General features: G+C 39.1%; 21 protein-coding genes and 6 long non-coding RNA genes across 71 annotated transcripts; 14 read left to right on the top strand and 13 right to left on the bottom strand.

Moving 5' to 3' along the window:
- Window positions 1–26,552: 26,552 nt before the first annotated feature.
- LOC137242069 (transmembrane protein 53) lies at window positions 26,553–51,328 on the bottom strand. 9 transcript variants are annotated; one of them, XM_067769442.1, is made up of 6 exons: window positions 51,203–51,298; window positions 44,568–45,093; window positions 39,205–39,568; window positions 34,915–35,055; window positions 32,613–32,825; window positions 26,553–27,589 (listed from the first exon to the last, which is right to left on the bottom strand). In XM_067769442.1, the coding sequence occupies exons 2-6, from the start codon at window positions 45,062–45,064 to the stop codon at window positions 27,581–27,583; spliced, it is 1,224 nt and encodes a 407-aa protein (XP_067625543.1). In that variant the 5' UTR covers window positions 45,065–45,093; window positions 51,203–51,298; the 3' UTR covers window positions 26,553–27,580. The 9 variants fall into 9 exon arrangements, with proteins under 9 accessions (XP_067625543.1, XP_067625539.1, XP_067625535.1 ...); XM_067769438.1 differs by having other exon boundaries at window positions 27,580–27,637; window positions 44,568–45,066; window positions 51,203–51,328; XM_067769434.1 differs by having other exon boundaries at window positions 27,580–27,637.
- An 18,943-nt stretch (window positions 51,329–70,271) lies between these two features.
- LOC137239583 (probable cytosolic Fe-S cluster assembly factor GI11683) lies at window positions 70,272–72,946 on the bottom strand. The gene is made up of 6 exons (XM_067765037.1): window positions 72,720–72,946; window positions 72,534–72,626; window positions 71,780–72,467; window positions 70,880–71,099; window positions 70,659–70,816; window positions 70,272–70,577 (listed from the first exon to the last, which is right to left on the bottom strand). The coding sequence occupies exons 1-6, from the start codon at window positions 72,780–72,782 to the stop codon at window positions 70,339–70,341; spliced, it is 1,461 nt and encodes a 486-aa protein (XP_067621138.1). The 5' UTR covers window positions 72,783–72,946; the 3' UTR covers window positions 70,272–70,338.
- A 2,475-nt stretch (window positions 72,947–75,421) lies between these two features.
- Window positions 75,422–77,879, top strand: LOC137242068 (2-oxoglutarate and iron-dependent oxygenase domain-containing protein 3-like). Of its 2 annotated transcripts, none has more exons than XM_067769433.1 (5): window positions 75,422–75,598; window positions 75,675–76,134; window positions 76,751–76,903; window positions 76,960–77,165; window positions 77,253–77,879. In XM_067769433.1, exons 2-5 carry the CDS (start codon window positions 75,760–75,762, stop codon window positions 77,323–77,325), a joined length of 807 nt encoding a protein of 268 aa, XP_067625534.1. In that variant the 5' UTR covers window positions 75,422–75,598; window positions 75,675–75,759; the 3' UTR covers window positions 77,326–77,879. The 2 variants fall into 2 exon arrangements, with proteins under 2 accessions (XP_067625534.1, XP_067625533.1); XM_067769432.1 differs by having other exon boundaries at window positions 75,422–75,605; window positions 77,253–77,876.
- Window positions 77,330–79,044, bottom strand: Spf45 (splicing factor 45). The gene is made up of 4 exons (XM_067769431.1): window positions 78,791–79,044; window positions 77,890–78,732; window positions 77,642–77,816; window positions 77,330–77,573 (listed from the first exon to the last, which is right to left on the bottom strand). Exons 1-4 carry the CDS (start codon window positions 78,923–78,925, stop codon window positions 77,479–77,481), a joined length of 1,248 nt encoding a protein of 415 aa, XP_067625532.1. The 5' UTR covers window positions 78,926–79,044; the 3' UTR covers window positions 77,330–77,478.
- Window positions 79,045–85,746: 6,702 nt separating this feature from the next.
- Window positions 85,747–88,510, top strand: LOC137239584 (uncharacterized). 2 transcript variants are annotated; one of them, XR_010949426.1, is made up of 4 exons: window positions 85,747–85,794; window positions 85,861–85,998; window positions 86,059–86,215; window positions 86,275–88,510. It is a non-coding gene; the product is annotated as an uncharacterized lncRNA (long non-coding RNA). The 2 variants fall into 2 exon arrangements; XR_010949425.1 differs by having other exon boundaries at window positions 85,775–85,998.
- A 253-nt stretch (window positions 88,511–88,763) lies between these two features.
- On the bottom strand, window positions 88,764–91,845 carry LOC137242066 (uncharacterized). 3 transcript variants are annotated; one of them, XR_010950071.1, is made up of 4 exons: window positions 91,787–91,845; window positions 91,651–91,699; window positions 89,750–91,591; window positions 88,764–89,685 (listed from the first exon to the last, which is right to left on the bottom strand). It is a non-coding gene; the product is annotated as an uncharacterized lncRNA (long non-coding RNA). The 3 variants fall into 3 exon arrangements; XR_010950070.1 differs by having other exon boundaries at window positions 89,750–90,690; window positions 91,418–91,591; window positions 91,651–91,830; XR_010950069.1 differs by having other exon boundaries at window positions 91,651–91,830.
- Window positions 91,846–92,857: 1,012 nt separating this feature from the next.
- Not3 (CCR4-associated factor Not3) lies at window positions 92,858–200,369 on the top strand. 5 transcript variants are annotated; one of them, XM_067765034.1, is made up of 13 exons: window positions 92,858–93,167; window positions 93,295–93,947; window positions 128,857–128,954; window positions 129,950–130,084; window positions 138,517–138,852; window positions 141,530–141,653; window positions 149,927–150,288; window positions 150,374–150,449; window positions 178,873–179,277; window positions 187,881–188,030; window positions 191,367–192,259; window positions 192,360–192,569; window positions 199,750–200,369. In XM_067765034.1, exons 2-13 carry the CDS (start codon window positions 93,923–93,925, stop codon window positions 199,846–199,848), a joined length of 2,913 nt encoding a protein of 970 aa, XP_067621135.1. In that variant the 5' UTR covers window positions 92,858–93,167; window positions 93,295–93,922; the 3' UTR covers window positions 199,849–200,369. The 5 variants fall into 5 exon arrangements, with proteins under 5 accessions (XP_067621135.1, XP_067621134.1, XP_067621133.1 ...); XM_067765033.1 differs by having other exon boundaries at window positions 92,858–93,465; window positions 93,661–93,947; XM_067765032.1 differs by having other exon boundaries at window positions 92,858–93,465; window positions 93,657–93,947.
- A 32,200-nt stretch (window positions 200,370–232,569) lies between these two features.
- On the top strand, window positions 232,570–235,729 carry Phf5a (PHD finger protein 5a). Its single transcript, XM_067765031.1, has 4 exons — window positions 232,570–232,723; window positions 232,785–232,975; window positions 235,440–235,525; window positions 235,593–235,729. The coding sequence occupies exons 1-4, from the start codon at window positions 232,672–232,674 to the stop codon at window positions 235,597–235,599; spliced, it is 336 nt and encodes a 111-aa protein (XP_067621132.1). The 5' UTR covers window positions 232,570–232,671; the 3' UTR covers window positions 235,600–235,729.
- Window positions 235,699–236,925, bottom strand: epsilonCOP (coatomer subunit epsilon). The gene has a single exon (XM_067765030.1). It carries the CDS (start codon window positions 236,721–236,723, stop codon window positions 235,803–235,805), a length of 921 nt encoding a protein of 306 aa, XP_067621131.1. The 5' UTR covers window positions 236,724–236,925; the 3' UTR covers window positions 235,699–235,802.
- A 2,299-nt stretch (window positions 236,926–239,224) lies between these two features.
- Window positions 239,225–241,678, bottom strand: LOC137239579 (uncharacterized). Its single transcript, XR_010949424.1, has 4 exons — window positions 241,595–241,678; window positions 240,691–241,069; window positions 240,373–240,623; window positions 239,225–240,278 (listed from the first exon to the last, which is right to left on the bottom strand). It is a non-coding gene; the product is annotated as an uncharacterized lncRNA (long non-coding RNA).
- A 738-nt stretch (window positions 241,679–242,416) lies between these two features.
- Window positions 242,417–256,079, top strand: LOC137239577 (protein-associating with the carboxyl-terminal domain of ezrin). The gene is made up of 4 exons (XM_067765028.1): window positions 242,417–242,843; window positions 242,918–243,103; window positions 249,834–251,363; window positions 252,890–256,079. Exons 1-4 carry the CDS (start codon window positions 242,640–242,642, stop codon window positions 253,208–253,210), a joined length of 2,241 nt encoding a protein of 746 aa, XP_067621129.1. The 5' UTR covers window positions 242,417–242,639; the 3' UTR covers window positions 253,211–256,079.
- Window positions 256,080–263,704: 7,625 nt separating this feature from the next.
- On the bottom strand, window positions 263,705–288,556 carry Daxx (Daxx-like protein). 2 transcript variants are annotated; one of them, XR_010949423.1, is made up of 6 exons: window positions 288,048–288,556; window positions 277,451–279,970; window positions 275,038–275,266; window positions 273,589–273,769; window positions 270,659–271,855; window positions 263,705–269,596 (listed from the first exon to the last, which is right to left on the bottom strand). XR_010949423.1 is itself a non-coding variant. In XM_067765029.1 (5 exons), the coding sequence occupies exons 1-5, from the start codon at window positions 288,087–288,089 to the stop codon at window positions 270,847–270,849; spliced, it is 3,981 nt and encodes a 1,326-aa protein (XP_067621130.1). In that variant the 5' UTR covers window positions 288,090–288,556; the 3' UTR covers window positions 263,705–270,846. The 2 variants fall into 2 exon arrangements, 1 of the variants encoding a protein (XP_067621130.1); XM_067765029.1 differs by having other exon boundaries at window positions 263,705–271,855.
- Window positions 288,557–296,574: 8,018 nt separating this feature from the next.
- On the top strand, window positions 296,575–524,261 carry LOC137239573 (carbohydrate sulfotransferase 5). Its single transcript, XM_067765027.1, has 4 exons — window positions 296,575–298,010; window positions 520,766–520,945; window positions 521,121–521,322; window positions 523,699–524,261. Exons 1-4 carry the CDS (start codon window positions 297,145–297,147, stop codon window positions 523,822–523,824), a joined length of 1,374 nt encoding a protein of 457 aa, XP_067621128.1. The 5' UTR covers window positions 296,575–297,144; the 3' UTR covers window positions 523,825–524,261.
- Window positions 494,468–633,517, bottom strand: LOC137239570 (zinc finger protein 135-like). 13 transcript variants are annotated; one of them, XM_067765010.1, is made up of 9 exons: window positions 633,477–633,517; window positions 630,993–633,416; window positions 630,803–630,941; window positions 623,621–623,818; window positions 554,481–555,954; window positions 551,359–551,820; window positions 546,212–546,382; window positions 545,461–545,613; window positions 494,468–494,980 (listed from the first exon to the last, which is right to left on the bottom strand). In XM_067765010.1, exons 5-7 carry the CDS (start codon window positions 555,681–555,683, stop codon window positions 546,257–546,259), a joined length of 1,791 nt encoding a protein of 596 aa, XP_067621111.1. In that variant the 5' UTR covers window positions 555,684–555,954; window positions 623,621–623,818; window positions 630,803–630,941; window positions 630,993–633,416; window positions 633,477–633,517; the 3' UTR covers window positions 494,468–494,980; window positions 545,461–545,613; window positions 546,212–546,256. The 13 variants fall into 13 exon arrangements, with proteins under 13 accessions (XP_067621111.1, XP_067621110.1, XP_067621112.1 ...); XM_067765009.1 differs by having other exon boundaries at window positions 630,803–630,932; XM_067765011.1 differs by having other exon boundaries at window positions 630,803–630,886.
- Window positions 509,440–512,762, top strand: LOC137239565 (probable pre-mRNA-splicing factor ATP-dependent RNA helicase mog-4). 4 transcript variants are annotated; one of them, XM_067764998.1, is made up of 8 exons: window positions 509,440–509,723; window positions 509,784–509,974; window positions 510,037–510,184; window positions 510,324–510,499; window positions 510,761–511,048; window positions 511,104–511,250; window positions 511,311–511,460; window positions 511,554–512,762. In XM_067764998.1, exons 1-4 carry the CDS (start codon window positions 509,702–509,704, stop codon window positions 510,371–510,373), a joined length of 411 nt encoding a protein of 136 aa, XP_067621099.1. In that variant the 5' UTR covers window positions 509,440–509,701; the 3' UTR covers window positions 510,374–510,499; window positions 510,761–511,048; window positions 511,104–511,250; window positions 511,311–511,460; window positions 511,554–512,762. The 4 variants fall into 4 exon arrangements, with proteins under 4 accessions (XP_067621099.1, XP_067621098.1, XP_067621097.1 ...); XM_067764997.1 differs by having other exon boundaries at window positions 510,324–510,427; window positions 511,311–512,762; XM_067764996.1 differs by having other exon boundaries at window positions 510,761–511,002; window positions 511,311–512,762.
- On the top strand, window positions 597,973–605,476 carry LOC137239574 (uncharacterized). The gene is made up of 5 exons (XR_010949420.1): window positions 597,973–597,987; window positions 598,060–598,290; window positions 603,679–603,859; window positions 603,930–604,253; window positions 604,324–605,476. It is a non-coding gene; the product is annotated as an uncharacterized lncRNA (long non-coding RNA).
- On the bottom strand, window positions 611,228–614,930 carry LOC137242065 (uncharacterized). Its single transcript, XM_067769430.1, has 2 exons — window positions 612,592–614,930; window positions 611,228–612,534 (listed from the first exon to the last, which is right to left on the bottom strand). The coding sequence occupies exons 1-2, from the start codon at window positions 612,604–612,606 to the stop codon at window positions 611,764–611,766; spliced, it is 786 nt and encodes a 261-aa protein (XP_067625531.1). The 5' UTR covers window positions 612,607–614,930; the 3' UTR covers window positions 611,228–611,763.
- A 3,974-nt stretch (window positions 633,518–637,491) lies between the features above and the next one.
- On the bottom strand, window positions 637,492–638,254 carry LOC137239575 (uncharacterized). The gene is made up of 2 exons (XR_010949421.1): window positions 638,206–638,254; window positions 637,492–638,145 (listed from the first exon to the last, which is right to left on the bottom strand). It is a non-coding gene; the product is annotated as an uncharacterized lncRNA (long non-coding RNA).
- An 11,125-nt stretch (window positions 638,255–649,379) lies between these two features.
- Window positions 649,380–834,632, bottom strand: LOC137239567 (zinc finger protein weckle-like). Of its 4 annotated transcripts, none has more exons than XM_067765000.1 (5): window positions 698,380–698,714; window positions 671,019–672,953; window positions 653,147–653,623; window positions 649,792–649,940; window positions 649,380–649,683 (listed from the first exon to the last, which is right to left on the bottom strand). In XM_067765000.1, exons 2-4 carry the CDS (start codon window positions 672,840–672,842, stop codon window positions 649,815–649,817), a joined length of 2,427 nt encoding a protein of 808 aa, XP_067621101.1. In that variant the 5' UTR covers window positions 672,843–672,953; window positions 698,380–698,714; the 3' UTR covers window positions 649,380–649,683; window positions 649,792–649,814. The 4 variants fall into 4 exon arrangements, with proteins under 4 accessions (XP_067621101.1, XP_067621100.1, XP_067621103.1 ...); XM_067764999.1 differs by having other exon boundaries at window positions 698,384–698,714; XM_067765002.1 differs by lacking the exons at window positions 649,380–649,683; window positions 649,792–649,940; window positions 653,147–653,623; window positions 698,380–698,714 and adding exons at window positions 784,274–784,411; window positions 822,549–822,898; window positions 827,194–828,273; window positions 834,185–834,632 and having other exon boundaries at window positions 672,606–672,953.
- On the top strand, window positions 714,941–899,069 carry LOC137241492 (zinc finger protein 208-like). Its single transcript, XM_067769097.1, has 14 exons — window positions 714,941–715,245; window positions 722,852–723,883; window positions 760,817–761,169; window positions 763,879–764,051; window positions 768,628–769,201; window positions 790,145–790,222; window positions 791,295–791,422; window positions 791,471–791,537; window positions 792,952–793,296; window positions 860,798–861,239; window positions 870,757–871,005; window positions 871,070–872,059; window positions 885,059–885,408; window positions 898,836–899,069. The coding sequence occupies exons 1-14, from the start codon at window positions 714,988–714,990 to the stop codon at window positions 898,966–898,968; spliced, it is 5,172 nt and encodes a 1,723-aa protein (XP_067625198.1). The 5' UTR covers window positions 714,941–714,987; the 3' UTR covers window positions 898,969–899,069.
- On the bottom strand, window positions 847,574–851,118 carry LOC137239568 (zinc finger protein weckle-like). 4 transcript variants are annotated; one of them, XM_067765004.1, is made up of 5 exons: window positions 850,703–851,118; window positions 849,000–850,118; window positions 848,590–848,942; window positions 847,837–848,234; window positions 847,574–847,783 (listed from the first exon to the last, which is right to left on the bottom strand). In XM_067765004.1, exons 1-5 carry the CDS (start codon window positions 850,916–850,918, stop codon window positions 847,722–847,724), a joined length of 2,148 nt encoding a protein of 715 aa, XP_067621105.1. In that variant the 5' UTR covers window positions 850,919–851,118; the 3' UTR covers window positions 847,574–847,721. The 4 variants fall into 4 exon arrangements, with proteins under 4 accessions (XP_067621105.1, XP_067621106.1, XP_067621104.1 ...); XM_067765005.1 differs by having other exon boundaries at window positions 847,574–847,765; XM_067765003.1 differs by having other exon boundaries at window positions 847,574–848,234.
- Window positions 899,070–917,534: 18,465 nt separating the features above from the next.
- On the top strand, window positions 917,535–927,025 carry LOC137239576 (uncharacterized). Its single transcript, XR_010949422.1, has 4 exons — window positions 917,535–917,626; window positions 917,695–917,896; window positions 917,969–918,199; window positions 926,651–927,025. It is a non-coding gene; the product is annotated as an uncharacterized lncRNA (long non-coding RNA).
- Window positions 927,026–935,156: 8,131 nt separating this feature from the next.
- Window positions 935,157–936,150, top strand: LOC137241491 (uncharacterized). Its single transcript, XM_067769096.1, has 2 exons — window positions 935,157–935,643; window positions 935,705–936,150. Exons 1-2 carry the CDS (start codon window positions 935,157–935,159, stop codon window positions 936,148–936,150), a joined length of 933 nt encoding a protein of 310 aa, XP_067625197.1.
- A 4,346-nt stretch (window positions 936,151–940,496) lies between these two features.
- Window positions 940,497–942,966, top strand: LOC137242063 (zinc finger protein weckle-like). Its single transcript, XM_067769429.1, has 4 exons — window positions 940,497–940,773; window positions 940,834–941,874; window positions 941,948–942,297; window positions 942,786–942,966. Exons 1-4 carry the CDS (start codon window positions 940,579–940,581, stop codon window positions 942,880–942,882), a joined length of 1,683 nt encoding a protein of 560 aa, XP_067625530.1. The 5' UTR covers window positions 940,497–940,578; the 3' UTR covers window positions 942,883–942,966.
- An 11,924-nt stretch (window positions 942,967–954,890) lies between these two features.
- On the top strand, window positions 954,891–957,345 carry LOC137242062 (zinc finger protein weckle-like). The gene is made up of 4 exons (XM_067769428.1): window positions 954,891–955,176; window positions 955,236–956,213; window positions 956,703–957,052; window positions 957,126–957,345. The coding sequence occupies exons 1-4, from the start codon at window positions 955,000–955,002 to the stop codon at window positions 957,196–957,198; spliced, it is 1,578 nt and encodes a 525-aa protein (XP_067625529.1). The 5' UTR covers window positions 954,891–954,999; the 3' UTR covers window positions 957,199–957,345.
- Window positions 957,346–962,530: 5,185 nt separating this feature from the next.
- LOC137242061 (zinc finger protein weckle-like) lies at window positions 962,531–964,831 on the top strand. The gene is made up of 4 exons (XM_067769427.1): window positions 962,531–963,111; window positions 963,181–964,152; window positions 964,217–964,566; window positions 964,642–964,831. Exons 1-4 carry the CDS (start codon window positions 962,914–962,916, stop codon window positions 964,706–964,708), a joined length of 1,587 nt encoding a protein of 528 aa, XP_067625528.1. The 5' UTR covers window positions 962,531–962,913; the 3' UTR covers window positions 964,709–964,831.
- Window positions 964,832–1,009,068: 44,237 nt separating this feature from the next.
- LOC137239571 (zinc finger protein weckle-like) lies at window positions 1,009,069–1,092,962 on the bottom strand. 7 transcript variants are annotated; one of them, XM_067765022.1, is made up of 5 exons: window positions 1,092,867–1,092,923; window positions 1,092,685–1,092,773; window positions 1,091,641–1,092,621; window positions 1,089,885–1,090,234; window positions 1,077,620–1,080,254 (listed from the first exon to the last, which is right to left on the bottom strand). In XM_067765022.1, exons 1-5 carry the CDS (start codon window positions 1,092,880–1,092,882, stop codon window positions 1,080,188–1,080,190), a joined length of 1,503 nt encoding a protein of 500 aa, XP_067621123.1. In that variant the 5' UTR covers window positions 1,092,883–1,092,923; the 3' UTR covers window positions 1,077,620–1,080,187. The 7 variants fall into 7 exon arrangements, with proteins under 7 accessions (XP_067621125.1, XP_067621123.1, XP_067621121.1 ...); XM_067765020.1 differs by having other exon boundaries at window positions 1,092,685–1,092,962; XM_067765021.1 differs by lacking the exon at window positions 1,077,620–1,080,254 and adding an exon at window positions 1,087,280–1,088,282 and having other exon boundaries at window positions 1,092,685–1,092,962.
- Window positions 1,092,963–1,106,426: the final 13,464 nt, after the last annotated feature.

Here is a 1,106,426-nt window from a genome sequence, read left to right as displayed (position 1 = left end):
TAAAGTTTTATAAAAATTGTGTGCAGTTCGTTGTATTTTTTGATTAAAAAGCAATGTACCGTTCTTAACTAAATACTTGTTCACTTGTTAAGCCTTAATCAAATCTAATTGCATTTTCTTTTAGGACAGGTAAATGTACTTTTAATTCATATGTTAGATTTTTTATACCGTATGTTTTAACTGAGTTATTCTCCTTGTAATACTACTACTTTTCAATATAAAATTTTTTAAAAACCTTCAAAACAAATGATATATCTTTTTTTCATGGTATATCATGTCAACTTGTATTTGTTTCAAAGTTTAATAACAAAAACGGCTGCGCATACCCGCGATTTTTTGAGTAGTGAGAAAGTTTGTAAGAGACTGATACCCTTATTGGCGAAAGGTGGCAACCTTGTGAAAATAGCCTCTGTGGCACCACCTAGGTGAAAAGTCTTAAAATGTAATACTATGTCAATGTACCAAATTTGATTCAAATCGGTTAAGCCGTTTCCGAGATGGTAGTGGATATATATATAACTAGCCTTTACCCGCGGCCCCGTCCGCAAGGAGAAATTTAAATATATGGGCTATTCGCGTTAGCCTGCTTATCAAGTTATCTGTTTAAAATTTTGTTTTCTGTCTAATGCATTTTATTTTTGTAATTGAGTAAGAAAAAGGACTAAATGAGCTGATAACCTGATAGAATCCCAAATGATCCCGAAATTATCCAGAAAAAGCTACGAAATGACCCCCACGCTATCGCGGACGGATCCCGAAAACCATCCAGAAATGCCCCGAAAGGGTCTCCAAAAGTTCCCGGAATAGTCCCAAAAAAACCCGAAATGACAACGACATGATTCTAGACGTATCCAGAGAACCACACAGAAATTATCCCTGAAGGTGTTCCAAAATGATCCCGAAAAGGTTATGAAATGAACCTGACAGGCTCCCGTGCGGATCTCAAAAACCATCCAGAAAATATCCAGGAAGGGTCCCTAAATTATCCCGACATACTCCAGAAAATGTTCCGAAATGGCTCCGAGGGGATCCACGACGGATCGCGAAAACCATACAGAAATGATTCCGGAAGGGTCCCAAAATGATCCCGAAATAGTCCGGAAATGACCCAGATGGGATCCCGCACAGATCCAGAAATGATCCCGGAAATGTCCAAAAACTATCCCGGAAAAGTAACAAAAAATCCCGAAATTGCTCCTACGGCATCCCGGACGGATCCAGAAATGATCTCGGAAGGGTCCCCAAATGATCCCAAAATGGTCCCAAAATTACCCTGATGGATCCGGCAAACGATCAAGAAATTATGCCGGAAGGGTCCCCAAATGATCCCGAAATAAAACACAAAAAGTCACGAAACGACCCATAGAGGATCGACAAATGATCTCGTATTAGCCCCGAAAAGGTCCCGAAATAACCCCGACGGGATCCCGGACAAATCCCGAAAACCATCCATAAATGATGCCGGAAGGGATCCCAAATGATTTCGAAAAAGTTCCGCAATGATTCCGACGGGATCCCGAACGGATACCGAAAATCATCCAGAAGTGGTGCCGGAAAGGTCCTCAAATGATCACCTAATAGTACCGAAATGACCCTTAAGGGATCCTGGACGGATCCCGTAAACCATCCAGAAATGTTCCCGATATAGTCCCGATGAAGTCCCGAAATGACCCTGACGGGATCTCGAACTCATCCCCAAATGACCCTGACGGGATCCCTGACAGATCCCGAAATCCATCCAGAAATGATCTTGGGAGGGACCCCAAATTATCCCGAAAAAGTCCCGCAATGATTCCGACGGGATCCTGAACGGATACCGAAAACCATCCAGAAGTGATGCGGGAAAGGTCTTCAAATTAATACCTAATAGTCCCAAAATGACCCTGCCGGCATCCCGGACTGATCCCGAAATCCATCCAGAAATGATCTTGGGAAGGTCCCAAAATGATCCCGAAATAGTCTCGGAAAAATCCAGAAATTACCCTGACGGTTTCCCGGACGAATCCTGAAAACCATCCTTAAATGATCCCGAAATTCCCGAAATGACCCTGACGGGACCCCGAAAGGATACCGAAAACTATCCAGAAATGATGTCGGAAAGCTCCTCAAATGATCTCCTAATAGTTCCGAAAAGACCCTGACGGGATCCCCAACGGATCCTAACAACTATCTAGAAATGATGCCGAAAGGGCCCGCAAATGATCCCGTATTAGTCGAGAAAAAGTCCCGAAATGACTCCAGATACCAGACGAATCCCAAAAACCATCCAGAAATGATGCCGGAAGGGACCCCAAATGATCCGAAAAAGTCCCGCAATTATTCCGACGCGATCCTGAACGGATACCGAAAACCATGCAGAAGTGATGCCGGAAAGGTCCTCAAATGATCACCTAATAGTCCCAAAATGACCCTGACGGCATCCCGGACAGATCCCGAAATCCATCCAAAAATGATGTTGGGAGGGTCCCAAAATGATCCCGAAATAGTCTCGGAAAAGTCCAGAAATTACCCTGACGGGATCCCGGACGAATCCTGAAGACAAATCTTAAATGTTGCCGAAAAAGTCCCGAAACGACCCTGATGGGACCCCGAAAGGATCCCGAAAACTATCCAGAAATGATGCCGGAAAGGTCCTCAAATGATCACCTAATAGTCCCAAAATGACCCTGACGGCATCCCGGACAGATCCCGAAATCCATCCCGAAATGATTTCGGGAAGGTCGCAAAATGATCCCGAAATAGTCTCGGAAAAGTTCAGAAATTACCCTGACGGGTTCCCGGACGAATCCTGAAAGCCATCCTTAAATGATCCCGAAAAAGTCCCGAAATGACCCGGACGGGATCCAGAAAGGATTCCGAAAACTATCCAGAAATGATGCCGGAAAGGTCCTCAAATGATCCTCTAATAGTCACGAAATGACTATCCAGAAATGATGCCGAAAGAGTCCGCACATGATCCCGTATTAGTCAAGAAAAAGTCCCGAAATGACCTCGACGGGATCCCGGATGAATCCCAAAAACCATCTAGAAATGATGCCGGTAGATATCCCAAATGATCCCGAAATAGTACCGATCCCGAAAACCATCCAGAAATGATGCCGAAAGGGTTCCCAAATGATCCCGTGTTAGTCGCGAAAAAGTTCCGAAATGACCCCGATGGGATCCCGGACGGATCCCGAAAACCATCCAGAAATGATGCCGGAAGAGCCCCCAAATGATCCCGAAAAAGTCCCCAAATGACCCGGACGAGATCCCGGACGGATCCCGAAAACATCCATAAATGATGCCGGAAGAGCCCCCAAATTATCCCGAAAAAGTCCCCAAATGACCTCGACGAGATCCGGGACGGATCCCGAAAACCATCCAGAAATGACGGCGAAAGGGTTCCCAAATTATCCCGTATTAGTCGCGAAAAAGTCCCGAAATGACCCCGACGGGATCCCGGACAGACCCCGAAAACCATCCAGAAATGATGCCGGAAGAGCCCCCAAATAATCCCGAAAAATTCCCCAAATTACCCCGACGAGATCCCGGACGGATCCCGAAAACCATCCAGAAATGATGCTGAAAGGGTTCCCAAATGATCCCGTATTAGTCGCGAAAAAGTCCCGAAATGACCCCGACGGGATCCCGAAAACCATCCAGAAATGATGCCGAAAGGGTTCCCAAATGATCCCGTATTAGTCTCTAAAAAGTCCCGAAATGACCCCGATGGGATCCCGGACGGATCCCGAAAACCATCCAGAAATGATGCCGGAAGAGCCCCCAAATTATCCCGAAAAAGTCCCCAAATGACCTCGACGAGATCCGGGACGAATCCCGAAAACCATCCAGAAATGATGCCGAAAGGGTTCCCAAATGATCCCGTATTAGCCGCAAAAAAGTCCCGAAATGACCCCGATGGGATCCCGAAAACCATCCAGAAATGATGCCGAAAGAGCCCTCAAATGATCCCGAAAAAGTCCCCAAATGACCCCGACGAGATCCCGGACGGATCCCGAAAACCATCCAGAAATGATGCCGGAAAAGCCCCCAAATTATCCCGAAAGTCTCCAAATGACCTCGACGAGATCCGGGACGGATCCCGAAAACCATCCAGAAATGATGCCGAAAGGGTTCCCAAATGATCCCGTATTAGTCGCGAAGAAGTCCTGAAATGACCTCGACGGGATCCCGGACGGATCCCGAAAACCATCCAGAAATGATACCGGAAGAGCCCCCAAATGATCCCGAAAAAGTCCCTAAATGACCCCGACGAGATCCCGGACGGATCCCGAAAACCATCCAGAAATGATGCCGGAAGAGCCCCAAATGATCCCGAAAAAGTCCCCAAATGACCCCGACGAGATCCAGGACGGATCCCGAAAACCATCCAGAAATGATGCCGAAAGGGTTCCCAAATGATCCCGTATTAGTCGCGAAAAAGTCCCGAAATGACCCCGACGGGATCCCGGACGGATCCCGAAAACCATCCAGAAATGATGCCGGAAGAGCCCCCAAATGATCCCGAAAAAGTCCCCAAATGACCCCGACGAGATCCCGTACGGATCCCGAAAACCATCCAGAAATGATGCCGGAAGAGCCCCCAAATGATCCCGAAAAAGTCCCCAAATTACCCCGACGAGATCCCGGACGGATCCCAAAACCATCCAGAAATGATGCCGAAAGGGTCCCCAAATGATCCCGTATTAGTCGCGAAAAAATCCCGAAATGACCCCGACGGGATGCCGGCCGAATCCCGAAGACCATCCAGAAATGATGCCTAAAGGGACCCAAATTACCCCGAAAAAGTCCCGTAATGATCCCGGCAACCATCAAGAATTTATATCTCGAAGGTACGCAAATGACCCCAAAAGTACCCCGACGGGATCCCGGACGGATCCCGAAAACCATCCAGAAATGATGCCGGAAGGGTCCCCAAATGATCGCAAAATAATCCCGAAATGCTTCCGGAATAGTCCGGAAAATGTCCCAAAATAAACCCCGACGGGATCCCGGACGGATCCCGAAAACTATACAGAAATGATCCCGGAAGGGTCCCAAAATGATCCCGAAAAAGTCCCGAAAAAGTCCCGAAATTACCCCGGCGGGATCCCGGACCGGGTCTCCATATGACCCCTACGGGATTACAAATAAGGTGAAGCTAATTATAAAACCATGTTAATAAGGCAGCAGGCGCATTGGAGCGAATGAAAAGTTACATAGAAACATACAGGTAAAGCTAATAAAAGCGTGCTAATAAAAACAATTGAAGGAGGGCGGATGGCGGGAGGAGAAGGAGAGGACCACTGATCGTTTTTCCAAAATTGTTTAGATCTCGATCTGTATGTACCAGATACCAAAAACTATTGATTTAGGAGAAAATGTATATTGAGTTATAACAATTTATAGATTTTACATCAGAGGAGGAGAGAAGGGGGAGAGGGGGCGGAGGGTGTCACTGTTCATTTTGTAAGCCCTCGATTTATTTGACCCATTGAGTCTGTAATATTGGTAAAAAGTAATTGTTCGAAGGTGTCGTGGGAACCCCACCCCCCTTATGGACCACGCCCCTTTTCAAAAATATATAGCTAGTAGATCCTTCTAGACTATTGGCTATATGTGTGCAAAATTTCATCCAAATCGGTCCAGCCGTTCTTGCGTGATTGAGTCACAAAGGCAAACGTCTGGACAAACATCCAAACATCCAAACATCTAAACATCCAAACATCCAAACTTTCCCATTTATAATATAAATATTAGATTATAAAAAAGAAGGTGAGGTGGCAATCCTAAGTGGTAACCCTTCTAAAACCGGGCGCCCGATCCATAGTAATTCTGTGCGGAACACCGCGAATTTACTGTCAAATATTTCCTTTCATAACAATGAAGTGGGACATTCACTTTTTGAACAGAAATAACTGCTGTTTTAATTTTGGCCAGCTAGATTGATCAAATACCCCACAGTGCAGCGTTAGTTTAATCAAGTTTCGATTCACAGCGTATTTTGAGGCAGGCTTGCTAAGCAAACAATTGGTCTAAAAAAGTGGTCATGAACTAGTGAAATAATTACTCACGCTCACTAATATTATTATTCTTTTATTAAGTAGTCGCTGAACATCGGAGGAGGCTATTGTTTATTTTCGCATTTCTAAAAAGATATTTTTCAAACAAACGCAGACTGGCGGCCGTAGTGGTGTGGTAGTAGAAGATCTTGTGTAGAAGTTTCGGGCAAAACAACATCGAAACGCTTTTCGAAGCATGGTCATTTCTGGCCGTAGGTTGGCAAACACTTCAAGTATGTTTCTGCCATGAAAAGCTTCTCAGTGAAAAATTTTTATAAAAAAAAATAAAAAAGCGTACGACGGAAATTGGAAGAGAAGTTCTGCTCGGAGATCTCGCCAGGTATTCATTTTTTTTTTACGGAAGTATACAAGGAGACATGGCATTATGAAACAATGGCTTTTGATTTACGGCTTGAAAAATTGTAAATATTATTTCTCTAGATGTGCCACGACCATTTTCCAAAATTTTACCAAGTTTCTATTTTTCGCAATAACTGCAACCCACATATCAAGTTTCATCAATTTATCTGTCTTTGGGAAATAATTATAGAATTTTTCGTTTTTCGATAGAATTTTTTTTTAGTTGGGCGTGGTCCATAACCGATTCCGCTCATTTCCACAAAGCATATGTAAGTACATTAATAGTAAGCATAACTTTTTTTGCCAAATTTTACCATTATATCTTAAATGGCTTTTAATATAAAATGTTCGTCTTATAAACGTAGGCGGTGACACACCTATTTTCCGAAATTTTTCTAAATTTCTATTTTTCGGCATAAAGTCAACCAACGTAACAAGTTTTGTCACTTTATCGGTCTTTGGTAATAAATTATCGCATTATCCCATTTTTCAAAATTTCGGTATGCATTTTTCTAAAAGTGGGCGTGGTCGCAAGCCGATTTTGTAATTAGTTTTCATACGGTGAATGCATAATGGTAAGTACAGCCTTCCTGATATCTTCAACGGCTTAAGATTTATTGCTTAGAAGACTTTAAAACTTTCTTCTTCTAAATGTAGGCGGTGACACGCCTATTTTCCAAAATTTGTCTATATTTCTATTTCTAGCATAAAGTCAACCCAGATATCAAGTTTCATCTGTTTACCGGTCTTTAGTATTGAATTATCACATTTTTTCCATTTTTCAAAATTTTCGATATCGAAATAGCGGGCGTGGTTATCGTGCAATTTCGCCCATTTAAGCCCATACAGCTCTATTCTACGCCAGATAAGTCAGTGTTCCAAGTTCTGTAAAGATATCTAAATTTTTATTCAAGTTATCGTGTTAATGGACGGACGGACATGGCTAAATACATTTTTTCGATGCTAATAACTTTGATGTCTATAACTATCTTGACTTTATGCATTACGTTCTACCGTTATACAATCAAAGTTATAGACCGAAAAAGACTTTAGGCCGAACTCCATTTCCTCCATAGATGGGTCTCGGGTCAGCTCAACAAACGTTGGGCGGACACCACGTCTTGCAGGGTAGCAAGATCTTTCTGGCCGAAAGTGGATGGCAGGTCTGCCGAAATAATTGGGTTCACTAAGGCTCACCTATCAATGGTGAATGACAGGGGTATCCATGCGGTACGTCTCAATATACTGGAAACTCCATCCTGCTGCAGTTGTATGGAGGATGATAAGGTGGAATAATGAAAACACTTTATGGTTGATTGCCCAGCTTTTACCAGAACTAGGCGAACGTACTTCGGTCGCGACTCACTTGGATCTCCCGAGGATTTATCCAAGGTTGAGATCGGTATCATTCGGAACTTTCTCGTTGCTACCCAACGATTCTCTAATTAGCTATATCTACGTCACCGTTATTTTAGTGCATGTTGTATCACAACGGGCCTTCATGTTGTCCTAGTGAGCTTCCCTTATCAGGTCAGCTACCACATAACCTAACCGAATTAACCATTTCAAATTTGCCTCGTGCTACTTTAATTTTTCCTACAAGTCGGTAGGACGGGATCTAAATGTTTTACGCCGACTCCTAATGGCATCTACAGGCAGATGAGTTTTCACTGAGAAGCTTTTCATTGCAGAAATACGCTGGGAGTGTTTGCCAACCCCGCTTGCAAGTACTTTTTTCTAATTGAAAAAACGTGTTTCTAAATTGTTTTGATGTTGTTTTTCCCGGGAATTGAATCCAGGATCATCGGTGTGGTAGGCGGAGCACGCTACAACCACACCACGGGGCCACTGTATTAAAAGAAAATTAAATTAAATTATTCTAATTGTATAATTGTTTTCTTTTCAAGCTAGTAAAACAAGTTTTATATGGGACCAAAGGGGAAATCATTGAAAAAAATAAATGCGATAAATAACAGAGCTACACAAAAAAAATTTTCCGGGTCTGGTAATCACAATTTGCCTTACTAGTCGTAGTTCGGCCCTAACCTCAAAAAAACGGGACACATTTAAATCTTTCTTCCTGTCTCTCCACCCCCCTCTGAGTTCGTACAATTTTCCGAATTACTTACCTAATTGTCGCTGAACCGTTTAAACGGTTGTGGCCATCCAACAAGGCGCGCCAGTCGCTTCTTAGCTATGCTAGCTGACGCCAATTGCTCACATCAAGGGAGTTGAAATCGTTTTCCACCTGTTCCTTCCAGCGGAGTGGTGGCCGCCCTCTGCCTATGCTTCCATAGGCGGGTTCCGATAAAAAATAATTTGTTAGCTGGAGCGTCATGCTTCATTCGCATAACAACGCCTAGCCAGCGTAGCCGCTGCGTTTTAATTCGCTGGGCTATGTTGATGTGTGCGCAAAGCTCATTTAGCTCATCATTAAATATTCCTCGGTACTCGCCAACGCGTGCAGGTCCGTAAATCTTTCGAAAAACACTCCCAAAACCGCTTCATCTGATGTTGTCATGGTTCATGCTTCTGCACCATAGCGCAGGACGGCTCCTATAAGTGACTTGTAGAGCATGATTTTCATTTACCGAGATAGGACTTTCAGGAGGAAATTGATTAAAAAAGCGAGCTTTCGCAAGATCAAGTTATTAACCACCTAGTTGGCTATTTTCTGTGCAGCCCGGCCAGCGCCACCGGGCCAAGTAGCTCTCTAGGCGCCATTTGGATGCACTTTCTCCTGGAACTAATTAGTACTCATGTATGTATATAAATCTATTATACAGTGAGCTTATCTTAGCTCGAACCATTTTGTTAGTTCAATAACCTAGAGTTCGGTTCCTGATATTACACAGGGGTGGACACTCGCAAAGTACATTGATGACAGTTTCCTTACAACCTTTATGGCTGCTCCTCCTGCACAATTCGTTGAAGGTTATTCCCACGCTTCCCAAGGCAGTCGGTTCTATGTACCGGAGCGACTCGGGATTTTTCCCGACCAAGGACTGTCATTACAGTGTGACCCCATCTAATTTGTTTCGTCCCTTCCACAAATTGTCATCCTCCCAGCAGCTCCTTGCAGCAGGACTGCTCCATATTCTCTTACTCCGGGAAGGCATCGAATCCAATCCGGGTCCGTCTCCTGACCCCGGCCCTGAGAAATGGTTTTGTTGCATCTGCCGGAAAAGAATCTTTTTAGGACGGTCATACTCTGTTCAGTGTGTCTCGTGCAAGGGATGGTTGCATCGGACAGGTTGTTCTGGGCTTGATCCCAAAACCCGACGTCCACGTAACTTTTATAAATCTTTTGTGGCTCCTTGCTGTTCACGCCCAAGGGCGTCCCGTAGTCTACGTCTAAGCGCCCCCCACTGCCTTCCAGCAGCCCCGCTGCTCAGCAAGCCACAACAAGTACCCGCTGCTGCTCGCGCCCCACGGCGCCAACAACTCAAACAGCTGCTACCACTCATAACTACAATCTTCGTTGTAGAGTCGGAAGCAATGCTGAGAAACAGCCCCTGCCCCCGTCTTCTCCCCCCCTCTTTTCCGGCAGCAATCGTGTAGGTCAGGGAAACAGACTCTTAGTCCCTACCTCCGTTTGCACCGTTTGCCAGCACAGAATATATATGTTTGCGACATCCGCCCAATGCAGCTCCTGCCTTGGGTGGTGCCACTTACCTAGATGTTCTGGTCTCCGCGGCGGCAACCCCCCGACGGGTTTCATCGCGCCATGTTGCCAGGTCGCAAACCCAAATCATCCGGGTACCCCAATGCTTGCCCAAGGATGCCCAGTCCTAGGGCCACAACAGCAATTGCGTCCTGGCCTTCCCCAACCCAGGCGTAGTCACCCGTCACTTACCTCCAGAGTGGCGACGTCTCCCCTTATGCACTTCAGAATTCTGCAGTTAAACTGTAATGGACTAACTGGGAATATTACGGAGATAGTCGATTTCATGAAGCGGCACAACATCCGCATTGCTGCGATTCAAGAGACTAAACTCACAGCAAGATCTGCATTGCAGACCTGCTCTGGGTATAACGTCCACAGGAAAGACCGCGAGAGCGGAAATGGAGGCGGTCTCGCGTTTATCATACACCACTCTGTAAAATATTGTATATTTGATCCTGGTATCGACCGCAGGGACAATGTCTTAGAACGTCAAGGCCTATCTGTCCGGTCAGGCGATGTAAACCTAGAAATCATCAACATCTACATCCCTCCTGCCACCTGTTGTCCCAGTGGATACCGCCCTAATATCAGGGCCTTACTCACTGGCAACAATCGCATTATCTTAGGCGATTTCAATGCCCATCATGATCTATGGCATTCAAACTTGCGGGCGGACAGTAGGGGTGAGATGTTGGCGGATCAAATAGAAGAAACGACGTTCTGCACAATAAACGGAGACGCCCCCACACGTATGGTAGGAAGCTGTCACAGCTCGCCAGATATCTCAATCGTGAGCGCAGAACTCGTAAACTGCGTCAACTGGCAGCCCATGGTAACATTGGCATCCGACCACCTGCCCATACTTATTTCGCTTGAGCGTAACGCCGACTTCATCGTCACTGAAAAACGCACTTTCATAAAATTCAAAAAAGGAAAGTGGGAAGAATATAAATCCTTTACAGACAGCCGCCTAGCTGCCCTCCCTATCCCGACTGATGCCCACCAAGGGGAGCGTGCCTTCCGTAAGGTCATTAAATCCGCCTCGGCACGTTTCATTCCCGCCGGGAGAATTCCCGAAATCCGGCACCACTTCCCGGCGGAGGCCGCAAACTTATCGAGAGAACGTGACCTTATAAGACAGCTTGACCCAGGCGACCCCCAAATAAGGGATATAAACCAACGCATCAGATTGCTTGTAAATGAACACAAGCGGGCGAAATGGGAGGAGCACCTAAGAGGTTGTAACCTCTCTACCGGTGTGGGTAAACTTTGGTCCACCGTAAAGTCCCTATCGAATCCGACAAAGCACAAAGACAAAGTTTCCATCGCCTTTGGCGACAAAGTGCTGTCGGACGCGAAAAAATGCGCGAGCGCTTTCTGCCGACAATATATAATGCATCCTACGGTCGACAAAGATAGACGGAGAGCCAATAGACGCGCACATAAACACAAATTCAGCGCGTCACCAATCACCATCACCGCTAAAGAGGTTGAGGACGCCATTGGTCGTGCTAAACCATCCAAACCAGTGGGCCCAGACGGCATAGCCATGCCGATGCTTAAAAACCTAGGGAAAGAGGGGTTCAAATATTTAGCGCATGTATTCAATCTGTCTCTTTCCACCTTTGTCATACCTGAGAAATGGAAAATGGCCAAGTTGGTCCCGCTACTAAAGCCTGGGAAACCAGCTAACATAGGTGAGTCGTATCGTCCGATATCTCTCCTATCGCCAGTGGCAAAGACGCTTGAAGCCATTTTGCTCCCTTATTTCCAAGAAAATTTGCAGCTAGCCCCTCATCAGCATGGCTTCTGAAAACTGCATAGCACTACCACCGCGCTGAATGCCATTAGCACCCAGATAAATTGCGGTTTAAATCAATACCCCCACCATAGAACAGTACTCGTAGCGCTAGACCTATCAAAAGCTTTTGATACGGTCAACCATGGCTCGTTACTGCAGGACCTGGAAGGGTATACCCTTCCCCCATGTCTTAAAAGGTGGACCGCAAATTATCTGGGTGGTCGGCAGGAATCGGTGCAATTTAGAAACGAAACATCAAAACCAAGGAGAATTAAACAGGGGGTGCCACAGGGTGGTGTCCTATCCCCACTTTTGTTTAATTTCTACATATCTAAGCTATTCACCACCGGAAGGAGTCACAATCGTTTCCTACGCCGATGACTGCACAATAATGGCCACAGGCCCAGGCCCAAAGATCGATGCGCTATGCAATAAAATAAACGGCTACCTCCCTGATCTCTGCAGTTTTTTCGCCTCGCGAAACCTGGCATTATCACCGACTAAATCTTCCGCGACCTTATTTACAACATGGACGCCCCAAATATCGACCATTTTGAACATCCACGTCGATGGCACTACGCTACCGGCTGTCCGACACCCCAAAATCTTGGGTGTGACGTTTGATCAGGATCTACATTTTGGTGAGCACGCAGCCGCAATTGTTCCGAGAATTCAGAGCCGTAACAAAATCCTTAAATCCCTCGCTGGCAGTACTTGGGGAAAAGATAAAGAAACGCTCATGACTACATACAAAGCAATTAGCCAGCCGATTACGTGCTACGCGTCACCCATATGGTCGCCAAGCCTAAAAATCACCCACTGGAAGAAACTACAGGCCTGCCAAAATACTGCTCTCAGAATCGCCACGGGCTGTCTTCTTATGTCCCCAGAACACCATCTGCATAATGAGGCGAGAATACTCCCCATCAGGGAGAGAAATGAGATGCTGACCAAACAGTTCCTGTTGAATACCCAGAAACCTGGGCATCTCAACAGACATCTGATTGATGAACCAGCACCGCCTAGGGGCTTAAGGAGTCATCTCCGTAAGCATTTTGAGGAAATACGGCACCTGAGAACCCAGCCGTACGAAGTGAAAAAACACAAGCAGGTCCTTGGTGAACTCCATAAACAGGCGTCGGACCCTTATGCCGGGAATTGCCCGGTGAATCCAGTGCTTCACGAAAATTATCCAAAACTTGCGGAAGAGGAACGCATACTCACTAGGGAAACGCGTGTATCAACCCCGGCATACAAAATGTATGCCCCGCTTGCAATGTGTCCCCACATGACACCAACCATCTCTTCAATTGTAATGTGGAACCAACGCCTCTAACACCCCTTTCCTTATGGTCCACCCCTGTTGAAACGGCAAGTTTCCTTGGACTCCCGTTAGAGGATATTGATGACAATTTGTGATCGGTCGCGGCTATTAGGTGGGGCGAGCATTGCTACAACAACAACAACAACAACAAGGTTATTCCCATTCTTTCTGCATGTGGGTCAAACGGCCAGTGTGCTGTTATTGTTGCTGTCATCCTGAATATATCTTTCCTATACAATTTTAGTAAATTCTCAGTTTTTTAATGGTTGTAGTCCGGCCAAATTCTTTTAGTGATCCTACGTGAGTCCGTCGATTACCAATTTTGAATAGCGGTCTTCCTGAAGTGGGTAAGAATGTCACTTTTTTGTGGATGTAAGCGGTTGATTACTGCGACTGCAGCAGTTATGTCTAACGAAGCACCAGCCTTTGCCAGTTCACCCGATTTTTCGTTGCCTCCTATATTGCTATGACCCGGTACCAATGTGAGAGTAATGGTCGCTGAGTTTGCTACATGCGCAGCGCCTTCTTACAGTTACCGACGGCCTTAGAGGACGTAAGTGGTTAGTTCATCACCATGAGCGCTACTTGGCTGTCTGAGAATATGCATACCACTCCACCGTTTACTGGGTTATCCAACAAGAAGCAACAGGCCTTGTATATTCCTTAATAACTCTTATTGAAGGATACCAGCTGAGTTTGGGAAACGGATTGACAGTGCGACTTCAAGGTGTTCGGAGAGTACCCCGGCAACAACACCACACTCCATTTCGATCCGTCAGTGTATAGTGAGGTGACACCCGCCGCACATACCATGTCGGATGACCAATCTGTTCTCGAGGGTTTCCTCGACTTAATGCCCTTGTCAAAGTTCTATGTAGGCGAAAGATAATCTGCTGCCGAATCTACATCGGGTAGCTTTCTTAGGATACTGATGTGGCCATACTGCTTTTCGCTCCAGCATCCAGTCTGATGACAGAGGTAGTAGTAAACTACTTACTTACATATCACATTTCAGGCAATTAGTTTCGAAGTCCATTCCGCATAATAAAGTGAAGTATAGATGACTATAAATAAATTTTATAAATTTTTTTTCAAAGAATCGACATTTATTTATTTAAATTCATTTACTATTTAAAGTCATATACATATGAATAAATTGCATACGAATGCATGTAAGTATAGAAAAATATGTGTGTATATATGTTTTTCATTATTTTACATTTTTAATTTCTAGATTCTAGAGCAGGGTTTAAAAAAGCTTAACTTTTTTCAGTCCTGAAAATTGGTTGAATTCTAATTTGAAAAATAAGTCGGCAATAGAAAATAAGCAAAAAATAAAATGTGTTTTATTTAATTCAGGGCCGATATCATGAGTCCAAGGCGAATTCAGTACTAGGTGTTGTTATCCCAACAGATGATTGCTTCTTCTTGATAACTTTCCATACAACGCCTTTTACTACAACATGTCAGTTAATCGAAATCAATGAAAAGCATTGTAAACTTCACCAAGTAGCGCAACTAACAGCTGATCGCTCAAAATTTGCACACACACACAAACATCACTAATGGCCATATTACGGAAATCTTAGGGAAATTGAAGTTAAATTTTTAAACAGACATAAAATGTTATAATTTTGGAATATATAGCAGCTAGGACACCTTAATTGCAGTAATTGAAAGAAAATGTTTGCTTATACTCAAGTATTTAATTATTTTTTCTAAATTTATCTTTAATATTGATGCAATGATTGATCCAATGCAACTCTGGTCTTCCTACTGTTCTTCATTCCACTCCATTCGAGTGCCTATTTTCACGGCCTGCGAGTGCCTTCCACTCTATTCGCAACATAACCTCGAATTAAGCTGCCAAACTATATAGTAAACAATGATGAAAAGTTTCTTTTGACTTGACATTCTTCGGTGCGGCGAATTGGTTGAATTCGCTTTGCCACCACCTGGTATGGATTCGCCTTGATGTGTTCATTTTAATTCAGAAGTCTCGTTATTTGGTGTCGTGTTATATGTCAACGTATAGGTCATGGCGGAACTATGCAAGGTGGCAGATGATTTGTACTTTTTTAATATGATTTGATACATCAACGTCCGGCGCAGTACGATGTTGACATTAGCTTTGGAACTTTTATTTATGTTTGTAGCTATGTCACCGTGCTGCCACCTTGTATAGTTCCGCCACGCGAGCAAGGCGAATTCAATACCAGGTGTTGTTATCCCAACAGATGATTGCTTCTTCTTGATAATTTTCCATACAACGCCTTGTACTACAACATGTCAGTTAATCGAAATCAATTAAAATTTTCTTTTGACTTGACATTCTTCTGCACGAAGAATTGGTTTAATTCGCTTTGCCACCAACTGGTATGGATTCGCCTTGGCTGCCATGATGAAATTAATATTCTGGTGTTCTCATCCCGTTGACGTTTTCCCTTATTCTGACAAGTTCAGCATGCATATTTTAGAAAGTTGTCTATCATACAGAACTGCCTTTGAGTTCTACTACGATCGGAATAGATTTTACTATACGTTTAGAAATATTATAACCAGGGTTGGGATTTAAAGGCAACACAAATTTGCAAGTAGGCAAAATGGGTTTTCAAAAAAGACAAAAAAAAGGCATTTAAAGGAGAAATTCGGTATAAATCTGTGTTCTAAAATCCAACTTTTAAGTAATTTAAAATCGTCCTGAAATAAAAATGTGTTCTGCACTTGAAAATATTGAAATTAAAACGATTTTATATAAATAGTCCGTGAGAAAATGCATGGTAAATATAAAAAGGCAAGAAAACGGCAAAATAAAAATTTATAATTTTAATAAAAAAGATGTCAAACGCGTAATTCTTGATTTCATTGGACCAAGCAGACAAAATGGGCAAATGCCTTAAAATCCTAACCCTGATTATAACTATAAAAGCCGCTACTAGAATTGTTTAGGCAAAAAAAGAATATAGGAAAAAATAGCAGAAAACATATTTGTTGGGGAATTTTGTACGAAAAATGAAGCAATCAAAAATTAATACTTTTTTAATACAAGTAAGTACTGGCGGCCACCGTGGTGTGATGGTAGCGTGCTCCGCCTATCACACCGTACGCCCTGTGTTCAACTCCCGGGCAAGGCAACATCAAAATTTTAGAAATAAGGTTTTTCAATTAGAAGAAATTTTTTCTAAGCGGGGTCGCCCCTCGGCAGTGACTGGCAAGCGCTCCGAGTGTATTTCTGCCATGAGAAGCTCTCAGTGAAAACTCATCTGCCTTGCAGATGCCGTTCGGAGTCGGCATAAAACATGTAGGTCCCGTCCGGCCAATTTGTATGGAAAATCAAGAGGAGCACGACGCAAATTGGAAGAGAAGCTCGGCCTTAGATCTCTTCGGAGGTTATAGCGCCTTACATTTATTTATTTATTTTTAAGTACTGGAAAATAGGGTTACCGAAAAGGTGAGGTTATGTTGTTGACGTCACCTTTATTATTACCTCATCATGGTAAGCTGTAATAATTTTCAAGCCGACAAAAAACTAAATGCTGCTAAGGACGCCACAATTTTAAAATTTTACTATTTTTCAGTGAACAATTTAAACCCAGGTCCATAATCATTTTTCTTTAAAGCCCGGTTTTCTAGAGCGAGTTTAAGTTAGCTAGAGTTTAACCCTGCCATTTTCGTCGCCCAGAAAAACTAGGCTTACATATTACCATTTCTAAATATTGTTTAGCTCCCGCTGACGCTATCACATTCTAAACGCATTTACGTTGAATTAAAAAAAATAATCAAATTTAATTTAATTTTTACTAAAATATACATATTCGTAGCGTAAAATAATAATAAAAGTTTATATCAAAATTGATATTGTGCACTTACAATGTTTAATTATTGCAAAAGTTGTAAACGGCTAATCACTATTTTAATTAAATGCTAAAATTTGAACAACAAACCATTCCCCTTCTCATCATTCCACGCAAAGTATGAAAATAACAAAACCACATCTCATGTCAACATGCAATTTATCAACACATCTTATCCCAAAATAATGCCAAAAGGGCCTAGCGCCGACATAATCTCAAATTGATTCAAAAATTATTTGAATAAACTACATTCATAGCTTAAAAATTACACTGGATCACAAATTCAAAATTTTTTTCTGCACCAGAGACGCCATTATGAAATTTCTATGTAAAACCACCCCCTGATTCCGAAAATCAAGGTTATTTTTGATTCTATGGTAACGTTTTTGAGATATTTACGAATTACCGTTTTTCAAAAAAAAAAAAAAAAAAAAAAATTGGGTCCACTTAATCAAACATATCTCAAGAATGAATTGAGCTATTTCAAAACAGTTTGAAGCCTTTGAAAGGTAATAAAATTTGCTATAAACTATAAATCCAACACTTTTTGCTAGACCCTGCGGATTCAAAGATAACGAACAATGATTACGGAATTTTTCAATTTTTTTGTAAAAATATAAAAAAAATTGTATTTTGCGAGGAAGTATCTCGAAAACTTTTTATTATTTTGCAGATTCTTTTTTCTCTCTCTAAACTCTGTTTTATTAAAAAAAATATAAGCTTTCATTTAACAAAATCGATTAACTAATACAGAAGTTATAAGCATTCAAGTAAATATATCCATTTAATACTTAAGTACCCTACTGGCGGCCACCGTGGTGTGATGGTAGCGTGCTCCGCCTATCACGCCGTATGCCCTGGGTTCAACTCCCGGGCAAAGCAACATCAAAATTTTAGAAATAAGATTTTTCAATTAGAAGAAAATTTTTCTAAGCGGGGTCGCCCCTCGGCAGTGTCTGGCAAGCGCTCCGATTGTATTTCTGCCATGAAAAGCTCTCAGTGAAAACTCATCTGCCTTGCAGATGCCGTTCGGAGTCGGCATAAAACATGTAGGTCCCGTCCGGCCAATTTGTAGGGAAAAATCAAGAGGAGCACGACGCAAATTGGAAGAGAAGCTCGGCCTTAGATCTCTTCGGAGGTTATCGCGCCTTACATTTATTTATTTTTTATTTAACCTACTGGTACATATGTGTTAGTATTCGCTAACTAACTGATATACGAATACTAACACATATGTACCAGTAGGGTACTTAAGTATTAAATGGATATATTTACTTGAATGCTTATAACTTTTGTATTAGTCCATCGATTTTGTTGAATGAAAGCTTTTTTTTTGTAATAAAACAGAGCTTAGAGAGCAAAAAAATGTGCAAAAACTTTCATACAAGTTGCGTAAACCTCACGCGGTGGTTACTACATAGGTTTGGTTGCGATCGACGTACAGGGTTTCGAGATATAGGCCGAAATGTGGACCCGAGTACCCCTAGAATGTGTTTATAGAATATGAATAACAAATGAAAGCTGTTGACGAGTGCTTTAGTAGAGGGTAATTTTCATACCTCTGGGTGACTAGGGTCTCGAGATATAGGCCAAAACGTGGGCCAGTGAATGCCTAGACAGTGTTTATACAATATGGATATAAAATAAAAGCTGTTGATGAGTGCTTTAGTACAGAGCAATATATTATCAAGAGACGGACTGGGACTGGGATTAGGACTAGGACTGGGACTGAGACTCGGAGTGGGACTGGGACTGGGACTGGAATAAAATACATACCACCCTCTGGGACAGGCAAAAAGGGATGCAGAAGAATGAGAAGAAATTGAGAGAAGAGAAAAGATAGAAGGAGATTGAGAAAGAGATAGAATGAGACGAAGATCGAGATAGATGAAGCGAAAACACGGAGGGAGGAGTGAACGAAAGGATTAGGAAAAAGTGAAGAAGGGGAGGACAGAGTCAGGAGGAAAAAGCTTATTAAAATGTATGCAGATAGGTCAAATTTAGGGCAGGACAACGTCTGCCGGGTCTTCTAGTAAATAATATATAAGATAGTTGCAAAAACAGGCGCCCACCATGGTGTGATGGTAGCGTGCTCCGCCTACCACACCTTATGCCCTGGGTTCACACCCCGGGCAAATCAACATCAAAATTTTAGAAATAAGGTTTTTCAATTAGAAGAAAATTTTTCTAAGCGGCGTCGTCCCTCGGCAGTGTTTGGCAAGCGCTCGAGGTGTATTTCTGCCATGAAAAGCTCTCAGTGAAAATTCATCTGCCTTGCAGATGCCGTTCTGAGTCGGCATAAAGCATGTAGGTCCCGTCCGGCTAATTTGTAGGGAAAATCAAGAGGAGGGCCACCCAAATTGGAAGAGAAGCTCGGCCTTAGATCTCTTCGGAGGTTATCGTGCCTTACATTTATTTATTTTATTAGTTGCAAAAAAAGCTTCGAAACTATGACGAAGTTCTTTATATAAAACAGAGAACCTATACTGTAATAATTCCTTAATTATCAGAAAACTAATCTAGAAATGATTAATTTTTGAGTTATTCTTCTAATCTTTAAAATAAAACTATTCTTGGATTGATACCTAAAGCATGCTGAAAGTACACAAATTATTTCGAAATAACACCAAACTCATTACAAAAAAACCATTGGGGATATGATCTCTCGCTGCGTACGGTCGTGTTTTTATTCGCTCTCATATTTTCACGTATTCTTATATTTTCCTTTACTTTAAATTGCCAAAATGGATGAATTTTGTGGAAAGTGTAATAAACAATTTTCTAGAACTGGTGACAATAGTCTAGTGCCGTGTAATGGGTTCTGCAAGAGGATTTTCCACAGAGCCTGTAGTGAGGGTATATCGGACTATGAAGTAAAGCTAATCAAGGCTAACCCTCATTTGCTTTACTTGTGTGAAAAGTGTGTGAACATGCCGGACAAGCTATCTAATATTTTGAACGCTATTCTTGTGGCTCAAAAACAAGGTTTCGATATAATTTCTAATGCTGTGTCTAAAAAATTCGATGATTTAAAAAATCATATAATGGACTCTTTGAAGTCATCCAACAACAATTTAAATGTTGCTGAGTCATATGGTTGTCCGAATGTCAGAAATAGTGCGCTATTTATTTCTGCTCTCCCCATGGCATCCAATAACAACAACTTAATACAAAGCAATCTAATGGATTTTCCCGCTACCCCGCTTGGCACGGAGTTCTCTAATTCCCCTATCGATAATCTGAGAGCTAATGCTTCATCACCTGCACCTACTACTACTCTTACATCTATACCTGCTGCTATTATTACTCAGCCGCAAACATCGAATATTCTCTCTACTAGTGCTACTACAAAGACAACTTCTACTTCGCCTGCATCTACATCTACAACTACATCTAAAAACGCCTCATCTTCTAAAGTCTCTATTTCGTCTAAAACTACATCTACATCTGGAAATACATCAACATCAATTAGTTCCAATTCTACATCTAAAAATAAATCTACTGCATCCACATCTAAATCAACTAAAGCTAACAATCATAAAAATAATTCAAATGTGCCTTCTGATAATTCCAATAAGTCTGATGCTCAAATGGTTGTCAACAATGTGACAAATACTAGTGCAGTGTCGCGCTCTGCTGACACTGTATCGTATGCAGATGCTGCAGCTAGCGCAGTTAATGCAAATGTGCCATCTGTTGATGTTTCTGACAGACAACGAAAGAGTGCATCAAAAGAAATTACGCAAAAATCGCGTGTTGTTAGTGGTAGCAATGACAATGCTGAGTTGGATGTATTTGTGCGGTATAAATGGATTCATTTGTCCTCATTTAAGCCATCGGTCACTGAGGAGAGTATTGCTAAATACATCTCTGATCACTTTGGCATTGCTGCTTCTAATGTCGCTTGTTTTAAGTTAGTAAAGAGAGATGTCGACATTAACACTTTAGTGAGAGTCGCTTTTAAAGTTCGAGTGATTGAAAGTGAATATAGCAAACTTTTCAATGCTTCTCTTTGGCCCAGTAATGTTTACATTAAGCCCTTCCGTTTTTTTCGAAAAGATGTAGAAATTCCCGCGGAGTCATAGATTTGTCTGACACCTTTCATAATGGCCTCAACGTCTATTATCAGAATGTTAGGGGTCTAAATACTAAACTAGTTGATCTTTTTCTCCGTAGTCATGAACTCTGTTATGACGTTTTGGTTTTTACTGAGACATGGTTGAAACCAACTGTGTTTAACTCTGAGATATTAGCTGATTCTTATGAGATCTTTAGGAATGACCGACGAAACAGAGTTGGTGGAGGCGTGTTAATCGCCGTACACACCAGGTTCTCTGCCGAGGAAGTGTACTTCGATGATTCTTCTGATGTTGAAATCCTCTGCGTGCGAGTTAAACTTTTATCTACTTATAAATATTTTGTTGCGTCTTATATTCCGCCCCAGTCAGATATTTCTATATACTTAAAACATTCTTCCCTATTGAAATTTTTATTTGCTATGTCAAGGTCTGTTGATTCTTTCTTAGTGGCTGGCGACTTTAATCTGCCCTTTGTGTCTTGGAATTTTATTGACGGAATGCTAGTTCCCACTGCTTGTAATGTTGTATTCTACGAGTTTCTAAATGACCTTGCAGACATTGGTCTTTATCAACTTAACAGAATTCATAATAAATTTGGCAAATATCTTGATTTGATTTTTTCAGACGACACATCGAATTGTTCTGTTACTAGATGTGATCCAGTGGTATTGCCTGAGGATGTTTACCATCCAGCACTTTTAATTTACCTGGATTGTCTTAGCTTACCCGTGCGGTATACTACCGATCCGAATGCTTCTTCCCGCCGGTTTCTGTTTAGAAAGGCCAATTGGTCTTTACTAATCGACGAAGTCTCTAAAATAAAGTGGCCTGAGTACGACGGAGATATTGAAGCGAGCTCCGTCCATTTCACCAACGTTTTACATGCGATATTCCTCAAATGTGTGCCTTTTTCCAAAACCTCCTCAGCATCTCCAGCTACTGCTTGGAGCTCTAGAGAACTTAGCGTTTGACAAAGTTTCCCATTCCTTACTCCTACTAAAACTCGATCGATTGGGTTTTCCATCACGGCTTCTCTCTTGGGTCTCTTCGTACTTGGTAGGTAGAAAGCAAACCGTTGTTTAACAATTGTTTGTCTGAATTCATCAATGTATCTTCTGGAGTTCCACAGGGCAGTCACCTTGGTCCAGTGTTGTTTCTGCTCTTCATTAATGACCTCCCAAATGTTTTGAAGCGCTGCATACCGCTGATGTACGCTGACGACGTCAAACTGGTTATGCCCATTCGCTCACCTGAAGATAGGGCACTTCTTCAATTGGATCTGAATAATCTGGTTGAGTGGTGTGACGTGAACGTCATGTCACTAAATTTACCGAAGTGCAAGTTTATGTGTTTTACGAGGAAATCTTTTAAAACCTATCAGTACATGATAGGCGATTATATCATTAAGCAAGTCACAAACTTTACTGATCTTGGCGTTATAATGGACCCTAAACTGGACTTCAAATTACATATCGAATCGTGTGTGAATAGGGCTAGAGGCACTTTGGCTTTCGTAAAAAGGTGGTCAAAGGAATTCAATGACCCCTATGTCACTAAAACTCTTTTTTTTATCGTTAGTAAGACCTATATTGGAATATGCTTCCATTATCTGGAACCCGCGTTATCAGGTTCATAGCGACAAATTGGAATCGGTCCAGAAGCAGTTTTTGCTCTTTGCTTTAAATCATTTGCCCTGGGATCCATCAAGGAACATACCGCCCTATTGCAGCCGGTTAAAACTTTTACAGCTGCCTTCACTACAGAGCCGTAGGGAGATGCTTGGCGTTTTATTTATGGTAAAACTATTAAGGGGGATGATAAACAGTCCATTTCTGCTTGGCGAGGTGATGTTTAATGTCCCTTTTAGGCCCTCTCGGTATTTCCAACCGCTATATTTAAATACATGTAGATCGAATTTTCAAATGCATGAACCTCTTCGTTGTCTGTGTCAAGATTTCAATAATCACTGCAATAGTATTGATACTTGCGACACACTTTACAGTATAAAAAAATATATACTCACTGCCTTGAACTCATAACTGTTTCAAAATCACATGTTAAACTAAATCGGTTACCTGCTCCAGTTACTTTGGGCGGGTGGCTTGGAATCACGTCCTTTCCAACTTCCCACACATCGCAGCCCTACTCATTGTGTGTTAAATATACATCAGCTGCTCGAAATCACGTCCATTCCGACAGCACTAATAATCAATAGTTACTTTGGGCGGGTGGCTTGGAATCACGTCCTTTCCAACCTCCCATACATCACTGCCCTACTCATTGTGTGTTAATATACATCAGCTGCTGGAAATCACGTCCATTCCGACCGCACTAATAATCAATAGTTACTTTGGGCGGGTGGCTTGGAATCACGTCCTTTCCAACCTCCCACACATCGCAGCCCTTCTATTGTGTGTTAAACATACATCAGCTGCTCGAAATCACGTCCATTCCGACAGCACTGATAATCAATTCCGTTGCTCGGCATCACAGTCCATCCCGACAACTGATTCAATAATATATGTATATACATATTTTATAATATGATTTTGCTCACTATGTATACTTGTTAATTTTACACTGTAATCCGCATTTATGTTCATTCATTAATTCATATTGTAACGAATTTTTATTTGCAAATCCTCTTATTTACCCTTTTGCTAGGATCGTATCGCTAAACTGTTGAATAAATAACTCCAATATTGAATAACGGAAAAATGGCCTTTATTAAAATACTTCACAATAACACTCAAACTGTGCAACGAATAGCTTAATAACCAAACTCATATCTTAAACTGACTTTCAAAATAATAGTGCTATTGCTCGCTAGATCTCGTCTTACTCGTAACTGCTTGACAATTCAAATCAAACTGAATTACTTCTTACTCGCCTGCACCGCTTTTATAGTTTACGCTGCATACTTCTAGGCTCTTCGATTTCCAGAAGTTACTAGTTGTTTCGGCTACAAAATCGCCAGCCACAACTACGTGCACAAATTATTGCCCTCTCTTGTGACCACTCAGATAAGATATATGCATGTGTTTGTAGTTTACAGTCTCCCGCACACACATAAGCGTATAAGTAAATTCATCGGTGTGTGACATCTCATCTCTCGCTACCTTGTATGTAAATGTTGCTTGTCGGAATGTGTACATATGTGTAGACGCAATTATTGATTCGTTTATGTAGATCATAATGATTGAATTATTGATGTGAATTGACGTCACTGCTTAGCATCGGCCTGGAGATGGCAGCACTCCTCAGTTTTGCTAATATTCGTAACACTGCCCTCCACCTAAGTCTGATCGTCCCGATCAGACAAATCTCCCAATCTAAACGCCGCTAGCATCTCCAAATGTACCACTCTTCTAATCCGTGGTTTCCCAGTGGTTTGTATGCGGTAGATGGTATCACTGATTTTCTTCACAACTTTGTACGGGCCTTCCCAACTGCACCGAAATTTGGCTGGAACACCTTTCCGCCGGTGAGGGTTGTTTAACAGTACCAAATCTCCCGCCAAGAAACCTTCCGAATTAGAGTTCTTGTCATGCCAGTGTTTCATCTTACTACTCATTACCCTGGGCCGTTCCTTCACACTCTGTTGTTTGGTCAATGAACCACTTCGTAGAGCTTGCGCTGGACGGATTTGCTTTGCATAATCGGTATCGTTCCCACATTTCACAAGAGTAGTGCGCTCCGGCTTGAAACTACCCTCGCATTCTTTCTCGGAAATTCGTTGCTTCGTTTTCCTGCGTCTTTTAGGTTTTGTCAATGCCAGTGTTTCTCTCGCAGGTACTTTTGATTTTGATTTATTTGGCCCATTCGATCTATCAACCTTTGCCTTTGACTTTCGTGGTCTTTGTCGAGTCTTTTCCACCAGTACCCGATTACTGCTGAACCCTTTTCCCAAACTAAAGTTAAGTGGTATGTCCTGGTTCTTATAGCGCATAATTTTCCTCCGCATATCGATCCTGACGTCATGGTCAACCAAGAAGTCCACTGCCAATATGACTTCATCAACGATCTCCGCCACAACGAATTTGTGTAGAACCATGACTTTTCCAATTAATACCTCACATACCACGTCGCCTTGGACTTGATTATATTCGCCTGTTACCGTACGCAACCTTGCTCCAGGTAATGACTTTACTCTCCTGTAGACCAAATCAGATCGAATCAAGGAATGAGATGCCCCCGTATCTACAGTCAGTACACGCTCTTTACCATTCACATTCCCTCTGACGGTAAGACTGCTTGATTTCCTTCCGATTTGCGACACAGATATCACAGGACATTCAACAGCTGGATCTAGCTCTCTACCTCTTACTCGCTCTTCCTCATCTCCTCCAGCTTTGCGTTTATGGCCACCCACATTGTTGGAACTATTAGGACCAAGATCGCAATGACGTGCAATGTGACCTGGGTTGCCGCACTTGAAACATTTAATAACTCCGGCATTCTTCTGTTGAGATCCCTTCAGTGCTTCCAAAATTGTTTCTACCCACTCTGGCCTTTCTACTTCCACACGGCGTGCTTTGAAAACTGGCTTACACAGAAGCGACGCTGTTTCCTGTATCAGAGCATGCGATACCGTTTCAGCAAATGTTAGTTTGGGATTCGCATATGTAGCCCGCTTCGTTTCCACATCTCGTATGCCATTTATAAAACTCTGGATTTTTACCCTCTCGGTGTATTCCACGGGTGCGTCCGCATTTGCGAGATGAGCCAACCTTTCAACATCTGAAGCAAACTCCTGCAATGTCTCATTTGCTTTTTGGTAGCGGTTTTGCAACTCAATTTGGAATATCTGTTTTCTATGCTCGCTTCCATAACGTCGTTCTACAGCAGCCATCAATGCTTCATAATTGTTCCGCTCTCCATCGGGAATCGTCTGTAGAATTTCCGCTGCTGGCCCCTTCAATGCCACGAATAGTGCAGCAACTTTATCTTCCGCATTCCAGTTGTTCACTGCTGCGGTCTTCTCAAACTGTAGCTTAAAGACCTGGAAAGGAACAGAACCGTCAAAGGATGGTGTTTTTACCTTTGTATTGCTTGCTGAAACAGCTGGGCGGTTTAATTGCAACTCTTGTATACGACCTCTCAAAGCATCCACCTCGGCTTCGATTTTTTCCTCAAACTGCGTTATTTTCTCGTCCATACGTGCTTCGAGTTTTGATGATATACGCGCCTCTTGTGCTTCGAGTTGTACTGTTATGCGTGCCTCTTGTGCTTTCAGTTGTGTCTCCATTTTTGATGTAATCTGTGTCGACATTTCTGCCATACGCGTTTCTTGTGCTTCAATCTTCGATGTAATCTGTGTCGACATTTCTGACATACGCGTTTCTTGTGCTTCAATCTTGGATGTTATGCGTGTCTCCTGCGATTCTAGCTGTGATGCCATATATGTCTTCTGTTCTTCCATCTTGGATGTTATACGGTTCTCCTGCGATTCCATATATGTCTGCTGTTCTGCCAGTTGAGATGACACTGTCGATGTTTGAGCAGATATTGCAGCTAAAATCATGTTCAAGTCTGTACTGGTAACCGTCTGCGATGTTTCGTTCTTCTCTTCAATTTTTGTTGTCTCCTCGCCATCAAGATGAAAGACATGCTCTTCCACATCAATTCCTTCTGCTTCCATTGCTTCTCGTAGCCGTGCCTGAAGTTCGAGTTTAACGCCGCTTGTATTCAATCCACGGCTCTCCAACTCCTTCTTCAGTTGCGGGATCTTCAATTCACTTAACTTTGCCATGTCCTTGTTGTCCTCTAGAATTTATTCAACAATTCCTCTTCTGACACCAATTGTTACGAATTTTTATTTGCAAATCCTCTTATTTGCCCTTTTGCTAGGATCGTATCGCTAAACTGTTGAATAAATAACTCCAATATTGAATAACGGAAAAATGGCCTTTATTAAAATACTTCACAATAACACTCAAACTGTGCAACGAATAGCTTAATAACCAAACTCATATCTTAAAGGAAACTGACTTTCAAAATAATAGTGCTATTGCTCGCTAGATCTCGTCTTACTCGTAACTGCTTGACAATTCAAATCAAACTGAATTACTTCTTACTCGCCTGCACCGCTTTTATAGTTTACGCTGCATACTTCTAGGCTCTTCGATTTCCAGAAGTTACTAGTTGTTTCGGCTACAAAATCGCCAGCCACAACTACGTGCACAAATTATTGCCCTCTCTTGTGACCACTCAGATAAGATATATGCATGTGTTTGTAGTTTACAGTCTCCCGCACACACATAAGCGTATAAGTAAATTCATCGGTGTGTGACATCTCATCTCTCGCTACCTTGTATGTAAATGTTGCTTGTCGGAATGTGTACATATGTGTAGACGCAATTATTGATTCGTTTATGTAGATCATAATGATTGAATTATTGATGTGAATTGACGTCACTGCTTAGCATCGGCCTGGAGATGGCAGCACTCCTCAGTTTTGCTAATATTCGTAACAATATTTAGTCTGATTGATTGTAAAATTTGTAGACTAACAAATAAATAAATAAATAAATATGGAGTATGGTTGCGATGTTCCCTTTTTGTGTAAAACGGCTCAATAGAAATAAAAGACCCTGCTTTATGTCAACAACAAATTGTATATCTCTTAAGGCCGTTTTCTCGACTGCCTGTTCCTGTGGAGATTACGCAACTGGCAAATAAATACGTCGACATGATAGGTTAGGTTGAACTGGCCGGTCAATAAGACCTCACATTGACTACATGTGTCAATAGTGTTACCAGAATTTGTTTGACGACCAAACCTAACAACCCTAATCACGTGCCAGCATATATGCTATATAATAACTCCGTCATATTGTCAAATACTAGCAGTTTTCTAGGACCTAGCTTAATTGCTACTTCAAGACCTGTCAACGCTGCCGCCCCTAATAGCTGAAGCTTTGACCTGGCGAGTGCAGGACACGAACACAGAGCGTCCTCAACCGTTTCTTCCTGCAGCGCACTCTTTCTACTTCTGCTTTTGCTGACGAGGTCTTACTTATAAGCATGTGGTTTTGTTAGTTCTCATACTCTGATTTCACAAAAACACTACCGACGGCTGAATGAGAGATGAAATGATTTCGACTGTCGGTTCTATAACGACCAACCTGAACATAAGAGACATTTGTTTGAAGAAATCTTTTTTTTTCGAAACCTGTTTCGAAAAGGCACTATATGGGAAATTCATTGATAAACGCCACATAACTAAAGCGGCAAACACACCTAAGAAAACGCTTTAGAAAAATTTCGTATATATTTCTTGTGTTAAAAATAGTGGCAGCCAAGCAATTTTGGCATTCCCTTTATATCTGTGTTCTCTACGAAGCGGCGTCACTTCCGTGCCAGAAAGCACAGAATTCTGGTATTAAAAAAAAACTATAAGAGATTTCATAAAAAAAAATTGTATTTAACCAACAGCCGAGATAGCGGGTTTTCACCCAGCCTAGGATGCATACGTCCTCGGAAAAATGTAAACAGTTTTTTTAAGGTAGTTTCGAAAAAAACTACAAATTTTGCCATCATCATGATGCAATAAAATCAGACAGGTGAAGTGAATGTTACAAAATGAAGTCGCATTTGACAATACTCGCAATCATAACTTAAAGTGTTGCTTCTTAATTTTATCTGCTGCATTGATTTATTCAGTATCATAAAAAATACTACATTCTTCAGAATGGCACGAATATGAAATAGCGCATAGGAAAATAACGCCTGCGGTCTGTATTTCCCTTTGTGGGAGCGGTCGCCGTGGTGTGGTGGTAGCATGCTCCGCCTACCATACCGAAGGTTCTGGGTTCAAGACCTGGACAAAGCAGCAACCAAAAACTAGAGTTAAAGCGGGGTCGCTCTCGGCAGTGATTTGCAAGCACTCTGAGTGTATTTCTTCCAGGAAAAGCTTCTCATGTGCCTTGCAAAGGCCGTTCGGACTCGGCGTAAAAACATGGACCTACGTCCCACCAATTTGAAATAAAAATTCAAAGGAGCATGACGCAAATTGGAATAGAAGCTCTGCCTAAATTTTCTTTAGAGCTATATCGCATATAAAGCTCGCTGGCTTAACTTCCATGTTTAAGGCTTTAATTCCGCGAACATTATTTACTTGCACCAAAATTACGGAAAAGAAATATAAAAGTTTGAGTCGCCTCGCTCAATTTCCCTATCTGTTTTATTCTTTCGTAATTTTCCACCTTTTCCTCTTACTCCTCTTGCTCTTGCTCTTATCTAAATCTAACCCTCATTATTAATCTCAATATGTATGATGAATTTCATATCAAAACCTATAAAAAAAACACATTTTGAACCCGACCCCTCAGATTTTGATGAAATTTTGCATAGAGGTACACTTTAACTATACAAACACCACCCCGTTTTTAGAAATTGCATTTTTGAAAAGTTGTGGGTGTGGCAAGGTGTCAAAATTGTGAAAGATGCGTGAAAAATTACGGTAATAGGTACATTTGAGCTGTAATAACTACGGAATGGCTCAACCGATCAATGATCTTGGCACCATTGGAAAGGTACTCAGATCGGCTTTCGAAAACATACACTGTAAAAAAATTTTAATACACTGAAAAATTATAATTTATTAAATTTTGATGAGCTCAAGGCAGTTTTACCGTAAAACATATTCAATTGTTTCCAGAAGATGATTTCAGAATGAGATCGAAATATCGACCAAATAAAATTAGAAACACAAACATTTAAACTGTGTTTCAATTTTTTAAACTGCCTTGAGCTCATCAAAATTTAATAAATTATAATATTTGAAGGCAAATAAAAGTATTTTTAAAAAACACTGAAACATTTTTTCTTTCTAAATTAAAATTTTAAACTTTAAAAAATATTCAAAGGCCAAGCGTTTTAAAATAAAATAAATTTTTTTAGAAAGGTCTATTTAATATATATAACATCCAAACGCTAAAATGGCGTATTTTTTCTTTTTTTTTAAATTTTAAGTAAATGCATCTCTTTATTTTTGATATTATGGTACATTTGAGCTGTGATAACTACGGAATGGCTCAACCGATTTCAAAGATCTTGGTACCATTAGAAAGGTATTCGATCGGCTTTCAAAAGCGTATACTGTAAAAAAGTTGTATTACACTGAAACATTTTTTGTTTCAAAAATAAAATTTTTTAATAAAATACATTTTTTTTAGAAAGGTGTATTTAACATATATAACATATCGGCTATCGAAATCGTACACTGAGAAAATTTTTATTACACTCAAAAGCATTTTTTTTTGTTTTTAAATGCTTGATCTTTGTAATTTTTTCAAAGTTTAGTTTTTAAAAAATTAAAAAAAAATGGGTTTTCAGCGAAATAAATAATATCAAAAATAAAGAGATGCATTTACTTAAAATTAAAAAAAAAAAAAGAAACACCCCATTTTACTTTTTGGATATGTTATATAGATTAAATGGACCTTTCTAATAAAAAATATATGTTATTTTAAAACACTTGGCCTTTGAAGTTTTTTTCAAGTTCAAAATTTTTTTTACAGTGTATGTTTTCTAAATCCGATCTGAATACCTTTCCAATGGTACCAAGATCTAGGAAATCGGTTGAGCCATTCCGTAGTTATCACAGCTCAAAAGTACCTATTACCGTAATTTTTCACAATTTTGACACCTTGCTACGCCCACAATTTTTCACAAATGCAATTTCTAAGAGCGAGGTGGTGTTTGTATAGGTAAAGTGTACCTCTATGCAAAATTTCATCAAAATCTGAAGGAGTCGAGTTCAATGCATATCGGGTTTGATAACCTGACGTGCTGGAATAAATCGGAGGACGTATTCGGACTCAGCACGCAGAAATACGTCAGAAATGACTTCCCGATCCGAAACAAAAAAAAACCTTGCAGGCCTGTGTTATTCTTACTCTTCCTGTAAACCTATTTTTCCTACTTTTTATCAAACTATTGACCTTATTCTTACTTTTACTTTCACTCTCCCTCTTTCTCTTGTTCCCTTAACATCTCGGACTTCCCTCCTACTATCTCTACTTCCCATTCACCATTTCCCCTTTTTTCTATTCTCTTTCGATTTGCCCTTCGTCTGTGTGGAGATTTATGAGGTTTGGCTTTTTTCGTGCATTGCATTACTAAATTCGTAAAAAAGTAGCAAAATAGTACCAAACATTTTCCCTCCATACACATTAAAATTCGTGACCGAATCAGGAGCGCCTTTAATTTTTTTGTTCTTGTACTACAAACTTCACCTGTCTGTTTTTATTGCATCATGGTCACCATACCCTTTTACATTTTCCGTCATAACTTTCGCGCTTGTAGTCTGATCTTAAGTATGATAATTTCAGATACCGACATCTTGTTTAGTGGACAATTTTTTTTTTTTTGAAAGATGAATGCACTTATGACAATGTAATGAACAATGTAAAAGGGCGTTAAAAAGAAATATAAAATAACACTATGCGAAAAATCAACACTTTTTCTGGGTGTTGGACGAAACCCACTTTTTTGTAGAGATTGAGGCTTAAGTAGACAAAGTACTATCTCCGTTTTTCGAAGTTAGCCTCAAAAAAATAGATATCGACTTTCGAATTTCGAAATTCTAAATTTCGAAATTTTATTTTTTTGTTAACGCGTTCAGCAAATTAAAAAAGTAAAAATGTGGTCGTGGTCCGCTCTTTTCCCTTATTTGAAGGGCTGAATTCTTTTTTTTTTGAGAAATTTAGTATAAGCTGTTATACGAGGTGAAAAGTCACATAGTCCAATGATAGTGGCTATTACTTTCATGTCTGCACATACTCTCCACTGGAATTGCTCGTACTGTAATTTTTCAAAAAAAGAATTCAGCCCTTCAAATAAGGGAAAAGAGCGGACCACGACCACATTTTTACTTTTTTAATTTGCTGAACGCGTTAACAAAAAAAAATAAAATTTCGAAATTTAGAATTTCGAACTTCGAAAGCCGATATCTATTTTTTGAAGGCTAACTTCGAAAAACGGAGGTAGTACTTTGTCCACTTAAGCCTCAATCTCTACAAAAAAAGTGGGTTTGGTCCAATACCCAGCCGGCTGTTTCACAGTGTAATTGATACGATCTAGTATGTACGCACATATGTACATTTAATATGTCGACTGCTGAATGGATTATCACCCGAACACGACTGCCGTTTGGAAACGCCCTATCTCAGAAAACGTTTCAAAAACGCCCTATTTCAGAATTATATTCATAAATACTCCAGCTAATGTCAAAATGTATTGAATTTGAACTCCGATAGGGCGTTTTTGAAGCAAAATCTGAGATATAGCGTTCTTCAACCGATTTCTGAAATAGGGCGTTGTTCATATGTTTTCTGTGATGGGAGTTTTCGAAAGGGTAGCCAAGATAGGGATATATTCCACTCAGCAGACGATGTGTGCTAATTAAAAGCCATTCAATTTATGTAACAATAACTTTAATCATATTTAGATGAATTAGCACCCAATATCGAACGTACCGAATTAGTGGGTGAACCGCTGTTAGTTACCGTATCCAAACCACTACACGGTTTGTAAGGTCGCGATAAACAATTATTTATAAATGAGCAAACGCAACGAATATATTGTGACGGATATTTTGTATAGATTTTAACATGTTCGGCATCTTCGAAGCAGGCAGCTGAAACATCTACGCCACGTTCTTGACGTATTTTTATAAATTTTTCAATGTCCTGCAGAATTGAGAAAAAAGGTTAATTAATGCTTTGTAATAATTTCAAATATTTTTTTTTAAAAACTGATGAGGTATGTTACTGTAGTCACCCGTAGCCACCCTAGGTCACCGAAAACAGCAGCTGCTGCGTTCTTCTGAACACACCCAAAAATAACTTTTTTTCCTGGACGTCAGTACAGCGCACTGCTTTCAAGTGGCCCAATCAAACCAAGCTAACCCGGTTTATGTGTCCACACTCCATAGTAACGCCGTTAGGCATAACGTCACAGGGTGGAAAGACGATTTAATCACCACTGCTTCGCATGCACACTTTTCTGCGCTCCCTTTCAGCGTACATCAGTTGCGTCATAACAAGAAAGACCATTTTGCTCACTACTGCAGTCCAATAATCTATATGTATGCACGTTGGGGAGCAAAATTTCGATTCGATGTCATACAGATCGGTAATTTTGCTTGATAGCAGATCAAAAAGGATTTTCCGAGATAAAACAAGGTCGGGCACCGTCTGATAGGCACTTACTTCTTCGTATAGCTGTAATTCGATAAACTGCTAGTATATCTCTTTGGTGGGTCATTTTAGATGCATGCCACACTGGTGCTGCGTATAATATTATCGAGCTAGGCTTACGTTGCACAATAGCTGATGGGTAGCTTCGGCTGGGCCGCCGATATATGGGTTTGCTCTCATTAGGGTTACAATAACTTGAGAAACTTTCACTCCCACCACCCTGAAGTGCACCTTAAGAGTTCGTTTTGAGTCAAGGTTTACCCTAAATATTTCAAGTAAGGCCTTGAATTTATTTCATGGTCTCCTTTGGTTAGAAATAGCTCATACACAGTACATTTTCAGTTATACAACAACAACAATTCACTAAAACCACTTCATGTCTTATTGCTAGCCCCCTTAAGCCCCATATTAGCTAGTACACAATGCTTGGAGTAGATCCAGTTTCTTGGTCACTGCTACGACGATATCATCTGCGTAGCCGATAATTTGCATGCCTTCGGGGAGGTCGATTTGTAGTACACCGTCATACATCACATTCCATTGCGATGGCTCTGGAACAGATGAGGAACGCTGCCGAAGTCGTTGTGCTTTCCTGGTCCCTCATTCGTATCAAAGAGAAGTACTCTGTCGTCAAAATAGCTACACTCTACCGGGGCCTGGGGGCTTATTATTGGCAACTCTATGTGTTGCATCAAGTACCTCCTGCTCTGTTATTCGTGGGATTTCTACACCTTTAGGATCCTCGCTTTGATAGATTCAGTAATCTTGGAGTTTTGACAATTCTCATTCGTATCGGGCTAATTTCTGCCCCTTAAATTTAGCCATCACCGTTCTGTAAGCCAATCCCCAAGGATCCACATCGACCCTATTACATTATTTCGTTTCGTCTTGCTCTTTTTTCGCTTAGTATTTTTAAGCACTGCTCTTTGTGCTAAGTAGGTACTGTGTAGCTCATCATATGTAACGAATTTTGGAAAATTCCTGATAATTATCCATCTTCTGCTAACGTTCGAATCGCTGAACTGTCGAATAAATAAGTCCAATATTCTGTATTGCAAAATGGTCTTTATTTAGACTAATTTGGGAGTATTACTTCACAATCACACTTATTCTTGACTAATAGCGTGTTTAAATCAAACTGATTTGTTATTCCTCAGCTTGCGCTGCTTTTATACTCTCTGTTACCTCGTTCGCACATTTCTCCTTAGGTCTAGACGTTTCACGCACATGCCTTATAGAACAGTTGTATCTCATGATTGGTTATTTAGCTATATACATGTATAGCTGTAGTTTACGCTTTTATTCTAGCCATATGCATGTGTATGTGTGAGTAACAACTTCTGCTCTTAGCTGCCGGCTACATGATCTCTTTGCTTCAAGCTGCTGGTTATGGGTATGGAATATTCTTCGTTGCCTTGTACATAAGCTTTTCTTGTTGTGATTATTTAATAACAGCATAGTGATGCTAGTATTCGCCACAATACAATAACTCCATAACTCAATCTGCAAAACCTCGGGTGACTTCGGGCGCCCAAAAGAATTGTATATATATTAGTTTCGTAAAAAAAATAATACACACCTGATAGGGAATAACTACGTCGCCCTTCGAATACACGAACAGTTGAGGAAATTGTGACACTTCATTTTTCAAATCATTAAAAGGATTCGTTTGTACCGGGTTGGCTTTGAAAAATAGGTTTTTAAAAGCGCCAAAAGTTTCCTGTGTAAAATAAATTTAAATTTTTATTGGATTCGAATATAATTTCGACAAGGCAACAAGCACCTATTAGTATGGTCATACGTTTTGCCATTCCAAGAATAAATTATATTGTATAAACAAATGGCACTACTACGTTCATGGATATGCGCTATTTTTATACTCAGCTGGCAGAGCTCACAGAGTATATTAACTTTGTTCGCATAACGGTACCCCGTAACGGCATAAACTAATCGAGATAGATATAGATAGACTTTTATATATCAAAATGATCTGGGCGAAAAAAGAAATACATTTAGCCATTTCCGTCCGTTCGTCCGTTCGTAAACACGATAACTTGAGTAAATTTTGAGGTATCTTAATGAAATTTGGTATGTAGGTTCCAGGGTACTCATCTCAGATCGCTATTGAAAATGAACGAAATCGGACTACATATAACCATGCCCACTTTCTCGATATCGAAAATTTCGAAAAACCGAGAAAGATAATTCATTACCAAAGATGGATAAAGCGATGGGTTGACCCTATGACGCAGAATAGAAAGTTAGTAAAATTTTGCACAGTGGGCGTGGCACCGCCTTCTATTACTATATGTGTGCTAAATAAAAATTTGCCAAATCGGATGACGAACACGCACACTTTTAAAAAAAATTTTTAAAGGTCAAATTTTAACAAAAAATTTAATATCTTTACAGTATATAAGTAAATTATGTCAACATTCATCTCTAGTAATGATATGGTGCAACAAAATACAAAAATAAAAGAAAATTTCAAAATGGGCGTGGCTCCGCCCTTTTCGTTAGTTTGTCTAGAATACTTTTAATGCCATAAGTCGAACAAAAATCTACCCATCCTTGTGAAATTTGGTAAGGACATAGCTTCCATGACGATACCTGTTTTCTGTGAAAATGGGCCAAATCGGTTGAAGCCGCGCCCAGCTTTTATACACAGTGGACCGTCTGTCCTTCCGCTCGGCCGTTAATACGATAACTGGAGCAAAAATTGATATATCTTTACTAAACTTAGTTCACGTACTTATCTGAACTCACTTTATCTTGGTAATAAGAATGGGCGAAATCCGACTATGACCACGCCCACTTTTTCGATATCGAAAATTTCGAAAAATGAAACAAATGCCATAATTCTATTCCAAATACGAACAAGTAAGGAAGGTTAAGTTCGGGTGTAACCGAACATTACATACTCAGTTGAGAGCTATGGTGACAACACAAGGGAAAATAACCATGTAGGAAAATGAACCGAGGGAAACCCTGGAATGTGTATCAAATGAAAGGCATTAAAGAGTATTTTATGAGGGAGTGGGCCATAGTTCTATAGGTGGACGCCATTTAGCGATATAGCCATAAATGTGGATCAGGGTTGACTCTAGAATGCGTTTGTACGATATGGGTATCAAATGAAAGGTGTTAATGAGTATTTTAAAAGGGAGTAATCGTTAGTTCCATAGGTGGACGCCGTTTCGAGATATCGCCTTAAAGGTGGACCAGGGGTGACCCTAGAATTTGTTTGTACAATATGGGTATCAAAAGAAAGGTGTTAATGAGTATTTTAAAAGGGAGAAATCCTTAGTTCCATAGGTAGACGCCGTTTCGAGATATCACCATAAAGGTGGACCAGGGGTGACCCTAGAATTTGTTTGTACAATATGGGCATCAAACGAAAGGTGTTAATGAGTATTTTAAAAGGGAGTGGGCCTTAGTTCTATAGGTGGACGGCGTTTCGAAATATCGCCATAAAGGTTGACCAGGGGTGACTCTAGAACGCGTTTGTACGATATGAGTATCAAATGAAAGGTGTTAATGAGTATTTTAAAAGGGAGTAATCCTTAGTTCCATAGGTGGACGCCGTTTCGAGATATCGCCATAAAGGTGGACCAGGGGTGACCCTAGAATTTGTTTGTACAATATGGGTATCAAATGAAAGGTGTTAATGAGTATTTTAAAAGGGAGTAATCCTTAGTTCCATAGGTGGACGCCTTTTCGAGATATCGTCATAAAGGTGGACCAGGGGTGACCCTAGAATTTGTTTTTACAATATGGGTATCAAAAGAAAGATGTTAATGAGTATTTTAAAAGGGAGTAATCCTTAGTTCCATTGGTGGACGCATTTTCGAGATATCGCCATAAAGGTGGACCAGGGGTGACCCTAGAATTTGTTTGTACAATATGGGTATCAAAAGAAAGGTGTTAATGAGTATTTTAAAAGGGAGTAATCCTTAGTTCCATAGGTGGACGCCGTTTCGAGATATCGCCATAAAGGTGGACCAGGGGTGACCCTAGAATTTGTTTGTACAATATGGGTATCAAAAGAAAGATGTTAATGAGTATTTTAAAAGGGAGTAATCCTTAGTTCCATAGGTGGACGCATTTTCGAGATATCGCCATAAAGGTGGACCAGGGGTGACCCTAGAATTTGTTTGTACAATACGGGTATCAAAAGAAAGGTGTTAATGAGTATTTTAAAAGGGAGTAAACCTTAGTTCCATAGGTGGACGCCGTTTCGAGATATCGCCATAAAGGTGGGCCAGGTGTGACTCTAGAATTCGTTTGTGCAATATGGGTATCAAAAGAAAGGAGTTAATGAGTATTTTAAAAGGGAGTGGGCCTTAGTTCTATAGGTGGACGCCTTTTCGAGGTATCGCAATAAAGGTGGACCAGGGGTGACTCTAGACTTTGTTTGTACGATATGGGTATCAAAAGAAAGGAGTTAATGAGTATTTTAAAAGGGCGTGGGGCTTAGTTCTAAAGGTGGACGCCTTTTCGAGATATCGCCATAAAGGTGGACCAGGGGTGACTCTAGAATGAGTTTGTACGATATGGGTATCAAATTAAAAGTATTAATGGGAGTTTTAAAAGGGAGTGGTGTGAAGGCGTTTTCCAGATATCGACCAAAATGTGGACCAGTGTGACCCAGAACATCATCTGTTGGATACCGCTAATTTATTTATATATGTAATACCTGCCAAGATTTTAAGGGTTTTTTATTTCGCCCTGCAGAACTTTTTCATTTTCTTCTACTTAATATGGTAGGTGTCACAACCATTTTATAAAGTTTTTTCTAAAGTTATATTTCGCGTCAATAAAACAATCCAATTACCTTACCATGTTTCATCCCTTTTTTCGTATTTGTTATATAATTATGGCATTTTTTCATTTTTCGTAATTTTCGATATCGAAAAAGTGGGCGTGGTCATAGTCGGATTTCGTTCATTTTTCATACCAAGATAAAGTGAGTTCAAGTAAGCACGTGAACTAAGTTCATTAAAGATATGTCGATTTTTGCTCAAGTTATCGTGTTAACGGCCATGCGGAAGGACAGACGGACGACTGTGTATAAAAACTGGGCGTGGCATTAACCGATTTCGCCCATTTTCACAGAAAACAGTTATCGTCATAAAATCTATGCCCCTACCAAATTTCAAAAGGATTGGTTAATTTTTGTTCGACTTATGGCGTTAAAAGTATCCTAGACAAATTAAATGAAAAAGGGCGGAGCCATCAAAATACCTCAAAATTTACTCAAGTTATCGTGTTAACGGACGGACGGACGGACGGACGGACATGGCTCAATCAAATTTTTTTTCGATCCTGATTATTTTGATATATGGAAGTCTATATCTATCTCGATTCCTTTATATATGTACAACCAACCGTTATCCAATCAAACTTAATATACTCTGTGAGCTCTGCTCAACTGAGTATAAAAAAGGGATGAAAAAAATGGGTGTGAACCTACCATATTAAGTAGAAGAAAATTAAAAAGTTTTGCATGGAGAAATCAAAAGCCCTTGGAATCATGGCAGGGATACTGTTCGTGGTATTACATATATAAATAAATTAGCGGTACCCGACAGATGATGTTCTGGGTCACCCTGGTCCACATTTTGGTCGATATATCGAAAACGCCTTCACATATACAACTTAGGGCTACTCCCTTTTAAAACCCTCATTAATACCTTCCATTTGATACCCATGTCAAACAAACACATTCCAGGGTTACCCTAGGTTCATTTTCCTACATGGTTATTTTCCCTTATTTTGTCCCCAAAGCTCTCAGCTGAGTATGTAATGTTCGGTTACACCCGAACTTAGCCTTCCTTACTTGTTTATAGATTCTTTCAAATTCACTCACCTCAACAAACCACATAATACTCAAAGTTAAAGTTATAATCAGAGCTGTAATGCTGTGACATGGCTTTCTATCCTTGCCATAAATTGCTCCAACGGCACGATATAAACCTAAAATACGCCGTTCGCCTGGTGCCGAATCAAAGATCATGCCACGTATTTGTATGGGAGTCCTATGCTTGCGCATGGCCAGCGATATGTGTTGATACAGGTATGCACCGCCATTCGAAAATATATGTACAATCACCGGATGTGTATCGAAATTCATGTCGTACATAAGTTTTAGTATTTTTTCACCAATTGGCACCATTGCAGTACGATTCCAAAAGAGAGTATCGACGGGGGCTGTATAGCGTACGGTTATTAAACTGAAAAATTTTAAAATTATGAGTGTTCAAAAAATGTGGTTAGGTAAAACATAAGATTTGTGGTGAAATGAGGCGGCAGCACGGCTTCAAGTGCCTTGGCTACTCGCGATAGGAGAGAGATATTGGACGATATGAATGGAATGGCTGTGGCGACCCTGCCAGGATAATAAATACAAAGGACAGAATAGAGTAAAAAATATTGATAAAAACAACAATTTCACATTAATGCCGAATAGAATAGGAGATAGCAGTATAACAAGTAAAGACAAGGAAATAATAGTCCATAAAAATAGGCTTAAACCAATATAAAATATCTGGTAGTAATTAAAATAATTTAACAAAAAAATAACAGTCTCAGCATAAGCATTCCACTTTACTCGTCAAGCACAAAAAAAAAATTAAATACCAACACATTATATTTAAATTAAAAAAAAGAGACAAGAATCAGCATAACATGTTCAAATATCAAAAATGAAAAAAAACAAGGTCAACATAATATGTACACGTGACAAAATAAACAATAAGAACACATGTAAAACAAATGTAAACAAATAAATACAAAAAACTACATAAACATACAAATTCATTTAGGCATCAAGTTACTATTACTTCATAAATTATGACCACACAATGATTGAATGTTAAAGAATAATTTGTAAACACAAGCGGATTTTAAGTGGCTCGACACACTTGAAAGTCGATTGTGTCAAACAAATTTTAGATGGGTCACAAATGTAAAATGATGCAAACATATCCCAAATTTGAGGATACAATTTGAATAGCCACCCACAATTAGCACAACCACATTGGGTGTGGCCATTCTTCAAAAGCCGGTGGTGTAGCGTTACTTGGAAATGCCCTCATTCACACGCTCTTATAGACCACACAAATAGCTAAATGCACCGACCCAAATATGTATGCATTCTCAACGGGAGTTCACCAATGGGTTATTAATTCTTGCACATGCATATTTGTCTACATTTGTCATTTCGTCACATTGACTAACATACATATCGATCAGTCACGCTGACCGACATAATTGTCTATCAGTCATATTGACATCGAACCATTTACATACATATTAAATAACGTACCTAAATACGTCGTTCCAATATGCTGACATCGCATACCAGAAATATTGTAAACTTACTTAGTTTGTAAATATTAGTATTTGTAGAATAAGAATATTTCGTATAAAAGGGAAAGTAATTTCCAAATAAAGAAGACTTATGAACGTACATTCAACAACTCAGTTTAAATTTATTACAATAGGTTAAGACGAGCGCCAGGTATTGAAATTCCTCATAGCTACGGTTCCTAAGCATAGGCACGGCAATCCCGTCCTGCTTTAGACCGTTTAGCAAGTTAAGGGCTTATTTAACCTCTGGAGCGCACTGTGCCTATGTTTATGTGCGCGTCTGTTGGGCTGCGGTCAACAGAGGGATGCATTACATATTTCCGGTAGAAAGCGCTCGTCCATTCCTTCGCATCCGATGGCACATTATCGGAATTATGCATGTTAGTCCACTGAAGTTTAGTAAAAAGTTAAATTAAGTTAATCTGTAAGACCTCCGGGAAAGCAAGGACAAAGTAAAAGGACGTAGCACGTTCCATAAAAATGAGATTTTGCATACTGCATATATGTATCTCTGGAAGTATTGATTTAAGATGCTTGAAAGTTAGTACGAATACGAAGGCTGGCAACTCGCGACATGTCTGCAAGAACGTTTGAACGTCACCATTAAGTACACGTATAATAACGATGGTAAAAACCGCTTTTTAAAGAAGGAAGAAGCTGCTCCGATCGCCGGTTTTAAAGGCCTCTGCCAACGCGGCTGCGCAGGTAGCAGCAAGACAAGGTGGTGGGTCACCAATGGCCACCGACACTCCCGCGAGAGGGCTTGGGCGGAAACTAAGTGCAAATAAGGAGAAAGTAGGTGTCACCCCATCCATACTAGGACATAAAGGTGATGGCAACGACGGGCGAAACCTCCGTGAGGTGCAATACTGGATAGGAAAGGTCAACAGAGGAGCAAAGCCCAGAGTACATCGAAACGAAAGCGACTTGGGGGAATGAGAGAGCAAGCACGAACTCTGCCTTTCAATCAGAAACCTTCGGAGGCCGAGAAAGTGCGATGAGGGTTTTACGAAGACACCCACAGGCGACCCGTGGACCAATGTTTAGAGCCGGAAGACCGCCTCGTCCGTAAAATGAAATCGGGGAGTAAATTTATTAAAACGGCACGCTGAGGCGATAAATCGGTTCTCATTGAAGCAATTGGCAGCGCTGTTTGCGAATCGGGCGAAACCCAGCAGCTTTAACGACGAATACGGATAAAGGTACTGGGCATGACCGTCGAAGAACTTGCGGAAAACTGCCGGGTCTGGAGCATTCAGCACCTTCAGCGATGCATTTGCAGCCGCAAAGAGCAAATAGGCGTGTAAATGACCAGCTTCATTCAAGGCAACCTGAACCAATGTAGGTTAGCTGAAAGTCTGTTGGACCAATTTGTTCTCGATAACAGAGCCAGTTATGCGATCATTAGCCTATAAAGTGCCTGACTCGCACATAAACGTAACAGGTGCTGCTGCGGTCAAGAGCGTGGACGTTGACACCCACGTAAGAACCCGTGTTGCTGGAAACAGCTACGTAAGAGTAACTGTTGTGCACACCACACTAGTGATTTCCTACCTCTCCCTGAATGATCAGACTCAAGGGTTTAAGATAAGCTAAGTTTAGTTGAAGACGATCTGCGTGATCAAACTGGTAATATGGTCGTCGCTGGAGGTTTTAATGTGACAGCTGTCGAATGGGGAATGCCCTAGACAAACTCCAAAGATAAGTTAGTGCTAGAAATGGCTGCACGGCTTGGATTGTTCATTTTGAATACCGGAACGATCCCGACATATCGCCAACCAGGCTTTTCATACTCGATTCCTGATACCACGCTTGTATCGGCAATTCAGGGGCCTTATTCTGTAACTTCATTCGAAAGGAAATGCACATACATTTTTTTCAACTTAAATTAAGACCCCTGCTCTCGAACGCGGCTGCATAACCTCCACAGACAATCTTAGGGATAGTGACCGTACATACATCACCTTCAAACTTAACAAATCAAGGCAAATTCAGGCATGGAGAGCGACCCACATGAAAACAAGATGGAATGCCTGCTACAAAGTGTACAAGCGGGCGCGAAACAGATAGACGGTAGTGCCGAAGTGGCGAACGCCTGCAACACCTTTATGCCACGAAAAGGAACTTGGAGAGGTGACAAACAATTGTACTGGTGGAGTAATGCAATTTCTGAGCTACATAGGGTATGCCTCAGAATGCGAGCGCTGGCAACCCGCGCACGCAGCAACTCCCAGGCTCTACACCTTTTCCAGTTTAAGTTCAGAAAATTACAATTCTAGTTCAGAATATTACAATTCAAGTTCAGAATTTGCAATTTAAATTCAGAAATTTACAATTCAAGTTCAGAAATTTACAATTCAAGTTCAGAATTTTCAATTCAAGTTCAGAAAATTACAATTCAAGTTCAGAAAATTCAATTTAAATTCAGAAATTTCCAATTCAAGTTCAGAAATTTCCAATTCAAGTTCAGAAAATTACAATTCAAGTTCAGAATTTTCAATTCAAGTTCAGAAAATTTGTCGTGTATTTGTTTTTCATCCAATGGAAATAAATGTATGTAAGATAGTATCTATGTGTTAAGGAAGCAATGGACATCTTAAATCGTTTAAATCAATTTTGCGAGATAGCGAAGAAAAAAACTCTGGCTCATAAGAAGCAATTGCAATGCCATCCAGCTATATTTTAGCGTCACAACCATTAATCTGCACTGAGTATGACAGCAGCGATGACGAATATATGACCACTTAAACAGTCAACTGAGCGTCCACACTCCCGGAAGTAACGTATAGGTACTGTCTGCATAGATCTTGGCGCCATATGTCAAAATATCTCAACTTATCCGCCATCATCATCATTCATCATGAATTGGCACTATTTTGGCAGTTTCGTAACAAATCATGCCTGCTTTCCCTGTTTTGCGGTAACTGACGGCGATTGGGAGCACCATTAGAGGTCAAGTCTTCCTCCACCTTCGCAACTCTGTGGAGGTCTCTCCCTTCCACTGCTTCCAAACTGCTGTTTCGACTGAAGTACTTTCTTGGCCGTAGCGTCATCATACACTTGTTGGAAAGAATTATCCTCCATTTGATTTCAAGGTTCGGGATATACACACCTTGAAGAAAACTTGGGGTACACTATACCCAAGCCATCATTTTGGCAACATGGTTAACGAAGCATCAACACTTCCGCAAGTAACATATAAGTATAAAATTAATTAGTTAAAATAACTTTTGAAAATTAACACCCTACTTATAAATTTCTGAATTCGAACTGTAATTTTCTGAACTTGAATTGAAATTTTCTGAACTTCAATTGTAATTTTCTGAACTTGAAATGAAAATTCTGAACTTGAATTGTAATTTTCTGAACTTGAATTGTAGTTTTCTGAATTTAAGTTGGAATTTCTGAACTTGAATTGTAGTTTTCTGAACTTAAATTGGAAAATCTGAACTTGAATTGTAAATTTCTGAAATTGAATTGTAAATTTCTGAATTTAAATTGGAAATTCTGAACTTGAATTGTAATTTTCTGAACTTGAATTGTAAATTTCTGAACTTAAACTGGAAAAGGTGTAGAGCACGCGCAGGCGTATAAAAGCAAAGCAAGCTTAATTGCTCTGAAAACATTTGCAAAGAAGTGGATCGTCATCCTTGGAGACAATGGTAAAAAATAATAACAAAAAAAGTTGGTTTCTGGTCAAAAACTGGTGCACATCCCTGGTTAAAATTAATTTAGGGAATATCACAATCGTTACCGCAAGCGAAAATCTTCAGTTATAATCTCTAATTATCGCTTCTTTTAAAGTTAGTGAACTCCACAACAGTTTAGCTAAACTTATCTGAAGCTCATTTATTCACTTACCCGCGATCTTCATAGATTTTAGAATACTTCATTAGATATCGATCCTGACAACCAGCCCAGCCGAGTAACATAACAATAGGAACATTTGAATCATTGTAGACAAATACAAAATCTGAATCGCCCGTATCCATTGCATCGTTGCGATAGTTCTGTGTTGGGAATTTAATAAAATACTCCAAATTATCGTCGCTCTGTAATGAGTCTTTATATTGTTCCTGTTGTTGTAGTGATTGCCTTTGAGTCACTTGCATTTGATGCTTTGGTGAATCACTCTTGTAACATTGTCCTTGTAGTTGATTTTGGTTATTTAATTGGCTTACAGCCGTCATATTTCGTTTATTGGGCGCAGCCGAATCCAGACGACGCATTTGTGATGAAGCGCCGCTACCTCTTTGATTGGCACCTTCAGCGGGTGGTATAGTTTTGGACGCTGATGAGGACGCTGTGTCAGCAGCGGGAACACCGTATGAATGATTGAAGGAATTCGTTGCAGACATTACTGAATTCGCAAATATTTAATGAAATTCTTTACAAAATTAATAATTCTGTTAGTATTTTTATTTGATAATTGAAAATTCGTTTGACGTACTTTGCTGTAAAATGTAATTAAAAGAGAAACTTAACGAAGAATTAGCTGCAAAGGGTTGCTTACAAAATCTTACAAAAAAGTATTCCCCACATCACTAAAAAATGTCTTCAAATCATACTAAACTTTCCCCCAACAGACAGGTTCAGTGTCGTCCAATCTCAAAAAAAAAGCTTATTATCAATCACAAGACGAACAGACTACCTGATTCCCTAGCTTCGATGGCGACCTTAAGTCCACAATAGAGATGGACGGTTGGCGCAAGGGTGCTCAAATGGCGGACGAGGCGATACATGTGTACACAGATGGTTCCAAAGTAGTGGAAGGAGTAGGGTCTGCGGTATACTGTGCTGATCCGGAAATAAACAGATCCTACAGGCTGCCGGATTACTGTAGCGTTTTCCAAACGGAAATAGTAGCCCTAACCAAAGCAGTAGAAACCCTGGAAGAGAATAGCCTAAGCTGCAATCGTCTTAACTTTTATATTGACAGTCAAGCAGCAATTAAGGCAATAATCTCGCATAGCACAGCATCTAAATGCGTGTTAGAGTGTAAGCAGTTCCTGGAGAGAATCGGGACAGGGAGAAGCATACATCTATATTGAGTCCCAGGGCATATGGGAATAGATGGGAATGAAAAAGCGGATGAACTAGCTAAAAAGGGCGCATCCCTTGAAACTTGCTCCGTAGACGACCCAATTAGACTGGGCGAGATTAAGCGAAAGCGAGAGGTGCACATAATCGACCAAGCAGGAAAGGCGTGAGTTCCAGCGCGGGGCTGTAAAGTGTCGAAGATTATATGTAGGTCTTACAACCTTAGACTAACAAAGTTGCTTCTATCATTAAAAAGAGAGGACTGCAGACTCATGACGAGTATTCTGACTGGACACTGCCTTCTGGCGACACATGCCTTTAAATTAGGATTGGTCATCATTAAAAAGAGAGGACTGCAGACTCATGACGAGTATTCTGACTGGACACTGCCTTCTGGCGTCACATGCCTTTAAATTAGGATTGGTCAGTGATAGCAGATGTAGGAAGTGCGGACTGGAGGAGGAACCGATCGAGCATGTTCTGTGCTCGTGCCCTGCGCTTGCCAGGCTAAGACTCCATCTATTAGGAGTGATACAGCTGTCCGATCTAGAAGCAGCAAGTGGCTTAAGTCCTAGGAAGCTACTAGTATTCGCCAAGAGGATGGAGTTATTTTATAACATAGGTCCTGGTTTTTGATAAGGTTTTTCAGTTTGGTCGTTAAAACAAACACTACGGACTTATTCAGTCTATGTGACGTCCTCATGGACCGGCCAGTTCAACCTAACCTAACCTATCTGGTTGAAGCTTGGTTAGGTTAAGTGGTTGCTGCCCTGGTAGGGCTAACATACAATCCTCCGGAGATCCAAGTGAGTTGAGACCGAAATACTTTCGCCTAGTTCTGGCGAAAGCTGAGAAGTTAAGCATAAAGTGACTCGATGATTTCACCTCATCGTCATCCACACAGCTGCGGCAGGACTAGGTTTCAAATATATTGAAACGTACTGCATGGATTCCAATCGGCAAGTGTTCTGTCAAAACCGCAATGATCATTGATAGATGAGCCTAAGCCATTTCGGCAAACCTCCTGCCATCCTCTTATGGCCAGATGGATGTTGCTTCCCTGCAAGAGGTGGTGTCTACCCAACGCTTGCTGAGCAGAATCGAGGCCCATCTATGCAGGAGCAGACCGCAAGTGGCCAGCGGAATCCCGAATTTCATACAGCCATCTTTATCTGGTTCATTAGCACCGATGCTGGCTAAAACATCCGGTTGAGAGTTGCCCTGCATATCACTGTAACTTATCTTCTTAATCATCAAATAGTTCGATGCAATCGCAAGTTTGGTTAGGCACTCCCAGACTACCCTCGATTGCACTATAGTTGAACTCAAAGCTGCTTGGCTATCTGAGTAGATGTTAAATTCCATAGCCGTAGCAGCACTGGATAGCATTTTATCCATCGCATCCTTATTCGCGGCAACTTCCGCTTGGAAGACGCTGTAGATAAGCCAACTTAAACTTGCGGCATACGTTTAACTCTTGACAAAAGACACCCGTATATTCCGTTTTGAGTAATTGAGATATCGGGTTTTCTTCTTCTTCAATATCTCTGTACATCGGTCACGATATAGCCATTACCATCCCCGCGGAAATTTTCCTATTGCTTAAAACCTTTTAGCCAAGTATGCCGGTTGCAGCGGTACGCAATAAGCCCTAGAGGCAACGTCCTTTTTTCTCGATCTTGAAATGTAGTTTAAAAGTTAGAGTTATCTAAATCGAAATCGTCTTTGGTAGGGTACTTGTATCAATGTTCAAAGTACTGACTCCTTGCTTTAATATTTTAAGGTAGAGCTATATTGGAAAATAGTTTCAGGTCGATTCTTTACAGAGATCGCAAGTAAATTTTCTCGAAACCGATATTTTCAATTTATAAATAAGGCGTGATAACCTCCGAAGGGATTTGAGGCCGAGCTTCTCTTCCAATTTGCATCGTGCTCCAATGAATTTTTTTCTACAAATTGGCTTGACGGGAGCTACATGTTTTATACAGACTCCGAACGGCATCTGCAAGGTGTGATTAACCTCCACGGAGATTTAGGACGGGCTTCCCTTCCAATTTGCATCTTGCTCCCTTTTCTCATCCTTTTCTAACAAATTGTTTTATGTCGACTCCGAATGACAGCTGCTAGCAGATAAATTTTTACTGCAGAAATACATCGTTTCCCAAACCACTGCCGAGGGGCGACCCCGCTTAGCAAAACCTTTTCCTATTTGAAAAAAAAAAACATTGAAGGCCGTTAAAAAAACAATCATATTTGAAAAAAAAATAATATTGTTTTATCCGGGACTTGAACCCAGAACCTTCGATGTGGTAGGCGAAGCGCGCTACCACCAAAATCGGCGACCACTCTTAAAATAGCTGTTAAATAGTGGTACTGCTAGTCTCGATGTCTCACAGAGAACGACCGTTTTGCAAGAAAACTAAGCGGAACGAGCAGTGAACGAGATAACCGATTACTAAAAAAATATAAACCACGATAACTTTTTGATAGGTTAGGTTAGGTTGAACAAGCCGGTCAATGAAGGACCTTACATAGACTGAATGTATCCATAGCTTTACCAGAATTTGTTCGACGCGCAAACGATAAAACCCCAATAAGGTACGAGGACTTATGTTATGGAATGGCTCCGTCCCCTTAGCAAATACTAGAAATTTCCTAGGAGCTAGCTTAATTGCTGCCTCGAAGTGCATCGACTAGTTTGTATTGGCATAACGGGTGCACTAAGTGCGTTTTTCGGAATACCTCCCTAACCTATTATTATAAAGAAAGTGGCACTCGCTGCACTGAGACTTCAAAATAGCTCTGAGCTAAATAGCAGAAACATGACAGGGCATATTAAGTTATAAGAAAATGCATAGGAAATCCCATACGGCGGCTACGTGATGCCAAGGCCCCTACGCTCAGATTTCCTCGGACTTTTTGAGGTGTTTATTGTGAACGGAATTTGTTTGGGAAACATGAAATTCATATACTGACCCTGACTCAGAGGTTTGGTTTATGGATGGATCAAAATTTGATGACGGAAAAGGAGTTCTAGTATTTCTGGGCCGAATTTTAAGAAATCGATACCAATGGTATGCTAACCCATTATTTCTCAACAAAAAATCCATAAAATAGAAGTTTACAGTAGAGAATGTTTACGAAAAGCCTTATCCTCGAGGAGTATCCCCATTATGTCAGACATCCAGGCAGCCTTTCGTGCCTTGCAGTCTTATACAAATACGTCTAAGCTAGTGGTTGAATACATTGGAGTCCACACAAACAAGTTTTGTTACGATGGTTTGCCAGGCATCAGGGACAAGCAGGGTGCTTTAGCAGCATTCTATAGCCCAGAGCCCTTCTATGGACTCAAAAAAGTACACACTAAGGAAACATTAAGTTACTAGGAAAAAAAGTAGTGCAGACAACAATGGATTGAATGCCCAGGATAAAGGCAGGCCAAATTGTATAAACACCCAGCAACAAGTTTATCAGTTAAACTCAGCAGAGAGGTCCTACAAACTCTCGATGGGTACTATGCGACACACTGATATCGTAGATATCACATAAATAAGTTAAATCTATCCGATTCACAAATCTGTCACTTTTGTAAGCTGCAGGATGAAACGCCGGTTCACATTATTTGCGAATGCTTCGCTCTGGCAAGGCAGAGACTCTCCGTGATATGGAGTACAGAGCCTGAAGAGCTACTTAAATACATTAAAAGCCCCCACATACACTAATAGGCTCAAAAGTGCAGGCACAACAGATCTAAGTAAAGGTCAAAGTGCATCGAGGCCTAATAATAATAACATCTCACTGAGAATGCTCATTTTTATTGTATAGTGGAACCTTTTTCCGTCATTCCTTATCAAATTAGGTTTGGAGACAAACCGGTTTCGGCGTTGTGCTATCTTTAGTATTACTTTTCATTCTTGAGAACGAAGATGGCACAACGCCGAAATCGGTTTGATCTCAAACCAAAATTGACAAGGGATCACGGAAAATCGTTTCAATATATGTACATTAGGGTGGGTCCATTTGTATGGACGAAAGTTAACTGATATCGCGCCATCGATTTTTCGATAGGATTTGGGCTCAGGAAAAAAGTTCCACTACGCATACCCAAACAAGTTATTTTCGAGCCTGCGGACTGTTATCGCCAACGTTTTAGCGGACATTTTTGGGTCGGACAGGGTATACATGAAAATTTTACAATCAAATGAAAATTTTTTTAGTAGATCATGAAAGCTTGCTTAAAAATGTCATGAAAAAAAACCTTAAAAATCAAGGTCGAAAAAAAGTAAAAAAAAAATTACTTTTATTCTATTTCGGCCTTTATTTTGTAAATTTTTATAAAAAATTGTTCCGAGCTCTAGGCCATGTATATGTAAATTGAAACACCAAAAATGCTTATTTTACATATAAATTTTATATTTGTCAAATTTATTTTTATCGATATTTCGATTTCAAACTGAAATCATCTTCAGGACTGAAAGGAATATAAAAACAAAAACATATTAACACATAAAACTTAACAACATTCCATAATTTTGAACTTACACTCTTGAGTGCACCTGATCGACTAATTTAACAAAAAATAATAAAAAAAATTAAATTTCGCAGGCTCGTAAATTATTATTTTTTTTTTTTGGGTATGCGTAGTGGAACTTTTTTTCCTGAGCCCAAATCCTATCGAAAAATCGATGGCGCGATATCGGTTAACTTTCGACCATACAAATCGACCCACCCTAATGTACATACATCAATCATGCATCCTGTTGTTTTTGGATATCGGTTGGCATCCGTCATAAACCGAATTGCTTTTTCTGGTTAACTGTTAAATGCAATATCTGATTCTTTTCATTCGATATTTTTTTCGCAGTCTTCGTGTAAACGTACTTGGATCTAAGAATTATCACCAAAGCGAAATTATGTAAACTCTTCAGAAAATTCTTTTAAATCACTCCAAAAAGGTATTCAATCAGTTCTAACAGATTTTTACAGTTTTTTTTATATGCCTTACTGAGCCTGTTTGAAAAAAAAATTATACATTTTTCTTTTTGTCAGTCTAATGTACACATATACATACTACTAAAGTATCAAAAATGCAAACAAAAATTGATTTAACCATTTAAGGTTAGAAAACTTAATCATACAATTTGTTCAACACATAATTGCGCTATAATTACACTTTCAACAATTATTTTGGTACATATATCAATTTTAACAAAGTTTCCAAACAAAAATGTAATTAGTCAATCGATAATTTTATTTGCATATGCGTTTTCGATTTTCCAATACGTTTAAGTGCAATATTTTCACGCAGCCTACTTTTAGGCGAGAAACACAGGGAATTTTATAACTTGCTTTCCGTTTGCATTCAATTTGATATTTTCTTAAAAACTCAATACGTTAAGCTTATAGGTTAAATAACTTTAACTTTATAAATTCTATAATAAGTTATATAATTTTACTTGTTTCGTTGCAAATTCACCATAAACTGCTGCAGCTATACAAACTCTGACGTCGTCCTGAAAGTGTATGTGAAAATTCTTGACCTTACATTTAGTTTTGCTTATCTCTTTTGCATTCACTATTCGTATTGAATGCCGACATTTCATATTGTTTCATTTCCAATGTGCGCGCTTTTCCATTAATGTCCTTTTTCGCTCACATGTTGTTTTTTATACTCAGCGTGCTTTGCACACAGAGTATATTAACTTTGATTGGATAACGGTTGGTTGTACAGGTATAAAGGAATCGAGATAGATATAGACATCCATATATCAAAAAAATTACCAGCTTGGAAAAAAAAGTTGATTGAGCCATGTCCGTCCGTCCGTCCGTTAACACGATAACTTGAGTAAATATTGAGATATCTTCACCAAATACACGAGCTTATCTAGACCCAGAATAGATTGGTATTGAAAATGAGCGAAATCGGATGATAACCACGCCCACTTTTTTATATATATAAAATTTTGGAAAACACAAAAAACCTGATTACTTAGTAAATAATACACCTAGAATGTTGAAATTTTACACGTCGGCTGATATTGAGACTCTTGATAAAAATTTGAAAAAAAAAATTTTAAACAGGCGTGGCACCGCTCACTTGTGATAAAATGTGATAAAATGTGATTCTTTGGATTCTTCTAGTGGCAATCATTTGTTTAGTTTGATAAATAATTCATATTTTTTAGTAATAAATAATGGCGATTATACTTATCAAAAAGATATGAGGGTGGATCAAGGTACAGTTCTTGATTTAGCTTTATCCAATAGTAGTTTAACTATTCATTGGGAAATAGATAAAACTAGAATTGGTGGGAGTCATCATTTCCCGATAAAAATTAATGCCAGCACTAGTCTTAAAGTACCTACTTCCTTTCTTGCTAAAAATAAATTGTTTTATGCTTCAATTTCTCTTGAATGTGATCCTGATTTATCTGGTTTTGAAAGTAAAATTCAAGATGAAATTAAAAATGCTACTTATAAAGTGACTAATGACAGAAAACCAAAAGGTTGGTGGAATTCTGAAGATGATAAAAAATATCGTTTTTTGGCCATTGCGTTTAAGAAATGTAGATATTTTCCTAGTCCAGAAAATGTGGAAAATTTAATCCAAGAGAAAAGAATGGAAAAAGTTTATTAATCATAAATCGAAAATCGTTAAACCTATCGTAACAAAATTCGACAGAGAGGTTGCCTTTGCTTTAAGGAATGCTTTGAAGAAACATTAACGAAATCGGTTAAGAGCCACGCCCACTTTTATATAAAAGATTTTTAAAAGGGCCGTGGACGAATAAAATAAGCCATATCTTTGCAAAAAAGGGCTTTATATCAATGGATTTATAACAATAAATAGGAAAACCTTCAAATTTTCCAAAGTGGGCGTGACACCGCCCCTTTTATGATCAAGCAATTGTCTATGTTTCTGGAGCCATAACTCGAAGAAAAATTAACGGATCGTAATGAAATTGTGTACACATATTTTCCTTATAGCAGAAAATATTTCTAGTAAAAATGGACGGGATCGGTTAAAGACCACGCCACTTTTATATAAAACAAGTTTAAAAGGGTCGTAGACTAGAATAATAAGCTATAACTTAGCATTTTTTTTTTAAACGGGCGGTGCCACGTGTTATGTAGAAAAGTAATTTATCTGAAATGAAATGTACAATTAAAGTTCACGCTGAATATATAAAGTTCGGTTACACCCGACTTAGCCTTCCTTACTTGTTTTTATTACGTTTTGCTTTGCATGTATTTGTAGCGCTCGTTTGAAAAAAAACCATAATAACACGAAGCACCACAAATAAGCCGGTGTAAACGCTAGACTTGGCTAACCACATTAATTTGTCAATTATTTACTTGCATGGTACTACATACATATGCATATAAACACGTGTACATTAACTAATATATAAACATACATATGTATGCATGCGCATGTTCTTATCAACTTATATTCAAATCAGTGGAAGATATATAAATATGATTCGACTACTCTAAAATATAATTTAATGCGGGTACACCTCTGCGTATGAATAATCAGCTGAGCCTTTTCACACACGGTTGCCACTTTGGTCTATTGCACCGAAAATGGTCCCTTAGTTCGCTGGTGCCTTTTGTTCAAATTTGGTCCTTTTTAGGCAGTAGCCACGGTTTTGGTACTTTTCTTTCTTTTTCACTGAGGTTAAAACTCTCTCACTTTAATTAACCCACATATAATTTTCAATTTACTTCCATGGTATTCTTACCATAAAAATTGCTCAGCCAATAAAATGTAACAGAATCTAGGAGATATTTTGGGAGAGGCATTTATAAGAAAAGTGATGGATTTAAAGGGCCAAATAATGGTGACTTATCCAGAACCAGATAAAACAGCTGATCGAACCTACCTTATGGAAATCAATGTAATCGATTAATGGTGCCATACCATAACGCTAACGCCATAACCATACCATAGCCAACCAATTGGTTTCTGGTTTCTCGCCATATCCATAACCTAAAAATATTTGAGTTGGCGAATTTAATAACTTGTAGATTTTATTCATTGTTTTGGATACGTTATGACTAAGAGACTTATTTTTTGTGGAATATGTTTGTAATTTTTTGCGTTTTCTTCATTTTTATGAAAATGTATGCTGTTTAAGGTTATGGCACCATTAATCGATCACAATGGAGATGTTTATGGATATGGGTATGGTTACGACTATGGCGTTAGGGTTAAGGCAGTTTAATTGGCCCTTAAGAGCAAACACATTACACGGATTTATGAAAAAAATCTTGTTTTAGTATCCAGATATTTCGTTGGTTATCAAATACTTTTCGTAATTTTTTTATAAACATGGAGCTGCATTGCTGAAGCAGCAACATCAATTTTGTTAAATGTTCGTGTTATACATTTTCGTTTTAATGTAGTAAAATGTGTTTTGTTTAAAAAAAAACAAACGTGCAGTGTGAAACTTAGAAATTATGGTTATCGAATTAAATACATAAACTTTCGTTTATAAAAATATAAATTTTAATAATGTGCAATATTAAAATTTTAATTTACCGAAAATCTATTATCATAGTCGTATGATATAACGGAGTTACAAAACGGTACAATGAAAATTACTGTGGGACTTTTTACGTAAAATGTTCAGTCATGTATATTCAATTTAAACATAAATGAACCAATTCAATAATAAAAATGAAATAAATAAAGTACTAATGATACAATTAAACAAAATGCGCCGATATTAATAATATTGTGAAATAAATTTAATATAAATACATATAAAAATTAATTTGCATGACATAACGGAGTTAAGAAACTGTAAAAATTCACCTAATACATATTTAAATATTGGAATAGACAAACACATGTAAAAATATTAAATGGGAAAACAAGACACCACATGGCAATATCGGGAGGACTTCAAGGCTTCAGTTATTAAAAATCTACATAAATAAATATGTTACCACAAATTGCACTAGCTGGATGATTTAGCACAACAATTTGTCATATTAATATTTCTATAACAGTTGGAGGATGTCTACTGCTAATGGCTTGGGCATGTTGGGGGTACCACTTGGCATGTTTGTTATTGTAGGAAATGAACATTAGAAATTTACATAAATAAAACAAATCATCAAATTTGGAATTAATTGGATTAATTAACACATATGATGGAATGACATAACGGAGCTACAACACTTGACTAAAATTAAATCTATTTCAACATAATTTTTGTATATATGAGTACATGTGTAACCACAGAAATCATGGAGACATACACATGGATTATTCACATGGTGAAATCATAAGTGACGTTAATCTTTGTAATACATGGTTTACAATCTATACATATAATAAAAGAATCACTACATATTGCAATAGCTGGATGGGAGAGAAAATAGTAAGCTGTAACTTAAAGCTACTATATAAATGTACTAGCCTTTACCCGCGGCCCCGTCCGCAAGGAGAAAATGAAATATGTGGGCTATTCACGTTAGCCTGCTTATAAAGTTATCTGTTTAAAATTTTTTTTCTGTCTAATGCATTTTATTTTTGTAATTGAGTAAAAAAAAGAACTTTATGAGCTGATAACCTGATAGGATCCCAAAATGATAACGAAATTATCCAGAAAAAGCCACGAAATGACCCCGACGCTATCGCGGACGGATCCCGAAAACCATCCAGAAACGCCCGGAAGTGTTTCCAAAAGTTCCCGAAGTAGTCCCAAAAAAACCCGAAATGACAACGACACGATTCTAGACTTATCCAGATAACCACACAGAAATGATGCCTGAAGGGTACCAAATTGATCCCGAAATAGTCCCGAAAAAGTTCCGAAATTACCCTGACGGGCTCCCGGACGGATCTCAGAAACCATCCAGAAAATATCCAGGAAGGGTCCCTAAATTATCCCGACTAACTCCAGAAAAAGTTCCGAAATGGCTCCGAGGGGATCCACGATGGATCGCGAAAACCATACAGAAATGATTCCGGAAGGATTCCAAAATGATCCCGAAATAGTCCGGAATTGACCCAGATGGGATCCCGCACAGATCCAGAAATGATCCCGGAAGGGTGCAAAAACTATCCCGGAAAAGTAACAAAAAATCCCGAAATGGCTCCTACGGCATCCCAGACGGATCCAGAAATGATCTCGGAAGGGTCCCCAAATGATCCCAAAATGGTCCCGAAATGACCCTGATGGATCCGGCAAACCATCAAGAAATTATGCCGAAAGGGTCCCAAAATGATCCCGAAATAATACAGAAAAAGTCACGAAACGACCCCTAGAGGATCCCCAAATGATCCCGTATTAGCCCCGAAAAGGTCCCGAAATAACCCCGACGGGATCCCGGACAAATCCCGAAAGCCATCCAGAAATGATGCCGGAAGGAATCCCAAATGATTCCGTAAAAGTCCCGCATTGATTCCGACGGGATCCCGAACGGATACCGAAAATCATCCAGAAGTGACGCCGGAAAGGTCCTCAAATGATCACCTAATAGTCCCGAAATGACCCTTTAGGGGTCATGGACGGATCCCATAAACCATCCAGAAATGATCCCGATATATTCCCGAAGAAGTCCCGAAATGTCCCTGACGGGATCTCGAACGCACCCCTAAATGACCCTGACGGGATCCCGGACAGATCCCGAAATCCATCCAGAAATGATTTTGGGAGGGACCCCAAATGATCCCGAAAAAGTCCCGCAATGATTCCGAGGGGATCCTGATCGGATACCGATAACCATCCAGAAGTGATGCCGGAAAGGTCCTCAAATGATCACCTAATACCAAAATGACCCTGACGGCATCCCAGACTGATCCCAAAATCCATCCAGAAATGATCTTGGGAAGGTCCCAAAATTATCCCGAAATAGTCTCGGAAAAGTTCAGAAATTACCCTGACGGGTTCCCGGACGAATCCTGAAAGCCATCTCTAAATGATCCCGAAAAAGTCCCGAAATGACCCTGACTGGACCCCGAAAGGATCCCGAAAACTATCCAGAAATGATGCCGGAAATGTCCTCAAATGATCACCTAATAGTTCCGAAAAGACCCTGACGGGATCCCGAACGGATCCCGACAACTATCTAGAAATGATGCCGAAAGGGCCCGCAAATGATCCCGTATTAGTCGAGAAAAAGTCCCGAAATGAACCCGACGGGATGCCGGACGAATCCCAAAAACCAGCCAGAAATGATGCCGGAAGGGACACCAAATGATCCCGAAAAAGTCCCGCAATGATTCCGAGGGGATCCTGATCGGATACCGATAACCATCCAGAAGTGATGCCGGAAAGGTCCTCAAATGATCACCTAATACCAAAATGACCCTGACGGCATCCCAGACTGATCCCAAAATCCATCCAGAAATGATCTTGGGAAGGTCCCAAAATTATCCCGAAATAGTCTAGGAAGAGTTCAGAAATGACCCTGACTGGACCCCGAAAGGATCCCGAAGACTATCCAGAAATGATGCCGGAAATGTCCTCAAATGATCACCTCATAGTTCCGAAAAGACCCTGACGGGATCCCGAACGGATCCCGACAACTATCTAGAAATGATGCCGAAAGGGCCCGCAAATGATCCCGTATTAGTCGAGAAAAAGTCCCGAAATGAACCCGACGGGATGCCGGACGAATCCCGAAAACCAGCCAGAAATGATGCCGGAAGGGACACCAAATGATCCCGAAAAAGTCCCGCAATAATTCCGACGGGATCCTGAGCGGATACCGAAAACCATCCAGAAGTGATGCCGAAAAGGTCCTCAAATGATCACCTAATAGTCCCAAAATGACCCTGACGGCATCCCGGAGAGATCCCGAAATCCATCCAGAAATGATCTTGGGAGGGTCCCAAAATTATCCCGAAATAGTCTGGGAAAAGTCCAGAAATTACCCTGACGGATACCGGACGAATCCTGAAAACCAATCTTAAATGATGCCGAAAAAGTCCCGAAATGACCCTGATGGGACCCGGAAAGGATCCCGAAAACTAACCTGAAATGATGCCGGAAAGGTCCTCAAATGATCTCCCAATAGTTCCGAAAAGACCCTGACAACTATCCAGAAATGATACCGAAAGGGCCCGAAAACGATCCCGTATTATTCGAGAAAAAGTCCCGAAATGACCCCGACGGGATGCCGGACGAATCCCAAAAACCATCCAGAAATGATTTTGGAAGGGACCCCAATGATCCCGAAAAAGTCCCGCAATTATTCCGACGGGAATCTGAACGGATATCGAAAACCATCCAGAAGAGATGCCGGAACGGTCCTCAAATGCTCACCTAATAGTCCCAAAATGACCCTGAGGGCATCCCGGACAAATCCCGAAATCCATCCAGAAATGATCTTGGGAAGGTCCCAAAATGATCCCGGTATAGTCTCGGAAAAGTCCAGAAATTACCCTGACGGGTTCCCGGACGAATCCTGAAAGCCATCCTTAAATGATCCCGAAAAAGCCCCGAAATGACCCTGACGGGATCCCGAAAGGATTCCAAAAACTATCCAGAAATGATGCCGGAAAGGTGCTCAAATGATCCCCTAATAGTTCCGAAATGACCGTGACGGGATCCCGAACGTATCCCGACAACTATCCAGAAATTATGCCGAAAGGGTCCGCAAATGATCCCGTATTAGTCGAGAAAAAGTCCCGAAATGACCCCGACATACTCCAGAAAAGGTTCCGAAATGGCTCCGAGGGAATCAACGACGGATCGCGAAAACCATACAGAAATGATTCCGGAAGGATCCCAAAATGATCCCGAAATAGTCCGGAAATGACCCAGATGGGATCCCGCACAGATCCAGAAATGATCCCGGAAGGGTCCAAAAACTATCCCGGAAAAGTAACAAAAAATCCCGAAATGGCTCCTACGGTATCCCGGACGGATCCAGAAATGATCTCGGAAGGGTCCCCAAATGATCCCAAAATGGTCCCGAAATGACCCTGATGGATCCGGCAAACCATCAAGAAATTATGCCGAAAGGGTCCCAAAATGATCCCGAAATAATACAGAAAAAGTCACGAAACGACCCCTAGAGGATCCCCAAATGATCCCGTATTAGCCCCGAAAAGGTCCCGAAATAACCCCGACGGGATCCCGGACAAATCCCGAAAACCATCCAGAAATGATGCCGGAAGGAATCCCAAATGATTCCGTAAAAGTCCCGCATTGATTCCGACGGGATCCCGAACGGATACCGAAAATCATCCAGAAGTGATGCCGGAAAGGTCCTCAAATGATCACATAATAGTCCCGAAATGACCCTTAAGGGGTCATGGACGGATCCCATAAACCATCCAGAAATGATCCCGATATATTCCCGAAGAAGTCACGAAATGACCCTGACGGGATCTCGAACACACCCCTAAATGACCCTGACGGGATCCCGGACAGATCCCGAAATCCATCCAGAAATGATCTTGGGAGGGACCCCAAATGATCCCGAAAAAGTCCCGCAATGATTCCGAGGGGATCCTGATCGGATACCGATAACCATCCAGAAGTGATGCCGGAAAGGTCCTCAAATGATCACCTAATACCAAAATGACCCTGACGGCATCCCGGACTGATCCCAAAATCCATCCAGAAATGATCTTGGGAAGGTCCCAAAATTATCCCGAAATAGTCTAGGAAGAGTTCAGAAATGACCCTGACTGGACCCCAAAAGGATCCCGAAGACTATCCAGAAATGATGCCGGAAATGTCCTCAAATGATCACCTCATAGTTCCGAAAAGACCCTGACGGGATCCCGAACGGATCCCGACAACTATCTAGAAATGATGCCGAAAGGGCCCGCAAATGATCCCGTATTAGTCGAGAAAAAGTCCCGAAATGAACCCGACGGGATGCCGGACGAATCCCGAAAACCAGCCAGAAATGATGCCGGAAGGGACACCAAATGATCCCGAAAAAGTCCCGCAATAATTCCGACGGGATCCTGAGCGGATACCGAAAACCATCCAGAAGTGATGCCGAAAAGGTCCTCAAATGATCACCTAATAGTCCCAAAATGACCCTGACGGCATCCCGGAGAGATCCCGAAATCCATCCAGAAATGATCTTGGGAGGGTCCCAAAATTATCCCGAAATAGTCTGGGAAAAGTCCAGAAATTACCCTGACGGATACCGGACGAATCCTGAAAACCAATCTTAAATGATGCCGAAAAAGTCCCGAAATGACCCTGATGGGACCCGGAAAGGATCCCGAAAACTAACCTGAAATGATGCCGGAAAGGTCCTCAAATGATCTCCCAATAGTTCCGAAAAGACCCTGACAACTATCCAGAAATGATACCGAAAGGGCCCGAAAACGATCCCGTATTATTCGAGAAAAAGTCCCGAAATGACCCCGACGGGATGCCGGACGAATCCCAAAAACCATCCAGAAATGATTTTGGAAGGGACCCAAATGATCCCGAAAAAGTCCCGCAATTATTCCGACGGGAATCTGAACGGATATCGAAAACCATCCAGAAGAGATGCCGGAACGGTCCTCAAATGCTCACCTAATAGTCCCAAAATGACCCTGAGGGCATCCCGGACAAATCCCGAAATCCATCCAGAAATGATCTTGGGAAGGTCCCAAAATGATCCCGGTATAGTCTCGGAAAAGTCCAGAAATTACCCTGACGGGTTCCCGGACGAATCCTGAAAGCCATCCTTAAATGATCCCGAAAAAGCCCCGAAATGACCCTGACGGGATCCCGAAAGGATTCCAAAAACTATCCAGAAATGATGCCGGAAAGGTGCTCAAATGATCCCCTAATAGTTCCGAAATGACCGTGACGGGATCCCGAACGTATCCCGACAACTATCCAGAAATTATGCCGAAAGGGTCCGCAAATGATCCCGTATTAGTCGAGAAAAAGTCCCGAAATGACCCCGACGGGATCCCGGACGAATCCCAAAAACCATCCAGAAATGATGCCGGTAGGTATCCCAAATGATCCCGAAATAATCCCGAAATGAAATTATCCAGAAATGATGCCGGTCCACAAATGATCCCCTAATAGTCCCGAAATTACCCTGATGGGATCCCGGACGGATCCCGAAAACCATCCAGAAATGATGCCGGAAGAGCCCCCAAATGATCCCGAAAAAGTCCCCAAATGACCCCGACGATATCCCGGACGGATCCCGAAAACCATCCAGAAATGATGCCGGAAGAGCCCCCAAATGATCCCGAAAAAGTCCCCAAATGACCCCGACAAGATCCCGCACGGATCCCGAAAACCATCCAGAAATGATGCCGGAAGAGCCCCAAATGATCCCGAAAAAGTCCCAAATGACCCCGACATACTCCAGAAAAGGTTCCGAAATGGCTCCGAGGGAATCAACGACGGATCGCGAAAACCATACAGAAATGATTCCGGAAGGATCCCAAAATAATCCCGAAATAGTCCGGAAATGACCCAGATGGGATCCCGCACAGATCCAGAAATGATCCCGGAAGGGTCCAAAAACTATCCCGGAAAAGTAACAAAAAATCCCGAAATGGCTCCTACGGTATCCCGGACGGATCCAGAAATGATCTCGGAAGGGTCCCCAAATGATCCCAAAATGGTCCCGAAATGACCCTGATGGATCCGGCAAACCATCAAGAAATTATGCCGGAAGGGTCCCCAAATGATCCCGAAATAAAACAGAAAAAGTCACGAAACGACCCATAGAGGATCCCCAAATGATCCCGTATTAGCCCCAAAAAAAGTCCCAAAATGACCCTGACGGGATCCCGAAAGGATTCCGAAAACAATAGAGAAATGATGCCGGAAAAGTCCTCAAATGATCCCCTAATAGTCCCGAAATGACCGTGACGGGATCCCGACAACTATCCAGAAATGATGCCGAAAGGGTCCGCAAATGATCTCGTATTAGTCGAAAAAAAGTCCCGAAAGGACCACGACGGGATCCCGGACGAATCCCAAAAACCATCCAGAAATGATGCCGGATGAGCCCCAAAATGATCCCGAAAAAGTCCCCAAATGACCCCGACGAGATCCCGGACGGATCCCGAAAACCTTCCAGAAATGATGCCGGAAGAGCCCCCAAATGATCCCGAAAAAGTACCCAAATGACCCCGACGATATCCCGGACGGATCCCGAAAACCATCCAGAAATGATGCCGGGTGAGCCCTCAAATGATCCCGAAAAAGTCCCCATATGACCCCGACGAGATCCCGCACGGATCCCGAAAACCATCCAGAAATGATGCCGGAAGGGTCCCCAAATGATCGCGAAATAGTCCCGAAATTATTCCGGAATAGTCCCGAAAATGTTCCAAAATAACCCCGACGGGATCCCAGACGGATCCCGTAAACTATACAGAAATGCTCCCGGAAGGGTCCCAAAATGATCCCGAAATAGTCCCGAAAAAGTCCCGAAATTACCCCGGCGTAATCCCGGACCGATCCCGAAAACCATCCAGAAATGATCCCGGAAGGGTCTCGGTATGACCCTTACGGGATTACAAATAAGGTGAAGCTAATTATAAAACCATGTTAATAAGGCAGCAGGCGCATTGGAGCGAATAAAAAGTTAGATAGAAACATACAGGTAAAGCTAATAAAAGCGTGCTAATAAAAACAATTGATGGAGGGCGGATGGCGGGAGTAGAGGAGAGGACAACTGATCGTTCCTCCAAAATTGTCTAGATCTCGTTCTGTATGTACCAGATACCAAAAACTATTGATTTAGGAGAAAATTTAAATTGAGTTATAACAATTTATGGATTTTACACCAGAGGGGGAGATAAAGGGGGGCGGGCGGAGGGTGTCACTGCTTACTTTGTAAGCCCTCGACTTATTTGACCCCTTGAGTCTGTGATATTGGTGAAGGCCAGTATACGTAAAGTTATAATGTGTAAAAATTATGAAAAATAATTTCTCGAAGGGTCGTGGGACCCCCACCCCTCTTTCCATGTTCGAAAAAAATTTCGCTAGTAGACTACTGTCTGTGTCCCAAATTTCATCAAAATCCGTGTAGCCATTCTGGCGTGATTCAGTCGCAAAGACGAAAAAATATAATAATTAAATTATAACTGTTCCTAGGGGGCGGGGACCACGCCCCCTTTGAAAAATATATAGCTAGTAGATCCTTCTAGACTATTGGCTATATGTGTGCAAAATTTCATCCAAATCGGTCCAGCCGTTCTTGCGTTATTGAGTCACAAAGACAAACGTCTGGACAAACATCCAAACATCCAAACATCCAAACATCCAAACATCTAAACATCCAAACATCCAAACATCTTAACATCCAAACTTTCCCATTTATAATATATATTAGATTAGATATTAGATTAGATATAAAAATTCATGAACAGAGCAGGCACAGTAATACTGACACAAAAATATAATTAACGAGGAATTACAAATCTTGAAAAAGCACATGGCAACAAGCCATATATTAAATCTTAACATTTTTACTTTGTGACATGTGTTAGTTGTTTAGGCACGTCTAAATGTTGCAAGTATATTACCCTTATACGTTTAACCTGGCGATTTAAGAGGCATATTAAGGTTCCTCTTGCCATCTTTTGGAATTGAAAGATTCAATTCCTAAAACCAAAAAAAACAAAAATACTTTTCGTGATAGATTTTTTTCACTAGTTGAGCTAAGGAAATTTCTTTCAAATGCACTTGTGCCTCTAAGAAATTTGGCAGGGCTCGCCACTGATGGAGCCATTACGATGGCCGTCGAGTTAAAATTTGAATTGAAAACTAAGTAAAATAATTAAACTAATTGGTTTTATGTTTGGTTTACTTGCCACTAACTTAATTTACATATGTTCAAGCGAACCGAGATATTGAGATTTCGTGAAGGAATATATCAACGTGTGAAACAAAAAGTAACACTTTAAAAACTTTTTACAAAGATATCCTATGTAAAAATTGCACGTCGATATTTAAAACTCTCACACAGTTCAAAGTATGAGTTCCAGAGGAGTATTGTGGTGTTAAGGCACGCAGAATACATAAACAAATCAGCCAATATCCCGCATTCCGGAATTGTTGTATTTGTAATCGAATTTGAAAAAAAAGTTTGATGACGTAGCGCTTTTGAAGTTTTTCGATTTATTACATTTCTCTCATATTTCGCTACCAGTGTTCGGAGTATTTAAAACTGTTACCTGAGTAAACGACTACGGCGGAGTAAAAATAAAATTTTCGGAGTATATTTTTTTTTTCCTTTTTGAAAGCGGGCGAACACCTAACATCAAATTGATTTGGTGGCTTGCCAATCCCTTCGATTGTGTTTTCGTCATGAACATTTTCTCAGCAAAAAAGTTATCTGCGTTATCAGATGCACATGGATTCGGCCTAAAACGTGTAGGATTGCCAAATAATGCTCCAATTAGCACACAGCATTCTGGAAGAAAAGTGGGCTCTATCTCCCCGGATATTTATGGCGCAAAATATTACTATTATTTTCGGTTTATTATACATTTTTCATACTCTTTTAATGACAGAAGGTTTCAAGACCGGGGCAGACTTCTGTAGGAATGACAATGGCGACCTGGTAACTGACGTACAGAGTGTGGGGGAAGACGAATCCGATACCCCGATTGCCGATGATGAAAAACACGCTCCGGCATCCAACTTTTGCGTAGTGAGAATGGCAATATTACGGCTAAAAAATCTCAACGTGCCAAGTAATGACGGGATACCCGCCGGGCTGTTCAAACATGGGGCGAAGAGTTGGTAGAAGATAAAGAAGCAAAAAATTGGGTCTTGCAGTAAATGTGGACAAGACGAAGTACTTGATGTCATCGTGGCTTTTGTAGCCACGTCACTGTTGACGAACATAAATTGGAGACTGTAAAGGATTTCGTCTATTTGGGAAGCAGCATTAAAAGCAAAAACAATGTCGGCCTAGAAATCAAACGGAGAATAACTCTTGCCAACAAGTGCTTCTTTAAGCAATTGAAAAGCAAAGTCCTGTCTCGGCGAACAAATTCTCACTCTACAAGTCGCTCATCATAACTGTCCTAATGTATGGCTCGGAATCATGGAAGGTGTCGAAAGAAATGAGATGGCAGCGAATAAAAACAGAAAGCTTCGCTAGCTAGGTCATGTTATGCGGATGAACGGATACGCTCCAACAGTTTGTAAACAGGAAGACCTTCACTGAGTTTGGAGAGACAGTTGGAGGAAGCTTTGACCTCGCTTGGTGCTCGCAATTGGCGACTGTTACCGCAAAACAGGGTTAGCTGACCCACTGACTCAACGTACTTCAAGAAGAGCAGTATGTTGAATTTAGGCAGGATTCAAGGATCGCATCCGGACACATTTTTTGCTTGCATTTTACTCCTTCTATTCTGATTCCATACGAAAAATGTGAACAAACAAGTCTTAAGACACGAACAATCATTCCGTCCAATCGTCACTTGTAAGCAATCAGCTTTTCGTACGTACATATGCATTGAAAACTTCAACCAAAAGATATTAGGTAGTAATACTATTTAGTATTCAACTCGACCTAAATAAACCTTTAGATAAAACATGTAGTAGGAGGTAAGAGCGGAGCATAATACTTCGATTGGAATAAAGTCTGAACACTGCGTCAGCAATAAAAAATGTTGTCAAAGGCGTGACGTCACTCCGAGAAATTTATTTTCCAGCCAACTATGATTTTTTGCTCTCTCATTTTCTAATGCGAGATCTGTTTATTGGTTCATGCGCAGAATACTTGAAAACTAAGTTGCTTGGCATAAGAAATATTTTAACTGTACTACATAATGATCTTATTTCATCAGGGGAAGAAAGCATGCGAAAGTGAGCTATTCGAACCACAGCTAACTCGCAAACAAACTTGACCGATATACACCTGCGACTATAACATCCAACAACAGCATTATCGTCTGCATCTTAAAATACGGATACGATACGGGATGATGAAGCCGTATCCAGGTATGTCAAGATAGTTTCACTTACCTGGGGTTCAAATAGCTCACAACCTATGTATTGTCCAATGATTATCTATTTTCTGGGAAGCTGCAGGGGAGAAATTGTTGGGGAAATCTTCGTTCACGAGCAGCATTACATTATTTTTGTCTTGAAGAATATATTTTGCATAAATAATACAATTTTATATAATATTATATTATATTATTTTTTCTTAGCTTCATGGTTGAAAAAATATGTGTATGTGAAAAGTAAAATTTCAACAAGTATAAAATTTAATATTCAGTCAACAAATATATTCATAAAAGATTCAGAAAGCTGAATGAAAAATGATTATAAATTTTTGATCACCTAAGGTAAACACATTTGATTCAAATATGATTCAAATGTGATTGAAAATCTTTATTCAGTTTTTGATCATCAATATGCTTACCTATTTGATTATTCTTTTTGTTGGTTTTTATGAAATATTAAAATTTAATCATCAAATGACTTCAAAAGTGATTCCAAAAAGTGATCGAAAAATGCTTTGCATATTTGATTATTTCTTTTGTTCAATTGTATGATAACTCATTATTTACTTACTTACTTAATTGGCGCTTAACTGTCTAAACGGTTATGGCCGTCCAACCAGGCGCGCCAGTCGCTCCTTCGCTCCGCCAACCGGCGCCAATTGGTCGCACCAAGGGAGTTTAAATCGTTTTCCTCCTGGTCCTTCCAACGGAGTGGGGCCGCCCTCTACCTCTGCTTCCATAGGCGGGTTCCGATAGAAACACTTTCTTGGCCGGAGCATCATCTTTCATTCGCATACTGTGATTAAAGCTTTTCGACGTCTAGCTTTCCTTGTGTTTTTTGTTCCTTGGTTTTAGCCGCGCTGAGGCGGGTGCGTATTTTGGCTGCAATGAGATAATGGTCCGAGTTGATGTTAGGTCCTCGGATCGTGCGCACATCTAATACACTATAGGCATGCCGTCCGTCTATCACAACGTGATCGATCTGATTGCGAGTATTTCGATCAGGAGACAGCCATGTAGCTTGATGTATCTTTTTCTGCATGAACCTCGTGCTGAATATGACCATGTTTCGAGCACCGGCAAAGTCAATCAGGCTCAGTCCGTTAGGAGAAGTTTCATTGTGTAGGCTGAGCTTTCCGACTGTAGGGCCAAAAACACCTTATTTGCCCACCCTGGCGTTAAAGTCACCAAGCACGACTTTTATATCATGACGGGGGCAGCGCTCGTATATGCGTTCTAATTGTTCATAAAAAGTGTCTTTCACCTCATCGTCTTTCTCCTCTGTCGGCGCATGGGCGCAGATGAATGACTTTTTTAAAAAAATTTGCTTTTATTCGGATAGCGGCCAGACGTTCGTCCACAGGTGTGAACGCCAGAACTTGGCGACAAAGTCTCTCTCCCACCACGAATCCGACGCCGAAACTGCGCTTTTTCGTATGGCCACTCCAATAGGTGTCACAATTTTTGATCTTCTTTCTTCCTTGCTTCGTCCAACGCATTTCTTGGATGGCGGTGATGTCAGATTTTGCTTTGACGAGGACATCAACCAGCCGGGCATCTGCACCAATCCCATTCAGGGAGCGGACGTTCCAGGTACATGCCCTCAATTCATTGTCCTTCAAACGTTTGCCATGGTCGTCATCAATAGAGAGTGTATTTATCCGAGGCTTGTTGTTATATTTCATTGGAGTATGGTTTTACGTGGCGGGTACCAAGCCCAGCGCACAACCCGCTCAGCGGGGGTGAAAATATTACTTGTACGTTTATATAGCGAGCCGCTTGCTTCAAGACAGACGCCCGCTTGCAGCCGCACCTAGAGGTGTACAGACGCTGCCGATGAGATCTCCCCCCGGCTAGCCCTGATACGATTATGTCAGAGTGGCCGCCTTCTCACATTAGCTCACCGCTAAACGGATGCCCAGGCTACCCAGAGGATACTTGGCCACAAGCGACCGGCAGTAGTGAGCTGCTTGAACCGCATACAAAAGAATCGCTCTGGCCATTCCCAGGTGAATGGCGGTCAGAAGCTTTCCCCACTTTCATGGACTTCTACACACGGCTCCACCCTCCAATTCATTATTTAGTCAGAAAAATTAATCAAATTGTATTTATATATAGGGGAATTCAAAATTTAATCATCTAAATGCTAAGTGGGATGATGTACATAAATCTTTCGAAGAAATTTTCTCTCGAACACTGCCAAGTACGCCTCATCTGATGTTGGCATGGTCCATAATTCTGCACAATACGGCTACAATCCAAGGAAACTTGCTGTTTCAACAGGGGTGGACCATAATGTGAGGGGTGTTAGAGGCGTTGGTTCCACATTACTATTAAAGAGATGGCTGCTGTCATGTGGGACACATTGCAAGCGGGGCATACATTTTTTATGTCGGTGGTGATTCTGGATAGGTATGAGTTTAACCTGTTACAGTATCCAGATCGAAGTTGAGCCAGAGTGACTCGCGTTTCCCTGAGGAGTATGCTTTCCTCTTCCGCAAGTTTTGGGTACTGTTCTTTGAGTACTGGATTCGCCGGGCAATTCCTGGCATAAAGGTCCGACGCCTGTTTGTGGAGTTCACTGAGGACTTGCTTGTGTTTTTTTGCTTCACACGGCTGAGTTCTCAGGTGCCGTATTTCCTCATAATGCTTACGGAGATGACTCCTTAAGCCCCTGGGCGGTGTTGGCTCATCAATCAGATGTATGTTGGGATGCCCAGGTTTCTGGGTATTCAACAGGAACTGTTTGGTTAGCATCTCATTTCTCTCCCTGATGAGGAGTATTCTCGCCTCATTATGTAGATGGTGTTCTGGGGACATAAGAAGACAGCCCGTGGCGGTTCTGAGAACAGTGTCTTGGCAGGCCTGTAGCTTTTTCCAGTGAGTAGTTTTTAGGCTTGGCGACCATATAGGGGACGCGTAGCATGCAATGGGCTGGCCAATTGCTTTGTAAGTGGTAATAACCGTTTCTTTGTCTTTTCCCCAAGTACTGCCAGCAAGTGATCTGAGGATTTTATTACGGCTCTGGATTTTCGGTACAATTGCGGCTGCATGCTCACCAAAGTGTAGATCCTGATCAAACGTCACACCCAAGATTTTGGGGTGTAGGACAGTCTGTAGCGTAATGCCATCGACGTGGATGTTCAAAATGGTCGACATTTGGGACTTCCATGTTGTAAATAAGGTCGCGGAGGATAATGCCAGGTTTCGCGAGGCGAAAAAACTGGATAGATCAGGGAGGTAGCCGTTTATTCTGTTGCAAAGCTCATCGATCTGTGAGCCTGGGCCAGTGGCCATTATTGTGCAGTCATCGGCGTAGGAAACGATTGTAACTCCTTCTGGTGGCGAAGGTAGCTTTGATATGTAGAAGTTAAACAAAAGTGCGGATAGGACACCACCCTGTGGCACCCCTTGTTTAATTCTTCTTGGTTTTGATGTTTCGTTTCTAAATTGCACCGATGCCTGCCGACCACCCAGATAATTTGCGGTCCACCTTTTAAGACATGGGGGAAGGGTAGACCCTTCCAGGTCTTGCAGTAACGTGCCATGGTTGACCATATCAAAAGCTTTTGATAGGTCTAGCGCAACGAGTACTGTTTTGGGGCCTCATTCTCTATTACGAAACGGACGTTCGTTTCGCCTCCGAGACGAATCCCTGGTGTATTTGCACTATGTTAAACGATGGTTGGCGGCCACCGTGGTGTGATGGTAGCGTGCTCCGCCTACCACACCGTGTGCCCTGGGTTCGCACCGCGAGCAAAGCAACATCAAAATTTTAGAAATAAGGTTTTTAAATTAGAATAAAATTTTTCTAAGCGGGGTCGCCCCTCGGCAGTGTTTGGCAAGCGCTCCGGGTCTATTTCTGCCATGAAAAGCTCTCAGTGAAAACTCATCTGCCTTGCAGATGCCGTTCGGAGTCGGCATAAAACATGTAGGTCCCGCCCGGCCAATTTGTAGGGAAAATGAAGAGGAGCACGACGCAAATTGGAAGAGAAGCTCGGCCTTAGATCTCTTCGGAGGTTATCGCGCTTACAGTTTTTTTTTTTTAAACGATGGTAACATATCATTTGACAAATGCTTTCGTCTTCCTGTTTGACATAAAGTAAGAAACATAAATACCCAACGAAACAAATAAAGATTACCATTGCTTGACGAAATCGTTAGAAGACGAATCGTTCGTTTGAGCTATCATTCGCAATACAGTAGAAGCCCCTAATTAATAAATAAATAGTGAAAATTTTTTTTAGTTTTCTGTTTTCATTAACTCAAGCGCTATTGCATTGCTGCAAAGTATCATTCAGTTTGATTATGTTGTTGACATCAAATTTTGAAAGGCTTCCAAGGATCGGATATGAAATGATAAAGTTGCTACAGCTCATTTTTAAATCTAAGATATTTTTCATTTAAGTATGTGACTAGGAATTTTCTCCAATCACATATCACACTTTTGCGCAGCATATCACATCACACCTAGTTAATGTCACCTCACGACAAATCCCACTATATCAGCATTCAAAATACGTGATGTAATTGTCAATAAATAAAATAAATTATATAAAAGCTATAAACTAAAATAATAAACCCAAATTATATCGCAAGAAGAATTTAAGCGTTTGTTTTGCATTTCCTTTATTATTAATTTTACATTACATTACATACTCCATATTACATTTACCACTTAATATTAAGCGCAGTATTCATTTTCTCCACTGCATGATAATTGGTATGTAGTAGCATTTTTGCTTTGTCCGTATGTTCACCATCGAAAAATTGTGCATAAATTGCTTTTGTTTCTTCATTTTCGGGGAACGATTTCGGTAATTGCTTATAAAGTTCTTCTAATTGTTGATTCATTTCAAATACGGCTACACCTGTGGGTGGTCGCACTTGAGCGCCGCCATTAATGCAACCTAAAATGGTCAATTATAATAAAATCGAAAAAGTGGTTTTAAAATCATTATTAGTTTATAAAATTTAAGCAGCAGCCATACCAGATGGGCATGCCATCACTTCAACAAAATGATATGGAGTTTTACCGCGTTTTAACTTTTGTACCAAATTTTGTATGTTACGAAATCCATTGGCAATAGCAAATTTAAGTACACTTTGGCCATTACGTTCTAAGGAAATTTCACGAAAATCCGGATTTCTAGATCAATTTCAAAGATACGTTATAATAATCATATACACAGTGTTTTATACAATTATGAACCTTAAACTTTTATAATTCAATTCTCCAACATCTTCACCAAACAGTTCTTTAGCAGCATATTTAAATAAGTGATCTGCATAACCGCCTGATGTTGAAAATTCATGTGCCCACACAGACGCTTCAGGGGGGCCGCTGCGTATGCTCCATGGCCAGTCGATATCGCATGGTGTAAATGAATGTAATGTCTTATCATCAATTGTTAGCATTTGTTCTATTTCGACTTTTTATGTTAAAATGGATATACAATTATTTATGTATGTGCGTATTTTTATTTATAGATTTCGTTAAAATTGTATCACAATCATTTTTCTAACCCTAGCTACAGCTTAGAGTATCAAGAAGCTCTCTTTTAGTTAGCTCTGATTTTGAATATTTCAATCGAATTTTTCCAATTTTTTCAGTAAATTGTTAAAAGACCACAAATTTCATTCAACCGTATATCATTATTTTTCAAATCAATATTTTTCCCCTAGAATATATGTATTATCCTTACAGAGCATAAGTCAAAGCTTAAAAAACGTCAAAAAAGTGGCAATAAATGATATATAACTACTTTAAAAGCCAAAATTACATATTATATAAAATCACCTTCTATAAAGGTATTTAATATATCTTTACATTGTATGATGACATCATATAACATGGTGACATCACATCACTTCTAATAAAAGTCACCTCAAAAAAATCACATCACATTAAATCATGTCATATAGAAGTAAAATAAGTGAAAAGCTGTTTTAAGAGAAAAACCTGTACTATAAATATAATAAGTTTCAAAGCTATAGTTAATGTTAAAAAGTAACACCCTATCAAACCTCTGCCCAAAAAAGATTAGTAGATCAAAGGAAACTTTTTCTGACGCCAGAGTTGTTCTGCCAACCAGAATTATTATGCACTTACTTGCCGTTATCACGCAATCTACATCACGTGAATTATTTGCCTCATTATAAAAATCTTCACGTGACGCCTCCAACTTTTTATCATAACATGGCATAATCGTTACATGATATATACGCTCTGATGGTATGCATAATTTGTGTGCCAACCCTTGTTTTACAAGTACACCCATTATTTGTTGTGGTGAACGTGTTGTCGCAATGTAAGGTAAAATAAAATTTCCATGTGTCTTCTCTGCATAGCAAACCCAACCGGGACATGATGAAGATAGCATAGGTAAAGGTTGAGATGTTTGTGCATCCGCATTCGTTGTAATTTCACGAAATCGTTCAACAAACTCATTGCGACTCTCAAGTAATGCTAAATCATCTGCTATTTTCGTATTTAACACATAATCAGCACCAAGTGATCTAAAATAACCGCTTATATGTTTTGCAGTCTGCTCTGGCGTTAAGTTGTAGCGTTGTGCTAAACTTATTACAGGTTGTGGTGATATTGTTACAACAATTGTTCGTATATCCTGAGAAGAATTTGATTGATTTTTCAGTTTAACATTTTCGCTAAGTATTTTTAAAAGTTCTTCTTGACTTTGTTGTGTAATAAGTACTCCTTCTGCTGACGTGATACAGCCTGAACAGGCAAGGCAATCTTGTAGCGTAATTTCAACTTTTTGCAGCTTTTGTTTGCCAGCCTAATTTATGTACAAGGTAAAATAAGAAAAAATATGAGCATATTAACATATATTATCAGTTTTTACAGCAGTTTCCTCATAATATCCGTCATCTTGTATAGTAATCTTAGCACCAGTTTTTGACTTGGTTTTCTCTATAGCAACAGGCTTGATACACTCCTAGCAACATAAGCAAATTTAATTAATTATTCAGTGTTTTTAACTTTAAAATGTAGATAAAAGTCATGATGATGTGCGGTTTGAAGTACCTACCTGTGACGGAGTTATGAAATCATCGAGATCCGTTAATTGTAGGGCTCCACTGAATCTCGACATTTTTGGTATGTTGCGGGCACTTTTGATTTACAAGTGATATTAAATAAATAATAAACAACTATTATTCACATTCCTTTAAGAAAATGAAATTTTACGATAAACCTACACCGACTACATCAAATAGCTCTGATGCGTCTTATCAACACCAACAGCTGTTTTCCGTTTTAACACAGGGCGGCCGTAAAATTATTTTGAATTAAGGACTGTGCCAAACGATAGAACAGTACTAACACAAATCACACATAGAAGATTGCGCATTCACCGGCTCAAAATTGGTTCGTTCTGCGCACCAACGTAACACTTGACTGCTTGAGCGAATGAAAGAAAGAGAAAAAACAAGAGCTAAAGGAAAATTACGTAAAAACTGCCCATAAAAAACAGCTGATCTTTTGTTTACATGCGCAATTCGCAATCTTGTGTGTGATTTGGCAGTACCAAGGCCCAATTTCCGTAAACGTTTGGTTACATTCCTCATGTTCCAATGAAGCTTGAACCAGATACGGATATATAGATAGATGAAACGATCGAGATCAACTTAATGAGAGCTGTAGTGGAATTCACTAAGTTATAACGATGCGATTTGCCGAGATTTTAATTAACGATTTTGTCGCTCGCCTTATCGTTGTATTATTCACTAACTTCGATTTAACGACTCGAAATTGTTGACATTTAAATTTCGTTTTAATAGTAGAATGGTGGCAGCACAGCTTAACGAAACCAAAAAAAATGCGAGAAGCATGCCAAAAATAAATACATTCCGTGAACTAATTGCTATTAAAAGTCGTTATTGTGCAAGTTCTTACATATTTTAACAAAAGGTAAGTAAATGCGGTATTAATTTCTTTTTTTCTCTGTTGATAACGCAGTTATTCTTGTACCCCTTAATTGACCATCAAGTTGAGAAATAATATGATGAGCCAAGTCTGGGGTTAGTCGGTACAGCTTTCGAAACTCCATTGCATTCAAGTGGAATGGATTATCTATTTCTCTAAGAAGATGTATGTCCACTGGCGATGGACTTAGTAATTCTTCATCTTGTGATAAAGAGTACGCCAAGTACTCAAATGCCATTTGATTTATAACTAAAGCAGCTTTTCGTCTTTGAAAGTACTTAATTAAAGTTCCGATTTTCTTTTTCAACTAAAATTGCCAGAAATATTAATTTCGTGATTTTTATCGCAGCCAATTTACTTTCCGTTTATTTAACTACACAGCTGATCGTCGATAAACGAATATCGATACAAAATAGTTACTGAATAACGAAATCGGTATAGTTATCGATTCGCAAATAAAGCGATGGCAAATGCCGTTAAAAAAGTTAGTGAATTTCACTAGTGGTAGCACTAATATAAAACATCTGTTTTGTTGAAAATAAGAAGGAACGTACACAAAAATTGAAGATACTGATAGAATTATTGACATTTAAATAGTTTCGCACGTAAACAAACTATTTATTTTCCTTACATTTTCTTCAAGTTGTTTACTCTTTCCGCGTTTTTGCTTTTAAATATGGCGAAATCTTTTATGAATACACATATGTGCACATCTTTATTTCAGTGCACCATGGCTCAACTGCAGTCAACTGCAGCATCGGGCGCTGACATATGAGTTTACTGCATGTGTTTGTATGGGGATCGTCAAATAGGTTAAGCTAAGGCCACGCGGAGCTGCACTACACTGCGCTGCAAAATATTCCTTGCATGTATTCTTATGCCACCGTGGTGTGATGGTAGCGTGTTCCGCCTATCACACCGTATGCTCCGGGTTCAACTCCCGGGCAAAGCAACATCAAAATTTTAGAAATAAGATTTTTCAATTAGAAGAAAATTTTTCTAAGCGGGGTCGCCCCTCGGCAGTGTTTGGCAAGCACTCCGGTGTATTTCTGCCATGAAAAGCTCTCAGTGAAAACTCATCTGCTTTGCAGATGCCGTTCGGAGTCGGCATAAAACATGTAGGTCCCGTCCGGCCAATTTGTAGGGAAAATCAAGAGGAGCACGACGCAAATTGGAAGAGAAGCTCGGCCTTAGATCTCTTCGGAGGTTATCGCGCCTTACATTTTTTTTTTTTTTGTATTCTTATGAAGCAATTCATAGCTAGCGGCAGCAGCACTGCGCAGTGCGGCCATGTCAGTGCGGCAAAAAAGTCAAGGGCAGTGTAGTGCAGCTCAGAGTGGCCTTAAGGGCCAATTAAACATCCGTAACGCCAAAGTCGTAACCATACCCATATCGATTACCATCTCCAATGTGATCGATTAATGGTGCCTTAACCTAAAAATCGTGAAAATTTCATAAAAATTAAGAAACCGCAAGAAATTACAAACATATTTCACAAAAAATAAGTCTCTTAGTCATAACGTATCCAAAACAATGAATAAAATCTACAAAAAGCTACTAAATTCACCAATTCAAATGTTTTTAGGTTATGGATATGGCGAGAAACCAAAAACCAATTGGTTGGCTATGGTATGGTTATGCCGTTAGCGTTATGGTATGGTACCATTAATCGATTACATTGATTTCCATAAGGTAGGTTCGATCAGCTGTTTTATCTGGTAATGGTTATAAGACACCATTAATTGGCCCTTTAGCTTTATTTTATATGTTCGGGCCTTAATACACAACAACATAGCTCTCAAACTGTTTCATAGTTGTAAAAGCACTGAACAAGTTTCGCTAGCAACACGTCATTTTCTTATCACTAAATAACTGTGCAATAAATTATGATAACCATGGCGTCCAAATCCTTGAGACATAGAAGCAACGAGACTAAAGAAAAAGATACTCAAAATACTTCCAATGCGAAGCCACAGTCAAGAAGTAAAATGTAAATTTAATTAAAGTTTTCTTAAGAGCAGCTAATTGATTTTTTCACTTTGCAATCTAAATATGGTAGAGCGAGCATTACTACAGAATTGGAGAAAGCAACGGGCGCTACGACACATCGTTTATGGACGCGTGCTGTAATTGCTACTTCTGTAATGATAGTTGTTTATTTTTATTCACAACAACATAAAATTAAGGAAACGAAATTTGCTGCAGCTAATGAAAAATTGCCATTAAGGTTACAAAAATTTGAATGTTCAGAAAGCTATAAAACAGAGATACGCCGCTATCCCAATTGTGTACCACAGAAGTGTGGACGTTTTGTAAGCGATCATCTGGTAGAAGAAAATGAAGTGAATGTCCTTTTGAGTTTAGTTCGCACTATTTTTGCAATCACTTCTTCGTCTGGTGGGGCAACTATATTGAATTTAAACACAGGAGCTCTGTCATATAAAGAACAATTTGTAAATGCCTATCGCGTACCAAGAGTTGCGGCAGAAATTCGTGAACATCATTTAGCTGTATACAATGTAAGTACTCACATGCAAGCATTTGTAAAGTTAGTGCCTAGATATCTGGAGTGTTGTAGCGCAATTGTATCAACAATTACACTAGCGCGAGAAAACGTAATTCTGGTTCTTACATACTTTTCGCGCACGACTTTCAACGTGAGTACGCCATATACGAGAAGCGATAGCCAATACGTGTGCAGCTTGGTCCGATCCGACCTGTTGTTGTTGTCATATCAATAGACACTCACCGAAGAGTTTAGGGAGTGACATCGATGTTGATGGTCCTTTGTCGGATATAGGTCCCGTACGTTCCAGTAACAAGCACCATAAACCATACCTCACCTGCTAAATATGTGTATGATAAATTCATATTTATAAAACGGGACTCCCCTCGCGTAAGTGAAATTGACAATTGCGTTGCGAAAGCTCTGAAGCTATAAAGATTTATATTGCGCTTATCAACCCCTTGAATTCCACCGATTCGACCAATTTGGTTAAAGGGTCTACCAATGCATGGTTTCAGTCACACAGCCCTGGTTGGGAGATTGTTCAGTTTACGGAAGCCCACTCTACTAAATAAAAAAGGTGTATTTGGAAACATATTTAAACCGCATTACTTTCATTGTTTTCGTAGACTATCAAAAACAAAATAAAACACGCTATAGCTGAACAATTTGGCATCTCAAAAGAGAGTCTCTATCTAACAGATCCCACATTTTTCTCACTACTAACTAACCTTACTGCTAAAACTATAAACGATGAATACTGGCATACACATGTGGACAAGGTAATTGTTTGTATAAGTTTCAAATGCTTATAGTCTAAAAATATGCCATTTTTTAGGAAACATATGAATCATTTCATTACACTTCATTACTTTATTTAAACACATACCAGCGTGACTATAAAGGTGGGCGATTTATTTTCATTAATGATACGGATGCGAGTACACCAAATACAATCGTAGAACCAAAAAAAGGGCGAGTTAGCGCATTTACATCAGGTGCTGAAAATCCGCATTATGTTGAACAAGTAACGGATGGGGAAAGGTATCAATCAATGAAGTCGTACTAACTATATTGTTAAAGTTTTAGCAACTACATACAACATAAATATATATTTGATTCAACTTTCAGATATGCCATTACTATATCTTTCACTTGTGACAGTGAACGGGCGATAGAGGATCTGATTATAAAAAAAAACTAATTAATAACGCTGCTTAATAAGATTATATATTAGAACCCCAGTATTAAAGTAGATAATTTAATGTGTATGTGGTGCTTATTTCATTCAAGGCAAAAAATATTTACCAGTTGCATTTTACAAATAAATGTTTAAACAAATAAAATAGTACTGAGTTTAATGCAGTTGAAAGCTTTTAAATTTATCGAAGTTATAAAAACCAGCACGCACTTGACGTCCACCAAAGAAACGACCATTCAAGTCAACAACAGCTGCAATTTGATTTGTAATAAATAAATTTTTTAAAGGTTGATATTTCAAATCAATATATATAGTTTACCTTTTATAGCGCTTTCGATGCGTTTGAATTCCACAAAAATTTTAACAGCTTCTTCAGGCGTTGTACCAAATGCTTCATGTATTAAAACATTTGCTACATCGCCATACTTTGTATTACATTCATCTTTAACCTCGGGCTCTAAGTCTGCATCTACATCACCCGGACCGACCATGTTCTAAGCAATTAATTGAAATCAAATTAACTTCTACATATATATTTTAAAACAGCTATTTGTGTATTAAAATTACCCTTAATAAAACCACTTTACTGGGTGTTTTCATGATTTCTGTAATGCTTGGCTCAGCCGGTGGTAATTCAGTAATTGCTTGTGCTAATGTGAGTCCTGGAGTATTTGGTGTTGGTGTTGGTGCTGCTGGTGGTGCCATAGTTGGCGGTGGACTGTTAGCTGTTGGTGGTGGTGGCAGAAATACATCTTTTTCGTGTATTATACGACCACCACGCTTAGAAGTCTTTTCCACCTGCAATGCTATAGACATACCCTGCTCTTGTTTGCCCAAACCCTGACCGTCTCTAAAACCATATTTTGCCATAATTTTTGCTGCAACCGAGCTTGCCGAATAGGGTATGGTTACATTCGATGAGCCATCTCCATTTTCATTATTTATAGATATCTCTTGAAGTGATGGTGGCGGAGCTATCGCTGCGCCGCCTTTACTCGATACAGAACCTTGTTGTGGTGGGCTATAGTTCTCTTCCTCAGCTTGACGTTGTGCAAAACCAGAAAACTTTACCGGTGGCGATGTATCGCGCGACTCGCGTATCTCTCGTGCATTATTTCGTCCACGTCCACGCTTTCTTTCCCTGCCTCCACCACCACCTTTGTGCTCCTTTTCTTTATTGCTTTGATTCTTTTCTTTTAATTTTTCATACTCATTCGGCCACTTTGGATCGTATTCGTCAGCAAAATCCCAACAATCGTCAGATTTAGCATTTTCTATTACTGGTTCTAATGGTTTGGCCGTAATGACTGTCTTTAGAATATCTTTCGATTGGGAGTTATTTACATTGCTGCTAGCTTCCGCTTCTGCCGCAGCTTTTTTTGCTCGTAAACTCACAATTGGTGTCATTAGCTGGGTAGAATAAGATTAGTTATTAGCTCATGTAGTCTTATTTAGGTACACTCCTTACCGGTTTCTTGGGCACATCCTTTGGTCGTTGTGCGTTCTTAATCGCCAACTGGGTTTGAAGCATTTTTATGCCTGATGACCAACCATCGATTTGACCAGCTCGTGGTTTTGTATCAATATCGTCGTATAAATCCATCGCGCCAAAGAATTTCTAGTCTTCGACAAAAATTAATTAATCAATACCAGACAAATAATTCACTTCTTTTCATTATAATTTGACATTTATGTTTATAGAGTAAATCATAGTGTACCTATACAAGTGTGTTCACTAAGCGATAAACGTCAAAACTACAAACAGCCTCGCTCACCTGATGGAAATCTCAGGTCTAGAGTCGCATTTTTGGTCTCAACGACAACATTTTTGACTACCAATCGTATCGAATTTTTCAATTTTTCAATCATTCGTCGCATTCGGTAATGGTATCCATTTTGAATTCGCTGTCATTCCGAATCCAGCGAGTGCCTGTCAGAATGCTTGACAGATAAGTCAACACACTTGTACTTGTACACTATGGAGTAAATAGGCATATAAGGCAAATGAAAACCATTGTGAATGATAACTAAGTGTGATATCTTAGCTGTCAAATGTCTGACAGAATGTTCAATATGGCTACTTTTTAGCGTTTTGACAGGGTGTTCAATATGGCGGCGATTATCTTCAGCGGGTGAAAGAAAGAGATACAGAATGAAACAGCGATAGTCAAATACAAATCAGGTGATCCAATCACTTTGGAATTTTAACGTCTAGAGTATTTTAAAGTCTATACACACGCAGCGCTGCGCTTTGACATATGAGTTTTTTGTTTAAGGGCGAATTAATGGTGACTTATAACCATAAAGCCATAACCTGATGAAACAGCTGATCACACCTACCTTATGGAAATCAATGTAATCGAGTTAGCGTTCTAGTATGGCACCATTAATCGATTACACTGATTTCCATAAGGTAGGTTCGTTCAGCTGTTTTATCTGGTTATGTTTTTATGGTTATAAGTCACCATTAATTCGGCCTTTACATTGATGCTTTTATCGAACACCGCTGCTGATTTTTCGTTGGGATCATGGTTCAATTATGTACGGGTTGGCTCATCTCATCAGCTGATTTTATTTATGTCATTGCATAGTGGAAGGGATTGTCAAAAGGTGATGGCAAACTCAAAATGAAACCAACACATTGGCAAGATTTTACTTGCACATACCATAGTGTACCTATACAAGTGTGTTCACTAAGCGATAAACGTCAAAACTACAAACAGCATCGCTTACCTGATGGAAATCTCAGGTCTAGAGTCGCATTTTTGGTCTCAACGACAACATTTTTGACTACCAATCGTCTCGACTTTTTCAATTTTTCAATCATTCGGCGCATTCGGTAATGGTATACATTTTGAATTCGCTGTCATTCCGAATCCAGCGAGTGCCTGTCAGAATGCTTGACAGATAAGTCAACACACTTGTACTTGTACACTATGGCACATACAAAAAATGATAAGTTTTATGTTTCCATTCCATACCATTCGCACCAACACCAATACACAGATTTTGACAATTTGAACAGACATATTTTGTTGCTTTACAGATGAGCCAACCTGTATATAGTTGAACCATGGTTGGGATATAACTTTCTGATTGCACCGTTGAGTATATTAGATCCACTCATCTATTGGATTTTACGTCAAATTACTAAGCAAACATTTTTTCAGAAACATTCACTCAATGTGTTTAAGGTTCATGCACATTATACGACGCAACATGTACCGGCACGACACGTTCCGACAAAATTTGTCACTGCACACTAAGCGACAGTGACGCGACACGTTTCGACAAAAATAATTTTTTCTTAGTGTAAACACGCGTTTCACTAAAGCAAGGTGCACACGAGACTACGCGTCATAGACGCTGCAGGTGAAATTTGTACGCTTTGATGCCGAACACATGTATTTGAATGGAGAGCTGCATACGAGGCGTCAGCTGCATGAAAGCGACAAAGCATGAAATTTTCGTGCTGCTAAGCGTACAGCAATGTTGGTCGCTGAGCGTACGTACGCTTGAGAAAAGGGAAGAACAAGATGTTTGTTTACATTTTTTTGTATGCAAATTTGTGTAATTAGTTAAAAAATGTTACTTTAGTTAATAAAAGTGCGTGAAAGGTATATTACCAAAGCGAAAAAGTGTATTAAACACCACAACAGCTTGGTTAGACATTGTTGAAGCGTTTAAAAAGCTAAAAAGTGTTGGAAACTAGAAATCACCCTTTTCTCTAGTCCGCGGTGGTTTAAAATTGTGTTTCATAATTTACAAAGGCACGGGGATGCAAACAACGTTTAATAACTATTTTCCTTTGGTTTCGGGGACGGATATAGCTGAAGAAAAATAATTTTTTATTTTTTTCAATAATTGGTTGCTTTTTGTAGCGACGCTCGAAAGTAGCTTCGTGTGTAGATCTAGAGGCGTAGAGAAATTGTAGCTATATGAAATATCTTGTACGCGTCTATGACGTGTAGCCTCGTGTGCACCTTGCCTAAATTTGTAAAATGACATTTTAATTAAATAATAAGGTATTTTATACCATTTCATAAGTCCAGGGGCCCTATGTTGGCCATCAGCGACATGTTTGTAAATAAATATCTGAAAATGTTTTGACATGTCGTAGAAGTGCCGCGAGGTAATGCACACCTAGCGACAGTGGAACGACACGACACGACGCGGCATTTTTGCCTAGTTGGTCAACTTGATCGTGTCTTGTCGTAGGACTGTCGCTAGATGTGCATGGTTTCATAAGAATATATGCAAAGAATAATTTGTCGGAACGTGTTGCTACATGTCGCGTCGTATAATGGGCATGAACCTTAAATTTCAATACGCATTATACTCAGATGCAACTGGAATATGTGTCTATGTTTCACCTCTACACTAATCGTGTTTTTTACACGGGTATACGTTTATGTTTCCGCGTAAAAAGAAACGCTTATCTTCACTTAGATAATGCTTAGGAGACCCATCTAGCGGCAGCTAGCTACAGAACATGTTGTAGCGAAAAGCGCAGACAAACCTCTCGTGGGCATAGTGTATAACATATAGCTGAATCGGTTGCGATGAATAGTGGACACGCATAGAATACATAGAATTAGTGCAGAGGTGAAACATAGACACATATTTCAGCTGCATCTGAGTATAATGCGTATTGAAATTTAGAAGTACTAATTTTATATGCAGCAATTTCAGAAGAGTAGATAAAGTTCAACGCTTAGCAAACCATATAAAGTTTAAGCGTAAACGTACATAGATGTAAAAAAAACACAGCTACTAATTCTAGGGCCGTTCTATTGGTTTATCGAGCTCTGGCTCTGGCTCAAATCTCATTGGAACGATCTGGATCAACTTTATGAGAACTAGCAGCACTAATATAAAAGATCTGTTTTGTTGAAAATAAGAAGAAACGTACACAAAATTTTAAGATACTGATAGAATTATTAACATTTAAATAGTTTCGCACGTAAGCAAACTATTTATTTTCCTTACATCATCTTCAAGTTGTGTACTCTTTCAGTGTTTTGGCTTTTAAATATGGCGAATTCTTTTATGTATACACAAATGTACACATATTTAGTCCAGTGCTACAATGGCTCAACTATATGGTTGATTAATCTCACCAGCTGATTTTATTTTTTTCATTTCACTGTAGTAGGGATTGTCAGAAGGAGATGGCAAACTTAAAATTAAACCAACGAATTTACAACATTTTCTTACTACATACAAATGCTGCTAAGTTATATGTTTTCATTCCATTCCATTCGTCTAACAGCAACACTCTGATTTTGGCAATGTGAACAAATGTATGTTGTTGCTGTAGAGATGAACCAACCATATAGTTGAGCCATGAGTGCTACCAACTCAAAAGTGGTTAGCTGTCAAAAAATCTACTACAGAAAACGAAACGAACAGAACTGCTATACGGATCAGAAATTGAACCAGATAAATATCAGGATCACAACGTTGTTGTTGCATTTGCATGTTAAATTTCTATCCGTATCTCGCTCAAGTCTCAATGGAACGTAACTTCTATGTATCATCTCTACACATGGCGTGTGTCCACTATTCATCGCAACCGATCAGCTATATGATATACACTATGGCCAAAGAGGATAAATAAATAAGAGCCACCAGTCTGCTACGAGTAGCAAGTAACTCGCTGGCAATCAAAAAAATGTATGTCTAATGTTTTCTGTGAGGGTCATTATACTCAGTTGAGCAGAGCTCACAGAGTATATTAACTTTGATTGGATAACGGTTGGTTGTACAGGTATAAAGGAATCGAGATAGATATAGACTTCCATATATCAAAATCATCAGTATCGAAAAAAAATTCGATTGAGCCATGTCCGACCGTCCGTCCGTCTGTCCGTTAACACGATAACTTGAGTAAATTTTGAGGTATCTTGATGAAATTCGGTAGGTAGGTTCCTGGGCACTCATCTCAGATCGCTATTTAAAATGAACGAAATCGGATAATAACCACGCCCACTTTTTCGATATCGAAAATTTCGAAAAATCGAAAAAGTGCGATAATTCATTACCAAATACGGATTAAGCGATGAAACTTGGTAGGTGAGTTGAACTTATGACGCAGAACTGAAAACTAAGAAAATTTTGGACAACGGGCGTGGCACCGCCCACTTTTGAAAGAATGTAATTTTGAAGTTTTGCAAGCTGTAATTTGGCAGTCGTTGAAGATATCATTATGAAATTCGGCAGGAACGTTACTTGTATTACTATACGTCTGCTTAATAAAAATTAGCAAAATCGGAGAACGACCACGCCCACTTTTGAAAAAAAAAGTTTTTTAAATTCAAATTTTAAAATAAAAGTGAATATCTTTACAGTATATAAGTAAATTATGCCAACATTCAACTCCAGTTATGTTATGGTGCAACAAAATACAAAAATAAAAGAAATTTTCAAAATGGGCGTGGCTCCGCCCTTTTTCATTTAATTTGTCTAGGATACTTTTAATGCCATAAGTCGAACAAAAATTTACCAATCCTTGTGAAATTTGGTTAGAGCATAGCTTCTATGGCGGTAACTCTTTTCTGCGAAAATGGGCGAAATCGGCTGAAGCCACGCCCAGTTTTTATACACAGTCGACCGTCTGTCCTCCCGCTCGGCCGTTAACACGATAACTTGAGCAAAAATCGATATATCTTTACTAAACTCAGTTCACGTACTTATCTGAACTCACTTTGTATTGGTGTAAAAAATGGCCGGAATCCGACTAAGACCACGCCCACTTTTTCAATATCGAAAATTACGATAAATGAAAAAAATTCCATAATTATATACCAAATACGAAAAAAAGGATGAAACATGGTAATTGTATTGGTCTATTGACGCAAATATAACTTTAGAAAAAAGCTTGGTAAAATGGGTGTGACACCTACCATATTAAGTAGAAGAAAATGAAAAAGTTTTGCAGGGCGAAATCAAAAGCCCTTGGAATCTTGGAAGGAATACTGTTCGTGGTATTACATATATAAATAAATTAGCGGTACCCGACAGATGATGTTCTGGATCACCCTGGTCCCCATTTTGTTCGATATCTCGAAAACGCCTTCACATATACAACTATGGGCCACTCCCTTTTAAAACCCTCATTAGTGCCTTTAGTTTGATACCCATATCGTACAAACACATTCTAGTGTCACCCCTGGTCCACGTTTATGGCAATATCTCGAAAAGGCGTACACATATAGAACTAAGGCCCACTCCCTTTTAAAATACTCATTAACACCTTTCATTTGATACCCATATCGTACAAACAAATTCTAGAGTAACCCCTGGTCCACCTTTATGGCGATATCTCGAAAAGGCGTCCACCTATAGAACTAAGGCCCACGCCCTTTTAAAATACTCATTAACACCTTTCATTTGATACCCATATCGTACAAACAAATTCTAGAGTCAGGCCTGGTCCACCTTTATGGCGATATCCCTAAATGGCGTCCATCTATAGAACTATGGCCCACTTCCTCTTAAAATACTCTTTAATACCTTCCATTTAATACACATGTCATACAAACACATTCCAGGGTTACCCTAGGTTCTTTTTACAATATGGTGATTTTCCCTTACTTTGTCTCCACAGCTCTCAACTGAGTATGTAATGTTCGGTTACACCCGAACTTAGCCTTCCTTACTTTTTTTTAATTGTCTCGCATTTATCCATGCCGTGTAGGCAACTTATGCTAATGTGATTTTTGGAAACGGAATTAATTAATTAATTAAATACAGTCGGAAAAATTAACACAAATACCCCACGAAAATGTATAGAAGACATTTATGCACATCTCGCCAAAAAACCAAACGAGGACCATAACGAAAACATTACGCAAAGTAACGAGTGACGTCTCTTATTATATTTATCCTCTTTGCTATGGCCACCAGAAGTTTGTGTCTGCGCTTTTCGGTACAACATCTCTGCAAAAACGCTCGCCTTAATCCACGTCATTTGACTAGTCATTTTACAGTCATAGGTTATATTCATAGTCACATTTGCATGGGCGTTGGTAAGTTTTGTGACCAAATTTTTTGTAGGGATGTTATGTAGCTAGTTGGTGCTAGATGGGTCTCCTAAGCATTATCTAAATAAGGATAAGCGTTTTTTTTACGCAGAAACGTAAACGTATATAAAGCGGAGTCATTGGTGCCGTTTGTCGTATCGCTGTAGTCGTATCCCTAACGTAACCCTGTACGATTCATTGTGATCGATTAATGGTGCCTTAACTTAAAGGCCCGATTAATGGTGACTTATAACCATAAAACCATAACCAGATAAAACAGCTGATCGGACCTACCTTATGGAAATCAATGTATTCGATTAATGGTGCCATACCATAACGATAACGCCATAATACCATAGCCAACCAATTGAATTTTGGTTTTCTGCCATATCTACAAACAGCTGATTGTTCATTCGCCTATTTTTTTGTTTGCCGATTTTTTGTTTGTGTAATTAAAAATTCTATTGTTTCGTTTATTTGAAAGACAAATTAATTTCGTTTATTGTTTATGCAGATTATAATGGATGACTGCAAATTAATTGAATTTGTACGCGATTTCCCATGCCTTTATGACAAGGCAAACCGGGATTTTAAGGACGCAAATAAAAAAGTGCCGCTTGGAAGGATATAGCAGAGAATTTAGGTGTGGATTGTAAGTAAAAATGAATAATCTTATAATATGTGCGTACATAGGTATGATTATTCCCAATAGTGGCAGTAGCAGTAAGGCGATGGGGAAATTTACGAGAGCGTTTTAGTAAAGAGATCAGGAGCAGTAAAAACACTTCAGGAAGTGGCGCGTCTGATGGAAGGCAGTGGGTTTTCTTAGAGAGTCTTCAGTTCTTAAGAGCCCACATTATACCCCGACCGTAAGTATAATGGAATTACTTAACATGTTTGATTATGAAAAAATTTTCTATTACAACAGAATGCGGCATAGCTCTCAAAATATAACCAGAAGTGTTGAAGGTGGCAAAAATACACCCACTTTTAGGGATGAATGTGCGTGTAGAGCTCGCCGCGAGAATTACAGTGCCGATATAAGTCCGTCATATCAAGTTTGAAGAAGAAAAATCAGGCGGCGGTGACAACGGTGCACTGAGATAGTCATGCAAGCTCAGATTGAGGAGAACAACGAAGCAGATATTGTGGAATACTTGTATGACAACCAGTAGGGTGATTTTGTAATTTTAAAACTAAAAGGCTGGCACTACAAATGGGTAATTGTTTACTTTAGCTCACAATCACTAAAACACGTCCAAAATGTCGGGAGGGATGTCAAAAGGCGGGCCTTGACCGCGGGATCAATACGAAGGCGAAAAAAACATTTTGCTTCTATCAAAAGGTGTTCAGAAACAAACAAACAACCCCCCGGTTGAGCCAAAATCGAGAGCCTGATCCAACGCCGGGTAAGCGATCTAAATTATTTCTGCGTAATTGTGGTCTACAACAAAATCATCAAAAATACAACCACATGAAAATTTGAAACCAGTTTTTGAAAATATCTATTGCCTGAAATAAACTTTTTAATTTTCGCCTTGGATTATTTATACCGAGGTCAAAACCCGTCACCCGACACCTCTGCCAACATTTCTGGATGTGTTTTATCAGTTTGGAGCTAAAGTAAACAATTACCAAAAAAAGCAGGCATACAAATATATGTAAGTAAGAAGTTTTTGTGTATCCACTTTTTATACATATTTGTATGTCTGCCTCTTTACGCTTTTTAACGCCAGCCTTTCAATAGTAAAACCTGTCTTCTTAGTTTATAAAGAAATTGACTGATTTTTCTATTTAATTTCCTTTTAAATTGTAATGAAATCTGAATACATCCCGTGATATATTTAATATGTCAATATGAATGCGACTGCAAATATGCCACGGGATGTTTAGTTGAGATTCCTAATGAAAGTACAAACTGTATGTATAAATGGATGTACAGTTTTGTTCAAAAAAGCAGTAGTAAAAATGATTGCAACATTTTATTGGTTATTTGTTTCTATAATTTAATTTTATTAATTTTAGAAAAAACTTGAATGTATTGTATAACGAAAACTAGATAAACCATTTTCAAAGACGTTTTCAAACAAATTAGAAAATTCCAGAAGTTTTTGTAAATCTTCATAAAAATTTCAAACTTTTTACTTAGATATTTTAGAACATTTTTTAGTATGGAGTTTTGTAGGTTGATGAATTTTAGTCTAACAAAGTGCAATTTTGAAGTCTGCCAAAATTCCCATTGACTTTTGACACACTTCAAAATTGCACTTTGTTGGACTAAAATTTATTAACCTACTAAACTCCATACTCAAAATTTTTTTTAAATTCCAAGTAAAAATTTTTAATTTTTTATGAAGATTTTCAAAAACTTATTGAATTTTCTAATTTGTTTGAAAACTTTTTTGAAATTGGTTTACATAGTTTTCGTTATACAATACATTCAAATTTTTTCTAAAATTAATAAAATTAAATAAAAGAAACAAACAACTGATAAAATGTTGCAATAATTTTTGTATGTAGATATATTTGAAATTCCTAAGAAAGTACAAAATGTAGATTGAAAATCGAATTGTGATACATTAATTTCTTTATTTATTAATATATTATATGTTGTGTTGCATGTAACATGAAAGTTGACCTATCCTAATATAATAATACGTTAATTCGAGTATAAAAAAATATGGTGACTATTGAATTGTGATAATGTAACAAAGAAACACACATAAGAACTTAAATTTTTATAATAGTAGATATGTAAACACCTGCGCATATTAATAGTGAAAATAGTTTTATTCGTAACATATATTGATGTACAGTTGCGAGCACTAAAACAGCAGTGAAAATCACTGATGTATTTATCAGTTATTTTCTCCTTTTATTTATTTTCGTTAATGGTAGAAATAGCTTCAATGAATTGTATAACCAAACAAATGTAAATTTATTTCGCAAACATTTTCGGGAAAACGCGAAAATTCGAAAGGTGTTAAAAAATCTTCATGCAAATTTTAAACTTTTATTTACAGTTTTGAGAATTTTCTTTAGTATGAAGTTTTGTAGTCCAATCAATTTTAGTATAACAAAGTGCATGTTTGAAGTCTCTCAAAAATCGCATTGATTTTTCCCAATTTTTTTTTTAAGAGTGTTTTAGATTTGGTTCCAAACAAAGAGTAAATATTTATATGGAAGGAAATCTAAAACACTCTTTGAAAAAAATTGGCAAAAAATTAATGCGATTTTTGAGAGACCTCAAACATGCCCTTTGTTATACTAAAATTTATTGGATTACAAAAGTTCATACTAAAAAAAATTCTGAAAACTTTAATGAAAGTTTGAAATTTGCAGGAAGATTTTTTAACACCTTTCGAATTTTCGCATTTTTCCGAAAATGTTTTCGAAATTAGTTTACATGTTATACAATTCATTGAAGTTATTTCTAAAATTAACGAAAATAAATAAAAGGAAAAAATAGCGTTTATAATTCAGACTGCTATTGTCGTATTCACAGCTGTATGTGTTATTATTGATATTCATTTAAAATATAGCATAATCTATAACAAAAATCTAATACGTATATAAAAGTTTCAAAGTTCACACATTGCCAGAATTGATTTTTAGGTAATCTTTGAGTATGCAGCTTTGTTGCCCATTGGTTAGTAATAGCTCAAACGTAAATTTTTGTTCATGCATTAGGGGATGAAAATTTAACACTTTCTAACTTGCACATTATTATAACAAAATTGAATAAGAAACAAAGTTGCATACAAGAGATTTTTTAAAAGTTCTGCTCAAAAAGTTTCAAAGTTCGTGACGTGTTTTTAAAGTTATTTATATGAACTAAATTTGCGTATTTATGAAAGTGCAGAAAATATGTATTTAAAAATTTTTTTCGTTTTCCTTCAAAATTTTGAATTCAATTTTTCGTTTTCCGGCAAAATATTTAAATTGAATTTTGCACTTTCCATTTTATACTAAATATTAGTATGTGTAAACACTAAAGTGCATAACTATAATAAGAATGCAAAATACAAACTTTGTGGTATTATATTATGCTCTATTTAATATACACGAAGCAGAATTGCAATTTTTACCAATTTTTTATTTAGTGAAATTATTTGAACTAACTTTATATATAAAAAACCATAATATATGTTTTAAAAATATATGAAGTATTGTTTCAATATCGTTCTTTACTGTATGTATACAGAAAAAAATGAAATAAATTATATTATTCTATGTTAAAATAATTTGAGAAGCTTGTGATTTTGTAGCAGCATTGTGTTTGTGCAGCAGCAATTGTTGTTGCTTTGTTTTGTTGTGTATCGCCTTCCGCCGAAATGATCTATAAGGAGGTAGTCAAAATGTGAAATAACTTCTAGACAAGTGTATATAAGTTGCGTTCTTACCTCCTGAAATATATTACTCGATGTGATTTTGAAATGCTACTGCACCATCGGTCATAAAGTAGTTGGTAAGGTATTCCCAATACTCGTATGTACTATTTCGGCCCCTTCTTCGAAATGAGTGTACTGTCCGCAGCGGACCTCAACAAGTTCTTAGTTCGTTCCTCCATTCTGCACCCGCCCCTTCTCCGCAAGTGTAGTTTTCTGGGCAATACCACCGACTAGTATCGTGGAACATAATGAAATTATGCAGCACTAAACATGCGAAACGATTTTTTCTGCATTTTCAGGATAAAACTCCATTTTGGCTTTCAATACTCTCCATCGTGCAGTCAAAATCCCAAATGCGTTTTCTATAACGCGGCGGGCCCGCGACAGTCTGTGATTAAAAACTCGCTGTTACCTTGTCGTATTCTTTCCCGGATATGGTTTCATTAGATTGTTTTTTAAGCGAAATGCACAATCTCCAACGAAGAAATGCGGAAAGGGTTGTGGCGATAATGGAAGAGGAGTATCTGGTGGAAGTGGTAATCGATTTTCCAACAGATCTTCTCCAAACCTTAATGCATGAAAAATGCCTCCATCTCCTTGACTTCCATAAGCTCCTACGCTTACAGCGGTAAACTGGTATTTAGCATCGCATGCTGCCAACAAGACAATGCTGAAAAACTTTTTATAATTGAAAAACAATGATCCTGACTTCGGAGGGCATTTTATAGCAACGTGATTTCCATCAATAGCACCTACACGATTTGGCATATTCCACTTTTGGAAAAGTCAGTTGTTATATCTTTTTATTGCTGCTCTGTGGGTTCACTTAAATATATTGGGGAAAGCGTTTTCCACATAGCCTCGCAAGTCTCCAACACAATTATCCTCACAGTGCTCTTTCCAATTTTGTGGCTCCAAGCTATTTTTTGAAAGGAATACCATGTGCCAAGTACCTAAAAATCATACTAATTAATACAATATACGATGCTAATATCTGAAAATTTTTTACTGAAGTGTAATGGATAAACGTTCTTCCACACCAAGAAAATTAGGTAATAGTATAGTTGAGGGGTCGACTGCGAGAGAGGTGTCAAACGACGCGTCTTGACATCAGTATTAATAATCCGAAGGCGGAAAATAAAAATATTAACTCGTTCAAAAGATATTAACGAAAAACCGAAAAAAGCCCCGCGGGTACCTCCGAAACCGGCGGTGGGATCCATATTATTTTGCGCAGAACACCTTTCTGCGTTGGCGGTCTTCGGCCACGCTTATAAAAAATAACCCTGGGCTACGCCATGCCAAGTCCGGGTGTGTGGTATAACCGTGGCTACCGCCACGGTGATGCACAAATTTTTCTTGTGGGTACAAACACAACAACAAACACATGGAAATCGCCATCTTCAACTGCAAATATCTCCGGACAGAGATACAAAATTTCCGCCTTCGGATTATTGTTCTCGAGATTAATACGCGTCTTTTGACACCTCACCCGAAATTTTTGGTAGCGTATTAGCAGTCGACCCCTCAACTAGACTTTTACCAAAAATCATTGCTCTCAATGCCGAGATCAAGCAATTGGTCGACCAACAGACCAAAAGGTAAGAGCACCTCAGGATATGCAACCGCTTTGCTGGTTTTGGTATATATGGTCAACCGTCAATCCCTAACAGACCCTACCAAATATAACGACAGAGTATTAATGCACTTCCCACGGCAGCCGGTTCTAAGCACCAAAAGGTTTTGTGTGGCAGTTTCCGTGTTTTATTTGAAGATAATTACTGTTAAGTTCACGTCCTTGCACTCAAATATATATAAATCTTCGCCTATATGTAGTGCTATATTTAATTAAATCTGTAAGAATACCAAAATCCTTATTAATTTGTTAAACTTTTAATATGTGAACAGCTCACATTGAGATACGTGTAGATATGGGGCTTTATTCACCACCTAATTGTTTCACTATGTAGATATGCACCCAATTTGTTGCAATATTAATAAAACTACTATTAAAAATGTTTCTTTTACTTTATTTTGATTAAAAATTACCAAATTTTGCAATCACTTTGCACAATCACTTTTTATAAACAAAACATTCGCAGCTCGTGACAGCAATGATCAGCTGTTTACGGTTATGGCACCATTAATCGATCACAATAGAGATGGTTATGGATATGGGTATGGTTACGACTATGGCGTTAGGGTTAAGGAAGTTTAATTTGGCTTTAAAAATCGTGAAAATTTCATAAAAATGAAGAAAACAAAAAATTACAAATATATTCCACAAAAAATAAATCTCTTTGTCATAACGTATCCAAAACAATGAATAAAATCTACAAAAAGTTATTGAATTCACCAACTCAAAGATTTTTAGGTTATGGATATGGCGAGAAACCAAAAACCAATTGGTTGGCTATGGTATGATTATGGCGTTAGCTTTATTGTAGGACACCATTAATCGATTACATTAAGTTCCATAAGGTAGGTTCGATCAGCTGTTTTATCTGGTTATGGTTTTATGGTTATACATAAGTCACCATTAAAGGGCGAATTAATGGTGACTTATAACTATATAAAGCCATAACCAGGTGAAACAGCTGATCGAACCTACCTTATGGAAATCAATGTAATGGATTAATGGTGCCATACCATAACGCTAACTCGATTACATTGATTTCCATAAGGTAGTTGTGATCAGCTGTTTTATCTGGTTATGGCTTTATGATTATAAGTCACCATTAATTCGTCCTTAACTGGCCCTATAAGTTTCAATATTTTAGACTTTTTGTTAATTTATTCTCACCTTTTGTTTTCTTTAAATTTTTTATAATTTTGTATTAATTTATATAATATGTATAAATTATAGACATGTTCGATAAAAACCCTTATCTTTATTTTAACCCACACTCGCTTACACCGTCTAATTTTCAAATCAATTAGAAATTAACTTTACATCGATCAATAAGTGTCGCTGAATGTCGTGTTCAATGTATTTCGCGCTGCGCAGAGCTCAGAGTTAGAGTCAGTGTTGGGTAAGGAAAACGACAAACAAAAAATTCCAGTTTCTACAAAATGCAGCCTTGCGCTCCTAAGAAGACAAAATCGCCATCTTGGAATTAAGACAAAAAGCACTGGAAGAAGAAGAAAAATCGAAACAATTGACATCGCCAGCGAGCAGAAAAATCGCGTCAAAAAAATTAATTATTCCTTAAATTTACCTAAAATTCTGGCATAAAAAGCATTTCCACATAAACGAAAAACTAATTGGCAAACGCATTATCTATTAATTGTGTAAAAAATAGCATAAAACTGGAGCAACAGAAAAAGCAAAAAACAATTGAAGAAGCAGCACTTAAAAGCAGAAACGAAAAAATTGCGAAGGCGACGAGTAGGAAAAAGTTTCGTTTTCCCTTTGGCGTTGCTCTTGATGGTGCGTTTTCCGTAAGCGGTGAAGAAATTCTAATTTGCAAGTGTTTTAATAATAAACCATTGCAAAATATATTAAGTTAGCCCAACAACAACGACGTGTTTGTAATTGCTTTAATTTTTGGATAAAGGTGTAAACCCGATTATAATAACGGCACTAGGCTTGCAAAGTGCTGATTTGAGAACACGATTAAATGAAAAAGGGGGAGAGCGACGGTATTCACTCGTTTCATCTCTTTGCTGCCAATCAATCTGTCAGAGCCTCCATCCCTTCTAAAGCCTCGTACACAAGCACCACCACGGTAATACAATCGTTCATATATTAATATATATACAAAGTTGTTATTCTGCACGAGGAGACAACTTGCGCGATTTCTGCGCCTACTGGATATCTTACTTTCGTCGTAAGCTCGTTTTGGTGTAATTACCAATACGACCTTACTTCATTGCAATCATCATCATAATTTTAAGCAGTGGTCAATTTCATTCCAAGGTAGTCAACAAATGTAACATCATCAGTGGCTAACAAGCAAACACAAAACGAGATTAGATATTTAGAAGAAAACCAAAAAAAAAAAACCATTGATCAACAACATCAACGTAGCAACGTCTTGAAATCGACGCATACAAGGACATTACCATAGACTTCACACCCATTACTATTATACTGTGAAGTTTATCCATAACTTAGCAAACATTTCGGTTCTTTTGGACTATGTCTGAGCATTTGTGTCGGCGAGTACAAAAACACACATAGCCATGGCTGCGACGAGAAAGTTGCAAGGTGAGCAAATAATATTCTTTATCATTATTTTATTTTTATATATCTAGGTTAATATTCAACTATCAAACTTTACAAATTATATAACTATGATCACTGATTTGTGACCTTAGGAGACCACAGTTTTATTTGAGATACATTTGTTCATATGTAACACGATTAGTTAAAATAACATGGTGTTCATAAATTAAATTTGTGAAAGAAAACAGTATCAAGAAGTTAAGAAAGTATACAATATCTTAAGAAACTTACGAATGTCTGCTATTTATACTCCTGTCAATGTTAGAAGAAAACTTGTAATTCAAATAATTATGCCGATGTTGTTGTTGTAGCAGTGCTTCGCCTCATCCAATAGGTGCGACCGATCACTAATTGTTATCAGTATCCTCTAACGGGAGTCCAAGGAAACTTGTTGTTTCAACTGGGTCGGACCATAATGAGAGGGGTGTTAGAGGCGTTGGTTCCACATTACAATTAAAGAGATGGTTGGTGTCATGTGGGGACACATTGCAAGCGGGGCATACAGTTTGTATGTCGGGGCTGATTCTGGATAGGTAAGAGTTTAACCTGTTACAATATCCAGAACATGTTACAGAAATGCCGATCATTTGCTACTCTGAGCTAGTGTACAGTAAACTGAGCTCCCAGTCTGCTCATATAATTGATGTAGCATTTAATCATGTTACACGTTATGTAATCGAGTAAGCGTATGGCCTAGCTATATTTGATCATATATCCAGCTGGACGGCGCGTCTACTGGGCTATGAAATCTCCGAATATCTGAAAGCTAGAACCTGCATTTTCTTTTGTCAACTTATCATGTATAAGGAGCCTAGTTACCTACCTATATGATAAGCTAATTTTTCCCAGGTCTGCTCGAATCAACGACCTAATAGTACCAACTTATAACTATCAAACAACTGGATGGTTATTCTTTGTCAATGCTATTTCGCCTATGGAACTCTATTCCAGTATCCAATCGTAGTAGTCTTAAAAAAAGCAACTTTAAAAATGTTCTTTATGCTCATTTCAGTTGAAACCATTATACTTCTTGAGTTTTCGCCATCAATATGTATGAGTGTAAACAATGTTTTGTTATCGAATTTAATTATTTGTTTATTTTAGATACTTTCTTAATTTACTTCTCTATGTTTAATATGATAATTTAACCTACATAACCCTCTGTTATTACTTTTGTTTTTTATCATTGCGATTTATCTTTTTGTTGTACTATAAAAGATCCTAGATCTTATGGTACTAATACTCTTTTTGCAATAAATGAAATGAAAACATTTAACAGTTCTGTATTGGTATCTGATGAACCTTTGTAGTTTACTACATTGAAAGGGACATGGAAAGGTCAAACATAATGCCATCCTTTGCAGTCAAGCTGAATATTGCGCCAGTATAAAACAAACATGCCATTGCAGTGTGGTTGCAGATACCTAAGTCTGATTTGAGAATAAAAATCAAAACCCCTGCCCTCATATAAGGTGAAATTTCACATAATCATATTTTCTACTTTAAAAGCATTTTCCAGTGCCAATATAAATAAAAATTGTTTAGATTTCTTAACTTTAGCTTAGAGGGTTTTGATTAATATTTAAAAAATTTTATTTTCAAAGTCAAACACAACATAGGTATCTATATTTGTAAAAAACTGAATCGACATACATACTTATAAATAAAAAGTGATATTTTAACTGGTATAAAGTTAGTCGGAGTCAATATCGTCGACATGCTCTGGTTCAGATAATAAGCCAGTAACTTCACTCGGTAATACTCGCCGCTTTGACCTAGGGTTTTCCGCAAACTGTTTATGAACGGGTCTGACGATATCAGCAATCCGTGCAGCAAATCCAAGTTACTACAAATTCTTGACTTTTTTGTGGCGAAAAGTTCACGATAGTTCCGTGCATCTTTGTTTCTGGACTCTGGGCTTCTTCCGAAAGTTGACCAATACGAATAATAGCAGACACAATTATACTCTTTCCATGAAAACGAATTTTATGTACGCTCACTGGCATATTTTACCAAGCATTGTCTCTGTCACATAGTGGTCAAAAGCTTCAAAATTACTTGAAACTCACATCCTATGCATGAAAGTATTGTATGAAACCTTTTCAAAAGATTGATGTTTATGCCGGTTATGCCTGATGTTATTTCAGGATTCCAAAGAATATTCTCGCAGTGTTGCCTTCATTTGTGTTGCCGGTTTTTTGTTTTGGCATATCAATCAAAAGACTAACTTCATTCCTGAATCTATTTGGATATGTTCTTTCTTCTTTTTCATCTTTTCCTTATTTTCTTCGTCCCGCACACACCAGGTCTTCATTTCCATTTTATTATTTTTTTTTTTCATTTCCATTCGATAAGCGATGTGTAGCATACATTCCATGCATCGTATCCAAGAATGTAAAGGGGGAAATTCTTAAGCATGCTTTTGTCAAAATTTCGCTCTGACAGGACTCGCATACTGTTCATATCCTTTGGAGAAGCCCCACATCTGTAGCACTTTTGCGATGATGTATATGCCGACAGAGCGTTGCAAACTTTGCCATCAATCATGCACAACACAAACGTTGATTTCACCAGTAAGTTTAGGTTATCTGTTTGAATTGTTGTAGGACGAAGACTGAAAATTTGGTCTTTGACAGATTGCACCTCCTTTGAAACGACATCTCGTGTTTTTTTGTAAAAAAAAATTTTATCGGGAAGATTTTATCTCGTGGAAGATGGAGCAGCATTACTCCAAACTATAACCTTTCGTTTGTCAACCATTGTATACATTTGAAGGAGAACTAGTGAAATTAAAAACATACTAGTGTCCGATTTGTTTTCTTCCGAAAATTGTTGTTTGTAACAGCTGAGCTGGGCTCCATCACATCCCCATTTTATAATTGCATTTAGTTCTTTAACCTCAGTAATAGAAAGCAATACCTCTTCTTGTGTAAGACACAATCTTCGTAAGCTGTGATCAATTAGGGATTGCAATTCAATTTCAGCATAGGTTTCCGTTACGGTTATTTTTTTAGGATAGCATAAATTCTTTGATTCTTTTCAACAGTTATATGAAGGATATATTTTTCTGTTAACTTCTGAAGTGTGCTGCCGGATCAGGGAGTATTCATATGTTGAAAGATTTGAGTCAGCTATCATCGACATTGCTTGATCTGGTGACAAACTTTTCTTATTTTTATATACATATGTATATTCCTGAAGCACTCAATTGCTTAGAAGTATCACTCAGGTAGGCGTGCATACATAACATAAGTTGATGGGATAAGTGCACAACTCGTTAACTATGGGAAAACTCATATGACAAACAATGAAGGCTATTCAGTGCACAAGTTTCCTTTTTTTGGGTTTTTACCATTTCAGGTATAACTGTCTTTTTTTGGGATCTAGTATTCTAGACTTGAATTGAGGACATTCCATTGTTAGGTCACTGCGCTTCATACGTGAGCGAGGGCATAGAGACCTTAGGTTGGCGATTACAAAGAAAAGCGCAAAATTTCGCAATGGTTTTTTCTTTTATCTGAAACTACATGAAATTCCGTTTAATGTGTATGTATTCGTTCAATGGAATTGGTCGGAATCAAGCAAGTTTTATTCTATTGAAAACTAAAAATTTTCTCAGCTTACCAAACTCTTAGTGGCTGTCCAAAACAAAAAAAAATTTTAAAAATGCCTACGTGGCTGAAACTTAGAAATGCTGTTATAAATTACCTAAGTATGTTAAATAAAATAGTTTGAAGTCAAAATAGTTATCGAAAAATCCACCACGTGGCCACAAATTTGGTCAAAACATTTGGACTGTGAAATGATTTTTACACTTGTTTCAATTATCCAAGTTTCATAATGCTTATCATGGTGATCGTGGGTTTTTTACTTTGCTTCGTATACATTTTCTTAACAGTTGGTTATTAATCTGTTGCATGTCAAAACATTTTTGAGATTGGAGAACATTGTTTTTTGGACTTTTGGCATCCTAAAAGTGAAAAAAGTTACACTATGCGTCGCATTCCAAGAGGAAATGTTCCGCAGTCTCCGCTGAACGATAACAGAATTGGCAGCGGTCATTAGATTTTATACCCCATTTATTCGTATGGCTGTTGAGTCTGCAATGTCCTGTAAGATTAGCTGTTAGAATTCTGAGGTTTTTTTGGAAAGGCCCATGACTGCCCTATAGCGGTTTGTACTATATCCTTCTAATAGTAACTTAGATTGTCAGAAACCTGGTGCATCGCGTCATCGCACTTCTTTCTTTTCTCACTCTTCTAACAATAGAAGGTTAAGCTCATCACACTGACTTATGGCACATATATCCGGTTGAAATATACTCGGATGAACTCTCAGCCATTTTCGAGCCATCTGTGTACCATACGATCTTGTGTAGAAGTTGGATTCTCTCTTATCTGTCTGCATTCTAGGTAATCTTATCTCCCAATGCAACTTTATATCTTTTTTGAAAGACTACCTGCCTGAGGATATCAACTGTCGGGAGTTGCGAGATTGGGGTTGTTGTTGTAGCGATATAGACACACCCCAAAGGTTTTGAGGAGTGTTATCGATATTGATGGTCCTTTGCCGGATATATGTAGATCCGGTACGTTTCGGTAACAATCACCATTAAGGTGGAAGCTTGACCATCTCGGGAACGTTTTATTATTAACAGTGAACTTTCTAGCCCATCCCGGCCCCTTCCCCTTTAGTTTCATGAGAAACTTGGGGTCGCCAAAGCCTCGGCCGGTTTTCAAAATGAATCATTACCCCACTCAGCATTTAGATGATTAAATTTTAAATTTCCCTACATATAAATACAATTTGATTACTCTTCCTGACTAAATAATGAGTTATCATACAATTGAACAAAAGAAATAATCAAATATGAATACTTTTGATGATCAAAAACTGAAAAGCATTTTTCGATCACTTTTTGGAATCATTTTTGAAGTCCTTTTATGCGTAAATTTTAATAATTCATAAAAACCAACAAAAAATAATCAAATATGCTTACCTTTGATGATCAAAAACTGAATATAGTTTTTTAATCACATTTTGGAACCATATTTGAATCAAATGTGTTTACTTTAGGTGATCAAAAATTTATAATCATTTTTCAATCAGCTTTCTGAATGTTTTCTGACTATATTTGTTGACTGAATAATGAGTTTTATACTTGTTAAATTTTTACTTTTAATTGAAAATTTTATTTTTTTCACATACACACATTTTTTCAGTCATGAAGGTCAGAAAAAATATGTATATAAAATTTTTATTATTAAGACATTCTACAAGACAATGTAATGCAAATGCTGCTCGTGCCCGAAGATTTCCGCAACAATTTCTCCACCTTCGGCTTCCCAGAAAATACATAATAGTTGGACAATACAAAAGTTGTGAGCTATTTGACCAGGTAAGTGAAACTCTCTTGACATATGTACCTGGATATGTCTTCAACATCCCGTGCCGTATCGTATTTTAAGATATTGACGATTATACCTGATGTTGGATGTTGTAGTCGCAGGTGTATATAGGTCAAGTTTGTTTGCGAGTGACCTGTGGTTCAAATAGCTCACTTCTGCATGCTTTCTTCCCCTGATGAAATAAGATTATTATGTAGTATCTATTTAAAATGAGATATTAAGAATAAATGCATCATAATCGCATTCAAAAATGATTCAAAAATCTCAACCAAAACGATTGAAATATGTTCACGAATATGATCAGCAAATGACTCTGAAAAGTAGTCAAATATTACTCTAAAACAATTAAAGCCCAATTTTACAATGATATCAAATATGAATAAAAAGCGTTTCGAAATCTGGATCATAAATGATTATTCAAGAATAATCACATTTATGGTACATTTTTCTCCCGACGGTACGTTAATTTTCGAACAAAAAATGCTTTTAAATTTGAACGTTTTTAATCGTCTTGGGGTATGATATTTGAATATTTTTTGATCAAAATTTTCAAAAAATGCTGGCTGGGACATTGAACAAATTGTACCATAAAGCAAATTTAACGAATCTGATTTGTAGGAAGAGGGCCGTCATGACATAACTTGTAGTGAGCTTGCCTACCATACCGTAGGAACTAAATATCTGTTCGATAATCTCAGAGTATATTTCCGGCATGAAGAAAATCTTGTTTGCCCAAGCAGACGCTAAGACCACGAACTGGTGAAGAAGCTGGGCCTAAAACCGAAGTTAAATCGAGGGAAAATTGTTATTATTATTTAGAAAGCCTGAAATTTGTTTGCTCTGCTTAATGTGATTTTTGTTTTCAATGTCATTTTTTTTAGCCATAATTTATTCTCAGTTTCTGTTATTGTAGCGAATTTCGTTGTTGCTTCTTGTTGTTTTTATACTCAGCTGAGCAGAGCTCACAGAGTATATTAATTTTGTTCGCGTAACGGTACCCCATAACGGCATAAAATAATCGAGATAGATATAGACTTCTATATATCTGTCCATAAACATGATAGCTTGAGTAAATTTTGAGGTATCTTAATGAAATTTGGTACGTAAGTTCCTGGGCACTCATCTCAGATCGCCATTTAAAATGAACGAAATCGGACTATAACCACGCCCACTTTTTCGATATCAAAAATTTCGAAAAACCGAAAAAGTGCGATAATTCATTACCAAAGACGGATAAATCGATGAAACTTGGTAGGTGGGTTGACCTTATGACGCAGAATAGAAAATTAGTAAAATTTTAGACAATGGGCGTGGCACCGCCCACTTTTAAAAGAATGTAATTTAAAAGTTTGGCAAGCTGTAATTTGGCAGCTGAGTATGTAATGTTCGGTTACACCCGAACTTGGCCTTCCTTACTTGTTTTTTTTAATATAAATTTAAGATGTTTATATTTTTCATGCTAATTTCTTATTGCTTTATCAGTTAAGTGCTGGATGAAATGCCGCGAATAAAAACAGACAAAAGAAATACTTATGTACAGCTTTGAACACGAAAATAAAAGCGAAAATTCTTTACGAATATTTTGTTCTTTCAAATATCATTAAGATACAATCCGGACCATCTCGGGAACCATAACCCGCTGGACTCTATTCATTTGCTTATTTTCGTTAAGTTTAAAAAAGAAACTTTATTAGGCCCACATCCAAAGCTATTTAGCTCAGTTTACTTTTGAGTTGGTAAATTTATTTTTTTTTATTTCAACCACCAATGAAGCTCACTCTGAGTTAAAAAGATGACTTGCCGTTCTGTAAGTGGGCCTTAAAGTGTAAAACAAACTTTCGAAAATTTGAGAAGTGTTTGAAACATTTGCTTGAAGTTTTCAGAAATATTTGAGTGGGTATGTTGCTTTGTAATCTAATCAATTTGAGGCCTACAAAGTGCAAGTTTGTAATTTTTTTCCAAAGATTGTTGAAAATTCTCTTCCATTTAAATAATAGAATTCTTTTCCATTTCTTTAAATATTTTTAAAAACAATGACATGGGCAACAAAAATGCATACTCAGTTTCACGGCGAATTCAGTACCAGGTGTTGTTATCCCAACAGCTGATTGGTTTTTCTTGATTATTTTCCATACAGCGCCCTTTACTTTAATATGTCAGTTAATCGAAACCAGTGAAAACTTTCTTTTGACTTTACATTCTTCTGCACGGCAAAATGGTTGAATTCATTTTTGCCACCACCAGGTATGGATTCGCCTTGCTTAGTTTCATAAAACTGTTAAAAATTTTTAAATTTTTTTGTTTTTTTGGTTTTTTTTTTGTTTTTATCGGCCTATTGATAAATGATTCAAGGTTCGATTCGAGCTCAAGGCTAGAACAATAATTTTTTTCTAATGATAATTATTGTTATTTTTTAATTTTTCTAAATTTGAAAAATTGTATTTTGTTTTTGGAATAATAAGTAGAAAATTTTTCAGACAACCTGCCATAGCTGCGCAGATATATCAATTTCGAAGGGTGCTAAGCCTTCATCATCAGTACGCTTTAGGCATGCTGCGCTACCCAACCCAAACAAAATACAAAAATTTCATTAGCACACCACTGTTCCTTCTATGTTACATGCAAAAAGGTAACATCTGTCCCCAAATTTATTTCGCCAAATTTGGCGTAAATTGTAAAAAATAGATTTTGTCAACATATTGTAACGAGTTTAGGGAAATTCCGCTTATTTGAAACCTTCTACTAACGTTCGAATCGCTGAACTGTCGAATAAATAACTCCAATATTCCGTATTGCAAACTGGACTTTATTTAGACTAATTTGAGAGTAGTACTTCACAATTATACTTCACAACTAATAGTGTATTTAAATCAAGCTGATTCTGATTACTCAGCGTGCGCTGCTTTTATACTCTCCGTTGCTTCATTCGCATATTTCTCCTAAGGTCTAGATGTTTCAGCTTCTAGAACTTTTGTATCTCCTGCTTGGTTACCACCTATATACATGTATATTTGTAGTTTATGTTTTTCTTATAACATATGCTGGTGTATATGTGAGTAACTTCGGCTGATGACTACATCTGTGTGTGAGTTATCCTTCGTTGCCTTATTTGTATGTGTGTAAATGATGATTGATTTGATGTACACAAGATGGCAGCTTGCTGTATTGTTGTTGTGCCTTTATTTACTAATAACATAGTGATGCTAAAATTCGCCACAATATGTATTGCAAAGATTATATATAAAACTAGCAGACCCGACAGACGTTATTCTGGTCTAACTTTGGTCTATCTGCATAATTTTTAAGAAGTTTTTACCTCTTACTCTCCCTTCCCCTTTTCCTTATATTCTTATTCACTCCTATCTGCCTTTCTCATACTCTGCGCCCCTTTCTCACTCTCCGTCTTTTCCTCATCTGTTCATAGCTCTCTTATCCTCGTCTAATTCTATCTCTTTCGCAGTCCCCTTCCCTCTTTTCTCGTCTCTATAGTTGTTTTTATTCTTCTCCACCCCTTTTTTCCATTCATGGGCCCAGCTCCAGTCCCAGCCCCAGAAATGAGCAACACTTATACCACCACGACACCAATAGAGAATTGCCGATAATAGCAACACGGCGTTTATGCGTTTGAACTCGGACATTTCATTTCGGACGTAAGTACATATTGTAACGAATTTTGGGTAATTATGCTTATTTTGCACCTTCTGCTGTCGTTCGAATCGCTGAACTGTCGAATAAATTCAATATAGCAATATTACCTTTATTAAGACTACTTTGGGAGTAGTACAATTACAATACTCGCGTACTTCGCTAAAGCGTGTTAAAATCAAACTGATCGATTATCGCTTATACCGCGCTGGTTTTATACTCTCAGTTAGCCTCGTCTTGTTGGACGGCCATAACCGTTTAGACGGTTAAGCGCCAATTAAGTAAGTAAGTAAGTAAGTAAGTAAGTAAGTTAGCCTCGTCCACCTATTTCTCCTAAGGTCTAGACTTTTTACGAAAGTGCCTTCTGGAACAGTCGTTTCTCATGCTTGGTTATTTAGCTATATATGTATGTACATGTATATCTGTAGTTTATGTTTTTATACTCAGCTGAGCAGAGCTCACAGAGTATATTAATTTTGTTCGCATAACGGTACCCTGTAACGGCATAAACTAATCGAGATAGATATAGACTTCTATATCTATATCAAACTCATCTGGGCGAAAAAAGAAATTCATTTAGCCATGTCCGTCCGTTCGTCCGTCCGCCGGAAACACGATAACTTGAGTAAATTTTGAGATATCTTGATGAAATTTGGTATGTAAGTTCCTGGGCACTCATCTCAGATCGCTATTTAAAATTAACGTAATCTGACTATAACCACGCCCACTTTTTCGATATCGAAAATTTCGAAAAACCGAAAAAGTGCGATAATTCATTACCAAAGACGGATAACTCGATGAACCTTGATAGGTAGGTTGACTTTATGACGCAGAATAGAAAATTAGGAAAATTTTGGACAATGGGTGTGACAACGCCCACTTTTAAAAGAAGGTCATTTAAAAGTTTTGCAAGCTGTAATTTGGCAGTCGTTGAAGATATCATGATGAAATTTGGCAGGAACGTTACTCCTATTACTATATGTGTGCTAAATAAAAATTAGCAAAATCGGATCACGAACACGCCCACTTTAAAAAAAATGTTAAGTCAAATTTTAACAAAAAATTTGAATATCTTTACAGTATATAAGTAAATTATGTCAACATTCAACTCCAGTAATGATATGGTACAACAAAATACAAAAATAAAAGAAAATTTCAAAATGGGTGTGGCTCCGCCCTTTTTCATTTAATTTGTCTAGAATACTTTTAATGCCATAAGTCGAACAAAAATTTACACATCCTTGCATAGCTTCTATGACGATAACTGTTTTCTGTGAAAATGAACGAAATCGGTTGAAGCCAACCAAATACGAAAAAAGGGATGACACATGGTGATTGGATTGGTTTTTTGACGCAAAATATAACTGTAGAAAAAACTTTGTAAAATGGGTGTGACAGCTACCATATTAAGTAGAAGAAAATGAAAAAGTTCTGCAGGGCGAAATCAAAAGCCCTTGGAATCACGGCAGGAATACTGTTCGTGGTATTACATATTGTAACGAATTTAGCGAAATTCCGCTTATTTGCAACCTTCTGCTTACGTTCGTTTCGCTAAACTGTTGAATAAAACACTCCAATATTCTGTATTACAAAATTGGTCTTTATTAGACTACTTTGAAAGTACTTAGCAATTAAACTTCACTTCGCAACTGATAGCGTGCTTAAATCAAAGTGATTCAGATTACTCAGCTTTCGCTGCTTTTATACTCTGTGCCCAAATGTCTATACGTTTCTTCTGCTAGAATTTTCTACTTGGTTACCAGCTATACGCTACCAGCTATAAACTACAGATCCACGTTTATAGCCTCTCGCATAGCCATATGCGCGTATATATGTGAGTACTACTTCCACCGATGACTACATCTGTATGTGAGTTATCTCTTTGTTGCCTTGTATGTATGTGGGTAAATGATGATTAATGTGTGTATGTAGCTTGTTGTGCCTTTATTTAATAACCTTAGAGATGGTAATATTCGTCACAATATATAAATAAATTAGCGATACCCGACAGATGATGTTCTGGGTCACCCTGGTCCAAATTTTAGTCGATATCTCGAAAACGCCTTCACATATACAACTGAGGGCCACTCCCTTTTAAAACCCTCATTAATACCTTTAATTTGATACCCATATCGTGCAAACACATTCTTGAGTCACCCCCGGTCCACCTTTATGGCGATATTTCGAAAAAGCGTCCACCTATAGAACTATGGCCCACTCCCTTTTAAAATACTCTTTAATACCTTCCATTTGATACCAATGTCATACAAACACATTCCAGGGATACCATAGAATTCATTTTCCTAAATGGTGATTTTCCCTTATTTTGTCGCCAAAGCTCTCTGCGGAGTATGTAATGTTCGGTTACACCCGAACTTAGCCTTCCTTACTTGTTTTCTTCTAGATATATGCCTGTGGATGTGTGAGTAACAACTTCTGCTTATATACATAAGAAAATGTTTAAAATACTACAACAACACAATTTTTAAAACACAAAAATCTCAAAATGTTATTTTCAAAGAAGATTCCTTTTTGCACGCGACTCCTCAATTGTTTTACATAGTTTCCAAAATTGGTTTACAATTCATTAAAGTTTTTTTTTTTTTTAACGAAAATGATGAAAAGCAGAAAATAACTAATAAAATGTTTGAATATTTTTGCTGCTCTTTTTTTTCTCGCAGGTGTAAGTTTACTTGTGTCTCATTGAAAAAACTCCGCTCTCATTGCAGAATGTATTTAAAAAGATTCAACTGATTCGACTTTGAAAAAAATTGCTGCAAAGATCCATCTAGCGTATAATGAATCAAAATTTTAGGCCCAACTGTTGTGTGAATTCTCGCAAATATTTCTTCAAAACAACAAATTCAAGGGATTAAATCAGGGATTGCATTCAATGGTTGACCATAAAAATTGGGTTTATCATCGATAACAACCTGATATCCAAGAAGAAATAAATATAGTTTAAAAAAACTAAAAAACACGCCGCAGCACAGAGGTTCGTGTCTCCGCTATTAAGAACAACTCGTTTTGTAGCGAGTTATTTAACCACTGCCTTCTTCAATAATTGCCGCTAGATGGATCTCTTTGCGCGCCTAGCCTAGAGAGTTACAAACATACAAGGGAAGCTAATATAAATGTGTTAAAAAGGGGGTTCCTCAATGAAATGTGTTTATTTTTTAATTTTTTCGGTCTTTCTCAGTGATTAATTATTATTTTCAAATTTTTTATCACTATCACCGAAATCGTTTACGAGTTATTAATTATTTTAACCTTTTTTTAAAACTGTTATTTTGCGACCGATATATAGGTTTCGGGAATGGTATATCTCACATCTGCTCTGTTAGAATTAGTAATAGTTGTAGTAACTAGTCTGCAGATAATTGTTATTCTTCGAAATTTGGGGTGGTGCAGGAACAATTTCCAGGATCAATTTAAGATGATTTCTGGACCATTCGATAACAATTTGGGATCATTACGAAACTTTTTGTAATAATGCTGAGTATTCAGGGACTAGGTACTATGCATGATCAATTTGAAAATGTATTGGAAAACATTTTGGGATTATTTGCACGACTATTTCGGGACTATTTCGATATCGTTATGAAATCAACGGGACTATGTGTGCGACTATTTCTTGATCATTTTGGTACTACTTTGGAATTACTAGCAGGGTTCGGAAAAATTCATATATGAAATACGATGAATTATCGCACTGTTATTGTTATCGAATTGTTATCGGCATATTATTGGTTTGTTATCACAATGTTATCGATTTCTTACCACACCGAATATCCAGGGTTGAAGTCCAGGGCAACATCAAAAATTTAGAAACAAGTTTTTTTTTTCAATTAGAATAAAGTTTTTCTAAACGGGGTCGCTTAGATTTGGCAAATACTCCGAGTGTATTTCTGCCATTAAAATATTTTCAGTGAAAACCCATCTGCCTTGCATAAGTCCCGTTCCGCCAATTTGTAGGAAAAAATTATCGATTTGTTATCGAAGAAATATCGAGAAGTTAACGATTACAAGTCGATATGTTTTCGATAATAATTCAATATTTTTTCGATATCACATCCATAACATAAAACATAAAAAACTAAAAATGTTTATATATTCGATAAAAAATCGATAACTTTTCGGCAACAAACCGGAAACTCGTCTAAAACACGCCCATAAACCATGGGTAACAATCAGAGAACTCGCCGATAACGGTTATTATTCTTTCCTCTCCTTTTCTTTCCTTGCCTAATTTTCTTTTCTTTTCTGGGATGTTACTGGTGTACAGCAATTCTGCAAGCTAAAATATATGTACGCGTTAACATAACGTGATTTATATTTTTTACCTTATCGTATTATATTTATCGTATATTAATTTTGCTTGCAAAGCGGTCGTTCTCTGTGACAAAACGAAACCAGCAGTATTTAAATAGTGGTAATTAAATAACTTTCGGGAACTGTTACTTGTGATCTCTGGATTAAATGCAATGCAATGATTTAAATTCAATCATGAGTAGACTCAGCTTTTCTACCATAAGTATGGGTACTAAAGTATCATGTTCGACGCGGGTTTGTGACAATAACCGAAAATAGGCTCGGTTTTTCAGTACAAGTTCAACTCAGTTTGTCAATTAAACTACACTTAACCTTAATCTGCAGATTTTCAGTCTACTTTAACTGAAGTTTAAGCTGAGCTTAAGTGGCCGATCTGACATGGTTAAACTCTAGTTACTTAACTTACTTAAATGGCGCTTAACCGTCTAAACGGTTATGGCCGTCCAACAAGGCGTGCCAGTCGCTCCTTCGCTCCGCCAACCGGCGCCAATTGGTCACACCAAGGGAGTTTAAATCGTTTTCCACCTGGTCCTTCCAACGGAGTGGGGACCGCCCTCTACCTCTGCTTCCATAGTTCTCTCGAACACTCCCAAAGCCGCTTCATCTGCTGTTGTCATGGTCCATGCTTCTGCCCCATATAGCAGGACGGGTACGATAAGTGACTTGTAGAGTATGATTTTCGTTCGCCGAGAGAGGACTTTACTTTTCAATTGCCTATCTAATCCAAAGTAGCATTTATTGGCAAGATTGATTCTTCGCTGGATCTCAGTGCTGATGTTCTTGCTAGTGTTGATGTTGGTTCCCAAATAAACGGTTATTTGCGTTCGTTCGAAATGGCGTCGAATATACCCAACAAGCATTTGGGCGTGAGTACCATGAGAGTAGAGCTCATGTTGATAACTAGGCATACTTCTAAAATCTCAAGAGTTGTTTCGAAACAGTGGTTCAACTCGAGAATCATAGCGTACTCAGCAAAAGAGGGAATTTTTTATAAAACAAAAAATGCTATAACTTAAGTTGGAAAAAATTAATTCCCAACTTGTGGTTCTCTAACTGGACTCGAACGTAAGATTCCATTCACGAAAATAAAATAAAATGTATATAATTTATTTTTGATTAATTACTCTTCATTACGGCTATCAACCAGGTGTTTATTTCTCACAATAAACAGCTGTTGGTTTTGGTGGTACTTCTTTGGAGATTTTGTTTTCAACTCCACCTCAACTCGATATCCAATGTAGGATATCAACTAGAGAAATATGTTGAATATTCATTTAAGAACTGCACATTTCTCAAAATCTCTCAAAGGTCGGAAAATAATTTAAGAATGACGTCTTAAGGAAGGTTTCCGGAAGGACGTTGGAGATTCGAGAACTATACGTTTTACAAAATTTCTCAAAGGTTGGATATTGATTCGAGAATGAAGTTGGATATCAACTAGAGAACTATCTGGTTTAAGAATAATTAAATAATGATGTTGGATATCACCTCCGGAACTAGATACATATATATCGCTGGAGACATTTTTTTCCATGTTTGTTGGGTAAACAAAATCCAGCTGTTGCCATATCTACAAATTATCTAGATAATAAAAAACCAATGTTGCAGCTCAAAAAAGCCTACCCCAAAGGCGGCCTTAAACTGTGACTGAACAAGTAAAGGTGTCTAAGTTCGGGTGTAACCGAACATTATATACTCAGCGTGAGCTTCAATTGTACATTTCATTTCAGATAAATTACTTTTCTACATAACACGTGGCACGGCCCGTTTAAAAAAAATTTCTCCCCATTTCCCCTTACAGTAAAGCTTGATAAGTGAAATATCATTGATTCAAAACTATTTCTTGCTAAGTTATGAGTACCGATCCCGTCCATTTTTTCTAGAAATATTTTCTGCTATAAAGAAAATGTGTGTACACAATTTCATTACGATGTGTTAATTTTTCTTCGAGTTATGGCTCCCGAAACAGAAAATTGCTTAGTCATAAAAGGGGCGGTGCCACAACCATTTTCAAAAATTTTTGTGTTTTTCAATTTAATGTTATAATTCAATTTAGAAGGTAAAATTCTATTGATACAAAGCTCTTTTTCGCTAAAATATAGCTTATTATTTTCGTCTACGACCCTTTTAAAAGTCTTATATAAAAGTGGGCGTGGTCTTTAACCGATCTCGTCCATTTTTCCTAGAAATATTTCCTGCTATAAAGAAAATGTGTGTATCCAATTTTATTACTATCCGTTAATTTTTCTTGGAGTTATGGCTCCCGAAACATAGAAAATTACTTAGTCATAAAAGGGGAGGTGCCACGCCCATTTTTAAACGGTTTTATTTAGCTTGACTTGACAGGCTGGTTGGTTGGATGGCTGGTTGGCTGGCTGGCACGAATTTTGTAATTGAAATTTAAGTAACTTCCCGATAAGCTACAATGTTGAAACTTGGAATATATGTAGTTTAGAACCCGATGAGAATGCAATAATAAGAAAAAATCGCCGCTAGGTGGCGCAAGGATCGAGATATTCACAAAAATCGTATTTGTGGTCCGATTTGGCTCATATTTGGAACACATAATACATACAAGAATAGAAACCGACCTATGAAAAAAATCGCCGCTAGGTGGCGCAAGGATCGAGATGTTCACAAAAATCGTATTTGTGGTCCGATTTGGCTCATATTTGGAACACATACATAATACATACAAGAATAGAAAGCGACCTATGATGTCGGCTTTGGCTCATATTTGGAACAAATATTACATACAGTCCGGTAGAAGTGACATCAAAATATTTTGGAGTTGGAGGAGGGACAAGCATACGTGGCGCAGAGTCGAGTAAAGTCTTTGGAAGGATTATGTATTGAGGACCTAGATTGTAAAAAATTGTCAGGAAAGAGTCCTTGTAATAATGAGTCACTAAATGAACTAAATAGAATGAGAAATAATAGGCAATTAAATAAAGACTAAAAACTTGAAAATAAAATAATAAAAAAAAATGTTTAAGTTAAACATTCCTCATCAATTTTGATCAGACAATTAAATAAAAGCGTTGGACGCGTCAAATTTCTATTGATAGTCATATATAAGACCAAATGAACCCTAATCAGGTTATGCTACGCCTCACATTCTTAGAAATTTCACGCGCCCAACGCTTTTATTTAATTGTCTGATAAACGCTCTAGATTGATGAGGAGTGTGATGACTAGTACCTAGGACCTACCTAATTATTTTCTAGCTTTTAGTATTATTTTTACTTCATGTAAGTATTGTTTTCAATAAAACCGTTTAACTAAAAAATATTTTTTAATTATTTTATTTTAAATTTGAAGTTTTTCGATTTATTGTTATAAATCCACTTGGGAAATGAAATAGCATTAATATAAAGCTCTTTTTTGCAAAGATACAGCTTATTTTATTCTTCCACGACCCTTTTAAAAATCTTTTATATAAAAGTGGGCGTGGTCTTTAATCGATCTCGTCCATTTTTTATAGAAATATTTCCTGCTACAGGGAAAATTTGTGTACCTAATTTTATTACGATCCGTTAATTTTTCTTCGAGTTATGGTTCCCGAAACAGAAATTGCTTAGTCATAAAAGGGGCGGTGGCACGCCCATTTTTTTAAATTTGAAGTTTTTCCTATTTATTGTTATAAATCCACTTGGGAAATGAAATACCATTGATATAAAGCTCTTTTTTGCAAAGATATAGCTTATTTTATTCGTCCACGACCCTTTTAAAAATCTTTTATATAAAAGTGGGTGTGGTCCTTAACCGATTTCGTTAATTTTTCTTCAAAACATTCCTTATAGTAAAGGCAACCGCTCTGCCGAATTTTATCACGGTAGGTTTAACGGTTTTTGATTTATGATTAATAATATTTGTAAAATTCATTTTATTATAAGTAGGCGGTGCCACGCCCATTTTAAAAAAAAATTTCCAAATTTTTATCAAGAGTCTCAATATCAGTCCACATGTCAAATTTCAACATTCTAGGTGTATTATTTACTAAATTATCAGGTTTTTTGTGTTTTCCAAAATTTTATATATATAAAAAGTTGGCGTGATTATCATCCGATTTCACTCATTTTCAATACCAATCTATTCTGGGACCAGATAAGCTAGTGTACCAAATTTGGTGAAGATATCTCAATATTTACTCAAGGTATCGTGCTAACGGACGGACGGACGGACGGACGGACATGGCTCAATCAAATTTTTTTTCGATACTGAAGATTTTGACATATCTATCTTGGTTCCTTTATACCTGTACAACCAACCGTTATCCAATCAAAGTTAATATACCCTGTGTGCAAAGCACGCTGAATATAAAAACTGCTCAATAGTTTAACTGGAGTTTAAATTTGATTAGAGTTTAAGCAAACTTAGTTTAAGCTTAGCTTAACCAACTACTGAAAAACCGGGCCTTAATGCCATATTCATGTACAATAGGCAAGTAGAACTTCCACGAGTGATTTCTTGGCCATACAGTAAGCAGAACACAGCTGAACAAATGCAAAGGTTTATCAAAAATTGTGCAAACACAAATTAACAACAGTGGAGCGTTTGTTTGTGGTATGTTGTTGGTGGAATAAAAGAAATATGCAAAAGGTTAAGCAAAGAAGAATTGATGGCCTTGCGGTGGAGTTTTTACCAGAGGCATCTTGTGGAAATTCTGCCTGCGCCGCTGGACATTTAATTGTACGATAACTTTACTCAAAAATGATTTCGATATATCTTATGATTTCTTCAAAATTTTGTCCACATACCATTACAAATTGTACGCTAAGCATACAGCTGCTGTTCTTATTATTTCTTGTAAAGGAGAAAGAAAATTAGGTCAATGCAATGACTGCATGACATTACTAATGCTACATACATATTGTGGCGAATTTTAGCATCACTATGCTGTTAGTAAATAAAGGCACAACAACAATAAAGCAAGCTGCCACTCTTGTGTACATGAACAAATCAATCATCATTTACACACATACATACAAGGCAACGAAGAGATATCTCACAAACACATTTCACAATCATCAGCCGAAGTAGTTACTCACATATACACCAGCATATGGTTATAAGAAAAACATAAACTACAAATATACATGTATATAGGTGGTAACCAAGCAGGAGATACAAAAGTTCTAGAAGCTGAAACGTCTAGACCTTAGGAGAAATATGCGAACGAAGCACTGGAGAGTATAAAAGCAGCGCAAGCTGAGTAATCAGTAATCAGTTTTTATTTAAGCATGCTATTGGTTGTGAAGTATAATTGTGAAGTACTACTCCCAAAGTATTGTAAATAAAGACCAGTTTGCAATACTGAATATTGGAGTGATTTATTCAACAGTTTAGTGATTCGATCGTTAGCAGAAGGTTTGAAATAAGCGGAATTCCATCCAAAATTCGTTACAATAGCCGTGTTTTTTTTACAAGCGTATACGTTTACGTTTGCGAGTAAAAAAGCGCCTATCCTCGCTTAGCTAATGCTTAGGAGACCCATCTATCTAGCGGCAGTGGTTAAATGACTAGCTACAGAACATGGTGTACCTAAAATCGGAGACACAAACCTCTGGTGGCCATAATGTATAACATATAGCTGAATCAGTTGCGATGAATAGTGGACACGCATAGAATACATAGAATTAGTGTTGAGGGTGAAACATAGACAAATATTTCAGTTACATCGGAGTATAATGCGTATTGAAATTTAGTAGTACAAATTTTATGCGTAGCAATTTCAGAGGTGTATTTAAAGTTTGACGCTTAGCAGTCCATATAAATTTTAAGCGTAAACCTCTATAGATGTAAAAAAAACACAGCTAATATGTATGTACTAGAGGTTTACGCCAATCACTTTATCGGCGGCGTAGGCTCTATTATATACCGGCGGCGGCGGCGTGGGCGGCGCGCCGGCGTACAACGGTGTTCTTACTTTAAAAAGCTTGATTTTTCTTTTTAAAAAAGTATATTTAGGAGAGGTTTTGTTTGTATGTATTTAAGGAAATCAACGTTTAGGCCATTTCGGAAAGATCCGGGGGTTTTGCCTCAAGATCTCGCAGACCGTTTTCAGAAGTAGCTCCTTGCGGAGGGGTTGTCCTCGTTCGCTTACTCTAGAGAGGCTTCGAACCTAACATCGGTCTTTTGAATTGGTACTGCTGCAGGTCCGTCACCACTTTTCGAGCAAAACAGATTTAAGTTCTATTTTCGACGAAACTTATGTTTTGCACGTTTTACAGATAAGACCAAACATTTTCTATTGAATTGAAGTCATGACTTTTAAGAGGTGTTGGTTAGTGTTTGATGTTTAAAAGTATGCATATTTTAACATCATGGGCTATGTTCTATGGATCGATGTGTTGTTTAAAATAGAAAAGCATTATTTGACATACCGATTTTTTTGGCACTGGGATGTAAATTTTCTTTTAAGATGGACAAATTAACATACTTATCCATTGTGCCTTATAAAAAAAAACTTCCCAACACCCTGAGTGGACATAAAGCCCCACAGCATTACAAAACCGCCACCATATTTCACAAATGTTGAAATATTGAGTTGCAGGTTTTCATTTCGCTTTTGCCATACCATGTGACGATCTGATCCAAATATGTTATACCTGCTCTCATGACTAAAAATTTCCGCTTTCCAGGAGTCAAAACCAGTTTGCCATTTCAGCTTTTTTCAAGCTAGTAGATTTAACTTTTGTTTTCTCCGTTTAGCTTGAAAAGTTGCGATTTAGCTTTCAGTTTTTAAAAAATGGTTCAGCTCTTTTCAAAATTTTAGAAAATCTAGATAAACAGTTTTATGTAGATTCAATTTTAAGAACATCGAATGAGTTTGGGCTAGATTTAAAGAAATTGAGGGTCCAAGGAACAGATAAAGTTGGCATTATGGTAGGCAGAAATCGAGGCGTAGCAACTTTATTAAGGCAACATCAACCTAATATTATTTTCATTCCTTGTGTTTGCCACTCGATTCTATGACTATTTCATCTGCTTCGAAACCGCTTCCGAGCGAAATTGAACTTTTGATTTCAGAAACATTTAACTGGGTTTCTAAGTCCATATGTAGACAAAAGAGCTATGCAATGATACATATATGCGTAAAACGACGGACCCGACTCGTTGCGTTTCGCATCCACACGAATGGGATAACTCCTTGTTTTCCCTTACTTATGTCAACAGGCATAGTATTTATTTGAAAGATACCGTTGTGTGTAAGGCTTATAGCTCATATAAAGTAAAACTTACGTAAGGAGTTATTATAAGCCATAAGGTAGAATATAACAACTTTATTATAAGGTTTATCAACACAAAAGTAAGGCTTGTTTCGTTAGGCCTTATGAAAAGATAATACTTGCTGCATTAGGATCTTTTATATAAGGCTGATATATAGCCCACCTAAAATAAGGCTTACATAAGCTGTTATAATAACGGGGTTGAATAAGGATTAGTGTACCATAGTATAACCTTATTATAAGTTTTATTGCACATATAAAATTGCTTGGCCTTATAATAAGACACCATCTGACTTCAAATTCCTTAATTCATATTCATAATAACATATTTCAAAACTTTATTTAACGGGGGGTCACTCATCGGCAGTGGTTCGGTCAGCCCAGAAAGTGGCATGAAAATATTCCCTCCAAAAATTCACTTGCCAGATATCGTTTGGAGTCGGTGTAAAACACATACCAAAACCTTGAAAAAGAAGCTTTCAGACAGTGTGGAATGTAGAGTTTACATCTTTCATGGGTTCTTTAAAAGGATAAAAACTAGATTTCCTTATTGAATATAGTTTTATCGGCGTTCTTATTTTGCAAATAAAAAACCATTTACCTTAAACATATTACGAAAACTTATAGACTATAGTGGAGTTTTATTTATCATGTATCCCTTTTAAATTAAAACACAGATAGCTTCTGCTAAATATTTTATTTAATTTTATGAAATTGGAGTAAAAATTAATTAATTTTTTTTATTCAGTTGTTTCTTATGAAAAGATGATTAAAACGCATAGAAAGTTGCCTTAAACTTTTAGCTTTTTTTAGCCTTAAAAATTTGTATTTAGCCTTTTTTTTTAGCTTTGAAGAGAGTTGTTCCAGACCTTCAAAAACAAGAAGGCGCAAGGTTGAAGGTGGTGGATAGAGCACTTATCCCTACGATACCAAAGGCCAAGGTTTGGATACCCCGAGTGGTGAAGGCGGAAGCCACGCTTAGCATGCTGCAGTGGCAGAACCCGAACATACCAACACTGGATTGGAGGGTACTCCACGTATCCCGACCCGTGGAGGGGGGCCAGTACTACATCCTCCAAATTAATAAGGAATCGGAGGATCTGTTGCACTCACAGAGGAGTCCTCAGGACAATAACCCCAATACGCTAAAAGCAGAGGAGGTGGAAAAGGACCTTCATAAGCTAAAAGTAGCTGAAAACCTTAAAAAAACCAAAACATGCTAAAAGCAGCAGAGGTGGAAAAGGACCACGAGGGCCTGGAAGTAGCAGAAAAAGGTAAGGGTATAAGCGTAGAGGCAGTGTTTGGCAAGCACAGCGAGTGTATTTCTGCCATGAAAAGTTCTCAGTGAAAACTCATCTGCCTCGCAGATGCCGTTCGGAGTCGGCATAAAACAAGTAGGTCCCATCCCGCCAATTTGTAGGAAAAATTAAAAAGGAGCACGACGCAAATTGGAAGAGAAGCTCGGCCTAAAATCTCTTCGGAGGTTATCGCGCCTTACATTTATTTTTTTTTATTTATAAGCGTAGAGGCGGAGGTATTGGAAGTGGACAAACAGCTAAATGATGCTGCGAGTCTAACAAAGACGCTTCGAAAAGGGGAGGGAGAAACGTACCTAAAGACTCGGAAAACAGCGGAAAAATGCATTGCGTGAGAGCAGTGGTTGATAATTTGGAGGGAGAACAAACAGCTCAATGGCGTTGCGAGTCTTACAGATAAACCTCCAACACAGTGAAGTGGCATCGAGCGAGCTCCTCCTGTTTCTTGAGGAGGGTTCGTTTGATGTGGCGCTGATACAGGCTTTCATCTGGAAGAAAGGTTTCTGGACTCAGCGCTCGCGGATTCAGCGTTTATTACGCAAAGACGGAAAGCAGGGTTAGAGCTGCAGTCATGGTAAGGAAACACCTATACTGGTGCATGCTATCTAACTTCAGCACCGAAGACCTAGCGGTAATCGCAATAGAGGGAAAGAAAGAACCTTCCCTTATCCTGCCATCCTGCTACATGGCCCATGACTTTGAAGCCCCACCAGAGGAGTTCAAAAGGGTGGTGGATAAGAAGGGTGCAGAGGACGGCTTGTCATAGGCGCAGATGCAAATGCGCATCACAGCGTATGGGGAAGGGACGATATTAATAATTTGCGGAAAGCTAGGAGTGCTGGGACGAATACAGAGATCTGTTGAGGATCTATAAACATGAAATCAACAGGTCATGCGGTTTTCATAAAGGAATTTCTACGCCGACATAAAATGCTCCAGCGAAACCGCGAGACTGAGGAAAGTGCTATCTAAAGGAGATGCAGTCCAGGGACTGATAAAAAAGGACGACGGAGAGCGGTCACACAGTAGTGAAGAGTCCCTTGAGGTGCTACTTAACACATACTTTCCATCAGGAGACGATGCGGAAGAGTTATTAACCACGTCTACAGTCCTAATACGAAGCGAGAGGTACCAGGATTGGTGACAAAGACTAAAATTTAATGGGCAATAAAAACGTTTGCTATGTTCAAATCACCGGGCCCAGATGGGATATTCCCTGCTATGCTGCGGATGGCCGCTGGAACGATTATAGAATGGCTAAGAATAATCCTTGAGGGTTGTATAAAAGTGAACCACGTGCCGCAATCTTGGAGAACGGATCGAGTAGTCTTCATACCGTAAGCGGGAAAAGCCAGTCATCTGCACCCGAAAGACTACAGGCCTATTAGTTTGACATCTTTTCTACTCAAAACCCTATAGAGATTAATAAATGTGTATATAAAATCAAAAATGAACGAGGAATTATTCTCTTCAGCACAACATGCCTACACCAAAGGCAAGTCAGTCGATACTGCATTGCATAGGGTGGTTATGAATATAGAGAAGGCCTTGGAACACCAGGAATATGCCCTAGGTGTTTTCTAGACATTGCCGGAGCTTTCAACAATGTCTCGAAAAGAGCAATCATGGGCAGTCTCAACTCGATTGAAGTTCATCCAGCTTTATCAATTTGGATCGGCTCCATGTTAAGCTGCAGAATGATCACATGGCAATGGGGTCTGTGCGAGGTAACGAAATCTGTAAACAGAGGAACGTCACAGGGTGCGGTTTTATCACCAATGCTGTGGACGCTGGTTATAAACCAATTGCCCAATTGGACTAAGCCTAAGCTTGGAGGGGTAACCCTGCAAGAAAAATATAGCACAAAATATCTAGGAGTTATACTAGATAGTAAGTTGTTGTGGAAACTCCATGTGGAAGAGAGAGCGAAGAAAGCCTCCGCGGCACTCTATGCATGCAAGAGGATGCTAGGATGCACGTGGGACCTATCGCCCAAACTCTCTCATTGGGTATTTACGGCAATTGTCAAACCCATATTTTACTATTGTTTGGTAGAAAGCCACACAAAAAAGTACGTATACCAAAAAACTTGAGAGGGTATGCAGAGTATCAATGATTAGCATAACGGGAGCCTTAAAAACTACTCCGACAGTATCATTGCATGCCATTCAACACAGACCTAACGGCCCAAAACATCGCGTTAGCAAGGGCAACAAAGCTTAAGGCCTCGGGGCAGCTTGAGTGCAGGCCTTATGGCCACAGCAGTATAGTGCCATCTAATATCGGGCAAACGGAATATATGGTCTCGTGCCTGAGCTTCGAAAGAAATATTGGGGCCACAATTGAGCCGGAGGGTTGGCGCCGGGGTGCAGAAGTGGCAGAACATGCTATACACTTGTATACGGATGGTTCCAAATTAATGGAAGGGGTTGGGTCTGCGGTTTACTGTGTCGACCCAGAAATAAGTAGATCCTACAGGCTGCCAGATTACTGCAGCGTTTTTCAAGCGGAAATTATAGCAGTGAACGAAGCAGCAGAAATTCTGGAGGAAGAGTGCTTAAGCTGCAGTCGCGTCAGTTTATATATTGATAGTCCGGCTGCGATTAAGGCAATAACCTGATACAGTACTTCATTAGGAAGTGTTCTGGAATGCAAAGAAGCATTGGAAAAACTTCGCTCAGGGCGGACCATACATCTTAACTGGGTTCCCGGTAATAAAGGAATAAAGGTAACGGAAAGGCCGATGAGTTGGCAAAGGACGGTGTAACACACGCTGAGTCGACGATAGACGTTCCAATCCGTTTCGGAGAAATCAAAAGGAGACAGGAGTTGCATATTGATCCATCAAGCAGAAAAGGCGTGAACAAAATCCGCTGGGCTGCATAATTTCTAAGATTATGTGCAAAGCCTACGATATTAATTAGACTCACAAAGTAGCTCATATCTCTGAAGAGAGAAGACTTAAGGCTCACGATGGGCATACTGACTGGACACTGCCTTCTGGCGTCACATGCTTATAAGTTAGGACTCGTCAGTAACAGCAAGTGTAGAAAGTGTGAGCTGCAGAAGAAACGGCTGGGCACGTTCTGTGTTCATGTCCTGCGCTCGCCAGGTCAAGGCTCCAGCTATTAGGGGCGGCAGCGTTGCCAGATCTTGAGGAAGCAATTAAGCTAAAACTGCTAGTATTTGCCAAGAGGACGGAGTTATTCTATAACATATGCCCTGGCACCTGACTGGGGTTCTTCCGTTTGGTCGTCAAACAAATTCTGATAACACTATGTGAGGTCTTTATTGACCGTCCAGTTCAACCTAACCTAACCTTTTTTTGAAAAATTTCTGGTAATACTGGTCAAAACCCTTAGTTTTGTACTTGTTAGCGAAAATTATGCGTTTTTTTTACTAACTTTTGAAATTAATGCCCCTATTACCGTTTACAACTCAACTCTGGTTGGGTTGAAATTTCGCATTTTGGTATTACAGATTACAACTCAACCTGTCAAAAAAAATTTCGGTTGAGTTGTCTAGTCTTACAACTTTTTGTGGCATTGCCGTTTACAACCATGTGTTGGTGTAGTTGTCAAAGACGTCAAAATCTGACAACTGCTTACTAGCAGTTGTCTCATGCAATTTTGCAGTTGTTTTGAAAAAATGTTACGTTTTAGAAGACGGTTCACCACCTAATTTTTAACAAAAATGTTCAAAGTTGGTATCAAAAGACACGTTTCGACATCCGATTTAAGAATCCGAAAACAAAAATTGTAATTCTTTGCGACAGCATGACACTGCTAATACGCGTCCAAAAATATTGGGAGAGGTGTCAAAAGACGCGTATTAATCTCGAGAAAAATAATCCAAAGCGGAAAAAAAACATTTTATCTCTGTCCGGAGATATTTGTAGTTGAAGTTGGCGATTTTCATGTGGTTGTTGTAATGTTGTTGTCTTTTTTCGTTTAATATCATTTGAACGAGTTAAAATTTTTATTTTCCGCCTTCGGATTATTAATACTGATGTCAAGACGCATCGTTTAATACCTCTCTCGATATTTTTGGACACGTATTAGCAGTGTCATGCTGTCGTAAAGAATTACCACAAAAATTAAAAATTTTATTTCTAATAAAATCTAATTTCATGTGGTTGTTGTATTTTGCCAGATTTTTTGTACACAGGATGCAGAAAGGTGTTGGACCCAACCAGAGTTATTTTACGAATCGCGGCCAAAGGCCGCCAACGCAGAAAGATGTTCTGTGCAAAAAAACTGTGGCACGGGCCTCATATTTCGGACCCTCTCGGGCGATTTTGTAGGTCTTTGTAAATATCTTTCGAAAGAAATAAAATTTTTAATTTCCGCTTTCGAATCCTAAAAACGGAGATGGAAACCCGTCTTTTGATACCACCTTTGATAAGAGTTAGATGGTGCACGGGCTCATAAAACGTTACCAAAAAAAAAGCAAAAAATGTAAAGCCGGTAGTTAAACCTTTTTTAATTAAACAATAATGAACAATTTTGTACACATTTCTAGAAAAAACAACGTTTAAACGAATTACATTGAATAACCTTTTGACTTTATGTAGCGACATTCCATAGTTGGACGAGGCTGGCCGCAGTTCGGATGCAGCCAAAATAGGTGAAATTATGCGAGTCCCATTGATACTTATCACTACTCCTGGGAATCCTATTTGAGTAAAATACAGTTTTTTCTGTTTGGGTTTTAATCTACTTCGCACAAATACGCTCCTCAATAATATCTAAAGCCAAACACCAAAATAATTTCCACATCATATTTGATAGCTGCCGTCAGCAAGGAATCGGAGTATGGCGCATAATTTTAAAATACGAACGCGTATGCGGAAATGGTCCTTAATTTTGTTTAGTACTGAGTAAAATGCTTCCTTTCAAATCTGTAAAATAACTTCATATGAAACTCATTATTTGTCACTTAAACATTTTCTTACTTGGTGCTTGGTAGTTCCAAGGGATTGGAATGATCACGCGAATGTTTTCCGTATTCGCGACATGTCAATCACCAACATTTTTGTCATTATAAAATAGATTTCATATAATATTAATAAAAAAAATTACATTTGCAAATGCTTAAATTTCTGCCACAAATTGATCAGCTGTTTATTTATCTGTCAAATCATCACTTTCTGAAGTTGGCAACTCAATTCAATTTCAACTGAAATAAGTTGTAATTCGTAATACCAAACAGAAGTTGAGTTGTCTTAAAGTTGAGTTGTTTTAATTACAACCCAACTAAGTTGAGTTGTAAACGGTAATAGGGGCATAAAGGTTATTTTCGTAGAACTCGTCCTTGTATATCATTGTTTCTATGCAATATTCGGGTTGTTTCGTCCGATACTTGGGTTTGTAGCGTAGTTTGAAGTTTCGCGTTGATTTTCGGAGCCGACGTAAGTCGGGTTTCACGGGTTTCACTTAAAATTTGACGTTCTTCTCTCACCGTTAGTCGACTGCTCCTTGTCATATTTTATAAATAACCGCGCTTTTAACGCCATTTTATTATTCTTTTAAACGTTTGGCGACCCATACCTAACATTTCCCTGATATACTTCACAGTTTTTACTTCAATATGCAGATGTTAAATATAGTTTTTTCAGCTGCTGCGCAATAAAAAATTCAATACATATAATTATGAGAAAAACTGATAATATTACTCATTTGTAGCAAGCAATATAACAAAACATAGAAAAACAAACCTATTGCCTATTGCAACCGGTTTTCCAAGCAATAGGCAAAATACTTTTGTCAGCCACTGTATATGTATACTAGACTGGATCGAAAAAAAAAGTTGCTAATGTCCGCCCCTAAATTTAAAGATTATGTTGATCCGATTTTTAAAATTGATATGTCATTATTTTGGCCTTGAGAAGCTTAACAATTCCGTTTAATGTCCTTTTAAGCTATGAAGTCGTTTTCACATGATTAGGTCAGCTAACAAAATCAACTTTTTTTCTGGGTATTGGACAAAACCCACTTTTTCGTAGAGATTGAGGCTTAAGTAAACAAAGTACTATCTCCGTTTTTCGAACTAAGCCTCATAAAAATATATACCGGCTTTCGAAGTTCGAAATTCTACATTTCGAAATTTTATTTTTTTGTTAACGTGTTCAGCAAATTGAAAAAGTAAAAATGTGAGCGTGGTTCGCTCTTTTCCCTTATTTGAAGGGCTGAATTCTTTTTTTTAGAAATTTAGTATAACAACTGTTATACGAGGTGGAAAGTCAGACTCTGACTTCTGAATGCAGTCAGTACAAGTTGATTTTGCCGCATACTGTTATTATTATAAATACGAAACAACAAGTTTGACTCACTTATTTACTTTTACTTTCCCTATTCATGATATTTGGCATATCTTTATTAACTTTTCAATGCAAACCCTGCAAGTTTTCAAAAATATCATGAGTTTCAGGTCTAAGTATAATAAGAATCAGGTAATATAACAGTTGCAATAAATATTGAAAGTGTTATAACTTCTTTGTTTATTATTTTAGTAATATGGTTTCAAAGCAACATTTTATTGAATTTTTAAGTACTTTCGTTTGGTAAGGAAAAAAGCATACATTAGGGGGGGAGGGGGGGTAAAATTTTGTTAGCTGACCTAATCATGTGAAAACGAATTCATAGCTTATACTAGAGGTTTACGCCGATCACTTAATCGGCGGCGGCGGCGTGTGCGGCGCGACGGCGTACGCCGGTGTTCTTACTTTAAAAAGCTTGATTTTTCAATTTAAAAAAATAGTATTTATGAAAGGGTTTGCTTGTATGTATTTAAGGAAATCAACGTGTTGGCCATTTCGGAAAGATCCGAGGTTTTTGCCTCAAGATCTCGCAGACCGTTTTCAGGAGTAGCTCCTTGCGGAGGGATTGTCCCTCGTTCACTTGCTCCAGAGAGGCTTCGAACCTAGCCCCGGTCTTTGGAATTGGTACTGCTGCGTCTGCTGAAAAGAAATAGAGATACATAAAATAGCCACAATTTTGTCTGCATATCCCGTGCAAAGCGTAGTTTCACCTAGGGTTAACTCCTAACAATCGTCGCGAACACAAATTCTTTAAATCATTTGTGGCTCCTTGGCGGCCACGCACAAAGTTGACTTACGGTTGCTATTAATGGTCTATTAATACTCATGAAACTCGTGGCACAGGGCGCCTCCAGTTTTTTCCGCTGTTTTTAAGAGCTACAATTCCCGATGTGCGAACAGTAGCAATCCCGACCACCAGTCGCTACCAGGCCTTCTGACCCTCACACCATATGCCAGCACAGAAGCTATAGGACTGCGACTTCGAAGTCATACCTTCGTCGACGTCATTTTCCTAGAAGCTCTAGGTGTAGCTGCGAAGACTTTCCAACGGATGCTTTTGCCGAGCTACACCAGAGAAACAAATGGAAACGTTAGGGAGCTCGGCCAAGGATGCCGTCATTGCGTAATGGGTGAAAATCGTATAATCCTCGGCGAATCTATATATTTAAAATTTTACAAAGACCCTGGATAAAATTTTTAAAATTGTAGACGTTTGTGTTCACTTCATTGATTTCAATAGTCTTCGTTAAATCAAAACGATATTTTAGAATGAAAGTCAACCGATTTTAAGTTGAATGATGTTTACTGCTGTTTTCCGGCCTAATGATATAAGAGCTCATTATGGATGACCGCGTAGCTTCAGTTTTCAACTAGTTCGACTATCGACTTCGTTAGGGTAGTAGCACACACGGTCATTTTTCCACTGTCTTGGGAAAGCTTTTGCTTCACCACTTTGAGTGTTCTTGCGAAGGACAAAGCCTCACCTGGTAAATATATGAGCCTACGTATTGACATTTGTAAAAGGAGCCGTAACGTGTAGGTGATATTTAAACTTGGTTGATAGGCTATAATCAATGTGATTCTCTCCAAGGGACTAGTTTTGGATAGGGCCGCCAACTTTAGGAAATGTCAAACCGGGAGACTTGTGTGTTGAAGGATGAAGTGTTAAAATTAAAATTAACATTTCAGACGCTATTGTATAGTTGTGGCTATAAACAACAGATGTTTGAATGTAAGCCAAAGTGATTTTTCAAACCCTTCTCATACGTACATATATTCTCAACTTAAGTATGAGGTAAAAAACATTTCAAAGAAGTGTTTATGCCTCTAGAACCTACTAAAGGATTTTGCATCACTGATTTCGCTTATTCTTTCAGCCAATCGCAATATAAAATTTAAAAAAAATGCGGCACTTTTTTGCTTTTTTTAACAACTTGAAAACAATTTGAAACGCCTTGGGTAATTTGTTTTTTTTTTTTTTGGAAAAAATATGCAAAGTGATTATATAAATTTATTATATAACGTTTATTTTAATGTTTTGTTTTAATAACTTGGTGAATTGGGTGATGCAAAGTCCGTGTTATGCTGACATCGAAAACCCCTGTTTTTTTAAATAACTTTTGAACAGTTAGAAAGGGTTAAATTTCGCAATTAGTTTCTTATAACTGGTAGTGATGGGTATCCGTTGATACCACTTTCGACCATATCCGACCAATTTTCGACTTCAACAATAAATGGCCTAAACAGTCTTAAACGAGTAGAAAATATAGTACCGCGCCGGACGCCGCCGCCGCCGCGCCGATATTTTTGACATTCGGCGGCGACGTGCGAAAAACGACCCTAATCGGCGACGGCGTTTATCGGCGGCGTATATCTCTAGCTTATACCCCTATTACGGTGTACAACTCAACTTAGTTGGGTTGTAATTAAAACAACTCAACTTGCAGACAGCTCAACTCCTGTTTGGTATTACGAATTACAACTTACTTCAGTTGAAGTTGAATTGAGTTGCCAACTTCAGAAAGTGATGATTTGACAGATAAATGAACAGCTGATCAATTTGTGGCTGAAATTTTAGCATTTGCAAAAGTGTTTTTGTTATTACGAGATATTATATGATATGAAATCTATTTTATAATGGCAAAAATGTTGGTGATTGACATGTCGCGAATACGGAAAACGGTAATTCTATACGACAGCATGCCACTGCTAATACGCGCCCAAAAATATCGAGAGGGGTGTCAAACGACGCTCCTTGACATCAGTATTAATAGTCCGAAACCGGAAAATAAAAATTTTAACTCGTTCAAAAGATATTAACGAAAAACCGAAAAAAGACCCACGCGTCCCTCCGAAACGGGGGGTGAAATCCATAGTATTTTTACGCAGAACACCTTTCTGCGTTGCGCGCCTTCGGCCGCGCTTATAAAAAATAACCCTGGGCTACGCCATGCCAAGTCCGGGTGTGTGGTATAACCGCGGCTACCGCCACAGTGATGTCCTTCTGCGTTCAGCAATTTTTTCTGTGGGTACAAATTACAACAACCACATGAAAATCGCCAACTTCAACTGCAAATATCTCCGGACAGAGATAAAATTTTTATTTTCCGGTTTCGGATTATTGTTGTCGAGATTTTGGACGCGTATTAGCAGTGTCATGCTGTCGTATAGAATTACCCGGAAAACATTCGCGTGGACATTCCAATCCCTTGGAACTACCTAGCACCAAGTAAGAAATTGCTTAAGTGACAAATGATGAGCTTCAAATGAAGTTATTTTGCAGATTTTATTGGAAGCATTTTGCTCATTACTAAACAAAATTAAGGACCAGTTCCGCATACGCGTTCGAGGGAAGGCTGTACCCCTATTTTAAAATTATGCGCCACACTCAGATTCCTTGATGATGGCAACTATCAAAAATGCTGTGGAAATAATTTTGGTGTTGGACTGGTTTTAGATATTATTGAGGAGCATTTTGTGCGAAGTGGATTAAAACCCAAATAGCAAAAATTGTATTTTACTCTAAAACAGGATTCCCAGGAGTAGTGATTAGTATCAATGGGACTCACGTTCGCATAATTTCACCTATTTTGGCTGCATCCGAACTGCGGCCAGCCTCGTCCAACTTCGGAATGTCGCTCCATAAGTCAAAAACTTATTCAATGTAATCCTTCGTTTAAACGTTGTTTTTTCTATAAATGTATGCAAAATTGTTGATTTTCGTTTGATTAAAAGCGGTTTAACTACCGTCTTAAATTTTTTTTTTTTTTTTTTTTGGTAACGTTTTATGAGCCCGTGCACCATCTAACTCTTAGACGCGTTTCGATCTCCGTTTTAAGGATTCGAAAGCGGAAATTAAAAATTTTATTCCTGTCGAAAAACATTTACATAAGCCCACAAAATGGCCCGAGAGGCTCCGAAATATGAGGCCCGATCCACAGTTTTTTTTTGCACAGAACATCTTTCTGCGTTGACGGCCTTTGGCCGCGATTTGTAAAAATAACCTTGTGTGAGTCCAAAGCCTTTCGGCATTAGTGGGTACAAAAAATCTGGCAAAATACAACAACCACATGAAATTAGATTTTATTAGAAATAAAATTGTTAATTTTTGTTTTCGGATTCTTAAATCGGAAGTCGAAACGTGTCTTTTGATACCAACTTTGAAAATTTTTGTTAAAAATTAGGTGGTGAACCGTCTTGTAAAACGTTACATTTTTCCAAAACAACTGCAAAATTGAATGAGACAACTGCTAGTAATCAGTTGTAAGATTTTGACGTCTTTGACAACTACACCAACTCAAGGTTTTAAACGGTAATGCCACAAAAAGTTGTTAGACTAGACAACTCAACCGACATTTTTTTTGACAGGTTGAGTTGTAATCTGTAATACCAAATTGCGAAATTTCAACCCAACCAGATTTGAGTTGTAAACGGTAATAGGGGCATTAAAAGGACATTAAACGGAACACATTTCCGGCAGGCCAAAATAATGACATATCAATTTTAAAAATCGGACGTCAAATAACCAAGTTACAACGAAAAAACCTTTTCGGCTGTATTTCGAAGGATCAAAAAAAATTTTCCGAAACCCTCTCAACATAATCTTTAAATATAGGGGCGGACATTAGCAACTTTTTTTTTGTATGGGGACCAACCCAGTCTAATGTATTCTTTATACCATTGAACCTACGGAAATAGAATGAATGAATACATGATACGTATTGTGACGATTATTAGCATCACTAAGCTGATACTAGCATCACTAAGCAGATACTAAGCAGCCACTCGTATGTACGTAAACCAATCAATCATCATTTATATACATCCATACAAGGCAACGAAGAGATACTCACAAACACATGTAGTCATCAGCCGAAGTTGGTTCTCACACATGCACACGCATATATGTAGCTCAATTACCAAGCAGGACATACAGCAGAAGGCGAAACGTCTAGACTTCAGTAGAAATATGCGAATGAAGCGACGGAGCGTATAAAAGCAGCGCAAGCTGAGTAGTCAGTAATCAGTTTGATTTAAACACGCTATCAGTTGCGAAGTGAAGTATAATTGTGAAGTATAGTCGTACTACTCCCAAAGTAGTCCAATAAAGGCCATTTTACAATACAGAATATTGGAGTGATTTATTCAACAATTTAGCGATTCGAACGTTAGCAGAAGGTTTCAAATAAGCGGAATTTCTCTAAATTCGTTACAGTGTTTTACAACCACCGTGGTGTGATGGTAGCGTGCTCCGCCTACCACACCGTATGCCCTGGGTTCGCACCCCGGTCAAAGCAACATCAAAATTCTAGAAAATCAGGTTTTTCAATTAGAAGAAAACTTTTCTAAGCGGGGTCGCCCCTCGGCATTGTTTGGCAAGTGCTCCGAGTGTATTTCTGCCATGAAAGCTCTCAGTGAAAACTCATCTGCCTTGCAGATGCCGTTCGGAGTCGGCATAAAACATGTAGGTCCCGTCCGGCCAATTTGTAGGGAAAATCAAGAGGAGCACGACGCAAATTGGAAGATAAGCTCGGCCTTAGATCTCTTCGGCGGTTATCGCGCCTTACATTTATTTTTTATTTATTTTACAACAGCGATCGACGCTACGTAATCTCTTTTGATATGTAATCGAGTGTAACGTAAGGTGTAAATTGTAAGCATAAGCGTATTCTTTGGAAGTGGTATGCTATATGTGGGTTGACAAGCTCAATTCACAGCTTCGGCAACCCGCTTGTCCTAATGGAACTATTAGGGGGTGGGAGGCGGGAGGCGGGATGACCCAGAAGGCACCACATGGTCATATTAAATCGGTTCCAAGAAGGTCGGGCTAGTACGTAAATATTGCTTGTTACCGGTACGTTCTGGATCTATATTCGGCAAAGGACCATGAGCATCTATAACACTCCCCAAACCCTTGGGAGGGTACCTTTATCGCTACAACAACAACATGAGGTTATACAAAGATATATAGAATGTAAGTGCGGGCGTAGTGTGTGGTATTGGTATACTGTACGGAGCACTACTGACTGTAAGCGCAACTGTAATCACTACATTGTGGCGTAATGTGGGAAAAACGTATGAGTTAAATGTGACACCAAATCAAGGCAAGGCAAGAAAAATAAAAGAAAATGAAGATAAAAGGTAAAGAAGGGAAAGGAATGGTAGGGAATGTTATCGAAAAGTTATCGATATATTCTCGAAAAGTTATCGAGTTTATATCGAAAAGCTTTCGATTTTTTATCCACCTTTTAGCAATTTGTTATTGGCATATTATCGATTTGCCATCGAAGGCTCATCGGTTTATTATCAAACAGATACCGTTACAATTAAAAGAAGTCAACACAAATTGCTCAATTTAAGACCCAATGAAAAAAAAAATTTTTTTAATATTGAGAACATTTGAACCTTTGTAAACGGTAAGTTCTCAAATACGGGAGGGATTTGGATTCATGAATTGAATTTCTCTCGATTTCAACAATTATTCATATAAATGAATAGGTATCCATATTTGCGTGTTTTTTAGTTTCTTAAACTATATATATATTTTTTTCCTTTATAGATTTCGTGTTGCAATTTTCTTCTTATGTTTATTTAAACAAACAAAAATAATGCTTGTTCAACAATTGTTTTATTTTACAGGTGAAATAGACAGATGTCTTAAAAAGGTTGCGGAAGGAGTGGAAACATTCGAGGATATATGGAAAAAAGTTCATAATGCTACAAATAGTAATCAGAAGGTATGTAAATACAGTGTTGTGCAATAAAATAACCACACGAAGCATTAAATAGCATTGTCCGTTTATTTTTTTTATTCAAGTTTCGAATGGAACTCCAGGCCAGAACAATAAAAAAAAGCTCGAATCGAACCTTGAATCGTTTATCCACGAGCTCGACAAAACAATTGTTTATTTTTTTATTTGTAGCAATTTTTCGCATAACTTATAAAAGCAATCTATTAAACCCCTTCCATAAAAACTATCATATATATTATTTCTAATTGCTGTGCGAAAAAGGGACCCGTACATAAACCCTTTTTCGCTCTTATTTGGAATCCAAATCTATAAATAAAGTTTTGGTTGTAAAGATGGAGATTCGGGCTATTAGCGAGCTTTGGGCAATTTTGGTCGTAGAGCTTTTGTTTAGCTATATTTTATTAAAATAATTTGTTAAAAATAAACGATAGTGAGCACTTAAATAAATATATTTGTACTATGGCACTATTGTGAATATTTGCACTGCATTACCGGCAGTTGCTATTGTACGCTAGATGACAGCGCAAGCTGTAAGTTTTAATTGATTGGCGGCAGTTGTTATTATACGCTAGATGACAGCGCAAGCTGTAAGTTAATAGAACAGCCGATTTCTGTTGATAAGAGACTTTTATATTGGTTACGCAGGATGCGCACGGGTCAGGCTCGTTTGATCTTACAACTCAATAAATTTTAGAAAAAAAATTAACAGCTGTTTGGAAATTGTTGAGTGGATTTGCAGATGTTTGGCGCATTTACCAGTCAATTTAAAACTTTCGTTGATTTCTACCTCCGCCTAACACACCGAAGCTCCTGGATTCAATTCCCGGGCGAAGCAACATTAAGAATTCAGGAACAAGTTTTTTAAATTAGAACAAAGTTTTTATAAGAAGTACACCTTGTTCCATATACATATGTAGGGCTTGTTGCCAATGCTAGCCATAAACTATTTGTGTGCAAAATTTCATATTAATACATTTTAGGAAAAATATGAAGCAGATCTTAAAAAGGAAATTAAAAAGTTGCAAAGGCTACGCGATCAGATTAAATCATGGATTGCGTCCGGAGAGATCAAAGATAAAAGCCAACTGCTAGAAAATAGGCGTCTCATTGAAACGGTAACTAAAACATTAAACCTAATAAGAGATGTGTTATATATTTCTACTCATTAGACTGGGTCGATTTATTAACCGATATCGCGCCATCGATTTTTCGATAGGATTTGGGCTCAGGAAAAAAAGTTCCACTACGCATACTAGGGCGGGTCGATTTAAAAATCGCTCATTGCTCTGTGAAAATTGTATTCTAGGGATCAAAATAAGAAACTTTGCCGAAGGAACCATACCTCTAAAACGAATTTGGGTCGAACTTTTGGGTAGGGGCAAATTTTGAAAAATCCCACTTTGACCCATTTAGAGTGCTCCAATCGAGTCAAAATGTATGACCGACCCCACTAACTTTGGAGGCCCGACCACCCGATGCCAGTGGCACACCCCCTGGAACCCCCCTGGGGGTTCACCATACAAACATTTCAAAAAATCGCCGGTTTTGCACTTTACATAGAAAAATCAGCTAAATGGCTATGTGGTAATAAGGCCAATTGCATTATGGCCGTTGACCTTATGTCACCACACCATCACATTAATGCATTGTCATCGAGCCTTGATAGGTGTGCAAAGTTGCAATCAAACTTATCGCCATTCAAAGTGGTGATAAGGCCAATTGACCTTATGGCCGTTGACCTTATATCACCACACCATCACATTAATGCATTTTCATCGGTCCTTGATACGTATGCAAAGTTTCAAATTAATCAGACTTCTAGAAACCGGTGAAAATTAAGCTCAAAGATTCCGTTACATAGAGGCCAAGCTAATAAAAGCGTGCTAAAAATTAATTTAACTTAGTAATAGAAAAGAAATTAAAAAGAAATTATTAGAAATTAGGGTTTTTACAACCCTTTTAAAACCAAGGCATCACTGTGATGCATTTGCATGTCGTAAACATAGTTGTATGGGTCTTTTATTCAACCGTTTTAAAAAATGAAGGTATCACTGTGACACAATTGTAGATCGTAAAATTGCTTGTGTTGTTTTTTTTAAGCCACCACAAGACATAACAGGTAGAATTGAAATTACCATTTCATTCCTATTACCTCGTCTTGTAGACCATATATAACGCAACAGTTTTTGTGAATGCATTAAGTCGTTGTGAAGAACTCAAAGTGTGAAGTGCTAATTTCAGATAAAAAAATATTAAAAAAAAAAATAATAAGTGAAGTGACCATTCCAAATCAAAAAGTTTACAATGAATCCACCATCCTCTACACCGCAAGATGAAGCAACTATATCAACAACTATCGAAAACCCAATGAGTCATAACCTCCAGGGGGTTCCAGGGGGTGTGCCACTGGCATCGGTGGGTCGGGCCTCCAAAGTTAGTGGGGGTCGGTCATACATTTGGACTCGATTGGAGCACTCTAAATGGGTCAAAGTGATATCTTTCAAAATTTGCCCCTACCCAAAAGTTCGACCCAAATTGGGGGACATCAGAATTCGTTTTAGAGGTATGGTTCCTTCGGCAAAGTTTCTTATTTTGATCCCTAGAATATGATTTTCATAGAACAATCGGCGATTTTTTTGCCTCCCCACAAATCGACCCGGCCTAACGCATACCCAAAAAAATAATTTTCGAGCCTGTGAAATTTCTTTTTTTTTTACTTTTTTTCGACTTTGATTTTTAAGGCTTTTTTCATGGCCTACTAAAAAAATTTTCATTTGATGGTAAAACGTTGGCGATAACAATTTTTTGAAAAAATATTTTTTTTTTTGTTTTTTTTCAAAAAACTGTTATCCAAAGTATGTTTGAGCTCTAGGCCAATATATACATATGTTTATTAAAATACAGCAAATGTGTTTAAACAATGTATATTTATTTGTCGAATGGTTTGTCTTGCCAATATTTCGACTTCAATCTGAAGTCATCTTCAGGACTGAAAAAAAAACGAAAAACATTTATAGAGACATTGGTACATACATACATAATTATACAATTGTCGCAAGTGCCAACTTACACTTATGACTGCACCTGGTCGACTAACTTTATATTTTATATTTTAACAAACAAGGGTAAAAGAACATTAAAAAACATAAACAATAAAATACAGTAATCGTAAACAAATTTTTATACAAACAACAATACATTAATTCTCCAACCGTAAGCGACGCTCACATCAGCAGCAGGTGAACAATTGTGCAAACGAAGTCACACTCTTATTATAAGCCTTTTTTGTTGTTGTTGATAAGTTCTCTATAGGCGTAGGCGCAATGGTCTGTGTCTGATTTGAAATTTATGCGTTTGTCACTTGGTGTATTTATTGTGTGTAACATTTCAAGTATATAGCGTTTATTGCTGTTTCTCTCATGCTGCATTATTGTTACATTTTCCAAGTCGGGAGAGTGTCCAGTGGTTCTACAGTGCTGAGTTAAAGCTGTCTTATTGTCATTAGGGTTGTCACGATTTTTGATATTTGATTTATGTCCGGAAATCCTCGTCTTCAATTTCGATTTAGTTGTCCCCACATATACTTTGTCGCATACGTGGGACCCGTCGCCATTACAATTAATTTTATATATAACGTCCGATTTATCAAATTTCTCTATTCTGCTTTTCGTATTGCTAAAAATCCTCCGTTGCAACGTATTGTTGTATGTGAAAGCTAATTTAAATTTCTCTCTGTCATATATGTTTGAATATTTTATTCTATTAGACAGACCAGATACAAATGTGGTCGATTTATACATTTTCTTTGTATCATTAGTTGGTTTATTTGTATTTAATTTTACGAAATAATCTCTTATATAGCTCTGTATTATATGTGTTGGAAACTCATTATTCTCTAATATGTTTTTTATTGCTTTTATATTCTCCTCGTGGTAGACTTCATCACTAATGGAGAGAACTCTTCTGACAAAATTCTTGGCTGTGTTGACTATCGTTGCCTTGTCATGATTCGAGTTATAATTGATTAGCCTACCCGATGCAGTGGGCTTCTTGTACCAATCAAATGAAAGTAGGTTATTCCTTCTTATTATTAAGGTATCTAAAAATGACAGCTGTCCATCAGTTTCGACTTCAACAGTAAACTTGATGCTCCTATTGTATCCATTCAAAATATTAAGCATATCTTCCACGGCATCCGTTTTTACGATGGCGAACAAATCGTCCACATATTTCGTTAATAAACGTGGCTTGTGATGTGAATCTTCTTCGAATTTCTGTAACAAGTCTTCCATCACAATATCCGCTATTACAGGAGATGCTGGTGACCCCATAGGCATTCCTGACCGTTGCTCATAAATTTTATTGTTGAAACTAAAATATCTATTATCTCTTATGCAGAACCGAACCATATTCATAAAAAGTTCCTTCGTGAGATTTGTATGGTTATTTATATCATCCCACTTGGAAGCTATAATTTCCAAGGCATGATCTACCGGGATGCTTGGAAATAATGAGACAACATCAAAGGAAACGAGACTCTCGTCGTCAAAGATGTAGGTATCTTTAATTTTGTTCTTAAAGGCGATAGTGTCTTTTACGTTATATTTAGATGTTTTAGTTATATTTTCAAGGACATTGACAACATATTTACATAACTTGTATGATGGGGAATTGACAGACGAACAAATGGGTCTCAATGGTAATCCTTCTTTATGGATTTTAGGTAAGCCATACAGTCTTGGCGCGATGGCCGTTTTGGTTATTAATTGGTATTTCCCTTTCGTATCGATCATTTTATGTTTAAATAGTTTCTCTACAATTTCATTATTTTTTTTTTCTTGAAGCTTATTAGTGGGGTCTCGTTTTAGTACTCTGTAAGTGGAAATGTCGTTAACCATCTGTTGTAACTTCTTTTCATACTCATCCTTATACATTAAAACCGTAACATTGCCTTTATCGGCATTCAGAACAAGTACATTTTTATTGTCTTTTAGGAACTTTTTTGTGGAGTGTAGTGTATCTAATACAAATTTATCTCTCACGCTACTTTTAGGCTTTCTCAGGTGATCCCGTATTAGTGTGGTTAGATTGTTCCTCTCAATTTCTTGCTGCTCTTTATCTTGAATAGTTTGAATGCAATCTTCTCCATCTGCTATCAATTTGAACAGCGGGAACTCAGTGCTAGCTATAGGTAAAGAACAACAGAATACCACGAAATATCATAAACGCAGCAACGGCATATCTAAGAACGGTGGAAAATAAACTCTTAAATCTTATTATACGGATCAAATATGCAATAAGAAAGCAAAAGGAAAGAGAGGTAAGCTCCATATTAAATATAATACACAAAGAATTTGATGCGGAAGATGCCATTGCATTCTTAAAGAGTGAGAAACTATTAACCAATAACTTGACAACAGCATTAGAGAAAACACACACAAACAAATTTGACAGACTTAAAAATATACAAAAACAGTCTTTTAACATTAAAAACGTACCGAAGTGGTTACACAATGCGACAACGATGGAGATACCGACAGACATCCAGTGGCTCCTCTCCTTAGGTCCGAAATTCTCTTTACCTATAGCTAGCACTGAGTTCCCGCTGTTCAAATTGATAGCAGATGGAGAAGATTGCATTCAAACTATTCAAGATAAAGAGCAGCAAGAAATTGAGAGGAACAATCTAACCACACTAATACGGGATCACCTGAGAAAGCCTAAAAGTAGCGTGAGAGATAAATTTGTATTAGATACACTACACTCCACAAAAAAGTTCCTAAAAGACAATAAAAATGTACTTGTTCTGAATGCCGATAAAGGCAATGTTACGGTTTTAATGTATAAGGATGAGTATGAAAAGAAGTTACAACAGATGGTTAACGACATTTCCACTTACAGAGTACTAAAACGAGACCCCACTAATAAGCTTCAAGAAAAAAATAATGAAATTGTAGAGAAACTATTTAAACATAAAATGATCGATACGAAAGGGAAATACCAATTAATAACCAAAACGGCCATCGCGCCAAGACTGTATGGCTTACCTAAAATCCATAAAGAAGGATTACCATTGAGACCCATTTGTTCGTCTGTCAATTCCCCATCATACAAGTTATGTAAATATGTTGTCAATGTCCTTGAAAATATAACTAAAACATCTAAATATAACGTAAAAGACACTATCGCCTTTAAGAACAAAATTAAAGATACCTACATCTTTGACGACGAGAGTCTCGTTTCCTTTGATGTTGTCTCATTATTTCCAAGCATCCCGGTAGATCATGCCTTGGAAATTATAGCTTCCAAGTGGGATGATATAAAGAACCATACAAATCTCACGAAGGAACTTTTTATGAATATGGTTCGGTTCTGCATAAGAGATAATAGATATTTTAGTTTCAACAATAAAATTTATGAGCAACGGTCAGGAATGCCTATGGGGTCACCAGCATCTCCTGTAATAGCGGATATTGTGATGGAAGACTTGTTACAGAAATTCGAAGAAGATTCACATCACAAGCCACGTTTATTAACGAAATATGTGGACGATTTGTTCGCCATCGTAAAAACGGATGCCGTGGAAGATATGCTTAATATTTTGAATGGATACAATAGGAGCATCAAGTTTACTGTTGAAGTCGAAACTGATGGACAGCTGTCATTTTTAGATACCTTAATAATAAGAAGGAATAACCTACTTTCATTTGATTGGTACAAGAAGCCCACTGCATCGGGTAGGCTAATCAATTATAACTCGAATCATGACAAGGCAACGATAGTCAACACAGCCAAGAATTTTGTCAGAAGAGTTCTCTCCATTAGTGATGAAGTCTACCACGAGGAGAATATAAAAGCAATAAAAAACATATTAGAGAATAATGAGTTTCCAACACATATAATACAGAGCTATATAAGAGATTATTTCGTAAAATTAAATACAAATAAACCAACTAATGATACAAAGAAAATGTATAAATCGACCACATTTGTATCTGGTCTGTCTAATAGAATAAAATATTCAAACATATATGACAGAGAGAAATTTAAATTAGCTTTCACATACAACAATACGTTGCAACGGAGGATTTTTAGCAATACGAAAAGCAGAATAGAGAAATTTGATAAATCGGACGTTATATATAAAATTAATTGTAATGGCGACGGGTCCCACGTATGCGACAAAGTATATGTGGGGACAACTAAATCGAAATTGAAGACGAGGATTTCCGGACATAAATCAAATATCAAAAATCGTGACAACCCTAATGACAATAAGACAGCTTTAACTCAGCACTGTAGAACCACTGGACACTCTCCCAACTTGGAAAATGTAACAATAATGCAGCATGAGAGAAACAGCAATAAACGCTATATACTTGAAATGTTACACATAATAAATACACCAAGTGACAAACGCATAAATTTCAAATCAGACACAGACCATTGCGCCTACGCCTATAGAGAACTTATCAACAACAACAAAAAAGGCTTATAATAAGAGTGTGACTTCGTTTGCACAATTGTTCACCTGCTGCTGATGTGAGCGTCGCTTACGGTTGGAGAATTAATGTATTGTTGTTTGTATAAAAATTTGTTTACGATTACTGTATTTTATTGTTTATGTTTTTTAATGTTCTTTTACCCTTGTTTGTTAAAATATAAAATATAAAGTTAGTCGACCAGGTGCAGTCATAAGTGTAAGTTGGCACTTGCGACAATTGTATAATTATGTATGTATGTACCAATGTCTCTATAAATGTTTTTCGTTTTTTTTTCAGTCCTGAAGATGACTTCAGATTGAAGTCGAAATATTGGCAAGACAAACCATTCGACAAATAAATATACATTGTTTAAACACATTTGCTGTATTTTAATAAACATATGTATATATTGGCCTAGAGCTCAAACATACTTTGAATATATTAACTAAAAGGCCGGAATACAAGAAATTAAAAACTGTTATCGGTAACGTTTTTAGCGGACATTTTTGAGTCGGACAGGGTATACATATGAACATTTTTTTAGTAGGTCATGAAAAAAACCCATGATTCAATCACAAGAGGTTTGCTCGACAGACACATTTTTTGACAATTGCAGCCATTTTGCTCCCAAATCGAAATGACATCCGTTAACTGTGTTGTTCCTTTGCGATTTTTTGAAAAATATTAGTAGTAGAAATAGGAAGCAATTAGTTTACCAATCCCCGATAAGTACTTAACTGCATAATTCCTTAGAACATTTATTTTAATTTTATGATGAATTTATTAACTATGCCATGATCTATTAGTGTGGCTGACCATATATTTTTTATAAGCTCGGCTGAAGGCCGCAAACGCAACCCGGGGTCATTTTTCGGTTTTTCGTCAATATCTTTTGAACGAGCTAAAATTTTGATTTCCGCCTTCGAATTATTGTTATCGAGGTCAATACGCGTCTTTTGACATTTCTCTCGATATTTTTGGGCGCGTATTAAAAGTCGAACTTATTTTATATTAGCTCCGTATGTTCGGAACATTCGTCTCCATTTTAGAATTTGGAGAATCGGTTTATATTTGGAATATTATGTATATTCGGAGGTAGTATCAAATGAACGCATTCCGAATATTCTAAATTAACGGTTTATCCGGAACGCTTCCATGAATACTTAACGGAAAAGAGCTTTCCGAATTTTCAGAATAAAAATGTGAATACTCCCTGTGTAGCAGGACCGAACAAAAGCTTAACTCTTCTGTCAAAGTCAAGGTATATATAAAGTTCTAAGAGAATAAGCCATTTTCTTTTATTTTTGTTTTTGTCAGTTCATTGCGGCTGCTGAGTAGGGTATCACCCAATGTCGGCTGCCTGTTCAAAATCATGCTATCTCAAAATATTTTGCAAAATTTTCCCAATTCAGGATTTGTCACAAAACCGCCCTATATTAGAGTTAGATTGAATGAATGCTTTTTTTCAGAATGCTTTTCATTAACTCCCTATTATGAGAAAATGCATTGAACTTATGCTCATGTAGGGAGTTTGGAAACAAATTTTGAGATAGTGCGTTTTTGAATAAAATTCTAACGTACAGCATTCTTCAAACAATTTTTGAAAGAAGGACCAAACCAACATAACACGAAATATTTAGACGAAAATGAATTATTTCCCCAAAAACTTTTGGCATTTACAAATTTATTATCACTACTAATATACTACCAAAGATACTTTTCTACTACAATTTTCACTGAAGGGGATTGAATTATTCCCCGTTTTCCTTACTTCGTAAAAGCAACCCGTCCAGATTTTTCAATTTGGGAGTGTCAAAGATCTGTCATCATTAAAGAACAAACCTCTAGTAATTGAATCATGAAAAAAAACCTTAAAAATCAAAGTCGAAAAAAAGTAAAAAAAAAATTTAATTTCGCAGGCTCGAAAATTATTTTTTTGGGTATGCGTAGTGGAACTTTTTTTCCTGAGCCCAAATCCTATCGAAAAATCGATGGCGCGATATCGCTTAACTTTCGTCCATACAAATCGACCCACCCTAATATTCATGCAATTTTTTTTTTAGCAAATGGAACGTTTCAAAATTGTAGAGCGCGAAACAAAGACGAAAGCATATTCGAAAGAAGGCTTAGGCGCTGCACAAAAAATGGATCCAGCTCAACGTATTAAAGATGAAACACGTAATTGGCTTACATCGTCAATAAGTTCATTACAATTACAAATAGATCAATATGAAAGTGAAATCGAATCGCTATTAGCGGCGAAAAAGAAACGTCTTGATCGAGATAAGCAAGATCGAATGGATGAATTTCGTGTTAAATTGGATCGTAATAAATTCCATGTTATGAAGTTGGAAACTCTGCTGAGATTACTCGATAACGATGGTGTGGAAGCGGAACAGGTAATTGGAAAACTTTAAATTTCAAATAAAGACGTCTTAAATTCGGTTGTAATCGAACACTGTATACCCAGCTGTCAGTTTTAACAACAGCTCATATGTATATCAAACAAGTTAAAGTAAAATATTTATGTTTGATTACAAGTTACTATGTTAGGACATACTTTTACAATAATAAAAGCCATAATACTGTAGACATACCAATGTGTAAAATTTTGAGGGAGTAACTCCATAAACCTGTTTCGAGTGAAGAGGACATCCCTTAAAATCCAAAACTTTTCAAATACTTGATCATTTGGCACTTAACCGTTTAAACGGTTATGACCATCCAACAAGACGCGCCAATTGGTCACACCAAGAGAATTTAAATCCTTTTCCACCTGGACCTTCTATTGGAGTCCGGCCGCCCTCTTCCTCTGCTTCCGTAGGCGAGTTTCGATAAGTTATGATTTTCGTTTGACGTGAGAGGACTTTGTTTTTTAATTGTCTACCTAGTCGAAAGTAGCAGATATTGGCAAGAGTGATTCTTCTGGATTTCAAAGCTGATGTTGTTTGGCTTGCGCTGACTCTTCGCTTGACGACAGCAGGTACTTCGTTTTGTCCCCATTCACCATCAAACCCATCTTTTCCGTTTCATTTTTCCAATTTGGAGTAAACAGAACTTACGGCGCGGGTGTTCAGGACGATAATATTAATGTCGTCAGCATACGCCAGAATAGAGGGCCACTTTGTCTTAAACCTCGTTTATTTTCGAACGGCTCGAAGAGGTCCTTTGCAATTCTGACTTAGCTGATGGTGTTGCTTAACGTAATTTTGCACAGCCGTATGAGTTTTGCGGAGAAACCAAATCCAGACTCCTTTTGTGGTGTCGGTGGCGGCTTTAAAATCGACGAAGAGGTGATGTGTGTCAGTTCTTTTTTCGCGGGTTTTTCCACTATTTGAATAAAATAAATGTAAGGCGCGATAACCTCCGAAGAGATCTAAAGCCGAGCTTCTCTTCCAATTTGCGTCGTGCTCCTATTGATTTTTCCTACAAATCGGCCGGACGGGACCTACATGTTTTATTCCGACTCCGAACGGCATCTGCAAGGCAGATGAGTTTTCACTGAGAGCTTTTCATGGCAGAAATACACCCGGAGCGCTTGCCAAACACTGCCTGGTCTGAAACTGCACTGATATGGTTCAATCAGTCGATTGACACTAGGCTTCAACCTTTCGCACAATATGCTTGACAGGACCTTATATGCGGTATTAAAAAGGCTGATTCCGCGATATTTGGCGCACTTTCCAGTATCCCCATTCTTTTGGAATGGCCAAAAACACTTAGATGCCAACCGTCAGGCATTCACTCCTCCGACCATATTTTGCAAAGAAGCTTATGCATGCGCCTTAGGTAGGTTAGGATAGGTTCAAGTGGCTGCCGTCCACATCGGAGCGGCACACTTAGGCCTTATAAGCCCATTGTGAAACCACACGGATTTGTTCCTACTCTCCTAATTAAAGCACTTCGTTGAGTTTGTGAAGCTAACTAAGCGTCGTGTATTGACCTCAGCAAGATCTACAAGAAACATCTTGCCCATGAAACGTTTCCTTTTTCTACCGAGCGCTGGACATTCGCAAAGTAGATGCCTAACAGTTTCAGCCTCTTCTTCGTTTCCGCAGCTTCTACAATAATCATTAAATGGAGCGCCAATCCTTTCCTCATGCGGTTCAATACAGTCGTGACCAGTGAGAAGACCCACAACTAAGGAAAGATTCCTCTTACGGAGGGTGAGAAGCTTACGCGATCTCTTCTCATTCCATTCCGGCCACGTGAGTTTTGCCGTGTGGCATCCATCATGATGTTTCCACCTAACTCCCGCTTCCATCAGTAGAGCCTCCTTTATCTTGAGCTTGCAGGTAGAGAGCGGCATGCCTAACCTCTTCTAGGATGGCGAAAGTTGAAGGGAGGTACCCTTTCTTGCAAGCTCATCCGCCATCTCATTACTTGAATAGATCCGCAGGCAATCCATCACACCCATGACCTTGTTTTGTTTTAATCTGGTTATTGCTATTCGGGTGGGAGGACCTTAATTCCATCATCATCGATTGCGGGAGCGGGTTCATCATTCCTGGGCGGTACATCGTTGTCTCCCTTTTGGAGAGCAGGGAAGTGTTCTCTCCATAATCTAAGTACTTTCTGCACTTTGGTTACAAGGTCGACATTTTCGTTCTTACAGGAGTTTTTCCGGACTTAAAAACTTTCGTCTGTCGCCGAATTTCAGCGTTATTTCTGGTGCCTAGCAGCTCAAGCTCCTCGCACTCCCGCCTTTCTGCATCTGTGTTTTTCTTCCTGTAAAGGAGTCTCGTTTCCCTTTTCAACACACGCTAACTTCTGATAGCCATTCACCAATGAATGGCCAGAACGATTATTTTGCATGCGGTTTAAACAGCCGGTCGCTTGCGACCAAGTATTCTCTGACTACCCACTGAACATCCGTTTAATGGTGAGCTAATGTGAGAAGGCGACAACCTGGCTAGGCCACTCGGACATAATCGGTTTAGCTGGGGAATTTTATCGGCAGCGTCTGGCCACCAATTTTTAAATACTGCTGGGTATAATTAAATTACTGATTGAAAACAAAAAATATTAAAAAAATGTATAGTATAAATATAACTTGCATTGTACTTAATTAAATAGGTAAATAAAATCAAGGATGATGTCGAATACTATATTGAGTCCTCACAAGAGGCCAATTTCGAAGAGAATGAATTTCTTTATGATGACATTATTGGCTTGGAGGATGTAGAGTTATCTGGTACAGGTGAGTTGTATGCGACTGAGTTTGAGTGTGAATGAATATACATAGTTGTAAAATAACATATGTATGTACCTACATTGTACATGTATATACGGGGTATTCCATCCCATTTCGACCAATTTTGAACCCGACCCTTTTAGAATTGGCTGAAAGTTTTTCTTCTTTTTCTAGCTTACGAAAGACGTTTTTCAGAAGTTTTTCAAATTTTTTCATCCAACTCAAAAACGGTTATGAATTTTAAAAAAAACACCGTTTTTGTTTTCAAAATGCTATAACTTTTTCAAAAATTTACCGTTTGGGATCTTTTTTTTTTAATTTGTTTTTAAATGTACTTTTCGGAAAAAATTCAAAAAAATTTTAAGTTTTTTTTTTTTGTAATTTTTCAGTTTTTCGAGATTTTTCGAATTTCGCCTTTTTTTTCTCATAAAAAACCAATCAATTCTGCAATCATCCCCACTAATCCCGGAGTGGGCCGAGAATTTTTTTTTTTATTTAATTTTATTTTTTATTTTATACATTTAAAAACATATTTAAAAAAAAATGATCCCAACAGGTCAATTTTTGAAAAACTTATAGCATTTTGAAAAAAACACCGTGAGAAAAAAGGGCGAAATTCGAAAAATCTCGAAAAACTGAAAAATTACAAAAAGAAACTTTAAAAATTTTTTTGAATTTTTTCCGAAAAGTACATTTAAAAACAAATTTTTTCAAAAAAAAAAAAAAGATCCCAAACGGTAAATTTTTGAAAAAGTTATAGCATTTTGGAAACAAAAACGGTGTTTTTTAAAAATTCATAACTTTTTTGAGTTGGATGAAAAAATTTGAAAAACTTCTGAAAAACGTCTTTCGTAAGCTAGAAAAAGAAGAAAAACGTTCAGCCAATTCTAAAGGGGTCGGGTTCAAAATTGGTCGAAATGCGATGGAATACCCCATACATATACGAGGATACATAAAATGAATTTTTATGTTTATTAGTATCGTTCATGGCTATTATGTTTCTAAAATACGAATAGTAGTACGCCACTTGCATTAGGCTTTATCTTATATATACATACATATGTACACGCTAGATATGTATACATATATACAGTATTGAATAATTTATACGGAAAACTTGCCGTAAAAATGTATTTCTGGTAAAAGAAATTTTATAGCGCTCAGTTAAGAGTCCCATTCTAGGGTTTCTGATTGGAAGTTTCGCATGTTTATAATGGGTCGGCTTGTTCCATTCAATTCAATTCTGTTTTGAGCTCCCTAGAGGGCAAAAATTATTAGTTTTGCAATGGCGACTTAAATGCCTTTCATCACCAGCAGTGATTTTACAAATTCTCATGCGTGTTTCTGTTATTTTTTTACTATGGCCCGGTTTATCAGTAGTTGGTTAAACTAAGTTTGCTTAAACTCTAGTCAAATTTAAACTCCAGTTAAACTACTGACCAGTTTTTCAGTCACAGTTTAAGGCCGCTTTTGGAGTTGGCTTGTTTGTACGGCAACATTGGTTTTTTATCTATAGATAATTTGTAGATACGACAACAGCTGGATTTTGCTTATTCAACAAACATTTGAAAGGCATTTCTCCAGCGAAATATATGTATATCTAGTTCTGGAGGTGATATCCAAATCATTATCTAGTTATTCTTAAACCAGATAGCTCTCAAGTTGATATCCAACTTCATTCTTTAATCACTATCCAACCTTGAGAAATTTTGTAAATTTTATAGTTCTCGAGTTGATCTCCAACGTCATTAGCATTTTTAAATTATTATTAACCTTTGGGAGATTTTGAGAAAAGTACAGTTCTCAAATGAATATTCAACAGGTTTCTGCAGGTGATATCCTACATTGCATGTCGAGTTGAGTTGAAGTTGAAAAAAAAAATCTTCAAGGTGGTATCACCAAAACTACCAGCTGTTTATTGGGAGAAATAAACACCTGATTGATAGCAGTAATGAAACGTAATTTATCAAAAATAAATCATACATATTTTATTTTCGTGAAAATACTGTAGTATTGGAATCTTACACCTGAGTCCAGCAAAAGAACCACAAGTTGGGAACTATCATTTTACAACATTTTTCGCTTTATAAAAAATTCCCTCTTTTCCTGAGTACACTATGATTCTCAAGTTGAGCCACTGCTTCGAAACAGCTCTTGAGATTTTAGATGTATGCCCAGTTATCAACATGAGCTCTAATGGTAGTCAAGCCCAAATGCTTGTTGGGTATATTCGACGCCATTTCGAACGAACGCAAATCACCGATAGCTTAACTAGAGTTTAACCATCTCAGATCGGCCGCTTAAGCTCAGCTTAAACTCCAGTTAAAGTAGATTGAAAAACTGCAGCTTAAGTTTAAGCGTAGTTTAACTGACAAACTGAGTTGAAGTTGTACTGAAAAACCGGGCCTAAGAGGGGAAGATGCTATTTTCTTTTTGAAACAGTTCGCCATATCTGGTGTCTCACTCATCGAATTATGTTTTTTTTTCTTAAACTTATTACTGAATTCTTCAGCTCTTCTGTGCAAAGTTTAGTTCGAACCTTTTAATTATATGTTATGACCCAATATCCTTTATTATTATTGTGATTTGCTTAACATACTTGTAATGCGTTATTAGAAGCGTCAAAAAGGAGTTTATTTTTAAACGGTTTTATTTAGCTTGAGTTGACAGGCAGGCCGCATACGGCCGCACGGCCGTTGTGAACGAATCTTGTAATTGAAATTTAAGTAACTTCCCGATAAGCTACAAGCTTGAAACTTGGAATATAGTTCAGAACCCGATGACAATGCAATAATAAGAAAAAAAATCGCCATTAGGTGGCGCAAGGATCGAGATATTCGCAAAATTCGCACTTGTGGTCCGATTTGGCGCATATTAGGAACACATAATACATGCAAGAATAGAAATCGACCTGTGAAAAAAATCGCCGCTAGGTGGCGCATGGATCGAGATATTCGCAAAATTTGCATTTGTGGTCCGATTTGGCTCATATTTGGAACACATAATACATGCAAGAATAAAAAGCGACTTATGAAAAAAAATCGCCACTAGGTGGCGCAAGGATCGAGATATTCACAAAAATCGTATTAGTGGTCCGACTTGGCTCATGCTTGGAACACATAATACATACAAGAATAGAAAGCGACCTATCAAAAAAATCGCCGCTAGGTGGCGCAAGGACCGAGATGTTCACAAAAATCGTATTTGTGGTCCGATTTGATTTGGTCCATATTTGGAACACATAATACATACATGAATAGAAAGCGACCTATGATGCCCGATTTGGCTCATATTTGGAACAAATATTGCATACAGTCCAGTAGAAGTGACATCAAAATATTTTGGAGTTGGAGGAGGGACAAGCATACGTGGCGCAGAGTCGAGTAAAGTCTTTGGAAGGATTATGTATTGAGGACTTAGGTTGTAACAAATTGTCAGGAATGAGTCCTTGTAATAATGAGTCACTAAATGAACTAAATAGAATGAGAAATAATAGGCAATTAAATAAAGACTAAAAACTTGAAAATAAAATAATTAAACAAAAATTTTTAAGTTAAACGGTTTTATTGAAAACAATACTTACATGAAATAATAATAATACGAAAAGCTAGAAAATAATTAGGTAGGTCCTAGGTACTAGTCATCACACTCCTTATCAATCTAGGGCGTTGATCAGACAATTAAATAAAATCGTTGGACGCGTCATATTTCTATTGATAGTCATAAGTAAAACCAACTGAACCTTAATCAGGTTATGCTACGCCTCACATTTTTAGAAATTTCACGCGCCCAACGCTTTTATTTAATTGTCTGATCAACGCCCTAGATTGATAAGGAGTGTGATGACTAGTACCTAGGACCTACCTAATTATTTTATAGCCTTTCGTATTATTATTATTTCATGTAAGTATTGTTTTCAATAAAACCGTTTAACTTAAAAATTTTTTTTAAATTTTTTTTATACCATTTAGAGTGCAAAAATATTAACAAGCACGTTTTGTCCCTATTATTTTTACCAAACCAAACTTGGATTCGTTCACTTTTTAGCACATAAAAGGCAAATAAAACAATCTGGCCGTATATAGTTTCTTGCGAAGGAACAACCTTGCATCATTCCAAGAAACATATTGAAGTTCCGCTGATATAATTAATATTTGTCAGTAAATTGTCCCTTTTATTATTTAATTACTGTATATATGTATATCTATATATATATATATATATATATATATATATATATATCTACAAACATGTACATATTTTTATACCTTTCATGAATATGAAATGGTATGTATATTTTGTTGAATACTCGTAGTAATTAGAAAGACGGGCTCAATAGACAGGTTGCGGCTGGGCAGTTTTTGAAAATTTTTTGTACCCCTTATTTCCTAAATAACTTATTAGTTTCTAAACGGTCTCTCAGAGCTGACAAGAAAGTTTTTTTTAGTCATAATACGGGGCACATTTTATAAAAGCCGTCATGTGGACTAAAGTGATATTCTTCAATTCATCAATTGTCGCTTTACTGACATTGCCATAATCAGCAAAGCGTCTCAGTAATGTCTTCTTCCCAACAACTGACACCAATATAAACACCAAAAATTGTATTCGTATTCCAAAAAATAAATAGAAGGTGTAACTAAAAAGGGTTATTCAATGCATGACTTAGCCAACAAAGCCTTTGGGTTATTATTCGCTACCCTATCGTCATATCTGCGTAAAGCTGAAACAGGTCATTATATACCTGGCTGGCAAGGCGCAAATGCGCTGATTCTTTCTTGGATGACAAGAAGTGCTTCGTGTTATCCAAGCCCAACCTTTTTTTGCTTCTTTATTTAATCCAGAGAAGGCAGTTCTCACAGCGCGTTTGTTCAGGCCAATAATATCAATATCCTCTACATACGCCAGTAATTTAATTTTGAATAAAAAAAGGGATTTTTTTTGTAAATTTGAATTGAAAATTCTCCACATTCCGAAATTTCTGTTCAGCTGTGTATAAATTATTTCGGAACTCATCAAACGTTTGTAAAAAGAACAAAATACCTGCAATTTTCATTTTTTGAATTTATTACGAATTTTGACTAACTCCACTATGAATCCATTATCATAATCTAAAATTTTCCTGCATCAGGTTTTTCGGTTCGTGTCATAAGCATGTTAAGGCTCGGTTTTTCAGTACAAGTTCAACTCAATTTGTCAGTTAAACTACGCTTAAACTTATTCTGCAGTTTTTCAGTCCACTTTAACTGAAGTTTAAGCCGAGCTGAAGCGGCCGATCTGGCAGAGTTAAACTCTAGTTAACCTATCGGTTATTTGCGTCCGTTCGAAATGGCGTCGAATATGCCCAACAAGCATTTGGGCTTGAGTACCATTAGAGCTCATGTTGATAACTAGGCATACTTCTAAAATTGTTTTGAAACAGTGGCTCAACTTTAGAATCATAGCGTACTCAGCAAAAGAGATTTTTTTATAAAGCAAAAAATGCTATTAAGTTGAAAAAATTTAATTCCCAACTTGTGGTTCTCTAACTGGACTCAAATGTAAGATTCCATATTACAGTGTTTTCACGAAACTAAAAAGAAATATATATAATTTAAAATATAAATAAATGTAAGCCGCGATTACCTTCGAAGAGATTGTAGGCCGAGCTTCTCTCCCAATTTCCGTCGTGCTCCTTTTAATTTTTTCTACAAAATGGCGGGACGGGACCTACTTGTTTTATTCCTACTCTGAACAACATATGCAAGTCAGATGAGGTTTCACTGAGAGCTTTTGATGGCAGAAATAACTCGGAGTGCTTGCCAAACACTGCCGAGGGGCGACCCCACTTAGAAAAATTTTCTATTATTTGAAAAACCTTGTTTCTAGAATTTTGATATTGCTTTGCCCAGGTCGTGAACCCAGGATCTTCGTTGTGGTAGACGTAGCACGCTACCATCACACCACGGCGGCCACCTATATAATCTATTTTTGATTAATTACGCTTCATTACTGCTATCAACTAGGTGTTTATTTCTCACAATAAACAGCTGTTAGTTTGGTGGTACCACCTTGGAGATTGTTTTCAACTCCACCTCAACTCGATATGTAATGTAGGATATCAACTGTAGAGGTGTGTTGAATATTCATTTGAAAGCTGTACATTTCTCAAAATCTCTCGAAATTAGGATAATAACTGGAAAATATTAATGACGTTGGAGATCAACTCGAAAGCTTTTAATTTTACAAAATTTCTCAAAGGTTGGATAGTGATTGGAGAATGAAGTTGGATATTAACTCGAGAACTATCTGGTTTAAAAATAATTAAATAACGATGTTGGATATCACTTCCGGAACTAGGTACGAGTATATATTTCTTAGGAGAATTGTTTTCCATGTTTGTTGGGTAAACAAAATCCAACTGTTGCCGTATCTACAAATTATCTAGATAATACAAAAAACCAATGTTGCCGCACAAAAAAGTCAACCCAAAAAGGCGGCCTTAAACTGTGACTAAAAAACTGCTCAGTAGTTCAACTGGAGTTTTAATTTGACTAGAGTTTAAGCAAACTTAGTTTAAGCTTAGCTTAACGAACTACTGAAAAACTGGGCTTAATAAAGTTATTTTAAATCTAGTATACTTTCTCACTAAGCGTTGATAATGTGATGTATATTGGAACGATTTCTCGTCACCTTTTGTCAAATTTGGTTTGGAAGCAAACCGGTTTTAGCGTTGCGCCATCATCATTGTAATTTTTTGAAGAACGAGAATGTCATTGATGATGGCGCAACACCGAAACCGGTTTGTCTTCAAACCATATTTGACAAGGGGGATGACGGAAAATCGTTCCGTACATCACATTATCCACCCTGTCGCAAAAACAACAAAACAAATCCAATCCGTTGATAAAAGGCCAATTAATGGTGACTTATAACCATAAAACCATAACCAGATCAAACAGCTGATCGAGCCTACCTTATGGAAATCAATGTAATCGATTAATGGTGCCATACTATAACGCTAACGCCATAACCATACCATAGCCAAACAATTGGTTTTTGGTTTCTCGCCATATCCATAACCTAAAAATATATGATTTGGTGAATTTAATAACTTTTAGTAGATTTTATTCATTGTTTTGGATACGTTATGACTAAGAGACTTATTTTTTGTTTAATATGTTTGTAATTTTTTGCGGTTTCTTCATTTTTATGAAATTTTCATAATTCTTACGTTAAGGCACCATTAATCGATCACATTGGAGATGTTTATGGATATGGGTATGGTTACGACTATGCCGTTAGGGTTAAGGAAGTTTAATTAGCCCTTAATGTGTTCTTAATAGGGTTCTGTAAAAATTTCTTGCCGTTTCAGTTTCCAGCAACAGTGAAAACATTTCTGTTCGTATGAAAATAATGGCTGTGAAAATAACGGCCCGACTAAACGCTCTGTTAATTAGTTTATAGAAACCTGCGTTGAATCTGTTTCAAGCCGGGTTCACAGTCCTGTTAAAAAATCGCTAAGATAAATAACTAATTTTTGCGTCAAAAGTTCTTGTAAATGGAAAACGTCTATTCATGAAAGGTATAAAGCATTCGGCATTAGCCGGAGACAGCTTTTCACTCCCTTGTTAAATATAAAGTAAAGATTTATGCAGATGTATACTTATACATATATGTATGTTTCTGCCTTTATTTTCATATTTGTTTAACTGAATATCATCCACATCCAACGGCTTAACATAATTATGTTCTCAATGTGTTTAAAACCCACAATCAATCTCCATATAAAACAAACAAACAAACAAATCCCGTTAAATGTATTGAATGAAACTGAAAACATAAAAACTTGAATGATTTGATTTTGTGAACAACAACGTCATCCATCGGTCATCTAACAACTCACAACAACCATACACAATACTACTACTACTACTACTACTTACTACCTTTTGCCAATGCATTGCTGCAATGCGTCAATTCATGTTTGTATGGGCATTGTTAATAACCAACAACAATAATTCCTAATGAATATAATGAAATGCCATATGTTGTCCTTAAATCAAAAATTCATAAATATATATTAAATATGTAAAATATAAATATACACAAAAAAAATGTAAATCATACAAATTTCGATTTCGAAATTTCGATTTCGAAAATTAAATAACGCTGTGGAACATTATCTTTGGTATACACATCAACCAACAACAACAAATGTTGTCTGTGAATGATGCTGTGTTGAATGAATGATGCTCGGATTGTCGTGGTGTCCATTTTGAATAATTTTTATACTAAAGGTGTTTCACTTGGTATTCCATCATCAGCGACAACGGACAGCAATAACAGCAATGAGACGAGTGGTTCTCCAAGCAGTATAACATCTGGTGGTAGTCCTGTACAATCACCGCTGCCAGCTGTTGGTGCACAACACCAACAACAAGCGCAATCACAGAATGTAGCAACAGTAGTGACGCTGACGACTACAACAGCGCAACAGCAACAACAACTACAGCATAGCAATCTCAGCCACAATATGAATTATGCAGCTGAGGCAGCAGCAGCGGCGACGGCGGCAGTGGCGTCAGCGACCAATAACACAGATGCGGGAGCCAACGATAAAAGGAGCAAAATTGATAGTAATTCGAGTAACAAAGCAAAAGTAAGTAAACTAAAACCTTTTAGTGAGGATTTTGTTGTCGATTTTTTTTTCTTATATATTTATATACTTTTTCTCATATTTTTAGCAACCTGTTAAGCCAACGGCAGTGCGTGCAGCCAATAGTAGCAGCAACAAATCTTCTAGCGGTTCAATATTAGAAAGTGAGTTGTTATTGTACAAGGGATAGCATTTTTTAAGGTCGCAATACTCGAAACTCATCCTTTCTTTTGTCAGCACGTTACTTTTTATACTCAGCGTGGTTTGCACACAGAGTATATTAACTTTGATTGGATAATGGTTGGTTGTGCAGGTATAAAGGAATCGAGATAGATATAGACTTCCATATATCAAAATCATCAGTGTCGAAAAAAATTTGATTGAGCCATGTCCGTCCGTCCGTCTGTCCGTCAACACGATAACTTGAGTAAATATTGAGATATCTTCACAAAATTTGGTATACGAACTTATCTGGACCCAGAATAGATTGTTTTTGAAAATGAGCGAAATCGGATGATAACCAAGCCGACTTTTTATATATACTAGCCTTTACCCGCGGCCCCATCCGCAAGGAGAAATTTAAATATATGGGCTATTCGCGTTAGCCTGTTTATCAAATTTTGTTTTCTGTCTAATGCATTTTTTTTTTGTAATTGAGTAAAAAAAAGAACTAAATGAGCTGATAACATGATAGGATCCAAAATGATCCCGAAATTATCCAGAAAAAGCTACGAAATGACCCCCACGTTATCGCGGACGGATCCCGAAAACCATCCAGAAATGCCCCGAAAGGGTCTCCAAAAGTTCCCGGAATAGTCCCAAAAAACCAGAAATGACAACGACACGATTCTAGACGTATCCAGAGAACCACACAGAAATGATCCCTGAAGGTGTTCCAAAATGATCCCGAAAAGGTTCCGAAATGACCATGACTGGCTCCCGGGCGGATCCCAAAAACCATCCAGAAAATATCCAGGAAGGGTCCCTAAATTATCCCGACATACTCCAGAAAAAGTTCCGAAATGGCTCCGAGGGGATCCACGACGGATCACGAAAACCATACAGAAATGAACCCGGAAGGGTCCCAAAATGATCCCGAAATAGTCCGGAAATGACCCAAATGTGATCCCGCACAGATCCAGAAATGATCCCGGAAAAGTAACAAAAAATCCCGAAATGGCCCCTACGGCATCCCGGACGGATCCAGAAATTATCTCGGAAGGGTCCCCAAATGATCCCAAAATGGTCCCGAAATGACCCTGATGGATCCGGAAAACCATCAAGAAATTATGCAGGATGGGTCCCCAAATGATCCCGAAATAATACAGAAAAAGTCACGAAACGACCCCTAGAGGATCCCCAAATGATCCCGTATTAGCTCCGAAAAGGTCCCGAAATAACCCCGACGGGATCCCGGACAAATCCCGAAAACCATCCAGAAATAATGCCGGAAGGGATCCCAAATGATTCCGACAAAGTCCCGCATTGATTCCGACGGGATCCCGAACGGATACCGAAAATCATCCAGAAGTGATGCCGGAAAGGTCCTCAAATGATCACCTAATAGTCCCGAAATTACCCTTAAGGGGCCCTGGACGGATCCCGTAAACCATCCAGAAACGATCCCTATATAGTCCCGAAGAAGTCCCGAAATGACCCTGACGGGATCTCGAACGCATCCCTAAATGACCCTGACGGGATCCCGGACAGATCCCGAAATCCATCCAGAAATGATCTTGGGAGGGACCCCAAATGATCCCGAAAAAGTCTCGCAAGGAAAACCATCCGAAAAAGTCTCCAAATGACCCCGACATACTCCAGAAAAAGTTCCGAAATGGCTCCGAGGGTATCCACGACGGATCGCGAAAACCATACAGAAATGATTCCGGAAGGATCCCAAATTGACCCAGATGGGATCCCGCACAGATCCAGAAATGATCCCGGAAGGGTCCAAAAACTATCCCGGAAAAGTTACAAAAAATCCCGAAATGGCTCCTACGGCATCCCGGACGGATCCAGAAATGATCTCGGAAGGGTCCCCAAATGATCCCAAAATGGTCCCGAAATGACTGATGGATCCGGCAAACCATCATGAAATTATGCCGGAAGGGTCCCCAAATGATCCCGAAATAAAACAGAAAAAGTCACGAAACGACCCATAGAGGATCCCCAAATGATCCCGTATTAGCCCCGAAAAGGTCGCGAAATAACCCCGACGTGATCCCGGACAAATCCCGAAAACCATCCAGAAATGATGCCGGAAGGGATCCCAAATGATTTCGAAAAAGTCCCGCAATGATTCCGACGGGATCCCGAACGGATACCGAAAATCATCCAGAAGTGATGCCGGAAAGGTCCTCAAATGATCACCTAATAGTCCCGAAATGACCCTTAAGGGATCCTGGACGGATCCCGTAAACCATCCAGAAATGATCCCTATATAGTCCCGAAAGTACCCTGACGGGATCTCGAACGCACCCCTAACTGACCCTGACGGGATCCCGGACAGATCCCGAAATCTATCCAGAAATGATCTTGGGAGGGACCCCAAATGATCCCGAAAAAGTCTCGGAAAAGTCCAGAAATTACCCTGACGGGTTCCCGGATGAATCCTGAAAGCCATCCTTAAATGATCCCGAAAAAGTCCCGAAATGACCCTGACGGGACCCCGAAAGGATCCCGAAAAATATCCAGAAATGATGTCGGAAAGGTCCTCAAATGATCTCCTAATAGTTCCGAAAAGACACTGACGGGATCCCGAACGGATCCCGACAATTATCCAGAAATGATGCCGAAAGGGTCCGGAAATGATCCCGTATTAGTCGAGAAAAAGTCCCGAAAAGACCTCGACGGGATCCCGGACGACTCCCAAAAACCATCCAGAAATGATGCCGTTAGGTATCTCGAATGATCCCGAAATAGTCCCGAAATGACCTCGTCGGCATCCTGGACGGATCCCGAAAATTATACAGAAGTGATGCCGGAAAGGTCCCCAAATGATCCCCTAATAGTCACGATATTACCCTGATGGGATCCCGGACGGATCCCGAAAACCATGCCGAAAGGGTTCCCAAATGATCCCGTATTAGTCGCGAAAAAGTCCCGAAATGACCCCGACGGGATCCCGGACGGATCCCGAAAACCATCCAGAAATGATGCCGAAAGGGTTCCCAAATGATCCCGTATTAGTCGCGAAAAAGTCCCGAAATGACCCCGACGGGATCCCGGACGGATCCCGAAAACCATCCAGAAATGATGCCGGAAGAGCCCCCAAATGATCCCGAAAAAGTCCCCAAATGACCCCGACGAGATCCGGGACGTATCCCGAAAACCATCCAGAAATGATGCCGAAAGGGTTCCCAAATGATCCCGTATTAGTCGCCAAAAAGTCCCGAAATGACCCCGACGGGATCCCGGACGGATCCCGAAAACCATCCGGAAATGATGCCGGAAGAGCCCCCAAATGATCCCGAAAAAGTCCCCAAATTACCCCGACGAGATCCCGGACGGATCCCGAAAACCATCCAGAAATGATGCCGAAAGGGTCCCCAAATGATCCCGTATTAGTCGCGAAAAAGTCCCGAAATGACCCCGACGGGATGCCGAACGAATCCCGAAGACCATCCAGAAATGATGCCTAAAGGGACCCAAAATAATCCCGAAAAAGTCCCGTAATGATCCCGGCAACCATCAAGAATTTATCTCTCGAAGGTACGCAAATGATCCCGAAAGTACCCCGACGGGATCCCGAAAACCATCCAGAAATGATGCCGGAAGGGTCCCCAAATGATCGCGAAATAATCCCGAAATGATTCCGGAATAGTCCCGAAAATGTCCCAAAATAACCCGGACGGATCCCGAAAACTATACAGAAATGATCCCGGAAGGGTCCCAAAATTATCCCGAAATAGTCCCGAAAAAGTCCCGAAATTACCCCGGCGGGATCCCGGACCGATCCCGAAAACCATCCAGAAATGATCCCGGAAGGGTCTCCATATGAGGTGAAGCTAATTATAAAACCATGTTAATAACACAGCAGGCGCAGGAGCGAATAAAAAGTTACATAGAAACGTACAGGTAAAGTTAATAAAAGCGTGATAATAAAAACAATTGAAGGAGGGGGGATGGCGGGGGTAAAAGGAGAGGACCACTGATCGTTCCTCCAAAATTGTCTAGATCTCGATCTGTATTTGCCAGATACCAAAAACTATTGATTTAGGAGAAAATTTATATTGAGTTATAACAATTTATAGATTTTACACCAGAGTGGAAGATAAAGGGGGGAAGGGGGCGGAGGGTGTCACTGCTTACTTTGTAAGCCCTCGACTTATTTGACCCCTTGAGTCTGTGATATTGGTGTTATAACTATTTATAGATTTTACACCAGAGTGGGAGATAAAGCGGGGAAGGGGGCGGAGGGTGTCACTGCTTACTTTGTAAGCCCTCGACTTATTTGACCCCTTGAGTCTGTGATATTGGTGTTATAACTATTTATAGATTTTACACCAGAGTGGGAGATAAAGCGGGGAAGGGGGCGGAGGGTGTCACTGCTTACTTTGTAAGCCCTCGACTTATTTGACCCCTTGAGTCTGTGATATTGGTGAAGGCCAGTATACGTAAAGTTATAATGTGTAAAAATTATTAAAAGGTAATTGCTCGAAGAGGTCGTGGGACGCCACCCCTCTTTCCATGTGCGCAAAAAATTTCGCTAGTAGACTACTGCCTGTGTCCCATATTTCATCAAAATCCGTATAGCCATTCTGGCGTGATTCAGTCGCAAAGACGAAAAAATATAATAATTAAATTATAACTGTTCCTAGGGTGCGGGGACCACGCCCCTTTTCAAAAATATATAGCTAGTAGATCCTTCTAGACTATTGGCTATATGTGTGCAAAATTTCATCCAAATCGGTCCAGCCGTTCTTGCGTGATTGAGTCACAAAGACAAACGTCTGGACAAACATCCAAACATCCAAACTTTCCCATTTATAATATATATTAGAATTAGATAAAACCATGTTAATAAGGCAGCAGGCGCAGGAGCGAATGAAAAGTTACATAGAAACGTACAGGTAAAGTTAATAAAAGCGTGCTAATAAAAACAATTGAAGGAGGGCGGATGGCGGGGGTAAAAGGAGAGGACCACTGATCGTTCCTCCAAAATTGTCTAGATCTCGATCTGTATTTGCCAGATACCAAAAACTATTGATTTAGGAGAAAATTTATATTGAGTTATAACAATTTATAGATTTTACACCAGAGTGGAAGATAAAGGGGGGAAGGGGGCGGAGGGTGTCACTGCTTACTTTGTAAGCCCTCGACTTATTTGACCCCTTGAGTCTGTGATATTGGTGAAGGCCAGTATACGTAAAGTTATAATGTGTAAAAATTATTAAAAAGTAATTGCTCGAAGAGGTCGTGAGACCCCCACCCCTCTTTCCATGTGCGCAAAAAATTTCGCTAGTAGACTACTGCCTGTGTCCCATATTTCATCAAAATCCGTATAGTCATTCTGGCGTGATTCAGTCGCAAAGACGAAAAAATATAATAATTAAATTATAACTGTTCCTAGGGGGCGGGGACCACGCCCCTTTTCAAAAATATATAGCTAGTAGATGTGCAAAATTTCATCCAAATCGGTCCAGCCGTTCTTGCGTGATTGAGTCACAAAGACAAACGTCTGGACAAACATCCAAACTTTCCCATTTATAATATACTAGCCTTTACCCGCGGCCCCGTCCGCAAGGAGAAAATTAAATATATGGGATATTCACGTTAGCCTGCTTATCAAGTTATCTGTTTAAAAAGATGTTTCTGTCTAATACATTTTATTTTTGTAATTGAGTAAAAAAAGAACTAAATGAGCTGATAACCTGATAGGATCCCCAAATGATCCCGAAATTATCCAGAAAAATCCACGAAATGACCCCGACGCTATCGCGGACTGATCCCGAAAACCATCTAGAAATGCCACGGAAGGATCTCCAAAAGTTGCCGGAATAGTCCCAAAAAACCCGAAATGACAACGACACGATTCTAGACTTATCCAGAGAACCACAAAGAAATGATGCCTGAAGGGTACCAAAATGATCCCGAAATAGTCCCGAAAAAGTTCCGAAATGACCCTGACGGGCTCCCGGACGGTTCTCAAAAACCATCCAGAAAATATCCAGGAAGGGTCCCTAGGGGATCCACGACGGATCGCGAAAACCATTCAGAAATGATTCCGGAAGTGTCCCAAAATGACCCCGTATTAGTCCCGAAAAAGTCCTGAAATGACCCCGACGGGATGGCAGACGGATTCCGAAAACTATCCAGAAATGATGCCGGAAAGTCCTCAAATGATCCCCTAATAGTCCCGGTATGACCCCGACGGGATCTCGAACGGACTCCTAAATGACCCTGACGGGATCCCGGACAGATCTCGACATCCATCCAGAAATGATCTTGGAAGGGCCCAAAATAATCCCGAAACAATCTTTGAAAAGTCCAGAAATCACCCCGACGGGATCCCGCACGGATCTCAAAAACTATCCAGAAATGATGCCGGAAGGTCCTCAAATGATCCCCTAATAGTCCCGAAATGACCTAAAACCATCCAGAAATTATGCCGGAAGGGACCCCAAATGATCCCGAAAAAGTTCCGAAATGACCCCGAAGGGATCCCGGACGGATCCCGAAAACCATCCAGAAATTATGCCGAAAGGGTCCTCAAATGATCCGATACCATTCGATAAAAAGTCCCGAAATAACCCCGACGGGATCCCGGACGGATCCTCAAAACCATATAGAAATGATGCCGGAAGGTACCCCAAATGATCCCAAAATAGTCCCGAAATGACCGTGGCAGGATCCCGTACGGATCCCGAAAACCATCCAGAAATGATGCCGAAAGGCTCCCCTAATTATCCCGTATTAGTCCCGAAATGACCCCGACGGGATTCCTGACGAATCCCGAAAAGCATCCAGAAATAATGCCGAAAGGGTCCCCAAATCATCCCGTATCAGTCGAGAAAAATTCCCGAAATGACCCCGACGGGATCGCTGATGGTACCGAAAACCATCTAGAAATGATGCCGGAAGGTACCTCAAATGAACCCGTATTAGTCGAGAAAAAGTCCCAAAATGACCCCGACGGGATCCGGACGGAACCCGAAAACCATCCAGAAATGATGCCGTCTTAGTCGAGAAAAAGTCCAGAAATGACCCCGACGGGATCCCGAAAACCATCCAGAAATGATGCCGAAAGGCTCCCCTAATTGTCCCGTATTAGTCCCGAAAAAGTCCTGAATTGACCCCGTCGGGATCCCGGATGGAACCCGAAAACTATCCAGAAATGATGCCGGAAGGTATCCCGAAATAGTCCCGAAATGACCCTGACGGGATCCCGGACGGATCCCTAAGACCATCTAGAAATGGTGCCGGAAGGTACCTCAAATGATCCCGAAATAGTACCGAAATGACCCCGACGGGATACCGGACGGATCCCGAAAACCATCCAGAAATGATGCCGAAAGCGTCCCCAAATGATCCCGTATTAGTCGAGAAAAATTCCCGAAATGACCCCGACGGGATCCCGGACGGATCCTCAAAACCATATAGAAATGATGCCGGAAGGTACCCCAAATGATCCCGAAAACCATCCAGAAATGATGCCGATGGGCTCCCCTAATTATCCCGTATTAGTCAAGAAAAAGTTCCGAAATGACCCCGACGGGATTCCTGACGGATCCCGAAAAGCATCCAGAAATAATGCCGAAAGGGTCCCAAAATCATCCCGTATTAGTCGAGAAAAAGTCCTGAATTGACCCCGTCGGGATCCCGGATGGATCCCGAAAACTATACAGAAATGATGCCGGAAGGTATCCCGAAATGACCCTGACGGGATCCCGGACGGATCCCGAAAACCATCTAGAAATGATTCCGGAAGGTACCCCAAATGATTCCGAAATAGTCCCGAAATGACCCCGACGGGATACCGGACGGATCCCCAAAACCATCCAGAAATGATGCCGAAAGCGTCCCCAAATGATCCCGTATTAGTCGAGAAAAATTCCCGAAATGACCTCGACGGGATCCCGGACGGATCCTCAAAACCATATAGAAATGATGCCGGAAGGTACCCCAAAGGATCCCGAAATAATTCCGAAATGAACCTGACGGGATCCCGAACGCATCCCGTAAACCATCTAGAAATGGTGCCGGAAGGTATCTCAAATGATTCCGAAATAGTACCGAAATGACCCTGACGGGATCCCGGATGGAAACCGATAACCATCTAGAAATGATGCCGGAAGGTACCTCAAATGATCCCGAAATATTCCCGAAATGACCCCGACGGGATCCCAGACGGATCCCGAAAGCCATCCAGAAAAGATGCCGGAAGCGTCCCCAAATGATCCCGTATTAGTCGAGAAAAAGTCCCAAAATGACCCCGACGGGATCCCGGACGGATCCCGAAAACCATCTAGAAATGATGCTGGAAGGTACCCCAAATGATCCCGAAATAGTCCCGAAATGACCCCGACGGGATCCCGGACGGATCCCGAAAACCATCCAGAAATGATGCCGAAAGCGTCCCCAAATGATCCCGTATTAGTCGAGAAAAAGTCCCGAAATGACCCCGACGGGTTCCCGGACGGATCCCGAAAAGCATCCAGATATGATGCCGAAAGGGTCCCCAAATGATCCCGTATAAGTCGAGAAAAAGTCCCGAAATGACCAAGAAGGGATCCCGGACGGATCCAGAAAACCATCTAGAAATGAAGCCGGAAGGTACCCCAAATGATACCGAAATAGTCCCGAAATGACCCTGACGGGATCCCGGACGGATCCCGAAAACCATCTAGCAATGATGCCGGAAGCTACCCCAAATGATCACGTATTAGTCGAGAAAAAGTCCCGAAATTACCCCGACGGGATCCCGGACGTATCCAGAAAACCGCCTAGAAATGAAGCCGGAAGGTACCCCAAATGATCCCGAAATAGTCCCGAAATGACCCTGATTGGATCCCGGGCGGATCCCGAAACCCATCTAGCAATGATGCCGGAAGCTACCCCAAATTATCCCGTATTAGTCGAGAAAAAGTCCAGAAATGACCCCGACGGGATCCCTGATGTACCCCGAAAACCATCTAGAAATGATGCCGGAAGGTACCTCAAATGAACCCGTATTAGTCGAGAAAAAGTCCCAAAATGACCCCGACGGGATCCGGACGGAACCCGAAAACCATCCAGAAATGATGCCGAAAGGATCCACAAATGATCCCGTCTTAGTCGAGAAAAAGTCCAGAAATGACCCCGACGGGATCCCGAAAACTATCCAGAAATGATGCCGAAAGGCTCCCCTAATTATCCCGTATTAGTCCCGAAAAAGTCCCGAAATGAGCCCGACGGGATTCCTGACGAATCCCGAAAAGCATCCAGAAATAATGCCGAAAGGGTCTCAAAATCATCCCGTATTAGTCGAGAAAAAGTCCTGAATTGACCCCGTCGGGATCCCGGATGGATCCCGAAAACTATCCAGAAATGATGCCGGAAGGTATCCCTAAATAGTCCCGAAATGACCCTGACGGGATCCCGGACGGATCCCTAAAACCATCTAGAAATGGTGCCGGAAGGTACCTCAAATGATCCCGAAATAGTACCGAAATGACCCCGACGGGATACCGGACGGATCCCGAAAACCATCCAGAAATGATGCCGAAAGCGTCCCCAAATGATCCCGTATTAGTCGAGAAAAATTCCCGAAATGACCCCGACGGGATCCCGGACGGATCCTCAAAACCATATAGAAATGATGCCGGAAGGTACCCCAAATGATCCCGAAAACCATCCAGAAATGATGCCGATAGGCTCCCCTAATTATCCCGTATTAGTCAAGAAAAAGTCCCGAAATGACCCCGACGGGATTCCTGACGGATCCCGAAAAGCATCCAGAAATAATGCCGAAAGGGTCCCCAAATCATCCCGTATTAGTCGAGAAAAAGTCCTGAATTGACCCCGTCGGGATCCCGGATGGATCCCGAAAACTATCCTGAAATGATGCCGGAAGGTATCCCGAAATGACCCTGACGGGATCCCGGACGGATCCCGAAAACCATCTAGAAATGATGCCGGAAGGTACCCCAAATGATCCCGAAATAGTCCCGAAATGACCCCGACGGGATACCGGACGGATCCCCAAAACCATCCAGAAATGATGCCGAAAGCGTCCCCAAATGATCTCGTATTAGTCGAGAAAAATTCCCGAAATGACCCCGACGGGATCCCGGACGGATCCTCAAAACCATATAGAAATGATGCTGGAAGGTACCTCAAATGAACCCGTATTAGTCGACAAAAAGTCCCAAAATGACCCCGACGGGATCCGGACGGAACCCGAAAACCATCCACAAATGATACCGAAAGGGTCCCCAAATGATCCCGTCTTAGTCGAGAAAAAATCCAGAAATGACCCCGACGGGACCCGGACGGATCCCGAAAACCATCCAGAAATGATACCGAAAGGGTCCCCAAATGATCCCGTCTTAGTCGAGAAAAAGTTCCGAAATGACCCCGACGGGATCACGGACGAATCCCGAAAACCGTCCAGAAATGATGCCGGAAGGGTCCCCAAATGATCGCGAAATCCCGGAATAGTACCGAAAATGTCCCAAAATAATCCCGGACGGATCCCGAAAACTATACACAAATGATCCCGGAAGGGTCCCAAAATAATCCCGGAATAGTCCCGAAAAAGTCCGGAAATGACCCCGGCGGGATCGCGGACGGATCCCGAAAACCATCCAGAAATGATCCTAGAAAGGGTCTCGATATGACCCAAACGGGATTACAAATAGGGTGAAGATAATTATAAAACCATGTTTTTAAGGCAACAGGCGCGTTGGAGCCAATGAAGAGTTACAAAGAAACATACAGGTAAAGCTAATAAAAGCGTGCTAATAAAAACAATTGAAGGAGGGCGGATGGCGGGATGAGGAGAGTACCACTGATAGTTTTTCCAAAATTGTTTAGATCTCGATCTGTATGAGCCAGATACCAAAAACTATTGATTTAGGAGAAAATTTAGATTGAGTTATAACAATTTATGGATTTTACACCAGAGGAGGAGATAAAGGGGGGCGGGCGGAGGGTGTCACTGCTTACTTTGTAAGCCCTCGACTTATTTGACCCCTTGAGTCTGTGATATTGGTGAAGGCCAGTATACGTAAAGTTATAATGTGTAAAAATTATGAAAAATAATTTCTCGAATTGTCGTGGGACCCCCACCCCTCTTTCCATGTTCGAAAAAAATTTCGCTAGTAGACTACTGTCTGTGTCCCAAATTTCATCAAAATCCGTGTAGCCATTCTGGCGTGATTCAGTCGCAAAGACGAAAAAATATAATAATTAAATTATAACTGTTCCTAGGGGGCGGAGACCACGCCCCTTTTGAAAAATATATAGCTAGTAGATCCTTCTAGACTATTGGCTATATGCATGCCAAATTTCATACAAATCCGTCCAGCCGTTCTTGCGTGATTGAGTCACAAAGACAAACGTCTGGACAAACATCCAAACATCCAAACTTTGCCATTTATAATATACTAGCCTTTACCCGCGGCCCCGTCCGCAAGGAGAAATTTAAATATATGGGCTCTTCGCATTAGCCTGCTTATCAAGTTATCTGTTTAGAATTTTGTTTTCTGTCTAATGCATTTTATTTTTGTAATTGAGTAAAAAAAAGAACTAAATGAGCTGATAACCTGATAGGATCCCAAATGATGCCGAAATTATCCAGAAAAAGCTACGAAATGACCCCAACGCTATCGCGGACAGATCCCGAAAACCATCCAGAAATGCCCCGAAAGGGTCTCCAAAAGATCCCCGAATAGTCCCAAAAAAACCCGAAATAAGAGCGACACGATTCTAGACGTATCCAGAGAACCACACAGAAATGATCCCTGAAGGTGTTCCAAAATGATCCCGAAAAGGTTCCGAAATGAGCCTAACGGGCTCCCGGGCGGATCTCAAAAACCATCCAGAAAATATCCAGGAAGGGTCCCTAAATTATCCCGACTAACTCCAGAAAAAGTTCCGAAATGGCTCCGAGGGGATCCACGATGGATCGCGAAAACCATACAGAAATGATTCCGGAAGGATTCCAAAATGATCCCGAAATAGTCCGGAATTGACCCAGATGGGATCCCGCACAGATCCAGAAATGATCCCAGAAGGGTGCAAAAACTACCCCAGAAAAGTAACAAAAAATCCCGAAATGGCTCCTACGGCATCCCGGACGGATCCAGAAATGATCTCGGAAGGGTCCCCAAATGATCCCAAAATGGTCCCGAAATGACCCTGATGGACCCGGCAAACCATCAAGAAATTATGCCGAAAGGGTCCCAAAATGATCCCGAAATAATACAGAAAAAGTCACGAAACGACCCCTAGAGGATCCCCAAATGATCCCGCATTAGCCCCGAAAAGGTCCCGAAATAACCCCGACGGGATCCCGGACAAATCCCGAAAACCATCCATAAATGATGCCGGAAGGAATCCCAAATGATTCCGTAAAAGTCCCGCATTGATTCCGACGGGATCCCGAACGGATACCGAAAATCATCCAGAAGTGATGCCGGAAAGGTCCTCAAATGATCACCTAATAGTCCCGAAATGACCCTTAAGGGGTCATGGACGGATCCCATAAACCATCCAGAAATGATCCCGATATAGTACCGAAGAAGTCCCGAAATGACCCTGACGGGATCTCGAATGCACCCCTAAATGACCCTGACGGGATTCCGGACAGATCCCGAAATCCATCCAGAAATGATCTTGGGAGGGACCCCAAATGATCCCGAAAAAGTCCCGCAATGATTCCGAGGGGATCCTGATCGGATACCGAAAACCATCCAGAAGTGATGCCGGAAAGGTCCTCAAATGATCACCTAATACCAAAATGACCCTGACGGCATCCCGGACTGATCCCAAAATCCATCCAGTAATGATCTTGGGCAGGTCCCAAAAATATCCCGAAATAGTCTCGGAAAAGTTCAGAAATTACCCTGACGGGTTCCCGGACGAATCCTGAAAGCCATCTCTAAATGATCCCGAAAAAGTCCCGAAATGACCCTGACTGGACCCCGAAAGGATCCCGAAAACTATCCAGAAATGATGCCGGAAATGTCCTCAAATGATCACCTAATAGTTCCGAAAAGACCCTGACGGGATCCCGAACGGATCCCGACGACTATCTAGAAATGATGCCGAAAGGGCCCGCGAATGATCCCGTATAAATCGAGAAAAAGTCCGGAAAAGAACCCGACGGGATGCCGGACGAATCCCAAAAACCATCCAGAAATGATCTTGGGAGGGTCCCAAAATTATCCCGAAATAGTCTGGGAAAAGTCCAGAAATTACCCTGACGGATCCCGGACGAAGCCTGAAAACCAATCTTAAATGATGCCGAAAAAGTCCCGAAATGACCCTGATGGGACCCGGAAAGGATCCCGAAAACTAACCAGAAATGATGCCGGAAAGGTCCTCAAATGATCTCCCAATAGTTCCGAAAAGACCCTGACGGGATCCCGAACGGATCCCGACAACTATCCAGAAATGATACCGAAAGGGCCCGCAAATGATCCCGTATTAGTCGAGAAAAAGTCCCGAAATGACCCCGACGGTATGCCGGACGAATCCCAAAAACCATCCAGAAATGATTTTGGAAGGGACCCCAATGATCCCGAAAAAGTCCCGCAATTATTCCGACGGGAATCTGAACGGATACCGAAAACCATCCAGAAGTGATGCCGGAACGGTCCTCAAATGCTCACCTAATAGTCCCAAAATGACCCTGAGGGCATCCCGGACAAATCCCGAAATCCATCCAGAAATGATCTTGGGAAGGTCCCAAAATGATCCCGAAATAGTCTCGGAAAAGTCCAGAAATTACCCTGACGGGTTCCCGGGCGATTCCTGAAATGATTCCGAAAAAGCCCCGAAATGACCCTGACGGGATCCCGAAAGGATTCCAAAAACTATCCAGAAATGATGCCGGAAAGGTCCTCAAATGATCCCCTAATAGTTCCGAAATGACCGTGACGGGATCCCGAACGGATCCCGACAACTATCCAGAAATTATGCCGAAAGGATCCGCAAATGATCCCGTATTAGTCGAGAAAAAGTCCCGAAATGACCCCGACGGGATCCCGGACGAATCCCAAAAACCATCCAGAAATGATGCCGGTAGGTATCCCAAATGATCCCGAAATAATCCCGAAATGACCTCGTCGGCATCCCGGACGGATACCGAAAATTATCCAGAAATGATGCCGGAAAGGTCCACAAATGATCCCCTAATAGTCCCGAAATTACCCTGATGGGATCCCGGACGGATCCCGAAAACCATCCAGAAATGATGCCGGAAGCGCTCCCAAATGATCCCGAAAAAGTCCCCAAATGACCCCGACGATATCCCGGACGGATCCCGAAAACCATCCAGAAATGATGCCGGAAGAGCCCCCAAATGATCCCGAAAAAGTCCCCAAATGACCCCGACGAGATCCCGCACGGATCCCGAAAACCATCCAGAAATGATGCCGGAAGCGCCCCCAAATGATCCCGAAAAAGTCCCCAAATGACCCCGACGATATCCCGGACGGATCCCGAAAACCATCCAGAAATGATGCCGGAAGAGCCCCCAAATGATCCCGAAAAAGTCCCCAAATGACCCCGACGAGATCCCGCACGGATCCCGAAAACCATCCAGAAATGATGCCGGAAGAGCCCCAAATGATCCCGAAAAAGTCCCCAAATGACCCCGACATACTCCAGAAAAGGTTCCGAAATGGCTCTGAGGGAATCAACGACGGATCGCGAAAACCATACAGAAATGATTCCGGAAGGATCCCAAATTGATCCCGAAATAGTCCGGAAATGACCCAGATGGGATCCCGCACAGATCCAGAAATGATCCCGGAAGGGTCCAAAAACTATCCCGGAAAAGTAACAAAAAATCCAGAAATGGCTCCTACGGCATCCCGGACGGATCCAGAAATGATCTCGGAAGGGTCCCCAAATGATCCCAAAATGGTCCCGAAATGACCCTGATGGATCCGGCAAACCATCAAGAAATTATGCCGGAAGGGTCCCCAAATGATCCCGAAATAAAACAGAAAAAGTCAGGAAACGACCCCTAGAGGATCCCCAAATGATCCCGTATTAGCCCCAAAAAAGTCCCAAAATGACCCTGACGGGATCCCGAAAGGATTCCGAAAACAATACAGAAATGATGCCGGAAAGTTCCTCAAATGATCCCCTAATAGTCCCGAAATGACCGTGACGGGATCCCGACAACTATCCAGAAATGATGCCGAAAGGGTCCGCAAATGATCCCGTATTACTCGAAAAAAAGTCCCGAAAGGACCACGACGGATCCCGGACGGATCCCAAAAACCATCCAGAAATGATGCCGGTAGGTATCCCAAATGATCCCGAAATAGTCCCGAAATGACCTCGTCGGCATCCCGGACGGATCCCGAAAATTATCCAGAAATGATGCCGGAAAGGTTCCCAAATGATCCCCTAATAGTCCCGAAATTACCCTAATGGGATCCCGGACGGATCCCGAAAACCATCCAGAAATGATGCCGAAAGGGTTCCCAAATGATCCCGTATTAGTCGAGAAAAAGTCCCGAAATGACCCCGACGGGATCCCGGACGGATCCCGAAAACCATCCAGAAATGATGCCGAAAGGGTTCCCAAATGATCCCGTATTAGTCGCGAAAAAGTCCCGAAATGACCCCGACGGGATCCCGGACGGATCCCAAAAACCATCCAGAAATGATGCCGGACGAGCCCCAAAATGATCCCGAAAAAGTCCCCAAATGACCTCGACGAGATCCCGGACGGATCCCGAAAACCATCCAGAAATGATGTCGGAAGAGCCCCCAAATGATCCCGAAAAAGTCCCCAAATGACCCCGACGATATCCCGGACGGATCCCGAAAACCATCCAGAAATGATGCCAGAAGAGCCCTCAAATGATCCCGAAAAAGTCCCCATATGACCCCGACGAGATCCCGCACGGATCCCGAAAACCATCCAGAAATGATGCCGGAAGGGTCCCCAAATGATCGCGAAATAGTCCCGAAATGATTCCGGAATAGTCCCGAAAATGTTCCAAAATAACCCCGATGGGATCCCGGACGGATCCCGTAAACTATACAGAAATGATCCCGGAAGGGTCCCAAAATGATCCCGAAATAGTCCGGAAAAAGTCCCGAAATTACCCCGGCGTAATCCCGGACCGATCCCGAAAACCATCCAGAAATGATCCCGGAAGGGTCTCGATATGACCCTTACGGGATTACAAATAAGGTGAAGCTAATTATAAAACCATGTTAATAAGGCAGCAGGCGCATTGGAGCGAATAAAAAGTTAGATAGAAACATACAGGTAAAGCTAATAACAGCGTGCTAATAAAAACAATTGATGGAGGGCGGATGGCGGGAGTAGAGGAGAGGACCACTGATCGTTCCTCCAAAATTGTCTAGATCTCGTTCTGTATGTACCAGATACCAAAAACTATTGATTTAGGAGAAAATTTAGATTGAGTTATAACAATTTATGGATTTTACACCAGAGGGGGAGATAAAGGGGGGCGGGCGGAGGGTGTCACTGCTTACTTTGTAAGCCCTCGACTTATTTGACCCCTTGAGTCTGTGATATTGGTGAAGGCCAGTATATGTAAAGTTATAATGTGTAAAAATTATGAAAAATAATTTCTCGAAGGGTCGTGGGACCCCCACCCCTCTTTCCATGTTCGAAAAAAATTTCGCTAGTAGACTACTGTCTGTGTCCCAAATTTCATCAAAATCCGTGTAGCCATTCTGGCGTGATTCAGACACAAAGACGAAAAAATATAATAATTAAATTATAACTGTTCCTAGGGGGCGGGGACCACGCCCCTTTTGAAAAATATATAGCTAGTAGATCCTTCTAGACTATTGGCTATATGTGTGCAAAATTTCATCCAAATCGGTCCAGCCGTTCTTGCGTTATTGAGTCACAAAGACAAACGTCTGGACAAACATCCAAACATCCAAACATCCAAACATCCAAACATCCAAACATCCAAACATCTAAACATCCAAACATCCAAACATCTTAACATCCAAACTTTCCCATTTATAATATATATTAGACTAGCCTTTACCCGCGGCCCCGTCCGCAAGGAAAATTATAAATATATGGGCTATTCGCGTTAGCCTGCTTATTATCTGTTTAAAATTTTGTTTTCTGTCTAATGCATTTTTATTTTTGTAATTGAGTAAAAAAAAGAACTAAATGAGCTGATAACCTGATAGGATCCCAAATGATCCCGAAATTATCCAGAAAAAGCTACGAAATGACCTCCACGCTATCGCGGACGGATCCCGAAAACCATCCAGAAATGCCCCGAAAGGGTCTCCAAAAGTTCCCCGAATAGTCCCAAAAAAACCCGAAATGAGAGCGACACGATTCTAGACGTATCCAGAGAACCACACAGAAATGATCCCTGAAGGTGTTCCAAAATGATCCCGAAAGGTTCCGAAATGACCCCGACGGGCTCCCGGGCGGATCTCAAAAACCATCCAGAAAATATCCAGGAAGGGACCCTAAATTATCCCGACTAACTCCAGAAAAAGTTCCGAAATGGCTCCGAGGGGATCCACGATGGATCGCGAAAACCATACAGAAATGATTCCGGAAGGATTCCAAAATGATCCCGAAATAGTCCGGAATTGACCCAGATGGGATCCCGCACAGATCCAGAAATGATCCCGGAAGGGTGCAAAAACCATCCCGGAAAAGTAACAAAAAATCCCGAAATAGCTCCTACGGCATCCCGGACGGATCCAGAAATGATCTCGGAAGGGTCCCCAAATGATCCCAAAATGTTCCCGAAATGACCCTGATGGATCCGGCAAACCATCAAGAAATTATGCCGAAAGGGTCCCCAAAATGATCCCGAAATAATACAGAAAAAGTCACGAAACGACCCCTAGAGGATCCCCAAATGATCCCGTAGTAGCCCCGAAAAGGTCCCGAAATAACCCCGACGGGATCCCGGACAAATCCCAAAAACCATCCAGAAATTATGCCGGAAGGAATCCCAAATGATTCCGTAAAAGTCCCGCATTGATTCCGACGGGATCCCGAACGGATACCGAAAATCATCCAGAAGTGATGCCGGAAAGATCCTCAAATGATCACCTAATAGTCCCGAAATGACCCTTAAGGGGTCATGGACGGATCCCATAAACCATCCAGAAATGATCCCGATATAGTCCCGAAGAAGTCCCGAAATGACTCTGACGGGATCTCGAACGCACCCCTAAATGACCCTGACGGGATCCCGGACAGATCCCGAAATCCATCCAGAAATGATCTTGGGAGGGACCCCAAATGATCCCGAAAAAGTCCCGCAATGATTCCGAGGGGATCCTGATCGGATACCGAAAACCATCCAGAAGTGATGCCGGAAAGGTCCTCAAAAGATCACCTAATACCAAAATGACCCTGACGGCATCCCGGACTGATCCCAAAATCCATCCAGAAATGATCTTGGGAAGGTCCCAAAATTATCCCGATATAGTCTCGGAAAAGTTCAGAAATTACCCTGACGGGTTCCCGGACGAATCCTGAAAGCCATCTCTAAATGATCCCGAAAAAGTCCCGAAATGACCCTGACTGGACCCCGAAAGGATCCCGAAAACTATCCAGAAATGATGCCGGAAATGTCTTCAAATGATCACCTAATAGTTCCGAAAAGACCTTGAAGGGATCCCAAACGGATCCCGACAACTATCTAGAACTGATGCCGAAAGGGCCCGCAAATGATCACGTATTAGTCGAGAAAAAGTCCCGAAATTAACCCGACGGGATGCCGGACGAATCCCAAAAACCATCCAGAAATGATGCCGGAAGGGACACCAAATGATCCCGAAAAAGTCCCGCAATAATTCCGACGGGATCCTGAGCGGATACCGAAAACCATCCAGAAGTGATGCCGAAAAGGTCCTCAAATGATCACCTAATAGTCCCAAAATGACCCTGACGGCATCCCGGACAGATCCCGAAATCCATCCAGAAATGATCTTGGGAGGGTCCCAAAATTATCCCGAAATAGTCTGGGAAAAGTCAAGAAATTACCCTGACGGATCCCGGACGAATCCTGAAAACCAATCTTAAATAATGCCGAAAAAGTCCCGAAATTACCCTGATGGGACCCGGAAAGGATCCCGAAAACTAACCAGAAATGATGCCGGAAAGGTCCTCAAATGATCTCCCAATAGTTCCGAAAAGACCCTGACGGGATCCCGAACGGATCCCGACAACTATCCAGAAATGATACCGAAAGGGCCCGCAAATGATCCCGTATTAGTCGAGAAAAAGTCCCGAAATGACCCCGACGGGATGCCGGACGAATCCCAAAAACCATCCAGAAATGATGTCGGAAGGGACCCCAATGATCCCGAAAAAGTCCCGCAATTATTCCGACGGGAATCTGAACGGATACCGAAAACCATCCAGAAGTGATGCCGGAACGGTCCTCAAATGCTCACCTAATAGTCTCAAAATGACCCTGAGGGCATCCCGGACAAATCCCGAAATCCATCCAGAAATGATCTTGGGAAGGTCCCAAAATGATCCCGAAATAATCTCGGAAAAGTCCAGAAATTACCCTGACGGGTTCCCGGACGAATCCTGAAAGCCATCCTTAAATGATCCCGAAAAAGCCCCGAAATGACCCTGACGGGATCCCGAAAGGATTCCACAAACTATCCAGAAATGATGCCGGAAAGGTCCTCAAATGATCCCCTAATAGTTCCTAAATGACCGTGACGGGATCCCGAACGGATCCCGACAACTATCCAGAAATTATGCCGAAAGGGTCCGCAAATGATCCCGTATTAGTCGAGAAAAAGTCCCGAAATGACCCCGACGGGATCCCGGACGAATCCCAAAAACCATCCAGAAATGATGCCGGTAGGTATCCTAAATGATCCCGAAATAATCCCGAAATGACCTCGTCGGCATCCCGGGCGGATACCGAAAATTATCCAGAAATGATGCCGGAAAGGTCCACAAATGATCCCCTAATAGTCCCGAAATTACCCTGATGGGATCCCGGACGGATCCCGAAAACCATCCAGAAATGATGCCGGAAGAGCCCCCAAATGATCCCGAAAAAGTCCCCAAATGACCCCGACGATATCCCGGACGGATCCCGAAAACCATCCAGAAATGATGCCGGAAGAGCCCCCAAATGATCCCGAAAAAGTCCCCAAATGACCCCGACGAGATCCCGCACGGATCCCGAAAACCATCCAGAAATGATGCCGGAAGAGCCCCAAATGATCCCGAAAAAGTCCCCAAATGACCCCGACATACTCCAGAAAAGGTTCCGAAATGGCTCCGAGGGAATCAACGACGGATCGCGAAAACCATACAGAAATGATTCCGGAAGAATCCCAAAATGATCCCGAAATAGGCCGGAAATGACCCAGATGGGATCCCGCACAGATCCAGAAATGATCCCGGAAGGGTCCAAAAACTATCCCGGAAAAGTAACAAAAAATCCCGAAATGGCTCCTACGGCATCCCGGACGGATCCAGAAATGATCTCGGAAGGGTCCCCAAATGATCCCAAAATGGTCCCGAAATGACCCTGATGGATCCGGCAAACCATCAAGAAATTATGCCGGAAGGGTCCCCAAGTGATCCCGAAATAAAACAGAAAAAGTCACGAAACGACCCCTAGAGGATCCCCAAATGATCCCGTATTAGCCCCGAAAAAGTCCCAAAATGACCCTGACGGGATCCCGAAAGGATTCCGAAAACAATACAGAAATGATGCCGGAAAGGTCCTCAACTGATCCCCCAATAGTCCCGAAATGACCGTGACGGGATCCCGACAACTATCCAGAAATGATGCCGAAAGGGTCCGCAAATGATCCCGTATTAGTCGAAAAAAAGTCCGAAAGGACCATGACGGGATCCCGGACGAATCCCAAAAACCATCCAGAAATGATGCCGGTAGGTATCCCAAATGATCCCGAAATTGTCCCGAAATGACTTCGTCGGCATTCCGGACGGATCCCGAAAATTATCCAGAAATGATGCCGGAAAGGTTCCCAAATGATCCCCTAATAGTCCCGAAATTACCCTAATGGGATCCCGAACGGATCCCGAAAACCATCCAGAAATGATGCCGAAAGGGTTCCCAAATGATCCCGTATTATTCGCAAAAAAGTCCCGAAATGACCCCGACGGGATCCCGGACGGATCCCGAAAACCATCCAGAAATGATGCCGAAAGGGTTCCCAAATGATCCCGTATTAGTCGCGAAAAAGTCCCGAAATGACCCCGACGGGATCCCGGACGGATCCCGAAAACCATCCAGAAATGATGCCGGATGAGCCCCAAAATTATCCCGAAAAAGTCCCCAAATGACCCCGACGAGATCCCGAACGGATCCCGAAAACCATCCAGAAATGATGCCGGAAGAGCCCCCAAATGATACCGAAAAAGTCCCCAAATTACCCCGACGATATCCCGGACGGATCCCGAAAACCATCCAGAAATGAAGCCGGAAGAGCCCTCAAATGATCCCGAAAAAGTCCCCATATGACCCCGACGAGATCCCGCACGGATCCCGAAAACCATCCAGAAATGATGCCGGAAGGGTCCCCAAATGATTGCGAAATAGTCCCGAAATGATTCCGGAATAGTCCCAATGTTCCAAAATAACCCCGACGGGATCCCGGACGGATCCCGTAAACTATACAGAAATGATCCCGGAAGGGTCCCAAAATGATCCCGAAAATAGTCCCGAAAAAGTCCCGAAATTACCCCGGGCGTAATCCCGGACCGATCCCGAAAACCATCCAGAAATGATCCGGAAGGGTCCTCGATATGAACCCTTACGGGATTACAAATAAGGTGAAGCTAATTATAAAACCATGTTAATAAGCAGCAGGCGCATTGGAGCGAATAAAAAGTTACATAGAAACATACAGGTAAAGCTAATAAAAGCGTGCTAATAAAAACAATTGATGGAGGGCGGATGGCGGGAGTAGAGGAGAGGACCACTGATCGTTCCTCCAAAATTGTCTAGATCTCGTTCTGTATGTACCAGATACCAAAAACTATTGATTTAGGAGAAAATTTAGATTGAGTTATAACAATTTATGGATTTTACACCAGAGGGGGAGATAAAGGGGGGCGGGCGGAGGGTGTCACTGCTTACTTTGTAAGCCCTCGACTTATTTGACCCCTTGAGTCTGTGATATTGGGTGAAGGCCGTAAGTTATAATGTGTAAAAATTATGAAAAATAATTTCTCGAAGGGTCTTGGGACCCCCACCCCTCTTTCCATGTTCGAAAAAAATTTCGCTAGTAGACTACTGTCCTGTGTCCCAAATTTCATCAAAATCCGTGTAGCCATTCTGGCGTGATTCAGTCGCAAAGACGAAAAAATATAATAATTAAATTATAACTGTTCCTAGGGGCGGAGACCACGCCCCTTTTGAAAAATATATAGCTAGTAGATCCTTCTAGACTATTGGCTATATGTGTGCAAAATTTCATCCAAATCGGTCCAGCCGTTCTTGCGTTATTGAGTCACAAAGACAAACCTCTGGACAAACATCCAAACATCCAAACATCCAAACATCCAAACATCCAAACATCCAAACATCTAAACATCCAAACATCTTAACATCCAAACTTTCCCATTTATAATATATATTAGATATTAGACTAGCCTTTACCCGCGGCCCCGTCCGCAAGGAGAAAATTAAATATATGGGGTATTCTCGTTAGCCTGCTTATCAAGTTATCTGTTTAAAAAAATTTTCTGTCTAATGCATTTTATTTTTGTAATTGAGTAAAAAAAGAACTAAATGAGCTGATAACCTGATAGGATCCCCAGAAAAATCCACGAAATGACCCCGACGCTATCGCGGATGGATCCCGAAAACCATCTAGAAATGCCACGGAAGGGTCTCCAAAAGTTCCCGGAATAGTCCCAAAAAACCCGAAATAACAACGACGCGATTCTGGACTTATCCAGAGAACCACTAAGAAATGATGCCTGAAGGGTACCAAAATGATCCCGAAATAGTCCCGCAAAAGTTCCGAAATGACCCCGACGGGCTCCCGGACGGTTCTAAAAACCATCCAGAAAATATCCAGGAAGGGTCCTTAAATTATTCCGCCATAATCCAGAAAAACTACCGAAATGACCCCGAGGGGATCCACAACGGATCGCGAAAACCGTACAGAAATGATTCCGAAAAGGGTCCCAAATAATCCTGTATTAGTCCCGAAAAAGTCCTGAAATGACCCCGACAGGATCCCGGACGGATCCCGAAGACTATCCAGAAATGATGCCGGAAAGGTCCTCAACTGATCCCCTAATAGTCCCGAAATGACCCTGACGTGATCTCCAACGGATTCCTAAATAACCCTGAGGGATCCCGGACAGATCTCGAAATCCATCCAGAAATGATCTTGGAAGGGCCCCAAAATGATCCCGAAATAGTATCGGAAAAGTCCAGAAATTACCCCGACGGGATCCTGGACGGTTCCCAAAAATTATTCAGAAATGATGCCGGAAAGGTCCTCAAATGATCCCCTAATAGTCCCGAAATGACCGAAAACCATCCAAAAATTATGCCGGAAGGGACTCCAAATGATCCCGAAAACCATACAGAAATGATGCCCGAAAATACCCCAAATTATCCCGAAATGGTCCCGAAGAAGTCCCGAAATGACCCCAAGGGATCCCGGACGGATCCCGAAAACCATCCAGAAGGGTCCCCAAATGATCCGGCACCAGTCGATAAAAAGTCCCGAAATAATCCCGACGGGATCCCGGAAGGATCCCGAAAACCATATAGAAATGATGCCTGAAGGTACCCCAATTGATCCGGAAATAGTCCCGAAATGACCCTGGCAGGATCCCGTACGGATCCCGAAAACCATTCAGAAATGAAGCCGAAAAGGTCCCCAAATGGTCCCGTATTAGTCGCGAAGAAGTCCCGAACTGACCCCAACGGGGTCCCGGACGGAGTCCTAAAACCATATAGAAATGATGCCGGAAGGTACCTCAAATGATCCCGTATTAGTCGAGAAAAAGTCCCTAAGTGACTCCGACGGGATCCCGGACGGATCCCGAAAACCATCTAGAAATGATGCCGGAAGGCACCCCAAAGGATCCCGAAATGACCCTGACGGGATCCCGAAAACCATCTAGAAATGGTGCCGGAAGGTACCCCAAATGATCCCGAAATAGTCTCGAAATAACCCCGACGTGATCCCAGACGGATCCCGAAAACCATCTAGAAATGATGCCGGAAGGCACCCCAAATGATCCCGAAATAGTCCCGAAATGACCCTACGGGATCCCGGACGGATCCCGAAAACCATCAAGATATGATGCCGAAGGGTTCCCAAATGATCCCGTATTAGGCGAGAAAAAGTCCCGAAATGACGAAGACGGGATCCCGAAAACCATCCAGAAATGATGCCGGAGGGTACCTGAAATGATCCAGTATTATTCGAGAAAAAGTCTCAAAATTACCCTGACGGGATCCCGGACGGATCCCGAAAACCATCCAGAAATGATGCCGAAAGGGTCCCCAAATGATCCCGAAATGACCCCTCCGGGATCCCGAAAACCATCCAGATATGATGCCGGAAGGGTCCCCAAATGATCTCGTATTAGTCGAGAAAAAGTCTCAAAATGACCCTGATGGGATCCCGGACGGATCCCGAAAACTATCCAGAAATGATGCCGAAAGGGTCCCCAAATGATCCCGTATTAGTCAATGAAAAGTCCCGAAATGACCCCGACGGGATCCCGGATGGATCCCGAAAACCATCTAGAAATGATGCCGGAAGGCACCCCAAATGATCCCGAAATAGTCCCGATATGACCCGACGGAATCCCGGACAGATCACGAAAACCATCCAGATATGATGCCGAAAGGGTCCCCAAATGATCCCGTATTAGTCGAGAAAAAGTCTCAAAATTACCCTGATGGGATCCCGGACGGATCCGAAAACTATCCAGAAATGATGCCGGAAGGTACCCCAAATGATCACGTATTAGTCGAGAAAAAGTCCCGAAATGACCCCGACGGATCCAGAAAACCATCTAGAAATGATCCCGGAAGGTAACCCAAATGATCCCGAAATAGTTCCGAAATGACCCTGACGGGATCCCGGACGGAACCCGAAAACAATCCAGAAATGATGCCGAAAGGGTCCCCAAATGATCCCGTATTAGTCGAGAAAAAGTCCCGAAATGACCCCGACGGGATCCCGAAAACCATCTAGAAATGATGCCGGAAGGCACCCCATATGATTCCGAAATAGTCCCGAAATTACCCCGACGGGATCCCGGACGGATCCCGAAAACCAGTCTGATATGATGCCGAAAGGGTCCCCAATTGATCGTGTATTAGTCGAGAAATAGTCCCGAAATTACCAACACGGGATCCCGGACGGATCCCGAAACCCACCTAGCAATGTTGCCGGAAGGTACCCTAAATGATCCCGTATTAGTCGAGAAAAATTTCTGAAGTGACCCCGACGGGATCCCGAAAACCATCCAGAAATGATGCCGGAAGGATCCCCAAATGATCGCGAAATAGTCCCGAAAATGTCCCAAAATAACCCTGACGGGATCCCGGACGGATCCCGAAAACCATCCAGAAACGATCCCGGAAGGGTCTCGATATGACCCTAACGGGATTAAAAATACTTACTTACTTTCTTAATTGGCGCTTAACCGCCTAAACGGTTATGGCCGTCCAACAAGGCGCGCCAGTCGCTCCTTCGCTCCGCCAACCGGCGCCAATTGGTCACACCAAGGGAGTTTAAATCGTTTTCCACCTGGTCCTTCCAACGGAGTGGGGGCCGCCCTCTACCTCTGCTTCCATAGACGGGTTCCGATAGAAACACTTTCTTGGCCGGAGCATCATCTTTCATTCGCATAACATGGCCTAGCCAGCGCAGCCGCTGCGTTTTAATTCGCTGGACTATGTTGATGTCTGCGTATAGCTCGTACAGCTCATCATTAAATCTTCTTCGGCACTCGCCATCGCCAACGCGTAGAGGTCCATAAATCTTTCGAAGAACTTTTCTCTCGAACACTCCCAAAGCCGCTTCATCTGCTGTTGTCATGGTCCATGCTTCTGCCCCATATAGCAGGACGGGTACGATAAGTGACTTGTAGAGTATGATTTTCGTTCGCCGAGAGAGGACTTTACTTTTCAATTGCCTACCTAGTCCGAAGTAGCATTTATTGGCAAGATTGATTCTTCGCTGGATTTCAGTGCTGATGTTGTTGCTAGTGTTGATGCTGGTTCCCAAATAAACGAAGTCTTTTACTATTTCGAAATTATGGCTGCCAACAGTAGCGTGGTTGCCAAGGCGCGTATGCGCTGATTCTTTGCTGGATGACAGCAGGTACTTCGTTTTGTCCTCATTCACCATCAAACCCATCTTTACCGCTTCTTTTTCCAGTTTGGAGTAAGCAGAACTAACAGCGCGGGTGTTTAGGCCGATGATATCAATGTCATCAGCATATGCCAGTAATTGCACGCTTTTATAGTATATTGTTCCAGTGCGGTTAAGTTCTGCAGCTAGTATAATTTTCTCCAGCATCAAATTAAAGAAATCGCACGATAGGGGGTCACCGGGATTACAAATAGGGTGAAGATAATTATAAAACCATGTTAATAAGGCAGCAGGCGCGTTGGAGCGAATGAAGAGTTACAAAGAAACATACAGGTAAAGCTAACAAAAGCGTGCTAATAAAAACAATTGAAGGAGGGCGGATGGCGGGAGGAGGAGAGCACCACTGATCGTTTTTCTAAATTTGTTTAGATCTCGATGACTTCGAAAATTCGAAATTCCTGTTCCCCAATTATTGTTCTCCCTAGGAGAACAGAATTGGAGGAATTTTTCCGCGGGAATAAAAAAATCCGCGAGAACAAAATTCCGCGAGAATATTTAGAATTGGTCTGATTATATTGTAAACTGATGTAACGCGAAATTTCCGTTTTTCGAGATATTATGATATATTTTAAAAATTTGCCCAAAAGACATTAAGTCCAGTTTTATATAAAACGCAATGAAATAAAAATAACAGAAATAGATGCCTTTGCATATTTGTTTTAAAAATTCTAGTCGCTTACCTGTCTCTAGTAAAGTGATTGACTTCAGCGTTACACGAGCTTTCCTCATTGAAATTGGTTTCATTTTGGAATATAAAGTGAATCAACACGGAATAAATTTATATTCCAGTAACCAAAAAGTATATTTTTATACTCAGATGAGCAGAGCCCACAGAAAAAAAATTTCAATTTAGCGATGTTCGTCCGTCCGTCCGTAAACACGATAACTTGAGTAAATTTTGAGGTATCTTAATGATGTAAGTTCCTGGGAACTCATCTCAGATGTCTATATTTGGCAGGAACCTTACTCCTATTACTGTATGTGTGCTAAATAAAAATTTGCAAAAAAGGATGACGAACACGCCCACTTAAAATTTTTTTTTTTTTTTGCAAGTCAAATTTTAACAAAAAGTTGAATATCTTTACAGTATATAAGTAAATTATGTCACCATTCAACTTCAGTAATGATATGGTGCAACAAAATACAAAAATAAAAGAAAATTTCAAAATGGGCATGGCTCCGCCCTTTTTCATTTAATTTGTCTAGAATACTTTTAATGCCATAAGTCGAACAAAAATTAACCAATCCTTGTGAAATTTGGTAAGGGCAGAGCTTCTATGACGATAACTGTTTTCTGTGAAAATGGGTGAAATCGATTGAAACCACGCCCAGTTTTTATACACAGTCGACCGTCTGTCCTTCCGCTCGGCCGGTAACACGATAACTTGACCAAAAATCGATATATCTTTACTAAACTTAGTTCACGTACTTATCTGAACTCACTTTATCTTGGTATTAAAAATGGGCGAAATCCGACTATGACCACGCCCACTTTTTCGATATCGAAAATTTCGAAAAATTAAAAAATGCCATAATAAAATACCAAATACGAAAAAGGGGATGAAACATGGTGATTGGATTGGTTTTTTGGCGCAAAATATAACTTTAGAAAAAACTTTGTAAAATGGGGGTGACATCTACCATATTAAGTAGAAGAAAATGAAAAAGTTCTGCAGGGCGAAATCCAAAGCCCTTGGAATCATGACAGGAATACTTTTCGTGGTATTACATATATAAATAAATTAGCGGTACCAGACAGATGATGTTCTGGGTCACCTTGGTCCGATATCTCGAAAACGCCTTCACATATACAACTACCACCACGGCGCATATCAGCCCACTCAAGTTAGTCGTGCTAAGTTCTTGGTTCCGGAGCGATAACACATCGATAACACTCTTCAAAAGCTCAAAAGCTTCCGAAAATGTCCTTTTCGCTACAATAAGTATTGAAGCACACAGTTTTAGACAAAATTTTATAAACTTGTAAATTAACATTTTTTTTCATTTTGTCTTTTCTTTGTGTTTAAGCGTCTTCAAACAAAGCAGTTAGTTCGACACCCAATAAAAATCATCCGCAACAGATGCAGCAGCAGCAACCGACAACCGCAGCAGTGGTCGCAGCGGCCATGGGCGTTCAATCTGTACCAACATCAGCAGCGCAAGCAGCAACAAATAATTTAGTGGGTGGTGCGCCAACTTTGGCAGCGACCGTTGCCGCAGCAGTCGCAATGACAGCTGGGCATAGTTCTGCATTGCAACAACATGCGCCAGCGCCTAGTTTAAATGCGGCAAATTCGTCAGTAATAGGAAGTGGAGCAACAACAATACCAGCCGCAGTCGTTACAAGTAATATTAGCAACAACATTCAGGGCCAATCTGTGATTCAAGCGACGCCAACGATTGCATTTGCGGCTGTAGCAAAAAATAATACATGTAAGTTTATATATAAATACATATTTATGTTATAGGCGATATAAGGGGCGAGTTGGCAATTTTAGTTGTGTGGTGTTTCACATTTTAATTTTATAATTTATACTAGCTTTACCGGCGTACGTTGTAACGCCCGAGATCGAATGAATGTTGCGTTGTTTTTTCTGTTTTGTTTGTTGATAATTTAGTTTATTGTTCTGTAAATTGAATTGAATTTTGAACGCATATTTTGTGAAATTTTCGTTTAAAACACTTTATCATTGTATCTTATTGTAATGCAAGTGGGTACACAATATTTTTGGTTTTTTTCGTTCGGTGCAAAGATAAACAAATTTTTAGGCGTTCCTACTCTATGTGCAAGCAACATATAGCAGGTCATGGGGAAAAGCATGGACTCTGTAAATTTAAACCTGCAACAGTAAGCGATTGTCCTTGTGCTTCGTTGATTGTAATTTCAAAAGCAAGGCGTACAGGAAAATGTAAGAGCTTAAAATTGAATGCAAATCTGTAGGAATCATTGGGTTCCGTGGTATGAGCACATCTTCACCTTTACTTTTACCGCAGATGATTGTTGCTTCGATTACATTCGGAATTAATTTCTTAACGCAAAGTTTGGTTCCATTGCACAATTTTGGTGGGTCTAAATTCCGAAGAAGAATGATTGGTGTGCCAATTTTCAAAGTTAATATATGCGCAGGCATTCCAGGTGATTCTAAAGAGTTTAGAAATTCAATTGGATAATTCACAATTTGATCTTCATCTGTAACTGTGTTGATCGATTTATATTTCGTCACTTCACCATTAATTTTGGTTTGGAATGCGATCATTGATTTTGTTAACATGATCATTTTTGGGAGCTAAATTTGCTCGTTCGCGTAGCCAAAAAAAAATTATATTTAAAATTCTTAATTCTGAAATATAAAAAACCTTCGTTTTGCTCGAAGGAACCTATAGCCAAAATTTGGTGATGATTGAAGTGTGGGAAATATGTACGTTTCCATAGCGAACATACACACAGAATTTGATTTTTATAGAAGATGTAGATAGACTGAAGCTAACACATTTTTTAACGGCGGCAGATTACTAAAGGTCCAAAAGGAATAACAGCCAAACTCAACAATGCAGTCAAACTTTAGGTGTTAAAATAATCTAAGTTTGTACGGCAGCCATAGTTCTGAAAAATCCCATTTGTAGGGAAGGTGCCACACCCCTTTTTTCCCAATTCCACATTTTACTGGAGGTGTTAGGCATTAACGTCATATAGCTCCTTACCAATTTTCATTATCCTACCATTATTACACCCAGAGATATGCAGTATGATATATTTCATTTGTATGGGAGGTGCCACGCCCCCTTTTTCCCAATTCCACATTTTCTTGGTGGTGTTAGGGATTGACTTCATATAACTAGTATTCTCCTTACTGAATTTCAATGTTCTGGCATGTATACCTTCAGAGTTATGCAGTACCAAAGATTCCATTTGTATATCGAAATTATTTTTAGCCTCAAACCTTCGTATTGATCGAAGGAACCTATAGCCAAAATTTGGTGATGATTGAAGTGTGGGAAATATGTATGTTTCCATAGCGAACAGACACACAGAATTTGATTTTTATATATATAGATAGATACATAAGCCAAACATTAAAATATGAGTATCAGTGAATAGATACGAAGCGAGAAAGAAAGAAAATAAAACACGATAAATGTTGTCTGTCTCTAAAACAACTTCAACAGGGATTCGACAGAAGTTATAATTAGGAAAACTCTAAACTAGCTCGCAGCGAATTAGAAATAAAAAGATGATCAAAAAATTTTATGGACTACCTTTATATAAATGGACCAAAAAATAGAAGGCAATTTTTCCCTTTAATACAGACTTAGTCTTGTTGAATTTCGACTAAAAAACTTTAACAATAGCTCTTGTAAAAGAATTTTGGGATTTAAAATTATAAAGGTAGAGTGCGTGTTTAAATTTAAATAATCAATTAGTTAATCCCAAGTACATGGTTTGCCTTAAATTGAAAGATTGCGCTCCACCTTTATAATTTTAAATCCCAAAATTCTTTTACCAGAGCTATTGTTAAAGTTTTTTAGTCAAAATTCAACAATACTATGTTTGTATTAAAGGAAAAATTGCTTTCTATTTTTTGGTCCATTTATATAAAGGTGGTCCTTAAAATTTTTTTATCATCTTTTTATTTATTTTTTTTAGTTCTGCCTACAAAAGGGCAACTGTAACTTTGATTAGTAATTTAAGTAAGTGAAAATTATTTATTTGTTCAAAATAGCAAGATTTATAAGAATTAGTGGAATTTTCGCTGACAACACTGGCGAAAACAACAGAATTCCACCTCGCATCATAACAAGAGAATTCCACCTCGTTTGTCAGCTACTTAATTTGCACAGCTGAAAATCGTGGTGAAATTCGCGTACGCCTAAAAGTATGCAAGGGCGTACATTGAGTTGGGCCTTCAACGAGGTGGAATTCTACAACGTCTGCAACACTCAGGAGGCTAGCCATGAAGGTATGGCCTAATCTTCTAAATAGTTCGACTTGTACGTTACGTAGCTCAAATTTTTTGATCAAACATTGCACTGTCACCGAGTTTTAAACTATATTTCAGGTTTCAAGTCTCTAGATATGCAGGAAGTTAGTTAAAAATCGATTGCAAGATTCCCAATTTAAAACTAGTATTCTCAATATATCGATCCATGCGCCACCTAGCGGAATTTTTTTGATAAAATATTGCATTGTCACCGGGTTCTGACTTACGGCCCAAGTTTCACTAGCTCATCGGGAAGTTACTCGAAAATCGATCGCAAGATTCCCCCCGTTTTTAAAGGATTTGCAGTTATTTTGACTACTGCGCCACCTAGCGGAACTTTGTTTTCTATATGTTGTATTATCACCAGGCATATAACTAAGTGCAAAAACTCAAGTCTCTAGGTAACCGGGAAGTTAGTTAAAAATGGATTGAAAGATTCTCAAATTAAAATTTGTTTTCTTACTATCTCGAGCCGCGTGCCACCTACCGGATTTTTTTCACTTGCATTGTAATGTCCCCCAGATCTGAACTATATTCTATGTATCAAGTGTCTAGCTCAACGGGAAGTTACCGAAAAAGACTTTTCCGCGGGTCAAAAATTCGTATGGAAATGAGGGTACAAACATGAAAGGGACCTAATATAAAGGTAGTAAAATTCGGCATCATCGTGGCTTAATTCGTGCCAGATTATTATTTATCGAGAGAATGCAGTACTCAACAAATTTTTTCTCTGGGTACTGAACCAAACCGAGGATATATCTGGGTACTGGCGGCCGCAGCGGCTAAGTGGGTAGTTTGCTGGTCTTACCAGCCAAGGTCGACGACTAGAGTGACGTGACAACTAACATCAAAATAGTTTAGAAAATTTTTGTAAAACGAGTGTCTACTCGGAGTCGGCATAAAGCATATTGGTAAGAAAATTGAAAAAGAAGCACACTACAAATTAGAAAAGAAGCTCGGCCCAACTCTCTTCGGATGTATGCATATCTCCGTTTATCGAAGTTAAAATCTAAAACAAGCAAACAAAATAAAGGCAGTGGCAACTTTTTTCAAATTTCGTCAATTAAGAATACTCAGCTGAGCAGAGCTCACAGAGTATATTAATTTTGGTCGCATAACGGTACCCCGTAACGGCATAAACTAATCGAGATAGATATAGACTTCTATATATCAAAATGATCTGGGCGAAAAAAGAAATTCATTTAGCCATGTCCGTCCGTCCGTCTGTCTGTCCGTGAACACGATAACTTGAGTAAATGTTGAGGTATCTTAATGAAATTTGGTATGTAAGTTCCTGGACACTCATTTCAGATCGCTATTTAAAATGAACGAAATCGGACTATAACCACGCTCACTTTTTCGATATCGAAAATTTCGAAAAATCGAAAAAGTGCGATAATTCGTTACCAAAGTTGGATAAGGCGATGAAACTTGGCAGGTGGGTTGACCTTATGACGCAGAATAGAAAATTTGTAAAATTTTGGACAATGGGCGTGGCGCCGCCCACTTTTCATAGAAGGTAATTTACAAGTTTGGCAGTAGTTGAAGATATCATGATGAAATTTGGCAGGATCGTTACTCCTATTACTATATGTGTTCTAGGCCGGGTCGATTTGTGGGGAGGCAAAAAAATTGTGAGGGACATCAGAATTCGTTTTAGAGGTATGGTTCCTTCGGCAAAGTTTCTTATGTTGATCCCTAGAATACGATTTTCACAGAGCAATGAGCGATTTTTAAATCGACCCGCCCTAATGTGTTCTAAATAAAAATTAGCAAAATCGGATGACGACGTACACGCCCAATTTAAAATAAAAATTTAAAAGTCAAATTTTAACAAAAAATTGAATATCTTTACAGTATATAAGTAAATTATGTCAAGATTAAACTCCAGTATATGTTGCAACAAAATACAAAAATAAAAGAAGATTTTAAAATGGGCGTGACTCCGTCCTTTTTAATTTAATTTGTCTAGAATACTTTTAATGCCATAACAAACAAACAAGAATTCACCAATCCTTGTGAAACTTGGAAAGGGGGTAGCTTCTATGATGATAACTGTTTCCGTGAAAATGGGCGAAATCGATTGAAGCCACGCCCAGTTTTTATACACAGTCGGCCGCCTATCCTTCCGCTCGGCCGTTAACGACTTGAGCAAAAATCTATATATCTTTACTAAACTTAGTTCACGTACTTATCTGAACTCACTTTATCTTGGTATAAAAAATTGCCGAAATCCGATTATGACCACGCCCACTTTTTCGATATCGAAAATTTCGAAAATTGAAAAAACTGCCATAATTCTATACCAAATACGAAAAAAGGGATGAAACATGGCGATTGCATTGGTTTTTCGATGCAAAATATAACTTTAGGAATCAATACCCTTGGAATCATGGCAGGAATACTGTTCGTGGTATAACATATATAAATAAATTAGGGGTACCTGACAGATGATATTCTGGGTCTATCCGGTCCACATTTTGGTCGATATCCCGAAAACGCCTTCACTCCCTTTTAAACCCCTCATTAATACCTTTAATTTGATACCCATATCGTACAAACACATTATAGAGTCACCCCTGGTCCACCTTTATGGCGATTTCTCGAAAAGGCGTCCACCTGTAGAACTATGGTCCACCCCTTTTAAAGTACTCTTTATTACCTTCCATTTGATACCCATGTCATACAAACACATTCCAGGGTTACCCTAGGTTCATTTTCCTACATGGTGATTTTCTCTTATTTTGTCTCCAAAGCTCTCAGCTGAGTATGTAATGTTCGGTTACACCCGAATTAAGCCTTCCTTACTTGTTTTCTTTATTTATTTTCGATAATTTAAGAAAACATTTCTTTGAATTTTGTAACTGAATAGTGCAAACCTAACTTCAAAACATTTTCCAACAAGTACGAAAGTTTCGAACTTTTTATTTGAAGTTTTTTGAGTATGCAGTTATGTAGCCCACTCAATTATAGTCCAACAAAGTACAAGTTATAGGTCTCTCAAATTTTGATTGCTTTTTGTGAATTTTTTTTTCGAAAAGTGTCAGATATTTATCCATAAAAAAAAAACGTTTCACACTTTCTATGGAGGAAAATTGTAAGCACCTTTCGGAAAAAAATTTCAAAAGTCAATGTGAACTTGAGAGACATACATATAACTTGTACTTTGTCAGACTGCAATTTATTGGGCGATTCACACACTCCAAGAACTTCAAATATAATTGTTTTGGCATCCGCCCCCTGGGTCCACGGCTTTCCCGCTTGGTTGATCATCTGCAACTCTCCCCAATCTAAATGGGACGTCTACGGAGCAAGCTTCGAGGGATGTGCCTTTTTTAGTTGGCCCAATAGATGCATGCTTTTCCCTAACCTGATTCTTTCCAGGGATTGCTTTCACTTTAGCAGACTAAGATGCTCATACAACCGCTATTGTAAAGTAAACTTCCGGGCAATCCGCGATTATTAAATCATACAAACAGACAAAATTGGTTAATTCGTTGTAGTTCTATAAATAGAACAAAAACAGCAACAAAAACCAAAGTTTCTTTGAAAACCGCCGTACCAAGCATAGCTTTGACACATAATTGCATACGAAGTATGCATTGTGTAAAAGATTAAAATATGCAAAAAGAAGGCAATTGGGAAAAACTTTACAACAACTAAGGCATGACGTAGCTGAATGCGTTTATAACCATTTCAACTATCGTAGGAGTGCGGGTTCGTCTCCCACTCGCGGGAGAAAAGGCTTTGTAGAGATTTACAAGGTATAATCGAAACAGCTGTCGCCTTGTCCGTCCTGATGTCACGTTGTTTAAATGTTTCCCAAATTATTAAATAAATTATAAAATTAAAAAATTGCTTCAAATAAATGGTTTCATACATTTAAAAAACAGCAATACGGGCAATCCCCGATTATTAAATCATACAAACTTCCTACAATTCAACATGCAGCCGATCCATCTGGTTACGGCTGCATATACTTCAATGTAGTTAATTCCATTCATGGTCGCCCGTTTAGAGACATCGTTGAAAGTCCCCCGCAATGTCTAAGGAGTACTCCTTATATTCGAAGGCTTTCTCAATGCTTATAACCACCCTATGCAGTGCCGTGTCTTCCGACTTGCATTTGGTGTATGAATGTTTGGAGAAAAATTTTCCGTTTATTTGAACTTTATACACTCATCTATCACCGTCTCAAAGGTTTTGAGCAGAAATTATGTTAAAAAGTTAGTGGGTATGTAGTCTTTGGGATGCATAAAGAATTAAAAAAAGAAATGGAATTTGTGCCAGAGGCCAACTGAATACAAAGTTTCAGAAAAGCTCGCCGCGGGTATTGAGTTTTGAGTAAGCGAAATAGTTTGGCGTAATTTGTTTACAGTCTAACGGAGCAAAGCCGGGAAATGGATTTTGTTGGCCATGGTTCGATCTCTTCGAAAAAATCGTTTTGTGCAGATGTTGTACAGGGCCCAAATCGTAACATCCGTGATCGTATAACTCGTCACGTAAAAACACGATTTTCGGATTATGCCATCACGTGAACGGACTACTTAGATCGCAATTTTGGATCGCAACATACGTCACGAGCGAGTGAACGTACAGGTTACGTTCCACTTTCATTGGAACACGAACTGGCTATCGTATACACACAATTTTCATTGAAAATGTAAGAAAGTTGTTAAAACAGATGAATATATAAAATACAATAACAAAGCTGAAATTATTAAGAAAGGTTGAATTCAAACTAGCTTAATCCAATCCAAAAGGAAATATTGGCGGAATTCATGACGAGACATCCGCTTTAGTATTGCCTTTCTTCAAATTGTACTTCTCCAGAAAGTAACTAAAAGCTTCTTAAGCTAAGCGAAATTTCTTCAAGAAACTGCAATAATTTTTTGTTTTAAAGAAATAATACATATCAGGGCTTTGTTCGATAAGTCCAAAGGGTTACTGCACTCTCTTAACTTTTCATCGTCTTCGCTATTACTGGAGCTAAAAAAAAAACACTAGAATTGGTTCCATCGCAGTTATTTACGTTATTTTTTATATTTTTGGCGACCAATTCGACAGTTCAAAATCTATTGTGAGCTAAAAATACAATCCAACCTAATGTGGATAGTAAAATTTATTGTGAATTGAAAATAAATTACGTTCAGTTTGCTATCGTATGTTATAATCCCATTTTGCTTATACGTGAGACGTATCACGTAATTTTCTTTCGTATGGTTGGCGATCCATGATCGTATTGTAACGAATTTAAGGAAATTCCGCTTATTTGAAACCTTCTGCTAACGTTCGAATCGCTAAACTGTTGAGTAAATAACTCCAATATTCAATAATGCAAAATTATCTTTATTAGACTACTTTGAGAGTACTTCACAATAACTTACTTCACAACTAATTGCGTGTTTAAATCAAACTGCTTGCTTACTACTCAGCTTGCTCTGCTTTTATACACTCGGTTTCCTCGTTCACACATTTCCCCTAAGGTTACCAGCATATACATGTAGATTTGTAGTTTGTGTCGATATGCTTGTGTGTATGTGAATACTACTTCGGCTGATGATGACATGCGTTTGTGAGTATCTCTTTGCTGCCGTGTATTTATGTGTGTACATGATAATTGATTTGTTTACGTACATACGGGTGGCAGCATACTTTATTGTTGTTGTGCCTTTATTTGCTTAGTATGAGATTAGTGATGTGAGTATCAGTTATTGATTCTAATATTCGTCACAGTATGTTACGATTGGAGCCCAGATTAAAAATACATTAAACCGAATTAAGGTCCATAAAAATGTATTACTTTGAGTGAAATTTAAAAAATATTCACAACTTAATCGTTAAAATCGGAAAATTGGCAAAAGTTTCAAATAACACTATACAACAGTATTTGTAGGGAAACTTAAAAATAGCACAACTCAAATCGTAACAGAAACCACGTATAAAACTCACCAAAGTATGATTCGAGCAAAATTTATTGTTATTTTAGTGATTAAAGTGAGCCCGGGGTCCAATCAAAACTCTTTACTAATAATGTTACTTTTTGTTTCACCTCAGCACATCTGGAAAACGGACCTGTGCATCCAGCGACATCATATGCGATGGCAGCGCCAACGGTAGCATCCATTGTAGGGTCCAATGTACAACATCAGCAACAACAACAACAATTATCCAATCTTCAAGCAAATTCCTCACATTTACAAAATGGTATGTTTTTTTTTTCAAATTGCTTATACTACTGTACAACAATGAATGGGACTTTAAGTAAGAACGCAATGATTTAAATTTAGTATGAGAGACCCGCATGATTTTGTATTTTATTACCAAAATTTGCTTCAATTCTTTTCGGTGCGAAATAGTACAGAAGTTGCGGTGCAACAGTAAAACTGCACAAGGGACAAAATTTTAGAAGCTGGACACACAAAACAAGAACAAGAGCGTCAAAAAATAGCATTTTTTCTAAACTTTGTTTTTAAAAAAATTTCATACTTTACAAAAAATTGCGAATTTAAAAATGAAACTTAATCAAACGCTTTTTAATTTTTGGTAGTCCTCTTATTTCTAGTACTTAGCACTATATTACTTCCGGAAAAAATTGTTTCACTTTTTGTTTTCGAAGAACTAGTGGAGTATCTTAACGTATGTATATAGTTCTCTATGTGATGAATTTCATATCAAAACCGATGAAAAAGGCAAATTTTGAACACGACCCCCTATTTGCGAATGGTACCAAGATCTTTGAAATCGGTTGAGCCGTTCCGTAGTTATCACAGCTAAAAAGTACCTATTACCCTAATTTTTCACAACCTTGCCACGCCCACAATTTTTCAAAAATGCAATTTCTAAAAATGACGTTGTGTTTGTATAGGTAAAGTGTACCTGTATGCAAAATCTCATCAAAATCTGAGGGGGTCGGGTTCAATGCATATCGGTTTTGATATGAAATTCATCATATGTGTGTTTGTGACTGAACTCCTCCTAAACGACTAAACCACTTTTGATGAAGTTTTGTGTATGTTTAGCGGGATTTGAGGATGCTTGTGATTCACAGTTTTGACCGTTTTCTTTCTTGTCTTTCCGGCAAGTTAACCACCAAAATAAAAAAAAAATAATAATAATAACTTATGATCCGATTTTCTTGAAATTTGGTACAGAGGTATTTTGTTGACTAGCTTATTATTTGGGGAGCTTCTTGTTTGCGAAATTATATGGGAAACAATCGTTTTTATGGTGAGATTTGCTCGAAATTTGGCACACGGGTACCTCCTTGACTTGAAAGTGGAAAAAGGACCGACATATTTCAAAAGTCTTATTTATGGTGCGATTTGCTTAAAATTCAGTACAGGTATACATCTTTGGCCAAGTTAATATTTGGGATACTACATCCACCTGCTGCTCCCTACTCAGTGGAGGTTTCCTTCCTCTGCTTCCAATGTGGGTGTCGATTGAAATACCTATTTGGCCGAAGCGCCTTCGTTCATGACTTAGGCAGTGAAGCCTTTGAGCTTTTATTCGTTAAATGGGGTTACATGGGGTTACACTGAAATGACAGTCCTTGGTCGGGAAAACTCCAGAGTCGCTCCGGTATATAGAACCGACTGCCTTGGGAAGCGGCGTCATCCACGTCAATGGCACTACGCTACCGACTATCTTAGACCCCAAAATCTTGGGTGTGACGTTCGATCAGGATCTACAATTTGGTGAGCATGCAGCTGCAATTGTACCGAAAATCCAGATCCGTAATAAAATCCTCAAATCTCTTGCTGGCAGTATTAGGGGAAAAGATAAAGAAACGCTCATTACTACTTACAAAGCAATTGGCCAGCCGATTGCATGCTACGCGTCCCCGATATGGTCGCCAAGCCTAAAGACTATCCACTAGAAGAAGCTAAAGGCCTGCCAAAATAATGCCCTCAGAACCGCCACGGGTTGTCTTCTTATGCCCCCAGAACACCATCTACATAACGAGGCGAGAATACTCTCCATCAGGGAGAGAAATGAGATGCTAACCAAACAGTTCTTGTTGAATACCCAGAAACCTGGGCATCCCAACACAGGTCTGATTGATGAGCCAACACCGCCCAAGCGCTTAAAGAGTCATCACCGTAAGCATTATGAGGAAATACGACACCTGAGAACACAGCCGTATGAAGCCAAAAAACACAAGCAGGTCCTCAGTGAACTCCCCAAACAGGCGTCAGACCTCTATGTCAAGAATGTCCCGGTGAATCCTGTGCTCAAAGAGCAATACCCTAAACTTGCAGAAAAGGAACGCACACTCCATAGGGAAACGCGAGTCACTCTAGCTCAACTTCGATCTGGATACTGTAACAGGTTAAACTCTTACCTATCCAGAATCAACCCCGACATACAAAATGTATGCCCTGCTTGCAATGTGTCCCCACATGACACCAACCATATCTTCAATTGTAATGTGAACCAACGCCTCTAACACCCCTCTCATTATGGTCCACCCCTGTGAAACAGCAAGTTTCCTTGGACTACCGTTAGAGGATATTGATGACAAATTGTGATTGGTCGCACCTATTGGATGGGGCGAAGCACTGCTACAACAACAACAGCTTTTATTCGTTGCACTATATTCATATCTTCATAAAGCTCATACAGCTCATTATTATACCTCCTTCGATATTCGTCGTCCGCACGTCACGCAACACGAACAGTACCATAAATCTTCTGCGGAGTTTTTCTCTCAAACACTAAAAGAGCCATCTTATTACGAGCCAAACGTTTTTTTCCTATTGATTTTATTGGCTGACATAGTTTTCGCTGTTAATGCTGGTTCCCAGATAGACGAAGTCTTTCACAGTCGCGAATTTATGTACGTCAAGAGTGGCATGGCTTCAAAGGCGCGAATGCGCCGATTCTTTCTTTGATGGCAGCAAGTACACACTTCTTGCCCCATTTAACCGCGAGACCTACTTTATTCGCCTCTTTATCCAATCTAGAGAAGGCAGAACTTATTTACATCACGCTTTCGAATTCACATCTGACGTTTTCTCACTTGGCGGCCGCTGTGGTGTGATGGTAGCGTGCTCCGCTTACCACACCGAAGATCCTGGGTTCACGCCCCGGAAAAAGCAACATCAAAAACTTTAGAAACAAGTTTTTTGAATTAGAAGAAAATTTTTCTAAGCGGGAGCGCCCTCGGCAGTGTTTGGCAAGCACTCCGAAGGTATTTCTGCCATGAAAAGCTCTCAGTGAAAACTCATCTGCCGTGCAGATGCCGTTCGGAGTCGGCAGTAAACAAGTAGGTCCCATCCCGCCAATTTGTAGGAAAAAAAATAGAAGCACGACGCAAATTGGAAGAGAAGCTCGGCCTTAGATCTCTTCAGAGGTTATCGCGCCTTACATTTATTTATTTATTTTATGTTTTCTCACTTGAAGCAGCAGAACACAAATCGGGTTGAGGTGCGCTCAGAATCGAAACTGGGAATCAGCACTTAAAAAATATTTTTGTTACTTTGTATATTTAAATAATTTAATAAAACATTTTGTTCTAATCTTTTTGTATTCATGCAGCGCTTAGCAATGCTTCCAATAGTAACAATGCAACAAATAGTTTAGCAAACGCCGTGCAACAAGGAAGCGCAGCAGTTGCTGCCGCGGCAGCAGCCGCAGCCGGTGTGGTGGTGAATAATATTGTAGGCAGTAATAGTTTGGCAAATTGCATTTCTCCAAATGGTCTAACGCAAGTCATTGGAACACAGCAACAAGCTATTGGTGTGGCAAATAATAGCACACGTGCCTCACCCGGTTTAATATCACCGAAACATATGAACGGATTACCTATGTCTGCAACAAATATTAATAATAATAATAATTCTGTGGATTCTATTTCATTGAAAACAATGGCTCAGGAAGCTATTAATCGAACAGTAATTGATACAAATTCATTGACGCAAGGACCTGGCCAACAGATGGATAATAGACAACAACAGCAACAGCAAGCGCCACAAACACAACAGCAGGTCTTGCAACATTTCTCAAACGACACAACTGCCAATCAACAACAACAACAACAGCAAGCAGGAGGTTTGGCAGCAGCTGCTGTCGCTTTTGCTGCAGCTGCCGCAGCAACTAATGGCCCAACAACGGCAGGTGGTGCGGGTGCAGTTGGTAGTGGTTTAGCCGGCTTGACGAATGCAACTATTGGACAGCCGGGAGCTAGTAATAGCGTTGTTAATGCGCCTGTGGGTAGTAAACCACATCAACAACAACCCACAAATGAAGCACACATAACGCCATTACTTGGCGTAGCGCCATTAGGCACATTGCCTTTACATAAAGATCATCAATTGCAATTTAAAATGATGGAAGCCGCATATTATCATCTACCAACACCAGCTGATTCAGAGAGATTGAATATATACCTGCCACGAACGCCAGTGCCGACACCACAGCACTATCCTCAGGTTAATACCATTGACTTTGTGTTTATTTTTATTAATTTTATATGGCAATTTTTGACTAAATAAATTTTTTGTTTATTAAATTTTCTTCTACGAAAAACAGCAACAGCTTCCACTCTACGATACCGTTGAATTTTATCAACGTCTCTCGACCGAAACGCTCTTCTTTGTTTTCTATTATATGGAAGGTTCGAAGGCGCAATATTTAGCAGCGAAAGCATTAAAAAAGCAAAGCTGGCGATTTCACACAAAGTACATGATGTGGTTCCAAAGGCATGAGGAACCTAAAATTATTAATGATGATTACGAACAGGTATGTAAAAACGTAATTTAATATGTGATACTTGCTTAGATAGCAAGGTCAGCAAAAAGATTTTACAAAAACCATCAAAATATTTAAGCATTTCATCATATCTATATATTTGTGGGCATCTATTAAAAAAAACGTATTCGAAGTAATATATATAACACAGGCCGACAGCATCTCAGACCCAGAAACCGGACTATCTATTTCCGTAGGTTTATGATGCGCTGAATCCAAATCTGGCCTCAGGTATCTGGTATATGGGATATCCTAACCTAAAAGTGCAAAAAACACCGTTTTTGCCCATATTTGAGGTTATGTAGCCTTGCAGATGTTTGCCAAAATTAAAGGATGGCATCTTTAAATACAAGTCTTCTTTCAAATGCCGTTGAGTTTCCTCAAATATCATTTTTTTTGCTGATTTATCGCATTTTGAAATTTTCATGTTTCTAAATTTTCCTACAGGGGATACGGGGGTTGATGGGTTAACAGTTAAGTTCGTTAGCCCACTTGTGGTGTGAGATATCTAGATAAATAAGACCTATTTTAAGAAAAATATGCGAGTAAACGCTGTCCCCAGGGTTAAGTGGGTTAGCCTGCTTGCGGTATGATAGGGGTGGTTTCTAGGGGTTAGGGCTGTGTGTGAATTGGTACCCGAGGGTTAGATAGTGTAGGGGTGTGGTGAGTTAGCACACTTATGGTGTGAGACAAAATTTTAAGAAAAAAAAACTCAATTCAACAAAATTAGTAATCGACTATATCATGGTTATGTTATCTCAATCGATTTTCAGGTGTAGGAAAATTTAGAAACATGACAATTTCAAAATGCGATATCTCAGCGAAAAAAATTATATTTGAGCAAATTCAACGCCATTTCAAAGAAGAAGACTTGTATTTAAAGATGCCATCCTTTAATTTTGGTGAACGAAAACATCTGCAAGGCTACATAACTTCAAATATGGGAAAAACGGTGTTTTTGCACTTTTAGGTTATGGTACCTCTAAAACCAGAGCTGATAGAGCAATTCTGAGGCCAGATTTGGATTCAGCGCATCATAAACCTTCGGAAATATATAGTCTGGTTTCTGGTTCTGAATGTTGGTTAAATTTTGTCGGCCTGTGTTATCTATACATACTGTATAATTTGGGACACTACTGAACGTATTGGGCCGCAACTTCCTTTAAAAAAAGGATTATATTTAGCTCTACAAAGAGAGCTACTTCCTCTAACACCCTTCACATTATGGTCCACCCCTGTTGAAACAGCAAGTTTCCTTGGGCTCCCGTTAGAGGATATTGATGACAATTTGTGATCGGTCGCACCTATTGGATGGGGCGAAGCACTGCTACAGCAACAACAAAAAGCTACTTCCCCAGCGGCTTTGGGGGTTAGAATATACCCGCGGTAGGTATGCCTGTCGTAAGAGGCGACTAAAATACCAAATAGATTCAAGGGTTTGTGTAGCGCAACCCTTTCAAGGGGTTGCCAGCGCAATATATATCTTCTTCAAACCCAATTGCCAACCTCACCTATCCGTGGCGAATCCTATTTCATTAACAGCCGAGGCTCAGGCGACCCCGAACTCCTCATGGGTCTAGGGGATGGGAGGGCGGGATGGCGTAGAAGGACGCATGGGGTCATAACGAACCCGCCTTGGTGGAATTGTTCAAACAATGGGGAAAACTTGTTTTATATATACATACATCAGTGACCAGAGAACATATAACAATAGAGAACTGCCAATAGAACGAATAGTGGGAAACAGTAAACCATCAAATCGGTAGGTAATTCACCATTGGGGAAATGTGGCATGAATTTTGTCAATTCCGACGCTAGAAAAACTTTATTTTGATATAATAATCACAATTGAACTATTTTTTACGTTTTCAATTACTTTTTTGTGAAATTTCAACGAAAACGCCGTTTGTTTTGCTAATCTTTAAGTAGGTAATGTGGTGAATTACCTACCGCCAGTTTGACAATTTCTATTGTTGTCCGTCGTTTGCGATTTTCTATAGCTTTACGGCTCTGTTAGTGACGCTAAATTGTGGAAAATTACCCTTTTTGAGGGATATTTCACTGTAAAATTTAGTAAAAAGCGACAATTTTTTGTTCTCTATATAAAAAAGGTGTTTGCTTGTAGCACATTTACTTACATATGTATGTATGAAAAGCAGATCAAAATTTATAACTACAAAATTCAGACCTACTAAGCAATACTGTAAAATGATTCCTTGATTTTCATTCGTACTGACACAATTTCACTATCATGATGAAATTAATATTCAGGTGTTCTCATCCCGTTGACGTTTTCCCTTATTCTGACAAGTTCGGCCTGCATAATTTAGAGGGTTGTCTATCATACATAACTGCCTTTGAATTCTACTACGATCGAAGTAGATTTTACTTACTATACGTTTAGAAATATAATAATATAAGATTATAGACAAAATTTTCAAAAAGTTTTACGAAAAATTTAGCAATAAAAATTTTGTACTTTTGTAGTACAAGTAAATACTGGCAAATAGAGCTGCCGAAAAAGTGAGGTTATGTTGTTGACATCACCTTTATTATTTCATCATGTTCACTATATAAAATATTTGTATTTCTGTCAACTCAAGAAACAATTGTCATTATTTGTTTTCTTTAGCATTGACATGGATGTGGCGTCCCACAAACGTAAAAAATTAAACACCTACCCCTCACTGCAGACTTTGGAGGTAGACTTTTTCTCAACATACCTTGAGAAATATCCACTGTAGAGGCATGATAATAGGGCCATGCTAGAACAACAGGATTTTTCGTGTATTTTTTTTCTGTCTAGGGATCAAGCTGCCATAAAGATATGAGTCATTAGCCAATGTATGAGTCAGTATCCACTATTTTTCAATAAAATTGCATGTTTTACTGTATTCTCAATCGATATATATGCACATAAATCGTGCTAAAGCATATTATTATTGTCTCAGATGGACATTGCGTTTTCATCCTAAAGGAAATTTCCATCTCGAAAAATCACAATTTCGCCTTAAACAGTAACGGTATGGCAATGCTTTTGGACAAAACAACAAACATTATGAAACTTCAAAAATCTCCAAATACGTCAAAAAATTTTGAGTGCAACTACCTTATTTTTGTATCATGTTTTGCACCATGATGTAATAAAGACGAGGTGGTATATGTAGTGACAGCTCATTTTGAAAACTCCCATACAATACGAATGATGAGAGAAAGGGGAAGAACAGAAGAGGCCGTTTTGTGAAATAGTATTAAATATGGTACTTTTTTGTATCAAAGCACTAAGTGCATTTTTTTACATTTTTCATTAAAATATTGATATAAGTTTATGACAGGCTCTCCGAATATACTTCACGTTTGCCATACTTCACATGAATTCAAGAATATTAGGTAATGATAGAAGAAATGATAGAGATATAAGTGGCCGGCCTTGCATGTTTTATGCAAACTCCAAACTGTATCTGTTAGGGCTGCTAAGTTCTCGCTCAGAAACTTTGTATAGCAAAACCAGAGATGCGTCGCTTAGTTTGTGTTCCGAAGGGCAAAATCTATATATATAAAAAGAAAGGCTAAAATGTGTGTTAGTTGGTCGCCGGTGTTTGAAGAGATGGGTCGGTCGATTTTGTTCAAACTTTCACATAAGTTGCGTATACCTCACGCGGTGGTTATGACATAGGTTTGGTTGCGATTCACAAATGCTAGGGTTTTGAGATCAAAACATGGACCTGGGTAATCCTGGGATGAGTTTGTACAATATGGGTATCAAATGGAAGGTGTTTATGAGAACTTTGATACGGTGTATTTTTCGTACCCCTTGGTGACTAGGGTCTCGCGATATAAAATGAAAGCTGTTGATGAGTGCTTTAGTAGAAGGTAATTTTCATACCCCTGGGTGACTAGGGTCTCGAGGGATTCAAGGGGTTGTGTAGCGCAATATATAGCTTCTCCAACCCAATTGTCAACCTCACCTTCGAGCGCCGAATCCCGTTTCACTAACAGACGAGGCTCTGGCGACCCCAAGCTCCTCATGGAACTTGGGGGTGGGGAGGGAGGGATGGCCTGAAGGTTTAATGTGGCCATATAAATCGTTCCCGAGATGGTCGGGCCAACACCTTAATGGTGCTGTGTTACCGGAGCGTATCGGATCTGTATCCGACAAAGGACCATCACATCGATAACACTCCCCAAAGCCTTCGGGGAGTAACCTAATCGCTACAACAACAACAACAACAACTAGGGTCTCGAGATATAGGCCAAAACGTGGACCCGGATACCCAAAAAATGTGTGTGTAATATGGATATGAAGTGAAAGCTGTTGCTGAGAGCTTCAAAGTAATTTTCATTGTGATATTCGATTTAGTCGCATCAACCTGGCAAAACTGATAAATATACATGCGAAGCCGAAATAAAGACATGAATTAATAATACCAACATACCTATTTACATACTTCCTATTCGATTTGCTTGAAATTTGGTATATAAATTTGCTTATGTTAGTATTTACGATCCCTTTTTCCGGGAAGTAGACCAGAGACGGACTGGGACTGGGACACGGAATGGGACTGGAACAAAATTCGTACCTCCCTCTGGGACTGGCAATAAGGAATGAAGAAGAATGAGAAGAAGAGAGAGGAGAAAAGAGAGAAGAAGGAGACTGAGAAAGTGATAAAATGAGACGAAGATAGGGATAGATGAAGCGAAAAGACGGAGAAAGGAGTGAATAAAAGGATTAGGAAAAAGTGAAAAGGGGGAGGGCAGAGTTAGACGGAAAAAGCTTATTAAAATGTATGCAGATAGACCAAATTTAGGGTAGAACAACGTCTTCCGGGTCTGCTAGTCAATTATAAGAAGAATAAACAGCGCACTGTATGGAGCAACTTAATGAAGAGCACACTCCTGCCCTAATGCTGCCGTTTAATTTAAATATTAGAGCTAGATGGTCGTAGAATAAGCAGCTACTTTGCCGAAATAACTTTCGCTATCTCGGACGTTTAAAAGAGCAGCGAGAGCTCCTTTTCAAGATGACGTATGATTGTAGATGCAGTGGGGGAAGAAGGTTCCATACCGAGGCGCTGACGATGAAAATACCAGTGTGGTCCTATAGTTTCCAATGCGTCTGATGGGAGGTAGGGCTGATAATTTTACGTGAGTAATGAAGTACCCGGGTACTCAGGTGTCGGAATACAACTGCCCGGGTATTACTTGAGTACCAAAAAACTCAGACACCAGAGCATTACGCAAAATCTGTGATCAATGTAGTTACGAAAAATTGTTTGGGCCTTTCTGAATAAAGATAACGGTATGTATTTGTAAATTAATCCGAGCATGAGTTATTACGGAGTACCAGAAAGTTGGGATAATATCCGGCTATCCAATTACCAGGTAACCAGGGCATTATCAAAATTACTCAGGCAGCCGGCTCCAATACGATCATTGCAGTTTGCCATGTCGAGCGGAGCATCGAATCGTTGACGAACATCTCACTGCCCCATCCGAGATTCGCCCCGAAGCACAAAAACAACAACAACCCCTCATCTGCGGGGCTAAAAATTAAAGAATGTTGAACCTTAATAAAAAATGCACACAAGTATGAAACTTTCTAAACGTCATCACCATCGAATAACCTACGGGTAAACTGGCCATCAGTATAAAGATGTGTTTAAGGCTAAAACCAGGCAAGGTCATTCAGTCATAAACTATTTGAAGGTTTTCTGGTGGGCCGCATTACAATGTGTAATCTAACGCTATTGCTCGCAGACCGAGGTAGATAAGCTTCAATTTGGTGTCGGATCCGGGGGTACTTCTTTATGACATTAATCTACGCACAACAGACGAAGAATATTGCATTGTACAAGCGCTTGCAATGCACATACAAGCACTACCTCTGCCACTAGGTACAAAACACCACTTCTACTTGTATATAAAACCACACACTTGCCGGCTTTAACGCGAGGGTTAACAAATGTGTACCTGGCCCAATAAAAATAAAGCCTCTAAAACGAATTCCACCCAATGAATTGGCAATTAAATTTTGCAACCTCTGAGATATTGGCAAGGGGATAGTTTCGTCTTCCGACCATGTTGCGATAGGCTGAAGAAGAACTTTCGGAAGACGCCTTAGAATGACAAAAACAGGAAAAAACACCTGGAAAGAAAAAGCAAATGACCCAAAATAGGAGAATCATTTTAATGTGTATTATAAATATTATTTCAAACAAAATGCCTTAATTTTTTATCAAAAAAGTTGAAATTTCTATAATTTAGTTAGATAAACAAAATTATTTTATGAAAATTGTCACAACTTCGAATCATATAAAAGTCAACACAAAACAGAATTAGAGAAAAAAGTTATGCCTAATGCATAATTTTCCAGGAAAATTTATTTGTGTGGTTTTTAGTACGATTTTTCTTCTGAATGAAAAAGTAGTTTCGAAAATTGAATTTCAGAGTGGGAGTTCAAGATGGCGGATCAGAAAGAGAAGCTGCCAACGTCAGTCACCTTGTAATTGCATCATGATTTTGCACTATCACAACAGCATACATGTATTTAGTACCCTACAAATTTAGTACTTTCTTACGCGTACTGTAAAGCCGATTGTGTAATAAAAAAATTATTCAGAAGACATAACTGGGAGTGTTTCACCACATTCTTATGCCCGCTGCAAAGAAAAAAAGGGTTTCCAGAGAAGTTGTCAGGAGGAGGTAGAGTACAGTGGCTGTTTGTAATCTGTGCCGGATTATCAATTCAAAGCATTTTGTACTCACTCAAGATCTTGACGCTTGACAATAGGGTGCCCATCAAGAATTCGGAAAAAAAACAACAGAATTGTAGGTTTCATTTGGGCCACTTGAGGGCAATGCGCTGCCACAACGTCCGAGAAAAGTGAGACTGTCCACCAAACTAGGACCCCATAGTATAGTAAAGCGTGGACGTGAAAACTGCCATAAATATTCAATGAGAGAGTTTCAGTGAAGATTTAGACAGATTGGGGTTTAAATTGTGTTACAGTAATACTGTAGAATACAAAACCGAACACTTGTAATATTTTGAAAAAACTAAAAAGTTGCATATCCCATGATTGTGTTATTATGAAGAAAATGGGCGAACTTATCAGCACAGCCTCTACAATTCACTAGCTCAATATATATATTTACCTATTTCTATTTGTAGGGTACGTATATCTATTTTGATTATGAGAAATGGAGTCAACGTAAAAAGGAGGGATTCACTTTTGAATATAAGTACTTAGAAGACAAGGAGCTGAATTGATCGCTGTGCGGTGCAGCCAATGTAAAAAGAACTTTTGTTATAAAAACTCACACTTTTGAATAAAACTTCTAAGCTACATCAACAAACAACAGCAACAAAGAAAACAACAACATTACCACCTCTTACAACAACAGCAACTGCAATAATAATAATGATTAACAACAACAACAAATTCGCCAAGAAATCCAACTGGAACATAAAAAGAAGTACTACGTTGCCAAACTTGCGCTACTCTTCTCATATTTCGTTCCTTTTCTTTTTTTAATTAGCTTTGTTAATTTTTTTTTTACTGTTTGAGTTCTAAAACTACGTTAAAACGAGAAAAGAAAGCTAAAAATAACAAATCTGTAACGAGCAATCATACATCATATAAAAATAGTACATACAAATTATTGGAAAAAATTCAAAGAACTCGTAATTTTGAGATTGTTTTGAAAACAAAAAGCTAGGTTCCACGTAAAAACGTGTAACAAAAAAAAATAAATGTTTGCATAAAAATTATGCAATCAATCAACGCATTACATATGTATGTGTATGTATTTAGTATGCAATTTGAATACGAATTCTACAGAAAACAAAAACAAAGATCGAAATTTTCAAAATAACGCTTTACATGTATACGCATGCACGTAGTTTAAATGACGAGCAATTCTTTAAAGAAAAGAAACAACATATGTTATAAAAGAAAGCCAACACCAGCTGATGGCCAAAGGCTAAGGTTTCTGCAGCAGCAGCAGCAGAATAAACAATAACAGCAAAGTCTATAAAATGCGCAAACATCCAGTACTGGCAAGTAAATGAATGCATGAAAAAAGAGCCAAACAAACGAAAATGCTCACTCGATTTACATATATAAATCCTGTTAAAAATATACACCTACACCAATTGTTGAATGACACACATAAATTAAATGTTGCGTGATTATGCTTCCTTGTTCATACCATCTTTCATATATGCACATACATACTCACATAAATATACTTTAGTTATTTGGGAGCATTATATGTTGCCCAAACTACGATTGCCTAATTTCTCTAGGTCTATGTTTTCTCTTTAATAATTTTTTTTTTTTTCGTTTGTTAAATTTTTTTTATTCATTTATTGTGCATTCTACATACAACACACTGCAATTAATGTTTACAAAAATGGAGTAAATTCCCAATTACAAGCTATGCATAAATATATACATACAAATACTTTATAAAAGATAAAAACTGTTTTACAAGTAAAAAAACAAGAAACAATCGAAAAAATGCTAAAAAAGAGGTGAAGTTAAAAGAATATGAGAAAAAATATAAAAACTTTGAAGAACAAAAATCATCAAATGAAAAGTAAAAGTAAAAAAGAAATAAAAATTAAATCTTTTGAAAAAGGGTTTTAACCTAATTTTTAAAATAAAATTTAAAATATTACAAAAATATCACCGTCTTTTTTTACATTACACCGCACCTGACTGGCAACTTGTTTATTTTAGTCTATGGCATATCATACTTAATAAGAATTTGTAACTTAAGATAAAGTAAGCAACAGACTAAATGATATCAATTCACTTCGCAACAACAAAACAAAGAACGAAATTATTTCGTCTCGTTATGTCGCCAAACGAATACAATACGTTTACGCCAACAAGATTAATTTCACATACACACATCCAAACGCATGCTTAGGCATTGCTACTTCGTGTTTTTAATATTTGAACATAGCGACATACATATAAGACGCGCTTTTTTTTACATTTATATACATCTACATTTGCAGGTTAAAAAACACTTATCATCACTTAGAGAGACCCATCTACACCTTTTCCAACAGTACTTTAGAAAATATCAAGTTGATTTTGAAAAGCATCAATTCAATTTTAGAATGCATCATTTGAACTTTAGAATAGTCAAATGTTCTTTAGAAGACGTCAAATGTACTTTAGAAAGCCTCAAATGTACTTTATAAAGTGTCAAATATACTTTCGACAACATCAAATTTACTTTAGAAATAGCATCAATTTAATTTATATTGTAGCAAGGTTGGTATAATCAAGTAACTTTTGCAAATAGTTTATCTTATAAAAAAAAAAGTATTCATAAAGTTTGCGTTGTTTACGTGTACGCATTAAAAATGCAGGTTCAGGACAAATGCTCATTCTGCTTGTATCCATGAAACGTCGTGCATTGATAAGGTTATTACCATGTAAACACATTTTCCATGGGGAGTGCTTTAGAGATCTATCAACGGCAACAAGTTGCCCCATTTGTCGAAACGATATAACGCGTAAGTAACACAAAAGTCGTCCTCTTTAGAAAATGATGTCCTTTAAGTATAGTTTTCAATTGTTTTCAGCATCCGAATCAGTCCAGCGGCGGGCTAACAGAAAGTACTCTTCTGAAGACAAGGAGAATTGTTGAAGCTGCCAATAAAGGCCTTGATTGGGTGCAGCTGGCGGAGTCGCTCAATGTAAGATACAAAAAAAATACGTATGGGTATCCTCTGGCACTCCTAAAGCAATTAAGCGAGGTGGCTTGAAATGCAAAGCGTTGTCGGACGATGAATTGGCAATAATACTGACATGGATGGAGGAGGATGCAGCCATCACATTAAAAAGAATTCGCGGAAGAATTCAACAAACTTTTAGAAAAACAATTTACATTTCCAGCGTACGAAATTATTTGGAAGGACAAATGTATACATTAAAAGGTATTCATAAGGAGCCCCTCTCAATGAACAACCAACTCAATAAGAAAAAGCGTCGTGAGTATGTAATTTCGCAAAACCAATTAATTCAGTACCGCAAACAAATAATCTTCATTGATGAGACGAATTTTAATTTATTCTGTCGGCGTTCACTAGGTCGCGCAAAAATTGGAAAGCGTGCCGTACAGGTCTTGCCGGTTTCAAAAGGTCCCAACGTACATCTTATTGGGGCCATATCCGCATCTGGCGCAGTGAAAATGACTACTAGAAGATGGTCTTTCAAGGCTGAGGACGCAAATGCTTGGCTTAGTATGGTTTTGCAGAGATGGTGCCAAATTGGAAACCAGCTTACAGATGATGTCATTGTTTGCGACAACGCGCCATGCCATTACAAGCTACATGAGGTCTGCCAGGAAGCCACTTTATTGCGGTTGGGGCCTTACTCCCCTATGCTTAATCCTACTGAAATAATATGGGGAAAAATAAAAGCTTATGTTAAGTCAAACATACAAATTCCTAACGTAAATGGATCGAGTGTTGTTGAGCAAAGGTTGCAGTATCTAGAGGACCTTGTTAAGCCGTAGTAACAATTAATGACGGAGACTGCGCTAGAGCAATTCAGCATAGTATATCCTTCCACGCTGCTGCAATCGAACTTGACGATATGCCAGTTGGACAATGAAATTATGTACATAGTTTATTGTTAATTTCCTTATATAAATAATATTCATGTTTAAAAATAAATAAATATGGTTCTAAAGTACATTTGATATTATCGAAAGAGCATTTAATACTTTCTGAAATACATTTGAATATTTCTAAAGTATATTAGATATTATCGAAAGTTGACTTCTTGCTTTCTAAATTACATTTAATAATTCTAAAGTTCATTTTACTCTTTCTAAAATCTAAATTATGGTTTCGAAAGTATATTTGATAATTCTAAGGCACATTTAGTGTCTTCTAAGGAACAATTGACTATTCCAAAGTCCAATTGATACTTTCTAAAATCAAATTGACACTTTCTAAAATCAAATTGATGTTTTCGAAAAAACTACCTGAAAAGGTGTAGGGGCAATAGTTAAATAACTAGCTACAGAACGGATTGTACCGAATATCGGAGACACGCACCTCTGTTGGCCATATGTATAACCTATAGCTGAATCAGTTACGGTGAATAGTGGACACACACCATTTGTAGAGGTAAAACATAGATATTCATTTCAGTTGCATCTGAGTATAATGCGTATGGAAATTTAGGAGTACTAATTTTCTGCGCAGCAATTTCAGAGTGTAGATAAAGGTATGCACTTGGCAGTTCATATAAAGTTTAAGTGCAGTTGTATATAGATCTAAAAAAACACAGCTATAATTTCGCTTGGGTTAAAAACAAAAAGAAAAATATTTTGATAATTTTAAATTTCTCGAAGTGCCCAATATCGACTCGGATCAATATATCGTCGCAGTCAAAATACGCCCCCGACTGTGCGCGGCTAAAACAAAGGAACAAAAAACACAAGGACACCTAAACGTTGAAAGGCTCCTATTGCAATAGACTGCCAATGATTTTACAACTCAAATCTTAAGAGCAAAAGTCAACCCGACGGAATGCAGGAGCTGTAAGATCATATCTCTAAAGGCACTTGTACCAGTGAGCAAAGGAAAATAATAACTGGTACAATGAAGATTACCGCGCTACAACCAAACGGAAAGACGCGCAATACAACAACAACAACGCGCAATAAGAAGTGTTGCCTCCGTCAAGTGATCTGGTAACCACGTTCTAATATCGTATCAACTGTCATTCTTTCTCTTGATATATTCACCCCTATTACGGTTGTCAATATTGTCAAAAATAGTGTCGACGCTCATGAAATGGTATCGGCGTTGTCAATGTCGATAACTATTGACAGCTGTTGATGCTTTTTTGGTATTGACTACAACAATATTGATATTCTATTGACGCGTGTCAACATAAAATCTGTCAACACAGTTTTTGGTGACGACAAGAGCTCAATTAAATATTCTGCTGTAAAAATTTGGTAAAATAATTCTGAATTATACCTTTTTACACACTTTATTTGTTTAGCTTTTATTTAATTTAGGAAAATGGATAAAAAAATTGAATATTTGAGATCTTTGGCGCATTTCGCTTCTTCTGAGGAGCAACATCTCCTTCCTCTCCTCATCGCTTGAGCTCGAACTTTCGTAAAAAAACATCTTTAAATCTTTAAACAAAACTTAAACACTTTTTATGCACAACAAATTGTAAATAAACAATTGTCAAAAGTATAAGGATCGTAGTTTTGCTTTGAAATTATCGATAACACGTCAACGTCAATACATTGACGAAGTAAATACCAGAATTGTATTGACGCGACGTTGATATTAGCCGTGTTTTTTAACACGCGCGTATACGTTTCGTTTGCGCGTGTTAAAAAACGCCTATCTTCGCTTAGATAATGCTTAGGAGACCCATCTAGCGGCTGTGGTAAAACAACTAGCTACAGCAACAGGGTGTAGCGAAAAGCGGAGACGCAACGCTCTGATGGCCATAGGGTATAACATATAGCTGAATCAGTTGCGATGAATTGTGGACACACATAATACATAGAATTAGTGTACAGGGTGAAACAAAGACAGATATTTCAGTTACATCTGAGTATAATGCGTATTGAAATTTAGTAGGACAAAATTTATGCGCAGCAATTTCAGAGGTGTATTTATAGTTTGTCTCTTAGCAGTCAATATAAAGTTTAAGCGTAAACGGATATACGCGTGTTAAAAAACACGGCTATTGATACGACGTGATGTTGATATTGATACGAAGCGACAGTTGACGTTGACAACCATAATAGGGGTGATTATTCGCTATTCTTTATATTAAATTTGTTCTTTTTTATTCTCATATACTTTGTGTACATGCATATACTATAAAAGCATTTGACAGTTAGAAAATCGTGCCACATTCCCTGCGAAAAAGCGCGAGAACACGAATTGTTTTAAAGCGAACTATATCATTTTCATTGTAAAATATTATCGTTGTAAAATACTTTACGATTACTTGAATTACTGTGAAATACATTTGAAGCTATTAAAATTTCGTGTATATTCATTCTACTTGCGCCAACAATTCTTTAAAACAATTCTATTTTCTATAAAATAAATACCGGAGTACTGCGACATGCCCGGTGGAAAAGATGCAGATACCGATCATAATTGCAGGTTATGTGAGGATGCGGACGATGAAAGAATGGTGATTCCTGCGACCAATGGTTTCATTTTAGTTGCGTCCATGTTGACAGCCAGGTGGCTGACGTTAGTTGGAACTGCGAATCATGCGAACACACATCGGCGCAAATTACAATAGCTTCTAAGGAATTAAGCGGGGCAAGTACAGCGGTTTCATTTGCTATAGCTCAACCAGCATCAGCATGATCACCCGAACTTACACGTCGCAACCAACATTTAATTTCCGAAGCTTTTACTTCAATAGCAACGCAGCCAGCTTTAATGACATCTTCTATTTACTCAGCCCCAAGGCTTTCGACAATGCCGGCGGGTATGTCTGCACACCGCAGACGAATGCAGGACATACGGTAACAAGTCACATAAATCTGCCTACATGTACAGAGGTACCACTATATAATCAATTTCGTGTGCAATCGTAGAGCACGACAAATCTACCTATTACATCAAACACAACAAATTATCAGCTAGGAACATCTACGCGAATATATAATCAGTTGCAACCTAACTTCCCTATGCAACAAGGCTTAGCAACATTTTCGAGCGGAGTGACTTCCTCGCTAAAAACCAACGAAAATACTGCAAGTTCACCACTGTTTGCAACGAATGGCCAGAAGTTTGACACAACAAAGCGAATACGTGCACTACAGCTGAAGCATTTGGAAGAGGAAATGCGCATGCAACAGCAGTATTTAGACAGTAAGTACAAAATATGAACACAATTGGGTGAATTTGGTAGATCGAGTGAAGGGATACCAACAATTAATTTGGGTCCTACACCAGCACAGCTTGCTGCTAGGCAAGCTATTCCGAAACAGTTGCCTATATTTAATGGTGACCCAGAGGAATGGTCCCTATTTATAAGCTAATTCGAGAACAGCACAGCCGTGGCGGGATATTCGAATGTTGAAAATCTTATGAGATTGCAAGCATGTTTAAAGGGCAAAGCACGTGATTTAGTAAAGAACAAGCTGCTCTTACCTGCCATGGTGCCAGATATTATTCAAACACTGCGTATGTGCTGTGGTCGACCTGAGTATATATTGGAAAAGGCAATTAATAAAGCCAAAGCTATGCCGCTTCTCAAAGACAATCTAGAATCTTTAATTGAGTTTTCCTTATGCGTGCATAATATTTGCTCAACTATGGAAAGTTGTAACTTGACTGCGCATCTAATGAACCCATTACTAGTAAAGGAATTAGTAGATAAGCTGCCGAATAATTATAAAATTAACTGGGCTATGCACGCAAAAGATGAACGTATACCTATAGTAAAAAATTTTAGTGACTGGCTTCGTAAAATTGCCGAGGCAGCAAGCACAGTTGTAGCTCCGATGGCTCACAAATCTAGTGCGAATGTTAACACACACACCCAAGCTGAAATCGTTACTGATAGTAAAGCTGAATCCAGCGCTAGTGCCAACAAATGCTTGGTATGTAAAATATATGTTCACAAGCTGCCACGATGCGAAGCCTTTAAAGCTTTACCCCTCAAACGCAAATGGGAAATAGTTAAGGAGCAAAATATTTGCCGGCAATGCCTTGATTCTCATCGCCGTAAATGCTACGTTAATAAAGAATGTGGTATCGGTGGTTCTAAGTATAAGCGGGAGTCTTTGGTGCCGTATGTCGTATCGCTGTAGTCGTATCCCTAACGTAATCAGCTGTTTATCGTTACGACGGTAAACCAAAAACCAATTGATTGGCTACGAACGGTTACGACCTTATAGGGCCCATACATTACACCAGCTTGCACGCACAATCATGTGATTGCACAATCATGAATGAAGAATATACGATGCCATCTTGATTGTACAATTATCATTTGTTTAGAGGCATTCAGCGTGTTAAGTTGTGGATTTTGGTTAATAGATATGGATGACGATGTTATTTGTGCAACAATTATTATTGCTATTGTCTTTAAAAAAATAAATGTCTTTAAAAAAATAAATAAATAAAAATAATTAAAAAAAATAAAATGGTATAAATCTAAAAATTCACTCCAAAACTGTTTTTCTTTTGCCATGTTTATTATGCGTTGTTGATGTTCTCTCAAAATATTTAAGTCGACTGTGCTAATTTCAACACCCACGGCGCCATTCTGAGTGCACAATCATAAAAATATCAAACTCGTTTTGATTTAGCACAATCGGCTGGCACAATCACACCACTGGCCCACACACGGTCAATCAGCTGGGGCAATCACATGATTGTGCATGCAAGCTGGTGTAATGTATGGGCCCTATTAGCGGCACCAATAATCGATTGCATTGATTCTCATAAGGTTGGTCGAATCAGCTGTTAAAAGGTTACCGATAAAGCACCAATGTCTCCAGCTATAAACACCATCGATTATTGCATCGCAGCACATTGCAACCTGTAGACAGCAGTGGTATACCGCACGATGGCATTGATAAGCAAATAATTGCGCACTGTAGCAGCACTACGAAAGAGGGGCCATACTTTCGAATAATTCCAGTTCGATTACATACGCCGAGTAAGGTTATCGAAAAAATGTCGTTTATAGACGAGGGCTCTGCTGTAACCTGCTGTCCCACTAAAGGTTCGCGAGGGCTCGTGGTATCAGCCCATCGCATCAAAAACTAGGCTTGGTTGGATACTTCAAGGTTGTCACACAAAGCAATCGCATGGATATATGATGAATGTTCACATTTGTGAGGGCGAAAAGTCTTGATGGACTTCATGATTCTGTAAAAAACTATTTTAGCTTAGAGGAGATCAAGCCTAAACAGCTGTTGTCCCCAGACGATAAAAAGCACTAACTATTCTAAACGAATCTTGTAAGAAAGTAAACAATCGGTATGAAGTAGGACTACTTTGGCGGAACGAAGAAGTTACTCTAACAGAAAGTTACACAAACGCTCACAAACGACTTATGTGTCTTGAAAAGAAATTCAGCAAAGATCCGATCCTCAAAGCTGTTATGGAATCGCATTTTCGGTGGAAGCAGTAAGGAAGGCTGTCGGCATGATGTGGTGGTGAACTGTGGCTAGTCATTGTCGGCTGGGGCGGGTCCTTGCCAACCTTACTGTTCCTGCGCCATAAACAGAAAAAAATTCCTATCATGCCTATCAAAACTAGCTGTCAAAAAGCGCAGAGACGACTCAAAACGCTTATAATTCAAAATAAAACAACATCCGGCCGAACCGGATGTCACGGACAGACCGTTAACATTCAAAAAAATTCAAATTCAAAAAAACTCAAAAAAATCTAACGCAAAAGGAGACAAAGCTAACCGAACCGGAAATGACCGGTTACTAACTGATGAAATTTAAAATACAAAAAAAAAACGCTGAAAATAAAAATTAAAAAAAACTGAAAAGGGAAAAGGAACTTAACCTCCATGAATTGTCACCAGACCGGAAATTATAATTACAAAAGGTCATCGAGACGTTTCCTTCGTACGGGAAGTTAGGCATAGGGCAAAACTAAATTAGTGGAGCATCACATTGACACCGGTGATGCAGTTCCCATAACAAGCAAACATTTCCCTCTTTCGCCACCGAGGCAAGCCGGAGCTTTTAGCGAACTAGACAGGTTACTCGAATTAGGAGTTATAGAAGAATCAAACTCCCCGTGGTGTAGTCCTGTAGTACTGGTCCGGAAACCAGGTAAAGTGAGGCTGTGCATAGATTCGAGGAAGGTCAACGCGGTGACTAAGAAGGACTCCTACCCCCTTCCTCATATCAACGGCTTATTGAGCAGACTAAAGGATACGCATTTTATTAGTGGCATTGATCTGAAGGACGCGTTCTTCCAGATCAAATTGACAGAGTCCTCCAAAGAAAAAACAGCATTCGCAGTTCCGGGGAGGCCTCTGTACCACTTCAAAGTAATGCCATTTGGTCTGTGCAATGGACCGCAGACTATGAGTAGGCTGATGGACAAGGCAATCCCTTCGCGTTTGCGAGAGAACGTCTTTGTCTACATGGACGACCTAATGGTATGCAGCACTAATTTTGGAGACCACCTGAAATTGCTAGCGGAAGTGGCCCAATGTTTGAGATACGCAGGGCTGACAATAAACGTGAAAAAAAGTAAATTTTGTCAGAAGGAAATACGCTACTTAGGGTACTTGATAGGCAGCGGGTGTTTGAAAGTGGATCCGGGAAAAATAGAAGCAATGCAAAACTTCCCGATCCCTAAATCCCCTCGGCAAGTGCGTAGGTTTGTGGGCATGGCGAATTGGTACAGGGCGTTTATTACCAATTTTGCTGACTTGGCAGGTCCCTTGACCGACTGTCTCCGTAAGTCATCAGGCCCGTTTAAGCTTACCCCTGAAGCTATAGAGGCCTTCGAAAAACTAAAAGTAGCTTTGAGTTCCGCTCCTGTATTGGCCCAACCAGACTTTTCCAAGGAATTCGTAATACAATGCGACGCTTCCAAAATAGGTGTTGGCGAAGTGTTGTTCCAGGTCGATGACGAGGGCGCTGAGCATCCGATCGCGTTTGTGTCGAAAAAACTGAATAATACTCAACGCAATTACACGGTAACCGAGCTGGAATGTCTCGCTGCCATAATCAGCGTGAAACGTTTCCGACCCTATGTGGAGGGATTACCGTTTCGTATTATCACGGACCACTCCAGTCTCAAGTGGTTAATGACACAAATGGACTTGAGCGGGAGGTTGGCGAGGTTGTCGCTCTTACTGCAAAGATACGACTTTAAAATGGAACATCGTAAGGGCACCCTGAATGTAGTACCCGATGAGTAGTCTTTCACTACCACACCCGGGGAAATAGATTTAGTCTCTCCCGAATTTAGCAGCAACGAATATTTAGACTTAATTCGGACCGTCACCGAAAATGAGGAATTGCTTCCGGATTTACGAGTGGTGGACGGGGTAATTTTCAAACGGGTTAAATTTCGTAAGGGATTGGAAGGGGAAGAAGACTCGCTATGGCAATTATGGTTGCCAAAAGGGTTGACTGAGGAAGCAGTGAGATTAGCACATGACGCTAAACGGAGTTACCATGGCGGTTGGCAGAAAACCTTAGAACGTGTTAGGCAGAAGTACTTCTGGCCGCAGCAGGCTAAGGACGTCAGGGACTGCGTCCAGCATTGTGACACCTGCAAAGCTGTAAAACCCACTAATCAGCAGTCGAGACCGCCTATATAGAATACCTTTGCATCCGAGAGGCCATTTCAGGGATTATATTGCGATTTCCTAAGGCCATATCCGAGATCTAAGCGGCGAAATCAATTTCTCTTCATAGTACTAGACCATTTTTCAAAATACGTTTGGCTAAAGCCCATGCAGAGAGCCACCACTGTTAACGTTATAAATTACTTCGCTTCCAAAATTTTTCCAGCTGTAGGGGTCCCTCAATTTATTCAGTGACAATGGCAAGCAGTTTATCTCGAAGGAAATGAACCAATTTTTTGCAAATTATGGGGTGACGCACGTGAGGACGGGGTTATATTCTCCCCAAGCAAACGCATCCGAGCGCGTTAATAGAGAAATTGTTTCGAAGATTAGGATTTTCCTGAAAGATAAACCTGGCCATACCGATTGGGATAAGCATATACCCGAGATTTTATCAGTTTTGAGAAGTGATTTTCATACGGCGATTCAGTGTTCTCCATACTTTGCATTATATGGCCAAAATATGGTCCAACATGCCTCAACGTACAACATTTTAAAGAAACTCGGCAGCCTTCGGGAAGACCAGGTTACGGTAGTAAGCAGAGCTGACAAGTTGACTAATATTCGTGAGCAGATCCGTAGAAATTTAGATCAGGCCAAGGATAGGGGAGTAACCACCTATAACAAGCGCTCTAGGCAAGTCAACTATAAGGAAGGTCAGAAAGTTTTTCGGAAAAACTTTGCCTTAAGTAACTTCAAACAGGGCATTAACGCCAAATTCCTACCAAAATACCTGAAGTGTCGCGTGCTCCGAAAAATAGGCAATGCACTGTATGATCTCGAAGACCTAAACGGGAAATTGATAGGTCGCTTCCACGATTCGGATATTCGTCCTCAATGAACCAACAAGAACGGTTTTATGCCAAATTACAAGTTGATTTTTTTCATATATACCTACCAATTGGACCTTTTTTTTGTATGGGCGTTTTGGCGGTCGGGGAAATCTCGCCCAGTATTCTCCCCGAGCACTGACCTCATAGGAGGTTCACTCGCGTACTCACCGAGGACCGTGAACCCGCTGGCAGTCCACGCTTAGGTCGGACTAGCCTTTCGGAGTTTGGACGAGTTCTCCAGATCAAAATGTCTACACCTTTTTTTTTGTTTTGCCTTTCTCTGGGGGCGATAACCACTAGAAATCATCTTGCGGAGTTTTGACGAGTTCTCCATAACAAATGTCTGATTGCCGCAAAGCCCTTTAAACTAGGGAACAGAAATAATTCCCTACTTGACTTAACCTTTTTTTTGATGGACCTATGTTGCCCGGCTAGCTTCGTAGTAGCACTTTGAGACTCTTATCTCAGGGGTGAGTCGTGCCCCACGTTAATTGGCATCGGAGGCCCCTGGCCCCCAGCGGATCCGGTTTCCTGTTCGCTTCATCGTCAGGTCTTCAAAGCGAAGCAGGTTTGTTACGGTCTGCTGTTATGGTCTACGGTTACGGTCCACTTGGGAGCGTGTTCGCGCGAACACACCTAGTGACTGGTGATGGGGCGAAAGTTGCGATAAAAAAGTATCGGAAAACAAGAAAAAACCAGACCGGCGATAACTAGCGAAATTTGCCATGAGTTTCCGGCCGCAAGTAAAACGAAGAAGACGTGGAGAAATTTAGAAAAAGAAAAGCAAATAGATAGCACGTTTTTCCGGCCGGGAAAAAGCAAGAGTTGGCTTTTCTTTTGCGCAGTTAATCGGAAAATTTTATAAACCAAAGAGGCAAAGGCGTCAAGCACAGCTCCTGCTTCATTAACACTATTGCTTACATCAACTGCACATCCCCGACTATATTCAACTCATCGCAAAACACCCTCGCCGTGCTGTGCACATATTCAAGAGAGTATTGTGAAGAACTACAAGACCGCAACGAGGAATTGCAGGCCGGTTCTTTCACCCAACTACCAAAATAACAAACGGGAAAATGCGGGCATTTTCCCACAGAAAGGCAAAAAAAAAAAAAAAAAAAGGTGTAGACATTTTGATCTGGAGAACTCGTCCAAACTCCGAAAGGCTAGTCCGACCTAAGCGTGGACTGCCAGCGGGTTCACGGTCCTCGGTGAGTACGCGTGTGAACCTCCTATGAGGTCAGTGCTCGGGGAGAATACTGGGCGAGATGTCCCCGACCGCCAAAACTCCCAGACAAAAAAAGGTCCAATTGGTAGGTATATATGAAAAAAATCAACTTGTAATTTGGCATAAAACCGTTCTTGTTGGTTCATTGAGGACGAATATCCGAAGCGTGGAAGCGACCTATCAATTTCCCGTTTAGGTCTTCGAGATCATACAGTGCATTGCCTATTTTTCGGAGCACGCGACACTTCAGGTATTTTGGTAGGAATTTGGCATTAATGCCCTGTTTGAAGTTACTTAAGGCAAAGTTTTTCCAAAAAACTTCCTGACCTTCCTTATATTTGACTTGCCTAGAGCGCTTGTTATAGGTGGTTACTCCCCTATCCTTGGCCTGATCTAAATTTCTACGGATCTGCTCACGAATATTAGTCAACTTGTCAGCTCTGCTTACTACCATAACCTGGTCTTCCCGAAGGCTGCCGAGTTTCTCTAAAATGTTGTACGTTGAGGCATGTTGGACCATATTTTGGCCATATAATGCAAAGTATGGAGAACACTGAATCGCCGTATGAAAATCACTTCTCAAAACTGATAAAATCTCGGGTATATGCTTATCCCAATCGGTATGGCCAGGTTTATCTTTCAGGAAAATCCTAATCTTCGAAACAATTTCTCTATTAACGCGCTCGGATGCGTTTGCTTGGGGAGAATATAACCCCGTCCTCACGTGCGTCACCCCATAATTTGCAAAAAATTGGTTCATTTCCTTCGAGATAAACCGCTTGCCATTGTCACTGTGAATAAATTGAGGGACCCCTACAGCTGGAAAAATTTCGGAAGCGAAGTAATTTATAACGTTAACAGTGGTGGCTCTCTGCATGGGCTTTAGCCAAACGTATTTTGAAAAATGGTCTAGTACTATGAAGAGAAATTGATTTCGCCGCTTAGATCTCGGATATGGCCCTAGGAAATCGCAATATAATCGCTGAAATGGCCTCTCGGATGCAAAGGTATTCTCTATAGGCGGTCTCGACTGCTGATTAGTGGGTTTTACAGCTTTGCAGGTGTCACAACGCTGGACGTAGTCCCTGACGTCCTTAGCCTGCTGCGGCCAGAAGTACTTCTGCCTAACACGTTCTAAGGTGTTCTGCCACCCGCCATGGTAACTCCGGTTAGCGTCATGTGCTAATCTCACTGCTTCCTCAGTCAACCCTTTTGGCAACCATAATCTCCACAGCGAGTCTTCTTCCCCTTCCAATCCCTTACGAAATTTAACCCGTTTGAAAATTACCCCGTCCACCACTCGTAAATCCGGAAGCGATTCCTCATTTTCGGTGACGGTCCGAATTAAGTCAAAATATTCGTTGCTGCTAAATTCGGGAGAGACTAAATCTATTTCCCCGGGTGTGGTAGTGAAAGACAACTCATCGGCATCAAACCGCGACAGCGCATCTGGTACTACATTCAGGGTGCCCTTACGATGTTCCATTTTAAAGTCGTATCTTTGCAGTAAGAGCGACCACCTCGCCAACCTCCCGCTCAAGTCCTTTTGTGTCATTAACCACTTGAGACTGGAGTGGTCCGTGATAATACGAAACGGTAATCCCTCCACATAGGGTCGGAAACGTTTCACGCTGATTATGGCAGCGAGACATTCCAGCTCGGTTACCGTGTAATTGCGTTGAGCATTATTCAGTTTTTTCGACACAAACGCGATCGGATGCTCAGCGCCCTCGTCATCGACCTGGAACAACACTCCGCCAACACCTATTTTGGAAGCGTCGCATTGTATTACGAATTCCTTGGAAAAGTCTGGTTGGACCAAGACAGGAGCGGAACTCAAAGCTACTTTTAGTTTTTCGAAGGCCTCTATAGCTTCAGGGGTAAGCTTGAACGGGCCTGATGACTTACAGAGACAGTCGGTCAAGGGACCTGCCAAGTCAGCAAAATTGGTAATAAACGCCCTGTACCAATTCGCCATGCCCACAAACCTACGCACTTGCCGAGGGGATTTAGGGATCGGGAAGTTTTGCATTGCTTCTATTTTTCCCGGATCCACTTTCAAACACCCGCTGCCTATCAAGTACCCTAAGTAGCGTATTTCCTTCTGACAAAATTTACTTTTTTTCACGTTTATTGTCAGCCCTGTGTCTCTCAGACATTGGGCCACTTCCGCTAGCAATTTCAGGTGGTCTTCAAAATTAGTGATGCATACCACTAGGTCGTCCAGGTAGACAAAGACGTTCTCTCGCAAACGCGAAGGGATTGCCTTGTCCATCAGCCTACTCATAGTCTGCGGTCCATTGCACAGACCAAATGGCATTACTTTGAAGTGGTACAGAGGCCTCCCCGGAACTGCGAATGCTGTTTATTTCCTTGGAGGACTCTGTCAATTTGATCTGGAAGAACGCGTCCTTCAGATCAATGCCACTAATAAAATGCGTATCCTTTAGTCTGCTCAATAAGCCGTTGATATGAGGAAGGGGGTAGGAGTCCTTCTTAGTCACCGCGTTGACCTTCCTCGAATCTATGCACAGCCTAACTTTACCTGGTTTCCGGACCAGTACTACAGGACTACACCACGGGGAGTTTGATTCTTCTATAACTCCTAATTCGAGTAACCTGTCTAGTTCGCTAAAAGCTTCGGCTTGCCTCGGTGGCGAAAGAGGGAAATGTTTGCTTTTCATGGGAACTGCATCACCGGTGTCAATGTGATGCTCCACTAATTTAGTTTGCCCTAGGCCTAACTTCTCGTACGAAAGAAACGTCTCGATGACCTTTTGTAATTCTAATTTCCGGTCTGGTGACAATTCATGGAGGTTAAGTTCCTCTTCCTTTTCAAGTCTAATCTCTATGCACTCTACGCTTGGGAATATTTCGGGAGCTAACGCAAATGCTCTCCAAAAATCTACCCCGAAGTAGGCTTCTTAGAGAAGTGAAGGGACAAGGTAAAAACGAATAACCTTTGTGATATTTTTAAAGGTGACCGGTAGAGATACTGAGCCTAGAATTTTTTGCTTGTTGCCGCCCGCTGTGTATACGAACGCATGTAAGGGCTGATAATCGAAGCCGTTGTTCTCTAGGAATTCTAATCCATTTTTTCCTAAGATGGAGACGTTGGCTCCCGAGTCCAACAGCCCTACAAGAAAACTATCTTTAATTTTAGCCTTTACGAGAGGCCTTTCATCCTCTGTAAGCGGTAACGTGGTGGCTTGCAGCAGTCTACGCTCCTGTACTCTCCTGTGGTATCTCTTCCTACACTTCAAAATATTGTCCGATACTGGGTATTGTTCGAAAATGGTATGTCTTATTTGTTCATACCTATGTGCCCTTTCTTCTAGGTTTGGTGGAAATTGTGTGTGGCAAGCGACATCCCTATGCTGGCGTTGCAGAATTCTGGTCGTTTCGCCCATCGCGGATGAGGACGTTTGACTCTCGGATTCAGAACAATTCGAATTGTCCGTACTGTCAGGGTAAGTTATTATCACGTTTGGGTGTTCCTTTGCCAGGGTACTACTGCACCTCGGAAGCTCATCACCTCCATGCAGAGATTCACCCTCTGGTTCGGTGCACGGGACGACATCACGAGCACCGGCTGGTGTGGGAGCTATGAAGCCGAACGAGGTTCCCCCGCCTTCTCGCTCGGCTACTGGTTTCCCTGCCTGCGATGGTCCCTAGGGCATTTTGGAGTTAATACTCCCCTATGGCCGCATTTGAAACAAAAAGGATTCCTAACGGGTTCCTCGCAGTATATGTATGAGTGGCCCATTGCCTGGCAATTCCAGCATTGGATTCCCGAATAGTCCGGGCTCCTGTTGCGTCGATAGTCCAGCGCCTCTATCTGCGGATCCATTTCGCCGTCCTCGTCTTCCATCCTCATGTCCGGGGTTGTCGCGCGTGCTTCGTTTACATGCCGTCCTCGGTAAGTGGCTCCCAACAGCTTGCTTTCTTTCAGCACTTGTTCACCTCTGCGCGCTACATCGCGTAGATCATGAAGGGTCCTTACATCTGCGTTGAAAAGCATCAGCTTAAGGCTACTGTTGACGTTTCTTTTTATTATGTCAATCAGTAGAAGCTCCGACATGGGTTCTCTTAGGCGTGCGTTCAAGGAGATTATGTCGGTGTGGAACACGTCATAGCACTCACTTGCTTTTTGCTTTCGCATGGAGATCTCCATCATGATCTCGTGGTCAGTTTTCAAAGTGCCAAACTCTCTTTTCAATGAGTAGCACAAAAAGGCATTAGCCGCGTTTGGGTTTTGTTTCGTGAAAAGCCAGTACTATTCTTCGGCCCGCCCGGAAAGAAACAGTTGGAAACTAGCCATTATTTTTTCGTCCGTGCATTGTGTGCGCTCACACAAGGTTTTCAGTTTAAAAAGGAAATCGGCTACGCTCCCAGTGCCGTCGAACGAGATTTTCCACTCCTGCGGTTTCATTACTACCATGCTGCTCGGAGCCGGGTACATTGGTGGTACTACCGTTGGAAGTGGGTTGCGGTCCATCCTATTTGCGTTCCGGTTTTGATGAATTGATTGCTGCGCGGATTCAAGAGCGGCGTTGAGCTGGTCCATATTGGTTCTGATTGACCCCATCTCTCACACATTGGTCATTAGCCCCGAGATATCATGCGCGTTTAATAGGGGCGCATTCGGATTACTGGTGCTTCCAGGTCTGTCCAGTTTATCGCGAGGGTCATTCAGATCCGAGCCCATATTCGTTCCCGCGGGATCTCCATATGGTCCACCTACTGGGGTGTGCACCACCAAGGGACGCCTGGCCTTGGATAAAGCCCCCCTATTATTACCGCCCCGGTTCTGGTTTCCCCGAAAGCTTCCCGCACTCCCGAACGGAGTATTTCGGCCCGGTTGGCCGTACGACTGCTCGCGTGACATAGTCCGGTGAAAAAAAAATGTGACTAGTTATGTGGTAGTTGATAAAAAACTTTTGCCGCGTAATGCAGTTAGGGGTCAGAAAAAAAAAGGTCAGAATTACCCCTTCACCTTATACCCTAAACGATGGGTTGGTTTAAAAATAAAAAAAAATTATATATAGGTATAAAAAAAAGTGCGCGAGGAAATACCAAAAAAAAACTCGCAAGCATAAACACTAAAATAGATAGCCGTATTTAACGAAAAAAAGTCAAGGCTGGACAAAAAAAAAATTGATTAGTTATATATTTTGTATAGTCAATGGGAATGCTGATGGGCCGCTCGGAACCGCTCTCCCAGTCTGGTGGGACAGGAAGGAGTGCCACTTTGAATCCCAGCTCAACCCGTCACAATCCAGGTGGCACTATGGGTTGCCACCTGAGACGTGGGATGAGCTGGGGTCCTACAACTCACTCACTCACACACTCATACCAACGACACAAATTCGGCAGGAAACAAATTTTTTTAAAACATAAAAAGAAAAAATTCCAATTAGCGGACAAAATATTACCAACGCCGACTACGGATAACTTCCAGGTAAAAAAAAAAACACCCCAAATCTACAAAAAAACTAAGTGCGTTCAGCACTGCCTCACCGGGTGAATACAATAATCCGGAGGACTGACGTGAAGTCCCGTCGATCTCTCAGCTACCGGAGACGATGATCACTCCGGACACCCTGATCCGTCTAACCATCCCACCGCAACGTAGGTGGCAGCTCCTGTGGCTGCTCACTCGTACTGGTGGGATGGTCAACTTCACAAGTTGACCTGGAGTGACTCTCGCACACGGCGCCTCAGGAACCACGTTGGGCGCCATCTGTTATGAAATCGCATCTTCGGTGGAAGCAGTAAGGAAGGCGGTCGGCATGATGTGGTGGTGCACAGTGGCTAGTCATTGTCGGCTGGGGCGGGTCCTTGCCAACCTTACTGTTCCTGCGCCATAATCAGAAAAAGTCATATCATGCCTTAAAAAAACTCACACAGCGCAGAACTAATTCAAAACGCTGGAAATTTAAAATAAAACAACATCCGGTCGAACCGGATGCCACGGAGAGACCGTTAAACATTCAAAATTTAAATTCAAAAAAAATTTACCGAACCGGACATGGCCGGTTACTAACGCTGAAATGCAAAAAAACGCTGAAAAATTAAAATACAAAAAGGAAAAGGGCCGAATATATATAGGGGGCGCCGCGGGTGTTGTTGCGACGCCCGGTGCATTATCCCACCCTCAAAATCCATGGCCACCGTCGCACCTAAAATTCCGGTGGCCCCTTGGCTGCATTACCCTATGCCTTCCAAATAAAGGGCGATGTCAGCATTCCCATTTTAAATACTAATTTATTTACAATTCATTTCTATTAACGTATGTAAGCAACAAAAAAAATAAGATAATGCAGGTTTCTTAACCAGGGCTACAGCATTGTTGAACTACGAATAGCTAATTACACTATGAAAATGTAGGTAGGTAAGTGTGTGTAGTGCATAAGTGAGAGAAAAAAAAATGATCCAACAGATCACACTTTATTGGGCCGAAATCGAAACGAAATCTAATATGAATACTTAAGTCTGACTAAGCTTGTTCTGTTGGGGGTTCTTTTCTTTTCTCTTACTTTTGCCCGTAATATCTTAAATTATACAATTATTTACGTCTCCCCCTTTTTTTTTTATAATCGTTATAAACGCTATGTGTGAGAAAAATATTGTAGCATGAATACTTACTTGTATATACATGTACTGTGTTACACTTTTTGGGTTTATATTTAAAGCAGAAAGCTTTGTTTCAAATAATCAATAATGAAGATAACTTTTTCCAAAATATTTGTATGTTTATGTTTATGTAAAATATTTAAATGTATGTCATTACGTATATTTTCAATTTATAAAATATTTATGTTTTGTATGAATGTTTTCGAAAGGGCATACACTTGTTGAACTCGTTACATATTTTTGAAAGGGAAATAAGTGTACGTGACTCGTTGAAAAAAATATGTAAACGAGTTGTACTTTTGAATTTGAAAAAATGAAAACTGAAAAAATCAGAATAAAATTTACTATTGAATTGAACGGTCGTAGTTTAAATTATATCGGCATCCTACATTTCAGAAGTAGGCATGCACAATTTTTTTTTTTTCAAATAATTTTTGTGATGGCGATTTGTGATATTAAATCCTTAATTTCCAAGAGGACTTTTAAGTAGGAATAAAAAATAAAAAGATATAAACGAATGTCCTACGAGAAGAGATCAAGAAATATTGTAAAAGATTACAATATGGAACGAATGTGGCATATATTTAATGCAGCTTCTGCGAAAAAGTTGAAATTTTGAAGAAAAAGGATAACGAGTTGTGTTGAAAAGGAGACTTGAAGAAAAGAAATTGGTGGTATTTTACTGTTAATGGAGGTGGAGAATTCATATAGCGGTAAAGACTGAAAACAATATATTGGAGGATAAGGAAAACAAGAATTGGTGGTAGTTAAACAGTAACAGCAGTGGAGAGCTGCAATAACGGGTAAACTGAAAATAATGTATTTCAAAAAATCAAATTGGTGTAATGGAGAACGGTATTGGAAGTAAACCCGGCAATATTTAACGCAACGAAAGAGCGAGAGCGGAAAACCAAAATATTTTAAAACAAAGCAAACCAAAGAAAACCGTAGATAGCTGATAATTAGTAACTAGAGAAAGAAGAGAAGTGGTAACGAAGGCGTAATATTTAATTAAAAAAAAAAAAAAAAAAAAAAAAAAAAAAACCCCCATAAGCTAAACCTTTCTTTTTTTTTGTTTTTGTTATTATTTTGATTATTTTTGTTACTTTCATTGTTGATTATTTTAACGAGGTTGCCTTCATGGAGAATACAATTTGTGTAAAAGACTATACAGTCACTCAATTGCGTGAGTGGCTTAGGCAATTGAAATTACCTACATCAGGGTCCAAGGCTACCCTTGCTTCGCGAATCAATGAAGTACCTTTTGATCAGCGTGGAGTTTGCCCTATTGACGCTGAATCAGATGATTTTATGGAAGAGGAAGGTTTGAATTTATTTTCTAAGCCACAAGTAAATGACACACATACTGGTTCTTGTGATGCAGCAGGAGTTGAATTGTTGGGTGTTCAGAGGGAAGTTGACTTATTGAGGCGAGAAAAAGAGTTACTTGAAAAGGAAAATGAATTTTCAAAGCAAATCTCAAGTTTTGATGTCTGTAGGGATACAGGAATACCGAATCATGTATCAGATACTGTAAAAATGAGTTACGAAAATTTAAGAGGATTAGTACCGGATTATGATGGTAGTGGTGACGTAGATACATGGGTGATGCAGATAGAAAGTATCAAAAGCATATATAGCGTTAACGAAAACACCATGAGGTTGTTGCTATTAGGCAAATTAAAGGACAAAGCTCAGCAATGGCTACATTCAAAGCCAAATTTTGTAGCTGAAAGTTTTATGCAACTGGTAGAGGAGTTGAAAGTAATGTTTGGTACTACTTATAGTAAATTGATTTTACGCAAGAAATTCGAAAAACGTAAATGGAAGCAAACAGAAAGTTTTGCAGAATATTATAATGATAAAATTATGTTAGCAAACCCGTTGAATTTGGAAGAAGAAGAATTAATTGAGTATCTCATAGATGGTATAATGGACGAGCAGTTACGTATTCAGGCATATTTGCAGTGTTATAATTGTAAAGCACAGTTGCTGCAGGCATTTTCAAAAGTTAAACAACGAGAAGTTTTAGGAAAATTTTTTAACTCAACTTCTACAAATAAAGCAAATATAAGATGTTACAATTGTAACTCAATGGGTCACTATGCTTCAGAGTGCCGAAAGCCAAAGATAGAGAAGGGAGCTTGTTATGATTGCGGAAGCAAAGCTCATCGGATCAATGAATGCCCAGATCGTAATAAGACAGTACATCATGTAGAGGGAGATGAATATGTAAGATCTTTTTCGTTCATAGTTAGACATTTTGGTAATTTTTATTTTTCTTTAGATTGCCTGATAGATTCCGGAAGTCCAATTAGTTTCATTCGGAAGTCTAACATTCCCAGTGGAGTTGATGTTAGTTTATTTTTAAATAGTAATTCTGAATTTTATGGATTAAATAAAACAAGAGTTCAAACTTATGGAAAGCTTTTGTGTTCTATTTTGTTGGATGAAGAGGAGTTTAATATAACTCTTTTTGTGGTTGCTGATAGGACAATGGGATATGATGCAGTATTGGGTAGAGATTTTTTGAAAATTGGAGGGTTTAAAATTTTAAGGGAAAAACGTGAAGTTAAAATAAATTTTCAGAATAAGGCGGTATTAGGAGTTATAAATAAAAATGATAAAATATGTGCTGATAATTGTAAAGATGATATTTGTGATATTAGTATAAATTATAATGGGAAGAATAATGATAATTTGTCGAAGAATTTTAGTAGTGAAGGTGTAAAAAAAATGGTGTCTAATTTTGAACAGAAAAATAATAATGAAGTTTTGTTTGATACAGTATTGTTGGCAATTTCTCCAAATGATAATGATGATATAAATCTTAAGGTGGGAGATGATGTTAAATTTACGGATCAAACAAAACTTATTGGTTTATTTAAAAAATATTATGTGAGTTGGCCTCGACCGATGGAACCAAAGGTGAAATGTCTAATGAAATTGGCGTTAAGTAGTATTAAGCCGTTTAGTTGTTCACCTCGACGTTTGTCTTACAGTGAAAAAAATGAGTTACAGAAATTATTAGACGATTATTTAGAGCAAAATATTATCAGGCCAAGTGAGTCTGAGTTTGCGTCACCTATAGTATTGGTCCGAAAGAAAACTGGGGATCTAAGGATGTGTGTTGACTTTAGGACAATTAATAAAGTGACAGCTAAGGATAATTATCCAATACCTTTGATTGATGATTTACTTGATAGGTTGGTAAATAAAAAGATTTTTACAAAGTTAGATTTAAAAAATGGATTTTTCCATGTTTATATGGATCCAGATTCAATTAAGTTTACGTCGTTTATTACTCCACTTGGACAGTTCGAATTTTTAAGAATGCCTTTTGGGTTAAGGAATGCTCCGTCAACATTTCAAAGATTTGTAAACAAAGTCTTTGCAGATATGATCAAACAGGGTAAGGTTATTATATATTTGGATGATATAATGATAGCTACAGAAACTATAGAAGAACATTTAGAAATTTTATCGGAAGTTTTTCGAAATCTTGTTGAAAATAATTTGATGCTTAGGTTAGATAAGTGTGAATTTTTAGCAAGTCAAGTAAAGTATCTAGGATATACTATTACAAAGGATGGTATACGAGCAGACAATAAAGGATTAGAAGCAATCAAAAATTTTCCAATTCCAACAAAGTTACAATCTGTACAGAGTTTTCTTGGACTATGTTCGTATTTCCGCAGGTTTGTTAAAGATTTTTCTTTGCTTGCAAAACCATTGTATGATTTAACAAGAAAAGATAAGAAGTTTCAGTTTGGGGAAAATGAGTTGTTATGTTTTGAAAATCTCAAAGAAAATTTGTTGGCGTCGCCTATTTTAGCTTTGTATGATCCTAATGATGAGACAGAGTTGCATTGTGATGCAATTAGTGTAGGTTTCGGAGCGATTTTATTGCAGCAGAAAAAAGACGGGAAACTGCATCCAGTATTTTATTTTTCTAAAGGAACAAGTGAGGCTGAATCAAAATATCATAGTTTTGAACTTGAAACTCTTTCAATCATTTATGCTCTTAAAAGATTTAGAGTTTATTTGCAAGGTTTGAAATTCAAAATAGTTACAGATTGTAATTCGTTAGCGTTAACTTTGAATAAAAAAGAATTAAATCCAAGGATAGCAAGGTGGGCATTAGAACTTCAAAATTATGATTATGTACTGGAGCATCGTTCTGGAAGTCGCATGCAACATGTAGATGCATTAAGTCGTTGCAATAATATTTTAGTAATAGAAACAAATACGTTTGAAGATAATATGATTATTTGCCAAAATAATGAGCAGAAAATAAAGGAGTTGCGTAATTTTTTAGAGAAAAAAGAGCATAACTTATACGAAATGCGTAACGGTGTAGTTTATAGAAAAAATCAAAATGGTTCGGTTTTATTTTATGTTCCAGAAAATATGGAAAATCATGTGTTATTTAAATATCATAACGATATGGGGCATTTGGGTATAGATAAAACAATGGATGTTATTTCGAAAAGTTATTGGTTTCCTCAAATGAAACAAAAAGTTATTATTCATATTCAAAATTGTTTGCAGTGTATAACGTTCTCAGCTAAACATGGTCGCGAAGAGGGATATTTACATAGTATTCCTAAAGGGAGTATACCTTTTGAAATAGTACATATAGATCATTTTGGTCCAGTAGATAATTCAAGACTAGTAAAACCTTTGTTAGTTGTGGTAGATGCCTTTACAAAGTTTGTAAAATTATATCCAACGAAAACAACCAACACCAAAGAAGTTATTTCTGCTTTAAAATTTTATTTTCGATCGTATAGTCGTCCTAAAACGATTGTGTCTGATAGGGGTAGTTGTTTTACTTCTGGTGAGTTTTCTAATTTTTTGAAGGAGGAGAATGTTAATCATGTTAAGATAGCTACAGGCTCGCCACAAGCAAACGGTCAAGTTGAGAGGATAAATAGAAGTTTAGGTCCGATGATTGCAAAATTGTCTAGTTCGGATAAAAATGTTTACTGGGATAATGTTATAGAAACTGTAGAATTTGCGTTAAATAATACATTACATAGGACTATAAAAGAATATCCTAGTGTAATGTTGTTTGAGGTTAAACAACGAGGCAATGTGTTAGATGTTTTGAAGGAGAATTTAATTGAGTTGGAACAAATTCAAGAGCCAAGATCTCTTTGTGTTATTAGAAATAGTGCTGCAGAAAATGAAAAAAGTTGCAAAAGTATAATGAAGAATATGTGAATAGTAAGAGAAAAGCTCCAACTATATTTCGAGAAGGAGACTACGTAATGCTTAAAAACTTTGATTCTAGTGTCGGTGTACATAAAAAACTTATTCCGAAATTTAAAGGACCATATATGATAGATAAAGTACTTAAAAATGATCGTTATGTAGTGAAAGATGTTGATGGTTTTCAACAGTCTAGAATACCTTATGTTGGGGTGTGGGCAATCAGTAATATGCGTCCGTGGTTTTCGGGGAATGAGAAAAATTGGGGTAAGACAGAAGATCAGGAGATCTAAGATGTCAGGATGGTCGAATTATTGTAGCATTTTTTGTTGTAAACACATTTTTTAATTAGTTTTAATTTTGATAGATTGAATTGGAGATCAGGTGATCTCAATTGTCAGGATGGTCGAATTGTAGCATGAATACTTGTATATACATGTACTGTGTTACACTTTTTGGGTTTATATTTAAAGCAGAAAGCTTTGTTTCAAATAATCAATAATGAAGATAACTTTTTCCAAAATATTTGTATGTTTATGTAAAATATTTAAATGTATGTCATTACGTATATTTTCAATTTATAAAACATTTATGTTTTGTATGAATGTTTTCGAAAGGGCATACACTTGTTGAACTCGTTACATATTTTTGAAAGGGAAATAAGTGTACGTGACTCGTTGAAAAAAATATGTAAACGAGTTGTACTTTTGAATTTGAAAAATGAAAACTGAAAAAATCAGAATAAAATTTACTATTGAATTGAACGGTCGTAGTTTAAATTATATCGGCATCCTACAATATGTAATTAAATGTACTTATGTATAGTAAATATACTACATACAAAGTAAGAATTTGGTCGAATACCCTTTTTTTTCATTCACAAAACATATTTTAGGGCTATAAAGTTGGGATACAAATTCTGATAATTGGGACTCTCTTACAAAATTATTATGTTGTAGTAGTAGAATTTATTTTTGAGTGTCACAAAATATCAAGTTGGTATAATGGCATAGTACGATGAGAATAATCACCCTTATCGCGAAGTTGACGCGGAAAAGTGTTCGCCTTCACTTCTTTTGTTCGGGTGAAGTTTTTCCGCCTATCGGCAATTTCGGGCGAACAAAAGTTCACTTCGAAACAGCTGATGCTCTATTGCGAATTGGCAGTGAACAAATAACAATTGTGTAAATTTTGTAACCAAGCATATATTTCCTTAAAATACAACAAAAATATAAATAAAAAATTAATAAAATAATGTTTAGTATTGCACTTAGGCTGGTATTGATAGAGCGCGAGGCGAATATATATGTGAAAGCGATTTGGAGGCAATTAAGGGACAGTTCTAACCCTTGGAGCTAAATGATTCACTGTAAGCCAAAAATTACTATTTTCAGCACTTTTGAATAACAAGTTAATTTTTTTCAATTAGCTTTCGCCAATATTACAAGCTAAACAAGCTGGCATTCTAATATTTGCTAGTTATTCTTACCAACTCCTTGCCACCATTGAATCAAAAATTTGGAGTTCCATCAATTGTAAAGTTGGGTAAATGTCTTCGTTTTTTTTCGCATAGGAAAAAAGCGTTGGAAAGGACCATGAAGTGGGTCTTAGGTAATCTTGTTTCAGTGAGGTGATCAACATTTTGGAACCGTTGCTTTGTCCACAATGGATAACTTGGCCGACTGATACGTTATGAAAAAATATAATTTACATACTTAGCAATACAGGAATTTCACTTTTTTCCACTCAGCTTCCGATTGTGCATTATTTATTGATTTATTTCTAATAATAGAAGTACATATAATTATAAGAGTATCAAATTTCAAAACAAAAAATTAATTACATTTTGCTTTCCTCTCGTTCGCCTGTAAAATATATGTGAACAAATTTTGGTTTCCCCGCTGTTCATTTCGCCCGAACAAAGAGTTGCCGATAAGGTGAAATCTTTTTCGAACATGAAAAATTGTTTCGCCACCCTCTGCGATAGGGTGAACAAAAACTGTGAATATTTTCGGGTGAAAATAAAACTCGCGATAAGGGTGAATATGTAATATGTGCTAAGAAAATTGTTATAAAAGCAATAAAGATCAAATTGTGATAGTACTACGTATTATATGCACGTATATTATTTTCTTCTGGTTGTTCGAACGATATTGCTAGCAATATTGACTCATATGTATATATATATATATATATATATATATATATCTATATATATTGTATTTGTATGATATAAGAAAAAAAGTTTAAATCTTTTAGCCAATTCGTGCATAATCGACCAATGGCTGCGGTCGCAAAATTTTTTTTTGTCTAACAATTTATGGTCGAGCTCCAAAAATGGATCGCTAAAACGTTTCACGTGATGAAGACGGCTTATTATGAATAAAATTTATAGAGCTAACTTCAATCATTTTAAAGCAAGAAAAAATATCATTAAAATGAAAAAAAAGGAAATGTATGCTCCTTGTTGTATAGCTAACAATTTCGAGTATTCAATAATACAATTTGACGAAAAAAAAAAATCAACCCTTGTTAAATGGTTTAACCGGGCTGTATAAAACTCTCTAGGTATTGCTTAGAAGTTTCTTTAACTACCCTGCAAAAACGCTCTCGTCATTCCACGTCATTTGACTAGCTATTATACAGCCATAGGTTATATTCCTAGTCACATTTGCATGGGCGTGGGTAAGTTTTATGGCCAAATTTTTTTGTAGGGTAATTATTTTGAAGTTCATACATGGCCGCCAGAGTACGTACCGTGGGCCTCTGCCGGCGTGGTTACTGGTGATGTTGTTGTTGCTGGTGAAGTTGTCGCTGTTGTTGGTTATGGCGCGCGGTCTTGGGCGCGCTGTGTTGGTACTGTTGGTGGTTGTTGCGCTCTGGGATGAGGTGATCAAGTGAACCTGGTGGCAATAAAACTTCGTGTTGACCTTTACGATCTGGATGACTTGGTGCTAACTTTGGCGTTCGTTGTATTACGCTGCAGTGTACTGCTGGCCCTGGAGGCGGAGGTGGTGTTGGACGCTTATCCAAAGGTGGTGGTGTATGTCGTAAACGTAGAGAAAGGAATTTATCTTCGGATACCAAGGGTTTCTCATCAACAATTTGTTTAGTGCCGTTCGAATCCGAATCGGAATCACTAGAACTTCCTCACTAGGTGTGACTGTGAAACGCCGACCTACTACTTCAACTGGATATTCTTTACGTTGAGCTTGTGTCCACACAACACAACCGTTGTAAGGTTTATTACCACCCAAAATAGACGAGTAAAAACGAGGTTTGTCGGAATGAACTGGTCGGTACTTTGCGTTATCGACTCTTTCCTAGTTTCTGGGCATTTTCCCGTTTGTTATTTTGGTAGTTGGGTGAAGGAATCGGCCTGCAATTCCTCGTTGCGGTCATGTGGTTCTTCACAATACTCTCTTGAATATGTGCACAGCACGGCGAGGGTGTTTTGCGATGAGTTGAATATAGTCGGGGATGTGCAGTTGATGTAAGCAATAGTGTTAATGAAGCAGGAGCTGTGCTTGACGCCTTAGTCTCTTTGGTTTATAAAATTTTCCGATTAACTGCGCAAAAGAAAAGCCAACTCTTGCTTTTTCCCGGCCGGAAAAACGTGTTACCTTTTTGCTTTTCTTTTTCTAAATTTCTCCACGTCTTCTTCGATTTACTTGCGGCCGGAAACTCATGGCAAATTTCGCTAGTGATCGCCGGTCTGGTTTTTTCTTGTTTTCCGATACTTTTTTATCGCAACTTTCGCCTCATCACCAGTCACTAGGTGTGTTCGCGCGAACACGCTCCAAAGTGGACCGTAACCGTAGACCATAACAGCAGACCGTAACAAAGCTACAATTCAAGAACAAATAAATAATTTAATTTCAAAAGGTTATGGGAGAAAGCTATCGCCAACTGAAGCAGCCATTCAACCAAGTAAGACATGGCATCTACCGATATTCACAGTTACGAACCCAATCAAACCGGGAAAGATCCGACTGGTATGGGATGCCGCCGCAAAGTCAGGCGGCGTTTGTCTTAACGATTTCATGATTGCTGGACCTGATTTGTTGAACTCTCTGGTGGAAGTTTTGTTATCGTTCCGAGTTGGGAGAGTAGCTGTGTGCGGTGACATAGCTGAAATGTTTCACCAAATCAAAGTAAGCGAAAGCGATATGCACGCACAAAGGTTCTTATGTCGTGACGAAGACAACAATCAACCAAATGTTTATGTCAAGCGTGCCCTAACGTTCGGGGTAAACTGCGCCCGTCTATCGCGCATTTTATAAGAAACAAAAACGCCGACAAACTTCGTGATGAGTTTCCATGAGCAGTCGAAGCGGTGCAACGTTACCATTATGTCGACGACTTCATCGATTGTGAAGACGATGAAGACTGCTCTTGAATAAGCCAAGCAAGTGAGGCAAATCAACGCAAGTGCTGGTTTCGAAGTCAAAACTGGGCGTCCAATTCTGCGATGGTTCTACAGCACCTAGTAAAAAATGGGTCGACTGAATCCGGCTTAAGAGAGTGGGGGTCCACCACCAAGATTTTAGGTATGTATTGGGAACCTACTAACGACGTTTTTAGATTCAATTTCAGATTTGCAAGGCTGCGCCGCAACGTGCTAAACGAAACACTCGTTCCAACAAAGCGTGAAAGTCTTCAAATCCTGATGTCGATATTTGATCCCTTGGGATTTCTTTCGGCCCATACCATAGCACTGAAAATACTTCTCCAAGACATAGGGCGTGCCAGTATTAGTTGGAATGAGCCTCCTAACGACGCGTTGTACGAAAAATGGTCCAAGTGGAAATCGACAATCCCTCTTATAATGGATATAAAAATACCTCGTTGCTACTCCGCTATTCTCTACGGTCCGGAAAACGTGCAGCTTCATACTTTCGTCGATGCGAGCGCTACTGTATTAGCCGCTGTCAGTTATCTACGTATACAGAAAAATTATGAAGTCTAAATCGCTTTAATTTCGGCGAAATCGAAGGTTGGTCCGTTAAAGCCAGTTTCGATTCCTAGGTTGGAACTGCAAGCCGCTGTTACTGGGGTGAGACTCGCCAACAACATCATCAAGGTGCCTCGCATAAGTTTACGTGTACAATCCCAGTTTTGGTGAACGGACTCTAAGACAGTTCTTCAGTGGCTACGCATGGACCCAAAAAACTTTCATCAATTTGTCATGTACCGAGTTGGCGGGATTCTCGAATCCTCAAACATTTCTCAGTGGAGTTGGAATCCAACATGGATGAACCCCGCTGATTTGGCCACTAAAACCTCTCATCGACTCGACACGCGTATGTGGTTTAATGGACCAGATCTTCTAAAGGCAAACGCGCCGGATTGGCCCAATTGTGATAAATTCTGTTGCCCGGACAGCTCCGAGCTAAAACGTCGAGTATTGTTAATAGACAAAATTAACGTGCATACTTGCACAGCCAACATCGAATATTTTTCCAATTCCCAATTCCAACGCTTGTACCGTGCTGTGGCTACCTTTATTTTGTATACTAAAAAACTTAAAGCTGCTTCAAATTTAACTGAAGGACCGCAAGCCATCGATTCTACAATGATACATGCAGCACAAACTTTTCTTATACAATGATGTTATAATAAAGGTGATGTCAAAAACATAACCTAACTTTTCGGCAGCTCTAAATGGCAGTATTTACGTGTATTTCAAAAGTAATAAATTTGGATTGCTTAATTTTTCGTACAAATTCCTCAAATAAATTAGTTTTCGTAATTGATATTAGAGAAAAATTGTAAGTAATTGCTCAGCTCCCGAAAAGCTAGCTGATGAAGAAGTGAAATTCAGAAACATGTCCTAGTAACCATCGCCGTTTGTAAACTTACAATTTTTCTCTAATATCAATAACCAAAACCATTGTATAAAGCAATATGAGCAAAGCTCGCTAATTATTCATAAATATCATATTGATATAATAGTAACAGCGGAAGTATTAAAAGCAAATACTGTAAAAATCCGAGCAAATGTTACTAAGCTTTCAAAAAAGCGCGCCTAAAAATCATATCCAGACCATTAGGAATAAACTACATACAGAGTGTATGTGCCTACATGGTGATCAAAAGGAATATAAACAAAAAGGCAACTCTTAGATACCAATTGTACAGCGAACAACGGGACATTCATATGGCTTAGCAGCTAAAGGCTTGCACTGATATGAATGTTGGAGATTCGAGTTCAACGCTCAGCTCCCGAAAAGCTAGCTGATTAAGAAGTGAAATTCAGAAACATGTCCTAGGAACCATCGCCGTTTGTAAACTTACAATTTTTCTCTAATATCAATAACAAAAACCATTGTATAAAGCAATATGAGCAAAGCTCGCTAATTAAATACATATGATCATATTGATATAATAGTAACAGCGGAAGTATTAAAACCAAATACTGTAAAAATCCGAACAAATGTTACCAAGCTTTCAAAAAAGCGCGCCTAAAAATCATATCCACACCATTAGGAATAAACTACATACAGAGTGTATGTGCCTACATGGTGATCAAAAGGAATATAAACAAAAAGGCAACTCTTAGAGACCAATTGTACAGCGAACAACCGGACATTCATATGGCTCAGCAGCTAAAGGCATCAGCCTTTGCACTGATATGAATGTTGGAGATTTGAGTTCAACGCTCAGCTCACGAAAAGCTAGCTGATAGGCATTCGATTAGCTACTAATGAAATAATTATAGATTCGAATTTTGTAGGGAAGATTGAGCTCAATAAGCGTCTTAATGTAGAAAACTGCCTTTATTATTCAATACGCAGTCTGTGTGAAAATAGTATTAGAGCCCAATTGTACAGCGAACAACCGGACATTCATATGGCTCAGCAGCTAAAGGCATCAGCCTTTGCACTGATATGAATGTTGGAGATTTGAGTTCAACGCTCAGCTCACGAAAAGCTAGCTGATGAAGAAGTAAAATTCAGAAACATGTCCTAGTAACCATCGCCGTTTGTAAACTTAAAATTTTTCTCTAATATCAATTACAAAAATCAATTTTCTGTAAAATTGTGTCATCATGATTTCTAATACTAATTTCACACAGACGACTTATTGAATAATAAAGGCAATTTTCTACATTAAGACACTTATTGAGCTCAATCTTCCCTACAAAATTCGAATCTATTATTATTTCATTAGTAGCTAATCGAATGCCTAATGAAGTCAGAAGCACAATGTAACTCTGTTGGCAGCGTTCCGCTTCCGTTCCCGTTTCTTAGTTTTCAAAGCAAATGTCATTGTCTGCATGGCGGAACGATACAAGGTGGCCGAATCGAACAGCTGATTATAACCTTTTTTATTTGATTTGATACATCAACTACCGGCGCAGTACGATTTTGACATTTGTCCATGAATTTACAAATACATGGAATTTTTTTTGTTTAGGTATGTCAACATGCTCCCACCTTGTATCGTTCCGCCATGATTGTCTGTCTCATCCTTCATATTAATCGAGCAGTTACTTCTGTGTGAAAGCAAAAAATTTACGATTTCATTAGCAGGTGAAATGAGATCATTAAGTTTCTGTGTGAAAACAGTATAACATTCATTAAAAATATGGGCGTAAATTAATTGAAATTTATTATCCGCCACGATTCACGTCAAATCTGCTGTGGCCATATGTAAAGTAGCATTCGGTATCGTTTCACAAATTCCATTTATTGTTCTTAATGACTTCTAACTTTTCCATTGTCACTATTACAACTAATTTATGAAACGCACAGCCGGTAAACAAATTGTGGCATTTTTTGCGCATATTTATTTAATAATAAAACAAAATGGCCAAACATCATCCGGATTTAATTTTTTGTCGCAAACAACCTGGTGTTGGTGAGTACTTGCAAATAACACCCAAATATCAGCCATTTATCCAACTATCTCTATTTTATAGCCATTGGACGTTTGTGCGAAAAATGTGATGGCAAATGTGTAATTTGTGATTCCTATGTACGACCCTGCACGTTAGTAAGAATTTGCGATGAATGTAATTATGGATCATATCAAGGACGGTGTGTGATATGCGGTGGACCAGGGGTTTCAGATGCCTACTATTGTAAAGAGTGTACGATACAGGAAAAGGATGTGAGTGCATTAAGGTTTTTGGTAATAGTCTAGTTGAGGGGTCGACTGCTAATACGCTACCAAAAATATCGAGAGAGCTGTCAAACTACGCGTATTAATCTCGAGAACAATAAGGCGAGGGCGAAAAAGAAAAAATTTATCTATATCCGGTGATATTTGCAGTTGACGTTGGCGATTTTCATGTGGTTGTTGTGGTGTACCCACAAAAAAAAAATTGTGCATACACCCGGACTTGGCATGGCGTAGCCCAGGGCTATTTTTTATAAGCGCGGCTGAAGGCCGCCAACTCAGAAAGGGGTTCTGCGCAAAAATACTATGGTTCGCACCACCGGTTTCGGAAGTACCCGCGGGTCTTTTTTCGGTTTTTCGTTAATATCTTTTGAACGAGTTAATATTTTTATTTTCCTCCTTCGGATTATTAATACTGATGTCAAAACGCGTCGTTTGACACCTCTCGATATTTTTGGTAGCGTATTAGCAGTCGACCCCTCAACAAGACTATTACCAGGTTTTTTACTAATTTTATAAGCCAGCATTACACTTGCAAAGATTTCGGTAGGGGCGTCAAAGGCGCATTTGTCGCATATAGTTTTTATAGTATTTTTCCACAGAACTGTACTGGTGGTCTTCGGCTATGCTCAGCGAAAATAACCCTGGAGTGGATCTAACAGTGGCTTGGGCATCAAAATTATAACCGCGTAGATCACTTTTTCGATAACTGTATGTGTGTACAACAATATCACCGAAATTACCACAACCTCCTGATATTATAAGTACTTTTGCAAATATATCTTGATTTAAACTCGGATTTGCGATCCTGTATCCATAATTCGTCTTTTTACACCCCTCGCTATATTACGTGTATTAAGACTGTTGTTGTAGCGATAAGGTTTCTCCCCGAAGGCTTTGGGGAGTGTTATCGATGTGATGGTCCTTTGCCGGATACGGATCCGGTACGCTCTGGTAACGCAGCACCATTAAGGTACTAGCCCGACCATCTTGGGAACGATTTATCTGGACACATTAAACATTCAGGCCCTCCCTCCCTATATAAGGAGCTTTGGGTCGCCAAAGCCTCGTCTGTTAGTGAAACGGGATTCGCCGCCGATAGGTGAGGTTGACAATTGGGTTGGAGAAGCTATATATTGCGCTACACAACCCCTTGAATCCCAACATCCATTGGTGATTATTAGTTGCAGTTAACCTTTTCGAAGGCGGCTTCGCCAGCACGAAAAGGAGCTGCCTATATGCCGCTATGTCTGAATTTGGTTTCCCCGCAAAACTTATACGGCTGTGCAAAATGACGTTGAGCAACACCATCAGCTCAGTCAGAATTGGGAAGGACCTCTCCGAGCCGTTCGAAACTAAACGAGGTTTCAGACAGGGTGACCCCCTATCGTGCGATTTCTTTAATTTGATGCTGGAGAAAAATATACTAGCTGCAGAACTTAACCGCACTGGAACAATATACTATAAAAGCGTGCAATTACTGTCATATGCTGATGACATTGATATCATCAGCTTAAACACCCGCGCTGTTAGTTCTGCTTACTCCAAGCTGGAAAAAGAAGCGGTAAAGATGGGTTTGATGGTGAATGAGGGCAAAACGAAGTACCTGCTGTCATCGAGCAAAGAGTCAGCGCATATGCGCCTTGGCAACACGCTACTGTTGGCAGCCATAATTTCGAAATAGTAAGACTTCGTTTATTTGGGAACCAGCATCAACACTAGCAACAACATCAGCACTGAAATCCAGCGAAGAATCAATCTTGCCAATAAATGCTACTTTGGACTAGGTAGGCAATTGAAAAGTAAAGTCCTCTCTCGGCGAACGAAAATCATACTCTACAAGTCACTTATCGTACCCGTCCTGCTATATGGGGCAGAAGCATGGACCATGACAACAGCAGATGAAGCGGCTTTGGGAGTGTTCGAGAGAAAAGTTCTTCGAAAGATTTATGGACCTCTACGCGTTGGCGATGGCGAGTACCGAAGAAGATTTAATGATGAGCTGTACGAGCTATACGCAGACATCAACATAGTCCAGCGAATTAAAACGCAGCGGCTGCGCTGGCTAGGCCATGTTATGCGAATGAAAGATGATGCTCCGGCCAAGAAAGTGTTTCTTTCGGAACCCGCCTATGGAAGCAGAGGTAGAGGGCGGCCCCCACTCCGTTGAAAGGACCAGGTGGAAAACGATTTAAACTCCCTTGGTGTGACCAATTGGCGCCGGTTGGCGGAGCGAAAGAGCGACTGGCGCGCCTTGTTGGACGGCCATAACCGTTTAGACGGTTAAGCGCCAATTAAGTAAGTAAGTAACCTTTTCGAAGTTATTTTGGCGGTTATTATGCGACTTTAAGATTGTAATTCTTTAAATTAAATCAATATTTTAATATTGCCCAGACATATGTAGATATATTTACATTCTAGAATTCTAATTCAAATGTCTACTTAACTTTTTTAGCGAGATGGTTGTCCTAAAATTGTAAACCTCGGAAGTTCTAAAACAGATCTTTTCTATGAAAGAAAAAAATATGGATTCAAACAAAAGTACGTAAAATTGGCGACACAATCGTTTATAAAATATAAAATTTATTACTTTGTTGCATAATTCCAGCTATTAATAAGAAAACTGACTATATAGAAGACGTCGGCAATATGCATCTTTAGCGAATAGTTCTAAGCGTACGCAAATTGTAATTGTTATGAAAAACCATATATACTTCAAGGTTAAATTTAATTTCTAAACATTTATTTGCTTTATGTGCGTTTCATTACACGGTGAATATAGTAAGTATATATTTAATATTTAGAAAAGATAATTAAACTAAGCTTGTACCGCTTCACCACCATCTAATGAATATTGCAAGCACAATTTATCAAATTCCATGGATTTTTTTTCCAACTCATTAACAAATTCACTTTTCGGATGGAATTGTTTTAATTGCTCCCAATAACGTGCAATCGCTTCGTGAGATTTTCCCGTCAAATGTGCCAATACCATCATATTTACCAATGTATCATAATCATTATGCTTTTTAGTTAGAGCTTCACGTAAAACAGCTTCTGCCTCCTCAAAACGTTCCAAACCCAAATGTACGACTGCTTGTCCATTCAAAAGTAATGGTGTAGGATTATGTTTCTCACAGAACTCTTGAAAAATATGAAAGGCATCTTGCATTTGTTCAGTACCAAGGCTTAATGCAATCCAAGCTTGTGCCAATTGCGTTAAGGTAGCATCATCTGATATCTCTTGCATTTTAGCAACTAATTGTTTTGCTAAATCACAACGATTCAAACGTAATAAACATTGTACGGATAGTGCCATTGATTCAAGATTTGTCGAGCCATGTAAAATTTTCAAAGCATTTTCGAATTGTCCATCATAACAATAGACAATTGCGGTGGCAATATGCCATATATTTAATTCATCCTCTTCGGTAGCAACTTTATCTGTTAACTTGTTGAGTATTTCTTCCATTTTAGCCGGTTGTTCGAAGGCTTCATTAACATAACGCAAAGCTTTCAATGGCGTGTTGTTACTCTCTTTTATATCGCTAGCTATAAGGCGTCCGGAATCAATCGCCAAATACGAGAGATACATGTATGAGAGTAGCTCTGGTGTGGCCGTACCTTGCTCAGGTAGCACCAAGTTTATTGAACCCATAAAGTTTCCAATATAATACTCATTGCGCGCATAAAAAAGTGTAGAGTTTGTATCTTCGTCGCTTATTAGAGATTTGCTCATTTTGTTTGTATTTAAATTGCACCTATTTTTAATATTGCTAGTAATTTTATAGTGTTTTGTCAAAACTTCGATGTTTTTATCCAAGTGACGTGTAAAGTAGAGTTGGCAAATATCCGTGTACCTGTGATTTTGTCACAGGTACTGAATGATCCCAGCTGAACGCTGTGACTGCTTCTGAGGAATAGCCGTGACTGACTGACTGTGATAGCATCTGCACTTCGTTCACAATCACGTTTAATGATAATCTCAATCACATGAGTCAATGAATCTGTGAATCGTGCTACAACTAATTAGCAGCAGATGGCGCAGTCGCCATGTAAAATCATGCATGTATATGTATTTAGAATGGACATTTTTTTTGCATCCCGTTTTGAATACGGTTTCTATTGATGTGAATACGTCTGTTACTTACGTTCTGAAAATCGTTTCATTTTGAATATTCTCGTATTGACTGGACTGGGGCGATTTGGAGTGTATCACTTTAAGCTCAAAGTTTTATAAAAATTTATGATTTATAAAAGATGTCGTTAAAAAAAATCCAAAACCAGTTTCCTATGGCAGTTTTTTGAAAAGGTGGATCATTCTTTTGCCACATGCAATATTTGCAAAACCAAAATATCTTATAAAACATCGACAAGTAATTTGAAGAGACATATGATTCGGAGGCATCCGACCGTACAACTGGAAGAGCTTGTGGTAAATTTTAACAACTTCCAAGCTTTGTTAGTGTCCCTGTGTATGTATGCATTTCCATTTGCAGGATAAACCTCAACCTATCGAAATTGAACCTGTCATTGATATCAACGAAGAGCAGCAGTCAACATCCAGTGCAGCACCAAAACGGATGACAATGCAAAATTATAAAAAACTATCGCCCAATTTCAAAAGAGGGTTTGAATAGCAAGCTTCTGCAGTTATTTACTACAGACTTACAGCCATTCAGCGTTGTAGACGATAGAGGGTTTAGGGAATTTGTGAAATCTTTGAATCCTATGTACGTACTCCCAAGCAGACGGGTAGTTTCCAAAACCATGATTCCTGCTTTGTACGAAGAGTGCAGACATAAAATGCAAGGAATGATACAAGGCGGCAACCAATTTTGTATTACAACGGATTGTTGGACTACAAGAAATGTTTGTAGCTTCATTGCTATGACAGCGCATTTTGTATCACCGGAGTTTGAGCTGAAATCCATACTATTGTCGGCTTCAGAGCTCAATATTAACCATACGGCCGAAAACTTAGCTAACGCGATACACAAGATTGTCTGTGACTGGAATGTAGATAGAAAAATTTTGCTTTCTGTTTCCGATAACGCCAGTAACATAAAATGTGCTCTTACAACAAAGTTGAATTGGAAACATTTTGGATGTATGGCTCATACAATGAATTTGATTGTTAAAGATGGCTTGCGTGTAACGAAAGTTGTTGAAATAATCGATGAGATCAAAGGAGTAGTTACCTATTTTAAGAAAAGTTCTTCAGCCAACGAAGCTTTTCTGAGCTATCAACGAAACAGTGGCAAGGACCCGTTGAAGCTGATTCAACAAGTTGAGACTAGGTGGAACTCTACTCTTGCAATGATGGAACGATTCGCTGCGCTTGAGGAAGCAGTAAAATGTACGCTAGTTATTTTAAACAGGAGTCTTTTAACCTTGTCCAGTGAAGAATGGCAAATAGTCAAAGATTTATGTATAATATGTCAACCATTCAAAGACGCTACAGTAACCATAAGTGGCGAAACGTATTGTACGGGATCCCTGGTAATACCGATTACAAATGGTCTTCAGGACGTTTACAGGCATTTGCTAACAAAAGTTGGCCGATCCTGTGCGCAAGGTTATAGACATTTTTGTAAATGGTATTCGGGAACGATTGGGCAATATCCAAAAAAGCAACACATTTTCTGTAGCTACATTTTTGGATGCTAGGTTTAAATTATTAGCATTGACGGATGAATTAGCTGCAGAAAATTGTAAAAAAATTGTGAAAAGTAATCTTATGGAACTGTACAGGGCAGAATCGGCTCCCTCGTCTGAGAGTGTAGACGAACCTGCAGAATATTTTCTTTCCATTTGGAGCTCTTTCGATCAATGTGCCAACCAAAATAGACCGAAAGGTAGTGCTGAAGCAAAAAGCATCATTGAAATGCAGCGATATTTAGAGGATGGAATAGTTTCCAACACAAACAATTCATTTCAGTGGTGGCGCGAAAATAAATATAAATACCCTAAGCTAGCAGATTTGGCAAGGAAATATTTATGTGCACTAGCATCTTCTGTTCCATGTGAAAGAGTTTTTTCGAAAGCAGGCCAAATAGTTAGTGACCGTCGCTCACGACTGAGTGAAAAAAAAAAACTAAGATGCTTATCTTCTTAAACAGTAATCAAAGTTTTGTATAACATTTTTAAATTAAACGCATCCAAAAAAAATATTTTACTAAGATTGATTGAATATGTATTTATATTTATTTTTTTTTCTGTATGTACGAATATATACAATTTTTGTAGTTTTATTTCATAAAATATTTTTGGTACCTGTATTTAAATGTTAATTGAACTAAAGGCTGACTATGATAAAATAAAAAGAATTTGATAACAAAAAATTGGGTTTTAAAATTACCACTTATTTATTTATTCAGTAGTCTACAAATTTAACAATTAATCAGATTAAATATAGTTACGGGTTACAGATAAATTACAGAAGCATACAAATTGCACAAAATTATATTATAAAATATGTATATATTATTAAATCAGTTTTCGGGATGGACTGTGATGCCAAGTAACAGGAATTGATTATTAGTGCTGCCGGAATGGACGTGATTTCCAGCAGCTGATAGATGTTGCGATTTATTGGGTTTTAAAAGACGGTGAACCCCCCTAATTATCCACCTCCTTGACCACCTTATCATGTACCTAAAAGCGAAAATTAAACATTTAATTCCTTTCATTATATATACAATAGTTTTTACAAATTATAAATAACGAGTACTCTACAAAAACAACAACCTGCTACAACAACACCAACCCAAATCTTAAAATTAATAACTGACAACCCCTTTATTAATAGATGAAAAACTATTGCAATAATCTATTACTTGTTCGGCGCACAACCACAGGTGCCCATCCTTTAACAACAACTTGAGAAAATCGCGGAATACGTCCATCAATACATAAAGTGTTCCGCTCAACATTTGGCTTTTCAGCAATCATGTTGCGAATTTTATCCATATATGCAGTTAAACTGTTCGTAACAAGTATGATGAAAGTATAATCATTTGGCAAACGTTCAATTACTTGTTGGTGATTAAGTGTTTGTTGAGTGCGCGCAGCATGACTGGGAGATTAAACATACAAGCAACAAATTTCGCGTATTAAACGCTGGTACTGCTTGACCTAATACTTATGGCGGTATTTCCTGGCTATGCGCAAACGTTCAAAAAAGCTTTAACACTTTTTTAGCGTTTAAACCATTCTTATCGTCCTCGGCAACGCGCCTTATTAGTTTGAGAAGCCGTTCACGCTGACGCTTATTAGCGCCGGTCATACTAGCCTATAGTAAGAATACATAGTGAAAATTTTATGATTATTCTTAATATCAATTAATATTCATTTTGTATTCATATATGTTGAAAGTTTGTATCTACCTGGAATGATTCAAACAGATGATCTAATTGTTCGGACGTAAAATCCGAAGCTAATTTCGCCAAAAGGTCATGTACATTCTTAACAATTGCCTCATGTTTGCCAATCTGTGCACGCCATACTGTATCCAAATCTTCAAGTGTTAAGGCGTGTTCTTTTATAAGAAATCGTATTATCTTCTCCAGCTTTTCAACATATTGTAGCTGAGCAAGGCGTCTTTCCAGCACAAAACATCAGAAAGTTTGATATAATTCTAGTACCAAATAAAATCGCAATGAAAAAGCCAATATTTTTATATTAAATTGTTTACGTGTACTTACGCTCTGCTGTCAACCAATCCATTTCATCATCGGGCATACAATGTTGTTGTTGTTGTGTACGATGTTGAATATGAGCTTAGCACTATATTGATTTCATTTAGCGCATTCATTTTACCATTGAAGCTAGATACGTGTAATAGGCGCAATATCATTTTGAGACGAAACATTTCCAGATCACGTATGAAATCCTCTTGTCCAGGCAAACGACTTGCTAACACACGTGCCGACTTTACAATACCATTAATATAATCGTTCCACCCCTCCGGTTTGGCTTCACGCTGCAATTCATCATCATAGAAACCGCGTAGCCTCGTGTGCACCTTGCCAAACAGCGCCACAATCAATGATGCAAGATGGTGTATTTGTAAACAAAAGTCAGCTGTAAATTTGTAAATTTGTCAATATGTAAATTTGTTTATCTAAAAAAAAAGTGTAACGCTTTTGCTGTGTGAGCAGACAACAATTTTCACAAAAGAACGAAATTATACTTCTTTCATACATATATATTAAATTATACGCTTTCATCAACTTCAAAAAGGGAAAATGGGAAGATTACAAAACGTTCACACACAATCGCTTAGCTGCCCTCCCAATCCCGACTGATACCCATCAAGGGGAGCGTGCATTCCGCAAGGTCATTGAATTCGCGTCGACTCGTTTTATTCCCGCCGGAAGAATCGCGGAAATCCGGTCACACTTTCCAGCGGATGCCGCACTCTAGTGAGAGTTGCCACAAGCGGGTGAAAGGGAGCAGCACCTAAAGCATTGTAACCTCTCTACCGGTATGGGTAAGCTATGGTCTACCGTAAGGTTCCTATTGAACCCAACTAAGCACAACGAGAGAATATCCATCGCATTCTGCGAAAAAGTGCTGTTATGTTCGAAAAAATGCGCGAACGACTACCTCCCTGATCTCTCCAGTTTTTTCCCTTCGCGAAACCTGACATTATCACCGACTAATTCATCCGCGACCTTATTTACAACATGGACATCGCAAATGTCGACCATTTTGAACATCGTTATCGACTGTCTTACACCCCAAAATATTTGGTGCAACGTTTGATCAAGGTCTACGTTTTCGTGAGCATGCAGCCGCAATTGTATTTAAAATCCAAAGCCGTAATAAAATCCTCAAAGCTCTTGCTGGCAATACTTGGGGAAAAGACAAAGAAACGCTCACACCAAGCCTAAAACTACTCACTGGAAGAAGCTACAGGCCTGCCAAAATACTGCTCTCAGAACCGCCACGGGCTGTCTTCTTATGGCCCCAAACCACAACATATCACACATCTACATATCAGCAGACCTTAGCCATATGCTTTAGATGTTGCCCATGATTGCGGAGAGCCACAACATATGGATATATTAACTGGGCTGCTTAGGAGAATTCATGCGCATCGCACGCTGCGAATTGTTATATAAAGAAATGTCCTCTAAACTTGTGGTAAATTTATTATCACACGCCTTTCTACTATTTTAAAATAATAAGCAATGATCATTTGCTTTGAGAGTTGTCTACTTTTTAATATCAGATGGCGCAAGTGTCGCTCAATCTACCGTTCTCCATAAAAATTCGTGCAATCTACTCATAATTAATAAGCTTTTGTTAAACTCATCTGATTGAAAAACTGCTTATGTGTCGGAGCTATTAAACTCATCTATATGAAAAAGTTTTTATATGACGGAGCTATTATGAACAAGAAAAAATCTGTGTGCTGACGGGGTCGTCCGTGTGGAGCTGAACAGCTGTGACTCGAGTCTCGAAGAAGGTCAACAAACAAATGGAATTATCAAATTGTGTATGTGGAAAGTTCGTAAATCCTACCAAGTACAGATAAAGAATGTTAAATTAAAGCTAATGCATAAAAAATTCAAAACTAAATTTTTGCAAACGGCAAAAAAGTAGCGACTCATACGTGGGGGGACAGTGGTTTTCAAAGAATACCGCAATGGGTAATGATAGCAGCCGACTTAAGGGATTAGTAATTGATAAGAATTCGGTGGAAGCAAATGATTTTTGGACACTTTATAATGCAGAGTCGCCCACAACATCAAATGAAGATGGCCGTCAACTACTTTCCATATTTCAAGGAGAAACTGTTGTTAATGGACAACTTTGGGCTACACAGGGACCCTTAGAACGCGCTATAAAGGTGTATAAATAAATATATACCTATGCACAAAAATTTACAAAGAATCGTTTTATATCCATTTTTATTTGTTGCAGAATTTAATGATCTACCGTCATCCATACATATTGAAGTATGTAACAACATGGGAGCAAAGCGGTCAAAAGCACTTGGCTACTGAACGTGTTCGCCCATTAGCTGATCTTTTATCTACACAAAATAGCTTACAAGCTTGCCTCGGACTACGAACTATACTCTGCAGCTTAATTTTTCTCGTAGAAAAAGTAAGTACATATTTGAAACCGGTGCAGAGGTCGACTGGTAACGCGCGTGCGCTTGTCGTCAGTATAAATAATCCGAAATTGTACTCATGTCAAAAGATTACCCCGGACTTCTCCGAAACAGGGAAGGGTACTTGGTATTTTTGCCCAGAAAACCTTTCTGCATCATAAAAAATACTTTGCGTGGGTTGTCGTTGTTGTAGCGATAAAGACATTCCCCGAAGGTTTTGAGGAGTGTTATCAATGTTGATTGTCCTATGCCGGATACGGTACGTTCCGGTACCAAGCCCGACCATCTCGGGAACGATTTGTTATGACCAAATGCGACCTTCTAAGCCATGCCGCCAGTTAATGAGACAGGATTCGTCACGGATAGGTGAGGTTGACATTTGGGTTTGGAAAAGCTATATATTGCGCTGGCAACCTGAAGGGGTTGCGCTACACAACCCCTCTGGTATTTTAGTCACCTCATACGGCAGGTATACCTACCGCGGGTATATTCCAACCCCCTAACCCGCTGGAGTGAATTTTGGAATCCGTCCTGTTCCCTTATTTATCTGCGAACCTTCGCCTAGCCACTCATCAACATGCCTTCCGCAAAATGCATAGCACTACCACCAAAACTCCACAAACACTCAGATAAATTGACTAACTGGCGGACTAAATCAGGAAAAATACCGTAATAGGACGGTGCTCGTGACACTCGGTCTGTCAACATCTTTTTACACTGTGAACCACGGCTAGCTACACCAAGATATAGAAGGTTCACCCCTTCCCCCTTGTTTAAAAAGGTGGACCGCTTATTATCTGAATGTTCGGAAAGGCTCTGTTTAATTTAGGAACGAACTGTCAAAGGCTAGAAAAATTAAATAGGGGGTACCACAGGAAGGTCAAGAAGTTACTATCGTTTCCCAAGCCAACGACTCCACAACAATGGCAACGGAACCTTGCCTTCCAATAGACGAATTAGTTTCTAGAATAAATAGCTATCTCTCCAGTCTTTCTAGTTTCTTCACCACGCGCGACCTCGCATTATCACCGAGCAAATCCATGGTGTTACTGTACGGACTGTCAGGTCAGATATTTGGGCTAACGTTCGATAATACTCTCACCTTCAAGGTGCATGCCACCGAAATTGTATCTAAAGTACAGAGCCGCAACAAAATGCTGTGTTATTATATTAACGATAAAAGACTCCCCGAAGTTTTTGGGGAGTGTTATCGATGTTGATGGTACTTTGCCGGATATAGATCCGGTATGTTCCGGTACCAAGAACCATTAAGGTACAAGCCCGACCATCTCGGGAACGATTAATACGACCACATTAAACATTCTAGGCCATACCGCCCCCACCCCCAAGTTCCATGACGAACTAGGGGTCGCCAGAGCCGCGACTTATAAATATGTGTATGATACAATCATATTTGTGAGAGGATTTCCCTCGCGTAGGTGAGGTTGACAATTGGTATGCGGAAGTTCTGAAGCTATAAAGCCTTTTCTTGCGATTATCAAGCCCTTGAACCACATCAATATCCTCAAGCTTGTTGGCAGCACTTGGTCGCCTGGTCTTAAAAACGCGTACTGGATAAGGCTCCAGGCCTGTCAAAATGTTGCACTCAGAACAGACAAGGGATGTCTGTTGTATTGATCAAGACACCTGCAGGTTTTGGGGAGTGTTATCGATGCTGATGGCTGCTAAAGAAACAGGATTCGTAGGCGAGGTTGACAATTGGGTTGGAGAAACTATGAATTGCGCTGGCAAAACCTTGAAAAGGTTGCACTACACAACCTCTTGAATGATTTGGGTATTTAAGTATCGTTTTACAACAGGCACACCTGCTACGGGTATATTCTAAGCCCTCTAACCCTGGATGTGCCACGGGATGTCTCCTGCTGACCCCTGCGCATCACCTACATAGCGTGGCCAAAGAGCTCAACATTAAAGATCATAACAAAATGCTGAACAGACAACGGTGAACCCCGAATTGCGTGCGAACGGACGTGTATTTGGAGCTCGTAAATAGAATAAACATTATTAAGTCTGTGTGCTTTGATAAGCACTAAAAATTGGTGAAACTAGCAAAGTAGTGACAGGTGATGTACCAGCATTAATAAAGTGCCTTTCTTGTGAGATTCAGTTATATTTAATTTATATAAAAAGGTGAAAATATATTTTGCTTGTGCAGTTTTGTGTAACTGTGAAACAGAAAATGGAAGATTGCGGGAAATGTCGAAAAAAAAATAAGAGGGGAAACAGGTGTAAGATGTGAGGGTGTGTGTGGTAAGGTTTACCCTAAAAACATTGCGTGTGCATCTAACGATGATTATGGCATTAATTGTTTGCAAGGTTGTAAACTTTTAAGATTTGTGATGATTGCATGACTTATGTTTCCAAGTTGATGAGAATTTAAGGGAAATCTTGGCTATTTCAGAGGTAAACAAAGTAAATTTGAAAGAGCAAAAAAGCGAAATTGAAAAAATGTTGAGTGAGCATAAAAGGGAAATAAGCGCTTCCATAACTCACAACGAAAGAGAGGCCCCTATTATGAGCATTATTCGATCTTCGATCTTCGCTGGCTATCGAACATCGAAAATCGAATTTGAAATTGGTATTATGACAACTCATCTCTGTCGAAATTTTCGTTGTGTATCTAATTTTCAAGCGAATAGAAATTTGTAGTCGATGCTGTATCGAATAGAAAAAGAATTGTTTAAAATGTAAGTTTTTTGTATTTATGTTCTACTTTTTTACTACCTACTAGTAATTTTAAACTATTTGAATTAATTTTATATAGGTCCAAGGTCGTGAGTACAAAGCAACAGCTTGAAAGACTGGTTTCAATTATGGAACAAAATCCCCATATAGCAAAGGAACTTGCACATTATAGAAATGCAACTTTGCTTGATGCAGCTCAGCCTCCTCGTAATTCAATTTTATTAATCTTTCACAAATAAAATTTTCGAAGACATTCAACACCTTTGATAGCACCACAGACACAGTCGGCTGGGCAAGTCCGAGTGCATTTTCGTTTCCAACGCTCAGTTGGAGAACTGTTGCCAAAATTAAAAAATATTAGGAATATACTCGGCTCTTGTGCATTCCTGCAGCAGTTCATCTGTACTGGACAACAAGTCCATGAACGCTTCTTTGGACAGTCTGAAATTTTGAATAAATCTATAAACAAAACTTATAATTTCAACAATTTAACAACTTATTTAGAAAGCTACACTTACGTGGTGGAATTCACTTCCAAAAGATTTGAACCATCTTACCCGTCTCCTACTTCTGGCTAGCTCCAGTAAGCTTTCCTCTTCATCTGACGAATCATCAAACCACAATTCCGTTGTAGTCATACTTTTATTTTTAATATTTGCATTTAATAACTAGTTCTGCTTTTGTTTATTCTATTTTATTTGACAGAGTATTGGAAATGTGCTATTGTGAACTTTTGAATTTATCGAAATTCACAATAATGCTTGCCTTCATCGAACGCGCGTCGTAATACCGAATGAAAATTCGTTCGATCAGCTCTTTCGACCACAGTCGAAGATCGAATTTGTCTCATAATAGGGGCCAGAGATGAAAATAATAGTAGATAAAATCTATAAGGTGAACTCAGAAAAACTAGAGTTAATGAAAAAAATAGAATGCTTGTGCTTAAAGGATAAACTAAGTAAAGTTAGTATACCGAATGAGGCGTTCACTAAGCAAAAGGATGAAATTATTAATGAAGTTAAAAAGGTTGCTAATATCCCTAATGAGGCATTTAACAAACAGAAAGAGGAAATTATAAAAGAATAAGAAATGGTATGACCAAGAATTGACAGAATTGAATAAACTAAAATACCGGTTGCACTCACAAGCTAGAGCAACGGGTGACTATACCGAATATAACATAGTCGCGAAGTACTACAAAAAGCTAATCAAATTTAAAAAGATTAAATACATGGAGAATAATATTGATATCAATAGTTCAGCAAGCTAATTTGGAATAATCTTAAGCATGCTGTAAACTTAACGGGGCCACAAGAAAAGCTCTTGACGGTGATCGTAAAAGGTGTGACATATGATACACCTCGCGATATTGCTGAAGCATTGAACTTCTTTATAGATAGCATTGTTGATATAAACAGGGAAATTGAAGTTGTTCAGAGTCAGAACGACTTCCAATTTACAGCTAGGTCATGTTTAAAATTCGAAGAAATTACGGTTGAGGATATTATACTTATAGCAAAAAGGTTCAAAAATAAAACTGGGGGGAAAAATTTACTTTCAGAAGGCGTAATTAAAGATTCGGTATCGTACATGGGTTTCTTCTATGCAACCGCTATAAACAAATCCATGACTACTGGAATAGTGCCAGACATGTGGAAAATTTCGACAATAGTACCAATTAGGAAAGTAAAAGGTTCAATAATGGCAGAGGAACTAAGACCGATAAATACATTGCCGAACATAGATAAAATTCTGGAAATTTTAATAAAAAATCAACTGCTTAATTACTTAGAAAATAATAAAATCCTTATAAAGGAACAATCCGGTTTCCGAGAAAGGCACTCTTGCGAGACGGCGTTAAATTACGTCATATCTAGCTGGAAGAAAGAGCTGAGCCTAAAAAAACATATATTAGCAGTTTTCATTGACCTGAAAAGAGCGTTCGAAACAATTGATAGGAATATAATGCTCGATAAACTACAAAAAATTGGTATTAGGGAAAATGAATTGCAGTGGTTTAGAAGCTTCTTATCAGACCGGAAACAAAGAACAAACATCGAGTCAGTAGTCTCATCCGAGGAACAAGTGGACATAGGTTTACCACAAGGGTCGGTATTAGCACCAACCCTGTTCAGCATTTACATAAACAATATATCATCAGCACTGAAATATAGTAAAATCAGGTTGTTTGCAGATGATGCGCTACTTGATTTGGACTCATTGTATAGATGGCTTTGCATTAATAAACTCAAACTTAACGTTAACAAAACTAAGTTCGTGGTTTTATCTAGGACGACCAATAAAGAATCACTTAATTTAGATCTAATGAATACGGGCATTGAGGATGTCAAAATATTTAAGTACTTAGGGATCCTGATTGACAATAAACTGAGGTTTACGGATCATATTGATTATATTGTTGCCAAAATGGGCAAAAAAATTGGATTTTGGAAGAGATCATGTAAACTTATTAGTAAGAAATATAAGTTGAAAGTTTATAGATCCATCATAGAACCGCACTTCTTATATTGCCCAACAATATTCTTTATTGCCAATGAAACACAAGTAGACAGCTTACAAATTATACAAAACAAAGCTATGAGATTTATATTGAAAGTGAGGTACGACACTTCCATAAAGAGTATGATTGATTAGTGCATCAAGGTTGAGTGGTTGTGTGTGAAACAGTTGATATTTTACCATAGTATGAAATTTGTATTTTATATCAAGCATGGCTGGTAATTTACCAGCCTACCTAAGTGAAAAACTTGTTTATGTGAATGAAACCCATTCTTACATAATCAGGGAAAATAATAATTTTAGATTACCTCTTCTCAAAACAGAAATGGACAAGCAAACTATATTTTACAAAGGCCTGAAATTATTTAATGAACTACCGAATCATGTTAAAAATTGTGAAAATTTAAACACCTTCAAAAAAAGTTTATTAGAATATTGCAAAACCCTTCCAATAAGATAAAATATTTTATATCTGTATTTCATGTTACTGATCCTTGAGCGTACATGGCAATCCAAATAGACACAGAGGAACCTTATGCATAAGGTCAAATACATATATCGCTCGCAATCAAATTGGGAAAGAATTCCTGAAAATATCGTCCCAGACAAACAGTTGGAGTGTTCATGTGAATCACGTATATTCCTACAACAATGATATATTATAATTAATTATGTTTACATAAAAGCTGGTACATGGAGGATTGGAAACACGTCCTTTCCAACCGTCCGAAGAGTGGCTCATTCTGCTGAGCTGCTAGCTTTTGGGTTGACCGGAATCAAATGCATTCCGACAGCATAAATAATGAAACTGTGTAATCATACGTCTTGGAGTAGGGCAGGATTGAGAACACGTCCTTCCAACCTCCCAATTAGATGACTCCAAGACTCGCCCGTTGGGACCACCAGTTCCCGTGCTGATCGGAATCTCATGCATTCCGATACCCCAAACCCTAGAAATCCTATTATTATTAAAATGTATTTATAATTTGTAATAATCTAAGTTTTAGGCTTAAAACGCCGTAATAATAAATAAATATTAATATTAATATACACTATCCCACTCTTGCAAGAGAAGAAAGCACATTACCAAGGGAGACACGAGTTACCGTGGCCCTTTTTCGTTCTGGATACTGTAACAGGTTAAACTCTTACTTCGACAGAATCAACCCCGACATGCATATGGTATGTCCTGCATGCGATGTGTCCCCACGTGGCACCAACCATCTTTTCAATTGTAATGTGGAACCTACGCTTCTAACACCAAATTTCCTATGATCCACCCCTGTGAAACTGCTAGTTTCCTTGGACTCCCGTTAGAGGACTTTGACGACAATTTGTGAGTGGTCGCACCCATTGAATGGGGCGAGGCACTTTTAACACAAAAACAAAACTGTACTACGTATAATCAACTTTGGTTTCTTTGACTACGAAAATGTCATACTAATAAATTCTCTTTGAAGTACTAACTAAAAATCCATACATTCCTCTTTTCAATAGGCTCTGGGGCGTCATCTCAACGTTTGCATATCTTCAGTTTATGTTACAAGTGATGGTAGTTGGCGTTTAGCTGGCTTTGAATATGTATGGAAACATAAAGATTTAACAAAATCATTGATTGAGTTAGCGCAAACACATCGTTACGCTGCTGCAATTGACACAAGTCCAACTAATTATAATAACATTGATTCTATTGAACAGTATGCTTTCGCTACACTTTGTGAGGAAGTACTGAATAAATGCAGCAAAAGTGACACCATCGAAACACCACATGCTGAAGAGTTCCGTGACTATTGTGCAATACATTTAAAACATAGTAACACGCAATTACGACCACGTCTCTCGGCTGTCCTTCTACATCCATATTTTAATCATGAGTTCGTGCTCATACATTCTTTTCTATTTGAATTGCCCCTAAAGAGTCTCCTGGAAAAGCAAGATTTTTTCACTGGCCTTATCGATCGTTTACGTTATTTCAGTGAGGATGTTGTTGGTGCACAACTGGCTGCTGATCTTCTATCGCGCATGGTTTTACTAGACCCAACGGCTCAACTATGCGTTACACCTTATGTTTTGAAACCAAAAACGGATCACTCAGCGGCATTATTCTGCAATCAAACGTATATACGTTATGTTATGCCACATATAAAGAAAATGTTTCGTTTACGTGATGCACAGATACGTTTAATATTGTTGGAATATTTTATGGAATTTGTACGTCTCCTTACAAAAGATGAACTATTAGAGTGTATACTGCCATATTTGCTGGAAGGCATGAATGATACCAATGATGTGTTAGTAGCAAAAACACTACGTTGCCTTGCTGATCTTGTACCAATACTTGGAGCATCTACAGTTATTGCTGGTAATCGTACACGAATTTTCTCTGATGGACGTCCACAAGCAGCGGTCTCTGATGCAACTACACATTGGGTAGAACCACGTTCGATAACGCCAGTGATGGGCGGGCATAATGTGGAGTACATGGTTTCGGACAGTCCATTGTCCGATCATGTAGGATTGAGTGGTAGCTTTAACTCGTTGCCGCAAATTCAAACAATACACGAACCCCTTGATATGCCTCCGCGTCTTAGTCCAGATGGTGGTGAAGATGATAAAAGTATTGTTGGTATAACAGATGGTATTGGCACAGAAAATTCACAAGAACAACCAATAATTACGGAAGCGAACATCACAAACACTTTAGAGAAACCTGTTAGCAATGGTATTATAGCAGAGGAAGGCGTTGCTGACATTGATGTAAAACTGCATACATTTACCGATGTGTGTTTAACGAATACAGAAAACAGCGAAATTTCGAATGCTAAAAGTTTACATGACGAAGATGAGAATGAACAATGGTCCGATTGGGAATCAGATGAACTGCAAAAATTAAATAATCCCACCGTAGCCGAATTAGCGAATGCATCAGCAATGGAAAATATTGTAAATTCACCACACAATCAATTTAACTCCACACTGCCCGCATCTAGTGACGAAGTAGCAAAATTGCTAACAAAATCTAGAAAAGTAATTGAATTTTTAAATCAATGCTATATTTACACAGATAAATTTTTTTAACTCTAAATCAAGGGGTCAAATCGTAACACCCGTGAACGCGTTTCAGTCGTCACGTAAAAAAATTGTTGTCTGATTATAATATACGTGATCGTAATACTTGTATTCAACGTAATCGTTGGGTTCATCATTAAAACATTAAAACGGTCCTTCATTTTAAATAAATAACCATTTGTTTGCTATCGTACGATATAATCCCATTTAATTCATACAACCTCACGTATCACGTAAATATCTTTCTCGTCGTTGTCGTCATGTTATGTTGCGATTCGACCCCAGGTTTTTCTTGTAATATAATTGAACTATGATTTCACTTGAAAATACTATTTCATCCAAGCAGTTATTTTCTTTTGAGGCTGAGGTATTGCAATTTTGAGTTTATAAATTTTGTCATATTTTCAAATATCACATCGCATCCGATTATCGTCACATCGTATGACAAAATCGGCATATGATATAACATGGACCATATAAAACCATGTTGAATACAATTTTGTTTACCTCATAAAATTCTAAACTTTTTACTTAGCTAGTTTAGGGTTAAATAAGTAAAATGTACTAAGTTTTGTTTTGAGTAAATCACAAGACATTAAATAAATGCACATCACGTCGCTTTAATCGAATATAATGCCATCACTTCAAAAATGTTGCTAATAGTTTCTTAAAGTATAAGAGACAATTTATGAACGCAGATGAATTGGGTAATAAGTAAAAGGTTTTGTTTTGTAAACACATCACATCACCTTATGCAATATCGTTTTAAGACATCAAATAATGTTAAATTAGAAATTGCACCACATTGCGAGACTGCGTTTCAAGGGGTTGTGTAGCGCAATATATAGCTTCTCCAACCCAATTGTCAACCTCACCTTCGAGCGGCGAATCCCGTTTCACTAACAGACAAGGCTCTGGCGACCCCAAGCTCCTCATGGAACTTGGTGGTGGGGAGGGAGGGATGGCCTGAAGGTTTAATGTGGCCATATAAATCGTTCCCGAGATGGTCGGGCCAGCACCTTAATGGTGCTGTGTTACCGGAGCGTATCGGATCTGTATCCGCCAAAGGACCATCACATCGATAACACTCCCCAAAGCCTTCGGGGAGTAACCTAATCGCTACAACAACAACAACAACTGCGTTTAGGTACATATAATATGAGCATTACATAAGAACATACGCGTAGGGTTTGCATTGTGGATTTACAAATAGCCAAAACAACAGGAATTCTACTATTTCATTCCCAATCCATTTGTTATAACGACGACTATCTGATTTGTTGTTATAAGCAGTGAGAGCTAAATTTGATGCAAAGAACTCTGGATGTCGTCAGCTCAGCAGTTGATTTAATTTAAAAGTTTGCATATTTTATTTTCATTTTACATGTCTCTACTTCATGGTCAATGTGATAGTCGATATTATTACCTAAATGTTTCTATATAAATTTGACAATGTTTTTTTATTTTTTATTTTTACTTTGCAGAATTATAGTAAAACACCAGCAGCTAGCGTTCAACACATGCGCACTCCAAAAATCAACGATGATCTTAACGCGTTCGATATTGTCGTTCAAAAAACGGTCATAAAATCAAAAACAAACAACACATCTGAGTTTGATTTTTTCAAGGATATGGAACCGGTTATCGTGGCACGAACCAGTAAATTAACAAATACAGATGGCATTGAAGATATAATAATTGATAGTAGCCGTTTTGCTGCAGTAGCTCTAAATACAGATGACAGTTGCGCAGGCGGTGAAGGTTGGGGTATGGACGATGATGCCGCGGATGTGTGGAAGGAATAGTACGTAGCTGTTGCTGTGTTATATTATGGACAGCATTTAGGCAAATTAGTTTAAATCCAATATAATTGACAAACATTCGGAAATTTAAAGCATATGTACATAGGAACATGTATTGTTTCCAACGCGAATATTTAAATACTGTTAAAATTGTTGTAAGTTTCATGTTTTGTAATATTGTATTGAAGCGCCTGTATAACGTGCAATGACTATGTTTTGCCTCTTAAAAGATAATCCATTTTTTTATATGAATTAAATAAACCAATTGTTTTGGGATTAATACAAATTCTACATCGACTGCTGAGTGGAATATCACCCTATATCGGCAATCGTTTCCAAAACGCACTATCTCAGAAAACGTTTGAATAACGCCCTATCTCAGAATTGTTTTCATAAACGCTGCAGCTTATGTTATGTTATTTATTTTATTTATTTATTCTATACTTTATAAATAAATTTATAAAGTATATTTTGGGGCTCGGCAACTAGGCCATATTGCCCCGGGAAAACTAATTTACACTTCGTGAAGTAAACTATGTACCCTTAGTGCGTCTTTGAGAAGTTTTATAGTATTTTCTTGGCTGCGATCTAGAGCTTTTGTTAAATTGATATTTACGTCTCCTGATACCGTGCAAAATTTGCGTATATTGTAACGAATTTCGGGAAACTCCGCTTATATGAAACTTGCTACTAACGTTCGAATCGCTAAACTGTTGAATAACTCCAATATCCAATAATGCAAAATGGTCTTTATTATACTACTTTGAGGTACATACTTCACAATAACACTTATACTTCACAACCAATAGCGTGTTTAAATCAAACTGATTACTGACTACTCAGCTTGTGCTGCTTTTATACTCTCTGTTGCCTTGTCCGCATATTTCTCCAAATGTCTAGACGTTTCTCTTTCTAGAATCTACTACTTGGTGACCAGCTATATGCATGTGTATTTGCAGTTTATAGCCTCTCGCATAGCCATATGTGTGTGTATATGTGAGTATACTTTGACTAAGACCACAAGTGTGTGCGCGTACTATCTCTTCGTTGCCTTGTATGTATGTGCGTAATTGATGATTGATTTGTTAACGTACACAAGAGTGGCAGCTTGCTTTATTGTTATCGTGCCTTTATTTAATAACCGCTTAGTGGTGTGAGTATCACTTAGTGATGCTAATATTCGTCACAATGTGTTCGACGCTCAGGATCGTTGCGCATCACATGCATTCTCTTGGCTGTGACTGTAGAAAGTGGTGCTCTGACGAGAACTTTGTTACACCGACTCTCATGCGAGCTATGATGATGCAGTCGTTCCTGGTGAAGTTTTGATTGTATTTTGGACGATCAATGTTGCTGCTATGTTTGTTTAAAAAAGATTCTGATAGAGACCATATTTTGTTTGCTTTCTCTTTACTGGATTTTTTGTAAAAGTTTGTGATAATCGTTCTTAAACATGGAACTTCTGATATAAATGGCAACTTATTTGCGTTTTGGGCGGCGTCGTCTGCTAACTCGTTTCCTTTTATCCCTACGTGCCCTGGTAATGGGGAGTTATTCAATTCATTTAATTCTGAGATAGGGCATTTTCGAAACTGTTGCCGAGATAGGGTGATATTCCACTTAGCCGTCGATATGCGTACATCCATATTAAATATGTTTTAACTTCCACCTCAAAACTCCTTTGGAAACTGGTATTATACTGCAAAATATATCGACTGATGAGCGGAATAATATCACCCCATCGCGGCTGCCGTTTCCAATATGCCCTAGTTCAGCATTTTTTTCAAAAGCGCCCTATCTGAGCTGAAAGTAAATTTTCTCAAATAGGGCGTTTTCGAACTGGTAGCCGTTATAGGCTGATTTTCTCCTCAGCCGTCGATATACAAATGCATACGTATACATATAATGATACAGATAAAAATAATACAAACTAAACTTATTAGAAAAGTAGTAAATTGGAATTTTACGCAAAATAAAAGTAAAATATATTAATATTACTATATATATTTTCTTAGCTGGCGCTTTACCATATAGACGATTTTGACCGAGTCCAAAAAAGTTAACCAAGTAATTTCTTATTTGACATTCATGATTATAGAAAGCTTGTAGTTAAATGGAGCTGATTGAATAAATAGGTGATCCTGTATGCTAAACCATAAACCGAGAAGTTGCTGCAGCCCGCCAGGTATTTCCATATTCCATGTTATCGGGGGTGTCATGGAACTAGATTTTTATCGGAATCAAATTTGAAATCAATGAATATTGTCGCAATGAACTCAATATCTTTTGGTTTGTGGTTGAATTATAAACATACGAGCCGGACCCGTGCGCATCTTGCGCAACCAATATAAAAGTCTCTTATCAAATATTAACAGAAATCAGCTGTTCTATCAATCAATCAAAATGCCATCTGGCGTGTGGTAGCAACTGCCGGTAATGCAGTGCAAATATTCACAATAGTGCCATAGTACAAATAGATTTCTTTGTGTGCTCACAATCGTTTATTCTTAGCAAATTATTTTAATAAAATATAGCTAAACAAAAACACTACGACCAAAATTGCCAAAGCTCGCTAATAGCCCAAATCTCCATCTTTACAACCAAAACTTTATATATAGATTTGGATTCCAAATAAGAGCGAAAAAGGGACCCGTACATAAAAACAGCAACTAGAAATAATATATATGATGATCTTTTTGATCTATAAATCAAATTAAAAATTTCACAGTCCATGGCAAAATATTTATTGGTGTCAAGTTCGATTCCGAAAACAATCGGATTCCATGAACCCCATGAATGATTAAGTTTCGTTAACAAAAGTTAGAATAAACAAGTAAAGACCTTTCATGAATGGAGAATGAGATGTATTATATATATGGCACAGATGTACCTACATAAGCGATATTTTAGATAAATATCAAATAATTAATAGATCGGTAATCCTCACACAGAGTTTCACGTTTCTTTTTGTCTTCATGAGATAGCAACGAAATTACAAATATCTTATTTGTGTAATCGGTTGTATGGGATAGATGTTATATATAGGACCCATCTATACAATACTAGCAGACCCGGCAGGCGTTGTTCTGCCCTAAATTTGTATATCTGCATACATTTTAATAAGCTTTTTCCGCCTAACTCTCCCTCGCCCCTCTACAATTTTTCCTAATCTTTGTATTCACTTCTCCCTCCGTATTTTTCGCTTCATCTATCTCCATCTTCGTCTCATTCTATCTCTTTCTCAGTCTCCTTCTCCTTCTCTATTTTCTCTTCTCTCAAGTTTTTCTCATTCTTCTTCATATCTTATTGCCAGTCCCAGAGGGTGGTATGTATTTTTTTCCAGTCCCATTCCGAGTCTTAGTCCCAGTCCCACTCCGAGTCTCAGTCTCAGTCCTAATCCCAGTCCCAGTCCGTCTCTGGTGTACTTCCCGGAAAAAAGCATCGGAAATACTAATATAGGCAAATTTATATACCAAATTCAGGCAAATCGAATAGGACGTATGTAAATAGGTATGTAGGTATTATTAATTCATGTCTTTATTTCGGCTTCCCATGTATATTTATCAGTTTTGCCAAGTTGATGCGACTAAATCGAATATCACAATGAAAATCACTTAAAAGCTCTCAGCAACAGGTCCACGTTTTGGCCTATATCTCGAGACCGTAGCCACCAATAGGTATGAAAACTACCCTGTACTAAAGCACTCATCAACAGCTTTCATTTGATATCCATATTGTATAAACACATTCTAGGGGTGCCCGGGTCCACGTTCTGGCCTATATCTCGAGACCCTAGTCACCGATAGGTATGAAAACTACCCTGTACTAAAGCACTCATCAACAGCTTTCATTTGATATCCATATTGTATAAACACATTTCTAGGGGTGCCCGGGTCCACGTTTTGGCCTATATCTCGGGACCCTAGTCACCAATAGGTATGAAAACTACCCTGTACTAAAGCACTCATGAGCAGCTTTCATTTGATATCCATATTGTATAAACACATTCTAGGGGCGCCCGGGTCCACTTTTTGTCCTATTTCTCGAGACCCTAGTCACCAAAATGTATCCTGGTCCCCTTCCCGGAAGAAAAATTATCCGACATTTTATTCTAGATATAACGCTACCCACATACCAAATTTCAGGCAAATCGATCCATATATACGACAGTTTAGAATAAATCGGTCCCTGGTCCACTTCCCTTCATGGCAATCCTTCTATCCGTTCTCGAGTTATGGAGTGACAATCAAAATGTACACTTCTTTTTATATATATATGTAGATCGGGCATTCTGTGAAATTTGAAACTTCTATCTGTTAATATGTGTCTTATACTGAAGAATTTTGTGAAATTTGACGCTTCTTTTTGATAAATTGAGGAAGATATGACAAAAAACCTGTTTTCTGAAAACGGTTGCATGTTTGGTATATGCTATAGTGGTCCGATCTGGTCGGTTACGAATAATGTCTAATCGGAGACCAAAATATACCCGCTGACCAAATTTCATCCAGATATCTCAAAAAATGAGGGACTAGTTTGCGTTCAGACAGACGGACATGGCTAAAGCAAATCAGATCGTCAATCCTGATCATTTCGGTGCACTTTTTGGTCTCTTCTCTTTTAAAGACTTACAATTTTGAGATTCTTGACAAACTTAATATACCATTGCATTTTCATGAAAAGTATAAAGAGGTGCTAGCCTTTAAGGCATATGTGCTTCAAGAACATATGTGAAGAAGTACAAGTATCAGTACCTCAGTACTTCGAAAAATGAGTACAAGTATAAGTATCGAAGTACTTGTACTTGAATTGTTGAAGTACAAGTAAAGTACTTGTAAGTGCTTTCGAAGAACTTTGATAAGTATTGAACGGTTTTGAAGCGCATCAACCAGCACCCTTACGATCATCTAACTTTGACAAAATGGTTGAAGAAGAGTTTTGCAGCTATTTTAATGATACATCAACAGATTTCAATATGCTTCAGAGTTATCCCCTTATGAAGGACCTATCACTCAAAATTAATACTCCCTCAGCTTCCTCCGACCCAGTAAGGTTTATTTTCCTTAGCAGGCATTGTTTATAGTCCTGGAAGATAATCAATGACGGACTTTTCGTTTGAAAAGCTAGTACTTATGAAGGCAAACACAAAACTATTTTAATATTGTTAGCTGTTGTACAATTTATACTTATTGAATATGTTGTTTTACTTCTTGTTGCTTCCTAATTTGAATTTAACTCATATTTTGATTTTCCATTTATGAATTAAACTGACATATTTTATCAGAAAAAGTACTTTCGTGTACTTGCAAGTATTTCGCAAGTATATCTACTTATACTTTCGGATTCGAAGTACAAGTACTAGTACTTATATTTTGTACTTAGATTTGAAGTACTGGAGTACTTGTACTTATTTGGTACTAGTACAAGTGTGTACTCAGTACTTTACAGTTCTGTTACAATTGTTATTTATGGAAACGCGTTTACAGTGGAAGCAGTAAGGAAGGCGGTCGGCATGATGTGGTGGTGCACATTGGCTAGTCATTGTCGGCTGGGCGGGTCCTTGCCAACCTTACTGTTCCTGCGCCATAATCAGAAAAAAAGGCAGAACTAATTCAAAACGCTCAAATGGACTAAAACAACGTCCGGTCGAACCGGATGTCACGGACAGACCGTTAAAACATTTAAAATTTAAACTCAAAATTCAAAAAAAAAAAAATCTAACGCAACAAAAATTACCGATGACCTGACCGGTTACTAACTCTAAAATCAAAATTCAAAAAAAAAACTGCTGAAAAATAAAATTGCAAAAAAAAAGGTGAAAATTAAAATAAAAAAGAAAAGGGCCGAATATATCTTGGGGGCGCCGCGGGTGTTGTTGCGACGCCCGGTGCATATACCCACCCTCAAAATCCATGGCCACCGACGCACCTAAAATTTCGGTGGCCCCTTACCTGGTAACCCTACGTGCCTTCTAAATAAATGGCAACGCCAGCATTCCCATTTTAATTACAATTTTATTGACAATTTTAATAAAGACTTATTCCGTACTTATGGCTAATATAGGTTATAATACTAACCCTAAACTAATACTGTTTTCACACAGAAACTTAATGATCTCATTTCACCTGCTAATGAAATCGTAAATTTTTCGCTTTCACACAGAAGTAACTGCTCGATTAGTATGAAGGATGAGACAGACAATCATGGCGGAACGATACAAGGTGGGAGCATGGTGACATACCTACAAACAAAAAAAATTCCATGTACTTGTAAATTCGATGGACAAATGTCAAAACCGTACTGCGGCGGTAGTTGATGTATCAAATCAAGTAAAAAAGGTTATAATCAGCTGTTCGATGCGGCCACCTTGTATCGTTCCGCCATGCAGACAATGACATTTGCTTTGAAAACTAAGAAACGGAAACGGAAGCGGAACGCTGCCAACAGAGTTGCATTGTGCTTTTGACTTCATTAGGCATTCGATTAGCTACTAATGAAATAATAATAGATTCGAATGTTGTAGGGAAGATTGAGCTCAATAAGCGTCTTAATGTAGAAAACTGCCTTTATTATTCAATAAGCCGTCTGTGTGAAAACAGTATAAGGCTTATTCAAACGAATATAAGGGAAAGCCTAAGCAAAAAAAATTCAAGATTAGGCTAATCTCATGTTCTTTTCAAGAAAAAAATTTTAGTTCCAAAGTTAGCGGAAGGCCATAGATATAATTAAGTATGAGGGCGGAAGTAAAAAAAAAAACAATGGCTCTAATTTAGCTTATTTCGTTGTATCCTATTCTATTATAGTTTATTTTATTGTACTTTATTTTATTTTATTTGTTTGTTTTTCTTATTTTAGTCTATCTCATTTTTTTTTTTTTTTTTATGCTTTCTCTTGAAGAATTAGTTTAATTTTACTGTGTCTTTTTCTTTTATTTTTATTATTATTATTTATAAACTTTATTATTTTATTATAATTTATTTTATTTTTGGTATATTTAATTTAATTTTATTGAGCTGTATTTTATTCTATCCGCGAAAAAAATTGTGTCTGAACATATACGCCTAATTTATTTAGATTGTAATATCTGTTTGTATCGGTGTTTGACAGTTTCAGAAACTGTCTTTAATTTGCCTACTTTTAATATTATGTATTATAAGGTTTGCATGTCTGTGAACATATGCACTTTATGTATGTCATTTCAGGTATGTATGCCTATCCGTATTTTTGTGAACAACGCAAGTGCTATAGATTCTAAGCTTATTAACGTTTCTTACGCTTTTCAAAACCGTTTAAGCACTCCTTTTATGTATAATCTATATGTTTAAAGTTCGTATGTATTTACGTAGTAATAGGCTTATCATGCTTCAGCCGCTGACATTAATTCTTTAACTATGTTAACCTTAGTTTAAAACCGAATAATCCGAGATTTCAAATTGGGTATACCGTAATTATTTACGCTTCTATAATGACCCTAGTTCACGCCTCTAAATTTTATGCATGAAAAATCTTAAATGGAGTTCATACCCACCCAGCATCTGGATGACGAATTTACCTCCGTATCAATAAGCTTTGATTACTCCTTGCGACTAAATACCGATTTTTGTTAAACAATTGAACCAACTTTCCATTGAAAATCCGATTGCCTTCCTATGCTCACACTTCTCGATGAATAAATTCACAAAAAAAAATTATGACTACATAAAAATGTGGTCGAGACCTAAGGAAATGTGTATGCTGTCCCTAGACTACGATGTCCGATAGCATTTCTGCCGACACGTAAAAAAAAAACCCAGGTTACAGTGTAAGAACCCGTTGTTCGGAAGCTCCGATGTGTTGAACCGCTGGTAATAATAGGTTTATAATATAGTATTGAATTACGCACTAAATAGGATGGAAAAATGAATCGTAATCGTGTTCACAAATGATTCCAAAACATTATTCCATATGAGGGATAATCGTTTTTAAATATGATAAAAAAAAATGATGGTGGAAGCGAATCAAATGTCATATCGAAAATGATGATAAAGCGAATAAAAAGGGAAAGAAAATATGACTTACAAATGATTATTCGAGAATAATCCCGTCCAGGGTACACCCTTCTCCCGACGACACATTGATTTTCAAATACAAATAATACTTTTAAATTTGAGCGTTTTCAATCAACTTTCAGATACGACTTCCAAAAATGCTGGCTGGGTATAACTACAAGTATCCCCCCCCCCCCTTTTACAGCTCATGTATATACATAATTTTAAGCATGTTTTAAATAGTATTATTTTATGAATCTAACATAAGTTTATCCGGAACGAACTCACCGCCTTCGTGCTGATCTTAGTGTCACGGCTGGATCTGTTGGTTGTTGTTGCTGCAGTTGATGTTTCTGAGTTCAATTGAATCATTTAGTTGAATAGTCGGCCCCCCTTTTTACTGTTTCATACGCCGAAATCCAAAAGTAAGGTAACGAAGAGCAAACAAGCTGCCGAAAAAATAGCAGGTGATTAGCAATGAGGATACAAAATGGAACCACTTTGTTATAGTTGTTGATGAGGTTATAGTGGATAATTTGCTAACTGCTGCTGTCGTTGTTGTTGTTATAAAGACGACTGGCGGCAACGAGTTTGAGCTGGTGTCTCTTGCCAACTATTGGTGGGCGTTACAGCGCTGCTCATGGTTCACCAATATATTATGTTGTATAGATTTGTGGTTTGCTAACATGCGCATTCATCGACAAATTGTGAAGTTAACGACGACGAGGTGCTGGCTGCTGTATTCAACAATTTCTTTAATATTTTGCTGCTCGAAATGTGGGTGCAGTGCTACTTCTCGTTGTTATTTTTCGGTGCGTCACACGATTTGGATAACATGATGATTTGCCCGAGCTGTTGTGGTTATTGCCAAAATGCCAAGTAGCTCTTCGCATACGAAATTGCAACCATTTTTATGCTTTTTTAAATTTTTCTCTAAGCACAAATGTGGGGTGTGTATATGAGTAATTACAACCACTGGCTGGCGTCGTGTTTCCAATTCCAAAATTCAGCCACATATGCGCCCTGCTCTGCTGCTGCTGGCGCTTAATGACTTTGCGTTCGAAAATATGTCCTGATTTGTCCGAAAATATAATCAATTGACAAAGAGGTAGTTCGCAAGTAAATTGTTTTTTTTTTTTTGGCGAAATATTAACGCAAAATTTACTAATCTGTTGAAAATCAAGTTTAAGAATTCCTCTCTCTTTTAACTTTTTGATAAGCCATAGCCGTTACGCTACCCGATGGCTGATGGCCGATTCACGGATATGACGTTTTTACCTCTTGCTATCAACAGCCAGTATTTTGCGCATTCGATGTGGTCAAATCAAATCGTATGTAGGGCAGAATTTATGCATATTTTCTCCTGATTTGGGAAGTATTTTGGCAATAACAGAAATCGATTTCATCGCCACTGTTTCGCATTTCTCTGCGCTCCCTTTCAGCATGCATCAATTGCGTCTTAAGTAGAAAGGTCATTTTCCGCACAGCAGTCCAACAATTTATTTGTCTGTACATTAGAGTAACTAAATTGCTTATGGAAAGTTCCTCTCCAAAAACTGTGTACAGAGAGTCTTTCGCCGAGAAAATGAGGGTGCGTGCTCTGCGTTGTCCAATTAGGTGGGTCATTGTGAACGGAAAGCACCCTCCTCTATTCCACGCTTATGTAAATAATCCTTGGAGCCGCCGTGATAACTCAATATTTGCGTAAGGTCGTTGTTTAGTTCACCATGCTTCCGCTCATACCATTCTTCTATATTCCGAACTAACGTGAAGGTCCAGCGCCCGTTCCTCGATTCTTCCCACCTAGCTATCGTTCGTAACCTTGCGCTTTTCTTGGCAACTTCCGATGGTCACCCGATTCCAATGTCATACAGATCGGCCATTACCTTTCGACAACGGACCTACTGGGAGTCAATTTTACTCCAAAAATTTTCAAGTAAGGCTTTGAAGACACTATGTCCCATACCCAATTTGAGAATCTACTGTAGGTATTCTTTCTAAATGCGGCAAGTTCACATTATGGCTTTTCTGGGTGGGTTGGGATACTGCGGTTTCCTCAGCGGTATATGTTTATTTGGAGTTTTGGTAATTAAGTGGAAGTGTATTAAATCAGAGTTTATGCTTTCCGTAGCACAAAATTTTGCCGCGTCTTTTCTAATGTTCGTAGGTTCAAAATCCAAGTCCATTGTGATTGTTTAAAAAGTGATTTTAGATCAAAAGTCGACAGCCTAACACGGCGCACACCAAAAATTATTTTGATATCTCCACATTATTCTATTCTATTGAGCTATGAGAGCGGAAGTACTCTACAATGCGAACACAAAGTCAGTCTAGCAAAGCGTTTGATATAGAGCACTAGTTTCGAGACGACTAGTGACAACTGTCGAATTTTAATAAGGCACCTGAAATCAAAGATTTCGGCAGTAACTTAAATTGGAGTCTAAGATGGAATGAAATGAATTTATAACTCTTTTTATTCTATATAAATTCTTAAATTTTATTGCCGTTTATTTTGAAATAGTTACGCATACGATTAGATGTGCTTAAGGGCTAAAGAGATTTTAAAAAATATATGCATTCTCATTCAAATTTAATTTTAAAACTAAATTATATAAATTTTTAGTGTTTATGTATATGTTAGACACATTTAATGCTTTTATGTATATTATGCTTGACGGTAAAATAATTTGTATGAAAGCAGTTATGTGTAAGCCTTTAAACATAGAGGACACAGTTAATTAACAATTTATGCTCTGCATCTCTTCTCTTACTGCATTATAGCTTATTGTTTATTTTTTATTTTATATACAATTTACATTAAGTGCAAACTCTCATGTCGCATATCATAGTTAAGTGCTCTTATTTTAATTTTTTTTAACTACATAGTTATAACTTACTTTAGTTTTATTTTTTACATTTGTCTATAAATGTTTTTATGTGCACCCATAGACCAAAAAATCGCAGTGTTAGAATACACACACAAAATTTTATATTAATTGAATGGTATCTATAACAAAATATGTTCAACAGCATTTTTTTCACGCATTTTTAAACTTAATTTCAAAGTGTAGTCAATTGATAGAAAAGCGTACCTGCCATTTAAGCCCAACAAAAAAATTTAAATTGAGCCGATCAGCACTCGGATGTCGTACCAGGAGTGATTTAACTGCGTGAAGTAAGCAGATGTGGCTTTCCGTAATTCGTTAGTCGATACTATTTGATTTTATACTTCAAACCGATATCAAACGCTCAATGAAACAATTTAGTTTCTTGTTAAGATCATAGTTTTCTCATTTCAAATAGTGTTACGAAAATGTTTTGAAGCTAGTTAATATTCTGATCATGGATTGTTTATTAACTTCTAAATTAAAATGAATTCCTTAAATAATCACAAGAGCGTTAACAAACCTGGATTAGGAAAAGGTAATTTGACAGCTGATTTGCTACCGAACAGTCTTTGTGAAACGCTCAATACGACATTTTGTTATGTGAAAAGCAAAAAGGATAAATTCAATTACGTTCGATATTGAGTTACAGAAAGTATATCAACATTCAAATTGATATTTAAAAAATTATTTATTTTTGGTTTTAAGTATAAAAATTCGTTATATCAAAAATTTTCATTTTGATATCTTAAAATTTCATTTACAAAAACTAATTTGATTACAAAATATTTAAAATGTAAAGTATAAAATACAAAGTTAATTTTATAACAAATAATAAGCACTTACTTTAACAATTACTTAATTTAAATATCTTAAAATTTTTAAAATAACTATCAATAAAATTTTCATTTGGAAATAATATGCAAAATAAAATAATTCAAAAATAATTTACAAAAATAAAGTATATTTAACTCAAGTAGATAACCCTACAGAAAGCCACTCCAGATTTGAAAATGCGTTCTACAACACCGACTAGAAGTTCGTTTTTGCTGAGAGCGAGCATGAGTAAATTAAAAAAATGTTTATTAAACCAAATTTTGTTATAGGGCATTTCTGAACCTCCGGTTGAAAAAGAGCGGTTCTCCCATCCACTGCAGGCGTTGATAATAATTATTATTTGGCCTTCGAGAATATTGGGCCATGGCTTTTCTTGCAAATTGTGGTATCCTGCTTTTTGATTTTCGCACGCATATATTCCACTTTTGAATTATATTATTTTATTTGGCCTTCAAAGATATTAGATCGTTGCTTCTCTTCCAAATTGTGTTACCCTGCTTTTTGAATTTCGCACATATATTCCACTTTTGAATTATACAAAAAACAATCTTGTGAAAGATTTGCTGCGACTCTTTTAGCTGGAAGAATATGTAGACGATAAGCCTATATTTTTGAGCAATTAGCGTCTAAATCAATTTTCGCAGGCATGTGGCTAATGCAGGATATAATTTTTGAATCAAGCGATTCACAATATGAAAAAAAAGAAATAAAGCAGGAAATTGAAGAGTTAACTGGAACTGGCAAAACAAAAAAGACTGAAAAAATGCTAAAAAGATAAAAGTAGACAGTTGAGGAACTTATTTTATTTCTAATGAAAAAACAGCTTAATTAAGCTTAACATTACATCTAATTAAGCTTTTATAAATTAGTCAAAAAGTAGGACTACTTCTAATATAAGGAAATAAATGCAAAATAATAATTAGCAACATGACTACGACTGATTGGTAGTAGTAAAAATTTTAATTTATTTATTATCATTATTATATTTCTTTATTTTAATAAATCACGCCTTTTGAGAGGAAACACTATTTTGCAATATTTTGATACTAGCAAATAATTTTTGTATATAAATAAGAATTAAAAATTTGTGTTTCACAAAAGTATACAATTTGTATGTATGTAATTGTTTGTATGTGTGTTTCAAATACATGTATTTACAATTTATCGGGCTTAAAGTTAGAGATAGCTTATAACATTTCCATAGATTTCTTAAATTTTTTTATACATCAAGGCAACTCACTCACCCTCGAAAATACTTCATGACCATGGAAATAACGCAAATAAAACAATTTTCCACATGAAAGTGGTAGGTGGAAACGATTTACGAAGTTTGCGAAGCATTTCCGAATTTTCATAAGTTGCTCTATTTTTTTTTTTTTTTTTATTTCTTAACCAATAATTTATACAAGAAAATATTAAACTAGCAAAATTACATTCATAGAACTTTTCTGCAGCCAAAGTGATTTTATGAAAAGCATTATACAATGCACGGTAAATACCCATTATTACTTAGCAACTTGAATCTAAAGTTAACGGCTTCTATTATTGCTTTTTAAGTCAACGAGCATAATTTTCGCAAAAATATAAATGTACAGCAATTTGATATTGATTTTAAATTTTAGTATATTTTTTTCAAATTTAAGCTTGTTTAATTTTTGTTGTGCTTCATAACCAAACGGTGGAAATGAGAACAGTGCCGAAAAAATGCCACTTGAATAATTTATATTTTATTTTTTAATATAAATTTTAATTAATGACTTTCAAATTCATTATAATCGGAAATTCTTAAAATTCTCTAAAAATTTGTTTTAATCTTATAAAGAAATAATTTTTAATTCAGAAAAGGCAAATAGCGAATAAACATAATTATCCATCGAATGCAAGCGTTTTTTTGAAAACACAAAAAATTATAAAAAAATAGGAACTTATTTTCATTTTCTGAATCTTTTTTTTTCGAAAATATTTACATCATTTGCATTTATATCAACCGTTTTTGTGCTTGAATCAACTACATATATTTTGGTTTTGTAATTCTTGCTGAATTTGCTTTTAATTTCACACAGAGACTTAATGAAATAATTACTTAAGCTTGCTACATTAAAGCGTTTATTGAACATTGAAATTAGTCTCCCATACAAACTGCAAATTCTTAATTGTTTAGTTAAAAAAAGTTTACCTAAGCGGGGTCGCCGCTAAACTCTGATTTGGCAAACGCTCTGAGTGTATATTTCTGCCATATAAAGCTTCTCAGTGAAAACCCATCTGCCTTGCAGATGCCGTTCGCAGTCGGCATATTGTAGGAAAATGAAAAAAGGAGCACGACGGAAATTGGGAGAAGCCCGGCCTAAACCTCTTCGAAGGTATATCGCGTATGATATTTGTTTATTTTATTTAAAAAATCCCTGCCAACGATTTTCAGATAATTTTATCTTCTATCGCCAAGTAACTAATTGGAAACGTTTTGCAGCTATTAAGGCGATATAAATTAATTTCACAAACGAAAAAATACTTTAGATATTTAGGCTATGATTAACTTTAACGTTTTGAATTTCCCTTTATTTCAATAATTTTTCTGAACTCCTTTCCAATTAAATGTTTATCATTTCCTGAACTTTAGCCAAAATTTTATTGTGGTGAATGATCGAAACAGATTTTTTTGCAAATATTAAAAAAAAATTATTAAAACCAAACATTTTTCTCTAAATTATTTATTTTCATGCACACACATACTTTTTTGTTTAAGGGGCATGAATTCATTCGCATATTTTGATTACTTCACTTCCCAGGGCGCTTCCCGCCGCTTTGGCAAGTCATTAGCGAAGGTATATCTCTTTGCCGCACAAATGGGTTTCTATCCACTGCTACCAAAAGATTTTCTCACATCAGTATGAATCTTCTTACTCTGGCGATCATTTATGCGATAGAAAATGCTGGCAGGGATAGCCAAATATTTTGTTAGGTGCATCTTCAGTTAATGTTAGGCGCATGCATTTTTTGTTTCATGTAGAAAAAAAAACAAACAGCCCAATTCTAAATATTCCTTCGGAATTTTGTTCTAGCGGATTTTTGTATTCCCGCGGAAAAATTCCTCCAATTATTTTCTCCTAGGGCGAACAATAATTGGGGAATAGGAATTTTCAGCTGTTTTGTCAATTGAAATTTCGTTGCGCATTTCTTATTTTGTTTAAAAAATTGAAAAGCGTAATTATTGTTGCGAATTTGTTTGAAAATAAGAAATAAAATATAAACAATGCACAGTATTGCATTTCATGTGGTATTCACTGAAATGTGTAATGGGTAATAGTGCAGTTTACGGTACCCACCGAAATTTGGGCCAAAATGAATCTATGGGTCATACTGAGTAATATTGTCCATGGGACCATAGGTCTGAAATAAATTTCGAGCCTCCCTAATTTTGTTAGAAAATTTTATATCCCAATCCCCATCCGAATTTGACATTTATTTTCATGTATTTTATTTGTGAGAGCCGCTATCGAATTGGGATATAAAATTTTCTAACAAAATTAGGGAGGCTCGAAATTCATTTCAGACCTATGGTCCCATGGTCAATATTACTCAGTATGACCCATAGATTCAGAAACTGGATGTGCCTTTTCAACAATAAATTTGACCCACACTAATGTACATATTTTAGCACAAATTTGAACAAATAAGTGTTCTTACTTAAAAGAACCAATTTCCTTTAACTATTTCGATGCATTCCCTTTAATTTAACAAGTGAAAAAATTCCTATGAAATGGTAGAGAAATCTCCCTCTCACTCACATTCATAATACCTACTTTTCTCCCATAATCGGTTTCTGCTTTTTCGAACATTGTTGAGGATAGGAGGAAAGGGAGAAGTGATAAACCCACAAGGAATTTTTATTTAGAATACGAGTAATGGGAGAAGGGAATTTTTGTTTAGAATTGGGCTGAAAATAGACAGATGAAGCAAGTGGTCCTGTGGGAAAAGAAAAAAAAACTAATTATTTCATTCAAACAAACTAGGATTTCATCCAGCTTCGGTGTGATATCAGTATTACTATTTTTTAGTCAACATAAAAAAAATTGTTTTTTAACTAGAAAAAGTAATGATTTTCAAAACATGTTTTTAGTTGAAAACTTTTTCCTTTTTTTAAGCAAACATTATTTAAATTTCATATTTGCTTAGTTACTTTTTACTATTAATATAGATTTATTATTATTGATAGTAGAACGAAATTTAATTGGAGCTTAGATGTGAAATTGAGTTTTTCTTTTAATTTATTCAAAATATTTTTATTTTCCACAAAAGTGGTTAATACACACAAATCAACACTCATCAAATTAGTGAATTGCTAAATTACTCGCAATAATATACAAATTGGAAAATTTTATTAATTGAGCTTAGTTTAAATATTAAATGAAATCATTTTCTTGGACACAAAAATTTAAAGTCAATATTTTTGTTAAATAAGTGCGGTTTAATGTTAAAGAAAAAATTTTGAATTGCATGGGTATCTTACTTAAAATTACCTCAATTGCACTGGCCGACAGCATCTCAGACCCAGAAACCGGACTATATATTTTCGAAAGTTTATGATGCGCTAAATCCAAATCTGGCCTCAGAATTGCTCCATCAGCTCGAGATATCCTACCCTAAAAGTGCAAAAAAAAACACCGTTTTAGCCCATATTTGAGGTTATGTAGCCTTGCAAATGTTTTCTTTCACCAAAATTAAAGGATGACATCTTTAAATACAATTCTCCTTCTTTCAAATGGCGTTGAGTTTGCTTAAATATCATTTTTTTTTTTCGCTGTGATATCACATTTTGAAATTTTCATGCTTCTAAATTTTCCTACACCAGAAAATTGATTGAGATAACATAGACATGATATAGTCTATTACGATTACTGACAGTGCAATTCTGAGGCCAGATTCACCTTCGGAAATATATAGTCTGGTTTCTGGGTCTGAATGTTGGTTAAATTTTGTTGGCCTGTGTTATTTAAACAAAACGGAACCTTAAAAAGTGGCTCAAACTTAGGTACAGTTAAAACTATTAACTAATCATATAAATATGCAAAATAGTTCTATAAATGTAAATATTGGATGCATAAATATCGACTGCTGGTGTATAATAAATACACACCAAATTGGCAATTTATACCATTTGGGCAATTTATTACGCAATTTATCATATAATAAATTGTAATAATAAATTGCCAATTTAAAAAAAATTGCGTAATAAATTGTTTCAACCTTCAAATGCAACCTTGTAAAGTGTGTTTATTGAGTAGATTTTTACGCGTGGCTCAACTATATGGCTGGCTCATCTCATCAGCTGATTTTCTTTTTTTTTTTCATTTCACTGGAGTAGGGATTGTCAAAAGATGACAAACTCAAAATAAAAACAAAATATTGAACACATTTTCTTACAACACACAAACATTTCAAAGTTTTATGTTTTCATTCCATTCCATTCGCCTAATGCCAACGCACATTTTGACAGTCTGAACAAAGGTAGGTTGTTGCTGTATAGATGAGCCAACCAGCTATCAAATTACTATTGTGTAAGCTAAATTGAGTTGTATGAACACCACTCAATTTAAATCGAAATTGCCTCAATTTATTTTTCTGTTTGAACATAGTAATAGCCCTATCTCGCCTGTCGATTGCATTACGCACTAACACAACGCTTGGTGGAAAAGCGCACCTACCTCAGTATTGGTTAAGAACGGTCTCAGTAGTAGCTTGAAAACTGTGCCTGTTTATAAATTCAATACCACAAATAGTTGAGATAGGGCACTCTTAACCATATTGTGATATAGCACGTGTAGATGTGGCATTCCCTCAATGTGTATTTAGATATGATGTTCTTGAAATAGATACTCGAGAAAAGTCGTTCTTACGATTCTTCATCGGAGATAACAATCTCTGCCATTGAACGTTGTCGTTTACTTTCTTTCGTTGTAGTTGTTGCTATTGTGGATTGTTTTTGTGTTTGCATTGTAATGCTTTGACTACTTTGTAACTGCTGCTGTTCTCTATCATACATTACAGCCCCTTCTTTATCAACAACAACATTCGCTTTATTGTTTAAACTTGTGACGGAAACAACTTTTATAGTTGAGGATTGCGTTGTTGTTGCTGCCTGTGCGTTGCGTTCATTTTGTGCGACACTTTTCATGCAACCGTTTGCTATGGTGGAGGCTGTAGCAGTTTTGTTATCACCCTTCTCATTGGTGTTTATCGTGGCCGTGGGTGATTTGTTAGCATTTGCAGCAAATGCTAATGAATCTGCAGTCTTTTGTCTCGTACTATCTTTCATAGACGCGTTTGACAGTTGTTCTTGTTGTGTAGATGTTGTTGTTTGTGGATTTGTAACAACTTTTTGTGTTTTTAGTGTTTGATCTGATTGTAGTTTAGTTTTCGTTGAAAACTCAGTTATACCATCAACAACTGATAATGGATCCTTTTTGTCTTTTATTTTGTCATCTTTTAATTCATTGCTATTAATTTCCTCTGTAGTGGTATCAATTACAATTTCTACATCTGATTCCACATCAGATAGATAACCATTAGCTAGTTTTTCAACGTCCGCTTCTAAATCACTGCCATTGACTTCATCTTCGTCTTCGTCCTCATCTTCTTCGTCGTCATCGTCATCATCGCCATCTAGATCAATTACATGTTTGATTTCTTTTCCCGATGCTTCACCGGTATCTTTTTTGAGCTTCCTTTGTGTTTGCTTTACTTCAACTTTCGCTGCGCGGGCACTTGAGCTGGTAATAGCACCATCTTCGTTATCATCATCGTCATTATCATCGCTACTCAAACTCTTTAAATCACTTGTCACTTTTGCCTGCCGCGCTTCTTTTAATTCCTCACGGATCATATCTTGTTCGCGCGCATATCTATAAAAAAACCAACGTGTGTATTAGATTTGCCGAAATATCTATTTCATGCCAAAGTGTATAGCAAGATTTCTATGGTAAGTGTGCTTCAGAGAAAAACTTTTATCGGAAGTTATATTTCAGAAACTAATCGATATACAAACTCTATTCACGTACTTTTCGGGATTTTTGATTCAACCCGCAATTTAATTTGTTGCGAGCATTCGTAGGTCCTCTCTGCCTAGATTAATGAATTTGGCTGATACTGCGTTGTTATTGTTGTTGGGAGTATAAACAATTTGTCCTGCCTTTGTCCTGGGCATTCAATCCAGTGGTGTCTGAACAGCTTCAGAAGGGTTCTGCGCTCTAGAATGTTGCTGAAATATCATGCTTAGCTAGGCAGTCTGTCTGTTTATTACATTCATGTCTATGATGCCTGGGAAACCATCCTAACATAAATTTGTTTTTGGCTCATAAGTAATTTAAAACTCCTATGTATTCATTCACTAGCTTTGAAGTAATTGTGTATGACCGTGAGGTTGCCTGTCTAATCAGGATACTCCTCGAGGTTAAGTCTCTTCGTAGAACTTCTCTAGCTACATCAAGCTGCTATTGCATGTATATCTGGCTGAAAAATTGTGGGGTGGCATCCCATTGGTATTGATTTCCTGAAATTCGTAACATAGATGCCAGCTTTCGTTTTTCCGTCATAAAATTTTTAAATATCCGTGCACCGGACCTCAGCGTCAGGGTCAGTTTATGGATTTCTTGTTTTGCAAAGGGTTCTGGCCACAATCATCTTCCTCAACTCCTATTGGAGCATAGGGCTCGACCACCGACTTAAATCTTATTCTGTTAGGTGCAGTTCTTGTGATATCATTCCTCGTGTATCCTGCGTCTTCGAGTTCTTTATCCACAGTTCTGCGCCAAGTTTTCGCAGGTGCACCAGGTCGTCGGCTTCCTTTTGGATTCCATCTCAATGCTTGTCTGGCTATATATACTGGAGGTCTTCTGAGAGTGTGACCAATCCACGACCATTTACGTTTGGTTATTTCTGTGGCAGCCTTAGGTTGATTTGTTCTAGACCATAAGTCGTCATTTGAAATTCTTTCCGGCCATCGAATTTTCAGGATTCGGCGCAGACATTTATTAATAAAAACTTGTAGATGTTTCTGAATTAAAGTTGAGCTTTTCCACGTCTCGCAAGCATAAAACAGTAGTGATTTAACATTCGAATTAAACAGTCGAAGCTTCGTTTTGAAAGATATTTGACTGGACCTCCACACGTTTGTCAGTTGCCCAAAAGCCATTCTTGCTTTGTTTATGCGAGACTGAACGTCCTCATCTGCACCGCTTTTATTTGAGACAATACTACCAAGATAAACAACGGACTCTACACCTTCGATTTCATTTTCGTCAACCGTAAGCATTAATGGCCTTGATGAAATACTATAGCCGCATCTTATGACTTTCGTTTTCGTGTATTGATGCTTAGTCCGGCCTCCTTTGCATGTGTGTTGACAGCTTCTAAATTGTGTCCACAATAGACACCTCAAAATTCCGTGAGATTCTGAGCGTAGCAGCCATTACATTTCAAGTTTTAAAAAATTAGCTGGTACATGTATCATAAATCCCGATATAGGTTTCTCTGAAGGCACACTCACCGTGCCGCTAAAACCCATTTATATTAATACCCAACTAGTTGCCGTAACAAATTATTTAAGAATTTTCAGCTTCAAAACTGTTCAACTTACTTTTCAATCACATCGCTAATGCGTGTCCTTTTTTTCTGATTCTCACTCAGCTTTGCTTGCAGGGCTGGATCAATAGTGGCTGGATCTTTTTCGTGCGCAGTAAAATGTGTAACAGTCTCGTAGAGATCAGTCCTCCGACGCGATTGAAGCAATTTGCCAATTTTTATGAAAGCATCATGCGCTGTAATGAAAGTAAAACAACTGAATTCAGAGTTTTGTGCATTTATTGGAAACGTTGCAAAAGCAAATACAAGCTACGGATTGAGCGGCTTTTTGTACTCGGCTGAGCAGAGCTCACAGAGTATATTAATTTTGTTCGCATAACGGTATTCTGTAACGGTATAAACTAATCGAGATAGATATAGACTTCTATATAAAATGATCTGGGCGAACAAAGAAATTCATTTAGCCATGTCCGTCTGTCCGTAAACATGAAAACTTGAGTAAATTTTGAGGTATCCTAATTATATTTGGTATGTAAGTTCCTGGGCATTCATCTCAGATCTCTATTTAAAATGAACGAAATCGGACTATAATCACGCCCACTTTTTCGATATCGAAAATTTCGAAAAACGAAAAAGTGCGACATTTTATTACCAAAGACGGATAAAGCGATGAAACTTGGTAGGTGGGTTGACCTTATGATGCAGAATAGAAAATTAGTAAAACTTTGGACAATTGGCGTGGCACCGCCCACTTTAAAAAAAAAGGTAATTTAAAAGTTTTGCAAGCTGTAATTTGGCAGTCGTTGAAGATATCATGATGAAATTTGGCAGGAACGTTATTACTATATGTGTTCTAAATAAAAATTAGCAAAATCGGATGACGAACACGCCCACTTAAAAAAAAAAAAAAATCAAGTGAAATTTTAACAAAAAAATTGAATATCTTTACAGTATATGAGTAAATTATGTCAACATACAACTCCAGTAATGATATGGTGCAACAAAATACAAAAATAAAAGAAAATTTCAAAATGGGCGTGGCTCCGCCGTTTTTCATTTAATTTGTTCTAGAATACTTTCAATGCCATAAGTCGAACAAAAATTTACCAATCCTTGTGAAATTTGGGCATAGCTTTTATGACGATAGCTGTTTTCTGTGAAAATGGGCGAAATCGATTGAAGCCACGCCCAGTCTTTATACACAGTCGACCGTCTGTCCTTCCGCTCGGCCGTTAACACGATAACTTGAGCAAACATCGATATATCTTTACTAAACTTAGTTCACGTACTTAGCTGAGCTCACTCTATCTTGGTATAAAAAATGGGCGAAATCCGACTATGACCACGCCCACTTTTTCGATATCGAAAATTTCGAAAAATTAAAAAAATTCCATAATTCTGTACCAAATACGAAAAAAGGGATGAAACATGGTGATTGGATTGGTTTTTTGATGCAAAATATAAATTTAGAAAAAATTTTGTAAAATGGGTGTGGCAAACTCACCGATGCGCTTCATTTCGAAATTCGCTAATGCATAATCATACTGACGATTACAGTGTTCCAACATACGTAGCACATCAAAATAATCAGGAAACTCTTTTGTACGATTGACATATGCCTGCAGTGTCTTATTAAATTGAGTATAGGTGGTGCCGTTGAAGTGTATTGGCTTTTTTACCAAACGATGCGCATTCTTGCTTTCGCCCGTAAGATCACAAATTTTTTCGTAGATCTGGAAAATGAAAAATGCATTAATTAAAAAAATAGGAAAACTTACCGAAAGATACAACAGAGACGTTTTTACCGGCATGTACTTGTACACAAGAAATAACGGTAGTACGTAATGGTATAAAGGAAAGGAGATAGATGTAGATTTCCTTATAACAAAATTATCAGCATCGAATAGTATTTTCATGTAGCCATTTCCGACTGTCCTTCCGTCCGTTAACACGATGACTAGTAAAAATTAAGATATCGATAGATTGGTATTGAAGATGGGCGAAATCGAACGATACTCCTTTCCGATGTCGAAAATTTCAAAAAATGCGTTACTTTAATACCAAAGACAAATAAAGTGATGCAACTTGATACGTGGATTGGGCTCACGACGGGAAAGATACATTTGGAAACATTTTTGGAAAATGTACGTGGCACGATTAGAAGACGAAAATTCAAAAGTTTTTCAACCCGTCTATTCAAACTCATTAAAGGTATCGTGCTGAAGTTTGGCGTATATGTAAGTCGCTATAATTTCCGAAGGGATTTTTAGGCCGAGCTTCTCTTCCAAATACCGTCGTGCTCCTTTTATTTTTTCCTAAAAATTGGCGGGAGGGAATCTACATGTCTTATCGCGATTCCAAACGGCATCTGCAAGGCGGATGAGCTTTCACTGAGAAGCTTTTCAAGGCAGAAATATACTCAGAGTACTTGCCAAATCACTGCCGAGGTGCGACCCCGCTTAGGGACTATCTTCTAATTTAAAAAACATGTTTCTAAAGTTTTGATGTTGCTTTTGTACGGGGCGTGAAGCCAGGATCTTCGGTGTGGTGGGCGGCGCACGCTAATGGCGGCCGCCCTTATATATACTTTATGAAAATTTACAAAATCGGTTTAGCGTTGTTGTTGTTGTTGTAGCGATAAGGTTGCTCCCCAAAGGCTTTTGGGGGTGTTATCGATGTGATGGTCATTTGCCGGATACAGATCCGGTAGCACAGCTCCATTAAGGTGTTAGCCCGACCATCTCAGAAACGATTTATATGGCCACATTAAACCTTCAGGCCATCCCCCCTCTCCACCCCGAGTTCCATGAGGAGCTTGGGGTCGCCAGAGCCTCGTCTGTTAGTGAAACGGGATTCGCGGCTCGAAGGTGAGGTTGACAATTGGGTTTGGAGAAGCTATATATTGCGCTGGCAACCTGAAAAGGTTGCGCTACACAACCCCTTGAATCTGGTATTTTAGTCGGCTCTTACTACAGACATACCTACCGCGGGTATATTCTCACCCCCTAACCCGCTGGGGATTGGTTTGGCCTCCACGCCCATTCTAAAAAAACGATAACGAAAATTCCAAAAAAAAATGTGACATATCATTACCAAAGATCGACAAAGAGAAGAAATTGAATAAGTGGGTTGACTTTATGACAAAAAAAACCAAAAACTTGATAAAATTTTAAAATATGAGCGCCCACACTAAGAAAAATCAAAAGTTTTTAAGCTGCGTGATATTATTGATGCCAAGGCGAATTCAGTACAGTATGGATTCGCATTGATTGATGCCATAAATAAAGGATTTTTTATTCTTTCATTTAGATAGTACACGGGCATATCCCAACCAAAACATATTTGTATTGAAAATGGTCCAGATCAGATATCAAACGCGAGTGCTTTTTCAAAAACAAAATTTCACAAATACTGGCAAAATGAATAAACCTAACCCACATTTAGGGTAAACAAATTTAAATGTTAGGTAAGTCCTACCCTTGGCGAATCGTACTCCTGAAAGGAGAAGGGTTGGATGACCATGGTGTCATATCAAATCGTTCCAGCGATGGTCGTGCTAGCGGCGAGTTTCCTTATCGTTACAAGAAGTAAATCTTTTTACACCACAAGCGTAAGGAATCGCCGCTTGGCTGTCCAAGTAGACGAAGTAATAGTCATTCGCCGCATATGATCCCAGTACGGTTGGGTATACGACATTAGTTCGACGCTCTCAACTTTTTGGGAGTACTGCCCGTGTAACTTATTGACCGTATCGTCCTGAGCGTAATTTCACACTATCGCTAGACCCTTATTAATAGTGGCCTTTAGGTTACGGCGCTCAAATCCAGGATACTCACAGAACGTTCTACTTAATCTACGATCCAATTATTTTAAATTATACATATTTCATAAGTCTAACCCATATAGTTCTGTAATACCTGACAGGCACGCTTTTTGAAACGCTCCACTTGCAAATAACTTGAATCTTCATCCTCCCAATCAACTTCAGCTGATTCCAGCACCTCAATACGCTTCGTCAATATATACAATGCTTTATTTAACTTCTTGATTTGCTCATCTGTGTGTTTGTTACCAGTGCTGATTGGATCAACGACTTTTTCATCACCACCGGCAGCAACACCTCCACTACTAGCACCACCTACAGAACCAGCACTCCCGTTACCGCTAACAATACCATTTCCAACACTAACTCTTTCAACAACAGCAACACCATCACTTGGCTCTTCACTTTTTATTAACATAGCAGTGTCGGCTAAAACTTCTTTGCTCTTGCTACGCACTTTCAACTCATCAACAATTGTTTTCAAATGCAGATATACTAAATCTGGTTCCTTTTGTATATTTGTAATAACTGTGCGTAAACTCTTGCTAAAACCTTTAGAACGTACAAAATCTGGATGGACGTTATAATAATATTTTGGTAGCTTTGACTTTACAAGCTTTTCCATATCTGCAGAGGTATCAGCTGCGCGACAAACTCTGAGTAGCTCTTCGTAATCGCTGGTGAGTGGTAGTGGGGACGGTGGTGGTGGTGTTGTGGACCCAGTTGATGTTGCTGTACTCGCATCACCGTTAGTTATGCGATCAATAGACTTGCTTTTCGTTAATGAGACTGACGGCTGTGATGGTGTTGGTTTTGGTGTACTTGCGCTACTCGCTGTGTACGACTTCTCAGGAGATTCTGTAAGATCAATTCTTACAGGGTAGGATTTGCGTTGCCCCGCCTTTTGTGTGCTGGTGCTGTAACTGTTCTTTGTTGATGTTGTCGGCAGTGTATTGGGAATAATCATTTGTGCAGAGTCGGTGTCTGCATCTGTGTCTTGCATTGGTATACGCGATATCATATTTTTTACAAACTCGGCAGCGGCTGACTTTTGTATTGGTGTTTTGGTGCTGCTGGAATGCGGTAATAGTTCCATGACTAAGTCGTCATTATAAAACTTTTTTGCAGCTGCCATGGTAGCTGCAGCTGCTGCTGCAGTTGTTGCTGCTGTATTTGCGTTAGAAGATGTGCGATTTAGCCATGCTTCATCATTTTTCCGTAACAATGTTGTTGGTTTTACACGGCGCACACTAGCTAAACCACTGCCCGCTCCCGCCAAACTTGTCACCATTGAGCCTGTGCTTTCGGCACCCGATGCAGTTATTGCAATTGGTACTGGTGATGCTGTTGATGTTGGCGGAGGTTTGGCTTTTGGCATGCTGTTGCTTTTTGCAGTTTTGTTGTTGTTGGTGTTTGGCTGGATTTGTGGTGCTAAACTACTTACATAGGCTATACGAGGTCCAGCTGTTACTTGTTGCAATGCAACTGGCGTGGGTGTGGATGTGGGCGTGGTGATATTATTGCTACTTTTTGGCGGTAGCATAATTTTAAAACTATCATTGATATTTTTATTACTACTACTTTTTGCAATGTTGGTACTGCCACTGCTGGTCATTTGGGGGCGCGCAGCAGTTACAGTTGTTGATGGCGGTAAGCTGCAGGTGGTATGCATTGATTTTGGGCTAAATAGCTGCTGATCGCTAAATGTGGTTGATGTGCTATGTGGAGGTGTAGCTAGCAATTGAAGCGGTGGTGTTGCACTTGCCGCCATCGATTGTACTGATGCAATCATCGGTAACATTGGCTCAGTGGCACACGATGTGGCGGTTTTTATTGTATGATTTGCACCAACTTTGATAGGTGTAAGGGTAGCTGGTGATGCGCTTAGCTGACGCGAATGCTGTTTTTGTTGGTGTGGTGCCTGCAATTTAGGCGGATTTTGCTGCTGTTTTACTTTCTGCAGCTTTGGCGGTTGCTGCTGTTGCATGGTCGTTGTTGTTGTTGAGGTCGCCGTTAAACGTTTACTCAACACCAAAGGCGACGGCTGTAACTGCGGCAGTTGCGATAAATGTGGCAGCACTTGTGGCTGCTGCTGCTGCTGCTGCCTGGACACATGCTGCGCCTGTTGTTTCGTTGCCGATTGCATTGTTTGCATTTGTTGTGGTTGGCTTTTTTGGCCTTGCTGTTGCTGCTGATGTTGGGACATCTGCCTTGGTGGCGTCGGTGTTTGTCTTTCCTTAGTCGTGGCATTCGCTTTCAAAGTGCTGCTACCTATTGTTGTTCCCGATTTATTGGATAATAAAGAATTCAGTTTGCTGGTTGCGGCAAGTGTTGCTGCTGAAATTGTTGCTGTAACAAATGTATCATTGAAGTTAGGAGCCGTCGGCTTCGGATTTCCTGCTAATATGTTGGAATTGTTATTATTTAAGTTAGACGGTGACGCACCCACATCAACAGGACTCCGACGAGTGATTGTTATGCCGCTTGGTATCGGACGTTGCTTGTTTTTTTTGTGTTTCAATTGATTTGTTGTCGGACATTTTGATGTTGTGGTTTTAATTGGCGTTATTGTGGCCGGAATTGAAGGGGCTATGAAAGCCTTCTTTGCTGGCACCTGTAACGAAAACATGTATTAAATTGAATATGGTATTTGCATTGCTTTGTGTTGATATTTTTAAATGCTGCAAAAAAAATAGTGCATCAATCACGCGAAGAACGTCACTTGGTTAGGTTAAGTTGAACTAGCCAGTGAAGGACCTCGAAATACTGCATGTGTGGGATGGCCTGAAGGTTTAATGTGGCCATATAAATCGTTCCCGAGATGGTTGTTGTTGTGGCGATAAGGTTGCTCGCCGAAGCCTTTGGGGAGTGTTATCGATGTGATTGTCCTTTGCCGGATACAGATCCGGTACGCTCCGGTACCACAGCACCATTAAGGTGCTAGCCCGACCATCTCGGGAACGATTTATGTGGCCACATTAAACCTTTAGGCCATTCCCTCCCCAGCCCCAAGTTCCATGAAGAGCTTGGGGTCGCCAGAGCCTCGTCTGTTAGGGAAACAGGATTCGCCGCGGATAGGTGAGGTTGACAATTGGGTGTGGAGAAGCTATATATTGCGCTGGCAACCTGAAGGGTTGCGCTACACAGCCCTTTGAATCTGGTATTTTTGTCGCCTCTTACGACACGCATACCTACCGCGGGTATATTCTGATCCCCTAACCCGCTGGAGTGTTATCGATGTGACGGTCCTTTGCCGGATACAGATCCGGTACGCTCCAGTACCACAGCACCATTAAGGTGCTAGCCCGACCATCTCGGCAACGAGTTATATGGCCACATTAAGCCTTCAGGCCATCCCTTCCTCCCCACCCCCAAGTTCCATGAGGAGCTTGGGGTCGCTAGAGCCTCGTCTGTTAATGAAACGGGATTCGTCGCTGGAAGGTGACGTTTACAATTGGGTTGGAGAAGCTATATATTGCGCTACACAAACCCTTGAATCGCGTAGGTGAGGTTATTGGGTTGATGGTCATTTGCCGGATGCAGATCTGGTACGATCCGGTACCAAGCCCGACCATCAAGGGGACGATTTGTTATGACCACACGCGACGTTCTAGGGTCCCCAGAGCCTCGGCTGATAATGAAACAGGACTCGCCATGGATAGGTGAGGTTGATAATTGGGTTTGGAGAAGCTATGTATTGCGCTGGCAGCTTGAAAGGGCTGCGCTACATAAACCCTCAGTCGCCTCTTGTGACAGGCATACCTACCACAGGAATATTCTAAACCCCTAACCCGCTGGGCGACACTCCCCAAGGCCTTCGGGGATGTCCTTATCGCTACAACAACAAAAACAGTAGAATATATAGTAACGTGTCTGACAACGCCGCCCCCGTGAAAAAACGACAAAAATCGACGGCGTCAGCGGCGTATATCTCTAGGGTTAACCTATTTCTGAGATATAGCGCAAAGTGTGTTTTCACGGTATGGGTATCAAATAAGATGAATTAATTAGGGCTTTAAGGGGTGGTGGATAAGAAGAAGACCGACTCTTCGTAAATGCATTTGTAGGTCAGCACGCGTTCCTATGTATCGAACGGCTGCGTTATACATGGCCGTATTTCATCATAGTGCGTATGAAGATGCCCCTTAATACGACCAGGGTCAAGCAGTTGTCTGCTGGGATGCCCCGGTTGGGAACAATTCACCAGTTACTGGTAGATATTTTAACATGTCTTTAGTGCTCCCTGCATTCCCACCTTGCCGAGTAGATATTGTTTAGATGGCATGTCTGCAGAATTGCTTCCTCTTTCGCTCGCCCAAGTCGACAAACCCGCCAATTATATCTCCATTTCTGGGCAATCGCCCCTTGGTGCATAAGTATTTTGCATAATCTTTAATCTTAATGTCCTCACAGTAAAAAGTATATTGGATATTCGTAATAAAAATTAAGAATAACATGGGTACAAAAAATTCAAAAATAATACTGACACCACCCAGAAATAACTGAATCCCTATATTAATTTTTTTTTCTGTATTAATTGTGTTGAAGAGCGCTCATTTCCTTGTTTTAAAATAGCTGAAGGTAGCAAATATTATGAATGAAAATCTATCTCTCACCCATAAAATAACTTTATTTAACATACACCCACTAAAAAGCAATCAAATCAAATAAAAACAAAAGGCGGGAAAATACAACCGGAGACTTTTGCTTAACCAAAACAACCACAACGCGTTTGGAGACATTTCTTAAACCAGAGCAAAGAAAGAAACATCGCAAGAGAGCTGTCAATGCGCTTTCGACTGCTGCGCTGGCGTCGGTGTCTGCGAAACTATGCGCCAAAGCTAACAGCAATGGCACTTAAAATGGTATCGTTAACAGAACAAAATAATAATAGCCATGTTTTTTTTACAAGCGTATACGGGGTTTGCGCGTAAAAAAACGCTTATCCTAGCTTAGATAATGCTTAGGAGACCCATCTAGCGGCTGTGGTTAAATAACTAGCTACAGAACAGGTTGTACCTGAAATCGTAGACACAAACCTCTGGTGGCCATAATGTATAACATATAGTTGAATCGGTTGCGATGAATAGTGGACACGCACCATTTTAAGAGGTGATACATAGAATTAGTGTAGATGTGAAACATAGACACATATTTTAGTTACATCTGAGTATAATGTGTATTGAAATTTAGTAGTACTAATTTTATGCGTAGCAATTTCAGAGGTGTATTTAAAGTTTGGCGCTTAGCAGTCCATATAAAATGTAAGGTAATCGTCTATAGATGTAAAAAAAAAACATAGCTAATAAATCCTATGTTAAATACAATAATAATAGCTTTTTTCTAATTGAAAAAACATGTTTCTAAATTTTTGATGTTGTTTTGCCCGGGAATTGAAGCCAGGATCTTCGGTGTGGTTGGTAGCACAGATTTTTCAGAAGAGGCTTGTTGTCATATCTTCCTTAATTTATAATTTAATTACATTACTACTAAATACAATTCATTATTAAAATCACTTAGTTCTATTGAATATGCTGTCGGAAGGGCATGTGATTCCGATCTGCATATTTACTAGCATGACAAACGGACGAGTCTGGGAGCCACTCTTTTAAGGGAGGTTGGAAAGGACGCGTTTCCAATCCTCCAGTGCTCCCAGCATAAGGCAACAAAATTTTGAACATATATTTTCATTTATGACGCTGTCGCAATGCACGAAAGTTCCGATCAGCACAGCTCAACATATAATGGGAGGTTGAAAAGGACGTGTTTCCAATCCCCCCTGTTCCAAATTTAGTTTGTCCTTATTTTATTTTATTATGTGTGGTATCTCAAAGTGATGAGAAATGTTTATTGGAAGGTTGGAAAGAACGTGTTTCCAATCCTGTCCCGAATCACGCTGAAAGGACGTTGTGTCCCATCAACGCAGCAACTGTCGATCTGAGAGGTTTCGTCCCTAATCCAGTTCCTTTACATGATTTGTGTAAGAATTTTCTGTCTGTCGCTCCATTTTCGGTTAATCATTCGGCAGCTTAAGGCTTAGCTGGTTGTGCATTCCCCATCATGTGTCCGTACATGAAAAATCAAAAATAAGGACAATTAAAACTTGTTTACCTTAGCGCGAGAGTTTTACAGTACTCTAGCAAACTTTTCTTGGATGTTTTTAAATTATTACTATTTTTTATGTGATTAACTATTTTTTATGTGAAAACTTTTTAAGCCTTTATAAAATATATTTTGCTTGCCCAGTTCTGTTTTGAAGAAAGGAGAAAGAGATTTTGAACAGATTTAATTTTGATCCCACCCCATTGGCGTGCCGGCATAAAGGTGTTCTGCGTAAGTATACTATGGATTTCACCACCGGTTTCGGAGGGCCCCGGCGTAATTTTTTGGTTTTTCGTTAATATCTTTGGAACGAGTTAAATGTTTTTTTTGTTTTTGAGTGTTAATACTGGGGTAGCTTTCCGTAATTCGATATCGATCAAGAACGAGTATAAAATAATCGTTTTCGCTTTCCGTAATACAAATTGTCGACACGTCGTATCGAACGTTCGATACAAACTGTTCGATAGCAAATTGCCATTTGAAAGTTATAATTTTATGCTTTGGTGAAACAAACGCTATTTATAAAAGAAAATATTTTGGTAGCTCCAAAAACTTTCTAAGTACCCTTTGCAATCAACAAACGGAAGAGATCATACCAAGATACGGGAACTAAAATGGCATCATCGAGCGCTCGATATCGACTTGAAGTATCGAATCAACGAGTGTCGACTATCGAATTACGGAAAGGCACCCCTGATGTCAAGACGCGTCGTTTGACACCTCTGCCGACATTTTTTGAATCGTATTAGCAGTCGACCCCTATTCTAGACTATTACTGTAAACACATCTTATACAACCGATTTCTCAGATATTAGGAATAGGATAGGATTACTTCTTATCTGCATTCCTGACAGCCGAAGACAGTTCCGTCCTTACTTCCTTTTCTTTTAATTTTGCATTATCAAATTCTGGAATTAAATTATTAAAAATTAAAACCCCTTCTCTCGATTTATAAACAATCGAAAAGTATAAACAAACATGTGTAAGCAGTCTCTCAAGTGTAGGAATAAATTCGCCGTAAAACTTATATGCCGTTCTCATTAAAAAAAAAAATTCTATGTTTGTAAAACTGTGCTGTTTATTCCTTTTCATGGGACGACAGCTTTGAAGACGACAACTCCCATTAATCTAACAAATTTATGGCTTTTTAGCTCAACTATACGGTGGCGAATACTGCTTGCCAGCCATTTGTGTATGCATCTATATGTATATATATATATATTTGGTTGGTGTTGGTCTCATTCAATACACAATTATCTATCTTTGTACGCTCAATTTTTCATCCTACCCCTACCCTACAATTGGTAATCGTGAGCAATCGGTGGAAACTCAAGTCTCCATAGCGCACTTCGCTACTACATATCTAATATAGAGATTATATATGTGATCTTTGCTTGGATTAAGTAAAAAATATTTAACCACGTTATGTATAAAAAACAAATACATACACAGGAAGTAGATTAAATGTAGTTGAAGTTATGAGCTTCAACTATAGGCCTCAACCCATTGCAGATAACACATTCATAAATACGTAAAAATATATATTCTCTGCCGAAAGCACAGGCGAAAAAAGCAGTAGTTCGGCAGTTAGTGTTATTCCGATACTCTGTTTAAGTACCGAATACATTTTGTAATCGATTAGCCCACTTAATTATTTTCATAAAGGCCAATTAAACTTCCTTATCCCTAACGCCATAGTCATAACCATATTTTTACTTATCATAACAAATTTGCATCAGTTATTGGAAGAAAACGGCAAACATTACAAACATATACCACAAAAAATAAGCCCCTCAGTCAAAACGTTTCCAAAACAATGAATAAAATCTACAAAAAGTTATTAAATTCACCAACTCAAATATTTTTAGGTTATGGATATGACGAGAAACCAAAAACTAATTTCATAAATTTCCGCTCTTTTGGTTCTGGCAAGGATATATTCCATTAACGATTATGGGTAAAATTTAAGATTTTTTAAATAAATCTTTATTTTTTACAATAACTAAAAGCTCCGGAAGATGAAAAATTTGAGATTCCTTTACACACTCTTAACTGTATTGTCAAAGCGTGATCACTTTAGGAAGGTTTAACCGATTATTTTCTTGACATTTTTCCTCTTTACTTCAAATCTATTTCAATGTTTGTTTTGGACTTTCAGTAGATTTCAATAACTTTCAATAAAGAAATAAACGATTTTAGCTCAGTTCGCTTCTGGCTTCAGAACATCGAATAAAATGGAATTTGTGTAGTTCGTTGATTTTGAAAACGGAATGAGGGGATCCATGGGGTATAGACCATAGTGCAATATTAGCTATATTCTTTTTTTACATCTACAGACGTTTACGCTTTAACTTTATATGGACTGCTAAGCGATAAATTTTATATACACCTCTGAAATTGCTGTGCTTAACATTAGTACTACTAAATTTCAATACGCCTTATACTCAGATGTAACTGAAATATGTGTATATGTTTCACATCGACACTAATTCTATGTTTCACCTCTAAAAATAGTGTGTATCCACTATTCATCGCAACCGATTCAGCTATATGTTATGTACAGCCATACAACAGATGTTTGTGTCTCCGCTTTTCGGTACACCCTGTGCTGTAGCTAGTTATTTAACCACTGCCGCTAGAAGGGTCTTCTAGCCATTATCTAAGCGAGGATAAGCGTTTTTTTACGCGTAAACGTATACTCGTGTAAAAAAACACGGCTAATAAAAACTACAACAACAATAAATAATAAAGTAATTCACATAGCCTCACTTTTTCAACAGCTCTATATGCCAGTATTTACGAGTGTTATAAAAGTAATAAGATGTGTCAAAAGAATTTTGCTCCGTTAAAAAAATAAGTCCGACAAACCGAAAAATTACCCCGCAACCCTCGGCAACCAGCACATGTTCCGTAGTATCTTTTCGCAGACCACCTTTCCGCAAAAATTTTGGGACGATCAAGAAAAAAAAATTGTAAATTTACACGTGGTTGTTGTAATTTTGATGATTTTGTTGTACCCACAAAAAGAATTGTGAACATGAGTGTTTTGTACGGATATAGTTTTGGTCTTCAAACCGCTGTTGTACCCAGGGTAATTTTATAAAAGCGCGGCCAAAGGCCGCCAGTACAGAAAGATGTTCTGCCCAAAAATACTATGGATCCCAACCCCGATTTTGAAGCACTTCGGGGTCATTTTCCGGGTTTTCGTTAATATCTTTTGAACATGCTAAAATTTTTACTTTGCGTCTTCGGATTATTGTTGTCGAGGTCAATGCATGTCTTTTGACATCTCTCTTGACATTTTTGGAAGCGTATTAAGGCCCAACACATAAGAATAACCTATTTGATGATCTCTCTCCCAGCGGGTTATCGGTCAGAATATACCCGCGGTAGGTATGCCTGTCGTACGAGGCGAGTAAAATACCCCATTTCAAGGGTTGTGTAGCGCAATCCTTCAGGTTGCCAGCACAATATATAGCTTCTCCAAACCCAATTGTCAGCCTCATCTATCCGCGGCGAATCCTGTTTTACTAACAGACGAGGCTCTAGCGAGCCCAAGCTCCTCACGGAACTTAGGAGTGGGGAGGGAGGGATGGCCTGAAGGTTTAATGTGGCCATATAAATCGTTCCCGAGATGCTCGGGCTAGCACCTTAATGGTGCTGTGTTACTGGAGCGTAACGGATCTGCATCCGGCAAAGGACCATCACATCGATACCACTCACCAAAGCCTTCGGGGAGCAACATTATCGCTACAACAACAACGATCCCCGGTAATAGTCTAGTTGAGGGGTCGACTGCTAATACGCTACCAAAAATATCGAGAGAGGTGTCAAACGACGCGTCTTGACATCAGTATTAATAATCCGAAGGCGGAAAATAAAAATTTTAACGCGTTCAAAAGATATTAACGAAAAACCGAAAAAAGACCCGCGGGTACCTCCGAAACCGGGGGTCGGATCCATAGTATTTTTGCGCAGAACACCTTTCTGCGTTGGCGGCCTTCGGCCGCGATTATAAAAAATAACCCTGGGCTACGCCATGCCAAGTCCGGGTGTGTGGTATAACCGTGGCTACCGCCACGGTGATGCACAATTTTTTTTGGGGGTACAAACACAACAACAACCACATGGAAATCGCCAACTTCAAATGCAAATATCTCCGGACAGAGATAAAATTTTTCTTTTCCGCCATCGGATTATTGTTCTCGAGATTAATACGCGTCGTTTGACACCTCTCTCGATATTTTTGGTAGCGTATTAGCAGTCGACCCCTCAACTAGACTATTACCCGATCCCCATACAAACACATGCACTCAACTAATCAAATAAAAAAGTTTATAAACAGCTGTCCAGTTGTATCGTTCCGCAATGATGACATCGATAAATTTCGGCGAAATTTTAAACGAGTACAGGTGTCGAGTACTTAACGATATCGAAACCCTATCGCTAGCAGCGCTCATCCGTTGATTGTACGGTCATAGCAAATTGAAAATGTATTCAACGATTCACACACACACATTTTTAGTATTAAAGCCCACACTATTTTATTGTTTTCGTTGTTACTTCTTCGTGAATAATTTATATTTTACCTCTTCTTCGTCGGAGGAATCCAACACAATCACAGAACTCATTTTTTCACTGCGAATTTTCTTTCCACACTTTTTCACATGGGGCTGCCTGCCTCTTATTAGCAAGTAGCCCTTTTGGCTTTTGCTGTACTTCAAAAACTACTTGCGTCCACAAGTTCTAACAAAATAATACTTATTTTACAATTTAATAGCGTTTGTTAGTGCAAATATTTATTTTTGTAAATTTTAATTTTTCTCTACACAAAAGAAATGAATTAAAATGAGCCCGGCGCACTTTTTACTCGGTACACAGCACATACAACATTCGACGGCGAATAATTGACGACTTATGAAATAGTTCGTGTGTCAAATCGTTTTCTATTGCATTTTGTGGTGTTCTTTTTGTTTTTTTTTTTGAAGAAAATGACCAAATTCGATGTTTTCGATTGGAATAATTTCATGTTGTTGTTCGCCGCAAATGAACCATTTTTCGCCGCTTCATGAGAGTGCCTAGGCCAGGCATGTTGTTTCGTTCGGAGACTTGTACGTGTGGAGAGAGCTCAGAGTTGCTGTGCAACTGTCAAAAAAAAAAAACAAATTGCTGCCGGACTATTTTTAGAAATTTATGGCTAAAGGCGGATTCATATAATCGGTTGGCAGCGCGACCAAACCGTTCATGCAAATTTAGCTTTACTGTGCATTGCATATATTTAAAGGGCCTTAACCTAAATATGGTGAAAATTTCATAAAAATGAAGAAAACGCAAAAAATTACAAACATGTTCCACAAAAAATAAGTCTATTAGTCATAACGTATCCAAAATAATGAATAAAATCTACAAAAAGTTATTAAATTCACCAACTCAAATATTTTTAGGTTATGGATATGGCGAGAAACCAAAAACCAATTGGTTGGCTATGGTATGGCTATGGCGTTAGGGTTATGGTATGGCATCATAAATCGATTACATTGATTTCCATAAAGTAGGTTCGCTTAGCTGTTTTAACTGGTTATGGTTTTATGGTCATAAGTCACCATTAATTGGCCTTTTAAACTTTGACAGTGCCATAAGTTAACCCTCCGATTAGCGATTAATAAATTCAACACATCTTAGCGTTGTCGTCTGGCCAGACGAAATTTTACACCTTGAACTTTATCCACAAACATTTGAAGAAAACTCGTCGCACACTGTGAATACGCAGAAATAGGTTTGCATTTTTATCGATATATTTTGACATTTTTGCTCTTATAGGCTTAAAAATATGTCCGCCTAGCCAGACGACAACGCTAAAATGTGACATTATCATTTTTGGTACAAAAAAAGAGAAAATAAAAAGAAAAAAATATCGATTTCCGAATTATTATAAAGACCGCCTCTAATCTTAAAAAGTCACTAAAGCTTTTCATGATCGGGTAGGTAGCAGTCAAGCTATTCACGAAAATAAAGCCTTCTCGTCTGGCCAAACGCCACAATTTAACGGAGGGTTAAAAATGTATACTGAACTCAACAATCAGGCGAATTAACGCTATAAAGCGTTCGATGTCAATCAGGCATAGAGTTCAAAATAGATGTGCAGCAGTTTTGTTTGTTTTTTACACATATGCAGCTTTTTCTATCTGGCAGTACCATGCAGCGCCATACGTCTAGGTTTAAAGGGTTAGGTTAGGTTCAACTGGCTAGTTAATAAAGACCTAAATGTGTCCATACTGTTATAAAATAACTATGCAACCAGCTAAAATGCTTCTCGTAGGATTTAAATAGTGCACCCGACCAATTCCGTTCATTTGGAACACGTGTTCTGCTAATTACGCATACTTGCACTAACTGTTCTAGACACGGGATCATGTAGTCTGCTCGGCCTGTGTTATATGGCGCTATACTGCTATGGCCGTACGGCCTGCACTCAAGCTACCCCGAGGCCCTAAACCTCTTTATAGTTGCTGACGCAATATTCTTGGTCATTGGGTATGCAGGCGGGATGTACAGAACGGCATGTAATGCTACTGTCGCGCTAAGTTTTTTAGGACTTCCGTTATTCTAAACGTTGATTATCTTATTGAATGTATACAGTACCGCGGATTTCTTCGCTCTCTTCCACATGGAGTTGCCACGACAACTAGTATAACTCTTAGATATTTTGTGCTTTACTTTTCTTGTTGTAGGGCTTCCCCTCCCAGCTTAGGCTCAGTTCGGATAACCAGACTTCAGATGTCCAGGCATGAACAGCCTGAATCGCTTGAGTAATCAGACAGCTGATTCTCCGCAGACGTGCCACTGGTGGTGACTGAAACGTTTTCCGGAAATGTCGTGAGTTTGACTGTCGAACCACCTAACCAATTGGTTGATGACCAGCCCCTCAATTCAGTAACTGAGTTTTAAAATGTACAAATTTTCTTCATATAATTTGTATGAAAGAAAAATGTACATTTCAAAATGCACACTCACTGAATACAGCCCCATGTTCCAAAGTATTAGTGATAATCCCCCTCCCTGACTTTGTGGCCTCGCATGGACCTCCTTGGAAACGTGATCATTTTGCCGTTTAACATGGAGCTGATCCAATTTGTTAAGGTCGGGTGTACTTCAATATAGGCCCCTATTATGAGCATCTTTCGATCTTCGATCTTCGTTGGCTATCGAACATCGAAAATCGAATTAGAAGTTGGTATTATGACACCTCATCTCTGTCGAAATTTTCGTTGTGTACCGAATTTTGTAGCGAATAGAAATTTGTTGTCGACGCTGTATCGAACAGAAAAAGAATTGTTTAAAATGTAATTTTTTTGTATTTATGTTCTAATTTTTGTACTACCTAGTAGTAATTTTAAAATATTTGAATTAAAATTATATAGGTCCAAGGTCGTGAGTACAAAACAACAGCTTGAAAGGCTGGTTTTCAGGCCCCTATTATGAGACAAATTCGATCTTCGACTGTGGTCGAAAGAGCTGATCGAACGAAATTTCATTCGGTATTATGACACTCATTCGATCAAGACTAGTGTCATTGTTCGATAATTCGATAAATTCAACCGTTCAGAAAAGTACATTCCCATCATCTGTCAAATAAAATAAAAACAAAATTATTTATTATGAAGAAAAAAGCTTAAGTACTGCAACTAGCTAGAAGTATAAAACACTGAAATGAATTTCAACGCGTAATTGTAGCTTTCTAAACATTGTAACTTTCTAAACATGTTGTTACATGTGTTAAAAACTAAACTTCATAATGACCATAGAAGCGTTCATGGCGTTGCTATCCAGTAAAGATGAATGGCTGCAACAATGCACAAGAGCCAAGTCTATTCCAACGTTTTTGAAATTGGCAACAATTCTCAGATTTTGCGCTAGGGATTGTCCCAACTGAGCATCGGGCACGAGAATGCACTTGGAATTTTTTCCACTTGATCCTTTCTGCAAGTTCCTTTTGTTATAAACGGATTTTGTCCAATTTTTGAAACCAGTCTTTCAAGCAGTTGTTTTGTATTCACGACCTTGAATCTATATGAAGGGGTCTTAAATTATATTGACTCAATTATTCGTATCTAACTTTGTAATTATGTTACTTTGAACTTTATAATTTTAATATGTTTTACAATATTTAAATTTTCAATATTGAATTTTCTATTTCCAAAATTTTAATTATTATTCAATTTTGCATCATGAAAATATAACATTTTCTTTTAAATAATTTTTGTGTAGATATTAATTTTATTAAAAATAAAGCATCCTACAATATATACGATTAATACAAATAGTTTAAAATTACTATTAGGTAGCAAAAAAGTAGAAAATAAACACAAAAAACTTACGTTTGAAACAATTTTCTTCTAGTTCGATACAGCGTCGACAACAAATTTCTATTCGCTTCAAAATTAGATACACAACGAAAATTTCGACAGAGATTAGATGTCATAATACCAATTTCAAATTCGATTTTCGATGTTCGATAGCCAGCGAAGATCGAAAAATTCTCATAATACGGGCCTCAATTAAGTGCTGAACAATACCTGATTTTTTTTTTTTTTTATAACAAACATATGAAACTGAAGTGATATTTTTTATACCAAATTTATAATAAAATTTAAGACTGTATTATGAAAACTGAAAATCTTTAGCTTTTAAGAACCATAATGAATTTACCAAATATTTTTTTATATATATACATATATATGAATTTTTTATTTCAATAAAATGAAGTATCTACAAAACTCGCAATATTTAGTTTCTGATTTCTTCTGCTTCCGAGTTGGTTGCGGATTCAATTTCGGCGAATGGGATATCATGGTCGTCCTCCTCATTAGATAACTCTTCTACAGAAATTTGTATTGTGCAAAGCCGCACACGCGTTTATAATTTGTATTGCTTTTTCTGGTGTGTAGTGAAGGGCTCTTGCTGTTCCAAATGTGATTTCAAGGCAGACATATTGAACACACAAGAATCACGTGTTGCTCCCGGATATTTTGCATTTATGTATCGTATAGTTATAGAATGGTCACAAACCTAAAAAATATTTGTATAAAGATGTAAACTTATGTATTTACAACCTGAAACTAATATCAAAATGGTATACTTACAATCATAGCATTAATCCTGTAGAATCCTTTTCTGTTGCAATATAAATTCTGTAATTTTTTTTTTGGGAGCAACAATTTTAATGTGTGTGCCATCAACACAGCCAATAATCCCTGGAATTCTGCTAACATTATAGAAATGCAACTTTGATTGATGTAGCTCAGCCTCCTCATAATTGAATTTTATCCATCTTTCACAAATAAAATTTTCCAAGACATTCAACACCTCTGTTAGAACCACAGACACATTCGGCTGGGCAAGTACGAATGCATTTTCGTTTCCAATGCTCAGTTGGTATGATCCCCGAGCACAAAATCGGAGAACAATTGCATATTTTAGAATATTAGGAATATGCTTGGCTCTTGTGCATTGCTGAAGCAGTTCATCTGTACTGGACAACAAAACCATTAACGCTTCTTTGGACAGTCTGAAGTTTTGAATAAATCTATAAACAAAACTTATAATTTCAACAATTTAACAACTTATTTAGAAAGCTACACTTACATGGTGGAATTCATTTTCAAAGTATTTGAAGCATCCCTCACGCGTCTTCTACTTCTGGCTAGCTCCAGTAAGCTTTTCTCTTCATCTGACGAATCATCAAACCACAATTCCGTCGTATTCATACTTTTATTTTCAATATTTGCATTTAATAACTAGTTCTACTTTTGTCTATTTATTTTATTTTATTTGATAGCTGAAGGAAATGTGCTATTGTGAACTTTTGAATTTATCGAAATTCACAATAATGCTTGCCTTCGTCGAACGTGCGTCATAATACCGAATGAAAATTCGTTCGATCAGCTCTTTCGACCACAGTCGAAGATCGAAAGATGTTCATAATAATGGCCATAGTTGAGACTGCCATGATAGAGAAAAAATTTTTTCCGCCTTCGCATTATTGTTGTCGAGGTCAATACGTGTCTTTTGACTCTACTCGCGATATTTTTGGAAGAGTATTAGCAATCGACCGCTGTTCTGGACTTTTACTGAAACTGTTAGCTTCCGTTTTCGAATTCGCGATCGCTGGTCCAAAACGCATCTTTTTACACCCCTCGCGATATTTTTGGACGTGTAAAAAGAGTGTCATGTTGTAGTAAAGAATTTCCTCAAAATTGATCAATGTCGACACTCCATAAGGGACAGCTCTCGTGGTTGGCTAGGAACCGCCAAAATCGTTGTTATTGTTGTTTTTGTAGCAGTGCTTCGCCCCATCCAATAGGTGCGACCGATCACAAATTGTCATCAATATCCTCTAACGGGAGTCCAAGGAAACTTGCAGTTTCAACAGGGGTGGACCATAATGAGAGGCGTGCTAGAGGCGCTGGTTCTACATTACAATTAAAGAGATGGTTGGTGTCATGTGGGGACACATTGCAAGCGGGGCATACACTTTGCATGTCCGGGTTGATTCTGGATAGGTAAGACTTTAACCTGTTACAGTATCCAGGTGGAAGTTGAGCTAGAGTGACTCGCGTTTCCCTGGGGATTATGCGTTCCTCTTCCGCAAGTTTTGGATACTGTTCTTTGACTACTGGATTCACCGGGCAATTCCTGGCATAAAGGTCCGACGCCTGTTTGTGGAGTTCGCTGAGGACCTGCTTGTGTTTGTTGGCTTCATACGTTTGAGTTCTCAGGTGCCGTATTTCCTCATAATGCTTACAAAGATGACTCCCTAAGCCCCTGGGCGATGTTGGCTCATCAATCAGATGTCTGTTGGGATGCCTAGGTTTCTGGGTATTCAACAGGAACTGTTTGGTTAGCATCTCATTTCTCTCCCTGATGGGGAGTAATCTCGCCTCGTTATGTAGGTGGTGTTCTGGGGCATAAGACAGCCCGTGGCGGTTCCGAGAGCAGAATTTTGGCAGGCCTGTAGCTTCTTCCAGTGGGTAGTTTTTAGGCTTGGCGACCATATAGGGGACGCGTAGCATGCAATCGGCTGACCAATTGCTTTGTAAGTGGTAATGAGCGTTTCTTTGTCTTTTCGTCAAGTACTGCCAGCAAGAGATTTGAGGATTTTATTACGGCTCTGGATTTTCGGTACCATTGCGGCTGCATGCTCACCAAAATGTAGATCCTGATCAAGCGTCACACCCAAGATTTTGGGGTGTAGGACAGTCGATACCGTAGTGCGATCGACGTGGATGTTCAAAATGGTGACAATTGGGACGTCCATGCTGTAAATAAGGTTGCGGAGGATTTAGTTGGTGATAATGCCAGGTTTCGCGAGGCAAAAAAACAAGAGAGATTAGGGAGGTAGCCGTTTATTCTGTTGTAAAGCTCATCAATCTGTGGGCCTGGGCTTGTGGCCATTATTGTGCAGTCATCGGTCAAAATAGTCTAGGTGATCTATAAATGCATTTTTATGGCTGGGCCCATATTACGTTTTACGATTCGTGATCAAAACTCATTTTTTAAACCACAATAACTCTGAAATGGTGATTCGGATTAATGATATTTGTAACCTAGCAACAAACATTACTCGTTAGAGCTCGTTATTAAAATGTTTAGTTATCGTTTGACAGTTGCATAGGTACCGTCTGAGTAAAAAGTGATATTCAGTCACTAATGTTATTGTTGTTATTGTAGCGATAAGGTTGCTCCCCGAAGGCTTTGGGGAGTGTTATCGATGTGATGGTCCTTTGCCGGATACAGATCCGGTACGCTCCGGTAACACAGCAGAATTAAGGTGCTAGCCCGACCATATCGGGAACGATTTATATGACCACATTAAACGTTCAGGCTATCCCTCCCTCCCCACCCCCAAGTTCCATGAGGAGCTTGGGGTCGCCAGAGCCTCGTCCGTTAGCAAAACAGGATTCGCCGCGGATAGGTGAGGTTGACAGTTGGGTTTGGAGAAGATGTATATTGGGTAAAAGTCTAGTTGGGGGGTCGACTGCTAATACGTGTCAAAAAATATCGAGAGCGGTGTCAAAAGACGCGTGTTAATCACGAGAACAATAATCCGAAGGCGGAAAATAAAAATTTTATCTATGTTCGGAGATATTTGCAGTTGAAGCTGGCGATTTTCATGTGGTTGTTGTTGTGTTTGTACCCACAAAAAAAATTGTGCATCACCGTGGCGGTAGCCACGGTTATACCACACACCCGTACTTGGCATGGCGTAGCCCAGGGTTATTTTTTATAAGCGCGGCCGAAGGGGATTCAAGGGGTTGTGTAGCGCAATATATAGCTTCTCCAACCCAATTTTCAACCTCACCTTCGAGCGGCGAATCCCGTTTCACTAACAGACGAGGCTCTGGCAACCCCAAGCTCCTCATGGAACTTGGGGGTGGGGAGGCAGGGATGGCCTGAAGGTTTAATGTGACCATATAAATCGTTCCCGAGACGGTCGGGCCAGCACCTTAATGGTGCTGTGTTACCGGAGCGTATCGGATCTGTATCCGACAAAGGACCATCACATCGATAACACTCCCCAAAGCCTTCGGGGAATAACCTAATCGCTACAACAACAAGGCCGCTAACGCAGAAAGGTGTTCTGTGCAAAAATACTATGGATCCCATCCCCGATTTCGGAGGTACCCGCGGGTCTTTTCGGTTTTTCGTTAATATCTTTTGAAAGGGTTAAAATTTTTATTTTCCGCATTCGGATTATTAATACTGATGTCAAGACGCATCGTTTGACACCTCTCTCGATATTTTTGGTAGCGTATTAGGAGTCGATCCCTCAACTAGACTATTACCGTATATTGCGCTGGCAACCTGAAGGGTTGCGCTATACAGCCCCTTCTGGTATTTTAGTCGCCTCTTACGACAGGCATACCTACCGCGGGTATATTCTAACCCGCTGGAGGAGTCAATAATCGTAAAGCGTAATACGGGTTCGGTTTTTTGGGTAGCGGTTAAGGGTTAAACATGCTTTCCGCAAATGATCTGGTAACTGTCAACTGTTTACATTTTGACAGCTGGTTGTGGCACGAAAAGAACAAAATAAACAACAATGGTGGATGGAGCGAGCAGCCGATTGGATTGGAATTCGAATTGTGCCAATGGTTTTTGATTTGCACTCGAACAGTTTGGTTTGTTATTACGGAGTTTTGTGTGCGAAATGAGTAATATGTGCTGAAATGTGCAACGCCTTTGATGTATAAAAGAAAGTAATACTTTTCCAACAAATTATTTGTAAAATAATTGCGAAAACAAAAACACGCGAGTGATGCTTATTTGCAGCGAATAAAAAATTGTGGGGAATATGGGTAAAGTGTTCATTGCCTGGTGCATAAGCTCGTGCGAATAAAATTTGTTGATTGATTATTAATGAATATTTTTTCTAAAAGCATTGGTTAAGTAATTGTCCAATAAATAGCGAAATATATATGCACATACATATGTGCATACGCATATACCGATAAGCGAAATGTTTAAGCATAATTATTGCCTATGTGTTTAAAGTGAATTTAAGGTAGCAAAGTGTATTAAAAGGCGAAAATAATAGCTTATTCAATATACTTATTTATCTTGCTATACATAAGAACAACCTCGAAAGAAAATAGTTAACGCATATAAAGCGTTGCGTTCATATCAATGTCCAAATCAACAGATTCAACCACCATCCCATTATTAACTGGAGCTTCAGTGGATAGCGCCAGCAGGACACGCGCTCAGACACGTTTCAGCCTTACAACAAAACGACGAAAAATGTCACGTCGTGCCAATTTAATTGGTATTTGTGGCGTTAGTGGTCTCTGTATATTATTGCTGATAGCGACAACCCAACATCGTCCTGCCTCTATGACCATTTCTAACGGTATATCCGTTAGTGTTGGTGATACACTTGCAGCAGGCAGTCAAATAGCGTCTGGTTATGTCGTCGATCGGCATCGTATGGGTACTGCGAACGTGGCATATAATATGACTGCAACAATAGCGGATATCCTGGCGGCGCAACGTGTAAAAGTGATCACTGAAATGGAAAATTTCGAATATCCACAAGGACGTTTTGGTGTTGATGCAGAGAAATTAACTGATATGACACCAGAGACAAATGGTACACCAATACGTAGCGTTATTATAACTTCATGGCGTTCTGGTTCCACGTTTTTGGGTGATATATTAAATGCTATGCCAGCGAACTTCTATCATTATGAACCGCTGCTATCGTTTGGGATAAATCAGGTGCGCGATGGTGCGGATGGTGTGGAAGCTTTACGTATGTTACGCCAGCTGCTACATTGCAACTATACAAATATGCATGAGTATTTAGATTATGGTAAAACGCATACATATTTGTTTGAGCATAATGAACGTTTGTGGAGTGTTTGTAAAGAATTTCCTCAATTTTGTTGGCAACCAAAATTTCTAACTCCGATATGTAAACTGTTCCCGATGCAGAGTATGAAAGTAATAAGATTGCGTTTGGCGTTAGCAAAAGCGTTGCTTGAAGATTCTAGGTAAGTTCAAGCATTCAAATTGAAGCATTCTATAAGATTAAGTAGTAGTAGCAGTTACATATGCGCATTTGCAAACATAACAATTTTAACTATTTATGTAAACAGCATAGAACTCCTATCTAAACATTAACTTAACCAATAGAAATGTAAAAAAAAAATAGCTAAAAGGCTCTGAACCACAAACAGATCTATTGGCTTGGACGGGCTTGCATCAGAAGCTATCGGATTCGGTTCTGGCAAAGAACTTTCCTGTAAATAGCACCCCAAATTTTGCAGAAATTATAAGCTTAACAAAAAAACCCTCGTTTTATTTGACAAATCGAAACCTATGGCAAAAGTAAGCCATTCCACGCATACTCACGATATCAAATAAGCACAGTTATCCAATATTATAACAACAATAAATAATGCATTGTGGTCCGCGAACTATTTGAGTAACAGACATTAGTAGAATGAAAAAAAGAAATAGGTTAGGTTAGGTTAGTTTGTAAGGGCTGAGCTGGTCACTATGGTAACAGCTCACTACTTAGGCCACCAATGGGCCCATTGTAATACCCTATACGGTCTCAAAGAGGACCCCTACCCTGCCTAAAGCGGGTCTAACCATTCATAGCTAGAGACCTTTAGCGAGGTCATGTAGAAAAGGTTTACCAAGGATGGCAAATCTACGCCTACTAAGCGCTGGACAATGACAGAGAAAGTGCTGAACACTCTCTTCCTCTTCTGTACATCTGCAGCTGCGACAATAGTCGAAGGTCGTTACCCCCATTCGAGCACCATGCGTGCCTATTAAGCAATGCCCTGTTAGAACCCTTATCAGGGACGATAGAACTGATTTGTTTAAAATCAGAAGCGGTTCTGTGCGCCCCTTGTCATATGAGGGCCAGGTTTGCCTGGATGTCTCACACGATGATATGGCTGACCATAGTCCATTTGCAATTCTTATAGTGCTTGTGTTCACACGAAGCCTGAAAGTGGCCATGGGTATACCTACCGAATCATTTCCCGGAAGGATATGGTCGGTGGTGCCTCTTCTGGCCAGCTCGTCTGCTCTGCAATTGCCTTCAATATCCCTGTGCCCAGGTACCCATATAAGGCTGATACTGAAATGCTGAGCCATCTCGTTAAGAGATCTGCGTCATTCAGTGACCGACTTTGCGTTGTCGACGAATGAGTCCAGGGCCTTTAATGCGGCCTGGATGTCTGAGAAAATAAACACCCGTTTACCATCCTTAGGCATAGACCCGAGATGGTTCACAGCCCTGTGTATTGCCAGCATTTCCGCTTGGTAAACACTACAGTGATCTGGTAGGCGAAAAGAGACCTCTAGACCCAGATCCGGCGAAAAGAGGCCTGCTCCCACCTTCCCGTCAAGCTTAGAACCATCCGTGAATATGTTGATGGCACCCGATACCGTATGCTGTATGGTATTCCAGTCCTTTCGCGATGGTATATATATACTATAGTTTTTAACGAAGACGTTCTTTGGCGTGCAGCAGTCAGTGCGCACCGGTATTGGGACTGGGGCGTTCGTGCCCAGGATTGTTGCGTGTCCTCTAGATCCATTTGACCAGAGACCTGTTTCCCTTATGCGTAGAGCTACGATGACCGCTATTTCTTCGCCACCAGGTCACGAGGTGGAAGGTATAGCATTGTGTTGAGTGCTTCAGATGGAGTGGAACCGAGAGCCCCGGTGATGCAGAGCTCCGAACTCCGTTGCACCTTTTGAAGCGTTTAACATAGGTAGTTTTAGCTAGTGCAGGCCACCAGACCAAGGCACCATAAAGAAGAATCGGGCGCACAATGGCTGTATACATCCAGTATGTAACCTTAGGGGAGAATCCCCAGGAGGTGCCAATTGCCCTCTTGAAGGTGAACAGCGCTGCTGCTGCCTTCTTGCATCGCTCCACTATATGGTCACTCCATAATAGCTTCCTATCCAGAATGACTCCCAAATACTGGACTTGATCGCTAAACGCTAAAAACGTACCCCCAATTCTTGGTGGTGTTAGATTTGGTACTTTGTACCTCCTCGTGAAGAGGACAATCTCGGTTTTATCCGGGTTGACTTCCAAACCCGTGGCTGTGCCCAGTGCGAAATTTTGGATAGTGCCCCTTCCATTAGGTTGCAAAGAGTTTGCGGAAATTTCCCCCGCATGGTGACGCAGATGCCATCTTCATACGCGATCACTTGGTAACCTTCTAATTCCATAAGGCGTAGTAGTTGGTTGACGGTAATCACCCAAGTTAGCGGAGAAAGAACACCTCCCTGCGGATTGCCTCTGCCGACCGGTCTGCGGATCACACATCCACCTAGCTGCCTACGCGTAAGCAGATTGTATATAAACTCCACCAGGCACGCGTCCACCACCATATCGGTCAGCGCCGAGGTGATGGCCTCCAGGAGAACGTTGTTGAAGGCTATATCTAGAAATGCCACCAATGTGTATTCCTTGAGGTCTAGTGACCTTTCGATAACGGATACCAGTGAGACTCAATCCTCCTCCTGGTGTAGTCCTCTAGGAGTCTTTCGAGTGCTTTGAGCAGAAAAGAAGATAAGCTTATAGGCCTATAATTATTTTGTTGAGAGTGGGAGGGTTTCCCTGCCTTGGGGATAAATACCACGTTTACTTCCCTCCACGATACTGGTACGTAATTGAGCCTAAGGCAACCTATAAACATCCCTTTAATCCAGGGCCTTATAAGTTCGGCAGTATACTGTAGCTGAGCCGGAAAAATTCTATCCGGCCCGGCGATTTATAGGGCTTGAAGGTCTGTAAAGCCCAATATATCCTTTTATCATCTGTGATTTCGCTTATTATTATTATTATTTATTTATTATTACGGCGTTTTAAGCCTAAAACTTAGATTATTACAAATTATAAATACATTTTAATAATAATAGGATTTCTAGCGTTTGGGGTGTCGGAATGCATGAGATTCCGATCAGCACGGGAACTGGTGGTCCCAACGGGCGAGTCTTGGAGTCATATCATTGGGAGGTTGGAAGGACGTGTTCTCAATCCTGCCCTACTCCAAGACGTATGATTACACAGTTTTTATATTTATGCTGTCGGAATGCATTTGATTCCGGTCAACCTAAAAGCTAGCAGCTCAGCAGAATGAGCCACACTTATCGGACGGTTGGAAAGGACGTGTTTCCAATCCTCCCTGTACCAGCTTTTATGGAAACATAATTAATTATATTATATCATTGTTGTAGGAATATACGTGATTCACATGAACAACAATTGTTTGTCTGGGACGATATTTTCAGGAATTCTTTCCTAATTTGATTGCGAGCAATATATGAATTTGACCTGATGCATAAGGTTCCTCTGTGTCTATTTGGATTGCCATGTACGCTCAAGGATCAGTAACATGAAATACAGATACAAAATATTTTATCTTATTGGAAGGGTTTTGCAATAAATAATAAATAATAAACTTTTTTTGAAGGTGTTTAAGTTTTCACAATTTTTAACATGATTAGGTAGTTCATTAAAACATTTCAGGCCTTCGTAAAATATATTTTGCTTGTCCATTTCTGTTTTGAGAAGAGGTAATCTCAAATTATTATTTTCCCTAATTATGTAAGAATGGGTTTCATTCACTTAAACAAGTTTTTCACTTAGGTAGGCTGGTAATTTACCATGCTTGATATAAAATACAAATTTCATACTATGGTAAAATATCAACTGTTTCACACAACCACTCAACCTTGATGCACTAATCAATCATACTCTTTATGGAAGTGTCGTACCTTACTTTCAATATAAATCTCATAGCTTTGTTTTGCATAATTTTTAACCTGTCTACTTGTGTTTCATTGGCAATAAAGAATATTGTAGGGCAATATAAGAAGTGCGGTTCTATGATGAATCTATAAACTTTCAACTTATATTTCTTACTAATAAGTTTACACGATCTCTTCCAAAATCCAATTTTTTTGCCCATTTTGGCAACAATATAATCAATATTATCCGTAAACCTCAGTTTATTGTCAATCAGGATCCCTAAGTACTTAAATATTTTGACATCCTCGATGCTCGTATTCATTATTTTTAGATCTAAATTAAGTGATTCTCTATTGGTCGTCCTAGATAAAACCATGAACTTAGTTTTGTTAACGTTAAGCTTGAGTTTATTAATGCAAAGCCATCTATACAATGAGTCCAAATCTTCCTTCCTTTTTCTCCTTGCTGTTGAAATGTCCGTTTCATTTACTTCAAGTAGCGCATCATCTGCAAACAACCTGATTTTACTATATTTCAGTGCTGATGATATATCGTTTATGTAAATGTTGAAGAGGATTGGTGCTAATACCGACCCTTGTGGTAAACCTATGTCCACTTTTGCCTCGGATGGTACTACTGACTCGATGGTTGTTCCTTGTTTCCGGTCTGATAAGAAGCTTCTAAACCACTCCAATTCATTTTCCCTAATACCAATTTTTTGTAGTTTATCGAGCATTATATTCCTATCAATTGTTTCGAACGCTCTTTTCAGGTCAATTAAAACTGCTACTATATGTTTTTTATGCTCAGCTCTTCCTTCCAGCTAGATATGACGTAATTTAACGCCTTCTCGCAAAGGTGTCTTTCTCGGAAACCGAATTGTTCCTTTATAAGGATTTTATTATTTTCTAAGTAATTAAGCAGTTGATTTTTTATTACAATTTCCAGAATTTTTTCAGGTCCGTTCCTAAAATAAAAAATTTTGTGCTCAAAATTTAAGTACTTTTTTTTTAACCTCAAAATGGGGGGGTCCAGCTGGACGTCCAGCTAGACCCCCCCCCCCCCCCCCCCCCCTCATAAGCACTAGGTCAAACAAAAAAATTTAAATATGGGAATTATGTGCTATTTATGTGCTCCAACATAAGCTACGGTCTGTCCAACATAAGCTGGACGTCCAGCTAGACCCCCCCTCGTAAGCACTAGGCCAAACAAAACAATTTAAATGTGGGAATTATGTGCTATTTACGTGCTCAATAGTGCCAAAAAGAAACCCCCCACTTTTGAAGTTTTAAAAAAAATCATTAAAAGTTGTCAAAAAAGCGAATTCTTTTTGGCACTATTGAGCACGTAAATAGCACATAATTCCCACATTTAAATTGTTTTGTTTGGCCTAGTGCTTACGAGGGGGGGTCTAGCTGGACCCCCCACTTTTGAAGTTTTAAAAAAATCATTAAAAGTTGTCAAAAAACCGAATTCTTTTTCACACTATTGAGCACGTAAATAGCACATAATTCCCACATTTAAATTGTTTTGTTTGGCCTAGTGCTTACGAGGGGGGGGGGGGTCTAGCTGGACCCCCCACTTTTGAAGTTTTAAAAAAATCATTAAAAGTTGTCAAAAAACCGAATTCTTTTTGGCACTATTGAGCACGTAAATAGCACATAATTCCCACATTTAAATTTTTTTATTTGACCTAGTGCTTATGAGCGGGACGTCCAGCTAGACCCTCCACTTTTGAAGTTTTAAAAAAATCATTAAAAGTTGTCAAAAAACCGAATTCTTTTTCACACTATTGAGCACGTAAATAGCGCATAATTCCCACATTTAAATTGTTTTGTTTGGCCTAGTGCTTACGAGGGCGGGGGGGGGGGGGGGGTCTAGCTGGACGTCCAGCTGAACCCACCACTTTTGAAGTTTAAAAAAAATCATTAAAAGTTGTCAAAAACCCGAATTATTTTTGGCACTATTGAGCACGTAAATAGCACAAAATTCCCACTTTTAAATTGTTTGGTTTGGCCTAGTGCTTACGAGGGGGGGGGGTCTAGCTGGACCCCCCACTTTTGAAGTTTTAAAAAAATCATTAAAAGTTGTAAAAAAACCGAATTCTTTTTGGCACTATTGAGCACGTAAATATCACATAATTCCCACATTTAAATTGTTTTGTTTGGCCTAGTGCTTACGAGGGGGGTCTAGCTGGACGTCCAGCTGGACCCACCACTTTTGATGTTTTAAAAAAAACATTAAAAGTTGTCAAAAAAACGAATCGTTTTTGGAGACTATAGAGCCCATAAATAGCACAAAATTCTGCACCTATCCCGTTTCGATTTTTCCGTCTGGGGTTATATGCCCCCGCTCCCCCCTTGTCACCCCTCTGTTTTTCTGGACAGACCATAGCTTATGTTGGAGCACATAAATAGCACATAAATCCCACATTTAAATTTTTTTGTTTGATCTAGTGCTTATGAGGGGGGGGGGGGGGGGGTTTAGCTGGACCCCCCATTTTGAGGTTAAAAAAAAAGTACTTAAATTTTGAGCACAAAATTTTTATTTTGGGAACAAATTAGCACATAATGGCCTCCCAGATTTCGAATCCATCGGAGGGGGGGGGGGGGTGTGTTCAGCTTGACGGACCTAATTTTTTCTATGTTCGGCAATGTATTTATCGGCCTTAGTTCTTCTGCCATTATTGAATCTTTTACTTTCCTAATTGGTACTATTGTCGAAATTTTCCACATGTCTGGCACTATTCCAGTATTAATGGATTTGTTTATAGCGGTTGCATAGAAGAAACCCATGTACGATACCGAATCTTTAATTAAGCCTTCTGAAAGTAAATTTTTCCCCCCAGTTTTATTTTTGAACCTTTTTGCTATACGTATAACATCCTCAACCGTAATATCTTCGAATTTTAAACATGACCTAGTTGTAAATTGGAAGTCGTTCTGACTTGAGCTTATCAGCTGATCATAAGGTGACCCTCCGCTGACAATACTTGAAGACACGCCCGCATTTGCTGGGAAGTGCGTATCCATTAGCAAGTTTATGGTTTCAGCGCTGGAGTCCGTCCAGTGCCCATCCAGCTTTTGGACGTAACTTAGCTGAGTTGGAGATTTCGGTAGCACCTTCCTTAACCGGGAGGCCGCGGATGTGGATTCAATCCTGCCGCAGAAATCCCTCCAGGAGGATCGCTTTCCATTTCGGATTGCTTTTTTATATATATTTATTTTCGCTTTATAAGCAGCCCATGAGGATTCATGTCCATCATGATTTGCTTTATTAAAGGCCACCCTACATGACTTCCTAAGCTTATCAAGATCGGACGACCACCATGGTGGTTTGTGAGATTCCAAAACCTTTTTAGTCGGGCAAGCCCTATCTAAAGCATTCCTAAATTTTTGACTGAAATTATTTACAAACACGTCTAGCTCCTCCTCGCATTCTGGGGATCGCACCTCTTCAGATAGCTTTTTACCTATTATCTTCTTATAGTAGCCCCAGTTCGTTCTTCTAATATTTTTTATGTACTTAGGACTTCTGTGCGCCTGTGATATAGAAAAGCTTATATATCTATGGTCAGAAAAGGAATGCTCCTTTATAACTCTCCATGAAACGATCACACTGAAAGAGTCTGTGACCAGGGTTATGTCAAGGACCTCTTCGCGGTTCCTCGTAATGAAAGTGGGATCATTTCCCCTATTACATATACTTAGATTAGTGCCTAACAGATAGTTAAATAAAGACCCACCTCGGTCATTTGTATCACTGCTGCCCCACTGGGCGTGATTATGGAGTACTAACCTGACCCGTGCGCATCTTGCGCAACCAATATAAAAGTCTCTTATCAAATATCAACAGAAATCAGCTGTTCTATTAACTTTCAGCTTGCGCTGCCATCTAGCGTATAAAAGCAACTGCCGCCAACCAATTAAAACTTACGGCTTGCGCTGCCATCTAGCGTACAATACAACTTGCGCTGCCATCTAGTGTACAATAGCAACTGCCGGTAATGCTGTGCAAATATTCACAATAGTGCCATAGTACAAATAGATTTCTTTGTGTGCTCACAATCGTTTATTTTTAACAAATTATTTTAATAAAATATAGCTTAATAAAAGCACTACGACCAAAATTACCCAAAGCTCGCTAATAACCCGAATCTCTATCTTTACAACCAAAACTTTATTTATGGATTTGGATTCCAAATAAGAGCGAAAAAGGGACCCGTACATGAAAACAACAATTAGAAATAATATATAGTATGATAATTGGCGGGTAAAAGTCCCAGAGATTCCTTGAAAACATATTAACGAACACATATTCAACAAAATCACCAGGACTTGAACTACCACAGTTTACAGGACAAAGAACTTTCAACATATATCGCATTTAGTTTCACTAAGTAATTTTTATGACAACATAATATCTATTTATGATGAGATATATGTAAACTAGACTGGGTCGATTTATTAACCGATATCGCGCCATCGATTTTTCGATAGGATTTGGGCTCAGGAAAAGAAAGTTTCACTACGCATACCCAAAAAATAATTTTCGAGCCTGCGAATTTTTTTTTTTGGTTTTTGTTTTTGATTTTTAAGGTTTTTTCATGACCTGCTAAAAAAATGTTCATGTGTACTTCCGACCCAAAAATGTCCGCTAAAAACGTTGTCGAAAAAAACCTTAAAAATGAAAAACAAAAAAGAAAAATTTCGCAGGCTCGAAAATTATTTTTTTCCTGAGCCCAAATCCTATCGAAAAATCCATGGCGCGATATCGGCTAACTTTCGTCCGTACAAGTCTACCCAAGTTAATGTACACGTACCCAATTTTTTTCACTTTGTAATACAATGCCCCTCTAAATATGTATATATGTACATCATAAAACGTTAATTAAGAAACTAGAATAGGACGAGTGACGTACGCAATTAATCAATAAAGTATTTGGTTCTAATACTCTCTTTAGTTACTTTTCCTCGCACTCAGCAATTTTTGTTGCCATCATCAAGTTTCGTCAAACACACAAATTTGTTGTAAACCAAAATCGTTTGCAATGTAAACAAGTAAATAAGATGCCAATTTGTAAATAAAGCAATGACACAATAAACAAAAGGCAACTAACTATGAATAAGTATAGGGCTATTTTTGGATAAAAAAAAATGACAGGCATTGAAACGCAACAATGAAAAGTAGAGCAAATAATAAGCAACACTAAGCAAACCATTATCAATCTGACATCATAATACTGTTAGATGCGAAATCGTGAGCTACCGTGGACAGTCATTCAAGTGGCCCACCCAGCTTTGAACATCAGCCAAGCAGTCTATTAACGAATGTACATACATATGAGGGCACATACATGGTAACTCACCTTACATTGGAAACGAAATCTTACGAATTAGATTCAGCTTTTCTTTTTTATTTAACATTGCTAAAACTGCAATATAGTTACATCCAACTGGAAGAGATATTGAAAAGGCCCAATTCATTTCAATCTATATATACGAGCCGGACCCGTGCGCATCTTGCGCAACCAATATAAAAGTCTCTTATCAAATATCAACAGAAATCAGCTGTTCTATTAACTTTCAGCTTGCGCTGCCATCTAGCGTACAATGCAACTTGCGCTGCCATCTAGTGTACAATAGCAACTGCCGGTAATGCTGTGCAAATATTCACAATAGTGCCATAGTACAAATAGATTTCTTTGTGTGCTCACAATCGTTTATTTTTAACAAATTATTTTAATAAAATATAGCTTAATAAAAGCACTACGACCAAAATTGCCCAAAGCTCGCTAATAACCCGAATCTCCATCTGTACAACCAAAACTTTATGTATGGATTTGGATTCCAAATAAGAGCGAAAAAGGGACCCGTACAGGAAAACAACAATTAGAAATAATATATAGTATTATAATTGGCCGGTAAAAGTCCCAGAGATTCCTTACTTACTGTATATACAACCGATAAGAACCTTGTTATTCTCGGAAAACATATTAACGAACACATATTCAACAAAATCACCAGGACTTGAACTACCACAGCTTACAGGACAAAGAACTTTCAACATATATCGCATTTAGTTTCACTAAGTAATTTTTATGACAACATAATATTTATTTATGATGAGATATATGTAAACTAGACTGGGTCGATTTATTAACCGATATCGCGCCATCGATTTTTCGATAGGATTTGGGCTCAGGAAAAGAAAGTTTCACTACGCATACCCAAAAAATAATTTTCGAGCCTGCGAATTTTTTTTTTTGGTTTTGGTTTTTGATTTTTAAGGTTTTTTCATGACCTGCTAAAAAAATGTTCATGTGTACTTCCGACCCAAAAATGTCCGCTAAAAACGTTGTCGAAAAAAACCTTAAAAATGAAAAACAAAAAACAAAAATTTCGCAGGCTCGAAAATTATTTTTTTTCCTGAGCCCAAATCCTATCGAAAAATCCATGGCGCGATATCGGCTAACTTTCGTCTGTATAAGTCTACCCAAGTTAATGTACACGTACCCAATTTTTTTCACTTTGTAATACAATGCCCCCTCTAAATATGTATATATGTACATCATAAAAAGTTAATTAAGAAACTAGAATAGGACGAGTGACGTACGCAAATTAATCAATAAAGTATTTGGTTCTAATACTCTCTTTAGTTACTTTTCCTCGCACTCAGTAATTTTTGTTGCCATCATCAAGTTTCGTCAAACACACAAATTTGTTGTAAACCAAAATCGTTTGCAATGTAAACAAGTAAATAAGATGTCAATTTGTAAATAAAGCAATGACACAATAAACAAAAGGTAACTAACTATGAATAAGTATAGGGCTATTTTTGGATAAAAAAAAATGACAGGCATTGAAACGCAACAATGAAAAGTAGAGCAAATAATAAGCAACACTAAGCAAACCATTATCAATCTGACATCATAATACTGTTAGATGCGAAATCGTGAGCTACCGTGGACAGTCATTCAAGTGGCCCACCCAGCTTTGAACATCAGCCAAGCAGTCTATTAACGAATGTACATACATATGAGGGCACATACATGGTAACTCACCTTACATTGGAAACGAAATCTTACGAATTAGATTCACCTTTTCTTTTTTATTTAACATTGCTAAAACTGCAATATAGTTACATCCAACTGGAAGAGGTATATTGAAAAGGCCCAATTCATTTCAATCTATATATACGAGCCGGACCCGTGCGCATCTTGCGCAACCAATATAAAAGTCTCTTATCAAATATCAACATAAATCTGCTTTTCTATCAATCAATTAAAAAACTGCCGGTAATGCAGTGCAAATATTCACAATAGTGCCATAGTACAAATAGATTTCTTTGTGCGCTCAAAATCGTTTATTTTTAACAAATTATTTCAATAAAATATAGCTAAACAAAAGCACTACGACCAAAATTGCCCAAAGCTCGCTAATAGCCCGAATGTCCATCTTTACAACCAAAACTTTATTTATACATTTGGATTCCAAATAAGAGCAAAAAAGGAACCCGTACATAAAAACAGCAATTAGAAATAATATTGTAACGAATTTACTAAAAATCCTCTTATTTTCAACCTTCTGCTAAGTTCGAATCACTAAAATTCTGCTAAGTTCGAATCACTAAACTGTTGAATAAATAACTCCAATATTTAATAATGCAAAATGGCCTTTATTAAAGTACTTCACAATAAATAACTCTACTATTGCTTTACAGATAGCGTGCTTAATCAAAACTGATTGTAGCGCCTCTACTATTGCAGCCTTTTATACTCTTTGATTTCCTCGTTGAATCTTCCTCGTTGAATCTTCTGTTCTAGAATCTACTAGTTGGTTATCTGTTATAATTATAACTACAGATGCACGTGTATAGCTCTCATATGCGCGTGTGTTTGTGAGCGACACTTCCACAATTATAATTGCATATATATAAGATATCTGCATGTGTTTGTGCGTTGCTTCTCCGCTGCGTGTACGTACATATGTGTAGACCTAATGATTTATTCGTTTATGTACATACATAATGATTGATTTATGGATGTGCATACAAATCACTCTTAGCATCGGTTTAGAGATGACAGTACCCCTTAGTATTCCTAATATTCAAAACAATATATATGATGATGATAAATAGGCAAGTTGAAAACCTTGCGCCCAGTATTCGACGGGTTGATAAGCGCTGTTCACAGCTTCCGCAATCCAATTGTCAACCTCACCTATGCGAGGTGAATTGTGTTACAAATATGAACGTATCATACACATGTTTCGCAGGCGAGGCTCTGGCGACACGCAAGTCTCTCATGGAACTAGAAGGGTGCGTGCGGTTTACCCTAGAAGGTTGAATGTGGTCATATTAAATCGTTCCCGAGATGGTCGGGCTGGTACCTTGCTTGAACGTGCCGGCAAATGACCATCAACATCGAAAAAACTCCCCAAAACCTTCGGGCAGTGTCTTTATCGCTACAACAACAACAAAACATTGCGCGCCTTTACAGCAAAAGGGGAGGAGAGGAAAGAGAAGATAAAAGAAGAGAAGAATAGAGAACGGGAGAGAATTGAAAAGAAGTGAAGGGAAGGAAGAGAAGAAACGAAAAGAAAAAAGATGAGAAGGGAAGAGAAGCAGAGAGGAGAGGAGAGAAGGGAAGAGAAGAAACGAATAGAAAAGAGATGACAAGGGAAGAGAAGCGGAGAGGAGAGAAGAGAAGAGAAGAGAAGAGAAGAGAAGAGAAGAGAAGAGAAGAGAAGAGAAGAGAAGAGGAGAGAAGAGAAGAGAAGAGAAGAGAAAAGAAGAGAAGATAAGAGAAAAGAAGAGAAGAGAACTGAAGAGAAGAGAAAAGAAGAGAAGAGAAGGGAAGATAAAAGAAGAGAAGAGAAGAGAAGAGAAGAGAAGAGAAAAGAAGAGATGAGAGAAGAGAAGAGAGGAGAAAATAAGAGAAGAGAACAGAATAGAGAAGAGACGAGAAGCGAAGAGAAGAGAAGAGAAGAGAAAAGAAGAGATGAGACGAGAAGAGAAGAAAAAAGAAAAAAAGAAGAGAAGGGAATAGAAAAGAGAGGAGGAGAGAAGAAAATAGTGGAGGAGAGCAGAGGAGAGGAAAGGAGAGAGAGAGGAGATAGAGCAAGGAAAGGAAAGAAAAAAAGGAGGAAGGCGCAGGAAAGCAGAGGAATGGAAGAGAGAGGAAAGCAAAGGAATAGAAAGGAAAGCAGGGATATATAGAAGAGAAGAGAAGAGAAAAGAAGAGAAGATTAGAGAAAATAAGAGAGGAGAAGAGAAGAGAAGAGATGAGAAGAGAAGAGAAAAGAAGAGAAGCGAAGAGAAGAGAAGGGAAGATAAAAGAAGAGAGGAGAAGAGACGAGAAGAGAAGAGAAGAGAAGAGAAAAGAAGAGAAGAGAAAAGAAGAGAAGAGAAGGGGAGATAAAAGAAGAGAGGAGAAGAGAAGAGAAGAGTAAGAGAAGAGAAAAGAAGAAAAGAGAAGGGAGGAGAATAGAAGAGAGGAGAAAAGAAAAGAGAAGATAAAAGAGGAGAAAAGAAGAGAGGAGAAGAGAAGAGAAGAGAAGAGAAGAGAAGAGAAGAGAAAAGAAGAGAAGAGAAGGGAAGATAAAAGAAGAGAGGAGAAGAGAAAATAAGAGAAGAGAAGAGAAGAGAAGAGAAGAGAAGAAAAGGGAAGAGAATCGAAGAGAAGAGAAGAGAAGAGAAAGGAAGAGAAGAGAAGAGATGAGAAGAGAAGAGAAGAGAAGAGAAGAGAAGAGAAGAGAAGAGAAGAGAAGAGAAGAGAAGAGAAGAGAAGGGAAGAGAAGAGAAAAAAAGAAAAGAGAAGAGAAGAGAAGAGAAAAGAAGAGATGAGAAGAGAAGAGAAGAAAAGAGAAAAGAAGAGAAGGGAATAGAAAAGAGAGAGAGAAGCGAGGAGGAAAGAAGAAAAGAGTGGAGGATAGCAGAGGAGAGGAAAGGAGAGAGAGAGGAGATAGAGCAAGGAAAGGAAAGAAAAAAGGAAAGGAGAGGAAGGCGCAGGAAAGCAGAGGAAAGGAAGAGAAAGGAAAGCAAAGGAATAGAAAGGAAAGCAGGGATATATAGCCGCCTGTAGTGGTTGCATTTCAACCACTGAGTGAACTCCAATATTTATAATTACACTATAAATAATAAATAAATGCGAGGCGCTATAACCTTCGTAGAGATTTTAGGCCGAGCTTGTCTTTCAATTTGCTTTGTACTCCTTTGAATTTTTCCAACAAATTGCTACATGTTTTATGCCGACTCCGAACGGTCATTATAAAATTGAACAAGTCACCACCTTCATTGACTTGGGTGTAATCATGAACCCTTAACTTGACTTTAAATCACATATTGAAAGTTTTATAAATAAAGTTAAAGGGACCTGGGCTATAGAATTCAATAATCGCCAAATTACCTGAACCCTGTTTACGTCGTTAGTAAAACCAATTTTTGAATATCCTACAGTAGTATAAAACCCGCGTTATCAAGTTCATTGGGATAAATTTTAATCTGTTAAAAGCAACTTCAACTCTTTGCGTTGAGGGGCTTGCCATGGGATCCGGGAAGGAATCTTTCACCCTATTTTAGTCGTCTGAAACTTAGGCTATATTAACTGACCGAAATTGTTAGTTTTCGTCAGCCACAAAACAAAGATGCGGCATTTCGTCATCCATAGACCGAAATGCCTACATTAGACAGTTTCCCTGACGAAGATTGAAAAAAATCATCGAAACGCGTACAGGAAAAGAAAAACTTTTGTTTTGTCTTTAAATTACCGGCCGAAAAGCCCAAATACCCACATAAAATAGCAAAAATCAGCCCAATGTAAATACCATAGTTTTGCATTTTGTTGTTGCGGATTACCTGGTGGGGTGGGCTGTTAGGGGTTTACTAGGTTAGGTTGAACTGGCCGGTCGATTAGGACCTCATATAGACTGACTGAGTCCGTAGTGTTACCAGAAGTTTATTTTAACGATCAAACTGAAAAACCCTGTCAAAAACTAGGATCTATGTTATAAAATAACTCCGTCCTCTTGGCAAATACTAGAAGCTTTCTAGGACTTAAGCCACTTGCTGCTTCTAGATCTGACAGCTGTATCATTCATAATAACTGGAGTCTTAGCGTGGCAAGCGCAGGGCACAAGCACAGAACGTGCTCGATAGTTTCCTGCTCCAACCCGCACTTCCTGCTTCTGCTATCACTGACCAAGCCTAATTTAAACGCATGTGACGCCAGAAGGCAGTGTACAGTCGGTTTACCCGTCATGAGTCTACAGTCCTCCCTTTTTAATGATAGAAGCAACTTTGTTAGTCTAAGGTTGTAAGACCTATACTTAATCTTCGACACTTTGCAGCCCTGCGCTTGAACCCACGCCTATCCCGCTTGGTCGATCATGTGCACCTCTCGCCTTCTCTCAATCTCGCCCAATCTAATTGGGACGTCTACGGAGAAAGCTTCAAGGGATGCGCCCTTTTTAGCTAGTTCTTTTGTTTTTTCATTGCCATCTATTCCCATGTGCCCTGAGATGTCATACAGATGTATACTTCTCCCTGTCCCGATTCCTTCCAAAGACTGCTTTCACTCTACACACACAAACTTTTAGTTGCTGTGCTATGCGTGATTATTGCTTCAATTGCTGCTGCCTGTCGATATAAAAGTTAACACGGCTGCAGCTTAGGCTGTTCTCTTCCAGTGTTTCTACTGCTTTGGTCGCGGCTAATACTTCAGCTTGGAAAACTCTGCATGATCTGGTATCAGCACATTATACCGCAGCCCCTACTACTTCCACGACTTTGGAACCATTTGTGTACATATGTGTCGTCTCGTCCGCCATTTGAGCACCCTTGCGCCAACTATCCACCTCTATTGTGGCTTTAAGAACTCCAAGCGGTTTACTAAATACAGGTGAATGTTTTTCGCAGATGCAAAAATACGCGGGTCGTTTAAACAAATATAACTTCAAGGCCTGATTTTCCAGTGCAAGTTCAAACTTCAGTAAAGGTTTACTAGTAACTATGCAACTTTGGCCGCTTTAACTGAGATGGGCAGTAAAATTAGATGTTATCGAACAAAATGGCAAGGTCAACCTTAACTGAAATGTAAACATGCTAAAAACCCAAGCCCAATAGTTGAAATTACTAATTATAGTTAAACAACGTAACTAATGTGAAGTATTATTCATAAAATGATAAGCGGGCAACGAATGACAATTTAGAGCAAATGTCAAAACTACATGATTGATGATGCTTGAGTATTAACCCTTGTATACTAATATACGTATATATTAACGAATTTGGGAAAATTCCTGATTATTTTGTAGCTTTTGTTAACGTTCGAATCTCTGAACTGTCTAATAAATAAATCAAATATTCAGTATAGCAAAATGTTCTTTATTTACACTACTTTGGTAGTAGTACCTTACAATTACAATAGTCGCATACTTCACCAAAGGGTGTTAAAATCAAACTGATTGATTATTCCTCAGCTTGGCTGCGAGTATGTTGCCTCGTTCTCATATTTTTCCAAGGGTCTATACTTTTCACGAACAGTCTTTTCGAATAGCTTATTTATTTCTCATTTCTGTACTCATACTCACGTTTGTCTTCTTGTTATATGCGCACATATAGTGCGGATAATAATCCATGCAAAAAATAGTGCGACTAATCCCTAAAGAGAGCGGTCTCCGATTGATCTGTTTTGTCTACATCATTGGGACATAATTGATACCATCTTGTCCCTTTTGGTTACAGTTGGGATTAGTCAGGTTGAAATCTATGTAGCCCATTATAAAAAAAAAAAAAAAAAGCGGCAACGAAGTGGGTGATTGAACCGAATTATTTAAGAAAAAATTAAATTTAAATAAAAATAAAATAAAAAAATTTTAAGCACTTCCTTTATATAAATGGACGAAAATCAGCGATGTCTCCTTATATAAAGACATATTCTTGCTAAACTTTGATTTTTAAATTTTGACATAGTAGAAATTGCAATAAATATTTTAAAGATGAAATGAAAAATATAAAAGTTGAGCGCACATATCTTGGATTGGAAAGTTTGTAGGAAAGGAGATATTATTAGTCAAGCAATTGCGCTCCACCTTTATATTTTTACTTCTCATAAATATTTTTGCAATTTCTATGTCAAAATTTAAAAATCAAAGTTTAGCAAGAATATGTGTTTATATAAGGATACATTTTTCGCTGATTTTTGTCCATTTATATAAAGGAAGCGCTTAAAATTTTTTTATTTTATTTTTATTTTCTCCTTTTCTTACACTTTCTCGATGTCTTAACCTATCTGTTGAGTTTCATGCGTTTATCTCAATGAGAACTTACATAAAAATCAATCCCAAAATTCCCTCCGTTCCGTTTGATTTTTCTAAATATCTCAGTCCGTGCGCCCCCTAGCGAAACTTTTTGTAGTTATTGTGTCATCTACCTCTGAATTAAGCTCTAAATTTTTAGCCTCTAGCTCATCGAGAAGTTACTTAAAACCTGGTTTCAAATTTTCAAATTATTATCTAATTTTTTCGATCCGTGCGCCACCTAACGGAATTTTTTCTCCTTTTGTTCCTTTGTCACGGTGTCTTAACCTGTCTCTGAGGTTTCAGGTTTGTAGCTCAATGAGAAGTTACTTTAAAATCGATCTCAAAACACAGAATTTCCAAGTTCTTATCTAAATATTTCGATCCGTGCGCCACCTAACGGATTTTTTCTTAAATTTTCTCGGCGTCTTATCCTATCTGTGAAGTTTTACAGGTGTAGCTCAATGAGAACTTACATAAAAATCAATCCCAAAATTCCCTCCCTTTTGTACGATCTTTCTAAATATCAAAGTCCGTGCGCCCCCTAGCCCATCTTTTTGTATCGAGTCATAGACCTGAATTAATTTTGAAATTTCAAGTCTCTAGCTCATCGAGAAGTTACTTAAAAGCTGGTTTGCAAATTTTCAAATTCTTATATAATTATTTCGATCCGTGCGCCACCTAACGGATTTTTTTCCTTTCACGTTTGTAGCTCAATGACAAGTTACATAAAAATCGATTGCAAGATTTGTATGAAAAGCGGACAAACATTCAACCGACCTAATATAAAGGAAGTAAAAATAAATTTTGTGTCATGGTAAATTAGAAAAAGTTCACATTATTATTTACAAATTTTACTTACTAAGAAAATTGAATAATTATACTAATTATATACAAAATTAAAATAAAGAAGGATGTGGCATTTTTTGGCAAAACCTTTTGGAACCGGTATCTGTTTTGATTTCATTCTTTTACGTATTAAAAAAAAACGGGTTCGGTTACGCAAAATAAACCGATTTTAAACGGTTACGGTTTCGGTATCACCCCATCCGTTGCGCAAATATATAAGGACGAAGTTTTAAAATTCTTTAGACTTAGCGCAGCATCGCTCCAGAAGAAACGCAAATCAAGTGCTGTAGCGGCAAGAAGTGTGATTGTGTGAATTATAAATCAACTGCCTTTCGTTCATTCGGTTAACAAAATGGTTGGTCGTGTGTGCTTTTGATTTCACCATACATTGATCGCCTTACACCTGTTCAAGTAGGTACAATCTAAATAAAACCACTATGGACTCACTCAGTCTATGTGAGGTCCTCACGGACAAACCAGTTCAACCTAAATGAAAAAGAAAGGGCGAATTGGAACTATTACGTATTGTAACGAATTTCGGGAAATTCCGTTATTTGAAGCCTTGTGCTAACGTTTCAATCGCTAAACTGTTGAATAAATCACCCCAATATTCTGTATTGCAAAATGGTCTTTATTAGACAACTTTGGGAGTAGTACCATTATGCTTCACAATTATACTTCGCAACTAAAAGCGCGTTTAAATCAAACCGATTACTGATTACTCAGCTTGCGCTGCTTTTTTACTCTCCGTTGCTTCATTCGCATATTTCTACTAAAGTCAAGACGTTTCGCCTTCTAGAACTGCTGTATCGCTGTATCTTATAGCCATATGCGGGTGTATGCATGAGTACTACTTCGGCTGATGATTAAATGTGTTTGTGAGTAAATGATGATTTATTTGTTTTACGTACGCAAGAGTGGCAGCTTGCTTTATTGTTGTTCTACCTTTATTTATATAGTATCAACTAGTTATGCTAATATTCGTTACAATATGTATGTATGGTGAACTTTTTTAAACATACCCACGGCAAAAACAAATAGTTGAACTCAGTGTTGAGTTCAAACGAACTCGATTTTCATCTTCAGCCAAACTTACCAAAATTTTAGCAGACTTCTTTTAATGCTTATTAGAGTTGGATTTTTTAGTTCAATGAAAAGATTAGTTCACTTCTAGTTCGTTCAGTCCATCGAACTAGTTCACTTGGCTCTTAGTTCGGTCACCTAATTGAACTATTGTTCCACCAATTGAACTAGTTCAATAGTTCAATTCGGAAGTCAAATCTACACGCTCCCTGATTAAACATCATAATATGATACTTATTATATGCCGCCAGCAACACTTCTTCGGCAGTACTTGCATTTCATTTTATTTTCTTCACGACTTTCTTTAAAGTGCTTCCATATTTCACTTCGCTTTGGCATCTGAAAAAAATCATTGTGTATTAAGCACACATTTTTCTAGTTAAATTTATGAAAGCAAAATGGAAACCCTTAATATTACATTTAAAAGACTAAACTTCTAAAATAAATTGTAAAACTTCACAAAATGACGATAAGGCGGTGAACATCGCGAAATTCGATCAGCTGTTTTAATTTTGACAAAGAAGTTGCCATACATTTTGAAATTTTAATTTGCAAAAGTTGCCACATAAAAGTTTAGTTCACTTTACTGAACGAACTAGCGAACTAGTTCAATTAAAAGATCTAGTTCTTTCGTTCTTTAGTTCAATAGATCCCCAAGCCTATTGCTTATATAGAAGAACAATCCTCTACTCGATGTTGTAAAGCGGGGCAATTCATAGACGGTTCATTAAAAAAACAACTGCGAGACATGGTGGGGGAGTGTAATACTTATGAGCAGTCTTTTAAAGCGACTTGTTCATAGTGTTCACCAAAACGTAGCCAGATTTCAGTGGTGTATACATATGTATATATAGGAGGAATACATAACTTACGAAACGCCAATGAAAAAGTGCGAGTCTTGTCAGCGGCTGGATGTGAGGTTGTCCTACGCTAGAAGATTATCGCTATTAAAGCTTCTGTAAGCGAAACTTAACCACCTGTTCAGTACATAAGACATTTCCCTTCCATTCAAGTAAGCAAAAGCAAACCAATTTTTAATCAACATTAAATTCAGAGCAACTCTAAAAAAAAGCAAATGCAATAGTGGCAAGACAATAGAAACAACAACACATACACTTTAACTTTAAAATACTTGATTGCTTGTCAGTTATTAAAGAAAAAAGCAGATGTTACTACTGCAGTAATAATATGTACATTAGACTGGGTCGATTTATTAAGCGATATAGCGCCATCGATACTACGCATACCCAAAAAAAATAATATTCGATAAATTTCGAATTTGGTTTTTAAGGTTTTATTCATGACCTACTTAAAAAAATTTTCATTTGATTGTAAAAAATTTTTTTTTTTTTCAAAAAACTGTTATCGACAACGTTTTTAGCGGACATTTTTGGGTCGGACAGGGTATACATATGAACATTTTTTTAGTAGGTCAAGAAAAAAACCTTAAAAATCAAAGTCGCAAAAAGTAAAAAAAAAATGAAATTTCGCAGGCTCGAAAATTATTATTTTTGGGTATGTGTAGTGGAACTTTTTTTCCTGAGCGAAAAATCGATGGCGCGATATCGGTTAACTTTCGCCCATACAAATCGACCCACCCTAATGTACATGAATAAAATAAAAACAAATCATTGTAAATACTTACGGAACAACCGTTACACCAATTCTGGCAGCAGATTGAAAAAAAAGTACCAAACCATGAAAGGATGACATCAGGTCAACGGTCAGAACGTCAATTGACCTTATGACCAATTCAAATGGTCACAAAGCCAATTTAAGTTAGAACCATATGGAGTAGTCACAGCTCCAAATTTCCGAAATTGTAATAAAGCCAACTCTTTTTTCCCAAGTGACCATACGGTCAATTATTTTGTTTCGCAACACCGCGTATTAAAGGGCCAATTAAACTACCTTAACCCTAACGCCATAATCGTAACCATACCCATATCCATAACCATCTCCATTGTGATCGATTAATTGTGACATAACTTTAAACATCTGACATTTTCATAAAAATAAAGAAAACGCAAAAAAATACAAACATATCCCACAAACAATAAGTCTCTTAGTCAAAACGTATCCAAAACAATAAATAAAATATACAAAAAGTTAATAAATTCACCAACTCAAATATTTTTAGGTTATGGATATGGCGAAAAACCAAGAACCAATTGGTTGGCTATGATATGGTTATGACTTTAGCGTTATGGCACAGCACCATTAATCGATTACATTGATTTCCATAAGGTTGGTTCGATCAGCTGTTTTATCTGGTTAAGGATACGTCCCCATTAATTGGCCCTTAAATTGCTTACTGTTGAACTACCGTTATGCTTAATTGTTTTCGCTATGTTGTTGTTGTTATAACAGTGCTTCGCCCCATCCAATAGGCGCGGCCGATCACAAATTGTCATCAATATTCTCTAACGACAGTCCAAGGAAGGAAGGATTCTGGATAGATAAGAGTTTAACCTCTTACAATACCCAGACCGAAGTTGAGCTAGAGTGACGCGCGTTTCCCTGGGGAGAGTGCGTTCCTACTACTGCGAGTTCAGGGTATTTTTCTTTAAGAACTGGATTCGCCGGGAATTTCCTGGTATACAGTTCCGACGCTTGTTTGTGGATATCACTGAGGACCTGCTTGTGCTTTTTTTCTTCATTCGGCTGTGTTCTCAGGTTCCGTATTTCCTCATAATGCTTACGGAGTTTACAGGTGTTTTCGCTTTATTTTTGTTCAGTCGAATGAAAAGAGATTTTTTTGTTTCGAATTTTCGGATACGGCGCTACTTTTCTTATACTTTGGTTGCGTTCTTATCAAAAACGGTATAAAAAATTGACCAATGAGGTCCTCTCTGAGATAAGAGGGACTTATTTAACTTGAAGTTTAGAGAAAATTATTAACCGATATCGCGCCATCTATTTTTCGATAGGATTTGGGCTCACGAAAAAAAGTTCCACTACGCAAAACCAAAAAAATAATTTTCGAGCCAGCGAAATTTCATTTTTTTTTACTTTTTTTCTACTTTGATTTTTAAGGTTTTTTCATGACCTACTAAAAAATATTCATTTGATTTTAAAATTTTCATGTATATTTTTGGGTCGGACAAGGTATATACATATATATGAACATTATTTAGTAGGTCATGAAAAAAACCTTAAAAATCAAAGTCGAAAAAAAGTAAAAAAATTAAATTTCGCAGGCTCGAAAATTATTTTTTTTTGGGTATGCGTAGTGGAACTTTTTTCCTGAGCCCAAATCCTATCGAAAAATCGATGGCGCGATATCAGTTAAATTTCGTCCATACAAATCGACCCACCCTAATGCATATGGTTAGGGTATTTTTGCCAACATAGTCAAAAAATCAAACGGAAATTTTCTAAATAGCCATTAAGTCAAATTAACAAAGGCCATAAAATCAATTGACCGTATGACCATTTGAAGTAACCCTAAGACCAATTGATCTGCTAGCCATTTGCAGTGGCCATAACTTCAATTGACCTTTTGGCCGTTGACCTTATGTCATCCCACCCTAAACCACTGTGTATGACTACTTATGCCCAAAACAACTGTTAAACGATTGAAAAATCTTATAATTAACGCTAAGCAAGTAAGCAAATTATTGCATTCGGCAAGGCCAAAGAACTTACACCCTTAATGAGCATGCGAAAAATATAATTTTATTGCTATTTTGATAATTAGTTCAAAGTTGTATTGGCTGTTTAAAAACGTAACCCATTTCGTAGTGGGTAGGGAAAAAGGGTTCGAAGATGAGCCCTGCAGGAGTAAAACACTGTAAGAGCCATATACTTAGTTCGTAATTGGTAATTGCACCTGACACTGCAGCCAATGCTGGTGAAGAACTTTATGCTAACTGGATATTGTGGGTTCATTCAAGCTGCGGTAGCACTCAGCCAATCCAGAGTTGAGTAGAGGTCTCTCCGCTGATGAATAAACGTTAATTTTTTGGTGTTATTTGAGGCAATAGTAGAAGTAATGGATAATTGGAATCTAAGTGTTCTTTGCCCAGTCCACAAGAAGATGGACCTTGCAAACAGATGACTGAGCTGCCGGTTCAAGCTAAGAGAAGCGGGCAGGAAACCGTGAACTCGGTGGACAGCTACAAAACTACCGATCGAAGCAGAGAACGGCGATTCGGCCGAATCCACGCGGTGATATTGGTTAACGGTGAATAGTCTGCGTAGAATGATTGCAGGGTAATTAATGAAAAAAGGTCGACGGTCGGCCAGTGAATGGTGGAACGATGAGTGGTTATATTATAGAAAAGTTACTAGCATATATAGAATGGTGACGCTGATGAAATATGGTCCGGTGAATGAACGATGTTGACTAATGAATCAGAGTAAGTGCCTGGTGAAGAGTCGGCCAAAGCATGGGTGAACGCCAAGTGCTTGATTGTCGGCAAGGTTGCACATTGAAGCATATCGGCAACTGCAAAGCCGTGAATCTATAATCACAATAACCAGTGGATGGGTGAATGGAGAGCCGACGTACCAGTTTCTTGGAGATGAATAGTTGCTAGACGATGGTACCAATCGTATTGGCTATCGAAAGTGAAGGTCTTGTGCAGGATAAGGGAAATTATTTGTTTGCATAAGATTTTGTGATACAGACTTACCTTACCTTACCGCCATACTTAAATTCAAGTCGATATAAAATGCTTGAGAAGTTTGCGCATTTGCGGTAAAAGATTGTTTCGCGAATGAAATGCCTGCAACTCTTCACTTGTTGGTCGCTTTAACAACATGGACGTGTGTGGTGGTAACTATAGGTGTGACCGTTTGTGCCACTACTGAAACAATTTGGCGGCTAGGGGTTTATAACTTGTGATGCTACTGAAAGTGGCATTACATGACATCCAACTCTTGGTCTAACCTAAGTTATAAAATTACTTCATGTTCATGAAAGGTATAAATAACGTTCCTATATCTTTGTTTGTTGATACTTAGAAAGTCGACAGGCGAAATGCATTTCTAATGGTGATATTATGGTCATTGTCATCACCAGTTTGTTGTTGTAGCTTTTCTAATTGTAGCTAATGCGAATATAATGAAATTACTACATTCGTTACTGTAAATTAGAAAGTTCGCTTGGTGAATGTTTTTGTTTAAATTACGATTTAAGTGTAACGTGAAAATCAGAATTAAATTTTGGAATTAAGACTATTTAAGCTAGGTTAAGAGGGTGTGCGTGGGTATTACCCACACTTCCACTCGGAGACATTTTTATCCATTGTGAGTGCCCTCAGTAAGTGAAGGGTGGCGGGACATTCGTTTAACCGCATTACCTTATCCTCGCATCCTCAACGAACCACTTGCTTTCCCTGATGAACTCAAGAAGAAGCGAGACGTCCGCCTTACCAACCTCTGCCAGGCTGTCGAAGAACCGTGAGTCCAGCAATCTGAGCCTTCTTCTTTGAAGCCCCTGACATCGGCAGAGAAAGTGGTAGATCGACTCCTCTTCCTCCTCATTCTGACAGCTTCTGCAGAGGGAGCTTGTTAGTATTCGCCACCGTCGGAGCATTGGTGCGATAGCACAATGACCTGTAGTGATACCCGTAAGTACCCTCACCACGGATTTGTTCAGTTTGAGAAGGAAGCTGGTGCCTTTCCTATCCAAGCATGGCTATAAGGACCTTGAGACTTCGCAGTCAACCCTTTTGGTTCATAGCAAGTCTGTTGCCCTGTTCTCATATTCCTCGATTCTTCCCAGGAGATTACTCAGCGGTGGTCGGACGGCGCTGTTCACTTCACTTTTGTCCAAATCGGAACCTTTCCTAGCCATCTCATCTGCGAGTTCATTTCCTTCAATACCGCTGTGCCCATGGACCCAGCAAAGGGAGACATTGAGATGACTTATAGAAGCCAGCGAGGCTCTACACCTCCTCACGATATCCGATTTTATCATGTTGGACTCCCCGCTAAGTACACTGAAAGAAATGGTGCTAGTAAAATCAACAAATCGGTTCTGTTGTTCTTGACTTAACGAAGATTCGGTGAAATTGATCGAATTACGGTTAATTCGACCGAGTTCTTTGTCAAACGAACAAATTAGTTTAGTAATTTCAACAGAAGAGAAATTGTCGCTCTTAAGTTAACAAAATTCTGTAAAATTGACAGATTCCTGGTCAATCTAACTGATTTTTCTGTTAACACAACTGATCTCACTGGTCATTTCAACAGCGATCAACAGTCAATACATGAGCAAACTTCAAAGAGAATTTTGCGCTCACTGCGTTCTCTACTTTGTACTTATGACGATGGTGCCACTTGTTTAAAAAAAAAAAAAATGCCAAAATAAAACCACCAAATCGAAAAAACACACAAAATGGGAAAACAACAAAAAACTAGTTTTTCAGTTATCAATACAAAACGAAAAACCCTTTTTTGAATTTATTGTGCAAAAAATTATGAGATACCGGGACACCTATTTATCGGGTACAATTTTGTAACTTCTCCAAGCGAAATGCAAAATTGCGCCCTCTTGTTGTAAAAGTTTTGTTTGAACGAACAGGATTTTTCCAAAGTTAGTAACATTTTGGTCAAGTTTTTACGAATTTTCACTCACGCGAACGAATCTAATAAGATAATAAAAAACTTCCTTTTTAATGTTTATGTTTCCGACAACATAAAAGTTTGAGTTGTTTTGGAATCGTTTCAACTTAAAATGTTACGAAAATTAAACTTGCCGAATTACATGTAAAGTTACTCCAGTGGTGAATTACCTTCTTGCGATTTGATTCTTTACTTTTCTATAATTTACAAGTTCTCTATTTAAAATGTTATGTCAAACATTTATACAAGTTTTGTTCGAAACAATCAAGTGTGGCAACTACATGCGAGAGAAGAAATTGAGAATGAGCTGAGCTGCAACCGAAAGAATTGAGAATCAGTATTGTGATTACTATTTTCATTTCTATTTGCAAAGCGAAGTTCAAAATTATAAGTTAAATAAATTATAAAATATAAAATTTGGTGAAAGTGCGTTTAATAAAACAAAATAATAAAGTGTATAATGTTTAATGTGTGCCAGCATATTTGATGTAAGCCCAATTGACGTTCGGTTAGTAAGTGCCACCGTAATGTGATGGTAGCGTGCTCCACCTGCCACACCGTATGCCCTGGGTTCGCACCCCGGGCAAAGCAACATCAAAATTTTAGAAATAAGGTTTTTCAATTAGAAGAAAATTTTTCTAAGCGGGGTCGCCCCTTGGCAGTGTTTGGCAAGCGCTCCGAGTGTATTTCTGCCATGAAAAGCTCTCAGTGAAAACTCATCTGCCTCGCAGATGCCGTTCGGAGTCGGCATAAAACATGTAGGTCCCGTCCGGCCAATTTCTAGGGAAAATTAAGAGGAGCACGACGCAAATTGAAAGAGCAGCTCGGCCTTAGATCTCTAGAGGTTATTGCGCCTTACATTTATTTATTTATATGGCAATATAGGTACTTTGTACGAAAGGCTGTCGCAAAAACTTTTTTTGTTTATTTGACTACTAAAACGGTCAATTACGAATAAACGATTTGTGCGCAGCTGATTCAACATCTTGTTGCGATGGATAAAAATTAACAGAAATTTCGGTTGAATTGACCCGTATGTCGGTTGATTTTACCAGTCTTTTTCTTTCAGTGTAGGCTTTAAACATGAGCAAGAGCCAACGTTAACATATGTATCTATGTACGGTGAAATCCGCTTAAATCAGTTTCGAATGTACATCCAAACGATCTTATCTCTGAGCTAAGTATTGACTTAGCATAAAAGTGAAAGAAAAGTCAATCACTTTCACTGTGTACACATAAGAAAAAAAGCATACGACGTACTTACAAGTTAAGTGCAAAAAAGAAAGAGGCGCAACCAACTTGGTGCGCTTACATACATACATACATACATATATACATAGGTATTTATTTTGATGTCTATTTCATATTGTAGGTTTGGCTATATTACATGTCAAACAAGCTTATAGTTGTTCATAATAAAGAAATGACAGCAGCGATTGCTAACCGTCAAATGTGTTAAAACACTTTCGACGAACGGCAGCCGGTTTTTTTCCTTGTGTGAAGGGCAGGCGGTATGGCGGATGGGCAATTCGATTGGTAGTAGAACACGCTACACTAAATCGCAAACTTTATAAAAAGAAGTGTTGAAGTTAAACCACAACAGATGCATCTTTACCAATAGTTTTGGGTAACAATCGATACCATTTGTTATAAAAATCACGCATTTGTTCATGTTTGCCATTATATCTATTTCCAATAAAACAGTAGTGTATACATCTCTTCGTGCACTTGTATGCATACAAATTTTGTATATGCTCGAAGGCTTTAATATATATGTAGGTGACGAGATTGCAGTGTAATTTCGCTCATATCAACTCTACCGCGCACATTGTTCCCATATTTAGCTATAATGTAGTGACTTCACTTACGCTAATATTTTCTCTCTCTCTGTCTCTCTGTAATACGTCATACAGTATACCAATACCACACACTACACCTGCATTTTCATTCTACATATCTGTTGTCCTAAGCAATAATCGCCTTTTTGGCCACAGATATATCCCCCTTATAACATACAAGTTACAAAATTTACAGTAACTTTTACACTTACTTACTTTTTTACATTCAGAATGCGCCATACCGCGAGGAAAGATTCTTTACAGGCTTCAGTCTTTCGCACAGTACTCTAGATAGAACCTTGTGCGCTATATTAAGCAGGCTGATTCCGCGATAATTGGCGCGGTTTGCGGATCGCCTTTCTTTGCTAATTGGCAACCTGGAGGTATGCGCTCATCCGACCATATTTTGCATAGGAGTTGATGCATGCACTTAACAAAATTTTCGCCTCCGTGTTTGAACAGCTCGGCTGGTATTCCGTCACTACCTGGAGACTTATGATTTTTAAGCTGGAATATTGCCATTCTCACTTCGTCATAGTCGAGTGCCGGGACGTGTTTTCAATAATCATCGATTGGGGTATCGGGTTCGGCTTCTACCTCGCTGTGGAGATGTCTTCCCTCCACAACTTAAGCACAATATGTACATCAGTTACCAGCTTGTCATTATCGTTCCTGCGGGAATCTGCCACGGTCTTGAAATCTTCCGTCATCCGCCTGATTTTTTGTAGAATTTTCAGACATTATGTTAACACATCAAAAATACATATTGTTGCGAATATTAATATCACTATGCTGTTAGTAAATAATCACAACAACAAAAACAGCAAGCAGCCACACTTATGTACATGTATACATTAAAGCAAGCAGACACACTTATGTAAAAGGTAACGAAGAATATTCCATACACATAACCAGCAGCTTGAAGCAGAGAGATTATTTCACATACATATATGTAGTCGGCAGCTAAGAGCAGAAGTTGTTACTCACATACACATGCATATGGCTAGAAGAAAAACATAAACTACAGATATACATATAAATCACAGATATACTTGTAAATAACGAAGCATGAGATACAACTGCTCTAGAAGGCATGTTTGTGAAATGTCTAGACCTTAGGAGAAATGGGCGAACGAGGTAACCGAGAGTATAAAAGTAGCACAAGCTGAGGAATCAGAATCAGTTTGATTTAAACACTATTAGGTAAGTATAATTGTAATTTTGAAGTACTACTCCCAAAGTAGTCTAATAAAGACCATTTTACTAAAAATTGGTGTTATTTATTCCACAGTTCAGTGATTCGAGCGTTAGCAGAAGCTGTATAATTGTTACGAATTTCCCAGAATTCGCTACAATATATATTTGTTCGAAATTCGAATTTTTCTCGAAGTTGTGACTTTCGTGAACAAGAAAAACTTTTATTCATAACTCGCAATGGCGATTTTGCTCATTTTTGGCACACTTGTTGATCATTCCGTAGTGTTTCGCCTGCCATCTATATACAGTTTTGGATACTTTATATTTTTCATAAAAAAATTCATTAACAACTTAAAAATTTGCATGTCATGTGCAAAATTTCGCCAGTATTAAACGAAAGCCGAGAAATTTCCTGATAAAATATAAAAATTTCAACACACGTATTTTCCAACACCGCTGCCTCAAAAACTAGAGCCAAACTGACAAAATTGGGAGAGGCCATTACGTTAGAAAACTTAAAAGTAAAAAAACTTAAAACCGACCGAAATTAAAAAAAGAAGTTAATTTTATTGCAACAAAGAAGCCAAAAAACTACAGCAACAAAGTATTTGTAAAAACTCAACACTATATCTGTTAATAGCGTATGGTAATCCTCATAGAAAAAATGCATAAAAATGATGTAAAAAACTTCTCAACTGGTTAGCGCCAGCTTTAAGCCGGGCTTGCTGCAACCGTGTACCGGCGCAATTGCCGCTGAAGTGCGGTTCAATGACTTCCAGCTCGTTTCAATTTGAATTGACTTAAATTATTTGTAGCCAACATGTGGGGCTGGTTGGCTGTTGCCGTTGGCCGTTTATGTTTGATTTGTTTAATTTGCATTTTTTTCTTTTTTTATTTGCACTGTTGGTTTGGTGTCGTTGCGCGCTTGCGCATATGTTTTATTCCTTAATTTTGCATAGGTATTTTTCTTTTTATACCTTTTATGAAAATCAAATGATATATTAAGTTTGTCACGAATCTTAAAACTGTAAGTCCTTAAAGGAGAAGAAATATACCCACCAATGATGGGTCTATGACGAGCTGAGTTCATTTAGCCATTACCGTCTGTCCGCCTCTCTGTTTGAACGCACTTTTTGAGATATCTTGATGGAATTTGGTGATTTGGGTGTCCGATTGATCAGTTGTCGGAACCGCCCGGAGAGCATACCAACATACATGTATCCCCCATACACACGATTTTTCGAAAAAAGGGGCTTTTTGTAAATTATTCTTCGTTTTAATAGCCAGAAGATTGAAATTTCACAGGATGATTACATAAAGGGCATACATAATATAACCCATACAACCGATTGTTCAGGTAATAGGTTTAACAGAATTTCTTCCTCATTTTAACCACTAGAAGATTCAAATTTCCAGTTGCTTACAAAAACGGCATATATTATTGTCTGAAAAAATCGTTAATATCGGCCATATATGTATATAATATTGTAACGTAATTGCTAATGTTCGAATCGCTGAACTGTCGAATAAATAACTCCAATATTCAGTATTGCAAAATGATCTTTATTTAGACTTCTTTGGGAAAAGTACTTCACATTTATACTTCACTAATAGCGTATTGAAATCAAACTGATTAACTGATTCCTCAGCTTACGCTGCTTTTATACTCTCGGTTACCTCGTTCGCCTATTTCTCCTTAGGTTTCACGCATATGCCTTCTAGAACAGTTGTATCTCATGTGTTATTTAGCTATATATGTAGATGTAGTTTATATTTTTCTTCTAGCCATATGCGTGTGTATGTCCGAGTAGCAACTTCTGCTCTTAGCTGCCGGCTGCATATATGTATGTATGTGAAATAATCTCTGCTTCAAGCGGCTGGTTATGTGCATGGAATATTCTTCGTTCAGTTGCAGATAAGTGTGTCTGCTTGCTGGTATGTGTACATGATTTTGCTTGCTGATTTTGTTGTTGTGATTATTTACTAACAGCATAGTGATGCTAATATTCGCCACAATATATATCCCATACAACCGATTGTTCAGATAATAGGTTTAACGTCATTCCTTCCTCATTTTAATAGCTAGAAGCTTGAAATTTCACAAGACGCTTACACATATGTCACACGTTATTTTCTGAAAAAGTCGTCAAGATCGGTCATATATATATGTATATAATATATATCCCATATAACTGGTTGTTCAAATTTTATGCATTTTTGAAATCTCAACACAGTACTGTTCATCTCCATTCATGAAAGATATAAGGTCTTCGACATAGCCGAAGACAGTCCCGTCCTTACTAGTTTTTTGTTAGCTTTTGCATTAAGTTGGCGTTTTTGTGTTTTATTTTTTTACATTATGCTGCAAGATTTTGGTGTAAAGTAGATTTACTTTTAAGTTAGCTTTCCATTTTATGCATTCATACATGCCGCGTTAAATTTTTTTTATTGACGTTTTGACTCGCAGGTTTTGTTTTTATAACGCTAATAGGTCAACGTTATTGCCAGCTGATTCAATGTTTTTTGTACGCTGTTATGCAATATTTTCAAGTATGGTGCTTGCATTTGAGATTAACTCGTTAGAGCGTATGAATTCCAAATTTACCCCGCAGACATATACTAAGACTAAAGTTCTAATAAAAAGCTAAATAATTATTTTTAATGCGCCTATATTTTAATAATTTTTGTATTTTAACTCTAAAGTTGGCACACCGTTATAAATGAAGCAATTAGAAACAACAAATCAGGCTTGTTGTTCTTGAACTAACAAAAATTAAGTAAAATTGATCGCAGTATTATTAATTTAACCAAGTTTTTTGTGAAGAAAACGGATTTGTTTAGTTATTTCAACAGAAGAAAAAATTGTTGGTCAACAAGTTAAGTTAAATCAGTAGGCCGATATAACAACAAAAATTGTTAACAATATTCTGTAAAAATTATAGATTCCCAAACCATCTAAATGATTTTTCAGTTATAAGAACTGATTTCATTGGCATGATGGAATTATAGAAGGTGGCGCATTGCGCATGTAAACATTAGTTCAGCTGTTTTTTATGGGCAATTTTTACGTCATTTTTCTTCAGCTCTTGTTTTTTCCCCTCTTTCTTTCATTCACTGAAGCAGTCAAGTGTGACGTAGATGCGCAGAACGAAGCAATTTTGAGCTCGTGAATGCACAATCTTCTGTGTGTGATTTGTGTTTCATTGGTCAACAGCGAACAACTGATAATATTATGCAAATGCATCAGCTAATTTTAAAGAGAAACTTACGCTGACGGCGCTCACTACTTTGTTCCTACGACTATCATGCCACAAAAATCTCTGTCATATCAACATCCACTGTTATTGTAATGTGGACAGAAAGTTGCTATTTTAACAATTTTCATTGGTATCCTTAAGGTGACATTAATAATTGTCAAATAATTTAAAATCCTAGGTTGAAGTTTTTTTAATTTAATTAGAAAAAATTATTATTAATAGAAAATAAAAGGGTAGCTATTGAAAAAAATACTTTCCCCTCCCATCAAGCACAAACCGTTCTTGAACTGAGAACGAAATCTGTTAAATCGACCACAAGTCGTTCTCGAAGCGTGAGAACGAAAATTCTTATTTCAAGCACAATTCGTGCTTGAAATGAGCACAGAAAGTTCATAGTGTACAAGTACAAGTGTGTTGACTTATCTGTCAAGCATTCTGACAGGCACTCGCTGGATTCGGAATGACAGCGAATTCAAAATGGATACCATTACCGAGTGCGCCGAATGATTGAAAAATTGAAAAAGTCGATACGATTGGTAGTCAAAAATGTTGTCGTTGAGACCAAAAATGCGACTCTAGACCTGAGATTTCCATCAGGTGAGCGAGGCTGTTTGTAGTTTTGACGTTTATCGCTTAGTGAACACACTTGTATAGGTACACTATGAGAAAGTTCACACATCAATACCAAACTGGTCATAAAATACGAACGGTGTGCTTGGAAAAACTGTTCTTAAAACAAGCCCATCGGTCACGACTTAAGAAAAAACGTACTTAACAGACTTTTGTCAACGAATGTTCTTAATTTTAAACATCTTTCGTTCGTTTTAGAACGATTTTATCTCTGAGTGTACCATTATGACGCTTGTTACCGGATCGTACCGGATCTATATCCGGCGGGGTTAAAAAAAAAGGTTTAAAAAAACTCTCCTCATTAGACTGAACAAAAATATAGCGTAAGTAATTCGATCGTTGTTGAAGTTTTTATACATGGAGGTGCGAAACAAAATAATTTACCTTATGATCGCTTGAGAAAAAAAGTTGACCAATTCGAAAAAGAAGGATGGTCATAATATTATTATGTTGGCATTGTAATCATTTCAAATTTCAAAGTTATGGTCATAACTTCAGTTGACTTTGTAGTCATTTCAAGTAGTCCTAAGGTCAATTGACGTTATGACCGTTGATCTTATGACACCCCCCTTTAAAGCTTTTTTTTTCGAGAGTTTTTTTATGTATATACAACAATAGCAGTTATTTTGAGCAAGCCAAATTGCCTCTACGAAGATTCCATCAAGATTTGAGTGATGATGTAGGCTTCATCCTTTACAGGCTTTGGGATATTCTTCGTTTTATAGTATTCGTATTGTGACGAATATTAGCATCACTAAGTGATACTAACAGCAGATGAAGCGGCTTTGGGAGTGTTCGAGAGAAAAGTTCTTCGAAAGATTTATTGACCTCTACGCGTTGGCGATGGCGAGTACCGAAGAAGATTTAATGATGAGCTGTACGAACTATACGCAGACATCAACATAGTCCAGCGAATTAAAACGCAGCGGCTGCGCTGGCTAGGCCATGTTATGCGAATGAAAGATGATGCTCCGGCCAAGAAAGTGTTTCTATCGGAACCCGCCTATGGAAGCAGAGGTAGAGGGCGGCCCCCCACTCCGTTGGAAGGACCAGGTGGAAAACGATTTAAGCTCACTTGGTGTGACCAATTGGCGCCGGTTGGCTGAGCGAAGGAGCGACTGGCGCGCCTTGTTGGACGGCCATAACCGTTTAGACGGTTAAGCGCCAATTAAGTAAGTAAGCCAATTAAGTAAGTAAGTGATACTAGCACCACTAAGCTAATACTAAGCAGCCACTCGCATGTACGTAAACAAATCAATCATCATTTAAACACATTCATACAAGGCAACGGAGAGATACTCACAAAAACATGTAATCATCAACCGAAGTAGCACTCACATATACACACGCATATGACTATGAGAAACGCCTAAACTACAAATATACATGTATATCCCTGGTAACAAAGCAAGAGATTCTAGAAGGCGAAACGTCTAGACTTTTGTAGAAATATGCTGATGAGGCAGCAGAGAGTATAAAACCAGTACGCTATTGGTTGTGAAGTATAAGTGTTATTGTGAAGTACTTTCAAAGTAGTCTAACAAAGACCATTTTGCATTATTGAATATTGGAGTTATTTATTCAACAGTTGAGCGATTCGAACGTTAGCAGAAGGTTTGGAATAAGCGGAATTTCCCTAAATTCGTTGCAGTATATTATAATCCTCTGCGAGAACGTTCTCGTTGAATAGCAGAATTGTTTTCTTTTGGACTCACTCAGTCTATAAGAGGTCTTCACGGACTGGCCGGCTAAATTTTTCCTTCTTTTTCGCGCATTGGCATCGCATTCGAAGAAAGTGAAACGACATAGAATAGAGATGTTGTTGTTGTTGTTGTAGCGATAAGGTTACTCCCCGAAGGCTTTGGGGAGTGTTATCGATGTAATGATCCTTTGCCGGATACAGATCCGGTACGCTCCGGTAACAGCACCATTAAGGTGCTAGCCCGACCATATCGGGAACGATATATGGCCACATTAAACCTTCAGGCCATTTCTGCCTCCACACCCCCAAGTTCCATGAGGAGCGGTAGTTGAAATGTGGAATTATGAAGTGTTAATCAAAAAGAACCAATCAGCTGATTTTCGGCCTTCACTTGTTTGGTTTCGCCATGGATAGGCTCTTGAAATCCTCTCCTCTAGTGCCCGATACACACTTGCATAATTTCTGTCATCGAAATACCCTTCTATGTCTAGAGAGACGTATATCACTTCCTCTCCTCAAAAGAAAGCACATCAGTTGTTAAAGCGCTGTGTGGGATCTACCTTCCTTGTACGAACGTTGCGCGTCATATGTACATCGGCATGGCAAGATCATTCTCTCCTCTGGCTGCCTGGCGCTCAATTAATTTAGCTGCTATTGTTTACGATGAAAACCATATTATAATTAAACCCTCGTTGGGCCTTTAATGTTCTGCAATTCAAAATGGCGGTTTAGTCAAAATTTGAATATAATTGTTTAAGTGGCTCTAAATCACCTTAAGAACAAATAAATAATGATCTCATTATGGAAAAATACTGTAACGAATTTAGTGAAATTCCGCTTATTCCAAATCTTCCACTAACGTTCAAATCGCTAAACTGTTGAATAAATAACTCCAATATTCAATAATGGAAAATAATTTTTATTATACTACTTTGAGAGTACTTCAGAATAACTCTTACTTCACGAATAATTGCGTATTTAAATCAAACTGCTTAGTCATGCCTCAGCTTGCGTTGCTTTTATACTCTCGGTTTCCTCGTTCACCCATATCTCCTAAGGTCTAGTAATTTAATTAGTAAATTTGATGATGACATGTGTTTATGAGTATCTCTTCGCTGCCTTGTATGCATGTGTGTAAATGATGATTGATTTGTTTACATACATACGAGTGGCTGCTTAGTATCGGCTTAGTGATGCTAGTATCGTTTAGTGATGGTAATATTCGACACAATACTTTATACGTTGTGCAAAGATATATAAATGTGATAAAGGTTTTATCTCTTTTTTTATTATATATGTATGTCACGTTGTCGGAAACAGTTTATTAGGCTTAAATCAGTTTTTTAGCAAACAAAAAAGTGACAAAGCAACATAGCTATGAAATGAAAAGTAATACGATAGTATAGAGAAACATTTTTCCCTACTTACATAACCAATGAAGCAGCGATGATTTCTAAGAAATAAAATTCGCTCTCGGAGCATGAGAATTCAGCACACTGGTCACATCGGTGCATCCCAGACTCGTGTCGGTGGCTGACACGAACACATGGCAAAGTGAATTTCTACTTAACCAAGCTCCTAACTGGCCGCAGAATACCTTCACCGGCTAAAACAGGAAGAAAATAACATATGCGAGCACTGCAAAGGCGAAACAATAGAGGATGTGTACCACATCTTTTTTGTACACCCGAGACCCTATAGCTTTAAATGAAAGCGGCGTAGCATATTTGGAGTAGAATACACCCCGAGACAATCCCGGGTCATAAGCTCCAATGCATCGAAAAATGGACGGAGGCGTGCCGTGTCATCGCAGACACAATGATGTGGTTAAGAAGCCTGGAAAGGCTGCGCCACAGAAGTAGCGACTGAGCAACAAAGCGAAACGTATTGTAGCGAATATTAGCATCACTATGCTGTTAGTAAATAATCACACCAAAAAAACAAGAAGGCAGCCACACTTATGTACATGTACACATTAAAGCAAGTAGCCACACTTATAAGGCAGCGAAGAATATTCCATATACATAACCGGCAGCTTAAAGCAGAGGGATTATGTAGTCATCAGCTAAGAGCAGAAGTAGCTAAATAACCAAGTATGAGATACAATTGTTCCAGAAGGCATGCTGTTGTTGTTGTTGTTGTATCAATGCTTCGCCCCACCTAACAGCCGCGACCGATCACAAATTGTCATCAATATCCTCTAACGGGAGTCCAAGGAAACTTGCCGTTTCAACAAGGGTGGACCATAAGGAAAGGGGTGTTAGAGGCGTTGGTTCCACATTACAATTAAAGAGATGGTTGGTGTCATGTGGGGACACATTGCAAGCGGGGCATACATTTTGTATGTCGGGGTTGATTCTGGATAGGTAAGAGTTTAACCTGTTACAGTATCCAGAACGAAGTTGAGCAAGAGTGACACGCGTTTCCCTGGGGAGTATGCGTTCCTCTTCCGCGAGTTGTGGATACTTTTTTTAAGTACTGGATTCACCGGGCAATTCCCGGCATAAAGGTCCGACGCCTGTATATGGAGTTCACCAAGGACCTGCTTGTGTTTTTTCGCTTCATACGGCTGGGTTCTTAGGTGCAGTATTTCCTCAAAATGCTTACGGAGATGACTCCTTAAGTCCCTAGGCGGTGCTGGTTCATCAATCAGATGTCTGTTGGGATGCTCAGGTTTCTGGGTATTCAACAGGAACTGTTTGGTCAGCATCTCATTTCTCTCCCTGATGGGGAGTATTCTCGCCTCATTATGCAGATGGTGTTCTGGGGACATAAGAAGACAGCCCGTGGCGATTCTGAGAGCAGTATTTTGGCAGGCCTGTAGTTTCTTCCAGTGGGGACTTTTTAGGCTTGGCGACCATATGGGTGACGCGTAGCACGTAATCGGCTGGCTAATTGCTTTGTATGTAGTCATGCGCGTTTCTTTATCTTTTCCCCAGGTAGTGCCGGCGAGGGATTTGAGGATTTTGTTACGGCTCTGAATTCTCGGAACAATTGCGGCTGCGTGCTCACCAAAATGTAGATCCTGATCAAACGTCACACCCAAGATTTTGGGGTGTAGGACAGTCGGTAGCGTAGTGCCATCGACGTGGATGTTCAAAATGGTCGACATTTGGGACGTCCATGTTGTAAATAAGGTGGCGGAAGATTTAGTCGGTGATAATGCCAGGTTTCGCGAAGCGAAAAAGCTGGAGAGATCAGGGAGGTAGCCGTTTATTTTATTGCATAGCGCATCGATCTTTGGACCTGGGCCTGTGGCCATTATTGTGCAGTCATCGGCGTAGGAAACGATTGTGACTCCTTCCCGTGGTGAAGGTAGCTTAGATATGTAGAAATTAAACAAAAGTGGGGATAGGACACCACCCCGTGGCACCCCTTGTTTAATTCTCCTTGGTTTTGATGTTTCGTTTCTAAATTGCACCGATGCCTGCCGACCACCCAGATAATTTGCGGTCCACATTTTAAGACATGGGGGAAGGGTAGACCCTTCCAGGTCTTGCAGTAACGAGCCATGGTTGACAATATCAAAAGCTTTTGATAGGTCTAGCGCTACGAGTACTGTTCTATGGTGGGGGTATTAATTTAAACCGCAATTTATCTGGGTGCTAATGGCATTTAGCGCGGTGGTAGTGCTATGGAGTTTTCTGAAGCCATGCTGATGAGAGGCTAGCTGCAAATTTGCTTGGAAATAAGGGAGCGAAATGGCTTCAAGCGTCTTTGCTACTGGCGATAGGAGAGATATCGGACGATACGACTCACCTATGTTAGCTGGTTTCCCAGGCTTTAGTAGCGGGACCACCTTAGCCATTTTCTATTTCTCGGGTATGACAAAGGTGGAAAGAGACAGGTTGAAGACATGCGCTAAATACTTGAAACCCTCTTTCCCTAGGCTTTTAAGCATCGGCATGGCTATGCCGTCTGTGCCCACTGCTTTGATTGGTTTAGCGCGACCAATGGCGTCCTCAACCTCTTTAGCGGTGACGGTGATTGGTGACGCGCTGAATTTGTGTTTATGTGCGCGTCTATTGGCTCTCCGTCTATCTTTGTCGACCGTAGGATGCATTATATATTGTAGGCAGAAAGCGCTCGCGCATTTTTTCGCATCCGACAGCACTTTGTCGCCAAAGGCGATGGAAACTTTGTCTTTGTGCTTAGTCGGATTCGATAGGTACTTTACGGTGGACCAAAGTTTACCCACACCTGTAGAGAGGTTACAACCTCTTAGGTGCTCCTTCCATTTCGCCCGCTTGTGTTCGTCCACAAGCAATCTGATGCGTTGGTTTATATCCCTTATTTGGGGGTCGCCTGGATCAAGCTGTCCTATAAGGTCACGTTCTCTCGCTAAGTTTGCGGCCTCCGCCGGGAAGTGGGCCGGATTTCGGGAATTCTCCCGGCGGGAATGAAACGTGCCGAGGCGGATTCAATGACCTTACGGAAGGCACGCTCCCCTTGGCGGGCATCAGTCGGGATAGGGAGGGCAGCGAAGCGGTTGTCTGTAAAAGATTTACATTCTTCCCATTTTCCTTTTTTGAAGTTTATGAAAGTGCGTTTTTCGGTGACGATGAAGTCGGCGGTACGCTCGAACGAAATAAGTATGGGCAGGTGGTCGGATGCCAATGTTACCATTGGCTGCCAGTTGACGCAGTTTACGAGTTCTGCGCTCACGATTGAGATATCTGACGAACTGTGACAGCTTCCTACCATACGTGTGGGGGCGTCTCCGTTTATTGTGCAGAACGTCGTTTCTTCTATTTGATCCTCCAACATCTCACCCCTACTGTCCGCCCGCAAGTTTGAATGCCATAGATCGTGATAGGCATTGAAATCGCCTAAGATAATGCGATTGTTGCCAGTGAATAAGGCTCTGATATTAGGGCGGTATCCACTGGGGCAACAGGTGGCAGGAGGGATGTAGATGTTGATCTAGGTTTGCATCGCCTGACCGGACAGATAGGCCTTGACGTTCTAAGACATTGTCCCTGCGGCCGATGCCAGGATCAAATATATAATATTGCACAGAGTGGTGTATGATAAACGCGAGGCCGCCTCCATTTCCGCTCTCGCGGTATTTCCTGTGGACATTATACCCAGAGCAGTTCTGCAATGCAGATCTTGCTGTGAGTTTAGTCTCTTGAATCGCAGCAATGCGGATGTTGTGCCGCTTCATGAAATCGACTATCTCCGTAATCTTCCCAGTTAGTCCATTACAGTTTAACTGCAGAATTCTGAAGTGCATAAGGGAAGACGCCGCCACTCTGGGGGTAAGTGACGGGTGACTACGCCTGGTTTGTGGAAGGCCAGGACGCAATTGCTGTTGTGGCCCTGGGACTGGGCGTCCTTGGGCAAGCATTGGGGTACCCGGATGATATGGGTTTGCGACCTGGCAACATGGCGTGATGAAACCCGTCGGGGGGTTGCCGTCGCGGAGACCAGAACATCTAGGAAAGTGACACCACCCAAGGCAGGAGCTGCATTGGGCGGATGTCGCAAACCTATATATTCTGTGCTGGCAAACGGTGCAAACGGAGGTAGGGACTAAGAGTCTGTTTCCCTGACCTACACGATTGCTGCCGGAAAAGATGGGGGGGGGGGGGGGGGAAGACGAGGGCAGGGGCTGATGCTCAGCATTTCTACCGACTCTACTACGAAGGTAGTAGTTATGAGTGGTAGCAGCTGTTTGAGTTGTTGGCGCCGTGGGGCGCGAGCAGCAGCGGGTACTTGTTGTGGCTTGCTGAGCAGCGGGGCTGCTGGGAGGTAGAGGGGCGCTTAGGCGTAGACTACGGGACGCCCTTGGGCGTGAACAGCATGGAGCCACAAAATATTTATAAAAGTTACGTGGACGTCGGGTTTTGGGATCAAGCCCAGAACAACCTGTCCGATGCAACCATCCCTTGCAGGAGACACATTGAACAGAGTATGACCGTCCTAAAAAGATTATTTTCCGGCAGATGCAGCAAAACCAATTCTCAGGACCGGGGTCAGGAGACGGACCCGGATTGGATTCGATGCCTTCCCGGAGTAAGAGAATATGGAGCAGTCCTGTTGCAAGGAGCTGCTGGGAGGATGACAATTTGTGGGAGGGACGCAACAAATTAAATGGGGTCACACTGAAATGACAGTCCTTGGTCGGGAAAAATCCCGAGTCGCTCCGGTACATAGAACCGACTGCCTTGGGAAGCGCAGAAGGCATGCTCGGGAAAAGTCTAGACCTTAGGTGAGTTATGCGACCGAGAGAGTATAAAAGGGGCGCAAGCTGAGAAATAACTAATCAGTTTGATTTAAACACACTAGTAGTGAAGTATGGGTACGGATTGGAGACAAGGCTCTACAATCTAGATAGTCCAGGCTGAGTCGCGGATCTGAGACTAGGCCTCTCCAACCTTCCAAGTAATAGCATTGGGGTAAACGATTATTACCTCCATAGCCCTTCCTGAAAGACGGATTGGAGACAAGGCCTCTTCAACCTTCTAAATGAAAAATGACACGCTTTAAAAAATTGTGGGAAAATATCTAAAAAAAAGAGAAGAATTACAAAAAAAATCTGAAGGTACTTTCACTAAAAAAGCGTCGCCAATCAAAGACAAAACAAGAAGCAGAGATTTGAGACATCACCTCTGCAATCATTCAAAACGAACCTGCTTTCGGACATCCTCCCGACGGAATACTTGTCATTGTGTCGGTGGAATGGTACTTCGACGGTAGGAGGTTTAGTTCGGTCTAAGTCCCATACAGACATTCGATGGTTCCTCCTCGTAAAAAATAAAAAATTACGTAATTTCGTCTCTCCGCCAGCCAATTCATAATGTCTGCAACTAACTTTAAAAAACTTTTTTGTACATAAATCTGCGTGTAAAAAGTAACAAAAGTGATTAGCAAATTGCACCAGTTATTTTTTCGTTTTTGACGTTTTTGTTACTTTAAACGAACAAATCGATTGTGTACCGACAACTATGTAAACTAATTTCGAAAAATTTGAAAACGTTTTAAAAAAAATTCGAAAAAAAATATGTTTGTTACCTTAAACAAAAAAAATGTACGTTACTTAAAACAAAAAACTCAATTGTGTAACAACAACTACATGCGCCAATTTCGTAAACGTTTTCCAAAATTACTTTTAACTTTAGAATTTAATTTTATAATGACAACTACAAACGCCAGTTTCGAAAACGTTTTCCAAAAATTTGAAAAGAAATCGTTACTTTGAACAAAACAATTAATTGTATAACGACAACTATGTGAACCATTTTCGAAAAGGTTTTTCAAATTTCGAAATAAAAGTTTTGTTACATAAAACATAAAAATTCAGTGTAAACGAAAAAATCAAAAATTCTTTACTTAGAACAAAATAAAATTTATTGTATAATGAATAACGACAACTTTGTAAACAAATTTCGAAAAGGTTTTCCGAAAAATTCGGAAGAAAATTTCGTTACCTTAACCAGAAAAAAAAAAATTGCGAAACTATATAAACCAAACGTTTTCGAAAAATTTAAAAACCAAATTTTGTTACTTTAATTGAAATAATTTATTGTGTAACAACGACTATTTAAACCAATTTTAAAAAATTGAAAAAAAAACGTTTTTTTTTCCCAAAAAAAAAAAATTTACAACTATATAAATCAAACGTTTTCGAAAAATACAAAAACTAAATTTTGTTACTTTAATTGAAAAAATTTATTGTGTAACAACGACTATGTAAACCAAAAAATTCGAAAAAAAAACGTTTCCTTAAACAAACAAAAAAAAAAAAAAAAAAAAACAAAAAAATTAATTGCGTTCCGAAAACTGTGTGTGTAACCGAATTCGAAAACGTTTTCGAAAAATTCGAAAAAAAAATTTCTCGCTAAATTCCAAGCCGCTCAAAACTCGCATTGGTTTTAGACAACTTTTTTCCGAAGGGTGTTTTAAAACCTTCAGGAAAAAGGTTTTCAAAAATCAATGTACATTTTTGAGGCTTCAGATTGAACTTTGTTAGACTTAAATAAATTACTACAAAACTTCATACTTTTTAGTTTCATAAAATTATATATAAATTTTTAGTTTCACAAAATTATAGATAACTGTTGAAAATTATGAAACAGCTTTCGAATAAAAATTTTTTTTTTCAAAATTGGTGTTTCAAGTTTACAATTCATTTAAGTTTTTTTAATTCGTCAAAATAAACAAAAAGAAAAAAATAACTGAAACAATTTTCAAAATATTTGTGCTGTTATATTTTTACACACTGGTGTTTCCCTGCTGCTTGGAAGGAATCTTTTATAATATCCCTCCACAAAAACGGCTGTAGGTCATTTGTAGAAAATTATCGGGGAATTGCAAAATTGTCTGCCATCCCAAAGATATTTCAAGCCATTTTTACCAATCAGATAACATTTTCCATTTCTACATTGATTGCAGACTCGCAACATGGATTCTGTAAAGCCAAATCGACCATTACCAACCTACTTGAATTCACAACTCATGTTTCTAATGGATTGAGAGAAAATCTTCACACCGATGTTATTTACACTGCTTTCAGCCCCCAGCGGGTAAGGGGGTCAGAATATACCCGCGGTAGGTATGCCTGTCGTAAGAGGCGACTAAAATACCAGATTCAAGGGGCTGTGTAGCGCAAGCCTTTCAGGTCGCCAGCGCAATATATAGCTTCTCCAAACCCAATTGTCAACCTCACCTGTCCGTGGCGAATCATGTTTCACTAACAGACGAGGCTCTGGCAACCCAAAGCTCCACATGGAACTAGAGGGGGGGAGGGAGGGATGGCCTGAAGGTTTAATGTGGCCATATAAATCGTTCCCGAGATGGTCGGGCTAGCACCTTAATGGTGCTGTGTTACCGGAGCGTACCGGATCTGTATCCGGCAAAGGACCATCACATCGATAACACTCCCCAAAGCCTTCGGGGAGAAACCTTATCGCCGCAACAACAACACTGATTTCAGTACAGCATTTGACAAGGTTTCCCACTCCTTGCTTATCCACAAGCAGGATCTACTTGGCTTTCCACCTGGACTCACCCAGTGGATATTTTCGTATCTCTGCGGTAGAACGCAATAAGTAATTGTTAAAAATACTCTTTCAGATGTCATCAGGGCAGTCATCTCGGTCCAATTCTGTTCTTGCTATTTATTAGTGATATATGTACCACAATAAAATATTCCAAAATTTTAATGTATGCTGATGATGTGAAACTTTTTAGGTCCTATGCGTCTATTGAAGAACGTCCTTTGCTTCAAGCGGATTTAAATTGCTTAGTTGCTTGGTGCAACGCGAATTCAATGCCGCTGAACATCAATAAATGTAAATTCATGCGCCGCTCTCGGAGATCTTTGCCAGCAGCCTCTTACGTAATTGGTAATTTTTGTCTTGTATCAGTAAATTATTTTGTTGACTTGGGAGTCACGATCGATGCTAAACTTAGTTTCAACCTTCATATTATGACTACTGCCAATAAGGCTAGAGGTGTTCTATCATTCGTGAAGAGATGGTTTAAAGAATTTAGTGACCCTTATGTAACCAAAACTCTTTTTACCACATTAGTTAGACCGATACTAGAATACCGATCAATAGTCTGAAATCCGCGATATCAAGTTCATGCAGATAGGCTTGAGTCAATACAGAAGCAATTTTTACTTTTCTCTTTAAGGAATTTTCATTGGGACTGCGTATAATCTTCCACACTATACTAGTCGGTTAAAGCTTTTCAATCTTCAAACTCTCGCAAGTTTCCATAAAAGTAAATAAATAAGCAAATAAATAAAGGTAAAATTTGTATTTTTATTTTTTGAGTCCGATAGAACTAGTTAAACTCGGACTTTTAAAAATAAAAGTCCGGAAATAAATCCGCACCTATATTTTTTAATGCCAAAATAAAAATCCGGCTTGGTAACTTTTATTTCTGGACTTTTATTTGTAAAAGTCCGAGTTTAACTAGTTCTATCGGACTCGGTTAATAAAAATCGGAAAATAATTTTTATCTTGATTCAAATATATTAAAAGTCCAAAATTAATAGTTTTGCAAGGAATTATATTATAAAAGGAACAACAGTTTCCGCCCCTGGTCAAGACATTACAAACCTCTTCTTTTGAGGCAGTGCAGAACTAATTTCGAATTATATGTACCTTTTCGGTGTTTGTGTCATGATTTTAACTCTCATTCGAATTAATTTGATATAACGGATTCACTTTTTGGTATAAGGAAAATTGTCCTATATAAAAAAAAAAAATATAAAAAAAAAATATTTATATGCTAAAAGCGTTAACTTATTTAATAATTTACTATATGTATAATTTTCCGCTGTTATGTATATAATACTCACCAGATGATTTTTATTCTATAGCTGGGCAGTTTTAGATCTCGACGCTTAACAATCCTTCGCCTATCAACAACTCGGCGAAAACAAAATCCGTGCGTCATGCGGATGCGCCCCTCGTGTCGGTTGGGCGGCCTTTAGAGGGTATTAATCCGTAGGGTTTATTATTATTATTATTATTATTATGATATTTAACCACACCTTTTCCAGTTTAAGTTCAGAAAATTACAATTCAAGTTAAGAATTTCCAATTTAAATTTACAATTCAAGTTCAGAGATTTACAATTCAAGTTCAGAGATTTACAATTAAAGTTCAAAATTTTCAATTCAAGTTCAGAAAATTACAATTCAAGTTCAGAAATTCCAATTTAAATTCAGAAATTTACAATTCAAATTCAGAAAATTACAATTCAAGTTCAGAAATTCCAATTTAAATTCAGAAATTTCCAATCAAGTTCGGAAAATTACAATTTAAATTCAGAAAATTATAATTCAAGTTCAGAATTTTCAATTCAAGTTAAGAAAATTTGTCGTTTTTTTTTATACAATGGAAATAAATGTATATAAGATGGTATCTATTAGGGCGGGTCGATTTAAAAATCGCTCATTGCTCTGTGAAAATCTTATTCTAGGGATCAAAATAAGAAACTGTGCCGAAGGAACCATACCTCTAAAACGAATTCTGATGTCCCCCCCCTTTGGGTCGAACTTTTGGGTAGGGGCAATTTCAATTCTACCTGCTGTGTCTTGTGGTGGCTTAAAAAAAACAACACAAGCAATTTTGCGATCTGCAATTGTGTCACAGTGATAACTTCATTTTTTAAAACGGTTGAATAAAAAACCCACACAACTATGTTTACGACATGCAAATGCATCACACTGATGCCTTGGTTTTAAAAGGGGGTTGTAAAAACGCTAATTTCTAATAATTTTTTTAAATTTCTTTTCTATTACTAAGTTAAATTCATTTTTTCATTTACATATGTTCTAACTAAATAAATTTCTAAGGAGAAAAATAAACTCCAAAAAGAAAAAACATAGGCATTTCAAAGTGGGATTTTTTAAAATTTGCCCCTACGACCCAAAGGGGGGGGGGGGGGGGGACATCAGAATTCGTTTCAGAGGTATGGTTCCTTCGGCAAAGTTTCTTATTTTGATCCCTAGAATACGATTTTCACAGAGCAGTGGGCGATTTTTTGCCTCCCCACAAATCGACTCGGCCTAGTATCTATGTATGTGTTAAGGATCTTAACTCGTTTCAATCAATTTTGCGAGATAGCGAAGAAAACAAATCTCGCTCATAAGAAGCAATTGCAATGCCATCCAGCTGTATTCTTAGTGTCACAACCATTGATCTGCACTGAGTATGACAGCAGTGATGACGATGATATGACCACTTAAACAGTCAACGGAGCGTCCACACTCCCGGAAGTAACGTATAGGTACTGTCTGCATAGATCTTGGCGCCATATGTCAAAATATCTCAACATATCCGCCATCATCATCATTCATCATGAATTGGCACTGAATTGGCCAGCTTTCCCTGTTTCGCGGTAACTGACGGCGATTGGGAGCACCATGAGAGTTCAAGTCTTCCTCCACTTACGCAACTCTGTGGAGGTCTCTCCCTTCCACTGATTCCAAACTGCTGTTTCGACTGAAGTACTTTTTTGGCCGTAGCGTCATCATACACTTGTTGGGAAAAATTATCCTTCATTTGATTTCAAGGCTCGAGATGTACACACCATGAAGAAAACTTTGGGTGTACTATACCCAAACCACCATTTTGGCAACATGGTCAACGAAGCATCAACACTTCCGCAAGTAACATATAAGTATAAAATTAATTAAAATAACTTTTGAAAATTAACACTTACTTATAAATGAATTGTAATTTTCTGAACTTGAATTGAAAAATCTGAACTTGAGTTGGAAATTTCTGAACTTGAATTTAAATTGGAAATTCTGAACTGAATTGCAATTTTCTGAACTTGAATTGTAAATTTCTGAACTTAAACTGGAAAAGCTGTAGACCGAAACAGCAAAATACTTGTCCTTAATAAGATTTTCCTGAAAAATTTTTATTTAAAAAAATTTAAGCAATACTTATTGTAACATTTTATGAAATTTCAAACTATGAAGGTAAGCAGACGTCGTGCTAATTTCCACCACAAAATCGCTTTCAGAACTGTGAATTTCTCGATCCGTTTGCCACTTACTGATATTTTTTCTCATGATGCATCCTCACTGGAAGTTATTGTTATTTAAAAAACTCAACTTTTTTTCCAAATATCGATAAGTGGGCCAGCAAGCGGAATCTTCCCCTCAACATATCGACGGCTGAGTTGAGCTATATAGTTCAGAGTATTTAAACGCCGTTGAGTCTCTGGGCGAAAACCGAGGGTTGGCAGCCCTGGTGCTGGGTTTTTTCGAAAAAAAAAAAAATATTTTCGTTATAACTTTTTACTAAAAGGTGGACAAACGAAAATTATTCCTGGACAAACATGGACAAACGATGAGCAAATGGCGGACATACGATTTAGCACAATAAAGTGAAACAAAAAAATGTTTGGGGGTTTTCGAAAAAAATTTTTTTTGTTACGAATCTTTAACAAATGGTTGACAAGAGTACACCTATATTGGGTCCAAGGGCATAAGGTAATAAATGGGAATAAAAAAGTTGATGCTTTATCTACAAGGGGCGCATCCCAACCTAACCTAACCTTTCATGTCAATGTAATGTTGTGTCTTTTCCACAATTTAAACTTAACTCTCTGGTTTTTACATTAACAAATAAGTAAGATGAATATAAATGGGGATTCAAGGGGTTGTGTAGCGCAATATATAGCTTCTCCAACCCAATTGTCAACCTCACCTTCGAGCGGCGAATCCCGTTTCACTAACAGACGAGGCTCTGGCGACCCCAAGCTCTTCATGGAACTTGGGGGTGGGGAGGGAGGGATGGCCTGAAGGTTTCAATGTGGCCATATAAATCGTTCCCGAGATGGTCGGGCCAGCACCTTAATGGTGCTGTGTTACCGGAGCGTATCGGATCTGTATCCGACAAAGGACCATCACATCGATAACACTCCCCAAAGCCTTCGGGGAGTAACCTAATCGCTACAACAACAACATGAATATAAATGGAACTATTTCAAAATCTTAAGAAAAAAGTATTTCAGGGGAGTATTGGAGCCCACCTTTTAAAGATATCCAGCATATCATTCCTTCTAATTATTATTGGGGGTTATTTCCGCGACTGCGAACATTTCGCGATTTGTTGGGACTTTTCAAAGATTATTTTCTGAACGGTCTCGTTATGTCTGGTTATGTTGTATTTTCTTCGTACGGACTGGCACGCGGGTATTGGCTAATTTTATGAATATGTGAAAAATGAACAGACGTTTAAATCCTTAACAAATTAACATATTATTAATACTTAAGGAAAGATCTTGATTATGTCAGTCCACTTAAGTTCTAAGTGTTGTTACTCAAATTTAGTGCACTGCTCCCAACTCTGGTTTTGTAGTAGTGTACGATGGAATATTACCAACTTTAAAACAGATAAAACTAACAAATAAAACTATTATGTACATACAGTCATTGTACACGTTTCAACTTAATAACAAACTTTGCAAATACATATGGGCAAGTAAGTCCTTGGTAATGGACTCGACATTAGAACGCATTACAACCTGCTTAAAAAAGAATATGAGCAGCGGACTGAGCGGATATTACAATATTTGAAGCAACAATTGTGGGTACCTCAAAAATATAAGTACATATGTATGACCATATATGAGTAAATTGTTCGGACGTGAAATAAAGACCCATTGCCCGCATATTTTGGAAATCTGAAATATCTTTTTAAAACGCTGGATATAATCTTAACTACGGTTACGGACGCGAATACTCTTTCTCAATGAATTACACTGTATGACATTGAAAATATATTCTTTACGAGACATCAAGTTTTAGCTCTAGTAGAGTAAACAAAATCAGCATACCTGGAATTTCGAATACGCCCTCAAAGTCCGGGCTAAACAGAAATAAACAGAAATAAAGTTATAGGCCAATATATGGATGAACTAATGGACCTGACCAATTTTAGACACCAAAAAAAATGTTACCCGAACTTTCCGGAAAAATTTTAGTAAACAGACCTATTTAACATCTGAAAGATTTTTTAATTTCAAGTCGACGTTTGCTTACTAGGAAAATAATAAGGATAAGGGCAGTATCAATATATAAAACCTCCGTTTTCAAAAGTTTTTTCAGGCTAAATAAAAGTCTAGACAAAATTTTATTAAAAGCAAAAATATAGATATGTGTTTAACAGCGCAAGAATATAAAGAAGGGACGTTATAGTTTGTTAGTAAAACATCCAAATTTGCAAAACCGACGAAGCCTTTCTTTGAAATCATGTTTCTCTGTCCAGGATGAGAGGAAAGAATGAACTATTTGATTTTCACATCATACAAGTATTTGAGCTTTAATCCCAATTGATAGAAATAAAGTCTGACCACTTTTGATTTTCGGTTCGTGATGGACCTTATTTTGGATTCGCCCACATATAAATAAACAAACAGTTGCAAAGAAATGTTGTTTTGAAAAAGTATAGCAAAATGCGTCATTTGATTTGTTATTTTGATAGAGCAAAATATGTTTGTTCAGCTAATTAAAACAAATAAACAACAAATAAGGGTGTATAAGTTAGGGTGGCCCAATATACTCAGCGTGGCTCTAGAAATGTTTTGTAATGCTTGATCGGAATAGGGGCGTGGCACCGCCCATTAAAAAAATTTCTCCTAATTTTCTCTTACAATAAAAGTTGCAGTGAAATAACATTGATACAAAACTATTTTTCGCTAAGATATAGCTTATTATTCTAGTCCACGACCCTTTTAAACATCTTTTATATAAAAGTGGGCGTGGTTTTTAACTGATCCCGTCTATTTTTTCCTAGAAATATTTCCTGCTATGTATAAGGTAAATATACGAACCTAATCTTAATATGATTCTTTAATTTTTCTTCGATTTATGGCTCCCGAAATATATGTTTGGTCATAAAAGGGGCGGTGCTATGCCCATTTTCAAAAATTAATTTTTTTTCCGTTTTCTTGTTATAATTTCGCTTGTAAAATGAAACACCATTGATATAAAGCTCTTTTTTTGCAAAGATATAGCTTATTTTATTCGTCCACGACCCTTTTAAAAATCTTGTATATAAAAATGGACGTGGTCCTTCAAAGATTTCGTTAATTTTTCTTCGAAGCATTCCTTATAGTAAAGGCAACCACTCTGTCGAATTTTGTTATGATAAGTTTATCGGTTTTTGATTTATCTTATAACTTTAAACTAGCAATTCTTGTTTGTTTGTATAGCCGAACTATCTCGGAAACGGCTCAACCAATTTAAATGAAATTTGGCACAGAGATAATGTATCACCTTCTAAGACTTTCTTCGTAGGTGTTGTCACTCAGAATGTTTCACATGGTTGCCACCTTTTCGAAATAAAAAAAAAAAAAATTGCCTGAGATATGCCGATATGGGTATCAAACGAAAGGTATTTCACTCCGCATTACAATAGGGGTATTTTTGAGTAGGGTTGCCACCTATTCGAAATTAAAAAAAAATGCATGGGATATGCCGATATGGGTATCAAACGAAAGGTATTTCACTCCGCATTACAGTAGGGATATTTTTGAGTAGGGTTGTCATTTGGGGTTGCCACCTATTCTAAATTTAAAAAAATTGCATAAGATATGCCGATATGGGTATCAAACGAAAGGTGTTTCAGTCCGCATTAGAATAGGGACATTTTTGAGTAGGGTTGCCGTTTAGGGTTTCCACCTATTCGAAATGAAAAAAAAATTGCATGAGATATGCTGATATGGGTATCAAACGAAAGGTATTTCACTCCGCATTACAATAGGGGTATTTTTGAGTAGGGTTGCCATTTAGGGTTGCCACCTATTCGAAATTAAAAATTTGCATGAGATATGCCGATATGGGTATCAAACGAAGGTATTTCACTCCGCATTACAATAGTAACATTTTTGAGTAGGGTTGCCATATCAGAAATTAAAAAGAAGAAACGAGCAAAGCTCGGTCGCCTAGGTACTGATTAATTATATTTGTAAAATTGATTTTATGACAAGTGGGCGGTGCACCGCACATTTAAAAAAAAAAAAATTGAGTCGTAATATCAGTACACTCATCAAATTTCACATTACTTACTAAATAATCAGGTTTTATGTGTTTTCCCTAATGTCATATGTGACCAGGCCTATGAAAAGGTGGCTTATGACTCAAAAAAAAAAAAAAAGAAACCTTCTAAGAAACTGAAGAAATGCATTGTTTATCTTTAACAGCTGTTTCTCGCAATTTCTTTTTTGAGTTATAAGCCACCTTTTCATAGGCCGGGACACATATATGTAAAAATTGGGCGTGGTTACATTCCGATTTCCCTCATTTTTAATAGTAATGGGAGATGAGCGCCAAGGAATCTATACACCAAATTTCAATATTTTATTCCCAATATTTACTCAAGTTATCGTGTGCACCGACAGATGGACGGACGGCCATGGCTAAATCAATTCCTATTTTCATCCTCAGCATTTTGATATATGGAAGTCTATATTTATCTCAATTCGTTTATGCCCGTTATGTTACCACAGTTAATACATTCTGTCTGAAAACCACGCTGAGTATAACAAGATTGACATTGAGTGGCTTTAACTTAAATTTAGATGTATTTTTGTTATTTCAAATTCCTAGAATCTTATTTTGTATTTACACGACTCAATTGGGTATAAATAGCGCACGCAAAATTAATCTCGGTGTACTTTATACTTAAAAAGTGATAGAAAAGGTTTTAAAATAAAATGAATCTACGAAATAATTTCGCGCTGCTTTTTGTCCTGCTTAACTGCAGTTTAAGCTATACGAATGCGGTATATCGCATTATAGGGGGCGAATATATAGATATAACGGAAAGCGCACATACAGTGGCAATATTCCATCAAAGCGAATATAAATGCGTTGGTTCCATAGTCAGTTTAAAATCGGTGGTAACAGTGGCGCATTGCGTAGATGGTAAACTTTTGGTTGATTTCTCCGTTCGAGCTGGTGTAACAAATACATATATACGAAGATGAAGGGCAAGAACGCTTTGTGGAGGAAATAAATATTTATTCTGATTATAATCGAGAAACAGATTTTATGGATATTGCTGTGCTTAAAGTGGTTGGAATCTTTCAAGAGAATCTGAAAGTAAAAATAATAGAACTTTGCGATGAGCCATTAGAACCGAGAAAATGGATGCGAGTTACAGGATGAGGTTGTCCCTATCCAATTCTCCAAGCTAAGTGGGTGAGAATAAGATCATGTATGAGGCTTGATAATTCAGTAATAACGAATGATGTAGAAGGAACAACCTTGTCTGCTGGACGTTTTAACTATGATTTGTCGTTTGGGGATACTGGAACAGCAGTCGTTATTAATGAACGACTTTGTGCGGGGGCACAACGTATCATTCCCAAAGCTCCGGATACATATATAGATGTAACTAGTCCAAGTGTTAATGAGTTTGTAAGAGACAACATGTAACTGAAGGTTGTTATTATAAATTGGCGGTTGATTGGAATATCACTCTAACACGACTGAGCGCCGAATTTTGAAACATTTTGAGATAAGGCGTTTCCGAAACAGCAGTTGAGATATGGTGACATTCCGCTCAGCAGTCGAAATGATGATATTTTTTCCTTGTATCATGTATCAATAAATAGTTATAATTGTGAGTAAATAAATATTTTTATTGTATGCAATGAAAAAAGTGTGACCCATGTAAATGAATTAAGTTGTGAGACCAAACTTTGATCACAACTTTAAAGTTCCCTCTTGTATGAATAGATCATGAGATGAAAACAAAATTGCGGAATGACTACGGCCGCTCCAACTCATAACTACAATCTCCGTAGTAGAGTGGGTAGCAATACCGAGCATCAACCCCCGCCACCGTCTTCTTCCCCCTCTTTTCCGGCAGCAATCGTGTAGGTCAGGGAAACAGATTCTTAGTCCCTACCACCTTTTGGGCCGTTTGCCAGCACAGAATATATACATATGTCCAATGCAGCTCCTGCCTTGGACGGTGCCACTTTCCCAGATGTTCTGGTCTCCGCGACGGCAACCCCCGACGGGCTTTATTGCGCCATGTTGCCAGGCCGCAAACCCAAATACACCGGGTACCCCAATGCTTACACAGGGACGTCAAATCCCAGGGCTACAACAGCAATTGCGTCCTAGAATTTCACAGCTCAGGCGTAGTCCCTCGTCACTTACCCAGAGTGACGACGTCTCCCCTGCTGCACTTCAGAATTCTGCAGTTAAAGTGTAATGGATTAACTGGGAAGATCACGGAGTCTATTTCAAGAGACTAAACTCACAGCAAGATTTGCTCTGCAGACCTGTTCTGGGTATAATGCCCACAGAAAAGATCGCGAGAGCGGAAATGGAGGCGGTCATCAACATCTACAGAAATCATCAACATCTACATCCCTCCTGCCACCTTCTTCCCAGTGGATACCGCCCTAAGATCAGCGCCTTACTCACTGGCGATAGTCGCGCGATTTCAATGCCCATCACGATCTATGGCATTCAAACTTGCAGAGGGATAGCAGGGGTCAGATGTTGGCGGATAAATAGAAGAAACGACGTTATGCACATTAAACGGAGGCGCTACCACTCGTATGGTAGGAAGCTGTCACAGTTCTCCATATATATCAATCGTGAGCGCAGGACTCGCAACTCGACTCTCACACCTGCTCTCTGAGGGCACAACTCATCCTGAAGGAATACAGGAGCAGTGGGAGCATATCTCCAAAGCACTTCATACTGCCGCCGAGGAAAAAATTGTTTACCGGCGGCCACGAAAAAACAACTGGTATGATGAAGAATGCCGCGTTGCAACCGAAAGAAAAGACGCTGCCTACAGGGCTACGTTAAAAGCGAGCGCGGCAAGAGGAGTGTGTGAACGCTATCGTGAGTTGAAAGGGAAGCGAGACGCCTTTTCAGGAAGAAAAAAGCAGAAGCAGAAAGGCGTGAGTGCGAGGAGCTTGAGCTGCTAGCCACCAGGAATAACGCCCGAAAATTCTACCAAAAAATACGGCGACAGACGGAAGGTTTCAAGACCGGGGCAAACTCCTGTAGGAATGAAAACGGCGACCTTGTAACTGATGTCCAGAGAGTGCTTAGATTATGGAGGGAACACTTCTCTGCTCTCCTAAATGGAGGCAGCAATTCACCGCGCAGAGATGAAGAACCCGATCCCGCAATCGATGATGATGGAATATATGTCCCCCCGCCCGATTATGACGAAGTTAGAATAGCAATAACCAGATTGAAAAACAACAAGGCCGTGGGCGCTGATGGATTGCCTGCGGAGCTATTCAAGTTCGGCGGCGAGGAGTTGGTAAGGCGCATGCAGCAGCTTCTTAGCAAAATATGGGTGGACGAAAGCATGCCCGACGGTTGGAATCTAAGTGTTCTTTGCCCAGTCCACAAGAAGGGGGATACTGCAAAATGCACCAACCATCGTGGAATCAGCCTTCTTAATATCGCTTATAAGGTCCTTTCAAGTGTATTGTGCGAAAGATTGCAGCCCACCGTGAACCGGCTGATTGGACCTTATCAGTGCGGCTTCAGACCTGGTAAATCTACCATCGACCAGATTTTCACAATGCGCCAAATCTTGGAAAAAACCCGTAAAAAGAGAATCGACACACATCACCTCTTCGTCGACCTTAAAGCCGCCTTCGACAGCACGAAAAGGAGCTGCCTATATGCCGCTATGTCTGAATTTGGTTTCCCCGCAAAACTTATACGGCTGTGCAAAATGACGTTGAGCAACACCATCAGCTCAGTCAGAATTGGGAAGGACCTCTCCGAGCCGTTCGAAACTAAATGAGGTTTCAGACAGGGTGACCCCCTATCGTGCGATTTCTTTAATTTGATGCTGGAGAAAATTATACTAGCTGCAGAACTTAACCGCACTGGAACAATATACTATAAAAGCGTGCAATTACTGGCATATGCTGATGACATTGATATCATCGGCCTAAACACCCGCGCTGTTAGTTCTGCTTACTCCAAGCCTGAAAAAGAAGCGGTAAAGATGGGTTTGATGGTGAATGAGGACAAAACAAAGTACCTGCTGTCATCGAGCAAAGAGTCAGCGCATATGCGCCTTGGCAACCACGCTACTGTTGGCAGCCATAATTTCGAAATAGTAAAAGACTTCGTTTATTTTGGAACCAGCATCAACACTAGCAACAACATCAGCACTAAAATCCAGCGAAGAATCAATCTTGCCAATAAATGCTACTTTGGACTAGGTAGGCAATTGAAAAGTAAAGTCCTCTCTCGGCGAACGAAAATCATACTCTACAAGTCACTTATCGTACTCGTCCTGCTATATGGGGCAGAAGCATGGACCATGACAACAGCAGATGAAGCGGCTTTGGGAGTGTTCGAGAGAAAAGTTCTTCGAAAGATTTATCGACCTCTACGCGTTGGCGATGGCGAGTACCGAAGAAGATTTAATGATGAGCTGTACGAGCTATACGCAGACATCAACATAGTCCAGCGAATTAAAACGCAGCGGCTGCGCTGGCTAGGCCATGTTATGCGAATGAAAGATGATGCTCCGGCCAAGAAAGTGTTTCTATCGGAACCCGCCTATGGAAGCAGAGGTAGAGGGCGGCCCCCACTCCGTTGGAAGGACCAGGTGGAAAACGATTTAAACTCCCTTGGTGTGACCAATTGGCGCCGGTTGGCGGAGCGAAGGAGTGACTGGCGCGCCTTGTTGGACGGCCATAACCGTTTAGATGGTTAAGCGCCAATTAAGTAAGTAAGTAAGTAAGAGCGCAGGACTCGTAAACTGCGTCAACTGGCAAAATTGGCATCCGACCAATCCGCCTCGGCTCGCTTTATTCCCGCTGGTAGAATTGCCGAAGCTCGGCCTCAATTTCCGGCGGAGGCCGCAAATTTAGCGAGAGAACGTGACCTTATAAGACAGCTTGATCCCGGCGACCCCCAAATAAGGGATATAAACCAACCCATCAGATTGCTTGTGGATGAACACAAGCGGGAGAAATGGGAGGAGCACCTAAGCGGTTGTAACCTCTCTGCCGGTGTAGGTAAGCTTTGGTCTATCGTAAAGTCCCTATCGAATCCGTCTAACCACAATGACAAAATTTCCATCGCCTTTGGCGATAAAGTGCTTTAGTATGTAAAAAAATGCGCGAGCGCTTTTTGCCGACAATATATAATGCATTCTACAGTCAACAAAGTTAGACGGAGGGCCAACAGACACGCTCATAAACATAAATTCAGCGCGTCTCCAATTACCTCCCTTATCTCTCCAGTTTCTTCATCTCGCGAAACCTGACATTATCACCGACTAAATCATCGGCGACCTTATTTACAACATGGACGTCGCTACCGACTGTCTTACACCCCAAAATCTTGGGTGTGACGTTTGATCAAGATCGACATTTTGGTGAGCATGCAGCCGCAACTGTACCGAAAATCCAGAGCCGTAATAAAATCCTCAAATCTCTTGCTGGCAGTACTTGAGGAAAAGAAAAAGAAACACTCATTACCACTTACAAAGCAATTGGCCAGCCGATTGCATGTTACGCGTCCCCTATATGGTCGCCAAGCCTGAAAAGTACTCTCTGGAAGAAGCTACAGTCCTGCCAAAATACTGCTTTCAGAACCGCCACGGGTTGCCTTATGTCCCCAGAACACCATCTACATAATGAGGCGAGAATACTCCTCATCAGAAACCTGGGCATCCCAACACACATCTGATTGATGGGCCAACACCGCCCAGGGGCTTAAGGAGTCATCTCCGTAAGCATTATGAGGAAATACGGCACCTGAGAACTCAGCCGTATGAAGCCAAAAAATACAAGCAGGTCCTCAGTGGACCTCACAAACTGGCGTCGGACCTTTATGCCAGGAATTGCCCGGTGAATCTAGTACGCAAATTGTAATGTGGCACCAATGTCTCTAACACCCCTCTCATTATGGTCCACCCCAAACAAAGCAAATTTCCTTGGACCCACGTTAGAGGATATTGATGACAATTTGTGATCGGTCTCACCTATTGGATGGGGCGAACCACTGCTACAACAACAACAACAACATGCATTTAACCACACAGCCATATGAATGACCCGCTGCTCGCTTTGCAATTGGTCTCTGTGTTGTCTTTGTTGTTATTCCTTTTTATTCGCCATTTAGGTACATATAATTCTATATGCTGTTTAATCCTATTGGTTTGGAATTTTTAGGCGCACTTAAAAGCTTAGTAACAATGGTTTTTACAGCATTGCTTTTTTCATTAGCAGTACTTCCGCTGTTAGCTATTATATCAATGTTATCATCTGTATTTAATTAGCGAGACTTGCTTATATTGCTTTATACAATTGTTATGTTATTGATATTACAGAAAACTTTTTTGATGTTGCTTTGAGAGGGACTTTAACCCAAGACCTTCAGTGTGTTTGGCGGAGCACGCTACTAAGATTCCAGCATACACAGTATCTAACGTTAGTGCTCTGGTGTATCTCTAATCGAAAACTAGATTAGAGAACTAGGTTAGAGAACTATTGGGAAACATTTGAAATGCGATGCTGTCAGAGTTATCGATTATTTGTAGGACATGATCACTCTTCCTTCCTATACAAATCATTATAGTGCAATCACCAATTACGCAAGGGATTATTTTAGCAAAACTCTGTCGGCAAATTTGTAGGTGGAAGGGCACAAGTTTCTAAATGTTCTTCTAGCGAAAGCGAAGATTAGGTGGCTGACAAGGTAAGAGGAGTCTATCTCACCGATGATAAGCTTGTGAAGAAACATTACCCCACGTAATATTCTTCGGTTTTCCAAATTTGGCAAACTAATAAGAAGCAGCCTATTTTTGTATGGTGATAGATGAAGGTTATGATCCCAGTTAAGGCCACGGAGGCGAACATTAAAAATTGTTTCTGAACCGACTCATTTCGCTGTATATAATTTTGATACAGCGGGCACCAGACACACGAGCAGTACTCAAGTATTGGACGTATTAAAGATGTGAAAAGGAGCTTAGTGAGATACGGACCATCAAACTCTTTGGCCCACCATTTCACAAATCCAAGTACCCCTGTTGCTTTGTTCACAATTGATGAAATATGTATATTGAAACACAGTTTCGGATCAAAGAGAACTCTCAGATCACTTACAACAGATATACACTCCAAGAGCGTGCTATTTAACGAATAAAATGTCAAAAATGGCTTCACACGATAAAATGTCGTTAGCTTGCATTTAGAACAGTTTAACTCTAGTAAATTCGCTGTACACCAGTATTGAAAAGAGTCCAAGTCAGCCTGCACGAGATGGAAAGAGGATAACTCAGAGGGCAGGTATGCATGAGTTTAACATCATCCGCATATATAAAAGTTCGGGAATGTACGATAATATTTCGTAAATCGTTTATGAATAGGGTAAAAAGTAATGGACCCAAATGACTACCCTGAGGAAGCATGGACGTTACATTAAACTTCTTAGATAGATAATTGTTGAACAAAACTTGTTCGAGAGATAACTTTGAAAGCCGAGAAGTAAATGCTTCGGAAACCCAAGAAAATCAAGTTTATAATTTATAAGTTCATGATTGACAGAGCCAAGGCTTTACTGAAGTCTGTGTAGATCATGTCAATTTTTGTTTAAAAATTCGTCCATTACTAGGCGGACGTTGGTAGTGGTTTATCTTCGAGGTACAAAACCATGCTGGCTGGGCGATAGTAATGTGCTGAAGTTGGCGAGTAATTAGTGCTTCCAAATTAATGGCAATGACCCAGATTCCATGGATAGTTTGAATAATTTAGTAATCGATAAATTCACGGCACAGTACTTAAGCACACAACTAGGAACACCATCAGGCCCCGGAAAAAAATTGGTTTCAAATCCATAAGAGTGCGAAGAACAGTATTGTTATCAATAACTGGATTTAGAATTCAATTAAAACTTTCTAATTTATACGGATATTGACCAGATTAAAATAATTTAGATGAATACGTCGATTCAAAGAACTCTGTAAATAAATCGGCGATACCATTATCTTACATTCAAAAGTGAAGGCTGCTGGAAATCCAGAAGTAAATTTTTTTGGTTTGCTGAAAATCTGAAGGTTACAACTGGTTAATTAATTTTTATAACACACTTGATTAAGACAATGAAAGTTAGAAGGAGCAACTAGATACTTTGAAAAGTCAGATAGTATTGCTGATCTCTTAAAATGTTTATAGAGCCTAGATTTGTTGTTATTAAGTCTCAGGAGTTGTTTAGAGAACCGAGGTGGCTTATTTGACCCTACACTAAAGCATCGGAGGGGAACACAACTTTCGAAGAAGCAATTAAGAGTATCGTAAAATAAGGAAATTGCTGATTCTGTCTCGGCAACTTTGAGCTTTCAGCAGCAACGGCTTCTTCGAAGCATATACCCTGACGTATGTTCATATTTTCTACTTCCATTTCTAACTACGTGAACGAACCAAAAACTATCATCACTTTATCATTGATAACAAATCTTTTTTTGTACCAGAATTTTGTAGGTCACAAATTTATATCAGGCCATTCTTGTTCATTAGATCTTTTACAAAAAAGAGATATCAATAAGAAGGTACACAAAAGAAAAAAACAAATCATATTGAGTGATTAAAGTGAAGGGAAAAATCTGTTTTTGCGTTGTGTACAAGGTTAAAGAATTTGAGATAAGCAAAGAGCAAAATACTTAATAGGAATAATGTATCGTGCTAAATTTTAAGACTTGCAAAATCTATTTTACAAAAGTTTTTGTTGTGTCTTTGGATGGGATCATCTATGCCGTGATATGCTGTAATTCGTAGGTGCTCTGAGAATACTTACTTAATGATAACAAATCTTTTTTTGTACCAGAATTTTGTAGGTCACAAATTTATATCAGGCCATTCTTGTTCATTAGATCTTTTACAAAAAAGAGATATCAATAAGAAGGTACACAAAAGAAAAAAACAAATCATATTGAGTGATTAAAGTGAAGGGAAAAATCTGTTTTTGCGTTGTGTAAAAGGTTAAAGAATTTGAGATAAGCAAAGAGCAAAATACTTAATAGGAATAATTTATCGTGCTAAATTTTAAGACTTGCAAAATCTATTTTACAAAAGTTTTTGTTGTGTCTTTGGATGGGATCATCTATGCCGTGATATGCTGTAATTCGTAGGTGCTCTGAGAATACTTACTTACTTAACTGGCGCTTAACCGTTTAAACGGTTATGGCCGTCCAACAAGTCGCGACAGGCGCTTCTTTGTTGGACGAACTGGCGCCAATTGATCAAATGTAGGGAACTTAAATCGTTTTCCATTTGGTGTTTCCAGTGGAGTCGGGGCCGCCCTCACCTCTGCTTCCATAGGTGGGTTTCTATAAGAACACTTCTTTGGCCGCTGCATTATCTTTCATTTGCATAACATGGCCTAGACAGAGTAGCCGCTGTGTTTCTCTCGAAAACTTCCAGAGCCGCCTCAGCCGATGTTGTCAGAGTTCATGTTTCTGCACCATATATTATGAGGGGTACGATAAGTGACTTGTAGAGCATGGTTTTCGTTTGCCGAGAGAGGACTTTACGCTTCAATTGCCTGCTAAGTTCCTTAGTCCTAAGTAGCAGTTGTTGGCAAGAATCAATTTTTCCCACGACTCCTGCATTTCGTCGGGTTGAGTTGTGCTCTCAGAGAACAGATGTGTTAGTCGAGCTGTGAAATCATTGCCAGTCGTTTGCGATTTAAGCCTTTCGACGTCTAACTTTCCTCGTTTTTAGTTGCGCAAGGGCGGGCGCGTATTTTTGCTGCAATCAGAAAGTGATCCGAGTTGAGGTTAGGTCCGCGATTCGTGGGTAAATCTAATATACTGAAGACATGCCGTTCGTCTGTCACAACGTCGTCGATATGGTTACATGTATTACAACCAGATAACAGCCATGTAACTTGATGTATCTATATGTTTATGCTTATACCTGGTGCTGGCTATCACCATGTTTCGAGCACCGGCGAAGTCGATCGGCCTCAGTCCAGTAGGATATATTTGTGCAAGCTCAGCTTTCCGACCGTGGGATCAAAAATACCTTATTTTCCCACCCTGGTGTTAAAGTTGCCAAACACAACTTTTTTATCAAAACGGGAACAGTGCTCGTATTTTCGTTCTAAGCATTCATCTTTCAACTCATGGTCCTTTTGTTGTTGTTTTAGCGATAAGGACACTCCCCGAAGGCCTTGGGGATAGCTCTTTGCCGGAAGCAGATCCGGTACATTCCGGTAACAAGCACCATTAAGGTACTAGCCCGACCATTTCGGGAACGATTTGGTATGACCACATGAAACCCTCTACCGCCCTCCCACCCCTAGATCCATAAAGAACTTGGAGTCACCAGAGCCTCGGCTGTTAAAGGAACAGAATTCGCCACGAGTAGGTGAGGTTGACCTTCTCATCGTCCTTTTCCTCCGTCGGTGCAAGTACGCGCATGAAGATATATTAAAAAAATGTTCCTTTTATTCGGATAGCGGCGAGACGTTCGTTAACAGGCGCGACCGTCAGTACTTTGCGACAAAGTCTATCTCCCATTACGAACTCCATTTCCATTATCGTAGCAATATGTACCTTTGAAATCGCACTCGGTAAAACCCGCGCCTGAAACACTCGAGACCCCAGTCATCACTACAATCCATATGTGTTGCATGAACGATTCTTATATCTCGATTCTTTGTGCATTTTGTTGCTTTCTTACTTTGCTTATTTTTAATTACTCATTACGCTCTAAATAATACATAACCGCACATTTTCAGTTATCAGCCATATGCCTTTCACACTTCCATTACAAAGCTTAGAATTAATAATAGACGTATTGTACCTCGTAAAATATTGTATGTTTTTGCTTTTATTGCTTGGGAGTGTTTATGCTGCATTTGGCATTGTTTCTTTTTTATGAGTTTTGTGGCAAGCTGTTATGAAGCTTCTATTGATATGAGTTGGTAGTATGCTCTTAGCCACGCTTTTGTTCCGCTCACTAAAATGGAAATAATGAGGTTTCTTTTATGCAAGTAACGTTCATACTTCCAAAGACTATGCGTCTATAAACGAGCTTTTAAAGCCATTTGAACTTTCATATTGTAATTGTATGTAACTACTCGTACAAATATGCTACATTAGGGTGGTTACAAGGTATATGGTGAGTTTTAATTTTTGTTCTATCTTTCGGGGCACCCTCCTAAAATGTGCCAATAGATCAGAAAATGATTATTGCAAAGTTTCAGGCCAATACAATAATGTTAACACGTGCCTCATTGAGGTCAAAGTTAGGAAAAACAGCGAATTTTCAGAAAAAATTTCAGTGTTTCGTCAGTAAAAGCGAAACCATTTATGCCAGGAACTTCACTCGTATATCATTCGATAGGTAATTTTATTTGTATTAATTTTAATATTTTTATAAAATGGTTATTTTTGGCAGTATTTGGCATTTATACGATCATCTTAATCTTAGTGCGGCCACACTGATTATTAAGATCAAAATTAATACAAATAAAATTACCTATCGAATGATATACAATTGAAGTTCCTGGCATAAACGGTTTAACTTTTACTGACGAAACGCTAAAATTTTTTCTGAAAAATCGGTGTTTTTGCTAACTTTGACCTCAATGAGGCACGTGTTAACATCATAGGATTGGCCCGAAACTTTGCAATAATCATTTTCTGATCTATTGGCATATTTTAGGAGGGTGCCCCGAAAGATAGAACAAAAATTAAAATTCACCTTATACCTTGTAACCACCCTAATGCTACATCTATATGTACATTTTCTTTCGCTGAAGTGTTAAAATTCCTTTAAATTATGTGAAAGAAACATAAATATGTATATTGACAGAAATGTGCTATATTGAAGGGTGCTTTATTTGGAGATATAAGTATTAGGGTGGGTCGATTAGTATGGACGAAAGTTAACCGATATCGCGCCATAGATTTTTCGATAGGATTTGGGATCAGGAAAAAAAAATTCCACTACGCATACCCAAAAAAAAATAATTTTCGAGCCTGCGAAATTTGATTTTTTTTTTACTTTTTTTCGACTTAGATTTTTAAGGTTTTTTTTATGACCTACTAAAAATATTTTTTTTTCAAAAAGCTGTTATCGACAACGTCTCTAGCGGACATTTTTGGGTCGTACAGGGTATACATGAAAATTTTACAATCAAATGAAAAAATTTTTAGTAGGTCATGAATCGTTTAAAAATCTTGTACATATATAAAAGTGGGCATGGTCCTTAGCCGATTTCGTAAATTTTTCTTCAAAGCATTCCTTATAGTAAAGGCAACCTCTCTGCCGAAGTTTGTTACGATAGGTTTTACGATTTTTGATTTATGATTAATAATATTTGTAAAATTGATTTTAACCCAAGTGGGCGGTGCCAATTTTTATCCAGAGTCTCAATATCAGTCCACATGTCGAATTTAAACATTCTAGATGTATTATTTACTCAATAATAAGGTTTTTGGTGTGTTTCAAAAATGTCATATATATAAAAAGTGGGCGTGGTTATCCTCCGATTTCGCTCATTTTCAATAACAATCTATTCTGTGTCCAGATAAGCTCGTGTACTAAATTTGGTGAAGATATCTCAATATTTACTCAAGTTATCGCGTTAACGGACGGACAGGCATGGCTCAATCAAATTTTTTTTTCGATACTGATGATTTTGATATATGGAAGTCTATATCTATCTCGATTCCTTTATAACTGTACAACCAACCGTTATCCAATCAAAGTTAATATAGTCTGTGTGCAAAGCACGCTGAGTATAAAAAACACAATTTTTATAATTTTAATGTAATTTATTTAAAAAATTATTTTTTTTACTTAGAATTGACCATTTTAACGTAATTTGCGAAATAAAAGTAATGTTATGTTATTATTTTTTGAAATCTCTTTTGCACTCCATTCGTGGTTATAAGTGATTTTGAACCAATAGCATTGGAAAATATGCCTTGTATGATCAGTGATGAACAAGAACGAGAATTATCTACAGATGAAAAAAATCCATCCATACAATTTGACCCGCTATATACTAGATTTCTTAAAAAGGCAGTGTCCAATACTTTCCAGAAATATTTATTTTTCGAAGTGATCCTTAAATGATATTGAAATATTTCCGAAAACAGTCTCCGGCGTTAATTAAAAAATATTCCATAGTACTCTTTCCGATATTTTATATACAGCTGGCTGTTAAACTTAATAAGAAATAATAATTGTATAGAAATTAATTGAATTAGCCGTAGGCTACTTTTTAATAAATAAATAAATAAATAAGTATGATTCCCGAAACATCTCTAAAATACTTTCGAAAACAATCTTGAATCTACATATTTATATGGAGATAGTCACGAAAACAGCCAGGAAACTGATGACAAACAGTCCTGGGAAGATCTCAAAAACAATCTTTAAACGATCCCGATATAGTCCTAAAAAATCTTGAAAAAAATCGTGGCGAAAAAAATTCCAATAACATTTCCGAAACGGTCCGGAAATGACCAAAAACAATCCTGAAACTATACGCAGATAATACTGAAATAGTCATGAATTGGTCTCGGCAATATTATTCCAATAACAGTCCGAAAATTGTCCCGAAATGGTACAAAACTTATCACAAATGTTTTCGTTGTGATTCAGTAACGACCTCGAAACAAGCCAGAAAAAGCCATGAAATGATCCAAAAATATTCCGCCTACGTTCATATGAACCCTAAATCAAATATCATCGTAATAGGTCAAATCGACCTAGAGGCATGAAAGTTTATAAAAACTGAAGACGACGCACTGAGCACATTCGCAAAATTGATTAGAAGTCCATCTATATGTCTTAGATACCAAATATTATTTGGTCTGGGACAAATTCACCAACAGTTATAGCAACTTAAAGATACTATTCCAGTGAGGGGGAGCGGCGGGGAGGAATAATCGGCAAACTTTTCCTTAATTTTTAATATAGCCCGTTGACTTAACATCACTGTAAAATGTTCCCTCTCTTTTTAAAACTTTCACTTCTGGCGTGAATGAGTCACAAAATGATTAAAACATTACTCGAAAGTAACTGTTTGCAAGACAGGGTAGGATCCCCCTTTTCCAAAAAAGAATACCCAGTAGATCCCTCCAGTTTTCGGAAATTAGTTCCAAAAACGGTTGTTCGAGGAATAACTTTTAAAACTTCAGATGAGTATCTTCCACTTAACAGCCTTTTTTCCGAAATCTATCCAGATTTTTCGCATTTATAAGGCAAAGTTATAAGCACTGAAAGACAAAAGTTGGTAAAATCAACCGAGTTGCGGGTCAATTTAACCGAAATTTTTGTAAATTTTTATCACGTATGCGAAATTTCTGCGTTAAAGTCGAAAGTATCGACGACAAATCAAGGCTTTCTAAGATGCAAAAACCTAGATCGGCATAGATTGGAAATCCAAGCGCTGGACATACATTTTCCAGAAAACATACCCAATGCACCTAAAGCCACTGCAACAAACCACACTGTAAATATAACCCATTACTGAATTGAAAGGATTAGACGCGCAGTTAAAAGTTTTAAACCTTTTAAGGCTCCTCGACCAGACGAGATTGTCCTCGATCATATTGTAACGAATTTTGGGAAATCCTTGTTATTATACACGTTCTGCCATCGTTTCAATGGCTAAATTGTTGAATAAATAACTCCAACTCCACTCCACTGGCGGCCACCGTGGTGTGATGGTAGCGTGCTCCGCCTACCACACCGTATGCCCTGGGTTCGCACCCCGGACAAAGCAACATCAAAATTTTAGAAATAAGTTTTTTAAATTAGAAGAAAATTTTTCTAAGCGGGGTCACCCTCGGCAGTGTTTGGCAAGCGCTCCGGGTGTATTTCTGCCATGAAAATCCCTCAGTGAAAACTCATCTGCCTTGCAGATGCCGTTCGGAGTCGGCATAAAACATTTAGGTCCCGTCCGGCCAATTTGTAGGGAAAATCAAGAGGAGCACGACGAAAATTGGAAGAGAACTCGGCCTTAGATCTCTTCGGAGGTTATCGCGCCTTACATTTATTTATTTTTAAATAACTCCAATATTCAGTAATGCAAAATGGTCTTTATTAGACTACTTTGAGAGTACTTCCCAGTAACACTTATACTTCACAACTAATTGCGTGTTTAAATCAAACTGGTTACCGACTACTCAGCTTGCGCTGCTTTTATACTCTCCATCGCTTCATTCGCATATTTGTACTAACGTCTAGACGTTTCGCTTTCCAGAACTGCTGTATCTCCTGCTTGGTAATTGAGCTACATATATGCGTGTGCATGTGTAAGAACCAACTTCGGCTGATGACTACATGTGTTTCTGAGTATCTCTTCGATGCCTTGCATAAATGTGTATAAATGATGATTTATGTGTTCATATACACAAGTGTGCCTCGCTTCATGTTTTTTTATTGTTGCGTGATTATTTATTTAGTAGATGATTTAGTGATGTTAACATTCGCCACAATATTATTTACTCTTCGGAGATATCAGCTAACTAGTTGCGGCATCGCTTGCCTGGCTCTAAACTATATTCCGTGTGCATGACGGAGTGACGATTATCACTATTCATACGGCAGGAAAAGCCCCTCATTACTTGTCAAAGAACTACAGACATCTCAGTCTTCCGTTCTTCGTACGCAAGACCTTAGAGAGGACCTTATCAGTTCTAGTTTAGACCTGGTAAATCTGTCATCGACCAGATTTGCATTATGCGCCAAATCTTGGAAAACACCACAAAAAAAAAAATTGACACACATATCCTTGTCGATTTTAAAGCCGCCTTTAACAGCACGAAAAGCAGCTGTCTATATGCCGCTATGTCTGAATTTGGTTTCCCTGCTAAACTTACGGCTGTGTAAAATGACATTGAGCAACACTATCAGCGCAGTTAGAATTAAGACCTCGCTAACGTGCGTTTTCTTCAATTTGTTGCTGGAGAAAATTCTCGAAGCTGCAGGACTCAATCGCTCTGGAACAAAGATTCTGTAAAAGCGTCCAATTAGGTTCTTCTTACTCTTAACTGCAAAAAGAAACGAAAAAGATGTGTTTGGGGGTGAATGAGGATAAAACGGAGTATCTGCTGCCATCAAGCAAAGAGAGTTTGAAATAGTAAACAACTTCGTTCCGGCATAAACACAATCCAGCGAAGAGTCCCTCTTGCCGATAAATGCTACTTTGTACTAAGTATGTAATTGAAAAGTAAAATCTTCTTCTGTCGACAAACGAAAATCATGCTCTACAAGTCACCCGTCCTGAATATGTATGGTGCAGAAGAGTAGACACTGACGTCAAAGGAAACGGCTCTGGGAGTGTGCGTGAGAAAAGTTCTTCGAAAGCGACAGTGAGTACCGCAGAGGATTTAATGATGAGCTGTACGAGCTTTGCACATACATCAACATATTTCAGCGAATTAACACACACAGTGGCTACGCTGGCTAGGCCATGTTATGCGAATGAAAGATGACGCTGCCGCCAAAAAAATCTTCTTATCGGAACCCGCGTACAAAAGTGGAGGAGGAGGCGGATCCCCACTCTGATGGAAGGCCCAGGTGGAAAACGATTTAAATTCCCTTGGTGTTACCAATGTTGAACGGCAATAACCGTTTAAACAATTAAGCATCAATTAAGTAAGTGAATATACGAAAATCATCATATATATTATTTCTAATTGCTGTTTTTATGTACGGCTCCCTTATTCACTCTTATTTGGAATCCAAATCTATAAATAAAGTTTTGGTTGAAAAGATGGAGATTCGGGCTATTAGCGTGCTTTGGGCAATTTTGGTCGTAAGACTTTTGTTTAGCTATATTTTATTAAAATAATTTGTTAAAAATAAACGATTGTGAGCACACAAAGAAATCTATTTGTACTATGCCACTATTGTGAATATTCGCACTGCATTACCGACAGTTGCTATTATACGCTAGATGGCAGCGTAAGCTGTAAGTTTTAATTGATTGATTTGTTTTGATTTCTGTTGATAATTGATACGATACTTTTATATTGGTTACGAAAGATGCGCACGGGTCCGGCTCGTCAAAGAAAAATCTGAAAGAAGAATTTCGATATCTTCGATAAGTGACTAACTGAAGATAGTGGAAACGGCCTTTGGTCTAGCAAATTATCAATTCCTACGGTTGCGTCGAAATTATCACTATTTGTTCGAAGTAAAGCTATGACTCAAGGAAATAAATGAATGAATAAATCAAAATTTAAGCTTATACATACATACATACTACGAGTACTTTCTTTAAGGAAATCATAAAATTGAAATCGCAATAATCTCAAATTAAATTCGTTTCTGCCCTACCATTTAAAATTTCAATAACCTCGTGACACACATTGCTGAAGGTCTTGCTGTGATTTGTAATAACAAACAATAAAATTTTACGGATTTTCGAAATAGAAAGCAACAAAAGAATGTTCATTGATGAACAAAAAGTTTCTCACAGATGGCTACGTCATTTCATTTTGATTGTTTGATTAGCTGCAGCTATAAATACGACAGCCACTCAATCAATAAAACAGCAGCCACACGCCACAGCAATTTAACAAATATTTTTGATAATGATTTTGTGATAACGCGCTATTGTCACAATCAAAAGCGCTAATAAACAATTTTAAATGAAGTGAGAGAAAGGCAGAAAACCAGAAATATTCAGCAGTGGCTATTGTAGGGTTATATTTATATTCAACTTTAAATGTACCTACTTTAAATAAATTGAATTTTTTTTGTTCTTGTTAATTTTTATTTTTCAATTGTAAAATATTGTCTTTCAAAAATTTTCATTCGGTTGAAATATTTAAAAAAGTTTTGTAACATACTTTTAGGAGCGGTTAAATAAAAATATTTAGGAGCGGTTAAATAAAAATATTTTATAAAAATAAATAGTGCTTATTATTAAATAGTGATTTATATATTAAATACCACAGCTATATATCGGTATAGATCAGTGGTGCACAAAGCCGCCAGCAAGGCTACGAATATAAACGCAACATTTTTTTTTGTATTAGTATGTGTGTATAAGAAGAATTGTGAAACAAATGCGAGCGTACAATTCACGCATTAGATGTAGCCACTTTGTTCCATTTGGACCAAAAATGGTCCCTACAAACAGTAGCGTAGTGAGGTTTTCTTGCGCCCGGGGCAAAATATTTTTTTGACGCCTCTTGCTGAAGGAACGTTCGCAGCTAGAGCAATTGATACTGAGATAGTCAAGAGTATTTGAAGTGCCATTCGCAAGTTTGGAAAAACATCTTATGCATACGAGATTATAAAAGCAAGTGGTAACAACATTCTTCACCACGGTAACGAAATCATGCGGCAACTTTTACACCCTTTTGGTATTCTACCCGCGAAAATAGCCAGATAATTTTTTACCCACAAAAGTAAGTGGTTACATCGAAATAACCACACTGTTGTTTAGAAAAAGGCAAAACTGAAAAATAAAGAATTGTAAGCTCAAATAAGTAAAGATAATAGTAAAAAAGTGTTGCCTCTTGCTATACATATGTATTTGTTTACATTATGTACTTTCAAAGAATAAATTACAACATACCTATGTAGAAACTGATCATGCATAATATGCATATCATTCACATCGTCCCGTTTATTCGTTAACCTCGTATCTACAAGTGAGACACATAGTGAGACATTTTCGTTAAAGCGAACACGGTTGCCACACCATGTTTTCATTTGGGACCAAAATTCATCGAAAAAAAGGACCAAATTTTTGTTTTATTTTATTAGTATAAAATACAAAATTTTAGGATGTTTCTATATAAAATTTTACTAAACATAGTGAAGACTTTCATTTAATTCAAGCTGAACAAACAAATATATGTGCATGCAACCAAAAATGGTACTATATTTTGACATAGGATAAGTCTATGTCTTTCACCAAGCAAATGTTGTGAACCTAGTTTTGGTCACAAAGCTCTTGGTTCTAGAATTATGTTGTTGATTGCAATGAAATAAAATATATAGTGCAGTTAAGTTTTAGTAAGAAACGGTTCAAAATTTGCGCTCTGGTGTTGCCGAACTATGTATGTGGAAAACTCAGTAAATCATAAATGAAACTAGGCAATTTTGTTAGTGCTATTTTTATAGATGCTTACTTTTCCCTTAACGTTGAAACTTCATATCAGAGCCTAGATTCAGTAAGTGTGAGTTTTGATCCCAGGCCTCAGGAGTTCTGCTAGCACCTATGGGAATAATTTTATACAAAACATTTGTTCCGAAATCAAATCTCTTTTGCATTTGCTTCCTTCTGTCTTCGAGTTAAAATATTTCTTGTGCCAAGATACTTAATTTTCAATTACCTTGCGTGGCTTAACACCACAATAGTCCTGGAATTCCTTGAACTCATTGAGCTGGGTTAGAATGATTTAAATATCAACGTGCCAAACGATAAGTAATGCATAGATTTTCTTTGTATAAGTTTTGAAAGTGTCAGGCTCACGGCAGAGAGCTCGCTATAAGCTATGCTAGGCGAGAAGCAATTTTTATTTTCATATATTTTACATACTGTTGTATAACCGATCGAAATATCTAGCCGTTATTAATATTATAAAACATAATTTTTTTTTTTTGATTTGTCTGTTATTTCATCAACAATTAACGACAATGTGTTTGCCAAAACTTTTCTTTTTAATGCCTGGCATAAATTATATTCTAGGTGAAATGTTACATTTTATTGACTGAGCATTTTTTTATGGTGAGAGTTCCATTGAAGTAAATTCAAAATTCCATGGGGGCTAACGAAAGTGTGGCGAATTTTTGGGCAATATTGTGAATTTTTACCTGAGTGAAAAAGAAAGAAAAGTACCAATCGTGGCTACTGCCTAAAAAGGACCAAAATTGAAGAAGAGGGACCAGCGCACCAAATGGGGTTGGAGGGGACCATTTTTGGTCCAAATGGACCAAAGTGGCAACCGTGAAAGCGAAGACAACTACCTTTCAAATTTCTTCACAGACACTGGTGTGTTCTTCGGTGATGACAGCGTTACCACCTGGGCCAGAATCGCGGATAAAAGAACTGGTAACGATATTCGGTTACATAATGTTCTGGGTACTATTTTACCGGTAACGCTCAGAATCGGGACGTTAGGCTCAATTTCTTTTCTACTGCGAAGTAATATTTTGCACTCACATATTTCGATAAAAAGTTTTGTTGCATCGAAATCTGTATTATAAAATTTACTCAAGTTATTACAATTTCTTTCTAAGTCGTTATTATCGTTGTTTAACAAATTTCCAACGTCGAAGAGAAATCCAAATTTAAAATTAAGGCCATTTAGTCGTGCAAATCTTGTAGGTATTTCTTGTTGGAGGCGATCGCGAACACTTCATAACGCGAGACATTTCACATTCTGCGGAAAGACCAACATCTCACAAAGAGACTTCGCTTTTTGTATTGTTACTTCACAGAGAGTGTCTCAAATTTCGGATAGTTCAGTCGGTAATGATTTAAGATCATGATACGCTCTAAAATTCATTCGTTTAGAGGAAAAGTAAGAGTCTATATAAATAGCATTAAAAAAATTGCTTCGAAGAACTGCTTAGTTTCATAAATTTTTTAACTGAGTTCCAAATTTTTTGGGCAATTCAACAACACCAGAACGCAAATTTTTGAACCGTTTCGTACTAAAACCTAACTGGGCTATATATTGTGCCGATTATTAGCATCACTATGCTGTTAGCGGCCACCGTGGTGTGATGGTAGCGTGCTCCGCCTACCACACCGTATGCCCTGGGTTCACACCCCTGGCAAAGCAACATCAAAATTTTAGAAATAAGGTTTTTCAATTGGAAGACAATTTTTCTAAGCGGGGTCGCCCCTCGGCAGTGTTTGGCAAGCGCTCCGGGTGTATTTCTGCCATGAAAGGCTCTCAGTGAAAACTCATCTGCCTTGCAGATGCCGTTCGGAGTCGGCATAAAACATGTTGGTCCCGCCCGGCCAATTTGTAGGGAAAATCAAGAGGAGCACGACGCAAATTGGAAGGTTATCGCGCCTTACATTTATTTTTTTTATGCTGTTAGTAAATAATCACATTAAAGCCAGCAGCCAAACTTACATAGAAGGCGACTAAGAATATTTCACACACATAACCAGCAGCTTAAAGATTATCTCACATACACATATGTAGTCATCAGCTAAGAGCAGAAGTTGTTACACATATACACGCATATACAACTGTTCTGTTCCGTGTTTGTGATAAGACTAGACCTTGGGAGAAATATTCGAACGAGGCAACAGAGAGTATTAAAGCAGCGCAATTTGAGGAATAACTTGTCAGTTTTGATTGTAACACGCTGTTAGTTGTGAAGTGCTGCCCCCAAAGTAGTCTAAATAAAGACCATTTTGCAATACTGAATATTGGAGTTATTTATTCGACAGTTCAGCTATTCGAACGTTAGTAGAACGTGCATACTTATCAGGAAATCCCCAAAATTAGTTGCAATATTTTATTTTAGTGCAATCAGCAACATAACGCTGGAATTAACAGCTTTTTCAGCAAAACTAAGTTCAACATGTTTGGCTGGTGAAAGACATAGACTTGTCCCAGAAATGAGAAAATGTAATACCTAAAGGAACACATTTTTGTTTGCGCAGTTTGAAATAAAGCAAAATCTCTTAATCGCTATGTTTAGTAAAATTTTATAAAGGAAACCATGGAAATATCCTAAAATTTTATATTTTACAACGAATACGACACTCTTGTGAATTGGCCAATGGCTTATATTAAAATAAAATAGCACAAAAATTTGGTCCTTTTATTTGAGATTCGGTCCTTTTTTTCAATGAATTTTGGTCCCAAATAAAAATATGGTGTGGCAACGGTGCAACTGATTGACAGCTTGCTTTGCCGAATCTCTGTCGCTGCGCTCACACGACATGTAGTTGAATACCGAAATAAATTTCCAACGGTCTACGAAGCTCTCGAGTACACCACTGGCGTATACATATTATCAGTTGTGTTATTATTCTCGATAAACATATTAATAAAAATAAACTTAATAAGTACTTTTGATTGTGGTTAATGATGAGCACAAACGACTTTGAGAGTGACTACCCCAGTCTGACGTTGTTTTTTATTTTTCGTTTCACTTGGGCAATAGCCAAAGGTCAACAAACAGTTAAATTGTATCGCTGCCGCCACCTCCGCAACGCTGGACGATTTAAGCTTTTTTTTAAGTTTTTTGTTATCTAGGTCATGCAAGACAGACCAATTTGTTTAACAAACGCGTGAGTAGGATGTTTGGTTAAGTTTTTTTTTTTCCTTTGATAGCCGTTATCTTCATTGATAAAATTTAATTACTTCATATTGTACGGAATTTAGGGAAATTCCGCTTATTTGCAACCTTCTGCTAACGTTCGAATCATTAAATTGTTGAATAAATAACTCCAATATTCAATAATGCAATATGGTCTTTATTAGACTACTCCACAATAACACTTATACTTCACAACCAATAGCGTGCTTAAATCAAAACTGATTAGTTATGCCTCAGCTTGCGCTGCTTTTATACTCTCGGTTTCCTCGTTCACCCATTTCTACTAAGGTCTAGTAATTTCGTGAACTTCATGCTTGGATACCAGTCATATACATGTATATTTGTAGTTTATAGCTATATGCGTGTGTATATGTGAGTACTACTTCGGCTGATGATGACATGCGTTTGTGAGTATCTCTCCGCTGCCTTGTATGCGTGTGTGTAAATGATTATTGATTTGTTTACGTAGATACGAGTTGCTGCTTAGTATCGGCTTAGTGATGCTAGTATCGCTTAGTGGTGCTTATATTCGTCACAATATGTCTTTTGAGATAAATTGAACATTGAAGAGCAGAACGGGCAAGGCGACCGCTGTTTTGATTGTATGTTGTCTATCTCTTCAAAGTCTTATTCCTGCGAGTGGTGTTTGAACCCGAAGTTCGATCTGTTATTGGGTCGCCTCATTTTATCACTTCATGGAGCGCATATTGCCCCCTCAGCAGAGAACTATTAGGTTGCTAGTGTTTGGAGTAATGCTCCCATGCAGGTGCTTGTTGTTTTAGGAATCAGATCAATGAATGGAAATTAGAAGATAACCAATATCAATGCAATTGCATCAATGAAGGTTTCGTCAGTGAATTTCCTGATTAAAACTTAGGTTATTTTTACTTTTTTCTTAATTTTTGCTACTTGATTTTTAATCATGTTACTTGTTTTTATCGTTGGTTGCTTGCTGTGCTGCCCGGTCAAAGAGACTGCAAAGTGCCAATTGCGAATTGATTGATCAATTGAGATTGATACGAATGACACTCTTTATTACCTAAAAGGTGTCTAACGATACACTGGCCTTTGCTAGTTCATTTGCTGTTTCATTGCCGTCAATGCCCCTGTGATCAAGCACCCAAGAGTGCGTGATGGACGCAAGGTTTGCTGCATCCCGTAACGCCCTCACAGATTTCGACGGCCTTGCAGAACGTATGTGGTGAACCTAGCACTTTGAGCACAGCTTGGTTGTCCGAGTATATGCGTATCTCATCGTCGCTTACCCGATTCTTTTAACAGGAATATACAGTCCCTCCTTGTATCTCTGCGTGGATTGCACTTGCGGAGTTTGGAAGACGGACGGATATTGCGACTTTTAGCTGTTCGGAGAAAACCCTCGCACCAACACCGCATGCCAATTTTGACCCGTCACTATGGAGTAAGGTTACGCTCTCTTTTTAAACTTTACCGCTTAACTAATTCGTTCTAAGCGGAAACCTCACCTTGAAATTCTTATCAAAGCTTAATGTAGGTGATAGGTAATCTGTTTTAGCATCCACGTTGTGGAGCATTCTTAGGACACCGCTGTGGCCATACAGCTTTCCGTTGCAGCTTCTAGACTCCCTGAGTGTATTGGCTGAGCTAGCAGCTGTCAGACGTATTTGGTGTTCCATTGGCAGTTGGTTAAGGATAACATTTAGCGCCTCCGTTGAACTCGACCTAACTGCTCATGTTACCCCTGTGACCCCCTGTACCCCTGACCTGCTAATTGTTCTCTTACACGAGCAGTATGCAATGTAGACCTTCTTTACGTTGCTATTTTTTTATACTCGTTGTTTATAAGCAAGAGTTATATATGTACACGAGCCCGACCCGTGCGCATCTTGCGCAACCAATATAAGTCTCTTATCAAATATTAACAGAAATCAGCTGTTCTATTAACTTACAGCTTGCGCTGCCATCTACCGTATAATAGCAACTGCCGTCAATCAATTAAAACTTACAGCTTGCGCTGCCATCTAGAGTACAATAGCAACTGCCGGTAATGCAGTGCAAATATTCACAATAGTGCATAGTACAAATAGATTTCTTTGTGTGCTCACAATCGTTTATTTTTAAAAAGTTATTTTAATAAAATATAGCTAAACAAAAGCACTACGACCAAAATTGCCCAAAGCTCACTAATAGCCCGAATATCCATCTTTACAACCAAAACTTTATTTATAGATTTGGATTTGGATAAGAGCGAAGAAGGGACCCGTACATAAAAACAGCAATTGGAAATAATATATGTATAGGATGATATGACCATACTACATAAAAATATGAGCTAGAAAAACGAAAAAAAAAAACATGAACACTGATTAGAATTTAACACGAGACACATGAACACTTCAGCCCGTTTGGCTAATGGGGCTTGATAATTTGACTCAGTGCGATTAGCTTTGCTGTTCATTTCTATGTTTGATTTATAATTAACTATGGGGATACATACATGCATGAATATCAGGGGTATCTTAACATTAAAGCTTGCACTAAGGCAAGGTTAGTCACTTAATATTTTTAAAAGTGGAAGATGACTGCTGGGAATCCAACCAGTTCAATTTCGTTTTCTAGAAGAATTCGGAAGGCCACTAAGTTTTACGGAATATGGTAGTGGGACGACAACCTTCGCGCCTTTAGCGCTTCAACAACAAATAGGTAATATGCTTCGTTACTAGAGAAAATGGCTGCCGTGGTGCCGACAGCAAAAGAACCAGCACTCAGTAGAATATGTTTTCATAAAGTTAGTTTAGGAAATATGACGCTTACTAAGTCCAGAAAGAACGACTTTTACGCCTCTGAGGTGTCTAAAAACAAAGTCCTTAAAGAATTTGATTGGCCACTTCCAAGTCCGCATCTCTACAACATTTGCATTGGTTCAGTTCCCATGTAAGTTTTAAAGTCAATTGTTAGCTGTCTGAGACAATGGCTGGCGTGGAGCATAGACTAAAGTCAATACCTAATGGCCGTCAAATAGGGTGCACGTTATCGAATGCAACGTATCGATAGGGTACTCATATCGTGGCAAATATTAGCATCACTATGATGTTAGTAAATAATCACAACAACACAAAAAAGCAAGCAGCCACACTTATTTACAAGGCAACGTAGAATATTCCACATACATAATCAGCAACTCGAAGCGAAGAGATTATTTCACCTACATACATGTAGCCGTCAGCTAAGAGCAGAAGTTTTTACTAACACATACACACGCATATAGCTAAATAACCAAGTATGAGATACAACTGTTCCAGAAGGCATGTTCGTTGAAGGTCTAGACCTTGGGAGAAATATGCGAACGAGGTAACAGAGAGTATAAAAGCAGCGCAAGCTGAGGAATAACGGGTCAGTTTGATTTAAACACGCTATTAGTGAAGTATAATTGTGATTGTGAAGTATTACTTCCAAAGTAGTCTAAATAAAGACCATTTTGCAATACTGAATATTGGAGTTATTTATTCGGCAGCTCAGCGATTTTAAAGTTAGCAGAAGGTCCGTTTGAGCTTTAAGACGACACCTAAAGCACTTCAAGGATAAGACGCCTCTGTTGCAAACACACTTCTTTTTATGTTACACAGTTGCGGTTTCTTATCTGGTCATAAAGTATGTATTTATGTACGCTTGTAAAAGCAATAAGTACCTACAAGTATATACATATATTATGCAAATCTACATACTGTGAAGTCAATATGGATTATGTGTATGAGCTTAGCGGTGGATTTATCTTTTTAAAAATAAAATAAATAAGTGTGGCATGATTGAGCTTGTATTGTTTTAATAAAAACGCCATTACAGCTGAATATGTAGTATATACACTTACGAGTATGAAAATTGCAGCAAAGGTTAAGTTAAGGCCGGCCAGCTCAGGGAAGGACCTCACATAGACTGAATGTATTTGTAGCAACCCGAATTGAACAATACTGACACTGATGCTGCTGAGAGGAAAAATGACATTTGAGTTCAGTTTATTTGTGTATGTAAAGAGTGCCGCGTGCGAAGCAAAAGAAATAAAAGTACTAATTAATAATTAAATAGTTTGTTTCATTTGCGGGTTATTACACTGGCGACGAGTGAAAAACAAAGAAAAAGCAAAATATGGAATATAATTTAACTAAGCGTTTGTGAAAAAAAAAAAATAAGAAAAGCATTGGCGTAACTATTTTGCGTGCATGCCTTGGCTTGACTTGTGCAACGAGACAGGTGCGTTCTACCCTTTTTACACTACCTTCGTGTTGTGAACAGTTTTCGTTCCCGAATCAACTATAAAGAGGAAAAAACAAAATACCGAAAGGTATAGTGTGTTAAAGGAAACAAAATTGAGAGTAAATTGGAATTATCTGACAAGCTTCTGACAGCTACGCACACAGTGGTAGCTGGAAACAATTATCTGACAAAGGTCAGAAGCTGCGTACAGAGTGCGAGCTGGACAAGAATTATCTGACAAATGTCAGGGGCTGTGTATTTAATACAAGCCGAAATGAAAATTTATAATGCATTAAAAATGCGGACACAAATTGTGTAAGGAATTTAATTATTTAACAAAGGTCAGAAGCGTTGATGCGTTGATAAATAAACACCGTTTGGGATATACATATGTATATGATGATCACATGAACAATATTTGGCAGCCAGTGGCTGAATTAGAGAAACATAAAGTTATTTCTTGTTTTTGTTTTATCGGCCTAAAGTAAAGTTATTTCTTTTATTATTTAGTCACCTAAGAATTTCCAGGCTGCACATTCATAATGACAGAGCACACTATAAGGCCGTTTCTTTGCGAAACAATTGAAAAGTCATTATTGCGTATTGAATGGGAGAAATGGCTCCGAGCATTTGAAATTTATGTAGAATCTGAAAATATCAAGTCAGTACGGCAAAAGAAGAACAAGCTCTTACATTTAGCCGGCACACAACTACAAACCGTAGCTTACTCTTTGTCGGGCGCTATTGAAGAATATGATGAGGAAACAAAGAACGACGTCTGTAAAGTTTTAGTTGATAAACTCAATGCATATTTCTCCCCTAAGCAGAACTCAACTCAAGAGAGACATTTATTTAGAACTATTTGTCCCACCGAGGGTGAGACATTTTCAAAGTTTGTCTTGAGGTTGCGTCAGCAAATGAATCAGCCCTATTCTGCATTTCGACTTGGATTGGAATTTTTTCGATTAGGCAATTTTGGTATTCTGTGTTCCAATCTCTTTCGATCCAACTTCGAATCGGTCGATTTTTTGTATTCTGCGTTTCGATCGTAGTTCCGTTTTTCTAAGTTGCAAATTAGTTGGCGGAAAAATATTTTCTTTTTATTTTTTAATAATTTATAACAGAATTTTAACAAAAATGTAAGTAAAACTTGTTAAGAAACGTAGAAGGCTTGATGACGATTGTTTTTTTTATATATTTCCAGGTCAAAAACAACATGTCGATGTCGAGGTCCTTGGACGTATGTGCCCCGCAAAAGTATCTAACACATACTTGAAAGCAACCTTGTTAAGTCGAAAGTTTTTTTTGAACCTAAATAAGAAAATAAGTCATTAAACTTTACCACTTTTAAGTTCAATTTCTTACAATTCGGCACTCATCTCAAATGGATTACACAAAGCTCGCAATATTTGCCTTTCCATTCTCGCTTGGCAATTTTCGTATGCGTTGCTTTCCAACTCCATAAATAATGCCGCGGCTATTGATTTCATTATAATAGACAGCTATAATTTGTGTCTGTTCGTTGGGTCCAGTTATATGCCAAAGCAAGCTGCCGGCGTAGAGGAAGGTGAAGCGAAAACGTAAACAATCCTTGCGGAAAGAATAAATAAACCTTTATAAAGTATTTTAGGCCAGTGCAATGAAATACTTACTTACTTACTTAATTGGCGCTTAACCGTCTAAACGGTTCCTTAAACGGCATCCTTAAAATTCAGAAAATGTCAACTATATTCGTGCAGGAATCCGTTTTAACAAAACTTGGTGGCCACGGCAGGGAATTGGCCAAAAGAACGACAAAAACACACTTACAATTATGAAAGCACTTCACTCAAAAAATATAACACTGCGGCAAGATTTTATATTGCTTTTTTTTGTACAAAATGGCGTGGATAATAAAATATAACCGTTTTTCAGTGTTTTTTACAAATTTTCTTTAATTTATTTTGTTCCAATGTTTACACATTCCGTACCAACAGCTGATTTCGAAAAATCATTTGCTCTTCCTCTTCTCTTTACGATTCCGTCGTAATGCAGAATACCAAACTTCGATTGAAGCGGAGCGTAGAACGGGAACGTAATCGAAATGCAGAATAGGGGTGACTAAATGTCTTTCGGGTCTACATAAGGCGAAATATAAGAAATCTGTCTCAAAGACAAGATTATTGACACATCGGCATCGTTAGAGATTAAAAAGAAGCTTCTTGAAAAGGAACTTACTTTAGATGAAGTCATCGGGACGTTTCAGGTTGATGAACAAATAAGTAAACAATCAGAATCAATGAAATCTGATTCAAACGTAATCAACTCAGTAAACAAAATCCGGTATCAGTCACGGGCTCCGTCTTCTCAAGGTAGTGAATGTGGTAGATGCGGTAGAAAGGGCCATATTGATAACAGCTCTTCGTGCCCTGTCAAATCGAAGAAATGTAATAAATGTGAGCGTATAGGCCATTTCGCACAAAAATGTAGGACCAATCTAAAGCGAAAATCTCTTCAATCTAAGAATATTGATTCCAAACGCCGATATAACAATATTCGTTTGGTCAGCGATGATGGTTCTGATGCCGAGATTGTTAAATCTGAAAGTAATTGTTTCGAAATACTGAGCGATGACGAAGAAGAGACAATACAAGCCAAGGTTGGGGGCTATGCAATTTCCCTAATAATCGACTCTGGATCGCGGTTTAACCTGATAAGTCAAGTCGACTGGTTGTATCTACAACAAGAAAAGGCTACTGTTTTCAATGTTGGACCAAATGCACATAATCAATTTAGAAGCTATGCGTCTGACCAATTACTTAAGGTAATATGCGTTTTTGGGGCTCCCATATCTGTGAGGAATAATCCCGAAATGATTGCCTCATTTTTCGTTATTAAAAATGGGAAACAGTCATTGCTTGGTCGTGAGACCGCGATTAAATTGAATGTTTTACGACTCGGGTCCAACGTAAACCACATTGAGCCCTTAAAGCCTTTCCCAAAATGAAAAGGCGTAGTAATTAAATTATCTTATAACCTAGAAGTAAAACCGGTACAGCAACCCATGAGGCGAATCCCAGTAGCCCTAGAAGAAAAAGTATTAGCTAAGCTTGAGGAAGCTCTAAACCAAGATGTCATCGAACCGGTGATTGGCCACAGCCCGTGGATATCGCTGATGGTATTGGCATTTAAAGAGAACGGCAACATTCGACTATGTTTAGACATGCGTTTGGCGAACAGCGCAATTTTACAAGAAAACTATCCACTACCCACATTCGATTCGTTTATGACGAAACTGAGGAATTCTTTTCCCGGTTAGATCTTAAAGATGCATACCATCAACTCGAGCTCCACGAGGCAAGTAGAGAGATCACAACTTTTATTACACCTCGAGGACTTTTTCGCTATAAGCGACTGATGTTTGGTATTAATTCCGCCCCAGAAATTTTCCAAAGAAGGCTTGAAGAGCTGTTTGCACCCTGCTCAAACGTCATGATGATGTAATCATTTTCGGTAACAATGAGAAGGAGCACGACGAAAGTGTTAGTACAGTCTGCGGAATGTTTCAAGCCAACAACGTTCTCTTAAACCAACAGAAATGCATTTGGAAAACAAGTAAATTAAAATTTCTTGGTCACATTTTATCCGACAGGGGAATTGAAGTAGATCCGGAAAAAGTAACTACAATAACTTCATATCGTGACCCGGTAACTAAAGAGGAGACCCGAAGTTTTCTGGGACTTATTACATACGTGGGCAAGTTCATTCCGGATCTAGCTGATCGTACTGAGCCTTTAAGGCGTCTTCTAATCAAAGAAAATAAATTTGTGTGGGGTGATATCGAGAAAAAGGCATTCGAAGATCTTAAACTGCGTTTGGCTGAAGTCACCAAATTATCATACTTCGATCCGAAAAAAAGGACACGCTTAATTGCGAATGCTAGTAAAGTAGCCTTGGGAGCTGTATTGGTTCAATTAACCGAAGAAAATAAGCCAAGTATTATTTCATTTGCAAGTAGGAGTCTATCAGGAGTAGAGCAACGATACTCCCAGACAGAAAAAGAGCGTCTAGCTTTGGTGTGGGCCGTGGAAAAATTCTACTTTTACTTAGCAGGTCTTGAATTTGAGCTCGTGACTGACCACAAACCATTGGAGACAATATTTAAGCCCACTTCGAAACCACCAGCCCGAATTGAAAGGTGGCTCCTACGCCTCCAAGCATATAAATTTAAGGTGATTGAAAGTTCGGTTCCAAGGTCAATGGCTGTCTCAGAAGTGGCAGAAAAGAGCGCGTACGATGAGGAGATAGTTGATGCAATGTCTTGCATGAGCAACAATTCCTGGGAAGCGGCATCTTCTAATAGCCTGTATCCTTTTAGATTTGAGCTTTCGACGAAAGGGAGCATTCTTCTCAGGGAAGCGCGGATAATTATTCCATCCACATTGCAACGAAATGTCCTTGAATTGGCACATGAAGGCCATCCGGGGAATCCGTTATGATACGTCGGTTGAGATCGAAAGAATGGTGGCCACTAATAAATCGTGAGGTAGAAAAGTTCGTAAAGAACTGTCGGGACTTAATATATTATTACTCAAGGTATATGGAAATTAAATTTCTTCGGTCAATTTCTTCTCTCGCCATAATCGATTCAATGAAATAAATTTTTAGTAGGCTTGGGTTTCCTAAATACTTACGAACCGACAACGGGAGGCAATACATAGGCATGGAATTTCAGCAATAATGCAACACGTGCGGGATACAGCAAATTAAAACACCTCCATATTGGCCCCAGGCCAATGGAGAGGTAGAAAATATGAACAAAAATCTGATTACGCGATTGGATATAGCCCAGCTGAATAAGCAAAATTACAACAAAGCAATACAAAATACATGCTTATGTATAACGTGACTCCACATGGTAGCACGGGTACCGCTCCATCCGAATTAATGTTAGGCCGGGTCATCCGGGATACAATACCGAGCATCCAGGATTTAGTTGGAGAGTTTTCGGATTCAGTGGAGAAGGAAAGGGATTGTGTGGCTAAACAAAAAAGGAAAGAGGCAGCTGACATAAAGAGAGGGGCGAAGGAAATAGACATAGAAGTGGGGGATAAAGTTTATTTGAAGAATGTCGTGTTTCCACACAAGCTCACCCCTAATTTCGCCCAACAGACCACGAGGTCATGGAAAGGAAAAGCGACACAGTAAAGGTAGTTGGGGGAGGTCGAACTCTGATGAGGAATGTAGCTCACTTGAAGAAAATCCCACCCATTTCACCCAGAATGGAGGACCGTTCCCTAGATACTACTTCAGCCTCCGAAAGACGCATACCAGTGGCTACGCCACCGCGATCTGTTTCTTCCACAGGTGCCCGGACGATGATCGCACCTACTCCGGCTAAAATAACTCCATCTCCAGGCCAAGGATTGAAAATCAAGCTGGTGAACAAAGGAGGGATGTGGCAACCCGAATTGAACAACACTGACACTGATGCTACTGAGAGGAACAATGACATTTGAGTTCAGTTGATTTCTGTATGTAAAGAGTGCCGCGTGCGAAGCAAAAGAAATAAAAGTACAAATTAACAATTAAATAGTTTGTTTCATTAGCGGGTTATTACAATATTTTTGTGGAAGTTTTCTCAACGATCAAACTGAAAAACTCTATCAGAAACCAGAGACCTATTGCAAAAAAAACCTCATACTCTTGGCAAATACTAGAAGCTTTCAAGGACCTATGCTACTAGCTCATCAAGGCCATTGATGCTTACGGTTGACGAAAATGAAATCGAAGGTGTAGAGTCCGTTGTTTATCTTGGTAGTATTGTCTCAAATAAGAGCGGTGCAGATGAGGACGTTCAGTCTCGCATAAACAAAGCGAGAATGGTTTTTGGGCAACTGGCAAACGTGTGGAAGTCCAGCCAAATATCTTTAAAAACGAAGCTTCCACTGTTTAATTCGAATGTTAAATCAGTACTGTTTTATGCTTGCGAGACGTGGAAAAGCTCAACTTCAATTCAGAAACGTCTACAAGTTTTTATTAATAAATGTCTGCGCCGAATCCTGAAAATTCGATGGCCGGAAAGAATTTCATATGATGACTTATGGTCTAGAACAAATCAACCTAAGGCTGCCACAGAAATAACCAAGCGTAAATGGTCGTGGATTGGTCACACCCTCAGAAGACCTCCAGTAAATATAGCCAGACAAGCATTGCGATGGAATCCACAAGGAAGCCGACGACCTGGTGCACCTGCGAAAACTTGGCGCAGAACTGTGGATAAAGAACTCGAAGACGCAGGATATACGTGGAATGACATCACAAGAACTGCACCTAACAGAATAAGATTTAAGTCGGTGGTCGAGGCCCTATGCTCCAATAGGAGTTAAGGCGGATGATGATGATGATGATGATGCTACTAGCTGCTACTAGATCTGATCGCTGTGCCACTCCTAATAGCTGGAGTCTTAGCCTGTGGAGCGCACGGCATCAGCGGAAAACGTGCTGGATCGCATCCTCCTCCAACCCGCGCTTCCTACATCTGCTATCACTGACCAGGCTTATTTAAAAGCGTGTGATGCCAGTGTCCAATCGGAATACCCATCATGAGACTACAGTCCACTTTTTTCAATTATAAGAGTTACTTTTTTAGTCTAAGGTTGTAAGACCTGCACATGATCTTCGACACTTTGCAGCCCCGCGCTTGGTTTCACGCCTTTCCTGCTTGGTCAATCATACGCAACTCTCTTCTTCTTTAAATCGTGGCTGTCAATGTAAAAATTAACGGAACTGTAGTTAAGTGTTTTTACTGATTTAGTCACTGCTATTTCTGCTTGAAAAACATTACAGTGATCTGGCAGCTTGTAGGATTCGTTCAGTTTCAGATCAACGCAGTATATTGCAGACCTTACTCCTTGCATTACTTTAAAACCATCGGTGTACACGTGCCTAGTCTGCCATTTGAACGCCCTTGCGCCAACCTTCCGTCCCTATTGTGGCTCCAAGAGCCCCATCGAAGCGCAGGTACGGAACTAAGTAGGAAGTCTGTTCGTTCAATATTTGATGTCGCATGACACCCACCATCTTTACAATTGCAATCTGGAGCCAACACCTCTTCGCTCCACCCCGTTGAACTTGTAAGTTTCCCCACACTCTCGTTAGATGATATTTATGACAATTTGTGAGTGGCCACATCTCTGGGACGGGAGGTAGTACTTCTAAAACAATAACAACATAGCAAGGTCATTGCAATCTAAAATGGTTTCAGCTTCGCTCTTTTTCGGTGTAAATTAACCCTGATGGTTTGACTTCGGTTTTGAAAAATTCGTTCCCGTATGCGCCCTCTGCCTCGTGTTGCTGTATTCAAAAAGTGCATAGTAGATTCATTTTCAACTCACGCATGCTTCAAAATGTTACCTGGGTATATACATACATATTGTAACGAATTTTGGGGAGTTCCTGATAATTATGCACCTTCTGCTAACGTCGAATCGCTGAACTGTCAGTATTGCAAAATGGTCTTTATTTAGACTATTTTGGGAGTAGTACTTCACAATTATATTTCACTAATGTCGTGTTTAAATCAAACTGATTGACTATCGCATGCACCGCGCTGCTTTTATACTCTCAGCTAACCTCGTTCAACTATTTCTCCTAAGCTCTAGACGTTTCACAAACATGCCTTCTAGAACAGTTGTATCTCATGCTTGATTATTTAGCTATATACATGTACATGTACATATCTGTAGTTTATGTTTTTCTTCTAGCCACATGCATGTGTATGTGTGAGTAAAAACGTCTGCTCTTAGCTGCCGGCTACGTATATATGTATGTGAAATAACCTCTCTGCTTCAAGCTACTGGTTATGTGTATGGAATATTCTTCGTTGCCTTGTACATAAGTGTGGCTGCTTAACTTTTTTTGTTGTTGTGATTATTTGCTAACATCATAGTGATGCTAATCGCCACAATATTATCCATAAAGTGGGTCACTTTATTTAGGGTGGAAAGGAGCAATCAAGCGTTTGACGTTTGTTGGACATGCAAGAGAATTTTACTAATAATTACTACAGATAAGAAAAAACATACATAGTACATATGTATATGCGTATCTACTTTCATACATAATTTTTTTTAGTTTAGCAAGGCTCGTCTATTACATTTACATAGTTCGTGTTTTCCACTTTTATCGCTAACAAGGTCGTTAAAGAAGCTAAATTTAGCACGGCATGATAAAAACGGGTACACTCTAACTGCCTTCTATTTTTCTACTTCATAGTTCGGCTATGCTACCTCCTTTTTATGTTGTTGTTTTTATAACTATTGTCGGATAGAATTTTAAATCGTTTGTGTCTGGAGAGCCGACTGTCATGGATAGTGCCAGAAAGCTACATGAGATGCTTTCAAAAAGTCACTTATGCCGCCAGACCTACAGCAACAGCAATAACAACAAACAAATTTATATTTCATTCGAACCATAATCGGTTGTTGCGAGCACATAAACTCCTTAAATAGTTTATCATAACGTTGTTCTAGGTAACTCCGTTATCGTACGGGTGCTATGACATAATCCCAAGTGTCACTGTGACAAGTTTTTTACTTTGGATTATGTCATAGCACCCTTACGTGTCACTGAATTACCAATTGGAGTAATGTTACTCCTTAGTCTAAAACGGAGATTTACAAAAACGAGGCAAAGACAGTCACCGTGGTGTTGTAGGTGTTTTGCTATTCTTGCCGAGTACCTATGTTCCAGACCCTCCAGGATCCATTGATTTCAAATAGTTTATCAAGGTTTTTACGAGTCATGACGAGCAGGTCCTCAGGTGAAATAAGCAGAATGGCTTACAATTCTTTAACGAAAGTACTTCTTTGTGTGGCCGTCCACCAAGCAAGGACACCATAGGTTTTATAATCGCTGTAAATACTCAATGAGAGAGAGAAGGCGATAAACCCCACGTACACCCAGCATTTTTTTTACATGATTAAACGGCCGTGGATGCCTTTTTCGCTCTTTCCTCCACGTTGTTGTTGCTCTAGCGATAATGACAGTCCCCGAAGGCTTTGAGGCGTGTTATCGATGTTGATGGTCCTTTGTCGGATATTGATGTGGTACGTTCCGGTAATACGCATCATTAAGGTACAAGCCCGGCCATTTTGGGAACGATATAATTTGACCACATTGAACCTGCTAGGCCATCCTGCCCCACCCCTTAGTTCCATGGGGAAATTGGGGTCGCCAGAACCGCGGCTGCTAAAGAAACAGGATTCACCATGTGAGGGTGAGGTTGACAGTTGCGTTCCACAAGCTATGAATTGCCCGGGCAACCCTTTGATGGGCGGCCGCCGTGGTGTGATGGTAGCGTGCCCCGCCTACCACACCGACGATCCTGGGTTCACGCCCCTGGCAAAGCAATATCAAAATCTTAGAAACAACTTTTTTCAATTAAAAGAACATTTTTTCAAGCGGGGTCGCTCCTCGGCAGTGTTTGGCAAGTACTCCGAGCGTATTTCTGCCATGAAAAGCTCTCAGTGAGAACTCATCTGTCTCGCAGGTGCCGTTCGGAGTCGGCATAAAACAAGTAGGTCCCGTTCGGCCAATTTGTAGGAAAACTAAAAGGAGCACGACGCAAATTGGAATAGAAGCTCGGCCTAAAATCTCTTCGGAGGTTATCGCACCTCACATTTTTTTTAACCCTTTGAAAGGATTGCGCTACACAACCCCTTAATCCCTTGGCTATTTTAGTCGCCTCATACCTGTCGCGGGTACATTCTGAGCCGCCTAACCCGCTGAGGATTATTCGAATTTGGGGCCTTGTAATTCTTAGTAAATTAGACCATATCCGTCTTCTCTGCCTTGGTGTTCAACCCGACAGGTACGTATATCCCGAAGCGCCAGATCTAACAAAAAGATCATTTTTGGAAGGCCCATTCCACTTCTGGCAAATGCAACGTCATCTGCGTACGCCGTAAGTTTGACCGATCCATCATCGAACCGCCTGAGCAGTTGGTTGATGACCAGCGGCCACAGTAGAGGTGATAAAACCCCACCCTGCGACGTGCCCCTATCCTGTGGTTTCGTGGTCTCATAAAATTCCCATTGTGAAGAAATTTTCTTGGAACTTAACCTTCAGCCGATCCATCTGGTTATGGATGGATATATTTCAATGTAGGTAAGGCCATCCATGATCGTCCGTTTAGAGACTTTGTTGAAAGGCCCGCAATGTCTAACAAGATTCCGAAAGCATAGGGAAAAGCGCGTCACTCTAGCTCAACTTCGATCTGGATATTGTATCAGGTTAAACTCTTAGGGAGGAAGGACTGAAAAAAAACAATGGTAGCGATTGATTTGGAGTACGATAGATATAGTATCAAATGGAAGGGATGACGGTTTGAGCGATATATGAAGAGTGATGAAGCGCTAAAAGTATTAGTAAGGAAATGAGGATGTCACATTAAGGAGGTAACAGGGGGAGTGAGGGAACATATCCAAAGTTCAAGTGAAATGGAAGGGACACCTATAATCAGGAACAGGAAGATTGAAGAGATCGCGGGAGATGAGAACGGATAGGAAGAAGGAAGATAGAAGTGAGAAGAAAGTTCAAGTGAAATGGAGTGGACACCTATAATCAGGAACAGGAAGATTGAAGAGATCGCGGGAGATGAGAACGGATAGGAAGAAGGAAGATAGAAGTGGATGATCATAGGGAAGGGAGAGTACGAACGCGATACGTGCGGCCAAAAGACAAGTATAGAGGAGAGCAAGAATATGGTAGGCACAATGAAGGAAGCAATTGAGGGAGTAGCAAATGATATGATATGATAGATGAAAAAGGTGAGCAGTGATAGGGAGAGATCAAGTGGAAGCACGTAGGAAATGGGAAAGAAAGGTACTTTGGAGAGTACGAAAAAGATGGAGGTGGAAATCGATAAACACGGAAAGGGTGCGGGAAAACTAATAGGGAAATAGAAAAAGGAAGACCAGTAGGAACAGCGATAGAGAATTTGAGTGGGAGGAAGACATGCGAAAACGGATTAAAAGCCACGAGATATGTACATGTATAGATAAAGATACATACGCTACCGAGATTTGAAAAAGGAAGCGAGCTTGAGCTGCTAGCAACCAGTGCCCGTTTATTTTAACAAACGATTCGGGACAGCCAAAAAGTTTTAAGTTCGGGGAAACTCCGGTAAAAACGAAAACGGCGACCTGGCAACCGACGTCCAGAGAGTACTGATCTCCTCAATGGAGACAGCGATGTACCGCCCAGGGGTGATAAAGTCAGAACAGCAAGAACAAGATTAAAGAACAACAAGGCCGCGGACGCTGATAGTTTGCTCAGACGAGTTAATGCCTGACGATTAGAATCAAAGTGTTCTTTGCTCAGTCCACAAGAAGGGGGATCCTGCAAACTGCGCCAACTTTTGCGGAATGAACCCTCTTAATATCTCATATAAGGTCCTGTCAAGCGTATTGCGCGAAAGATTGAAGCCAACGTGAATCGACTGATTGAACCTTATCAGTGCGGCTTCAGACCTAGTAAATCTACCATCGACCGGATTTCCACTATGCTCCAAAAATTTGGAAAACCCCGCGAAAAAAGAATTGACACACATCACATCTTCGTCGATTTTAAAGCCGCCTTCGACTGCAATAAAAGTAGCTGCCTATATGCCGCTATGTCTGACTTTGGTTTCCCGGCAAAACTTATGGGGCTGTGTAAAATGACTAAAATGACCTTGAGCAACATCATCAGTACTGAGAGGGATCTCTCCGAGCCGTTCGAAACTAAAAGAGGTTTCAGGCAGGGTGACCTCCTGTCGTGCGTGGGTAGGCAATTTAAAAGTAATGTCGTCTCTCGGTAAAGGAAGACCATGCTCAACAAGGCACTTATCTTATCAGTCCTGATATATGGTGCAGAAGCATAGACCATGACAACATGAGATGAGGAGGAGGTGGCGTTTTCGACAGAAACGTTAATGTGTTAATGGGCGCGTCGACGAGTACCGAAGAAAATTTAACGATGAGTTGTACGAGCTTTATGCAAACATGAATATAGTACAGCGAATTAAAACATAGCGCCTATGTTGCCTAGATCATGTTATGTGCATGAAAGATGATTCCTCGGCCCACAAATTATTCTCATCGAAAGTCGTCTAAAGAAACAGATAAAGTGGGCGGACCCCAAACCGCTGCAAGGATCAGGAGAAAAGCGATTTAAATTTCTTTGGTGTAACCAAGCTCAGGATCGCCTTATGCTTATCTGGAGCAAATAACTGAGTGAGTAGGTGCCGGATCTCATCATAGTGATTGCGGAGATGTTTCTTTATCCCATTGGAGGCGGGTCTACATCAAGCACTTGTTTGCTGCGATGTCCTGGTACGAGAAAATTCAGCAAAAACTATCTGTTCAGCATTTCATTATGGTCTTTTATGTTGGGCTGTTTTGTCTAACTATGCAGATGATGTTCAGACGTCGTACGAAGACATAACTTGGCAGTTCTGAGTGCAGTATTTTGGCAGGCGACCAAGCTGGCGATGCGTAGCACATGAAGTTGTTTCAGCTTTACCGTCTAGACCCATTAAATTGGAAGGCTTTACCAGCTTATCCGCTCTTCGTTATAAGTATGCCCATATGAACGGGAACCGAATTCAAGCCAAAGTAACTACTAAATTTCATGTGGGAAGTCGGCTTGGGCCATCTCTTCTTTCGACACTGTATATAATCTTGAGCCACACACAGGGATGGTACGATCAGCGACTTGTAGAGCGTGATATCGTTCGTTCAGATATGATTTGTCTTCACAAAAGCATAATCAGTCCACAGCCGCAATAGGAAGGACTAAACGCTTCAAGAAGCAATCAATATTTACATATATTATCAATCTGGTAGGTAATTGGCCACCGTGCCAGCGGTGACGCGCGCTTTTCGCGTATTCTGTTTCGTTATTTTGTACTCTGTGCCGGTATTATAACATCATATCAATGAGTACTAGGAAGTTTCGCGTTTCCATGGCAATTTTAGCAAATTATAAAAGGTTATCAGCATTAGACCATAAAAACGGTACAAGTGCAAAGCTAAAGTAAATTCGTATAATTTCAGTTTTTCCACTAACAATAATAACAAATCGCTGCTGGCTGGAACAGAAAATGTTATCTCAGTACCCACAAAGGGGCACCAACTTTTAGCTTTCAGACTCTTAATCAAAAAAGAGGAAAAAGTGTAAGTTATATGTATTTATTAACCTCACGTTCTAATAAACAACAAACCGCAACGGAAAATGCCTTAGGTACGAGGAAGTAGTGCATACCACTCTGTGTTTGGTACTATAAAAATTGAATCGAGGCGTTGCTAATTTCTCCACGAGTTACAATTGTGGAATACAACGAAGACTAAGAAAAAACAAACAGCAACTGTAAAAGAAGAACAAGCAGTAAAAAAAGAGGGATTGCGAGAAAAACGGAAGAGATTCTTTTTGCACATTCCAACACAATTTTCACCGCTCAACTTGCATTCAGTGTTGCTGCTTATTTTCATGGATGACACAGATATTTTTCTCATTTGGTACCACATATTTGCACGAAAAGTACCAAAACTACAGCATATAGACCAGGTAATGTTAAGTTGAACTGGCGGGTCAATAAGGACCTCATATAGACTAAATTGTTTGATGACGAAACGGAAAAACCCCAATTACCACCTCTTTGCAAATACTATAAGTTTACTAGGACCTAGCTTAAATGAATAAATAAATGTAAGGCGCGATAACCGCCGAAGAGATTTTAGGCCGAGCTTCTCTTCCAATTTGCGTCGTGCTCCTTTTTTAATTTTTCCTACAAATTGGCGGGACGGGACGTACTTGTTTTATGCCGACTCCGAACGGCATATGCGAGGCAGATGAGTTTTCACTGAGAGCTTTTCATGGTAGAAATACACTTGGAGTGCTTGCCAAACACTGCCGAGGGGGACCCCGCTTAGAAAAATTTTCTTCTAATTGAAAAACCTTATTTCTAAAATTTTGATCCTGCAACTCACACTTTCTACATCTGCTGTTACTGACGAGGCCTAGTACGGCCATTGTAAGCCTTAAGTCCTCTCTCTTTAGAGATATGCGCAACTTTGTCAGTCTAACGTTGTAGGATTTGGACATGTTCTTAGAAATTTTGCCGCCATGCGCTTCTGTCCACGATTTCCCTGTATAATGGATTATATTCAACGATTCCTTCCAAATATATTGGGACGTCTAAGGTCTATTCATCGATTGCTGCACCCTCATTTGCCAACTCACCAGCCTGTTCTTTACCTTCTACTGATTGTGACCAGAAACCCAATATAGATATATGGTACGGCCTGAGCGAAGCCTCTCTAATGCTTCTTTGTATTCCAGCATACTTCTTGACAAAGTACTGCGTGAGATCCCTACCTTAATTGCCTTAATCTCCGCCTTACTATCAATATAAACATTGACAAGGCTACAACTTAAGCACGCTTCTTCCAAAATTTCTGCTGCTTTCTTCACGGCTACAATTTCCACCTGAAAGGCACAGCAGTGATCTGGCAGACTGTAGGATCTACTTATTTCTGTATGGACACAATAAACAGCAGATCTAACCCCTTCCGTTAATTTGGAGCCATCGGTAGACAGGTGTATGTATTGCCATTCCCGCTCCCTTGCGCCAACCTTCCGGCTCTATTTTGGCCTCAAGATATCTTTCGAGGCTTAGGCACGGTCCGCTTACTCTTTATTGAATGGCGCTATACTACTATGGCCAAATGCCCTGCACTCAAGCTGCCCCGAGGCCTTAAGCCCTGTTGCAGTTGCTGGCGATATATTTTTGACAATTAGGTCTGAATTTGGGATGTGCAAAATGGCAAGCAATTCTGCTGTCGTGGTATTTTTTAGAGCTCCCGTTATGCTAATCATTGATGCTCTGCTTGCCCTCTCTAGTTTGTTGATGTACGTATTTTTTGTGTGGCTCTTGACCAAACTAGGACCTCAAAGTGATGTATGGGCTTGACATTTGCCATAAATACCGAATGAGAGAGTTGCTCTTGTAGGGTTACCCCTCTAAGCTTAGGCTTAGTCCAATTAGGGACCATATATTTCATTGTACATAATATTAGATCGAGTTACCCGTGAACATCCCGAAGTGCCTGATCCATCAGGAAGCTGATTTTTGGTAGACGTCTGTCGCTTATGATACTGAAACGTCATCCGCATACGCCGTGAGTGTGACTAGTCCTATGTCAAACCGCTTAAACAATCGGTGGATGACCAGCGTCCACAGCATTGATGTTAATACGCAACCTTTAAATCTACCTAGTCAGAATACGAATGACCACTATAATTTTGGTGCATGTATCTGGAATGGCCAAACCATTTTAGGATAAGGTACCGAACGGTTTATGTTCTCGTGAAAGCATAGGCTGACATCACCGTCATTCAGGAAACGAGAAGGACGGGGCAATGTAGGAAGAGAACCCTACTATAGTGGTCAAATGGAGGAAAGCGCAAGTTAGTTTTGTGGTTGGGTAAATTCATCGCCGCCAAGGACCATGACTCAGGGTTGTGAATAAGCGTCGCGCAGCGATCCGCATCAAAGCGAGGTTTTTTAATGTAACATAATACTCTGAAGAGCTGGAAAAGACAGACGATGACTGCACTGCTCATTACATGAAAATCTTGTTCAGTGAGTTGAAAGGGAGACGATTTTTGGTCATACAATTTGAAAAATCACTATTTAACATCTCACAACGAGTTGAAGTTTATCGGCTTCGCTCCGATTCAAAATATCTTCGTCTGCAGTATCAGATTTTAGCATAAATAGGTGCATCAAGCTACTTGGCTGCTCCTAATCGAAAAACACGTAACCAAAGCGATCACGTCATTACCGACGACAGGCATACCATCAGTGTTCCAGATGTGCACACCAAGATACCCACGCGAGCAGCGTAGTGCACTAATTTCCGCGGGCTTTGAACTTTGGACATTCGGTGTAGTAGGTGACCACGGCGGCCGCCACCGACGCAAACTAAACTCAATTATTGTATAACTTAATTCATTAAAGGAACTGAAACAGCGGAGCCTAAACAAAACCAAACATTTGGACCAAAGTGGCAACAATGTGTCAATGGTTGGTTTTTGGTTAAGCTAGTAGAGCGGAACGCTTTAAGTGAGACAAGCGGCGCGTAACTCTGTCATGACAGTACGCCAGCCAGCGAACAAGCAACCAATCTACACTCAGTAAATAGCCAACGATACAACAAGCCATCATTATAGAAATTACCATAAATGCTTCACTGTAGTGTTAGAATGCGGCACAACACAATAACAACAACAACAACGATATTTAAATCTGAGCACAACGAAAGATTTCATTCGGCATAACAAAAAGTCATCATCGACATTACTATCGTCGCAAGGCAAGAGCGTTCGACCAGCTGACATTCCGCAGCCGTCATTACCGTTGTTGCAAAATGCGTGAAGCGTGCATGAAAGCGCACACGAGCGCGTAAGTCACTCACCTCTTAATTGCATTACTAAAAGTAGACACAAATCTATTAGAAACAGTGTCGCGGGACGTGAGATGTATAAAGAAGTTGATTATGAAAGAAAAAACGAAGAACGATAAGTATCGTGTTCGAAAAGTATTAGTTGTCGACTAACGTGACCTATAATCATTACGATTCTAGTCATATCTGATATGTTATCTAGCACTGCAAGTTTTGAGATGTCTCTTACTCTGGACTATAATTCCTTTATCGGTTTCAGTGATTTAGAAGACTTTAAAAGCCACTGTAGGTTCGGCCTTAGCCAAAACTGGTTTTGGAATGCTTAGCAGATATGTACTCTGCCAAATGGGGCCATAGTTTAAGTTGATACGTACGATCCTCTAAAAAAATTAAAGTTTCGACAATTCAGAAGTGGTATCAAAATGTGGCAGACAGCTTAAGTGTGTATATCTCTATAGACAGAAAGTAGCCAGTGCAACATTAGCTAATGTAGGAATTATGTTTTTCATTCAATATTTGGCACTAAACCCCCTGGTCAACTTTGGCCGTTTCATAGCAATAACTGACGCTAATTAGCAGAACGAAGGGAGATCAAGTCTTCCTCCACACTCAGGGGACGTATTTCCCTTCCTCTGTTGCCATATAGGCAATGAAGACCCACTGGGTACTATACGCTTAAGGCAGAGACTCTCCCATTTAGGTGCGGCGACTTTTAAAAAAAGCATGAAGAGGTACTTAAACACATTAAAAGCCTTCAAATATAATAATAGGCGGAAAGGTCAAGCACACAAAATAAAGGTTGAAGTACATCGAGGACTTGGCTGCTAAAGAAACAGGATTCGCCACTGGAGATTGACAATTGGGTTGGCTTTAAATTTCACTGGTATCGCGTCATAAGAGTTGCGCTACACAACCTCTTGAGCCAATTGGGCATTAACGACAGGCATATCTGACGCGGATATATTCTAAGCCACCTAACCCCCCTGTATCGTTCATAAAGGTCCAAGTTTTGGGCATGGAAATTTTGTTGGTGAAAAACATCGATATTCGAATATTGATGTTTTTATGGGCGATGTTGTATCCCAAACTGTCAGTTCCGTTGCGTGCGTATCTTGACTGTCGCATTATCTAGGAAACTGGCTTTTCACGCCGCGATCAACTTGGTTTCGCGTTCTTTGATCAGGGGACAGAGATAATAGCGACCAACGACTAAGTGAATGTGATTTGCTCACGAGACATTCCTTCCTCACAACCGTAATGTTTTTGGGCTAAATCCTTCCAAACTGTAGTAGAATATGCAAATGTAAATGTAATTTTGTCACAGCGCCTGAAAGACTACAATAAATCGCAACATTCGAAGAAATCGCCGAGACTGGTTGATTGTGACGGCATCTACGTATAGTTTAGCAAAAATAGGATTTACAGCTCTCGTTAAAGCAACAATTAGCTGCAATAATATAAGAAATGCGCCTAAGCGTAATTTAACGCTACGAACATGGCTACGAAAAAGCTCTCACTAGCAGACTGGTAGATTCCGCAGAAAGCTATCTTCGTACGCATTTGTATAGTCGCTTAAGTAGCAGTTAACTACGACATCTACCAGTAGATTTCAGAACAAATCAAGAACTCATTGATTCATATTGCCGCTGCTAAATATCATCATATATATTGTTACGGATATTAGCATCACTAAGCTATACCATCACTAAGGCCATGCTAAGCAGTATTTACGTCAATAATCAAATCATGTATACACATATATAAGGCAGCCGAGAGATGTCACACACAGATGCATTTACGCCTATGTGTGCGCGAGAGACTGTAAACTACAAACATTCACATCAATAATTCAATCATTATGTATCTACATAAACGAATCAATCATTATGTCTACACATATGTAGGTACACGCAGCTGAGAAGCAAGGCACAACCATATGCAGACATCTTATTTGAGATGCTCCTAAATGTAGGCAATTATAATTGTGGAAGTGTCGCTCACACATACAAGCATGGGGTATGAGAGAAGCTATAAAATCGTGCAATTGTAGTTACAGCTGAGAAGTTTGAGAGATACTGGACTAGTAGATTCAGGAAGCGTCTAGAAGAGGCGAACGAGGAAACCAAAGAGTATAAAAGGCGACAGATGTAGAGGCGCTGAATTCAGTTTGAGCTGAGCTATCAATCATTAGTGATTAAGCACGCGATCTGGCGGCCAATAGTAGAGTTTCATTTGAGTTATGAATCTTACTTACTTACTTACTTAATTGGCGCTTAACCGTCTAAACGGTTATGGCCGTCCAACAAGGCGCGCCAGTCGCTCCTTCGCTCCGCCAACCGGCGCCAATTGGTCACACCAAGGGAGTTTAAATCGTTTTCCACCTGGTCCTTCCAACGGAGTGGGGGCCGCCCTCTACCTCTGCTTCCATAGGCGGGTTCCGATAGAAACACTTTCTTGGCCGGAGCATCATCTTTCATTCGCATAACATGGCCTAGCCAGCGCAGCCGCTGCGTTTTAATTCGCTGGACTATGTTGATGTCTGCGTATAGCTCGTACAGCTCATCATTAAATCTTCTTCGGTACTCGCCATCGCCAACGCGTAGAGGTCCATAAATCTTTCGAAGAACTTTTCTCTCGAACACTCCCAAAGCCGCTTCATCTGCTGTTGTCATGGTCCATGCTTCTGCCCCATATAGCAGGACGGGTACGATAAGTGACTTGTAGAGTATGATTTTCGTTCGCCGAGAGAGGACTTTACTTTTCAATTGCCTACCTAGTCCAAAGTAGCATTTATTGGCAAGATTGATTCTTCGCTGGATTTCAGTGCTGATGTTGTTGCTAATGTTGATGCTGGTTCCCAAATAAACGAAGTCTTTTACTATTTCGAAATTATGGCTGCCAACAGTAGCGTGGTTGCCAAGGCGCATATGCGCTGACTCTTTGCTCGATGACAGCAGGTACTTCGTTTTGTCCTCATTCACCATCAAACCCATCTTTACCGCTTCTTTTTCCAGCTTGGAGTAAGCAGAACTAACATCGCGGGTGTTTAGGCCGATGATATCAATGTCATCAGCATATGCCAGTAATTGCACGCTTTTATAGTATATTGTTCCAGTGCGGTTAAGTTCTGCAGCTAGTATAATTTTCTCCAGCATCAAATTAAAGAAATCGCACGATAGGGGGTCACCCTGTCTGAATCCTCGTTTAGTTTCGAACGGCTCGGAGAGGTCCTTCCCAATTCTGACTGAGCTGATGGTGTTGCTCAACGTCATTTTGCACAGCCGTATAAGTTTTGCGGGGAAACCAAATTCAGACATAGCGGCATATAGGCAGCTCCTTTTCGTGCTGTCGAAGGCGGCTTTAAAGTCGACGAAGAGGTGATGTGTGTCGATTCTCTTTTCACGGGTTTTTTCCAAGATTTGGCACATTGTGAAAATCTGGTCAATGGTAGATTTACCAGGTCTGAAGCCGCACTGATAAGGTCCAATCAGCCGGTTCACGGTGGGCTTCAATCTTTCGCACAATACACTTGAAAGGACCTTATATGCGATATTAAGAAGGCTGATTCCACGATAGTTGGTGCATTTTGCAGTATCCCCCTTCTTGTGGGCTGGGCAAAGAACACTTAGATTCCAACCATCGGGCATGCTTTCGTCCGCCCATATTTTGCTAAGAAGCTGCTGCATGCGCCTTACCAACTCCTCGCCGCCGAACTTGAATAGCTCCGCAGGCAATCCATCAGCGCCCACGGCCTTGTTGTTTTTCCAATTTGGTTATTGCTATTCTAACTTCGTCATAATCGGGCGGGGGGACATATATTCCATCATCATCGATTGCGGGATCGGGTTCTTCATCTCTGCGCGGTGAATTGCTGCCTCCATTTAGGAGAGCAGAGAAGTGTTCCCTCCATAATCTAAGCACTCTCTGGACATCAGTTACAAGGTCGCCGTTTTCATTCCTACAGGAGTTTGCCCCGGTCTTAAAACCTTCCGTCTGTCGCCGTATTTTTTGGTAGAATTTTCGGGCGTTATTCCTGGTGGCTAGCAGCTCAAGCTCCTCGCACTCACGCCTTTCTGCTTCTGCTTTTTTCTTCCTGAAAAGGCGTCTCGCTTCCCTTTTCAACTCACGATAGCGTTCACACACTCCTCTTGTCGCGATCGCTTTTAACGTAGCCCTGTAGGCAGCGTCTTTTCTTTCGGTTGCAACGCGGCATTCTTCATCATACCAGTTGTTTTTTCGTGGCCGCCGGTAACCAATTTTTTCCTCGGCGGCAGTATGAAGTGCTTTGGAGATATGCTCCCACTGCTCCTGTATTCCTTCAGGATGAGTTGTGCCCTCAGAGAGCAGGTGTGAGAGTCGAGTTGCGAAATCATTGGCAGTCTGTTGTGATTGAAGCTTTTCGACGTCTAGCTTTCCTTGTGTTTTTTGTTCCTTGTTTTTAGCCGCGTTGAGGCGGGTGCGTATTTTGGCTGCAACGAGATAATGGTCCGAATCGATGTTAGGTCCTCGGATCGTTCGCACATCTAAAACACTGGAGGCATGCCGTCCGTCTATCACAACGTGGTCGATCTGATTGCGAGTATTTCGATCAGGAGACAGCCATGTAGCTTGATGTATCTTTTTATGCATGAACCTCGTGCTTGATATGACCATGTTTCGAGCACCGGCAAAGTCAATCAGCCTCAGTCCGTTAGGAGAAGTTTCATTGTGTAGGCTGAACTTTCCGACTGTAGGGCCAAAAACACCTTCTTTGCCCACCCTGGCGTTAAAGTTGCCAAGCACGACTTTTATATCATGACGGGGGCAGCGCTCGTATGTGCGTTCTAATTGTTCATAAAAAGTGTCTTTCACCTCATCGTCTTTCTCCTCTGTCGGCGCATGGGCGCAGATGAATGATATATTAAAAAATTTTGCTTTTATTCGAATAGCGGCGAGACGCTCGTCCACAGGCGTGAACGCCAGCACTTGGCGACCACGAATCCGACGCCGAAACTGTGCTTATTCGCATGGCCACTCCAATATATGTCACAATTTTTGATCTTCTTTCTTCCTTGCTTCGTCCAACGCATTTCTTGGATGGCGGTGATGTCAGATTTTGCTTTGACGAGGACATCAACCAGCCGGGCATCTGCACCAATCCCATTCAGGGAGCGGACGTTCCAGGTGCATGCCTTCAATTCATTGTCCTTCAAACGTTTGCCATGGTCGTCATCAATAGAGAGTGTATTTATCCGAGGCTTGTTGTTATATTTCATTGGAGTATGGTTTTACGTGGCGGGTCCCAAGCCCAGCGCACAACCCGCTCAGCGGGGGTGAAAATATTACTTGGCACGTTTATATAGGGAGCCGCTTGCTCCAAGACAGATGCCCGCTTGCAGCCGCACCTAGAGGTGTACAGACGCTGCCGATGAAATCTCCCCCGGCTAGCCCTTAAACCGATTATGTCAGAGTGGCCTAGCCATGTTGTCGCCTTCTCACATTAGCTCACCGCTAAACGGGTGTTTAGCGGCTACCCAGAGGATACTTGGCCGCAAGCGACCGGCAGTAGTGAGCTGCTTGAACCGCATGCAAAAGAATCGCTCTGGCCATTCCCAGGTGAATGGCGGTCAGAAGCTTTCCCCACTTTCGTGGACTTCTACACACACGGCCCCTGAGTTATGAATCAGTTTGGTTATTAAGCCAGCGAGTAGCAAAGTATAAGTGTTATTGTGAAGTACTTTAATAAAGGCCATTTTTCCATTATTCAAAATTGGAGTTATTTATTCAACAGTTTAGTGATTCGAACTTAGCAGAGGATTGCAAATAAGAGGATTTGCAAGTAAATTCGTTACAATTGGCGTCAGAAGAGGAATTGTTGAATAAATTCCAGAGGACAACAAGGACATGGCAAAGTTCAGTGAATTGAAGATCCAGCAACTAAAGAAGGAGTTGGAGAGCCGTGGATTGAATACAAGCGGCGTTAAACTTGAACTTCAGGCACGGCTACGAGAGGCAATGGAAGCAGAAGGAATTGATGTGGAAGAGTATGTTTTTCATCTTGATGGCGAGGAGACAACAAAAATTGAAGAGAAAAACGAAACATCGCAGACGGTTACCAGCACAGACTTGAACATGATATTGGCTGCAATATCTGCACAAACATCGACAGTAGCATCAATGTCGTCGCAAATGTCAGAAATGTCGTCACAAATGGCATCACAATTGGAATCGCAGGAGACACGCATAACATCCAAGATGGAAACACAGCTCGAACAACAGAAGACATATATCGCATCCCAACTGGAATCACAGGAGGCACGTATTTCAGAAATGACGTCGCAAGTGTCATCTCAACTGGAAGACCAAAAGACATATATGGCATCTCAATTGGAAGCGCAAGAGGCACGTATATCTGAAATGTCGGCAGAAATTTTGGAACAGGTATCATCAAAACTGGAAGCGCAGGATGCAAAAATGGCTCAATTTCAGGCAGAAGTAGATGATTTAAAAGGTCGTATGGAGCAGTTACAACTAAATCGCCCAGCTGTTTCAGCGAGTAATCCAAAGGTAAAGACACCATCCTTTGACGGTTCTGTTCCTTTTCAGGTCTTTAAGCTACATTTTGAGAAGACCGCAGCAGTGAACCAATGGAATGCTGAAGATAAAGTTGCAGCTCTGTTCGTGGCACTGAACGAGCGGAACTACTACGAAACATTGATGAGCGCTCTAGAGAGACGATACGGAACTGAGCATAGGAGACAGATATACCAAATGGAGTTGCTGAACCGCTTCCAGAGACCTGGTGAAACATTGCAAGAGTTTGCGTCGGATATTGAAAGGCTAGCACATTTAGCAAATGCGGACGCACCCGTGGAATATACTGAAAAGGTAAAAATCCAGAGTTTTATAAATGGCATACGGGACGCCGAAACAAAGCGGGCTACATATGCGAATCCAAAACTAACATTTGCTGAAACGGTATCGTATGCTCTGATTCAGGAAACAGCGTCGCTTCTGTGTAAGCCAGTTTTCAAAGCACGCCGTGTGGAAGTAGAAAGGCCAGAGTGGGTAGACACAATTTTGGAAGCACTGAAGGGATCTCAACAGAAGAATGCCGGAGTTATTAAATGTTTCCAGTGCGGCAACCCAGGTCACATTGCACGTCATTGCGATCTTGGTCCTAATAGTTCCAACAATGTGGGTGGCCGTAAACGCAAAGCTGGCGGAAAGGAGCAAGAGCGTGTCGGATGTAAAGAACGAAAACTTGCCCCGGCTATTGAATGTCCTGTGATATCTGTGTCGCAGATTGGAAGGAAATCAAGCAGTCTTACCGTCAGGGGGAATGTGGATGGTAAAGAACGTGTACTGACTGTAGATACGGGCGCATCTCAAATAGAAGAAACGACGTTCTGCACAATAAACGGAGACGCCCCCACACGTATGGTAGGCAGCTGTCATAGCTCGCCAGATATCTCAATCGTGAGCGCAGAACTCGTAAACTGCGTCAACTGGCAGCCGATGGTAACATTGGCATCCGACCCCCTGCCCATACTTATTTCGTTCGAGCGTACCGCCGACTTCATCGTCACCGAAAAACGCACTTTCATAAACTTCAAAAAAGGAAAGTGGGAAGAATATAAATCTGCAACAGACAGCAGCTTTGCTGCCCTCCCTATCCCGACTGATGTCCTCCAAGGGGAGCGTGCCTTCCGTAAGGTCATTGAATCCGCCTCGGCACATTTCATTCCCGCCGGGAGAATTCCCGAAATCCGGCCCACTTCCCGGCGGAGGCCGCGAACTTAGCGAGGGAACGCGACCTTATAAGACAGCTTGATCCAGGCGACCCCCAAATAAGGGATATAAACCAACGCATCAGATTGCTTGTGGACGAACACAAGCGGGCGAAATGGGAAGAGCACCTAAGAGGTTGTAACCTCTCTACCGGTGTAGGTAAACTTTGGTCCACCGTAAAGTCCCTATCGAATCCGACTAAGCACAAAGACAGAGTTTCCATCGCCTTTGGCGATAAGGTGCTGTCGGATGCGAAAAAATGCGCGAGCGCTTTCTGCCGACAATATATAATGCATCCTACGGTTGACAAAGATAGACGGAGAGCCAATAGACACGCACATAAACACAAATTCAGCGCGTCACCAATCACCATCACCGATAGAGAGGTTGAGGACGCCATTGGTCGCGCTAAACCATCCAAAGTAGTGGGCCCAGACGGCATAGCCATGCCGATGCTTAAAAACCTAGGGAAAGAGGGTTTCAAATATTTAGCGCATGACTTCAACCTGTCTCTTTCCACCTTTGTCATAACCGAGAAATGGAAAATGGCCAAGGTAGTCCCGCTACTAAAGCCTGGGAAACCAGCTAACATAGGTGAGTCGTATCGTCCGATATCTCTCCTATCGCCAGTAGCAAATACGCTTGAAGCCATTTCGCTCCCTTATTTCCAAGCACATTTGCAGCTAGCCCCTCATCAGCATGGCTTCAGAAAACTCCATAGCACTACCTCCGCGCTAAATGTAATTGGCACCCTGATAAATTGCGGTTTGAATCAATACCCCCACCATAGAACAGTACTCGTAGCGCTAGACCTATCAAAAGCCTTTGATACGGTCAACCATGGCTCGTTACTGCAAGACCTGGAAGGGTCTACCCTTCCCCCATGTCTTAAAAGGTGGACCGCAAATTATCTGGGTGGTCGGCAGGCATCGGTGCAATTCAGAAACGAAACATCAAAACCAAGGAGAATTAAACAAGGGGTGCCACAGGGTGGTGTCCTATCCCCACTTTTATTTAATTTCTACATATCCAAGCTACCTTCACCACTGGAAGGAGTCACAATCGTTTCCTACGCCGATGACTGCACAATAATGGCCACAGGCCCAGGCCAGAGGTCGATGAGCTATGCAATAAAATAAACGGCTATCTCCCCGATCTCTCCAGTTTTTTCGCCCCGCGTAACCTGGCATTCTCACCGACTAAATCTTCCGCGACCTTATTTACAACATGGACGCCCCAAATGTCGACCATATTGAACATCCACGTCGATGGCACTACGCTACCGACTGTCCTACACCTCAAAATATTGGGTGTGACGTTTGATCAGGATCTACATTTTGGTGCGCACGCAACCGCAATTGTTCCGAGAATTCAGAGCCTAATAAAATCCTCAAATCCCTTGCTGGCAGTACCTGGGGAAAAGATAAAGAAACGCTCATGACCACATACAAAGCAATTAGCCAGCCGATTACGTGCTACGCGTCACCCATATGGTCGCCAAGCCTAAAAACTACCCACTGGAAGAAACTACAGGCCTGCCAAAATACTGCTCTCAGAATCGCCACGGGCTGTCTTCTTATGTCCCCAGAACACCATCTGCATAATGAGGCGAGAATACTCCCCATCAGGGAGAGAAATGAGATGCTGACCAAACAGTTTTTGTTGAATACCCAGAAACCTGGGCATCCCAACAGACATCTGATTGACGAACCAGCACCGCCTAGGGGCCTAAGGAGTCATCTCCGTAAGCATTTTGAGGAAATACGGCACCTGAGAACCCAGCCGTATGAAGCGAAAAAACACAAGCAGGTCCTTGGTGAACTCCATAGACAGGCGTCGGACCTTTATGTCGGGAATTGCCCGGTGAATCCAGTACTTGAAGAAAAATATCCAGAACTCGCGGAAGAGGAACGCATACTCCCCAGGGAAACGCGTGTCACTCTTGCTCAACTTCGTTCTGGATACTGTAACAGGTTAAACTCTTACCTATCCAGAATCAACCCCGACATACAAAATGTATGCCCCGCTTGCAATGTGTCCCCACATGACACCAACCATCTCTTTAATTGTAATGTGGAACCAACGGCTCTAATACCCCTTTCCTTATGGTCCACCCCTGTTGAAACGGCAAGTTTCCTTGGACTCCCGTTAGAGGATATTGATGACAATTTGTGATCGGTCGCGGCTATTAGGTGGGGCGAGCATTGCTACAACAACAACAACAACAACAACAACGAACGCATCTCATTCCTTGATCCGATCTGACTTGGTCAACAGGAGAATAAAACCGTTACCTGGAGCAAAGTTGCGTACGGTCACTGGCGAGTATAACCAAGTCCAGGGAGAAGTGATATGTGAAGTCATAATTGGGAAGGTCATGGTTTTACACAAATTCGTTGTGGCGGAGATTGTTCATGAAGTTATATTGGGAGTGGATTTCTTGGTTGACCATGACATCAATATCGATATGCAGAGAAGGGTGATGCATTATGAGAACCAAGATGTGCCACTTAACTTCAGTTTGGAAAAAGGATTCAGCAGTAAGCGAGTGCTGGTGGAGGAGATTCGACAGAGACCACGAAAGTCAAGGAAAGTAGATCGAGCAAAGGTTGATGGATCGAATGGGCCAAATAATGCGAAATCAAAAGTACCTGCAAGAAAAACACTGGCATTGACAAACCCTAATGGACGCACTAAAACGACTGAAAGAATTTTCCAGAAAGAATGCAAGAGTAGTTTCAAGCCAGAGCGCACTACTGTGGGGAAACGTGGACACGATACTGATTATACAAAGCAAATCCGTCCAGCGCAAGCTCTACGAAGTAGTTTATCGGCCAAACAACAGAGTGTTAAGGAACGAACCAGGGTATTGAGTAGTACGATGAAACCCAGGTACCATGAGAACAATAATTCGAAAGGTTTCTTGGCGGGAGATTTGGTACGGTTATACAACCCTCACCGGCGGAAAGGTGTTCCATCCAAATTTCGGTGCAGTTGGGAAGGCCCGTACAAGGTTGTGAAGAAGATCAGTGATACCATCTACCGCATACACAGCATTGAGAAACCACGGAGTAGAAGAGTGGTACATTTGGCGATGCTAGCAGCGTTTAGATCGAGAGATTTGTCTGATCAGGACGATCAGACTTAGGTGGAGGGCAGTGTCACGGATATTAGCATCACTAAGCTATACCATCACTAAGGCCATGCTAAGCAGTATTTACGTCAATAATCAAATCATGTATACACATATATAAGGCAGCCGAGAGATGTCACACACAGATACATTTACGCCTATGTGTGTGAGAGAGACTGTAAACTACAAACATTCACATCAATAATTCAATCATTATGTATCTACATAAACGAATCAATCATTATGTCTACACATATGTAGGTACACGCAGCTGAGAAGCAAGGCACAACCATATGCAGACATCTTATTTGAGATGCTCCTAAATGTAGGCAATTATAATTGTGGAAGTGTCGCTCACACATACAAGCATGGGGTATGAGAGAAGCTATAAAATCGTGCAATTGTAGTTACAGCTGAGAAGTTTGAGAGATACTGGACTAGTAGATTCAGGAAGCGTCTAGAAGAGGCGAACGAGGAAACCAAAGAGTATAAAAGGCCACAGATGTAGAGGCGCTGAATTCAGTTTGAGTTGAGCTATCAATCATTAGTGATTAAGCACGCGATCTGGCGGCCAATAGTAGAGTTTCATTTGAGTTATGAATCAGTTTGGTTATTAAGCCAGCGAGTAGCAAAGTATAAGTGTTATTGTGAAGTACTTTAATAAAGGCCATTTTTCCATTATTCAAAACTGGAGTTATTTATTCAACAGTTTAGTGATTCGAACTTAGCAGAGGATTGAAAATAAGAGGATTTGCAAGTAAATTCGTTACAATATTATTTCTAATGGCTGTTTTTATGTACGGGTCCCTTTTTCGCTCTTATTTGGAATCCAAATCTATAAATAATGTTTTGGTTGTAAAGATGGAGATTCGGGCTATTAGCAAGCTTTGGGCAATTTTGGTCGTAGTGCTTTTGTTTAGCTATATTTTATTAAAATAATTTGTTAAAAATGAACTATTGTGAGTACACAAAGAAATATATTTATACTATGGCACTATTGTGAATATTGGCACTGCATTACCGGCAGTTGCTATTGTACGCTAGATGGCAGTACAAGCTGTAAGTTTTAATTGATTGACGACAGTTGCTAATATGCGCTAGACGGCAGCGCAAGCTGTAAGTTAATAGAACAGCTGATTTCTGTTGATATTTGATAAGAGACTTTTATATTGGTTGCGCAAGATGCGCACGGGTCAGGCTAGTATATATTATTTCTAAATGCTGTTTTTATGTACGGGTCACTTTTTCCCTCTTATTTGGAATCCAAATCTATAAATAAAGTTTTGGTTGTAAAGATGGATATTCGGGCTATTAGCGAGCTTTGGGCAATTTTGGTCGTAGTGCTTTTGCTCAGCTATATTTTATTAAAATAATTTGTTAAAAATAAACTATTGTGAGTACACAAAGAAATCTATTTATACTATGGCACTATTGTGAATATCAGCACTGCATTACTGGCAGTTGCTATCACACGCTAGATGGAACAGCTGCGCAAGATGCGCACGGGTCCGGTTCGATCCAATTTAATTGGGTCTGTGATTGCTACAGTGTGATTGCAATCTGCGATTTAGATCATATTGCTCGTCTATGATTGTTTATTGCTAGTCATTGATAAAAATCGCTGTGACTGACAAGACACAGTCACATATATTTGTGACATTGTTCAAATCACAGGATCTGTCAACTCTATTCGTTATCACTTATTGCTTTGAAATAATACGAAAATAGAGACGTGATTAATAAGTAATAAAAAACCGAATGTCTAACCAATTATCCGGTTATAAGTATGTATTATTAGTTTCCCTGTTGTTTGAAATTACATAAGTATAACAGTAAATAAATATGTCACAGTAAAGCAAGCAATTGTCATAATGAGAAACAACTTATGGCAACGTAACAAAGCAACAAACATAGCAGGAATAAAAAAAACTAATAACAGATACCAAACGTGTAAAATTACTAGAGTTACGAGCATCTAAGCTATCAAGGCGTATTATACATATTTTCAACAAACCAACATTTAGTCAGGCAGGATGACGATCATTAAAATCTTGTCGCCGCCGACGCACAGTGGCGCCTCTGCCGTTAAAGCACGGCAAAAATCAAAAAAATCATGAAAGCGTTCGCTAAATCTAATACATGTTTCTAATAGAGAATTTTCCAGGGATCAAGAATATACAAATGTTTTTTAACAGAAAATTATAGTTTACCAGGTAGAGCCAATTTTCAACATTGGGAAACATTTGAAATTTTTCTTCTTTTTCGTTGTATTTAAAATGGTTTTGAGTAAATAAGGAGGCCGGTTGTCGTTTTCTTGTATAGCAATTAAAAAATGTTTTTTTTGGTAAAAGTTGGCGGTTATACCTGTTTTTAGAAATGCCTATTTTTAGGCCCTTTTTAAAACTTTGATGGAAAAAAAAATGTTAAAATATGTGTTCCGTCAAATTAACAGTAGTTATTTGTGAAATATTCAGTTACCTAAATTCATAAAGTCTACCTGCGTCCTGCTGCAACTTCACTTTTTACATCAAATAAAGTTAAACAACCTTGGGCATAAATACGCGCCTGAGCAGGTATATATAATTCAGTACGGCCGTAAGGTCGTTTTTGTTATTGGAACTTGTTAACAACAAAAATTTTTTTAGTTACGAATTGTATACCTGAAATTCATTTTAATAATTTGAGTAGGTATATAAAGCTATTAATCATAAATCTACAAAGTCAAGACGGGACTTCGTTGAGGCTATTATGAGAGAATTGGCGAGTGAAACAAGCATTAAAGAAAAGGGAGGCCTGGACGAAAAAATTGGTTTACAATACATTATGATAGAAAGAAAATGGAAGGACGTCTATCGTAACAATTCAAAATTTCTAAGTAAGCATGAAATGTGGCTAGCTGACAAAACTTTTTTGGACGAAGAAACGCGTAGCACGTCAACCAATCCAACTAAAGGGAGATCAACAAAACCCATAGAAGAGTGTTCTACCTGCACAAGGAAAAGGAAGCTGTCTGATACCACAAAAGCTATGGCCACGACTCATCTTTCAGAAGCACTGGCTATTAAATATAAAAAAGACGAAGAAAACGTGAAGTTTCGTATAACAGAAGCAGTTGCGGTAGCAAGTCCAGTGCGACTGATGAGGATCAAAAACAGCATTCCCACACCACCAAATGCGCTACCTAGGAAATACACTCCCGAAGAACCGTTGGCGCTATTTATAGATCTCGGTTTAACGAAGAAAAAATATATTATATTGCGTAAGTCATTATTGCAATATAATGCCGATATTTTACCTGGATACAAAAAAAATTACTCAAACCAAGAAAGAGGCAGTTCCTCTAAGTCCCAAAATAACCGAATTATCAGCTAAAATTGAGCTACAAAATCTAATGGATCATACCTCTACACGACTCGTTCAAAGTTTTACCGAAGAAAAGTTGAAATCACTGCCAAAGGAGCTAGCATTGATAACTAAGTGGGGCTGTGATGGATCATCAGGACAAAGCGCATATAAACAAAGAATAAATGTAGACGATGAAACAATTACAGATAGTAATATGTTTATGGCTTCTGTTGTTCCATTACGACTAAAAGATGAAGCTTCAGAATATTGGAAAAATCCACGTCCGTCATCAACTATATTGTGCCGCCCGATATTATTTAAATACGAGAAGGAGTCTTCGGAACTCATAAAAGCTACAGTGAGTGATATAAAAAATCAAATTGCCAAATTAGAAACAACAATAATTGAAATTGAAGACGGGAATGTCATTACAATAAAGCATGATTTTCTTTTAACAATGGTCGATGGAAAAGTTTTGAACTTAATAACAAATACGACATCTACAATGAAATGTCCAATTTGTAAGAAGAGCCAAAGGGACTTTGAAAATTTTGATGATTCAATAACTGACGAACTAAATTATGAGTATGGAATATCTCCTTTGCATGCCAGGATAAGATGTATGGAATTTGTTTTGAAGCTGGCTTATACACTACCACAACAAGGAGACGTTTTCGACGACAATACAACATGTAAGGAGAAATAAAACAGGAGAAAAAAAAATAATTCAGGATGCATTCTATAAAGAGATTGGCCTTAGAGTTGACTGTCCAAAGTATGGATACGGATTGGCCTTAGAGTTGACTGTCCAAAGTATGGATACGGAAATACAAATGATGGTAACTCCTCAAGAAGATTTTTTGAAAACGATGAAGGGACTGCTCGCATAACAGGAGTTGATAGAGATATTGTGAAAAGATTGGGAGTAATTTTAAATATTTTAAACTGCCATGAACCAGTTAATGGACCCAAATTTGGAGAATATGCATCTAAAACTACAGAGTTGCTGCATCAATATCCTGAGAAGAAACTTACACCAACGGTACATACAATTTTTGCACATGGAAAAGATTTAATAGAGTACCAGTGCTTACAATTAGGAGAATTGTCTGAAAAAGCTCAAGAATCTAAGAACAAGGACTACAAAAGATATAGATGTATGAACATCTGCAAAGTATCACGAGTTAGACAAAACGAAGACCTTTTCAACATGCTAGCCATCTCTTCTGATCCAGTCATATCATCTATGAGGTATATAAGAACACAAAAAGATCTTACAGATGCGTATAGCTCAGGAATGGTTGCTTTGTTAGATATATGTTCCAGTGACGATGACTATGTTAAGATAAAATAAGTTTCTCACTTCTTATCACAACAATGAAAAAGAGATTTACTAATGAATTTTGTTACTTTATTGAAAAATAGGATATATATGTACAAGTTAATTTTTTATTTCAAATAAAAGAATTAATTAATTTAGTAATTTATAAATATATACTTTTCGTTATTGCATTTCTCTAAATTTTATCAAATTTATTTTAAAGCTTAGGCATTTCGCCTTCAAACGAGTATTAAATTTTTATAGAAATCAATACGTCTATCGAGTTTGGTACAAATTGGTAAAGCGGTTACTAAGATCAAACTTTTTAGCATAAATGGGCAGTGCCACTCCCAAAATTCGTTAGCAGTTTAATCTTTAGCTCAAATAAAATTTCATTGAACCACTTCCAATAACTGTTATAAAATACATATTTGGCTTGTAAATTAAAAAAAAAAACATGTAAAATTTTACGATGAATTTTGAAGCACCTTGTTATTGTGGCACCAAAAACGAACATTTGAGTTTTATAAGAGTATTGTCATTTAAAAAAAAATACGTCTATTGATTTTGGTAGTTATTGATTACGTGACTTTTTATCATAAGTGGGCAGTGCCAAGCTATGTTATCAAAATCATTAGTTTATCTTATTTAATGCTTAAATACGTCTTATAGGACAAATCTCATTTTATTTTTTTTTATTTTTTACTAAAAACATTTTGTTTTTGCATTTTTCTAAAAATTTTCGATTTTAACGAATTTTTTTGAAGCACCCTACATCTGTGACATTCCGAGCTTTCACACGATAAAACTTCAATTAATTAGCTTTCATTTGCAATTTATTTTTAAAATATCTTCATTGGTTCAAAAGTTATGATTTTTGCAAAGAAAAAACTCAAAAGGCGCCACTGTGCGACGCTGGCCCTCATGCAGCTGACAACTCTTAATAAATCTAATTTTTCATTTAAAAGGCTAGCAAATCGCCAGAGCACCATAAAAAAGGCAAATTAACAAGAACTGCAAAGGAGTTGAATATTTGTCTGGAATCATGTGGGGCACAGAGGCTTAATTATCACCTGTGTGCGTATGTTTTTCGCGCGCGCGCCCTCGTTAATTTGTGACGTTTCGTACGATGTTTATCTAGTAATGCGCCGTTCTAGAGCTATGGTACTTAATTAAAAAAAAGCCTTCTGCGCGCAGTTGTTATTGTTGTGTTGTGGTAGAATGCCTTCGGTCAAGGCGTGCCAATAACATAAATATGTAGTGTTGCGTGAGTGATGGTCACAATTAATGCAGTACCATCGAGTTATTGCATGGGCGTATCAACCGGTCGGAGAATAGGGCAACACACCACCCAGCACTCGCACTATACTCAATAAACTATCAAATCTGCGCCCGGTGTTTCCTTTTCTGCGTCAAAGTCTTCAGGTGGCTTCAACTTTATCTTTTTGTGGGCTGATAAAATAAAGTGGAGTCAGGTGATGTCGTTAGCGAGATCGTGGTGAAGGCCACATCCTAAGTAGCACATGGAGTTAACGAAATTTTGTTGGCTTTGACATTGATCATTGGATATGGCTGTCCTATAGCGCCTTAAACCAAGATGATTTTGGAACGTGGATGATAAGTGTAAAGCGAGAACCATTTGATCGAAGCGCTCGAAATTTCATAAGAATAATAGTCGACATGGCCGCAGCAGTTACCTTTTCTAGGCAAACCTCAAAGCGTCCGAAGACCATGGAAGTCATTGGTTCAAGGTGTTGGAATGAAGGTTTAATGTGGTCATATTAAATCATTGCCAGGATGGTCGGGTTAGGTTAGGCTCAAGTGGCTGTCGTCCACATCGGAGCAGCACACTTAGGCCTTTATAGGCCCATTATGAAACCACACGGATTTGTTCCTACTCTCCTAATCAAACCAACTTCGTTGAGTTTGTGAAGCTAACTAAGCGTCGTGTATTGACCTCAGCCAGATCTACAAGAAACATCTTACCCATGAAAAGTTGCTTTTTTCTACCGAGCACTGGGCATTTTCAAAGTAGATGCCTAACAGTTTCAGACTCTTCTTCGTTGCCGCAGCTTCTACAATAATCATTAAATGGAGCGCCAATCCTTTCCGCATGCGGTCCAATACAAACGTGACCAGTGAGATGACCTACAGCTAAGGGAAGATCCCTCTTACGGAGGGTGAGAAGCTCTCGCGATCTCTTCTCATTCCATTCCGGCCATGTGAGTTTTGTCTTGTGGCATCTATCATGATGCTTCCACCTGGCTCCTGCTTCCATCAATAGAACCTCCTTTATCTTGAGCTTGAAGGTGGAGAGTGGCATGCCCATCCTCTTCCAGGATGGCCAAAGTGGAAGGGATGTACTCCGCCATCTCATGACCTGGTATGCCCTTATGTCCCGGAACCCATACCAGATGCAGAGTAAACTGTTCAGCCATCACGTTAAGTGATCTGCGACAGCCTACTACAGTCTCGGAATTAGTTTTGACAGAGTCAAGGGCTTTCAGTGCAGCTTGACTGTCTGAGAAAATATAAATGTGTTTCTGAGAGACCTCCTTCTGCCTAAGGCAGTTTTCAGCGTCTTGTATGGCCGAAAGCTCGGCCTGAATACGCTACAGTGATTCTAATATACACCCCTCCAACCCTGTTATCCAGTTTAGGTCCATCTGTGTAGATCTGAATGCTGTCAGTGGGCAAATCTGCGTCATTCACCCTCTGTTCCCGCAGGGATTAATATCTCGTATCACTTGTTAAAGTTGGTATGTGGTTTGCAGAAATCTGTCCATTCTGGTATGCAGAATCTGTCAATAATTTCAGCAAGGTTGCAGTGAGACCATGGGGTCAGATTCCTCAGCCTAATAGCTGCACATGCTGCATATTTTATGCCTACTATAACTATGGGTAGTACGTTCAGTATTACATTCATGGCCTCCGTTGGCGTTGTGCGGATGGCTCCGCGTATGCATAGTAGTGCAGATCTTTGCACCTTTTGAAGAGCGAGAACCATCGAGGATTTATACAGGGGGGGGGGGGGGGGGGGGCAACATACCGCCAACTCGTATAGCAATATTGGCCTAACTATGGCCGTATATACACGCACTATCATAGGGGACATACCCCATTTCCGTCCAATGCCCCTTTACATGTGTAGAGGGCAACCGTGGCCTTACGGATACGTTCCGTGGCGTTTTGTGTCCAGTTCAATTTCTTAACAAGTGTGGGCCCTAGATAGTGGCGGATTTTAATGGTGCTTCTTATCGGAGCGTACCGGATCTATATACTGCAAAGGAAAATCAAAATCGATAACACACCCCAAAACCTTTGGAGAATATCTTTATTGTAGTTAAATATTTATGGGAAAGATAAGGCTTCTGACAAACATTCTAAGCGCAAATTCAACCTACATAAGTAGATTGATAGCGGAAGACCAACAGAAAACAGAAGGAGGATGCTGATGGACATTACCCTATCAGTGCCACTATACTGCAATGCACGGCTCCGAACTGCAGCTAAATACACATCATGTAAGGAACCGCTAAAAGATCCTAACTTCTGAAAATACAACTGAAAGCAACCTCCGTTTATCGCATAGCGCTACGAACTTGTTAGCCAAAGAAGCAGGGAGGGAATGCTTAGGCTGTGGTAAGACCAAAGGGAAAATTAATAAGGAGGCAGATAAATGCGATACAAATCACAGGTGTTACAGTTTAAAGAACTGGAAGCTTTCTACCCTGGGCATTCAATTCAGTGTTGTCTGAACGTACGGCCTTTCTTTGCTGTCTTACATGTTTGGTAGACAATCATTTGGTATTACAACGTCTTTCTATGATGCGCTGGTTTTGTTACATGTAATTGCATATTGTAACGAATTTTGGGAAATTCCGCTTATTTGAAACCTTCTGCTAACGTTCGAATCGCGAAACTGTTGAATAAATCACTCCAATATTCTATATTGCAAAATGGTCTTTATTACACTACTTTGGGAGTAGTACAATTATAGTTCACTTCGCAACTGATAGCGTGTTTAAATTAAACTGATTACTGATTACTCAGCTTGCGCTGCTTTTATACTCTCCGTTGCTTCGTTCGCATATATGTATCTCCTAAGGTCTAGACGTTTCGCCTTCTAGAACTTTTGTATATCCTGCTTGGTTATCATCTATAGACATGTATATTTGTAGTTTATGCGTTTCTCGTAGTCATATGTATGTATGTGTGAGTAACTACTTCGGATGACTACATATTTGTGTGGGTGAGATATGTATCTCTTCGTCGCCTTCTACATAAGAGTGGCTGCTTTATTGTTGTTGTGCATTCATTTAGTAGCAACTTAGTGATCCTGATATTCGTCATAATATTGTTTACTCGTGCATCACTGTGATACAGATTACTAAGTCATCTGCATACCCATATGTGCGAAATTCATTGGATGTCAGTAACTGAAGGAGGCCACCTATGACTACAGTCCACAAGAGAGAAAAGGGTATATCCCCTTGAGGGCAGCACCTAATGACCGCAATTGTCCCTCCTATCTCAAGACTGATTTTTCTTCTCTTCAGCACCCAGCGAATGGACATTGAGTATTTATACTTGCCGGCCATAGCATGTTCTATAGCTTGATGTGTGGTGTTATCGAAAGCCCATGAGATGTGAATAAAAGAGAAGATGGTTATATTTTGAGACTCCAACGCCTCTTAATTTTTTTTACGTGGGGATATGAATAGCCACTTTCGTGGACTTTCCGCACTGATAGGCAAATTGAGTCCCACAAAGTGCGAGTTTGTTTAAGTGTGCTAATTCAAAATTTTTCCCATACTGTTTAGGAAAAACGAACTGAGGCTAATTGGTCGACACGGCCAAGGCAGTTTTAATATTACTCCGAAAAGTCTTAACACTGCGCTTTTCTTGTGTTTGCACATATTTCCCTAATAATTGAACTCTCTTGGTCAATGGCTGACTACGACCCTGTTCAAAATAGGTATGTATTTGTTTTCTACTTGTACGCAGTTGGCAAGTAGCTTAATGACAGAGTTGCATTTTTGAAATGCATTTAATTAAATGAATAAATATTGTTTACATATTGAAGTAGAGATAACTTACCAAACAATAGTTGGAGTATTTCTTGCGAACAATACCCAAGTGGATAAAACGATAATAAAAATTTCACAAACAAAATACAAATGGAAAAATAAAATTATATTACCCAGTAAATATTTACAGTCATAATTGAGTCACATAGGTATTCTAAATCGTAGCATGTATTCCTCCTTCTTGTGATCATATCTGACTAACGAAAAGCGCCCTAAAACTTAACAGGGGTTACAAAACATTTTGACTCACAAATGAGCTATATGTGCTTCAATTTTAAATGTACATCTGATGTTTTTGGAGTCAATTCGCAGGCATGAAATGATATTTGAGTCAAATAAGATATTGTGATGAATATTAGTATCACCAAGCGATACCACCATCACTAAGCCGATGCTAAGCAGCCACTCGTATGTACGTAAACAAATCAATCATCATCTACCCACATACATACAAGGCAACGGAGAGGTACTCATAAACACATGTAATCATCAGCCAAAGTAGTACTCACATAGATTCTAGAAGGAGAAACGTCTAGACATTTGGAGAAATATGCGGACAAGGCAACAGAGAGTATAAAAGCTGAGTAGTCAGTAATCAGTTTTGATTTAAGCACGCTATTGGTTGTGAAGTATAAGTGTTATTGTGAAGTATTCTCAAAGTAGTCTAATAAAGACCATTTTGCATTATTGGAGTTATTTATTCAACAATTTAGCGATTCTAACGTTAGAAGAAGGTTTGGAATAAGTGGAATTTCCCTAAATTCGTTACAATATGTATTAAAGATATTTCTTGTTTTATTTCTAAAACTTTATTAGAGTTTTTTATTTGAGGTTGCTTAGATTATGGAGTAGAGCAGCATTTCTCTGTGCTCTTAAATGTAGAGAGCGATAAAACGCCCAGAGAAGATGATGAACTCGAGCCCGCCTTAGACCACAAGAAAAGGAGCTGCCTCTATGCCGCTATTTCTGAATTGGGTTTCCCCGCAAAAAAACGTTGAGCATTACGATCAGCTCTGTGAGAATTGGCAAAAGCTCTTTCAACTATCCGAAACTAAGAACGGTTTCAGACAGGTTGACCCCGTATCGTGCGATTTCTTTAATTTCATGCTGGAGAAAATTATACTAGCTGCAGAACGGAACCACTCTGAAATAATGTTGTTGTTCTTGTTGTAGTAGTGCTTCGCCTGATCCATTAGGTGCGATCACTCACACATTGTCATCAATATCCCCAGTCCGGTTTCAATAGGGTTGGACCAAAGAGGTATGGGTATTAGAGGCTTGCAATTGAAAAGATTTTTGGTGTCATGTAGAGACACGTTACAAGCGGGCCATACATACATACATTGGGTATGTCAGTGTTAATTCTCGATAAATAAGAGTTTTATATACGAGCTGGACCCGTGCGCATCATGCGCAACGAATATAATAGTCTGTTATCAAATATCAACAGAAATCAGCTGTTCTATCAATCAATTAAAACTTACAGTTTGCGCTGCCATCTGGCGTATGGGAGCAACTGCCGGTAATGCAGTGCTAATATTCACAATAGTGCTATAGTAAAAATAGATTTCTTTTTATGCTCACAATCGTTTATTTTTAACAAATTATTTTAATAAAATATAGCTTAACAAAAGCACTACTACCAAAATTGCCCAAAGCTCGCTAATAGCCCGAATCTCCATCTTTAGGTAGGTAGGTTGAACTGGCCGGTCCTTGAGGACCTCACATAGACTGATTGAGTCCGTAGTGTTACCAGAAGTTTGTTTTAACAACCAAACTGAAAAACCCTATCAAAAACCAGGACCTATGTTATAAAATAACTCCGTCCTCTTGGCAAATACTAGAAGCTTCCTAGGACTTAAGCCACTTGCTGCTTCTAGATCTGACAGCTGTATCACTCCTAATAACTGGAGTCTTAGCCTGGCAAGTGCAGGGCACGAGCACAGAACGTGCTCGATCGTTTCCTCCTCCAACCCGCACTACCTACATCTGCTATCACTGACAAAAGCCTAGTTTAAAGGCATGTGACGCCAGAAGGCAGTGTCCAGTCAGAATACCCGTCATGAGTCTACAGTCCTCTCTTTTTAATGATAGGAGCAACTGTGTTAGTCTAAGGTTGTAAGACCTACACATAATCTTCGACACTTTACAGCCCCGCGCTTGAACCCACGCCTTTCCCGCTGGGTCGATCATGTGCACCTCTCGCCTTCGCTTAATCTCGCCCAATCTAATTGGGACATCTACGGAGCAAGCTTCAAGGGATGCGCCCTTTTTAGCTTTTTCATTCCCATTTCCGCTTTTTCATTCCCATCTATTCCCATATGCCCTGGGACCCAATATAGATGTATGCTTCTCCCTGTCCAGATTCTCTCCTGAGACTGCTTATACTCTAACACGCATTTAGATGCTGTGCTATGCCAGATTATTGCCTTAATTGCTGCTTGACTGTCAATATAAAAGTTAACACGGTTGCAGCTTAAGCTATTCTCTTCCAGGGTTTCTACTGCTTTGGTTACGGCTAATATTTCCGCTTGGAAAACGCTACAGTAATCCGGCAGCCTGTAGGATCTGCTTATTTCCAGATCAGCGCAGTATACCGCAGACCCTACTCCTTCCACTACTTTGGAACCATCGGTGTACACATGTATCGCCTCGTCCGCCATTTGCGCACCCTTGCGCCAACCGTCCACCTCTATTGTGGCCTTAAGAGCTCCCTCGAAGCGCAGATAGGGAATCATGTAGTCTGTTCCAGGTCTACAGGTGGGATGTGCAAAATGGCATACAGTGCAGCCGTCGGGGTTGTTTTCAGGGCTCCCGAATGCTAAGCATCGATAGTCTGCAAACCCCCTCTAATTTTTTGAGGTATGTTGTTTTTTGTGTGGCTTTCCACGAAACAAGAACTCCATAGTATAGAATAGGGCTTACAATCGCTGTAAAAACCCAATGAGAAAGAGAGGGCGATAGGCCCCACGTACGCCCCAGCATTTTTTTACATGCGTAGAGTGCCGTTGAGGCCTTCTTGACCCTCTCCTCCACGTTGAGCTTCCATGACAGCTTATTGTCTAGGATGATTCCTAAATATTTTGTGTAAGGTTTCTCCAGTAAGGTCACCCCTCCTAACTTAGGCCTGGTCCAATTTGGGACCTTGTACCTCTTTGTAAACAAGACCATATCCGTCTTCTCCGCATTGACTTTCAACCCGACACTAGATGCCCAGGTATGTATATCGCGAAGCGCCCGATCCATCAAAGAACTAATCGTTGGAAGGCACTTTCCACTTATGACAATTGCAACGTCATCTGCGTAAGCCGTAAGTTTTACGGGTCCCTCATCGAATTGCCTGAGCAGTTGGTTGATGACCAGCGTCCACAGCAGAGGTGATAGCACCCTCCCTGCGGCGTGCCCCTGTCCACTGAGTTCGTGGCCTCGTACAATCCCCATTGTGATGTAATCTTTCTGCAATTTAACATGCAGCCGATCCATCTGATTAAGGCAGGATGTACTCTAATGTAATTAAGACCATCCATAATCGCCCATTTTGCAACATTATTGAAATCCCCGGCAATGTCCAAGAAGACTCCTAGAGCATACTCCTTATATTCCAGGGATTTCTCTATGCTTATTACCACCCTATGCAATGCGGTGTCTACCGACTTGCCTTTGGTGTACGCATGCTGTGTTGTGGAGAGCAGCTTTTCATCCACGTTGGACTTTATGTACACATCTATCAGCCTCTCAAAGGTTTTGAGCAGAAATGATGTTAAGCTAATGGGTCTATAGTCTTTGGAATACATGTGACCGATCTTCCCCGCCTTTGGTAGAAAAGCTACACGAGCAGTTCTCCAAGAGTGCGGTACATGATTCAGTCGTATGCACCCATCGAATATTATTTTAAGCCATTCCACGACCGCCCTACTTGAGACTTGTAGCATGGCCGGGAATATACCATCTGGGCCAGGCGATTTAAACTTAGAAAACGTCTTCACTGCCCACTCGATCTTGGTATCGGTCACCAAGCCCGGCACTACTAGCTCCGTGATCGGAGTGTGAGTGATGTCTGCTGGCTCCTCTAAACCGTCTCCCGATGGGAAATGTGTATCGAGAAGCACCTCAAGGGAATCCTCACTATTACGTGACCATTCCCCGTTCTCTTTCTTTATTAGTCCCTGGACTATGTTTCCCTTTGCTAGGACTTTTTTCAACCGTGCTGTTTCGCTGGAGCACTCTATGTCCGTACAGAAGCTTTTCCATGAGTTTCTCTTCGCCCTGGTAATTTCACGCTTGTAGATCCTCAGTAGATCCCTGTACTCGTCCCGACACGCTTCGCTTTCCGCAGTCTTTGCTAGCTTAAACATTTCTTTAACCTGTCTTCTTAGAAGACTCAGCTCATTGCTCCACCATGGCGGCTTTGCTTTTCCTCTGAATCTTCTTAGAGGGCAAGCTTTGTTATACGCAGTCATAAGCGTCCTTGTTCATTCGACTCCTCCAGTTCCTCTACATTAGCAACCTCTTTGGATTGTCCCAGTTTTGTTTCTACATGTTTCTGGAATTTAGTCCAGTTCGTTGACCTAGGGTTTCTAAAGGTTCCTCCCTTCTCTACCCTCTTTAGGGGGATGTTGAAGCTGATATACGCATGGTCGGAGAAGGATGGTCTATCAAGAACCATCCAATCATACCTTGATATATCACGCTCGGAGCTCAATGTAATATCCAGAACATTGCTGGATGTTGGACCAATGTATGTAGGGACATTTCCCCTGTTGGCTATCTGCAAATTGGTTTGCAGGATGTAACAAAACAGAGATTCGCCTCTCTCGTTCGTATCTGCTCTTCCCCATGCATTGTGGTGCGCATTTGCATCTGCGCCTATGACCAATCGCCCTTTGCGCCCTTCCTCCTGTACTAGCCTGTTGCACTCCATCGGTGGGACCTCCGCAGCATGGGTCATGTAGCAGGACGCCAGGATAAATGCCTGCTTATTCTTTTGCTCAACGGCCACCGCTACGAGATCCTCAGTGGTGTAATTAGGCAGCATATATGAATGCAGCTGTTTCCTTACCATTACTACAGCTCGCACCCGTCCTTCCGTTTGCGCGTAGTAAACGCCAAACCCGCGCGCGCTAAGTCCAGAAACCTTTCCTCCCGATGAGAGCCACGGCTCCTGGATCAGCGCCACGTCGAACGAACCCTCCTCAAGGGTTAGGAGGAGTTCGCTCGACGCCACTTTACTGTGTTGGAGGTTTATCTGTAGGACTCGCAGCACCATTGGGCTGTTTGTCCCCCTCCAGCACCTTCGTATTGACGTCGTCGTCCTCCCCTTGCCCTTTTGGTTTAGAGTATTCGAGGCCCCCTTCAGCCTCTCGTGACTGTTGTGCAGGGTGTTCCTCTGTGCGAGTCACAGCACCATTTAGCGGTTGGTCCTATTCTAGCACGTTCGTGGTGACGTCGGGGACCTCCACCTGTCTTTTTTCCCTTAGGCTTTTGAGGTCCTTTTCGACTTCGCCCACCTCTAGGGTGTTAGGGTTTTTATCCTCGGGACTTCTTTTCCTGAGTCGCATGTAAATTTTGCCAGTGCCAAATGACATTTTACCAAGCTGCGTGTACAAAATATCCTCCGCCTGCTTGTTTATTTGGAAGATGTAGAACTGACCATCCTCGGTAGGCCGAGATACAGTAAGTACCTTCCAATCCTGTGTCGATATGTTCGGATTCTGATTCTGCAGAAATCGCAGTGTATCCTCCGACTTCATCACGCATGGTATCCATACCTTAACTTTTGGTACCGTGGGGATTTGCGCTTTATCCACCACCTCAAACCGCGCGTTCGTGCCTTGCCTTTGGAGGTTTGGAACCACTTCCTCCAGCCACTGCAAGCTCGCGATGTTATCGCACGCTATCATCTTCACACCGTTATACCATCCCCCCGAATCAAAGGTTGGAAGGTGCTTACTTGGTTGTTCCCGCATCATCTTAAGCATTAAGCTAATAAGCTCCCTTTCCACAGATCTCCACCTTTCAGTAGTCATTTGTCCGAAAGGACTGCTACGATCAACCAGCGCCACAGTCAGTGACTGCTTTGCCACATCACTCATCTTCTCGGGAAAAGCAGGAGTCTTAGTGTTATCTCCCTTTGGCACCTCCGAGAAAGCCGGAGTCTTAGCGTTAACTCCCTTTAGCGCCTCCGAGAAAGCCGGAGTCTTACCGTTATCTCCCTTTGGCTTATCTCCTACTTCCTTAATTGGAACTTCCCTCTGACTCGCAGCTTTCGAGGTAGTTGCTACCTCGCTATTGGAGCCCATCTGTCTTACAGCTTTGGGCCTACTTGTCTTGTCTATGCGACTGCCCTGCCTCGCGGCTCTAGGACTGGGTCCTTTCTGCCTCTTGAAAGCAGGCTTGTCGCCTTCCGCCGAACGTTGCCTCTTCATTCTGCCATTCGACGCTTCTTCCTCCTCGTACCGGTTGCAGAACCGAGGGTTTTTCGCAGCAAACCTTTTGAACTGCCTTCGACCTACTTCTACCGCTTCATGGGCCCATTCCAAGCGCTCGATCTCCACTTCTGTTGGGTCGACCACTGCTCCCAAGCGTTGAACAATTCTTAGTGCTGCACGGTACTGCGAGAGAGCTCTTTTACTTCCTCTGCTCCGTACCCTTCTCCACTCTTCTACTCCGTTTTCATTTGTGTGCTTCTCCAACACGGAGTTCATTGAATCAGCACTACTCTCGCTCCCCGAGTCCGACGCATCGCTTAATTCGTATTTGTCGTCCTTGGATTGCGACTCTGTAATAAGGACGATGTAAAGAGGAGGACTGTCAGTTAATGAGTCGTTCATCTTGGTCGTACGACCACCTGCCCGACAAGACGGGCTCAGCGATCCAGTATTATATACGGGGAAAGAATCGTCCGCCACAGCAGCGCCCCTTGCTGTGGTAAGGCCATTAATACTTCCCGAGGTGGCCCGGTATCGGGAAGGCTCCGTTCGAATACAGCCGAATTTATCCCCTGGCTGCAAAACGTCCAATAGGCACGGTCCGCATAACACCCTGGATTAGGGGGTTGGCAGTTCTTGGTCACCGACATCCCGCCGCCCTCGTATGAGGCGAAAAGGCATAGATGTCAGTCCTAACCAGCTCCGCCTCATAGTCAGGCGCTATGGAGTTCGGCTAAGCCCTCACACCAACGACAAGGTGCCTACCCTAGTGAGGGAATCTCCATCTTTACAACCAAAACTTTATTTATACATTTGGATTCCAAATAAGAGTGAAAAAGGGACCCGTACATAAAAACAGCAATTAGAAATAATATATATGATTACAGTATTCAGATGTTGAGCTATAGTAACGCGTCTTGGGTAGGTTGTTTTAATGCGTTTTAGGGGTATTTGTCTTTGAGAACAGTGTTCAGCGGGCATCTGTTGGCATATAATTTGACGACTTTTTGTGGATGTCTCTGGGATCCTTTTTGTGCTTCTTTTCTATATACGGCTGAGTTCTTGAAAGCCGAATTTCTTCAAAGTGCTTACGGAGATGACTCTTTAAGTTCCTTGGAGGCGGGGTCTCTTCAGTCAGATGTATGTTGGAATGCCCAGGCTTCTGGGTATTACACAGAAACTGTTTGTTCAGCATTACATTAGAAATCATCCATAACCGGCCCTGCAGTTTCCTTTAGACTTGACAATCATATCGGAGACGCTTAGCATACAAGTGGATGGTCAATTACTTTATAAGTGGCTATGAGCGTGTTGTTGTCTTTGTCCCAAGTATGGACAGCGAGTGACTTGAGGATGTTGTTACGGATCTGAACTTTAAGTGCAATTGCGTTTGCCTGCTCGGCAAAATGTAGGTTCTGATCGAACGTCATCCTCAGTAGTTTCGAATGTAGGACAGAGGGTGTTGACATCATCGACCTTAACAAAAGCGGTGCGCGTAAACAAAAATGAAACACCGTCAGTCATCAAGCAAAGAGTCAGCGCACTTGTATTTTTGCAACCACGGCGCTGCTGGCAGCCATAAATTCGATATAGTAAAGGACTTCTTTTATTTGGAAACCGGCATTAACACAAACAACAACGTAAAGCTAGAAATCTAGCCAGCAATCACTGTTGCCAACAAATGCGAGTTCCGAAGAAGATTTAATGATGAGCTGTACGAGCATTACGCAGATTTCAACACAGTCCAAAGAATTAAAACACAGCGGCTACGCTAGCTGGACGATATAAATTTCCAATCATTGTTGACGGCTAAAATATTCCTTTCAGATTTCTTTGTGTTGCTTACTATCCTCAAGCACCGCTCGTGAATTCCCCTATATGACTCGTAAATTCAGAGCGCTCCAAGAACGTTTGCTGGGTTACACAAGGTATATATGGGGTATTCCATCCCATTTCGACCAATTTTGAACCCGACCCCTTTAGAATTGACTGAAAGTTTTTCTTCTTTTTCTAGCTTACGAAAGACGTTTTTCAGAAGTTTTTCAAATTTTTTCATCCAACTCAAAAAAAGTTATGAATTTAAAAAAAAAACACCGTTTTTGTTTTCAAAATGCTATAACTTTTTCAAAAATTTACCGTTTGGGATCTTTTTTTTTTTAAATTTGTTTTTAAATGTACTTTTCGGAAAAAATTCAAAAAAATGTTTAAAGTTTTTTTTTTTGTAATTTTTCAGTTTTTCGAGGTTTTTCGAATTTCGCCCTTTTTTTCTCATAAAAAACTTCAATCAATTGTGCAATCATCCCCACTAATCCCGAAGTGGGCCGATAATTTTTTTTGTTTTATTTAATTGAAAAAAAAAACTTTAAAATTGTTTTTGTATTTTTTCCGAAAAGTACATTTAAAAACATATTAAAAAAAAAAAAATGATCCCAAACGGTCAATTTTTGAAAAAGTTATAGCATTTTGAAAAAAACACCGTTTTTTTCAAAATATTTAAAACTTATTTTAAGTTGGAAAACGGTATTTTTTTCAAAATGCTATAACTTTTTCAAAAATTGACGGTTTGGGATCATTTTTTAAAAAAAATATATGTTTTTAAATGTACTTTTCGGAAAAAATAAAAAAAAAATTTTAAAGTTTTTTTTTTTTCAATTAAATAAAAAAAAAAAATTCTCGGCGCACTCAGGGATTAGTGGGGATGATTGCAGAATTGATTGAAGTTTTTTATGAGAAAAAAAATGGCGAAATTCGAAAAATCTCGAAAAACTGAAAAATTGCAAAAAAAAACTTTAAACATTTTTTTGAATTTTTTCCGAAAAGTACATTTAAAAACAAATTAAAAAAAAAAAGATCCCAAACAGTCAATTTTTGAAAAAGTTATAGCATTTTGAAAACAAAAACGGTGTTTTTTTTTTAAATTCATAACTTTTTTTGAGTTGGATGAAAAAATTTGAAAAACTTCTGAAAAACGTCTTTCGTAAGCTAGAAAAAGAAGAAAAACTTTCAGCCAATTCTAAAGGGGTCGGGTTCAAAATTGGTCGAAATGGGATGGAATACCCCATATGCTTATATGGCAACCAACACTTGTAATACGTTTAATAATTTTACGACGTAACGTTGAATTAGGCGGCCGTCTTGGTGTGGTGGTAGCGTTCTCCGCCTACCACACCAAAGATCCTGGTTTCAATTCCCGGGCAAAGCAATATCAAAGATTTAGAAAAAAATATTTCTAAGCGGTATTTCTGCCATGAAAATCTTCTCTGTAAAAACTCATTTGCGTAGCAGATGCCGTTCGAAAACGGCGTAAAACATATAGGTCCACTTCCCGCCAATTTGTACGAAAAATTAAAAGGAGCACGACGAAAGTTGGAAGAAAAGCTCGGCCTAAAATCTCTTTGGCGGTTAATCGCGCCTTGAATTTTTTAATAGCAGAATTAAATACTCGAACAACTTTTCGTACTCTTGAACTCACATTCGATCCCACAATCGCTTTGTGAGGATGTCGTTATAATGTTTATTTTTTATTTTCAATAGCACAGTGCAACAAAAAACACAGAAGTGCAAATTAATGCGAAGTTTCTTATAGGTCTGTTGCTGTTGTTGTTGTTGTAGCAGTGGATGGGGTTACACGTTGGTCGGGAAAAACGCCGAGTTGCTCCGGTACATAGAACCGGCTGTCTTGGGAAGCGATAACCGGCTGCCTTAGGTCTCGTTGAGAATAGTAGAAATGGGAATATGAAATTGTCCAACCACCACCAAAATATTGAGTTACGGTTAAAATGGACTGGGAGTAAACCCGACGACTACGGTGCCTGCCTTGTTCACTAGAAAAACAAAGTTTTTCTCCTTCAACTTGCTGAAAGTGAATGGCACACCGATACATTTATTTTTCGAAGCCAAATATCTCGGCATAATCCTCATTCACTTAGGGTGTATACACAAGTTTTCATGCAACGTTTGACCGCAAAAGGAGCTCTTAGATTGAGAGAATCCAACGTGTAGAAACCTCCGCACTATTAGCCCGCAACGATATAAGACGGCTTGGCAAGCAGTCGATTGAACAGTGTGAATACTGACCTAACGATAGCTACGGACTCGAAGTGTCTGACCGTCAATCAACCCTGGCTAATTTCTTCGTAGATTCTGCTGAGTCAAGACCGAATCGCTTTCGCCTACTGCTGGCAAAAACTGGACAGTTGAGCATGAAATGTCTCGATATTTTTGCCTCATCATTATCCATGTAGCTGCAACAAGAGGGATTTTCGAGTATGTTGAGACGTACCGCATGGTATCCCATTGGACAGTGACAGACCACAGGTTGTATTATCCATGCGCGCTAGGAGATTCGCCAGGGTTATTGCTATGACCCTCAATCTGCAAATAGTTCGACTCAACTTCTGCTTGACAGACGAAGCAGTGATCGGGCAAATTAAAATATCCGAAATTGAACCGTTTTTGGGGGTATTTTTATACGGTTATTCAAAATTTTCGAATTCTACAAATCAAATTAATTTTGGCGGGAATTGTCAGTTACAAAAATACAGGGCACGTTACTTTACATGAGTAATCGATAGCTCGATATTGTGTCGATATTCACCAAACCCTTGTACTTACTCTCATCTACTACGAAAACTATCGGTAGGTACTTGAGGAAGTTCAAGTTCAACCTTCAGAAGCGGTAAGAATAAGGAGGAAGGCCAATACGATTCAGATTTCAGGCCGTACGGGTTTTCCCGATGGTCTGGCAGAGGTGGGGCAGGTGTATCATACGCATCTACTTAAGTTCATATGGGAAATCAAGGGGTGTGTTTGAAGACTAATTTGGAAAAATCTAGTTGAATGAATGTTTTTCCACTCCGCACCCACCGAGGGCGTTATTAATGGGCAAAAATGTATTTGAGTGGAAGTGTGAGAAGTTTCGATGCCGTAACCTAACCTTAATGGGGTTTGGGGTTATTTATGGAGATCTCGAAAATAAATTTCAATTTTCCACGTAAGTTCTGATCTTTGCGAGTTTCCATTAGTATGTGTTGTATAGTCTCCGGCAAGTACTTCACCAAGCCTAATGTCCAGCTTATAGTTTCAACTTGTGATTAAATAAATAAATAAATGTAAGGCGCGATAACCTCCGAAGAGATTTTTGGCCGAGCTTCTCTTCCAAATCATGTCGTGCTCCTTTAAAATTGTTCCTACAAATTGGCGGAACTGGCTTTAAAGGGCGCATCCCTTCAAGCTTGCTCCGTAGACGTCCCAATTAGACTGCGCGGGATTAAGCGAAGGCGAGAGGTGCACATGATCGGGAAAGGCGTGGACACAAGCGCGGGGCTGTAAAGTGACGGAAATTATGTGTAGGTCTTACAACCTTAGACTAACAAAGTTGCTTCTATCATTAAAAAGAGACGACTGTAGACTCATGACGGGTTTTCTGACTGGACACTGCCTTCTAGCGTCACATGACTTTAAATAAATTAGGCTTGGTCGGTGATAGCAGATGTAGGAAGTACGGGTTGGAGGAGGAAACTATCGAGCACGTTCTGTGCTCGTGCCCTTTGCTTGCCAGGCTAAGACTCCAGCTATTAGGATTGATACAGCTGTCAGATCTAGAGCAGCAAGTGGCTTAAGTCCCAGGAAGCTTCTAGTATTTGCCAAGGGCACGGAGTTATTTTATAACATAGGTCCTGGTTTTTGATAGGGTTTTTCAGTTTGGTCGTTAAAACAAACTTCTGGTAACACTACGGACTCATTCAGTCTATGTGAGGTCCTCATGGACCGGCCAGTTCAACCTAACCTAACCTGGCGGGACTGGACCTACAAGTTTTTATGCCGACTCCGAACGGCATCTGCAAGGCAGAAGAGTTTTCACTAAGAAGCTTTTCATGGCAGAAATACTCGGAGTGCTTACAAATCACTGCCGAAGGGCGACCCCGCTTAGAAAAAGTTTCTACTAATTAAAAAAACTTGTTTCTAAAATTTTGATGTTGCTTTGCCCGGTGCGCCAACCCAGGATCTTTGGTGTGGTAGGCGGAGCACGCTACCACCACACCACGGTGGCCGCCCATCTTTTGATTAGCTGCTTATCTTATTATTGGACTGCCGACTAGCTGGTATTCACCTTCAGCTGACAGTGTCATTAATGTTTTTGTTCCTTAATCACCCTTTTTTCGTTGCATATGCAACATTTTTTTCCTTTGGCAGTCAGTTGACCGCAGTTGACAGTAATGCAATACCCGCAACTAACAAAAGTGCAAGCGAAACGATAAAAAATTGAAATTAAGGACAATTATGACAGATTAAGTGAAAGGAATGGAGTGTGAATGTAAATGTGGACAATGCACTTGTGTAATAGTTATAAATGTTGTCAAATGAGACAAGAATTTAGATATCGTCGACACCGAGCTAAAGCTGCTAACTCCACTTTTCACTCAAAACGACTTTTTTATACTGATGATGATGATGAGCAACTTTGTGAGTCTAACGCCTTAGGATATGCACAGGATCTTTAGCAGCCCCGCACCTCTGTCCACGCCCTTCCTGCTTGGTGGATCATATGCAACTCCGGTCTCATTTTTTCCCCTGGAAATAATTGGAATAGGTAGAAATATACATCTATATTGGGTCCCTGGGCATATGGCAAAAGTTGGAAATGATAAAGCGGACGTCCTAGCTAAACAGAGCGCATACCTCGAGGCTTGTACCTTAGACGTGCCGTACATCAGATTGAGAGAGCTTAAAAGAATGCGAGAATTGTACATGATCGGCCAAGCAGGAAAGGCGTGAAACCATGCGCGGGGCTTACAGTCTTAGACTAACAAAATTACTCTTGTCATTGAAAAGAGGGGGCGGAAGGAGCATGATGGATAAAAAAAACTTCTGGTAACACTATGAAATCATTCAGTCTAACCTTACCTATCCAGTCGAACTTTATATTCTAAGTATTGTATTTAAAGAGAGCTCTAAGCTATGTTCGAGGTTTCAAGTCTCTAGCTAACCGGAAAATTACCTAAAACTATCGAAAAATTTACAAATTCGTACAAGTTTTTTTTAAATATCACGATCTCTACTCATGCTGCCTGCTCCAGTTAGCGAAAGATGTTTCCTCGTGTTACATTGTCATCGGTTTCTCAAGTATGTTCCAAGTTTCAGGTCTATAACTCCACGGAAAGTTATTAAAAAAAAAAATGGATAATAAGATTTCGCAATATGAGCATGTCTCCCTAATTGAATACAGATTATAATCATATATGTATATTATTTCTAATTGCTGTTTTTATGTACGTGTCCCTTTTTCGCTCTTATTTGGAATCCAAATCTATAAATACAGTTTTGGTTGTAAAGATGGAGATTTGAGCTATTAGCGAGCTTTGGGCAATTTTGGTCGTAGTGCTTTTTTTAGCTATATTTTATTAAAATAATTTGTTAAAAATAAACGATTGTGAGTACACAAAGAAATCTTTTTGTACTATGGAACTATTCTGAATATTTGCACTGCATTACCGATAGTTTCTATCATACGCTAGATGACAGCGCAAGCTGTAAGTTTTAATTGATTGATAGAACAGCTGATTTTTGTTCATATTTGATAAGAGACTTTTATATTGGTTGCGCAAGATGCGCACGGGTCCGGCTCGTATTGATATGATAATAGTGAACATCGGAAGTACTTTAAAAATGCAATGTTACTAAGCTCTTAAGCGCGCCTAAAATATTCCACACAATTAGGAATAAAAAAACATACAGAATTAGCAAGTACCTAAATGGTGAGTAAAGGAATAGCAACAAAAAGCAATACTTAGAGACAAATTGCAAAGCGAGCAGGGGGCATTCATATGGCTGAGTGTTATCTGCCTTTACATTAGTATAGAGTATGAATTTTGGGGATTTCGAGTTCAATACTCAGCTCCTGAGAAGCTAGCTGATGAAGAAGTGAAATTCAGAAACAAGTCCTAGTAACCATCGCCGTTTGTAAACTTTGCAATTTTCTCTAATATCAATAAAAAAACAATTGTATAAAGCAATACACTGAAAGAAAAAGACTGGTAAAATCAACCGAAATACGGGTCAATTCAACCGAAATTTCTGTAAATTTTGATCCATCGCAACAAGATGTTGAATCAACTGCGCACAAATCGTTGATTCGTAATTGACCGTTTTAGTAGTCAAATAAACAAAAAAGTTGTTTCATTATACATAGTTTTGTTAAATTAACAATTATTACTGTCACTCTTAGAATACCAATCAAAACTATTAATATGAAAGCGATGTCTGTTCTTTTGAAATTACTAGTGCAAACTGTCAAATTAACAGATTTAATGTTAAGATGACTCTAACAGTGAAAGCCGTAGAAATGACAGAGCTTTTTTCATTCGAAATAACCATCGTAAACAGTTAAATTAACAAAGTTTATTGTCGAAATTACACTACTAGTGAAATCTATTGAAATAACAGATATTTCTGCTTTTTCTAGATTAATAGCGTAAAATTTTACATCAACAGAGTTTTCCCTTCATATGACATTAATACCTGTGGAAAAAATAAAAGCCGGATAAATATATATGTGGGAGTGACAGACGGACGTAGAACAAGAAGTGGACGCAGCTTAAACACAGTGACAGCAACGTAAAGGAATGCAACCCTGTAACGAAAAGAGACGGACAAGATAATTGGAGAGATGGGAGGACGAAAGAGCGACTGACGATGACCACGTTATGAGAAGACAGCAAACGAACGAACGAACAGTTGACACTTTGGCACCAACCAGAACGCAGCTCATAAAGTTATACTTATACAAATACGTGTTATATGTTATATGTAATACATACCTAAATCTTTAATAAAGATATATGAACTACATTAAACCAAACCGCGTATTAAACAAATCCACATTTTGGGGGCTCAACCGGAATAAGCCAACCGAAGAAAAAATCATCTGCGTCTCAGGCAAACAGAGCTAAGGCAAGCGGAAAAGTAGTGACTGCGTGCGAAATAGACAAAACTGCAACAATCAAGAAGAGGGACGTCTGCGTTTGAAGTCGGCAGAGTTGAGCTAAAGAAAAGAAAATTTGCGGCTGCATAACCAATTTAAGGTAACCAAATTCATAAAATCCGGAGAAATGTGACATTTGCGTTAGTTGCACCAACAACAATACGCATTTGTGACCAAAGGTGACACGATTTTTTTTCACCGTTACATATATGCCCACATACATCGAAATATATGTATATGTAAGAACACATAAAATCAACGGAGGTATGCAAGCACAGTTACGTATAATAACCGCATGAACGCCAGCAGATCAGAACCTCAGCGGCGTCAACAAAAACGCAGTTCTGCTTTAGCAACGACGCACTCAAACAACAGAACAGAGCAGCAACTTCGTCATCATACAAGTTGTCACTCAAAAATTATTGGTATACCAACTACAAAAGCTAACGCATATAATTCGAACGGCACAACTGCTGTGGCAACTTTGTCATCATACAAGTTGTTACGAGCAAACTTTATTGGTGTACATACGAATTTTGTCACGAAACGAGCGTACAAATACATATGTTAATTTGGCACGAGCGGAGCGATCACAGCAGCAACTTCGTCATCATACAAGTTGTTATGAACATAGCTCAATCGTAGACGGCAGCGTAGACAAATCCACCACCATTGCGACTAAAACGTTCACTTCAACAGCGAAGTTGGTAGAAGCAGAGAACAATCTCATACATACGTTAGCGGCAGCAGCAGTTGTATACCAGTTAGGAGAGTTGGAAGCAAGCAGCAATAAGGCGAAGCGAAACAAACGAGAAGTTAAAGTTGAGTCGAATAAGAAGAAGACGAAAATTCCTCAAGTGAAGGAAAGACGAAGGTGATTTAAGGTAGAAAGAACGCGATAAGAAGGTAAAGAAGTTAAATAGAAAGAAGAATAAAGAGATTATATTGAGAAGCAAAATAAAAGATCAGTATAGAAGTTTAGAGAAATTTGTAAAGAAGATAGTGCAGTGTTGGTAGTCGAAAAAAAAAAAAACAATTCTAATTAGAAGTTGACAGTGTAACTAAAGTAGTAATATGCTGCAAATATAATTGCAATCCGATTATTTATGTGTATTTATCTGGCGTGAATGTTTTGAGAGTAAAACCTTTTGGTTCTTATGCACATATGTATGTGCAGATGTAATGCGAAATTGAAGCCGTAAAATCTAACTGAAGTTGGTACGCCAATAAACAATTGCATATAAGCATACCAATTAGAAGCATAAAATAAAAAACGAACAACTGTGGAATGTAATTTCTAATTAGAAATGTGTTATCAAAAGATGTCTATGCTTTAATTGATGTTCGAATTGATTAATTTTGCTTCATAAAATACGATTTAAACTGTATAAGATCTCAGGTGTAATTAAATTACTTACGTATGTTCATTTATGTGTAATTTGTCGATCATTTAAGTTTTATTCACGACATTGTACGTTGCTTATATATCGTTTTATATGTTTGAAAAGACTGTCGATGGTAGCAGAGCGAAATTACTTTAATCTGTAATTACATTCAACAATAGAAAACTATTATAATCATACGCCTGCAAGAAACACTTTTAAATCAATACATTCATATTTAAGGCTTAAAAGTAATATAATCGATAAGTTTATATTAAAAGTACAGCAAAATGGACACAGGGGCCATAGACGCGGACGCAGTCCTAAAAATGACAGTAGTGACTCTAAAAGAAAGATTAAGAGAACTAGGGTTAGGAGTGGTTGGACGCAAACACGAACTTAGGGAAAGACTACTCCAACATTTAGGCCTGATTGATGATGGGGACGACGAAGATGAAGATGGTGATTCCCAGCCGAATCAATCCGTAATTGAAGTTCCATCCAGACCATCGCCTGCGCCGGCAAGTACTGCGCACTTCACTTTTAAAGATATTCAGGAAAGTCTGTCAACTTTCGACGGCTCCGACACATCCGACATAAAGAAGTGGATTGAGCAAATAGAAGAGAATGCCGAAATCGTAAACTGGAACGAAGTTCACAAATTTATATATGCAAAACAATTGTTACGTGGTGCTGCTAAACTTTTCGTAAGTAGTCAAACTGGGTTACGGGATTGGAGTTCCTTGAAACTGTGTCTCAGTAAAGAGTTTGGTAGTAAGCTGTCCTCAGCTGATGTTCACAAAATATTAGCGAAAAGACACAAGAAGCAAGGCGAATCATATCGCGAGTATCTGTATGCGTTAATGGAGATAGGCAAATCGGTTCGATTAGATGAAGAAAGTTTATTGGAATACTTTATTGATGGTATTCCTGGTTCTAAATTCAGTAAGGCTGTACTTTATCAGGCAAAAACCATAAGTGAGCTAAAAGAGCAAAGAGTCATTTACGAAAAGATTAAGCAGGAATCACGACTGGATAATTTTAAGAAGGTCGAGCCATATTATAGACCGAAACAAGAAAACATAAATTCTACTTTGCCAACAAAAATCGAAAAGAGATGTTTTAAATGTGGCGAATTTTCGCATTTAGCGAAAGATTGCAGACATAGAGAATTTAAATGTTTCAAATGCCAACAAATTGGACATAGGTCTTTTGAATGCAAAACACAACAGGGTATAGGCACAAAGCGTGAACATCAACAGGGTACGGGCACAAAGCGCGAACAGGGTCACGTTAATTCAATTGGTGAAGCACCAAAAACTAACTTAAAACTTAAAAAGATAAATGTTTGCAACATGGACGTATGGGCTCTAATCGATACAGGCTGTAGTTTATGTTTAATGCGATGCGACATATTTAACAAGTTGGATAAATCTATTCAACTGGTTCCAGAAAGACGGCAACTGTTTGGTATTGGTGCATCCAGAATATCGACTAGGGGTAGTTTTGAAATAAAGGTACTAATAGATAAAAGCCCAGTAAACTTGACGTTTCACGTAGTAGAAGCAGGCGACATAAGCTATGAAATCATTCTTGGTACTTCCATTTTTAAATATTTTGATATGCTGGTTCGAGACGATAACATTGAATTTAGAGATAGAACTGTGGCGTCGAGTAACGTCGATAATGAAGATGTAGCAAAAGCTGTTGTGCCAAAAGACGACGATCCGATGGCAAATATTTTTTCAAACTCATGTTTTAATGTTATCGGGGAAGAAACAGATTATGATTTAGCTCACCTTAATAAGGGATTGGCTAGCGTGGTAAGGCAAATGATAGAAGAGTACAAGCCAAAGAAAGATAATAGCCCTCCAGTGAACATGAAAATCATCCTTACTGACGAAGTTCCTGTCTATCAACCGCCGCGAAGGGTGTCATACGAAGAACAAAAAATTATAGACAAACAGGTAGAACAGTGGCTGGATGAAGGCATAATACGCCCAAGCTCTTCGAGCTATGCCTCACCTGTGGTACTCGTGTCAAAGAAGAACGGCACAAAACGACTTTGTTGCGACTATCGTAAGTTGAATTCGAAAATTATACGCGATAACTTCCCTATGACTTTAATCGATGACGCACTAGATAGGCTTAGAGAAGCGAATGTATACACGACTTTAGATTTGGCAAATGGGTTTTTCCATGTACCAGTGGATGAAAATTCCCGCAAATATACAGCGTTCGTAACTCATAGTGGCCAGTATGAATTTCAGTATGTACCTTTTGGTATCTGTAATTCACCAGCAGTATTTTGTCGCTACATTCATGCAATTTTGAATGATTATATTAGGGATGGGACAGTAGTTGCCTATATGGATGATTTGGTGATCCCGGCTAAGACTGAGGAAGAAGCTGTAGAGAAATTGAGGAAGGTATTGAAGCTAGCGAGCGACAAGGGCTTGAGGGTTAATTGGGGAAAATGCCAGTTCCTGGCAAAAAGGATACAATTCCTTGGGTATATAATCGAGAACGGTAGGATTAGACCTAGCACCGACAAGACCAAAGCTATAGATAATTTTCCTTTACCCCAGACGAAAAAATCACTACAAAGATTTTTAGGCTTAATGTCTTACTTTCGCCGTTTCATCAAAAACTTTGCTTTGATTGCGAAACCGTTGTCAGACATGCTGAAGAAAACCGAAGAGTTTAAAATATGCGACAAAGCCTTAGAATCTTTTAAACAGTTGAAAACAGCCCTGATCCAAGCACCAGTTCTCACGATGTTTAATCCCAAGGCAATTACCGAAATCCACACCGATGCTTCTATGTATGGATACGGAGCCATTCTTCTCCAAAAGAACTCCGAAGACCAGCAACTACATCCGGTACAGTTCATGAGCCGCAAGACGTCAGCCGCCGAACAAAAGTATCATTCCTACGAATTGGAGGTACTCGCCATAGTCCAAGCGCTTAAAAAATGGCGCGTATATGTATTGGGGTCAAGATTTAGGCTAATCACTGACTGCAACGCATTCACAATGACGTTACAGAAAAAGGACGTTCCGCTGAGGGTGGCACGATGGGCTATGTACCTCCAAGAGTACGATTACGTGATCGAACACCGACGAGGAGCGCAAATGAGGCATGTAGATGCGCTCAGTAGAGTGCAATGTATGGTTATAGAAGAATCGTTGCGACATCGACTTAGAGAGGCACAAATGAAGGACCCTTGGACGAAGGCAGTACGTAAGATTTTGGAGGCGAACCACTACGAAGATTTTTATATATACAATGATGTTCTTTACAAAGATTCGGCTCGACAGCTAATTGTGGTACCTACGCAGATGGAGAGAGAAGTAATTGAGACGGCGCATCGTCAAGGACACTTCTCTGTTAAGAAGACCAAAGACTGCATTGAAAAGGACTTTTATATATCTAGCATAGAGGCAAAGGTCGCAGAAATTGTTAACAGCTGTATAGCTTGTATAGTAGTTAATGCCAAATCGGGCAAAAAGGATGGGTTTTTAGTACCCATAGAGAAGGCAGATAAACCTTTGTTGACTTTCCATATAGACCACGTTGGTCCACTCGCGGCTACTCGGAAACAATATAACTACATCCTCGTTGTTGTTGATGCATTTTCGAAGTTTGTGTGGCTCTACCCCACAAAGGACACGGGTGCTGATGCAGTGATTGACCGATTAACGAAGCAGGAAGCTACGTTTGGAAATCCCAGAAGAATCGTTACCGATAGGGGTTCCGCCTTAACATCGCACGCTTTCGAGGATTATTGCAAGAAAAACCATATACAACACGTGCTAATCACAACCGGTGTACCGAGAGGAAACGGACAGGTCGAAAGGATACACAAAATCGTCATACCCATGTTAGCAAAGCTGTCGCAGGATAATCCCGAACATTGGTACAAACATATTGGGAAAGTTCAGCAGTTCATAAACAATTCTGCTCCGAGAAGTACGAAAGTAGCTCCGTTTAAACTATTAACAGGATGTGACATGAGGTTGTCGGAATCACCACCGTTAGACGAAATCTTGGAGAATGAAGCAATTGAGTCGGTAGAAGCCGATCGCAATGAAGCTCGAAGATTGGCCAAGCAGGGTATTTCAGCAATTCAAGAAGAAAACCGTCGGAATTACAATCGGAAACGCAAGGAGAATGTAGATTACGAAATCAATGACGTAGTGGCTGTAAAGCGCACTCAATTTGGTACGAATTTAAAATTGAAACAGAAATACTTTGGACCGTATAAAATCGTTGAGAAGCTGCCACACGGCCGTTACAGAGTGGAAAAGTTAGACGAAGTGGAGGGACCTAATTCTACCTCCACAGTGGCAGAATATCTCAAGCCTTGGCGTCCAGGATTCGGGTCGAACCCTAAGTCAGGAGGGCCGAATGTGGGAGTGACAGACGGACGTAGAACAAGAAGTGGACGCAGCTTAAACACAGTGACAGCAACGTAAAGGAATGCAACCCTGTAACGAAAAGAGACGGACAAGATAATTGGAGAGATGGGAGGACGAAAGAGCGACTGACGATGACCACGTTATGAGAAGACAGCAAACGAACGAACGAACAGTTGACACTTTGGCACCAACCAGAACGCAGCTCATAAAGTTATACTTATACAAATACGTGTTATATGTTATATGTAATACATACCTAAATCTTTAATAAAGATATATGAACTACATTAAACCAAACCGCGTATTAAACAAATCCACATATATTTAAACTCATTTTTTTTTTGATCGCGTGTCGAATCGAGCTCAAGGCCTCGAACTCGCCATCTTACAAATCAGTAGGCCGATATAACAACAAAAATTAGTTTTTTTTTTATTTGTATAAATTACACATAAGTACATTTCATTTCTAAAGATTTTTTCGCTATATTAATTAAAATAATAATAACTTAAATCTGAATTCAAATAAGAAAACGACAGCTTTGTACGAAAGTATGTTGCCATATATGTAAACACATAAATATGTTAATACATATATAAATACGCATGCTTGCTATATATATACATATTAAGCACGCGTTAGTACATGCTCTAGCGAAAATAACGCCACTGCACCGTTTGTTAAATTTTATTTCAACTTTTTCTTCAAAAATTTTCACCATAGTGTTATATTATAATTATATTTATATTTCTGTACTCATATTTGATATAAAATGTTTCCATTTTCTTCGAATTTAAAACAAAAGTCGGACAGAAGTACATATGTACATACATATGTATGTACTTACTAACCGAACTTCAATTGGGCGCACTTTCATCAAATTTTATTTTTTATAATTTATTTCATTTATAGTTTTCAACTTCGTAGTAGCCACCAAACTGATTCTCTATTCTTTCATGTGGAGTGGCCACATTTGATTATTTCGATCAAAACTTGTAGTACAAATGTTTGACATCACATTTTAAATAGAGAACTTGTAAGTTATAGAATAGTAAAGAATCAAATCGCGGGAAGGTAGTTCACCACTGGAGTTACTTTACATGTAATTCGGCAAGTTTAATTCTCGTAACACTTTATTTTGAAACGATTCCAAAACAACTCAAATTTTTATTTTGTCGGAAACATCAACATTAAAAAAGGATGTTTCTTATTATCTTATTAGATTCGTTCGCGTGAGTGAAAATTCGTAAAAGCTTGAACAAAATGTTAGTAACTTTGGAGAAATTCTGTTCGTTCAAACAAAACTTTTGCAACAAGAGGGCGCAATTTTGCATTTCGCTTGGAGGAGAAGTTGCAAAATTGTACCCGATAAATAGGTGTCCCGGTATCGCATAATTTTTTGCAGTGTTATGCACAGTAAATTCAAAAAAGTTTTTTCGTTTTGTATTTATAACTGAAAAACTAATTTTTTGTTGTGTTCCCAATTTCTGTGTTTTTTTTTTTGATTTGGTGGTTTTCTTATTTTGGTTTTTTTTAAGAAGTCGCACAATCGCCATAAGTACAAAGTAGAGAGCGCAGTGAGCGTAAAATTCTCTTTGAAATTTGCTCATGCATTGACTGTAGTTCGCTGTTGAAATGACTGGTAAGATCAATTGTGTTAACAGAAAAATCAGTTAGATTGATTAGGAATCTGACAATTTTACAGAATTTTGTTAACTTAAGAGCGACTATTTCTCTTCTGTTGAAATGACTAAACTAGTTTGTGCACTTGACAAAGAACTCGGTCGAATTAACCATTATTCGATCAATTTCACCGAATCTCCGTTAAGTCAAGAACAACAGAACCGATTTGTTGATTTTACTAGCACCATTTCTTTCAGTGTATGAGCATGTCTCGCTAATTAAATACACACAATTTTTTACTCAAAATTTGCATACATACATATGTACAACAAAAGGGACCTAATATAAAGGAACGAAAAATTCATCAAGACATAACAGGCTTTAATTCTAATTTAAATCTCTTTGTAGAGCAGAGTCAAAAGTGTTGCCAAAAATAAAGTAACACATTTTAGAATTGGGTCAACAGTTATTTATAAAAATAAATGCAAAGTAGTTACAAAAAAATAATGGAATGCACCGAATGCACGCTGAGTATTGCAATTTAAGACGGATGTCAGTAAGCGCTTAAATGGCGTTGCCAAAAAGGAATAAGTAAACTGTACTTTGTAATATTAATGACATATTTTCTGGGAAAACAAGCTTAAATGCCATGCTTCTGTTGCGTGCATTTAACACAATTTGTTCTATTTGAAAACATTTTTTGTGCTACTTTATTTCACTTTCAGTGACACAAATTTAAAAATTCTAAACAGAAGTAGAAAAGTATACACACTAGAGCGGGTAAATTTTTTTTCCATCAGGAGTATAGCAAAAACGTAATCTACAGATGATTCCAATGCATATACAAAGAACAGAAAGATTGTACAGTTGTTAACATCTGTTTCCAAACGTGTTATAGAAAAAAAACGTGAAGGTGTTATGGCTGTTACAGCAGAAAGTCGTGAAAAACAACGAGTGGCGAGCAAAAAAGATTTTAAAAAATAATAACATAACATTACTTTTATTTTGAAAAATACGTTAAAATGGTCAATTCTAAGTACAAAAATAATTTTCAAATAAATTACATTAAAATTATAAAAATTGTTTTTTTTTGCTTATTACCTGAAAATATAGATTTTTTTTAAATTTGTTTCTACTAAGACGAATTTGAAGAAAGAAAAACTGTCTGAATGAAAGTTGTTGGAAATGTTCAGAACTTATTTTAGCTGTAAAGTAAAAAAAAAAATTTACATAAGAAATTTGTTAAAAATGATAATATAATAGTTCAAAGTTCATTTTAGGCCAATTTCTCATAAATAAGCCTGATATCTCTACTAAAATTCAAAAATACTATAGATATTAATACAGATTCTGAAATGTACGTAAAATACCTTTAAAGCAAGCCCGATATATTTTTTCTATAATTCTATCAGAAGCTATGAAGATTTTTTGGCCAAACCCTTCATTCATATGGCAAAATGTCTATTTTGCAAAAGGCGGGGACCCGAAATCGGACTTAGTGCTATGGTGTCTTCAGCAATTTTTCTTAGAATCATCTGTAGATTACGTTTTTGCTATACTCCTAATGAAACAAATCCATCCATACAATTTGACCCGCTCTAATACACACCTACTCAAAATATAGCCTGCGCGTGTGTGACCTCAGTTCAGGAACGCCCTATTTCTTATTCTGAAATCTAAGTGCAATACGTTTTCAGGTGAGATCAGACACCCTTAACCAAATATTGAGATCGGATGCGTAAAGTAATTGAAAGAAAAGACTACGCTTACGAGAACAGCATTCTTGCACCGGGAGGTAGCCTTCAATAATGATCAACTGGAAGCATAGAAGGTGCCCTCTATGTACGCAAGGTATAAAATGTCTTATTTTAAACTGGAGCGGGTCAGCCCTTCAGTACAGAATGATTAGCGCTAAGCTGGGTGGTAGTGAGATCACAACAAATCTGTGGAGAGGAGCTCGACAGGGCGATGTTCTGTCATAACTTCTCTGGGTATGCCATACAGATAGCATACTCCATTAGCCTGATAAAAATGGAATGGCGTATGGAAGTCCTTGCCCCAAGACGACAGGACATAGCGTTGTTAGTCGCTCAAATACAAAAACTAGCGTTCTTCACTACCAACGCGAAAACCCCAAGTTTTAATTACCTTTAACTTAATGGTCAAGATCTAAGTCTTTTTGATAATGTTAATGCATAACGGAGTTAAAGCAGCGAAGAGAAAACAAAATCGGGAAGCAGCGAGCAGAAAAAAACGTGAAAAGTTGCACAACATCAAAGGTAGGTTTTGGACGAATTTGTTTGTCAGTAGTATAATCATCACAGGAATGCGGTTTCGAACCCAATAGCGGGACAAAAGCCTTTGAAGAGATTTACAAGGTATAATTCAAACAAATGTCGTACTAAAATTTCGACAATTTTATTTAGAGTTACCTGAACTTTTCTCAAAGTTGGCATTGATTCTTGACAGTCCGATGGACATTTATCGAGGATGCATGTAAAGCATTATCGGATATAAATAGCATAAACAGCGGCGTAGTCATTGTGGAATGTTCCTTCCAACAATTAGCTCTTTGATGGATTGGCCTCTTCGGGATACCTGGGACTCTAATGTCGGGTTGACCGGCAATGCGGAGAAGACGGATATTGTTCTATATTGGATCTCTGGGTATATGGGAATAGATGGAAATGAAGAAGCTGATCGGCTAACTTAGCAGGGCGCATCCCTCGAAGCTTGTACCATAGATGTCGGGAAAAGCGTGGAACCAAGCGCGGGGCTGCAATGTCGAAAATCATGTGCAGGTCTTACCACCTCAGAGTAATAAAGTTATTCTTATCATTGAAAAGAGGGAACTGTAGGCTCATGATGGATATGCTTACTAACTGCCTTCTGGTGTCACGTGGTTTCAAATAAGGTCTTGTCCGTGTTAACAAATGTGGGATGTACGGGTTGAAGGAGGAAACGATCGAGCGCTTTATTTGCTCGTGCTAGAAGCAGCAAGTAGCATAGCTAGTACCTATGCTTCTAGTAATCGTCAAGAGGACGGAGTTATTTTATAACATAGGCTCTGGCTTCTCATAGGGACTTATGAATCTATGCTCGCGGAAGAAAGCGATTACCGAGGAGGAAATTTAAGTTGATTATGGACACCCGACGGTAACAGCAAAGCAATGAAGGGAAAGTCTAGGTGAGAAAGATGCGTGTTCCCTTTATAAAGTTTGTCGTCTGGACGTTTAGCGCATTGTAAGAACAATTATACTTTCCTTCTCCGTAATAGCCTTTAAGGCAAATGCAACTACCCCAAAAGAGAAGTTGGATGGTAAAAACAGGCCCTATAGTGTCTTCTTGCGATACTGAAAGTGTGAAATACAATTATTTGCAGATATGAGAGTCTTCCCCATAGTAGGTTTGTAATCACCTGTATAATTGCCACGAAGACATCTCAATATTTGCTCAAGTTATCGTCTTAACGGACGGACACGGCTTAATCTAATTTTTTATCGATATTGATAATTTTGATAAATCTATCACGATTCCTTTATAGTTTATATATGCAAAAAAAAAAAAACAAAAAAACAGAAAAAACGAAAAAAAAAGAGCAAAAGTAAATCATACAAAGTTCTTTGCATCATTAGAGCGAAACAGAAAACGACTAAGAAAATCAACCAAATCGTTTACTTCCAGTACACAATTACATTGTGTAAGTTAGTTGGTGAGTCAATTTTGACCCAGAAAATGGAAAGTTGCCACTTTGGCTATGTAGAATATGTAGCAGTGGCGTCTTTTATTGAAGGCAACTAGGCCGATGCAGGGCAGTAATCCTAAGAGACACCTTGTAAATAAAGACAACTTTAGAGCTATAATATAGAGATGGTTAACTGTGCTGATTTAACTACAAAAACTATCTGCACAGGTTAGTTACATACATTACCGTATCGCTTTACCCTAGTTTGATGAACGTGAGAGCTCTTGAAGAAAACATATAAAGTACAAAACAATGTATATACAAGTAAGGAAGGTTAAGTTCGGGTGTAACCGAACATTACATACTCAGTTGAGAGCTATGGTGACAACATAAGGGAAAATAACCATGTAGGAAAATGAACCGAGGGAAACCCTGGAATGTGTTTGTATGACATGCGTATCAAATGAAAGGCATTAAAGAGTATTTTATGAGGGAGTGGGCCATAGTTCTATAGGTGGACGCCATTTAGGGATATAGGCATAAAGGTGGATCAGGGTTAACTCTAGAATGCGTTTGTACGATATGGGTATCAAATGAAAGGTGTTAATGAGTATTTTAAAAGGGAGTAATCCTTAGTTCCATAGGTGGACGCCGTTTCGAGATATCGCCATAAAGGTGGACCAGAGGTGACCCTAGAATTTGATTGTACAATATGGGCATCAAACGAAAGGTGTTAATGAGTATTTTAAAAGGGAGTGGGACTTAGTTCTATAGGTGGACGCCGTTTCGAAATATCGCCACAAAGGTGGACCAAGGGTGACTCTAGAATGTGTTTGTACGATATGGGTATCAAATTAAAGGTATTAATGAGGGTTTTAAAAGGGAGTGGTGGTTGTTGTATAGGTGGTCGCATTTTCGAGATATCGCCATAAAGGTGGACCAGGGGTGACTCTAGAATGCGCTTGTACGATATGGGTATCAAATGAAAGGTGTTAATGAGTATTTTAAAAGGGAGTAATCCTTAATTCCATAGGTGGACGCGGTTTCGAGATATCGCCATAAAGGTGGACCAGGGGTGACCCTAGAATTTGTTTGTACATATGGGCATCAAACGAATGGTGTTAATGAGTATTTTAAAAGGGAGTGGGCCTTAGTTCTATAGGTGGATGCCGTTTCGAAATATCGCCATAAAAGTGGACCAGGGGTGACACTAGAATGTGTTTGTACGATATGGGTATCAAATTAAAGGTATTAATGAGGGTTTTAAAAGGGAGTGGTGGTTTTTGTATAGGTGGTCGCCTTTTCGAGATATCGCCATAAAGGTGGACCAGGGGTGACTCTAGAATGCGTTTGTACGATATGGGTATCAAATGAAAGGTGTTAATGAGTATTTTAAAATAGAGTAATCCTTAGTTCCGTAGGTGGACGCCGTTTCGAGATATCGCCATAAAGGTGGACCAGGGGTGACCCTAGAATTTGTTTGTACAATATGGGTATCAAAAGATAGGTGTTAAAGAGTATTTTAAAAGGGAGTAAACCTTAGTTCCATAGGTGGACGCCGTTTCGAGATATCGCCATAAAGGTGGACCAGGGTGACCCTAGAATTGGTTTGTACAATATGGACATCAAACTAAAGGTGTTAATGAGTATTTTAAAAGGGATTGGGCCTTAGTTCTATAGGTGGACGCCGTTTCGAAATATCGCCACAAAGACGGACCAGGGGTGACTCTAGAATGTGTTTGTACGATATGGGTATCAAATTAAAGGTATTAATGAGGGTTTTAAAAGGGAGTGGTGGTTGTTGTATAGGTGGTCGCATTTTCGAGATATCGCCATAAAGGTGGACCAGGGGTGACCCTAGAATTTGTTTGTACAATATGGGTATCAAAAGAAAGGTGCTAATGAGTATTTTAAAAGGGAGTAATCCTTAGTTCCATAGGTGGACGCCGTTTCGAGATATCGCCATAAAGGTGGAGCAGTGGTGACCCTAAAATTTGTTTGTACAATATGGCTATCAAAAGAAAGGTGTTAATGAGTATTTTAAAAGGGCGTGGGGCTTAGTTCTATAGGTGGACGCCTTTTCGAGATATCGCCATAAAGGTGGACCAGGGGTGACTCTAGAATGAGTTTGTACGATATGGGTATCAAATTAAAGGTATTAATGAGAGTTTTAAAAGGGAGTGGTGGTAGTTGTATATGTGAAGGGATTTTCCAAATATCGACCAAAATGTGGACCAGGGTGACCCAGAACATTATCTGTTGGATACCGCTAATTTATTTATATATGTAATACCTGCCAAGATTTTAAGGGTTTTTTATTTCGCCCTGCATAACTTTTTCATTTTCTTCTACTTAATATGGTAGGTGTCACAACCATTTTATAAAGTTTTTTCTAAAGTTATATTTCGCGTCAATAAAACAATCCAATTACCTTACCATGTTTCATCCCTTTTTTCGTATTTGGTATAGAATTATGGTATATTTTTCATTTTTCGTAATTTTCGATATCGAAAAAGTGGGCGTGGTCATAGTCGGATTTCGTTCATTTTTTATACCAAGATAAAGTGAGTTCAAGTAAGCACGTGAACTAAGTTCATTAAAGATATGTCGATTTTTGCTCAAGTTATCGTGTTAACGGCCATGCGGAAGGATAGACGGACGACTGTGTAAAAAACTTGGCGTGGCATTAACCGATTCCGCCCATTTTCACAGAAAACAGTTAACGTCATAAAATCTATGCCCATACCAAATTTCAAAAGGATTGGTTAATTTTTGTTCGACTTATGGCGTTAAAAGTATCCTAGACAAATTAAATGAAAAAGGGCGGAGCCACGCCCATTTTGAAATTTTCTTTTATTTTTGTATTTTGTTGCACCAAATCATTATTGGAGTTGAATGTTGACATAATTTACTTATATACTGTAAAGATATTAAATTTTTTGTTAAAATTTTACTTTAAAAAAAATTTTTTTTTTTAAAGTGGGCGTGGTCCTCCTCCGATTTTGCTAATTTTTATTAAGCGTACATATAGTAATAGGAGTAATGTTCCTGCCAAATTCCATCATGATATTTTCAACGACTGCCAAATTACAGCTTGCAAAAGTTTTAAATTACCTTCTTTTAAAAGTGGGCGGTGCCACGCCCATTGTCCAAAATTTTACTAATTTTCTATTCTGGGTCATAAGTTCAACTCATCTACCAAGTTTCGTCGCTTTATCTGTCATTTGTAATGAATTATCGCACTTTTTCGGTTTTTCGAAATTTTCGATATCGAAAAAGTGGGCGTGGTTATAGTCCGATATCGTTCATTTTAAATAGCGATCTGGGATGAGTGCTCAGGAACCTACATACCGAATTTCATCAAGATACCTCAAAATTTACTCAAGTTATCGTGTTAACGGACGGACGGACGGACGGACATGGCTCAATAAAATTTTTTTTCGATCCTGATTATTTTGATATATGGAAGTCTATATCTATCTCGATTCCTTTATATATGTACAACCAACCGTTATCCAATCAAATTTAATATACTCTGTGAGCTCTGCTCAACTGAGTATAATAATAACAAGTAAGGAAGGTTAAGTTCGGGTGTAACCGAACATTACATACTCAGTTGAGAGCTATGGTGACAACATAAGGGAAAATAACCATGTAGGAAAATGAACCGAGGGAAACCCTGGAATGTGTATCAAATGAAAGGCGTTAAAGAGTATTTTATGAGGGAGTGGGCCATAGTTCTATAGGTGGATGCCATTTAGGGATATAGCCATAAAGGTGGATCAGGGTTGACTCTAGAATGCGTTTGTACGATATGGGTTTCAAATGAAAGGTGTTAATGAGTATTTTAAAAGGGAGTAATCCTTAGTTCCATAGGTGGACGCCATTTCGAGATATCGCCACAAAGGTGGACCAGGGGTGACCCTAGAATTTGTTTGTACAATATGGGTATCAAAAAAAAGGTGTTAATGAGTATTTTAAAAGGGAGTAATCCTTAGTTCCATAGGTGGACGCCGTTTCGAGATATCGCCATAAGGTGGACCAGGGGTGACCCTAGAATTTGTTTGTACAATATGGGCATCAAACGAAAGGTGTTGAGTATTTTAAAAGGGAGTGGGCTTTAGTTCTATAGGTGGACGCCGTTTCGAAATATCGCCCTAAAGGTGGACCAGGGGTGACTCTAGAATATGTTTGTACGATATGGGTATCAAATTAAAGGTATTAATAAGGGTTTTAAAAGGGAGTGGTGGTTGTTGTATAGGTGGTCGCCTTTTCGAGATATCGCCATAAAGGTGGACCAGGGGTGACTATAGAACGCGTTTGCACGATATGGGTATCAAATGAAAGGTGCTAATGAGTATTTTAAAAGGGAGTAATCCTTACTTCCATAGGTGGACGCGGTTTCGATATATCGCCATAAAGGTGGACCAGGGGTAACCCTAGAATTTGTTTGTACAATATGGGTATCAAAAGAAAGGTGTTTATGAGTATTTTAAAAGGGAGTAATCCTTAGTTCCATATGTGGACGCCGTTTCGAGATATCGCCATAAAGGTGGAGCAGGGGTGACCCTAGAATTTGTTTGTACAATATGGGTATCAAAAGAAAGGTGTTAATGAGTATTTTAAAAGGGAGTGGGCCTTCGTTCTATAGGTGTTCGCCTTTTCGAGATATCGCCATAAAGGTGGACCAGGGGTGACTTTAGAATATGTTTTTACGATATGGGTATCAAATGAAAGGTGTTAATGAGTATTTTAAAAGGGCGTGGGGCTTAGTTCTATAGGTGGACGCCTTTTCGAGATATCGCCATAAAGGTGGACCAGGGGTGACTCTAGAATGAGTTTGTACGATATGGGTATCAAATTAAAGGTATTAATGAGAGTTTTAAAAGGGAGTGGTGTGAAGGCGTTTTCCAGATATCGACCAAAATGTGGACCAGGGTGACCCAGAACATCATCTGTTGGATACAGCTAATTTATTTATATATGTAATACCTGCCAAGATTTTAAGGGTTTTTTATTTCGCCCTGTAGAACTTTTTAATTTTCTTCTACTTAATATGGTAGGTGTCACAACCATTTTATAAAGTTTTTTCTAAAGTTATATTTCGCGTCAATAAAACAATCCAATTACCTTACCATGTTTCATGCTTTTTTTCGTATTTGGTATAGAATTATGGCATTTTTTCATTTTTCGTAATTTTCGATATCGAAAAAGTGGGCGTGGTCATAGTCGGATTTCGTTCATTTTTCATACCAAGATAAAGTGAGTTCAAGTAAGCACGTGAACTAAGTTCATTAAAGATATGTCGATTTTTGCCCAAGTTATCGTGTTAACGGCCATGCGGAAGGACAGACGGACGCCTGTGTATAAAAACTGGGCGTGGCATCAACCGATTTCGCCCATTTTCACAGAAAACAGTTAATGTCATAAAATCTATGCCCCTACCAAATTTCAAAAGGATTGGTTAATTTTTGTTCGACTTATGGCGTTAAAAGTATCCTAGACAAATTAAATGAAAAAGGGCGGAGCCACGCCCATTTTGAAATTTTCTTTTATTTTTGTATTTTGTTGCACCATATCATTACTGGAGTTGAATGTTGACATAATTTACTTATATACTGTAAAGATATTAAATTTTTTGTTAAAATTTTACTTAAAAAAAATTTTTTTTTTAAAAGTGGGCGTGGTCCTTCTCCGATTTTGCTAATTTTTATTAGGCGTACATATAGTAATAGAAGTAACGTTCCTGCCAAATTTCATCAAGATATCTTCAACGACTGCCAAATTACAGCTTGCAAAACTTTTAAATTACCTTCTTTTAAAAGTGGGCGGTGCCACGCCCATTGTCCAAAATTTTACTAATTTTCTATTCTGCGTCATAAGTTCAACTCATCTACCAAGTTTCGTCGCTTTAGCTGTCTTTTGTAATGAATTATCGCACTTTTTCGGTTTTTCGAAATTTTCGATATCGAAAAAGTGGGCGTGGTTATAGTCCGATATCGTTCATTTTAAATAGCGATCTGAGATGTGTACTCAGGAACCTGCATACCAAATTTCATCAAGATACCTCAAAATTTACTCAAGTTATCGTGTTAACGGACGGACGGACGGACGGACATGGCTCAATCAAATTTTTTTTCGATCCTGATTATTTTGATATATAGAAGTCTATATCTATCTCGATTCCTTTATATATGTACAACCAACCGTTATCCAATCAAACTTAATATACTCTGTGAGCTCTGCTCAACTGAGTATAAAAATTATAGGAATGGGGAAAACGAAAAACACTGTCTGAAAACTCATTGAGTTGCGAACGGCCCGGAGTGGTCCCAATTCTGACTGACCTGATGGCGTTGCTCAACAACGTTTTACGGAGAACCCTATTGCAACTCCCCAGCAAAACGTATACTCGTAAATTGGCTAGTAAAATTGACCTATCTGTGACGATGAAACACGTAAAATCTTCAGTAATATTTCATAAGAGCATCGCGAACTCTTGTGACTATTCCATTCCGTATTGTACCTATTTATGTGATTGCCCATACTACTCACACATATAGGGTAAATATACAGAAACTATAGGGCTGTACTGTACAGTCGTTTCACCGTTGGTTTCAATCTTTCGCACAATACGCTTGACAGGACCTAATATGCGATACTATAAAAGCCGGTGACGCGATGGTTGGCGCAGTTTGCAGGATTCTCCTTCTTGTGGACTTGACAAAGAAGACTTAGATTGCAATCATCGGACATGCACTCGTCCCGAACATATTTTGCATATAAGTGAATGAGTGCGCCTTACCAACAACTAGCTCCGAAGGAAATCCATCAGCGCCTGTGGCCTTTTTAATTTTTAATCTGGTTGCTACTACTTATTCTGATTTCGTCTTAGTCGAGTGTGGGAACATTAATTCCTTCGTCATCGATTGCGGGCTCGGGTTTACCATCTTCTGAGGACAAGTTCCGTTTTTGTTTACCCTAAGCCCATTTTACCTTGCCCATCGCGAAATGCCGCAAAGTTCTGTATCCGCTTGCTAATCGTTGGCAGGAATATGCCTCCTGCCCTAAATAATTTCTCGAATTTTATTATATGTATACAAAGAAGAGGCTATGGCAGCGGGATTCAAGGGGTTGATAAGCGCAATATAAAGTTTTATAGCTTCAAAGCTTCCACAACCCAATTGTCAACCTCACCCACGCGAGGGGAATCCTGTTACAAATATGAATGTATCATACATAAGTTTAGCAGACGAGGCTCTGGCGACGCCAAGTTCCTCATGGCACTAGGGGGTGGGGGCGGTATGGTCTAGAAGGTTTAATGTGGTCATATTAATCGTTCCCGAGATGGTCGGGCTAGTACCTTTATGGTGCTTTGTTACCGGAATGTACCGAATCTGTATCCGGCAAAGGACCATTAACATCGATAGCACTCCCCAAAACCTTCGAGGAGTGTCTGTATCGTTAATACAACAACAACAACAGGCTATGGCACGCCGAGGTGTACTTCTTGTAGCCATTTTACAAACTAAGCCAGCTCCTAGAGTTGCGTTGACGACCCTCTACTCTTGAACATGTAATCAATACATACAACTATAGAGTTTTGGGTTTCATGTCGCATAAGTGCCTTGCAGATGGCCTCCGTTTGAACGTTGCTGAAGGCACGCTCATATGAAGGAAGGCTGTCAAGGTGTTTCTTTGTATATCAATGATTTTTGCGGTGACGCTAACTACCTCGTGCATGCCGTTCCCGAGATGATCGCGCTAGTACCTTTATGGTGATTTATTACCGGAACGTACCGGATCTGTATCCGGTAAAGGACCATCAACATCGATAACACTCCCCCAAACCTTCGGGGAGTGTATTAATCGTTAATACAACAACAACAACAACAACAACACTTCGTGAATGCCGATTTCAACTGATATGCCTTTTTGGTATGCGTGCTGAGCTGCGCCCATCTTCCAGAAATTTGCGTTGTCTCTTATATGGAAGTCGATAAGTCTCTCTAGTGTTTTAAGGATAAATTGGTGGGAGGCTAGTCCTTGGCTTTCGAGTGGTTTAGTTCCCTGCTTTGGAAATTAACACCACCAGTACTTCTCCAGGCTTCTGGAACATAACCATATTGTAGGAATTAGGCTTGGAGATCTATTGAACTAAATAACGAAAGAACTAGATCTTTTAATTGAACTAGTTCGCTAGTTAGTTCGGTAGAGTGATCTAACTTGTATGTGGCAACATTGCAAATTAAAATTTCAAAATGCATGACAACTTCTTTGTCAAAATTAAAACAGCTGATCGAATTTCGGGATATTCACCGCCTTATCGTCATTTTGTGAAGTTTTACAATTTATTTTAGAAGTTTAGTCTTTTAAATGTAATATTAAGGGTTTCCATTTTGCTTTCATAAACTTAACTAGAAAAATGTGTTCTTAATACATAATGATTTGTTTCAGATGTCAAAGCGAAGTGAAATATGGAAGTACTTTAAAGAAAGTCGTAAAGAAAACAGTATGAAAGTACTGCCGAATTTCCATAAGTGTTGCTGGCGGCATATATGATGTTTAAATCAGGGATTGAGTAGATTTGACTTCGAACGAACTAGAAGTGAACAAATCTTTTCATTGAACTAAAAAATCCAACTCTAGTAGGCATCTTCAAAAGATACCATGTAGATGGGCTATCAATTTGCCACAAGCGGGTTGCAACATGCCCGATATCACTCCGTCCGGTCCCGCCGATTTGAACGGTTCGAATCATTTGATATTCCATAGTATCTTGGTGGCATGATTATATTGAGTTATAAGACTTGTACTTTTTTATTGTAACTGTGTACTGCAGATCTGTTTGACTATGCCACTACATTTTTTATGTAAACGAAGGAAAATTTCACCTTTACCTATACAAAGCCAAAAAAGTAAGTTAAACAATTCACGTGAGCAGGAGAAACTTGCACACGCACGCTACAATTGGAACTGGATAAAGGCCAAAAAATTGAAACGAATTGGAATAGTGAAAACGATTTTCCTCAAGCAACGCATTAAAAGTAATGCGCTTGATTGCCGCCCCCAATCAGCCTTTCGCTTGCGCCACTTAAACCAACAACAGAGCTCACACTATTTTTTTTTTACGTATAACGGATTGAGGTTCATACGCTTTGCGTCTTTACTCGTGTACACTTTTACTTATGTAGATACGTGAATTGGTGTTACAGAATCAAGCAGCTAGGCTAGGGGATAGGCAAGCAAAAGCAAATCGGTATACCCTTCAATTTTTTGGCATGCAGCCAAATGTTATCTTGTGCTGCAGTTTTCATTCCAAGCCGACTGGATATACTAAATTTGAACAGATTTCACAATGCAAGAAATAAATAGATGTTACTGTGCTACTATAAGCTTAAGCCATCTAGAGTTTTAAGCTATCACGAATCATTAGTGATGGAGTGGGGAGAGACAGGTTATGATCTATTCTATCGATAACGGATATGGTCTTGCTTACTAGGAGATAAAAGGTATAGAATTGCACTATCCTGCAGGAGAAATCATGTACAAAATATCTAGGAATCATTGTAGATAATAAGTTGTCGTGGAAACGCAACACGGAGGAGAGAATGAAGAAGGCCTCAACGCCACTTCATGCATCTAAAAGAATGCTGCGGTGTATGTGGAGCCTATTGCCCCGTCTCTCTCATTGGATACTTACAGCGATTGTAAAGTAAAGCCTATCTTTTACTATGGAATCTTTGTTTGGTGGACGGCCACACCAAAAAGAACCTATCTCAAAAAGAGAGGATAAAGCAGGCTATCAATGATATGCATAACGCGAGCACTGGAAACAAACTGTAGGCGAAGAACATATCGTTTACAACTGCAACGAGCAGGTCGAGCGCAACCATACAGCTATAGAAGTATATCGTCATCAAATATTGGACGAACATACGTTCCCTTACCTGCGCTATGATGGGTCTCCTATAGACGCAATAGAGGAGAAAGGTTGGAGCAAGAGCGCTCAAATGGCAGACCAGGCGATGTACTTGTACACCGAAGGTTCCAAAGAAATTTAAGGAGTGGGGTCTGCGGTACACTACGCTGATCCGGAAATAAACAAGTCCTACATGCTGCCACATCACTGTAATGTTTTTCAGGTGGAAGTACTTAGTAACCGTACCTAAAGCAATAGAAACACTTGAGAAAAATAGCTTAAACTGCAGCGGCGTCAGTTTTTTACATTGACAGCCAAGCAGCAACTAAGGCAATAAGCTCTCATAGCACAACGTCTCAAGGTAGGTTAGAGTGTATGCAGTATCTGAAAAGAATCGGGACAAGTAGATATATACATCTGTATTGGGTACCTGACCATATAAAAATAGTAGGAAATGAAAAAACGGATGAGCCAGCTAATCCCTCAAAGCTTGTACCGTAGACGTTCTAATCAGATTGGGCGAGATTAAAGGAGGGTGAGAGTTGCACATGATCGAACAAGCAGGAAAGGCATGGAATTAAGCGTGGGGCTGCAAAGTGATGAAGATGATGTGCAGGTCCTACAAGCTTAGATTAACAAAGTTACTTTTTATCATTGAAAAGAGGGAAGAGTATACCCATAATAGTGTAACTGGACACTGCATTCTGGCGTCACACTCTTTTAAATTAGGTTTTGTCAGTGATAGCAGATGTAGGAAGTGCGGGTTGGAGGAAGAAACAATCGAACACGATTTGTGCTCGTGCTCTGCGCTCGCCACTCAGATTCAGTCTATATGAGGTTCTGACGGACCGGCTAGTTCAACTGGGGTCACAATTTAGGAATGTCATTAACCTTTCCTTTGACCTTCGCCATAAGAATCTTTAACATATTCATGCTTCGGTTCGAGTAAGTAAAGAGGCAGTTTACCCTTGTGGGCTGGCCAAGCGAAAAATTATTGCCAACTTTTCAACGAAGAACGCATGACTCCGAAGAGAATGCTTTATTGTCTGATTCAAGGGCTGAATTGAACACGTTCCTCCGAAGAGAATGCTTTATTGTCAACCTCTCCGATTGTAAACTCATCGCATTAAGAAAAAACCAAATTAAGAAACCAAAATGCGATATGCAACCACAGCCACCGCGAATCTCCCACAAGGAGGTCGATCTCAAGTACAGGAGATGAGTCCTATATACAAGCACCAAGCGATACAGGTCACATCTAGCTTGACCGTGATAGGCTCACGCAAGCGTTAAACGTGCCCGCATTGCTCTCTTTTGAGTTATTGGATTGGATAAGGTAATGGTCTTTTGATTGCCTTTTACGAATGGTATACCTACCGCGCGCATATTCTAACCCCTTACCCGCAGGGGCACCATTTTGAAAAGTAAAGTCCTCTCTCGGCAAACAAAAATTATGTTCTACAAATTACTTATTCTACCCAAAAGATTTACGGGCCTCTACGCGTTCGCGCCGTCAAACACTGGAGAAGATTTAGCAATGAGCTGTGCGAGCTTTATGCAGACATCAAAATAGTACAGCGAACAGAACAGAGGAAGGGGGCTGCACTCACTCCCCTACCGACCAGGTGGATACCGATTTAAATTCTCTTGGTGTTACTAATTGCCAATTGCGACTGGCGTGATTTGTTTTCGGTAGGACTAATCTTACGATGAGTGTATGGGTTGACATCATTTGTTCCGAAATATTCAAAGTCCTTTTGCGTAGTAACAATACCAACAGCTTACGCAAACAATTGCACATTCATGATTTAATATATTGACCTCAAAAGCGGCGCACAAACAATATGACATTACCATTACCTGACAGCCAAGGTCAGATCATAAATGTTGTAAGCGCCTTCTATATATTATGTAAGTATGTACGTAAAATCGGCACAGCGAATCGTGGCGCCGAAAAATGTACGCTTCTCTAACTAAAAATACCTGACATTTTACTTAAGCGGAGATCGCTGTCTTCAAGTGTCCTAACTAGCAGCCAAAGGCGTGGGTACTTTTACATTCATATGTGTCCTTCAACACCTTGTACTACATTTCACCCAGCCATACTACCACAGATAGTCACCAAGCTTATTGAATGCGTGCTTTTTACTTCCTTTATATTAGGTCGGTTGAATGTTTGTCCGCTTTTCATACTTGCAATCGATTTTTAAGTAACTTCTCATTGAGCTACAAACGTGAAACTTCACATAGGTTAGAACACCATGACAATGCAACAAAAGGAAAAAAATCCGTTAGGTGGCGCACGGATCGAAATAATTAGATAAGAATTTGAAAATTTTCAAACCAGCTTTTAAGTAACTTTTCGATGAGCTAGAGACTTGAAATTTCAAACTTAACTCAGAGGTCGATGACAGCCGATGGCACGATACAAAAAGATTCGCTAAGGGGCGCACGAGATGAGATATTTAGAAAAATCGTACGAAACGGAGGGAATTTTGGGATTGATTTTTAAGTAATTTCTCATTGAGCTACAACTGTAAAACTTCACAGATAGGATAAGACGCCGAGAAAATTTAAGAAATGGAGAAAAAATTCCGTTAGGTGGCGCACGGATCGAAATAATTCGATAATAGTTTGGAAATTTGAAACCGGGTTTTAAGTAACTTCTCGATGAGCTAGAGGCTAAAAATGTACAGCTTAATTCAGAGGTCGATGACAGCCGATGACACAATACAAAAAGTTTCGCTAGGGGGCTCACGGATTGAGATATTTAGAAAAATCAAACGGAACGGAGGGAATTTTGGGATTGATTTTTATGTAAGTTCTCATTGAGCTACATGCGTGAAACTTAATAGGTAGGATAAGACACCGAGAAAATGTAAGAAAAAGAGAAAATAAAAATAAAATAAAAAAATTTTAAGCACTTCCTTTATATAAATGGACAAAAATCAGCGAAAGATGTCTCCTTATATAAAGACATATTCTTGCTAAACTTTGATTTTTAGATTTTGACATAGAAATTGCAAAAATATTTATGAGAAGTAAAAATATAAAGGTGGAGCGCAATTGATGGGCTAATAATATCTCCTTGCCTACCAACTTTCCAATCCAAGGAATGTGCGCTCCACTTTTATATTTTGATTTCTCATATATATTTTTGCAATTTCATGTCAAAATTTAAAAATCAAAGTTTAGCAAGAATATGTCTTATATAAAGTAAGTGTTCAAAATTTGTTTATTTTATTTTTATTTTGTTTCTTTCATTTATATAAAAATAATTGTGCAGAGAAGAGTGTACTTTTCTGTGTAACACTTCGTTTTTATTTTGAAATTCTATTTATACCTTTCATGAAAATGAAATTTTATTTTTTTATTTATTTATTTATTATATATCTCAATCTCTCTTATATTATTATATCTCAAAATTGTAATCCCTTAAAGTAAAAGAGATAGACCCACCAATAAGTATACCGAAATGATCAGGATGAAGAGCTGAGTTGATTTAGACATATCCGTCAGTCCGTCTGCCTGTTTATATGCAACCTAGTCCCTCAATTTTTGAGATATCATGATAAAATTTGGTGAGCGGATATATATGTATTTAGGTGTCTGGTTAGACATTTGTCGGAACCGGTCGGATCGGACAACTATAGCATATATCTCCCATACAACCGATTTTTCAGGAAAGAGGATTTTTGTCATATCTCCCTTAATTTATCAGATTGAAGCTTCAAACGTCACCATATGCTTTCGTATATTGTACATATTGTTGTCGGAAAAAATGAATGAGATCGGTCGTATATATAGCATATGTCCCCCACAACCGATTGTTCAGATAAGACGCTTTTCGTAACCACTGAGCAATTTTAACAGCTAGTGGCTTCAAATTTCACCGAATGCTTACGTTTACATCATATATTGTTGATATTTATTTAGGGAAGGTAATACATTAAAAAGTCGATTAAAACTACATAATGAAACTCGTATTGATTTTATAAACACCTATTTCATAAGTGTGTATAGGTTAAGTTAAAAGGGCTTCCATTCGGAGACATTTTTGTCCATTGTGAGTGCCCTGAGTAAGTGCAGGGTGGCGGCACATTCGTTTAACCGCGTTACCTCCTAGTGGTCCTCAACGAACCACTTGCTTTCCCTGATGAACCCAAGAAGAAGCGAGACGTCCACCTTCCTAAGCCAGCGAGGCTCTAAACCTCCGCATGATATCCGATTTTATCATGTTGGACTCTAATTCCGTTAAGACGGCTGGGCTGTCAACGGAGATTGTTACGTCAGTGTCGGAGACCTTACTATCTTGAAACAGTTTTGCTGCTCTGACTATGGCAAAGACCTCGGCCTGGAATACCCTGAATGCGCCAGGAAGTCGGAATGATTGGCTTAGCTGTAGATGTGTTGAGAACATCCCAGCTCCAGTTCGCTTTTCCATTTTCGTCCCATTGTCTACGCCTTCTTCCCTTTCCACACTTGAAGGATATCATATGTTCTGAACCTGGAAGTCCGAAACCGCTGTGATGTGGTCGGTTTTGGATGTTAGGTCAGTTATTATTCCGTTTAAATGTCTCTTCGTCATATCGTCCAGAATCGTCACGTGTCCGTGCTTAGCTGATTTCCACATGTTGGATTCTCTTAGTCGTAGAGCGCGTCGTCGTCGGCCTCTTGCGGCTAATCCTTGCACGAAGACTTGCAGAGGCGTCAAGTGAAAGTGTGTATAAGGTTGTGCACTTAGCAGTTCATAAAAGCTTTAAGTGCAGATGTATATGCACGTAATAAAAAACATAGCTATCATCTGTTTATTATTTTTAGCGAATTAATTTCGCCGACTTATCGATGGTTTACACATGTCACCGTTTTTATATTGCTTTGATCGGTGATAATATACCGATAACAAACTGTTAACACTCCGCTAAGAAATTGTTAACATTTCGATATCAATAGCAAAATCAATAACTAAATCGATAAAAAGTAACACTGATAACAAATCTATAAATCGATATCCTTTTGATAACATATCGATAACTTTTCGGTAAGTAATAGATAACTTTTAGATAACCAATTGATAACTGCTAATAAATCAATAGTCTATTGATAACCTATCTATAACTTTTCGATGATAAATAATAAACCTCTCGATAACAAACGGGTAACTCGTCGATTAAAAATCGATTTTATTTAATTTTATATTATTCCATTTTATTTTATCATTCTTACGCTGGCAAATACCGCGAAAACTGAAGCGTGCTGGGGCGAGTTGATCTGTTGAGGATCTGTTGAGGATGTACAAGCGTGAAATTTCTAGGACGAAGAGAGCCTAATGGAAAAATTTATGTGCGGACAGACACAGCCCAGGGACTAGCCCAGGGACAGAGAATAGCGAATGGTCACGTAACAGTGAAGAGTCCCTTGAGGCGCTTTTTCACACACGTTTCCCATCAAGAGATGATTCAGAAGCGCCAGCAGACAGCACTTACACTTCAATCACGGAGCTTGTAGTGCCGGGTTTTGGTGACGGATACCAAGATCGGATGGGTGGTGAAGACATTATCTAAATCTCCGGGCCTAGATACATATATGTTCCCTGCCATGCTACAAATTTCGAGGAGAGAGATCGTGGAATGGCTTAAAACAATATTTAATAGGTGCATAAGACTGATTCATGTACCTCACTCTTGCAGAACTGCTCTTGTAGCTTTTCTACCAAAGGCGGGAAAGATCGGTCGTATTTACTCCAAATACTACAGACCAATTAGCTTAACACACGGTAGATACGATACTGCATGGTGGTAACATAGCTAAAGCCCTGGAATATAAGAAGTATGCCTTCGGATTTGTCCAAGGAAACTTAGAGGCGTTGGTTCCGTATTACAATTGAAGAGATAGTTGGTCTTTTTTTTCGTAAACCCCTGACGTAAATCATCCAAACACCTCTTTACATCGACCAGCTAATCTTGTACGGTCCGTTTACTTATTTTTGTAGAGCATCAAGATGAAATAATTTTTGAAGCACTTCACTATAGACAGCATCAACTATTGTGCAAATCTTTCGTTACTTTAGTGAAATGTCCACAAAAGTTCTTTTCTTGCTCCTACTTATGTAATAACTAAGTTGGTAGGTTTATGTGTTAGTGACGTGCAAATCCTATTCTGAGAGGGATAGATTTCTAGGTCCATTCAGTTTCTTTTCTCGCACAAGTGAAAGAAGAACTAGAGCGTAGGTATTTGATAGGCAATTTGGATTTGTATAACACCATCTAACCCATTCCGACATGCCGGTTCACTAAATGTCTTCGCCAGCATTCGACTCTATGGCAAAACATGAGGGCTATCTCCCAAAATGTTATACTGGTCGTTTAATCCAGTTCTGAAGCCAATAGACACCTATGCTTCCTTAGTTTGATAGCCGAAGGCCACGTAAAGAATAGCAATAAGAAAATTAAGCAAACTGCATCGACTAGTTTGTATTGACAGAAGCGATGAGAAGATCCCTGCTGATGAATTTAGTGGGATAACCTTCCGTCCCCATTCTAATAGAGAGAGGGACAACAATTGCTACACTAATACTTCAAAATATCCCTCAGCAAAATAGCGGGTACTTAACGGAGCATACGAAACTAATTAGAAAACCCGTAGGAAATATCGTGATGCAATGACATCTGCGCTCAGAATCTCACGCAATTTCGAAGTGCCCATTGTGGACATAACTCTTTGGGAAACAGGGAATCCATATATTGACCTTGTGTCAGAGGTCTAGTTAACGGATGGATCCAAATTTCATGACAGCAAAAGTTGGCATCTATGGGCCGAACTTCAAGAAATCGATACCAATGGGATGCTACCCCATTTTTTTCCTGTAGAGAATGTCTACGAAGAGGATTATCCTCATTATGTCAGACAGCCTTACGTGCCTTGCAGCCTTACACAATTACTTCTAAGCTAGGGGATGAATGTATTGGATTCCTAAATTATCTGGGAGCTATAAACAAGATTTTATTAGGATGGGTTCCCATGTACCAGAAACATGAAGGTAACGAACATCCATACTACCTAGCCAAGCAGGGTGCTTTAGCAGCGTTCGATGGTCCAGAGCGCTTCTGTGGAGTCAAACAGACTTTCACTAGGGAAAGCATATAATATAGTATCAGGCAAACTAATTAATCTAAGCAGTAAGCACTGTAGTCTACGATATCACATAAGTAGGCTAAATCTATCGGATACACAAATCTGTCGCTTTTGTAAGCTGGAGGATGAAACCCCGTTTCACATTGTCTGCGTATGCGTCGGTGTCGAAAGGCAGAGGCTCTCCCATCTAGTTGGCGTGACTCTTAATCTCTTCGCGATATAGTATAAAATGGTTGAAGGTACTTAAAAGGCTAATAGGCTGAAAGGTTAAGCACAATAGATCTAATTTGCGGCAATTTGGATTTGCATAACACCATCTAACCCATTCCGACATGCCGGTTCACTAAATGTCTTCGCCAGCATTCGACTCTATGGCAAAACATGAGGGCTATCTCCCAAAATGTTATACAGGTCGTTTAATACAGTTCTGAAGCCAATAGACACCTATGCTTCCTTAGTTTGGTAGCCGAAGACCACGCAAAGAACAGCAATAAGAAAATTAAGCAAACTGCATCGACTAGTTTGTATTGACAGGTGCGATGAGAAGATCCCTGCTGATGAATTTAGTGGGATAACCTTCCGTCCCCACTCTAATAGAGAGGGACAACAATTGCTACACTAATACTTCAAAACATCCCTAAGCAAAAGAGCGGGTACTTAACGGAGCATACGAAATCCGTAGGAAATTTCGTGATGCAATGACATCTACGCTCAGAATCTCACGAAATTTCGAAGTGCCCATTGTGGACATAACTCTTTGGGAAGCAGGGAATCCATATATTGACCTTGTGTCAGAGGTCTAGTTAACGGATGGATCAAAATTTCATGACAGCAAAAGTTGGCATCTACGGGCCGAACTTCAAGAAATCGATACCAATGGGATGCTACCCCATTTTTTTCCTGTAGAGAATGTCTACGAAGAGGATTATCCTCATTATGTTACACAGCCTTACGTGCCTTGCAGCCTTACACAATTACTTCTAAGCTAGTGGATGAATGTATTGGATTCCTAAATTATCTGGGAGCCAAAAACAAGATTTTATTAGGATGGGTTCCCGTGTACCAGAAACATGAAGGTAACGAACATCCATACTACCTAGCCAAGCAGGGTGCTTCAGCAGCATTCGATGGTCCAGAGCGCTTCTGTGGACTCAAAAAGACTTTCACTAGGGAAAGCATATAATATAGTATCAGGCAAATTAATTAATCTAAGCAGTAAGCACTGTAGTCTACGATATCACCTAAGTAGGCTAAATCTATAGGATACACAAATCTGTCGCTTTTGTAAGCTGGAGGATTAAACGCCGTTTCACATTGTCTGCGTATGCGTCGGTGTCGAAAGGCAGAGACTCTCCCATCTAGTTGGCGTGACACTTAATCTCTTCGTGATATAGTATAAAATGGATGAAGGTACTTAAAAGACTTATAGGCTGAAAGGTTAAGCACAATAGATCTAATTTGCATCGGAACCTAACAATAATAATATTGTGGCGAAGTTTAACATAACTAAGCTGTTATTAAATAAAGACACAACAACAATAAAGCAAGCTGCCACTCTTGTGTACGTAAACAAATCAATCATCATTTACACACATACATGCAAGGCAACGGAGAGATACTTACAAACACATGTAATCATCAGCCGAAATAGTACTCACATATACACACGCATATGGCTACAAACTACAAATATACATGTATATTGCTGGTAACCAAGCATGAAGTTCGCGAAATTGCTAGACCTTAGGAGAAATGGGTGAACGAGGAAACCAGGAGTATAAAAGCAGCGCCAGCTGAGGCATGACGCATCAGTTTTGATTTAAGCACGCTATTGGCTTTGAAGTATAGGTGGTATTGTGAAGTACTCTCAAATTAGTCTAATAAAGACCATTTTGCATTCTTGAATATTGGAGTTATTTATTCAACAGTTTAGCGATTCGTACGTTAGCAGAAGGTTTGGAATAAGCAAAATTCCCCAAGTTCGTTACAATATTTTAAGAACCCGATTCTATGAAACCAGTTCCTCGACCCTGTTGTGTATCATTTCTATAGATGGGCGTTATACTTGTACTTCACTTATTATTCATGGCAAGCAAAAAACGAAAATTCAGTTCAACGTGTGGCATAAATGAGGGTAGTGTGAGTTCACTTAAATTAGCTCATGTGCCATGGCGCAATTTACAAAATGTCTTGCATTCAATGTCTAGGTATACATTTTTTTGCCGCTTTTCTATAGGTTTTAAGCATTAATAATGCCAACCACCTAAGCTGCGACTTCCTTCCTAGTCCTCAAACACAAAGCTTTTGGTTCTGCCTTGTGTTTGGTGGCTGAGGTTGCACTGACTGCTTTTACCCTTTGTAAAGAGTAGGTATGTATGTAGGTACCACATGATAAGTGGACTAACATATATTATGCGCAACAACCATTATTCTTCTACACAGTTGTTAATAGTACTAAGTTGTATGTTTGTCAGCGCATAACAGGGGGAGACTAAGAAAAGTTCGATAGCTCTATGCATCTATTACTGGGAAATACAACTGCACAGCACTGGAACTTGATTTGCTTGTATTAAAGAATAATATTGTGTTTCTCTTTCAGATATGTACATCAATTTTGTCTTGTTGTTGTTGTAGCGGTAAAGGTTCTTTGCTTGATATAGATACGTTACGTTCTGGTAAAAAGCCCCATTGAAATATACGCCCGACTATTTCGGGGACGATTTGATATGTCTACATTGAACCTTATAAGTCATCTAGCCTCAAAACCCCTATTTCCATGAAGCTCTTGTGGTCGCCAGAGCCTCGGCTACTAAAGAAGCAGGATTTTCCATGGGTAGATGAGGTTGACTATTGTATTGGAGAAGCTATAAATTGCGCTGGAATCCCCTTGAAAGGGTTGCGCTATACAATCTCTTGAATGTAAATTTTGTATTTGCATGGTATGTTCAAATTTCAGACAATTTATATATGTGCACACTATCCCATTTAGCTGCACGCTTTAAAGTTTGAGCCTTAATTTGAAACATTTTTGGACTGCATATATGACCAAACAAATCTGGGTTTAAAATTAAAACTTATCAAATTCTTATGGAAAGGCGGTTTCAATCTTAAACTTTCGAGTTTGAAATTTAAACTAAAAAATGTGTCTACTATGAAACCGAACAAGTTTTAAGTCTGAATCTAGTTCCATTTAAATATCATATATATATATTATTTCTAATTGCTGTTTTTATGTACCGGTCCCTTTTTCGCTCTTATTTGGAATCCAAATCTATAAATAAAGTTTTGGTTGTAAAGATGCAGATTCGGGCTATTAGCGAGATTTGGGCACTAAAAATAAACGATTGTGAGCACAAAAAGAAATCTATTTGTACTATGACACTATTGTGAATATTTGCACTGCATTACGGGCAGTTGCTACCATATGCTACCATATATATTGGGTGCGCAAGATGCTCACAGGTCCGGCTCGTATTTTATATTGGTTTACAGTATAAATGGCTCTGTATTTAATTAGCGAGACAGGCTTAATTTGCTTTACACAATTTTTCTTTCTTGGGACCTTTCGTCAACCGTCCCATGTTTGAAATGCAGCAGCAGCACCTTCGCGCTGCATTTACCAATTCAAATATATTTACTGTACTACGAACTTAGAATATTGCCTGTAATAAGTGGTAGGTACAGTGCAATATAGTCACTAAACTTACTTACAACAATGCAAGCATTTCTTATTTTCTGTACCATTATCATTTGAAATATTCTCCACATATTGTCTGCATAAAGGCAGCAAGCAATTACTCATTTTTTCCAGCACAAAATTCGCAAATTATATTCCATACACTTTTTATGGCGTAACTTACCCATGAGTATCTGAGATTATCTACATGTAGTATGCCGTCTGTGCTGCTACTAGCTGTATTAGATTTTGATACTAGTGATGTACGATTCCGACTCGGAATTTCCGAGTACTTATTTAGAGAATACTTTCCGTATTGTGCGATTTTAATAGGACATTAGTATTATGTTAACTAACTTAACGTTGATCACAGAAATACCACGCCCATTTTTTATACGTAAACATCTTTGCTCAGGGTTTGGGGAAATGAATGTAAGCGTAAGTTGTAAACGTAAGCATAGTCTTTGTAAGTGGTATGCTATATGGGGGATACATGTAGAACTTAAATGCAGGCGTAGTGTGGGTTTATTGGTATATTGATGCACTACTGGAGAATGTGTAAGCATAGGCGTAGTGTTTGTTATTGGTATGATGTATGGGGTAATAGAGAATGTAAGAGTAATGGTCACTAAACTCTAGCGTAATGTGGGAACAAGGTACGTGGTATAGTTTATATGAATCGAAATCCATAGCACGTTCACTTACATATAAATTAAAGCTTCTGAGCATTTACAAAATTGTTATGCATGCAAGTGCACGAAGTGCTGTAAACACTGCTGGTTTGTTGTAAATAAAAAACGAGAGAGTGTTAAAAAAAAAACAAAGCACGTGGCTAGGTATTCGGGTCAAGTTGAAATTTGTTTCTCTATAGGATTATGTTGGTTGGTTTTTGTAAACTATTGGGTAAGATTAACATGAAATATAAAAGTGCAAGCATTAAAATAAAATTGAATGCAATACAATAATATAAAACAAATTGAAATTAAAAAAAAAAATGAAGTAAAATTATATAAAATGAAATGAAAAACATTAAGCTAAGTTACAATAAATAAAATAAAACAAAATAAAATGAAATGAAATACATTACGTTAAATTACATAAAATAAAATAAAGTTAAACAAAATAAAAGAAATGCAAAAAAAAATGAAGTAAAATAAGATACAAATAAAATAAAGCAAAACTGAATTGAATTAAACTTAACAAAATTTAATTACATTGAATTAAATTAAATAAAAAAGTTAAATTAAATTAAAATAAGTAAAATAAAAAAAAATAATAATAAATGTAAGGCGCAATAACTTCCGAAGAGGTCTAAGGCCGAGCTTCTCTTCCAATTTGCGTCGTGCTCCTCTTGATTTTCCCTAAAATAAAATAATATACAAATTTAACTAAATTACATCAAATAAAATGAAAAACACGATAAAATAAAATAGGTTAAAATAAATTTAAAAAAATAAAATGAAGAAATATCAAATTACATTAAATTAGATAAAATCAAATTAGTATGAATTAAACGGGGGTTGTCCTTATTGCTTTTTAAATGTATGAAAACATTTATTTGGAGCAATTTATAATTTATTTAATATAATAATATAATTTATTTAAAAAAAAAAATTTAATAAAATGAGATGAAATATTCCTAAGAAAAAAAATTTAAATAAAACAAAAAAATATTAAATTGAAAATTAAAAAAAAAATATATTAAATGAAAAATAAAATGGCAAAAATAAAAAAAAGCAAAATAAATTACAATAGAATAAAATAAAATTTAATTGAATAAAATGAAATGAAAAACATTAAACTAAGTTATAATAAATAAAATAAAAGAAAATAAAATGAAATGAAATAAAAAAAATGTTAAGCGCGGTAACCTCCGAAGAGATTTTAGGCCGAGGTTCTCTTCCAATTTGCGTCGTGCTCCTCTTGATTTTTCCTACAAATTGCTTTATGCCGACTCCGAACGGCATCTGGAAGGCAGATGAGTTTTCACTGAGAGCTTTTCATGGCAGAAATACGCTCGGAGTGCTTGTCAAACACTGCCGAGGGACGATGCCGCTTAGAATAAAGTTCTTCTAATTAAAAAAACTTGTTTCTAAAATTTTGATTTTGCTTTGCCCGGAGCGTGAACCCAAGTGGATGAAATGAAATACATTACTTTAAATTACATAAAATAAAAAATCAAAACAAACAAATTTTTTTATGTCGAATAAGATAATAAAATAAAACAAAACAAAATTAAATTACATTGTATTAAATAAAATAAGAAAGTTAAAATGGAAAAATAAGATAAAATTAAATTGGTTAAAACAAATTTTAAAAAATAAAATGAAGAAATATCAAATTAAATTACATTGAATTAAATTAAACTAAATTAAATTTAAAAAAATTAAATAAAATCAGATGAAATATTACTAAGAGAAAAATTTATATAAAACAAAAAAATGTATATAAAACAAAAAAAAATTTAATTGAATAAAATAAGAAAATTAATTTTTTTATTAAATTAACAATGGTTTTTTTATCGGCCTATTGATAAAGGATTCCAGGTTCGATTCGAGCTTAAAGCCTATAACAATAATTATAAGTTTTTTATAATTAAATTTTTTTTTTTTTTTTTGAAATATTTCAGATACCTGTCATAGCTGGCCAGATAGATGCATTTCGAAGGTTGCTAAATACAATGTTAAAGGTCATGGAAATGTCAAAAAGTAATTGAGAGTAAACCAAAATGCAACATTAATTAATTTAATTTAATCTATTTTGAATTAACTAGTTATCGGTTTGTTATCGAAACGTCATTGATGTATCAACGAAAGTGAGATTGTTATCGAAACGTTATCGATTTATTATCAAAAAACTATCAATATGTTATCAAAAGAAATATATATTTATTTTCGGAAGCTTATAAATTTGTTATTGGATTGTTACCAATTCGCTATCGGCATGTTATTGATTTTGCTATCAAAAATGTATCGATTTGTTAACGACATTTCATCAGTTTATTATAAAAAAGATACCGATAAAACTTCAATATTAAATCGATAACACATGTGTGGTCCTATGATAACAAGCCAATAAGAAGACGATGACAAGCTGATAACAAATCGATAGAAAGCTAATAACAAATCTATAGCAAGCTAACAACAAATCGAAAAGTCGACGATAATAATTCACCATCAAAAATACACAGTTAATAAGACATTAACTTTTCCGTATTGGTTGTTACCGATAAAAAGCCGACGAAGCTGTTTCCAAAAAGCCCGAAACTGTTTGTTTCTGGTAAAATTAGCGCTGTTGTGTCTTAATTATAGCCACTGGAAGAGTCTTAGTGAACCTAAAAATATTACTTTCCTATTTGAACTTTAACCTCTTTTTGGAGATCCTGCAATTTCGCTAAGAATTTGTATTGCTTGTCATTTGCGTACTATTCTTTGAAGCGCAGGTAGACAGGAAAGGTAACCACCCCAGCGGGTAAGGGGGCTTAGAATATATCCGCAGCAGGTATGTCTGTCGCAAAAGGAGACTAAAATACCAAATTAATTCAAGGGGTTGTGTAGCGCAACCCTTTCAAGGGGCTGTCAGCGCAATATATACGTATGTAGCTTCTCCAACCTAATTTTCAACCTGACCTACGCGTGGTAAATCCTGTTTCTTTAACAGCCGAGGCTTTGGCGACCCCAAGTTCCTTATGGATCTAGGGTGTGGGAGAGCGGGATGGCCAAATCATTCCCGCGATGGTCGGGCTAGTACCTCAATGGTGCTTGTTACCGGAACGTACCGGATCTGCATCCGGCATAGGACCATCAACATCGATAACAGTCCCCAAGTCCTTGGGGGGTATCCTTATCGCTACAACAACAACAACAACAACATCAACAACAGGAATGTGTTTAATATAAGCACAAAGTCGGGACTTATTCAAATAAAATTTGAAATAGAGTGTTTTTCAACAGTTTTCTGACATATGGCATTTTCGAGCCGATATACGGTGAAATTGCACTCACGAATCGACATATAAAGCTACCATAGTACACTTTTATTAGCACAATACTTCTTAGGCGTAAAAACAAGGTTTCAAACCTGTAGATGTCATTTGAAATGGAAAAAGTTTTATTTGATTTGAAAAAAGTTTCATGTGGTTTAAAATATTTCGTTTGACTTGAAAAAAAATGATTTGACCTGAAAATGCTATACTACAAATACATTCTATAGTATCCACATTTCCTTGTTCTAGCCTATAGTTATGTCAAGGCAATAAGCAATCCACATTCTAAATTTTATTTCACTACTGTTCATGATTTGCGAGTACGAAAAAACCTGATTTCGGAATATAAATAATTACGAGCCTGACCCGTGCGCATCTTGCGCAATTAATATAAAAGTCTCTTATCAAATATCAATAGAAATCAGCTGTTCTATTAACTTACAGCTTGCGCTGCCATCTGGAGTATGGTAGCAATTGCCGTTAATCCAGTGCAAATATTCACAATAGTGCCATAGTACAAATAGATTTCTTTGTGTGCTCAAAATCGTTTATTTTTAACAAATTATTTTAATAAAATATAGCTAAACAAAAGCACTACGACCAAAATTGCCCAAAGCTCGCTAATAGCCCGAATCTCCATCTTTACAACCAAAACTTTATTTATAGATTTGGATTCCAAATAAGAGCGGAAAAGGAACCCGTACATAAAAACAGCAATTAGAAATAATATATATGATTATTGATACCCAAATTCCGACGATATATGTACATATATAGAAAATGTTCCAACAAAACTTGAGGCTAGAGGTCAATGTAATTTTTCGCTACTTTCAGAATTAAATTTATTGGCTCTTGTATGTTGGTGATATACATATGTAACTATTGACGTAATATTTTAAGCAAATATTTTGTCACATGAAACCAAATATTCAATTTTTTCCGACCTCAAACAATTAAAATTTTTTAAATATATTTTTTTAAATACAAAAAAAGTTTCAGTGCACATACAATTTTATACATGTATTGTATATAAAAAAATTTTGAGCAGCACTGATTAAAATCATTAAATCTTTTCTTTTCAACAAATTTAATAGAATGACAATTTTTGATATTACAGAATTCAACATTGAATAATAACATTTGGATACATATTGAAAATTACAAAAATTCAAATTAATAAATTTACAAAGTTAAATAAAATTAATAAAATTAATCCATTACTAATACCCTACAATAGGAGAAGCTATACATTGCGCTGGAATCCCCTTGAAAGGGTTGCGCTATGCAATCTCTTGAATGTAAATTTTGTCTTTGCATGGTATGCTTAAGTTTCAGACATTTTATATATGGGGACACTCCCATTTAGCTGCACGCTTTAAAGTTTGAGCCTAAATTTGAAACATTTTTCGACTGCATATATGACCAAACAAATTTGGGTTTAAAACTAAAACTTATCAAATTCTTATGGAAAATTGAAAATTAAAATTAAAACTTATCAAATTCTTATGGAAAGGCGGTTTCAATCTTAAACTTTCGAGTTTGAAATTTAAACTAAAAAAATGTATTACTTTGAAACCGAACAAGTTTTAAGTCTGAAACTAGTTCTATTTAAATATATTTTATATCGGTTTACAGTATACATGGCTCTGTATTTAATTAGCGAGACAGGCTTATTTTGCTTTATTATACAATTTTTCTTTCTTGGGACCTTTTGTCAGCCGTCCCACGTTTGAAATTATGAAGCAGCAGCACCTCCTTCGCGCTGCATTTACCAATTCAAATATATTTACTGCACTTCGAACTTGGAATATTGCCTGTAATAAGTGGTAGGTACAGTGCAATATAGTTACTAAACTTACTTACAACAATGCAAGCATTTCTTATTTTCTGTACCATTACCATTGTCACTATTCTCCACATATTGTCTGCATGAAGGCAGCAAGCAATTACACATTTTTTTCCAGCACAAAATTCGCAAATTATATTCCATAATACACTTTTTATGGCGTAACTTACCCGTGAGTATCTGAGATTATCTACATGTAGTATGCCGTCTGTGCTGCTACTAGCTGTATTAGATTTTGATACTAGTGATGTACGATTCCGACTCGGAATTTCCGAGTACTTATTTAGAGAATACTTTCCGTATTGTGCGATTTTAATAGGACATTATTATTATGTTAACTAACTTAACGTTGATCACAGTAATACCACGCCCATTTTTTATACTTAAACATCTTTGCTCAGGGTTTGGGGAAATGAATGTAAGCGTAAGTTGTAAGCGTAAGCATAGTCTTTGTAAGTGGTATGCTATATGGGGGATACATGTAGAACTTAAATGCAGGCGTAGTGTGGGTTTATTGGTATATTGATGCACTACTGGAGAATGTGTAAGCATAGGCGTAGTGTTTGTTATTGGTATGATGTATGGGGTAATAGAGAATGTAAGAGCAATGGTCACTAAACTCTAGCGTAATGTGGGAACAAGGTACGTGGTAGAGTTTATATGAATCGAAGTCCATAGCACGTTCACTTACATATAAGTTAAAGCCTCTGAGCATTTACAAAATTGTTACGCATGCAAGTGCACGAAGTGCACTAAACACTGCTGGTTTGTTGTAAATAAAAAACCAGAGTGTGTAAAAAAACAAAGCACGTGGCTAGATATTCAGGTTAAGTTGAAATTTGTTTCTCTATAGGATTATGTTGGTTGTAACATTTTTGTAAACTATTGGGTAAGATTAACTTGAAACATAAAAGTGCAAGCATTAAAATAAAATTGAATGCAATAAAACAATATAAAACAAATTAAAATTTGAAAAACCAAATGAGGTAAAACAAAATAAAATAATTAAAATAAAATAAAATAAAGTGAAATGAAAAACATTAAACTAAGTTACAATAAATAAAATAAAAGAAAATAACATAAACATGATTTGAAAAAAGTTTCATTTCACTTAAATTTTTTCATATGGTTTAAATAAGTTTTATTTGACTTGAAAAAAAAAAAAATTATTTGACCTGAAAATGCTATATTACAAATACATTCTATAGTAACCACATTTCCTTGCTCTAGCCTATAGTTATGTCAAGGTAATAAGGAATTCACTTTCTAAATTTTATTTCACAGCAGTTCATGATTTGCGAGTACGAAAAAAACCGATTTCGAAATATAAATAACTACGAGCCGTGCGCATCTTGCGCAAACAATATAAAAGTCTATTATCAAAGCCGAATCTTATTTAGCCCGAATCTCCATCTTTACAACCAAAACTTTATTTATAGATTTGGATTCCAAATAAGAGCGAAAAAGGGACCCGTACTTAAAATCAGCAATTAGAAATAATATATATGGTATGACCATTACAGTGTTTCGTTTGTTTTTTCTAGACGAGTTTCGCACAGTTTTCGGTGTTCCTGAAAATGATTGTGACATTGTTTAGAATCGAGGCTTGCATCAGTTCGGTTCTTCTTGAAAAGATTCGGTTTAATGCGTCCCGTTCTATGAATTACTTCAATCCACACATACAATCCCTTTTGTATTTCAACGCTCTGTATACACAACACATCTATAATCTGGCTTGTGATTTGCGGTTCAGTTTAAGCTGGAATTATAATGGATAATTGATTTGATGATGTGAGTGACTTATGAGCGTAGGACTCGTGTTTTCCTTTCTCTCTTGATTAAACCATGAATTGGAAGTGATTTTGATATGTCTTCATAATAGATTACCGTGCAATTTTTTCGCTCAAATATTTTCTGCCCTGTTAATTGTATTCTTAAAGAAAAAATTGCACGGTAATCTATTATGAAGACATATCAAAATCACTTCCAATTCATGGTTTAATCAAGAGAGAAAGGAAAACACGAGTCCTACGCTCATAAATCACTCACATCATCAAATCAATTATCCATTATAATTCCAGCTTAAACTGAACCACAAATCACAAGCCAAATTATAGATGTGTTGTGTATACAGAGCGTTGAAGAAAAGAAAGCAATATAATCGCTTGATATTAATTAATGTTTTTCTATTTTTATTTTCAGGTAAGCATTAATTGGTTATGGCTTTAACTTGATCTATTTTTGCATGTGAGTATATTTTTTTAAATTCATTTCAAATACATATGACTGAGTAATTAGTTGATTATTCGAAGTCTTGATTAATCAGATTTTTAAACATTCGATTAATCGTTTGCATTTTAAGTAATTTAAAAAACTCATTTGCATGTGCAATGCATTTTTGTATAATTCATATAGTCAATTAATTGTATAATCGCATTTCTGGTTTATCGCATCCAAACAAACTGCGCGGTGTTACTTTCAATTCTTCCTACAAATTGGCGGAAAGCATTTCATGGCAGAAATACACTCGGAGTGCATGCCAAATCACCTCCGAGCGACTACCCCGATTAGAAAAATTTGTTTCGAAATTTTGCTGCTACTTTGCCCAGGAGTTCAACCCAGGACCGTTGTCGTGGTAGGCGGAGCACGCTACCGCCACACCACTTCGGCCGCCAAAATTTTCATTGAGTTATTCATTGTACAACATATTCGGCTAGTCGATTATCCATTCTATTTTAATTAAATCAGATTTAGATTATTCAGAGTTTTGAAAAATCGAGATTAGTCGATTGCATTTATCTTCAAGAAATCAGTTTGTATGAGTAATGTATTTTTGTAATAATCAATGGCCAATTGATTATATAATCGAATCTTCGATTCATTGTTTAACTTGTTCGGTTAGTCGATTATCCATTCTATTTTAATTTAATCAGATTTAGATTATTCAGAGTTTTGACAAATCGAGATTAATCGATTGCATTCATCTTTAAGAAATAACTTTGTATCAGTAATGCATTTTTGTATTCATAAAATAGCCAATTGATTATATAAGCGCACTAGCAGACCCGGCAGACGTTGTTCTGCCCTAAATTTGGTCTATCTGCATACATTTTAATAAGCTTTTTCTGTCTAACTCTGCCCCGCCCCTCTACACTTTTTCCTAATCTTTGTATTCACTCCTCCCTCCGTATTTTTCGCTTTATCTATCTCCATCTTCGTCTCATTCTATCTCTTTCTCAGTCGCCTTCTCTCTTTTCTCTTCTCTCAAGTTTTTCTCATTCTTCTTCATATCTTATTGCCAGTCCCAGGGGGTGGTATATATTTTTTTCCAGTCCCATTCAGAGTCTCAGTTCCAGTCCCACTCCGAGTCTCAGTCTCAGTCCTAGTCCTCATCCCAGTCCCAGTCCGTCTCTGGTCTACTTCCCGGAAAAAAGCATCGTAAATACTAATATAGGCAAATTTATATACCAAATTTCAGGCAAATTATTAATTCATGTCTTTATTTCGGCTTCGCATGCATATTTATCAGTTTTACCAGGTTGATGCGAATAAATCGAATATCACAATGAAAATTACTTTAAAGCTCCATAATACCCACACATTCTAGGGGTATCCGGGTCCATGTTTTGGTCTATATCTCGAGACCCTAGTCACCCAGCGGTGTAAAACTTACTCTGTACTAAAGCACACATCAACAGCTTCAATTTGATACCAGTAATGTAAAAACACATTCGAGGTGTATCCGGGTCCACGTTTTGGCCTATATCTCGAGACCCTAGTCACCCAACGGCATAAAACTTACTCTGTACTAAAGCACGCATCAACAGCTTCAATTTGATATCCATAATGTAAAAACTCATCCTAGTGTTACCCTGATCCACGTTTTGGCCTATATCTGGAGAAACTGGTCACCAATAGGTACGAAAACTACCCTGTACTAAAGCACTCAGCAACAGCTTCAATTTTATACCCATAATGTAAAAACACTATCTAGGCGTTCAAGGGCCCACGTTTTGGCCTATATCTCGAGATCCTAATCACCCAGGGTATGAAAATGACCCTCCACTAAAGCACTCATCAACAGCTTTCATTTGATATCCATATCCTATAAACACATTCTAGGGGTACCCGGGTCCTCGTTTTGGCCTATATCTGGAGACCCTAGTCACCCAGGGGTATGAAAATGACCCTCTACTAAAGCACTCATCAAAAGCTTTCATTTGATATCCATATCCTATAACCACATTCTAGGGGTACCCGGGTTCACGTTTAGACCTATATCTCGAGACCCTAGTTACCCAGGGGTATGAAAATTACCCTCCACTAAAGCACTCATCAACAGCTTTAATTTGTTATCCATATTCTATAAACACATTCCAGGGGTACTCGGGTCCACGTTTTGGCTTATATCTCGAGACCCTAGTCACCCAGCGGTATGAAAATTACCCTCTACTAAATCACTCATCAACAGTTTTCATTTTATATCCATATTCTATAAACACATTCTAGGTGTACCCGGGTCCACGTTATGACCTATATCTCAAGACCCTGTGCGTCGATCCTGAATTTTCTTTGCTATAAACCTCACAGAGCCCGAGACCTTTCCAACGAATGCAAAACCGTGGAAATCGGTTGGTGTGTTCTGAAGTTATAGCGTCAGGAAGGAAAACCCGGCTTATTTTTATATTATAGATTTTCGATTAAGCGCATCGAACAATGAGTTATCCATTGTTCTACTTATTCGACTAGTCGAAATAGCTAATTTAGCATATAATCGAATTTTCGATTAATCGCATCGAACAATGAGTTATCCATTGTTCTACTTATTCGACTAGTCGAATATCCATTCTTTTTTAATTTAATCAAATTTAGATTATTCAAAGTTTTGAACACTCGAGATTTATCGATTGCATTCATCCTCAAGAAATAACCTTGTATGAGTAATGTATTTTTGTATTAATCAAATAGCAAATTGATTATATAATCGAATTTTCGATCAATCGCATCGAACTACGATGAATCGCATCAAGTGAAATTAACAACGAAATATTTTTTGATTACAAAGTTACATCATGACAATTTTCGCTCGGTTACAAGCAAGGGATGGCGAGAAATCCAAAATTATATGCAAGTTTTTTTCTGCGCTCTCGCCCTTTTTTTTTTTATAACGCCCGCGCTTCTCTTATTCTTTAACCCTCTCATTCTCTGGATCCACGTTTTATCCTTTACTTCGCTATGTCTTGCCTGCCATTTATACCAATCCCTCTCTAGCTACCTCTTTCTTTCTCTCAGAAACCATTAATAGTCCTCTCAAAATATATCACCCTAAGGTTATAGTTTAGTGCGCTTATGTCCAGTTCCTTCCTTGATTGCTCCCAGCGTTTTTTGCCATTCACCTACTATTCGCGAGCTTGGGTTTTTTTCGGCGTCTATCTATCAATATCAATGTCATACAGATCGGCCAGTTCACATGGCAGAATATCAACTGGGATTCTCCACCACACCACACACTGCTGCTGCGTATACAGTCGTGCTGGCAAACAGTAGCTTATGGGTAGGTTCGCCTGAACTAATGAATTTAGGAATTATTCATAAGCAGCAGTCGTACATGTCATTCCATAGCTTTGATTTAACGACAGATCTCTTAGGGACAACGCCGGTGATGCATCCGTATCAAGGAGAAATATCTGCCAATCATTTTACGCAAGTAATCAAATGTGTCGTAGTTTCTGAAAGTGGCCTGAATGAGGATGGTTGCCAGGTTTTTCGCAAAAAACTTACTTTTGGCGTTTCTATGAGCGAGGAAACACGACTTTTTCAATACATGCGATGTAGAGATCACGAAATAATACCGTTGCAGATCTTATTGCGGCTTTCATTGCTATGATTGACACTCCGTCGGGCCCTTAAGATTTTTTATCAGCAACTCAGCTTGCATCTGCCAGCACCTTCTGTTCTGTAATAAGTGGATTTTCTATACTTCCAAGGTCCTTGCTTTACTTCGTCCAGAATTCTGCGATATTGGTCCTTTAACTGAAGACTGCGCTTGGGATAGTAAGCCTAAGCCAAGTCTATAAAATATATCATAAGTCGGTTGCGAATTACAAGTGCATGCTAAGGCGTATGATTAGAAACGAAAGAAAAATGTTTATACCTAAGTTATGTAAAGTTTAAAGACTAACATACGGCTATGACCATATGATTTCGTTAGTGGTTAACCTTTTCTAAGTTCCAGAAACGACATTAAAATTCACGATAAGGCAAGCTTCATTCAACTGCACTCAATGTGTCGTCTTAAAGTCCAAAATCTTTTTCCAAAAGAGGTTCCGTTATTAGAGCAGTTTCATTATCTTGAGGCCACTTAAGCTGTTTTTATGGAGCTAAGACAATACTTAGCTCTACAACTGCATCTAATTAAACTATTGTAACGCATTTTTTATAGTCAGCTGAGCAGAGCTCACAGAGTATATTAATTTTGTTCGCATAACGGTACCCCGTAACGGCATAAACTAATCGAGATAGATATAGACTTCTATATATCAAAATTATCTGGGCGAAAAAAAAAATTCATTTAGCCATGTCCGTCCGTCTGTCCGTAAACACGATAACTTAAGTAAATTGAGGTATCTTAATGATATTTGGTATGTAAGTTCCTGGCCACTCATCTCAGATCGTTATTTAAAATGAACGAAATCGGACTATAACCATGCCCACTTTTTCGATAGCGAAAATTTCGAAAACCCGAAAAAGTGCGATAATTCATTACCAAAGACGGATAAAGCGATGAAACTTGGTAGGTGGGTTGACCTTATGACGCAGAATAGAAAATTAGTAAAATTTTGGACAATGGTAAGGGCATAGCTTCTATGACGATAACTGTTTTCTGTGAAAATGGGCGAAATCGGTTGAAGCCACGGCCAGTTTTTATACACAGTCGACCGTCTATCCTTCCGCTTGGCCGTTAACAAAATAACTTGGCCAAAAATGGACATATCTTTACTAAACTTAGTTCACGTACTTATCTGAACATACATTATCTTGGTATTAAAAATGGGCGAAATCCGACTATGACCACGCCCACTTTTTCGATATCGAAAATTTCGAAAAATGAAAAAAATGCCATAATTCTATACCAAATACGAAAAAGGGATGAAACATGGTGATTGGATTGGTTTTTTGACGCAAAATATAACTTTAGAAAAAACTTTGTAAAATGGGTGTGACACCTACCATATTAAGTAGAAGAAAATGAAAAATTCTGCAGGGCGAAATCAAAAGCTTGGAATCTTGGCAGGAATACTGTTCGTGGTATTACATATATAAACAAATTACCGACACCCGACATATGATGTTCTGGGTCACCCTGGTCCACATTTTGGTCGATATTTCCAAAACGCCCTCACATATACAACTAAGGGCCACTCCCTTTTAAACCTTCATTAATACCTTTAATTTGATACCCATATCATACAAACACATTATAGAGTCACCCCTGGTCCACCTTTATGGCGATTTCTCGAAAAGGCGTCCACCTATAGAACTATGGCCCACTCCCTTTTAAAATACTCTTTAATACCTTCCATTTGATAGCATGTCATACAAACACATTCCAGGGTTACCCTAGGTTCATTTTCCTACATGGTGATTTTCCCTTAGTTTGTCTCCAAAGCGCTCAGCTGAGTATTTAATGTTCGGTTACACCCGAACTTAGCCTTCCTTACTTGTTTTAATATATTATAGCCAAATACATAATGACCTATTAAAATATTCAAATTAACCCTAAAGATTGTTAACACATGCACCCATATACCATACCTTCCCACCTACATACATATTTTCCGTGCCTATGAAAATAAATCATCCCAGCCTCCATACATAGTATTTTCACTTGAGGTAAGAGAACTGCACTCATAACTACACACAGAAACCCTTCTTTGCCAATTTCCGTTGACTTAATATTCATTAACGCTGAAAGGCTTTCATTAAAACGCCATTTGACGCTGTCAAACTCATGCAACACCGCTGCATTGTGGTTGACATAAGAGGAATTTAAGCGGAAATTGACTCACTTTGATATTAATGAAGATTTGCGCTGACCTAAACAACAAATCACGCCTATGCTATTTTACATGAAGTATTATGTGTATGCATGCGCTAGAGATGGGAGCGTGACACGGATAAACTCGGCCGCAGCTCATTTCAAAATAGTTGGTATTTCGTGTATGGTGGAGGTCTATGAAAATTTACCATGCGAAAAAAGACAAGAATCATCAAAAGAAACAAAAAATACGTGGCGCGACTTGCCTCAGAGGAGATTTTAATATTATTATTATTAAGCCTGGAAGCGACCTTTGTGCAGATCTATTGTGCATGACCTTTCAGCCTAATTTTGTATGTGGAGGCTTTTGATGTATCTAAGTACCTCTTCAGGCTTTTTACTCCCTATCACATGGGGATTAAGAGCCACACCACCTAGATGGGAGAGTCTCTGTCTTGCCAGAGCGACGCATTCGCAGAGAATGTGAACCGGTATTTCAACCTCCCGCTCACAGAAACAACAAATTTGAGTATAGGACAGATTTAACTTACTTATGTGATATCGTAGACTACAGTGTCCTGTATAGTACCCAGTGAGATTTCTTAGGTCCTGCCTGCTTAGATAAATGAGTTTAGATGATACTTTCGTTGCCGGAAGTAGAAACACTTTGGCCTGTCTTTGCCCTGGGCAGTCAATCCAGTGACGTCTGAATTGTTTTATTTCCCAGTTACTTATGGTTTCCCTGGTGTGTGCTTTTGTGAGTCCACAAAAGGGCTCTGGACCATAGAATGGTGCTATAGCACCCAGCTTTGGTAAGTAAACTAACGTCCCATCCTAACCCATCCCAGGTCATTAAGGATTTCAGTACAGTAATCCACTAGCTCAGATGTAACTGTGTAGGATTGCAAGGCACGCAGGGCCGTCTGGCTGTCCGACATAATGTAGGTGCTCTTTGAGGATGCGCCTCTCCGCAGATATTATCTACCGCAGACTTCTATTGCATGGATTTCTGCCTGAAATATGGTGGGGTAGCATCCCATTGATATCGATTTCTTGAAGTTCGGCCCATAGATGCCAGCTCCCGTTCTTCCGTCATGGAATTTCGATCCATCCTTGAACCAAACCTCTGAGTCAGGGTCATTATAGGGATTCCCTGTTTCCCAGTGGGTCCTATCCACAATGGACACCTCAAAGTTCCGTGAAATTCTGAGCTTAGGGGACAATACATCACGCAGTTGTAATGTGGGATTTCCTATGAATTTCCTTATTATTTGTATATGCCCTATCATGTTTCCTGTCTTCAACTCCGAAATATTTTGAAGTCTTAGTGCGCCTAGGGAAGGGAGGTATTCCCACTAAAGCACTAAGTGCATCAGCAGTTTGCTTAGTTTTGCTGTTGCCGTTCTTTGCGTGGTCTTCTGCCACACCAAACTAGGGAAGCATAGTTGACTATTGGTCTTACAACCGTATTAAATGTCCAGTATTTGAGCGTAGTTGCAATACGGGATTTCTTTTGTATTTCCTTATCAATTTCATATGTCCTGTCATGTTTTTGCTCTTAAGCTCATAGATATTTAGAAGTCTTCGTGCAGCGTGTGTTGCCTCTTTCTCTATTAGATTACTAAGTCATCTGCATCCCTTGCGTTTCAAAGTCATTGGATTTCAGTAACTAAAGGAGGTCATCTTTGACTAGGGTTCACATGAGAGGAGAGAGTACATTCCCTTGGCCACTAAGCCACAATTGGCTCAGTTGTACCTCCCAGCTCAAGACTGAATTTTCTTCCCTTTAGCATGGATAGCACCCAGCGAATAATCATTGAGCTTATAACCTTGCCAATCTTAGCTTGTTGGATAGCTTGATGTGTCGTATTATCGAAAGGTCCTAAGATGTCAGTAAAAGCGCTATGGCGCCTATATTTTGTTTTCCGTGAGGCTACGGATAGCCGCCTCCGTGGGTTTTCCCCTGACAGATAGGCAAATTGAGTCCTACACAGCGGGAGCTTGTTTAGGTTGACCGCCCTATCATGGCAGTATGGTTGGTTGGTTGCTGTGCTGCCTAGGGTTTGGAACCGAAAATTCGCGAGGGCTGGTCACTCGCAAAGGAAGTGAGTAACCGTTTCCTCGGCACCGTCCTGTATACAGCTCCTACACCTCTCATTGTAGGGGATACCCATTCTACTCGCGTGTGGGCCAAACGGCCACTGCCCTGTAATAGTGGCCGTGATTCTGTATATTTCCTTCCTATGCCTATTTAGTAGATCATCGGTGATTCTACAGGTGTCCGTAGAGTACCAATCATGGATTGATATTTTCCTAAGATAGGTGAAAATGTCTCTTTTAATTGATGTGAGTGGTCGATGCACCGTGACTGCTTCCGTGATGTCTAATGATGCTCCTGCCTTTGCTATTTCATCCGCTTTTTCGTTGCCATCAATGTTCCTGAGGCCGGGTACCCAGCTGAGTATGATAGCTGCCTGGTTAGCTGCTTCACGTAGCACCCTTTTACAGTTATCGACGGCTTAAGAGGATGTGTACGGTGATTCTAGCGCTTTGAGCGCTGCTTCACTGTCGGCGTATATGACTACCTCACCGTCTATCCGGTTCTGCAGCAGGAAGATGCAGGCCCTCTCTATTCCATGGCAGAATACTCCGACTATCCGACGAAGAAAGTAATTCATTTTTGCTGCTCCGCGGGGTTTAGTATATGGACTGCGATCTCTTAGATCTCTTGACAATGCATTGATTGTAGCATCGTTGCTTTAAGTCGGTGTGCATGTCCCCTACAGTAGCCATAAGTTTAATGAAGTAAGTACTTCGGCCCACCGCCCATTTCCTCTCTGTTGTCAACCGCATACTAGTTACACACATATACAAATATGTGATTTATTTCGTATTGCTAACACGAAATTCCAGCAACAACATTAGGCATATGACTTTTCGAATGTTCATGGCAGCCACAAAAATAAGTTAAATGCAGTTAAAAACATGTTTGGTTGTTGTAAATTTCGAGGTTTTTATTGTTGTTGGATGTCTGTAAAATGCAGAAGCAGCACTCACATCCGAATTACTCCTCGCGCTTCTCTCTGCTTTAAAGTGTTGCAGATTTATTGATTTCGCAAAGTAATACAACAACACTTACACCAACAACGTTGCATTTATGGTATTAATATTGAATTGAGAGCAGAAAAACAAAAACACCGAAGTGCTACTGCGATGTGGTGCAATGAGAGGTGCGCCTACACACTAACCAAGTGACATATTTAGTTCCATTATAAAAGGAGCAAACGCCGACACAGTGAAAATTTTTTATTGTTTTTGGAATATGTCGAATGCTCCGACGTGTGGTCGGGTGTTGTAAAGTGATGTTACGCAACTTAAGTAGCTGTTTTTTATTATGATTTTGTTGTTTTTTCCATTGGTTGCATCATACGTGGCGTCGACTGTGCATTTTTGACACCTTTCGCGGGCATGTGACTACAAATTTACGCGAGAAGATAGAGATAAAGCGAAGGGAAGGCGAGATAAAGGTAGGGAGAAGATGTGTGAAGAAAGCGGTAACCTGTGAAAATATAAATTAATCAGAATTTGTTGGGTATTGGCTATATATCTCTGTTACCAACCAAATACGCTAAGGTTAGGATACGAGGACGTGCGTAGGAATTTCCCACACTTCCACGCGGAGATATTTTTGTCGAAAATATTTAAACTCAAAAATAAATAAAAATAAATTTTTAAAAATAAAATAAATATTTGGTTTATTACCAAATATATTGGCGATCCTGCCAGGAGACGAACCTGGAATCTTCTGATATTTTCTCACTCAAAATTCCTATTGTCGAAAATAAGTTTTCAAAATTACTTAATGAATTTCCGTCTATTACCTGTGAACCAGATTATACTAAAAAAGTTAAACACCATACGGTTCACAGGATAGAAACAAAAGGTATTTTACCATTTTCGAAACCCAGACGTCTTGATCCAATCAAACTTAAAATTGCTAAAACTGAATTTGAATTTTTAGTTAAAACGGGTATAAGCAGACCCTCAAATTCTCCTATTGCATCTCCACTTCATCTCGTTCCTAAAAAAGAACCAAATGATTGGAGCCCCTGCGGAGACTATCGAACTTAATTTTATTACTACACCAGATCGGTATCCTTTACCACATATCCACGATTTAACAATTGATTTAAAAAACAAACAATTTTTTTTCAAAATGTACTCTCGGTGTAAATAAACTAAATTTCTTAAGTTACGAAATTTCAGGCGAAGGTATTATTAAACCATCTTTAGATCGAATTGAAATAATAACAAATTTTGAAAAACCAATTTCTATAAATAAATTACAAAAATTTTTAGGTATGATAAATTAATATCACAGATATATTAAAATGTTAGCAACGGAACTTAGTCCTCTGCATGAAATGCAGATTAAAAACAAACTCAAACTATTAAATTGGACAAATGAAACCACAACAGCTTTCGAAAATGTTAAAAAACTTTTTGCTAAAAATACTTTACTTACACATTTCGACAAAAATGGTACTTTATCATTAGCAGTAGATGCATCAAATGTTGCTATTGGAGCAGTTCTTCAACAAACTAGCAATAATATACTAGAACCCTTAGCTTATTTTTCAAGAAAATTAACTACAACATAAACTAAATATTCAACATTTGATCGTGAACTTTTGGCAATTTATAATTCAATTAAACATTTTAAACATTTTCTTGAAGGTAGAACTTTTACAATTTATACTGATCATAAACCTTTAATTCATGTTCTAAATTCTTAAGTAGATAGATCTCCTCGTCAACTACGTCATCTTGAATATATTGCTCAATTTACAAATGATATTCAATATATACATGGAAAAGACAACATAGTTGTCGACACGCTTTCCCGTATTCCAGAAATAAATGCAATTTCAACTCAAGATATAAATTTAGAAACTTTATACAAAGAACAACAAACTGATACATTTTTATAAAAAACCATTTCTGATCAAAATTCTAAAAATAATTAAAAAGAAATTCATATTCCAATTATTAATTTAAACATATGGTCTTTTGTTTCTCTACAACCTTTTCGACCTTATGTTCCACATTCTATGAGAAAAATTATATTTGACAAAATTCACTCATTATCTCATCCTAGTATAAGAACAACTAGAAAATTAATTCAAAATAAATATTATTGGCCTAACATGCGTAAAGAAATTAACGATTGGACTTCATCTTGTATCAATTGTCAAAAATCCAAAATTTCAAGACATACTAAATCTCCTATTCAAAAAATTCAAATAACATCAGGTCGTTTTGAACATATTCATATGGATATTGTTGGACCTCTTCCAGTTTCAAATGAAAATTGTTATATATTTAAACAATTATTGACAGATTTTCACGGTGGCCTGAAGCTTATCCACTTAAAGATATTTCAACAAATACTATAGTAAAAACTTTTATTCAAAATTATATATGACGATTTGGTATACCATTAAATATTACAGTAGATCAAGGTTCACAATTCACTTCAAAATTTTTTACGGAACTAACTAAACTATTAGGTTCTCATAAAATTCATACATCTCCTTACCATCCCCAAGCAAATGGCATGATAGAGAGATTTCATCGAACTTTAAAAGCAGCAATTATAGCATCAAACGACTCGGTTCATTGGTCAGACATTTTACCATTTATTCTACTTGGTTTACGAACTTCTACATATTAAAGAAGATTTAAAATGTTCATCTGCTGAACTTGTTTATGGCCAAGCACTTAGAATACCTGGTGAATTAATTGTTTCAAATAGTAATAAAGAACATGATTTTTCTAATTAGGCTCTTCAAAAAATAAGAGAATATTTTTCGCTTGTTCGTTCTAAAGTTTTTCATCATAACAAAGAAAACTTTTTCGTTCCTAAAAAATTAGAAAATTGTGAGTATGTTTTTGTTAAAGTTCTTCGTAAATCTAATTTAGAGTCACCTTATGAAGGACCTTTTAAAGTTGTCTCTAAGAAACATAAAACATTTACAATTCAATACAAAAATACTATTAAAAATATTTCAATTGATTTACTTAAACCAGCAAACATACTATTAACACTAATTTAAATACAAATACATTAAACAAAAAAAAAAACAAAAAAAAAGTTACATTTAATATTAATTAATAATTTGTTTTTTAAATTTTCTTGGAGGGGGAGTAAATATAGTGTTAACTATGTACTTTGTACTCTTTTCTTTAATTTTTAAAATAATTTTTAATTGAGTTTTCGTGTTAACTTAAAAGTTTTTGAATAAAGAAAATTCTTATTAATATGAAAATATTTAAACTCAAAAATAAATAAAAATAAATTTTTAAAAATAAAATTAATATTTGGTTTATTACCAAACCCATACTCTCACCAAAGGTTTATTTGGCTTGAAAGGGAGGCTAGTTCCTTTCTCAATCCAACAAGGCCACGTCCCGGTTGGTTCGCAGCACGACCGTTGCACTCATATTCCTCAATTTTCCTCAGAAGATAACCCAGCGTTGGTTCACTTCACTTATGTCCATTTCGGAACCTTTCCAGGCCATCTCATCTGCAAATTCATTCCCTTCAATATCGCTGTGCTCCGGAACGCAGCAAAGAAATATATTTAGCTGCCTTATGGATGTAAGCGGTTGGCGGCTGCCGTGTTGTGATGGTAGCGTGCTCCGCCTACCATAACGAATATCCTGGGTTCACGCACCGGGCAAAACGACATCAACATTAAGAATAAGTTTTTTCAATTAGAAGAACATTTTCTAAGCAGGGGTCGCGACTCGACAGTGTTTTGCGAGCACTCCGAGTGTATTTCTGCCATGAAAAGCTCTCAGCGGAAACTTATCTGCCTTGCAGATGCCATTCGGAGTCGGCATAAAGCAAGAAGGTCTTGTTCCACAAATTTGTAGGAAATACTTAAAGGAGCACGACGTAAATCTCTTCGGAGGTTATCGCGCCTTACATTTATTATTTTTAATTTTTTATGGACGTAAGCGAGGCTCAATACCTCCGCACGATATCCGACTTTATCACGTCAAATTCGTATGGGTTTAAGGCGGCTTGGCTGACGACAAAGATCGCAACATTGATGTCTTGGACCGTTCTATCCTGAAGCAGTCTGGCTGCTCTCTCTATGGCATATACCTCCGTTTGGAAGACAGCGCAGGAGTCTGGAAGTCGGTACGATTGAATTACCTGCAGTTGCTTTGAGTACATTCCAGCTCCAGTTCTCTTTTCCATTTTCGAGCCGTTCACTGTATAGGCATTCTCATTCCCATTGCTGCCTTGAAGGATATATTTAGTGCTCAGAAAATTCGCTTTCTATTTTCTTCCATGTGCTCTCTTTAGGTGTAGACCTTACTAGTTTGGACAAAATGTCTTGTGCACTATATCTGCTACCGTGGAGTTTACCAAACGAAAAGAAGCTGCATTAGTCTTAAATAAATCTGCTGTTGAAAGACATCTGTAAAAGCCAAAAAATAAAAAAAAACATAAAAATAATATGAGTATTTTTTTTTCTTTATTTCTAGAAACTATGTGTAAAGAAATTAAGAAAAGTCTAAGGGATGGCTATTTGACAAATCTTAAAAAATTAAAAAGCCAGAAGTGGAATATCTCCGTTCATATATTCAGTAAAAGCAAACTACAACCAATTTTCAAAGATCCGAATCGGCTAATAAGAGCTTCAATGAAAAGTCTCTGCCGAATGAAGAGCCCTCTCTCATCACAAACATCATCATCGACATCAAATGCTAAGCGCTCTAGTGCCAAGAAAATAATCCAGTAATTGCAATCGTCCGCTAGAGTTTTACAAACTTTTATAACCAGTCGGAAAACAGCAGTACCGCTAACAACAACTGGAAGCTATGGCAGACTCTGTGTCAGTTGAAGACAAAAACTAAAATGTTTGGAATTGTGTCAATAGTGGAAGTCGAACATTTACAAAGGAGCTCAAGGGGTATTCAGCATGTTCAAAATTATCGTACGCGAGAGATGTACAAAAAATATATCAGGGGTGGGAGCCGTGCGCATTTAGCGTACAATGCAGCTTGCGCTGCCATCTACCGTACAATAGCAACTACCGGTAATGCAGTGCACACATTCACAATAGTGCCATAGTACCATAGTACAAATCGTTTATTTTTAACAAATTATTTTAATAAAATATAACTAAACAAAAGCACTACGACCATTGCCAAAGCGCGCTAATAGCCCGAATCTCCATCTTTACAACCAAAAATTTATTTATAGATTTGGATTCCAAATAAGCGCGAAAAAGGGACCCGTACATAAAAACAGCAATTAGAAATAATATATACGAGCATCTTGCTCAACCAATATAAACGTCTCTTATCAAATATCAACCAAATTCAGCTGTTCTACCAAGCAATTAAAACTTACAGCTTGCGCTGCCATCTAGCGTATAATAGCAACTGCCGGTAATGCAGTGCAAATATTCACAACAGTGCCATAGTACAAATAGATTTCTTTGTGTTCTCACAATCGTTTATTTAAAAAAAATTATTTTAATAAAATTTAAGGTTGGCCTTTTGACGCCAACCATTTTTTTTTGTAAAATTGGGATATACTCACGCTTGGTCGTGGGTATGCAGCCCACTGTGCACACACACACCCTTCTTAAGTTTCTCCAAATAATTTATTAACTTCGTTTTTGGTTCTTTTTCATTCACAGTTTTTTCAATAAATCTCTTTACCACTTTCAGTTTTACATAGCTCTGTTCGTACTATCAATCTTTAGTTTTCTTTAAATATATATATTAATTTCAACAAACACTCTTTTGGTTTTTATTTGTACAATATATCTTTTGATTTTTTTTAGTTTGGGGTATAGCCACGACCGGTCACTTGAATGTGCATAAACGAAATCACTCGGGTTCGTTTCTTTACCCAAGCTCAGCGGCCATAATTTTTATTGCTGAGTGCCGTTGGTCCTGCTGAGTGCAATTGGCATTGTTGTTCAGCAACAGCTGACAGCGATGCCACTTGCACGCAGGGGTGTGTTTTTGTTACGTAAAGGCGGGTAACGCAGTGCGGTTATACCACCCTTCCTTAGAAAAAGAAGAATCTGACAAGTTGATCAGATTTGTCATATTCTTCTTGTTCTCATGACTTTCAAATTGTTTTGGTTGAATGAATGTATGATATCAGGGTGTTCCTCCCCTTTTTTCTCATTCGTTCAATCAGAACAATTTTTTCCTTTCACATATGAAATTTTGTTAATATTAATTTAATTACTTACATGTAATTTGTTTTCTAATTTCTATTGCACTAAATTAATGTATTATATATATATTTATTACAAATAGTGTGTGCATATTAACATTTGGTTTTATTTACATGCAAATTGAAATTTATGTTTTCGTATATTAATATAAATTTTAATTTGATAATTCATGCTTCAATAACAGAGTAATGAAAATTTAAAATTAGTTACAAGCTAGTTTGTAAATTTGTATGAGAAAAAATTATCAGTTTACCTTATTGATTCGGTTTTTGTGAACGGTTTTTTCCTTTTTATTTATTTCATCAAAAACCGTGACATTAACTCCATCAATTTTTGTGACTATATATGGTCCTTGGTAAATGCTTTCATGTTTATTTCTAGGTTCTTTTTGTATTACTACCTTATCGGTTATATTAATAGCTAACGGACGCGCCCTCTTATCGTATAGATCCTTATTTTTAATTTTATGTTTATTAATTAAATCTTTTGCTATTTTATGCGTTTTTTGTAGTCTATATTTTACTTCTTTTGCATAATTTTCAACATTGTAAATTGGATCGATTTGATCCTTTTGAACTTCATTTGGTAAGGTAACATTTCTACCGAATACTAATTCGTATGGAGTAAATCCATTATCAAAAACTGTACTAGGAGTTGTATTATGCAAAAATGTAAAATATTTCAAATAAACGTCCCATTCGGGGAAGTTATCATTTAGAAAAGCTCGTAAATATTCATTAAACACCCGATGATTTCTTTCAATTGTACCTAGGGTTTCATGATGGTAAGCTGTAGAAAAATTATGTTCGATTTTTAGGAGTTTAGTTAATTCAGAGAAAATTTCATTTTTATATTCGGTTCCTAAATCGGTTTTAATTGATTTCATTATGCCATAAATGAGGATGAAGCCTTCAAAAATGGCAGTTGCAATTGTTTTTGCCGTCTTATCAGGGATTGATATTGTAAGTAGGTATTTACTTAAGTCGCACATAATGGTAACCGCGAACCTATTCCCATTATTCGACTCAGGCAAAGGTCCTATTGTATCTATAACTACGACATCGAAAGGTTTGCAGGGTGTTGGTGTAAGCACCAAATTTTCTTTGGTTTTTGGCTTGACTTTATTCAAAAGGCATTTTTTGCAATTTTTGACGTATGTGGCAATATTACGGGTCATACCTTTCCAATAATATTTTGTACGTATTTTTGCGTAAAGCTTTTTATTTCCGCAGTGACCTCCTGATATCGGGTCATTGTAGTAAATTTCCATTAATTTAAGTATTTTGTCGTTGTCCGTAACTGTTTCGACAGGTTCTATTAATAGTATTTGTAAATTTTTTAAAATTGAATTCCCTGTACTTTTAAAATTTGAAATAGAAAAATATTTAAATAACTGATCATCTTTTTGCCATTCTGTTTTCTTAATGTTGTGTTTACCAGCTTCTATTTCAAGCTTCAAAAGTAATTCATCTAATTGCATTATTTTGTTAGTACACACAATATTAAGTAACTCGAGTTTTTTATGTTTTAAATGCGCATATATTTTTAAATTGATTCTATCATTATCGTTGTCATGACATATTTGGCTTTTTATCCTATGGATTTTCTTGGAAAAATTATATGAAAATTTGTCGAATACCTGTAATTTGACATTTTCTTCGTTTATGTTTTCAACCGATTGTTCTAATTGTGCGTGAGGTTTCGTCATAGACCTCGTCTGTACCGCTAAAATTTGATTATTGGAATTTTTAAGTTCTTGAATTGAAATCCGCGATAATGCGTCTGCACCTACGTTAGATTTTCCTTTAATATATTCTATGGTAAAATTATATTCGGACAATTCCAAACGGATTCTGGAAAGTTTCGACGACGGATCTTTCATATTAAATAGATAAACTAGTGGACGATGATCTGATTTAACTTTGAAGTGAGTGCCATAAATATATGCACGAAATTGCTTTATTGCAAAATATATTGCCAAAAGTTCTAATTCTATTATTGCTTTATTTTGTTCCGATTTGCTAAAGGATTTTGAAGCAAAACAAGTCGTTACCATTATGATTTTGACTCAGTATCGTACCACACCCTAACTTTGAAGCATCAACCGTAATTAAAAATTCTTTGTTGAAATCTGGATATTGTAAAAGTTTTGGGAGAAATCAGACTTTTTCTTAGTTTTTCGAAAGCTAACTCATATGCCGTATCCCAATTAAATTCAATCTTTTTTCTACTCAAACGATTCAATGGAGCTGCTAAAGAAGCGAAATTTGGAATAAATCTCCTATAATAATTTGCAAATGCCACGAATCTTCGGACAGCGTCTTTATCGCCTGGCTTAGGATACCTTTTAATTGCTTCAATTTTTGAATCGTCTGGTAGCAACCCATTTGCTGAGCATTTATGCCCTAAGAATGTTACTTCAGGTCGAAGAAAATTACATTTTTTTGGGTTAAGTCGCAAGTTGAACTTCCTACAGGTTTCGAAAACTTTTTTTAGATTATTGAGATGATGTGCTTCGCTACATCCAATTACTATTATATCGTCTACATACATAAAGGCTTGGTTGGGTGCAATACCAGAAAATGCAATTGACATCATTCTTGAAAATCAATTTGGAGCTACGTTTAGACCAAATGGTAACACCTTCCATCGAAAAGCTCCGCGGTCAGTACTAAAAGATGTTATGTCTCTTGAATCTTTGTGAAGTGGGATTTGGTGAAAACCCGAAAAAAGATCTAATGTAGAAAAAAATTTCGCACGGCCAAGGTTATCCAAAATATCGTCTACACGTGCCAATGGAAATTTATCGGCAATTAACTTTTTATTTACAGCCCTAAAGTCAACGCACATTCTATACGATTTTTGGCCATTTAGGTCTTTTTTCGGTACCAAAATCAAGGGACTGTTATAATTCGAACAACTATTTTCAATCAGATCGTTTTCCAATAATTTATTAACTTGTTTATTTATTTCTTCGCGTTGAGAAGACGGTAGGCGATAATTTTTAATGTATACTGGCGTCGTATCGTTTAGTCTTAGTTTTTGTTCATAAAAATTGTTTATTGTCATTTTATCGTTGTCTAGCGCAAAAATATCGGAATATTGTAAACATAAGTTAATAAGTTTATTTTCAGCATAATTAGGTATTTGTTTTTCTAAAATGCTTTTAAGTTCTTTAATACGACTATCTTGCTTTACTGGGTTATTGATTTTATAAACGTTATAATTAGAAAGTTTTTCGGTTTGAATATTGTGGTTGTTTACGTATTTTACGCTATTTGTGGTATTTATTACCTTAATGATCGGATTACTTGTATCAACTATACATTTCGCTGTGAAAACACCGTCAGAAATCTCTTGAGAATCCACAAAAAGTGGTTCGGAGTCTTTTTCCAAGGCGAAAATTCTATAAACTTCGCAACGAGGTGGAATAACAAATGTATCGCTTTCCATTCCGTGAAGGATGGGAAGTGCGATCTTTTCATTGCCTATCCAGAAGGAATGCAATTTTTTGCATAGCTGATATCGCATTTATTTGTTTTTAGGAAATCCTTACCAAGTATTCCATCTGATGGAATGTTGAAATCATTGTCTACCACGTGCAACGTATATTTGATATAAAAATTTGAAAAGTGTAAGTTGGTTGTAAAAGTACCTAATGTAGAAACTGTATCTGTAGTTACTCCAGTAATATTAATTGTATCATTGCTATTAATTGACAATTTTTTATTAAGAGAAGAAATTTTAATTAACGAAATGTCGGCTTGTGTATCGACTAGAAATGTACAAAATTTGTTAGAGCCAGTAATATTTATTTGTATAAAATCGGAATAATTTAGGTTAAGACAATAAACGTTTTTAGAAGAAAAACTGTGAGCTGAATTAGTTAGTAATTTGTCTCGTCCTCCCTCAGTGTTCGCTCCTGAGGGGCTTCCCTGTTTAAAGCCCGAACGCTTGCATTTCTAGCTCTATTATTGGAAGTGTTAGAACCGCTATTATTGCTAGTACGACTATTGTTGCTATTATTATTACTATTAGGCTGATTCCGATTTCCGCCGCCGGAACGGAAATTTTGCTTTTGATTGCCGCGATTGAAGTTGTTGCCATAGTTACTGTTACTAAAGGATGGTCTATTTTGTCTATAATTGTTAAAGTTACGATTTTGATTTTGGAAATTTCGACCTCGGTTATTACTTTGAAAATTTCTAAAATTGTTATTGTTCCGCGCCCTAAATGCTAAAACTTGGCGTTCTTTTATTTCATTTGATTGCTCTACAATCAGTTTGGCTACTACGTCCTTGGAATCAGAAAAATTGGTTGAAGCGAGGATTGATTTGACTAAACTGGTTTTTGCGTTCAATCGGCAAACGTTAACTGTTTGCTCGATGGCCATTTCACGGGCTTTGGTCTGAGTAATCCCTTCGATAATGAGCGAACGCTCTAAAGCGTCAGACAATTGCTCGACGCGTTTTGCAAAATCGGTGTAATTATTATTATTAACTTGCAAAGCTGCAATTTTTCCGGCCACAACTTTGGAGTTGTCGGGTTTTATACGTTTACGTAGTGCTATTTTTATATCGTTAACTGAAAGTACTTGAGTTGGTATCGCTTCTCGAGCTTTATCATCGAGTTTGGATTTAATATATGAAATACAAATGCTAGTTAAATTTTCGTCGACAAATTGTTCGATTAACTCAATTTTAGTAATGAAAGATTCGAGACCTACAACAACAAGCAGTAATAACTTTCCTCAGCTCTTAACTTATCCTAAACGATAGTTCGATCTCTGATTCTTAATCTGTGTACCGAAAATGTTTTTGTGTTAAAATGTATAATGCTATTTTTAAGATATTAATGTAATTAGTATTATTATGGTTTTCTTTGTATTATTTCTTTGGAATTATATTTATATGTGTCATATTTCCTTTGTAATCTTTAAGACTGATTGATGTACTACCTAAAAGATTTTAGTCTTACTTGTACAAATTGTTTATACAAATAAATAAATAAATAAATAAATATGTAGTAGGAAGCAAAGAAGAAATATTTAAACTGATTAAAGTCGAATTTGTGGAAATTGCTTACGAAAGTTTAACAGAAATTGAAATTGAATTGAATGTTGATGTGAAATTGAAAGAATTATTCGGCAATTTAATGAAAGACTGAATATTTAATGATAAATTGACTGTATATTGAAGTAATTTAATTTAAATTGATTTCAAAGGAAAATATTTTATTTTTGTAAAAGGACTTGGCTGTTGATAGCGGACGCACCGCTTTATTAAACAGATCTCAATGTGTTTGTGCTTTTACGGACGCACCGTTTTTATTAAAATTGTATGGTTTTATTTTTATAGATACGGGCGCACCGCATCTTTTCAAATTTATAATACGAATATCCTCGGACGCACCGGGATTAAAAAAAGTTCATTGGTTTTGTACGGAACCACCGTTTACGCAAAAAAAATCTTTTTGGTTAATTACGGAACCACCGTTTACGCAAAAAAAAATTATGTATATTTGTTTACGGACGCACCGTATTTCACAAAAACTCATATTTGTAATTATGTACGATTGCTCAAAAATATAAATTTTCCCAACTCTGATTTATAAATGCGGGCCTCCATAGCAAAACGCCATAAGTGCTATCGAGAAATTTTGTGAAATTATAAATGTTTACTGACCATATTAGGTAGGTTAATCTTGCAATTCTAACAATTAGAACCAAAATAGATATTCACATTAGAAATAAGTGTACGTTAAAATTCCGGAAAAACACTTATGCGATTGATATGAAGCTCCTCAAATATTCCACCTATTTAGCAATATATCGTGGTACAATATTCGTATTCAGCAAAAAAAATGTTAAATTTATTTATTATAATTTATTTATCAAAAGAGAAAATTCGTAAATTTTGGTATGTAAGTCATATGATGATGAAAAGTCGAAAAGGTAATATTTTAGTTATATAAGTTTTAGAAAAAATTAATATATATATTTCATAAACGGTTTAAAATATTTTTTTCAAAGTTACAACTTTCAGACAAATTATACATACATACATACTATATTGATGGGTTCCGTTTTTTTCGCTGCTGCTGTTAGTGCTGCTCGGCTTCTGCTACTGCCCGATTTTGTCGCTGCCTCTGGTTTCTGCTGCTGCTAGTCCATATAACCGTTGGCTTGGATATTTGTGGTTTTGTGGTGGTATTTACGCCGTTATACTTGGCGTGGCGTGGTTTTGTTAAATTGCAATGTTCCGTTATTTAGCATGTTACTGTGGCGGTGTGGCTAGTGCCGTTTTTCGTTTTTTCTAACCAAGTTTTTTGGTACAGTTTTTCAAAGCGTGTATCGTTGTTGTTTTAAATGTAATTTGGTTTTAATCTATGTATTATTTCTGCTTCCTATTAGTTTCTTTTATTATTACTTGAAAAATATCTTATTATTTCCGTTTTTAGTTTTTGTATTATACGTATTAAATTTTATCTGTTTTTCCAACTAATAATTTTTCTGCTAGCCACAGCCTTAAGCCACCAACACTCACAACCTCATTTCAAATTTTCTAAATTTTTGTAGCCCTTTTTAAATATTTTGTAATTTTTTTGTAATGGTTTTTTTTTTTTGAATTTTATAATTTTTTTGTAATTTTTAAACGTTTTTGATTTTTTTTTGTAGTTTTCCCCATATTTGTAGGGTTTTTCTTAGTTTTTGTAAATTATTTTGTAGATTTTACCGTTTTTGGTTTTAAAGAACATTTTTTTGTGTAGTTTTTAGTTTTTTAAAATTTTTTTTGTAAGTTTTTGGATTTTTTTTTTTTTTTTTGTAGGGTTTTTGTAAGTTTTGTATTTTTTTTGTAATTTTTATAGTTTTTTAAAGAACATTTTTTTGTATAGTTTTGGAATTTAAAATTTTTTTTTGTAAAATTTTTGCGTTTATATTTTTTTTTGGATTTTTATTTAGTTTTATGATTTTTTTGTAGATTTTTTTTTGGATTTTTATTTGTAACTTTTTCTTTTCGTATATGTGTATTTTGTTGTAATTAATATTTCATTTTCTTTCGATTTTGTAATTTTTTTCTATGTTTTTTTTTTTGATTTTATTAGGAAAAAATTAAATTTTAATTCTTTAGATACAATTTTTTTGGTTAATTCATTTTTAATAAATTTTTGATTTTAGGGTTTTGGCCTTTTAACTTTTTAAAATTTTAAGCTCTTTTTTTCCTTTTTGATTTTTAGTTTTTAAGAGGCCTGCCTCTTCACGCCTATGGCCGCCATTGCAAGGCCTGGCGTCACGGTCGCCATTTAAGGTTGGCCTTTTGACGCCAACCATTTTTTTTGTAAAATTGGGATATACTCACGCTTGGTCGTGGGTATGCAGCCCACTGTGCACACACACACCCTTCTTAAGTTTCTCCAAATAATTTATTAACTTCGTTTTTGGTTCTTTTTCATTCACAGTTTATTCAATAAATCTCTTTACCACTTTCAGTTTTACTTAGCTCTGTTCGTACTATCAATCTTTAGTTTTCTTTAAATATGTATATTAATTTCAACAAACACTATTTTGGTTTTATTTGTACAATATATCTTTTGAGTTTCTTTAGTTTGGGGTATAGCCACGACCGGTCACTTGAATGTGCATAAACGAAATCACTCGTGTTCGTTTCTTTACCCAAGCTCAGCGGCCATCATTTTTATTGCTGAGTGCCGTTGGTTCTGCTGATTGCAATTGGCATTGCTGTTCAGCAACAGCTGACAGCGATGCCACTTGCACACAGGGGTGTGTTTTTGTTACGTAAAGGCAGGTAACGCAGTGCGGTTATAAAAATATAGCTAAACAAAAGCACTATGACCAAAATTGCCCAAAGCTCGCTAATAGCCCGAATCTCCATCTTTACAACCAAAACTTTATTTAAATATTTGGCTTCCAAATAAGAGCAAAAAAGGGACCCGTACATAAAAACAGGAATTAGAAATAATATACATGATGTTTACCAAGCTGCATGACTGCACCCCAATCGAAATACAACCAATCAGATCGACCACTTTGTGATAGACGAACGGCATGTCTCCAGTCTTTTAGATACGCGCACGATCCGAGAACCTAACATCGATTCGGATCACCATCTAGGCGCAGCCAAAATACGCACCCGCCTCTGCGTGGCTAAAACCAAGGAACAAAAAACACAAGGAAAGCTAAACGTCTAAAGGCTGCAAACGCAACAGATTGCGAAGGTGGGAGCATATCTCCACAGCACTTCGTACCACAGTCGAGGGAAAAAATTGGTTACCAGCGACCACGAAAGAACAAGTGGTACGATGAAGAATGCCGCGTTGCAACCAATAAAAAAGACGCTTCCTACAAGGCAACAAGCGAGTGTATGAACGCTAACGCAAGTGGAAAGGGAAGCGAGACGCCTTTACAGGAGAAAAAAAGCAGAGACAGAAGGGCGTAAGTGCGAGGAGCTGGAGCAGCTCAACCACCAGGATTAACGTCCGCAAATTTTTACCAAAAAATTCGGCGAAAGACGTAAGGTTACATATACGTAACCCGTTAAAACGAAAACGGCGACCATGTAACCGGTGTCCTCGAATCGACACTTACCATCTTTTCGTCGACTTCAAAGCAGCCTTTCGACAGCGCGAAAAAAGCTACTTGTATATTGCTATGCCTGAACGTTTAAGTTAATAAGGCTCTGTCTGCTCTCTGCAAAGTTAATAAGGCTCTGCCAAATGACGTTGAGCAATACTTTTAGCTCAATCAGAATTGGGATGGATCTCTCCGAGCCGTTCGAAATTAAGCAAGGTATCAGACCGGGTGACCCCTTATCATGCGATTTCTTTAATTTAATGCTGGAGAAAGTAACACGTTAAGATGTTATTAAAATCACTTGACCTAACTATCCAATTTCTAGTCTAGAAAACTATTAGAAAGTGTCCACAAACTTAAGCTGCGTGAAGTTTAGCAAACAACTTTCTTTTACGCAACCTCTACGTCTAGAAGAACCATTTTTCACAAAGCAGCCTATTATGTAAGATACCGCAAACTTCTCACAAAGTTTAAATTCCATCAATGATAAAAAATTTATTTACCTGTCAAAATGAAAAAATAAAAAACTTTGAATTACCAAATTTGCATTGGGTATGGGAGCGGCGCTGATCGGTATCAGTGGCGCTCTCAGAACACACCTACCTTAGCACTGAACGTCATGCTGAACATATATCCAGTAGATATTGCGGGAAAGGCGGCCGCGGCCCGGTCGTTAGTCAAGCTTCGTGATATGGGCTATGGGCTTTCTGACTTCTGACACTCTAGACTTCTTAGCAGTTTCGACTTCATCCCGGACAGGGCGGAGCGATAACTGCTCCCTATATAACCTTCACCCCAGTCATTCCACCGAGAGAGAAGTGGGAAGAGGATTTATCTGGGGCATGGGAGCGGTTAACTTGTTCCCGGATGGGTCGAAGTTGGACGGAAAGGTTGGTGGGGGGTTGTATTTTGTCAAGAGCTAAATGTAAGCGGCAAGTTTAAGTGGCTGATCACTGCAGTGTATTCCAAGTGGAAGTTGCTGCGATTAAGGATGCGGTGGATGAAATGCTATCCAGCGCTACTACGGTTAGGGAATTTAACATCTACTCTGATAGCCAAGCGGCTATCAAGGCCTTGAGCTCAACTACAGTGCGATCGAGGGTGGTCTGGGAGTGCCTGACCTCGCTTGCGATTGCATCGAATTTTACAATAAAGATTATCTGGGTCCCGGGCCATAGTGATATCTCGGGTAACTGTCAAGCTGATCTCTTAGCCCGCATCGGTACAACTGAACCGGATGAAAATGGCTGTAGGGATTTCGGGGTTCTGCTGGTCACCTGTGGACCTATCTTAATTGCTGCCCCGAGATTTGGTACACAAACAAAATACCTACTTGGTTAGCTGGCTATTGCTACACAAACTAAATTCCCACATTTTACTCAGAATCTTGAGTCTGAGAAAATGCTTGATTTTTATGCGTGAGGCCCATTGTGCGCACGGTAAAATGAAATGCATCATTTTGGAATAACGTAGCATATATTATAACAAATTGTTTCCGGTGTAGCTTGTAGTTCGTATCTGAGCTCCTATTAAAATGTTCAGTATTTCATTAAAAGAACGTCCGCACCGCAATTCACTTCGGAGCCGGATGTAGGTGAACGAACTCTCACCAGAAAATTGTGGAAATACGTCATTGAACTAAGTAAAATAAAAACAGCAAAAAACTTGTTTCTAAATTTTTGATGTTGCTTTGCCCGGCAGTTGAACAGAGGATCTTCGGTGTGATAGGCTGAGCCACGCTACCACCACACTACCGGCCGCCTACGAACTACGTCAAATACCATAAACAATTTGATTCACTCTTTTATTGTAACGTGCTTGGCCATATCCAATAGCTGGGGTAACTCACGAATTATCACACATGTCCTCTAATATAAGTCCAAGGAGACTGGCAGTTTCCAACAGAGTTGGAGCATGTAAACATTGGTGTTAGAGGCCATCGTTCAATAATACCATTGAACATTTGGTTGGCAGAGGTACAAATATACCCGCGACAGGTATGCCTGTCGTAATACCAAATTGTTTCAAGGGGTTGTGTAGCGCAGTCTGTTTAAGGTGTTACCAGCGCAAAATATAGCTTCTCCAACCCAATTGTCAACCTCACCTACCGCGGCGAATCCTGCTCTAGGGGGTGAGAGGGCGATATGGCCTTGAAGGTTTCATATAATCATACTAAATAATTCCCGAGATGGTCGGGCTGATGCCTTAATGGTGTTTGTTTCCGGAACGTACCGGATTTGCATCCGGCAATGGACCATTAGCATCGATAACACTCCCCAAGGCCGTCGGGGAGTGTCCTTATCGTTGCAACAACAACAAGAAATACGATACGTATGTAGGGGTTCATTCTGGATAAGTAATATATCATGCAACGGAATACAGCGACAAGGAGCCCTAAAAGATAAAATCCGAATTTCACTTTCAGAAGTTTAAAAAAGTCGGAAATTTCGCAAATCTTGTAAATTCTGCTAGGCGCTCAGAAATAAAACGCAAGCGGCAGCGGAAGCAATAGCAATACAACATGCGCCTAAATGCAGGCTACATATTAATTAATAATGTACTTCCGCTGCACGTCATTATGTTTCCGCTGCACGTTATTAATACGTGGCATACATTTAGGCGCATTTTGTATTGCCATTGCATCCGCTGCCGCTTACGTTTTAGTTCTGAGCGCCTAGTAGAATTTACAAGATTTGCGAAATTTCCGACTTTTTCAAACGTCTAAAGTAAAATTTGATCCTTGTAGTCGCTGTCAGAAAGAATTGTTTGGAATTAAACCAAATAGTTTTGACATTCGGGATCCTTTGAATTTGCGCTTAAGGAAGCATTTATTTGGCCCACAAACTATTTATCTCTATGTCAGACAGCAGCTTTGTTTGCACTGATTAAATGTGCCCAAGCCCAAGTCTGATGCGACACCTGCTTTAATACTGCGGGATCTAAGAGCCTTCAGAAAATGTTTCGGCCTGTGTAGACGTCTTCGAGATCAGCGGATAGTATTTAAATCGAAGTTTAGATTATTCACAGAGGCGGAATTTGTTGACTGCAACATGTGGTACGTATGTATTGGTATTGGAGTAAAAATAAAAATACTGATTACAAAAATAGTTGGTACTTATCCTCTGCGATTTTAATAAATAAAATAAACATAAAAAAAATTTTCTATTTGTTTAATTTTATTACATGAAAAATATTCACGACACAGTCGCTTGTTTGTGTAACTATTTTAGGTGGGAAAGCCACCACGTGTAAATCGTGACTATTCCGCCTTGCATTGTGGTCAATATAAGACACGTCGTCGTGCAAGGGCAGAAAGAGAGCGCGAAAGTAACATTTTCAAAATCAACTTGTTTATCGTACATCCTCGTTGTAACTGCTAGTTTCCTTGAACTTTCATAAGAGAACTTCAATGACAAGGGCTGTCACAGTGACATAAGTGTTCAAGGCGTTGCTGCTTCTACATTGCAACTAAAAGGATGGCGACTGGTGCCATGTGGGGACACATTACATGGAAGACATACATTGCGTGTGTAGGCGTTTGAGTCTGGCTGGATAAGTCTGCTTTGCGAATTTCGAGTACTTAACACTGAGAACGGGGAGCCGCCGCGCATTTATCGGCATAAGACTCTGCCGAACATGGTAGTTCTGAGCGTGGTGTTTTGACAGGCCTGAAACAAAGAAAATATAAAATATAATTATAATCAAATAAAACGAAATAAGAAAGAAGATACAATATTTTTAAGTACTTCCTTTATATAAATATGCCACCAGCAACGAAAAATGTCTCTTTAAACAAAGACATACTCTTGTTGAACTTTATTATTCAAATTTTAACATAACCACTAAACATTTTTATGAGGCACAAAAATATAAAGGTGGAGTGGAAAAAATAGACTTTCGGTATAATCTTTACCTAAGTCCGGCAATGTTCACTTCATCTTTATATTTTTGTTCCTCATAACGTTTTTTACAGTGAGCTATGTTAAAATTTTGCATATTTCGGCTGGTTGCGAGTTCGCCTAATTTTAGCTACCTAAACTAATATTCCACTGTAACTTTCCAGCACTGCAATAATTTAGGAAAAAGCTTTCAAAACTGTGCGAGTTGATTTGAAAACCTTAATTGTTTATTTCAGCTAAGAAAATAATAACAATACGGGAAATTTGATATTTTTGATGCGTTTTCACGCTTAAGAAGGACTTCAGTTTATAGCAAAAAAATTTAAATAAAATAAATTTTTTATACTTCAATTGAATGAATTAACTGTTTTAAACTATACTTAAAAAATATTAGCTATAATTGCCATTTTAGGCAAAAATTACATATAAAATTTGTAGTCACGTAAAAGATAACGATACGTCTCTTAGACGTATTTTTAAAAAACAATCGTATATGGGCTATTCCATCCCATTTCGACCAATTTTGGACCCGACCCCTTTAGAATTGGCTGAAAGTTTTTCTTTTTTTTCTAGCTTACGAAAGACGTTTTTCAGAATTTTTTCAAATTTTTTCATCTAAATTCAAAAAAATTTTTAAAGTTTTTTTTTTTTGTAATTTTTCAGTTTTTCGAATTTCCCCCTTTTTTTTTTCTCATAAAAAACTTCAATCCTGCAATCATCCCCACTAATCCGGAGTGGGCCGATTTTTTTTTTATTTAATTGAAAAAAAAACTTTAAAATTTTTTTTGTATTTTTTCCGAAAAGTACATTTAAAAACAAATTTTTTAAAAAAAAAAAAAGATCCCAAACGGTCAATTTTTGAAAAAGTTATAGCATTTTGAAAACAAAAACGGTGTTTTTTTAAAAATTCATAACTTTTTTTGAGTTGGATGAAAAAATTTGAAAAAATTCTGAAAAACGTCTTTCGTAAGCTAGAAAAAGAATAAAAACTTTCAGCCAATTCTAAAGGGGTCGGGTTCAAAATTGGTCGAAATGGGATGGAATACCCCATATATTTCAGCAAAGAAAAAAGTTACTACTGAAAAACACCCCCACTGACAAGCTGGTAATGGTAGCTGAGAAAACTGAGAATGAGAATGTGGGAGACTGAGAGCAAAACTAAAACGACGTACGTCTCAGACGTGCGCTATCTCACTAGGGCTAAAAAGAACAGAGGTCAATTAGCAGTTCAAGAAAATGCATTGGCTCCGTTTTATAAGGCTTTTTTTCGGACATAGTGGAGCACGTGCACAATGACTTTTTCCACAATCTCGAATTCAATACTGTGATGTTGGTACTCCTCCAATAACTTCTTTAGGTCAATAAGTTCACTTGGCTGCCAAATATGTATGTTCAAATTAAGGTCCATATTTGACAAGGATCCAATTTTTGTGTCCCTCCCACAAATTGTCATCCTCCCAGTAGCTCTTTGCAGCGGGACTGCTCCATATTCTCTTGCTCCGGGAAGGTATCGAACCCAATCCGGGTCCGCCTCCTGACCTCGGTCCTGAGAAATGGTTTTGCTGCATCTGCCGGAAAAGAATCTTTTTAGGACAGTCATACTCTTGTCAGTGTGTCTCGTGTAAGGGATGGTTGCATCGGACAGGTTGTTCTGGGCTAGATCCCAAAACCAGACGTCCACGTAACTTCTATAAATCTTTTGTGGCTCTTTGCTGTTTACGCCCTAGGACGTACCGTCTGCGCCTTAGCGTCCCCCCCCCCCCCCCCACTACCTTCCAGCAGCCTCGCTGCTCAGCAAGCCACAACAAGTACCTGCTGCTGCTCGCGCCCCACGGCGCCACCAACTCATACGGCTGCTCCCACTCATACCTACAATCTCCGTAGTAGTGTCGGGAACAATGCCGAGCATCAGCCCCTGCCCCCCCCCCCCTGTTCTGGCAGTTGTGTAGGTCAGGGAAACAGACTCTTAGTCCCTACCTCCCTTTGCACCGTTTGCCAGCACAGAATATATATGTTTGCGACATCCGCCCAATGCAGCTCCTGCCATGGACGGTGCCACTTTCCTAGATGTTCTCGTCTCCGCGACGGCAACCCCCCGACGGGTTTCATTGCGCCATGTTGCCAGGCCGCATACCCAAATACACCGGGTAGCCCAATGTTTACCCAAGGCCGTCCAGTCCCAGGGCCACAACAGTAGTTGCGTCCTAGCCTTTCACAACCCAGGCGTAGTCACCCGTCACTTACTCCCAGAGTGGCGACGTCTCCCCCTATGAAATTCAGAATTCTGCAGTTAAACTGTAATGGATTAACTGGGAAGATCACGGAGATAGTCGATTTCATGAAGCGGCACAACATCCGCATTGCTGCGATGCAAGAGACTAAACTCACAGCAAGATCTGCACTGCAGACCTGTTCTGGGTATAATGTCCACAGAAAAGATCGCGAGAGCGGAAATGGAGGCGGCCTTGCGTTTATCATACACCACTCTGTGCAATATCATATATTTGTTGCCGGCATCGACCGCAGGGGCAGTGTCTTAGACCGACGTTCTGCACAATAAACGGAGACGCCCCCACACGTATGGTAGGAAGCTGTCACAGTTCGCCGGATATTTCAATGAGCCGTGAGCGCAGAACTCGTAAACTGCGTCAACTGGCAGCCGATGGTAACATTGGCATCCGACCACCTGCCTATACTTACTTCGCTCGAGCGTACCGCCGACTTCATCGTCACAGAAAAACGCAATTTCATAAACTTTAAAAAAGGAAAGTGGGACGAATACAAATCCTTTACAGACAACTGCTTTGCTGCCCTCCCTATCCCGACTGATGCCCGCCAAGGGGAGCGTGCTTTCCGCAAGGTCATTGAATCCGCCTCGGCACGTTTCATTCCCGCCGGTAGAATTCCCGAAATTCGACCCCACTTCCCGGCGGAGGCCGCAAATTTAGCGAGAGAACATGACCTTATAAGATAGCTCGATCCCGGGGACCCCCAAATAAGGGATATAAACAAACGCGTCAGATTGCTTGTGGATGAACACAAGCGGGCGAAATGGGAGGAGCACATAAGCTGTTGTAACCTCTCTCCCGGTGTAGGTAAACTTTGGTCCACCGTAAAGTCCCTATCGAATCCGTCTAGGCACAATGACAAAATTTCCATCGCCTTTGGCGATAACGTGCTGTAGGATGCAAAAAAATGCGCGAGCGCAAATGTCGACCATTTTGAACATCCACGTCGATGGCACTACGCTACCGACTGTCCTCACGTTTGATCAGGATCTACATTTTGGTGAGCACGCAGCCGCAATTGTTCCGAAAATCCAGAGCCGTAATAAAATCCTCAAATCCCTTGCTGGCAGTACTTGGGGAAAAGACAAAGAAACGTTTATTACCACATACAAAGCAATTGGCCGGCCGATTGCGTGCTACGCATCCCGTATATGGTCGCCAAGCCTAAAAATTACCCACCGGAAGAAGCTACAGGCCTGCCAAAATACTGCTCTCAGAATCGCCACGGGCTGTCTTCTTATGTCCCCAGAACACAATCTACATAATGAGGCGAGAATACTCCCCATCAGGGAGAGAAATGAGATGCTAACCAAACAGTTCCTGTTGAATACCCGGAGAAACCTGGTCATCCCAACAGACATCTGATTGATGAGCCAACACCGCCTAGGGGCTTAAGGAGTCATCTCCGTAAGCATTTTGAGGAAATACGGCACCTGAGAACTCAGCCGTATGAAGCAAAAAAACACAAGCAGGTCCTTGGTGAACTCCACAAACAGGCGTCGGACCTTTATGCCAGGAATTGCCCGGTGAATCCAGTACTCAAAGAACAGTACCCAAAACTTGCGGAAGAGGAACGCATACTCCCCAGGGAAACGCGAGTCACTCTAGCTCAACTTCGTTCTGGATACTGTAACAGGTTAAACTCTTGCCTATCCAGAATCAACCCCGACATACAAAATGTATGCCCCGCTTGCAATGTGTCCCCACATGACACCAACCATCTCTTTAATTGTAATGTGGAACCAACGCCTCTAACACCCCTTTCATTATGGTCCACCCCTGTTGAAACATCAAGTTTCCTTGGACTCCGGTTAGAGGATATTGATGACAATTTGTGATCGGTCGCAGCTGTTAGGTGGGGCGAAGCACTGCTACAACAACAACAACGACAACTTCTTCCATTCATGTAGCATTGCCATGGTGTTCTAAAGTATGTTTTTAGTTTCAAGAACCTAGCTCTACGGGAAGTTACTCAAATAGCGGTCGCGAGATATCATATGCTGTAAATGGACTTTATAATTCTCTAAATATTTCGATTCCTGTCCCATACAGACAACTTCTTTATCCTAAATTTTACAAAGTTATAAAGCCTAAAGCTTTGTTCAAAATTTCAGGTCACTGGGTTATCGGGAATATCCTTAAGGCTCGAAAGCAAAGTTTTGAAGGTTGGACGATTTTTTTAATTTTCACGATCCCTGGACCACCTAGCAAACAAATTTTTCCCCCATGTTTCATTGCCATCGGGCGCTGAAGTATGTTTTTAGTTTCAGAAATCCAGCTACGGAAAGTTACTCAAAGAGCGGTCTCAAGATTCCACATTTTGTGAGTGGACTTTCTAAATATCTCTAAATAGATCGATCCCTGTCTCATCTAGAAAACTCTTCAAAGAGCGGTCGCAAGATTCCACATTTTGTGAGTGGACTTTCTAAATATCTCTAAATAGATCGATCCCTGTCTCATCTAGAAAACTCTTCTTTCCTAAATATAACAACCTAATAGAGCCCAAATATTCGTGAAGTTTCAGAGTTACCGGAAAGTTCTTTAAAACTCGAAAGCAAAATTTTTTTTCCGTCGCGTCAAATTGTCATCGGGTTCCGATGTTCACCGGAATGTTACTCAAAAATGGATTGCAAGTCACCAATTTTGTATGGAAATTGTCGGAAAAACATCAAACGAAACTAATATAAAAGAAGTAAAAAATAAAATTAAATTAAAATAAATTAAAACAAAAAAAAAAAATATTTTGCTCTACACTACCCTTGAAATTGGCACGGTCAATAAGCCCTGCTTCGCTCTTCCGGTCGGTTAAAGCTCCAAAGAACTGGACAAATCTTAATACTGAGAATACTATCTTACTCTCTCTACTTCGTACCCTTCTCCACTCCTGGACTCTGCTCTTTCTTACCTCGGCTTCCTCAACGAGCTTATTGAATGTCGCTGCTATCACTGTAATCCAGCCTGATTAATGGTTTATAGCGGTATTAACTGCCCTGGCTTGCAACCGTACCCTCTTTACCCTCGCCAGATTTTTACTGATACGTCTTGGTCTTGCGATAACGTGCCCCTCTGCAGCCTCTTATTAAGTATAGGGAAGAAGAAACATCCGCTGCAGTAGCGCCCCTTGCACAGATAAACATTAAATCCACAGGCGACCCGGTATTGGGACGGCGTACGCCAAGCACCATGGATCCAGGTGTTATATTTAAATCAGAAAAAGGAATAAAATAAAAACAAGTTGTAAAAGTATTTAAACCACCGATCTCTCGACTTCAATTTGAGCGAAAACGAGTCGAAATCGCATAGCGATGCTCCATTTACCAGGTGGGAGGGAGGCAACAAACTAAATGGGGTTACACTGAAGCGATAGTCCTTGGTCGGGAAAAATTCCGAGTCGCTCCGGTACATAGAGCCTGCTGCCTTGGTCTTAAGCCACACTGATAAGGTCCAATAAGCCGACCCCCGGTTGGCTTAAATCTTTCGCTAAGTATGCTAGACAGCAGCTAATGTGCGTTACTAAGAAGACTGATGATTCCGCGATAGTTGGCGCAGTTTGCAGGAGTCGCGTTCTTGTGGACTGGGGAAAAGAACGCTTAGACAGCCGCACCTTATGGTAGCCAGATGCTGCCAATGGAATCCACCAGCTAGCCGTTAAACCGTTTATGTCGGGGTGGCCTAGGCTTCTCCAATTAGCTCACCACTAATAGGGTGTTCAGTACCTACCCAGAGAATAGTTGGCCGCAATCGACCGAAAGTAGTGAGTTGCGTGAAGCGCATGCAAAATAGTTGCCCTGGGTTTTCCCCTCTTGCGAGCACTACTATAAACGTTTCTACCCGCCATTGTTTATACGTTAGAATTATAGTTTGGCCGTAAAAGGGGGCCACACACTTTTTATTACAAAAATATTCAATCCTAACGCACATATCAAAAATTTGCGGTATTTAAGTATATTTGTATGTTATGTGAATTGCATGCTACGGTTTTAGATAACAAACTCAATGAGAATGCAGATAAACCGCATATCCACAATACCGTCAAAGCATAACGAAATACAAACAAAATAATTCATGCACGCATTTACTCAAAACCCAGCAGGAATTTCCCAACATTTTGGCGAGCATGCAGCCGCAATTATACCTAAAGTTCAGACACGCAAATCTCTCGCTAACAGCAGTTAGGGCAAAGACAAAGAAAGAAAGTAGTTGGCCAGCCGTTTGTATGCTATGCGTCTCCGATATGATCGTCGAGCCTAAAAAAACATACTCGAAGAAACTGCAGGCCTGTCAAAACAAACCGCTCAGAACTGCCAAGTTATGTTGCCCGAACATCATCTACACAGTGAGGAGAGAATACTATCTACAAAGGAGTTAAATGAAATGCTGAACAAACACTTTCTGTTGAATACCCAGTAACTTGAACATCTCAATAGACATCTAATTGAAGAGGCCCCGCCTGGGATTAACCCCTTGCGCAATATATAGCTTCTCCAGCCCAATTGTCAACCTCACCTTCGAGTGGCGAATCGCGTTTCACTAACAGACGAGGCTCTGGCGACCCCAAGCTTCTCATGGAACTTGGGAGTGGGGAGGGAGGGATGGCCGGAAGGTTTAATGTGGCCATATAAATCGTTCCCGAAATGGTCGAGCCAGCACCTTAATGGTGCTGTGTTACCGGAACGTACCGGAGCTGTATCCGGCAAGGGAACATCACATCGATAACACTCCCCAAAGCCTTCGGGGAGTAACCTTATCGCTACAACAAAAACAACAACAAGAGGCCCCGCCTCCAAGGAACATAAGGAGTAATGTCAGAGACATCCACAAAAAATCGGCAAATTATATAGTCAATAAATGCCTGGTAAACCCCGTTCTCAAATACAAATATCCTAAACTCGCAGGTGAGGAAAGCATCCTCCCCACGGAGACGCGCGTCACTCTACCTGAACTTCTAACTTGATACTTTAATAGGTTAAAATCTAATTCAGAATCAACGCCGATATACCCAATGTATGTCACGCTTGTAACCTGTCCCTCCATGACACTAATCATATTTTCAATTGCAATGTGGAACCAACGTCTCTTACACCCATATATATCTCACAACCCTGTTTAACAGCATGTTAACTCGGACTCCCTTTAGAGGATATTGATGACTGTCACACAACAACATTCTTTTGAAATTGAAATGAAATTCAAATTTTGATTTGCGTTGGTTGCGGCATGTCACACAACCAAACGAAGGTCACGAAAGTCGATCAACACTTATTCACGCCTGCACCTTGGAAGCATGTGATTGCATCTTGAATCCCTTTTCCTGTTAAGTTTTATCATCACAGCAGTATAGCACCATTAAATATAGGACGAACGGACTACATGGTCCAGCCTGTGGGCCGGAAGGTTGGCGCAAGTGTGCAGAAATGGCAGAACATACTATACACGTGCATGTTGAGGGTTCCAAATTAACGGAAGGGGTCGGGCCTGCTGATTACTGTGTCGAATCAAAAATAAGTAGATCCCTCAGAATACCAGGTGACAGCAGCGTCTTTAAGGCGGACATTATAGCCGTGAAGAAAGCAATAGATGTTCTGTAGGAAGCATGCTTAAGCTTCATGATAATCAAGCGGCGAATAATTGGCATTGGAGACTTAGCTCAGGCCGAAACGAACATTTATACTGGGTTGGTGGTCAAAAGGGGATAGAAGGTAACTAAAAGGCTGATGAGTTGGCAAAGGAGGATTTAGCACTCAATGGGGTAGGCGTCCCCATCCGCATGGGAGAAATCAAAAAGAGACAGGAGTTGATTATGATCCATCAAACAGGAAAGGCGTTGACACAAGCGCGGGGCTTTAAAATGTCCTACGATGTCTACATACAACTTACAAAATTGCTCATATTTCTGAAGCGAGAAGCCTTAAGGCTCATGATTGGTATACTAACCGGACACTGGCATCAAATGCCTATAATTTAGGCCTCGTCAGTGATAGCAGATGTATGGAGTGCGAACTGCAGGAGGTCAAGGCTTCATCTACTAGGGGCGGTAGAGTTGGCAGATCTCGAGACAGCAATTAAGCTAAGTCCTAGAAAACTTCTAGTATTTGCTAAAGGAACGAAATTATTCTATAACACAAGTTTTGGTGCCTAATTGGCATTTTTCCATTGGTCGTCAAACAAATTCTGGTAAAACTACGGACACATTCAGTCGGCCGCCGTGGTGTAATGGTATCCAAGTTTTTCATTTAGAAGAAAATTTTTCTAAGCGGCTCGCCCCTCGGCAGTGTTTGGCAAGCACTCCGAATGTGCGCGATGAAAAGCTCTCAGTGAAAACTCATTTGCCTTGCAGATGGCGTTCGTAGATGGCATAAAACAAGTAGATTCCGTCCCGCCAATTTGTAGGAAAAATTAAAAGGATAGGAAGTTAACGCGCCTTACATTTATTTTATTTTTCCAGTCTATGTAAGGTTTTTATTGACCTGCCAGTTCAGCCTAACCTAACCTAAAGTTTTATTTTTGTTGTTACATTGCACAGCAAAAGTACTTAATTGAAAACAAGTAAGGAAGGCTAAGTTCGGGTGTAACCGAACATTACATACTCAGCTGAGAGCTTTGGAGACAAAATAAGGGAAAATCACCATTTAGCAAAATGAACCTAAGGTAACCCTGGAATGTGTTTGTATGACATGTGTATCAAATGAAAGGTGTTAATGATTATTTAAAACGTAGTGGGCCTTGGTTCTATAGGTGGACCCCTTTTCGAGATATCGCAATAAGGGTGGACCAGGGGTGACTCTAGAATGTGTTTTTACGATATGGGTATCAAATTAAAAGTATTAATGAGGGTTTTAAAAGGGAGTAGCCCTTAGTTGTATATGTGAAGACGTTTTCGAGATATCGACGAAAATGTGGACCAGGGTGACCCAGAACATCTTCTGTCGGGTACCGCTAATTTATTTATATATGTCATACCACGCACAGTATTCCTGCCAAGATTCCAAGGGCTTTTGATTTCGCCCTGCAGACATTTTTCATTTTCTTCTAATTAATATGGTAGGTGTCACAACCATTTTACAAAGTTTTTTCTAAAATTATATTTTGCGTCAATACACCAATCCAATTACCATGTTTCATCTCTTTTTTCATATTTGGTACAGAATTATGGCATTTTTTTTTTTCATTTTTCGTAATTTTTGATATCGGAAAATGGGGCGTGCTCATAGTCGGATTTCGGCCATATTTTATACCAAGATAAAGTGACTTCAGATAAGTACGTGAACTAAATTTAGTTAAGATATATCGTTTTTTGCGCAAGTTATCGTGTTAACGGCCGAGCGGAAGGACAGACGGTCGACTGTGTATAAAAATTGGGCGTGGCTTTAACCGATTTCGCCAATTTTCACAGAAAACAGTTATCGTCATAAAATCTATGTCCCTACCAAATTTCACAAGGATTGGTAAATTTTTGTTCGACTTATGGCATTAAAAGTATTCTAGACGAATTAAATGAAAAAGGGCGGAGTTACGCCCATTTTTAAATTTTCTTTTATCTTTGTATTTTGTTGCTTACTGTAGTCGAATGTTGACATAATTAAAAAACAAAAATTTTTAAAGTGGGCGTGTTCGTCATCCGATTTCGCTAATTTTTATTTAGCACACATATAGTAATAGGAGTAACGTGCCTAACAAATTTCATCATGATATCTTCAACGACTGCCAAATTACAGCTTGCAAAACTCTTAAACTACCTTCTTTTAAAAGTGGGCGGTGCGACGCCCATTGTCCAAAATTTTTCTAATTTTCTATTTTGCGTCATAAGGTCAACTCACCTACCAAGTTTCATCGCTTTATCCGTCTTTGGTAATGAATTATCGCACTTTTTCGGTTTTTCGAAATTTTCGATTTCGTTCATTTTAAATAGCAATCTCAGATGAGCGCCCAGGAACCTACATACCAAATTTCTTCAAGATACCTCAAAATTTAGTCAAGTTATCGTGTTTACAGACGGACGGACGAACATGGCTAAACGAATTTCTTTTTTCACTCAGATCATTTTGATATGTAGAAGGCTATATCTATCTCGATTAGTTTATGCCGTTACAGATTACCGTTATGCGAACAAAGTTAATATACTATGTGATCTCTGCTCAACTGAGTATAAAAAAATTTTAAGGTCACTACTTCTATATACTACATATAAGTACGTTGCAGCTAATTTTGCTACAGGGTATGCTCGCAATATTCGCAATCACGCAGTACTGATTCAGTTTTATATTCCTTTGTGTTGTTTTACTCATTACTTGATATTTGCATTGACTTTTATTTTTGAAAATGTATGTTACTAATTTTAGTTTGCTCTGCCTAGATTAGTGTGTTTTGTGTTGATATGAAAATTGTTCACTGCGATGAATAAAAATAAATTATATACAATTTACATACATATATACAAATGGACATAGGTATGCATGTATACTAACTACATATTGTGACGAATATTCACATCACTAAGTGATACTAGCATCCCTAATCCGATACTAAGCAGCCAATTGTATGTACGTAAACAAATCAATCATCATTTACACATGTACATACAAGGCAGCAGAGAGATACTCACCATCAGCCGAAGTAGAACTCACATATGCACACGCATATGGCTATGCGAGAGACTATAAACTACAAATACACATGTACATACATATATGGCTGGTAACCAAGCATAAAGTTCGCGAAGTTACTAGACCTTAGGAGAAATGGGTGAACGAGGAAACCGGGAGTATAAAAGCAGCGAAAGCTGAGTAGTCAGTATTCGGTTTGATTTAAACACGCAATTAGTTGTGAAGTAAGAGTTATTGTGAAGTACTTTCAAAGTAGTCTAATAAAGACCATTTTGCATTATTGAATATTGGAGTTATTTATTCAACAGTTTAGCGATTCGAACGTTAGCAGAAGGTTTGGAATAAACGGAATTTCCCCAAAATTCGTTACAATATATAGAAGTTGATTGATAGAAATTGCTTTATCAACTTTTCGAAAACAATCTCTGTTTTTCAATTTTAGAACCGAAACCATTTGTCCCAAGAATGTGACAAAAATTTCTTTCGTATTTAAAAAACAAAAAAGGATTCCACTTTGACAGCAATCGATTCGCATTTCCTTTTGAGTTGAGCGACAGTATATAGTTTCTGATTCGAGTATGGTTTCAGAGCTCTGTCACGAGCATATGGAAGTATTGAGAAAATTCACAGAAAATCCGATATTGCAACTATCTGCTGCTATGGACTCTACGCTCAGATTCGCAGGTAAGTTTGAGGTGTCCATTGAAGACAGAACACTTTGCGGAAAAGGGAATCCATATACTGCCCCTTACTCAGAAGTCTGTTTCCCGAATGGATCAAAATTTGATGACGGGAAGCTAACATATATGAGCCAAACTTTAAGAAATCGATACCAATGGGATACTCTCCCACTATTTTTCAGGCAGAAATCCATGCAATAACAGTTTTTGGTAGATAATTCCTACGAAGAGGCTTATCCTCTAGGAGTATCCTCTAGCACAATTACCTCTAAATTAGTGAATAAATGCATAGTCCTAAATGATATTGGAGCCTAAACCAAAGTTTTGTAAGTATGGATTCCCGGGCATCAGGGATAGCAGGTTATGAGCAGGCAGACTACTTAAGCAAGCAGTGTGCTATAGCAACAGCACACATTAGGGAAACCATGAGTAAGTAGAATGGAAAGCAAGTCAGACCACACTAGATTGAATGCCCGGGGCAAAGGCAGATCAAATTGTTTTTATATTCCCAGCAAAGGGAGTATCAGTAAAAAACTGTAGTCTACGATATGAACTAAGTAAGTTAAATATATTCGATATACAAATCTGTCGCTTTTGTGAGCTGAAGGAGGAAAAGCCCCTTCATATTCTCTGCGAATGCGACGCTCTGACAGAGACTCTCCCATCTGAAAAACAAACAAAAAATGTAAAGCGCGATAGCCGCCGAAGAAATTTGAGTCGAGCTGCTCTTCAAATTTGAGTCAAACTCCTTTTAATTTTTCCTACAAATTGGCGAAACGGGACTTAAATGTTTTATACCGATGTAATGTGCCCTTAGTTCCGCTTTCCCTATATTCAATTGTTCAATACATATTTACACACATGCAGACCTTACACGTCACGATATATTACCCTACAAAAAATCGCGCGATTAATCCCTAAAGAGATTGCTCCCCGATTGATCTCTTTTGTCTACAGTTGGGCATAATTGATCCCCTTTAGTCCCTTTTGGGTACAGTTGGGATTAGTCAGTTTTAAGCCCTTTTTAAGACAGGAATCGAATTATTTAAGAAAAATGTAGAGCTTTTCGGATAATGTTTTTAATCCTTTTTGAAAAGTTTCTCAGCAAGAAATTCATCTGCCTAAGCATATACGTTCGGAGTCGGGTAAAAACATTTAGGATAACCAATCAATGGGAACAATAAAAACAGCACATCACATATTGGAAGAGAAGGGGGCTTACTCTCCCCGGATATTTACCGAGACAAAACACTATTATTATTATTTTGGAAGTATATATAGGATCATATATATTTCATGTGTTTGTAAATTTGTACATAATTGTAGAGTAGGACTAATTTTTCCTTTGAGGAAAATCAAGTATATTTGTTTTATTAAAGATCCTTTAACTAAAAAAAAATAAACACCACTCTCTACTACAGCCAACTTAACCTACTGCATTTTTGTACAAACCATATTTTGAATTTTGGCATTTTTTAATAACTGTGGAATCATTTCACCTCAATCATCGCAAGTAGTACACATCATCCAAGGAAATATTTGTACCCACAAAAATATAAAAGAATAACAATCATTTATTTATTCTTTGGGTGCTGCAATATCCAATTAGCTTTCTGCATGTTTCCTTGGTTAAATTTTTTCTCCAACCGCCCGAAGTCTATTATTCATATCCCAAGTGATACGAATAAATTATTTTATATTTCACCATACCTCCTCATAGCTAAGATCATATTTTCTTCGATTAATTCCGCTTCTTGCGCAAATTTTGTATTATCTTCTGCATGTTATTTTAGCTTTTCAGTACATTCACCCGGTATACTGCAAAAATATTCAGCACTGATCAAACTCTATGTAAATCTGGAGCTTTAGCACTCAGGTTTACCTCTTTAGATCGCACTTGCTGGGTTTCCTCTAAAAAATTGTGATCTAAATATTTTTCCAGCTCAGGAGCACGTGAAATAGTTTTAGTGATTTGTTCTCGGTTGCCATTAACTCCAATTAACATACTACTGTCTGTTATAAAGGAGTCAACAATTGTTTCTGGTGGAGTACCTGCAGATTTATTGAACTCAGCGGTGTCAGTTGCAGTGGCTGTAGTGCCACCTTCGCAAAGTGGGCCCAATTTTTCAAGTTAGGTCTTGGTGAAGTAAACGAAGAGAATATATAATAAACATTGCAATAAAATGATGTCAACAACACCGACATACACTAAAGTTCAATGTTTTCATGCACGGAAAAGATATAACAGCTGTTTTTTGTTATCAAGAGCTGCAAAACTAACGATGGCACTATCGATAGTTTAATTTTAAGAAAACAATCGATTTTTTTCTGTCGAATGTTGGGAGTGGTATTAAACACCAAAAATCACACACACAAGATTGCGCATTGCACATGTAAACAAAAGATCAGCTGTTTTTTATGGGCAATTTTTTTGCGTCATTTTCCTTTAGCTCTTGTTTTTTCTCTCTTTATTTCATTCGATCAAGCAGTCAAGTGTGACGTAGATGCGCAGAACGAAGCAACTTTGAAGTCGTGAATGCGCAATTTTCTGTGTGTGATTTGTGATCAAACACCAATCACCTACCCAGATTGCGCATTCACGAGTTCAAAATTGCTTCGTTCTGCGAATCTACGTCACAGTAGACCCTTGAGCGAACAGCTGATATGCTGTTCTATAGTTTTTCATACAAAATACAAAATGTTGTTGTGTAAATTTCCTTTCTTTTAATGAATAATTGTTTAATTAAAATGTTTTCAACCGTAAATGTATCGGAAATATATCGTTTTTATCGGTCAACTCTAATTTTAACACTGTTTGCCAAACGTTTTGTGTATTTTTGGGAAAACAAAAAGCAATCAGTACAAGTTGCGAAAAAACATTAAAAAGGCCGTGAGTTGTTAAGGATAACGAGCTATTACATGCCGTATGACTTGAAAAAGGGTAGGTAATTTTCTCAAATTTAAGTTTTCCAAACATTTAATGATTTTCTTATATCTAAAGTTATAGCACGCTTCCGACCAGAATTAAAGCTTTTAATTTCCAGTGTAACTTTGGATGCTGATAAATTTTCAAAACTCTTTGATGATGCGCCTATATTTCGTATACAAGATGAAATTGAAACATGCCAAGAAGTTTTAAAAGATCGTGTTAAGCGTTTGGGTTCCAAAGATACGTCTTCTCATCGTACCAGTGTATGTAAATCTACATGTGATATGCAAGCAACCATTTTCGAACCTCCACCACCCAATTTTAGGAAAGTTGTGCTGGCTACAAATATCGCCGAAACTTAAATCTAGAACAATTATACACTTTGGGTGCGCTCAATCACTATGGTGAACTAACCAAATTGGGTAGACGTATGGCCGAATTTCCAATTGATCCAATGATGGGTAAATGTGTTGGTTAGTGAGAAATAGTTGGGAAAAATTGCATTCCGAGTTTGAAATGTAACTAATCAATGCGTATAAATTAGTTTGAGTTCATACTCGGAATTCCATACATTGTAAACAGTACTATTAAATTTGAATTCCGTAATTTTAGGTACAACTATTCCGAAGAATTGGTATCAATTGCTGCGATGCTTTCTGTGAATAGCGCAACATTCTATCGTCTACAAGATAAAATCATACATGCCGATACAGCACGTAAGAACTTCAGTCATATGCATGGTGATCATTTGAGTTTGTTGCAAGTCTATAATCAATGGCTTGATACAGGTAGCTATACACTTTCGTCATGGCGGAACTATGCAGGTGGTGAAAGAAGTTCGGCTAATTGGCTCTTTTTTTAGCTGCTTTACCAATCCGCTTACCCAACTAAATTAGGTTACTTCGTGTTGTTCTTTCTAGGCAAATCGCAAATTTACTTAGCGTTTTATTTCCACTAGCTTGCAAAAAAAAAACGCCAATCGAAATTAATTCAGTTCTTACAGGATTATTGATTCACAATATTAATGATAATTTTTTAATTTATTATAGAAGCCACCCAATGCGTTTTCGAAGTTGTGTGCTGCAGCCTTTGTTAAGTATTTGAGAGTCAACTATAATCAATTGAAAAGAAATTAGAAAAATTGGATCAGCTGCAAACGATAGTTGATACCCAAAATACCGCTATCACGGATGCCATAGCTGCGCTGAAAGTTGCTACCGAGCAGTTTGTTCGTCAGGAAGTAAAAAATACACCTGTCGTAAAGTGTTTTCCACTTTGTGACGTACATGAGGTACAGCAATTGGACGAAAAAAACATCGTCCAACATAGATGTATATGTACGTTAAATATGAACTATTATATACTTTTTAAACACTTTTTGTTTTTTTACAGGAATCTATGATTGCATCAATTTATGCAACAATACGAAAAATTTACCACTAATTATAAAAACAGACGTGATAATTACTTTGAATTTGGACGGGACTCATGGTAAGATTGGGCTGAAATCGTTCCCCAACTTGTATAGCGAATTGGCAGGTATTTCTAACCCCTTATATTAATACATTGTTTTTTGAATTTAAACTTTTAAATTTTTAGGAGCTGTTTCTACAATTCCTTTTGAGGGATTAGCCCCCGAGGATGAGCTCCGAAAAGGATTGCAATTTGCAAAGTCAAAACATTTTAAGAAACTTCATCGACAAAAAAAACAGGGGTCACAATCATAACAATGCCTTAGTACAACAATATGTAAGTTGATCGAAATCAATGCATATATTCTTTTGACCTGACACTCTTCTGCATTGGGTTGAATTCGCTTTGCCATCACCTTATCCTGACAAGTTCGCTATACATATTTTAGAGGGTTGTCTATCATACATAACTGCATTTGAATTCTACTACAATCGGAGTAAATTTTACTATACGTTTACAAATAATAACTATAGAAGCCGCTACCATATTTTTTAGACAAAAAAATTAACGGTTCGACACCAAAACTCTGAAGTTAGTTTTAGGATATACAATATTTTACGAAAAATATAATAATAATAGGACATTTCGTTTGTCCAAAAGTTGTGCAAAACAACAGGCATTTAAGGCAACAAAAAGTCGTGTTATGAATTATTATTTTTCGTTTATTTCTAAGATTTTATTATATACTCAATGTATATACTTAATTACTATGTGAATTATTTAAGTTCTTGTTCAATACAAAAAATTCGCACACTCTTAAATATTAAAACAAAGTACTTAATGCAAAATGCACACAGGAGGTTAATCTTTATCACAAAGCCTTTCTTGAACTCAATCTTCCGTACAAACTGCAAATTCCGAATGATCTCATTATTGCTTTATTGAATGCCTAGTGTAGTCAAAAATCTGGTACGTTTTGTTTAATTGGTCGGATTTTATTGTCAATGTAACAAATGGCAAACAAATTTCATAATACCAAATTGTGATTCGATTAAGTTTCTGTATGAAATCGATATAATAAACATATATCATTTTATATAACTTTAAGGGTGAGTTAATTTTAAATTTAAAAATTTCCCACACTTGTCTATATAAATTACCTCTGAATTAAATGCATATCTTTTAAAGATAGTAAACAAGAACAAAATACTAAATTTTAAAGAGAAACACTAAAAAAAGGTTCGTAGTCATATATATATTGTTTTTATTTATATTGCTAATACAAAATGCTCGCAATGAGTTATCAGTTAAATCAAAACAATACAGCCTACAAAATTTGTGTGACTGCAGCAGCATATGTGTGACAAGAAATAATTTTAATTAAGGTACATTCGATTATTGAATACAAAAACTAAAACATCTAAACTGCAATATATTGGCACTCTGATATTTATGAGAGCACCTAGCCTGAAGTAGCAATATATGAGTATTACATATATGGTAGTCGATTAAGTTTGGGACAATAGTTTGAGGCTGATAAAACTTTGACGCGTTACTTGACATTTACTGCATTGGCACAAATATGTTACTCGCAAATAATTTATATGGTCAATTCACTAGGTCTCCTATTGTCTTATGTACTATCTTTTTAAATACGACACTCGTGAACACCAAATTCTGTTGTAGATCGTATTTAAGTATATCCGTAAGGAGGGTTATCTATAAAACGCCTGTAAAAATCTAAATGTATGCCACCGCTTATCCTTATTAATAAAAATTCTTTGAAACTTTCAAAAATAAAAAACAAAAAATTATTTGGCAATAACTTAGTGCATCTGATATACATAAGTTGCTGAATTGTAGTTTTTATCCAAATTTTATATAATAAACAACAACAAAGCAGATATGAGCGGTTTAAGATCGTAGCAAATACATATGAGGAATATAAGACCTTGTGAATTACCTGATAATTCATTGCAATCGTTTATTTACAAACATATTATTTTTTGTTCTTTCACATCAAATTATAAGCACACAATAAGAAAGTGCTAAAATGTTCACTAAATGGCCAAATTAAATCAAAAAGTTTTGTCAAGCCACGCTAAAAGAGATTTGGCCAAGTTTCAGCGTTGATAAGAGTAGATATATTTTTAATTAAAACAAGTAAGGACGGGGTTGTCTTCGGCTGTCCCGAAGACTTCATACCTTTCATGAATGGGGCTGAACAGTAATCTTATCCCGTTCGTAATCTCCAAATAATCGGATATATAAGATAAGAAATATATAGTGAAAAGATGTACATACCTAAACGATTTTTAAGATAAATATAAAATAAAAAATAGCAAAAAACCCCCTTATCTGAACGATCGGAATGGGATATATATTGTATATAGCTACGAAATGATTTTTACAGGAAATCTTCTATGATATATTAGAATATATTACCAAGTTTCACGCTTTTATATTCGAAACTAAGGGAGAAATGGCCAAAAATCTTTCTATCTGAACGATCGGTTGTATGGGATAAGTATATACTATATACATATAGCTCCGATCAAAGAGATTTTTTTAGGAAATCTTCTATGATATATTAGAATAAATATCACCAAGTTTAAAGTTTTTTATCGGAAATTAAGGGAGAAATTGCCGAAAACCTTTCTATCTGAACGATTGGGTGCATGGGATATATAATATATATAGCTCCGATCAAAGTAATTTTTTTAATTATATCTTCTAATATATTATAATAGAATATATTTCACCGAGTTTCACGTTTATACTTTTTAAATTGCGGCAGGAATGACCAAAATCGTCTAATCTGAACGATCGGCTGTATGGGAGATATATGTTATAGTGGTCCGATCCTACCGAATCCGACAAATGTCTAATATAATACAAAAATACATCCTTGTGCCAAATTTCATTGAGATATTTCAAAATTTGAGGGACTAGTTTGCGTTCAAACAGACAGACGGACGGACAGAAGGACATGGTTATATCAACTCAGTTCGTCGCCCTGATCAATTCGGTATACTTAATGGTGAGTCTATCTTCTATATTTCTCAACGTTACAAACATCGGACCAAAGTTAATATACCATTTCATGTTCATGAAAGGTATAAAAATAATGAATGAAATAAACTAACTAAAAATGTGATGAAGTAATATATTAATATAATTTCAAAATAAATAAAGCCATCTATTATTAAAAGTCTGATCAACTAATGTATGAAAAAAGTTTGAAACTTAAGTTATTTCTAATTAACAAAATGTTTGTGAATTGTTTTAATGAGTAGCATTAACGTAGTACCTGAGTAATATACAAATTATAAAAGATTCAATTTTTCAACTTGCTTATTTCAATATAAACCGGAAATGAAACTAAAAAAATTTTGTTTTTTGTTTTATTTTTAAATGGATTACATCGGTGAGTATCATTTTACTACCATTGGGGTAAAAATGCGACTGGTCCATATTTGAGTCCTTATTGGACCTAAAAGGGACTACTCTCTTATGTTCCCATATGGGTACAAAGGGGATTGATCCCATCGATGCCTTTCGGGTATAAATGGGTACAATTAGTCTCTTCATAGGACATGCTCAAACAAAAGGGAACAGTTGAACTCATACAAAGAGATCAAAACTGGCATTGGTCGCATACTCCCTTGCGACTCATCCCGGATTCATCCTAGACTAATCGCATTTTTTGCAGGGTAATATCAAAATGCCAAGAATGCACTTATACACTTTGGCCATATACACACATATGTACTCAAGTACCTAAATAAGGCCATTCCAATATGCTGACTCCACATACAGGAAAATGTACATTATAGTTTCTAAGTATTAGTGTATATAGGTATAAGTAGAATAGGAACAGTTTGTATAAAAGCAGAAGCATTTCCAAAATAAAGAAGATTCACTTTGGTTGATCGAACTAACCAACATCGTCTTTACTCTATTTGAATGTTCGTATTACACCGAGTCCTAACGGCATCTACAAGGCAGATGAATTTTCAGTGAGAAGCTTTTCATGGCAGAAATACACTGGGAGTGCTTGCCAAATCACTGCGGAGGGCAGTAAAAAGCCTGAAGAGGTACTTAAATACATTGAAAGCCTCCACAAACAACAATAGGCTGAAAGGTCAAGCACAATGGATCTAAATAAAAGTCGCAGTGCATCGAGGCCTAATAATAATAATGGTTTCGTGGCATATTTTATATATAAGTTTTCAACTAATAATGTCTTACTTTAAAATGCTATGTTCAACTATATTTAGAATTTATCGGAAGGTCAGGGAACATTACAGATACTTGGTAATAGATCTAGTGCAGATATGTCCTCAAGAGCTCCCACTTTGGCAAAACTTGAACCGGTTTCTGGAAAGAATGGAATAGCAAACACACAGCACGAAAATGATATTATGTTAACATTAACTGTTCCTTAACCCCTAAATTTGTTTTAAACCTAGCCCAAATTCATTCAAAGTTATTAAAATTTAATCTACATAAAACTAAATTTTCTAAAATTTTGAAAAAAGCTAAAAAGAGCCAAAAAATATCGAAACAAAGGCTGAAAGAAAGCTTAAAGCTAAATCGCAACTGTTCGAGCTAAAAGGAGAAAAAAAGGCTAAAATGGAAACACTAATTAAGTGATGCGTGGGAAGTATTTTGATATGAGCGGGATGCTTGGCGCATTGCACTACAATCCTACATATATAAATATTTTGAATGCATAAAAATAATAAAAAATAATGTAAATTTCACCTCGCCAACAGCGTATATATTAGAACAAATTATAGCGAAATTTATTTACGATCTGCGTGTGACAAATTTTTGAAATTCAATGCAAAGGAATGGAAAAATTATTTTATTGCTTTTGGGGCTTTTTTGTATTGAGAATTGTAATTTAAGTAAATAAGATTAAATTAGTTATAGGCACGAAAATAATAGCAAAAATGTATGAGGGTAGGGATACTAAAGTGCAACTAAATGAAATCTAGGACCCCATTTTATTAAGTTTTGAATTTTATTCACATACTAGCAGAGCCGCAGACGTTGCTCTGCCACAACTTTGGTCTGTCTGCATAACTTTAAAAGTTTTTCCCTCTCACCCCTCTTTCTCCCCTTTTCTGTATACTTATACTCACTGCACCCTCCGCCGTTCTATTTTTCTGCGTCTCTTTCTCCTAACTTTTAACTAAACTCCTTATAGCTCCATCTAGCCATATCTTTCTATCTTCGTCTACCTCTTGCTCATTTTTTTCTCTTTAGTTCTTCTACAATCTCACTCCGTGTTCCAGTCCCAGCCCTAAGTCCAAGTCCCAGTCCGTCGACCCCTGCTTTATTTCCCAGTAAAAAAAATGTCGTACATACTGTGGCGAATATTACCATTTCTAACATCACTATGCTGTTAGTAAATAAATACAACGACAGTAAACCATTTAGACGCATACATAGAAGGCAACGAAGAATATTTCATGCACATAAAGAGCAGCTTGAAGCGAAGAGATTATTTCAGATACACATATGCAATCAACAGATAAGAGCGAAGAAGAAAGAAAAATAATCACACATCACGTTATCATCAGCTAAGAGCAGCAGCTGTTATTCACACACATATAGCTAGAAGAAAAACATAAACTACAGATATAGCTAAATAACCAATTATGAGATACAACTGTTCCAGAAGGCATGCTCTTGAAAAGTCTAGGCCTTAGGAGAAATCAGTGAACAAAGCTAACTGAGAATATAAAAGCAGCGCGGTGCAAGCGATAAGCAATCAGTTTGATTTTAACACGTTTTAGTGAAGTACACGATAATTGTAATTGTTCAGAGATTCGAATGTTAACGTTTCCCAAAATTCGTTACAATACTAATCTAGGCAACTTATATACTAAATTTCAGGCAAATGGAACAGTGAATAAAATTTGTTAGAATAGATCGGTCCCTGGTCCACTTCCAGGAAAGAAGCTACGCAGAACACTTGCGGGTTACTTTGTTCTTATGACCATCGTGCCACAGGAAACTCTGTCATATCAACAGCCACAATTATTACAGAGTTGGGGGAAATCTGTTGTTTTAAAAGATTTCATTGGTGTTCTTAGAGTGACGTTAATATTTCTTAGTTAACAGAGCAGAGCTATACGGTCACCGTGCGTACTACCACACCGAAAATCGTGGATTCAAGGTCTGGGAAAAGCAATATCGAAATCTTTATAAAACAGGTTTCTCAATCAGAAAAAAAATCGTCCCGCAAATATTGTGTTCTTTTTTAACAGAGTTGCCGCGTACATTTGAGAACTTCTTTCGTCTACATATGTAACTGTAGTGTTTTTCAGGCGAAAGCCAGTAGAAACACTGGAGTAAAATAGCTTAAGCTGCAGCCGCGTAAATTTTTACATTGACAGCCACGCATCAATTAAGGCAATAATCTCTCAGGAGAAATATATGTGCATTAGGGTGGTGTGATACCCTATGGATTTTTTTTTTTTAATTGCCTAGCAATGAAAAGTTGTCTTTATAAGAGTTAGCCAAAACCACCAAATATTATTTTCGTAGGATGGCGTTTTGAGGTGCCCCAGCCCCAAGAAGTTGAGCAAAATAATCGCGATTTTACAAAGCTCATTATTTACATATTTATTTTATTTCTTTTTAAATATACATAACTTTAGTAAAATTACATATTATAACTAAAAACGACACATTTTTAATGGTGTTTTACATTTTTTTGTTGATAATAGTATGTTTCTAATCAAGTGTATAAGTAAAAGTTTTACTGGGACATACTATGCCATGAAAATAAGTGGGCTTCGAAATCAGTGAGCACAATAACAACAAGCGGAAGTAAATCAATGACAAAAAAAAAAAAAAAAAAAAAAAAATACAAAAAGAAAGTTGTACCTACCGTCTTTTTCAAAGTTTAGTTGCGTTGGGGCACCTCTAAACGTACGATGAGTGAAATAAAAATTTTCAACCTTATTTCTGGTCTAGAAAGGCAACTTTCTGGAGGTCAGCCAAAAGCGATTTCGAAAAAAAATAAATTCACTCCACCCTAATGTACATCTATATTGGATCCCAGGGCACATGGGAATGAAAAAGCAGATGACCTAGCTAATAAGGGCGTATCCCTAGAAGCCTGTACCGCAGATGTCTCAATCAGATTCGGCGAGAGCTGCACATGATCGACCAAGCATGAAAGGCGTGGAACCAAGAGCAGAACTGCAAAGCAGATCATATGCCTTAGAATAACAAGGTTACTCTTGTTGTTGTTGTGGTAGCGATAAGGCTTTGGGGAGTGTTATCGATGTGATGGTCCTTTGCCGGATACAGATCCGGTACGCTCCGGTAACACAGCCTCATTAAGGTGCTGTCCCAACCATCTCGGGAACGATTTATATGGCCACATTTAACCTTCAGGCCATCCCTCCCTCCCCACCACCGACTTCCATGAGGAGCTTGGGGTGCCAGAGCCTCGTCTGTTAGTGAAACGGGATTCGCCGCTCGAAGATGAAGTTGACAATTGGGTTGGAGAAGCTATATATTGCGCTACAAACGCCTTGGTAGGCTCATGCTTGTCACTGATTGCAGATGTAGGAAGTGCGGGTTGGAGGAGAAAACGATGGAGCACGTTTTGTGCTCGTGCCCTGCGCTGCAAATAGCACATGTACTGCCAAGGCTGCCAAGATTAAGGAGTTATTTTCTAACATAGGTCCTGATTTCTAAGAGGGGTTTTCAGTTTGATCGTTGAGCAAACTTCTGGTAACACTGTGTACTCATTCAGGTACTCACGGAGAGGCCAGTTCAACCAAACCACACAAACTAACTTAAACTAGTTCAGCTGCAGTTATATTGAATTTAAGTACATTGAAATGTGACACGTTTTAGAAATGTTAGCGAGATGGTTGGTTGGTTGGTTGGTTGGAGTGGCGAGTCCCAATTGACTCCAATTAGCGCTCATGCGCCGTTTTGATACCACAAACACGTGAGTTAACCAATGAAAGGGTGTTGTAAGAAGACTAATAAACATTTTTACGCGCCTCAGGGAAAACCCGTCCCCTATATCCATCCCGTGGAGTTTATAAATTTGAGAAGCTCTTCCGGCCTAACATCCTTGAGTTCCGGGAGCCTTTCGAAAAAGGGTTTTCCAAGAAACTTTATTCTGCTTAGACAGTGTGCTGTGTGAATGCTACACAGCAGATGCTCAAACGTTTCCTCCGCCTCCGGACGCTTGCAGCTGCGACAGGAGATATTGTGGTCCAGTCCCATCCGTGCCGCATGTACACCATTTTTCCAATGCCCCATGAGCACCGCAACCACTCTGGATATATCCCTTCTGTTCATCTTAAGGACAGCTACAGATCGTTTTTCGTTATATAATGGCCACATGCCCTTGGAAACTACAGGTCGGTAGCCGATTCGACTTATTGTTGGCCTCACTCAACCAGTGCTGGGAGATGCGACCCCTGATGAGTCCCAGGGGTGCAAGGACCTCCTTCGTTCCTGAGACATCAAGAGCCGCTCCACGCCGTGCCAGCTCATCCGCCATCTCGTTACCCTGTATGTTTCGATGCCCCGGCACCCATATCAGGGTACCGATCTGCCGGCTCGCCAGAATCATGGCGCTCTGCCTACACTGTCCAACCAGGTTTGATGATAACGTCTCTGACCCGAGGCCCCCAAGAGCCGCCTGGCTATCGGAGAATATGGCTACCCTGTTACCGTTACCATTGATGTCTATTAACGCTTTACACGCCTCTTGGATAGCGTAAATTTCAGCTTGAAACACGCTTGGCGAGTCGGGAAGCCGCATACATAAGGACGTGGGCGGGACAGTCGCAAATACTCCCGCTCCCACTCCGCAAGCCATTTTGATCCGTCCTTGAAAACTGAGATGTCGAATCTCTGAGTGATCCCCCATCTTTCCAATCTTTCCTTGTGGGGAAGAGAATTGTGTAGTTTGTTTCCAAAACTTTCCTTGGACATATGTAGCCCGTTTTTGACAAGATGCGGGAGTCGTTAATATTGAGTAGGATACGGCCGTGCTCGTATGCACGCTCCCTCCAAAGGCCCAACTCCCGAAGCCTTAGGGCCCCTTGAGATGCCGTTTCCTTGATAAAGAGTTCTAATGGTGGAACATTGCATATCACATTTAAAGCGGGGCATGACCGAGGGGCATGACCTAATTGTCCCCGTGATCGCTCCGCAGGCAGATCGTTGAACTTTCCCTAGCATGTTAATTATGTATTTCAGCTCTAATGCCTTCCACCATACGAGTGCCCCATATGTCAGAATTGGTCGAATAACTGACCTCAGACCCCACTTTTTACCTAGCATTCCTTTGCAGGCATACATAGCTTCGTAGGCTCTTTTGACTCTGTGCTCTGTGCTAAGCCCCAGTTCAGTTTTTGTGTTAAAAAGACTCCTAGGCATTTGGCCCTATCAGAAAGACGCAACTCCTGGCCATCAAGAGTGGGCCATTGGGATTTTCGTCCTAATGGTGAAGAGCACTAGTTCTGTCTTTGAGGGTTTAACGCTTAGTCCGGCGGTCTCCGCCCAACTGCTCAGCTTCCTCAGTGCTCCCTGCATGATCCCCCTATGTTAGCGAGATATTTATTAATTAATTTTTTTGTCATTTGCAGTTTGAATGTACGAATGATTTTATTGGTACGTGATCCGCGTGGTACAATGCAATCGCGTAAACATCGCGACTGGTGCTCTGGCAATGTTGATTGTGAAGATCCACGTTTTGTGTGTGAAGATCTAGTGGCCGACTATCATGCCGCTGTGGAATTATTAAGGGAGCATCCATCACGTTTTAGGTGAGTATTTAATTTAGTAGTGAGTAGGTTCAACGTCGTCATATCAAATCGTTTACAAGATGTTCGGGCTAGTACCTTAATAGTGCTAGTTTCCGGAACAGTAGCCAAAAACTTTGAGGTTTCTTTAGCGCTATGTCTATGAAAGTTTTTGTTTGTTTTTTGTTTTTCTTTTCAGAACATTACGTTATGAGGATCTATCCTTGAATACCTACGATATGACACAAGAGGTGCTACAATTTTATGGTTTACCGTTCGATCCACTCGTTGAAGAATTTCTAGATACGCATACAAAAGTTAATATCGGCGGTGTTAGCTCAACGTATCGGGATTCAAAATCGGCACCCTTTCATTGGAAGCAAGATTTACGAATAGACGAGGTAAGAAAAAAATCGAATTATCTAATTAAAAAAAGTTGTATACCTATAGAAAGTTTTTGAATAGATGGATCCATGAGCAACGAATTCAGATTTCCGTTTTGCGAAATTTGCCTCCAAAACATTGATAATGACTTTCGAAGCTTAAAATTGGCCCGATAACATTGATTCTTTTCTTGTTTGAATTGTATAAATTTTTGCTTTTTCGAGGGGTCAAAAGGCAGATCATTGAAAAAATTCGAGGATCTGGTAATGCCACACAAACGTAAAGTCCCTCTCAAACCCTACCCAGTACAATGACAAAATATCCATCCATCATATCCATCGTCTTTGGCGATAAAGTGCTAACGGATGCGAAGAAACTGCGCGAGCGCTTTCTGTCGACAAAACAAAGTACATTCTTCGGTCGACAAATACAGACAATAGTCCAGCAGATGCGAAAATAAGCATAAACGCAGCCCGTCTCCTATTACCCTCACCGCTACAGAGGTTGAAGAAGCCATCAAACTTGCTAAGTCATCTAAAGTACTAGGCACGGACGGGATTGCCATGCCGATGCGTAAAAACCGTGGCTTTGAGGGATTTAAATATCTGGCGTTCGTCTTCAACCTGTCTCCATCTACATTAATAAACTCTGAAAAATTTAAAATTATGAGGATGGTACCGCTACGTAAACCTGGAAAACCAGCTAATGTAGGGGACTTGTATTGTGCGATATCTCTCCTATAGCCAGTATCCACTTGAAACTGTGCTACTCCCCTATTTCAACGCAAGGCTGCGACTTGCCAATCATCAGCATAGCATTCGTAAATTATATAACACTACCGTCGCGCTAAACGCTATCAATACAGAAATAAATTTCGTACTCAACCAAGAATCCCACCATAGAACAGTACTCGTAGCGCTAGACTTATCAAAAAGCTTTGACACTGTCAATCATAGCACGTTACTGCAAGTGGAAGGGTGTACCTTTTCTTCCATGCTGAAAAGTTGGACTACAAAGTATCTGTGTGGTCGTGGGGTGGTGTCCTATCCACACTTATGTTAAAAGTTTATGTATCGAAGCTCCCTTCCCTGCCAGAAGGAATTACGATTGTGTCCTACGCCGATGACTGCACGATAATGGCAACAGTTCCTGGCCCTTCCATTGATGAGTTTTGATTCAAAATTAACGACTATCTCAAGTTCTTCGCTGGCAGCGCATGGGAAAGCACAAAGAAAAGCCTGTCAAAACTCCGCGCTAAGCACTGCCATGAGATGTCTTCATATGTCGTCATCATCAACACGGTGAGGCGAGAATACCTTTCATAAAGGAGAGAAATGAAATACTGAACAATCAGTTTGTGCTGAATGTCCAGAAACCTGGGCAACCCAACAGAAATCTGATTGAAGAAGCCCCTCATTCCAGGAACTTATGCAGTCATCTTCATAAACATTATAAAGAACTTCGGCACTCAAGAAGTCAGCCGTATAAAGAAAAGTCGCACAAGAAGTCGACAAATTACTATGCCATCAAAAGCCCGGTGAACACCTTTCTCAAAGGCAAATATGCACCCTAAACTCGCAGTTGAGGAAAGCAACCTGCGTAGGTAGACGCCCGTCTCTCCAGCTCAATTTCAAACTGTATACTGTAATAGGTTCAACTCTTATTTATCGAGTAACAATCCCGACAAACCCATTGTATGTCCCGCTTGTACCGTGTCCCCACATAACGCCAACCATTTTTTCAACTGCAATGTGGCACCAGCGCCTTCCCTAACACCCTTATCTCTTAGGTCCAATCCTGTTGAAACTGTAAGTTTCCTCGGACTCCTGTTAGAGGATATTGGCGACAATTTGTGAGTGATCGCACCCTTTGGATGGTCTATACCTTAAGAAACCCATTCCAATCAACAAAAATTGGAAATAAATCATATATGTTATTTCTAATTGCTGTTTTTATGTCTCTTATTTGGAATCCAAATCTATAACTACAGTTTTAGATGTAAAGATGGAGATTCGGGCTATTAGCGAGCTTTGGGCAATTTTGGTCGTAGTGCTTTTGTTTTACCATATTTTATTAAAATAATTTGTTAAAAATAAACGATTGTGAGCAACCGAAAAAATCTTTTTGTCCTATGGCACTATTGTGAATATTTGCACTGCATTACCGGCAGTTGCTACCATACGCAAGATGCAGAGCAAGCTGTAAGTTTTAATTGATTGATAGAACAGCTGATTTCTGTTGATATTTGATAAGAGACTTTTATATTGGTTGCGCAAGATGCGGACGGGTCCGGCTCGTACAAATATATTTTCCTATTTATCAAGGGAACTTTTATTAGTCCCCTAGTAATTATTTAATGCAATATTTAATAATAACGAATTTCATTTAAATAGATCAAAAATATACAGAATAACTGCGAAGAGGCCATGCGATTATGGGGCTATAGAAAAATCGAGAATTTCACAAATTTTCAACAAACAACATTCGATCCGATTGTATTGCCACCACCGTTGGCGTGAAGTGTGTGCTCTCAATATTGTTAACTATTAATTAAATTACTAGTTATGTAATTTTATAAATTAACAAACATACACATGTCTCCTAGCTTATATACCATATATTTGTATTTACATGTATTTTTTTATCTAATTCGTATAAATTACGTTTTCTTCTATAATGTTGTGATATATCGAACAAGTTATTTATAGATGCATTAAGGTGGAGCGACATAATACGAAAAAAAAAATTTGTTAGAATAACTTGCTTATAAAAAAGGCGATTTTCAAACACAGCTTTAAAGCTCGATTAGTTATATTATGTAAAGCTGCAAACACGATAATAGCAGCTAAAATTATCAACACAATAGATAGTTTATGCATTTTTAAGTTTAGAATAATATGACATGAATTATATAGCGAAAAAAAGAAAATTATTTTCAAACCACTTTCGAGAAGTATTTAAATATCTTTTTTGTTAAGCCTAAAAAATCGGAAACTGACACAACGTGCTATCAGGACGTACAAGGTGACAGCTCTTTCGATTATACCTTGTAAATCCCTTCAAAGTCTTTTTCTCCCGGGACACAGTGGTCGGTCCATATGCCAAAAATAAAAAAATCTAAGTGAAAAGTTTGTCACCAAATGTGTCGTTAGTATCTCTTATTAGAACAGCCTTTTAAAAGGTATATTTTTTTTTTGTATTCAAACTGTGCTCTTTGAAGAATAGCTGCAAAAGTGAGGTTATGGTATTAGTTGGTTTTTGCAGTGTGAGCAAGTTAAAAATAAAGTGCAACTTTGAAGAGCCAGTTAATTGGTGACTTAACCATAACCAGATAAAACATCTGATAGAACCAACCTTATGGAAATCAATGTAATCGATTAATGGTGCCATACCATAACGCTAAAGCCATAACCTTATCATAGCCAACCAATTAGTTTATGGTTTTTTGCCATATCCATAACCTAAAAATATTTGAGTTGGTGCATTTATTAACTTTTTAAATGGTTTTATTTAGGTTGACTTGACAGGCAGGCCGCACGGCTGCATGCACGGCCGTTGTGAACGAATTTTGTAATTGAAATTTAAGTAATTTCCCGATAAGCTACAAGCTTGAAATGCAATAATAAGAAATGCAATGCAATAATAAGAAAAAAATCGCCGCTAGGTGGCGCTAGGATCCAGATATTCACAAAAATCGTATGTGTGGTCCGATTTGGCTCATATTTGGAACACATAATACATACAGGAATAAAAAGCGACCTATGAAAAAAATCGCCGCTAGGTGGCGCAAAGATCGAGATATTAAAAAAATCGTATTTGTGGTCCGATTTGGCTCATATTTGGAACACATAATACATACAAAAATAGAAAGCGACCTATGAAAAAAATCGCCGCTAGGTGGCGAAAAGATCGAGATATTCAAAAAAATCGTACTTGTGGTCCGATGTGGTCCATATTTAGAACACATAATACATACAGGAATAGAAAGCGACCTATGAAAAAAATCGCCGCTAGGTGCCGAAAAGATCGAGATATTCAAAAAAATCGTACTTGTGGTCCGATTTGGTCCATATTTGGAACACATAATACATACATGAATAAAAAGCGACCTATGATGCCCGATTTGGCTCATATTTGGAACAAATATTACATACAGTCCGGTAGATGACATCAAAATATTTTGGAGTTGGAGGAGGGACAAGAATACGTGGCGCAGAGTCGAGTAAAGTCTTTGGAAGGATTATGTAGTGAGGACTTAGATTGTAAGAAATTGTCAGGAAAGATTCCTTGTAATAATGAGTCACTAAATGAACTAAATATAATGAGAAATAAGAGGCAATGAAATAAAGACTAAAAACTTGAAAATAAAATAATTTAAAAAAAATTTTAAGTTAAACGGTTTTATTGAAAACAATACCTACATGAAGTAATAATAATATTAAAAGCTAGAAAATAATTAGGTAGGCCCTAGGTACTAATCATCACACTCCTCATCAATTTTGATCGGACAATTAAATAAAAGCGTTGGACGCGTCAAATTTCTATTGATAGTCTTATATAAAACCAACTGAACCTTAATCAGGTTATGCTACGCCTCACATTTTTAGAAATTTCACGCGCCCAACGCTTTTATTTAATTGTCTGATCAACGCCCTAGATTGATGAGGAGTGCGATGATTAGTACCTAGGGCCTACCTAATTATTTTATACCTTTTAATATTATTATTACTTTATGTAAGTATTGTTTTCAATAAAACCGTTTAACTTAAGAACTTTTTTTAAATTATTTTATTGCATATTTTATCTATTGTTTTGGATACGTTTTGACTAAGAGACTTATTGTTTGTGGAATATGTTTGTAATTTTTTGCGTGTTCCTCATTTTTATGAAAATGTCAGATGTTTAAGGTTATGGCACCATTAATCGATCACAATGGGGATGGTTGTGGTTTTGGGTATGGTTACGACTATGGCGTTAGGGTTAAGGAAGTTTAATTGGCCCGTAAGCTATTTAAAAATACATAAAACATCATTGTATTGAAATAAATAGAAATGAATATTGAAGTCAAAGGTATTTACTTCATTTTGAAATAATTTGAGTGTGTTTAGCTTGTGTTTTTTTTTTTTTTGTTATTTAAATTTTCACCAGTGTCTTTATTAGTGTTAATTTGCACAAATATTTAAATTTCAGGTAAAGTTTTAGTTGGATTCCTCACCGATTCTCACGTTCGGACTTATATCTTATTATTAGTCAAAGTTTTAAGATTCCAAAGTGTTAATATAAGCTGCCACTATGTATGTTTTGCGACAGTTTTCTGATAGCGTCACCCTGATAAATTATTGTCGTATGTTATATGTGCTCACACGTTACATACGACATTATTTTATCCAGTCGACGATATGCAAAGGTAAACTTTTGTGTGTTTTTGTTGTTTTGTTATTGTTATGTATGCAAGATCTTTTAATAACTTTAATTTCTTTATTTAATCCTATAAAAAATTGTATTTGCGATAGACACATCTTAGCACTTTTCCCCCACATCTACTTTTTGTACGCATGCGGTGAAAGTGGGTGGTTGTGGATCGGTATAAAGGTATCATCCCCACCAATTTTATGAAAAAATAATTCTCACATATTTGTAAAGCCGTGACCAAAGTTTCACGCTGATATCTCTACTGAAAGTATTTTTGGCCACCAACTCCATATAAGACCGACCAGTGTGCGGGAGTGGGATTCGAACCCGCACTTCTGCTATGTTGTGAGACTTTTCTCACTTTCCTTCTATGCATAGTTTATTTTTTAGACAGCCTGTACCAAAGATTTGCTTTGTTCTAGAATGCCAATGATGTCTATCATATATATTATTTCTAATTGCTGTTTTTATGTTTTTATGTATATATTTTTCGCTCATATTTGGAATCCAAATCTATAAATAGTTTTGGTTGTAAAGATGGAGATTCGGGCTATTAGCCAGCTTTGGGCAATTTGTTAAAAATAAACGATGGTGAGCACACAAAGAAATATATTTGTACTATGGCACTATTGTGAATATTTGCACGGCATTACCGGCAGTTGCTATTGTACGCTAGGTGGCAGCGCAAGCAGAAAGTTTTAATTGATTGCCAGCTGATTTCTGTTGATATTTGATAAGATACTTTTATATTGGTTGCGCAAGAAGCGCATGGATCCGGCTCATATAAAAAAATGCTTAAAATTTGTTTATTTTCTTTTTATAATTTATTAACTTGCCAACAGCAGAAGCATAGCTTTGGTACAAGATAACATACAAAGTATGTACAGTCCAAAAAATAAATCTATGCAAAGGGATGACTCAATGGGTTTGTCAACAGTTTAAACATCGCAGGAGTGTGTGTTCGTACCATAGTTCCGGGAGAAAAGACTTTGAAGTGATTTACAAAGCATAGTCGAAACAGCTGTCACCTTGTCCATCGTGGGTCCGTATTACGTTTTACGATCCGCGATCGAAAATCATTTTTTAAATAGCTCTGAAATCGTGGATCGGATTAATGACATATGTAAGTGAACTAGCTACTAGAACTCGTTAGGCTCAAAAGTTATTATTATTTTAAGAAATAGCAACTGCATATTTATGCTACAGTTGAAAATGGTTTATAGTCACTGAACGAAAAACGTAATAGGGGCCCTGATATCACGTTGTTTAATTTTTTTTTTTTTTTATTATTAAGTATATTTTAAACAAAATTAAATTATATTACGAATCTCAAACATATTTTTGAAAAAATCGAAAACTAGCAATCAAATTTTCTTTTTTCTTCTCAACACACTGTATGGAAAAGAATCCAAAACATCCAGTGAGAAAAAAATATTCCAAAATCAAAGACTTCAAAGTTCTACATTGTTAAACAGATATGATTGCATACTCAAAAGTTTCCTACAATTTGAGATAAATTAAAAAATATTTTTAAATATGTTTAAGTTTAGTTTTTTCATCAATTAACCAAAAAAGGAAAAGAAAAAATTTGATAATAGTTTTGTTTTTTGTCACAAATGAAGATCACTTTATCTACGCCACAGCTTTCAAAACGTCGTATCTCAAAAAACGATTAGAAAAAATCGGTTTTTTTTTTTAACTTTTATGTAGTAAGCACTATCACAGAACGCGTTTCAAAAATGCGCCAACTTAACATAAATTGTCAGGTGGGAACAAAATTTCGAGATATGGCGTTCTTCAACCGAATTTTTGGGTAAGGCGATTTAAAAACCATTCAGAGATGAAAATAGAGCAAGCTTTATGCTCCCTACAACATTGAAATGTGTTTCAAAAATTTTAACCCTTTCGCTACTGCTGGAACAATATGTTCTACCTTCATTCATAATGTTTTTTAAATATCATTAATTTCCCGAACCGTAGTGGCTAAAACAAAACCAGTAAGAACGGAGTGTCTTCGGCTCTGCCGCATATCTTTCATGAATGGATCTGAACAATAATCAGTTGAAATTTCAAAACTATTTAAAATATTAACAATCAGTTGTATGGGATATATGTTATATATACGACTGATCATGACGATTTTTTCAGACAACAATGCATGCCTTATATGCAAGCATCAAAATGAGGAGGATATGGCGAAAAACCTCTTATCTGCACAATCGGTTGTATGGGAGATATAAGGGCGTGGAAGCATATACACGTGCCAATAGGAGCGTACATAGTGAGTCAAGGGGTTGATAAGCGCAATACAAAGCTTTATCGCTTCAAAGCTTCCGGAACCCAATTGTCAGCCTCACTTATGCGAGGGAAATCCTGTCCCAAATATGAATGTATCATACACATATTTAGCAGGCGAGGCTCTGGCGACCCCAAGTTCCTCACGGAGATGGCCTAGAAGGTTTAATCATATATATTATTTCTAATTGCTGTTTTTATGTATGGATCCCTTTTTCGTTCTTATTTGGAATCCAAATCTATAACTACAGTTTTGGATGTAAAGGTGGAGATTCGGGCTATTAGCGAGCTTTGGGCAATTTTGGTCGTAGTGCTTTTGTTTAGCTATGTTTTATTAAAACAATTTGTTAAATATAAACGATTGTGAGCACACAAAGAAATCTATTTGTTTGTACTATGGCATTATTGTGAATATTTGCATTGCTTTACCGGCAGTTGCTCCCATACGCCAGATGGAAGCGCAAGCTGTAAGTTTTAATTGATTTATAGAACAGCTGATTTCTGTTGATCTTTGATAAGAGACTTTTATATTGGTTGCGCAAGATGCGCACGGGTCCGGCTCGTGTGATCATATAGATCGTTCCCGAGATGGTAGGGCTAGTACTTTAATGGTGGTTTGTTACCAGAACGTACCGGATCTATATCCGGCAAAGGACCGTCAACATCGATAACACTCCCCAAAACCTTCGGAGAGTGTCTTTGTCGTTAATCCAGCAACAACAACATAGGAGGGTATACTGTGCCGACCCGTTAATAAGCAGATCATGCAAGCTGAAAGATTACTAAAGGGTCTTTAATGCGGAAGTGGCAGACGTGACCAAAGCAGCAGAGTTAGTGGAAGTAAGCTGCAGTCGAAATAACTTTTTATTTGGATGATGACGAAAAAGCAAACGAACTAGGAAGAGAAACAAGAGCTGCCCAGCCAAGAGAGGTGTCCGCCTAATAGCGGTGTCTTTAATGAGAGATTTCTCTGTAAATGGGACAATATGTGCCAGGATAATGAAAATACTTACTGATTGTTAAAGTATTCAGAATATAGTTTTTCAAATATTTTATTATTTAAAGAAAAAAAAATAGATGTCAAAAAAATATTAGAGGAGTGGAGATAGAACTCCGTAGCGAAAAGGTTAAAGTTTTATGAAAAACCATTTTTTTTTGCTAATTTTCGCGATTTTCTCCAGAAAGTTTTAAGTTTTAGTTTACATGGTTTTAAATATGAACCAAACTATTTGCTGTTGAAATACAAAAGCGATGAAAATTGCGATGGACGCCACATTTTTAATTTTTTAGCAGCCTGCAGACAAATGAAAAACATACTAGAGCGGGTAAACTTTTTTGTTTGCAATGACGAGTGAGTTATGAGCAAGGCAAACAAAAAGGAGAAGTTGAATAAAGTAACAAACATATGTAAGAAAATATGTATTCGTATTATGTACTATTTTGTAAAATTTTGTATTTTTTATTTCGAATTTAGTATGTAGTAAGAAAAAAATTTTAGATTTCTAGAAGTTGTTTTTAAGCTCAAAAGCAATTGTGTGTTGTGGCCAAAATATGGAAAAGATATGAAACAAACTTACTTAACAGCAATTGTAAAGCGGAATATAGATCATACTGCTTGCTTACGAATCTCAATTAAAAAAAGAAAAACCTTAAATTTCGCACAACCACAGAACAATCAAATATGCATACTAGGGTGGGTCGATTTGTATGGACTAAAGTTAACCGATATCGCGCCATCGATTTCTAGATAGGATTTAGGCTCAGGAAAAAAAGTTCCACTGCATACACAAAAAAATAATTTTCGAGGAGTTTGGATATGGAGTTTGTAGCTTATAAAACGAATTTTGAAACTATTCAACTGGTTGGGGTGACACAGTGTCTTTGAAATTTATTCAATCAAACTCTTTTGTTTCGTAACAAAATTTTGTGCTATACTAAATGCAGGGAAAATCATAGGCCTTCGTGAACATAATTGAGGTTTTAAAGGCAGAATAGCATCCCAAGGAGAGTACGCACGGCGGACTTTCATGATTTCAAAGAAGCAAATTGAAAAGACGATACATTCCGACTGATGTCTGACAAGGCGAGCGCGCGTGCCACCTCCAGTTATTGAATACATAGTTTTTTACGCACTGAAATATATACGTACTATGTACATTATACGGTATCAGAAAACAAAAGCTCTCCATACATCACAATTATATAATATTTGTGCAAGGCAATTCTGAAAAAAAATCGTGTCACTTTTTTAACGTTCCTCATATTTTCGGAGTTTGTTACTAGTCAAATTCCAAAATATTTTTTAAAAGCCGCAACATTTTAAATTTGCTACCTCCAGCCACCAAATTCTAGCTTTCGCTACGCTAAAACTCCAGCGCTTAAAATTTCTAAAACAATATCAAATGTGCAGAAAAGCATGCAACATTTAGTATTATAGTATTTAAATAAAAAAGGTTCGTGTATGATGAGTAGTAATTGTTCAATTGATTTTTATTTAAGCATTGTTTCCCCATTTATACAAAATATTCTTACTCTACATACATTTATTTACACTAATACTTACGAACTAAAATGTACATATTTCCTGTATGTAAAGTCAGCATATTGGAATGACCTTATTTCAGTACTTCAGTACATATGTATGTGTGTATATGGCCAAAGTGAGTAAGTCACCGTGACCAATTGACCGATATAAACGAATATGTGTAGTCAATGCATAAGTGCCTACTTTGCAATTTGATATTAATAACTTCGTAACGTCTGAGGTCTGCAGGTGTGTAAATATGTATTGAACAATTGAATTTATGTAGTAAAAGCGGAACAAATTCTAAGGGCACATTACACCACCCGCCTTTGGAGAATGGCCATACATAACTTGTGCACCAGTTATGTTTAACTATTCTTACTGACATTCAAGTGGCATTGACATATTAGATTTCAAGTGTGTTGTTCTGTATTATTTTACGTTTAATGACCCGTTTAACTAGCTAGGGTACACAAAATTTAAATTGCCTTTCACATTCAATTGTTGTGTGGTCGTAATTTATGACATAATGGTAACTTGATGCCAAAAGTAATGAGCTGTATTGAACAATTGAATATAGTAAAAGCGGAACTAATTCTAAGGGCACATTACATATGGCCACAAACAATAACAGCCTAAACCCCATGTAAACGTTACATAGGACTTTGGCGATTATTCTCTATGACCACAGCGTACTAAATGTTGCATACTTTTCTGCGCACTTAATATTGTTTTAAAGATTTTATGCGATGAAGTTTTAACGTAGAGAAAACTGAAATTTAGAGGCAGAACCATATTTTTTTTCGAATATGCCTTTCAAAATATGTGATACTGGCGGATATTGGGTAATCTTTATTTTTGCATTTGGTTTTGTTTTTGGCTCTAATACGTACATATACACATCTCATACATACATAATGCAAACGTATCAACAGTGCAACACTGTAGTGGTTAGTGTAATAATGAAAACAAAAAAATGTTTAATAATAAATATTTATAGATTTTGTATAAGTATTATTATATATGTACGCATATACTTCAAGAATTTAATATTGATTTAATCTTGCAAACACAACACAAAAATACTTATTACATGATATTTTTATATTGCATAGTTTTAGGCGTTATACATTTTTTGCAACCATTTTATTTACACATACGAATATACTACTCTTTAGTTTCTATAGCTATATATGTAATTAATTTAGTTAAATAAATTTTAAATTTAAACAATTTAAAAAAAATTGGATTTTAAAAAAATTGTTAAAGCAAAAATTGTTTTTAAATGCGCGCACTTGAAATATTTAACCCAAACCTGCCTCAAAACTCCAAACTTCCCTAACGTCAACACGCCATGGCCAAAAATATATAAAAAAGTATCAAGAGCGCAGAAAATTATGCAACATTTAGTACCATATGGTCTAACTCATATACTTTTACATCGGACCTTAAGACAACATGGTACTAAATGCTGCATGCCTTTCTGCGCACTTGATGCTGTTTTAGAGATTTTTGGCAATGGAGATTTAGCGTTAGCGAAAGCTGTAATTTGGGGGCCGGTGAATTAATACAGACAAAAACACAACACAAAACAAAAACAGCAGCAAAAATTCTTAACAAATAATTTTTTTACTTTTATTTATTTTCGTTAATTAGTTAACCAGTTAACCAGTTTTTCTGGTAAAAAAAATCAAACTTTTAAGTTTAATAGCAATTTCATACAGAAGCTTAATGAATCCACAATTTTGTTTTAATCGCGGTATCCACATCATAAGAAAACGTTCAAGAAAAAATTCGTATATATTTTTTGTGTGAAAAGTAAGTACAATTTACTATGCCGAAGTCTATATTACGTTTTCAAACGTACAAATGTTCAGTCTGAAATTGATTTTACGGTTTCTGAAGTACAACTGACTATTACATTTTACATCTTCTGAAGTATATTTTGTTAATCTGAAATTAATTTTACAGATTCCGAAGCACAATTGGCTATTCTGAAGTATATCTAAAAAAACACCTTTTTCAAGTGTACTTCACTTCAGAACCCATGAAATATTGTTCATAAACGGTAGAATAAATGTACTTCAGGGTCGGAACAAATTAATTGAGGTTACACTGAAATGACAGCTCTTGGTCGGGAAAAATCTCGAGTCGCTCCAGTACGGCTGCCTTGTGAAGCGAATGTACTTCATATTGTAACGAATTTAGGGAAATTAGGCTTATCTGAAACCTTTTGCTAACGTTCGAATTGCTAAACTGTTGAATAAATCAGTCCAATATTCAGTTTTGCAAACTGGTATTTACTTAGATTACTTTGGGAGTATTACTTCACAATTATACTTCACAACCAATAGCGTGTTTAAATCAAAACTGATTCGTCATTCCTCAGCTTGCGCTGCTTTTATAATCTCTGTTGCCTCGTCCGCATATATCTACTAACGTCTAGACATTTCGCTGTATCTCCTGCTTGGTAACTGAGCTATATAGCGTGTATGTGTGAGTAAAAACTTCAGCTGATGACATGTGTGTGTGTGAGATATCTCTTCGTCGCCTTCTACAAAATTGTTGCTAGCTTTAATGTGTACATGTATTAGGGTTGCCAGATTTTTATTTCGGGTTCCCGGGAAAGCCCTCAAATTTGTGCCAAATTCCCGGGATTTTTTTAAATTTCCCGGGAAATTTGAAAAATAAGAAACACCTATATATTTGTATGGGTTGCTCATTCGGCGAAATAATTTTTAGATAGAATTAAACTTTTTAAACTCTTTTATTTATAACAAATATTTTTATGAAACCGGCTAACAATTTATACGTTTACTGGTTTACTGTGTTTAATGCGAATTCAATATTCTTTGGATTCATTTTCCAAACGTTATTTTAAAACACAATACTTCCCCATGCAAAATGAATATTTAGGTGTGCGAAATGTCAAACATTGACGATATTCAGAACCATGATACAAAAAATGGAGGTAGTTCCATTTAGTGACTTTTGCGGGGGACAATGACAATGACCCCAGATTGAAAAATGTTACGAATTTTTTAAATTTTGAAGGATTTCATATTAAAGGATACGACTAAATTATCTTCATAGTTATTTTAAATAAAAAAGTAAAAAAATAAGCCGCATGCTTTGGAAATATTTTAACACGAAATAGCCTAGAAAAGATAGTTTTTAATAAGTTTTTCAAGTTCCCGAAAATTGCTTTGGTGGAAGAAACATGGATCGAAGTGTACAAAGCAAGGGAATATATCCTTCCTAAGTGTCCGTACGGGACAAAAATTCACATTTGTCAATTGGTTGCCCAAACGAGGTCCTTATAAACCGACGGAAATTTCTAAAGAGTTTACCATACTTAAACGCAATTTTTTTGAAATTGAATGGTGATAAATTGGCTACAAGTCTACATTTTTTATATATTGTATAATTCAAGCGTAGCGCTTGAGGAGGGAATTGTTGAACTATTTTTTAGGGGGAACATTGCCTTGTAGCTCTGCAGGTTAGCCCCTAGTTATGAAAATTATTTTGCCCGTTCTACCAGGCGGCACCTTGGGGCAAGCCCCACCTACACACATTCTGTGCCCTTTTAGCATTGACATGGATGTGGCGTCCCACAAACGTAACAAATTAAACACCTACCACTCACTGCAGACTTTGGAGGTACACTTTTTCTCAATATGCCTTGAGAAATATCCACTGTAGAGGCATGATAATAGGGCCATGCTAGAACAACACGATTTTTCGTGCATTTTTTTCTGCCTATGGATCAAGCTGACATAAAGATATGAGTCATTAACCAATGTATGAGTTATTATCCACAATTTTTCAATAAAATTTCATGTTTTACTGTATTCTCAATCGATATTTATGCACATAAATCGTGTCAAAGCATATTATTATTGTCTCAGATGACCATTGCCTTTTCACCCTGAAGGAAATTTCCATCCCGAAAAATCACAATTTCGCCTTAAACAGTAATGGTATGGCAACGCTTCTAGCAAAACAACAAACATTATGAAACTTCAAAAATCCCCAAATACGTCAAAACATTTCGAGTGGACCTACCTTCTTTTTTATACCATGTTCAGAACCACAGTAGGGATGAATTTTTCTTCTTTAGGGAGTTGCATGCAATATGCTAATGAGCTGAATACAATCGAAGCCGCAAATATGGCCATGTTTCGTAGCAGATTATTATTTATTAATATTTATTAATAGCATTTCCCGGCGGAACACTTTAAAATTTGTGAAAAATACGGGATGTCCCGGCCAATACGGGACATTTGGCAACATGTACATAAGAGTGGCTCCTTCATGTTTTTGTTGTTGCGTGATTATTTACTAACAGCCTAGTGATGTCAACATTCGCCACAATATCATTTGTAATATAGAAACGATAAATTGTACTTCGGTATACTCAAATGTACTTCGGAGTAGTCAAGTGTGCTTCAGAAAACGTAACATGCATTTAAGAAAAGTCAATTTCAATTCACAAACCGTAAATTGTACTTCAGGTAAGTCAATGGAGCTTCAGAAACCACTTATTGTGTTTCAGTTGCACTTCAAGTCTTACACTGTACTTCAGAAGACAAACCCTACAGTGTTGTAGCGATCTCGGCTACCCCCCTGAAGGACCCACATCAGAATAAAGTTGACGGCAAAACAATTTTTTTATGCGCTGTACGTTCATTATAAAGCTTTATTTTACGGTTTTTAAAGTACAAATTCCCATTTCTTAAGTATATTTTACAGCTTCTGAAGTACAATTGCTTATTCCAAAATCAATTTTGTGGTTTTTAAAGTATAACTTACGTTCCCTGAAGTACACCTAGAACACCTGTAATTTAAGACTTTTAAATTAAAATGTAAATTATTAATTTATGAGTAAAAGCTGAAAACAATCTATGTTAAAAATATACACATTAGGGTGGGTCAAATTTATTGTTGAAAAGGCACATCCAGTTTCTGAATCTATGGGTCATACTGAGTAATATTGTCCATGGGACCATAGGTCTGAAATGAATTTCGAGCCTCCCTAATTTTGTTAGAAAATTGTATATCCTAATCCGAATAGCGGCTCTCACAAATAAAATACCTGAAATTAAATGTCAAATTCGGATTCGGATTGGGATATAAAATCTTCTAACAAAATTAGGGAGGCACGAAATTCATTTCAGACCTATGGTCCCATGAACAATATTACTCGGTATGACTCATAGATTCAGAAACTGGATGTGCACCTGAAGTTTTTTTCCCCATACAATTTGACCCGTCCTAATACACATAGTAGTTTATATTCGAATATAATTTAGGATATAATTTATATTATTGTTGATATGAAATCGAATATAATTATTCAGTAACCCGAACAACTAAACAAGGATATTAGAATATAAAATTTAAAAAATCTTTCAATAGAATAAAAAATATCTTAGTCGACTTATTAAATAATTACATTATATTAGTTATTAAAAATTATTTGTTTAACAAATAATGGAATGCAATATTTTAAAATCAAACGTAATGTAAACTTATCAAAGCAATTTCAATACAATTGATGATCAAATTAAAATTTAATACATACAAAATATGTATAAAATATTTAGAAAAAAATTTTACTTTTTGGCAAAATATTAATATTCTAAAAGCTTCAATTTAAAAATGTATAACAAATTAAATAAATAATATAAAAAATATATGGAAGTGTATTTACTATTAATGGCAAACAATCGTCCCTAATGTGTCCCTACCGCGACTAGCAAAAAGCGGTGCCGCGGGGATGTGGTAATAGCGTGCTCCGCCTACCACAACGAAGGTACTGCGTTCAAGTTCCCGGTAAAGCAATATGGATAGTTTAGAGACAAGTTTTTGTTTTAATTCGAAGTCAAAGTCACAAAATATATATTGGAAACTCCATCCTGCTGCAGCTGCAACTGCATGGAGGATGATGAGGTGGAATCACCAAATCACTTTATGCTTGATTGCCCAGCTTTTGCCAGAACTAGGCGAAAGTACTTCGGCCGCGACTCACTTGGATCTCCCGCGGATTTATCCAAAGTTGAGATCGGTATCTCATTCAGAGCTTTATCGTTGCTACCCAACGTTTCTCTAAGTAGCTATATCTACGTCACCGTTATTTTATTGTATGTGGTATTACAAGAGACCTTCATGTTGTCCAAGTGAGCTTCCCTTATCACGGCCGCTACCACCTAACCTAACCCAACAGTCACATCACCCCAGATTTTTTTTGGGGGATTCCTGTTTTGTGAGCTAAACGAAGCTCAGCAATAAAAATTTACCAAAATTCCCCAAGCGCTTTTTGAGAAAACTGCATCGTTTGAAAATATATTCTTGGCGAGATGTGTCGCAATTTGTAGGTCTAGTCGAGCACTTGAACCCACTTAAAATTTCCAATATACCATCGAGCTATGGAGTTAGGGGCCAAAAACCCCGTTTTCATGTGTTTATCCGTATATTGGCTTATAACTTTATTTCTGTTTGGTGTCTCCGAACCAAATTTTTATGTTATCAGAAAAAGGAAAGGAATGTTATGCGAATGAAAGATGACGCTCCGGCCAAGAAAGTGTTTCTATCGGAACCCGCCTATGGAAGCAGAGGTATAGCGCGGCCCCCACTCCGCTGGAAGGACCAGGTGGAAAACGATTTAAACTCCCTTGGTGTAACCAATTGGCGTCGGTTGGCAGAGAGAAGGATCGACTGGCGCGCCTTGTTGGACGGCCATAACAGTTTAAACGGTTAAGCGCCAATTAAGTAAGTAAGAAAAATTAAATTTTTGCGCTTCCAACAATGTATAATTTGTTAGTTTGTAAATTAAGAGAAACCTTACAAAATATTTTGAAAATTCAACGTAGTGCATCACTTGTTCAATTTGATTAACGGTTTTCATGAAGATTTTGGTTAAGAGAATCCTCAGTCAATTCTGCTTCCAACAAGATACAAGTTTCAAAGATTAGTTAAGGTTGTTGTATTCTAAGATTTCGTGCGAAGAAGCAAAAAAAAAAGAACGGAAAAAATTTACGGTCGTTCGTTAGAGAAGCAAGTTTTTTACGCTTAGAAGTGCTCGAAGTGAAATATCTCAGACAAATTTCAATTTCTTGTTTCTGATGTCATAAAATTTTGGTTCTTAAACCAAACAGAAATAAAGTTATAAGCCAATATATTGTAACGAATTTTGGCAATTTCCGATTATTTTTGCACCTTCTGTTAACGTTCGAATCGCTGAACTGTCGAATAAATAACACAAATATATAGTACAATATAGCAATATATCCTTTATTTACAACTCTACTGTAGCAGAAGTACTTTACAATACTCTCGTACTTCACTAAAAGCGTGTCAGAATCAAACTGATCGATTATTCCTCAGCTTGCGCTACTTTTATACTCTCCGTTGCCTCGTTCGCATATTTCTCTTAAGGTCTAGACTTTTCACGAACATGCCTTCCTAAACAGTTGTATCTCATACTATCTATTTAGCTATATGCGTGTGTAAGTGTGAGTAAAAACTTCTGCTCTTAGCTGATGATAACGTGATGTGTGATTGTTTCTCTTCACTCTTATCTGCTGACTACATAAGTGTATGTGAAATAATCTCTTCGCTTCGAGCTACTGGTAATGTGTGTGGAATATTCTTCGTTGCCTTCTATGTATGTGTGGCTGCTTGCTTTAATGTTTACATGTACATAAGTGTGGCTGCTTGCTTTTTAGTTGTTGTGCATTTATTTAGTAGCAGAATAGTGATGTAATAATATTGTGATCTGCTAATATTCGCCACACTGCCCTCCACCACCTAAGTCTGGTCGCCCCGATGAGACAAATCTCCCGATCCAACCGCTGCTAGCATCTCCAAATGAACCACCTACTATTTCGTGGTTTCCCAATTGTTTGTATGCGGTAGACGACATCACTGATCCGCTACACAACTTTGTACGGGTCTTCCCAGCTACACTGAAATTTTGATGGAATGCCTTTCTGCCTGTGAGGGTTGTATAACACTACCAAATCTCCCTCCAGAAAACCTTCCGAATTGTTGTTCTTGTCGTACCTGTTTCATCTTACTCCTCATTATCGTGATTCGTTGCATCACACACATCTGTTGTTTGGCCCATGGACTACTTCGAAGAGCTTGAGATTGATGGATAGGCTTTGCATAATCCGTATCGTTTTGACGTTTCACAACATTAGTGCGCCCTGGCTTAATACCACCCTTGCATTCTTTCTGGGAGATTCTTTCCTTCCTTTTAGTGCGTCCATTTGGGTTTGTCAATGCAAGTGTTTTCATTTGTGTGTTCCATTCGTTCCACCAATCTTTCCCTGGTCTACTGTTGTTGTTTTAGCAGTGCTTCGCCCCATCCAATAGGTGCGACCATTCACAAATTCCCTCATCAATGTCCTCTAACGGGAGTCCAAGGAAACTTGCTGTTTCAACAGGGGCGGGCCATAATGAGAGGGGTGTTAGAGGCGTTGGTTCCACATCTCGGTCTGTCTTTGAAGTTTGTGGTCTTTGTCGAATATCCTCCACCAGCACTCGTGTACTACTGAACCCCTTCTCAAAACTGAAGTTAAGTGGTACATCATTGTTCTTATATCGCATAATCCTTTTTTGTATATCGATTCTGATGCCATGGTGAACTAAAAAGTGCGCTCCCAATATGACTTCATCAACAATATCTGCCACAACGAATTTGTGCACCGAGCCCTTCCCAATTACGACCTCACATGTCACTTCTCCCTGTACTTGGTTGTACTCGCCAGTGACCATACGCAATCTTGCTCCGAGTAATGGCTTTACTCTCCTCTTGACCAAATCAAATCGGATTATGGAATGAAATGCGCCCGTATCTACAGTCAGTAAACGCTCCTGCCATCCACATATCCTCCTACGGAAAGACTGCTCTATTTTCTTCCGATTTGTGATACAGATATATATATGTATATATATAAAGGATTTCAAGTTTCATCAGTTTTTCGGTCTTTGTTTTATCGCATTTTTTCCCCTTTCCGAAATTTTCGATAACGAATAAGTGGGCATGTTATTGTGCGATTTCAGCCACTTTCTATTCAGCTCTATTCTGCGCCCTGATAAGCCAGTACCAAATTTCATAAAGATATCTCAATATTTACTCAATTTAGGGTGTTACCGGACGGATGGACGGCATTGCTAAATACAAAATTGATTTGATGCTGATAATTTTGATCTATCGAAGTTATGTATATCTATCACGATTCCTTTATGCCTTTTACGTACTACCGTTATCCAATCAAAGTTATGTTGTTGTTTTTGTTGTTGTTGTTGTAGTGATAAGGTTGCTCCCCGAAGGCTTTGGGGAGTGTTATTGATGTGATGGTCCTTTGCCGCATACAGATCCGGTACGCTCCGGTAAGACAGCACCATTAAGGTGCTAGCCCGACCATCTCGGGAACGATTTATATGGCCACATTAAACCTTCAAAGCCATCCCTCCCTCCCCACCCCCAAGTTCCATGAGGAGCTTGGGGTCGCCAGAGCCTCGTCTGTTAGTGAAACAGGATTCGCCGCGGATAGGGGGGTTGACAATTGGGTTTGGAGAAGCTGTATATTGCGCTGGCAACTGGAAAGAGTTGCGCTACACAGCTCCTTGAATCTGGTATTTTAGTCGCCTCTTACAACAGGCATACCTACCGCGGGTATATTCTGACCACCTAACCCTTGTGTACAAGTACACGTTGGGAATAGAAATGGTATTTAATAACATGATACAAACCCTGTAAGTATATTTCAATATGTGCTCTACATACTGCACATTTTACGCCCGGTTTTTCAATACACGTACTCAGCCAGTTAAAATACGCTTAAACTTATGCAGTTTTTCAGTCAACTTTAACCGAAGTTTAAGCTAAGCTTAAGCGGCCGATGTGGCAGGGCTAAACTCTAGTTATCTATCACTGGTTCGCGTTGTTTATTTTGATTGCAAAATATAAAATTGAAAACATTCCAGAGATACACTTTTTTAAACGATTTTATTTAGTAGGTTGACTTGACAGGCTTTGGGCGGCACCAATTTTGTAATTGAAATTTAAGTAACTTCCCGATAAGCTACAAGCTTGAAACTTGGAATATAGTTCAGAGCCCGATGACAATGCAATAATAAGAAAAAAAAATCGCCGATAGTTGGCGCAAGGATCGAGATATTCACAACAATCGTATTTGTGGTACGATTTTGCTCATATTTGGAACACGTAATACACGACCTATGAAAAAAAATCGCCGGTAGGTGGCGCAAGGATCGAGATATTCAAACAAAATTTTATTTGTGGTACGATTTTGCTCATATTTGGAACACATAATACATACAAAAATAAAAAGCGACCTATGAAAAAAAAAAATCGCCGCTAGGTGGCGCAATGATCGAGATATTCAAAAAATCGTATTTGTGGTCCGATTTGGAACACATAATACATACATGAATAGAAAGCGACCTATGATGTCCGATTTGGCTCATATTTGGAACAAATATTACATACAGTCCGGTAGATGTTACATCAAAATATTTTGGAGTTCGAGGAGGGACAAGCATACGTGGGGCAGAGTCGAGTAAAGTCTTTGGAAGGATTATGTATTGAGGACTTAGATTGTAACAAATTGTCAGGAAAGAGTCCTTGTAATAATGAGTCACTAAATGAACTAAATAGAATGAGAAATAATAGGCAATTAAATAAAGACTAAAAACTTGAAAATAAAATAATTTAATAAAATTGTTTAAGTTAAACGGTGTTATTGTCATCATAGTCATCACACTTCTCATCAATTTAGGGCGTTGATCAGACAATTAAATAAAAGCGTTGGACGCGTAAAATTTCTATTGATAGTCATATATAAGACCAACTGAACCTTAATCAGGTTATGCTACGTCCCACATTTTTAGAAATTTCACGCGCACAACGCTTTTATTTAATTGTCTGATAAACGCTCTAGATTGATGAGGAGTGTGATGACTAGTACCTAGGACCTACCTAATTATTTTCTAGCTTTTAGTATTATTATTACTTCATGTAAGTATTGTTTTTAATAAAACCGTTTAACTTAAATTTTTTTAAAATTATTTTATTTACATTTATTTTTTTTTTTTTTTTTGTATGCGTAATCCTATATTGCTAATAGAAAATGTTCAATAAGTGGAGTATTACATATGTATATGTATGTTTATAAACATAAAAAATTGGAAAAAGATCATGGTTTTTTTAATTTATACTTTTTACTTATTTGATCACTGTGTTTTTTCTCTCAGCAATGGCGTCGACTATGTACTCAATAAGCACTTGGGTTTGAGTATAATTAGAACTCAGGTTGATAACTAGCATCCACTTGTTTATTTCTCACAAATTGTTGGCTTTTGTGGTGCAACCTTAGAAAATATTTTTTTAAAACTACCTGAACTCGATATCTAATGTAGGATGCCAACTGGAGAAATTTGCTGGATATTCGTTTGAGATATATAGATGTGTGAAAATATTTCCAAGATTGGAGAATAATTTAATTTTGATGTTGGAGATCAACTCGAGAGCTATAGATATATATAAAAAATATTTTCCAATGTTGGATAGCGATTGGTGAATGGTGTTGGATATTAAAATTGAGAGCTACCATATTTGAAAATAATGTTGGATATCAACATCAGAGCTAGATGCTATACATTTCTCGAATGCTGGAGAAATATTATTATTATTATTATATAGAAAAGAGGTAAGAAATATTTTTTCCATGCTTGTTGGGTAAACAAAATTCAGCTTTTCTACAATGTATCTAGATAATTAAAAACCCTACATATCAAAGTATCAGAAGAAGTTACTATCGTTTCCTACGCCGATGACTGCACAATAATGGTCACAGGCCCAGGCCCACAGATCGATGAGCTTTGCAACAGAATAAACGGCTACCTCCCTGATCTCTCCATTTTTTTTCGCCTCGCGAAACCTGGAATTATCACCGACTAAATCCTCCACGACCTTATTCACAACATGGACGTCCCAAATGTCCACCATTTTGAACATCCACGTCGATGGCACTAGGCTACCGACTGTCCTACCCCCCAAAATCTTGGATGTGACATTTGATAAGGATCTACATTTTGGTGAGCATACAGCCGCAATTGTACCGAAAATCCAGAACCGTAATAAAATCCTCAAATCTCTTGCTGCCAGTACTTGGGGGGAAAAGACAAAGAAACGCTCATTACAACTTAAAAAGCAATTGGCCCCTATATGGTCGCCAAGCCTAAAATCTACTCACTGGAAGCAGCTACAGGCCTGCCAAAATACTGCTCTCAGAACCGCCACGGACTGTCTTCTTATGTCCCCAGAACACCACCTACATAATGAGGCGAGAATACTCCCCATGGGATTCAAGGGGTTGTGTAGCGCAATATATAGCTTCTCCAACCCAATTGTCAACCTCACCTTCGAGCGGCGAATCCCGTTTCACTAACAGACGAGGCTCTGGCGACCCCAAGCTCCTCATGGAACTTGGGGGTGGGGAGGGAGGGATGGCCTGAAGGTTTAATGTGGCCATATAAATCGTTCCCGAGATGGTCAAGCCAGCACCTTAATGGTGCTGTGTTACCGGAGCGTATCGGATCTGTATCCGACAAAGGACCATCACATCGATAACACTCCCCAAAGCCTTCGGGGAGTAACCTAATCGCTACAACAACAACAACAACAGAATACTCCCCATCAGGGAGAGAAATGAGGCACTAACCAAACAGTTCCTGTTGAATACCCAGAAACCTGGGCATCCCAACAGACATCTGATTGATGAGCCAACACCGCCCAGGGGCTTAAGGCGTCATCTCCGAAAGTATTATGAGGAAATACGACACCTGAGAACTCAGCCGTATGAAGCCAAAAAACATAGCAGGTACTCAGCGGTCAGAATATTCCCGCGGTAGGTATGCCTGTCGTAAAAGGCGACTAAAATACCAGATTCAAGGGGCTGTGTAGCGCAACCCTTCAGGTTGCCAGCGCAAGATACAGCTTTTCCAAACCCAATTGTCAACCTCACCTATCCGCGGCGAATCCTGTTTCACTAACAGACGAGGCTCTGGCGACCCCAAGCTCCTCATGGAACTTGGGTGTGGCCACATAAATCGTTCCCGAGATGGTCGGGCTAGCACCTTAATGATGCTGTGGTACCGGAGCGTACCGGATCTGTATCCGGCAAAGGACCATTACATTGATAACACTCCCAAAAGCCTTCGGGGAGCAACCTTTCGCTACAACAACAACAACAGTACCCAAAACTTGCTGAAGAGGAATGCATACTCCCCAGGGAAACGCGAGTCACCCTAGCTAAACTTCGATCTGGATAATGTAACAGGTTAAACTATTACCTATCCAGAATCAACCCCGACATAAAAAATGTATGGCCCGCTTGCAATGTGTCCCCACATGACACCAACCATCTCTTTAATTGTAATGTGGAACCAACGCCTCTAACACTCCTATCATTATTGTCCTTCCCTGTTGAAACAGCAAGTTTCCTTGGACTCCCGTTAGAGGATATTGATGACAATTTGTGATCGGTCGCACCTATTGGATGGGGCGAAGCAATGCTACAACAACAACATAATTAAAAACCAAAAACCAAATATAGTCTGTAGTTTAACTAGAGTTTAAACAAAGCTAAACCATCTACTGAAAACCGGACCTTAGTGATGTATTTGTATGGCAGAATCGTGACTATTGTGTATAATAATGTAAGTTCTATCGAGATAAAGATGTACAAGTTCGTTGGTACACGGACTATCGATAAATGGATTGAGTTCTATTATAATAATAAATAGCTCTAAGGTTTTATTCTTCTCTCAATAAACAATCGTTATTTGTTTACCTAATAGTACATATAAGAGATAAGATAATTAAAAGTACCTTGTGCCATCCTCGTCAACTCATTAATTGTAGATTTTTGAATTTGAAACTATCTATCTAGATACTATTTTATATGTATGTACATATTTCAAGACATCTATTGCTTTTATGGAATTTCAGTTCCACCGATACTATGCTTGCAGGTGCTGAGTGCTATAAAATAAACAAAGATATATATTTTATTTTAATAAAAAGATCTCGTATACATACATTAGACTGGCTCAATTTATTAACCGATATCGCGCCATCGATTTTTCGATAGGATTTGGGCTCAGGAAAAAAGTTCCACTACGCATACCCAAAAAAATAATTTTCGAGCCTGCGAAATTTCATTTTTTTTTTACTTTCTTTCGACTTTGATTTTTAAGGTTTTCTTCATGACCTACTAAACAAATTTTCATTCGATTGTAAAATTTTCTTGTATACCCTGTCCGACCCAAAAATATCCGCTAAATACGTCGATAACAGTTTTTTGAAAAAAAAAAGTATTTGTTTATCGACAACGTGTTTAGGGGACATTTTTGGGTCGGACAGGGTATACATGAAAATTTTTTTAGTAGATCATGAAAAAAACCTTAAAAATCACAATCGAAAAAAGTGAAAAAAAATTAAATTTCACAAGCTCGAAAATTATTTTTTTGGGTATGCGTAGTGGAACTTTTTTTCCTGAGCCCAAATCATATCGAAAAATCGATGGCGCGATATAGGTTAACTTTCGTCCGGACAAACCGACCCACCCTAATATACATACATCAACCAAAAGCTATTTAACCTTCCACTTGTTTGTGATGATGATCTATGTTGGTAATTTCTTTGTATGGATTAATAATTTATGCATGCGTAGACCCGTAGAGTCAGCAAAAGCCGCATCGCATTGGTCACAAGCAAAATTTTTCGAAATTATGTGATATGCTTCAGGAGGCTATAATAAAAGAAATAATTGAGTTTAATATACATTTGCTTGGCTCTATAGTTAAGAAGTAATGGCCTTTTTTCTATAGCTTCAAAAATTTTTTTCATCGCTTAGACAAAAAGTTTTAATTGAAACGCAACAGCAAATTAAGAACCTTCGCTAACGCTAAAACTCTATCGCCAAGAATACCGTTAAACAGTATTAAGTGCGCACAAAAGTATGCAACATTTAGTAACTAACTCCCAATCTTTTACATAGGACTTAAGGGCCAATTAAACTTCCTTAACCCTAACGCCATAGTCGTAACCATACCTATATCCATAACCATCTCCAATGTGATCGATTAATGGTGCATTAAGCTAAAAATCGTGACCATTTCATAAAAATGAAGAAAACGCAAAAAATTACAAACATATTCCACAAAAAATAAGTCTCTTAGTCATATCGTATCCAAAACTATGAATAAAATCTACAAAAAGTTATTAAATTCACCAACTCAAATATTTTTAGGTTATGGATATGGAAAACCAAAAACCAATTGGTTGGCTATGGTATGGTTATGGCATTAACGTTATGGTATGGCACCATTAATCGATTACATTGATTTCCATAAAGTAGGTTCGATCAGCTGTTTTATCTGATTATGGTTTTATGGTTATAAGTCACCATTAATTGGCCCTTTAGGCGGTTATTGCTTATGACCAAACGGTACTAAATGTTGCACACTTTTCTGCGCACTTGATATTGTTCGAGAGATTTTTAGCGATGGAGTTTTAGCGTAGCGAAAGCTGGAATTCGAGGGCTGCTCGTTAGTTTGTTTTTTCTATTCCAATTGAAATTTTTTTCTAAGCTGGCAGAAAATAATATAGAAGCGAAGCTTCCACTCAAACTTCAGCCTAAGTCTTTAGAAACCAATTTCGTGAGATAATCCTTCTTGAATATTTTACAGTTTTAATGAAGTCTTAATATTATGGTACATGGACCGCAACAAAACCTTCCGAAACCAAACAGAAATCGAAACCCAAACCAAGCCTCTGGAATGGTCAAAGATTGAAACTTAACTCTAAAAACTTAAACTACCACGAGATTTTGATGACCCTCGAATGATCAATAAAAATAATCCACATATGATTATTCGAAAGCAGGTAAAGGACCTTTTTGAGGTGGCAAAAGTTGCAAAAAGCGAAGAGTGCTGGGAAGAATATACAGATCAGTTGAGGAAATATAAGTGAAATTAGCAAGTCTAAAAGTGTTGTATTGAAAAATTTCTGTGCGTACATAGAACGCTCCAGTACCAGGTGTCTTTCTGGACATTGCCGGGGCTTTTAACAGTCTTGAGACGAGCAATCATCGAAAGTCTCAACTAGATTGAGGTACATCCGGCTTTAGAAAATTGGATTGGTTTCATGTTAAGCTGCGGAATGATATCGTTGCAATGGGGTCCAATCGAGGCCACAAAATCTGTAAACAGAGGAACGCCGCAAGGTGGCGTATTATGAACAATGCTGTGGACGCTGGTCATCAACTAGTTGGCGTTTCAGTCAACATAAGCGGTAGATGTCTACCAACAATCAGCTCTCTGATGGATCAGGCACTTCGGGATGTACATGCCTGGGCATATGGGGTCGGGTTACCGCTAACCGGAATAAACCGATCTAGTATTCTTTACTAGGAGATATAAGGTCCCTAATTGGATTAAGCCTAAGCTTGGAAGGGTAACTTCACAAGAAAAGCACAGCACAAAATATCTTGGAATTATACTAGATAGTAAGTTGTTATGGAAGAGAGTAAAGAAAGCATACGTGGGGCCTATCACCCACTCTCACATTGGCAATTGTCAAACCCATACTTTACTATGGGGTCCTTGTTTGCCCAACAGCCACAAAAAAAGTACGTTTACCAAAAAACTTGAGGGGGTATGCACCTTATCAATGATTAGCATAACGGGAGCCCTGAAAACTACCCGGACAGCAGCATTGCATGCCATGCTGCATATCCCACCTGCAGACCTAATAGCCAAAGACATAGCCCTAGCAACTGCAACAAGGCTTAGGGCCTCTGGGCAGCTGCAGTTCAGGCCGTCTGGACACAGCAGTAAAACGTCATTAAATATAGGACGAACGGACTACATGGTTCCACGCCTGAGCTTCGAAAGAGATCTTGGGGTCACAATAGAGCCGGAGGGTTGGCGCAAAGGTGCGGAAATGGCAAATGGTATACACGTGTAGACCGATGGTTCCAAATTAACAGGGTGTCAAATCACTCCAGTGTCTTTGAGGCGGAAACTGTAGCCGTGAAGCAGAGCAGCAGAAATCCTGGAGGTAGCGTGCTTAACAGGGAAGCAATATTTTATTAATTTCTTCGTTAAGTAACATAGGATACTAAATGTATGCGTCAACATTTTCCAAGTTGTCAGAGTAATACTTTGGTTATAAAATTCGCATTGCTCTCATCTTACGGTTTCAAACTCATATTATCTTGAACCGACTTTTATTAAAAATGTTTGTTATAGTAACAAAACGAAAGTGCATACGAATTTTTGAATATTGTGACGAATATTCACATCACTAAATGATACTAGCATCCCTAATCCGATACTAAGCAGCCACTTGTAGTACGTAAACAAATCAATAACCATTTACACATGGACATACAAGGCAGCAGAGAGATACTCACCATCACCCGAAGTAGTACTCATATATACAGACGCATATGGCTATGCGAGAGACTATAAACTACAAATATACATGTACGCCAGGCATATGCTGGTAACCAAGCATGAAGTTCGCGAAGTTACTAGACCTTAGAAGAATTGGGTGGACGAGGCAACAGAGAGTATAAAAGCAGCGAAAACTGAGTAGTCAGTAATCAGTTTGATTTAAACACGCTATCAGTTGCGAAGTTTAATTGTGAAATATAATTGTACTACTTCCTAAGTAGACTAATAAAGACTATTTTGCAATACAGAATATTGGAGTGATTTGTTCAACAGCTTAGCGATTCGAACGTTAGTAGAAGGTTGCAAATAAGCAGAATATCCCAAAATTCGTTACAATATCAAGGAAAGTTATCAGTGAAATATCCAAAATATGTATAGAGGAATATAGAGTGCTCAAAATATTTGCACAGCCAAAGAATTAGTTATAAACGTGAAAGGGTAAGCCGCACTCGCGTCAATATATGTATGTATATATATAGTCAGGCGTCTATCAAAGCTATAATCTCAAACACTACTTCACCAAGAAGTGTCCTGGAATGCAAATAAATATTGGAGAGATTTCGCTCAGGCCGGAAAATACATCTATACTGGGTTCCTTGTCATAAAGGGATAGAAGATAGCGAAAAGGCCGATGAGTTGGCAAAGAAGGGCGCAGCACTCGATGAATCCACGGCAGAAGTCGAAATCCGTTAGACTCACAAAATTGCTCATACATATGTATCTCTTAAGAGGCGCGACTTAAGGCTCATGATGGACATACTAACTTAACACTGCCTTTTGGCGTCACATGCTTAAAAGTTAGGCCTCGTCAACAACAGCAGATGTAGGGAATGCAAACTACACGAAGAAACGGTTGAACACGTTCTGTGTTCGTAGCCTGCGCTCGCTAGGTCAAGGCTTCAACTACTATGGGCGACAGAGTTTCAAGAGTGTGTTTGTGTAGCGCAGCCCTTTCAGGTTGCCAGCGCAATACATAGCTTATCCAAACCCAATTGTCAACCTCATGGATCCTGGGGGTGGAAGGGCGTTATGGCCTAGAAGGTCGCATGTGGTCATAACAAATCGTTCCCGAGATGTTGTTGTTGTTGTTGTAGCGATAAGGTTGCTCCTCGAAGGCTTTGGGGAGTGTTATCGATGAGATGGTCCTTTTCCGGATACAAATCCGGTACGCTCCGGTACCATAGCACCATTAAGGTGCTAGCCCGACCATCTCGGGAACGATTTATGTGGCCACATTAAACCTTCAGGCCATTCCCTCCCTCCCTACCCCCAAGTTCCATGAGGAGCTTGGGGTCGCCAGAGCCTCGTCTGTTAGTGAAACAGGATTCGCCGCGGATAGGTGAGGTTGACAATTGGGTTTGGAGAAGCTATATATTGCGCTGACAACCTGAAAGGTTGCGCTACACAGTCCCTTGAATCTGGTATTTTAGTCGCCTCTTACGACAGGCATACCTACCGCGGGTATATTCTGATCCCCTAACCCGCTGGGGTTCGTTCCCGAGATGGTCGGGCTTGGTACTGGAACGTACCGGATTTGCATCCGGCAAAGGACCATCAACTCGATAACACTCCCCAAGGCCTTCGGGGAGTGTCCTTATCGCTACAACAACAACATCTCGAGGCAGCATTTAAGCTGAGAAAACTTCTGGCATTTGCCAAGAGGACGAAGTTATTCTATAATATAAGTCCTGGTGTCTAGTTGGGGTTTTTTCGTTTGTTTGTCAAACAAATTATGGTAACACTTGTTTGCGGCCAAATTTAGAAGACGCTACGTGAAAAAAAGGCCAAAAATCAAAGATATTAGACAAATTTATGTTTGTTTGTTTAATGGTGTGTTCAATTTATACTTATTATTTAGGAATTTATGAGCTTAACACCGGCTTATATGTTTTTCTAAGAGAAACTGAAAAGAGGGAAAGAAACATTTACTGGCATATTGCGATGGTACCATTTCGAAAACCACCACGTAATCATCATCAGGCAATTTCGTAATGTTATCAAAGGTTTCACCGAGATTCGAACCGCGAAACACGGTTAAGGCAACTGCTGTTTCGCCGTGTGATTCGCGGTTCGAATCCCGGTGATGATGATTACGTGGCGGTTTTCGAAATGGTACCATCGCAATATGCCAGTAAATGTTTCTTTCTTTCTTTTCACTTTTTCTTAGAAAAACATAATAATTGAATATTTGTCTTAAGCTAATGAATTCTTAAATAATAAATTAGACAAACCCTATAGCAAAATAACAGCATCATTTTAATCTCACCTTTACAGTTGGACGATTCCTCGTATAATGTATCCTCGCATGTGTTCGTAGCAGTTTCTTGTTAGTAAAATTTTCGCCACATTCTTTACAAACATTTTTACGTTCCACGAAATGATATCGTATTTTATGTCGGGACAAAGCTGATTCGCTTGGAAATTTCCTTTCACACAGTAAACACGGAACTTCCAGTATTGTAAGTGGATGATCAAGAGTTATATGAGTTCGCAAGGAATCCTCGTCATCAAATAATTGCAAACAATCAGCACAAGTATAATTTGGTGAACCGTAACATGAGTGTTCATTTCTCATATGAGTGGTAAAATGTGTTTTATGTTGATAACGTAATGAACATTTCGGACAAGTGTAAAGAATGTCAATGATCGAACTTTCTAATTGCTCCTCATTAGATATTTTGGTATATTTTTTACGTTGCATTTGTTTCTTGATCTCTTCCCACGGGTGCTGCATTGATATCCATATTTGTTAATGTCAAAATTTTAGAATCAATGGTATTTTTACTCATAATTGTTAATCGTATTTTATAAAACTGCTTGAAAGTTCTTTCAAGCAGAGTGCCAGGAGCTTGAGCTGCTAGCCACCAGAATAAAAAAAAAATAAGAGATTCAAGCCCGAGCTTTTCTTCCAATTTGCGTCGTGCTCCCTTAATATTTCCTACAAACTGGCACCAGACACGCAGACTCCGAATGGCATCTGCAAGGGAGATGGGTTTTCACTGAGAAGCTTTTCATGACAGAAATAGCATCGGAGTGCGTGCCATATCACTGCCGAGGGGCGACCTCGGTTAGAAAAACTTTTTTATAATTGAAAAAACTTGTTTCTAAATTTTTATGCTGCTTTTCCCACCACACCACGACCAGCAGAAATGACGCTCGCAAATTTTACGAAAAATGCACCGACAGAAGGAAGAACGAAAACGGCGACCTTGTAACCGATGTCCAGTGTACTTCGATTATGGAGGGAAAACTTCTGGTATCTGAGAGGGACAAAGCTACAAACTGCGCCATCTATCGTGCATTCATCCTACTTAAAATCGCATATAAGGTCCTGTCAAAGTGTATTGTGAGAAAGCCCGCCGTGAATCGGCTGATTGGACCTTACCACTGCGGCTTCAAACCTGGTAAATCTAGCGTTGCCCAGATTTTCACTATGTGGCAAATCCTTGAAAAACACCGCGAGAAAAGAATTGACACAAATCACCTCTTCGTCGATTTTAAAGTCGACTTCGGCAGCACCAAAAGAGCTGCCTATATGCCGCTGTCTGAATTTGGTTTCCCCGAAAAACTTGCACGGCTATGCAAAATGAGACGCTGAGCAACACCAACAGCTCAGTTGGAATTGGTAAAAACCTCTTCGTGCCGTTCGAAACTGAACGAGGTTTCAGACAGGGTGACCCCCTATCGTGCGATTTCTTTAATTTGATGCTGGAAAAAATAATACAAGCTGCCGAGCTTAACCGCCCTGGAACAATATTGTGACGAATATTAGCAGCACTGAGCTAATACTAAATAAATAAAGGCACAACAACAATAAAGCAAGCCGCCACTCTTGTGTACGTAAAACAAACCAATCATTATTTACACACATAAATACAAGGCAACAAAGATATGCTCACAAACACATGTAATCATCAGCCGAAGTAGTACTCACGCATACACCCGCATATGGCTATAAGATAGACATAAACTACAAATATACATGTATATAGAAATTACCAAGCAGGAGATACAGCAGTTCTAGAAGGCGAAACATCTAGACTTTAGTAGAAATTTGCGAATGAAGCAACAGAGAGTATAAAAGCAGCGCAAGCTGAGTAATCAGTAATCAGTTTGATTTAAACACGCAATTAGTTGTGAAGTATAAGTGTTATTGTGAAGTACTCTCAAAGTAGTCTAATAAAGACCATTTTGCATTACTGAATATTGGAGTTATTTATTCAACAGTTTAGCGATTCGAACGTTAGCAGAAGAATTCAAATAAGCGGAATGTCCCTAAATTCGTTACAATATTTTATAAAAGCGTGAAATTACTGACATATGCTGACGATATTGATATCATCGGCCTGTACACCCGCGCCGTAGGTTCGGCTTACTCCAAGCTGAAAAAGAAGCGGAAAGATGAGTTTGATGGTGAATGAGGACATAGGAACCTAATTCGTTTATTTCGAAAGCACCATAAACACTAATAACATCAGCTTTGAAAACGAGCGAAGAATCACTCTGGGAGTGCTCGAGACAAAAGCAGCATAAAGACTAATAACAACATCAGCTTTGAAAACGAGCGAAGAATCATTCTGGGAGTGCTCGAGACAAAAGTACTCAAAAGATTTACGCTTTGGCTACGGCGAATGGCGCGCCTTGTTGGACGGCCATAAGCGTTTAAACGGTTAAGCGCCAATTTAGTAAGTGTTTAGTCTAATACTATACAAACACACACCAAATTGGCAATTTATACCATTGGGGTAATTTATTACGCAATTTAACATATCATAAATTTTAATAATAAATTGCCAATTTAAAAACAATTGCGTAATAAATTGTTTCAAACTGCATACGCAACTTTGTAAAGTGTGTTTACTGAGTAGATTTAAACGTTAGTTACGCATGGCTCAACTATATGGTTGGCTCATCTCATCAGTGGATTTTATTGTTTTCTTTTCACTGGGGTAGGGATTGTCAAAAGATGATGGCAAACTCAAAATGAAACCAAAATACTGAACATATTTTGCAAAGTACACAAAAATTGCAAAGTTTTATGTTTTCATTCCATTTTATTCGTTTTATACCAACACGCACATTTTGACAGTCTGAACAAAGGTATGTTGTTGCTGTAGAGATGAGCCCACCAGCTATCAAATTACTATTGTGTAAGCTAAATTGAGTTTAATTAATTTAAATCGAAATTGCCTCAATTTATTTTTCTGTTTGAACGTAGTATAAGAAGACGATATGAGAATGTATACGAAATTGCCGATTATTGAAGAAGAAACCTTAAAGGGGAAATTTGGTTATTTAATTACCGATTCACCAAAAGTACAAATACTAACTAAATAAGACATTATGGCATAACGATCAAGAATATAAAAACATAAAATTTGAGCTCACCTTTTTTAAATCAGCGTTCTGTGAAGAATGAAGTGAGTGTATAGTTAAATGTACATTTAGAACTTCCCTACTTATAAAACGTTGGCCGCAATCTGTACAATCAAATTTACGTTTCTCAAAATGATCTTCTGCTTTATGTTTGGCCAAATCAAGTTCGCTAGCACATTTGCGTTCACATAGCAAGCAAGGAAATTCCAAAACTAGCAATGGGTGCTCGTGATTCATATGAGCTTGTAATGAAGGCTCGTCCTCAAATAATTGCCAGCATTCAGCACAGGTATAAGTTGGTAAATCACGACATGAGTGTTTACTTTCCATATGAATTGTAAAATGTGATTTGTGTTGAAAACGTAATGAGCATTTACTACACGTATATATAATATCCACTTTGCCATTTTGACTGAAACTTGTTAAGAAAACTTTTTTTCCCGGTTTTCTTTCCGGTCTTTTTTCTTTTAATCTTGGTTTTGATTTCGTTATAGTTTTTTTTGTAGCTATTGATTTCGCTGTTACGTTACTTTGCATTTGTGTCTCATTATATCTATTATCTCTGCAGTAGTCATTTGATGCGTTAGCAACTTTATTTGTTATATGATCAACAATACTTTTATTTATTATTTCTACGTTCTGATTTTCATCATCATAATCATCATCATCCTCATCATTTTCGTTATTATAATTTTCTTCGAGATTGCTGGCGCATTCGGTTAACACACATTCAAAACCATAAAATACGCGTCTGTCTGCATCGTGTTCCATTTGGGTTTTATCATTACCATTGTCGGTAGTTGTTGATAAATCATCTGTGCTAAGCTTTACAGAATTGTTTTGATTACATGTTATTGATGGGTCTGACGTTATCATCGAATCATCAATATATTTTTCCACGTAAGAAATCTTTAAGATGCCTTGGGTAAGGCTAAAATGTTGCTTTTGTGTGCTATCTGAGTGATAGTCATTGTTTGAATATACTTGTAATTCGTTCTGGACTAATGTAGAGTCCCGAAGTTGTGACTGGCTATGTTGTAATGACAAACATTTCGCTGGCGATTTTTTAGAAAAGCCGATATTAGCCGCATACGTATGGTCAAACAGTGGGGTAGGCTCGTATGCTGTACCAGCGTTTTGCTTACAGTTTTGTACTGTGACTGCCGCAAGAGGCTCGTTGGAGTTTTGGTTATGATCTGTGATTGTTTGAGGCATTACAATTTCTTCAGCGTTTAACGTATTTGCTGCAAGGCTATTATTTGGCACCGGCTTTAAATCTTCTGCACAAGTCTTCACAGAGTAATTTGTTGAGTTATTAGGAACGTATTGGTCACAATCTGGTGTTATAAACTAAACAGATTCTTCCACCTTCATTCATTATTTCAGTGTTTTGTACTTTTTTGCGTTATTGGCTACTAAATTTGCAGAAAACTTCACCGCATAGCTGCTGTCTTATATTTGCTTCTTCGACTTTAATATTACAATTCTGAAAAAAGGAAGAAATTATACACATTAGGGGTATTATCTGTCTAGAAACCACAGATAACATAGAAACTTTGCTATTTTACTGTCAAAAGCTTTCTAAGTTCCAGCCAGCATTATTTGGAAATTTTGTTCACAAATATTTAAATATTGTGACGAATATTAGCAACACTAAGCTGATACTAGCATCACTAAGCTGATACTAAGCAACCACTCGTATGTACGTAAACAAATCAATCATCATTTACACACATACATACAAGGCAACGAAGAGATACTCACAAACACCACATGCAGAAGCTGGGTATAATATCGAACAACACATGCCGATTTTGTGATCGGTCAGCGGAGACGGCGGACCATATCCTCCTGGAGTGTGATGCAATCTCAGGACGTAGAGCTAAGTTTATAGGCTCACCATGGCCAGAGCATTCTCACATCAAATCCCTCAAGCCAGGTGAACTGCTAGGGTTCATCAGTGATGTCGGCTTGGATGAGGTGTTGTGAAGCAGATGAGGGCACAATAGACCAATGGTCGCAGTGCGATCCACAATTAATTATCTATCTATCTATCTACCCACAAACACATGTAATCATCAGCCGAAGTAGTACTCACGCATACACCCGCATATGGCTATAAGAAAAACACAAACTACAAATACGTATACATGTATATAGCTAATAACCAAGCAAGGGATACAATTGTTCTGGAATATAGTTTCGCGAAATGACTAGACCTTGGGAGAAATGGATGAACGAGAAAACTGAGAGTATAAAAGCAGCGCAAGCTGAGGAATCACTAATCACGTTTGATTTCAACACGTTTTTGTGAAGTACGTGATATTGAAGTATAATTGTGAATTATATTTGTACTACTCCCAAAGTAGTATATTAAAGAACATTTTGCAATACAGAATATTGGAGTTATTTATTCGACAGTTCAGCGATTCGAACGTTAGCAGAAGGTTGCAAATAAGCGGAATTTCCCTAAATGCGTTACAATATCATAACCAGGATGACTAAAAACGATCAAATTTAAAAGTATTTCCTCTTCGAAATTTAATGTATGCTGTTGTTTTTATAGCTCTAGAGATACTCCCCAAAGGTTTTGGCGAGTGTTATCGATGTTAATGGTTCTTTGCTGGATATAGATCCGGTACGTTCGGGTAACAAACTCGACCATCTCGTGTACGATTTAATATGAGCACATTCAACCTTATCGGCCATTCCGCTCCCACCCATAGATAAATTTGGGGTCGCCAGAGCCTCGGCTGCTAAAGAAGCAGGATTCGCCACGGGCAGGTGAGGTTAACAACTGGGTTGGAGAAGCTATATATTTGCCCGCCAAATTTTATTTTAAGATTTGCTAAATTTCTGAATTTTGAGTTCCCTTCATTTAAAAATTTCTAGTTCTCATGCGAAAATCATCATTAATTGGCGATTAAACACCTAGGGGGTTTTCGTCGTTGCATAAAAAGTGTGTAAACGCTACCGGGAGTTGAAAAGGGAAGCGAGCCAACTTTACAGGAAGAAAAGCAGAGTCAAAAACGCGTGACTGCGAGGACCCTGAGCTGCTGTCTGTTGTTGTTGTTGTTGTGTTAACAATGCTTCGCCCCATTCAATGGGTGCGACTACTCATAAAATTCTCATCAAAGTAATATAACGTGAGTCCATGGAAACTAGCAGTTTCAACAGTGGTAGACCATAGGGAAGCTGCCGTTAAAAGGCGTAGGTTCCAGATTGCAATTGAAGATGGTTGCAGTCATCTGGGGACACAGCACATGCAGGGCATATGTATGTACTGTGAGGAATATTAGCATCACTAAGCTGATACTAAATAAATAAAGGCACAACAACAATAAAGCAAGCTGCCACTCTTGTGTACATCAAATCAATCATCATTTACACACATACATACAAGGCAACGAAGAGCTAACTCACGTGCGTAAAGTTGGCAGACCCAAGTGCTCAAAAATAAGTTTAAGTTGTTTGAGAATTAAGTGCATTTTAGGTGCTGTTTAGGGCCACAAAAGATAATTTAGGTGCTCATTTGGTTTACGAGATATTCGCAAAAAAGGGTGGGTCTGCTAACTTAACGTCAAGCTAGCAGAACCACAACTTAAATTTCATTTTTTTTAAATAAAAAATATATGAAAATTAGGAGCTATTTAGGTGCTTTTTAGAGCCACAAAATATAATTTAGTTTTCGAGATATTCGCAAAAAAGTGTGGGTCTGCTAGCTTAACGTCGAGCTAGCAGACCCACAACTTAAATTTCATTTTATTTTAAATAAAAAATATATGAAAATTAGGAGCTATTTAGGTGCTTTTTAGAGCCACAAAAGATAATTTAGTTTTCGAGATATTCGCAAAAAAGTGTGGGTCTGCCCACAGCTTAAATTTCATTTTATTTTAAATGAAAAATATATCGAAATTAGGAGCTATTTAGGTGCTTTTTAGGGCCACAAAAGATAATTTAGGTTTTCATTTAGTTTTCGAGATATTCACAAAAAAGTGTGAGTCTGCTAGCTTGACGTTAGGTTTTCATTTAGCTTTTGCGAAGATTTCGAAAACTAAATGAAAACCTAAATTATCTTTTGCGGCCCTAAAAATCACCTAAATGGCTCCTAATCTCGATATATTTTTTATTTAAAATAAAATGAAATTTAACTGCTTAACGTCAAGCTAGCAGACCCACACTTTTTTGCGAATATCTCGAAAACTAAATGAAAACCTAAATTATCTTTTGTGGCCCTAAAAAGCACCTAAATAGCTCCTAATTTCGATATATTTTTTATTTAAAACAAAATGAAATTTAAGCTGTGGGTCTGCTAGCCTAACGTCAAGCTAGCAGACCCACACTTTTTTCGAATATCTCGAAAACCAAATGAGCACCTAAATTATCTTTTGTGGCCCTAAATAGCACCTAAAATGCACTTAATTCTCAAACAACTTAAACTTATTTTTGAGCACTTGGGTCTGCCAGCTTTACGCACGTAGCTAACTCCACACAGATGTAGTAATCAGCCGAAGTGTTACTCACACATACTCACGCCAATATGTAGCTCAATTACTAAGCAGGAGATACAGCAGTTCTAGAAGTCGAAAAGTTTAGACTTTAGTAGAAATATGCGAATGAAGCAACGGAGAGTATAAAAGCAGCACAAGCTGAGTAGTCAGTAATCAGTGTTCATTTAAACACGCTATTGGTTGTGAAGTACTACTCCCAAAGTAATCTAAATAAAGACCATTCTGCAATACAGAATATTGGAGTAATTTATTAAACAGTTTAGCGATTCGAACATTAGCAGAAGGTTTCAAATGAGCGGAATTTCCATAAATTCGTTACAGTACATCAGGAGCAAGTAAGACTTTAACCTGTTACAGTAATCAAAACGAAGTATGGCTAGCTGTTACACTTACTTCGCTGTGCTGCCCTCCCAGTCCGGACTGATGTCCGTTAAGGGAAGCATCTAGGGAACAATTTAATATGACCGCATTGAATCTTCTAGGCTATCCCGCTCCCACTCCCTAGTTCAATGAGGAACTTGTGATCGCCAGAGCCTCACCTGCTAAAGAAACAGCATTCGCCACGGGAAGGTGAGGTTGACAAATGCCCTGACAACCCGTTGAATTCCATGATTTCAACGCCTTTTGGTTTACTGCTTTCGATAGTTTTACATTTTCTATAACTAAATGTAGGCGGGGCTCAGCCTTTTACTAAATTTTTTCGATTCTATTACTTAGTTTAGTCTTAAAGTTAATCTACTCGCCAAGTTTCAGCACATTATCAATATTTTATAATGCATTGTTACAGTTCTTCTATAATTTCCTTAACGAATAAGTGGACGTGGTTACAGTTCGATTTCGCCCATTTTCAATACAAATTCACTCTGGCTAAAGATAAGCTAGAGTACAAAATTTCATAGAGATATCTTAATATTTACTTAAGTTATCGTGTTCGGCCCAATCACAGCATTTTTCGATGCTGATAATTTTGATATCACGAAGTTTAAATTTGTCTCCTTTATGCGATTATTTACAACCGTTATCAAAACAAATTTACTATACCCCTGGGTACGAGTAAACGTTGTGTATTAAAAAATTTTGTAGACCCTGATCTAAATCTTATAACTTTAAACGAGCAATTCTTGTATATTCGTATATTTGTATAGCGGAACGATCTTGGGAACGGCTCAACCGATTTAAATGAAATTTGGCACAGAGATAATGTATCAGCTTCTAAGACTTTCTACCTAGGTGTTGCCACTCAGAATGTTTCACAAGGTTACCACCTATTCGAAATTAAAAGAAATTGCATGAGATATGCCGATATGGGTATCAAACGAAAGGTATTTCATTCCGCATTACAATAAGGACATTTTTGAGTAGGGTTGCGTTTATCGTTGCCACCTATTCGAAATAAAAAAAAATTGCATGAGATATGCCGATATGGGTATCAAACGAAAGGTATTTCACTCCGCATTACAATAGGGACATTTTTGAGTGGGGTTGCCACCTATTCGAAATTAAAAAAAAAATGCATGAGATATGCCGATATGGGTATCAAACGAAAAAAAGGTATTTCACTCCGCATTACAATAGGGACATTTTTGAGTGGGGTTGCCATTTAGGGTTGCCACCTATTCGAAATTAAAAAAAATTTCATGAGATATGTCGATATGGGTATCAAACGAAAGGTATTTCAATCCGTATTACAATAGGGACATTTTTGAGTACGCTTGCTATTTAGGGTTGCCACCTATGCGAAATTAAAAAAAAAATTTCATGAGATATGCCGATATGGGTATCAAACGAAAGGTATTTCACTCCGCATTACAATAGGGACATTTTTGAGTAGGGTTGCCATTTTGGGTTGGGGTAGTTAGACGAAATAGTACTCTACTTACTCATATTCTATTAAAGCTTTAAAGGATAACATTAAAGTTAAAAATCTTCGTAAAAAATCTTACACATGATTCGACTTAATTTTCTTAATTTCACACACGCTAATAAAATTGAAATGCAATATCAAGGCACCGTGGCAAATTCTAGCAAAATATATTTAAATGCATATTTTTGGCAAATATGAAATGAATAATTGCAATTTCTCACAGATTGCTATTAGAAAGATTTCTCACCATAGCAAAAAGATATCTCACCATGGTAATTTGCTACACTGGAGGCATGTTCAATTTGAAAATGACATCTAACCATTTAACTACTTACCAACAGATGGCGCTTAGGGAAGTAAGTTGACATTTAATTAAACTAACTGATAGTTGTCATTCGTGAAATTCACAAGTTTTTGAAATGTAATAAAATTGTGAAACTTTCATAGTGTATAACTAAAAAAAATTTTGAAATTAATAATTCGGCGCATGAAGATACTCGACCGATTTCACTAATTGTCATAACAATCCCTTATACTATAGGCTGGAATTACCCATTTCAAATTTTTCATTCCAGTTCATTTTGCGGTTAGTGTTTGATATGTTTTTGAAATCTATTTTTAAGGAAATCAAATATTGGTAAGTAAAAATATATAATATATGTACATATAAAAAAGGTGAGTTTGATTAATGATGACATGTAGAACAAAGTATGTTATGCGGCATACTCGAAGATTGCCGAGCAAAGCTCGGTCGCCCAGGTACTATAATTTATGTAGGTCAATATACTTAAAGTTACTAATAATTACAAAGCCATTTTTATCGTGGTTGGGACCCTACACACTCTTGCAAGAACAACCAAAAATTCCAATTTAATTTAAGAAGATTATGGGTAGTGGGTAGTAAGGATGTTTTATTTGAAGCAATGTAAACTCGATTTCTAAATTCCTATAGAAGCCGTCTAAAACTCATTCAATTTTACGAATACGTGTAAGATGAACAGACATTTAAAATCATAAAAAATTAAGGCCTTATTAACACTGGCGACACCGAACTCCTCACGGATCTAGGGGGTGGGAGGGGGGTATGGCCTAGAAGGTCACATGTGATCATAACAAATCGTTCCCGAGATGGTCGGGCTTGGTACCGGAACGTACCGGATCTGCATCCGGCAAAGGCCCATCAACTTGATAACACTCCCCATGGCCTTCGGAGAGTGTGCTTATCGCTACAACAACAACTTAGAACAAGATCTTGATTTTGTCAATCTAAAGTTCGAGAAGTGTTATTGCTCAAAATGTATTGCAGTGCTCCCAACTATGGTTTTGCGTCAGTGTACGGTAGAACATATTAGAAGTTTGGAAACAAATGAAACTAATTACGTGCACGCTTTGTGCACATGATAAAAATATAAAGCGTCTATAATAAAACATTTCGAAGAAAATGTTCTTTTTAAAAGTTTTGTTGTTCTTATCAATTAGGTGTTTAGAATTTTGGAAACACACTCTCACCCGAAAACTTAAGCTAAAATGAATGGTATATAACTCTAAAGGGGTTCGAGAAGTAGTTTTACTGCGTCTAACATGCCCAAAGAGAGGGGAGAGAGAATGGGGGATTCCCCCGGGCCTGGGGTTTATCAGGGGGCCCGCGATTTAGAGGTACTAAGACAAATGGCGAGAAAGTGGAGCGTGACTGGTTAGTGTGGAGTGCCAGTAGCAATGATTTTTATTTGCCTACCATGTTGTCTGTTAAGCACCAATACTTTAAATCGAACTAAAATTTGTTGTCCTGGCGGATATTCGAAATTCCAGGTATGGAAGAAGCTATACGATAAACGGCCATCACATGAAAATACTTAAGATCACATTAAATGTTATATTCATTTTTCGCTAACTCTATTTCGATTCGAAAGCAACAAATATTACAATTCAAGAACGGTTTTTGGAGATCGTGAATTGTAACCAAATAACTAGCCGGTCAGAAAATCGCTGATCTAATTTGCCATACCCTAGGTAAACATGAAATCCCATTAAAAAGATTGTCGTGCACAAGGGTACGATAACGGTGCCAATATGAAAGGAGCTTACAACGGAGCACTACGTCGCATACTCGACAAAAACTCGAATGCTGATTACTCGCCTTGTGCAACCCACAGTCTCAATTTATGTGGTGTCGATGCTGCAGATTGTTGTACGGCTGCAATTACTTTCTTCGGAGTTGTACAAAAATGTTTTGCTATTTTCAGCAGCACTCAACAACGATGGGACATCCTCAAAAAAAATGTACCGAGCTCTCTTCATAGTGTTTCAGACAAAATCCAAATTTGACTGCGCAAGCATACGGAGATGTTACCGGCATTCTTATGTACATCAACAAGTTCGAATGTATCTTGCTGTCCTCAGTTTGGTTCAAAATACTGACTACCATTAATGAAAGAAACGTGGTCCTCCAAGCAAGAGACGCCACCATAGATGTTGAGGTCCGACATCTAGATGCCTTATTAGCTGATTTGAAGTTGATCAGGAACCAATGGCAAACAATTTTAAACGACTGCAAAACAGTTGCTATTCAATTGAACATCTCGCCAAAGTTTCCGGACATTCGAAAGAGAAAACCCAAAAATGTTTTGAAGATAATGGAAAGTAGATACGTATGATCCAGAGTTTTGATTTTAAAAACAATACATTCCTGGTGATCGTTGATTCGGTAATCACTGGCATTACTGAACGATTTGCAGCTATGAGAAATTTGAGCGAGACGTTTTCCTTTATTGTGGAAATTTGAAGACATGGATGAAACTACGGTTCGGGCGAGCGCAGCAAAATTTGTCGAAAAATACAAGTCGAAAATTTATCAAAGCTTAGAATGCGAAATAATTCACTTTAAGCACATTTACGAAGCAAATTTTGATAAGGTCTGTGACCATTGGAATTGCTAAATGCCGTCTATGTTCAAAATCTGTGTACAATTTTCCCCAACATTTGTGTTGCTTTACGTATCTTTTGCATTATACCTGTCACTGTAGCTAGCGCAGAACGTTCCTTCAGTGTCCTTTCAAGAATCAAAAACTTGCATATAAATATTGATGTTATTATAAAACAAGTAAGGAAGGCTAAGTTCGGGTGTAACCGAACATTACATACTCAGTTGAGAGCTGTGGAGACAAAGTAAGGGAAAATCACCATGTTGTAAAAAGAACCTAGGGTAACCCTGGAATGTGTTTGTATGACATGTGTATCAAATGGAAGGTATTAAAGAGTATTTTAAGAGGAAGTGGGCCATAGTTCTATAGATGGACGCCATTTAGGGATATCGCCATAAAGGTGGACCAGGCCTGACTCTAGAATTTGTTTGTACGATATGGGTGTCAAATGTAATGTGTTAATGATAATTTTAAAAGGGAGTGGGCCTAAGTTCTATAGGTGGACGCCTTTTCGAGATATCGCCATAAAGGTGGACCAGGGGTGACTCTAGAATTTATTTTGTACGATATGGATATCAAATGAAAGGTATTAATGAGTATTTTAAAAGGGCGTGGGCCTAAGTTCTACAGATGGACGCCTTTTCGAGATATCGCCATAAAGAGGGACCAGGGGTGACTCTAGAATTTGTTTGTACGATATGAGTATCAAATGAAAGGTGTTAATGAGTATTTTAAGAGGGCGTGGGCCTTAGTTCTATATGTGGACGCCTTTTCGAGATATCGCCATAAAGGTGGACCAGGGGTGACTCTAGAATTTGTTTGTACTATATGGGTATCAAATGAAAGGTGTTAATGAGTATTTTAAAAGAGAGTGGGCCTTAGTTCTATAGGTGGACGCTTTTTCGGAATATCGTTATAAAAGTGGACCAGGGTTGACTCTAGAATGCGTTTGTACAATATGGGTATCAAACGAAAAGGTGTTAATAAGTGTTTTAAAAGGGAGTGGGCCTTAGTTTTATGGGTGGACGCCTTTTCGGGATATCGCCATAAAGGTGGCCCAGGGGTGACTCTAGAATTTGTTTGTACGATATGGGTATCAAATGAAATGTGTTAATGAGTATTTTAAAAGGGCGTGGGCCTTAGTTCTATAGGTCGACGCCTTTTCAAGATATCGCCATAAAGGTGGACCAGGGGTAACTCTAGAATTTGTTTGTACGATATGGGTATCAAATGAAAGGTGTTAATTGCCGTCTTTCAGTGAACTTTACAGCTCCGGCTCACGCTCAATTCTCACGGGAATGCTCTGGATCATTGAGAGACTTGAGAAGCAGATGTCGTGAAATTTTCGCACACGTGAAATGTGATAGGCAGATGTCGCCGCTGTTTTTCATTTAACTCATACGGCGAAAGGCTTAGCAGCGACATCTATTTTTGAAAAAGTAGGCATATTAAAGGCCGCGTTGCCAAGCTAAAAAGAAGTAATTAACAAATTATCTGGCTCACAAATTGAACCAAACTTCTATCTGGATTTATCTAGCTCAAATCGTTGTTGTTGTATTTACATGCAAAATTATTTATCTGGCTCAGGATTTTTCCACCGGATGATAGCTAATGAGTATTTTAAAAGGGAGTGGGCCTTAGTTCTATATGTGGACACCTTTTCGAGATATCGCCATAAACGTGGACCACGGGTGACTCTAGAATGTGTTTGTACGATATGGGTATCAAATTAAAGGTATTAATGAGGGTTTTAAAAGGGAGTGGCCCTTAGTTGTATATGTGAAGGCGTTTTCGAGATATCGACAAAATGTGGACCAGGGTGATCCAGAACATCATCTGTCGGGTACCGCTAATTTATTTATATATGTAATACCACGAACAGTATTCCTTCCAAGATTCCAAGGGCTTTTGATTTCGCCCTGCAAAACTTTTTCATTTTCTTCTACTTAATATGGTAGATGTCACCCCCACTTTACCAAGTTTTTTCTAAAGTTATATTTTGCGTCAATAGACCAATACAATTACCATGTTTCATCCCTTTTTTCGTATTTGGTATATAATTATGGCATTTTAACATTTTTCGTAATTTTCGACATCGAAAAAGTGGGCGTGGTCATAGTCGGATTTTGGCCATTTTTTACACAAATACAAAGTGAGTTCAGATAAGTACGTGAACTGAGTTTTTTTTTTTTTTTTTGCTCAAGTTATCGTGTTAACGGCCGAGCGGAAGGACAGACGGTCGACTGTGTATAAAAACTGGGCGTGGCTTCAACCGATTTCGCCCTTTCTCACAGAAAACAGTTATCGTCCTAGAATCTAAGCCTCTACCAAATTTCACAAGGATTGGTAAATTTTTGTTCGACTTAAGGCATTAGAAGTATCCTAGACAAAATAAATGAAAAAGGGCGGAGCCACGCCCATTTTGAAATTTTCTTTTATTTTTGTATTTTGTTGCACCATATCATTACTGGAGTTGAATGTTGACATAATTTACTTATATACTGTAAAGATATTAACTTTTCTTTTAAAATTTGAATTAAAAAAAAAATTTTTTTTCAAAGTCGGCGTGGTCGTTCTCCGATTTTGCTAATTTTTATTAAGCAGACATATAGTAATAAGAGTAACGTTTCTGCCAAATTTCATCATGATATCTTCAGCGACTGCCAAATTACAGCTTGCAAAACCTCTAAATTACCTTCTTTTAAAAGTGGGCGATGCCACGCCCATTGTCCAAAATTTTACTAGTTTTCTATTCTGCGTCATAAGTTCAACTCACCTACCAAGTTTCATCGCTTAATCCGCATTTGGTAATGAATTATCGCACTTTTTCGATTTTTCGAAATTTTCGATATCGAAAAAGTGGGCGTGGTTATTGTCCGATATCGTTCATTTTAAATAGCGATCTGAGATGAGTGCCCAGGAACCTACATACCAAATTTCATCAAGATACCTCAAAATTTACTCAAGTTATCGTGTTAACGGACAGACGGACGGACGGACATGGCTCAATCGAATTTTTTTCGATAATGATGATTTTGATATATGGAAGTCTATATCTATCTCGATTCCTTTATACCTGTACAACCAACCGTTATCCAATCAAAGTTAATATACTCTGTGAGCTCTGCTCAACTGAGTATAAAAATTTGCAGCGAAAAAAGCAAGAAAAGCCACTCTTTGATATCCGAACCTATATTGAATAATTAAAATTTATAATCATCATTAAATTTATCAGAAATCTATTAAAATGTCCTGCTCCAGTCACAATAGGTACGCGCAGAGTCGTCTTTACTTCTGCTTTAAGATTGGACCATACTATTTCTATGGGGTCCAACATAGGTGAGTATGGACCCAATCGAAGCACTTGTGACATATTTTTGGAGTGCTAGGCTACCGCTGATAATCAATAGGATAAGAATATTTACCTTGAATAGTATTTCTGCATATCGGGCATGCTTCACTCCGCGACACTATTGGTACAATACAGGTTGTATGAAATAAATGGTTACAATTTAAGGCACGGGAAATACTTTTGAATTTCATATTGGTTAAGCAAATCGCGCAGTCATCTTGAAACTCCATTGTACCCACTATGTAACTATCTACGTTTTTTATTTTATTTACAAATACAAATAAGTGTTATTGCTCAAAATGTATTGCAGTGCTCCCAACTATGGTTTTGCGTCAGTGTACGGTTGAACATATTAGCAGTTTGGAAACAAATGAAACTAATTACGTGCACGCTTTGTACACATGATAAAAATATAAAGCGTCTATAATAAAACATTTCGAAGAAACTGTTGTTTTTAAAAGTTTTGTTGTTCTTATCAATTAGGTGTTTAGAATTTTGGACACACTCTCGCCCGAAAACTTAAGCTAAAATGAATGTTATATAACTCTAAAGGGGTTCGAGAAGTAGTTTTATTGCGTCTAACAGACCCGACGAGAGAGGGAATGGGGGGATTCTCACGGGTCCGGGGTTTCTCAGGTGGCCCGCGATTTAGAGGTACTAAGACAAATGGCGAGAAAGTGGAGCGTGACTGGTTAGTGTGGAGTTCCAGTAGCAATGCTTTTTATTTGCCTACCATGTCGTCTGTTAAGCACCAATACTTTAAATCGAACTAAAATTTGATGTCCTGGCGGATATTCGAAATTCCAGGTATGGAAGAAGCTATAAGATAAACTGCCATCACATGAAAATACTCAAGATCACATTAAATGTTATATTCATTTTGAGCTAACTCTATTTCGATTCGAAAGCAACCAATTTTACAATTCAAGAACGGTTTTTGGAGATCGTGAATTGTAACCAAATAACTAACCGGTCAGAAAATCGCTGATTTAATTTGCCATACACGGGAAATACTTTGGTATTTCATATTGGTTAAGCAAATCGCGCAGTCATCTTGAAACTCCATTGTACAGGCTATGTAACTATCTAGGTTTTTTATTTTATTTACAAATACAAATACAAATACAAAACGGGCAGTATGTTGTTCTGTTTTCTGAAAGCCTGCTTACTATTTACATGCATAAAGTTTAAATACTTAACTAAAGTTATAAAATCCATCTCATTACAAGCTTACGTTTTCTTATTACAAATTTATATATTCTTAATATAAATTTATATTTTCTCATTACTACATAGAAAAGATTATTTGAAACAATATGTGGCTGTTAAAAGAGAATTTTGTTTCTACGTTACTATAAAATAGTATAAATACTTAGTAAATATTATGTGTTAATTTTATTTTCAGCTCTTAGTCCAAAAATCATTTAGTTGATGTGGCAAAAATTTTTTTTTATGTAATCCATCAATAATGATTCATGAATGAGACGTCATTAATTCAAATTAATCAAATCTATTAGCAGATTTTTTATAGGGGGCCCGTAAATTGTTTAGTCCCGTGCCCTTATTTTCTCTCTACAGCCCTGCTCCCAACTATCGTTTTGCGTCAGTGTACGGTAGAACATATTAGCAGTTTGGAAACAAATGAAACTAATTACGTGCACGCTTTGAACACATGATAAAACTATAAAGCGCCTATAATAAAAAATTTCAAAGAAAATGTTGTTTTTAAAAGTTTTGTTGTTCTTATTAATTAGGTGTTTAGAATTTTGAAAACACGCTTTCACACGAAAACTTAAGCTAAAATGAGTGTTATACAACTCTAAAGATATTCGAGAAGTATTTTTATTGCATCTGGCTTTCCCCCTCCTTTTAATTTTCAACAAATCTTTAGAGTGCGGCGAATTTACTGATGCGTGGAAGATAACCTTCATCAGTCTGATTTTCAAGTGTGGTAACAAGAACAATGTCGCAAATTATAGGCCCATTGCAAAAATATCATCTGTTTCAAAACTATTCGAGTACATTGTGAAACAAAAAATGTACTTTGCTGTTAAACCTCTAATCATTGAAAATCAGCATGGTTTTATGGCCGGTAGGTCCACTGTAACAAAGCTATATATCTTCTCTGGTTTTTGCCTATCTTCTTTTAATGACCGTTGTCAAGTTGATACTGTGTACACCGATTTCTCAAAAGCATTTGATTAAGTTAGTCATTCAATCCTGATTTCTAAATTGGCCCGTTAGGGCTTCCACACGATGTTTTTAACATGGATTAAATCGTACCTTCACCAGTGTAGCTGTGTTGTGGTTATAGACAATAACTCTTCAAACCCATTCACAGCCACCTCTGGGGTGCCTCATGGTAGCATACTTGGCCCGTTACTTTTTGTAATTTTTATAAACGATATTTCCAGCACTCTAATTTTCTATTATACGCTGATGACCTAAAGATTTTCAGTACCATCACAAACTCTGATGATGTGATTAAAATTCAATATGATTTAGATAACGTTGCTGCAGTGCCAATAACTTGCCACTAAATGTTAGCAAATACTTTCTTGTAAACTTTTCTAAATCACGTGGCCTCATTTCCACTTCCTACCCTCTTGATGGTACCCACCACTCAACTCTTAACGAGATAAAGGAGTTGGGTGTTGTCTTCGATTCGAAATTATATATAGACTGAAATAAATAAATAAATAATTCCTAAAATCTGAGGAAAAAGTTATTGCTTTTTTTTTATACACACGACCCAATTATGTATAAATAGCGGCGACAAAATTTAACTTGCTTCACTTTATACTTAAAAAGCTGTGGAAATAGACTTGAACTAAAATGAATTTACGTTATCATTTCGCGCCTCTGTTTGTCGTGGTAAGCTGCTTTTTCTTGAATTATACCAATTCGGAAATTCGCATTGCAAATGGCTTTGATTCGGATATAGCGTATAGCCCACATTTGGTAGCAGTAAATTATAGCGGCGTGAATGTTTGCGTTGGTTCATTACTCACTATGCAGAAGGTGGTTACAGCTGCGCATTGCGTGATTTATAAATATGTGCACCTCTTCACTATTATAGCCGGTGTCACCGATATTAGTGGTTTAAGCGTAACTGGACAAAGTCGCTCTGTGGAGTGGGTATTTTATCCACGTGAATTTAATTTCGAAACAGGAAATATGGATATCGCTATAATTAATGTGTGTGAACTCTTTGTCCCGAGGCCTACAGTAAAAACAATATCATTTTGCCAAACTACATTAACCCGGGGCACAGAAATGCAAGTTAGTGGATGGGGTTTTACAACAAACGATGGAAATCCTTCGCGTACACTCAAAAGTACTATCTTAAAAGTAACATCATACGACCAATGTGTGAGACGTTATCATACGATAGGGAGAATTATAACACAATCAATGATTTGTGCTGCTGGTCGTGGAACTGATGCATGCGATGGTGACTCTGGGGCACCGGGCGTTGTGCATGGAAAACTTTGTGCGTTGGTATCACGCAATTACCAATGTAACCACCCCCGTTATCCGTGTGTATTTACAATTATAAATAATCCAGATGTTGTAAACTTCTTAACCATAGGGATAACAAATTAATTGCAGGGTGCTATTTTAAATCAACTGTTGAGTGGAAAATCACCCAAAAATATTTTTCATACAGATGCGTTTAACACAATCTTATGCATGATGAGTAGATTGCACGTAGATTTATGGAGAATGACAGATTGACATTTGCTTTGGCTAAGGGTGCTTTCACGCTTTGCAGATGAAATTTTTTTTTACCCACGCGTTGGTAACTTTTCTATCATTTTTCACAGTTAAGCACAGCAATTTAACAAATGAATAGGACACAAAAAATGTTAACAAGTATATTTTTTGTATAGTGAGAATGCGTATAATAGTGATTCACAAAATTTTTTACGCGAATGGGTAAAGCGAAATAAACTTTATTTGCCAAGTGTGAAGTTGCTTATGCATGCATAAGTTTGCGTTGAACGAATCTATATGAAAAACTTCATTGTGTCTCTTATTTTCCGTTCGCGGTAGATCTCATTTGGGATTTGCCTATAAACATAAACAATTTTTATAAAACATAGATTGCATCTGTAATTTATTTTATTTACTTTTTATTAAAATGAAGTAAACATTATTTTTAATTTTTTAACAAATGTATGAAATGTTTATACTGTTATGTTTTTATGAAAAAATTAATAAAAGGCTTGAAAACTGCCGTGAACTTTTAGCTTTTTTTCTTAGCCTTAAAATTTTTGATTTAGCTTTTATTTTTTGTCCACACCTATTTTCTGAAAAAGGTCTGGCAACACTGGTCACATTGTCTTATATATTGTAACGAATTTTGGGAAATTCCGCTTATTTGAAACCTTCTGCTAAAGTTCGAATCGCTAAACTGTTGAATAAATCACTCCAATGTTCTGTATTGCAAAATGATATTTATTAGACTATTTTGGGAGTAGTACAATTATACTTCACTTCGCAACTAATAGCATGTTTAAATCAAACTGATTACTAATTACTCAGCTTTCGCTGCTTTTATACTCTCTGTTGCCTCGTCCACCCATTTCTCCTAAGGTCTATTAACTTCGCGAACTTCAGGCTTGGCTACCAGGCACATATGTATATACATGTATATTTGTAGTTTATAGTCTCTCGCATAGCCATATGCGTGTGTATATGTGAGTACTACTTTCGCTGATGGTGAGTATCTCTCTGCTGCCTTGTATGTACAAATGATGATTGATATGTTTACATCCATACAAGTGGCTGCTTAGTATCGGATTAGGGATGCTAGTATCACTTAGTGATTTAAATATTCGTCATAATATTAATCTCTTTTCATTAATTGGTGGAGGCTAGCAGCTGGCTTGTTTGCTCTGTTAACGAACAGCTCCAACAATGGCGCTCGAATCACGCCATCATATGGTAATCGCAACAATTATGAACTGTGTGTTTGGTTTGAGTAGCTTCGGCTACATTTTGACAGAGACGGCATGCGCTTGTAGCTTGCTAAGGCGGGCATGGTGATGTGAATGTGGTTTATATAAAGTGCAATTATTTAAAAGGATTTTGCGATAATAAATAATTTTTTTTAAATAATTGAAAGAAAAAAATCGATTAAGACATTTAACGGTGTTATCATTACAGTCTTACAAAACAGATAAAAACATTCTTAAATAGTTAAACGGAAACGTGTGTTGGCGGCGTTCATCGTTTCAAGGGTAAGATAAGGCTTTCAATTTAATAAAAAATTTAATGAAATTGTCATTGAATCCACGTTGGCTCGTTTTATTCCCGCCGGAAGAATTCCGAAAATGCGGCCACATTTTGCAGCGGAGTCCGCAACTCTAGCGAGGGAACGTGACCTTATAAGCACGACCCAGACGACCCCCAAATAAAGGACATAAACCAACGCATCAGATTGTAGTTGGATGAACACAAGCGGCAGGTGTGCCTGTCGTAAAAGGTGACTAAAATACCAAATTTATTCAAGGGGTTGTCTACCGCAACTCTTTCAAGGCGTTGTAACCGCAATACATAGCTATATATACCGATCCAATAGTCAACCTCACCTACTGGTGGCAAACCCTGCCTCTTTAACAGCCGAGGCTCTGGCAACCCCAAGTTCCTTATGGATCTAGGGGTGGGGAGGGCGAGTTGGCCTGGAAGGTTTCATGTGGTCATTCCATATCGTTGCCGAGATGGTCGGACTAGTAGCTTAATGGTGCTTGTTATCGAAACGTACCGGATCTGCATCTGGCAAAGGCCCCTAGGCCTTCGGGGAGTGTGCTTATCGCTACAACAACACCAACATGGGAGGAGCACTTAAAGAATTGTAACCTCTCCGCCGGTGTGGGTAAACTATGGTCTACCGTAGTCCTTATCGAACCCGACTAAGCACAAAAACAAAATATCCATACGCGAGCGCTTTCTGCTGACAATATGTAATGCATAATGCCTTCTTCAACCTATTCTTATCCACCTTCGTCATCCCCAAAAAATGTAAAATGGCAAGGGTGGGGGCACCTCTTCTAAATTCTGGGAAACCAGACAACATAAGAGAATCTAATAGTCCGATATCCTTCCTATGGGCCGTAGCCAAGTAACTTGAAGCCATTCTGCTTCCCTATTTCACTGCAAACAATAGGCTACAACATTAGGCGTGTGCTAATACACGTCCAAAAATTTCGAGAGGCGAGTATCAAAATACGCACTTCGACATCCGATTTAAGAATGCGAAGTTAAACATCTTTTTTCTATCGAAAAATATTTGCAAAAAACTGGAAAATTATCCCGAGAGGGTCCAAAGGCAGGGGCCTGATCCGTAGCTTTTTTGCGCATAGCTACTTCTTTCATTGGCCTTCGTCCGCGCATAAGAAAATTACCTTTGATGAGTCCAACACCGGTTTCGAGTATCAAAATTAAACCCTCTCGAAGCCTCGGGGTCCTGGGGCCGAAACACGTCTTTTGAATCTTTTCCCGCTATTTTTTAACTCTATACTCTGTTTTTTTATACCTTTCATGAAAATGAAATGGTATATTAATTTCGTCACGAAATACAAAATTGTAAGTCCTTAAAGGAAAATAGATAGACCCACCATTAAGTATACCGAAATAATCAGAATGAAGAGCTGAGTTGATTTAGCCATGTCCGTCTGTCTGTCTGTCCGCCTGTCCGTCTGTCTGTTTGTATGCAAACTAGTCCCTCAATTTTTGAGATATCTTGATAAAATTTGGTGAGCATGTGTATATGGGTGTCCGATTAGACATTTGTCGGAACCGGCCGGATCGGACCACTATAGCATATATCCTCCATACAACCGATTTTTCAGAAAAAGAGGATTTTTGTAATATCTTACTCAATTTAACAGATTGAAGCTTCAAACTTCACCATATACTTTCGTATATTGCACATATTGTTGCCTGAAAAAATTTATGAGATCGGTCGTATATATAGTATATATCCCCCACAACCGACTGTTCAGATAAGAAACTTTTCGCTTCCCAAGGCAGTCGGTTCTATGTACCGGAGCGACTCGGGATTTTTCCCGACCAAGGACTGTCATTTCAGTGTGACCCCATTTAATTTGTTTCGTCCCTCCCACAAATTGTCATCCAGCAGCTCCTTGCAGCAGGATTGCTACATATTCTCTTACTCCGGGAAGGTATCGAACCCAATCCGGGTCCGTCTCCTGACCCCGGTCTTGAGAAATGGTTTTGCTGCATTTGCCAGAAAAGAATATTTTTAGGACGGTCATACTCTGTTCAGTGTGTCTCGTGCAAGGGATGGTTGCATCGGACAGGTTGTTCTGGGCTTGATCCAAAACCCGACGTCCACGTAACTTTTATAAATATTTTGTGGCTCCTTGCTGCTCACGCCCAAGGGCGTCCCGTAGTCTACGCCTAAGCGTATCCCCACTACCTTCCAGCAGCTTCGCTGCTCAGCAAGCCACAACAAGTACCCGTTGCTGCTCGCGCCCCACGGCGCCAACAACTCAAACAGCTGATACCACTCATAACTACTACCTTCGTAGTAGAGCTGGTAGCAATGCTGAGCATCAGCACCTACCCCCGTCTTCTTCTCCCCCCCCCCCCCCCCCCCTCTTTTCTGGCAGCAATCGTGCAGGTCAGGGAAACAGACTCTTAGTCCCTGCCTCCGTTTGCACCGTCTGCCAGCACAGAATATATAGGTTTGCGACATCCGCTCAATGCAGCTTCTGCCTTGGGTGGTGCCACTTTCCTAGATGTTCTGGTCTCCGCGACGGCAACCCCTCGACGGGTTTCATCGCGCCATGTTGCCAGGTCGCAAACCCAAATCATCCGGGTACCCCAATGCTTGCCCAAGGGCGCCCAGTCCCAAGGCCACAACAGCAATTGCGTCCTGGCCTTCCACAACCTAGGCGTAGTCACCCGTCACTTACCCCTAGAGTGGCGGCGTCACCCCTCATGCACTTCAGAATTCTGCAGTTCAACTGTAATGGACTAACTGGGAAGATTACGGAGATAGTCGATTTCATGAAGCGGCACAACATCCGCATTTCTGCGATTCAAGAGACTAAACTCACAGCAAGATCTGCATTGCAGACCTGCTCTGGTTATAATGTCCACAGGAAAGACCGCGAGAGCGGAAATGGAGGCGGCCTCTCGTTTATTATACACCACTCTGTGCAATATTATATATTTGATCCTGGCATCGACCGCAGGGACAATGTCTTAGAACGTCAAGGCCTATCTGTCCGGTCAGGCGATGCAAATCTAGAAATCATCAACATCTACATCCCTCCTGTCACCTGTTGCCCCAGTGGATACCGCCCTAATATCGAGGCCTTACTCACTGGCAACAATCGCATTATCTTAGGCGATTTCAATGCCCATCACGACCTATGGCATTCAAACTTGCGGGCGGACAGCAGGGGTGAGATGTTGGCGGATCAAATAGACAAAACGACGTTCTGCACAATAAACGGAGACGCCCCCACACGTATGGTAGGAAGCTGTCATAGCTCGCCAGATATCTCAATCGTGAGCGCAGAACTCGTAAACTGCGTCAACTGGCAGCCGATGGTAACATTGGCATCCAACCACCTGCCCATACTTATTTCGTTCGAGCGTACCGCCGACTTCATCGTCACCGAAAAACGCACTTTTATAAACTTCAAAAAAGGAAAGCGGGAAGAATATAAATCTGCAACAGACAGCAGCTTTGCTGCCCTCCCTATCCCGACTGATGCCCGCCAAGGGGAGCGTGCCTTCCGTAAGGTCATTGAATCCGCCTCGGCACATTTCATTCCCGCCGGGAGAATTCCCGAAATCCGGCCCCACTTCCCGGCGGAGGCCGCGAGCTTAGCGAGGGAACGCGACCTTATAAGACAGCTTGATCCAGGCGACCCCCAAATAAGGGATATAAACCAACGCATCAGATTGCTTGTGGACGAACACAAGCGGGCGAAATGGGAAGAGCACCTAAGAGGTTGTAACCTCTCTACCGGTGTAGGTAAACTTTGGTCCACCGTAAAGTCCCTATCGAATCCGACTAAGCACAAAGACAAAGTTTCCATCGCCTTTGGGGATAAGGTACTGTCGGAAGCGAAAAAATGCGCGAGCGCTTTCTGCCGACAATATATAATGCATCCTACGGTCGACAAAAATAGACGGAGAGCCAATAGACACGCACATAAACACAAACTCAGCGCGTCACCAATTACCATCACCGCTAGAGAGGTTGAGGACGCCATTGGTCGCGCTAAACCATCCAAAGCAGTGGGCCCAGACGGCATAGCCATGCCGATGCTTAAAAACCTAGGGAAAGAGGGTTTCAAATATTTAGCGCATGTCTTCAACCTGTCTCTTTCCACCTTTGTCATACCCGAGAAATGGAAAATGGCCAAGGTGGTCCCGCTACTAAAGCCTGGGAAACCAGCTAACGTAGGTGAGTCATATCGTCCGATATCTCTCCTATCGCCAGTGGCAAAGACGCTTGAAGCCATTTTGCTCCCTTATTTCCAAGCACATTTGCAGCTACCCCCTCATCAGCATGGCTTCAGAAAACTCCATAGCACTACCTCCGCGCTAAATGTCATTAGCACCCAGATAAATTGCGGTTTGAATCAATATCCCCACCATAGAACAGTACTCGTAGCGTTAGACCTATCAAAAACTTTTGATAAGGTCAACCATGGCTCGTTACTGCAAGACCTGGAAGGGTCTACCCTTCCCCATGTCTTAAAAGGTGGACCGCAAATTATCTGGGTGGTCGGCAAGCATCGGTGCAATTCAGAAACGAAACATCAAAACAAAGAAGAATTAAACAAGGGGTGCCACAGGGTGGTGTCCTATCCCCACTTTTATTTAATTTCTACATATCCAAGCTACCTTCACCACCGGAAGGAGTCACAATCGTTTCCTACGCCGATGACTGCACAATAATGGCCACAGGCCCAGGCCCAGAGATCGATGAGCTATGCAATAAAATAAACGGCTATCTCCCTGATCTCTCCAGTTTTTTCGCCTCGCGAAACCTGGCATTGTCACCGACTAAATCTTCCGCGACCTTATTTACAACATGGACGCCCCAAATGTCGACCATATTGAACATTCACGTCGATGGCACTACGCTACCGACTGTCCTACACCCCAAAATCTTGAGTGTGACGTTTGATCAGGATCTACATTTTGGTGCGCACGCAACCGCAATTGTTCCAAGAATTCAGAGCCGTAATAAAATCCTCAAATCCCTTGCTGGCAGTACCTGGGGAAAAGATAAAGAAACGCTCTTGACCACATACAAAGCAATTAGCCAGCCGATTACGTGCTACGCGTCACCAATATGGTCGCCAAGCCTAAAAACCACCCACTGGAAGAAACTACAGGCCTGCCAAAATACTGCTCTCAGAATCGCCACGGGCTGTCTTCTTATGTCCCCAGAACATCATCTGCATAATGAGGCGAGAATACTCCCCATCAGGGAGAGAAATGAGATGCTGACCAAACAGTTTCTGTTGAATACCCAGAAACCTGGGCATCCCAACAGACATCTGATTGACGAACCAGCACCGCCTAGGGGCCTAAGGAGTCATCTCCGTAAGCATTTTGAGGAAATACGGCACCTGAGAACCCAGCCGTATGAAGCGAAAAAACACAAGCAGGTCCTTGGTGAACTCCATAGACAGGCGTCGGACCTTTATGTCGGGAATTGCCCGGTGAATCCAGTACTTGAAGAAAAATATCCAGAACTCGCAGAAGAGGAACGCATACTCCCCAGGGAAACGCGTGTCACTCTTGCTCAACTTCGTTCTGGATACTGTAACAGGTTAAACTCTTACCTATCCAGAATCAACGCCGACATACAAAATGTATGCCCCGCTTGCAATGTGTCCCCACATGACACCAACCATCTCTTTAATTGTAATGTGGAACCAACGCCTCTAACACCCCTTTCCTTATGGTCCACCCCTGTTGAAACGGCAAGTTTCCTTGGACTCCCGTTAGAGGATATTAATGACAATTTGTGATCGGTCGCGGCAATTAGGTGGGGCGAGCATTGCTACAACAACAACAACATAAGAAACTTTTCATAATTACTGCCCTATTTTAAGAGCTAGAGGCTTCAAATTTCAACGAATGCTTACGTATATTGTATATATATATTTTCGCAATTTTAGCACCATTTTAACAGATAGAAGCTTCAAATTTCACCGAACGCTTACGTATATGGCATATATTGTTGTTTGCAAAAAATCATAGATATCGGTGATATATATAATATATATATGATGGTATATATAGTATATATATATTTTTTTGCGATTTCGGCCCCATTTTAACAGCTAGAAGCTTCAAATTTCACCAAATGCTTACGTGTATAGCATATATTGATGTCTGAAAAGATCATTGAGATCGGGTGTATACATAGTATATATCTCATACAACCGATTGTTCAGATAAGAAACTTTGCGCAATTTCTGCCCCGTTTTAACAGCTAGAAGCTACAAATTTCACCAAATGCTTACGTATATAGCATATATTGTTGTCTGAAAAAATTATAGAGATCGGTGGTATATACTACTACTATCTACTTTTCAGCGTCTCTCAGATGTATGTGAGTTTGTAGTTTACAGTCTCTCGCACACACATAGGCGTATAAGTAAATGCATCTGTGTGTGACATCTCTCGGCTGCCTTATATATGTGTATACATGATTTGATTATTGACGTGAACATCGCTTAGCATCGCCTTAGTGATGGTATAGCTTAGGGATGCTAATATCCGTGACACTGCCCTCCACCTAAGTCTGATCGTCCCGATCAGACAAATCTCTCGATCTAAACGCTGATAGCATCGCCAAATGTACCACTCTTCTACTCCGTGGTTTCTCAATGCTTTGTATGCGGTAGATGGTATCACTGATCTTCTTCACAACCTTGTACGGGCCTTCCCAACTGCACCGAAATTTGGATGGAACACCTTTCCGCCGGTGAGGGTTGTATAACAGTACCAAATCTCCCGCCAATAACAGTAGTGTGCCTTGGCTTGAAACCACCCTTGCATTCCTTCTTCGTTTCAGTACGTCCGTTAGGGCTTTTCAATGCCAGTGTTTCTCTCACAGGTACCTTCGGTTTTAATTTGTTTGGCCCATTTGTTCCATCAACCTTTACCTTTGAATTTCGTGGCCTTCGTCGAGTCTTCTCCACCAGTACCCGATTACTGCTGAACCCTTTTTCCAAACTAAAGTTAAGTGGCACATCTTGGTTCTCGTAACACATCACCCTTCTCTGCATATCGATCTTGATGTCATGGTCAACCAAGAAATCCACTCCCAATATAACTTCATCAACAATCTCCGCCACAACAAATTTGTGTAGAACCATGACCTTCCCAATCAATACTTCACATATCACTTCTCCCTGAACTTGGTTATACTCGCCAGTGACCGTACGCAACTTTGCTCCAGGTAACGGTTTTACTCTCCTGTTGACCAAGTCAGATCGGATCAAGGAATGAGATGCGCCCGTATCTACAGTCAGTACTCGTTCTTTGCCATCCACATTCCCTCTGACGGTAAGACTGCTCGATTTTCTACCAATTTGCGACACAGATATCACAGGGCATTCAATATCTGGATCTAGCTCTCTACCTCTTACTCGCTCTTGCTCATCTCCTCCAGCTTTGCGTTTACGGCCACCCACATTGTTGGAACTATTAAGACCAAGATCGCAATGACGTGCTATGTGACCGGACTTCCCGCATTTGAAGCATTTGATAACTTTTTCACTTCGCTTTTGCGATCCTTTCAGTGCCTCCAATATTGCGTCTACCCACTCTGGCCTTTCTACTTCCACACGGCGTGCGTTGAAAACTGGCTTACACAGAAGCGACGCCGTTTCCTGAATCAGAGCTTGTGACACCGTTTCTGCGAATGTTGGCTTTGGGTTGGCGTATGTGGCTCGCTTCGTTTCCACGTTCCGTATGCCATTTATGAAACTCTGGATTTTTACCCTTTCAGTGTATTCCACGGGTGCGTCCGCATTTGCAAGATGAGCCAATCTTTCAATATCTGAAGCAAACTCCTGCAATGTCTCATTTGCTTTTTGGTAGCGGTTTTGCAACTCAATTTGGAATATCTGTTTTCTATGCTCGCTTCCGTAACGTCTCTCTAAAGCGCTCATCAATGTTTCGTAATGGTTCCGCTCGTACTCTGGGATGGTCTGTAAGATTTCCGCGGCAGGCCCTTTCAGTGCCACGAACAGAGCTGCAACTTTATCTTCAGCATTCCATTGGTTCACTGCTGCGGTCTTCTCAAACTGTAGCTTAAAGACCTGAAAAGGAACAGAACCGTAAAAGGATGGTGTCTTTACCTTTGGATTATTCGCTGAAACAGCTGGGCGATTTAGTTGTAACTGCTCCATACGACCTTTTAAATCATTTACTTCTGCCTGAAATTGAGCCATTTTTGCATCCTGCACTTCCAGTTTTGATGATACCTGTTCCAAAATTTCTGCCGACATTTCAGATATACGTGCCTCTTGCGCTTCCAATTGAGATGCCATATATGTCTTTTGGTCTTCCAGTTGAGATGACACTTGCGACGTCATTTCTGAAATACGTGCCTCCTGTGATTCCAGTTGGGATGCCATATATGTCTTCTGTGACTCCAGTTGGGATGTTATATTTGTCTTTTGTTCTTCCAGTTGGGATGTTATATTTGTCTTTTGTTCTTCCAGTTGGGATGACATGTTGGTGGATATTTGTGATGACATTTCGGACATTTGTGCCGATATTGCAGCCAATATCATGTTCAAGTCTGTGTTTGTAACTGTCTGCGATGTTTCGTTTTTCTCTTCAATTTTTGTTGTTGTTTCGTCCCCATCAGGATAAAAGACAAACTCGTCCACATCAATTCTTTGCGACTACATTACCTCTCGTAGCCGTGCTTGAAGTTCGATCTTATTGCCGGTTGTATTTAATCCACGGTTCTCCAACTCCTTTTTCAGTTGCTGGATCTTCAATTCACTGAACTTTGCCATGTCCAAGTTGTATTCCCAATCTTCGGAATTTATTCAACAATTCCTCTTCTGACACCAATTGTAACGAATTTACTTGCAAATCCTCTTATTTGCAATCCTCTGCTAAGTTCGAATCACTAAACTGTTGAATAAATAACTCCAATATTGAATAATGGAAAAATGGCCTTTATTAAAGTACTTCACAATAACACTTATACTTTGCTACTCGCTGGCTTAATAACCAAACTGATTGATAACTCAAATTAAACTCTAATATTGGCCGCCAGATCGCGTGCTTAATCAATAACTGATTGATTGCTCAACTCAAACTGAATTACATTTTACTCGCTTGTGCCGCTTTTATAGTTTACGCTGCATACATCTAGGCTCTTCTATTTCCAGAACTTACCAACTATTTCGAGTGTTTATAGTTCTCATATAGTTTCTATTTGTTTACAATTTTCTACTTTTCAGCGTCTCTCAGATGTATGTGAGTTTGTAGTTTACAGTCTCTCGCACACACATAGGCGTATAAGTAAATGCATCTGTGTGTGACATCTCTCGGCTGCCTTATATATGTGTATACATGATTTGATTATTGACGTGAACATCGCTTAGGATCGCCTTAGTGATGGTATAGCTTAGGGATGCTAATATCCGTGACAATATATTATATACTTCATACAAACTGTCATTTGTCCGTCTGTCCGTCTGTCTGTTTGTATGCAAACTAGTCCCTCAATTTTTGAGATATCTTGATAAAATTTGGTGAGCAGCTGTATTTGGGTGTGCGATTAGACATTTGTCGGAACCGGCCGGATCGGACCACTATAGCATATATCCTCCATACAACCGATTTTTCAGAAAAAGAGGATTTTTGTAATATCTCACTCAATTTAACAGATTGAAGCTTCAAACTTCACCATATACTTTCGTATATTGCACATATTGTTGCCTGAAAAAATTTCTGAGATCGGTCGTATATATAGTATATATCCCCCACAACCGATTGTTCAGATAAGAAACTTTTCATAATTACTGCCCTATTTTAAGAGCTAGAGGCTTCAAATTTCAACGAATGATTACGTATATAGCATATATTGTTGTCTGAAAAAATCATACAGATCGGTGGTATATATAGTACATATATGGTGGTATATATAGAATATATATATTTTCGCAATTTTAGCCCCATTTTAACAGCTAGAAGCTTCAAATTTCACCGAACGCTTACGTATATGGCATATATTGTTGTCTGAGAAAATCATAGAGATCGGTTGTATATATAGTATATATCTCATACAACCGATTGTTCAGATAAGAAACTTTTCGCAATTTCTACCCCATTTTAACAGCTATAAGCTTCAAATTTCACCGATTTCTTACGTATATAGTATATATTGTTGTGTCAAAAAATCATAGAGATCGGTGATATATATAATATATATATGATGGTATATATAGTATATATATATTTTTTTTTTGTGATTTCGGCCCCATTTTAACAGCTAGAAGCTTCAAATTTCACCAAATGCTTACGTGTATAGCATATATTGATGTCTGAAAAAATCATTGAGATCGGGTGTATACATAGTATATATCTCATACAACCGATTGTTCAGATAAGAAACTTTGCGCAATTTCTGCCCCGTTTTAACAGCTAGAAGCTTCAAATTTCACCAAATGCTTACGTATATAGCATATATTGTTGTCTGAAAAAATCATAGATATCGGTGGTATATATATTATATACTTCATACAAACTGTCATTTTTGCCCCTTTTTTACGGATAGAAGCTTCAAAATTCATCAAGTTTCATCAAATAGCTACCTTTACTTCATATATTTTTGAAATACGTGATTCGTAGTCGTACTTTTTACATGCAGACCACAAAAAACGTGAAGCTTTGCATCCTCACACAAAGTATCTACCTATTTTTATACCTTTTATGAAAATGAAATGGTATATTAATTTCGTCACGAAACCCAAAATTGTAAGTCCTTAAAGGAAAATAGATAGACCCACCATTAAGTATACCGAAATAATCAGAATGAAGAGCTGAGTTGATTTAGCCATGTCCGTCTGTCTGTCTGTCTGTCTGTCCGTCTGTCCGTCTGTCCGTCTGTCTGTTTGTATGCAAACTAGTCCCTCAATTTTTGAGATATCTTGATAAACTTGATAAAATTTGGTGAGCAGGTGTATTTGGGTGTCCGATCGCAATTTTAGCCCATTTTAACAGCTAGAAGCTTCAAATTTCACAGAACACTTACGTATATGGCATATATTGTTGTCTGAAAAAATCATTGAGATCGGTGGTATATATAGTATATATCTCATACAACCGATTGTTCAGATAAGAAACTTTGCGCAATTTCTGCCCCGTTTTAACAGCTAGAAGCTTCAAATTTCACCAAATGCTTACGTATATTGCATATATTGTTGTCTGAAAAAATCATAGAGATCGGTGGTATATATATTATATACTTCATACAAACTGTCATTTGTCCGTCTGTCCGTCTGTCTGTTTGTATGCAAACTAGTCCCTCAATTTTTGAGATATCTTGCTAAAATTTGGTGAACGGGTGTATTTGGGTGTCCGATTAGACATTTATCAGAACCGGCCGGATCGGACCACTATAGCATATATCCTCCATACAACCGATTTTTCAGAAAAAGAGGATTTTTGTAATATCTTACTCAATTTAACAGATTGAAGCTTCAAACTTCACCATATACTTTCGTATATTGCACATATTGTTGCCTGAAAAAATTGATGAGATCGGTCGTATATATAGTATATATCCCCACAACCGATTGTTCAGATAAGAAACTTTTCGCAATTTCTACCCCATTTTAACAGCTATAAGCTTCAAATTTCACCGATTGCTTACGTATATAGTATATATTGTTGTGTCAAAAAATCATAGAGATCGGTGATATATATAATATATATTTGATGGTATATATAGTATATATATAGTATCTATATATTTTTTTTTTTTGCGATTTCGTCCCCATTTTAACAGCTAGAAACTTCAAATTTCACCAAATGCTTACGTGTATAGCATATATTGTTGTCTGAAAAAATCATAGTGATTGGTGGTATATATATTATATAATTCATACAAACTGTAATTTTTGCCCCTTTTTTACGGATAGAAGCTTCAAAATTCATCAAGTTTCATCAAATAGCTACGTTTACTTCATATATTTTTGAAATACGTGATTCGTAGTCGTAGTTTTTACATGCAGACCACAAAAAACGTGAAGCTTTGCATCCTCACACAAAGTACCTACCTATTTTTTATTTTATATTTATCTTAAAAATCGTTTAGATATGTTCAAATTTCACCAAATGTTTACGTGTATAGCATATATTGTTGTCTGAAAAAATCATAGAGACCGGTGGTATATATAATCTCATACAAGCGATTGTTCAGATAAGAAACTTTGTGCAATTTCTTCCCCATTTTAACAGCTAGAAGCTTCAAATTTCACCAAATGCTTACGTGTATAGTATATATTGTTGTCTGAAAAAATCATTGAGATCGGTGGTGTATATAGTATATATCTCATACAACCGATTCTTCAGATAAGAAACTTTGCGCAATTTCTTCCCCATTTTAACAGCTAGAAGCTTCAAATTTCACCAAATGCTTTGTGTATAGTATATATTGTTGTCTGAAAAAATTATTGAGATCCGTGGTATATATAGTATATATCTCATACAACCGATTGTTCAGATAAGAAACTTTGCGCAATTTCTGCCCCGTTTTAACAGCTAGAAGCTTCAAATTTCACCAAATGCTTACGTATATAGCATATATTGTTGTCTGAAAAAATCATAGATATCGGTGGTATATATATTATATACTTCATACAAACTGTCATTTTTGCCCCTTTTTTACGGATAGAAGCTTCAAAATTCATCAAGTTTCATCAAATAGCTACCTTTACTTCATATATTTTTGAAATACGTGATTCGTAGTCGTACTTTTTACATGCAGACCACAAAAACGTGAAGCTTTGCATCCTCACACAAAGTATCTACCTATTTTTATACCTTTCATGAAAATGAAATGGTATATTAATTTCGTCACGAAACCCAAAATTGTAAGTCCTTAAAGGAAAATAGATAGACCCACCATTAAGTATACCGAAATAATCAGAATGAAGAGCTGAGTTGATTTAGCCATGTCCGTCTGTCTGTCTGTCCGTCTGTCCGTCTGTCTGTTTGTATGCAAACTAGTCCCTCAATTTTTGAGATATCTTGATAAACTTGATAAAATTTGGTGAGCAGGTGTATTTGGGTGTCCGATCGCAATTTTAGCCCATTTTAACAGCAAATTTCACCGATTGCTTACGTATATAGTATATATTGTTGTGTCAAAAAATCATAGAGATCGGTGATATATATAATATATATATGATGGTATATATAGTATATATATATTTTTTTTTTGCGATTTCGGCCCCATTTTAACAGCTAGAAACTTCAAATTTCACCAAATGTTTACGTGTATAGCATATATTGTTGTCTGAAAAAATCATAGAGACCGGTTGTATATATAGTATACATCTCATACAACCGATTGTTCAGATAAGAAACTTCGCAATTTCTACCCCATTTTAACAGCTATAAGCTTCAAATTTCAGCGATTGCTTACGTATATAGTATATATTGTTGTGTCAAAAAATCATAGAGATCGGTGATATATATAATATATATATGATGGTATATATAGTATATATATATTTTTTTTTGCGATTTCGGCCCCATTTTAACAGCTAGAAACTTCAAATTTCACCAAATGCTTACGTGTATAGCATATATTGTTGTCTGAAAAAATCATAGTGATTGGTGGTATATATATTATATAATTCATACAAACTGTCATTTTTGCCCCTTTTTTACGGATAGAAGCTTCAAAATTCATCAAATAGCTACGTTTACTTCATATATTTATGAAATACGTGACTCGTAGTCGTAGTTTTTACATGCAGACCACAAAAAACGTGAAGCTTTGCATCCTCACACAAAGTACCTACCTACTTTTTATGTTATATTTATCTTAAAAATCGTTTAGATATGTTCAAATTTCACCAAATGTTTACGTGTATAGCATATATTGTTGTCTGAAAAAATCATAGAGACCGGTGGTATATATAATCTCATACAACCGATTGTTCAGATAAGAAACTTTGTGCAATTTCTTCCCCATTTTAACAGCTAGAAGCTTCAAATTTCACGATATGCTTACGTGTATAGTATATATTGTTGTCTGAAAAAATCATTGAGATCGGTGGTGTATATAGTATATATCTCATACAACCGATTGTTCAGATAAGAAACTTTGCGCAATTTCTTCCCCATTTTAACAGCTAGAAGCTTCAAACTTCACCAAATGCTTACGTGTATAGTATATATTGTTGTCTGAAAAAATCATTGAGATCGGTGGTATATAGTATATATCTCATACAACCGATTGTTCAGATAAGAAACTTTGCGCAATTTCTGCCCCGTTTTAACAGCTAGAAGCTTCAAATTTCACCAAATGCTTACGTATATAGCATATATTGTTGTCTGAAAAAATCATAGAGATCGGTGGTACATATATTATATACCCCATATAAACTGTGTTTTTTGCCCCTTTTTTACGGCTAGAAGCTTCAAAATTCAAAACATTTCATCAAATAGTTACGTTTACGTCATATATTGTTGAAATACGTGATTCGTAGTCATAGTTTTTACACGCAGACCACAAAAAACCTGAAACTTTGCATCCTCACACAAAGTACCTACCTATTTTTATACCTTTCATGAAAATGAAATGGTATATTAATTTCGTCACGAAACCCATAATTGTAAGAAAATAGATAGACCCACCATTAAGTATGCCGAAATAATCAGAATGAAGAGCTGAGTTGATTTAGACATGTCCGTCTGTCTGTCTGTCCGTCTGTCCGTCTGTCTGTTTGTATGCAAACTAGTCCCTAAATTTTTGAGATATCTTGATAAAATTTGGTGGGCAGGTGTACTTGGGTGTCCGATTAGACATTTGTCAGAACCGGCCGGATCGGACCACTATAGCATATATCCTCCATACAACCGATTTTTCAGAAAGAGGATTTTTGTAATATCTTACTCAATTTAACAGATTGAAGCTTCAAACTTCACCATATACTTTCGTATATTGCACATATTGTTGCCTGAAAAAATTGATGAGATCGGTCGTATATATAGTATATATCCCCCACAACCGATTATTCAGATAAGAAACTTTTCGTAATTACTGCCCTATTTTAAGAGCTAGAGGCTTCAAATTTCAACGAATGCTTGCGTATATAGCATATATTGTTGTCTGAAAAAATCATACAGATCGGTGGTATATATAGTATACATATGGTAGTATATATAGTATATATATATAGTATATATATATATTTTCGCAATTTTAGCCCCATTTTAACAGCTAGAAGCTTCAAATTTCACCGAACGCTTACGTATATGGCATATATTGTTGTCTGAAAAAATCGTAGAGATCGGTTGTATATATAGTATATATCTCATACAACCGATTGTTCAGATAAGAAACTTTTCGCAATTTCTACCCCATTTTAACAGCTATAAGCTTCAAATTTCACCGATTGCTTATGTATATAGTATATATTATTGTGAGATAGAGATCGGTGATATATATAATATATATATGATGGTATATATAGTATATATATAGTATATATATATTTTTTTTTTACGATTTCGGCCCCATTTTAACAGCTAGAAGCTTCAAATTTCACCAAATGCTTACGTGTATAGCATATATTGATGTCTGAAAAAATCATTGAGATCGGGTGTATACATAGTATATATCCCATACAACCGATTGTTCAGATAAGAAACTTTGCGCAATTTCTGCCCCGTTTTAACAGCTAGAAGCTTCAAATTTCACGAAATGCTTACGTATATAGCATATATTGTTGTCTGAAAAAATCATAGAGATCGGTGGTACATATATTATATACTCCATATAAACTGTATTTTTTTGCCCCTTTTTTACGGCTAGAAGCTTCAAAATTCAAAACATTTCATCAAAGAGTTACGTTTACGTCATATATTGTTGAAATACGTGATTCGTAGTCATAGTTTTTACACGCAGACCACAAAAAACCTGAAACTTTGCATCCTCACACAAAGTACCTACCTATTTTTTATTTTATATTTATCTTAAAAATCGTTTAGATATGTAGATCTGTTCACTAGATATTTCTTATCTTATACATCCGATTATTCGGAGATTACGAACGGGATAAGATTATTGTTCAGCCCCATTCATGAAAGGTATGAAGTCCCGTCCTTACTTGTTTTTTTTTTTTTAAGTATGACAAATTTTTTGATAGACGCAAACTTGTTTCCCGCATTCGGATTGTTGATACTGAGGTCAGCGTATTAAAAAATATGCATGTCAATGACTCAGTTGATTATATAAATACCTGCTTATCACACTGCATGGGTTTATTAACATCAAAACAAGACAGAATAGAGAAGTTTAGAAATAAGTGGTACGATCATGAGCTGACCGAAGTTAACAAATTAAAATACAAAAAAAGTAAAAAAAAAAAAAAACTTGCTGTTTTAACAGGGGTGGACCATAATGACATGGATGTTAGAGGCGTTGGTTCCACATTACAATTAAAGAGATGGTTGGTGTCATGTGGGGACACATTGCAAGCGGGGCATACATTTTGTATGTCGGGGATGATTCTGGATAGGTAAGAGTTTAGCCTGTTACAGTATCCAGATCGAAGTTGAGCTACGGTGACCCGCGTTTTCCTGGGGAGTATGCGTTCCTCTTCCGCAAGTTTTGGGTACTGTTCTTTGAGTACTGGATTCACTGGGCAATTCCTGGCATAAAGGTCCAACGCCTGTTTGTGGAGTTCACTGAGGACCTGCTTGTGGTTTTTTGCTTCATACGGCTGAGTTCTCATGTGCCGTATTTCCTCATAATGCTTACGGAGATTTCTCTTTAAGCCCCTAGGCGGTGTTGGCTCATCAATCAGATGTCTGTTGGGATGCCCAGGTTTCTGGGTATTCAACAGGAACTGTTTGGGAAGCATCTCATATCTCTCCCTGATGGGGAGTATTCTCGCGTCATTATGTAGATGGTGTTCTGAGGAAATAAGAAGACAGCCCGTGGCAGTTCTGAGAGCAGTATTTTGGCAGGCATGTAGCTTCTTCCAGTGAGTAGTTTTTAGGCTTGGCGACCATATAGGGGACGCGGAGCATGCAATCGGCTGGCCAATTGCTGTGTATGTGGTAATGAGCGTTTCTTTATCTTTTCCCCAGGTACTGCCAGCAAGGGATTTGAGGAGTTTGTTACGACTCTGAATTCTCGGAACAATTGCGGCTGCGTGCTCACCAAAATGTAGATCCTGATCAAACGTCACACCCAAGATTTTGGGGTGTAGGACAGTCGGTAGCGTAGAGCCATCGACGTGGATGTTCAAAATGGTCGACATTTGGGACGTCCATGTTGTAAATAAGGTCGCGGAAGATTTAGTCGGTGATAATGCCAGGTTTCGCGAGGCGAAAAAACTGGAGAGATCAGGTGTCGTGGGCGTGTCTTCAAGTATTGTCAGCGGCGGGTCGCCTAATGATCAGCTGATAAGCGAAATCACAGATGATAAAAGGATAGATTGGGCTTTACAAATCGCCGGGGCCAGATGGAATTTTTCCGGGTCAGCTACAGTATACTGCCGAACTTATAAGGCCCTGGATTAAAGGCATATTTATAGGTTGTCTTAGGCTCAATTACGTACCAGTATCGTGGAGGGAAGTCAACGTGGTATTTATCCCCAAGGCAGGGAAACCCTCCCACTCTAAACCAAATGATTATAGGCCTATAAGCGTATCTTCTTTTCTGCTTAAAGCACTCGAAATACTCCTAGAGGACTACATCAGGAGGAGGATTGAGCCGTTGCTTCTTTCACAAGCTCAGCATGCCTATACTAAGGGCAGGTCAACTGACACGTCCTTGCACTCACTGGTATCCGTTATCGAAAGGTCACTAGACCTCAAGGAATACACATTGGAGGCATTTCTAGATATATCGGGTGCCTTCAACAACGTTCTCCCGGAGGCCATCACCTCCGCGCTGACCGATCTGGGGGTGGACGCGTCCCTGGTGGAGTTTATATACAATCTGCTTACGCGTAGGCAGATTAAAACTGAGCTAGGTGGATGCGTGATCCTCAGACCGGTCGGCAGAGGCACTGCGCAGGGAGGTGTTCTCTCTCCGCTACTTTGGGTGGTTACCGTCAACCAACTACTACGCCTCATGGAATCAGAAGGTCACCAAGTGATCGCGTATGCAGATGGCATCTGCGTCACCATGCGGGGGAAATTTCCGCAAACTCTTTGCAACCTAATGGAAGGAGCACTATTAAAAATTTCGCACTGGGCCACAGCCACAGGTTTGGAAGTCAACCCGGATAAAACCGAGCTTGTCCTCTTCACGAGGAGGTACAAGGTACCAAATATAACACGGCCAAGAATTGGGGTACGTTTTTAGCGTTTAGCGATCAAGTCAAGTATTTGGGAGTCATTCTGGATAGGAAGCTATTATGGAGTGACCATATAGTGGAGCGATGCAAGAAGGCAGCAGCAGCGCTGTTCACCTGCAAGAGGGCAATTGGCAGTTCCTGGGGATTCTCTCCTTAGATGTCCTACTGGATTTATACAGCCATTGTGCGCCTGCACTAGCTAAGACTACCTGTCTTAAAACGCTTCAAAAGGTGCAACGGAGTTCGGAGCTCTGCATCACCGGGGCTCTCGGCTCCACTCCATCTGAAGTACTCAACACAATGCTATACCTTCCACCTCTTGACCTGGTGGCGAAGGCAATAGCGGTCATCGCCGCTCTACGCATAAGGGAAACAGGTCTCTGGTCAAATGGATCTAGTGGACACGCAACAATCCTGGGCACGAACGCCCCAGTCCCAATACCGGTGCGCACTGACTACTGCACGCCAAAGAACGTCTTCGTTGAAAACTATAGTATATATATACCATCGCGACAGGACTGAAATACCAGACAACATACGGTACCGGGTGCCATCAACATATTCACGGATGGTTCTAAGCTTGACGGGAAGGTGGGAGGAGGCCTCTTTTCGTCGGATCTGGGTCTAGAGGTCTCTTTTCGCCTACCAGATCACTGTAGTGTTTACCAAGCGGAAATGCTGTCAATACACAGGGCTGTGAACCATCTCGGGTCTAAGGATGGTAAACGGGTGTTTATTTTCTCAGACAGTCAGGCCGCATTAAAGGCCCTGGACTCATTCGTCGACAACGCAAAGTCGGTCACTGAAAGCCGCAGATCTCCTAACGAGATGGCTCAGTACTTCAGTATCAGCCTTATATGGGTACCTAAGCACAGGGATATTGAAGGCAATTGCAGAGCAGACGAGCTGGCCAAAAGAGGCACCACCATATCCTTCCGGGAAATGATTCGGTAGGTATACCCATGGCCACTTTCAGGCTTCGTGTGAACACAAGTACTATAAGAATTGCAAATGGACTATGGTCAGCCATATCATCGTGTGAGCCATCCAGGCAAACCTGGCCCTTTTATGACAAGGGGCGCACAAGAGCGCTTCTGATTTTAAACAAATCAGTTCTATCGTCCCTGATAAGGGTTCTAACATCAATTATCGCAGCTGCAAATGTACAGAAAAGGAAGAGTGTCCACCACCTTCTCTGTTATTGTCCAGCGCTTAGTAGGCGTAGGTTGGCCATCCTTGGTGAACCTTTTCTACATGACCTCGCTGAGGTCTCTAGCTATGAAGTAAACCCTAGCAAACATTTATAATTTCCACGAGGTGGTTGGACCCGCTTTAGGCAGGGTAGGGGTCTCCTTTGAGACCGTATAGGGTATTACAATGCGCCCATTGATGGCCTCAGTAGTGAGCTGTTACCATAGTGTCCAGTTCAGCCCTTGCAACCTAACCTAACCTCTTTTTAGGTATATCTATCCTCTCTGGTAGCGACAGTGTGCAATATACGGTTAGCACATGTTTGAAATTCCAAGAAGACCGGTGCATGGGAAATATCAACAATAGTACTAATAAACAAAGTAAAAAATTCAATAATGGCAGAAGATCTTAGACTGATCAACACGTTGTCGAATATCGAAAAAATTCTAGAAACAGTAGTAAAAAGTCAAATCGTGAGTTACTTGGAAATAAATAAATCACTAATTAAAGAACAATCCGGTTTCAGAGAAAGGTACGGTTGTTGTTGTTGTAACAGTGCTTCGCCCATCCAATAGGCCTGAAGGTTTAATGTGGCCACATAAATCGTTCCCGAGATGGTCGGGCTAGCACCTTAATGGTGCTATGGTACCGGAGCGTACCGGATCTGTATCCGGCAAAGGACCATCACATCGATAACACTCCCCAAAGCCTTCGGGGAGCAACCTAATCGCTACAACAACAACAACCGATCACAAATTGTCATCAATATCCTCTAACGGGAGTCCCAGGAAACTTGCTGTTTCAACAGGGGTGGGCCATAATGAGAGGGGTGTTAGGGGCGTTGGTTCCACATTACAATTAAAGAGATGGTTAGTGTCATGTGGGGACACATTTCTAGCAGGTCATACATTTTGTATGTCGGGGTTGATTCTGGATAGGTAAGAGTTTACCTGTTACAATATCCAGAACGAAGTTGAGCTAGAGTGACTCGCGTTTCACTGGGGAGTATTCGTTCCTCTTCCGCAAGTTTTGGGTACTGTTCTTTGAGTACTGGATTCACCGGGCAATTCCCTGCATAAAGGTCCGATGCCTTATTGTGGAGTTCGCTGAGGACCTGCTTGTGTTTTTTGGCTTCATGCGGCTGAGTTCTCAGGTGCCTTATTTCCTCATAATGCTTACGGAGATGACTCCTTAAGCCCCTGGGCGGTGTTGGCTCATCAATCCCCAGTTTCTGGGGACATAAGAAGACAGCCAGTGCCGGTTCTAAGAGCAGTATTTTGGCAGGCCTGTAGCTTCTTCCAGTGAGTTTTTAGGCTTGGCGCCCATATAGGGACGCGTAGAATGGAATCGGCTGGCCAACTGCTTTGTAAGCGTTTCTTTGTCTTTTCCCCAAGTACTGCCAGCAAGAGATTTGAGGATTTTATTACGGCTCTGGATAATCGGTACAATTGCGGCTGCATGCTCACAAAAATGTAGATCCTGATGAAACGTCACACCCAATATTTTGGGGTGTAGGACAGTCGGTATCGTAGTGCCATCGACGTGGATGTTCAAAATGTTCGCCCCAAAATCTTGGGTGTGACGTTTAATCAGGATCTACATTTTGGTGAGCACGCAGCTGCAACTGTTCCGAAAATCCAGAGCCGTAATAAAATCCTCAAATCCCTTGCTGGCAGTACCTGGGGAAAAGATAAAGAAACGCTCATTACTACATACAAAGCAATTGGCCAGCCGTTTACGTGCTACGCGTCTCCCATATGGTCGCCAAGCCTAAAAATTACCCACTGGAAGAAGCTACAGGCCTGCCAAAATACTGCTCTCAGAATCGCCACGGGCTGCCTTCTTATTTCCCCAGAACACCATCTACATAATGAGGGGAGAATACTCCCCATCAGGGAGAGAAATGAGATGCTAACCAAACAGTTCCTGTTGAATACCCAGAAATCTGGGCATCCAAACAGACATCTGATTGATGAGCCAACACCGCCTAGGGGCTCAAGGAGTCATCTCCGAAAGCAGTTTGAGGAAATACGGCACCTGAGGACCCAGCCGTATGAAGCAAAAAAATACAAGGAGGTCCTTGGTGAACTCCATAAACAGGCGTCGGACCTTTATGTCAGGAATTGCCCGGTGAATTCAGTACTCAAAGAAAAGTACCCAAAACTTGTGGAAGAGGAACGCATACTCCCCAGGGAAACGCGTGTCACTATTGCTCAACTTCGTTCTGGATAATGTAACAGGTTAAACTCTTACCTATCCAGAATCTTCCCCGACATACAAAATGTATGCCCCGCTTGCAATGTGTCCCCACATGACACCAACCATGTCTTTAATTGTAATGTGGAACCAACGCCTCTAACACCCCTTTCATTATGGTCCACCCCTATTGAAACAGCAAGTTTCCTTGAACTCCCGTTAGAGGATATTAATGACAATTTGTGATCGGTCGCGGCTGTTAGGTGGGGCGAAGCACTGCTACATCAACAACAACAACAACATCTGTGGCCTGGGCCCGTGGCCATTAATATGCAGTCACCGGCGTAGGAAACGATAGTAACTCCTTCTGGTGGCGAAGGTAGCTTTGATATGTAGAAGTTAAACAAAAGTGGGAATAGGACACCACCCTGTGGCACCCATTGTTTAATTCTTCTTGGTTTTCACATTTCTTTTCTAAATTGCACCGATGCCTGCCGACGACCCAGGAAATTTGCGGTCCACCTTTTAAGACATGGGGGAAGGGTATACCCTTCCAGGTCTTGCAGTAACGTGCCATGTTTGACCGTATCAAAAGCTTTTGATTGGTCTAGCGCAACGAGTACTGGTTTATGGTGGGGGTTTTGATTTAAACCGCAATTTCTCTGGGTGATGTTGCTGATCGGAATCACTTGCATTCCGAAAGGATTGATATTACAATAAAATTATATGATACGTAACGAAAATAAGGCCAAGTTGGAAAAAGTTGGAACAGGGGGGATTGGTTCGGAATCTTTATGCATTCCGACAGCGTCATTACTAAACAAAGTTGAGGGGTGATTGGATACACGTTATTTCCAACATCAAAATATATGTTTGTTTAGCTGTGTTGATCGGAGACTAATACATTCCGGCAGCTTAAAATATCAATATAGGTATGTAATTGAAAAATATATGTTCCAAATTTTTCTTACCTAATGCTGGGAGCACTGGAGGATTAGAAAGAAAAGCGTCCTTTCCAACATCCCTTAAAAGACTGGCTCCTAGAATCGTCCGTTTGTCCGTTTGTCACGCTAGGATATATGCTGATCGAAATCACTTGGTATTCCGACAGCATGTTCAATCAAACTAAATAATTGTAATAATAAATTGAATTTAGTTATTTTAATTTTAGCCCTAAACAGCCGTAATAATGAATAAATTAAGTTAAAACGCGTCCTTTGACACCTCCTGCGAGCTAGGCCCCGAGGCACGTATCTCATTTCAGTTTTTGGTAATATTTTACAAAACGGTTGGTTGTTGTACCGCATTTTACCAGATTTGGTGGTACACACACACACTTATGCAGAAAGGTTCTCTCCGCGGATATAATTTTGACCCCCAAGCCGGTGTTGGACCAGCCGAAGGCTGTGAATACAGAAAGGTGTTCTGTGCAAAAAAAAAATATTGGATCAGGCCCCCGCTTTTGGGCTATCCCTGGGTAATTTTCCAGTTTTTTGCAAATATCTTGCGTTAGAATTAAGATGTTCAACTTCTCCTTTCGGAGTCTAAAATCGGATGTAGCTTTTTTTTTTTTTTTTGTTACCCCCTTCGATAATTTTGGATAGAAATAAGGTTGTTATTGTAGCGATAAGGTTTCTCCCCGAAGGCTTTGGGGCCACATTTCATATATTGCACCACAATAGTGTTATCGATGTGATGGTCCTTTGCCGGATACAGATCCGGTACACTCCGGTAACACAGCACCAATAGAGTGCTAGTCCGACCATCTCGGGAAGGACTTATATGGCCACATTAAACCTTCAGGTCATACCTCCCACCCACCCCTAAGTTCCATGAGGAGCTTGGGGTCGCTAGAGCCTCGTCTGTTAGTGAAACAGGATTCGCCGCGGATAGGTGTGGTTGACAATTGGGTTTGGAGAAGCGGTAATAGTCTAGTTGAGGGGTCGACTGCTAATACGCTACCAAAAATATCAAGAGAGGTATCGAACGACGCGTCTTGATATCAATATTAATAATCCGAAGGCGGAAAATAAAAATTTTAACGCGTTCAAAAGATATTAACGAAAAACCAAAAAAAGACCCGCGGGTACCTCCGAAACCGGGGGTCGGATCCATGGAATTTTTGCGCAGAACACATTTCTGCGTTGGCGGCCTTTGGCCGCGCTTATAAAAAATAACCCTGGGCTACGCCATGCCAAGTCCGGGTGGGTGGTATAACCGTGGCTACCGCCACGGTGATGCACAAGTTTTTTTTGTGGGTACAAACACAACAACAACCACATGGAAATCGCCAACTTCAACCGCAAATATCTCCGGACAGAGATACAATTTTTCTTTTCCGCCTTCGGATTATTGTTGTAAAGATTAATACGCGTCTTTTGACACCTCACTCGATATTTTTGGTAGCGTATTAGCAGTCGACCCCTCAACTAGACTATTACCGGAGAAGCTATATATTGAGCTGGCAAACTGAATGGGTTGCGGTACACAGCCCCTTGAATCTGGTATTTTAGTCGCCTCTTACGACTGGTATACCTACGACGTGTATATTCTGACCCCCTAACCCGCTGGGGGAATAGAAATTAGGTGATGGACCGTCTTATAAAACGTTACCCAATTTTTAAAATCTTCACGAAGCACATGTTTAACTATTTTAATTATAATCTGTTAAGAATACTTGTTGACTTACTGGTTATTTCCTTAGCTTTCTAAATGGCGGGTTTTAAGTTCAAAGAGGATGAAGTAACTCCCAAATAACTTTCCATTGCATTCATCAGGTGCCTGCCTTTATCTCCACCAAAATTTTTAGTAAAATGGAAAGGAAGCGGGTACGTTATCATCAGTTGGTATATTTGAATCCATGCAGCTTGAAGCTGATTTCATGTTTTATTGCAAAATTGTTCACTTCTATGCGCTTTTTATAAAATTTGCAATAATTAGAGCTGGGAAACAATCGAATGCACTATCGATAGCTGTTAAAGTTTAAGACCAAAACACATCTGTAGCAGTTTTGCTACTGTATCCCTACAAGACGGAGGTAACCAGTTCATCAACACATTCAAAGCTTTTTTCGCTCTCCACTAACACATCGACGTTTCATGCTGTCATCGAAATGACAGTTCATTAATTATTCCGGAAAACATTGAAACGCAAAAAAATATAAATTGTTTACAACGAAAAATATGTTGTGCTTTTAGTTGTGACATGTGACGGAAATTAAAAATTTTGTTGCAGAGAACACCTTTTTGCGTTGGCGACATTCGCCCAAAATAACATTAAGTTAATTTGAGTTGTGACATGTGACGGAAATTAAAGATATTGCTGCAGAGACCATCTTTTTGGGTTGGCGGCCTGCGCCCAAAATAATATTAAGGGTAACGTTTTACAAGACGGTACACCACCTAATTTAAAAATATAAAATATTAATAAAAACGGAGCTCGAGGCGCGCCTTTTGATTCCACGTTTGATAATTTTTGATAAAAATTGGGTTGTGCACCGTCTTTTAAATCGTTACCATATTAGGTTGTATAGAATCGACGGGATGGCCTACAAGGTTTTATGTCAACTAAATCGCTCCCGATATGGTCGGGCTAGTACCTTAATGGTTCCCGGAACGTACCCGCTACAACAACAACAACAACATTATTTACTTTCTGATTTTCATTCATACGTATGTGCATTTTCAAATAATAAAAAAAATGTTATATTATTCTATTAGATAGCATCTCCGCCGGGTTGCGACTCAGCTCAGAATATGCCAAAATCAGAGGAAATCTACAAAAACAAGGTACTTTTCAAGCAACATGCTTTGGAATACGGTACCAAACTGGTTGGATGTGTTTCCCTAAAAAAGGGTGGAACTACGCATCTTGGTTTTCCAGTATTTGCTTCGGTAATTTATATTGATTTGTAGTGATTAAAAATTGCAATAGTAGATAATGTAATGTGAATTAAAACTGAATAGGTAGCCGGAGCAAAAAAGGCAATTGATCGGCATGCAACTGTTATTTATGTGGTGCCACCGGGAGCTGCTTCTGCTATCCTAGTAGCATTAGAAGCAGAAATTTCTTTGATTTTTTGCATCACCAAAGGTGTGCCATAACATGATAGGGTTCGCGTTAAGCACGCTCTCTTAAGGCAAAAAAAATCGCGTCTAGTCAGGCCCGATTGTCCAGGAATCATCGCACCAGAAAGGGTAAGTGAATTGGCTACCATATTAAATATATAAGCAAAATGTATGAATTTTTTAGTGATAATTTGTCATGCTTTTGTTGATAATCAACTGAAGAATGCAGATACGACAGAGTTCGAAGTTCATGTGAAAACCAATTAATTTTTTTAATTAGCGTTTGGAGAGAACAATACATATGTATGTATGCATAGAACTGCATAGAAGGGGAGGAAAAATTAATTATAATCAGTAGATTTGCAAGATTTTTGTCATTTTCCCTGCATCGCAGTTGTCATTACATTGCGTTAAGAGAGGACATCAACACCTTACTACCCACATCCAGTTAAAATTATTGTAAATTTTGCTCTTTTCATCACTGTTTTAAAACGTGGAAAATTATATATCGAGCATTCCATTGAGAATGGTACATTTTAGCAGACTTTCGCATTGCCGGCATTATTAATATTCAATCCCTAGAAGGTTTAATGTAGTCATATCAATAGTTCCCGAGATGGTGGGGCTAGTACCACAATGGTGCTTGTTACCGGAACGTAGATAGATAGATCATTTATTGAGGATTGCACAGTGACTTGCACATCTCCTTCACAGCACCTCATCCTGGCCGACTTCCTTGATGAACCCCAGCAGTGTTCTTTGCTTGAGGGATTAAATGTGGGAATGCTCTGGCCATGGTGAGCCCATAAACTTAGCCCTACGTCTTGAAATTGCGCCGTAATCTAGAAGGATATGGTCCACCGTCTGCTGATCTATCACATCTGTATGTGTTGTTCGATACTATACCCAGCTTTTGCATGTGACTGTTCAGTCTACAGTGTCTTGTAAGAATAGACGTTGGGGTTCTTAGGTAATCTTTTTGAGAGGCCTATTAATGCCCTATATCGAGTTGTGCTGTAACCCCCTAACAGTAACTTAGATTGACTCAGGCCTGGCATATTGCGCCAGTGTTCTCTCTTTTCCCTCCCTTCTGCTAATAAATGCCCCTGTGGGCCAAATTGCAGGAACGGATCGGGATCGATGGGTCATGCAGTTGCTGCCTCTCTCCGTGTTGTCCGCCTGCTGTTGTAGTAGTAGCAGTGCTTCGCCCCATCCAATAGGTGCGACCGATCACAAATTGTCATCAATGTCCTCTAACGGGAGTCCAAAGAAACTTTCTGTTTGAACACGGGTGGGCCATAATGAGAGGAGTGTTAGAGGCGTTGATTCCACAATACAGTTAAAGAGATGGTTGGTGACATGTGAGGACACATTACAAGCAGGACAATGTTTTGTATGTCGGGTTTGATTCTGGATAGGTAAGAGTTTAACCTGTTACGTTATCCAGCTCGAAGTTAAGCTAGAGTGACTACTCTCGTTTCCCTAGGGAGAGTGCGTTCCTCCTCTCCTAGTTTTGTTCTTTGAGTACAGGAATCACCGGCATAGAGGTCCGACGCCTGTTTGTGGAGTTCACTGAAGACATGCTTGTGTTTTTTAGCTTCATACGGCTGTGTTCTCAGGTGCCGTATTTCCTCATAATGTAATGAGGCCGTGAACAGCAAGAGCCACAAATATTTATAAAAGTTACGAGGACGCTGGATTTTGGAATCTAGCCCAGAGCAACCTGTCCGATGCAACCATCCCTTGCACGTGAAACACTGACAAGAGTATTAATTTTTTTTAATTTAATTTATTTATTATTCCGGCTGTTTAGGCCTAAAACTTAAACTACTAAGTACAATTCATTGTTATAATCACTTATTTCTATTGAATATGCTGTTGGAATGCCATGTGATTCCGATCAGCATATTTACTAGCGTGACAGAGGGACGAGTCTGGGAGCCACTCATTAAAGGAAGGTTGGAAAGGACGCATTTCCAATCCTCCAGTGCTCCCAGCTTAAGGCAACAAAATTTGGAACTTATATTTTTCAATTATATTTGTATTTTAAGCTGTCGGAATGTATTAGTCTCCGATCAACACAGCTAAACATGTCTTTCGATGTTGGAAATTGAAAATGACGTGTATCCAATCACCCCTCAACTTTTTTTAGTAAAGACGCTGTCGGAATGCATGAAGATTCCGGTCAGCACAGCTCAACATATAATGGGAGGTTGAAAAGGGCGTGTTTCCAATCCCCCCTGTTCCAACTTTTGTTTGGCCTTATTTTCGTTATTTTTGTTACACATTATATAATTTTATTGTTATATTAATGCTGTCGGAATGCAAGTGATGCCGATCAGCAACAGTAAATATCATCTGGAAATACCGAATTCTGGCGGCCACCGTGGTGTGATGGTAGCGTGCTCCGCCTATCACACCGTATCCCCTGGGTTCAAATCCCGGGCAAAGCAACATCAAAATTTTAGAAATAAGATTTTTCAATTAGAAGAAAATTTTTCTAAGCGGGGTCGCCCCTTGGCAGTGTTTGGCAAGCGCTCCGATTGTATTTCTGCCATGAAAAGCTCTCAGTGAAAACTCATCTGCCTTGCAGATGCCGTTCGGAGTCGGCATAAAACATGTAGGTCCCGTCCGGACAATTTGTAGGGAAAAATCAAGAGGAGCACGACGCAAATTGGAAGAGAAGCTCGGCCTTAGATCCCTTCGGAGGTTATCGCGCCTTACATTTATTTTATTTTTAATATTACCATTCCCTTTCCGCGCTCCAGTATCGGATATATCATGTAAAAAATAAGAGGACAAAAACTTTATCTTATTGGAAGGGTTTTACAATGCTCCAATAAATTTTTTTTTTAAAGTATTGAAGTTATTATTACTTTTTCTGTGATTAGGAAGTTCATTGAAATATTTCAGGCCCTTATATATATGACCGTCCTAAAAAGATTCTTTTCCGGCAAACGCAGCAAACCCATTTCTCAGTACTGGGGTCAGGAGAAGGACCCGGATTGGGGTCGATACCTTCCCGGAAGAGGAGAGTATGGCGCAGACCCGCTGCAAGGATCTGCTGGGAGGATGACAATTTGTGGGAGGGACGCAATAAATTAAACACTGAGTCCGCCTGCTCATTACCCCCTACTCCCCTGTGGCATATGACCCAGGGCAACAGTACTACGTTGTGTGCTCCTAATTGATTTAGCTTTTATGCGCATTGAAGGACCAGTGCTGACTTTATTTCGAACGCCGCAAATGCCTTTAGTGGGGCCTGACTGAGTATGGCAATTGTTTCATTGGGGTATCAGCGCTGAAGGTTCAGCTTAGCGCACTAACTTATGGCGAATACTTCCGCTCGAAAATGCTCGGATGTGCTTTTAGAGTTACTGATATTTTGGTTCTGGGTCCGAAAACTCTGGCGCCAATCCCCTCTGGCGTCTTCGAGCCATCTATGTACCATACGATCTTGAGCCTAGTAATACATTGCACCCGCCTATACCTATACAGCCGTACCAAGAGACGGAGCAGCCCATTACATATTGGCACAACCGGAGCACTGCTGGACATCCATCCTATATGAAAGCTATGCATTCAAAAGTGTTTGTACCAGTGGCTGGTGCACACCGAACTGAACCAATGTATGCTATATTGAGGCCTGCACAAATACCAAGCTATGTTTATGTAAATAATATTACTGCTAATGTCAATTTGCGGAACACCACACTACCTATATGGCGATGTAGCCACCGATCAGGTTGTTGTAAGAGATTAATTAAAATATGTTATTCATAAACACTGATTCTTATATTTTCATTATCATTAAATTGTAGACTAGACTCATGACGGGTATTTTTACTGGACACTGCCTTCTGGCGTCACATGCCTTTAAATTAGGCTTGGTCAGTGATAGCAGATGTAGGAAGTGCGGGTTGGAGGAAGAAACGATCGATTTCATTCTGTGCTCGTGCCTTGTGCTTGCCGGGCTAAGACTCCAGCTGACAGATGTCAGATCTAGAAGCAGCAAGTGGCTTAAGTTCTAGGAAGCCGCTAACCCGCTGGAGCCATGAGAAGCGTGAGTGCACTTTGGGTGTCCCAAGACAAGTTCCGTACCTGCTCCGAATAATTTGTAGCTATTTAAGCGACAAAGTACTCCCTTTTCATACAGATGAGGGACTAAGAAAGCACAACACTACGGGCGGTGTCCCTCAGGGATCTGTTCTAGGTCCAACTCTTTGGAATGCGATGTATGGCGGGGTGCTAGAAATCGACCTTCCCGGAGGCACGGAAATTGTCGGCTATGCAGATGATATTGTCGTAGTAGCAGTGGCCAAGAAACTTGATCTGCTCCAAGCATTATGTAATGACGCCGTGGGAGGAATAAAGGAGTGGTTGACGAACACGGGGCTGGAGATGGCTAGCAATAAGACAGAAGTGGTTCTGATGAGCTCAAAGCGGACTGTGGATGAGTTGGTCCTAACCATAGGAGATTATCAAATAAATTCAAAGCCCTCCTTGAAATATCTAGGAGTAATCATTGACTCAAAACTAACTTTTAGGGAGCACTTCAGGGCGGTGTGGGACAAAGTTTCTAGAGTTAGTGGAACCCTAACGCGAATAATGCCCAACATCGGCGGCCCAAGCGAAGCTACCCGTCAGCTATTATCCAACGTAACCAGCTCTATAATATTATATGCAGCACCAGTATGGCACAGATCTAAAATGGTCCACCAAAAAGATATACTAGCAGCCTACCGCATTACTGCTATACGAATAGCATGTGCTGTTCCGACGACGCGATCCATGTTTTATCCAGGAAAATCCCAGTAGATCTACTTTCAGGTGAAATGGCCGATCTGTATGCCATTGGATTCAGCCGACCATCTGAAGATGCTAAGAAAAGCGCAAGGTCACGAACAATAGTTAGGTGGCGAGAACGGTGGGAAGATTCGAGAAAAGAGCGCTAGACCCTCATGCTAGTCCGGAATATAGCGGAATGGTACGAGCGAAAACACGGCAAACTAAATTACCATCTCACACAGATATTGAGCGGGCACGGTGGCTTCAAGGAATATCTACATAAGCGTGGGATAGAGGAGGATCCTTTCTGTCCAAGCTGTCCGTCCGAATTGGAAAGCGCAGAACATGTAATATTTCACTGCCCTCGTTTTCACGGCGAAAGACTGTCTGTAAACAGAGTTTTTGGAGAGGAACCTTCCATTAGGAATTTAGTTCCACGAATTTGCGGACAAATAGATTGTTGGATTGCTGTGAGCAAGATGGCCTTTATAGTAATGACGAAATTAATGATGCATGCCGAAAGGGAGCGCAGAGAAATGCGCATACGAAGTAGTGGCGACTAAATCGCCTTTGAAGTTACTTTACCAGGTCCTGATTCTAGTTATCTGAAATTTCTCTTGTGTCTTTGGAAAAGAGCTATGTGTGGAGCCCTATTTATGGAACACTTTTCGGCTTATATTAAAAACTTTTAATCTATTCTTACTGATATGAGTTTCTTTTTCATTCTAGGTAATTTGATTTTGACGATGTGAGGATAGAAATATCCCAAATATTCCAGCTGTGGCTGTAATAACATACATTTGCTCAAATTAGAAGAAAACTGCACGGTTGAGCACATCCAGTATCTACGTTTATACAAGGAGGAACACCACACTACTTTCACGGGGATGTAGCCACCGATAACGTTGTTGTAAGAGCTTATTTTAAATATGTTATTCATAAACACTGATTCTAATATTTTGTTTTGGTTTTTACTTTAGAGTCAACCTGTTATATAAGCGATGTCAGCTATGCCTGTAACTTAAGCGCCTTCAGATGTAATAGTTACCGCGGACGCGGTCACAGGAGTAGTTCACTACGTGGGGATTACACTAATCAAGGACTTTCAATATCGGAAGGTTTTCCAGCACCATAACACACCAACAATATGTGCAATCACCCGAATAAATTGTACAACAAACGTTAACACCACATCATCAGCCAGCAGCAACAACAAGAATCGCAACAAGTTGAAACTTCTAATCAATTAATGACTAGTGAACCACTATCCTGCACTCCAGGATGTAGCCGCCAATCACGTTGTTGTAAGAGCTTACTTTAAACATGTTATTCATTAACACTGATTCTAATATTTTGTTTTGGTTTTTACTTTAGAGTCAACCGGTTATGTAAGCGATGTCAACTATGCCTGTAACTTAAGGGCCTTCAAATGTAATAGTTACCGGGGACGCGGCCGTGGGAGTAGTTCACTACGTGGAGATTACACTAATCAACTACTTTCAATATCGGAAGGCTTTCCAGCACCATAACAACACCAACAATAAATTTTGTACAACAGACGTTAACACCACATCAGCAGCCAGCAGCAACAACAAGAATCGCAACAAGTTGAAACTTCTAATCAATTAATGACAAGTGAACCACCAACATATTCGCAATATGCGCATCCATCAACAGCAACATATGTCGCCTACTTTGCAACACAAAATCCAATGCTTCATCCAGCGTCAGCTGCATAAAAAGCCACTGGTACATCGTTATATGTAAATTATTATTATTATTATCGTCTAGAGAAGCTAGAACATTTACAATTTAAAAATTGTTGGATTTTCATACAGCTACACGAAGCTTCAACAAATTATTGGACCATGAGATTTCTCATATGCCCAATAGTCAGTATTTAAAATGTAAATTATGCCATTGGGACTAAAGCACATTCAAGTATGAATTTTAGTATACATGCACAACACGCTGAAACAATTGATGTAACAACGAAAAGTCTAGAATTAACTGTTTGTCCATATTGTAATCAAGAACTTGCATCACAATGGTACCTACGCAAACACAGGAACATGAGAAAACTATGGATGAAAGACCATCTTTTTTCGAATGTGGTGAAGAATTTAGAACAAATACAAGTTTACGTGTGCATGTTTATGAAAAGTTTGCTCGTTGTACACTACAAGATCTGAACGGAAATATCCTCAGAGTATGGTTACACCTATGTGGCATCTACAAGTTATTTATAATGACGAAATGAATTACAGTGCTTATTTGGATTCTGGTGATGCTCCTGACATGCTGCCTATATTCCGCTACGTCTGATCTTACTATACCTACCAAACTAATATGACTCTGTAAACTGATAATGAGCAACACCACCACCTCATGAATAGTGTATTTATATAGTTTATGAATATAAAAATGCAAATATGTAAATATTACTAGAATAATAGGACATGATTTTAAATGTAAAAACTATTTTAAACATGCATTATTTATGAATTAAATATTATTTAAACAAAAAGGACGCGTTTCATTCATATAAAAAGCGAATTGACAGAAGGTAACCGATACGGGTAACCGATAGGTCAGTTACCCGTGTTGTTGTTGTTGCATATGTTTTGGTTAGCGATAACGAAAACATAACTGATGAAGTAACTTAAAAATGTAAATAACATCGAGCGAGAAGGAATGTCGAAAACACAATAGGTAAGAGCGAGAAAGCGAGTCACACGTACACTATTTTGAGAGAGCGCATGCGTTACCTTTTTCACGACAGCAATGTAAAAGTCATTAAGACGATAATTGGTGAACAAGTTATTGGTGACTATTAAGTAATCGATTAGGGAACGGATACCTGTCTTGTAGGGATGTTTGTGGGCAGTGAGCAGCTACCCAACAAGCAGAGTACAACAAAAAGGCGCAGTCATAGCAAAATAATATATATAGGCCCGTAATCATAGTCAAGTTGGAATAGAGTTTTTTCGATTTAAACATGATTCTAAATTAAACATCGTTTTAAGTCTATCATAGTCAACTTAAGCACTGTTTTATCTCTAAAAAGGAGTTTTAATTTTAAAATGGCGCGAACGTCATTTTAAAATATTAAAATCACATTTAAGTTGGCGTTTTGCGTTGCATACGTGCGAAAATACGAGAAATTAAAATAAAAGTGAAATTATTGAAGTGAAAGTGAAAAAATGGACAGAAATCAACGAATTTTGAGGGATTTTGCGATTGTAGATGATGCAATCCCAAGTAGGAGGGAAAAAGTGTACAAGACGCGGTACGATCCTTTCCAAATGGAGGAAGACGATTTTTATCAACGATATCGATTCGATAAGGCTACAGTTCTATATCTCATAGAAATTTTGGATATTGACGAACCTTTGAATAACAGGGGACTTCCAATTTCGGCCGATCTGCAGGTTCTCACGGCGTTGTGATTTTTAGGAAGAAATGTTCGCCAAAGTGACATTGGTGGGTGCTATAATTTGTGATCTGCAGAATTTTACTTGAATTTACCAATTTTGGTCATTTAACGTGATCTTCATGGAATATCACAGGCTACAGTTGGAAGGGTTATAAAAAACATGTGCAAAAATATTGCTCTTTTGAGTTGGCTGACGTAAAATCTAAGTTTTACAACGTGTCCATATTTCCTGCAGTTATTGGTGCAATTGATTGCACACACGTTAGGATAAAATGCCCTGCGAAAGATGTTGGAGTGATGATGGCAGGACATTACCTTAATAGAAAGGGGTATTATTCCTTAAACGTTCAGGTTAAACTTTTTTTTGCTCACTTTGTTGTGTTTTTAATCATATAATATAAAATACCACCATAGATCGTATGTGATGCAGACTGCAAAATTTTGGATATTGTCGCAAGATCTCGTGGCTCAAAGCATGACGCTCGGATTTGGAACGAGTGCCAATTAAAAAATAAATTAGAGAGAATGAGAAGTTCCCATAATGGTGTACTACTCGGAGATGGAGGATACCCTTTGTCACCTATTTTGTTAACCCCTGTTAGGAATCCTTCAATAACAAAGGAAGAGAGGTATACACATCACGACATGCTTGGCAATGTGCATATTTATTCATGTTTAATTTTGTTCTGATGATAGGTACAATAGGTCACACATTGCCACTCGAAGCAAAATAGAATGCCTAAACGGACAGATTAAATCGAAATTCCATTCTATTTTCGAACGTCTTCGTGTAGATTTGGATACAGCGAAAAATGTTATTATTGCTGTTGCTGTACTTCACAACATCGCTAAGGAACGGAATTTGACATGTAAGTTAAAGAAAAATCAATTTTTAAACGATGTACAATCGTATTTTTTTCTTTACAGTTTTAGATGCTGAATCTGCCATAGAGCCCGTAGCAGCAACAAATGCCAATGCGCCACCAAATGTACCAAGTACCACCACAGGGAGGGCATTTCGTTCAGCATTTATTAATGCTCATTTTTAGTAATCTTTAATAATTGATACACCTTGGCATATCGCATGCACCTTATTGTTGTGTGAACGCCCTAAGATTTTCAGTCATGCGATTTAATTCGAACGCATTAAGCTTGTCAAAAATGACTTTTGAATGAAAACAAATCACGCATGTAAATAAATAAAGAAAAGTCACCAAGCAACCAATTTAATCAATTTTTGATAAAAACTATAATTAATAACTTACCGGGAGTTAGTTTTCATAAACGAATCGCACACTAATTTTCGCACCAAATTTCATCTAAAAGTTTTATATTTTACCCGGAATCGGTAATAGTGCACTGATTAAATATACAACCTCGACTACTAGCACGCGTCTAAAAATGCCGGGATAGGCGTCAAAGTACGGGTCTTTTAACTCTGTGTGGAGATAATTTCACCTAATTTTTATCAAAAATTATGAAAGGTCCCTGTTATATTTCGCCAGACTTTTTTTTAAGTGCGCCAAAGGCTGCAAATACAGAAAAGTGCTCTGCGCAATAGTACTATGGATCCCACCCCCTCCGCATAATTAGTACCAAGGTCAAAGCCAGGCTAATTGTTTACTTTAGCTCACAACTGCTAAAACTCGTCCAAAAATGTCAGAGGAGGTGTCAAAAGACGTGCTTTGCACCCAGGATCACGAATCCGAAGGCGGAAATTCAAAATTTTATTTCGTTTCGGAAATATTTGCAAAAAAATTGAAAATTTTCATGTGGTTTTTGTTTTGATGATTTTGGAGTACCCACAAGAAAAACTGTGGGTAAGTGTTTTGCGCGGATATAGTTTTGGTCTCCAAACCTGTGTTGGACCCACCCAGGGTAATTTTTTATAAGAGGCCAATGCAGAAAGGTGTTCTGCACAAAGATACTATGGATCCCACCCCCATTTCCGGAGCGCTCCGTGGCTATTTTTCGGTTTTTTGGAAATAACTTTTGACAGAAATAATATATTTTGAATTTCCGCTCTCGGATTAGTAGTCCTGGGATCAAAACGCGTCTTTTAACACTTATCCCGATATTTTTGGTCGGGTTTTAGCAGTTGTGAGCTAAAGTAAATAACCAAAAATGACCAGTGGCGAATACACACTAAGTTAGGGCAATTCTATACGACAGCATAACACTGTTAGTATGCGTCCAAAAATATCGAGAGAGGTGTTTAACGACGCGTCTTGACATAAGTATTAATAATTCTCCGCAACCGGAGAAGAAAAATTTTAAGTAGTTCAAAAGATATTACCGAAAACCGAAAAATTACCCTCCGATACCGGGGGTTGGATCCACATTATTTCTGCTCAGAACACCTTTTTGCATTGGAAGCAATCGGCCGCGCTTATAAAAAATTACTCTGGGTGGGTCCAACACCGGGTTGGAGACCAAAACTATATACGCGCAAAACACTTATGTTCACAATTTTTTTGTGGGTACACCAACATTACAACAACCACATTAAAATCGCCAACTTCAACTGCAAATATCTGCGGATAGAGATAAAATTTTTGTTTTCCGGTTTCGGATTATTAATACTGATGTAAATACGCGTCTTTTGACACCTCATCGATATTTTTGGACGCAGTGTCATGCTGTCGTATAGAATTACCTTATAATTAGTAATGCAGGGCACTGTTCCATGCGGTACGTCTCAATATATTGGAAACTCCATCCTGCTGCAGCTGTATGGAGGATGATGAGGTGGAATCACCAAATCACTTTATGCTTGACTGCCCAGCTTTTGCCAGAACTAGGCGAAAGTATTTCGGTCGTGACTCACTTGGATCTCCCGAGGAGCTATCCAAGGTTGAGATCGGGATCATTCGGAACTTTATCGTTGCTACCCAACGATTCTCTAAGTAGTTATATCTACGTCACCGTTAGTTTAGTTTATTATATGTGGTATCACAACGGACCGTCATGTTGTCCAAGTGAGCTTCCTCTATCAGGGAAGCTACCACCCAACCTAACCTAACCTAGTAATGCTCTTTAATGTTGAGCTCGTTGCCTCACTATGTAGACGATATTCAGGGTGTCATAACAAGCCATCTCGTGGCAGAGTTTTTAAGACTAGGCGACCAAACTGGTGCCGCGTAGCACATTAGCGGCCGGCCAATGTCTTCGTAAGTGGTTAGCAAGGTTTCTTTATCCTTTCCCTAAGTGCTGCCGGCTAGCGACTTGCGGATTTTGTTCCAGCTTTGTACTTTGTATACAATTTCGGTGGCCTGCGTCTTAAAGGTCAGAGTGTTATCGAACATTGTCCCTAAGATCTTTGGGGGACTGACAGTCGGTGGCGTAACACAATCAACGTTAACATCCAATATTTGCGCTTTCAACGTCGTTAACAGAGAGAGCGTGGATTTGTTCGTCGATAGTACCTGTCGCACGAGGTGATTCCTCAGGGTAAAAGTCTGTAACAGGGGTCGACTGCTAACACGCGTTCAAATTATCGGTGTCAAACGACGCGTTTTGACCTCGACAACAGTATTTTGAAGTCGGAAAAGAAAAATCGAATCTATGTCTGGAGATATTTGCAGTTAAAGTTTGTTTGGTTGTTGTACACAGGAAAAAATTGTGTGGACAAAGGGATTTTGCACGGATTTAATGTTCATCCCACCCCATTGGTGGATCGTCCAGAGTATTTTTTATAAGCGTGGCCAAAGGTCGCCAACGCAGAAACGTGTTCTGCGCAAAAAACACTATGGATCCCAACCCCGGTTTCGGAGTCTCGCGATTTTTCGTTAATATCTTTTGAACGAGTTAAAATTTGTATTTTCCTCCTTCGTATTAATAATAATATTCGGATATATAATATGTCAAAACGCCTCTCCCGATATTTTTGGATGCATATTAGCAGTCGACCCCTGTTCTAGAGTTTCACCGGCATTGCAAAGACTGAGGAGATAGCCATTTATTCTAAAAGCAAACCCGTCTATGAGAGGGACAGGTCCCGTTGCCATTATTATGCAGTCGGCGGCGTAGAAAATTAAAATAACTCCTTCTGGTGGGGAAGGCAGCCTTGATATGTAGAAATTAAACAGAAGCGGGGATAGGAAACCACCCCGTGGAACCTGCTGCTTAATTATTCTAGATTTTTATGTTAAGTTCCTGAACTGTACGGATGCCTGCCGACCATTCAGACGACAACGATGGGTGGACCCTTATAAGTTTTTGGAGTCTTTGCTGTGATTGACTATATGTAAGGCTTTTAAGTCTAGTAGGAGTACCGTTGTATGGAGGGGGTTCTTTGATTCAGCCCACAGTTTATCTGTGAGTTGGCATTTATCGCGGTGGTGGTGCTGTGGAATGAGGAAACAGGACGGCTTCAAGTGTCTTTGAATGTGAAGTGATTTTCATAGCAATCCTGGGTGTATCCGTAGTTAGTATTTATTGAACTTTTCTTCACCGAAAGTCGATCAGGGCCTGTAATATTGTTAAGAATCTTATTTATGGTTCGATATTTTTCAAAATTGCTACCTACCTAGGTAGCCTTTCTGATAGGTAAATATTTAGAATATTTTTCCTTCGACGACAGTGGACGAAGTACGACCGGTTTTCGAAATATTATACAAGTAAATTCCATTTCATTTATGAAAATATTTTTAGAAAAAAGTCGAGCGGTTTCGGTATGTAATTTTAGCTGGTATCCAAGCTCTTTTATACGCAACTCAACGAAGCAGTCGACAAGACTTTACATTACCTTTAATCCATTTTTTTTTTTTACAAATACAATGACATATATCCATAAGTATTGAATTAAAAAGAAAGATATTATTAAAATAAATATTTGTATATTTCATTATTCAGTCTTTTTTTAGTTTGCAGATTGTGTAAATAAGGCAGGTCATATATCTTAAAGCTACAATATAAAAAACAACTCTAATGCAAAATAATAAAAACGGAATAAAATCAATTCGTAAAAAGAAACTAAAAATAAACTAAAAATAAATGCATATAATATTTCAAAAAATGTTTTGCATACGCGTTCCCACACCCTCATCATTGAAAGTTAAACCTTGATGATGATGCGATTAGTATAATAAAATTCGAAGCATGCAGGCAGGCAGGTACAAATGGAAATGTTAGTTGCAGGTAATAGAAGGAAAATCATAGAATCGCCAGCAATGGCCAAGATTGAAATTGGCAGCTCAAAACATTTTCAGCGCAGAACGAAAAACAGTCATTGCTACTGGAAATATTATTAAAGAGGCAGTTGCTGACAGCGTGGATATATCTACCCGTCCATATCGTATACAAAACACCTGAGTTAAAGGAAGATACTATACTGCCAAGCAGCTGCACCTACTGCACATTAACTGACGGCATCGCCATTAGCGTGCACCTTTATGTTGGCCGTTGATTTGTTGGCGCAGAAGTTGCACCCTGAGAGCGTGTAATTCTTGCTCGTTCTCCTCGAGGGTTCGTTGATACTGAATTTGCGCTCGAAGAAGATTCTCTTGTAGTAAATGCAGAGCGTCGGAATTCGAAGCTTCGTTTTGGATCTGCCGTTGTCTTTCCTCAACGACATTCCTCTTGTATGGAGGAATTTGTCGCAGGCGATCGACGTGGGTTCTTGGCTTTGGTTGTGTTGCTGGATCCAACTCCGTGCTACGACCGACCTGGGCTACCGATTTTGGCCGTGTTGCTTCGAAATCCACCTTGCAGCTGGGAATTTCTTCCAACGCATCTACAGAATCGTCGTCGTGCAGCTCCGCCACCACGTATGTGTCGCTGTCTATTAAAATAGTATCCTCCTCTAACTCAGGAGCTATCATGCTCTGAATGAGGAGATCTTCGCAATCCACATTTGGCACTTCAATAATATTACCTGTAGCTCTTTCTGCTCTCCGCTCTGCACCAAATGATTTTTTTGCTGCCATTTTCATCCTTGCCCACTGTTGACGCAATTTTGTGACCTTCCTCTCATATCCAGCAGCCAGCATTGTCATTTTAACCTGGTTCCATGCATCTCTCTTCTTTGCTATCATCGCACCATCATTTGATTTATCCTCTATGATGCGGATGTGGGACGCAATGCATTCACGCAAGCAGGCCTTTTCCCCTATGGTCCAATTTCCTTCACGGACTCGTTGTTTAGTTTCCTAGAACAACAATGAAGTTATTTATTTAAAATACCCACATTTTCGGTTTCTACTTACATTTATCTGCTGCATTTTAAAATAATTTGTGTAAAAATAAATAAATAGAAAATTGGCGAAATAAATGTTGTGGCTTTGCCGGTATGTATCCTTTTTGTAAATATCAGCAAGTAAAGGGTGATATTTTAAAATAGCTGAAATTCCTTCGTTACGCCTATCGAAACCTTTTTTTTCATGTGGTTACCCTGTACATGCTAATTTTAGCTGAAATCTGTGTTTAATATGACTATGACAGACAAATATTTTAAATGGTATTCTAAATTTAGGCAAGATTTTAACTAAAGAGTATTTTAGTCAGCGACTATGATTACGCGCCATAAGATTTTAAATTTAGTTGCAGCTTTTTGACATAATTTTCTAAGAGCTATCTGTCAAAAAAGCTGCAACTAAATTTAAGAACTAATTTATTTTGACTATGAATATGCGCCAAAGTATCTAATTGGCAAATAGGTTTAAAAAATTTGTTTCGGATTAATAGAATCAATATTTAGTAGGTTTACAATCGCTGCATGGGGTCATTTTACGGTTTTTCGTAAATAACTTTCGACAGAAATAAAATTCCGCTCTCGGATTCTTAAAACGGAGTTGGAGACGAGTCTTTTGATATCACCTTTGATAATTTTCGATAAAAATTAGGTGGTGCACCGTCTTGTAAAAGGCCAATTAATGGTGACTTATAACCATAAAAACATAACCAGATAAAACAGCTGATCGAACCTACTTATGGAAATCAATGTAATCGATTAAAGGTACCATACCATAACGCTAACGCCATAACCATACCATAGCCAACCAATTGGTTTTTGGTTTCTCGCCATATCCATAACCTAAAAATATTTGAATTGGTGAATTTGATAACTTTTTGTAGATTTTATACATGGTTTTGGATACGTTATGACTAAGAAACTTATTTTTTGTGTAATATGTTTGTAACTTTTAGCGTTTTCTTCATTTTTATGAAATTTTCATGATTTTTAGGTGAAGGCACCATTAATCGATCACATTGGAGATGGTTATGGATTTGGGTATGGTTACAACTATGGTGTCAGGGTTAAGGAAGCTTAATTATGCCCTTAAACGTTACCAAAAATATGACATGTGTGTGATAAATTATCGAATTTTCTCTACCATTTGTAATAGGTATCGAAATGATTTATTTCCCTGATGATTTTGTAGCAATACGATTACTCACAATTCACATATCACGCTTAGAAGATTGCGCATTGCTCATGTAAATAAAAGATCAGCTGTTTTTTATGGGCAATTTTTACGTCATTTTCCATTAGCTCTTGTTTTTTTCTTTTTTTCATTCGCTCAAGAGTCAACTATGACGTATATGCGCAGAACGAAGCAATTTTGAACTCGTGAATGCGCAATCAGGGTAGGTGATTTATGCCTCTAACGGGTGTCCAACCAAACAGGTGACGGCTGGAAATCAGCTGATTGGAACTTTTTTAATATGATTTGACACTTCAAGGTTCGGCGCAGTACAATTTTCAAATTCCTTGTATGGTTCTGCCATGGTTAAACCGACGAGATAAAGATGGTACGTTGGTTACACATTGCTACAGGCAAGATGGTTGGTGTCATGCGGGGACACTTTAGAAGCAGGACATACATTGGTATGTCGGGGTAGATTCTGGATAAGTAGAAGTGTAACCTATTGTAGTATCCGATCGCCGAACGTTTTGGGGAGTGTTATCGAATGTTGATGGTCTTTGCCGGATATAGAGCCGGTACGTTCCGGCCCGACCATCTCGGGAACGATTAATATAATAATAATGAGCAACTTGGAGTCGCCAGAGTCTCGCCTGCAAAACATGTGTATGATACATATTTGAAACAGGATTCCCCTCGCGTAGGTGAGGTTGACAAATGGGTTGCGGGAGCGTTGAAACTATAAAGCTTTGTATTGCGCTTATCAACCCCTTGAATCCCGTCTTATATGGTCGAAATTTGCTTTGTCCACGTGTAAATACGGTCACCAAGAATTTATTGGGTAACAGTGCCAGATTTCGCGAGGTGGACACCTGGAAAGTCTAGGAAAATAGTTGTTAATTGTACAGCATAGCTCATCAATGGATGCGCCAGAACGTGATGGCAATCCCATCAAGGTCTACTGCTTTAGATGTTGCAGCATGTTCGATGACTTTTAACCTCTGTGGCGATTATAGTAATAGGAGACGCGCTAAGTTTATGCTTATGTGCGCGCCTTTGGCCTGCCATCTGGATTTGTCGACCGAGGAATGGATATTTTGTCATTGTACTTAGTCGGGTTTGAGAGGGACCTTACGGTTGCCATAGTTTACCTACACCGGCAGAGAATTAAATGGGATTACTTAATTCAATTAATTCAGTAAGTAACCCCATTTAATTCTGGGGTTACTTAATTCAATTAATTCAGTAAGTAACCCCATTTAATTCTCTGCCGGTGTAGGTAAACTATGGCAATTTGTGATCGGTCGCACCTATTGGATGGGGCGAAGCACTGCTACAACAACAACAACCGGCAGAGAAGTTACAGTTTTTTTTTATTTATCCCTCCTATTTCGCCCGCTGGTGTTTGTCTACAAACACTGTATGATGCGCACGTTTATAACCCTGATTTGAGGGTCGCCAGACACTTGCTGTCCTACAAGATCACGCTCTCTCGCTGAAACTGCAGACACCTTTGGAATTCTCCCAGTGGAAAAAACGAGCAGACGCTGATTCAATGACCTTGCGAAAAGCATGATCCCCTTGACCGACAACGGTACGCTTTAAACTCTTTCCACTTTCTCTTTTTTTTTTTTTTTAATGGATGGAAGTGTGTTTAGTGAATTATTTAAATTTATTTGAGTTCTCAATACAATTATATATACAGAAACGCTTCCAACAGAAAAAATCCGATCGGACTAGCGATAATTGGACTGATTTCTATTATAATAAATAAAATTAAAGGAAAAAAATTTTTTTTAGAAATAAGATTTATTATTGGTTAATAAAATTAACTAAAAAGTAAAAAATAAATTAACTGTAAAGAAATATAACACTTATAAGTTCATTGTAACCTTTAACGATAATTAGGCTTCTTCGTCTGCGACAAAAAAAATCCATATTGTACATAATTATATATTTTTAATATAAAAACTTTACACCTAAATTATGAAATCTTACAGTTTATATCACAGTCCTAATTGTTCTAATAAAAAGCGTGTTAAATTTTGATCTTGCTATCACAATTATTAACCAATAATAAAAGCTTATTTTAAAAAAAGTTTTTTTTCTTTAATTTTATTTTTTACTTTTTAGTTCGTTTTATTAACAAGTAATAAAAGCTGGTTCTTAGAAAAGCTTTTTTCTTAAATTTAATTTAAATATCAATTTTTTTTATTTTTAGTAGGGTAAAATATTGTTTAAATTAGTTATGTAATCCTTACTTAGTTATTTGTAACGTTTCTCATTCTATCCATTTCTTTTAATGCATCAACATTACAAGGTTTCTTCGAAGTCAACTTTGAACAGTCAAGTTCTTCGATTCGAGTGTTAACTAACTTAAAAAAATATTTTATTGTGACTTTGCCTATGTCGCGTTCAGTTTACAACTACTCATTGCAGATCTCTGCTCTGTTTTAAAATAAAATTCCAACTTTCGCTTAGCTAAAATTCCATCGCCAAAATTTTGTAAAACAAAATCAAGTGCGCAGAAAAGTGTGCAACATTTAGCGATAACAGCCAAATTCTACGTTCGTGTATACCAGAGAACAGCTAAAATCGAACACAACAACGTTCGATAACATTCGGCAACATGATCGTGTACAATGATCCAACTTGCTTAAACGAACATAATCGACATTGATTTAAAAGCAACCAACTTATTGCATGCGTGAATATAATCAATTCAGACGTTTGCTCGTTTGGCTCAACAGCGATTACATTCATCGGAATGAAAAGGCAAATATGAAAACTCCATGCGTCTGAATATTTGCATGATTCTTCTGCCCTTACGTCACGGCGACAAGCTACATATAAACATTGCTTACGATTCTGTTTGTTTGCCGAACTAAACGATACTAATTCTCGTGCCTTGATTTTATTCTCCGCTTGCATTCGTTTGATCAATCCAATCGTACGCAAAACCTGTTCGGTCATTCGATCGCAATCATGCTAACGGAGTCTAGTAAAGACAGACATAGTGTACCTATACCAAGTGTGTCAACTAAGCGATAAACGTCAAAACTACAAACAGCCTCGCTCACCTGATGCAAATCTCAGGTCTAGAGTTGCATTTTTGGTACGTAAGAGTACTTCAAGCTGAGTTGCATTTAATAGTTAAATAAAACCTTGTAGTATTTACAGATGTAATAGTAGCATATATTTCCGCGGAAATAAGAATACTAGATTTGTAGCCTGCAACAATGCGGAAACATACGGAAAGCAAAATTTATTTAAATTAGAGTCAAAATATAAAGCGCCACACGTGTAACATGGAAAAATTTCACTTCTAAGGCTGTTTACACAAATGCATAAGGGCAAAATTATATAAAACGCTTTGGTCACTTCAAAAGCATATATGACACTACTTTATTTTTGCTTGGATTTCAAGCTAAAAAAACTAACGAAACTTTATCGGAACTTCAAAACACAAAAAAAAATTCTATCATGAAAAAGCGAGGCCACTATTCCCCCATAATTAGCGAGTTTGTCATGTTTTTGTTTATGTTTTACATTTTATTTTTACATTAACATTTTTAACAATAAAACAATGCAAATAACACGCGCAAATTATTTCTTCCTCTAATGGTTCACTTTTTTCAAAAGAAACTTGATTCTAATTGTGTTTTTATGCACCAAATTTTCAAACAAAAAAAAAAACTTTCATTTGTCTGAAAAAAAAAAAAAAAAAAAACCTATCGAAAAACAAACTGGCTCGTTTGTTTTTGATGAAAGGTTGTATTTTTCTTGTATTTCGTTAGTTTTTTGAAATATAGTTTAGCGTAGGCACGCAAATCAAACTCCTATATGACGCTACTTTATTTTATATGTATTTTTCTTGTATTTTCTCTTATATTTTTTGTCGAGGGAGCCAATAAGGTTTCAATACTGGTGAAAGTATGTGAACTATATTTGAAAAAACTAACGAAATACAAGAAAAATTCAACGTAGTTCATTAAAAACAAACAAGCCAGTTTGTATTGCGATAGGGGTTTTTGACATTAGGCAGTTTTTTCTTATTTTTTCTGACAAATGAAAATTTCGTTTTTAGTTTCAAAATTTTGTGCATAAAAACACAATTAAATTCAAAGTGTAAATTGTGTGTGCAAATGAGTTTTCAATAAGTGTACATTTTTCAGTTTTCATAGTGAACTTGGGTACAGAAATTCAAATTAAAAAGTTTTTCACAATAATTTGAAAAACTCTACGTTTTCTCTGCTTTTTACAATTAAAGGAGTAACCCTCCGTAATAAATTAAACTTTTAATGAAAATCAATAACTCTGAACTGAACACTTTTCGCCGTGATATAAAATTAAAATGCTGTGGAACAGGAGCAACACTTTTGTGACTACATAAACCATGTTTCAATCTTTTACGTCTCTGCACAGAACCCCAATTGACCTTTTTCAACCGAAACAACAATGGCAACCCAGATTTTCCCGTTATGCCCACTTAAGCGAGTGCCTGTCAGAAAGAAGTCAACACACTTGTACTTGTACACTATGAAGACAGATGCTGAGTTTATTTAATTATGAGTTTATTCGCATGATTGAATGTGAATGCAAGTTTCAGTGTTTTATAAAATCAAGAAAATTGTGATTTTTGCAGTTCTCTGGTGTATACACAAACAAAAAGCGTTCTTGAGGACTTATGCTGGAAACACAATGCCGAGCGACGACGATATACGCCGCGTCGGGCGATGACATTTTTCAAATTACGCCCAGAAATTTCGTCTACTTAAAACACAATGCCGGGCGAAATTGACGCTGTTTATTCAGAGTGGTCATTATTTAGAAATAAAGATGAAAACAATTAAAACTTTTTTAATTCTCTGCTTTAGCACTTGACTGCTAAAACACGCCCAAAATGTTAAGAAATTAACAAAACAAAACAAAAATGTTAAGAAATTAAATTAAAAATTATATGTAAAGAAACAAAATTTGTTTTTGGATATTATGTTTTCCAGGGCTGTAAAATTATTCAATCAATACAGTTATAAATCAAGAATGATTCGTTTTACAAATACGATTGGGTGATTTCAAATATATAAGCCAAGTTTGAATGCGATTTCATTTCAAAAATTCCGTTAGTGATTGCATGACTGTAAAAAAAAGCATTCAGCGTGATTGTGAATGCATCGAGAGAACTCCCACTCACAAGTGATTGCAAAATTTGTTGATTGCAATCACTTTTTCATCCACTTCCATTGAAATATCCGCTTTCAGGGTTGATACCATATTTAATTTAAAAGATTTTGTTTGATTCTAAAAAATTTTTATTATTATTAGGAGAATTTTGCCCCAAATCAATGAAATTAAATTTTGAATGCTTCAGTTCTGATTGAAATAAATAAGAAACACGAATAAATGAGTTAACACATTCATAAAACATATTTGGAATAAAATTTTGTTACGAATATTAGCAAAACTAAGGGGTGCTGCTATCTCTAGGCCGATGCTAAGAGGTGACGTGAATTCACATCAATAATTCAATCATTATGTATCTACATAAACGAATCAATAATTGCGTCTACACATATGTGCCATATACGTATACGAGCAGCGGAGAATCAATGCACAAATACATACATATATCTGAGATAAATCGTGCAATTGTAGTTACAGCTGAGAAGTTTGAGAGCTGGTGGAGTAGTAGATTCTGGAAGCGCCTAGAAGATGCGAACGTTGAAATCAGAGAGTATAAAAGGCAACAAATGTAGAGGCGCTGGAATTCAGTTTGAGTTGAGCTATTAAGCAGTTTTCGATTAAGACGCCATCTAGCGAGCCATAGCAGTATTATTTTTGAAAGTAGAGTTTCATTTGAGCTATCAATCAGTTTGGTTGTTAAGCCAGCTAGTTGCAAAGTATAAGTGTTATTGTGAAGTACTTTAATAAAGGCCATTTTTCCATTATTCAATATTGGAGTTATTTATTCAACAGTTTAGTGATTCGAACTTAGCAGAAGGGCAAATAAGAGGATTTGCAAGTAAATTCACTACAATTGGTGTCAGAAGAGGAATTGTTGAATAAATTCCAGAGGACTACAAGGACATGGCAAAGTTCAGTGAATTGAAGATCCGGCAACTGAAGAAGGAGTTGGAGAGCCGTGGATTGAATACAAGCGGCGTTAAACTTGAACTTCAGGCACGGCTACGAGAGGCAATGAAAGCAGAAGGAATTGATGTGGACGAGTATGTCTTTCATCTTGATGGCGACGAGACAACAAAAAAAATTGAGGAGAAAAACGAAACACCGCAGACAATGGCGAACACAGACTTGAACACAATACTAGCTGCTACGTCGACAGTAACATCCAAGATGGAAAAACAACTAGAATCGCAGGAAACCCGTATAACATCGCAACTGGAAGAACAGAAAACGTATATGGCATCACAGATGGAATCCCAAGAGACACGGATAACATCCAAGATGGAAACACAGCTTGAAGAACAGAAGACATATATGGCATCCCAACTGGAAGAGCAGAAGACATATATGGCATCCCAACTGGAATCACAGGAGGCACGTATTTCAGAAATGACGTCGCAAGTGTCATCTCAACTGGAAGACCAAAAGACATATATGGCATCTCAATTGGAAGCGCCAGAGGCACGTATATCTGAAATGTAGGCAGAAATTTTGGAACAGGTATCATCAAAACTGGAAGCGCAGGATGCAAAAATGGCTCAATTTCAGGCAGAAGTAGATGATTTAAAAGGTCGTATGGAGCAGTTATATCTAAATCGCTCAGCTGGTTCAGCAAGCAATCCAAAGGTAAAAACACCATCCTTTGACGGTTCTGCTCCTTTCCAGGTGTTTAAGATTCAGTTTGAGAAGACCGCAGCAGTGAACAACTGGAGTGCTGAAGATAAAGTTGCTACACTATTCGTGGCATTGAAAGGACCTGCTGCTGAAATCCTACAGACTATTCCCGAGGGAGAGCGGAACAACTACGAAACATTGATGAGCGCTCTAGAGAGGCGATACGGAAGCGAACACAGGAAGCAGATACACCAAATAGAGTTGCAAAACCGCTACCAAAAGGCTAATGAGACTTTGCAGGAGTTTGCGTCAGATGTCGAAAAGCTTGCACATTTGGCGAATGCCGACGCACCCGTGGAATACACCGAAAGGGTAAAAATTCAGAGCTTTATAAATGGCATAAGGGACGTCGAAACGAAGCGGGCCACATACGCAAACCCAAAGCCAACATTTGCTGAAATGGTATCACATGCATTGACTCAGGAAACTGCCTCACTATTGAGTAAACCAGCATACAAAGCTCATCGGGTGGAAGTGGAAAGACCAGATTGGGTAGACACAATTTTGGAAGCACTGAAGGGATCACAACAGAAGAATACCGGAGTTATTAAATGTTTCAAGTGCGGCAACCCAGGTCATATTGCACGACATTGCAGCACCGGTCCCAATAGTTCCAACAATGTGGGTGGCCGTAAACGCAAACCTGGAGGAGATGAGCAAGAGCGAGTAAGAGGTAGAGATCGAGAGCTAGATCCAGCTATTAAATGCCCTGTGATATCTGTGTTGGATGGTAAAGATCATGTACTGACTGTAGATACGGGCGCATCTCATTCCTTGATTCGATCTGATTTGGTCTACAGGAGAGTAAAGTCATTACCTGGAGCGAGGTTGCGTACGGTCACTGGCGAGTATAACCAAGTCCGGGGAGAAGTGATCTGTGCAGTCTTAATTGAGAAGGTCATGGTTTTGCACAAATTCGTTGTGGCGGAGATCGTTGATGAAGTCATATTGGGAGTGTACTTCTTGGTTGACCATGACATCAAGATCGATATGCAGAAAAGGGTGATGCGTTATGAGAACCAGGATATACCACTTAACTTCAAGTTGGAGAAAGAAAGACTCGACAAAGGCCACGAAAGTCAAAAGGAAAGGTCGATGGATCGAATGGGCCAAATAGAGCGAAATTAAAAGTACCTGCGAGAAAAAAACCGGCATCGACAAACCCTAATGGACGCACTAAAACGACTGAAAGAATTTTTCAGAAAGAATGCAAGGGTGGTTTCAAGCCAGCGCGCACTACTGTTGTGAAACGTCCAGACGATAATGATGATGCAAAGTCAATCCGTCAAGTGCAAGCTCTGCGAAGAAGTTCATTGGCCATACAACAGAGTGCGAGGGAACGATCAAGAATAATGAGTAGTAAGATGAAACGCAGGTACAATGAGAACAAAAATTCGGAAGGTTTCTTGGAGGGAGATTTGGTACTGTTAAACAACCCTCACCGGCGGAAAGATGTTCCAGCCAAATTTCGGTGCAGTTGGGAAGGCCCTTCAAAGTTGTGAAGAATATCAGTGATGTCATCTACCGCATACAAGCAATTGGGAAATCACGTAATAGAAGAGTGGTACATTTGGCGATGCTAGCAGCGTTTAGATCGAGAGATTTGTCTGATCGGGACGATCAGACTTAGGTGAAAGGCAGTGTTACGAATATTATCAAAACTAAGAGTGCTGCTATCTCTAGGCCGATGCTAAGCAGTGACGTGAATTCACATCAATAATTCAATCATTATGTATCTACATAAACGAATCAATAATTGCGTCTACACAAATGTGCCATGTACGTATACGAGCAGCGGAGAATCAATGCACAAATACATGCATATATCTGAGATACTCCTGAAAGTATGCAATGAGAGAAGCTATAAATCGTGCAATTGTAGTTACAGCTGAGAAGTTTGAGAGCCGATGGACTAGTAGATTCTGGAAGCGCATAGAAGATGCGAACGTTGAAATCAGAGAGTATAAAAGGCAACAAATGTAGAGGCGCTGGAATTCAGTTCGAGTTGAGCTATCAAGCAGTTTTCGATTAAGACGCTATCTAGCGAGCCATAGCAGTATTATTTTTGAAAGTAGAGTTTCATTTGAGCTATCAATCAGTTTGGTTGTTAAGCCAGCTAGTTGCAAAGTATAAGTGTTATTGTGAAGTACTTTAATAAAGGCCATTTTTCCATTATTCAATATTGGAGTTATTTATTCAACAGTTTAGTGATTCGAACTTAGCAGAAGGGCAAATAAGAGGATTTGCAAGTAAATTCGTTACAATATTATTTCCAAAAGAATAATTTCCAATCATAAAACCAAAATGTGGTTCTCGATTCAATAGTGACGGTAACTCTGACTCAATGTTTTGACATTATATATTGTAAAACTGTATTTTGGTATTTTCTACGAAAATAAGCATAATTTTTTTAAAAGAAATCAATTGCCACATAAATAAGGAATATAAGGTAGTGCTTCTTGTAGATTATAGTGCAGTGAAGGTGGAGAAAAATGCGTTTAAAAACCTGAAACGGTAGACGTCAAATAGTTGTGCACAGTGTTCCTCTTTATAACAAAAACACATAAAATGTGATTGTATCTCAAAGGCCCGGCATTTCTTGATCTTCCCCAAATATATATAATATATTTTCAGACTGCGAGACTATTTCACTTGCAGATTTAAGCTTGCCTTTGCAATACATTTATTTCAGCATTTCTTGATATGGTTAACTATGCTAATCAGTGATTTAATATTTTGTAATTTTGGACCTCTGTCTATTTCACCGTGCACAAGTAACTTGAATTCGTTTATTAGAGCATGTTAATGATATCTTTATAAAGTAAAAGTCACATCTGGGAAATTCAACATCTGTAAAGCATGTTTCAATGTATATAAGTATAAGTCAAAAGTAAAAGTCATTATCAAAAAAAAAAAAGCTACTCTGAAATTAAAAAAAAAAAACATTTTTCCGATTTACACAGTCTTCGCCATTGTGTGCATAACTTAAAATAAAGCAAGAGTTGATACTTACTTTCCACTAGATCTAGGGGTGTGATGTCTCTGTGCATTGACTAAGCTTCCCGTTGCGTTTGCTACAAATGGCATAAAGGCTTTCATGAAATTGTTTTTGTAAAACGCTTAGGCAAGCGCATGGCATAGGAACTCAACTGCGATAATTTCATGTAAAATGACTTTTGAAGTAATATTCTTGGTTATATTTTTGGGTCACCTGTACGAAAACAATGAAGCTTTGTTTGATTTATTTAATTGAAGGCATGTGGAAGTATTTTTAAATGTATTCAAGAAAACAATGCGATACGTTAATTTTGAAAGCTACCAAGGCCGACTGGGTTTGTTTACATGCCAACGCCACTTTTGCTCGCTGATTGGTTGTCGCTATTTTTGTAGAAAACAAAATGAAGAATAGACATCCACTGACAAAAATTTATTTCGTCTCACTTGAACTTAAAAATTGAATATGGAATATACATATTAGTGAAAAGTTTGAAGTAAGAAAATAATTTAAGATTATCACTCATTTATCTAATAGAATATAATAAATAAAAGCCGTTATTTTTAAAGGGTTTTATTTAGCTTAACTCTGTGTATCGAACAGAATTTAGAATCAAAATTTAAGTAACTTCCCGATAAGCTATAAGCTTTAAACTTGGAATATGCTTCAGAACTCGATGGAAATGCAATAAGACAAACAATTTCAGATAAGTGGCGCATGGATCGAAATATTAAAAAAAAAACGTATTTGTACACCGATTAGGTCCATATTTGGAACACATATTAAATACGGGAATAGAAATCGCCTTGTGAAAAAACTCCCGGTAGCTGGTGCATGGATCGAAATATTTCAAAAAATCGTATTTGTGCTCCGGTGGCGCAAGGGTCGAGATATTAAAAAACTGTTATTTTTTGAATTTTCGAAGTTTGTGTGGTCACGCTTCCACGCGATCCCTGCATCAGGGGGATCAAAACCAAGAAGAAAGGGGGATTTTGTACAGATTATTATTTATAAAAACGTTTTTTTTTGTTTCTTGGAGCCCCTGCAATAGTTTTGAAAATTTAGACAGTTTTGGCAGCGAATGGTATCAAAATTGACCACTTTTTTTTAATGAAAAATGCGACCTCTATCGTTTTCAAGACTTTTAGAAAGTTTGTTCATATAAAAAGATGAAATTCGCATGACACCAACGTAATTTTTTATTAATAGTTAATAGTGTAACTATATTACTATTAATTACGTCAGATGGCTATAAGCTTTTTTCTGTATATCTCATTTTTGTTGAAAATGCTACACTGTGTCTGGATGTGATGTTTTTTCTATTGTGTAATGGAATCGCATCTCTGATGGAGCAGTAAGGAAGGCAGTCGGCATGATCTGGGGGTGCTCAGTGGCTAGTCATGTCGGCTGGGCGGGGTCCTTGCCAACCTTACTGTTCGTGCGCCATAACAAAGAAAAGTTCCTATCATGCCTATCAAAACTAACAGCTGTCAAATTCAAGAAAAACCGACAGAAGCGCAGAGACGACTCAAAACGCTTATAATTCAAAATAAAACAACATCCGGCCGAACCGGACGTCACGGAAAGACCGTTAACATTCAAAAATTTAAATTCAGAAAAAAATAACCGCAAAAAAAAAAATTACCGAACCGGACATGACCGGTTGCAATCCTGAAAATCAAAGAAAAAAAAATGCTGAAAATTAAAGAAAAAAGGGGGATAAACAAAAACGGGCCGAATATACATAGGGGGCGCCGCGGGTGGTGTTGCGACGCCCGGTGCTTTGCCCACCCTAAAACAAATCTTTTCCTGTCCAAACGAAGGCTCTTAGCCATCGCCTTGGTAACTCCCTTGAAGTTATATGTATCAAATTTCTTCGTCACTCGGTTACTTTCTATTTTCACTTCTCTAGCACAGCGCGTTTAGTTTATGTTATATTAAAATAAGGCAGCTTCTTAAGTTATTTTAAATTTGTATTATTCCAGCGTGACATTTCCCTTCGCAAATTTTAAAAGTGCCAAGATATAAGTTCCATCACATGCACGTGATCTTCCTTTTTTCATGCAGCCAGCTAACCAATCCTTTTCTTTCTTTCTTCTCTCGGAAACTCGTGGTTTTGTCTTACTAGCGATCGCCGACTTTTTTTTTTTGTCTCGATACTTTTCATCGCAACTTTTAGGTCTCATCCCCAGCCACTAGACCGTTCCAACGAAAACGCTCCCAAGTGGACCGTAACCGTAGACCATAACAGCAGACCGTAACAATTGTCATAAGCAAAACAATTTTAGAAATAAGGTTTTTCAATTAGAAGAAAATTTTTCTAAGCGGGGTCGCCCCTCGGCAGTGTTTGGCAAGCGCTTCGGGTGTATTTCTGTCATGAAAAGCTCTCAGTGAAAACTCATCTGCCTTGCAGATGCCGTTCGGAGTCGGCATAAAACATGTAGGTCCCGTCCGGCCAATTTGTAGGGAAAATCAAGAGGAGCACGACGCAAATTGGAAGAGAAGCTCGGCCTTAGATCTCTTCGGAGGTTATCGCGCCTTACATTTATTTTTTTATTTTATATTTAAGCAAAAAAATATATAAAAATAAAAAAATTTCATTAAATGACATAAGTACAATATTGGCCCAATTGGAAACTTTATTACTTACTTACTTAATTGGCGCTTAACCGTCTAAACGGTTATGGCCGTCCAACAAGGCGCGCCAGTCGCTCCTTCGCTCCGCCAACCGGCGCCAATTGGTCACACCAAGGGAGTTTAAATCGTTTTCCACCTGGTCCTTCCAACGGAGTGGGGGCCGCCCTCTACCTCTGCTTCCATAGGCGGGTTCCGATAGAAACACTTTCTTGGCCGGAGCATCATCTTTCATTCGCATAACATGGCCTAGCCAGCGCAGCCGCTGCGTTTTAATTCGCTGGACTATGTTGATGTCTGCGTATAGCTCGTACAGCTCATCATTAAATCTTCTTCGGTACTCGCCATCGCCAACGCGTAGAGGTCCATAAATCTTTCGAAGAACTTTTCTCTCGAACACTCCCAAAGCCGCTTCATCTGCTGTTTTCATGGTCCATGCTTCTGCCCCATATAGCAGGACGGGTACGATAAGTGACTTGTAGAGTATGATTTTCGTTCGCCGAGAGAGGACTTTACTTTTCAATTGCCTACCTAGTCCAAAGTAGCATTTATTGGCAAGATTGATTCTTCGCTGGATTTCAGTGCTGATGTTGTTGCTAATGTTGATGCTGGAAACTTTATTGCTCATACAATATATATGGCCGTGTGTTTTCCCAGAATATGTTAGCAAGAATATTTTGGATTTCGCCCAAATAAATAAGTTTAATAATAATAATTAGTTTTTCTCTCGCAAAGGAAGATGTATGCGTCAAGCGAAGAAAGGTCAATTTTACAATTATATTTGGACACATTGGTCAATTGGTGCGCCATCAACTATATGCCACTTAATCTTAAAAAATGCAAATTTATGTAGATTACTTCAGCCAGCTTCCTTCACTCTTAACAATTAAAATCTTGAACAGGTATGTATACATTTTTATAGACCTTGGGGTTGATATTGACAGCAAACTTATCTTCAACCTTCATATTACTACAACTGTTAATAAGGCTAGAGGTATTCTGGTGTTTGTAAGGCGATGGTAAAAAGAATTCAGCGACCCGTATGTTACTAAAGCTCTTTTTACAACATTAGTCAGGCCGATATTAAAATATGGTGCAATAATTTGGAACCCGAGCTACCAGGTTCATATTGATCGGCTGGAATCAGTTCAAAAACAATTCTTACCTTTCTCCTTAAGGGATTTCCTTGCTAGTCGTAGGGAAATGCTTGGAATTGTATTTATGATTAAATTACTATATGGTTCGGTCTCTAACTCATTCCTGTTGAGCGAAGTAAACAACTTTAATGTCCCTTTCCGGCCTTCAAGACATCTTAAACCTCTCTACCTCAAATATTGTAGATCAAATTTTGAGCTAAATGAGCCCTTCCGCTGTTTGTGTCAGAATAACATCTCCGACTCTAGCACATTTGATGTTTCTGACTCGCTTTTTTGTATTAAAAAATCTGTTCCTTCCTCTCTTAATATTAACTAACTGTATACATTACCATATTGAATTCATTTTTTTCTACTAACTCTATCCATTATATGTCTGTATATTTATTACTAATACGGCATGTATTTTACTTAGCTGATGAGGGTTTCTCTGTAGCTGAGCAGTTTTAGATTTCGACTCGACTTGAGAGCAGTGTGGTGTCACAACGTCCATAAAAAAACATATAAAAAAAAACTTTTTCCGCTCTGAACACTTTTTTTTTCAAAAGAAAATTTTTCTAAAATGCTCCATTTATTTGATGCAATCATTTAAAAACTTGAATCCTTTAAGTCCTTAATTGGTGGTACTAAAACGTACAATAAGAATCATACTTTTCTACTTTGGTTTATATTATGAAAACAACTTCTTAGTACTGAGAATAAGTACGTATATTTTTCTGAAAAAAATGTTGGGGAAATGGTTAAGCAGAATTAATGTGTACGGTGGGCGCCGTCAGTATGCAAAAAAAAATTTTAAAAGTAGTACTGCGGAAGTGCTTAGACTTCAATTGTTCAATTTAAGGGGGAAGTTTATGAAACAAACTTATAAAACCCTACCCCACTCTTGGCAGTGGGCATGTTTGTGTTCTTTTCTGGAATAAATATTGCATGATTTTTGCAGCTCTCCCGAAAGTTTGCGTCCTAATTTAATAAAATATTGTCCAAAAAAGCATCATTTTGTACAAATTTAGTGATCGTTACATTATTAGATAGTAACAATAAGAAAGAAAGGCAATCCCCATTAGATAGGATTGCAGAAACTTTGCCATACATGCGCTCATTTCCTACTGGTGCGCTTGGTGTGTTTATAGTAAACATCACCACCATTTATAGCAAGGCTATTCAGCTTTAAAATCCAAAAAACTTATAGGAGCAAAGAGCGAGGTACTACCACTGAACCCATTCTTAGATGGAAGGGGGGTTATGAGGGCAGTCGGCCGCCTCGAAGCTTCCGAAGATATCCCGTACAACGAGCGACATCCAGTCATTTTGCCGTATAATTGCCAGTTGTCGCGTCTTATTGTAAAGTTTACCCATAGGATCTCACTCCATGGGGAAAACCAACTTATGCTACGCCTCATCCGTACGCAGTATTGGATACCACGGGTCAAGAACATGATAAAATCGACAATACACAATTGCAAGGAATGCACGATTTACCGAAAACGTGTTCAAACCCAGTTAATGGGAATTTTACCCAAGGAGAGAACTACGTACTCACGGGCATTCACAAATACAGGAGTCGATTTTGCGGGACCTTTCGATATAAAGAACTTTCGGGGACGAGGTTGTAGAGTGTCGAAGGGGTACGTATGCTTGTTCGTTTGCTTTGCAACGAAAGCGATTCACCTGGAACCCACCTCCGACCTCAGCACTCAATCATTTTTAGCAGCATTTGCGAGGTTCGTATCGCGAAGAGGCTGCCCTAGTAAGATGTTTTCCGACAATGGCACGAATTTTGTCGGGGCTTCTAGAGCACTTAAAGCGGAAATGAGGGAATTCCTACAAAATGCCCGCGATAGCACCCTGTCCAAGTATTCCCATCAATCCTTATCGTGGCACTTCATCCCCGCATCAGCTCCTCACATGGGGGGACTGTGGGAAGCGGGAGTGAAAAGTTTTAAAGGCCACTTCACAAAAATCGCTTCAAATTGCAAATTTACCTTTGAGGGGTTTGCGACTTTGCTATGCAAGATCGAAGCCTGCCTCAACTCCCGACCATTGAGCCCCGCGTCAAACAATGCATCAGACCTGGAGCCACTAACCCCAGGTCACTTTCTGGTAGGAGGACATCTCATCTCCACCAGAACCTGACGCCAGCGAAAACTCTGCCTCCATCATAAATCGATGGCAAAAGTTAAAATCCCTACATCACTCTTTCTGCAAGAGGTGGAAATCGGAAAACCTCTCTGAACTGCAGAAAAGAAATAAATGGAGATTTCCCAAAACGAACCTTAAAATCGGGGACCTGGTCGTAATCAAGGAGGACAATTTGTCTCCAAATGAATGGAGACTCGGACGGGTGGTCAAATTACACCCAGGAACTGACGATCGCGTCAGAGTGGAGGATATCATGACGATGAAAGGCCAGATAACCCGACCCCTGGTAAAACTCATCATCTTGCCCTACCAGCGCGATGAGACAGAAGAATCTGCGGCATCCAATTAAAAATCCTTTCTATTGTCTGCCACTTCACGAAAGCCAAACTAATGAGTCTACATCGTGAGCCGCCCAACTTATAACTCTAGTGGAATTTCAACCAGTGAACTGACAACCTTATCGAAAACAGACGGAGTAAAAGCACTTTTCGATAGCATCAAGTTGCCTTGAATGCATGTTCAAATATTAAAAAAAAGGGAGAAAAACAACTGTCGGCTTTTACGCGCCCCTTCACCTTTCAATGGTGATTTAATACCTGTATTTAAAAAACTATCAAAACCATTGAAATTCTCATATTCATTAAAAACGAAAGGGACATTCAATAAGACACTTTTGAAAAAGCGTCGATTTACCAATAATGGCATCAAAAGGAAAGCGGCTAACTAGAAAGGGGAGTGCCATAGATGTTAAAATAACGAGCAAGAAATCTAATAACGCATTGACAGTATTTGCACCACATTGATAGCGTCTGCTTAACGCTGTCAGGACTACTTTTCAACAAAAACTTCTTCACGCACTATAATACGCTTTACGAATAATTTCACACTACTTTGTTTCAGAACACATGTAGATTGCATCTTAACGTATGATGTTAACAACCCATCTCCCAAACCAGCATACCGTTTACCAAATGGAATCCTCATCTGCCTTTTAACAAGATTTAAGCAGTCTCACAACAAAATTTACCGAATTATGGAATATACAAAATGTTCGCCAAAGGAAGTGTCAATGTAATGCCAAATTTTTAAACCATTTTAAATATATATGAAATCGATACTCTACGCTGGACATAGTTACGATAGGTTCGATTTCACATACTTTCCAGAATGATTTTAGAGGTGTTGTTAAGGGTAGTGAGCTACGAGGATTGTGCGTAGGGCCCTCCCATCTACATAATTCTAAGTGCTACAATCGTACAATATATGGTCTTACCAAGGTATCTGAGTTTGGTATCATTTCTTGTTTCCGTTTCGCTGCTCCACTCCTAGAACATTGTATGGATGCATGTGCGACTATCTGTATGTGTTATCCGTGATTATAAAGTTTGGATCGCGCGCTGACCCTAAAAAGGCTTGCAGAAGTACTTTGCAAATGTATCTTCGGATATTACAAACATACTCACTACCAGAGACGAGGAGGAAAAATTGTAGTCAATACCAAACCAGATGTATTTTTTCTTTTTTTTTACTACTCTTAAGAAATACGCAGCTCTCGATATTGACGTCTTATTGTATGGCAACTAGGGAGAAATTCGTAATTCAAACAATCCAAAACTGCTCGAACAATTTGATATGCAGCAGTAACGCTACTGGCTCCCATTTGAGTTTTTATTTGCCCGCATACATTGGATTTTTGAAAGTCGAAGTTGCTTGGTTCTCGATGGGATTTTCGCCCGTATCCCATTTGGCATCCATGCGCTCCTTTTCGAAACGTGCAGATTCACGAAGATCGTGTATAGTTGTTAATAATTTCCATAACAATAATATGGCTAGACCAACTAAAACAACAGCTGCTATCACACCCAAAACAATGCCCTACCTAAACACTTTTGGCGGACATTCGCGCTCTTGCTCTGCATGCACCTCGACTTTATCATTCACTTCACTATATCTAAATATGAATTTACAACCATCTTCATCATACCACATACAAAGAAATTCCTCCTTTACTTCATCAGTAATAATTTTCTCCTCACCCATGAGTACAAAGGTGCCAGGGCAGTTAGCAGCACAATCTTTATCATCCTTCAATGGACCAGTTTTGTACATTTGACATTGTTCGCAATTCTTTAGCTCGTGGCAGCGCCCCGCGCAAGTAAGGCCATTTTTCACAATATTGTCCGGAATAACTACCCTCCTCTAGGGGCCTGCATTTGCGGCCCCCGGTTGCGATTCACCAAGCCCCGAACAGATTTCATCACCATTTGGTGGTATACAAGTGTCATTCGAGGCACGACAACCGCAACCAGAACCCGTCCACCCTGGTTTGCGGACCCAGTGATTAAATTCTCAAGGGCCATGTTCTGGACCAGAACACAACAAATTCCTATGACGTTCACATGAGAAACTATCACATTCACAGAATTTACCCGAAATAGTTCTTCGGGAATTGGACGTTTCTCACATTCGCATACACCATATGCCACGATTAGTACAATCCACTTGTGTCGTATTATAGGGACGGCAGCCCAAATCATTATTTGTGCCTGTATGAACATCGCTAGTCGAACACTCACAATTATGAACGAAGTGCATATCATCGCATTCGCAGACGCCACATTAGCGTACCATGATTATTACATTTGGATAAATGAGCCTCATAACCAACAGCACCAGGGCGTTCACAGGGACATGAACACAGCATTTGTAAATGGATAATTAATTTTTCATTCACTATTCTGCCTTAACTACATATAATTTTGGATCGAATTTTGGAATTTGCGCTTGGTTGGATTTTGGGTGTAACAAGCGTGCCAGCTTTCCAGCCCATTCCAAATTATGATTGTAGGAATATTTTTGTGTCCGGCATAAAATGGGAACGTATGGTTGCCAAACTATCCACAGCCAGCTAAAGTATCTAATATTTGTTGTAGTAGCAGCAAATTGCGACAAATTGAATACTTTATAGCGGTTGTTTGACGCACTGGCTCTGACAGCAAAGACATGGCCAAATAGACCACCATTCAAAGCAGGTATACGTATGCTACCACCAATGTCAGTACCCAAACCGAAAGCGGTACAACAAGCGCTAATTAGCGCTGCCTCACCACCAGACGAGCCACCAACAGCACGTTTATAATCATCGGGATGTGTAGTTTGCCTTATTAACCTATTACGGATCTCAGTCCATTATTTTCCTCGGGACATTTGATGTTGCGCACCACTTTCTTTCATTAAACGGATACATTCTGCATCCGGCAAGCTACACTCCATTGGGCAACATTACACAATGAGGTTGAAAAGGAAAAAACCATCGAACAAGAAATTGAAGAAGCACCTAAGAATGGCCTACGTATCGCTTGGCGCTACAATGATCTACCACCTGTAAACACTGAGCAAACCCCTAGTAAAGTAGGGCACCACTTCAATTCAATGGAGCAAATGGATAAAAATTTATTGGATTTGTTGATACATTGCTATGGAATGCTTTGACTACTTCATAAGCCGTAATTTTGGTTCCCGTATTAAGCGTGCAAGTGTAAAAGACCTTTGTAGTCTTTTGGGATTTGTTTCTCGCTGTGAGCCAGCCAATGATTCTAATTCAATTGCATAATCTACCAGATCACGAATTTTCGGCACAAGCGTCTCATCAAGTTTTGCGATCAAATGCATTGACATGGAAATGAAGCAAATCGAAACGGCGTTGCGCACTATGCCTCTCAGAATCGTAAGAAATTTATGAATAAGCTCGAAAAAAAATCTTCATCGTACCATAGCGGTGACCCCAGTGATATTATGCAAATGCAAGTCGCTGTACTTACATTGCTGTAGAATGGAAAAACAAATATAAGCTCGATGGCATAATCAACCATTGGATTGCATTTTACCTGAAAATATAAGAAAGAAATGATAGTAATAAGAAATAACAAATAAATTACTATACTTACCGCTCTGCTACTGTACAACCTCGTGGACTTTTTCATTATGACATTTCTCATTCAGGAAATGCCTTTAATAACTAAACAACAAGCAGTGATGCCAACACCCATGGCCGTAATTAATGAGCACTTGACTCACCCTGCACCATTTTAGGCCAAAAAGCCAAATATGCACCCAATATTCTGGTAGATCGTTAATAGCAAATAAGACGTTGCTATTCAATGAAATACCAATTCAGAACTTAGACCAACTCGTTTACGAATGAAAGTATGAGGTGAAAAATTAGTACAAGGGAAGGGGTAATAACCGATCTAACCACCAGTGTAATAATGTCCACACATTAATCCAGCAAAGCTTTGCGCCTTGTTAGTGCCCGGCAAAAACGCTCTCGTCATTCCACGTCATTTGACTAGCCATTTTACGGTCATGGGTTATATTCATAGTCACATTTGCATGGGCGTGGTAAAGCTTTGTGAACAAATTTTTGTTGGTGGGAGCCCAGGGTGGTTTATAGTAAACATCACCACCATTTATAGCAAGGCTCTGCACTTTAAAATACACCCAAACAAACAACCCCAAATCTTGAGCTTTGTTTCTAAGTTTTGTATACCTAATTTTGTATACCTAAATTTGTATACCTAATTTTGTATACCTAGATTTGTATACCTAAGTTCGAAATTTGTACACCGGGTTCTGAAATTTTGTATACCTAATTTTGTATGCCTAAATTTGTATACCTGTTTCTAAATTTTTTATACCTCATTTTGTATACCGAAATTTGTACACCGGGTTCCGAAAAATTTTATAAGTCACAATAATCTCGTCACTCAGCCACAACCAGATATTTTTTTTTTGAAAAATAATCGACACGTATATAATATGACTTAATGAGTCTAATTGCAGGCATCATGACCCGCTACGGCCAATTGCGCAAGGCATATGAAAAAAAGGGTCAGCTATTTCAAGGTCCCATGTCATTTGTGTTCGGCTAGGCATCCGATCCGTTTATGCCCAGTCTACCGTTCAAAGACGCCTGAAAGACACCACCCTTCACGTGGATGAGCAAACCAAAGCCTCACGTGAGCCGTATAAGTCGTGGAGCGTACAGGTAGAGGAGAAAGAACGCGATAACCTCGAAGGGGCGTTATCACTATACGCCTCCGATATTGAGGCGGAGGAAATGGGACGAGAAACCACGAAGAGGGACACCTATTCTCAACCGGCCAGCATGGTCCATAGAGATCGGAACCACTGCCCTTCCGACTCTCCGATAGACCGGAACCACTGCCCTTCCGACTATCAGGGGGATCGGAACCACGGCTCTTCCGACCCCTGCTACAACATGAGCGCCAACAGTCGAACAGAACCCCTCACCGTCGTCGCCGACAACGACAACGCCCCCAGCTGGCCAACAACAACACAAATCGCCGTCACGAAGCCATCACGACCAGCCTGCCTCGCTCTAGGTCGACCGCCGCCGATTCTCGAGGAGTCATTGCCACTCGCCAGCTAATGACGCCGCTAGCGTTCCGCAGTGGACGTACAGGGCTGGACCCCGTCGCTGGACCGGTACTGCGGCCCATGATCTTGCTTTCGCCGACCGCTATCGTCAAAATAGAAGCTGGAGGACGACTACATCTGGTGCGAGCATTGATCGACGTCTGTTCGCCATCCACAGTCATGTCCGCCGATTTGGTCCGGAATCTGCGGCTGGACGAAACTCGAGTGGGTAGCCAGACAGGCTGTGTGGTGTGTCTGCGGGGGAAGCACGGCGACAACAAATGCATTGCGACCCATGCCGTCGTCACGCCACATTTCCACCGAGTGGCGCCTAGTCACAGCCTGGATCCAGCCATCGCGGCTATGTATACTCATATCTGTCTCGCCGATCCCAAATTCTACGTCGCGTCGCCAGTACGCCTAGTTCTCAGGGCAGACGTACATATATGCCGACATTATGCTGAATCAAGTTCTGCCAGCGTCATTCGGCCCGCTCTTGGCGCAAAGCACGATATTCGACTTCGTGCTCTCTGGAGTATCCAGAGCCTAAAGGGTCGCAGATAAATATCAAAAAAAAAAATGAATTTTGAATTTGCCTTTAAATTATGAATTTTGTAATAAAGAATATGTTATACTTTGAACTCATGCATACAGTCTGTCCATCCACAAATTTCTCATCTTTCTCCCTCTAGATATTGTGTACTCTAGCAGCAGGGCAAGGCGAGGTTGCGTACCGCAAGGGGGCCGGCATGTTTAGGCCAGCAGGCTAACCCCAAAGGAAAATTAAGGGCCGGCCACCCTAATGCAATTTAATACAGAACCGCTTATTTATTACGTCCGTTAGCACATATACTAAAAGCAAAATTGACGTTTCGTTAAGTTACCCCGCCAAAGGCCTGTTAGCTTTGGGGGTAAACGGAATGCGTGGAAAGGGAACTCCTTCTCTTGGATTAAAGCCGCAGCCGTATACGCACGCTCGTAAGTTTTTTGTTTATACCACAAGTTTTCCAAAACCATAAAAAAGGTCACTCCAGCGATCATCACCGCCAGAACGCAGAGTCCCCGAATAAATTAAAGGTAACATTGTAGCAATTGCATGCTTGTTCCTTTAAACTCTCTTCCTGTGATTTTCCACTGCAATTTGTGAAATAAAGTCTATTGAAATTTTAATATTAATCACCGCCTTTTCTTCCTAACTGCCATTGAGAGAAACTAGCCTGGAACCCGCCAGCTCAAGTTTTCATGATCGACAACCAAGCAACTTCGACTTTCAAAAATCCAATGTATGCGGGCAAATAAAAACTCAAATGGGAGCCAGTAGCGTTACTGCTGCATATCAAATTGTTCGAGCAGTTTTGGATTGTTTGAATTACGAATTTCTCCCTAGTTGCCATACAATAAGACGTCAATATCGAGAGCTGCGTATGTAAGTTTTCCATTTGCAGCGATAATTGTTCGGTGACCAGAACACAACAAATTCCTATGACGTTCACATGAGAAACTATCACATTCACAGAATTTACCCGAAATAGTTCTTCGGGAATTGGACGTTTCTCACATTCGCATACACCATATGCCACGATTAGTACAATCCACTTGTGTCGTATTATCGGGACGGCAGCCCAAATCATTATTTGTGCTTGTATGAACATCGCTAGTCGAACACTCACAATTATGAACGAAGTGCATATCATCGCATTCGCAGTCGCCACATTAGCGTACCATGATTATTACATTTGGATGAATGAGCCTCATAACCAACAGCACCAGGGCGTTCACAGGGACATGAACACAGCATTTGTAAATGGATAATTAAACTTTCATTCACTATTCTGCCTTAATTATATGTAGAATGTTGGATCGAATTTTGGAATTTGCGCTTGGTTGGATTTTGGGTGTAACAAGCGTGCCAGCTTTCCAGCCCATTCCAAATTATGATTGTAGGAATATTTTTGTGTCCGGCATAAAATGGGAACGTATGGTTGCCAAACTATCCTAAGCCAGCTAAAGTATCTAATATTTGTTGTAGTAGCAGCAAATTGCGACAAATTGAATACTTTATAGCGGTTGTTTGAGGCACTGGCTCTGACAGCAAAGACATGGCCAAATAGACCACCATTCAAAGCAGGTATACGTATGCTACCACCAATGTCAGTACCCAAACCGAAAGCGGTACAACAAGCGCTAATTAGCGCTGCCTCACCACCAGACGAGCCACCAACAGAACGTTTATAATCATCGGGATGTGTAGTTTGCCTTATTAACCTATTACGGATCTCAGTCCATTATTTTCCTCGGGACATTTGATGTTGCGCACCACTTTCTTTCATCAAACGGATACATTCTGCATCCGGCAAGCTACGCTCCATTGGGCAACATTACACAATGAGGTTGAAAAGAAATAACCATCGAACAAGAAATTGAAGAAGCACCTAAGAATGGCCTACGTATCGCTTGGCGCTACAATGATCTACCACCTGTAAACACTGAGCAAACCCCTAGTAAAGTAGGGCACCACTTCAATTCAATGGAGCAAATGCATAAAAATTTATTGGATTTGTTGATACATTGCTATGGAATGCTTTGACTACTTCATAAGCCGTAATTTTGGTTCCCGTATTAAGCGTGCAAGTGTAAAAGACCTTTGTAGTCTTTTGGGATTTGTTTCTCGCTGTGAGCCAGTCAATGATTCTAATTCAATTGCATAATCTACCAGATCACGAATTTTCGGCACAAGCGTCTCATCAAGTTTTGCGATCAAATGCATTGACATGGAAATGAAGCAAATCGAAACGGCGTTGCGCACTATGCCTCTCAGAATCGTAAGAAATTTATGAATAAGCTCGAAAAAAAATCTTCATCGTACCATAGCGGTGACCCCAGTGATATTATGCAAATGCCACATAGGCTGCGATATACCAAGGCGCCTGGTGTTAATTTTTCTTCTCTAGCAAAAGATTGCACTAGTTTCAGGAGACGTTGATATTTTGGATTATTAAAATTTTTGTACATTATAATTTGTTTGCGGGTTGCTGCTATCTGTGTTTGAGGTTGTGGATGTTTGTTGAGAACTTAATTCAGTACTATTTGAGTTTTAGTCGCTGTACTTACATTGCTGTAGAATGGAAAAACAAATATAAGCTCGATGGCATAATCAACCATTGGATTGCATTTTACCTGAAAATATAAGAAAGAAATGATAGTAATAAGAAATAACAAATAAATTACTATACTTACCGCTCTGCTACTGTACAACCTCGTGGACTTTTTCATTATGACATTTCTCATTCAGGAAATGCCTTTAATAACTAAACAACAAGCAGTGATGCCAACACCCATGGCCGTAATTAATGAGCACTTGACTCACCCTGCACCATTTTAGGCCAAAAAGCCAAATATGCACCCAATATTCTGGTAGATCGTTAATAGCAAATAAGACGTTGCTATTCAATGAAATACCAATTCAGAACTTAGACCAACTCGTTTACGAATGAAAGTATGAGGTGAAAAATTAGTACAAGGGAAGGGGTAATAACCGATCTAACCACCAGTGTAATAATGTCCACACATTAATCCAGCAAAGCTTTGCGCCTTGTTAGTGCCCGGCAAAAACGCTCTCGTCATTCCACGTCATTTGACTAGCCATTTTACGGTCATGGGTTATATTCATAGTCACATTTGCATGGGCGTGGTAAAGCTTTGTGAACAAATTTTTGTTGGTGGGAGCCCAGGGTGGTTTATAGTAAACATCACCACCATTTATAGCAAGGCTCTGCACTTTAAAATACACCCAAACAAACAACCCCAAATCTTGAGCTTTGTTTCTAAGTTTTGTATACCTAATTTTGTATACCTAAATTTGTATACCTAATTTTGTATACCTAGATTTGTATACCTAAGTTCGAAATTTGTACACCGGGTTCTGAAATTTTGTATACCTAATTTTGTATGCCTAAATTTGTATACCTGTTTCTAAATTTTGTATACCTCATTTTGTATACCGAAATTTGTATACCGGGTTCCGAAAAATTGTATAAGTCACAATTTTGAGGTAATCTCGTCACTCAGCCACAACCAGATATTTTTTTTTGAAAAATAATCGACACGTAGATAATATGACTTAATGAGTCTAATTGCAGGCATCATGACCCGCTACGGCCAATTGCGCAAGGCATATGAAAAAAAGCCAGCTATTTCAAGGTCCCATGCCATTTGTGTTCGGCTAGGCATCCGATCCGTTTATGCCCAGTCTACCGTTCAAAGACGCCTGAGGAACGGATGCGCGAAGCTCTTCTGGGCAATTATTGTGGCAATTGCCTCACCATGGCGCATCGCACGGCTGGTTGCACAAGCAACGGGAGATGTCGACGATGTGGCGAGAAACACCACACCACCCTTCACGTGGATGAGCATACCAAAGCCTCACGTGAGCCGTATAAGTCGTCGAGCGTACAGGTAGAGGAGGAAGAACGCGATAACCTCGAAGGGGCGTTATCACTATACGCCTCCGATATTGAGGCGGAGGAAATGGGACGAGAAACCACGAAGAGGGACACCTATTCTCAACCGGCCAGCATGGTCCAAGAGAGATCGGAACCACTGCCCTTCCGACTCTCCGATAGACCGGAACCACTGCCCTTCCGACTATCAGGGGGATCGGAACCACGGCTCTTCCGACCCCTGCCACAACATGAGCGCCAACAGTCGAACAGAACCCCTCACCGTCGTCGCCGACAACGACAACGCCCCCAGCTGGCCAACAACAACACAAATCGCCGTCACGAAGCCATCACGACCAGCCTGCCTCGCTCTACGTCGACCGCCGCCGATTCTCGAGGAGTCATTGCCACTCGCCAGCTAACGACGCCGCTAGCGTTCCGCAGTGGACGTACAGGGCTAGACCCCGTCGCTGGACCGGTACTGCGGCCCATGATCTCGCCTTCGCCGACCACTATCGTCAAAATAGAAGCTGGAGGACGACTACATCTGGTGCGAGCATTGATCGACGTCTGTTCGCCATCCACAGTCATGTCCGCCGATTTGGTCCGGGATCTGCGGCTGGACGAAACTCGAGTAGGTAGCCAGACAGGCTGTGTGGTGTGTCTGCGGGGGAAGCACGGCGACAACAAACGCATTGCGACCCATGCCGTCGTCACGCCACATTTCCACCGAGTGGCGCCTAGTCACAGCCTGGATCCAGCCATCGCGGCTATGTATACTCTTATCTGTCTCGCCGATCCCAAATTCTACGTCGCGTCGCCAGTACGCCTAGTTCTCGGGGCAGACGTATATGCCGACATTATGCTGAATCAAGTTCTGCCAGCGTCATTCGGCCCGCTCTTGGCGCAAAGCACGATATTCGGCTTCGTCCTCTCTGGAGTATCCAGAGCCTAAAGGGTCGCAGATAAATATCAAAAAAAATGAATTTTGAATTTGCCTTTAAATTATGAATTTTGTAATAAAGAATATGTTATACTTTGAACTCATGCGTACAGTCCGTCCATCCACAAATTTCTAATCTTTCTCCCTCTAGATATTGTGTACTCTAGCAGCAGGGCAAGGCGAGGTTGCGTACCGCAAGGGGGCCGGCATGTTTAGGCCAGCAGGCTAACCCCAAAGGAAAATTAAGGGCCGGCCACCCTAATGCAATTTAATACAGAGCCGCTTATTTATTACGTCCGTTAGCACATATACTAAAAGCCAAATTGACGTTTCGTTAAGTTACCCCGCCAAAGGCCTGTTAGCTTTGGGGGTAAACGGAATGCGTGGAAAGGGAACTCCTTCACTTGAATTAAAGCCGCAGCCGTATACGCACACTCGTAAGTTTTTTGTTTATACCACAAGTTTTCCAAAACCATAAAAAAGGTCACTCCAGCGATCATCACCAACGCAGAGTCCCCGAATAAATTAAAGGTAACATTGTAGCAATTGCATGCTTGCCCCTTTAAACTCTCTTCCTGTGATTTTCCACTGCATATTTGTGAAATAAAGTCTATTGAAATTTTAATATTAGTCACCGCCTTTTCTTCCTAACTGCCATTGAGAGAAACTAGCCTGGAACCCGCCTAAAGCTTACCTAATTCAATATTAAATTAGCATACGTACATACATATAAATACAAATACATACAAAGCTATAGTAGTAGTACTTATTTGAATGAAGTTTTTGAATGTTGCTTAGTATTAAAAGCAGAACATACACATAAGTAGGATGTTATGAAATTTCTTTGACTTATCAGATCAAAATAGATTAAAGGTTCTCAAGAAATTATGGTCTTATTATACAATGTATATTATTTTTTTTTTTCAAAAAATATGATTGTTAGTTTGAATTGAAAATGTTATGCAACGAAGTTTGAAACATTTTCATTTCTGAATTAATTTTAACCCTTATGATTTGATGAATAAAGGTTATCCTAAATAATATTGTGCACTTTCGTAGGTTAGGTTTTTGAAATCTAAAGAATATCTAATCCCGGTATTAATTACAATATAATATCCCGAAATTCCCTGGGTTCCGAAATTATAAGATATTGACATCCCTAATATAAGGTGAAGTTTTAGAATTTGTGGGCATATTCATTAACCCATTTGGCGGCACATGTTGCTATTATTCGGAAACTAAAAAAAATTTTTTAAAACGCAGTTTCGAGACCTCAGAAACTTGTACGGTGAGTACGTATATATATAATATTATTTTTACTAATAACATAAAAAACATTAAAAGTGCAAGAAAATTTTTTTTAAGAAAAAAAGCACAAAAAAACTACGTAAATAAAGAATACCAAGATCAGTAAGATCCAAGGTTCTTAGCGAGTAGGTACAGTTTAGAAATTTTGCGGTAAAGTAAATAGTTTACACCCCCTTAAAGAGATTGCTCGATATCACGCCGATTTTCACAGATTTTTATATAAATGTGCCATATGTTGTTGTATGGTGCGCAAGTGATGTGAAATTTTGGATATATTTATTTATTTCTGTTCTGGATATTACATTGAGCTCCGAGCGTGATATATCAAGGTATGATTGGATGGTTCTTGATAGACCATCCTTCTCCGACCATGCGTATATCAGCTTCAGCATCCCCCTAAAGAGGGTAAAAAAGGGAGGAACCTTTAGAAACCCTAGGTCAACGAACTGGACTAAATTCCAGAAACATGTAGAAACAAAACTGGGACAACCCAAAGAGGTTGCTAATGTAGAGGAACTGGAGGAGTCGAATGAATTCCTAACAAGGACGCTTTTGACTGCGTATAACAAAGCTTGCCCTCTAAGAAGATTCAGAGGAAAAGCAAAGCCGCCATGGTGGAGCAATGAGCTGAGTCTTCTAAGAAGACAGGTAAAAGAAATGTTTAAGCTCGCAAAGACCGCGGAAAGCGAACCGTGTCGGGAGGAGTACAGGGATCTACTGAGGATCTACAAACGTGAAATTACCAGGGCGAAGAGAAACTTATGGAAAAGTTTCTGTACGGACATAGAGTGCTCCAGCGAAACAGTACGGTTGAAAAAAGTCCTAGCAAAGGAAAACATAGTCCAGGGACTAATAAAGAAAGAGAACGGGGAATGGTCACGTAATAGTGAGGAATCCCCGCTTCCCAAGGCAGTCGGTTCTATGTACCGGAGCGACTCGGGATTTTTCCCGACCAAGGACTGTCATTTCAGTGTGACCCCATCTAATTTGTTTTGTCCCTCCCACAAATTGTCATCCTCCCAGCAGCTCCTTGCAGCAGGACTGCTCCATATTCTCTTACTCCGGGAAGGCATCGAATCCAATCCGGGTCCGTCTCCTGACCCCGGTCCTGAGAAATGGTTTTGCTGCATCTGCCGGAAAAGAATCTTTTTAGGACGGTCATACTCTGTTCAGTGTGTCTCGTGCAAGGGATGGTTGCATCGGACAGGTTGTTCTGGGCTTGATCCCAAAACCCGACGTCCACGTAACTTTTATAAATCTTTTGTGGCTCCTTGCTGTTCACGCCCAAAGGCGTCCCGTAGTCTACGCCTAAGCGCCCCCCCCCCCACTACCTTCCAGCAGCCCCGCTGCTCCGCAAGCCACAACAAGCACCCGCTGCTGCTCGCGCCCCACGGCGCCAACAACTCAAACAGCTGATACCACTCATAACTACTTCCTTTGTAGTAGAGTTGGTAGCAATGCTGAGCATCAGCCCCTGCCCCCGTCTTCTCCCCCCCCCCCCCCCCTCTTTTCCGGCAGCAATCGTGCAGGTCAGGGAAACAGACTCTTAGTCCCTACCTCCGTTTGCACCGTCTGCCAGCACAGAATATATAGGTTTGCGACATCCGCCCAATGCAGCTCCTGCCTTGGGTGGTGCCATTTCCCTAGATGTTCTGGTCTCCGCGACGGCAACCCCCCGACGGGTTTCATCGCGCCATGTTGCCAGGTCGCAAACCCAAATCATCCGGGTACCCCAATGCTTGCCCAAGGACGCCCAGTCCCAGGGCCACAACAGCAATTGCGTCCTGGCCTTCCACAACCCAGGCGTAGTCACCCGTCACTTACCCCCAGAGTGGCGACGTCTCCCCTTATGCACTTCAGAATTCTGCAGTTAAACTGTAATGGACTAACTGGGAAGATTACGGAGATGGTCGATTTCATGAAGCGGCACAACATCCGCATTGCTGCCATTCAAGAGACTAAACTCACAGCAAGATCTGCATTGCAGACCTGCTCTGGGTATAATGTCCACAGGAAAGACCGCGAGAGCGGAAATGGAGGCGGTCTCGCGTTTATCATACACCACTCTGTGCAATATTATATATTTGATCCTGGCATCGACCGCAGGGACAATGTCTTAGAACGTCAAGGCCTATCTGTCCGGTCAGGCGATGCAAACTTAGAAATCATCAACATCTACATCCCTCCTGCCACCTGTTGCCCCAGTGGATACCGCCCTAATATCAGGGCCTTACTCACTGGCAACAATCGCATTATCTTCAATGCCCATCATGATCTATGGCATTCAAACTTGCGGGCGGACAGTAGGGGTGAGATGTTGGCGGATCAAATAGAAGAAACGACGTTCTGCACAATAAACGGAGACGCCCCCACACGTATGGTAGGAAGCTGTCACAGCTCGCCAGATATCTCAATCGTGAGCGCAGAACTCGTAAACTGCGTCAACTGGCAGCCGATGGTAACATTGGCATTCGACCACCTGCCCATACTTATTTCGCTTGAGCGTACCGCCGACTTCATCGTCACTGAAAAACGCACTTTCATAAACTTCAAAAAAGGAAAGTTGGAAGAATATAAATCCTTTCCAGACAGCCGCTTTGCTGCCCTCCCTATCCCGACTGATGCCCGTCAAGGGGAGCGTGCCTTCCGTAAGGTCATTAAATCCGCCTCGGCACATTTCATTCCCGCCGGGAGAATTCCCGAAATCCGGCCCCACTTCCCGGCGGAGGCCGCAAACTTAGCGATAGAACGTGACCTTATAAGACAGCTTGATCCATGCGACCCCCAAATAAGGGATATAAACCAACGCATCAGATTGCTTGTGGATGAACACAAGCGGGCGAAATGGGAGGAACACCTAAGAGGTTGTAACCTCTCTACCGGTGTGGGTAAACTTTGGTCCACCGTAAAGTCCCTATCGAATCCGACTAAGCACAAAGACAAAGTTTCCATCGGGTTTGGCGACAAAGTGCTGTCGGACGCGAAAAAATGCGCGAGCGCTTTCTGCCGACGGTCGACAAAGATAGACGGAGAGCCAATAGACACGCACATAAACACAAATTCAGCGCGTCACCAATCACCATCACCGCTAAAGAGGTTGAGGACGCCATTGGTCGTGCTAAACCATACAAAGCAGTGGGCCCAGACGGCATAGCCATGCCGATGCTTAAAAGCCTAGGGAAATAGGGTTTCATATATTTAGCGCATTTCTTCAACCTGTCTCTTTCCACCTTTGTCATACCTGAGAAATGGAAAATGGCCAAGGTGGTCCCGCTACTAAAGCCTGGGAAACCAGCTAACATAGGTGAGTCGTATCGTCCGATATCTCTCCTATCGCCAGTGGCAAAGACGCTTGAAGCCATTTTGCTCAATTATTTCCAAGCAAATTTGCAGCTAGCCCCTCATCAGCATGGCCTCAGAAAACTCCATAGCACTACCACCGCGCTAAATGCCATTAGCGCCAAGACAAATTGTGGTTTAAATCAATACCCCCAGCATAGAACAGTACTCGTAGCGCTAGACCTATCAAAAGCTTTTGATACGGTCATCCATGGCTCGTTACTGCAAGACCTGGAAGGGTCTACCCTTCCCCCATGTCTTAAAAGGTGGACCGCAAATTATCTGGGTGGTCGGCAGGCATCGGTGCAATTTAGAAACGAAACATCAAAACCAAGGAGAATTAAATAAGGGGTGCCACAGGGTGGTCTCCTATCCCCACTTTTGTTTAATTTCTACATATCTAAGCTACCTTCACCACCGGAAGGAGTCACAATCGTTTCCTACGCCGATGACTGCACAATAATGGCCACAGGCCAAGGCCCAAAGATCGATGCGCTATACAATAAAATAAACGGCTACCTCCCTGATCTCTCCAGCTTCTTCGCCTCGCGAAACCTGGCATTATCACCGACTAAATCTTCCGCGACCTTATTTACAACATGGACGTCCCAAATGTCGACCATTTTGAACATCCACGTCGATGGCACTACGCTACCGACTGTCCTACACCCCAAAATCTTGGGTGTGACGTTTGATCAGGATCTACATTTTGGCGAGCACGCATCCGCAAAGATAAAGAAACGCTACGTGCTACGCGTCACCCATATGGTCGCCAAGCCTAAAAATCACCCACTGGAAGAAACTACAGGCCTGCCAAAATACTGCTCTCAGAATCGCCACGGGCTGTCTTCTTATGTCCCCAGAACACCATCTGCATAATGAGGCGAGAATACTCCCCATCAGGGAGAGAAATGAGATGCTGACCAAACAGTTCCTGTTGAATACCCAGAAACCTGGGCATCCCAAAAGACATCTGATTGATGAACCAGCACCGCCTAGGGGCTTAAGGAGTCACCTCCGATAGCATTTTGAGGAAATACGGTACCTGATAACCCAGCCGTATGAAGTGAAAAAACACAAGCAGGTCCTTGGTGAACTCCATAAACAGGCGTCGGACCTTTATGCCGGGAATTGCCCGGTGAATCCAGTGCTTAACGAAAATTATCCAAAACTCGCGGAAGAAAAACGCATACTCCCCAGGGAAACGCGTGTCACTCTTGCTCAACTTCGTTCTGGATACTGTAACAGGTTAAACTCTTACCTATCCAGAATCAACCCCGACATACAAAATGTATGCCCCGCTTGCAATGTGTCCCCACATGACACCAACCATCTCTTCAATTGTAATGTGGAACCAACGCCTCTAACACCCCTTTCCTTATGGTCCACCCCTGTTGAAACGGCAAGTTTCTTTGGACTCCCGTTAGAGGATATTGATGACAATTTGTGATTGGTCGCGGCTATTAGGTGGGGCGAGCATTGCTACAACAACAACAACAGTGAGGAATCCCTTGAGTTGCTTCTCGATACACATTTCCCATCGGGAGACGGTTTAGAAGAGCCAGCAGACATCACTCACACTTCGTTCACGCAGCTAGTAGTGCCGGGCTTGGTGACCGATACCAAGATCGAGTGGGCAGTGAAGACGTTTTCTAAGTTTAAATCGCCGGGCCCAGATGGTATATTCCCGGCCATGCTACAAGTCTCAAGTAGGGCGGTCGTGGAATGGCTTAAAATAATATTCGATGAGTGCATAAGACTGAATCATGTACCACACTCTTGGAGAACTGCTCGTGTAGCTTTTCTACCAAAGGCGGGGAAGATGGGCCACGTGCATCCCAAAGACTATAGACCCATTAGCTTAACATCATTTCTGCTCAAAACCTTTGAGAGGCTGATAGATGTGTACATAAAGTCCAACGTGGATGAAAAGCTGCTCTCCACAACACAGCATGCGTACACCAAAGGCAAGTCGGTAGACACCGCATTGCATAGGGTGGTAATAAGCATAGAAAAATCCCTGGAATATAAGGAGTATGCTCTAGGAGTCTTCTTGGACATTGCCGGGGCTTTCAATAATGTTGCAAAATGGGCATCTAATGTCGGGTTGAAAGTCAATGCGGAGAAGACGGATATGGTCTTGTTTACAAAGAGGTACAAGGTCCCAAATTGGACCAGGCCTAAGTTAGGACGGGTGACCTTACAGGAGAAACCTTGAACAAAATATCTAGGAATCATCCTAGACAGTAAGCTGTCATGGAAGCTCAACGTGGAGGAGAGGGTCAAGAAGGCCTCAACGGCACTCTATGCATGTAAAAGAATGCTGGGCTGTACGTGGGGCCTATCGCCCTCTCTTTCTCATTGGGTTTGTACAGCGATTGTAAGCCCTATTCTATACTATGGAGTTCTCGTTTGGTGGAAAGCCACACAAAAACAACATACCTCAAAAAATTATAGGGGGATGCAGACTATCGATGCTTAGCATTACGGGAGCCCTGAAAGCAACCCCGACGGCTGCACTGTATGCTATTCTGCACATTCCACCTGTAGACCTGGTAGCAAAGAACAAAGCATTAACGACCACAACCAGGCTCGGTGATTCGGGGCAGCTTGAGCGCCGACCATATGGCCATAGTAGTATAGCGTCATCAATCACAAGACGAACAGACTACCTGATTCCCTATCTGCGCTTCTAGGTGGACGGTCGGCGCAATGGTGCGCAAATGGCGGACGAGGCGATACATGTGTACACCGATGGTTCCAAAGTAGTAGAAGGAGTAGGGTCTGCGGTATACTGCGCTGATCCGGAAATAAGCAGATCCTACAGGCTGCCGGATTACTGCAGCGTTTTCCAAGAGGAAATATTAGCCGTAACCAAAGCAGTAGAAACCCTGGAAGAGAATAGCTTAAGCTGCAACCGTGTTAACTTTTATATTGACAGTCAAGCAGCAATTAAAGCAATAATCTGGCATAGCACAGCATCTAAATGCGTGTTAGAGTGTAAGCAGTCTCTGGAGAGAATCGGGACAGGGAAAAGCATACATCTATATTGGGTCCCAGGGCATATGGGAATAGATGGGAATGAAAAAGCGGACGAACTAGCTAAAAAGGGCGCATCCCTTGAAGCTTGCTCCGCAGACGTCCCAATTAGATTGGGCGAGATTAACCGAAGGCGAGAGGTGCACATGATCGATCAAGCAGGAAAGGCTTGGGTTCAAGCGCGGGGCTGTAAAGTGTTGAAGATTATGTGTAGGTCTTACAACCTTAGACTAACACAGTTGCTTCTATCATTAAAAAGAGAGGACTGTAGACTCATGACGGGTATTCTGACTGGACACTGCGTTCTGGTGTCACATGCCTTTAAATTAGGCTTGGTCAGTGATAGCAGATGTAGGAAGTGCGGGTTGGAGGAGGAAACGATCGAGCACGTTCTGTGCTCGTGCCCTGCACTTGCCAGGCTAAGACTCCAGCTATTAGGAGTGATACAGCTGTCAGATCTAGAAGCAGTAAGTGGCTTAAGTCCTAGGAAGCTTCTAGTATTTGCCAAGAGGCCGGAGTTATTTTATAACATAGGTCCTGGTTTTTGATAGGGTTTTTCAGTTTGGTCGTTAAAACAAATTTCTGGTAACACTACGGACTCAATCAGTCTATGTGAGGTCCTCATGGACCAGCCAGTTCAACCTAACCTATTTATTTATTTCAGTCTACTGATTTATAAATCTTATGTATACATATAACATATTTAATTAAATAGAGTAAACAAACTTAACTTATCCATTTTACTTTATTCTACCCAAGACCCCGATATCGAGGAAACGGTTAGAATTCTAACGTCAATTTCGTATGAATAAAAAATTTTGAAATACTGATTGTAGAAAAGCTATAATTTGAAAAAGCAAATTATTTCATTCTTTATCAGTTCTGATGTTTTCTTTTTTTATACTTAAAAAATTGAACAGCAGCAACCCTTGGGATGTTTGTCGTCATCGCCCGGCGGCGACGATAGAAATAAATCTATCGTCGCAAAATGACGTCGCGTAAATTTCGATCTTGTTCACCTTCATGTAATTATGGGGATTATATTTTTGACAAGGCGATGTTCGTCGCGTTTATTTCGCGGCGTCAGGGCATTGTGTTTCAAGCTTTAGGCTTTTGTCACAAATCACAGGTGATTTGTGGGATTTTGTGCCAAGGTGAGCACAAATCTTTACTACCGATAACTCTGTTTTCGATTAATTTATCGAATTCTCGCAAAGTTTCGCATTGTTATCGGAGTTATACATGCGTGCAAAATTTCAGCTCAATCGGACACCAGGAAGTGTATCAAATTTAACTTGCAAGATTTGATTACAGAAAACAGCCAAGTGAAACTAAATAAAAGCTTATAATAGTTATAGTTAAGGTTTTATTATACTCTCTATAAATAATCGTTATTTGTTTATTTAATAGTACAAGTTAGAGATAAAATAATTAAAGGTACCTGGCGCCATCCTCGTTCAACTCATTAATTGCAGTTTGTGCATTTGAAACTATCTATCTAGATACTATATATATATGAACATATTTACAAGCCATTATTGCTTTCTGTGGGCTGCACAAACTCATTTTTCGAAAGTCCAGTTCCTTTTTAAAAATTTGACTTGAAGGGAGGCCACCAATACGAGACATCCAGATATCTACTGAATGCTATAAAATAAAAAGAGTTACATACTAAGTTTTTAATAAAATGCTCTAACATATATACATATGTACGTGTAAAACATTAACATAAAATTAAAATGTGGATTTACTTACACTCACTGATCACGATGATGATCCTACGTTCGTTTCTTTGAATGGTTAATTAATCTATGCGTACGTAGACCCGAAAAATCAGCAAAAGCCGCATCGCATCGATCACAAGCAAAATTTTTCGAAATTATATGATCAACTGATACAGGAAGCTATAATTAAAAAAGTACATGTTTGGTTTTAAGATTTTTGCGACAAATTTCCTGTTCAAATATTTAACATAAAAAGGTTCATAAGAGGAAAATAAAATGCAAACTGTCTCTTAAAGCTTCAATTTTGAAAAAGGGACCACAAAAGAAACTATCGAAACCAAAAAAACTAAGACAAAAGCCTGGACCTGACACCGAGATTCTCATTACCCCTCGAGTGGTCACAGAAAATAATCGTAAACGATCCCAAAACTGATTTAAAACAACAGTATTCCAAAAATTCAGGGAAATTTTTTTATTTTTGGACAATGAGACAATGTTAAGTTGTTAATAACATTTTTTAAATAACAATTGAAAAAATAAAAGAAAATTTGAAGCTTTTTTCGATGAATTTCGGACCTTGCTGTTATTGTAGCAGTGCTTCCATCCAATAGGAGCGACCACTCACAAATTGTCATCTATATATACTCTAACGGGAGTTCAAGGAAACATGCTGTTTCAACAGGGGGAACTAGAGAGGGGTGTTAGAGGTGTTGCTTCCACATTGCAATTGAAGAGATGGTTGGTATCACATGAGGAGACGTTGCAAGCATAATATTGTAAGATGGTAACTGAACAAATAACGAATTGTATTAGATTAGGTACTAGATTAAGAAATGTACGATTGAAGATTAAGGCAACTCTGTAAAAGGAGAATACTAACGAAGAAGAAGAATAAGATGGTCGACTTACGGTTGTGAAACATAAGCCGTCATCCAGTGAGTTTTACAGCTCAGGATCACGCTCTACTCTCACGGGAATGCTCTGGATCATTGAGAGACTTGAGAAGCAGGGGTCGTGATATTTTCGCACACGTGAAATGTATTAGGCAGATGTCGCCGCTGTTTTTCATTTAACTCATACGGCGAAAGGCTAAGCAGCGACATCTATTTTTGAAAAAGTAAGTTTGTTGCCAAACAAAAGACAAGTAATTAACAAATTATCTGACTCACAAATTGAACCAAACTTCTATCTGTATTTATCTGGCTCAAATCTTTGTTGTTGCATTTACATGCAAAATTATTTATCTGGCTCAGGATCTTTGCCACCGGATGATGGCTATAGATTGATTGTGAACGACGAAAAGTGTGGTTTTATTAACTCGGTTGCATCTCCTTCTATATAAGGAAATATGTTGGTCAAGTTTTACAATATACATTATGTATGTCGTGGTTGATTCTGGATAGATAAGAGTTTAACCTATTACTGTATCCATATCGAAGTTGAGCTATAGTGACGCGCGTCTCCCTAGGGAGTTTGCTTTCCTCTTATGCGAGTTCAGGGTATTTAGCTTCAAGAACTGGGTTCGCCGAGCAATTCCTGGCATAGGGTGCCGACGCCTTTTTGTGGATATCACTGAGAACCTTTCTTTGTACTTCTTCTACATACGGCTCTGTTCCTAGGTGCCGTATTTCCTAATAATACTTGCGGGCGGCCACCGTGGTGTGATGATAGCGTGCTCCGCCTACCACACCGTGTGCCCTGGGTTTTTCAATTAGAAGAAAATTTTTCTAAGTGGGGTCGTTCTCTGCAGTGTTTGGCAAGGGCTGCGAGTGTATTTCTGCCATGAAAAGCTCTCAGTGAACACTCGTCTACCTTGCAGATGCCGTTCGGAGTCGGTATAAAACATGTAGGTCCCGTCCGGCCAATTTGTAGGGAAAATCAAGAGGAGCTCGCAAATTGGAAGAGAAGCTCGGCCTAAAATCTCTTCGGAGGTTATCACGCCTTACATTTATTTTTTACTTGCGGAGATGACTTCTTAATTTCGTCTGGGGCGGGTCCTCTTTAACCAGATGTCTGTTGGGATGCCCAGCTTTCTGGGTATTCAACAGAAACTGTTTGTTCAGTATTTCATTTCTTTCCCTAATGGGGAGTACTCTCGCCTCACTGTGTAGGTGGTGTTCTGCGGACATAAGAGGACGGTGTTTTTACAGGCCTGTATTTTCTTCCAGCGAGTAATCTTTAGGCTCGGCGACCATATCGGGGATCACTCTTACATTACTTTATTACTGCTGAGGCAGGGGTTTTTAGTGCGAGTTAGCCGTACCGTTTTTGACGCTTAAGTAAGGTGAGCGGTAAAATATTGTGTTATCGACGAATACGAATAGGTCTAACTCCACCCAACTTTTACTGGAATTTAAACCCGCACTGAAAACCCGGGCTTCAATTGGGGTAATCACAGTAAACAGAGTTTATACAAATTTTACAGATTGCTTCAAAGTTTCTCTTCTGTTTGCCTGCACAAAATTAAAGCAACTGATAGGTGAGAGTTACGTCGGGCGTTATCTTCGTTTCTTCGCGAAACAACAACAAATAAAGTTACCATAGTGTTAAGCATGTCAAAGTTAATAGACGGCAAAATTAAAATTGTAGATAACCCAAAACTGCGATTACCTCAACTGTTAATTGGTTATCTGTGTCATCACTACTGTAAACGTAGTATAAGTATTATGGTCTAATATGACCACGAGTCAATTGTAATAGAATAATAGAACGATTGTTAAAGCAACCCGGAAATTTGATTGGTTGCCGCTGAGCTGTCAAAATAATAAAGAATGGCGGTTCTCTTTTCCGGACGACCCATGATGTAATAATAAAGGTGATGTCAACAACATAACCTCACTTTTTCGGCAGCTCTAAATGTCAGTATTTACGTGTAATTCAAAAGTATAAAATTTGGATTGCTTAACTTTTCGTACAAATTCTTTAAATAAATTAGTTTTCTGCAAAATTTTGTCTATATTCTGTTAGGGAATACAAAGTTACGTTAATCCTTTTAGCTAAACAATTCTAGTAACGGCTTATATAGCTATAATATTTCTAAACGTATAGTAAAATCTACTACGATCGTAGTAGAACTCAAAGGCAGTTCGGTATGATAGACAACCCTCTAATTTATGCATGCCGAACTTGTCAGAATAAGGGAAAACGTCAACGGGATGAGAACACCTGAATATTCATTTCATCATGCGGAAGACCAACAACCGATCAACATCGTTTTCTTTTAAGCTCCTGAAAAATCGAAGTGCATCCCAAAATAAACACAATAAAATCGACTTTTAAACTACCTTATATGAAAAATGTTTGACTTTGTGGATCACTTTAGAATAAACATTAATTAATTTCATTGGGTTTGTGAATATGCATATAAGCATAAATTTTTATCTCACCTCTTTAGAATCATGCTTTTGCTTATAATGTAACCTCGAATGTTTTAGTAGATATTCCATATTGATAAAACATTTGCCGCATTCTTTACAAACATGTTTCCGGAAATGATAGCGCGCTTTATGTTTGGCCAAGTCATCTTCGCTTCGAAATTTGTCTTCACAATACAGGCAAGGAAATTCCAAAATTGTAAGTGGATGGTCATAATTTATATGAGCTAGCAAGGTATCCTCGTGGTCAAATAATTTCCAACAATCAGCACAAGTGTAACGTGGTAAATCGTGACATAAGTGTTCATTTCTCATATGTATTGTAAAATGTGATTTATGTTGATAACGTAATGAACATTTCGGACAAGTGTAAAGAATATCAACTTTGCCATTTTTGTTCAAACTTCTTAAGAGCACCTTAGTTTTAGATATTCTGAGATTTTTTGGCATTTGGTCTTTGTTCTCCTTACATAGTTTCTGCATTGGTATCTATATTTGTGAATGTCAAAGTTATAAAATTAACTGCATTTTTACTTATTATTCAATGCGTTTGAGACAATGTTTGAAAAACTATCCCCCTATTGGGAGTGTCGATCGGAATAGAATCGACTATTTGTCGATCTAATCTTTTTTTAATTTTGATGTTGTGCCAATAAACGATGTGTATGGGCAATTTTAAACGATTTCAAAGGAAACATACATTTTTCTTATGTATTTTTTTGTTTTTTTTTTTTTTGTTAACCTACTCATTTTTGTATATGTTACATATTGTCACGGATATTAGCATCACTAACTTATCCCATCACTAAGGCGATGCTAAGGCCATGCCAAGCAGTATTTACGTTAATAATCAAATCAAGTATACACATATATAAGGCAGTCCAGAGAGATGTCACACACAGATGCATTTACTTATACGCCTATGTATGCGCGAGAGACTGTAAACTACAAACATTCACATAAATAATTCAATCATTATGTATCTACATAAACGAATAAATAATTGCGTCTACACATATGTACGTATACGAGCAGCGGAGCGGCAATGCACAAACACATGCATATATCGTATCTGAGTTGTCACAAGAGAGAGCAATAATGTGTGCACGTAGTTGTGGCTGGCGATTTTGTAGCCGAACTAACTAGTAACTTCTGGAAATCGAAGAGCCTAGAAGTATGCAGCGTAAACTATAAAAGCGGGGCAGGCGAGTAAGAAGTAATTCAGTTTGATTTGAGTTGTCAAGCAGTTTGATTAAGACGATATCTAGCGAGCAATAGCAGTGTTATTTTGAATAGTAGAGTTTCATTGAGCTATCAATCAGTGTGGTTATTAAGCAAGCTATTTGTTGCACAGTTTGTTATTGTGAAGTACTTTAATAAAGGCCATTTTGCATTATTACAAATTGGAGTTATTTATTCAACAGTTTAGTGATTCGAACTTAGCAGAGGATTGCAAATAAGAGGATTTACAAGCAAATTCGTTACAATTGGTGTCAGAAGAGGAATTGTTGAATAAATTCCGAAGATTGGGAATACAACTTTGACATGGCAAAGTTCAGTGAATTGAAGATCCAGCAACTGAAAAAGGAGTTGGAGAACCGTGGATTAAATACAACCGGCAATAAGATCGAACTTCAAGCATGGCTACGAGAGGTAATGGAGTCGCAAGGAATTGATGTGGACGAGTTTGTCTTTTATCCTGATGGGGACGAAACAACAACAAAAATTGAAGAGAAAAACGAAACATCGCAGACAGTTACTAGCACAGACTTGAACATGATATTGGCTGCAATATCTGCACAAACATCGACAGTAGCATCAATGTCGTCGCAACTGGCATCTCAACTAGAAGAACAGAAAAAGTATATGTCATCTCAACTAGAAGAACAGAAAACGTATATGTCATCACAGATGGAATCCCAAGAGACACGAATAACATCGAAGATTGAAGCACAGGAAACACAAATTTCTTCACAACTTGAAGAACAGAAGACGTATATGGTATCCCAACTGGAATCGCAGGAAACCCGTATAACATTACAATTGGAAGAACAGAAGACACATTTGGCATCTCAACTGGAAGCGCAAGAGGCACGTATATCTGCAATATCGGCACAAATTTCGGAACACGTATCATCGCAGCTCTTTGTGAAACTGGAAGAGCAGGATGCAAAAATTTTACAACTCGAGGGCAAAATTGATGCCGAAATAGAAGCGTTAAAAGGTCGTATGGAGCAGTTACAACTAAACCGCCCAGCTGTTTCAGCCAGTAATCCAAAGGTAAAGACACCATCCTTTGACGGTTCTGTTCCTTTTCAGGTCTTTAAGCTACAGTTTGAGAAGACCGCAGCAGTGAACCAATGGAATGCTGAAGATGAAGTTGCAGCTCTGTTCGTGGCACTGAAAGGGCCTGCCGCGGAAATCTTACAGACCATCCCAGAGTACGAGCGGATTCACTACGAAACATTGATGAGCGCTTTAGAGAGACGTTACGGAAGCGAGCATAGGAAACAGATATTCCAAATTGAGTTGCAAAACCGCTACCAAAAAGCAAATGAGACATTGCAGGAGTTTGCTTCAGATGTTGAAAGGTTGGCTCATCTCGCAAATGCGGACGCACCCGTGGAATACACCGCGAGGGTAAAAATCCAGAGTTTTATAAATGGCATACGAGATGTGGAAACGAAGCGGGCTACATATGCGAATCCCAAACTAACATTTGCTGAAACGGTATCGCATGCTCTGATACAGGAAACAGCGTCGCTTCTGTGTAAGCCAGTTTTCAAAGCACGCCGTGTGGAAGTAGAAAGGCCAGAGTGGGTAGAAACAATTTTGGAAGCACTGAAGGGATCTCAACAGAAGAATGCCGGAGTTATTAAATGTTTCAAGTGCGGCAACCCAGGTCACATTGCACGTCATTGCGATCTTGGTCCTAATAGTTCCAACAATGTGGGTGGCCATAAACGCAAAGCTGGAGGAGATGAGCAAGAGCGAGTAAGAGGTAGAGAGCTAGATCCAGCTATTGAATGCCCTGTGATATCTGTGTCGCAAATTGGTAGAAAATCGAGCAGTCTTACCGTCAGAGGGAATGTGGATGGCAAAGAACGAGTACTGACTGTAGATACGGGCGCATCTCATTCCTTGATCCGATCTGACTTGGTCAACAGGAGAGTAAAACCGTTACCTGGAGCAAAGTTGCGTACGGTCACTGGCGAGTATAACCAAGTTCAGGGAGAAGTGATATGTGAAGTATTGATTGGGAAGGTCATGGTTCTACACAAATTTGTTGTGGCGGAGATTGTTGATGAAGTTATATTGGGAGTGGATTTCTTGGTTGACCATGACATCAAGATCGATATGCAGAGAAGGGTGATGCGTTATGAGAACCAAGATGTGCCACTTAACTTTAGTTTGGAAAAAGGGTTCAGCAGTAATCGGGTACTGGTGGAGAATACTCGACGAAGGCCACGAAATTCAAAGGTAAAGGTTGATAGATCGAATGGGCCAAATAAATCAAAATCAAAAGTACCTGCGAGAGAAACACTGGCATTGACAAAACCTAAAAGACGCAGGAAAACGAAGCAACGAATTTCCGAGAAAGAATGCGAGGGTAGTTTCAAGCCGGAGCGCACTACTGTTGTAAAATGTGGGAACGATACCGATTATGCAAAGGAAATTCGTCCAGCGCAAGCTCTACGAAGTGGTTCATTGGCCAAACAACAGAGTGTGAAGGAACGAACCAGGGTATTGCGTGGTACGATGAAACACAGGTACCATGAGAACAATAATTCGAAAGGTTTCTTGGCGGAAGATTTGGTACTGTTATACAACCCTCACCGGCGGAAAGGTGTTCCATCCAAATTTCGGTGCAGTTGGGAAGGCCCGTACAAGGTTGTGAAGAAGATCAGTGATACCATCTACCGCATACAAACCACTGGGAAACCACGGGTTAGAAGAGTGGTACATTTGGAGATGCTAGCGGCAGTTAGATCGGGAGATTTGTCTGATCGGGACGATCAGACTTAGGTGGAGGGCAGTGTCACGGATATTAGCATCACTAACCCGATCACTAAGGCGATGCTAAGGCCATGCCAAGCAGTATTTACGTTAATAATCAAATCAAGTATACACATATATAAGGCAGTCCAGAGAGATGTCACACACAGATGCATTTACTTATACGCCTATGTATGCGCGAGAGACTGTAAACTACAAACATTCACATAAATAATTCAATCATTATGTATCTACATAAACGAATAATTGCGTCTACACATATGTACGTATACGAGCAGCGGAGCGGCAATGCCCAAACACATGCATATATCGTATCTGAGTTGTCACAAGAGAGAGCAATAATGTGTGCACGTAGTTGTGGCTGGCGATTTTGTAGCCGAACTAACTAGTAACTTCTGGAAATCGAAGAGCCTAGAAGTATGCAGCGTAAACTATAAAAGCGGGGCAGGCGAGTAAGAAGTAATTCAGTTTGATTTGAGTTGTCAAGCAGTTTGATTAAGACGATATCTAGCGAGCAATAGCAGTGTTATTTTGAATAGTAGAGTTTCATTGAGCTATCATTCAGTGTGGTTATTAAGCAAGCTATTCGTTGCACAGTTTGTTATTGTGAAGTACTTTAATAAAGGCCATTTTGCATTATTACAAATTGGAGTTATTTATTCAACAGTTTAGTGATTCGAACTTAGCAGAGGATTGCAAATAAGAGGATTTACAAGCAAATTCGTTACAATATTTACTTTTGCGCCAAAATTCTAGTCTCTGGATGATGCCTAAAAATAACGGCATTGTCATTTCCGAAATCCCGGGATTCGATGCCTTAGTGAATATTGTTAGCTTAATGTGAAAATGTGCTAAGTCAACTTTTACAAATTTTACAGGAGACGAAAAAAAATTTATAATTTTTGAAATAACCTTTTTTTTCAAAACTGTGAATGAGGATACCTTAGTTGCAATACTTTTGAGTGTAGAAGCTTTGAAAAAGATAAATAAAAATCATGATGTAATAATAAAGGTGATGTCAACAACTTAACCTCACTTTTTCGGCAGCTATAAATGCCAGTATTTACGTGTATTTCAAAAGTAATAAATTTGGATTGCTTAATTTTTCGTACAAATTCTTCAAATAAATTAGTTTTCTGCAAAATTTTGTCTATATTCTGTTAGGGAATATAAAGTTACGTTAATCTTTTTGGCTAAACAATTCTAGTAACGGCTTATATAGTTATAATATTTCTAAACGTATAGTAAAATCTACTACGATCGTAGTAGAACTCAAAGGCAGTTCTGTATAATAGACAACCCTCTAAATTATGCATGCCGAACTTGTCAGAATAACGGAAAACGTCAATGGCACGCAAACACCTGAAATTTAATTTCATCACCTAATAGCTGCGACCAATAACCAATTGTCAACAATATCCTCCAACGGGAGTCCAAGGAAAGTTTCTGTTTCAACAGGGGTGGACCATAATGAAAGGGGTGTTAGACACGTTGGTTCCACATTACAATTAAAGATTTGGTTGGTGTCATGTGGGGACCATTGCAAGCAGGGCATACATTTTGTATGTCGGGGTTGATTCTGGATAGGTAAGAGTTTAACCTGTTACAGTATCCAGAACGAAGTTGAGCTATAGTGACTCGCGTTTCCCTGGGAAGTATGCGTTCCTCTTCCGCAAGCTTTGGGTACTGTTCTTTGAGTACTGGATTCACCGGGCAATTCCTGGCATAAAGGTCCGAAGCCTGTTTGTGGAGTTCACCAAGGACCTGCTTGTGTTTTTTTGCTTCATACGGCTGAGTTCTCAGGTGCCGTATTTCCTCAAAATGCTTAAGGAGATGACTCCTCATCAATCAGATTTCTGTTGGGATGCCCAGGTTTCTGGGTATTCAACAGGAACTGTTTGGTTAACATCTCATTTCTCTCCCTGATGGGGAGAATTCTCGCCTCATTATGTAGATGTTCTGGGGACATAAGAAGTCAGCCCGTGGCGGTTCTGAGAGCAGTATTTTGGCAGGCCTATAGCTTATTCCAGTGGGTAATTTTTAGGCTTGGCGACCATATAGGGGACGAGTAGCTTGCAATCGGCTGGCCAATTGCTTTGTATGTGGTAATGAGCGTTTCTTTGTCTTTTACCCAAGTACTGCCAGCAAGGGATCTGAGGATTTTATTACGGCTTTGGATTTTCGGGATTTTGGGGTGTAGGACAGTCGGTAGCGTAGTGCCATCGATGTAGATGTTCAAAATGGTCGACATTTGGAACGTCCATGTTGTAAATAAGGTCGCGGAGGATTTAGTCAGTGATAATGCCAGGTTTCGCGAGGCGAAAAAACTGGAGAGATCAGGGAGGTAGCCGTTTATTCTGTTGCAAAGCTCATCGCTCTTTGGGCCTGGGCCTGTGGCCATTATTGTGCAGTCATCGGCGTAGGAAACGATAGTAACTCCTTCTGGTGGCGAAGGTAGCTTAGATATGTAGAAATTAAACAAAAGTGTGGATAGGACACCACCCTGTGGCACCCCCTTGTTCAATTCTTCTTGGTTTTGATGTTTCATTTCTAAATTGTACCGATGCCTGCCGACCACCCAGATAATTTGCGGTCCACCTTTTAAGACTTGGGGAAGGGTAGACCCTTCCAGGTCTTGCAGTAATGTGCCATGGTTGACCGTATCAAAAGCTTTTGATAGGTCTAGCGCAACGAGTACTGTTCTATGGTGGAGGTTTTGATTTAAACCGCAATTTATCTGGGTGCTGATGGCATTTAGTGCGGTGGTGGTGCTATGGAGTTTTCTGAAGCCATGCTGATGGCAGGATAGCTGCAAATTTGCTTTGAAGTAGGGGAGCAAAATGGCTTCAAGCGTCTTGGCTACTGGCGATAGGAGAGATATCGGGAGATATTACTCTCCTATGTTAGCTGGTTTCCCAGGCTTTAGCAGCGGGACCACCATGGCCATTTTCCATTTTTCGGGTATGACAAAGGTGGAAAGAGACAGGTTGAAGATATGTGCTAAATATTTGAAACCCTCTTTCCCTAGGCTTTTAAGCATCGGCATGGCTATGCCGTCTGGGCCCTCTGCTTTGGATGATTTAGCATGACCGATGGCATCCTCAACCTCTTTGGTGGTGATGGTAGTTGGTGACGCGCTGCATTTATGTTTATGTGCGTATCTGTTGGCCCTCCGTCTATCTATGTCGACCGTAGAATGCATTATATATTGTCGGCAGAAAGCGCTCGCGATTTTTTCGCATCCGACAGCACTTTATCGCCAAAGGCGATGGAAACTTTGTCATTGTGCCTAGACGGATTCGATAGGGACTTTACGGTGGACCAAAGTTTACCTACACCGGCAGAGAGGTTACAACCGCTTAGGTGCTCCGCCCATTTCGCCCGCTTGTGTTCATCCACAAGCAATCTGATGCGTTGGTTTATATCCCTTATTTGGGGGTCGCCGGGATCGAGCTGTGTTATAAGGTCACGTTTTCTCGCTAAACTTGCGGCCTCCGCCGGGAATTGGGGCCAAATTTCGGGAATTCTACCGGCGGGAATGAAACGAGCCGAGGCAGATTCAATGACCTCGCGGTCATCCCCTTGGCGGGCATTATTCGGGATAGGGAAGGCAGCAAAGCGGTTGTCTGTAAAGGATTTGTATTCGTCCCACTTTCCTTTTTTAAAGTTAATGAAAGTGCGTTTTTCTGTGACGATGAAGTCGGCGGAACGCTCGAGCGAAATGAGTATAGGCAGGTGGTCGGATGCCAATGTTACCATCGGCTGCCAGTTGACGCAGTTTACGAGTTCTGTGCTCACGATTGAAATATCCGGCGAACTGTGACAGCTTCCAGCGTCTCCGTTTATTGTGCAGAACGTCGTTTCTTCTATTTGATCCGCCAACATCTCACCCTACTGTCCAACCGCAAGTTTGAATGAAATTGATCGTGATGGGCATTGAAATCGCCTAAGATAATGCGATTGTTGACAGTGAGTAAGGCGCTGATATTAGGGCGGTATCCACTAGGGCAACAGGTGTCAGGAGGGATGTAGACGTTGATGATTTCTACGGACAGATAAGCCTTGACGTTCTAAGACACTGTCCCTGCGGTTGATGTCGGGATCAAATATATGATACTGCACAGAGTGGTGTATGATAAACGCGAGGCCGCCTCCATTTCCGCTCTCGCGATCTTTTCTGTGGACATTATACCCAGAACAGGTCTGCAATGCAGATCTTGCTGAGAGTTTAGTCTCTTGAATCGCAGCATTGCGGATGTTGTACCGCTTCATGAAATCGACTATCTCCGTGATCTTCCCAGTTAATCCATTACAGTTTAACTGAGAATTCTGAAGTGCATAGAAGGAGACGTCGTCACTCTGGGAGTAAGTGACGGGTGACTACGCCTGGGTTGTGGAAGGCCAGGACGCGACTGCTGTTGTGGCCCTGGGACTGGACGTCCTTGGGTAAGCATTGGGGTACCCGGTGTATTTGGGTATGCGGCCTGGCAACATGGCGCAATGAAACCCGTCGGGGTTGCCGTCGCGGAGACCAAATCATCTACTAAAGTGGCACCCTCCTTGGCAAGAGCTGCATTGGGCGGATGTCGCAAACATATATATTCTGTGCTGGCAGACGGTGCAAAGGGAGGTAGGGACTAAGAGTCTGTTTCCTTGACCTACACAATTGTTGCCGGAAAAGAGGGGGGAGAAGAGGGGGGCAGGGGCTGATGCTCGGCATTAGATTAGATTATTTATTTATTACGGCCAGAAGCCTAATTCGTAAATTAGAAAATATTACAGTTTTTTATCTTATAGCTAAGGTTTTACAATATTCATATAATTTTGTTTTAAATACTGTTATTTGGTTGCAACTTTTTATATCCATAGGCAGATCATTGTAACTTTTCAGACCCTTGCACAGTGGCCAATTTGGCTTCGCTAGCGGAATTTAATTAAAATTTTCAAATTTGAAAAACCGTTAATTTTTTTTTAACAATCGATAACAAATACATTCACTAGATTTGTATCGATTTTTAAAAGCTCAGCTTACAGCTGATGAACAGCTGTGAGCTGTCAAAGTCAGCACATGTACAGGAATGTTTTTTCCTAAATCCTGACTGTTGGTAGACTAGTATATTATTTACTTCAAGATGATTCACCAACTGATTCTTAACAACGACTTCGAGAATTCTAGCATAACTTGGCAGGGTATTTATGGGTCTAAGTTCTTCAGGTTGCATTGTCTTTTTAACTTTTTCCACAGGTATTATTGTTGACGTTTTCCACATTTCAGGTACCACACCATCTTCTAAGCTGTTAATGATTATTTGAGCATAGAAATATCCGGTATTCCAACTATTTTATATTTAAAGTCTGTTAGGATATTAATAACATCATCGGTGGTAATTTCAGCAAACTTTAATTTTGAATGGCCTTGTGTTTCCTCTAGTGCTACTTGACAGGTTTCGATGTTATTATTAATTTCAATAAAACTGTTTACAAAAAATCTATTGCTCCCGACTCTACTACGGAGATTGTAGGTATGAGTGGGAGCAGCCGTGTGAGTTCGTGGCGCCGCGGGGCGCGAGCAGTAGCGGGTACTTGTTGTGGCTTGCTTAGCAGCGGGGGCGCTAACGATGAAGCCCAAGAAGCATTCGCGAATCTCAAGGAGATATTGACGACCTCCGAAGTCTTGACCTTCCCTAACTTCGATAAATCCTTCAACCTGACGACGGACGCTTCCGATTTCGATATTGGTGCAGTACTATCACAAGATCACGATGGCAAGGACAAACCCATAGCGTTTATATCGCGGAGTTTATCCACTACGGAAGAAGCATACGCAACAAACGAAAAAGAAATGCTTGCCATCGTATGGGCTTTGGACAACCTCCGGAACTACCTCTATGGTGCTAAAAAGATACGTATATTTACTGACCACCAACCGTTAACTTTCTCTCTAAGCAATCGTAATTACAATGCCAAGCTAAAACGTTGGAACGTTGAGGAATACAATTACGAGATAATCTACAAACCAGGGAAATTTAACGTCGTGGCTGACGCTCTGTCTCGACTCAAAACTCAAGCAAACCCACTCACATCAACATCCGAAGCCGCCAGTCGGAACGCAACCACAGGATCAACAGCGAACTCTGAAAGCAAGGACGATGATACGATCCACAGTGCAGAACAGGACAATTCTGACCTCATACCGTTCGTTGAAGTGCCCCTTAACGTATTTAGGAACCAGCTTGTATTTAGACGCAGACTAGAAATATTTGAAGAACCTCATCCAGGTTACTCGAGACACTACTTAAAGATAGAAGTTATCACTGAAGAGGAGCTTATTAGGGTACTCAAAGAGAAGCTTAGGCCGAATGTTGTCAACGGCATTAAAATGCCAGAAGGTAATCTAGGGCTGCTTCAAAAAGTATACCTAGAGAATTTTATGCAATATAAAATCCGTGTAACTCAGTCTATTGTAGAGGATTTGAGAGATCCTGATAGGATTTGCGAGATAGTGTGGGCAGAGCACAAAAGAGCTCATCGCAACGCCACCGAAAATAAAAAGCAAATCTTAGAGAAATACTACTTCCCAAAAATGAACAGCATCATCAAGAAATACGTCTCGTCCTGCGAGACGTGTAAAATTAACAAATACGATAGACATCCAAATAAACCAGAATTACAAAACACACCTATCCCATCACGTCCTTGTGAAATTATTCACGTGGACATATTTGAAATACAAGGAGAGAAATTTCACAGTTGTATTGACAAATTTTCAAAATTTGCGAAACTCTTTCACTTGAGAAACAAGTCTACTTTGCACCTTAAGGACAAAATAGTGAAACTCCTACACTATTTTACGACCCCAGATATCCTAGTGACCGACAACGAGCGCGGTCTGATTAGTCCAATTATACAGAACCTCTTGGAATCATTAGGGGCTAGGTTGTATCGCACACCGACACAGAGAAGCGAAGTGAATGGTCAGGTGTAAAGACTACATTCCACTTTAATCGAAATCATCAGGTGCCTAAAGGCAGATAACGCAAACCTAAAAACAAAGCCCAGCGAAATATTTTTCAACCGCGCAAGAGCTTCCAACTACCAAGAACTTCTAGAAAAAAGTAGGAAGACCAATGAATATTTGAAAACTTTGTTGACAGAAAAGCAGCAAGCCCAGATTGAACGACATAATAGGAAAAGGTCTTTACCTGAGCGTTATGACGAAAATGATGTCATATACGTGAAGGACAACCAGATCAAGGGTAAACAAAAACCCATATATAGAAAGGAAATTGTCGCAAAGGATAACAGGGTATCAGTAACCACAGTCAGTGGTAAAAAAATTCACAAAACCCACATTAAAAATGTCAAACGGAGGAACACACATCCTAGCACATAACTGAGAAAAAAAGCAAACATCGTTGCAAAAATAAAAAATATAGAGAAAAAATCACAGAAAAATAAATGAAAAAATTATAATAACTCAAAAACAAAAACGAAAAGAAATCGAAACAAAAGGAAATGATCATTACTACAAGAGCGGGCTTGTTAGTGGGACAAATCGTGCCTTAGTAGGTTGTGACGCCATCGAATTTGACAAATGGCTACGCCACTCCCAAACCGGATTCCACGATCCCCCATAGCTGGTTCGAGAGCAGTATGATCCTCTAGCCTATAAAAACATTGAAGCTTAATCCTAGCGCCTAATCCGCAGGAAGAAAAAATATGAGACTTTATACTCTTCGCCTAATCCGTTGAGTGAAAAAAAAAAAATTATCCTCTTCGCCTAATCCGTTGAGTGAAAAAAAAGAAAAAATTATCCTCTTCGCCTAATCCGTTGAGTGAAAAAAAGAAAAAATTATCCTCTTCGCCTAATCCGTTGAGTGAAAAAAAAAAGAAAAAATTATCCTCTTCGCCTAATCCGTTGAGTGAAAAAAAGAAAAAACTTTTTTAAATTTGCCTTTTCCTTTTTTCTTTTATTTTATTGCCAAAGGAAAAAAGGGAAATGAAAAATTATAGAACAAAAAAAGTATAAATAAAAACAATAAACCATTCTTTTTTATCCTTTCATATTTTTAAATTTTGTTTCCCTTTCCCCCACTAATCAAAATTACAACTTACAAATCTTTTAACCGCAATTTAGAGTCACATTTTTTGCTCACCGCACAAGAAATGGGGAATACACTTAAACAAGAAAACAAATTATTTTTTCCTAAAGACGTAATAAGGGAAAAAATAATAATTGAAGAAAAACTACCACCCTTTTATTTTTTATCCTTTTTTTTTCTCTCGACTAATCACAATGACAATGAAAACTATTCCTATAGATATTGTACTAAACATGTATCGAAATTTTTACTAAACATTTATCGAAATTTTTAATTCTAAAAACATAAATAAATAAATAAAAGCTACTAACACACTAAAAAATATTTTATTTAAGCAAGACCAAAGCTATGCATAATAATAAAATGTCAAAATAAAATCCCTTTCTGTAAACCTAGCACTAATAACTACATTTACAGCCCTAAAGGCAAAATTAAATTTTTCTTTTCTCACACTAGTTAGTAAAAACTACAAATCCTAACTTTTAAGTAACTTAGGAATTACTTTACTAACACACTAACAAGAATAACATCCTTGCAGATTCCCACTGCTGGCACCAGCCATCAGCGCCCTTCATATTTTCCACTATAAAGAACCCATCATAACCATCCAGGACGGAAATGGGTGGATCATTGGCGGATCATTCAAGCTGATTCACGCTATCAACATCCAACAATATGCTACAATTACCATGCAGATGAAAGAATTGACAAGCCGGCTAATGAAGCGAACCGACGACAAGATTTTGGCTCAACTCTACATTAACCAAACACTAGAGCGACTCCAGGAATTAACGGGCAACACAAGCAAAGTTAGGAAAACCCGCTCAATCGATTGGCTGGGCTCAGCATGGAAATGGTTAGCAGGGTCACCCGACGCAACCGACTGGAATAATATTCTCCGCAGCCAAAACGAAGTAATTGCGAGCAATAACCACCAATATAAAGTTAACAAGAAGCTTTTTACGGCCACCCAAGACATCGTGAAGAAAATTGACGAGGTGATGGACCGCACAAACTATGTTACAAAGGAGAACGAGGCAACAGAATTTGAACAAAATGGTCAACGAAATAGTGCGGGCATGCCAGCTGGCAAAAAGTGGTATTGTCAACACAAACTTACTTGACAATGACGAGATCAATCAGGTGCTGTCGGAAATGGAGACCCTTCCGTACGAAAATATAATCGAAGCAATTGAGTACGGTCAACCGTCAGTATATACAAATGGGACACTGCTTCTCTATGTGCTCTCAATGCCGAAGGTAACAGCCAAAAATATAATATGCTGATCACTCGCGCCGGCATATACGGACACAAACAGCTGGACCTACCGTTTGACAGGATGCTCGTAAACCAAGAGGAAACTTACGGGTTGACGAGTAATTGTATACTAATCAGTTCATCTACAGTATGCAGGTCAGACTCCTTATCAAAATTGGATGAAGATAGCTGCATACCACGATTACTAAAAGGGGGAGACGCTAGCTGCCAATTCACCAGGAGAAATGGATCGACTATAGAATTGGTAAACGACAATACGATATTTCTCTCGAATTACCAAGGCGTGATCAGGAGCAATAATTCCACAAACACCATCAACGGCACCTACGTCATCCAACTAAACAATGAAACTATCAAGATCGGTGACCAAGTTTTCTCCAGCAACCAAGCCATAACAGTGCAGGCTCTGCCAGCCATCCTTTCCAAAGTTAAAAATCATACAATGAAGATAAACCTGGAATATTTCCACGATATCACAATGGACAACGTAAGGTATCTGGGATACGTTAATGAAAAAATCAATTTGTCTATCATTACAGAAGCCCTAACAGTATGCGGAATAGTCGTGGCCGCTGCTCTCCACAGGATATGGTACACTAGAAAGCTAAACCTTCCAGAAATATTCGAACACGGGGCATATCGCACAAAGGGCAATACGATCACGAAGGACACATCTACATTTGAGCTTGATTACTCAGGAACTAGACAACCAACAGGGAGCCTTGACCACTCCATACCTACCATAAACCTTTCACGTTTTTCGTTTGATCTGCGGGACGCAGATCTTTAAAGGGGGAGGAGTTATCACACCCATATTCCCAATACCCCCAATGGCGCCCCCTTTACTCACGTTGCCGTGCATGTGAGTTTGTTGGCCAATATAGAACTTTCGCTGACGTAGTCCACGCGCAAGCGAATGGTAACACAACACGATCAACAACCCGTGAGAAATGCAGCATAGGCAATATTGACGTGCACGCACAACTCATCGATTGCGAAATATTTGATGGTGGTGGGATCTGCAACGTTAACATAATTAGCGTAGAGTTAAAGGTTTCATGGGAAGAAGTAATTATGATTAGAGTTAGTTATGATAGTGAGTGCCACCAGTGCACAATAAATTTTTCTTGCGAATTTCAATTGAATTCTTGTGTTTGATTTAACCATTGGCGAACTGCTGGTTCGTCACAGCTTTAATTTTTTAAAGGTTCCTATCCTGGGAACTGTAAGTTGTATCTTCAACGATTCGTACGTTTTGTGTGACTTGAGGTGACATTCTACTACTGTTTATGGACGAGCCGCTACTTAAAGGAGTCGGAACTCTTATTGTATAATTCTGCAAGTGTTGGGACACCGCGTAGTTAAGTTGCGTAGACGTGCGCATTGGGTATTGCGGAATGACATTTGGTGTTAATATTTGACTTGGGTTAAAAACATTTTGGATTTGACTCGCGTGTCTAAATTCCAATGCTCCCAAGCAACCTTGAAATAAAACATCTGATATGATTTTTCGCGCAATCGTTTTCTGGGAGGCCTCCATTTCACTATATTGCGAAGCCCACGATTGAGCCAAGGAGTCACCTTCTGTGGGTTCGCGGCTGTTGGCAAGTCTCTCGCATGCAATTTTAATAAGTGTATCTTCTTCAGAAACTTTTCTTTTGCTTGATCGAACAGTGAATTCCTAAAAAGAAAGATTTATAAGTTTTTCATTACTTTTCAGCTTCCACAAACAGAAAAAGATTGGAAGGTAGAAGCGAAAAATTTTGATGTACGCTGGAACTTCCCAAATTGTATAGGCGCAATTGATGGAAAACACGTCAATATAACAAAGCCACCTGGATCTGGATCTTTTTATTATAATTATAAAAAAAATTTTCCATCATTTTAATGGCAGTGGTTAATGCTAATTACGAATTTTTGATGGTGGATGTTGGCACAAATTGAAGAGCGTCTGATGCCGACCTTTTTAGCGAAACAAAATTTTTTTCATCTCTAAAAAATAAACCATTGAAAATTTTGATTCACGCCGGTATTGCGCCCGCAAACTACTTATTTTTTTTATAACTGTATCCTTTGTGGCATCAGGATCTACTTCTTTTAATTTTTCGATTAAAGTCGCATAATCATTATTCTTTTTAATTCTATTACAATAATCTTTGCTTTTTACTTGCCACAATGATGGCAAAGATTTATACATTTCAATAAATTCACTCAGAAATTTTTTATTGTCCATTTTACTTTTCCGGGAACGTCTGTTCCGTTCAGAAATTACTACGATTATGAGCTATTTCGCCATACACGCACGAACAGTTCGCGCAAATGTTCGCCAAAAATTAAAATATTTTGATTTTTGGCGAACATTTGCGCGAACTGGCAAACACCACCATACACGACAGAAAAGGTCGCAGAAACATGACATAACGGGAATGTTCGCGGAAATGTTCGTGTCGTGTATTTGGCGCTTAATATTGAAAATAATCGATTATGGCTCAGGTCTATTATCTACTGCGATCGTCACTCTTAAAATAAGCTCAACACATTTGTAGCTGCAATAGCTCTTAAACCATATTCTGAAATAAGACGCTTTCTAAACAAATTCTGAAATGATTTGATATCGGACATTTAGTACAACCGCAATAAAGAATGTGAACCTTTAAGCGCTTAGAGTTAAAAGTCGAGCTTTAACATAAATATCTTTTAAATGAATCTAAACTATTTGAAAACTATTTAAAAGCTTTAAAGGCAGCTATAAACACGTTCACAGCCGTTACCCATACGCAAGTTTTTTTAAACCAAGTTTACGTATAACGGGATTATCTTCATTTTCGTACTTATCTTCTTATCAATAATCAAATAGAAGCAATTTAGAAACAATTTAGATTACCACAATAACATAAGGGATGTGGCCAACCTTTTCAACTGGGAGGTGACAGACCGCCCAATAATCAAATAACTAGCTAATATTTGCATACCTAGAATTCATTTATAATTACTGATTATCGTAGCTAAAACTTTACAATAAAGATAAATATGACAAACGTTGTGAAAACTGGGTCTAATGGGGTTGATATTAATTAAACAACCAGTACCAACCAAATAATGCATACAATCTATTATTATTATTTATTAACAGATTAAATAAATTAATAAGTTAACATTAGACGAGCATTAGCTGCCAGGGCTATCAGCTCTAGGGAATACGTAATATACTTATATTTGGTAGATTGGTTCGTATACATATATATTTTTGTTTTTATTTACATTTTTTTCTTCTCTATAGTTACACCTTTTCCAGTTTAAGTTCAGAAATTTACAATTCAGAATATTACAATTCAAGTTCAAAATTTCCAATTTAAATTCAGATTTTTACAATTCAAGTTCAGAAATTTACAACTCAAGTTCAGAAATTCCAATTTAAGTTCAGAAAACTACATTCAAGTTCAGAAAATTACAATTCAAGTTCAGAATTTTCATTCTAAGTTCAGAATATTACAATTCAAGTTCAGAAAATTACATTTCAAGTTCAGAAAATTACAGTTCAAATTCAGAAATTTATAAGTAGGGTGTTAATTTTCAAAAGTTATTTTAATTAATTCATTTTATACTTATATGTTACTTGCGGCGTTGACCATGTTGCCAAAATGGTGGCTTGGGTATAGTGTACCCCAAGTTTTCTTCAAGGTGTGTACATCCAGAACCTTGAAATCAAATGGAGGATAATTCTTTCCAAGTGCATGATGATGCTACGGCCAAGAAAGTACTTCAGTCGAAACAGCAGTTTCGAAGCAGTGGAAGGGAGAGACCTCCACAGAGTTGCGATGGTCGAGGAAGACTTCACATCTCATGGTGCTCCCAATCGCCGTCAGTTACCGCGAAACAGGGAAAGCTGGCATGATTTGTTACGAAACTGCCAAAATCGCGTTAAGTGCCAATTCATGATGAATGATGATGATCTATGCAGACAGTACCTATACGTTACTTCCGGGAGTGTGGACGCTCCGTGGACTGTATAAGTGGTCATATCTTCGTCATGACTGCTGTCATACTCTGGTTGTGACGCTAAGAATATAGCTGGATGGCATTGCAATTGCTTCTTATGAGCGAGAGTTTTTATCTTCGCTATATCGCAAAATTGATTTAAACGAGTTAAGATGTCCAATGCTTCCTTAACACATATATACCATCTTACATATCTATATATATTTCTATTGGATGAAAAAAAAAAATACCCGACAAATTTTCTGAACTTGAATTGAAAATTCTGAACTTGAATTGCAATTTTCTGAATTTAAATTGTAATTTTCTGAACTTGAATTGTAATTTTCAGAATTTGAATTGTAAATTTCTGAATTTAAATTGGAATTTCTGATTTTGAATTGTAATTTTCTGAACTTAAACTGGAAAAGGTGCAGTTCTCAGACGCGGGCTCGGATGTGTTTGATAAAGTTGTACATACAGGTTATAAAAGCATAAAATCTAATCTCACCTTTTTTAAAGCTTTCGGAGCGGAAAGAGGCGAATGTACAGTTAAATGCGCATTTAGAAATTGCCTACTTATAAAACGTTTTCCGCAATCTTTACAATCGTATTTACGTTTCTCAAAATGATCTTCTGCCTTATGTTTGGCCAAATCAAGTTCGCTGGTACATTTGCGTTCACATAACAAACAAGGAAATTCCAAACGTAGCAGTGGATGATCTTGAGTTATATGAGCTAGCAAGGAATGCTCGTCCTCAAATAATTGCCAGCATTTAGCACAGGTATACGCTGGCAAATCATGACATGAGTGTTTACTTTCCATATGAATTCTAAAAAGTGATTTGTGTTGAAAGCGCAATGAACATTTATTACAAGTATAAATAATATACACTTTGTCATTTTTACTGAAACTTGTTAAAACTTGTTTTTGCGATTTTGTTTTTTTCAAACTTAACTTTGATTTCGTGGTAGTTGCTGTTGATTTGGCGGTTACGTTTCTTTGCCTTTCTGTCTCATAACATTTACTATTTTTGCAGATATTTGTTGTATTGGCATCTTTATTTGTTAATGACAAATTTATATGATCAACTGTTTTCTTACGCATGATTTCTTGGCTCTGATTTTCATCATCAGCATTATATGCGTTATTATAATTTTTTGCGAGAGTGCTGGCGCATTCGGTTGACATACATTCAAAATCATAAAATACTTGCGTGTCATTGCCATTTTCGTGTGCCATTTGGGTTTTAGCAATACCATTCTCGGTAGTTGATGATAAATCATCTGTTTTCGATTTTACATCATTGTTTTTATTACAAGTTATTGATGCGTCTGCAATTATGGAGTCATCAATGTTTTTTTTAGCATTGATATTTAACACAGGTGATACATTTTTTGTAGAAATCTTTAACATGTCATCGTTTATGCGACAAATTTGCTGTGGCTTTTGCGAGGTGCTGCCTGAGGAACAGTTATTGGTTGCATATACTTGTAAATTTTTCTGGATTATAGTAGACTTTCGTAGTTGCGGCTGTCTGGGTTGCAATGGCAAGCATTTCACCGTTGTGGTTTTAATAATATTATTATTGTCCGCATTTGCTTCAAAATCAGTATACAAAACTGGATAAGAATCCACTGTGGTAATATTACTGTTTAGATTACGTTGTTGCAGTTGGTTTAACGGGTAACAGTAACTGGTCGCATACGTATAGTCGTACCTAGCGGTAGGTTCGTTTGTTGTGCCAGCGTTTTGCTTACAGTTTTCTACTGCAGCTCTCCTCAGAGGCTCGACTAACACGTTCGTGGTCTGGTTATAATCTGTAATTGTGTTTGGCGTTATATACTCTTCAACTTTTACTGTATTCCCTGCAAGGTTAGCGTTTAGCAACGGCGATAAATCCTCTGCGCAAGTCTTTACGAAATAATTGTTTGAGACATTGGGAAAGTATTGGTTACAATCTGGCGTTATAAACTCAACAGAGTCTTCCACCTTTATTTCAGTTTCGATGTTTAGTGCTTTCAAAATATGTTCTTCAGTATTTGAAACCGCCGTTATATCTCGTTCGCAAGTTCTTACAAAATAGTTATTTTGACTAAAATGTGCAGGTTTTTGGAGAGGGTCTTCGAATAAATTTGTAACAAATTCTTTGCAGTCTGGTGTTATAAACTCAGCAGAGTATTCTACCTTTATTTCAGTTTCAGTATTTTGTTCATTTGAAATGTCTATGTTATATGCTTTCATATTGCTGCTTGGGGTACAAGGTTGTCCCCGACAGTGTTGTTTACAAGCTGAGGATAAACACTCAACGAAATCTTTTAAATTTATTTTCATTTGATCGTTTTGTACTTTTTGTGTTAGTGGTTCCTACCTTTGCGCCATAACCGTTGTTTTAATTTTTACTTTAAACTTCGCTCCGTGTTTTCCCTTTTTCTGCATAAAAAACTATTTTTCATTTTTGAAGAAAAAGAACATTATTATCCACATTATTATTTTTCGTATTTAATACTAAATATTAGTTTCTAGTGTAAAAAAAATGTACTTATATATTGTGACGAATATTACCATCTCTAAGCTGACTTTATTGCCTGTCCCAGAGGGTGGTATGTATTTTATTCAGTCCCAGTCCCAGTCCCACTCCGAGTCTCAGTATCAGTCCTAGTCCTAATCCCAGTCCCAGTCCGCCTCTGGATAATATATTACTCTGTACTGAAGCAGTCATCAACAGCTTTCCTTTGATATCGATATTGTATAAACATTGTCTAGGCATTCACTGGCCCACGTTTGGGCCTATATCTCGAGACCCTAGTCACCCAGGGGTATGAAAATTACCCTCTACTAAAGCACTCATCAAGAGCTTTCATTTGTTATCCATATTCTATAAACACATTCTAGGGGTACTCGGGTCCACGGTTCGGCCTATATCTCGACACCCTGTACGTCGATCGCAACCAAACCTATGTAGTAACCACTGCGTGAGGTTTACGGAACTTGTTAGTTTGAACAAAATCGACCGACGCATCTCTTCAAACACCGGCGACCAACTAACACACATTTTAGCCTTTCTTTCTATATATATAGATTTTTATTTTTCACACTTCACTATAATATTGTGACGAATATTAGTGACACTAAGTGATACTCACATCACTAGTCTGATGCTAAGTAAATGAAGCCACAACAACATTAAAGCAGGCAGTCACAACTGAAAGAACAGAAGAAACGAATCAATCATTATGTCAACACATATATACGTACACGCAGCGGAGAGAAAACGCACAAACACATGCATATATCTTATCTGAGAAGCGCAAGTAACACTCATACATGCACGCGCATATGAGAAGCTATAAACGTAGTTATAGTTGGTAATTTTATAGCTGCTAACTAACTAGCAAATTCTAGAATAGAACCGCCTAGAAATATGTCAACGAGGAAACAAAACACTATAAAAGCAGCAACAATTGAGGCAGGACAATCAGTTTGGTTTAAGCAAGCTATTGGTTGCAAAGTATAAGTGTTATTGTGAAGTACTTTAATAAAGGCCATTTTTGCATTATTCAATATTGGAGTTATTTATTCAACAGTTTAGCGTTTCGACGTTAGCAGAGAATTTGGAATAAGCGGAATTTCAGTAAATTCGTTACAATTGGTGTCAGAAGAGAAATTGTTGAATAAATTCCGAAGACTTCGAATACAACTTGGACATGGCAAAGTGGAGTGAATTGAAGATCCAGCAGCTGAAGAAGGAGTTGGAGAGCCGTGGATTGAATACAACCGTCAATAAACTCGAATTTCAGGCACGACTACGAAAGGCAATGGAACTAGAGGGAATTAACGTGGAAGAGTATGTATTTCCTCTTGATGGCGAGGAGACAACAAAAATTGAAGAGAAGATGTTTCACTTTGCAGACAATATCTGCATCAACAGTAACATCAATCTCGTCGCAAATGGCATCACAACTGAAAGAACAGAAGACCTATATGGTATCCCATCTGGAATCCCAGGAGAACCGTATAACATCCAAGATAGAAGCCCAGGAGACACGTATATCCGAAATGTCGTCGCAAATGTCATCTCAGCTGGAATCGCAGGAGAAACTTATAACAGCGAAGATTGAAACACAATTGGATGAACAGAAAACACACATGGCGTCACAAATTGCAGATCAATTAAAAGAGCAAGAGGCACGCATAACATTACAACTCGAAGCACAGGAAGAGCGTATCTCAACGAAGCTGGAGGTACAGGAAACAAAAGTCTCATCGCAGCTGGAGGCTTTTAGTGAACGACAAGATAAAATGGAGGCCGAGATGGATGCTTTGAAAGATCGTATACAGGAGTTGCAACTAAATCGTCCAGCAGTTTCAGCGAGTAACACAAAGGTAAAAACACGATTCTTTGACGGTTCTGTTCCTTTCCAGGTCATTAAGCTACAGTTTGAGAAGACCGCAGCAGTGAACAACTAGAATGCTGAAGATAAGGTTGCAGCTCTATTCGTAGCATTGAAGGGGCCAGCAGCCGAAATCCTACAGACTATTCCCGAAGGCGAGCGGAACAACTATGAAGCATTGATGGCCGCTGTCGAGAGACGTTATGGAAGCGAGCATAGAAAACAGATATACCAAATTGAGTTGCAAAACCGTTACCAAAAAGCAAATGAGACATTGCAGAAATTTGCTTCGGATTTTGAAAGGTTGGCTCATTTGGCAAATGCGGACGCACCCGTGGAATACACTGAAAGGGTAAAGATTTAGAGCTTTATAAACGGCATACGGGACGTCGAAATAAAGCGAGCTACATACGCAAACCCAAAGCCAACATTTGCAGAAACGGTATCACATGCATGCATTGACTCAGGAAACGGCGTCCCTATTGAGTAAACCAGCATACAAAGCTCATCGTGTGGAAGTAGAAAGACCAGAGAGGGTATACGCAATTTTGGAAGCTTTAAAGGGAACGCAATAGAAGAATAATGATGCAGTCAAATGCTTTAAGTGTGGTAAGCCAGGGCACATTGCACGTTATTGCAGTACCAACCCTAATAGTTCCAACAATGTGGGTGGCCGTAAACGCAGAGCTGAAGGAGATGAGCAAATCTCCAAGTCCACCCAATCGTTAAACTAAAGCGAGTAAGCCGCAAGGGGCGACAGCTGGCTCCCGCAATTGAATGCCCCATAATCTCTATCTCGAAAATTGGAAGAAGATCAAATAATCTTATTGTCGGAGGGCATGTGGATGGAAAGGAACGGTTACTGACTGTAGATACGGGTGCATCTCATTCCATCATTCGAGCGGATTTAGTCAACGAGAAAATAACACCATTGCATGGAGCAAGATTGCGTACAGCCACTGGAGAAGACACTACGGTTACGGAGATAGTCGATTTCATGAAGCGGCACAACATCCGCATTGCTGCGATTCAAGAGACTAAACTCACAGCAAGATCTGCATTGCAGACCTGCTCTGGTTATAATGTCCACAGGAAAGACCGCGAGAGCGGAAATGGAGGCGGCCTCGCGTTTATTATACACCACTCTGTGCAATATCATATATTTGATCCTGGCATCGACCGCAGTGACAATGTCTTAGAACGTCAAGGCCTATCTGTCCGGTCAGGCGATGCAAATCTAGAAATCATCAACATCTACATCCCTCCTGTCACCTCTTGCCCCAGTGGATACCGCCCTAATATCGAGGCCTTACTCACTGGCAACAATCGCATTATCTTAGGCGATTTCAATGCCCATCACGACCTATGGCATTCAAACTTGCGGGCGGACAGTAGGGGTGAGATGTTGGCGGATCAAATAGACGAAACGACGTTCTGCACAATAAACGGAGACGCCCCCACACGTATGGTAGGAAGCTGTCATAGCTCGCCAGATATCTCAATCGTGAGCGCAGAACTCGTAAACTGCGTCAACTGGCAGCCGATGGTAACATTGGCATCCGACCACCTGCCCATACTTATTTCGTTCGAGCGTACCGCCAACTTCATCGTCACCGAAAAACGCACTTTCATAAACTTCAAAAAAGGAAAGTGGGAAGAATATAAATCTGCAACAGACAGCAGCTTTGCTGCCCTCCCTATCCCGACTGATGCCCGCCAAGGGGAGCGTGCCTTCCGTAAGGTCATTGAATCCGCCTCGGCACATTTCATTCCCGCCGGGAGAATTCCCGAAATCCGGCCCCACTTCCCGGCGGAGGCCGCGAGCTTAGCGAGGGAACGCGACCTTATAAGACAGCTTGATCCAGGCGACCCCCAAATAAGGGATATAAACCAACGCATCAGATTGCTTGTGGACGAACACAAGCGGGCGAAATGGGAAGACCACCTAAGAGGTTGTAACCTCTCTACCGGTGTAGGTAAACTTTGGTCCACCGTAAAGTCCCTATCAAATCCGACTAAGCACAAAGACAAAGTTTCCATCGCCTTTGGCGATAAGGTGCTGTCGGATGCGAAAAAATGCGCGAGCGCTTTCTGCCGACAATATATAATGCATCCTACGGTCGACAAAGATAGACGGAGAGCCAATAGACACGCACATAAACACAAACTCAGCGCGTCACCAATTACCATCACCGCTAGAGAGGTTGAGGACGCCATTGGTCGCGCTAAACCATCCAAAGCAGTGGGCCCAGACGGCATAGCCATGCCGATGCTTAAAAACCTAGGGAAAGAGGGTTTCAAATATTTAGCGCATGTCTTCAACCTGTCTCTTTCCACCTTTGTCATACCCGAGAAATGGAAAATGGCCAAGGTGGTCCCAATACTAAAGCCTGGGAAACCAGCTAACGTAGGTGAGTCATATCGTCCGATATCTCTCCTATCGCCAGTGGCAAAGACGCTTGAAGCCATTTTGCTCCCTTATTTCCAAGCACATTTGCAGCTAGCCCCTCATCAGCATGACTTCAGAAAACTCCATAGCACCACCTCCGCGCTAAATGTCACTAGCACCCAGATAAATTGCGGTTTAAATCAATATCCCCACCATAGAACAGTACTCGTAGCGCTAAACCTATCAAAAGCTTTTGATACGGTCAACCATGGCTCGTTACTGCAAGACCTGGAAGGGTCCACCCTTCCCCCATGTCTTAAAAGGTGGACCGCAAATTATCTGGGTGGTCGGCAGGCATCGGTGAAATTCAGAAACGAAACATCAAAACAAAGGAGAATTAAACAAGGGGTGCCACAGGGTGGTGTCCTATCCCCGCTTTTGTTTAATTTCTACATATCTAAGCTACCTTCACCACCGGAAGGAGTCACAATCGTTTCCTACGCCGATGACTGCACAATAATGGCCACAGGCCCAGGCCCAAAGATCGATGAGCTATGCAATAAAATAAACGGCTATCTCCCTGATCTCTCCAGTTTTTTCGCCTCGCGAAACCTGGCATTGTCACCGACTAAATCTTCCGCGACCTTATTTACACAACATGGACGCCCCAAATGTCGACCATATTGAACATCCACGTCGATGGCACTACGCTACCGACTGTCCTACACCCCAAAATCATGGGTGTGACGTTTGATCAGGATCTACATTTTGGTGCGCATGCAACCGCAATTGTTCCAAGAATTCAGAGCCGTAATAAAATCCCAAATCCCTTGCTGGCAGTACCTGGGGAAAAGATAAAGAAACGCTCTTGACCACATACAAAGCAATTAGCCAGCCGGTTACGTGCTACGCGTCACCCATATGGTCGCCAAGCCTAAAAACCACCCACTGGAAGAAACTACAGGCCTGCCAAAATACTGCTCTCAGAATCGCCACGGGCTGTCTTCTTATGCCCCCAGAACACCATCTGCATAGTAAGGCGAGAATACTCCCCATCAGGGAGAGAAATGAGATGCTGACCAAACAGTTTCTGTTGAATACCCAGAAACCTGGGCATCCCAACAGATATCTGATTGACGAACCATCACCGCCTAGGGGCCTAAGGAGTCATCTCCGTAAGCATTTTGAGGAAATACGGCACCTGAGAACCCAGCCGTATGAAGCGGAAAAACACAAGCAGGTCCTTGGTGAACTCCATAGACAGGCGTCGGACCTTTATGTCGGGAATTGCCCGGTGAATTCAGTACTTGAAGAAAAATATCCAGAACTCGCAGAAGAGGAACGCATACTCCCCAGGGAAACGCGTGTCACTCTTGCTCAACTTCGTTCTGGATACTGTAACAGGTTAAACTCTTACCTATCCAGAATCAACCCCGACATACAAAATGTATGCCCTGCTTGCAATGTGTCCCCACATGACACCAACCATCTCTTTAATTGTAATGTGGAACCAACGCCTCTAACACCCCTTTCCTTATGGTCCACCCCTGTTGAAACGGCAAGTTTCCTTGGACTCCCGTTAGAGGATATTGATGACAATTTGTGATCGGTCGCGGCTATTAGGTGGGGCGAGCATTGCTACAACAACAACAACAACAAGACACTACGGTTCTAGGAGAAGTCGCAATTGGGAACGTCACGGCAGTACACAATTTTATAGTGGCAGAGATTGTTGATGAAATCATAATTGGAGTGGACTTCTCAATCGACCAAGGCATCAAGATCGACATGCAAAGCAAGACGATGCGATATGAGTACATGGATGTGCCACTTAATTTTGGCTAAGAGAGGCTACAGCAGTAAACGCGTGCTGGTGGAAGAGAGTCAGCAAATACCACCAAAATCAGAAGCAGTCATCTGGGCAAAGGTTGATGGAGATTGTGGGACAAACAGTTTGTGGGTTGTCGAAGCAGCAAACAAATCAACACTGAACGTACTGGCTATAACAAAACAAGATGGACGTATCCCGGTAAGAGTACTCAATGAGTTCAAGTCACCACTCAAACTGACCAGAGGAGCTATTTTGGGAAGATGCCAAGAGGCTGAAGTAGTAATCAATTGTGAACAGCTCCAGGAAGACGTTTCAACTAGCAATATTGATCTTTCAAATGACATCATGGCATGGACGGAGGGGCTAGAGGAAGACTATCAGAGTAAGGCAAAACAACTGCTCCTAAAGTACGCGAACATATTTGACCAGGATCAGGTACTGAAAGGACTACATTGGAAAACATGCTTAGTGTACCTAGACGACATCATCGTATTGGGAAGGAACTTCGAAGAACATCTGAAGAACTTGGAGGAGGTTTTCCAGAGAATAGCTGGTGCTGGTCTGAAACTTAGTCCCAAAAAGTGTTCTCTGTTCAAGAAGCAAGTTAGTTACTTGGGTCATAAAGTAACGACGGAGGGCATCTGCACCGCGAATGAAAAGATAGAAGCAGTGAAGGATTGGCCAAGACCACAGAATCTGCATGAATTGAGAAGTTTCCTTGGGCTGTGCACATATTACCGGCGATTTGTACCAAATTTTGCCAGCGTAGCCCATAGACTCCACGAGCTAACAAGAAAACATAAAGCTTTTGAATGGAAGGAGCAAGAAGTAGATTTCCAAACATTGAAAGAGCGTTTGTGCACTGCCCCAATGTTGGCATATCCGATTCCAGGAGCAACGTTTATTCTAGATACAGATGCGAGTGGATATGCTATAGGAGGCGTTTTGTCACAACTGGTCGATGGACAGGAGAAGGTAGTTGCATATTACAGCCGTTCAATTGGAAAACCAGAAAGGAGCTACTGCGTTACACGGAGAGAGCTGTTGGCATTGGTAGAGTGCATTAAACATTTTCACAAATACCTCTACGGCCAGCGATTCCGCGTCAGGACAGATCACGCAGCGTTGAAATGGCTTCTGCAGTTCCGTAATCCAGAAGGACAATTGGCACGGTGGATCGAGCGGCTAAAATGCTATGACTTTTCCATTGAGCATCGGAAAGGTAGTACCCTAGTACCCATGGGAATGCCGATGCAATGTCACGAAGACCATGTAGTTTGGAATGCAAGCACTGTTCAAAGGCCGAGGCTAAAGAAGACATTATAGATGTCCGGCTAATGACTATAACGTGTGCGGATGAATGGGACAAGGAACAACTAAGGAAGTGTCAGCTAGAAGATACAGATCTGTCATATGTTATGCAAGGGCTAGAACGAAACGAAAGACCAAATAGAGAGAAGTGAGCAGAAAGTCCCATTGCGAAGTCATATTGGGCATAGTGCAACAGTTTAGAATTGATATCCGGTTGCTTGCATAGAGTATGGGAGGGTGAGGATGGTCAATGCAAGAAGAAACAGATAGTTGTTCCCAGAAAGAGGATTCCTTTCGTGCTCACCGAGCTGCATAATGGCCCAAGCGGAGGTCATCTTGGAATCACGAAGACGCTCGAGAATATTAAACAGAGAACCTATTGGGTTGGTTGTCGTCAGTCGGTCACTGAGTAGATTGCGAACTGCGAGGTTTGCAGCAGAGCGAAAGGGCCCAAAACCCGAAGTCATGGCCAGATGAAGCAATATAACTCAGGTGCGCCATTTGAACTGATCGCTATGGATGTCGCAGGTCCACTTCCTACTAGCAACTGCGGAAACAAATATGTACTGGTAGTTATGGATTATTTCAGCAAATTGCCAGAGGTATACCCAATCCCAAATCAAGAAGCGGAAACAGTAGCAGAAGTGTTTATAAACAATTGGGTTGCAAGGTATGGTGTACCAATGGTGTTACATTCTGACCAAGGCAGGAGTTTCGAATCAGCTGTGTTCCAGGAAATGTGTAAATCATTGGGCATTCAAAAAACACGGACAACTGCATTGCATCCTCAGTCCGATGGTACAGTGGAACGATTCAATAGAACATTGGAGGAGCACTTAAGGAAAGTAGTGGACAAGTTCCATAAAGAGTGGGATACCCGCATACCATTATTCTTGATGGCATACCGATCAGCAGTGCATGAGACAACGAGCCAAACCCCTGCAAAATTAATTTTTGGCAATGACCTTAGACTGCCAGCTGATTTGAAGTTTGGGATAGATGCCGATGCGGAGAGAAATGTCAAGAAATCCACTGGTGATTTGGAAGAAGAGTTGAGAGAAATACACGATCTGATAAGGCAACGAACAATGTTGGGAGATATTGAATAAAACACGTGTGTATTCTTGGGCGATTTGATGTATTAAGGGAAGAGTACAAAATTTATTTCAATGACATTACAAGATAGAGATGAGCATGTGACAGTGTTGTGCAAACCTATCTCTAGCAGATATAGACAAGTGACAGTGTTGCGTAAACTAAACTAACTTCAACACCCTCACTTAGTGAAATGACAAATGTATTAAATTAATATACTAATTCAATTTATGAAAGATTATTCATCAAAGTATTAAATCCAAAAATTCACATTATGTATGCAATAAATATTTCAATTTACAATAGAATATCTTTAATGAATACCAAGCCAGCATTTTTTGAAATTTTTGATCAAAAAATATTTAAATATCATACCCCAAGATGATTAAAAACGTTCAAATTTAAAAGAATTTTCTGTTCGAAAATTAACGTAACGTCGGGAGAAAAATGTACCATGAATGTGATTATTCTTGAATAATCATTTATGATTCCTATTTCGAAACGCTTTTTATTCATATTTGATATCATTGTAAAATTGAGCTTTAATAGTTTTCAAGTAATATTTGACTGCTTTTCACAGTCATTTCTAATCATATTCGTGAACATATTTCAATCGTTTTGGTTGAGATTTTTGAATCATTTTTGAATGCCATTATAATGCATTTATTCTTCATATCTCATTCAAAATATGATACTACATAATAATCTTATTTCATAAGGGGGAGAAAGCATGCGAAAGTGAGCTATTCGAACCACAGCTAACTCGCAAACAAACTTGACCGATATACATCTGCGACTACAACATCCAACATCAGCATTATCGTCTGCATCTTAAAATACGGATACGATACGGGATGTTGAAGCCGTATCCAGGTACGTCAAGATAGTTTCACTTACCTGGGGTTCAAATAGCTCACAACCTATGTATTGTCCAATCATTATGTATTTTCTGGGAAGCTGAAGGGGAGAAATGGTTGGGGAAATCTTCGTTCACGAGCAGCATTACATTATTTTTGTCTTGAAGAATATCTTTTGCATAAATAATAAAATTTTTATATATTTTTTCTTAGGTTCATGAGTGAAAAAATATGTGTATGTGAAAAAATTAAATTTTTCAAGAAAAGTAAAATTTCAACAAGTATAAAATTCATTATTCAGTGAACAAATATATTCATAAAAGATTCAGAAAGTTGAATGAAAAATGATTATAAATTTTTGATCACCTAAAGTAAACACATTTGATTCAAATATAATTCCAAAATGTGATTGAAAAACTATATTCAGTTTTTGAATATCAAAGGTAAACATATTTGATTAATCTTTTTGTTAGTTTTAGTGAAATATTAAAATTTAGTCATTAAAGGACTTCAAAAATTATTCCAAAAAGTGATCGAAAAATGCTTTTTAGTTTTTCATCATCAAAAGTATTCATATTTGATTATTTCTTTTGTTCAATTGTATGATAACTCATTATTTAGTCAGAAAGAGTAATCAAATTGTATTGATATGTAGGGAAATTCAAAATTTAATCACCTAAATGCTGAGTGGGTATATTTTATATGAAATTTGTAAGTTCAGCATAATCCGCAAAGTTTGACGCATAAAGAGTGTTTGTCCTTTGGTACTGCTTTGGTTAAGTTATCAGCTGCCATTTCTTCGGACGGAATGTAGTTTATTTTAATTACACCTTCATGAATCATGTCTCTGATATGATGATGCCTAACGTCAATGTGCTTCGTCCGATTCCTAAAATTGTCGGATTCAGCTAATTCAATTGAGCTTTGGTTGTCGCAATTTAAGGGAATATCCTTCTGAGTCATGGGTTCGATTTCATTAACAAATTGTTTCAACCCCATAGCTTCCCTCACTGCAGCTGACATTGTCAAATACTCTGCCTCAGTTGTCGATAACGCCACTGTTGGTTGACGCTTGCTGTTCCAGGTAATTGCCGCGTTGGACCACTTGAACACGTAACCACTGCATGATCATCGGTTATCAACATCTGATGCATAGTCTGCATCACAAAAGCCTGAGATGCCATCGTCGATTTGTTTGATATATCGTAGTTTTAAATGTATGCTCCCTTTTAGGTATCGAAATATACGTTCCACTGCCGACCAGTGAGATGAATTGTAGTTCGCGTTGAATCGGCTCACGTCGTTGACTGCAAATGCGATATCGGGCCAAGTGCCTTGTGCTAAATATAGCAAACAACTGCTTCTTGGTATGGAATGCGATTAAGATCTTTGAGTGAGTCTGTGTTTGATCCAAGATTTTTAGATAGCTTAACATTCGGATCACTTGGCGTAGATATCGGCTTACAGTTATCCATATGAAAACGCTCGAGTATTTCATTGATATAATTCGACTGATCTAATTCTATAAAATCTTTTGTTTGATTTCTTCGAATACTTAAACAATACGTAGCTGATCCCATGTCTTTCATCTTAAAACATGTACTAAGTGATGAGTTCAATTTGACTAGCACCGTCGGATCACTCCAAAATATTAATATATCGTCCAAATATATTGCTAACATGAGATTTAGTTCTGTATTAAAAAATACACATGGGTCAAGTTTCGACTGAATCAATCCGAAGGATTTAAAGCTGTAATTAGTACCATCGCTAAAACCTTCTGGTTGCTCGATATATATTTCTTCTGCTAAAACTCCTTGAAGAAATGCGGATACAGCGTCCATTTGATCGATTTTCATTCCTCTTTTTGCAGCTAACGCAATTAAAAAACGAATTGTGTAACGAACGACGGGGGAAAATGTTTCTTGGTAATCTATGCCAAACTTTTGAGCGCAACCTTTCGCAACAAATCGAGCTGTAGTGTAAGCAGCCAACAATTCAATTTAATCCAAAATATTTAAATCAGTCTAATATTCTAACCTGCTACAAAAATAGTCTAAATGTTCATCAACACATAAAAATGCATTTGAGAATTAATGCTGACACAGCCATTAATAAACACACGTGTACAACACACAACCAAACGGATTTGAATCACAGCAATTTGCATTCCTGCAACTTGCAAGGTTAGCATTTCCCATAAATTTGCAGCTCATATATGTAGGTACATATTTTGTGCCGAGTAGTATGGGGTGCTGGTCTGGTGGAAAGCACTGGACACGGCGAGCACCTCCAAAATGCTAGTGTCAGTGCAACGGACGGCGCTTATCGGTATCAGTGGCGCTATGAGAACAACACCTACCTTGGCACTGAATGTCATGCTGAATATACATCCAGTAGATATTGCGGGAAAGGCAGCCGCGGCCCGGTCGTTGGTCAGGCTTCGTGATATGGGTTATATGCTTTCTGATTTCGGACACTCTAGCCTTCTTACTAGTTTCGACTTTATCCCGGACAGGACGGACTATTGCATGCCGGTGGCCGCTCCCTATACAACCTTCACCCCAGTCATTCCCCCGAGGGAGGAGTGGAGAAGAGGAATTATCTGGGGCATGGGACCGGTTAACTTGTTCACGGATGGGTCGAAGTTGGACGGAAAGGTTGGCGGGGGGGTCTTTTGTCAAGAGCTAAATGTAAGCCGCAAGTTTAAGTTGGCTGATCACTGCAGTGTATTCCAAGCGGAAGTTGCTGCGATTAAGGATGCGGTGGATGAAATGCTATCCAGCGCTACTACGGTTAGGGAATTTAACATCTACTCTGATAGCCAAGCGGCTATAAAGGCCTTGAGCTCAACTACAGTGCGATCGAGGGTGGTCTGGGAGTGCCTGACCACACTTGCGATTGCATCGAATTATTTTACAATTAAGATTATCTGGGTCACGGGCCATAGTGATATTCCGGGTAACTGTCAAGCGGATCTCTTAGCCCGAATCGGTACAACTGAACCGGATGAAGATGGCTGTAGGGATTTCGGGATTCCGCTAGCCACCTGTGGATTGCTCTTCCATAGCTGGGCCTCGAGTCAGCTCAGCAAACGTTGGGCGGACACTACGTCTTGTAGGATATCAAGATCTTTCTGGCCGAAAGTGGATGGCAGGAGGTCTGCTGAAATAATTGGGTTCACTAAGGCTCACCTATCAATGGTCATTGGGGTTTTGACAGGGCACTGTCCCATGGGTATCCATGCGGTACGTCTCAATATATTGGAAACTCCATCCTGCTGCAGCTGTATGGAGGATGATGAGGTGGAATCACCAAATCACTTTATGCTTGACTGCCCAGCTTTTGCCAGAACTAGGCGAAAGTATTTCGGTCGTGACTCACTTGGATCTCCCGAGGAGCTATCCAAGGTTGAGATCGGGATCATTCGGAACTTTATCGTTGCTACCCAACGATTCTCTAAGTAGTTATATCTACGTCACCGTTAGTTTAGTTTATTATATGTGGTATCACAACGGACCGTCATGTTGTCCAAGTGAGCTTCCTCTATCAGGGAAGCTACCACCCAACCTAACCTAACCTAGTATGTAGGTATGTAAGTATGTATGTTTAAGGTAGTTATGTATGTAAGTATGTAAGCTTAAATGTAAATAGATATGTAAGAATATGTTTAGAATAATCTAATATAAATAGGCTGAATTATTTGAATAAAGACAATTCGACATTCATAATTCAAGCAGCGAAGTCTTCTTTGTTTTAATTGCGTTAGGGACCTTTCTACATGGCGATCCTGCCTATGATGCTACTGGCTTTTTCAGCCTAATGTCATAGCCGGCAGGATTTTTCTGGCTGATTACAGCCTAAGCCTTGTAAAAAGAAAAAAAAGAGAAGGTGTTAAAGTCGGGCACCAATAATAAAAATTGAGGCAATTACTTCAACGGAAAATACACGAAGATTAGCATATTGTGGCAATTACGTCAACAGAAAATACACGAAGATTAGCATATTGTGGCAATTACGTCAACGGAAAATACACGAAGATTGGCATATTGTGGCAATTACGTCAACGGAAAATACACGAAGATTAGCATATTGTGGCAATTACTTCAACGGAAAATACACGAAGATTAGCATATTGTGGCAATTACTTCAACGGAAAATACATTAAAATTGGAACGATATTAGAGCCCCAGAGCAAGAATGACACTGATATCGTGAAGCGTACCACATTTTCAATGGTGATAAAGAGGAGCATGATAATGATAAGTATAATAAATACACTAGCTTAAGTATGAAGTCATTTCTTTAACCATTATTAAAAAAAAAAAAAAATATTCGGGCAACTTAGCGGCTGCCTATTGACAAGCAAAAATTATATTTTTGCTGTAAAAAAAATTTTTTTTACTGCTTATTGAATTATGTTCCCAGAAGAGGACATACAAAATCAAAGTCAGTTTGACCAAATTTTTTATAAACTAGCTAGACAAAATTTAAATTTCCTAGAAGGTGAAAAGAAAACACCCGAGAAAATAAACCAAGGCCCTAAGCCAATAACAATTGAAGAGTATAGAAAGAGGAACAAAATTCAAAAAATTGAGGAACCTAAAGTTCCACAGCCGGTCAAATTAAAAAGAAAAAGAGGAGGAGAGCAATTTGGCATACGAAAATCAATAGCCAAGATCTATGAAAAAATAAACTTAAGCACTAATCAGGCAGAGAAAATTCAACTAAAAAAAGAAATTAAGGAACTAAGAAACAATAGTTACAAACATAAAAAACCGAATCCAACAATGTAAATATTAGGGTGTTGAAAAAAAAAAATAAATAAAAGTATAATTTTGTAAAACTATTAATTTTAAATTATGGACAGACCAAGAAAGATTAAAACTTATGTAAAAGGCCCACTTGAGGACCTTACAAAAGAAATTAAAATTACAGATGAGGAAAAAACTCTGATTTGGTTGAAAAGTCATTGGAAACTTATTGAGATGCCTGGGGAACCAACAATATGGAATGTTAGGAACCCACTCGCAACAGCAGCTGAAGAGATATATAGATGGGAAGTAAAATTTATGGGAAGAACAGATTAAAATATTGGAAAAATTAAAAAAAAGAAAAAAAAACCACAAAAAAATTTTTTGTCTTCATATTATTTTTTTACGATGGGAGGCCAAGAATCGAAAATAGAAAAGCCCCGGGAAACGTTGTAAACTCAATCCAAGTAGTAGACCATACTGAAGCACTAGATACTATCAAAATCATGCTTCTAATAATTTGCGTAGTCAGTTGCATAAGTTTGTTTCTGAAACTCTACTCAACCCATAATAAATTCCTAAAAAAGCGATATGCTAGCCGCGCAGACGGTTTAGATAAGGCTTAACAAAATTTTAACTGCCATCCCCAATGGGCAAATGGGAAGATATCGTTAAACTACTCATAGAAGAAAAAACGATAGGAGAAAAATCTTACAAATGTATTAATAAAAATACAAAAATTAAGGCAGAAACAGTAGTAAAGCATCTTAAAATAATAGTTGAATCGTTTAACAAAATAGGAAAAATAATTCAACAGTTAAATGGTAAACTCGACAGCAATCGAAAAGACCAAGCATATCAAATTTTTTTCCGGCATTAGAGACAAATTGGTGTCCTCACTGGCAAGATATGATATTGACTTCATAGTACCAACGAGTTTTAAGAAAGAAATAGAAATAGGCTATAACACATTCCTTCTGGAGGCAGCATCTGATTTAGAAGAAGAATCAAAAGTAGAACAAAAAGAAGAAGAAAAACAGGAACAAAAAGAAAGTTTAACAGAGACGCCAAACTACCAAACAAGAAAAGACAAAATGGCTCAAACCACCACAGTAGAATTCTTAAAAACGGCTTCGTCAATCCTGCCTGAGTTTGATGGTAAACATGAGAACTTACATAGCTTCTTAGATGCACTGGATATCCTAGAACAAATTAAGGATACTCACGAGACCATAGCAGTCTCCATGATAAAAACAAAGCTCAAGGGAACAGCTAGAAACCTTTTGAGCACCGAAAACTCAATGTAGAAGTTTTGACAGCAAAACTCCTAAACATTCAACAGCGCAATAAAACAGCTAACCAGTACACTGCAGAAATAGAAAAATTAACAAAATCGTTAGAAGGTGCTTACATATCAGACGGACTTGCACCTGATGTGGCAACCAAATATGCCACACAATCAGCTGTAAAAGCCATGTGTAAAAACTCGGCTAACGAAAGAGTAAAACTAATAATGCAGGCAGGAACGTACATATCTATGAACGAGGCTATTTCAAAATTCACGAATAGCTGTACTGAAGTCACGGGTAACCCAAATACAGTGTTACGCTTGACGCGCTCGCAAGGTAATTACCGAGGTAACTTCCGAAGAAGCTACCAAAATAATAATTATAGAAGTAACCAAAACCGAAGATATTACGGTAACACTAACAGATATAGCAACAACAATAATAATAGACAAAATAATAATATCCAAAGACGTAATTTTGGAGGTCAGTCAAGATCATCCAATCAGGGAAACACAAGGAACCTCCGTAATATAAACCAACAGGAAAACCAGCCAACTCCATCCCAACAGTAAATTCTAACGGTAATAAAGTATGCACATTCAACTTGCATCTAAACAGCTACATATCTTCCAATACTACCCTAAATAAGTCAACTTCGACGTTCCTGATAGATACAGGAGCGGATATCTCAATGTTGTTGTTGTTGTTGTAGCAATGCTCGCCCCACCTAATAGCCGCGACCGATCACAAATTGTCATCAATATCCTCTAACGGGAGTCCAAGGAAACTTGCCGTTTCAACAGGGGTGGACCATAAGGAAAGGGGTGTTAGAGGCGTTGGTTCCACATTACAATTAAAGAGATGGTTGGTGTCATGTGGGGACACATTGCAAGCAGGGCATACATTTTGTATGTCGGGGTTGATTCTGGATAGGTAAGAGTTTAACCTGTTACAGTATCCAGAACGAAGTTGAGCAAGAGTGACACGCGTTTCCCTGGGGAGTATGCGTTCCTCTTCTGCGAGTTCTGGATATTTTTCTTCAAGTACTGGATTCACCGGGCAATTCCCGACATAAAGGTCCGACGCCTGTCTATGGAGTTCACCAAGGACCTGCTTGTGTTTTTCCGCTTCATACGGCTGGGTTCTCAGGTGCCGTATTTCCTCAAAATGCTTACGGAGATGACTCCTTAGGCCCCTAGGCGGTGCTGGTTCGTCAATCAGATGGCTGTTGGGATGCCCAGGTTTCTGGGTATTCAACAGAAACTGTTTGGTCAGCATCTCATTTCTCTCCCTGATGGGGAGTATTCTCGCCTCATTATGCAGATGGTGTTCTGGGGACATAAGAAGACAGCCCGTGGCGATTCTGAGAGCAGTATTTTGGCAGGCCTGTAGTTTCTTCCAGTGGGTGGTTTTTAGGCTTGGCGACCATATGGGTGACGCGTAGCACGTAATCGGCTGGCTAATTGCTTTGTATGTGGTCAAGAGCGTTTCTTTATCTTTTCCCCAGGTACTGCCAGCAAGGGATTTGAGGATTTTATTACGGCTCTGAATTCTTGGAACAATTGCGGTTGCGTGCGCACCAAAATGTAGATCCTGATCAAACGTCACACCCAAGATTTTGGGGTGTAGGACAGTCGGTAGCGTAGTGCCATCGACGTGGATGTTCAATATGGTCGACATTTGGGGCGTCCATGTTGTAAATAAGGTCGCGGAAGATTTAGTCGGTGACAATGCCAGGTTTCGCGAGGCGAAAAAACTGGAGAGATCAGGGAGACAGCCGTTTATTTTATTGCATAGCTCATCGATCTCTGGGCCTGGGCCTGGGCCTGTGGCCATTATTGTGCAGTCATCAGCGTAGGAAACGATTGTGACTCCTTCCGGTGGTGAAGGTAGCTTAGATATGTAGAAATTAAACAAAAGCGGGGATAGGACACCACCCTGTGGCACCCCTTGTTTAATTCTCCTTTGTATTGATGTTTCGTTTCTGAATTGCACCGATGCCTGCCGACCACCCAGATAATTTGCGGTCCACCTTTTAAGACATGGGGGAAGGGTGGACCCTTTCAGGTCTTGCAGTAACGAGCCATGGTTGACCGTATCAAAAGCTTTTGATAGGTCTAACGCTACGAGTACTGTTCTATGGTGGGGATATTGATTCAAACCGCAATTTATCTGGGTGCTAATGACATTTAGCGCGGAGGTACTACTATGGAGTTTTCTGAAGCCATGCTGATGAGGGGCTAGCTGCAAATGTGCTTGGAAATGAGGGAGCAAAATGGCTTCAAGCGTCTTTGCCACTGGCGATAGGAGAGATATCGGACGATATGACTCACCTACGTTAGCTGGTTTCCCAGGCTTTAGTAGCGGGACCACCTTGGCCATTTTCCATTTCTCGGGTATGACAAAGGTGGAAAGAGACAGGTTGAAGACATGCGCTAAATAATTGAAACCCTCTTTCCCTAGGTTTTTAAGCATCGGCATGGCTATGCCGTGTGGGCCCACTGCTTTGGATGGTTTAGCGCGACCAATGGCGTCCTCAACCTCTCTAGCGGTGATGGTAATTGGTGACGCGCTGAGTTTGTGTTTATGTGCACGTCTATTGGCTCTCCGTCTATCTTTGTCGACCGTAGGATGCATTATATATTGTCGGCAGAAAGCGCTCGCGCATTTTTTCGCATCCGACAGCACCTTATCGCCAAAGGCGATGGAAACTTTGTCTTTGTGCTTAGTCGGATTCGATAGGGACTTTACGGTGGACCAAAGTTTACCTACACCGGTAGAGAGGTTACAACCTCTTAGGTGTTCTTCCCATTTCGCCCGCTTGTGTTCGTCCACAAGCAATCTGATGCGTTGGTTTATATCCCTTATTTGGGGGTCGCCTGGATCAAGCTGTCTTATAAGGTCGCGTTCCCTCGCTAAGCTCGCGGCCTCCGCCGGGAAGTGGGGCCGGATTTCGGGAATTCTCCCGGCGGGAATGAAATGTGCCGAGGCGGATTCAATGACCTTACGGAAGGCACGCTCCCTTTGGCGGGCAGCAGTCGGGATAGGGAGGGCAGCAAAGCTGCTGTCTGTTGCAGATTTATATTCTTCCCACTTTCCTTTTTTGAAGTTTATGAAAGTGCGTTTTTCGGTGACGATGAAGTCGGCGGTACGCTCGAACGAAATAAGTATGGGCAGGTGGTCGGATGCCAATGTTACCATCGGCTGCCAGTTGACGCAGTTTACGAGTTCTGCGCTCACGATTGAGATATCTGGCGAGCTATGACAGCTTCCTACCATACGTGTGGGGGCGTCTCCGTTAATTGTGCAGAACGTCGTTTCGTCTATTTGATCCGCCAACATCTCACCCCTACTGTCCGCCCGCAAGTTTGAATGCCATAGGTCGTGATGGGCATTGAAATCGCCTAAGAAAATGCGATTGTTGCCAGTGAGTAAGGCCTCGATATTCGGGCGGTATCCACTGGGGCAACAGGTGACAGGAGGGATGTAGATGTTGATGATTTCTAGATTTGCATCGCCTGACCGGACAGATAGGCCTTGACGTTCTAAGACATTGTCCCTGCGGTCGATGCCAGGATCAAATATATGATATTGCACAGAGTGGTGTATAATAAACGCGAGGCCGCCTCCATTTCCGCACTCGCGGTCTTTCCTGTGGACAGTATAACCAGAGCAGGTCTGCAATGCAGATCTTGCTGTGAGTTTAGTCTCTTGAATCGCAGCAATGCGGATGTTGTGCCGCTTCATGAAATCGACTATCTCCGTAATCTTCCCAGTTAGTCCATTACAGTTGAACTGCAGAATTCTGAAGTGCATGAGGGGTGACGCCGCCACTCTAGGGGTAAGTGAGGGGTGACTACGCCTAGGTTGTGGAAGGCCAGGACGCAATTGCTGTTGTGGCCTTGGGACTGGGCGCCCTTGGGCAAGCATTGGGGTACCCGGATGATTTGGGTTTGCGACCTGGCAACATGGCGCGATGAAACCCGTCGAGGGGTTGCCGTCGCGGAGACCAGAACATCTAGGAAAGTGGCACCACCCAAGGCAGGAGCTGCATTGAGCGGATGTCGCAAACCTATATATTCTGTGCTGTCAGACGGTGCAAACGGAGGCAGGGACTAAGAGTCTGTTTCCCTGACCTGCACGATTGCTGCCAGAAAAGAGGGGAGGAGAAAAAGACGGGGGCAGGGGCTGATGCTCAGCATTGCTACCAGCTCTACTACGAAGGTAGTAGTTATGAGTGGTATCAGCTGTTTGAGTTGCTGGCGCCGTGGGGCGCGAGCAGCAGCGGGTACTTGTTGTGGCTTGCTGAGCAGCGAAGCTGCTGAAAGGTAGTGGGGATACGCTTAGGCGTAGACTACGGGACGCCCTTGGGCGTGAGCAGCAAGGAGCCAGAAAAGATTTATAAAAGTTACGTGGACGTCGGGTTTTGGGATCAAGCCCAGAACAACCTGTCCGATGCAACCATCCCTTGCACGAGACACACTGAACAGAGTATGACCGTCCTAAAAAGATTCTTTTCTGGCAAATGCAGCAAAACCATTTCTCAGGACCGGGGTGAGGAGACGGACCCGGATTGGGTTCGATACCTTCCCGGAGTAAGAGAATATGTAGCAGTCCTGCTGCAAGGAGCTGCTGGGAGGATGACAATTTGTGGGAGGGACGAAACAAATTAAATGGGGTCACACTGAAATGACAGTCCTTGGTCGGGAAAAATCCCGAGTCGCTCCGGTACATAGAACCGACTGCCTTGGGAAGCGCGGATATCTCAATAATAAAGAAGGGTCAAATTGACAGTAATGTCACAATAAATAACTCACAAATCACAGATTTAAAAGGTATAGGCCCAGGCATAACAAGCACACTTGGAACAGTAAAAGAAGATCTAACAGATGATAGTCTTTTAATACGACATAAGTTTCACATAGTAGAAGACAATTTCCCAATCCCATGTGATGGGAAAATATAATTGCATATTAGATTATAATAAGATTGGGGACATCCTAATATTAAGACCATATGACTACCCAGAAGATATAGTTATACAAATGACAAATAAACCAAAAATTAATAGCATTACAATACCCGCTAGAGCTGAAGTAGTTAGACAGGTTCATATCAATAGTCACAATAAGGAACTATTAGTGCCTCATCAATAATTGACTAAGGGCATTTTAGTAGCCAACACTATAGTAAACTCAAATCAAGCTTTAATCAGAATCATAAATACAACAGATAAACATGCAATCATTCAAGATTATGACATCAAAACAGAAAGTTTAGAGGATTATGTAATAATTGAAAATACACCTCAATGTAAAGATAATAGTAAAGAAAAGTTAGAAAGATTAAATAAAAATTTCCCACCATTCGCTAGTAAATCACTCAACACATTATGCTCAGAATTCATTGATATATTCTCATTAGAAACAGAACCAATTACGACCAACAACTTCTACAAACAAAAGTTGCATCTGAAGGATAACACTCCTGTGTACATTAAAAATTATAGACTACCCCAAGCACATAAGAATGAAATAAATAAACAAGTAAATAAACTAATTCAAGATGATATTATTGAACCATCAACCTCAGAGTACAACAGCCCTATTCTATTAGTACCTAAAAAATCTCTTCCGGGCAAAGAAGAAAAAAGGTGGAGATTAGTGGTCGATTTCAGACAAATAAATAAAAAATTAACGGCTGATAAATTCCCTTTTCCTAGAATAGATGATATTCTGGATCAATTGGGAAGAGCAAAATATTTCTCATGCCTAGATTTAATGTCAGGATTTCACCAAATAGAACTCAACCCAGAATCAAGAGATATAACATCCTTTACAGCAGACAACGGTACTTATCGGTTCAAGAGATTACCTTATGGCCTCAAAGTAGCGCCAAACTCATTCCAGAGGATGATGTCATTGGCGTTCGCAGGTCTAAAACCATCACAAGCATTCTTGTACATGGATGATTTAGTGGTGTTGGGATGCTCTGAAAAACATATGATTAAAAATTTACGGGATGTATTCTCCACATGTAGGAAATATAATTTAAAATTACAATTGTGGGAGGGACGCAACAAATTAAATGGGGTTACACTGAAATGACAGTCCTTGGTCGGGAAAAATCCCATTTCTCAGGACCGGGGTCAGGAGACGGACCCGGATTGGATTCGATACCTTCCCGGAGCAAGAGAATATGGAGCAGTCCTGCTGCAAGGAGCTGCTGGGAGGATGACAATTTGTGGGAGGGACGCAACAAATTAAATGGGGTTACACTGAAATGACAGTCCTTGGTCGGGAAAAATCCCGAGTCGCTCCGGTAAGAACCGACTGCCTTGGGAAGCGTGCTCAACTTTGTGTGATTGAATTATACATTCGTGAAAATGGCATTGCAAATTATTGGGGTTTCCATGTACGTAGGAAGTTCTAGATTTAAGTAGAACCTAGAGAATCTGAAGGGTAATCCAAAGAGGCCTCTAACACAAAATCGGAAAAATTGCACATTCATACTTCTGGCTAGCTAGCGACGATATGATGAGAAAATAATTTTATAGAAGGTGTAATTGAAAAATTGGTATCAAAACCGATATATTGCTGTTTAGATGTGTTTTTTTTTTTTTTTTTTTTTTTTTGTATTCAATAATCGAATGTAGCAAAATTTTAATTTTTTCCTGTCACATGTATGCTGCTACAATCACAAAAACTTTGTAGAATATTTCGATAATGGCCTAGTTGAGGGGTCGACTGCTAATACGCTACCAAAAATATCGAGAGAGGTGTCGAAAGACGCGTATTAATATCGAGAACAATAATCCGATGGCGGAAAAGAAAAATTTTATTATTATTATTTTTGGTAGCGTATTAGCAGTCGACACCTTAACTAGACTATTACCAATATTTCTAATTTCGAATTCAAAACTCATTACGAGCATACTGCCGTGGGATTCAATGAGTTGATTAGCGCAATACAAAGCTTTATAGCTTCAAAGCTCCCGCAACCCAATTGTCAACCTCACCTACGCGAGGAGAATCCTGTTACAAATATGAATCATACACATGCTTTGCAGGCGAGGCTCTGGCGACCCAAGTTCCCCATGGAACTAGGGGGTGGGGAGGGCGGTATGGCCTAGAAGGTTTAAATAAATCGTTCCCGTGGTGGTAGGGCTAGTGGTGGTTTGTTACGGGAACGTACCGAATCTATATCCGGTAAAGGATCATCAACATCGATAACACTCCCCCCAAAAGTCTTCGAGGAGTGTCTTTATCGTTAATACAACAACAACAGCATATTTCCGTTAGTAGCATAACACGCCACATCTTGAAATAAAATACAAAATTGAAAGTGAACTAACGGAACAGTGAATATAACGAAATAAAGAAGCATGGCAACACGCCACATATTGAAATAAAATAGAGAAAATTCTCGTATTTGAACAATCATAAGTCATAAGTCAAAATAACGGAACAAAAAACTGATGGCAACACGCCACATATTGAAATAAAATACAAAATTGAAAGTGAACTAACGGAACAGTGAACATAACGGAATAAAAAACTCATGGCAACACGCCACATATTGAAATAAAATAGAGAAAATTCTCGTAATTGGTGATGGCGCTTTAATTCATTGAATGGGCCAAATAATTAGATTTATAATCGACCTCCCTAGCCACGGTGCGGGAGTAACTGAAACCCCTAAAAAAATAAAAATAAAAAGAATATGACCTATTAAATCACTTTATAGAAAGCCATTATAATGTGAATATGAAAAAATATCGAGAGAGGTGTCGAAAGACGCGTATTAATCTCGAGAACAATAATTCGATGGCGGAAAAGAAAAATTTTATTATTATTATTTTTGGTAGCGTATTAGCAGTCGACCCCTCAACTAGAATATTACCAATATTTCTAATTTCGAATTCAAAACTCATTACGAGCATACTGCCGTGGGATTCAATGAGTGGATTAGCGCAATACAAAGCTTTATAGCTTCAAGGCTCCCGCAACCCAATTGTCAACCTCACCTACGCGAGGGGAATCCTGTTACAAATATGAATCATACACATGCTTTGCAGGCGAGGCTCTGGCGACCCAATTTCCCCATGGAACTAGGGGGTGGGGAGGGCGGTATGGCCTAGAAGGTTTAAATAAATCGTTCCCGTGGTGGTAGGGCTAGTGGTGGTTTGTTACGGGAACGTACCGAATCTATATCCGGCAAAGGATCATCAACATCGATAACACTCCCCCCAAAAGTCTTCGGGGAGTGTCTTTATCGTTAATACAACAACAACAGCATATTTCCGTTAGTAGCAAAAAGTGTGATAAGTGAAATCAAAGAAATATGAAGTGCGAGTTTTACGTTTGCTTTAATTAAATAGTTTCATTTGGTACACAGCAAAATCTAATGAATATGACCTACTTTTTTTCCGTTCTTGTCCTTTCACCGGAGTGGAAGTGCAGTGCTAGCCTCGGCTCAACCAAATAAATTTGGGCTTGAATTGGTTGAGCCGAAATCTATAATGGGCCTAAGGGTGGCACATGCACTCCACTCTGGTGAATTGGCGGAGTTGGGATGTGCAATGCTTCCCTCAACTAGAGTTAGGGAAAGCGTATGCACTCCCAACAGGAAGTATTCTAATGGCGTGACGCCACATAACGGGAAAATAAAATTAAAAAAAGTGAAGAAAGAAAAAACGAACATATCGGAACAAAAAAAAAAACAAAAAAAAAACAAAAGCAAAACAAAAAAAAACAAAAAAAACAAAAAAAAACAAAAAAAAAAACCAAAAAAAAAAACAAAAAAAAAACAAAAAAAAACAAAACAAACAAAAAAAAACAAAAAAAGAACAATCAAGTCATAAGTGAAAATAACGGAACAAAAAACCGATGGCAACACGCCACATATTGAAATAAAATACAAAATTGAAAGTGAACTAACGGAACAGTGAAGATAACGAAATAAAAAAGCATGGCAACACGCCACATATTGAAATAAAATAGAGAAAATTCTCGTATTTGAACAATCATAAGTCATAAGTCAAAATAACGGAACAAAAAACTGATGGCAACACGCCACATATTGAAATAAAATACAAAATTGAAAGTGAACTAACGGAACAGTGAAAAAAACGAAACAGTGAACATAACGGAATAAAAAACTCATGGCAACACGCCACATATTGAAATAAAATAGAGAAAATTCTCGTAATTGGTGATGGCGCTTTAATTCATTGAATGGGCCAAATAATTAGATTTATAATCGACCTCCCTAGCCACGGTGCGGGAGTAACTTAAACCCCTAAAAAAATAAAAATAAAAAGAATATGACCTATTAAATCACTTTATAGAAAGCCATTATAATGTGAATATGGGGAATAATGCTTTTCGGAGCCCGAAATTAGACGCGAACTGCATTCATGTCTTGTAAATCGTAAAGCAGTTAAATTAAGAAAAGAAACAAATATATTAATTTATGCTTAAGAGGGGCCCGCTTCACACTCCGCCATGGCTCGCGCCCAAAACAACCCATTTATTTGCTGTAACTCCCAACTCCAGGCCAAGGTGTACCTGATCCACTCCTATGGCAAAAATGTACAGGGTAATTCTATACGACAGTATGTCACTCTTAATACAAGTCTAAAAAGATGCTAATCCAGAAAACGCGTCTTTTGACACCCCTTCCAATATTTTGGCATTACTCGAGTACTATAATTAGTAATATTGGTACCGGAACGTATCGGATCTGCATCCGGCGAGGGACCGTCAACATCGATAACACTCACCAAGACCTTCGGGGAGTGTCTTTATTGCTACAACAACAACATAATAATCACTCCCCCCATTAAGGAAACCATTCACTTATTTCTCCACCAAATATCATTTATATTTAACCCGGAATCGTTAATGGTGCAGTAATGGATGTTAAACCGTAAAAGTTAGTAATATGTACCTGCCTTTATATTCAACAAAAATTGTAGATCAAGTGGAAGTGTACTTAATGTATCCTCTGCTGTTTTAGCCGCGTCTATTTTGCTTGAATTTGTCTTTGTATTTTAATGCAAAATTATATTCTGTGGGTCCTCTGTGAATGGAGCTGCAATAAATGTCTCGAATATTTAGCATATTTAGGTAAGCTCCTTAAATTTATATTTATTTCTTATTTAATGCACTGTTCGCTTGCACTTCCACGAAAATTTACATTTAGAACTTGCAAAATAATTGATGATCTTATCGATAGTTGATGCGATAGTTGTTATCTCCTGATTTTAGTCACTCCTCGTGTTCCAATGGTACATTAACCAGATACTGATACGAGTGATGACTAAGTGTGATATCTTATCTGTCAACTGCCTGACAGGATGTTCAATATGGCTAATTTTAAGCGTTTTGACAGCGTGTTCAATATGGCGGCGCCTATCTTCAGCGGGTGATAGAAAGAGATACAGAATGAGACAGCGATAGTCAATTACAAATCAGGTGATCCAATCAATTTGGAATTTTGACGTCTATGCAGAAGATATCACACTTAGTTATCATTCACAATGCAGTTTTTCATATAGATGAGTTTAACACACGCTTATGCATTAAGCATATATGACACTACTTTATTTTTCAAAACACAAGAACAATTTCTATCATGAAAAAGCGAGACCACTATTCCCCCAAAATTAGTGAGTTTGACATGTTTTTGTTTATGTTGTACATTTTATTGTTACATTAACACCTTTAACAATAAAAACAATGCAAATAACACGCGAAAATTGTTTCGGCCTCTAGTGGTTCACTTTTTTCACAAGAAAGTTATTTTAGTTGTGTTTTTATACACCAAATTTTCAAACTAAAAACAAAATTTTCATGTGTCAGAAAAAAATAAAGAAAAAACCGCCGAATGTCAAAAAAACCTATCGAAATACAAACTGGCTCGTTTGTTTTTAATGAACTAGATTGTATTTTCCTTGTATTTCGTTAGTTTTTTGAAATATAGTTTACACACTTACACCAGTACTGAAACCGTATTAGGAGGGAGTGCGACACAAAATTGAAGGTAAAATACAAGAAAAAATACACGAAAATAAAGTAGTGTCATATAGGTATTATGAATACATTGCACGTATTTTTATGGAGAGCGGTATGATGAGCGACACTGGCGCCATCTGATATTGAAAAGTAGCCATCTCCCAAATTTTGTTCCAAGCAAATCATAAGAAGAAGAATGTGGCATTCGCTTTGGCTAAGGGTGTTGGCACATTTTGCAAGTGAAATTATTTTTCCCACTGGTTAGTAAATTTTCATACATTTTTCGCAATTAAAAACTGCAATATAACAATCGATTACGACACAAAATAAGTTAGCAAGTACTTATGTTGTATATGGAGAATGGTTATAACAATGGTTCGCGAAATTTTGTATGTGAATGGACAAGGCGTAATAAACTTCAATTCCAAAGTCTGAAGTTCCTTCACATTTACAAACGCAAAATTTTGGTTGATTGTGGCGATGTTATTGGAATGCATAAGCTTGTGTTAAACGCATCTATATGAAAAATGTCATTGTGTCACCGCCTTTAACATGCATAGCCGTGTTTTTTTACACGCGTATACGCTTAGGAGACTCATCTAGCGGCAGTAGTTAAACAACTGGCAACCATTGTACAGGTCTACAAGTAGGATATGTAGCAGCACGCACATACACAGCCACGCTCACCTGATAAATTGCTTGTTCTTGTTCGTTTTTTGTGTGGATGCTATTTGGCAGTGTTGTACTTCTTAGGTCCAAGAAAATTTAGTAGCTGCTAACGAAAACTGTGTAAAATTTTTATTGCAAAATTACAAAGAAATATCCTTATTTACTTTCAAATGAGCACTTAATTACATCTCTTTTTAATATGCATATGTTTTGGACAATTTTAATTAACAAATTGTGATACTTTATTACTGGGGACGATTGCTAAAACATGGCCAAAACCGTTGAGGGAAGTATTAATAGACGCGTTTTTGCCTCGGTTCCAATAATTCGAATACTTTTCCGCCTTTGGACTATTGATAACAGGACAAAACGCGTCTTTTCATTTTTCTTTCCGCTTTTTTGGACGGGTTATTGTAGTCGACCTCGGTTTCAAACTGTTTTTCGCGGAGAACTTTTGAACGGGTAGAAAAACTTAACTCCCGTGTTTGTATTCTTAATACTGAAATAACTACGCGTCCTCAGATACCCCAATTGAAGACTTTTTTATAATTTTCTGAAGAACCCATATGGGTGCACTTAAAATTTCCTACTAAATTCGTTCAAAAAATTTACGATCACAGCAACCCATATCTGATATTCCGATCCCTTTTTTGCTTCCCTGTGTCGCTTTCGACGAAGCAACCCCGGTAATTTTGACACTTCGTTCAGTGTCAAAACTCATGTTCCACGCAGGTTCCACTGGGTTCCACGCTAGTTTGACACTGACCGAAGTGTCAAACTGCCGTGTGTTAGAAAGGGAAAGAAATTGTTTCCCTCTCATACATATCATACTTGTAAACCTGTACAATGCTGGCAACAGCTACAGGGTGTACCGAAAAGCGGAGACACAACCCTCCGTTGTATTTCTGTGTATAACATATAGATGAATCAGTTGTGATAAATAGTGGACGCGCATAGAATACATAGAATTAGCGTAGAGGGTGAAACATAGACACATATTTCAGTTACATCTGAGTATAAAGCGTATTGAAATTTAGTAGTACAAATTTTATGCGCAGCAATTTCAGAGGTGTATTTAAAGTTTGTCGCTTAGCGGTCCATATAAAGCTTAAGCGTAAGCCTATATATAGATGTGAAAAAAACCACAGCTATTATTAACTGCCAAACCCATTAATTACTGTATAGCTTATGGTTATGTCAAATAAACATCGCCAATGTGATCGATTAATGGTGCTTTAACCTAAAAATCGTGCAAATTTCATAAAAATGAGGAAAACGCAAAAAATTACAAACATATTCCACAAACAATGAGTCTCTTAGACATAACGTATCCAAAACAATGAATAAAATCTAGAAAAAGTTGTTAAATTCACCAACTCAAATATTTTTAGGTTTTGGATATGGCGAGAAACCAAAAACCAATTGATTGGCTATAGGGCCAATTAATGGTGACTTGTAACCATAAAACCATAATCAGATAAAACAGCTGATCGAACCTACCTTATGGAAATCAATGTAATCGATTGATGGTGCCATACCATAACGTTAATGCCATAACCATATCACAACCAACCAATTGGTTTTTGGTTTCTCGCCATATCCATAACCTAAAAATATTTGAGTTGGTGAATTTAATAACTTTTTGTAGATTTTATTCATAGTTTTGGATACGATATGACTAAGAGACTTATTTTTAGTGGAATATGTTTGAATTTTTTGCGTTTTCTTCATTTTTATGAAATGTTCACGATTTTTAGCTTAAGGCACCATTAATCGATCACATTGGAGATGGTTATGGATATGGGTATGGTTACGACTATGGCGTTAGGGTTAAGGAAGTTTAATTGTCCCTTAAGTCCTATGTAAAAGATTGGTAGTTACTAAATTTTGCATACTTTTGTGCGCATTTAATACTGTTTAACGATATTTTTGGCGAAAGAGTTTTACCGTTAGCGAAGGTTCTTAATTTGCTGTTGCGTTTCAATTAAAACTTTTTGTCTTAGCGATGAAAACATTTTTGTAGCTATAGAAAAAAGGCCATTACTTCTTAACTCTAGAGCCAAGGAAATGTATGTTAAACTCAATTATTTCTTTTATTATAGCCTCCTGAAGCATATCACATAATTACGAAAAATGTTGCTTGTGACCAATGCGATGCGGCTTTTGCTGACTCTACGGGACTACGCATGCATAAATTATTAATCCATACAAAGGAATTACCCACATAGATCATCATCACAAACAAGTGTAAGTTAAAATAGCTTTTGGTTGATGTATGTATATTAGGGTGGGTCGATTTGTCCGGACGAAAGTTAACCGATATCGCGCCATTGATTTTTCGATAGGATTTGGGCTCAGGAAAAAAAGTTCCACTACGCATACCCAAAAAATTATTTTCGAGCCTGCGAAATTTAATATTTTTTTTTTCACTTTTTTTCGACTTTGATTTTTAAGGTTTTTTTCATGATCTACTAAAAAATGTTCATATGTATACCCTGTCCGACCCAAAATTGTCCGCTAAACACGTTGTCGATAAACAAATACTTTTTTTTTTCAAAAAACTGTGATCGACGTATTTAGCGGTCATTTTTGGTCGGACAGGGTATACAAGAAAATTTTACAATCGAATGAAAATTTTTTTAGTAGGTCATGAAGAAAACCTTAAAAATCTAAGACGAAAAAAAGAAAAAAAAAATGAAATTTCGCAGGCTCGAAAATTATTTGTTTGGGTATGCGTAGTGGAACTTTTTTCCTGATCCTAAATCCTATCGAAAAATCGATGGCGCGACGGTTTCAGCAGGGGTGGACAATATTGATAGGGGTATTAGAGGCGTTGGTTCCACATTACAATTAAAGAAATGGTTGGTGTCATGTGGGGACACATTGCAAGCGGGCCATACATTTGTATGTCGGGGTTGATTCTGGATAGGTAAGAGTTTAACCTGTTACAGTATCCAGATCGAAGTTTAGCTAGCGTTCCCCTGGGGAGTATGCATTCCTCTTCAGCAAGTTATGGGTACTGTTGTTGTTGTTGTAGCGAAAGGTTGCTCCCCGAAGGCTTTGGGGAGTGTTATCGATGTAATGGTCCTTTGCCGGATACAGATCCGGTACGCTCCGGCACCACAGCATCATTAAGGTTCTAGCCCGACCATCTCGGGAACGATTTATGTGGCCACATTAAACCTTCAGGCCATCCCCTCCCTCCCCACCCCCAAGTTCCATGAGGAGCGTTTCTTTGTTTTTTCCCCAAGTACAGCAAGAGATTTGAGGATTTTATTACGGCTCTGGATTTTCGGTACAATTGCGGCTGTATGCTCACCAAAATGTAGATCATTATCAAACGTCACACCCAAGATTTTGGGGTGTAGGACAGTCGGTAGCCTAGTGCCATCGACGTGGATGTTCAAAATGGACGTCCATGTTGTGAATAAGGTCAGAATGCACCAATAAGTGATTATTCAATGTGCTGCGCGAATTTAGACGTAGGCCACATTCAGGACAAATAAACTTGGTTTGGCTATGGATTTGCAAGTGCTTCTGGAAAAACAAATATATAAACAATTTAAATGTTTAGTTACATAAAAAAACAAAAAAATTAAATTAATTAAGACAAGCGGCCCTCGCATTTACAAAAAAAAGTATTTACATATATGACAGACTTTGCCCTGCCCGAAAATTGGCTTACCTACGTTCAAAAAGTGGGCCTCGCTCCCCTCTTCTCTCTATATACCATTCTCGTTTACGTTGTCCTCCATTTTCTTCTTATGCTTGTCCAACAACTCCCACTCAAATTCTCACTTCCAATCCCAATGCACCCACACTCATATATTGAATCTCTATAATAAATTTTGGATACCCTCCTTCAAATAGTTGAGCAGATTAAACAATTAAAATTGCCTAATAGGTGTCATCGGTTATTTTTCTAAAATAATAATATATGACACAAAATTATCGAGGGTGGAAAATTTAGTAGCACTAAAAATGAAAAGATCAACTTCATTATTGGAATAATTTTTCACTGCAATTAGTTAAGATTATGTTACCATTTGTATGTCTGTAGTGGGCCCAGCACAAAATGGTATACTTTTCAATATATATCGCGAAAAGTACAGTTTGTAGAAATTTCGGAAAACGTTCGAATAGTCTTAAATTTTAGTCGATTTATTTTGCGTTTCCGAAATGACGATTATACTTAAAAAAAAAATGTAGGGCCGGTTGGTTGGTTAAACTAAGCTTAAACTAGGTTTGCTTAAATTCTAGTCAAATTTAAACTCCTGTTAAAATACTGGGCAGTTTTACAGTCAAAGTTTAAGGCCGCCTTTGGGGTAGGGCTTTTTGTACGGCAACATTAGTTTTTTATTAAACGCTTTTATTTAGCTTCACTTGACAGGGTGGCTGGTTGGCTAGTTGGCTGGCTGGCACGAATTTTGTAATTGAAATTTAAGTAACTTCCCGATAAGCTACAAGCTTGAAACTTGGAATATAGTTCAGAACCCGATGACAATGCAATAATAAGAAAAAAACTCCAATAGGTGGAGCAAGGATCGAAATATTTTAAAAAATCGTATTCGTGGTCCGATTTTTTCATATAGGTGGCGCAAGAATCGATATATTAAAAAAAACGTATTCGTGGCGCGATTGGGCTCATATTTGGAACAAATATTACATATAGTCCGGTAGAAGTGACATCAAAATATTTTGGAGTTGGAAGAGGGACAAGCATACGTTTCGGGGTTAAGCTAAGCTTAAACTCAGTCAAATTTAAACTCCAGTGAACTATTGAGCAGTTTTTCAGTCATTGTTTAAGGCCGATTTTCGGGTATGCTTTTTTGTGCGGCAACATTGGTTTTTTTATTATCTAGATAATTTGTAGATACGGCAACAGCTGTTTACCCAACAAACATGGAAAAAAATTCTCCAGCGAAATAGATTTCCACTTCCGGAAGTGATATCCAACATCAGTATTTAATTATTCTTAAACCAGATAGTTCTCGAGTGGATAATCAACTTCATTCTCAATCACTATCCAACTTTTGAAAAAATTTTGTAAAATTAAAAGTTTTCGAGTTGATCTCCAATGTCATTAATATTTTACAATTATTATCCTAATTTCGAGATATCTTGTGAAATGTACAGTTCTCAAATGAATATTTCAACACATCGAGTTGACGTGGAGTTGAAAAAAATATCCAAGGTGTGTTTATTGTGAGAATTAAATACTTGGTTGATAGCAGGGATGCACCTTAAGGTACGCGCACATTACGCTGCGCGACACGTAGCGGCAGCGGCGCCTCACAGAGCGACATATTTTGGTAATTCACATTAAGTGGCAATCGAGCGACACATTGCGGCAAAAGTTTGTTTTTATTTTTGTTTGCAAAATGGACGACACAGTTTTTGAAGCTGTAATTATTTCATTTTTGTGCGAAGAAGAGGAAAGGAAAAGAAAAAGGTCGCGGTTATGGGTCCACGACATCTCATCCTCAAGATATGAGGAAGGAGAGTTCCATACTCTTTTGCCCAGATTGAAAAAAGATGGTGCAAAATTCTTTGCATGTATTCTTATGAGGCAAATCACATCTAGCGGCAGCAGCACTGCGCGACACTTCCCAACGCGGCTTTTTTGCCTAGTTGATCAAATTTGCCGCGCTGTGCCGGGTCGCACAGTGCTGCTGACGCTAGGTGTGAATTGCCTCATAAGAATACATGCAAAGAATATTTTGTAGTGCAGTGCAGTGCTGCGTAGCGCAGCCTAATGTGGCCTTACCTTTAACGTTAAGCTAGTCGTTTATCAAAAAATTTCCACCGTTTCCGTTGAAACACTTCGAAATATTATCGATAAAGAAATTATCAAGATAAATTGTATCTCGTTTTTAACGTTAACGAAAGCTTTTCGTTAACAAAAACGTGATACTTTATGTTTGAATTGTGCTGGAAATGCTATAGCCATGGTGAAGCCGTAAGGTGGTAACAGCGAGCGGACATACACACACAAACTCCATGTAGTTTGTTTGTGTAATTCGTTGGTGGTAATGTTAGAAATACTCTGAGAAATGTTCATACTGTCAAAATTGATGAGAAAAGTTGCAATCAGCTTGGCTAATGCTTTCACCTTTAATGACTCCGCCATCAATCAGCTTTGCCAGCATGGTTTGAAATTAATAATCAACATAAACGATTTGATTTCGTTTTGATATGGCAGAAAACGAAACGAAATCATTTCGTTAATTTGACGTTCTTAACGTTAATAAACGTAACGAAATGACTTTGTTTCGTTTATTAACGTTAATTATCGTAACGAAATGATATCGGTTCGTTGGTTAAGCATGCCTGATCCCTGATAAGTAGTAAGAAAATGTTGTAAATTCGTTAGTTTCTTTTTAAGTTTGCCATCTCCTTCTGACAATCCCTACTCCAGTGAAATGAAAAAAAAATAAAATCAGCTGGTGAGATGAGCCAACCATATAGTTGAGCCACTGTAGCACTGAACTAAATACGTGTACATTTGTGTATACATAAAAGAGCTCTCATAAAGTTGATCCAGATCGTTCCAATGAGATTTGAGCCAGAGCCAGAGCTCGATAAACCAATGGAACGGCCCTAAAGTGTCAAAAACAAACAACCATACCATAACGATAACGCCATGACCATATCATAGCCAACCAATTGGTTTTTGGTTTCTCGCCATATCCATAACCTAAAAATATTTGAGTTGGCTAATTTAATAACTTTTTGTAAATTTTATTCATTGTTTTGCATACCTCATGACTAAGATATTTATTTTTTGTGGAATATGTTTGTAATTTTTTGCGTTCTCTTATTTTTATGAAATTTTCACGATTTTTAGGTTAAGGCACCATTAATCGATCACATTGGAGATGGGTATGGTTACGACTATGGCGTTACGGTTATAGGGCCAATTAATGGTGACTTATGACCATAAAACCAAAACAGCTGATCGAACCTACCTTATGGAAATCAATGTAAACGATTAATAGTGCCATACCATAACGATAACGCCATAACCACATCATGGCTCACCAATTGGTTTTTGGCCATATCCATAACCTAAAAATATTTGAGTTGGTGATTTTAACTCTGTAGATTTTATTCATTTTTTTTTTGATAAGTTATGACTATGAGACTTATTTTTTGTGGAATATGTTCGTAATTTTTTGCGTTTTCTTCATTTTTATGAAATTTTCACGATTTTTAGGTTAAGGCACCATTAATCGATCACTTTGGAGATGCTTATGGATACGGGTATTGTTACGACTATGGCGTTAGGGTTAAGGAAGTTTAACTAGCCGTAATGATATGGCTAGGGCATTAGCGTTATGGTTTGGCACCATTAATCGATTAAATTAATTTCCATAAGGTAGGTTCGATCAGCTGTTTTATCTGGTTATGGTTTTATGGTCACCATTAATTTGCCCTTAATGCATTCCAGTAACATCATCACAATCAACCAAGTCTAAGTCTAGAAGGGAGCGAGTTCCAAACATAGTGTACAAGTACAAGTGTGTTGACTTATCTGTCAAGCATTCTGACAGGCACTCGCTGGATTCGGAATGACAGCGAATTCAAAATGGATACCATTACCGAATGCTCCGAATGATTGAAAAATTGAAAAAGTCCATACGATTGGTAGTCAAAAATGTTGTCGTTGAGACCAAAAATGCGACTCTAGACCTGAGATTTCCATCAGGTGAGCGAGGCTGTTTGTAGTTTTGACGTTTATCGCTTAGTGAACACACTTGGTATAGGTACACTATGGTTCCAAAGACGTATGGAAGTAATGAAGAACTGGCGATCAGATATTAGCATACGATGTCTGAAGTCGGCAAGGAGAACAAATCTAGACGACTGGAGAAAATTTAGCCTCCGATACAGATAGTCAGTAGAGGTTTACGCCGATCACTTTATCGGCGGCGGCGGCGTAGGCTATATTATATACCGGCGGCGGCGGCGTAGGCGGCGCGCCGGCGTACGCCGGTGTTCTTACTTTAACAGCTTGATTTTTCTATTTAAAAAAATAATATTTAGGAAAGGTTTTGTTTATATATATATTTAAGGAAATCAACGTGTTGGCCATTTCGGAAATATCCGGGGGGTTTGTATCATAATCTCGCAGACCATTCAAACATTTTCAGGAGTAGCTCTTTGCGAAGGGATTGTCTCTCGTTCGATTGCTCCAGAGAGGCTTCGAACCTAACCCCGATCTTTGGAATTGGTACTGCTGCGTCTGCTGAAAAGAAATAGAGATACATAAAATAGTCACACTATTGCCTGTATATCTCGTGCAAAGCGTAGTTTCACCTAGAGTTAACTCCTAATAATCGTCTCGAACACAATTTCTTTAAATCATTTGTCGCTCCTTGGCGGTCACGCATAAAGGCGACTTAGGTTTGATATTAATGGTCTATTAATACTCATGACTCTCGTGGCACAGGGCGCCTCCAGTTTTTTCGGCTGTTTTTAAGAGCTACAATTCCCGATGTGCGAACAGTAGGAATCCCTACCATCAGTCGCTACCACGCCTCCTGAGCCTCACACCATATGCCAGTACAGAAGCTATAGGACTGCGACTTCGAACTCATACCTTCGTCGACGTCACTTTCCTAGAAGCTCTAGGTGTAGCTCCGAAGACTTTCCAACGGATGCTTTTGTCGCGCTATGTTGCCGAGCTACACCAGAGAAACACCTTGAAACGTTAGGGAGTGACTTCGGTCAAGGATGCCGCCTTCGAAATCATAAGCAGTCTAAGTGGATATCATTGCGACATGGGTGAAAATCGTATAATCCTCGGCGCATCTACATAATTAAAATTTTACAAGGAGCCTGGATAAAATTTTTAAAATGTAGACCAAAGATTGTAGACGTTTGTGTTCACAACATTGATTTCAATAGTCTTCCTTAACTTAATTTAAATTTAGAATGAAAGTCGACGGATTTTAAGTTGAAAGTTGTTAACTACTGTTTTCCGGCCTTACGATATAGGAGCTCATTATGGATGACCGCGTAGCTTCAGTTTTCAGACAAGTTCGACTGTCCACTACGTTAGGTAGTATCACACACGGTCATTAGTTCCACTGTCTTGGGAAAGCTTTTGCTTCACCACTTTGAGTGTTCTTGCGAAGGACAAAGCCTCACCTGGTAGATATATGTCCCTACGTATTCACATTTGTAAAAGGAGCTGTAACGTGTAGGTGATATTTAAACTTGGTTGATAGGCTATAATCAATGTGATTCACTCCAAGGGACTAGTTTTGGATAGGGCCGCCAACTTTAGGAAATGTCAAACCGGGAGACTTGGGTGTTGAAGGATGAAGTGTGAAAATCAAAATTAACATTTCAGACGCTATTGTATAGTTTCGCAAATAAACAACAGATGTTTGAATGCAAGACTTAGTGATTTTTCAAACCCTTCTCATAAGTACATATATCATAATTTCAAAGGAGTGTTTAGGCCCCTAGAACCTACCAAAGGATTTTGCATCACTGATTTCGCTTATTCTTGAGGACAATTTAAAACATGTTCGCCTTGGGTCATTTTATTTGAATTAATTGTTCATTATTAATTTTTTCAAAAATGCAAAGTGAGCATATAAATTTATTATATAACTTATCTTTTAGTGTTCTGTTTTAATAACTTGCTGAATTGGGTGATGCAAAGTCCGTGTTAAGCTGACATCGAAAGCGCCTGTTATTTTAAATAACTTTTGAATAGTTATAAAGGGTTAAATTTCGCAATTAGTAACGCGCCGACGCCGCGCCGATATTTTTGACATTCGGCGGCGGCGTGCGAAAAACGACCAAAATCGGCGGTGGCGGCGGCGTTTATCGGCGGCGTATATCTCTAATAGTCAGGTTCCTTCATATATATTAATTTATGTAGCGTAGTGAGCGTTTTAAGTTTAATAAGGTTATCGAAAGAAATGTTTAGCAACATGTAAGCATGATGAGAGACGTGAAGTCTTTTCAACCCATAGACGTATCTAGCAATGTTGTTATAAACAACATTAAGTTTCCTTGACTATGTATGTCACAATTAGAGTAAATCTCACAACCATAAAGGAGCGTAGGTATTAAGTAAGCTTTTGCTATTAGTAGGCGAATATGTAACGGAGTAAAATATTGTGTAAGCCAGAGTGTACGAAGCATCCCATACACTTTTCCCACTGTGCGGAAAATGTGATCTTTCTATGTCAAGGTTTTGTTAAAAACTACACCTAGATTTTTTGCAGTGTCAACGTATTCTATAATAGTGTTGTCTAAAATTTAATTTTCCATTCCACTTTTATCTAGTGACCTTCTATGAATGACTATACATTTCGACTTCTTAGGGTTAAGACATAAGCCGTTCATAGAAGCCCACGTACCAATTTGACACAAATCGTAATTTAAGTTATTAATACACGAACTGGTACGATCACTAGGACAGCACTGTGAAAAATTTTAGAAAAGTACCATGTGGAAGCACCCGTTGCCAAATGGAATGTCAAATACTTCTTATGTTTTATTTGCAGCAAAAGTTTGAAGATGGGAACTTTTTCATGATGTGCACCAAGCCTTATACGCCAGTGCAATAAACATTGCGGAACTATACATGATGGCAGCATAGGACAGCTGATTTGTACTTTGTTTATTTGATTTGATACATCAACTTCTGGCGCAGTACGATTTTGACATTAGGCCACCGAATTTACAAGAACAAAGTACCTAAAAAGTGTTTTTCGGCCGAAACGTAAACTACCCCACGGTACGGTTGATCCGGCCGTTATCATTAAATTTTACTCACCCGCGGACCGAAATACGCTGTTGAAAACGATTGCGATTCAGGCGCCACAACAACACCAAAGGGCTGCGACTCGTGCATGTGGGAATAAATTCCAATGAGCCTATCTTTGTTAATGCATCGCTGACCAAAAACAACGATGAAATCTTCAAGGCTGCGATCCATCTAAAGAAGAGGAAAAAGGTTTCATCGGTCTTCACAATGCGCGGTATGGTGCATGTAAAACGAAAAATCAGCGACCGACCCGAAGCAGTCCCCAGCCTGAGTTTTCTCGACAGTCTCGACGCGGAAAACAATACTTCCTTTCGTGAAGACGACACGCCGGTTGCGAACAACGCCCTGGAGGGCCACCAAGGGCTTAACTAACAGCCTCCTGCTAATAAATATTTCTCTTTGCTCTCTTCAAATCTATTTCTTCTCTGTCTTTTTTTCCACCTACTATATCACAAAATCGTTAATTATGTTGTTAGGAAAATTCAGTGTAAATCATTCACTGAATTATTTTTATAATGTTGGTCTCCAATAGTGAGCCCCCGAGTTCCAAAGACTGTATATCTACTTTGTTGCGCATAGTCAGCAAAAAATCCAACGGGCTGAAAGTTGTCCATATCAATGCGCAAAGCCTTTATAAAAAGCTTGACGAGTTCAGGTTTCTGTCAGAAGGCTCCGATATTGATGTCATATGTGTTTCAGAAACATGGTTTTCTTCTTTTCATAAAAATGACATGGTGAAAATAAATGGATACCAACTTTTCAGAGTTGATAGAAGTGGTCATGGTGGTGGTGTTGCGATATATGTAAAAAGCAGTATGTCCTGTAAATTGTGTTGTTGTTCTAGTCCAGGTGATCCTGTGGAATATGTGTTTTTTCATATGTTTTCTGAAAATAATAGTACGCTTCTTAACGGTTGTGCATACAGACCGAATCGACTAGTAGATTTTTCCGCATTTATTGAATTTCTTCAATCGTTACTAATAGAATATGACAATATTATCATCGCTGGAGATTTTAATAGTAACCTACTGGTGGATGCCACTTTAAAACAAAGCATAGAATCTCTGGGACTTTTTCTCACAAACTGTGCTATACCAACACATTTCACAAATACTAACTCTTCTCTATTAGATTTATTTTTTGTCAATGATCTTCATAAAATGATTCACTACACGCAACTATCCGCCTCCTGCTTCTCAAAACACGACCTGATATTCATAAACTACAACTTCCAAACATCATGTAGACCAAGTTCGTTCGCGTATCGCGATTACAGAAATATAGATTATTATTCTCTTTCTGAGTCCGTTGAGTCGGTTGAATGGAGCTTGATTCGTACGTTGACATCGGTTGATGACCAGACAAAGTTTCTGCAGGATAACATAAATAAGTTATTCGATGATCACGTTCCACTAAGAATAAAAACACCTAAATACAAGAATAGCCCTTAGTTCAATGCTACATTAAAACACCTTATCCACCTTCGTAACCAAGCCTACTCACGGTGGAAAAGGTACAAAACAGTGGAAGCGCATAGTTGCTTCAAAACAGCTCGGCTTACTGCAAACAAAGCCATAGCGCTGGCCAAGGCAAATTATTTTAAGTATAAGTTTAGTTCTGCTTTGGATACAAAAGAAAAGTGGAACAAAATCAAACAAATAGGAATTGGTAAGCCCAAATGTGACCTGTCTCATTCCCCTGATGTCGACATCAACGAAATAAATAATACCTTTGTAAGACCACCAAACTCAGCCGACAATGTGTGTATTGATAACTACTCCGCGCGTGTTAATGTTGACACTAGCCCTTTCGATTTTGTTTGTGTCGATAATTGTGATGTTGTCCAAGCCATACTTTCTGTGAAGTCTAACGCAATGGGGCTTGATGTTATATGTTCAAAGTTTTTAAAAGTCATTCTTCCAAAAATCCTTCCCCACATTACTTACTTGATGAACTCAATTTTGACGACCGGTGTCTTCCCAATATACTGGAAAGCTGCAAAAGTTATTCCAATCCGTAAACAAAATAATGAGTATCGACCAATAGCCATACTCCCTTTCCTCTCTAAGGTCGTTGAACGTATTCTATATGGGCAAATCGTATCATATGTACCTGAATACAAGCTCCTGTCAGACAGTCAGTCCGGTTTCAGGTCAAAACGGAGCTGTACAACGGCACTATTATCTGTGACAGACGAAATTCGTGAGCGAGTGGATGAAAGTTACATTGCTTCCTTAACACTTCTTGACCACTCCAAAGCTTTCGATTCTGTAGACCACACTCTGCTCTGTAGGAAGCTGGAAAACCTATTTAACTTCTCTGGTCATGCAGTTGTCCTTATAAGATCATATCTTGGCGATAGGACTCAAGCAGTATGTATAGATGGTGAAAAGTCTGACTTCCTACATGTCTTAAGAGGCGTCCCTCAAGGCTCTATCCTGGGTCCTCTGTTATTTGTTCTGTACATCAATGACTTACCCGATGTCCTTAAGTATTGTAATGTTCATATCTACGCTGATGATGTGCAGTTGTTTACATGTTGTCCTCGTGATCAAACTAGCTTGTGCATAAGTAACTTAAACCACGATTTGAATCAAATATTTTCATGGGCTGCTATGAATGGCTTATGTATGAACCCGAATAAGTCAAAATGTATTGTTATTCATAGAAGGTCTTTTCCCACTAATGATTTAGAGAATGTAGTGTTCGACAATTCCGTTATAGAATACGTAGATACGGCGAAAAAACTTAGGTGTAATTTTTAACAAAACATTGACATGGAAAGACCATATTTTTAGAACGGTTGGAGAAGTGTATGGAATGTTTCGTACACTATGGTTAACACAGTATTTCACGCCTTTGCACTTCTCGCTAAAGCGTACTTAATACCTACGCCACTCCATGGTTGTGTGATTTACTCAAATTGTGACTATCTGTGCAAGAACAAACTAAATGTTGTTTACAACAACATTGCTAGATATGTTTATGGGTTGAAAAGAATTGACCACGTATCACAACATGCTGAAAGGTTGCTAAACATTTCTTTCGAAAATCTTTTAAAAGTCAAAACACTGTCCTTCCTCCATAAGTTGATACACACGAAGGAACCAGACTATCTATATCGTAAGCTTATTTTTCTGCAATCATAAAGATCGGTGCTTCTTCTTAAGCACATTAGATACCGCACGCTAACCTCTGAGCCCCAATTCTTTGTTACTGCAATACGTCTTTGGAACTCCCTACCTACAAGTCTTCGACTCTTAAGTAATGCTCTGCACTTAAAAAAAGAGCTAACATCATTTTTTAACGACTCTTAAACTGGATCTCAAATTGATGTTGTTAAAATATTCATTTCTAAGCCATTTTCCTTTCTCTGTGTCTTCTTTCTTCATTTGTTAAATACTATTTGATCTATAACCAGCCATAGGTTATCATCACTACTGCTGTCTTTTAATATTTATTAATTACTTTTATTTAGTTTTAAGATTTACATTTACATACATAAATATTTCACTATTATCCGTTATATTTAACTTAATTTGATTAATCTAATTTATTATTATAAATGTTAAATTTTTTATAGCTCATGCTATTCATGACTAGCACTGTTAAATAATTTGTCAAAATTGTTGTGCTGGGAACAAATTTTCAAATAAATACCATGGTTCAATTATGTACAGGTTGGCTCATCTGTAAAGCAACAAAATATGTCTGTTCAAATTGTCAAAATCTGTGTATTGGTGTTGGTGCGAATGGTATGGAATGGAAACATAAAACTTAGCAGTTTTTGTATGTGTAATTAAAATGTTGCCAATGTGTTGGTTTCATTTTGAGTTTGCCATCTCTTTTGACAATCCCTTCGACCATGCAATGACATAAATAAAATCAGCTGATGAGATGAGCCAACCTGTACATAATTGAACCATGATAAATACATACATACATACATGGAACTTTTATTTGTTTGTAGGTTAGTCACCATGCTGCCACCTTGTATGGTTGCGCCATGGCAATGAAAAAAATCGAATCAGCTGATGGCGTCCGCGATATGTCGATGTAGCGCTTACATCCCTAAATTTAATGCAAGAAAACTTGAAAAAAATTAACATCTTCGATACTAATTTGTGCGAACATAAAATGCATGCTGTAATAGAGGAAGAATGTCACATCACCAAAGATAAAACGGAGAATTGGCAGCGTTGGTGTCGTCTCTGTGCAAAGTGTGATGCAAATAACATAAATATATTCCATAAAGACGAAAACACGGCCATAAAATGTGCAACAGAATATAATGGTGCGCAGATCTCGTTGGCGATTGGCAAACATTTTGATGTCCAGGTATGTAGCATTAATAAATAAAAACCAAATAACACGTCAAGATAAGTCATGCATTTTTGACTTTAACTAAAAAATAAAAGGTATTAGTGCAGTTTACGGTACCCACCCTAAAGTTGGGCCAAGATTTTCGAGTGAGGTATCAAAAGACGCGTATTAATCTCGAGAACAATAATCCGATGGCGGAAAAGAAAAATTTTATCTATATCCGGAGATTTTTGCAGTTGAGGTTGGCGATTTTCATGTGGTTGTTGTTGTGTTGTACCCACAAAAAAATTTGTGCATCATCGTTAGTATCTTTTGAACGGGTAAAAAAAGTTAACTTCCGCTTTCGGATTCTTGATCTAGACGTGAATACGCGTCTTTTGATACCTCATTCGAAAATTTTGGCCCAAATTTCGATGGGTACCGTAAACTGCACTATTACGAAATAAAAATGCAAAGCGCGATCTCCGAAGAGATTTTAGGATCCCCCAGCGGGATAGGGGGCTTAGAATACACCCGCGGCAGGTATGCCTGTAGTTGGAAGCGACTAAAATACCAAATTGAAAGGGGTCTGAGTTCCTTATGGAATTAGGGGTTAGGAGCGGAAAGGCCTAGAAGGTTCAATATGGTCATGTTGTTGTTGTCTTTAACGATAAAGACACTCCCCAACGGTTTTGAGGAGTGTTATCGATGTTGATGGTCCTTTGCCGGATGCAGATCCGGCACGTTTCGGTAACAAAGCACCGTAAAGGTACTAGCCCGACCATCTCGGGAACGATTAATATGGCCACATTAAACCTTCTAGGCCATAACGCCCCACCCCTTAGTGCCATGAGGAATTTGGAGTCGCCAGAGCCTCGCCTGCTTAAAATGTTTGTGATACATTCATATTTATATAAGGATTCCCTCTCGTAGGTGATGTTGACAATTGGGTTGCGAAAGCTTTGTATTGCCAATATCAACCCTTGAATCCCGGTCGTATTAAACCGTTCCCGAGATGGTCGGGTTAAACCTCAATGGTTACCGGATCTATATCCGGCAAAATCCCCTCAACATAGAGGATATAGAGGAAACTCAAAAATATTAATCTGAAGGCTGAAAAGAAAAATTTAAACTCCATGGGGATATTTACAGTTGCGTTGGCAACTTTCATGTGGTTGTTGTAATTTTGTTGTACACAGGTTACAAATTTTGTACAAAGGGACTTTGCACAGCTTGAATTTTGATCCCACGAAAATAATGGACCGCTAAAATACTATGGATCCCACCTCTGCTTTCGGAATGTTCGGTAATTTTTCGGTTTCTTGTTAATATCTTTTGGTCTAGAAGGTCGCATGTGGTCATAACAAATCGTCCCCGAGATGGTCAGGCTTGGTACCGGAACGTACCGGATCTGCATCAGGCAAAGGACCAACACCATTGATAACACTCCCCAAGGCCTTCGGGGAGTGTCCTTATTGCTACAACAACAACAAACGTATAAGGCTAACTGTATTCTGATTATATTGAGATAACAATAATAACGTTCATCACCAAGGCGAATTTACACTGAATTCGTCTTGGTTGGCCACTAAAATGATTTTCGAAGTGGCTTATTTCAGTTCATTTTCTTAGTATAAACATTTTTTTTATTGAGTTAAAACCCAGACTTATGGCAGCTAGATACACATGCAATAAGTAGTGAACAGCCTATAAAAATGTGTATGGGGACACTTGTTAAAAATAGTGATAAAGCTAGATAATTTTTTTCATACAAACTGTTTGTCAAATTTTGCACTGGGTGAAACTTTAGTCTAAGAGCTGGTGTGGAAAAATTGAAAGAGTTTCAGAAAGACGAATGATATTAGATTTTGGTGCCTTTAAGTTGTGGAAGCTAACATGCTCAACTTTGGCACACATCAACAGGCCGTATGGGAATTTTGAAAAAGTTTGTCTTGAAGGACAAGTTTAGCGGTTTCGTGAAATTTTCTACGTTTACACACGTTATAAGGCATTTATAAGGTTTTATGAGTTCCCCTAATGTTAAGCGGTTGGTCTAATAGAAACGTTAAAGTTTTATCTATGTTCGGCGGTCCTATGCCAGATATTGGCATGGAGCTTAAAACCGCTTAAAGTATAGTACTAGCCCTTGGGAACGCTTTGATATTACCACGCTGAACCATCTAGGTGCTTCCCAAGGCAGTCGGTTCTATGTACCGGAGCGACTCGGGATTTTTCCCGACCAAGGACTGTCATTTCAGTGTGACCCCATTTAATTTGTTTCGTCCCTCCCACAAATTGTCATCCTCCCAGCAGCTCCTTGCAGCAGGACTGCTACATATTCTCTTACTCCGGGAAGGTATCGAACCCAATCCGGGTCCGTCTCCTGACCCCGGTCCTGAGAAATGGTTTTGCTGCATTTGCCAGAAAAGAATCTTTTTAGGACGGTCATACTCTGTTCAGTGTGTCTCGTGCAAGGGATGGTTGCATCGGACAGGTTGTTCTGGGCTTGATCCCAAAACCCGACGTCCACGTAACTTTTATAAATCTTTTGTGGCTCCTTGCTGCTCACGCCCAAGGGCGTCCCGTAGTCTACGCCTAAGCGTATCCCCACCACCTTCCAGCAGCTTCGCTGCTCAGCAAGCCACAACAAGTACCCGCTGCTGCTCGCGCCCCACGGCGCCAACAACTCAAACAGCTGATACCACTCACTACTACTACCTTCGTAGTAGAGCTGGTAGCAATGCTGAGCATCAGCCCCTGCCCCCGTCTTCTTCTCCCCCCTCTTTTCTGGCAGCAATCGTGCAGGTCAGGGAAGCAGACTCTTAGTCCCTGCCTCCGTTTGCACCGTCTGCCAGCACAGAATATATAGGTTTGCGACATCCGCTCAATGCAGCTCCTGCCTTGGGTGGTGCCACTTTCCTAGATGTTCTGGTCTCCGCGACGGCAACCCCTCGACGGGTTTCATCGCGCCATGTTGCCAGGTCGCAAACCCAAATCATCCGGGTACCCCAATGCTTGCCCAAGGGCGCCCAGTCCCAAGGCCACAACAGCAATTGCGTCCTGGCCTTCCACAACCTAGGCGTAGTCACCCGTCACTTACCCCTAGAGTGACGGCGTCACCCCTCATGCACTTCAGAATTCTGCAGTTCAACTGTAATGGACTAACTGGGATGATTACGGAGATAGTCGATTTCATGAAGCGGCACAACATCCGCATTGCTGCGATTCAAGAGACTAAACTCACAGCAAGATCTGCATTGCAGACCTGCTCTGGTTATACTGTCCACAGGAAAGACCGCGAGTGCGGAAATGGAGGCGGCCTCGCGTTTATTATACACCACTCTGTGCAATATCATATATTTGATCCTGGCATCGACCGCAGGGACAATGTCTTAGAACGTCAAGGCCTATCTGTCCGGTCAGGCGATGCAAATCTAGAAATCATCAACATCTACATCCCTCCTGTCACCTGTTGTCCCAGTGGATACCGCCCTAATATCGAGGCCTTACTCACTGGCAACAATCGCATTATCTTAGGCGATTTCAATGCCCATCACGACCTATGGCATTCAAACTTGCGGGCGGACAGTAGGGGTGAGATGTTGGCGGATCAAATAGACGAAACGACGTTCTGCACAATAAACGGAGACGCCCCCACACGTATGATAGGAAGCTGTCATAGCTCGCCAGATATCTCAATCGTGAGCGCAGAACTCGTAAACTGCGTCAACTGGCAGCCGATGGTAACATTGGCATCCGACCACCTGCCCATACTTATTTTGTTCGAGCGTACCGCCGACTTCATCGTCACCGAAAAACGCACTTTCATAAACTTCAAAAAAGGAAAGTGGGAAGAATATAAATCCGCAACAGACAGCAGCTTTGCTGCCCTCCCTATCCCGACTGATGCCCGCCAAGGGGAGCGTGCCTTCCGTAAGGTCATTGAATCCGCCTCGGCACATTTCATTCCCGCCGGGAGAATTCCCGAAATCCGGCCCCACTTCCCGGCGGAGGCCGCGAGCTTAGCGAGGGAACGCGACCTTATAAGACAGCTTGATCCAGGCGACCCCCAAATAAGGGATATAAACCAACGCATCAGATTGCTTGTGGACGAACACAAGCGGGCGAAATGGGAAGAGCACCTAAGAGGTTGTAACCTCTCTACCGGTGTAGGTAAACTTTGGTCCACCGGAAAGTCCCTATCCAATCCGACTAAGCACAAAGACAAAGTTTCCATAAATCTTCCGCGACCTTATTTACAACATGGACGCCCCAAATGTCGACCATATTGAACATCCACGTCGATGGCACTACGCTACCGACTGTCCTACACCCCAAAATCTTGGGTGTGACGTTTGATCAGGATCTACATTTTGGTGCGCACGCAACCGCAATTGTTCCAAGAATTCAGAACCGTAATAAAATCCTCAAATCCCTTGCTGGCAGTACCTGGGGAAAAGATAAAGAAACGCTCTTAACCACATACAAAGCAATTAGCCAGCCGATTACGTGCTACGCGTCACCCATATGGTCGCCAAGCCTAAAAACCACCCACTGGAAGAAACTACAGGCCTGCCAAAATACTGCTCTCAGAATCGCCACGGGCTGTCTTCTTATGTCCCCAGAACACCATCTGCATAATGAGGCGAGAATACTTCCCATCAGGGAGAGAAATGAGATGCTGACCAAACAGTTTCTGTTGAATACCCAGAAACCTGGGCATCCCAACAGACATCTGATTGACGAACCAGCACCGCCTAGGGGCCTAAGGAGTCATCTCCGTAAGCATTTTGAGGAAATACGGCACCTGAGAACCCAGCCGTATGAAGCGGAAAAACACAAGCAGGTCCTTGGTGAACTCCATAGACAGGCGTCGGACCTTTATGTCGGGAATTGCCCGGTGAATCCAGTACTTGAAGAAAAATATCCAGAACTCGCAGAAGAGGAACGCATACTCCCCAGGGAAACGCGTGTCACTCTTGCTCAACTTCGTTCTGGATACTGTAACAGGTTAAACTCTTACCTATCCAGAATCAACCCCGACATACAAAATGTATGCCCTGCTTGCAATGTGTCCCCACATGACACCAACCATCTCTTTAATTGTAATGTGGAACCAACGCCTCTAACACCCCTTTCCTTATGGTCCACCCCTGTTGAAACGGCAAGTTTCCTTGGACTCCCGTTAGAGGATATTGATGACAATTTGTGATCGGTCGCGGCTATTAGGTGGGCGAGCATTGCTACAACAACAACAACAAAGTTTCCATCGCCTTTGGCGATAAGGTGCTGTCGGATGCGAAAAAATGCGCGAGCGCTTTCTGCCGACAATATATAATGCATCCTACGGTCGACAAAGATAGACGGAGAGCCAGTAGACACGCACATAAACACAAACTCAGCGCGTCACCAATTACCATCACCGCTAGAGAGGTTGAGGACGCCATTGGTCGCGCTAAACCATCCAAAGCAGTGGGCCCAGACGGCATAGCCATGCCGATGCTTAAAAACCTGGGGAAAGAGGGTTTCAAATATTTAGCGCATGTCTTCAACCTGTCTCTTTCCACCTTTGTCATACCCGAGAAATGGAAAATGGCCAAGGTGGTCCCGCTACTAAAGCCTGGGAAACCAGCTAACGTAGGTGAGTCATATCGTCCGATATCTCTCCTATCGCCAGTGGCAAAGACGCTTGAAGCCATTTTGCTCCCTTATTTCCAAGCACATTTGCAGCTAGCCCCTCATCAGCATGGCTTCAGAAAACTCCATAGCACTACCTCCGCGCTAAATGTCATTAGCACCCAGATAAATTGCGGTTTGAATCAATATCCCCACCATAGAACAGTACTCGTAGCGTTAGACCTATCAAAAGCTTTTGATACGGTCAACCATGGCTCGTTACTGCAAGACCTGGAAGGGTCTACCCTTCCCCCATGTCTTAAAAGGTGGACCGCAAATTATCTGGGTGGTCGGCAGGCATCGGTGCAATTCAGAAACGAAACATCAAAACAAAGGAGAATTAAACAAGGGTGCCACAGGGTGGTGTCCTATCCCCGCTTTTGTTTAATTTCTACATATCTAAGCTACCTTCACCACCGGAAGGAGTCACAATCGTTTCCTACGCTGATGACTGCACAATAATGGCCACAGGCCCAGGCCCAGAGATCGATGAGCTATGCAATAAAATAAACGGCTATCTTCCTGATCTCTCCAGTTTTTTCGCCTCGCGAAACCTGGCATTGTCACCGACTAAATCTTCCGCAACCTTATTTACAACATGGACGCCCCAAATGTCGACCATATTGAACATCCACGTCGATGGCACTACGCTACCGACTGTCCTACACCCCAAAATCTTGGGTGTGACGTTTGATCAGGATCTACATTTTGGTGCGCACGCAACCGCAATTGTTCCAAGAATTCAGAGCCGTAATAAAATCCTCAAATCCCTTGCTGGCAGTACCTGGGGAAAAGATAAAGAAACGCTCTTGCCCACATACAAAGCAATTAGCCAGCCATTACGTGCTACGCGTCACCCATATGGTCGCCAAGCCTAAAAACCACCCACTGGAAGAAACTACAGGCCTGCCAAAATACTGCTCTCAGAATCGCCACGGGCTGTCTTCTTATGTCCCCAGAACACCATCTGCATAATGAGGCGAGAATACTCCCCATCAGGGAGAGAAATGAGATGCTGACCAAACAGTTTCTGTTGAATACCCAGAAACCTGGGCATCCCAACAGACATCTGATTGACGAACCAGCACCGCCTAGGGGCCTAAGGAGTCATCTCCGTAAGCATTTTGAGGAAATACGGCACCTGAGAACCCAGCCGTATGAAGCGGAAAAACACAAGCAGGTCCTTGGTGAACTCCATAGACAGGCGTCGGACCTTTATGTCGGGAATTGCCCGGTGAATCCAGTACTTGAAGAAAAATATCCAGAACTCGCAGTAGAGGAACGCATACTCCCCAGGGAAACGCGTGTCACTCTTGCTCAACTTCGTTCTGGATACTGTATCAGGTTAAACTCTTACATATCCAGAATCAACCCCGACATACAAAATGTATGCCCTGCTTGCAATGTGTCCCCACATGACACCAACCATCTCTTTAATTGTAATGTGGAACCAACGCCTCTAACACCCCTTTCCTTATGGTCCACCCCTGTTGAAACGGCAAGTTTCCTTGGACTCCCGTTAGAGGATATTGATGACAATTTGTGATCGATCGCGGCTATTAGGTGGGGCGAGCATTGCTACAACAACAACAACAACATCTAGGTCATCCAACTTCCTCCTTCGGGGTATGTTAAGTAAACAATTGGGTTGGGTATACTGCGCCGACAAGTCCTATCAAAACCTCCTTAATACAATGATATACTACATTTGTTAAAAAATTTAACAAATTTAATGGAAATGCCCGTTCCCAAGTTACTCCAGTACATAGAACCGGCTGTGTTGTCCTATCAAAACCTCCTTAATACAATGATATACTACATTTGTTAAAAAATGTAACAAATTTAATGGAAATGCCCGTTCCCAAGTTACTCCAGTACATAGAACCGGCAGTGTTGGGAATGTACTACGTTTGTCTAAACCACTGATGCAAAGAGTCTACTTAACAAATTTTTTTTTTTATTGTAGATGAAACATGGAGAGAAGCTTCCAATGCAAATTTGTACAGACTGTCTTTTTTTGATGACACATTTAATAAATTTCAACAAACGTGTTATAAGGGTTCAACAAATGTATTTTGCACTTCAACATCTAAATGACAATCCAGCATCAGATATTCGAGAATTTCGTGTAAAATATGGTGTACTGGAAAATGATGAGCCGCATGTCTTTATGTATAATTATCCAAAAGAAATGCATCTAGATGAAGAAAAACCTGAAATAGATGATCTGGACGAGGAAGAAACTTTTATTGATATGTTAGATGAGCCTTGTACTGCAGTCGAAATAAAAGTAGAAAATTTTAATGATTTTAAACCGCTGATGACAGATGAAGATGTTTGTGATTTTGAAATGCTTGAAGATTCTTTTAGCGATATCACATTTAATAATGAAGATGGTGGAAATGAAATGAGCGATCCGTGTTCAGTTAAAATAAATGATAAAACTAATACAGAAACTGAAATAACAAATTTCAATCAAGAAAATCAGCAGCCCGTTAGTAATAAAACAAAACAAAAGAAAAATATAACACACAATCAAGAACGAGCAAATGATGCTGCCGATGAGAAAATGGATGAAGAACCATACAGTTGCATTGAGTGCTCGAAAGTGTTCAAGATATTCGGCTATTATCGTTCACATATGGAGCGTGAACATGCAAAAACTGCTGTTGAATCAAGATATACCTGCTCTGAATGCGCCATATCATTTAATACAAAGAATAAGTTGAAATATCATCGCTACCAAAAACATATGCCAATAAAAGTACGGAAAAAATATCCTTGTCCATGTTGCGAACAAAAATTGTCCACAAAAAGTGCTGTAGATCAACATATTAGATTCGTTCATATGCATGAGCGTCCTGTTATTTGTGAAGAATGTGGTACAGGAGTCCGCACCAAGAGCGAACTTATAAAACACATGTTAATCCACACCGATACTGCGACATTTGAATGTGAAATATGTAAGAAATGCTTTAAAAGTGACGAGCGCCTGAAGGTAATATAAGAAATATGTGCGTTTGCGCTATTTTGAACAGTTATTTTTGCTGTGTAAATTTTGAGAGAACGTCTAAGGTCGAAAATAAATATAACGCATTGTTTCGCTTTGACAGCGCCATAATGTAACAATGGAACGAACACATTGCCACTTTTTTCGCTTTGAAGCTACAAAGCATTCTATGTAAATTGTTCTTAAGTATAAACTCTGTTTATTTATTGTTGGACGGGTTTCGGTTTGTTCTAAAAATCGATGCTTGGTCGTTGTCTTTACCTTTAATATCGACTGAGGTGCCGGAACCAGGCGCTATATTAAGTGTTAGTTTTGAAATGAACAATTTTCTTTGAAGAAAAAGTGCAAATTTCAAAATTCATACCTTCTGAATCTAGCTTCAGCTCCTTTGAAATGTAGATGTAGGTGTGTTCGATAATTACAGTTGTTGTATTGCTACAGTCCTACCTCATTTATAGTGTGTTGCTTATACCCAAGGTTAGCTTAGGTTGCGAGGGCTGAGCTGGACACTATGGTAACAGCTCACTACTTAGGCCACCAATGGGCCAATTGTAATACCCTATACGGTCTCAAAGAGGACCCCTACCCTGCCTAAAGTGGGTCAAACCACTTCGAATATATATATTTTGCTAGAGCCTTGACTTCATAGCTAGAGACCTCAGCAAGTCATGTAGAAAAGGTTTACCAAGGATGGCCAACTTACGCCTAGTAAGCGCTGGACAATGACAGAGAAGGTGCTGAACACTCCTCGTCTTCTGTACATCTACAGCTGCGACAATAGTCGAAGGTCGTTACCCCCATTCTAGCACCATGCGTGCCTATTAAACATTGCCCTGTTAGAACCCTTATCAGGGACAACAGAACTGATTTGTTTAAAATCAGAAGCGCTCTTGTGCGCCCTTGTCACATGAGGGCCAGGTTAGCCTGGATGTCTCACACGATATGGCTGACCATATACCACTTGCAACTCTTATAGTGCTTGTGTTCACACGAAGCCTGAAAGTGGCCATGGGTATACCTACCGAATCATTTCCCGGGAGGATATGGTCGGTGGTGCCCCTTCTGGCCAGCTCGTATGCTCTGCAGTTGCCTTCAATATCCCTGTGCCCAGGTACCCATATAAGGCTGATACTGAAGTGTTGAGCCATCTCGTTAAGAGATCTGCGGCATTCAGTGACCGACCTTGCGTTGTCGACGACCTGGCTGTCTGAGAAAATAAACACCCGAGGCATGCTCCCACCTTCCCGTCAAGCTTAGAACCATCCGTGAATATGTTGATGGTACCCGGTACCGTATGTTGTCTGGTATTTCGGTCTTGACGCGATGGTATATTTATACTATAGTTTTTAACGAAGACGTTCTTTGGCGTGCAGTAGTCAGTGCGTAGGATTGTTGCGTTCGTGCCCAGGATTGTTGCGTGTCCAATAGATCCATTTGACCAGAGACCTGCCTCCTTTATGCGTAGAGCGGCGGTGACCGCTATTTCCTTCGCCACCAGGTCAAGAGGTGGGAGGTATAACAGTGTGTTGAGTGCTTCAGACGGAGTGGAGCGGAGAGCCCCGGTATTGTAGAGCTCCGAACTTATACCCAACCGCAGTAAAAACTTGTATGTTGTGCTTGATTTGCCAGTGATGATCAATATATTGTCAACATTTCATTCAAGGAATACGCGACCTTGTTATAACTACTCAAACTTTGCCGAAGGATGTGCTGCTCTGTGTCATAAAAAGTAACACTGCTGCAACAACTGCAACTCGAACACACCCTACATACTTAAGTGGCTAGTACTAATCCTTAATTGGATACAAAAAAAATTTTCTATATTACGAATAATTCCAGAAACACATGAATATTCATAGCCCAACTAAGCACATTTGTCCCGAATGTGGTCTACAATTAAAGACTCGAACTACATTGAATAACCACTTATTGGTGCATTCTGATGTTAGACAACATAAATGTGATTATTGTGAGCGATCATTTAAACGTTCAAAAGAGCTAAAAAATCATCTCATACTGCACACTGGCCTTAAACTATATTCATGCGCTTATTGTGTGAAAACATTTGCTAATGCCTCCAATTTGCGCGCACACAAAAGGAACAAACATCCAAAGGAATTAGCTGCATCGGATGCAGCAGGCGGAACGGCTTATGCAAAGAACATACCTAAGTTGGTCGTTTTAAAGTCAGTGTGAGTGGAAATGCCTTTGTTGTTTCCCCCCTAGCGCGTTGTTTAAAACAAAAGCAACAGTTCCAACAAAAAAATGGTTAGATTAGGTTGAAATTAATTTCTTTGCTTAAGAAAAAAAAGCGGGCTCATTTTGATATCAAATATGATTTCTATGCTTACTTCATCAGATACAGACTTTGCAGGGTATTAATCTGTTGGGTTTATTATTATTATTACTTGCATGGAACTACTTCGTTGAGTCGATATATTTAACAAGATCAAATTTTGTACACCTTTCCCCTCAATGCTTCTGCGCTACCGACAATAATCATAAGAGCTATGTCTTTCGAAGCGTCATAAGAGATTAGTATAAATTGATTCAAGGGGTTGATGAACGCAACACAAAGCTTTATAGCTTCAGAGCTTCCGCAACCCAATTGTCAACATCACCTACGCGAGGGGAATCCTGTTACAAGTATGAATCATAACATATTTATTTAAATATCATAAACATAATTAGCAGGCGAAGCTCTGGCGACCCCAATTTCCCGTTGTTGTTGTTGTAGCAGTGCTTCGCCCCATCCAATATGTGCGACCGATCACAAATTGTCATCAATATCCTCTTACGGGAGTCCAAGGAAACTTGCTGTTTCAACAGGGGTGGACCATAATGAGAGGGGTGTTAGCGGCGTTGGTTCCACAATATAGTTAAAGAAATGGTTGGTGTCATGTGGAGACACATTACAAGCAGAACATATGTTTTGTATGTTGTTGTTGTTGTAGCAGTATGTATATTTGTATGTCGGGGTTGATTCTGGATAGGTAGGAGTTTAACCTGTTACAGTATCCAGATCGAAGTTGAGCTAGAGTGACTTGCGTTTCCCTAGGGAAAGTGCGTTCCTCTTCTGCTAGTTTTGGTTATTGTTCTTTGAGTACAGGATTCACCGGGCAATTCCTGGCATAGATGTCCGACGCCTGTTTGTGGAGTTCACTGAGGACCTGCTTGTGTCTTTTAGCTTCATACGGCTGTGTTCTCAGGTGCCGTATTTCCTCATAATGCTTACGGAGATGACTCATCAATCAGATGTCTGTTGGAATGCCCAGGTTTCTGGGTATTCAACAGGAACAGATCGGTTAGCATTTCATGTATCTCCCTAATGGCGAGTATTTTCGCCTCATTATGTAGATAATGTTCTGGTGACATAAGAAGTCAACCCGTGGCGGTTCTGAGGGCGGTTCCTCATGGAACTAGGGGTTGAGGGAGGAGAGTTAGGTGGCCTAAAAGGTTTAATGTGGTCATATTAATCGTTTCCGAGATGATCCGGATTACCAGAACGTACCGGATCTATGTCCGGAAAAGGACCATCAACATTCGATAACACTCACCACAACCTTCCGGGAGTGTGTTTATCGTTAATATAACAACAACAACAAGAGATGATTATGAAGTGTTCAGTGAGTAATCATAATTCGGTATTTTTATTCATATTGAAAGGCATACAGCCATTGATTTGAGAATCGAGTTAGTTGCTTTTGTTTTGCCCAACACCTAACTAACGCTAATAAATTATGACTATATACATATATTTATATTCCATAGCGTTCAGGGAGCTGAAAACCTTGCACCGGTAGCCATTAGGAAGCCACGTCAACGTAAAGTTGATAAAACCGATAAAGTATCAAGAAAAAGGGGAAGGAAACCTAAAAACGAAATCAGCCAGCTACAACAACAAACCGCAAGGTCACCATCAGCGGAGCTCTTGCTCGATGTAGTATTATAACTAGTGTTCGAATATTAGATGAATAACAATTCCTAATGTAACTTATACTTGTTGTTATTAAATTTTTTGGATATACCTATTACATTTATATTGTCTTCTCTAAAGTGTTGTACAAAACAAATGCAACAAATTCAATACAAATCTTTTTTTGCCAATCAATTTAAAGAAGTTGCCTTTTAAAAATATGAAAAATAGAAGAGAATACTCCCCATAAAGGAGAGAAATGAAATGCCGAAGAAACAGTTTCTGCCGAATACACAGAAACATGGGCAAAACAACAGCCATCTCATTGAAGAGACCCGCCAGGAACTTAAGAAGTCATCTCCGTAAAGACTATGAAGAAATCCTGAAGAAAAGGAGAATTAAAAAGTCCTCAGAGCCATCCACAAAAAAGGATTGCCCGGTGAACCCCGTTCTTAAAGACAAATACCCGGAACTCCCAGTTGAGTCGATCTGGATACTGTACTCTTACTTGTCCAGAATCAACCCCGGCATACCTAACGTATGTCCCGTTTGAAACGTGTTCCCACATGACACCAACCATCTTTATAATTGCAATATGGAAATAAAACGCCTCTAAAACCCTTATCTCTTTGGTCCAACCATGTTAAACTAGTGTTTACATACTTATGTATATGTTTATGAGTTATTGTCTTGATTATTGATTTATTGAAATGATTAAACTAAATATACCTGGGCGACCGAGCTTTGCTCGACAATCTTCGAGTATGCCGCATAACATACTTTGTTCTACATGTCACCATTAATCAAACTCAACTTTTTTTATATGTACATACATATATTATATGCTTTTACTTACCAATATTTGATTTCCTTAAATATAGATTCAAAAACATATCAAACACTAAACGCAAAATGAACTGGAACGAAAAATTTGAAATGGGTAATTCCAGCCTATAGTATAAGGGATTGTTATGATAATTAGTGAAATCGAGACCTAAGTTTTTTAGGTCGAGTCTCTTCATGCGCCGAATTATTAATTTCAAACATTTTTTTAGTTATACACTATGAAAGTCTAACAATTTTATTACATTCCAAAAACTTGTAAATTTCACGAATGGCAACTATCAGTTAGTTTAAGTAAATGTCAACTTACTTCCCTAAGCGCCATCTGTTGGTAAGTAGTTAAATGGTTAGATGTCATTTTCAAATTGAACATGCCTCCAGTGTAGCAAATTACCATGGTGAGATATCTTTTTGCTATGGTGAGAAATCTTTCTAATAGCAATCTGTGAGAAATTGCAATTATTCATTTCATATTTGCCACAAATATGCATTTCAATATATTTTGCTAGAATTTGGCACGGTGCCTTGACATTGCATTTCAATTTTATTAGCGCGTGTGAAATTATGAAAATTAAGTCGAATCATGTGTCAAGCTTTAATAGAATATGAGTAAGTAGAGTACTATTTCGTCTAACTACCCCCACCCTAAATGGCAACCCTACTCAAAAATTTCCCTATTGTAATGCGGAGTGAAATACCTTTCGTTTGATACCCATATCGACATATCTCATGCAATTTTTTTTTAATTTCGAATAGGTGGCTACCCTAAATGGCAACCATACTCAAAATTTTCCCTATTGTAATGCGGAGTGAAATACCTTTCGTGTGATACCCATATCGGCATATCTCATGCAATTTCTTTAATTTCGAATGGGTGGCAACCCTAAATGGCAACCCTGCTCAAAAATTTCCCTATTGTAATGCGGAGTGAAATACCTTTCGTTTGATACCTATATCGGCATATCACATGCCATTTTTTAATTTCGAATAGGTGGCAACCCTACTCAAAAGCTTCCCTATTGTAATGCGGAGTGAAATACATTTCGTTTGATACCCATATCGTCATATCATGCAATTTTTTTAAATTTCGAATAGGTGGCAACCCTAAATGGCAACCATACTCAAAAAAGCCCGTATTGTAATGCGGAGTGTAATGCCTTTTGTTTGATACCCATATCGGCATAACTCATGCAATTTTTTTTTAATTTCGAATAGGTGGCAACTTTGTGAAACATTCTGAGTGGCAACACCTAGAAAGAAAGTCTTAGAAGGTGATACAATATCTCTGTGCCAAATTTCATTTAAATCGGTTGAGCCGTTCCCGAGATCGTTCGGCTATACAAATATCCCAGCCAGCATTTTTTGAAAATTTTGATCAAAAAATATTTAAATATCATACCCCAAGATGATTAAAAACTTTCAAATTTAAAAGCATTTTCTGTTCGAAAATTAACGTATCGTCGGGAGAAAAATGTACCATGAATGTGATTATTCTTGAATAATCATTTATGATTCCTATTTCGAAACGCTTTTTATTCATATTTTATATCATTGTTAAATTGAGCTTTTAATAGTTTTAGAGTAATATTTGACTGCTTTTCACAGTCATTTTCTAATCATATTCGCGAACATATTTCAATCGTTTTGGTTGAGATTTTTGAATCATTCTTGAATGCCATTATAATGCATTTATTCTTCATATCTCATTCAAAATATGATACTACATAATAATCTTATTTCATAAGGGGAAGAAAGCATGCGAAAGTGAGCTATTCGAACCACAGCTAACTCGCAAACAAACTTGACCGATATACACCTGCGACTACAACATCCAACATCAGCATTATCGTCTGCATCTTAAAATACGGATACGATACGGGATGTTGAAGCCGTATCCAGGTACGTCAAGATAGTTTCACTTACCTGGGGTTCAAATAGTTCACAACCTATGTATTGTCCAATCATTATGTATTTTCTGGGAAGCTGAAGGGGAGAAATGGTTGGGGAAATCTTCGTTCACGAGTAGCATTACATTATTTTTGTCTTGAAGAATATCTTTTGCATAAATAATAAAATTTTTATATATTTTTTCTTAGCGTCATGAGAAAATATGTGTATGTGAAAAAAATAAAATTTTTAATGAAAAGTAAAATTTCAACAAGTATAAACTTCATTATTCAGTCAACAAATATATTCATAAAAGATTCAGAAAGTTGAATGAAAAATGATTATAAATTTTTGATCACCTAAAGTAAACACATTTGATTCAAATATAATTCCAAGATGTGATTGAAAAACTATATTCAGTTTTTGGTCATCAAAGGTAAACATATTTGATTATTCTTTTTGTTGGTTTTTATGAAATATTAAAATTTAGTCATTAAATGACTTCAAAAATGATTCCAAAAAGTGATCGAAAAATGCTTTTTAGTTTTTCATCATCAAAAGTATTCATATTTGATTATTTCTTTTGTTCAATTGTATGATAACTCATTATTTAGTCAGAAAGAGTAATCAAATTGTATTGATATGTAGGGAAATTCAAAATTGAATCACCTAAATGTTGAGTGGGATACAAGAACTGCTCGTTTAAAGTTATAAGATAATTGAAGCCATTACTGCCAAAATAATGTATCCCACACCATAATCGATTTTTCTTTTGTTATCGAAATCGATAGTTCAACATCATTTGCATCATCTGTCAAAATTTCATGGCTGTAGATTAAACCGTTATGATTTTATAACAAAAACAATTTTAATGTAAATGCATAGGGTGACTTGTTCACATTTTCTTTGAACGCTTGTGTGGGATACAATTAAATTCTCTTTTAAAATAAATGAAGCACAAGGGAAAAAAATAAATGAAACACAAGGGAAAAAAATAAAAAAAAAACAAAATTTTTTGAGACTTGTAACGAAGCTTTTTCCGTCCCGGCGCTTCTTCAATAAGTGCTAGGGCTATACTCACCGTGTCCAAGGTTCGCTTACAATAGATTTGTAAATTTGGGACACCGTGCCAATCGTTTTCATATAAATTCACTTTATTTCTCTAATTCTATATTTGTATGTACACTATAATTAAAATGAAAAATTTTACGTAATCAAAAGAAGAAATATTTGTTGTTTTCGTTTCACTGTATGCTTGCTCTATACTGCGTGGTGGGCCAACGGTACTCGTGTCCCGTTATGACGCTCCGAAGGTCGTTGCTTGTGTGTGTGCCCTGCGTCGGCGTGCGTGTCCCGTTAGGAACGTCCCGTTAGGACGCCCGGCTGGTCGTTGCCTGAGTGCGTGTAAAACGTGTTTCGGTGGCGCCTTGCGTTGGCGTGTATGTACGCAACCCTAGTGTGGTTGACGTCGTGTATTTGCGTGACTCTGCTGTGGTCACCGTAGTATGTGTGCGTAGTGCTGTTGTGCCCAGCGTGGTGCGGTGACCAACGTAATGTGCTTGCGTAGCGCTGTTGTGGCCCGCGTCGTATGTTGGCGCTTGCGGTCAGCGTAGTGGGTTGCCGCAATGCTGTGGCCAACGTCGTATGTTTGCGGAGTGATGTGGTCCACGTAGTATGTTAGCGTGGCGCGGTCGCGGTCAGCGTAGTGGCTGGCGTAATGCTGTGGCCGACGTAGTGTGTGTGCGATTGTGGCCGGGGTAGTGGATTGGCGTAATGGTATGGCCAACGTAGTATGTTTGCGATTGTGACCAGCGTGGTAGTTTGGCTGGAGAATGTCACCTGCTCGCGGGGCACATCACTGCGGTGGTGCCGTTGCTCACGAGGTCTCAAGCGGTGTTTGGTGGTATAACCGACACATTCACCACTTGAGGCCACGACTCACTCCTGTGAAGCGACCTGTCCGAATGGTAGAACCGACAACTTCAAGGGACGCTCCACAAGTAGCTCTGGTCACGACCACAGCTCCGTGCTTCGGCACGAGGGTAGCTCTGGTGCAGTTGACGTAGTAGGTTTGCGTAACTTTGCTGTGTCAACGCAGTATATTATCGGGGCGCTGTCGTGGTCAGCGTAGTAGATCGGCGCAGTACTGAAGCCAACGTAGTGTATTAGCTATGGTGCTGTTGCGGCCAGCGTAGTAGATTGGCGTAATGGTATGGCCAGCGTATATATTAGCTATGATGCTGTTGCGGCTAGCGTTGTATGTTTGCGTAGTGTTGCTGCGGCCAACGTATATGCTTGCGTAGCGGTGTTTGTGGCGCTGTTACTGTCGGCGCAGGCGGGCGGACGCTGCCTGTTCGCGGGTGCGCGTTACTGTGGTAGTGCCGTTGCTGGCGAAGTCTCAAGCGGTGTTTGGTGGTATAACCGACACATTCACCACTTGAGGCCACGACTTACTCCTGTGAAACGACCTGTCCGCATGGTAGAACCGACAACTTCAAGGGACGCTCCACAAGTAGCTCTGGTCACGGTCACAGCTCCGTGCTAACTAACTTCTGTCCTGCTGTGTTGCTCCATTTATTGCTTTGTTTGGTCTTGTTGGCTCAAATGGTTGCGTTGCCATGGTTGCTGTTCGATGTTGCGAACGCTCGTTGCGTTGCTGAGATTTGTTAGTTTGTTGTGTTGGCATTAAAATGTTGTGCTTGCCCGTTGTGTTGCTGAGACTTGTTGGTTGGTCTGCTGCTATAGCCTTTTGTGACTGGCTGTTGTGTCAATGCTGTATTGAACTTGTTGGTTGGTCTGTTGCTATAGCCTTTTGTGACTGGCTGTTGTGTTAGTGTTGTATCGAATATGATGTATGCTGTATTGAACTTGTTGGTTGGTCTGTTGCTATAGCCTTTTGTGACTGGCTGTTGTGTTAGTGCTGTATCGAATATGATGTGGGGTCGCTTTGTGTGGGCCAAATTAATGGTGTTATATTTGGTCCTCACACTCTCCCCCCCCCCCCCCCCCCCCCCCTCTCTTCGGAGAGTGAGCCCCCGGTATTCAGTAGTCGTATGCGCGCCTTGCTTTTGATTATGGTGACCCGTTATTTCTCTGTCACGAATCGTGTTCGGGAGTAGGTTCTGCCTTCGGCGATGCGACGGAGTTTGTTCCGTACCTCCCCTGCTATCTCCGGGAATCGGTCCAGCATTGGTCCATCTGCGTCTTTATCCTCGATGGTTATTACTTGGAGGTCTTGTCGTGTGTGGCTTCGTTTTGGTGTCCGGTATTATGGGGTGGGTGTTGTCCTCGGTGCTTAGTTGTGGAGCTGCGTGAGAGTGGTATGTGGTGGTAGTGTTTTGTATGATTTCCTTGGGCTTTCGGCCGTCTCGTAGGAACCGTGCCAGCATTTCTGTGTGCTTCTTGCTCGCCATTTCCTCCGTGAACGGCTGTTTACAAGTCCGGGCATTCCTTCTCCGCTCCCTGTGTATCGTAAAACCCTCTCCATATTCTCGGCTACGTAGACGCCACAGTCGTTGTTGTTGAGTTGTTGGGGCACCTCGAGTATTAGTTCCTGCGCTTTAAAACCGTCGTGTCCGTACCGCTGTATGTATTCCCACCGGAGGAAATCTGCCCAAACCTGAGTTGCGTGGGGGGCTCTGGCCCTGTGCATTGAGTCTGCTACCCAACGAACGGGCTGAGAGTCGTATTTTGTTGTTCATGTTGCTCTTCCAGTCCCTTTGCCCAAGCGTCAATGACGGTGTCGGTCAACCATTTCGATTCTCTGAGAGTGTCGAGGTCAGTCGTATAGTGGGGTATGCCGCCTGGTCCTGCCGGGAATATTATTTTAGGCGTGTCTCTCGGCGGTGGGGCTGTGTCCTCATCCGAGGAGAGCTCGATAATTTTCGGCGACTGTGGCTTTTCCGGTGGAGCTGTGTCCTCATTGGAGGGGAACTCGATGGCTGCCGGCAACTGCCCTGCCTTCACTTCTATCCTACCGAGTTTGAATGTTATCGACGATGCTCCGGTCTTATTGTGGGCCTTGGCCGTGACTGGTTCGTTGTTCGTGGTGTTGTAATTGGTGCCCGTGATGTGTGATAGTTTAATGATGCGTGCGACGTCAGCGTACCTGTTTGCGCGTGTAGCTCCACGCGTGTTGTTGACGTCGCCGCCTGTAGTATTTAATGGTGTAATGCCGTGTACGACGTCAGCGTACCTGTTTGCGCGTATAGTTGAACGCGTGTGGCTGACGTCGGCCTCCGTAGTGTTTAATGGTGTAATGATGTGTTCGACGTCAGCGTACCTGCTTGCGCGTATAGTTGCACGCGTGTGGCTGACGTCGGCGCCTGTAACTCCTTCCAGCAATACGGCCCTCGGGCGTTTTGTTTCCTCCTCCTCGTAGCGCTGGCGCATACGCTTGACGCTGTTGGTTAGTCTAGCGTTATAGCTCTGCATTGTAGATTATTGGTTTGTGAAAAAAGTTCGTAGCAAAAGGAAACGTTCTCCCTGAATTTGTTTGGTTTCACGCGATGATCTCTGCTGTATGATATGCTTTTAGTTCCGCGATGTTGACAGTTTTTTCCTTTCCTCCGTTGGGTTTTCGTATTTTGAGTATCACTGGGGATACATATCCTAGGATTTGGTAGGGCCCGTCATATTTGGGGGCCAACTTTGCCGCGAAATTTTCGCCGGCCTTGGAGAGATGGTGTTCCTTTGCGAGCACCAGTTCGCCGACTACGGGGGTCCATTTTCTCCGCCGTAGATTGTAATGCCGTGCTTGGTCTGCCGCTGCTCGTTCCATGTTCTGCCTCACTATTCTGAATGCCTCTTGCATTCTGTCGGATTTTTCTTCTGCCGTGGTGGTGGTGGTGGCTGTGCCCGTCCCCAGGTTGACCTCGTCAAACAATGCCCCTGGTAATCGCGGTTCCCGTCCTTGTACGAGGAAGGCTGGACTGTACCCTGTGGTCGCGGTTACACTGGTGTTGATGGCCAGCTCGATCTCTGGGAGAAAGTCGTCCCATTTGTTGTGTTGTGATTTGGTGAGTTGCGCTATGATCCTCTTTACCGTTCTGTTCGCCCGTTCCGTCGGGTTTTCTTGCGGTGTGTAGGGCGCTGTGAATTGTTGTCGTATCCCCATTTCTCTGAGGTAACGCTGGCACATTGTGCTGGTGAACTGAACGCCGTTGTCCGATATCAGTATCTTGGGAGCACCAAATCCTGCTAGGATGCGTTCTCTGAATGCGCGGCGAAGGCCCTCTGCTGTCGCACGCCTCATGGGGGCCAATTCCACCCATTTGCTGAAGCGGTCGAAAAATACTAATAACATCGTGTTCCCGTGTGTGGATCGTGGGAGTGGTCCGACGAAATCGACGCATACCGTGGCGAATGGTTCTTGGGCCACCTGTGTGAGCATCTTTCCTGCTGGTTTTTGCTGTGCCTCCTTGTATTTCTGGCAAGACTCGCACTGCCGTACATATCGACTGATGTCCCGAAACATGCCGGGCCAGTAATACCGGTTGACAATCCGTGCTACCGTCCGGGGATGTTGGGATGTTGTGGTTTTCTTCTAACACTCGTTGTCGCAGTGGTGTTGGCACACAAAATTTCCAAGGGACCGTTTCCTCATCGTGTGACCGGCAGGGAATATGGCGGTACAGTTGCCCATATTGTATCATGTAGTCAGAAAATTTCTCGGGGTTAGTGCGTACTTCGCCGACGCGCTTGTGCCACCACTTGCATTGTGGCTCTGTTGTCGTTGCTAGGCGTAGGGTCTCCAGTGGCTGCCGTGATAGTGCGTCCGCTACCAGGTTCAGCTTCCCTTTCCTGTGCTCGATGTCGAAAGTGTGTTGTTGAAGCTCCAAGGCCCATCCTGCTATACGGCCTGAAGGGCTTTCGATGGAGTTTAACTACTTTAGAGACATATGGTCCGTGATTACCTTGAATCGGTATCCTTCCAAGTATGGCCTCATCTTGCGTATTCCACAGACTATCGCGAGGCACTCCTTCTCGGTGGGCGAGTAGTTGGTTTCCGCCTTGTTGAGTTTCCTGCTGGCGTAGGCGATCACGCGTTCTCCGCCTTCCAGGTCCTGTGTCAGTACGGCACCCAGCCCGAAATTGCTGGCGTCCGTTTGTAAGGTGAAGGTCTTGGTGAAGTCCGGGCAGGCAAGTATCGGTGCTTCCGTGAGCTTTTTCTTTAAGACCTCGAAGGCCTCCTGTTGTTCGGCCCCCCACTTCCAGTGTTTGCCCTTTTTCAGCAGGGTTGTGAGTGGTTGGCTGATCGTGGCGAAGTCGGGTACGAAACGTCGGTACCAGGATGCTATACCGAGATATTGGCGTACCTCTTTCACGTTCGTTGGTGGCTTCAAGTCTTTGATGGCTGTGACTTTCTCGGGGTCGGTGTGAATTCCCTTGTCGCTTACTAGGTGTCCTAGGTATCGGATTTCCTTCTTGAAGAATTCGCATTTCTCCGGATTTATTCTGAGGTTGGCGCGCTGTAGTCGTAGCATTACTTCTCTCAGGTTGCGATTGTGCTCCTCCACAGTGGATCCTATGACAATTATGTCATCGAGGAATGCGAAGGCGTGGGGTTCCATTTCAGGCCCAATAACCTGATCTAGTGCTCTTTGAAACGTTGCGGGTGCAGAGTGTAGGCCGAAAGGTATAACGCGCCACTGGAATAATCCGCGTCCCGGTACTGTGAAAGCTGTGTAGGGCCGGCTCTTGGGCTCCAGTGGTATTTGCCAGTAGCCGTTCTTCAAGTCCAAGCTTCTGATGTACTTCGCTCGTCGTAGTTTGCCCAAGATGTGTTGTATTCTGGGTAAGGGGTATGCGTCGGGTACGGATCGGGTGTTGAGCTGCCGATAGTCCACGCATAACCTCCACTTCCCGTTTTTCTTCTTGGCCAGTACGATCGGTGTGCTGTGTGGGCTACAGATGGCTCGATGCATCCTTTCTGGAGCAATTCGTCAACTTCGCTGTTGATGATTGTCTGCATGGCTGGGTTGCGTGGGAAGTAACGTTGCTTGTGCTCGGCTATTGTCGTCACTCCACTCATGCTCTCGAATTTTCGGAGTTCCTTTGCCAGAAAACCGCGCACTCGTTCCGCTTCTTCTTGTATGTCGTCGTCGTTGTTTTGCATAATGCCGTCGTGCTTGAAGTTACTACTGCTCGGTGCAGTTACACTCTGAATGGTTCCAGATGGGGCTCCAGGGGTGTCGTACCCGGCGTTACCCTTTCTCGCTCGTGTTATACTCTGATTAGTCCCCGGGGTGTCGTACCTGGCGATATCCGTTCTTGAGGATTTTGAATTTTGAATAGTCCCAGGGCTGTCGTACCTGGCGATATCCGTTCTGGCTGATGGTGTACTTTGAATAGTCCCAGGGCTGTCGTACCTGGCGATATCCTTTCTTGATGATATTGAACTTGGAATAGTCCCAGGGCTGTCGTACCTGGCGATATTCGTTCTTGCTGGTGTTGTTCTCTGAATAGTTTCTGGCGCGGCTCCAGGATTCGGTGTGTGCTGGGCAAGGGGTCTGGTTAGCACGAGGTGGCCTTCTCCACATGATATGGTGGCTCCCATGCTTCCTAGCGTATCTAGGCCCAGTATGATGTCGTCGATCGCTCCGGGCATGACGTGTACAACTGTGTGGAGTGACGCTTCTCCGAGGCGTACCTCAGTCCTTATGGCGTCGAAGATGGTAGTGCTAGTCCCGTTTGCCATCGTTATTTTGATGGCCACTCTCACCATTTCTCCGCTTCCCGAGTTCACCACACGTTCTGCTAAGCTGCTCGAGACGAAACTTCTTGATGCCCCTGTGTCGATAACCGCCTCGGCTGATTCCGCGCCGAGCTTGGCTACGGCGTAGAGGCGACCATGCTCTTGGTACATTGTTACTGCTGTTTCAGCGCTGGGTTCCTTGGGTATCGTCACTGCCGCTTCGGCGCTAGGTCCCTTGGGGTCACGGCGCCTTCTTCTTCGTGGAGCCCTCTGTCGTTTCGCTGACGTCGGCGGCAGCATTCGATGGTTCGTATATCGTTGCGGCCACATTCCCAGCAAAAAATTTTCTGTGGGTTTCGGCACCTATTGGTGTCATGTCCTCGTTCGCCGCATCTCCTGCATACGCCGTTGGGGTCGTATCTCTGATTGCCTGGAGGCGTGCGGTTCGTTAGGTTCGGTGGTGGTGGTGGTTGTGTTTCAGGTTTTGATGGTGACACCCGGGTTGTGTCACTGGCGATGTGTCGCGTAACTTCGCGGTGATGTCCGCCTGATGATCTTCGATAGTCCTCGCGTATGTTCTCGTATTCTTCGGCAAGTGTCAGGAGCTCTGCGAGATTAGTGAAGTCCCTCCGACGGATGTAAAGTTGGTAATCGGGGTGGCTGTTACGGAAGATTCGTTCCAGCCGCTGTTCGCTGGTGTACCCTGCGTGTCTCATCAAGCTCTGGATTCCTAGTACGTAGTCCTTATACCTCTCCTTGTTGTGCTGCCTTCGTTGGCGTATGTCGTCGTCGAGCCGCTCGAAGTACCTGACTGGTAGGAAGAAACGTAAAAAATCCTTTTTGAAGCTTGTCCACTCTCCCCAGTGCGCATTGTTATTGCGGTACCATTGTAGCGCGGCGCCCCCTAGTAACTCGGGCATGGTTTTTGGCAGGAGGTCCACGTTTAGCGCGTATACTTCGGCTAACTCCTCTAACCGTTCGATGAACGCTAACGGGTCCCGTCCACCTTCATACTTTACGGACCACTTTCTTACCTGGTCGATGATGGGCGCGAACACCACGGTCGGTGTTTGAGTTACCTGGCATGTATAGTTCATGGCTGGTGCGGTCATTCCCGCTGGTAAGTACGGTTGCGTGGGTTGAGATGTGCCGGTTGATGATGCCGTAATTTCTGATGGTACGTGCTGTTGTGTGGGTACTGTACTCCTGGGAGGTGCCTGAGATGTACCGTTGGGTGGTACCGCTATTCCTGATGGTAAGTACTGTTGTGTGGGTACTGTACTCCTGGGAGGAAACGCGAATTGAGTTTGTTCTACTGTTGTAACGGCGACCTTCGGTGTGCCTCCTCCGTTCGACGGAGTCGGTGTCTTAACTTCATTTACGTCGCTCATGTGCGTAGTTTCCTTGTAGGTTGCTTGTAGGGATACACATTTTTCGTGGATTTCCGAATCCGTATTTCCCTTTGAGGCCAGTGCTGCTATGCGCTTTCGGATTTCTCGGGTGGGTCCTGTCTGCTCAATTAGGTTTCTCGTCAGGAATGTTCCTTCTGACGTGGTAACGATTTGCAGGGTCCCTGCTAGGGCGCCAATTGTAACGAAGCTTTTTCCGTCCCGGCGCTTCTTCAATAAGTGCTAGGGCTATACTCACCGTGTCCAAGGTTCGCTTACAATAGATTTGTAAATTTGGGACACCGTGCCAATCGTTTTCATATAAATTCACTTTATTTCTCTAATTCTATATATGTATGTACACTATAATTAAAATGAAAAATTTTACGTAATCAAAAGAAGAAATATTTGTTGTTTTCGTTTCACTGTATGCTTGCTCTATACTGCGTGGTGGGCCAACGGTACTCGTGTCCCGTTATGACGCCTCGATGGTCGTTGCTTGTGTGTGTGTAAATGTGTTTTGTGACGCCCTGCGTCGGCGTGCGTGTCTCGTTAGGAACGTCCCGTTAGGACGCCCGGCTGGTCGTTGCCTGAGTGCGTGTAAAACGTGTTTCGGTGACGCCTTGCGTTGGCGTGTATGTACGCAACCCTAGTGTGGTTGACGTCGTGTATTTGCGTGACTCTGCTGTGGTCACCGTAGTATGTGTGCGTAGTGCTGTTGTGCCCAGCGTGGTGCGGTGACCAACGTAATGTGCTTGCGTAGCGCTGTTGTGGCCCGCGTCGTATGTTGGCGCTTGCGGTCAGCGTAGTGGGTTGGCGCAATGCTGTGGCCAACGTCGTATGTTTGCGGAGTGATGTGGTCCACGTAGTATGTTAGCGTGGCGCGGTCGCGGTCAGCGTAGTGGCTGGCGTAATGCTGTGGCCGACGTAGTGTGTGTGCGATTGTGGCCGGGGTAGTGGATTGGCGTAATGGTATGGCCAACGTAGTATGTTTGCGATTGTGACCAGCGTGGTAGTTTGGCTGGAGAATGTCACCTGCTCGCGGGGCACATCACTGCGGTGGCGCCGTTGCTCACGAGGTCTCAAGCGGTGTTTGGTGGTATAACCGACACATTCACCACTTGAGGCCACGACTCACTCCTGTGAAGCGACCTGTCCGAATGGTAGAACCGACAACTTCAAGGGACGCTCCACAAGTAGCTCTGGTCACGACCACAGCTCCGTGCTTCGGCACGAGGGTAGCTCTGGTGCAGTTGACGTAGTAGGTTTGCGTAACTTTGCTGTGTCAACGCAGTATATTATCGGGGCGCTGTCGTGGTCAGCGTAGTAGATCGGCGCAGTACTGAAGCCAACGTAGTGTATTAGCTATGGTGCTGTTGCGGCCAGCGTAGTAGATTGGCGTAATGGTATGGCCAGCGTATATATTAGATATGATGCTGTTGCGGCTAGCGTTGTATGTTTGCGTAGTGTTGCTGCGGCCAACGTATATGCTTGCGTAGCGCTGTTACTGTCGGCGCAGGCGGGCGGACGCTGCCTGTTCGCGGGTGCGCGTTACTGTGGTAGTGCCGTTGCTGGCGAAGTCTCAAGCGGTGTTTGGTGGTATAACCGACACATTCACCACTTGAGGCCACGATTTACTCCTGTGAAACGACCTGTCCGCATGGTAGAACCGACAACTTCAAGGGACGCTCCACAAGTAGCTCTGGTCACGGCCACAGCTCCGTGCTGACTAACTTCTGTCCTGCGGTGTTGCTCCTTTTATTGCTTTGTTTGGTATTGCTGGCTCAAATGGTTGCGTTGCCATGGTTGCTGTTCGATGTTGCGAACGCTCGTTGCGTTGCTGAGATTTGTTAGTTTGTTGTGTTGGCGTTAAAGTGTTGTGCTTGCCCGTTGTGTTGCTGAGACTTGTTGGTTGGTCTGCTGCTATAGCCTTTTGTGACTGGTTGTTGTGTCAATGCTGTATTGAACTTGTTGGTTGGTCTGTTGCTATAGCCTTTTGTGACTGGCTGTTGTGTTAGTGCTGTATCGAATATGATGTGGGGTCGCTTTGTGTGGGCCAAATTAATGGTGTTATATTTGGTCCTCACAGACTTTAATTAAAGATAAAGCTTTAGAACAATATGTCGAAGGTATGAATTTGTTTTTTTTTTTTGCAAAATATGTTTTTGTTTTTAATTATTGGATATTTTTACAGCTCTCCCTGGTGCCGTATAGCGATTCAGATGAATCTTTCGTTGATTTAAATGGTTTGGAAAGTTTAAAAGAAGTCGAGGAGGAAACGTGTGTTGGGAAAAGGGGCTACAGAAAGCAAAAGAGAATACCTAAAAGGTTGCAAAAAGATAAGAAAAAAATACGAGTGTTTTGCCCAACCCGTGCTTAAAGAAAAAATGTCCAAATTCGTGTCATGATAAAATTTCTGAAGATGAAAGAGTAGGAATAAATGAACATTTTTGGGGAATCGGCAACAAAATTAGACAGAAATCTTGGCTGTCTTATTGTGTTAAACAAGTCGATATTAAAAGGCGATATGGAGAAAGTGACAGAAAAAAGTGCAGCTTTAATTATTTTATCAATATCAATAATAGCAGTTTTAAAGTTTGTCAACAATTTTTATTGAAAACGTTGAACATTTCACAAACGATTTTAATATCCGTAATAAAAAATAGAAGTTCGTATAAAACTTGCTTGAAAATATAAAAAAGCCAACTGCACACAACAAATCTGAGGAAGCAAGCATATCGCTAGTAAAATCCTTTATAGAACAATTACCAGCGGTTCCTTCACATTATTGCAGGAATAAAAGTACAAAATTATATCTACCTCAAGAATTTCGAAACATAAAAACTGTATATCAGCATTATGTAGAACATTTGAAAACTATTAATAAAGTAAATAGTCAGTTATCGTTAAGAGTATTCCGTAATATTTTTAGAAACAGTTTCAATTTAGGCTTTCATTTACCTAAAAAAGATAAATGTGTCTTATGCGAGAATTACAATAATTTAGGCACAGAATCCAAAACGCAATTGCATTCATCAGAAGAGTATCAAATTCATCTAAAGGACAAAGAGAAATGTAAGCAAATATTTTTGGAGGACCAAAAGCTATTCAAAGAGAATCCGGCTTATTTATGTACAAGTTTCGACTTGCAAAAGGTCTTAAATACTCCCTATGGAAAGTGTTACTTTGTTCTATTCTAGAAAATATTCATTCTACGATGAAAGTTTTTATGAGAGTGGTACAAGAGATGGGTTTTGTTTTTTATGGGGAGAAAAGGATGGTAAACGAGGGTGTAATGAAATTTGCACAACTGTTTTCCAATACCTTAAATTAGTCGATGAAAGAAAAACCCAGTCGATAAAAAAAAAACCGAGCTATGCTTGCGACATTAACCTATTTTGTTGAAAATTCTAATTTTGTGACTAATATAAAAATCACATACTTGTTGCCTGGACTCACCATGATGCCTGTTGATTCGATACACAGTACAATTGAATCGTTTATTCGGAATAGGACTATTTGGGCTCCAAGTGAGTGGTACACCATAATATCAAATGCAAGAACTAACCCAAGAAAATATAATTGTATTGAATTAACTAACAGTGATTTTAAAGACTGGAAGACATTTTCACAGGCGTTACTTCCAAATTCAGTGAAAATTCAATTTACAAAATTACGCTCTGTTACATTGGAAAAAAATAATCCAAATATTACTCTTAAATATGGATACTTTGATGAATCTGAAACCATAAATTATGATCTAGATTCAATTCCACGATCCAGACGAAACTCCAAAATAGTTTGTGAGGGACCTACTCAATTATATGATGATATATTAAACATTTCTTCTGCTAAATATAAGGATATGAAAACGCTTTGCGATAGAAAAACTTTACCCGTAAAATTCCAACACGAGTATTTAAATTTAAAATGGGATGGATCTGTTAAAGATTTGCTACCTGAAACCGACCAGAAAGATAGTATTTAGCGTTATTTATATATTTTTATCTATCGTTATTCAAGTTTACAAGATTTTAATATGAATAACATTACTTTGTTAACAGAAAACTTTAAATATATGAATTACATTATTTTTGTTTTATCGAATATACTAAGAAATGTATACATTTATTTTTTTTTTTTAATCTAATGTAATTTAATTTTAAGGACTAAGTAAAAAATTAAATAAAAAAACGGGAAGTCACTTCCTTAAAATAAATTTTTGTTTAACCCACACACTTTTTTAATAATAGGTTGCCAAAAGGAAAGCAAAAAAAATGTATCCCACAAAAACAACCGTTATGATGCAAATATCTATTTAAAATTATTAAAATTAAATGTATTACACAAAAAAATATTTACATTATAAATTTTAAAATAATGGCTTTATTCAAACTGATTTAATTTAAAAAAAACCTTCCCCTGTAAAATTTCGAGTTTGTGGGATACATTTTTTCGGCGGTTAAGGCTCGATATGTTCAGAAACATGTCCTAGTAACCATCGCCGTTTGTGATGTTTGCTCTAATCATGGTGGAAAAATCATGATTCCACCATGGCTCTAATATGAATAACATAACCAATATACATAAACAAGATAATTTCGGGTCGTTTCTAGTTTTTCCAACATCTAGCTTAGATATAATTCGCTATTTACAAATAAATATTTTAGTTGCTGAAACTCGTTACTTGAAGTAGAAGGTGACGAGGAAAGCGGACGTGTACCGTCAAATTATAGTTTTTGTAATTTTTTTTAATGAAGAACTTTTTGTTATTTTAATATTTCACAATAATTTGTCAAATTTTCAATGAATAAAATAAAAGAATTGAAATAACATATGTGACCCGGTCTATGAAAAGGTGGCTAATGACTAAAACAAAAAGACAGCTGTTTACATCTGTTTTTCGCAAAAAAAAAACAGCTGTTAACAGCTGTTTCTCGCAATTTCTTTTTTGAATCATAAGCCATCTTTTCATAGACCGGTTCACATATACAGACCAATTCTAAATATTCTCGCGGATTTTTTTTATTCCCGCGGAAAAATTCCTCCAATTTTTTTCTCCTAGGGAGAAGATTTCGCTGCGCATTTCTTAGTTTGTTTAAAAAATTCATTATTGTTGCCAATTTGTTGGAAATTAGGAAATAAAGTATAAAAAATGCACATTATTGCATTTCATGTGGTATTCACTGAAATGAGTAATGAATAGGTGCCACAGCAACATCAACAGAGGAGCATAAGAAGAAGACCGGCGGGATAACACAAATCCGCCGGAGTTGCCTGCATTAATTCTGCAAAGCAATTTTCTGGCGGCCAAGTCGAGTTGAGTTCGCCTTTCGCCATATGCTAAGATCTATTTAAGTCTTCTTAAAAAATCCTTGCGCAATTTCTGGATGGCTGCATCAAATATGCGAAGAGCTCTTCCGTTGCTATGGTGATATACTTTTCGACTTAAAATAAAGAATATTGTGGTTGTTGTTGTTGTTGTTGTATTAACAGTGAGAATATTGTGGTAGAACGTGAATACATATTTTAGCACAAATTTGTACAAATAAGTATTCTTTCTTTAATTTAATTTAACTAGTGAAAAAACTCCTATGAAATGGCAGAGAAATCTCCCTCTCCCTCACATTCATAATACCTACTTTTCTCCCATAACCGGTTTCCTTTTTCGAACATTGTTCAGAATAGGAAGAAAGGGAGAAGTGAAAAAACTCACAAGGAATTTTTATTTAGAATACGAGGAATGGGAGAAGGGAAAAACTCGCACGGAATTTTCGTTTAGAATTGGGCTGATAGTGAAATAGGATACGCAATCCCAAAAGAGAAGTTGCCGATAATCAGCAACAAAAATTTTTGTGTGTAAACGGCGATTAACCAAGCAAAAACAATGCTGACGCTTTCGAAAAAAAAAAAAAACGCCCAATGAAAACTAGTGAGCTCAAAAAATTAAATTGTGGCGAATGCGTATGACCTAGCTATTGTTTGGAGAGGTAGTATTGCGAGTAATTTCCTTGTGGGCCTCCCGTTTCTGTGAGCGTCAATTTCGATACAGTGGAGCTTGTCTTATACATTAAACATCATAAAATATCACCGTTAAACCTACTGGAACTAAATGGTGTGCGCCTTAACCTGGCCTATAAGACCAAATTTCTAGACATAGTTCTGGACAAAAGCTGAAAGGAACGGATAACGTCATTCAGTTTCAAAAGAAAGCGCACATTGCAGTCTATACACGCCAAACAAATCGGGGATCTTACATATGTATGCAGATTGATCGGCACGTATTGCTGTATGCGGTAGTCGTGGTTGGCCAGTTATGTTCAAGATAAGTGGTGCTTTAAGAACAACGCTGATCGCAGCTCATCAGATCATATTTGATATCCTATCCTTTCTATATAGCAGGATACCGAATAGTGGCAATGTCATCCATGCGGTTAGGGAGTCATTCAGTTAATATTAAATTAGATAGTCAGGTTAACGTGAATGTCCAAGTTTGCGAGAATTTGCAATATGAAATTGACACAAGTAAAGGTGTCGTAAGTTCGGGTGTAACCGAATATATATACTCAGCGTGAGCTTCAATTGTACATTTCATTTCAGATAAATTACTTTTCTACACAACACGTGGCACCACCCGTTTAAAAAAAAATGTCTCCTCATTTCCCCTTAAAATAAAACTTGATAAGTGAAATATCATTGATTCAAAACTACTTTTTGCTAAGTTATAGCTTATTATTTTAGTCTACGACCCTTTTAAACTTGTTTTATATCTAAGTTGCCGTGGTCTTAACCGATCCCGTCCATTTTTACTAGAAATATTTTCTGCTATAAGGGAAATATGTGTACACAATTTCATTACGATCCGTTAATTTTTCTTCGAGTTATGGCTCCCGAAACATAGAAAATTGCTTACGTCATAAAAGGGGCGGTGCCACGCCCACTTTTTTAATTTGAAGTTTTTCCTATTGTTATAAATGCCCTTGGGAAATGAAATACCATTGATACAAAGCTCTTTTTTGCAAAGATATAGCTTATTTTATTCGCCCACGACCCTTTTAAAAATCTTTTATATAAAAGTGGGCGTGATCCTTAACCGATTTCGTAATTTTTTTCTTCAAAGCATTCCTTATAGTAAAGGCAACCTCTCTGCCGAATTTTGTTACGATAGGTTAAACGATTTTTGATTTATGATTAATAATATTTGTAAAATTGATTTTATCACATGTGGGCGGTGCCACGCCCATTTAAAATTTGTTTTCCAAATTTTTATCAGAGTCTCAATATCAGTCCACATGTCAAATTTCAACATCCTATGTGTATTATTTACTAAATTATCAGGTTTTTTGTGTTTTCTTAAATTTTATATATATATAAAGTGGGCGTGGTTATCATCCGATTTCGCTCATTTTCAATACCAATCTATTCTAGGTCCAGATAAGCTCGTGTACCAAATTTCGTGAATATATCTCAATATTTACTCAAGTTATCGTGTTAACGAACGGACGGACGGACATGGCTCAATAACATTTTTTTCGATACTGATGATTTTGATAGTCTATATCTATCTCGATTCCTTTATACCTGTACAACCAACCGAAACTGAAAAACCCTATCAAAAACCAGGACCTATGTTATAAAACAATTGATGCTTCTAGATCAGACAGCTATATCACTCCTAAAAGCTGAAGTCTTAGCCTGGCAAGCGCAGGGCACGAGCACAGAACGTGCTCGATCGTTTCCTCCTCCAACCCGCACTTCCTACATCTGTTATCACTGACCAAGCCTAATTTAAAGGCATGTGACCTCAGAAGGCAGTGTCCAGTCAGAATACCCGTCATAAGTCTACAGTGCTCTCTTTTTAAATAGAAGCAACTTTGTTAGTCTAAGGTTGTAAGACCTACACATAATCTTCGACACTACATAACTACTTCCACTCCAATTCGTACTCCCACACCCACTAACACTCATTTCTCCCCCTTTCCCTCCTTCAACACAATTCCCTCATATATTGAATCTATATATCAAATATGAAACACCTTATTTGTTAAGAGCCGTCACTTGATACTTTGGCAACAACAAACCAACCAATTCATGCTGAACGTTTTCTCAAGGCAGTTTTGGCAAGTTTTCGTTAATTTTTGGAAGGATAAGTCAATTATAAAAATTCTTTGGGGTTTTTTTCAAAAGCCTCTGCTCGCTTAGAAAAACCTTTCATCGAAAAGCAAATACAAATTAAGAAACTCGCAACTCGAAGCTTCAGAAAAAAAAGCCCTATGAACTTTGACATTAGAATCGGGCGTCATATTGAAATTAAACTCATTAGTAAAGTAAAGGAAGATAAAATCAGCTTAAGTGCTATAATTGGATGCCATTCCGGGAACGCGATTAAACGACATCAAGATTGAAATCAGGCATCATTCTTAGGCCCGGTTTTTCAGTACAAGTTAAACTCAGTTTGTCAGTTACGCTTAAACTTATTCTGCAGTTTCTCAGACTACTTTAACTGAAGTTTAAGCTGAGCTTAAGCGGCCGATATAGCAGGGTTAAACTCTAGTTAACCTATCAGTTATTTGCGTTCGTTCGAAATGGCGTCGAATATACCCAACAAGCATTTGGGTTTGAGTACCATTAGAGCTCATGTTGATAACTAGACATTCTTCTAAAATCTCAAGAGTTGTTTCGAGAATCATAGCATATAAAGCAAAAATGCTATTACTTAAGTTGAAAAAATGTAATTAACAGCTTGTGTTTCTCTAACTGGACTCCATACTACAGTATTCTCACGAAAATAAAATGAAATATATATAATTTAAAAAATTAATAAATGTGACGCGATAACCTCCGAAGAGATTTTAGGCTGAGCTTCTCTTCCAATTTGCGTCGTGCTCCTTTTAATTTTACTACAAATTGGCGGGACGGGACCTACTTGTTTTATGCCGACTCCGCACGGTATCTGCAAGGCAGATAAGTTTTCACTAAAGCTTTTCATGGCAGAAATACACTCCGAGTGCTTGCCAAACACTGCCGAGGGGCGACCCCGCTTAGAATAATTGTCTACTAATTGAAAAACCTTGTTTTTAAAATTTTGATATTGCTTTGCCCGGGCGTGAACCCAGGATCTTCGGTGTTTTAGGCGGAGCACGCTACCATCACACCACTGCGGCTGCCTATATAATTTATTTTTGATTAACTACGCTTCATTACTGCTATCAACCAAGTATTTAATTCTCACAATAAACAAACCTTGGAGATTTTTTTCAACTCCACGTCAACTCGATGTGTTGAATATTCATTTGAGAACTGTACATTTCACAAGATATCTCGAAATTAGGATAATAATTGGAAAATATTAATGACATTGCAGATCAACTCGAAAACTTTTAATTTTACAAAATTTTTTAAAATTTGGAGTGTGATTGGAGAATGAAGTTGGTTATCCACTCGACAACTATCTGGTTTAAGAATAATTAAATAATGATGTTGGATATCACTTCCGGAAGTGGAAATCTATTTCGCTGGAGAATTTTTTTCCATGTTTGTTGGGTAAACAGCTGTTGCCGTATCTACAAATTATCTAGATAATAAAAAAACCAATGTTGCCGCACAAAAAGCATACCCGAAAAGCGGCCTTAAACAATGACTGCTCACAAGTTTAATTGGAGTTTAAATTTGACTAGAGTTTAAGCAAACTTAGTTTAAGCTTAGCTTAACCCCGCCACGTATGCTTGTCCCTCCTCCAACTCCAAAATATTTTGATGTCACTTCTACCGGACTATATGTAATATTTGTTTCAAATATGAGCCAAATCGCACCACAAATACGTTTTTTAATATATCGATCCTTGCGCCACCTAGCGGCGATTTCTTTCATAGGTCGCTTTCTATTCATGTATGTATCATGTGTTCCAAATATGAAAAAATCGGACCACGAATACGATTTTTTAACATATTTCGATCCGTGCGCCACCTATTGGAGTTTTTTCTTATTATTGCATTGTCATCGGGTTCTGAACTATATTCCAAGTTTCAAGCTTGTAGCTTATCGGGAAGTAACTTAAATTTCAATTACAAAATTCGTGCCAGCCAGCCAACTAGCCAACCAGCCACCCTGTCAAGTCAAGCTAAATAAAAGCGTTTACCCTACCCCAAAGGCGGCCTTAAACTTTGACTGTAAAACTGCCCAGTATTTTAACAAGAGTTTAAATTTGACTAGAATTTAAGCGAACCTAGTTTAAGCTTAGCTTAACCAACCAACCGGGCCTACATTTTTATACCTTTCATGAAAATTAAATGGTATATTAATTTCGTCACGAAACCGAAAATTGTAAGTCCTTAAAGGAAAATAGATAGACCCACCATTAAGTATACCGAAATAATCAGGTTGAAGAGCTGAGTTGATTTAGCCATGTCCCTCTGTCCGTCTGTCCGTCTGTCTGTTTGTATGCAAACTAGTCCCTCAATTTTTGAGATATCTTGATAAAATTTGGTGAGCGGGAGTATTTGGGTGTCCGATTAGACATTTGTCGGAACCGACCGGATCGGACCACTATAGCATATATCCTCCATACAACCGATTTTTCAGAAAAAGAGGATTTTTGTAATATCTTACCCAATTTAACAGATTGAAGCTTCAAACTTCACCATATACTTTCGTATATTGCACGTATTGTTGCCTGAAAAAATTGATGAGATCGGTCGTATATATAGTATATATCCCCCACAACCGATTGTTCAGATAAGGAACTTTTCGTAATTACTGCCCTATTTTAAGAGCTAGAGATTTCAAATTTCAACGAATGCTTACGTATATAGCATATATTGTTGTCTGAAAAAATCATAAAGATCGGTGGTATATATAGTATATATCTCATACAACCGATTGTTCAGATAAGAAACTTTTCGCAATTTCTACCCCATTTAAACAGCTATAAGCTTCAAATTTCACCGATTGCTTACGTATATAGCATATATTGTTGTCTGAAAAAATCATAGAGATCGGTTGTATATATAGTATATATCTCATACAACCGATTGTTCAGATAAGAAACTTTTCGCAATTTCTACCCCATTTTAACAGCTATAAGCTTCAAATTTCACCGATTGCTTACGTATATAGCATATATTGTTGTCTGAAAAAATCATAGAGATCGGTTGTATATATAGTATATATCTCATACAACCGATTGTTCAGATAAGAAACTTTTCGCAATTTCTACCCCATTTTAACAGCTATAAGCTTCAAATTTCACCGATTGCTTACGTATATAGTATGTATTGTTGTGTCAAAAAATCATAGAGATCGGTGATATATATAATATATATATGATGGTATATATAGTATATATATATAGTATATATATTTTTTTTTTGCGATTTCGGCCTCATTTTAACAGCTATAAGCTTCAAATTTCACCAAATGCTTACGTGAATAGCATATATTGATGTCTGAAAAAATCATTGAGTTCGGTGGTATACATAGTATATATCGAATACAACCGATTGTTCAGATAAGAAACTTTGCGCAATTTCTGCCCCGTTTTAACAGCTAGAAGCTTCAAATTTCACAAAATGCTTACGTATATAGCATATATTGTTGTCTGAAAAAATCATAGAGATCGGTGGTATATATATTATATACTTCATATAAACTGTAATTTTTGCCCCTTTTTTACGGCTAGAAGCTTCAAAATTCATCAAATTTCATCAAATAGTTACGTTTACGTCATATATTTTTGAAAGACGTGATTCGTAGTCATAGTTTTTACATGCACACCACAAAAAACGTGAAGCTTTGTGTATCGTATCGGGATACGAGTTCATGATGGCTGGCAACCTTATATGTATTACATTTATTAATAAAACTAGTCTGGCAATACTGCGCTTGCCAGACTAGAAATTGACATGTTCAGATTGACTTTAGATGTGAAAGAGTTCAGTTGTGATTTGAGTGATAGAGAGAAGAATTGATTGTGACAGGTTGTGATTAAAGTAAATAAAGAGTTGGGTTTTTTATAACCATTTTTTCCCAACTATAAACTTTGGCCGTTATATTCTATATTGTGAGAAAGGGTAAGTTCCAAATTATACATTGGTCCACGTAGAGCCGGATGGACAAGCGAAATGTAGGAGCTAACAGAGAATAGATGCGAGTAAGTGTGTCAAAGAATCTACATATATATACATGTATTGTACATACATACGCGGATGCAGCGATAGAAGCCGCCTGACTGGCGGCAGTTACTTGCAAGAATCCACATGCATATGTACGATACATACATATCTCCATGTAGGATGGCGATAGAAGCCGCCTGAGTGGCGGCAGTTGTTTGTGTTAAAATTTACCGGAATCCGCATGCATATGTACGATACATACATATGTCCATGTAGGATAGCGATAGAAGCCGCCTGAGTGGCGGCAGTTGTTTGTGTTGAAATTTACCGGAGTCCATATGCATATGTACGATACATACATATGTTTATGTAGAATAGCGATAGAAGCCGCCTGACTGGCGGCTGTTACTTGTTGAAAAATATGCAAGAATCCAAACGCATGTGTGTGATGCACACATACATATGCATGCGATAGAAGCCGCCTGAAAGAAGCGACAGAAACTTCCAGAAAATGGTGTGTCGTTTGATACATATATACAGATGAGATAGATAGAAAGAAAATACATTACGCATGGCAGCGTATGTATAAGTTGTAGAGAGAGTGCGCATTTACGCATTAAACGTTATGCATTCATGCTGGCATACTATACATAACCTGATAGAGCGCCTTGCGCATATACAGGGATAGGAATGCAACATGTTGAGCGCTGCATATCTACATTTTGGATTGAGAGTATGTTGAGTGAGAGAGACACAAGCTGCTGAATACGGTTAGCAATATAGTGTTTATGAACATATTGAGAAGGGGGAATGCGGCTGGTTGAGCACAAAGGGCTCGCTGGCATTGTGAAAGGAATATGATTTTCATTCGTAAAAGTATTTTCGCAGTGAAAGACGTAGAAATCAAAGTATTCTTTCGTTATACCAAATCTTGCAAAGTGAAAAAAAGGGAAAACTAAATCTTTATTGGTAAGAGAAAGGTTTTACAGTCCACTAAATGTGAAAGAAAATAGAATATGTGAAAGTGCCTTTATTCTGTTGTTGCGATAGTTGGAAGAAACCAATTACGTTGTTTATTTGCTATACGAATAGTGACAGAGTGTAAGAAATATATACACATTGTGATGAGTCTGTGCTAGTGACAGAGTTGATGCCGATTGAGCAAAATACAAGAAACACCCTTCTAGTATGGGGGTGAAAATGCTTGGTATCCATTGTGTGAAAGTTGTGAAAAGGTGCCTGTGCAAGATAAGCTCCTATTGAGTAGCACACGCATAGAGTGATAGTGTGAAAGGGCCTGTGCAAGATAAGCTCCTATTGAGTAGCACACGCATAGAGCGATAGTGTGAAAGGGCCTGTGCAAGATAAGCTCCTATTGAGTAGCACACGCATAGAGTGATAGTGTGAAAGGGCCTGTGCAAGATAAGCTCCTATTGAGTAGCGCACGCATAGAGTGATAGTGTGAAAGGGCCTGTGCAAGATAAGCTCTTATTGAGTAGCACACGCAGAGAGATAGGTGAGAAGGTGCGTGTGCAAGAAAATTTTATAATAAGCAGCATACGCGAAATACAGCATAGTGATAGAAATTCTACGAATCCTATTAGTGATGTTCACTTGTGAATGTCATCGATATACGATTTGATAACATATATGTTTTTTAGAGAAGTGATAGAGTGATTGATCGATAAACCCATGATGTATTCGATAACTATTAGAACTTGCACGCGTGCGAAAGAAGATTTTTGATAAATAATATCTAGAGATAGAAATATAGCAATATTAATTATTTAAGAGAAAAGTGCGCAACAGAATAAAGGTATTCAGAGTTATTGTTAATTGCGAAAGGCTTGCAAAGTGAGAGGCTTACTAAATATTGTTTTGATTTGTGATTTCTCATTTTTCTTTTAACAGAAAATGGCTGATTTAAACAAGCACACGTCTGCATTACAAGCAATACGCCGTGTCGGGGAATTTGTGAGAGGGCCAAGCTTCGATCGTGCCGACTTGATAATGGTGAATGCGAGGCTTGAGAGGTTAGAGGAGCAGTGGGTGCGCTTCAATGCCATCCATGAGGAGATTATAGGCAGCATCGCTGCAAGTAATATGGCAGAGATAGAGATAGAGCATGCGATGGAGCTAGCTGAGGAGGTGTATTTTAGCACCAAATCAGCTCTAAAGCGAAAGATTGAGGAGCTTTGCCCTCAAGAGAGAGCAGCTTCAATAGGGACAGGGGAGCAGCAGCCCATCAACGTGCAGGTGAATGTGCCCTACCACCAACACGACTTAAAAAATACCTGGGGTGAATTCGATGGGAACATCCTGAAGTGGCAGGGGTTCAGTGATAGATTTGTGGCAGCGATCCACAATAATGAACAGATCGCCCCAGCCTACAAGTTCGCGTACTTGAAGAAATCTATGACGGGAAAGGCAGCCAGGACCATTGGAGAGTGGCAGCTCACTGATGGGAATTATTATGAGGCATGGGAAAGGCTAAACCAGTTGTATAATAAAAAATACCCAATATGTAGGGAGCACCTCAGGCAGTTCATAAGATTACCGGTTTTGCAAGGGAATCCCAGGGCGGATGAGCTACAGAAAATGTCAAATGTGACACACGAGACATTACGGCAGCTTCGTGCTCAGGGACTGCCGGTGGAGCACTGGGACATGTTTATAGTGCACATGCTTCATGAGAGATTAGACCCCGAGACAGGGAAGCAGTGGGAACTGCAGCGAAAGAATGATACGCCAACTACTCAAGAGATGTTAGAATTCTTAGATAGGCAGGCAGCTGCATCAGCTGGTCCAAGTGAGAGGAGATTCCGTGGGTTGGAGATAGGTACGAGTAGACAAGCAGGCCCACAACGAGATAGATCGATTGGCATGCAGCCATCTACAAGTGATAGAGCCAGGAAGCCGGGAAAGACGTTCCCATGTGAGGCTTGCGGAAGTGACAGGCACCAATTGTTCGAATGCTCGGACTTTAGGCTATTAAGCCTTCGCGCTAGAAAAGATCTCGTGCAGCGACGCAATTTGTGTGAGAATTGCCTCAAGAAAGGGCACAAGGTAAATCAATGTTACCAGGGTGGATGTATGCGCTGCCCTGGTAAGCCGTTCCACAACAGCACGTTATGTCCCTCGGGAGAGATGGCGAAGCCTGTCCTATCGCTACAGGAGCGGGATGAGAGAAAGGGAGAGAGTAAGAAGACCACAACCCAAGGAGGTCGAACTGTCAAATATAAGAGGGATGACGGGTCAGCACCAGCCTGACTAGCACCGAAGAGAAAGAAGGTGATAGAGAATAACGTTGGCGATAGAATAACTTCATTAGAGCAGCGAAATGAAGCATTAGAGAATAGGCTTAAGGCATTATCTATTGAAAAAGAAAATAACCTTATTGCAAATAAAGATGTAAACCAGTCTTTATCATATTCAACTTGTTTTAACTCGAGGGAGGATCCCAGCATGGCTCTTCTGCCAACAGCAAAGGTGAGAATAGAAGTGAAGGGTATTAGGTATGGGCCATTTCGTGCCTTGTTAGATACAGGTGCACAACCTAATCTTGTTCAGCATGACATAGTTCGATCATGTCAGCTGATGGTGTTTTCAGCATCGAGCAAAATGATTGGTATCAATGGGAATGAAGTTGATGTGAGAAGAAAAACATTCATAAAAGTCGTACCATGGTTCGACTCGGATGCATGTATAGAAGATGAGTTCTGTGTTATACCAAGAGAAAGTAACTGGCAAATGGAATTGCCAGGTGTAGGGATAGATCTTTCACCAAAGGAGAATCCAACAAAAATCCCATTTGCTGACCCTGAATATTGGGTGAATGGCTCAGTAAGTATGTTGTTGGGTGTCAAGTTTCTTGCTAAAGTAATAGTGAAAGTTGTGACTAGAGAAGTAGATTCAACCATCCTTATGGAAACACTCCTGGGAATTATAGTGTTTGGCCCACACTCACAACGATACAACAAAGAGACAGGCGCTGTGATTGGAATGATAGAGTGTCAAGGCTGTGAGGAATTGAGTCAGCTAGTCAAGAGATTCTGGGAGATAGATGTGATAGGAGGCTGTCCCAGACGTACGGCGGAAGAAGAGAAAGGTGAGAAAAATTTTCTGAAAACATATAAAAGAGATTTGGAGGGCCGGTTTGTGGTCACAATTCCAATTAGAGAAACAGAGCTGGGTAGTTCCAGGAACATAGCATTGCGGCGATTTATGTACCTGGAGAGAAAGTTAGAGAAAGAAATTGAGTTAAGAGAGAGGTATATTGAATTTATGAGTATGAAAGTCTCGGACACATGCTAAAGGTTACGGAGGCAGCTAAGCCAGATGAAATGGTGTACTACATACCACATCATTGCGTGACCAAGAAATTTCGCGTTGTAATCGACGCAAGCTGTAAAACAGAGAGAGGAATATCACTTAATGATATCCAGATGCTCGGTGAAAAGCTACAGAGAGATTTATCGGAGATTGTAATGAGATTTAGAAGACACAGAGTGGCAATTAGTGCCGACATCAAGATGATGTTTCGGCAGGTGAAAGTAGCAAAAGAGCAGTGGAATCTGTAAAGGATATTTTGGCGTGAAAGCCCAAGAGATAGGTTGCAGGAATACTGGCTAACCGTTGTTACATATGGCATGACATCGTCGGCTCATAACGCGGTAAGGGCAGTTATTCAGTGTGCTAGAGATGCCAGGGATTCTCTTCCAAAGGCAACGAGAGTGATAGAAAATGATTTTTATATGGACGATCTTGTGACAGGCGAAGATGAGGGGAAAGAGGCTATCAAATTAGCGAAAGAAATCGATGCTGTCCTGAAAAGCGGAGGCTTCGAATTGCGAAAGTGGAAGTCCAATCACAGAGAATTAAGAGAAGCAATGAGTTCTGACGCGAATGAATCAATGATGCTTATGGAAAACGAAAAAGCGTCAGTTCTTGGACTTAGATGGTTAATAGAGAAAGATACATTCACATTTGTTGTTAAGACACCTGAAATAGAAGGGAAAGTTACGAAAAGATCAATATTGAGTTGTGTAGCTCAGTTATATGATCCGAATGGATACATCTCCCCAGTTACCATTGTGGGCAAAATAATCATACAAGACTTATGGAGATTAAGCCTTGGTTGGGATGAGAAGGTCACTGACCACTTAGAAGAGAAATTTAGAGAATATTGGCAAGAGATAGTTTTGCTGGAGCACTTCCAGATAGATAGGTGGCTGGGCACAGCCAGGAACAGTAAGATAGAGATTCATGGTTTTTCTGATGCGTCCTCGACAGCATATGGCGCTGTCATTTATGTACGATCAGAAAACCCAGAGGGGAAGGTAACGAGCAAGCTCGTGGTTTCTAGAACGCGGGTTGCGCCATTACGAACAGTTACTATACCGAGATTAGAGCTAGCAGCGGCGGAGCTGCTAGGTAGACTCTTAACAGAAGTAAAAGGTTCAATGGAATGGCAGTCGGTAAAGTATACTTTATGGATGGATTCATTGGTCACATTGCACTGGATACGTAAGCTCCCATGCAATCTAAAGCCATTTGTGGGTAATCGGGTTGCGTCTGTGCAAACAAACACTAACATTAATTGTTGGAAGTATGTGAACACAAAAGAAAATCCAGCCGACTTGTTGAGTCAGAGAGTTAAAACCGGGAGAACTGGTGGAGAACAGCTTGTGGAAGCATGGCCCCAAGTGGTTGTGTATGCCGATGGAACAATGGCCAATGGCAGAGATAGGGAAAGATGTGCCAAAAGAAATTGAGATAGAAATGAAAGTGCACGTGGTAATGGCTTTCAAGCCAGGCCTTTCAATAGTTGATGGTAAGTCTGGAAGGGAGATTCCATTACTTACTTATGTCAGTAAATTAGAGAAAGTAATAAATATTCTCAGCTACGTCATTAGATTCGTAGAAAAAGTGAAAGGCAGGGAAAGAATGAGAAGATCAAAGAGGAGAAAAATAGGTACATATACACCCACAGCTGAGGAGAAAGTTTCTGCTTTAGAGTATATGTTGAGAAAGGCCCAACAGGAAATTTATGCGAAAGATTACGCTGCACTGCAGTGTGGCAAAGAGTTGCCTGAGAAAAGTAAGCTAGAAGGATTGAAACCAATAATGGATAAGAATGGGCTTATTCGGATTGGTGGCAGGATATCAGCAGCAGGGATAGAGTATGAGATGAAGCATCCTGCAGTCATTCCAAATGGTTCCAGGTTAGCGTGGCTTATGATAGACTATGCGCATAGGAAGACAAAGCATGGCGCCACACAAATCATGATGCAGCACATCAGGCAAAAGTATTGGATTCCGAAGTTACGTAGTGAGATAAGAAATTACTTGCATAAATGCATAGTATGCGTGCGGTATAATCATCGATTTGAGCAGCAGCTCATGTCTGACTTGCCAGGAGATAGAGTACAAGTAGGAAAACCATTTCTGCACACAGGAGTTGACTATGCAGGTCCCTTTGAGATAAGAGTGATAGATAGAGAAGGCATGATTGAGAAGAGGAAGCACTGGGTAGCTATTTTTGTTTGTCTCAAAACGAGAGCAGTACACATTGAAGCAGTCGGAGGGCTGACTTCAGTAGCCTTTTTAGCCTGCTATGACAGATTTATCAGCAGGCGAGGTAGATGTGAAAGGATGTATAGTGACAATGGCACAACATTTGTCGGAGCTGCGAAAGAATTGAAAAAGGCGATAGAATCATGGCGAACAAAAGAAGTGTTCGACCATCTGAATGTGAAAGGGACTGAATGGCGCTTCATGGTGCCAGCAGCACCTCATCAAGGAGGTATATATGAAGCTGCGGTTAAGTCCATGAAGCATCATCTGGTCAGAGTGATAGGGATGAAAATTATGGTATATGAGCAGTTTATCACATTGTTGACAGAGATAGAAGGCATACTGAATTCTCGACCGCTCCATCCACTCAGTGATGACCCAACGGACTATCAAGCGTTGACTCCAGGTCATTTTCTTGTCGGAGAGCCAATCATTTTGCCTCCACCTTATGCGATAGAGAAACAGCCTGGTACGTATGGTGTTAGGCTGTGGAGAGATAGACAAAGGATGTTGGAACATTTCTGGAAGCGATGGAGTGAAGAGTATTTAGTTACCCTACAAGAGAGAAAGAAATGGAGAAGAGAAACAGAGCCAGTCAAGATTGCACAGTTAGTATTATTGAAGAGCGAAAACTTTCCGCCAGCACAGTGGGCGATAGCAAGAGTGATAGAGGTCATTGAAAGTAAAGATGGACATATCAGATCGGTGATCGTGAAGACTGCAACCGGGAAACTCACAAGGCCTGTTCAGAAAATTTGCATACTACCAGTTGAAGTGACAGATCAAGAAAACTAATATGCCATAACAATGAATCAAACAGGAAGGCGAATGAGAAAGGAGACGAAGATCATAATGGAAAACAATCCGTTTTCGTCGGCACTGTATCGTATCGGGATACGAGTTCATGATGGCTGGCAACCTTATATGTATTACATTTATTAATAAAACTAGTCTGGCAATACTGCGCTTGCCAGACTAGAAATTGACATGTTCAGATTGACTTTAGATGTGAAAGAGTTCAGTTGTGATTTGAGTGATAGAGAGAAGAATTGATTGTGACAGGTTGTGATTAAAGTAAATAAAGAGTTGGGTTTTTTATAACCATTTTTTCCCAACTATAAACTTTGGCCGTTATATTCTATATTGTGAGAAAGGGTAAGTTCCAAATTATACACTTTGCATCCTCACACAGATTACCTACCTATTTTTTATTTTATATTTATCTTAAAAATCGTTTAGATATTTTAAAATTTCACCAAATGCTTACGTGTATAGCATATATTGTTGTCTGAGAAAATCACAGATACCGGTGGTATATATAGTATATATCTCATACAACCGATTGTTCAGATAAGAAACTTTGCGCATTTTCTTCCCCATTTTAACAGCTAGAAGCTTCAAATTTCACCAAATCCTTACGTGTATAGCATATATTGTTGTCTGAAAAAATCATTGAGATCGGTGGTATATATAGTATATATCTCATATAAACTCTAATTTTTTCCCCCTTTTTACGGCTAGAAGCTTCAAAATTCATCAAATTTCATCAAATAGTTACGTTTACGTCATATATTGTTGAAATACGTGATTCGTAGTCATAGTTTTTACACGCAGACCACAAAAAACCTGAAACTTTGCATCCTCACACAAAGTACCTACCTGTTTTTTATTTTATATTTATCTTAAAAATCGTTAAGGTATGTAGATCTGTTCACTATATATTTCTTATCTTATACATCCGATTATTCGGAGATTACGAGCGGGATAAGATTATTGTTCAGCCCCATTCATGAAAGGTATGAAGTCTTCGGCACAGCCGAAGACAGTCCCGTTTTTACTTGTTTTTTTTAAGTATAATCGTCATTTCGGAAACGCAAAATAAATCGACTAAAATTTAAGACTATTCGAACGTTTTCCGAAATTTCTACAAACTGTACTTTTCGCGATATATATTGAAAAGTATACCATTTTGTGCTGGGCGCATTACAGACATATCAAATGGTAACATAATCTTAACTAATTGCAGTGAAACATTATTCCAATAATGAAGTTGATCTTTTCATTTTTAGTGCTACTAAATTTTCCACCCTCGATGATTTTGTGTCATATATTATTATTTTAGAAAAATAACCGATGATACCTATTAGGAAATTTTAATTGTTTAATCTGCTCAACTATTTGAAGGAGGGTATCCAAAATTTATTATAGAGATTCAAGATATGAGTGTGGGTGCATTGGGATTGGAAGTGAGAATTTGAGTGGGAGTTGTTGGACTAGCATAAGAAGAAAATGGAGGACAACGTAAACGAGAATTGTATAGAGAGGGAAGAGGGAAGCGAGGCCCACTTTTTGAACGTAGGTAAGCCAATTTTCGGGCAGGGCAAAGTCTGTCATATATGTAAATACTTTTTTATAAATGCGAGGGCCGCTTGTTTTAATTAATTTAATTTTTTTGTTTTTTTATGTAACTAAACATTTAAACTGTTCATATATTTGTTTTTCCAGAAGCACTTGCAAATTCATAGCCCAACCAAGTTAATTTGTCCTGAATGTGGCCTACGTCTAAATTCGCGCAGCACATTGAATAATCACTTATTGGTGCATTCTGACGTTAGGAAACATAAATGTGATTATTGTGAGCGATCATTTAAACGTTCAAAAGAACTAAAAAATCATCTCATACTACACACGGGCCTGAAACTATATTCATGCGATTTTTGTGATAAAAAGTATGCCCGCGCCTCAAATTTGCGCACACACAAAAGGTATCAACATCCAAAAGAAATCGCTGCACTGGATGCTGGAGGCGTTAAACCTTATTCAAAGGATATACCCAAATTGGTCGCGTTGAAGTCTGTGTGAGTGAAGTACTTTTGTAAAATTTTTTTTTTCAGTGTTTGCGTGTGCTACTCCGGAGTAGCAGTAGCAATGAAAAATATGCTCTGCTACAGCTTGAACACAGCATAGAGCAGACCCGTAGCATAAAAGTCATATTTCTAATGCTCCGCTACGAACTACGTCGTGTTTTAGAGCGGAACAAATTACATATTGAAAACTTCAAACCAGACCTGTTAAATAATGATTACTAATGGTAATGATTAGCCGTTCCATTGATTAATTTCTTGAAACGCCATTTAATGATTACTTGCCATTATTTTCTATTTTTAATGGTTACTTTTCAATTGATTAAAAAAATAATCAAAAAAAAATCATGATTTTTTCCAATTATTGAAAAAATTCAAAAAAATCAGAAATAATCAAAAAATGATTACTTTTGATTTTTTAAAATTATTTTTGTTTTTTTTTTTTTTTTGATTATTTTTCCGCTTTGTTGAAAAAATTTTTTCGTTTGTTGCATGCACGGGATAATTTCTAGATACAAGTACATTTTAGGACGCAATATTAAATCGTAAGCGCTTATCGAGGCGAATATATACATGCAACATATAGGGCGAATAGTATATGAACGTTGATTCAAACATATTCTCAGGTAAGTATATACACATGCGCATTATTACATTCATTATATAAAATAATAATTGTTTCATCCTTAAGTCAAGCTAATTTTGTTTGTATCTAAAATTAATATATCCGCTATTTTGGATTAAGTTATGGGGTATGCACTAGCGTTGCCAAAAGTCCCGTATTGGTCCCGGCCACGTATTTTTCACAAATTTTAGTGTCCCGCCGGGAAACTCGTATGTCCCGGCATTTTCACAATATCAAAATTAATAGATTATAATCTGCTACGAAACATGGCCATATTTGTAGCTTCGATTGTATTCAGCTCATTAACATATTGCATGCAACTCTGTAAAGAAGAAAAAATCATCCCTACCCTGCAAAAATCGTGTGACCAAAAACGCACGATCACATTAATAGGAACGAAACAGAAAAGTTGGTGAAAAATCTTCTCTCGCCCATGCAAATGTGACTATGAATATGACTACTACAATGACCGGGCACATTGACCCTAAATTACTAGTCAGATGGCATGGAGCGTTTTTGCAGGGTACTGTGGTTCTGAATATTGTCAATGTTTGACATTTCGCACATCTAAATATTCATTTTGCAAGGCAAGTGTTGTGTTTTAAAATAACGTTTGGAAAATGGATCCATAGATTATTGAATTCACATTAAACACAGTACACGTATTAATTGCTAGCCTGTTTCATAAAAATATTTGTTATAATATATATCCAACCATGTCGAAAAAAATAATGTATGATAGGCAAACAAATGTGTTTGGAATTTCCATTGTTAGTACTAAAAATATGGCTCACTTTGCAAACCATACAATTTTATAGATTCTAGACGTAATCATAAGGAATTAAAAAACAAGTTTCAACCTAATGTAAATGGACATATGTTAATAAATTTATCTGGGATATAACAAATTTTGGTTAGACAACTGATCATGATGATAAGTGACAATGACAGGATCGCTCCAGTTGGAAGTGAAGCTACCAACCTAATTAGTATTACTCATACATATTGTTTGAGCATATTGTTTTGTAGTAAAACAAAATGCGGTTACATCTTTAGACACGATAATTTGTAGGTGGGTATGTATGTACCCATATGCCTAGATAAGCGCTCACGATATACCGTTACATCCGCCGATGTACTTGTATGTACAAAATATTCAGTGCATAGCCATAACGTAATCCAAAATAGTGGATATATATATTTTTTTTTGGATATACAAAATTGGCTAGACTTAAGGATGAAACCATAAAGGATCGCTGCTAAATGAAATCTTTTGGACGCCAACCTATGAATCCAACATTTTTTTACATATTGTCTGGGTAATTAGAAAAACCGCCGTTTTCGATCCCACATTATTTTATAAATTGAGTGTAGTAAAATATGCAGATGTGTGTATACTTACCGGATAATATGTTTGAATCAACGCTCATATACTATTCGCCCCATATGTTGCATGTATATATTCGCCTCGATAAGCCTTACGATTTACTATTGCATCCTAAAATGTACTTGTATGTAGAAATTATCCCGTGCATGCAACAAACGAAAATTTTTCTTTCAACAAAGCGGAAAAAAATCAAAAAAATCAAAAAAAAATATCAAAAGTAATCATTACTTTTGATTACTTTTGATTACTTTTGATTATTTTTGATTTTTTTCAATAATCGTAAAAAATCATGATTTTTTTTGATTGTTTTTTTAATCAATTGAAAAGTAATCATTAAAAATAGAAAATAATGGCAAGTAATCATTAAATGGCGTTTAAAGAAAATAATCAATGGAACGGCTAATCATTACCATTAGTAATCATTATTTAATAGGTCTGCTACAAATAGCATTTCGTTTGGAGCTTTTATTCTGATATTTGCTCCGCTATAAACACGACGTAGCTCGTAGCTGAGTATAACAAATGCTATCGCTTTTTTATGCTACGGCTGTGCTCGAATGCTCTATTCCTGTTTAGAGATCCAAAGCAATAGCAACAAAAACATTTTGAGTAATATAGCATTTTCAATAATTGTTTTTCTGTGATAAACAAGTTAATAAATTATAATTCTGTATTTATGTATATTCGATAGCGTCCAGTCAGCTGAAAATCTTACTCCAGTGATCTGTCGGAAATTTGGTGAGCGTTCAGTTATAAAACCCTACAAAGCTTCATCGGATAGGACAATTTGTAAAAAAATTAAGGCAAAAACGAGGCATCTTTCTTCAACAATAACTACAGATGCAGCAAGAGGTAATGTTAACAACTGAAATCAAAACAAATAATCGCAACATTGTCGAAGCACATTATCTCATCATAAAAGTTCATAAAAAAAAATTAAAATTATAAATTAAAACTTCCTTCTAGAATATCATTAAATAAATTGTGTAACTTAAAAGATCATTTTATATCAATAATAACAGTGGCTTATTATTAGTTAGAAGGCGGAGGGTAAATATTATTTCCCACTCAAAAGTTATCACTAAAAACAGGTGTTGTAAAATGAAGTCCCGATGCAGCCAGTCCATTTTGATTACAAAACCTGGAACGTCAGACATATAAGATAATCCCTATCCACTAAATAATGTTAACTATTATATCCTAGGTGCGATTTACTCAAATTTCAAAAGAATATTTGATTTTCACTGTGAGTTAAATGCATCACAATATTTGACTAATTAATTTAATTAACATTAAAATTTTACTTAGATTTGTTTATATTTAACTCTAACTAGTCGTATTATTGTAAAATATGTTTGGAGAAATTAGTATTTTTCGACTATCGTTTTATTAAATGATTGAAACTATAAAATCGCCGAAATGTATGTCAAAAATCCCCATAATCAGATCTTCAATTTTGTTTGGAGTGGCATCATTGACAAAAATGTGAATTTTGACAGCGCTCTCGCGAAACAAAGAGTCGCAAATCCATTCATCTATGATCGTTACTGCGTTACGTGAATACTAATAAGTTATGGGCGATTTAAAGGATCACGGTATACCGCAGTTTTCGGGAATCGGTTTCGATGACTGGCAGTTTAGAATGAAAATGCATTTCGATGCGCGCGGGTTGGCGGAAGTTTTAACGGGCGACCTTCCAACTGATGATGCGGTAAAGGAAGAATTTCTTAAAAAAGATAAAAAAGCAAAGAATATTTTGGTTGGGTTTGTTCTCAATGATTGCGTGGCTTATATCAGGGATAAGAACACGGTTAGAGAGGTGGGAAATCTTCAGAAGGGATTTGCAGGAAAATCGATTGTGAGTCAGCTTTTAGTGCGGAAGCAGCTAATAACGCTCCGCATGATGGAAGATGACTCTCTGTGGCAGCTTATTTAAATAGATTCGAAAATTTAGTGAGACAACTAAAGATGGCGGGTGCTACCATGAATGAGGAAGATCTATTGGCACAATTATTTTTGACCTTGCCAGAGAAGTTCGATCCTCTTGTGACGGCATTACAAAATATCAGTGATGCGAAGTTAACTATCAATCTAGTGAAAGAAAGATTGTTAGCTGAAGAAATTAAGATATACTATCGTCAACAAATGCATTGTATTGAAAATACGACGTTTTCTAGTAAAAAGATTTCCAAGAAATTTTCGAAATTTCAGCGAAAGTGTTTTAAATGTGGAAAGGTGGGCCATAAGGCTAAAGACTGTCGTAATGTTAACGCTTGAAGCGCAGTTGAGAACAATAAATCTACACGTATATGCTTTGTTGCTGACCGTGGAAGTGAACATAAAGAGATACAAAATTCAAAATTGAAATTTAAACTAGACTCAGGAGCCAGTGGCTATTTAGCAAATGAAAAATGGTATATTGAAAAGCTCTTGAAACTACACTGAAAGAAATGGTGCTAGTAAAATCAACAAATCTGTTCTCTTGTTTTTGACTTAACGGAGATTCGGTGAAATTGATCGAATTATGGTTAATTCACCGAGTTCTTTGTCAAGCGAACAAATTAGTTTAGTCATTTCAACAGAAGAGAAATTGCCGCTCTTAAGTTAACCAAATTCTGTAAAATTGACCGATTCCTAATCAATCTAACTGATTTTTCTGTTAACACAACTGATCTTACAGGTCATTTCAACAGCGAACAACAGTCAATGCATTGGCAAATTTCAAAGAGAATTTTAAGTTCACTGCACTCTCTACTTTGTACTTATGACGATGGTGCCACTTGTTAAAAAAAAACACCAAAATAAGAAAACCACCAAATCGAAAGAACACACAAATTGAAAAATAACAAAAAACTTTTTTGAATGTAATGTGCACAACACTGCAAAAAATTATGCGATACCGGGACACCTATTTATCGGGTACAATTTTGCAGCTTCTCTTCCAAGCGAAATGAAAAATTCCGCCCTCTTGTTGCAAAAGTTTTGTTTGAACGAACAGGATTTTTCCAAAATTAGTAAGATTTTGTTCAAGTTTTTACGAATTTTCACTCACTCGAAGGAATCTAATAAGATAATAAAAAACATCCTTTTTTAATGTTGATGTTTCCGACAGCATACAAGTTGGAGTTGTTTTGGAATCGTTTCAAAATAAAGTGTTACGAGAATTAAACTTGCCGAATTACATGTATAGTTACTCCAATGGTGAATTACTTTCCAGCGATTTCATTCTTTACTTTTCTATAGCTTACAAGTTCTCTATTTAAAATGTTGTCAAACATTTATACTACAACTTTTGTTCGAAAAAATCACGTGTGGCAACTCTACATGCGAGAGAAGAAATTGAGAATAAGCAGTAAAGTGACGCGCTCAAAACTATAAATTAAACAAATTATAAAAAATTAAATTTGGTGAAAGTGCGTTTAATAAAACAAAGTAATAAAGTGTATAATGTTTAATTGGAAAGTTGAAACAAAGTTCTTGAAACCGACGCCAATGAGGTTTAACAAGCGGTACATGCTCTTATTTTCGCTACAGCATGTACTAACGCGTGTGTGAATAGGTATGTAGCATATATACATATATATATGTAGCAAGCATGCGTATTATATTTACGTATATATATGGCAACATACTTTCGTACAAAGCTTTCGATGGTGATTCGGAACAAGTTTTGTTTATTTAAATTTAAATTTAAGTTATTGTTATTTTAATTAATATTACTAAATATAACAATAAAATCATTAGAAAAAACTACGTAAATTTAAAAATATATTTATCCAGCTTTTATTTTTTCCACAGGTATTAATAGGGGGACTCATGATAGCATATAAACTTATAAGGTGTAAAATTATATCCATTTACACACGCGGTTATATGAACGCACCTAGTAATACTCTTGATAAACTTGATGGTTTTTCAGCTGTATTATTGCCAAAAAAAATTTTTTGATTGTTATACAAATTAAAAAATACCAAGATTAAGTGAAAAATCAAAACTAAAACGCCTTTACTTGCTGATGTTCGAGATTTCTGATGAAAATTCCGGCTGTAATGTCTGCAAGGTTGCATTCCTTTGAGTTTACCGCGTTTACACAATGAAATGTACGCGTAAATTTATACAAATTGTGTAAATGATTTTTCATACAAAATTTGACAGCTCGTGCGTAAACTATATAAATTTATACGTTTACACACTTTATAAGGCATTTATACGGTTACATGAGTCCCCCTAATGTCATAGGTATGAACAGAAAACTCTGTTGATGTAAAAGTTTACGGTATTAATCTAGAAAAAAAAAAAAAACAGAAATATCTGTTATTTCAATAGATTTCACTGTCAGTGTCATTTCGACAATAAACACTTTTTTATTTAATAATTTGGGAAAAATTTAAACAACGTGACATCAGGACGGACAAGGCGACAGATGTTTCGATTATACCTTGTAAATCTCTGCAAAGCCTTTTCTCCCGGGAGTGGGAGTCGAACCCGCACTCCTAAGATAGTTGAAATGGTTATAAACGCATTCAGCTACGTCATGCCGTAGTTGTTGTAAAGTTTTTCCCAATTGCCTTCTTCGCATATATTATCTTCCACACATTACATAATTCGTATGTAGTTATGTGTTGAAGTTATGCCTGTTTTTTTCCCAAATTATTAAATAAATTAAAAAAAAAAAAATGTAAGGCGCGATAACCTCCGAAGAGATCTAAGGCCGAGTTTCTCTTCCAATTTGTGTCGTGCTCCTCTTGATTTTTCCCTACAAATTGGCCGGACGGGACCTACATGTTTTATGTTTTATGAGTTTTCACTGAGAGCTTTTCATGGCAGAAATACAATCGGAGCGCTTGCCAGACACTGCCGAGGGGCGACCCCGCTTAGAAAAATTTTCTTCTAATTGAAAAATCTTATTTCTAAAATTTTTGATGTTGCTTTGCCCGGGAGTTGAACCCAGGGCATACGGTGTGATAGGCGGAGCACGCTACCATCACACCACGGTGGCCGCCAATAAATTATAAAATTAAAAATTTCTTGAAATAAATGTTTTCATACATTTAAAGCGATACGGGCAATCCCCGGTTAACTCATATAAATCAACACTTTTAATTTAACAGTTTACGCTGGTTAACAAAACTATGGGTAAAGTATAATGAAACAACTTTATTTGTTTATTTGACTACTAGAACGGTCAATTACGAATCAACGATTTGTGCGCAGTGGACTCAACATCTTGTTGCGATGGATAAAAATTGACAGAAATTTCAGTTGAATTGACCCGTATTTCGGTTGTTTTTACCAGTATTTTTTTCAGTGTAGATAACCCCGTTTTCATTGACGTTGCCAAGGATAGTCAAACTCTTACTGCTAACTATGCAGGACAAATAATTGGTTTTAGTAATAAAGGAATGCATTTTTGTAATGAATGACGTTTTGTTTGTATCAGAACTGCGTGATAATTTGCTATCTGTTCGTAAACTTACTAAAGCTGGTGTGGATGTTACATTTTGTAAAAATGAAACTAATATCATCAAGAATGGAGAGTTGTTGGCAACAGCACACCTACGTGATGGTTTGTATGAAATTGAAATTGATGTTATGCGAACCACCAAAGCTTGCAAGCTACGAAAATCGCTGTACGGCTTAAAACAATCACCGAGATGTTGGCATCAAAAGTTGAATCAATATTTGCTGGAAATTGGATTTAGTAGATCAAATCATGACTACTGTGTGTATACGAAATTTAATCATGGAGATTTTTTAATTGTTATTATGTATGTCGACGGCTTACTAATTGCTGGAAAACACATTTCGTCCATTAATTGGTTGAAAACAACTTTAAGTAAAAAATTTCAAATGTCCGACTGTGGTACATTGAAGTATTTTCTTGGTATAAAGATTGAAACTTTTGGAGATTATATATCACTGTCGCAAGAATCAAGTATTGATAAAAGGCTAAGTAAATTCGGTACGGAAGAGTGTAATTATGTACGCCGTCCCATGGAGAAAAGACTGCAACTGTTAAAAAATAAGGAACCAATTATCTATATATAAAAATGAAATGAGTGAATATTTTTCATATTATAGGGATCAAATAGGGGGTTTTTAGCAAACAATTTTTTTTTTTAATTTCTAGGGTCTTGAGATATAGGTCAAAACGTGGACCCGGATAACCCTACGATGTGTTTGTATAATATGGGTATTAAATGGAAGCTTTTGATGAGTACTTTAATATGGGGTACTTTTCGTACTCCTAGGTGACTAGGGTCTCGAGATATAGGCCAAAGTGTGGACCCGGATAACCCTACGATGTGTTTGTATAATATGGGTATCAAATGAAAGCAGTTGATTCTTTAGTACATGATAATTTTTCGTACCAACAACGCTAATGTTCCGTTAATTTGTATGCAGTTCAACTGTGAGCAGTGTTCGGACTTCTATCACTAAAGTGGTAGATCTACCACCTTTTTTCCTGAAATATAAGTTCTACCACTTCTACCACGCAAACTTAAAAATAGGTGATCGATTTTTATAGAAGTTTTCTGAAGAAACCTTATTTTTTCCACAATTTTTCGGGAAGAAAATCAATGCAGTTGAACGACTTTATAAAACTCAAAATAATAATAACTTTTTTCTCAAATCTACCACTATTTTTTGGAAAATCTACCACTAATAAAAATTTTCAAGTCCGAAGACTGATAACGATACCGATTTCGAAAACATCTGGAATGGCAAAAGTTCTTAAAGTATGTAAGCTCATCGTATGGGACGAGTGTACTATGGCACACAAGAAATTATTGCAAGCTCTTGATAGAACTTTGAAAGATCTACGAGGAAACCAAACAGTCTTTGGAGGTGCCATGATTTTATTGGCTGGAGATTTCAGGCAAACATTATCTGTGATCCCAAAATCCACGGCTGCAGATGAAATCAATGCATGTTTAAAATCATTGTATTTATGGAGACATATAAACACGCTTACACTTACTACAAACGTACGAGTTCAACTACAAAACGATCCGTCAGCAGCTGAATTTTCACTGCCATTACTGAAAATCGGAAATGGCCAAATGTCTGTCGATCCAACAGGAATGATTCTGCACTTTTGCACAGTCTAAAGAAGCATTGATACAGAGTGTATTTCCAAACATAGTTCAACATTACAATAACTATGATTGGCTCAGCGAAAGAGCAATTTTAGCTGGGAAAAAATAAGGACGTCAATGATATAAGTGCAGCTATTTTGGATCAAATAGCTGGTGACATAGTTGCATATAAGTCAATGGACACTATTACTGATCAAGATGATGTCGTAAATTATCCATCTGAATTCTTAAACTCACTCGATTTGCCAGGCCTACCACCTCATAATTTACGATTAGAAATTGGAGCACCGATTATTATGCTGCGCAACATTAATGTGCCACGACTTTGCAACGGTACCAGACTCGCTGTGAAGAAGCTAATGGGTAACGTTATCGAAGCAACAATTTTGAAAGGGAAGTACAAAGGAGAAGACGTTTTGATACCCAGAATTCCACTGATTCCGACGGACTTACCATTCGATTTCAAACGTTTGCAGTTCCCTATTCGCCTTGTCTTCGCTATGACAATTAATAAGGCGCAAGGACAGTATCTACAAATGTGCGGTATTAATTTAGAAAACCCAATTTTTTCTCATGGACAATTGTGTGTAGCTTGCTCACGAGTAGGCAAACCATCTCCATTATTAATTTACGCGAAAAATGGAAAACCCAAAAACGTTGTCTGCCAAAAAGTGTTACAATAAAGTTCGAATGAAATTGTGTCAAAGAATTTGCTTTGTTTTGTATTAATTTTATTCTATTTTAGCAAATCATTGAATTTATCGCCTAGCGAAGAGAATTGTTGGGTAGTTTAATGTACATAATGCTCTGAGTAAGACTTGATATTTGTTATTCGATTGATTACATGGGAAGATATCAACAAGATCCTGGCAATGATTATTGGCAATGTTTAAAAAGGATATTGTTACGAATATTAGCAAAACTAAGGAGTGCTGCCAGCTCTAAGCCGATCTAAGCAGTGACGTGAATGCACATCAATAATTCAATCATTATGTATCTACATAAACGAATCAATAATTGCGTCTACACATATGTACACATTCCGACGAGCAACATTTACATACAAGGCAGCGAGAGATGAGATGTCACACACCGATGAATTTACTTATACGCTTATGTGTGTGCGGGAGACTGTAAACTACAAACACATGCATATACCTTATCTGAGTTGTCACAAGAGAGAGCAATAATTTGTGCACGTAGTTGTGGCTGGCGATTTTGTAGCCGAAACAACTAGTAACTTCTGGAAATCGAAGAGCCTAGAAGTATGCAGCGTAAACTATAAAAGCGATGCAGGCGAGTAAGAAGTAATTCAGTTTGATTTGAGTTGTCAAGCAGTTGCGATTAAGACGATATCTAGCGAGCAATAGCAGTATTATTTTGAATAGTAGAGTTTCATTGAGCTATCAATCAGTGTGGTTATTAAGCAAGCTATTCGTTGCACAGTTGAGTGTATTGTGAAGTACCTTAATAAAGGCCATTTTGCATTATTACAAATTGGAGTTATTTATTCAACAGTTTAGTGATTCGAACTTAGCAGAGGATTGCAAATAAGAGGAGTTGCAAGTAAATTCGTTACAATTGGTGTCAGAAGAGGAATTGTTGAATAAATTCCGAAGATTGGGAATACAACTTGGACATGGCAAAGTTCAGTGAATTGAAGATCCAGCAACTGAAAAAGGAGTTGGAAAACCGGGGATTAAATACAACTGGGAATAAGATCGAACTTCAAGCACGGCTACGAGAGGTAATGGAATCGCAAGGAATTGATGTGGACGAGTTTGTCTTTTATCCTGATGGGGACGAAACAACAACAAAAATTGAAGAGAAAAACGAAACATCGCAGACAGTTACGAGCACAGACTTGAACATGATATTGGCTGCAATAACTGCTCAAACATCGACAGTGGCATCTCAGCTGGAATCGCAGGAGACACGTTTAACATCCAAGATGGAAGAACAGAAAACGTATATGTCATCACAGATGGAATCCCAAGAGACACGAATAACATCGAAGATTGAAGCACAGGAAACACAAATTTCTTCACAACTTGACGAACAGAAGACGTATATGGTATCCCAACTGGAATCGCAGGAAACCCGTATAACATCACAATTGGAAGAACAGAAGACACATTTGGCGTCTCAACTGGAAGCGCAAGAGGCACGTATATCTGCAATGTCGGCACAAATTTCGGAACAGGTATCATCGCAGCTCTTTGTGAAACTGGAAGAACAGGATGCAAAAATTTTACAACTCGAGGACAAAATTGATGCCGAAATAGAAGCGTTAAAAGGTCGTATGGAGCAGTTACAACTAAACCGCCCAGCTGTTTCAGCGAGTAATCCAAAGGTAAAGACACCATCCTTTGACGGTTCTGTTCCTTTACAGGTCTTTAAGCTACAGTTTGAGAAGACCGCAGCAGTGAACCAATGGAATGCTGAAGATAAAGTTGCAGCTCTGTTCGTGGCACTGAAAGGGCCTGCCGCGGAAATCTTACAGACCATCCCAGAGTACGAGCGGAACCACTACGAAACATTGATGAGCGCTTTAGAGAGACGTTACGGAAGCGAGCATAGGAAACAGATATTCCAAATTGAGTTGCAAAACCGCTACCAAAAAGCAAATGAGACATTGCAGGAGTTTGCTTCAGATATTGAAAGATTGGCTCATCTTGCAAATGCAGACGCACCCGTGGAATACACTGAAAGGGTAAAAATCCAGAGTTTCATAAATGGCATACGAGATGTGGAAACGAAGCGGGCTACATATGCGAATCCAAAACTAACGTTTGCTGAAACGGTATCGCATGCACTGACTCAGGAAACAGCCTCACTTTTGAGTAAGCCAGCGTACAAAGCTCATCGCGTGGAAGTGGAAAAGCCAGACTGGGTAGACGCAATTTTGGAAGCATTGAAGGGTACGCAGCAGAAGAATAATGATGCAGTCAAATGCTTTAAGTGTGGAAAGCCAGGGCATATTGCGCGTTATTGCAACACCAACCCTAACAGTTCCAACAATGTGGGTGGTCGTAAACGCAGAGCAGAAGGAGATGAGCAAATCTCCAAGACAAATCAATCGTTAAACTAAAGCGAGTCAGCAGCAAGGGGCGACAGCTGACTCCCTCAATTGAATGCCCCATAATCTCTATCTCACAAATTGGAAGAAGGTCGAGCAATCTTACTGTCGGAGGAAATGTGGATGGAAAGGAACGTTTACTGACTGTAGATACGGGTGCATCTCATTCCATCATTCGAGCGGATTTAGTCAACAAGAAGATAAGACCATTGCATGGAGCAATATTGCGTACAGCCACTGGAGAAGACACCCAGGTAATTGGAGAAGTAGAATGTGAAGTAGCAATCGGGAACGTCACGGTACTACACAATTTTATAGTGGCAGATATTGTTGATGAAATCATAATTGGAGTGGACTTCTTAATCAACCAAGGCATCAAAATCGATATGCAAAGCAAGACGATGCGATATAAGAACATGGATGTGCCACTTAATTTCGGCTACGAGAGAGGCTACAGTAGTAAACGAGTGCTGGTGGAAGAGAGTCAGCAAATACCACCAAAATCAGAAGCAGTCATCTGGGCAAAGGTTGATGGAGATTGTGGGACAAACAAATTGTGGGTTGTCGAAGCAGCAAATAAATCAGCACTGAACATACTTGTAGGAAAAACCCTGGCTATGACAAAACAAGATGGACGTATTCCGGTAAGAGTACTAAATGAGTTCAAGTCACCATTCAATTTGACCAAAGGAGCTATTTTGGGAAGATGCCAAGAGGCCGAAGTAGTTATTAACTGTGAACAGCTCCAGGAACACGTTTCATCTAGTAATACTAATCTTTCAAATGATATCACGGCATGGACGCATGGGCTAGAGGAAGCCTATCAGAGTAAGGCAAAACAACTGCTCATAAAATACGCGAACATATTTGACCAGGATGGTTCCAAACCAGGCCGCACCAATGTTGTGAAACATCAAATTGACACTGGAGATGCGAGACCGATCCGTCAAGCTCCACGTAGTGTTCCACTGGCGAAGCGGGAAGTTGTGAGTCAAATCATTCAAGAAATGAACGACAGCGGCGTCATCGAACCATCAGCTAGTCCATGGAGCTCACCGGTAGTACTTGTAAAAAAGAAGGATGGAAAAATGAGGTTTTGCGTGGACTACCGGAAGTTGAATGACGTAACGAAAAAGGATAGCTACCCATTGCCAAGAATTGACGACACTCTGGACTCGCTATCTGGTACGAAATGGTTTTCCACGCTGGACTTGAAAAGCGGCTACTGGCAAGTGGAGGTGAAGGAGGAAGATAAAGAGAAAACAGCCTTCAGTGTCGGTGATGGTCTTTGGCAATTTACAGTGATGCCTTTTGGACTTTGTAATGCACCAGCTACTTTTGAGAGACTCATGGACCAGGTACTGAAAGGACTACATTGGAAAACATGCTTGGTGTACCTGGACGACATCATCGTATTGGGCAAGAACTTTGATGAACATCTTAAGAACTTGGAGGAAGTTTTCCAGAGAATAGCTGGCGCTGGTCTGAAGTTAAGTCCCAAAAAGTGTGCGCTGTTTAAAAAGGAAGTCAATTATTTGGGTCACAAGGTAACGACAGAGGGCATCTGCACTGCGAACGAAAAAATAGAGGCTGTACAGGATTGGCCAAGACCACAGGATCTACATGAATTGAGAAGTTTTCTTGGGCTGTGCACATATTACCGCCGATTTGTACCAAATTTTTCCAGCGTAGCCCATAGCCTCCATGAGCTTACAAGAAAAAACAAAGCTTTTGAATGGAAGAAGGAGCAAGAAGTGGCTTTCCAAACATTGAAGGAGCGTTTGTGCACTGCCCCAATGTTAGCATATCCGATTCCAGGAGCAACATTTATTCTAGATACAGATGCAAGTGGATATGCTATAGGAGGCGTTTTATCACAACTGGTCGATGGACAGGAGAAGGTAGTTGCATATTACAGCCGTTCGATTGGAAAACCAGAGAGGAACTACTGTGTTACGCGGAGAGAGCTGTTGGCATTGGTAGAGTGCATTAAACATTTTCACAAATACCTCTACGGCCAGCGATTCCATGTCAGGACAGATCACGCAGCATTGAAATGGCTTCTGCAGTTCCGTAATCCGGAAGGACAATTGGCACGGTGGATCGAGCGACTTCAAAGCTATGACTTTTCCATTGAGCATCGAAAAGGTAGTACCCATGGAAATGCCGATGCAATGTCACGAAGGCCATGTAGTTTGGAATGCAAGCACTGTTCAAAGGCCGAGGCTAAAGAAGACATTATAGATGTCCGGCTAATGACTATAACGTGTACGGATGAATGGGACAAGGAACAACTAAGAAAGTGTCAGCTAGAAGATACAGATCTGTCACATGTTATGCAAGGGCTCGAACGAAACGAAAGACCAAGCAGAGAGGATATGTCAGCAGAGAGTCCCATTGCGAAGTCATATTGGGCACAGTGGAACAGTTTGGAATTGATATCCGGTTGCTTGCATCGAGTATGGGAGAGTGAGGATGGTCAGTGCAAGAAGAAACTTATAGTTGTTCCCAGAAAAAGGATTCCTGACGTGCTCAGCGAGTTGCACAATGGTCCAAGTGGAGGCCATCTTGGAATCACGAAGACACTCGAGAAAATTAAGCAGAGATTCTATTGGGTTGGTTGCCGTCAGTCGGTCACCGAGTGGATTGCCAATTGCGAGGTATGCAACAGAGCGAAAGGGCCCAAAACCCGAAGTCGTGGCCAGATGAAGCAGTATATTTCAGGATCGCCATGGATGTCGCAGGTCCATTTCCTACTAGCAACCGCGGAAACAAATACGTACTGGTGGTTATGGATTATTTCAGTAAATGGCCCGAGGTATACCCAATCCCAAACCAAGAAGCAGAAACAGTAGCAGAAGTGGTTAAAAACGAATGGGTTGCAAGGTATGGTGTACCAATGGAGTTACATTCTGACCAAGGCAGGAATTTTGAATCAGCTGTGTTCCAAGAACTGTGCAAGAAGTTGGGCATTCGAAAAACACGGACAACTGCATTGCATCCTCAGTCCGATGGTATGGTGGAACGTTTCAATAGAACATTGGAGGAGCATTTAAGGAAAGTAGTCGACAAGTACCATAAGGACTGGGATACACACATATCATTATTCTTGATGGCCTACCGATCGGCAGTACATGACACAACGGGCCAAACTCCCGCAAAGGTAATTTTTGGCAATGACCTTCGACTGCCAGCTGATTTGAAGTATGGGATAGATGCCGATGCGGAGAGGAATGTCAAGAAATTCACTGATGTCTTAGAAGAAGAGCTGAGAGAGATACACGATCTGGTAAGGCAACGAGCAAAGATTATGAGTGACAAGATGAAAGCGAGGTACGATAAAGCAATTAATTCGGAAGGGTTTCAGGAAGGAGATTTGGTGCTGCTATACAACCCACAACGAAAAAAAGGTTTGTCCCCGAAATTGCAGTGTAACTGGGAAGGCCCATACAAAGTTGTAAAACGGATCAACGATGTAGTGTACCGCATACAAACCACTACCAAACCACGAACCAAAATGAAAGTGGTTCATTTGGAGAGATTAGCAGCGTTTAGATCGAGAGATTTGTCTGATCGGGACGATCAGACTTAGGTGGAGGGCAGTGTTACGAATATTAGCAAAACTAAGGAGTGCTGCCAGCTCTAAGCCGATCTAAGCAGTGACGTGAATGCACATCAATAATTCAATCATTATGTATCTACATAAACGAATCAATAATTGCGTCTACACATATGTACACATTCCGACGAGCAACATTTACATACAAGGCAGCGAGAGATGAGATGTCACACACCGATGAATTTACTTATACGCTTATGTGTGTGCGGGAGACTGTAAACTACAAACACATGCATATACCTTATCTGAGTTGTCACAAGAGAGAGCAATAATTTGTGCACGTAGTTGTGGCTGGCGATTTTGTAGCCGAAACAACTAGTAACTTCTGGAAATCGAAGAGCCTAGAAGTATGCAGCGTAAACTATAAAAGCGATGCAGGCGAGTAAGAAGTAATTCAGTTTGATTTGAGTTGTCAAGCAGTTGCGATTAAGACGATATCTAGCGAGCAATAGCAGTATTATTTTGAATAGTAGAGTTTCATTGAGCTATCAATCAGTGTGGTTATTAAGCAAGCTATTCGTTGCACAGTTGAGTGTATTGTGAAGTACCTTAATAAAGGCCATTTTGCATTATTACAAATTGGAGTTATTTATTCAACAGTTTAGTGATTCGAACTTAGCAGAGGATCGCAAATAAGAGGAGTTGCAAGTAAATTCGTTACAATATTAAGATATCTGAAGGGTTCTAGGCAAAAGAAGTTGGTGTTTAAAGAAACATCAAAAAAATCTCTTGTTGGATTTGCTGATGCAGATTGGGCAAGTGATGCAACGGATCGAAAATCAGTGAGCGGATTCATTTTTCAAGTTTATGGATGCACAGTTGCATAGTCCAGCAAAAAGCAAACTACTGTTGCATTATCATCAAGTGAGTCAGAATATGGAGCTCTAAGTGCAGCAGTAACAGAAGCAGTTTGGTTACGTGGTATACTTAAGAACCTTAAACAATTAGTGATGAACGAATTGAAATATTTTGAGGATAACAATGGTTGTATTGATATGGCTAATACTTATGAATTAAAAAGAACAAAGCACATTGATATCAAACACCATTTTATCAGCGACAAGGTTTCAAAGGGCATGATAAAATTAACATCAATCAATACAGAAATCCAGCTGCCTGATATATGTACTAAGGCTATGTGCGCAAATAGATTTAACACATTATGCTCTAAACTTTTGACAGATTCCTAATCAATCTAACTGATTTTTCTAACACAACTGATCTTACAGGTCATTTCAACGGCGATCAAATGTCAATACATGAGCAAATTTCAAAGAGAATTTTACGCCCCCTGCGCTCTCTACTTTGTACTTATGACTATGGTGCCACTTGTTAAAAAAAAACACCAAAATAAGAAAACCATCAAATCGATAAACACACAAAATGGGAAAACTAGTTTTTCAGTTATCAATACAAAACGAAAAAACCCTTTTTTGAATTTACTGTGCAAAAAATTATGAGATACCGGGACACCTATTTATCGGGTACAATTTTGCAACTTCTCGTCCAAGCGAAATGCAAAATTGCGCCATCTTGTTGCAAAGGTTTTGCTTGAACGAATAGGATTTTTCCAAAGTTAGTAACATTTTGCTCAAGTTTTTATGAATTTTCACTTACGCGAACGAATCTAATAAGATAATAAAAAAAACATCCTTTTTTAATGTTGATGTTTCCGGCAAAATAAAAGTTTGAGTTGTTTTGGAATCGTTTCAACTTAAAGTGTTACGAAAATTAAATTTGCCGAATTACACGTAAAGTTACTCCAGTGTGGAATTACCTTCCTGCGATTTGATTCTTTACTTTTCTATAACTTACAAATTCTCTTTTTAAAATGTTATGTCAAACATTTATACTACAAGTTTTGTTCGAAACAATCAAGTGTGCCAACTACATGCGAGAGAAGAAATTGAGAATGAGCTGAGCAACTGAAATAATTGAAAATCAGTTTTGTGACTACTATTTTCATTTCTATATTCATATGTATGTATATGTAGCAAGCATGCGTATTTATGTATTCACATATTTACGTATTTATATGGCGGCCGCCGTGGTGTGATTGTAGCATGCTCCGCCTACCACACCGAAGACCCTGGGTTCACACCCCGGGCAAAGCAACATCAAAATTTTAGAAACAAGCTTTTTCAATTAGAAGAAAAATTTTCTAAGCGGGGTCGCTCCTCGGCAGTGTTCGACCAGCACTCCGAGTGTATTTCTGCCATGAAATGCTCTCCGTGAAAACTCACTCGCAACAACTTTTTTTGTTCATTTGACTACTAAAACGGTCAATTACGAATCAACGATTTGTGCGCAGTTGATTCAACATCTTGTTGCGATGGATAAAAATTGACGGAAATTCGTTTGAATTGACCCGTATTTCGTTTGATTTTACCAGTATTTTTCTTTCAGTGTAAACGCGTATTGCGCCTTTGTCGTGAACTGATTATTTTATTATTAATAAAGAATCGTTACTGTGTTACGTGAATTAAAATACATATTTTTAAATAAAAGCGTGAACAGGTCATTAACATAATATTGGCGCTTATTAGGAGCAACTTTCGATCTTCGTTGCCAGACACTTTCCATAGTGGCTTTGATTAACCAGACACTTTTAATCCTTCTAAACTTCAAAGAACATCGAAGCAGTTTTCTACTGAAATTCGAATACAAAATCTTTAAAAGAAACTTTTGAAATTTTGTTTGCCGTAAAAAACTTTCAGCTTATGAAAAAGTACAGTTTTGTATTATAAAAAGTGTCTGGCTGGACAAAGCCACTATGGAAAGTGTCTGTCAATGAGGCTAGTGGCTTCTTATAACGTGACGAAGCCCATATATGAAAATCAGTTTTTATAAAATGACGAAGGAAAGGTCTATTTTTCGGCAAAATTTTTGCACGATATCTGTTAAAGCCACTATGCCTCAAGTTTTATAATAGACCAACGATCTTGCTTCAGTTGGAAGTATGCACTGTCGAAATTTCAACTTTTATAAAAAGGCGAAGGTCTGGCAGTCACGGGCTCTTAGACTATTATGACAAATCATCGCTGCCGAAATTTTCGTTGTGTATCTTATTTTGAACCGAATAGAAGTTTGTAATCGCGCTGTATCGAATTAAAGAAAATTATTTGAAATGTAAGTTTTTTGTTTTTTGCTACCTTTTTGCAACGTAATAGTAGTTTTAAACTAATTGTATTGTGAAGAATATTAGCATCACTAAGTGATACTAACGTCAGTAAGCGGTTATTAAATAAATGCACAACAACAATAAAGCAAGCTGACACTCTTGTGTACGTTAACAAATCAATTATCATTTACGCACATACATACAAAGCAACGGAGAGATACTCCCAAACACATGTAATCATCAGCCGAAGTAGTACTCACATATACACACGCATATGGCTACAAACTACAAATATACATGTATATGGCTGGTAACCAAACATGATGTTCGCGAAATTACTAGACCATAGAAGAAATGGGTGAACTAGGAAACCGAGAGTATAAAAGCAGCGCAAGCTGACTAATCAGTTTTGATTTAAGCACGCTATTGGTTGTGAAGTATAAGTGTTATTGTGAAGTATTCTCAAAGTAGTATAATAAAGACCATTTTGCAGTATTGAATATTGGAGTTATTTATTCAACAGTTTAGCGATTCGAACGTTAGCAGAAGGTTTGGAATAAGCGGAATTCCCCAAAATTCGTTACAGTATTAATTTTATATGTCGCTGTTTGACACAAATAGTTTTGTTGCTGAAAATTGTTGCTTGAAGAAGAGGGGGGGGGGGGGGGGGGGGTGACGAAGAAAGCGCCCGGGCACCGAGTTTCTTGTGCTCTGCGACTATAAAATTTTGGTTTTGTACTTTATTTTATAGAACTTTTATTTTTTTATTTTGAAAGATTTAGGGACCTCTACGCGTATTAGTATTTTGAACGGAATCCGCCTATGGAAGCAGAGGAAGAGGGCGGTCACCACTCCGCTGGAAGGACCAGGAGGAAAGCGAAGTTTAATTGAAGTATTGCAGCCGGAAAATAAAGCATGGAAAAGGTATATGTTAATGAAAATAATCAGGGCGAACATTTGGATGAATTTTTGTTTTTGGCTCTCGTGGAAGAAGATGGATAAACTTTACGGACATCCACCAGCTATGACACAACATTGCCAAAATTGCCGCCAAATATTCGTCAGCTGTTCGCAAATTGTGATAGTTTTTGATGGATTTCTGTTCGCGTAGTTTTTTACATATTTTTCTCTATGAGAGGAAACAGCTGATAGTTGAGAGGATTTTGGCTGTTTGTAAGTTTGTGTTGGAAAAATACGCGAACAAAGCTAATGTGATTCATCAGCTGATGGACAGGGCTGTTCTCTGCACCGTCAATGGCAGCGAGGGCAAGTAATGTTGCATTTTTGGTCATTTTTAGGGGTAGGTTGTTGGGAAAAGATAATGATGCCCTCTAGGGCTGCGCTGATTTTACAACAGAACACAACTTTTTGAAGAGTTGGCGTGAAGGCGAAATTTTTGTGTAGAACAGAAAACACTATTAGTTTAAAATACAAAACAAAGTATCAAACTAATAACTAGTATTATAAGTTCTTTAAACCACGCTACTTAAGAAAAATACTAGAATACTATCACTTAAAAACCGGGGTCGACAGTTAAGATACGTCCAAAAAGTCGGGAGAGGTATCAAAAGACATGTTCAGACCTAATAACAATCGTTAAAATCCTTACTTTTCTCAGGAGATATTTGCAAAAGACAATTGTTTATTTTGTTGTGGTTTTTATATTTTCTTCTACATACGCACCCACCGATTCTGAGTTCTTTTCTGGTTTTTTGTGAATATTTTTTTACGAAGCAAAATTTTTGATTTTCCCTACGGATGGAAGCCGCAGTCAAACGCGTCAGTTTTGACTTCAAAAATATTTAACAGAGGGTGTTTATAAAACTTTTATTAAACATTTTATGGGAAAGTTTGGTAAATGTATCGTTTTACCAGCATGGCTTAAAATTATTATTACGTAATTATTTTATGGCCTTTATAATGTATTGTCAGACTTAAAATAAATACATATGTATGGGGTGTCGAGTGAAAAAAGTTGGTAAATATCGGACAGCCTAGTGCGCATGTCTGTAAGTGCTACAAGTAAAAAACTACTACGAAAAACCAAACGAACCGTTATAGGGACCCGAAATTGATCCAATTAAATATAAGGATCACGACGTTGTTGATGCATTTGCATGTTCAATTTTTATCGAGTTATAAATCAGGCTTCATTGGAAATCAGCAAATGTGAATATTCCTCGTGTTCCAATGATACGGATAGAGATTTAACATGCAAATGCAATAACAACGTGAACCATATGGTTTTCATTGGAACACGAGGATTGAGTATATTTTAATGGCAATGATGCCATAGTGCCATATTTATTGATAGTTTTTTCTCGTACTGTGAGATGCATTTACAATTTTGCTGCGGTTTTATCGGCCAATGAAGGAGTTTACCAATTTCCGAAATGGATCTATAAGTAATGACAGTTGTATAAAAATTTTTTTTTTCTTCTATTCAATTAAGAAAAATTATATTGTGACGAATATTAGCAACACTAAGGGATACTATCATCTCTAAGCCGATACTAAGCAGTCACTGGTATGTACATAAACAAATCAATCATTATGTCTACACATATGCACATACAAGCAGCGGAGAAGCAGCGGAGAGATACGAACAAACACATGCATATATCTGAGATACTCACAAAAGTATGCAATCATTGATGGAAGTATTACTCACATATACACGCGCATATTGCTATGCGAGAAGCTATAAACGTGCATCTGTAGTTTATAGCTGGTAACTAGGTAGTAAATTCTAGAAGAAGAAACGCCTAGAAGTATACGAACGAGGAAACCGAGGAGTATAAAAGCAGCACAAGCTGAGGCATGAGCAATCAGTTTGATTTAAGCACGCTATTGGTTTCGAAGTATAAGTGTTATTGTGAAGTATTTTCAAAGTAGTCTAATAAAATCCATTTTGCATTATTGAATATTGGAGTTATTTTATTCAACAGTTTAGCGATACGAACGTTAGCAGGAGGTTGCAAATAAGAGGAATTTGAGAATTCGTTACAATATCATAACAATAATAATGACAAAAAAGATTGTTGAGGTCTTGAGCTCGATTCGAACGATCCTACTAACTTAAAAGTTTTCTTAACAAGGACGTATCTCACACATTCGGTAAGATGGTAGCATATGAGAGAAGAGGTCGTTTTTAAGTAGTATTTTAGGAATTTGGTGACATTTTATTCTTGTTTACAGTTATTAAAGAAGAGGCCATCTGTGGGAGGAACGCAACAAATTAAATGGAGTTACACTGAAATGAGTGTCCTTGGTCGGGAAAAATCCCGAGTCGCTCCGGTACATAGAACCGACTGTATTGGGAATCGGCAGTCTCTTGATGACAATTTGTGATCGGTCGCACCTATTGGATGGGGCGAAGCACTGCTACAACAACAACAACGACAACAACAAGAGGCCATTTCAGAAACCGTATGAAGTCAAAAAACACAAGCAGGTAGTGAACTCCACAAACAAGCGTCGGACCTCTATGCCAGGAATTACCCGCTGAATCCTGTACTGAAAGAACAATGTCCAAAACGTGCAGAAGAGGAACGCACACTCCCTAGGGAACGCGAGTCACTCCAGCTCAACTTCGATCTGGATACTCGAACAGGTTAAACTCTTACCTATCCAGAATGAACCCCGACATACAAAACATATGTCCTGCTTGTAACGTGTCCCCACATGACACCAACCATCTCTTCAACTGTATTGTGGAACCAACGCCTCTAACACCCCTCTTATTATGGTCCCCCCCTGTTGAAACAGCAATTTTCCTTGGACTCCCGATAGCGGATATTGATGACAATTTGTGATCAGTCGCACCTATTGGATGGGGCGAAGCGCTGCTCCAAAAACAGCAACAACAAGAGGTCATCTCAACGAACGACTGGTTTTTGCTAGTTGGCATGGGAAGAAAAAATACGTATTTGAAAGTAAAGTCTATGTTTGCAAGTTTGATATGCCATTCTCACATATTCGATGCCATTCAATAGTCTTCGCATATTCTGCCATATTTTGGTACGTGATTCTAAAAATTGTAAATTTGAAAGACGTTGTAAATCCCCTAATTACAAGAGATTGGATACAACCCATACGTAAACAGTAATGATAAATTTTATACATATATATACATAACTAAGTCTTTTTTTTATATATATTAATTACTTTTACGTATCGCCCGTCGGAATAGCTGGTTCGGCCGGTTTTTTGTTCGCATTATCTTGCTGAATATTACTTTTATCAAATGTTGCATAGCCATTTTGTTTAGATGCCAATGGTGTAAGATTCTCCGCAGTTCGAGAACTAGAAAATAATTTTGAAAGAATAATAAAAACTTAGCTGAATTTGATATCTTACGCATAAATTATTGAAGAGACAGTTCTTAAAGGTCTTCTGACATATTGTGAGTTCCAAGGTCTCATACTATGAGCTATACGCAGAGCTTAGGCGGTTCGTCAACAACAATATCGGATAATTCCAGGACAATAGAAAATGGAAAAGATTATTCCACTACTACTAAAGCCTGGAAAACCAGCTAACAAAGGTGGGTCATTCGCCAGTAGCGAAGACGTTGGAATAGCTCCCACTACCACTGCGCTAAACACCCACATAAATTACGGACTAAATCAGCCAAAAACCTAATCATAGGGCGGAGCTAGTGGCATTTGATCTATCAAAAGCTTTTGATACAGTCAACCAGGCACACTGCACTTGTGTAGATGGTGTTTTGGAACATAAGAAGACAGCCCGTAGCGTTTCTTAGAGCGGTGTTTTTACAGGCCTGTATTTTCTTCCACTGAGCAACCTTTAGGCTGCGCGACCATATTGAGGAAGCGTAGCATGCAAGCGGGCGGCTAATTGCTTTTTAAGTGGTAATGCACGTTTCTTTGCCTTTACCCCAAATGCTACCGGCAGGGGATTTAAGGATTTTATTACGGCTCCGGATTTTGCACACACCTAATATGTTTGGGTGTAAGACAGTCTTAAGCGTAATGCCATCCGTGGATGTTCAATTTGGTCAACATTTATTTTGTGTATGTTGTAAATAAGGTAGCCGATGATTTGGTCGGTGACAATGTTAGATTTCACGAGGCGAAAAAACTGGAGAGGTCAGGGAGATAGTTATTTTTTTTTATTACATAGCTCATCAATGGGTGGGCTGGGACCCATTATCTAGCCGTCATCGGCGTAGGATACAATGGCTACTCCTTCGCGTGGCGAAGAGTGTTTTTTAACACTGTTATTACAACAACAACAAGGGAGTTTCGGTATTTAGAAGTTAAACAAAAGCTTGTTTAATTATTCTGAGTCTGGATGTCACGTTCCTAAATTGCACCGATGTCCCCTTTCAATACTAGAAGGAAGTGGGGACCCTTCCAAGTCTTGCAGTAACGAGTTATATATACATATTTATATTATAAAGTTCGTTGTTTAAGTCTTCTGTTTTGTATTGTTATACTCAGCGTGCTTTGCACACAAAGTATATTAACTTTGATTGGATAACGGTTGGTTGTACAGGTATAAAGGAATCGAGATAGATATAGACTTCCATATATCAAAATCATCAGTATCGAAAAAAATGTGATTGAGCCACGTCCGTCCGTCTGTCCGTTAACACGATAACTTCAGTAAATATTGAGATATCTTCAGCAAATATATATATAACATTTTGGAAAACACAAAAAACCTGATTATTTAGTAAATAATACACCTAGAATGCTGAAAGTTGGCATGTGGACAAAAACATGTGGATAAAAATTTGAAAAAAAATTTTTAAATGGGCGTGGCACCGCCCACTTGTGATAAAATCAATTTTACAAATATTATTAATCAATTGTTTTTGTTTTTATCGGCCTATTGATAAATCATTCAAGGTTCGAATCGAGCTCAAGGCCAGAACAATAATTTTTTTCTAATGATAATTATTGTTATTTTTTAATTTTTCTAAATTTGAAAAACTGTATTTTGTTTTTGGAATAGTAAGTAGAAAATTGTTCAGACAACCTGCCATAGCTGCGCAGATAGATCCATTTCGAAGGGTGCTAAGCCTTCATCATCAGTACGCTTTAGACATGCTGTGCTAAATTATTGTTCTGGCCTTGAGCTCGATTCGAACCTTGAATATTATTAATCATAAATCAAAAATCGTTAAACCTATCGTAACAAAATTCGGCAGAGAGGTTGCCTTTACTATAAGGAATGCTTTGAAGAAAAATTAACGAAATCGGTTAAGGACCACGCCCACTTTTATATAAAAGATTTTTAAAAGGGTTGTGGACGAATAAAATAAGCTATATCTTTGCTTTGAATTATAACATGAAATTGGAAAACACTAAAATTTTTGAAAATGGGTGTGGAACCTCCCCTTTTTTGTCTAAGCAATTTTCAATGTTTCGGGAGCCATAACTCGAAGAAAAATTAACGGATCGTAATGAAATTGTGTACACATATTTTCCTTATAGCAGAAAATATTTCTAGTAAAAATGGACGGGATCGGTTAAAGACCACGGCAACTTAGATATAAAACAAGTTTAAAAGGGTCGTAGACTAGAAAAATAAGCTATAAATTAGCAAAAATAGTTTTGAATCAATGAATCACTTATCAAGTTTTTTGTAAGAGGAAATGGGGAAATTTTTTTTTTTTTTAAACGGGCGGTGTCACGTGTTATGTAGAAAAGTAATTTATTTGAAATGAAATGTGCAATTGAAGCTCATGCTGAGTATATAATGTTCGGTTACACCCGAACTTAGACACCTTTACTTGTTTTTTTATATTATGTACTGGTTTCCTATAAACTTTAATTGTTTCAATAATTTTAATTTTGAACACATACGTTGGGAATATAGAAAAAACATGAATAGAAAAATGTTATTGAAATTTGTTAGTTTTTAAGAAACTCGAATTCAATGCGGATATTCAATGCGGAAATTAAATAAAGAAACTTAAATTGAATATTTCGGAGAGGAATCTAATTCTTATTAAAGAAAGGACTCCTAATTGTAAAAGTGGTGACGAGGATGGGATTTGTTCGATAAACGAGCATACATTTAAGATAAAAAATAATATATGATTCATATAACAAAAAAAAACAATATCAAAAAACAAAAAAAAAAAAGGAGTTCATTTAATACTGACGCCTGAAAAAAAAACAACAACAACGACTAAGTGAAAATCGTGCTCCTAAAATATATAATCTTCTAAAGAAACTCATTTTTAATTTGGACAAATTTAAATATTTAAAAAATAGACAGTTTTGGAAATATATTTCATAATCCGTATTATTAAATATACGGATAAGATTATATACATATATAAATCTATAAAATCAAATACTAAAACAAAATATATCCACAAAAATGGCATTAACATTAGCTGAATGCTTGAGGGAAGCACGAAGTATTCCTGTGTTCAATGGAGAGAGTGAGCATAGTCTGAATGACTTTGAGAAATCTAGCGACTGTGCTATCGTTAACACCTGAGGAGCATATAGGAACTATTCAGTGTGTATTGGCAAATCGTCTTCAGGGTAAAGCTTTACGTGCAGTTGAATGTTTGGTAAATCCAATGTGGGAACAAACGCTTCAAAAGCTACGTGAGGAATTTGGAGTCAAGAAATCTTTTATACATCTTCGAAATGAAGCGACGAATGTGAATGCTTCAAATATTGAAGAGCTGCATGCTAGTTTAAGGAAAATTTTACATTTGATGAATTCGAAGTTTTATTTAGAAGGAAATATTTATATTTTGTATACTCCTAAAAATAATGAAAGAATAATTTTTGATGTATATATAACTTTCCTTCAAATATTTATTAAAACCCTTCTATTACAAAATAATATACAGAATATTGATCAGGCATATAGCTATTATATAGAGAATAATTTAATTAAAGAAATCAATATCAATACTAAATCTTTTAATCCTGAACAATCTAACATGAGGAAATTTCAAGGGAATTCTTATGTAGATAAAAATAATAAACAATTTAATGGTAATAGTTTAAATAATTCAAATTCCCCTAAATTTCAGCTTTTATATAGAGAATAATTTAATTAAAGAAATCAATATCAATACTAAATCTTTTAATCCTGAACAATCTAACATGAGGAAATTTTAAGGGAATTCTTAAGTAGATAAAAATAATAAACAATTTAATGGTAATAGTTAAAATAATTAAAATTCCTCTAAATTTCAGCTATTATATAGAGAATAATTTAATTAAAGAAATCAATATCAATACTAAATCTTTTAATCCTGAACAATCTAACATGAGGAAATTTCAAGGAAATTCTTATGTAGATAAAAATAATAAACAATTTAATGGTAATAGTTTAAATAATTCAAATTCCCCTAAATTTCAGCTATTATATAGATAATAATTTAATTAAAGAAATCAATATCAATACTAAATCTTTTAATCCTGAACAATCTAACATGCGGAAATTTTAAGGGAATTCTTAAGTAGATAAAAATAATAAACAATTTAATGATAATAGTTAAATAATATATTAAATTTTAATGAGCTCGAGGCAGTTTAAAAAATTGAAACACAGTTTAAATTTTTATATTTCAATTTTATTTGGTCGATATTTCGATCTCATTCTGAGATCATCCTCAGGAACACTTACACAATTGAATATGTTTTACCGACTATTCAACGACTATTCAATTGTGTAAGTGTTCCTGAGGATGATCTCAGAATGAGATCGAAATATCGACCAAATAAAATTGAAATATAAAAATTTAAACTGTGTTTCAATTTTTAAACTGCCTCGAGCTCATTAAAATTTAATATATTATAATATTTGAAGGCAAATAAAAAATATTTTTAAAAGATAATAGTTAAAATAATTCAAATTCCTCTAAATTTCAGCTATTATATAGAGAATAATTTAATTAAAGAAATCAATATGAATGCTAAATCTTTTAATCCTGAACAATCTAACATGAGGAAATTTCAAGGAAATTCTTATGTAGGTAAAAATAATAAACAATTTAATGGTAATAGTTTAAATAATTCAAATTCCCCTAAATTTCAGCTTTTATATAGAGAATAATTTAATTAAAGAAATCAATATCAATACTAAATCTTTTAATCCTGAACAATCTAACATGAGGAAATTTCAAGGGAATTCTTATGTAGATAAAAATAATAAACAATTTAATGGTAATGGTTTAAATAATTCAAATTCCCCTAAATTTCAGCTTTTATATAGAGAATAATTTAATTAAAGAAATCAATATCAATACTAAATCTTTTAATCCTGAACAATCTAATATGAGGAAATTTTAAGGGAATTCTTATGTAGATAAAAATAATAAACAATTTAATGGTAATAGTATAAATAATACAAATTCCCCTAAATTTCAGCTATAATATAGAGAATAATTTAAATAAAGAAATCAATATCAATACTAAATCTTTTAATCCTGAACAATCTAACATGAGGAAATTTCAAGGAAATTCTTATGTAGATAAAAATAATAAACAATTTAATGGTAATGGTTTAACTAATTCAAATTCTCCTAAATTTCAGCTATTATATAGAGAATAATTTAATTAAAGAAATCAATATCAATACTAAATCTTTTAATCCTGAACAATCTAACATGCGGAAATTTTAAGGGAATTCTTAAGTAGATAAAAATAATAAACAATTTAATGATAATAGTTAAAATAATTCAAATTCCTCTAAATTTCAGCTATTATATAGAGAATAATTTAATTAAAGAAATCAATATGAATGCTAAATCTTTTAATCCTGAACAATCTAACATGAGGAAATTTCAAGGAAATTCTTATGTAGGTAAAAATAATAAACAATTTAATGGTAATAGTTTAAATAATTCCAATTCCCCTAAATTTCAGCTATTCTATAGAGAATAATTTAATTAAAGAAATCAACATCAATACTAAATCTTTTAATCCTGAACAATGTAACATGAGAAAATTTTAAGGGAATTCTTATGTAGATAAAAATAATAAACAATTTAATGGTAACAGTTTAAATAATTCAAATTCCCCTAAATTTCAGCTATAATATTGAGAATAATTTAATTAAAGAAATCAATATCAATACTAAATCTTTTAATTCTGAACAATCTAACATGAGGTAATTTCAAGGAAATTCTTATGTAGATAAAAATAATAAACAATTTAATGGTAATAGTTTAAATAATTCAAATTTTCCTAAATTTCAGCTATTATATAGAGAATAATTTAATTCAAGAAATCAATATCAATACTAAATCTTTGAATCCTAAACAATCTAACATCAGGAAATTTCAAGGAAATTCTTATGTAGATAAAAATAATAAACAATTTAATGGTAATAGTTTAAATAATTCAAATTCCCTCAAATTTCAGCTATAATATAGAGAATAATTTAATTAAAGAAATCAACATCAATACTAAATCTTTTAATCCTGAACAATCTAACATGAGGAAATTCCAAGGAAATTCTTATGTAGATAAAAATAATAAACAATTTAATGGTAATAGTTTAAAAAATTCAAATTCCCCTAAATTTCAGCTATTATATAGAGAATAATTTAATTAAAGAAATACTAAATTTTTTAATCCTGAACAATCTAACATGAGGAAATTTTAAGGGAATTCTTATGTAGATAAAAATAATAAACAATTTAATGGTAATAGTTTAAATAATTCAAATTCCCCTAAATTTCAGCTATTATATAGAGAATAATTTAATTAAAGAAATCAATATCAATACTAAATCTTTGAATCCTGAACAATTTAACATCAGGAAATTTCAAGGAAATTCTTATGTAGATAAGAATATTAAACAATTTAATGGTAATAATTTAAATAATTCAAATTCCCTCAAATGTCAGCTATAATATAGAGAATAATTTAATTAAAGAAATCAATATCAATACTAAATCTTTTAATCCTGAACAATCTAACATCAGGAAATTTCAAGGAAATCTTATGTAGATAAAAATAATAAACAATTTAATGGTAATAGTTAAATAATTCAAATTCGCCTAAATTTTAGCTATTATACAGAGAATAATTTAATTAAAGAAATCAATATCACTACTAAATCTTTTAATCCTGAACAATCTAACATCATGAAATTTCAAGGAAATTCTTATGTAGATAAAAATAATAAACAATTTAATGGTAATAGTTTAAATAATTCAAATTCCCTCAAATTTCAGGTATAATATAGAGAATAATTTAATTAAAGAAATCAATATCAATACTAAATCTTTTAATCCTGAACAATCTAACATCAGGAAATTTCAAGGAAATTCTTATGTAGATAAAAATAATAAACAATTTAATGGTAATAGTTAAATAATTCAAATTCGCCTAAATTTCAGCTATTATATAGAGAATAATTTAATTAAAGAAATCAATATCAATACTAAATCTTTTAATTCTGAACAATCTAACATGAGGTAATTTCAAGGAAATTCTTATGTAGATAAAAATAATAACCAATTTAATGGTAATAGTTTAAATAATTCAAATTCCCCTAAATTTCAGCTATAATATAGAGAATAATTTAATTAAAGAAATCAATATCAATACTAAATCTTTTAATCCTGAAAAATCTAACATCAGGAAATTTCAAGGAAATTCTTATGTAGATAAAAATAATAAACAATTTAATGGTAATAGTTTAAATAATTCAAATTCCCTCAAATTTCAGCTATAATATAGAGAATAATTTAATTAAAGAAATCAATATCAATACTAAATCTTTTAATCCTGAACAATCTAACATCAGGAAATTTCAAGGAAATTCTTATGTAGATAAAAATAATAAACAATTTAATGGTAATAGTTAAATAATTCAAATTCGCCTAAATTTCAGCTATTATATAGAGAATAATTTAATTAAAGAAATCAATATCAATACTAAATCTTTTAATACTGAACAATCTAAAATGAGGAAATTTTAAGGGAATTCTTATGTAGATAAAAATAATAAACAATTCAATGGTAATAGTTTGAATAATTCAAATTCCCCTAAATTTCAGCTATTATATAGATAATAATTTAATTAAAGAAATCAATATCAATACTAAATCTTTTAATCCTGAACAATCTAACATGAGGAAATTTCAAGGAAATTCTTATGTAGATAAAAATAATAAACAATTTAATGGTAATAGTTTGAATAAATCAAATTCCCCTAAATTTCAGCTATTATATAGATAATAATTTAATTAAAGAAATCAATATCAATACTAAATCTTTTAATCCTGAACAATCTAACATGAGGAAATTTCAAGGAAATTCTTATGTAGATAAAAATAATAAACAATGTAATGGTAATAGTTTAAATAATTCAAATTCCCCTAAATTTCAGCTATTATATAGAGAATAATTTAATTAAGAAATCAATATCAATACTAAATCTTTTAATCCTGAACAATCTAGCATGAGGAAATTTTAAGGAAATTCTTATGTAGATAAAAATAATAAACAATTTAATGGTATTAGTTTAAATAATTCAAATTCCCCTAAATTTCAGCTATTATATAGAGAATAATTTAATTAAAGAAATCAATATCAATACTAAGTCTTTTAATTCTGAACAATCTAACATGAGGAAATTTTAAGGGAATTCTTATGTAGATAAAAATAATAAACAATTTAATGGTAATATTTTGAATAATTCAAATTCCCCTAAATTTCAGCTATTATATAGATAATAATTTAATTAAAGAAATCAATATCAATACTAAATCTTTTAATCCTGAACAATCTAACATGAGGAAATTTCTAGGAAATTCTTATGTAGATAAAAATAATAAACAATTTAATGGTAATAGTTTAAATAATTCAAATTCCCCTAAATTTCAGCTATTATATAGAGAATAATTTAATTCAAGAAATCAATATCAATACTAAATCCTTTAATCCTGAACAATCTAACATGAGAAAATTCCAAGAAAATTCTTATGTAGATAAAAATAATAAACAATTTAATGGTAATAGTTTAAATAATTCAAATTCCCCTAAATTTCAGCAGTTTAATAACAATCAAAATCCTAATAGAAATTATTTTAGACAGAATGGTCTTTATGAAAATAATAATAGTGGATATAGAAAATTTAATGGTCAAAATCATTTAAAACCAATGGAAGTTGATTCTCTGAACACTGTACCAAATTTTCGTTTACGGCCCCAACAACGTCCAAATTACCAGTAGTTGTTTTGACGATATATAAAATCAAAGTAAGATGCTTAATTGATAGTGGTGCACCAACAACTTTAGGAGATTTCAGAATATTTAATAAATTCCGGAGTAGGAGAAAATTACAAAAGCCTTTAATGCTTAATACATTGTTAGGGTCAAGTTTAATAACTGAGGAAGTTGTTACGAAAGTGCCATTGGTATTTAAGAAATTAAACGAAACAATAGCCGTGTTTTTTAACACGCGTATATCCGTTTACGCTTAAACTTTATATTGACTGCTAAGAGACAAACTATAAATACACCTCTGAAATTGCTGCGCATAAATTTTGTCCTACTAAATTTCAATACGCATTATACTCAGATGTAACTGAAATATGTGTCTTTGTTTCACCCTGTACACTAATTCTATGTATTATATGTGTGTCCACAATTCATCGCAACTGATTCAGCTATATGTTATACCCTATGACCATCAGAGTGTTGCGTCTCCGCTTTTCGCTACACCCTGTTGCTGTAGCTAGTTGTTTTACCACAGCCGCTAGATGGGTCTCCTAAGCATTATCTAAGCGAAGATAGGCGTTTTTTAACACGCGCAAACGAAACGTATACGCGCGTGTTAAAAAACACGGCTAATGTCAATAAAATTAGTAAATATTAATAATAAAAATTTTGACTGTGTTTTGGGAATAAATGTCTTTTAAAGCCAATTGGAGCTCAAATTAATTTTTTGGAAAATAAACTTGTTATTAATAATTCAGAAATTCCTCTTTATGATGACGAATTAGACGGTTTAGAATTTAGTGACGTATATTTTATAGAACCAAATTATTTTAATATAAATGGCTTAATAGGTGAAGATTTAAATGAGAATGAGAAGCATAAATTAAAGACTTTTTAGGAACAAAATAAAAATTTATTTTATCAGGGAGGTCAAAAACTATCAGCGACTAACTATGTTAATCATGAAATTATTACAATTCCCCATAAGCCAATATATTGTAAAAATTATAGGTATCCATATGCATTAGGAAAAGAAATTAATATGCAAATTGAAAATATGTTAAAAGATGGAATAATACGACATAGCAGACCTCCGTATAATTTTCCACTTTGGATTGGTTGGTTGGTTGGTTGGAGTGGCGAGTCCCAATTGACTCCAATTAGCGCTCATGCGCCGTTTTGATACCACAAACTCGTGAGTTAACAAATGAAAGGGTGTTGTAAGAATACTAATGAACATTTTCACGCGCCTCAGGGAAAAACCCGTCCCCCTATGTCCATCTCGTGGAGTTTATGAATTTGAGAAGCTCTCCCGCCCTAACATCCTTGAGTTCTGGGAGGATTTCGAAAAAGGGCTTTCCAAGAAACTTTATTCTGCCTCGAAAGTGTGCTGGGCATTCGCACAGCAGATGCTCAACCGTTTCCTCCGCCTCCGGACGCTTGCAGCTGCGACAGGAGGTATTGTGTTTCAGTCCCATCCGTGCCGCATGTACCCCAATTGTCCAATGCCCCGTGAGCACCGCAACTACTCTGGATATATCCCTTCTGTTCATCTTAAGGGCAGCTACCGATCGTTTTTCGTTATATAGTGGCCACATGCTCTTGGAAACTCTACAGGTCCGCAACCGATTCCACCTATTTTTGGCCTTACACAACCAGTGCTGGGTGATGCGACCTTTGATGGGTCCCAGGGGTGCAAGGACCTCCTTCGCTCCTAAGACATCAAGAGCCGCTCCACGCCGTGCCAGCTCATCCGCCATCTCGTTACCCTGTATGTTTCGATGCCCCGGCACCCATATTAGGGATTTGCCTGCTCGCCAGAATCATGGCGCTCTCCCTACACTGCCCAACCAGGTCTGATGATATCCACTTTGGATAGTTCCTAAAAAAATTGATAATTCAAAGCAACAGAAATGAAGAGTTGTTGTAGATTTTAGAAAATTAAACGAAGTTACAGTTCCTATTCCGCTATTCCTATTCTTTGAGAAACTTGGTAGAGCTCAATATTTTTCAACTATTGATCTTGCAAAGGGATTTCATCAAATTCTTATGAATGAGGCTGATATTGAAAATACCCAGTCCAATTGGTCATTTTGAATATTTGAGAATGCCCTTTGGTTTGAAAAATGCGCCAGCAACATTTCAAAGAATGATGAATTTCGTTTTGAGTGAATTTGTAAATAAGATTTGCCAGGGCCGGATTAACAGGTAGGCAGAATAGGTAGTTGCCTGGGCCCCCGAAAATTAAAGACTTCTAAAATTTTCTTACAAACATAAAATTCTAGAGAGTGAAAGAAAAATATAATCAGAACTGAAAATAAATTTTACTCAAATAAATAAAACTCAACTGACCGCATTCAAAAGGCGACGACGCACAGTTTTTCTTTCCAAAAATCATAACTTTTGAACCAATGAAGATATTTTAAAAATTTAAAACGAAAATGAAAGCTAATTATTTGAAGTTTTATTGTCTGAAAGCTCAGAATGTCACAGATACAGGGTGCTTCGAAAAAATTCGTCAAAGTCGAACATTTTTAGAAAAATGCAAAAACAAATGTTTTTAGTAAAAAATAAAAAAAATAAAATGAGATTTGTCTTATAATGAAGTATTTAAGCATTAAATAAGATAAACTAATGATTTTGATAAGATAGCGTGGCACTGCCCACTTATGATAAAAAGCTGCATCTAAGTAGTCACGTAATCAATAACTACCAAAATTGTAATGCCATTCCCCTCTTCAATTTCAATTATTGTTGGTTCTAATTTGGCAATTTGATTTTTTATATCACTCACTGTAGCTTTTATGAGTTCCGAAGACTCCTTCTCGTATTTAGATTATATCGGGCGGCACAATATAGTTGATGACGGACGTGGATTTTTCCAATATTCTCACGCTTCATCTTTTAGTCGTAATGCAACAATAGAAGCCATAAACATATTACTATCTGTAATTGTTTCATCGTCTACATTTATTCTTTGTTTATATGCGCTTTGTCCTGATGATCCATCACAGCCCCACTTAGTTATCAATGCTATCTCCTTTGGCAGTGATTTCAACTTTTCTTCAGTAAAACTTTGAAGGAGTCGTGTAGACGTATGATCCATTAGGTTTTGTAGCTCAATTTCAGCTGATACTTCGGTTATTTTGGGACTTAGAGGAACTGCTTCTTTCTTGGCTTGAGTAATTTTTTTGTATCCAGGTAAAATATCGGCATTACGTTGCAATAATGACTTACGCAATATAATATATTTTTTCTTCGTTAAACCGAGATCTATAAACAGTGCCAAAGCTTCTTCGGGAGTGTATTTCCTAGGTAGCGCATTTGGTGGTGTGGGAATGCTGTTTTTGATCCTCATCAGTCGCACTGGACTTGCTACCGCAACTCTTTCTGTTATATGAGACTTCACGTTTTCTTCGTCTTTTTTATATTTAATAGCCAGTGCTTCTGAAAGATGAGTCGTGGCCATAGCTTTTGTGGTATCAGGCAGCTTCCTTTTCCTAGTGTAGGTAGAACACTCTTCTATGGGTTTTGTTGGTCTCCCTCTAGTTGGATTGATTGACGTGCTAGGCGTTTCTTCGTCCAAAAAAATTTTGTCAGTTAGCCACTTTACATGCTTACTTAGAAATTTTGAATTGTTACGATAGACGTCCTTCCATTTTCTTTCTATCATAATGTATTGTAAACCAATTTTTTCTTCCAGGCCTTCCTTTTCTTTAATGCTTGTTTCACTCGCTGATTCTCTCATAATAGCCTCAAAGAAGTCCCGTCTTGACTTTGTAGATTTAAACACCGCAAATAGTTTCATATTAGAATTGGCTTCGAGTGTATCTGACTAAATATTAAACTGTGAACGATATTTAAAAATACTATTCACTTTATTTATGTAAACAGGATACTTAGTTCCTTAATCTCCAAAAGACGAATGATATTGTACATTGTTTGATGGATAGCTTTATATACCTACTCAAATCATTAAAATGAATTTCAGGTATACAATTCGTAACTAAAAAAATGTATGTTGTTAACAAGTTCCAATAACAAAAACGACCTTACGGCCGTACTGAATTATATATACCTGCTCAGGCGCGTATTTATTCCCAAGGTTGTTTAACTTTATTTGATGTAAAAAGTGAAGTTGCAGCTGGACGCAGGTAGACTTTATGAATTTAGGTTAATTTGACGGAGCACATATTTTAACATTTTTTATTTTTTTTTTTTCCATCAAAGTTTTAAAAAGGGCCTAAAAATAGGCATTTCGAAAAACAGGTATATCCGCCAACTTTTAACAAAAAAAAAACAATTTTTTTTTGTTTCAATCCTAAATTAAATTATCTTTAATTGCTGTACAAGAAAACGACAACCGGCCGCCTTATTTACTCACAAAACCATTTTAAATACAACGAAAAAAAAGAAAAATTTCAAATTTTTCAGAATGTTGAAAATTGGTCAACTTTGAGCGGCTCTACCTGGTAAACTATAATTTTGTGAAAAAACAGTTGTATATTCTTGATCCCTGGAAAATTCTCTATTAGAAACATGTATTAGATTTAGCGAACGTTTTCATGATTTTTTTGATTTTTGCCATGCTTTAACGGCAGAGGCGCCACTGTGCGACTACAAACGACATTTCCGACTCATTTGACAAATTGTATGAGCGTGCAAAGAAGTGTATCGAAGTGAAAGGAGAGTATATTGAATAATAAAAAAGGTTTATAACTTTTCTTCAGTTGGAAGGTCATACTGGTGAAAGTCTAGCGAATCAAACTTTAAAGTTTCTTACTGAAGACTGTGGTTTAGATATTCAAAATTGTAGAGAACAATAATATGACAACGCATTAAATATGTCCGCAAGTCTATGTTCCCTATTCCGCGCATTCCCTTAATTTGGTTGGAGAGCATGCTGTGAAGTGCTGTATTTATGCAGTAGATTTTTTTCACCATTATGCAGACATTATATAATTTTTTTCCGCTTCCACCTATCGTAAATAAACAATGAGAAAACTTTGAAGACATTGCCAAATACACGCTGGGAAGCACATTCGAATGCGACGAATGCAGTTTACGATGTATTTGATATCATATTAGAGGCTCTAGAAATCATTGCTGATGATGAATCACAAAATACTGATACTCGTTATGAGGCGACGTGTATCGCGAATAAAATGCAAAAAATCGAATTTGTTTTCATGTTAATTTTATGGAACTCTATTTTGACTGCTATACGTTCAGTGAGTAAGTGATTGCAAAGCGATTTTGCAAACGTGTGATTTTTTGTACGGATTGTTAGAAGAGAGTTTAGTTTCATTACGTGAAAAGTTCAATCGTTTCGAGGAAAAAACAAAACAATTATTACCTGGTGTAGGTTATACAGAAATCGTAAAACGTACTCGTCGTAGAAAAAACCAACCTAATGACGGAAATGCTCCAGAGGTCCAGAAGTAGAATTTTTGCCTCGCTATGATTTTTGGACAAAAGGTTTCCTCGAAATCGTCGCAATCTTCACAGTGAAATCAAACAACGTGCGAAAGCGTATATGGAAGTTTCAGAGATATTTGCATTTCTCATCAACTAAGTGATGGAGACCTCCATGAAGCTATAAATAACTTAGTTCGTTTTTATTCTAGAGATTTGGAAGAATTTTTCATTGAAATGAAACAATTCCAAAGTTACGTGAACTCCAGATACACTGATGTAAAAAAAACTCATAGTTATTTGTATAAGATTCTAATGGAAGATCAATTAGCCGATGTATTTTCTACCACAGAAATAGCTCTTCGGTTTTTAACTTAATGATCACAAATTGTTCTGCCAAACGATCCTTCTCGCAATTAAAAAAAATCAAAGCTGCTGAAAGAGCTACAGCGCGACAAGAGCGACTCGAGATGTTAGGTATACTTTGCATTGAGTCAGATTTATTGAACAAATTCGATATTGATGATATAATTGATGAATTTGCCGAAAACAAATGTAGAAAACGACATGTTTAAAATGTAGATAGTAACTTTATTTATATTATTACATTGTGACAATAAAATTTTTATGAAAGATATAAGTTTGTATTTTTTAATCGAAAAAAGAAGGGAACGGACGTGAAAAAGGGCCACAAATTGATGGTTGCCTAGGGCCCCGTGGAGGGTTAATCCGACCCTGAAATTTGCGTACTTTACATGGATGATATTTTAGTTCTTTTCACTTCAATAGAACATTTGGAAAATTTGGCAAACATTTTTAGGTGTCTTAAAGAACATAATTTGAATATTCAATTTGACAAATGCAAATTGTTATCAAAAGAAACGGATTTTCTAGGTCATAAAATTACTCATCAAGGTATAAGGCCCGATCCAGATAAAATTTCTGCAATAAATAAATTGGATATACCAGCAACTGTTAAAGAGATAAAGTATTTTCTGGGATTAACTGGATATTATAGAAAGTTTATTAAAAATTACTCTTTAATAGCAACTCCTATTACAAATTGTTTGAAAAAAGGGTCAAATAAAAAAGGGTGTTAATAATATGGATTATATACAAGCGTTTAATAAATTTAAAAACATTAGTGTCACCTCCTATTCTATTATTTCCAAATTTTTCTAAAAAATTTGTTCTTACACTGAAAGAAAAAAAAATGGTAAAATCAACCGAAATACGGGTCAATTCAACCGAAATTTCTGTCAATTTTTATCCATCGCGACAAGATGTTGAATCAACTGCGCACAAATCGTTGATTCGTAATTGACCGTTTTAGTAGTCAAATGAACAAAAAAAAAGTTGTTGCGATAGCTTTGTACGAAAGTACCTATGTTGCCATATACATACATACATACGTAAATATGTGAATACATAAATACGCGTGCTTGCTACATATACATACATATGTACGCACTTACTAACCAAACTTCAATTGGGTGTACATCAAATATGCTGGACCACATTAAATATTATACACTTTATTCTATTATTTTGTTTTATTAAATACACGTTCACCAAATTTTATATTTTATAATTTATTTAATTTATAGTTTTGAACTTCGCTTTGCAGATAGAAATGAAAATAGTAGTCACAAAACTGACTCTCAATTCTTTCAGTTGCAGCTCAGCTCATTCTCAATTTCTTCTCTCGCATGTAGTTGCCACACTTGATTGTCTCGAACAAAACTTGTATAAATGTTTGACATAACATTTTAAATAGAGAACTTGTAAGTTATAGAAAAGTAAAGATCAAATCGCAGGAAGGTAATTCAGCACTGGAGTAACTTTACATGTAATTCGGCAAGTTTAATTTTCGTAACACTTTAAGTTGAAACGATTCCAAAACAACTCAAACTTTTATTTTGTCGGAAACATCAACATAAAAAAGGATGTTTTTATTATCTTGTTAGTTTCGTTCGCGTGTGTGAAAATTCGTAAAAACTTGAACAAAATGTTACTAACTTTGGAAAAATCCTGTTCGTACAAACAAAACTTTTGCAACAAGAGGGCGTAATTTTGCATTTCGCTTGGAGGAGAAGTTGCAAAATTGTACCCGATAAATAGGTGTCCCGGTATCTCATAGTTTCTTGCACAGTAAATTCAAAAAAGGGTTTTTCGTTTTGTATTGATAACTGAAAAACTAGTTTTTTGTTGTTTTCCCATTTTGTGTGTTTTTTCGATTTCGTGGTTTTCTTATTTTGGTGTTTTTTTTTAACAAGTGGCACCATCATCATAAGTACAATAAAAATTTGCTCATGTATTGACTGCTTATCGCTGTTGAAATGACCAGTGAGATCAGTTGTGTTAACAGAAAAATCAGTTAGATTGATTAGGAATCTGTCAATTTTACAGAATTATGTTAACTTAAGAGCGACAATTTCTCTTCTGTTGAAATGACTAAACTAATTTGTTCGTTTGACAAAGAACTCGGTCGAATTAACCATATTTCGATCAATTTCAACGAATCTCCGTTAAGTCAAGAATAACAGAACCGATTTGTTGATTTTACTAGCACCATTTCCTTCAGTGAACTACAGATGCCAGTAATTCAGCTCTTGGCGCAGTGCTTAGTCAAAGTGGTAGACCAATTTGTTTTGCAAGTAGAACATTAAATGGACATGAACGAAATTATAGCACAATAGAAAAAGAAGAGAAGAATTTGTCTCTAATATCAATAACAAAAACCATTGTATAAAGCAATATGAGCAAAGCTCGCTAATGAAATACATATGATCATATTGATATAATAGTAACAGCGGAAGTATTAAAAACAAATACTGTAAAAATCCGAACAAATGTTACTATGCTTTCAAAAGCGCGCCTAAAAAAATCATATCCACATTATTAGGAATAAACTACATACAGAGTGTATGTGTCTGCATGGTGACTAAAAGGAAAAGAAACAACAAGTAAGGAAGGCTAAGTTCGGGTGTAACCGAACATTACATACTCAGTTGAGAGCTGTGGAGACAAAATAAGGGAAAATCACCATGTAGTAAAAAGAACCTAGGGTAACCCTGGAATGTGTTTGTATGACATGTGTATCAAATGGAAGGTATTAAAGACTATTTTAAGAGGGAGTGGGCCATAGTTCTATGGATGGACGCCATTTAGGGATATCGCCATAAAGGTGGACCAGGCCTGACTCTAGAATTTGTTTGTACGATATGGGTATCAAATGAAATGTGTTAATGATAATTTTAAAAGGGAGTGGGCCTAAGTTCTATAGGTGGACGCCTTTTTGAGATATCGCCATAAAAGTGGACCAGGGGTGACTCTAGAATGCGTTTGTACGATTTGGGTATCAAACGAAAGGTATTAATGAGTATTTTAAAAGGGCGTAGGCCTTAGTTCTATAGGTGGACGCCTTTTCGAGATATCACCATAAAGGTGGACCAGGGGTGACTCTAGAATTTATTTGAACGATATGGGTATCAAATGAAAGGTGTTAATGAGTATTTTAAAAGAGCGTGGGCCTTAGTTCTTTATGTGGACGCCTTTTCGAGATATCGCCATAAAGGTGGACCAGGGGTGACTCTAGAATTTTTTTGTACGATATGGGTATCAAATGAAAGGTGTTAATGAGTATTTTAAAAGGAAGTGGGCCTTAGTTCTATAGGACGCCTTTTCGAGATATCGCCATAAAGGTGGACCAGGGGTGACTCTAGAATTTGTTTGTACGATATGGGTATCAAATGAAAGGTGTTAATGAGTATTTTAAAAGGGAGTGGGCCTTAGTTCTATAGGTGGACGCCTTTTCGAGATATCGCCATAAAGGTGGGCCAGGGGTGACTCTAGAATTTGTTTGTACGATATGGGTATCAAATGAAAGGTGTTAATGAGTATTTTAAAAGGGAGTGGGCCTTAGTTCTATAGGTGGATGCCTTTTCGAGATATCGCCATAAAGGTGGGCCAAGGGTGACTCTAGAATTTGTTTGTACGATATGGGTATCAAATGAAAGGTGTTAATGAGTATATTAAAAGGGAGTGGGCCTTAGTTCTATAGGTGGACGCCTTTTCGAGATATCGCCATAAAGGTGGGCCAGGGGTGACTCTAGAATTTTTTTGTACGATATGGGTATCAAATGAAAGGTGTTAATGAGTATTTTAAAAGGGAGTGGGCCTTAGTTCTATAGGTGGACGCCTTTTCGAGATATCGCCATAAAGGTGGGCCAGGGGTGACTCTAGAATTTGTTTGTACGATATGGGTATCAAATGAAAGGTGTTAATGAGTATTTTAAAAGGGAGTGGGCCTTAGTTCTATAGGTGGACGCCTTTTCGAGATATCGCCATAAAGGTGGGCCAGGGGTGACTCTAGAATTTGTTTGTACGATATGGGTATCAAATGAAATGTGTTAATGAGTATTTTAAAAGGGAGTGGGCCTTAGTTCTATATGTGGACGCCTTTTCGAGATATCGCCATAAACGTGGACCAGGCGCGACTCTAGAATGTGTTTGTACGATATGGGTATTAAATTAAAGGTATTAATGAGGGTTTTAAAAGGGAGTGGTGGTAGTTGTATATGTGAAGGCGTTTTCCAGATATCGACCAAAATGTGGACCAGGGTGACCCAGAACATCATCTGTCGGGTACCGCTAATTTATTTATATATGTAATACCACGAACAGTATTCCTTCCAAGATTCCAAGGGCTTTTGATTTCGCCCTGCAAAACTTTTTACACCAATACAAAGTGAGTTCAGATAAGTACGTGAACTGAGTTTATTAAAGATATATCGATTTTTGCTCAAGTTATCGTGTTAGCGGCAGAGCGGAAGTACAGACGGCCGACTGTGTATAAAAACTGGGCGTGGCTTCAACCGATTTCGCCCTTTTTCACAGAAACCAGTTATCGTCCTAGAATCTAAATTTCACAAGGATTGGTAAATTTTTGTTCGACTTATGGCATTAAAAGTGTCCAAAACAAATTAAATGAAAAAGGGCGGAGCTACGCCCATTTTGAAATTTTCTGTTATTTTTGTATTTTGTTGCACCATATCATTACTGGAGTTGAATGTTGACATAATTTACTTATATACTGTAAAGATATTAACTTTTCTTTTAAAATTTTACTTTAAAAAAATTTTTTTTTTAAAAGTGGGCGTAGTCGTTCTCCGATTTTGCTAATTTTTATTAAGCATACATATAGTAATAAGAGTAACGTTCCTGCCAAATTTCATCATGATATCTTCAACGACTGCCAAATTACAGCTTGCAAAGCTTCTAAACTACCTTCTTTTAAAAGTGGGCGGTGCCACGCCCATTGTCCAAAATTTTACTAGTTTTCTATTCTGCGTCATAAGTTCAACTCTCCTACCAAGTTTCATCGCTTAATCCGTATTTGGTAATGAATTATCGCACTTTTTCGATTTTTCGAAATTTTCGATATCGAAAAAGTGGGCGTGGTTATAGTCCGATATCGCTCATTTTAAATAGCGATCTGAGATGAGTGCCCAGGAACCTACATAATCATTCGAATTTTTTTTCGATACTGATGAATTTGGTATATGGAAGTCTATATCTATCTCGATTCCTTTATACCTGTACAACCAACAGTTATCCAATCAAAGTTAATATACTCTGTGAGCTCTGCTCAACTGAGTATAAACAAGTAAGGAAGGTTAAGTTCGGGTGTAACCGAACATTACATACTCAGTTGAGAGCTATGGTGGCAACATAAAGGAAAATAACCATGTAGGAAAATGAACCGAGGGTAACCCTGGAATGTGTTTGTATGACATGTGTATCAAATGAAAGGTATTAAAGAGTATTTTAAGAGGCAGTGGGCCATAGTTCTATAGGTGGACGCCATTTAGGGATATCGCCATAAAGGTGGACCAGGGGTGACTCTAGAATGCGTTTGTACAATATGGGTATCAAACGAAAGGTGTTAATGAGTATTTCAAAAGGGCGTGGGGTTTAGTTCTACAGGTGGACGCCTTTTCGAGATAGCGCCATAAAGGTGGACCAGGGTGACTCTAGAATGTGTTTGTACGATATGGGTATCAAATTAAAGGTATTAATGAGGCTTTTAAAAGGGAGTGGTGGTAGTTGTATTTGTGACGGCGTTTTCCAGATATCGACCAAAATGTGGACCAGGGTAACCCAGAACATCATCTGTTGGATACCGCTAATTTATTTATATATATAATACCACGAACAGTATGCCTGCCAAGATTTCAAGGGTTTTTTATTTCGCCCTGCAGAACTTTTTCATTTCATTCTACTTAATATGGTAGGTGTCACACCCATTTTACAAAGTTTTTTTCTAAAGTTATATTTTGCGTCAATAAACTAATCCAAATACCATGTTTCATCCCTTTTTTCGTATTTGGTATAGAATTATGGCATTTTTTCGTTTTTCGTAATTTTCGATATCGAAAAAGTGGGCGTGGTCATAGTCCGATTTCGGCCATTTTTTATACCAATACAAAGTGAGTTCAGATAAGTACGTGAACTCAGTTAAGTAAAGATATATCGATTTTTGTTCAAGTTATCGTGTTAGCGGCCGTGCGGAAGGCCACACGGTCGACTGTGTATAAAAACTGGGCGTGGCTTCAACCGATTTCGCCCTTTTTCACAGAAATAAGTTATCGCCCCAGAATCTAAGCCCTAGCAAATTTCACATGGATTGGTAAATTTTTGTTCGACTTATGGCATTAAAAGTATCCTAGACAAATTAAATGAAAAAGGGCGGAGCCACGCCCATTTTGAAATTTTCTTTTATTTTTGCATTTTGTTTCACCATATCATTACTGGAGTTGAATGTTGACATAATTTACTTATATACTGTAAAGATATTAAATTTTATGTTAAAATTTGACTTAAAAAAAAATTTTTTTTTAAAAAGTGGGCGTGGTCGTTCTCCGATTTTGCTAGTTTTTATTAGGCATACATATAGTAATAGGAGTAACGTTCCTGCCAAATTTCATCATGATATCTTCAACGACTGCCAAATTACAGCTTGTAAAACTTTTAAATTACCTTCTTTTAAAAGTGGGCGGTGCCACGCCCATTGTCCAAAATTTTACTAATTTTCTATTCTGTGTCATAAGTTCAACTCACCTACCAAGTTTCATCGCTTTATTCGTCTTTGGTAATGAATTATCGCACTTTTTCGGTTTTTCGAAATTTTCGATATCGAAAAGTGGGCGTGATTATAGTCCGATATTGTTCATTTTAAATAGCGTTCTGAGATGAGTGCTCAGGAACCTACATACCAAACTTCATCAAGATACCTCAAAATTTACTCAAGTTATCGTGTTAACGGACAGACGGACGGACGGACATGGTTCAATCAAATTTTTTTTCGATCCTGATGATTTTGATATATGGAAGTCTATATCTATCTCGATTCCTTTATACCTGTACAACCAACCGTTATCCAATCAAAGTTAATATACTCTGTGAGCTCTGCTCAACTGAGACCAATTGTACAGCGAGCAACGGGACGTTCATATGGCTCAGTAGCTAAAGGCATTTGCCTTTGCACTGATATGAATGTTGGAGATTCGAGTTCAATACTCAGCTCCCGAAAAGCTAGCTGATGAAGAAGTGAAATTCAGAAACATGTTCTAGTAATCATCGCCGTTTGTAAACTTTACAATTTTTCTCTAATACCAATAACAAAAACCATTGTATAAAGCAATATGAGCAAAGCTCGCTAATTAAATACATATGATCATATTGATACAATAGTAACAGCGGAAGTATTAAAAACAAATACTGTAAAAATCCGAACAAATGTTACTAAGCTTTCAAAAGCGCGCCTAACAAAATCATATCCACACTATTAGGAATAAACTACATACAGAGTGTATGTGCCTACATGGTGACTAAAAGGAATAGAAACAAAAAAGGCAATTCTTACAGACCAATTGTACAGCGAGCAACGGGACATTAATATGGCTCAGTAGCTAAAGACATTTGCCTTTGCACTGATATGAATGTTGGAGATTCGAGTTCAATGCTCAGCTCCTGAAAAGCTAGCTGATGAAGAAGTGAAATTCAGAAACATGTCCTAGTAACCATCGCCGTTTGTAAACTTTACAATTTTTCTCTAATATCAATAGAAAAAAAATTACTTGCTATGGTTTGGTCAGTTAAATATTGTCACGGATATTAGCATCACTAAATTATCCCATCACTAAGGCGATGCTAAGGCCATGCCAAGCAGTATTTACGTTAATAATTAAATCAAGTATACACATATATAAGGCAGCCCAGAGAGATGTCACACACAGATGCATTTACTTATATGCCTATGTGCGCGCGAGAGACTGTAAACTACAAACATCCACATCAATAATTCAATCTTTATGTATCTACATAAACGAATAAATAATTGCGTCTACACATATGTACGTATACGAGCAGCGGAGCGGCAATGCACAAACACATGCATATATCTTATCTGAATTGTCACAAGAGAGAGCAATAATTTGTGCACGTAGTTGTGGCTGGCGATTTTGTAGCCGAAACAACTAGTAAGTTCTGGAAATGGAAGAGCCTAGAAGTATGCAGCGGGGCAAGCGAGTAAGAAGTAATTCAGTTTGATTTGAGTTGTCAAGCAGTTCCGATTAAGACGATATCTAGCGAGCAATAGCAGTATTATTTTGAATAGCAGAGTTTCATTGAGCTATCAATCAGTGTGGTTATTAAGCAAGATATTCGTTGCACAGTTTGAGTGTTATTGTGAAGTACTTTAATAAAGGCCATTTTGCATTATTACAAATTGGAGTTATTTATTCAACAGTTTAGTGATTCGAACTTAGCAGAGGATTGCAAATAAGAGGATTTGCAAGTAAATTCGTTACAATTGGTGTCAGAAGAGGAATTGTTGAATAAATTCCGAAGATTGGGAATAGAACTTGGACATGGCAAAGTTCAGTGAATTGAAGATCCAGCAACTAAAGAAGGAGTTGGAGACCCGTGGATTGAATACAAGCGGCGTTAAACTTGAACTTCAGGCACGGCTACGAGAGGCAATGGAAGCAGAAGGAATTGATGTGGAAGAGTATGTCTTTCATTTTGATGGCGAGGAGACAACAAAAATTGAAGAGAAAAACGAAAAATCGCAAACGGTTACCAGCACAGACTTGAACGTGATATTGGCTGCAATATCTGCACAAACGTCGACAGTAACATCGAAAATTGAAGCACAAGAAACACGTATTTCAGAAATGTCGACACAAATTTCTTCACAACTTGAAGAACAGAAGACGTATATGGTATCCCAACTGGAATCGCAGGAAACCCGTATAACATCACAATTGGAAGAACAGAAGACATATTTGGCATCTCAACTGGAAGCGCAAGAGGCACGTATATCTGAAATGTCGGCACAAATTTCGGAACAGGTATCATCGCAGCTCTTTGTGAAACTGGAAGAGCAGGATGCAAAAATTTTACAACTCGAGGACAAAATTGATGCCGAAATAGAAGCGTTAAAAGGTCGTTTGGAGCAGTTACAACTAAACCGCCCAGCTGTTTCAGCGAGTAATCCAAAGGTAAAGACACCATCCTTTGACGGTTCTGTTCCTTTTCAGGTCTTTAAGCTACAGTTTGAGAAGATCGCAGCAGTGAACCAATGGAATGCTGAAGATAAAGTTGCAGCTCTGTTCGTGGCACTGAAAGGGCCTGCCGCGGAAATCTTACAGACCATCCCAGAGTACGAGCGGAACCACTACGAAACATTGATGAGCGCTTTAGAGAGACGTTACGGAAGCGAGCATAGGAAACAGATATTCCAAATTGAGTTGCAAAACCGCTACCAAAAAGCAAATGAGACATTGCAGGAGTTTGCTTTAGATATTGAAAGATTGGCTCATCTTGCAAATGCAGACGCACCCGTGGAATACACTGAAAGGGTAAAAATCCAGAGCTTCATAAATGGCATACGAGACGTGGAAACGAAGCGAGCTACATACGCGAACCCAAAACTGACATTTGCTGAAACGGTATCACATGCATTGACTCAGGAAACTGCCTCCCTATTAAGTAAACCAGCATATAAGGCTCATCGTGTAGAAGTAGAAAGGCAAGGAATTTTGGAAGCACTGAAGGGATCACAACAGAAAAATGCCGGAGTTATTAAATGTTTCAAGTGCGGCAACCCAGGTCATATTGCACGACATTGCAGCACCGGTCCCAATAGCTCCAACAATGTGGGTGGCCGTAAACGCAGAGCTGAAGGAGATGAGCAAATCTCCAAATCCACTCAATCGTTAAACTAAAGCGAGTCAGCCGCAAGGGGCGACAGCTGGCTCCCTCAATTGAATGCCCCATAATATCTATCTCACAAATTGGAAGAAGGTCAAACAATCTTACTGTCGGAGGACATGTGGATGGAAAGGAACGTTTACTGACTGTAGATACGGGTGCATCTCATTCCATTATTCGAGCGGATTTAGTCAACAAGAAGATAACACCATTGCATGGAGCAAGATTGCGTACAGCCACTGGAGAAGACAGCACGGTTCTAGGAGAAGTATCATGTGAAGTCGCAATTGGGAACGTCACGGTAGTACACAATTTTATAGTGGCAGAGATTGTTGATGAAATCATAATTGGAGTGAACTTCTTAATCGACCAGGGCATCAAGATCGACATGCAAAGCAAGACGATGCGATATAAGAACATGGATGTACCACTTAATTTCGGCTACGAGAGAGGCTACAGCAACAAACGAGTGCTGGTGGAAGAGAGTCAGCGAATACCACCAAAATCCGAAGCAGTCATCTGGGCAAAGGTTGATGGAGATTGTGGGACAAACAAATTGTGGGTTGTCGAAGCAGCAAACAAATCAGCACTGAACATACTTGTAGGAAAAACCCTGGCTATGACAAAACAAGATGGACGTGTTCCGGTAAGAGTACTCAATGAGTTCAATTCACCACTCAAACTCACTAAAGGAGCTATTTTGGGAAGATGCCAAGAGGCTGAAGTAGTTATTAACTGTGAACAGCTCCAGGAACACGTTTCAGCTAGTAATACTAATCTTTCAAATGACATCACGGCATGGACGCAGGGGCTAGAGGAAGCATATCAGAGTAAGGCAAAACAACTGCTCCTAAAGTACGCGAACATATTTGACCAGGATGGTTCTAAACCAGGCCGCACCAACGTTGTGAAACATCAAATTGACACTGGAGATGCGAGGCCGATCCGTCAAGCTCCACGTAGTGTTCCACTGGCGAAGCGGCAAGTTGTGAGTCAAATTATACAAGAAATGAGCGACAGCGGCGTCATCGAACCATCAGCTAGTCCCTGGAGCTCACCGGTAGTACTTGTAAAGAAGAAGGATGGAAAAATGAGGTTTTGCGTGGACTACCGGAAGTTGAATGACGTTACGAAAAAGGATAGCTACCCATTGCCAAGAATTGACGACACTCTGGACTCGCTCTCTGGTACGAAATGGTTTTCCACACTGGACTTGAAAAGCGGCTACTGGCAAGTGGAGGTAAAGGAGGAAGACAAAGAGAAAACAGCCTTCAGCGTCGGAGATGGTCTTTGGCAATTTACAGTAATGCCCTTTGGACTATGTAATGCACCAGCTACTTTCGAGAGACTCATGGATCAGGTATTGAAAGGACTACATTGGAAAACATGCTTGGTGTACCTGGACGACATCATCGTATTGGGCAAGAATTTCGATGAACATCTTAAGAACTTGGAGGAAGTTTTCCAAAGAATAGCTGGCGCTGGTCTGAAGTTAAGTCCCAAAAAGTGTGCGCTGTTTAAAAAGGAAGTAAATTATTTGGGTCACAAGGTAACGACAGAGGGCATCTGCACTGCGAACGAAAAGATAGAGGCTGTAAAGGATTGGCCAAGACCACAGAACCTACATGAATTAAGAAGTTTCCTTGGGCTGTGCACATATTACCGCCGATTTGTACAAAATTTTTCCAGCGTAGCCCAAAGCCTCCATGAGCTTACAAGAAAAAATAAAGCTTTTGAATGGAAGAAGGAGCAAGAAGTGGCTTTTCAAACATTGAAGGAGCGTTTGTGCACTGCCCCAATGTTAGCATATCCGATTCCAGGAGCAACATTTATTCTAGATACAGATGCGAGTGGATATGCTATAGGAGGCGTTTTATCACAACTGGTCGATGGACAGGAGAAGGTAGTTGCATATTACAGCCGTTCGATTGGAAAACCAGAGAGGAACTACTGCGTTAGGCGGAGAGAGCTGTTGGCATTGGTAGAGTGCGTTAAACATTTTCACAAATACCTCTACGGCCAGCGATTCCGTGTCAGGACAGATCACGCAGCTTTAAAATGGCTACTGCAGTTCCGTAATCCGGAAGGACAATTGGCACGGTGGATCGAGCGACTACAAAGCTATGACTTTTCCATTGAGCATCGAAAAGGTAGTACCCATGGAAATGCCGATGCAATGTCACGAAGACCATGTAGTTTGGAATGCAAGCACTGTTCAAAAGCCGAGGCTAAAGAAGACATTATAGATGTCCGGCTAATGACTATAACATGTACAGATGAATGGGACAAGGAACAGCTAAGAAAGTGCCAGCTAGAAGATGCAGATCTGTCACGTGTTATGCAAGGGCTCGAACGAAATTAAAGACCAAACAGAGAAGAGATGTCAGCAGAGAGTCCCATTGCGAAGTCATATTGGGCACAGTGGAACAGTTTAGAATTGATATCCGGTTGCCTTCATCGAGTATGGGAGAGTGAGGATGGTAAATACAAGAATAAACTGATAGTTGTTCCCAGAAAGAGGATTCCTGATGTGCTCAGCGAGCTGCATAATGGTCCAAGCGGAGGTCATCTTGGAATCACGAAGACGCTCGAGAAGATTAAACAGAGATTCTATTGGGTTGGTTGCCGTCAGTCGGTCACTGCGAGGTTTGCAGCAGAGCGAAAGGGCCCAGAACACGAAGTCATGGCCAGATGAAGCAATATAACTCAGGTGCGCCATTTGAAAGGATCGCTATGGATGTCGCCGGTCCATTTCCTACTAGCAACGGCGGAAACAAATATGTACTGGTAGTTATGGATTATTTCAGCAAATGGCCAGAGGTATACCCAATCCTAAATCAAGAAGCGGAAACGGTAGCAGAAGTGTTTATAAACAATTGGGTTGCAAGGTATGGTGTACCAATGGAGTTACATTCTGACCAAGGCAGGAATTTCGAATCAGCTGTGTTCCAGGAAATGTGTAAGTCATTGGGCATTCGAAAAACACGGACAACTGCATTGCATCCTCAATCCGATGGTATGGTAGAACGATTCAATAGAACTTTGGAGGAGCACTTAAGGAAAGTAGTGGACAAGTACCATAAAGAATGGGATACCCGCATACCATTATTCTTGATGGCTTACCGATCAGCAGTGCATGAGACAACGGGCCAAACCCCTGCAAAAGTAATTTTTGGCAATGACCTTAGACTGCCAGCTGATTTGAAGTTTGGGATAGATGCCAATGCGGAGAGAAATGTCAGGAAATCCACTAGTGATTTGGAAGAAGAGCTAAGAGAAATACATGATCTGATAAGGCAACGAACAAAGATTATGAGTGACAAGATGAAAGCCAGATATGATAAAGCAATTAATTCAGAAGGTTTTCAGGAAGGAGATTTGGTGCTGTTATACAACCCACAACATAAAAAAGGTTTGTCCCCGAAATTGCAGTGTAATTGGGAAGGCCCATACAAAGTTGTAAAACGGATCAACGATGTAGTGTACCGCATACAAACCATCGGTAAACCACGAACCAAAATGAAGGTGGTCCATTTGGAAAGGCTAGCAACGTTTAGATCGAGAGATTTGTCTGATCGGGACGATCAGACTTAGGTGGAGGGCAGTGTCACGGATATTAGCATCACTAAATTATCCCATCACTAAGGCGATGCTAAGGCCATGCCAAGCAGTATTTACGTTAATAATTAAATCAAGTATACACATATATAAGGCAGCCCAGAGAGATGTCACACACAGATGCATTTACTTATATGCCTATGTGCGCGCGAGAGACTGTAAACTACAAACATTCACATCAATAATTCAATCTTTATGTATCTACATAAACGAATAAATAATTGCGTCTACACATATGTACGTATACGAGCAGCGGAGCGGCAATGCACAAACACATGCATATATCTTATCTGAATTGTCACAAGAGAGAGCAATAATTTGTGCACGTAGTTGTGGCTGGCGATTTTGTAGCCGAAACAACTGGTAAGTTCTGGAAATGGAAGAGCCTAGAAGTATGCAGCGTAAACTATAAAAGCGGGGCAAGCGAGTAAGAAGTAATTCAGTTTGATTTGAGTTGTCAAGCAGTTCCGATTAAGACGATATCTAGCGAGCAATAGCAGTATTATTTTGAATAGCAGAGTTTCATTGAGCTATCAATCAGTATGGTTATTAAGCAAGCTATTCGTTGCACAGTTTGAGTGTTATTGTGAAGTACTTTAATAAAGGCCATTTTGCATTACTACAAATTGGAGTTATTTATTCAACAGTTTAGTGATTCCAACTTAGCAGAGGATTGCAAATAAGAGGATTTGCAAGTAAATTCGTTACAATATTTTAGGCCTTATTTATATGGTAGAAATTTTCTTGTTCAAACTGACCATCAACTATTGAAGTGGTTGTTTTCTTTAAAAGAACCAAACTCACGTATAATTAGATGGAAAATATTGTTGAGTGAATATGAATTCGAAATTGAATATTTAAAAGGTAGAGAAAATAAGGTGGCTGATTTTTTAAGTCGTATACCACAGAAAAATAACATTGAGGATAATAAAGATTTCGGAATAGAATCTTTATTTGAAAACTCTTTAGAAATAGCTGATGATTTAAACGAACAATTTTTAATTTCGCATTCTATTATTAATTTATTTATAATTTATTATTATAAATAATTTAATGCAAATACGAATTGTAAAAAGAAAGACAAAAGATTTTGAAATAATTTTTGGAAAATAAAAAATTATTTACATTTCTCAGCAGGTGGCAGACGAATCGAGATAAACGGAATACCTGAAAATCTCTGAAAAAACGCAGGGAATCTTGCAATCGATTTTTGAGTAACTTCCCTTATTAGGAAAATTAATTTTAATTTGGGAATCTTTCAATCCATTTTTAATTAACTTCCCGGTTACCTAGAGACTTGTAACTTAGCACATAGTTCGGTACCCGGTGACAATACAATTTACAGAGACTTGAAACTTGGGCCGTGGATCAGAACCCGGTGACAATGCTACATTTGATTAAAAAAATGCCGCTAGGTGGCGCATGGATCGAGATATTATGAAAATTAATTTTAATTTGGGAATCTTTCGATCCATTTTTAACTAACTTCCCGGTTACCTAGAGACTTGTAACTTAACACATAGTTCGAGACCCGGTGACAATACAATTTATAGAAAACAAAGTTCCGCTCGGTGGCATGCTAATAGAGATAACTACAAATCCCTGAAAAACGAGGGGAATCTTGCGATCGATTTTTGAGTAACTTGCCGGTGATCTAGAGACTTGAAACTTGGGCCGTGGGTCAGAACCCGGTGACAATGCTACATTTGATTAAAAAAATGCCGCTAGGTGGCGCATGTATCGAGATATTATGAAAATTAATTTTAATTTGGGAATCTTTCAATCCATTTTTAACTAACTTCCCGGTTACCTAGAGACTTGTAACTTAGCACTCAGTTAGAGGAGTGGTGACAATACAACTTATAGAAAACAAAGTTCCGCTATGTGGCGCGCTAGTCAAGATAACTGCAAATCCTATAAAAACGGGGGAATCTTGCGATCGATTTTCGAGTAACTTCCCGATGAGACAGAAAACTTGAGCCGTAAGTCAGAACCCGGTGACAATGCAATATTTTATCAAAAAAAATCCGCTAGGTGGCGCATGGATTGAGATATTGGGAAACCTAGTTTTAGATTGGGAATTTTGCATCCGATTTTTAACTAACTTCCTGTATATCTAGAGACTTGAAACCTGTAATATAGTTTCAAACTCGGTGACAGTGCAATGTTTGATCAAACAATTTGAGCTACGTAACGCACAAGTCGAACTATTAGAAAATTAGGCCATACCTTCATGGCTAGCCTCCTCAGTGTTGCAGGCGTTGTAGAATTCCACCTCGTTGAAGGCCCAACTCAATGCACGACCTTGCATACTTTTAGGTGTACGCAACTTTCACCACGATTCTTTTAGACTTTCAGGCGTATGCGAATTTCACCACGATTTTCAGCTGTGCAAATTAAATAGCTGACAAACGAGGTGGAATTCTCTTGTTATGTTGCGAGGTGGAATTCTATTGTGTTCACCAGTGGCGAAAATTCCACTAATTCTCTTAAATCTTGCTATTTTGAACAAATAAATAAAGATAAGAATTTTCACTTAGGAATTACTTAAATTACTAATCAAAGTTGCAATTGCCTTTTTGTAGGCAGTACTAAAAAATTGAAAATAAAAAGATGATAAAAAAAATTTTAAGGACTACCTTTATATAAATGGACCAAAAAATAGAAGGCAATTTTTCCTTTAATATAGACATAGTCTTGTTGAATTTTGACTAAAAAACTTTAACAATACCTCTTGTAAAAGAATTTTGGGATTTAAAATTATAAAGGTAGAGCGCATGTTTAAATTTTAAATAATCAATTAGTTAATCCCAAGTACATGGTTTGCCTTAAATTGAAAGATTGAGCTCCACCTTTATAGTTTTAAATCCCAAAATTCTTTTACAAGAGCTATTGTTAAAGTTTTTTAGTAAAAATTCAACAAGACTATGTCTGTATTAAAAGAAAAATTGCCTTCTATTTTTTGTTCCATTTATATAAAGGTAGTACTTAAAATTTTTTTATCATCTTTTTATTTGACTTCAATCGATAGATTTACGAAATTAGCTTCAGTTCATAAACTTTTTGGGAAGAATATGTGTACTGTTAAGATTAAATTAGAAGAAAGTATAGCAATACTAGGCACTCCATAACTTTTAATAATCGATAACCAATTTAATAACGCCTTAATTAAAATGTTTTGTGGAGAAAAACAGATTGAAGTGCATTTTACTACGCCAAATTCGCATACAGGTAATTCAGATGTTGAAAGACTTAATTCACCTCTGTTAGAGCATTTTGAGAAATTCAGAGGATTTTGAGAAATTCAGGGAGTTGGATTTTATAACAATACGATTCATAGTACAACTAAAATAAAACCAATCGATTTTTTAAATAGATCAGATACTGATTACAATAAAATCGCTTATGAAATGAGCCAAAAAAAGAAATATGTTATAAACAAAATTAATAAAAAAAAAAGAGAGAATATACCAAATTTCGATACAGGCAATATTTATGTTAGAAATCCGAAGGCAACCAGACAAAAAATAGCAGAAAGATTTGTCAAACACAAAAATTTTAATAAAAAAGATTGTTCTCAGATTAAAAGACCTTTGAGGCAATTTGCAGAGTAATAATTTCTGTTTGTTAACTTAAAATAATTTGTTTGTGAATTTCGAATTGAAATTCGAAGGGACTCGAACTATATGAAGAGGACGAGTTATATATACATGTTTATATTATTAAGTTCGTTGTTTAAGTCTACAGTTTGGTATTGTTTTTTATATTATGTGCTGGTTTCCTATAAACTTTAATTGTTTCAATAATTTTAATTTTAATTTAGAAAAAAGTATGAAATGAAAAATGTTATTGAAATTTGTTAGTTTTTAAGAAACTTGAATTCAATGCGGATATTCAATGCGGAAATTAAAAAAAGAAACTTAAATTCAATATTTCGGAGAATAATCTAATTCTTATTAAAGAAAGGACTCCTAATTGTAAAAGTAACGTTCCGCGGTTGACTGTTGTTCTTGTTGTATTAACGATAAGACACTCCCCGAAGGCTTTGCGGAGTGTTATCGATGTTGATGGTCCTTTGCCGTATATAGATCCGATACGTTCCGGTAACAAAGCACCATTAAGGTAATAGCCCGACCATCTCGGGAACGATTTATATGACCATATATGAAGGCCATCCCGCCTTCCCCACCCTCTAGTTCCATGAGGAGCTTGGGGTCGCCAGAGCCTCGGCTGTTAATGAAAAAGGATTTGCCACGGGTAGGTCAGCTTGACAATTGGGTTGGAGAAGCTATATATTGCGTTGGCAACCTCTTGAGAGGGTTGAGCTACACAACCCCTTTAATCAATTTGGTATTTTAGTCGCCTCTTACGACAGGCATACCTACCGCATATTTTAGTCCCCCTAACCCGCTGGGGGTGGTTGACTGTGTCAAAAGCTTCTGACAAGTCTAGCGCTAAGAGTACTGTTATGTGGTGGGGTTTTTGAGTCATCCCGCGTTGATATAAGTAATTAAATGACAAATTGTGGGAGGCACGCAACATATGAAATGGGGTTACACTGAAGTGACAATCATTGGTCGGAAGAAATTCCGAGTCTGCGCTCACCTAATGGATTTTTTCCGCTGTTTTCCGAGTCTGGAGGTCCGTTTCTCCCTCTCCTGTTCGAAGCGTCTTTGTTAGACTCTTAGCATCATTAAGTTTGTCTATTTCCAACATCTGCGCCTCTACGCTTATACCATTGTCTTTTCCTGCTACTCCCAGGCCCTCGTGGTCCATTTCCACCTCTCCTGCTTTTAGCATGTTTTGGTTTTTCTTAAGGTTATCAGCACGATTTGCTCGTGCACCTCTGGCACTGCGGCTTTGCCTCCTCATTTGCCGCTACTTTCAGGTTCTCGAGGTTCTTTTAACCCTCCCCTGCTTTTAGCGTATTGTGGTTATTGTCCTGAAGACTCCTCTTTTTAAGGCGCATAATCAGTCGTCGGCGGCCACCGTGGTGTGATGGTAGCATGCTCCGCCTACCACACCGTATGCCCTGGGTACGCACCCCGGGCAAAGCAACATCAAAAATTTCAGAAATAAGGTTTTTCAATTAGAAGAAAATTTTTCTAAGCGGGGTCGCCCTTCGGCAGTGTTTGGCAAGCGCTCCGAGTGTATTTCTGCCATGAAAAGCTCTCAGTGAAAACTCATCTGCCTTGCAGATGCCGTTCGGAGTCGGCATAAAAGATGTAGGTCCCGTCCGGCCAATTTGTAGAGAAACTCAAGAGGAGCACAACGCAAATTGGAAGAGAAGCTCGGCCTTAGATCTCTTCGGAGGTTATCGTGCCTTACATATTTTTTTTTAATCAGTCGTCTATATTTTATAACCACAACTTGTGGTAATTATTATTAATTCTTTTCTGAAAAAAATGTTCCACTGGTGTTACCCTCCCTCCTTAACTGGGATACTTGGAGCTCTTCTTTTTTTTACTGGGAGGAAAATACTTAATGAAACGAACACACATGCTTCGCTTCCTAAGGCAGTCGGTTCTATGTACCGGAGCGACTCGGGGTTTTTCCCGACCTAGGACTGTCATTTTAGTGTGACCCCATCTAATTTGTTTCGTCCCTCCCACAAATTGTCATCCTCCCAGCAGCTCCTTGCAGCAGGACTGCTCCATATTCTCTTACTCCGGGAAGGCATCGAACCCAATCCGGGTCCGTCTCCTGACCCCGGTCCTGAGAAATGGTTTTGCTGCATCTGCCGGAAAAGAATCTTTTTAGGACGGTCATACTCTGTTCAGTGTGTCTCGTGCAAGGGATGGTTGCATCGGACAGGTTGTTCTGGGCTTGATCCCAAAACCCGACGTCCACGTAACTTTTATAAATCTTTTGTGGCTCCTTGCTGTTCACGCCCAAGGGCGTTCCGTAGTCTACGCCTTAGCGCCCCCCCCCCCCCCACTACCTTCCAGCAGCCCCGCTACTCAGCAAGCCACAACAAGTACCCGCTGCTTCTCGCGCCCTACGGTGCCAACAACTCAAACAGCTGATACCACTCATAACTACTACCTTCGTAGTAGAGTTGGTAGCAATGCTGAGCATCAGCCCCTGCCCCCGTCTTCTCCCCCCCTCTTTTCCGGCAGCAATCGTGCAGGTCAGGGAAACAGACTCTTAGTCCCTACCTCCGTTTGCACCGTCTGCCAGCACAGAATATATAGGTTTGCGACATCCGCCCAATGCAGCTAATGCCTTTGGTGGTGCACTTTCCCAGATGTTCTGGTCTCCGCGACGGCAACCCCCCGACGGGTTTCATCGCGCCATGTTGCCAGGTCGCAAACCCAAATCATCCGGGTACCCCAATGCTTGCCCAAGGACGCCCAGTCCCAGGGCCACAACAGCAATTGCGTCCTGGCTTTCCACAACCCAGGCGTAGTCACCCGTCACTTACCCCCAGAGTGGCGACGTCTCCCCTTATTCACTTCAGAATACTGCAGTTAAACTGTAATGGACTAACTGGGAAGATCACGGAGATAGTCGATTTCATGAAGCGGTACAACATCCGCATTGCTGCGATTCAAGAGACTAAACTCACAGCAAGATCTACATTGCAGACCTGCTCTGGGTATAACGTCCACAGGAAAGACCGCGAGAGCGGAAATGGAGGCGGTCTCGCGTTTATCATACACCACTCTGTGCAATATTATATATTTGATCCTGGCATCGACCGCAGGGACAATGTGTTAGAACGTCAAGGCCTATCTGTCCGGTCAGGCGATGCAAACCTAGAAATCATCAACATCTACATCCCTCCTGCCACCTGTTGCCCCAGTGGATACCGCCCTAATATCAGGGCCTTACTCACTGGCAACAATCGCATTATCCTAGGTGATTTCAATGCCCATCATGATCTATGGCATTCAAACTTGCGGGCGGACAGTAGGGGTGAGATGTTGGCGGATCAAATAGAAGAAACGACGTTCTGCACAATAAACGGAGACGCCCACACACGTATGGCAGGAAGCTGTCACAGCTCGCCAGATATCTCTATCGTGAGCGCAGAACTCGTAAACTGCGTCAACTGGCAGCCGATGGTAACATTGGCATCCGACCACCTGCCCATACTTATTTCGCTTGAGCGTACCGCCGACTTCATCGTCACTGAAAAACGCACTTTCATAAACTTCAAAAAAGGAAAGTGGGAAGAATATAAATCCTTTACAGACAGCCGCTTTGCTGCCCTCCCTATCCCGACTGATGCCCGCCAAGGGGAGCGTGCCTTCCGTAAGGTCATTAAATCCGCCTCGGCACATTTCATTCCCGCCGGGAGAATTCCCGAAATCCGGCCCCACTTCCCGGCGGAGGCCGCAAACTTAGCGAGAGAACGTGACCTTATAAGACAGCTTGATCCAGGCGACCCCCAAATAAGGGATATAAACCAAAGCATCAGATTGCTTGTGGGTGAACACAAGCGGGCGAAATGGGAGGAGCACCTAAGAGGTTGTAACCTCTCTACCGGTGTGGGTTAACTTTGGTCCACCGTAAAGTCCCTATCGAATCCGACTAAGCACAAAGACAAAGTTTCCATCGCCTTTGGCGACAAAGTGCTGTCGGACGCGAAAAAATGCGCGAGCGCTTTCTGCCGACAATATATAATGCATCCTACGGTCGACAAAGATAGACGGAGAGCCAATAGACACGCACATAAACACAAATTCAGCGCGTCACCAATCACCATCACCGCTAAAGAGGTTGAGGACGCAATTGGTCGTGCTAAACCATCGAAAGCAGTGGGCCCAGACGGCATAGCCATGCCGATGCTTAAAAGCCTAGGGAAAGAGGGTTTCAAATATTTAGCGCATGTCTTCAGTCTGTCTCTTTCCACCTTTGTCATACCTGAGAAATGGAAAATGGCCAAGGTGGTCCCGATAATAAAGCCTGGGAAACCAGCTAAGCTAGGTGAGTCGTATCGTCCGATATCTCTCCTATCGCCAGTGGCAAAGACGCTTGAAGCCATTTTGCTCCCTTATTTCCAAGCAAATTTGCAGCTAGCCCCTCATCAGCATGGCTTCAGAAAACTCCATAGCACTACCACCGCGCTAAATGCCATTAGCACACAGATAAATTGCGGTTTAAATCAATACCCCCACCATAGAACAGTACTCGTAGCGCTAGACCTATCAAAAGCTTTCGATACGGTCAACCATGGCTCGTTACTGCAGGACCTGGAAGGGTCTACCCTTCCCCCATGTCTTAAAAGGTGGACCGCAAATTATCTGGGTGGTCGGCAGGCATCGGTGCAATTTAGAAACGAAGCATCAAAACCAAGGAGAATTAAAGAAGGGGTGCCACAGGGTGGTGTCCTATCCCCACTTTTGTTTAATTTCTACATATCTAAGCTACCTTCACCACCGGAAGGAGTCACAATCGTTTCCTACGCCGATGACTGCACAATAATGGCCACAGGCACAGGCCCAAAGATCGATGCGCTATGCAATAAAATAAACGGCTACTTCCCTGATCTCTCCAGTTTTTTCGCCTCGCGAAACTTGGCATTATCACCGACTAAATCTTCCGCGACCTTATTTACAACATGGACGCCCCAAATGTCGACCATTTTGAACATCCACGTCGATGGCACTACGCTACCGACTGTCCTACAACCCAAAATCTTGGGTGTGACGTTTGATCAGGGTCTAAATTTTGGTGAGCTCGCAGCCGCAATTGTTCCGAGAATTCAGAGCCGTAACAAAATCCTCAAATCCCTCGCTGGCAGTACTTGGGGAAAAGATAAAGAAACGCTCATGACTACATACAAAGCAATTAGCCAGCCGATTACGTGCTACGCGTCACCCATATGGTCGCCAAGCCTAAAAAACACCACTGGAAGAAACTACAGGCCTGCCAAAATACTGCTCTCAGAATCGCCACGGGCTGTCTTCTTATGTCCCCAGAACCCATCTGCATAATGAGGCGAGAATACTCCCCATCAGGGAGAGAAATGAGATGCTGACCAAACAGTTCCTGTTGAATACGCAGAAACCTGGGCATCCCAACAGACATCTGATTGATGAACCAGCACCGCCTAGGGGCTTAAGGAGTCATCTCCGTAAGCATTTTGAGGAAATACGGCACCTGAGAACCCAGCCGTATGAAGTGAAAAAACACAAGCAAACCTTGGTGAGCTCCATAAACAGGCGTCGGACCTTTATGCCGGGAATTGCCCGGTGAATCCAGTGCTTAACGAAAATTATCCAAAAATTGCGGAAGAGGAACGCATACTCCCCAGGGAAACGCGTGTCACTCTTGCTCAACTTCGTTCTGGATACTGTAACAGGTTAAACTCTAACCTATCCAGAATCAACCCCGACATACAAAATGTATGTCCCGCTTGCAACGTGCCCCAGATGACACCAACCATCTCTTCAATTGTAATGTGGAACCAACGCCTCTTACACCCCTTTCCTTATGGCCCACCCCTGTTGAAATGGCAAGTTTCCTTGGACTCCCGTTAGAGGATATTGATGACAATTTGTGATCGATCGCGGCTATTAGGTGGGGCGAGCATTGCTACAACAACAACAACAACACACATGCTTCTAACAGAGCCGGTTAAAGTTAACAGGGTAACATTATTTTTAGACTTATATAGCTAAGTACATATATATTTTGCTACTGTATTTAGTGTTTTAATGAGAACATTAAAGATTTTGGCGTTTTTTGCTATAAAGACAAAGTAGATACCTCTACTTAAATTTTAACATTAGCTCATATCTTTCAAAAACCAAAATTAGGTCTTCTCTGTGGTTGGTTGGGATGGGATTTCAATGCCCAGACTTATTGAATATGAATTGAAAGCTGTTTCGGCCTGTTGAGAGATTTTTGCCTACAGTAATGAACTTATAACAATCTCAAGTTTCACTGCATTTGCGTTTAGGGCTTATCAATTTTCTTTTTTTGGTTTATTTGTACTTACACTGCCCTTAAAACATCCAGATTGGGTATATTCTTCGTATATGTCTTTACGCCTGATGCCTCTAGAGCAGCTAATTCTACAGGATGCATAGTTTTTTTGTGAAATCGGCAACTTGGTCCAGTTGAAAATGTTTTATCACAAAAGTCACAAGAATATGGCCTTAAACCAGTATGTGCAATCAAATGATTTTTAAGTGTCTTGGCTCGCTTGAAAAGTCGTCCACAATAATCGCATCTATGTGGCATCTTATCGGAGTGTACAAGCAAATGACTATTGAGTGTGGCACGGGTGCTTAATTGTTTGCCACATTCGGTACAAATGTGCTTATCTCCATGTATTTGCGCGTGACGCTGTTATAAATGAAAGAATAACATTTTTTTTTACTTTTATTCATCATTATGAATTTGGTATAGTCAGGGTTGGGCGTATTATTAAACAAAAATATTATATTTTTACCTTCTTTTGTAAATAAATTTGTGAATTTTATAAAATTATTATTAGTTTTCGAAGCACAATACCACTTCAATGATTTCCAATTGATCCGGATAATAATTCCAACAGGTTATGTAACAATTAGAAAATGTCCGCCAATGGCTTGCTATAATCTCGAAAACGAATTGGTGCGGCCGAAGCCCGAATGTTCCCAACTAAACCGGATTTTATGCAGAGTTGGATGATTTGACAAAAAAAAAAGTTAATAAATAACACTATGCGACAAAATAAACTTTTTTTCTGGGTATTGGACCAAACCCTTTTTTTTGTAGAGATTGAAGCTTAAGTAGACAAAGTACTATCTCCGTTTTTCGAAGCTAGCCTCCAAAAAATAGATATCGGGTTTCGAAGTTCAAAGTCCTAGAAATTTTACTTCTTTTTTTTTGTTAACGCGTTCAATAAATTAAAATAGTAAAAATGTGGTCGTGGTCCGCCTTTTTCTTTTATTTGAATGGCTGAATTCTTTTTTTGGAAAATTACAGTACGAGGAATTCCAGTGGAGAGTAAGAAGTAGTAGCCACTATCATGGGACTATCTGACTTTTCACCTCGTATAACAGCTGTTATAATTCAACCATATTTTTACTTTTTTAATTTTCTGGTCATGTTAACAAAAAAAATAAACAGCCCAATTCTAAACCAAAATTTCGTGCGAGTTTTTTCCCTTCTCCCATTCCTCGTATTCTAAATAAAAATTCCTTGTGAGTTTTTTCACTTCTCCCTTTCCTCCTATTCTGAACAATGTTCGAAAAAGCGGAAACCGGTTATGGGAGAAAAGTAGGTATTATGAATGTTTGAGATTTCTCTGCCATTTCATAGGGAGTTTTTTCACTTGTTAAATTAAAGGGAATGCATCAAAATAGTTAAAGGCAATTGGTTATTTTAAGAAAGAACACTTATTTGTATAAATTTGTGCTAAAATATGTATTTACATTCTACCACAATATTCTCACTGTTAATGCAACAACAAGTACAACCACAATATTCTTTATTTTAAGTCGAAAAGTATATCATAAGCAACACAAGATCTCTTCGTATATTTGACGCAGCCATTCAGAAATTGCGCAAAGATTTTTTAATAAGGCTTAAATATATTTTGGCATATGACGAAGGACGAATTCAACTCAACTTGCCGCCAGAAAATTGCTTTGCTGAATGAAAGCAGGCAACTCTGGCAGATTTTGGTTATGCGGCCGTCTTCTTCTTATGTTCCGCTGTTGATGTTGCTGTAGCACCAATTCATTACTCATTTCAGTGAATACCACATGAAATGCAATAAATACTGTGCATTGTTTATATTTTATTTCTTAATTTCCAACAAATTTGCAACAATAATTAATCTTTTCAATTTTTTAAACAAAATAAGAAATGTGCTACGAAATTTCAATTGACAAAACAGCTGACTTCGAAAATTCGAAATTCCTATTCCTCAATTATTGTTCTCCCTAGGAGAACAGAATTGGAGGATTTTTTCCGCGGGAATAAAAAAATCCGCGAGAATATTTAGAATTGGTCTGAAAATTTCGAAATGTAGAATTTCGAACTTCGAAGGCCGATATCTATTTTTGGAGGCTAACTTCGAAAAAAGGTTCTTTGTCTACTTAAGCCTCAATCTCTACAAAAAAGTGGATTTGGTCCAATACCCAGCCGGCTGTTGCACAGTGTAAATGATTATTTCATCCGGATTTTTTTATCTGTTATGAAGTACAGCATAAATGAAAAAAAAAACAAAGCAGTTGAAAATTTTTCAGACGATTTACAAGTCTCTAAAACATATCATCCAAATGAGATATTATTTCGAAGTAGTTGCGATAGATTCCCTTGTAAATATTTCAGAAGTTTTAATTCAACCACAAAACTACTTCTTGCCTTTTCAGAAGAAATTTACTTGTATCACAAGTATTTTAGTTTTTTGGGAAACAGACCTAACTATGGCTGTGAGAAAAACTTCGAAAGTGTTCTAAAAAACAAAAAAAAAACTAAAAATCTTATATAATTTGAAAATATTCAATTCGGCCCCAAATTGATTTCGAAATATCATCAATATTGTTTTGATAAAATATATATATTTTGACGAATATTAGCAACACTCAGGCATAGTATCATCCCTAAGCCGATACTACGCAAGTCACTTGTATCTACATAAACAAATCAATCATTATGTCTACACATATGTACATACAGCAGCGGAGAGATACTCACAAAAGTATGCAATCATCAGCAAAGTAGTTCTCACACACACACATGCATCTATCTGAGATACTCTCAAAAGTATGCAATCATCACGAATATTACTATGCGAGAAGCTATAAACGGCCATCTGTAGTTTATAGCTGGTAAACAAGTAGTAAATTCTAGAAGGAGAACCGCCTAGAAATATGCAAACGAGTAAACCGAAGAGTATAAAAGCAGCACCAGCTGAGGCATGGGGAATCAGCTTGATTTAATCGCGCTATTGGTTGTGAAGTGTTATTGTGAAGTACTTTCAAGTAATCTAATAAAGACCATTTTTTGCATTATTGAATATTGGAGATATTTATTCAACAGTTTAGTGATTCGAACGTCAGCAGAAGATTTGGAATAAGTGGAATTTCCTTAAATTCGTTATAATATATAAAAATGAAATTCTGTTTGTGTGTTACCTATGGAACCGTATTTCCCACACTTCAATCATCTCCAAATTTTGGTTATAGGTTCATTCGATTTCATATTTCAGAATTAAGAATTTTAAATAAAATTTTTTTTTGGCTATGCGAACGAGCAGTCTTAGCTCCCAAAAATGATCATGTATACAAAATCAATGATCGCATTCAAAACCAAATTCCTGGTGAAGTGACGAAATATAAAACGTTCGACACAGTTACAGATGAAGATCAAATTGTGAGTTATCCAATTGAATTTATAAACTCTTTAGAAACACCTGGAATGCCTGCGCATATATTAACTTTGAAAATTGGCTCACCAATCATGGTTCTTCGGAATTTAGATCCACCAAAATTGTGCAATGGAACCAGAATTTGCGTTAAGAAATTATTGCCGAATGTAATCGAAGCAACAATCATCGGCGGTAAAAGCAAAGGTGAAGATTTGCTCATACCACGGATCCAAATGATTCCTACAGATTTGCCATTCAATTTTAAGCTCTTACAGTTTCCTGTACACCTTGCTTTTGCAATTACAATCAACAAAACATGAGGACAATCGCTTACTCTTGCAGGATTAAATTTAGAGAGTCCATGCTTTTCCCATGGTCAGCTTGCTTGCTCTAGAGTTGGAACACCAAAAAATTTGTTTATCTTTGCACCGAACGAAAAAACCAAAAATATTGTGTACCCAATTGCATTACAATAAGATACAATAATGAAATGTTTTAAACGAAAATTTCACCAAATATGCGTACATAATGTATGTATGTATGTATGTATGTATGTATTTATTTGAAAATTTGTTCCTAGCACAACAATTTTGACAAATTATTTAACAGTGCTAGTCATGAATAGCATGAGCTATAAAAATTGAACATTTATAATAATAAATTAGATTAATCAAATTAAATTAAATATAGCGGACAATAGTGAAATATTTATGTATGTAAATGTAAATCTTAAAACTAAAGAAAAGTAGTTAATAAATATTAAAAGACAGCAGTAGTGATGATAACCTTTGGCTGGTTATAGATTGAATAGTATTTAACAAACAAAGAAAGAAGACACAGAGAAAGGAAAAGGACTTAGAAATGAACATTTTAACAACAACAATTTGAGATCCAGTTTAAGAGTCGTTAAAAAATGATGTTAGCTCTTTTCTGAAGTGCAGAGCATTACTTAAGAGTCGAAGACTAGTAGGTAGCGAGTTCCAAAGACGTATTGCAGTAACAAAGAATTGGCGCTCAGAGGTTAGCGAGCGGTATCTGATGTGCTTCAATTTACAGAACAATAAACTAAATTATCAACAAACAAAACAGAAAAAATAACGCAATATTCATTCGATCACGGGCGTTACAACGTACGCCTGGTAAAGCTGTAACCTATCTAATCCATAAATAAATATGGAATGGACACCATAGGACATGTGACAGTCTGAAAATTTGGGCCTAGTTAACGCCCATCCCTGGCACTACATCATGTGTATAAATCTATTTAATTTGTAAGTACCTTTAAACGTTGCTTCTGCTTAAAGCGTTTACCACAATCCTTACACTCAAATGGTGAATAGTCGGTATGGGTTAACATATGTTCTTTAAGTTGTCCTTTTGTGCGCACAGCATCACCACATGTTTCACAAATAAATGGACGTTCATCGTCGTGTACAAATTTAATATGCTGCGCTACATATTCTTTTACTTGAAATTTTCGATCACAATGTGGACAAGGGAATAACATACGATGATCTTTCATATGTCGCTTCAAATTTTCCTCATTTTCAAATGAACTTGGACATTGGGGACAAATGATTATATCATGCTTTTTCCTCATATGAACCGAGTAATTACCACTACGCTGAAAACGCTGTGAACAAATATTACAAATATATTTACTTTCTTCCTTTTTAAAGGTATTGGTAGCGGTATTGTTTTCAGTAGATTCTTCTTCTGATTCTATACTTTCATTATTTTTTGTTGTCCTATTTGTTGCTACTCGTCCATTTTCACCACTGCCATTATCTTCATCATCATCTTCGTCGTCTGAAGTATCCATTGACATATTGTAATCTGGATCCCCATCACTGTTATCATCTTCAACGTTAGCTGGAGTTGAAGCTTTTAGATTAGCTGCTGGTGTTGTTTTAGCATCCTCATCTGCCGGTGGCAAGAGAGTTTGTAATTCACACTGAAAAAACTCTTCTGCGAAGGGATCTTCAAAATCGTCTCTCTTTGCTGTATCTCTTATACATTCTTCAGTCGGTATTTCATCAGTTATTTTTTCATGTTTTATTTGAAATTTTGTAGATTTTACTGCTGTCTTGCTTGTGGTGGATGATTCAGTAATAAAAACTTCTTCTACAGGCAGTTCAGAATTATTACCACTTTGATATGGAAACAGCGTTTCATCTCTAAATAACTGGTACATTTCAAATAATGTTTGCATATTTAAATTCGCTTTTTCATGATCATACAGCAAATCATTGTACATCTGTTGAACTTTTCTAATGTTTTCATTGAATTTAATAAACGATTGCACTGCATGATAACATTCGGCACACACGAGTGGTGATAATTTTTCATCTTCTTTTATCTATAAACAAAATTAAAAGAAAACTTAGAAGAAATTCATCAAAATAAAAGTTTATAAGAAATTGGGTATAGCTATATGCACATAACTTTAGATACATAGATAGATAATTAATTGATGATCGCACTGCGACCATTGGTCTATTGTGCCCTCAGCTGCTTCACAGCACCTCATCCAAGCAGACATCTCTGATGAACCCTAGCAGTTCACCTGGCTTGAGGGATTTGATGTGGGAATGCTCTGGCCATGGTGAGCCCATAAACTTAGCCCTACGTCTTGAGATTGCGTCACACTCCAGGAGTACATGGTCCGCCGTTTCCGCTGATCGATCACAAAACCGGCATGTGTTGTTCGATGATATACCCAGCTTTTGCATGTGATTATTCAGTCTACAGTGTCCTGTAAGAATAGCTGTTGGGATTCTTAGGTTATCTTTCGAGAGGCCTATTAATGCCCTATATCGAGTTGTGTTGTAACCTCCTAACAGTAACTTAGATTGTCTCAGGCCTGACATATTGCACCAGCGTTCGTCCCTCTTTTCCCTTTTTTCTACTAATAGATGGCCTCTAATTTCCTGCGGGCCTACTGGTAGGAACGGTTCAGGACCCATAGGTCGTGTCGTTGCTGAGTCTCTGGCTAGGCTGACCGCCTGCTCATTATCCTCAACTTATTCGAGGCTAAAATATTTTTTATTACTTTTTACTTTTTATTACTTAATATATATATATATCATACACGTCTGTGAATTGAAAATAAATTTGTGATATTTAAAATTTATTGTGAAATCAAAAAATATGTAAACATATTAATAATAAATATCAATCTATCTATCTATCTATCTATAACTCCCCTGTGGCCAGGAACCCAGACCAACAGTAGTTCGTTGTGTGCTCCTAGGTGATTTAGCTTTTCAACGCACTCAAGGACCAGTGCTGATTTTATTTCAGATGCCGAATCGCCTTGAGGGCAGCCTGACTGTCACCGAGTATGGCAATCGTTTCATTGGAGTATTCGCGCTGAGGGTTCAGGTCAGCACACTGGCTTATGGCGAATACTTCCGCTTGAAAAATGCTCGGGTATACTCCCAGGGGTGTTGATATCTTGGCTCTGGGTCCAACGACTCCAGATCCAATGTTGTTGTTGTTGTTGTAGCGATAAGGTTGCTCCCCGAAGGCTTTGGGAAGTGTTATCGATGTGATGGTCCTTTGCCGGATAAAGATCCGGTACGCTCCGGTACCACAGCACCATTAAGGTGCTAGCCCGACCATCTCGGGAACGATTTATGTGGCCACATTAAACCTTCAGGCCATTCCCCCCTCCCCACCCCCAAGTTCCATGAGGAGCTTGTGGTCGCCAGAGCCTCGTCTGTTAGTGAAACAGGATTCGCCGCGGATAGGTGAGTTTGACAATTGGGTTCGGAGAAGCTATATATTGCGCTGGCAACCTGAAGGGTTGCGTTACACAACTCCTTTTAGTCGCCTCTTACGACAGGCATACCTACCGCGGGTATATTCTGATCCCGTAACCCGCTGGGGCATCCAGATCCAATCCCCTCTGGCGTCTTCGAGCCATCGATATACCATTACTATTCTATTTAGCTGTTGAATGTTCTCAATTCTGCTTTCCTCCCACGTACCCTTGTCTCCCAGTTCTACACATGACCTTACGTGAGGCAAATAACGAATATTATACTTTACTTATAAAAATGATCTCAAAAAAGCGAAGGCGGAAAAGCAAAATGTTAAGCTTGTGAGGAGATATCTGCAGTTAACTCTAACGGGAGTCAGAGGAAACTGGCAGTTTCAACAGGATTGGACCAAAAAGATAAGGGTGTTAGAGGCGTTGGTTGTTGTTGTTGTTGTAGCGATAAGGTTGATCCCCGAAGGCTTTGGGGAGTGTTATCGATGTGATGGTCCTTTGCCGGATACAGATGCGGTACACTCCGGTAACACAGCACCATTAAGGTCCTAGCCCGACCATCTCGGGAACGATTTATATGGCCACATTAAACCTTCAGGGAATCCCTCCCTCCCCATCCCCAAGTTCCATGAGGAGCTTCTCTTGAATTTGGTATTTTAGTCGCCTCTTACGACAGGCATACCTACCGCGGGTATATTCTGACCTCCAAGAGGCGTTGGTAACACTACGGACTTATTCAGTCTATGTGAGGTCCTCATGGACCGGCCAGTTCAACCTAGAGGCGTTGGTTCCCCATTGCAATTGAAAAGATGGTTGGTGTCATGTGGGGACACAATACAACCGGAACATACAGTATGTGTATCGGGATCTATTAGGGATAAGTAAGAGTTTAACCTATAACAGTATCCAGATCTATGTTGAGCTAGAGTATCGCACGTCTCCCTGGGGTGGTAGTTTTCCTCAACTACGAGTATTTGTCTTTAAGAACGGGGTTGACCAGGCCTTTTTAGCGATAGCTCTAAGGGCCGTATCATGCTTCTTTTTCATACGTCTGCGTTCTTAAGTGCCGGATTTCTTCATAGAGGAGCGGAGCACGTCTAGGAAGAAAAAAAAAACAAATTTTGATCAAAAACTAAAAGCCTCGGGTAGATGAAAAATTTAGTTATTGTATCTAGGAAGATCCTTCTACCAACTTTTATTAATATTTTTTTCCAAAGCATGGTGCACTAATGGACAATTTTACCCTCTATTCATAACGTAAATTTCATTGTAAATATATTCCTGACGAATTATTGTTTTCTTATTCGCCCTTAAGATTTGTTTTTATTATTTTTCTCTATTTTAGTTACTTTTCTTTAAAATTTTGTTTGTTCTATTACGTTATTGATGCTGTTGTTTTTGTTGTAGCGATAAGGTTTCCCCCGAAGGCTTTGGGGGGTGTTATCGATGTGATGGTCCTTTGTCGGATACAGATCCAGTACGTTCCGGTAACACAGCACCATTAAGGTGCTAGCCCGACCATCTCGGGAACGATTTATATGGCCACATTAAACCTTCAGGCCATCCCCCCCTCCCCACCCTCAAGTTCCATGAGGAGTTTGGGTCGCCAGAGCCTCGTCTGTTAGTTAAACAGGATTCGCCACGGATAGGTGAGGTTGACAAGAAGCTATATATTGAAAGGGTTGCGCTACACAGCCCCTTGAATCTTGTATTCTAGTCGCCTCTTACATGCATACCTACCGCGGGTATATTCTGACCACCTAACCCGCTGGGGTTTATTGATGCTGTCGTTTTTTGCGATTAATTGGCTACAATTTTACGGACAAATATTCAATTCCTATTATTAATTCAAGAGTAAAACTACCAGGTCACTTTCATGGAACATCTGCGAGGCTGCTGTATTTTGTAACCTAGTTCGGAAAATTTCCGTTAACGTTTTACAAGATGTTGCACCATCTAATTTTTATCAAAAATTATCAAACGTGGTATCAAACGACGCGTTATGACCTCGGTTTTTAGAATCCGAAAGCGGAAATTAAAAATTGTATCTCTGTCGAAAGAAAGATGGAAAAATACAACCACATGATAATTTGAACCAATTAAATGATTATTTGGTAATAGTGTAGTTGAGGGGTCGACTGCTAATACGCTACCAAAAATATCGAGTGAGGTGTCAAAAGACGCGTATTAATCTCGAGAACAATAAGAAAAATTTATCTCTGTCCGGAGATATTTGCAGTTGAAGTTGGCCATTTTAATGTGGTTGTTGTTGTGGTGTACCCACAAAAAAAAATTGTGCATCACCGTGGCTACCGCCACCGAAGGCGGAAAAGAAAAATTTTATCTCTCTCCGGAGATATTTGCAGTTGAAGTTGGCGATTCCCATGTGGTTGTTGTTGTGTTAGTACCCACAAAAAAATTTGTGCATCACCGTGGCGGTAGCCACGGTTATACCACACACCCGGACTTGGCATGGCGTAGCAGAAAGGTGTTCTGCGCAAAAATTCTATGGATCCAACCCCCGGTTTCGGAGGTACCCGCGGGTCTTTTTTCGGTTTTTTGTTAATATCTTTTGAAACTGTGGATAGAGAGGAACTGCTGAATGTTATGTTTAATAATGGGATAAGAGGAAAATCCTTGGAATGGTTCAGAAGCTATTTGAGTAATAGAAAACAGAAGACGATAATTGGAAGTGCAGTTTCACCGGTTGCTGATGTACATATTGGGCTACCGCACGGTTCAGTATTGGCACCGCTATTGTTTACAATATATATCAACGATATTAAAGAATGCTTGAAATATTGCAATATTCGACTATTTGCGGATGATGCATCGATAACCATTAGTGAAAGAAGTGAGGGCTTTGCGGTATCGAAAATGCAAGAAGACTTAGACTCCCTTTACAAATGGCTATGCCATAGAAAGTTGAAAGTGAACGTGGATAAAACCAAAAGTATGATATTTTGCAAAAATCAAAGCATTATGGGTGCCAATACCCTTAGCAATATTACTCTGAAGATAAGAAATGTTGAAATTCAGCAAGTAGACAAGATCAAATACCTAGGAGTCTGGATCGACAAAAACCTTAGATTTGGAGAACACATAAATTATTTAGAAAACAACATTGCAAAAAAAATTGGTTTTATGTACAGAACTTGTAAATATATTAGTCAACGACACAAATTATTAGTGTATCGATCAATTATTGAACCGCACTTTATCTATTGTCCAACAATCCTGCTATTAGCAAATGACACACAAATAAAAAAACTGCAGATACAACAAAACAAGGCAATGCGATTAATTTTAAAATGTTCGCTTAGAACACCAAAAACTACAATGCTAAATATGTTAAACTGGCTCAGTGTAAAACAGTCGATATATTATTTCACATTGAAATTTATACATCATATGAAATTAGGAATAACACCGAATTATCTGAACGGGAGAATACATTTTAATCATGAAATACATAACTATGGAACTAGAAGCAGCGGAAATATAAGACTGCCTAGAGTAAGAACGGAGTTCGCGAAGAAGACTTTAGAATATATAGGTTATAAAATGTACAATGAATTACCAAATGCGATAAAAGACTGTGAAAATATTAATAAGTTTAAAGCAAAATTATTTTTATACTGTAAGTCATTAAGCATGTAATGTATACAATTTATTTATATATATATATATATATTTTTTTTTTTTACCTTGAACTAGGTCTTAAAGACCGTAAATAAATAAATTATTATTATTATTAACGCGTTAAAATTTTTATTTTATTTAAGACGCGTTGTTTGACACCTCTCTCGATATTTTTGGTAGTGTATTAGCAGTCGACCCCTCAACTAGACTATTACCGATTATTTTAACCAAATAAAGGATATCAATAATAATAATAATAATGGCGGCCACCGTGGTGTGATGGTAGCATGCTCCGCCTATCACACCGTATGCCCTGGGTTCAACTCCCGGGCAAAGCAACATCTAAATTTTAGAAACAAGATTTTTCAATTAGAAGAAAATTTTTCTAAGCGGGGTCGCCCCTCGGCAGTGTCTGGCAAGCGCTCCGATTGTATTTCTGCCATGAAAAGCTCTCAGTGAAAACTCATCTGCCTTGCAGATGCCGTTCGGAGTCGGCATAAAACATGTAGGTCCCGTCCGGCCAATTTGTAGGGAAAAATCAAGAGGAGCACGACGCAAATTGGAAGAGAAGCTCGGCCTTAGATCTCTTCGGAGGTTATCGCGCCTTACATTTATTTTATTTTTTAAAGGATATCAATGCCAGAAAAAGAATTTAAATTTTCGCTTTCGGATTCTAAAAACTGAGTTCCAAAGGCGTCTTTTGATACCACATTTGATAATTTGGAATAAAAATTCGGCGGTACACCGTCTTGTAATACGTTACCAATTTCCGTACATATCAAGTACATATGGTATATCTGTGCCGGCTTGTGCAAATAGATATTTCCTAATCAATTTTCTTTTTAAAACATACTTGTACGTGAAAAAATTCCTCTATGGCCGATACAATAGCCAATGTACTGTATTTACTATCGGTGAGTATGGCTTTTTGTTGGCATTCTCCTGATAATATATTAATGTAGTTGGTATTGGCCTTTGCGCAGAGGCGGCACCATTTTTTCCATTCTTCAATAAGTGGCACTGAATTGCCCATTAACCAAGGAGCTGTGGCTTTAAGCTGAACATTCGACATATTTTCTTTAGACAAGTTGCCTGTTTTTAATTTTCAACGCTAATATAGACGGTTAACGTTTTTGCACTATAGTTTCCATGTAATTAATGCATCTGGCGTAACTTGGTAACATTCTAAAATATTAAATAATTTTATAAATATATTTTATTTATGTGAGTATACTAGAAATTATATGACTTTAACAAATAGCTACTATTGTTTATAATTTCCACATAAACGATACGAAAGAAAATTATCGATATATGTTGTCCGTCAAATCGACCGTCATTGTGGATAAGACAAGTGTGATAACTTCTCCATAAGGGCGGATCACATTCAACACGGCGTCTACAGACCACAATAAGCAAAGGCTTCTTGATTACTTTGAAAGCGGAAGCCACTAATATAAATTACAGCAAACAGTAGCGAAAAATTTAGAAAAAAATATTATGTTTAAAACATATCCAAAAGAATGATTTTAGCTTTTATTATCTGTTATTTACTTTTATTTTAGTTTTTATTGACAAAATAAAAAGGATGCCACTCACTGTCGCTCCCCAAAAATAGAATTAGGTTTAATCTGGCTACAACGGCTTTCGTGATTGATTGTCGTTCTGCTCTGTCGCACCGAAAATAACGACGCTCATAAGAACATGTGTAAAAATAATAGCCGTGTTTTTTAACACGCGTATATCCGTTTACGCTTAAACTTTATATTGACTGCTACGGGACAAACTATAAATACACCTCTGAAATTGCTGCGCATAAATTTTGTCCTACTAAATTTCAATACGCATTATACTCAGATGTAACTGAAATATGTGTCTTTGTGTCACCCTCTACACTAATTCTATGTATTCTATGTGTGTCCACAATTCATCGCAACTGATTCAGCTATATCTTATACCCTATGGCCATCAGAGCGTTGCGTCTCCGCTTTTCGGTACACCCTGTTGCTGTAGCTACCCTGCAAAAATCGTTGGATCATGTGGTCCACTGGAGTACTTACCATTGTACTCTACTGTAATGCAGCAATGGACCAACTCATATTTCTACACGAACATATTGTAAGCCGATCATTGCTCGTTTTTAACGATTGTAATCACTACACGATGTTTATTGGACTGTGGGTACTCCATGGATTACTCTGACGTAATGCGGAGCTGGAGTATATGGTCCCGTCCTAGGACATCGCAATGTTAATTGGACCATATTTTTTGTATGAATTGTGGTTAATTTTGGAGCACTCGGTTGGTCCATAGCGAGTACTCCATACATGCATGCATGGAGTACTCGCGATTTTTGCAGGGTAGTTGTTTAACCACAGCCGCTAGAAGGGTCTCCTAAGCATTATCTAAGCGAAGATATGCGTTTTTTTACACGCGCAAACGAAACGTATACGCGCGTGTTAAAAAACACGGCTAATATGACAGATGTGGCGGCTACGCCGCCGCCGTGAATGTAGTTAGCCCTATAGATGTCAAAATTACAAATAGATGAATCACCTGATTTGTAATTGACTATCGCTGTCTCATTTTGTATCCCTTTCTATCACCCGTTGAAGATAGCCGGCCCCGAAGCGAATCCATACCAGGTGGTGGCAAAGCGAATTCAATCAATTCGCCGTGCAGAAGAATGTCAAGTCAAAAGAGAAATTTCATTGATTTCAATTAAGTAACATGTTGTAGTACAAGGCGCTGTATGGAAAATAATTAAGAAGAAGCAATCAGCTGTTGGGATAACAACACCTGGTACTGAATTCGCCTTGACCGGCCCTACGCGCCGCAATATTGAACACCCTGTCAAAGAGCTAAAAAGTAGCCATATTGAACATCCTGTTAGGCAGTTAACGGATAAGATATCACACTTGTTTTATCCACAATGTCGACCATACTAGTGCAGCTGGCGTGACATTGCAGTCTCTTCGCTTCAATAGAGCTGCAAATCAGTATCCGAAGTTCATGAAATCAATTTAAGGTACGCGCACAATACGCTGCGCGACACGTAGCGGCAGCGGCGCCTCACAGAGCGACATATTTTGGCAATTCACATTAAGCGGCAGTCGAGCGACACATTGCGGCAAAAGTTTGTGTTTATTTTTGTTTACAAAATGGACGACACAGTTTTTTAAGCTGTAATTATTTCATTTTTGTGCGAAGATGAGGAAAGGAAAAGAAAAAGGTCGTGGCTATGGGTCCAAGACATCACATCCTCAAGATACGAGGAAGGAGAGTTCCACACTTTTGCCCAGATTGAAAAAAGATGGTGCAAAATTCTTTGCATGTATTCTTATGAGGCAATTCACACCTAGCGGCAGCAGCACTGCGCGACACCTCCCAACGCGGCTTTTTTGCCTAGTTGATCAAATTTGCCGCGCTGTGCCGGGTCGCGCAGTGCTGCTGACGCTAGGTGTGAATTGCCTCATAAGAATACATGCAAAAAATATTTTGTAGTGCAGTGCAGTGCTGCGTAGTGCAGCCTAATGTGGCCTTACCTTTATGTAAAAGTCTAGAAAATCGGGAGACTTGTCAATCGCTGCGTATTAACCTTGACAATAATAATCCGAAAGCGGAAAAGAAAAATTGTATCTCTGTCCCATGTAAGGCGGGCCTCTCGAGGCATTTTGACATTCCGAAATCCCGGGATGTCTGTAAGCTACATAATTTATTTTGAACCGAAAGATTTTTGGGATTGGATGCCTTAAGGGCCAATTAATGGTGACTTATAACCATATAACCATAACCAGATAAAACAGCTGATCGAACCAACCTTATGGAAATCAATGTAATCGATTAATGGTGCCACACCATAACGCTAAAGCCATAACCATATCATAGCCAACCAATTGGTTTTTGGTTTTTCGCCATATCCATAACCTAAAAATATTTGAGTTGGTGAATTTAATAACTTTTTGTAGATTTTAATTAGTGTTTTAGATACGTTTTGACTAAGAGACTTATTTTTGTGGAATATGTTTGTAATTTTTTGCGTTTTCTTAATTTTTATGAAATTTTCACGATTTTTAGGTTAAGGCACCATTAATCGATCACATTGGAGATGGATATGGATATGGTGTAGGGTTTATATTATTCATGATTCTAGTTTTTCAATAAATGTGGATAAAGATTTTCTTTAATTAAATAAAATAGTTTATTTCACTATATTATTGGCGATCCCGCGAACATTTTTTAACAGTGTAAATATCATTTTCACAAAACTACGATATCAAGCTCTGCTACTTCAACTATTGGAACCATTGAAAGTTTAACCAACAACAATTTAATTTTCATCTACAATCAAGACAAAAACAACATTTTCCACAGTAGAAACAACACAACTCAATAAATTGCTACGTACTTTAACTTCATTCGCAAACTATTTTTCCTATCCGATCGACCCTAGATCCTGCGGTGTGAATGAATATATTCTAATTTCAACAACATCCAAATATTTTCAAAATATATGTGCTTAACAAAATTTATGTGATCTCTTTCAAATACAATTTTTAACATGATACAAATAGAAATATAAAATAACGTGCATTTATATATACATATATATAATCAATATATGAGTGATATGCTGAGCGAAATATCTATATACACCTTATTTTTGAACTATCATCTAATCTAACCAAACAAGGGAATTAGTGAAAATTAAATAGTGAATTCTTAAACGAAATTCATCTAAAATAACTTTCTAAAATTGTGCACAAATATCATCAAATATTTATATAAAGTGAAATAAAGAAGTTATTATACTAAAACAAACATCCAAATTTCAAAATTTATTATGCAAATATATAAACTATCAACTACATGTATTTTATATATACAAATATAAATAAACTATCTACGTAAATACAAATATTAAAAAAAATTTATTATCGATGTTTAAAACTTAAAATTAAACTAATTGCTTGAAAATTAGAAACTATTCACAATAAAATATACAAATAAATTTAAATAAACATCAACATTTCTTTAACTACAACAACAAGAATTTGGAGCATCAATACAATACAATTATTTTTATTAACAACAATCAAATTTTTGTAGACACATTTACAACAATCAATTTTTCAAAATTTGGAGTTCGCAGCAAGTGTTAAACATTGTTTATTTATTTATATTAATTAATTTTTCAGATTTTACCTTTTATATTTTTAAATTAAATAATTTATTTTTTTAAAGATTTAATTTTCAACAATATTTTCATTCTCTAAACAATTATTAATTTAAAAAATAAAATAACAAGTTTTCAAAAATTTTGTTTGCTTTAAAAAAAGTTCCTTTCCTAATTTTTTTTAAACCATTATACAAGCAAGACATCAAGTTATCTTATTTCAATACGTATTATTGATGGCATCACTAAAAATATAAAAATGTTATTAAATTTTTTCAAAATTACAGTAATATTAAGTATTTTTTAGTTGTGTAAACTTCTTCTCCAGTATATAAATAAATACATTTATCAATTATATATACAAGAAATTTCACCAACAACAAATCTTCTAACCCAAAATACAAACAATAACCTAATTTTCAATTCAAAAACAAAAAAAAAAAATAAAATAAAGAAATAACTTAAAATTTTTAAAATTAAACTAATTACTAGAACCAATTTTAAAAAATCTCAAAAGATTTCTTAAATTAATTTTTAATGACATATTTTCCCAAATAGCAATTCCTTCATATTGAAATTAAAATCATATAAAAAACTCAATATTAAAATCATTAACATGACACGAATCAATTACAATTTCATATCACCCTCAGACAAATAAAGGAATCAACTTTTCATTCCTTATCAACAACTTGGACATACATTAGGCAGAGCACAATTATATATTGAACATATATTGTGCATAATACAAGTTTTTAATTTTTGAATGATTGTGCACACAAAGTTGCCATCTACTATCATTCAACCTCATTCTAGGTTCTTCAAACGCGTAATCGAGTTAGCGTTATGGTATGACACAATTAATCAATTACATTGACTTCCATAAGGTAGGTTCGATCAGCTGTTTTATCTGGTTATGGCTTTATGGTTATAAGTCACCATTAATTCCCCCTTAAGGAAGTTTAATGTGGCCTTAATAGCCGTGTTTTTTTACACGCGTATACGTTTCGTTTGCGCGTGAAAAAAACGCCTATCCGCGCTTAGATAATGCTTAGGAGACCCATCTAGCGGCTGTGGTTAAACAACTAGCTACAGCAACAGGGTGTACCGAAAAGCGGAGACACAGCGCTCTGATGGCCATAGGGTATAACATATAGCTGAATCAGTTGCGATGAATTGTGGACTCAGGCCAAGGGGGTCACTGCTGGCGGACAGTGAACGGCCTATTAATTAGGTTAGCTGCGAATATCAAATAAGCAGCCCTCGACCAAGAGCGGCTGGTGAGGAGGGTTTGGCTTAAAAGGCCTAAAGCACCTTGAGAACCTCCAGTGGCAGGGCGAGTAGATGCCGCCCTGAATTAAGCATCCACAGCCTACTACGGGGTTGCTTCGAGGGAATACCTACCCAAGATAGGGAGGCAACTATACGACGTGGGATACACTCAGGAAGGTAAGGAGGTAAATTATTTGTAAATTTAAGGTGATTGTCACATTAAGACTGAGCCCAGTAAGGTCTTAATTAAGGTATACTGGAATCAACGACTCGGATATGTTTGTTAAGGGCTGGCGAATGTGGTATTCGGAAATCTCAGTACACGGCTTGACACACCGTCGAAATGACTTTCCGTTTAATGTCCCATTCGTCTCCGTCCCGTTAAAACCTTGGCAGGCCTTGGGGTACGTTAAAAGTCCGTCATCATTAAGTTGGTGGTGCAGGTTCGGTTGAGATCCTCCCGATTAATACTGATCTGGCTCTGAACGCAGTCTTCATAAGGGACTGCGTCAACCTTCACGTGGCCTCCCTGCCTTCGCATAGACAACCACGGGATCTATATAGGTAACTGCACACTCGGACCAAGATAGCGGCCTCAAGTGGGGACCCAATTAAATAAATGATGAGCAACAACAATACTAAAATAAAAAACCAAACACAGGAGAATGAAATGGCGTTCAATCCATTTGTAGGAAGGAAGCTAGCTCGCTCTCCAGAAGGGCGTGGCCCATAGGCTGGGGGCCTTAACAATTCGTCGCAAGTGGTAACGAAACCCAAAGGAGCGGAGGCCGAAAGCAAGCAAGGAGCGTTGTCGCCGGGTGCTACACAGAAGCTTTGCAAAAAGAACTCCGACAGCAAGGCTCAAACGGGCACACCATTATTAAGTGAGCTAATTAATCAGGCGTCAGCTGCGTTAAATCAGCAAAACCCCCCTGGAGAAACAAAGATGACCAAGCTAGGCAAGGCGATTGAGGACTTGATGCAGTTCTTCATAGGGCGTAATAATATACACGCGGAAATCAAGCGCTTGGCCTCCGTATAAAAGTGCTGTACATCGAGTCGGCCCTAGAGGTAAAGAATTTAGAACATAAATTGCGTGCAAGCGAATGTGCCAAGGATAGAAGTCCATCACCCCCAGGAAAGCGACCGAGGAATAATTCGTACTCGACCAAGGAGAACAACGTGGTAAAACCCACTACTACACTAAAAGACGTCTTGCCAGGGCACGCGGGTGGTCACAAACGACGGCAAGAAATGCAAGAGAAGACGGAGCGGAAAGAGGAAACTGCAGCCCAAAAGACGGGAGAGTGGCAATTAGCTAAAAAGAAGAGCAAGAAAAAAGCACTTAAGGCTAGGCCGGATGCAATCATCATTTCCAAGGCGGGGGATGCGACGTACGCTGACATATTGCGTAAAGTGAGAAGATGCGACGAATTAAAATCCCTGGGTGATGACGTCAAAACGATTAGAAGAACGGCGAAAGGAGAGCTGTTACTAGAGCTGAAAAAATCGCAAGATGGGAAAACAAGCGCGTACCAAGCAGAAATTGAAGCGGTACTAAAGGACTCGGATAAAGTTATAACAAAGTCCCAAATGGTCACGCTACAGTGCAGAGATCTCGATGAGATTACTACGCCCGAGGAGATTTGCAACGCCCTCCACCAGCAATGCAACATCAAACTTCCAGATGTGGCTGCCATAAAAAGCATACGCACAGGGTACAGTGGCACGAAGTCGGCACTTATAATCCTTACAGCGGATGATGCCAAGGCGGTTCTTAATACGCAAAGAATCCGGGTAGGATGGGTTTCCTGCCGAATTAGAGAGCTCAAGCAAGAGAAACGCTGTTATAGGTGCTGGGGCTACGGGCATATAGCTCAGAAATGTAAGGAGACTGTAGATAGGTATAGGCTATGCAGGAAATGCGGCCAGGAAGGTCATAAGGCTGCAAGTTTGCGAAAACGCGCCGAAATGCGCGCTATGAGGGGGACAACATTTAGCAGGCAGTTTTAAATGCCCACAACGACAGGGCAGCAAAATTACTGTCTCATGAGGGTATTGCAGCTCAATTTAAACCATTGCGAGGCAGCCCAAGAGCTATTATCCCAAACAGTCTATGAAGGAGGATATGACATAGTGGTACTCTCTGAACAATACCCCGCAAAAAAAAAAAGAATTGTGGACACACATAGAATACATAGAATTAGTGTAGAGGGTGAAACAAAGACACATATTTCAGTTACATCTGAGTATAATGCGTATTGAAACTTAGTAGGACAAATTTTATGCGCAACAATTTCAGAGGTGTATTTAAAGTTTGTCGCTTAGCAGTCCATATAAAGTTTAAGCGTAAACGGATATACGCGTGTTAAAAAACACGGCTAATAAATCTCCACAAATCACACACTTAGAAGATTGCGCATTCACGAGTTCAAATTTGCTTCGTTCTGCGCATTTACGTCACACTTGACTCCTTGAGCGAATGAAAGAGAAAAAAACAAGAGCCAAAGGAAAATGACGTGAAAATTGCCCATAAAAAACAGCTGACCTTTTGTTTACATGCGCAATGCGTAATTTTGTGTGGTGATTTGTGATAAATCTCTATCCGTATCTGGTTCACGTTTCATTGGAACACCCCTGCAAAAATCGCGAGTACTCCATGCATGCATGTATCAATGATGACATGATATGAAACTTCTCGCTCTCTGAGAGCGCGTGAAAATGTGCATTTTTTATAACATTGACCATAGATGCCATCATCCTCAAAATCAAATTTGGGCATTTCGGAATAACTTTGGAGTATTTTACATGGTAAAGGTTTAATTTATGATTTTCACCGAAAACTTACTCAAGATTGTCAAATGGGATATCAAAAAACTCGAATTTTTTCAGGATCACAAATACAAAAAAAGCTTATTTTACCCGTTAAAAATTTTTCCGTGACAACACGTGAAATTTAATTTTTTGATAGCTAAGATAAAATGTACTTATCTCTTTTCGTGCGTTAATATAACAGCTCATTTAATTTTGTTATTTCTTGTACCTTTTTTACAAATTTTTGATCCGCTTATGTAGTTGAATACACTTGAAATGAAAAATAATGAAAACCAACCGATTTTCTTGGAATTTTTTTTGCGCGGTTTACGCAACTCTGATCTTCAAGACCCATTCTTGGAAACGAATGAAGTTTGTTTACAATCGAATGAACCAATGTTTACAATTGAGTGAACTTTAAGACCCATTCCTGGAAACGAATTGAGAGAGAATGAATGTTTCGTATCATGTCATCATTGGCATGTATGGAGTACTCGCTATGGACCAACCGAGTGCTCCAAAATTAACCACAATTCATACAAAAAATATGGTCCAATTAACATTGAGATGTCCTAGGACGGGACCATATACTCCAGCTCCGCATTACGTCAGAGTAATCCATGGAGTACCCACAGTCCAATAAACATCGTGTAGTGATTACAATCGTTAAAAACGAGCAATGATCGGCTTACAATATGTTCGTGTAGAAATATGAGTTGGTCCATTGCTGCATTGCAGTGGAGTACAATGGTAAGTACTCCAGTGGACCACATGATCCAACGATTTTTGCAGGGACGAGTGTCTAAGCTTTGGTGATTCGACGGGCTAATAGTTTTTTTGTTATATTACTTGTTATTTAAGTGGGCTGTATATTATTTTATTTAGAGATAGGTCGCTATGCGTCTTTTACACCTTGTATGTATTCATAGGGGCGAGCACTGGGGGCTCCAAGGTATTTGCTGCGGGTTGAGCCACCTTGTTTTGCTTTGAAAAATCCCCGCTTTGGGATAAAAAACTTAAACTATGTCTTTAGATTATTTCACTAACCAGTTGAGAATTACAAGCACACTCAATGGCTAATGAAACAAACGAACGAAAAATGTTCATAGTTTAAGTGACTTAAACATACTCGCCCACCTAGACGGCTTAGTCGCCTAGTGAAATTTTCATACGTGCCAGTTATCCGGCTCCGATGTCTAAGCTTTGGTGATTCAATGGGCGAGTAGTTTTTTTTGTTATTATATTATTTGTGATTTAAGTGGGCTGTATATTATTTGATTTGGAGAGAGGTCGCTATGAGCCTGTTACACCTTGTATGTATTCATTGGGGGCGAGCACTGGGGGCTCCAAGGTATTGGCTGCGGCTTGAGCCACCTTGTTTTGCTTTGAAAAACCCCTAAACTATGTCTTTAGAATATTTCACTAACTAGTTGAGATTTACAAACAGAATCAATAGCTAATGAAACAAACGAAGCCAGTTATCCGGCTCCAAGCTAAGCTTTGGTGATTCGACGGGCGAATAGTTTTTTTCTTTTATATTATTTGTTATTTAAGTGGGCTGTATATTATTTTATTTAGAGATAGGTCGCTATGCGCATTTTACACCTTGTATGTATTCATTGGGGGCGAGCACTGGGGGCTCCAAGGTATTGGCTGCGGGTTGAGCCACCTTGTTTTGCTTTGAAAAACCCCCCCTTTGGGATAAAAATTTAAACTATGTCTTTAGAATATTTCACTAACCAGTTGAGAATTACAAGCACACTCAATGGCTAATGAAACAAACGAACGAAAAATGTTCATAGTTTAAGTGACTTAAACAACGAGGTAAAACTTTTTTAAAATTACGATTACAGTAATCGTAGTCGCGGTTCGTTCGGTTATGATAACTTTATCATAATTTTGAAAAGGTTAAAATTACGATTACTCCAATTGTAACCCGGTAATTCTATACGAAAGTACATTTTTGATACACGTCCAAAAATATCGTGAGTGGTATCAAACGACGCGTTTTGAATCTAGGAAGATATTAAGCGGAGCGATCCGAAACCGGGTGTGGGATCCATAGTTTTTTTGCGCGAATACCTTTCTGCATTGCCGGGCTTCGGCTGCGCTTATAAATAATTTCCCTGGGTGGGTCCAACACCGGTTTGGAGAGCAAAACTATATCCGCGCAAAACACTTGGGCTCAGAATTTTTTTGTGGGTGTACAAAAATTATCAAAACTACAAGACATACAAATTTTCATTTTCTTTTGCAAATATCTCTTTACATACCTAAAATATTTGACCTCCGATATCGTATTCGTAATCCTGAATCCAAAACGCGTCTTTTGGTTCCACCCCTCCCTCGCAACACCCTCCACCCTTCCACACCTTTGAAATTTTTGAACGTATAGGGTTGTCGTATAGGATTACCTGTAATACTTATCGCCCAGCTCTGACTATAACTAACAATAAAAGAAACCGTACACCAATTTCTCCACCAAATTTCAATAAACATTGTTTTTTTTTTACGTAGACGTTAATGGCACACCAATGGAACATTGGGCAAAAGTTGCAAAAAACAAATGCAAATATTGACAAAATTTTTTGTAATGTTTTACAAGATGCATAACAAAATTTGTATCAAAAATTATGAACGGGGGTATCAAAATACGCATTTTGAACGTATTAAGGCTGGGTGCGAGTTCGCCTAAATTTTAGGTACCTAAACTAATATTCCACTGGAACTTTCCAGCACTGCAATAATTTAGGTAAAAAGCTGTCAGAACTGCGAGTTAAATAGACAACCTAAATTTTTTTTTATGCTAGGAAAATGATAAGAAAATTTACATTTTTCCCGTTTGCAATATTTATGCATGCACAGAGTAGGGAACACTACGATCCATGACAGGTAAATAACCTCTAGATAGAAAACAAGAACGTTCAGCGGTTCCGGGGAAGTTGGCCATATTTTTAGCAGCTGGTGGAGAGGAACGTCCACCACGATATTGCTTACACTCGGCATGTGAACTATATCTCACTAACACTGTAGGTCCACAATGTTGGTCATTGTGATGCGCACTTGATCCTCTTCTAAATCCAGCATCCACCAGATACCATTTGGATACCCCGCCAACAGCACCACACTATATTGGAAGCCCAGTCGCCACACCAACTAAAGCACCAGCCATCGTCCACTGAACAATACGGTACATGCAATAAGCGCATATCGACAAAAATATGTAAATAAAAATAAAATCAATTTCTATTTTTTTGTTCAAGTTTGACATTTCAATAGGTTGAAAAGCACGATGAAATGAATATTCCGGTCATAATGTATAATTCCATCGAGATTCCGGTGTTCTCATCCCGTTGACATACAAGTGTGTTCACTAAGCGATAAACGTCAAAACTACAAACAGCCTCGCTCACCTGATGGAAATCTCAGGTCTAGAGTCGCATTTTTGGTCTCAACGACAACATTTTTGACTACCAATCGTATCGACTTTTTCAATTTTTCAATCATTCGGCGCACTCGGTAATGGTATCCATTTTGAATTCGCTGTCATTCCGAATCCAGCGAGTGCCTGTCAGAATGCTTGACAGATAAGTCAACACACTTGTACTTGTACACTATGTTGACGTTTTCCCTTATTCTGACAAGTTCGGCATGCATAAATTAGAGGGTTGTCTATCATTCCGAACTGCCTTTGAGTTCTACTACGATCGTAGTAGATTTTACTATACGTTTAGAAATATTATAACTATATAAGCCGTGGCTAAAATTGTTTAGCCAAAAAGATTAATTTGTATTCTCTAACAGAATATAGACAAAATTTTGCAGAAAACTAATTTATTTAAGGAATTTGTACGAAAAATTAAGCAATCCAAATTTTATACTTTTGAAATACACGTAAATACTGGCATTTAGAACTGCCGAAAAAAAGAGGTCATGTTGTTGACATTACCTTTATTATTACATTATGGTTGAAAAGTATGCTAAAAAAAATTCAAAATTTTTTCTTTCGCACTGCATTGCCGACAGTTTCCAGTGATTTAGGTTTTTTGTGTATTTAGGTAGCAATTTAGGCAAACTGGCACACAGCCTTAGAATCCGAAAGCTGAAATTAAAAATTTTATTTCTGTGAAAATATTTATATAAGCAAAAAACCGGAAAATTACCCCTAGAGGGTCCGAAACCGGAGGCCCGATCCATAGTTTTTTTGGATAGAACACCCTTCTGTTTGTCGGCAGCGATTTAAGAAAATAAGCCTGTATGGGTTGTTGTTGTAGCCATAAGGTTACGCCCCGAAGGTTTTGGGGAGTGTTATCGATATGATGGTCTTTGCCGGATATAGATCCGGTAACACAGCACCATTAAGGTGCTAGCCCGACCATCTCGGGGACGATTTATATGGCCACATTAAACATTCAGGCCATCCCTCCATCCCCACCACCAAGTTCCATGAGGAGCTTGGGGTAGCTAGATCCTGGGCTGTTTATGAAACAGGATTCCCCACGAATAGGTGAGGTTGACAATTGGGTTTGGAGAAGCTATAGCGCTGGCAACCTTTCGGATTCTTAATAGCAAAGTCAAACGCGTATTTTGTTACCCCCGGGAGGCGGCGCCTCATCAATCATTTATCTGCTAGGATTCCCAAACATTAAGACCTCCAGAAGTATGTACTACACATAAGTCTTAAACAGAGTACAGCATACGGGTACCCGCCAAGCACGTTAAAAGGTTGTTTAGTAGCAGTTTCCCATCAATGTTCAGTAGTTCGGATTTGAACTATATAACTACTGAAATATGCGCTCGATGACTCCCGTACTCCATTCTTTTCTCCAAAAGATATATGCGGATTTTGACGCGCGGTTTGCGCGATATCTATTATTTCTAGCTCCGCAGTGCACATTCGTTGCAATATTTTGTAGCAAAAAACATTGAAAACGTGTAAAAAGTCGTAAACATAAACATATTAACTATTGAAAAGCTAAATTCAGATTTGGTATTTTCGTCTCCCTCGTGCATATGTTAACTTTACATTAATACATAGCAGATGTAAGTTCCAAAGATGCTACCATGTCTTACATCAAATTTCAGCTTAAGAAGAACGGTAACATGTTAACGATAAAAACTTGAAATTTCATTGGGTATTACGCTTGTTTGGTGCTGCTGTGAGACAATTAACTGTTGAGAAAGATGGTGCTGTTGTTGCATGGTTACGTTTGTTACATCAATATTAAAGCAACTGTTGTTACCTGCCGGTGAAGATACTTCGCTACGCGATCGTTTGATATCCAAATGCAATGGATGTATTGTACTTGCTGGACTAACCACAGTCGGTTTCATTAGATGACTATATATATTATCGATAGTCGGTATATTTTGGTTGTCTATTTTGTTGTTATCATTTTCATTTTTGCTATTTGACTGCAACTCTGTATTCAGTAGGAGCGGTTTGGATCCGTTGCTATTACTTTGCTCAACTAGCTCATAACCTGCTGGCATTGAAGCTGCAATAGACTCATTATATAATTTTCGTTGCTTTTTGCTAACTGTTCCGACATCATTTAGTAGAAGTTTGGGCTTTTTTCCAAATGCAAAGTTACCACTTTGCTTAGAGACCACGGGCGCAAGGTTTTCGGCTGCCTGAGTTCTATGGAGAATAAACACAGACGTGTTAATTGAAATAAACAGAAGAAATAGTTTTCATGTTTCTTCTTATATACTTTGACTGGAAAATCACAATATCCCAGCTACCAGTTCGAAGACAACTCTATTTCAGAATATTTTTCATAAACGCCCAAAATGTATTGTATGGCGGGTATATACTGAGCTGGCGTGTTCTTCAAACAAATTCTGAGATGGTACAATACAATACAATTCTAATTCTGATCTTGGTGATTTTGAAAAAAATTATGAAGTAGGGTCTTCTCTAAACAAATTCTCTTAAAGCATGTTTTTTTTAATAGTTTCCCAAAATATTTATGTTATAGATTTTTATCACTTACACCGATTTTAACACGGCCAATTTCGGTATATTTCTTGTATAGGATTTCGCACCCGCAGCTTCTTGTGCAGCCAACTCCTCTGGATGTGCCTTTCTTTTATGTGTGCGACAATTTGAGCCATTAGCAAATGTTCTATCACAAAAATCACATGAATATGGTTTAAGACCAGTATGTAGTATGAGATGATTTTTTAGCGCTTTAGCACGTTTAAATGCACGTCCGCAATAATCACATTTATGACGCATCACATCAGAATGTACCAATAAATGGCGATTCAATGTAATGCGTGAATTCAGTTGCAAGCCACATTCAGCACAAACATGCTTATTCGGATTATGAGTTTCCATGTGATTCTGTAATTAGTTTTTTTTAACTATGATTTTGTGAAATAATGTTAGTTTTAATTTTACCTTAAGACGTTCTTGATTCTTAAAGCATTTCTTACATGTTTCACATTCAAATGGCGCATAATCAGTATGTGTTAGCATATGTTGCTTGAGTTGACCTTTTGAACGTACAGCTTCCCCACATTCTTCACATATAAATGAACGCTCATTCATATGTACAAACTTAATATGTGTTACCACATATTGCTTAGTTGGAAACTTTTGTTCGCAATAATGACAAGGTACAATACGTCTTTTTTCTATTGGTAAATGTTTGATGGTGCGATGATGATTTAATTGAGTTGCTGTATTAAATGACGCAGAGCATTCAGTACAAACAAAACGTGGCACAGCATCAGTTTTGGCATGTTTACGTTCCATATGGGAACGATAATTTGATAGCCTCTTAAAAACCTTGGCACACTCGATACAAGTGTATGTTTTATCCATTTCAACACTTTCAGCTCCTGTAGGGAGACCGACCTCATTATACGTTGAATTTTTCGACGAATTAATCTCTGATTTTGTGCAATGTTGCCCTCTGAATTTGTTTTTCTTGTCCAAATTATTGCTTATGGCTGTAGGCGTTGAATTCGTTTCGTTCTTATCTTCATTACATTCTTTAACTTGCATTAAACTATTTTTCGCGTATCCACTATTTTCGCTCTGCCCACTTACTTCTTCACCATCTTTGGCATCAAGTTCGGCATCGCTGCCGAAGGGATCTTCACCCTCAGCGTCTTCATTCTCAAAATCCCACACGTCTTCATCGGTTAGTGGCGTAACATTATTCGTGTTCTCTCTTTTAATTTCTACGGCAGTACGAGCATCCTGTAATATAATTCCAACACCAGCCTCCCCAGAAAGCCTATTTTTTTCATGTTCATGTGCTTTAAGCTTTTCCTCATGTAATTGTATTTCCGTTATCGAACGATACATAAACTGGTGCGGTTGTTCATTTTCTAATATACCGTATTTTAGACGCAAACCTGGCAAGTTTATTGATGCATTGTGATGCAAGTGACGAAGCGCAAGGTACATCTGCTGAACTTTAATCACACGTTCATTGAATTTTATTAGGGAAGTTATTAGTAAAAAGCAATCTGTACATAATTGTATGGGAAATTGCTCATCCCGGATCATCTACAAATATAGATGCATAAAATATATAAAGGTAATAGTCTAGTTGAGGGGTCAGCTGCTAATACGCTACCAACAATATCGAGAGAGGTATCAATCGACGCGTCTTGACATCAGTATTAATAATCCGAAAATAAAAATTTTAACTCGTTCAGAAGATATTAACGAAAAACCGAAAAACGACCCACAGGTCCTTCCGAAACCGGGGGTGGTGTCCATAGTATTTTTGTGCAGAACACCTTTCTGCGTTGGCGGCCTTCGGTCGCGCTTATAAAAAATTACCCTGGGTGGATCCAACACCGGTTTGAAGGCCAAAATTATATACGCGCAAAACACTTATGCTCACAATTTTTTTGTGGGTACTACAACATTACACCAACCACATGAAAATCGTCAACTTCAACTGCATATATTTCCGGACAGAGATAAAATTTTTCTTTTCCGCCTTCGGATTATTGTTGTTGAGGTCAATACGGGTCTTCTGACACCTCTCTCGGTATTTTTCGTAGCGTATTAGCAGTCGACCGCTCAACTAGACTTTTACCTATATAAATGTGCTCAATATTATTTGATTTACTTGCACATACTTCTACATTAAAATATTTGCTAATCGCTCCTATGAGCAGCGATTCGTGATCTGTTTTAGTTTCTGCCGTTGTGAACACATCTTCATCTTTAAGGAAAATGTTTACATTTTGTATATCCGCCTTTGCACAGAGGCGACACCAAAGCCTCCAGTCTTCGGATACATCAGGAATGTTGCTTTTCTTTCCTTCTCCCATAACTTTTTTTGCACCTAGCATAGTAAAGGGAGTTCCAGGCTTTTAATGTTTTTTGTGCTATTTTAATCTAAATTTATCAAAACTTAACTTTGCAGAAATAAACAAACAGTGAATGGTAACTAAGTGTGATATCTTCTGCATAGACGTCTAAATTCCAAAATGATTGGATCACCTGATTTGTAATTGACTATCGCTATCTCATTCTGCATCTCTTTCTATCACCCGCTGAAGATATGCGCCGCCATATTGAACACTCTGTCAAAACGCTAAAAAGTAGCCATATTGAACATCCTGTCAGGCAGTTGACAGATAAGATATCACAGTTATCATTCACAATGTAAACAAATATAAACAGCTGTTTTAAGGAGATATTAGAGCTCTTATCAGTTATCCGATTGGTCATGCATCGATTACAATTGAGCCATAAAGCTGGAGACATTGGTGCTTTATCGGTAACCTTATAACAGCTGATTCAACCAATCTTATGAGAATCAATGCAATCGATTATTGGTGCCCCTAAGGTCGTAACCGTATCGTAGCCAACCAATTGGGTTTTGGTTTACCATCGTAACGATAAACAGCTGATTACGTTAGGGATATGGATACAGCGATACGACATACGGCACCAATGACTCCGGCTTAATGCCAGATATCCCGGCTGAAAATCGATGTAATCGATTAATGGTGCCATACCATAACGCTAACGCCATAACCATATCATAGCCAACCAAACGGTTTTTTGTTTTTCGCAATATCCATAACCTAAAAATATTTGAGTTGGTGAATTTATTAACTTTCTTGTATATTTATTTGTTTTGGATAAGTTTTGACTAAGAGATAAATTTTTTGTGGAATATGTTGGTAATTTTTTGCGTTTTCCTCATTTTTATGAAATTTTCACGATTTTTAGGTTAAAAAAAAATAAATAATAGTAAGACGCGATAACCTCCGAAGAGATCTAAGGCCGAGCTTCTCTTCCAATTTGCGTCGCGCTCCTCTTGATTTTCCCTACAAAATGGCCGGACGGGACCTACATGTTTTATGCCGACTCCGAACGGCATCTGCAAGGCAGATGAGTTTTCACTGAGAGCTTTTCATGGCAGAAATACACCCGGAGCCCTTGCCAAACACTGCCGAGGGGCGACCCCACTTAGAAAAATTTTCTTCTAATTGAAAAACCTTATTTCTAAAATTTTGATGTTGCTTTGCCCGGGGTGCGAACCCAGGCCATACGGTGTGATAGGCGGAGCGCGCTACCATCACTCCACGGTGGCCGCCTTTTTAGGTTAAGGCACCATTAATCGATCACATTGAAGATGGATATGGGTACGGTTACGACTATGGCGTTACGGTTAAGGAAGTTTAATTTGGCCTTATGCTACGTTTCCACCAAACCCAAACTCCGTGTTTACCAACTCTTTTATGCAAAATATCTCTTGGCAGAAATGCAACTTTTGATTTTTGCTTTCGCATTATTGATACCGAAGTTAAAACGCATTTTTCGATAGCTTTTGCGATATTTTTAGACATGTTTTAACAGTCTTACGAAACTGACAAACACGGAGTTTGGGTTTGGTGGAAACGTGGTATTAGTAGGGCTATAAGTAAAAAACCGATGCCGTCTCAAATTCTCTAATTTACACAAAAACCCAGTCAAAATTCTCCATATTTATTCAAAATTCCCTACAATAAACGATCAAACACCGAAAATTTTCCACTATTAAAATTCATAGTTTTGTAGCTTAGTGGTGGATAATATAAAGTCTACTCAAAACTTGTGGCGTCGCTTTAATTTTATTTCTAATGGGATACCTCTAAATTTTTTTAAACAGTGCTTCGTGAAATTTTGTATGTGAATGTACAAGTCGAAATAAGTTTCATCTGATAAGTCTGAAGTTCTCTTTATATTCACAAACGTAACATCTTGCGTGATTGTGGCGATGTTACTGTCATGCATAAGATTGCGTTGGACGCATCTATATACAAAAGTTCATTGTGATGCGGCCACAACTTTCATTTAAGGCGGTGACACAATGACATGTTTCATATAGATGCGTTTAACACAAGCTTATGCATTCCAATAACATGGCCACAATCAACCAAGATGTTAATATATTTTGTGTCATATTCGATTGTTATATTGCAGTTTATAATTGTGAAAAATGTTGGAAAATTTACCAACCAGTGGGAAAAATAATTTCACTTGCAAAGTATGCCAACGCCCTTAGCCAAAGCAAATGTCAAATTCTTCTTCTTATGATTTGCTTGGAACAAAATTGAGGAGTTGGCTACTTTTCAATATCAGATGGCGCTAGTGTCGCTCATTCTACCATTCTCCATAAAAATACATGCAATCTACTCATAATGCATAAGCATGTGTTAAACTCATCTGTATGAAAAACTGCTTATGTGTCGGAGCTGTTAAACGCGAGCAAAAGGTGTAAGCATGGCTCAATTATATAGTTGGCTCAACTCACCAACTGATTGTATTTGTTTCATTGCACTGTCGTAAGTTTTAAAAATAGTTACACATCACTTTAAGTTATTTCATTAGTAAATACATATACTTAAGCGCATTATTTGCCCACAACGCATAATCATCTTAAAGTTTTATTTTCCCTCCATTCCATTCGCCTAACACAAACACAAAGGCTTTGACAATCTCAACAAATGTATGTTGCTGCTGTAGAGATGAGCCAGCCATATAGCTGAGCCATGGGTGTAAGTACAAGTCAGCTGTTTAGCTGATTTTCGTCTATTCACAATAGAATTTTGCGATTCGTTCAACAAACCTCGTGTTCCAATAGTACATGAACCAGATACCGATAGAGATGGAACATGCAAATGCAACAATAATGTGAACCATATGGATCATTGTGGATAAAACAAGTGTAATATCTTATCCGTCAACTGCCTGACAGGATGTTCAATATGGCTACTTTTTAGGGCCGGCTATCTTCAGCGGGTGATAGAAAGAGACACAGAATGAGACAGTGATAGTCGAAATCAGGTGATCCATTCATCACATTTGTTTTATCTACAATGGTATGAATCACATCCCTTCAAAAAAACGCGAGTACTCCATAAATAATGTAAGGAATACTCCTTTGGGAGTATAGGAGTATTCCAAAACTAATCTGTAGTCATACAAAAAATGTGCTCCAATTAACATTGCGATGTCCTAGGAGAGGAGTAGGTGATCCCACTCTCGCTTTGTTTGTGAGTATTCCATAGAGTACATACGTGAGAGTACTTTCCAAAGTACTTTCACTGTAGTACTCCATGGTGTGGTATTTAATATATAAATCACTATTTTATAATAAGCACTATTTATTTTTATAAAATATTTTTATTTAACCGCTCCTAAAAGTATGTTACAAAACGCTTTTAAATATTTCAACCGAATGAAAATTTTTGAAAGACAATATTTTACAATTGAAAAATAAAAATTAACAAGAACAAAAAAATTCAATTTATATAAATTAGGTACATTTAAAGTTGAATATAAATATAACCCTACAATACTCCCCCTTCCGGAGATTTAATGTTAAATAAATTAAAAGTAACTTTCTTTTTTGTTTTTGTGTTAGGTATCTGTATTTTATCAATCATTGCTGGTTTTAAACGATCAATAGGAATAGATTTAATTTCATTGTTTATTTCAATTTTAAAGTTTTTAATATCTTTTTCAATAACTCTATAAGGACCTTCATACGGATGTTGCAAGGAATGTTTGTTTATTACACGTACAAAAACAAAATGACAATCTTTTAAATCTTTTGGAACAAAAATACCACTAGAATTTTGATGATGTTACAAATTTGATTTAAAATTTTTAAAATGTTCACGCAAACTACTTAAAACATCCGTTGAAGTTATATTCTCTGTAGTTGAAACAAATAATTCACCAGGTAATCTTAAATTTTGTCCATAAACCATTTCTTCTTTAAAAATCGATCGCAAACCCATAAGTACTATTGGTAACTCTTCATACCAATCTCTGGATCCATTCCTAGCCATTATTGAAGATTTAAGCTGTCTATGAAAACGTTCTATCACTCCATTAGCTTGGGGATGATAAGGAGAAGTTGTTATTTGATGACTTCCAAGAAGTTTCGTTAATTCTGAAAACAAGTTTGAAGTAAATTGAGATCCCTGATCTGTTGTTATTTCTAATGGAACTCCAAAACGTGAAATATATTCTTTAAAAAATTTATTTACAACCGTAACTGCAGAAATATCTCTTAGTGCGAATGCCTCTGGCCAACGTGTAAATCTATCAATTATAGTTAATATGTAACGATATCCTTTTGAAACAGGTAAGGGTCCAACAATATCTAAGTGAATGTGTTCAAATCTAGATTTTGGAATTGGAATTTTTATAACTGGAGATTTTGTATGACGATGTACTTTCGATTTTTGACAACTTATACATTCTTTAGACCAAGTATTAATATCTTTATTCATTTTAGGCCAAAAATATTTCTTAACTATCAAACGACGTGTAGCTCTGCTACCAGGATGTGAAATCCCATGTAACATATCAAATATTATTTTTCTTAAATTGTTTGGAATGTGTTGGAGACATGAACTCCAATTTGATTGAATTTAAAAAAAATTTCCCTAATTATTCAATTATAATAATAATGAACTTAATATGAAAAAAACGAATTTACAATGAATTTAAACTTATACATGCATATCCTTACCTTAGAATAACTCACCTTGTAAAATTTAACTAAAACATTCAAAACCACATATGTACTTACCTTAAATTCCTTAAATCTACTTAAATCATTTTTCTAAAATACTTATCTGTGCTAAGATACACACCCTTTGTTAAAATACCTAGATTTACTTAAATTAACTTACTTAACTCACCTTTTTTAAGCACCCAAAAAAAAATAAAATTCAAAAAACTAAAAGTAAAGTTAAATACTTACCCGGTACGTGCGCGATAAAACAAACTGCAAATAAATTTAAACAAACAAAAAAGTGCAAATTTTAGAAAAAATTTACATTTACTTACTTAAAAATTACAAAGTGCTGAAAATAAAACAGGTTTAAAGTAAATTAAAATCGGGAAAATTACCCAAAGAACTAAAAATTTTGGAAAGCAAGGTGCTGAAAAGAAAAGAAAATCATACAAAGTGCAGAAAGTCATACAAGTGCTAAGAAATAGAAATAAAACAAATTTATATTGAAAATTAAACAAAAGGAATTACCTAAAAAGAAAAGAAAATTAATATTATAAAAAACGGTACACATACAATAAAAAAAAGGCACTCATTAAACCATCCAAAAAAAAAATTTTTTTGTGTGACAGCGCCTTTAATTTTGTAGCAATATTTGCTATTTTTTACTATACCACGAGCAGTAGACCTGCACAAGCGGTACCCCATCAAACAGAAAATAAGCATACATCAAAGGACAAAACAGGTGATAAATAAACAAGAATGCCAAAGTAAGTACACCCAGTACAAAATTATACATATTCAGAAGTACAGCAAATTTACCCACCCTCCGAGCGGTAGTTGGAACCGTTCATTTACCCAACAACACCGCATACTCTGGTTAGATAAAACCCATAACAGGTACAGTCGAACCTTAACTCAATAGTTCGTACATATGTGCATAATATAAATTGCAATCGAAGCAACATTTTCTCATCTCATAGCGGCACTTATCTTTGGAAAAAAGCTGTACTTGTCCCCTCATATATACATATATATATATATATATATATATATACATACTCATAACCCTCATATATAAATACTGTACTCATACACTCTTGTATACATATAATTGGTTCTCATCATTAGCATCCTCTCACCCAAAATTAGTTGCTACCCAAATATAAATAACCCGTTGCATACATTTTTTGCAATATAAAAAAAAAATCTCCAAAAAACTCAATTTTGCACTTAACCCATTTGCATAAATAAACTCAGCCCATTACTCCAATAAAAAACCCCCACCCCTATATAATAAAATTGATTTTATTGGACCAAAGAAAACTAAAAAGTTAAACACCCTAATACGCACTTCTTTTAAACTAAGACTTAACTCAATACGCAACTTAGAACTCAACCTCAACTCACTTCGCGAGTAGTAGCGAAACTACTCTTTTACCAACAGCTTTAGTCACGGTGAAAGCAAATGGCGAACACCACAAGATCCGTGCACTAATAGATCAGGGTTCGGAAAAGACATTTGTAGCGTCTCGAATCCAGAAGCTCTTGAAACTACCAACCAAGAAAACCCATTATAAGATCTCGGGAATGGGCGGATCGGTAGTTCAAAACTCAGACCAGATCTGCGAGATAACACTCTGCTCGTCGGATCTCAAAACAAAAATAAACACCCAAGCGATATTATTGCCTAAACTGACCCATTTCTTACCCAGCATTAAAGTGTCAAAAATAGATTTGCAAGAAATTGCCACATGGCCACTCGCGGACCCTAACTGTTTTACCCCTTCGAGAATCGACATGGTTATAGGTAGCGATCACACCCCAAATAATACTCCAGAGGCTACAAGCCAACGTAAGTGGTTCCTTGTTAGCCCAAAATACAATATTTGGGTGGATACTCAGCGGGCCCATTAAAGAACAAGTGAACGCATTCTCCACCCAAGTTATTGAAAACCCAGACGACACCCTTAGCACATTATTGCAGAAGTTCTGGCAACAGGAAGAAATACCTGACACCCAAGCCCTTTCGGAAGAGGACCAATCTTGCGAGAAACTCTACCGAGCACAGCAGCAATGCATCAGCGTCGAGCGATCCTTGGAGAAAAGACCAGAATTAAGAGAAAAATACTCAGAAGTTTTGGAGGAATACCTCACCATGGGCCACATGGAGGCAACTTCATCACGCGAAGTCATCGAGAACGGAAAGTACTCGTCGTTCTACCTCCCCCACCACGCTGTCTTAAAACCCGACAGCAAAACAACAAAGGTACGCGTTGTTTTCAACGCGTCTAGAACTACCCACTCTCGCAACTCGTTAAACGATGTGTTGCACACAGGCCCCATACTCCAAAACGAATTAATGCTCGTCCTACTCAAATGGAGATTTTTTAAGTATGTATTTAACGGCGACATCGAAAAGATATACCGCCAAATACTCGTTCATAAAGATCAGGATTTTCAAAGAACTCTCTTCCGAAGATTTCCACAGCTACCTATGGAGGATTTCAAATTAAAGACAGTGACGTTTGGCGTCAACTGTGCCCCATATCTCGCGATACGGACTCTGCACCAACTCTCAGAAGACACAAAACCCACCCACCCACTCGCCTATGATATATTGCTACACGAAACCTACGTAGACGATATACTTTCAGTCCGCTCACGACTCTCTACACCAGGTTATCGAAGCGTTGAAATCAGCCGGTTTTCCACTCAAGAAAATAACGGCAAATCACCCAAAATTATTGGAATCCATCCCAGAATCTGATCTCCTAGATGCAGATTTCCTCAAATTTCACGATGCCAGCTCAACAAAGACCCTCGGCATAAAAATGGAATGCTATAAACGACTCTTTCTCATACTCTTACGACCCTATACCCGCAGAAAACACGAACACAAAGAGGCAAATTTATGCGGCAGGATGGCTATCGCCAATAATGATACTAGCCAATACTCTCCTCCAGCAACTCTGGTTAGAAGGAACTGACTGGGATGAACAAGTCAAACCCAGCGCTTTCCACAAATGGAACATATTTCGCGAAAATCTCTCCGCGATAAATGAAATTAAAATATCTCGATGGGCTCAATTTTCACCCAATAAACCCTTTCAGATGCATGGATTCTCAGATGCATCTAAAAAAGCATTCTGCGCTTGTGTGTACCTGCGAGTACAGAATAGCAAGGACACATTTTCTACTCACCTACTCGTGGCAAAGAGCAAAGTGGCTCCCGTGAAAACCGTGAGCCTCCCTCGTCTAGAACTCTGTGGAGCAGTACTACTCACAAAATTAATAAAACAAATTCGCTCACACCTAACTCTGACTCCACATGACCTGTTTCTCTGGTCGGACTCCGCTATCCTACTAGCATGGCTGGAAAAACCCCCACACACCTGGAAGACCTACGTGGCGAATAGAACCTCACAAATTCTGGAAAACGTGAGTAACGCCCCTTGGAAACACGTACCCAGTGGAGATAATCCAGCAGATCTTGGTACCCGTGGATGTACACCCAAGGATCTAGCCGAATGCTCCCTTTGGTGGAAGGGGCTAGAGTGGTTGGCCAAATCCCCAACGTCCTGGCCGAAACCAGTGACACAAACCCCTACTCCACCGGAACAAAAGCGCACCCATGCATTTCATGCTGTAGATGTGCCTGATCTACTTGAACGCTTTTCTTCCTACTCAAGAGCTCTACGAGTCGTTGCTTATATGTACCGATTTATACACAGAGCACAAGGTCTTGATACTTTGAAAACGATCACGCTAACCCAAGAGGAAGTTCATCAAGCGAAAGTTCGTTTGATCCTGTTGACGCAACATAAATACTTCTCTGCCGAAATTGCAGATCTACAGTCCAACAAACCACTCCACAAAAAGAGTTCATTGTTACCTCTAAACCCTATGCTCGACGAATCAGGCATAATGCGGGTGAATGGTCGGCTCGCAAAAGCCAATCTCAGTTACAACGAGCGTTATCCCATTATAATTCCCGATAACTCTCAGTTTTGCTATTTACTCTTAGAATTTAGTCACTCTAACTTGTTGCATGCCGAAAAACAACTGATGATCCGCATGATACAACAGGAATACTACATCCCTCGACTCAAACAAAAGGTGAAGAAGTGCATATTCCATTGTAAGATATGCACGATCTACAAACAACAGGCTAAATCCCAAATAATGGCCGCACTCCCTCCGGAAAGGTCCACCTACTCTCTCCCATTTCACACGACCGGTATCGACTTTGCTGGACCTTTTCTCGTTAAAACATCAATCTTACGGAAGGCCCCTTACTCAAAGGCATACGTTTGTGTATTCGTATGTTTCTCAACAAAAGCAGTCCATCTGGAAGTCTGCTCAGATCTGACGACCGCTGCTTTTAAAGCAGCATTTGCTCGTTTTGTTAGTCGTCGTGGACTCCCACACAAAATAATGTCAGACAATGGTAAAACCTTTATTGGAGCAAGTCGTGTCATTCAAAAGGAGCTTTCTTCTTTTCTCAAGGAAGCCGCAACTGACATAGCTCAAAAATATGCTACTCATGGACTGTCCTGGCAATTCATCCCACCATATGCTCCTCACATGGGCGGATTATGGGAAGCGGCAGTTAAAAGCTTTAAAACCCATTTCCTTAAAGTTGCAGGCAGTCAAAAATTCACATTTGAAGAATTTACTACCCTACTCACTCGAATCGAAGCGGTTCTCAACTCTAGACCGCTAGCTCCGATGTCGCAAGATACAAATGATTTACTCGCTCTAACTCCCGGACATTTCCTCCGTGGTGCTCCACTACTCGCGTTACCCGAACCCAACTCCGAGAACCTCTCGCTCATCAACAAATGGCAAAAACTACAAGTTCTACACCATCAATTTAGTACGCGCTGGAAAAATGAATATCTCAAAGAACTTCATAAGCGTACTAAATGGAAAACTCAGCAGACAAACATCAAAGAAGGTGATCTAGTCGTCGTGAAAGATGACCTTTTCCCCCCGAATGAGTGGCGACTCGGACGTGTCACTCGTCTTCATCCCGGATCGGACGAAAATGTTCGAGTTGTAGATGTCCGCACTCAAAGCGGAATATATACACGACCCATTGCAAAACTTTGCGCATATAAAATCTAGGATATCCATAAAACCCTATCGTTAGCCCCCTACTCACCTCACAAAATATTTCTCTCTCTTTTTATTCTCATTACAGACGCTACGAGAGTTACAGCACTTGTCGGCTCTGTTGCCAAAAGCACTTTTTGCGCTATTGCAACGTCTTCATGGCTATGACCCCTGAAGAACGCTATGAGTCGGTGCGGGCTCATAAATATTGTATCAATTGTTTGGCAACATCCCATGTTACGGGCGCATGCGACTCCCTGGACCGTTGCCGCAAATGCGGCCTTGCACACCACACGCTGCTACATCGGCAGCAAGATAAACCTCCCAAGAAGCAGAAGAACCGACGCAATGTACCGAAACCGAAGGAGAAACCCACTAGTCGACGAGTGGTCATTGCAAAGCCGAAAAAGAAGAGGGAAGGACGCAAGGACACTCAGCGGCGCTTGAAAACCCTGTTCTCCACAGCAGTATCCGCCTTGGCAGAGATGCAGGAGTTGCTGCTTCCTTCATCGGAGCAGGCCGGCCGCCATGTTGGAGACATGAACTCCAATTTGATTGAATTTTAAAAAAATTTCCCTAATTATTCAATTATAATAATAATGAACTTAATATGAAAAAAACGAATTTACAATGAATTTAAACTTATACATGCATACCCTTACCTTAGAATAACTCACCTTGTAAAATTTAACTAAAACATTCACTTCTTAAAACCACATATGTACTTACCTTAAATTCCTTAAATCTACTTAAATCATTTTTCTAAAATACTTACCTGTGCTAAGATACACACCCTTTGTTAAAATACCTAGATTTACTTAAATTAACTTACTTAACTCACCTTTTTTAAGCACCCTGAAAAATAAGAATTTACTTACTGTTTTCTGCATTTTTTATACTCTTTGTACATTTTCATATTAACATACATACATACATACATACTTACCGTTTTCCTGCTGCGCAGGAGACTTAGGAAATTTGCCAAATCAGTTCGTTATCAACTACCGTCCGCTCATGTACATCATTTTTAGTTGACTCCTTTTGACTGAAGTGATTTAAGTTTAATAAAGTAATTTTTTGAAGTTTAAAGTGAAGTGCCGTGATTTTCATTTGGAAGGGATAGTGGAAACCCCATCCCATTTATACCCCTAGCTAATACAGAATGAAAGGCCTAGGATTTTCTCCTGACACTTCGCACCATATATTAAAGTTAAGAACAGGAATTTTTATTAGTTTCAAATTTAAAAATGTTTGCTCTGAGGTAAGTTTGCTTAATTCACTGTCTTGTTGTTGTTCACTTTGTAAAATTTTTAAATTAATGTCCGAATTATTAATCGCTTCTACTTCAAACGCACGAGATAATGTATCAGCTACAACATTTTCTTGTCCTTTAATATACCTAATGTCATTCGTAAACTGAGCAATGAATTCCATATATCTAGTCTGTCTCGGACTGCGTTCTGTTTTTGAATTTAAAGCAAATACAAGAGGCTTGCGATCTGTGAAAACTGTAAATTCACGTCCTTCTAGAAGGTAACGAAAATGTTTAATGTTCAAATAAATAGCTAATAGTTCCCTATCAAATGCACTATATTTAATTTCGGATGGAGACAATTTCTTTGAAAAGAATGCAAGTGGTTCTGACTTATTATTAAACGTTTGATGTATGACACCACCTATTGCCGTATTGGATGCATCTACATTTAAAGAAAGTTTTGCATCTTTGTTAAAATGATTTAACAATATCGCAGATGCAAACTTTTCTTTAATGCATTCGAAAGCTTTATTAGATGTATCGTCCCAAATTAAAATCTTGTCTCGCTTCTTATTTGTTCTATTAATTAAATCATAGATAACTGTCGTAAACTCTGCTAATTTTGGTATATATCGATGGTAATAATTAACCATACCAATAAATTTTTGTGCCTGCTTAATAGATTTTGGACGATCAAAATTTCGAATGGCTAAAACTTTTTCTTCTGAGGGTCTAATTCCCGTTTCAGAAATATTATGTCCTAAAAAGTCAACATTTGTTACGCCAAAAGTACATTTACTTGGTTTTATATTTAAACCGTACTCCGTTAGGCGCTGAAATAGTACGCGAAGATCTTTGAAATGTTGTTCCTCATTTTCGCTTACCACTAAGAGATCATCAATATATGTAAAAACAAAGTCTAAATCATTAACTACTTCATTAATAAATCGTTGAAAAGTTTGCGCGGAGTTCCTAAGCCCGAAAGGCATTCGTACAAATTCAAACATGCCAAAAGGCGTAGTGATTGCAGTTTTATAGATATCCTCTTCTGCCATTTGAATTTGGTGATAAGCTCTTACCAAATCTAATTTTGAAAATATTTTCTTATTTCTTAGATTCATGTTGAAGTCATGAACATGGGGCAAAGGATAACGATCAGGAACTGTTACGACATTTAATCTTCTAAAATCTCCACAAGGACGCCAGTCATTTAACTCCTTCTTGGGTACAAGATGTAAAGGAGATGCTACTGCTGAATTAGAAGGTCTACATATCCCTGTCTTTACTAAAAAATCGAATTCAGTTTTAGCTACTTTGAAGTTAATGGGGTCTAAACGTCTTGGTTTAGAAAATGGCAAATTTCCTTCAGTGACTAATCTGTGAACTGTTGTATGTCTAACTGGTTGTGAATAATCTGGTTCAGAAAATAAAGAAGGAAATTCTTTTAGTAACTTTGTAAATTTGTTATCAACAGCGAAAACTTTTGGTAGCGAAACATTACAAACAAATGAAATTGTGTTAACTGAAAGACTTGTTATCGGATCTACTAAGCATTTGCGTTTAACATCAACTAAGATACCATATTTACACAAAAAATCAGCACCGATAATTGGTTTAGCTATATCCGCTATTAAAAACGTGAACGGAAATTCGCGACGCAGTCCTAAATTAATATTTAAAAGTTTTTTACCGTATGTCGAAATCGTTGAACCGTTAGCTGCAGTTAAAATAATATCTGATGACTTTTTCAAACTTGAAGATTTTGAAACCGGAAGCACTGAAATTTCTGCTCCACTATCTATTAAAAAATTAAGTTTGTTTGTTTTATCAAAAATAAATAAGCGACGTGTAAAGGTGTCTAAATGTCCGTTGTTTGTCGCCGTAATAACGGATAACTTTAGTTTGACGAACTATTATTTTTAAAAGCGCATGGTTGTTCGCACTTCAAAGCCTGATTACCAAACTTATAATGATACCTACAGAGCCAATTTGGGTTGTCACGAGACTTTGATCGATATCTAGAAGGACTTCTAAAACGATTCCTACTAAATGATCGGGACCTTGAATAATTTTGACTCATCTGATTTTTAATTTCACTGATCTCTAATGACAATTTTTCAAAATTTTTTCACATCATGTTAGTTGTTTGAACCAAATTTGAAATAATTGCATTTTCGCTTTTAGAATTTGGAAAATTACTAACTGAGGCTATTTCATTTTTATTATAAACTTCCCAAATATTATCGGCTTATTTAACTAATTCACTTATTTCATTCAAATTCGAACTAGTAAGAATAATACTCAAATTTTTTGGCAACTTCCTTATCCAAAGCTTTTTAAGAATTTCTTTGCTAAAATTGTTTCCAGAGAGTAGCGCTAGAGACCGATAAAACTCAGAAGGTTTACGATCTCCCATTTCTGAATCGGATAACACTCGATCTTATTTGGCATTCTCACTTAATGAGTGCCGTTCAATTAAAATTTTCTTTAATACAGAAAATTTGTCATTTTCAGGAGGATTTTGAATAAAATCAAGAATTGTCATAATTACATCCTGTGGAAGTGCAGTTATGACATATTCATATTTTGCCCCTTCCTGAGTAATGTTCTCTCGACTAAATTGCATTTCAGCATGGATGAACCATGCTTCAGGGCAATTAGTCCAAAATTGGGGAAGTTTTACCGATGTAGCAAAAATTTCATTATTTTGATTCACATATGGATTTGGTAAATCATTTTGATAATTTTCATTATCCAAATCAATAAGTGAATCGTTTACTTGATTTCGTGGTGTAGATGTACGTATATTATTTGATGGTGAACGAAGCATTTTAATAGAAATAACTACAAAAATTATATTATAGGAAGAAATAAAAATGTCCGGAAAGGAGCGTTTACAAAACCCAAATTATTAATCTATTTTGATACATATACAGATACATATAAATAATATTAATACTAGATACAGCTCACCAAATATTTGTCGCAATGGTTTTAAAATTGATTGATGAATTTAGACAATGTATTGTGCAATGGCTTTAAAATTGATTGATGAAATTGGACAATGTATTGTGCAATGGCTTTAAAATTGATTGATGAAATTAGACAATGTATTGTGCAATGGCTTTAATTGTTTTGTATTTGTAGCTTTTGTTGTTGTTGCTCTTGCAATGTTTGATTGAAAGGTTGATGTTAATGATGCAGCGGTAACGCCTGAAATAATGACAATCCAAAAATACGACGAAGACGACGTCGTGCAGTTGAAAAAAAACTAATTTTATAGAAGTGAATCTAGTTTTTGGACCACCACGTCTACGTCAAATACGCGTTAGAGAGAGTGAGGACACTTCACACTAGTTTAAAGGTACGAATTACAAAACTTTTAGCGAGTTAGAGCTGGACGTTGCAAGATGTTACGCACTTTATTTGAAAGTGAATTTAAATAAATCTCTTCGCTGGTCTTTTGTAAATCAATTAAAGTTTGTTCAAGTGCACCACCTTTAACAATTTGTTTAAGAATTTGCCGATAAAAACGTAATAAGTTGGATATAGTAAACAGAACTTTGGTATCGTTTTCGGAAGTCAATATGGTTTCCACTCGCATAATATATAAAAGAATTAAAATTTGATTCGTTGTTTCTTGAAGGACGGTTTTTATGTTTAGCTGGCTAGATCGCCAATGTGGTATTTAATATATAAATCACTATTTTATAATAAGCACTATTTATTTTTATAAAATATTTTTATTTAACCGCTCCTAAAAGTATGTTACAAAACGTTTTTAAATATTTCAACCGAATGAAAAATTTTGAAAGACAATATTTTACAATTGAAAAATAAAAATTAACAAGAACAAAAAAATTCAATTTATTTAAAGTAGGTACATTTAAAGTTGAATATAAATATAACCCTACACATGGTGCACCCACAGAGGATCATATGCCAAAGTCATCATCATCATCATCATCATTCTCCTCAACTCCTATTGGAGCATAGGGCCTCTACCACCGACTTAAATCTTATTCTGTTAGGTGCAGTTCTTGTGATGTCATTCCACGTATATCCTGCGTCTTCGAGTTCTTTATCCACAGTTCTGCGCCAAGTTTTCGCAGGTGCACCAGGTCGTCGGCTTCCTTGTGGATTCCATCGCAATGCTTGTCTGGCTATATTTACTGGAGGTCTTCTGAGAGTGTGACCAATCCACGACCATTTACGCTTGGTTATTTCTGTGGTAGCCTTAGGTTGATTTGTTCTAGACCATAAGTCGTCATTTGAAATTCTTTCCGGCCATCGAATTTTCATGATTCGGCGCAGACATTTATTAATAAAAACTTGTAGACGTTTCTGAATTGAAGTTGAGCTTTTCCACGTCTCGCAAGCATAAAACAGTACTGATTTAACATTCGAATTAAACAGTCGAAGCTTCGTTTTTAAAGATATTTGGCTGGACCTCCACACGTTTGCCAGTTGCCCAAAAACCATTCTTGCTTTGTTTATGCGAGACTGAACGTCCTCATCTGCACCGCTCTTATTTGAGACAATACTACCAAGATAAACAACGGACTCTACACCTTCGATTTCATTTTCGTCAACCGTAAGCGTCAATGGCCTTGATGAAATACTATAGCCGCATCTTATGACTTTGGTTTTCGCTGTATTGATGCTTAGTCCGGCCTCCTTTGCATGTGTGTTGACAGCTTCTAAATTGTGTTGAAGGTCAGTACTTCTGTGGCTTAGCAGACAGACATCGTCCGCATATTCTAAATCCCCTAGCTGAGTGAAAGGCGTCCACTGTACACCGTGTCCACCATTTTCTGCGTTCCTCATAATCTCGTCTAATGCCAAGATAAACAAGAGCGGCGAGAGTATGCATCCCTGTCGCACCCCGCTTTTAATTTCGAAGGGTTCTGAGAGGCGCCCATCGTGACTCACCCGGCACTTAAATTCGGCATACATTGCCTTTATAATGTTGATTATTTTATTGGGCATCCCTCGTTTTCGTAGTATTTCCCAAATATATTTCCTCTCGAGACTATCAAAAGCCTTTTTAAAGTCGATAAAAAGTAAATAAGCTGATGTTCTATATTCACAGCATTGTTCAACAATGATTCGGACGGTATTTATTAGATCAACACAGGATCGGTTTTGTCTAAAGCCAAACTGATTTTCTCTTAGAGTTCCATACACCGCCTCTTGAATTCAGGACAGTAAGATCGTGGAGAACACTTTGCTAGGAATCGAGAGTAAGGTGATACCTCTGTAGTTGTTACAATCAGAGGTATCTCCCTTTTTTGCGACTTTTACAAGTATGCCTTCATTCCACTGACGAGGGTAGGATTCTTCTTCCCATACCTGACGGAAGATTGGAAGTAAGGTTTCAGCTGCGGTATCTGGATCTGCTATGAGGTATTCAGCATATATGTCATCAGTTCCTGGGACCTTGCCCTTTTTTAAGGACTTGATTGCTGAAATTATTTAATTTTTCGTAGGGGGCGCGCTGTTTACCCCATTGAAGTGGGGTTGGCTGTTGTAGTTTGCAGCAATAGTGTTGGAATTTAAGGTCGCTTCATCTACAGGATTATTTAATACTTTCTTGAAGTGTTCCACCCATACACTCATTTGTTGTTCGCTTTCAGTAATAAGATTTCCGTTTAAGTCTTTTACTGGTTTTTGACCACTCCTGTATTTTCCGGTGAGTTCCCTACTAATCTCATAGAGTTCCCTCATATTATTTAATCTGGCTGCCGTTTCAGCTCGACTTGCTAATGTGTCATGCCAAAGTACTTAAGAGGAATTGTGTCGGAAAGAATTATCGGAGTGAATTTAATTTAAAATGAAAGTAAATGAAGAGTGGCAATGCAACTTTTATATTTTATACTACGAATATTCTAATGTTATTTAGCATTTGCGTGAATAAAGAAACTAATATTTCTCTATACATACTATAGTATGTATACATAAACCCAGTGCGCTGTTGCATTTTATCAGAGTTGCCAAAGTAAAATTTTATTATTAGTTATTTGTATGCAGTATTTTACTTTTGGCAACTCTGTTCGATCGTCATCGTGTCGTGATCACGGTCGTTAAAACACGAGCAATGATCGGCTGATGGTGGTCCGCAAACCCATTGCAAAGGAGTATTGTTTGAGTACTCCAACATGAAGAAAATGGAACACGTAATCTAACAATTTTTGCAGGGTACTCGCGTTTTTTGAAGGGGAATACAAATATACGAACGAATCGGCTGGCAGACGAAACGATCGTTCCCAACGAGATACACAATCAGGCTGATAGTACCATGGTATAAAAAAGAAGGTAGTTCCACTCAAAATTTTTTGACGTATTTGGGGATTTTTGAAGTCTCATAATGTTTATTGTTTTGCTAGAAACGTTGCCATACCGTTACTGTTTACGGCGAAATTGTGGTTTTTCGGCATGGAAATTTCCTTCCGGATGAAAACACAATGGTCATCTGAGACAATAATAATAGGCTTTAGCACGATTTATGTGCATACATATCTATTCATAATACATGCAATTTTATTGAAAAATAGGAGATAATGACTCATACATTGGTTAATGACTAATATTTTTATGGTAGCTGGACCCAGAAAGAATACACCGAAAGTCCTGTTGTTCTAGCATGGCCCTATTATCATGCCTCTACAGTAGATATTTCTCAAGGCATGTTGAGAAAAAGTGTACCTCCAAAGTCTGCAGTGAGTGGTAGGTGTTTAATTTGTTACGTTTGTGGAACGCTACATCCATGTCAATGCTAAAAGGGTACATAGTGTGTATAGGCTGGGCTTTCCCCAAGGTGACCACTGGTACAACGGGCAAAATAACTCTCATAACTAGTAGCTAACCTGCAGAGCAACAGGGCAATGTGCCCCCTAAAAAATGTTTTAACAATTCCCTCCTCAAGCGCTACCCTTGAATTATATGTACAATAAATAAAATATGTGGACTTGTCACCATTAAATTTCATAAAAATTGCGTTTAGGTATGTTAAACTCTTTAGAAATTGCGATGTCGGTTTATAAGGACTTCATTTGGGCAATCAATTGACAAACGTATATGTTTTGTCAACATGTTCTGAGCAAACGTACGGACACTTGATAAGGCTATATTCCCTTGCTTTGTATACTTCAAACTACGTTTCTTCCACCAAAGCAATTTTCGGGAGCTCGAAAAATTGATTAAAACCCTTTTTTGTTATTTAAAATAACTATGAAAATAATTTTATGGAAATAGTCGTATCCGTTAATATGAAATCCATCAAAATTAAAAAAATGCGTAACATTTTTCAAGCTACCAGAGCTTGTTTTTGATGAAATTGTCGTTCCTCGTGTTCCAATGAAACATGAACCAGATACGGATAGAGATTTAACATGCAAATGCAACAACAATGTGATCCATATGGTTGACATTTTTGTTGCATTTGCATGTCAAATCTCTATCCGCATCTGGTTCACCCTTCATTGGAACACGAGGATTGTCCCCACAAAACTCAAGTGGCTAACGTCACACTAAATGGAACTACCTCCATTTTTTTTATCGTGGATAGTACAAGGTACCAATAACCGATGGCAATCGATGTGGTTATGATTATGGCAAGTTTGTTGAGGCATTTAAAGGTCCAATTAAAGGTGACTTATAACCATAAACGCATAACCAAATAAAACAGCTGATCGAACCCACAAATCACATTCAGAAGATTGCGCATTCACGAGTTCAAAATTGCTTCGTTCTGCGCATCTACGTCACACTTGACTGCTTGAGCAAATGAAGGAAAGAGAGAAAAAAACAAGAGCTAAAGGAAAATGACGTAAGAATTGCCAATAAAAAAAAGCTGATCTTTTGTTTAAATGCCTCATGCGCAATCTTGTGTGTGTGATTTGTGGATCGAACCTACCTTATGGAAATCAATGTAATCTATTAATGGTACCATACCATAACGCTAACGCCATAACCATATCATAGCCAACCAATTGGTTTTCAGTTTCTCGCCATATCCATAACCTAAAAATATTAAATATTTGTGTTGGTGAATTTAATAACTTTTTGTAGATTTTATTCATTGTTTTGGATACGCTATGTCTAAGAGGCTTATTTTTTGTGGAATATGTTTGTAATTTTTTGCGTTTTCATTTTTATGAAATATTCACGATTTTTAGGTTAAGAACCATTAATCGATCACATTGGAGATGGGTATGGTTACGACTATGGCGTTAGGGTTAAGGAAGTTTAATGTGGCTTTAACATGCCACCTAATAAAACCGCACTGCGTTTTTTTAGCGCACGCAAACAACCGGCGCTTTTTGCCCAAACCCAAATAAGCATGCGTTGCGACAATGTAAAGCATGTGTGCAAACGTCAAATCTAAATTTCACGCAGAACAAAAATTGGAAATCGAGTTAGGTTTTCACGCAGCAAATTCAATTTGGGTTGCTCTCATACAAGTTATATGTACATGAGACATTTTTGACAGAAAATGACTTGCGTGCGTTTATTTTAGGTTGGCGTGTAAGGAATTTTAATTAGTGCTTTAACCTGTTAATCTGTCAAATTAAAAACTATCGATAAAAGCGCTGAAAGCTTACCATCTCTAGGCGGACAAGTAAAATAGTAAACAATTCTCAATTATTATTTGTTCATTTGTAGCCAAAGCTTTTATAGCTGGTTGAAGAATTCAAATCAAAGAGACCAGTTTTAGCATAAACCACCCAGTACTCCATTTTGATTTGAAAAATTTACGAACAGCTCAAAAGTAGTTTTCAGTGTAATAATCCCTTGGTACAATGGCGGATGTAGGCATAGCAGAGGTTGAACCATGTTGGAATCACCACCAAGGCTTTTACGTTGATGAATGGAAAAATTGGTGCCGTCTGTGTGCTAAACATAATGCACAATTTATAAATATCATATCAGGACATTGCGAGACTCGGCCTGTCTCCACGACAGCAACACCAGCTTCATATCCTGACTACAGCAATAGAATGATCATTTCGCACATTATAGAAGAATTCTTCAGAGTTCATGTATGTGCAACGAAATATATAAAATAAATTATAGGTGCATTATTTAAAGCTTTTTTTTTTGCAGATTAAAGAGGATGAGAAATTATCACAACTAGTTTGTACAGATTGCTACAACATAATCAATTCCATGATGAAATACAGAGAACGTGTGTTCAAAGTTCAACAAATGTACGATGATTTAAAGAATGAAGCCAATATATTTAATTTAAATCCGAAAGACTTGTATGAGAAATACAACTTAAAAGAAGATGATATATTCTTTACAAATAATTCAACCGCCAATAATCCTGCCGTAGAGGAAATTTTTGTTGCTGATTTGTCATGTGCAAATGAAATTGTTGCCAACGTAGTACAAAATGAAGTTAAAAGTGAAGAAAAAGAGACACAGGAAGTTCCAGCAGTGGAGGTAGTATTAACTGAATTTGAAAATGACGAGGTTATGGATCCGTTTGGTGATGATTTCGGTGAAGATTATGCTCCAACTGCTGATGATACAATAGATAGCAGCAGTATTGATGATAATGATGACAAAGATAGTGTTAACATGAACTCAGAAGCCAGCGGTAAAAGAACGTCGAAAAATATTGTAACAAGATCAAAGCGACACAAAACTGACGATAAAAGTAATTTAGAGGAGAATAATGTAGATAATGATGTTCCTGAAGAATATAATTATCCATGTAAAAAGTGTGAACAAAAATTTCAACGCATCAAATTCTATGTTTCACATATGAAAAAAAAACATAAAGAAATAATCTGTCCACAATGTCCTGAATCGTGCCAAACTGCTATGCAACTAAGGCAACATATAAAAAATCATACAAATGAATATGCTTGCAACCATTGCGACAAAAAATTAGAATCTAAAGGGCGTTTAGCTAGACATATTAGATGTGCACATGAAAATGATAACCAGCCGCTTATTTGTGAAGTATGTGGCTTAACGTTACGTGCAAAAAAGCAGTTAAAGGAGCATATGCTGCAGCATACAGATTATGCTCCTTATGTATGCAAAGTGTGCGGCACCAGCTTTAAAGTGAAGAGTCGCCTAAAGGTAATACCAAAGAGAGTAGATTAGATTAGATTATTTATTTTATTTATTACGGCCAGAAGCCTAATTCGTAAATTAGAAATTTTACAGTTTTTTATCTTATAGCAAAGGTTTTACAATATTCATATAATTTTGTTTTAAATACTGTTATTTGGTTGCAACTTTTTATATCCATAGGCAGATAATTGTAACTTTTCAGACCCTTGTAGAAAATGTTCTGTTGATCAATTTCAGTTCTAAAAAACGGCAATTTGAAATCGTGTTTGCTCCTCGTATTTATGTTGTGAGTTTGCTCAACTAATGCTATATTTTTATTTAAATACTCAGGTACATTTCCATGTTTGATATTAAATATGACTTTCATGGAGTGGAAAAAAATCTTTATACCCTTGTTATGTATGCTCACAAACATTTCAGAAAACGATTCTAACTATAATTTAGTTCCAAAAGACACGCTCAAATCACAACACTAAAATTTTAAAGTGCTTGAAATTCACAGGCTTATTTTAATTTGCTTCCATCATGGTTTAAATATTACAAGGTAAAACCGGTGAGAGCCGAAATGACGTTTAAAAAAATTGTATTTATTTTTTATTTATTAGAAGGAAAGAAGTGCAAAATGCCTTCTTTACTGGAAAAAGGAGCACTAGTAAGAACACCTTCGGCTCGCTTTTTTTTAAGATACGGTTTTTGCTTAGATTAACTAAAGGCTTATAGATAATTAACTCTAGATTAATTTCTTAAGATCTGTTAACCTAAGGAATTCATTTATTTTGTCTATAGCTACAGCGTTATGATTTCTTAATAAACTAGAAGGGTTTGTATTTTCAAATAGGCTTGCTCTGGTTATTGCGAAATGGTGACATCTGTAGAGGAGATGAATCGCAGAGTTGGTTTCTGCATTACAGTGGGCACTGTGACACGCTCGATCCTTTAAGAACCGCCCCATGTTAATTAATCGTGTGTCCTATGCGTAGTCGGATAAACGCTTTCAAATTGTTGCAGGTGACTTTAATCGGGAATATAGGACTCCGCTGGTGTTTATATTCGAGTAGTGGTGGATATAATTCTTCCAATCTTCGAGTTTTGCTTTAAGTATGTGTATTTGAGCCAGTTTGGAGATATCCTTTTTAGAGATAAAGTTTTGAACTATAAGTGGTTCTTGGGCTGCTAACTTAACTCTTTCATCAGCAGCTTCATTTCCAGCTATTGAAACATGGCCTGGGACCCACATGATTTTTATTCGACTGTTGCTTTGTAAAAGTGTTTTGCGTATTGCTACTGTCAGGCTATCTGTACTGGACATATTTGTGATGGATGGTATGGTCGATAAGCTATCTGAGCATACTATATATTTTTCTTTGGTGCCGAGAGCAAATTGAGTTGCGCCTAGTAGCGCGCTAGCTTCTGCAGTGTATACAGAACAGAATGGAAGTAGGTGGCCGACCGTGATTGTATTGTGATTGGAATCTACCACCGCGAAAGCTGTTGTGGAATGAATTTTTGTACCGTCGGTATATGCGAATTTCCAATCTTGCTGTTCAAATTTTGTTGCGATAACTTTAAACATTTGTCTATAAACTGCTGCCGGTGTGGTACTCTTGTTGCTTCTGCTCATATCGGTTATAACAAACGATTGCATATTAGTCCAGATTGGAGGACTGTCACTTTTACTGGCTTAATAGGAATGCATGCTTCCTTCGCTGTGTTGATGCACCTTGTAATGGCTGAATTAAGGCGTAATACTTTGCTATTTCTTGCGACTGAATTCACTGCCTCACAAAGAATCGCGTTTTTGCAGTGTAGGAGCTGATGGGTCAACTTCAAGCTGTTTTGATTAGTTCTTTCTTCCACAGTCGGAAGCCCTGCTTCTGTCAGTATGCACCGTGTTGGAGATGTCAGGAATGTCCACAAGCTTCTTCTAGCTGCATCGTGGTATAGCGGTGATAAGCGTTTCATGATCCTGCGGGCACAGTGCCCGCTTTTGTTATGCCTATTAAAGTTGTTTGATGCAGCAGACAATGTTTCGATGATAAATACTTTATTACATTTCATCGTTTATCTAAGCTTGTTCTTAAATGTTCGACATGGAGTTTATATGTAAGCTTTTTGTCAAATACAATACCCAGAAACTTAAGACTACTGCTATTAACAAACTCCACATTATTAAAATTTAGACTTATTGATGGACATAGCTTTTTATTACAAATGTGGAAAGTTGTACATTTGTTGTATGACAGCTTAGCTCCCGAGATGTTTGACCAACTGGTTATTTTTGAAATTAATTGAGAAAAATCGCTTTGGACCACCGATAAGTCCTTACATTTGGAAAACAATAACAAATCGTCTGCATACATAATCCCATGGACTTTTTGCATTGAGACAGGATTTTATTAATTTCATCGAAAGCTACCATAAATAATACTACCGACAACGGTGAACCCTGAGGTATACCATTAAATAGTTTATAATTTTTAGAATACTTATTACATGTTTTGACACTAAAAGAGCTATTGGATAGAAAATCTTTTACGTAGTTATATATGTATGTTATTTCCGATCTCTCATTCTCAAAATCAAGGCTTAGGATGGAAACATGGTAGCCCCAGCGGGTTAGGGGATCAGAATATACCCGCGGTAGGTATGTCTGTCGTAAGAGGCGACTAAAATACCAGATTCAAGGGGTTGTGTAACGCAACCCTTCAGGTTGCCAGCGCAATATATAGCTTCTCCGAACCCAATTGTCTACCTCACCTATCCGCGGCGAATCCTGTTTAACAGACGAGGCTCTGGCGACCACAAGCTCCTCATGGAACTTGGGGGTGGGGAGGGGGGAATGGCCTGAAGGTTTAATGTGGCCACATAAATCGTTCCCGAGATGGTCGGGCTAGCACCTTAATGGTGCTGTGGTACCGGAGCGTACCGGATCTTTATCCGGCAAAGGACCATCACATCGATAACACTCCCCAAAGCCTTCGGGGAGCAACCTTATCGCTACAACAACAACAACAACATTAAAACATGGTTTTTTGAAGCTAGAGCTGTTGTGGCAAAGTGTTCAAATATCAGGAGTGCGTCTATTGTCCCTTGACCTCTGAAGGCAACCTGGTGTGGATCGATGAGCCCGTTTGACGAGGCAAACCACATGATGCGCTTTGCTATGATTTTTTCCATAACTTTACTTGAACAAGGAATTAGGGATATTGGTCTATAGTCGGAAGCCCGTGATGTGCATTGTTTCGACTTTGGAAGCGGCAGGACAGTGGAATTTTTCTAAGTGTGTGGTAATGAACCTTGTTCTAAAATGTTGTTGTAGAGCGCAATTATTCTTTGTTTTACTTTCTGCGGTAGATTTTGAGGCATCGGGTACGAAATGCGATCCCTGCCTGGAGTTTTTCGAGACATGTTTTTTACCGTCAAATCGTATTCGAATTCTGTTATGGGCAAGTCAATTAGTTTCGCTTGCGTTGATGGAGTATCATTATGGTAACCGCTTTCTAAAGTCATATTTTTATGTGAAACAAAAGCTTCATCAAAATTAGAGTCTTTAGAGTAGTTAGACCAAAACGCGCCCAGATGGTTTGCTATTTCTGTCGCGGAGCATATTGTTCCTTCATCTGACTAAAGCTTTGATTGAGTTAGGGGTATATGTGCCCGTCAGCATTTTAATATTTGTCCAAATTTTCTTTGGATCTGAGAAGGTGTTATCCCCTCCGTTAGCTTTTTCTAAACTCTCTCTTTTAGCTACATTTACCTCCCTTTTAAAAATTGCGTTCGCTTTCTTGTATTCAACAAGATTTTCAGGAGATCTATGTTTCTTATATATATGCCAAAGCTTCTGTTTCTTTTCTCTTAACGCTTGCAGGATTGACCTATATGGTACTACAGTCTTGCGTTTTCTCTTGTGGGTCTGGGGTACCGATAAGTGTGCTGCTGTAAGTACTATTTTTTTCAACGCGTTAGCTTCTTTGTTTATATTAGAGGACAATGGGTATTTCCTCATGGTTTCATTGGCCGAGAGTTGAAATTTCTCCTAATTTGCCTTTTCTATAATGAATTTTGGTTTTGGTGTCCCCGGGTTTGACCTAGCTAACAGAATTTTGGTGAGCAAAGGGAAATGATCACATCCATGCAGTTGAGAGAGAGTAGAACAAGATACTTTTGGGGCCAAACTAGAGGAGAATAGGCACACATCAATATGTGTGAAAGTCTGGTGTGTTGTGAAATGCGTTGGGGCCATGTCATTTAGCACCATCAAGTTATCTGAGAGCAAGTAATCTTCGATTATTTTTCCCTTTTGATTGGTGGATTCTGAGCCCCACAAGGGACTCCATGCGTTGAGGTCTCCTACTAATAAAAGATCTGTGTTAACCCCAGAGGACAATTCGAAGAGGTCTTTTACGCTAAACGATTGCTGGGGGGAATATACGTAGATATGATGGTAAATTTAACATTCGTGTTAACCTCGATAGCAATAGTCGCTAATCGAGATTGGACGTCTAATCGTTTGTGGGGTATGTCATTTCTAACCATAACGGTTATTCCTTGCTTGCTAGCCAGATTTTCTGGCAAGTTGTAAAAGTATGTTGTGTATGAATTAGAAATTGGCGCTGTTCTATTGAATGGTAGGTGTGTTTCTTGAAGCGATATAATGGAAGGTGAGTGCTCTTTTATTAGAAGGTGTAATTCATTCATGTTGTTGAATATTCCTTTTATATTCCATTGAAGAACATTAAAGGCCATGATCTTTAGCAAAACTGACGTTTAGGATGTCTCCTGAATCTGCGTTGGAAAATTCTATGTTAGAATTTGGCAATAAGTAATAATTGCTGTTTTGAATCAATTGCTAACTCAGTCGAGTTATAGGCGAATCGATTGTTGTTTGTTTATTTTCGGTTGTAATTGTGGTTTATTGGTCAAATTTCTGAGGTTATCATTGCTACACTTGCGGCTTCATCGAAATCAAAAGTGTTGTTATCTGCTTCTTTGTCAAAAGAAGTTTTATTATTTTTATTTTCAGGTAATTCATTAGTTACTTTGTTTTTTTGTAATGTGTTGTTTTGGTGTAGTAGTATCATTGTTGCTGGGGTTGGTTACTCCAGCGAAAGAGGATGGAGCTGAAGCTCTAGGAAATTGTGCCTGGTAGGCATCTTTCATGATGCATCTACGCTGAATTTTAATTTTTAAAATTTCTTTTCGTTCAAGGAATTTTGCACATTTGTTAAAGTTCGATGGGTGTTTTTCTTCGCAGTTGACGCATTGAACACGCGCGCAATTGTCATCGTGGGGTGGGAAGCTGCATGTTTGGCACAGAGCAGGTTTATGGCAGTGCTTTTTGGTATGACCTAGCTCTTGACATTGTTTACAACGCATAGGATTCGGGAAATATTCCCTTACTCGCGCTTTGTGCCATGAAATGTCGATTTTTTCTGGTAGCTTGTATAGGACGAAAGTGAGCAGTATTGCTCCAGTATGGACAGCTTTGTTATTTTCCATTTTTGTAAACTTGAAGACATTTACTACTCCTTCGGAGGCTAGCTCCTTTGTGATTTCTCCATCGGAAAGGATAGTAAGGTAGGGTGCAAAGATCATGCCTTTGACGAAATTAAGGTTTTCATGAAATTTGCATTTAATTTCACAAATTCCTGGTAGTAGTTTAGCAGAAATAAATTTATCAGCGGATTGTTTATCTTTCACTAGCACCAATAGGCTGCCGTACCTAAGTTCTGTGATCTTTTCAATGTTTTTGCTTCATAACAAAAATATAACAAACTGTAATATATTTGGTAATTCTATACGACAGCATGACACTCTTAATACACGTCCAAAAATAGCAAGAGGGGTATCAAAAGACGCGTTTTGGATCCAGGATCGCGAATCCGGAAGCGGAGGTAAAACATTTTGGGTATGTCAAGAGATATTTGCAAAAGCAGTCCTATTCGGGCAGCCGCCTTACGCAGACGTGTCTTTTTTTCGCAGCGCAACTAAGTCTATAGACACTATAGTGTAGTAAATAAGCTTGTATTGTATTTTTCTTCTACGCGACCGTTAGTGTATATATTATTTCTAAGTGGTTGTGTTAAAAACTACATATTTGGTAACTGAAATCAAACAAAATGAATGGGGATAACCCCCCTCATAGAAATAGGTTTAAACACTTGACGAGAATATATCTCTTCCTACAACCAAATCTAAAAGACCAAGGGAAGGGGATTTTGTACCTCTACCGCCAATAGCACAAAATGATAACCATATACCACGATACATCATAGCCACCGCCATCGCCCAAAACAACACTGAAACCCGACCATTAGCATCATATAACGTTTTCCAAATAGAAAAAGGGCTTAAACACATAAGTTCCGAATACTCTGAAGTAACAGAGCTTAAATCTGGTGACCTGCTGATAAAGGCAAATAACCTTAACGCAGCAGAAAAATTCATCAAAACAACCTATATTGATGTTGTACCAGTTAAAATATCCTTTCACAAAAACCTCAATTCAACACAGGGTAGAATATTTTCGAAAAACATTATCCACCTTACTGAAAAATAGTTATTGGAAGGCTTAGAAGCCAAAAAGTAATTGCAGTTAAGAAAGTCATGAAGGTAACTAACGATACACCAGCACCAACAGGAACAGCAATTCTAACATTGAATTTAATCCGGAGACCAGAAAAAATTAGCTTGGGCTGGGAAAAAGTCGCAGTTCCGGAATACATTCCTAACCCTATGAAATGCAGAAATTGCTTGAAGTTGAGGCTTACAAAAAATAATAACATCGAACGACCGCTAAAAGAAAATATCAAACAGGTCACTGCACCAGCTCCACAACCTTTAAATAACATTCAAAACCAAGAAAACACAAACCAAACACAAATCAGTACAAAATCACCTCAAAATAACATTCAAAAGACAAGTTCAAACTCCAATATTGATACATTGTTTACAAAGATAACAGAAAAAGCTAAACAACCTTAACATTAATAAAACACCCATACCAGCACAACCACTAAGTACGCACAAATAAAAAATGAATTCAACCCAGAACTTATCTTGTTCACTGACGGCTCTAGCCAGTGCGATACCTCAACCTATGCTTTAGTAGAGCAAACTTCAGTTGTCTCCTTTAAAACTCTGAAGCAAAGTCTATTACCGCTACATGCAGGAATTTTCGATGCAGAACTTGCAGCTGTTGAACAGGCAATTATATACGCTGCTGAAAGAAAAGCAAAAACGTTGATATGTTCCGACAGCCACAGTGTAGTCAAATACATTGGCTCTACTGAATATAATGGACCGGAAATCCAAAGACCTGGAGAGGATCAATTAATAAAAATCCTTTGGGTTCCAGGCCACATAGGAATCAAAGCAAAAGCAGCGTTTTGGTTACCATTAACTGTGGAAGTACCTTGCTATAGCAGTATTATAAGAAACCACTGTTATAGTTGTCAAGACGTTGAAGAACAAGAAAAATGGAAAATTTCAAATATATTTCTTCGAACACACAACCCGGGCACAAAGAGGCCAAACCACAACATAAACTTTACCAGGGATGAATGTATAAAGATTGCAAGAATGAGAGTTGGAACCACGCTGTTCAGCATATCTCATCATTACAATGATAATGGTCCGATTCAATGTTCGACATGCTCCACTGCATTGAGTCCCGAACACATGATACAAATTTGTCCGTTGACGAAAGTATCAACCCCCCATGGATGTTGCCCTAGACTGCAGTAAAACGGCAACGATAAACACTGTCAATAACGCCTTGAAAACCCACAACGTCTACCACACTACTTAACACAGGAGCGATAAATAAATACCCTTTAAGACAATATACACTTAGCTTACATACCAATATGTTTAATTGCAGGGAACAAGGGTCTCAGTAACAAAATATAGTTTATAAATTTATTTGTAAACTATGATGATAATAATAATAATATTTGCAAAAGAAGTTTTGAAAATTTTCATGTGGTTGTTGTAATTTTGATGATTTTGTGGTGCCCACAAAAAAAATTCTGAACATAAGTGTTTTCCGCGGATATAGTTTTGGTCTCCAAACCGGTGTTGAACCCACCCAATGTAATTTTTTATAAGCGCGGCCAAAAATACTATTGATCCCACCCTCGGTCTCGGAGCACTCTGGGTCATTTTTCGGTTTTTCGTTTTCGTTTCGCCTTCAGATTATTGTTGTCGAGGTCAATATGAGTCTTTTGACACCTCTCTGTATTTTTGGACGCGTATTTCCGGTGTAATGCTGTCGTATAGAATTACATATGTTTTTGCGTTCTAACAATTATATTGTGATATTTTATACAAAACGGAATTTTTTATTGGTGGAAATAACCAGAAAATAAGAAATCTCAACGGTGAACCGCATTCCAGAATTTTCAATTCAAGAATTGTATTGTGGTTTCCCGCAAAAGGAAGAATCAGGCCACGATCCTCTTCTGAGGAATTTTCTTCAACAAATTGTTTAGAAATATATCAGCGTCTGCGCGACGAGAAGAAAAACCCGACTCACCGCCAAGGTGTACGAAAGAGATACATATCTACTAATAATAACAATTTGGTGTATATCTAGCTTTCCATTCAATTCGAAGGCTACTTATCGTGTATTGGTTTTTCTACGAACTGTCTCACCTAAATACATGTTTTGTGCCGAACCAAAAATTTATCTGCTAATTCGGACGAACTTTTGGTGCCAAGGTAATGCCGTGGGACAATCAATACCATTTATACAAATTTTCTTAAATATTTTTGATGGATTGGCCAACACACTGATTGATAGCTCTACACCACGGCGGCAGACTTTGACCGTTCAGCCTGTAAATTCAGCCTCCACGAACTATCATACTCCAACTGGACGATGATGTTTAGCTAAGCTGTGAAGAGCTACAGCGTTTTTGCTGACGTGGGCAAGTTATGGGAAGATCTCCACTGGGTTCGGAGAAGCAGGTGGGGGAAGACTTTGATCTCTCTTGGTGCCCCCTATTGGCGTCAGTTATCGGCGAACAGGGTTACGCAACGACCAGCATCTCCTAAACGGTTAAGCGCCAATTAAAAAATGTATCTTCCAACCGCGGGGAAAAGGACCAAAACAAACCAAAAAATATCTCCAAGATCATTTTTTTCCGCAGTAGCGAGGACACTTGAGACTGGTGATCTCTTATAAAGTGAAGTTTCAACATATGTAAGGGTTAAAGACGTATCAACCAAATGAAGAAGGATGAATGAAAAATCAATAGGGGTGGTCTCCAACATTCGTTCCCTTTGCAAAATAGCACGTGTTGAGGCATCCATTATATTGGGAACTAATTTTTTGCATTATTAATAAAAACCGATTTCAAAACGTTTCGAAATATTTTTTCACTTATTTCATAAGCATTTTATTTTTTTGGTATTAAAAAAAATGAAAATGTCAAACCAACAATTTTTTTGTGTTTACTTTGGTTTGGCATTTCCACAACGTTTAAGGCTGATTTTAAAATTTTTTTAAAAATCAAAAAACCATTATGGCCGCCAAGAAGAGTAAATAGTTTTACCTGGTAATATTTATGCCATGACTTCCATTTACTGGAAAAAAAGGTCTCAAAATCAAATTTCTCCGCAACGATTAAGGCTAAACTTTCAAAACAAAAAATGCTTGAAAGTCCAATTTTTTAGGGGTGTGAGAAAAAAATTATTGTGCGTAACTTAAAAAAAAAAATGATTTTGCATTTTTTACCTTTTTTTCTCATAAAATAAAGTTTAGGATATTGGTGTGATACAATTCATATTATATCGTTACAAATGACCATTTTTGAGCTGTTTTTAATTTTAAAATAAAAACAAAGGACATGTTTTAATTCCAAATCACATTATATTTATATATGTTCAAACAATTTTCAAGAAAAGTAGAAACAAAGTGTATGCCATCGTGTTTTACGGCTTTTAAAGTGAAAATTCTTGTTCTAACCTATACTTTTTTTACAAATTCTTGTTCAGCAACTCAAAATCTATAGTAGGATTGATTTTAAAAATTTTAAAGAAAAATAAACTTTTAGCTAATTTTTGATGACAAAAAACAGTAAAAAAAAAGCAAGATGATTGTTTTTTTAACGGCTTTCAATATTTAGTTTTGAAGTTTTTATCATTATCCGATTTGTATCATATGGCCCATTTACTCCCTAGTGCACCGGGTACCGGAAGAAAAGTTCAAAATTGCGGTATCTTAGTTTTGGTGCCTACAAATAACTAAATTCTTACGAAAAATAAAAACTAGAAAATATGAGGGTTTGGTCAAAGGCTGAGGTATGCTCAAGTCAACCCAGAGTCGGATGGAGGTCCCACTTCCCCCACCTAAATAAATACACAGTAAATTAGTGTTTTGATTTCGAACACACACACACCCGCGGCACTCAGGCTAAAATATCTACAATCTTGAATCCAGGAGAGAGAGAGATTTTCCCTAGGTAGAGTCGCTGAGAATATATTATAATCCAAGGACGACGGCTCTCCACAGAGAGAGATATAGTGCTAGCTAGCGGTGGCTCAGATGGTGAAGACGACGGTGAATGACGGTGGCTCTCGCCAAGGGGTGATAACGGCAGTAGTGATGATCACGCCCGAAGAGAGAGTATTGAATGACGGTATTTCTCACCAAATAGCTGTGACGACGGTGGTGGCTAGATTTCGGGATGGGATGTGCAAGGATCGGGATGGCGATGATGTTGTACCTACGGCGAAGTGTCGATTAGTGAGAGTTTACTAATTGGACTAACTGCAATATATTGGCTCGGGTATTCGGCTAGGGCAGTAGGGGAGTTTGTCCCGCCGCAGGCGTTGGGACGTTCCCCTCTTACCTGAGCCGTATATCCGTGCATTACCCTTCCTCTGAGTAATAGGGGGGGGGGGGTGAGCCCCGTCTTACTCAGAGGAGATGATGACAAAATATTACGGTTGCCAATAGGCCGGGAGGGGAAGTACCATCGGCAGGACCGACCTTGTAACTTTACCCCCGTCGACCCAAAGGGAGTCCCTGCCAGGGTAGTGGGGGAATCCGCCCCGCCACTGACGTTGGGACGGGTTTCCTTCCTACCCGAGAAGGCTACTCGTGCATTACCTTTCCAGTGAGTAATAAGGGGTGTAAATACCGTCTTACTCACCGGAAATGTTGGTAAACCGACAGGGCGTCCGATAGGCAGGGGGGCGTACCATCGGTGCAACCGACCCTGTAACGCACCCTCCTAACCCAAAGGGCACCCCTTGTCGACCGCCAATGGTGGCCGGCAAGCACTTCACTTACCTACGGCGAAGTGTGCCTGGTGTATTCCGACAAATCATTTTATTCATATGCAACTATGAACGCATTGGGAATTATGCTCGCATTGTGGCGCACAGCGCGCCACGAATGAAAATTCCCAAGCATTGTGCGTTCACCATCGCTGGCTTGCCTTGTGCTTGCGCGATGGTTGTTGGGCCAGTATGTATGTATATGTTTGTCGGTACATACAATACTAGGGGTGGGCAGTAAATGGAAAATATAATGTTAGGGGTGGGCGCTAAATGGGAAATAGATATTGTGGCGTAGCATTTGCTACGTTACATGTATGCCATCGTTTTTGGCGGCTTTTAATGTGAAAATTCTTTTTCTAACCTATACTTTTTTTACAAACTCTTGTTCAGCAACTCAAAATCTATAGTAGGATTGATTTTAAAAATTTTAAAGAAAAATAAGCTTTTAGCTAATTTTTGATGACTAAAAAACAGTGAAAAAAAAGCAAGATGATTTTTTTTTTAAACGGCTTTCAATATTTAGTTTTGAAGTTTTAATCATTATCCGATTTGTATCATATCGCCCACTTACTCCCTAGTGCGCCGGGTACGGGAAGAAAAGTTCAAAATTGGGGGCCGTTTTTGTTTAGTTTTAGTGCTCGTAAACACCTAAATTTTACGAAAAAAAGCTTGGATCACTAGACTTTTTGAAGACTAGGCTGAGTGTGAGATCGCCATATCTCTGGCACCGATTACAAACACAAAAAAAAAACACGATTTTGGTAATTTTGTAATAAGGCACCGCTCAAATTATTTTCCATTTTTTAGAGACGCCGGGTACGGGGAAAATAATCAAAATTAGGTGCGGTATCTTAGTTTTGGTGCCTACAAATAACTAAATTCTTACGAAAAATAAAAACTAGAAAATATTAGGCAAAAATCGATTGGAAACCGATTTTGGCTTTGTCTATAGATCCGGTACATTCCGGAATGAGCTCCATTAAGGTATTAGCTCAATAAACTCGGAAACAATATTATATAAACTCGTTGATTCTTCCAAGTTCGGGTTTTTTAACGAAATTCTGACAATATTTCTTGAGATATGTATGTATTGGGTCGGGTCGATTTGTATGGACGAAAGTTAACCGATATCGCGCCATCGATTTTTCGATAAGATTTGGGTCCAGAAAAAAAAGTTCCACTACGCATCCCCAAAAAAATAATTTTCGAACCGGGGAAATTTAATTTTTTTATTACTTTTTTTCGACTTTGATTTTTATGGTTTTTTTTCATAAACTAAAAAAAATTTCATGTGTATACCCTGTCCGACCCAAAAATGTCCGCTAAACCTTTTTTTTTTTTTTTCAAAAAACTGTTATCGCCAAATTTTTTTAGCGGCCATTTTTGGATCGGACAGGGTATACATGAAAATTTTACAATCAAATGAAAATTTTTTTAGTAGGTCATGAAAAAACCCATAAAAATCAAAGTCGAAAAAAGTAAAAAAATTAAATTTCGGAGGCTCGAAAATTATTTTTTTGGGTATGCGTATTGGAACTTTGTTTTCCTGAGCTCAAATCCTATCGAAAAATCGATGGCCCGATATCGGATAGTAAATCGACCCAGTCTAGTATGTATACAGTCTTTAAAGATCATACACAAGATACTGTCACTCAGACGACAATTTCAAATGCAATGATAACAATAATTTGTATTTATATTTGATGTATATTTTAGAGGCATTTGCAAATTCATGGAGACAATTACATTTGTCCTGAATGTGGTAAACAATTGAATACACGTGCTACGCTTAAAAGTCATTTGCTAGTACATTCCGATAAAATGGCCCACAAATGTGACTACTGTGGACGTCTTTTCAAACGTGCTAATACACTTAAAAATCATTTAATTGCACACACAGACCTCAGACCTTACGCATGCGATTTCTGTGATAAGAGGTTTTCAACTGGACCAAGTTGTCGTTTTCACAAAAAGACTATGCATCCGAAGCAATTAGCCGAGCTAGAAGCATCAGGAGCTAAAGCATACACCAAAAATATACCTACCTTGCACGTATTAAAAGCAGTGTAAGTATAAATTTATAAAGTTCGGGGACCGGAACGGTATGGCCTTAAACAAAAAAAAAAAAAAAAACAAGTAAAGGTGTCTAAGTTCGGGAGTAACCGAACGTTATATACTCAGCGTGAGCTTCAATTGTACATTACATTTCAGATAAATTACTTTTCTTACAATATTCCTAGAAATATTTTCTGCTATAAGGAAAATATGTATACACAATTTCATTACGATATGTTAATTTTTCTTCGAGTTATTGCTCCCGAAACATAGAAAATTGCTTAGTCATAAAAGGGGCGGTGCCACACCCATTTTCAAAATTTTTAGTGTTTTCCAATTTAATGTTATAATTCAATTTAGAAAGTAAAATTCTATTGATACAAAGCTCTTTTTCGCTAAGATATAGCTTATTATTTTCGTCTACGACCCTTTCAAAAATTATTTTTATATACAAGTGGGCGTGGTCTTTAACCGATCTCGTCCATTTTTTCTAGAAATATTTCCTGCTATAGCGAAAGTTTGTGTACCCAATTTTATTGCGATCCTTTAATGTTTCTTCGAGTTATGGCTCCCAAAATATAGAAAATTGCTTAGTCATAAAAGGGGCGGTGCCACGCCCATTTTTTAAATTTAAAGTTTTTCCTATTTATTGTTATAAATCCCCTTGGCAAATGAAATATCATTGATATAAAGCTCTTTTTTGCAAAGATATAGCTTATTTTATTCGTCCATGACCCTTTTAAATATCTTTGAAATAAAAGTGGGCGTGGTCCTTAACCGATTTCGTTAATTTTTCTTCAAAGTAGTCCTTATAGTAAAGGCTTGCTTCTTTTTTCACTCGACCCAATATATAAGGCGGCCACCGTGGTGTGATGGTAGCGTGCTCCGCCTATCACACCGTATGCCCTGGGTTCGCACCCCGGGCAAAGCAACATCAAAATTTTAGAAATAAGGTTTTTCAATTAGAAGAAAATTTTTCTAAGCGCGGTCGCCCCTCGGCAGTGTTTGGCAAGCGCTCCGGGTGTATTTCTGCCATGAAAAGCTCTCAGTGAAAACTCATCTGCCTTGCAGATGCCGTTCGGAGTCGGCATAAAACATGTAGGTCCCGTCCGGCCAATTTGTAGGGAAAATTAAGAGGAGCACGACGCAAATTGGAAGAGAAGCTCGGCCTTAGATCTCTTCGGAGGTTATCGCGCCTTACATTTATTTATTTATTTAATATATAAGGTAATTTGATTTTCATACCTGAAAAAAATCCAATAAACATCTAAACATATCATTCTTTCTACGTAAAGGCCGCGCCACAATGTAGTTTTTCATAAAGATACGTTCAACGCAATCTTATGCATTGCAGTAACATCGCCACAATCAACCAAGATATTGCGTTTGTAAATATAAAAGAAATTCAGACTTGGCATTTTAAATTTATTCCGCCTTGCCCATTCACATAAAAAATTTCGCAAAGCACTGTTATAAACATTCTCACTATACAAGAAAAATACTTGTTTACATATTTTGTGTTCTATTCATTTGTTAAATTGCAGTTTTTAACTTTGAAAATTTTTAGAAAAGAACCACCAAGTGGGAAAAATAGTTTCACTTGCAAAGTATGCAATCACCCTTAGCCAAATCAAATGTCAAATTCTTCTAATGCTTTGATTGTAACTAAAGTTGGAAGATGGCTACGTTTCCATGTCAGATGGCGCTAGTGTCTCTCGATCTGCCGTTCTCCATTAAAATACGTGCAATCTACTCATAATGCATAAGATTGTGCTAAACGCATCAATATGAAAAACTGCTTATGTGACGGTGCTTTAAAGGCCGGAACACATGACTTTGGATGCAGCATCGTGCGATATATGAGTTGATTGTATGCATTTGCATGGGGAGCGACGTAATAGCCATTTTGGCTATCTTACTCGTAAATAACATAAATAAAGTTTTAAAAAACTAAACAACACGCCATATCACAGAGGTGCGTGTCTCCGCTATGAATCACAACTTCTTTTGTAGCGAGTTATTTAACCACTGCTTTCTTCTCTAATTACCGGTAGATTGGTCTCTTTGGACGCTTAGCCAAGAGAGTTACCAACATACAAGTGAAGATAATATAAGCGTGTTAAAAACGTCAGAATGGAGAACTCATACGCTTCTCATACTCGTGCAAATATGCTCACTTTATTATGGCCCAACGACATTTTGCGTCGTTGGGCGCTAACGTTACGTCATCATCTGACTTTGTCTTTTTTTCTGCGACCATATTGTGCATAGTAATATATATATAACATTAAATTATTATTATTAATTACCGTTAAAGGTTAAAATGAACTTATAAAGTGTTATATTTCTTTACAGTCGATTTTTTTTACTTTTTAGTTAATTTTATTAACCAATAATAAAAGCTTATTTTTAAAAAAGTGTTTTTTTCTTTAATTTTACTTTTTAGTTCGTTTGATTAACAAGTAATAGAAGCTTGTTCTTAGAAAAGCTTTTTTCTTAAATTTAATTTAAATGATTTTTTTTAATATTTAGTAGGGTAAAATATTGTTTAAATTAGTTATGTAATCTTTACTTAGTTATTTGTAACGTTTCTCATCCTATCCATTTCTTTTAATGCATCAATATTATAAGGTTTCTTTCAACTTTGAACAGTCAAGTTCTTCTATTCGAGTGTTAACTAACTTAAAATCATATTTTATTGTGACTTTGTCTATGTCGGGTTCAGTTTACAACTTCTCATTGCAGATCTCTGCTCTGTTCCATCGCCAAAAATCTGTAAAACAAAATCAAGTGCGCAGAAAAATATGCAACAAAAAGTATGCAACATTTAGCGATAACAGCCTTTGTTGCATACACAAACAAAGCGAATTTACCTGCGTTCTTGAGGACTTAAGGGCCCATTACTGATGCTTAGCATAGACTTGACTTGAGCACTGTCACCTACAGTTCTGTTAAATGAACATTGCATGTTACTGATTACTCAAAACTTAGCAACACTTAACTTGACTTAGAAGTCTGTTGAATTTTGATTTTCTATGTGAGTTCTAAGTGACGTTTACATTTTGAGATGCCATTTGTTCGTTTCCATTTCATTTTGTCATACAAATTGACATTTATTGATTATGATGCCAGATTGTATGCGCTAACTGGATTATAATCTTGGCTAAGTTGCCAAGTCAAGTCAAGTTTATGCTAAGTATCAGTAATGGGTCCTTTAGGCTTTTATTCATTTGTGAACACAAATCTTTACCGATACATCTGTTACCGATTAATTTATCGAATTCTCGCAAAGTAATATTGTATTGTCATCGGAGTTATACATGTGTGCAAAATTTCAGCTCAATCGGACACCGGGAAGTGTACCAAATTTAACTTGCAAGATTTGATTACATACAACAGCCCAGTGAAAGTAAATAAAAGCTTATAATAACTCCATCCTCTTGGCAAATACTAGAAGCTTCCTAGGACTTAAGCCATTTGCTGCTTCTATATGTGACAGCTGTATCACTCCTAGTAGCTGAGTCTTAGCCTGGCAAGCTCAGGGCACGAGCGCAGAACGTGTTCGATCGGTTCCTCTTCCAACCCGCACTTCCTACATCTGCTATCCCTGACCAAGCCTAATTTACAGGCATGTGACGCCAGAAGGCAGTGTCCAAGGCAGAATTCCCGTCATGAGTCTATAGTCCTCTCTTTTTAATGATAGAAGCAACTTTGTTAGTCTAAGATTGTAAGACCTACACATAATCTTCGACACTTTATACATCCCCGCGCTTGAACCCACGCCTTTCCCGCTTGGTCGATCATGTGCACCTCTCGCCTTCGCTTAATCTCGTCCAGTCTAATTGGGACGTCTACGGAGCAAGTTTCAAGGGATGCGCCATTTTTAGCTAGTTCATCCGCTTTTTCATTCCCATCTATTCCCATATGCCCTGGGACCCAATATAGATGTATGCTTCTCCCTGTCCCGATTTTCTCCTGCTTACACTCTAACACGCATTTAGATGCTGTGCTATGCGAGATTGATGCCTTAATTGCTACTTGCTATTCTCTTCCAGGGTTTCTACTACTTTGGTTACGGCTAATATTTCCGCTTGGAAAACGCTACAGTAATCCGGCAGCCTATAGGATCTGCTTATTTCCGGATCAGCGCAGTATACCGCAGACCCTACTCCTTCCACTACTTTGGAACCATCTGTGTACACCTGTATCGCCTCGTCCGCCATTTGAGCACCATTGCGTCAACCGTCCACCTCTAATGTGGCCTTAAGATCTCCCTCGAAGCGCAGATAGGGAATCAGGTAGTCTGTTCGTCTTGTGATTGATGACGCTGTACTACTACTGGTCGGCGCTCAAGCTGGCCGAAGCAACGAGTCTGGTTGCACGTGTTAACGCTATGTTCTTTGCTACCAGATCTACAGGTGGAATGTGTAGAATGGCATACAGTGCAGACGTCGGGGTTGTTTTCAGGGCGCCCATAATGCTAAACATTGATAGTGCATGGTTTCTCCTGTAAGGTCATCCCTCCTAACTTAGGCCTAGCCCAATTTGGGACCTTGTACCTCTTTGTAAACAAGAACATATCTGTCTTCTCCGCGTTCACTTTCAACCGGCATTAGATGACCAGGTATGAATATCCCGAAGCGCCCGATCCATCAAAGAGGTAATCGTTGGAAGGCGCTTTCCACTTATGACAATTGCAACGTCATCTGCGTAAGCCGTAAGTTTTACGGGTCCCTCATCCAAACGTCTGAGCAGTTGGTTAATAACCAGCCTCCACAGCAGAGGTGATAACACCCCTCCCTGCGGCGTGCCCTTGTACAATGATTTCGTGGCCTCGTACAATCCCCATTGTGATGTAATCTTCCTGCAATTTAACATGCAGCTGCTCCATCTGCTTAAGGCTGGATGTACTTTAATGTAATTAAGACCATCCATAATCGCCCATTTAGAAAGATTGTTGATAGCCCCGGCAATGTATAAGAAGACTCCTAGAGCATATTCCTTATATTCCAGGGCTATGCATATTACCACCTATTCAATGCGGTACAAGTGATCGATCTTCCCCGCCTTTGGTAGGAAAGCTACACGAGCAGCCCTCCGAGGGTTCGGTACATGATTCAGTCTTATGCACCCATCGAATATTATTTTTAAGCCATTCCACGACCGCCCTACTTGCAACTTGTACCATGGCCGGGAATATACCATCTGGGTCCGGCGGTTTAACCTTAGAAAACGTCTCCACTGCCCATTCGATCTTGGTATCGGTCACCAAGCCCGGCACTATCCGCTCCGTGATCGAAGTGTGAGTGCTGTCTGCTTGGCTCTTCTAAACCATCTCCCGGTGAGAAATGTGTATCGAGAAGCACCTCAAGGGATTCCTCACTATTACGTGACTATTCCCCGTTCTCTTTCTCTATTAGTCCCTGGACTATGTTTCCCCTTGCAAGGACTTATTTCAACCGTGCGGTTTCGCTGGAGCACTATTTCCGTACAAAAACTTTTCCATGAGATTCTCTTCGCCCTGGAAAGATCATCTCGCCCATAAGTTTATTGAAATATTTTTAATTCAAATCTTATTAGTTATTACAGTGTATTAGCTTTGTTACAGTACTGAATAGCTTTAATCTACGCGTTATTGTATTCTCTATAAATACGAGTTCTCCGGCCCCAGCAGACGACATACATCCCCACACCATGATTCCACCACACCGTGTTTAACCGTGGATTGAATATTATTTCGATGCAATGCAGTATTCTGCCTTCTCCAAACCAAAGCACGCCCCACCGACAGGTGAACACAGACATTACTCTCATCCGAAAATACCAACTTGTCCCAAAACACATATTTCTTGTATATATCGCCCGTTTTTTGTGTAAACAGACGTAAAGTTTAATTTTTTCATACAGTTTCATTACAAAAATTAAATTGAAAGACCACTAGGCCGGTATCTTTCCCCTAGGATTGTTATGAATTTCACCAGTTGGCTGTTGTGGGATACCTTAAAATCTTGAAAAATTTTGGATTACATCACGGACGATATGCTCTTTAGCAAATGAAAGTCGCTTGACCTTGTTTATTAATATCCTTTTTCTACAGACTAGGGCCTTGTAAACATAAAAATTTAGCACTATTCGGACAATAAGAGGATTTATATCAAACCCATAGTACTCCTTCACTAATGCTGCAGTTTTAGATGATGGAGTTTTCGGTACTTCTTTTTATTATTTTCACAATCTCCCGGTTTTGCGCGCTGATTGTGCCGAAGGTCGCCCACGATGTGCCTGAACGACCTTTAAATACTTAAATAAAGACCGAAACTTAAATAACTCCTCGAGCTTGATGGCCATAGTGTATAACATATAGCTGAATCAGCTGCGTTGAATAGTGGGCACGCATAGAATACATACAATGAAAGAAAAATACTGGTAAAATCAACCGAAATACGGGTCAATTCAACCGAAATTTCTGTTAATTTTTATCCATCGCAACAAGATGTTGAATCAACTGTGCACAATTCGTTGATTCGTAATTGACCGTTTTAGTAGTCAAATGAACAAAAAAAAAAAAAAAACAAAAAAGTTGTTGCGACAGTTTTGTACGACAGCTTCTCTTCCAATTTGCGTCGTGCTCCTCTTGATTTTCCCTACAAATTGGCCGGACGGGACCTACATGTTTTATGCCGACTCCGAACGGCATCTGCGACGCAGATGAGTTTTCACTGAGAGCTTCTCATTCCAGAAATACACTCGGAGCGCTTGCCAAACACTGCCGAGGGGCGACCCCGCTTAGAAAAATTTTCTTCTAATTGAAAAACCTTTATTTCTAAAATTTTGAGGTTGCTATGCCCGGGGTGCGAACCCAGGGCATACGGTGTGGAAGGCGGAGCACGCTACCATCACACCACGGTGGCACTTATTAACCGAACGTCAATTGGGCTACATCAAATATGCTGGTACGGCACACATTAAACATTATACACTTTATTTTTTTTTTTTTTTATTAAACGCACTTTCACCAAATTTTATATTTGTTGTTAGTGTAGAAATGAGAAAAACTGAATTAAGCATGAAAACAAATACCAGCAGGATGGCCTAGTGGTTAAAGGCTACTGCAGTTTCATTATGTGATTCACAGTTCGAATCCCGGTGAAACCTTTGATAACATTACAAAATTGCCTGATGATGATTACGTTGGCGGTTTTCGAAATGGTTCCATAGCAATATGCCAGTAAATGTTTCATTATTTTCAGTTTCTCTTAGAAAACATAATAATTTAAATTCAATTATTATAAGCAGGTGTTAAGCTCATGAATTCTTAAAGATAAGTATAAACTGAACACAACATTAAACAAACATACATTTATATTTTATAATTTATTTAATGTATAGTTTTGAACTTCGCTTTGCAAATAGAAATAAAATAGTAGTCACAAAACTGATTCTCAATTCTTTCGGTTGCAGCTCAGCTCATTCTCAATTTCTTCTCTCGCATGTAGTTGCCACACTTGATTGTTTCGAACAAAACTTGTATAAATGTTGGACATAACATTTTAAATAGAGAACTTGTAAGTTATAGAAAAGTAAAGAATCAAATCGCAGGAAAGTAATTCACCACTGGAGTAACTTTACATGTAATTCGGCAAGTTTAATTTTCGTAATACTTTAAGTTGAAACGATTCCAAAACAACTCAAACTTTTATGTTGGCGGAAACATCAACATTAAAAAATGGTGTTTTTTATTATCTTATTAAATTCGTTCGCGTGTGTGAAAATTCGTAAAAACTTGAACAAAATATTACTAACTTTGGAAAAATCCTGTTCGCTAAAACAAAACTTTTGCAACAAGAGGGCGCAATTTTGCATTTCGCTTGGAGGAGAAGTTGCAATATTGTACCCGATAAATAGGTGTCCCGGTATCTCATAATTTTTTGCACAGTAAATTCAAAAAAGGGTTTTCGTTTTGTATTGATAACTGAAAAACAAGTTTTTTGTTGTTTTCCCATTTTGTGTGTTTTTCGATTTGGTGGTATTTTTTTTTAAACAAGTGGCACTATCGTCATAAGTACAAAGCAGAGATCGCAGTGAACGAAAAAATTCTCTTTGAAAATTGCTCATGTATTGACTGTTGATCGCTGTTGAAATGACCAGTGAGATCAGTTGTGTTAACAGAAAAATCAGTTAGATTGACCAGGAATCTGTCAATTTTACAGAATTTTATTAACTTAAGAGCGACAATTTCTCTTCTGTTGAAATGACTTAACTAATTTGTTCGTTTGACAAAGAACTCGGTCGAATTAACCGTAATTCGATCAATTTCACCGAATCTCCATTTAGTCAAGAACAACAGAACCGATTTGTTGATTTTACTAGCACCATTTCTTTCAGTGTAGAATTAGTGTAGAGGGTGAAACATAGACACATATTTTAGTTACATCTGCGTATAATGCATATTGAAATTTAGTAGTACAAATTTTATGCGCAGCAATTTCAGAGGTGTATTTAAAATTTGGCGCTTAGCAGTCCATATAAAGTTTAAGCGTAAACGTCTATAGATGTAAATAAAACCCGGCTATTATTAATCATAAATCAAAAATCGTTAAACCTATCGTAACAAAATTCGGCAGAGAGGTTGCCTTTACTATAAGGAATGCTGTAGGGTTCTTATTATTTTTATTTAACTTCGTGTTTAAGTTACTTTGAACTTTGTAATTCTAATATTGTAATGAATCTGCCGCAAATCCTCTTACTTGCAATCCTCTGCTAAGTTCGAATCACTAAACTGTTGAATAAATAACTCCAATATAGAATGATGGAAAAATGGCCTTTATTAAGTACTTCACAATAACACTTATACTTTGCTACTCGCTGGCTTAATAACCAAACTGATTGATAACTCAAATCAAACTTTACTATTGGCCGCCAGATCGCGTGCTTAATCAAACTGATTGATAGCTCAACTCAAACTGAATTCTTCTTACTCGCCTGCCCCGCTTTTATAGTTTACGCTGCATACTTCTAGGCTCTTCCACTTCCAGAACTTACCAACTATATTCGTGTGTGTATAGTTCTCATATAGTTTCTACTTGTTTACAATTGTCTACTTTTTAGCGCTTCTCAGATGTACATATGTGAGTTTGTAGTTTACAGTCTCCCGCACACACATAAGCGTATAAGTAAATTCATCTGTGTGTGACATCTCATCTCTCGCTGCCTTGTATGTAAATGGTGCTCGTCGGAATGTGTACATATGTGTAGACGCAATTATTGATTCGTTTATGTAGATACATAATGATTGAATTATTGATGTGAATTCACGTCACTGCTTAGCATCGGCCTGGAAATGGCAGCCCTCCTTAGTTTTGCTAATATTCGTAACACTGCCCTCCACCTAAGTCTGATCGTCCCGATCAGACAAATCTCCCAACCTAAACGCCGCTAGCATCTCCAAATGTACCACCCTTCTAATCCGTGGTTTCCCAGTGGTTTGTATGCGGTAGATGGTATCACTGATCTTCTTCACAACTTTGTACGGGCCTTCCCAACTGCACCGAAATTGGGCTGGAACACCTTTCCGCCGGTGAGGGTTGTTTAACAGTACCAAATCTCCATTCCGGAAACCTTCCGAATTATTTTCCCTGTCGTACCTGTGTTCCATCTTACTACTCATTATTCTGGATCGTTCTCTCGCACTCTGTTGCTTGGCCAATGAAGAACTACTTTGTAGAGCTTGTGCTTGACGGATTGGCTTCACATACTCAGTATCGTTCCGACGTTTCCCAACAAAAGTGCGCGCTGGCGTGAAACCATCCTTGCATTCTTTCTGAAAAATTCTTTCAGTCATTTTAGTGCGTCCATTAGGGTTTGTTGATGCCGGTCTTTTCCTCGGAGGTACTTTTAATTTCGCTTTATTTGGCACATTCGATCCATCAACCTTTGCTCGATCTACTTTCCTTGACTTTCGTGGTCTCTGTCGAATCTCCTCCACCAGCACTCGCTTACTGCTGAACCCTTTTTCCAAACTGAAGTTAAGTGGCACATCTTGGTTCTCATAATGCATCACCCTTCTCTGCATATCGATCTTGATGTCATGGTCAACCAAGAAATGCACTCCCAATATAACTTCATCAACGATCTCCGCCACAACGAATTTGTGTAGAACCATGACCTTCCCAATTAGGACTTCACATATTACTTATCCCTGGACTTGGTTATATTCGCCTGTGACCGTACGCAACCTCGCCCCAGGTAATGACTTTACTCTCTTGTAGACCAAATCAGATCGAATCAAGGAATGCGATGCGCCCGTATCTACAGTCAGTACACGCTCCTTGCCATCCACATTCCCTCTGACGGTAAGACTGCTTGATTTCCTTCCAATTTGCGACACAGATATCACAGGACATTCAATAACCGGGGCAAGTTTTCGTTCTTTATCTCTTACTCGCTCTTGCTCATCTCCTCCAGCTTTGCGTTTACGGTCACCCACATTGTTGGAACTATTGGAATTGCTACTGCAATGACGTGCAATGTGACCTGGGTTACCGCACTTGAAATATTTCATAACTCCGGCATTTTTCTGTTGTGATCCCTTCAGAGCTTCCAAAATTGTATCTACCCACTCTGGCCTTTCTACTTCCACACGATGAGCTTTGTATGCTGGTTTACTCAATAATGACGCCGTTTCCTGAGTCAATGCATGGGATACCGTTTCAGAAAATGTTTGCTTTGGGTTCGCGTATGTGGCTGGCTTCGTTTCGACGTCCCTTATGTCATTTATAAAGCTCTGAATCTTCACTCTTTCCGTGTATTCCACGGGTGCATCCGCATTTGCAAGATGAGCCAATCTTTCAATGTCCGAAGCAAACTCCTGCAAAGTCTCGTTAGCTTTTTGGTAGCGGTTTTGCAATTCTATTTGAAATATCTGTTTCCTGTGTTCGCTTCCGTATCGCCGTTCTACAGCAGCCATCAATGCGTCATAACTGTTCCGTTCGTACTCTGGAATAGTCTGTAAGATTTCGGCAGCTGGTCCTTTCAATGCTACGAAGAGTGCGGCAACTTTATCTTCCACATTCCAGTTGTTCACTGCTGCGGTCTTCTCAAACTGTAGCTTAAAGACCTGGAAAGGAACAGAACCGTCAAAGGATGGTGTTTTTACCTTTGAATTACTAGTTGAAACTGCTGGGCGATTCAGTTGCAACTGCTCGATACGTGCTCTCAAAGCATCCACCTCGGCCTCGATTTTTTCTTCAAACTGTAAAATTTTTGTATCTTGCGCCTCCAACTTCGAGGAAATACGTCCTTCTTGCTCTTCCAGTTGAGCAGAGATCTGCGATGATATCTGTGCTGAAATTTGAGCCGACATTTCGGATATCCGTGCCTCTTGTGCTTCAATCTTCGCTGTTATACGGTTCTCCTGCGATTCCAGCTGAGATGACATTTGCGACGACATTTCGGATATACGCGTTTCTTGTGCTTCCATCTTCGATGTAATCTGTGTCGACATTTCTGACATACGCGTTTCTTGTGCTTCAATCTTTGATGTTATACGCGTTTCTTGTGCTTCCATCTTTGATGTTATACGTGTCTCTTGAGATTCCATCTGTGATGACATTGTCGATGTTTGAGCAGATATTGCAGCCAATATCATGTTCAGGTCTGTGTTCGCCATTGTCTGCGGTGTTTCTTCCATTTTTGTTATTTCCTCGCCATCAAGATGAAAGTCATACTCTTCCACATCGATTCCTTCTGCTTCCATTGCCTCTCGTAGCCGTGCCTGAAGTTCAAGTTTAACGCCGCTTGTATTCAATCCACGGCTCTCCAACTCCTTCTTTAGTTGCTGGATCTTCAATTCACTGAACTTTGCCATGTCCTTGTTGTCCTCTGGAATTTATTCAACAATTCCTCTTCTGACACCAATTGTAACGAATCTGCCGCAAATCCTCTTACTTGCAATCCTCTGCTAAGTTCGAATCACTAAACTGTTGAATAAATAACTCCAATATTGAATGATGGAAAAATGGCCTTTATTAAGTACTTCACAATAACACTTATACTTTGCTACTCGCTGGCTTAATAACCAAACTGATTGATAACTCAAATGAAACTTTACTATTGGCCGCCAGATCGCGTGCTTAATCAAACTGATTGATAGCTCAACTCAAACTGAATTCTTCTTACTCGCCTGCCCCGCTTTTACAGTTTACGCTGCATACTTCTAGGCTCTTCCACTTCCAGAACTTACCAACTATATTCGTGTGTGTATAGTTCTCATATAGTTTCTACTTGTTTACAATTGTCTACTTTTTAGCGCTTCTCAGATGTACATATGTGAGTTTGTAGTTTACAGTCTCCCGCACACACATAAGCGTATAAGTAAATTCATCTGTGTGTGACATCTCATCTCTCGCTGCCTTGTATGTAAATGTTGCTCGCCGGAATGTGTACATATGTGTAGACGCAATTATTGATTCGTTTATGTAGATACATAATGATTGAATTATTGATGTGAATTCACGTCACTGCTTAGCATCGGCCTGGAAATGGCAGCCCTCCTTAGTTTTGCTAATATTCGTAACAATATGTTTTATCAATATTTTAATTTTCAATTTTGATATTTCAATTATCAAAAATTTTCATGATATAGAATTTGGATTCGATAGAAACGATTTTAAATAAATATAAAAATATATTAATCACCCACGTTACTCATATAACTACAAATGCTTTGAAGAAACATTTATGTAATCTTAAGGACCACGCCCACTTTTTATAAAAGATTTTAAAAGGGTCATGGAGGAAAATAATAAGCTATATCTTAGAAAAAAAGAGCTTTGTATAAATCGAATTTTACTTTCTGAATTGAATTATAACATTAAATTGGAAACTAAAATGTTTGAAAATGGGTGTGTCACCGCCCATTTTATGACTAAGCAATTTTCTATGTTTCGGGAGCCATAACTCGAAGAAGAATTCGTAATGAAATTGTGTACACATATTTTCCTTATAGCAGAAAATATTTCTAGTAAAAATGGACGGGATCGGTTAAAGACCACGGCAACTTAGATAGAAAACAAGTTTAAAAGGGTCGTAGACTAGAATAATAAGCTATAACTTAGCGAAAAATAGTTTTGAATCAATGACATTTCACTTATCAAGTTTTATTGTAAGAGGAAATGGGGAGAGTTTTTTTTTTAACCGGCGGTGCCACGTGTTATGTAAAAAATTAATTTATCTGAAATGAAATGTACAATTGAAACTCACGCTGAGTATATAATGTTCGGTTACACCCGAACTTATCCACCTTTTTCTTGTTTTAAACTATATTTATGTTATTATTATTTTATTATGAAAGCCTTATACCCAGTTACCGATGACGAGCCGATTATTGTGCGGATTGACTTAGTTTGTTGAAAAAAATAAAAATTCACTTTATTTAAAGGTCACAGAGGGGCGAAAACTTAAAACCACTTGCATCCAAACAAACTCGTTTTGTGCATTTCGACAAGGATATACAATCAAGCACTGAGGTTGCAAATCCCGAGCCGCATGTGAAGGTGCCCAGCGCGGAGTAATAAGAAAATATAAGATACTATTATATACAAAGCTACATAAAATACACAAAACCTTATATAAATAAATTAGTTTACTAAACCTAGTATATAAAATAGCGAAACCGAGTTTAAACTCTAGTTGATTTCATTAAGATTTCAATGTCCTAGTTCATGCCCAGATACAAATTGCCGGCAAGAAATTTGGCTGGCCTAAATTTTCTTCCAGCGAGTAAGCCTAAAGGCGACCATATCAGGAAACGCGTAGCATGCAATCGGCCGGCCAATTGCTTTGTAAGTGGTAATGAGCGTTTCGATATCTTTTCCCCAAGTGCTGCCGTCAAGAGATTTGGGAATTTTATTACGGCTCTGGATTTTCGGTACAATTGCGGCTGCATGCTCTCCAAAATATAGATCCTGATCGAACGTCACACCCAAGATTTTAGGGTGTAAGACAGTCGGTAGCGTGGTGCCATCGACGTGGATGTTCAATATGGTCGACATTCGGCGCTTTCATGTTGTAAATAAGGTCTCCGATGATTTGGTCGGTGACAATGTCAGGTTTAGCGGGGCGAAGAAACTGGAGAGATCAGGGAGATGGCCATTATTGTGCAGTCATCGGCGTAGGAAACGATAGTAACTCCTTCTGGTGGTGAAGGTAGCTTTGATATGTAGAACAAAATTGGGGATAGGACACCACCCTGTGGAACCCCTTGTTTAATTCTTCTTGGTTTGGATGTTACGTTCCTGAATTGCGCCGATGCTTGCCGACCAGACAGATAATTTGCGATCCACCTTTTGCGACTTGAAGGAAAGGAGGACCATTCCAAGTCTTTCAGTAATGTGCCGTGGTTGAACGTATCAAAAACTTTTGATGAGTCTAGCGCAACGAGTACTATCCTGTGATGGGGTTTCTGATTTAATCCGCAATTTATCTGCGTGTTAATGGCGTTTAGCGCGATGGTAGTGCTAAGAAGTTTTGGAAAGCCATGCTGATGATTGGCAAGACGCAAATTTGCAGTGAAATGAGGAAGCAGAATGGCTTCAAATGTCTTGGCTACTGGCGATAGGAGATATCAGACGATAGGATTCTCCTACGTTGGCTGGTTTCCCAGGCTTTAATAGCGGAACCAGCCTGGCCATTTTCCATTTTTCCGGAATGACGAAAGTGTACAGGCGGCACGGCTATGCCGTCTGGGCCTACTGCTTTAGATGTTTTGGCATGAACGATGGCATCTTCAACCTCTTTGGCGGTGATGGTAATTGAGGACGCGCTGTGTTCATGCTTGTGTGCGCGTCTGTTGGCCCGCCGTCTGGCTTTGTCAACCGTAGAATACATTACATATTCAGCCCAATTCTAAACGAAAATTCCGTGCGAGTTTTCTCCCTTCTCCCATTCCTCGTATTCTAAATAAAAATTCCTTGTGAGTTTTTTCACTTCTCCCTTTCCTCCTATTCTGAACAATCTTCGAAAAAGCGGAAACCGGTTATGGGAGAAAAGTAGGTATTATGAATGTGAGGGAGAGGGAGATTTCTCTGCCATTTCATAAGAGTTTTTTCACTTGTTAAATTAAAGGGAATGCATCAAAATAGTTAAAGGAAATTGGTTATTTTAAGAAAGAACACTTATTTGTACAAATTTGTGCTAAAAGATGTATTTATATTCTACCACAATATTCTCACTTCTAATACAACAACAACTACAACCACAATATTCTTTATTTTAAGTTGAAAAGTATATCATAAACAACGGTAGAGCCCTTGGTATACAAATTTGATGCAGCCGTCCAGAAATTGCGCAAGGATTTTTTAATAAGGCTTAAATAGATTTTGGCATATGATGAAGGACGAATTCAACTCAACTTGGCCGCCAGAAAATTGCTTTGCTGAATGAAAGCAGGCAACTCCGGCAGATTTGTGTTATGCGGCCGTCTTCTTCTTATGTTCCGCTGTTGATGTTGCTGTGGCACCAATTCATTAATCATTTCAGTGAATACCACATGAAATGCAATAAATACTGTGCAATGTTTATATTTTATTTCTTAATTTCCAACAAATTTGCAACAATAATTAAACTTCTCAATTTTTTAAACAAAATAAGAAATGTGCAACGAAATTTCAATTGACAAAACAGCTGACTTCGAAAATTCGAAATTCCTATTCCCCAATTATTGTTCTCCCTAGGAGAACAGAATTGGAGGAATTTTTCCGCGGGAATAAAAAAATCCACGAGAACAAAATTCCGCGAGAATATTTAGAATTGGTCTGATTGTCGGCAGAAAGCGCTGGCGCATTTTTTCTCAACTTTATCGCCAAAGGTGAGAGAAATGTTGGTCATTGTGCTTAGTCGGGTTCGATAGGGACTTTACGGTGGACCATAGCTTACCTACACCGGCAGAGGTTACAATTCTTTAAGTGCTCCACCCATTTCGTCCGCTTGTGTTCATCCACAAGCAAGCTGATGCGTTGGTTTATATCCCTTATTTGGGGGTCGCTGGGATGTTGTTGTTGTTGTTGTAGAGATTAGTTACTCCCCGAAGGCTTTGGGGAGTGTTATCGATGTGATGGTCCTTTGTCGGATACAGATCCGATACGCTCCGGTAACACAGCACCACTAAGGTGCTGGCCCGACCATCTCGGGAACGATTTATATGGCCACAATAAACCTTCAGGCCATCCCTCCCTCCCCACCCCCAAGTTCCATGAGGAGCTTGGGGTCGCCAGAGCCTCGTCTGTTAGTGAAACGGGATTCGCCGCTCGAAGGTGAGGTTGACAATTGGGTTGGAGAAGCTATATATTGCGCTACACAACCCCTTGAATCCCTAGTCGCTGGGATCGTGCTGTCTTATGAGGTCACGTTCTCTCGATATACTTGCGGCCTCCGCTGGAAAATTTGGCCGGATTTCCCGGATTCTTCCGGCGGGAGTAAAACGAGCCGAAGCGGATTCAATGACCTTCCGGAAAGCACGCTCCCCTTGACGGGCATCAGTCGGGATAGGGAGGCCAGCAAAACGATTGTCAGTATAAGTTTTGTAATCTTCCCACTTTCCTTTTTTTTTAAATTGACGAACGTGCGTTTTTCAGTAGTGATGAAGTCGGCAGATCGCTCGAGCGAAAGGAGTATGGGTAGGTGGTCGGATGCCAATGTTACCATCGGCTGCCAGTTGACGCAGTTTACGAGACCTGCGCCCATTGAGATATCTGGCGAGCTGTGACAGCGCCCCACGGCGCCACCAGTTCATAGGGCCGCTCCTACTCATTATTATAATCTCTTTAGCGGAGTAGGTAGCAATGCCGAGCATCAGCCCCCGCCCCTGTGTTCTTCCCCACCTCTTTCCGGCACTAGCACACGAGTAGGTCAGGTAAAGAGACTCTTGCTCCCTACCATCTTGTGCACCGTTTGCCAGCACAGAATATATATGTTTGCGACATCTGCCCAATGCAGTTCCTGCCTTGGATGGTGCCACTTTCCTTGATGTTCTGGTCTCAGCGACAGCAACCCTCGACGGGTTTCATTGGGTCATGTTGCAAGGCCGCAAACCCAACAACACCGGCTACTCCAGACCCAGGGCCACAACAGCACTTGCGTCCTGGCCTCCCTCAACTCAGGCGTAGTCACCCGTCACTTACCCCCAGAGTGATGACGTCTTCCCCGTGGCACTTGATAATACAGCAGTTAAACTGTAAAGGGTTAAATGGGATAACCACGGTACCGCGAGTTAGTCGCCACTCGCAGCAAACTGGTGGCTCTTATTTCAATCTATCCTCTTTGGTATGGACACGGTAAATGCAATTCGTCGAGATCTGAACTGTGGCGAATATTAGCAAGTTCGACACACATCACTAAGCCGCTAATGAGCTACGCGTCACCAGTTCGTTCGCCTGGTCTTAAAAACACATACTGGAAAAGGCTACAGGCCTGTCAAAATGCTGCAATCAGAACTGCCATCGGATTTCTCCTTATTATCCCCGAACACAACCTACGTTGTGAGGGAAAAGGGATCAAGATTAAAGAGCACAATGAAATGCTGAAGAGGCAGTTTTTGCTAAATTGTCACAAACCCGGACATCCCAGCAAACAACTGCATGATCTAGCCCCGCCTTCACGGGGATTAAGGGAACATATCTATAAGCACTATAACGAGATCCGGCACCTGCCAACACAGCCGTTTGATCCAGACAAGCAAAAGCAGGCCCTAAGCCAAATCCACACAGAATCGGTAAACCTTTTGCTGGGACGCGCCCAGTGAACCCTCTTATTAATATGCAATATCCTACCCTTCCAGAAGAAGAAAGCACATTACCAAGGGAGACACGAGTTACCCTGGCCCAACTTCGTTCTGGATACTGTAGCAGGTTAAACTCTCACTCGCCCAGAATCAACCCCGATATGCGTAATGTATGTTCTGCTTGCGATGTGTCCCTACATGACACCAACCATATTTAAAATTGTAATGTGGGGCCTCCAACACCAATCACCTTATGGTCCGCCCCTGTTGAAACTGCCAGTTTCCTTGGACTCCCACACATGTACTAGAGATATACGCCGCCGCCGTCGTTTAGGGTCGTTTTTCGCACGCCGCTACCGAATGTCAAAAATATCGGCGCGGCGGCGGCGTTCGGCGCGTTATTATATTTTTTACTCGTTTAAGACTGCTTAGGCCATATAGGCCATATTGTTCATGTCGAAAATTGGTCGGATATGGTCGAAACTGGTGTCAACGGATGCGCATCACTGCCAGTTATAAGAAACTTATTGCGAAATTTAACTCTTTCTAACTGTTCAAAAGTTATTTAAAAAAAACAGGCGCTTTCGATGTCAGCTTAACACGGACTTTGCAACATCCAATTAACCAAGTTATTAAAACAAAACACTAATAGAAAAGTTATACATATATCTAATAAATTTATATGCTCACTTTGCATATTTTTTTTCAAAAAATTAATAATGAATAATGAATTCAAATAAAATCACCCAAGGCGAACATGTTTTCAAATTGTCCTCAAGTTGTTAAAAAAAAGCAAATTAACCAAAAAAGGTGCCGATTTAAAAGAAATGTATATTGCGATTGGCTGAAAGAATAAGCGAAATCAGTGACGCAAAATCCTTTAGTAAGTTCTAGGGACATACACACTACTTTGAAATGATTCTTACCTTATACTTAAGTTCAGGATATATGTACGTATAAGGGTTTGAAAAATCACTAGGGCTTACATTCAAACATCTGTTGTCTATTTGCGAAACTATACAATAGGGTCTGAAATGTTAATTTTGATTTTCACACTTAATCCTTCAACACCCAAGACTCCCGGTATGAGATTGCCTAAAGTTGGCGGCCCTATCCAAAACTAATTCCTTGGAGTGAATCACATTGATTATAGACTATCAACCAAGTTTAAATATCACCTACATGTTACGGCTCCTTTTACAAATGTGAATATGTAGGCACTGTAACGAATTTGCTGCAAATCCTCTTATTTGCAATCCTCTGCTAAGTTCGAATTACTAAACTGTTGAATAAATAACTCCAAAATTGAATAATGGAAAAATTACCTTTATTAAAGTACTTCACAATAACACTTATACTTTGCTACTCGCTGGCTTAATAACCAAACTGACTGATAACTCAAATGAAACTCTACTATTGGCCGCCAGATCGCGTGCTTAATCAAACTGATTGATAGCTCAACTCAAACTGAATTACTTCTTACTCGCCTGCCCCGCTTTTATAGTTTACGCTGCATACTTCTAGGCTCTTCCATTTCCAGAACTTACCAACTATATTCGTGTGTGTATAGTTCTCATATAGTTTCTACTTCTTTACAATTGTCTACTTTTTAGCGCTTCTCAGATGTACATATGTGAGTTTGTAGTTTACAGTCTCCCGCACACACATAAGCGTATAAGTAAATTCATCTGTGTGTGACATCTCATCTCTCGCTGCCTTGTATGTAAATGTTGCTCGTCGGAATGTGTACATATGTGTAGACGTAATTATTGATTCGTTTATGTAGATACATAATGATTGAATTATTGATGTGAATTCACGTCACTGCTTAGCATCGGCCTGGAGATGGCAGCACTCCTTAGTTTTGCTAATATTCGTAACACTGCCCTCCACCTAAGTCTGATCGTCCCGATCAGACAAATCTCCCAATCTAAACGCCGCTAGCATCTCCAAATGTACCACCCTTCTAATCCGTGGTTTCCCAGTGGTTTGTATGCGGTAGATGGTATCACCGATCTTCTTCACAACTTTGTACGGGCCTTCCCAACTGCACCGAAATTTGGCTGGAACACCTTTCCGCCGGTGAGGGTTGTTTAACAGTACCAAATCTCCATTCCGGAAACCTTCCGAATTATTTTCCCTGTCGTACCTGTGTTCCATCTTACTACTCATTATTCTGGATCGTTCTCTCGCACTCTGTTGCTTGGCCAATGAATAACTACTTTGTAGAGCTTGTTCTTGACGGATTGGCTTCACATACTCAGTATCGTTCCGACGTTTCCCAACAAAAGTGCGCGCAGGCTTGAAACCATCCTTGCATTCTTTCTGAAAAATTCTTTCAGTCATTTTAGTGCGTCCATTAGGGTTTGTTGATGCCGGTCTTTTCCTCGCAGGTACTTTTAATTTCGCTTTATTTGGCACATTCGATCCATCAACCTTTGCTCGATCTACTTTCCTTGACTTTCGTGGTCTCTGTCGAATCTCCTCCACCAGCACTCGCTTACTGCTGAACCCTTTTTCTAAACTGAAGTTAAGTGGCACATCTTGGTTCTCATAATGCATCACCCTTCTCTGCATATCGATCTTGATGTCATGGTCAACCAAGAAATCCACTCCCAATATAACTTCATCAACGATCTCCGCCACTACGAATTTGTGTAGAACAATGACCTTCCCAATTAGGACTTCACATATTACTTCTCCCTGGACTTGGTTATATTCGCCTGTGACCGTACGCAACCTCGCTCCAGGTAATGACTTTACTCTCTTGTAGACCAAATCAGATCGAATCAAGGAATGAGATGCCCCGTATCTACAGTCAGTACACGCTCCTTGCCATCCACATTCCCTCTGACGGTAAGACTGCTTGATTTCCTTCCAATTTGCGACACAGATATCACAGGACATTCAATAGCCGGGGCAAGTTTTCGTTCTTTATCTCTTACTCGCTCTTGCTCATCTCCTCCAGCTTTGCGTTTACGGCCACCCACATTGTTGGAACTATTAGGACCAAGATCGCAATGACGTGCAATGTGACCGGACTTCCCGCATTTGATAACTTTTTCACTCCGCTTTTGCGATCCTTTCAGCACCTCCAATATTGCGTCTACCCACTCTGGCCTTTCTACTTCCACACGGCGTGCTTTGAAAACTGGCTTACACAGAAGCGACGCTGTTTCCTGAATCAGAGCTTGTGACACCGTTTCTGCGAATGTTGGCTTTGGGTTTGCGTATGTAGCTCGCTTCGTTTCCACGTCTCGTATGCCATTTATAAAACTCTGGATTTTTATCCTCTCGGTGTATTCCACGGGTGCGTCCGCATTTGCGAGATGGGCCAACCTTTCAACATCTGAAGCAAACTCCTGCAAAGTCTCGTTAGCTTTTTGGTAGCGGTTTTGCAATTCTATTTGAAATATCTGTTTTCTGTGTTCGCTTTCGTATCGCCGTTCTACAGCAGCCATCAATGCGTCATAACTGTTCCGCTCTCCTTCGGGAATCGTCTGTAGGATTTGCGCTGCTGGCCCCTTCAATGCCACGAACAGTGCAGCAACTTTATCTTCCGCATTCCAGTTGTTCACTGCTGCGGTCTTCTCAAACTGTAGCTTAAAGACCTGGAAAGGAACAGAACCGTCAAAGGATGGTGTTTTTACCTTTGGATTACTCGTTGAAACTGCTGGACGATTTAGTTGTAACTGCTCGATACGTCCTCTCAAAGCATCCACCTCGGCCTCGATTTTATCCTGTCGACCACTGAAGCCTTCATGAAACTGGGTTAGTTTTTCTTCCATATGCGCTTCCAGTTTAGATGATATACGGGTTTCCTGCTCTTCTAGTTGTGTGGAGATCTGAGATGATATCTGTGCTGAAATTTGTGCAGATATTTCCGAAATACGCGTTTCTTGTGCTTCAATCTATGATGTTAAACGTGTCTCTTGTGCTTCAATCTTTGATGTTATACGTGTGTCTTGGGATTCCATCTTAGATGTTATATCTGTTTTCTGTTCTTCTAGTTGAGATGACATGTTGGTGGATATTTGCGATGACATTTCTGTTATACGTGCCTCTTGCGCTTCCAGTTGGGATGCCAATTGCGACGACATTGATGCTACTGTCGATGTTTGTGCAGATATTGCAGCCAATATCATGGTCGTCTGTGCTGGTAACCGTCTGCGATGTTTCGTTTTTCTCTTCAATTTTTGTTGTCTCCTCGCCATCAAGGTGAAAGACATACTCTTCCACATCAATTCCTTCTGCTTCCATTGCCTCTCGCAGCCGTGCCTGAAGTTCGAGTTTAACGCCGCTTGTATTCAATCCACGGCTCTCCAACTCCTTCAGTTGCTGGATCTTTAATTCACTGAACTTTGCCATGTCCTTGTTGTCTTCTGGAATTTATTCAACAATTCCTCTTCTGACACCAATTGTAACGAATTTGCTGCAAATCCTCTTATTTGCAATCCTCTGCTAAGTTCGAATCACTAAACTGTTGAATAAATAACTCCAATATTGAATAATGGAAAAATGGCCTTTACTAAAGTACTTCACAATTACACTTATACTTTGCTACTCGCTGGCTTAATAACCAAACTGACTGATAACTCAAATGAAACTCTACTATTGGCCGCCAGATCGCGTGCTTAATCAAACTGATTGATAGCTCAACTCAAACTGAATTACTTCTTACTCGCCTGCCCCGCTTTTATAGTTTACGCTGCATACTTCTAGGCTCTTCCATTTCCAGAACTTACCAACTATATTCGTGTGTGTATAGTTCTCATATAGTTTCTACTTCTTTACAATTGTCTACTTTTTAGCGCTTCTCAGATGTACATATGTGAGTTTGTAGTTTACAGTCTCCCGCACACACATAAGCGTATAAGTAAATTCATCTGTGTGTGACATCTCATCTCTCGCTGCCTTGTATGTAAATGTTGCTCGTCGGAATGTGTACATATGTGTAGACGCAATTATTGATTCGTTTATGTAGATACATAATGATTGAATTATTGATGTGAATTCACGTCACTGCTTAGCATCGGCCTGGAGATGGCAGCACTCCTTAGTTTTGCTAATATTCGTAACAGCACATATATTTACCAGGTGAGGCTTTGTCCTTCGCAAGAACACTCAAAGTGGTGAAGGAAAAGCTTTCCCAAGACAGTCGAACTAAGTACCGTGTGTTTTACTACCCTAACGTAGTGGACAGTCGAACTAGTCTGAAAACTAAAGCTACGCGGTCATCCATAATGAGCTCTTATATCATAAGGCCAGAAAACAGAAGTTAACATCTTTCAACTTAAATTCGGTCGACTTTCATTCTAAAATATCGTTTTGATTTAACGAAGACTTGAAATCAATGTTGTGAACACAAGCGTCTGCAAACTTTGGTCTACATTTTAAAAATTTTATCCAGGGTCCTTGTAAAATTTTAATTATGTAGATGCGCCGAAGATTATACGATTTGCACCCATTACGCAATGACATCCACTTAGACTGCTCATGATTTCGAGGGCGGTTTCTTTGGCTGAATAGTCACTCCCTAATGTTTCAAGGTGTTTTTCTCTGGTGTAGCTCGGCAGCATAGGGCGACAAAAGCATCCGTTGGAGTCTTTGGAGCTACACCTAGAGCTTCTAGGAAAGTGACGTCAACGAAGGTATGAGTTCGAAGTCGCAGTCCTATAGCTTCTGTGCTGGTATATGGTGTGAGGGTCAGGAGGCGTGGTAGACCTGGTGGTCGGGATTGATACTGTTCGCACATCGGGAATAGCTCTTAAAAACAGTCGAAAAAACTGAGGCACCCTGTACCACGAGAGTCATGAGTATTATAAGACCATTAATAGCAACCGTAAGTTGCCTTTGTGTGTGGCCAAGGAGCCACAAATGATTTAAAGGAATTGTGTTCGCGACGATTATTAGGACAAAAGTGCGAATATTTTATGTATCTCTATTTCTTTTCAGCAGACGCAGGTTAGGTTCGAAGCCTCTCTGGAGTAAGCGAACGAGGGACAATCCCTCAGCAAGGAGCTACTCCTGAACATTTTTGAACGGTCTGCGAGATCTTGAGGCAAAAACCCCGGATCTTTCCGAAATGGCCAACACGTTGATTTCCTTAAATACATACAAACAAAAACTTTCCTAAATATTATTTTTTTAAATAGAAAAATCAAGCTTTTTAAAGTAAGAACATCGGCGCGCCGCCCACGTGATCGGCGTAAACCTCTAACATGTACACAGTAACAAAGGGCGCTTACGCACACATATACCTAGCAACAAAGAGCGCATATTACATTGAATAAGCTACAGATACACATGTATAACCAAAGGGAGAAAAGTTGTGAAGAAACCAACTGGTTGTTTTATAAGCAGCGCGATGTGGGAAATGATCAATCAGTTTGATTTTAACCAGGGACGGAAAATAATATTACGAATATTAGCAACACTAAGGGGTACTGTCATCTCTAAGCCGATGCTAAGAGTGACTTGTATGCACATCCACAAATCAATCATTATGTATCTACATAAACGAATCAATCATAATGTCGACACATATGTACGTACACGCAGCCGAGAAGAGATGCACAAACACATGCAGATATCTTATCTGAGATGCTCCCAAAAGTATGCAATTGTAATTGTGGAAGTGTCGCTCACAAATACACGCGCATATGAGAATTATATGGCAGTAACTAAGTAAATTCTGGAAGCGCCTAGAAGATGCAACGAGGAAATCACAGAGTATAAAAACACCAACCGTAGAGGCGCGAGAGTCAGTTTTGATTAAGCACGCTATCTGTCGAGCAATAGTAGAGCTATTTATTGTGAAGTACTTTAATAAAGGCATTATTTAATATTGGAGTTATTTATTCAACAGTTTAGTGATTCGAACTTAGGAGAAGGTTGCAAATAAGAGGATTTGCAGTAAATTCGTTACAATTGGTGTCAGAAGTGGGATTGTTGAATAAATTCCGAAGATATTGAATACAACTTGGGCATGGCAAAGTTCAGTGAATTGAAGATCCAGCAACTGAAGAAGGAGTTGGAGACATCGACAGTAACATCAATGTCGTCGCAAATGTCATCTCAACTGGAAGAACAGAAGACATATATGGCATCTCAACTAGAATCCCAGGAGAACCTTATAACATGCAAGATGGAAGAACAGAAGACATATATGGCATCTCAACTGGAATCGCAGGAGACACGAATAACATCAAAGATGGAAACACATCCGAAAGAGCAAGAGGCACGCATAACAGTACAACTCGAAGCGCAAGAGGCGCGTATATCATCAATACTCGAAGCGCGTATGGACGAGAAAATTAAGCAGTTTGAGGAAAAAATCGATGCTTTGAGAGGTCGTATACAGGAGTTGCAATTAAATCGCCCAGCTGTTTCAGCAAGCAATACGAAGGTAAAAACTCCATATTTTGACGGTTCTGTTTCTTTCCAGGTCTTTAAGTTACAGTTTGAGAAGACCGCAGCAATGAACAACTGGAATGCTGAAGATAAAGTGGCAGCTTTATTCGTAGCATTGAAGGGGCCAGCAGCCGAAATCCTACAGACTATTCCCGAAGGAGAGCGCAACAACTATGAAGCATTGATGGCCGCTATCGAGAGACGTTACGGAAGCGAACACAGAAAACAGTTATACCAAATTGAGTTGCAAAACCGTTATCAAAAAGCAAATGAGACATTGCAGGAGTTTGCTTCGGATGTTGAAAGATTGGCTCATCTTGCGGACGCCCCCGTGGAATACTCTGAAAGGGTAAAGATTCAGAGCTTTATAAACGGCATACGGGACGTCGAAACGAAGCGAGCCACATACGCGAACCGAAAGCAAACATTCGCTGAAACGGTATCCCATGCACTGACTCAGGAAACTGCGTCACTTTGGAGTAAGCCAGCGTACAAAGCCCATCGTGTGGAAGTAGAAAGGCCAGATTTGGTGGACACAATTTTGGAAGCACTGAAGGGATCACAACAGAAAAACTCTGGAGTTATGAAATGTTTCAAGTGCGGCAACCCAGGCCACATTGCACGTCATTGCAGCACCGGTCCTAATAGTTCCAACAATCTGGGTGGCCGTAAACGCAGAGCTGACGGAGATGAGCAAATCTCCAAGTCCACTCAATCGTTAAACTAAAGAGAGTCAGCCGCAAGGGGCGACAGCTGGCTACCTCAATTGAATGCCCCATAATCTCTATCTCGCAAATTGGAAGAAGGTCAAACAATCTTACTGTCGGAGGACATGTGGATGGAAAGGAACGTTTACTGACTGTAGATACGGGTGCATCCCATTCCATCATTAGATCAGATTTAGTCAACAAGAAGATAACACCATTTCTTGGAGCAAGATTACGTACAGCCACGGGAGAAGATACCTGGGTGGAGAAGTAGCATGTGAAGTAGTAATTGGGAACGTCACGGTACTACATAATTTTATAGTGGCAGAGATTGTTGATGAAATCATAATTGGAGTGGACTTCTTAATCGACCAAGGCATCAAGATAGATATGCAAAGCAAGACGATGCGATATGAGAACATGGATGTGCCACTTAATTTCGGCTACGAGAGAGGCTACAGCAGTAAACGAGTGCTGGTGGAAGAGAATCCGCAAATACCACCAAAATCCGAAGCAGTCATCTGGGCAAAGGTTGATGGAAATTGTGGGACAAACAAATTGTGGGTTGTCGAAGCAGCAAACAAATCAGCACTGTACATACTTGTAGGAAAAACCCTAGCTATGACAAAACAAGATGGACGTATTCCGGTAAGAGTGCTCAATGAGTTGAAGTCACCACTCAAACTGACCAAAGGAGCTATTTTGGGAAGATGCCAAGAGACTGAAGTAGTTATTAACTGTGAACAGCTCCAGGAAAACGTTTCATCTAGTAACACTGATCTTTCAAATAACATCACGGCATGGACGGAGGGGCTAGAGAAAGATTATCAGAGTAAGGCAAAGCAACTGCTCCTAAAGTACGCAAACATATTTGACCAGGATGGTTCCAACCCAGGCCGCACCAATGTTGTGAAACATCAAATTGACGCTGGAGACGCGAGGCCGATACGTCAAGTTCCTCGTAGTGTTCCACTGGCAAAACGGGAAGTTGTGAGTCAAATCGTACAAGAAATGAGCGACAGCGGCGTCATCGAACCATCAGCTAGTCCATGGAGCTCACCTGTGGTACTTGTGAAGAAGAAGGATGGAAAAATGAGGTTTTGCGTGGACTTCCGCAAGTTGAACGACGTCACGAAAAAGGATAGCTACCCATTGCCAAGAATTGACGACACTCTGGACTCGATCTCTGGTACGAAATGGTTTTCCACACTGGACTTGAAAAGTGGCTACTGGCAAGTGGAGGTGAAGGACAAAGACAAAGAAAAAGCAGCCTTCAGCGTCGGAGATGGTCTTTGGCAATTTACAGTAATGCCTTTTGGGCTTTGTAATGCACCAGCTACTTTTGAGAGACTCATGGATCAGGTATTGAAAGGACTGCATTGGAAAACATGCTTGGTATACCTGGACGACATCATCGTATTGGGCAAGAACTTCGATGAACATCTTAAAAACTTGGAGGAAGTTTTCCAAAGAATAGCTGGCGCTGGTCTGAAACTAAGTCCCAAAAAGTGTGCGCTGTTTAAAAAGGAAGTAAATTATTTGGGTCACAAGGGAACGACAGAAGGTATCCGTACAGCGGATGAAAAGATAGAGGCAGTAAAGGATAGGCCAAGACCACAGAACTTGCATGAATTAAGAAGTTTCCTTGGGCTGTGCACATATTACCGGCGATTTGTACCAAACTTTTCCAGCGTAGCCCATAGCCTCCATGAGCTTACAAGAAAAAATAAAGCTTTTGAATGGAGGAAGGAGCAAGAAGTGGCTTTCCAAACATTGAAAGAGCGTTTGTGCACTGCCCCAATGTTGGCATATCCGATTCCAGGAGCAACCTTTATTCTAGATACAGATGCGAGTGGATATCCTATAGGAGGCGTTTTATCACAACTGGTCGATGGACAGGAGAAGGTAGTTGCATACTACAGCCGTTCGATTGGAAAACCAGAGAGCAACTATTGCGTTACACGGAGAGAGCTGTTGGCATTGGTAGAGTGCATTAAACATTTTCAAAAATACCTCTACGGCCAGCGATTCCGCGTCAGGACAGATCACGCAGCGTTGAAATGGCTTCTGCAGTTCCGTAATCCAGAAGGACAATTGGCACGGTGGATCGAGCGGCTACAAAGCTATGACTTTTCCATTGAGTATCGGAAAGGTAGTACCCATGGGAATGCCGATGCAATGTCACGAAGACCATGTAGTTTGGAATGCAAGCAATGTTCAAAGGCCGAGGCTAAAGAAGACATTATAGATGTCCGGCTAATGGCTATAACGTGTACGGATGAATGGGACAAGGAACAACTAAGAAAGTGTCACCTAGAAGATACAGATCTGTCACATGTTATGCAAGGGCTCGAACGAAACGAAAGATCAAATAGAGAGGAGATGTCAGCAGAGAGTCCCATTGCGAAGTCATATCCGGTTGCTTGCATCGAGTATGGGAGAGTGAGGATGGTCAATGCAAGAAGAAGCTGATAGTTGTTCCCAGAAAGAGGATTCCTGACGTGCTCAGCGAGCTGCATAATGGTCCCAGCGGGGGTCATCTTGGAATCACGACAACGCTCGAGAAGATTAAACAGAGATTATATTGGGTTGGTTGCCGTCAGTCGCTCACTGCGGTGATTGCGAACTGCAAGGTTTGCAGCAGAGCGAAAGGGCCCAAAACCCGAAGTCATGGCCAGATGAAGCAATATAACTCAGGTGCGCCATTTTAAAGGATCGCTATGGATGTCGCAGGTCCGTTTCTACTAGCAACTGCGGAAACAAATATGTACTGGTGGTTATGGATTATTTCAGCAAATGGCCAGAGGTATACCCAATCCCAAATCAAGAAGCGGAAACAGTAGCAGAAGTGTTTATAAACAATTGGGTTGCAAGGTATGGTGTACCAATGGAATTACATTCTGACAAAGGCAGGAATTTCGAATCAGCTGTGTTCCGGAAATGTGTAAATCATTGGGAATTCGAAAAACACGGACAACTGCATTGCATCCTCAGTCCGATGGTATGGTGAACGATTCAATAGACCATTGGAGGAGCATTTAAGGAAAGTAGTAGACAAGTACCATAACATACATACACATATATCATTATTCTTGATGGCTTACCGATCGGCAGTGCATGAGACAACGGGCCAAACTCCCGCAAAGGTAATTTTTGGCAATGACCTTCGACTGCCAGCTGATTTGAAGTTTGAGATAGATGCCGATGCAGAGAGAAATGTAAAGAAATCCACTGGTGTCTTGGAAGAAGAGTTGAGAGAGATACACGATCTTGTAAGGCAACGATCAAAGATTATGAGTGACAAGATGAAAGCGAGGTACGACAAAGCAATTAATTCGGAAGGGTTTCAGGAAGGAGATTTGGTGCTGTTATACAACCCACAACGAAAAAAAGGTTTGTCCCCGAAATTGCAGTGTAATTGGGAAGGCCCATACAAAGTTGTAAAACGGATGAACGATGTAGTGTACCGCATACAAACCATTGGCAAACCACGAACCAAAATGAAAGTGGTTCATTTGGAAAGGCTGGCAGCGTTTAGATCGAGAGATTTGTCTGATCGGGACGATCAGACTTAGGTGGAGGGCAGTGTTACGAATATTAGCAACACTAAGGGGTACTGTCATCTCTAAGCCGATGCTAAGACTGACTTGTATGTACATCCATAAATTAATCATTATGTATCTACATAAACGAATCAATCATTATTTCTACACATATGTACGTACACGCAGCGGAGAAGAGATGCACAAACACATGCAGATATCTTATCTGAGATGCTCCCAAAAGTATGCAATTATAATTGTGGAAGTGTCGCTCACAAATACACGCACATATGAGAAGCTATACACGTGCATCTGTAGTTATAATTATATGGCAGTAACTAAGTACATTCTGGAAGCGCCTTGAAGATGCAACGAGGAAATCACAGAGTATAAAAACCCCAACCGTAGAGGCGCGAGAGTCAAATTTGATTAAGCACGCTATCTATCGAGCAATAGTAGAGTTATTTATTGTGAAGTACTTTAATAAAGGCCATTTTGCATAATTAAATATTGGAGTTATTTATTCAACAGTTTGATGATTCGAACTGAGCAGAAGGTTGCAAATAAGAGGATTTGTAGTAAATTCGTTACAATAATAATTCTTTTCTTTATTTCGACCCAAAAAATTAGTATGTTCTGAATACTGCAAAGTAAGTTTGGATATATGTACCACCATATTTGTCTTGACATAACCTGTTGGAATCTTCAGTGATTTATATTGTGACGAATATTAGCATCGCTAAGCGATACTACCAGCAGTAAGCCGATACTAAGCAGCGACTCGTGTGTACGTAAACAAATCAATCATCATCTACACACACATATACAAGGCAACGGAGAGATACCCATAAACACATGTAATCATCAGCCGAAGTAGTACTCACATATACACACGCATATGGCTATGCGAGAGGTTATAAACGACAAATACACACGCATATAACTGGTAAATAAGTAGGAGATTCTAGAAGGAGAAACGTCTAGACATTTGGAGAAATATGCGGACAAGGCAACAGAGAGTATAAAAGTAGCGCAAGTTGAGTAGTCAGTTTTCAGTTTTGATTTAAACACGCTATTGGTTGTGAAGTATAATTGTGAAGTACTACTCTTGAAGTAATCTAAATAAAGACCAGTTTGCAATACTAAATAGTGGAGTGATTTATTCAACAGTTTAGCGATTGGAACGTTAGCAAAAGGTTTCAAATAAGCAGAATTTCCCTAATTTCGTTACAATATTTTTAGATTTTTATCCAAATAAATCTAAATTATTAATACTTTTGAGTTAAACCTTTTCGATTGAAAATAATAATTGATTTTGATTTTAACAATTTATATCAGAAATATTATTTTCATTGATTTTTTAAATTTTTTTCACTAATAAAAATAAATTTTGATTTAAATTTTTTTACTCAAGAATAATTATTACCTCTGATTTTAACCCCCAGCGGGTTAGGGGATCAGAATATAGCCGCGGTAGGTATGCCTGTCGTAAGAGGCGACTAGCGCAACCCTTCAGGTTGCCAGCGCAATATATAGCTTCTCCAAACCCAATTGTCAACCTCACCTATCCGCGGCGAATCCTGTTTCACTAACAGACGAGGCTCTGGCGACCATGAGGAACTTGGGGGTGGGGAGGGAGGGAATGGCATGAAGGTTTAATGTGGCCACATAAATCGTTCCCGAGATGGTCGGGCTAGCACCTTAATGGTGCTATGGTACCGGAGCGTACCGGATCTGTATCCGGAAAGGACCTTCACATCGATAACACTCCCCAAAGCCTTCGGGGAGCAACCTTATCGCTACAACAACAACCTCTGATTTTAACGTTTTTCTTTAGCCATAATTATTATTTTCGATTTTTAAATCAAGATAACTACTTCTTAAATCAAGAATAATGATCAAAACCTTATTTTAGTTTTCATAATAAAACTCAAAACATATCCCGTTTAGTATGTGCAATTTCAACTTAAAATTTTGAACGAACTTTCCCTTTACCCTGCAGTTGCTGATCTACAAAAAAAATTCACTGAAAATTTTACTAGTGCAGGTATTGTAACGAATTTATTGAAATTCCACTTATTCCAAACCTTCTGCTAACGTTCGAATTGCTAAACTGTTGAATAAAACACTCCAATGATCTGTATTACCAAATGTTCTTTATTAGACTACTTTGAGAGTACTCACAATAATTCTTACTTCACAACTAATTGCGTGTTTAAATCAAACTGCTTACTGACTACTCAGCTTTCGCTGCTTTTATACTCTCCGTTGCCTCGTCCACCCATTTCTCCTAAGGTCTAGTAACTTCGCAAACTTAATGATTGGTTACCAGCCATATATGTACATGTATATTTGTAGTTTATCACAAATCACCTACCCAGATTGCGCATTCACGAGTTCAAAATTGCTTCGTTCTGCGCATCTACATTAAGGAAAAGACTCAGTTCATACGTCATAAAAAACAGGTGATCTAATGTTTACATGCGCAATGCGGAATCTTCTTGTGTGATCTGTGGTAGTTTATTGTCTCTCGCATAGTCATATGCGTGTCTATATCCCTACAAGACGAAGGTAACTAGTTCACCCACACATTCAAAGCTTTTTTCGCTCTCCACTAACACATCGACGTTTCTTGCTGTCATCGAAATGACAGCGTCATCTTAATACGACAATTTATTAATTATTCCGGGAAACATTTAATTTCAGGTGGTCATACTAAATCGCTCTCGGGGGAGTGTCCTTATTGCTACAACCAAAGCAACATTATATACTCTCTGCTTTTCACTCATACGTATGTGTATTTTTAAATAATAAAAAAAATGTTATATTATTCTAATATATGTATATCATCTCTGGCAGGGTGCGATTCAGCTCAGGAAATGCCAAAACAACAAGAAACCTACAATTAAATGCAGATTCACGGGTCATTTGCCAAGGATTTACCGGTAAACAAGGTACTTTCCACAACCAACATGCTTTGGAATACGGTACAAAATTGGTTGGATGTATTTTCCCAAAAAAGGGTGGAACTACGCATCTTGGTTTGCCAGTATTTGCTTCGGTAATTTATATTGATTTGTATTGATTAAAAATTGCAATAGTAGATAATGTAATGTGAATTAAAATTGAATAGGTAGCCGAAGCAAAAAATGCAACTGATCCGCATGCAACTGTTGTTTATGTGCCGCCACCGGGAGCTGCTGCTGCTATCATAGCAGTATTGCAAGCACGACATTTCTTTGATTGGTTGCATAATCGAAATTGTGCCCTAACATGATATGGTTCGCGTTAAGCACGCTATGTTAAAGCAAAATAAATCTCGTCTAGTCAGGCCCGATTGTCCAGGATCATCGCACCAGAAAAGGTAAGTAAATTGCCTACCATATTAAATATATAAACAACATGTATGAATTTGTTAGTGATAATTTGTCATGCTTTTTTTGATAATCAACTGAAGAAGGCAAATACCAAAGAGTTCGAAGTTCATGTAAATACCAATTGATTTCTTTAAATAGCGTTTGGAGAACAAAACCCATATGTATGTATGCATACAACTGCATAGAAAGGGAGGGATTAATTAATTATGATCAGTAGATTTATAGGATTTTTATTATTTTCCCTGCGTCGCCGTTGCCATTACATTGCGTTAAGAGAGGACATCAACACCTTACCCACAACCAGTTAAAATTTTAGTAAATTTTGCTCTTTTCATTACTGATTCAAAACGTGGGAAGTTATATATGTGGCATTCCATGGAGAATGGTAAATTTTAGCAGACTTTCGCATTGAGGTCATTATTAATATTAAATCCCTAGAAGGTTCAATGTAGTCATATCAATAGGTCCGGAGATGGTCGGGTTAGTACCTCAATGGTGCTTGTTACCGGAACGTAGATAGATAATTTATTGAGGATTGCACAGTGACTTGCACATCTCCTTCACAGCACCTCATCGTAGCCGACTTCTTTGATGAGCCCTAGCAGAGTTCTTGGCTTGAGGGATTAAATGTGGGAATGCACTGGCCATGGTGAGCCCATAAACTTAGCCCTACGTTTTGAGATTGCTTCGTATTCTTGGAGGATATGGTCCGCCGTCTGCTGATCGATCACAAGATCGGCATGTGTTATTCGATAGTATGCCCACTTTCTGCATACGGCTGCTCAGTCTATAATGCCCTGTAAGAAAGCTCTTGGGATTCTTCGGTTATCTTTCGATAGGTCTATTATTGCCCTGTAGCGACTTGTGCTATAACTTCCTAACAGTAACTTAGATTGTCTCAAACCTGGCGTATTGCTCCAGTGTTCTTCTCTCCCCCCCCCCCCCCCCTTCTCCTAATAAATGCCCCTGTGAGCCAACTGACAGGAACGGCTCGGGATCGATGGGTAATGCAGTTCCTGCCTCTCTTTCCGGATTGTCCGCCTGCTCTTATTGTAGCAGTGCTTCGCCCCATCCAATAGGTGCGACAGATCACAAATTGGCATCAATGTCCTCTAACGGGAGTCCAAGGAAACAGAAAGTTTCAACAGGGGTGGACCATAATGAGAGGAGTGTTAGAGGCGTTGATTCCACAATACAGCTAAAGACTAAACACTAGAGTCCGCCTGCTCATTATCCTGTACTCCCCTGTGGCCGGGGACCCAGTGCAACAGTACTACGTTGTGCACCCAAGGACCAGTGCTGACTTTATTTCGAACGCCACAATTGCCTTTAGTGGGGCCTGACTGTCTGACTGAGTATGGCAATTGTTTCATTGGAGTATCAGCGCTGAAGGTTCAGCTTAGCGCACCAACATATGGCGAATACTTCCGCTTGAAAGCTGCTCGTATGTGCTTTTAGAGGTACTGATATTTTGACTCTGGGTCCGGAGACTCTGGCTTCAATCCCCTCTGGCGTCTTCGAACCAGGGCCGTAGAGAGAAAATCCGGGCCCGGGACTAAAAAAATTTACGGGCCCCCTATAAAAAATCCACTAATACGTGAATTAATGACGTTTCATTCATAAATCATTATTGATGGATTACATCAAAAAAATTTTTGCCACATCAACTAAATGATTTTTGGCTAAGAGCTGACAATAAAATTAACACAGAATATTTACTATTTGTTTTATTTTATTGTAACGTAGAAATAAAATTCTCTTTTAACCCTTTCGACCCTCCAGGGACACTATTGTCCCACGAAAAGTTTGTAAGTTCCTAAATATCTTATAAGGTATTTAAAGTGGCGCAAAAAAGTCCCAAACATTAGCTTATGGGGTTATTTACATTTTACATTTATAAACATGCACGTTATTAAGCATTTTTGTTTATTTTACTAATTAATATGTCGACAGTTTTCAAAGAAACTCGTGCTAATTGCGTTCTTGTGCTTAAAATAATTGTTCAAAAGCGTTAATTCGTTACTGTTTTTAAATCGGAACCTGCATTTGCTTACGGTAAGTTAAAAAATATATATTTAGTTGTTTATTTTCAAAGATTTTGGATATTTATTTTCTTTGGAACGCTTATGTCCCTGCAGTATTTTTTGATGGGACATTAATGTCCCAGTAGATAGTTTTCGACCCTATATATATTTAATGTTAATTTCTTTTAGGAACTGTAAATGGCAACTAAACTAAGTGAAAATGAAATCACAGATATCCTGGAAGACGAACAGAACGAGGATCTTTCAGGTACATTTTGGTATTGGAAGCGATAGCCTTTACGATCCCTCAGAAGATAACAGTGACACTGAATTTGACTCAGGTGAGTCAGAACAAGCCTACTCGGATAAGGATGTTAACCTGAGAGATCAACACGAGGCAACAGTAGTACCTGATGTCAGTAGTGCAGAAGTTATTATTTGGAGCTCTCCTAGTGATCCTTTCCTACCACGAAAATTGGTCACCAATAGCGTAATTGCAAAATCGCAGAGAGCATTTCATGCCTTACAACACCATATGATATATTTCGTAAAATCTTTCCAAAAAGTTTGTCACAATATATTGCGCAGTGCACAAACGAAAGGATAGATATAATGCGTAAATCAAAGGCTAAGCGGCAAAGAATAGCTTGTACAGACGCTGGTGAAGTTTATATAGTGATTGGACGCGTTTCTGTAACGTATATTGATCGTAGGTCAACCAAATGGTGGGAGAAAGTTTTTTATCGCGTTGGAATGATTTGTGCTGTGAATGAGTGGGTTATCACTCGGGGTGCATCGAAAAAAACTTCCTTTTCTAGAATTTATAGTACAACTTGCTGAGTCCTTTGTATCAAAAGTTAGAGAGACCACCGACTACAAAAGATCTCGTCGGCAGGGAAGGCGATCAAACAGCTTGAAGAATATGAAAAAAGTTGGCGATCATTTGCCGATCTTAAGAACTAAGAGACGTCGATGTGCCTCATGTGCCCTGAGGAAAATTGAGAAAAGAACGAAAACTATTTGCAAAACTGGTAATTTGTATTTTTGTAAAAACTGTTTCGCTTCTCCTCCTTCATAAATTATTTTGCGCTCTTTGCATATAGTTTTGAAATGCTATGTATGAACTTATGTACAAATGAAATATTTTACTTTTTTATACTGAATTCAATAAAAAACTGCATAAATAATACTTTTGTTGTTTAAAAAATGTTATGCATACATGCGTAATAAATACTTATGGGTCATATATGTCCCATTATAAAACCCTAATGGGACACATAAGTCCCGCCCTTAAATATCATTGTAGACAAAAATACAGCGATCATCATGCTACCACATATTTAGTGATCTATAAATAATAAATGTAAGGCGCGATAACCTCCGAAGAGATCTAAGGCCGAGCTTCTCTTCCAATTTGCGTCGTGCTCCTCTTGATTTTTCCCTACAAATTGGCCGGACGGGACCTACATGTTTTATGCCGACTCCGAACGGCATCTGCAAGGCAGATGAGTTTTCACTGAGAGCTTTTCATGGCAGAAATACAATCGGAGCGCTTGCCAGACACTGCCGAGGGGCGACCCCGCTTAGAAAAATTTTCTTCTAATTGAAAAATCTTATTTCTAAAATTTTGATGTTGCTTTGCCCGGGAGTTGAACCCAGGGCATACGGTGTGATAGGCGGAGCACGCTACCATCACACCACGGTGGCCGCCGCGTGATCTATTTTAACTTGAAATATTCAAAAATTATGTTTCCATATACATTCTACAAAAGTCGGATCGAAAGGGTTAACAGCCACATATTATTTCAAATAATCTTTTCTAGTTATTTGGTAACATTTTCATACATTTCTGATAAATTTAATGATGATTATAAATTTTAATTATTCAATATAGAATGTTCGGATATCAAAGAGTGGCTTTACTTGCTTTTTTCGCTGCAAAATTTTTTATAATAATATCAAAATTTAACTGTCTTGCCAAAACGGATGCAACACAAAGCGTGGCAAGTCCTAAAACTCGTTCGTTAGATGAACACTATCTATGAAAGTCTTTCATTCTTGAAAGGACGCTGAAGGAACGTTCTGCACTAGATACAGTGACAGGTAAAGTGCAAAAGGTACGTAAACCAATACAAAAGTTGGGGAAAATTGTACACAGATTTTGAACATAGACGGCATTTAGCAATTCCAATGGTCACAGACCTTATCAAAATTTGCTTCGTAAATGTGTTTCAAGTGAACTATTTTACATTCTAAGCTTTGAGAAATATCCGACTTGTATTTTTCGACAAATTTTGCTGCGCTCGCCCGAACCGTAGTTTCATCCATGTCTTAAATTGCCACAAAAAGGAAAACTTTTCGTTCAAATTTCTCATAGCTGCAAATGGTTCAGTAATGCCAGTAATTGCCGAATCAACGATCACCAAGAATGTATTGTTTTTGAAATCAGACTCTGAATCATCCGTAATCACCTCATTTAAATTATCTTCAGAACGCCTTTTGGGTTTTCTCTTTCGAATATCCGGAAACTTTGGCGAGATGTTCAATTGAATAGCAACTGTTTTGCATTCGTTTAAAATTGTTTTCCATTGGTTCCTGATCAACTTCAAATCAGCTAATAATGCATCTAGATGTCGGACCTCAACATCTGTGGTGGCGTCTCTCGCTTGGAGGACCACGCTTCTTTCATTAATGGTAGGGTTTTGAACCAAATTGAGGACAGCAAGATACATTCGAACTTGTTGATGTACTTGAGAATGCCGGTAACATCGCCGTATGCTTGCGCAGTGAAATTTGGCTTTTGGCTGAAAGACTATGAAGAGAGCTAGGTACATTTTTTTTTGAGGATGTCACATCGTTGTGGAGTGCTGCCGAAGAAAATAATTGCAGCCGTACAACATTCTGCAGCATCAACACCACATAAATTGATAGCGTTTTCTTTTCTGAAATAAATTGTTGCCTAAGTAATTGTAATACTCTACCCCATCGGGTTAGGGGGTCAGAATATACCCGGGGTAGGTATGCCTGTCGTATGCGTAAGAGGGGACTAAAATATCAGATTCCAGGGGCTGTGTAGCGCAACCCTGCAGGTTGCCAGCGCAATATATAGCTTCCCCAAACCTAATTGTCAACCTCACCTATCCGCGGCGAATCCTGTTTCACTAACAGACAAGGCTCTGGCGATCCCAAGCTCCTCATGGAACTTGGGATGGGGAGGGAGGGGATGGCCTGAAGGTTTAATGTGGTCACATAAATCGTTCCCGAGATAGTCGGGCTAGCACCTTAATGGTGCTGTGGTACCGGAGCGTACCGGATCTGTATCCGGCAAAGGACCATCACATCGATAATATCCCTCAAAGCCTTCGGGGAGCAACCTTATCGCTACAACAACAACAACAACAATAGAGTTACTCCTACCCCAGAAAATGGTCAACATAGTGCATACAAAGAACATTTCAACTCACCAAATTCACTCATATTAACAGAGTATATGTGAACTTATGAGCGAATTGAGAGTTTCACAAAGTTGCACTGCCACACCGCCATTTTATACAGGGTCAAAGTGTAACGCTTTTGCGTTGCGAGCAGGCAAGAATTTTCACAAAAGAACGAAATACCCCGTAAAGGCGTTGCCTGTTTTTTAGAATAGAACAACAACGCTTGCGTAACACTTTATCCAGAAAATAAAACGCTATCATAGCTGCGGGTTGCACAAGGCGAGTAATCAGCATTCGAGTTTTTGTCGAGAATGTGACGTAGTGCTCCCTTGTAAGCTCCTTTCATATTGGCGCCGTTATCGTACCCTTGTGCACGACAATCTTCAATCATGTATGGCAAATTAGATCAGCGATTTTCTGAGCAGTTTTTTGGTTACAATTCAGGAAAGCCAAAATCTGTTCTGGAATTGTAAATTTGTTGCTTTCGAATTGAAATGGAGTGAGCGCCAAATGAACGTAGTCAACGTGACTAGCATCAAGCATAGCATCAACGATAATAGCAAAATACTTAGCTTTCTTGCCTTGATCTAATATAGTTTCCCTCACATGCTTTGCACAAATTACTATAAACTCGTTCTGAATGTCTGGGGAAAGATAGTGAACTTGTAAACGTTTGTGCTGCTATTGTGAAATCCTAACTTTCTCTAAATGATCTCTAAGTATCGGATCATAATGGCTTATGAGATCTTAGATGCCCAAAAAATGTCCATCCTTTCGCTTATTGAAAAAAAAAATAGTGTCCAAAATTCTATATAAAATTTATTTCCACTTTTGAGTTTCAGTGATTAGCTGTTCATTGATAAGTGTATCAATTGTAGCCTCCTTTCGAATTAGGTTTTGTAAAGATCGCCATTGAATATAACATTTAATGTGATCTTCAGTATTTTCGTGTGATGGCAGTTTAGCGTATAGCTTCTTCCATACCTGGAATTTCGAATATTCGCCAGGACAACAAATTTTAGGTCGATTTAAAGTATTGGTGCTTAACAGACGACATGGTAGGCAATAAAAAGCATTGCTACTGGCGCTCCACACCAACCAGTGACGCTCCACTTTCTCTACATTTGGCAAGATTCTGTTTAACAACGAGGTAGGAAATGCCTCGTCATGACAATCACGTGAAAAATAACAGGGCACTTTTGATGACCTCGACGAATTATTTCGTTGACTTCTTTAGATCGCAAAAACTCATTATTCACGGTACCGAAGTCGTTTAAATAATCTAGACTTTGATACAGAGTTGGTGGTATTGTTGGAAGGCTTTTTGAAGATGAACCTTCATCAGTGTTACCACGAAAACTTTAGGATTTCGGATTCATGTAAACATATATTTTTGTTTGATGTTTTTATTGTCTCCTCACTGTTCGAGGGACCAGGTAAAAAAATCATTATCAATATTCGTTGCTTTTGAAATTCGGCTTAAAATTTCCACATGGAACAACTAAAGACTCTCCTGAATTAAAAAAATGTCTTAGTACCTCTAAATCGCGGGCTCCCCGAGAAATACCGGGCCTCCCTGAGAAATATCGTGCCCTCCGCTTGCCAGGCTAAGGCTCCAGCTATTAGGAGTGATAAAGCTGTCAGATCTAGAAACAGCAAGTGGCTTAAGTCCTAGGAAGCTTCTAGTATTTGTCAAGAGGACGGAGTTTTTTTATAACATAGCTCCTGGTTCTTGATAGGTTTTTCAGCTTGGTCGTTAAAACAAACTTCTGGTAACACTACGGACTCATTCAGTCTATGTGAGATCCTCATGAACCGGCCACTTCAACCTAACCTATATTTTGTGTTTTGGTTTTTACTTTAGAATCTACCGGTTAAGTAAGCGATGTCAGCTAACTAAGCGCCTTCAAATGTAGATCCATAAGGAACATGAGGTCGCAAGAGCCTCGGCTGTTAAAGAAACAGGATTCGGCACGGGTAGGTGACGTCGACAATTGGGTTGGAGAGGCTATATATTGCGCTGGCAACCCATTGAAAGGATTGCGCTACAAAACCCCTTGAATCAATTTGGTATTTTAGTCGCCTCTTACCACAGGCATAGCTACCACGAGTATACTCTAAGCCCACTAACCCTCTGGAGCCATGAGAAGCGTGAGTGCACTTTGGGTGTCGCAAGGCAAGTTCCGTCGTGCCTGGTGTTGTTGGGTAAGCGGCCAGGCAAGGCAGCAGGGTACACATGCACCATTCAGGAGGATACCCTCGCTGAGCCCAGAAAATCTGGGAAAATTAGATGTACTGCTCAGATCCAGCAAACGAGTATGTTCTGTACTGGCATATGATAAACTTGCAGACAACCAAACGTTTACTTTCCTGTCCAAAAGGGAATTGGTGCTCGGCACTGCTGCTAAAGAAGAATAGACGTAGTCATATCAATTCGTTCCCGGGTTACTCGCGGAAAACAGTTTTAGCAGTACTTTGCCGGTTTCAATTTGCACATCCATTCAAAGAACTTCGCATAATGGATTAAACAGTCATCTGCATTTATTCGTTTTTGTTTTTGTAGCACGCCTAATTTACTATCTATTACCCCAACATCTATCAATTATCCCTTGTTATAATCTTCGGGTACCCCTACAGTTTTAGTAGTACTTTGCCCGTTTCAATTTGCACATCCATTCAAAGAACTTCGCATAATGGATTAAACAGTCATCTGCATTTTTTCGTTTTTGTTTTTGTAGCACGCCTAATTTACTATCTATTACCCCAACATCTATCAATTATCCCTTGTTATAATCTTCGGGTACCCCCGTTACCGGAAGATGCCTTGGCATGTTGGAGGTTCACTTGAATTTACTTTACAGGTCCTGATTCTAGTTATCTGAAATCCCCTTGAGTATCTTGTATTTATTAAGCACTTCCGGTTATATTAAAAACTTATTATCTATCCTTACTGATATTCGTTTCTTTTTCATTCTAGGTAATTCGATTTGACGATGTGGGCATATCAATATTCCAGCTGTGGCTGTAAGAAGAACGTACATTTGCTCAAACTACAAGAAAACTGCGACAACTGTCCCTCGGCCTTTTTAGTATCACATATAAGGCCCTACCATGCATATTATGGGAAAGGGTCAAGTTCAAAGGCTCAACATCACCTGCAAATCGACTTTGATACCACGAAATGGGGCTGCATATATTCCGGTATTATATCTACAACACTCATATCTATGCAAACTGATACTAACAACACCACCCGCGCAGGAAAAATTGAGCACCATCAGTGCGAGCTTCGAAACTCAAAATGGTTTCAGAAAGGGCACGACTACGAATGAGTTTGTCTTTACATATGTAGTTTGTACATATAAATATGCACATATGTAAGGTTTACTAGAAAATTAAGGAAATTGTTTGTAAAAATCATTGTATACATAATTTATTCATAATTAAATATTATTTAAACAAAAGGGACGCGTTTCATTCATATAAAAAGCGAATTGACAGAAGGTATCCGGTACTGGTAACCGATAGGCCAGTTACCCGTGTTGTTGTTGTTGCATATGTTTTGGTTAGCGATAACAAAAACATACCTAAGGAAGTAACTTAAAAATGTAAATAGCATCGAGCGAAAACACAACAGGTAAGAGCGAGAAAGCGAGTCACAAGTACACTATTTTGAGAGAGCGCATGCGTTACCTTTTTCACGACAGCAATGTAAAAGTCATTAAGACGATAATTGGTGACCAAGTTATTGGTAACGATTAAGTAATCGATTAGGTAACGGGTACCTGTCTTGTAGGGATGTGAGTACTACTTCGGCTGATGGCGAGTTTCTCTCTGCTGCTTTGTATGTCATGTGTAGATGATGATTAATAGCTATCATCCGGTGGCAAAATCTTGAGCCAGATAAATAATTTTGCATGTAAATGCAACAACAACGATTTGAGCCAGATAAATCCAGATAGAAGTCTGGTTCAATTTGTGAGCCAGATAATTTGTTAATTACTTCTTTTTAGGTTGGCAACGCGGCCTTTAATATACCTACTTTTTCAAAAATAGATGTCGCTGCTTAGCCTTTCGCCGTATGAGTTAAATGAAAAACAGCGGCGACATCTGCCTATAACATTGCGAAAATTTCACGACATCTGCTTCTCAAGTCTCTCAATGATCCAGAGCATTCCCGTGAGAATTGAGCGTAAGCCGGTGCTGTAAAACTTACTGAAAGACGGCAAATGTGTTTACGTAGCTTACTTTAATGTTGTTGTGCCTTTATTTAATAACCTTAGGGATGTGAGTATCAATTAGTGATGCTAATATTCGTCGCAGTATTATAGATATCACACTCCGTGATTTCGCTATTGATTACGAAGTACAAAAACCCCCGTTTTCATAGGTTGAGTCGTATACTGGCATAAACCTTTATTTCTGTAAAGTCTACAAACAAAACTTATGCGCTTTAATAAGTGTACAAACTTTTACTAATAAGTGTACAAACGAAGCTATTTAAAAACAGATCGCAAGATTTGAACTTCGGAGGAAGGTTTCTAGTCTCCAGCGCAATGAAAATTTCTCATAAAAAAACTTGAGAAAATGGGTATGAAAATATGGATACAAATAATTTTATTTTATTTTCACATTATATATGAAAAATATCATTTATATGCTCTACCAACTTCTCTATAAGAATAGGTTATACCGAATTTTCCTTTTCATTTTACTTCATTCCGGATGATAAAAAAAATATTGTTTCTGGACAAATATTAAAAAAATTCCACCCCGGTTTCGGAGGGGTCCGCGCCACAAATGCACTTACATTTGACACGTGGTATGCACGTCATGAAGATATTTTTTTGGTAGATGGCAAATAATTGAATGACGCTTCACGTGTTCGCCTTTTAATGAGAAAGTTAAACCCAATCGCATATAATAAGTATGCAACATATATTTTACCAAAAAATCCTCAAGATTTTAAATTCAATGAGACAAACGAATCGCTTTTCAGTTTAAGATACAAATGTTTACAGATTAGTAAAAATCAGCAGGAAGACCTAGTATCATATGCAGCCAGGGTCAATGCTCATTGTGAAAAGTTTAGATTGTCAGAACTTTCGGTAGATCAATTAAAATGTCTCATTTATGTATTTGGGTTACAAGCACACGCAGAAGCAGAAGTACGTATAAAAACATTGGCAAAGCTGGAAGCAAATTCGCAGCAAACGTTGAACACTCTATTAAGCCATGCCCAAAAATTCATAAATCTAAAGAAAGACACGGCAATGGTGGAAGAGACAAAAGCAGCAATAACCATCGTCCAGCAATAACCAAACAAAACAAACAAAGCAAAAATTCCAAAAACACCATGTTGAATTGTGGAGACATGCATTACGCAAAATATTGTACATATCATAGTCAAAAAAGTAAGCAGTGCAACAAATACCGTCATAAGGCTGGATACTGTAACACATACAGCGCAAACAAAGACAAAAGCACAAAATCACAGCGACATAAGCAGCAAGCAAACAAAGGGTACAACCATTGCTTACAAGTAAATTCGATAACGCATGTTTACTTACTTACTTACGCATAACGCATGTTACTCGACGAAAATACACAACCGTAACCATAAAGCCAGCAGCAGCGGCAACTTCATGTGATGTTAGAATGCAAGTCGACACTGCCTCAGACGTCTCACTAATTGGAAAGTCTACGTGGGTACAAATGGGTCAACCTGGAACTCGGTTGGAGAACAAATACGTTACGAGCGCATCTAGGGATAAGATTCAACTACTAGCCGGCTAAACGGGGAAGTACAGCATTGTAAATTATTCGTAACAAATATTGATTCCTTGGACATCTTAGGTGTTGACTGGTGTGACATTTTCCGTATTTGGGAAAAACCACTTAATCTCATTTGTAACAACGTAAATTCGGTATATGATCAACAAACAACTATTTTAAACCAGCTACAGCAAGACTATGCAGACATATTCAAACCAAATCTCGAAAATTGTAGAACAGTTGCATCAACATTGCATCTAAAACCAGATGCAAAACCAATATTTCGCGCAAAAAGGCCAGTAGCATATTCTATGTTACCGTTGATTGAAGAAGAACTATATAGATTAAGGCATTTGGGGGTTATCACTCCTGTAGAATTTTCGGACTGGGCAGCACCTATCGTCGCAGTGAAGAAACCCAACGGCAAGGTTCGAGTCTGTGGTGACTATTCGTCAGTGCTAAACGCATGTTTAGAGCCACATCAGTATCCGCTGCATACACCAGAAGAAATTTACGCTAAGGTCGCGGGAAGTCATTGTTTTTCCGTAATAGACTTATCAGATGCGTATCTTCAAGTACCCGTCACAGAAGAGTCAGCTAAGTTACTCACAATTAACACGCATATAGGACTATTTACCTTCAATCGACTCGCACCAGACATCAAATGCGCTCCAGGAGCATTCCAACAAATCACGGACACTATATTATCAGGTATAGACGACACAGTCGCCTACATAGATGACATCATCATAGGCGGCGCGACCTTTGAAAAACATGTAGAAAACCTTTGTAAAGTGGCTCAGCAGCTACAAAAGTATAAATTTCGCGTCCAGTTCAGCAAAAGAAAATTTATTTCTGTACAAGTAAAATATCTGGGAAACGTAATAAGCAAGACAAGTATTCAACCAGATCCTAACAAAATAAGCCAGATTTTAGCACTCCCAGAGCCCAAAAATATTTCAGAAGTCAGAGCGTTTCTGGGCAGTGTATATTACTATGGTAAGTTTATCGCAGAAATGTCCAAAATCAGAGCACCTTTGGACAAATTGCTTCATAAAATTGAGAAGTTTTTTTGGAACTGGGATTGCCAAAAAGCTTTCCAGCAATTCAAATCAATTTTAAATTCAGATTTAATGCTTACGCATTATAACCCAAATTATCATTGAAAGTGGTAGCAGATGCCTCCAATAAAGGGAACGGAGCATTCATTTGCCATGTCTTCCCGGACGGGTCAGAAAAGGTCATACAACATGCTTCAAAAGCGTTAACGGATGCCGAGCAGAAATACTCGTAAATCGAAAAAGAAGCTTTAGCTTTAGTCTTTGCGTTAAAGAAGTTGCATCGTTTCATTTTCGGGCGTAAGTTCACACTGTGCACGGATCATAAGCCGCTAGTCGCAATATTTGGTAAAAATAAGGGCATACCAACGTATGCAGCAAACAGGCTTCAACAATGGGCACTAATATTGATGATGTATGATTTCAACATCCTTACTTACTTACTTACTTACTTAATTGACGCTTAACCGTCTAAACGGTTATGGCCGTCCAACAAGGCGCGCCAGTCGCTCCTTCGCTCCGCCAACTGGCGCCAATTGGTCACACCAAGGGAGTTTAAATCGTTTTCCACCTGTTCCTTCCAACGGAGTGGGGGCCGCCCTCTACCTCTGCTTCCATAGGCGGGTTCCGATAGAAACACTTTCGTGGCCGGAGCATCATCTTTCATTCGCATAACATGGCCTAGCCAGCGCAGCCGCTGCGTTTTAATTCGCTGGACTATGTTGATGTCTGCGTATAGCTCGTACAGCTCATCATTAAATCTTCTTCGGTACTCGCCATCGCCAACGCGTAGAGGTCCATAAATCTTTCGAAGAACTTTTCTCTCGAACACTCCCAAAGCCGCTTCATCTGCTGTTGTCATGGTCCATGCTTCTGCCCCATATAGCAGGACGGGTACAATAAGTGACTTGTAGAGTATGATTTTCGTTCGCCGAGAGAGGACTTTACTTTTCAATTGCCTACCTAGTCCAAAGTAGCATTTATTGGCAAGATTGATTCTTCGCTGGATTTCAGTGCTGATGTTGTTGCTAGTGTTGATGCTGGTTCCCAAATAAACGAAGTCTTTTACTATTTCGAAATTATGGCTGCCAACAGTAGCGTGGTTGCCAAGGCGCATATGCGCTGACTCTTTGCTCGATGACAGCAGGTACTTCGTTTTGTCCTCATTCACCATCAAACCCATCTTTACCGCTTCTTTTTCCAGCTTGGAGTAAGCAGAACTAACAGCGCGGGTGTTTAGGCCGATGATATCAATGTCATCAGCATATGCCAGTAATTGCACGCTTTTATAGTATATTGTTCCAGTGCGGTTAAGTTCTGCAGCTAGTATAATTTTCTCCAGCATCAAATTAAAGAAATCGCACGATAGGGGGTCACCCTGTCTGAAACCTCGTTTAGTTTCGAACGGGTCGGAGAGGTCCTTCCCAATTCTGACTGAGCTGATGGTGTTGCTCAACGTCATTTCAACATCCAATACATAAAAACGACGGACTTTGGATGTGTAGACATGCTTTCACGCCTTACTGCAAACCACACAAGGTCAGACGAAGACATGGTTATTGCTTGCACTCAAATGGAAGAAGAAATGAATACGATCATTGAAAACCAATGCGAAAAACTTCCGGTGAGTTTCGAAATGATCAGAAAGGCAACAAAGCACTGTTCAACGGCTGGAAGCAGGAAATAACAACATAACTACAGCCGTTTTATGCAAAAAAAGATTCGCTCAGCGTCATTCAAGAGTGTTTAATATTTCATGAACGAACAGTTATTCCAAAGAAGCTGCAACCACGAATCTTGTGTCAGTTACATAGAGGACATCCAGGTAGAGAACGAATGAAATTCCTAGCAAGGAGCTACGTATATTGGCCTGGTATAGACGACGATATAGTAACATATTCACGAAATTGCCAACTTTGTGCATCAGCAGCTAAATTGCCTGTGAAAAATACACTAAGGTCATGGCCGTTAGCAACAAAGCCTATGGAATGTTTACATATTGATATAGCAGGACCATGCAATGGTGCTTATTACTTGCAAAAACGCTCTCGTCATTTGACTAGTCATTTTACGGTCATAGGTTATATTCATAGTCACATTTGCATGGGCGTGGATAAGTTTTGTGACCAAATTTTTTGTAGGGCAGAAACACTTCATTCAGTGAGTGATATAAATTAGCATTCAAAAAACATAACAGTTGATCAACTGTTTAGTGACAACTTAATCGAGTTTTACACTTTGCTATCATATTAGTCCGAACTTATTTAATACGCGGAAATACTAAATGGTGCGTTCAGATGGTAATCACTAAACAGTTGTGTTAACGTTTTCTGGTGCGCAGTTTGTAAACAATGTATATTAAAGAAGTCTAATTGCAGATGTTTCCACTACTAATGCCGATCGTCACATTGTCGATATTGCAGTTACTGATGATAATGCGGTTGCTTATTTGGGAGGTTAGATTCAATTTGCTATATCAGAATTTGAATGGATATTAAGATAATTTAAATTTCAGATGTTTTTAGTTCAAACGTCAATTGTGCTACAGCTTCTGTTGACAGTGCCGCTGATGATAATGTTGCAGGTGGTTATTTTCAAGATTAGATATTTATTTATTTATTCAAAAGCTAAAATTATAATATGAAATTATAACATAAATATAAAGCAAGTTTAGATATATCTTTGCATATTTCTATAGAGAAGTTTTGGAAATTGTTGCGTTGGTTGAAATCGTGGGGAATTCAGTCGAAGGTGTTATTATCTTATTAGCTGATTGCTTTTTTTGATAAAACCTATACAAAGCCTTCGTACAGCGACATGTCAGTTAATGTTTTAGTTAATTTGCGATACAGAATCAGTTTTAAAAATTTTTTTCGTTTAAGTGCAGAATACATACATTTGTCAAATTAAAAAAATACATATATGAGTATGGTAGTGGTGTTTATGGTGAGATCAACCGTATAATTTTTTTGGTGCAAATAATAACCATAGGGGTAATTCAACGTCAAAAGGTAAATTTTACATTTTTCTAAAACAAAATATCTTTGAAACTATTGAGACAATCTTGAAAATTGTAATGTCTTTAGATATGTAATAAAACAAGGTTTGTTTGATATATAAAACACCTATATTAGAAGAAATTTCTATAATAAAATTATGTTTTTATGGGGAAATGATTGCTAACTTATCATAAATCGAATAATAAGTCGAAAAAATGTGTTATTGACAAAATACTTTAATACTATCGTGTTGAAGATAATTTCATTACCTTTAATTTGGTATATATATCTTTATATTAGAAGGTATAACTTGATTATATAGGGGCGAAAACAAAGAAGGTGTCATATGAGTTCAATTATTTTTATCGATGTAGGTATATTTATTTAGGACATCACCGTGGCGGTAGCCACGGTTATACCACACACCCGGACTTGGCATGGCGTAGCCCAGGGTTATTTTTTATAAGCGCGGCCGAAGGCCGCCTATGCAGAAAGGTGTTCTACGCAGAATTACTGTGCATGTCGATGCCGGTGTTGGATCGGCTAACATAACAATAAACATAAGAGTTATAAGGTAATATCAGCTCGTTCACGAATGCAAAAGAGTTTTTTGAAATTTTTGGTAAATAAAGACTAGAAAAATTAAATACATCAGATGAAAGGTATTTTTATAAGTTATTTTTCGATTTTTTTAATTTTTGAAATCCATTCATTAGTTTCGGAGATATTTTGATTTGAAAAATTCATAATTTCGCTTTTTGACATGGAATTACCCCTAAACCTTTCATTTGCACCAAAAAAAGAAATACACCGTTGGAATCAGCATAAAAACCTCTATAAAGTTCGATTTTTCATTTTTTACAAATGAATGTATTCTGCACTTGTTCCATTTTTTTCGGAAATAGAAGTTGGATGGGAGTATGAGTGGTATTGTGGAAGGAAGAGGGGAAAGGAGAGGGAGACTCAGAATTAGAATGACAGATGAAAACGGAGGAATTTGGGAAAGAGAAAGAAAGAAAGGAAGAGTGGGGCAGAGTCTAATGCAACAAAAGAATTTATTATTATTTTGATTGCAGACGCTTCGTTTACAACGGTCGAATTTTTTGAAGCTTCTGCTGTTAACGATGCAACTAAAATACATGTTACTGCTGAGGATAATGTTGCTTTTGACACTGATGATGGTTAGATTTCGTTTATATTTATATTATACTTAAAAACCGATTTATTTAACTGATTTCGATTGCAGAATCAGAGGTTTGTTTCACGAGCGATCGGGATTTCGTTGAGGATACTGGTGATTCTTTCGAAGGTATGTTCTATCATTCTTAACATTTTTTGGCGATTCTCACTTGCAAAGGATGAAAGCACTCTTAGTCAAAGCATATGCACATCTGTATGAAAATGTCACATCTATATGAAAAAAGATGGTTGTGACGCGGCCATTAAGTGTGAATTGCTCCATATAAATATATGTATTTTTCCTTCAATTTTTTGTCGCAACATCTACACATAAATTTCACGAGTTCTGTTACTTATTCGTGTAATTCATTTTACAGATTCTAATATACCTTCTATCAGTAGCAGAGCTACCATTTCTGCTTCAAACATACGCTTTCCCAAATTTATTCTCTCTTCTGCCGAAAATCAGGCTATGCTGAATCTGGCAAAAGTTATAAAGGGGTTTGAGTCCATTGAAAAATGTATTTATTTTGCAGAAGAAAATGGACTTATTTTGAAATCAAAAGCCTGCAAAATACATAAAGTTAATATGCCATTGGTTTGTAAAGGTAACAACTCTTTGGGTACCTTTCAGTGTCGCAAAGGCTCCTGTCGGGCCAATTCTGGGTTGTCACGTGCAAAGGGAACTTGGTTTGAAAAATTAAAGATATCTATACCCCAAATTTTCTACCTTATGTACGCCTATGCACGCCGTTGGTCAACTGCCGACACAAGGCTGGAGAATTTTGTAGAAGGTACCACGCTTTCCTCGTGTACAATAACCGATTGGTTTAACTACTGTCGCGAGGTGGTTGTTACTTTCCAATTAGACCAGCAGAAGCAGAAGGGGAAGATTGGTGGACCTGGGAAAGTTGTTCAAATCGACGAAAGCAAGTTCGGCAAAAGGAAATACAACAAAGGTACTTTTTTAAACAATAAACAAGCTTTAAATAAAATCTATATAAACGTATTGTATTTTAGGTAGAAGTGTGGAAGGTCACTGGGTCCTAGGTATGATTGAAGACGGCAGTGACGACCTAAGGCTAGAAGTGTGCCCAAAGAATGATCGGTCAGCGGATGCGCTTATACCGCTAATTAAAAAACATGTGGTGGAAGGTACGACCATTCGTACAGACTTTTGGAAGGCATATGATTGCTTACCCAAACATGGGTATTTGCATTCCAAAGTCAACCACAGCGACCCAGGCAACCCGTTTGTTGCACCTGATGGCACACATACACAGAGAATAGAATCTCAATGGCGCGTTGTGAAGAGATATTTTTACAAAGAAAATTATAACCATCCTGCAAAATTCGAAGATATTCTTGTAGAGTTTTTGTGGCGCCGATCAGTTTTGAGGAAACATGAAGACCCCTTCAAGAAGCTGATAGAGGCTATAAAACATATATATGTTCTTCAGGAATAGACATGGGTAGTTACTTTGATGGTTTGATTTGTTTTTCTTTGTCATATTTAAATATATAATAAAACATTTTTTACAGGCGTTGATATGTCTGTAAAGTACGCTTGTCAGAGACGGAAAGTACCAGCTAACCAACAAACAGAGAGCAGAAATATTAAATGTACATATAATAGCATCATTATAAATAAAAAAGGGTTTTTTCTGACTTATGTCTTTTTCCCTTAATGGTTGTTTTGTTATTTTGTGAATGGTTAGGTACTTGTTTGCGGACGCGCATACATATATATAAGTATCATTTTCTCGTTTTTTTGTGGGATTTTCATAGAACGCTTTGTTGCATTTTGTTTGTTGTTGCTTTGCTTTGCAGATAAGTTCAATGTAGGGCACCACATATACTATTCTACACAAAGCTTAACATATGTGAAGCGAGTCTAAAAGTTGAGATATTTTTAGAATATGGCGCTTTTGAAGCTTTAAAGCTTTCCATCCAAATTTGCCATTAGATGCGTCAATGGTCAAGGGTCCTCGGAAACCCCTTTCTCTTCTAAAGTGAAACTTTGTGAGATTTTCCCACTTCATGTCCTAAAAATAGAAAACTTGGATTAGAACATCGCGCTATTTTAACCGATTTAACTGATTAAGCCTCCTACCGCCTGACCCGTAAATGATAAAACCTTGAATCAACTTGTGGATTAATCTACACGTGAATACCTACAATATGCAAAAACAAAATCGATTCCATCTTGCTTGGTTCAAGAGATATGCACACTCATCGGTTTTAATCAGCACTGATCGATTTACCCATCAGTATGCGGTAGAAATTGAACCGTTATAGATAGAATATTGGATCAAATTGTGAATGGTGCTAAACGGGGATGGCTATCTAATGCAAAAATAAAATTTAGAAAATCTTGCGAAGTTCAAGAGATATGGCGCCAAATAAGGTTTCGGGGTCATATGTGTACCGATAAACTCCATTTTTTCATTGAAGGGTTAATTATGGAACTCTCAATCAAATTGTCGTTTAATCTACAAATGGATACCCACATATTGCCCAAAAAAAAATTTCCTATCCTGCTTGGTTCAAGAGATCTGCACACTAATCGGTTTCTAATCAGCACTGATCGACTAACCCATCAGTGTGCGGTAGAAATTGAGCCGTTATAGATAGAACATTGGATCAAATTGTGAATGGTGCTAAACGGGGATGGCTATCTAATGCAAAAATAAAATTAAAAAATCTTGCGTAGTTCAAGAGATATGGCTCCAAATCGGGTTTCGGGGTCATATGTGTACCGATAAACTCCATTTTTTCATTGAAGGGTTAATTATGGAACTCTCAATCAAATTGTCGTTTAATCTACAAATGGATACCCACATATTGCCCAAAAAAAAATTTCCTATCCTGCTTGGTTCAAGAGATATGCACACTAATCGGTTTTTAATCAGCACTGATCGACTAACCCATCAGTGTGCGGTAGAAATTGAGCCGTTATAGATAGAACATTGGATCAAATTGTGAATGGTGCTAAACGGGGATGGCTATCTAATGCAAAAATATAATTTAGAAAATCTTGCGCAGTTCAAGAGATATGGCGCCAAATCGGGTTTCGGGGTTATATGTGTACAGATAAACTCCATTTTTTCATTGAAGGGTTAATTATGGAACTCTCAATCAAATTGTCATTTAATCTACAAATCGATACACACATATTGCCCAAAAAAAAATTTCCTATCCTGCTTGGTTCAAGAGATATGCACACTAATCGGTTTTTAATCAGCACTGATCGACTAACCCATCAGTGTGCGGTAGAAATTGAGCCGTTATAGATAGAACATTGGATCAAATTGTGAATGGTGCTAAACGGGGATGGCTATCTAATGCAAAAATATAATTTAGAAAATCTTGCGCAGTTCAAGAGATATGGCGCCAAATCGGGTTTCGGGGTCATATGTGTACAGATAAACTCCATTTTTTCATTGAAGGGTTAATTATGGAACTCTCAATCAAATTGTCATTTAATCTACAAATGGATACCTACATATTGCCCAAAAAAAATTTCCTATCCTGCTTGGTTCAAGAGATATGCACACTAATCGGTTTTTAATCAGCACTGATCGACTAACCCATCAGTGTGCGGTAAAAATTGAACCGTTATAGATAGAACATTGGATCAAATTGTGAATGGTGCTAAACGGGGATGGCGTGAAACTTTAAAGCTTTCCATTTAAACTTGGCTATAGATGCGTCAATCTACAAGGCTCCGAGGAAACCCTTTTCTTTCCTAAAGTTAAAATTTGTGAGATTTCCCACTTTATGTACGAAACATAGAAAAATTTCCGCCTGCGGCGCTTTTCTTTTATAAAATTCAAATTTGTCAGGTTTTCCTATTTCATGTCCAAAAAATGCGACGCTTTTCTTTAATAAGCTTTAAATTCCAGATGTTTTCGAGTTCATGTAAAAAAGCTAACAAAATCAATATGGTAAACAGAATGAAATGAATAAGCATTAGGTCTGAGACTTATGGCAGGATTTTGTAGCCTTTGACAGACATAGAGGAAGATTTGCAAATATGCTTTGGTTATTTCAAAGCGAAGTAAGTAAAGTTGTATTGTTTATTTTATGGCGGTGTCAAAGCGAAGTAGCGCAGAAAAAGCACTTATGTCAGTCTGTGTTAAGATTACAACAGAACGGCTTGCAGTTTTATTCGCTTTGATCCGCAAAATTGTTCTATAACAGATTAACTGGCAGCGATTTAGTTTAGCACCCCCCGAGTTCGGGACAGATTTGTAATGTCATCAATAAAATATATATATACATAAATGTGAATGTTGCTACAAAAGCGCGATTGATTTAATAAAAACTTTTATATTAAGTAAAAACAATGCAAGAATAATATGTAGAAATATACTAAAATGAAATTTAAGTGTATCGTTGCCAATTTATATAGATATTTATGTGCACAAAGGTTTTGAAAGATGTGTAAATTGTAAGTGAAAGTGCTATAGAAATTTGCTAAATTTGCAAACTTTAACATCAAATAACTCGTAAACTATAAGTCTGCGCACTTTAAGTTATATATATTTGTGATCGGGAGAACTCCCTCTTTCATTTGATACCAAGTTTAACTCCGAACTTGGGGGGTTCTATTCTAAAATTTTCCCGATTAACTTTTCGTTACGTGTTGAAGTCGAAGCATTGCCAAAGTTGAAGTCGTACGCGAAGCCAATGGCAAAAATAGTTATACTGTACACATCTGGCACTATCAAATAATCGTTGATAGTTTAACGAATACGCATGTATGCATTCCTTGTTTTCGTTTGTTTAATTTCAACAACGAAAAAAAAGCGATAATTGTACCGGCCGGTTTTTCGCTAATAACTTTAAAAATGTTTAAAAAAAATAGTTTCCGCTAATGAATTCTGAATCTTGACGAAAATACGCGTCTTTGGATACTAGTTTCGACAAGTTCGATGCGAATTTTAAGTGCAAAACTTAAGTCGTAATATTACCAAATTTCGGTATTTAAAAGCTATTTTTTCATAAACCAAGAGTTTCCTAGAGTTGCGGATGCTAATTTTGTGATTTTTAGGACTCCCCCCAACCCCCGAAAAAAAAAGTTGGAAAATCGTGGCACCTTATATAAAATATTCCCCCATCATCGAGTCGCAGGACTCGTAAACCGCCGACCTGGTAGAGGGATTATGATATTTCCTAACAAAGGGAGATGTTGAGGAATGCGAAACAGCAATAGTCCAAAAATCGCCGAGTGGCAACCCTGATCAGAAATTGTCAATTCCGATCTTAAAAACAAAAAAAAAAAAGTATAAGAGACGAGAACACCACGTTGATCATCATACGCTGAATTAATAAGCTGCAGTCTAAATTGTTTTGTAATTAATTGATAATTTTTAACTGGAATAAAGATACGTGATTGAATTAAACGTATACAGCATCATGTTGATAATTCGGCTCATTGGAGAGATTATAACAGTATTTATTTTTCTACTCCTATTTTTTCAAATCGGGTAAAAATTTTACCCTCTTCTGACCGTTGAAAATATATCACTACCGTTTCAGAATGCGTACATCTTCTGTCTTTTTTTATTTACTTCACCTGGTGATTCCATCACGTTCGAAATCATTATTGTGTTTTGAAATATCTCTCGACAAAAGCAAAATATTTAATTTTTGATTTCGAATTCGCGTTCCTTGCTCCAAAACGTGTTTTTTTTTGGAACTCTAGCTTTGAAAGTTGAGTGAAAATTAGTGTGAATGCATGTTGGGTTGTGTGGAAATGATTCGATAGCTCTCTTAAACTATCGATAACCGTAAAGAGTTTCTCATTTCTAACAAAAAGATATCTTGACATATAGTAAATTAAGCGAAGCGTTCAATATTTAGTTCAATAAAAATTAAGTGAATTGACAATGGCAGAAAATGCTGATATTTTCGTTGATCCTGTTTTGGGGGGAAAGTGGAAAAGTTGGTGTCGCCTCTGTGCAAAAGCTAATGCTCAATACGTCAATGTTGTTGCTGGAGAACCAGAGGAGCTAATGAATGAAAGTATTTTTAAGTGCCATAGAGATTTGGCAAATGTTATACTGGAATTTTTTCGTATTCATGTAAGTGAGATGAATAAACAAATTTATATTTGGTTAACCAATTTTCACGCTTTGTTCCAGATCAAGGAGGATGATAAACTTCCACAAATTATTTGTGAAGAGTGTCATGAGGTAGTGCTTTCTCTAATTAAGTTCAGCGAGCGTGCGAATAAGGTGCAACAAATGTACGATGACCTACAAAAAGCAATCAATAAGTCAACAGCAAATTTACAAATTTTACTCGAAAGCTATGGCATCAACCCCTTTAAAGATGAAATAATGATACCCCAAAACGCTATGGAATTACCAGTTGAGGAAATATTTGTTGCGGATTTTGTAGAGGCTGATATCCCAATGCCAGCCCCCCTAGCTGATGTAAAAAATGAAAAAGTATCAAAAATAGAAAATCAAGAGGAGGCAATAGCAAAAGATAACAAAGAAATGGAAATTGATGATCCTTTTGGCGGCGACGACGAAAGAGATATTGACTACGAATCTTCGTCATCGGAAGACGGAAGCAGCAGTAGTAGCGAAGATAGTAGTGATAAGAAGAAAAGTTTATCAAAATTAAAAGAAAAAAAAGTTACAAAATTAAAAGATAGAAAAAATTTATCAACATTTAAAGATAGACCTAAGAGAAAAAGTGTAGTCAAAAGTGCTATTTTAAAATCAATGGAAAAACCTGAAAATGAAACCTGCAAACTTTTCTGCAATAATTGCTCTGAGAAATTTAAACGCCGCAGTAACTACACCAGACATATGAAACAGAAACATGGATTATTAAATTGTCGACGTTGTACAAGCACTTTTGAGAGCGAAGCCGACTTGAAACAACATATGAAAGAACAACATGGCAAATCATGGAATTGTCCGCATTGTGAACAAACGTTCTTACGAAAGGGTTTACGATCCAACCATATAAGAATGGAACATAGCGCAAACATGAAAATCAAGACTTACAAGATCACTAACATTAACCATTCATTTACCTGTGAAGTATGTGGTCAGGTATTTCCGCAAAAGAAACAGCGAAAGCAGCATATGCTGGCCCAACACCCCAACTATGAGCCTAATGTATGTAAAATATGTGGTAGAATTTTCAAGGAGAAGTCTTCGCTCAAGGTAATAAATAATGTCTCACCTCTTTTAAAAACAAACAACAAAGTAATCAAATAAATTTATAAAACTTCTACAGAAACACTTGGAGAGGCATGGAGACAAATTCATGTGTACTGAATGTGGTAAACAACTAACCTGCAATGCGTCGCTAACTAGTCATATGCTAGTACATTCCGATTTAACGCCACACAAATGTGATGTGTGTGGGCGCGCATTTAAACGACCTAAGGCTCTAAAATATCACTTGATCGCCCATACTGGTCTAAGACCATATGCTTGTGACTTTTGTGAAAAAACATTTTCCACTGGTTCGAGTTGCCGCCTACACAAAAAGACTATGCATCCGAATGAATTAGCTGCACTCGAAGCTTCTGGTGCAGTACAATATACGAAAAATGTACCGAAATTAGCTGAATTAAGAGCTGTGTAAGTATAATACACACAGTTACTCACAAAAATAAGTACACACTTGATTTATGCTGAAAAAAACTCAAATGCAGTGGCTAAGTTGTGAGCCACTGCAGTTGAGTTTTTTTCAGCATAAACCAAGTGTGTACTTATTTTTGCTAAGCTGTGAGCCACTGCAGTTGAGTTTTTTTCAGCATAAACCAAGTGTGTACTTATTTTTGTGAGTAACTGTATATACCCACATTAGAGTGGATCAAATTGCATGGCTTTATGGTAAATTTCGAGACAGCCCAATTATAAAAGAAGCCGGCCTACCACAACGAAGGTTTTAAGCTATGGGACAACTTTAACATAAATATTGACAGAATAAGTTTTCTTTTTTTTTCGAAATAGGGTTTGAAATTTACTTTAGAGTTTAGGTTAAATGCAAATTTTTCATAGAAATAAATCAGCATGCCCTTATAATAAGTACATACATTTGTTTCATACTGCAATTTTTTTTTAAGCGCGCGTACCGGAACAAACTTTAGACCGTTGATGTCCAAACAAAACGGCTACGCCCCTAGAACTTCAATACTACCACAAGATGAAACTACAAAGTGATGATTATATAATTATATTACAACCAAGACGGATTTTATTTTTTAATAAATATTTAGTATAAACCTTATTTCAATAATATAATAATCTTTGTTTTCTCTATGGCTAGAATACTTAGGGTGCAGGTTCGCATCCATTTGATCAGACACATCCATGAAACTAAGATTCTGTATTCAACAATGAGAAGTGCTTATCCGTAAAGACGGATCTAAACGTTTAAATAGTTCACTTAACAGAATTATCCAAAAGAAGGCATCCTTCTTTTCGGCATAAAGGTAAGCCATTTCTGTAATCATCCATTATCTTTAATTCATTTCTTATCATATTGCGTGAGTTGCACTCACCTAAATGTGGCAGAACAAAGGCAAGTCAGCTAGCTTATAATTTATGCAAGGATAAATAGAGAATAGTGTCGAATATATTTCGGTTGACTGTTGAAGAAAGCAATAATTGTTTGTTGTGGTGCATAAAAACCTGATGCCAATTCAATAAACCTTTCGATACAGAATTTGTTTAAAATGCAGGTATACATTAGACTGGGACGCACAAATGGCTGTAAAAGTCAGTCCCTAAATTCGAAGCTTATGTTGAGACAGATTAGGACACTTTTTTTTTATTTTTTTTTGTATCCTTCCAAATACAGCGGAAATAGTTTTTTTTATTGTTCATTTGCGTTAAACAAACTTTTCTTTTAAATGTGTCTATAGAAAATCAGACTTCATATTAATAGCCGTGTTTTATGTTACAAGCGTATGCCTTTACGTTTGCGCGTAAAAAAACGCTAAACTTCCTTAACCCTAACGCCATAGTCGTAACCATAGCCATATCCACAACCATCTCGAACATATTCCACAAAAAATAAGTCTCTTAGTCATAACGTATCCAAAACAATGAATAAAATCTACTCAAATACATATTTTTAGGTTATGAATATGGCGAGAAACCAAAAACCAATTGGTTGACTATGGTATGGTTATGGCGTTAGTGTTATGGTATGGCACCATTAATCGATTACATTGATTTCCATAAGGTAGGTTCGATCAGCTACTTTATCTGGTTATGGATAAGTCACCATTAATTGGCCCTTTATCCTCGCTTAGATAATGCTTAGCAGACTCATCTAGCGGCAGTGGTTAAATAACTAGCTACAGAACAGGGTGTACCTAAAATCGGAAACCTCTGGTGGTCATAATGTATAACATATAGCTGAATCAGTTGCGATGAATAGTGGACACGTACCATTTTAAGAGGTGATACATAGAATTTGTGTAGAGGTGAAACATAGACACATATTTCAGTCACATCTGAGTATAATGCGTATTGAAATTTAGTAGTACAAATTTTATGCGCAGCAATTTCAGAGGTGCATTTCAAGTTTGCCGCTTAGCAGTCCATATAAAGTTTAAGCGTAAACGTCTATAAATGTAAAAAAAAAGAAACACAGCTAATATTCGTTTATAAAATATAGTTAATAGAAAAAATATGGGGGAATATTTTGAATAAGGTACCACGATTTTCCAACTTTTGTTGATTTTTAGGGGTAGAGGGGGTCCTAAAAATCACAAAATTATCATCCGCAGCTCTAGGAAACTCTTAGTTTATGAAATATAAGCTTTTTAATTTCCAAATTTAGTTCAATTTCAACTTAAGTCCTGCACTTAAAATTCGGGTCGCTCATGTCGATAGCGGTATCAAAAGACGCGTATTTGCGTCAAGATTCAGAATCCGAAAGCAGAAACTATATTTCTTATCTCGGTACTATTGTCGCTTTTTTCGTTGTTGCAATCATGGTTCAACTATATACAGGTATACTATACTATACACAGGTAAGTAAAATGTTGCCAATGTGTTGCCTTCATTTTGAGTTTGCCATCTCCTTTTGACAATCCCTTCGACCATGCAATGACATAAATAAAATCAGCTGATGAGATGAGCCAACCTGTACATAATTGAACTATGGTTGTAATTAAACAAACGAAAACAAATGAAGGTGGTGAATAGTGTTGCCAGCTCCGCAACAATATCTTTTTATCTTGGTAGAACATTATAAGGTGGTGGCACGTCGACATAAATGCAAACAAACATACACTATCAATGTACTTTGTTTTGTAATTCTCTGAATAATTTGAAATTAATGTATTTAATTGGAACAAGTGCAGAATACATACATTTGTCAAAAAAAAATAAATAAAAAACCGGACTTTATAGAGATTTGTATGCTGATTCCAACGGTAATTATGCGTAGAACACTTTCTGCATAGGCGACCTTCGGCCGCGCTTATAAAAAATAACCCTGGGCTACGCCATGCCAAGTCCGGGTGTGTGGTATAACCGTGGCTACCGCCACGGTGATGTCCTTCTGCGTAGTACAACCTTCTGCGCAGCACCCCAAATAATATTAGACTACAAATTATTAAGTGTTTTACAAAAACAAAATACATTGATGGTGTATGTTTGTTTGCATTTATGTCGACGCGCCATAATGTTCTACCAAGATAAAAAGATATTGTTGCGGAGTTGGCAACACTATTCACCCCTTCATTTGTTTTCGTTTGTTTAATTGCAACAACGAAAAAAGTGACAATAGTACCGACGTGTTTTCCCCGAATAACTTTTAAACGAGATAAAAAATATAGTTCCTGCTTTCGGATTCTGAATCTTGACGCAAATACGCGTCTTTTGATACCCATATCGACATGTGCGACCCGAGTTTTAAGTGCAGGACTTAAGTTGAAATTTTACTAAATTTGGAAATTAAAAATCTTATATTTCATAAAATAAGAGTTTCCTAGAGCTGCGGATGATAATTTTGTGATTTTTAGGACCCCCTCTACCCCTACAAATCAACAAAAGTTGGAAAATCGTGGCACCTTATATAAAATCCAACCCAAAATATGAGCAGCCAGCTAAGCAAACATTTTAAAATATATAAATAATGCAATATACCAGTCGTTTACAAAAATGTTTGAAAACCACTTTTTAGCGAATGCTTTAAGTAATCGAATAGTCATTTTACAGGTGATCGGGGTTGTTTACTATGATTACATGATTTAAAATATGGCGGAATAACTAGTTTTTCTTATTATATTTCTATTAAAAATATGTGTGTATGTATAGTTAATTAAGGTATTAGTCTTGAATAACCGCCAAGTTCTAATATGTGTCCATCGGGAGAGGTATTTTGACCTCTGTATCATTAGTCCGAAACGCGAAACAAATTTTTGGTAATCATTTACAATAGGGGTCGAAATCTATTTTTATATATCGTTAGCTTAATGTGAAAATGTGCTGAGTCACTTTTTTTGAAAAACTGTATTTTAATGCAGTTTTAAAACTGAATTCAAAATACATCGATCACAAAAAAAAAAAATATTTAAATTTTTCATTTTACGTGCTGTGGGCAATGATGTGTAAATGTGCTAAGTCGTCAGCTGTTAAAAAAAAAATGTGCTAAGGCAACCTGTAAATAATATCAATCTGAATTACTAGTCATTTCTTTGTGCGCGCATTTTATTTATTTATTTAATTCATTCATTCTAAAAGTACATGCTTTGTTGTTGTTGTTGTATTAGCGATAAAGACACTTCCCGAAGGCTTTGGGGAGTGTTACCGATGTTGATGGCCCTTTGCCGGATATAGATCCAGTACGTTCCGACAACAAAGCACTATTAAGGTACTACTAGCTCGAGCATCTCGGGAACGATTTATATGACCACATTAAACCTTCTAGGCCATCTCGCCCTCCCAACCCCCTAGTTCCATGAGGAACTTAGGGTCGCCAGAGCCCCGGCACACAAAAAAAAAAATATTTAAATTTTTAATTTTACGTGCTGTGGGCAATGATGTGTAAATGTGCTAAGTCGTCAGCTGTTAAAAAAAAATGTGCTAAGGCAACCTGTCAATAATATCAATCTGAATTACTAGTCATTTCTTTGTGCGCGCATTTTATTTATTTATTTAATTCATTCAGTCTAAAAGTACATGCTTTGTTGTTGTTGTTGTATTAGCGATAAAACACTCCCCGACGGCTTGGGACAATGTTGATGGTCCTTTCCCGGATATAAATCCGGTACGTCCCGGTAACAAAGCACTATTAAGGTATTAGTCCGACCATCTCGGGAACGATTTATATGACCACATTAAACCTTCTAGGCCAGAGCCCCGGCTGTCAATGAAACAGGATTCGCCACGGTTAGGTGAGTTGACAATTGGGTGGGGGAAGCTATATATTGTGCTGGCAACCCCGTGAAATTGGATTCACGCAATTGAGACATGCCTTTGGTGTAAATGCTTTGCGCTGACTATAATCTACTTCAATTTTTACATGTCGATAACTACATGCTTTCTTACAGACTAGTTAAAAATAGAAAACAATTCAAGCTTAAACTTATATAAGCTGTTATTAAAATTAATAACACTACTGAATCGATTTGCTAGATGTATAGTCCTAGTTATAGGTTCATTCATAGCATAATTCGTTTTATGACTTATTTCGATATATAATCTATTATGCCGAAGATCACGCAGTGGAATGTACGGAATGAACAAATTAGATAAATCAAAGCAATTCGTGCTAAAGTTTATTACATTATAGGCAAGCATGAGTGAGATAAAAGTTCTTCTGTCATGCAAAGCCTGAAGACCAAGCAATTTGTGACTGCTGGTATATGATGGTGTGCCGTCTGGCCAGTGAAGCATTCGTAAAGCAATTTTGTAAAAAATTTTGGAACTTTCTCAATTTTATAGGAGCTAGATTCATAGAAATGATCCCATATTATTGAGCATTATTCAATATCACTTATGACCAAGGATGCATAAAGTGCCTTCAACGTCATAGGGTCCTTAAAGTCACTGGTGTTACGTTTACTGAACCCAACCATTGCAACAAATTTTGAAACAACGAAATCAATGTGACTAGAAAAAGAGACTTTGGAGTCAAAAATTACAACCAAGTCTTTACTCTCTTGACAACGATTAAGAGATTTAGCATTTAGTTTGACGATAAAGTATGTTGCAGTTGGCTTTATGGAATAAGACACAACACAGCATTTGTTTGAATTTAAAAATAAGTTATTGTTTGCGTACCATCCGGCAAAAGAGTCCAGATCAGAACCGTTAGAAATAAGATAAATAAATAAATGTAAGGCGCGATAACCTCCGAAGAGATTTTAGGCCGAGCTTCTCTTCCAATTTACGTCGTGCTCCTTTTTTTTTAATTTCTCCTACAAATTGGCGGGACGGGATCTACTTGTTTTATGCCGACTCCGAACGGCATCTGCAGAAATACACTCGGAGCGAAAGGGTCAATGTTTCGACCAAATACTCCCCAAAACCCAAAAAATATTTTTTTTTTTTTCAAAAAACTGCTGTAAAAACGTTGGCGATAATATTTTTGGGTTTTGTGGAGTGTTTTGGTCGAAAAATTTACCCTTTCGCCATTTTTTTTCAAAGGCTTCAAAATTATTTTTTTGCGTATGCGTAGTGGAACTTTTTTTCCTGAGCCCAAATCATATCGAAAAATCGATGGCGCGATATTGGTTAACTTTCGTCCATACAAATTGACCTAGGTTAATGTATATATTGAAGGATCAACAACGCGTCGTTTGACACCTATCCAAATAGTTTTGGACGCGTATTAACAGTCGACCCCTGTTGTAAATTATTACTAAATTTTTGCTTCTATCAAAAGATATTTACGAAAAACCGAAAAATTTCCTAGGAAAACCTCGAACCGTGCGCACGAATCATAGTAATTTTCGCAAAAACCCATTCTGCTCTACCAGGATTGAAAACAAAAAGCCATTGTGAATCAAACTAAGTGTGATATCTTCTGCATAGACGTCAAAATTCGAAAGTGATTGGATCACCTGATTTGTAATTGACTATCGCTGCCTCATTCTGTATCTCTTTCTATCACCCGCTGGAGATAGCCGGCCCTATGCGCCGCCGTATTGAACACCCTGTTAAAACTACCAATACAGTAGTTAAGGCCGCGGCACAAAAAATTTTCATATAGATGCGTTTAACACAAGCTTATGCATTCCAGTAACATCGCCACAATCAGCCAAGATGGTGCGTTTAAAAATAGGAAGGAACATCAGACTTGGCAATTGATTTGTATTTCGCCTTGCCCATTCACATACAAAATTTCGCGAAGCACTGTTATAAACATTCTGCCTATACAACAAAAATACTAGCTAACATATTTCGTGTCGGATTCATTTGCTATATTGCACTTTTTAATTGCGAGTGGGAAAAATTATTTCACTTGCAGTGTGCCAGCACCTTTAGCCATAGCAAATTTCACATTCTTCTTCTTATGCTTTGCTTGCAACAAAATTTTGGGAGTTGTCTACTTTTCCATGTCAGATGGCGCCAGTGTCGCTCACCCTGCCGTTCTCCATAAAACTACGTGGAATCTACACGTAATGCATAAGCTTGTGTTAAACTCATCTATATGAGAAACTGCTTATGTGTCGGAGCTATAATACCGTGCATTGCTTGCGCACCAGTGTACGGACTTTACCAGTTTATTGGTAGATCTACAAACTTTTTAGCACATTTTCAGTTTTTTGTGAATAATTTTGAAAGAAAATAAAACAAGTTTTCCGTAAACGATAACATACCGAAGTCGGTTATTTTGTGGCATTATCATATAGGCATAAGATATGTAATTTCCTGGTTTCTTTACATGTTTTTTGGGTCGGCTATACATTAAGGGACCAATTGGTTTTATTCGTAAACCAAAGGGGTTTGACCTTTGAAATTTTGCAAATAGGTTCTCAGGGACTTACCAAACGAGAGTCAGTGAGTAATTTTTAATTGTTATTAACGATTTACTAGTAATTAATTGTTGAAGTTACCATGGTATAACTGTCACTTTTTATCTACATACGAACATTTTCACAAGAATTTTATATATAAGTACATTCTATAATGCTTATAAAACCACAAAAAACTATTTTCTTTTGTTTAAATTTATGTATTGTTGTAAAATTTAATAATTTATTTCTTTACCTTCCGCGAACACAAGCATACAGCCATTTTATCTAATTCATTTGTGCTACCAGATGCTTTAAATTGTACCAACGAATGAAAAATGTTTTTTTTTTTCATTGAATTTCGTATATTTATTTCACGAAAAAATAGTAAATTTGAAATCAAAAATTGCGCAATTTTTTTCCAAATTTTCGCCTGTGGTGCTTTTTATTATTTTTTTTTTTTTAAATAATTTACGTATATTTTATAAAAAATTTAAAATGTGGAATAAAAAATCGCGCGATTTTTTATTCCAAATTTTCGCCTGCGGTGCTTTTTGTATTTTTTAGAATAATTTACGTATATTTTATAAAAATTTAAAAATTGGAATAAAAAATTGCGCGATTATTTATTCCAAATTTTCGCCTGCGGGGCTTTTTACTTTTTTTTTTAATAAATTACGTTTGCTTCATAAAAAAATAGAAAAGTTGTAATTAAAAATCGCGATTTTTTAAATTAAATTACGTTTACTTCATAAAAAAAAAAATATAAAAAATCTGGAATAAAAAATGGCGCGATTAAAATAGACAGTCGTTTTTATTTATACATATTTGGAAGTCTTGTAGCACCATATTTGCTTAATTCACTGCGTTTTCTTGCATTTTTTGGTAACTTTAATATTAAATTGTGATCAAACTATAAGCCTCCTGTGGGTGGGGGTGTTGTTTTTCGAAAGGGGAAGGCACTCCGTCTCCCTCCCGCCACTCTCAACCTCCTCCCCTGGTTAATTTTTTTGTACAAATATAAACTGTAGCTATTGTTTTCTTGTAACAAAATCTACCAACTTCTACCACTATTTTAATTTTTCGTCAACCAACACTCATTTTAAAAGTCCGTGCACTGTTAAAGCCTTCCGCGATTTACAACCAGATTGACTGAATTTTGTGTGTGTTAGTGCAGTCGGGTGGCTTCGTGACACACGTATTTGTTGTCGGCTACACGTTGATGAAAATCAAAAATTTTTGATTTTTTCATTTGACGCTAGCTTATTTGATAGTCGCGGGGTGTGATTGACAAAACGCAGTGTTGTATTTAGTTTGTGTCGACATTCAAAATGAACAAGTGCGCGGAAGAAAAGCAATTCATATTAAAATTTATTGAAAATTATCAATGTTTACCAGCTTTATGGAATGTAAAGCTTTTATTATTATTTAATAAACATTTTATTAATTTTTTTATTATTTAATAAAACTGCTGTAGTTGCAAGTAAAAAAAAGTCATCATCCGACGACGACATATTCATGTCCGAACGCTACGGTTTCTCAATGCAAATGTTGATTGATGGCTTTTTATTTGATAGTCGCAGGGCAAGCGTCAAATACCCGACACGCACACATACAAAAATTCAGTCAATCTGGTTGTAAATCGCGGAAGGCTTTTATATAAATATGTATATCAAACCGATAAATTTGTGTCATTCCTTTGTGTCGAAGGGAGGTAGTGATGGACGATACAGCGATTTTGAGCTATCAGTGAAACTAGATATGGCAATTTTTGAAACGGGGCTATTTTTTACAGCTATAGCGATCGCTTTAATTTATTTTTAATAAGCGAATCGGCAATTTGTATACTTGGATATAAAAAATTAATGTTTAAGTTTGTTTACCGGAGTAGATTGAATGTTATACATTAATTTAATTTAGTATACAGAATATATGAACCAAAATGGGAAGAAAAAGAAAAAAATATGTTCCTTTTATAGTAAACTGATGTAATGTGAAATTCTAATTTTCTGAGATATTATGATATATATTATAACTGTTTAGTCTCGTATTACACTCAATGAGATGAATCTATTATTTTTATACTACACCGATGAATTCAGAAATACTCCGTATGAATTTATTCTGAAATTTGTATTTGGCTGCATAATGTTTTTATAGTAAAGTGAATTAATTTTTAATAAAAAAATGCAGAAGAAAAATATAACAAATTCTTCAAACTATTATAAAAATATTCTTTGACAGAAAATTAGCCACCCACTGCAGTGCCCTAGAAATTAGCCGGAGAGTTCAAACATATAATATGACAAAACTTGAATTGCATTCTACCGAAAAACCTAAAGTTTGAGTTAATCTGTTTACAATAAGACGAGTGATATATATTTCTATAATTCTTTTATTTTTCCATCAAAAACACAAATTTTATAAAACTGCCTAGAAGAGTATTACACAGGCAACCAATCTTAGACCAAGTCTAAAGACCTAGGTCTATTTGGCGTCATTTGTAATTAAAAACAAAAAATTCAGTCATTTAATCTCTTTTATACACTTCACGAAATATTTATATGAACGGGGACTTTTACAATTATCACCGGGCTTTGCATGTGTTTCATTTATGGGCTCATGAAATTGCCACATTTCACTTCTTTTTTTACTATAATTTGTTCTCATCTTTCACTCGGTATTAAAACGGATTTTTAATAAATTTATACAGTCAAATTTTAGCAGCCAACCAGATCAAAACGTCGTTTATAAAAATATCAATTCAAAAAGCGTCGCCTGAAAGAAAAAACTAGCTAAAAGTAAACACAACCGAGTGAAGTAATATCGCTTCATGAAGAAAAATCGCCAATCACTGATATACAGTTCAACCTAATATAAACGCACGCAAGTCATTTTCTGTCAAAAATGTCTCATGTACATACAACTTGTATGAGAGCAACCGAAATTGAATTTGCTGTGTGAAAAACCTAACTCGATTTCCAATTTTTGTTCTGCGTGACATTTCAGTTTGACGTTTGCACACATGCTTTACATTGTCGCAACGCATGCTTATTTCGGTTAGGGCAAAAACGCCGGTTGTTTGCGTGCGGTAAAAAAACGCAGTGCGGTTTTATTAGGTTGGCTTGATATTTGGATAGCTAGTAGTGATGAACGATATTTCACTATCGGTGATTGCATCGCCGCTATAACTATTAGCATTAAGCGTCAGTTATGCACCGACGTGTGTCGTACGTACGGACGTTTGTCGTACGAAACACGTTTGAGCGAACCCTCAAACCCGTAGGAATAAATGTGTGCGTCTGTGTATATGTACATAACATTTTTGTGTGTGTATTGTCTACAGCAATGCACTGTTGCCATTGACCAGTTTGCATGCATGCTTATGCAAACATTAACTTTTGGAATAACAATTTTCCATGGTGGAAATAGCAGAAACATATACAGCCCAATTCTAAACGAAAATTCCGTGCGAGTTTTTTCCCTTCTCTCATTCCTCGTATTCTAAATAAAAATTCCTTGTGAGTTTTTTCACTTCTCCCTTTCCTCGTATTCTGAACAATGTTCGAAAAAGCGGAAACCGGTTATGGGCGAAAAGTAGGTATTATGAATGTGAGGGAGAGGCAGATTTCTCTGCCATTTCATAGGAGTTTTTTCACTAGTTAAATTAAAGAACACTTATTTGTACAAATTTATGATAAAATGTGTATTTACATTCTATTACAACATTCTCACTGCTAATACAGCACCAACAACCACAATATTCTTTATTTTAAGTCGAAAAGTATATCATAAGCAACGGAAGAGCTCTTCGTATATTTGATGCAGCCATTCAGAAATTGCGCAAGGATTTTTAAGAAGGCTTAAATAGATTTTGGCATATGATGAAAAACTAATTCAACTCGACTTGGCCGCCAGAAAATAGTTTTGCTGCATGAAAGCAGGCAACTCCGGCGGATTTGTGTTATCCCGCCGTCTTCTTCTTCTTATGCTCCTCTGTTGATGTTGCTGTGGTACAAATTCATTACTCATTTCAGTGAATACCACATGAAATGCAATACTATGTATTGTTTATATTTTATTTCTTAATTTCAAACAAATTCGCAACAATAATTAAACTTTTTTATTTTTTAAACAAAATAAGAAATGCGCTACGAAATTTCAATTGACAAAACAGCTGACTTCGAAAATTCGAAATTCCTATTCCCCAATTATTCTTCTCCCTAGGAGAAAAGAATTGGAGGAATTTTTCCGCGGGAATAAAAAAATCCGCCAGAACAAAATTCCGCGAGAATATTTAGAATTGGTGTGATACTTAATAAGAATTTCTAATTCATTTATTTGTAACCTGCAATTTCATATAATAATCAATAAACAGTCATTAGGCCTTTTTGTATATTAACTGCAAACGGTCCAAACATAGCACACAAAATATTTAATAGGCAACTCTGTCATGTGAGAGAGCGTTCAGCTGACAGGTTCTTACGGAAAAAATTAAAATTGATTTGATTTCTACGTTCCGGGCTACGTACGTACGTACGTTGAACGTTGGTGGTAAAAGTCTAGTTGGGGGGTCGACTGCTAATACGCTCAAGAGAGGTGTCAAAAGACGCGTATTAATCTCGAGAACAATAATCCGAAGGCGGAAAAGAAAAATTGTATCTCAGTCCGGAGATATTTCCAGTTGAAGTTGGCGATTTTCATGTGGTTGTTGTTGTACCCACAAAAAAAATTGTGCATCACCGTGGCGGCAGCCACGGTTTTACCACACACCCGGACTTGGCATGGCGTAGCCCAGGGTTATTTTTTATAAGCGCATCCGAAGGCCGCCAATGCAGAAAGGTGTTCTGCGCAAAAATACTATGGATCCCACCCCCGGTTTCGGAGGTACCCGCGGGTATTTTTTCGGTTTTTCGTTAATATCTTTTAAACGATTTTTTTTATTTTCCGCCTTCGGATTATTAATATTGATGTCAAGACGAGTCGTTTGACACCTCTATCGATATTTTTGGTAGCGTATTAGCAGTCGACCCTTCAACTAGACTATTACCACGTCGGTGAGTTTTCGTTTACATTGCACACTCATAAGTTAGGTCGTGTCAGCTGACACGTTTTTTCTACGTACGTTCGTGGGTAACTGACGCTTTAGAATTTCATGCTGAAGGAAAATCGCTAATCACTGATATATTTGGGTAGCAATAGTTATCGCTATTAGCGATTTTTCATTCACGGCGATGCAATCACCAATAGCGAAATATCGTTCCATCACTAGAGAAAATACTAAGTAGACATCTTTGCTAAATAAACGATTGAAATTAAACAATTTAGTGTTGGAATAAAAAAATAATAGAAGTAAAGTATGAAAGAAGAATCAGCAGATTGCTATGACCCAATTTTGAGCGGAAAATGGAAAAGTTGGTGTCGTCTCTGTGCGAAAGCTGATGGTCAGTACATCGATGTTATTGTGGACCAAAACCTGGTGTTTGATAGTTCAAAATATATAGCAAACGCTATTTTGGAGTTTTTGAGGATTCATGTAAGTAAAATAAATGTTGACAAATGTTTAAAAATAATACTAATAAATGTGTTGATAAGATTAAGGAGGATGATAAACTGCCACAAATTATTTGTGTAGAATGTAATGAGATAGTGCTATCCCTAATTGAATTCAGTGAACGAGCAAATAGAGTGCAACAAATGTACGATGATATACAAAATTCCATCAATAAAACAACAATAAATTTGCCAATGTTATTCGAAAGTTATGGTCTGAACTTTTATAGAGATGAGTCGCTGATGCCACAGAGTAGTATTGAACTGGCAGCAGAGGAAATATTTGTTACTGATTTTAAAGGAACAACAATATCTGTGCAAACTAAAAATGAAATTGAAAAAGGAGATCAAGTGGAGGTTATATCAAAGGAAAAGAGGATAGAATTTGATGATCCCTTCGACGATGAGGAAAAGGATTTGGACCATGAATCGTTTTCAACGGAAAACAGTTTCGACTATGAGGAAAAAAATATATTTTCACCGGAAAATAGTTACAATGTTGATAGTTGCATGGATATAAGTTTATCGAAATTAAAACATAAAGCAAAAAACAAAAGTAACGCCAAAACTAAAGCGAGATCACCAAACAATACCGAAGACTTACAGAAATACTCTTGCAATATTTGCGCAGAGAATTTTAGGCGTAGTAGTAACTATACGGTGCACATGCAAAAGAAACATGGAGAATTTAATTGTCGACATTGTGCTCTTACATTTAATGCCGTATCAGACTTCAAACAACATATGAAACAGCAACATGGTCAAATATGGAATTGCCCACATTGTGAGCAAACGTTTGACAAAGAAGATTTAAGTTCACATTCTAATCATTTAAAAGTAGAACATAACATCAATCAGATTCCCAAGATTAGAAACCGTGGGTGGGTCTGTGATGTATGCGGCGCGACATTCTTTCAAAATAAACTACGAGAGCAACACATACGATCCCAACACCCTGGTCATGAGCCAAATGTATGTAAAATATGTGGAAAATTTTTTAAAGGCAGGCCTTGCCTCAAGGTAACAAGAGCTCCATTCATGTTTATTGAACCCTTTCGAACCTGAAAGCAACCAGCAGGAAAATTCGTGGTTTATTGATTATTTTAGTTTTAGTATAGGCCTTAAAAATAAAAATTTTGAAGTGGAGTCTCTACCCCCTCCAGGGAGGTCTAGGCGGTGGGACATATGTGTCGCATACGGTGTTTTGAGCGGGACGTATAGGTCCCGTTGGGACAGGAAGAGGTTTATAATACATTTTTTTTTTTTAATTACTAAAGGTTAGAGAATGTCGGCAAGCTCTAAACGGGGCATATTTATACCAACAAATAAACCCAATGGGCACTAGAACCGTTACCTGAACTTCAATATTTCAGACCGGACAGTTTTTAATGAGTTTAAATGGAAAATTAAGATTATAGTTAAAAGAAAACTTTTTCTGGGATGTATGTGTCCCAACAGGTCCGAAAGGGTTAAACATCTAGGACACAGTTAATAATATAATTATTTTAGAAACACTTGGAAAAGCATGGGGAAAAATTTATATGTGCTGAATGTGGTATACAGTTATCTTGCCGAGCAGCGTTAAATAGTCATAAGCTGGTGCATTCCGATTTAAAACGCTATAAATGTGATGTATGCGGGCGCGCATTTAAACGACATAAAGGACTTAAATATCATTTGATAGCGCACACTGGGCTAAAACCGTATAAATGTGATTTTTGCGAAAAAACTTTTTCCAACGGTCCGAGTTGTCGTAAACACAAGAAGAGCATGCATCCAAATGAGTTGGCCGAACTAGAGGCGTCTGGTGCAGTGCAATTTACAAAAGATATCCCGAAATTAGCTGAATTAAGAGCAGTGTGAGTATAATGCTGCCGTTTTTGAAAATTCTTTTAAACCTTTTCTTTTACACTTTGTTCTCGTTTTGTAAAGTGCGCGCACCGGCACAAACATAAGACCCTTGCAGTACAAACATAATGGTTACCCACCTAAACAACTAAAATAGCTGCAAATAATGTACGGATATGGAAATTGATGACAACCAAATCGAAGTTATTAATAAATTAATGTGATTTTAATGTCAACCAGTGGTCAATGCAATACGTTTTCTTCACTTATTACCAGTGATTCAATAAATACTATTATTAATCTTCGCTGTAATCTCTTTTAATTGAAATAAAATACCATTAAAATTTAAGTATGTTTAAAAACTATAACAAGATTAATTAAAATAAAATACTAACAGTTTGGTAAAAATGCGTTAAGAGAAAAATATTGAACGAATATTGAAATCCTTGATTATTTTGCACCTTCTGTTATTGTTCGAATCGCTGAACTATCGAATAAATAACTAAAATATTCAGTATAGCAAAATATTCTTTATTTACAACTCTCCTCTTGTAGTACTTCACAATTAAATTGTTCGGGGCCCTTACTTATACCGTGTTAAAGTCAAACTGATCCATAATTCCGCAGCTTGCGCTTGAATAGGGTCTAGACTTTTCACGAACAGCCTTCTCGAATAGATGTATTGGTTTGTTGGTTATTTAGCTATATACATGTATATATGTGAGCAATGTCATCTTCACTCTTAGCTGACGCGTACATGTTGTTGTTGGCTACATGTACATATGTATGTGAAATATTCCCTTTGCCCTTAACTTCGCTGTTTACATGTATGTGTGACTGCATGCTTTGATGTTTACATGTATGTGTGATGCTTGCCATGATGTTGTGCATTTATTTACTAGGAGCATAGTGATGTATCGAAATGCTCATATTCGCCACATTGCCCTCCACCTAAGTCTGATCGTCCCGATTAGACAAATTTCTCAATCCAACCGCTCCTAGCCTTCTTCCATTTTGTGGTTTCCCAATTTTTCAGGAAACCTTCCGAATTGTTGTCTTTGTCGTACCTATCTTTCATCATACTACTCTCATGATCCTAGTCCGTTGCCTCACAGTCTGTTGTTTGGCCAAGGGACACTTCGAAGAGCTTGACGGATTGTCTTTGCATCATTAGTATCGATTTGATGTTTTAGCGAAAGGTTACTCCCCGAAGGCTTTGGGAAGTGTTATCGGATGGTCCTTTGCCGGATACAGATCCGGTACGCTCCGGTACCACAGCACCATTAAGGTGCTAGCCCGACCATCTCGGGAACGATTTATGTGGCCACATTAAACCTTCAGGCCACTCCCCACCCCCAAGTTCCATGAGGAGCTTGGGGTCGCCAGAGCCTCGTCTGTTAATGAAACAGGATTCGCCGCGGATAGGTGAGGTTGACAATTGGGTTTGGAGAAGCTATATATTGCGCTGGCAACTTGAAGGGTTGAGCTACACAGCCCCTTGAATCTGGTATTTTAGTCGCCTCTTACGACAGGCATACCTACCACGGGTATATTCTCATCCCCTAACCCACTGGGGTGAACAACAACAACAACATTTGATGTTTTACAACAGTAGTGCCGCCTGGCTTGAAACCAACCTTGCATTCTTTTTGGGAAGTTCTTTTCTTATGGATGCGTACAGTTGGGTTTGCCAAAGCCAGTGTTTTCCCGCAGGTTCATTCGGTTGTAATTTGTTTGTCCCATTCGTTGTACGAATGTTGTTGTATTAATGATCAACACACTCCCCAAAGGTTTTGGGACCATATTAAACCTACACGGCCATGCCGCCCCCACCCCCTAGTTCCATTAACAACTTGGGGTCGCCTGCTAAATATGTGCATGATACATTCATATTTGTAACAGGAATCCCCTCGCAAAAGTGAGATTGACAATTGGATTGCGGAAGCTCTGAAGCTATAATTTGCTTTGTATTGCGCTCATCAACTCCTTGAATCCCTCGGACGAACAATCTTTACCCGGTCTACTGCTGTTGTTGTTGTAGCGATAAAGACACTCCGCGAAGGCCTTGGGGAATCGATGACCCCTAGCGGGTTAGAATATACCCGCGGTAGGTATGCCTGTCGTAAGAGGTGACTAAAATACCAAATAGATTCAAGGGTTGTGTAGCGCAACCCTTTCAGGTTGCTAGCGCAATATATAGCTCCTCCAAACCTAATTGCCAACCTCACCTATCCGTGGCGAATTCTGTTACATTAACAACCGAGGCTCTGGCGACCCCGAACTCCTCATGTGGCCATAACAAATCGTTCCCGAGATGGTGGGGCTTGGTACCGGATCTGCATCCGGCGAAGGACGATCAACATCGATCACTCCCCAAGACCTTCGGAGAGTGTCCTTATCGCTACAACAACGACAACAACAAGTGTTATCGATTGGTCCTTTGCCGGAGGAAGATCCCGTTCCGGTAACAATGGGTACTAGCCAGACCATCTCGGGAACGATTTGTCATGCCCACAGGAAACCTTCTAGGCTATACCGCCCTCCCACCCCCTAGATCCATAAGTAACTTGGGTGCCAGAGCCTCGCCTGTTAAAGAAACAGGATTCGCCACCTTTACGTCTCATATTCACACTCACCACAGCAGAATGTGTTAAACTACCTCCGTCTGTATTTACTTTTTAAGTTATTTGTACATTTTTTATTCAGATAATATGTTCAGAATTTTCGCTTTTACTCTCTAAAACTCCAATGAGTTTGCTCAAATTATATTGAAAGTGTCCTACTATAATTTTGGTACGCTCCACTGCTTTACACTAAAGTTCGCGCATGCAACATCTTTGTATTCTAACGCCATTGACTCATTTGGAATATCGATATATTTATCTCATTCTTCTGTTTTGTAGAGCTGGATTCGATTCGATTTTTTTTAAGAATCGATTTTTTCGATTCGATTCTAGTAAAAAATCGATTTAATCGAACCAAACAAAATTTATTTAAATTTTGCTTATAATTTGTAACAGTGTACTTGCTTACGTACTTAACCATTTACACGATTTTCCCCGACAAATAAAGCTGGACAGTTCCTCTCTCGTTTAGTTGCCTGCCGACAAAATTGGAAGCATCAAGGAATGCCACATGGGTCTTCACTTGATTCTTTCATCGGAGTGAGATAATTCGTATAGTATTTACCGAAATGTCATACATTTTGCGTTTTTTTTAATCTTTTATTTCAAAATGTAGGAAAAGCAACCTTTGGAACATTAACCAATACACTTTCTTCTTTAATACTTATTATTACAATATGTATAATGTTCTCGCTTCGTTTACGGCATTAGAATGGATCTATGTTCAGCGCCATATAAAAAGGAAGTATTTATTACATACGTAACTTAACATGTTCTCAGTATAAGTTTTGCAGCTTTTTAATCAATGAGGTATACGGAACTTTCAGTATACGGCAATTTGTGTCATGGTTTGCGTAGTTTCAGTTAAAAACTTTATGAAATTATTTTCTTAGCTTATTGAAAATAAAAAGGAATAAGGAATTTAATTGAAGAGATTTCGAAAAAATTGCCACTTCTGTTTTCATGTTTGCTGCTGTCTATCTCATAAAAAGTATTGATTTAATATATTTGTTAAAAGTGTGTTGTTACTCGTGAAGGCAAAACGTACCGAGGATCCAAGCATTGTGTAAAAGATCTGAATCCGTTATATTCGACGATCCTAAAGGAAATCCAGTTGTTTTTGCGCTCATCTACAGACTGAGACTTCCCTATGTTGTTGTTATTAGGTTCAAAAAAGGATTCTATAGGAGCGAAGAAATTTCTTCATCTTTCTCCTCTCCCTGGAAGCCTCCAAAACAATAAAGCCTTTATAAAAACAAAAACTACTGAATATTATTTCCTCTTTTTTTTTTTTGTTTTAAATTTGTATGGCCGAGCAGTCCATCCATACGGCCAGGGTAATCAAAAACTGTATGAGTTGCCAAAAATGTGATGGTGTTTGTCCAATGTAAATTTATTGTTGTAATGAAGAATTTTCATCATATTAGATTCTTTACAAAAAAATTTTTTTTTTTTATTTTAATCAAAATTTGTTTCTACATATTATTTTCCATCCACATAGTGCTACGTGGTGATTTGTTTTCTTTATGTAGATTATTAATTTGTTTAATTGTAAAGTTGTAATTCGAATTGTAGAAATTTGTTTGTGACGTTTTTATAGCAGAGATAAAATTATGTATATATTTCAACTTATATGTATTTTGAAACAATAACCAAAATGTAGAGGCATACGAGCTATTGAAGTTAGGAGCTTTTGTATAACATTAAGACAAGATTTATTTGAACATTGAACAATTACACTTTATGAAAGTCACATTAAACTATTATGACATGGTTTTTTATTTCCAAATGTTATGCACAGTGTAGTTGCAGGTTCCAAATTGTATGCAGGGTTATGCAGCTTCTATGCAGTTTCCAAATTGTATTTGCTGGTCGGCTGCTGTTCTTGACGATGATGATTTTGCCTCTGATTCGTTGTTATAATGAAAAAAGAAATCGTACCCAAAATGTCTATCAAAAGTATGTATGTTGTTGTTGTTGTAGCGATTAGGTTACTCCCCGAAGGCTTTGGGGAGTGTTATCGATGTGATGGTCCTTTGTCGGATACAGATCCGATACGCTCCGGTAACACAGCACCATTAAGGTGCTGGCCCGACCATCTCGGGAACGTAAAGTATGTATGTATTTGTGCTATGTGCGAGCCGGCAAACTTGTCTTTCGTTTTGGTATAAAATGACATTGCAGAAATGCAGCGATGTGAAACTCAAAACATAGAGGTACAGGGTGCCTCTACACAAAAAATTTTTTTAGTATTTATAAATTGATTTTTATAATTTCAAGAATTAAAGAGTTTCTTAACTCCGTTATGTCATACAAATTAATTTTTATATGTATTTATATTGAATTTATTTCACAATATTATTAAATCTCGACGCATTTTGTTTAATTGTGTCATTAGTACTGTATTTATTTCATTTTTATTATTGAAATTGTTAATTTAGGTTTAAATTGAATATACATGACTGTATATTTTGCGTAAAAAGTCTCACAGTTATTTTCATTGTACCGCTTTGTATCTCCGTTATATTATACGACTATGATAATAGATTTTAGGTAAATTAAAATTTTAATATTCCACATTATTGCAATTTATATTTTTATAAACGAAAGTTTTTTTAATTAGATATCCATAATTTTTACGTTTCACACTGCACTTTTCTTTTTTTTCAACAAATCACATTTTATAACATTAACACGAACATTTAACAAAAATGATGTTGCCGCTTCGGCGATAATTTTGCGAGTGCCCGTAAAAACATAACCGAATGTTGGGACGCTTCACTGCTTTACACTAAAGTTCGCGCAAGCAACATCTTTGTATTGTAATACCTTTGACTCATTTGGAATATTGATATATTTATCTCATTCCTCTGTTTTGATAGAAAATATAGAGGAAAACTTGGTTGGGAAACAGTATTACAAACTTAATGAATAAAATTGCTACTTGAAGGAAAACCTGGTACTTATAAGGACTCTTGGGTTTGATACTACTGGAGTAGTATCTGTTATATAAAAAAAATAAATACTGAATAAATTGTTAAAATACGGAAATCGACGATACATACGAATCTTAAAAGCAACAAGCACTGTACTTGCTAGGAGATTTATCACGGAAAAGGAGACAACCTAGCCCGTTTGGAGCATTGCTCCTGCCATTTACTTCAAACCTCAACAAAAAAAATACAACACGGAAATAATCGAATATTACAATCTATTGTTGTAGAATATCATAATTACTAGATTTGAACATGAAGGAAGATATAGTTGTTTGCTGTGACCAAATATCGGATGGAAAATGGAAAGGTTGGTGTCGTCTCTGTGCGAAAGCTGATGCTCAGTACATCAATGTTATTGTGGGACAAGACCAGGAGGAGTTTGAAAATGTTAATGATTCCAAATGTTACAAAGATTTGGCGAGGTCTATTTTGGAGTTATTGAGGATTCATGTAAGTTAAATTGGTACATATGTATGTATTGAGTGTATATAAAATAAAATTTCTACAAATTTTTCTTAGATAAAGGAAGACGATAAACTGCCACAAATTATTTGTAGAGAATGTGATGAGTTACTGCTATCTTTAATTAAGTTCAGTGAGCGTGCACATAAAGTACAACAAATGTACGATGATCTACAAAACTCCATCAACAAATCACCAACAAATTTGCAAATGTTACTCGAAAACTATGGCCTTAACTCGTACAAAGATGAAGTACCGATGCCACAAAGCAATATGGAAGTACCAGTTGAGGAGATATTTGTTACTGATTTCGTAGAGGCCACAAATTCCATGCCAACTGAATATAAACTTAATAAAAATGGACATCAAGTAGAAACACCAAAGAATAAGGACATAGATTCGGATGATCCCTTTAATGATGATAAAAAAGATATTGGTTGTGAGTTTTTGTATAAATCTGCGACATCGGAAGAAGATGTATGTAGTACTGATAGCGAAGATAGCTGCATGGACATAAGCTTATCAAAATTAAGAGATAAAGCAAAGAGCAAAAGTATTGCTAAAAATAAATTGAAGTCGCTAAAAAAATGTGAGAATGAATCATACAAATATACCTGCAGTATTTGCTCAGAGAATTTTAAGCGGCGCAGCAATTATTCCTTACACATGAAGAGAAAGCATGGATTATTCAATTGTCGCTATTGCACGGATTCATTTGAAACCGAATTAGCGATGAAGCAACACATGAAAGCACATGGAAACCTATTTAAATGTCTACATTGTGAACAAACTTTCGAAAGAAAGTCATTACGTTCCAGGCATATAAAAATGGAGCATAGCTGCATGGAGAAAGTCAAAAATAAAACACTTACTACTAATAGCAGCCGTTCATTTGTGTGTGAAGTATGCGGCGAGGAATTTCCACAGAAAAAACTGCGAAAACAACACATGCTAACCAAACACCCCAACTATGAGCCCAATGTATGTAATGTATGTGGAAGAATTTTCAAGCATAAATCCAACATGACGGTAATGTTAATTGATGAATGGCAATTTTATAATCATGACGGCGACATTACATCTCTTCTTACAGAAACATATGGAAAGACATGGTGACAAATTCGTTTGTACTGAATGCGGGAAACAGCTTACTTGCCGTGCAGCGCTAAATACTCATATGTTGGTGCATTCCGATTTTGCGCCACATAAATGTGATGTGTGCGGGCGCGCATTTAAACGACATAAAGCACTTAAATATCACTTGATCGCACATACCGGTCTAAGACCATATCCATGCGATTTTTGTGAAAAATCATTTTCTACTGGTTCGAGTTGTCGTTTACACAAGAAGACTATGCATCCGAATGAATTAGCTGCACTTGAAGCGTCTGGTGCAGTGCAATATACAAAAAATGTACCAAAACTAGCTGATTTAAGAGTTGTGTAAGTATAATTTATTGAAATATGAAAATTGCTTCAATCATTTACTTCAAATTTTGTTTTTGTATTGTTTTTAAGCGCGCGTACTGGTACAAACTTTAGGGCGTTGATGTCCAAACAAAACGGCTATGCTCCCAGATCTTAAGTGAAAAAAAACAAGAATTAAAACTCATAGATCTATCTACATTATATACTAATGATGTCAAATCCAAAGCGGAAACAATTCTTAATAAATTATGTATTATGTAAATTTAATTGATAATAGTAACTCTGATATCTCTTTAATTCAATTTTCCATTTGGCTTCATAATTTGCATGTCTCACCACAGGAAATTGTTCCTTTATGTTGGCTGTACTAATACAAATTCCACTTAGCGCAAAAAAAGTAAGGCCAGGCGGCGTAGAAGATCTACCCCCTATTTCGTGTGTCGATTTGAGTAGAATCGACTATTTGATTCCATCTCTTCCTATTAATTTTGTTACTATGAAAGTTAATAGCCAAATCTTTGGACCATTATCTTATACGAAACAGGTTTTGATATTTTTTTTAATATTTCGTTTTATATAACATACCTTTTAACCACTATAAAGATAATCCCTTATCACTCAGCGATCGACTATCTACTCCGATCAGCACTTGAGAAGTGCAACGGGGGAGACGTCGCCACTCTAGCGGTGACGTGTGACTACGCCTGAGTTGAGGGAGGCTAGGACGCAATTGCTGTTGTGGACTGGGCGCCCCTGGATAAGTATTGGGGTACCCGGTGTAGTTGGGTTTGCGGCTTGGCAGCATGGCGCGATGAAACCCATCGGGGGTTGTCGTCGCTGAGACCAGAACATCTAGGAAAGTGGCACCATCCAAAACAAGAGCTGCATTTACCAGATGTCGAAAACATATATTTTCTGTCCTAGCAAACGGTGGTAGGTACTAAGAGTCTGTTTCCTTGACCTACTCAATTGCTAGTGCCGGAAAGAGGGTGAGAAGACGGGGGCGGTTCTGATGAGTAGTTATGAGTATGACCGGCCGTATGAGCTGCTGGCGCCATGGAACGCGAGCAGCAGCGGGTACTTGTGGCTTGCTGAGCAGCAGGGCTGCTGGAAGGCAGTGGGGCGGGGGCGCTAAGGCGGAAACTATGGGACGCCCTTGGGCGTGAACAGCACGGAGCCATAAAAAAATTATAAAAGTTACGAGGACGTCGGGTTTTGGTGTCTAGCCCAGAACAACCTGTCCGATGCAATCATCCCTTGCACGTACCACAATGACAAGAGTATGACCGTCCTAAAAAGGCTCCTTTCCGGCAAACGCAGCAAAATAATGTCTCAGACCGGGGTCAAGAGACGGACCCGGATTGGGTTCGATATCTTCCCGGAGCAGGAGAGCATGGCGCAGTCCCGCTGCCAGGATCTGCTGGGAGGATGACAATTTGCGGGAGGGACGCAACAATTTAAATGGGATTACACTGAAATGACAGCCCTTGGTGGGAAAAAATCCCGAAACGCTCCGGCTCGCGCCCCACGGCGCCACCAACTCACACAGCTGCTCCCAGTCACACCTACAATCTCCGTAGTAGAGTCGGGAGCAATGCCGAGCATCAGCCCCTGCCTCCGTCTTCTTCCCCCTCTTTTCCGTCAGCAATTGTGTAGGTCAGGGAAACAGATTCTTAGTCTATACAATGACAAAGTTTCCATCGCCTTTGGCGACAAAGTGCTGTCGGATGCGGATAAATGCGCGAGCGCTTTCTGCCGACAATATATAATGCATTCTACGGTCGACAAAAATAGACGGAGGGCCAACAGACACGCACATAAACATAAGCTCAGCGCGTCACCAATTACCATCATCGCCAAAGAGGTTGAGGATGCCATCGGTCATGCTAAACCATCCAAAGCAGTGGGCCCAGACGGCATAGTCATGCCGATGCTTAAAAGCCTACGGAAAGAGGGTTTCAAATATTTAGCACATGCCTTAAACCTGTCTCTTTCCACCTTTGTCATACCCAAAAAATGGAAAATGGCTAAGGTGGTCCCGCTACTAAAGCCTGGGAAACCAGCTAACATAGGAGAGTCATATCGCCCGATATCTCTCCTATCGCCAGTAGCCAAGACGCTTGAAGCCGTTTTGCTCCCCTACTTCAAAGCAAATTTGCAGCTAGCCAGCCATCAGCATGGCTTCAGAAAACTCCATAGCACCGCCACCGCGCTAAATGCCATCAGCACCCAGATAAATTGCGGCTTTAATCAAAACCTCCACCATAGAACAGTACTCGTAGCGCTAGACCTATCAAAAGCTTTCGATACGGTCAACCATTGCACGTTACTGCAAGACCTGGAAGGGTCTACCCTTCCTCCATGTCTTAAAAAGTGGACTACATATCTAAGCTACTTTCGCCACCAGAAGGATTTACTATCGTTTCCTACGCCGATGACTGCACAATAATGGCCACAGCCCTAGGCCCAGGGATCGATGAGCTTTGCAACAGAATAAACGGCTACCTCTCTGATCTCTCCAGTTTTTTCGCCTCGCGAAACCTGGCATTATCGCCGACTAAATCCTCCGCGACCTTATTGTCGACCATTTTGAACATCCACGTCGATGGCACTACAGTCCTACACCCCAAAATCTTGGGTATGACGTTTGATCAGGATCTACATTTTGGTGAGCATGCAGTCGCAATTGTACCGAAAATTCAGAGCCGTAATAAAATCCTCAAATCCCTTGCTGGCAGTACTTGGGGAAAAAACAAAGAAACGCTAATTACCACCTACAAAGCAATTGGCCCGCCGATTGCATGCTACGCATCCCCTATATGGTCGCCAAGCCTAAAAATAAGCCACAGGAATAAGCTACAGGCCTGCCAAAATACTGCGCTCTGAACCGCTACGGGCTGTCTTCTTATGTCCCCAGAACACCATCTACATAATGAGGCGAGAATACTCCCCATAAGGGAGAGAAATGAGATGCTAACCAAACAGTTCCTGTTGAATACCCAGAAAGCTGGGCATCCCAACAGACATCTGATTGAAGAGCCAACACCGCCTAGGGGCTTAAGGAGTCATCTCCGTAAGCATTTTGAGGAAATACGGCAGCTGAGAACTCAGCATTATGAAGCAAAAAACACAAGCAGGTCCTTGGTGAACTCCACAAACAGGCGTCGAACCTTTATGCCAGGAATTGTCCGGTGAATCCAGTACTCAGGGAACAGTACCCAAACCTTGCGGAAGAGGAACGCATACTCCCCAGGGAAATGCGAGTCACTCTGGCTCAACTTCGTTCTGGATACTGTAACAGGTTAAACTCTTACATATCCAGAATCAACCCCGACATACAAAATGTATGCCCCGCTTGCAATGTGTCCCCACATGACACTAACCATCTCTTTAATTGTAATGTGGAACCAACGCCTCTACCACCCCTTTCATTATGGTCTACCCCTGTCGAAACAGCAAGTTTCCTTGGACTCCCGTTAGAGGATATTGATGACAATTTGTGATCGGTCGCAGCTATTAGGTGGGGCGAAACATTGCTACAACAACAACAACAACTCACTGGAAGAAAATACAGGTCTGCCAAAATACTGTCCTCAGAACCGCTACGGGCTGTCATCTTATGTCCCCAGAAAACCATCTACATAATGAGCCGAGAGTACTCCCCCATAAGGGAGAGAAATGAAACGCTAGCCAAACAGTTTATGTTGAATACCCATAAACCTAGGCATCCCAAAATACATCCGATTGATGAGACTACACCTCCCAGGGGCTTAAAGGGTCATCTCCGTAAGCATTATGAAGCAAAAAAGCACAAGCAGGTCCTCAGTGATATCCGCAAACAGGCGTCGGACGTCTATGCCAGGAATTGCCCGGCGAATCCAGTACTTAAAGAAAAATACCCAGAACTGGCAGAGGAGGAACGCACTCTCCCTAGGGAGACGCGCGTTAATCTAGCTCAACATCGATCTGGGTACTGTAACAGGTTAAACTCTTACCTATCAAGAATCAACCCCGACATAAAAAATGTATGTCCATGTTTGCAATGTGTCCCCAAATGACATCAACCATCTCTTCAATTGTATTGTGAAACCAACGCATCCAACACCCCTCTCATTATGGTCCACCCCTGTTGAAACAGCAAGTTTCCTTGGACTCCCGTTAGAGGACATTGATGACAATTTGTGATTGGTCGCACCTATTGGATGGGGCGAGGCACTGCTACAACAACAACAACATCAGCACTTGCAATAGGGGTGCTATGGTACTGAACTCATGCGCATGACAGGCTAAGGGCACCCCCAGCGGGTTAGGGGGTCAGAATATACCCGCGGTAGGTATGCCTGTCGTAAGAGGCGACTAAAATACCAGATTCAAGGAGCTGTGTAGCGCAACCCTTTCAGGTTGCCAGCGCAATATATATGTAGCTTCTCCAAACCCAATTGTCAACCTCATCTATCCGTGGCGAATCCTGTTTCACTAACAGACGAGGCTCTGGCGACCACAAGCTCCTCATGGAAAAGCACGTTATACGCAGATCTCCCAGCGGGTTAGGGGGTTAGAATATACCCGCGGTAGGTATGCCTGTCGTAAGAGGCGACTAAAATACCAAATAGATTCAAAGGGTTGTGTAGCGCAACCCTTTCAGGTTGCAAGCGCAATATATATGTAGCTTCTCCAAACCCAATTGTCAACCTCACCTGTCCGTGGCGAATCTTGTTAAATTAACAACCGAGGCTCTGGCGACCCCGAACTCCTCATGGATCTAAGGTGTGGGAGGGCGGTATGGCCTAGAACGTCGCATGTGGTCATAACAAATCGTTCCCGAGATGGTCGGGCTTGGTACCGGAACGTACCGGATCTGCATCCGGCGAAGGACCATCAACATCGATAACACTCCCCAAGACCTTCGGGGAGTGTCCCTATCGCCACAACAACAACAACAACTCCTTCATCTACCATCGCTGTACATATGTATCGCCTCGTCCGCCATTTGGGCACCCTTGCGTCAACGATCCACCTCTAGTGTAGCTTTAAGAACCACTTCAAAGCACAGATAGGGAATCAGGTAGTCTGTTCGTCCTTTAATTGATGCTATACTACTATAGCCGTATGATCTGCACTCAAGCTGCCCCGAGGCACTGAGCTTCATTGTAGTTAACTCTATGTTCTTTGCTACCAGGTCTACAGGCGGAATGTGCAGAATGGCATACAGTGCAGCCATCGGGGTTTCTTTTAGGGCCCACGTAGTGCTAAGCATTGATAGCCTGCATACTTCCTCTAATTTTTTGAGTTACGTTCCGGCAACAAAGCACCATTAAGGTACTCAGTACATCTCGGGAATGATTAAAATCACCAAAATTACCGAAGCCTCGCCGGATGAATATGTGTATGATACATTCATATTTGTAATAGGATTCCCCTCGCGTAGGTGAGGTTGAAAATTGGGTTCCGAAAACTCGGAGGCTATAAAGCTTTGTATTGCGCTTATCAACCCCTTAAATCTCATGCGTTGTGGTTAGCAGCGATCGCAGTATAAAAAGTGGAGCAGATCCGATAAGCTGTTTCATTCGAGAGGCCCTTGCACAATAACCAAGATAAACATCACCTCATAGCACATCACAACCAAACACCATAATTAAAAAAAACAGGTATTTTATTATTTTTGAAATTTCAATATTGGCTCTATTTTTTTACTTGCATATACATTTGCGTTTGCGACTATCAGAGCTGGGTAAATTCAATTCTATTACAATACCCATTACATACCTCAGTAATTGGAAAAAAGTAATAAATTCCTTTCCTCCACAGCAAAGGAATTGATTACATTTCAATTCCTAAAAAAAAAAAATACCAAAAGTAATTTCGTTTTTTTGAAGCTCGAATACAAAAAATTTTTTGTTTGTAATTGAAAAAAAAAAATACTTTGCGCAATTGTAATTTCTTTCCCAGTACTTTCGAAAGGAATGGGATATGTAATCGAAATTTCTTTCAATTACATTACAAGGAATGGAAAAATACTTTCGAATTTTTCATTCCATTACTCAAAGGAATTGCAAAAGTAATTGAAAAACTACAAGTTAGTCTGTGTATAGGAACTTACTCCGGTTGATGTGAGTGACTTCTCGGGTCACAGTTTTCATGATTACATCAGATTTTTCTTGTGACTGGTAACTGAAAGCATTTGGAAACACCAATGAATATCAAATTATTATCCTCTTAAAGATCCCAGCAAAGTAAGGGCATCTCCTTTCCTTCCTCCGCTATCAAAGGATGCTGGTTATAGGAAAGGAGCGTAGTTTTTAATTTTCTTCGATACATTCAGCTGGCATAACGTAAATACCATTAATGTTCCGGAAAACTTTTTTCTCGTATTCTTGATCTTTTGATCCATCCATAGTTGCCCCTCTGAACGATATTCTAATAAATAATATTAGAGCAGACAATGACAAAGAGTCGTCCGTATAAAACCTCAGATGCGTTTGAAGTGAAGTGTAACTAAGGTATAGCGGCACCAGGTGCTACTACATTTGTCAATGCCAAATGCTTCTTTATATTTAAAAGTTTGCGTAGAAATGATTTATCGCTTCGCCTCCTTGTTTGAAAAGTTTAGTGGTCAGATGTTCTTCTGTGCCTTATTGTTTTTAAGTTGGTATATTTGCATTTCCGCCTCCTCACAGTACGTTTTTCCTTGTACCATGACTATGTTAGACAGTTTATCATCTCCCTCACTTTTGGCAATAAGACGTTACGCAAAATTTGTGAGTTTTTAGGTAATGGTATCCCCGTTATTCCTATCATACCTTCGTTAAAATATATATTGTAACGAATTTAGGGAAACTCCGCTTATTTTACACCTTCTACTAAAGTTCGTATCGCTAAATTGTTGAATAAATAACTCCAATATTCAATAATGCAAAATCGTCTTTATTAGACTACTTTGAAAGTACTTTACAATAACACTTTTACTTCGCCTTAAATCCAACTGTTTACTGACTACTCAGCTTGTGCTGCTTTTATACTCTCAGCCCAAATGTCTAGACGTTTCTTCTTCTACTTGATTACCAGCTATATGCGTGTGTATTTGTAGTTTATAGCCTCTCGCATAGCCATATGCGTGTGTATATGTGAGTACTACTTCGGCTGATAATTACATGTGCTTATGAGTATCTCTCCGTTGCATTGCATGCATATGGGTAAATGATAATTAATGTGTTTATGTAGCTTGTTTTAATGTTTTTGTTGTTGTGCATTTACTTAGTAACAGCTTAGAGATGGTAATATTCGTCACAATATGTATATCATATGCACGTGTATTTGTAACTGAACTCCTCATAAAAACTGGACCCAATTTAATCAATATTTGTGTATATGTTCAAGGAGAATTGTGGATGCCTTAGATTCACAGCTTGGTCCGTTTTCTTTCTTATTTTGTCGGGAAATTAACCAGCGGCCGACATATTTCAAGCATAATTTATGGTGCGATTTCCTTGTAATTTGTTGCGGGGGTATTTCCTTCACCAGGTTATTATTTGAGAAACTCTTCTTTCCGGGAAGCGGACCAGTGACCGACCTTGTTGACGATTTTTTCAGACAACAATGCTTGCCACATTGTTAAAACGAGAAACAATAGGTGAAAATCCTTTTTCTGAAAAATCGGTTGTATGGGAGATATATGTCATGTGCGTTCGATACGGTCGATTCCGACAAATTTCTAATCGGACAATAAAATGTACGGGTTATCTTAATTTCAAGATATCTCCAAAATTGAGGCACTAGTTTGCATTCAAACATACAGACGGATAGACAAAAATTCGTCATCCTAATCATTTCGGTATGCTTATTTGTTTGTTTTTCTCTTCTCCTTTAAGGACTTACAATTTCCGAGAACCAGACCGCACTTAATATACCATTTCATTTTCATGAAAGGTACAAAAAAGAAAAATGAATAGATTTTGCATTATTTTCAAAGGATCCTGATCCTGAGGCTGTACTCAGCATGTTCCATGGTGTGAAGATGATAGTGTGCGACAACATCGCGAGCTTGCTGTGGCTGGAGGAAGTGGTTCCAAACCTCCAAAGGGAAGGAACGGACGCGCTGTTTGATATGGTGGATAAAGCGCAAATTTAAAGTATGGATACCATGCGTGATCACGTCGAAGGATACACTGCGACTTCTGTAGAATCAGAATCCGAATATACCGACAAAGGATTGGACATTAGGATCCATACATTGATTTCCATTCTGTTGCATTATCACCAGGCTCAGCGCTATGATTCTAGCTCACCTGATATATGTTCAAAAATTAATTAAAAGATTCTCTAAAGAAATCCCGCCAGGCGCTATCATGACCTAGAGAGAGATAACTTGACTCATATTAGGAATTTCAACTTGAATACTACGCGACTGGTAAATTAACACAAACGTGCAATTGGGAAGAGCATCGAAATAACTGCAACCTCTCTTGGGTGTCGATAAGCCCTGGTCAATCGTCAAATCCTTGTCTAACCCGAAAAAACACAATGATAATATATCCATCGCCTTTGGCGATACAACTCTGCGGACTCGAAGACTTGGGTGAGCGGTTTTTGCCGGCAATTTTTAATGCGTCCTTGAGTAGACAAGGCCAGATGACGTGCAAACAGAGGGGAACATAGGCACAAACACGACGTGTGACCCGTTACCATCACTCCACAGAGGTTGAAGATGCCATGAAAAAAGCCAAACATTCTAAATCAATAGGTCCAGATGGAGTAGCCATGTCAATGCTAAAACACCATGGCGCTGAGGGAGAAAGCTACCTGATGTACGTTTTCAAGCCTGGGAAACCGGCTAACGAAGGTGAGTCATAACGAACGGCATCACTCCGTTCGCCAGTAGCGAAGACATTGGAAACCTTCCTGCTCCGTCAGTTCACTGCGAATCTTCGCCTAGCCACTCATCAGCATGGTTTCCGCAAAATACATAGCACTACCAGCGCTGTCAAAAGCTTTTGACACAGTCAATCACGGTACTCTACTTCAAGATAAAGATGGTTCACCCTTTCCCCTTTGTATAAAAAGATGTACTGCAAATTATCTGAACCTAGGCGACTAAATACACGGCCACTCTGTTTTGCGACGTGGAATATTGGACGTTCACGTCGATGGTGTTGCGCTACCGATTTTCAGCCATTCAAAGATCTTAGGAGTAACATTCGGTCACACTCTCACCTTCAAGGCGTATGCTATCGAAGTTGTATCTAAAGTACAAATCCGTAACAAAATCCTCAAGTCGCTTGCCAGTAGCACTTGGGGAAAAGATGAAGAAACGTTGCTAGCCACGTACAAAGCAATTGGCCGGCCGCTCAACAGAAAATCTAAACTACGATGATACAATCTTACCATACCCTTCCTCATATATGGCGAGGAGAAATCAATTGCCAGTCATTGAAGACTGTGCTTGTGTTTTACAAACATTTTCTTCTGGTACAAGGAGTTACTATGTCCTCATAAAATCACCGCTTTAATCGCAAAAATAATCTTTAAACTAAGAATTTTTCAAATACTTTTGCAATTCCTTTGAGGAATGGGAAATTATTAATTACATTTGGCATTCCTTGTAATGTAATTGGAAAATTTTCAATTACATTTGCAATTCCTTTCGAAAGTATTGGGGCAGAAATTACATTTGAGCAAAGCATTTTTTTTTTTCAATTACAAACAAAAAATTGTTTGTACTTGAGCCACAAAACAGAAATTACTTTTGGTAGCACCAAGGTAATTAAAATCACTCACTTTGTTTTGTTGAGTTTCTCATAACTGATGTTACTCATCTTTATTTAATGAAGCTGATTTAAATAACGTTATTTTATAAGTTTATATAACGATTGTCTTGCTATGTAAACTTTTTATGGAACAGTATTAGCTGTGTCCCACCCGTGACAAAAAAAGTCGAAAGTTGTTATCCTAAATTTTGCAAACTATTTTTTTTTTATATTTGTTATACAATGTTTAAAACTCATTTTAAATATATGGGGTATTCCATCCCATTTCGACCAATTTTGAACCCGACCCCTTTAGAATTGGCTGAAAGTTTTTCTTCTTTTTCTAGCTTACGAAGACGTTTTTCAGAATTTTTTAAAATTTTTTCATCCAACTCAAAAAAAGTTATGAATTTAAAAAAAAACACCGTTTTTGTTTTCAAAATGCTATAACTTTTTCAAAAACTGACCGTTTGGGATTTTTTTTTTTTAATTTGTTTTTAAATGTACTTTTCGGAAAAAATACACAAAATGTTTAAAGTTTTTTTTTAATTTTTCAGTTTTTCGAGATTTTTCGAATTTCGCCATGTTTTTTTTCTCATAAAAAACTTCAATCAATTCTGCAATCATCTCCACTAATCCCGGAGTGGGCCGATTTTTTTTATTTTTTTTTTTATTTAAATGAAAAAAAATTTCCAAAAATAAAATTTTTTTTTATCAATTTTATTTATATAACAAAAAAATGTAAGAAAATGATTTTTAAGTATTCTTTTCTTTATATATTATGGTAATCTACGATTAAAAAAAAAAGATGGCGAAATTCGAAAAATTAAAAAAAAAACTTTAAAAATTGTTTTGTATTTTTTCCGAAAAGTACATTTAAAAATAAATTAAAAAAAAAAAAAGATCCCAAACGGTCAATTTTTGAAAAAGTTATAGCATTTTGAAAACAAAAACGGTGTTTTTTTTAAATTCATAAACTTTTTTTGAGTTGGATGAAAAAAATTTGAAAAACTTCTGAAAAACGTCTTTCGTAAGCTAGAAAAAGAAGAAAAACTTTCAGCCAATTCTAAAGGGGTCGGGTTCAAAATTGGTCGAAATGGGATGGAATACCCCATATGCAACAATTCAGTTTTTACTTCTTTGAAGTTGTTTAGGAATTATTCAACTATGAAACATGTCCCACCCATGACAAGTACGTATAAAGTACTAATAAATAATGGGAGGAGTAGGGTCTGGGGTATACTGTGATGATCCGGAAATAAACAGATCCTACAAGCTGCCATATCACTGTAGAGTTTTCCAAGCTGAATTATTAGCCGTAACCAAAGCAGTAGAAACACTGGAAGAGAACAGCTTAAACTGCAGCAGTGTTAACTTTTATATTGACATCCAAGAAGCAATTAAAGCAATAATCTCAACAACATCTAAAAGTGTGTTAGAATGTAAGCAATCCCTGAAAATAATCGGGATAAGGAAGCATATGGGCAAATCCCCAAAAACTTTTCGGGTTTTACACACGGGCAAATAACTTAAGGCTAGAAAAAAGTACAAGGACATTAAGTTTGACCTTTTGACTATCCGATCTGACGATTTTAAAAATCAAGAAAGTTGATAGTAAGTTTTTGCAGAACTTCGAAACGTAAAAAACGTCAATTTTTACACTTTTTCACAGCTTGGAATATTCACGCAAGGAAATTTATTGATGTTTGTACATGGGGCAAATATACGAAATTTTCGACCAGGTTTTATTTAAAAGTAAATGAAATGAAACACAAATTTGGTAGAAAAATTAAAAAAAAAATCAATTAACTTTGCTCTGTGTACAATATTAATGTTTTAATGAAGTTCTGTGCTTACATTACTTTTTCCATGTAATAGCTTTACCCCCTTATTCATAAAAAATAAAATAGTTTTATTAAGCTCTTATAATTGGAAATTTGTATGGAAACGTCATTTTAAAAAGCTTTATAAGCAGTTCATATATATATGAATAAGTTAACAAAGTTAACTAAAGTTTTCAAGTGTTCTGTTCTTTTCTTTATACAAAAAAAAAACAATTCTAATACTCGAGCTGGGTAGTAATGATTACTTTAGGTAATCAATACCCGTCGATTCCCCATTACATGTACTTGAGGAAAGTAATCAATTCCTTTCCTCCACAGCAAAGGAATTGATTACATTTCAATTCCTCAAAAAAAAAATACCAAAAGTAATTCCGTTTTTTGAGGCTCAAGTACAAACAATATTTTTTTTGTAATTGAGAAAAAAAAAATACTTGTTCAAATGTAATTTCTGCCCAAGTACTTTCGAAAGGAATTGCAAATGTAATTGAAAATTTTCCAATTACATTACAAGGAATGGAAAAAGTACTTTCGAATTTCCCATTCCTCAAAGGAATTGCAAAAGTAATTGAAAAATTCTTAGTGTAAAAAATATTTGTGCGATTCAAGCGGTGATTTTATGAGGCCATAGTAACTTTGTGGACCATAAGAAAATGTTTTTAAAACACAAGCACTGTCTTCAATCGCTTGCAATTAATTTCTTCTGGCCATATATGTAGAAGGTTATGATAAGATTGTATCATCGTAGTTTATATTTGCTGTTGAGTGGCCGGCCAATTGCTTTTGCAAAACTTCGAAACGTAAAAAACGTCGATTTTTACACTTTTCCAAGCGATACACTTGATTTTTTTTTAATTTTTTCGATAAAATTTTGAGGCATCGCTGAAACGCTATGAAATTTGAACTGAATGTTGTTTTTGAGACGGAGATTCTAAAAGTATGAGCAAAATTATGTGCCCCTCCAATACTCAGAACTATCATCAATCAAAGTAGCGATACTTTTTTTTTGTCATTTTCAATATTGACAGTTTTTTGCTTATAGCTTTTTGAGGTAACTGAGTATTGAAATTTGGACTATGCACGATAATAGCCTATCAGGAACTAAAAATACCTAGGGCTTCAAATTCGATGAGCCCCTTTCAGTTTTGAAGGTAGAGGCAGAAAAGTGGAAACGCTTGATTGCGTAAATTTTTTTCAGGAGCATGTTTTTTTGTGGGCACAGCTGCAATTTTACTTTTACCACTTCATGCCCGTTTCTTAATTTTTTCTCTACACCACAGTAGTATACCATTAAACGCCTCATCTTGGAATATTCACGCAAGGAAATTTATTGATGTTTGTACATGGGGCAAATATACGAAATTTTCGACAAAAATTGGCAATCATCAAAAAGCGTAAAAAAAAAATTTTTAACCAGGTTTTATTTAAAAGTAAATGAAATGAAACACAAATTTGGTAGAAAAATTAAAAAAAAAATCAATTAACTTTGCTCTGTGTACAATATTAATGTTTTAATGAACTTCTGTGCTTACATTACTTTTTCATGTAATAAATAGCCTTACCCCCTTATTCATAATAAATAAAATAGTTTTATTAAGCTCTTATAATTGGAAATTTGTATGGAAACGTCATTTTAAAAAGCTTTATAAGCAGTTCATATATATATGAATAAGTTAACAAAGTTAACTAAAGTTTTCAAGTGTTCTGTTCTTTTCTTTATACAAAAAAAAAAAGCATTTCTAATACTCGAGCTGGGTAGTAATGATTACTTTAGGTTATCAATACCCGTCGATTCCCCATTACATGTACTTGAGGAAAGTAATCAATTCCTTTCCTCCACAGCAAAGGAATTGATTACATTTCAATTCCTCAAAAAAAAAAATACCAAAAGTAATTCCGTTTTTCGAGGCTCAAGTACAAACAATTTTTTTTTTGTAATTGAGAAAAAAAAATACTTGTTCAAATGTAATTTCTGCCCAAGTACTTTCGAAAGGAATTGCAAATGTAATTGAAAATTTTCCAATTACATTACAAGGAATGGAAAAAGTACTTTCGAATTTCTCATTCCTCAAAGGAATTGCAAAAGTAATTGAAAAATTCTTAGTTTAAAAAATATTTTTGCGATTCAAGCGGTGATTTTATGAGGCCATAGTAACTTTGTGGACCATAAGAAAATGTTTTTAAAACACAAGCACTGTCTTCAATCACTTGCAATTAATTTCTTCTCGCCATATATGTAGAAGGTTATGATAAGATTGTATCATCGTAGTTTATATTTGCTGTTGAGTGGCCGGCCAATTGCTTTGTACGTGGCTAGCAACGTTTCTTCATCTCTTCCCCAAGTGCTACTGGCAAGCGACTTGAGGATTTTGTTGCGGATTTGTACTTTAGATACACCTTCGATGGCATACGTCTTGAAGGTCAGAGTGTGATCGACTACTCCTAAGATATTTTAATGGCTGACAATCGGTAGCGCCGCGACGTGAACGTCCAATATTCCACGACGTAAAACAGTGACCGTGGATTTGGCCGGCTAGGTTCAGATAATTTGCAGTTTATCTTTTTATACAAAGGGGAAAGGATGAATCTTCTATATCTTGGAGTATAGTATCGAGGTTGACTGTGTCAAAAGCTTTTGACAGTGCTGGTAGTGCTATGTATTTTGCGGAAGCCATGCCGATGAGTGGCTAGGCGAAGATTCGCAATAAGCTGACGGAGCGGGAAGGTTTCCAATGTCTTCGCTACTAGCGAACGGAATGATACCGGTCGTTATAACTCACCTTCCTTAGCCGGTTGCCCATGCTTGAAAACTTGCGTCAGGTAGCTTTATCCCTCAGCGCCAAGATGTTTTAGCATTGGCATGACTACTCCATTTGGACCTATTGATTTAGAAGGTTTGGCGTTTTTCATGGCTTCCTCAACCTCTGTGGGGTAATGGTAACCGGTCACACGTCGTATTTGTGTCTATGTTCCCCTCATCCGGGGAATTAAAAATTGCCGGCAAAAACCGCTCACGCATGTCTTCGAGTCACCAGAGTTATATCGCCAAAGGCTATGGATAAATTACACAGGCCGACAAAATTTAACCAACATTCAGACCCAGATACCGGACTATCTATTTTCGAAGGTTTGTGATGCGCTGATTCAAAATCTGGCCTCAGAATTGCTCTATCAGCGGTTATGAAATCTTGCAGATGTTTTCTTTCACCAAAATTAAAGGATGGCATCTTTAAATACAAGTCTTCTTCTTTCAAAAGGGCCTTGAGTTTGCTGAAATATTTTTCGCTGAGATATCGCATTTTGAAAGTTTGTGGTGTGGTAGGGGTGGTTTCTAGGGGTTAGACACGTTTAGGTTAGGATATCTCGAAAACCAGAGCTGATAGAGAAATTTTGAGGCCAGATTTCGATTCATAGCATCAAAATCTTTCGAAAATATATAGACCGGTTTCTGGGTCTGAGATGCTGTCATTGTGTTTTTTGGGTTAGATAAGAACTTTACAGAATCTTTTAATAAATTTTTAAAAATATATATCGGTATATTCGGATTCTACAGATTCATCACGCATGGTTTCCATACCATCCACTACCTCGAACTTCGCGTTCGTACCTTGGCTTTGGATGTTTGGAACCACTTCCTCCAACCACAGCAAGCTCGCGGATGCTATCATCTTCACACCAGGGCCTTACGTGGTTGTTCCCGTATTATCATAAGCATTAAGTAAATAAGCTCCCTTTCTACAGATCTCCACCTTTCAGCAGTCATCTGTCCGAAAGGATTCCTACGATCAACCAGCGCCAAAGTCAGTGACTACCTTGCCACATCATTCATCTTCTCGGGAAAAGCCGGAGTCTTAATCTTTTCTCCCTTTGGCTTATCTCCTACTTCCCTAATTGGCATTTCGCCACTTTTGATGTCCTTCCTCTGGCTTGCAGCTTTCGAGGTAGTTGCTATCTCGCTATTGGGACCACCTGTCCTACAGCTTTAGGCCTACTTATCTTGTCTATGCGGCTGACCTGCCTTGCGGCTCTGGGACTGGGTCCTTTCAGAGTCTTGAAAGCATACTTTTCGCCTTCCGCCGAACGTTGCCTCTTAATTCTGTCATTCGACACTTCTTCCTACTCGTACTGGTTGCAGTGCCGAGAGTTTCTCGAAGAAAACCTTTTGAACTGCCTTCGACCTACTTTTACTGCCTCATGAGCACATTCTAAGCGCTCGATCTCCGCTTCTGTTGGGTCGGCCACTGCTCCCAGGCGTTGGACAATCCTTAGTGCTGATCGGTAATGCGACAGGGCTCTCTTACTTCCTCTGCCCAGCACCCTTCTCCACTCTTCTACTCCGTTTTCAGTTGTATGCTTTTCCAATACGGAGTTCATTGAATCAGCACTACTCTCGCTCCCCGGGTCCGACGCATCGCTTAATGCGTTTTTGTCATTTTTGGCTTGACTCAGCCTTCCCATTATCATCGTCCTTATTAGAATTAGATAATGAGTAGTTCATCTTCGTCGTATGACCACCTGCCCGACAGGGCGGGCTCAGCCGTTCAGTATTATGTACGGGGAAAGAACCGTCCTCTACTGTGGTAATGACATCAATACTTCCCAAGTGGTCCGGTATCGGGAAGGTTTCGTTCGAATTTATCCCCTGGCTGCAAATCGTCCAATAGGCACGGTCCGAATATCACAGTGAATTAGGGGGTTGGCAGTTCTTGGTCACCGACATTCCGCCGCCCTCCTATGAGGCGAAACGGCGTAGATGCAAGTCCTAAACCGCTGCGCCTTATAGTGGGCGCTATGGTGTTCGGCTAAGCCCTCACACAAACGATCAGGTGCCTACCTTAGTGAGGGATATTAGAAGCATACTTCCAAACCTTTACCCATATAAAGCCAGGTAATTCATGCGAAAAATTTACAATTTCATCAACAAAATGTATTCCAATAAACAGTTTACATCTGTGCCGGAATCTTGTTTTCTATATTACATTTGTGAAATATGTAACAACAAAAGAAAACGCATTTTAAATAATTAATGGTGTTTACGTTATGCCAGCTGAATGTATCAAAGAAAATTAAAAAGTATGCTGCTTTCCTATAGTCACCACCCTTTGATAGCGAAGGAAGGAAAGGAGATGCCCTTACTTAACTTTAAGAGGATAATGATTTTATATTCATTGGTGTTTCCAAATGCTTTCAGTTACCACTCACAAAAAAAAATGTTATGAAATAATGAAGTGTGACCCGAAAAGTCACCCACATCAACCGGAGTAAGTTCCTATACACAAACTAACTTGTAGCTTTTCAATTACTTTCGCAATTCCTTTGAGGAATGGAATGAGAACATCGAAAGTACTTTTTCCATTCCTTGTAATGTAATTGGAAAGTTTTCAATTACATTTGCAATTCCTTTAGTACTGGGGCAGAACTTCCATTTGAGCAAAGTATTTTTTTTTTTTTCAATTACAAACAAAAAATTGTTTGTACTTGAGCCTCAAAAAACGAAATTACTTTTGGTACTTTTTTTTTTTTTGAGGAATTGAAATGTAATCAATTCCTTTGCTGTCGAGGATGGAATTGATTACTTTTTCCAATTACTGAGGAATGTAATGGGTAATGTAATGGAATTGAATTTACCCAGCTCTGCTAATACTTCACACAGCTATTGATAACATTGAGTCTAAAGCCATTCCAAACACGCAAAAAATGTTCCAAATAACATGGTCAAATAAAAACATGGATAAGTTATTTTTGAACCAGTTGTCATGCTCCTATTGCATATCAGGTAGTTTTTTTCACCAGCCTTGTGTAAATTTTTCTTTAGAACCAAATGGTTGAGGTTTTGAAAAAGCTTCATTAAAGCCATTCCAAACACGCAAAAAATGTTCAAAATAACATGGTCAAATAAAAACATGGATAAGTTATTTTTGAACCAGTTGTCATGCTCCTATTGCATATCAGGTAGTTTTTTTCACCAGCCTTGTGTAAATTTTTCTTTAGAACCAAATGGATGAGGTTTTGAAAAAGTAGCTACCAAAAGAAAAATTTGCATAAGTTATGCTAGTAAAAAGAAAAAATTATGTTTATGTATATTGTAGTAGTAGCAAAAGTATTGATATCATTAAAAAGTCTTTGCAGGATTAGTAGTTTCTTTTATTTATTTTTTTGTTTTTGTCTTTCGATATTGTCATATATGTAATACTCCTATATTGCTACAAAAGGCTAGGTACATTCCCAAACATCAGAGTGCCGATATATTGCTTTTTAAACGTTTTTGTATCATATACTCCACCTATATTATGTTTCTCGCATCTACCTCTCGTTTGATACCCATATATTTCAAACATGTTTTATGGGTCCCTGGGTCCATAAATCGGACGACACCTCTTAAGATGTGGAAATATCGATATGACAGGTTAGGTTAGGTTGAACTGGCCGGTCCATGAGGACCTCACATAGACTGATCGATTCCGTAGTGTTACCAGAAGTTTGTTTTAACGACCAAACTGAAAAACCCCATCAAAAACCAGGACCTATGTTATAAAATAACTCCGTCCTCTTGGCAAATACTAGAAGCTTCCTAGGACTTAAGCCACTTGCTGCTTCTAGATCTGACAGTTGTATCACTCCTAATAGCTGGAGTCTTAGCCTGGCAAGTGCAGGGCACGAGCACAGAACGTGCTCGATCGTTTCCTCCTCCAACCCGCACTTCTACATCTGTTATCACTGACCAAGCCTAACTTAAAGGCATGTGATGCCAGAAGGCAGTGTCCAGTCAGAATACCCGTCATGAGTCTACAGTCCTCTCTTTAATGATAGAAGCAACTTTGTTAGTCTAAGGTTGTAAGACCTACACATAATCTTCGACACTTTACAGCCCCGCGCTTGAACTCACGCCTTTCCCGCTTGGTCGATCATGTGCACCTCTCGCCTTCGCTTAATCTCGCCCAGTCTAATTGGGACGTCTACGGAGCAAGCTTCAAGGGATGCGCCCTTTTTAGCTAGTTCGTCCGTTTTTTCATTCCCATCTATTCCCATATGCCCTGGGACCCAATATAGATGTAGGCTTCTCCCTGTCCCGATTCTCTCCAGAGACTGCTCGATATGACAACTACAGTAAGTTAAATGTCTTTAAAATACCTTTTGTTTGATATCCATATTGAAGGTAAAAAAATATTTGACGGTTACTCGGTTTCATATTTTTGCCGATATCTCTAAAACCGGGTTTCGGGTGTCAACAAAATTTTACCTAAATATACCCCACGTAGATATGAACATCCTGATAAAAATTCAACACAATCGGTTAAGAAGTGTTTAAATAAGTAAAAAATTTTAGGTTTTCTGGGTTTATATTTTTATCAATATGTGTGTTGAGAAAAACGCGTAAGACATTGTTAAAAATAGAGATTTAATTAATAGAGATTTAATTTTGTATTTTTCAACCACTATTGGAAGGTTTACTTTTGTAAACCACTAAGTAATGTTAATTGAAAAATGATTTTTTAATTAAAAAAAAGGCACATTTTTTTTTGGCTTTGCAAAATTTGACATATATAATATTTCGTTCAAAGAAAAATGGCACATTCGTGACTTTGCCATTGTACCGACGATATATGTAAGACCAACTGAACCTTAATCAGGTTATGCTACGCCTCACATTTTTAGAAATTTCACGCGTCCAACGCTTTTATTTAATTGTCTGATCAACGCCCTAGATTGATGAGGAGTGTGATGACTAGTACCTAGGACCTACCTAATTATTTTCTAGCTTTTAGTATTATTATTACTTCATGTAAGTATTGTTTTCAATAAAACCGTTTAACTTCAAAATTCTTTTTCTAATTATTTTTATACCTTTTTTTAAATATACATTCTTTTTACTCTTTTTATCTTATGCTGTTTTGTAAAATTGTTGTACTGAAAAAAAAATAAAATAAAATACAAATACAAAAAAAAACATGTCCCGCCCGTGACACTTATATTTTGTATTTCATTGCAAACCCATTTAAGAAAAATTAATTATTTGTACGAAATTTGGTCTCCCAAATGTTCGTTCATCGCAGAGATTTTATAATATATAACCTCACTAATGGATTGCGTATATTTTATGTTTATGATTTAAATAAATAGCAACACTGCATTCTTAACAAGAATACTATCATATTGTCACGGATATTAGCATCCCTAAGCTATACCATCACTAAGGCGATGCTAAGCGATGTTCACGTCAATAATCAAATCATGTATACACATATATAAGGCAGCCGAGAGATGTCACACACAGATGCATTTACTTATACGCCTATGTGTGTGCGAGAGACTGTAAACTACAAACTCACATACATCTGAGAGACGCTGAAAAGTAGAAAATTGTAAACAAGTAGAAACTATATGAGAACTATAAACACTCGAAATAGTTGGTAAGTTCTGGAAATAGAAGAGCCTAGATGTATGCAGCGTAAACTATAAAAGCGGCACAAGCGAGTAAGAAGGAATTCAGTTTGAGTTGAGCTATCAATCAGTTTGATTAAGCACGCGATCTGGCGGCCAATAGTAGAGTTTCATTTGAGTTATCAATCAGTTTAGTTATTAAGCCAGCGAGTAGCAAAGTATAAGTGTTATTGTGAAGTACTTTAATAAAGGCCATTTTTCCATTATTCAATATTGGAGTTATTTATTCAACAGTTTAGCGATACGAACTTAGCAGAGGGTTGCAAATAAAAGGATTTGCAAGCAATTTCGTTACAATATATTAGATATTAGAAAAACTACTGTATTTATTACGTGACCACTGTTGTTTGAAGAAATGAAATAATTGATTTTTGAATGAATATGAAATGCAAAATTTTCAAAAGAAATTTTCAGAATAAAATTTGTGACGATCACGACAAGATCATATTTTTCAATTTAAATATAATTTTAAATTAACACATTTTTTAATTGGCGCCCAACGTGGGGCACCGCGAAAAGTTTTTAAAAGGACAATATAAATCCTAATTGAAATCGGGAATCAAACTAAAAAATTGTGGTGGTTCCATTTAAAAGAAGATCATATTAATCTTATCTAAATAAAATACCAAAAAATGGTGGTGGTTTCATATAAAAGAAGATATTAATCTTAATTAAATAAAATACAATTTTTATAATTGTGGTTTTTGAAAAGTTGAAAAAGGATTAAATCAATCCCAATTTCGTGATTCTTGTTCGAAGTTTTTCGACACAAATATGTGAAAAAGAACTAACTCAAAAAACAGAATGATTGTAAAAGAAAATTTAAAAAAAATAAATCAGAAAAAAAGAATCATACAAATCCTAACAAACAAAATTTTAAAAAATTTAAAAGATTAAAAAAAACTTAAAAGGATTATAAAAGTCCTATTTTTGTAAAGGATATATTTTTATCAAGAGAAGTATTGCGACATACATACATACATTAGTTTGAAAAGATAATGAAATCCTATGAAATAGTAAAATAATGAAGTGAAAATATTTTTAAATACAACAATCAACATTAAAACAAGGAACAACAACAATAACATAACTGAGGAGCAATTGGTGCAAGATCACCTGGAAGAAAAGAACATTACAAAAGGCTACTAAAGAAGTAAAAGGAAATATAATATTACTTACATTCCAAGACTACAATCAACATAAATTTTGAGCTTAAGTTTAAGTGTTTTCTATATTACATTTGTGAAATATGTAACAACAAAAGAAAACGCATTTTAAATAATTAATGGTGTTTACGTTATGCCAGCTGAATGTATCAAAGAAAATTAAAAAGTATGCTGCTTTCCTATAGTCACCACCCTTTGATAGCGAAGGAAGGAAAGGAGATGCCCTTACTTAACTTTAAGAGGATAATGATTTTATATTCATTGGTGTTTCCAAATGCTTTCAGTTACCACTCACAAAAAAAAATGTTATGAAATAATGAAGTGTGACCCGAAAAGTCACCCACATCAACCGGAGTAAGTTCCTATACACAAACTAACTTGTAGCTTTTCAATTACTTTCGCAATTCCTTTGCGGAATGGAATGAGAACATCGAAAGTACTTTTTCCATTCCTTGTAATGTAATTGGAAAGTTTTCAATTACATTTGCAATTCCTTTAGTACTGGGGCAGAACTTCCATTTGAGCAAAGTATTTTTTTTTTTTTCAATTACAAACAAAAAATTGTTTGTACTTGAGCCTCAAAAAACGAAATTACTTTTGGTACTTTTTTTTTTTTTGAGGAATTGAAATGTAATCAATTCCTTTGCTGTCGAGGATGGAATTGATTACTTTTTCCAATTACTGAGGAATGTAATGGGTAATGTAATGGAATTGAATTTACCCAGCTCTGCTAATACTTCACACAGCTATTGATAACATTGAGTCTAAAGCCATTCCAAACACGCAAAAAATGTTCCAAATAACATGGTCAAATAAAAACATGGATAAGTTATTTTTGAACCAGTTGTCATGCTCCTATTGCATATCAGGTAGTTTTTTTCACCAGCCTTGTGTAAATTTTTCTTTAGAACCAAATGGTTGAGGTTTTGAAAAAGCTTCATTAAAGCCATTCCAAACACGCAAAAAATGTTCAAAATAACATGGTCAAATAAAAACATGGATAAGTTATTTTTGAACCAGTTGTCATGCTCCTATTGCATATCAGGTAGTTTTTTTCACCAGCCTTGTGTAAATTTTTCTTTAGAACCAAATGGTTGAGGTTTTGAAAAAGTAGCTACCAAAAGAAAAATTTGCATAAGTTATGCTAGTAAAAAGAAAAAATTATGTTTATGTATATTGTAGTAGTAGCAAAAGTATTGATATCATTAAAAAGTCTTTGCAGGATTAGTAGTTTCTTTTATTTATTTTTTTGTTTTTGTCTTTCGATATTGTCATATATGTAATACTCCTATATTGCTACAAAAGGCTAGGTACATTCCCAAACATCAGAGTGCCGATATATTGCTTTTTAAACGTTTTTGTATCATATACTCCACCTATATTATGTTTCTCGCATCTACCTCTCGTTTGATACCCATATATTTCAAACATGTTTTATGGGTCCCTGGGTCCATAAATCGGACGACACCTCTTAAGATGTGGAAATATCGATATGACAGGTTAGGTTAGGTTGAACTGGCCGGTCCATGAGGACCTCACATAGACTGATCGATTCCGTAGTGTTACCAGAAGTTTGTTTTAACGACCAAACTGAAAAACCTCATCAAAAACCAGGACCTATGTTATAAAATAACTCCGTCCTCTTGGCAAATACTAGAAGCTTCCTAGGACTTAAGCCACTTGCTGCTTCTAGATCTGACAGTTGTATCACTCCTAATAGCTGGAGTCTTAGCCTGGCAAGTGCAGGGCACGAGCACAGAACGTGCTCGATCGTTTCCTCCTCCAACCCGCACTTCTACATCTGTTATCACTGACCAAGCCTAACTTAAAGGCATGTGATGCCAGAAGGCAGTGTCCAGTCAGAATACCCGTCATGAGTCTACAGTCCTCTCTTTAATGATAGAAGCAACTTTGTTAGTCTAAGGTTGTAAGACCTACACATAATCTTCGACACTTTACAGCCCCGCGCTTGAACTCACGCCTTTCCCGCTTGGTCGATCATGTGCACCTCTCGCCTTCGCTTAATCTCGCCCAGTCTAATTGGGACGTCTACGGAGCAAGCTTCAAGGGATGCGCCCTTTTTAGCTAGTTCGTCCGTTTTTTCATTCCCATCTATTCCCATATGCCCTGGGACCCAATATAGATGTAGGCTTCTCCCTGTCCCGATTCTCTCCAGAGACTGCTCGATATGACAACTACAGTAAGTTAAATGTCTTTAAAATACCTTTTGTTTGATATCCATATTGAAGGTAAAAAAATATTTGACGGTTACTCGGTTTCATATTTTTGCCGATATCTCTAAAACCGGGTTTCGGGTGTCAACAAAATTTTACCTAAATATACCCCACGTAGATATGAACATCCTGATAAAAATTCAACACAATCGGTTAAGAAGTGTTTAAATAAGTAAAAAATTTTAGGTTTTCTGGGTTTATATTTTTATCAATATGTGTGTTGAGAAAAACGCGTAAGACATTGTTAAAAATAGAGATTTAATTAATAGAGATTTAATTTTGTATTTTTCAACCACTATTGGAAGGTTTACTTTTGTAAACCACTAAGTAATGTTAATTGAAAAATGATTTTTTAATTAAAAAAAAGGCACATTTTTTTTTGGCTTTGCAAAATTTGACATATATAATATTTCGTTCAAAGAAAAATGGCACATTCGTGACTTTGCCATTGTACCGACGATATATGTAAGACCAACTGAACCTTAATCAGGTTATGCTACGCCTCACATTTTTAGAAATTTCACGCGTCCAACGCTTTTATTTAATTGTCTGATCAACGCCCTAGATTGATGAGGAGTGTGATGACTAGTACCTAGGACCTACCTAATTATTTTCTAGCTTTTAGTATTATTATTACTTCATGTAAGTATTGTTTTCAATAAAACCGTTTAACTTCAAAATTCTTTTTCTAATTATTTTTATACCTTTTTTTAAATATACATTCTTTTTACTCTTTTTATCTTATGCTGTTTTGTAAAATTGTTGTACTGAAAAAAAAATAAAATAAAATACAAATACAAAAAAAAACATGTCCCGCCCGTGACACTTATATTTTGTATTTCATTGCAAACCCATTTAAGAAAAATTAATTATTTGTACGAAATTTGGTCTCCCAAATGTTCGTTCATCGCAGAGATTTTATAATATATAACCTCACTAATGGATTGCGTATATTTTATGTTTATGATTTAAATAAATAGCAACACTGCATTCTTAACAAGAATACTATCATATTGTCACGGATATTAGCATCCCTAAGCTATACCATCACTAAGGCGATGCTAAGCGATGTTCACGTCAATAATCAAATCATGTATACACATATATAAGGCAGCCGAGAGATGTCACACACAGATGCATTTACTTATACGCCTATGTGTGTGCGAGAGACTGTAAACTACAAACTCACATACATCTGAGAGACGCTGAAAAGTAGAAAATTGTAAACAAGTAGAAACTATATGAGAACTATAAACACTCGAAATAGTTGGTAAGTTCTGGAAATAGAAGAGCCTAGATGTATGCAGCGTAAACTATAAAAGCGGCACAAGCGAGTAAGAAGGAATTCAGTTTGAGTTGAGCTATCAATCAGTTTGATTAAGCACGCGATCTGGCGGCCAATAGTAGAGTTTCATTTGAGTTATCAATCAGTTTAGTTATTAAGCCAGCGAGTAGCAAAGTATAAGTGTTATTGTGAAGTACTTTAATAAAGGCCATTTTTCCATTATTCAATATTGGAGTTATTTATTCAACAGTTTAGCGATACGAACTTAGCAGAGGGTTGCAAATAAAAGGATTTGCAAGCAATTTCGTTACAATATATTAGATATTAGAAAAACTACTGTATTTATTACGTGACCACTGTTGTTTGAAGAAATGAAATAATTGATTTTTGAATGAATATGAAATGCAAAATTTTCAAAAGAAATTTTCAGAATAAAATTTGTGACGATCACGACAAGATCATATTTTTCAATTTAAATATAATTTTAAATTAACACATTTTTTAATTGGCGCCCAACGTGGGGCACCGCGAAAAGTTTTTAAAAGGACAATATAAATCCTAATTGAAATCGGGAATCAAACTAAAAAATTGTGGTGGTTCCATTTAAAAGAAGATCATATTAATCTTATCTAAATAAAATACCAAAAAATGGTGGTGGTTTCATATAAAAGAAGATATTAATCTTAATTAAATAAAATACAATTTTTATAATTGTGGTTTTTGAAAAGTTGAAAAAGGATTAAATCAATCCCAATTTCGTGATTCTTGTTCGAAGTTTTTCGACACAAATATGTGAAAAAGAACTAACTCAAAAAACAGAATGATTGTAAAAGAAAATTTAAAAAAAATAAATCAGAAAAAAAGAATCATACAAATCCTAACAAACAAAATTTTAAAAAATTTAAAAGATTAAAAAAAACTTAAAAGGATTATAAAAGTCCTATTTTTGTAAAGGATATATTTTTATCAAGAGAAGTATTGCGACATACATACATACATTAGTTTGAAAAGATAATGAAATCCTATGAAATAGTAAAATAATGAAGTGAAAATATTTTTAAATACAACAATCAACATTAAAACAAGGAACAACAACAATAACATAACTGAGGAGCAATTGGTGCAAGATCACCTGGAAGAAAAGAACATTACAAAAGGCTACTAAAGAAGTAAAAGGAAATATAATATTACTTACATTCCAAGACTACAATCAACATAAATTTTGAGCTTAAGTTTAAGTGTTTTCTATATTACATTTGTGAAATATGTAACAACAAAAGAAAACGCATTTTAAATAATTAATGGTGTTTACGTTATGCCAGCTGAATGTATCAAAGAAAATTAAAAAGTATGCTGCTTTCCTATAGTCACCACCCTTTGATAGCGAAGGAAGGAAAGGAGATGCCCTTACTTAACTTTAAGAGGATAATGATTTTATATTCATTGGTGTTTCCAAATGCTTTCAGTTACCACTCACAAAAAAAAATGTTATGAAATAATGAAGTGTGACCCGAAAAGTCACCCACATCAACCGGAGTAAGTTCCTATACACAAACTAACTTGTAGCTTTTCAATTACTTTCGCAATTCCTTTGCGGAATGGAATGAGAACATCGAAAGTACTTTTTCCATTCCTTGTAATGTAATTGGAAAGTTTTCAATTACATTTGCAATTCCTTTAGTACTGGGGCAGAACTTCCATTTGAGCAAAGTATTTTTTTTTTTTTCAATTACAAACAAAAAATTGTTTGTACTTGAGCCTCAAAAAACGAAATTACTTTTGGTACTTTTTTTTTTTTTGAGGAATTGAAATGTAATCAATTCCTTTGCTGTCGAGGATGGAATTGATTACTTTTTCCAATTACTGAGGAATGTAATGGGTAATGTAATGGAATTGAATTTACCCAGCTCTGCTAATACTTCACACAGCTATTGATAACATTGAGTCTAAAGCCATTCCAAACACGCAAAAAATGTTCCAAATAACATGGTCAAATAAAAACATGGATAAGTTATTTTTGAACCAGTTGTCATGCTCCTATTGCATATCAGGTAGTTTTTTTCACCAGCCTTGTGTAAATTTTTCTTTAGAACCAAATGGTTGAGGTTTTGAAAAAGCTTCATTAAAGCCATTCCAAACACGCAAAAAATGTTCAAAATAACATGGTCAAATAAAAACATGGATAAGTTATTTTTGAACCAGTTGTCATGCTCCTATTGCATATCAGGTAGTTTTTTTCACCAGCCTTGTGTAAATTTTTCTTTAGAACCAAATGGTTGAGGTTTTGAAAAAGTAGCTACCAAAAGAAAAATTTGCATAAGTTATGCTAGTAAAAAGAAAAAATTATGTTTATGTATATTGTAGTAGTAGCAAAAGTATTGATATCATTAAAAAGTCTTTGCAGGATTAGTAGTTTCTTTTATTTATTTTTTTGTTTTTGTCTTTCGATATTGTCATATATGTAATACTCCTATATTGCTACAAAAGGCTAGGTACATTCCCAAACATCAGAGTGCCGATATATTGCTTTTTAAACGTTTTTGTATCATATACTCCACCTATATTATGTTTCTCGCATCTACCTCTCGTTTGATACCCATATATTTCAAACATGTTTTATGGGTCCCTGGGTCCATAAATCGGACGACACCTCTTAAGATGTGGAAATATCGATATGACAGGTTAGGTTAGGTTGAACTGGCCGGTCCATGAGGACCTCACATAGACTGATCGATTCCGTAGTGTTACCAGAAGTTTGTTTTAACGACCAAACTGAAAAACCCCATCAAAAACCAGGACCTATGTTATAAAATAACTCCGTCCTCTTGGCAAATACTAGAAGCTTCCTAGGACTTAAGCCACTTGCTGCTTCTAGATCTGACAGTTGTATCACTCCTAATAGCTGGAGTCTTAGCCTGGCAAGTGCAGGGCACGAGCACAGAACGTGCTCGATCGTTTCCTCCTCCAACCCGCACTTCTACATCTGTTATCACTGACCAAGCCTAACTTAAAGGCATGTGATGCCAGAAGGCAGTGTCCAGTCAGAATACCCGTCATGAGTCTACAGTCCTCTCTTTAATGATAGAAGCAACTTTGTTAGTCTAAGGTTGTAAGACCTACACATAATCTTCGACACTTTACAGCCCCGCGCTTGAACTCACGCCTTTCCCGCTTGGTCGATCATGTGCACCTCTCGCCTTCGCTTAATCTCGCCCAGTCTAATTGGGACGTCTACGGAGCAAGCTTCAAGGGATGCGCCCTTTTTAGCTAGTTCGTCCGTTTTTTCATTCCCATCTATTCCCATATGCCCTGGGACCCAATATAGATGTAGGCTTCTCCCTGTCCCGATTCTCTCCAGAGACTGCTCGATATGACAACTACAGTAAGTTAAATGTCTTTAAAATACCTTTTGTTTGATATCCATATTGAAGGTAAAAAAATATTTGACGGTTACTCGGTTTCATATTTTTGCCGATATCTCTAAAACCGGGTTTCGGGTGTCAACAAAATTTTACCTAAATATACCCCACGTAGATATGAACATCCTGATAAAAATTCAACACAATCGGTTAAGAAGTGTTTAAATAAGTAAAAAATTTTAGGTTTTCTGGGTTTATATTTTTATCAATATGTGTGTTGAGAAAAACGCGTAAGACATTGTTAAAAATAGAGATTTAATTAATAGAGATTTAATTTTGTATTTTTCAACCACCAAGGTTTACTTTTGTAAACCACTAAGTAATGTTAATTGAAAAATGATTTTTTAATTAAAAAAAAGGCACATTTTTTTTTGGCTTTGCAAAATTTGACATATATAATATTTCGTTCAAAGAAAAATGGCACATTCGTGACTTTGCCATTGTACCGACGATATATGTAAGACCAACTGAACCTTAATCAGGTTATGCTACGCCTCACATTTTTAGAAATTTCACGCGTCCAACGCTTTTATTTAATTGTCTGATCAACGCCCTAGATTGATGAGGAGTGTGATGACTAGTACCTAGGACCTACCTAATTATTTTCTAGCTTTTAGTATTATTATTACTTCATGTAAGTATTGTTTTCAATAAAACCGTTTAACTTCAAAATTCTTTTTCTAATTATTTTTATACCTTTTTTTAAATATACATTCTTTTTACTCTTTTTATCTTATGTTGTTTTGTAAAATTGTTGTACTGAAAAAAAAATAAAATAAAATACAAATACAAAAAAAAACATGTCCCGCCCGTGACACTTATATTTTGTATTTCATTGCAAACCCATTTAAGAAAAATTAATTATTTGTACGAAATTTGGTCTCCCAAATGTTCGTTCATCGCAGAGATTTTATAATATATAACCTCACTAATGGATTGCGTATATTTTATGTTTATGATTTAAATAAATAGCAACACTGCATTCTTAACAAGAATACTATCATATTGTCACGGATATTAGCATCCCTAAGCTATACCATCACTAAGGCGATGCTAAGCGATGTTCACGTCAATAATCAAATCATGTATACACATATATAAGGCAGCCGAGAGATGTCACACACAGATGCATTTACTTATACGCCTATGTGTGTGCGAGAGACTGTAAACTACAAACTCACATACATCTGAGAGACGCTGAAAAGTAGAGAATTGTAAACAAGTAGAAACTATATGAGAACTATAAACACTCGAAATAGTTGGTAAGTTCTGGAAATAGAAGAGCCTAGATGTATGCAGCGTAAACTATAAAAGCGGCACAAGCGAGTAAGAAGGAATTCAGTTTGAGTTGAGCTATCAATCAGTTTGATTAAGCACGCGATCTGGCGGCCAATAGTAGAGTTTCATTTGAGTTATCAATCAGTTTAGTTATTAAGCCAGCGAGTAGCAAAGTATAAGTGTTATTGTGAAGTACTTTAATAAAGGCCATTTTTCCATTATTCAATATTGGAGTTATTTATTCAACAGTTTAGCGATACGAACTTAGCAGAGGGTTGCAAATAAAAGGATTTGCAAGCAATTTCGTTACAATATATTAGATATTAGAAAAACTACTGTATTTATTACGTGACCACTGTTGTTTGAAGAAATGAAATAATTGATTTTTGAATGAATATGAAATGCAAAATTTTCAAAAGAAATTTTCAGAATAAAATTTGTGACGATCACGACAAGATCATATTTTTCAATTTAAATATAATTTTAAATTAACACATTTTTTAATTGGCGCCCAACGTGGGGCACCGCGAAAAGTTTTTAAAAGGACAATATAAATCCTAATTGAAATCGGGAATCAAACTAAAAAATTGTGGTGGTTCCATTTAAAAGAAGATCATATTAATCTTATCTAAATAAAATACCAAAAAATGGTGGTGGTTTCATATAAAAGAAGATATTAATCTTAATTAAATAAAATACAATTTTTATAATTGTGGTTTTTGAAAAGTTGAAAAAGGATTAAATCAATCCCAATTTCGTGATTCTTGTTCGAAGTTTTTCGACACAAATATGTGAAAAAGAACTAACTCAAAAAACAGAATGATTGTAAAAGAAAATTTAAAAAAAATAAATCAGAAAAAAAGAATCATACAAATCCTAACAAACAAAATTTTAAAAAATTTAAAAGATTAAGAAAAACTTAAAAGGATTATAAAAGTCCTATTTTTGTAAAGGATATATTTTTATCAAGAGAAGTATTGCGACATACATACATACATTAGTTTGAAAAGATAATGAAATCCTATGAAATAGTAAAATAATGAAGTGAAAATATTTTTAAATACAACAATCAACATTAAAACAAGGAACAACAACAATAACATAACTGAGGAGCAATTGGTGCAAGATCACCTGGAAGAAAAGAACATTACAAAAGGCTACTAAAGAAGTAAAAGGAAATATAATATTACTTACATTCCAAGACTACAATCAACATAAATTTTGAGCTTAAGTTTAAATAACGTTTAATTTTAATATTTCTCAACAGAATTGTAAGGGTTAATCAAAATTGATAAGTGCGATTTATTTTTAGTAAAATTAATTGGTAAATTGGAAATATTCCTTTGAAATTTAATGCATCTAAGGTACGTTAGACTTGAATTGTTACGAGTCCTTTAAGAATTATTTTGAAGTTTTTATACTTCTTTTCTCTCGCGAAGGGCAGACATCTTGCCGCGATGCGAGGGCTTAGTTGCTGACCACGGGACTATGCCACCCAGTAGGATGCAGGTTCACATGGATCTCCATGGCAGCGGTGGCTTAGTCCTGGGGTGAGCGATGACCAAGATCTGTCCCCTCCCAATCCAGGGTGTTATGCGGCACCGTGCCCATTGGATGGTTTGCAGCCGGGAGGTTAATCTGGCTGTATTTGTACGGAGCCTCTCTGACACCGGGCCGCCTCAGAGAGTAAAAATGGTCTTACTGCGGTAAGGGGCTCTGCCGCGGCGGACGACACTTTTCCCCCTTTCAATAAGGTGACCCTAAGCTGGCCTCGTCTAGCAAGGGGTCGTACGAACAAGATGAACAACAAAAATAAAAAAAAAAACAAGCAAATGATAATCCTTTCTCCTCCACAGGGAGAAGGACAACAGCATTGGCATCCATACGCCCTAGTGAACGAGGGAGGGCTACCAATGCTACCAACGCTAAAGTGAAGAGCGACTTGGTGGGGGGCGGCAATAGTATGGCGGCGAAGGGAGTTGCGCTGGTAACGGCGAACCCTGACGCGCCTGCTGTTGTCGGACACCGACCAAGCGCCGGAACGGCAACCTTTTTTCCCACGGCTGTGGCAGGGGTCTCTGGACCTGGCCACTCCGAGCCAAGGGAAAACGGGGCCGCAACAGCTACTTTAACCGGGGGAGCGACTGCGTTGGAAACGACGGGTCGGCTCCCCATGGACGACAAGAGGGCAACCTCAGTCAACACAGTCTCAGGTGATCGGACGGGGGCAAGCACCAGTATGGCGGCGAAGGTAGTTGCGCTGGCAACGGCGAACACTGACGCGCCTGCTGATGCTGGGCGCCCGTCTGACGCCGGTATGGCGACTGTTCTCCCCACGGCTGTGACAGGGGTCCCACGATCTGGTCACACTGAGCCAAAGGAGAAAGGAGCCATAATGAAGACATCATCCGGGGGTACGACCGCGAGGGCAACTACGGGTCGGACCCCTTCTCAAGGAGATTCCCACAAGGGATCGTTCCACAGGAACAAAAGAAGGGCTGCAAAAGTCCTGTCAAGGTATGAGGGTGTTCCGCTGGAAACGCTGTCAGAGAACGCCAGGAATTCGGTGGAAAGGGCGCGAGCTCTACTGCCGAATTTTCGGGGTTCTCTGCCAACAAGCGCAACCCCATATAAACGTCAAAGGTCCGATGAGGATATCAAACCACCGCCGAAAAGGCACCAGAATCACCCCGCGGTAGCCAAACCCAGCTTTGCCGAGGTAGCCAAGGGCCGGATCCTTATAGGAATCCTGGACCGAGGGAATGACCGTGGTGCAATCCCTAAAGACCAGTGGCCGTACGTCCGGAATGAAATCGGCAACGCCGTTCTCGACGTGCTGATGGAGTCTCCGGGTAGTCCGCCGCGAGGTTCTGATGCAGGATGGTACCAGGGCCAAATCAAGGTACTCGCTTGCGAGGACGCAAGGTCTGTTGCGCTGTACAAGGCAGCAGCCGCAAGGCTGGGACAAGTCTATCCCGGGGCGATTATCGAGGTCGTTGACTGGAAGGACATTCCGGCTCGGCCAAGGGCCAGGGCATGGGTTCCAGCGGTTCCAGCAGAACCTGAGAGAATTCTCAGGATGCTGCAACTGATGAACCCGGCTCTCCCAACGCAGGACTGGAGTGTCATCCAAGTCGAGGACGCTGAAGGACCTAGGAGACAGGTCGTGTTAGCCCTGAATAAGGAAGCTATCGAGCCCCTTAGACGGAGCAAAGGAAGAGTGTTTTACGGCCTCGGGGAGGTCGTAATTCACGTATACCGTGGGGACGCACAGCGCGCATCCCTTTCGAGTGCCTCTTTGGACACGGACATTGAGGCACCCGAAGTGGAAGCGGAAATCTCCGACGCCGAAAGCCTGGTTTCCGCCACGTCAAATTGCGCAGGGGCTCTGGGCAATTTGTCGATGGAGGATGCTCTGCTGGATAGCGACGGAGAGGATCCCAACACCACGGTGAGGGAGGCAGGGGAGTCTGAGCAAGCTCATGCTGAGGTTGCTCCAGATAAACCTGCACAAAAGTAAGGCAGCCTCGGCTGCTATCATCAGTCGCCTTTCTAAAGGCGACGTCGAAGTGGTCCTTATCCAAGAACCCTGGGTGAACAACTCAAGGATTTGCGGATTGGGGGCCACTGGGTTTAAGCTCATCCGAGCTGCAGATGAAGGTAAAGTGAGAACATGCATTTTAGTAAAGTCTGAGCTAAATATCTTTCTCTTGCCTAATTATAGCAATGGTGACGTCACAGCGGCCAGTTTGTCAAGCGGAGGCACCCAATTAACGCTAGCCTCCGTTTATATGCCGTACGACGCAGAGGAACCTCCTCCGCAAAAGACGGTAAAGGATCTGGTGGCCGACTCAAGCCATCTGTTAATTGGGACAGACGCAAACGCCCACCACGTGCAGTGGGGTAGTTCCGACATAAACACTCGGGGTGAGTCACTTTTTGAGTACCTTTTAACAACTAACCTTGTAGTTTGCAATGTAGGTAATGAACCAACTTTTATTACTAAAAACCGTAGAGATGTTATTGACCTCACTATTTGTAGCGAAAGCGTTTATGGGTGGGTTAAAAAATGGCGTGTTCTTGAGGAACATTCCTTTTCAGACCACCGCTATATTGAAGTAATGTTAGAGTTCTTCGTCGATCAGCCCATTGCGAGACGTAACCCACGTAATACAAACTGGGAACTACATAATGAGCTGTTAGCAAGAGAACTACCAGAACTGCCCCCACAAAGCCTCTCATCAACGATGGAGCTAGAGGGCCTGGTAGAAACCTTCACATCGTCTTTCTCAAAAGCCTTAGAACAGGCCTGTCCATTGCCAAAACCGCGCGGTAAGCGTAAACCTCACTGGTGGTCCCATGATCTGGACCTACTTCGTAAATCCTGTAGAGAACAGTTTAACAAAGCCAAATTCCTTGATAACGGGTCACAATGGCTAGAATACAAGGACAAACTAAGAACCTACAAAAAAGTCCTGAGACAAGCGAAGAGAACTTCATGGAGAAACTTCTGCACTGGAGTCGAAAGTGTCGTGGACACATCCAGGCTACGGTGCGTGCTTTCTAAGACGCAAACAGCTATTAGCTTTCTGCGGAGACCGAATGGTACCTGGACCAGCACAGAAGGGGAAACTCTAGAGCTGCTCCTGGACACACATTTCCCGGGAAATATGACAAACGCACCGGAAGTACCTGCAGCAAACCAAGCTGTGAATATACCCATCACTGAGGAGAGAGTGAGGAGGGCAGTCAAAAGTTTTAAACCTTTTAAGGCTGCTGGACCAGACGGGATTGTACCCGCTCAACTTATCTACTCCTTGGAGGTATCAGCCAACTGGCTGCGGCACATATATACCGCTTGTTTGGCTATGAACTATATTCCGTGTGCATGGAGGAGCGCCACGGTCATATTCATTCCTAAGGCAGGCAAAGCCTCTCATTACGAGCCGAAGGACTATAGACCTATCAGTCTTTCATCCTTCGTACTCAAGACCCTAGAGAGAATAGTTAGCGATTTTCTCACTACAAGCATTGATAGGAATCTCATTTCGGACTATCAACACGCGTACACCAAAGGTAAATCTACGGAGACTGCGCTACACAGCCTAGTCTCTACTATAGAAACATCCTTGTTCGAAAAGGATTATTGTCTTGTGGCCTTCCTAGACATTGAAGGAGCATTCAACAACATAAGTCCAGACGCCGTTAACATTGCTTTAACTGATCTGGACGCAAATAGACCCCTAGTGGGACTAATTGATCAACTGCTCAGGGGAAGGAAAGTGCTCTCCTCACTGGGGAAGGTTGAGGTAACACGATTTGTCGCAAGGGGCACGCCCCAGGGTGGTGTCCTTTCCCCCTTACTATGGAACCTAACGGTAAACTCGCTATTAAGAGATACTAGTTGGGGGAGCGGGAAGGTCGTGGCATATGCTGATGACCTAGCGATTATCTACAGAGGCAAGTTTCCTCAAACTTTGTGCGACTTGATGTAGGTAGCATTGCGAGAGGTTTCCTTGTGGGCTTCCCGATGTGGACTCAGCGTCAACTCCGATAAAGTAGAGCTTGTCTTATATACCAAACGATACAAAATACCATCGTTGAACCTACCTGAACTAAATGGGGTGCGCCTAAGCCTGGCAGATAAAGCCAAATTTTTAGGCGTAGTTTTAGACAAAAAGCTGAACTGGAAGGACAACGTTATCCAGCGACAAAAGAAAGCGTACATTGCATTATATACGTGTAAAAGAGCCATTGGCAAAAAATGGGGACTCACCCCCAACATATGCAGATGGATTTATACCGCGATTATCAGACCCATACTGCTGTATGGGGTAGTCGTATGGTGGCCAGCCTTGAGCAAGGCGTCAAACCTAAACTTGTTGGGTAAAGTCCACAGATCCAGCATGATAAGCATAAGCGGGGCTCTAAGAACAACGCCTAGCGAAGCTCTTCAGGTCATTCTTGACATCTTTCCACTGGATCTGGCTGGTCATCGAGCAGCGGCAACGTCAGCCCTGCGTCTAAGGGAGTTGTCGTGCTGGAACAACAGTACCACAGGACACTCAAGTATACTAAACAAATACAGTTTTCTCCCTCCTAGCACGGATCGCTGTGCGACCACAACAGTTGCGGAAACCAACTTTAAGATAAACATACCCAGCAGGGATGACTGGACGGAGTCGGACAAGTGCCTTGCTATGGGCAACAGCATTTCCATATACACGGACGGCTCCAAGCTAAACGGGAGAGTTGGGGGTGGAGTATACTCAAGGGACCTTGACCTCCAGCTCTCATTCAGACTACCCGACCACTGCAGTGTATTCCAGGCAGAAGTTGCAGCCATAATGGAAGCAGCAGCTAGGATAGGGACATACATTGTCGGCAAAGAAATTTTTATCTTCAGCGACAGCCAAGCTGCCATAAAATCTCTGGGCTCCCACTCGTTCAATTCTGAACTAGCACTAAACTGTCGCCGATCTCTTCAAGAGATGGCTCAACAGAACCGTGTACACCTCACATGGGTCCCTGGACATAGGGATATCGAGGGAAACTGTATTGCAGATGAACTCGCTAGGCAGGGTACAACCAAGCAGGTTCTTCCTGGACAAGAACGCTTAGGTATGCCCCTGTCCACATGCAAGCTAATGCTAAAAGAGCACATCTACCGTCAAGCCGACGAAAGATGGCTACAAACACCGGGATGTCGAACGTCGAAAGGAACCTGGCCTAAATGGGATCCTAAAAGGTCCCGTCACGTTTACAACCTAAGAAGGGATACAATTTCCACACTTGTAGGGGCACTAACGGGTCATTGCCTCATAGGTAGGCATGCAGAAAGGCTAGGAGCGCCTTATCGTCGTTGCTGTAGGAGTTGTAAAGAAGATGAGGAGGAGGAAACGGTGGTTCACCTCATTTGCAACTGCCCAGCGCTAAGCGGAGCACGGCAACGCTTTCTGGGAGCTCCATTTCTTGATACTATGAGTCAGGTTGTGGAGCATGACGTCAAGGACCTGGTAGATTTCATCAGGTCCTCAAAATGGTTCGAAGAGGAGAGGTAACGGTGTTTTTCGTGGTATCACAACGGGCCTAGTACTACTGGCCTAAGTGTGCCCTCGGGCAGCCACCCCAACCTAACCTAACCTAACCTATACTTCTTTTCTATCGTGGTTTTATCTAATTCGTTTGCTTTGTTTCACGCGTATTAATTAAAAGCAAAGGAATATGAGTGTCTCTAGGGAGCAAATTATTGAAATTGTTAATTTAGTTAATAATAAAACTAAGCAAGAGCTTGCTGAAAAATTAGAAGCGAGCAATGTAGCTAAACAGGATTTACCTTCAAAAATAGACGAACTTACGTTAACGCTTAATCGTTTAGAAGTACCAAATGTAGAAATTTTATCTCCGGTTACATTAAATCCTTTAATTGGATCTGTAAATTGTAGCCTTGACTTAATTAAATCATTACCAGAATTTAGTGGCGATGCTTCTTGCTATCCGGCTTGGCGCTCGGCAGCTAATTTTGCAATTAAATATTATAAAGAAGGGTCTGAGAAATATTATGTTGCAATGGTAATTCTCAGAAATAAAGTTACTGGTTCAGCTAATTTAACATTGTCCTCTTATAATACTATCCTTAATTTTAAAGCTATTATGTCCAGACTTGACCAAACTTATGCAGATAAGAGACCTGTTTATGTTTTGGAAAATGAAATGAGTATTCTTAGGCAGGGAAAACTTTCAATTGCACAGTATTATGATAAGGTAGAAGTGCAATTAAGCCTAATAATAAATAAACAGATTATGACTTATTCAGGAAATGATGAAGTAATAAATGCACTTAATGAAAGAGCAAGGGAAAATATATTGCGTGTTTTTATATCAGGTATTAATCGCCCTATATGCGATATTCTTTTCTCTTCAAAGCCGAAGGATCTCCCAGCGGCTTTGGCTATTGCTCAAGAATTAGAAACTAACTATAAACGTTATGATTTTGCAAATACGTTTGCTATGGGTAATTTTATAAAGCCTAGTAAACCTCGATTTGAAATGGTTCAACATAAAATTTTACCTGGACATAATCTCCCTAACTCGAGTTTTTGCGATCAACAAGTTCCAATGGAGGTGGATCCTGGTTCATCCTTTTATAGAAATAAGACTTTATTTCAAAATAAAGAACAACAACATAGCAGGAATATAAATTTTACTCAACCTTCAACCAATTTCGTTCATCAGCAGCAGAAGGTACCTCAACGAAGAGTGCCGTTTAAGCGTCATCAGGAGAAATCTGGTTCCTTCCAGAGCCCACAACAAAAAGCCCAACGCGTGAATTATATGCGTAAATAGAAGGATATAACGTGTGATGAAGTAGATAATAATAGTAGTGATATTGACGATTACTATTTTGAGGGGCAACAAAAGGAAGTTTATAATTTTGAGGATTAAATAAATTTTTTAAACTAAATTCGCTCCTGCCATTTATTACAAAAATAACATCAAATGGTCAGGAGCTTATATTAATTGATACCGGTACGTCCAAAAATTATATAAGAAATTTTTCGTTTTTAAGAGTTAAAATAATGAATAAAGCATTTAAACTAAAATCAATAAATGGAATTAATTTAATAAATGAATATTGTTTAATCAACGTACTTGATAATACATCAACTTTTTATTTATTAAAAAGCTTAAGTACATTTGATGTATTAATTGGGTATGGTTTTCTTAAAGAAATTGACGCGAGAATAGACATAGAAGCTGGATTTTTATATTATCGTAATGGTAAGATACAACTCCAATACTTAAATTGTAATCAAGTTAATACAATAACTATTCTGTTCCAATTAATATTCTTGGTCGATTCCGTGAAATGGTTAATGAAAACAAAAACGCTTTCGCGCATCCAAATCGAGCATTAACATTTAATACAAAAGTGGAAGCTGCTATACGTACTTCAACCGAAGAGCCAATTTTTAGTAAAAGTTACCCCTACCCAATGTCTGCTGCAGCATTTATTAATAAAGAAATAAATGATTTGTTGAAAGATGGTATAATTCGGAAATTGTGTTCTCCTTATAATTCGCCAATACATTACTACATGTATGTAAAAAGGGATTAGATGAGAATGGGAAGCAGAAGTTACTTATGGTAATTGATTTTCGTAAAATTAATGGTAAAACAATATCGGATAGATATCCTATAACTGATATATCGGTTATTTTAGCAAATTTAGGGAAATCGCGTTTTTTCTCAACTTTGGATTTGAAATCTGGTTTTCACCAAATAAATCTATGAGAAAAAGATACGCAAAATACAGCTTTTAATATTAATAATGGGAAATATGAGTTTTGTCGTTTACCTTTTGGTTTAAAAAACGCGCCAAGTATTTTTCAACGCGCTATAGATGACGTTTTGCGAGAAGAAATAGGTAAAAATTGTGACGTTTATATCGATGATATTATTATTTTTTCACCGGATGAAGAAACGCACCTTAGGCATTTGGACAAAATTTTAAAATTATTAGAAAACGCGCTATAGATGACGTTTTGCGAGAAGAAATAGGTAAAAATTGTCACGTTTATATCGATGATATTATTATTTTTTCACCGGATGAAGAAACGCACCTTAGGCATTTGGACAAAATTTTTAAATTATTAGAAAAGAGTGGAATGAGGGTTTCGTCTGAGAAGTCAAAGTTTTTTAAAACAGATGTTGAGTTTCTAGGACTCTTAGTTTCGCAGAATGGAATTCAAACTTGTCCGAATAAAGCAAATGATATAATTAATTACAAAACTCCAGAGACGTTACGTGGCTTACGATCCTTTCTCGGTCTTGCAGGGTATTATCGCAGATTTGTTAAGGATTATGCTGCAATTGTTAAACCTTTAACTAAATATTTACGTGGCGAAAATGGTAACGTTGATGCAAAAAAATCTAAACACATTAAAATTAAACTTGATTCAGAAGCAATGTCTGCTTTTGTAAAAATTAAAAAAAATACACACATCGGAAGATGTGATTTTGCAATATCCGGATTTCAATCGGCCATTTGAGCGAACAACTGATGCTTCATCAAATGCTTTAGGTGCTGTGTTATCTCAAAATAACCGACCGATAACTATGATTTCCCGAACACTTTCTTCAGCGGAGCAAGATTACGCCACTAATGAGCGTGAAATGCTTGCGATTGTGTGGGCATTAAAAACTTTGCGCCACTATCTATGCGGAATTAAGAATGTAAAAATTTTTACCGATCATCAACCCCTGATATTCTCTATTTCAGAAAAAAAATCCGAATACAAGAATAAAAAGAGCTTTTATTGAAGAGTTCTCGCCAACCTTTTAATATAAGCCTGGTAAAGAGAAGAAAGTAGCAGATGCGCTATCTCGGCAATTTATTAACAATCATAGTACTTCATTAGAAAAATTGCACAGTGAAGAGTCCTATACTGATGTAATTAAAACAGTTAAATGTCCTGTAAACCAATTTAAAAATCAGCTTGTTTTGCCAAAAGCACAATCATTAGATAAAACAACGAAAAACATTTTTAAAAATTTCTGTCGTCATACAATATTTTTTGATACCATTGAAAATTTATTACGATGTTTAAAAGATGTTATTAATCCGAAGGTTACAAATGCGATACATTGTGATCTGCGAACTTTAGTAGAAATTCAAAATCCTATTGTTTCTCATTTTCCGGCATTAATTTTCGACATACTGAATTGTTAGTAATAGATGTAGTTAACAAAAATGATCAGCTTGAAATTGCTACTACTGAACATAATCGCGCTCATCGTTGTTTATTAGAAAATTATAAAAAAATTTCAAATGAGTGTTTTTTCCTGATATCAAAAAGTTATTAAGATCGATTGTTGCCTACTACTAATAATATCTACACTACCTAGTTCTAAGTACGGCAACCCTGTAAGCTTTACATGTATTAAATAAAAGCAGTTGATTCTAACTACAACATGGTGTCAGGTGTGTATTCGGCAGTGTAAATCAAGTCGTAAGTCAAAAAATAAAATAAAACCAATTGTAGCCGAAAAATTAGTGGTTAATAATTAAAAAAAAAACCTGCCGCGCCTTTTATAATAAAATTTGAGAAAGAAAGAATAAATAATGAGTGTTTTGGGCTCAGACCAGAAAGCAGTCAGTGTCGACGTCATGCGGTCGTCAAATCCGCAAAGTCAGGTTATGTCTATCGCGACCACCATTACGCCCTTGGACTTAAAGTCATCAAACCAAGCATCCGCGTGGAAAAACTGGAAAAAACGTGCTTCGGGTCTCGAAGAACAGTCAGATCAACGTAAAGTAGCATTACTTCTACATCATCTCGGTGCGGAGTGTCTTTCAATATTTAATTCTTTTAACGAAGACTTAGATAGTGTAAAATATAATGATTTATTAAAAAAGTTTGACAACTATTTTATACCAAAGGCAAATATAGCCATGGAAAGACACAAATTTTTTTCAAAGAAACAAGCGAGTGACGAAAGCATTGACGAGTTCATAACGCATTTAAAAAATCTCAGTATGTCATGCGATTTCGGTGACATTCGTGAAGATCTCGTGAGAGACATTTTCGTTTGCGGCCTTTCGTCTAGTAATATTCAAATAAAAGAAAGACTCCTCACAGAAGGTGATATAAAATTGCAAAAAGCAATAGACATTGCAAAAAGTATAGAGACCGCGAAAGCAAATTCGAATCAATTAAAAAATTCAAATAAACATTCAGACAATTATGTAGCAGCAGTGGTTAACAAAGACTTTGACAAAAAGCTTTGCAAAAAGTGTGGTCAAATTCACAAACATAAATGTCCAGCGCAAGGTGCTACTTGCTATGTATGTAATAAAAAAGACCATTTTGCAAAAATGTGTTACAAAAAGACTGCGCAAACACAAAATAAATCACGTAAATTTGACAAACAAAAACAAAAAGGCCAAACAAAACAAAATCAGAACAAAAGTTATGTGAACAAAATATTCAAGTCATACGAGGAAGAAGAGAGCGAAAGCGAGCTTTTCGTAGGCACAATTAACACAGAACCAAAAGCTGTGATGCATTCGATAATGCAGTTCGATAAAAGAGGTAAACGTATTGTGAACACAATTGAAACAAGTGAAGAAGGTGTAAAGGTCATGGCAAAAGACAACCAAAATCAAAACAAAAATGGAAATAAGGTAAAAGAATGGACAGTACGAGTGAAAATCAACAACATAGATGTGCAGTGCGTTATTGATACAGGCGCTCAAACTAATATATTATCATATAAAATGGCAGCCGAACTAAATATAAATAGATTTATTAAACATTCAAATTCACGTTTATTAACTTTTAGTGGCGAGCAACTACCTTTAATGGGTATTATTACTATAAATTTAATGTATCCAAATAAGGTTTTTAAGAGCGCTTTTCATATCGTTAAGATGAATTGTAAAAATGTAATTGGTCTAACAACAGCAGTAGATATGAAATTAGTTAAAACGATTAACAATATTGCATGTAAAAACTTAACTGATTACGCAGAGGTTTTTGAAGGGTTAGGGCTATTAAATTAAAAGTGTAGTTTAAAATTAAAACCAGATTTTACGCCAGTTGTTCACCCACCAAGAAAAATTCCATATTTGTTGTATAAAGAGCTAAAATCTGAATTGGAAAGAATGGTCGAGTTAAAAGTCATTGTACGTGAAAATGAACCTACAGAGTGGGTGAATTCGATAGTTTTGGTGAAAAAGCCAAATGGCAAATTAAGATTGTGCCTTGATCCAAGAGATTTAAATAAGGCTATACTGAGACCACACTTTCCATTTCCGAATATCGAAGAATGTAAAGCAAAACTAGCAGGCTCTAAGTTTTTCAGTTCTTTGGATGCTAACTGTGGTTTCTGGATGATACCACTTGATGAAAACTCATCGAAATTATGTACGTTTAATACACCTTTTGGTCGATTTCGTTTTTTGAGACTTCCTTTTGGCATTAATTCAGCACCTGAAATATTTCATTCACAAATGGTAAAGCTCTTTGGAGATATAAACGGTCTTATAATTTATATTGACGATTTTCTAATATATGCTTCCACTCTTGAGGAACATAACGCAATTTTAAATAACGTTCTAGAGAGAGCAAGATGCGTGGGTGTAAAATTTAATAAACAAAAGTCAAAAATTTGTCAAAACAAAATAAAATTTATTGGTCATATTTTCGATAAAAATGGAGTTAGTGCTGATGAAGAGAAAGTAAAGTCCATTTACAAAATTCCAACACCAACCTCGGTAAGTGAATTACAGCGATTCTTAGGCATGGTCAATTATTTAGGGTCTTTCATTGAAAATCTATCAACAAAAAATAAAAATTTAAGAGATTTATTGAAAAACGACGTACCATGGCATTGGGGTCCAATTCAAGAAAAGGAGTTCAGTAATTTAAAAAAAGAGCTGACAGAAGCTCCAGTCCTTGCTTACTTCGACCCGAATAAGCAACTTACGCTTTCCGTTGATGCCTCCAAGTATGCAGTTGGAGCCACAATATTGCATGGAAAAAATTCAATTGCTTACGCATCAGCTTCATTAACAGAAGCGCAGACTAACTACGCGCAGATTGAGAAAGAACTATTTGCGATCCTATTTGGATGTACTCGCTTTCACCAGTACATCTATGGTCAAAGAATTTTGGTGGAAACGGACCACAAACCGTTAGTTTCAATATTTAAAAAACCTCTTAACAAAATCCCAGCTGGGTTATACGCCAATTACACGGCTCAAGTATCCTTGTGCCAATTACCAATTTGCACAAGCATTTGCCTGGTGTGTGCACTGGTTGCGCTATTTGCGCAGAGAACTGCGCTAAAATCAAAACGATTTTGATATTTACGCATGTCTGCAAATATTGCACATGCTTTTTTCTTCGTGTGTGGTGAATCTTACACAGTTTACTTGTGGTTTCTGATAATATAACATCAGTAATTATTGCTTAAAAATATTAATATCGAAGGCGTAAGGACCATCTCTAGCTTGTAAAAGGAATTCACACAAATTCAATAATACATAATAATTTTTTATACAATTAGAACACATGTTTCATTTGGTGCGCTAGTTGAAAAATGAATATTGCGCAGTGCTGCAATGAGTTGAGCTGGTCTTGCAACTAAAATATAAAAATTATAAATACAATGGAAAATAAACGCTTCTGGTGCGAGTTTTTCGACTTATACTGTGAATTACCAGTGGAAAATAAATAGTGTTTTTTTTATACAATTAGTGCATTTTTTATACAATTAAAACACATGTTGAATTTGTTGCGCTACATTAAAAATGAATATTGCGCAGTGTTTTTGAGCCGTGTATGTCAAAATTTTCATTTGCACAAATTCCGTCGTTTTATATTTGCGCATGGCTTTTGTGTCGTGTATGGGCCGTCTTACAACGATTTATGCTGAGGCTACAGCTGTATGATTTGCTGGTAGAGTATAAACCAGGCAAGCATTTGTTTATAGCTGATACGCTGTCAAGAACCCCATTAAATGAGACTGCTTTGGAGGAGCTAGACAAAGATTTAACACTCCACTGTGATATGCTGATGGAAGAAGTTAATGTTTCAAGTGTTGAGCTCGATAGAATAAAGCAGTATTCAAAGTCAGACGATACATTTAAAATTTTATATAAATATATACGAGATGGTTGGCAAAATGAAAGAAAATTGGTAAATGAAAAAATTAAACCATATTACAAAATCAAAGATGAGCTAAGCGTTGTTGATGAAATAATTTTTAAAAATAAGCAAATAGTCATACCTTATATTCTTCGAAAGGGTATTTTAAAAAATCTACATGAGGGTCATATAGGAATTCAGAGTACTCAAAGTCTAGCGAGACAGTCGATTTATTGGCCTAATATGTATAATGATATTCATGATATGGTTGCAAATTGCGAAACGTCCATGAAATATCAAAACGCAAACGCTAAAGAGGACTTGTTGCCTCACGATATCATAGAGATCCCATGGTTTAAAGTTGGTTGTGACATATTTGAATTCAATAAGAAGAAATATCTATTAGTTGTCGATTATTATTCAAAATATGTTGAGATTGATTTGTTGAGTGGTGGATATACCAGTATCGAAGTAAAGACAAAATTAAAATCCATTTTTGCTCGACATGGCATACCACAAATTTTTGTATCAGATAATGGTCCGCCTTTTAATTTGAAAGAATTTTTAGAATTTTGTCGTGAGTGGAACATCACACATCAAGTCCATATTTGCCCAGGTCAAATGGTTTAGCAGAACGAACCATACAGACTGTAAAGAAAATGTTAATAAAATGTCAAGAAAGTAAATCAGATCCATATTTAGCTTTACTTAATTATCGGAATACTCCAAAAGAAAATATTCCTAGTCCTGCTGAGCTATTAATGTCCAGGAAACTCAAAACTAAAATACCATCAATTCTAAAAAATCTCAGACCCAATGCTGTTGACAACAAACAATATAAAGAACAACGTAAAATCAAAAATATGCGAGTAAAAAATCACTACAATAATCAAGCAAAGTACTTAAAGCCTGTAAATATAGGAGAGAAAGTAATGTTTAAAAGAAATCCAACTTCTGTTTGGTATCCGGGAATAATTTTGAAAAATTGTAATGAACCTCGTTCATATATTATAAAAGATTCTGATGGTGTAACTTATCGTAGAAATAGGCAGCATATACGCCATATTCCAGAAAATAAAAATGTTAATGAATCGGAAAAAAGTCCTATGTTAATCGATGATAACAAAAAAGAGAATGCAAATGAAGAAAAAATTGAAAATGAAATTGTTGATGAAATTAAGAATCAAAATGAAATTGATAATATGAATGTAAACAAAAATAATGATTATGTAACAAAAAAAGGTAGAAAAGTGATTCCACCTTCACGTTTACAATATTGATTTTAACACGTAATTTAATTTGAATTTAATTATTGAAATTGAGATTTGGCATTGCCAATTATACATTACTAGCCTTTACCCGCGGCCCCGTCCGCAAGGAGAAATTTAAATATATGGGCTATTCGCGTTAGCCTGCTTATAAAGTTATCTGTTTAAAATTTTGTTTTCTCTAATGCATTTTATTTTTGTAATTGAGTAAAAAAAAGAACTAAATGAGCTGATAACCTGATAGGATCCAAAATGATCCCGAAATTATCCAGAAAAAGCTACGAAATGACCCCCACGTTATCGCGGACGGATCCCGAAAACCATCCAGAAATGCCCCCAAAGGGTCTCCAAAAGTTCCCGGAATAGTCCCAAAAAACCAGAAATGACAACGACACGATTCTAGCCGTATCCAGAGAACCACACAGAAATGATCCCTGAAGGTGTTCCAAAATGATCCCGAAAAGGGTTCGAAATGACCATGACTGGCTCCCGGGCGGATCTCAAAGACCATCCAGAAAATATCCAGGAAGGGTCCAAAAATGATCCCGAAATAGTCCGGAAATTACCCAAATGGGATCCCGCACAGATCCAGAAATGATCCCGGAAGGGTCCAAAAACTATCCCGGAAAAGTAACAAAAAATTCCGAAATGGCCGCTACGGCATCCCGGACGGATCCAGAAATGATCTCGGAAGGGTCCCCAAATGATCCCAAAATGGTCCCGAAATGACCTTGATGGATCCGGCAAAACATCAAGAAATTATGCCGGAAGGGTCCCCAAATGATCCCGAAATAATACAGAAAAAGTCACGAAACGACCCCTAGAGGATCCCCAAATGATCCCGTATTAGCCCCGAAAAGGTCCCGAAATAACCCCGACGGGATCCCGGACAAATCCCGAAAACCATCCAGAAATAATGCCGGAAGGGATCCCAAATGATTCCGACGGAATACCGAAAATCATCCAGAAGTGATGCCGGATAGGTCCTCAAACGATCACCTAATAGTCCCGAAATTACCCTTAAGGGGCCCTGGACGGATCCAGTAAACCATCCAGAAACGATCCCGATATAGTCCCGAAGAAGTCCCGAAATGACCCTGACGGGATCTCGAACGCATCCCTAAATGACCCTGACGGGATCCCGGACAGATCCCGAAATCCATCCAGAAATGATCTTGGGAGGGACCCCAAATGATCCCGAAAAAGTCCCGCAAGGAAAACCATCCGAAAAAGTCCCCAAATGACCCCGACATACTCCAGAAAAAGTTCCGAAATGGCTCCGAGGGTATCCACGACGGATCGCGAAAACCATACAGAAATGATTCCGGAAGGATCCCAAAATGATCCCGAAATAGTGCGGAATTGACCCAGATGGGATCCCGCACAGATCCAGAAATGATCCCGGAAGGGTCCAAAAACTATCCCGGAAAAGTTACAAAAAATCCCGAAATGGCTCCTACGGCATCCCGGACGGATCCAGAAATGATCTCGGAAGGGTCCCCAAATGATCCCAAAATGGTCCCGAAATGACTCTGATGGATCCGGCAAACCATCATGAGATTATGCCGGAAGGGTCCCCAAATGATCCCGAAATAAAACAGAAAGTCACGAAACGACCCATAGAGGATCCGCAAATGATCCCGTATTAGCCCCGAAAAGGTCGCGAAATAACCCCGATGTGATCCCGGACAAATCCCGAAAACCATCCAGAAATGATGCCGGAAGGGATCCCAAATGATTCCGAAAAAGTCCCGCAATGATTCCGACGGGATCCCGAACGGATACCGAAAATCATCCAGAAGTGATGCCGGAAAGGTCCTCAAATGATCACCTAATAGTCCCGAAATGACCCTTAAGGGATCCTGGACGGATCCCGTAAACCATCCAGAAATGATCCCGAAGAAGTCCCGAAAGGACCCTGACGGGATCTCGAACGCATCCCTAAATGACCCTGACGGGATCCCGGACAGATCCCGAAATCTATCCAGAAATGATCTTGGGAGGGACCCCAAATGATCCCGAAAGTCTCGGAAAAGTCCAGAAATTACCCTGACGGGTTCCCGGATGAATCCTGAAAGCCATCCTTAAATGATCCCGAAAAAGTCCCGAAATGACCCTGACGGGACCACGAAAGGATCCCGAAAACTATCCAGAAATGATGTCGGAAAGGTCCTCAAATGATCTCCTAATAGTTCCGAAAAGACACTGACGGGATCCCGAACGGATCCCGACAACTATCCAGAAATGATGCCGAAAGGGTCCGGAAATGATCCCGTATTAGTCGAGAAAAAGTCCCGAAATGACCTCGACGGGATCCCGGACGACTCCCAAAAACCATCCAGAAATGATGTCGGTAGGTATCCGAAATGATCCCGAAATAGTCCCGAAATGACCTCGTCGGCATCCTGGACGGATCCCGAAAATTATCCAAAAATGATGCCGGAAAGGTCCCCAAATGATCCCCTAATAGTCACGATATTACCCTGATGGGATCCCGGACGGATCCCGAAAACCATGCCGAAATGGTTCCCAAATGATCCCGTATTAGTCGCGAAAAAGTCCCGAAATGACCCCGACGGGATCCCGGACGGATCCCGAAAACCATCCAGAAATGATACCCAAAGTGTTCCCAAATGATCCCGTATTAGTCGCGAAAAAGTCCGGAAATTATCCCGACGGGATCCCGGACGGATCCCGAAAACCATCCAGAAATGATGCCGGAAGAGCCCCCAAATGATCCCGAAAAAGTCCCCAAATGACCCCGACGAGATCCGGGACGTATCCCGAAAACTATCCAGAAATGATGCCGAAAGGGTTCCCAAATGATCCCGTATTAGTCGCCAAAAAGTCCCGAAATGACCCCGACGAGATCCCGGACGGATCCCGAAAACCATCCAGAAATGATGCCGAAAGGGTCCCCAAATGATCCCGTATTAGTCGCGAAAAAGTCCCGAAATGACCCCGACGGGATGCCGGACGAATCCCGAAGACCATCCAGAAATGATGCCTAAAGGGACCCAAAATAACCCCGAAAAAGTCCCGTAATGATCCCGGTAACCATCAAGAATTTATCTCTCGAAGGTACGCAAATGATCCCGAAAGTACCCCGACGGGATCCCGCACGGATCGCGAAAACCATCCAGAAATGATGCCAGAAGGGTCCCCAAATGATCGCGAAATAATCCCGAAATGATTCCAGAATAGTCCCGAAAATGTCCCAAAATAACCCCGACGGGAACCCGGACGGATCCCGAAAACTATACAGAAATGATCCCGGAAGGGTCCCAAAATTATCCCGAAATAGTCCCGAAAAAGTCCCGAAATTACCCCGGCGGGATCCCGGACCGATCCCGAAAACCATCCAGAAATGATCCCGGAAGGGTCTCCATATGAGGTGAAGCTAATTATAAAACCATGTTAATAAGGCAGCAGGCGCAGGAGCGAATGAAAAGTTACATAGAAACGTACAGGTAAAGTTAATAAAAGCGTGCTAATAAAAACAATTGAAGGAGGGGGGATGGCGGGGGTAAAAGGAGAGGACCACTGATCGTTCCTCCAAAATTGTCTAGATCTCGATCTGTGTGTGCCAGATACCAAAAACTATTGATTTAGGAGAAAATTTATATTGAGTTATAACTATTTATAGATTTTACACCAGAGTGGGAGATAAAGGGGGGTAGGGGGCGGAGGGTGTCACTGCTTACTTTGTAAGCCCTCGACTTATTTGACCCCTTGAGTCTGTGATATTGGTGGAGGCCAGTATACGTAAAGTTATAATGTGTAAAAATTATTAAAAAGTAATTGCTCGAAGAGGTCGTGAGACCCCCACCCCTCTTTCCATGTCCGCAAAAAATTTCGCTAGTAGACTATTGCCTGTGTCCCATATTTCATCAAAATCCGTATAGTCATTCTGGCGTGATTCAGTCGCAAAGACGAAAAAATATAATAATTAAATTATAACTGTTCCTAGGGGGCGGGGACCACGCCCCTTTTCAAAAATATATAGCTAGTAGATCCTTCTAGACTATTGGCTATATGTGTGCAAAATTTCATCCAAATCGCTCCAGCCGTTCTTGCGTGATTGAGTCACAAAGACAAACGTCTGGACAAACATCCAAACATCCAAAGATCCAAACATCCAAACATCTAAACATCCAAACATCCAAACTTTCCCATTTATAATATAACTAGCCTTTACCCGCGGCCCCGTCCGCAAGGAGAAAATAAAATATATGTGCTATTCACGTTAGCCTGCTTATCAAGTTGTCTGTTTAAAAATTTTTTCTGTCAATGTATTTTATTTTTTAATACAGTAAAAAAAAAAGAACTAACTGAGCTGATGGGCACGCTTACATTAATAGTACAATACACTTTTTTCGAATTAAAAAAAATACATTTTGTTTCTAAGTTAAATTAATTGATATGACAGGGGTGAAAGAATTACTACTCATAGAACAAAGGAGTGAAACTGCAATTAGCTAAAACCAAAAAGAAGTTTTTAAATGAAAGCAGTGTTTGCTTTTTCGGGTATTTAGTTGGTTAAAATATTACAAAAATTTTAATTATAGTTGTAGTAGTTCGTTACAGGATTCATTTAAAAATAGAACGAAAAAGCTGTGATATATTAAAGATAAAACATACCGAATTATAATTACGAATAATTTGCCGTAAATCCACGGCCATGTGTGCTGAATTACCGGTTTCGAAGAGACCTAAAATGATCCCGGAAGTGTCCCTAAATGACACCAAATAGTCACGAAATGATGCCGACGGGATCCTGGACAAATCTCGAAAACTATCCAGAAATGATGCCGGAAGGGTCCCAAAATAATCCCGAAGTAGTCACGAAAAGTCCCGAAATGACCCTGACGGGATCCCGGACGGATCCCGAAAACCATCCAGATTTGATTCCTGAACGGTCCGCAAATGATCCCGATATAGTCCGAAAAAGTCCCGAAAAAACTCTGACGGGATCCCGGACAAATCCCGAAAATCGCCCAGAAATTATCCCGGAGGAGTCCCAAAATGATTCCGAAATAGTAGTCACGAAAAAGGCCCGAAATGACCCTGACGGGATCCCGAAAACCATCCAGAAATGACTCTGGAGGGATCCCCAAATGATCCCGGAAAAGTCCACAAACCATCCAAAATTGATCTCTGAAGGTTCCGCAAATGATCCCGAAATAGTCCCGAAAGTCACGAAAAACTCAGACCCATCCCGAAAATCATGAAGAAATTATCCTGGAAGGGTCCCAAAATTACCCCGAAATAACTCCGACGGGATTCCGGACAGATCCCGAAAATCAGTCAGAACTGAGCTCTGAAACGTCCGCAAATAATCCAGAAATAGTCCGGAAAAAGTCCCGAAAAAACTCCCTCGGGATCCCGGACAGATCCCGAAAATCACCCAGAAATTATGCCGGAGGGGTCCCAAAATGATTCCGAAATAGTCCCGAAAAAGTCCCGAAATGACCTTGAGGGGATCCCAGACCGATACCGAAAACCATCCAGAATTGATCTCTAAAGGGTCCGCAATTTATCCCAGATAAAGTCGCGAAAAAACTACGAAGGGATCCCGAACAGATCCCGAAAATCATAGAGAAATTATCCCGGAATGGTCCCAAAATGATCCCGAAATAGTTCCGAAAAGGCGCGAAATAACCCTGACGGGATCCCGAAAACCACCCAGAAATGATCTTTAAGGGCAACTGACCCCGAAATAGTCGTGAAAAAGTCCCGAAAATACCCCGACGGGATCCCTAAAACCATCCAGAAATTATCCCTGAAGGATCCCCAAGTGATCCAAGAACAGTCTCGAAATTCCGACATTTTCCCGAAAAAGTAAAAAAATAAACCCGACGGGATCTCGGACGGATCCCGAAAACGATCCAGAAATGATGCCGGAAGGGACCCCAAATGATCCCGAAAAATTCCCGAAATTCCCCCAATGGGATCCCGGACGGATCCCGGATCATCCAGAAATGATGCCGGTTGGTACCCAAAAATGATCCCGAAATAGGCCAGAAATGACCCCGTCGAGATCCCGGACGGATCCCCAAAAGTATACAGAAATGATGCTGGAAGGTGAAATGATCCCCTTAAAGAAAGATGAAAAATGAAATGATCCCCTTATAGTTCCGAAATGACCCCGACAGGATCCCGGACGGATCCCGTAAACCACCCAGAAATGATGCCGGAGGAGACCCCAAATGATCCCGCTAAAGTCCCAAAATGACCCCGACAGGGTCCCGGACGGATCCTGTAAACCATCCAGAAATGATGCCGGAAGAGACCACAAATGATCACGCAAAAGTCCCAAAATTACCCCGACAGGATCCCGGACGGATCCCGTAAACCATCCAGAAATGATGCCGGAAGAGACCCCAAATGATCCCGCAAAAGTCCCAAAATGACCCCGACAGGATCCCGGACGGATCCCGTAAACCATCCAGAAATGATGCCGGAAGAGACCACAAATGATCCCGCAAAAGTCCCAAAATGACCCCGACAGGATCCCGGACGGATCCCGTAAACCATCCAGAAATGATGCAGGAGGAGACCCCAAATGATCCCGCAAAAGTCTCAAAATGACCCCGACAGGATCCCGGACGGATCCCGAAAACCATCCATAAATGATGCTGGAAGAGACCCCAAATGATCCCGCAAAAATCCCAAAATGACCCCGACAGGATCCCGGACGGATCGCGTAAACCATCCAGAAATGATGCCGGAAGAGACCCCAAATGATCCCGCAAAAGTCCCAAAATGACGCCGATGGGATCCCGGACGGATCCCGTAAACCATCCAGAAATGATGCCGAAAGGTTCCCCAAATGATCCTGTAATAGTCGAGAAAAAGTTCCGAAATGACCCCTAAGGGATCCCGGATGGATCCCGAAAACCATCTAGAAATGATGCCAGAAGGTACTCCAAATGATGCCGTAATAGTCCCGAAATGACATCGACGGAATCCCGGACGGATCCCGTAAACCATCCAGAAATGATGCTGGAAGAGACCCCAAATGATCCCGCAACAATCCCAAAATGACCCCGACAGGATCCCGGACGGATCCCGTAAACCATCCAGAAATGATGCCGGAGGAGACCCCAAATGATCCCGCTAAAGTCCCAAAATGACCCCGACAGGGTCCCGGACGGATCCCGTAAACCATCCAGAAATGATGCCGGAAGAGACGCCAAATGATCCCGCAAAAGTCCCAAAATGACCCCGACAGGATCCCGGACGGATCCCGTAAACCATCCAGAAATGATGCCGGAAGAGACCCCATATGATCCCGCAAAAGTCCCAAAATGACCCGACAGGGTCCCGGACGGATCCCGAAAACCATTCAGAAATGATGCCGGAAGAGACCCCAAATGATCCCGCAAAAGTCCCAAAATGACCCCGACAGGATCCCGGACGGATCCCGAAAACCATCCAGAAATGATGCCGGAATGGACCCCAAATGGTCCCGAAATGACACCGACGGGATCCCGGACGGATACCGAAAACCATCCAGAAATGATGCAAGCAGGCACCCCAAATTATCCCGAAATAGTCCCGAAATGACCCTGACGGGATCGCGGACGGATCTCGAAAACCATGCAGAAATGATGCCGGAAGATACCCCTAATGATCCCGAAATAGCCCCGAAATGGTCCCGACGGGATCCCGTACGGATCCCTAAAACCATCCAGGAATGATTACGGAAAGGACCCAAACTGACCCCGAAAAAGTCCCGTAATGATCCCGGAATCCATCAAGAATTTAAATCTTGAAGGTACGCAAATGATCCCGAAAGTACCCCGACGGGATCCCGAAAACCATCCAGAAATGATGCCGGAAGGGTCCCCAAATGATCGCGAAATAGTCCCGAAATGATTCCGGAATAGTCCCGAAAATGTCCCAAAATAACCCCGACGGGATCCCGGACGGATCCCGAAAACTTTACAGAAATGATCCCGGAAGGGTCCCAAAATGATCCCGAAATAGTCCCGAAAAAAGTCCCGAAATTATCCCGGCGTAATCCCGGACCGATCCCGAAAACCATCCAGAAATGATCCCGGTAGGTCTCGATATGACCCTTACGGGATTACAAATAAGGTGAAGCTAATTATAAAACCATGTTAATAAGGCAGCAGGCGCATTGGAGCGAATAAAAAGTTTCATAGAAACATACAGGTAAAGCTAATAAAAGCGTGCTAATAAAAACAATTGATGGAGGGCGGATGGCGGGAGTAGAGGAGAGGACCACTGATCGTTCCTCCAAAATTGTCTAGATCTCGTTCTGTATGTACCAGATACCAAAAACTATTGATTTAGGAGAAAATTTATATTGAGTTATAACAATTTATAGATTTTACACCAGAGGGGGAGATAAAGGAAGGGGGGGGGGGCGGGCGGAGGGTGTCACTGCTTACTTTGTAAGCCCTCGACTTATTTGACCCCTTGAGTCTGTGATATTGGTGAAGGCCAGTATACGTAAAGTTATAATGTGTAAAAATTATTGAAAAATAATTTCTCGAAGGGGTCGTGGGACCCCCACCCCTCTTTCCATGTTCGAAAAAAATTTCGCTAGTAGACTACTGCCTGTGTCCCATATTTCATCAAAATCCGTATAGCCATTCTGGCGTGATTCAGTCACAAAGACGAAAAAATATAATTAAATTATAACTGTTCCTAGGGGGCGGGGACCACGCCCCTTTTCAAAAATATATAGCTAGTAGATCCTTCTAGACTATTGGCTATATGTGTGCAAAATTTCATCCAAATCGGTCCAGCCGTTCTTGCGTGATTAAGTCACAAAGACAAGCGTCTGTACAAACATCCAAACATCCAAACTTTCCCATTTATAATATACTAGTTTTTGTTGAAATTCGACATCAAAAAATTAGTTGCGAAGACCCTGCGATGAAGTCCGGGAAAAACCAATATTTTCAGTTGGAAAAAAAATTTTTCTCGCCCATCGGCTGTAGTTTGACAAGCTTCTTAGTCGGAGTTGGCATAAAACTGGTCCTGTCCAGCCAATTTGTAGGAAAAATAAAAGGAAGCACCAGACAAATTGGAAAGGAAGCTTGGAATATATCTAAGTACTCTTATGTAAATCAAGACAAGTGTTTTTTAATATTGTTTATATACTTAGATGTGAGTATTTTAATCATATCTCACGCATACTGCTATATGTGTAAAACGGTTGAGAAAAAAAATCACTATCACAGAAATTGTTGAAGAAAGCTTTATTATAACCAAATTATGAAAAACTGATATTGCTTTAATTCCCCTTAGAATTTTCGGAACAGATTTGAGATACTAAATTTAACCAATACTCTGCTAAATAAGAAAAGTGAAGGCCCCTTATACAACATTGTACATGAATAGCTATTACATCAGCGCATTGTTAGAAGTTTACAAAATCTATAGCAATTTATGCGTTTTACGAGAATACCTGATGGCGTCGGCGTTAACTCACGGTGCAGAAATTCACATGGATCAAAGTTATGTTGACCAGCATGCAAGGTTTGATCACCTTAACCCCAATTGGTGGTGTGAATGGGAAGATCACAATCTGGGCCATTTTGGAGCTCTATTTAAAAGGTCTCCCTCAGCTCTACGGATCATGACATCTGCTTGCAATGTAACTCATTCGACCTAGAGTGTCTTAAGCATTTGAAGATCTATCAAGGACATCCACCAAGAAACTCCCAAAGTACCTTACATAATGAGCAGGTTGGAACAGGTTTTATGTTCTTCCAGTTTTTAAGTCTATAGTCGGACTTAGGCCGGGTTTTTCAATACAAATTCAACTTACTTTGTCAGTTAAACTACGCATAAACTTATTCTGCAGTTTTCATTATATTTTAACTGAAGTTTAAGCTGCGCTTAAGTGGCTGATCTACAGGTTTAGACTCTAGTTAACCTATCTGTTATTTGCGTTCGTTGGCAATGGCGCTGAATATACCCAACACGCATTTGGGCTTAAGTACCAATACAGCTCATGTTGGTAACAAGGCATACTTCTAAAACCTCAAAAGCTGTTTCGAAACTGTTACTGAACTTGAGAATCATAACGTTCTGAGCAAAAAAGGAAATTTCGTATAAAGCAAAAAATGCTAATACTTAAGTTAAAAAAACTTGTATTTATGTGTGGTTCTCTCAATGTAAGATTAAAATGCTACAATATTTTCACAAAATAAAATAGAAAATGTATAACTATTATTAATCAGATGTTTATTATTTATAAACAGCTGTTGGCTTTGGTGGTACCCCCTCGAGGAAGTTTTTTTTAATCCAACTCAACTTGATATCCAAAGTAGGATATAAATTGGATGAATGTGTTGGATATGCATTTGAAAGCTGTACATTTTTCAAAATCTCTCAAAGGCCGGAAAATAATTTGAGAATGAAGTTGGAGTTCAACCCGGGAACTATCATTCTACAAAATTTCTGAAGGTTGGACAGTGATTAGAGAATGAAGTTGGATATCAACTATCTGGTTTAAGAATAATTAGAGCATGATGTTGGATATCACTTTCAGAATTAATAATTTCGCTAGATAATTTTTCTCCATGTTTGTTGGGTGAACAAGATCCAGCTGTTGCAAATTCTCTAGATAATAAAAAAACAGTGTTGCCATACAAAAAAGCCTAACCCAAAGGCGGCCTTAAACTGTGACTGAAAAACTGCTCAGTAGTTTAACTGCAGTTAAATTTGACTAGAGTTTAAGCAAACTTAGTTTAAGCTTAGCTTAACAAACTACTTAAAACCGGGCCTTAGTAGCTAAAGCTAATTCCAATTGTATAACGCAAAGATGTTGGCAATGCACTGAAGAAACTATACTCGGTGGCTATTTATTGGTAAACAATTTGCATTCACTTATTGACCCACTCTTGTATACGATGATATTTGCTTAGTGTTACTAATATCTAGATGAGGGAAATTTTCTCAATTTATAGATTACACTAGCCTAGGCCCCGTCCGCAAGGAGAAATTTAAATATATGGGCTATTCGCGTTAGCCTGCTTATTATCTGTTTAAAATTTTAATTGAGTAAAAAAAAGAACTAAATGAGCTGATAACCTGATAGGATCCCAAATGATCCCGAAATTATACAGAAAAAGCAACGAAATGATCCCCACGCTATCGCGGACGGATCCCGAAAACCATCCAGAAATGCCCCGAAAGGGTCTCCAAAAGTTCCCCGAATAGTCCCAAAAAAACTCAAAATGACAGCGACACGATTCTAGACGTATACAGAGAACCACACAGAAATGATCCCTGAAGGTGTTCCAAAATGATCCCGAAAAGGTTCCGAAATGACCCTGACGGGCTCACGGGCGGATCTCAAAAACCATCCAGAAAATATCCAGGAAGGGTCCCTAAATTATCCCGACATACTCCAGAAAAAGTTCCGAAATGGCTCCGAGGGGATCCACGACGGATCGCGAAAACCATACAGAAATGATTCCGGAAGGATCCCCAAATGATCCCGTATTAGCCCCGAAATAACCCCGACGGGATCCCGGACAAATCCCGAAATCCATCCAGAAATGATCTTGGGAAGGTCCCAAAATTATCCCGAAATAGTCTCGGAAAAGTTCAGAAATTACCCTTACGGGTTCCCGGACGAATCCTGAAAGCCATCTCTAAATGATCCCGAAAGTCCCGAAATGACCCTGACTGGACCCCGAAAAGATCCCGAAAACTATCCAGAAATGATGCCGGAAAGGTCCTCAAATGATCTCCTAATAGTTCCGAAAAGACCCTGACGGGATCCCGAACGGATCCCGTATTAGTCGAGAAAAAGTCCCGAAATGACCCCGACGGGATGCCGGACGAATCCCAAAAACCATCCAGAAATGATGCTGGAAGGGACACCAAATGATCCCGAAAAAGTCCCGCAATTATTCCGACGGGATCCTGAACGGATACCGAAAACCATCCAGAAGTGATGCCGGAAAGGTCCTCAAATGATCACCTAATAGTCCCAAAATTACCCTGACGGCATCCCGGACAGATCCCGAAATCCATCTAGAAATGATCTTGGCAGGGTCCCAAAATTATCCGGAAATAGTCTCGGAAAAGTCCAGAAATTACCCTGACGGGATCCCAGACGAATCCTGAAAACCAGTCTTAAATGATGCCGAAAAAGTCCCGAAATGACCCTGATGGGACCCGGAAAGGATCCCGAAAACTAAACAGAAATGATGCCGGAAAGGTCCTCAAATGATCTCCCAATAGTTCCGAAAAGACCCTGACGGGATCCCGAACGGATCCCGACAACTATACAGAAATGATACCGAAAGGGCCCGCAAATGATCCCGTATTAGTTGAGAAAAAGTCCCGAAATGACCCCGACGGGATGCCGGACGAATCCCAAAAACCATCCAGAAATGATGTCGGAAGGGACCACAATGATCCCGAAAAAGTCCCGCAATTATTCCGACGGGATTCTGAACGGATACCGAAAACCATTAGGAATTGATGCCGGAAAGGTCTTCAAATGCTCACCTAATAGTCCCAAAATGACCCTGACGGCATCCCGGACAAATCCCGAAATCCATCCTTAAATGATCCCGAAAAAGCCCCGAAATGAACCTGACGGGATCCCGAAAGGATTCCGAAAACTATCCAGAAATGATGCCGGAAAGGTCCTCAAATGATCCCCTAATAGTCCCGAAATGACCGTGACGGGATCCCGACAACTATCCAGAAATGATGCCGAAAGGGTCCGCAAATGATCTCGTATTAGTCGAGAAAAAGTCCCGAAATAACCCCGACGGGATCCCGGACGAATCTCAAGAACCATCCAGAAATGATGCCGGTAGGTATCCCAAATGATCCCAAAATAATCCCGAAATGACCTCGTGGGAATCCCGGACGGATAATGAAAATTATCCAGAAATGATGCCGGAAAGGTCCACAAATGATCCCCTAATAGTCCCGAAATTACCCTGATGGGATCCCGGACGGATCCCGAAAACCATCCAGAAATGATGCCGAAAGGGTTCCCAAATGATCCCGTATTAGTCGCGAAAAAGTCCCGAAATGACCCCGACGGCATCCTGGACGGATCCCGAAAGCCATCCAGAAATGATGCCGGAAGAGCCCCAAATGTCCCGAAAAGGTCCCCAAATGACCCTGACGAGATCCCGGACGGATACCGAAAACCATCCAGAAATTATGCCGGTAGGTACCCCAAATGATCCCGAAATAGTCCCGAAATTACCCCGTCCGGATCCCGGACGGATACCGAAAACTTTCCAGAAATGATGTCGAAAGGGTCCCCAAATGATCCCGTATTAGTCGAGAAAAAGTCCCGAAATGACCCCGACGGGATCCCGGAAGGATCCCGAAAACCATACAGAAATGATGTCGGAAGAGCCCCCAATGATCCCGAAAAAGTCCCCAAATGACCCCGACATACTCCAGAAAAAGTTCCGAAATGGCTCCGAGGGAATCAACGACGGATCGCGAAAACCATACAGAAATGATTCCGGAAGGATCCAAAAACTATCCCGGAAAAGTAACAAAAAATCCGGAAATGGCTCCTACGGCATCCCGGACGGATCCAGAAATGATCTCGGAAGGGTCCCCAAATGATCCCAAAATGGTCCCGAAATGACCCTGATGGATCCGGCAAACCTTGTAAATCTCTTCAACAACAACAACAACAACATCCGGCAAACCATCAAGAAATTATGCCGGAATGGTCCCCAAATGATCCCGAAATAAAGCAGAAAAAGTCACGAAACGACCTTCAGAGGATCCTCAAATGATCCCGTATTAGCCCCGAAATAGTCCCGAAATGACCTCGTCGGCATCCCGGACGGATCCCGAAAATTATTCAGAAATGATGCCGGAAAGGTTCCCAAATGATCCCCTAATAGTCCCGAAATTACCCTGATGGGATCCCGGACGGATCCCGAAAACCATTCAGAAATGATGCCGAAAGGGTTCCCAAATGATCCCGTATTAGTCGCGAAAAAGTCCCGAAATGACCCCGACGGGATCCCGGACGTATCCCGAAAACCATCCAGAAATGATGCCGAAAGGGTTTCCAAATGATCCCGTATTAGTCGCTAAAAGTCCCGAAATGACCCCGACGGGATCCCGTACGGATCCCGAAAACAATCCAGAGAAATGATGCCGGAAGAGCCCCAAAATGATCCCGAAAAAGTCCCCAAATGACACCGGCGAGATCCCGGACGGATCCCGAAAACCATCCAGAAACGATGCCGGAAGAGCCCCCAAATGATCCCGAAAAAGTCCCCAAATGACCCGACGAGATCCTGGACGGATCCCGAAAACCATCCAGAAATGATGCCGGAAGAGCCCCCAAATGATCCCGAAAAAGTCCCCAAATTACCCCGACGAGATCCCGGACGGATGCCGAAAACCATCCAGAAATGGTGCCGGAAGAGCCCCCAAATGATCCCGAAAAAGTCCCCAAATGACCCCGGCGAGATCCCGGACGGATCCCGAGAACCATCCAGAAATGATGCCGGAAGAGCCCCCAAATGATCCAGAAAAAGTCCCCAAATGACCCGACGAGATCCTGGACGGATCCCGAAAACCATCCAGAAATGATGCCGGAAGAGCCCCCAAATGATCCCGAAAAAGTCCCCAAATGACCCCGACGAGATCCCGGACGGATCCCGAAAACCATCCAGAAATGATGTCGGAAGAGCCCCAAAATGATCCCGAAAAAGTCCCCAAATGACCCCGAAGAGATCCCGGACGGATCCCGAAAACCATCCAGAAATGATGCCGGAAGAACCCCCAAATGATCCCGAAAGTCCCCAAATGGCCGCGACGATATCCCGGACGGATCCCGAAAACCATCCAGAAATGATGCCGGAAGAGCCCCCAAATGATCCCGAAAAAGTCCCCAAATGACCCCGACGAGATCCCGGACGGATCCTGAAAACCATCCAGAAATGATGCCGAATGATCCCGTATTAGTCGAGAAAAAGTCCTCAAATGACCCCGACGGAATGCCGGACGAATCCCGAGGACCATCCAGAAATGATGCCTAAAGGGACCCAAAATAACCCCGAAAAAGTCCCGTAATGATCCCGGAAACCATCAAGAATTTATCTCTCGAAGGTACGCAAATGATCCCGAAAGTACCCCGACGGGATCCCGGACGGATCCCGAAAACCATCCAGAAATGATGCCGGAAGGGTCCCCAAATGATCGCGAAATAGTCCCGAAATGATTCCGGAATAGTCCCGAAAATGTCCCAAAATAACCCCGACGGGATCCCGGACGGATCCCGAAAACTATACAGAAATGATCCCGGAAGGGTCTCAAAATGATCCCGAAATAGTCCCGAAAAAGTCCCGAAATTACGCCGGCGTAATCCCGGACCGATCCCGAAAACCATCCCGAAATGATCCCGGAAGGGTCTCGATATGACCCTTACGGGATTACAAAGAAGGTGAAGCTAATTATAAAACCATGTTAATAAGGCAACAGGCGCATTGGAGCGAATAAAAAGTTACATAGAAACATACAGGTAAAGCTAATAAAAGCGTGCTAATAAAAACAATTGATGGAGGGCGGATGGCGGGAGTAGAGGAGAGGACCACTGATCGTTCCTCCAAAATTGTCTAGATCTCGTTCTGTATGTACCAGATATCAAAAACTATTGATTTAGGAGAAAATTTATATTGAGTTATAACAATTTATAGATTCTACACCAGAGGGGGAGATAAAGGGGGCGGGCGGAGGATGTCACTGCTTACTTTGTAAGCCCTCGACTTATTTGACCCCTTGAGTCTGTGATATTGGTGAAGGCCAGTATACGTAAAGTTATAATGTGTAAAAATTATTGAAAAATAATTTCTCGAAGGGGTCGTGGGACTCCACCCCTCTTTCCATGTTCGAACAAAATTTCGCTAGTAGACTACTGTCTGTGTCCCAAATTTCATCAAAATCCGTGTAGCCATTCTGGCGTGATTCAGTCGCAAAGACGAAAAAATATAATAATTAAATTATAACTGTTCCTAGGGGGCGGAGGCCACGCCCCTTTTGAAAAATATATAGCTAGTAGATCCTTCTAGACTATTGGCTATATGTGTGCAAAATTTCATCCAAATCGGTCCAGCCGTTCTTGCGTGATTGAGTCACAAAGACAAACGTCTCGACAAACATCCAAACATCCAAACAGCCAAACATCTAAACATCCAAACATCCAAACATCTTCACATCCAAACTTTGCCATTTATAATATATACTAGCCTTTACCCGCGGCCCCGTCCGCAAGGAAAATTTTAAATATATGGGCTATTCGCGTTAGCCTGCTTATTATCTGTTTAAAATTTTGTTTTCTGTCTAATGCATTTTATTTTTGTAATTGAGTAAAAAAAAGAACTAAATGAGCTGATAACCTGATAGGATCCCAAATGATCCCGAAATTATCCAGAAAAAGCTAAGAAATGACCCCAACGCTATCGCGGACGGATCCCGAAAACCATCCAGAAATGCCCCGAAAGGGTCTCCAAAAGTTCCCCGAATAGTCCCAAAAAAACTCGAAATGAGAGCGACACGATTCTAGACGTATCCAGAGAACCACACAGAAATGATCCCTGAAGGTGTTTCAAAATGATCCCGAAAAGGTTCCGAAATGACCCTGACGGGCTCCCGGGCGGATCTCAAAAACCATCCAGAAAATATCCAGGAAGGGTCCCTAAATTATCCCGACTAACTCCAGAAAAAGTTCCGAAATGGCTCCGAGGGGATCCACGATGGATCGCGAAAACCATACAGAAATGATTCCGGAAGGATTCCAAAATGATCCCGAAATAGTCCGGAATTGACCCAGATGGGATCCCGTACAGATCCAGAAATGATCCCGGAAGGGTGCAAAAACTATCCCGGAAAAGTAACAAAAAATCCCGAAATGGCTCCTACGGCATCCCGGACGGATCCAGATATGATCTCGGAAGGGTCCCCAAATGATCCCAAAATGGTCCCGAAATTACCCTGATGGATCCGGCAAACCATCAAGAAATTATGCCGAAAGGGTCCCAAAATGATCCCGAAATAATACAGAAAAAGTCACGAAACGACCCCTAGAGGATCCCCAAATGATCGCGTATTAGCCCCGAAAAGGTCCCGAAATAACCCCGACAGGATCCCCGGACAAATCCCGAAAACCATCCAGAAATGATGCCGGAAGGAATCCCAAATGATTCCGTAAAAGTCCCGCATTGATTCCGACGGGATCCCGAACGGATACCGAAAATCATCCAGAAGTGATGCCGGAAAGGTCCTCAAATGGTCACCTAATAGTCCCGAAATGACCCTTAAGGGGTCATGGACGGATTCAATAAACCATCCAGAAATGATCCCGATATAGTCCCGAAATTACCCTGACGGGATCCCGAACGCACCCCTAAATGACCCTGACGGGATCCCGGACAGATCCCGAAATCCATCCAGAAATGATCTTGGGAGGGACCCCAAATGATCCCGAAAAAGTCCCGCAATGATTCTGAGGGGATCCTGATCGGATACCGAAAACCATCCAGAAGCGATGCCGGAAAGGAGTCTCAAATGATCACCTAATACCAAAATGACCCTGACGGCATCCCGGACTGATCCCAAAATCCATCCAGAAATGATCTTGGGAAGGTCCCAAAATTATCCCGAAATAGTCTCGGAAAAGTTCAGAAATTACCCTGACGGGTTCCCGGACGAATCCTGAAAGCCATCTCTAAATGATCCCGAAAAAGTCCCGAAATGACCCTGACTGGACCCCGAAAGGATCCCGAAAACTATCCAGAAATGATGCCGGAAATGTCCTCAAATGATCACCTAATAGTTCCGAAAAGACCCTGACGGGATCCCGAACGGATCCCGACAACTATCCAGAAATGATACCGAAAGGGCCCGCAAATGATCCCGTATTAGTCGAGAAAAAGTCCCGAAATGACCCCGACGGGATGCCGGACGAATCCCAAAAACCATCCAGAAATGATGCCGGAAGGGACACCAAATGATCCCGAAAAAGTCCCGCAATAATTCCGACGGGATCCTGAGCGGATACCGAAAACCATCCAGAAGTGATGCCGAAAAGGTCCTCAAATGATCACCTAATAGTCCCAAAATGACCCTGACGGCATCCCGGACAGATCCCGAAATCCATCCAGAAATGATCTTGGGAGGGTCCCAAAATTATCCCGAAATAGTCTGGGAAAAGTCCAGAAATTACCCTGACGGATCCCGGACGAATCCTGAAAACCAATCTTAAATGATGCCGAAAAAGTCCCGAAATGACCCTGATGGGACCCGGAAAGGATCCCGAAAACTAACCAGAAATGATGCCGGAAAGGTCCTCAAATGATCTCCCAATAGTTCCGAAAAGACCCTGACGGGATCCCGAACGGATCCCGACAACTATCCAGAAATGATACCGAAAGGGCCCGCAAATGATCCCGTATTAGTCGAGAAAAAGTCCCGAAATGACCCCGACGGGATGCCGGACGAATCCCAAAAACCATCCAGAAATGATGTCGGAAGGGACCCCAATGATCCCGAAAAAGTCCCGCAATTATTCCGACGGGAATCTGAACGGATACCGAAAACCATCCAGAAGTGATGCCGGAACGGTCCTCAAATGCTCACCTAATAGTCCCAAAATGACCCTGAGGGCATCCCGGACAAATCCCGAAATCCATCCAGAAATGATCTTGGGAAGGTCCCAAAATGATCCCGAAATAGTCTCGGAAAAGTCCAGAAATTACCCTGACGGGTTCCCGGACGAATCCTGAAAGCCACCCTTAAATGATCCCGAAAAAGCCCCGAAATGACCCTGACGGGATCCCGAAAGGATTCCAAAAACTATCCAGAAATGATGCCGGAAAGGTCCTCAAATGATCCCCTAATAGTTCCGAAATGACCGTGACGGGATCCCGAACGGATCCCGACAACTATCCAGAAATTATGCCGAAAGGGTCCGCAAATGATCCCGTATTAGTCGAGAAAAAGTCCCGAAATGACCCCGACGGGATCCCGGACGAATCCCAAAAACCATCCAGAAATGATGCCGGTAGGTATCCCAAATGATCCCGAAAAAATCCCGAAATGACCTCGTCGGCATCCCGGACGGATACCGAAAATTATCCAGAAATGATGCCGGAAAGGTCCACAAATGATCCCCTAATAGTCCCGAAATTACCCTGATGGGATCCTGGACGGATCCCGAAAACCATCCAGAAATGATGCCGGAAGAGCCCCCAAATGATCCCGAAAAAGTCCCCAAATGACCCCGACGATATCCCGGATGGATCCCGAAAACCATCCAGAAATGATGCCGGAAGAGCCCCCAAATGATCCCGAAAAAGTCTCCAAATGACCCCGACGAGATCCCGCACGGATCCCGAAAACCATCCAGAAATGATGCCGGAAGAGCCCCAAATGATCCCGAAAAAGTCCCCAAATGACCCCGACATACTGCAGAAAAGGTTCCGAAATGGCTCCGAGGGAATCAACGACGGATCGCGAAAACCATACAGAAATGATTCCGGAAGGATACCAAAATGATCCCGAAATAGTCCGGAAATAACCCAGATGGGATCCCGCACAGATCCAGAAATGATCCCGGAAGGGTCCAAAAACTATCCCGGAAAAGTAACAAAAAATCCCGAAATGGCTCCTACGGCATCCCGGACGGATCCAGAAATGATCTCGGAAGGGTCCCCAAATGATCCCAAAATGGTCCCGAAATGACCCTGATGGATCCGGCAAACCATCAAGAAATTATGCCGGAAGGGTCCCCAAATGATCCCGAAATAAAACAGAAAAAGTCACGAAACGACCCCTAGAGGATCCCCAAATGATCCCGTATTAGCCCCGAAAAAGTCCCAAACTGACCCTGACGGGATCCCGAAAGGATTCCGAAAACAATACAGAAATGATGCCGGAAAGGTCCTCATATGATCCCTTAATAGTCCCGAAATGACCGTGACGGGATCCCGACAACTATCCAGAAATGATGCCGAAAGGGTCCGCAAATGATCCCGTATTAGTCGAAAAAAAGTCCCGAAAGGACCACGACGGGATCCCGGACGAATCCCAAAAACCATCCAGAAATGATGCCGGTAGGTATCCCAAATTATCCCGAAATAGTCCCGAAATGACCTCGTCGGCATCCCGGACGGATCCCGAAAATTATCCAGAAATGATGCCGGAAAGGTTCCCAAATGATCCCCTAATAGTCCCGAAATTACCCTAATGCGATCCCGGACGGATCCCGAAAACCATCCAGAAATGATGCCGAAAGGGTTCCCAAATGATCCCGTATTAGCCGCGAAAAAGTCCCGAAATGACCCCGACGGGATCCCGGACGTATCCCGAAAACCATCCAGAAATGATGCCGAAAGGGTTCCCAAATGATCCCGTATTAGTCGCGAAAAAGTCCCGAAATGACCCCGACGGGATCCCGGACGGATCCCGAAAACCATCCAGAAATGATGCCGGATGAGCCCCAAAATGATCGCGAAAAAGTCCCCAAATGACCCCGACGAGATCCCGGACGGATCCCGAAAACCATCCAGAAATGATGCCGTAAGAGCCCCCAAATGATCCCGAAAAAGTCCCCAAATTACCCCGACGATATCCCGGACGGATCCCGAAAACCATCCAGAAATGATGCCGGAAGAGCCCCCAAATGATCCCGAAAAGGTCCCCATATGACCCCGACGACATCCCGCACGGATCCCGAAAACCGTCCAGAAATGATGCCGGAAGGGTCCCCAAATGATCGCGAAATAGTCCCGAAATGATTCCGGAATAGTCCCGAAAATGTTCCAAAATAACCCCGACGGGATCCCGGACGGATCCCGTAAACTATACAGAAATGATCCCGGCAGGGTCTCAAAATGATCCCGAAATAGTCCCGAAAAAGTCCCGAAATTACCCCGTCGTAATCCCGGACCGATCCCGAAAACCATCCAGAAATGATCCCGGAAGGGTCTCGATATGACCCTTACGGGATTACAAATAAGGTGAAGCTAATTATAAAATCATGTTAATAAGGCAGCAGGCGCATTGGAGCGAATAAAAAGTTAGATAGAAACATACAGGTAAAGCTAATAAAAGCGTGCTAATAAAAACAATTGATGGAGGGCAGATGGCGGGAGTAGAGGAGAGGACCACTGATCGTTCCTCCAAAATTGTCTAGATCTCGTTCTGTATGTACCAGATACCAAAAACTATTGATTTAGGAGAAAATTTAGATTGAGTTATAACAATTTATGGATTTTACACCAGAGGGGGGAGATAAAGGGGGGCGGGCGGAGGGTGTCACTGCTTACTTTGTAAGCCCTCGACTTATTTGACCCCTTGAGTCTGTGATATTGGTGAAGGCCAGTATACGTAAAGTTATAATGTGTAAAAATTATGAAAAATAATTTCTCGAAGGGGTCGTGGGACCCCCACCCCTCTTTCCATGTTCGAAAAAAATTTCGCTAGTAGACTACTGTCTGTGTCCCAAATTTCATCAAAATCCGTGTAGCCATTCTGGCGTGATTCAGTCGCAAAGACGAAAAAATATAATAATTAAATTATAACTGTTCCTAGGGGGCGGGGACCACGCCCCTTTTGAAAAATATATAGCTAGTAGATCCTTCTAGACTATTGGCTATATGTGTGCAAAATTTCATCCAAATCGGTCCAGCCGTTCTTGCGTTATTGAGTCACAAAGACAAACGTCTGGACAAACATCCAAACATCCAAACATCTTAACATCCAAACTTTCCCATTTATAATATACTAGCCTTTACCCGCGGCCCCGTCCGCAAGGAGAAAATGAAATATGTGGGCTATTCACGTTAGCCTGCTTATAAAGTTATCTGTTTAAAATTTTTTTTCTGTCTAAGGCATTTTATTTTTGTAATTGAGTAAAAAAAAGAACTTTATGAGCTGATAACCTGATGGGATCCCAAAATGATAACGAAATTATCCAGAAAAAGCCACGAAATGACCCCGACGCTATCGCGGACGGATCCCGAAAACCACCCGGAAACGCCCCGGAAGTGTTTCCAAAAGTTCCCGAAGTATTCCCAAAAAAACCCGAAATGACAACGACACGATTCTAGACTTATCCAGATAACCACACAGAAATGATGCCTGAAGGGTACCAAATTGATCCCGAAATAGTCCCGAAAAAGTTCCGAAATTACCCTGACGGGCTCCCGGACGGATCTCAGAAACCATCAAGAAAATATCCAGGAAGGGTCCCTAAATTATCCCGACTAACTCCAGAAAAAGTTCCGAAATGGCTCCGAGGGGATCCACGATGGATCGCGAAAACCATACAGAAATGATTCCGGAAGGATTCCAAAATGATCCCGAAATAGTCCGGAAATGACCCAGATGGGATCCCGCAAAGATCCAGAAATGATCCCGGAAGGGTGCAAAACTATCCCGGAAAAGTAACAAAAAATCCCGAAATGGCTCCTACGGCATCCCGGACGGATCCAGAAATGATCTCGGAAGGGTCCCCAAATGATCCCAAAATGGTCCCGAAATGACCCTGATGGATCCGGCAAACCATCAAGAAATTATGCCGAAAGGGTCCCAAAATGATCCCGAAATAATACAGAAAAAGTCACGAAACGACCCCTAGAGGATCCCCAAATGATCCCGTATTAGCCCCGAAAAGGTCCCGAAATAACCCCGACGGGATCCCGGACAAATCCCGAAAACCATCCAGAAATGATGCCGGAAGGAATCCCAAATGATTCCGTAAAAGTCCCGCATTGATTCCGACGGGATCCCGAACGGATACCGAAAATCATCCAGAAGTGATGCCGGAAAGGTCCTCAACTGATCACCTAATAGTCCCGAAATGACCCTTAAGGGGTCATGGACGGATCCCATAAACCATCCAGAAATGATCCAGATATATTCCCGAAGAAGTCCCGAAATGACCCTGACGGGATCTCGAACGCACCCCTAAATGACCCTGACAGGATCCCGGACAGATCCCGAAATCCATCCAGAAATGATCTTGGGAGGGACCCCAAATGATCCCGAAAAAGTCCCGCAATGATTCCGAGGGGATCCTGATCGGATACCGATAACCATCCAGAAGTGATGCCGGAAAGGTCCTCAAATGATCACCTAATACCAAAATGACCCTGACGGCATCCCGGACTGATCCCAAAATCCATCCAGAAATGATCTTGGGAAGGTCCCAAAATTATCCCGAAATAGTCTCGGAAAAGTTCAGAAATTACCCTGACGGGTTCCCGGACGAATCCTGAAAGCCATCTCTAAATGATCCCGAAAAAGTCCCGAAATGACCCTGACTGGACCCCGAAAGGATCCCGAAAACTATCCAGAAATGATGCCGGAAATGTCCTCAAATGATCACCTAATAGTTCCGAAAAGACCCTGACGGGATCCAGAACGGATCCCGACAACTATCTAGAAATGATGCCGAAAGGGCCCGCAAATGATCCCGTATTAGTCGAGAAAAAGTCCCGAAATGAACCCGACGGGATGCCGGACGAATCCCAAAAACCAGCCAGAAATGATGCCGGAAGGGACACCAAATGATCCCGAAAAAGTCCCGCAATAATTCCGACGGGATCCTGAGCGGATACCGAAAACCATCCAGAAGTGGTGCCGAAAATGTCCTCAAATGATCACCTAATAGTCCCAAAATGACCCTGACGGCATCCCGGACAGATCCCGAAATCCATCCAGAAATGATCTTGGGAGGGTCCCAAAATTATCCCGAAATAGTCTGGGAAAAGTCCAGAAATTACCCTGACGGATACCGGACGAATCCTGAAAACCAATCTTAAATGATGCCGAAAAAGTCCCCAAATGACCCCGACATACTCCAGAAAAGGTTCCGAAATGGCTCCGAGGGAATCAACGACGGATCGCGAAAACCATACAGAAATGATTCCGGAAGGATCCCAAAATGATCCCGAAATAGTCCGGAAATGACCCAGATGGGATCCCGCACAGATCCAGAAATGATCCCGGAAGCGTCCAAAAACTATCCCGGAAAAGTAACAAAAAATCCCGAAATGGCTCCTACGGCATCCCGGACGGATCCAGAAATGATCTCGGAAGGGTCCCCAAATGATCCCAAAATGGTCCCGAAATGACCCTGATGGATCCCGCAAACCATCAAGAAATTATGCCGGAAGGGTCCCCAAATGATCCCGAAATAAAACAGAAAAAGTCACGAAACGACCCCTAGAGGATCCCCAAATGATCCCGTATTAGCCCCAAAAAAGTTCCAAAATGGCCCTGACGGGATCCCGAAAGGATTCCGAAAACAATACAGAAATGATGCCGGAAAGGTCCTCAAATGATCCCCTAATAGTCCCGAAATGACCACGACGGGATCCCGACAACTATCCAGAAATGATGCCGAAAGGGTCCGCAAATGATCCCGTATTAGTCGAAAAAAAGTCCCGAAAGGACCACGACGGGATCCCGGACGAATCCCAAAAACCATCCAGAAATGATGCCGGTAGGTATCCCAAATGATCCCGAAATAGTCCCGAAATGACCTCGTCGGCATCCCGGACGGATCCCGTAAACCATCCAGAAATGATGCCGGAAGAGAACCCAAATGATCCCGCAAAAGGCCCAAAATGACCCCGACAGGATCCCGGACGGATCCCGAAAATTATCCAGAAATGATGCCGGAAAGGTTCCCAAATGATCCCCTAATAGTCCCGAAATCACCCTAATGGGATACCGGACGGATCCCGAAAACCATCCAGAAATGATGCCGAAAGGGTTCCCAAATGATCCCGTATTAGTCGCGAAAAAGTCCCGAAATGACCCCGACGGGATCCCGGACGGATCCCGAAAACCATCCAGAAATGATGCCGGATGAGCCCCAAAATGATCCCGAAAAAGTCCCCAAATGACCCCGACGAGATCCCGGACGGATCCCGAAAACCATCCAGAAATGATGCCGGAAGAGCCCCCAAATGATCCCGAAAAAGTCCCCAAATTACCCCGACGATATCCCGGACGGATTCCGAAAACCATCCAGAAATGATGCCGGAAGAGCCCCCAAATGATCCCGAAAAAGTCCCCATATGACCCCGACGAGATCCCGCACGGATCCCGAAAACCATCCAGAAATGATGCCGGAAGGGTCCCCAAATGATCGCGAAATAGTCCCGAAATGATTCCGGAATAGTCCCGAAAATGTTCCAAAATAACCCCGACGGGATCCCGGACGGATCCCGTAAACTATACAGAAATGATCCCGGAAGGGTCCCAAAATGATCCCGAAATAGTCCCGAAAAAGTCCCGAAATTACCCCGGCGTAATCCCGGACCGATCCCGAAAACCATCCAGAAATGATCCCGGAAGGGTCTCGATATGACCCTTACGGGATTACAAATAAGGTGAAGCTAATTATAAAACCATGTTAATAAGGCAGCAGGCGTATTGGAGCGAATAAAAAGTTAGATAGAAACATACAGGTAAAGCTAATAAAAGCGTGCTAATAAAAACAATTGATGGTGAGCGGATGGCGGGAGTAGAGGAGAGGACCACTGATCGTTCCTCTAGATCTCGTTCTGTATGTACCAGATACCAAAAACTATTGATTTAGGAGAAAATTTAGATTGAGTTATAACAATTTATGGATTTTACACCAGAGGGGGAGATAAAGGGGGCGGGCGGAGGGTGTCACTGTTTACTTTGTAAGCCCTCGACTTATTTGACCCCTTGAGTCTGTGATATTCGTGAAGGCCAGTATACGTAAAGTTATAATGTGTAAAAATTATGAAAAATAATTTCTCGAAGGGGTCATGGGACCCCCACCCCTCTTTCCATGTTCGAAAAAAATTTCGCTAGTAGACTACTGTCTGTGTCCCAAATTTCATCAAAATCCGTGTAGCCATTCTGGCGTGATTCAGTCGCAAAGACGAAAAAATATAATAATTAAATTATAACTGTTCCTAGGGGGCGGGGACCACGCCCCTTTTGAAAAATATATAGCTAGTAGATCCTTCTAGACTATTGGCTATATGTGTGCAAAATTTCATCCAAATCGGTCCAGCCGTTCTTGCGTTATTGAGTCACAAAGACAAACGTCTGGACAAACATCCAAACATCCAAACATCCAAACATCCAAACATCTTAACATCCAAACTTTCCCATTTATAATATACTAGCCTTTACCCGCGGCCCCGTCCGCAAGGAGAAAATGAAATATGTGGGCTATTCACGTTAGCCTGCTTATAAAGTTATCCGTTTAAAATTTTTTTTCTGTCTAATGCATTTTATTTTTGTAATTGAGTAAAAAAAAGAACTTTATGAGCTGATAACCTGATAGGATCCCAAAATGATAACGAAATTATCCAGAAAAAGCCACGAAATGACCCCGACGCTATCGCGGACGGATCCCGAAAACCATCCAGAAACGCCCCGGAAGTGTTTCCAAAAGTTCCCGAAGTAGGCCCAAAAAAACCCGAAATGACAACGACACGATTCTAGACTTATCCAGATAACCACACAGAAATGATGCCTGAAGGGTACCAAATTGATCCCGAAATAGTCCCGAAAAAGTTCCGAAATTACCCTGACGGGCTCCCGGACGGATCTCAGAAACCATCCAGAAAATATCCAGGAAGGGTTCCTAAATTATCCCGACTAACTCCAGAAAAAGTTCCGAAATGGCTCCGAGGGGATCCACGATGGATCGCGAAAACCATACAGAAATGATTCCGGAAGGATTCCAAAATGATCCCGAAATAGTCCGGAATTGACCCAGATGGGATCCCGCACAGATACAGAAATGATCCCGGAAGGGTGCAAAAACTATCCCGGAAAAATAACAAAAAATCCCGAAATGGCTCCTACGGCATCCCGGACGTATCCAGAAATGATCTCGGAAGGTTCCCCAATTGATCCCAAAATGGTCCCGAAATGACCCTGATGGATCCGGCAAACCATCAAGAAATTATGCCGAAAGGGTCCCAAAATGATCCCGAAATAATACAGAAAAAGTCACGAAACGACCCCTAGAGGATCCCCAAATGATTCCGTATTAGCCCCGAAAAGGTCCCGAAATAACCCCGACGGGATCCCGGACAAATCCCGAAAACCATCCAGAAATGATGCCGGAAGGAATCCCAAATGATTCCGTAAAAGTCCTGCATTGATTCCGACGGGATCCCGAACGGATACCGAAAATCATCCAGAAGTGATGCCGGAAAGGTCCTCAAATGATCACCTAATAGTCCCGAAATGACCCTTAAGGGGTCATGGACGGATCCCATAAACCATCCAGAAATGATCCCGATATAGTCCCGAAATGACCCTGACGGGATCTCGAACGCACCCCTAAATGACCCTGACGGGATCCCGGACAGATCCCCAAATCCATCCAGAAATGATCTTGGGAGGGACCCCAAATGATCCCGAAAAAGTCCCGCAATGATTCTGAGGGGATCCTGATCGGATACCGAAAACCATCCAGAAGCGATGCCGGAAAGGAGTCTCAAATGATCACCTATTACCAAAATGACCCTGACGGCATCCCGGACTGATCCCAAAATCCATCCAGAAATGATCTTGGGAAGGTCCCAAAATTATCCCGAAATAGTCTCGGAAAAGTTCAGAAATTACCCTGACGGGTTCCCGGACGAATCCTGAAAGCCATCTCTAAATGATCCCGAAAAAGTCCCGAAATGACCCTGACTGGACCCCGAAAACTATCCAGAAATGATGCCGGAAATGTCCTCAAATGATCACCTAATAGTTCCGAAAAGACCCTGACGGGATCCCGAACGGATCCCGACAACTATCTAGAAACGATGCCGAAAGGGCCCGCAAATGATCCCGTATTAGTCGAGAAAAAGTCCCGAAATGAACCCGACGGGATGCCGGACGAATCCCAAAAACCATCCAGAAATGATGTCGGAAGGGACACCAAATGATCCCGAAAAAGTCCCGCAATAATTCCGACGGGATCCTGAGCGGATACCGAAAACCATCCAGAAGTGATGCCGAAAAGGTCCTCAAATGATCACCTAATAGTCCCAAAATTACCCTGACGGCATCCCGGACAGATCCCGAAATCCATCCAGAAATGATCTTGGGAGGATCCCAAAATTATCCCGAAATAGTCTGGGAAAATTCCAGAAATTACCCTGACGGATCCCGGACGAATCCTGAAAACCAATCTTAAATGATGCCGAAAAAGTCCCGAAATGACCCTGATGGGACCCGGAAAGGATCCCGAAAACTAACCAAAAATGATGCCGGAAAGGTCCTCAAATGATCTCGCAATAGTTCCGAAAAGACCCTGACGGGATCCCGAACGGATCCCGACAACTATCCAGAAATGATACCGAAAGGGCCCGCAAATGATCCCGTATTAGTCGAGAAAAAGTCCCGAAATGACCCCGACGGGATGCCGGACGAATCCCAAAAACCATCCAGAAATGATGTCGGAAGGGACCCCAATGATCCCGAAAAAGTCCCGCAATTATTCCGACGGGAATCTGAACGGATACCGAAAACCATCCAGAAGTGATGCCGGAACGGTCCTCAAATGCTCACCTAATAGTCCCAAAATGACCCTGAGGGCATCCCGGACAAATCCCGAAATCCATCGATAAATGATCTTGGGAAGGTCCCAAAATGATCCCGAAATAGTCTCGGAAAAGTCCAGAAATTACCCTGACGGGTTCCCGGACGAATCCTGAAAGCCATCCTTAAATGATCCCGAAAAAGCCCCGAAATGACCCTGAAGGGATCCCGAAAGGATTCCAAAAACTATCCAGAAATGATGCCGGAAAGGTCCTCAAATGATCCCCTAATAGTTCCGAAATGACCGTGACGGGATCCCGAACGGATCCCGACAACTATCCAGAAATTATGCCGAAAGGGTCCGCAAATGATCCCGTATTAGTCGAGAAAAAGTCCCGAAATGACCCCGACGGGATCCCGGACGAATCCCAAAAACCATCCAGAAATAATGCCGGTAGGTATCCCAAATGATCCCGAAATAATCCCGAAATGACTTTATCGGCATCCCGGACGGATACCGAAAATTATCCAGAAATGATGCCGGAAAGGTCCACAAATGATCCCCTAATAGTCCCGAAATTACCCTGATGGGATCCTGGACGGATCCCGAAAACCATCCAGAAATGATGCCGGAAGAGCCCCCAAATGATCCCGAAAAAGTCCCCAAATGACCCCGACGATATCCCGGACGGATCCCGAAAACCATCCAGAAATGATGCCGGAAGAGCCCCCAAATGATCCCGAAAAAGTCCCCAAATGACCCCGACGAGATCCCGCACGGATCCCGAAAACCATCCAGAAATGATGCTGGAAGAGCCCCAACTGATCCCGAAAAAGTCCCCAAATGACCCCGACATACTCCAGAAAAGGTTCCGAAATGGCTACGAGGGAATCAACGACGGATCGCGAAAACCATACAGAAATGATTCCGGAAGGATCCCAAAATGATCCCGAAATAGTCCGGAAATGACCCAGATGGGATCCCGCACAGATCCAGAAATGATCCCGGAAGGGTCCAAAAACTATCCCAGAAAAGTAACAAAAAATCCCGAAATGGCTCCTACGGCATCCCGGACGGATCCAGAAATGATCTCGGAAGGGTCCCCAAATGATCCCAAAATGGTCCCGAAATGACCCTGATGGATCCGGCAAACCATCAAGAGATTATGCCGGAAGGGTCCCCAAATGATCCCGAAATAAAACAGAAAGTCACGAAACGACCCCTAGAGGATCCCCAAATGATCCCGTATTAGCCCCGAAAAAGTCCCAAAATGACCCTGACGGGATCCCGAAAGGATTCCGAAAACAATACAGAAATGATGCCGGAAAGGTCCTCAAATGAACCCTTAATAGTCCCGAAATGACCGTGACGGGATCCCGACAACTATCCAGAAATGATGCCGAAAGGGTTCGCAAATGATCCCGTATTAGTCGAAAAAAAGTCCCGAAAGGACCACGACGGGATCCCGGACGGATCCCGAAAACCATCCAGAAATGATGCCGGAAGAGCCCCCAAATGATCCCGAAAAAGTCCCCATATGACCCCGACGACATCTCGCACGGATCCCGAAAACCATCCAGAAATGATGCCGGAAGGTTCGCGAAATAGTCCCGAAATGATTCCGGAATAGTCCCGAAAATGTTCCAAAATAACCCCGACGGGATCCCAAACGGATCCCGTAAACTATACAGAAATGATCCCGGAAGGGTCCCAAAATGATCCCAAAATAGTCCCGAAAAAGTCCCGAAATTACCCCGGCGTAATGCCGGACCGATCCCGAAAACCATCCAGAAATGATCCCGGAAGGGTCTCGATATGACCCTTACGGGATTACAAATAAGGTGAAGCTAATTATAAAACCATGTTAATAACGCAGCAGGCGCATTGGAGCGAATAAAAAGTTAGATAGAAACATACAGGTAAAGCTAATAAAAGCGTGCTAATAAAAACAATTGATGGAGGGCGGATGGCGGGAGTAGAGGAGAGGACCACTGATCGTTCCTCCAAAATTGTCTAGATTTCGTTCTGTATGTACCAGATACCAAAAACTATTGATTTAGGAGAAAATTTAGATTGAGTTATAACAGTTTATGGATTTTACACCAGAGGGGGAGATAAAGGGGGGCGGGCGGAGGGTGTCACTGCTTGCTTTGTAAGCCCTCGACTTATTTGACCCCTTGAGCCTGTGATATTGGTGAAGGCCAGTATACGTAAAGTTATAATGTGTAAAAATTATGAAAAATAATTTCTCGAAGGGGTCGTGGGACCCCCACCCCTCTTTCCATGTTCGAAAAAAATTTCGCTAGTAGACTACTGTCTGTGTCCCAAATTTCATCAAAATCCGTGTAGCCATTCTGGCGTCATTCAGTCGCAAAAACGAAAAAATATAATAATTAAATTATAACTGTTCCTAGGGGGCGGGGACCACGCCCCTTTTGAAAAATATATAGCTAGTAGATCCTTCTAGACTATTGGCTATATGTGTGCAAAATTTCATCCAAATCGGTCCAGCCGTTCTTGCGTTATTGAGTCACAAAGACAAACGTCTGGACAAACATCCAAACATCCAAACATCTTAACATCCAAACTTTCCCATTTATAATATATATTAGATATTAGACTAGCCTTTACCCGCGGCCCCGTCCGCAAGGAAAATTTTAAATATATGGGCTATTCGCGTTAGCCTGCTTATTATCTGTTTAAAATTTTGTTTTCTGTCTAATGCATTTTAGTTTTGTAATTGAGTAAAAACAAGTAAGGAAGGTTAAGTTCGGGTGTAACCGAACATTACATACTCAGTTGAGAGCTATGGTGACAACATAAGGGAAAATAACCATGTAGGAAAATGAACCGAGGGAAACCCTGGAATGTGTTTGTATGACATGTGTATCAAATGAAAGGCATTAAAGAGTATTTTATGAGGAGGGAGTGGGCCATAGTTCTATAGGTGGACGCCATTTAGGGATATAGCCATAAAGGTGGATCAGGGTTGACTCTAGAATGCGTTTGTACGATATGGGTATCAAATGAAAGGTATTAATGAGTATTTTAAAAGGGCGTGGACCTAAGTTCTATAGATGGACGCCTTTTCGAGATATCGCCGTAAAGATGGACCAGGGGTGACTCTAGAATGCGTTTGAACGATATGGGTATCAAATGAAAGGTGTTAATGAGCATTTTAAAAGGGAGTAATCCTTAGTTCCATAGGTGGACGCCGTTCCGAGATATCGCCACAAAGGTGGACCAGGGGTGACCCTAGAATTTGTTTGCACAATATGGGCATCAAACGATAGGTGTTAATGAGTATTTTAAAACGGAGTGGGCCTTCGTTCTATAGGTGTTCGCCTTTTCGAAATATCGCCATAAAGGTGGACCAGGGGTGACTCTAGAATGAGTTTGTACGATATGGGTATCAAATTAAAGTTATTAATGAGAGTTTTAAAAGGGAGTGGTGGTAGTTGTATATGTGAAGGCGTTTTCCAGATATCGACCAAAATGTGGACCAGGGTGACCCAGAACATCATCTGTTGGATACCGCTAATTTATTTATATATGTAATACCTGCCAAGATTTTAAGAGTTTTTTATTTCGCCCTGCAGAACTTTTTCATTTTCTTCTACTTAATATGGTAGGTGTTACAACCATTTTATAAATTTTTTTCTAAAGTTATATTTCGCGTCAATGAAACAATCCAATTACCATGTTTAATCCCTTTTTTCGTATTTGGTATAGAATTATGGCATTTTTTTCATTTTTCGTAATTTCGATATCGAAAAAGTGGGCGTGGTCATAGTCGGATTTCGTTCATTTTTCATACCAAGATAAAGTGAGTTCAGATAAGTACGTGAACTGAGTTTAGTAAAGATATATCGATTTTTGCTCAAGTTATCGTGTTAACAGTCATGCGGAAGGACAGACGGACGACTGTGTATAAAAACTGGACGTGACATCAACCGATTTCGCCATTTTCACAGAAAACAATTAACGCCATAAAATCTATGCCCCTACCAAATTTCAAAAGGATTGGTTAATTTTTGTTCGACTTATGGCGTTAAAAGTATCCTAGACAAATTAAATGAAAAAGGGCGGAGCCACGCCCATTTTTAAATTTTCTTTTATTTTTGTATTTTGTTGCACCATATCATTACTGGAGTTGAATCTTGACATAATTTACTTATATACTGTAAAGATATTAAATTTTTTGTTAAAATTTTACTTTAAAAAAATTTTTTTTTAAAAGTGGGCGTGGTCCTTCTCCGATTTTGCTAATTTTTATTAGGCGTACATATAGTAATAAGAGTAACGTTCCTGCCAAATTTCATCATGATATCTTCAACGACTGCCAAATTACAGCTTGCAAAAATTTTAAATTACCTTCTTTTAAAAGTGGGCGGTGCCACGCCCATTGTCCAAAATTTTACTAATTTTCTATTTTGCGTCATAAGTTCAACTCATCTACCAAGTTTCGTCGCTTTATCAGTCTTTTGTAATGAATTATCGCACTTTTTCGGTTTTTCGAAATTTTCGATATCGAAAAAGTGGGCGTGGTTATAGTCCGATATCGTTCATTTTAAATAGCGATCTGAGATGAGTGCTCAGGAACCTACATACCAAATTTCATCAAGATACCTCAAAATTTACTCAAGTTATCGTGTTAACGGACGGACGGACGGACGGACGGACGGACGGACATGGCTCAATCTAATTTTTTTTCGATCCTGATTATTTTGATATATGGAAGTCTATATCTATCTCGATTCCTTTATATATGTACAACCAACCGTTATCCAATCAAACTTAATATACTCTGTGAGCTCTGCTCAACTGAGTATAAAAAGAACTAAATGAGCTGATAACCTGATAGGATCCCAAATGATCCCGAAATTATCCAGAAAAAGCTACGAAATGACCCCAACGCTATTGCGGACGGATCCCGAAAACCATCCAGAAATGCCCCGAAAGGGTATCCAAAAGTTCCCCGAATAGTCCCAAAAAAACCCGAAATGAGAGCGACACGATTCTAGACGTATCCAGAGAACCACACAGAAATGATCCCTGAAGGTGTTCCAAAATGATCCCGAAAAGGTTCCGAAATGACCCTAACGGGCTCCCGGGCGGATCTCAAAAACCATCCAGAAAATATCCAGGAAGGGTCCCTAAATTATCCCGACTAACTCCAGAAAAAGTTCCGAAATGGCTCCGAGGGGATCCACGATGGATCGCGAAAACCATACAGAAATGATTCCGGAAGGATTCCAAAATGATCCCGAAATAGTTCGGAATTGACCCAGATGGGATCCCGCACAGATCCAGAAATGATCCCGGAAGGGTGCAAAAAGTATCCCGGAAAAGTAACAAAAAATCCCGAAATGGCTCCTACGGCATCCCAGACGGATCCAGAAATGATCTCGGAAGGGTCCCCAAATGATCCCAAAATGGTCCCGAAATCACCCTGATGGATCCGGCAAACCATCAAGAAATTATGCCGAAAGGGTCCCAAAATGATCCCGAAATAATACAGAAAAAGTCACGAAACGACCCCTAGCGGATCCCCAAATGATCCCGTATTAGCCCCGAAAAGGTCCCGAAATAACCCCGACGGGATCCCGGACAAATCCCGAAAACCATCCAGAAATGATGCCGGAAGGAATCCCAAATGATTCCGTAAAAGTCCCGCATTGATTCCGACGGGATCCCGAACGGATACCGAAAATCATCCAGAAGTGATGCCGGAAAGGTCCTCAAATGATCACCTAATAGTCCCGAAATGGCCCTTAAGGGGCCATGGACGGATCCCACAAACCATCCAGAAATGATCCCGATATAGTACCGAAGAAGTCCCGAAATGACCCTGACGGGATCTCGAACGCACCCCTAACTGACCCTGACGGGATCCCGGACAGATCCCGAAATCCATCCAGAAATGATCTTGGGAGGGACCCCAAATGATCCCGAAAAAGTCCCGCAATGATTCCGAGGGGATCCTGATCGGATACCGAAAACCATCCAGAAGTGATGCCGGAAAGGTCCTCAAATGATCACCTAATACCAAAATGACCCTGACAGCATCCCGGACTGATCCCAAAATCCATCCAGAAATGATCTTGGGAAGGTCCCAAAATTATCCCGAAATAGTCTCGGAAAAGTTCAGAAATTACCCTGACGGGTTCCCGGACGAATCCTGAAAGCCATCTCTAAATGATCCCGAAAAAGTCCTGAAATGACCCTGACTGGACCCCGAAAGGATCCCGAAAACTAACCAGAAATGATGCCGGAAAGGTCCTCAAATGATCTCCCAATAGTTACGAAAAGACCCTGACGGGATCCCGAACGGATCCCGACAACTATCCAGAAATGATACCGAAAGGGCCCGCAAATGATCCCGTATTAGTCGAGAAAAAGTCCCGAAATGTCCCCGACGGGATGCCGGACGAATCCCAAAAACCATCCAGAAATGATGTCGGAAGGGACCCCAATGATCCCGAAAAAGTCTCGCAATTATTCCGACGGGAATCTGAACGGATACCGAAAACCATCCAGAAGTGATGCCGGAACGGTCCTCAAATGCTCACCTAATAGTCCCAAAATGATCCTGAGGGCATCCCGGACAAATCCCGAAATCCATCCAGAAATGATCTTGGGAAGGTCTCAAAATGATCCCGAAATAGTCTCGGAAAAGTCCAGAAATTACCCTGACGGGTTCCCGGACGAATCCTGAAAGCCATCCTTAAATGATCCCGAAAAATCCCCGAAATGACCCTGACGGGATCCCGAAAGGATTCCAAAAACTATCCAGAAATGATGCCGGAAAGGTCCTCAAATGATCCCCTAATAGTTCCGAAATGACCGTGACGGGATCCCGAACGGATCCCGACAACTATCCAGAAATTATGCCGAAAGGGTCCGCAAATGATCCCGTATTAGTAGAGAAAAAGTCCCGAACGAATCCCAAAAACCATCCAGAAATGATGCCGGTAGGTATCCCAAATGATCCCGAAATAATCCCGAAATGACCTCGTCGGCATCCCGGACGGATACCGAAAATTATCCAGAAATGATGCCGGAAAGGTCCACAAATGATCCCCTAATAGTCCCGAAATTACCCTGATGGGATCCCGGATGGATCCCGAAAACCATCCAGAAAAGATGCCGGAAGAGCCCCCAAATGACCCTGACGGGATCTCGGACGAACCCCGGAAACTATGCAGAAATGATCCCGAAATGGCCCCGTCGAGATCCCCGACGGATCCCGGAAACTATGCAGAAATAATGCCGGAAAGGTCTTCAAATGATCCCCTAATTGTCCCGAAATTACCCTGACGGGATCCCGGACGGATACCGAAATCCATCCAGAAATGATGCCGAAAGGTAACTCAAATGATCCCGTATTAGTCGAGAAAAAAAGTCCCGAAATGACCCCGACGGTATCTCGGACGAACCCCGGAAACTATGCAGAAATGATCCCGAAATAGTCCCGAAATGACCCCGACGGGATCCCGAAAACCATCTAGAAATGATGCCGGAAGGTACCCCAAATGATCCGGAAAAAGTCCAAAAATGACCCCGACGGGTCCCGGACGAATCCCGAAAACCATCCAGAAATGATGCCGGAAGGTACCCCAAATGATCCCGAAAAAGTCGCGAAATGACCCCGACGGGATCCCGGACGGATACCGAAAACCATCCACATAGGATGCCGGAAAGGTCCTCAAATGATCCCCTAATAGTCCCAAAATGACCCCGTCGGGATTCCGAACGGATCCCCAAAACTATCCAGAAATGATGCCGGAAAGGTCTTCAAATGATCCCCTAATAGTCTCGAAATCACCCTGAGGGAATCCCGGACGGATCCCGAAAACCATCCAGAAATGATGCCGAAAGGGTGCTCAAATTAAATCGTATTAGTCGAAAAAAAGTCCCGAAATGACCCCGACGGAATCCCTGACGAATCCCTAAAACAATCCAGAAACGATGCCGAAAGGGTCCCCAAATGATCCCGTATTAGTCGAGAAAAAGTCCCGAAATGATCCCGACGTGATCCCGGACGAATCCCGAAAGCCATCCAGAAATGATGCCGGAAGAGACCCCAAAAAATCCCGAAAAAGTTCCGAAATAACCCCGACGGGAACCTGGACGGATACCGAAAACCATCTAGAAATAATGCCGGTAGGTACCCAAAAATGATCCCGAAATAGTCCCAAAATGATCCCATATTAGTCCAGAAAAAGTCCCGAAATAACCCCGACGGTATCTCGGACGAACCCCGGAAACTATGCAGAAATGATCCCGAAATAGTCCCGAAATTACCCCGTCGAGACCCCCGACGGAAAGGTCTTCAAATGATCCCCTAATTGTCCCGAAATTACCCTGACGGGATCCCGGACGGATACCGAAATCCATACAGAAATGATGCCGAAAGGGTCCCCAAATGATCCCGTATTAGTCGAGAAAAAGTCCCGAAATGACCCCGACGGTATCTCGGACGAACCCCGGAAACTATGCAGAAATGATCCCGAAATGACCCCGTCGATCTCCCCGACTGATCCCGGAAACTATGCAGAAATGATGCCGGAAAGGTCTTCAAATGATCTCCTAATAGTCCCGAAATCATCCCCGACGAATCCCGGAAGCTGTGCAGAAATGATGCCGGAAAGGTCTTCAAATGATCCCCTAATAGTCCCGAAATGATCCCTAACGGATCCCGAAAACCATCCAGAAATGATGCCGGAAGGGGCCCCAAATGATCCCGAAAAAGTCGCGAAATGACCCTGACGGGATCCCGGAGGATCCCGAAAACCATCCAGAAATGATGGCGGAAGGGACCCAAAATTACTCCGAAAAAGTCCCGTGGTGATCCCGGAAACAGTAAAGAATTTATCTCTCAAAGGTACGCAAATTATCCCGAAAATACCCCGACGGGATGCCGGACGGATCCCGAAAGCCATCCAGAAATGATGCCGGAAAGGTCCCCAAATGATGGCGAAATAGTTCCGAAATTATCCCGGAATAGTCCCGAAAATGTCCCAAAATAACCCCGACGGGAGCCCGGACGGATCCCGAAAACTATACAGAAATTATCCCGGAAGGGTCCCAAAATGATCCCGAAATAGTCCCGAAATTACCCCGGCGGGATCCCGGACGGATCCCGAAAACCATCCAGAAATTACACCGGAAGGGTCTCGATATGACCCTAGCGGGATTACAAATAAGTTGATGCTAATTATAAAACCGTGTTAATAAGGCAGCAGGCGCGTTGGAGCGAATGAAGAGTTACATAGAAACATACAGGTAAAGCTAATAAAAGCAATTGGTGGAGGGCGGATATCAGGAGGAGAAGGAGAGGATCACTGATCGTTTTCCAAAATTGTCTAGATCTCGATCTGTATGTGCCAGATACCAAAAACTACTGATTTAGGAGAAAATTTATATTAAGTTATAACAATTTATAGATTTTACACCAGAGCGGGAGATAAAGGGGGGGGGGGGGGTGACGGAGGGTGTCACTGCTCACTTTGTAAGCCCTCGACTTATTTGACCCCTTGAGTCTGTGATATTGATGAAAGCCAGTATACGTAAAGTTATAATGTGTAAAAATTATTAAAAAGTAATTGCTCGAAGGGGTCGTGGGTCCCCCACCCCTCTTTCCATGTTCGAAAAAAATTTCGCTAGTAGACTACTGTCTGTGTCCCAAATTTCATCAAAATCCGTGTAGCCATTCTGGCGTGTTTCAGTCGCAAAGACGAAAAAATATAATAATTAAATTATAACTGTTCCTAGGGGGGCGGGGACCACGCCCCTTTTAAAAAATATATAGCTAGTAGATCCTTCTAGACTATTGGCTATACGTGTGAAAAATTTCATCCAAATCGGTCCAGCCGTTCTTGCGTGATTCAGTCACAAAGACAAACGTCTGGACAAACATCCAAACATCCAAACATCTTCACATCCAAACTTTGCCATTTATAATATATATTAGATTAGACTAGCCTTTACCCGCGGCCCCGTCCGCAAGGAGAAAATAAAATATATGTGCTATTCACGTTAGCCTGCTTATCAAGTTATCTGTTTAAAAATTATTTTTCTCTAATGTATTTTGTTTTTGTAATTTAGTAAAAAAAAAGAACTAAATGAGAAGATAAGCTGAAAGGCACGCTTTCATGAATAGTACAATACAGTTTTTTCGAATTAAAAAAATACATTTTGTTTTTAAATTAAATTAACTGATATGAAAGGGGTGAAAGAATTACTACTCATAGAACAAAGGTGTGAAACTACAATTAGCCAAAACTAAAGAGAATTTTTTAGATGAAAATAGTGTTGCTTTTTCGGGTTTTAGTTGATTAAAATATTACAAAAAGTGTAATTATAGTTATAACAGTTCCTTACACTATTATAGAACGAAAAAGCTGTGTTAGATTGAAGATAAAACATACCGAATTTTAATTACGAATAATTAGCAGCAAATCCACGGCCATAAAAGCTCATAATTTAAAACGGCATGTGTGCTGAACTACCGGGTGCGAAGAGACCTAAAATGATCCCGGAAGGGTCCCAAAATGACCCCGACGGGATCCAGGACGAATCCCGAAAACCATCCAGAAAGGATGCCGGAAGGGAACCCAAATGATCCCGAAAAAGCCCAAAATGACCCCGACGGGATCTCGGACGGATCCTGAAAACCATCCAGAAATGATACCGGAAGGGACCCCAAATGATCCCGAAAAAGTCCCGAAATGATCGCGACGGGATCCCGGACGGATACCAAAAACCATCCAGATGTGATCACGGCAGGTACCCCAAATGATCCGGAAATAGTCCCGAAATTACCCCGTCGAGAGCCCCGGCGGATCCAGGAAACTATGCAGAAATGATGCCGGAGAGGTCCTCAAATGATCCCCTAAGAGTCCCGAAATGATCCCGCGCGGATCCTGGACGGATCCCGAAAACCATTCAGTAACGATGCCGAAAGGGTCCCCAAATAATACCGGATTAGTAGAGAAAAAGTACCGAAATGACCCTGACGGTATCTCGGACGAACCCCGGAAACTATGCAGAAATGATCCCGAAATGACCCCGTCGATCTCCCCGACTGATCCCGGAAACTATGCAGAAATGATGCCGGAAAGGTCTTCAAATGATCTCCTAATAGTCCCGAAATGATCCCCGACGAATCCCGGAAGCTGTGCAGAAATGATGCCGGAAAGGTCTTCAAATGATCCCCTAATAGTCTCGAAATCACCCTGAGGGAATCCCGGACGGATCCCGAAAACCATCTAGAAATGATGCCGAAAGGGTGCTCAAATTAAATCGTATTAGTCGAAAAAAAGTCCCGAAATGACCCCGACGGAATCCCTGACGAATCCCTAAAACAATCCAGAAACGATGCCGAAAGGGTCCCCAAATGATCCCGTATTAGTCGAGAAAAAGTCCCGAAATGATCCCGACGTGATCCCGGACGAATCCCGAAAGCCATCCAGAAATGATGCCGGAAGAGACCCCAAAAAATCCCGAAATAACCCCGACGGGAACCTGGACGGATACCGAAAACCATCTACAAATAACGCCGGTAGGTACCCAAAAATGATCCCGAAATAGTCCCAAAATGATCCCATATTAATCCAGAAAAAGTCCCGAAATGACCCCGACGGTATCTCGGACGAACCCCGGAAACTATGCAGAAATGATCCCGAAATAGTCCCGAAATTACCCCGTCGAGACCCCCGACGGAAAGGTCTTCAAATGATCCCCTAATTGTCCCGAAATTACCCTGACGGGATCCCGGACGGATACCGAAATCCATACAGAAATGATGCCGAAAGGGTCCCCAAATGATCCCGTATTAGTCGAGAAAGTCCCGAAATGACCCCGACGGTATCTCGGACGAACCCCGGAAACTATGCAGAAATGATCCCGAAATGACCCCGTCGATCTCCCCGACTGATCCCGAAACTATGCAGAAATGATGCCGGAAAGGTCTTCAAATGATCTCCAAAAAATCCCGAAATGATCCCCGACGAATCCCGGAAGCTGTGCAGAAATGATGCCGGAAAGGTCTTCAAATGATCCCCTAATAGTCCCGAAATGATCCCTAACGGATCCCGAAAACCATCCAGAAATGATGCCGGAAGGGACCCCAAATGATCCCGAAAAAGTCTCGAAATGACCCCGACGGGATCCCGGACGGATCCCGAAAACCATCCAGAAATGATGGCGCAAGCGACCCAAAATGACTCCGAAAAAGTCCCGTGGTGATCCCGGAAACAGTAAAGAATTTATCTCTCAAAGGTACGCAAATTATCCCGAAAATACCCCGAAGGATGCCGGACGGATCCCGAAAGCCATCCAGAAATGATGCCGGAAAGGTCCCCAAATGATGGCGAAATAGTTCCGAAATTATCCCGGAATAGTCCTGTGAGGACCCCAAAACCGAGGGTTTTGTACTCTCACAACATATATCTATTTTCTCATTTTTTACATGTTATACAATGATTGAACTTAACTCCGAATTTAACATTTGTACATTTTTATAACATGAATTATATATTTATGAATTACACGTCAAAACACATACATACATGCGGTTGCATATTGAATTATTATTTACTAAATTGAAGGATAAACCAGACTTGCGTACTTTTGCACGCAAGCAAAATATTTACATTTTTCGCCCACATAAGGTTCAAATATAGGTCACCCTAACATACACTAAAACATTTGGAAGGAAAATGGAAACGCACAAAAACATAAAATTATGCCGGTCAACCAACCCTTTGCGCATCCAATGCACTCAGCCACAAATACAACATACATCATAATTTGGATAAACAAAGATCAGCAGTAAAAGTCGCCAAACTAAGCGCCGCTACTAATTGGGACTTTTTTCTACATACTTACGTACAAGCATACGACACACCAACGCTCGCGCTAAGCAGAAGCCGAAAGCATCAAACGAGGCCAACGCACCATCAAAACCAAGTGACAGCGAACATACGCATAAACACAAATGATCGAATTCGATAGCTAAAGCAATGACTGGAAAACACGGCAGGCATACAACATACGAGATTTGGCACATTGTTCGCTATGTATATTAGGGCTCCCTAAAATTGGGATATGAAATGCCGGGATAGCGGATTGTCATACATGATCGAAAATATGCATATATGTATATATACCGATGTACCACCATATGTATGATAATGGAAAGAGGGAAAACGCATGTTAGCATGTAAGCGTATGTATGTACCAATAGAATACAGCGAAAGTAGCGTTAAACTAGAATTCGATTTTTGCATTTCCAACTTTTATAATTGGTATTGTAAAATTACTGACTGCCTGCGTGCAGTCCTACATAGTTCTATAACTGGGGAATTATTACAATGAATTGTTTTTAGGAAATAACTGTCCACCGGCGTACAAAATCGTATATAAGGGCGGCAAATTAGCTTGTAAGATCAGAAGCTAGGAGATAGGCATACGAGTCAGTGGGCTTCTACCACTGACCAACACGACCTGAAGGTTTCTACTTCATTTCGTGAATTATTTTATATTCAGTAGGAGGTTTCTACTCCAACTGACGGAGAGCTAGCAGAGGGGTTCTACCTCAGCTACTCTTATTTAGACAGGGACAAAGAATAGGAGTAGCTCTTAAGGGCATTGAATTTTTTAAATAAACTTTATAACGTTTTTCAGAACTCCTTTGTCTATTTGTTTTCATCGGAATAGGTTCTCCCATCAAATATAGGAACCATGGACGGACTGGGCATACCTCAGCAGGAATAAGTCCGTCACATATGGCGCCCGAGCAGGCTTATAAATAAAATCACATATGGCGACCGAGCAGGCTTATAAATAAAAACACATATGGCACCCAAGCAGACTTAAGAAAGATCAAGGAAATCAACAAGGCTTTACATAAAGGATATTCAAAGGAAGGTAACAGCGACATACGGAAATAAAGTCAAAACAACGATATACGATGCAACAGCCAGGCACATACGCAACCACTATGAACTAATGGGGTTTAAAATACGACGGGGGCAAGGATCCTCTAGGGTTCATAGAACGCGTGGAAGAACTGGCAGAAGGATACGAAATAAACGTCAACTCGATACCACCAGCATTGCCGGAGCTACTCAAAGACAAAGCGTTGGTTTGGTACCGAAATAACAACCGGATTTGGAAAGAGTGGGACTCATTCAAGAAAGATTTCCTAAAATTTTTCCTCAGCTCCAGATATTTTGAACAGTTGGACGACGAGATACGGGCACGCATGCAAAGACCAGGAGAGAAGTTCAAGGATTATGTGCTAGCACTACAAGGGCTGATGCGACATGCCAACTACACCGAAGACAAAAAGCTAAACCGCATATACAGGAAGTCCCACAGAGAAATTCAGCTGTATGTTAAAAGAGGCGAGATCAGCAGCCTGGAAGAATTGGTAAGTTTGGTAGAAGATTATGAAAATATTACCCCTGACAGAGATCCGATGCGACCAACGGCAAGACCATTTGTACCAAGGCGCCCAGAAGAACGTTACCAATATATACAGGCAGAGGAGCGGGAACAGCAGACAGAGAAACAACCATCCCAGAAATTAGACCCGGCACCAAGATATATCGATACAAACACGGCGTGCAGACGATGCGGAGGAGGCGGCCATATCGCATACGGTTGCCGTAGCGCTCGCATCGAATTCTGCTGGACATGCGGAAAAGTAGGCACACTCACACGAAATTGTTGTAGACGAACGCAGGGAGACGGCCAGAGACCTCATTGGCACCGAGGTGTGGGGTCTCCCCAAACGCAACCTCGGGAAAACTAAACACGTTAAGACATACAAAGGGCCGGATCTTGGCGAATATTACGGTGAATGGCGAAGAGGTAGTAGCAGCAATCGATACAGGGGCGACGCGAAGCTTTGTGAGTGGAACAATGGCAAGAAGGCTGAAGAGAGGTATATTCAAGGCGATAGAAACACGAGTGATACTGGGAGATGGCAAACCGAAGACGATCATAGAAGCGGTAGATGTTGAAGTGGGAATGAGTAACCAAGTGCTGCAAAATGAAATGCTAATCCTACCAGGACGAAGTGGTGCTTGGAACGGATTACCTAGCGAAGGTGAACATGGAGATGAGATGCGGAGAACAAACGCTAACCTTGAACACAGACAATCAGGAGGAGGATGCAGTCACTTGTACAACAATGGTCGAAAGTAGAAATGAAAGTAGTCACAAAGATAACAGCCTAAAAGTTGCGAACACAGACGAGTCGGTGAGTAAATTTCTCAACAAAGAATTACAGATGTTCCAGGAAATGTCAGGTGTATCCAACGTGGCCACGCACAAGATAGTGATGAGAGACGACCGCCCCATAAAACAAAGATATTACCCGAAGAATCCCAAGATGCAAGAGATTATTAATAAGGAAATCGATGAGCTTATCGAGAAAGGTTGCATCGAACCTTCTAGAAGCCCGCACAGCGCACCAATAGTCCTGGCAAGGAAGAAAAATGGTAAGTGGAGACTGTGCGTAGATTACCGCCAACTAAACGCAAGGTCAGTACCAGACGCATACCCGTTACCCCGTATCCAACACATCCTGGATAGATTGAGAAGTGCTCGGTTTATCAGCAGCCTCGATTTAAAAAACGGATATTGGCAAATCCCCATGGAAGAAAACAGCAAACAATACACCGCATTCACTGTACCCGGACGTGGGCTATATCAATGGAAAGTAATGCCGTTCGGTCTGCACTCAGCCCCAGCAACTTTCCAGAGGGCACTCGATCACGTTATAGGACCAGAGTTGGAACCTTACGCATTCGCATATCTAGATGACATCATCATTACGAGCAAAACATTGGAAGAACACATAAGACACCTGGCGGAAGTATTTCAACGGCTGCGAAGAGCAAACCTTAAGATAAACCCGGAAAAATGTGAGTTTTTTAAGAAAAGTTTAAAGTATCTAGGTCATGTCGTTAGCGAGGAAGGCATTCACACGGACCCGGACAAGATAGCAGCCATCAAAGATTCGGAGATTCCTAGGAGTGGTATCGTGGTACAGGAGATTCGTCTCAGACTTTTCACAAGTTTCACACCCGTTGACGTCAATGCTAAAGAAAGGAAGGAAGTGGAAGTGGTCGGAAGAGCAGCAGTCGGCATTCGAAGCATTAAAAGCCGCACTCACCCAAGCACCTGTACTAGCTTGCCCAGATTTTTCGAAGAAGTTTTGCCTACAGACGGATGCAAGCGATTTTGGCTTCGGAGCAGTGCTCACCCAAGGATCAGACAGCGAAGAACGAGTGATTGCTTATGCGAGTCGCCGACTTAACAAGGCAGAAACAAATTATTCCCCGACAGAGAAAGAATGTTTGGCAATAGTGTGGGCGATAAGGAAGATGAGACCCTACCTAGAGGGATACACGTTCACGGTAATCACATACCACCAAGCTCTAAAATGGTTAAACGCAATAGACAGTCCGACGGGACGGATTGCTAGACGGGCACTAGAACTACAACAATACTCATTCGACGTACAGTACCGGAAAGGAAAGCTAAACGTGGTGGCAGATGCACTTTCGAGACAGCCGATGGACGAGCAACTAACTACGTTGACAGTAGAGCAAGGCAAAGACGAGTGCAAGTGGCTAAAAGCGAAGATTACAGAGGTAAGAAAGGCTCCGGAGAAATTCCCAGACTATGTGATCGGGGACGGAAAGCTCTACAGGAGAATAGAGAGTCAAGTTGATGGTGAAGACGCAGTACCGTGGAAGCTATGTGTACCGACCGCACAGCGACGCAGAGTGCTGGCGGAAATTCATGACACACCAAGCGCAGGACATATGGGCATTCGAAAATCTATTGCACGAGCGACGACACGATATTACTGGCCCGGAATGTTCAGAGACGTAAGGAAATACGTACAGCAATGTCATGGATGTCAGGTATACAAACCTAGTTAACAACAGGCCGCGGGTAAGATGTTAACTAAAATTCCAGAAGAACCGTGGGCAACAGTGTGTGCAGACTTTGTTGGTCCAATGCCACGCTCAAAACATGGTAATACAATGGCATTAGTTTTCGTTGACAGATTTTCAAAATGGGTGGAGATAATGGCAATTAGAAAGGCAACAACAGAAAGCGTAGTACGAGGATTTAGAGAGAGAATTTTGGCACGATTTGGCATTCCAAAGGTATTAATCACAGACAATGGACCGCAGTTCGTGAGCAATCGTTTTAAGAAGTATTTGGAGGAGCTTGGCGTAAAACACCAGCTGACAGAACCATACACACCGCAGGAGAATCCGACAGAAAGAGCGAACCGCAACATCAAGAGGATGATAGCACAGCTTTCAGGGAATGAGCAGAGAACATGGGACGAGCTGATACCAGAGATAACACTCGCATTAAACACAAGCGTATGCGAATCGACAGGGTACAGTCCAGTATATGTAGTACAAGGCAGAGAACCAAGGATTCCCAATAGCCTTTACGACGAGCACACATTCGGTTCAGGTGAGAGAGTAGCTAATCCAGCGGAGAAATCGATGAAGATGAGGGAGATATTCGAGATGGTACGACGGAAGCAAGAGCGAGCATCAGCAGAGCAAGCAAAGCATTATAATTTAAGAAGAAGGCAATGGCGACCGGCTATAGGCGACCTATTGCTGGTAAAGGAGCATCAGCTGTCAAAAGCGGTGGATAACTTTGCAGCCAAACTAGCGCCCAGGTACAGTGGACCCCATCGGATAACGAACTTTGTATCACCAGTGATCGTAGAGCTAGACAAAGTTTTCAGAGGAAGGAGGAGAACAGCCCACTTAAGTGAGCTGAAAGCATACCACGCAACCGACGCCGCCGACAACAATGAATCCATAAACCAAAGGAATGAACAGGGTAACAAGAAGAACGCTAGTGAAGATCAAATCCCGTCAACATCGTCCAATCGAACAACAAACAATATCCCCGAGGTACAACAACAGAGAGAGAACAGCGAGGTAGCCATCTGTGGTACGCTCACACGAGTCAGCGAAGAGACCGGGAGGCAACGAGGAGAGAACCAAAGTACAAACCAACAACTGATAATATACAGAGACGCTCAAGTGCAAAACAATACGGAGAATCAGGTACGAACATTTCCAGGAAATCAGGTACAGGTCGCTTGAGGAACCCAAGTACAGATCGCCAGAGGACCGATACCTGGAGCAAGATTACACCTACGAAGACAGTTTGCTATAGCAGCCCTAATTGATCACACACACCACCGACGGGAAGGGCAGCGAAACGCCAGCAACGAACACAACGATGACAGTGAAATATTAAACCGTATGGCCAGCGAGGTCAACGACAGCCTCAACGACAACAACAGCGACATATTGAGCCTGATGGCCAGCGAGGCCAGTGGTAGCATCAACAGCAGCAACGACAACCATGACGACAGCGACGACGAAGGCAGTGTGAGCGAACACTATTTCCGAGTACGGATCACACGCACCTGCATGGTGACCGTAAGCTTCGCTGCGGTAGGTGAGGGGGGAGTGTGAGGACCCCAAAACCGAGGGTTTTGTACTCTCACAACATATATCTATTTTCTCATTTTTTACATGTTATACAATGATTGAACTTAACTCCGAATTTAACATTTGTACATTTTTATAACATGAATTATATACATATTTATGAATTACACGTCAAAACACATACATGCGGTTGCATATTGAATTATTATTTACTAAATTGAAGGATAAACCAGACTTGCGTACTTTTGCACGCAAGCAAAATATTTACATTTTTCGCCCACATAAGGTTCAAATATAGGTCACCCTAACATACACTAAAACATTTGGAAGGAAAATGGAAACGCACAAAAACATAAAATTATGCCGGTCAACCAACCCTTTGCGCATCCAATGCACTCAGCCACAAATACAACATACATCATAATTTGGATAAACAAAGATCAGCAGTAAAAGTCGCCAAACTAAGCGCCGCTACTAATTGGGACTTTTTTCTACATACTTACGTACAAGCATACGACACACCAACGCACGCGCTAAGCAGAAGCCGAAAGCATCAAACGAGGCCAACGCACCATCAAAACCAAGTGACAGCGAACATACGCATAAACACAAATGATCGAATTCGATAGGTAAAGCAATGACTGGAAAACACGGCAGGCATACAACAAGCGTACGTACGAGATTTGGCACATTGTTCGCTAAGTATATTAGGGCTCCCTAAAATTGGGATATGAAATGCCGGGATAGCGGATTGTCATACATGATCGAAAATATGCATATATGTATATATACCGATGTACCACCATATGTATGATAATGGAAAGAGGGAAAACGCATGTTAGCATGTAAGCGTATGTATGTACCAATAGAATACAGCGAAAGTAGCGTTAAACTAGAATTCGATTTTTGCATTTCCAACTTTTATAATTGTTATTGTAAAATTACTGCACGCAGGCAGAGTCCTACATAATTCTATAACTGAGGAATTATTACAATGAATTGTTTTTAGGAAATAACTGTCCACCGGCGTACAAAATCGTATATAAGGGCGGCAAATTAGCTTGTAAGATCAGAAGCTAGGAGATAGGCATACGAGTCAGTGGGCTTCTACCACTGACCAACACGACCTGAAGGTTTCTACTTCATTTCGTGAATTATTTTATATTCAGTAGGAGGTTTCTACTCCAACTGACGGAGAGCTAGCAGAGGGGTTCTACCTCAGCTACTCTTATTTAGACAGGGACAAAGAATAGGAGTAGCTCTTAAGGGCATTGAATTTTTTAAATAAACTTAAAACGTTTTTCAGAACTCCTTTGTCTATTTGTTTTCATCGGAATAGGTTCTCCCATCAAATATAGGAACCCTGGACGGACTGGGCATACCTCAGCAGGAATAAGTCCGTCACAGTCCCGAAAATGTCCCAAAATAACCCCGACGGGATCCCGAAAACTATACAGAAATTATCCCGGAAGGGTCCCAAAATGATCCCGAAATGACCCCGGCGGGATCCCGGACGGATCCCGGAAACCATCCAGAAATTACACCGGAAGGGTCTCGATATGACCCTAGCGGGATTACAAATAAGTTGAAGCTAATTATAAAACCGTGTTAATAAGGCAGCAGGCGCGTTGGAGCGAATGAAGAGTTACATAGAAACATACAGGTAAAGCTAATAAAAGCAATTGGTGGAGGGCGGATATCAGGAGGAGAAGGAGAGGATCACTGATCGTTTTCCAAAATTGTCTAGATCTCGATCTGTACGTGCCAGATACCAAAACTACTGATTTAGGAGAAAATTTATATTAAGTTATAACAATTTATAGATTTTACACCAGAGGGGAGATTTAGGGGGGGGGGACGGAGGGTGTCACTGCTCACTTTGTAAGCACTCGACTTATTTGACCCCTTGAGTCTGTGATATTGATGAAGGGCAGTATACGTAAAGTTATAATGTGTAAAAATTATTAAAAGGTAATTGCTCGAAGGGGTCGTGGGTCCCCCACCCCTCTTTCCATGTTCGACAAAAATTTCGCTAGTAGACTACTGTCTGTGTCCCAAATTTCATCAAAATCCGTGTAGCCATTCTGGCGTGTTTCAGTCGCAAAGACGAAAAAATATAATAATTAAATTTTAACTGTTTTTAGGGGGGCGGGGACCACGCCCCTTTTGAAAAATATATAGCTAGTAGATCCTTCTAGACTATTGGCTATACGTGTGCAAAATTTCATCCAAATCGGTCCAGCCGTTCTTGCGTGATTGAGTCACAAAGACAAACGTCTGGACAAACATCCAAACATCTTCACATCCAAACTTTGCCATTTATAATATACTAGCCTTTACCCGCGGCCCCGTCCGCAAGGAGAAAATGAAATATGTGGGCTATTCACGTTAGCCTGCTTATAAAGTTATCTGTTTAAAATTTTTTTTCTGTCTAATGCATTTTATTTTTGTAATTGAGTAAAAAAAGAACTTTATGAGCTGATAACCTGATAGGATCCCAAAATGATAACGAAATTATCCAGAAAAAGCCACGAAATGACCCCGACGCTATCGCGGACGGATCCCGGAAACCATCCAGAAACGCCCCGGAAGTGTTTCCAAAAGTTCCCGAAGTAGTCCCAAAAAAACCCGAAATGACAACGACACGATTCTAGACTTATCCAGATAACCACACAGAAATGATGCCTGAAGGGTACCAAATTGATCCCGAAATAGTCCCGAAAAAGTTCCGAAATTACCCTGACGGGCTCCCGGACGGATCTCAGAAACCATCCAGAAAATATCCAGGAAGGGTCCCTAAATTATCCCGACTAATTCCAGAAAAAGTTCCGAAATGGCTCCGAGGGGATCCACGATGGATCGCGAAAACCATACAGAAATGATTCCGGAAGGATTCCAAAATGATCCCGAAATAGTCCGGAATTGACCCAGGTGGGATCCCGCACAGATCCAGAAATGATCCCGGAAGGGTGCAAAAACTATCCCGGAAAAGTAACAAAAAATCCCGAAATGGCTCCTACGGCATACCGGACGGATCCAGAAATGATCTCGGAAGGGTCCCCAAATGATCCCAAAATGGTCCCGAAATGACCCTGATGGATCCGGCAAACCATCAAGAAATTATGCCGAAAGGGTCCCAAAATGATCCCGAAATAATACAGAAAAAGTCACGAAACGACCCCTAGAGGATCCCCAAATGATCCCGTATTAGCCCCGAAAAGGTCCCGAAATAACCCCGACGGGATCCCGGACAAATCCCGAAAACCATCCAGAAATGATGCCGGAAGGAATCCCAAATGATTCCGTAAAAGTCCCGCATTGATTCCGACGGGATCCCGAACGGATACCGAAAATCATCCAGAAGTGACGCCGGAAAGGTCCTCAAATGATCACCTAATAGTCCCGAAATGACCCTTAAGGGGTCATGGACGGATCCCATAAACCATCCAGAAATGATCCCGATATATTCCCGAAGAAGTCCCGAAATGACCCTGACGGGATCTCGAACGCACCCCTAAATGAACCTGACGGGATCCCGGACAGATCTCGAAATCCATCCAGAAATGATCTTGGGAAGGTCCCAAAATTATCCCGAAATAGTCTCGGAAAAGTTCAGAAATTACCCTGACGGGTTCCCGGACGAATCCTGAAAGCCATCTCTAAATGATCCCGAAAAAGTCCCGCAATGATTCCGAGGGGATCCTGATCGGATACCGATAACCATCCAGAAGTGATGCCGGAAAGGTCCTCAAATGATCACCTAATACCAAAGGACCTCAAATGATCACCTAATAGTCCCAAAATGACCCTGACGGCATCCCGGACAGATCCCGAAATCCATCCAGAAATGATCTTGGGAGGGTCCCAGAATTATCCCGAAATAGTGTGGGAAAAGTCCAGAAATTACCCTGACGGATACCGGACGAATCCTGAAAACCAATCTTAAATGATGCCGAAAAAGTCCCGAAATGACCCTGATGGGACCCGGAAAGGATCCCGAAAACTAACCAGAAATGATGCCGGAAAGGTCCTCAAATGATCTCCCAATAGTTCCGAAAAGACCCTGACGGGATCCCGAACGGATCCCGACAACTATCCAGAAATGATACCGAAAGGGCCCGCAAATGATCCCGTATTAGTCGAGAAAAAGTCCCGAAATGACCCCGACGGGATGCCGGACGAATCCCAAAAACCAGCCAGAAATGATGCCGGAAGGGACACCAAATGATCCCGAAAAAGTCCCGCAACTATTCCGACGGGAATCTGAACGGATACCGAAAACCATCCAAAAGTGATGCCGGAACGGTCCTCAAATGCTCACCTAATAGTCCCAAAATGACCCTGAGGGCATCCCGCACAAATCCCGAAATCCATCCAGAAATGATCTTGGGAAGGTCCCAAAATGATCCCGAAATAGTCTCGGAAAAGTCCAGAAATTACCCTGACGGGTTCCCGGACGAATCCTGAAAGCCATCCTTAAATGATCCCGAAAAAGCCCCGAAATGACCCTGACGGGATCCCGAAAGGATTCCAAAAACTATCCAGAAATGATGCCGGAAAGGTCCTCAAATGATCCCCTAATAGTTCCGAAATGACTGTGACGGGATCCCGAACGGATCCCGACAACTATCCAGAAATTATGCCGAAAGGGTCCGCAAATGATCCCGTATTAGTCTAGAAAAAGTCCCGAAATGACCCCGACGGGATCCCGGACGAATCCCAAAAACCATCCAGAAATGATGCCGGTAGGTATCCCAAATGATCCCGAAATAATCCCGAAATGACCTCGTCGGCATCCCGGACGGATACCGAAAATTATCCAGAAATGATGCCGGAAAGGTCCACAAATGATCCCCTAATAGTCCCGAAATTACCCTGATGGGATCCCGGACGGATCCCGAAAACCATCCAGAAATGATGCCGGAAGAGCCCCCAAATGATCCCGAAAAAGTCCCCAAATGACCCCGACGATATCCCGGACGGATCCCGAAAACCATCCAGAAATGATGCCGGAAGAGCCCCCAAATGATCCCGAAAAAATCCCCAAATGACCCCTACGAGATCCCGCACGGATCCCGAAAACCATCCAGAAATGATGCCGGAAGAGCCCCAAATTATCCCGAAAAAGTCCCCAAATGACCCGAAATGACAACGACACGATTCTAGACTTATCCAGATAACCACACAGAAATGATGCCTGAAGGGTACCAAATTGATCCCGAAATAGTCCCGAAAAAGTTCCGAAATTACCCTGACGGGCTCCCGGACGGATCTCAGAAACCATCCAGAAAATATCCAGGAAGGGTCCCTAAATTATCCCGACTAACTCCAGAAAAAGTTCCGAAATGGCTCCGAGGGGATCCACGATGGATCGCGAAAACCATACAGAAATGATTCCGGAAGGATTCCAAAATGATCCCGAAATAGTCCGGAATTGACCCAGATGGGATCCCGCACAGATCCAGAAATGATCCCGGAAGGGTGCAAAAACTATCACGGAAAAGTAACAAAAAATCCCGAAATGGCTCCTACGGCATCCCGGACGGATCCAGAAATGATCTCGGAAGGGTCCCCAAATGATCCCAAAATGGTCCCGAAATGACCCTTAAGGGGTCATGGACGGATCCCATAAACCATCCAGAAATGATCCCGATATATTCCCGAAGAAGTCCCGAAATGAACCTGACGGGATCTCGAACGCACCCCTAAATGAACCTGACGGGATCCCGGACAGATCCCGAAATCCATCCAGAAATGATCTTGGGAGGGACCCCAAATGATCCCAAAATGGTCCCGAAATGACCATGATGGATCCGGCAAACCATCAAGAAATTATGCCGGAAGGGTCCCCAAATGATCCCGAAATAAAACAGAAAAAGTCACGAAACGACCCCTAGAGGATCCCCAAATGATCCCGTATTAGCCCCGAAAAAGTCCCAAAATGACCCTGACGGGATCCCGAAAGGATTCCGAAAACAATACAGAAATGATGCCGGAAAGGTCCTCAAATGATCCCCTAATAGTCCCGAAATGACCGTGACGGGATCCCGACAACTATCCAGAAATGATGCCGAAAGGGTCCGCAAATGATCGCGTATTAGTCGAAAAAAAGTCCCGAAAGGACCACGACGGGATCCCGGACGAATCCCAAAAACCATCCAGAAATGATGCCGGTAGGTATCCCAAATGATCCCGAAATAGTCCCGAAATGACCTCGTCGGCATCCCGGACGGATCCCGAAAATTATCCAGAAATGATGCCGGAAAGGTTCCCAAATGATCCCCTAATAGTCCCGAAATTACCCTAATGGGATCCCGGACGGATCCCGAAAACCATCCAGAAATGATGCCGAAAGGGTTCCCAAATGATCCCGTATTAGTCGCGAAAAAGTCCCGAAATGACCCCGACGGGATCCCGGACGGATCCCGAAAACCATCCAGAAATGATGCCGAAAGGGTTCCCAAATGATCCCGTATTAGTCGCGAAAAAGTCCCGAAATGACCCCGACGGGATCCCGGACGGATCCCGAAAACCATCCAGAAATGATGCCGGATGAGCCCCAAAATGATCCCGAAAAAGACCCCAAATGACCCCGACGAGATCCCGGACGGATCCCGAAAACCATCCAGAAATGATGCCGGAAGAGCCCACAAATGATCCCGAAAAAGTCCCCATATGACCCCGACGAGATCCCGCACGGATCCCGAAAACCATCCAGAAATGATGCCGGAAGGGTCCCCAATTGATCGCGAAATAGTCCCGAAATGATTCCGGAATAGTCCCGAAAATGTTCCAAAATAACCCCGACGGGATCCCAGACGGATCCCGTAAACTATACAGAAATTATCCCGGAAGGGTCCCAAAATGATACCGAAATAGTCCCGAAAAAGTCCCGAAATTACCCCGGCGTAATCCCGGACCGATCCCGAAAACCATCCAGAAATGATCCCGGAAGGGTCTCGATATGACCCTTACGGGATTACAAATAAGGTGAAGCTAATTATAAAACCATGTTAATAAGGCAGCAGGCGCATTGGAGCGAATAAAAAGTTAGATAGAAACATACAGGTAAAGCTAATAAAAGTCTGCTAATAAAAATAATTGATGGAGGGCGGATGGCGGGAGCAGAGGAGGACCAGTGATCGTTCCTGCAAAATTGTCTAGATCTCGTTCTGTATGTACCAGATACCAAAAACTATTGATTTAGGAGAAAATTTAGATTGAGTTATAACAATTTATGGATTTTACACCAGAGGGGGAGATAAAGGGGGGCGGGCGGAGGGTGTCACTGCTTACTTTGTAAGCCCTCGACTTATTTGACCCCTTGAGTCTGTGATATTGGTGAAGGCCAGTATACGTAAAGTTATAATGTGTAAAAATTATGAAAAATAATTTCTCGAAGGGTCGTGGGACCCCCACCCCTCTTTCCATGTTCGAAAAAACTTTCGCTAGTAGACTACTGTCCGTGTCCCAAATTTCATCAAAATCCGTGTAGCCATTCTGGCGTGATTCAGTCGCAAAGACGAAAAAATATAATAATTAAATTATAACTGTTCCTAGGGGGCGAGGACCACGCCCCTTTCGAAAAATATATAGCTAGTAGATCCTTCTAGACTATTGGCTATATGTTTGCAAAATTTCATCCAAATCGGTCCAGCCGTTCTTGCGTTATTGAGTCACAAAGACAAACGTCTGGACAAACATCCAAACATCCAAACATCTAAACATCCAAACATCCAAACATCCAAACATCTTAACATCCAAACTTTCCCATTTATAATATACTAGCCTTTACCCGCGGCCCCGTCCGCAAGGAGAAAATTAAATATATGGGATATTCACGTTAGCCTGCTTATCAAGTTATCTGTTTAAAAAGATGTTTCTGTCTAATACATTTTATTTTTCTAATTGAAAAATGATTGTGATGGTAGCGTGCTCCGCCTATCACACCGTATGCCCTGGGTTCAACTCCCGGGCAAAGCAACATCAAAATTTTAGAAATAAGATTTTTCAATTAGAAGAAAATTTTTCTAAGCGGGGTCGCCCCTCGGCAGTGTCTGGCAAGCGCTCCGATTGTATTTCTGCCATGAAAAGCTCTCAGTGAAAACTTATCTGCCTTGCAGATGCCGTTCGGAGTCGGCATAAAACATGTAGGTCCCGTCCGGCCAATTTGTCGGGAAAAATCAAGAGGAGCACGACGCAAATTGGAAGAGAAGCTCGGCCTTAGATCTCTTCGGAGGTTATCGCGCCTTACATTTATTTTTTTTTATTTTTTTAATTGAGTAAAAAAAGGACTAAATGAGCTGATATCCTGATAGGATCCCCAAATGATCCCGAAATTATCCAGAAAAATCCACGAAATGACCCCGACGCTATCGCGGACAGATCCCGAAAACCATCTAGAAATGCCACGGAAGGGTCTCTAAAAGTGCCCGGAATAGTCCCAAAAAACCCGAAGTGACAACGACACGATTCTAGACTTATCCAGAGAACCACAAAGAAATGATGCCTGAAGGGTACCAAAATCATCCCGAAATAGTTCCGAAAAAGTTCCGAAATGACCCTGACGGGCTCCCGGACTGTTCTCAAAAACCATCCAGAAAATATCCAGGAAGGGTCCCTAGGGGATCCGCGACGGATCGCGAAAACCATACAGAAATGATTCCGGAAGGGTCCCAAAATGATCCCGTATTAGTCCCGAAAAAGTCCTGAAATGACCCCGACGGGATCCCAGACGGATTCCGAAAACTATACAGAAATGATGCCGGAAAGGTCCTCAAATGATCCCCTAATAGTCCCGAAATGACCGAAAACCATCCAGAAACTATGCCGGAAGGGACCCCAAATGATCCCGAAAAAGTCCCGCAATTATTCCGACGGGATCCTGAACGGATACCGAAAACCATGCAGAAGTGATGCCGGAAAGGTCCTCAAATGATCACCTAATAGTCCCAAAATGACCCTGACGGCATCCCGGAAAGATCCCGAAATCCATCCAGAAATGATCTTGGGCTGGTCCCAAAATGATCCCGAAATAGTTTCGAAAAAGTCCAGAAATTACCATGACGGGATCCCAGACGGATCCCGAATACCATACAGAAATGATGCCGGAAAATACCCCAAATGATCCCGAAATAGTCCCGAAAAAGTTCCGAAATGACCCCGAAGGGATCCCGGGCGGATCCCGAAGACCATCCAGAAATGATGCCGAAAGGCTCCCCTAATTATCCCATATTAGTTCCGAAAAAGTCCCGAAATTACCCCGACGGGATTCCTGACGGATCCCGAAAATCATCCAGAAATAATGCCGAAAGGGTCCCCAAATCATCCCGTATTAATCGAGAAAAAGTCCTGAATTGACCCCGTCGGGATCCCGGATGGATCCCGAAAACTATCCAGAAATGATGCCGGAAGGTATCCCCAAATAGTCCCGAAATGACTCTGACGAGATCCCGGACGGATCCCTAAAACCATCTAGAAATGGTGCCTGAAGGTACCTCAAATGATCCCGAAATAGTACCGAAATGACCCCGACGGGATCCCGGACGGATCCCGAAAACCATCTAGAAATGATGCCGGAAGGTACCCCAAATGATCCCGAAATAGTCCCGAAATGACCCCGACGGGATACTGGACGGATCCCGAAAACCATCCAGAAATGATGCCGAAAGCGTCCCCAAATGATCCCGCATTAGTCGAGAAAAATTCCCGAAATGACCCCGACGGGATCCCAGACGGATCTTCAAAACCATATAGAAATGATGCCGGAAGGTACCCCAAAGGATCCCGAAATAGTTCCGAATTTAACTTGACGGGATCCCGAACGGATCCCGTAAACCATCTAGAAATGGTGCCGAAAGGTATCTCAAATGATCCCGAAATAGTACCGAAATGACCCTGACGGGATCCCGGACGGATCCCGAAAACCATCTAGAAATGATGCCGGAAGGTACCCCTAATAATCCCGAAATAGTCCCGAAATGACCCTGATTGGATCCCGGACGGATCCCGAAAACCATCTAGCAATGATGCCGGAAGCTACCCCAAATGATCCCGTATTAGTCGAGAAAAAGTCCTGAAATGACCCCGACGGGATCCCGAACGGATCCCGAAAACCATACAGAAATGATGCCGAAAAGGTCCCCAAATGATCCGGTATTAGTCGAGAAAAAGTCCCGAAATGACCCCGACGGGATGCCGGACGAATCCCAAAAACCATCCAGAAATGATGCCGGAAGGGACCCCAAATGATCCCGAAAAAGTCCCGCTATGATTCCGACGGGATCCTGAACGGATACCGAAAACCATGCAGAAGTGATGCCGGAAAGGTCCTCAAATGATCACCTAATAGTCCCAAAATGACCCTGACGGCATCCCGGACTGATCCCAAAATCCATCCAGAAATGATCTTGGGATGATCCCAAAATGATCCCGAAATAGTCTCGGAAAAGTCCAGAAATTACCCTGACGGGTTCCCGGACGAATCCTGAAAGCCATCCTTAAATGATCCCGAAAAAGTCCCAAAATGACCCTGACGGGATTCCGAAAGGATTCCAAAAACAATCCAGAATGATGCCGGAAAGGTCCTCAAATGATCCCCTAAAAGTTCCGAAAAGACCCTGACGGGATCCCGAACGGATCCCGACAACTATCCAGAAATGATACCGAAAGGGCCCGCAAATTATCCCGTATTAGTCGGGAAAAAGTCCCAAAATGGCCATGACGGGATGCCGGACGAGTCTAAAAAACCATCCAGAAATGATGCCGGAAGGGACCCCAAATGATCCCGAAATAGTCCCGAAATGACCTCGTCGGCATCCCGGACGGATCCCGAAAATTATCCAGAAATGATGCCGGAAAGGTCCACAAATGATCCCTTAATAGTCCCGAAATTACCCTAATGGGATCCCGGACGGATCCCGAAAATCATCCAGAAATGATGCCGAAAGGGTTCCCAAATGATCCCGTATTAGTCGCGAAAAAGTCCCGAAATGACCCCGACGGGATCCCGGACGGATACCGAAAACTATCCAGAAATGATGCCGAAAGGGTCCGCAAACGATCCCGTATTAGTCGCGAAAAAGTCCCGAAATGACCCCGACGGGATCCCGGACGGATCCCGAAAACCATCCAGAAATGATGCCGGAAGAGCCCCAAAATGATCCCGAAAAAGTCCCCAAATGACCCCGACGAGATCCCGGACGGATCCCGAAAACCATCCAGAAATGATGCCGGAAGAGCCCCCAAATGATCCCGAAAAATTCCCCAAATGACCCCGACGAGATCCAGGACGGATCCCGAAAACCATACAGAAATGATGCCGGAAGAGCCCCCAAATGATCCCGAAAAAGTCCCCGAATGACCCCGACGAGATCCCGGACGGATCCCGAAAACCATCCAGAAATGATGCCGGAAGATCCCCCAAATGATCCCGAAAAAGTCCCCAAATGACCCCGACGAGATCCCGGACGGATCCCGAAAACCATCCAGAAATGATGCCGGAAGAGCCCCCAAATGATCCCGAAAAGGTCACCAAATGACCCCGACGATATCCCGGACGGATCCCGAAAACCATCCAGAAATGATGCCGAATGATCCCGTATTAGTCGCGAAAAAGTCCCGAAATGACCCCGACGGGATGCCGGACGAATCCCGAGGACCATCCAGAAATGATGCCTAAAGGGACCCAAAATAACCCCGAAAAAGTCCCGTAATGATCCCGGAAACCATCAAGAATTTATCTCTCGAAGGTACGCAAATGATCCCGAAAGTACCCCGACGGGATCCCGGACGGATCCCGAAAACCATCCAGAAATGATGCCGGAAGGGTCCCCAAATGATCGCGAAATAGTCCCGAAATGATTCCGGAATAGTTCCGAAAATGTCCCAAAATAACCCCGACGGGATCCCGGACGGATCCCGAAAACTATACAGAAATGGTCCCGGAAGGGTCCCAAAATGATACCGAAATAGTCCCGAAAAAGTCCCGAAATTACCCCGGCGTAATCCCGGACCGATCCCGAAAACCATCCAGAAATGATCCCGGAAGGGTCTCGATATGACCCTTACGGGATTACAAATAAGGTGAAGCTAATTATAAAACCATGTTAATAAGGCAGCATGCGCATTGGAGCGAATAAAAAGTTACATATAAACATACAGGTAAAGCTAATAAAAGCGTGCTAATAAAAACAATTTATGGAGGGCGGATGGCAGGAGTAGAGGAGAGGACCACTGATCGTTCCTCCAAAATTGTCTAGATCTCGATCTGTATGTACCAGATACCAAAAACTATTGATTTATGAGAAAATTTATATTGAGTTATAACAATTTATAGATTTTACACCAGAGGGGGAGATAAAGGGGGCGGGCGGAGGGTGTCACTGCTTACTTTGTAAGCCCTCGACTTATTTGACCCCTTGAGTCTGTGATATTGGTGAAGGCCAGTATACGTAGTTATAATGTGTAAAAATTATTAAAAAATAATTGATCGAAGGGGTCGTGGGACCCCAACCCCTCTTTCCATGTTCGAAAAAAATTTCGCTAGTAGACTACTGTCTGTGTCCCAAATTTCATCAAAATCCGTGTAGCCATTCTGCCGTGATTCAGTCGCAAAGACGAAAAAATATAATAGTTAAATTATAACTGTTCCTAGGGGGCGGAGACCACGCCCCTTTTGAAAAATATATAGCTAGTAGATCCTTCTAGACTATTGGCTATATGTGTGCAAAATTTCATCCAAATCGGTCCAGCCGTTCTTGCGTGATTGAGTCACAAAGACAAACGTCTGGACAAACATCCAAACATCCAAACATCCAAACATCTTCACATCCAAACTTTGCCATTTATAATATATACTAGCCTTTACCCGCGGCCCCGTCCGCAAGGAGAAAATAAAATATACATATGTGCTATTCACGTTAGCCTGCTTATCAAGTTGTCTGTTTAAAAATGTTTTCTGTCAATGTATTTTATTTTTAATACAGTAAAAAAAAAGAACTAACTGAGCTGATGGGCACGCTTACATGAATAGCACAATACACTTTTTTCGAATTAAAAAAAATACATTTTGTTTCTAAGTTAAATTAATTGATATGACAGGGGTGAAAGAATTACTACTCATAGAACAAAGGAGTGAAACTACAATTAGCTAAAACCAAAAAGAAGTTTTTAAATGAAAGCAGTGTTGCTTTTTCGGGTATTTAGTTGGTTAAAATATTACAAAAATTTTAATTATAGTTGTAATAGTTCGTTACAGGATTCATTTAAAAATAGAACGAAAAAGCTGTGATATATTAAAGATAAAACATACCGAATTTTAATTACGAATAATTTGCCGTAAATCCACGGCCATGTGTGCTGAATTACCGGTTTCGAAGAAACCTAAAATGATCCCGGAAGTGTCCCTAAATGACACCAAATAGTCACGAAATGATGCCGACGGGATCCTGGACAAATCTCGAAAACTATCCAGAAATGATGCCGGAAGGGTCCCAAAATAATCCCGAAGTAGTCACGAAAAGTCCCGAAATGACCCTGACGGGATCCCGGACGGATCCCGAAAACCATCCAGATTTGATTCCTGAACGGTTCGCAAATGATCCCGATATAGTCCGAAAAAGCCCCGAAAAAACTCTGACGGGATCCCGGACAAATCCCGAAAATCGCCCAGAAATTATCCCGGAGGAGTCCCAAAATGATTCCGAAATAGTAGTCACAAAAAGGCCCGAAATGACCCTGACGGGATCCCGAAAACCATCCAGAAATGACTCTGGAGGGATCCCCAAATGATCCCGGAAAAGTCCACAAACCATCCAGAATTGATCTCTGAAGGTTCCGCAAATGATCCCGAAATAGTCCCGAAAGTCACGAAAAACTCAGACCCATCCCGAAAATCATGAAGAAATTATCCTGGAAGGGTCCCAAAATTACCCCGAAATAACTCTTACGGGATCCCGGACAGATCCCGAAAATCATCCAGAACTGAGCTCTGAAACGTCCCCAAATAATCCAGAAATAGTCCGGAAAAAGTCCCGAAAAAACTCCGTCGGGATCCCGGACAGATCCCGAAAATCACCCAGAAATTATGCCGGAGGGGTCCCAAAATGATTCCGAAATAGTCCCGAAAAAGTCCCGAAATGACCTTGAGGGGATCCCAGACCGATACCGAAAACCATCCAGAATTGATCTCTAAAGGGTCCGCAATTTATCCTAGATAAAGTCGCGAAAAAACTACGAAGGGATCCCGAACAGATCCCGAAAATCATAGAGAAATTATCCCGGAAGGGTCACAAAATGATCCCGAAATAGTCCCGAAAAGGCGCGAAATAACCCTAACGGGATCCCGGACGGATCCCGAAAACGACCCAGAAATGATCTTTAAGGGCAACTGACCCCGAAATAGTCGTGAAAAAGTCCCGAAATTACCCCGACGGGATCCCGAAAACCATCCAGAAATTATCCCTGAAGGATCCCCAAATGATCCAAGAACAGTCTCGAAACTCCCTGACATTTTCCCGAAAAAGTAAAAAAATAAACCCGACGGGATCTCGGACGGATCCCGAAAACGATCCAGAAACGATGCCGGAAGGGACCCCAAATGATCCCGAAAAATTCCCGAAATTCCCCCGATGGGATCCCGGACGGATCCCGGACCATCCAGAAATGATGCCGGTTGGTACCCCAAAATGATTCCGAAATAGGCCAGAAATGACCCCGTCGGGATCCCGGACGGATCCCCAAAAGTATACAGAAATGATGCTGGAAGGTGAAATGATCCCCTTAAAGAAAGATGAAAAATGAAATGATCCCCTTATAGTTCCGAAATGATCATGACGGGATTCCCGACGGATCCTGGAAACTATCCAGAAATGATGCCGGAAAGGTTCCCAAGTTATCCCCAAATAGTCCCGAAATTACCCTGACGGTATCCCGGACGGATCACGAAAACCATCCGGAAATGATGGCGAAAGGGCCCCCAAATGATCCCGCATTAGTCGCGGGTTCCGAAATGACCCTGACGGGATCCCCGAAGGATCCCGGAAACTATCCAGAAATGATGCCGGAAAGGTTCCCAAGTTATCCCCAAATAGTCCCGAAATTACCCTGACGGTATCCCGGACGGATACCGAAAACCATCTAGAAAAGTGGCCGGAAGATACCCCAAATGATCCCGAAAAAGTCCTGAAATGATCCAGACGGGATCCCGGACGAATCCCGAACACTATCCATCTAGGTACCCCAAATGATCCCGAAATAGTCCAGAAATGACCCCGCCGGGATCACGGGCGGATCCCGAAAAAGTCCTGAAATGACCCCGACGGGATCCCGTACGGATCCCGAAAATCATCCAGAAATGATGAAGGTAGGTACCCAAATGATCCCTAAATAGTCCCGAAATGATCACGACGGGATCCCGGACGGATCCCGAAAACCAACCAGAAATGATGCCGGTAGGTACCCCAAATGGTCCCGATATGACCCCGTCGGGATCCCGCACGGATCCCTAAAACTATCCAGAAATGATGCCGGAAAGGTCCCCAAATAACCCCCTAATAGTCCCGAAATTACGCCGACGGAATCCCGGACGGATCCGGAAACCATCCAGAAATGATGCCGGAGGAGACCCCAAATGATCCCGCTAAAGTCCCAAAATGACCCCGACAGAGTCCCGGACGGATCCCGTAAACCATCCAGAAATGATGCCGGTAGGTACCCCAAATGGTCCCGATATGACCCCGTCGGGATCCCGAACGGATCCCTAAAACTATCCAGAAATGATGCCGAAAGGGTCCCCAAATGATCCTGTATTAGTCGAGAAAAAGTTCCGAAATGACTCCGACGCGATCCCGGATGGATCCCGAAAACCATCTAGAAATGATGCCGGAAGAGACCCCAAATGATCCCGCAAAGGTCCCAAAATGACCCCGACAGGATCCCGGACGGATCCCGAAAACCATCCAGAAATGATGCCGGAGGAGACCCCAAATGATCCCGCTAAAGTCCCAAAATGACCCCGACAGGGTCCCGGACGGATCCCGTAAACCATCCAGAAATGATGCCGGAAGAGACCCCAAATGATCTCGCAAAAGTCCCAAAATGACACCGACAGGATCCCGGACGGATCTCGTAAACCATCCAGAAATGATGCCGGAAGAGACCCCAAATGATCCCGCAAAAGTCCCAAAATGACCCCGACAGGATCCCGGACGGATCCCGAAAACCATCCAGAAATGATGCCGGGAGAGACCCCAAATGATCCCGCAAAAGTCCCAAAATGACCCCGACAGGATCCCGGACGGATCCCGTAAACCATCCAGAAATGATGCCGGTAGAGAACCCAAATGATCCCGCAAAAGGCACAAAATGACCCCGACAGGATCCCGGACGGATCGCGTAAACCATCCAGAAATGATGCCGGAAGAGACCCCAAGTGATCCCGCAAAAGTCCCAAAATGACCCCGACAGGATCCCGGACGGATCCCGAAAACCATACAGAAATGATGCCGGAAGAGACCCCAAATGATCCCGCAAATGTCTCAAAATGACACCGACAGGATCCCGGACGGATCCTGTAAACCATCCAGAAATTATGCCGGAAGAGACTCCAAATGATCCCGCAAAAGTCCCAAAATGACCCCGACAGGATCCCGGACGAATCCCGAAAACCATCCAGAAATGATGCCGGAAGAGACCCCAAATGATCCCGAAAAAGTCCCAAAATGACCCCCACAGGATCCCGGACGGATCCCGAAAACCATCCAGAAATGATGCCGGAATGGACCCCAAATGGTCCCGAAATGACACCGACGGGATCCCGGACGGATACCGAAAACCATCCAGAAATCATACCGGCAGGTACTCCAAATTATCCCGAAATAGTCCCGAAATGACCCTGACGGGATCGCGGACGGATTCCGAAAACCATCCAGAAATGATGCCGATAAGGTCCCCAAATGATCCTGTATTAGTCGAGAAAAAATTCCGAAATGACTCCGACGGGATCCCGAACGGATCCCGAAAACCATCTTGAATTGATACCGGAAGGTACCCCAAATGATGCCGAAATAGTCCCGAAATTACCCCGACAGGATCCCGGACGGATCCCGTAAACCATCCAGAAATGATGCCGGAGGAGACCCCAAATGATCCCGCTAAAGTCCCAAAATGACCCCGACAGGGTCCCGGAAGGATCCCGTAAACCATCCAGAAATGATGCCGGAAGAGACCCCAAATAATCCCGCAAAAGTCCCAAAATGACCCCAACAGGATCCCGGACGCATCCCGTAAACCATCCAGAAATGATGCCGGAGGAGACCCCAAATGATCCCGCAAAAGTCCCAAAATGACCGCGACAGGATCCCGGACGGATCCCGTAAACCATCCAGAAATGATGCCGGAAGAGACCCCAAATGATCCCGCAAAAGTCCCAAAATGACCCCGACAGGATCCCGGACGGATCCCGTAAACCATCCAGAAATGATGCCGGAGGAGACCCCAAATGATCCCGCAAAAGTCTCAAAATGACCCCGACAGGATCCCGGACGGATCCCGAAAACCATCCAGAAATGATGCTGGAAGAGATCCCAAATGATCCCGCAAAAGTCCCAAAATGACCCCGACAGGATCCCGGACGGATCCCGTAAACCATCCAGAAATGATGCCAGAAGAGACCCCAAATGATCCCGCAAAAGTCCCAAAATGACGCCGACGGGATCCCGGACGGATCCCGTAAACCATCCAGAAATGATGCCGGAGGAGACCCCAAATGATCCCGCAAAAGTCTCAAAATGACCCCGACAGGATCCCGGACGGATCCCGAAAACCATCCAGAAATGATGCTGGAAGAGACCCCAAATGATCCCGCAAAAGTCCCAAAATGACCCCGACAGGATCCCGGACGGATCCCGTAAACCATCCAGAAATGATGCCGGAAGAGACCCCAAATGATCCCGCAAAAGTCCCAAAATGACCGCGACAGGATCCCGGACGGATCCCGTAAAGCATCCAGAAATGATGCCGGAAGAGACCCCAAATGATCCCGCAAAAGTCCCAAAATGACCCCGACAGGATCCCGGACGGATCCCGTAAACCATCCAGAAATGATGCCGGAGGAGACCCCAAATGATCCCGCTAAAGTCCCAAAATGACCCCGACAGGGTCCCGGACGGATCCCGTAAACCATCCAGAAATGATGCCGGAAGAGACCCCAAATGATCCCGCAAAAGTCCCAAAATGACCCCGACAGGATCCCGGACGGATCCCGTAAACCATCCAGAAATGATGCCGGAAGAGACCCCAAATGATCCCGCAAAAGTCCCAAAATGACCGCGACAGGATCCCGGACGGATCCCGTAAACCATCCAGAAATGATGCCGGAAGAGACCCCAAATGATCCCGCAAAAGTCCCAAAATGACCCCGACAGGATCCCGGACAGATCCCGTAAGCCATCCAGAAATGATGCCGGAGGAGACCCCAAATGATCCCGCAAAAGTCTCAAGATGACCCCGACAGGATCCCGGACGGATCCCGAAAACCATCCAGAAATGATGCTGGAAGAGACCCCAAATGATCCCGCAAAAGTCCCAAAATGACCCCGACAGGATCCCGGACGGATCCCGTAAACCATCCAGAAATGATGCCGGAGGAGACCCCAAATGATCCCGCTAAAGTCCCAAAATGACCCCGACAGGGTCCCGGACGGAGCCCGTAAACCATCCAGAAATGATGCCGGAAGAGACCCCAAATGATCCCGCAAAAGTCCCAAAATGACCCCGACAGGATCCCGGACGGATCCCGTAAACCATCCAGAAATGATGCCGGAAGAGACCCCAAATGATCCCGCAAAAGTCCCAAAATGACGCCGACGGAATCCCGGACGGATCCCGTAAACCATCCAGAAATGATGCCGGAAGAGACCCCAAATGATCCCGCAAAAGTCCCAAAATGACCCCGACAGGATCCCGGACGGATCCCGTAAACCATCCAGAAATGATGCCGGAAGAGACCCCAAATGATCCCGCAAAAGTCCCAAAATAACCCCGACAGGATCCCGGACGGATCCCGTAAACCATCCAGAAATGATGCCGGAAGAGACCCCAAATGATCCCGCAAAAGTCCCAAAATGACGCCGACGGGATCCCGGACGGATCCCGTAAACCATCCAGAAATGATGCCGGAAGAGACCCCAAATGATCCCGCAAAAGTCCCAAAATGACGCCGACGGGATCCCGGACGGATCCCTAAAACCATCCAGGAATGATTACGGAAAGGACCCAAACTGACCCCGAAAAAGTCCCGTAATGATCCCGGAAACCATCAAAAATTCATCTCTCGAAGGTTCCCAAATGATCCCGAAAGTGCCCCGACGGGATCCCGGACGGATCCCGAAAACCATCCAGAAATGATGCCGGAATTGTCCCCAAATTATCGCGAAATAGTCCCGAAATGATTCCGGAATAGTCCCGAAAATGTCCAAAAATAACCCCGACGGGATCCCGGACGGATCCCGAAAACTATACAGAAACGATCCCGGAAGGGTCTCAAAATGATCCCGAAATAGTCCCGAAAAAGTCCCGAAATTACCCCGGCGTAATCCCGGACCGATCCCGAAAACCATCCATAAATGATCCCGGAGGGTCTCGATATGACCCTTACGGGATTATAAATAAGGTGAAGCTAATTATAAAACCATGTTAATAAGGCAGCAGGCGCATTGGAGCGAATAAAAAGTTACATAGAAACATACAGGTAAAGCTAATAAAAGCGTGCTAATAAAAACAATTGATGGAGGGCGGATGGCGGGAGTAGAGGAGAGGACCACTGATCGTTCCTCCAAAATTGTCTAGATCTCGTTCTGTATGTACCAGATACCAAAAACTATTGATTTAGGAGAAAATTTATATTGAGTTATAACAATTTATAGATTTTACACCAGAGGGGGGATAAAGGGGAGGTGGGCGGGCGGAGGGGGTCACTGCTTACTTTGTAAGCCCTCGACTTATTTGACCCCTTGAGTCGGTGATATTGGTGAAGGCCAGTATACGTAAAGTTATAATGTGTAAAAATTATTGAAAAATAATTTCTCGAAGGGGTCGTGGGACCCCCACCCCTCTTTCCATGTTCGAAAAAAATTTCGCTAGTAGACTACTGTCTGTGTCCCAAATTTCATCAAAATCCGTGTAGCCATTCTGGCGTGATTCAGTCGCAAAGACGAAAAAATATAATAATTAAATTATAACTGTTCCTCGGGGGCGGGGACCACGCCCTTTTCAAAAATATATAGTTAGTAGATCCTTCTAGACTATTGGCTATATGTGTGCAAAATTTCATCCAAATCGGTCCAGCCGTTCTTGCGTGATTGAGTCACAAAGACAAACGTCTGGACAAACATCCAAACATCCAAACATCCAAACATCTTCACATCCAAACTTTGCCATTTATAATATATATTAGATTAGATATTAGATTAGATTAATTCCAGCTAACAAAATAAGAAAAGGAAGATGTTGCATTTAAATAAATATATCGTAATAGATCTATTTTATATACCTACTACTAATAATATCTACACTACCTAGTTCTAAGTATGGCAACCCTGTAAGCTTTACATGTATTAAATAAAAGCAGTTGATTCTAAATACAAAAATTATTACGTCTGATAATGAAAAAGCATTTCAATCTAATACAATCGGATCTTTATTAAGAGATAATACTCAATAGAACAATTTTTTATACCTACATTACACAGTGGAACTAATGGGCAAATTGAACGACTTCACCCAACTCTAATCGAAATATGTAGGTGTATTAAAGCTCAATAAGAGCTAAGTGAGACTGTAGATCTAGTATTGTTAGCAACGCATAAATATAACAATAGTATTCATTCTACAATAAAAGCTAAACAAAGTAATGTTTTTCAAAAATTTTCAAATGAGGAGTTGAATTGTGTTAGAGAAAGATTGGTGAAGTCACAGGAAAACATATTAAAAAGAATGAATAAGAATAAAAAAATTAGATTATATGAACCGGGAGAAACAGTTTTTATTAAAAGAAATAAAAGATTGGGGAATACATTTAATAAAGTTTTTAATGAAAAGGTTGTAGAAAAAGACTTAGGTACCACGGTTTTAATCGAAGGTAAAAAAGTTCATAAAAGCAACCTTAGATGAATTACATTCTTTGTTTTAATGATCTCTGTTTAGTTTTTTTTTCTTTTTCTTGTGAATGTTAAAATTTCAGCCATATCAATTTTGATTGTTTACAGTTATTATATTTGTATTTGATTAAAAAATATCTTATTTAATTTTTGTTTTAATAATAACTTAAACGGGGACGTTTTAAATTTGAAAGGGGGAGTAGTTAAGTTATGTCTTTGTTAGTTGACATTGATTTAAATAAATAGCAATACTGCATTCTTAAAAAGAATACTATCATATATTAGATATTAGAAAAACTACTGTATTACGTGATCACTGTTGTTTGAAGAAATTAAATAATTGATTTTTGAATGAATATGAAATGTAAAATTTTCAAAAGAAATTTTCAGAATAAAATTTGTGACGATCACAACAAGATCATATTTTTCAATTTAAATACATATAATTTTAAATTAACAAATTTTTAATTTATACAAAGATGTTGTGACTTTTTTTACATAAGAGTAATGACTGAATGTTAAGTGTATTAACCTACATATATATTAGAAAACCAGACATCTCCTGGCTGGTTTTATCAGAATACTTCAACAAAGATGAAATATTGCGTACGAATGTCCCACCCGTGAAGATGGAACATTCCGAATGATTTCGGTATTCAGTCACAAAAAAAACTTATCACATCAACATCAAAATTCACCAAAAAGACAATAAAACCCATACATCGAACAAATAATATTGTGACGAATATTAGCATCACTAAGCGATACTAGCATCACTAAGCAGCCGCCCGTATGTACGTAAACAAGTCAATCTTCATTTACACACATATGTACATACGAGGCAAGGGAGAGATACAAACGCATGTACTCATCAGCCGAAGTAGTACTAACATATACAAACTACAAATATACACGTATATGGCTGGTAAACAAGCATGAAGTTCACGATATAACTAGACCTTAGGAGAAATGGGTGAACGAGGAAACCGAGGCATGACTAATCAGTTTTGATTTAAGCACGCTATTGGTTGTGAAGTATAAGGGTAATTGTGAAGTACTCTCAAAGTAGTTTAATAAAGACCATTTTGTATTATTGAATATTGGAGTTATTTATTCAACAGTTTAGCGATTCGAACGTTAGCAGGTTTGGAATAAGAGGAATTTCTAAATTCGTTACAATATAACACTACATTTTGACAACTCAAGGTTGCTTCGTGTTGTAGGTGAGCTTGATAAGGCGGCGCTCCCATTTCTGTATTTAAAATCCCAAAGTGCGTAGGATCTAATCCCAGTGGCTATACATTGTTTTTAAATTTTTTTCGTACTTTGCTGTAATTTTCATATTTGTTATTTGCCCCGGCCCAGCTCACAAATTAGTGACCGCTTACATAATAGCACCTTGCCTCAAAACTGAATTTCATCCCAAATTTTCTCTTATAGTGACTATAGATGGCTTTCGGAATTCAGCTGTAAATTTGATTTCCCTCTGTTCATTTCGCCCAAACAAATTGTTGCCAATAAAGCGAGATCTTTTTGGAACGCGAAAAATTGTTTCGCCAGGGTCTTCGATAAGGCGAACACAAAATGGTAAAATTTCGGGTGCAAATAAAACTCGCGTTAAAGGTGCTTATAAAGTTTAAGTCGATATGTATATGCGCGTAAAATAACACAGCTTTTCAGAAAAGGGCAAGTGTGTACGCCTAAATGCACCAACAATTACCTTTTTTTTTTGCTTCACTGATAAGCATTTATTCTGTTCTGAAATATAATCGAAATAAAATAGACAAAGTAATGCAAAATCGAATCGAAAGAATGACCAGAACCTAGGAGGTTTAATGTGGTCATATTCTTTCCCGAGATGGCCAGGCTATCATCTCAATGGCGCTTGTTACCGGAACGTACCAGATCTATATCCAGTAAAGCACCATCAACATCAAAACCTTCGGAGAGTGTCTTTACATTAATACAACAACAACAAGTCTGTTTAGTGAAATAGGCAATGTTTCTTAAAAATATTGTCATAACTTATTATATTATAATGCGTTAATAATTAGGTTTGCTTTGAATACAGATGGGCCAACTGTTGTACTCTAAGATTTAGGTGCATAGCCATTTTGTTTGGACATCAATGGTTTAAAGTTGGTGCCGGTACGCGCGCTTAAAAAAAAACACAAGAACGTTATAGAATGAAAAATTACTAAAATTAATAGGCCCATAATTATAGTTGAAATAAAATAGAGTTTTATTGGTTTAAACATGGTTCTAAATTAAATATCACTTCAAGTCTTAAACCCTATTTTATCTCTAAAAAAGAATTTTAAATTTAAAATGACATGAGCCCGATTTTAATCTTTTAAAATAGGTTTTAAGTTGGTAGTCTGCTGTCAAAAGTTGCGAAAAATTAAACAATTTACTATTTAAACGCGATGAACTTAAATGAAAGTGAAAAAAGGCTTCCCCGACAAGCAAATATACGTCAGGAGCTAATTTATTATACCTAGAATGCGTATTAATATGTTTGTGACGAAAATTACACAATCTTAAAATGTGCGATGGTTACTTGGCTCCACATATGCGAAATCTTTAATTAAGACCATTCCGCATTCAAAGATATTTGTGAGTTTTGATATTTTAGTATCTTTTGAGGAAAAAATAGCATCCTATACTGATTTTGGCATTCAATTTAGAAATAAATATTCAATGGAATGAATTATTTACCACAGGCATCGATTTTTAATATATGTCAAAAAATTTCGGGAGAGGTGTCAAATGACGTGTTTTAATTTCGGAAGCAATAATCCGAAGGCGACCAAGTAATACTTGTACTCTGTCAAGATATTTTTGCAAAAAAAAAAGTTTAAGACTTTCATGTGGTTGATGTAATTTTGGTGATATTGTTGTACACAGAAAAGAATTCACTAAAAAGGCGTTTTGCGCTGATACAATTTTCACCGGTTTCGCAGCCGTTTGGGTGTAATTATTCGGTTTTTTGTGAATATCTAATAATACAAGAAAAATTTCTTATTTCCGACTTCTAATTATTGAAATACATTACAGAATTCTTGAATTCAATTCTGCTGGCATTTCCTTTTGTGTCTTATATTCCCCTTTACATTTGCCAATTCCTCTTAAAAGAAAGCGTGAAATAAAACACGGAATACAACAAGAATTAGCAACAAAAATTTAAAGAACTGCTTGGTACGGGCGCTGCTGAACTACTTCCCCCCTTTATCACCCTCTTAGTCTATGTGATGATCGACTTGAGTTCAATGATTTTCTAATGTAAAACGGACTTACACTTTGCAGGTCTTTGTACAATGGCTCAACATTCTAGGTCCTTTCTTTCCTATGGAAAACTATACTAAACTCCCTTTATTTATGCTGACTTTGCGAAGACAAACCTAAATTTGATTTAACCTGATTATCATTTAATGTCCTGCATACTTATTAGAATCGAGGTTAGAGATATCCCTATTCGGTTTCGGGTATATTAAATTAAACGGCTTTAACGGTTAGGGCCTCCTAACATTTAAGGTTTGCAATCATTTCGGCCGTCACATCTGTCTTAATGCAAACAACTTTTCTTTACAACATTCTTACAAACTATATAAACTATTCAATATGAATACGAGTGTATGTGTGGATAGCCTTGTTGCTTCCTTTGCTTTAAGGAGCCCAAATCCACTTTAACTACTTATTCGTTTATGTTGCGATATTTAAATACTTTTTAAAAAACGAACTTAAGTAAATTTTCTTTAAATAAGTATGTTCATGTTCAATTAAAAGATTGTTCGCTCAATTTTAAATTGACGGCTGATAAAAAACACCGAATTTTTACAAAACTTTTGCTAATAACTTTTAAATAGAATTGAATGATAATTATCCGCCACCGGATTATGATCAAAACGCGTTTTCAGGTACTCCTTTGACAATTTTTGTGCTATTGTAAGAGTTTTTAGCTGTGTTTTTTCACATGTATATACGCTTACGCTTAAACTTTATATGGACTGCTAAGCGACAAACTTTAAATACACCTCTGAAATTGCTACGCATAAAATGTGTACTACTATATTTCAATACGCATTATACTCAGATGTGACTGAAATATGTGTCTATGTTTCACCCTCTACACTAATTATATGTATTCTATGTGTGTCCACTATATATCACGACTGATTCAGCTATATGTTATACACAGACATACAACAGAGGGTTGTGTCTCCGCTTTTCGGTACACCCTGTGCTGTAACTAGTAGTTTGACCACTGCCGCTAGATGGGTCTCCTAAGCATTATCTAAGCGAAGATAGGCGTTTTTTTACGCGCAAACGTAAACGTATACGCGTGTATAAAAATCACAGCTTATATTTCACCTTCTGCACTAATTCTATGTATTCTATGCGCATCAACTATTTATCGCAACTGATTCAGATATATGTTATACACAGAAATACAACAGAGGGTTGTGTCTCCGCTTTTCGGTACACCCTGTGCTGCTGCGCGCATACGCGTGTAAAAAAAAACACGGCTTTTGTCAAGTAAAAAACAAGTATGGACGGGACTGTCTTCGGCTGTGCCGAAGACTTCATACCTTTCATGAATGGGGCTGAACAATAAATCTTATCCCATTCGTAATCTCCAAATAATCGGATGTATAAGATAAGAAATATATAGTGAACAGATCTACATACCTAAACGATTTCTAAGATAAATATAAAATAAAAAATAGGTAGGTACTTTGTGTGAGGATGCAAAGTTTCAGGTTTTTTGTGGTCTGCGTGTAAAAACTATGACTACGAATCACGTATTTCAACAATATATGACGTAAACGTAACTATTTGATGAAATTTTATAAATTTTGAAGCTTCTAGCCGTAAAAAAGGGGCAAAAAAATACAGTTTATATGGGGTATATAATATATGTACCACCGACCTCTATGATTTTTTCAGACAACAATATATACTATACACGTAAGCATTTGGTGAAATTTGAAGCTTCTAGCTGTTAAAATGGGGCAGAAATTTCGCAAAGTTTCTTATCTGACCAATCGGTTGTATGAGATATATACTATGTATACCGCCGATCTCAATGATTTTTCAGACATCAATATATACTATACACGTAAGCATTTGGTGAAATTTGAAGCTTCTAGCTGTTAAAATTGGGAAGAAATTGCGCAAAGTTTCTTATCTGAACAATCGGTTGTATGAGATATATACTATATATACCACCGATCTCAATGATTTTTTCAGACAACAATATATACTATACACGTAAGCATTTGGTGAAATTTGAAGCTTCTAGCTGTTAAAATGGGGAAGAAATTGCGCAAAGTTTCTTATCTGAACAATCGGTTGTATGAGATATATACTATATATACCACCGATCTCAATGATTTTTTCAGACAACAATATATACTATACACGTAAGCATTTGGTGAAATTTGAAGCTTCTAGCTGTTAAAATGGGGAAGAAATTGCGCAAAGTTTCTTATCTGAACAATCGGTTGTATGAGATATATACTATGTATACCACCGATCTCAATGATTTTTTCAGACATCAATAAATACTATACACGTAAGCATTTGGTGAAATTTGAACATATCTAGACGATTTTTAAGATAAATATAAAATAAAAGATAGGTAGGTACTTTGTGTGAGGATGCAAAGCTTCACGTTTTTTGTGGTCTGAATGTAAAAACTATGACTACGAATCACGTATTTCAAAAATATATGACGTAAACGTAACTATTTGATGAAATTTGATGAATTTTGAAGCTTCTATCCGTAAAAAAGGGGCAAAAATGACAGTTTATATGAAGTATTTAATATATATACCACTGATCTCTATGATTTTTTCAGACAAAAATATATGCTATATACGTAAGCATTTGGTGAAATTTGAAGCCTCTAGCTGTTAAAATGGGACAGAAATTGCGCAAAGTTTCTTATCTGAACAATCGGTTGTATGAGATATATACTATATATAACACCGATCCCAATGATTTTTTCAGACAACAATATATACTATGCACGTAAGCATTTGGTGAAAATTAAAGCTTCTAGCTGTTAAAATGGGACCGAAATCGCAAAAAAAGTATATATATACTATATATACCATCATATATATATTATATATATCACCGATCTCTATGATTTTTTGACACAACAATATATACTATATACGTAAGCAATCGGTGAAATTTGAAGCTTATAGCTGTTAAAATGGGGTAGAAATTGCGAAGTTTCTTATCTGAACAATCGGTTGTATGAGATATATACTATATATACAACCGATCTCTTTTTGATTTTTTCAGACAACAATATATGCTATATACGTAAGCATTCGGTGAAATTTGAAGCTTCTAGCTGTTAAAATGGGGCTAAAATTGCGAATATATATATATATATACTATATATACCACCATATATATACTATATATACCACCGATCTGTATGATTTTTTCAGACAACAATATATGCTATATACGTAAGCATTCGTTGAAATGTGAAGCCTCTAGCTCTTAAAATAGGGCAGCAATTACGAAAAGTTTCTTATCTGAACAATCGGTTGTGGGGGATATATACTATATATACAACCGATCTCATCAATTTTTTCAGGCAACAATATGTGCAATATACGAAATTATATGGTGAAGTTTGAAGCTTCAGTCTGTTAAATTGAGTAAGATATTACAAAAATCCTCTTTTTCTGAAAAATCGGTTGTGTGGAGGATATATGCTATAGTGGTCCGATCCGGCTTGTTCCGACAAATGTCTAATCGGACACCCAAATACACCCGCTCGCCAAATTTTATTAAGATATCTCAAAAATTGAGGGACTAGTTTGCATACAAACAGACAGACGGACAGACGGGCATGGCTAAATCAACTCAGCTCTTCAAACTGATTATTTCGGTATACTTAATGGTGGGTCTATCTATTTTCCTTTAAGGACTTACAATTTTCGGTTTCGTGACGAAATTAATATACCATTTCATTTTCATGAAAGGTATAATTACCATTTTTTATATGTACGTGGGGTCAAGTAACCACGGTTGTAAGGAACAGGGTGAACTTTTAAAATTTCTTCATAGCGCCAATCAATGCCTTTTTTTCATGCGTATACCCTGTCCATTAAGCTGGGTTGATTTACATGGACGAAAGTTAACCCATATCGCGCCATCGATTTTTCGATAGGTTTTGGGCTCAGGAAAAAAAGTTCAACTAAGGATAACCAAAAAAATAATTTTCGAGCCTGCAAAATTTGAGTTTTTTGACTTTTTTTCTTTGATTTTTCAGGTTTTTTTCATGACCTACTTAAAAAATTTTCATTTGATTTTAAAATTTTCATGTATACCCTGTCCGACTCAAAATTGCCCGCTAAAAACTTTGACGATAACAGTTTTTTGAAAAAAACAAGTAAGGAAGACTAAGTTCGGGTGTAACCGAACATTACATACTCAGCTGAGAGCTATGGAGACAAAATAAGGGGAAATCACCATGTAGGAAAATGAACCTAGGGTAACCCTGGAATGTGTTTGTATGACATGTGTATAAAATGGAAGGTATTAAAGAGTATTTTAAGAGGGGTGGGCCATAGTTCTATAGGTGGACGCCATTTAGGGATATCGCCATAAAGGTGGGCCAGGGCAGACTCTAAAATATGTTTGTACGATATGGTATTAAATGAAAGGTGTTAATGAGTATTTTAAAAGGGAGTGGGCCTTAGTTCTATAGGTGTGGTGGTAGTTGTATATGTGAAGGCGTTTTCGAGATATCGACCAAAATGTGGACCATGGTGACCCAGAACATCATCTGTCGGGTACCGCTAATTTATTTATATATGTAATACCACGAAAAGTATTCCTGCCAAGATTCCAAGGGCTTTTGATTTCGCCCTGCAGAACTTTTTCATTTTCTTCTACTTTATATGGTAGGTGTCACACCCATTTTACAAAGTTGTTTCTAAAGTTATATTTTGCGTCAATAAACCAATCCAATTACCATGTTTCATCTCTTTTTCGTATTTGGTATAGAATTATGGCATTTTTTTAATTTTTCGTAATTTTCGATATCGGAAAAGTGGGCGTGGTTATAGTCGGATTTCGGCCATTTTTTATACCAATACAAAGTGTGTTCAGATAAGTACGTGAACTGAGTTTAGTAAAGATATATCGATTTTTGCTCAAGTTATCGTGTTAGCGGCCGAGCGGAAGGACACACGGTCGAGTGTGTATAAAAACTGGGCGTGGCTTCAACCGATTTCGCCCTTTTTCACTGAAACTAGTTATCGTCCTAGAATCTAAGCCCCTACCAAATTTCACAAGGATTGGTAAATTTTTTTCGGCTTATGACAATAAAAGTATCCTAGACCAATTAAATGAAAAAGGGCGGAGCCACGCCCATTTTGTAACTTTCTTTTATTTTTGTATTTTGTTGCACCATATCATTACTGAAGTTGAATGTTGACATAATTTACTTATATACTGTAAAGATATTAAATTTTTTTTAAATTTGACTTTAAAAACATTTTATTTTTTGGCGTGGTCGTTCGCCGATTTTTCTAATTTTTACCAAACATACATATAGTAATTGGGGTAACGTTCCAGCCAAATTTCATTATGATATCTTCGACGACGGCCAAATTACAGCTTGCAAAACTTTTAAATTCCCTTCTTTTAAAAGTGGGCGGTGCCACGCCCATTGTCCAAAATTTTACTAATTTTCTATTCTGCGTCATAAGTTCAACTCACCTACCAAGTTTCATCGCTTTATCCGTCTTTGGTAATGAATTTTCGCACTTTTTCGGTTTTTCGAAATTTTCGATATCGAAAAAGTGGGCGTGGTTATAATCCGATATCGTTCATTTTAAATAGCGATCTGAGATGAGTGCCCAGGAACCTATATACCAAATTTCATCACGATACCTCAAAATTTACTCAAGTAATCGTGTTAACGGACAGACGGACGGACGGACATGGCTCAATCAAATTTTTTTTCGATACTGATGATTTTGATATATGGATATGGTCTATATCTATCTCGATTCCTTTATACCTGTACAACCAACCGTTATCCAATCAAAGTTAATATACTCTGTGAGCTCTGCTCAACTGAGCATAAAAAATATTTTTTGGGTTTTGAGGAGTGTTTTGGTGAAAGAATTTATTGTTTGCTGGGTATGAGCTGCTTCGGCCGATGGATTAATAAAGAAAAACAAAAGTTTTACTTTTTCCCTCTATGCATTTTGGCGCTTTCGCGTCATCATCAGGAAGGTCTATATTTATTTTAAAAAACAGAAACATGAAAACACAAAATTAAATATAAGAATACAGCACAATCAATACACATAAAAATTAAAATTTGGAACTTTACTCACATTAATTTGATTAATTTTTTAAATTACAAAACTATCACATATTAACATTAAACATATTGTTTTTATATTATTATTTATTTACATGTTTGATCACAGCTGTGTAAGCGCTGTTTGTGTTGTCCACGTCTTCTTTAAAATTCATTACGTTTGTGAGTTTCTGTTGAATTCGGAGACTTTCCAGTTGTCATCCGTCTTTTTTCTCTTCTCTCAACATCCAAAATCCTAGCGTTCGCAAAATCAACTGTGTGTTCGTTTTCGATCAGGTGTTGAGAAAGCGCTGTTGTTGTTTTGTTGTTTTTCACGTCCATTTGATGTTCGTATAGTCTCGATACTAATGCCCTTTTTGTTGTGCCTATGTAACACTTATTGCAGTTATTGTTGTTGTTGCCTTTGCATTTGATTTCGGAGACTACGTTGCTTTGTTGTTCCTTTACTATCCTGTCTTTTTTGTTTTTGTAAAGATTCTCCTTAGTGTATTGTGCGGTTTATAGGCAAAATTTATGTCGTCATTTTTCATTAGTTTTCTTAGCGCTTGATTGCCAGGCACATATGTAACGCCGATGTATTATTTGTTGGTATTTCCTTCGGTTAACTCATTTGCAATATTAGGTTGGCTCATTTTTTCCGTAGTATTATTTAGTAAATTTTCTATTAACTTATTGGGGTAGTTATTTTTAAATAGAAAACTTATTTTCTTCAGTGAATTCGTTATCGCTTAGGAGGTGTATTTTTCTTTTTCTTTGATTTTTTCAGACAACAATCTATGCCCAATACGTAAGCTTGTGGTAAAACTTGATGTTGCTAGCTGTTAAAATGAGGCAGAAATGGCGAAAACCCTCTTATTGAACAATAGATTTTATGGAAGGTATATGCTATAGTGGTCCGATCCGGTCGATTCCGACAAATGTCAAATCCCCCATCAAAATATGCCTGCTTACCAAATTTCATCAAGCTATCTCAAAGATTGAGGGACTAGTTTTCGTTCAAACAAACGGACAGACGGACATGGCTAAAAAAACTTAGCTCGTCCCCTGCTCATTTTGGTATACTTGTTGGTGGGTCTAACGGAAACATATACATAAAAAATGATTTGGAGCCTTGAAAATGAAAAAAATCGATTTCGACCAAAACAAGTCCCAAAAACCAAAAAAAAATTTTTTTTTAAACTGTTAGTGCCAACGTTTTTATCGCATAATTTTAAGTGGGATAGGAACTATGAGACAAATTCGTTTTCATCGACAACACTTTTGCACGTTTCTGAAGAACCCCTTAAAAAAAATGGTGAAAAAATAAATTTTTTCACCAAAACACTCCCAAAACCCAAAAAATATATTTTTTTTTTTCAAAAAACTGTTATCGCCAAAGTTTTTAGCGGACAATTGTGAGTCGGACAGAGTAACATGAAAATTTTAAAATCAAATGAAAATTTTTTAAGTAGGTCATGAGAAAAACCTTAAAAATCAAAGAAAAAAAGAAGTCAAAAAAGCTCAAATTTTGGAGGCTCGAAAATTAATTTTTTGGGTATGCTTAGTGGAACTTTCTTTTCCTGAGCCCAAAACCGTTCCAAAAATCGATGGCGCGTTATAGGTTAATAAATCGACCCAGCTTACTGTCCATGCTTATTTTAGCTGAAAACTGTGTTTAATATATCTATGACAGACCAAAATTTTAAATCCCATTTTTAATTTAGGCAAGATTTTAACTAAAGAGTATTTTAGTCAGCGACTATGATTACGGGCCATAATAGTTACTAAATATTAGAGTTGTGCTTTTTCATTGATTTTAGAGATTCGGTTCTTTCATTCTTTTTCTAATGAACGAACAAGTTGTTCTTTTTGTTCATCTGTTCCTTTTTTTTCAAGCAAATTTGTTCACTGCTGCTCACACCCACGAAAAAAGTCAACAAGTATAGATGGGGTGTGTATGCAGCAATGCTTTGTGTAGGTATATTTAAATGTGTTATGAATATATAAGTTAATATATGTATATACATATGTATAATTAACTTCAAAATAAATACAAATTTCGGAAGATCCAGGAAGTTGAAAGAGTACAGACACAAATTGTAAATATGAACTTTTTAAGTTTAATAAATGCAATAATTAGTTTCTTACAAAAGATGTTTTTCATAAATAGTCCACACATATCTTTTTGTAGCAGTGCCACACATACATACATATCTTTAGTGTAAGTGGCATCATCGACATTCGTGTTCACTGTGAAATTCTACGTACATATGCTGTATGAATTTACAATGTTCGCGAACGAGAAGACAGAAAGAACTAAAAGAACAAATAGAACCGAAATCGAAGATCTAGTTCACTTGTTCAGTTGAGAGACCCGGTCAATTGAACAAGTTCAGAACGAAACGACCCAACTCTACTAAATATTTCGATATTATACTTACACCGCTCTTAGTTCGCCCAATTTGGGTAAATTTTTTGCATATGCTTTTACTCCAGATGCCTCTAGCTCTGCTAACTCATTCGGATGCATATTTCTCTTATGAAAACGACAACTCGAACCAGTGGAAAATGTTTTTTCACAAAAATCACATGAATATGGCCTTAAGCCTGTATGTGCGATCAAGTGATGTTTAAGCGTTTTAGCGCGTTTAAACGCACGTCCGCATACATCGCATTTATGGTTCAACGCATCGGAATGTACCAACATATGATTTTTTAACGTGACACGACAACTTAGTTGCTTGCCACATTTAGTACAAATAAATTTGTCTCCATGTATTTCCATGTGTTCCTATCAAAATTGAAATGCTGCGCTAGTCATTATTTTAAATATAACTTTTTAAAGGGCTTTCGTTTCCATCGAAATAACTTGCGAAATAACTTGCGAAAGAAATTGCACGCGACGATCGGTTTTCACAAAACATTCCCGTATATCCTAAAGCTAGTGAGCTTGGAGCAAGTTTGCGGTTTAAAGAGATTAAGTTGACCAGGAAAACCCATAGTACTGTGACGAATATTAGCATCACTAAGCTGTTAGTAAATGATTAGGCAATAACAAAAACATGAACCAGCCACTCTTATGTACGTGTACACATTAAAGCTAGCAACACTTATGTAGAAGGCGACGAAGAGCTATCTCACACACACACAGATGTAGTCATCAGCCGAAGTAGTTACTCACACATACACATGCATATGGATATAAACTACAAACATACATGTACTTATATAGCTGGTAATTAACCTAGCATGAGCTATAACTGTTCGGGAAATTACTAGACTTTAGGAGAAATAAAAGCAGCGCAAGCTGAGTAATAACGAATCAATTTTGATTTAAACACGCTATTTGTTGTGAAGTACTACTCCCAAAGTATTCTAAATAACGACCAGTTTTGCAATACTGAATATTGGAGTGATTTATTCAACAATTTAGCGATTCGAACATTAGCAGAAGGTTTCAAATAAGCGAAATTTCCATGAATTCGTTACAGTACTTTAAAAGCTACAAAATACATTAAACATTTGGTTTCCTTTTTAATACTCTGTACTCTCGAAAACCAAAACATATTGTGACGAATATTAGCAACACTAATGGATACTATCATCTCTAAGCCGATACTAAGCAGTCACTTGTATGTACATAAACAAATCAATCATTATGTCTACACATATGTACATACAAGCAGCGGAGAGATACGCACAAACACGTGCATATATCTAAGATACTCACAAAAGTATGCAATCATCATTACTCACATATACACGCGCATATGTCTATGCGAGAGGCTATAAACTACAGATGCACACGCGACGCGTATAGCTGGTAACCAAGTAGAAAATTCTAGCAGAAGAAACGCCTAGAAGTATGCGAACGAGACAGCAGAGAGTATAAAAGGAGCGAAAGCTGAGTAGGCAGTAATCAGTTTGACTTAAGCACGCTATCAGTTGCGAAGTGACGTTTAATTGCGAAGAACTCTTAAAGTAGTCTAATAAAGACCATTTTGTAATACAGAATATTGGAGTGTTTTATTCAACAGTTTAGCGATACGAACATAAGCAGAAGGTTGAAAATAAGCAGAATTTCCCGAAATTTGTTACAATATGAAATAATGAATTTGTTATGAAATTAAGGCAGATCCACGGAAAATGCGAAAAGAAATCAAAAGCCCTACTTTTTAATAAAAAAAGGCGTATTACCTTGAGTGCAGACTTCCTTTTGAAAAATTTTCCACATGCTTTACATGCATTTAAAGGCTCATAATAGGCATGTATAAGCACATGTTCCTTTAGTAGCTTCTTTCGTGGAAATGTCTGACCACATTCTTCACAAAAAAATGAACGTCTAGCAAGATTTGTAGTCTCGGTTTTTTGATTGATATTATGCTCTGTTCTTATATGATGGGAGCGTAAACCCTTTTTAGTAAATGTTTGCTCACAATGCGGACATTTCCACGACTTTTCATGTTGTTCTTGCATATGTTGTTGCAAGTCTGCTTCGTTTTCAAAAAAGCTTGTACAACGACGACAATTCAGTAATCCATGCTTCAGCTTCATGTGCCTGGAACAGTTGCTACGACGTTTGAAATTTTCTGAGCAAATATTACAGGCAAGTTTGAAAGATTCATCTTCAGATTTTTGCGTGGATTTTAACATATTTGGGTTGTTTTTTATTTTTGATGATGTTTTTGCATCTTTTAATTTAGTCTTTTTCTCTCTCTCGATACTGGCTCTATCTGCCGACGACAAAGATAAAGACGCGGACGCATATTCAATATCTCTTTCGTCGCCGTCGCAGCCGAAGGGATCTTCCAATTCTGTCTCTTTGTTATCTTTTAATGGTACCTCCTCGTTCTCCTCTATTATAGAAACTTTCACATTTCCTCCGTCATTTTTACGTGCTGACAGTGAAACGTTATGCCTTACAAAATCACAAACAAATATTTCCTCAACTGGTAGGTCCATTCCGTTATTTGACACAGTTACTTCATCTTTATGCCAATTAATGCCATAATTTTTAAGTAACATTTCCAAATTTGCCATTGACTTGTTTATGGATTTGTTCAGCTCATCGTACATTTGTTGGACTTGAGTTGCACGTTCGATGAACTTAGCAAGCGAAAGCACAAACTCGTGACATTCTTTGCAAATAATTTGAGGAAATGTATCATCCTCTTTAATCTGTAAAAAAATGTGCTTATGAATTATTTCATACAAGTTTATTAAAAAAAAAACTAAACTTACATGAATCCGCAAGTATTGTAGTATAATATTTGCCAAATCTTTATAGCATGTTAAATTATTATTATCTATGAACTTCTCCTTGTTTTGTCCTGTAATAGCATTAATGTACTGAGAATCAGCTTTTGCACAAAGACGACACCAATCTTTCCACTTTTCACCTAAAATTTGATCTGAGCAAATACCTGAAGCTTTGGCCATGTTTATATATCATAACTTTGGCATTGTAGCTCTAAATCAAGCAATTATTACTTCCTTTTAAGCAAAACATAGGAATAGGGAACACGATTAAACAGGAGCATTCAGGGAACAGAACTGTTATCAACCGTTTAATAGATAGTCGTATAATAAGCTCAACACACCGGTCATAAAACACAATTTCTATCACTCAACTGACGGAAAGGCACTTTCAACGTATTGTTGCGAAATTTATGGAATGTCAATTATTCTGTTGTCGTGTTGTGGTGGTAGTGTGCCCCGCCTACTACACTACAGATCATAGGTTCAAATCCTAGCAACATCTAAAATTTAGAAACAATAATTATAAAAAAATTTCTAAGCGGGTCCGCCCATCTGCAGTGATTTGGCAAACACTCCGAGTGTATAATGCCATGAAAAGCTTCTCAGTGAAAAGTAATCTGTAATGCAGCTGCCGTTCGGAGTCGGCGTAAAACATGGTAGGCCCCGCCCCACCATTTTGTAGGAAGAATAAAGGGAGCACGACGCGAATTGGCAGAACAGCTCGGCTTAAAACTCTTCGAAAATATATGGCGCCTAACTTTGGTCTATCTGCATATCTCTTAAGAAGTGTTTACCTCTTACCTCATCCCCACCCAGTTCTAGTCCCAGTCCCAATCCCAGTTTCAGTTTCAGTCCCAGCCACAATCCCAGTTTCAGTTTCAGTCCCAGCCACAATCCCAGTTCCAGTCCTAGGTACAGTTCTTGATCCAATCCCAATCCCACGTCCAGTCGGTCCCTGGTCCATTTCCTGGAAAAAAAGTTTCGTAAATACTAATCTAGGCAAAGGTCTACCATTATACCAAATTTTAGGCAAATCAAACGATTAATAGAATTTGTTTGAATAGATCGGTCCCTGATCCACATCCCAAAAAAAAAAAAGAATCGTAATTACTTATCTAGGCAAAGGGCTACCTATATACCAAATTCCAAGCAAATCGAACTATGAATCGAAATTGTTCGGATATATCGGTCCCTGGCCCGAAGTGTCGTGAATACGAATCTAGGCAAAGGTCTGCCTATACACTAAATTTCAGGCAAATCTAACCGTGAATAGAAAACATTCGAATGGATCGGCCTCTTCGATCTACTCGTATCTGCATAACTTTTAGGAAGTTTTTATTCTTCCTCTACTTCCCCTCTCTCCACATTTTCTCTATCGTTTTATTCACTCCTCACTCTGCCTTTCTCTTTTTCTGGGCCTCTTTCTCCCCCTCCTCCTCACTCCTCCGCTCCATCTATCTATATCTGTATATCTTCATCTAACTCGATCTCTTCCTCAGTTAATGTTCTTTCTTTCGTTTCCTTTCTTTTCCTTCCCTATTCTTTACTTCCCTTTCTTTTCTTTCCTTTCAGAAAAGCTCACTGGACATTGCTAAAAATGTTACTTATATTTATACAATTTTTTTGATATAAGAAAGGAATCAAGTACATTTTTTTATGCAAGATGAAGGTAAATATTTCAAAGTTTTATTGGAAAATATTCCAATAGATCCATTCGTTTTGAATTTATAGCTGTATAAACAAAAATTTTATGATTTTTTACTAAAAAAGTGGAGTTTTTATACTTTTTTTAGGCAATTTTTAGAATTTTTCTCTCCGTAAGAACAATCCTCGTACCTCAAGGAATATTCTAAAAAAAGAATTAGCGAAATCGGTCGCACCGTTCTCGAGATTCGCGCTTATTTCACAATTCAGCGACTTATTTTTATATTATAGATTATTCTGTGCCTTCTGTTATCGTTCGAATTACTGAGTTGTTGAATAAAAACACTCAAATATTCTGCTACTTTCAGTTGCCTCGGTAACCTGTTTCGTCCAGACTTTTTGAGAATGGAGTTTTGTTGTTGTTGCTGTTGTAGCCACATTCAGTGCAAACAAATTTTTCTCCATGTATTTCCATGTGTCCCTTGAAAAATTTAAGTCTTACGTTTATTATTAAATTTATTTTAAAGTTTGGTTTTAAAAGTGCTTTCTCTCGAGTATCGAATAACTCTATTGTTCGAAAACCATTAGAATCTATTTTTATGTGCCTTTTATAGTCATATTTTTTCCAATCCGTGGGGATCTAAGAAAGTTCGCTTAGTCGACCAGGAGAAAGAAATGCATTCAAATTATTCATCTACTCGTGACATAATCTCTGATTATGTGTGAATAATGACTGCCCTCTGTTGCCGTTAACATGTGCGCGTAATTATTTGTTTTGCTATTAGCTTAAATAAATTTATTATTACGTAATTCCTCTTGTACTTGCGCAGCATTTATTTACCAAAAGCATAGTGATTACTAGTATTATATATAAACATTAGCTAGAAGTTTGAGTAAAACTTCTGGCTAATGTTTATAACTCGACTTAGTGAAGACTAACAAGTAAGGAAAGCTAAGTTCGGGTGTAACCGAACATTACATACTCAGCTGAGAGCTTTGAAGACAAAATAAGGGAAAACAATCATGTAGTAAAATGAACCTAAGGTGACTCTAGAATGTGTTTGTACGATAAGGGTATCAAATGAAAGGTGTTAATGATTATTTAAAAGGGAGTGGACCTTAGTTCTATAGGTGGACATTAAAGGTGGACCAGGGGTGAGTCTAGAATGTGTTTGTGCGATATGGGTATCAAATAAAATGTGTTAACGAGTATTTTAAAGGGGAGTGGGCCTTAGCTCTATAGGTGGACGCCTTTTCGAGATATCGCCACAAAGGTGGACCAGGGGTGACTCTAGAATGTGTTTGTGCGATATGGGTATCAAATAAAAGGTGTTAACGAGTATTTTAAAGGGGAGTGGGCCTTAGCTCTATAGGTGGACGCCTTTTCGAGATATCGCCATAAAGGTGGACCAGGGGTGACTCTATAATGTGTTTGTACGATATGGGTATCAAATGAAAGGTGTTAATGATTATTTAAAAGGGAGTGGGGCCTTAGTTCTATAGGTGGACGCCTTTTCGAGATATCGCCATAAAGGTGGACCAGGGGTGACTCTAGAATGTGTTTGTACGATATGGGTATCAAATAAAAGGTGTTAACGTTTTTTTTTAAAGGGGAGTGGGCCTTAGCTCTATGGGTGGACGCCTTTTCGAGATATCGCCATAAAGGTGGACCAGGAGTGACTCTATAATGTGTTTGTACGATATGGGTATCAAATAAAAGGTGTTAACGAGTATTTTAAAGGGGAGTGGGCCTTAGCTCTATGGGTGAACGCCTTTTCGAGATATTGCCATAAAGGTGGACCAAGAGTGACTCTAGAATGTGTTTGTACGATATGGATATCAAATAAAAGGTGTTGACGAGTATTTTAAAGGGGAGTGGGCCTTAGCTCTATGGGTGGACGCCTTTTCGAGATATCGCCATAAAGATGGACCAGGAGTGACTCTATAATGTGTTTGTACGATATGGGTATCAAATAAAAGGTGTTAACGAGTATTTTAAAGGGGAGTGGGCCTTAGCTCTATGGGTGAACGCCTTTTCGAGATATCGCCATAAGGGTGGACTAGGAGTGACTCTATAATGTGTTTGTACGATATGGGTATCAAATTAAAGGTATTAATGAGGGTTTTAAAAGAGAGTCCCTTAGTTGTATATGTGAAGGCGTTTTCGAGATATCAACCAAAATGTGGACCAGGGTGACCAAGAATATAATCTGCCGGTACCGCTAATTTATTTCTATATGTAATACCACGAACAGTATTCCTGCCAAGATTTCAAGGGCTTTTGATTTCGCCCTGCAGAGCTTTTTCAGTTTTTTCTACTTAATATGGTAGGTGTCACACCCATTTTACAAAGTTTTTTCTAAAGTTATATTTTGCGTCAATAAACCAATCCAATTACCATGTTTCATCTCTTTTTTCATATTTGGTATAGAATTATGGCATTTTTTTCATTTTTCGTAATTTTCGATTTCGAAAAAGTGGGCGTGGTCATAGTCGGATTTCGGCCAATTTTTATACCAAGATAGAGTTCAGATCAGTACATGAACTAAGTTTAGTAAAGATATATCGATCTTTGCTCAAGTTATCGTATTAACGGCCGAGCGGAAGGACAGACGGGCGTGGCTTCAGCCGATTTCGCCCATTTTCACATAAAACAGTTATCGTCATAGAATCTATGCCCTTACCAAATTTCACAAGGATTGGTAAATTTTTGTTCGACTTATGGCATTAAAAGTATTCTAGACAAATTAAATGAAAAAGGGCGGAGCCACGCCCATTTTGAAATTTACTTTTGTTTTTGTATTTTGTTGCACCGTATCATTACTCGAGTTGAATGTTGACATAATTTACTTATATAATGTAAATATAATAAATTTTTTGTTAAAATTTTACTTAAATTTTTTTTTAAGTGGGCGTGTTCGTCATCCGATTTTGCTAATTTTTATTTAGCACACATTTAGTAATAGGAGTAACGTTCCTGCCAAATTTCATCATGATATCTTTAACGACTTCAAATTACAGCTTGCAAAACTTTTAAATAACCTTCTTTAAAAAATGGGCGGTGCCACGTCCATTGTCCAAAATTTTACTAATTTTCTATTTTGCGTCATAAGGTCAACGCACCTACCACGTTTCATCGCTTTATCCATCTTTGGTAATGAACTATCACACTTTTTCGGTTTTCGAAATTTGCGATATCGAAAAAGTCTGCGTGGTTGTAGTCCGATTTCGTTCATTTTAAATAGCGATCTGAGATGAGTGCCCAGGAACCTACATACCAAATTTCATCAAAATACCTCAAAATTTACTCAAGTTATCGTGTTAACGGACAGACGGATGGACGGTAGACGGACAAACATGGCTCAATCAAATTTTTTTTCGATACTAATGATTTTGATATATGGAAGTCCATATCTATCTCGATTCCTTTATACCTGTACAACCAACCGTTATCCAATCAAAGTTAATATACCCTGTGTGCAAAGCACGCTGAGTATAATAATAAGAACCCTACAATAACCATTAATTTATTTTAAGACTAGCCTTTACCCGCGGCCCCGTCCGCAAGGAGAAAATAAAATATATGTGCTATTCACGTTAGCCTGCTTATCAAGTTATCTGTTTAAAAATTATTTTTCTCTAATGTATTTTGTTTTTGTGATTTAGTAAAAAAAAAAGAACTAAATGAGAAGATAAGCTGAAAGGCACGCTTTCATGAATAGTACAATACAGTTTTTTCGAATTAAAAAAATACATTTTGTTTTTAAATTAAATTAACTGATATGAAAGGGGTGAAAGAATTACTACTCATAGAACAAAGGTGTGAAACTACAATTAGCTAAAACTAAAGAGAATTTTTTAGATGAAAATAGTGTTGCTTTTTCGGGTTTTAGTTGATTAAAATATTACAAAAAGTGTAATTATAGTTATAACAGTTCCTTACACAATTATAGAACGAAAAAGCTGTGTTAGATTGAAAATAAAACATACCGAATTTTAATTACGAATAATTAGCAGCAAATCCACGGCCATAAAAGCTCATAATTTAAAACGGCATGTGTGCTGAACTACCGGTTGCGAAGAGACTTAAAATGATCCCGGAAGGGTCCCAAAATGACCCCGACGGGATCCCGGACGAATCCCGAAAACCATCCAGAAAGGATGCCGGAAGGGAACCCAAATGATCCCGAAAAAGTCCAAAATGACCCCGACGGGATCTCGGACGGATCCTGAAAACCATCCAGAAATGATAACGGAAGGGACCCCAAATGATCCCGAAAAAGTCCCTAAATGATCGCGGCGGGATCCCGGACGGATACCAAAAACCATCCAGATGTGATCACGGCAGGTACCCCAAATGATCCGGAAATAGTCCCGAAATTACCCCATCGAGCCCCGGCGGATCCAGGAAACTATGCAGAAATGATGCGGGAGAGGTCCTCAAATGATCCCCTAAGAGTCCCGAAATGATCCCGCGCGGACACCGGACGGATCCCGAAAACCATTCAGTAACGATGCCGAAAGGGTCCCCAAATAATACCGGATTAGTAGAGAAAAAGTCCCGAAATGACCCCGACGGGATCTCGGACGAACCCCGGAAACTATGCAGAAATGATCCCGAAATAGTCCCGAAATGGCCCCGTCGAGATCCCCGACGGATCCCGGAAACTATGCAGAAATAATGCCGGAAAGGTCTTCAAATGATCCCCTAATTGTCCCGAAATTACCCTGACGGGATCCCGGACGGATACCGAAATCCATCCAGAAATGATGCCGAAAGGTTCCCCAAATGATCCCGTATTAGTCGAGAAAAAAAGTCCCGAAATGACCCCGACGGTATCTCGGACGAACCCCGGAAACTATGCAGAAATGATCCCGAAATAGTCCCGAAGTGACCCCGACGGGATCCCGAAAACCATCTAGAAGTGATGCCGGAAGGTACCCCAAATGATCCGGAAAAAGTCCAAAAATGACCCCGACGGGTCCCGGACGAATCCCGAAAACCATCCAGAAATGATGCCGGAAGGTACCCCAAATGATCCCGAAAAAGTCGCGAAATGACCCCGACGGGATCCCGGACGGATACCGAAAACCATCCACATAGGATGCCGGAAAGGTCCTCAAATTATCCCCTATTAGTCCCAAAATGACCCCGTCGGGATTCCGAACGGATCCCCAAAACTATCCAGAAATGATGCCGGAAAGGTCTTCAAATGATCCCCTAATAGTCTCGAAATGACCCTGAGGGAATCCCGGACGGATCCCGAAAACCATCCAGAAATGATGCCGAAAGGGTGCTCAAATTAAATCGTATTAGTCGAAAAAAAGTCCCGAAATGACCCCGACGGAATCCCTGACGAAACCCTAAAACAATCCAGAAATGTTGCCGAAAGGGTCCCCAAATGATCCCGTATTAGTCGAGAAAAAGTCCCGAAATGATCCCGACGAGATCCCGGACGAATCCCGAAAGCCATCCAGAAATGATGCCGGAAGAGACCCCAAAAAATCCCGAAACAGTTCCGAAATAACCCCGACGGGAACCTGGACGGATACCGAAAACCATCTAGAAATAATGCCGGTAGGTACCCAAAAATGATCCCGAAATAGTCCCAAAATGATCCCATATTAGTCCAGAAAGTCCCGAAATGACCCCGACGGTATCTCGGACGAACCCCGGAAACTATGCAGAAATGATCCCGAAATTACCCCGTCGAGACACCCGACGGAAAGGTCTTCAAATGATCCCCTAATTGTCCCGAAATTACCCTGACGGATACCGAAATCCAAACAGAAATGATGCCGAAAGGGTCCCCAAATGATCCCGTATTAGTCGAGAAAAAGTCCCGAAATTACCCCGACGGTATCTCAGACGAACCCCGGAAACTATGCAGAAATGATCCCGAAATGATCCCCGACGAATCCCGGAAGCTGTGCAGAAATGATGCCGGAAAGGTCTTCAAATGATCCCCTAATAGTCCCGAAATGATCCCTAACGGATCCCGAAAGCCATCCAGAAATGATGCAGGAAGGGACCCCAAATGATCCCGAAAAAGGCGCGAAATGACCCCGACGGGATCCCGGACGGATCCCGAAAACCATCCAGAAATGATGGCGGAAGGGACCCAAAATGACTCCGAAAAAGTCCCGTGGTGATCCCGGAAACAGTCAAGAATTTATCTCTCAAAGGTACGCAAATTATCCCGAAAATACCCCGACGGGATGCCGGACGGATCCCGAAAGCCATCCAGAAATGATGCCGGAAAGGTCCCCAAATGATGGCGAAATAGTTTCGAAATTATCCCGGAATAGTCCCGAAAATGTCCCAAAATAACCCCGACGGGATCCCGGACGGATCCCGAAAACTATACAGAAATTATCCCGGAAGGGTCCAAAATGATCCCGAAATAGTCCCGAAATGACCCCGGCGGGATCCCAAAAACCATCCAGAAATTACACCGGAAGGGTCTCGATATGACCCTAGCGGGATTACAAATAAGTTGAAGCTAATTATAAAACCGTGTTAATAAGGCAGCAGGCGCGTTGGAGCGAATGAAGAGTTACATAGAAACATACAGGTAAAGCTAATAAAAGCAATTGGTGGAGGGCGGATATCAGGAGGAGAAGGAGAGGATCACTGATCGTTTTCCAAAATTGTCTAGATCTCGATCTGTATGTGCCAGATACCAAAAACTACTGATTTAGGAGAAAATTTATATTAAGTTATAACAATTTATAGATTTTACACCAGAGGGGGAGATAAAGGGGGGGGCGGAGGGTGTCACTGCTCACTTTGTAAGCCCTCGACTTATTTGACCCCTTGAGTCTGTGATATTGATGAAGGGCAGTATACGTAAAGTTATAATGTGTAAAAATTATTAAAAAGTAATTGCTCGAAGGGGTCGTGGGTCCCCCACCCCTCTTTCCATGTTCGAAAAAAATTTCGCTAGTAGACTACTGTCTGTGTCCCAAATTTCATCAAAATCCGTGTAGCCATTCTGGCGTGTTTCAGTCGCAAAGACGAAAAAATATAATAATTAAATTATAACTGTTCCTAGGGGGCGGGGACCACGCCCCTTTTGAAAAATATATAGCTAGTAGATCCTTCTAGACTATTGGCTATACGTGTGCAAAATTTTATCCAAATCGGTCCAGCCGTTCTTGCGTGATTGAGTCACAAAGACAAACGTCTGGACAAACATCCAAACATCTTCACATCCAAACTTTGCCATTTATAATATAACTAGCCTTTACCCGCGGCCCCGTCCGCAAGGAAAATTTTAAATATATGGGCTATTCGCGTTAGCCTGCTTATTATCTGTTTAAAATTTTGTTTTCTGTCTAATGCATTTTATTTTTGTAATTGAGTAAAAAAAAGAACTAAATGAGCTGATAACCTGATAGGATCCCAAATGATCCCGAAATTATGCAGAAAAAGCTACGAAATGACCCCAACACTATCGCGGACGGATCCCGAAAACCATCCAGAAATGCCCCGAAAGGGTCTTCAAAAGTTCCCCGAATAGTCCCAAAAAAACCCGAAATGAGAGCGACACGATTCTAGACGTATCCAGAGAACCACACAGAAATGATCCCTGAAGGTGTTCCAAAATGATCCCGAAAAGGTTCCGAAATGACCCTGACGGGCTCCCGGGCGGATCTCAAAAACCATCCAGAAAATATTCAGGAAGGGTCCCTAAATTATCCCGACTAACTCCAGAAAAAGTTCCGAAATGGCTCCGAGGGGATCCTCGATGGATCGAGAAAACCATACAGAAATGATTCCGGAAGGATTCCAAAATGATCCCGAAATAGTCCGGAATTGACCCAGATGGGATCCCGCACAGATCCAGAAATGATCCCGGAAGGGTGCAAAAACTATCCCGGAAAAGTAACAAAAAATCCCGAAATGGCTCCTACGGCATCCCGGACGGATCCAGAAATGATCTCGGAAGGGTCCCCAAATGATTCCAAAATGGTCCCGAAATGACCCTGATGGATCCAGCAAACCGAAAGGGTCCCAAAATGATCCCGAAATAATACAGAAAGTTACGAAACGACCCCTAGAGGATCCCCAAATGATCCCGTATTAGCCCCGAAAAGGTCCCGAAATAACCCCGACGGGATCCCGGACAAATCCCGAAAACCATCCAGAAATGATGCCGGAAGGAATCCCAAATGATTCCGTAAAAGTCCCGCATTGATTCCGACGGGATCCCGAACGGATACCGAAAATCATCCAGAAGTGATGCCGGAAAGGTCCTCAAATGATCACCTAATAGTCCCGAAATGACCCTTAAGGGGTCATGGACGGATCCCATAAACCATCCAGAAATGATCCCGATATAGTCCCGAAGAAGTCCCGAAATGACCCTGACGGGATCTCGAACGCACCCCTAAATGACCCTGACGGGATCCCGGACAGATCCCGAAATCCATCCAGAAATGATCTTGGGAGGGACCCCAAATGATCCCGAAAAAGTCCCGCAATGATTCCGAGGGGATCCTGATCGGATACCGAAAACCATCCAGAAGTGATGCCGGAAAGGTCCTCAAATGATCACCTAATACCAAAATGACCCTGACGGCATCCCGGACTGATCCCGAAATCCATCCAGAAATGATCTTGGGAGGGTCCCAAAATTATCCCGAAATAGTCTGGGAAAAGTCCAGAAATTACCCTGACGGATCCCGGACGAATCCTGAAAACCAATCTTAAATGATACCGAAAAAGTCCCGAAATGAGCCTGATGGGACCCGGAAAGGATCCCGAAAACTAACCAGAAATGATGCCGGAAAGGTCCTCAAATGATCTCCCAATAGTTCCGAAAAGACCCTGACGGGATCCCGAACGGATCCCGACAACTATCCAGAAATGATACCGAAAGGGCCGGCAAATGATCCCGTATTAGTCGAGAAAAAGTCCCGAAATGACCCCGACGGGATGCCGGACGAATCCCAAAAACCATCCAGAAATGATGTCGGAAGGGACCCCAATGATCCCGAAAAAGTCCCGCAATTATTCCGACGGGAATCTGAACGGATACCGAAAACCATCCAGAAGTAATGCCGGAACGGTCTCAAATGCTCACCTAATAGTCCCAAAATGACCCTGAGGGCATCCCGGACAAATCCCGAAATCCATCCAGAAATGATCTTGGGAAGGTCCCAAAATGATCCCGAAATAGTCTCGGAAAAGTCCAGAAATTACCCTGACGGGTTCCCGGACGAATCCTGAAAGCCATCCTTAAATGATCCCGAAAAATCCCCGAAATGACCCAGAAGGGATCCCGAAAGGATTCCAAAAACTATCCAGAAATGATGCCCGAAAGGTCCTCAAATGATCCCCTAATAGTTCCGAAATGACCGTGACGGGATCCCGAACGGATCCCGACAATTATCCAGAAATTATGCCGAAAGGGTCCGCCAATGATCCCGTATTAGTCGAGAAAAAGTCCCGAACGAATCCCAAAAACCATCCAGAAATGATGCCGGTAGGTATCGCAAATGATCCCGAAATAATCCCGAAATGACCTCGTCGGCATCCCGGACGGATACCGAAAATTATCCAGAAATGATGCCGGAAAGGTCCACAAATGATCCCCTAATAGTCCCGAAATTACCCTGATGGGATCCCGGACGGATCCCGAAAACCATCCAGAAATGATGCCGGAAGAGCCCCCAAATGATCCCGAAAAAGTTCCCAAATGACCCCGACGATATCCCGGACGGATCCCGAAGACCATCCAGAAATGATGCCGGAAGAGCCCCCAAATGATCCCGAAAAAGTCCCCAAATGACCCCGACGAGATCCCGCACGGATCCCGAAAACCATCCAGAAATGATGCCGGAAGAGCACCAAATGATCCCGAAAAAGTCCCCAAATGACCCCGACATACTCCAGAAAAGGTTCCGAAATGGCTCCGGGGGAATCAACGACGGATCGCGAAAACCATACAGAAATGATTCCGGAAGGATCCCAAAATGATCCCGAAATAGTCCGGAAATGACCCAGATGGGATCCCGCACAGATCCAGAAATGATCCCGGAAGGGTCCAAAAACTATCCCGGAAAAGTAACAAAAAATCCTGAAATGGCTCCTACGGCATCCCGGACGGATCCAGAAATGATCTCGGAAGGGTCGCCAAATGATCCCAAAATGGTCCCGAAATGACCCTGATGGATCCGGCAAACCATCAAGAAATTATGCCGGAAGGGTCCCCAAATGATCCCGAAATAAAACAGAAAAAGTCACGAAACGACCCCTAGAGGATCCCCAAATGATCCCGTATTAGCCCCGAAAAAGTCCCAAAATGACCCTGACGGGATCCCGAAAGGATTCCGAAAACAATACAGAAATGATGCCGGAAAGGTCCTCAAATGATCCCCTAATAGTCCCGAAATGACCGTGACGGGATCCCGACAACTATCCAGAAATGATGCCGAAAGGGTCCGAAAATGATCCCGTATTAGTCGAAAAAAAGTCCCGAAAGGACCACGACGGGATCCCGGACGAATCCCAAAAACCATCCAGAAATGATGCCGGTAGGTATCCCAAATGATCCCGAAATAGTCCCGAAATGACCTCGTCGGCATCCCGGACGGATCCCGAAAATTATCCAGAAATGATGCCGGAAAGGTTCCCAAATGATCCCCTAATAGTCCCGAAATTACCCTAATGGGATGCCGGACGGATCCCGAAAACCATCCAGAAATGATGCCGAAAGGGTTTCCAAATGATCCCGTATTAGTCCCGAAAAAGTCCCGAAATGACCCCGACGGGATCCCGGATGGATCCCGAAAACCATCCAGAAATGATGCCGAAAGGGTTCCCAAATGATCCCGTATTAGTCGCGAAAAAGTACCGAAATGACCCCGACGGGATCCCGGACGGATCCTGAAAACCATCCAGAAATGATGCCGGATGAGCCCCAAAATGATCCCGAAAAAGTCCCCAATTGACCCCGACGAGATCCCGGACGGATCCCGAAAACCATCGAGAAATGATGCCGGAAGAGCCCCCAAATGATACCGAAAAAGTCCCCAAATGACCCCGACGATATCCCGGACGGATCCCGAAAACCATCCAGAAATGTTGCCGGAAGAGCCCCCAAATGATCCCGAAAAAGTCCCCATATGACCCCGACGAGATCCCGCACGGATCCCGAAAACCATCCAGAAATGATGCCGGAAGGGTCCCCAAATGATCGCGAAATAGTCCCGAAATGATTCCGGAATAGTCCCGAAAATGTTCCAAAATAACCCCGACGGGATCCCGGACGGATCCCGTAAACTATACAGAAATGATCCCGGAAGGGTCCCAAAATGATCCCGAAATAGTCCCGAAAAAGTCCCGAAATTACCCCGGCGTAATCCCGGACCGATCCCGAAAACCATCCAGAAATGATCCCGGAAGGGTCTCGATATGACCCTTACGGGATTACAAATAAGGTGAAGCTAATTATAAAACCATGTTAATAAGGCAGCAGGCGCATTGGAGCGAATAAAAAGTTAGATAGAAACATACAGGTAAAGCTAATAAATGCGTGCTAATAAAAACAATTGATGGAGGGCGGATGGCAGGAGTAGAGGAGAGGACCACTGATCGTTCCTCCAATATTTTCTAGATCTCGTTCTGTATGTACCAGATACCAAAAACTATTGATTTAGGAGAAAATTTAGATTGAGTTATAACAATTTATGGATTTTACACCAGAGGGGGAGATAAAGGGGGCGGCCGGAGGTTGTCACTGCTTACTTTGTAAGCCCTCGACTTATTTGACCCCTTGAGTCTGTGATATTGGTGAAGGCCAGTATACGTAAAGTTATAATGTGTAAAAATTATGAAAAATAATATCTCGAAGGGGTCGTGGGACCCCCACCCCTCTTTCCATGTTCGAAAAAAATTTCGCTAGTAGACTACTGTCTGTGTCCCAAATTTCACCAAAATCCGTGTAGCCATTCTGGCGTGATTCAGTCGCAAAGACGAAAAAATATAATAATTAAATTATAACTGTTCCTAGGGGGCGCGGACCACGCCCCTTTGGAAAAATATATAGCTAGTAGATCCTTCTAGATTATTG

Source organism: Eurosta solidaginis, chromosome 2 (assembly GCF_040869045.1).
Source record: "Eurosta solidaginis isolate ZX-2024a chromosome 2, ASM4086904v1, whole genome shotgun sequence".
In the NCBI taxonomy this organism is placed as follows: Eukaryota; Metazoa; Arthropoda; class Insecta; order Diptera; family Tephritidae; genus Eurosta; species Eurosta solidaginis.
This window is presented reverse-complemented; position numbering and strand designations above follow the sequence as displayed.

Bases quoted from the DNA above. Each gene is read 5' to 3' on its own strand.
- LOC137239573 (XM_067765027.1), top strand. From the start codon at position 297,145: ATGTCCAAATCAACAGATTCAACCACCATCCCATTATTAACTGGAGCT. The intron at 298,011-520,765 runs GTAAGTTCAAGC...TGTCATTTGCAG, and splicing joins GCGTTGCTTGAAGATTCTAG to TTTGAATGTACGAATGATTT. The intron at 521,323-523,698 runs GTAAGAAAAAAA...TCATTTAAATAG, and splicing joins AAGATTTACGAATAGACGAG to ATCAAAAATATACAGAATAA.
- LOC137241492 (XM_067769097.1), top strand. From the start codon at position 714,988: ATGCAAGAAAACTTGAAAAAAATTAACATCTTCGATACTAATTTGTGC. The intron at 790,223-791,294 runs GTAATTTCAAGG...CTCAAATTTCAG, and splicing joins TCTGAACAATCTAACATGAG to GTATAATATAGAGAATAATT. The intron at 791,538-792,951 runs GTAATTTCAAGG...CCTAAATTTCAG, and splicing joins TCTGAACAATCTAACATGAG to CTATTATATAGAGAATAATT.
- LOC137242069 (XM_067769438.1), bottom strand. From the start codon at position 45,064: ATGTCTGCAACGAATTCCTTCAATCATTCATACGGTGTTCCCGCTGCT. The intron at 32,826-34,914 runs GTGTGTATTATT...TCAATTCTGCAG, and splicing joins ACGTAGTTATTCCCTATCAG to GACATTGAAAAATTTATAAA. The intron at 27,638-32,612 runs GTACGTTCGATA...TTTATTTGTTAG, and splicing joins GCGGTTCACCCACTAATTCG to TCTACAAATTTTACAATCAA.
- LOC137239567 (XM_067765000.1), bottom strand. From the start codon at position 672,842: ATGAAAATAAATTTAAAAGATTTCGTTGAGTGTTTATCCTCAGCTTGT. The intron at 653,624-671,018 runs GTGAGATTAGAT...TCACAAATATAG, and splicing joins CTCCGAAAGCTTTAAAAAAG to ATACCAATGCAGAAACTATG. The intron at 649,941-653,146 runs GTGAGATAAAAA...TTTTAATTATAG, and splicing joins AAAAGCATGATTCTAAAGAG to CTTCCTGTATCAGTTGATCA.
- epsilonCOP (XM_067765030.1), bottom strand. From the start codon at position 236,723: ATGAGCAAATCTCTAATAAGCGACGAAGATACAAACTCTACACTTTTT.
- LOC137239568 (XM_067765003.1), bottom strand. From the start codon at position 850,918: ATGCTAGGTGCAAAAAAAGTTATGGGAGAAGGAAAGAAAAGCAACATT. The intron at 850,119-850,702 runs GTATGTGCAAGT...CTATATTTGTAG, and splicing joins GCAAATATTTTAATGTAGAA to ATGATCCGGGATGAGCAATT. The intron at 848,943-848,999 runs GTAAAATTAAAA...AACTAATTACAG, and splicing joins AGAATCAAGAACGTCTTAAG to AATCACATGGAAACTCATAA.
- LOC137239583 (XM_067765037.1), bottom strand. From the start codon at position 72,782: ATGTCGAGATTCAGTGGAGCCCTACAATTAACGGATCTCGATGATTTC. The intron at 72,627-72,719 runs GTAGGTACTTCA...TTATGTTGCTAG, and splicing joins ATTTCATAACTCCGTCACAG to GAGTGTATCAAGCCTGTTGC. The intron at 70,817-70,879 runs GTTCATAATTGT...AAATTGATCTAG, and splicing joins TTGAATTATAAAAGTTTAAG to AAATCCGGATTTTCGTGAAA.
- LOC137242062 (XM_067769428.1), top strand. From the start codon at position 955,000: ATGAAAGAAGAATCAGCAGATTGCTATGACCCAATTTTGAGCGGAAAA. The intron at 955,177-955,235 runs GTAAGTAAAATA...TGTGTTGATAAG, and splicing joins TGGAGTTTTTGAGGATTCAT to ATTAAGGAGGATGATAAACT. The intron at 956,214-956,702 runs GTAACAAGAGCT...TAATTATTTTAG, and splicing joins AAGGCAGGCCTTGCCTCAAG to AAACACTTGGAAAAGCATGG.
- LOC137242068 (XM_067769432.1), top strand. From the start codon at position 75,502: ATGATAACCATGGCGTCCAAATCCTTGAGACATAGAAGCAACGAGACT. The intron at 76,135-76,750 runs GTAAGTACTCAC...TTGTTTTCGTAG, and splicing joins ATCATTTAGCTGTATACAAT to ACTATCAAAAACAAAATAAA. The intron at 76,904-76,959 runs GTAATTGTTTGT...GCCATTTTTTAG, and splicing joins GGCATACACATGTGGACAAG to GAAACATATGAATCATTTCA.
- LOC137242061 (XM_067769427.1), top strand. From the start codon at position 962,914: ATGAAGGAAGATATAGTTGTTTGCTGTGACCAAATATCGGATGGAAAA. The intron at 964,153-964,216 runs GTAATGTTAATT...CTCTTCTTACAG, and splicing joins AGCATAAATCCAACATGACG to AAACATATGGAAAGACATGG. The intron at 964,567-964,641 runs GTAAGTATAATT...ATTGTTTTTAAG, and splicing joins CTAGCTGATTTAAGAGTTGT to CGCGCGTACTGGTACAAACT.
- LOC137239565 (XM_067764997.1), top strand. From the start codon at position 509,702: ATGCCGTATGACTTGAAAAAGG. The intron at 509,724-509,783 runs GTAGGTAATTTT...TTATATCTAAAG, and splicing joins GCCGTATGACTTGAAAAAGG to TTATAGCACGCTTCCGACCA. The intron at 509,975-510,036 runs GTATGTAAATCT...ACCCAATTTTAG, and splicing joins CGTCTTCTCATCGTACCAGT to GAAAGTTGTGCTGGCTACAA.
- LOC137241491 (XM_067769096.1), top strand. From the start codon at position 935,157: ATGCTGAATCTGGCAAAAGTTATAAAGGGGTTTGAGTCCATTGAAAAA. The intron at 935,644-935,704 runs GTACTTTTTTAA...ATTGTATTTTAG, and splicing joins CAAAAGGAAATACAACAAAG to GTAGAAGTGTGGAAGGTCAC.
- Daxx (XM_067765029.1), bottom strand. From the start codon at position 288,089: ATGAGTTCTGTGATTGTGTTGGATTCCTCCGACGAAGAAGAG. The intron at 273,770-275,037 runs GTGAGTTTGCCA...CTTTCATTACAG, and splicing joins TTTCGAAATGAAGCGCATCG to CGCATGATGCTTTCATAAAA. The intron at 271,856-273,588 runs GTAAGTTGAACA...GTTTTTTTATAG, and splicing joins ATTAGCGATGTGATTGAAAA to ATATGCGCGCGAACAAGATA.
- LOC137239577 (XM_067765028.1), top strand. From the start codon at position 242,640: ATGGGTAATGATAGCAGCCGACTTAAGGGATTAGTAATTGATAAGAAT. The intron at 243,104-249,833 runs GTAAGTACATAT...TCTTTTCAATAG, and splicing joins TAATTTTTCTCGTAGAAAAA to GCTCTGGGGCGTCATCTCAA. The intron at 251,364-252,889 runs GTAATTGAATTT...TTTACTTTGCAG, and splicing joins TGCTAACAAAATCTAGAAAA to AATTATAGTAAAACACCAGC.
- Phf5a (XM_067765031.1), top strand. From the start codon at position 232,672: ATGGCCAAACATCATCCGGATTTAATTTTTTGTCGCAAACAACCTGGT. The intron at 232,724-232,784 runs GTGAGTACTTGC...TCTATTTTATAG, and splicing joins TCGCAAACAACCTGGTGTTG to CCATTGGACGTTTGTGCGAA. The intron at 232,976-235,439 runs GTGAGTGCATTA...TAACTTTTTTAG, and splicing joins GTACGATACAGGAAAAGGAT to CGAGATGGTTGTCCTAAAAT.
- LOC137239571 (XM_067765020.1), bottom strand. From the start codon at position 1,092,882: ATGGCCAAAGCTTCAGGTATTTGCTCAGATCAAATTTTAGGTGAAAAG. The intron at 1,090,235-1,091,640 runs GTAATACGCCTT...CAATTTTGATAG, and splicing joins AAAGGAAGTCTGCACTCAAG to GAACACATGGAAATACATGG. The intron at 1,080,255-1,089,884 runs GTAAGTATAATA...TTTTTTTTTAAG, and splicing joins TTGGGCGAACTAAGAGCGGT to CGCGCGTACCGGCACCAACT.
- LOC137242063 (XM_067769429.1), top strand. From the start codon at position 940,579: ATGGCAGAAAATGCTGATATTTTCGTTGATCCTGTTTTGGGGGGAAAG. The intron at 940,774-940,833 runs GTAAGTGAGATG...GCTTTGTTCCAG, and splicing joins TGGAATTTTTTCGTATTCAT to ATCAAGGAGGATGATAAACT. The intron at 941,875-941,947 runs GTAATAAATAAT...AAACTTCTACAG, and splicing joins AGGAGAAGTCTTCGCTCAAG to AAACACTTGGAGAGGCATGG.
- Spf45 (XM_067769431.1), bottom strand. From the start codon at position 78,925: ATGGATTTATACGACGATATTGATACAAAACCACGAGCTGGTCAAATC. The intron at 77,817-77,889 runs GTAATTTTAATA...TTAATTGCTTAG, and splicing joins GTAAAGTGGTTTTATTAAGG to AACATGGTCGGTCCGGGTGA. The intron at 77,574-77,641 runs GTAAACTATATA...ATCAAATTGCAG, and splicing joins CATCGAAAGCGCTATAAAAG to CTGTTGTTGACTTGAATGGT.
- LOC137239570 (XM_067765010.1), bottom strand. From the start codon at position 555,683: ATGCCTCAAACAATCACAGATCATAACCAAAACTCCAACGAGCCTCTT. The intron at 551,821-554,480 runs GTGAGCTCAAAT...ATATCAATGCAG, and splicing joins AGAACGCTGATTTAAAAAAG to CACCCGTGGGAAGAGATCAA. The intron at 546,383-551,358 runs GTGAGATTAAAA...CTTTTATTATAG, and splicing joins GGAATCGTCCAACTGTAAAG to CCTCCTGAAGCATATCACAT.
- Not3 (XM_067765034.1), top strand. From the start codon at position 93,923: ATGGCTGCGACGAGAAAGTTGCAAG. The intron at 128,955-129,949 runs GTATGTAAATAC...AATACATTTTAG, and splicing joins CTACAAATAGTAATCAGAAG to GAAAAATATGAAGCAGATCT. The intron at 179,278-187,880 runs GTAAGTTTATAT...GTTTCACCTCAG, and splicing joins TGTAGCAAAAAATAATACAT to CACATCTGGAAAACGGACCT.